The 1,132,656-nt window shown below is 44.8% G+C and overlaps 1 protein-coding gene across 4 annotated transcripts; it reads right to left on the bottom strand.

The window, feature by feature from the left end:
• Positions 1 to 131,047: 131,047 nt before the first annotated feature.
• NR3C2 (nuclear receptor subfamily 3 group C member 2) lies at positions 131,048 to 881,829 on the bottom strand. Of its 4 annotated transcripts, none has more exons than XM_085641641.1 (9): positions 881,346 to 881,829; positions 829,387 to 831,172; positions 422,840 to 422,976; positions 300,216 to 300,332; positions 217,095 to 217,445; positions 208,376 to 208,520; positions 189,430 to 189,560; positions 169,402 to 169,559; positions 131,048 to 131,704 (listed from the first exon to the last, which is right to left on the bottom strand). In XM_085641641.1, the coding sequence occupies exons 2-9, from the start codon at positions 831,168 to 831,170 to the stop codon at positions 131,549 to 131,551; spliced, it is 2,979 nt and encodes a 992-aa protein (XP_085497767.1). In that variant the 5' UTR covers positions 831,171 to 831,172; positions 881,346 to 881,829; the 3' UTR covers positions 131,048 to 131,548. The 4 variants fall into 4 exon arrangements, with proteins under 4 accessions (XP_085497767.1, XP_085497765.1, XP_085497766.1 ...); XM_085641639.1 differs by having other exon boundaries at positions 422,828 to 422,976; XM_085641640.1 differs by lacking the exon at positions 881,346 to 881,829 and adding an exon at positions 878,810 to 878,938.
• Positions 881,830 to 1,132,656: the final 250,827 nt, after the last annotated feature.

Raw genomic sequence — 1,132,656 nt, forward strand, 5'->3', positions numbered from 1 at the left:
TACTGCCTCCATCCAGCCCATGAGGTAAAACAGTGCAAAATCTGTCACACTTTTCCTTCTAAGACCTTAAGAGACCGCGCAGGGAGGTTGCTTCTATGGTTGCAGTTCACTAATCACTGCAAGTCATCGGAAGAGGACAGTGATGGTTCACCTAGACCTCAAAAAAGAGCAAGGTCTGAGGAGAAAGGCTCTGGAGAGGGCATGAAACACCTTAAACCCTCTCCAGAAAAGAAGTGCTCAAGAAAGGAGAAGCATTCTAAAGTCTCCTCTGAGCATTCATCTTCTGTTTCCTCTACCCCTTTGAGTAAAGAAAAGAAGAAACACAGAACCTCTTCATCTGATCCTGGAAAGAGCAGGATTGGAAAAAACCCCATTGACGACACCGTCGACGACAGCCACTGGGTCATCGATGACGGCAAGTTTCACTGTTACGTTGTCGGCCCCGTCGACATCAATTACGACGACGACCATGGCCCTCTTAAGACCCATACCATTGACTAAGATATCTTCGACACAGTCATCATCGACGTCTGCCCCGTCTTTGAAGTCGGTGAGGATTTCAGTGATGATGCGGTCAAAAATACCGTTGACGCCACTTCTGTCACCGTCGACAACGATATCGTTGACGATGATTCCGTCGACAAAGTTTCCGTCGACGACGACCTCGTCGACAACAGGATTTTCAGCGGCTGTAACCAGAAGCCTGTCGACGATGATTAGGGTGACCAAGAAATATTTTCATCCTGAAATGTTGGCTTATAGTAAGATCTCTCCATTACCTCCATCGCACCTTTTAGACCATGAAGAGTCGGATGAGGATGAAGAAGATGGTGATGGTATGTACAGAGCATCACACAGTCCTTCTGAGCTGAACGTGAAATACCAGGATTTTGACAATAACTACGAAGACCAGCAGTACTACCAACCATATCTGGCATCGCCACATCATTATCAACATTACGAATACCAAGAGCATAGCCCTAGAGAGGTGGCTCATCGGCCACCAACCTTAATTCAAGATCTTCAAGCTATACTAGCAGATTACAAGCAAAGATTTCCATCTCAAGACGCTCCCAAGGAACTACCAGCACAAATTCTTGACAAACCCAGTTCACCGGCAATATCTACAGTACTGCGAGAGGTTGATCCGGATCGACCCTTCCTCTTCGGACGAAGAGCGAGAAGAAGGCGAAATACCAGATCCGGCTGCCGATCCCTGGGAAGACTAACTCCCTTACCTCCGTCACACCACCCAGGGGACTATCCGCCAGAAGACATAGGTGGTTTCCACAACCTAATGGAGAGGGCTTCTAATAGATTCCAGCTCCCCATGGAAATTAAACATACAGACTGCGTCCTGTATGACTTTAAAGAGGAAGCCAGAAAGTCAATGCGCACAATCCCAATTATTGACTACATTTGGCAAGAAGGTGTAAAGATTATGATGACCCCGGCAACAATACCACCAGTGCTCTCTCGCATAGAGAAAAAGTACAGAGCCCCAGAAAATTCCCCTTCTTGTCTAACTGGACATCCAAAACCGGATTCTGTTATTTCTCAGGCAGCACAAAGGAGATCTAAAAACCCGGCCACCCCAGTCTCCACTCCTCCGAACAAAGAAGGGTGTAAGCTTGATATTATGGGAAAGCGTTTCTCCACCATGGCTGCGACTACCATTAAGGCAGCCAATGCTTTGGCTATCATCGGACTATATGACAGACAAATGTGGTCCGATATGGCTTCTCTACTAGACCTTCTTTCTGAGGACAGAAAGCAGGAAGCCAGGAAGATCCTCATAGAAGGAGAATGGGCAGCCTCAGAAACAATTGATTGTGCTATGGACATACCCAACACAGGGTTCCGCCAACTGGCAGGAGCGGCTGTATTGAGACGCTAGGTGTGTTAAAGGCAACCACATTTAGACCAGAGGTCCAGTCAAAAGTTCTGGATATGGCATTTGATGGGAACGCCTTATTCGACAAACTTATAGATGAGGTGCTTTTTTCCATCAAAAAAGGACACAGATACTGCTAAAGTATTAGGTTCGCTCCAATACAGAAAGATACAGTTCAGAGGGGAAAAAGGGTTTGGTTTTTCCTCTTACAGAGGAAACTACCAAAGGCCACAACAATATCAGCCCTACCAAACACAATATAGATAATCCTATCAGCCTGCTGCCTATCGTCAACCAGCTACTGCTGGTTTCTCTCACCAAGGGGGCGGAAAGAGAACCACGTCCCAAGGAAGAGACAATGGAAGAAAACCGTGATTTTACCAGGGTACCAGCTTCCTCCTCATCTTCCCCTCTGGTGGGTGCAAGGATATCCAGTTCCCTCCAGAAATGGGAGAGTAGAACATCGGACCGTTGGGTATTGGATTTGATTGCCTTCTGTCACATACTGGAGTATGTACAAAAACCTACAAATATGCCACCCAGGGAACCCCTCCCCTTTGTCTTCACTTATTGCAGAAGAAGATTATGCTCTCAAAAGGAGCCAAAGAGGGCAAGGTTTCTATTCATGTTTCTTTTTGATTATGAAAACGTCAGGGAAATGGAGACCAATTTTGGATCTCAGAAAGTGAAACAAATTCCTAAGGAAACAAACTTTCAGAATGGTAACTTTGACCGCGATCCCATGACGGTTCAGCAAAAGAGATTTCATGACATCCCTCGACTTGGAAGACGCATATTTCCACATCCCCATTCATCGGAAGCATCGTAAATTCCTCAGATTCGCGGTGGCTGGTACCCACTGCCAATTCAAGGTTCTCCCATTTCGGCCTCAAATCGGCACCCAGGATATTTACAAAATGCCTGTCACCTGTGGCAGCAGCTTTACGTTCTCAAGGCCATCAAATATTCCCATACTTGGACGACTGGCTGTTAAAGGTTTCTATGGCAAAACAGGCATCCAGAACCACCAAAGCTTGTTTACAACTGTTCAGCAGACTAGGGTTGACAGTCAACGTTACAAAGTCCTCTTTTATTCTCAGTCAAATAGTACCATTCCTGGGAGCTAGATTGGACACAATCCAATGCAAAGCATTCTTGTTGACAGAACGCCAAACCCGACTACGTCTTTTGGCTACAGCCATATCAAGAAAAAATTCAGTTTCAGTACGGAAATACAAGTCACTCATAGGGATGTGCTCTTCAGTGATTGGCATGGTTCCCTTGGCCAGACTCAAAATGAGACCTCCCAGGGAAGAATTACAAAAACAATGGCTTCAAACATCGGGATCTTTCAAAGACATCATTCACGTTACTCCGGCCATGAAGATAGCAATGAAATGGTGGTACCACATCCCAAACCTTTCAAAAGGATTTACTTTCTTACAGGACATACCAGATTTCATCCTGACATCGGATGCCTCCATGGACGGCTGGGGTGGCCATTTGCAGGACCTTCAAATTCAAGGCAAATGGTCCAATTCTCAAAAACAAAGTCATATCAACAGCCTGGAGCTGAAGGCCATATTCCTCTCCTTACAGGCTTTCCTACCGAGGATAGTAGGCACCTCTGTACTGGTCCGTACAGACAACACAACCAGTATGTTCTACATAAACAAACAGAGGAACAGTATCTCTCACGCTTTCTCTAGAAGAGCAGGAACTGTGGAGCTGGGCAACAGAGCACAGGATCTCTCTCAAAGCTTAGCATGTTCCAGGTCTACATAACACACTGGCCGATGCTCTCACCAGAGCTACAGACAATTGCCATGAATGGGAACTCAATCAATTCCAGTTGGATGGAGTATTTGCTGTATGGGGGAAACCAGCTCTGGACCTGTTTGCCACGAACATCAACACCAAATGCCGGTCCTATGCCAGCAGGTACCCCCTCCTGGGGTCTCATGGCAATGCCCTTTCGATGTGATGGTCAGGGATATATGCCTACGCTTTTACCCCATCCCATAGATTGCCAGAGTACTGACCAAAATGAAGCTAAAAGGATGTCGCCTGATTCTCATCACACCCAGGTGGCCCAGGAAACATCGGTTTCTGGAACATCTTCACCTCTCAGAAACAAGACCTATTCATCTGCAGCTGTTTCCTCCACTTTTGTCCAGGGACAACGGTCAAGTGCACCATCCGAATCCGGAGTCTCTGCATTTACACGCCTGGCTCCTGAATTCTTGAAATTTAAAGACATGAGCGTTTCTCAAGAGTGTAGGTATATTCTCTCAAAATCGAGAGGAGACACCACCAACAAGACGTACAAACTTAAATAGAAGAGATTCTGTGTCTGTTGCCAACGTAATGACATTCCTCCATTTCAAATATCCCCACAACAAATTATACCATATCTTCTTTCTTTGGCAAAATCAGGTTCAACCTTTTCTTCGGTTAAGGTGCATCTGGCTTCCATCTCTCGCTATAGAAGAACTTCCAGTGGCACTTCTCTTTATGCCTCAAGCCTTATCAAACAATTCATGAAGGGGCTGTTCCGTGCTTTCCCTTCAGTGCGAGCACCCCCACCAGAATGGAATTTAAACGTGGTTCTTGCTCAACTCATGAAAAGACCATTTGAGCCCATTCATAAAGCTGAATTGAAATACCTCACATGGAAAGCTGCCCATCTTATGGCCCTCACCTCAGCCAGGCTTTCACGATCAAGAAACCCTTTTTAATATTTGAGAATGCTGTGGTTCTAAGGACTAATCCCACGTTTATCCCCTAAAGTACCTTCTCAGTTCCACCTCAATGAGCCGGTTATACTCTGGTCCTATTTTCCGCAACCATCAACGCCTGCGGAGCAGGCGCTACATACACTTGATGTCAAATGCTGCCTCAAGTTCTATCTTCAGAGAACAAAGTACATTCGAAAAACTGATCAATTACGTGTTGCCTATGGCCAAGGCAGAGAAGGGACTGCAATAACAAAAGTCACTATCGCAAGATGGATATCAGCTGCGATCCAATTCTGTCATAGCCAACAAGCCTTTGAAAAGGATAGCAAAGGCTCACTCTACCAGAGTGGTTGCAACTTCTTCGCAGCGGTAATGTTAGAGAATATCTGTTGTGCTACAACCTAGAGTACCGCTCATACTTTCACGCAGCACTATTGCCTGGAATCCGCACAAGATGCCGATGCGGCGGTGGGCCAAGCAGTACTTAGCCATCTTTTCCATTAAGGTAAGCCTCTTTCTAACCCTTGGAAAGAGTCTTTTGTTTTTTTATGGTGATTGTGAATATTTTATATATAACACAAATTTGAAACAGTTTAAGGATGTGTGTTAATATGCTCAAATTATCATGAGGGGAGTGAAAGATAAACAATGCAGCCACAGTATGCACAAGTCACTTTTAAGAATGAGCGCAAAGTCACTTTAAATGAGTTGATGTTTTCATGCACTGTCACTTTAAGGTTATGTAGAAAACCCTGGTCCATGTATAAAAAAGAACTAAAAAATGGCAACAACAACTGGTTTGAGGAAGGTAGCGGCTGCTACTGAAACGCATCACCGTTGTTTTGTGTGCCAAATAAACCAGTTTTTCACATCGAACCGAGTGTGCTGGAGTCTGTCCAAATTCAGTGGCAGGCATTAGATGTGGATGTTGAATTCGTGCTCGAATTCCAGTGCACCCTCTCGTTCAGGTGCATTGCGAAAATCGAGGAGGAGGAAGGACTGCATGAACTGCACAACACAAAGCCCCCCACTGAGCAACGTGAGGAGTGTGAAGGAGAGTAACGGCGCCGTGGTGATAATCCTGAAAGGAACACGGTAAGCCGATTTTCCTTCATCTTGGTGGTATATAAGAGGAGAGCGGCATTGAGCTGCATAATGGGAGGCAAAGAATAGATGTGTGTTTGGCAACACTGTTGCAAGCAAAGCATGGACTGGATCAGGGAGAGAGAGTTAGACGCTGAAAGGCTTTTCAGCGATGCCGATATTAATGAGGAACCAAGAAGCTCCGGTGCAACGGGAGGTAATACAGCACCGAAAGGATTTAAGGAGATATTTAAAACATTGGAGAAGTTATCAAAATGAGAGACTTCAAAATGGTTGTAAAGTAGATATCTCTCCTGGTACCTGGAAGTGGGGAGGGTGCAGAGGGGGCTATGAATATTAATAGCTCCCACCTACAAGAATCCGCACACAGAAATGTTGAAGGAGTGGGAGGAGAATAATGTTGACTCCTCCAAACAGGTGTTGAACATCCTGGTGAAATATGCGGACATAGACCAGCAGGCTCTCCTGCCTGAAATTGATCTCCTTAACGAGGAACTCAAGAGATTACCGGAACAAGAGGCAATTGAAAAGATGCATGCTGAAATGCGTAAAAGAGTTAAGAAGTCTGAACAGGTCAATAAGGATCGAAAAGCAACTAAATTCAGACGAGATAATCTGGATTACCAGCACGGGCACATTTTCACGTTTTCAAAGAGATTTGATGGGATTAGGTGACAGAAGTTATTTCAAAGCGTGAATAAATTGCCTAACACTGAAGAAACTGGTTCAGAATTAAGTTCTGAAATAGACACAGATAATGAGAAGGGGAGACAACCAACTGACAAAATACCCACTGTGGAGGATGAGCTCCGTTTTTTACGGTGGGACAGAAGCATAAACCTCAGACCATTGGCAAGCCAGGAGAGAGTGTATCGAGGAGGCGGAAGATGCAGAGGAAGAACAGGCAGTCAGGAAGGGCAAGTGTCCAACAAGGGAGCACAGAAGAAGACCAAATGATGTTGGACAGACCTGATTGCAATGTAATAAATCTAACAGATCTGATATTAAATACAGAAGAAAATAATATTCTTTCACGTAGATTATCTTTTTGTGTATCGGACAATATGGACTATGTGCAAACAAGAATTGATAGTTTCAGATTCACACGAAAATTGAGGTTGGCATAATTGTATTCTAACACCAAGAGATCGGGACTGGTGCAGCAGAAAGCATCAACCGGTGGTAATGGTTTGGAAGTTTCTGATTTGGTTTTATTACGTGACCTGGATACCTTATCCAGCGATGAAGTAACTGAAATAACAGATGATGTCTTGGCTAGGCAACAGGATCTATATGTGTATGGTAGACCGGTTACTCCTTTCAAACCTAGGTCAATTTTTCTACCTATGGTACCGAAAGATTATATCAACACATTTACTGATCTGGTAGTGCAAGACCTCAAGAATCTCTATACACACTATGAGGGAGAAGAATAAAAATATGACCAATTCAAAAGGAACTACTTGAGTTTGGTTAAAAAGCTGCAATCCCATCCTGATATAGTGGTAAGACAGGCAGATAAGGGGGGAAACGTGGTCCTCTGGCCGCTTGCCATGTACCAGGAGGAGGCACTACACCAGCTCAATGATCACCAATGTTATAAGGCAATTGATAAGCACACCCTACAATCGGTAACCACCAGTTTTCATTCAGATCTTAATCAATGGAGGGCAGTAGGCCTCATTTCGCAAGCAGAGTTCAAATTCCTTAAAGTAGAGAATCCAATTACACCGGTTCCCTACTTGATACCAAAAGTGCAAAAAAACATTAAGGCACCGCCTGGCCGGTCGATTATATCGTCCATAGGAAGTCTTTTTTGGGATTACTTTCTCCAGGTCCCAGTGAAAAAGTTAAAATCGTACACAAAGGACACTGGAGATATATGATCTAAGATGGCAGGAAGATTACATCATGATCACACTAGATGTGACTTCCTTATATATATATATAAGTATTTCACACCAAGATGGTTTGCAGGCAGTATGGTATTTTTTAAGCTCCCGGCCAATAACACTATAGAAACATACAGAGATGCTATTAAGCATGCTGGAATGGTGCTAGTGTAATAACATCTTTATGTTTGGATGTGAGTTGTACCAACAGATGAGGGGAACAATCATGGGCACCTGCTTTGCCCCCAGCTATGCAAATCTGTTTTTGGGCTGGTGGGAGGAGCAGGTGCTGGCAACAAAATTTGCCACAGAAATGTCTAACAACGTAATCCTCTGGTCACGTTATATAGACAACTTGTTCGTTGTATGGCGTGGTGACAGGACCTCAGCCGCGGATTTTATAGAGAAACTCTGACAATGATCTTAATCTCCATTTTACATCATTCATTGGTGAAAAAGAGGTGGAGTTTCTCGACTTGAGTATCTATGTGGCTTAAGGGACTCTCCAAACCAGAACATTCAGAAAAAGCACAGCTGGAAACACTGTACTCCATGCCAAGAGTTTCCATCCACAAAAATTGAAAAACAGCATGCCCTATGCAGAGAATCTCTGCATGCAGAGAAATTGTAGTGAACCTGACCAGCTTCAAGTGGCACAAAAAGAACTGACAGAAAGGTTCATTAGGAGAGGGTAGAACAAAGCTATGTTGGAATCAGCCAGGATAAGGGCTAACCAAAGCCGTTGTTATAGAGCAAACGAGAAAAGAGACATGTAGATCAGAGGCAACACATAAGATTCATTACAGGTTTCAACAATCAACATCAGAAGATACGAGGTATTTTCCTAAAGCATTGGCACCTTGTGTGTGGTGATCCAATCTTAGGCCTTAACAAAAGACCTTTGCTAATATTCCGTAAAGCCAGGTCAATGAGACAGGATCTAGTTGACACCATGCCTGGTTTGAAAGCACAATCGAGTTGGCTGAGTAGTAGTAAAGGTTTTCGGCGTTTCCATAAATGTAAGGGATGTCGATATGGGGTCAATACTACAGAAATACTGTTGCCATTTTCTGGAAGGCAGTGGCGAATATTGAAACCATTGACTTGTAAAAGCAAGTATGTTGTTTATGTTTTACAATGCAGTTGTCATTAGATATATATAGGACGTACGATTTTAAAAGCGCATCTTACAGCATATTCGGCCCATCAAGCACAAAGATCAATCATACCCTGTTGCCCGACATTTTGAACAAATACACAACAGTGATGTCCGCAATCTAGAGTATTTTATTCTGGATCAAGTACTGATAAGACCTAGGGGCGGGAACAGAGATAGGTATCTAAGACAAATGGATTCCCGTTACATTGTAAGATTCAATACAATGATCCCAATGGGCCTTAATACAGAAGAGGATATGCATGTCCACCTGTAGACAACATAATTAGAAAGTGTAAATAAGGTTTTTACAAGGGCTCTATGTTGTGGGTAATACGAAACTGTATTTATATCACAAGGTTATACATCTATTGAAGTCATGTTATGAACAAATTTGTCGGTATTACCTTGTTTCTCCTCACTCATAAATTGTTCTACTTTCTTTCCCTGTAAGATCCATACCATGCGAAACACAGTATACATAGATGTTTTTCACATGAGGTTTTTAGCATGGGTAAATGTGAGAATTATGTTGATTTTATTAGTGTACTATAGCCGCTGACGCATTTGTTACCCACCATGGATATAATAGTGTTATCTTATGCACATTCTGTTTTAAGATCTTTTAATTGATTAGGGAACTTGCCCATGATTGACAAAAATCTGAAACAGTTTAAGGATGTGTGTTAATATGTTCAAATTATCATGAAGGGAGTGAAAGATTAACAATGCAGCCGCGGTATGCACTAGTCACTTTTAAGAATGAGCACAAAGTCACTTTAAATTGGTTGATGTTTTCATGCACTGTCACTTTAAGGTTGTGTAAAAAAAACCTGGACCATGTATATAAAAGAACTGAAAAATGGCAACCATAACTGGTTTGAGGAAGGTAGCGGCTGCTACTGAAACGCGTCACCGTTGTTTAGTGTGCCAAATAAACCTGTATATGTGTGTTTTAAACATTTTTTTTTAGAACATATCTAAGTACAGTATACTATATGTTACATATGTGATGGTTTACCATGCTTTTAAGAGTATATTCTGTGCATCCATTCACACTCATTTCACACAGTTTTAATCCTCAGGGTTTTGCTCTTGTTACCTAAGATTTTTTGGGTTCAACACGTGTTAATGTCTCCCACCATCCGCTACAGTCAAACTGAAAGATTGGATGTCACTGCTGGCTATTCTGATTCAGGCATGTGAATCTATGAAAGATACCCCAATACTGGATAAGAAAATAAGTTACTAACCTGTAACTATGGTTATCCAGTATTGGTATCTTTCACAGATTCACATGCACCCACTCTCCTCCCCGTAGAGGCTGTTTTCTTATTATATTAAGACACTCACTTCTCACTTGTGCTGGAAAGATCTGAGGGAAACTGCCTCTGCTGGGAAGGTTCTAGAGGGTGCTAGCAGCTGATTTGCTGCATTCAACATTTGGTCCTTTTTTTTTTTTTTAAAAAGGATTTGGATAGGCCATATTAGCATGGCTTAGGGCCATTATAGCCTATGGCATTATTTGGATACTGCTTGATTATTATACTGTGGGACTTCCATCTCGACGACGGGGAACGTTTCAGGCATGTGAATCTATGAAACATACCAATACTGGATAACCGTAGTTACAGGTAAGTAACTTATTTTCTTCTGCCTTACCTTAAACTGTGCCCCTCTGCGGTATATGCCGCTATAAAAATAGCGTGGTAAAACCTCTGTATGGTATATAACACTGTAGCTGCACAGACTTTGTTTCAACAGGTCTGGGCCCTGCAACTAGAGAAACAGTTGGCTAGAGGTAGCTGAGATTGGCTTCCAGCAGGATCTGCCTTCCTTGGACGAATGTGCCATCCCAATCCAACCAGTTAGGAAGTCCAAACCTGTAGCGAGGTCTGGACTTAGGCTGCTAATTTGACTTCAGGGATTCATTTGACAGACTTTGCCAGAGGAACAATTTGATAAAATTGAAATCCATCTGATTTGAGACCAATCTGTAAAGTCTTAAAATCCACTTGCATTTCAAAAGCAGCAGGTGGTCAGTTTTGCCCTATAGGCCTATCTCCCTTCCATCTTGGGAGGCACAGTCCAGATTCTGCCAGACAATTCCACTGCTGCCCCTTATCCCAACAAACAGGGTGATGTGGGATTGAGGCCCTACCTTGCGAAGTAGTGAGAGCAGATGCCTCAAGTCATATCGCACTGGAGGGCCATGAGTGACAGCTAACTCCTAAAGTGATGGAGGCAATTTTCTATAGATTGAGGTTTCCATTCACGGATCTCTTCGTCACAAACTGGAACAAGAAGTTTTCTCAGTTTTTTCCCGTGCACTTCCCTCGGTATGAGTTCCTGGGGGATGCCTTCAGGTTCAGACCTAATGTATTAATTTCTGCCAATCCTGCTTCTATACAAAGTTCAGCAGGCAGTGCTGTGAGGATTGCGTGCAGCTGAATCTAATCACTCCAGACTGGGCAAAGAGGAACTGGTAAACCACTATTTTGGCAGTCAGCATTTGCACTCCTATTTCCCTCCTGCTCAGAGAGGACCTGCTGTTAGTGGTGTCTGCTAGAATCCCTTTGCCCATGGGATGAGGTGGCTGACGTCATCTTAATGGCTGGGAGGCCTGCCACCAAATTCATCTTTATTGGTTTCTAGAGAAGAGTAAGGTGGAAGACGTCCAACCTGTCCGATGTCTTGGGACTTGCATTGTCCCTTGTACATGAGGGTCTAGCATTTACAACAGGTAAAGACTGCCTGACTGCTGTGCTCTGGACAACCCTCTCTGTTTAACTTGGTTTCGAAAAAGGTGTCGTTTATTTGTTCTCTCTCATTCTGCTTATTGTTCCTCGGCAGAATTTTGACCTTAGTTTGACTTTCTTGATGGCAACTCCAGGCCAATCCACTTTTTAAAAGCATTTATTTATTTGATTTTTGTGCAAGCGAGACAAACAAACACTGGATTTTTAACAAAAGATTGCTCTAAAGAATTTGGGGTTACACGTTTTTCACACAGGTGTTCATATTTGAAGTCATCTGCAACAGCCAACTAGATGCTATGTTCACCCCGCCATTCTTATTGTTTTCAACCACTCCTACAGTGCCAACCATGTTTTTGCTCTTGCTGTTTAATTGCACAGGTGTGAATTCATGTTTTTTTATTTTCAGGTTGTTTCCTCTGATGAAGGACCTAATGTTCCCAAAATGCATTGGGTGCTTTCTGTACTAGTATCACCATGAAATAGCATTTAAATGTTTTGAATTGATTATCTGTACATCGAATAAAGGTCTGTATGTTTTTAAATTCCTTATATTCTGAAGAATGTCTGTAAATGTCTTTACAGAATCACAAAGAATACATTAAAAGAAAGTTGTTGTGAAAACATCTTGAATGACATGGTCATTGGACTACAAAAAATACGAGCTGAGGAGGCTGATGCCAGCCGCGGTCGGTAGTAGGAGTAACTGCAGGGCGGTGACGTGGGGAGGGGGAGGGGCAGGGTGGGGGGTAGTAAACTATGGATTACGGAGATTTACAGGTAAATTAACATAAATTAATAAAACGAATTTCGTTGCGTGCACTGCATCCCCAAATGCGATGCAGTGCACGCAACGAAATTCGTTTTATTCATTTATATGTTAACTTACCTGCAAACCTCTGTAATCCATAGTTTACTACCCCCCACCCTGCTCCTCCCCCTCCCCACGTCACCGCTCTGCAGTTACTCCTACTACCGACCGCGACTGGCTGATGCTATAATTTGTGCGCCTTGGGACTGTTCTCACACATGAGAATAGCGATACTCCGATCATATTGCTGTGTTCTAGGACAAACTACACACCAAGGCAGTACGCCTAATTGAGAAGTGTTTGACACATACCGGATTGCAGCATGGAATATTTCATTTTTGTTATTCAAAAGAACCCTGAATTTTGCCATAAGGGGGCTGACAGGTTTAACCATGGTTTCAGTCCTTATGTTTTATGTATTAGTTTCCAAAACTTTCCCACTGCTTTAATTGTGGGTCTGGCTAATTTGGTTAACTTGGATTGTATGTGAAGACTGGCAAGGTTCCCAGTGTGATAGTAAATAAGTGTAGTTCTAAATTCACCCATAGTGATCTGTGTTCTGATTGTCCCAAAAGGTCTGGCAGTTGTGCGCCTGATACTAAGAGGATCTAAGAAATTGAGGTATTAGTTGAGGGGCAGGTACCCACCTTAGGTAATACTACAATCCTTGTCAGGGTGAACCACTAAAGTCACTAAATTAACCTGAGGTCAACCCCCTGGTAGCTATGGCACAGAGAAGACATGCTCACCTTAGAGGCAATATGTAAAGAATTTATGCAATACTAAAACAGTGATAAGTCGAAATGCAAAGTAATAAACATCCTAAAATAAATATATAATAATAGAGTAAAATGTAATAAACAAAATGACACCAAAATGACAAAATTCCAATAAGTGAAACCAGAGCTATGAATTTTTAACGTAAGAAGAGCTCTGAAAATACCAAAGCGCCAATAGTCGCTGTAGAACAGGTCCTAGGCGCAATTTGATGTTGACCGGGAATGGAGTGTGGGTCGGATACACTATCTACGTTTGTCCTAGTCAAAGGTTTTACTTTCGTGTTATACTCCTTTAAGTCCCATTCCATCAGATGAATACACTTCTAAAGCCCAGCAGAACCCCAAGGGAGGTACGTAGAGACTCACAGGGTGGACGGCAGAGGCCCACTGGAGGGTCCAGGCCCAGTTGCCACAGGTCAGCTGGTCAGTAGCAGGACAAGGCCTCTTATAGCTTGTTGTGTTCCTGTGGCTTTAAAAGAAGATCAGCCATATGACCCTTTGAGTCCACTGCTTTGTCCCTGATACAAGAGGGAGAGCAGGTCCAGTCTTCTTGTCTCTTCTCAAGTCTCATACAACAAGTTCAGTTCTCTTCTGATCTTCCACAGGTCCAGGAGTGTTCTGACATGGGTGCCTAGAGATGCCACATTTAAGTCTGGCACAAACTAGGGGGTGGAAATTACCCTTGGGCCCACCATACCCAATGGGGTAAAGAATCCCACTGCTAACCCGACCTGCTTTGTGCCTTTTCAAGATGGTGGCTGTCTATGATCACACTAAACTTGGGCCCTGAGGGCAGGAGGGATATATAAGGATCATGGTCATCGCACATCTAACACCAAAATCCAGTTTAAAATAGTCCCTGTACCTCCAAGAGACTCAGAAATAGAAGTCTGGTAGAACAAACCAGGGTACATCAGCAACCAGTCAGTGGATACACAACAATTATATTGGCTTTCGGCTCTCGCCCTTTGAAGTGCACCTCAAGTGTGATCTGTAAAACACTCCAGCAGTATTTGACACTGTGATGTCAACAAGAGGCCCACTGTGATTGAGCCAGTCTGGCTGGAGGGGCAAACGAAGCGTGTAGGCCTGGGTGCTAGCTAGAGCTGCTTGTGACAGGGTGGGCCTTTTTGAAGTTGATTAGGTTTCTAGGCTGCAGGCCATTTTATGAAGGGTACCCACCTTCTCCCCACACCCAAAGCCTTTTGCCTCTGTCCTGGGAACAAGGCCACACCTATTCAAATGCTAATTACTGGCTGGCAGAAGTGAGTGAAATAATATAAATGGCCCTCCAGAGGTTTTAGGCAGTGAAAATGGAACTTTCTAAACATGCCTCTTCCTTAATAGGTGTTACAAACTCAATTTCACAATTGAATTGGATTTGAAATATCTATGAAAGAGTCATTTAAACTATATTTCTAGCTGCAAACTGAAATTAGCATTATAAATAGTTAATAATGTAACAACCCAGTATTTTCCTATAGAACAGCTATTCCCTGTTTCCCTCAGAGCCCGGGTAAGGTTGCTTATGTAGGACTCTCACTATTATACAACTGGTAGGCAGTAGGGTTATCCGACTGATCCAACGTGGCCTTTGAGTTAATCAGAGTACCCATGTAGCACTTCGACTACAAGGCCGGCACTCATACAAAAAGCCTCCATACTTGGTGCTTGTCAGCCTGGGGCTGCTGCAGATTACATTCGTGAACAAGGGACTCCCTTGTGCCTCTGTGGTCTCCCTGGGAAAGACACCTTGCAAATTGGAGAGGTGTCACAAACTTAAGGACGTGACTTGCTCGACTTTCAGCTATATTTTTGGTGTCACTGACAAGGCCTTATGTCGCTACTGCACCGGAGCAAAGGGAAAAGTGCAGCAGGAAGTGACTGGGCAGAGTGAGATCTGATGGAAAGCCAGAAAAGCAGAGAAATTGATGGCAATCCATGGTGACTCGAAACAAGCTCCAAGCCCAAAGTATGGGAAGAAGGCATGACTGCCTGAAAGCAAAACACAGATACATCAGTTATCAGCCAGTCAGGAAGGAACAGGGCCCAGCTGTAGGGCTTCCGTCAAAGAGAAAGTCAGGTGAACAGAATGCAATGAGATACAGCACCCTCATTTCTTGGGGGAAGTAGAAAGCTCAGATTTAAGACCACGCTGGCAAGCAGACTCCGACACTATGCAAACAAAGACAGTTTAACAGCACACAAGGCGTGGAAACACAGCATGCAGTGAATATAGTTAAGGCATAAGCCTGCTGCCAACACTTTTCGGTGTCACTGGAATGGTTGTGACGTCCGGAAGGAGGAACTGCAAGAGAAGAACATCCCACCTCTCAACATCCAACAAAACAAACTAAATACTAGTTTGTCAGGGGACTAACCTCAGATGCAGGGCTGGCTCTTTACCATGGGCCAGCTGGGCTCGCAGCAGGGCACAGACCTTTAGAGGTTTGCAGGAGCTGCCTGCAGACGTCTTCTTCTGATCTAGTTCCATAGAAAAGTGTATTTTAGCACGGTTTCCGAAGGCTGCTTCTGCCCATTTCTGCATTTTGATTGCTTTTCTTCTCTGACTGTCCTTTCTATTTTGCCCCCTCAACTTCCCCCTATTACTTTCATTTTTTGAACACATAGGCCGCTAAAAAGGACAAAAGAGAGGGACTCAAAATGTGGTTTCACCCAGGACGCACTTTGAGCAGGACCAGCTCTTATCAGGTGGATTGAAGCATGAGCATGTAGGTTAATAACACAACAGCAACAGAAGGGGAAGACGTGCCACCATTTCTTTTTTTGATAATCAAGTTTATTTGCATTTGAAAAACAGACAGACAAAAGGACAGCATACAATTGCATAGTAGATCAGAGACCATCTCTAACAGGCAACAAAAGCCAGTCATGATTGAAGTAATTCAAGCAGACCACCCCAGTTGAAAGGCAATAGAGTGATGTGTGAGAAAAGCAGAGCAAATAATTCAAAACAGTAGGTTCAGCCACTTGCCCCATACCTTGTGGAACATCCCCGGGCCTCAAAGAGAGGCTCCTCCTGGGCCACGCAGCAGTCCACCCCCTGTCGCCACTTTCGGAGGGTAGGGGGTTTGGACTGAGCCCAGGCCGCCGCAATGTCTTGCTCGGCCACCGCCGTGCCCAGAAAATGTTTGTCGGCTCTAGAGCCGTCCATGCCACCATTTTAAGGCTCTTGCCACTTCCGCCACTTGTGTTGAACCATGTATTGGACAGACAAGCATCAAACCCATGACAGTTTCACAGTTGGGTAGGAAGCAGTAGAGGTGAAAATTATCCTCCTCACAGTGCTAGGCAGAGACCTGATATCCGAGATGGTGAAACAGGAAGGGATCTTACAGCTTTGAATAGGAGTGTGGTCACCTGGGAAGGGGACATCTTGGTCCGGCAGCATGCAGGAGACAGAGTGAGGTGCCTACTTCCTTGATAAAGAATCAATCTGAGTTGAAAGGAGAGCAGCAATGGTGCCTTGTTGAAGAAAACAGGCTGGCAATGTGAAAACAAAAGATGAACTCACGTTCTGATAATGGAGATCTACTCCCTGGCAACAATCAAAAGGAAATAATCCCAACTTGGCTTGTGAACTCCTGTGTAAACCTCTAAAAGTGGTGACTGTTGGTGATCTCACCTTACTACACCCTTGTTGGCCTGAAGATGTTCAACCTTGGGGAAGCACCAAGAGTCAAATGTGAGGAACAGAATCATGCTAAGATTCTGGTTGTTGGTAGTAGGCATGAGAAACGCAATATGAATCCCAGGACTGTCCAATATTCCAACTAAGCTAAAGTCATAATCCTGGTTAGAGGGTCACATGGACATTAGACGTAGTGTAAGACCCAGATTTGCCAAGATTTTGCATGTACCCCATTTTGCAACACAAATACAAAGAGGAAATAGTCTCAAAGGATAGTTGTGTGCAGGAAGGTACACCTTTCTGCAAAACAAGGTATCCTGACCACAACAAAGGCACTGTGGCACCTCAATGGGAGTCTATGTTGGTGCTAGGCTGTCCAAAGTGCGCCAGCGCTAGGAGAGAGAAAAATTGCACCATATCTTTGAAAATATAGTGCTGTTCTGCTCTCTGTCTTTCACGCAAAGCACTTCACTTGCTAACTGTCTCTTAGTCGAAACATGAACTTGTGACAGAACCAAGGTACGAACCGGAAAAAGGCATCTTGCGTGAATGGCCATGGTTGTGGGTACGAATAAGCAGGCTTCTGAAAGCTGTTGACCTGCCTCACAAAAGGAGGACACATCCAACCATAAAGGCATAACAATGAACTGCTGAACCCACTGTTGGCTTGCACAGTGCAGAGGGAGATAGAATTATATCTAGGGGGAACACATGACACAAACAAATGACACTATAAATCATATGCCAGATGAGAGTATTTGTATTTATAAAGCACAACATTCATCCTGACAGATATCACGGCACTGTCTAACGGAACATGTAGTAGGTTATGTTGGGGGGCCTTCAGCTGCTCACACTTATGTCATCGGAAAAAGCTGAGTTTTTAGCTTTTTCCTGAACGTTACATAGTTCTCAGTAAGACGCAGGTCCAGAGGTAATTCATTCCAGTGTAGAATTCGATTTTATTCGGAAGAATTCTAGGTCCAACGTTATGCAGTGCTTTGTGCGCATGTCTAAGCAGTTTGAATCTTGCTCTTTGGCGCATAGATAGCCAGTGGAGCTGTCTCATGCACGCAGACGATGAGCTAAATCTGCCTTTATTGCACACAAGCTTAGCAGCCGTATTTTGCAGCACTTTTAAGCATGAGAAAAGGTAGTCTGCCATGCCTACGTACCGATTAACAATATCCTAAGGGATATGATCATAGCGCCTCGGATTGAAAGAGTTACTTTGACCATTAGGAGCTCCTGCTAAAAGTAAACCTTGTAAGTGGCAACTGAATGTTGAGCTTCTGAGAGATGAGCTGGTAGTAGAAGAAATTTGAAGCAGATAAATGCCTATTTAGAGGGTAATAATGTAGAGGAGCCGGACGCCAGCTTCCTTTAGGATGCTCTAATAGTTGAAAGTCGGATCCTAGAACTGTGAGGCCAAATTTACTCCCTGGTTTTTTTTTTAGATAGAATTGAGTTAGCATTGCTCAGGGTGAAGCAGAAATTTATTGAGGGGAGGATTGTGTGCATAAGGTGGTCAGATTTTTAGCAGATATATTTAGAAATAAAATTATACACACTAGAATTAAGATGAATTATTATCACTGGGTGGCACTAAAGTAATTAACTTTGAGGGTAAATTGGCACTGTTTATCAATCTCTGTGCAATGGTTATGTTAGCAATACAGAGGCAAATCCGAATTCTCTAGAAGAGGCGGGAATACCATAGCTCTCAAAGGAGCAAGGTGCTACACTGCATCACCCTATCCAGAAGGAAGGCATTGGCGCAATTAGAAAACTGAATCGATAGGGGATAAGGGCCAAGACTAGGTGTCTTTACTGCAAGCTGCTAAAAAGTGTTTGCAGCACAGCTAACATTGGCCCCATTATTTAATTATTACAAAATCTCAGCAGGGGTTAAGTCAGAAGTGGTGATATAAGTCATACTGAATCCAGGGCAAGACGAAGCACAATGGGTTGACGGCCATCTTAGAACGGTAAATTAAAAGAAACAAAATTGGGGAAAAAGGAAGCAAGTGGCCCATTAACACTTTGTAGCTGGTAGGGCCTTATAAAAATATGTGAGAAAAGTATCTAAACACAGACAGCAGGATGGGGAGCATGGCAGCAGCATCAGGAGTGGGAGACATGAAAAGATAAAAAAACACACATTCTAACAGAGGGAGCAGGGCGGACGGCACTGGGTACCAGGGGAGGGTGGAGATGAAAAGAGAGCGCTAGGAAACACACGCACTCCCTCTAACATAAAAAAGAGCTCCTTTCAGTAAGTAGTAGAAGAATACAAATCATCTAAATCGAACATTGTGACATCAAAATGCTTCTGGGCAAGGCAAGCACAAGAAAGAAGAGGGAGGAACGTCATTGTATTTGGGGCAGCAGCCCCATCCAATCAGGAACAATGGGCTGAGCCAAATGAAACTTTAATTATATGTACCATGATTGTAGCCAAGACCTCAAAACGGTGAATATGTATTCAGTTATGAAGTTGTGCATGATGCTTTTGTGACTCTTTATTGGCGATGATATCCAGTCTATATAGCCTAGGGTGCATAAGGTTAGCCTTATAGACTCAGTGGACACCTGTTATCCGGAATTTTCCGCAGGAGCACAGCAGAAGGCAGATGTTATTGAACAATAAATAGGCAATGTCTTAAATGTTGTAGTCCAATAAGGTACAAAACAAATTAGTTTAATCAAGAGGGTGCAAGGAAATGTCCTTACTGACGAGCTGTGAAAAACGTTGAAAATGAAATAGTAATTCACCCCAAAAACATCCTAACCCTAAATAATATTTGGAATGAAAATTTAAACGTTTTCAATGATCTTAATTTCTTTACGGGCATTTGCACAAACTTTTGTTATAACATACATAATTTTGTGATCTGAGTAAACAAACATAAATTCAACTTTTCCAGTTATTTATTTTCTTTTTTTAAAGATATTCTTTGCACTTTGCTCAAAACATCAATAGACTACACCCTGTGCCCCAACCACCTGCCTCCTGAGCATGTCTTATGTCAATGCCAAACAAGAACAAGCTCTGAACTGAGGCCTTGGTCCTCATATTCGCAGATTTTATAGGACATAACAAGTGCCCGGAGAACTCAGCCAAAAGACTAATGCCCCTTAAGCCACAAACTGTACCCAGTGCTCTCCGGACATGACTTTTGTCAATGCCCAGAGTCTCAGGGCATAGATATTTGCCACAACATGTGCCCCTCTCTGACTCATGAGCCCACAGTGCATGGTCGGAACCCAGCAAATTCTAGGTGCAGTATTTTAGCGACACCTAGTATCTGATCCTTCGACTAATGCCTAGCAAGCTCTGGTTAAAGGGTGTGACCTTTGGCCAAACCCTTTGCCCAGTTCCCATACTCCAAGAGCCCATAGGGCGCAGGCTCTGGTCTTGCCCTGGTAGTTCAGAGCGAAGGACTCTGTGTCTCATCCCATTGCCCTCAGCTGCTGCTAAGCCTGGCCTTCAGGTGTGGGCTGCCATCTCTGCACATAGGGTATGACCTTTTGCAATACCCTGCAAGTCCTTTAGCCATAGTGTGCTTTGAAGCCTATGACCTACTCCAAGATCCACTATTTCTCCTCATTACACCACCCTGGGAAGGTGTACGTTTTTGGCACATTCCCAGGTTTTCAAGTTCTTGTAAATCTGGGGATGCGTCAAAATCCATGGGAGTTGGGTGGGAACACCCACAAAACACTCACGGAACGCATTCCAGGATAGAGTAACGCAACGCATTCTTACTCTGGATTTTTGAAGTCTCTCGGAGCCATGCACAACTTCAAAAATCTGACTTAGAGGTTTGCATCACGCATGTACCATGTTGCGTGGTGCAAACATGATGCAAACCTCTCATAAATTAGGCTCCAGTCTCCAAATCCAGACTTGGTACATGGATAGTAAAATGCATTCAGGTATGTTACGCTAAAGCAAAACAATTTACGCTGTGTCTAGAATACATTCAACTCCTAAGAAAGCAATTATTGTGGTGTTCCTTGAGAACGTATGGCTCTTAACATGTGACCTTTAGTAGCTCTTTATTTTTAAAACAAGTTACTTATCACTGAATCAGACTTTGCAGGCTTTATTTTAATTTATTTCATCCCTTTTTTTTTTTTTATTTTTTATTTATAAGCATTTATTATTTAATGCAAGCAAGGTACAGCAAAGTATAAAGAAAACAGAGAACCAGTAATACAGTCCACAAATACACTTAATGATACAGAAAAAAGAAATAACCAAGTACATTACTTAGGTCAAGGTATCGTTAATCCAATTCTCTAAAGGACTCCAGAGTTCTTCACCCAACCTTCTCTTTTTCCTACTTTTAACACTATATATGGCCTTTTCCAAATTATACTTAGCAAGTAAACATGCTCTCCAGATAGAAAAAGTGGGAGAGTCTGGGCTCAACCAGGCTTGAGTAATGCATGCCCTCCAAGTGGACATACAAATAAAAAGAAAATTTGTCTGTCCCACAGATAACTCAGATGGTGTCAGACCTATTATTATTAATTCTCCTGTCAAAACAATTGTCTGATCCATCAATATTGTTAAAAATGTTTGGATTTCTGACAATACAGGAGACAAACGAGGGCATGCAAAAAACATATGGAGAGCGTCTGCTGCGTAAAGTCCACATCGGCTACACAGTGTACCTACAGTAGTTGACCATTTACTGATTTTGGCTGGTAAATAGTATAGATCGAATAAAGCCATATAGTGCTGTGTACGTGATCTTCCAGTTATTAGTATTGTGTTGGCCAAATCAATTGATTCTTGGATTTTGGTGTTGGTTAACCCCAATTTTTCATTCCATTTTTTTTGACATAGCAAAATATCATCAGGCAATGAGGCCAAAAGTAGATTGTAATATGCGCCGATCTTTTTTTTAGTGTAAAGACTGTCTATAAGAGGGATCCTAGTCAGCCGTATTCGGACTGACGGACAAAGGGTATTAAAGAAACTATGTATCTGCACATATTTAAAATAATCATTACAGGTTAGGTTGTATTTGGTCTCTAACACTGAGAAGGGGGTTAACTGGCCGTCCTCACAAAGATCGCCTATACAATTGATACCTAAGTTACGCCAACGTGTCATAACTGTATCCTGAAAAATTGCAGGAAAGATATTAAATGACTTGAATGGAGTATACACCAAGATTTTGCCGATACCCATTTGCTTTTTAATTAGCCGCCAAGTACCGAAAGCCGCACTCAAAACCTTAAACTTTGTTTTTTTAAAATAACTAGGTTCAACAATTCTCAAAAAACTACCATGACAGTCTGTACCCATTGCAAATTCATAAATAGAAGGTGTGTGGCTAACTGGAATACGTAATCGTGGCCCTATTATCAAAGGTGAAATAAACTGCAGCACTGCAGCAAGGTAATAAAAAAGAAAATGTGGGATTCCCCAACCTCCTCTTGATTTGGGAAGAATCATTTTTTTGTATGACCTACGATGACCTCTATACCCCCAAAGAAATCTTGCCGACATCCTTTCCAGCTGTTGAAAAAAAGTCAAGGGAAACGGTAGTGGGATTGTTCTGAACATATATAAAAATTTGGGTAAAATCAGCATTTTCAGAACGTTACATCTGCCAAATAAAGATAAATGGAAATGATCAATACGTTCTAAAGATGACTGCGCTTTTTTGAGTATGGGCATAAAATTAATTTCAGGAATGGCGCCAACTGGGGATGTAATTTTTATACCCAAATAAGTAGCAGCTGAGACTATATTTAGCTGTTCTGGGGGATTCGGTCCTACAAATAAAATTTGTGTTTTTTGTACGTTTAATCTATAGCCAGAAAAATAACCAAATTGCAATGCAAGGTCTTGTATTATTGGCATTGCCCCCTTAATATCTGTTGTCAATACAACGATGTCATCTGCATATGCGAGGGCTCTATATATTGTGGCAGACACTTGAACTGGTTTTATGTCCTCTGTATTATTAAGTCTATTTAGAAAAATATCAATATATAGGGCAAAGAGAAGAGGTGAAACAGGACACCCCTGCCGAGTCCCACGATTTATACTGAAAGGCAAGGATTTCTTCCCAGCAATACTAATACAAGAAGAAGGGGCAGCATAGAGTGCTTTTAGGGCTGTAATCATTTTAGGGCCGAAGCCTTTTCGGATAAGAAGATCCCAGAGATATGGCCAGGCCACCCTATCGAATGCCTTTTCGGCATCCAACAGGGTGATACCCAAATCTATGCTTGAAGCGTGGGCCCAGTCCATCAAAGCAATCACTCGTCTGACATGATCAGAGGTATCTCTATCAGGAATAAACCCGTGCTGGGAGTGTGAGACTAATGTGGAAATAACCCCCGAAAGGCGTGTTGCTAATAATTTAGAATAAATTTTACTATCGGCATTTAAAAGAGATATAGGTCTATAAGAGGATGGTTGTAAGGGTGGTTTCTCCTTTTTAAGGAAAGCCATAATGATGGATTCACTCCAAGAGGGGGGTGTAACCCCTTTCTGTGCTTCCAAGCATGTTAAGAATAGTGCCTTCTTTAACACATGTCTGAAAAATTTTATAAAATTCAAGAGGAATTCTGTCCGGTCCCATGGCCTTACCTGCAGGTAGAGAGAGAATAGCTGCTTCTATCTCCTCCCAGGTTATATCTTTGTCTAATGAAGCTTTCAACCTAGGCGACAGCCTGGAAAACTCATTATTGACGAGAAAGTTTGAAAGTGATTCCGTTGAATACGTGGTCACCTCCGCCATATACAAATTTTTGTAAAACAAACGAAACACCTCCAATACTTTGTCTGACTGATCATACACCTGACCAGATTCATCCTGTATTTTATTTATAGTGTTTAAGCTGGCTTTTTGCCGAATTTTCTTTGCCAAAAGATGTCCAGACCTCTCGCCCATCTCATAAACCTGTGTTTTGAAAACAGCAAGTTGTTCTGCGAGTTTTGAGGCAAAATTTTCATACAGCCGGGACTTAGATATAGCTAAAGTGGCATTGATTTTCTTGGTATCTAAGGAGTTCTTAATAGCATCCACTAATGCTACCTCACAGTCCTGTATATCATTATAATAAGTTGCTAACTTACGTTGGTATTCCCTTTGCTTATTGATTGAAAAAGATAAAGTTTCTCCTCTCACCCCTGATTTGAAGGCGTCCCATACCATCTGAACAGACGTTGAACCCATATTAATTTCAAAAAAATCCTTGATCCATCTTTCCATGTGTGCAATGTAAGATGGATCTACTAACAACCTCCGTTCAAATGACCATGTTGTTGCTTTGCCAGATAATATAAAATCTGTTTTAAATTCTGTTACTATGGGATTATGGTCCGATATTATTTTTGGAAATATCTCATACTTACAGTTGGATATTAATATAGATGATATGAAAAAATAGTCCAACCGAACAAATTTATTGTGGGGTGCCGAGAAGAAAGTGTATCCCGGAAGAGTACTTCTTTTACTGAAGCCCACATCCTGAAGACTGAATTCGGAGACCAAACCATGTAATGCTTTAAAGGTCTTCCTTTTTGAACCTGTATAGACTACTTCATGAATGATATCATAATCAGGTTCCAAATGAATATTTAGATCTCCGCAGAGAAGAAGAGTAGAAGGCCAGTCAGTAAGCTCTACACTTAGAAAATTCAGCAGATCAGGATCGTCCGTGTTTGGACCGTACATGGAACAAAGAGTCCACGAGGTACACTCTACTACAATTTCGGCTATTACCCAACGACCATATTGGTCGGTCTTGATTCGTTTCAGAACAGCCTGATTTCTTCTACTAAGTATAGCTACCCCTTTGGTAGTAGTGCCTTGATTAGTGCAGCCAAGCACATACATGCCCAAGTCAGCTAACCAAGCTCTATTGTCCCATTTAAGATGAGTTTCCTGTATGCAGAGGAAGTCTAGTCTCATACTCTGGATTATTTGTGCACATATACCACGTTTATTTTTATTATTAAGGCCACAGACGTTCCAAGAACATACTCTGATGCTAGTCATCGCGACAAGTTAGTTTCTAAACAGTAGATTGTCATTTGACATATGGGATAGATTGAATACTGAAAAAAAAATTGAACCATCAAGAAATAGAAATAGGTACAGGCATAGATCAGAAAGTCCTACAAAATCATGCTCACAGTAATTCGCAAAGTAACTAGAGCTGTCCTTGCTTGCCCCCCCACAAAACACCGCAATCACCCACCACCCTTTGAACCCCCACCCCCCACCCTTCCCAGCACCCACCCACACGGGGTATAGGGACTGAGCAGTCCCTAAGATGGTGATGAGAAGAAGAGCTAGATGTAACTCACCGCATGTTTCCAACTGCCTAGGGTATCATAACAAAAAAAAAAAAAAAAAAAAAGGGAGAACAGATGAGGATGGTCAATATATCACCTAAGGTACAATCCTTCAAGAGTAAGGGAGTAAGGGAAAAAAAGGAAGAGCAGACTTGATTCTCTATCCATCTCGTTGCATCGACCACTCTTCTGATTCTACTTAACCCTTGTATGCCTTGCGCATATCTACTCAATTCATCTCTAAACAAAGCATAAAATACATGATACCCATAATAGTCACATGATGCCCCTAATATGCCAGATAATTGACTGTTGTGATGAAGACTTTATAATAACATCAAAGTGAATGTAAACAGTCTTTAGCATTTTTCTCCGTAGTCAAAAAATATATTTTCTCCTTATTAACCACTTTAAGCTTTGAAGGGTTAAGTAAATAGGCCTGGGCGCCTTTGGCTTGGAAGAGGGGAATTAATTGGCGTAGCTGCCAACGTAGTTGAACTGTGGCATGGCAGTAATCTGGTCGAACAAAAAAATCTAAATTTTTCCCCTTGCGTTTTCGATCTGGACGAGCCAGATTATATAGAGCCTCCCGTGCCAAAAATTATTGAGAGTTATTAAAATAGCTCTAGGCATCACTTTTGAGGCATCCCTAGCCTTCCTCTGCGAAAAAGGGAACCTATGTGCTCTTTGTATCTCGACTTCCCACTGCCACTGGGAAAGCTCAGGGAATGCTTCTACAAAAAGCTCGACTACAAACTGCCGCACATTTGTCCCTTCACTGGATTCGGGAATTCCAAGAATTCGCAAATTATTACGCCGAGACCTATTTTCCAAATCGGTCAATTTCCAGTTAATGTCATCCTTTAAAGTGTTGAAAGTGGAAAGTTGAGATTTCTGTTCTACTATGACGTCCTCAATAGCTGAAATTATTCCTTCTGCTTCCAGGACTCTTGCAGATGTCTCATTGCATGTTCTCACCACTCTCCTGAAGTTATTCTGAAGACGTCGGACTGCGCCTTGTATCCGCAGATTCTCGGTTTTTGACTCCTCTCGATGTTGCAGCATAAGCTGGTATAGCATATTAAGTGTAACCTCTGGGTTAGTTTGATCAGCCATGACGCCTGCCGAGGAGACTGCCAGATCTTGAGAAGCTGGAGAGGGTAGCGTTGATGTTGAAGCTACAGGAGCCCTACGTACTGTGTATTCTCCCTCACCCCACTCCCTTCTATCAGACAAGGGGGTTTCGTTGCAGTCCTCCTCTTCCATAGATGACTCCTGATCCTGATCCTGATCCACATCTTGGAGTGAGAGATTCAAGCTGGTATCATCTCCCCAGTCCTGTGCCTCTACATCCATACTCCCGGCCTCTAATGCGTTGGAGAGGTCGGACATTGAGTAAAAATTGCCTGGTGAGTCAACAGATTCAATATCTTGGTTGGATTCTGTATTTGGGAGATCCTCTGAAGCAGTGAGTACGGGGTCCAGCAGCGCATCAGGAGGTGCTAGAGAGGTGTCGGACGGAGCCCCGCCTAGGTCCGGGCGCTCACTCCCCAAACTCCCCAGACTGTCCCCCGACAGAGTCTCCAGTAAAGAAGCGGGTGAAGTCTCCCGTTTTTGGACCGAGGTTTCAATAATAGTAATAGTGTTACTATTATCACATGACTTGACAGGTGGGTCAGATCTGTTAAGTACAGTAGTGAGAGAGGCAGTCTTGACAAGAGAGGAGCGCCGGGACTGCACCAAGGTCACATCTTTAACCTCTCATAAATTAGGCTCCAGTCTCCAAATCCAGACTTGGTACATGGATAGTAAAATGCATTCAGGTATGTTACGCTAAAGCAAAACAATTTACGCTGTGTCTAGAATACATTCAACTCCTAAGAAAGCAATTATTGTGGTGTTCCTTGAGAACGTATGGCTCTTAACATGTGACCTTTAGTAGCTCTTTATTTTTAAAACAAGTTACTTATCACTGAATCAGACTTTGCAGGCTTTATTTTAATTTATTTCATCCCTAGTCTTTAAATGGCGAGGAGGCCCCTACCGATTATTACTGGTATGCAACGCAGGAAACCCAAACAGCTGTCAGATGCCCTATCTGAATCGCATGTGGGCAGGTGGAGGAGGGGGGGTTAGATGGGCAGTTGACAGCTGTCCTGGAATACAGCATGCATGCATGCCAGGCTAGTGAAGCCTTGATGCAGCCTATTGCATTCAAATGGGAGGCAAAACTTTTGGGGCTTGTCCCCCCTCCCCAATGACATTTCATCCCAGTCAACAATCTGCATGGCTGTCACAAGAGTAAGTAAGTCAATGCTCTGTGCCCCCGGCCTTGCACTGTTTCAGGGCCCCACGTTCCTGCAACAACAACTATTTATATATTTTTTTAAATCCAGGCCTGACTTTTCCCTTTGTGTTTTTCATTTTCTCCACGTACATATTTCCTTATTGATGTGCTGCAAATTGAGCATGAAACCAATGCGGACACGGCTTAATTTTTGGCCCCCACTCCAAACACAGCCTGAAATGGCTGACAATATGAACAAAACATAAACAAATAAACTTATGTGCATGAACTCTTATTGGACGAATGCTTTCTGCTGATCTTGGACTTACCTAGAAATGGAGTGTAGGCTTGAGAAGTCAAAATTCATCCTAAAATATTAAGGGGCAGATTTATCAATATTTCACGCAACGCAGCAAGTCACCTTGCTGCGCTGCGTGAAAGGGCCAGAATGCGTCTTTATTTAACCTGATACGACACCTTCCTGTCCTTTCTTAGTGGTGCTGGCGCACAATGTGCTGCCTAGTGCCAACGCAGGCACCCTTGCGCTGTGGTGGAAGGGTGGATGCGTTGCAGACATGATTGGTTTTGTGCAGGAAGGCAAACCTTCCTACCAAAAAAAATCCTCTGAGGCAGTTTCATCTTTCTTTGTGTGCTACAGATTGCAGCACACATAGAAAGAGGGAAACAATGAGTAGAAATAAAGATATGTCTCCTTGTTAAACTTCACCTGGTGAGGCGTAGCATTTTGACGTATTCCCAAGTCTACCAGCAATTGTAAATGTGGAAATACGCCAAAATCCATGGGTGGATGCATGGAAACACCCACGCTCGAACCATGGAATGCCTTTCTGGGGCAGACTAACGCAACACAGCGATCTGCGTTACGTTACTCTAGATTTATCTAGTCACATAAGGTGGCCTTGCATGGCTTGATAAGTCTGACTTAGTGATTGCGTCGCCCTTGCATCCCCGCGGCACAAGAGCGAAGCAACTTATTGATAAATCTGCCCTACAATATCCCAAGGGAGAATCATATGCACAAAAAAAAGTAAAAATGAAGACTCAGCCACAGTGGAGGACCATACATTTTATTGGACTGGGGCTTGGGCTGCTGCAGTGCATCTGGGCCCATATTACAGATAGGGCACAGTGACCTTGTTTGCCCACGACACCTCATTAAACAGGTGTGCTAGGCACCAACAGGGACAGTAAGCTCTACAGAAATTAATGCACTGCCCTCAGAGTAGTTACAACCTCGCACCTGCCCTGGGGGCAGCACATTCAGTGAAATATGGAGCAGCACTTTATAAGCCTCTCTGGGGTATATTTACAAGAATTGCCGCTAGCTAGTGTTTTCGTTAGTTAGGGACAATTTTCTTAACGCTGCCTATCGCTGAAAACTATTGCCCTGTTACTGACGTATGTACAGTACGTTGCTACATGGCGATAGTATCAGCTAGCCGCGGTGAAACCTGCCGCTAACACTAGTGTCAAGGCGATAAAAACGCTACTGTGAGAAATGTGGCGAAAGGCCAATTAGAGGTAAATAAACTCATGTTAGTCAGCCCAATGTCACTTTTCTGCCTCTAGAGTCAAACATACCGTATAAGTCCACCATGAAAGATAAAAATAAAATGGAATGCAGAATGGAGCAGCCCGGGCCAAGTTCAGCACAGGTAAACAACCCCCTAAGCCCTCCAACAGCCAGGATGACCAGGCAGAGTACCAGGGGAGGAGAAAATGCAGATTCAGAGCTTCATTTATGTAAAGAGGCGCATCGCTGGGGAAAACCAGTGCTGCAACACTTTTCATAGAGCTTTCCTTGTGACACCATGGCAGCCAAAGCGTGGACAGTTCCTGGGGCCCAGAGGCGTCGCTGGGCCTGCGTCTGAGACCCGGAATGGGAGGCGGAGTTGCTGCGGCCTGACGGTGGAGGCACCAAGCCTTTGGGCCGTGGCGGTAGACATTGAGGCATCGGTGATCGCCCCTACCTGGTGGTGAAGTCTGGCAGGTCACATGGAGGCATGTTGCTGACCTTTGTGAGAAGACCATCTGGCACCCCTTGGATCTGTGATTGATAGAGGCACTCCTGCGCACGAACATAGGGAGTTCTGCATTGCCTAACACATGCTACCACTACACCGGGGTGCACGGAGGAGATTGCCAATGGTTGGCCGCGCCTTTCTGCACCACAGGCCGTAGGATGTGGTGCTGCCGGGCGCTGTGGAGGGTGAGGCCCCTGAGCTGCGCCGAACTTGTGTTGCAGGAGCGCTGCAACTTTACGCCTAAAGGGGCCCTATTGCATCACCTGCATCGGGAAGTTCCCCAGCAGACTTAGCGGCAACTGCAGTACCCAAGCTTGTGGAATCCCACCTGGCTGAGGCTCCTGCTTGCTGAGTCATAGATTCGGAGAGTGCACGGTGGATTGAGCACCGGTGTCGATGTCTAGGTGAGGAGGACGGGGAGCGGAGGAGGCCTGGGGTTGTGTCCAGGCCTAGCACCTATGGGTGGCGCACACTGTGGCCTGAGCAATCCCTGTGCTGCGGGGGACCCACATTGCTGTGGAACACTGCACAAGATTGCTGGGGGACTCCACTAACTGGCTCAAGTTGTTGAGATCGGCCATTGTTGGCACGGGGGTCGGTTGGGGCCCAGGCCCTTGCATATGCATCTCGATCCACTGTTACTCGCTGGGGAACACGGAATCTGGTCACCACTGTTAGATCGGAAGAGGCAACCGGGTGGTGCTGCCTTTCCTCGCACCCTGTTAGTTTGCTTTTGGGTGTACGGGGTACTATCCCTTAGTGGACTTCCTCCTCCCACAGCACAGCGCCATCTGGTAGCTACTGATGCTGTCCCCATCTGCTGCTGCTGGTTTCTCTGACCCAGAGGTCAGGTGTTTGAGGCCCTCCTCCACCGGTAGGCTCCTGCCTGCGCCTCATCCCTGGTGGTCCAGTGTTAGAGTGTCACTGCTCTGCTGCTTCAATGCCCTCCTGTCCCTCTTTTCTGCTGTTCCTGCCCCTCTTTCTGCTCTTCTCTGTTGTTTTTCTACCTTTGGATTGGTTTTGTTTTATTTGCTTATTTTCAGTTCCTTTTTGCCTGTCCTCTCTCTTGTTGCTGCTGTGATCCCCGTGGCCCACCCCATCCAGTGTCCTTTTCAGTGTTTCCCGCCTCCCAGCTGTCCAGCCCCCCCGCAGCACTACTTAATAGCGGCCGCTGTGTGGCTATGCACAGTGGGAGTGCCAAAGGCAAGCCAGTCTGCATCCATCAGCGCAAGGACCGCGCCCAGTGCCAGGGACCCTGCCTCTCGGACACTCCACCCATCTAGCATCATCGAAGAATACCCTTGCACCCTTCGCCTGCTGAAACAGCTGCCACACCGTCCTCCACATCAACACACCAACGCCTCTCGCTGCCCAGCGTAACAACCACGCACCCGACCGGCTCAACTGCATCCTCCTTAATGTGCGGTCCCTCCACAAACACGCCACAGAAATATGGGACCTCCTCGATGCCACCTCTCCAGACAACGCCTGCGATTGAATACCGACTCGCAAAAATAGCGCACGGTTCTTGTGAGTCTTAAAATAGCAAGTCACAAATTGCGAGTCGCCAATCAGAATGTACAAACTAGTCGTAATTTGGAGCATACACAAATTGGCTCATTTGCACATGGCTGAAGGGGTGTCACAGAGTGCGATTTTGTGTTTCTTTCACAATGTCTTAGATGCCATGCTGCACCACATACACCAACACGTCTACCTACCCAGGGCTGATGTGGAACAAGAAAATACCAAAATGCAATTCTACAGAATAGCAAGGTTTCCACAGGTCATTGGGTGCATAGATGGGACCCATGTACCCATATGTCCCCCATCTTGCATCGAATACATATTCCAGAACCGAAACGGCACACATTCCCTCAAGATTTCTGCAATGCATTCAACATCATCAAGGACATTGTGTCCAAATATACAGGGAGCACCCATGACTCATACATCTTTAGGCACAGTAGCATATAACAGAAATTAGAAAGAGGTGACTTTGATGAAGGATACCTACTAGGTACTGAAATTTCATGTCCACAAAATGTATTGGCACTTTCATTTTGCTCTGCATGTTGTCTCACCATCATATATCCCCAGGTGACAGTGCGTGTGCCCTGCGGCAAGGATACTCGCACTGTACCTGTCTCCCAACAACCCACATGAAAGGCGGTACAATATGGCACATAGGTGCACCAGGTCCGGGATTAACCGCACATTTGGCCTCCTAAAATCTCGCTTCTAGTGCCTTCACAAGAGTGGAGGAGCCTTGCAGTATGCGTCTGAGACTGCCTGCTGAATAGTGGCAACCCGTGACAAACTAACAACGTTGCCTGCAGGGGTGGCTTGCTCATGGAGGTGTCTGAATCTGGCTTGGAGGATGATGACCCTGGCCCACTTGTCCAACAGCCAAGCGAGGGAAGCACAGCAGCCAGGGGTAGAAGGCACAGGGACCACATAGCCAGACATTTTTTGCAAGGTACGTCCTACCATTGACACACTACCCTCTATAAATGACCATACAAAATGTGATTCTCACAATAAAACTTTTCCTTTATTTTTAGGGCATGCTAAAAACTTGTTGGACAACCTGTCCCTCTTCATCCACATAACAAAAAAACTGTAATGTGGTTACTGCACCACCAAAAAAACATTTATTGGGCCCACAGTATGGCACGATTTTGGTAACAGGTAATTTCTTGCCTCTTCCTCCGGCTTGGGGGGATCTGGCAGGTGGAATTACAGGCTGACGGCTGCTGCTTCTATGTTGCACTGGTGTGCCCACAGCAGAGACACTACTGCAGCTGGACACCTCACTGCCTGCTGCCTCTGTTCTCCTCCACTGGTAAACATGTTGGTTTGTATTGCCTCACTGCAGCTGTTATCTGTGGCAGCTCTTGCGCAACATCACCACTGTAGTAGCCCATCTCTATTAGCCGACCCAGGGTGCGCAAGGTGTATTTTGTGGTTGCCTACACCAGGCTTCTGATTGCCCTGGTCATTGGGTCCATCCTGTGTGCCCAGCTATGCTCCATGCGCCTTTGCTGCCCTCTCTCCTCGGACAACTCAGTACACAGCTACCTAAGAGCACCTGTAAGGGCATCGCATTTCCCCTCAATCCGTGCCTGGAACTCGGCCATCTGTTGACTGATATTAACAAAGCCCTGGCTTAGCTGGTGTTAATGACCCTAATCTGTTTTTGCTGCAGGCTCTGAACCTTCAGACCACCAAACAACGCCTGATTGGCTGCTCCTGACTGCTATGTTGGATGCAGCAGCCGGACCCTCGTGACCGGAGTGCATTGGATTGGTGCTGGCTGCTGGGATGCTGGGCATCAATCGCTGGGGCGTGTGGTGACCTAGATGCAGCAGTAGCCTGAACATTTTAACAACTTGGCTGACTTGTTGTTTCCTCATCCTGCTCTTCCTCTATCTGGCCCTGCTCCTGGACTCCGTCTGCATTATCCACCCTTTGTTCTCCTCCCAGAAGTTTATCTATGTGGAAAATAGGAAAATAAATGAAATTAATGTGTGAGACACCATCTCAGTGGTGGTACTATTTTTTCAGCTCATGTCAGACCTTAACTGCACTGTTTGTCACTGACTACATCTCCCATAATGCACCAACTGTGACTTTTGGTTCATGTAGATGGAGCATCTAGATGCTTTTCAGTGTGGGGGTGTGTGGCATGCATGTGGAGAGCAGGTTTTTGGCTGAAATGCTGCTATGGTACACATTTCACACTTACCAGTGAGGAAGAGGTGTGGCGCCGCTGCCAGGGCGACTGACTCCAGAATCTGGGGATCACGGTTCGATCCCCGGCTCCAGTGGCAGATTAGCCCAGCACCATGTGACTCTGGGCAATAGCTTGCTTAATCTTCCCCACGGCCCCCAGCGCTTAGAGACCCTTACGGGTGATTGTTCGCGCTTTACAAATGTGGATTATTATTACCAGTGGGTGGTGGAGGTAGAGATGTTGAGGGTCCCGAATCCAACCACTGCCGCCCTCTCCAGGGTACTCTCCACCATTGCCTCTGCTGTTGATGGTTCAGAGACATTGGATGGACTTCCTCCTGTTTCTTGGACTTCATGCAGCTGTGCTGCCACCCTCTACTTGGCCCTGGAGCGCAGGTTGTACCACCTTTCCTTTAGATCATTCAGGGGCCTGTCTGCCACACCCAGGGCATTTATATGCATCTGCTTCTCCCTCCAGATTTTTCGTTTGTCCAACTCTGGGACAGCGTGAGATGCCCTCCCAAACATAAGCTCGTGGTTGTTGCAGCATTCTTTTATTAGTATGTCCATTTCCGACAATTTAAGTTTGCGCAGACGCTCCCTTCCTGACTTCTCACTCTGCTTGCTGGACATTTTGGGTTTTCTTTTGGAGCTTGCCTGCAGTGTTGGTCTGTTCTGCTGCACCTTACTATGTACTATCAATTCTGATCAGGATCCTCTAGGGACACCACTTCCTGTTTTGCTGTCCCAGGAAGTGTTTATGCATTTTTTAACTGTGGTAGCTATTTGCATGTGCAAAATGGCCTTTTCTGCTCACTATTAGTGAACGCAATACAGGCTTTTCTGCTGTGGAAGGTATTTGCGAGCACTTGCCGACTCGCAATTAGCCTCCTTGCTAAATTGCGATGCGAGTCTTTTGCGACTCACAATTTGGGGCCCAGTTTGCTACGTACATTGAATTTTGCGACTCACCATTTTTTGCAAATAGCGAGTTACAAAAAAAAAGCGTTAGTACATCTGGCCCCAGGTGCCTAGTTTTGTAGCACAGAATGACATAAACAAGTGGTTTGAGGTAGTATAGTGCATGCAGTCCCAAAGAATGATGGGGGAGGGTTGTCTCTGGAAGCATAAGTCAGTCACAGGATGAGGTATGCTCTCAATAAAGAAATCCTCGGTGTCAGGTTTGGTCTTACACCAGAGAAATACTGCTTGGAATGCTCTGATACAGGCAACGCAGTCTTCTTTTGTTTTGGGCCATGCCCAGGCACAGCTGCTGCTTCTCCGCCTTGTTGCTGGATCCTGCCAGTGCCTCAGAGTATTTGTTGTGCTGCCTGAGGACATCTGCAAACACCCTTCTCTGCATCATGGTCAGACCTCAGAGAACTACGGGACTGTCACAACCAAAGAGTAACACCTTATAAGAATAGAGCATACTGGTTGGCCCAGGGAGCTTTATTTCTCTTGAGCCATCTCGCTCCCACGGGAGTCAGATACTTGCCGAAGTGAGTGCTCTGATAGGACATGAGAAACATTTTGCTAGTAGCAGTTACAGGACTTGGGGACTTAGTCCCCTGCCTGAAAAAAATAAATAGTATGGGGGTAGGGTAGGGGTACCCTGACCCCCTACGCCCAATAGCGAGTGGCCCACAGGGACCTCCCCGGGGCCAAAAAATAAATAAAAATGGGTAAAAAAAAGCAGTGATTCCTTGAGACTTGCAGGATCTAAAAATGGCGTAAGGAGCCCACCCTGGGACTGAATTCATAAAGGGGAGGTGGACTGCTTGGCCTCCCTCCCCCAGCTTCCAAAGGCCCCGGGAGCCCACCCCTGGGAAAAACTTTGAAAGGTGGTGGGAGGCCACGCTCCCCCAATCCCTGAGCCATTAGAGCCCACCCTGTGGCTGAAATATATTTATATAGGGAGGGGACCATGCAGCCCGCTTCCTGAGCCTCCAAAAACCCCGGGCAGCCACCTGGGCCCAGGGCAGAAATGTGTTTATATGGAGAGGGGGAGAAGCCCAACCTATATATATATATATATTACCTACTGGCAGTCGCCAGTAGGTAGTTATAGTTAGGACCAAGTTTCCAAAGGAAGTGCATTTTTTGTTTTGCTTATAACTTTGGCGTATTTTGATGAATCTTCATGTAATTTTCCAAACAAATTATTTGTTCACATCAGCTCCTATGTGGGAAGTTTTGGGGTGATTCATCAAGGGGGGGCCGAGTAAAAAGGGGGGTCCCAAAACGTGTTTTCTCCATGCTAATTTCCATAGGAAACTTTAGACAAGGCTACAGGTAGAACGGGTGAACGGAATTGCCCCAAATTTGGTAGGGAGAAGGGTCTTGGTCTAGAAAGCATACTTTTGTTTATTTGGTGTAAATCCGTTCAGTAGTTTTTGAGAAATACCAAAATGTACAGATATCGATATTTGGGAATTCTGCCATCTGATTGGCTGAGGCGTTACGAGCACGAGCTTGCTGCTTATTGGCTGTGAGCGGTGCGAGCGGTTGCAACTAGGAAGTGTTGGCCGCCATTTTGTGATTCCGATGAAACGAGTAAGGGGGAGAAAGGGCGAAAAAAGTTGGAAAGGGGAGGGTAGGAGCACTGTAATGTCTGTGGGGTGGTTAGGGTGTGCTATACAGGGAGTGTGAAGCGAAGTATTTAGTCCTACCGGTGTGAAAGTGGTGTTTTGCCGAGAGTGAGAGGGTGCTGAGGTGAGGTGCCAGTGCACTCAGGGATGAAAGCGTGCTCCTAAACCGTGAGCTGAGTGCTGTAAACTGATGTGGTCTGGGTGCTGCAGCATACTGGCCACCGTAGGATAGCTGTGCCGGTGGTGTTGGTATGCATTTAGAGTATAGCGGGAGTGGGAAGCAAACTACTCGCTGGTACTGGTCTGAAGACTCAGGGATGAAACCGTGAGCGTAAGCCATGAGCTGATTGCTGTAAAGTGATGTGTGTGGGCGTTGTAGGATACTGGCCGCTTTAGCATATCTGTGTAAGTAGTGTTAGTATGCGTTCATACGATACAGGGAGTGGGAAGCAAACTACTCACCTCTTTTCCTTCTGAAGACTCGAATGCAGTGTTTTAGGAAGCAGGAATAAAGAAATAATTGTGAAGAATATAATGCAGAATGTTGCAATGCCACAGAAGAGCAATGGTGAAATCAGGTGTGTCTAAGAAAGTGGCTGTGTGAAATAAAGCGATGGAGTCTGAAAGTTATATAAAGAGTGTCTTTATTTAAGTGCCATAAATGGATCCACTGGTGCAAGAGGTAAGGCATTCAGTTGAGGCAAATTCCAACTGCTTCTGCTGTATTCAAACGTAAGCTCCTGCATCAGTGAATTCCACATTAGATGTTACAGTTCCATGTGACATAAACAATACCTATTACACTTGAACACTTGAATGACTCGAAATTCTATAATGAAAATAAAGGTAGGATACGATTAGCACATGTATCCTTTAAGAAAAGAAACAAAAAAAAATTGCAAAGTGTCATCATCAAACTTCTTCGGTACCCTGGTACTCCTTTGTTATAACCCACAATTCTCAACAGTAGAACAGTCAGCAATCTGGTGCGTGTCAGAATTGGTAATAGTTCTAGTCACATCGGAACTTTGAGGAGGAACACAAAATTGTGCTTCTGAGAAGCACATTAGGTACCCTTCTCTTCAAACCATACATTATTGTCTTCATTTCTTTAAAAAAAAAATCTTGTGCAAAGAGCTAAGGAACCGAGCTGAGGCAAACTCCAACCGATTCTGTTATATTCAAATCTGAAGCTGCTGCATTAGTGAATTCTACATTACATGTAACAGTTCCATGTGACATAAACAATAGCTATTAGACATGAATGACTCAATTGTATAATGAAAATAAAGGTAGGATATGATTAGCACACTGTGCCAACCAGTTCCCAAACAATGTCGTGTTTTTTTATGTTGATCGCCAGCTCGTGAGTAGAGGCTGAGGATGAGTACATTTGTGTGAAAGGGCTTCATGGATAACAGGCAGGCAGAGAGACGTGTGCACAAAGAATAGAGATGGTTTCAAAATGGATGTCGGGTTTAGGCTAATTTAGGAAGTAAATAGCGTATTTAGATAGGCCATACATCACCCATCCCTGGTTAGACTGGAGACGTAAGGGGCAATAATGAAAACAGAGTTCAAATGCCTGAGCATACTTAGAAAGTTGTTATATGAAAATAGTTCAATTGAAGTGTATTAAAAAAATTCAAAGAAAAAACTCAAAAAAGTTGGTAAAAATCAATCCAAGAAGAACGTGAATTTCTTACAAGTCTTGGAGATTGCAGTCCGGAAGTGTTTCAGTGGCTTGAGATGCGTAATGTTCCAAGAGGTCATTATTGCCATCGTGCGAGAAAAGGGAAGCGATCTAATTCATATCTTCGAAGGGACAGTAATGTTCCTCGAATGTTGGAGTGGCAATTTGAATTGGCAGGCAATCTGCGATGTTGTCAAAGGTCGTATGTTGCAGTAGATCTTTCGCGGCTGTGCAGAAATCACATTCCGCCACAATACCTTTTTGCGTTGCATTCGCCATTGCTCTACTGCCTGAACAATCGAGTTCATGGTTTTCAAGATACTCCATTAACCGCTGGATATCGGAAGCGATTGTTGGGATGTTGGCAAGGCATACATCCATTCGCCAGTCGAATGGGCAAGTTTTGCAATAGAATGATGGTTGCACGCAGATTGTATATGTGTAAATAAATGTCATGTTGTAGCTGGCTCCGATAATAGATAGAGGCAGGCAGCCGAAAAGTTGTTCCATTTTTTCACGGTATTGATGTAGCATCGCGTCGAGGCGTATTCTATCGGAGATGCTTGTTACCACAGGGAGCGCAGTCATTTTTTACAAGCAAAAATAGTAGTAGGATGGCCGCAAAGAGAGCGAGAATTTTGGGCACTGTTCCTGTTATTCCAGAGATGATTGAATGAATGAAGTGTGGTATTATACCAAAAACAGTTTGAAAGGCTGTGAGAAGGCCGGAGGAAACCGTATTAAAAAAGTGTGCCAGACCTTGAGTGTGAGATGTGTTGAAAATTGGGTTACAATTCACAAAGTGTAATGGGAGGTTCGAATTTAAAAGGGACTGTATTTTACTGGAAGTTTGTGCTATCTGCAGGCGATAAATGTATTTTGCAGAAGTGAGGAATACTTCTGTTCTGAAGAAAAGCGCTTTAGTTTGGTTAGTTTAATGAAATCTGTTTGCAAAGTAGGGATTCAAGGCCAAGTTGAAGTTTGGGAGTTAGTTTTTGTGGGTGGGAATAGACATTGCTACAGGAAGTTACTCAGTTTGAAACGGTAAGAACATACGGTATGCCACCTCACATTTCGTAGGAGTGCATGTTATTGAGAAGCAGACAACTGCCGTTAGAAAGCTGTGTAAATGTTTGTGTGATTGTGGGAGTTGGCGTGCTTTCAAGAAAGCAGGCAAGATTGGGGCTGTAAGCTTAGAAGTGTTGTGCAGTTGGAAATTCTTGCATAGTAATGAATGACTGCCATTGTGGTCACAGTTTGCACCAGTGAGAAAAACATCTGTATGCTCTTTAAGACAGTGATATGTAAATGGAAGAAACCACTGCTCATGAATACACGTGCTACCTTATATAATCGCATACAACATGACAAACAACATGTACACCTATCAGACACAACGACACTACGTACTGTGGGAACCGTGGCTAGCCATGTACACAAAGCAAACATGGCATAGCACCTCTGTTACACAATGCAGAATGTGGGGAGAGATGGGAGCAAAGTATGTGCAAAGGTGGCAAGTGATTCTTGATAATAAAAGTATACAATGCAAAGTGTTGAGGGGATGTGCCGGACAGACTTGAGTATGCAGAGCACACACATGTACATGTGAACATACACTGATGGTTTATTGAGTGAAGTAGATAGTGGACGGAACCATAATAGTACAGTCAGTAGGGAAGATTTCGAAAACATAGCGCTTACGTGCCCTTCCCCACCCCCCCAAATCTTTAGCGTAGTGGGCTGACTCGGCGTGAGCAAGGCTAGCGTAGGGGTATGAATAAAAGGCACATTTCTCTGGGTGTGGTTCTCTTCCGGAATGGCGAACGTGTCTGCCAGGTCTGCACAGCTTACACCGCCATGAGGTTGACCTCGTGAGTGAAGGTGGCTGCATGAATGATGCTCTCAGCCTGTTGGTACTCAGAAACCGTTGTGGCAGCTGCGACGCACATATGCCCCACAGTTCACCTTTCGCTACCGCATTATGTGAAAGAGGGCCCACCACGTGCCGGCGGAAGCTCCTGGGGCGAGGTCTCCGAGGTCAGAAGGTTCCTCAGATCAACGCTGGCTACCACAACATACGTTACAACAAACAATTGATGGACGGAATGCTGACAATGCAGACATTCTCCCCCAGTCAAGAGATCTGGGTTAAATCCATCGTTCTTTTGCCCACTACACCACCCCAGTTTAGACATGGCCATATGCAAATCAGTCTTGACCCTGTGCCTCATGGGAACAGTCCAGCCCGAACTGCCAAGCCATGTCTTCCCTGGACCGGAATCAAGCATTCTAGGACCGGTTTCTGGCTATCAGCCGTCATCAGCCAGGATAGCTTGACTCCAGTGGCGTAGTGAGCACGGGTCCCACGTCTGGGAATACCCATCCCACTTAGGGCGAAAAGCGTTACAACAAACAATTGATGGACGGAATGCTGACAATGCAGACATTCTCCCCCAGTCAAGAGATCTGGGTTAAATCCATCGTTCTTTTGCCCACTACACCACACCAGTTTAGACATGGCCATATGCAAATCAGTCTTGACCCTGTGCCTCATGGGAACAGTCCAGCCCGAACTGCCAAGCCATGTCTTCCCTGGACCGGAATCAAGCATTCTAGGACCGGTTTCTGGCTATCAGCCGTCATCAGCCAGGATAGCTTGACTCCAGTGGCGTAGTGAGCACGGGTCCCACGTCTGGGAATACCCATCCCACTTAGGGCGAAAAGCGTTACAACAAACAATTGATGGACGGAATGCTGACAATGCAGACATTGTCTGCACAGCTTACACCGCCATGAGGTTGACCTCGTGAGTGAAGGTGGCTGCATGAATGATGCTCTCAGCCTGCTGGTACTCAGAAACCGTTGTGGCAGCTGCGACGCACATATGCCCCACAGTTCACCTTTCGCTACCGCATTATGTGAAAGAGGGCCCACCACGTGCCGGCGGAAGCTCCTGGGGCGAGGTCTCCGAGGTCAGAAGGTTCCTCAGATCAACGCTGGCTACCACAACATAGGCACACAGCGTTCAGTTTGAGGCCCAGCAGCGTGTAGTGCTCTGTATACTACTAACACAGTAGTCAAACAGGTACCAACAGTGGAACGGTGTCTTGATCCCACAATGGACGATGTTAGAACTGCATCTGAGAGTGGAGATGAAGGTACTCTCTTGGAGCAGGTGCAACCAACTCTAGGTCACAATGGTGGAACGGTTCAGACTCTGTGCTTCCGTAGGTAATTGCTGCACATGATTATTGGGCTTGGCTGACTGCAGTGGCTGGAGTACACCGCGCTATAGCAGGTCCGAACAGTGAAACGGTGTCTTGATCCCACAATGGACGATGTTAGAACTGCATCTGAGAGTGGAGATGAAGGTATTATCTTCGAACAGGTGCAATCAACTCTATGTCCTAACAGTCGAACGGTGTCTTGATCCCACAATGGACGGTGTCTGATATTAACTGCTGCTTGCTTTTCACAGAACTGTTTCCGTTGAGGTGCATCAGTGTCTGTGCTTCCATAGTTAACTGCTGCACATGATTATTGGGCTTGGTTGACTGTAGTCAGAGGACTACACCGCGGTACAGAAGGTCCGAACAGCGAAACAAGGTCTTGATTATATGATTGAGGATGTCAGAAGTTAAAGTCTGTGATGATTTCTGTGTACCCCCTCCGACCAGGTGCAACCAACTCCGTGCATCCGAATCCAACAGCACGTGGCTGTGAGGTGTTAATGACTACTGCCTCTGACAATTCAGATCGAGTTGTGATTGTTTAGTTACAGAAATCAGTAGTCAATTAACTACAATGTCTTGAAATATACAGAATATTCTTTTAGTATCTTTGCTTGAAGATTTTTTTTTAGATGAGTTATATGTTTAGTACAATGGTGAAATTCATCTTGCGAGTTCAAAGGAACACTGAATAGTCTACACTGTGGACATTGGTAATCGCAATTCGAATTGTTTTCATTTATTTATTGCAGAGTTTTCTGTAATTTATGTTGTTGTATTTTGGGAAGAGAAGTGAGAAAAAGTATTAATGGATGTCTGTGTGACTAATGCCTTCAATTTACACTGCAGACAGCAATGTTCACAATTCAGATCGAGTCGGTATTGTAGATGACGCAGTCCTGTGGGAAAAGACATTGCTGCAGTGCGCTCTGTCTGCACCATGCATACGCGTCATCGCAGGCTCCGCACACGCTTTTTCTTGCTTCGCGTACGACAAACTGTGTAGCTCAAGTCCACTTTACGTAGCTGTGGGTCTTTGCTGACCGCTCTCTCTGGCCTACACTGCTGACAGCAGTGTTCACAATCGAGATCAAGTCGCTATTGCAGATGATGCAGTGTTGATGGCAACAGACATTGCTGCTAGTACGGCCCACTCGCAGCACGCTTCATCGCTGGCTGTGCACATGCTGAATGCTTTTGATGTGGCTATCTGAGTGCACTAGAACTGCTGGACCCTTTATGATACAATCTTTTTGTATATTATTTCAGATCTATTGCTTGTGTCTGAATATAGCACAAGTTGTGGTTCTTTTACGATAGAATTTTTTTTGTATTATTTTACATCTACTGTCCCTACCTTACTGCAGAACAAACTATTGACCCTTTTGTTATTGAATCTCTGTGTGTGATCCAATGATTACTGTTGTAGTTGATGCTAGCAGCAACCATTCTCTGAGGGCTGGTTTACACTCACTCTGTAGGGTAGGGCATCTTCCTGTCCCAAAGCCAAATGCACAGCTCTATGCCGCAATTCTGACGGGCATGTATACCTTCAATTTAAACCCGGTATTCATAGTACACTGTTCAGTTTTCTACTTTAAACCATCTTTTCTTCATTCTTTTATATGAATCCACATGCGGAGCATATTGCAATTTTTCAAGTTTCTTATATTCCAACTGTGCCCATCCGACCTCTTGTAAGAATACGACTGATGCGGGGTTCATCACAAGCAGTTTTTATTCAGTAAATACCCAATGCATTTCGGGCAATAAAGTACATATTTCACTTAATCATGCAACTCGTATGCTGGTAAAACTTAACATTGTACCACATTAGATAATCAATCCTCATGTAATTCTAAATCAATGGTATACACATTAAAGAAATTCACATATCGCACCAATCCCATCACCCAATCTTCCCTTCCACCCATTTCTTTCTTTCACCCTTCATTCCTCTGACTGTCCCCCCACCTTGTGGATACCCAGATATCCATCCTCATGCTCCCCAATATCTGTAACTCTCTTTCTAAATGTCCCCACCTTCTTTTTTTATATGCGTTTACAACACAACAAAAAATCTTCATGCTTTTACCACACTAAGCACTTCATTATGCTTACATTGCTCGTTTTTTTAAAAATAGACAACGTTAACGCTTACTTCGCCCTCTTTGAAACTTATCATACGCTTCCCTGTACATCTCTTATTACTTGCATACCTGTCATGAAAGTTTAAAATCCTTTCCGTCCTCTCCCATATCCCAAACGATAATGATGGCGTCATTCTCCCTCCGCCTTTTACCTACACTGCCACATTCTGCTGCCTACCGATTGGCTCCAAACTCAAAAAATACCCGCCATCTCTCTTGCATGTTACTTAAAAAACCCTGATTCCCATAATGCATTTCAATGGTATAACGCGCCCTCATTTAGTTGCGATCATACTTGCACGTGCTAATTCTAACTGTTAATCAACATCCAGTGAATCCCTGAGAGTTCCTTATATGCTTGTGATAAACTACGATGTTTCGTCAGCATTGTAGATTCTTAAATCGATCTCAGTAATCATTTTTTAACAAATTTGTTCAAACGACGGGTGCAATCCCTGGGTAGGGCAATTTATAAACATTCACTGTAAAGATGGGATGCACACCCTTTAACCCATATTTAGTTAATTTTATTTGTCCTTTTCATCCACAAATGCGTGCAGTCTGGTTAAATGGCATTCCCAAATGCCATGAGTAGCAACAACAACTCTGTAGGGTAGGACATCTTACTGCCCCAAAGTCAAACGCACAGCTCTATGCCACTAACCCGGTATTCCTAGTACACTGTTCAGTATTCCGGCATAGAGCTGTGCGTTTGGGGCAGGAAGATGCCCTACCCTACAGAGTTGTTGTTGCTACTCATGGCATTTGGGCATGCCATTTAACCAGACTGCACGCATTCGTGGATGATAAGGACAAATACAAGTAACTAAACATGGATTAAAGGGTTCCACTTGCTGGGTTTCGCAACAAACATTCGGTAACTGATAACATTGCGATGTTACAAATAATAATTGATAAATATGTGGTTTCTAAAACACAGGTCGTCTACTCTGTCTTTGTTGATTTTTCAACAGCATTTGACAGAGTGGACAGACCAACACTTTGGTCTAAGTTAAAAAATCTGGGAATCCCGGATAACTTATTATATATCATCGTGTCACTCCATTCCGAAACCTGGTGTCAAGTATTTTTGGGGAAAGAGAAGGGCCTCACATCCCCAATTAAAACATCAAATAGCCTACGACAAGGGTGTCTTCTAGCTCCTCTATTATTTTCCCTTTACCTTAGTGATTTCCCAGATTGTTTTATGCAGATAACTAATTTTCCGCCGAAAATATCACAACACAAAATTCATACTCTGTTGTATGCAGATGACGTGATTATCTTTGATCTTACTCCATTTGGCCTGCAAAGGAACTTACACGCACTTGCAGCATAGGCAGACAAAATGTTTTTGGTTCCTAATATAACAAAGACAAAAATAGTTCCTTTTCGAGGAAGACGAAGATATGTCAAATACAACTGGACCTTAGGAGGGCAGCCGTTAGAAATAGTGAACGAATACTCCTATTTAGGTCGTATTTTTTCTCAAACTTTAAAAAATCACTCTCATCTCCAGCACCTGGCTATCAAAGCTGTTGTTCACGCCGGGGCACTCCAAAGATTATACTCTTCCACTGGGCATAGGCACTTCTCAACCCTTTTACAAGTTTATAGTATCAAGATCCCTCCAGTTCTTTCATACGCCCTTGAGCATATTCCAATAAATCATTGGCATCCAATACAACTCAATGAAAGTAAGATTCTTCGGAAACTAACCAAAATGTCTCAAGCTGTACCTGTGCAGGCCCTGCGCCTTGAGTTTTCTCTAACCAGCACATACGCTACAGGAATCACTAGTATTATTCGATGGGCATATAACATTTTACATGCTGAACAAGATACTTTAAGAGCTTTACTAAAACTGGAAATCTTTGACGAAGGATCTTCAAAATATGTCTTTTATCGAAATGTAATGTTTGTATTGAAGTTGTCCGAATGTACAGTTGATTTGTTGAGAACTTGGACCCCGGCACAATTGAAACTTTTCTTAAAACATGTGACTCCAAGGATATCTTATGATCTCGACTTCCAGCACTGTACAAAATTGCAATGTTACAAGGTTGATGCTGATTCAATTGTATTTAAACAAAGGCAACAATACCTTACTTTTACTTTTAGTCATGGTGCTCGGCGTTGTATGATCTTACTTCGGTTTGGGATTCTCCCTTTTCAATCTTTAATCTGTAAATGGACACATGATGATAATTCTAGTAACTTATGTGACCTTTGCAAAGGAAGAGTTCAAGATTTGATGCACATTTTGTTTGTTTGTCCCAATTCCACAGTAGTCGTCGCCAGAAAGCGATTTTTAAATCCAATTCAAACAAAGTGTAATTCCACGAATGTACAGAGTTTGATTTCCATCCTCAAATCACCCCTAATGAATTTGTATGCTATAACCTGTTTATATTTTTTAAAACTTTTTTTAATTTGTACTAACATCAACGTTTATAAATATTATCAATTTCGAATGTAATTCTAATGTTTTATTGAATTATTTGTTGTTCTCAGAGAACTAAATCAAATAAAATAAATTTGAATTTGATTTGGATTAAAGGGTGTGCATTCCATCTTTACAGTGGATGGTTTACACTCACCCCACACGCTTCCAGCACAGACATCACTGGATATGTGACCCTGGTAATAAAAAGGAGTCGAGCGCACGTGCCCGTACCCAGTTCCACTATCTATCTGTGTCCGTGTGTTCATTATCTATGGATGATAGTGCCCCTGGGCCGTACCACATTACATTGTGCTGTGGATAGCGTATGCAAGCATGTTACCTCTGGCAGTGGGGAAAACTTGGGTTATGTAAGTTTTAGGTGTGTGTGCCTATCACAGGTGGAAGGCTACTTTACAGACCATGAATATTGATGAAGATGATGGTTGCATGTTGTGTGTAGTGTAAGATGTGTGTATATAGCAAAACATTTTCCAAAAAGCTCTCTAAGCAGAAGAGGTGTGTCTCATCAAATGCTGTAGAGAGAATGGCGAAAATGGGTGGCGTTTTCCAACTGGTAGAATAGGAAATGTTATGAACCAATTAAATGCTTTTTTTTAAAGTCACATGGCAATCGCGCACTCAGCGCGCAAGTAGACCGCACCCGACGCGATTTTGAGAAAATATATTTACTATAATATAAGTTTATTACAGTTAGAAATATACAAATGTTTAAAATATTTTAGATTATCGCTTGCTCTCATATACACTTTAAGGTTATGTAGATATAGTTTTGAGACATACAAAAAAAATTAGGGAATGCTGTACCCGGCGCGGCACCATATGTCTATGACGTAACACAGGGCCTGGCAGCGTGCAGTCGTCGCATTCGCAACGCGCAGCGGGCGCGACCCCATACATACATGACGTAACGTGCGGCTTGGTATTGCGTACCTGGCGCATACCAAAGTAGCAGCTGGCACAACCTCATACGTATATGTTCTTACACAGCACGTGGTGCCACAAACTTGTCGGATACGAAATGCGCATCATTTCAATATGGCGGATAGGATTCGCGTGCTGATGGAGCTTGGTAGACTACCAGTACGGGACTCTAGTTTTCTCAGAATTTTTTTTATTTATATAGATTTTTTTTTTGAAGATATAAAACATTACATCATTTTTAAAGTTAAAAAAAGGTTTATAGAGTTCCAAAATATTATAAAACAAATTAGAAAAAATATAGGTTTTATAATTATTAAAATATAAAATTAACATTTAAAAAACCGTCGAAATTCACTGAAAAAAACATAGGTTTTACAGACGTTATAGTTAGGAATTAGCATTTAAAAAACCTTAGAAATTCATTGAAAAAACCATAGGTTTGAGGGACGTTATAGTTAGTTGGACATTTCGCTCATAGAAAACCATAGAAATTCCCCTGCTATAGTTAGTTGAGCTAACTATAACTAGCGCCCCCGCAATGCACTCCACGATGCCGGAATCCAAGAGAAGGCCCTGGACTAGACCATCTCCTTCCTCTCAGGCAGAACACAGAGCGTCCGCCTCCCCCCCCTTCTGCTCCGAAGCCACCAAGATCATCTGCGGCGTACCCCAAGGCTCATCCCTCAGCCCAGCGTTGTTCAACGTCTAAATGGCACCGCTCGCCCATGTCGCACGACGGCACAACCTCAACATCATCTCCTACGCTGACGACACCCATCTGATCCTCTCCCTCACCAAAGACCCCCACACCACCAAAACCAACCTCCACGAAGGAATGAAGGCCGTCGCCGACTGGATGAGAAACAGCCGACTGAAGCTGAACTCAGACAAGACGGAGGTCCTCCTCCTCGGATCCGCCCCCTCGGCCTAGGATGACTCCTGGTGGCCGACTGCACTAGGAGCACCCCCTACACCCACCGACCATGCACGCAACCTAGGGGTCATCCTCTACTCCACCCTCTCCGTGACGAAGCAGGTCAACGCCGTCTCCTCCTCCTGCTTCAACACCCTCTGCATGCTTCGCAGGATCTTCAAGTGGATCCCCACCAAAACTAGAAGGACGGTCACCCAGGCCCTCGTCAGCAGTAGACTGGACTATGGCAACGCACTCTATGCAGGAGCCCCGGCCAAACTCCTGAAACGACTCCAACGCAACCAGAACGCCTCCGCACGCCTGATCCTCGACATCCCTCGCTGCAGCCACATCACACCCCACCTGAGAGACCTGCACTGGCTCCCCATCAACAAGAGGATAACCTTCAAACTCCTCACCCACGCACACAAGGCACTCCACAACACCGGTCCAGCGTACCTCAACAGCCTCTACACCCCCACCGCCAGCTCCGCTCCGCAGACCGCGCCCTCGCCACCGTCCCCCGCATCAAAGAGTGACCTCCGGCAGCAGATCATTCTCCCACCTCGCCGCCAAGACATGGAACACCCTCCCCATCTGCCTGTGGCAGACCGAAGACCTCCTAACCTTCAGGAGACTCCTCAAGACCTGGCTCTTCGAACAGTAGCAGCATCCCCCCCAGCGCCTTGAGACCCTCACGGGTATGTAGTGCGCTTTATAAATGTTATGATTGATTGATTGATTGCACTGCTGATGACGTCACATATTGCATCATTCATGACATGGTCTGTGACATCACTGATGACATCATCCACATGAAAATCTCATGCACCTCATCAGACCCTAATATAATAGTTGATACACCCACTCTAAAATAAAGACTATAATTTTCAAAACCATGAACACACCAATACCAGTTAGTACATATCCACTCACTAATTTCTAGGTCTACACACACATCCATTCATTCACCCATAAAGTCACTCTTACATACAGTCACCCATCAATACAGCATTATCATATCCAGTCACATATCTATACAGACACTCACACACCGCCTCTCAATGATAGAGTTATTCACACATGTAGTCAGTAATGGAAATAATCAATCACAGTTTTATTTGCTCACCTGTACAGTTACGCATATAACCCCTCACTTATTTAAACATATACTAACACATACTTCCACTCTAATACAATAACTAATACAAGCACACACTGATCCATACAGGCACTCTCACAATCACTCAGTCTCACATATAGTCATTTATACACTTCAACACTAATATATACTGCCGTTACTCGCACATGTACCACTGAGGCATCCATTCACTCACCAATACACTCATACACACACTCACTGAGCCATACAGCCCTTCACAGATATAGACTTGAACACATATACCCAATGAATTATCCACTCACACATCTATGCACAGAGTCACACCCCCTACCCATCCACACAGACACTCAGGCACCCATACAGATACACAGACAAACAATCAATACCCATATAGATCCTCATTTAACTGCTAACCAACGCATGCAATCGCTTACACACCAACTGACAACCTAAACTGTGTGAATGTCTGCATCAGTCACTAACACATGCATTAAGTAAGACACAATTAATCACTCACTTATACAGTCAGTTACACACCTACTTAATCATCCATCCTGACTCTTGTACACCCATTCATTCTGCAATACACCTTGGCATAGATATAGAAACACATTTACATTTTATAGAAACACATAGTCACTGGAGGATGTCATCAGTGATGTCATTTGAGATGTCATCAGTGATCTCACTGACCATGTCATGAATAATGTAATATGTGACGTCATCAGCAGTGCATTGCGTGGGCACGAGTTATAGTTAGCTCAACTAACTATAACAGGGGAATTTCTATGACATCATCCAGTGTCTGTGTGTTTCTATAAACTTTAAATATGTTTATTAAATATAGGGAAAGGCATATTGAAGAATGAGTGAGTGTATAAGTGTGTGAATGGATACTTTTGTAGGTGCGTGACTGACTGTATAAGTGAGTCATTAAATGTATCTTACTGAATGCATGAGTTAATGACTAAACTGTGTGAATGACTGTATGTGTCTGTCTGTTGGTGTGTAAGTGGATGCATGGTTTTGTGAATAGGTACATGAATGTCTATGTAAGTTATTGATTGGTTGTCTGAGTGTCTGAGTATCTGTATGGGTACCTGAGTGTTTTTGTGGGTGGGATGTGTTTGACTCTGTGCATAGATGTGTCAGTGGGTGGTTCACTGGGTGCATGGTTTCAACACTAGGTCTGTAATGGACTGTATGGGTGGGTGAATAGCTGTATGGTTGTGTTAGTGTGTGAATATATATTTCATTAGTAATTTACTACATATGTGAACGGCAGTATATATGTATGTTGGAGTACAGAAATAACTATAACTGAGAGTGAGTGATAGAGTGAGTGGCTGTATGTATGAGTGTATGCTTGTATCATTGATTGTATAAGACCATAAGAATGTGCTAGTATTTGTATGACTAATTGAGCTTGTGTATGTATAATTGTATAGGTGAGTAAATGGCAGTGTGATTAATTACTTGCATGACTGAGTATGTGTGTGAGTAACTCTATGGATGAGTAGCGGTGTGGGAGTGTCTATAAAGGTGTATGAGTGCATATGATAGTCCTGTACTGAGTGACCATAAGTATGAGTGACTGTACGGGTGAGTGAGTGGATGGGTGTTTAGACCTAAGACTCTGTGATGGGGTATGTACTTATTGGTGTCGGAGTGTCTATGGTTTTGAGAGTGGCAGTATGTAATTTAGAGTGGGTGTATCAAAGGTTATATTAGGGTGTAACAAGAAGCATCAAATGATCACTTGAATGACATCATCAGTGATGTCATCAGTGATGTCATTTGAGATGTCATCAGTGATGTCACTGACCATGTCATGAGTGATGTAATATGTGACATCATCAGCAGTGCATTGCGGGGGCGCGAGTTATAGTTAGCTGAACTAACTATAACGGGGGAATTTCTAGGGTTTTGTACAAGGGAAATGTCCAGCTAACTATAACGCCCCTGAAACCTATGGTTTTTTCAGTGAATTTCTAAGGTTTTTTAAATGCTAATTCCTAACTATAACGTGCCTGAAACATATGGTTTTTTCAGTGAATTTCAAAGGTATTTTAAATGCTATTTTCTAACTATAACGTCTCTGAAACCTATGGTTTTTTAAGTGAATTTCAAAGGTTTTTTAAATGCTAATTCCTATCTATAACTTTTCTCTAAAGCTATGAAGTTTAATGATTTTCATAGGATTTCTAAATCTTTATATTTCAGTGTGTCAATTCCTTTAATTATGTTTTTCATATTGTTTTTTTCACCATTTTTGTAACTTTTTTTCCAATTAATTCTTTAAAAATTAAAAAATATTTGTTTTTCATGATTTTTTTTTTAATTTGTAAATTTTTTAAAACTATTTTTTATATTTTTTATATTCTTTAAACTATATTTTTAATACTTTATTTTTTTTTAAACTATTTTTTTTGGATTCGCACACCCTATGCGCACCTTTCTGGATCCCTGCGCGGAACAGTCGCCATTTTACGATTGTAGTGTAGGATCCGCGTACGGTATGCGTTGGGTATGTATTTTCATGTGCGATTGCTATGCGACCGGTACGCGACTTCAAGCCCATACGCGACACGTAAGAAGCACGTTACGCAACGCTTGCGCGCTTCCGCGAAACGTCATGTGCGGGTTTGACGCGGTGGGTGCGCGAATCCCGCAAAATATTTGTACATGTTAAAAAACATATACATATATATTTCATGTGAATATTAATTGAAGACATAATCTAAACTACTAATAAAATTAATATATTTTTACTTCTAATCCTATATTCCTTTTAAATGCAATTTCTCGAATTCGCGCTTGGTGCGTGCTGCCTATGCGCATGGTGCGCGGATCCCATGTGACCTGAAAAAAAGAGATTTGATTGGTTCATTACACTTTCTATTCCAACTATTGAAAGACTCCATCCATTTCAATTATTCTTCTTTGACCTTCTTTGGAGGAGCATCTCTCTGCAGAGAAGAACTTTATTTGGCTAAGTTTACACTTAGTTCAAACTTTTTCCCAAAACAATGGCTTCAGGTCAGCAGGCATCACCAGCATCTGCTCATTCATCTGAGGATGAATTTTTGGAAGAACCACCACGCCAACCAAGATATACATCTGTGGTTTGGAAATGTTTTACTTTTCCTGAGGGGCAAACCAAAACCAATGCCACCTTAGTGACATGTAAGATCTGCCAGCGAGTGCTCTCCAGTGGGGATCCCAACAAACAATCTTCCTGCGGTACAGCCAGTATGATGAAGCATCTGAGAACCCTCCATCCGGTGAACCTTGCTCGAGAGGAATGCCGAAGAATGCGATTTCTTCCAGCTCCATCAAATTAATCGCAGCCGAGTACTTCAAGGGTGGATCCATCTGTGCAAAACTTGGACATCCGTCCACAGTTTGCAACCTTAAAAGTGCTCTGCATAAAATGCAACGCTGTACTTTGTTATGGAGAGCAGTTGATTGACCTTATCTGTCGAAAGCAAGAGAACCATCATTGCTAGTTTTTTTTCTTCCCTGAAGTTCATTTAAAAATTGTTCAAAAAACGAAGAAAAAAATATAAAAGAAAAAAGAAGAAAAAAAAAAGTTCTTCTAAGAACTAACTTTCCTGGTTTAAAAAAAGAGCTATATTTGTTTGTTAGTGTGTGCAAGTTTAGATGAATGTATGTGTAGTACATGATTGACTGAACGAATGCATTAGTAGCGTATGGTGAATGTATAAGTGCAGAACTATGGGGAAGTGCTGCAGCATCACACAGTAACCTCTTTAACTGCAGTGTGCTGTAGTACTTCCAAAGCACAGGGATGCAACATATGTCCATAAATATGTTGCAAATCTATGCTTCTCTCTGCACGGCTACTTTAACTGCAGCCATATGGTGACACAGGCACCCTTGCATCATGGTGCAAGGATATCTGTGTCATGTGGTGTTTGTTTTTGTGCAGGAAGACACACCTTCCTGCACAAAAACAATCAGTAAACACATTTTTCTCCTTCAATGTATGCATAACATTTCAGCATGCATTGAAAGTTAAAAAATGAGGAGAAATGAAAACAAATCTCCATGTTGTGCTTTGCTACACCAATTGGAGAATGGTACAGCATTCACACACATGTCGAGATTTATGATTTCTGATAAATCTGGAGATGTGTCTTGTTCTGTGAGTATTAAGTGCAATCACACACAACAACACTTATAGAACACCCTTTCAACGCAAAGTGGTGTGTATGATGAGCTTGTATTTACATGGAGAAGAAAAGGTACACAGAGTGCCTTTTCCTCTCTTTGTAAATATGAAAGAGTGTCTTGCGCTATAACTATGTTACAAAAAGTGACATATTTCTGTTTGGAAAATTGCTTGCGAATGATAGGAGGTAAGCACAGAGTTTTGTCTGCAAAGATGCTCAAAGAAGAATGATTGAAATGATTGCGGTCCTTCAATAGGTACAATTGGAAATATTATGAACCACTCAAATCTGTTTTTTTGCAGGTCACATGATATCCTAGGACAGGGAGATTCCAAAACTACATAGGTATAAACAGGGTGTTTTGAAAAAACGTATTCAAACTTTGTAGCTTCTTGCAGATCTGCCCATTCTGCATAGTAATACTTAGTTAAACTTACCGTCACAGTAATAGAAATAAAAAATGGTATACATTTCTTTCAGATGTTTTTTGTAATGAAAATTGGGGTAAATTGCTTATTTTAGAATTAGGATCTGTGAAAGAAAAGAAAAAATAGTTATAACATGTAATAATAAATTTTTAACAACACAGCATAATTTAAAGAAAGTAATTTGTTTGCCTTTTTTTCAGAATATATTGAATTTCACTAGAAATAGTGATTTCAATCGTGCTCATCACATAACAGCGGGCAAAAAAAAAACAATCAAAAAGATTGTTTAAACAAAACCAACATACTATTCTCAGTAAAATACCACAAAATACAAATCACACATATATGAAATGCTTATGGCTAACAACATTTTTATAACTTTAACTTATAAAAACTGTAAATAATGTCGCTTTAAAATATTCACAGAGTCAATGAGCACGAAAAAGTCCATAATTCAAACATATACCTTTCCTTGAGGCCAAATGGTATTTTTGCACTCCTTTTTATGTAAATTGTCCAATGGTAATCCTATTAAATTATAATAATATATTCCTCAGAGTGAATTATCCTCCTAAAACTTTGGCTTTAAAAATATTAGGTAGGAATTTGGTAATACACTAGGCAAACGTTGTTTGAAAACCAACTGGGCATCATTACAAGGTGTCCAGCCTCTGACACATTTTAGATCAGCAGTGTAATGTCCAGAAGTTGTGGAAGGACCATCATGGAAAATTATTGCAATTGCTACAAAAGTCCTTCCTGATATTGATAGTTGTGTTACTACAAATTGCTTTATTAAAGTATTAAATTTTCTTCCATCAGCTGTACAACGTTGCATCATTAAAATTATATATTATCCATATCTTTTTTAAAATAATGTGGATAACATTTCTGATTTACATTGGCTACACTCCATGTTTTGATTTGCACCTTTAACTAATTTATTGAAAGACACTGATTTACAGTCTGGTAATGTTAAATATAGAAATCTTTCAGTGTCTACATTAGTGCTAGATGTATACATGCAATTTTCACAATGATGTTCTCATTTGTAAGAAAGGCCAAAAATATTTTCTATTTCTACACTTTCATTTTCAAAAATGGTAAGCATATACATTAATAATTCCTGAGCATCTTGTTGGATATTTTGCGTAAATTGTGTAGAACCAGAACACACATCCAAAAGATTACGAACATTTGAAACAGTTTGTATTTTACTTGCATCTGTTGTCAATTTTTCATAAACAGAATGCAACAAAGAACAAAATCTTTTTTCCCAATTCTGCATAATTTGTTCTTGCAAACCTTCAAGATAAAAAACAACATTGACCACTACATTAGCATAGCAAATGACACCTGAACTATTTTCAAACTGATAACCAACAATCTCTTCAATAGTGTCCTTTTTCTTTTTACTTGCAATCACAACATTATCTTGTTCTTTTCCCTTCTCTACACCTTCAGTACAGATATTCTCAAACCTTCTTTTTCGACCAACCACATGCTTTTCAAATACAGGATATTGACCTAAATTGGGAGCATACACCCTTCTTAACCTATTATACTCTTTTACACAGTTTGCATCTGCAGTAACATTTGTCTCATCAAAATCAATCAAAAACAAACCAGATAATGTTCTGACTCGCGACAAAGCAACATATGCCATGCCCTCTTTAAACACGGTAGATCCAATGTTCACCAATGCACTGTGTACACTTAATCCTTGAGATTTATGAATAGTCACTGCATATGTCAGAGAAAATAGAAATTGTTTCCTACGGACATAAAAATCTTTAACAAGCAAAAAACGAACTGTACAACGACCAATTTCTTTAACTTCTTCGATCTGATCAAATTTAATTTTTAAAAATTCAATTCCTTCTTTTTTCTGATAACTAACAAAATCCACCACTTTACCCATTGCTCCATTAACAAAACCTTTTTCTACATCCAAATTACGCCTTAAAATTACCCGACAGTTTGCACACGCATATAGTGTCTTTTCTAAACCAGCCGTTTTAGATATTTTTTTTTCTAAAGAATCCAGTTTTGTTTTCAATTTTCCCGTCAAAATAATAGTGATTCCTTCATGCTCTATTTTATCGATGGCTTCCATTTTTATAATTTCTTCATTTTCCAGTTTCAATAGTTCTTCGTTGAATATAGAACACTCGCGCAGTGTTGGCATTAAGCAGATCACTGATTTATTTTCTGCAATTTTCATGTACACTTTCTCAGGAACTACATTTTCATTTGGAAACAAATTGGAAAGTAATCGACTCTCCAAAGCTTGTTTGCCATGTTCTGTCAGAAGTCCAATTCTTATATCTTGAAGAATACTTCCATATTCAGCATCATTTGCTTGTCGCATATTTGTTGTCAGTTCTTTGTATTCAAAATATGTCCAAATGTTCACGTTACCAACACTACCAAGAGACTTTCTGGTATCTTCATGTGCAAGTGTTTTAAATACCGGTTGTCCTTTTACCGGAGTCAGTTGCAGTAGATCTCCAAAAACTATGACGTGTTTTCCTCCAAATAATTCGTCATACTCTGTTTTAAGAATTTGCTGCATTCTTAAATGCACAAAGGCAACCATCAAGTTTGAGACCATGCTTACCTCATCAATAATGAGAAGTTTCATTTTCTTCAGGACTCTTGAAACTTCACAACAAGCTTCTCCAGATAGTTTGTGGTATTCCAATTTGTTGTCATGCTCTACTGGTAGCATTAGTAAACGATGTAAAGTAATTCCTTTAATATTATGTGTTGCCAACCCAGATAGAGCAGTGACAACACAAGACAAATGCGACCCAGTTGTTGTCTGCAGATAACTTGTAATTACTTTAATTAAGAAACTTTTTCCTGTTCCAGCTTGACCACTCACATACATTCGGATAGGTTGAAATGATGTATATGAGCACCCTTTATTTTCATGAAGTAATTCATGGTCAATCTGCTCTTTCACTTGTTGATATATTTGTTTCTGTTCAACATTTAGTTGTTCTTCCAAGTTTCCTAACTGTATTACATCTTCTTGAGCTTGATACATTGCTGTTTCCACCTCATTCATGGCAATTGCTGCTTCATTTTCAACAATTGGTTGTCCTAGTGGATCTTGACTCAGTGCAGCAGAACTTTGACTGTCTTGAGAACTGTCTCTAGCAATCTTAGCTGCAATTGTAGCTTCTTGATCAATTTCATCACCCAACATTTTCACATAATTTGCAAAAGCACTGCATTGTATGCTATCTTTACAAGCATTAAATGAATCTTCATAGCTCTGAAAATCTCCAAGTAATTCCAGTTCTGAACATCATGGTTTAAACATTTGCAAAAGGGCTAAATAGTAAAATTCCCTTTTATCAGCAGTGTCGCAACTCAGTTTCCTGTGATTAATTAAATTTCCTTTCCTTTGTATCACCAAACATCCTTCGGAACCAATCACTGCATAGTTTCCATCATTGATGTTCTCTGTAGTATTCCATTTAAAAGTGTAGTTTTGCAACACTTCATAGAGACACATGTTCTCAAGATGATGACTTCTGTTTGGGTAATATGTGTCCAACATATTCATTTTCAAAATATCTGTACTTTCTGGTTCTTTTTTTTGCTAAATATTCATTTTCTTGAACAGATTTCAGTACCCGATTTCGCATTGCTGCAAGACCTAGACTCACCCAAATGATTCTTCTACTTTTGGAGTATAGACTTGCAGATGATAACCGATCATATGCTCCAATTTCACGATGCGATAACATCTTCAAACTGAAACTGAATAATTTCTTACTTAGAGACTTCTCGTGAGAAATCTCTTCCCACATTTCTTCCAATTCTGTCTTTTCTGATTTAGTAATGTAGGACGTTACATATCGAGCAACAGCAATGGAATTGTCCGCAACATACTGAATATCCATGTTTGCGTTCCACATGGATAAAATAACTGGATTGTATTCATTTATGTATTTTGAGTCTTTGTTTCATCTTAAGTTGTAGGTATTTTTCGGAGACTTTCTTGTGATGGTATGTCTCATAGCTGACATAAAACTGTTCACTCTTCCTTTGGATAATACAGGACGTGGAAATCCAAAACGACATTTGGTATAGAACTTATCCTTTGACTTGTACTTTCGTCGACAGTATTTTCCACACCTATGGCTTTGGAATCGTAAGACTTGTTGTTTTAAGTTTTTATCTTCTCTGCTATTGGGTACGGCACATGTGGCATAATCTTCAATGAAAGACAAAACAGTATCATCTGAATCTGTTCCAAATTTGGTGGCGTCCTTGATCCATAACAACATATGTATATGAGGAGCACCTCTTGCTTGATACTCCTTTCTCCAAAAGAAATCCACAACTTCTCCAAGAGGAGGATTCTTTTTATTACAGATGAAAGACATCATAGCTTCAAATCTATGATTGAAATATCTGCATACAGTAACAGGATCCAAAGAGCACAATTCTCCAGGTGTCTTGTATTCAATATTTTTTATATTGGAATTTGCCTCTCGAAGAAATTCAAGTAAATCATCCCAAGCATACTCAGCACAGCTTAGTGTAACAAACCATGTAGGAGTTCCCAAGTTCCGTAGCATACATTTCAGTTCTCCATGACGACGGTACCAATATTCATTAGTCCCACGCTGACATGCCATCAGATGAATCAACTGAGATTCTAAATGATCATCTCTCTGATGCACTGTATCCATAAAATCCTTTGCAGTTACATTTTGCAGATGAATTCCAGTTTTTAAAATGTGATTTACTGCATATGAAAGTCCAGACAAGTCACTTTCAAACAGAAGATGAAACATATAAGGGATACATTGTCGAAATCTTGGATCTTCTGCATATAATCTTGTTGTCCGATATTCAGATGCAGGAATCTGCACAGGACGTTCATCATATCGTCCACCTTTTCCTGTTGGAAACAACTGCGGGAAACAACGAGCTTCCAAGCTCTCTTCCCATACACTCATGGGACTTCCTCTTGCTTTTTTCATTTGGAACAACTCAATCGTATTCCCCATCACCTCTTTGGAATGAAGTGGATGTACACTGTAATGTTCATAGATTTATTCACATCTGGAAATGTCCACTTTTTCAATTTGTCCACTTAATGTTTCAGTATCTTCTGCTAAATCTATTTCTTCTTCTCCTACAAACACATTTCTATAGTATTCATTATTTTTTATCAGATACAATGATGCCTTTTGCACTTTTCTAACATCCACTAACTCTTGCCAGATTTTCTAATTCTTAGTAGGAACACCATTAACTAGAATGACTAGTGGTTCATTTTCTGCTTGGTCTACACCAATAGTTTCAATGTTTTCCTTTAAATCTAACGGTAAATACACAACTCTTCCTTTCAATCCTCTTTGTAACTCTGATGGAGGTAATTTACCTGTTTTAGGCTCCATACGAACAATAGCAGGCATTTTATTCTCATCTAATTTGTTATAACAATATTTGCAAATACGCTGCTCAGATCCCAAATCAAAACAATCCTCTACCAACAAATAAGTTGCAAATTCCTTTCACTTATCATTATTTTCTATTTCACTTTTTAAATACAGATTGACACTCCTAGTTTGATTTTTATAGTGACTTCGCCGACAACAAATACAAGAAACATTTGGTCTTTCACCTGAAATTACCTTAAACTTTGTGATTTGATCTTCAAATTTTTTTGTAATCACGGGTTCTACATTGTCTTCAACATTTTGTTCTACTAATGTGTCAGTTTCTGCACTCTCTTGCTGAGGACCAAAGTAACAAAACTCAATATCATCACAAACCTTCTTCACATCTGATACTGACCCACGCAAAAGAGCACTATTCAACTCATTTAACTTTATTGCTGGAATTTTTGCATAATACAATCTTCTCACTAACTTCCGCATTTGAGTATGATGTACTGCCAACATCCTGAAATGGTGAAAAACACTTTGACAAACTTTCCTAGAAAGACAAGCTAGAGAATGACCTTGCAAACCAGTGTTTTTTCTCACTCTGCAAGGGTCTAGTCCTTGCAACACCTTAATCTTTTGTTTAACACTTTTTTACTATATGCTCGTAAAAAACCACATAATTTATCAATAGATTCTTGTCGTACACTACAAATACTACTGCAATCCCAAGTGTACACAGGGTGTTTAGGACGTCTCCCTAGAACTTCATCAGCTATCACTTCTTCTGAATTTCTTTCTACCGTTTTCTCTTAGTCAATTGGACAACCATCTCCAACCTCATAACCTTGACCACTGGTGTCAACTGCATGCAACAAATTATTGCTCTGTAAATAACTCTCTTTATTAAAAAAAAAGGCTCTGAACTGGAACTGTGTTTCCATTCTCCCAAAAAAAATCACAAAAATGTGTTCTATTAATTACTCTTTTCCTCCTACTTTTGGCCTTCATTAAATGGATTGGTTTATCTAGTGATCGAATTCTGTTTAATACTAAAATGAATAGTTTCCTTTTTTCTTCAAAAGCCTTTTCAACAATCGTTTCAATATGCTTCTTCTTTTTATAAAATAGAGCTCTCTTTTTATATTTCTTCACATCTTTCAGCAAATTATGTACTACTCTCTTGTAAAATATTTTTTTGCGTATTTCCTTATACTGATTTTGCCTTCTTTTACCATACTTCGTCTCCTTTGACTGTCCATTTGCTTTTTTGCTTTTCCTATTATATTGAATATTTTGTCTAGTTGAAGCATTCTTAGAGCTTTCAGCATTCTGTACATTCTGTCTGGTCCTACAAATATTTTTAATAAATTGCTTTGTGATCTTACCAGAAGATCTTTTCTTTTTAGCCACATTATGTTGTTAATTCAATACTTGTTGTTGATTTTTCTTCAAATAACTCTCCTTTCTCTGTTCTTTTCTTTTTCTTTTTTTTTCTGGCATGATTTCTCGATTGTAATGGTGAAAAACAGTACCTGTAAAAAATAATCACAAATAAATGTATATTAATAACTTTCAAATGTATACTTTTTTATTACTATACAAACACATTTTATATAAATACTGACTAAGAAATTATAGCCCTGACGATGGTTAAAACACTACATGCATAGTGCATACTACTTTGAAGCAGTTCATGCCCTAAAGCCTGCCTCAATGAAAGACTACATGCTTACTGACTGAATGATTACAGTACTATAAGGAGAGACACTGGGTGAGTGACAGGGTGTTTGCTAGAAGTGTATGGATACTGACTGGGATATTGATGGTGTGAAAGACAAGTGCGTAGGTGATTAGAGACCTACATGCATAGTGGATAGGCGTTTGAATCAATCCATGTCCTAAGGCCTGCCTCACTCCAATAGTACTTGGATACTGACTGAATGTTTTGAGTATTGCAAGGAGAGTGCCTGGATGAATTTATAAGTATTTGTTTTTTGGCGCAGTAAACACATTAGTACATGGTGCTGAATGTGTCACTGGAGAAGTATAAGGGGAGTGACAGGGTGTTTGCGGGAACTGTATGAATACTGACTGGGGTATTGAAGGTGTGAAAGACAAGTGTGTAAGTGGCTAGAGACCTGCATGCATAGTGGATAGACGTTTGAAACATTCCATGGAGTAACACCTGGATCACTGCAAAACTACCTGGGTACTGACTGAATCATTAGAGTTCTGCAAGGAGAGTGCCTGAGTGAATCTTTTTAAGTTTTTGGGTTTTGGCGCAGAGAATAGATTAGTATATAGTGCCAAATGAGTCAGTGGAGGTGTACAATTGAAGTGACAGGGTATTTATTGGAGTTATTGGAGTGACTGGGAAATTGAAGGTCTGAAAGACCATTGTGTTGGTAGTTAGAGGCCTCCATGCATAGTGGAAACATGTTTGAATCAATCCATGTGCTAAGGCCTACCTCACTCCATTAGTACTTGGGTACTGACAGAATGATTAGACTATTACAAGAAGAGTGCCTGGGTGAATTTATAAGTGTTTCAGTTTTGGCGCAGTGAATGCATTACTACATGGTGCTGAATAAGTCACTGGAAGAGTGCAAGGGGAGTGACAGGGTGTTTGCTGGAAGTACATGGATACTGACTGGGGAATTCAAGCTGCTAAAGACAAGTGTATAGTAGGTTAGAAGCCTGCATGCATACTGGATAGACCTTTGAAGCAGTCCATGTGGTAATGCATGGTTCACTGCATGAGTACCTGCGTACTGACTGAATCATTAAACTACTGCTTGGAGACTGCCAGGGTGAAACCTTTAAGTTTTTTCGGTTTTGGCGCAGTGAATAGATTAGTACATGGTACTGGATCAGTCACTGGAGGAGTGCAAGATGAGTGACAGGGTGTTTATTGAAGTATATAGATACTGACTAGTTAAAAGTGAAAGACAATTGTGTAGGTGACTAGAGGCCTGCATACATAGTGCATAGACGTTTAAACAGTCCATGAGCTAAGACCTCAGACACTGCATGATTACCTGGGTACTGACTGAATCATTACACTACTGCAAGGAGAGTGCCTGGGTTAATCTTTTTAAGTTTTTGTGTTTTGGTGCAGTGAATAGATTACTACATAGTGCCAGATGAGTCACTAGTGGTGTGCAAGTGGACTAAAAGAGTGTTTACTGGAGTTTATAGATACTGACTAGTTAATTGAAGAAGTGAAAGACAAGTGTGTAGGTGACTAGAGGCCTGCATGCATACTGGACAGACGTTTGAAGCACTCCATGGGCTAAGGTGTGGGTCACTGCATGAGTACCTGGGTACTGAGAGTACTGCAAGGAGAGTGCCTGGGTGAATCTTAAGTTTTTGGGTTTTGGCACAGTGAATAGATTAGTACATGGTACTGGATGAGTCACTGGAGGTGTGCAAGGGGAGTGACAAAGTGTTTATTGGAGTATATAGATACTGACTGGGCAATTGAAGGTGTGAAAGACAATTGTGTAGGTGGTTAGAGGCCTGCATCCATAGTGGATAGAGGTTTGAAGTAGTCCATGTGCTAAGGCTGGGTTCACTACATAAGTACCTGGGTACTGACTGAATCATTAGAGTACTACAAGAACAGTGCCTCGGTGAATTTATAAGTGGTTGTGTTTTGGTGCATGGTGCTGAATGGGTCACTGGAGAAGTGTAAGGGGAGTGACAGGGTGTTTACGGGAACTGTATGAATACTGACTGGGGTATTGAAGGTGTGAAAGACAAGTGTGTAGGTGGTTAGTGGCCTGCATACATACTGGACAGATGTTTGAAGCAGTCCATGAGCTAAGGCCTGGGTCACTGCATGAGTAACTGGGTACTGACTGAATCATTAGAGTACTGCAAGGAGAGTGCGTGGATGAATCTTTTAAGTTTTTGGGTGTTGGCGCAGTGAATAGATTAGTACATGGTGCTGGATGGATCACTAGAGGAGTGCAAGGGCAGTGATAGGGTGTTTCCTGGAAGTGTAAAGATATTGACTGGGGAATTGAAGGTGTGAAAGACAAGTGTGTAGATGGTTAGAGGACTGCATGCATAGTGGATAGGCGTTTGAATCAATACATGTGCCAAGGCCTGCCTCACTCCATTTCTACTTGGATATTAACTGAATGTTTACAGTATTGCAAGGAGAGTTCCTGGGTGAATAGATAAGCAATGACTGGCTTCTAATTCTAATTACCAAAACTTGAGAACAGGAAAGGTTTTTAAGCAGTTATGTGTATGCAAAGATATGAAGTACCCAAATGCTTCTCTCACAGTGGTTCCCAAATGCACACAGACTCAGTGTGATTCTAGACAAGCAACACTATCCCTTAGACTTTACCAAAACTCATTCACTACTCTGGAAGGGGTAAGGGGACTACACACAATCTACATATTTCAGTACTGCACTTTAGTGTCAAAGCCTGACTCATTTTATGAATGCATAAGCAATAACTGGCTTCTAATACTACTAAAACTTGACAACATGACAGGTTTTCAAACAGTTATCTGTCAGCAAATACACACTATAACCAAATGCTTCTCTCACAATGGTTGGCCAAATGCACACAGACTCACAGTGTGAATCTACACAAGCAACACTATCCCTTGGACTTTACCAAAACACATTCACTACTCTGGAAGGAGTAAGGAGACTGCACACAATCTACATATTTCAGTACTGTACTTTATTGTCAAAGCCTGACTTATTTTATCAACGCATAAGCAAAGACTGGCTTCTAATGCTACTAAAACTTGACAACATGACAGGTTTTAAAACAGTTATTTGTCAGCAAATACACAATGTTACCAAATGCTTCTCTCACAATGCTTACCCAAATGCACACAGACTCACAGTGTGATTCTAGACAAGCAACACTATCCCTAGGAGATTACCAAAACTCATTCACTACACTGGAAGAGGTAAGGGGACTGCACACAATCTACATTTTTCAGTACTGCACTTTAGTGTCAAAGCCTGACTCATTTTATGAATGCATAAGCAATGACTGGCTTTTTTCTTCTTAAAATAAAATTTTTATTAAAATCAAAATCCACAACATTGCAGCAGTCATGACACTCAATTGGCACAGTGTACAGGCGGAGTACATATTTGAGCATTGGAGACGACAAGTAGTACAGCAAGGGCATTAAGCACAGAAATAAAGCAAGATGTGAAACATCATGAAGGTGGTTCCCGGAACATTTTAAGACCTGTGGGCTCCATCACACACAGTCCAAGCTAGGCGCCCCTAAGGATTCAGGCCACCGCCCCTGCTCCCTTTTCATCCAGGATAGCCTGTCTCTCTCGTCGAAGTTCTACTGTAGGAGAAATACAGATGTCCCCCCGATATTTATTCCAGCGTCCCCATTTGAGGTCTCATTTCTTAGGGCAGCCTCGACCCTTATAAACCGTTTTTTCCGCCACCATAGCTAGATCCATATCCTTGGCCCAGGCGCACCGCAACGGCAAGGCGGCCACCCCCCACTTCTGGGCGATATTCCTTTTAGCAATGGCCCAGCCCAACGCCGCCCACTCCTGCTCCGCTTGGGTAAGATCCGTATTATCCCACACATTTAGGAGGCATAGCTGAAGAGAGGGGGCGATTGGCTTACCGATGGACCTCGCCATCTGTCGGGTGACTTCTGTCCAATAGTGCTGTATAGGGGGGCAGGCCCACAGAATATGTGTAAATGTACCGACCTGCTGACAGTTTCGCAGGCAGAGCTCATCGGGACGTTTGCCTAATTTACACAGCAGGATTGCATCAAAATACACACGGTGCAGAACTTTGAGCTGATCTATGCGAAGTCGCATAGGTATCGCCACCTCCCGAGGGGAAGCGAGCGCGTCCCTCCAGTCCTCGTCAGTCATGTCGCCCACATCCGTTTCCCACCTGGCTCGTGTTTTCAGCATTGTGTCGGTGCGATTATTAATACATTTTTTATACGTTAAGGAGATAGCCCTGCGGTCCATCGGATCCAGCAACAGTCTGTCTTCCAAAGGCGAATAGTCTGGAAGGGGAGCCCCCGCGGGCAGGGCGCAGTCGATAGCATGGCTAATTTGTAGATATCGATAATGTTCAGAGGGTGCGAGCTGGTATTTAAGCTGAAGCTCAGTGAAAGACGCCTTTTTGCCATTAACACATACATCCCCCACCGTGGAGATACCAATAAGATCCCATTTATCGAATCCTGCGCAGGTGCTCAGCCTTCCCAGACAATCCAGTTCCCAGAGTGGGGTGGCCTTAGTCAGCCGCCCATACCACTCCATCCGTCGCTGGAGCAGGTGCCAGACTTCTACCGTTCTAGCTGTAGGGCCCGTCAAGCCCAGTTTCTTCGGGTTTGAGTACAACGCCCTGTTATATCCTCCCTTCCCCAAAAGCCAACAGTCCGTTCGGAAACTAGGGTCATCATGAGACCCGAACACCCACTGGTTAACCGCGATCAATTGTGCTGCCTGGTAATAAAGGCGTAAGTCCGGCAGTCCTATCCCCCCGTCGTACCAGCCCATAGTCAGTTTTTGCATTGCAATGCGTGGCGGCCCGGTATCCCACAACAGTACACGCAGTGTTGCATCAATCTTTAAGAAATAGGCTTCTGGAATCGGGATGGGCGTATTCTGAAGGGCATAGAGAAAACGGGGGAGTGCCAACATCTTAAAAGGGCTGCCCGGCCAAGGAGTGTAAGGGGCAATGTCTTCCAATGGATCACGTCGAATTGGAACCGCTGCAGTGGGCCCCCTAGGTTTCGCTCATAGAATAAAGCAGAGTCCAATGTTATGAAAATACCAAGATACTGGAAGCCCTGTAGTGCCACCGGTATGTTATATCCCCTAGGACTATGTGGCGGGTCACCCCAAAGGGAATACATCTGGGACTTGGACCAGTTAATCTGGTACGCAGAGTGGGCCCCAAATATATGAAAGATATGCAGTACCCGACGGAGCGAACGCGCAGTGGAAGCCAGATACAACAAAATATCGTCCGCATATAAAGAGATACGGTCTTCATGATCTGCTGTCCATTTAAGGCCCCTGATTTCCGGGTCATTCCGGATCCAGACCGCAAGTGGCTCAAGCGCCAATGCAAAAAGACAGTGGACAGCCTGTCTCGTGCCAAGGCCGAGGGGGAAGGAGCATGAACGGTGATTGTTGACTGATACATGAGCCGTGGGCAAGGTATACAGCAGTCGAATCCACCCTATCAACCGAGGACCAAACCCCACCCGGGCCAGGACGGCGAAGAGGTACTCCCACGCCACCGTATCGAACGCCATTTTGGCATCGAGCGCGAGCAACAGCGCTTCTTCTTGGAGTGTGGCAACACGGCCCAGTGCCTCGTGGACACGACGTAGATTACGTGCGGTATTACGGCCCGGCATGAAACCCGACTGGTTTCATGCCGGGCCGGTGGATCAAGGCCGTGAGATATGGAAGCAGCCGATTGGCCAGCAGTTTAGCCAAGATTTTGGCCTCTACTGTGATCAGGGAGATGGGCCGGTATGAGGAACACTCATCCGCAGGTTTCCCGGGTTTACGGAGAACCACAATGGAGGCGATACGGATATCGGCCGGGAGGGTGCCAGTCTCATAGCACTCCTTATACACATTTAGCAGGTGGGGTGCCAGTTTCAGAGCCATAGACTTCATGAATTCTATCGGGATTCCGTTGGGGCCCATGGCTTTGCCGGAGCGGACATCTCGGATGGCTTTTTGAATTTCCTCAAGTGAGATATCCCTCTCCAGAGCCTCCCTCTTGTGCTGGGAGATACATTGCATGTCTATAGTGGCCAGGAGGTCTACCGCCCAACGCGCCTGCGAAGTCTGAGGCGGAGTATATATTTGCTCATAATACCGTGCAAACTCTTCGGCAATGTTTTGAGGGTCAGTGATCAACACCCCATCTGGCCCTTTGACCACCCCCACCCATCGCGCCACCAATTCTTTACGCTCAAGCCATGCCAGCAATTTACCGGTGCGCTCCCCCAGTTCATAAATTCGGTGCCGGGTGGCAAGGGTGCGTCGGTTGGCCTCTTCACAGAGCAATTGCCTATAATCCCGTCTTTTAACTTCAAGTAGGTGCTGGGCCTCGTGGGTGGGGGTGTGGGAACTCCCCACCTCGAGATGTAGTATCTCCGTCTCTAATTCGCTAACCCATCGCCTTCGTTCCGTTTTATGTCCCACAATCAGGGACAACGCGCGTCCCTTGATAACTGGTCAGTAAGCGCCCCACAGGGTTATCGCCGACGCTACCGACCCCACGTTTTCATCAAAATAGTAAGCCGTGTCCCGCCGCAAGGAGTCTCTAATATGCGGGATTTTCAGCAACCAGGGCTGAATCAGGATGGGACCAGGTTGCCGTACTATACTGGCTCCAAAAAAAGACCGTACCGGGGAGTGGTCGGAAATCCCCCGCGCTAAGCTCGAGGAATCAGTGAAGTGTTGAATATGTTGCGCCTGTGTGAACAGGTAATCAAGCCGTGAGTGACTGCCGTGCACCACAGATTGAAAAGTGAAGAACGTGTCTCGGGGGTGTGACCATCTCCAGATATCCACCAGGCCGAACGCGTCCGCAAAATTGCTCAGTTGCGAGCCCCGCGGACCGTCCCGTCGGGGTGGAGTGCGGTCCACAAGCCCATCCATCGTCAGGTTAAAGTCACCGCCCAAGACCATAGCTCCCTCCGGCAAGGTCATTAAGAGTGTCCCTACGTCTGCCAGGGTCTGGCTCTGAAGGCCCGGCGGCGCATACACTGAGATCAAGTTGAGGGCCCTCCCCTCCCAGCTACCTGAACAAGCCACGTATCGACCCTGAGGCTCGGCTCGAGTGGTATGAACCACATAGGGGCAGCCCTTCCTTATGAGGATCCCCACCCCCATGGATCCCGAGGTAAAGCCCGAGTGGGCTACCATACGATACCCCTTCCGGTCAAGGGCCTGACAGGAGTTGCCTATGAGATGCGTTTCTTGGAGCAATACCACATGTATGCGGTGCCGGTGGATATATTGCTGCACTATACTCCGTGTAATTTTGTCGCCCAGCCCATTGACGTTCCAGGTCATTAGACTAAGCCTCTGTGCCATTGCCATAAGATCGTAATAGCATCAGATATGAATGGCCGGAGTGACCTTCGTAAAGAGGACCTATAGCCCTCACCCCTAATAACACCCGCCGCCCCCACGCCCCTCATGACGATGAGGGAGAGGAGACCAGGAACCTGTAGGGAAAAACTCCATGTCATGTAGTGATAAAAATTACCGTGTAGAACTGCTGCAGGAAAACAACCAAAAACAACCCCCCCAACAAACCAAATCCAATCATGTAATACATTTGAAAGTACTCCCCCCTCCCTTCCTCCCTGCGAAACGGGACTAAAACCTCCTGCCTCCCCCAACATTCAGAGTGACTGTCGCCCCCCCATGAACACTTCGGGGAAACGTGTGCCGCCCCACTCCCATCATAGCAATTTGCAGCTTATAAGAACCGTCCCCGTCCCCCCCAACCCTATTCCCGACAGGCCCAAAACTTGTGTTTTGGCTCTGCCTGGATCGCCGGAGCCCCACCAAACCCGTCCCCACTTGTTTGAGTTAGGACCCCCACGAATCTCTCTCTACAACAGTTCTACCAATAGGCATACAGTTTCGGGAAGTCCTTCTATTGTTTGTGGAGGCTTGGCACTCTCCCCCCAGACGCCTACACTGGTGGACTCCGGTGATTACATAACAAAGAGTTAACCTCACCCCCCTCCCATGGCGCACCTATACTAGACGTGATGACACCGTGAGGGTAGTAGTCCGCCTCCCGCTCTCTACTGGGGGAATCCGGCGAGGCCATGTTAGATCCTATACCATCTTACCGATGTCTAGAGTTAGTGTTCCCCCGCAGGGCTCAGGGCCCCAGAGTCTGAGCATGAAGGAGAGCACCTCTGCTGGCGCCAGTCATCCGCCGCATCTGACGCCGAGGGTCCCTTTTTCTTCCGTTTGTCGACTGTGCGCCAGCCCTCCAGCCAGTCCCAGGCATCTGCACTCGCAAGGTAAAGTCCGGAAAAAACGTAATAATGCTGTTCTCAACAGTGACGGGTGGAGCCGCCCTCGCCGTTTGAAGAATAGTGTCTCTGTCACGGAAGTTAAACACACGGGCCAGAATCGGTCTAGGAGGGGCCCCCGGCCTGGGGCGACCCCCCGGCACCCGATGGCCTCTTTCAATGGAAAAACACTTGGAGAGGCCCCTAGGTTGCAGGTGAGTGAGGACCAAGTTCTCGACAAAGAGGTCAACTGCCTGCCCTTCCGCCCGTTCCGGGACACCAATAATTTGGACGTTATTCCAGCGCATCCTGCCTTCATAATCGTCCAGCTGCTGGGCAAGGACGTCATGGGAGGCGCGCAGGTCAGCGTTTGAGGAGGCCTGTGTCGTTTGACAGTTCTTTGGTGACACTTTCCACTGCCCCCACCCGGTTGGCAATCTTCCTCGCATCCTCTCAAATCAGAACCACATCAGTGGCCACAGTGTCGATCCGGTTTTCAAGGGACGCCTTGACGGCAGTGATGGCGTCCAGGAGGTCTTTGTTGGTCGGGTCTGCATCACCGTCCGATGCCGGCATCCCACCCCGATCGCCGCCCGGCAGAGGGTGCCATGCGAATTTCTCTAGTTTGGCCTGCGTCGCCGTTTTGCCGTTCCGTCCGGGTGGCATGATCACACTTCAGTGGGCACTCCCAGCTATAAGGCGCAGCCGCTAGTCCCCGCCGCCTGCGGTGGAAACCTCCACCCGGCCTGTTGGCTTTCGCCGGCTGCACCCCAGTCGCCGGGGCACCCCACTCGGTCCTGAGATTGGGCAGTGGAACACGGGTATGGGCAGTCTCCGTCCTCTGTGCTCGTGCTGCGCCTCAGCAGGGCCGTCGCTCTCCAGTCGGGAGCCCCCACCCGCTGGCGGCCGAGGCCCAATTCTCCGCAGAGGCGCCACCCACCAGTAGCACCGTGTAGGCGGCGAGTCTCTCCCAATTGCTCTCACCACCTACGGGCGGTGTCCAACCACCCAGATCAAACTACTGGGGCCGGATCGCCCCCACCACTCGCGGGCAAGCTCACCGGGTGCGCCGACACTGCCGTCGTCAACTCCTTAGTGGGCCAACCGACCTCCCGGGAAAGCCCTCACCACGCCGCGGCCCGGCCACCACCGGATAGCAGTCCGGTCTCGACACTCCCCACTGGGCCCTCGTTGTTGCCGCTACAGGGTTAAGTCCGGGCTGGCGGAGCGCCCGTTCGCAAGCACCAGGCCACACCACGGTAATTCATGGAGGCACCGGGCCACCCGACTCCTCCTCCGATAGCGGCCGATCACCTCCTCCGTCCCTCTCTTTTCACTCCCCCGTCGGGGCGCAACAATTACCGACAGTGCAGCGTCCAGCCCACTCAGTCCGGAGCTCCGTCGCTTCTTCCTCGGAAGTACGCTGTAGATCCCGCCATGTCGCTGTTAAAGGCTCTGAGGGACAGGGGACAGGGGAGGCCACAGGAGCCCGCAGAATCAGCTTCCACACCGGTGGAGGCGCCGCGCCCCAAGTCGCCGCTCCTCGGATGCACTAGGCCACCATCTCGGCCCTGCGTAATCTCGTGCCCGCCCGGGCCGCGCCTCCCTCAGCTCGTCCAGCTCTCGGGGATCGGAGTCACCAAGCCCCCCGCCTCCACCTCGCGGAGCGGGCGATCGATCACCACAGTATCTCTTCCTTCGCCCCCCCGTCGGGGTGCGGCAATCACGGACTATGCACCGGTCACACCACTAGGCCCGGGGTTCCACCACTGCACTCCTCAGTTGTGCCGCACTTCGCCCTCTGCTGCCGCCGGAGTCCCCGAGGAGCCGGGAAGACCAGAGGAACCCGCAGGATCAGCTTCCGCACCGCCAGAGGGGCCGGGTCTCAGCTCGCCTCCCGCCGGAAATCCCAGGCCGCGGCAGCGGTCTCTTGTAGACGTTGTGCCCGGCAGGGCCACACCTCTCCCCGCTCAGTCCCCGGGGAATGGAGCCCAGCCTCGGCCCCACCTCCGATCGGTCTCAAACTTCGCTGGCTGGTCAGCAGGAGCTCCAGAACCATCAGGGGCAGTTCTCAGCACGGGTCGGGGCCTCGGGGCTCGAATAATCAGGATAATTCAGGAGTGGCGCTGCAGAGCTTCGCTACTGAGCGGCCATTCCCGTCGGCAGCAAGCCACGCCCCGAATGACTGGCTTTTAAGGCTACTAAAACTTGACAACATGACAGGTTTTAACCCCTTGAGTGCCCATGACGAGATGGTCTCGTCATGGGCCGCGGTTGCGCTGTGCCCATGACGAGACTATCTCGTCATGAGCCCCGCCCGCTAATGAAACGCCCGGCACAGGGAGTGGAAAGGGCGGGGCACTCAAGGGGTTAAAACAGTTATCTGTCAGCAAATACACGATGTTACCAAATGCTTCTGTCACAATGGTTGGCCCAACGCACACAGACTCACAGTGTGATTGTAGACAAGCAACACTATCCCTTGGACTTTACCAAAAATTAATTCAGTTCTGGAAGGGGTAAGGGGGCTGCACACAATCTACATATTTCAGTACTGCACTTTAGTTTTAAAGCCTGACTCATTTTCTGAATGCATAAGCAATAACTGGCTTCTAATACTACTAAAACTTGACAACATGACAGGTTTTAAAACAGTTATCTGTCAGCAAATACACAATATAACCAAATGCTTCTCTCACAATGGTTGGCCAAATGCACACAGACTCACAGTGTGATTCTAGACAAGCAACACTATCCCTTGGACTTTACCAAAACAGATTCACTACCCTGGAAGTAGTAAGGGGACTACCCACAATCTACATATTTCAGTACTGGACTTTAGTGTCAAAGCCTGACTCATTTTATGAATGCATAAGCAATAACTGGCTTCTAATACTACTAAAACTTGACAACATGACAGGTTTTAAAACAGTTATCTGTCAGCAAATACATGATGTTACCAAATGCTTCTCTCACAATGGTTACCCAGATGCACACAGACTCACAGTGTGATTCTAGACAAGCAACACTATCCCTAGGAGTTTACCAAAACTCATTCACTACTAATGCTACTCAAACTTGACAACAAACCACATTTTATAGCAGTAATCTGCAAGCAAATACATGATGTTACCAAATGCTTTTCTCACAATAATTGCCCAAATGCACACAGGCTCACAGTGTGATTGTAGACAGCCAACTATCCCTCGTACAAAATAAATTCACTAGTCTACAAGATGTAAAGTGACTGCACACATTGCAGAAAATGTTCTACTACACATTAGTACCTAAATATTTCTCTCAAAATGATTCCTAAATGCACACAGACTCACTGTGTGATTCTAGACAAACAACACTATCCCTTGCACTGTACCAAAACACATTTCCTAATCTAGAAGAAGTACTACATTTTAGTGTAGAAACATGACTCATTTTGCAAATACATAAACAATGACTGGTTTATAATTCTACCAAAACATAAAAACAGCACAGTTATCTGTCTGCAAACACATGAAAAACACAAATGCTTATCACAGAATGGTTTCTACATGCACACACACTGTCAATAAGATTGTAGACAAAAAAAGTACTCCCTCTACTTTAGCAGGAGAAATACATTAGTCTGATTAAGATCAAAATAGACCACATACATCCCCTCACAATTAAATAACTCACCTTTCAAGTTGTTTTGTAGATTAAGAAGTATGTCAGTCACACACCAGATTTTCTTATACAGAATCTCTGTACTGTGCACCTGTCAGCAAAACCAAAGAATAGCAAAGTTTCCCTCTCATTTTGCACACATATACATGTAAACATCAAATCACATTCCTTCCCACATTAATTCAAAAGCTAACACACATTTCTATTGGCTAAACATTTCAACCCTTTCCAAATGACATAAATTTGAACCCTACCCCCAATCTGCCTTCTGCCTGTTACCATGGAAACAGGTCATGGAACACTTAACTGAGCACACAGGTCACAAGTTCAGCACACAATGTTGCTAATCAAAACAGCAAGTATGCTTGACTTTTCAACATATCAGCTTATCATATATAATGTTCCTTTCAATAAGTTTTTGTTAACCAATACAAATCATGCGTTTAAAAAACAGAAACATGCACCCTAGTTTTCAGTGTAGAAGGTTGTCAAACAACCAATCATTTCTTTTCCTTTTTCAAAACTGCATCTTAGCCACCATTTTAGAAAAATCTTACTTTTCAAACTGCCATTTCATTTACAGAGACCATCTCAGTGCATCCAGACCTCCCTTCAAGATGCTTAGAGTGTGGATTGTGGGACACAGCTATATTTTCTGGAGCCAAAGGTATGCAGAAAACAAAGGCATTCACAAAGACCAAGGTTTGCCAAATGTAGACATTAAATGGATTGGACAGATTGGGATAAAGTGGCACCAATTGATGCCATTGGTAAAATCCTTTATGCATATCCAACACCCTGACCTCATAATAGTGCACTGTGGTGGCAATGACCTAGGCACTTTGATTGGGGTAGGTCTGGAAATGCTTATGAACGACACCTTTGCAGAATTGATTTCACTTTTTCCCAAAACTGCCTTTGTGTATTCTAACATATGCCAAAGACAGAAATGGAACTGGTCCAATCATTTTTGTCCACAGATTGAGAAAGCTAGGAAACATGTGAATAAATCTGTTTCTGCTTTTCTCCGAGACTATAGAATGGGGTCCATTTACAATAACAATCTGCGCTTTCATATGCAAGAGATGTATAGGAGAGATGGAGTACACTTTACCGATGAAAGAAACAGAGTCTTCCTCAACAACTTTAGACTCTGTATAGGTACTTACTTATAAGTACCAAAAACTCTCAATGAACACAACGGCTCTTTTTAGAGCCACTCAAGAACAAAACACTTAAGCTTGATGTTTATCTCCCAAAAATTTCAGTTTCTTTCCCTTGGAGTCGCGCACCCAATGCGCTAGGAACCGAGCACCCTACGCGAGAGAAATCGTGCACCCAACGCGTTAGGATGCGCGACTCCGAATTTTACCATAAAAAAAAAAAATAGCCCCTATCACTAATTTTTATTATCCCCGGGGACCCCATCCCCCGGGGCTTATTAAAACACGTTGGGGACCGTGAGGGGCGCCCCAACGCCCCCACGGTCCCAGCCGGCTCCCCGCGTCCTTCCGGAGCCGGCATTGCTTTTCCACATGGGGAGCTGCTGACATGCAGCTCCCCGTGTGGAAAAGCAATATCGTTTGGATTTTGAAAGAGAGAGCAGGTTTCCCTGCTCTCTCTTTCAAAATCCAAACAAACTTTGCTATGGGAGGGCGGGAGACTTCCGCCCTCTCATAGCAAACAAAAGTGTCCTGGGGGTGGGCCCCCCAGGACACTGCAGGAGCCGGCCCTGGGGGGTGGTGGTCCCTAAGGCCCTCGAGGGCTCCAGGAGGGGGGCCACACAGCCCCCTTCCCTCGATAAATAAAGCCCCGGGGAAATAGCGGTCCCCGGGGCTGGGGGCCCCTCATTAATTTTTACCGATTTTTACTTACTTATTAAGGAGGCACGGAAGCCCGCACTTGTTTTTTTTTTTTTTTTTACGGCCGGATCCGCGCACCCTGCGCGCATTTTGCCATTTTTTTCTGGGACCCCCTAAGCAACACTAGAGGGTCAGAGTATTTCTACCCTGCCCCCTTTACATCTTTCACACACTTATTTCCCTTGCTTTCTCAGCCTCGCTTCTACTGAGGCACAAAATGGCTTCCAACAGTTCCTGGTTTCGAATGTTGACAAACATTTGACAGCCAATTAGCATTCAGCGCGTGATCGGGAGGGTGCGCGCACAGTTCGCACAGGGTGCACTCAAGGTGCGCATAGGGTGCGCGGATCCTCCAAGGCCATAGATATATATGTACTTTTAACTGTAATTTTCTCAGAAACTACTGAATGGATTTACACCATTTAAGCAAAAGGCACAAGTCTGTACTGAGGACTACCTCTTTGCCAAATTTGGTGTAATTCCGTTCAGCATTTCAGGCTGTAGCTGCGTCAAAAGGTACTATGGAAAATTGCACGGGGAAAACGTGTTTTGGGACCCACCTTTTTTCTCGGCCCCCGCTTGACGAATTACCACAAAACTTTCAGGATAGGAGCGGACCGGAGCTGGCCAAAAGTTTGGAAAATTTCGTGAAGGTTCGTCAACCAGCGCCAGACTTATTGGGAATAGAATGTTGCGGCTTGCCTATGGAAAAATAGGTCCTAACTATAACTACCTACTGCCGACCGCCAGTAGGTAAGATATATATATATATATATATATATATATATATATTCACTGAAAAAACCATGGGTTTCACACACGTTATAGTTAGGAATTAGCATTTTAAAAACCTTGCAAATTCAGTGAAAAAACCATAGGTTTCACACATGTTATAGTTAGCTGTACATTTCACTCGTAGAAAACCAATGAAATTCCACGTTATAGTTAGTGCAGGCAACTATAACTCACGTGACCGCAATCCTCTGCTGATGCTAATACTGTATTTAGTAACTTATTTGCCCATGTCTTCTTCCATTAAATTTTAGCTATACATATATTACAAATATTTTTTTTTCATAAAGACACATATGTCATCAGCAGAGGATTGCGGTCGCGTGAGTTATAGTTGCCTGCACTAACTATAACGTGGAATTTCATTGGTTTTTTACGAGTGAAATGTACAGCTAACTATAACATGTGTGAAACCTATGGTTTTTTCACTGAATTTGCAAGGTTTTTAAAATGCTAATTCCTAACTATAACGTGTGTGAAACCCATGGTTTTTTCAGTGAATTTCTACGGTTTTTTAAATGCAAATTTTTTTTTGAGATTTTTTGTAAACCTATGTATAAAATAATATATGTACTATATCCTGCATTATGGAAAGGTTTTTTTTTTTTATGCATTTTTTTCCGTGCGCGTACGGTAAGCTGACGGTACGCGCTCCGTACGTCATAAGTACGGTGCGCGTACGTAATAGGATACGCGTACGGTAAGCTGACGCTACGCGCTCCGCACGTCATAAGTACAGCGCGCTTACGTGATACGTGCGTGACGTACGCGTACACGCGGAAGCAACGTCGCGGTTACACAGGGGCGTGTAATGCGCATGCGCGAGTGCATCTTACGTACGCGTTCCGTAAGCGTCACGTTTGCGCATGCGTACTTGTTTACGAGCGCGTACCGTAAGCTTACGGAGCGCGCACGGTACGTCATGTGATCCACAAAGAACACTTTTCATTGGTTGAAATTACTTTCAGTTCCAGAAACTTCCCACACCACACCCATTCCCCTCATTACTGCTTGAAAGAACACTTTTCATTGGTTGAAACTACTTTCAGTTCCAGAAACTTCCCCCACCACACCCATTCCCCTCATTACTGCTTGTGATTCTCTAGGAGCAGGAGCTGAATTGTCTTTGGGATACAATGGCAGAACAGCAGACCTCTTCTGAGAGTGAGGCTAGCAGCACCACCATCATCCAGAGAAGGAGGAAACAGAAGAATTATTTTGTATGGGAGTATTTTACTTTTCCAGAGGGGGAGAAAAAGGTCAATGCTGCACTGGTCACTTGCTCACTTTGTGACCGTGTTTTATCAAGAGGAAATCCTAGGAAAAAGTATTCCTTTGGAAATCACTCTATGATGAGACACCTTAGGGATAAACATCCCAGGACCTTTGCTCGACATACTGGAGAAAACTCTTCAGTAAGTCACCAGAGCCCAGCCTCAGAAGCTCAGCCGAGTACATCATCGGCAGCTCAGCTGAGCCCTTCCTCTGAGGTGGGAGCATCACCTTCTTCTGCTCCTCTGGACGTTAACCCTCGATTTGGGAGGGTTGTAATGAGGTGTATAACGTGTTGTGGTCTTATTGTTTTTGGGGAGACCAGTGTTCCCCTTATTAACAATAAGATAGACCAGCACGTTTGTAGACGCTCATAATATTCCCATTCTTTCTTTCCTACATCCCTCTATGAACCCAACGGCTCTTTTAAGAGCCAACCTTACCTCACAATTTTTTTTATTATTTTTTAAGCTTTCCTTTTTGAAATTTTTTTTTTACCGTGCGCGCACGGTACGCGTACGCGTACGCGTAATTACGTAATTACGTAATTACGCAAATTTCGCGGAATTTCTCCGTTTACGCATTTTTTGCCCTTGGGGGTCCTTCTGAGACCCCCTGACAAAGGCCAGGGGGTCAGGAACTGTCCAGCCTGCCCCCTTTTCACGTTATCCACCTTTGTTTTACACCCCCTCAGACTGCGAGAGACAAAATGGCGGCCGACACTTCCTGATTTCGACCGATTCGAATGTTTACTTTGATCTAACAACCAATCAGAATCGCGCTCGCGCACGGCACCGTGCGCGTACGGTAAGCTTACGGAGCGCGCTCACAGATATATATATTGATTTAAATGCTATTTTCTCCGGAAATACTGAACAGATTTACACCAGACCTGCAAAAGGCACTTCCTTGACCTGAGGACTACCTCTCTGCCAAATTTCAAGTAATTCTGTTCAGCCGTTCGGGCTGTAGCTGTGTCTAAAGGTCCTATGGAAAAATGCATGGGGAAAACGCGTTTTGGGACCCCCCTTTTTTCTCAGCCCCCGCTTGACGAATCCCCCCGAGACTTTCAGGGTAGGAGCGGAGCGTAGCGCCCCATTAGTTTTGAAAATTTCGCGAGGATTCGTCGACCGGCGCCAAAGTTATTCCAAATAGAATGTTGCGGATTTCCTATGGAAACAGGGTCCTAACTATAACTATCTACTGGCGACTTGAAAAACTGAAAGTATTTCCTACTGAGGAGACTGCAGTAAATGAGGAAATTAGGAAACTTCATAACAAATAAGTCTCCCAAGATGGCCACCAGACACAAAACAGCCCAAATATAGCCCAAATATCACCCAGATGTAGCCCAAGTATAGCCCAATTACAGAATGTCCCAAAGTGTTCTTAAAAACAACTAAAGCGGGGGAGGAGCCAAGATGGCGACCGGGACGGCAGCGTAGGCTCCCGGCTCCGTGAACCTCCGCATCCCGCACAGATATCCTGCATGAGATCCTTAGCCTGCGCTATATGCCCGTGTTGGTGAATGAGAGCGGCAACCGATCGTGTGACTCCGAAGTTTCTGGCGGCGGTATCGCCGGAGAAATGTCCATTTAAAGTTTGCGGCCTGTGCAACCCTGGAACCGGGACCTCGAGTGGATAACATGGCCGGGCGGCAGTTCAACAACAGCGGCCTTTGGTGACTGGGTGGAGTCGGACTAACCGGAGCGGTGAGAATATCGGCCTACATTTCGCCGTGGTCGTTCCTACCACTAAGCGTAGCGGAACGAGTGCATGCCCGAGGTGGCTAATCCAAGATTCCCCGGTGATTGCCTCAGCCTTCGCCGGTGAGCTGCCCGGCCGCCGCCCGCAACTCGCCCTGATTCTTGCGGACTGCTCCCGGATTTTCGCGGGCGCAGGTCCGTGGTGGGGATGACTGTTGCCCGTGACCACACACCGGGTATATTTTTTGCCTGCCCCCGAAACCCTGATTCCAGTGACATGGAACCTGAGGCGCTTGTCCCTGAGTCCTGGTCCCAATCTGGGTTGGACCTACCCAGCGGCCATCTTGACAGGACGAAGTCTACCATCCTGTACACTGGGTCGCAGCACGATTGGAAGTGTGCGACTATGAGGAGCGTAGCGGAGCGAGCGCCGAGAGCTGTGCTGGGGTATGGTGATCTTCTTGAGGCTCTCGGTGCCCTTCATTCCACCTTGGTTCACGGCGCCTGGGTATTGGGGAGTAAGCTTGATGGGGTGGCATCAGCGTCGGAACAGTTGCTGCCTGCCTGTCCCCAGGTACACGGGGACTTCCTACACCGCACACAGGAGGACAGTGCCGTGGCCGCCCCTGTGGATAGTGACCAGCTGGAAACTCCGGACAGTATCTTAACGTGTGATCGGCTGGCTGTGGGTCTGGTCTGTTCCGGAGGTCTTGGACCTGAGTGGGGGGTGGTGGCCTTGTCCCATGCGCGGCCTCCGGCAACCCAGGCAACATTCCAGCAACGGTCGCCTGCTCTGGCTGATTTCGCCTTCTTGGACCTTGTGTGCAGTGCAGATCCTGGGGCAGCACTGGGAAAGACGACTCTCCATACTGCTGACTGTGTTGGTGATCAGAGACTTCCACCCTACCTGTGTGTGTCGCTTTCTGTTCTTTTTTGGACGCTCCTCTTCTTTGTAGCATTGGACATGGCACTGGGTCGATGGGTATGCATGGGTAGATTCGCAAAGAGTGGCCAAGGATAAGGCTGATCCTTCAGAGGTGGTCATCTAATAGGCGGGCGGGCTCAGGGGTTGCGTGCTCTCACGGCATAACTGTTAGTGTAATAGGCGCATAATGCTCCCCATTCTTCTTTGATTTGGTCGATTCTGTGTTGCTTATTGTTTGCTTTGGGGGAAAACAAATTGTGCGGGAGGGAGAAGCCGGGGGCATGTTTTGAAGGCCCTCCTCCAGTTTATTAATATTCTCTCTACCCCCCCCGTCTGGTGGGGTTTCTTTTCTTACTCCTCTTTCTCTGTTTCTTCTATATTTCGGGTCTGGTTCCGGGGCGACAGGCACGCTGCTGGGGGGGGGGGGCCGTACTCATCTGCAGAGGTGCAGGGTGGGGGGCTGGTGGAGGGGATCCTTTAGTCTTTAACCCTTTTTTTCCATGGCCTCCTTTTTCTTCTCTTATACTTCTTTGTCTTTCTTTTCTGGGATCAGCATGGGAGAACTCCTTCGTCGTTAATCGGTGCGTTTTCATGTGTGCCACAATTTCCGTGGTGTTTTCTGGGTTTTAGGGCAGGGGACTGCAGGCGCAAATGGCCGTGATATTCCTCCACATCCTGAACTTCTTGTTTCAGCGCCATTGACTAGATAAATTGCTGTTTATTGTTGACGTTTATTATTCTGCCTGCCATTTCTTGCTGCCGGGAAACTGTTTGGCACCTGATCCTTCCATCCTCCCTTATTATAAAATGAAAACCTTTTGTATCCTGGTCTCCTACTTGGGCTGTTCAGTGGCCGAGAGTATACCAGCATGGAGATTCTGCTCCCCGAGGTGCTGCCTGTGATAAATATTGACTTCTGTTACTCTGACTGCTTAGCGGCCGGCCCTGGGGGTTGTAGGCCCATACTTGTTATTGGTTGAAATGTCAATAAAGGTTTTTAAAAAAAAAAAAAAAAAAAAAACAACTAAAGCGCTTACTGTCTTCATTATGACAAAAGTATGGCACACCTGAAGCCATCTTGATTGGAATAAACTGGTAACACTTAAAACATTTAATTTAAAAAGGAACACAATGAGGGGGTTCATTTTGCCATAGAAATTATGATTAATGCTGAAGAAAGAAAATGAGGGCACATTTTGACTTCTCAAATCCTCTTCTATTTCAGGCTGAAACATGCACTTTTAATACCAGCAGCAGTTTTCCCTGGTGAGCAGTAGTTTTACTACAGTGATCTAATGAGCAACTAGAGTGCTAACATTCAGAATTTATGGCAAATGTGTGACATATCTGAATACCTTCATGATGGAATCAAAGTAAAAAACTGAAAGCATTTCCTACTGAGGAGACTGCAGTACATGAGGAAATTGGGAAACTTCATAACAAATAAATCTCCCAAGATGGCCACCGGAGACAAAAGAGCCCAAATGTAGCCCAAAATCACCCAGATGTAGCCCAAATATAGCCCAATGACAGAAGTGTGTAAAACACTTATTATTTTGTGTTTTTGCAGTGTTATATAGTGCAGACTTGTCAGGTATTGGAGTGCTTAACATGAGCATTGGTTACATCACACAAGAACAAATTCATTTTGGTTGTAGACATGGGGAGACTAAGTGATTTGACCAGAATCACAGAATGTCAAGCTGAAGCAGAAACTCCAACCTGGTTCCCCAGTTGCAATGTCTGCAGTTCTGGAAGTAACACCACATCCTCTCCCCTAAGTGCAACATTTAATCAAGTGGTCAACTGGATAAAAAACATAAAGATAACAAATAATTTAAAAGTGCTTTGTCGCTATTTGAAAACTCAGAAAATATGTCCTTATTTTAGTCTTTTAGAGCACTAACCATAATTTTGATGCCAATAAGACCCTCTCATATATGTAATTTCTAAAGGAAATGCTCTAGGTATTACAGTTTTGATTACATCAAGATGACTTCAGGCGTTCCACACTTTTGTAATAAATATAGAATGTTAGCAATCTAGTTGTTCATACTGTTGAGAGGCAGAGGCCAGGGGCACGGACTCTGAAAATTGAAGGCAGGTAGGAGTGTGCAAAGGCAACAATTTAACCACACTGAGCAGGCAGGAAGGGCCGTGGCAGCACAACCGACTATGGAGGGCAGTGGAAAGGGGGGCAGGGGCAACAAACCAACAATACAGGACTTGCAAGAGAGGCTGTGGCAATGTAATAGACCATTGTGGGCAGAAGGAAGAGGCAATGGTAGTACAACCATACATGCCAACAGACCCGATTCAGCCAGGAAACGTCCAATGTTTTTAAGCTCAAATGGGCTTTATTTGATCTGTCTCCTGTCTACAATCTCCTCTTTTTCAATGTAACTCAAAGGGGAAAATCAATACCCCAGTTTTTTTTCAAAATCTCCCTCTTACCAAGTTCAAAATGTTCGCAAGTATGGTACATTGGATCATGGAAGGAAATGGGGTAGGGACATGGACTTGGATAACAGAGGACAGGAGGGACATGGAGAGGTGCACCAAACTGACCCTGCAGGGCAGGCATCAGGGTTTGCAGCAGCACAATACACCACACAGGGCATGCGGGACGGGAGTGCAGCACAACAATCCATAGAAAGCAAGAGGGAGGGGACAGGACCATGCACATGGACAAGAGAGAACAGAGGGGCAAGAGGCAATGGTAGCTAGCTGACCATAATGGACAGACAGGAGAGAAAGCTGCAGCATAACAGACCATAAAGGGCAGGAGGGATGGATCAGGGGCATTACAATGGAACAGACAAGCCACGAGGGAGGGAGTAGGGGTCTGCACATGTAAACAGAGGGCTGGGGGCAAGGGGGCAGGGCAGGAGCAGCAAGATAGCCATGGATGTCAGACAGGATGGGCACTAGAAGCAAGACACACCATGAAGAGCAACAGTGAGACTGTGATGGCATACACACAGACCATGGAGGGAAGGTGGGAGGGGGTCAGGGGCAGCTAACTGACCACACAGGGAAGGTGGGAGGGGCCATGGCAGCACAGAAGACCATGCATGGCAAGTGGGAGGGTTAGTGGCAGCACAATGGCTATGATGGGCAAGAAGGAGGGTGCAGGGGCATGCACAAAGGACGATGGAGGATAGAAGGGAGGGTCAGGACCTGTGCACAGACAAGAAAGTTCAGGGAAGGGGCCTCACACAGACCGCACGGGGCAGGCAGGAGGAGCAGTTGCAGCACAACAGACCAGGGAGGGCAGAAGGGTGTGGCAGTACAATGGACCATGTAGGACAGGAGGAAGATGATAGGGGCATGGCATGTGGACAGGCAGGGTGGAGGTGGCAGGGACAGGTTACAGTCATCTGACAATGCTAGGCAGGTGGGAGGGGAGTGGCAGCTCAACAGAACACTCAGAGTAGATAGGAGTGGCAGGTCCATGGAACATGGTGGGCAAAAAGGATGGAGCAGGGGCATGCACAAAGACACCGGAGGGCAGGGGGAAGGAGAATAGGGGCAGCAAGCTAAGCACAGAATTTAAGCAGGAGGTCAATGATGGGGCATAGAATTGGGCAATGGAGGGCAGGAGGAGTGGACTGGTACATCATACTAAATTGAAGGCAGTGGCAGCACATCAGACCATGCATGGCAGGAGGGAGGAGGCTAGTCCATGGATTCAGACAACAGAGGATAGGGAGGAGGTGGATGGGGCAGCAAGCTAACTGTTCAGAGAAGGCGGGTATTAGGAACTTTATTGTTTTTAAAACGTGTCTGTGCAAACTACTTAAAATATGAACAAGTATGCAGCATAATCTCACTTTTATTCAGGAAGAAGAGGACGTTTGTGACTGTGACTCCGGGCTCACTTGGCAGAAACACCCCCTGACCCTCCACCCCCTATCGCAAATTGTAATGCCTGTGAAAAGGGTAGGTGAACACAGTGTTATATAGAACATAGTCCTGAGAGCACGAATGAAAATGAAAACTAGATATAGTGTATGGTATAAACTATGCACCAAAAAGTGTGATATAAGATGAACCGGGCGTGAAATATAATATGCAATACATTGTGCGCAATGACAGATTCATTGGAGAGCGCGAGATAGCACAGGCACTAGCGCGTGCTATGTGATATGCGCCTTGGAGTGTAATATGCACAGGGCAGTGTTGTGTAACCTAACTAGTCTCTAAAATTGTAATTTAAAATATGTGCTGGGGAGTGTAACGTTGCATATGCACTGTGACAAAGATATGGATCCCAGATTGTAATATGTATGGCATAGCACTGTGCGTTATAACATAGGCATCGAGGAAGGCACGTTAGATGGGGCAATATAACCCGTGCGAAGACAAGTGTGGCATGACATATTCACGGAGTGGTGTTACAGTGCACATGGGCTAGAGAGTGTCATAGCATATGCACTAGCTGGTGGAATACAACACAGAGGTGTGAGGCAATCGGCGGGCACTGGTGGGTGTAACACAGCATTGGGCTCTGCCAGGAGCACGCTGTGACTCTCAAGTGATGTTCGTCCCCTTTCCAGAGAGTAAAATAAAAAGTATTACACATCCGGCAGTGGATGTGTGTTTTATTAACCGTGAGGGGGGTTTCTTGCATAGTTTTGGTCGAATTTTTGTCGAATCCCCTTTGAATGGCTTGGTGTGCATGTGTATTAAATGTGCCCGTCAATAGCTACCCATGTTTGTATAAATAAACGACAAGGGTGTCTACCGGGATTAGGCACGGTAGGGCATCAGACATGTCAGAGCTTCACTAGTGGTGTAAATACATTCCACGTGGATTCATTGTATGCATAGTCGCCTTTTAATGAATATCACGCAAATCGTCATGGTGATAGGTACGTACGGTTTGTCCAGCATGTCCTAGGTGTGTCTATAAATATATATTTTTTAAAAATAATAAAAAACAGTGGCCGGCCCTGGGGATTGGGGTCAAAAAAATATAATTAGGAGACAGGTCCTGGGGGATGGGGTCATCAGGGCCAATAAATTAGAATAAGAAGGGGAACCACACAGCCCCCCTTCTTAAAAAATTAAAATAAATAAAAGACTGGCATCGTGCCGGAGGCCACGCCCCCTCCTTGCAGCACTCTGCAAACGCGCCCCCTGGCGAGTTGTAAGTTGGGGAATTAATTCCTCTTCAATACTGAGGGTCCCTGAGGGCCAACTAGCCCAACAGGCATCTCCAGTATGCGCCAGGGAGCTGCACTGCAGACAGGTGTTCTGAGGCCAAGCCCCTTTTTACACCTCTCTGCAACGCAGCTCTGTGGCGCTTACTGGAGGTACCTAGTGGTCTAGTTTTACCCTAGGGACCCTTAGGATTCAAGGGGACTTAATCTCTCAACTTAGAACAGCCACAGGGCGCGTTTACACAGTGGTGAAGGGAGGGGACGGGGCCTGAGGTGACGTGTGCAAACACGCACTATGGCACGTTTTAAATTGGGGATATAATTTCCCTTCAATACTGAGGGCCCCTGGGGGCTAACTAGCCCACCAGGTGCTTTCAGTAAGCGCCACTGAGCTGCGTTGCAGAGAGGTGGTCCAGGCCGCGCCACTTTTTACACCTCTCTGCAACGCAGTTCTGTGGCGCATACTGGAGGTACCTAGTGGGCTAGTTGGACCTTCAGGATTCAAATTAACTTAATCTCCCAACTAAAAACGGCCACAGGGCGTGTTTACACAATGGTGAAGGGAGGGGATGGGGCCTCAGTTAACGTGTGCAAACAAGCCCTGTGGCGCGTTTTAAGTTGGGGAAATAATTCCCCTTCAATCCTGAGGGCCCCTGGGGGCTAACTAGCCCACCAGGTGCTTCCAGTAAGCGCCACTGAGCTGCGTTGCAGAGAGGTGGTCTAGGCCGTGCCACTTTTACACCTCTCTGCAACGCAGCTCTGTGGCGCACACTGGAGGTACCTAGTGGGCTAGTTGGACCCTAGGGACCCTCAGGATTCAAATGAACTTAATCTCCCAACTAAAAACGGACACAGGGCGTCTTTACACAGTGGTGAAGGGAGGGGACGGGGCCTGAGTTAACGTGTGCAAAAACGCCCTGTGGCCTGTTTTAAGAGGTAGTTTTAATCCCCTTGCCCTATTATATACTAGGGGCTTAAAGAGGAGGTCATGCTAATCACAGGGGGACCCCAACGCATAATGTTCCCTAGTGTATGTAGGTGTTTTCACTGTATTCTAAGTGTCTTTTAACATAGCACTGGCTCTAGGACTGGTTAGTCAGACTCAGTTACCACCAGTATCCGTCTGAAAAAGTTGAGGGTACAGGATGATTTTGCAACAAGGCTTCTTTCTGCTCATCTTTTTGTTCTTTCTGCACGTTATCCTTCTTCCTGCACTTTTCTTCGTCTTTGAGGATTTCTGTTGCTTCTTTCTGCACTTCTTTTTTTTCTTTCTGTGCTTTTTTTCTTCTTTCTTCACATGTCCTATCTCTGTAGGCATAGTTAGAAATTAGCATTTAAAAAACCTTTGAAATTCACAGAAAAAACCATAGGTTTCAGGCACGTTATAGTTAGGAATTAGCATTTAAAAAACCTCAGAAATTCACTGAAAAAACCATAGGTTTCAGGGGTGTTCTAGTTAGCTGGACTTTTCACTTGTACAAAACCATTGAAATTCCCCCGTTATAGTTAGTTCAGCTAACTATAACTCGCGCGCCCGCAATGCACTGCTGATGACATCACATATTACATCACTCATGACATGGTCAGTGACATCACTCATGACATCACTGATGACATCTCAAATGACATCACTGATGACATCACTGATGACATCATCCTTGTGATAGAGTGGCAGACCTCCTCTCACCCTAATATAACCTTTGATACACACATTCAAAAATAGAGACTACAATTTTCAAAACAATGGACATACCAATACCAGTTACAACAACCTCTTCAGTAATTCTAAGATCCACATACACATCCACTCATTCACCAACAGTCCTATACAGTCACTCATACATGTACTCACTCATCATATTTACTCATACACCTATACATCCTGTTACACAATGCCACTCATCCATAGAGTTACTCACACACATAGTCACTCATGCTAATAAAGAATCAAACATACATTTACTTGCATATACAGTTATACACACACCACCACACTTACTTCTACGGAAACTTACACATACTTAGTCTTTTAAACAATCACTTATAGAAACACATACTGATTCATACAGGAACTCTTTCAATCTCTCACTCTCACATATACTCACTTATATACACCAATAGTCACATATACTAGTTTAAAACATATGTAGTTACTCATAAAGACTCTATTGAGACAGTCATTTACTCACTAACACACCCATACACACACTCATCCACCCATACAGTCCTGCACACATGCTTTCTTCAACACATACAAACAGTGAGTCACTCATTCATGCACCTATGCACTACGTAATACCCCCCACCGAACCATGCAGACACTCAGACTGATACTCAAAAAACCAACTAATAACCTATATAGACACCCATGTAGCTACTCACCAACCCATGCAGCCACTTATACACAAAGTGAGAGACTGATACAGATATTTACATATTTAAACATTACTCACTAAGCCATGTATTCACTATGATACACTTAGTCAGTTACACAATCAATTTTTCAAAACAAATCATCCATTTAGACACTTATATACCCATTTATTCTTCCATCGACCTTGAGATATACATATATAAAACATATTTAATTTTCAGCAAAACACACATTCACTGGATGATGTCATCAGTGATGTCATTTGAGATGTCATCAGTGATGTCATGAGTGATGTCACTGACCATGTCATGAGTGATGTAATATGTGACGTCATCCGCAGTGCATTGCGGGCGCGCGAGTTATAGTTAGCTGAACTAACTATAACGGGGGAATTTCAATGGTTTTGTACAAGTGAAAAGTCCAGCTAACTATAACACCCCTGAAGCCTATGGTTTTTTCAGTGAATATATATACATATATATATAATCATAATCACGAAATCTAGTTCCGTGGGGGACACACAACAGCTCGCCAGCCCTCCAGCTTCTCTTCCACTCTTATCCCATGTTCCAGATAAATTGACTGCTGACGCGTTTCAAGGAACAATCCTTTTCTTCGGGGCTCGGTAACGTGTTATTTTTTTAAAGGCATTGTGGAACTTGTATTCCAAAGCGAATCACAATCTCCCCTGAGTGTGTGTATTTGCCCATGTTCATGAATACACATATTGTCCTTATAGTTACGTCCAAGAACAAGGGGTAAGGGGTACATATATAACCATGATTTCATACGAAAAGCATTTTTTGACATGTCTATATCTTTGGCGTCATTTGACGAATCTTCACGAAATTGGGGTAGCCCGAACTGCTGGACGGAATTACACTAAATATGACAGAATTTCTCCTGGTCCAGAAAGAACCCTTTTTGTTATTTGGTGTAAATCTGTTGAGTAGTTTGGGAGATATTAAATAAGAAACCATTTTACATATAGGGACGCGACTCCTCTGAGGATCCGAGAGTCGCTGTGCTGAAATCTGATTGGCTGCTAACACTTCAACCACAAAGTGTTGGTAGCCATCTTGGGACTCGGCTTCAGCAGAGTCCCACAAAAAACGTTCAAAAAAAAAAAAAGGGGTTAGGAATACCCTTACCCCCTAACTGTGGTCCTGGTGTCCCCACATGACCCCAACAGCATTTAAAAAAAAACCAAGGGGCATATTGGCAAGAACCGGAGATAATTATCTCTCAGCTCGCTTAGCGCAAGGATAATTATTGCCGGCTAACGCCGATTATTATCGCTGAGATAGCGTGCTATCAACAACGCTCATCTCAACAGCGATAAAAATCAAGGCGCAAACTGCCAAATGTGCGATTATCGCTGGAAATCCAGCGATAATCGCACAACGTATGGCAAATGGTTGCTGATAGGGCAGGGACAGGCGTAGCCATGATATCCAGCTTCCATAGGATATCATGGCTAGGTCAGATGAAATGCAGGCGTAAGGAAAGTAGCGATAACCGAGGTTAGCGCTACTTTTTTTATCACTCTGCAGTTTAGCGTGAGGCTTGATAATAGGAAAAATGTCGCTTAGCGACATTTCTCCCGTTATTCTGGGGAGGAACGCCCACTTTGCATCTCATTAGAGATGCAAAGCTGGGCGTTAAGGGAAAGGACGCTGAGGCAAGGGTTCACGCGATAGCGTGACCTTGCTAATAGGCGATACAATTATCGCCACTTTCCGTCCGAAAGCGGCCGCTAAAGCGGCGATAATTGTCTTGCTGATATGCCCCCAATAGTTGCTGTGGGAATGCAACAGAGCCACGAATCCATGGAAAAATTAAAAGAGAAAACAAGAGTGGGGAGGCCTCCTCTTTGGGCTTATTAAAGCCCTGGGGACCACCACCTCCCCGTTTAATAACACGGGGGTCGCATGGGGTTAAAGAAGATTTCATGAGTGATGTAATATATGGGGTAATTAACAATGCATTGCCTGTGGCTAATTCCTGTGCTGCGCACGGCCATTGGCTGTGAACAGTGGGAAGTTAGCAACAGGACCTGGCCTGTGGCCAGGCCCTGTGGCCAACCTCCCAAAGACAGCAAACTCCACACGGCCTTCAACAGTGTGTGATGGGGCTTGGCAACAAGGCCTGGACCTGGGGATCCCAGGGCCTTTCCTCGTTGCTTCTTTCCCCAAACCTATTAAGGCCTATCCCCCGGGCCCATATATATTTTAAAGGGAGGAGACCACTTGGCGCCCCTCCTGAGCCCCCTCAGGCACTTGTGACGCCATCCCAGGAGACCACTATGAAAGGGGAGGGTAATGCACATCCCAACTTCCTGAGCCTTGATAGGCCCTGGGGACTCCATCCCCAGGGCCACTGATTAAAATTAAGGTGAGGCCCCCTCCCCAGCCAATTGTGGCCCCACAGACCCCCATCTCTGGGGCCCAGAGCATTTTGTTGAGGGAGGGAGGTTCATGGTCCCCTCCCTGGACCCCCCTCTCTAGGCCAATTTTTACCCCCCCCTCCCTCCTCACAGAGGAGGGAGGGACACAAACCCCTCCCCGGGCCATTTCATCCTGGTTACCCCATCCCTCGGCCCCTGCCAACAAAGGGTGGGTACCCACACAGGGGACCCACCACACTATCGTTGGTGGTCACGGGTTGAGCCCCAAGGCCCCAGCTGGCTCCCCGCATCCAGTGGGATCTGGCATTGCTCCCGCTTTCAGCGAGCAGCTAAAAATGTTGTTCCCTCTGGGCAGGAGCAATCTTTTCATCTGTTTCCCTGCCCGCTTCAGTGCGGGCAGGGAAACAGAAAGTTCCAATTGAAAATGAATGCGAAAAACGCGTTTTGGAACCCCCCTTTTTCTCAGCCCCTGTTTGATGAATCATCCTGAAACTTTCCATGCTTAAATCAGGCAGTTTCGTGGAGATTCATCAAACGGTTAGTAGCAACCCAAAAAATACATTTCCTATGGAAACACGATCCTAACTATATATATGCATGTATGTGTATGTATATAAATAATTGTGATATAGAATATTAATGATTAAATATTTAAATTTATTATTCATTAGAAAAATAGTTTCATACCTTTAAACAATAATATACTGCTCCTAGCAGAGGCTGCAGAGGGACGGGGGCTCTGCTAAGGGCCCCCAAAGTGCCTTTCCGACAGCCTTTCAATGGTGGTCAGAACACCATTGAAAGGCTGCTTGAAAGGAAAATTGTCATCCCTATGGAGGTGCATAAGCAGCCATCACCCCATTGTAGGGGATTACTTTCTGAACGATGCCGGACGGGTTCCTTGAGCCCGTCGGAATCGTCGGTCGGTCCCTCCACATGCCGCCTCCAATCGCTGCAAATCTTAATGCGGTGGTTGGACCGCAGCACTAGATGTCAGTCGGACCGCAACCGACAGTTGAGGTCTGACTGACATCATAATGAGTGCCATAGTCTTGAACTAAGGATTTTTTTTAAATTTTAGGCTAATATGGCTGGAAAAAGTGAAAGAAAATCCTTTAATTTGGGCAGTAGGATATAGTTAAATAATAGTGCTAATCATTTGGATTTCAAAGTCGAAAACAATTTTCCTAGGGCTTTTTTTTCTAAAGTTTTAGCTTTTACAACTGACAAAAATGTAGTACATGTAATTTACTGTTTGTCAGGCAGTAACAAATAAATTAGTGGCACAGTTGTATTACTGACAGGTGCATCCACTGTGTATATTTGGGAAAAAATATGTGATATGGACTTAAATGTACCATTCATTGCCCAAATATCAATGTACTCAAGGGAAACAGCGTTTTATGTATTAGATAATATGTGTATGCGTTTATATGGGTTATTGTTAAACATAAGAAATTGTTCATCACTAAAACATTGTGCTAGCTCAGGAGGAAGGTTATCCCCTTCGCTACCAGGCCTTCCCGCCCCACCTTGCGCCATGTCTTTTTTAGCTATTTGGGGTAGTTTGCTCTTAGGCCCCCATAACGTTTGTCCACATAAGTTATCCATGCCAAATTTGTGTCCTTTTTTTCCAACATTCTGAGAATTCTAAGGAACCCAGGGTTTGTGGAGTCCCCTGGAGGGGACTGAGGAATTAGGCAAAATACTGCTAAATGTTGTGTTTTTTGGGAAAAAGTGCAGAAGAAGACAGCGTCTGTTTTTTCCCCTGCTAATAGTATCAATGAAGGGTTTGTTCTGCTAAAATCACCATCTTCTCAGCTTTCAGAAGTTTGTCAGAAAACCAAAATTTTCCTCACAGTTATGGCATTTTACTGGGACAGAGCCTATTATTTCTATTTTTTGTGCTTTCAACCTCCTTCCAGTGGTAGACATGGGTGTGAAACCAATAATGGATGCCAGAAAGCTATACATTTATGAAAAGAAGACACAATTCTGAATGCTACAAGGGGTCATTTGTGTAGATCCTTCAAGGTTTTTCAATAGAAAGTAACAGTTAAAATAAAAGAATATTGAAACTGAATTTAAAAAAACAGCCGTTTGTGCCTACATTTTCACTTGCAACTTCTTCTAACTATGCTAGATTTTTTAAAGCAACATACCGCTACATCTGCGGGACCCTTCTGGTTGCAGGGATATATTGGGCTTGTAGGTTCACAAAGAACCCAAGGTACCCAGAGCCAATAACTGAGATGCACCTTGCAATGGTTTTTCATTGTGTACCGAGTAAACAGCAATTCATTTGGTAAAATATAAAGAGTGAAAAATAGGTATCATGGAAACCTATGTATTTCTGAAATGGGAAGATATTGAGTTTAGAAGCAGTGGTTATTTGCACATCTCTGAATTTGTGGGTAGCCATGCTATCCCCTCAATCTCCACGTTTTTGACCTTTCCCAGTCACAGGTCTTTGGCTCACCCACACAAGTGAGGTATCATTTTACTCGGGAGACCAAAGGCAATGCTGGGTGGTAAGAAATGTATGCCGGCACAGCAATTCCACCACAGAAATGTGATAAAAATTTGATTTAGCAAAATGTGAGATTTACAGGGGATTCTGGGTAAGAAAATGTTGAGGGATCCATTCAAGTCACACATGGTTGGACTTACCCGGGTGTCTAGTTTTCAGAAATGTCTTGGTTTGGTAGGTTTCCCTACATGGCTGCCGAGCCCGGGACTAAAAACACGGGTGACCCCCTTGCAAAACCAGATCGTTTGATGATTGATAATTTTTGATGCCTCCACAATATGTTTTGGGCCCTTCGCTGTGGAGCGCAATTGGCCAACCCTCACAAGTGAGGTAGCATTTTTATTGGGAGACCTGGGGGAGCAATGGGTTGTAAGAAATGTGTGCTTTCTTTCTGATTCTGGAAGAATATGGCACAGTTATGCAATGAAAATGTGTGACTTTTAAGGTTTGCAGGGCATTTTGGGTTAGAAAACTTGTTGGAATCCACGAGAGGGACACCACCCTGTACTCCCATGGGTTTCTAGTTTCACGAAAATATCTGGAATTGGTTGATTTTCCCTAGAGACAATGTACACCTTGGCAGAGAAAGACAGAAAAGACAAATATTACCTCACAGCCAACTATTCCTCAAGTACACACATATATTGGTTGGATTTGGCAAGGGCCAGTGAAGGTTCAGAGCGTAAAATGTTATTAACAAGAGATTTCACTAAAAGTAAATGCACTGTTAATAATTAAAAGGTTAAAAACCTGAATCAATTGCTCACAGCCCGTGAGCTGTAAACCCACGGCAAGGAACCAATCTTTTTATAGGCCATTCACACACCTTTCTTTCATGACACATACAAGCCCATTCACACTGCCAGCCATGGGCCCAGCATATCACAACACTTACATCAACAGGCAGCATCATCAGGGCCCAACACTTTCATACACCCACATGCCTGACACAGCAAGCACACTGGCTGATGAAGCGTGTGGACTGGCGTTTGGCTTGCAGTGTGTGTAGTGACCAGCAGTGAGCCACTACTCACACACTGCCAGCCAAGTGCCAGTCCACCCACACTGCCAGCCAAGCTCCAGTCCATGCACGTCATCAGCCAAGCGCCAGTCCACACACTGCCAGCCAAGCGCCAGTCCACACACTGCCAGCCAAGCGCCAGTCTATACACACCACCAGCCAAGTGCCTGTCCACACACACCGCCAGCCAAGCATCAGTTCACACACCGTCAGCCAAGGGCCAGTCAACACACACCGGCAGCCAAGTGCCAGTCCCACACAGACCGCCAGCCAAGCGCCAGTCCCACACAGACCGCCAGTCAAGCACCAGTCCACACACACCACCAGCCAAGCTCCAGTCCACACACACCACCAGTCAAGCGCCCGTCCACACACACCGCCAGCCAAGCGCCAGTCCACTCACACCACCAGCCAAGCACCAGTCCACACACACCGTCAGCCAAGCACCAGTCCACGTACACTGCCAGCCAAGCACCAGTCCACATGCACTGCCATCTCATTTTGTATGCAAAAAAGAAAACCCAAACCAATTGGCAATAGATACAAAACTATAACTACAAACACAACAGCTCTAACTAAATACATCACACTAATGCCAACCATGAAATCTGAACAAAAATGATAAAATGATAAAGACCAGTCAGTTTACTTTTACGGTCACGGTTTTCAACCAATAACTCTGTTCTGTGTGGTACAATTTAAAACATGTGGGTACACACAGCTCAGGATTATAAGGACAATAGGGGCAGTACATACAACTCTCCTTCCGCATACCTCTTCGGGCACAGACTACATTTCTTAGCGGGAAAGTCTTTTTTGACCAGGGGAAGAAGGTGATCGGGAAAGTGGCGATCTTTTAATCTAGCCACATCCTCCATTATTGCTTCTGTAGGAACTCTTGCCTGTTCCACTAAAACAAGGCTGCCTATCAGAGACTGCTGAAACTGAACAAATGTCATCTTCGACTGTGGAGAACAATCCTTAAATACAACGAAAGGAATTTTAGCTTGCTAAATGGAATAAATGGATAGACAACTTCTTATTCCAAACGTACGCCTTACGAACCGCAGTGTAAGGTTCCAACCTCTGATCTACTCAATCTACACCCCCATTTGCTTATTGTAATCTAAAATGCACACAGGTTTGTGCACTTGCTCAACCTGACACAAAGCAGTCATAGGTGAAGTACTTTCATCATAGATGGTAGGAAGCATATAGACATTTCTCCTGTCAGAAAATTTCAGAGCTAGAGGTTCATCACTATGCAAGGCACTGCACTGTCCCTTCACAAGTTCTTTTTACAAACCAACTCTTTTGGGTAACCTTTATGGTTAGAGGACATTGTGCCACAAACAACAGTGTCCACTTTGAACAATTCCCTAAACAATGGCACACCAGTGTAAAAGTTATCTACATATAAATGGTGACCTTTGTTAAAAAATGTCCTCTACCAAGTTCCCACACAATTTTCTCTGCAACTCCAAAAGTGGATGCACAACTAAGGGATTCAATACTGTAATCCCTACCATTGTAGACACTGAATTGATAGACATATCCAGTACTACTATCAGATAGCATATACATCTTAATTCCATAACGTGTCCTCCTGCTAGAAATGTACTGCCTAAAAACCAATCGGTCCTTGAACAGGACCAAAGACTCATCCAAAGCTATTTCTTTCCCAGGCATATAGATCTCTGAAAATCGATCTACGAAGTGATCAAGGACAGGCCGGACCTTCAAAAGACAGTCACAGTCAGGTTGATCTTGTGGCAATGCTAAGGCATTATCAACAAAATGCAACATTCATAGTAGAAGAAGCAAATACCGATTACGACTCATGGTTGCAGGAAAGATAGCCCTTGCCATCAAAGGATTAATAGACTATAATGAAGACAGTGACTGCTTCCTTATCAGGCCCATCAAAAAAGTTAAACCCAAGAACTTCTTCAGCTCATCCAGATTTGTGGGAGTCCACCGGGTAGCTCAAGAGAGGGCCTTAAGTCTGGCACTGTTGTTCCTCAAATACTCTTCCGCATACAAATTAGTCTGCTTAACAATCTCAACCAAAAATACATCGTCCACAAACAACTGAAAGAAATTCATAGGCAAAAAGAATTCACAATTCACTCTACACCCTGCAACACCACTAAAGACAGGCAACATGGGCTGCACCATATTTGGGTCATTCCATAGTCCAGCACTTCCAATGGGAAGCCTTGAAGACCTGGCCTGCAATCCAGATGCCTCTTGTTGTAACTATAGGCACACCAGTGTCTTCCTCTAAAAGCAGCACTTCATCCACACTGAGAATGGCTTGATCATCAGGTGATTCCTCTCGGACAGAAAATTCACTGCCGTGTCCTTCCTCCTCTGCCTCAGATGCAGAGTCAGTCTTATAATCATAGTCAGAAGAAGTCTCTAAAAGCATACCAACAACCTGCTGAGTGGCCATCCTGTGGCTTGCCATAATCCTTAGTTATACAAGTAACTTGACAAAAGAGTCAACACTACCCAACACTGTGTAAAAAAAGTAATAAACAAAGTGTGGATTTATTAAACAGAAGCTAAATAGGCTGCTATTATTATAATATTTCCCAAAAACACATCCATGGAGGTCATTGATACTCATTTGGAGTAAACAATATAAAAAACCCTGTTCCTTACCAAACATTTGCAACTACACAAACTGCAGCTCTACTAGTGCCGAAACCGCAAGCACAAGTTACCCCAAAGTAAAACATAAGCTTTGCACTAAAATGAAAAGGAGAAAGAAAACGTTATGATCACAAATAATGGCAAAACACTCAGACCATCAGCTGAACTACATTTAACACACAAACATTCTGGTCTAGTGGCTTTCGCCCCACTTAGGGGCACATGGGCCTAAAAATACAAGGCTTATCTGCTCCCAATGGAGGCTCAAACAGCCAAAATATTCACCCCCAAATGCAACCCTTGCCCAAGGGGCCACTCCCCAAAACATTTAGCGCCATAAACAATACAATCCCTGGTGGGCTAGTGGCTTGTGCCCCCCACGGGAGCAGATGAGCCTAAAAATATAAGGCCAATCTGCCCCCAATGGGGCAGAAATGGCCAAAATATTCACCCCAAAAATGGGAGTGACCCTTGCCCAAGGGTCCACTTTCCAAAACACTTTTCACTACATACAAAAAAAATCCCTTGGGGGCAGATGGGCCTAAAAATATAGGGCTGATCTGCCCCAAAGGGGGTTGGGCAGAAATGGGCAAAATATTCATCCCAAAAAGGTGAGCGATCTTTGCCCTAAAGATCGCTTCCAGTAATTAATAACAATAAATCCCTGGCTTCTAGTGGGTTTCGACCCCCTCCCCGAGGGATAGATTGGCCAAAAAAATTGCAAAACTAGCTCCGGGAGGTGGGGATAGAAACATGGTAAAAGCAAATTCCCCCGGGGAACAACTCTTGCCCAAGGGAGGGTCGCTCCCAAAATGCACACCATTTAAATCCCTGGTGCCTAGTGAGTTTTGCACCCCCTGGGCGGCTGATCAGCCTAAAGAACTGCTGAATCCGCCCTTAGGGGGGCCGAAACACAGATACACATGCTCCCCCATCAATGCAGAGAAACATCCCTGGTGGTCCAGTTGATGGATTCCTGCTCCACGATCGTGGGACTCACCCGCAATCGTGGAGCAGGTATTCATTCAAAACAGGCATAGGGGGAAAGAAAAGACTCTTTCCTTTCCCCCTTTGTCTGTGTTCCCCAAAGAACAGCCCCCCCCCTCCCAAGAGAAGGATGTACCTGAACCACGTCCTCTCTAAGAACGCGCTGGAAGCAGATGGCTTCTAGCGCATCCCCGGCAGCCTATGATGAAGTCTGTACGCCGTGAGCGCGCCAACGTCATCAGATTGCTGGGGGGGGCGTTGGGGGTGGCAGCGGAAACGCTTCCACTGCCATCCTCAGTGGGGGTATGTAGATGGGAAGCCCACGAGGGGAGCACCAGCGCTTCCCCGTGGGCCAGTGCCTGGGCATCATGGTTACGTCCTCCGCACAGCTGCACCGCTGCTGAGAACATGACCATTACGTCCTTGGCACTGAAGGGGTTAATGTCTAAAAAAGTGTGTGGGGGTACCAAAGTAAGGATCATTTGCCTGCCTTTGTTTTTGAATAGCAGGCATTCTAATGGCAATATGATATTCTGAGCTAACTCCCTTAGAACTGTGCCACAGGGATCATTGGAGGTGGCACTAAGTGCTTTTATGTGATGAACATTTTCTCTAACCTTCAACACCGTTGCAGGAGTAGAGTGGTTATGCTCTGTGGTTCTCAAAAATCTTTCCCCAAAAGTAACAGATCCACCTTTGCAACGGGTTGAAAAATAATCCACACATCTCCAATGACTGCTGGGTTTAGTTACTCTCTTTCCATTAAGTATACCCACTGTATTTCAACAGTCTACTTCCTCTTTTTGAAAGCACATATTCTGCTTGCCTTCAATTCTGCATTTTATGAAATGCTGCTAAAAAATGTTTAATTTCCATGCCAAGAAAATCTCCTGCCTACATCCCCTGGTGAAAATCTGCCATCCTCCCATTGTCCAGCACCTTCCCTGAGGTAAGCGCTGACTGGAGTTAAAATAGTAAATCTGCCCCGTCCCAGTGTCCAGCACCTTCCCTGAGGTAAGCCTTGACTGGAGATAGAATAGAAAATCTGACCCCCTAACCCCCCCTCCCTAACAAGTGTTCAGCACCTTTACTGAGATTAGCCCTGACTGGAGTTAGGCTAGTGAATCTGCACCCACTCTCAGAAACCAGCAAATTTCCATTTCATTTTTGTAAATAGAAAGTGTTATGATGTGTTTAAGATCATTATATTGTATATTTTGGAAGAAAGGTTTACCTTCTGATTGCTCTGTGTGATGATTTGGAGACATGGTTTTGTGGTTTCTGCTTTTGAACAATTAGAAAACTGTTTAAAGATGAAGAAAATAAGAGAAAAGTTGATATGTTTATTGTTGTTGTCCAATAATTGCCTTGTGTGAGATCCTTCTACAATGCTATTTCTTTTAATGCATTTTTGCTTTAAAAAGTGTTTGGCCATTTACTTGCCAGTGTCCAGCACCTTCTCGGAGGTAAGCCCTGACTGCAGTTAGAATAGTACATCTGCCCCCCACTGTCCAGCACCTTCCCTGAGGTAAAGCCTGAGTGGAGTTAGAAAAGGAAAGCTGCACCCTCCCCGTGTCCAGCACCTTCCCTGAGGAAACCCAACTGGAGTTATAACTGTAAACCTGAACCACTTTCAGCAAGTATTTTAAATGACGTTTGAAAATGCATTTGTAAATAATAAGTAATAACTACGGAGACAGAGTAAGCTCATGACTGGAAATTTCATTTATATTTTCGTAACCAATTTAATTTAATAAATCATTAGATAAATAATACTTACTACTTTTTTACAGGAAAAATCAGTGAATTATTTAGAAAATTTGATTTAAAACATACTTTTTATAACAAAATATGTCTATGTTCCAGTGCTAATTTATCTTGCTTGTTTTAGAAGCACTTACTTAGAAAGGAAAGTGGCAGTATTTCTTAAGTTAACTGTCTAATAAATGACTCCTCCTCTATCAAACACATCTAGTCCCTTTAGATAGCAGTGTACCACTTGACACAAACTGGTGGACAACCAATGTTGCAGTATTTTTGAGTAGCAACTACATATATTTAATAAAATATGCTCCTGATTCCTTTATTTTTTCACTTTCCAAACATGACTGAACCAATACTTTTAGTGCTCTGTTATTTTTGAAGTTTTATTTGTGACCTTCTCTGTATTTGACCTATGACATTTTGGTGGGGGCATTTTTACAATATTCAAAAGAGGCAATAACTTGGCAATAACTTGGGGGTCATCATCACAATATTGCGTGGACCGCCACCGACAAGCCGTCTCTGGCCGTCTGTCTGACATCCTGGGAATCGGAAAAGTTCAGAGGTCAGGGGGTAGGACTGCCGCCTCCGGCAGGATCAAAGATCCCATCGGATGGCGGTCCGATTCCTAACACTACAATGGGAGCAGTGCCTGCGCAGGCACCGCCGTAGGGATTAGAATATCCCTTTCTGACTGCCTTTTCCTGGCAGTTCTACTTTGGGGACCTCAAGCAGGGCACTTGTAGGCCACTGCTAAGTGGCCTGGGGGGCACATGTAGTGCCCCTCACGCATCCATGCACAGTATCCCATGCACCACATGGTGCCTGACACACGGTGCATGGATGAGCACAAACTGCCTTTTTCCACTGTGGCTTGTGCTGCGGTCCCTTTCCTGGGCTGCAGCACAAGTCGCAGTAGAAAAAGGCAGTTTGCTACTGCCTATAAGGCCGTCTAATTGTTATATTGTCCAACATCGTAATTAGGCCCTTAGTAACAATATACAGAAAATGCAAGCCGCTGTTTTCTTTTATGTTGGCAGTATTTTATTTGAACTGTAAAATAAATTCACATTTAATAATAGCCTATGTAATTGTGTGGTAAAGACTGCGTGGAAACAGCATGTGTGGAAATGGTTTAGTAGTAATGTCATTCAAACCACCAAGGGCTATTTGCTGGGCTACTCTCTCATTGCCTGAGGTTTGGGCAACCACATTGTGACTTTTTGTGAATCCTTAGCATCCAACCTCCAACATTCAAGGAGAATGATTTGATTCTGGGCTCTTTCTGGGAGTGCAGGAAGATGGACAAGCTTGTGTTCTGGGTGACCATCACAGGGACAATTTCTTTCCTGCATGCTGACATTAGTGCGCAGCTTGCAGGAGGTTTTACACCGTTACTCAAGTCCAGTTTAGTGGTTTTCATTTCTAGTAGCCTGAAAATGATACTGTTTATTCTGTTTATTAAGTGTTACCACCCTTGTTGTTGTCTAAATCTTATCATGGTTATGCTCAAATATTATAAGGTATTTTTCCAGTCCAAAATGTGCAAACTCTCAAAGATTTCAGTCAATCAATCAGCATTTGTAGGCGCAGCACTGTCACACCTGGAGGTGTCTGGGCGCTGGAGTGCGAGGTCTCTGTCAAAAGATAGGTCTTGAGGAAATGGGGAAGAGGGAAGAAACAAGCAGAAAAAGGCAAAACAGAGGGCAGAAAAATGAGCGAGCAGAAAAGGCAAAACAGAGGGCAGAAAATTAGCAGAAAAGGCAAAACAGAGCAGAAGATGGCAAAAAAGAGGTCAGAAAAATGAGCAGAAACGGCCAAATAGGTCAACCTGCATCTCTCAGGATCTCACTCCCTGGAGATACTAACCCTATATGAATATGCCTCTGGGCTCCGGGTGAACTAAAACTAATCTCTCCTGGTCCCTATCCAGGGTAATAAGAAGACTATAGACTGGGGAACATGTATCCCTATTAGGAAACTGAGCTTTCAATATTTTGGTTTCTATGTTTCCCAAGATCCTGACTTATCCTGGAACCTTAACCTTTCACCTCTGATTACTAAAATGAGATGAAACCTCCAGAAATGGGAACGGCTCCCAATCAATCTGCTTGGGAGAGTGGCGGTATTCAAAATGATGATCCTTTCCAGATTTTTTTACACTTTCCAACACTTTCCATTCGAAACCCCAGCGGGTTTTAAATCCTCAACACGTTGATTTGTGACTCCTACAGGTGGGTCAGGCAAACCACATAGTACTAGACAAATGTCGATAGTCTGTCTACATTAGAGGTCTGGAGATGTCAGAAATCAAACTATACTAAAGGGCATCCCAGTTGCAGGTAAATAATAAGTGGCTGACTGGGGGGTGGGATGATCCAATATACCAACTGAAGCTCTCTCACTTAGGTCTGGACTCCATAATCGAGCTACTTTATGGTAAAACACCAGGATTTGGGGCAAGTAGAGATCAAACTATGGGCTTAAAGGCAATTGATGGCGGTCCCATGGACAAGAGTGAAAAATAATGATATATGGTCATTCATTGTGCAATGAACTTGGAACAGATTGCACTGAGTATTGCACAAAAATATTAAATTTGGTTTATCAACAAACAAATAAATTCTCCTAGCTTGTCTGGAGAGACAATCACTGATCTGCTGGAAAATAATAAGACATTTCAATTAAGTAATAACGCCACCTTAGCCTTCAAAAGGCTTAAGGAAAAGTTAATTTCAGCTCTCATTTTGCAACAATCTGATGGCTTTACAACATTTATTCTTGAGACTGATGCTTCAGATCTGGCTTTGGGAGCAGTCCTATTCCAACTAGGTCAAGATGGAGAGAGGGCACCCCATCACCTTTGTTAGAAATGGGATTTCTGGTTGGCTAGGGCTTGCGCCAAAGCCAGGCAGAAACCACCACTCTAGTCAGGGCTGGGGAGTTACACGCCAAAGATAACCCCTGCTCACCCCCTTGGTAGCTTGGCACGAGCAGTCAGGCTTATCCCGGAGGCAATGTGTAAAGCGTTTGCGCGCGCGCACACAGCAACAACACCCTAGGCCCACCACAAAGGAAACTCCACACAAGGTTATATATAAAAATAGCCTTTGTATTATAATAAACACATTAGATGATAATCACATAATTTACACTGTGCCAACTGGCACTGGGCAGAATTTTACAAGGGACTATTTACACGGGACAGGGCCACATGGACCACTGTCAGAATCAGCACAAATCACCAATTGTACATGTAGAATATATACTAACTGTAACACAAATTATCACTGTAGAGCACAACCAGTAACTACTGGCGCAATAATGACCTCAGTGTCATCACACTAGAATCAGGTATAAAACCTATCCTGCATCCATCACAGGGGCATAAACACATTATGCAATTTCTCATTAGTCTAACGCATTAGACCTACCTCCTAAATATAATTACATTAGGGGCGTACATCACACAGGGAGACATAATCTCACTAGCAAAAACAACCTCATAATCAGAAAAGACCATATTTAGAGGTATAAAACACAGGGTGCGCAAAACATACTACACATAGTACATTTCACCCAACGCATTAGTATATAAATCGCTAAATCACATTAGGGTCCAGGTTGCGCCAGAACCTAAACGTAGCAGCTTCCTACTACTTGCTGGGCAGCTGGGGACAAGAACAGGGCCTAAACACTGCAGCTGGCACTAAGTGCTGCGCAGCTGTGGAAGTCAAATATTAGGAAACCAATGGGCCCCGCGTTGGAGCCATCTGGCTCAGAAAACAAACATGTCCCCAGGGAGCGCGCGGGCTCCTGAAATCCATATGCGCAAGCTATAGAAAGCGCTGGCCCCCCCAAGCACTGGGGAGCGCACTGGCGCTCTTAATGAATGAAATGTGCAGTTGTTGGAGCCACGGAGGGTCTAAAAATAACATGCCCCCAAACGTTGCAGCTGACCCCTGCAAAGTGGGGCAGCTGGAGAACACTGGTCAGTATGGGGCAACGCGGGCCCTCGGGACCCCCCTGGGGCCCTTTAAACCAAGATGGCCCACGTTGGAGCGCAGTAGCGCTCAAAACAAACATGCCCCCATAGCGTTGGAGCCACTTAGGCTCGTAGAATACTGATGCCCAACGTTGGAGCGGCCCGCTGCCAGACAGGGCCGCTCTGACTCTGTACGGCCGTCAGGGTAAGGTACGGGCACCACTGGGGCCCTATAAACAAATATGCTCCCGTTGGAGCGGCCCGCTGTCAGGTGGGGCCGCTCAGAAGATAAGCACCTGCACTGATCTCACCTCCCCTCAGCCATCCCACTCACCGGGCCCTCTCTCGACTGGGGGGGGGGAAATCTCCTCTTCTTCTCGCTCTCTCCTCTTCACCTGGGCCCCTTCCAGAGGACCCGGGACTTCTCTTCCCTTCTGCCGGCAACGCGGGGCTCTCCCTCGCTCTCGGGAGCCCCGCCTCACTCCTGGCGCCGAACTCCGCTCTCGTGGGGCTTCCCTTCCATCCCGGAAGCCCCGCCCACAAAGGCACAGCTTTGCCTGCCTTCCGGGTCGCACTGGTCAGCGGCCCGGAAGGGATTTGAAGTGCGACTCGGGTCGCGGCGGTGATTCCGTTTCTCTCCGCAATACGGGGTAGGCTCCCGTCTTAACTGGAGCCACATGCGGGGTGGGCCCCCACCATGTAGATAAAAGCAGGCATAAGCGGAGTGGCACCCCGAGAGTAAATAATAAAGTGAGGTGGGCTCTCGCTCAACAGCTCATCCTTGCAGGTTGGGCACCCGCTCCAAGAGCAGCACGACGGGGGAATCCCTATACTGTGGATTCCTTCAGGGATCCTGGGCATCTCGGCGCTGCTGAGGTCCAGCACTCCTTTTGCTCGGGGGATAATAAAAATAATAGTGCTCCCAGGTGCTAGAGGCAAGGAAAAGAGATAAAGGGCCCCCCAGGCGCTTGGACAGCAACCAAAAGGTCCTGGAGACCTCAGGGGGGCAATTTAGGGCCCAGGGGCCAGCACACAGGGCCCTCCAGCAAGGAGGCAGCCCCCATGGCGGTCCCTCCTGGGCCCCACCAGCAGCAAGCCCCCTCCTGTTAGGATCCAAAGCAGAACATTTTTCTGGGGTCACAGCCCCTTCTTTTATGCACCATTTCCCTTTGTCTCAAGGTGCAGGGAAGGGGCGAACCAGATCCAACTGGTTCTTGAGCACTTTGTTTTGCTCAGCCCCTCTCCCTATTCACAGGACAGGCCAGGGACATTAGACGCACCACAGGGGGTGGAGCCAGCATTGTGTGGGGAAAGCCCAACCCTATTCAGGTCCCAGGTGTACTCCTCCCTGCCATCAACATGCAGCTCTCTCCACCCACCACCGGGGCAGACCCATCCTGACTCCTGGAGCCAGACACACCAGCCAATCACAAGCCAGACAGTCACTTCACATTTATGCCAGCGTCTAGAAGTGGCACTTCTATACTAGACACAGTAACGCCGCACACATTATCGCGCAGCATTCACTGTCACGAGTTCGCACATACCAAACTCGACCCTGCACTCCTCTCACATCAGGACTTAACACGGTCACTCAGATCCCCCATGCATTCCTATGGGAGGGCTGGTCAGTCTCACTAAAACATACACAAGGCGCACGCACTTACCACTGGGACACAGTGTGAAAGTGCCTAGAGGCCTAAAACCACTAGTACAACACAGGAAAAAGGCTAGGATAATGCAAAAAGTTTTAGGGGTGAACTTGCCAGAAGGGCCAAGTCCAACAACCTTCATCTCCAAAAGAACTGCCCTTACAGAAAGAAAGTATTCCGCAGTCATTTTTAGCGATCAAGGCTGCTTTTATCGAATGGAGACACGTATTACTCAGCTCAGTATCTAAGTAACTGTTGGTACTGATTACAGAAATCTTCAAATACTCAAATAAGCTGAATATAGGAATAATAAGCAAGACACCTGGAAATTACTTTTTCAACTTTAAATTTTTTCTTACCTGCATGCTTGGCTTTGAAAATGTTTTTGCAGACTCCCCAATCCAGAAGATATCCTGAATTTAAATACTCCTGAGCCGTTGAGAAAATGATTCCACATCAGGCCTTTACCTGTGCAGCAACTTCCACATTTCTAAAGTCAATCCGTCAAGAAACCAAACAATTTAGGGGCATATTATCAAGCACGGCGTTAAAATTATCGCCGCTTTAGCGGCAGAAAACTGCAGCTAAAGCGGCGATAATGGGCTTGATAATATGCCGTAGAGAATTCCAATAGAAGCCCATGTTGACACCAGAACATGGGCTTCTATGGGAATTCTCAAGTTACTGTATAGTTATTGTGGATTCACACACTAAAATGAACCATTTTTCATCTCTTCCAAAGTTAGCAATGGCATCAGAAATGGTGGAGTTTTTGACATCTTTCGACTTAGATTACCTCTAAAAATGTAAAATCAGTGTGTCATAAATTGGGCATACATGGGGGCGTGGCTTCGGTGCCAACAGAGATGGCCGCCTGAGCCCTTCTGCCAGACCGCCGTAATTTCCTGGTGTCGGAACATGACGCGCACCCGGTGAGCGTTTTTGTTTCCTGTTACGAGCTCAAATTGGCCTTCTTTTTACCGCAGACATAATCTCTTCAGAGCGCCCGTCATTTTGTGCGCCGCGCTGATGCTCATTAAGGATTCTTCACGCTCCGGCGTTGTTTAATGGGGATTCTTCATACCCCGGGGGCCTCTATCGACAAAACAACAAATACTTGCTTCAGTTGGTGGCATGCGGCTGATTTTTCTGACAGTAAAATACAGTAAGATACTTACTGTTATGGGCACTTATTCAGCCTCAAAGTCCCATTTAACCCAGCTATATTTTTAATATGTAATTTGGGTAAATGTCTCTTCTGAATTGTACAATGCACCATTTTTAAGGAGTTTTTCTTGGATGTTTCTACATTAATGCATGTCAAAATTTGCTTCTTTCCAACATAAGCCTGGCTATGTTAGTCTTGCGACATTCAAACAGCGTCACAGTTGGAGGAGCTTTCTCTATGCCGACAACAGATTTTCCTTTGGAGGAAATACTACCCCAGCTGCGTCACATAGTTGGTCATCATTAATTTTTATACGTAACTCACTTTTATCATCTCCACATTGATGCCTCTCCTGATGAAGTATCTTAGAATCATTTTCATTTGACGTCATTGCTTATAACTGTAATGGAAGCCTTTTTGATATCTCAAGTGCATGTTTTTGTCTGTCTTCTGCGAGGATTACAACTTACAATTACCTATTGAGCTACGCATTACTTTGTACGTGCTACTTACATCAGCTATATATGGGGAAGTTGCGTAAACCACAATTTGTGTTTCTACCTAAATATCATCCTACTTGGTCACCACCACCTTCTTCTTCAGCAAATATTTCACCTCATATCGCAGTAGGGATGGCGGGCGTTTCCTCTAATCGCTCTACTTCATCACAATCGAATGCCACAAAATCCTCACCACCTTTATCATCATCCAAGCGTCTGAAGCAAGACCCTCCATCTCTTGACAAATCGTCGCCTTCTTCTATCTCTTTAGAAATATTATTGGACGAAATTCGAGCTCTCCGTCCTTTTGTAGAGGAAACCAATAGTAAACTCTTGGAGGAGAAGTGGTCTACAATGGAAAACAGAGTATCTTCGGTAGAGCAGCAACTCAACATGATGCATCTCAGAGACTTTCTTCCTTAGAGGTTCGTGACCTCCGGCTTCACACAGAAGATTTGGAAAACAGGAACAGAAGGAACAATCTAGGTATTTACGGCCTTCCTGAAAACCTTGAGGGTGAGGATCCTGTCGCCTTCTTTTCCTCCTTCTTACCGAAGCTCCTGGATATTCCTCCTTCTACATCTCTCAACATTCAGAGAGCTCATAGACTGGGCCCACTTCTCTCCAGCTCTACGTCTCCCGTAAAGCCAAGAGGAAGTCATTATTCTCTTCTTAAAGTTTACTGACTTGCTTTCAGTTCTCTCGGCAGCTAGAGCCAAACGACAACTTTCTTGGCTTGGCCAGAGGGCTTACGTCTCTCAAGACATATCCAATGCCACGGCAACAAGAAGAAAGGAATCCTTAATCTTCAAGCTCTTCTGAGATCTCTTGGTGCTCGTTATGGTCTTTTCCACCCATGCATCTTCAAGGTAACATACCAAAATCAGACTCGGTCTTTCCAAGACCCAGCGGAACTTAAGAAATTCATTCACTCTCATACTGCAACTGTCATGGATACAGCTGGTCCTTCGAATGGTTGACCTTCCGGCATTCTTCTTATTCTAACTCATTAGCCATTCTATAGTCATGGCATAGTTTTGTTTTCAATTTTCCTTATTATTGTTCTTAGAATTGTTTACTATGCGGTTTGTTTCTTCTCTCTGAAAATGTATTTATGCTAAAGGACATTAGGTGTTTGTATTTTTATCACATGCTTATTTCTTCATACCATCTCAATGTTAATTATTTCTTTTTTATTCCATATAGGTTTGTTTGTCTCAGTAACCCGTAAGGCCCTTATCTTTTTCCTCCCCTGTCCTGATGCGGTCCGGATGTCTTTGGTTTAGGTGATCCGTCTTGTCATGTGTCGTCCTTGCCCTGACGTTTCTCCCTTTGATCCCCTTAGGTATGTCTTATCAGTCATCCTTTCTGGATATGTACGGTCTCTCCTTCTTTTTCCTTTGTCTTTCCCTTTCCCTCCTTTTTCCTTTTCCTTCTAAATTTCTTATAATCATACTATTTTCCTATCTGCTGTCGCCTGATTCTTTCTTTTCTTTCTCATATCTTCCCTTTCTTTGCAGTTCCTTCTTCTTTCTTACTTCTCTCTCTAATATTACTGCAGGAATGAACTATTTTCTTAGTTCTTATTTTTCTTATCTATTTCTTATTTTATGCTCATTTGTATTTTTCACTTTATACTGTTTACACTGTTGTTACATAATGTTAATTTTTTCCATTTAGAGTTATCACATGGAATGTAAAATGTTTTAATAATCCTATATAGAGGCAGGAAATTCTTTCACATCTAGCCTCATACAAACCTGATATAGTTTTGCTCCAAGAAACTCATTTTTCTGAGGCTGAAGCTCTCAAACTTAAGCGTAACTGTGTTGGCTCAGTATTGATATCTCCCACTGATACAAAAAAGAATGGGGTTGTTATATTATGTCATAAAAAGTTGAACTGTTCTGTTGTAACACAAGATCTTGATTCTGATGGTAGGTAGATTCTAGTCAAATTACTAATTAATAATGTTCCTCTCACTGTGTTTAATATTTATGGCCCAACTCAACCTGATCTCACTTTTTGGCCGGCCATTACAGATACATTTTTTCAACATAAGGACACATTTTTTATACTAGGAGGTGATTGTAATCAAGTTATGGACCCTTTTATTGATCGCAAATCCCAGGTTAGTTTTATTCCTTATAAAACACATAAACAATTTCTTCATACTATTGCACAGACTCAACTAGTTGATGGCTGGAGGCTATGTAACCCAGATCAATTAGAATTCTCCTTTTTTCCCCCACCTCATGGATCCTTATCTCGGATAGATTACATTTTTCTTTCAAAATCCTTGGCCCAGAATCTTACTTCTTCCTTGATTGAGCCCATCTTGATTTCAGATCATGCTCCAGTAATCACTGACTTCGATTTACTTCCTCCTCACTCTAAAACTTCTAGATGGAGACTTAATAATTACTTATTACAGGATCCAGTTTTAAAGCAACAGCTCACAGGCTTATAATAGACTTTGTTTCTAAGAAAAATAAACAGTCCTCCAATAAACATAAAGCCTTGCTATCTTCCATTAAACATTTGGAACATCAATTCTACACTTCCTCGTCGGACTCTACATTGCAGGATCTCATCCGTGCTAAGATGGAATTTAATAAAATTTCTACTGATAATGCTTCCTTCACTTTGCTTTGCAGCAGTGCTCGTTACTATGGAGGTCATAATAAAGTTGGCTCTCTTCTTGCTAATTATTTAAAATCTAGGAAAGAAAAGACATTAATTGATTCCATTCACTCAACTGATGGTAAACTTCTCCTCAAAGATCAGGACATTTCAGCCAAATTTACTAAATTTTATAGCATTTTATATACTCCTGAGTCACCCCCATCGGATTCACTCATTGAGGACTATCTTCACTCTACTCCCCCTCCCTCCTCCTCTGATCTAGATTTTGCCTCTTTAGACACGGATATCTCAATACAGGAAATCTCCCCCTCTTTGAACTCTTTAAAGAAAAAGAAAACTCCTGGCCCTGATTGTTTCTCTGTAGAATTTTATCTTCATTTTTCTAATTTGTTACTACCAAAACTTCTTAACCTTTTTCAACATTTCTGTTCTACAGAAGCAGCTAATGGTACCTTTCTAGAAGTCTCTATCGTCTTACCCATAAAGATGGCAAAGACCCAAAATTTTGTTGAAATTACCGCCCCATCTCATTAATAAACGTTGATTATAAAATCTATGCTAAACTTTTAGCTCTACGACTTGAATCCTTTCTTCCCCTTTTAATTGGTACCGAGCAATGTGGATTCGTTAAGGGTGGACTAACCTCTGATAATTCTCGTCTATTTTTTTAACGCTCTTAATAAAGTCTCTTTTTTATCTTTTCCCCTTTCAGCAATTTCCATTCATGCGGAAAAAGCATTCGATAGAGTAGATTGGTCCTTTTTAGGTCTCGGCTCGAAGGCTGCGCTTGCGCAGTCTCGCTCCGAGATTTAATGTTAGGAGTGGGGCTTTAACCCGGCCCTTTTTTTTTACCTTTTCTCCATTGGCTGGCCTCTGAAATACTGGTCAGCCATTGGAGAAGAGCATTGTCTCTCCAAACAAGCCCCGTCCTTTTCGGATTCGGGGGCGTGTTTTTTACATTCTTTCTCTCCTCTGGAATCTAAACATTCCAGCCAATGGCAAGAGAGAAAGAAAAACACGCCCCTGATTCCGAAAACGCCGCAGCGTTTCTCCGAGGCATTTCTGCTTGACCTCGGAGAAAGGCGGTGGTGTTAATGGCGTCCTCTCCTCCTGCTCTCGGCTCCCGTGTTCGGCTGCTGCTCTGGTCTCCTCCCCCCTGTCCTCCCAGGCTGGCGCCGAAGTGTTGTGCATGCCCTACCATTCATTTCGTGCCCGTTCAATGTCTGACCTCTCTGCTAACAGAGCTACCAAGGATAGATGCCTGTCATAGTCGTGGCTTCACCATTGAATGCAAGGGAGGGGTCTACTTTGAAACTCAGAAACAAGTCATTCCACAATGGGACCCTTGCAAATTGAGAGCTGTAAATGTACTTTTACCTGCACTCAGTCTGCACTTGGGTGTGATACTTATGTAGGCTTGTTTCATCATTCGTGGGAAAGTATGTGGATTTTGGGGGGAAAGTCTACAATGTCATTGAATCGTGAGAGAGAAGATCAAAGAATTACGGACTGAGATGGCAAAATGTCTATAGTCGTCCCCAGAAATTTGGGCAGTCCCTTGAAAATCATAATAGGTACCAAACCCCTGCTGCTGCGCTGGGCAGGGCCATCCTGTATTAAGCTGATATCAGAAGCTGCAAGCCCTGGGTTGACCAATGAGAATTGTTACAGTGAGGGCACTAATATGCAATAAAAGCCTGCTTTCATGCCTCCGAGGTGTGCGATGTATTAATGCTGCGCCTGTCTCGCGGCTTTTAATGCTGATTGGCTGCTCCCAAGGAGTGCATTATGACGGCACAGGTACAGCATACTTACAACCAGCGGCGTTTACAGGTACATTAGACAAACGCAGGCAGGTCACGTTAGCTTTTAAAAATTAGGCCATCCGAAGGACTTTTCCAAACCACTAATGCTCCGAGAGAGCGTGTTCTTATATAATTGGCCCTTACGTTGTTTACACAGCATCTCCTTCAGATGCATAACTTCAGGAGCGGGCAATTACCTTATCATAATGACCGCTACAACGCACACAAATGCTACATTAATACCTGCCCCCCAATCGGGTCATACCTGTTACAGACTGGAACGGACTTCCTGAGTGAAAAAGGGGGTGTGGGAACCCCAAAACCACCAGCCTGCAGCTCGCGGCTCCCACATCTTCACTTTCCTCTGAAACCTTCTTGGAATGTGGGTTTGGGGTGAAAAGAAGTTGAAAAGGTGCTTCTTTCTTGGCGCGCTTCCAGCGGGCACAGGGTGAGGAGAGGCCAGGCGCTTTGAGGCGATGACCCCGGGCATGCAGCGCGGGGTGACCCACGGCTGGAAGTGACCTCACGCCGGTGCTCTCACCGTGCCTCGAGTGAGCAGGCGATCACGGAGCGCTAATCCTGTTTCCTTTCACGCTGGCCGCTAATCCCGCCTCTCCCACGCGCAGCCGGGCTGGAGGAGGGCTCGGCAAATGGTTGCCGTACTCCGAAGCCAGGAGAAGGGAGGCAGGAGGCTGGTTTATCGCCACACCCCCAGCACAGTCTAACAAACGCAATACAAGCCGCCTCTAATATTAGATTTGGTGAGCTACTGATGCTGGAGCCAGAAGCCTGGCTCTGGCTCGAGGTCGACTTGGAACCTCGAGCCCAAAATGAGCCAAATGTTCATGGGAGGTGATGAGGCCTTGTGGGCACATATACCAACCTTGAAACAAGGTGACTCGCAAATTTCCATATGACAAAAAAAAAAATTGTAGTAGTCTATGTCTGTTCTTGGGCAGGGTTTGCACTAGGTTAAACTGCCAAAAATAAAAGGCGGATTCTGTCTACCACCCAAGCTCAGTAGTAAGCTTCGGTGTTAGACTAGACTGCCGACTTTGGTGCTGGAAACCAGCGTCCACATCCTGGGATTCTGGGCAAATCACTTAATCTCCCCGTGCCCGAATACGTCGTGTAAATAAGGTGCTCGTGTAAAGCGCTCCAATACCTTCGGGTCGAGTTCGCGCTATATAAAAGATGCAAAAATACCTGTCTAGTGGCTGGAAAATCCGGGACCAATCCCAGCTTCCCTGCTCGACCAAGTTGTGTGATCCTGGGCTACTTTTCTTTACTAAGCTTCCTGGTTTTAATTATTATATAAGAGGCCACCTTCAGATATGTGAGTGCTGTGTGTGCTATACTCAGCCTCTTGTGTTAGCCTATCATGTTGCTCCAAGTATAATAAGAAGCTATGCCACGCACAAGGTACACATGACAAGCAGCCTGCCAATGCCGTTTCTTTAAATGTTTTAAAAACATAAACAAAAATAATGTCATGAGCAATGCCAATAGCTCTAACTTTAACAATGCCGAGACCATTGCATTGTAAATGCTTGTTGTTTAAATCCCTTTGATGGCTTGGTTTTGATACTAAATTCATTTCTCTTATCCCTCTCCTATACTCTACCCCCTCTGCTTCTTCTATCGTTAATTGTCAAATTTCACAACGTTTCTCATTTCATCGTGGTGTTAGACAGGGCTGTCCATTATCCCCTCTTTTGTTTGTTCTCTCTCTCGAACCTTTTCTTACACGCATTCGTCAAAACCCTTCTATTTCTGGGTTTCCATATGGAGACAACCATCTAAAATTTTCGGCCTATGCTGATATTTTGCTTTTTATTTCCAATCCAGATTCTTCTGTTCCTTCGTTATTGCAGGAAATATCCGATTTCTCAGCAGTTTCAGGATATAAGATTAATTCTGATAAAACTGAAGTTTTGCCACTAACTAAATTTTGCCTCAAACAGCAGTTTGAGTCCACTGGCTTTCATTGGAATAGTTCCAAAATCAAATATCTTGGCATTTGGTTTTCAAATTCTATTGCCAAATCGGTGAAAATAAACTTAGATGTAGCTTTAAAAAATCGACTCTGTTCTATCTAAATTTATATGGAAGAATAAAAAATCTAGACTCTCTTTAACTCACCTAAGGAAACCAAGACTTGTAGGTGGGGTAAATGTTCCGGATTTCCGATTATATCACAAGGCTTTTAGCTTAAAACAAGCTTCCTATTGGCTTCTTACGGAATCTTCTCCTTTTACTCCTTTATGGGTTAATATTGAGCGTTGTTTGATCACCCCCTTCTCCATCAAGGAAGTTCTTTCCTTTACTGCTAAAAATGCCCTCACATCCCTTCCACTGTTTAAACACACTTGTTCCTTGTTAAAACCTCACTCTCAGCCAAAAATAATATCCAGAAATGATTTTTTGCACTCTTCTCTGTGGCATAATCGTCTTATAACCATTAATAATAGACCCTTATATTGGTCTTCGTGGAGGTCGCAGGGTATTACCTGGGTTAAAGATCTGTTTGATGGTTCTGCTCCTTGTTCTTTCCCTGTTTTTCAAACTACTTTAAAATGCCCTCATTCTTTCTTTTATAAATTTTCCATACTTATGGAATTACTTCTCAATATTTTTTATTCCCTTCCCTCTGATGAACCTTCAATCACTCAAGACTCATTATTAAAAAATATTAACATCAATCCCAAAAGCCTCCTTAATTTATACATTTTTCTTCACCACGAACCCAGAACGTGATAAAACTAAGATTGAGCTTGCTTGGGAATCTGATTTTGACTCTCATTGGAGCGTTGATTTATGGAATAAGATTCTGGCTCGGTCGTTAAAGATTTCAAGATCTGCTTCTACCACTCAATCCATGTTTTATTTATATCACAGATTATATTTCACTCTTACTTCCATAGCTAACTTTACACACATAAATGATAGGAAATACTGGTCCTGTGATTCCCCTTCAGCAGACCTTTCACATCTCCTTTTTTCATGTCCCCCTGTCATTTCTTTTTGGACACAAATCTGGGCTCGTCTATCTACCATTTTTCAGATCCACATTCCCATGTCAAATATCATTATTTTTATGGGTAGCTTGTCAGAATCCATTTCTTTACCATCCTCTGACAAAAGGTTGTTTGATCTTATGTTGGCTTTAGCGTTTCAACAAATTACGACAAATTGGAAATGTTTGACCAAACTCTCACTCATGTCATGGTGGAATACTGTATGCCAATATCATAGATTAGATGTCGCTTATGCATCCCAATGTAATACACATGTGAATAGAGATGTTTTTTGGTTACCATTAACTAATTACTTGAATACAGTTTCTACAAATACAGTCTATTAATAATGTTTCTCATTGTCGCTCTGAAAACTTCCAACCCTCGTGAAATCTCTTCCTCTTTAACCTATCTTTCCTCTTCTTTAAACATTAGATAGAGCTTTTACTCAACAGTTAATTTGTTGTTATATTGCATAATTCTTAGGAGCATAATGTTTTAATAGTTATATAGTATTTACGGAAATATTTAATATTCCTTCCTTCCCCCTTCCCCCCTTTTCTCTCACTCCCCTCTTTCTCCCCTAAAATTGTAAATCGCTTTCTACTGTGATTTTGTTCCCTACTCTGTTATGATTACAAATTATCTTTTATATTCTGATTTTTCTTTTAGGCCTTTAATGTATGTTTATTGATTTTTATGATTCAAAAAAGCATATTAAACTTAAAAAAATAAATTGGGCATACAAAAAGTGTTAACTTCCGGGTTCCACCCTCAAGAAAATGGAAAGGTTAAATAGAACTCTTGAAGAGTTCTTAAGGAGGTATATTTTCATCACCCAAAATAAATGGAAATCTATTTTATAGGCAGCTAGGCTTGTGTACAATAACTCTATCCATACGTCTACTGAATTTTCCCCATTCTTTGCCTTAACTGGATTCCATTCTTAAAACTTTTCCAGACTTCCTGGTACCTGAAAATTGTGTACCTGCATCAAAAATAATTAGAATAATTAAAAAAGGTTTGAGAAAAAAGAGTTCAGAATTTATTAATTGCTATATCTAAAGAAATGCAACAGGTGACTAACATGTACTTATAAAATAGGGGATAGATTTTGGTTGTCCTCTTTCAGTCTACTTCTACTATCTGTAGGTCTTAATTCTCCCCTATATTTTATCGGCTTTTTGAAATTTCTAATATTAATCCTGTCACTGTAAAACTCAAGCTTTCTTTATTTTGGAGGGTTCATCATTTCTTTTACGTTTCCCACTTAAAAACGTATCTCCATCATAGAGATCATTAGGTCAAAAAGAAACCAGCTCCCATACTCATTGATAGAAAACCTGTATACAAAGTCTAGGGCATCTGTGACTTCCAGGACTTTAAAGAAAAAACTTCGATACCTAATTGACTGGAAGGATTATGATCGTTCATGGGAACCAGCAGACTAGGATCCTTTTTTTATCAAAAAATATTTTCTAAATTTCCCTATAAACTTGAAGCTACTAAGAGGTGGCAGAGTGTAGGGATTGAATCCTTACCGCGTGTCATCCTACGAGACAGGTGCCATAGTCTTCTTTTGTTTTGAGTCACACTCAGGCACGGTGGCTGGAACTCCTTGTCTCTGGCTCCTGCCAGTGCCTAGGGGCATTTGTCGCGTGGCACAACGGTGTCCTCTAGAGCTATTCCTCCTCCTCATCTGCAGCCCAGTCAGGCCCTGGGGAATTCTGGGACTGTGACCTTTGTACTTGCTGGCATTATATGCTCTTGTAGGAGGCTATAAACCATTATTCCTTCCAGTTTAGCACCATTTTAATTTCTAGTATTCTGGAAATAATGCTAAGTTTATTTTGTTTATTAAGTTTTACCACCCTAATTGTTGTCTTGAAATTATCATAATTGTGCTCTTATCATGTTGTTTATTTTTCTAATCCAAAATGGCCAAACTCTTTCAGATTTCATTACATCCTGTTTTAACACTATAAAAGAAGAGTCCATCTTGAGTCCAGTTGTGCCCTAAGTGTTTCTGCATCATTGCTCGCTCACTGGACTCGATGGACTCTCTGACTTCTCCAGTTCCTGTTGTTATTCTCCTGCTCGCCGACTGGCTACTTGGCCTGATCAGCTGGAAGGATTTTTTCTAGTCTCCAGGTTTTTCCCTTCCTGCTGAAATTATTTTCTGGAGCATGTTATGACTCTCAGGCCCAGATTTGATATGATTTTGCATCTGAGTTGTGACAATCTTGTGGCTCAGCCCCGTTGCAAAATTCTTTGTGGCATTTACTTAGCCACGCAAAGCCACTGCGCATGGTTTAGCAAATATAAAGTAACGCAAGGCAGCACGATAGTGTAGCCTTGCGTTATTTTGTGTTGTAAAGGCGTTACATGGTTGAAGCATAGGCATTCCCATGCATTCACCCATGTTTTTTTAATGCAAACCCAGATTTACAAATACCCGTAAGCCTGGATTTGCACCAAAATGAAGTGCCTCCCCAACAGAGTAGTAACGAGGAGACCATGATGCCACTGCTCTGAGGTCAGTTACTGCACCTGTGATGGACAGGGCATGAATGGGGGTATTTACACATATGGGGTTCCCCAAGAAGTTAGTGTCTAGCAGGGGAAATAACTTCATGTATGCCCATATGAAGTCCATGTTGGATGAGTGTGGGGTAACATATTCATTCTCCACACCATTGGTGCTTAATTTGTAAAAGCATAAGTGCCAGGGCCCTCATTTGGAGGTCTGCAGCTAGCTCCACCCATTGTCACTGCCAGCAATGTCAGTGACCGTACTCACACAACTACTAACCACCACATTCCTACAGCTGTGATGATTGGAGCAAGATGGGTAAGTGGATGTTGTCCAGCCCCCTACCCTGACCCCAGAGCAACAGAGGCTCCGTCATTACTTGTTGGGGCAATTCCTCTCTTTATTCTCACTTTCCCCAGGTCTTACTGACTGGTGTTCCCATGACATAAACATGGGGAACAGCATGCCTGTCAAAAATAAAATCTAGAGTCCATCTGACAAGGTGAGAACCCGCATCAAGGATAAGGTATCCTAGATTCTGGATTTGTGGATGATTGAGCCCCCATGTGGTCCCTGGTCCAGACCAGTGGTACTGGTACTCGAGGCTGCTCCTTTGGGCACCAACCCAGAACTTAGGTTCGGTGTGAATTGCAGGGATCTCAATTCAGTCACCAATATGGATGCTCACCCTATTCCCAGAGCTCATAAGCTCACTAATCAGTTGGGGGCTGCCACGTTCCTCAGTACCTTTAACTTGATGTCAGTGTATTGACAGATTGCCCTAACTGAGGGGCCAAGGAGAGGTCAGGATTCTCCATCACATGGGGCACAAGGGTTTAGTGTGATGCCCCTCATAGTAAAGAATGCCCCTGTCACCTTCCAGAGGTTGGTCATCTGGGACCTGACTAGGCTAGAAAACGTTAGTGCTGCTTACTTAGATGACATTACTGTTTTCATCTTCAGTCGGTAGTGCTTCAGGCCCTGCAAGAGGCAGTCCTGACTATCAAGGCCAATTAGTGCTAAAAAGGGCAGGGATTTTTAGTATACTTGGGCCACCAAGTCAGCAGAGGCAAGGTTCAGACTCTTCAGCCCAAGATACAGACATCATGGCTTGGGAACCTCCCAACACCCTGACCCAGGTGACAGCTTTTCTGGACCTCACTAAGTTCTACAGGGGATGTGGTAAGGGCTATTGCACTATTGTTGTCCCCTTAACTGAGCTGACTTTCAAAAAGCAGCCCAAAAAGTGATCTTGACAAAGGTGTGCCAGAAGGCTTTTGACACCCTGTAGGAAGCCAGGTGTAAAGCACCCATGCTCAAGTATTCAACTTCTCCATAGAATTCCTAGATCAGACAGATGCTCCAGAACATGGGCAGTCTTGTCACAGCTAACCAATGAGGGCTTGGACCAACCTATAGTGTTCATCAGCAGGAGCCTACTTTCCACAGAGCAGAGGTGGAGCGCAATTGAAAGGAATCATTTGTAGTGATCTGCACACTGAAAATGTTCAGACTATACTTGTTCGGGATTCACTTCTGGGTTCAGACAGTCCACCAACCACTCAGATGAAAATGCGGAGCGAGAATCCAAAACAGTTGAGGTGGTCCATCTCCATACAGGGAATGGACTTTACTGTGGAACATTGCTCTGGGACTGACCACACGAATGCTGGCAGTTTTTCCAGGTTGTTCCCCCTTGATTTTTTTCCAAATACATTTTTATTGGCTTTTGAATAACTGAAAATGTTACAGATTCATTATGACCATTGCTTTTTGGTATATTGCATGAGACCTTTAGCCGCAGGAGTAAATGAGTATTCCATTGTTATCTGGTATCCACACCTCTTTTAGCGATATCTTATGTACAGCATTAACATTTCCCAGTGGTATTGATTCCGGTCTCTATAGATGTGGACATAACCTACAAATGGTGTCTCGTGTGCATTAGCCTTCTCATATTTGCTCAACCCACCTATTGGGAGTATTCGCAGGAGTATTACGTGTTTGCTATTTAATAAAACTACGGTCAGTTCTCCCGGTAGCTCGGGTATTCAATCGGAAGATTTAAGTCACAGGGGGCGAGAGGTCGATGGTCACACTATGGTTCCTTATTAGGTCTATACTTATCCAACCATTTTCTACTTTTTCAATTCAGCATGTGAGTGAGTAAAGTGAGGATGCAGATACAAATGTGTGGTGGTTCTTCTCTTTTAGCCATCACCTCCTCCCCTTCCCACACGTCCAATGTCTATTGTCTACCAGACCTATAGGCCTCTTTGCAGGGGGTCCAGACACATTATGTATTCTTTGTCTCGTCAGTGTCGTTTCTCTGTGGTTCATCCCCGTCCCCATCTTTGTCTTCCTGGGCCTGCATCCAGTGTTCCCAGCTAAACAATACTTCCCTCCATTGCTTAGCCATGGGATGAAGTCTCAGGGCTCGAGACTCCTCCCGGGCTAGGACCATACATAGTTTAAGGAGCAGCTGGTTTAAGATCACTATATAACTGTAAGAAAAGACGTTGTAGCAGTGACCTGCCTATAATGGGATGCAGATGTTAAAAGCCAGGCTAGGTCAACATGCTCATAGTATTTACTGCTGCAGGGTAATTTTGCCACAAAGAGCAGATGGGAGGAGGCATTTTCAACTAATTGCTACAAAAACTTTATTTTTCTCTCTCTCTATATATATATATACATATATATATATGTATATATATATACACATATATATATATATATATATATATATATAGAGTCATATTATGGGACAATCACTTTTTTGAACTACTCTTAGCCATGTTTTTGTTAGTGGAACACCTCATTATGAAAGACCTTTTGATTGCAATGTAGCCAGTAACAGCAGTCACCAGCCACATTTGAGAGCAGCTAAAAGCAGCTGAAATCTTAGTGCGAAAATCTAGGGTAAAATGAGAAACTGCTCGGCTAATCGGACCCCGAATTCACAGAGTCCCCCAGTAACTCCTCAATTCTAAGGGGAGTCTCCGGGTCCCATTTGTAAACCCCCGATAACCCCAGCCCCCTGGAGTTAATGGTACCCCTGGTATCAGTATCTCTGGGGGCTGAAGTTACCAGAATTACTGGGCCACTCAGGACGATGGCTCACAATAAATTTGAAGTGGGTTCGGTGATAGTCCTGCTACCAAGAACAAGCACATACTAGACCACTTTGAGCCAGTAACACCACATATGTTGGAGAATAAACAGATGAATAAGCCTGTTTGGGCTATTTGAAACACAGCCTCCATATATTTTACCAATATTCAGAACAGACACTGTTGGAAATCATTTCAAGAAAACTCTCATGCTTTAACCTTCGCACATACTGCACAATACTGCTTGTAAGTACATTCTTTCTTTCCAGGGTTGCCTTTTCTATGATAATGGCACCCTGAAATGAAGGTACAATAGCTAATGTAATACAAAACATTTTAATGTGTTTAGCTTTGCAGTTTGTACAACAAAAATGCACAAAATCGTTTTTTTAGGTTCTCACACATTGACACGGAGGCCAAACAAAATTTTTATGCATGTAAATAGCTTTCAATAAAGAGGGCACAGTTTTTACAAATTAATTTAATGCATAGCTTTTTTTGAGTTGCACTACTGTATGTGTGTGTATGTATATATATATATATTTTGAAAATATCGCGAGGATTCGTCAACCAGCGCCAAAGTTATTAAAAATAGAATTTTGAGATTTCCTATGGAAACAGGGTCCTAACTATAACTATCTAATATATATATATATATATATATATCGTACGATTCTTAATAAATTGAAAGGAACCTCCTATTCAGTAGTATTCTATGTCCTTGCTGTTGTTATTCCATCTAAAACAGGGCTTCTGCCAGCATTACTGTTTCACTTTTTTTTTTAAATCTTAACCACATATTGTTCACACGTCTGTATAAATTCAATATTGATTTTTAAATAGACTTTTATTTTAAAAGTTGTTCTTTTTCATTCTGTTTACATTGTATGTAACTAGCAAAGTAATTTACACAATACATTCTTTGAAGAACTTTAGTATTTCAAAAACTAGTTTGCATTTTTAAATGGTATAGTATATAGTCTTTCATCCTAATTCATCTCACATACTTTCTTTGGATACTTAGAAATCGATCATCAGTTTGAGAAGCTTACCTAAAAAACAAATATTGAATTTTGTCATCTTTATTAAGTCAGGTGGGAGTCATAAGCATTTTCATTCCTAAATAATGTTTTTCAAATCAATATATGGTATTTTTGCAAGTGGTGTGATACAAATGTCATATGCTACATTTCTAAGGGAACACTGTCATCCCAATTTTGCATAGAATTTGCATGTTGCATATATATTTTTGTTGACAAACATTCCAAAATTCAAATTTGCTGTTGTTAATAATGTTCTAGCTGAGAAATGCATATCACCAGCAAGTGCACGTACCATCTACTCTCCAGACTTTTCCTCCAAACCTACGGGGCAAAGGGTTACAGACCCAGCAAAATCCTCTAAATAATGGTGAATAAAATCTTCCTATAAAATTATCTTTCAGCACGCGGTCATATTTTCCCATCATAGGTTTAAAGGAATACCCACCCTTCTTACGTTTGTCCCCTGACCATTCTGCCCCACACTGGAAAAAAAACATAAAGATTAGTTTCCCAAATGTTGTTGAGATTCTCTCTAACTTTCTCAAACACAGACACAAACTATCTATAATATGAGATCAGATGCTTATGGTCACCACTATAAACACAATGCAGTGTGTAATTTAGATGTTTTATGGTAGTGCCAATGACCATAATCATGAATTGGAACTTTCAGAGGTCTCAATACTTAGATGTAATTTGTATACCTCATATGTTTTGTTTTTGCTATCACACACACATCTCCAATTACAAATATTTTCATTTTATTTTAAAATGTGTCACTTTAGAGGTCCAAGTTTCATGTTTTTACTGATTTCTACACATAAAGATTAAAAACTATCTGTTTCCCTGTCAGTATCATTTATAAACAATGGGAAACAGGTATTCTGATTAACTTCCCAAGATGTTCACTAAGCCAATGACTGTGACTTCTCGATGTGTTTCCAGTATTTATAATCTGGTAACTTGCACACAACCACTGACATGCAGAGTGCTTGGATATATTTGGTCTTAACTGCGACTGGAATTCAGTGTACACTGAAAAGTTTAACAACTGTGTTAATATTGTATATGGCTACTAAATATAGCATGAAAAGCCTATTAGAAGCCAAGAATGAGTGTTCAATGTGGGAAAATACTTTTTGAAGCTTTTTTCACTGAACAAAATACAGATTTGGATAAATAAAAATACAATGACTTACAAATAAATATGGAAAGTTACATATGTAAATGTAAAAAATAAAAAAAATACTGTTAAACAGGTCACCTTATCTATGATTTCCTCAACCTTTTCAATATTAAGGGATTTTGTGAAAGAGTCCTTGAATCACAGATCCAAAGTGAGACACTTTTTCATCACAAAAGAGGGCATGTTTCAACCTCCAGTCTTTTCTGCTATTTGAAAATATATTATGCCTCTATACAGGCTATTGCAGATGTCTTGTAGCACACTGTGCACCCGAATTCCACTATGTCCTTGAAGCTCTTCGGACAATTTTACATTTTTGCACAGATATCTGTAAATTGCATTTTAAAAATGTCAGCACAACTATTGAACACACTTGCACTAAACTTGGTAAAACACACAAAAGACAGTGGGACCCTCTGCAAATAATATTTGGTGCCATTATATCTAGCGAGTTGTTTGGTCTGGTAAGGGGAATTTAGGGAACTAGAGGGATGGGCTTAAGGAGAGACATGTTAATACAAAAAACACAATACAATTGCAATTCTCAAAATAAATTTCTAATGTTACTACAGGCCTAAAGCTTTCAAAGCAAGCTATCATGTACTTTAGCTGTAGCACACACCCTCAAAAAACAAAGGAGGCAGGAAATTAAATTAACATCCTATTTAAACTAATGGTGCATAAATTACATTTCAAATGTTGTATGTATGTTTTTAACCCCTTCGCCGCGGCGGGATTTCCGCCGCGGCGCTGGGGGGGGGGGGTGTTTGGGGGCACTGCGGTGGCGCTGTGCTCATGACGGAACCACTCCGTCATGAGTCACGGTTGAGCTGTGCTCATGACGGAGTGGTTCCATCATGACTCCGCCCAGGGCGCTAATCGCCCGCACAGGCGGGGAATTAGCGCCGCGTGGGCGGAGCGGCCGCCAACGGCCGCAGCATGACGGAACCACTCCGTCATGAGCACACGGCACCCGTGGCTCATGACGGAGTGGTTCCGTCATGAGCAGGGAAGGGGTTAAAGTAGTTAAAAATGTTATATTTTTATAAATTTAATGACAAGTTTAATTAAAATAAATACATGAAACGTTTAAACATTGTTAATTTTTTTTACATTTTAAAATAAAACTTTTAACCAATCTTGCTAAATAGGAAATACAGATAAAAATGAGGTTTTGTTAAAATAAAAAAATTATAAATTAAATTCATATATTTAAATTATGTATTTATGTAATACACATTTAGGGACATATTTGCTAAGACCTCACGCAACACAGCACAGCAATGGAAGTTGCTGTGCTGTGTTGTGTGAAAGGGAGACAGCAGAACTGCACCATATTTACAAAGATAAGGCACAGTTCTGCTCTCTCCTAGTGCTGGCCGACTGGTGGTTGTCGAATGCCAATGCAGAAACCCTTGCATTGTGTTGCACGGGTGCTTGCGTTGTGGTCAGGATAGTTTTTCTGCAATATACCTTTCTGCACAAAAACTATCCTTTGAGGCCTATACCCCTTTGTATTTGGGCTGCAGAATGCAGCCCACATGCAAAGAGAACGTAACAAGGAGAAAAAATTATATGGCTCCTTGTTATGCCAGCCACAGGAAGGTGCACCATATTCGCACAAACCTATGCTTACTAGTCCTCTTAAATGTAGTTTTGCATCAAAATACATGGATGGATGAATGTGAACACCTGTACTTTACCCCTGTAACGCCTACCTGACGCAACGTAACGCAAGGCCGCAATATGCACTGCATTGCGTTACTTTCTTCCCAAAATAGATTTTGCGTCAGGCTGTGCAAAAAAAAGTGACATAACCCAGAGGCAAAACATGTGTAAATCTGGGCCTCAATTTGATAGATTAATGTACTTGATATAGTCCATGGCTGGTTGGAATACATCTGCGCCTGTTTTTACACCTCTAGCAATGTGGTAACTTTGGATGTTTATTTTTTTTTATTTGAAATTGTCTTACTCCTTTGTTGGCGTGTTTTTGTATTAGTATGTTCCTCTCTAACCTTTCTTTTCCTTCCCTGTTGCCATCCCATTCAGTAGCATTTTCTAGCCACACACACCTTATCTGCCCCACATTCACTACAGAAACATATACCTATGTGTATGGACATTGTTGCACACAAAGTGGATGCCTCCATACAAGACCATACAAGATAAACTAGGAGAGGTGAAGGCAAATGTCTCTGGCTAAAGTTTTGTGAGTTTTATAGTATGTAAGTATTTCTACTGTAGTACGTACTATAAAATGCATTTTGCTAATTGTCAGCGTGAAAGCAGAATACAGTGTGCTGTATAAACCATCCATCAATTTGCCCCTTAGTCACAAATTTCACATCAACTTTGGGCAGCCACTCCACGTTATATGTTCTTTACTGCTCAGTACTTTAATGTCAAGTTATAAACAAATTCCATTACTAAACCCGGAGTAACTAGTTTCTCAAAATAAGGTTTGAGGCATTCGGAAATAAAATTTGATGCGCTAGAGACTGCTGTAATTAAGAATCCTAAAGTGTTATTTATCCTCGCCGCTGATGCAATATTAGCCAAAACCTTGGCCGTAAAGTAGGCTTCGGTAAGAAACTCATCCTAACGTAATATGTAGGAGAAAACTGGTTTTCTCAGACGTTGTTCATTATCATTAAGCACAAATAAAGAAACCACATAGGCAACAAAATGTAACAACATAAGCACAGGTGTCTTAAACATGAACGACAAAATATGAGACATGATGAAGCACAAACGTGGTCCTTCATTATCATCTAGTTAACATTCTTCTTCCTTTATACTGTTCTTCTGCATGATAACCTCAATAATGATAGTTTATCTTAAAAGTAGAATCCGCAATTTAAATCCATAGGTTTCAATAGCAGAAGGCTGGCTATTTCCACTGATTACAATGAGACAGGAATCTGAAGGGGCACAGCCTCAATTTCTACCCTTACATGAGGAAGCCAAAATTTCACAGGTGCTGGTCATTGATGCAGGCCCACTGATAGACCCAGGACATCCACTAAGGATATTTGTATAATACTGATTTTGAATTTAGGGCTCATAAAAAGTTCTGGTAATCCATAATAAAACAAACACCGTAACACTGCCCACATGTGTCAGATATGCTCACACTTCAAACTAGGGTGCCAATTTGTGATGGCATGTATTTTGTATGGTGAATACTTGGTGATTGTGAACTGGAACTAAACTAAAACCATCAACTCAGGATTGCAAAAAAATTAAAATGAACAAATATCAGTTAATATTGACATTTAGAGAGATAATATATTGTTTAAACGCTGCTAAGTTGTTTAAACTGTATGCACTTAAAAACAAAACAAATATATATTAAAACAAATATATATATTGACATTTGGCAGCACTGACCTGCAATCTAATTTCAAGGGAGGAATCACTGGACAGCTAGGTCAAGTGCACACTTCTGATGTCAAAGGGTACTGATGGAGAGATCTTCAACTTCTAGGTCTTTTTCACATTCGGAAAAAGCTGTCACTATTAACAACTGACAAGGTATGAAGAATCTCATCTTCTGGAAAAATTGATTTTAAAGACCTAACAGCCAAATAGATGAACTTCCTTCCAAGACTTATTATCAATTAGGAACTACATAAATATCTTTAAAAAGCCATCTTGGAAATATTATAATATTATACAATTGAAGCTGTCTGAGCTCTAAAGAATAGAATACATATCTTTTGCTAAAGTATGTAGCATTCCTCAATAATTTCCTGTCACGTTTGTCTTTGAGCTATTACTCTTCAGAATAAAATGGCTATTTATCTATAAAGATTAACATATCACTAAATGTTTTGACTTTAGTAAGCCCTCAGCTTTTCTTTCAGTAAGACTGACTGGCTCACTGGCCAATCCCTTAAAACGACCCATAGTACTTAGTGGTTGTCACTACCAGCAAATACTGTAGCCACTTTGAGAAACTTAAACCGATTCTTATGAATGGTATTATCTTTGTTTGACTTTTAGTGAACATGCTACAGTGAAACAGGGATCACTCACACTTATCTTTCAGATATGGAAAGACCAGGATGTGCTCTCAGTGTAAAGATCTCAGTTGGGGCTGTGGCTCACTGCAATTAGTATTGTTAATTGTTACCTCTGGCAAAATTATCTTTAACATCCATTAGATATTATCTATCTTGTTTCAAGGCAGATGATGGGAAAAGTGACGTTACTGATCTGCACCCTGCTGCTGTTTTGTTTTTCTGGGTGTATTCTGCTGGGGACAACGGGAAAAGCAGCATGGCGTTTATCAACAGCAGGTCACTGCCAAGGTAAAAGGTGTGGTTCCACTGTATGAACCTAGTACGGAACCATAAAAAAAAACATAAAAGAGGGTCCAAGAATCTCAGGGTGAGGGATTGGAAAATATGTCCAAACAATAACATACCCTGACAGTGCTCCGAATGAAACCTTTTGTATTGTAAAATTTCATTTACAATCTGGAAAAGTCCACTGCAGTAGATCAACTAAAATCTAATCAGCTCTAAGATGTAACAGACAAAAATTTAAATTTTGGAAATATTTCCTACTTATTGAAATTAGGACAAATTATTTCCAAATAAAATAACTTTCTTGCAAAATACACTGTAGTATTTTTCATGAAAAGTAGTTACATATTTATTTTCCATACAGCATATATTTCAATAACAGATTGTGGCATATGGATGAACAAAAAGGTCTTGCAGTGTTTAAATTAATGAAATTCTACCAAACAGGATCAGTATTGCCACAGCACCACTGGCATTTGAGAAGTGTTCATATTTTTAAAGTGACTTGCCTTCGTGCACTAGAATAAAAATCGTCATGGCCCTCCATGTACAATCATTCAATAAATTACTAACACATACAAACTAAGTTACAGTTTTTATAAGATTTGCATTCTTGGAATGCTGCATATTTCTTATTAAGCACTTGGAAAATTGTAGAGTTTACTGTTAATGTCAATAAGCTAAATTGAATGAATTATTATTAGTTAGTGTGTATACCGGTTGTTTAAATAACATCTCACATTGCCTGCGTATGAAAGTTTTTTAATGCTGTAATATGATTACTCATGGTGAAGTGCAGCAAAAATGCTGAATTACCAGGGCAGGAACAGTAATAGATCATTAGATGTCAACCTCCAGCATTACTGTGTACACAAATAAAGAAAACACTGTCAGCAGTGATGAAGGGCTTCAATCGTGTAATGTGCTACAAACAACTAACAAAAACAAATCTATTTACAGGTCAATGCATTGTATTGTCTAAGCCCGAGAAACTAGAATGATGGCTGTGGAGGGGGACTTAGTTGTTAGGATTTCAAATAATATGTAAATATGATGGATGTAAGTGCAATACAAATGATGGAATTCTGAACTTGTGCGAGCAAAATGTACATTATGTTTAGGAATATTGTCACCACAGAATACAGAAAGCTCTTCCAGCCCAAATCTCTCACATGTTGCCCTGGTGGCGGTTCCATATACCTTTCCTATTACAGTACAAGAAATTTAAGCTTGATACATCATCTTTGGAAGGTTTCAGTAATTTTCCTTTGTAAACTCAAAGACTATCTTGTTCAATATTCAGAAGAACAGTGCAATTTAGCTCAGTTTAAATATTTACCTGTATTTGTGCAACTTGTAGATCGCTGTGGACCTGAACATGCCTAGCCACTAGGAGGGGGGTGATCGCAAGTTCATGACTCTACTTGTTGGTCCTTGGCAAGATTAGTGTCTAAAGGCAGACAGTCACTCGATGAATAATGATAATGCAACATGCTAACCCCTAAAAGGTTGACAGTGTTCCCCATTTAAAGTAATCCTTTAGCTATGATTTACTGAGCAAAACAGGTGGTGTAAAGCAGAAGTAGCTACAACAATGTACATTAGGCAGTGAAAAAGTAATCACTACTGTTAGGCACCACTGACACTTTAAATTATAAAGCGGAGTGAACAAAAACAGTCATGTCTGTGTTTAATTTCAGGCATGTACTCTATCACAGATAAGTTTTAATTGACATTATACCAAATGTTCAACACTGCTATTTATAATTACAAGTATCTGTTACCATTGTTTTTGAATGTAGCTACTTTTCATCCAACGTACATATCTGTAGACAAAATGTAATTTACCGTTATTAGCTTCTCTTACTTTTCATCATATGCTTTGGTCACTGAATCACAGCGAAGCATCGCTACATCCTGGAAAGCTTACACCAGCCAACAACCAAGTTGTATTACACCACTATTATAAATTCAATGACACAACAAATGGTGTCGGCACAATGGGTGATTACATGAAAAGATATTTATAATCTTCGTAATTTTTATTTACAAAGACAGACATATATTTTTAAGTAAAAATATGAACTGTATTTCTCATTAACATCAATATTGACTCATTTTCTGTGGATTGTACAAGCAAAGATCTTTAGAGCAATAATCTATACAAATGGACTCAAAGGAACAACATTTCAGAGTTATTCAGGTATTTGAAAGGGAAGTTGAAAATATGGCTTAGTGGTCTGAGACAGAATCGTAGGCACTAGCTCTGTTCAGATGAAAAGTTAGCTTGACCTGTCAGAGATGATCACTCTTTTTTTCAATATCATCTACAAAAAATGCTTACATTTACCTGTATCCCAGGCACTTTTAGGGGCATATGTACAATGCCAGTTACAGGAGAAAGAAGCCCTAAAGCAAAGGGGGTGGAGTGATCTATCATTTTGTTTTTCACTCTCACTATGGAGCTACTTGTACCATCTCTCATGTATGATTTCCCCCATGGTTAACCCTACATATCTACTTGATACCACTTCATCATCTCCATGAATCTAATTCGCCCCCTTTGGCCATCCCTATGTTTCGGTGTACTACAGTTTATTGGAGCTGAATCTGCCAGGATGCTGAATTTTCTATCTTTTATAATAAAAGAGGTATCTAAATAAAATACCCACTCCTCTGTTTTGTTGCTCCTTCCATCAAGTCAAAAAATCAGGGCTACTGGACACAGAAGACTGATCTCCTGTTTCTATAATGGAAGCAACAAGATGGATGCATGTTAAAGTGGGCCAGTCTTCTCATAAGAATAATGTCTCTCACTCACTTTTTGTGAGAAAGTCCCTCTTCAGAAAAACAGCCTCAAACAACCATGAACTGCCTGGATTGTAGAAATTTAGAGTGCAACAGCCACTTGCAGTGATTACCTTACAAGCAAATGTAAAATATAAAACAATGACCATGCTGCTTACAATACTCTTAAGCACCAGGTAAATTAAATGGGCATTAGCAGCAAGTTGGGCTTCTTTGTGCATTAAAAAGAAGGGCATGGTGCTGAAATGTACATAATATTAATTATTTTCACTTTTTACCAAGCTTCACCATACAGTGAGAAGTGCCAGTCATCAATGTCGTAGAAATACAGTAAAGGAAATTACTTGGAATGCTGTTTTCAATTTAAGGAAAACATAAGTGCAAATATAAGGATGGATCTGTGATATTTTAGTCCTTGTACAAGCCACCAGTCTGCATGCTCTGCTTTCATGTGGAAGTCTGTCTTTCTTGATTTCTGTGCAAGTTAGCTGACTGAATTTAAAATACATTTTCTCAACTAGACCAACAACCTTGAAAATGTATACAAACAAAAGAAAAGAAAACATTAAAAATCTGGTCTGATCTTGTCATTACATAATCCATCATAACATGATGCAGGTGTCATTTAAAAAGGCATTTAATATTCTTCATCTTGTGCATTTTTTAAGAAACCCATGGGATTTACTTTTGAAATGTAGAATATGGTGTCACACAATGTCCGAACTAACCGGAACATTGAATTGCTGTGGACAAGCTGAAAAGATACTACACCTTCACACTTTATGTGAATTATATAATATTTAAGCTACAGTTTTACATCTGCTATTCGTTAATAGCATTAATTCTGAAGATTCAATTACACTTATAAAATGCAATGTAATTATGAAGCAATATTTATCACTAAATGATTTCTACTCATTCAAGATCGTATTAATTTCATCTTCTTTTAACAGACGCAATCTTGCTGAAAGAAATTTACAGGATGAAAATCAAGGAAGACAAACAAAAAAGGAAATGGGTCCTTTTGTGGGAATTCCTATTTCACCTACATTTTTGCATGCCAAATCTGAAAAAGTTCCCAAATTGTCAAATGTCTGTGAATTTCAATGGAAGATCTCGAGATCAATTAATAGGAAAAAACTCAAATGTTAAAGAAAAGTGCAAAACTCAACAGTAAGTGCAAAATCAGTTTAGTTTTTTTCCATAGATTACTGTTGTCCTGAGATAACTTTAATATCAGGTTTTTAAATTACAACATTACTAACTGCCACTCAGTCTTCTTGGTGAAGCTTAACACATGTAAGCGGTTCCTACACCTGCGAATATGCTTGGATTCTATATAGCAAAAAACTAAATTAACGTCTTCTATACTGTTTTGGGAAAAAATAGATATATCAAGGTGTTCAAATTAAACTATTCGGTTGTATTTAGGTGGTCAAACTAAACTAATGGGTTTGGAATAAGAAAGTGTAAAGAAATCAGATACTTTATTATTGTTCTGCACTGAAATATGTAGGTGAATATATTTCTATCCTAAACAACTGGTAACATATTTTCCATTTTGATAGGTATCTCAGTGCAAGATGGCAAAGTTAGGAAAAAAGCCCTTCTATTTCCAGTGTACGAATCTGTGGTCCTTATGACTTGCACAGGTTTCTTAAACAGAACCATCTAACTGGCTTTGAAACTTATTTACAAGGTAGTTACCAAGTCATTACATATTAGAGCACACATTAACATGCATTATTGTGTACTTACTGTATGATTAGTAGCATGGCACATATATATCGCTACACAATTGTATCAGGAATCGTGCAATCAATAGTACTTGCAAATGTAATTCTACACTAGTTTATGTGGCAAAACTTTTTTTAGTGTAGGAGTTCTTGGTTCAATTGTATATCTTAAATTATACCATGTGACTAATGATATATCAATACTCTGATTTTTACAAGTAAAAGTTTTTATCTTCATACTTTTGACCACACAGCACTTACACCGCAGTTAGTGTTTTTCGGTTTCCTATGACTTCAGTCACTTTAAAATCCATTGGACAATGGGAATAAAGTGCTGTACAAGAGATTTTAGGAATATTTTAAATAAATAAAAGTATCTTTAAGACAAACTGTATCAACTAAAAGCAAACATTTTTGGGCAGGCCTCTTTGCCATGAGATGCAGTTTAAAAAACCAACAACAAAAAACAAATGATCAACCAAAATTAAGCTTTCAAACAACCTGTTGGGCCAGATGTGCTAAGAACTTTCACTGACACTTTGCATCACTATGCATTGAAAAGCATTACAAAGCTGTAAACAGCTGAGTTGGATTATCTTTCACACACAAAACCTATTGTGTTCTGAAAGTTGATTTCGAGCTCTGCCCAAATCACTTTGCCATAACTTGTTAATCTATGCAAGGTGGGACATATCTGGGGCAAGCCAGCAGAAAAACCTTAGGTTTTGGTAGAAAGTCAGATTTACTAAAATCGCATGAGCTGCCTTTTTCGCAAATCTGAAGCAAAAGAAAAGCAGCTGCAAGCAGGGAGTCAAGTGATGTATCTACTGCTAAACCTACCTACACGTAGTGTGTTTTACCCTGATCTGACACCTGTCTTGGAGTCTACATTTAGGAATATGTACTGGAGGCTATAGCTCCAGTACATATCCCAGGCTAGACAGTGCAGTCTCCTTGTGCCACAGCATGGTGCTCTGCATTATGCAGAACAGCTAGATTTAAAGAGTGTCGCTGATGAAATAATCAACAAGTGACTCTTACTAAATCTGGTGCTTTGCTATTTTCTACCCTTCACCCAATGCAGCACTGCAATTTTCCATGTGCTTCCTTGAGTAAAGGACAGCCGATCAAGGCATCACCAGATAGGTCAGAACCTGTGAAATCCTAAGACTAGATTCAGGATGGTAAATATGCTAAATAAAACATCAACATATTCACTATAAAAGCAGAGAAGTTCTTAAATCATCCCTCAACCAAGGAACTAAGGAAAATATATGGCATTGGACTAGAACTCACGTAGGGGTATCCTCCATTCCTTCATATTTTTGATACTTTCAGTTATTTGGCTCTACTAGTTAACTGAGTTATTGTGAAGATATTCAGTGTGTCTTGAGGGTGGCAAGCTATGCGGTGCATCAGAGTTCCTTTTTAAATGATACCTCCATAAAGTTTTAAACATAACTTTGTTTCCTCACTGAGGGCAATAGGAAAAGAAAATCCTAAAATTGTTCAGACGACAAAAACGTGCAACCAGAAAACATAAAGGTGAGTTTCACGAAAAGGTAAAAAGGCATAAATACAACACAAATAGACAAAGAGAGGCTATTTACAATAGAAACTTTAAAATGGCAAACTAAAAATAATGCTAAAAAAGGCACAGCTTTCCCTTTCTTAAATACACTGTAAACAGTTCGTTGTGCATGCAGAACATTTCACTTTGAAAAAAAAATACCTTGTATTAGACAAAGATAGTACTTAAATAGTCTCCAGCAAAATAGAATTCTTCCAAAAATACTTTCCCATTCGTCCTAACCATTAAAGATATCATTTACAAAAGCTCCATACAGCTTGAATCGGGTCCTTCACAATTTATACATACAGCAATATACAGTAAAGCAAAGACCGCAACATAAGGTGCCCAAAGCCAGCACAATAGATACGAAGAACTGAAGCTGGGGCATCCGTTTTAACATTTTATCCTTTTCCTTAAATAATTGATGAATGTTTAACACAGTGTATGTCAACTATGGTGGATAATATGGGATAACAAATGCCACAAGTGTCATAATGCAATTATTCTACACCATGTTGCTTTATTACTGTACACAATAGTTTTTATTTTCTTAACAAGAAAAGAAAGTTAATGCCCCATACTGACTGTACAATTTGTGTGCAAACCAAGGGCACACTTTTAGAAAGTTCGGTTTTCTCAAACCTTTCTGAAACGAGCAAAACAACACCAGAAATTCCATGGCATATTTAAAACGTCAACATGTTATAATATCAAAATCAAAGAGTTATTGACTAGTTATGGCTTTTCATCCATAGGAACAGGGGCTTTTTCCAAAATGTTGGGGCTTGTTTGCCAAAAAAATCCAAGTTTTTCCAGGTCCGGAAGAACCCCACTTCTTTCTTTAGCCAAAGCCCATTCACATGATTTGTAACTATTTAAAAACTGCAGAACAACTGCACATTGTTAAAAATGTGGTTTCTTAGGTCCTTCTTAGGCGTGGAATAATATTGGGAAACTTAAGGCAAAGTTCTTCTGTTAAGACAATCTCCATCACTTCCTGTTAAAGTACAGGGGCTTTGCATTCCCAGCTTCCACCTTTGGTAACTGATCACTGATTATTTCGACCAACATGGCTGGAAACTCCACTTTCAGTGCCTGAGACTCCCGGAAGGTATAGAAGCAGAACTCCAATAAATCTCCAACAAGCTGAAAAACAAAAACAAATGGCGAACATTTTAGTAATAAGAAAAAAAAGCTGCTTAATAAATTTGCTCCAACTTAAGTGTAGTCTTCAATGCACTGCTAAGTATATTTTTTAAGTTTCAAAATAGTCCATGGCTGTTTTTTTTTTAAATAAAAGGTTCACTAAACAAAGAACCCAGTGTACTGCTCGTTTTGTGAGAGGTTCCTGTACCTTCCAGTATTACAAAAATCATTGTCAATTGTCAATATTGACAGTATTACAGTCAAACAAAAAAATCAATTACTCTTTACCCAACCTTGCATCATTATGATACAACCACTGATAAGACATTTAGAATATCCCTTTGTTCAATGATTATGACCCGTTGGGTGTTATTATTTTTGGGAAGAATAAAATCCACAGTTTTAGTCACATTATATACTTAGACAAGAATGCCAAAGATACATTAAGTATCATGCAAAACTTCAATGTTAAATTATTATGATGACCTGAGACCCTCGGACGTCCACTGCATGAGACAAACTGTATTTCCAGCAATTCTTTTCCGCTCTAAGTAAGAATTGGAAGTCTTGCTATGTCTCTACAGGTTATTTCCGCCTGGAATAAATCAAACTGATGAGGGATATGAGGGAGGCACACTTCCTATACATCGAAGGTTGAGGTCCTACCGGGAGTTTTAATATATTTAATACCTTCACCTAAAAGATAGTTCAAGGAATCTTTCTGGTATACATGCTGACTGGAATAAAGAAAAGGAACCCAAGTGATCTTTTCTTGGAGGGAGATTTTAATATTGCCCCAGAAGTACACATAGACAGGCACCCTCAGGCCATGGTGCCATTACTACTGGGAGAACTCAAAGATATAGGTGATATAGATCTCCTGAGGGTTAAAAGTCCTATGGGCAATACATGTACTTCTCCCATGTACACAGATCATATTTGCTGGGGTGGCGCCCCTACAGCTCAAAATTGATACCCAAGACCCAGACAGAGGTGAGAGCCTTCTTAGGACTCACTGGGTATTACCGGAGATTTGTTAAGGGGTATGCCACCATTGTTGCCCCCTTGACAGAGCTGACTTCCAGGAAGCAGCCCAGGAAGGTGAACTGGACTGATGCCTGCCAGAAAGCTTTTGATGCCCTGAAATCTGCCATGTGCACGGAGGCCCGTGCTTAAGGCGCCCAACTTCTCAAGGGAATTCATTGTGCAGACAGATGCTTCCGAGCACGGTGTGGAGGTTGTGCTCTCGCAGCTAAATGAGGAGAGCCTAGACTGACCTGTATCCTTCATTAGCAGGAGGTTACTTCACTAGATATTGGGTGTTCCCTCTACAAAAAGGTTTTGTACATGTTTGGTAGTTTCCGAGCAGTGAAACTGCAAGAGGTGGTGCACTATTGCTTGACATTATTTGAATTAGCACCAGTGTGGTTGTCCAAGATCTTTTCATTTGTGTTGACATCACCTAGAGGGCATATATGTAACATCTTTTCAACACTAAGGCAACAGGTCCCGAGGTACAATGGCCTTATATGAGCCGGTGGAAAACTATCCTGTATGATATTCCACTAAAACAATGGCAGAAACTCTGGTCAGACATACCTTCAATGTTCAGAGGTCTCGAAAATAGAGAATCTCCTCTTTATAAATATGTGCCCCTGTGGCACATCAAGCCTATGAAACTGAAAGGGATGTATCCACATGCATCTGGGTTGTGTTGGAGGGAGTGTGACCAAGAGGGAGATGAAACATATCTAGTGGTCATGTTTCCCCCTTGCAAAAGTTCTGGAAGAAAATTCTCAGTCACTTAAGCTGAGTACTGGGCTATCCAATATGGCCGGACCCTGCCACCATCCTGCTATGACTTTGACCCCAGTATTACAAACACCTTTGCAAAACTGACTAGAGGATAGTAACCAACATGATTTTAGCAGTTAAACAATTGATAGCACAAAGATGAAAGTTAGCGATGTTGCCAATAATTCGTGAATGGGCATGTCATTTATGGACTTTATTGGGGATGGAAAAACTAACATGGGACATTCATAATATGGGCCACAAATACAACCAAACATAGTGTCCTCTAGTTGAGTTATCTGTCAACGAAAACAATAACTCTGTGATGCCTGTAATACTTGAGATCATTGACACAGTTAGGACACTTCAACTCTAATGAGATAGAGGCATTGAGTGTATAAGCTTAGAATAAACAACCTGTATATTAGCATGGAGACTGCCTTGATGTGTGTTCCTGCTACCCACTGGAGAGTTATGAGGTGAGGGAGTATTCTGGATGTTCTTTTTTCTGTTTTGTCATTCATATGGGACTGTTTCAGGCCCAGTGTTTTTATTTGCACGATGCATAAAACTAATATAATGCCTTTGAAAAAAATGTTAGGCTGGTGTATAATAAATATTATATAATATCTTATAGTATCGTATTTTCAGTTTAGCAGAAAGCAGTTGTACATTTCCCATCTTTCTAGCCTCACAGAATTGTTACAGCTACATTAGTCCCTACCTACTATGTTGCTCCAATTTGCTGCTTGGGTGTCTAAATCATCTATATTACATTCAGAAACTATTTTATAATAATTCCTAATCTTTGAATTCTAAAAGTGTGATGTTTGAAAGAAGAGATCATTATGACATACTAAATTTATTTCTATCATTTTTTTGTATAAAATTTCGAAATTGAAGGTATTTCAAATATGATTGTTTTGGTAATCCGTATTGTTCCTGTAGTTGAGAAAATACATGTATTGAGGTTTCATCACTGCTTTCACCAAAACATTTGATCCCAGTGGTTTGCCAGGTTCTGGAATGCCCATCTTGAAAAACTGGGGTTAAAGCCAGAGAACATCACAATGGGGAATAGTAATTATATAAGGTGATACTGATTATCTCACTCCAGATCTTTCATAGCTTGATAGCGTTTTGACTACATTAACCCAAACTTTCTTGGCGTAACGTGGTTCTGTGAAATTAATTAAATAAGTCTTAGCAATATTGCCCAAACTCAAATAATGAATTGACGGCAGATTACTCACCCTATGCTTAGCTGAGCTGTGACCCATAACTAAGAACTTTACATGATATATCATAGCTGAAAAGAAGTAATAGCTACAGTTAGGGAGTGCCAAACCACCTCTTGCAAATGGGAATCTAAGGTACTTTACAGCTTTATGGTGTGGTCCATATTCGAATGTGCGATGTTACATCGCATGGCATTAAAACGCGGTCGTTACAACGACCGCATGTTACATCACATAGCTTTACAATGCAAGTCGTTACAACGACTTGCTGTAGAGGGCGCTGGATGTTGGAATAGTGTAATTTACTATACCAACTCCAGTGTGTGCAACAGTAGGGAAGGTGTTGGATTTGAAATCCAACACCTTGTGCCCCCTACAGCAAGTCATTGTAACGACTTGCATTGTAAAGGTATGTGATGTAACAACGCGGTCGTTGTAACGACTGCGTTGTAATAGCATGTGATGTTTCACATGCTTTGTAAAGGATGTCTCCCCCATATTCCCATGTAAAGCTACTCATATCGAATCACGTTTTTTAAACCATGTGGTGCGTAGATGAAGTGGTAATGCACGAAAAAGATACAGTCCTTTATGTAAAATTGCCACCTTAATGATTTTATAAGGGCTAATTAGCGCGAGATGCAAATTATTTCATCTTTTCAAATCATTTATTACCTTATGCAGCATTGAGTCATATTTCACAGAAATAATCTTGCCAACATCCATTGTCCTGTTAACCCCACCATAAACAGCATTGGGGGCGTGGCCAACAGCCGAGGGAAATGGCTGCACGGTAGCCTAGCTCTGTTGCGCCACTCCCGATAAATCCGGATTAAATATTTTGCCCCGGCCAAAATCGCTTATGGTGGAGCCCACCTGGCCCTGGTATAGTGCCTATCGGCTGAGCTGAAGACTGCCTCGATCGGAGGTGTTTGTGAGGCCGAAAGCGACCAAAGCAGTGCGGCTGCGTCGGAGGACCTGGGTGTGCCCCGTCGCTCCCTGGCTGCGCACGCTAGTCTATACCACAGTCGCGGCGTGGTGTCCAGGTCAGTGCCTGGGCTGAAGAGGCCATGTTGAGATCCTCACAGCAACGGTATCGCCGGTGAGTGCGCCGCCCCCGCCGCTGGCCCTATACCACATGGAATGACTGCCTGTGTGCCCTGCGTGCCGGTGTGTCCTGCGGGACATCAGCGGCCCGCACGTTTCACTACCGCAAGACACGGGCTTGATCGGGGCCGGATGCGAAGACCTGCTGTGCAGCGTCCCGCCCTGCGTGCTCCTGGGTGTAACTGGAGGACTATTCGCCCTACACTAGAGCCTCGCGCACTGCCCATCATCCACCCTGGGCCTCAATAACGTGGCACTGTGCACCGCAGCTGCGGTGCACTCGGCGGCGCCTCCGCGTATCAATCAAGCACCACTGCGGTGAATCGGGTCCAGAGTGTGGGCCTTGAGGCCTCTTTTGGACGGCTAGGGCACCTGGGGGACGCGCTAGAACAGCGTAGTGTAGACTGGAGTCTGCGCTCATTCGACGGCCCCGGTGTGGGGGTGCAGCCCAGGGAGTCCTGGTCTTTAAATATTTAATGCGGTGGGAGCGACAGCTTTGCCCGAACTCAGCCGGTCACCAGTGCATTTGCCAAGTGAGCAGCGGCCGTAGTGACTCTCTGCAATCCAGCACTCACTTCACCCAAGGTCGTCTGGTCTTTCACAACTGAGGCTCTCCGCAGTGCTGCACGTTGAAAAGCTGCTGTTGCTCCCTTCAAGTTCCCTTTTCTCTCTCCCCCCCCCCTCCACCACCTGTATGCGACTCCTCCGACATAGTGGTACTTCCAGGTCTAGGCCCTGCTGGCGGAAACCAACAGGCCGGTGTGGACTCGAGCTCATGGCAGGCGGCGGTGAGTAGATGGTACGGCCCGGCCCCTTCTCTGAAATACCGCACCCACTGGTTACATCATGTTATGTTATGTTATGTTATGTTATTTTTATTTATAGAGCGCACAGATGCCACAGCCAAGCGGCGTCCCGGCGCTACAAAGGACGAGCAACATAACAGCCAATGTATCAGACCAGCCGAACCCCTAGACCAGAGGAAACAGGAATGTTTTTACAGCTTTCCTGAAAAGAAACAAGTCAGAGATAGATCGGATACTAACCGGCAATGTATTCCAAAGGCTAGCCGCCAAAACACTGAATGAGCGACCGCCCATTCTAGCTTTTTTAAAACGGGGGACTTTAGCTAGAAATTGTCCCGTTGAACGTAATGTTCTGGCAGGAGTATAGTATGATATGGCCTGAGCTAGGATAGGAGGGGAGGACAACTTCAGAATTTTAAAAGCCAGACACAGTACTTTAAATTGTATCCTCTGCCTGACGGGCAACCAATGAAGATCGGAGATAGAACGCCTAACTGAGCAGAACTTTGGCAGCCCGATCAGCATTCGAGCAGCTGCATTTTGCACACGCTGAAGGCGTGTGAGCTCTGCTTGATTGGTGCCCAATAAAAGTGCACTGGCATAATCCAACCTAGAAAGGATCATGGCCTGCACTATGAGTTGCCTGGTGGCAGCGTCAAAGAATTTAAAAATAGGCCTGAGACTCTGAAGAACGCCAAAACAGGTACCCGCCACTTTCTTTGTGTGGGGGATGAATGAAAGATTAGTGTCGAGCAGGATCCCCAGATTCTTCACCTGGGATACTGGCATAGGAGTTTGGCCAAGCTCTGACGGCCACCAGTTATCTCCCCAGAGATGGATTTATTTGCCCAGCACCAGCACTTCGGTTTTAGCTGCATTGAGTTGGAGACGATTATCGGTCATCCAACTTGCCACCTCTCTAAGAGCACTTTGAAAACTAGAGGCATTCAACGCAGTGTTCCCATTCAGTGCGACCGCTAACTGAGTGTCGTCGGAGTATGACACCATGGTTAGACCCCATTTGTTGGCAACCTCCGTCAGCGGTCTCACATACAGGTTAAACAGAGTCGGACTAAGCGCCGAACCCTGCGGAACTCCTTGGGAAATAGGGCGGGGAGAAGACTCAAAGGGGGGAGTGCACACTTTAAAAGTACGCTCGGCCAAAAATGAGCGGAACCAGTCCAAGGCAGTGCCATCGACTCCGGCTTCCCTCAATCTCTGGAGCAAAATCGAGTGGGAAACAGTATCGAAAGCGGCACTGAGATCCAAGAGGATCAGTGCCGCCGTCTGTCCAGAGTCTAACAATCCTCGAAGATGCTCAACCATAGCCACCAAGGCTGTCTCAGTACTATGGCCTGCTCTGAAGCCATTCTGGGAGGGATGGAGGATACCTATATTTAAGAGATGATCAGAAAGAATATTATTGACATGAGCCTCAGCGATCTTGGAGACCCAGGGAAGCAAAGAAATGGGCCGATAGTGTTCTGGTTTTACTGGATCTAATGTAGCCTTTTTCAGTATCGGCATCACCATAGCTTGCTTCCATTTTATAGGTACCGTCCCAGTATTAAGAGACAGCTTAATGAGATCGAGGAGAAACGGGAGGCAGAACTCCGCGGATTCCCTAAATTGTGCAGGTCTGAGAGGGTCCATCGGAGAGCCCGATTTGACCTTCACCACCAGGGAATCAAATTCTTCCTGAGATGGTACAGGAAGCACTACTAATGAACTGGCGATGTCATACATAGATTCTCCAGTGTTGATGGGAGTGGTAAGAGGGGGAAAGGATCTATAAATCGAGTCCACTTTTTCCACAAAGAAAGAGGCTAGTTCTTCGCAGTGAGCCTGAGAGCCATTCCCTTTTGCATCAGTTTTCCTGTTAGTTAGATCTTTAATAACCTTAAAGATTAGTTTGGTTGGATTTTCACAGTTCTTAAACTCTAAAGAGTAAAAAGAGGCGCGTGCTTTGCAGATAGCTCGATGGTATAGCTTAATGCTGGCTTGATAGGCCTGTTTAAGAGTAGGGTCATATGTCCTGCGCCAGGCTCTTTCTGCCCTTTTACAGGCGACCTTAAGGAGTCTGAGAGATTCATTGTACCATGGGCTAGAATGGCCAGGCCTGGTCTTACTCCAGCCTGCCGGTATTAAAGTATCTAAGGCCTGAGTCACCCAATTACAAAAATAATCATACCCAGAGGTAACATCAGTGGGAGGTTCTAATAGATGTTGTGATAAGAGCTGATGAAAATTCTCCAGGTTCAAGTTTCTCCAAGGTCGTTTAAAAACGACAGGTGTAGTGTTTCTGAAAGGAGGGACAGTAGAAGTGATCCGAATATCAATCAGATAGTGATCTGTCCAGATTATCGGTTTGGGAGGCAGTGTTTTCGCGTTATCTATATTCGTCAGGAAGGGGTCCAAAGTATGACCCCCTATATGAGTAGGACCGCGAATTAGCTGATGTAGCCTTAGTGCCTCAAGGTCTGTAAGAAAACTGCACACCGCAGAGGATTGAGGATCATCCATATGAAGATTAAGATCACCTATTATGTTAAAGTTAGCTGATCTAAGGGCTACGGAGGAGACCACCTCAGGGAGAGCTGAACGAAAAGCATCATCAGGACCAGGAGGCCTATAAATAACCAAACCAGAGAAAGTGAACTGGGAGGTCAATGAAATAGCAAAGTGCGCACTTTCACAGCCCACTATACTAACAGCGTTCCATAAAGAAGGATAACATGTCCTGACCACAGCCGCAATCCCCCCCCCTCTAGAATTACGGTCTAGAGTGTACATAGTGTAATCTATAGGCAAGGCAAGGTTTATCGCCGCCGTAGCATTGTCGTGTAACCAAGTTTCAGTTAGAAACAATATGTCTGGTTTTTCATCCGTAAGCAAAGTAAAAACATCTAAATAGTGACATACTAGGGACCTTACGTTCAAGTGGAATATTTTAAAAGTAGTTGGTCGATGAGAGACCGGAGGACCAGTTGCAGTGTGAATGGTATTGGCGCTAGATGGGGGCTGTAAGGCCCTGATACGCGTGGGCGTTGGAAGCTCAAACCTACACCCAGCGCATTGTACAGGTCCGGAAAGAGGGTCGAGAGCCTGATGCACGCACCCACTCACCCTGTTTCTGTAGCTACGTAAGCTATTAGCCGACAGCATGCTCCGCCTCCTGCGGGGCCTGCCCTAGCCCTGCCGAGGCGCGGACGAGCGCAGACGGGCAGGACTCTGGCGCGACTCCGGCGCCGGGAAGGCGCCCACCACTGCGCGTCACCGCTGCGCGTGCAGATGGCTGGGTTAAATGCACCGTCGACGCCTAAACTGCCCGCCTACTCCCCCAATATGGCGGCCAAAAATGACCCGGCAATTTCCCAAGCCAAGATGGCGCCCGCAATCCACCCACACTTCCCCCAGTGACTGGACCCGCAAAACAGCGGTGCTGATTCAAATTTTAAAGTGCAGGTAAGCGGATTAAGAGGATCTAAATACACATAAAAACAGGGTAAAGAAACAATACACAAAGCAAATATAAAAACGGGAGTCTCCTGAGGCGGAAGCCGGGAGTGAATCTTGCATTTTAAAATCTTTGTTGTGTGATACTTTGCCTTAACTTCACTCACCTGTGCACTTTAAACAGCGCTCCTAGCGCTGCAACGAACGCCATCTATCGCCATCACTGAGGGCGAGGCGCCACGGCGGACACGCCCACCTCAGCTGGCCACGCCCCCTCCCCTGACTCACTATAAAGTGCGCGCGGCTGGAAAGCGCGTCACTTTAATTCGGGAGTCTCCTGAGGCGGAAGCCGGGAGTGAATCTTAGCATTTTAAAATCTTTGTTGTGTGATACTTTGCCTTAACTTCACTCACCTGTGCACTTTAAACAGCGCTCCTAGCGCTGCAACGAACGCCATCTATCGCCATCACTGAGGGCGAGGCGCCACGGCGGACACGCCCACCTCAGCTGGCCACGCCCCCTCCCCTGACTCACTATAAAGTGCGCGCGGCTGGAAAGCGCGTCACTTTAATTCGGGAGTCTCCTGAGGCGGAAGCCGGGAGTGAATCTTAGCATTTTAAAATCTTTGTTGTGTGATACTTTGCCTTAACTTCACTCACCTGTGCACTTTAAACAGCGCTCCTAGCGCTGCAACGAACGCCATCTATCGCCATCACTGAGGGCGAGGCGCCACGGCGGACACGCCCACCTCAGCTGGCCACGCCCCCTCCCCTGACTCACTATAAAGTGCGCGCGGCTGGAAAGCGCGTCACTTTAATTCGGGAGTCTCCTGAGGCGGAAGCCGGGAGTGAATCTTAGCATTTTAAAATCTTTGTTGTGTGATACTTTGCCTTAACTTCACTCACCTGTGCACTTTAAACAGCGCTCCTAGCGCTGCAACGAACGCCATCTATCGCCATCACTGAGGGCGAGGCGCCACGGCGGACACGCCCACCTCAGCTGGCCACGCCCCCTCCCCTGACTCACTATAAAGTGCGCGCGGCTGGAAAGCGCGTCACTTTAATTCGGGAGTCTCCTGAGGCGGAAGCCGGGAGTGAATCTTAGCATTTTAAAATCTTTGTTGTGTGATACTTTGCCTTAACTTCACTCACCTGTGCACTTTAAACAGCGCTCCTAGCGCTGCAACGAACGCCATCTATCGCCATCACTGAGGGCGAGGCGCCACGGCGGACACGCCCACCTCAGCTGGCCACGCCCCCTCCCCTGACTCACTATAAAGTGCGCGCGGCTGGAAAGCGCGTCACTTTAATTCGGGAGTCTCCTGAGGCGGAAGCCGGGAGTGAATCTTAGCATTTTAAAATCTTTGTTGTGTGATACTTTGCCTTAACTTCACTCACCTGTGCACTTTAAACAGCGCTCCTAGCGCTGCAACGAACGCCATCTATCGCCATCACTGAGGGCGAGGCGCCACGGCGGACACGCCCACCTCAGCTGGCCACGCCCCCTCCCCTGACTCACTATAAAGTGCGCGCGGCTGGAAAGCGCGTCACTTTAATTCGGGAGTCTCCTGAGGCGGAAGCCGGGAGTGAATCTTAGCATTTTAAAATCTTTGTTGTGTGATACTTTGCCTTAACTTCACTCACCTGTGCACTTTAAACAGCGCTCCTAGCGCTGCAACGAACGCCATCTATCGCCATCACTGAGGGCGAGGCGCCACGGCGGACACGCCCACCTCAGCTGGCCACACCCCCATGTTCCTTCTCACACGGACATAAAGGATGTGCCTCGCCAGGAAGCGCAGCGGACGGGCGCAGCGGGCGCGCCGTCAGCGCGCCGAAGGCGCGCCAAAGGCAAGCCCGTCTGGGCCCGTCCGGGCCTGGATCGGGCCTAGGGCCAGTCCCCCTGCCTCTTCAACCAGCCCCACCCGCATCTGCTGGACTTCTGCCCAACTACACCTACTTAATTCACATCTATGCCCGACCGGCCCCCGCTGCATCCCGAGTCATCTGGAAGCCGCTCATTATCTCTGCCCACAATGCAGCTTTACACTCCCGCCTTGTCAACCCCGTCTCTCCCCTTGCTCACCACCGCATCCCTCTTCCCCTAATCAGTACACCTTACGTGCAGGTCTGATTAATTGCCGATCTTTACCCCGTCACGCCAACGACATCTGGATGTCCATTTCGTCTGAGGAATGGGATATTCTTTTCCTAACCGAGTCCTGGATCACTGACTCTTCCTCACCTGATATCTATCTGGCCATCCCCCCAGGTTATGACATCAAATGCCTGAATCGGACCGGAGGTAAGTCTGGTGGTGGTCTTGCCGTCATACTTAAATCCTCTTTCCAGTTGACTTTCACTAGACTCAGTGCAATAGGCACAATCGAAGCTATGTACTTCTCCATCTCCGACAATGCATCAGCAATCCTAGCTGGCACACTAGTCTACTGTCCCCCTCCTGTCTCCACGCCCTCCCTCAAGGCCCTTGTCCACTTATTGGCTGATCTTTCTATTAAACATCAAAATTTCATTGTCCTGGGCGATTTTAACCTCCACATCGACAACCCGCTATGCGCTAAGGCTACTAACCTGGTCGACACCATGGAAAGCCTCAATCTTAAACAATTGGTTGCAGGTCCCACCCATGTGGCAGGCCACACCCTGGACCTTATCTTTGCAAATTCCTCGCTCATCACTGCCCTTCAGCCTCTCCCTCTAACCTGGACCGATCACTTCCTCGTCCCTTTTCTTCTTACTTTAGGACGCAAACCTGCCCAACTGGCCCATAGAAAGGAATTGGGAAGAAAGTGGCATAAGGTCACCTGCGCTACCCTGGATCCCATATTCCACTACCATTCGGAGTACCTCTCCCCGGACATTGATGAAAATGTCTCCAGGTTAAATTCTACTCTCCTTAAGGCTATTGATTCTATTTCCCCCCAGATAACCATCTCCTCCACCAGGTCGCGGCCCTCTGCTCCCTGGTTCTCCACCTCCCTTCGGGAGGAGAAAAGCAAATGTAAGGCCCTTGAGCGCAAGTGGAGGCTCAACTACGACTCTGAAGCCAAACATCTTTACAGAACGGCACTTAAACAATTTCTCAAACTTAAAAAAGGCGCGATGAAAGACCACTTTGCCGCTCAAATTAATAAAGCCAAAAACTCTTCAAAAACGCTCTTTAGCGTCGTCAAAGACTTTATTAACCCTCCGGCTAGAGCCCCCCAGAACACCGCCAGTCAGGCCCTTTGTGAGGGACTCTCAGATTTTTTTCTAGAAAAAATAAACAAACTGTGTGTCTCCTTCCCCACTGAGTCAGTCACTCCATCTCCTACTTCTAGCCCCCCTGAGTCTCCATCTTTCCTTGCATTCAACAAACTAAACATGGACGAGGCTATTAGACTGCTCATCGCCTGCAAATCTGGCGCCCCCTCTGATCCTGTTCCCGCCAAAATCATGGGAGAACTGGCACCCTCACTGGCCTGCCCTTTCCTTACCGTCTGGAATGCCTCCCTTCACCATGGCTTCTTCCCCTCCACCTGGAAGGAGGCACTGGTGATCCCTATTTTGAAAAAGGCAGACGCAGACCCCACTGTCTTCTCTAACTACCGTCCCATCTCCCTCCTTCCCAAACCTGCCAAAGTCCTGGAAAAAGCAGTACAGCTCCAACTTACGGACTATCTGGAAAACCACTCTCTGCTTCATGGATCCCAATCCGGTTTCAGAGCAGGATTCAGTACCGAAACGGCCCTGCTGGAGGTATCTGAGACCATTCGGGAGTGTGTGGACAGGGGCGAGGAGGCCATGCTGGTTCTCCTCGACCTGTCCGCAGCTTCCGATACGGTCTCTCACCCCATCCTCCTGGACCGCCTCGGGCAGATAGGCATCGGTGGCTCTGCCCTCGGATGGATCAAGTCCTTTCTCTCATCCAGAAGCCAAAGAGTACTACTACGCCCCTTCAAGTCAGAGGAAAAACCTCTGTCATGTGGGGTGCCACAGGGCTCTGCCCTTAGCCCCCTATTCTTCAACGTCTATCTGGCCCCCCTGGCTGACGTCGTTGAGTCCTACGGAGTCAGGGTGGTATCCTACGCCGACGACACACAGTTGGTGTTTTCTTTCCGGGACCACTCGGACTCCGCATTCCTCAACTTTCGCCAATGCCTGAATAACATCAGCGGCTGGATGACTACGAACCACTTGAGATTAAATGCAGATAAAACGGAGGTCCTGTTTTTCAATCAGAACACCTCTATTCCCTCTTCTTGGTGGTGGCCGACAGCTCTCGATCCTGCCCCTACCCCGGTTCGCTCGGCGCGGAATCTGGGCTTCCAATTCGATGACTCCTTGTCATGTAAAACCCAGATCAATAAGGTCACCTCCGCCTGCTTCATGAAACTACGGATGATAAAAAAGATCCTCCCGTACCTTCCCACGGATTCCCGCCGCACAGTCACCCAGGCCCTCATTACGTCCCACCTGGACTATGCTAATAGCCTCTATGCAGGGGCTCCGCAGTACCTAATTGGTCGACTGCAGATTGTCCAGAATGCTGCGGCCAGACTGATCGGTAACATCCCTTACCGTCAATCTGTCTCTGCATATCGAAGGCAACTCCACTGGCTCCCTGTGGCTAGCCGCATCCAGTTTAAGGTTCTCACCCTTACATATCGAGCCGTCAACAACTTCGGCCCTACTTACCTGAAAAATCGGGCTTCGATATCCTGCTCCACCAGATCCTTGAGGTCCAATGACCTCCGCCTCCTGATCTCGCCCCGTTTTAGACTGTCCAGAACCGGAGGCAGAGGTTTCGGTGTCATTGCTGCCAGACTTTGGAACTCCCTTCCACTTGAGCTGAGGTTCTGCCCCTCTGAAACCATCTTCCGAGCCAAACTCAAAACCTGGCTCTTCTCCGGACTTTAGATTCCCTTGCATCACATTTTCTTCTCTCCCCTTTTCCACTCAGTAACCCCTGGATTTTAGCGCCGGGACACCCCTTCGGGGGTAGCTGCGCGCTCTACAAATTCCATAAAATAAATAAATAAATAAACGGGAGTTTTTTTTAAAATTATCGAAATAGCGCTGGAGTCAGAGGCAGGTAGTAGCTCTGTCACCTTGTCCAGCTGACGCGTGCATCTGACCGGCTTAAATGCACCGTCGACGCCTAAACTGCCCGCCTACTCCCCCAATATGGCGGCCAAAAATGACCCGGCAATTTCCCAAGCCAAGATGGCGAGCAGCCGCAGTGGTCTAGGCATGTTGCAAGCAAAATTGGACAAATTCGCTTGGCTGAAGGGCCAGGATGAGACGCAGTCTAACCCCAAACCCAGAGGGGATCAGCCGGACCCCACATTGCATGGCATCTTAATGGCTATAACAACAGTGTGTACCTCACTGGAAGCCCGCATTGATACCGTTGCCACGGAGGTTTCTTTGATTAGAGCAGAGATGAGGAAAATGTCTGACCGCATCAGTGCTGTTGAAAGCACTACCAAGGAGCTGTCGAACGATACGGACCTTCTCAAGAGACATGTGACTGAACTTCAAACCACTCAGGAAGCAATGGCACTACAGCTCGACGATTACAAAGGCCGCATGAGGCGTAACAACATTCGCATTTTAGGGGTGCCGGAACGGGCCAAAGGGCAGGCGGCTGACCTCTTTGTCAAGGAATTAATACTCCAACACCTCCAACAAAGGGGTCCCTCCAAATGTTTTTCTATTTAACGGGCACACCGAGTGCCCGGGGTAGGCCCAAACCTGGTGCGCCCCACCGCTGGCAATAGACAACAGAAAAGTCACCTTCTTTCCAGACTTCACTTTGCGGGTTCAGAAACAGCGTTGTAGCTTCGTGAATCGTGCGATTCGGGACCAAGAAATTAAATACGCCATGCTGTTCCCTGCTAAGCTATGGGCTGAATCTGAAGGGAAAAAATGGTTCTTCACTAGACCTGAGGATGCATGTGAATGGCTCGACGGCTGGCAAACTGTTGGCAGGCATCCCCATAAACTCGTGGGTAACAATGGTAACACCAACAGGCCAAACCAGCGGCAGGGGTCCCTGCCAGGTGGTGAATCAGCGACGCAAGGTCCGACTGGATAGAGGTCAGTGGTCTGAAAGTGCGAGAGATTGCTCTTTGGTTCAAATTACTTCTTGGGGAAAAAACCTGATACACGCCGGCTGTTCTGGTGTTAACCGCCTTCCGCACGACCTCTAGCATACTATGGATCATACAAGTCCAGCTCTATGCTGTTATTTGTCTCCTGTGGCCATGGCACCATTAGCTTTTGATTCTTGATTAATATCACTTAATATGTCTGATTCGTACATTATGGGGTTGAATGCCGGGAATGCAAATGCTCTTACGAATTGATGCCCCAGGGAGTTGGGTTGGATCACGTTCCCGATACTGTTGAGGGTGGGGGACAGGCACTCTGCAAGTTGGGTGTGGCAGGTGGTTTTGTGCCCGTTATGCAGGGAGGCAGGGTGGGTGATGGGGGTGGTTCATTTCAATTGTTTTGTTTTCTGTTTTTGTGCGATGATGATGTTTGTTTTCTTTTTCATTGATGGGTCGAGTCGTTTTGTGCAGCAATTCTCCTTCTCTATTGCACTGTATGTCCACATTCAAGTTCCTATCGCATCATCCTGGGGAGCACAGAAAGTAAGTAGGGGTGTGTCCATTAGTCCACTTGCAAATTCTATGAGTGCATGGTTTGATCTACTGACACACTGCATGCCCGCCAACATCCACTACCCTCACTATTCAGCCATAAGCATGTCCTATATTTCACGGCTCTACATTGTTCACCTACCTGTACACACATGGGACCTCATTTAGCTCTTAAGCTCCTCACAAGGAACGTTAATGGCTTGGGAGATAAAATCAAGTGGGCATAGTTCTCCAGTACCTGAAGCAGCAGGCGCCAGACATTGTCCTTCTCCAAGAGACACATTTAATCTGCAACTCATGCGGTGCATTGAATAGATGGGGATATTGGTTGGTCACTCACTCAGGGTTTACCTTGGGTTCTCGTGGGGCCGGCGTGCTCCTACGCAGAGGATGTACGTATATGATACGCAGGGCTTGGTCGGATGAACAGGGTAGATATGTAGTGCTCTCCTGCACCTGGGAGGGACAGACTCTCAATGTCGTATCCACGTATAGCCACCTGGGCTGCAGCATCCCACAATGCGAGACCTCGGAGCGTTCCTGCTTGACTTACCCATGGGGCTATTGGTGCTGGGGGGAGACTTTAATCTGGAGGTAGATGACGCCAAGGATCGCATCCCACCTCGTAGGGACCCCCGGGGGGATCTCATCCGCTATGGGCCCGGTTGATATCTGGAGATGGCTTAACCCTACCGCCGTGCAATTTACATTTCCCTGTGGAGCTCACAACAGTCAATCGCGCTTTGACCACGTGTTCACTCACGCTCAAGATATACATGTTTTCACTGAATCCAGGTGCGTCGCGCGCGGAGTCTCATTCCCGCGTCCTCACGACACTCACACTCGGATTACCCAAGCGCCACACTACCCTCACTATAAATCCCTGGGTGCTCAAGGTACCCCACATTAAGGAAACACTACTCAAAGAAGCTGACTGCTATTTTAAGGAAAATGTGGGGTCGGTCACTTCAGCCCATGTGTTGTGGGGAGCGTTCGGTGCTGTTATGAAAGGAAGAGCTTAATGCTGATGGTTGCACATAAAATGGAACTCACCAAACGCATAACGGAACTTGAGGAGGATATCCTGACCAGGGAAAAAGCCCTGGCACGTACCCCTGATCCAGAAGCGCAGCACTCGCTAGCGATGGTGCGCCTTGACTACCAAGAGCTTTTGACGGAAGCGGCCAAAGCAAGGTATAACACCACACGCCATAAGATAAATGAACATGGTGAACAGACGGGTAAACTTCTGGCCTGGTTGGAGAAAAAAGAACAATTGTCAAGGTGGGTTCACTCAGTGCGTGGGGCCGATGGAGACACAATCACTGATCCCCAGCAGATCGCCGACACGTTTACCTCCTATTTCTCCTTGGTATATACGTCCTCCGAGACGTCCCAGTCATCCATGGCTGTGGACCTCCTTTCGACTATTTAAGTTGTCTGTCTGTCCACACAAGACAGAGACTCCCTAGAGGGCGAAATTACTGAGACCGAAATTCAGAAAGCAATTCAAGATGTCCGCTTGGGTAAAGCCATAGGACCCAATGGGCTCCCAATTGAATTCTGCAAGCCGATGGCTTCCAAACTCTCTCCCCACTTGCTGCAAATGTATACCGAAAGCTTTGATATAGGGACAGTACCAGCTGATGTTAGGATGGCCTCCATTGTGGCATCCACAAACAGGGCAAACCACCAGATGATTGTAGGGCCTATCGTCCCATATCACTCCTTACAGTTAAGGCAAAAATATTAGCAATACTGTTGGCCAACAGGCTCATCCCCTGTATTACCGAGCTAGTGACCCGGATCAATCCGGGTTTATGCCAGGGAGGAACACAGCCTTGGACTTAAGGCAATTGCATGGGGTCCTGGGCAGACGTGACACGATCAGAGAGGACGCAGCTCTGCTATCGTTGGACGCATCTATGGCGTTCGATACCATCGAGTGGGACTTTCTTTTCGCAGTGCTGACAAGCATGGGATTTGGGGGGGCGGGGGGCATGGATAGCAGCCATACATAATGGCTGCTGCCTAGAGAGGCTCCGGAATCGGAGAGACATCCCCGGAGATCCGTGACATAATCCGTCTTTGTATTGACTCGAGCTGGAGTGAATTAGGCGTTGGAAATGGTGAAGCGCCTTTTGATCCCTCTACAAGATCCGAGCAGCGGAGTAAGCAGATCCTGCGTCGTGTACTCGAGACCCAGCCTGAAGACGCTGAAGCCGGGAACTCGAGTAACACCTAGGCCGGGAAGGGAAGGCAGTGCCCCACTGGCGCCCGAGGAAAGGTGGCAGGACTTTAGCACGCCGATTACATCTGAAGAGTTGGATTTCTGAGCAGTGTGCATGTTCGTGGAGCGCTGAGCACCATCAAACTGCGGAGATCTGTAGCCGCTGGGGGGGCCTGCCGCGAGGCACGGCACGGTGCTCGCGCTGCGTCAGGTCTCGCCCTGGTACCTCTTACAGCGGCAGCACAGTGCGATCTGCCATGAGGAAAAAAATAATAATAATAATAATAAAGCGTTTTATAAAGCGCATGGCTGCACAACTGTGTATCCCCGCGCTGATTGCTGACAAAAACTCCTTACAGCTCACCGAGACAGAGAGACAGGGAAATGTTAATAAGGGAAGAGATGAGTTTTTAGTTTAGCTCTAAAGAGGATTTCTGATGGTTCCATTCTCAGATGAACTGGCAGGGCATTCCAATGCTTTGCTCCAAGAAAACTAAAGGAGCGACCGCCTAGTCTTGCTCTATTGATCCGGGGAAGTTTGAATTGTGACATACCCGAGGATCTGAGGTTTCTGGTAGGGCGGTGGATAGTAAGAAGATTTCTCAAATAAGTGGGTCCTTTATTGTGTGCAATTCTGTGGGCATAGCAGAGAGCCTTAAATCTGATTCTTTCTCTAACTGGAAGCCAGTGAAGCTTGGATAAGGTTGCTGTAGCGGATGTTCTTTTTGGTAAACCTAGTACCATGCGGGCGGCCGCATTTTGAATGCATTGAAGCTGGTGCAGTTGTTTTTGGTTCGCACCTAAAAGGAGAACGTTTCCATAATCCAGGTGGGGCGTTATCAATGCATGCACTAACGTTTTCCTTGCTTCCATGGGAACAAGATCAATAGTCTTACGCAGGATTTTTAACGTACCCATACATTTGCCAATTGTTTTATTGACTTGTGTTCTTCCCGACAAATCCGAGTCAATCATTATTCCTAGGTTTTTGACCATTTCGACTGGGTGAGGACAATCGCCCAGTGTAGTAGGCCACCAAGCCTGGGACCATATGGAGGTTTTTTTCCCTACCACTAGCACCTCCGTTTTGTCGCCATTCAAACGGAGGCAGTTATTATCCATCCAGGAGGCGACCGCTGCCATACAGCTAGAAAAATTGGTGGCAAATTTTTCGCTGTCTGGGGTGAGTTTGAACATGAGCTGGGTGTCGTCAGCATAACTGACAATGCCCACCCCAAAATTCTCTACGACTCGAGCTAGGGGTTCCATATAGATGTTGAACAGGGTAGGGCTCAAACTAGAGCCCTGTGGGACCCCATAGCTGATGTCGCGAGAAGATGACTTGAAGGGTGGGCAGTGTATTTGGAAAGATCTTTTGGAGAGAAAAGATTTAAACCAGGCAAGGGCATGATCCCTTACTCCAATGTCTAGACAAGGGCGTGTGCGGTAATGTCGGAACGGCAAATGCGGGACTGACTTTGCTGCTGCCGGCCGCGCAGTGCCTCCACCTCCAGCGACTCACTGAAGATTGTGCGCCTGAATGTGTAGTCTGGGACGGCACGTGAGGCTCGACAATATTCATTAAGAGACCTTTGAGCAACGTGGCCGGTGTGCCTATCTAACAAACGGCCAGCCGCACTGGAGGTGAGCCCACGAGAATAATATACACTGCCGGTGTGGGAGAAGGGAATCCGGTGCAGTTAATCTCAGGAGGCCACGGAGGGTATAGCTGGCCTAGTGAACTTGCTTGGGACCCGCCATATGGCCTAACACAACAACGCACCACTTGGGTTCGGACTCTACGGGGGGGGCCCCCTCTTTAATGCATCTATACATCCGCGGCAGGAAACACGAAAGGCCGCGCGTGGCTCATTGCCACAAGGCAGGCAGCGGCGACTACTGCCACGCACTTGACCCCCCCCACTTGGGACTCCCCACCGGACTGACCATAATGGGGGGCCGGGGCCAATGCACTGCTCAGGAACTCAAATTAGATAAATATGCCTACGCCAAGGACCATCCAGACCTGGTGGAACGGACAGCCACACAAGAAAAGAACCCAGCGCCTGAGGGCCAGGCAGAGGTCACGCTCCAGGATATCATGTCTGCCCTTAATAAAGTGCAAGCTACAGTGGGGACAATTTCCACAGACGTCTCGCTCCTGCGGGCCGACTTCCAGAAAATGGCCGCAAGGGTGACAGAAGTCGAAACTGTTACAGCGGCTCTTTCCACCGACACTGCGGCCCTGCAAAGGCAAGTGTGCCACCTCGTAGCGTAACATAGGTTAATGGCGGCTAATCCGGACGATCAGGAGGGTCGCTCTAGACGCAACAACGTTCAAATTATTGGCGTACCGGAAGGTAAAGGGGGCCCAGCAATGGATTTATTTGTCGAGGATCTCATTAAGACCCAGCTCCAGCCTCGAGGACTGTCCAGTTTTTTCTCGGTGGAAAGGGCCCATCGCGTACTGGGCGGCAAACCACGACCAGGGGCCCCACCCTGACCAATCTTGGCCCACATCTTCAACTTTCAAGACCGCGATGCTATACTACAAACAGCATGAGTGGCTCCTCCTCTGTGGCTGGAGAACTCGGTAATCTCACTTTATCCTGACTACACGGCAGCCGTTACTAAACTAAGATGGAGCTTTCTGGAGGTTAAAAAAGAACTCAGACGCTGAGAAATCAACTACTCCATGCTCTTCCCGGCAAAGCTGCGGAATGTAGCGGATGGTAAAACGTGGTTCTTTGAGAGGCCTGAGGAGGCCCACGACTGGCTGGAGAGATGACGAACTGCGAAGCAAACAAGACACAACAACAACGACGGCTGAACACGGCATCGCAGGGCTCGAGAGACACAGGCTCCACGGAGAACTTAACGCAGGCGTTAGATACAAATGATGTTTGCAATATATGCACCAATACCAAATGTTCCTAAAATATAAGAAAGGAAGATAAAAAATGGAAAGGAGTGAGAAAATAAGCCATAGATGGACAGAAGAAAAGAAAGAGGACAGGAGGAAAAAGAAGGGCGGGAAGATTAAACTAAACTACATAGCAAGGTAAAGAGGGCAGGGAAATAGAACATTCAGATGAAGTTCAAGTATAGTAATGCTGGAGGGGTCTGGTACATTTTCGTGATCCATTCCTCATGCGACGGCAGTTGTAGAGAATGCCAATGTTGCAGAATACGGATCTTGGCAGATGCAAGGGCTGTTACGAGCAGATGACGGGCATGGCGGGTCAGCTTGGAAAGGTCCGCTAAGTCATGGAGGAGAATTAGGGGGTCTGGAAGTGGCGAGGGCAAATCCAGGGACTCCTGGAGCGTAGATCCTTCTGCTGTCCAGAATGGATGAATGACAGGACAATCCAGTAATATATGAACTATATCACAGGGTGCATGATTGCTTCACCAGCAGGCAGACTAGGAGAGAAACCCTGCAACTTGAAGCTGTGCCGGGGCCCAGCGCAAGCCCTGAAGAATCTTAAATAGACTGAACTTCATCCGTGCTTCCCAGACTCCCCATTCCAGGGCTTCCAAGAGTTCTACTCAGTCCGTCTCATCATATTCTACCTGCATGCAAGCCTGTCCTGAGGCTAGCCAATTGTGAAGTAGAAGTGGCAAATCAGAAGATTGTAGAACCTTGACATCACACCTTTAAACTGACCCCAAGTGTTAAGGTAAAATAGCAATGGGGAAAGGGTGATGGTCCAGGGTTAAGGACCCAGCTTGCACAGCAGACAATGAAGTAATTGTGTATAGCACCATTGTTGAGTATGCAGCAGGCCAAATGTGTCCTCTAGCATCTCAAAGGACTCGAGTTTGCTGCCAGAAATCAGGTGTATGAGGGTTAGAATCCCAGCTTTACACCAGGGGCTCCAGTCAAGCTTGGCCCCTACAATGCGAATACCAGAATTGTTCCAGAGGGAGCCTTGTCATGTAGATGAGCATCAACAGAAAAGAGCTTGTGAGCCCGTATCCAGGTGGTGTACGAGGCATTTAGCATAGGGTAGGGGGATCGGGCGATTGGGCCAGGATGATAGAGGACCTGTAGTCCCAACGAGGCCTCTTGGAGTCTGCTTTCGATTGCAACTCATAACGGGGGGTCTTGGACCCGAGGGTGCATGTATGCCAGTTGTGCCAAGTGTAAGGCTAGACAATAATTGCTCCACAGAGGGAAGGCCCAGTCCTCCTGCTGATCTATAGGCGATACGCTTCCGGATTGCCAGGTGAGGTCCTGCTGAACCCCAGATGTAGGCCTTAATGGTCTTGCCTATCTGACGGGGGGTCGAGAGGGGTATTAGTTGAGGAAGCATACCCAACACATACGTGATTCCATGGAGGGTAACCATTTTCCCTGCTTGAGTCCATACCCAGATCAAGAGAGATTCAGGTAAGACCACGTCACGAAGCCCAATCACATTCGCTCCTTAACTGGGTCCAGGTTATCCGCTACTATGCGCTCCAGGCCTCTGTTAACTAGGATGCCAAAGTACCTAAGGCTGGAATTCTTCCACTGGAATGGATAACTAGTGATGGGGGCACATGTGGTGATTTGTGACAGCGGCAAGGCCTCGCTCTCTTCCCAGTTCACCTTGTAGCCAGATATTGCTGCAAAAGCATCAACGATCTCTCGTGCCACTGGAATGGCGGAAGGTAAGTCTGATAGGGTGAGCAGCATGTCATCTGCATATAAATACAGTGTTGATGGACCTCCGTGCGTGGGGATACCTATGATCTGGTCTGATTGGCATAGGGACGCTGCTAAAGGCTCCATCGCAAGGAGAAATAGCGGGGAGGAAGGACGGGCAATTCTGACTGGTACCCCTGTGGACTGGGAAGGGACTAGAAAGAAATCCCCCACAACTGACCTGTGCTGAGGGGGAATGTTAGAAATGGGGGTATCCAGTAGGCAATGGTTTGCACCTTTGTCCAAGTAGGGACCCTTCTTCCTAGTCAGGGTAAGGGGGATGCACTTCTAAAATAACCCCTGCTCACCCCCTTGGTAGCTTGACACGAGCAGACAGGCGTATCTCAGAGGCAGTGTGTAAAGCATTTGTGCACACATACAGTAATACAGTGAAAACACTACAAATGGACACCACACCAGTTTAGAAAAATACGTAATCTTTATCTAAAACGACAAAAATCTACAATACAGTAATCAAAAATGTAATCCTTAGAAGGTAAAAACAGTCTGTCCTTGGTTATTTTGATCTCCTTTCCTACGGATGTTCGGCAGGACAGCTGCTGTGTATGTACTGATATGTTACAATTGTAAAATTGCAGTCAGCGATATGATGTGTTGCTCTGGAATGGTCGACAGTGTGCTGGGGGGTGGGTTAGGGGTGTTACAGTTTTAGGGTTCAGATTTTATTTGTATTGCTCTTCCTTTTCTCCTGAAAATATATGAAAATGGTCAAATTAAATTGATCTATACTGATGCGGCAGAAGCTTCTGGGTCACAGAGCTATGCGTCATATGTGACTTTTGACAAATAAAATTTGTTTAAAAAAAAAAACTGTTTTGTCCATAGCAAACTATAGATGCAACACTTTCAACACAAAGTACCTTGCTTTTGTCAAAATCATAAACAAAAACAGCCCCAGGGAAGGTGATGCATCAGTTCCTTATGCCCAGGGAAGGGGATGCGCCAGTTCCTTACTCCAGGGGAGGTGATGCATCGGTTCCTTACTGTCATGCAGGGGAGGTGATGCGTCAGTTTCTTACTGAAGGGGAGGTGATGTGTTGGTTTCTTACTGTGCAGGGAGGTGATGCGTCAGTTTCTTACTGCGGCCCTGGCGTTGATGTGGACTTGGTGCCCAGGTGCGATGCGTTCGGATCGGGGATGTCTGTTCTCGGTGTGGCAGCGGTGGCAATGGCACTGCATTGATCCCTCCAGCCGCGGTCCCACGATGCGTTGGTTTTGCAGCCGCACAGCAGGGCCTGCGTCGGAATGGGTGTAGTGATCTCTGACTTCGGAGATCAGTGCACAGGATTCGGCGTGCGGTGATTTCTCCAGCCGCGGGCAGGCGCTTCATCGGTTTCTTCAGCGACACAATGCGTGGAAATTCTTCCCGCACGGCAGCGATGCATTGGAAATGGGTGCGGAAGCAATTGCGCTTCTCGAAGTTGAGTCTCTCTTCCAGCTTCCAACAGCAGGAACAACCTCTAGAGGCCAAACTCAGCAAAAGGCACCTCTTGGCAGGTCAGAACTCCCAGCAAGGAATTACAGGGGAGCTGGTGGTGACGTCTTTGTGGCCCTGAGACTTCAGAACAGGAGGCAAGCTCTTGCAGATCTTCTTCAAGCAGGATACACATCACACAGCAAAGTCTTTGTCCTCTCCTAGGCAGAAACAGCCACTGCAGGCCAACCCCAGACAGCACACAGCAAAGGGGCAGTCGATTCTGCTCCAGTTTTTCCAGCTTTTCTCCTTGGTAAAGGTTCCTCTTGAGTCCAGAAGTGATCTAAAGTTCTGGGTCTGGGTCTCAATATGTATACAGCATGTTCCTTTGTTCTCTTGTGGTAGAGAGGCTCTGTGCTCAGTCACAACCAGTTCTGTTCTCTCTGGTCCAGCTTCCCGGCAGGAGGTGGAGACAGCATTATGTAAGGCAAACCAGGCCCATATAGGTGAAAGGAAATCTCCTCCTCTACTCACTCCAAAGCCAGACAGTCAATCCAAAAACCAGCAGAGGCAAACAGGATGGCTGAGCAAAAAAACATACCTACTTTATAAAAGTGGTATTTTCAAACACATAATGTAAAAATCATCCTTACTAAAAGATGCATCTTTAGAGTTCAGGCATACTAAACTTCACCTTCCTATCTTGTCCCATTGGGAAGTTATATTTATAAGATTTTATAAATAAACTCCCATTCTATCCTATGTGACAGATAGCCTTTCAATAGTGAAATACGAAATTCACTGTAGTTCACTATCAGGACATGTTCCACACATCAGGACATGTCCTACCTTCCACATACACTGCACCCTGCCCACATGGGTACCTTGGGCCTACATTAGGGGTGACTCACATGAAAGAAAAGGGAGAGTTAGGACCTGGCATGTGGGTGCACTTGCCAGGTCAACATGGCAGTACCAAACTGCACACAGACACTGCAGTGGCATTTGACTTACAGGCCCTTGGAACACACAGTGCACTGTACTAGGGACCCAGTCAAGAAAGCCAATCATGGAAACACCAATCCATATTGACAATTTACAGAGGGAGCACTTGCACTTTGGCACTGATCAGCAGTGGCACGAAAAACGAAGTCCAGCACACAGCAAAAACACAGGTGGCAGAGGCAAAAATACAGAGGAAAACCACGCCAAGCATGCCAGGCCTAACAGGGAATCATAGAGCCACCTCACTATGGAGATGAAGTCGTCACCAAGACCAAATTTCTGGAGTGCTGCAAGCAGGTAGTCCCACTCTATCCTATTAAAGGCCTTCGCAGCATCCAACGACAGTGCCAAGGCCTCACAAGGAAGATCCGTTGCTAGCCAGACCACATGAGCTAATGTGCGAAGATTATTATGGAATGAGCTGCCTGGGACAAAGCCTACTTGTGAATGGTAAACAAGAGAGGGGAGGACCCTCTTGAGGCGGGTGACTAGAATATTGGGCAATATCTTGACATCTCCATTGAGCAGGGATATGGGGCGATAACTGTCATGAAGAAGAGGGTCTTTTCATGGTATGGGAAGGACCGAAATCTGTGTCCTGTTGGAAACTAAACCCAAGCAGTCTGTGCAATAAGCCTCAGCGAAGGCCTCATGGAAAAGATCCACCACCTCGGATTTATTCCATTTGTAAAACTCTGCCGAAAAATTGTATTCGCCCGGGGCTTTATGATAGGGTAGATCAGAGATGTCCTGCTCCACTTCCTCTTTAGTGTCTGTGCCATGAAGTAGTTGACTGCCTTTCTCTGAGAGGCACGGTAAGTGAATACCATCCACAAAAAAAGGCATTCAGCTACACTTATCCCTGGATAATTTCCGGGGAGTAGAAGGCCATATAGTAGGATGCAAACGTATCTACAATTTCCTGTGGCTTGGTAACTAACACCCCTGAGTCAGTGATGATAGCAAGAATGGTCATGCCTGCCTCCCTCTGCCTGAGGCACGCTGTCAGTAGCTGCCCCACCTTCTCTCCCTGTTTGTAGTGCCATTATTTCAACCTCTGTAGCGCAGACTCTGCTTTGGAGTTAAAAAGAGTTGGAATATGAATTAATAAACTTACTGCTAAGATTGATTTGCACTTACCTAGCTCCAATTCTAATTTAGAGATGTCTATATATTCAAATACAGTATCAGAGTGTTAGTAATGGAATTTCTGGTTGGCCAGGCCATGCGCCTAAGCCAGGCAGAAACCACGACTCTAGTCAGGGCAAGGGAGTTACACGCTGAAGATAACCCCTGCTCACCCCCTTGGTAGCTTGACATGAGCAGTCAGGCTTATCCCAGAGACAATGTGTAAAGCGTTTGTGCAACACACACACAACGACGACACACTAGGCACACTACAAAAGAAACTCCACACAAGGTTATATAAAAATAGCCTTTGTATTAAATACATTAGAATCATAATCACAAATGTTCACTGTGCAACCTGGCACTAGGCAATATTTCACAGGGGATTATATACATGACAGGGCCAATCGGACCACTGTCAGAACCATAAGAAAGGTAATAACACAACCAGTAACTACTGGCAAAAATACTGTACTTAGTGAAAACCCATTATGCATAAACATCATAGCATGACATTAGGCATCATCATAAGCATAAACACATTATGCATCATATTAGAACCACAAAAAATTATCCCTGGCCAACTGCCCTCCCTTGGGGGCCCGTCTTCGCTGTCCCAAATGCCCTCTGTCCCAAAAGTCAGGGCGCTAAATCATAGGATTTTCCAACTGGCCCTCTGGCTGCCAATGCAAACACCACAAACGTGCGCAATGCACTGGGGGCGAGGGTGCGTCTCACCCCTTCCTCATTCTGAGGAGAAATGCCCCCGTCGTTGCAGCTACCGGCGCTCTCGCGGTGCAGCTGGGGAAAATGAGCCTTGGCACTACAGTGCCTTGACAGCCCCACTCCGGGACTCTTACAACCAAATTGCCCCCATGTTGCAGCTGTCCTCCAACAGGCGGTACAGCTGTACAGATCAGCACCGATGCCCACAATGTTTCGAGAGACCCCTTCACTGGGGCTCTCCTGGCACCACCACTGCTCTGTTTTCAGCCCCACTCACCGGGCTCTTTGTAGAATAATCTGGTCTCTTTGGGCAGGGGAAGGCACCGACAATATGTCTAGGCAGGCCCCTGCTCCCAGGGCCTCTCCTCACTTTGCCTGGCGACGTGGGACTTCGACAGGGAGCCCGCGAGGCTCTGATCCTTCTCCCTGCGAGGCTCCGATCTTCAGGCAATCCGCATGGCTCCCACCGGCACACAGTGGCCTCGCCTTCTTCCAGACATGGGCTGCCTGTTTACCGCGTCGGGCTGCCTCGCCGTCAGCCAGCCGTCAGCCTCCTGGTACTGGCCCTGCCTACAGTCAGGCAATGGGCGCCTGGCTTCCGGGCCGCTTGCGGCAGCATCTCTCAGCACAAAGAAAAATGCGGGGTAGGCTGCCGCTTTAACGTGCATACATGCGGGATGGGCTCCCGCCCAAAGTGGTACCGAAATGCGGGGTAGGCTCCTGCTTGACTTCCCAGCAGCACGGGGGAGTCCCCACGCCGGGATTCCCCCTGAAGACTTCACAACCCAGTGCTGCAGGGCTCAAACGCCCCTCTCATCTTGGCACGGTTGGAGTCCCTCTCTCTCGGGCTCCAGCAATAACGATGTAGCGCTCACGAGGCGCAAGGACCAGAACCCAAAAAGGCAAAGCTGGGCCCAGCAGGCCAGCTCACAGGAACCCCCAGCAGAGGGGCGGTTCCTCCTGGGGCCCAGCAAGTACAGCAGCACCCTAGAACAGCACACCATACATAGGGTCACAGCCCCAATATTTATTCAGGGTTTCTCTTTGTTCTGCCCTGGCACAGGGCTTGGGGAACCAGTCTCAACTGGTTCTGGGGGGTACTGGCACACTTTGTGTACAGTGCTCACACCCTCCTTTGTCAGGTGGGGGCTCGGTCCTCAGACACACCACAGGGGGGCGGACCCAGCATTCACCGAGGCAGGCACAGACCTATTCGGGGTCAGGGACTTCTCCTCCCACTACTCCAAATGCAGATCTGCTCATTCAGCCTAGCGCTGACTCATTCTGCCCTCCCTGGAGCCACACACCTCACCAGTCCCTGTCACTCCAAACCCAGACATGAAATACACATCAGGCAGGCAGACACATAGCACATAGAAATGCTAACTTCTAAAAGTGGCATTTCTAAAATAGTGATCATAAATCTGCGCATACCATTACGCAGCATTTATTATCACTATTCCAAACATACCAAACTGGACCACGCTGCTCGTCTCATATCAGGAATTACCACTGAAAACACATATCAAGGAATCCCCAATGCATTCCTATGAGAGGGCAGCCTCACAGCAGTGAGAAACCAAAATGGCTGTTTGTCACTACCAAGGCATGTTCCACACTTAAGGTACATGTCCTACCTTTGAACTACAATGCACCCTGCCCATAGGGCTAGCTAGGGCCTACCTTGGGGGTGAAGGATATTCAGTAAAAAGGGGGGTTACTGACGTGGCACACACTTTGAGTGCCACATCACAGCGGCAGTAACACTGAGCGCACAGGTCCTGCAATGGCAGAGGCCTGAGACAGGTTTGAAAGGCTACTTTGGTGAGTGGCACAATCAGCGCTGCAAGCCCACCAGTAGCATTTAATTTACTGACCCTGGGTATCTGAGATACCACTTTACAAGGGACTGACAGGTAAATAAAATCCGCCAAACAGGTGTAGATCAATCTTACCATGTTTACCATCAAGAGCACCCACACTTTACACTGGACAGCGGTGCTAAGTGCCCAGAGTCCTAAAAGCACCAACACAATGTCAGAAAAAAGGCTAGGAGGAAGACAAAAAGGATGACCCCTGCAAAAAGGGTAAAGTCCAACACAGAGCAAAGACATAGACAGATTTAGCAACAATTTGTGCTGGTGCAAAGTCACCAAAGTAATGCAAACCGGTACAAATATTATGATTTGTTATAAAGTGATGCAAACAGATGCAAAGTGTTAATTTGTTATAAACATTTTTGTGCTGAATGTTCCCCAAAAATAATGCTAGTAGCTTGTGCTGCTTTGCGTAACTTTGCATCAAGGTAGGATCCCATGGGTCGTACATGGATTTCAAATGCTATGACCCATGTTTTTTTGACACAAAGCCCCATCTACTAACATTGGTAGACAGTGCTTTGTGCCAAGAAATAACATCTCCCTGAGGCAGGCATGAACTGGGAGAAATGTTTTATTTTCACCAAACCGTTGAAACGATGCATGTGTGCTCCATTGTACTGTTCAATATTGGAAAAGTTTTAAAGTATGCTTTAGCATAGTATTTTGTACTGGAACGGTATACCATTCCAGTATAAAGCCAATGCTAGACATCACACACACACCATACATCGCAACCCTCCGGATTCAGACGGAAGACTACCGATTTCAAGGCTAGTCTCCTACTCACGATTCCTGCATGCAGAAACCCAATTCCAAGTTTTGTAACACTGGCAAAAATAAAATGTTGATGCCTGTCACACACGCTCCAGTCTCCCCTCCAAGAATTAACTCTGACATCAAAGGTTAACGCGTTGTCCTTAATTCTTGGAGGGGGAGCTAAGAGCATGTGACAGGCCTCGAGATTTTATTTTTGGGCAGTTTTTACATAGCGCAAACAAAAACAGAGTTAAGAACTCTGTTTTTGTTTGCACTATATTATTAAACTGCCAAAAATTAAACGCTGATTTTCTCTCACCATACATACCAATAGACCCGATTCAGGCAGGTTTGCCTCTGCTTCTACACGTCAGTGGGGAAAATACCTTCTCCCGACCATTTTCTTTAAATCTCCCACTTGCCTGCTCTAAAATGTTGGCATGTGTGCACACACACACATTTGCACTATCATGCAAAGGTGTTGGGTGGCGCTAGGCAGCTTGTTTGAATGCCTGGGATTACAGCACCAACGTCATATCTTTGCAGATATGGCTCTATGATGTGTTTTCCCCTTTGTGCAACACAACTTTGGTTACTGCGTTGAAGAACCTTTTTAATAAATCTGCCCCTAAGTATAACTATCATGTTTCAGCTGCCAGACATATGGTAAACGAAGTCGGAATGGAACTTCTTATTTGCTTTCAATTCCTACATCCTTATAGTGGTGTAGAAGCAAAGAGAGACTAAGTAGACCGTTGCATCATGAATGGCAATTGGTATATTTAATGAGCGCAGAAGTCTATATCTGCTTTCACAGTCAAGTGTCTATGTCTAATTATATATAAAGTAGCCACAGTGTGGAAGCAAAATCAAACCTGTTATAGAAAATTCCATATATATTTTACTCTGGACTGAGGCCTGTTAAACAGGCCAAGCCACATGCGCTTTGCTGAAATAATGGGACTTTGTTCTCTCGGGTAGCCCCAGTAAAATGTGACTGGGGCAGTCAATGCGTTAAACTGACACTGGAAAATAATGTGATATAAATAATTAGCCAATTTTAAGGCAATTATCAAATTTCAGGCATCTGGGTTAGTCACGAATCCGGATAATCATGCTCACAATTTAAAATACCCGGAATGAAGCTTAGCGCCTCTCCGGCAGCTGACAACCTTGCTGCAGGTCCTGTGTTAAAGAACATTTCAGAAGGCTTTGGAAGATGTTGGCATGCATTAATGCTGAGACTAAATCCTAAAAATTATTTGGCCTGAAAATTTCAAAAATCCATCAGATTTGAGTTACCTAGTTTAGTTTTGGTACTTTTAGGACATTAAATGCTGGGCACCCAAGACAGATTAATTTCATCCTTATAGCTGGAGTGCATCACACCACTCACACCTTTTACCAACTCTTGTTCGGCCCCTGTTTATCCACAAACATATGGAAGGGACTGAACAGCAGTCATTTTCTACACATTTGTCTATTAATAGTCCTGCCATCGCTAGGCTGTAGTAGACTTTTCGACTCCGCAGGGCATGATGGATAATGCTAACTGAAAGTGCCAACAGAAAGTGCTAGAAAGACTTTGAATTGTGCTGGGCTGAAGTGGTTGGAGAAAGAAAGGTGGAACTGGGATGAAAGGAAGAGTTCATCTGAATGTTGCTTGACAAATAGTTCTGGTTAATATTGCTATAGACTGGTACAGGAACTACATCATTGTAAAGTGAATGTGAATGGGGACCTTTTAGGAATTGGGCTCTCTGCCTTTTTCTACTATTAGCATTCTAATTGCCCTTTTTAGGTCTCGCCAGGCGAACGCAGCGCGAAGCGCTGTCGCCAGCGAGATCTATTGTTGCTGACTTGCCTCGGAAGTGGGACAGGAGATGGGCACGCGCAGGCTTTTGGCGGATTGGAGCGTGTGTACGCGCTTGTGAAGACGCGCTTGCAATGATGTGTACAGCCACGCGGTGTGCACATCTCCTGTCCCCCTTCCGTCCTCAGCAGCCTCATGCACTTTCACTTTCCATTCCCCCCGTCGGCTCCACGGAGACAGCTTGTTTTATCATGTCTACCTTCATTTCAGTCTATCCTCTCATCGTCGGAGCTCTAGATTACCCTCAACAATCATCTCATCCACAGCGCTCTTAATTATACATATTCACACACCACCCCAACACATTCTGCCAAAACACATGACCAACAAACCTTTTACTCCTCTTTCACTCGCACTCCGCCACTAAGCTACTTAAAACACCTGCTGCTCCAAAGTGCCTGTCCTCTCATCCACAAACACCTCTGATTCTCCCACAAGGCCATCGTAGATTCAAACTGCCCGACAACCCATGACTTCCGTCCCCCTTCACTTACCCACCATATAGTGCTTCCCTGTGCTGCTGCAATCACAGAGCAGTGTATCTTGGCCTTTACCTTTGGAACAGAAGCTAGTGTCTTCGCCCTTCGGTGCCGTTACCTCTTTGCATCTCACCCCGGCTTGGAACAGAAACCAGACCACGCCTACGCCGGTCAGTGTCAGGCACTGATCCTGGGTGTAGAGGACGCTATTTAATTGGCAGAGAAAGGAGCCTCGTATCAGCAGCCAACAGGAGTGTACGTCACCTAAGAGTTGCGTGCCCGACTGCTTCCACAGCTGTGCAGTGTAAGACGCGCTGTGAACTTCTCGTGCCGCGATTAGTTGAGAACTTGTCCGTACGCCACCAGCTGTCACTTTTGCGATTAGTGGCCACAGAGTAAACAAACAGTGCGAGGCCGAAAATAGAGCAAAGATGTAGGCTACCAAATAGGCGTTCATTCGTTGACGACAAATTCCGAGTGCTTATGGCAGTCCCGAACATGCTCAAATTCAAATTAAAAAGATGCCTCTTTATGTGTTTTTTTAAGGCAAGCGGTCACGTAAACCCCCTTTCAAAGTGAACAAGCATTAAAAATGCAATAGGTCTCGCCTTTCATTAAGTTAAAGCCATTTGCTTTGCTATACAATACCATTAGCAAAGCAAATGGCTTTAACTTAATGAAAGGCAAGACCTATTGCATTTTCAATGCTTGTTAAAGTGTGCATTCGTGACCCACTAGGGCGTCAGTACTAGCCAGGAAGAAGGTAGAGAGAGACTTTCCTGGCTGTCAAATGACAGAGTTGTCCTTCCTCTACCTGAACCTGTCCCAAAGAACATATTCCAAGAACTATGAATCAGTCCCAAAGGACTGATTCCAAGAACTAGGTAATCCAGTTTCCTAACTTTGTAAAGAAGAATATTTGGGCTACCGGTTCTTTCACAGAGAAGATGCGGAATGCCAGAGGTGTAGGGGCGAACTATATACATATGGTATGGAGCTGCCAGTCCCTGACACAATATTGTCAGGAAGTAACAAGAGAGACGGCTAGGATGACAGAACGTATAGTCCTGTGCACACCAGAACATGTCCTACTTAACCTGTTTCCCCATACAGCTAAGACTAAGCTCACCGATAAGTTCCAGGACCTCGCCTTTATAGTGGGAAAACAGGAGATTACTAGTAGATGGAATGCCCCGGATGACCCCAGCAAACATAGATGGAAGAGAGAATTTAAAGAAGTGGGCATGATGTGAGGGCAGAATCTTGCTTAGAATTGCGAGAAGGGGCTTGGGAAAGCTGGAAAGGGCACAGGTATGGGAGGTACTGATGGAGGAGCTGAGGGACAAGGACTCTGGGTCTGAAGTCACCACCCCTGAAAGACCATCAAGACAGGGAAGTCCCCAGAGACAGAATCAGGGGGGAGAGGGGAGCAAGCACCAGGAGATGAGGACCCATAGAAGCCCATGAACCGATGGGGTTTAGAGCTGAAATAGTGTCCGAATGATAGAGCTGCACACAATGAGAAATAATAAATGTGATCACAAGGAGACATCCTGTAGCTATAGGAGACAGCAGTGCCGGAGGAGGGGGGGTGGAGTTTAATTTTAGGTTTTAGGGCGGGAGGGGGACTGTAGGCATGCCAGGCCTGGGAATGCATTAAATCACCAGTGACAATAATAATGCAAGAACAATTTGCATGTGCAAGAGCTGAAGGACGTGAGATAAGCTGAATTTGCAAAATTTTAACATGCAATATTGATAATGTGCTGCGAGAGATATATGTAAAAGGCAACAAAGTTTCTTTAAAAAAAAAAAACAAGAATAGTTGGGCTACTATGACAGGAAAATCCAGCTGCCTGTGGGAATATATGTCTCTGGAGAGCGTCAAACCAAGAAGGCTGGTCAATGACCAGGGTCAGTTAACTGGACACTAGTTAACTGATGTGCTAAAGGGGGACTATGAAAGGCCTGCACCAGATACAAGAAGATCCCTTGATCTGATTTTACGAATACTACAACCCTTGTGGAAAATCCATAAAACAACAGCTTGAAAAACCCTTTAATATATTAGTTTTGCCTAAAAAATGTTGGTTTTGTTTTAGAGGACATTAACCAGATCTATGGTGCAAAAGCTCCTTTCTTCAGTTGGTCCTCTTCGGGCTCCAAAAACCTAGAGAGTATAAACATGGAAATCATGAGGGGTTCAACCTCTAGTTGGGATTGAGCCATGAGTGTTTACCTGTCACCCTCACTTGACCACTTGTCATAATCTGAGCTTTTTTCAGTCAATAACCATGATCTACAAAGGATTCCCATGATGTGCCTTCATATCCTTGCCTTGATTCTGTCTCTACATTGGTCTCACTTGACTTTTTCTTGCCTCCAGAGGCATTTCTATTTCCAAAGGTAGGAGGTTTTACCAGACACTGCCAATATCTACAATCTTACTGCATTCACATAGTACCTCAGTTGTGTGCCACAATACTGTATGCACAAATATCATCTGAAAGAAATATAGCATCCTAAATAACATTTACAAAAATATAATTCCATTTGGTGTACATTTTGTGTTATTGACTTCAATGGGGTGATATTGTTGTAAACAATATTCTCTTGAATTGCTCTTGCAGTATCAAAAGCATCAGAGATGTAAGAACTGCTTTCACCCGAAACTTAGCTTGAATATTCTTGACCTACGATAGGGGCAGAAAGGCCCTCAGAGTGACCAGATTGAAAATGGTGCCATAGTTCGTAACCTCTGCTTGGGTGGTATGTTGGATTTGGACTCGTTTATGTAGACTCTAAGGCTGAACAGTGGTTGCATGGTACAGGAGGTCTGAGACTAACTGAGGCAAGCCCACCTTCAACATCAAGCCAACAAGGAACAAGAACACGTACACTTTTGACTTGCACTTCTGTAAAAACCAGAGGTGCTGATGTAAGGCCAAAGGGGAGGACCAAAAATTGGTAGTTAGTGGAATCTGCCACAACATACAGATATTTCTGTGGGACTGCATTATCCGCACATAAAAGTACATGTCCTACAGGTCCAGGGATACCATCCAGTCGACGTGGTGCAAGGTCAGCAGAACTTGCACAAGGCTTATGATGTAGAATTTCTCCTTCCAGCGAAACAAATATAATACTATGCGGTCCAGAATCGGCTGCAGAGCTCCACTATTCTTAGTGATTAGGAAATAACAGGAATAACATCAGAGCCTCTGTTCTGCTTCAGGTACTTTCTTGAATTCACACTTTGCAAGCCACACAAGCACCTCCATAAAGAGGAGTTGGGCATGAGCCATCACAATGGTGTGGCAACTAGAGGAATATGAGGAGGAGGAGGTTTATATTTTGATGTGGATGCTCGTATTCACCAAATGATAAACAAAAGTGGTTGTGTTATCATGGCAAGTGAGGAGGAAGAGTGCTATTGCTGATGGACTTCTCTGTCGCATGACCTCTGCCCCTAAATGTGACGTTGATGGACACGGAGGCCCCTGGGGTAATCCCAAACGTCTGATACAGCTGGCTGAATAGGTGCACTTGGGAGACTAAACTCAGAGAACGTTCCATTACACTGCTGTTCTTAAATCTCTCCAGTTTAGAGTCAGCTTTCACCCCAGTAGCAAGGGGTATATCTATCAAGGAAATCAGAACGTCTCATGAAATTTCCATAAAACACATACAGGCATGTCTGTGTATGATGAAGGTGGTTCAAATGGCACAGAGAACCAAGTCTATGGATTCCAGGCTAGAATGCAAGATTTGCTTGGCTGTGTCCTATCCATTCTGACATGTTTGCACAAGGGATACTTGTGCTGGCAGAAACCCCCATGCCATCTCCCAATGGATGTGGCAACAGCCTACCTGAGGTAAAAAAACATTCAAGTAACACCACCGAAGCGGCTGGAATAGAAGACTTCCTTGCTCACTACATCAATTTGTTTTGACTCCATGACCCAGGGAGTGGAAAGCAAGGAAGGCTTATATCTTACAAGTGGAGAATTGCACCACAAGGCTCTTAGTTATATGTGGTGTGTCCATAACTTCGGGTGTTCAAATACCCGTTTGTGCCATCTGGCAATGGGTCAGCTAAAAGTGCTTACCCCAAAGTGCCAAGATAGGATCAACTACAGCTTCAAGCCGTAAGACAATTAGCTTTTGTCTCCTCTAACAGAGATGGAGTATTAACAATTCCATAGTTCTCCTAATGAGTACTGCAATGAAAGTACTCTCCTCAGTAGGAAGAATGTGTGGCAAATCAAGTTCTGAAAGAGGTGTTGTGTCAAGGCCACCTGCATTTCATAAATTCAGGTAAAGGACAGTTATTAGTATAATGCGGAGGGAGCAAGTTGCCTGCCTCCTCCTCCTCATCCACGTCAACTGGTATCTGAATGGTATTGGAATCAGGGCTGAAATGCTGGAATTAAGAAAAGTTTAGCTGCAGCATAGGGTTGCACGTTTTTATGGTGACATAGGGTGAATTCCTCTTGCTCTTCAGCTACAGAGCAGCGCAGTTGGGTTGCGTCAGGTGGCAGACCTACTACTCTACCCAAAGACAGGAGCGTTGTTTTTTCTTCAGCATTTCTAGGCAGTTTTGTAAGACAAATGGATTGTTTTCCAAAGAGAGAGCTCTTTATACCAATTTCATAAATACGAAGGCCCAGCTTTACTAACCGTTTGTGGTGCGTTTGCATCATAAAAGTGGCGCAAACCTGCACCAAGTGTAGTATTGAGATTTACTTTCCAGCGCAAAACTTGTTTTGTCCTGGAACATAGCCCTAAAGTCATGCAAAGCAGCACTATGTACTACTTTCTGTCACGGAGTGTACAAATTGTGGTACATGGGTATTTCGATACAATCACTCATGGATGTTGACGCAATACCCTATCTACTAACACTGTTAGAGATCTGCGGCAAAAAAATTGACCCCGCCCCCTAGGTGCAGGCCTTACATTGTAGAAAAGTTTTATTTTCTGTATGCTGAACCTACAGCACATATACAAACTTGGAAAAATATAAAACTACTTCTAGAAATTGTATTTTGTACTGGAAGGGTATCCTTTCAGTGCAAAACCTATGCTAGGCATCATGCAGAAACCCCTGCACTATGGTTCCAGAGTGTATGCGTGGAGCAAGGCGGGCAAAAGTGTGCCTGCACAGGCTGAGAAACAATGCCATAACTTGGATGATATGCCGCTGCTCAGCTTTTTCCGTTTGACGCAATGCAGCACAGCAACTTTGTCTGCTGTGCTGAATCTCTGTGTATATGTTAAGCTGTTAATGGGAGAGGATGTGGCTTAATGGCCAGAGCTGTCAACCTTGAAAACTGGGGAACCAGGTTCTAATCTTGGTGTCGGGTCCATATCCTATGATTTTGGGAAAATCACTTTATCTCCCTGTGCCTTCAAAAAATGTATGTGTCCTTGCGCAATGTAACTGGTGCTCATGTAAAGTGCTTCAATACCTTCGGGTCGAGTTTGCGCTATATAAAAACTCTAAATAAAAAAATAAAAACGTAACATCATAAATACTTTCTGTACATCCTTGACATTTACATGTAATAAATATGAACCAAAAGCTTTACAACAAAAATTATAGTAGTCTGAACATTTTTAGCGATGATAGGGTTTCGCACCCTCCCCCCTCCCCCCGTACACTGCCTGGAAAAAAAATCACCACATGAAATCACTTCTTACTCGTGGAAAATGCGGTCAGATTAACTACCTCTGCACACAGTAAAGTACTGACGCTTCTTCACGAGTATAATTTCACCTCAGTGCAAGAGAGAACTGACGCCAGCACTGGGAGGTCCGCGCTAAGTGCTTCCGGGTTGCACGTGTGCCAGTCCTCACAGCCTTCTTTCTGCACCCCACTGTGCAATGCTATAACCTCTCTGGCACAGGCGAATGACTGGCTCAGGAACGCGTCACTCATATATTCTGCCTCTCGCTGAGCGTGTTTGTTATTTTCTTTAAAGGGTGGTATAACATTGCAGAAAAGTTCGAAACATGGTGGGGTGAAAACATGTATGCACCAACTTTAGACAGCCGATACGACAAATAAACTGCCTTTTACGTATATGTACAGAGTGTTGTATTCTATGCATAAATGAAAATCCTTATTCCCAACATCTTTTGAATGCCACAAATATCTGTGGAAGACAGCACAGTTTGCTCCTGTAGTCGTGTGAAACTCATTATGCTGAACACAATATGGACGGCTTTAGCTTGGTTGTTAAACAGGTGATGTCTGCTGCGTATTTACTAAACAATTTCGAGTCCCCTTCCGTGTAGTCCCAAAATGTAGTTATCAAAAAACACAAGCAACGACCTTTCGGCCCATATTACGCCACAATTTTGTACTTATTTGAGTAACTTAAGAAAAAATACTCCATGGCGTTCCTTTTTGAACGATACCTACATTGTGCATGGAATCCAAAAGCTTCGTTAGTTGGTAAAACCGCTGCCAGCTCTGCCCGGAGGTGTTCGGACTTTTTGTTACCAGCTTCCTCAGCTCCTTAATGTAGTTTGACCTCATTTCATCAAATGCCGCTTGGCATCTTAAGCCGTCTTTGGGAACTGTTGAATGAGGAAGCAAAAACAGCAGTCGCTACATTTTCTCGCATGATATATGAAATATTTAAACATGTTCCTACTGAAGTCAATAACTATAACATACAGAAGATGATGGCCACCAATCTCAACAGTGGAACCTGCCAATGTATATACAAATATGTAAAGGAATACACACACATCTAAAAGTAGATTTCTTTGCTTGTGGAGGCTCTTCTGTTTATCATGGCATTGTTGCTGAAAATGAAACGCAGTCAACAAAACCGAACAAACACTCCTCTGACCTTTTTGCAAGCCTTCATTGCATTTTGACATTTTATTTTACTGCAAACATTTGTAATAGCCATAAAAATATAAAAGGAATGATAAATACAAATCGTACCATTTAAAGACTGTGAGCATATATCTGCAAAAATAAAAGTAAAAATATGATCCATCGCAAAAATAAATGAATGAAAGCACAAATTAGCTCATCCAGTCAAGTGATTACTTTTTAGGTGGCTATGGAAATTGTCGTCACACACAGCGAAGAGAGACAATGGCTGAGTGGGTGCACTTACTGCTCCGTGCTGTATGCTGTGGTGGGTGGAAGCAAAATGTGAAGGACACATCAGTAGACCAATGGATAAAGAGGCTTGACAGAAAATCCCTATATGTAAACATTATGTAAATTTGACTCAACCAACAAACACAAGTAAAACGGAATGCTTATTGCTTGTGCAGTCCTACGAGCATGGACTTCCAGAAGAGACCTAAAAACAACCTTGGGATTTCGCTGCTGTCTTCATGGGTAAACTCTGCTTGAAAATAATGCCACTGCATCTAAAAGTAAAGTGAATGGCGGCAAAAGAGCGTCAACAAGATGTGACTCTAGAAATTTTGCTACCAGAAAGGATAACAAATTTTATAGTTAAATTCAGACAATGCTAGTCAAGTGCCTGATTAAAGACAAGGAGGCATAACTAAAGCAAAGTACCCCAATCTTTATGATTCTAGATTCAGCTCTAGAGTTTGATGTCAACAGGAGCTCCTGCCTTTGGTTTGAGATCCAAAATTGACATCCTGATGGGAACATCAGAGAGCTTCCGCTCCTTTGGCCGCAATATCAACACTTCGCCTCAGTCAGTCACCAAATATGACACAAACCCACACAAAGTGTTGATTTGGGATTTACTTTCCAGCACAAAACATGTTTTCAAGTTGGAGATCCATAGTACTCCCATGTGATGGAGACACTTTCAGAACTTCTGAAGAGGATAACACAGTCACAGAAAGACGCAAAAAGCCCTTATTGCAGGCAATGAACAGGATAAGGACAAAACCTCAGATGGAAAGTGGATATGACAAAGAGGCCCATATTTACTAACGCTTTGATCTGCATTGGTGTCACAAAAGGGACACAAACCCAGCACAAAATGTGTAATTGGGATGTACTTACTAGCTTGTTAAACTATTTTGTGTGAAAAGCAGCTCTAAAGCACTAAAGTAACGCAAAGGAGTGCTATGCGCTCCCTTGCATCAAGAGGTTACCATGGGTGTTTATGGTTGTTCCCATGCAACCCTTCATGATTTTTGATTTTTGTCCCAAAACCCTATCAACTAGAAATAGTAGACAAGGTTTTGTGCTAAAAATGTATGCCTCCTAGGTTTAGCGTTTGAGTAAGTTTTTATTTTCTCCAAACATTTCCAAATTTACATGCGCATCGCACTGTACAGCACACATACAAATTTGGAAAAAAATGAAACTATAGCTAAGCAAATTATCTTCCCTACCTATGCTAAACTATGCACTATGGTGCAAGGTCTGCGTGGCACAAGGTAGCCAAAAGTGCACCAGCGCGGAAATAGAGAGATATAGTGCTATATCTTAAATAATATATATCACAGTTCTGCTCTCTCCTTTCACTGCATCAACTTTAAATTAGTAAATGTGTGGCAGAGTTCCAGCTTCACTCTCAATCAACCAAAAACCTGTATAGAAAAAAGACCAGCATTCCGAACATGAACCCAAACAAGGCCTCGAGGGTCAGAAAACAAGGAGAGTAGCTTAACTTCAATTGATTTCACAGCTCCCAGATCCGAAAAGAGATTGAATAAAAAAAAGAAATAATTAAGCCACAGAGGTGGAGTCAGATTGTAAAAACGACACCACAGTCTAAAGGGCTAGAGCTAGCAGTAAACAGTAATCTCCTTAGGAAGTACATCAATATTGGAAATACATCACTCGAAACAACAGTAGTAAAAGGTATACCTGAATTACGGTGCTAAAAGATCATCAGGCCTTACATCCAGCAGTCTGCCGGTCAAGGCAGATCCCGTGTGCCTGCACCAACCAACAATGCCAAGAGCAAAAAGAACATAGCAGAATCAATAGTGATTTCATTAAAAAATGCTCACTTTCATGCCCTTCGGATGTCAGCACCTGCATCTTTTTTCTCCGATCGTTGACGGCCATTTGCTTGGCAGGATCAGTAAACTCAAATAACCCATAACATTTTGCGGAACCCTGCGCCGGAGGGGGTTTAGATCTTCCAGACTTGTACTATGTCACATGGCGGCTAAGCTGCGGATCATTGCAGGCTGGTCCCTTAGAGCCTCCGAGAAGCATCGTCTGCCTTTGGATTATGCGGTGGTTGATAGATCCACCTGGGACTTAGGGGCATATTATCAAGGGCGGCGTTAAAAAATTTCGCCGCTTTAGCGGCAGAAAACTGCAGCTAAAACGGCGATAATGGGCTTGATAATATGCTCTATGGAATTCCAATTGAAGTTCAGGTTAGATGTCCTTCACATCTAACATGGGCTTCAATTGGAATTCCATAGAGCATATTATCAAGCCCATTATCGCCGTTTTAGCGGCAGTTTTCTGCCGCTAAAGCGGCGATAATTTTATCGCCTGGCTTGATAATATGCCCCCAAGTTTGGAAGTCCAGAGGTGATGGGTCAGTAAACGCTTACCTCAGCATTCTGACTAAACCAACCCATACTGCGATAGTCAGCTCAATATCTGGGCTCTTTCGAACAGTGGGAGGCATGTTCACCAACCAAAAGATGCTCACGTTTCAGGAGTTCACGCAGACATTTCACTTACTAGAATAATGACTGTTTCCATTACACACAGTTAAGGCACTGGGTTCGCCATCCACTTACTGCACAGCAGACACAAGAGGGCTGTTCCCTTAGAGAAGATTGTGAAAACAGCAGAAGAATCCAGAGACAGCATCTCTTCCCTATAAGGAATCCTCCTGGCTAGCTCAAACACCCCAACGCGCACACCCTAATAGAACGCTGGACGAGAGTCCCAGAGACATGTGACATCATTCACTAGATGGCGCCTGTAATTGCTAGAGTATGTCCACTTTCAGACGAAACAGAAGGATGTCATAAACTGGTTATACTACAAAGGAGGTGGAATGCTACAAACCTTAAACTGTGCCAATGGAGAGGAGGAAAAACAATAAATAGGATAAACGATGCGCCAGTTGCAGTAAACTGGCGTTCCACAGTAGTATCGAGAAGCTTCAAAAGTCTGGTAATGAGGCCTGAGCATGCGCGCAGACATTCAAAGGTTTGTGGTCGCAGTTACAACATGTCGGGGCTCCTGCATTACCGCTTCTTCTGCTATCAAGCGCCGTTGCTTTCGTTTTAAAGCAGCAGGAGGCACTTATAGCTTACCATCCCAGTTCGACAAAAAGGAGAGGGGGCAGGAACTAAACCTGCACCGAGCAGTGTCCGGTGCGATGCTTCATTCCGGGGTCTGACCTCTCAGTAGCCTCGGGGCCGGCTGGACGTGCATCACCGTTTGAGGTCCAGCTCAGAAAGCACCCTGGGGGAGCGAGACCGAAACAGAGAATGGGCGGAAACCGCAGCAATTGAGATGAATCATGCGGCTTCCTCCACATGTGAGCGATGTTGAAACTGCATTGATGCGGTCATCATGAGAGTTTCATAATAAACCGTTGCTTGTTATTCGATTTAATACAAGGCCCCAAAAAGGGAAGCCTTGAAAAATTGACATAAAGCAAATGGTGGTCATCAAAATTGATACCTCTATACTATCATCTTTCAGAGAGTATTTGAGAAATATTTCTAGAAAATAATGGATTAAAATACTTGAAAAGCTGCAGCATCGATATTTTGCCGCCTTAGACAGTGGTAATTTGTTGACTGTCACATGAACGTTAAAGTAATGTGAAGCGTTGACATTTTTGTTGAAATTTCTAAATTAAAAAACAGAGGAAGACATAATATCATAATACAAAGCAAAATAACAGGACAGCCAAACCATAAACGGGCACAACACACGGTCCGTCGGCTTAAACTGCCGACTTTGGTGCAGGAAACCAGGGTTCGAGCCCCGAGGTCGCGTCCACATCCTGTGATTCTGGGCAAATCACTTAATCTCCCCTGCCTTAATGTGTAATGTAAATACGGTGCTCATGTATAGTGCCAATATCGGCAACTGTTGTCACATAACACATAATAAATACATAAATAAACCACACAACACTTTTTTGTAAGTGGAGAAATATTGCTGCAGGTTTATTAGCATAACCAATATGCAAACATGGTGGGTTATCCGATCCCAGGGCAGGCCAACCCCTAGCAGCCTGCCCGTCTGATAAGCCTAAATTACACCATGGCAGTGCATACCAAAACTTGGGAGGGGCCACCCCTCCCATCTGTGGACCACCAGTCCACGTGGTTACTCACGCCCCCCCCCCCCCCGAAAGAGGTGGGCGGAGCGTATGCTGGCAGCCCCCGTTGCTCAGACCCACAACCAAGCAGCAGCTAGGCCCTTGCACACTCGGCCGTGAGCACAGCCACCGAGACACCTCCAGCAGCGTCCGTGAAAACATGCTGCCCGCGAGCCAGCGTCAGAGCCCTGCTGCAGCCCCACTGAGGGACAGCGCCTGCGCCGCTCGCCCGGGCCCAGCCCCTCGCCGCACAATAGAGGGCATGGCTGAGTTTGCCATTGCCTCGAAAATTAAACACATAACAATACACTTACATCAAGTCAGGACCATTGGCTTTATCAATGGTTCTAAGTTGCCTACGGTAAATCTATTCCGGTTAGGACTGGTGGGGCACAGAAGGTCACGATCGGGCTTTTAGGACATAAAACAACCTCCTTTTTGTCTGCGCTCGACCCCATTAGCCGTGTTGTAAGGATTTCAAACATATACATACAACTCTACTACCGGTGAGAGACAGAAAAGTTTCCATTTGAGAACAACGCTTTGACACGGTACAAGGGTGCTCTAATATTTTGCAAACATATTAAATATTGCAAATACCGGCTCCATCGTCGCTACTCATAAGGACCCCAGCCAGATGCAGGGAAGCCAGCTACCACGAGAATTTACCGGGTGACAGAGGACGGCACGGCCCCCGCAGGGGCCTATGGGTCGGGACTGAATGGGCCGAGGGGAGAGAAGCAGGCACAACCCCGCCAATGTCCTGCCTGGCCTCCTAAACACCCTAAGGGCTTAGGAAAATAACCGAAGTGTATGAGCGGGCTGAACTGAAAGCAACGAGACCGCACCGTAGGAGCAGCATGGCATTGTTGATAATAGGAGGGCGAGGAGCTGTAACGGGCTCGCTTACTGTCATACCCGTTCCCTATGGAAGGATACAACTAAAGGGGGGGGGAGGGGGGTTGGCCTAACGGCAGTACCGGGGGAACTCGAAGTGGGAGGATGGGAGATCGAGTCTCGGCAGCGACAATGCCATACTGCGATCCTGGGCATATCCCTATTCGTACATACCAGCATGTGAGGCAACTGGTGCTAAGAAAGCGCTAAGATCCCCGATTGGGGTCAAACGCGCGCTATGCAAACTCCCGCCTCCAAAAATAACCCTTTTTGCAACATTAATCAACGTTCTATTAATGTATGCTTAGCGGTGTGTATGCAGTTCTAGGATGAGCGTTTATAGCCCACGGTCGAATATACGGACTTTAAGTTATAACTTGCAAGTAACAAGGGGTGCCTCCTTTGAAAACAGTAACCTGCTGACCTATTTACATCATACGCACTCTGTAATCTACTTGGCACACGTTCTTAGCAGCAGGGACATCGACCCTCGCTCCTCATATCGCTGTCTTTCCACTATCATAAGCCCTAATTGTTTGTTATTGCCAGTTACTGCCTGAAAGTGTATTAATTTGTTTCCCATTGTCGTGCATATCCCCATTACTCGTTTGTGCTCATTGAAATTGAGTTGTACTGTTAGAACTGTAAATCCTATCGTCCTCACTGCTGTATTGTTTTATTTCTTTTTTTCGCTTGCCGGCTTGGTAAATCCCCAGCCTATTCTCACCGGCCCCACCTGTGCTGTGTTTTTGCCCTCCCACTGCCCGACAGCCCCTCCCACCTCTACAGGTCCACAGCTACCCAATGGAGGCCTCAGTGCGGCTGCGCGCAGCAGGCATGCCAAAGGCAAGCCCGTCTGCGCCTGGACTATGCCCAGCACCAGGAACCCTGGCCCCCAGCAATCCCACAGGTACTCCGCAGCAGAGCTCCGTGCCCTGGACCCGGCACACAACAGCTGCTGCCTTGCTTCACCACACACCACAGCGGCACCAATCACCTGCATCCATTGCCGCTACAACACAATCACCACCTTGATGAACAGCACCACGCCAACCACAAACGCCGACACCCCCCGGTTCAACTCAACTGCCTCCTGGTCAATGCCAGATAACTCTGCAAACATTCTACCAGGATCTGGGACACCATCTTCACACTCGCCCCTGAAGTAACCTTCATCACAAGAATTGGCTCACCCCCCACATCGGCCCCCGACATCGCCACTGCAACCTCCACTGAGTACAAGATGAAACATATAGACCGCGCCAACAGACACAGAGGAGGCATCACCATCGTACACAAGGAATATATCACCTGCACCATCACCAACGACGACACCACGCCCTCATGAAACACATGAACTTCCAGCTCCACACAGACGCCAAACCACCATCAGAGGCACCCTCGCATACAGACCACGAGCCGGCCTCTGCGATGCCATAGCTGGATTCATCTCCCCTCTTGCTGTCAAATACGAACACTACATCTTCCAGGGCGACCTGAATTTCCACCTGAATGACCTAATTGACACCAACACCATCGACCTCCTGGAAAGATTTGACAATATAGGCTTCAAGCAGTTCATCACCGACACCACACACAGTGCAGGACACACACTAGACCCAGTCTTCACATTCAGCAACATAATCAGATACAGCCACACAACAGAACTCACCTGGATGGACCACGTCATTGTACACTTCACCCTCACCAGCCCTCCACACACTACCCTCATCCGAGGCAACCTACTGCTGCTGGACCAGAGTAACTCAGCAGCTAAGAACACAAACCCTCAGCACCTCTCAGTCAAACATCACAACCAACCTAGACCAAACTAGATTACTTGAACGCCTGGAACACCAATGCCGCGACCCAAGTCGCCCCCACCAAATCACCCAAGAAGAACAGACCCACCAAAAGTGCCAGCGGGTACACACCAGACCTCTGCATATCGAAACATGAATGTAAACAAGTTGAAAGTGTGGACGAACCAGTAAGAATGACATATACAGAATCACTTACAAAGCAACCCCCCAAAAATTACCACAGCCAGCTCAAAGCCACAAAAAAGGAGTCCCTCAGATGCCACATCGAAACCAGTGCCAACCAAACCAAGGAACTCATCACCATTGTCAGAGAGTTCTCCTGCACCATACCTACAGAAAACACAATCCCTCACTCACAGGAACTCTGCGACTCCCTCGCCGACCACTTTTATAACAAGATAGCAACCATCGATACAAACCTCGAACCCCAACTCTCAGACATCATCAGCAACACATTGAACCAAACCAGCAACCCCTTGCTCACCGCATGGGAATTCAGCACACAAACTTTTACCACCCTGATGAAATCCATCCACTCTGGAGCACCCACCGGCCCTGGCCCACATCGGATCTTCAACCTTGGAAGCAACGAGATCAGCCACCAGCTCATCCCCCTCCTCAATGCTTACATCATTATAGCCATCTTCCCTGAATTATGGAAGCACACGGAGGTCAGGCCCCTCCTCAAGGAACCGTCAGCAGACCCCAGAGATCTCCAGAACTATCATCCCATCTACCTCTTACCGTTCCCACCAAAGTCCTGGAAATAGCCATCAACTTCAAAGTCAATGATCATCTGGAAAGAAACAAGCGACTAGATCCATCCCAGTCGGGCTTTAGAGTCAACCCCAGCACCGAGACAGCCTAGATTGCAGCAGCAAATGAAACCGAGCCCTACTTGACAGAGGAGAAACGGCTGTCCTCATCCTCCTGGACCTCTCCGCAGCCCTTGACAATGTCTTCCGCCACACACTCATCCAGCAACTTTGCCAGATCAAAATCACAGACAATGTACTCAGATGGATGGCGCCCTATCCTCACAGGTCCCACCCAGAGGGTCCGCTGTCCCCCTTCATCTTGCACCCCAAGCGCACCATCTGCGGAGTATCCCAGGACTCGTCCCTCAGCCCCACTCTCTTCAACATCTACATGACACCATCGCAGACATTGTCAGAGCACACATCAACATCATCTCCCATGCGACGACACCCAACTCGCCCTCTCACTCTTAGTGAACTCCACCCAGACAAAGACTAACTTCCACAACTGCATGATGAATGTTGAGACATGGATGAGAGACAACTGCCTCAAACTAAACACAGACAAGACGGAAGTCCTCATCTTCAGCAAACACACCGCTTTCTTGGACGACTTCTGGTGGCCCACGGAACTTGGTCCCATCCTCACACCAAAAGACCACACCTGCAACCTCGGCATCATGCTAGACAGCGAACTCTCCATGAAACGTCAGGTAAAAACCATCGCCTCAGCCAGCTTCCACATGATTTGCATGCTCCGAAAGATCTGCAGATGGCTCCCCAACAGCACCAGGAAAACTGTGATGCAGGTGCTCATCAGCCGACTCACCTACAACAACCACCTCTAAACTCATGCAAAGACATCAGGCAATCCAGAACGCAGGAGCTAGGCTGATCCTCAACCTGCCCTAGAGGACACACATCACCAAACACCTTTGCTGGCTCCCCATCCAGAACAGACGTCAGTTCAAGCTCTTGACCCACACCTACAAAGCCCTTCACAACTTAGGATGACACTACATGAACCATCGCCTGACCTTTCATCAAAAATCTAGAAGCCTTTGCTCCATGCACCTCGCCCTCGCACAGACTCCATGCATCCAACGCAGCCGCACCAGAGGATGATCCTTCTCTCACCTCGCCTGGAACACCCTCCCTCTCCATCTCTGCACCTCTCACTCCCTGAACCACTTCCGGAGGAAACTCAAGACCTGGCTCTTCGACTGAAACCTGCAGGACAGTGCCTAGAGCCCCCCCCCCCCCCACCCCGATCTACAAATACCTTTTGATTGATAGATAAAACACCACCACAATGCAAAAAGCAGCATGACAACACACCACCACTAAGAAAGACACAACACATCACCTACTTAGGAAAATGCAACACAAGTCTGCATAAATATTCTTGTCACACATTACCTACCACCTCAGCAAATCTGCTTTCATAATACAGCAGTGAAAGGTGTTTGCATCAATCACTTCCAGTGCCATCAAGAGCATGTAACAACACCAGTCAAAAAAGTCAAAAATGTTTTGTGATCAAGCCCTAAGAGTTTAAAACAGCCCCAAGACTCATCGCCTGGTACTAAAAAACAAAGAGTGAAGACCATTACAAAACCTTAACTACAATGCAGAGGAGGCAATACTGCCTCTGTGGTTATGGTTAGGTCTGACTTTCCAATGAAAAGCCGATCTTAGCTTTCTTAATGACTGACCTTTTTCGACGAATCTACACAATAGTTGTTCCAATTGTATGCAGATCAAACAAGTGAGGGGCAAAAAGGAGGTGGGGGTCAAAATAGTAATATTTCCCATTAGAATTGCATTGGGGCTGTTTGCTTTTGGATACAGGTTTAGGTTTGGTTCAGTTCGATTCAGTAGTTTTCAAGAAACTAGCATTCACAAATGAGCCAGTAAGTAAAAACTCAGCAAATCCAGGTTTGCGGACCATCCGCGAACCCATTTTTTAAAGAATGCTTAAATCCAGCTGGACGAGGGGGCTTTTTGTCACGAAGTCAGGAGGTATGACTTTCCACTTAAGACTCAGCAGGCATTGAGGAAAGACATTCTGAATCAGTTTGTACTGGAATTTCATGGAAGGAAAGGCTTGTGGCCCCTGCATAGCATTAGTGTTGTCTGAAATCAAGCTTTACATGTGTAGAGAACACAGTCTGCAATGGCATACTGATGACAAACTAAATTTCCCAGGAGGCTATGAACTCTTATGTCATTTGTAAACGCACCAGCCACCTGGGATATCTGGGTATTAACTCTCTTTGTGGTCTACGGTAACTTTGCTAGGTAATCGTGATCCAATGTTGCTGCAGCCAGTACTCTGCTATGAGGATCTAGGATTTTCTTTGGGGAGAGCGGTTACTTCCTTTGGAGTTGTTTAAAGGACAACGATAATGCAAATGAGTATTCTGAAAATCAAGCTGTATTGCGATACCAAACTTTGAACTATTTTGAACATATAACTTGATTTTTTTTCTAAAGACTGAAGGATTATTGCATTACATCTGAGGTCATCCTGTGATAAAACAGATAGAATTCCTAAGTCTGAACTATATTGCACATTCTAAGTATATATGATTACACATAGGGTTTTAGAGTTCCAATAATGTTTATAAGAGTTACTAAGCTAGGAATCACAGAATATACGTGCTTGCTAATCCTCTTGCAGAGACACATAAGTCAAGTAGAACTATAAGTCAGCTTCCACAGAGAGTGCAAAATGACAAAGCTTGAGAGAAGTGTTGAGGAACATATATTAAAGCCACTTATATTTTATTTAGTTTCTGGAAGTAAGTTCCACATCAAAGTACACACAGTTGGATACTGCTAAAGTATATGCATTCCCTTTTACAGTTAAACACAGACTGTCATGGTAAATTACTAATGGTATATCTTATTTACCTTTTGATACCCACTATACTTTGCAAATGTTAATGTCCAACAAAACAAGTCAGAGTGGTGGTGTCTAGTGCTTTCATACCCAATTCCCTTTACACTGCTTCTATTTCTGGCCTTCACATTGTTGTGTATGTGGTCATAGGCAGATGTGATAGGAAGAGAAAGAGTGCATTGCTCTTGATAAATCATGCATGCAAGGGTAGTGCTCTCTGACACGTTTTCTTCAATCGACCATTTCATGTCTACAAACCCAAGGTCGGGTCCATGGACGTAAAGCTCTCTCGATTTAATGGCCAACGCTAGAATAATGTTGCGGCTGCCATTACAAGACGCAAGAACTCTGTTCCTGTAGTCTGAATAAAAAAAAAAAGAGAGGTATAAGGCAAGCTGAGCATCCCCTGAAACTTGGCACAGGTGGAGTGCCCCAAAGGGAAACACCCCATGTAAAATAAAATGCTGATGTTGCCACAGGGCTTGTGGCCAGCAGGAATGCATTTGCACAGAGCTGAAGGCTGCCCCCAATGGAGGTTGGGGTCTCATGGAGGGTTGGGCACAGAGCATAGCTAAAGGCCAGGTTTTGCAGTCAACCGCTGTTATTCATGGTAGAAAGCTGTGCGCAGCAGGTTGTGTGCCGCTCGTAGGGGGTTGAGCACATTGACCACACCTTGTGGCCTTCCCCTGCAGCACACTACTGAAGGCTCTGTGCAACAGGGGTTGGCTTCCTGAAGGGAGGAGAGGGATTGGGCCAAAACCTACTTTACATAGCTGAAGGCCTTGCGAAGCGGAGGTTGACTGTCCATGACCAGTTGGGTATCGGGAAATCCTTCACGTGGCACACGATAAAACATTTTATTTTTTAAAACACAAAGATTAAAGGGAAGATACGGTTAGCTAGCTTTTTAATAACATCTTCAAGTATGTTTATAACCGCCTCATAAATTCCCTCACAGACTCAGTTAAAGAGCAGTTATAGTTATGAATTAACACTGAAAAACCACTGAAATTTGCAAATTATGGTTAAGACGGCAATCATCACACTTACAATAGCCATGCAAAATTGAGAAAACACATTTACAGCAACTGTGTAAAATAAACTAAAGGGCAGATTTTCTCATTTTTAATGCAATGAAGTGCAGCAGCCAAATGAGCTGCGCTGTGAGATGTCAGAGGGGGAAGAACAGCACAGAACCATATCTAATACAACTGGCCTGCTGCTGCTATCTTCCCCTATTCTGGCACTCTTAATGGCTCCCTTGCACAACACACTGACCCGCAGTAGTGTGTTTGCGCTGTTCCTTCCACCTTTCTAGTACAAATTCCTATGTCTAGACAAGCACTGCAGGGTCCCATGCACTAGATGTATGCTGTGCTTTTCAGCACACATGCAATGCATGGGTTTTTTGGCAAAATTAAAATATTTCTCAAAATACCTTTTGCACTGAAAAAGAAATAACATTTTGTTGCTTTGCGCTGCTTTGCATCGCTTTGCGCAAAGTGTTAATAAATCTGGGCCCAAGTCTGTAAGCTAAATGCAAAGAAAAATGCTGTTATCAGCAATGTACGGAAAAAAAGCTGCAACATTCTTTCTTCGTATTAGAGAATTAGTTGTGTGACATCGTGAAATGAAATAGGCAGAAATTATAGCACCTCTTGCAGAAAATCTTTCTTTATTATTAGATTTTAATTTGATCATATCAACATGAGAGCAACAATGAGCCATCATGGGCATCCAAGTCCATCACTGCACCCACTTCTTACTGCTTCATATTATGCTTTTTATTTGGTTGTTTCACTTCCGTTACCTAACATGAAAGCTGCCATGAAGGTATACAGGTAAAGAATACTGTCTGAATGCTGTTGATGCTGCTTTGGCGCCAAGTGCCCTAAATTCTACGGCAAGCTCTTTGGCCTCACTACTTTTTACCACAAATGCTCCAATGGTGGTCTGTGTAGGGCATGACAAAAGGTATAAATGCCATAACTCACTTTGCCTGAAATCTCAAATAACAAAAGTATGTCCTGTAGACTAATCCAAATGTGTATGAGGTACACAACGTTTAAGGAGCAGGCAGTGCATCAGGAGTCATTATAGAGCAAACAGTACATCATGAGTCATTATATCGGAAGGTACATTTTGGTACAGTTACATCGGGACATGTATATATATATCACACTATGCATATTTAAAATATAGACTATAATTAAAATAATTTCCATATTTTTTTTTCATAATAAAACAAACATATAAATATAATGCTTGTAAATGTTAGTGCACATTAATAATATTAATGATAATCTAATATTGGAGGAATAAATTAAGTAACAATGTAAAATGGGAATAAAGTTGAGAATAATAGGGATTTAGGAGAAGTTTAGAGGCAGATTCAGGACACAGTGCCAAACTTATTAGCAAATGAACATATTTTTGACTCTCCTTTTGAACTGCGCTTCCCCGATGGATTTACGCAAATTAAAAAATACCATTACTAAAACATGTGCGTGTCTGCTAAATTTTATTAATTGCAACTACACCGTGGAAGTTATATATTTGTGTGGAATGTGCATTTGACTTAATTTTCCTAACGAATCATACCCATGAGCAGAACTTGTTCTGAGGGAAGTAAGATTGTACTTCTGCATATGTACAACTGGCCAGAATCTGGAAAGCTTCCACTTCTGAATACGTTAGACTTGCAGGAAATGTTCGTTCTGAGCTTGCTTTATCTATCTATCTATCTATCTATCTATCTATCTATCTATCTATCTATCTATCTATCTATCTATCTATCTATCTATCTATCTATCTATCTATCTATCTATCTATCTATCTATCTATCCATCCATCTATCTATATATGTATATTCAATGAAAGAACCAAAGGTTAAAGCTTAGTTATAGTTAGGAAAACTTTTTTTCCATATACAAACCAAGTTTAAACTACACAAACATAAAAAATTCTAAACTATAACTTTAATTTACAATTTATCCACCATCTTCAAATTATTATATATACTATAACTCGCCACTCTACCATGCACTCAGGGGCAGCTCCTCCGCTAAGGTGGAGGAGCGTTGCGCCACTGCCCTGTGAGCAGTTGAAAATCACAACACTGCTGTAAGACAGCGTTGTGATTGGTCAGGGGAGTCTGGGAGCCAGGGTGGTTCCTGTTTCCTTCCTGCTCCTGGAGTGATGAGGAGAGGACAGAGAGGCGCCGGCCGGTGTGCAGTTAAGTGGTATTTATTTTCCTTTATTTATTTACCACCTCCCCCCCTTCACTTCTCCACCCCTCTACCCCGTTAGGTAGCGGCAGCCACTGCATGCACTGTGTTCAGAGGTGCATGACTTATAGTAATTTGAAGGTGGTGCATAAATTATAAATTGAAGTTATAACTATAACTTTACAAATCTTAATGTTTGTGTATTTTAGGTCGGGTTTGTATAGAAATAATTAATTCCTAAGATATTTCTAACTATAAATTATCCTTAACCTTTATTTTTTTCATTGTATGTTAAATGTTTTTTTTTTTTTTTTTTTACAAAAAATGTGTTTCAAATCGCAGTGTGGAATATCATTTATAGGAGTGTCGTAAAGTGGAGTGCAGTACATGAAGGACAATATCGCAGAGTCTACTGTTGTACATTGGATTACTGTAGAGTGGAGTAGAGTAAAATGGAGTGAAGTAGCATACAGTTGAGTAAATTGTTATACAGTGGAGTGGCGTGGTGTGTCATATCGTGGAGTGGAGTATCGTAGAGTGTAGGGGCGTGATATACTGTGTAGTGGCTTGTCGAACAGTAGAGCTAAGTGTTTTACAGTGGAGTGCCGTTGACAGGAGTGCAATGAAATGGAGTCTGGTGGAGTGGATTGTCATCGAGTAGAGTGTCGTAGAGTGGCATAGAGTGTAGCAGAATCTTGCAGTGTGTAGTGGCATAGAGTGGCAAAGAGTCTCGTACAGTGTAGTGCTGTACAGTGGAGTATCATTATTTGTGAGAACACAGTGCTTGGTAGAGTGGCGAGTAATAGTTAGTGTTGTCTGGTTAGCGAGCTGAAAAGAATGTGCAACAAGGTCCGCTAATCACAATAATTTGAAGGTGGTGGATAAATTGTAAATGAAAGTTATAACTATAACTTTAAAGGTTTTTAAGTTTGTGTAGTTTACACTTGGTATGTATAGGCATACAGTATACAGTAAACATATAGTACAGTGATGTGGAGTGAAGGGGTATAGGCAGGAGTAAAGTGTTGGAGAGTGGAATACAGTGTAGAAGTGTTGTAGAGGGGAGTTGCAGAGAGTACAGAAGTGTTGGAAACAGTGGAGCTGTGCAGAGTGGATTGCTCTTATAGTAGTGTGGGGTGAGAGAAGTCTCGTACAGTGGAGTAGAGTCAAGTGGAGTGGTGTAACGTACTGTGGTGTAAAGTACAATAGAGAGTATTGGCCTGTTGTAGAGTAGAGTGGCATGGAGTGAACTGTACTGGCGTAGCATAGGTAGTAAACACTTATAAATTGAAGTGGGGTCTCATACAGCAGTGCTATGTCATATAGAAAAGTTTCTTGTAGTGGAATAGAGTGTTGTACATTAGAGTGTATGAGCAAAGAGTGGAGAATAGAGTTGGACCGTGGAGTGCTTGGGGATAGAGTCGCGTAGAATGCCGCAGAGTGCCATGAAGTGTGGTAGACTTTTATAGAATAGAGTTATATGGAGTGGAGGAGAGTGTCAGACAATGGAGCAGCGTAGAGTGGAGTGGCGTACAATGCCACTCAGAGTGCATTACCGCAAAGTGGAGTAGCATACAGTGGAATACTGTACAGTGGAGTAGAGTACAAGTGTAGAGTGGAATAGCGTAGAGTGGAGTTGAGTACAGTGAGGTGGTGAAGAGTGGAGTAGGGTACAGTGGATTAGTGTAGAGTGGGGTGGCATACATTGAAGTGGCGTAGCGTAGAGTCCATGAAGCTGTTATAAATTGGAGAGGTGTCTAAGTGGAGTTCTGTGTCGTACTGTATTGGAAACTGTTGTAGAGTGGAGTAGAGTGTTGTACAATAGAGTATACGGGTATACAGTTGAGTGAAAATTTGGACAGTGAGTGGACCAGAGTGTATTAGAGTGGCATAGACTGTAGTAGAGTTTTGTAGAATGGAGTTATATAGAGTGGAGGAAAGTATACTGGAATGGCAGAGAGTGGAGAGGTGTGGAGTGGGATAATGTGGAATAGCGTAGACTGGAGCAGCGTAGAGTGGAATGGCTTTTAGTGCAGTGGCGTATAGTGCAGTGGCATATAGTGGAGTGGCATATAGTGGAGTGGCATATAGTGGAGTGGCATATAGTGGAGTGGCATATAGTGGAGTGGCATATAGTGGAGTGTGGTAAAGTGTAGTAGCGTACAGTGGAGTGGCGTACAGTGAAGTGGTTTGGACAGGAGTGGTGCATTGTGGGCTGGGGTAGGGTGTAACAGCATACAGTGGAGTAGTGTACAGTAGAGTGGGGTAGAGTGAAATAACATACAGTAGAGGGTCAAAGATTGAATTTGCATACAATGTAATTACGAAGAATGGAGTGGCGTATAGTGGAATAGCGCAGAGTAGAGTACAGCGGAGTGGTGTAGAGCAGAATAGTGCAGAGTGGAGTGGCATAGAGTGGAGTGGTGTAAACTGGAGAAGTGTACAGTGGAGAGGGGTAGAGTGGAACAGTAAACAGTGGAGCAGCGTAGGTGGAATGGCGTCCAATGGACTAGCGTAGAAAGGAGTGGCGTAGAGTGGAGTAGTATACACTAGAGTGGAGTAGCGTATAGTGGAGTGGTGTAAACTGGAGTAGTGTAGAGTGGAGTGGCGTACAGCAGAGTGGCGTAGATTGGAATAGCATATAGTGGAGTAGCGTACAGTAAAGTGGTGTAGACTGGAGTGGTATATACTCGAATGTGGTAGAGTGTAATAGCATACAATAAAGTAGCGTCCAATGGAATAGCGTAGAATGGAGTGGGATAGGGTGGAGTGACACACACTGGAGTGACGTAGAGTTAAGTAGCATACAATGGAACAGCAAAGAGTGTAGTGGCATACAGTGGAATGGCGTAGAGCGGAATAGCATGTAGTGGAGTGGCATAAAGCGGAGTGGGGCACACTGAAGAGGCGTAGATATACATTTTAATAGCGTAAAGTGAGTCTGGCGGCGTCACTACCTAGACTCAGATAAAGCCCACTATAAAAATGGTCCTGAAAGACTACCATAAAAATCTTAAGAGGTTCCCAAGCACCTTTTATATGCAATGTATTAGGGAGGCTGATAATGACAGGAAGGACATTAAAAAAATTACTGCCAATTTTACAGACTCTAAATTTACATCTCCCCCGTTGGAACCTAGTCAGTCCTTATGCAACCGTCTCAATGACTTTTTTTTAGGATAAAACCCTCAAAATTCAGTCTAAATTAGGGGTGGTGAATAATGCTCCAGGTGACCTGAAATAAGAGATGTAGCTGGTCCCATTCCACAAATTAAATTGGCATCCTTCTAGGCCCAGTCCCTGGAGGAGGTGACAGCTTCCTTTAGGAACTGTAAGTCCAGGTAGTCAATGGGTCCAATACCCCTTCATATTTTGAGGTCCAACTCTGATATTATCGCCCCGAAATATCAGGCTGTATTTGCAATTTCACTCCATTCAGGGGTACTTCCATAGAATTGGAAAAGAGCAAATGTAATTCTTCTGCTTAAAAAGGCCACGCCAACCCTGAATACCTGACTAATTTTAGACCAGTCTCTCTGCTGCCAGTAGCCTTCCTCCTTACTTGAGCGACGTGAGCAAGTTGTTTGGAAGAAGCCGTATGCATCAGGAGCAAATGTGGGGAGCACTGCAAGGCTCCTTCCTAAGCCCCACACTCTTCAATATTTATATGGCTCCTCTGGTATATTTGATTGAATCATTTAACATCAAGACCATCTCATATGCGGATGATACCAAACTCCTGCTGAGGATTTCATAAATGCGAAGTATGCATTTTTCGCTGTATGGTAGCCCTGCTCAATTAGCTGAAGGCCAATAAATTGCAGTGCAACCCAGTTAAAACAGAAATCTTGTTGTTCGGGCGGAATTCCCTTCCAGGATGGGTAGAAGCTTGGCCCAACACGTGCCCCCTCCACCCCTTGGTGGCTAGGAATGTGGGTGTCATGTTTGAAGCACAGGTATCAGCAGTAGTGAAAACATGCTTTTGGGTTTTTTGCATGTTGAAGAAGTTTTTCACTTGCTTCTGCATGACCCCAAGTCACAGTGGTCAGGGCACTGAATCCTTCAAGACTGAACTATGTCAATGCATTATATAAAGGCATCCTTGAATATTCGATCCAGCGGTTACAAGTTATGCAGCATATGGCAGTCCGCTTTCTGTATAAAATACCGAAATACACATCAGTATCATTATTTCAGAAGAGACTTCATTGACTGCCTGTTCAAAACACATAATGTATAAAGCACTGACCTTGACGCACCAAGCCCATCACAAGGCCTGCGTTCCTTAATGAAATAATTAAGGAATACAGTCCTGGAAGACCTGCGTTCCAACAATGGTGGACCAATCCCTGTTTTAAAAGGATACCAAGGGGAGGTTCTTTCTTCACTGTTAGAGTGGCGGGTGTCTGGAATCAGCTACCGGAGTATGAGGTCCATTGCGGAAGAAGCCTACTTTTAAAAAGAGCTGAAATTCCTCTCATTCAGATTGCAATGATGGTAGGCGATCAGTGGTCTATGCCTCCATTCCGCTCTGAACTGCCTATATAGCACTGGCATACTCTGTTTGGGTAGCTGTTTGCTACAGAAGAATTTATCATTCATTATTCCACCTCTAATTTCCACTGGCCTTGAGGTCTTTTTTTCGTTCTATGAAACTGCTGATGTAACCTTGCAGACAAAGGTCTCCTTCACTAAATAAAAAGGTGAACATTCTATTGAATGTTCGATTCGTAATAGCAAAATCAAGCCAGAAAAATAATTACATGGAGTACAAAGAGTAACAATGTTTTACAAACTGGAACAGCTAAGCAGAAAATCATAAAAAATTAAAAGATATTATTTTGGGAAAATACAACCCTCCCCCTCCCTGCTTCCAGCTTCCCGCTTATAAAACTGACACAAGACAAACAAGCACTGCCAAAGTCAACAGATAAGGCTTTAATGTCACAATGCACGCAGACACAGGAATGCAGACATGTATTGCAATGCGATAGCATTTTAAAGTCCGAGAAATTAGTTCCACCAATCATTGGTGGTGATGTCTGAATTGGCGGTGATATTACTGGTGGTATTGGTTATGATACTGATGGTTTTATTGATGGTTGAGGTATTAATGGTGGTATCTGTATTGGTGGCATTTGTGTTTTGGAAATTAATGTTGTGTCATGGTATTGGTGGTGGTATCAGTGCCAGTAGTATTGGCGGTGTGTGAAATTGGTGGTGGTGTGCTACTGGTGTTGATATTGGTGGTGATTGATGGTGATATGCAAGATAATGAACTACATTTGACAAAAAGTGTGATGGTGGAGTGCACTTTTAAATGTAAAGTAGTCCCTAAGGCACTGCAATGCAAGCAGTCCTCAAGAGGTGGAATGATACACCAAACAGCCAATAGCATGAGGTGAGATACACTCTTTTGAGCAGAGCCAAAGGCCGCTTTGAATCTTTTACAGACATAGTAACAACAATTCAGGCGTGGATCTAAAGTTGTCTGTAGCCAGATCTTAAAATCAAGGCAACTGTAACAAAATTAGGCAGAAAGTAAGGTTAATAGTCACAATTAACGTACCTGTACTTAATAGAAGCAGCACCTTCATTACCGTATACTCTTCAAAAGTGAGCTGCAAACGCCCAAACTCCACGCTGACCTGCTGCATACCCTGGCAGAGATCATACATAGCAGACTGGCGCATCCTCTCCCTGGAAGTAAAAAGGTGACCTCAATTTCGATGCATATGAGCAATAGAACAATAAGTCCCTGTGGCTTTTAGAAAACAGTAATTGTACATGATTCAATTTTTGTTAAAATATAATATTAAGACAACCTACTTTGTTACTGTTTCAAATACATTCACATCGCTCTCTTGTCTGGGAGCATCGGTTATGTTTTATAGCTGATGTAAAAAAACACAGGAGAACCTTTGCATAAACTCTTTTTGGTGTACTAGTTGAAAAAACAGCACAATATGATGTCTGAAGGGACATCAAAATAGATTTGGTGTGAAAAGGAGGAATTAGGTTCCAGTCACCAGAGAGTGCAGAGCAGGAGGTCGGTAACAGAAGAGGATGGCCCTTGTGCCTATGGGTCGTTGAATTAACCATCATTACTCTTTTTTTTATCAATCATATGTCACGTTTGACATGGGTACTAAGCAAAGATTTATCAATATCATAAAATAACATGCAATGGAGCGTTTGCACAAAAACAACCAAAGGTCGAGTGAAACTGTTAGCATACTTATAGAACGTTTTGTTTAGCTCTATTGTATTATTGTAAAAACTCCTCTGGTTTAAGGTGCAGCCATTTTAATTTTTAGTGTTTACATATGCATACCAAGTTTACCTTCGTTTTCTTCGTCTCCATTTACGAGTGGCGTACTAGAGTTGTTCCCCTGGCAGTGTGCCACTGCCACCTTGTCTCTAAGCAGCTGGTGGAGCACTCGTACATAAACAAGCATTGGCAAAGTGAATATGTTTCAGCAATGCCCAAGCTATTGTCCTTGTCAATGTGAATGTCTTTTAGCCATGTTGTCTATCAGCACAGGGAAAGGCTTGCTGCATGCCCTATTTGGAGAAATTGTAATAGATTTTCAATGTTGCAATAGCTCCTGCACATGCCAAAAGTGAACAAGTCCCAGTGCGGCAAATCAAAGTCAACTTCTAGGATAGTCTGGTCCTGTGCTCCACCAAGTTATGGATGCGGCACTCACCTCTACCAGATGTGTTGTTTGTTTCTATAGCAACCGACTGTCCTGATGACAGAAAAGGTCATGCGATCTTTAGTTTTGCCTACCTTCCGGGAAACGATGCACACATACTCACAGGGTCTAAAGATGTCAACGAAATGAGCTGCCCTGCGTTTAAAGTCAGGTGGCCTTCCTAATCACCATGTGGTTTCCTAAAGTGATGCTCATCCTGATCGTAAAACGGCAACAGTGCAGGGTCTGTCTCACAGATGCCAATGATACATGTACTTGTTATTAGCTGTTGTAAGCGTACGTATAGAAATCATTGCATGCAACCTGCTTTTGGCTAAAAAGTTTGAACTGGCTGAAAGAGTTGCACGTGTCACGAGGGGGCACTATCAGTTGTTTACTTATGCCGCTCTGTATTTTGTTTGTCTTTCATGCCCCTCGCATGCGTCCAGTGACGACACCACACCGGCCCTTTGTTGATTACTGCTACTGCGTTGTTGCCTGGGCTCCTGGGTGATGTATTTTTTTTAAGTTACTGGGCGGCCAATCGGCTTGCCGGATTGACTAGCCCTCCGATGCTGCACTGTGCATGTCCCAGCCCTACGTGCTTAATGTTGTCTTCTGAAGGTGGTATTGCACAAATGGAACTGTGAGGCTGACAAATAAATAAACACAGATGGCTGGAAAGGGAGGCAAGCTAACGTGAGAGCTACCGAAGTGAAAACACGAGCGCACGGAATTGTGAGGCTGATGAAAAAATAAACACAGACCTGGCTGGAAAGGGAGGGGCAAGCAGGAAGGGGTGTGGGGCACAGAACAGGGGCCCTCTGAAAACATGATTTACAGCCCTGTTTACAGAAATGGTGCTCAGAGCGATTTAAAACACAAGCACTCGTAAGGAGGGCTCTTTAACAAAGACAAATGGAGTTCCTAAAATGGTCATTAAATGGGAGCACAGGATGAATAGTAGTAAGTGGTCCCTGCTCTTGAGGAGGGCTAAATACAGGAAGAAGCATGACGCATGCATGCCATAGACAAACAGGAAGAAAGAATAGAAGAGCGACGATGGTGCCCGCAAATGGGAAGCCTATGAGCGGTCTGAAGCCCACAAAGTATAAACAACATGTCTCTTTCGAGACAGCATATATGCTGTCTAAAGCTGAGACCTAAAAAAGCAGAAATCGAGGGCTCACTGACAGCTCTTAACACATGTAAAAAGCGCCAGTGGGCCACAAAACTCAATTTTCGCAAATATTTAATTGTAACTGGACTCAGACGTTGTGACTTTGTGGTCTTGAAATTTCTCCCTGTGTTTAAGTATGTGTCACAGTTGTTCCTCAAAATGCGTTAATATTTGCATTTTTGTTCTTTAATGAACAGGTTTCATGCTCATTATGCTCCACTGGGAAAACAGGTTAACAAGGAATCTATTGGTTGTGAATTGCGACACACATTACATTTGGGTAGGCATTTTACAGCTCTAAGTTTGCCCATTAAACATACGTATTTGGTTTTATAGTCCTCATTCGCACAGAAGACAAAATTGCCCACTACATTGTCCTTTCACCCTATAGCAATCAAATGTCCTGATGTCACACAGTGTGACATCACTCACCCCAGAAATTATGAAGGGCTGGCAAAGCAAGGAACTATAATTTTACCCTGAAATGAGACTGATTTTGAAGTCTATCTTTACCTTTAGTCGTTCAAGGGACCAGCTATGAAGCAGACTTACATTATTAATACCATACAAAAGAAAATCTTTATAGCATGTAATCCATACTGAAACTTAAGGCTAAAATTGGCTTAGCACAGTAATATTCCAAGGAAGCTGTTATTACTTAGAGTGTCCTTTCTTTGTCCAGAGCAAAGGTTGTAATCAATCTCTGTTTTTCTTTCTACAATCTGTTATGCAGCCCATTTAATCTGATTTCTCATTGTGCAAGTTTATTACTGTTTCTGTAAGTCATAACCGCTCAACAGGGGGCAGGGGAGAGGGGTGGAGGACATGGGCACAAGTCAGCGAGTGGGTGCCACAGTCTGATCAAAACTGCTCTGATTCCTAAACACCAGTGGAAACAGCTGTGGAAACTTGAAGATTCAAACAACCTCTAATTGAGGTGCTTGCCCTCTCTCTCATGAACATCAGTTTGGGGAATCCAAAGTTTAGAGCTGTGCCCCATGACACTGGCCTTGCTCCCCATGGTCTCAAGAGATCATAAATGCAGCAGCAAAACCATTACCGATAAAGGGCTCTCAAGTCTTGCTAACTTAATACAATTGTACTCCATGCCAAAGCCTGGCCCCTCATTAGAGGCTGCTGACGGCTAATGGCACGTGATGTCATCAATAGTCAAAGGGAGTGTGACGCCTGTTGCACTATACCAGTGAGGAGAAATCCGAATAACTACAATCAGCATATAAGATAAAACAGTTTCCTCTTATGCCCCTCTTACAGAACACAATTAATTATTTTGGGGTAAACATTTAGTATCTAGAGGACTCTGGAATGTAATTAGGTCAGGTTCTATTCAGGCCCATTAAAGGCTGTATGTATGTTAGTGGAGTGCTATCAGTTCCAAAAAATAGCTTTAAAATGATTATAGTTGTTTAGCTTCCATACTCTACAGCATCTAGAAGATCTTCTGAACAACAACAGAGTGAAATTGTCGCACCAGTTTGCCAAAACCAAACACTCCTGTAAACTGCGATGCCTAGCGTTTGATTTGTGTTTACTCAATAAATACGCTTTGATTTGGCTTGGGGGTGGAGAACAGCCTATGTAAATGAAAGATCTGCTCACCCACTTCATAATTAATGCACCTCTGTGAGTTAAATCCTAGTTGCTGTGTGCAGAATTCAAATCATTAGCAAATATCGACCTGAAGACATAGCAAAGAGCAGGGGTAAATCGGATTCTCTAAATTAATCTCCGGGAGAAACACACATTTAAGAGATTAAGAAGATAAGAGGCTATTCATTTACTCTGTGTGAATTAGGGACAAATGTTGCCGGCTACCCTACGTGAGTACTTTAATGAATCATCATTGGAGGACACAGGTGTCTTGTAGCTGCTCCCAGGCCGGGTCCAGCAGCAGCCATCACACTTGCTCTCACACAACATTTCCTATTTTCGCTATTCATAAAGTCTGGAAAGTTAAGTTCATCTACGGACCTACATGTTCTTCTCGCATTTCTAGGTCATTTTAACTACATTAAGAGACGATTTTCACATTAACCCACGCGGCGAAGATGGAAACCGCGTGAAGACGATTTCTCTGCAGGCTTTCGTGTTGGGATGGTTTTTCTAAGGACAGTGGAAAATGTATGCGTACAATGGGAAATGTTTGCAGAATTGTTCTAAATGTAATGGTCGTTTGCGACACAAACTGTCGAAAAAAATCACAAAGTTCACGCACAACTGGAGAAGCCTAAAACTTTGCAACTTTCTGAAGTTGTGAGCATTCCACAGAACTTAGCAAAAGTCTGAAACATTCTAATTTATTTTCTGACACAATCTGCCAGGGGAACAACGCCTACATTTGACAATAATTAAGATGCCACAAAAGACCCAAGCATATTATAAAAAGCCCCGAATCAATGTAAAAACAGAAAAGAAATACGCACAGTGTAAGGTGCACAAGTGTTCTTCTACATTGAGTGAAACAGAGAACACAGTAGGCCCACACAAAAGTACTAGCTAATTTGCCTCACGATCTATCCAACAGCTTCTAACAATCTGAGTATTTTTGTCAACAGAAACTTCCATACTGTGACTCACAATGGCCACGCATTACAAATAGAGTAACTGAGGAATGCGCTTTCAAACTGCATCCAGGTAGGGGGGCTATCTTCGAAGGGGTGCCCCTGGAACAGCACTGAACAGCGGCATTCATTTCTATAGTGAGGAAGAATAAATTACCTTGTGTCTCCATTGATATTGTTGCCTAGTCAGTACATGATGGCGAGTTGGGAATGGCCAATGCACTGTTGGATTACTGGTAAGGCATCTGATACTGCTGAATGAGTAGCTATTTCTTAAATGAGATGACCCACTCATTCAAGTGGAAGAATGGGCATTCAGTGGCACACACCCTACATGTTATGTAAGGGAATTTTTAAAGCGCGCGTATACCCAAGGGTGTCTTGGGGCTCTCTGAGAAAGAGCAGGCTAGAATAAAGTGTCTTAAATATTAAAAAGCCAAGTTTTGATCTCCTTCCTAAATGCTAGCAAAGAAGGGATGGCTCTAATGTGTGACAGCGGGCTATTCCACAGCTTGGCTGTACCATGGATGATGCTTCTGCTACCACAGTGTGCTTTTTTGATATTTGGGACAGCTAAGTTAGTGGAGCGAAGATCTCTTGTTGGGGATCTACCGTTCAAATGCCTACTTGAGAAATTCAGGCCCAGTGTTATGTAGACCTTTATGCGCAAGGCACAAGGCTTTCAGTTTTGCACGGCTGCGATTAGGAAGTCAGTGTAAATTACGAAGTCCCTGGGAAATAGAATGATATTTAGGAAGCTTAAGGATCGTTCTAGCCACAGCATTTTGAACCAGCTGCAGCCGCCTCATATGCTTTTCATGTATGTTTAGATAGAGACTATTGCAATAGTCCAATTTTGATAGGACTAGTGCAGTGATCAGGTTTTTCCCACAGTTGTCAGGAATAAAGGGCAGAATTTTCCTGATCGCTTTTAAGATGTAGTAAGCTGAGGAGGTCACCGCCGATACTTGGGCATCCATGTTAAGGTTGTCATCAATGATGACTCCCAGATTCTTGGCTTTGGTGACAGGAGGGGGGTGATGAGGAGATGCTCAGGCCACCAGTTAAGGGACCAAGCTGGAGAAGGCTTCCCGAATACAATAATCTCAGTTTTACCTGAGTTGAGTTTCAGATAGTGTTTGTTCATCCAACTGCTGACAGCCTCGATACAGTTCCAACATCTTTGAGGGCCAGAAGTATCATTATTAACCACCAAGAATACCAATTAAGTATCATCAGCATATGACGATACCTCCATTCCAAAACGTTTAATAAGCGGAACCAGCATAGCCACATATACATTAAAAAGCATGGGGCTCAATGATGATCCCTGGGGGACTCCGCAAGGTAAGGAGTAAGGGGTAGATTTGTATTTCCCTAAGGATACCGTTTGTATTCTGTCTTTAAGAAAGGAGGTGAGAAGATCCAAAGCTTTACCCTTCACCCCAATTTCCGCTAGGCAATGGATAAGGGTTTTGTGGTCCACCGTATTGAACGCAGCCGATAAGTCCTATAGGACCATGACTGCGGACCCCCCCTGTCCACTGTCACCCTCACTTCTTCCGTTGCTTTGACCAGGGTAGTTTCCGCACTGTGACCTGGTCTAAAGCCAAATCGGGTAGACTCTAACAGCCGGTTGTTCTGAATATATTTATATAGTTCTATATTCAATACTTTTTTCAGATTTTGGCAGGAAGATGCAGGAGTGAGATCGGGTGATAGTTGGAAGTATCAGTATAGCTCAGATAAGATTTTTTTAATAGTGGGAGGATGGAATACTGTTTCCAAATTTGCGGAAATATGCCTGTGGAAAACATGTTGTTGAAGGTGTTCGACAGGTTCCAGGCATTTATATCTGGGGCCAGTCTCAATATCTTTACTGGACAGGGGTAATAGGGGGATCCAGATTTACTGTTTAAAAGCAAGGAGATCACTTGTTCTGGTGTGGTGGCGGTAAAATCATGAAAGGAAGAGTCAACCTGTCCATTCTGATTGGATTGCTCTAGAGATGGTGAGCTGTGGTTATCAAAGTTTATAAAGATTCCATTAACTTTTTCTTTAAAGGAATTTGCCAGAGCATTACAAAACATCTGACTATGAAAGGAGTTATTACTGTTAGAGGTTGTCGTAAGTTTCTTGACAACCTGAAATAATTCCTTGGAAGAATTAGAGGCATTGTCTATCAAGGAAGTGTAATATTTACTTTTTTCCTTAATAGTAAGGTATTTATATTTAGCCAGCGCGATCTTATGAGCCTGTCTTTCTTTCCCTTCATACTTTCCCCTGCAGCTCCTTTCTATCTTGCTACAGGCTTGTTTTTCAATCCTCAGGGCTTCAGTGAACCAAGGAGCTGAGGGCTCTAATCTGTGAAAGCACTGATTTTTTTAGTGGGGACCAGATCATGGAAGGCATTTTTTAAAATGTATTTTACAGAGTTTTATATAGCGCAAACTTGACACGAATCGGGTATCAGAGCGCTTTACATAGCACCAGTTGCATTACATGAGGACAATGGTTTTTTTTTGGTAAGGCATGGCCTATGACCTATGCAGAGGCCAACCTCCCATCAGGCTACCTGTAGTTCAGTTATACTTATGGTACAGTGTCCACTGGCTACTGGGAGCAAGAGGCCTGCTGTTTGTAAATGCAACACTTTGAAATGGGAGAAAATTCAAATAAAGAGTTAAGTTAATCATCAAGATGACTTTTCATTTTAATTTTCTCCTATTTAAAAGCATTAAGAAACATCATTTTGTTCACTGCTCCAATATTAAGTTGACAAGGACTTTTATTAAAAAGTCAAATACCTCACGGTTTACGTTCTTAACCTCTGTGCCCTAGCCTGAGTCATACATATGACTGAGCACTGCTCATTATCAGACCCTGCTATCTGCAGCCTGATGGTAATGTAAAATAAACACAGTCTTTCCTTAACTTTAAAAGGAAAATGTGACTTGTGCTTATTTAAAGATAAACTCAAGGCTGTGAGCTACTCTGAAGGTGTCTAGGAGCTACTGGTAGCTCTTGATCTACTGGTTGGAGACAACTGGTCTAATTAGTCTTCTATAGGTCTCATTTTCAGATATACAAGAATACTAGGGATATATGAAGACATACTTCCGAGGAGAGACTTGTAAAGTCTGTTAGAACAAATCTTTTTTTGTGTTGCAAAGCTGCAGGCAAAGATGTTAGCCCTGATATTAGTTCAGATGAGGGGGTGCACTTTTCCTTCCTCTGTCCTCATAAGTCTTAGATTGTGCATTGGTGGTAGAACAGATTTTTGCAGATTCACTCATAGTACAAGTTTTCTGCATCAAGTATAGATTTGTCCCTGTTGCTTTCAAAGTGAGTTAAGCTGCTGCTGCTTTTATCACCCAGATTATAGGGCAAGATAAAACCTGGTGACCTTCTTGTTGTAGATGACTTGCAACTGGAGCCATGCATTTGATAAATATACTTGAACCGACTCTTTTGAATGGATTGTGCTATGGAATTATGCACCTTTAGGGTCTAGAGAAGCTAGCAATCCTTTTTTGTCATGAAGATCATATTGGGAAATGTAACCATGTGAATACATTTTTGCTAAGATACTTGGAAAATTCTTAAAGGTCTCAGTTTGCCTTACAATTGTTTTCTATAGGGTTAAATATTGAGAATAAAAATCATGTTCCTACTTGGGACATGGATATGTTATTCGCTGCTACTTTTAGTAACAGTGGTATCTTCTTCGATGCTGTGTCAATGATGATGTTTCCTGTAGCTGATCATTTCAGTAGCGTGTTTGTATGCCAATACAGTCATCTTTCACAATCATTAAAAGTTTCTGATGAAAACATTTGACAAATCTCACATGTATGTGAGACAAAGGTAGGCAATATATAACAATGCGTACAACATAAACACACAATTGTGAAGTGCAACTTCTTTAGGCTGCATTAACTTATTCCTTATTAGTTTCTACCACAATGAACATAAAATGTTATTGTTTTATACTATACTCTACTGGGCATGAAATGATTCTGTAGCAATTTGAAGAGTTTGTGTAGTCAAAATAAAGCTGCACCCAGAGGAAAATATTTCAAATTATCACCAAAAAGCTAAACAATGCTTATCTGGGTAGTTATATTGTCTTTTATCAGCAAAAGCACTCACGTAAATTCCGATCAACGACACAGCTGAAACCTACAATGCGAGTTCAGATCACATCCAAGATATGGGATGGAGTCTGGGTCAACATAATGAGGTAGATGGACCATATTTTTAACGTGAAGTGGATTGCTCTGTATGAAAGCATTTATTATTTTGTAAGTTCTCACCCCGGGAGACTATCCATAGTGCTAGCAGGACTGTGGGTTTAACTTCAGTCTCAATCACCATGAGGACTTTTTTTCATGGCATCCGCCAATCTGAAGTGAAGGGTGACTCTATGTTATGTTATGTTAACTAGTCTTCTAACGCGCACAGCTACTCCGAGGAGTGTCCCGGCGCGAGCATAGGGAAACTGAAAGCATAGCCAAGAAACTCCATACTGCGAAGCGCCAGTGGTAGAGCATTCCAAGCCCGGGCCGCAAGAACGGCAAGGGAGGCACCACCTAGTCGTGCCGGTGGAAACAAGGAGCCTTTGCCAACCTGAGTGCAGAGGAGCGCAGTGGCCTCCCCGGAACGTAAAAGGAGAACCGTTTCTGCAAATAAAGAGGCCCCAGGCCGTGAAGGGCACGGTGGGTAATAGTGAGAGATTTAAACATCACCCGCGCCTTCATAGGAAGCCAGTGGAGAGAGCAAAGATAACCTTGCACGCTATTCCTTAAGGGAATCTCTCCCAGAAGGCGAGCCGCCGCATTCTGCACCACTTGTAGTTTATTAAGGGAATGGGCCGGGATCCCCACATACAGCGCAGTGGCATAATCCAAGTGGGAGAGAATGAGCGCACGTTCCACTGATTCTTTCGACACCTGAGGAAGGAGTGGAAGGAAACTTCCCAGGACTCTAAGGAGGCCAAAACAGCATCCCGTGAGTCTCTTAACTTGAATTGTAAAAGAGAGATTATCTTCAAACCACACTCCAAAATTCTTTGCCACACAGCTGTTAGACGATGGGGGCGGGAACTCCGCTGGCCAGATCATATCTCTGAACCCAAGGGAGAAATTACCAAACAAAAGTACCTCAGACTTATCTTCATTACATTTTAATTGGGTCTTTGCAAGCCACTTGAAAACCGAAGATAGGCAGAGCTGAACAGAGGCCACGGCTTCCTCATTTTTATTCCAAGTAAAAAGTAACTGGGTGTCATCCCTAGTAGTAACTCTAGTGACAGTTCCAACGTTTGGTCCTGTTCGAGCCAGAAAGGTCTTTATCCAGGAACCCTGTCCTTCAGCATGCCAACAAATCCTTAGAATACTACAACGACAACTACTACCAGGTAAAGTGACCTACGACCAGACCATGCCATAAAACGGTGGTAACTGAAGAAGCTTCTGCTAGTGTCCCTTTCAGCAGTCAGCATCTAACAAACAAGGGAGTCATTTAGGGATGGGCAGTAATCGTAAATAGCTGGATGCCCACTTGAGGAATTGCTTCCTTATTAACAGCGCAGTTACACCTCTTTGCAACAGGCCATCTGGCGCTGGCTTTCCTGTTCACAGCTGACACGAAAAGCAAGGAGGTTGTGAACAGGAACAAAACAACATGCACACTATGTGCAGGCAGAAAAATCACAGCGTGGCAGGGAAACTGGTATTTTGTTTCTGTAAAAACAGAAAAATGATGACTGTGCCATGATGACACAGTGGCCTGGCCGACACTACACTTTCACAGAAAGTGTAGGTGGGAGCTGACACAGTGGAGGATCTATTGTATTGCATAAAGGCTATCTGATTAGTATCGCCCTATTGCTTTCACTGTAAATAGTACACTTTTTGCTAAGAGGAAATAGTCCTAATTTACTAAGGTCCCGGTATTCCTGGGGATCTGCTTCTTTCCCAGAAGCATGGATCCGGCCCTCCAGGACCGACTTTGGAGAGCCCTGGTCTATAGAATGAGACAAAAAAATGCAAGTCTGACACCTATATCAGGAGGGTGAATCAAGTTTAGCAGCAGTTTGATCTATTATATCAATGACAAAAGAAGCCCCGAGAATAAACAGGTAGGAAACAAACATCATTATGATATATGCATTTTGGCTCAGGAACGTCTACCAAGAAAGAAATTCCTGCTCTGTAAAGAAACCTTTAAAAAAAAAAAGCCTGAATAAGAAACTGAGACGACTCACCACAGCCTTAAATCATGAATAAACATTTCTCAATACTCGTGTCCAGAGATATGAAAGATTCTGGCAACCGAGATGTCTGAGAGCTTCATCACAACCATCAACTCCACTAGGCAAATCTATACATTTCTCAACCAATACAGCCCTGCAGAATCAGCAGTTACACAAAACAAATGTGCCACGTCAAGAGTCCATAAACTTACCTGACAAAAGATCTAATCGGAAAAAGATTTTTGAATCACTCTGTACAATCAGAGGGCTCTTGTGGCTCAGGACACACCTCATATGCCAGAGGTTACCTCCAAAATTGTGGTTTCATGCCAGCCACTTTACAACAGTAATAACATGGCATCAGGACTCCAGTAATGGCTAGTGTTCTACGGCCTAGAGATGGCTTTGGTTCCTGTTCCCATTTAAGAATTCGTAGGTAAATTACCATCACACAACACACCTGAACACCTTCTGCAAGTGTAGTGAGCACAAACTATGACTTTCACTGCCACTGTAATAGTGGTGCTGTAATTACGTAATGTAATGATGGAGTTACTTTACCTACAATCAGTCTATTTGAGAGACACACCACTTACTTACAAGCGACTACCACACATGAACTGAGCAATCTGCCACATTGTTGAAATACATAAGGGTCTAATACAATGTAAACTTTGCTGCTTGGAAAATTAGGTCTTGATTTGGGAAGTTAATAATAAAGCCCAATTACTTACTGAATTACCTCAGCAGCATTATCCCAGGATACAAAAGCAGGTTTAGATTCTGACAAAAATTACCATAATACTTGGCAAGAATACAAGCCAGTGGCGAATTTGTATTTCAGAACCTCTAAACTTTACGTCACCGCTGGGATGAAAGCTGACCGCAGACAGGGACTTCCAAATTTAAAACGGGACATAACGGAAGGGTCTTAAGTGCCTTGCTTTTGCTATAGTAATATTAGTAGTTTAGGAATGGCATATTGTCCTGGGAAATAGAGAAGTCTATACCACTGGTCATTACATCTACAAACCGATTGTACGATAGAATATTGGGACATAACTCAGATCTGGTAAAAGAGTACCTGGAAGCTGTCAATCAGTGGGATCCCTGCTACCACAAAGACAATTCTGGACATTTTAAGTGGTCTGTATCTACTTGCAGGAATAGTGAAGGGCATTACAGTTTAGTTTCTCTAATAACAGAGAGATTGGTGTTTGTTGTTTGCTGGTATTTTACATTAATTCTTGGACTGTGAACTATTCAGTAATGGCACATTTAGTCTACAACTGTCTGCCACTCTACCTCAACATGGAACCCAAGTTTGTGAACTACGCACAAGGTCTGATTAGCCCCCTGTTTCAATCCACCAAGATTGCAGTCACTGGGACTGCCTCCAATCCACTGTACATACGCTTCCCTCTCTGCCTTTCTTCCCATCATTGTCATCACTTTGTAAAGTACCTGGAATTGAGGCATCAACTATTAGACTGCTCTAAAGTACACTAAAATAAATAAATTACAAATACTGTGAAGTTCTCCGGTGCACCGCATTTCACACAAGAAAAGTAGAATCTGAAGCACATGGCAGACTTAGACCTCGTAAGGCGCTGTGCAGCGTACATCAAATGTTAAGGGAGCACACAAGTGGTCAGGACCCCTCCATAGTGGATGCAGGCACTACAAATAGGACCTGTTTGGAGCACTGCAAGCTACGATCTGGCAAGTGTTTCTGTCAGAATCCCTATTGCTGTTTCTCAGACCTCGCTAGAGGTCGGCACAAGAGGGGGTACTCTACTGCACTGGGTCTGAGAGGCTTCTGCCCATGCGGATTTAGAATCCCTGGCTGAAACGATTTTATTGGCATGAAAAGGCGTCTAATACAGGTCATGCCATTGGTTGTTTTTTAGGGGGGTCCGTGCTTTGGCTATCCATGCTCAAAACACACAACCATGATTTTCATACTCACTGGCATTGTTTGGGAAACGATTCAATTGTGGGAATGCGCTGGAAGACAAGCTATTCCAGAGAACGTGTATGGAAAATAACTTTTCTAGAGCATTATTGATAGCTAGGGCAAAGTCATACAGCCTGGTAGCCTACTTATCATTTTATGGAGTGCAGACGAGCAATCAAGCGCGGGTGTGCTGTAGTACAGAAATGATAAACACCAGCATGACCTTATCTGTACCACACAGCATGGCGGGAATAAACCCCTTGCGCACCAAAACGCGTAGCTTATTAGGCTGCCTTTATCCGTCTTACCGTTACTATAGAAATCAGAATACCAAGAAGAATTACAGCTTTTATTGCCTAAAGGTCACGCAGAGGTAGCTGTATTACAGTGCATTATGTAACACTAATCCTCAAAGCATGTGTTTCAAAGCGGTTTTTCCCACTGCACCTGAACCCTTTGATATGTATGCCTGTCTTTAAAGAAAAAACACAGCCAACCAAAAAAATAATAATTCTGCAAGCCAGTTAGAGCTATGCACTACTATTAACCCGTACTCAAAGGGAAAGGGAAAGCCGTGGCAAAACGATTTCCCAAATATATATTTGTTTACTAGAAAGGTCATGTTGCATAAAGTATCACTTATTAACTAAATGCCCAATTAAAATGCCATGAAATCTACGATTTGAAAAAATAGTCCAAAGATATACAGTACATGAAATCAATTGTGCATAATAACAAGTCCAAAGTAAACTCAATATAAATAACGTCATTCAACTAAACATGTAATTAGAATAATGTTGGATTCTCTTTAAAAATTGTTTTTTTCTATATTGATCATCCAAAGCATTCACCAAATACACACATAACGCAAAGACAGAACTCAAGCTAGTAGCACGTGGTTTTGAAAGCCTGGTGATTGAGATACCCCCTTCAGAGGCCAACATGCATTTAATCTGGTTTCAAATGTAAATGTAAATGTAGTGCATTTATATAGCGCTCCGCACACCCCGAAAGGGTCTCTCAGGCGCTGTGCAACCCTTCCTGGCCTTTCCCTGTGAAGTGCCCACTCCTGGGCACCCCCAAGGTGAAGCCTGGCATCCTAGCGCTTTTGGGGCCGTTGTGGATATTAAGCAAGCTATTGCCCAGAGTTGCAGAGTGGGACCCATGATTAGAATAGGCACCGAGGCGAGAATTATCGGGTCCGGGGAAATTGAGCCCAAGACCCGCCGAGGCGGGAATTGAACCCTGGTCCAGGCCAGACCTCTGCATCAGGGTCTGCCGCTCTAACCATTGAGCTGCACTTCTCCACAAATAAGGTCGAAAACAAAGAAGCTAAAGACAAAGAGTGCTTAGTTATAGCCAGAAACCAGGATGGTGTCTTCATCTCAAGGGAATAACACAAATCCAAAGATAAGATAGGATCAGGGAATACTGTTTATAAAGGATGGTAATTCAAAAACAACTCACTGGCAAAATCCAAGAACACAATAAAATAAAAACAAAAAAATTATGTCTATCCCTACTGAATCTCAAAAGAGAGAAAATCTATCTGTGAAACACATGTGAGACAACCTGCTTTCATACATTAATAGTCTCTTTCCGTTATCAGGATCCATCATCACAACAACCAAATCTTCAAAATCTAAGCAAACCACCGTAAAGAAACACAACCCCAAAAATGTCACTATTCTGGATAAAAAGGAAGAACCCTGTCCTAAATTTTAGAAGATTAACCACCAGTAGCCAGGCCACAAGTGACGCCATTTCCAGACAGTAAACCACCAACAGTTAATGAATTAATGAATCTAGAAAATAATGGACTGAAAGAATCTGTTCTGAAGTACTAGCGGATTCTCGCTCTAAGAACGTTACATTCCTGCCACTCCCAATAAGGCTTTAAGTACAATGCAAATGGCCTACCAGCACAAGGAGGAGATATTACAAGCCAACGTTTTAAAATGCATTTTCATCCCACCATTGAGTGACTGCACTGGGCAGCAAAGAACAGATGGTCCTACCTGGTCTAAGACATCAGGACTTTTGAGGTAGACATTAGGGAAAATAGAAGATTGGACTGTTGGGAGCTCCATCGAAAACAATGGAGTGCTCTGGGCTTCTAATGGCCGGTAGAAGCCTGGAGCTCCAACATTCCAATGTTTGTTCACAGCTGTTTCAATGAACAAAAGGCAGCACGGAGCCTGAGTCGATTTCAACCCCCTTGGCCTCCGCAAGGGCTTTTCTTTACAAATTAGAACATTCTACCCTCTAGAGACGAAATGTTCTAATAGCCTTAGAGCCCTCCGTAGCGGGCTCTATCGGCCATTAAAGGTCCGCTCTCTTGTTAAAGGTCCGAGCCGAAGGCTCGGGCCTGTAACCCTGGAGGGCGCCTTTAATGGCCGGTAGAGCCCGCTATAGCAGGCTCTGAGGCTATATTATATTACCTGAGCTAAGCTTTGGCAACTAATTGGCGACTAATAGAGCTCCCCATCCCTCAAGCATGATAGTTCAGGTTTCTTCTCTATAGCATTGTGCTATGGTATCTTGGAACTTTTTGGCTGACTGTCATTAGAAAAGCTTCTCTGAGAGCTAAATAATAGATAAAACACCTTCAAAAAGAGAGTATATGGTGGGATTATGATTTAGGCAATGCCTTTTAATTTGTGCACTAATGCTCAAAGAAATAAACTGCACAGCACAGTAGGAAGAAATGCCTGCCGAAGCTTGCACATAATGAATATTTACTATAAAGTCAAATGGAAATTAGTGGGTGAAGTAACATTCAGCTGTTGTCCCACTGTTGTGTGAGTTCAAACCCTCAGTCTACAGCAAGACAGTGAGGGCTGTACTCTCCAAGTAATAGAGTGTGTACATGTCATCAATCGTATAAGCATAACGGGTTGCTGCAAGACAATTTCTGAAGGTAAAGTCACAGCTGAAAGTTCTTTTCACATACTTTCAGTGAAATCCCTTGCAGAAAAGTATGTACGCTGCCACTGATATTTTAAGAAAGTGTCATTAGTAACGAAAAATATGTTGAACTGCCTTATCAATTTAACATTGATATTCACCACTTTTGAAACTTGAAGACTAACATAAACGTATACTTCCTTTAACAGTTATGAAAAGATACTTACCAGAAATCATCAATTTCCAAGTGGAAGCCTTCACTACAATCACGTTTGAACTCTCCTATCAGTGAGAGGGTCTCAGTTGATCTCATATTTTTCATTAAAATTCAACAAATGTACAAGACACCTTGATGCCATATAGTTTATCAAAGCACAATTATCTTAGACCACTCTATGTTTTATCTCATCATTGTGAATAACAGGGTTGAGAGAATCACAAATGGGTGTGCTCAGGATAAATACATTGAAGGCAGGAGAGTATCCTATATTTAGCTGCAGCTCTTCCACATGGATATCTGTTTTGAGCTCGTAAATACAGACTAGTCTACATCGAGGACCTGAGAACACAGTTTTTGAAGAAAAGTTTCTCTTTGAAAAGTTAGATTATAGTTAAAGCAAATATGGGTATGGTGAAATAAAGGGATAAAAACGCTTTTTGGACTCTTTCCAAAACTCTAAACATAAAGGAAAAAGTAGGAACAGATAGGTATAATCTTCATCAGTGAGGAATTATGGCACGCTCATATTAAGTAAGCCAAGTGCCTCGATGTCCTAGAGTCAGTGCTATTAGGGTAATTCACTCTGCGGAGAGCATTCAAAAACGATTTTAGTAATGTCACAACCATTATCCTGATTTTTTATGGAGGATGGAGAGGAATCTCTTAATTCTATGACACCCATAATGGTGTGGTACACAAATCTTTTAGCCTAAATATCGTTTAACAAAACTATTCTGTCCAAAGATCATTTACAAAATGATCTCACCACCGCAGTCAATAAATGAAAATCTACATTGAATGGAGTAATACTTTTGTAAATGATATTAAGGTTTTGATATTTATCTCAGACAATAGTTTTGCTATTGTCAGGAGACAAGTAGTCAGGGTGCTTGAGATTAGCGAAAAAGAAGGAAATACTTGCTCATAAAAGGACATTAACATAAGGGCAATACAAAATGGGGTGAGAATGGGAAGAGATTCCCGATACAAAAACTCTTCCATTTGAAGTTGCAGGAAGAACTTGTCGCTGTTTGTCTGGCTCCTTTCATAATTGCCATACAGGCTAGAGAAACAGTCAAAAAGCTTATTTCAAGCACAGGCAGTCTGTTTTAGAAATGTCAAGCTTGTTATCCTGCCTGGAACTATGGCTTGAACTGCGATTTCCTGGCTGGACTCTCTGATAGGAGAGACAGATTTGGATACCACAGGTGATATCACTCTATGTATCATGCTTGACTGTTTCAGCCTGGAATGAAAGGCATGGAGAGAAACGTTACGGATTCAAAAGACATTCTACAGGTGTGGTTCTGGAAGCATAATTATGAAGACTCTGTAATTGACATTTTCTCCTGTGTTGACCAGTCCCAGTTAAGACTTTCCTCGTGGTTTGATTATTGCCGAGATGGTCTTTAAGTTCTACTTGAGCTTTTTCAACTGAGTTCTGCTTCACCTGTCTGCCTCGGAATTACTGGCACCTGAAGGATGGGCTGCTTTTTTCATAATATAGCATATGATCTGCAAGGGTCAATTTCACTAAGCTTCGAGAAAGAGCTGGGAACCCTAGTCTTCCAGGTTTGTACAGTGTTGTCTACTTGAATTCAAACAGAGTGTGGTTATGTGTTGAAATGAGGGTACACAGTCAGCGGTCTGTGCAAACATGATGTTATAGCACGATTTTTCTTTTGTCGACCACTTTCCTCCAATGCTGAATGATTCATACTCAGCGGCAGCTCCTCCTCGAGAGGGGAGGAGCATCACCCCGCTTGCCGCGAGTGCAGCAGGCAAACATAAATAAATAAAATGGCATGTCAATGCCATATTGTTTGCCACCACATCGGCTTACACAAGCAGGAAGGAAGTCCAGCCCCATCCATCTCCCAGTGCTCTACACTAGGGCCAGACTGGAAATCCCCATATTGTGGCCTCCTATTTTGTAGGCATTTACCCCAACATGTGCCTATATATGTAGATTGTTGACTGAGGAAAAGAGACCACGTGCCAAATGCAAGAAAAAATCTCCATTGTCTTTCACTGAAGAACAAGATTCTTTTCAAGGTTGCTTAACATTCGCATTCCTTCTTGCCACTGCTATATCCCTGCATGTACACCGTGATGGATTCCATCTAGTAGTTACTCATTTTAAATTGTCATCTACAGTGAAACAACAGCATTCAGTGCATGCTGCTCCTTTCTGGAAAATTCTGCTCTTTAACATCAAGATTTCCACAGATACTGTAGCCATATTAGATGAATCTTCAAGGAACCTTTAGGTCACCATCACCAAAAGACTTGTATGTCGTAGAGAGTGTTATACAGATTCAAATCAGTCAGTCATCTTATGCACTTCCAAAACGTGGGAACATACAAAAATTAAAAGACAATGGGCCTCACTCAGTGTCGGTGGACAGGGTACTCTGCTGCAAACGTGGGGGAGTACGTGGTCCGCCAAAATGACCATTTGTTCACTCTATTTAGAGTCTAGCAGACTGTCATATTTTCAGCGGTAGTGCCCTCATTGGCTCTGCCAATGGAAACCCTACACAACTGCCCGATGCGGCCCACAGATTTTATCTGCATAAATATTTCTAGATATGAAACCAAAACTGAGATGTCTACTGCGATTTTCATACCCACTTAGCCACTAAACACCTCCAAATGCCTCACTTTGAGTGTTACACTGAATCCCCTCTGCGAGGTCAATTACTAGATACTTACTCATTGAAAACCAAATCTGGAGCAAAGTAGAGGAACTGGCTGTTCGTCTGCTTGTACGACCTCCAGCTCAGAGAAAATGATGACAGACACATCCAGGAGTACTGTATTAGAGTGATTTGGTCCTCAAGTGGCAGATTTCGAAATCCTGGAGAATAAAATTATCATTATCAATCACACTGAGTTTCATGTTTACAAGAATCTATCTAAATAATGATCAAAGTTATTAACTGTGCATATTCTCCCAACACTTCCTAAAACAATGCCTTTTATCGTGAATACAGAAATACAGCTCCCAATTCTAAGTCAGGTATAACCTTTGCAACCAAATATTTGAAATTTAAAAATTTCTGATGACAATGAATCTCATCATTAGAATGGCACACTTGGACTTTGTTGTTGTCCTCGTCAGTGCTAGCAGACTCCAAATACAAACATTTCTGAATTTATATTAAAAAATACGCACGATCTAGCACCTTCCACCTTGACAGAACTAGACCTTTTTGGGTGCCTCATTCCACTAACCGTTCAGCTGACAAGATTGCTAGGATATCCTTGAGGAGAGGAAATCAAAAGATTACGTTAAAGCAAAATGGGGCTGAATACCTCTTTTTATCTTGTCTTGGCAGGTACAACGCCTATGTAACTCTGGTTTCATTTTCCTTCTAAGCTCCAACTAGAAGTAGCTGACTTCACAAATGCCAGTAATGAAGAACGCCTGATTCGTTCGAGGGCACTAGAAATATGAAGGAGTGTTCCTGTTAAGGCTACGTGACCGGCCTTCCCTCAGTCACTGAATAATTAGCAAGCTGGTTACTTTCTTATGCTCTAATTCATCCAATTTTCCAATTAACTGGTATGCGATTACAAGGGAGAAAGCTGGAAAATAGGAGTACTGTAGTGAATGACTTAGAAATGTTTCATTCAAGGGTGTAGAAGACAGCTACTACAGATGTAGTTGATACTTTCCTTGCATTGATATCCCCTTCGGTATGGATGTCACAATAAAAGCACAACAAACAGAATGAGAATTAGTATCAGTAGTGAGTATTAGTAGTTTCCAACATTGTGGTACACATTTCCTTGACGTGTGAATGCATTAAAATACATTACTATTGGTTCTAAATGATAGGGTAAGCTCTAAAGAGAATTCTTCATTTTTATATACTCATTAAATTAATGTGGAGACCGTCTACCATCGAGGAATGAAACAAGCTTCATTGAGCAGTCATCTCTGTATGATTAAAGAAACTCTACAAATAACCCAACAAAATTAGTTATGCTTCTCTGAAAATGGCAGTTGTGGAAACTCTAGGTGGCTAGATAATAATATGGTATTTTTTTTATCAACCCCTCTGTTTACATCAGGCTGAATACTAATGCTGTGGAGTCAAATTAGTTAACTTGACTAGCATTATGAAGATACTTGAACACAAAAATAATGGGCAATGTGGTAGCTGAATAGAACAAAAAACCACTGTCCTTCTTATATTGCGTCGTGCTCATTGGACTCAGTGCAACAGAACAACCTATTTCCTAGGGTTTTAAACTAGATGTTTTTGATATAATACCAAGAGAGTGGGAGACGGCATGGCTGACACTGCAACAGACTCTGCTGCCACATCGGACCGGGATGTTCCCCAGCCTTATATCCTCTGAGGGCGGACCTTTGGCGCGCTTGATAAGTCTTGATAAGCGCGGTCATTTCCCTGCAGCGTGAGACGAGCCTGGAGAAAGACGGGCCCGTCTTAGCCCATCATGGCCCGACAGGCTGGGCCAGGCCTACCCTCTTGGTTTCTGGTGTATCGCTCTTCATTGACTGACTGCGGTTCTACTGGTCAACTGTTACCTCCGGAAGATACCTGTGAGTCAAAATTTTCCTTTTATCATCTAATTTAACCTATACATTTGTGACGATATGGGAAATAGAAAGTTAAATCCGGCGAGCAGTACAGACACAGAACAAAAATACCCACGCACAACCATTGATAGCTTCCTGGTGAGGGCTGTGGATCTTGTGACAAATAAAATCAAACTTGCAGAGTGGCGTCTCTCACTCACAACAGAAGATCTTCCAATAATCCAACTGTCTCCAACCGCCCGCTTGTGACAGATGTAACAACAAGTGTTGAAGCTACCATTGTCCCAATCCATATTATTAACTCACCAAATGGACTTGTGGGGACCAGTATTGGGGGCCTGGGTCTGTCTGCCCTAGATTAGCCAAAGGGACATAATTTATCCAATGGCTCTGTTATTGCTCCGAGTCCCTTGAATACGGGCCACAATCTAACCAAAGGAAAAGAGTGCTCAAACAACAGCCAAACAAATCTTAACAGGCGCCAGAATTTCGTAGGCACTCTGACCTAGTACTACCTCACCACTGACTGGGTGATTCTTGGGAGTCTTTAAGGAATTTTGTTAGAGATCTCCTTGATGTTAAATTGGGCCCAGTTTATGATTGTCTTGTCACTATTGTGGCCAATTTAAGCCAATTGAATAAATCTGTGGATGGACACTCTAGTTATTCAGGGAAGGTTCAACAACACAAATCGACTTGCCCTGCTCACAGGTTTCTACAACCTTGGCCCCACAACCATCAAAATCTGCTACACAGCTTTCCACTGATATCAAGGAAACGAGTGATCATGGTGGGACTGGCATTTCAATGCGGCCATTGCTTCAGCCGAAATCACACAGCCCCATCCCAAGAAAATAAATAGCCCTCCAGCTACTGTATTGCACCTATGAAAACGGAGCGAAAGTAATGTTACAAACTCGGCCCGTACCTGTGATCAATCTCCCCTCCTGCCCCAATGTTATTATCTTGGCAAATGTAACTTGGTTGCCCGTGGGCTCCTCGGAATCGACATGGTCACTTAGGAACAAGGTTTTGTTTTTGGTTAAATCGTTCAGTAAACTGCCATTGGGTTCTAAATAATTAGGTTCTATTTATATGGCGTGTTGATGGTACTGAACCTTTAGAAAGGAATTATACAAGTGACACTGTTATTATAAATGTTCGCAGACCTAGGGTTGCGGGGAACATTTTGACCCAAGCAAGAGATGGCATGGTGAAATCTAGCCCTATGAAGATATTGTCACTTGTTTTTTTTTTAATAAAGTGAAAATGAACGTGGCAAGGCTTATTGCGCAAATTTATCAATATTCCCCACAGTCAAATGCAAAAAGTCTCAAGTTGGGTGCTCCAAGGAAGAGGGCAGCCACTAGTGCCCACACATACGGACTAGATACATCCAGTCCTTAAACAGAAAAATACTTTTGTGTGTTGAAGAAATTTCATCCAATTCATGTTCACCATCAGTTTGACTTTATTTCCAGGATAGTTTCTTCAGAAAACATATTCACTCCTCTTCTGGCATGTTACAGCATTCTTCATATAGCCAACACATGTTTTGTCAGACTCGATGCGTGTGCATCTCTGACTTCCTCAGGGCTTTCTCAATCTCACTAGATCCAGACGTCAAAATATTGATTTCCTCATTCCTCTGTCTTCAATCCAAAACAATAGGAATCCCAGATAAAATAATCAAGCCTGAATGTCGGAGAGTACTCTACATTCGCTTCCTGACGGCGTTGTAGTCGGGTGACATCTTGGTAATCCCGTATATATAACCCATTATAGGAGTGAATATGTTTTCGGAAGAAACTATCTTGGAAATAAAATCAAACTGATGGTGAACACGAATTGGATGAAATTTTTTCAACACACAAAAGTGGTGCTCAGGATTATCTATTTTTTTGTTTTTTTTATAGGCCTTTAAAACAAGACACTACGAGGGAAAAGTTTTATGCTCCTGGTATGGAGGACAACGATTGGCTTTTTAAAGGGGAGAACTACAGGGCATTCATTTCACCGGACCCGGGAGGCAAATACCCATGATCAAAATACTTGTCCACCAAAATGGCCTGGCACAAATACCCATTTGCAGAGAATCGAGGGGGGGATCGTCAAGGAATGAAACGTTTATCTTGGAACATTGCGGGGATTCGCCACAAAATCCAAAATGAGGATTGGTTGACTTTTGTTGGTAAATTTGATTTTATTTACAGCCAAGAGACTTGAGCCTTTGATACTATAGCCATCAATGGGTTCAAATCTTACTATACTGATGCAACTCCATCTGGTGATGGAAGAGGAAAGGAGGGCCTAGCCATTTTTGTGGCATGTACCATCGGAAACGTGGCAGTCTAAATGTTAGCATCAAGGCCATGCTATCTAATTTTAAATCTTTATGGGCCAAAACTTTTATTTACATTTTTTCACAACACACCCAATAGGCAACAATGATGAGTTGGGGAACCTAGTCTCAGAGTACTTAGACAGGATACAAACGTACATGTCAACATATGGGCGGGTGATTTCAACATTTCCAAATGTTTGTATGATGGGGACTGCACATGTGGATTCACTAATGCCACCAATGCGACGATATTGGTCACGTTGTACACTTGAACTATAGTGAGGCCCTAAATCAGCTGGTCTTATCGCACAATGTAGTCTTTTTGTCTGATGTCCAGGGAAAAGGCAAAGTAAATTTACCCACACTTACAGGAAGGGCTCAGGGTTGTGTGATAGATTTTGTCCTGTTATCGAGGCGCCTAGTACAGTAACTTGTGGGCTACGAGGTGTTCTCACTTCCACAGTGACAATAACCCTGTCTTTTTAAAATGTCAATTTATTTTCAGCAAATTACACTTGCCAAGACAATACCCTCCGTTAGCTATTCTATTGATCCAAAAATGTCTTCTAATGATCATTGCGAACCCTAATGAGATCTTGGCCTGCCTCTCTAAGGCGCACAGCAGCATTTTCAAAGCCAAATCCAGTGGACTTGTTTCAAATAAACCACCAAAGAGAGAAATCTTCACTCATGGTTTAGCCCTGAGTGTACCGCAGCACTTAAAGAATGCATGGGGGGGTTGAAATGTACTTGTTTGTTTTCAAAACGAAAAATAAAGTTTAAAAAAAAAAAAAGAATGCATGGGGGGACACAAATAAACTGGCACAGCTGAAAGACAACTGACTTTTTTGAGATATAGTCAACCTACCCCTTTTTTGGACATCTATAGAGATTGACTGTCACATTCCTGAACAAAACTGGGTTGGCCATTATTCTCTTGTTTTCAATCCAGATAAAGGGGGGGACTTGATGCTAAGGAAAATGAGTTTGATTTCAACTCTATAAGTGAAAACTGGATAGCTGACCTTGTAGATTTAGTTTCTGTAACTAAAGTCATTATGAGTGCCACAAATGGGAAAGCTCTCTGCCCTGATGTGGGACCAGTGGACTTGTTTAAACTAAATGTAGAGCTTTGGACCCCGTTGGTTACAGATCTGTTGAGGGCTGCAGTAAAGGGCGGCCCGATTGACTTGTGGAGAGAATCTATAATAGTACCCATCTAAAAAAAAAAAAGTGATCGCAATTCACCTACATGTTACCACCCAATCTTGCTGATAGACTCGACAGTGAAGATTTTAGGGAGTGTTATTCTGGGAAAACTAGAGACCTGGGCAGATGCTAATTCTTTCTTTTGTCCAGCCCTATTTTTTTGTAACATAATTTTATTGATTTTACAAATAGTACAACACACAAATTTCGACTGTCAATATCAGTAGTGACTGTGCATAACAAATGGCAGTGGCAAATATCACAACATCAGTGTCCATATTGAATGTATCCACACATTTCCGAAGGAAATATTAAGAGATAGGCCTTCGATCAGTACATAATGTCAGCAAAGTAGGGTAAACACAAATTACATATCATGAACATGTGAGAAATGAAACAGTCTGAGCATAGACAAGTGAGCATTGTATATTGTTGCATCAGTCCTAATACTAACAAAATAATAAGTAAGAAGATAACCAACTCCGCCCTTCCCCCCCCCGGTTCACTGGTTTGTAAATACCGAGAAATAACCCAATCTCCAGTGGGACCACCTCTTGTGTGTTTAAAGACTGTGTTACATAAAGACATATAATGACAACCTTAGTGGGCAAAACGGTCTACATACATGTTTACAAGGAGTAAATAGCTGACATTTGTCAAACAGATATAGTCACATCATTCAGGGGAATACAGTAGTAGCGGGGTGAGTTTGAGCTATTGGTGACACTGAGGGTGTAAAGGAATCCATAGCATTGAAAATTTCCAACATTTTATCCCATTCCAAAGAGATGGGAGTCTTAATCAGGCCTTTTGTCCAGCCCTATATAGTTTCCGACCATGCTTAGAGACTGTAGAGCAGGCCCTTAATCTCACACTTACCCTGGGTAATAATGCAAGGCCAGGAGAGGGGCCTTGCACCTGGCCTTTATGGACCTGTCCTGTGCCTTCGACCTTGTAGGCGGGGATTTGTTGTGGGTTTTGATGGAATGGGCAGGAATTGATCTCCTCCTATTAGACGTCATAAGGAATTCTACTCTTCAAGAATTCTACTCGCGTTCACCTGAGCTGAGATCCCGTAATCTTGCATTAGCGAAAATTGGGTGAATAAAGAAAGTCAGCTCATTTTCATATCAGGCAGCTCTACAGTGGAAGAAACTACCTTTAGACCTATGTCTCATCAAAGATCATCTGGGATTCAGGAAAAGATAAAAACATGGCTGTTTAGGGCAAAATGATGCTAGTGCCAGCACTACTGTATGCCTCAACAAATGCTAGGGAATGATGCTAGCACCGTGATATCCCGTTGGGATGAGTGATGCACTTTATAAAAACTGTAAATTTAAAATGTTTACACTGGGACTCCACAACTAGAATGCGTTATTCACGGACTCAGGATTGTACAGCCCAATAAAGGTTGTTGGAGGAGTTAGGCAGGGTTGCATATTAGCTTCCTTCCTTTTCCTATTTTATATAAATTCTTTAAATACAGCATTAAGATCATGTAGCAAAGACGTCTCAAGAATTGGCACCCAGGCAGTCCCGGTATTGCTTTTAGCTCGGACAGCTAATGGCCTTCAAAAGCTTTGAAATGGTTTTAATGATTTTATGCTTAGACTTAAACTTAATGTGAACCATCAAAAGTCCATCATTATGTCATACGGTCCCAAAAACACCAAATCAACATCGCTTTTATAGGGGGTAGACCTATTGATAAAGTATCTACTTTTAATTATTTAGGTATTTTACTGAATGCAAATGGGCGGTGGGATAGCCTAATGACTCAGAGTGCAAACAATGGGGGCAGCCGGCGATGCTATATTCAGATTTGCCAAATGGCTATGCCAAAAGCTGGTTTGAGAGATGGTCCAGCTCTATAAAAGTAAATGCCTATCAGTGAGCACTTATGGAGCTGGAGTTTGGAGCTATGCAGCCACAGGGAAACTTCAGGTAGCCGAAAACAGTTTTCTGTGCAAAGTTTTGGCTATCCCTAAAACCACTGTGAGTCTCATTGCACACATGGAACTGGGATTAGGATTCATGGATGAACAAGAAAGTATGGCTCCACTTATTTTATGGTTAAAGATATGGTGTACACCTAAGGCACACTTTTCAAGACAGATGTTAGCAGATTGCTTAAGCCTAGACAACATGACAGCTATCCCATGGCTGACTTGTATTAAAAAATACTGTCTACAGCCTGGGTCACAGTCACCTTTTTGATGGACCTGAAAGTATTGCTCCTAAATCTAAAGAGATTGGGGTTTATGAATCCTACAGAGAGGAAACCAGACTTGAGAGATCTCTGGATATGTCCTCTGTTATCAGCTACATGCAAATGTTTACATCTACAGGCATGGAACCCTATTTAAACTGGATAACTAATCCAGAGTATTGATTCTATCTCACTAGGTTGAGGCTGGATACAGTTCATTTCCTTGTGGCCTTGCCCATAGGAGGTACTTGGCATACATCTCTCTCATGTTGTCCTTGTGACACTGTTACTGCCCAATCTGCGCTGCACTTTATGCTCTTTTGAACACTGTATGATTCACTCAGATTGCGCTTCCTGTGCCCAAATAAGTACTTGACATCATATAAAGAGGAGTTAACCTACCTGCAAAGTCTATCTTCTGCTGAAATTTGCAATGCTGTCCTTAGCTTCACTGTTGCTGCTATTACATTAAGAAGAACCTACACACTTTAATAGTTCATTGGATGATGGTTGCTGAAATTTGTAATGTTGTTCTTAGCTTCGATGTTGCTGCTATTTATTAAATTAAGAAGAACATATGAACTTTAATTATTGATTGGATGAGTTTTGCTATGATGTCTTCTCTTTCTAAGAAACTCCTGAAATGATCTATTTATTTTAAATGTTTTTATTTTTAGATTTGTATAATGTTAAATGGATTTTACTCAGTGTTTTATGGTCATACATATTAGTGGCAGAATAAAGATACATTTGACTTTGTTGTATCTCAAAAAATATTGATTGGAAAAACGAAGTTAAAACTGGGAAAGCATAACCAGACATAATATTAGTGGGTTGTATTTGATTAATGGGATGAGAGCACAGAGGAAAGGGATAGCAGAGATCTTCAATATAACTGTATATGCATGATCAAAAACACCAGGGCGCTGCAGGAATGTGGGAATTTTTAAAGCCCTAAAGACTTCTGTCAATGTTAGTCTTTAGTTTGAAATGATGTACCCATCTCCTATACCTTGGTGACATTTCTAACATGTTTTTAATCTTTAAGCAAGTAACACTGTTTGAAGATACAAACACCCTTAAAATGCGCTCCTACCTGGAAGTAATTTTGCCCATTTAACAACTTGAATCATCTGCTTGCCAGCAAGCCGGTTCAAACTGGAAAGCAGGTGCTCTGCCGTGTCTGGCTTTGAATTGTCATACCCTGCATACACAATATCTGGCTCAATGCTTCCAAGAATAAGTGAGGGAGCCGGATTAAGCCCTGGTGGAACACCAGGTAGAAGAGGAACAAGAGTTGTGTTCATAGGTACAGAGGGCTCTTTTGGAGAAGAAATGCATACTGTTCCTTCTTCAGGGCTCTGAGGAGGTGCCTGATGCTGTGGATGATGCTGCTGCTGTTCTTCATGTACACCTTTTAACTTCCCCAGCTTCTTGGACTTTCGAGCTGCGAGAAAGAGGAACAAGCAGTGAGTAGTTCAGCTGAAAAGTTTAAGAGAGAATTTCAGGTCACAGTAAAAGCAGAATACCCTTAAAAATTGAGCAACAATACAAGACCAAAACTAGCCCTGGTTGGGCTTATCTAGAGTGGCGGCCAGCATGACTCGCAGGTGGGGAGCTAGGGGGTCACACGGGAAGGGGGGGTTCATGTAAAAAAAAAAAAATTAACACTTACCTTCGCCTCCGGTCCCTCGTCGCATCTCCTTCTCTCACTGCTTCAAGTCCCAGGAAGCAGGCAGCCTCCCTCTCCTCCCCATAGCCAATCTCAATGCTGCAATGGCAGCATTGTTATTGGCTGGGACGCTGACCGCACAGGCGTCTATGGGGAGGCCGTGTTCTCCATGCAGGCTGCGTGCAGCCTATATGGAGAAAACGGGAGAGGGCATATGACTGGTTTGGTCAGCCCTGGGGCCGACCAGTCAGTGCCCACAACAGTGGGCAAGGCACTGCTCCCCTGCAGCAGGACCACCCCTCACCCACCCCAACCAAACCCTTCTTTCCGCTTTTTCGCAGTGCGAGAAGCAGAAACATAAAACTGGTATTCATAATACCATTTTATGTTTCTGCTTCTCGCACTGCGAGAAAGCAGTGGGGCGACGCTCCTCCGCCCACATGGAGGAGCCGCCCCTGCTTATTTCCAGTTACTATGTAAGTGCAGGAGTTAAAAGTGAACGCAAGTGAACCACAAATAAAGACAAAATAATGCAGGATAAAATCGAACAAGGTTCAAGGACGAGAATTGGCTACGAAGAACAGAATCTAGGAGGGGGGGATAACTGCAGCTCGCATTTCTGGAAATTGTATTATTATGCTCTGAAATACAGGCATTCAATAATAAAGTGAGTCCTTAAAGAAAAGTGGCTGCGTATGAAAAAAATAAATATTAATCCCATCAACTCTCCTTTCTCTGTGACTTGTTTTTCCAAGTAGTTATTTATTACTTGTTTTTATCTGATTCTCACATCACATTCCTGGTCTCCCTATCTGGCCTCTTAAATGTTCACTATTGCATGGTACATATAGCATTAAATAAGTACCTAACACAAGTTTCGCCTGACATTATTTTACTTGCATACATCTTGCATAGTACTTAAATGTGCTGTTTTTAAGAATTTATGTTTTCTTTTTTTCTCATTTAACCTAGAGCAATATAATTTGTCAGCATTTCAACACTTGGCTGACTATTTCAATCCATAAAACAACTGAGCAGAACTTTAACTAACCTAAACCAGTTGCGAGCAGGCATACCTTTTCCTTCATATCACCTTATTAACTGGCTATGGGTTGACAATATGACATCAGCGGTTTCATGCGCAGTATCACCTTGTCCTAATTATTGCGTAAAGGCCATTAGTCAGGGTGAGATTTCTACTTTGCGTAATCCAGCATCCTAAATGCTGGGTCTGGTCCTCCCCCATTATTACTTGAATGTCGAGGTTCAACACTTCAGTACTGCAACCCTTGAGTACTTTTTTAGACAGCCCAAAGCACTGTCACGATGATTCCAGCTTTTATTCTATGCACACATCCCTCATTTGTTCATGGAAGGGGGAGATCTTCAAATGGATAATAGAAGAAACAACCACTCACTTCACATTTATACTGGGCAGACCTTGGAGTTGCCACTATACGCATTTGGTAGCAGCTTTAACTAGTTGAGGACTGTGCTGCACTTTTGAGACTGAGGACAAATCTATGCAGATTGCAGTTTCATCTGAGTATTGCAATGGCATCTGCTATTAAAAAAAATACATTTCAAATAGAGGAGAAACCAATGACTCTGTCAGTCATTCAAATGCAGTTATAGGAAATTTGAAACAAGCAATGGCAGAATCAGTAAGCTTAGCTTGCATTTTGAGCCCTCATAAAAAGCATTTAAAAAAAGCTTGCTACAATAAAAAAAAAGAAAAAAAAATGTATTGTGCATACAATGCTTCTACAAGAGAAAGAATATATGGCGTGATATATCAGGATGCAATAACAGACACACAAAGACTGGGCATGTGGCAAGAATTGTGGATCACAGGATTATATAATAAAGTTCCATAAACTACGCTCTTAATTATACATTCCTGGTTGCGCTTCTTAAGCCACGTCCCTTTTTAGAGACGACCGCCCCTCTCTCACCTATCTTAAAGCACTGCATCCAGGAGAACACATAGCGTTTGAAATATTTTTAGGTCTCGCCTGACCCAGCACATGCGTTGGTCTGGCGAGACTTATTAGGTCTCACCTGACCCAGCACATGCGCTGGTCTGGCGAGACTTATTGAGAGGGCTCCAAAAAGTGCTACCAAGGCAGCCTAGAGCTACAGTGCATGTGTGCGGGCGCGCACGCTTTACCGCGATTACTTTCACTTTCGCGGCCACACGGCCGCTTTGATGTTTGAAGGCGATCACTTTCACTTTTGCGGCCGCACAGCCGCTTGGCATAACCAATAGGTCTTGCTTTTGGGACCTTATAAGTATTTAGTTATGCAACTGTTGCATGGCTAAACACTTATAAGGTCCCAAAGGCGAGATCTATTGGCTATGCCAATGCTTGTTATATTTGTAGCATCCGTCTAATGAACATACATTTTTGCAACATCGTTTCTGTAGATTTCACATCCCTTTGTAGCAAATATTTCAGAAAATGTTCACAATTTTCTAAGATACAGTCAGCTTCTACCCAGTGGTCTTCAAACTTTATAATGCCGTGACCCTCTCCCCCCTCCCCGCAGAGAGTTACCACAGTTACAGCACCTTCCGAGCATAGAAAATACAGGCATGGATGCAACTTGTAAAGAAGGCCGATGTGGTTTTTGCTTAGGATATCTCATGATGCACAGCCACTTTTTTATCTAATAAAGATATATAAAACATATATTTTCGCAAATGTCATGAATCTCATACAAGTAAAACATACTGGTCCAGATGTATCAAGCAACATTGCGATCGCAAACGGTGAATTTCACCGTTTACGATCGCAAAATCATAGTGTGCAATGTAGGGAAGAAAAAACCCACATGCTAAATAAGGATTCGCAAAAATTGCAATCCCCTATTTTGCGCATGCATTTGGAGAATCGCAATTTGCGATTCCCTAAATGCTATTCTAGTAGCCATCGCAAATTGCGATATTGCTTTAAGGAATCGCAAATTACCACCAACTTCAAGTTGGTGGTAATTTGCGATTTCCTAGAAAAATTCACTTTTTTGCATTTTTCAAAGTGCCATATGGCTCACAGGGCATGTATGTGCACCACATGTGCACACAGGCACATTTCAGGGGTGCAACAGGGTGTCCTTTTGGAACCCTTGTATCCTTGAAATTGCGTGCGCAATTTGCGAGTACCTATTGGTAAAATTCGCTATTATAGACTCGCAAAATGTAAAGTTGATACATCTGGCCCACTATTTTGAGAACGCCTTGGAGTTATGAAGTTTACCCTAGAACTTTGCACACCGCTCCCTGAGAGCTGCAGGATAGAAATGGACCTCTAGAACTAATGCATTAGTCCATTAAGCCACGTCTCTGTCATTACCTTCAATTCTACAGAATGATGAAGACACATGTGCATGGTCACTCTTTGAATTCACTCTACATATACTGCAATCTAACTCCACTTGTTTTTCCACCCCTCTGCTCGCTCACAGTGCAATGCTTTGAGGCAGCCATCCATTGGCATGCAGTATTTTATGTATCACGCACAATTAGCGTGTCTGTCAAGTGGTTACTGCTTGGAATGTTGTAGGTTTTATGTGCATCAAAACCTCTGTTGCTTAAACCCTCCTGGGAAAAACCGCTGCTGAGTGTGCAAGGGGGTGTGTGTGTGGTAAGTTAGAAAGGGGAGAAAGAGAGACCAAGAGAGATGGAGATAGAGATACAGGGACACAGAGGGAGCACGATAGAGATACAGAACGGGAGGAAGATGGCTGCAGAGAGAAAGAATAATTGTCAGGATGGACTATTTTAACTCCTGCCTTCCATTCTTATCACATGCAAAGGGAGGTATGACAGAGGCACACATGGCTAAACCATGCGTGCCTCTACTAAGCTGCCTGAACAACGCATCCCTTTACCTTGCATGCCTTTAAATAGCATGCCTTTACCATGCAATCTTGTGGTAAACGCATGACTGCTAAAGGGATGTGTAGTAAAGATCACATCCGAGGCCACACTCCCTGAGCCCTAAAAACTCCCCAACCCCCCCAATCCATAACAAGCATTTGCAATGCAATAGGTCTCGTATTATTAAAGTTTGAGCTATTGGCATTGCTAAATAATGCAACACCAATAGCTCAAACGTTAATAGGCTCTTAACACCAACAGGCTCTGTACCAACCAAGGCACTACATGTCTCTAGTTTCACAGCACCAACCACTTGTTTATAGCATGATGGCGATCCCAAAAGTACTGCTACATTAAAAAATTTACCTATCTGATTGCATAGCAAGTGTTATTATTCCCCAACCCAGTTGTACTCCTTGTATAGACCCATGTAGGATTACGGTACAAGTCATCCAGTCCAGTGTGAAACCGGTTAATGCAAGTATATCCCAGTAGCGATAGCCTACCTCACTGTCCTATGTTATAAGCTAAAGAGAGGTGTGTGGGGTTGGTGGGTAATATTCCTATGTGATGAGTGAATAATCACAGCCTTAACATGACATTTTTACTGTTGCCTGGAAATCGCTGGCGGCAAAGAATCTGCAGCAGGTGCTTTTACATCCACAATATATTGTGGAGACACGGCGCCGCCCCGAAGTCAGCACCCAGTGCCATGGCACCATTCGCACTGCCCTAGTGTCGGCCCTTGATTCAGAGGTCTATGTGGATACACACAGCTTAAGTGAAGCACACAATCTGTGGCCGATTTGGGGGAGGGGCACGACAGAAGCAGTTAACCGCGTACACACAGGCATGCACCCCCCTCCCCCCAACACACACACAGGCCCTGTGGGAGGGCAAGCACTGCTGGCTTCACCAGACACCCTCTCCAGGCGCTAGCTCATTCCCAGGGGACCTATGGAGCAGCCCTCACCTCACTCGGGTCCTTGACCCCCCACCCGACCCTGGTCGCCTCTCCAAACAAACTGGGGATCTGCATGGCAGGCACCCGACTTCTAGTGGCCCCTCTAACACCCTAAAAACATTCTTTAACATACACGGTCTGTGGTTGGTCTGTAGAAAGACCAGACCGCCGTAGGCTCTCAGCTTAACCAGCCAGCGCCCCCCTGAGTCGATGAGAGCCCCGCTTGTGCCAGTGACGGCAAGCGGCACCACCGCCCCACTGCACAACACAGTGCCCAGCACTGGTGTCACCCGGGCACCCAGACTGCCATTAGTCCGAGTCCACCAGCGCCATCCTCTGCCAGGAACCGGAGGCCACTTGCACAGTGCGAGAGGAACCAGCTAGCGCTGCCGGTGCTATTAACCAGCTAACTGGTACTTTTGTTACCGACCGACCTTGGAAGTATAAAAGCTGAACTGGCCCTGCCGAGATCCTCCCTTCTAAATCAGTAAGAGACACCACCATATTAGTACACAAAATACACTTCACTAGAATGAACAGAATACATAGAGATGCCCACAGATGATGCCACAACGAAAACAGCAGCGCATGCGCACGGCCATAGGCATCTTTAGGACTGTGCCCAATAAGTAACTAAGAAACGCGTGTCAGAGAACACCACTTCACTGAAAATCTCCTGCTAGCACCTTACTGCAGGGACTGCAAGCTCCAGGCACTGGATGTGGCTGCTATAGATACATTCAGAGCTACTCAGGGTTGGACTCGATAGAAGAAAAACAGACTCCGAGAAACAGAGTGCTGTAGGAGGTCTAACAATCCCGGAATGGATAACCTGTTCCTGCCACTAGGGGCCACGAATAACCCTAATCCTACAGAGGTCGGTCGGAAGCACCGGTGTATGAGTTGTCCGTACCAGGATATGGTTCTGTGACACGCAGAACACACAGAGCTCGGCAGCAGGTTCCTTAACGTGGATAGTTGGACCGGAACCCGTGGAAACCAGTCAGCCCTGCAGGTTCAGGGCCGCGGATCCATCGGACAAGCACTGCAGCTGGGAATCTGCGCGCCGTTGGAGCAGGCACTGGAGCCCCTGGGATAGCTCAGTGAGCTGGAAGCAGGCAGGTTACACACAGCTCTCCGAGGACGGCGCATGGATTCGTTAAATGAGCTCAGAGAGTGGCGCCTTGAAGGTGTACACAGCGCTCTACAGTAAGCACACAGACCCGCAGAGCTATCTTTCTAAGACTAAAAGCCATAGCGAGCAGGGCACACGCATTTCTGCAGCAGGTGCCTGGACCCAGTCATCCGCCTAGGGACCAGAGGCCGCCCGTTGCACACAGACATCTCTCTAGGGAAATATGAAACAGCAGATTCAACCATGGATAAAGAGCGAACAGCAGAAACATATATAACGGATGACAATGAACCAGACGTACCTGGGCCTGTCTATGCAGGTGCCGCGGGCATCCTCTGGGGTCACTATGGGAACATGTATAGAACTCGAAGTATAGCATATATTTACTCCAAAGTCTCGTCACTACATTTCATTGAATGTTGTGATAGTTTGATGCATTTTACTTTCATGTTGGAAAAAGAAACCAGCAATACACACAGCTTTTAAAAAAAATATTTTCAAAACTTTAATCAGAATGTAAAACCGCATGTGGACATCTCAACTTAAGGGCGGCACACGAGTCCTGACCACATTAAAAACAGGAAGACCCAGCAATACCCAACAAGACGTCAGCGGTTCTTTCATTTTGTTGCTTCCCTGAGAAATGGATCCTAAAATGAACAATCCCGCGAGTGGTGCGTGCGCGCCACCGCCGGCCATGTGGGTTCAATTTTCGCGCCCGTGTCTGGGCACGATAATTGAAACCACATGACCGCCGATGCGCATTATAGACACCAATAGGCCATGGGCGGAGCAATCCGCCCGCCTTTGGCCAATTGCGTGCAGTCTTTCATCAAAAGACTCACGCAAAGGCCAATAGCGTGGCCCAAAAGGAATCGCACATGCACGAGAGTGTGCGATTCCTAGTGCGATTTTAAAACCCCCTACAAGAGGTGTCTGGCTGCGCGAGCAGTGCTGCGCACTGCACCACTAGGCGCGAGACCTAAAAACGACCCCAACCCCAAAACTAAAACTACCCGACCCCCTCTGAGCTCTAAAAACATCCCAAACCCTATTTGAACCATAAAAACGACCCCGACCCCCCTCCGAGACCAAAAAACTACCCAAACCCTCAGCCCTAAAAACTACCCCGACCCCCCCTGAGCACTAAAAACTACCCTGACCCCCCAACCCTGAGCCCTAACAACTACCCAACCCTTAAAAACTACCCCCACCCCTACAAAACTCAGCCCCACTTACCAATCTACATCTTCTCCCGATCCTTCCTCTTCCTGTGCCCACCCATCTCAAAATTTAGACCGCACAATGCCTTAACCATGCATATGCATGGTTAAGGCAAACATAGTTCCGCTTTCAGGGAAACAGCATGCATGGCTCTGCTCGCATTGTAAAGGCCGTTTCCCCATGCAAAGGATTTGATGCACACTCAAAACCACATACTATAACTGCGAGCGTGCGCACACACACGCAAACATGCAGGCATGCACTCCATGTATGCAGATGTGCAGAACCATTACCCCCTCGTCTGCCTTTCTCATTCCAGTCCTTACTAATAAGGCTTCTGCTTCTAACATAGATCAAATAAAAGAAGAACTAAACTGTCCTCACATTGTTGTATCTAACCCTCCAAGTATTATTACTGTGTTAGGAGCGTCTACACTGTGGTAAGCAACTCAGCACTCTATGCTTGCTGTAAAATATTACTCACATCAGGTTCTATAATGTATTGTTGGTATTTGAAACAGGTGACAGTTGGCTTTAAGACTGGGGGAAAGCCAAATTACAATATTTGATGATAGAAAAAGAATTGCTCGCATGTTGGTGGGCAATTGAGAAGTTTGGCTGTTATGTTTGGGGTAAGCAATTTTGTCTTCAAACTGATCATAAACATTCAGTGCCTATCCTGAGTGGAGGTGGTGGTAAATGTTGTACGCCAAGGATTTTGAGGTTATTTAGCAAACGCTTACAATTCCAGTTTCATGTAGTTCACACATTGCTGACTTTCTGTCCTGGTTCCCATGTAAAGCAAAGGATGAGGAAGAAGTTATGTTGGTAGAACTTATGGATGAAGATTTTGAAGACTGTTTGGTGTCATCCATTGAAGTACCTAAATTAGGTCTGTGATCTGAGGAAGCATGGAGAGTCTCTCAAATGGAGGATCAGGTTTCACAACAAGTATTGGAGTTTGTCAAAAATGGGTAGCCAAGGGAGCAAATGTTTTCTCTCATGTTTCAGCTATTTTTCAAAGTTTGTGAGGAACTTTCTATGGCATGCTACTTAGATCATATAAACAGGTTCCACTGCTTAAGTTGAGAAGCAGCATCATTGATTATGCCCATGAGGGACACCTTGGTTATACTCTCACTAAAAGGCACATTTGTGATTCTTTCTGGTGGCCTAGGATGGATGCTGACATTGAAGACGTGGTAGAAGGATGTTGTGTGTGTGCTTCAGCTGACAAACGTTTGAAAGTAGCAACTTCTCCTTTGATGTCTATTAAAGTTCTGTTGAAACCGGAAATAGCCTTACCCTGCAGTTGCGATCATTTCTCACCCCAAGACACCATGCATTTTGTTATGTTTTGTGGGTTTTATTTAGAGCCAAGGAAAAAATATCTGGTATCAGCTTTGAAGGAGGCGGGCTTCACACAAGTGAGACCGGCTCTGCTCTTCTTGCAATCATTGCCCAACATACATATTACCTTTTGTATAGCCAATTTTTTGGTAGCTGCAGTTAGGATGAAAAAACATACCCATTAGATCCATCGTTATTCCTTTTTAACTTTTGTATGCCTAGATTTGTTTTAATGTAAATTATTTTATTGTCATATTTTAACACGCATGAAATGTTCCTAACTCTTTGTATGAAATGTTTTTAATCTCTTTGTATGACTTTAATTGAGTCGAATAAAGATATTTTGACTGACTGACTGTCGAGACTTAGAGTAAAATTAATGATTGATGATAGAGTCCCTATGGTTCATTATCTGAAAGTACCAGATTTATTTTTAGTACTGATGGATTACTGTTCAAAGTGGACGGTACTTAAATTCTTAAGAGGCCCTAGTGCAAGCTCTGTCAAGGAGTTTCCCAGGGAAGGGTTTCCAGAAATTCTCATTTCTGACAATGGCAAACATTTTAGTACTAAGGAATTTCAGAATTTTCTTGAATCATGTGGCATTAAACCTCACAAGAGTTCCCTATATCTCGCCCAAACCAACGGCCTTGCTGAAAGGATGAACCGAGCTGTGGGACAGTGTGTGAAGTGGGCAAAAGATGGGAACCATGAAATTGTGATATCTGTGAGGAGTATCCTGTGGTTTTATAGGACCATGCCTCATTTGTCAACCAAGTTCGCTCCTTTTGAGTTGTTAGGGGGTAGAAAAGCCAATACCACTTCTGGTGTCTGTCAAGCTCAAAATAAGCAGAAATGCTGGTAAGATCAAAAGACAAATGTTAGGAAATGTGATGGTGCAGGTTGGAGAAGTAGAGCAAATTAAATCAGCTATTCATGTAGAAAAAGGGAAAGGCAAGTTTGGTGATCTTGTCAAACCTGAAAACATTTGTGATAATGAAGTCAGAGTTGATGGTGGCCATTGGTGTAATGTGTCAAAGGTTGTGAAAGTAAGAGATAAGGAGTCAAAATCCACTACCAGCAAGATGGAGTCTGAGTCTAATTTCTCTACCAGTAATCAAAATGTTCAATCTCTGCATAGGGGTTCTTGTATAATCAATAAACGATTTAGGTTTAGAACATAAGATTTTGTTTAGACTATGTATGTTTAATAGATTGAGGAGGTAGTATGTTTTTTTAATTTCTTAAGTGCAAAGGGAGGGGGAGGTATATGCTTAGTGGGTGGAGGTAAGTTTTTAGTTTTCTACTTTTTAGTTTTATTTATAATTAGTTATTTATTCAAGAAGGGAAGATACGGTGTATCTAACGATACAGTATAACTGTGTTAGGAGCGTTAAAAGACTACACTGTGGTAAGAGACCCAGCGCTCTATACTTGAAGTAGAATGTTCCTCACATCAGGTTCTATGTTGTGTTGTTGGTATTTGAAGATGGTGACAGCTGGCTCTGAGACTGGGGGCAAGCCAAGAGTACTTGCATGTACTCCCATAGCACCTCTTTACTTGGTGTTGAATAAACCGCATTATGTTTCAATTCTACACCTTGTCTGTAATCAATCACTACACACATTCCGTTTCTTTATGCCTCTATAGGAACAACCATATGGTTAGTGTTCAATTTGTAGGAAAAGCGCATGCATTTTTAACCATTTAGAACACATCTTTCATTTTTCTGATAACGTTCACCTATATGTTTGTGTGCCGATCAGTCTGCCCTTTGAGTTGCTTCTCTAGTAGACAGGAGGACGTGGCTTGCGCATCTTTTCATATTTCAGAGAGGTTTTCTCTGTTGGGCGGAAAGATGCAGCTGTAGCCAGTACATCCTTCGATATCTATTTAGGTAGTGCCCGGCTGTGCTAGAGCCAGAAAGTCCCCATCTGTTCTTAATTATTTATCGCTGATGAATTGGCTGTTCTATGGCCACCAGAGATGTTTTAAATATAAAAATATATAGATAGTAATTAATGCAGCTGTGTTGTAGCGCATTCGTCTTATACTTAATTTACTGCTGTCTGATATGATAAAGACACATTCAAGCACAATAGGGCGGTTGAGCAATAGCTACCATATTCTCCTATGTTTGTTACTAATTTAAATAAAACTGTGCTTCAGGCAGTTTTCTTCTAAACATTGCTATTTTAATCTTTCCGCTCAGCTGGCAATATCTTACCTGTGGTAGACTGGATAGGGGCGTAGCTTGGTCAGTAACAGTGGGGGGAGTGAGCTTCAGTTTTTCCAACAATCAGGCTGGCACATAATGTTAAAAATAGTTTATACAAATAGCAGGGTGCATGAGAGGAGACTAAGGGACTGTGGTAAGGGAGAGGAATGCGGATTGGTAGGAGCAATAAGAGTGAAAATAGAGTTTTTTGTGTATTAATCAAAACTTTTGAGGACTTTCAAAACAGAGAGGGAAGAGAGTGTGTTTAGGTCTTTGTTTTTGTGTATGTAAAAATTCCAGGTGACATCCGACAGATATCTCATCATACCCGACTGAAAGCACCTATACCCAAATATTTATCAGAAAATAAGAACTTTTAGGGGGATGAAAGACCCCAAACACCGCCCCACAAGCTACGCCCCAGAGTCTGGAGGCCAGAGAAGTGGCAGGGATCTGCTGGAAAGAGAGGAATGACTTTTTATAGAATGTAGATCTCATGAGATTTGATAAACAGGATTTGGGCATGGTTAAATTCAGGTGTTCTGCTAACTCCTTTATTACGCCTCGAGTCATGGAGGGGGAAGGACAAAAGTCAGTCTCTAAAAAGAGAGTTGGAGGAGGTGGACCTGGAAGATATGGGTGACAGATATTTACTTCCCCTCCTCAGGATCTGCAAGACATGATTAATAAGGTGGTGGCAGCAGCATTAAGGGCACCAGAGCCCCCAGCCAAGCAGGTCAAGTTGTCTGATCCAGAGGAAGATAATTCTGAGCTGAAAGGCCGCAACATTAAGTTCCAGAATTTTTGGATACATTTGAGACAGAAAGACGCAGCCCTTTCAGAAGTTGTGGATAAGAAGGTAGATTCAGCAGTTAAGAGTGTATACTGCCTCTAACTTTGCTATTCAAGCTTCTGTATGCTTCATATAAGGTTCAGTCGCTGTTAAAGGACTTTCAGTCTCTGGGAGATGAGATCCAGGAGGGTTCTGACTGTATGGAGAAATTGTTCAAGATGGAACAGCAGGTTAGATATATGGATGTGATCAAGGAGGGTGGATGCATCAATCAGTCTATGCTGAACCACCTTCCCTTTATAGTATCGGACCTATTTAGTACACATTTGGAGAACTTAATAAAGAAGTCAGCAGAGGACAGGAACCTAATGGCTCCTCCCCATATTTCCCCCAGAGGTCGTGGTTTTTCTGGAAGAATGGGTTCTTCTTCCCAGAGAATAATGAGAGGTTCTTTCAACCCTTTTGAGAAAGGGGACGTGGCCAGGGGTGTCCCTCTCTCAGAAAAATCCCAGCTTCAATCGGCAGGCTCAATTCCATTCAACCACTCTGAAATCCTGACTACACTTGACCACTGGGAAGACAGATTCTTCAGTTTTTTAACGTTTGGGAAAAGTTGATATCAAATGCCTGGGTGTTCGTCAAGACTACGAGAGAGTTTCAGGAAACACCAGGAGAATTTTTCAGAAGTACTCCTGTTCCTCTAAATCCTGATAAGAAATGGACAATTCTTCAGGGTATTAAGGATTTACTAGCTAAGAGGGTCATAATCCCAGTTCCCAGGGAGGAGTGGTTATTTTTGTTGTTAAGGCTTCAGGAGAATTCAGACCTATTCTGGATCTCAAGTGCCTTAATAGTTATCTTCAGTTCATGCCCTTCAAGATGGATAACCTGCAGGTGATTTTTCCTTTAATTTCTCAACAGGATTTGTTTTAGCATCTCTGGATTTACTGGATGCTTAATTACAAATCCAAATTCATGAGCAGTATCAGATATTTCTGCGTATTTGTGTGGATGGAAAGCCTTACCAGTTTAGGGTAATGCTTTTAGGGCTGTCCCTAACTCCTCAAGTCTTTACTAAATTATCAGCCCCTTTAGTGTGGTTGTTGCATGAACAGGACATTAGTCTTTTTCACTATCTTGATGACCTACTAATATCAGCATCTTCTTTTTCCAAGGCTCTCCTTCATGTTCAGATGATTTGCAGAGTTCTCCAGGAGCATGGGTTTCTGTTAAATGAAATAAATCCCAGCTGAACCCCTCTCTGGAACTTCAGTATATAGCACAGTTTTTCAAACACAGGAAGCAAGCATGTTTTCCCAGATCACATGAAGTTTAAACTGACTCAGAGACTGAACAATCTTTTGATAAAGGACTCAGCAACAGTAGGAGAATGGCTAGGAGTGCAAGGATACATGCCATCCTCCCTGACAATTGTCCCTTGGACCAGGCTTCATTTGTTTCCCCTGGTTCAGCACCTTTTGAGACATTGGATAGCCTTGGTCCCAGGAGTTCGAGAGACTCATTCTAGTGTCAGAGCAGATGAGACAGGAATTAAGCTGGTGGCTGATTCCAGAGAATCAGAACAAGGATTTTTCATTGGTGATTCCAGATCCCAGAGAATCTGGACAAGAATTTTTCATTGGTGGTTCCAGATCCCAGGCTCCAATCCACTCTCTCTGGAAGAGATTCATGTTTCGCGGAGGGAAAATGGGCTTGTGGATCAATTGAGCAGTGTTCCCGTCCTTACTAGTGATTGACATGTTTGCCACAGAACTGAATTCTCAGCTTCTCAGATTCTGCACCTTGAGCCCTTCACAGAAACCTTGGGAACAAGATGCTCTCTCAGTCCAGTGACCAAATGCCCTGATGTATGCCTTCCCTCCTGTCCCCTTAATTCCAGGGTTCTCAGGAAGATCATTCAAGAGAAGGCTCATGTTGTATTTGAGGCCCCTCAGTGGCCTCGTAGGCCATGGTTTCCCATTTTCCTCAAACTGGATGTTTGGTATTTCCAACCTCTCCTTCACTTTTACAGGTTCCCCTCTTTCCAGAAGCCTCACTGATAAAACTCAGACTAGCGGCCTGGAGGTTGAAAGGTCACAACTGACAAGTTTGGGTTTTTGGGTGGAAGTGGCTTCTACAATTCAGCCGTTCAGGAGACCTTCTGTGCTCAAAGGTTATTTCAGGAGTTGGAAGGATTTTGATGTATGGTGTAATTCGAGGTTATTGTCTTCGGTGTCCTGTCCTCCTCCCCTTATTTTAGAATTCTTGAGGGCAGAATTTTTATGTGGACTTGCTACTTTCACGTTGCGTAGTCAGTGGGCTGCTATTAGAGCTTTCAGAGGTCTGGAGATTCTGGAGATTGAAAGTCTGGTTGTTAGATTGCCAAAGAGTTTTGCAAATAAAAGGCCTGTAATTCACTCCCCCATTCCAAGCTGGAATCTCCTGTTAGTCCTTAGATTTCTTAAGGCACTGGACTCGGTTTCTTTAAAATGTTTGTTAATTAAGGTATTTTTTCTAGTTGCTATCATGTCTGGCATACAACTAGAAGTATGGGCTTTTTTGATAGATGAACCATACTTAGTTTGTTCCCCACACAGTGGTGCTCAGGACTGACCCAGCTTTTCTTTCAGAAGTGGTGTCATCTTTTTATTTAAATAAAGATAAAATTTTGTCAGTTATTTTTTCCTAACCCTTCTTCACATGAGACGTTTCATCTACATCTATTAGATGTTCATAAAGCTTTATCTAGCTACAAAGTTTGTTCAGCTAAAAATAGAACATTTGGAACAGGTAATGGGGGGCTTCGCCCAACTTCTTCCACTTTAAGCAGGTGGGTGAAGCAAATGGTGTTGTTGGCTTATCATTCCTCTTATACCTCCTGTTTAGGCCTCATTAAAAGAAAATCTACTAGGGCCATGTCAACTTCATGAGCAGCATACAAGAGTGTGTCACTCAAATACATTTGTAATGCGGCATTATAAACCTCTCCACATACCTTTATATCACACTATAGACTCCAGTTGGGGGGTTCTAGTTCCACTGCTTTTAGGTCAGGGGTTCTTTCAGCTGTATTGGAGCAAATTGTGGCACTTATGTGGCATATGACATGTCTCTAGTATCTCTTTTTTTCTCTCTACATATGACAGCATAAGGAAGGATGGCTTGGGTATTTCCTCACTAGTAGGGACTGGTACGAGGAAGACATATGAGGAGTTAATGCTCAGATTACTTAACGGTAATCTTCATTATACCGAGTTGTAGTCTTCCTCGTCACAGTCCTACATTCCCTTCCTCCCTCCCATATGCTTATACGTCCTCCTTGAATTCGGCTTGGGCTACAGGATGTGAGGAAAGTTTAGTCCTTCTTTTATTGAACTTCCATTAAAGGGGAATGTCTAATCCTGTAGGGGGTAAATTTGTTTTAGTTTGTTTTAATATCTGGATGGTCTACGTTGGAGGCAGAGGCCTCATTAGTAAGGGATGTGACAAATCAGACTACAACTCAGAGTAATGAAGAATACCAGTAAGTAATCTGAGAATTCCTCACGGTCGCTGTTGCGCTTTACTGAGATATTTTCATTTACTAATTCCACATATAGACCGTACCAGTTCCCACTGCACGCTTGCAACACACAAACAAGCCTGGTAAAGACACGCTCTTCTTAACAACACGCACACACACACACGCACACACTTCAAATACAGGCCTCACTGCTGAAAGGCTGCCTTACTTTTCATAAAGTTCCATTGTTGTTTCTACCGAGAGGCAGTGTGATGTGAATGGTTCTAGTGCACTCTTTCGGTGGTCAGAGAAAATATGATCTTAGGTAACGTTTAAATAGCTTATTGAAAACACAACACATTATTTCTTGCATGAACGAGGGCTTCTCTTGCATGCCACTACATCATCAAGTTTTAAGGCGGCGGCAGAGAGGGCCTCGGATACGAACATGTTGTGGGGGTCTCTTCTTCATACATTTGCTGATAGGAATACGACTGTCTTGATGGAGGGTTTTGACGAGGAGGGGTGAGGTTCGTGCCCTTTGTACCACGGTAATGTGACTATGGCATGTGTAATGTTCAATGTATATTTAGTTTGATGACTTGGCCCCAATGTGCTCATGTCCCCTAGTCGTTCTGTGTGTCTAGTATTTAATTTCAGCTGTGTATATTGCCACCTCTAAATGTATTATCATGACATATGACTGGAGTCTCTCCCCCTCTCAGAATGAAGCCACGCAATACTGGCCTGTTTACTATTTTTACTGTATAATGCAATACAAGCACACTTTCCGATGAAGCAGACAACGTCTGCCCAATCAAATTGTGCAAACATCACTCCCAACATGTGGAAGGAGCTCAAGCTCCTCTTGGTGATTCTCATATAACTGGGGACAGCTGTGCAGTGAAGCGTGACCATATTGATCTGCTTTAGCACCTCTTTCCAGCACAGATAGACCAACTCCTACCTTGCAGCTAGACTCCTTACTTCTGCTATGCATTTCTGCAAAGCATCACCCAAACTGAGGCATATTCATTGAATTTCCATGTATGCTAGAGTCCCGTTTAAGATTATATATGCAGTTCACCATACTATTGGGATCCTATTTACATCTTTGCACATAAGACTGGTTGGGTTTGTCTCCTGTGTGTTCTTTCAATCAATCCCTACTGCAAAGTACCCATTTGTGTAAGGCCTGAACTGATAGCTGTACTTTTTCCATTCTAGCTCCCTCCTTGTGTAAATCTCTGGCAGCTGAAATTTTGAAAATTCCGTCGAATTTACAGTTCAGGAAAAAAACATACAACATATCTTCTTAATCAATTGTTTTAATCGTTCATCTTCTGCTGAGGCCTGGTAGATGCAATTACAGCTAAGAGACCATCTGTGAAGCAGGTTTCTTTTTTTAGTAAATTCTTTTAACATAACATATTCCTCCATTCGTGCTTTGGTGCAAAACTATCTATACAATATCAACTGAAACGGTCCCACTTCCCAAGCAGCAAAAACCTTGCAAAAAGTCCTTCAACCTTGTTTTCCATCAGTACAAACTTGAACTAATCTTGGGCATAGGTTATGCTGTGACATGTGGTACAGTTCAAAGGCCATAAATATAATAGTGATCAGCACCTCTGAGGATTTTACCCTAGAGTGTGTATCCTACCATACCAGTCACAGCTCCCAAAGCCCCAAAACGCCTGATAATCACTCACAGTACTTATGCACAGCAGAGGCACTCTGTAGTCTGGAGTAATTGTGTACAATGTGACTTGCAAGGAGTACTTGCTTCAATCCTCACCGCTTAGCACACAAAGCAAATACTGAACTCTTGCATGATTACACCTTGGCAACTGGGCCACTCCAAAGGCATCACCAATGCCTGGTGGACTATTCAACTACAGACATTCGGCATCGTAGGTAGAGAGGCACTGAGGAGGAAGATGGTCTGTAATTACATTAAAAAGTGTTAATAAAGTGGAAAGTAAAACGTTAAAAAAGTACAACAGTGTATGGAAATAAATTATAACTACTGCATGACTTTACAACTTGTATGATGTAGCTATTCTATTGGATAGTCTGCAGACAGTGCAAAGCTGATGAACGGAAACATTTGAATCAATATCAGCCACAGGTAATTACACTGGGAAAATGCCATTTCACAGCTATTAGCTCATCTGTGCTCTTACAGTTAGGGACTAGCCTTCTTCAAACTATCTTTGACTCTGCCTATACATGGAAAATTGAGTTCAAATGGCTTGACTACACCCTTTATAAACTGAGACACAAACAATTCCAGATATATTTCAGCCTTGTTGAGTCTCACTGGTGAGGTGAAGCTAGAGTGTGTAGAGCACAGTCAAAAGAGACCCACAACCGAGCATACCTATGCCACTAAGGGTGACTCACTTAACAAGAATGTTAGTGAAGGCAGGGACAAAAGCTCATATGCAATGGCAGTGAGCAAAATATAACATTTTGGTGTCTCTCTTGGAGTTGGACTCCAATGAGTGACCAACAGTGACCGAGGTACGGCCGGGTATGTAACCTCTGCACCTCTCTAATTACATAGGGTCTGCGTGTTTTCCCCTTATATGATACGCTAAACGATCGACTAAAAAGCAATTTTCCAAAGATTGAATAGGTGCGTGTTTCAGTACATTGTAATCAGGGAAATTCCAGCTTTAATTTCCTAAATTTGAAGAGCCATTTCACTTTTGAAGCTTTCTGGGCCTCAAAACAAATGCAATGCAATGGATATGAAAAAGTACACTCGCACCATTGTTTGATGCACACAATAGAACGTACAGATGCATTATTCACGCAATGCTTTTTTCCTAACCAAGAATGAATGTTGGCGATAGCATGTTGCGGCAGCCTTTTATATTTTTCCAAAACCGAAGAGAGCAACTTTTAAACGCTATGCTAATTTTTAAAGATCAGTCTGGAGACAACAACTAAGTGAGGTGGAAAGCCTCAGGGTAAAGTGTGTTTTAAACTTGGTTTAAAAGTCTGCTTGTTAGCGCCAATGCGAGGCATTGTGGCTCACTGTTGGTTGAAATTTTCCAGCAGGTTGGCAGTTCTGTAAACTGTACTAAGTGCCCCCAAATCTGGTTAATGAAGATCTTGCAAACTACTAAATAGTTCTATGCTCAGGTGGATGGACGAGGCCCCTGGTCAACTGACTTTATATAGGGCCATTATTTAGAGAGGTTTTCCATTGTTCATATAGCATGTGTTTGGGCTAAGTTATTTATCATAATACTATATTTTGGGGGGGGGGAGTTTTATATAGAGCAAACTAGACCCAAAGTTATCAGAGAGCTTTACACAAGCACCAGTTGCATTACAGACACATACATTTTTGACTTTTCGTTAGCCACATCCTCAGCTGCCGCGCGGCAAACACATGCTGCTAATCAGAGCCGGCCTTTGCTAAGATAGTGCCCTGGGTGGTGAGAAATTTTGCTGGTGCTATTAAATTAAATGAGGCAGCCGGGGCCCCTTTTGTGTTCACTGGTCAGTCCCTGGCTGAGCAGTGAATGGCCCCAGAACACACTAATGCTGAATGATTTCCACTGGCTCGGTACTTGTGTATTTCTATCTGCCCTATGGGTCCATAACACACCTTTGAGCCTGCACACTAATTGTTTTGAGAATGCTTGTTACTACTAAATCACCCGTACCCCTTTATGCTACTTCCTCTTCTTCAAGCCTGTGTGCTACTTTTCTTTCTCAAACCTGTGTGCTGGTTGCCTCAAGCCTATGTGCTACTTGCCCCTTGGAATCAGTTTGCTGCTTGCCCCCCTTAATTTGTAAACCATCAAACCTCCCTTAAACCTGTGTGCTCCTTGCACACATTTGAGTCTGTTGCCTATTTACCTGGAGCCTGTGTACTACTTGCTTCCCCTCCAAGCCGGAGGACTACTTGCCCACTCTTAAGCCTGCAAACCTGCCCATCCCTAAGCCCATGAACTATCCACCCATCCCTTAGTGTGCATGTTTATTGCTCACTAACAGACTCCTGTGAATCCATTCCCAGTGTTGAAAAAAATCAGCAATAATCAGGGTTCAGTTGGCCCCTAAGGCATCTTGGTGCTGGTGCCACTGCACCTGTTGCAGCAGTGAAAACTAAGCCCTCTGAACCCTGATTATTGCTGTATTTTATAATTCAAACAGAAGTCGGGGTTGTTTCCTGCCTTGCACTTTGGAGCATGACTGGAGCTTTATATGGGCCGGTGCTGTCAGGTTATTTTGAGAGGGAGAGTACCTGCACTTTTTATCAGAAGTGCCAATTAGAGAGTAATGGCATTTCTGAGAAACAAGCAGGCACTCTGGCATAGGGTACCTACGACTGCCAGTGCTTAAATTGGGTCAGTGGTTGCAGGTTGGGCCCATCGACACTCATTTTTGGAGACCAGCACTTATTTTTCTTCATCAGACTTTGACCCAGAACAAGAGAGAAAACTTCACACAAGGGGGGAAGAAGCAGGAGGAGAAAGATAGAAAGAAATGTGACAGTGAGAGAAAGCAGGGGTGAAAAAGAGCATGCTAGACTGAGATAAAGGTGCAGAGAGTGTCTGGTGGTGAATTAATGAGGCCTGAGAGGTGGAATCAAGATTAGGGAGAATTGGTATTCAGTACACCGACATACAATAGCACTGGCTGCGGGCTTCTCAGCGAAATTTTGGGCCCGCCACTTATTCTTTTACAAATTAAGCACCGGTACCTGCATTCTATTGTTTTATGTCAAGCACTGCCAATGACACAATGGCTAAGCTAATAATTGATTGGGCGCCCATGAATAGGATTTGAAGTATTTCTGTTTATAGAGTACTTCTTTTGTATCTGTAGAGATTTTCCAGCCTGTGTGAGAAATGTAAATAACCAAAAGTTAGATGCATCACTTCCTGTGATAGCACCAAGTCAAAGGTCATGAAATGTTGCATCCTTCGATTTAATGGGGGGGGGGGGTCCAAAGGGCAGGTGATGTCACTTCCTGTGATGTCACCAGGTCAAAGTGTATGTGATGGCACTTCCTGTGACATAATCGGGGAGGGTCACAGGGCAGTCACTTACTGTGATGTCACTAGGCCAAAGCTTGTGTGATGTCACTTCCTGTGACGTCATCGGAGTGGGTCGAATGGGAAGTGATCTCACTTCAGCTACCTCTGGCATTTTGATGAATCGAGGTCCATGTGTTTAGCTCTGCCAAATAGCAGGAATAAAATGCACAATGTCCATGAAAAAGATCAAATTGTTACACTGTATCACCAATCAAGACCCATAATATAGGCATAATTTGTGGAGTAGCTACAGTACCGTCTTTTGCCTTTCAGCAGTGGATTTGTCATCCTTGTGCTAAAAGGAAATTGGTGTGTGCAAAATATTCAGTACTAAATTATAGGGTGCACTGTTGGATGTATTGGGAGCAATCATTGTGTAATGTGTCCTATGAAGCCACAATGCAAACATGTGCGGCCCCTTGAAACTTCCTCCAGCAGTACTTCATTTCAACAGCCACTTGTTTCTTCGGTGGCCGGAGCGCCGTCCCTCTGAAAGTGCAGACATGTTTTTTAGGTCTCGCCTGAGCTAGCGCATGAGCTGCACTGGCGAGACTTTTAGTTTGTGGGCTTCAAAAATCCGACCACACGCTTTTTGTGTGGCCTAAAGCGTGCGGTTACGCGCACGGTTACGCGCACTGGCGCCATCTGGCTGTCTTCTCTCGTCATGGCTAATTAAGCGCATCGCTCGCGGGCACCCTTACACTAGCGGGACGCTGCAGCTGTTTTCACTTTTGACGCCGCCCATGCGCGCACACAATTCCCGAGCTTTTTTTTTTAATGTCCCACTTGCCAACCGCTCATTCCTCCCCAAGTAGTCACTCGTCCGCTTTTCATCCCTCAATTCGTGTACTCACCCATCGGCCCTCCGCTCCCTCTCGCGGTCCCCCATCCACCTGTCACTCTTACCTCTTCACCCGCCTCTCACTATTCTTAACTGCTTCTCCCAATCCGCTCGCCTCCTCTCTCTCCATTCTACCCGTCAGTCACCCCGACCGGGACTCTCGTCGGTTTATCCGTCAGTCCCTCACCTATCCACTGATCCCTCACCCATCTACCCTTATGCTGCCTATTACTACCCCAACCATCTCTTCTCCACCCGCTCGTTTCTTTGTCACCCCATCCACCTATACCTCCGCACTGTCCCAATCTGCACTCCTCGCTCACCCCATCCACCTATACCTCCGCACTGTCCCAATCTGCACTCCTCGCCCACTGCTCTTTATTTCTCTCACTTCTCCAGACAGTTCCCATCTCTCACTCATCCGTCCGGTTCCTTTCCCTCTCCCGGCACCTCACACTATTGTTACTTTCTTACCTCTGCGCCCTGTACCCCATCCCCAGCCTCTGCACCCTGCTCCTGTATGTCACATTCACCTCACTATTGTCTTCCTCTTATCTTTCCACTCTCTTACCATCTCTCAATCCCTCCAGCCTCTTCCCACCACTCCACCCTGGTCCCACTTCACCCCCCCACTTTGTTCCCATTCCTCTCCTCTCCACCATGTTGCTACCATATCTCACATCCACCTCACTATTGTCTTTCTCTCATCTTTCCACCCTCTTCTCATCTCTCACCCTCCACCCATCTCTCACTATCACCCTCTCCTGTTTCTCATCACCGCCAACCTCATCTTACCCCTCCGCCCTGTTCCCACCTCACACCCTCCACTTTGTTTCCATCACTCACCCCTGCCCCCCTCCCCCTGTTCCTATCTCTCACCCACCATGATTATGCTCGTCTCTTACTCCTGCTCCACTGTTTTTTCTTCACCTACTGTTCGAGTTCCCGTCTCACACCTCCCCACCTATTGTTTTCTCTTTTCTCGCCCCCCCCTCCCATCTCTCACCCTCCCTAGTTCACTTAGCCCCGAATAGATGTTATCTCAGTATGCTGACTGGCTCAGCAGATCAGTTCTCCCTGCTAGGCCCGACCCCCGGGCACATTCAGCTCGGGTGTGCCCACTCGGGTCATTTTGTCTTTCAGGTGCTCCCTCAGAACCACCACACACCTCTTCCTGGGTTTCAACCCTCAGATCTGACAGCCATCCCTCCACCCCAGGAGGGGACCCTCCCTGCCTCTCAGACAGGGCTGTGACAGGCCTGTAGTACACAGGCCCGCCTCACGCTTCAAATCGAGTTTATACAGCGGTACGATATGCAAACAGTCAAGACCTGACTTGTAAAGGACATGTGCGTGCCTGAACTCACTAAGTTTTTTTCAATTCTGCATACCTGGATAAAGAAGAACTCATTATTCACACAGCATATATATGTAAAAACAGCTTGTGTACTTTTACACAATGTCGCACAGATTTCCTTTGCGGAAATGTGCCCTGACTTGTGGTACTACCAGCAGAGGAGTAACCAGGGTGCCAGGGGCCCGAATGCAAGAAAGGAGAATGCACCCCCCCATCCCTCCATGGCCTGGTTTGGTAACAAAAATCAGCAATAAGTAGGGGGCAACGGGCCCTTTATACTTCTGATAGCTATGCCTCTGGGTAATGCGCACAGTGCATATTGCGATCCCACGTGAAATAGATTGGGAAACAAATTGCTAATTCCGTAAACCTATACAGTGAAAGGGAATTATTTACAAAAGGTTTGCGCAGGGGCTCAGCCTCGTCATTGGCTGTCTTCTGCTGCCAACCGTGGGCAGTGCCCCTTTTCCTTGTTGGCATTGGGCGCAGTGGCAACCTTGCTACAACATTGCTAACAAGCATTTGCAATGCAATAGGTCTCGCATTTACGCGAGTTTAAGCTATTGCCATTGTAAATGACAATATATTTTATTTATGTTTTAAAAACCAATACCAAAATAAAAGGTATAGCCATTTACAATGCCAATAGCTCAAACTTGCGTAACTGCGAGACCTATTGCATTGCAAATGCTTGTTAACATTTGTGGTTTATCTTTATTAAACCGCAACATATTATTTGGAAATACATCTGGCTGCCTGGCCCGAGGTTTATGGTGAGTAATGTGTACTTGCTGACGCATCAAATCTCGGTAGCCAGGTGATGTCATGATGCAGGGCTTACCTCTTTACAGCCCGTGTTTCCCATGAGGAGAACTTGATCCCTTGTGTTGCTCAGCACCGATGAAACTTCAACCTGGCCGGGCGCTGCAATCTGATGCCGTGCATGCTATAAAGCATGTCACGCATGGGCGGCCACTCCACGCCCCTTAAACTAGAGCAACACGTTAAACTCCACCTCCCACCCAACTCTACCCCAGTCTGTCTACACTTTCTTCTGCAACTGCGATTGTCTTTGCGGTGCTACACCCGATCGGTAATGATAAGTGATTTTTATAAAAAAGGAAGGTTTAAATCAGAGGCCCAGGGCGCCTGATGGTGCGAGTGTGTACTTATGTTTTCGCCTCTTGAGAAAAAGCTACTTTGATGACTGGGTATACCAACAGAGCTGTCCCAGGGAAGCCTTTCTGCAGCAGTAATGTATTGCAAAAGACATTCCCTGAGTGAAGTTCATCTGCTTCCCAAAGAATCAATGACACTGTAGTTAGAAAGTGCTTTTGGGCTCTTGGCGCTTGCTGCTATGTTGCTATTTAGTCCCCAAATTGCATGCCGTTAAATAATAACAGTAAAGCCAGATTTCGAATTCATTACAAAATTCAAGGCTCAAAAGCCCAGCTCACTCGCACGCATGTTTTATTTCTTTCATAACCGTCTCTTCTGTTCTCTGAAAGCATTCTGGGAGAATATTCTTTAAGGGACTTTCTGTGGCCTGCAGGGCCACTCGTGCTCCCTCTCTTCAAACAATAAACCTAAAGGCCTTTGTGACTTGGGGTACAGTTGAAATATTCCACTTGCTGCCAGTGGCCTTGTACAGTGTTGTTGAGCTAACGGTATTTTAGTCCGCGTCAAACAGCCCATTTTTTTTGTTGCCCTGCAGCGTCTGCACATTGGTTGAAAGGATTATGCGCAATGTGTTGTGAAAAGACGACCTTAGAACTTTAACAACCATGCCATCCTTCCAATATATACATTATTCACAACTCGGTTGTGGTGTTACGGCCAGAGGCGCCGTTTTTGGAACTGGGGAGTTTGAGTTCTTGTGAATCTGGGCAAATTTCCTAATCTCTGTGCCTAAAAAAGTAATCAGGGCCTTACTTTATGGGATTGTTACTGGTGTAAAGCACCCTAGTGCTTTTTGAGTTTGCGCTATACGAAACTACAGGGAAAAAAAAGGTTTTCATAACGCGCTTTGTGGGAAAAAAGTTGAAGTGTGGAAACACATAGCTCTTGGTACTATATCTTCTTCTGACGTTGCAATTACATTTCTTAACAGACACGTTCCAGACCCCAGATATTGTGCATCTCTGCATGAAAGAGGTTCTGCTGAATGCAAGTTCTTCATGGATATCTGTCGGATAAACAATTTTATTCAGCTTTGAATGGAAACTACATTACACAGTCCACAGTTTTCCCTCCATTTTGAAATGAATTTTTGAGGGAGTTTCAGGACACATTGTGGACATAAAGCTTGCTAGGCACAACACAAAGGTACCCCTTAAGAATCTTTGGATTTTGTAGCAAATGTATGTGTAAATTGTGTTGTAAATATCCCATTTCACCACGTTTGTATCAGGACAGAACTATACCCATCACCGAATATTCTACACAGATTTCAGGTTTGCTCTTTTCACTAGCGTACATTTTCCAGTTTGAGGAAGGAATTTATGCCGCACCACTTTGAAAATGTCAGCAGCCGCCACTGCTTAATTTGTAAATGAACGAATGCCGGTGCTCAAAGCTCCGCTAATAAGCCAGCGGCTGGTGTAATGAAATGTCTGCGCAGTCTTCAATCCGCCTCATGCCTCTTTACTTCAGTTCTAGACACTTTCTTCCTTTTTATCTCACTCTTGTAGGTTCCTGTATTTTTTCTTTGTTACGGTTTCCGGTCTTTAAGCTTTGTATGCTTTTCTCTCTCGTGCGCTTGGGAAACATCTGATGAGAAAAAATAAGTGCTGATCCCTAAAAATAAGGGCCTGTGGCCCCTACTGGTCCAAATTAAGCACCGCCCTCCAGATTTCAGAAAAATATATTTGTCTATAAAATATAAAAGTGGCATAATATTACCAAAAATAAAAATGGTAATTTAGTTTAAACAGAATATATGACAAAACAAACTTTTTAAAATTTTAAATATAATGCACAATACGAATGGTATCTTTGGTGAGCAAAAAATCTTAGACAATATAAACAGTTCTGCTTGTATAACATCTCTACTGAATATGACTGGAGGACGATTGAAAAAAGGAAGTAACGATGACATGGACTAACAATTCCTGCACATACTGGACTATAAGCAGAGGGCAGGAATTTTCTGGTCCTGGGTGAATCTGCATAATGAGGATGTTGCTACCTATTTCACATAATCCATATCTTACTGTATTTTCTCCTGATTTCAGCAAACAAAATATATAAAGTGTCTGGAGGTCACTAGGTGGCACTGGCAAGATGAATTCCCTCTAAGAGAATGTCTGAGGGACACAGGGTTACCCCATTTCTTTAAATGGGTAGAATAGAAGGCATGTGAGCACAGGACGTAATGGCACGTTAGTTTGAGCCACAGTGATCAAGACTGTAAATGTTGAAACACGTAAGTAGTATGCTGGAGAAGCTGGTTGAAGACAAATAAAATCTGTGATTTTGAAGCCCCCTGGTAGTGAAGCATAGTACTTTGTTGCTCACAGATAATATATTTATATACACACACACACGCTCAATTATGTTACGTTATGTTATGTTACTTTTATTTTATATAGCGCACATCACCACTGGTCTCTAAGCGCTTTAAAAGAAAAGAACAGATTGCCCGCATGGGAAAGTCCACAAGCAGCGAAGCTGACAATTAAACTAAAGGCAATGTCTTTTTGAACAGGTGAGTCTTCAGAAGCAATTACATATATATATATTATTAAATCTTGTCTCCGTAATACAAAAAAGAGAGCACCGCTCCTGATTCAAGGGTCCAAAGATGATTTATTCAAAAACACAAGCAGCAGTAAATGTGTTTCGGTTCTTGACTCACAATCTTGCTCAGGACATTGGGTGCCATTTTTTCCACATCTTATATAGTATCACATGTTATAGGGTCATCCAAACAAACAAATGAATGGCGAGATCGGCACAGCACATATGGAGCGGCATTTTTTAACATGTTCACTCATAGCAAATCATGATTATAAGATACAAAACTTATCATATCAGGTATATAATTAATTTTATACAATTCATATGAACTTAAATTCAATCCTAATAGTGTATGATTCTGAAGTAATAAACTAAATGTAGGAAGGTGAATATCTGACTATGGTTACCCCCAACTTTTTGCCTAATGTCTAGCTGGTTTTTCGACTTAGTTGACCTGAGATCCTGCCATTCAGGGTCTCAGGCTGTCTGCTCTCTCTTTAAAATGGACTCTATGTACCCTAGGTACATACCCAATTGGTAAGGATCACCTTATTGGACCCTGTACAGTGTACCCTAGGTACCCAGGGCATAGGTGTACCCTAGGCCTACCAGGGGCTGCAGCATGTATTATGCCACCCCTGGCCTGGCCTTACAATCAGACACAACTGGCTGATCACTCAGCTGGGGCAAGGTCGTGTAATCACCCCTTGCTTAGATATAGTATACCTATATCTACACTCACAATAGACACATGTGTACCTATCAGCCACTCCTATGGCAGGCCTTAACAATCCTGGAGGCAGAGTGCTTGGTAACATGTGAGATGGTGCTCTAGCATGAGCTGAACCTGTCTGCAGCTTTCGGGACCATGTCCTTATAGCTGTTCTATGATATCGCCTACCATATACTCTTAAGTACCTTATAATCTTACACGGTTATGGTAACTATGGTTTAGCTTTATCGAAACATGTCGTGTAAGGTGTCTAACACTTTGGAATACTACCCCCACACCATTTCTGGTGATGAGGATATTATTCCTCCCTTCTAGAGGGAGAGACATGTTAAAATCCTACTTTGCTGTTTAACTCTGACCAAAGCCTCAGCATCACAAAATGGATGCTGCTGCCACAGACACGAGTCTGACCTCCTGCAGCTGGGAGCCCTCCCAGCCAAGAAGGCCTGGACAATAGGTTTCCTGCTTGGGGAGGTGCTAGCACCTCCCCAGACAGACTTTAGTGTATTGGGGCAGGGAGGGATGAATGAAACGAGACACTGCCTGGGGCACACAAGGTGTCCCATGCATAGTCCAGTTCAAACCGGTGCTGGGGCACTCCAGCCCCAGTCCTGGCGCGAAACTGGACAAAGGGAAGGGGGTGTAACCACCCCCCTCCCTGGTCCCACCCATAGGAGGGACCTAGCAGGTAACCCAGCCCCCAGATTAGTATAAGTGTGGGAGCTGAGTCCCTAGGACTTTGGATTATCCTGATAAACTGAACTTGAACAGAAACTCTGGACCTTCGACATTCGACTACGGAAGAAGACTGAAGAATCTCCCTTGTGGCCAAGGAGTGACCACCCTGTGCAAACAGGCACCATCAAGCGACCTGCCGTTTACTTTGCTCAACGTTCTACGAGGAACCGACTGCAGAGCCCGACCAGCGCCGTGACTTCCAGACTTCTCCGACCCTGAGCCACATCCACAGCAAAGCGGAGATCCGTGGAGGCGACGAGAGACGTGGGACCGGCTACCTGGGAAAATTGGCGACTTGCTTCCAGCGCAGCTTCTGAGGCATCCTCGAAGTTGTGCTCTGGGGATTGAGAAGCCCCAACCCCGAGCACCATCTGCACCGAAGATCAGCCCTCCACACTCCACGAGTTCTGCGTGGGGCCCTTCTGCATTTTCCTGCTCGACGCGTCTGTCCGGTTGCTTGCCCGTTGGCTAGTAGCCTTTGTGACGACGAACCTTGAACTTTCCACCGCTGGTTTGGCTCCTCCAGACCGGCCCTTGCTTCCCTGCAAAAGAGAAGCACCTCAGACCTTCCTGTTCTGCAACAGAAGCGAATCCTTCATTCTGCGTGGGTTGCGCTTGCCAAGGCTTGTTGTGTCCCAGCCCGACATCGACGCCGCCGACAGCAAGAGCCCTCATGGGACAGCTCGACTCCTGGTTCTGGTCGTCCTCGACGCCTCCGGGTACCCGTGGCCGCTGCGACAAGCTTCACCTCTTCACCTGCATCTTCACGACATCGCCTGGTTCCTTCCTGGCTCCTGGCTGGTGACCGTCACCTAGACTCTGTCCCCTCTGCTTGCAGGTATCCTCCTTCCTGATTCCATCCTAGGAATCCACCGGACACTCTTCACTGACTGCCTGTCAGCAACTTTCTTCAGGCATCCATAGGAGTCGACGACGAAACCCGACGCAAGTTCACACCTATGCACCCGCAGCCCGTGGGCTAGGTAACTTGAGTACTCCGGTGCTCACAAGGGTATTGACTATCCAAGTGTCTAGTTTCCAAGTCTCTAACTCCTAGTTCCTTCCGAAGTGTCCTAAAACTCTTAATTTCTAAATACTAATATTTCTATCGACTTTAATGCATTACGCGTGAGTGTTTCCACTCTGCACCTGAATCCCATGGGCCTCCCACTGCCTAGCAATTGATAGGATAGTGTAGCCCCAGCAATTCCCTAGGCCTAGGCCTAACCTGTGTTCGTGACAGTGGTTCTTATACCACTTACTTAGTATATGGTTTGCGTGGCCCCTAGGGCCTAACTGTATTACTTACCTGTGTGACTTATGTATGCTTAAATAAGACTGTGTTGTACTTACCTCGAATCTCATAAAGAGTGCTGAGGGTATTTTGACTAGAATAAATACATTCTATTTTTATAATATATCTGTTGTGGTGTCCTTTCATTTGGTATTCAAGGGATTGCAAATGGTATAACAGCTGGCTTCACATGCCATACAGAGTTTAGCCTAAGACTGCTCTTGTCCATGCTACCACTAGGATAGCTGGTCTATAAGGTTGACTTTACAACCAATCACCATAAGGGTTGTTTGGACTGATACAAGGTGTACACTATAACTAGTGACATCATATATCAGGCCAACTTCTCACACTAAACATCTCCTGGCGAATAAATGGCCGAATTCATAACAAATGCTATCATACAACAGTGTGCGATTTTGAGCCAAATTGCTGTTGTGTAGAATACAATAGTGTAAAATACAAAGGTGCTTGCAACAGGCTGCATATAGTATGGGAAAGATATTCATATGGAGTAAGAATGTGTGTGTCTTATTATAGATTACCAAGTGCATTTGGGGTATGGATGAGTCCTGGTTAATCTAGGCAGCAGCCAAATGAGCAAATACGTCCCAAAATGGCACTCTTGAACCTTATATCCCAATATTGTTAATGTCAGACCTGGGCACAAGTATGCTGTGATTTTCCATCCACTTGGGATTGTACAACCTCTGTTCTCCCTGACTGCATACTTATACGATTCATTCATATGTACAGTTTTTCGAGAGCATACTTGTGCCTGGTTCTCCCACACCACACCCTACTATGGACACCCATCATCTGAGATCTGAAAGGAAAGGAGAGCCCACTCCCTCCCCACACCCTACTACACACACCTATCATTACAGAGAGAGGTCTCAGCAGAGAAGCCAGTCCCTTTACACACCCTACAACACACACCGGTCATCTGAGCGAGAGGTCTGAAAGGAGAGGTCAGTCCCTTCCCACACCCTACTATGCACACTGATCATCTGAGAGGCCTGAAGGGAGATGGCAGTCCCTCCCCACATCCTACTATGCCAGGTTTGTGGATCTTTTTTAATCATTTACTTGTCTAAGGGACAAAATGTTTCCAAGATCTACTTGCCCAGTAAAATTCACTTGTCCTACCTATTCTCCATCAGTTATAAGGGCTGACAGAGAAACATTTAATATATTTTATTTAATTAAAAATGATAAACACAATCAATTCTTTGTAATAATGCTAAAGAAACATGTGGAAACTGATATTATTAATAATATCTAAAAGTATAGAAATGCAACAGTAAATGACCTTGCATGGCAGGCTGCTTTAAGACTCATTAAACTGATAATAACTCAATAGTTATGATAGATGTGGCCTTGAATGTCTGCACACGCTTTATGCCTCCTGTTTGAAGTCAGAGATCAACAGCTCTGCCACAGCTCGTACATTATTTACTGTGAGTTAATGTCGAGTTGTCCATCGGACAAAATAGGTATTACATCTTCTTGCCCACCACTAAAATCAGCATGTCTCGGGCATCTGGCGATATGAATCATCCAACCCTGTATGCACACCTGTCATCTGAGAGAGAGGTCTGAAAGGAAAGGTCAGTGCCTCCCCACACCCCACTATGCTCATTATTACAGAGAGAGGTCTCAGCAAAAAGGCCAGTCCCTCTACAGATCCTACTACGCACATCCATAATCTGAGAGAGGTCTGAAATGAGAGGCTAGTCCCTCTCCACTCCCTACTACACACACCTGTCATCTGAGAGAGGGGTCTGAAAGGAGAGCCCTGTCCCTCCCCAGAACCTACTACACACATATATCATTATCGAAAGAGGTCTCAGCAGAGAGGCCGGTCCCTCCACACACCCTACTACGCACACCAGTCATCTGAGAGAGATGTCTGAAAGGAGAGGGCAGTCCCTACCCACTCCCTACCACGCACACCAACAATCTATTCGTGGTCTGAAGGAGAGGCCAGTACCTCCTCACACCCTACTACACAGACCGATCATCCAAGAAAAGGGTCTCAGCCAAGAGGCCAGTCCTTTTACACACCCAACTATGGTCACCCACATCTGAGAGAGAAGTGTCAGGAAACATGCCAGTTCTTCCTACGCACTATGTATACAGGTCACCCTGAGGAGAGTTGTCAGCAGAGAGGCTAGTCTCTTCCTACATCCTACTATACACTCTTGTTACAGTCTGAAAACCTCTGTGCGGAGAGGCCTCTTTCTCCCCATACGCCAGTAGTGGGAGCTATAAAGTTGTATTACTGTTATGAAAGAAAGTGTGAAAACTATTCTCCCCCCAAAAGAATTGTGATCTTGTGAGACTTTAGCAGTATTGTAAAAAAGTAGAGAGGGGTTGAGAAAATCTGTCTGAAGACAGAGGTCTCAGCAGAGGCTCAAATGTTTGCGCACACTACTATCCACACCTAAGAATACAGGGCTGTTATCCATGAGACATATGATAAGTGTTTGAGCTTGTGATACTCTCACGAGACTTGGAAAAATGTACAGGCAGAGTTCACCGTTTGTGTACTCCTCTCCATGTGAGAGTCTCATAAGCCTTTTTTACAAGCTCATGCATGTGAAGCTTGCTGTGGGGGCCTAGTATGATCCCACGATCCACTTGCGAGAGTAAGGACACCTCAAAAAAGATTGCTGGTGACATGTTTCGATATCAGAGTTACAATAACTGAGCAAATAAACAATTTCTATTGAATATTTATCCGTTTAATACTCAAACACATTTTACAAAGATTTTGTAAATTGTAAACCATATCCTGTTTTGTTACAATAAAAAAGAAACATTCTTTGACTAAACAAATTTCAGAACACACCCTATATAATATAAATTCATTCTACCACACATACACTCACAACAATATTTAATTTACATTAAAAAAACAAAAATCTAGAAATTCACTGAAAAAAACAAAGGTTAAAGTAACATTATAGTTAGGTGAATTTCTCAGTGACAATGTTAACGTTTTAAATTAAACAAAACACAGAAATTCAGCAGTTGTAGCTCACAGCACAAACAATAACTTTTGCCCCGCCATGCTCTGCTCATGACCTCACATATGGCATCACTCATGACATGTTTTATAACATCATTATGACATCACTAGTGACATCTCAAATGACATTCTTGATGACATCACTTATGACATCATCCAAGCTTCTTTTGTACACATCTATAAACGGGTATAGCTTGGAGCTCTAAATGGAAGTACAAAATACCTCAGAAGAATATGAGCCATTATAAATGCCATCAAAGAAACAACTCAATTAGTTGTACAAAGTATGGGCTGTGTGTCGCATTTACCCTATACCATACACTTCACAACTAGCTTAGTTCACATTAACAATCAACCACAGATCTACAAGAAACCCTCATTGGATACAGTTTTCAATCTGTAAACACTTGTTCAGACCAAGACAAGTTCCTAAAAATACTGAAAATCTCTTCCAAAAACAATCCCCTAGTACAGCCAGCTTATATATGTATCTAACCCTTGACAGTTACCAAACCTACATTGAGAAATTAAGCTGATATAAGTAGAGAAGTGAATACTGTAAACAGTATTCACTCGATGGAGAAAAGAAGGTTTATTCTGTACCAGACTGTTTGCGTACAGTGAACCTGTCATGAGAAATACACTCTAGAGTAGTAAAAAGTCTCTAATAAGCACAATGTACATTCTATGCAAAACTCGTCCAAAGAACCACTATTCACTTAAGCCAATAGGACAGTGCTGATAGAGGTCGCCATGAACCTGACAATCTGTGACAAAAAGCAATGAGGAAAATTCCACCTGAAAAAAAAGTATTCATTTAGTACCATTCAGCTTCAGACGCTTTGAGCAGATGAGTAGTGCTAAGGCTGGTGCATCTGTGGAGTGACACAAGCCTGGGGAAGGAGTCTTCTGGAGCACTTAAAAGAGCTTCTGCAGGACAACAGGGACAGGTAAAGCAGATTGAAGCCCAATCATGAAATGTGATGGCCATATTAGGGGTATGAAGCTCTTAGGGGACACAGGGAAGAACGTCCAGAGAGAGGCTGGTGGTACTGGAAGAAGTGGCCTAGCCTTCTGGTGTTTATACATATTCTGAAAATGTAAAGCAACAGGGCATAAAAACAAATAGGAAAATGCAAAAAAAAAATCTAAATATAAGTTTGCATAGAGGACAAAATTAAAAGTGACATTTTGAATTCTGGCATTCCGAAAAGAGCAAGGCATCGTAGACAATAAGAGTATAAAGAATTACACCTATTTAAAGTCATCCCTGGAGGACACACCAAAGGTATAAACAAAGTGGTCAGTAGTCAGCATTCACAAACCTAGTGGTAAATGTGGATAGTGTGGATGATGCAGCGGATAGACTGTATGAAAGTGGATGTGGCAACCAATCATGGAACCACAACAGAAGAGCGAGTCAATGCTTTGCTATAAATCAACCAGATCGCATGTGACACGGGGAATAGTCGAACAAACAAAAAGCTTGCAGGGGTAAAAAACGTAGGAATAAGTAAAACTCAGACAATCGGATGATGACATCGATAATAGAGAGAGAGGTGTGCAGTGATGTCTGTATTTGGGCGTTTGAGAGAGAAGGGGAATCAGAAAAGGAGGTTGAAAGGTTGTCCAAAGATGTAGTCACACGGTATTTGAAAAACAAGGAGTAATGGACGCGGGCGTGGTAATACACAGAGTACCTCTGGCAGCAGGAATGAATAGGTGCCTCAGAGCAATAGTCATCTGCTTTCACTACTGTACAGACAATCCTCGAGTCCCAGAGAAAGCAGGGCCACGAACAAATCATGTTCCAAGGAGTGTACATAAAGATGCAACAGGGTCTGTACAGTTACACATTAGCTAAAAGATGAAAACCCAGAGGCTGATACCTGAGGCTCCCAAAAAACATGGGCTGTCACTAGAGAAAAGTATCACGTGATAGCTTTAAAATAAATCACGAAAAACACGACGGAATTGGCATACAGTGCAACTGAAAGAAGGATCCAGAGTGGAATAAAGGGAGGAACATGTACAGAAGAGCTGAAAAACTAAAGAAAGTAGCAGGACTAGAAAACATTTCACACCAAATACTCCATGAGGGAATTAGCAAGATGACATCTAAAAATGAAGGCATCACTAAACTAAATAAAATACTTCTGAGACTTAGTCATAACATGGCATTGCCGTTTTCCTTCTGCCCGTGCATGGTGCCCATAGTACATGACTTTTTGTTCACTTCAATCCCGGGATCTTTGCCTGTTCCTTTAAAGAAACCAACGTGGCTCACACACGGCCTGGTCCGCCTTCGGGACCTCCTGGGCGCCAGGAGCATTGTCAGGCAGACTGAAGCATCCGAGCTCGTGGAGGAATGGAAGGCATTAAACACAGACAGAAGGGAGCGCGCTTGCCACGTTCTGGTACAAGACTCTCCTCTGCACCTGGTCTTGCTCAAGATGCAGGTTGGGGTGGCTCCATGAAAGGCTACCAAAGGTCTTCATATCACCAAGTACACAATGTTCATACCCTCCTCTTCTTTTTAGAAATCATTGCGATCTGAGGACGTATCATAGCCCCGTTTTCTGGCTGCATGTGCGCAGATGTGGTCTGTGAATTCGTTTTCTGTGTCTTTAGCCCATACATTAACTTGATAACTCTCTGGATTGGTGCATGGGTTACAGAAAGTAGAGCTCAGAAACATAGGGCAGTAATTGCCTATTTGTGTTTCTGAGCTTTGCTGTCAGTACTGACTCAGAAATGTTTTGAGTTAATATATGAGCTGAAGATGCTAAATAGAAACACACAGACTCCTGCACTGGTGCAGCGCAGCACAGAGGACGGCACCAGGATGCGGTCCCGGGGATGCCATGCCGGTTTGATCAACAAAAGTGAACACAGACTACAAGTTCCAGAATTCTTCAAGTTGTTAAACGAACCCCCAGGATTGGAGCACCGCGTCATTGTTTACATCCAGTAACCTCAGCTGAATGTCCCTATCACAAGTTTCTGTTGGTAATCGTGATAGGCTGATTGCTCGATTTAAAGTGAGGTAACCCTATAGCTATCCGAAGGAACTGATTTGTGTGACATCAAGCCAGGTGCTCACTCAAAAAGAACATCAAAACAGAATAGCCAGCAGAAATTGCGCGCATTGGCTAACAAGCATTGAAAATGCAATAGGCCTCGCCTTTTATTAAGTTAAAGCCATTTGCTTTGCTAATGGTATTATATAGCAGAGCAAATGGCTTTAACTTAATAAAAGGCGAGGCCTATTGCATTTTCAATGGCAAGTCCAGATAGAAAGAAGCCTTACTTTTACTTATAACTGCAGCTTATGTGGCCGGGGGCTGGACTCAACGTCCCTTTCAGTGGCCACGAATCGTTACTCCTTCCAACTATTGAATCCTCTGACGATTATCAAGACATACTTAATTTTTTCAGAGCACGACCTTTCAATATAGACCAGTGAATCAATATTAAAAAAAAAGATCACACAGTGGACTTATTTCAAAAGTAAAGTTCAGCAAGTTTCATGAGGCTCCTTACGGTGACACCAGCAATACCCTAATAGATGCTGAGACATGTCTCACGTCAAACATTTGAGGAAAGTTTCAGTTCCTTTTCTTTTAAATGTTATCTGGCTGATCTTTGACCACAGGGTTCGAAATCAAAGGTGTTTCCGTTATGGCTCCACCCAAAATACGATGAAACAGAAACAATATACGCTTACAACAGAAGCCCACGGGTCACTGTCTCGACCCTCAGTGGAAATATGATCGTCCATCCTGTTATCCTTTCATAAAATACAACTTTACTCTCCAGCTGTTCTAACAGATTCCAATGCTATCCCTTAATTGCCACCACCAACAAGCTTTTAATGAACGTTCAAATAAATCCCAGCAGATTCGAAGGAACGCACAATGAATCATACACCCTAAGCACCTGTTGAGTCTGGTACCCTACTGCGAGGGGTAAAAGCCCTCTCCTTAGCGGCTTCTTCAGCTACACACCGGAACTCTATCCAAGTCTGCTGTATGTCAGTATCGTTTGGCTGGCTGACGTACAAGGAAACAGTCACTTCACACGAAGTACCAGCAATTACACCCAATGCACCACAGTCTTCAGACCACCCCACGCTTTGTGCAGCCTTCTTCCACTGCCTTACACCAGTATAATACACATCAGCTGCTTACTGTTGTACTAGACTGCAACAACCCATACATACATCCAACACAGACAGACATGCCACTCTGCTGCGCAGTGGTTATTAACATCGTCTGCTCGTGACTTCCTCCATTAGGGAGGCTGCTTCGCCGGTTACCCAGCATAGATTTCCGCAAGACAAACGCCTGTGGCACGTAATCCCAATAATGCTGCTGAAGCCTGGAGTGCGGCAAAGGCCATTTACTTGGTGCTTGCAGCAATGAATGGTAACCGTAAAACCCACCCTAATGTACTGGGCACTGGACACCATCTCCCACGAATCCGGCTGGTATGCTGCAACCCATCGCCACCCTTAACGTGGCTCCATGTGCAGTTATGATGCCACCCACGGAGGTTACGAGGTATAACCATGCTCCTTCCTCCCTTTACGCTCTGGTCGAGCTCAGCAGTAACGCGGGAGGTAGCGGAAGCTTAGACAGGAAGGGCCCGCCAGCTTGGCCGCGCCCTAGCACTGCCGGGTCTTAACATATCTACTCGGCTTCCCCACCTAGATGCCAGATCCTCACATGTCACCCCCTTTCCAAAGCCCCTGTGAGGGCATGACCCCTCCCTCTCTTTAACCATGACAAATGAATAATGCACAGATAAAATCAAAATCGCATCTCTTCCTGGTTGCATCTATCATCATATGCAGTTCTTCAGGATTTTAAAATCTCTTTTCCCACGGTCCGGTTTGGTCCGCTGGGTTCAACTAATTTCCGGTTAGTCGGGCACACCCCACCTAATGCCTGCGTTCCCTCTCGAGTGACACCGGCACTCCGCATCTGTCGCCTGCCTGTACCGTGACAGCCCGCCTTCGATCTTTTCGATTCCCGTTATTCACTCAGTTAAATGAATCCACTGACTCTCGCATGCAATCCTGGCCCCCAAGATTTGTAAATCTCGTCACCATTCCCCAGTTCCATCTGCATGCAGCCACACCCCAGACTCTCTTGCCCTGTACCCGCAGCTCCAACCTCCATCAGCCCCCAAATCAGTTCAAATAGTGTTCCCTCTCGGGTCGCCCTACTCATTCCCACCGACTTTTACCTGGCAGCGATTTGACAACTCCTCCTCGACTTCCCCGCTTCCCCTGCAGTACCATGTTCAATCCCCCGGTTCTCACCTGTTCGCGGGCCCGTCGCTCCTCCTCAGGCTCCCGCTGCAGTCGTTCGGCCCGCTCCTCTGCCTCTTCGGCTTGCTGCTGCAGCACTTGGATTTTGCGCTTTACCGCCTCGATACTGGTTACTCCCGCCATGGCCAAGTCCTCGAGCTCTGTCCCGCTTTTTCTCCGCCCGGCCTCACCCTCTCTCTCTAGAGCACCTCTTCCCTCTCGCTCTCCCGCTCCCTGCTTCCGGCCTGCACTGCCCTGTTACGACTGGAAGTGAGGTCAGACCCAACAACGCCCCAACACGCCAGAAGGAAAGACTACAACGTCCTCCATTGTGAACCAGACTCACTTTAGTCGTTATGTCTATTGAGCTGGGCAAACCTAGGCTAAGAAGTCTTTCTTCTGCGAGTATGTACCTTCCAGTATGCGTTTCAAGCCTCTTGTTGAATACGGCCCACGCGTTCTACCAATCAATAGTCTCAAGATGGTGTCTCCTTGTCAGACGTCGCCTTTGAAAATGGACCGAAAAGGAGGACTACAAAAGCACGCGCCCTCTACTGGACAAATACCTTGTGCAGTTTGCTTTGAGGTTCGCAGCTCTCAGGGCACTTTGTGAACAAGCCAGCGGAGCAGTCGCCGGACCGGGAGGAGTGAGCCCGGGTCCCCGACACTGCAGGCGCGCACTGCAACGCCAACAACAACTCTCTTTTAGAGCGTCTCAGTTGGACTGTCTCGCATGACTGGTTTCTTATCTTTATGGGGCCATGTGTTTGGCCCCATAAAGATTAAAAAACCTTTTACGCCAGCAGTAAGTCGGGGCAGCCAGTCCAACTGGGACGGCTCTAATAGAGAAAAGTGTACGTCACTAGACGCTCTTTTCCAATGGCTGGCCACCGTTTAGCATAAACGGTGATGCCAGCCAATGGAAAAGAGGGGCGGGGCTTAAAGCCCACTAGAGAAATCTCCTAAAGTCAGTAAATCTCGCCAGCGAGACTGCGCATATCTGCGCAGTCTTACGCCAGGCGAGACCTAAAAATGACCATCGCCCTAACACAAATGTATTACCCATCCCAGAAAAGGCATCCTAAAGCACAAGTAGTCTCACATTCAGCGCACACAGGATTTGTAATTAGAAAGGAAATCTCGCAACAAGCATTGATATGCAGATTGTGCCCTCAAATAATCACTCAAATGTAACTCTGGGTTTGGGAGGTGCAGTTTGTTAAAAACGTGAAAAGTTTTCAGTGTCTTCGATTGTATGTTTCTATTCATCATGGTTACCATAGGACACATAGTTGAATTTGTTTTGAAAAGGAAGAGTTCCGCAATTAAAATAGATTAATTTCTTAATTAGCGTGACTCGTGAAAAGGACAGACTAAAACTAAACACTAAAAAAACATAGCATTTTGAAGGCAAGCTTTATATAGTATATATAGCAAATCAACTAAAAATATATATGAGCGATCAACATTAACGACTGTTAATTCGGTTGTGCCCTTTCTCACACAAATTGTTTTTTTTCCAGTTCCATGCAATTAAGATGTGTACGTTTTAGCAACTGCAAAAACAACAATTGATGGACAGAATGCAGAACAATGTCATACATTCACCCCAGTACAGAGATCTGGACCTAAATCCATCGTTTTTTTGCTAACCATGCCATTCCAGTTTGGACCCAACCATATGCAAATCAGTCTTGACCATGTGCCTCATGGGAACAGTCCAGCCCGAACTGCCAAGCCAGGTCCTCCCTGGACTGGAAACAAGCATCCTAGGACCGGTTTCGGTGTTTCACCCCTCTTCAGCCAGGATAGCTTGATTCCAGTGGCATGGAGAGCACGGGACTCACGTCTCACTCACAACTATTGGTGCAGCGGGGCTCTAATTTAAACTTCTGAGAAACAGGTGTTCTGCTTTAATATAAGCAGGTGCAATTGCACCAGGGCTTCTGTGCCCTGGTGCAACTGCACCTATTGCACCATTGCTAGAGGCAACCCAAGACCGTTGTGTCCTGGTGCAACTTCACCTGGTGCACCATTGATTGATAAACCCCTTAATCCCACTCCTTCACTCAATCTCCACTCACTCACTCATTTTAACTCACTCACACTGCTTTATTCACTCCCTCGCTTTCCCTTATTCATACCCATTCTCACTTACTCATTGATTCTCGCTCTTTCATTCTTATTGACACTCTCAGCACATTATACGAACACACTCGCCCACTCAATCTCACTCTCTCTCAATTACTCATAAAATGGATGTCGGCATATTAGAAGGATCTCTGCTTGTGCTTTTCAGCACTAGTATACATCGTTGAACGTAACTATATTGAAATTGAAGGATTGCCTATATTTTCTCAGGTCTGCTGTGGTGCACACATACAACACCACAGGCCTCTTCTCTTGAGCACGTCTTTCCTCATTTCGTGAACGAGAGATTCTCCATGTTGTTCTCAACACTGTCTTTAAAGCTTGGTGTTTGCCATTTAAGCATAAACTGCTATAGGTTTCATTCTTGGGTTTGAAGGAAGCCTTATTCCATTTGGCACAGTCTGATAATGGCCATAAATGTGCATTTCTTTATGCTTTTACTCTGAAACCCTGTGATGTAGCCTTACGGCTAGAGCGATTGACCTCAGAGCTGGGGAACCGGGTTCGAGTCTCCGCAATGACGCTCAACATCCTGTGATTCTAGGCAAATCACTTAATCTCCTTGTGCCTAACAAAAATCAATGTGTCCTTCTGTAACGAAGCTGGTGCTCATGTAAAGAGCTCTGATACCCGATGTCTCTGGTCTAGTTCGCGCTATATAAAACTCTAAAAAATAAAATAAACACAATTTCACTCACACATACACAAAGAAACAACACAGACCTTTTTACTTACCTTTTTTCCTTAGCCGGCTACTCAGAGACTCCATGGCAGCACCAGAGCAGAAATCTGGCGCTGAACACAATCCTGCAAGCCATGATTGCCGGCAAGGATCCAGGCAGAGCAGCAGAGCCAGGTTTCAGAGGACGACCCACATCATTCCCTCTCCCAGCTACGTGAGAGGATTTTGAGCACAGTCCTATAAGAAGCTGGGACCGTGCTGGGATCCCGCCTCTGCTGCTCTGTGTGGCTTTTCATTGGCTTCAGGGATGCACTGATGGGCGCCCAGGCCACCCCACTTTAGCAGATATACTGTGCTGCCTGAGGCATTTGCAGTATGTCTACTGAACGAAAAGGATTGTGCCTGTGTTAGAAAATCGTAGCTGAACTTTCTTCCTTTAGCCATGCTCAATGCAGACATTCATGTACAGAGCACTGTGTTTTAAATCCACTAGAGATTGCAGAGTTCATGTAGAAAACAAAAGTGGTGTTTGCATGAACAGTTCTAAATTAAAATATTACATGCGTAATAATTTAATTTAACAGTGCCTCCTTTGGCACACAGGTAGCAGGGCTATGCCCTGGACCCCATGAAAAAGAGCCACCCCTGCAAAATTGGCTGTAGAAGTCTGAGCATTCTGCTGAGGAGAAATATTAATACTGAAAGGGAGGACTATTCGGTTCAGCTGGTGATTGTCAGAGCTCTTGGACATTGTAGGCCTGTGGTGCAGGTAATCACCTAGGTGTGAGATTGAACGACACTCATCAATAGTTTGAGTGACTCGCTACAAGCTGTTTGGGTTAGTAGCACTTTGGTAGCAGCTTAAAGCTTGGCAAGACCATCGGTTTTTGTCTTCCACCCACCTCACAGGCCTGGACAATATCTTGGCAGACCGAACAAGCAGTATCAGTATTTTCTCCACCACTGATGAAAAGAAGCAGCAGAGAGCAAAGATGGCAGTGCATGAGGGACAATGTGTGGGCAAAAAGGGCAGCAGAGGAGATTGGTCATTAAAATGAACAGCATTGTCCAATCTTAAAATTGATAGAATTCCTAACACTTAACAAGTCTGTTAGCCTGTAACTGCAATTCTATCCACTTTATAGTCAGATTTGAATCATGTGGCCCAGGCTCCACCAATAGGTTTGGGAACCTGACTCCCATGTTCCATCGCTGGCCTCTCAAGAGCTTCTCCCTACCCTTTCCCGTCGTTCTACCTTAAGGCAGGTCGGGTCTTTCACTCAACAGCACTTTACATATTCATATTTTTGAGCCCCTACTTTCAGAAGTAGAAGAAAAACTCCAAGTCCCAAAATGTAAGCCTAGGTGTTAAACTTATCATGACAGCTCTCAGCAGCTGAGCTTCACCCCAGAATCAAGGCACCTACAATGTGCTTCACTGTATTACATGAGCAGCACACCAGCACGTTATTTTACTTGCTTGCTCTAAACCAGCGATTAGTGTCATCAAAAGACACCTACAAACACAATCTCAGTGTTGGACCCGGCCCTTCTGGCAGGTTCACCCCGAAACTTTTTGCTTTTCATTGATGACTTGGTTTAGGGATTTTTGGGTTTCTGCGCACTTTACAGCTGTGTCCCAGGGTAAAGTGCGTGCGTGTTGTGAGGTTGGCCTGCCCTCCCATAGGAATGCATGGGGGAATGTATGTGTCCTGGTAGTTCCTGATGCGTGGGGTGTGCAGGCCCGTGTTTGGTATGTGCGGACTCGTGTGAGTGAATGCTGCGCGTTGATGTGTGCGGCGTGCATGTACCTAGTGTGGAAGTGCCACTTCTAGAAGTGGGCACTTCAGTGTGCAGTATGAAATGTGTGGCCTGTCTGGTGATTGGCTGGTGAGGTCAGGTGACGGACTAGGGAATTCCCCAGAGTCAGGAGGAGTCACCCAGTGGTGAATGGGGAGTTAGCATGTAGATGGCTGGGGAGGAGTGTACCTGGGTCCTGAATAGGACAGGGCTCCCCCACACAATGCTGGCGCCGGCCCCTGTGGTGCGTCTAATGACCCTAGCCCTGCCAGTGAATAGGGAGAGGGGCTGAGCAAAACAAAGTGCTCAGGAACCTGCTGGAACTGGTTCGCCCCTTCCCTGCACCTTAGACAAAGCCTTGTAATGTATAAAAAGGGGCTGTGTCCCCTTACATTGGTGTGCTCTCTTGCAGGATCATCGGGAGGGGGCCTGATGCTGCTGGGCGCCAGGAGAGACCGCCACTGGGGACTGCCTCCCTGCTGGAGGACCCTGTGTGCTGGCTCTGGGCCCAGCCTTTGCCCCCTGTTCTTTAAAAGACTCTTTACTGGACCTTTTTGGTTGATCTGCAGCGCCTGGGAGCGTTCCTGGAACTTTGTAGCGCTGTGCGCGCTGTTTCCTGGACTTGCTCTCTTTGTAGCACCTGGGAGCGCTTGTGGGGCTTTCCAGCGCTAGGAGCGCTGTGCGTGACTTTATAGCGCTGTGAGCGCTTTGTTTCGGCTTACGGGTGCCCACCCCGCTTATTGGCTTATTGTTGCGGCGGGTGCCTACCCCGCCGAGGATTGCATGTACGAGGGAGCCTACCCCTCTTATTGCGGAGGGTTCCGATCACCGCTGCAGCCCGGGCCGAGGAAACCCGGAAGTCAGGCAGCCTTCGTGGAGACGGGGGCGGGACTTTGAAACAGGAAGCGGACGGGAGCCTACCCCGCGCTCCTGTGCAGCGAGGAGAAGTGCCCGGGAAGAGTGAAGGTCCAGGCGGGAGCCCACCCTGCGCTGGACTGAGAGAGGAGAAGTGCGGCCGGAGCTGGTGCGGAGGGGGCGCGAGGCACATTGTCGGTGCCTGCCCCTCCGCGTTGCAAAGAAGCCTCGGCGTCCATCGTCCGCCGAGAGAGGAGACGACGCGGGAGTCCCCGGAGAGCAGCCCGGTGAGTACAAAGGGCTGGGGGACTCCGCGCATGTGCTGGGGGGTACGGGGGCAGTGTCAGAGCCCCGTGAAGGCTCCAACGTTGTCTGGCATAGTGGCTGCATACTAGGGCGGCCCCAGAAGGCAGTGGGTCGCCCCCACGTGTTCCCGAGCCCCGAGAGGCTCCAACGACGGGGCATTGTGATTCAGAGTCCAGTGTGACTCCATTCATACGGGGGCATTTCTTGTTTAGAGCCTGCGAGGCTCGAGGGGGCATTTTGTCTGAACAGAGCCCAGAGAGGCTCCAGAGGCACGCCGAGTGCCTGAGTTTCATTCTACAGCTGCCCAGCACTTAGTGGGCAGCTGCAACGTTTAGGTTGGGAAGAATTACTCTTTAGCTTGCGCAGCTGGCGCAGCTTGCCTTAGACAGCGTCCTAAGCTTGGACAAAGGCCAGTTGGCCTAGGGACTGCCACAGGTGGTGGCTCATGTGAGTTTTCTCGCTAATGTTCCTACCTGCACCTCTGAATGTAGTTTCTGCATCATGTGTTTTCTTTCAGAGCACCGCTGAATGTTTCATGCATCATGTGTTCACCCTGTTCGGCACCTCTGAATGTATTTCTGATGCATCATGTGTTTTTTCTTTTATGACACCGCTGAATGTAGTTTCTGCATCATGTGTTTTCTTTCAGAGCACCGCTGAATGTTTTATGCATCATGTGTTCACCATGTTCTGCACCTCTGAATGTTTTATGCATCATGTGTAATATGTGTTTTCCCATACAGGTATTGTGATACCTAGGTGGTAGTGTTCCCCTGGTACCGGTGGTACTAGGGAGGTTCTGAGCCCCTGCGTGATAGTCTCCTAAAGTGGTTAGGGTTGCGTAGGTGGTACTGTCTTGTTGCCAGTAAGTACTGGTTGTGTGCTATATGAATATTATTTTCTGTGCTACAGTAATTTTATATTTGGTGCTAAGTGCTGAATATCTAAAAGTGCTAATTCTGGACAGTGGTACACGTGGCCCTGTCCCCTGTATATATATAATCCCTTGTAAATTCTGCCCGTGCCTGTTGGCACATTGTAAAGTGTGTGTTCTTATCTAATGTGTTGTGTATAATACAAAGGTTATTTTTATAGAATACCTTGTGTGGAGTTTCCTTTGTGGTGGGCCTTGGGTGTTGTTGCTGGGTGCGCGCGCAAACGCTTTACACATTGCCTCAGAGATAAGCCTGACTGCTCGTGCCAAGCTACCAAGGGGGTGAGCAGGGGTTATCTTTGGCGTGTAACTTCCTTGCCCTGACTAGAGTGGTGGTTTCTGCCTGACTTTGGCGCACGCCTTAGCCAACCAGAAATCCCAGTTCTAACATTGGTGATCAGCGGTGGGATTTGGACTTGCGTTTGCGCTGTACCGCAGCAGCGACTGGCTACACCACAAAACTCTGCATTAGATAAACCACATTTTAGGGATTATTGTTTTTGAGTTCCATTATTTCCTCTCCTAAAGGTGTCCTTTTTGAATCATGTACTCCTGTGTTAGCTCAGACACTCAGGTTCCTTGTGTTAAACTCTTCTCAGGAACGTCCGCCAAAATGGAGCCAGCTTTTAATTTCTGTAGTCTGTTTAGGTACAGTAGGTTGGAGCTGGTAAGGTTCTGTGAGGAGAGGGGCATAGAGGTGGGTGAGTTGGATACCCAGTCCAAACTGAGGGACAACCTGATCACTTGGCAAAAGGTTGAGTGGGAGCGAGAGCGCAGCGAGGAAGATAGGGCCCGGGCCGCACGCCGAGAGGGTGGTGGGTCTGTGGGGAGCCCTGAAGATTCAGAAGAGGAGGAAGGTTACCTGACAGGGACGCCAGTAGAAAGTGAAGACCCCATAGATAGGGAGTCCCTTGCTGGGTCCAGTGTCAGGAGCAGCACCCCATCCCTTTACCTGTCCCCAGAGGAGTGGATAGATAGGAGGGAAGAGAGGGAGCATCAGCTGGCCATGGAGAAGCTCAGGTTAGAGCATGCCAAGGAGATGGCGCAGCTGGGTGTGGAGGAGAGGATGGCGGAGGCTGAGAGGGCCTTCGCCAGGGAGAGATTAGCTCTGGAGGGTAAGTTGTCCCCAGAGCGCAGTGGTAGTTTTCTGGATTCACCAGGGAGGGTAGAGTCCAGTGGTGGCAGCGATAGAGAGCCCAGTGCAGAGAGTCCCAGTTCACCCAGTCTGGTACCTGTTTCCCAAGAGGAGGAGTATAGGTTGAAGTTCAGGGGCAGTAAGAAGCTGTCTCACCAGGATTGGGGGAATTTTGTGGATGACTGTTATGATGCACTGTGCGATTGGGTGACGGTTAACGCGGTAGAAGATTTGGATGAAATGTTCAATCTGATTATCAAAGAGCAAGTGCTCAGTGGTTGTTGTCCCGAGTTGCGCCAACACCTGTTGGGGTGTGGGTTTGCTAGTCCATGGGACCTGGCCAAGGAAGCAGAGCGCTGGGAAAGTGCCCCAGGTTCTGAGGAGGTATGGGAGAGTACTTCCAACAGTAGTGGCTCAGGTATCTTCCCATCCTGGATGGGGGTAGAGGTTCAGAGTAGCCCAGCTAGGTCCCAGAGTAGTGAGAGGGGTGTAGGGGCTCACGGCCTATCTCAGTGGAGTAGGAGTGAGCGGGTGACTTTGAGTCCCCAGAGGCCCGAAACCCAGTCTCAGAACCTGGATGGTTTCTTCAGGGAACACCAGGTAGGGGGCCTAGGCTGTCCTGTTAGGCCACTTGAGGAGGATCGCCCAGAGTATGGAGAACCTGGAGTCTCTGTAAATAGAGCTCCAGTGGTTCTGGTGTCAGGCAGTACCGCTCCAGTAGGGAGGGTGCGGAAGTCCAGCGAGAGGAGTGGCATGGGGCTGTGTTCCCCGGTGGAGGAGCCAGTGGGTCAGGGACCAGCCGGTAGGGCTGAGTCTCCTAGAAGTGACCATGGCGACTACACGTCTGTCCTGGGGGATCTTCGCGCACTGTCAGGTGGACAGGGGGCGGGAGATCTGCGCCAGGCAGACTGTCATGCAACATATGAGGCATATGTTACTCTTGGGGGGATACTGTGTGAGTCCCCAGAAGTCCTGGAGTGCCAGGCAAGTATGCAACCGAAGGTTTTAGACCAGAGGTTGGGAGGCCAGGTTCAGGATCAGCCTGACCTGAAGGGTAGGACTACTGTAACCAGTGTCCTGACCGGTTCTTCTTCCGGATGTACCGCCCCAGTTGGTAGGGAGCAGGACTCTGGAAGGGGGTGCAGAGAGTGGGAGAGCCCATCTCTGACCCCGGTGCAACCTGAGGGGTTAAACCCTAGGTTGGGAGACCAGTTCTCAGGGAGGTGTCCTGAGCTGGTGGGAAAGTTGATTTCTGAGGGTGCCTCTCAGAGGAGGAGAGGACGGAACCCTAGAAGGAGAGGTAGGGGGAGGAGAGCCTCGCCCGTGACTTGTGGTCAGCTTGAGGGTACGGACCCTGGGCTGGAAGATCGGTGGATGTTTAGAACAGCCCTGATGAGGGGAAGAGTGGAAAATGGTCACTACGTGCCAGGGGTTACTACCCCCCACTCTGTGATTAGGCAAGGACCAGTGGCGCCTAGATGGCCTAGGGCCTGGTCCTGGCCGCGGACAGCTGAGGAGTGCCAGTGGGGTAGCCCAGTTGGTCCGCCGAGTTCTTTTAGAAGGAACTCCAGGGGTTTGGAGTGGCGTAAAACCGGAGAGTGTCCCTGCCGTTGCGGGCCTGTGTCCGTGTTTTGTCGCCCAAAGCAGGGAAGACCTTCACGGTGGTGATTGGTCTACCCTGCGTTTTGGCTGGAAGGGGGTTGTGTTGGACCCGGCCCTTCTGGCAGGTTCACCCCGAAACTTTTTGCTTTTCATTGATGACTTGGTTTAGGGATTTTTGGGTTTCTGCGCACTTTACCGCTGTGTCCCAGGGTAAAGTGCGTGCGTGTTGTGAGGTTGGCCTGCCCTCCCATAGGAATGCATGGGGGAATGTATGTGCCCTGGTAGTTCCTGATGCGTGGGGTGTGCAGGCCCGTGTTTGGTATGTGCGGACTCGTGTGAGTGAATGCTGCGCGTTGATGTGTGCGGCGTGCATGTACCTAGTGTGGAAGTGCCACTTCTAGAAGTGGGCACTTCAGTGTGCAGTATGAAATGTGTGGCCTGTCTGGTGATTGGCTGGTGAGGTCAGGTGACGGACTAGGGAATTCCCCAGAGTCAGGAGGAGTCACCCAGTGGTGAATGGGGAGTTAGCATGTAGATGGCTGGGGAGGAGTGTACCTGGGTCCTGAATAGGACAGGGCTCCCCCACACAATGCTGGCGCCGGCCCCTGTGGTGCGTCTAATGACCCTAGCCCTGCCAGTGAATAGGGAGAGGGGCTGAGCAAAACAAAGTGCTCAGGAACCTGCTGGAACTGGTTCGCCCCTTCCCTGCACCTTAGACAAAGCCTTGTAATGTATAAAAAGGGGCTGTGTCCCCTTACATTGGTGTGCTCTCTTGCAGGATCATCGGGAGGGGGCCTGATGCTGCTGGGCGCCAGGAGAGACCGCCACTGGGGACTGCCTCCCTGCTGGAGGACCCTGTGTGCTGGCTCTGGGCCCAGCCTTTGCCCCCTGTTCTTTAAAAGACTCTTTACTGGACCTTTTTGGTTGATCTGCAGCGCCTGGGAGCGTTCCTGGAACTTTGTAGCGCTGTGCGCGCTGTTTCCTGGACTTGCTCTCTTTGTAGCACCTGGGAGCGCTTGTGGGGCTTTCCAGCGCTAGGAGCGCTGTGCGTGACTTTATAGCGCTGTGAGCGCTTTGTTTCGGCTTACGGGTGCCCACCCCGCTTATTGGCTTATTGTTGCGGCGGGTGCCTACCCCGCCGAGGATTGCATGTACGAGGGAGCCTACCCCTCTTATTGCGGAGGGTTCCGATCACCGCTGCAGCCCGGGCCGAGGAAACCCGGAAGTCAGGCAGCCTTCGTGGAGACGGGGGCGGGACTTTGAAACAGGAAGCGGACGGGAGCCTACCCCGCGCTCCTGTGCAGCGAGGAGAAGTGCCCGGGAAGAGTGAAGGTCCAGGCGGGAGCCCACCCTGCGCTGGACTGAGAGAGGAGAAGTGCGGCCGGAGCTGGTGCGGAGGGGGCGCGAGGCACATTGTCGGTGCCTGCCCCTCCGCGTTGCAAAGAAGCCTCGGCGTCCATCGTCCGCCGAGAGAGGAGACGACGCGGGAGTCCCCGGAGAGCAGCCCGGTGAGTACAAAGGGCTGGGGGACTCCGCGCATGTGCTGGGGGGTACGGGGGCAGTGTCAGAGCCCCGTGAAGGCTCCAACGTTGTCTGGCATAGTGGCTGCATACTAGGGCGGCCCCGGAAGGCAGTGGGTCGCCCCCACGTGTTCCCGAGCCCCGAGAGGCTCCAACGACGGGGCATTGTGATTCAGAGTCCAGTGTGACTCCATTCATACGGGGGCATTTCTTGTTTAGAGCCTGCGAGGCTCGAGGGGGCATTTTGTCTGAACAGAGCCCAGAGAGGCTCCAGAGGCACGCCGAGTGCCTGAGTTTCATTCTACAGCTGCCCAGCACTTAGTGGGCAGCTGCAACGTTTAGGTTGGGAAGAATTACTCTTTAGCTTGCGCAGCTGGCGCAGCTTGCCTGAGACAGCGTCCTAAGCTTGGACAAAGGCCAGTTGGCCTAGGGACTGCCACAGGTGGTGGCTCATGTGAGTTTTCTCGCTAATGTTCCTACCTGCACCTCTGAATGTAGTTTCTGCATCATGTGTTTTCTTTCAGAGCACCGCTGAATGTTTCATGCATCATGTGTTCACCCTGTTCGGCACCTCTGAATGTATTTCTGATGCATCATGTGTTTTTTCTTTTATGACACCGCTGAATGTAGTTTCTGCATCATGTGTTTTCTTTCAGAGCACCGCTGAATGTTTTATGCATCATGTGTTCACCATGTTCTGCACCTCTGAATGTTTTATGCATCATGTGTAATATGTGTTTTCCCATACAGGTATTGTGATACCTAGGTGGTAGTGTTCCCCTGGTACCGGTGGTACTAGGGAGGTTCTGAGCCCCTGCGTGATAGTCTCCTAAAGTGGTTAGGGTTGCGTAGGTGGTACTGTCTTGTTGCCAGTAAGTACTGGTTGTGTGCTATATGAATATTATTTTCTGTGCTACAGTAATTTTATATTTGGTGCTAAGTGCTGAATATCTAAAAGTGCTAATTCTGGACAGTGGTCCACGTGGCCCTGTCCCCTGTATATATATAATCCCTTGTAAATTCTGCCCGTGCCTGTTGGCACATTGTAAAGTGTGTGTTCTTATCTAATGTGTTGTGTATAATACAAAGGTTATTTTTATAGAATACCTTGTGTGGAGTTTCCTTTGTGGTGGGCCTTGGGTGTTGTTGCTGGGTGCGCGCGCAAACGCTTTACACATTGCCTCAGAGATAAGCCTGACTGCTCGTGCCAAGCTACCAAGGGGGTGAGCAGGGGTTATCTTTGGCGTGTAACTTCCTTGCCCTGACTAGAGTGGTGGTTTCTGCCTGACTTTGGCGCACGCCTTAGCCAACCAGAAATCCCAGTTCTAACACTCAGCTTTTTAGCAGCATCATATGGCGCGCTGGTACTTACAGGCAGGCCTGTTGACACAATGGAAAAACTGAAACTATACATAACAATGGAAAGTGCTGAGTCACCCGCGGCTTATGGTAAAATGCTTACGACTTTCTCTCCAGCATTGTTTAAACATAGCCCGACCTGAACACAATCTACTTTGGGGTCGTGTCAAGTCAAAACTTGTACAATAACTCGTCGACATTCAGATAGATCGTGTAAGTTTAGTTGCTAAACTTCTAAAAGGTGTGGACGGTTCCCATTTCGAAGAGGAGCATCGAACGGTTTCGTCACCTTCCTATTGCTGCTAATAATCGAAAATGACTGAAATATGCTCTTTGGCGCCTTTTCACTATTAGCCCTCACAGCGCTGGTCCAGTTCAGTGCCGCTAAAAGGGCCCAGTCCTCTCACCGTGGGTTATATAAACCGGCCCCTAGCACGCTGTGCAGGCCCACGTAGGCCAAGGGTGCATTCGGGTGGGCCACTGCGGGCCCGATTTGTCACTTATATGTCTATCAAGGCCAGCTTCAGGGCCCTCCTCCATCTCTCCTTAGTTTTACAAGGGCCAGTAAAACACATTCTTTTCTTTCCAAATCTCCTTCGAAATAATTCCTTTCTCAAAAAGTGTTTTTTCCATGTAATGTCGCTTGGGAAGGGGAGGTTTCTGAGATGGGAGTATCAGGCAAGTGACACTCTTCGGGCTCACCCTACTGACCTCCTCCTCGTATTGCCTCACTACCACCCTCCACCAGTGACCCTCATCTCTCCGTAGCCCTTCCCCCAATGACCTCCTTCTCGGACTCCCTCACTGCTACCCACCGTCAGTACCCCTCATCTTTCCATAGCCCCTCCCCCTCATGACCACCTCCTCGGACTCCCTCACTGCCACCCTCCACCAGTACCCCTCATCTCTCTGTAGCCCCTCCCCCAATAACCTCCTTCTCGAATTCTCTCACCGCTACCCTCCACCGGTGACCCTCATCTCTCCGTAGCCCCTCCCCCTCATGGCCTCCTCCTTAGACTCCCACCCTCCACCAGTGACCCTCATCTCTCCGTAGCCCTTCACCCAATGACCTCCTTCGCGGACTCCCTCACTGCTACCCACCGTCAGTACCCTTCATCTCTCTGTAGCCACTCCCCCAATGACCTCCTTCTCGAATTCCCTCACTGCTACCCTCCGCCAGTGCCCCTCATCTCTCCTTAGCCCCTCCCCCTCATGACCTCCTCCTTGGACTCCCTCACTGCCACCATCCTCCAGTGCCCCTCATCTCTCCGTAGCCCCTCCTCCTCATTACCTCCTCCTCGGATTCCCTCACTGCCACCCTCAGCCAGTACCCCTCATCTCTCCGTAGCCCCTCCCCAATGACCTCCTTCTCAGATTCTCTCACTGCCACCCTCCACAAGTGCCCCTCATCACTCCAAAACCCCTCAACGATGGCCTCCTCCTCGGATTCCCTCATTGCCACCCTCCAACAGTGCCCTTCATCTCTCCTTAGCCCCTGTCTCATATGTATTTCATTTGTTGTATAGCATTACTACTAGTGTAGGGTGTCACAGTAAACATCACACACACATTATACAGAGACAATGAATCATACAAGTACATAAATCAGTCTACAGGGAATGTCACTTAAACCAATAAAGATTACAAGGTGTAGGAATCACATGTCATCCATACTGGTGGGCAGTATATTTTAAGAGGGTTTGGTCTGGAGAAACACAAACTCAGGATTTGAAGAGTACTCCAGTGCTTGGGGGTTGGCTTTACTAATAAAAATGTATATCTGGCCAAACGAACTCTTTTTAGCAATATTAGAATAATAAAAGACTTGGGAAGTTCTACCTATATCACACAATTAAAAAAAGCTAAGTTCTAACTATACCAACCAGATTTGCAAGCAGCTCTTTGATGACAGTTCATAGGTCACGGTCCTGTGATAGGACTGTAACTTCTGAACTGCAAGTAACACAAGAATCTCTGTGACAAAGGCAGTAACCAAATGAGCTATCTACATAAAATGCAGTTTATCTGCATTTCAAAACTACCAACAGACAAAGGATTGCTCGCCATCAGGATCATTAATCACCAGAGTTATCTGGACATTTTTTCTATTGTAAATGAAGCATACATGAAGTATGTGTGTTGCTGGGCCTTCTCTGTTTTAAAAAGAAGAACAAATAGGCACACATTCTGTTACCTGCTGATTCCTTGTCACAGTCAGCTGCGGGCCGGGAAAGGCGAATCAGGACAAACTTACTTTTTTCCTCTAGTGTGGAATAGAAAAGGAAATATCCACGCAGCAGAACGGTTATGGTTACAGTTAAAGTTGCCATGTGCGACAGAAAGGATTTGTCCCCTTTCTGTGACCCAATTGTACCTGCACGAGTGGGCGGGGACACAGCCCACCTTTCTAAAAGGCGATGCGTGGGGTGCCTGTGAAAGAGCCCTGGCCCAATCACGCAACTCCTAGGAAGAAAAACAACCTTCGGAAGAAGGTTTTAAATGAAAGTGGCCATTTACTACTGGCCTTCGAGACGTTACTGTCAGGCTCGTGTGTGGGTGGACCTAGCCCACCTGCTAGTACCGGACCTGACTCTGTGGCGACAGAGGCAACACAGAAATTGTAGGCCCCCGTGTTACAGGCATAACGCTGTCTGCCTTCTCACGTACCTTCTCCCGTTGGAAGGATCTTTATTCAGCTAAAAAGATTGTTACTATCCCTGGAGCTTTTTATGCCTGAATAATTGCCGTGGAAATAGTTTAAAATGTCTCAGCATCTTATAAGAGGCCAGTGGCAGTTTTGTATTGACCAACAACATGATGTTTGCTCATGCCTGCAAGGTTCATGATTGCAATTTTAACAAGCTGACATGCACCATGTTCTATTTTAGATGGGGCTGTAGACCGAAGCTTTCACCGCCGTGGTCCGCCTGTAAGATCCGTTAAGTGATAGGGTAGGCATCAGATAAATATTTTCACCCTTCTGAGGTCCAGATAAGTATTGCTGATTTAGGGAGAAATCAACAGCCGAGGGGAGTACTGTCCCACTACTTTTTATAACGTTTTTGCAGATTGAGCTTTAAGAATTCACACAAGTGCGAGTTCTTCACCCCGTCAAGACTTTTGCTTTGCATTCTGTGCTAGAACACAAGCTACTGCTCCATCAGATGCCAGGTTAGGGCTGGAGGTGGCCCCATCCTTTATTTGAAGCTTAATAGACATGCTGCACTGCCCCATGCAAGTGCTTCATGTCTGCTATCTACTGTGAATGTGTGAGGTGGTGTGAAGAAGCCACCACCTGATACGTGCACAGTTCCAAAGGGACAGTGCAGTTACCTTTGTTAGTGGATTGATATTGCACTTAAATTTGGAAACAAAACATTGTTTTCCTGTGAAAGTGTAACATCATGTCAGCAGCTAGTTGGAGACCAGGCAGTCCTAGGCCATTTGGTGATGGGTCGATGCCCTTGCACCCCCTATGGACGAGCCGCCACTGGGAGAGGACATATGATGATATAGGAAAGGAGACACAACACAATGGGGTGCGGTTGGAAAGAGCAAGTGAGATGTAAGCAGTTCTGTAGAGCAGGAGATAAGGGAATTTGTAGTTAAGTCCAGGAGAGCAGGAATGTATGCCTGTTTCTCACAAAAAGGAAAAGTTGTAAAAAATAGAAACCTGAGGAGAGAAGATAATAAAGTGGGGTTATAGGGAATTAGAGATGCTGGCCTGGAAGAGATTCACCCTAAACTCCTACATTTCAGCTCCAGCTTGTCAAAGTATGAGGAGTGTTCTCTTCAGCAGCATTCTATACTGGCCAACATTTTTGGAGAAACGTCACTGATAACTTACTTTCTCTACCAGAAAGTACAGGTAATTTATTTTAACATCTAAGAAAAAAAAGCACAACCAAACACTTTTCTTTGCCTCATTTTACACCTCGCTGAAAATACTATATTATGTGTTTATTTATCTGTTTAGGAGTTGCATAATACACCTTACATCAGCGAGACCACTCTAGAGTAGCAGTTCTTAACCTTTTGACTTGTGTGGAACCTTACTCAATCATTACTGGAATCCGGAGAACGCCACTGAGACTATTCAAAGCTGGAGACCCCCAATCTAAGCAATTTCTTAGATTGAACTTCAACACAAAACACAAAAACAAGTTTACACCAAAACAAATGCTCAAATATTGATATATTTGGCCTAATTTACAATCAAATATATCAAAAGTTCTTATATTTTCAATTTTGCTTCTCTATTTCTATTTACTTTATTAAAGTACATTAATTAATTTTATTATTATTATTATTATTCTTTTAATAGTTATGAACCCCTGAGTAAGCCTCGCAGAACCCCAGGAATTCTCAGACCACAGTTTAAGAATATGTTCCACACAACACCAAAAACAGAGTAGAACCAAAAAAGCACACACTGATTACAAAACAGCAGGGCCTATTCACAAAAGTAAGTTTACACATGGGAAATCTACATGTGTAAATTTACTCTTACACGTTGTATTAATTGTATTACTTTTGTCTATTCAGCATTTTTGACTGTAAATATGTTGCAGAGTTACAAGCCTACAGAGCTAAAGTTACCAATATGTGGAGATTCCCACCATGTAGTAGAGATCTCCCTATAGGAAAGTATTAGAAGCATTTTAAGGGTTTTATATTCTTTAAAAAATACATTAAAAATAATTTAACAAATGTGTATATAAATGTAAATAAACTAAAATAGTATTAACAGACAACTAATAAAATATTACAGAACATTAGCCTATTAAATTAAATGTGTAATAATTAATTTATAAAAATATGTTTATTTAATTTATAAATAATATTTTGTAAAGAATAATTTAACAAAATCTTACCCAGAGGAACATCTTTATCTTTATTTACTATGTATTTGCCTCCACCCACCACAGCATACAGCACAGGGCAACAAATTAACCCAATTTACCATTGGCTCCCCTCACTTTGCGTGACTGCACAAACCTTGTGTACATTGTTCACATCTGTTTTAAAATAGCTACTTCCTCTTCAGAGACAAAGGACTTTCAAAGTGTGCTTTTTAAATATTATTTTTGCATCTAATCTAAAAACAAAACCGACTATTTATCTTATTTTCATTTTAGGTGTCCAGTTTGCTTATGATTTACTTCTTGTCTCCTTTTCTAAAAGTTGCTGATAAGAAGTGCTTAAGTAACATTATGACATTGTAGCTGCCTCCAATTTTGTGGTTCGGTGATGACTTTTTCTTGTTGCCTTCACAAAATATAATAGTAAAATTCATGGCACAACTGAAAGGCTTCCTTTTTAAAAACACAAAAACACTAGAAAGACACCAACCTTCATGATGGGTTTTTTAATGTAACATTTTTATTGCAAGCATTTATTTTGTGTCATATGCTTGCACTACAAAAATGTAAAACAAAAAAAAAGGTAACCACTGCAGCAGCATGCCATGTCCAGGCCTATTAGCTCAGTCAATGCTTAATTTGAATTAACGTGATACAGTCTTGTTCATCTGTAGACCTTTAGACTGAGATCATGTTTTGTAAATACCTAAAAAAAAACTACACTCTTTTCAATGAATTTGTAAACGACCTATTGGAGTAACTAAGGTTCAGAAAACTCATATTTCCACAAGTTGGGAGTGAACAAATACCTGTATGGAAGTATGCAAATAATTGTGTCATTTTAGATAAAAAATTATCTTAAAACATATAATACAATACATTAAAGACAATAAATAAAAATAAATGAAGGCAAACGTTATATCCTCTGAAAGGAAGAAGTCCGAATGTACGTTGGTTATAATCATTTGGCTGAAAGAGGTCAAACTATAAGTAAGCGTGAAAATACACATTCCTACCTTTTTTGGTTTGTGAAAATATCTTGAGGCTGTTTTACAAAAGAATTTATAAGTACAGGAAGTAGTACTATAGGAGTAGACTTTAACATACTTTTACATGCCTTTGTAAATTGGCCCCAAAATAAATCTCAACTCTCCATTAGTAAAAGTGCAAAAAGAAGGCAATCCTTTCCACTATTTTAACTAACTGTATATGCATATGACCCAAATATTTCCATTTTATTTCAATTTTAGATGTTTTGGGGCTGATTCACAAGGCATATAAGAGTGCATAAAAGTACTACACGTGTAGCACTCTTTTACGGGCAGGAGTATTCTTTTATGTACTCGTACATGCCTGCGAGACTGGGGCCCCTTGAGTGTAGCTTCAAAAGAATGAAATACTTCAGGAGCCTAGTGCAATTTAAAAGATTATTTGGTTAGACCTCACTCATTTATCTGAGATAAAAATGGGGTCTCCCAACCATTGTATAAGTCTAGGCATCCAGTTAAATCTTCTTCCAATACTCAAAAAAGCATAGGGGAAAAAGTAGAAAATGCTCAGGGTCAGGGTCTCCTGTCTCAAATATCACATTCAAGTGACGGATAACAGCCAAGAAATGCAAATGAGAATATTTATATCAGGCTTGACTGCTTAAGAGAAGTGTGAAAAATTTCAATGGAAGAGGTGGACATTTTATCTCATTATTAGACGTCTTACTCTAGACTTCAGAATCCTGTCAAAACTTACACTTACAGAATACCTGCATTCTCCTTTTCCTCTGAATTTGAAAGAGAGTTGAAGACAAAGCTTTATGGAATTGGCTAATTCAGGCAGTCTGTCTAACATCACATTAAAACCGAGACTGTTTTTACATTACGGAGAGAAAAGTAATGTTTCAATAGAAAGGTATATGATGGACTTTAAATACCTTGAGCTAAAGTGGAATTTTTTATGTTAAATTCTGAGATAACAGATTTTTATTTTTCAAAATAAATGACTTTTACAATTAAATCACTGCCAGAATATGAGCTGTTTAACAGAGGAGCACGTTTTGAGCGGTTAAAGACCTGTCGAAAGTATTTTGCTTTAAAATACAAATAACAAAATCATATTCTTAAAAAATATGAAATTGTAAAAATTGAAAATGCAATGCTATTTCTATTGAAGTTGAAATTTCATAATGAATGTAAAGAACTGATCAAACATTTAGAGACATGAATAGATAACTTCTAGTTGTCCAACTTGGCAAAACATCTTGTGACTAATACAAATATATTTATACAAAAAGATGGTTGTATATTATGATACTGAATAAAGTATTATTTAAATGGATTTTTTTCTTAAATACAGCAATACATTTGTTCAATTGGCACCCTGCTGGACACAACATGTCTGCTGATACTGCTGCACGAAGTGCTAGCTTTTACAAATAGGTGGCAGAAGAGACAGAAAGCCTCTCAATTTCTCTGCAGTAGGATAATGGGGCCTTTGAGCCAGGACAAGGGGGAAGCGACTGTTAGTGAAAGAGCAAAGTGACAAAACCACCGGTAGACACCAGAGGCACCAAAAAGAAAGAGAAAAACATCAGCCTGTATCATAAACAAAAAACTGTCTGCCGACTCAGAGCACTACAACAAATTTAAAATTAGTCTCATTTAGGAGCGAAAGACCTAGAGTGGACTGCACGGCTGCACAACGATAACAAATGATACTCTCTAAGATGACATGCAACCTAGTTGAAGACCTGGCTTCTGCACTGAGACAGCTATGCTCCATGGAATAGATGTCCAAGTCAATGATGATGGCAGCTCCTACCCGCTGTTCCTTTTGTACCTGATAAAGGCTTATTTAATTGGTTTGATCTTACCCACGAAATCGAGACCAGGGAATAAAACCCAAGATCTCTTTCTGTACGTTAGTACCCTTATGCCAAGGAGTGCCACAGGGTTCTATACTGGCACTGAATTCTGTAAATCAGCATCCTTATGCCAAGGAGTGCCACAAGGTTCTACACTTGCACTGACGCTTCATTATTTACATTAAACCAGTTGATGTGCTGCACTGACATCTCACTAGAACATACCAACCACATGCCACAGCTATGTTTGAAACTCATGTCATCAAATGACATAAAAAAACCTTGCTTCCTCACTTGAGGCTATCTGAGCCCGGTTCACAGTTCATGATTTGAAACTGAATCCACAGATGAGTTTCTGGTTACCGTACTTCTACATTTTAATCTGCACTGTGCAATCCTGGCATGACTCCCCCAGCCTTATGGACAGTAAACCTGATATCACTGACTGCAAAAAAAAAAACAATAGCTATAAACATGAAAGACAGACCCCACAGGCCTGTTTCAGCAATATGGCCAAAATGCTCAAACCATGCACACCGGTCGAAGATCTCTAAGTGTCGTCTAAATCGTTGATTCATTAAACAATATATATATATAATTGCAGATGCCACAAATGTTTGTTCCACCATTGTTACCAGCTCTTCCATCACTGGCGCCACCCAGTTCCACCGCTGGTGCGGCTGCTACGTGCATGTACACTGCCCAAAGCTGTTAGTAAGCAAGTAAGACAAGCGAGCCTGCCTCCTTTAATGGGTATTCGGGGTTCATCTTTAGAGTTGCTAAAAATGAGGTCAAATTGGGCAGTTTACAGCAAAACTTTAACTTAAATTGGCTAAAACTGAAAAGGCACCAATAAGCTAGTACAGCACTTACATGGTCCAGTTTGCAAAAGAGGCAAGCCACAACACACCACACTACTTACTAAACTAGGCCACATGGCACTAACCCACTACAGCTTCAGGCCATGTCTTTCCTTGCTTTTTCATTGTAACAACCAGCTTTTATTGGAATCTGGCGTCTGCACCAGGTGACAATCTGGGCACTTCTCTAAAACCAATCTAAAGCCAGTCTAATGTAGTGGGTAACCTTGGATTGCAGCTTTGCAACCCCTTCTGAAGCCATGACCTTTGTGTAGAGCCTGCAGCCTTGCTGCACAGAGAGTCAAAGCCCTACTGACACAGTCTGCTGTGAAACTCATCCAGATGAGCAAATATTGATGTGTCAGCCTAAGGATGTGGGACACTTTGCAAATAATGGTGCAACACTTCTAAAATGGCCCTTGTGTTGATGGCAAGTATAAAGTCTGCCCTTCAGTCACTGTCACTTGACTAGAACCATTTAACTGAGTAATACTTTTCCCAGAGGTAAGGAGAAGTACAAATGGACGTGTGAAGTACATTGTGGTATTCCAGGAGAGTAAACCTTGTGCATTGTCTTGTATACGTTGTGGTATTCCAGGAGAGTAAACCTTGTGCATAGTCTTGTTTGAGAGGAGGCGGCACTGCAGCATGCCCACGGTGGGTAGTTTCTTGATGTCAGAGATTAATCGAAGATATAACTTTGGTCAAATTAACAATGCTGATTTGTAATAGTCTCCAGCATCAACAATGGTTTTTTGATGAAAAGCACTGTGGACTTATGGCTCAAAAGGGTCACCAAAATAGAGTCAGACTTCCTTTCTCACAGCATGTCTACTAACTGCCACTGCTGTCCAAGACTTCAAACATACATTTGCAATGCAATCGGTCTCGCCTTTGGGACCTTATGTATTTAGCTATGCAGCACATAAGCCTGGGCGCTGAAACATCTACTGTTCTTTAACATGGAGGAAAAGTAAGCAACACTCTATGTGACACTCCAGGTATGGGAACACATGGACAGAAATATTGCCTTTCAGCTGGAAATGGTATAGTCCAAAGCTCTGTTTTTAATTTAAAATCAGGGCCTTCGGTGGTCATATCACTGAAAATATAAGATTTGAAAAAAATATTATTGTCTACGGGTGCTTGTAGAAGACAATTTCTATGGACCGGAATCTAGAGAATACTAAAGTGATTCTGGTATTTTACTGACCTCTGCTGGTCGTGTTCTATCAAGACAGTTAAATAGAGGCAGTTGAACAGAAGAAAAAGTCCCTAAGCGGAAGCAGACAAGTCCTAGGGCTGATCTCCAGAGCCCACAAAGTACATACACATATAAGTATATACTAAAGTATATAAGTATATACTAAATTATATACAAGAGGTCTCGAATGCGCGACCTAAAAATGGCTCTCCTTTCACTTTCCAAATGAATACAAATGCAATCCTTTAACCAAGTGCCGGAAGATACAGCTTTTAATGTATACAATATAGGAAAACGCATGCGCTAGTAAAAAAACGTGAGTTTTGCCTCTCCCTATAATAATGCAATAAATACAGTAAGCTACTGCTATGTATTCAGGGCAGACAACTGGCAAAAACAGTAGTACTCAGGCCTATTTAAATGCAGGTTTTCTTTATTACTCCTGCCAAACACCCACCCACAAATTAGAAGCAAAAATGTGTTACAATGCTTGCCTAAACATCAGGGTAACAAGCTAACTGGGACCAAGAGGGTCAATGCAAAGGAGATGCTGTGTAGCTGTGCTATTCACACAAGTGCAGCATGTGATCCGATTGTGTCATTTCAACACTTCCAAGATGAAAAGGAAGTTGTGGTATCTCTGGCCCCACAATACCAAGTGTCAAAAGAATTCATCTGAAGAGAAAACAACTGATATAGCTGAGCACAGTCTGCAGACATCTGCATCTAATTTGCAATCCGAGCTGACTATTTTTAATACTTTACAATCCTTTAGCCATTTGCATTAGTAATAATGGAAGAGAGCTATTTTCAGATTCTTCCACCTTTAGCCACGCGTGCCTTCAATTTGTTACTATTCCTGCATCAGATGCCACCCTGAGCCCAGCAGCATCACAATGCACCAAATGGCACTGTAAGTAAGCAATAATCGGTGACACTTAAGGTGCGGATAAATGTAATTTCAGAGTAGACACCAAAGGGAGAAGTGACCTGAAGCTTCTGTGCAATCTTTTAGATATAGTACATCTAGCACCAGAAATTGTATTAGCAGCCTGTTAGCCGATTACATATGTCTTGATTAATTACATAGCAAACACAAGGAGATGATGGACGGAGTGATGAAACTTTTCAGACACTCCCCCCCCACCCCGCCCCCCCCCCGTCATAGATCTGGGTTGAATCCATCATCATTCTTTTTCTCAATTCACCACCCCAGTTCAGATGCACGTCTGGGCATATCCTGCCAACTTAGGTCCAACAAAGCAAACACAAGGAGATGATGGACGGAGCGCTGAAGCTTTTCAGAGACTCACCCCTAGTCACAGATCTGGGTTGAATCCATCATCATTCTTTAGCTCACTTCGCCGCCCCAGTTCAGACACAGCTATATGCAAATCAGTCTTGACCCTGTTCCTCATGGGAACAGTCCAGCCCGAACTGCCAAGCAATGTCTTCCCTGGACCGGAAACAAGCATCCTGGGACCGGTTTCAGGGTAACATCCCTCTTTAGCCAGAATGATGAAGGATTCAACCCAGATCTGAGATTGGGGGTGAGTGTCTGACCGTCCATCATCGCCTTAATAGAATTAAAGGGACGACATCCTCCTAAAATCGGGTATTATACCTGAAGACCGATTGTCGTCCCCACTTCTCCGTTAAGGCCCACTTACAGCTCAGACTTTTTGACTGCCAATTCCACAAGGGAAAACTACCTTGGACACAGATTGTCGTCCTTTAATTCTATTAAGGCCACCATACTGATGAGCCTTCTTGACTACCAGTACCCTTCCCCGCTATAAGTGCCCGGCTGGGCCCTATGTGAGTACCCTTCCTTCCTTTTCACTCCTACATGGTGCACACCACTCGATCTGACAGTCATTTCCAGGTGCCCCTTCATTGCTAGGTCCTGATGAGACCCCATATTGATAGTTGGGTCGAAACCTTGTCGACAACTTGAAGTGAACCATTTTCCAGCCCCTATTATTGTATTAGGAGGATGCGAGTGCCTATTATGTATTGGATTGATGGTCATCTTTGTACAATTTGCTGAAACCTTGAGTTCCTATTATGTATTAGATTGATGGTCGTCTTTGTACAATTTGCTGAAACCTCGCTTTTATGTCACAAACAGTCACAACCTTGAAATATAGGCTTCACCTTCACTTGAGACACCTTGCACTGGATTTAAAATAATGTGATTACATTATATAAGCAATCTGTTTTCATACAAATTCGTGTTATATACCTTTTCTCTTTCAGACTTCTCCTTGCCTTTGACTAGGACCGCTATTTGTTGTAAAACTGTAAAGTACCCTGGTTCCGTGTGAGTAGGGTGTCCCTTGTGTCTCCATACACGGGTTGTTAATCATAGGGCTTTCCTTTGTTACAATTGAGATTTTTTTTTTTCAATTTACAAATGGAAATGCTACCATTTCTTTTTAGGAAACTAAGACTGAAGCCTCTCTTTTCTGCAAACCCATGATATGAGACTTTTTATGTCTGTTCTATGATCACACTCGACCTTCAACCCCTCAAACTCTAAAATGCTTCCAAAACTCTCCGCTTTTGAAAGTCTTACACAAACTGATCTCAGACACACAAGAGCATATAATATAACTAAGGAAGAAATACAGTCATTAATCGTCCTATGTAATAATGACTCTATTATTATTAAACCTGCAGAAAAAGGTGGGGAAATTGTCATGCAAAATATACAGGGATACAAGACAAATTTTATAGACAGCTCAATAATGCTTAAACCTACTAACTACTGAAATCCAAGCACTCTGCAGAAACTCTAGATATATAGGACTCACTTTCACTGAGATTCCGAAAATTCGCCTAGCAGACCTGAAAGTGGTCTTCACGCAGCTGTGTGCTTTATTGGAGTATGCATAATTATGACCACATCAAACATGTGAATTCTATGGTAAGGCTACCCTGGATTAGATGCTTCTACAAAACTGCTACTTTAAGAAATACCAAGCTTTAAGGTACCTTCGGGCTCCCCCCGATTAGCGCGTTGACATGCCTCGGAGTAGCCGTGCGCTGTATAAATCCCTCGTTCATACATATATTAAGGAAAAACACATCTTACAGAATTCTTCTTAGGCTGTTGCATAGAAAATCTGATAGTCATTCCCCTCATTCTGAGGAAAAACCGCTCCCAGTCAGTATGAAAAAAGAATACTCCATCTCTATAAGCTTAATTTCTACTCTAGAAAGCTCTAATCCCCACTTTATTAATCACCGTCACCCTCCTGATACTTTCATTAAGTTATACGCCAAGCCTTCGCCTTATGTGTGGCTCCTCGCTACTCTTTCTCACTGTGCATGGCCACGTTGTGTCCTTCTCACTGCTTCTCTTTATATTTGCATTTGGACCTCCATGCCCTGTTCTATAGACCTTTAACATCCACCCTCAAATTGGTGCTACTATTACTCTTTCCCTCTAAACACTCAACTGCACTTCATCTATTGCCCTGCTTGTGTTTAGGAGATATACTCACCTGAGTGTATGACATATCACCTCACATGTCTTTCAACTTATTTTCTTTCCCTTGATCTATACTCATCCTATATTACTATGTCCATCCTCCTCATTCTCCCTTCTTTTCTACAGATGTCACCATTGCATGTTTTTCATAAGCTTTTCCCTACTTCCTCGATAAGTATCACTAGCCCCCTCTTTTTTTGTTCCTTTCCTCACCTCAAACTGAACTGGACGTTTGGCATATACTTAACTCTACAAATAACTCTCCAGCTTGCTCCTTTGTAGCGGACATTACTGTATTATCCGTTGTACATTTTGTAATTTTTTTTACCTTGAATGGCAACTCTAAATATTCTGCCCTCCTTGCACATAATGTATTCCTAACACCTGAAAGTGCATCCCTATACACGCTGTACTTCTTGTGTGTAAAGTGCTGACACCATCCTTGCCTGGTTTGCGCTCGTAAAAAATATAAATAAACAGCCCTTCGTTATAAATGTACCAACAGGCATGATGACAGGGCCGGCACATGCTGGAAGCTGCAGCCAGTCTGTGGCATGGCCTGTGTGTGCACAGTACGTGATATTCACCATTTGCATAGTGAAGAAATAACGAACACGGATAGTTAAATAAACCCGCGATTGGGGGCTAGGATTAAGAGGCACTATGGCAGAGTACCACGGATGACGGCCCCTAGCCCGCCGCTTAACGACTGACTAATTTCTCACTCAGTAAGATCTGTACACGTGCAGGAAGCCAAACAAACTATGGTGAAATGTCACTCACAGAAACACGTCCCTCCTCTCCTCGCTTGATACTCCGCTGATAACATATGGAGGACTACGTAAGTTACGTAACAATGTGCGCTGTAGTGGCTGCATGTCGAGACGTGAGCTATAGAAACGCCTCTCAAATAAACAGAGAAATGAAATGGCCCTGGAGACGTGTGGTAAATGAACTTGAAAAGAGCACAGACCCTGTCCTCGGCGACCCCTCGCCCAGGCGAGGATAACAGGTAAAAGGTGTGGAAACTAATTGTGTTACGTGTCTTTCAAGAATCCATATGTTGATAAGCACAATAACGCAGCAGAGGCAGCATTGAGGACACAACGGACGTGAACTGACAAAATATATAATTTTTCAAAGATTACAGCTATCTGTGTAAGCAATCTGTGGAAATTGCAGACCGTTAAAATAAAAGCATTGCTTCAACGCATCCTGGATGAAACACTCCCATCAATATATACCGTGGCTTACTGTGTAATTTAGATGCGATGCCTGACGGGATTCTTTTTCTGCTGTCACTCAAAGAAAAACTGAGCCTTGTCACTGTGTTTATCCACTGAGCTGCTCTTGCTAAAAGCCAAACGGAAAGTGCCAGCATGTCAGATACTCCATGGCATGGACGCGGGTCGGTCCGAATGCAGCTGCCTCCTTTTTGTACTTTGATTAAAACAACAAAATGGAAACCTGCAATTAGCAATTGAAGAACAATTGAGCAAATCTAACTTTTAGGAATGAGAAGGAGGACACGGATCAAGTGGCATACCTTAGTTGTGTTCAGTGTGCGCGTTTATATTTTAGATCTGAAACCCAGTGCTTTAAATGGGCCGCTACTGCCCGGTACGGAGTACCGGCACTGTTTTTTTGTTTTGAGAGGGAGAGTACCGGCCCTTCTCAAGAGACGCAATACTTGTATTTGGAGAGGACCGGCACATCTCAGAAACAAGCAGGTACTCTGCTACAGAGTACCTGCACTTCCATTTTTAGGTCTCGCGAGCCAAAGGCTCGAAGAGACATTTTATATGTGGGCTTCTCAAAGTGCTGCCGTGGCCTAAAGCTACAGTGCACGTGAACGTGCACGCGCGCAGCGCCATGTGTCTTTCCTCCGTAGCGATCGTAATCACGATCACTTTCGCGGGCTCCTCTGTTCCCCTTCCCGTCAGCTGCGGCCGCACCACTGTGCCCGCCCCCACTCCCCCTCCCTCCTCGTCAACTTCAGTGCGCGCTTGTTTTTTCTTCATTTCAGGTCAATCTAGAGCAGGCGCGCAACGCCAATTGGGCTTAAAAGGCTTCAGTCCCCCTCACCCCCTCTGTCGTGTGTGTCAGCCCGGCTGAGACAGCTTCCCGGCATACACACACACACCGTTTTTGCGCTGTTGTGGGCTGGCGTCTGTCTTCTTGCAGCCGCACCCGAGCACTTCACAGGTCTTTAAAAGACCCTTTACTTGTTAACAAGACTTTGCTGTTTTTCACCCCTCCTTAAAGCCCCTGCATCTCCACTCAGCATATTGCTGAAGGAGTCACCCAGCCCCCCTCCTGACATTTTTAGTAGTCCATACACCCCCCCCCCCTCGAAATGTGTCTCTACTTGCGCCTCTGTTCTAGAGAGACTTTGTGGTTCTTATACCCATCTCCTACGCGAGCCGGCCCCTTATTTTTGAATTGGGCTTAAAAGGCTTCAGTCCCCCTCACCCCCCCTGTCGTGTGTGTCAGCCCGGCTGAGACAGCTTCCCGGCATACACACACACACCGTTTTTGCGCTGTTGTGGGCTGGCGTCCGTCTTCTTGCAGCCGCACCCGAGCACTTCACAGGTCTTTAAAACACCCCCCCCCCTGACATTTTTAGTAGCCCATACACCCCCCCCCCCTCGAAATGTGTCTCTACTTGCGCCTCTGTTCTAGAGAGACTTTGTGGTTCTTATACCCATCTCCTACGCGAGCCGGCCCCTTATTTTTGCTTATATTACGGTTCCTAATAGTTTTCCCCAAGTTTAATTCTGTTAGACATCTACAGGATCACAAATAGGACACATTAGGACCTTGGGATACTGGGAGATGCATTCAATTGCTGAGAATCACAGAAATGTGTGATTTTAAACGTTAACCTGGGTCCTCGGCCAGCATAATAATTAGTTTTTCGCTCCCAGTGTGGCACGAAAAAGTCTACCAGAAATAAAGTTTTATTCATGCAATGCGGATGGCGGAAGGAAAAGTTGCAATATTCTTTAAGTTTTTGTTTTAATTTTTTATTTATTTTTGACAACATTGCTTGTATTATTTAATGTCAAATTAGTATTACTCGTTTATTTGGTGCTGACTGCAAAATACATTATTATTAAACAAAACAAAAAAAACAGTTTGCATGTTTAATACACGTATATACGTGCACACTCTGCCCTGCTATTGGCATCGTTGTGGCAATATCAGCCACAGTTACTAATAACGTTTTTTTGGCGTCTGGGAGAGGGTGGGGTGAATTTAACGTGAGAAAATTGGTAAGAAGGATACATAAAAAATAGTTAACACTATTTGTTGCTTCGCTTTGTGTGCTGTCCCCAGATCAACGGCCACAGAAAGCAAAACTGCCTCCGTATTTAACAACAAACTCAATAAAGGTCCGTAAATTGAGTTGAGGTATCGATTATTTAATTTTTATTTTGTATCGTTGAGATTTGAAAATATTTTTTTAATAACAACATTAGTCAGCTGGCTCTAAGTCTGGTTATTAATAGAATAGATCACTTCCGCAAACAGACGTAGCCTTCTGCCCTCCTCTTCCCCCAGGGTTCATTGCGCACTTCTGCGGCACACTTCCGGCCATTTGTCAGCGCAGGTGGTCTTACGAATCGCCTGCAGTCTTCATTCCCCTTCTTCAAGCTGTCAGTCATTCACAAGGGCATCACTTCTTGAGGGGAGGCTTCCAAGGCTCTGTGTCAAAGGAGGTGGCGTCTTGAAAAGCTCTAGCCCAATATCCTTTCAATGCCACAGCGGACGCGGGGACTTCCAACTCTCTGCGCCAACGTCCTGCCAACTCCAGGGAGAACTAGGGGGCTTTCAGGATGCTGTGCCAATGTCCTTCTAACCCACCGAGGACGAGGGGGCATGCAAAGCTCTGTGTCAATGTCCTTCCAATGCCACGCGCTAATATTCTTCCAAAGCCACCGAGGACGAGGGGGCATGCAAAACTCTGCGCCACTGACCTGCCAATGCCATGTTGGATGAGGGGATTTGCAAAGGCCTGCACTAATGTCCTGTCAAAGCCATGGGTAACGAGGGTGCGTGCAAAGCTCTGTGCCAATGTTCTTCCAATACCACAGAGGACGAGGTGGTATGCAAAGCTCTGCGCCAATGTCCTTCCAATGCCACAGAGGACGAGGTGGCATGCAAAGCTCTGCGCCTATGTCCTTCCAATGCCATTGAGGACAAGGGGGCTTGCAAGGATCTGTGCCAATGTCCTTCCATTACCCCACACTAATATTATTCCAAAGCCATGAAGGACTAGGGGGCATGCAACTCTGTGCCAATGTCTTTCCAAGGCCACGGAGGACTAGGGCGCTTGCAAAACTCTGCGCCAATGACCTGCCAATGCCATGGAGGGAGGGGACTTGCAAAGTCCTGCACTAATGTCCTATCAATGCCATGTATGACAAGGGTGTTTGCAAAGCCCTGCGCCAAAGTCCTTCCAATGCCATGGAGGGAGGGGACTTGCAAAGTCCTGCACTAATGTCCTATCAATGCCATGTATGACGAGGGTGTGTGCAAAACTCTGCGCCAATGACCTGCCAACGCCATGGAGGGAGGGGACTTGCAAAGTCCTGCACTAATGTCCTATCAATGCCATGTATGACGATGGTGTGAGCAAAACTCTGCGCCAATGTCCTTCCAATGCTACCAATGCTGTGGAGGACCCAGGGGCTTGCAAAGCTCTGTGCCAGTATTCTTCCAATGCCACTCAGAACAAGCACTGGCATCGCAAATAAGTCTCGCTTTTGGGACCTTATAAGTATTTAGTTATGCAGCACAATATCCTTGGTGCAACAACATCATGGCTAAACACTTATGAGGTCCCAAAGGCGAGACCTATTGGCTATGCCAATGCTTGTTCTATTTCAAGCACTGTCTCAAACGGAAGTGAACATTTCATATTTCAAAATGTAGATTTTACTTGAGAGCGCTTGCCAGCACGGCTGCTATGGTTAGTTAATATTTATCTGTTGGAAATAACGCGTGCCTTAAAGTTAATCACACATTACAGGGCAGCAGGCTATAGCTTCGAATTTTCCTAGGAATTTGTTCGATAAATGGCCTACCATTGTGTCCGGTATGACGTGACCTGGGAACCTCACAGTCAGCTACCTGCCGCATGGCAGTTCCAGTACACGAGTGAATACTGAGCGTCTTTTCTTACCTGTAGCTTATCTGGCTTGATTTTGGCCCAACTCTGTACAGAAGATGAAGAGCCAGGTCGAACTCCAGTCTCCCCAAGGTCCAAAGCAAACAATATCATTGCAAAGAACAGCTTGTGGCGTTAAGTGTGGTTTTTAGTGCCGGCTTGTCTCCCATATATTTAGTGTTTGCTTCTGCTGCACGTGAAGCTGTTGTTGGCAGGGCTGCGCGTGCTTTGACTTTTGGAGCCAAGAGAAACACTTGGCATGGCCCTGCCTACAAATTCTCTGGCTAGTCCACCTCTACGTGCGATAACCCAGCAACATTCCGCGTCCACTTCAGAACACTACTTCTGAGCACAGGAGACTAGCAAAGGCAGGCAGAAGTGCGAAAGAACAGCCTATTCTTGAACCTCTAGAGACGTGCAGGCACAACGCAGGCCATGAAAGTGCCAGTTTCTCACTTTCAAACACCGAGCGTTTAGAGTAGTATGAGCTGCGTCAGGAGATGCTTGCTTAAAGAAATGAAACCGCTGCAGCATGAGGGAACAAGACCACACACATGTAAACCGACAATACGGAACACGCCACAGATCAACTTCATAGTCCTTATGACGAAGCCGGTAATCTAGCCATCATAGATTTATACCTATGGTTTGCGCCTTACTTTTTGGAGATTCACAAAACACCCCAGTCGTGTGTCTGCAGCCTTGTTTATTTGTAAGTGGACTCACACTCAACTGACCTGCGGACAATGAGTAAGTGTGACAGATATATTTAGCTACATAAACACCTGATTTCTCACAAGAAAAAAGCACCACGAGGACAAAACCTTTTCATACACCCCAATGGGATATGAGGGTGCCCCTTCCTTTTCCGACCACGGAAATATACTTTTGTAGAGTACTTTTGTGTGCATTTGCAGGGTAAGAAACAACGTGAACAATGTTTCCGGATACCCTCATATTTAAAACCTTGCGAGTATCATTGCATTTTGCAAAGCCACCTCTTTAGACCCCCCTTTTCACCCAGTAAAACTTGGTAATAGGAACAATCCACCATACTAGCAGATTGTTTGCAGTACTAAGTTCCATTTGCATCAATTCTGCAAATCAAGTTCTCAACACGACATGACTGCAGACGGCTTTTCTAATTGCCATCTTAGTGCAAGGATGCTAATCATACAAAATGACTTTGAAAAACTTCCCTTCTATAAACTGAAGGCTTGTGCTGACGTTTTAAAGACCACCACTCAAATACCATTGTCCTAAGAGCGACATGTGGCTGAGGTTCTCACTTGACTTACTACCTCTTGCTGTGCTTTTTCAGTTTATAGTCAAATTAGGCTGGAGTAATTTCTAATCCAAAAAGGTTTAATGTTTCTTTTTTATAATTCATATTACAATCTCATTTGCTCACAGGCTGGAGTTAAGTCTAATGTATATTACTTTCTGCAAAAACTGCTGATTCCCTTCTGATCTTCTCAATTATTCAATAAAAATTATTTATTTATACACCGCAGTTGATCAGTACATTCACAAATTCCACCTGCCGCATTTTAGACCTGTAATCCTTAGGGTGGTCTTTCACCAAATTCTTTGCCTTTTGCAGATTCTTTTTGTTGGCCTTAGGACTTTGAGCAGTTTATCACTGCTGACCAGTGCTAAAGTGCATGTGTTTCTCACCTAATCATGATGGCATTTGAGTATACCTGATTGGCATATTTGTTGTACTGGTAAGTCCCTTGTAAAGTGGTATACCATATACCCAGGGCCTGTACTTCAAATGCTACTAATGGGCTGCAGGACGGATTGTGCCACCCACAGAAGTAGCCTTTCAAACCTGTCTAAGGCCTGCCACTGCAGTGGCTGTGTGTGCAGTTTACTGCCACTTCGACTTGGCATTTAAAACTACTTGCCAGGCCTTAAACTCCCCTTTCGTTATATAAAAGCCACTCCTAACGTGAGCCCCATGTAACCCTAAGGGCAGGGTGCCATGCAAATAAAAGGTAGGACATTTACTTTTATGTTTGGCATGTCCTGGTAGTGACAAACAGCCTATTTCGTTTATCACTACTGTTAGGCCTACCCCTCTCATTGGCAAGCATTGGGAATTCCTTAAAACATTTTTAAGCTGTAATTCCTGATCAGAAAGGAGTAGCTTTTTCATGTTTCATATTTTTGGAATGGTAACAATAAATCCTCTTTACTGGTGAAGCTGAAATTAACATTACTGTTATAAAAATGCTACTTTTAGAAAGTGGACATTTTCCTGCACTTACTGCTGTATGAGCCTGACACCTTGCCTCCAATACACGTCTGGGTTGGGTGACAGTTACACTTTGTGCATTCCATCTAGACAGCCACAAACACAGGAAGGTGAGGATTATCTGCATTCTGAGCACTCATCTGCATTATGATGGGACTTCTTGGGCAGTGTGGAATGGGAGGGGGTAACACATACACTTCAATAGGTAGAGTCCTGCCCACACACAAAACACTGATTTATCTCCCACAGATAGCCTGGCAGACAGGACAGGGTTGAAAGAGATCCTTGTGCACTTCAGAAAGCTGTTTTGAAGCCCCTCTACATCCAAGGCAGTTTTGGGTATAAGTACTGGGTCTCCGACCCCTAAAATCAGACACTTCTGTATCTTGAACTGAACTATGTCAGAAGGTCTGCTGTGCTGTGTATAGGACTCAACTGTACTGCTTTTCTGGAAGGATGGCTTTTCAGCTCGTTGCCCTGCTGCCTGCTGCTCCCGGACTCTGCTGAAGGAGAGCTGGACTCTGCATTCCCTCCAAGTGATCTCCAAGGGTTTGCTTCCTTGCCTCCTGTTTTCTGAAGTCTCAGGGACACAAAAGACTTCGTGCAATTCTGCTGGTGCTGCTGGACTCTGCCTTCTGTGAGTCCTAAGCAAGCACAAGGAGATGATGGACGGAGCGCTGAAACGTTTCAGACACTCACCGCCAGTCACAGATCTGGGTTGAATCCATCATCGTTCTTAAGCTCACTTCGCCACCTCAGTTCAGACCCAGCTATATGCACATCAGTCTTGACCCTGTGTCTCATGGGAACAGTACAGCCCGAACTGCCAAGCCAGGTCTTCCCTGAACCAGACAAAAGCATCCTGGGACCGGTTTCTGGGTAACACCCTTCATCAGCCAGGCTAGCTTGAATCCAGTGGTGAAGTGAGCAAGGGACCCACGTCTGAGCACAGTCTGCCAACTTAGGGCGAGCAAAGCAAACACAAGGAGATGATGGTCGGAGTGCTGAAACTTTTCAGACACTCCCCCCCCCCAGTCACAGATCTGGGTTGAATCCATCATCGTTCTTTTACTCACTTAGCCACCTCAGTTCAGACCCAGCTGTATGCAAATCAGTCTTGACCCTGTGCCTCATGGGAACAGTCCAGCCCAAACTGCCAAGTTCTACCCTTGCCTGAGGTGCCCTCTCTAAGCTCTGGGCCTCAGAAGAGGGTTCTGCGGCTGTTTTGCTACAAAATCGAAGAATTAGCACCTTTGCGCCGATTAAGACTGTCGCATCCCCTTTGACACCGACGCAGAGGCTGTTCAACGACAGCAGTTCTACAGCCTGCGTGCCCCAACGATGATACTTTGCGAGGCTTGATGACGCATTGTCTTCCCCTTAGCAAAGCTCGACAATGACACACAGACCCGAGTGTGTCAGTGTAAAAGATCTATTATCGTGACCTCAGTGTCGACGCTTTGCTCCATCCTTAAGTACTTTCTCAGCGGGCCCTGTAGCCGGCCTGCCCTCCATCCCGGTCAGCCTGAACCTTCGATTTGCACCGCTCCCGCACGACCTCAAGTAACCTTTTGACCACTAGTGACTTCTAAGCAATGATTTTGCATTTAATCTTTAAAAATTCATATCTCGACTTCTACCGATTGTAATTGTCATTTTGGTCTTGCTTTACTCAGATAAATATTCTCTATTTGTCTAAACCTGTGTGGAGTCTTTTTGTGGTGTATTTATTGTGTTACTGTGTGTCTGTGTTGCACAAATACTTTATTTAAACAACAAGGAGAGAGAGAAGGATAAAGAGAAGTTGTTCAACTTCCCAAGCAATAACTATTATAACGAAAAAGTACGAGTTCGCTACCAACTCAACTTCAGTTAGAAGGATGGATTTCTCGTAATCCTTAAGACTAAGATGCCTTGGAACACGCAGGGTGTTTTTAAAGAGCCCTCACTCACCAACCTGGTTGGTGACATGCTTCATTATTGGGTTCCCATCTAGGTCGCCGAATGCTTCCAGGGTGTGCTACGACACCTGATTTGTTGTGATTGTGACAGTGTGTGTGATGGTGAATAGTGATTTTTAAATTGTCTGAGGTACTCCTACCACAATTAGTGATTTTAATACTGGAGGTCCAGGTCAACTTTTAAAAACAGTGGTGAATACTTGTGGTACTTAAGATGATCCCAGTTATCCTCAATGTGGCCAACATGTTTCAGTGTCCGTCTAAGTGCATTTAAGGGTCAATGTTGCTTTCGTCAGGACCAAAGATCATACATACGTGCACGCTGCGGCATGATACTGTCTCCCCCATTATACTGGAGTTGATCAACGCCCTCGCTTTCCACCGGAGTCGTTACTCCTCCATGGAAAAAAGCGATGGTGAAACTATCGTCCCATCTCACTTCTCCCAGGGATCAGAAAAATAGCAGAAAAACATGTCAACTCAGTGCTGTCTGCATTTCTAGAGACTCATAATCGCCTAAGGAATAGAAACTGCCCTGTTATCAGTAGTCGAAGAGTCTAAAAAAATCCTGGATGCCGGAGGTACCACTGTGGCCATCCTTTTGGACCTCGTGCAGCCTTTTGACACAGTGAACCACCAAATTTCGGTCCATAGACTTATAAGACTGGGGGTGACCGGGGTTGCTTTGGCATGGCTGCAATCCTTTTTGGATGATGGATCCTTCCTGGTCTTTGACGCCGATATGGCCTCAAAACAGGTGCCCCTCTGCTGCGGAGTTCCCCAGGGATCTTCCTTGAGTCCGACCCTATTTAACATTTATATGAGTCCATTAACAGAGATTGGGCTGCCTTTTGGGGTACATATAGTGACCTATGCAGACGACATGCAACTCGTAGTGGGACTCCTTTCCCGGCCTCCGTCATTGCTTGGAAGAGGTAGCCAAAAGGATGAATAATTCCTTTCTGAAATTAAATGGAGAAAAAACCGAGATGATGATTTTGGGGAACTTGGCCCTCTTTGATCCTAATATAATGTGGCTGGCCGACCTGGGCCCTGTTTCGGCTCCCAAGACCCAGATGAAAAGCCTGGGTATTTGGTTGGACCAAGACCTGAGTTTCAAGGTTCAGGCGCATAATGTGGCTGCCTCCTGCTATGGCATCCTAAAGATCCTTCGCAAAGTCCTTCCACTCCTCCCCTTCCAGGCAAGGAAGCTCATGGTCAAGGCACTCATTCTATCGCGTCTGAACTATGGGAATGCCCTTTATTAAGGGGCCCCGGGTGCGACCTTCTCAAAACTCCAGACGGTGCAAAACCGCGCAGCCAGAATACTCCCGGAAATCCTGAAATGCCAATCTGCAAAACCAGCCATGAAATCTCTCCACTGGCTCCCTATCAAGGAAAGAGTTAATTTCAAGGCTATATGTATTGTTCATAAGACGCCAGCCGGAAAGGGTCCTTCCATCAATCGCTCTATTGTTCGGCCCTACCGTGCTAACAGACGCCTCCGCTCGGACGACCTGCGTCTTGCGGCAGTTCCCAGGATTAAGAAAGCTAGAAGTGGGGGTCGTCTATTCTCCTACAATGCCGCTAAGCTCTGGAATACTCTCCCACCTCATTTGCGTAAGGAACCCAACTTTCTGGCCTTTCGTAAACTGTTAAAAACCTGGCTCTTCCCCTAGTTTGGTTGGTCTCCGCTACTTGCCGCTGTCAGCAGTAGGATGCCCCCGGGTAGCTCAGCGCTTAATAAATGTCTCTTTCATTTAATTTAATTAGGAATGGAGGTTTGTACTTACAAACCCATTTACTTATGGAGAGAGTCACTTCTTGCAAGTTGCAAATTGCGAGTCACAAAACAATGCAATTTGCGACTTGCAAATTGGAAGGGTAGTAAATCTGGCCCCTCACCTCCTGCAGGAAGAACCGCATGACGAGCAAACGTAAGGGCAGACCTAGCACCAGGCAGGCTATGGTGCACAAAATCCTTCCCTCACACTCCAAGAGTTCGTTAGTGTACATGGGCCATTCATAACTGATCTTCGTGTCTTCGATGCATCCACTGTCCTTTTAGTCCATTGGGTGCTCTTTTTTTGCCCCTGAAGTCCCTGCAATGGCCCCTCTGGACAGAAAGTGCTGTCAGGGCTCGTCAGTGTAACAGTATTCTGGATTCCATTGTTGCGAGGATACAGTCATACTACGCAATAAATAATACGGGGGATACTTTTAATACAGTGAAGTTGATATTAACGCTGTGCCACTATAGCCACTGCAGGAGACCTTTCAGCAGTGACTTAGCTACAGACATGAATTTCCCGAATTTTACCCGGATCTACCGGGGTCTCAAAGTGGTAGAGCAGCTCTTTAGCTGCAATACATGTGCGCGCTTCACGTGTTAAAAAAAAACATGTCTTAGTAAAGTGCGGCATGCATTCAAAAGAGCTGGGCAGATGCATGCAAGATGTTCCAGGGTTTCTTCTCTTAGTTGGAAAAGTCTGCACGGCCCTGACTCCGTGCATAGTTTCCAACATGCATGGAGCTCTTAAATAGTTAGGGCCATTAGTCTTGCATAGAGAATGTGCTTTAGAGTTGCCTTCCTCAGTGCACTGTTCAGATAGGGATGGATTAGGCACTCTCTGTATGAACTTATGATCATCTTAATATTGGATTCTGACTCTTGAATATTATTGATGTCTTCCTGCCTAGAGAGGAGCATCACTTGTTTTTTAAAAACAGTTTTTTAATAGTGTTGGTGAGATTGGGCATTCGTCTCAGCTTTCCTCGGCCAGATTCAGTTTGTCGCATGAGGCTATCAGAAACTTTGTCTATGGAGTCCTCTCGGAACTAGATATTTCTTTCAGGATCTCTTTCATTGTAGGTGCAAATGAGATAGGGACTTGAGGGATTGTTTGCAGGGGCCAAACTCTAGGTGTATTAAAAAGGTTCGAACATGAGTTGGAAAGCCAAAAATGCGCTTATGGGTTATGCACTTCCTACTTTTGCTTGTCAATGTTAAGGCCCGGGAAGGCAAAATGGCCATAGCTAATGGTTGGGTGAAGTTTAGTTCCGATTACCCTCCGGATGGCTTCTGTGGTTGGACTGTGTAGATTTGAAGTGAGCTTACATAGAGAGTAGGTCAATGCCTTTCCTTTCTCTCCCATTCGAGTGGCATGCAGCTTTGACCCTCACATAGCGCTGAAGCAGATGCCTAAATAGTTGTGTTTTGTATTACTTGTTATTTTTAAATTGCCTAGAGCCCGTTGTAATTTGTTCTTGTTTGGCTATCTGGCAAAAGGGACAACCTTTGTTTTAGTGTAGTTTGCAACCTATTTATTTTTAATGAAGTAGGGCGTACAGTGCTTTTTGCATCCTCCTCTTGGCGTCCCCCACATGATGACCATGTCATCTGCAGACTGCATGAGGAATAGACGCTTCTCGACGATTTCCGATATGGGCAGGTTTGCAGCTTTTAATGATTGCCCAAGGTGTGCGATGTACAAATTGAGGAGCATAGGGACCAGGACGCAGCCTTGCTTTAGGCCTTTATCGGTGTGAACTTCAGGTGTTACTGTATTGTATGTCAGCTTGACTCGCATTCATGTTTGTGAATAAAGGGAGATTATTGCCTGCAGCAATTTATTCCGGATTCCCCAGTTGGTTAGTTTGTTCCAGCGTATTTGCCTGTTCCGTCAAATGCTGTAGTGTAGTCGACAAAGCAAGCAAAAAGTGAAGAGTTGCTGGGTTGAAAGGCCTGATCCACCAAATAAATCAGTGCTGGAATATTGTTGATGGCTGATGCTCCTTCCCTGAAACCTGAATGGAAAAATAGCAAAATGTACTCGTCCTTGACACAGCTTTCCAGATCCTGTAGATCGCCAGGTCTACATGGAAGGGCACAGACAAAGAGGAAATGACATCAGCATGGAAGAGTGATAACTACATGCAGCTCAAGAGGTGAGACAGAACCGCTGTGGAGTCTAATGGTGCCACCTATAGCTGTGCAAGAGCTGCTGCATGCGAAATGTCTGGATCCAGTTGGGCGTCTGGGGATTCAAAAGATGAGGATCAGAAGTAAAGTAGTACAGCATATTGCTAGTTTATGCTATATATTGGTTAGCATGTACTAAAGTGATGGTTTTACAATTGTAGTAGTTCATTGTGACTAGAGGACTTTATATATGCAAACTAATATGTATATATCATTACAGCAACAATATTTAGTCGTACCCATGAGCAGGTCCGTATCTGTCCCTTCCCACCTAGAATTAACCGAAGAGAAGAGACCAACCATATATACGTTCCGTTTTTTGCCTAGCAATAGGGATGCTCTATATGGCCCTACATTCAAATGACAGTGTGGGACTATAAAGCACTTGAAAGGTGAAATATTGGGCCCATGCAAAACAAATAAATACATCAGCTCTCTCACTTTTTTGAATTAAGACTGCTATTTTAAATCTTGCATCTTTCCATCAACCTCAAGTGAACTTTTGTGATGAAGGCACAGCCTCAACTTTGTCGTCCGGGCAAGGAGGCCTTCGTAAACAGTTATTTGCCAATTTCATACCAAAGATGGGTGCAGCATAGAATTCAACGTAGATGGATTTTCTGTTTACTCTTTCCCTTGGTTTTCTCCTGAAATGCGCCAAAAAACTCTTGTTGTCCTAAAAACTCGCCCTTCACGCCACATTACTATCAATAAATAAGGAGTACTCTAGAAACTCCTCACTCAATAATGAATGCAGTCCATGGCATACCACCATAGAGATCTCTCCCCTGATCTGCCAAAACATCCCTACTAGGACACTGCTCTATAAATGTAACCTCTCTGTACTATATCCCTGCTTCGAAGCCTTATACTTGATAGGCCAATACATTGTAATTCCTCTCAAGCCCCAAGTCGTGTGCCACTCACACAGTCCCTACTATCGAATGTACCAACTAACTCCATCCCACTCACACTATCCCTTGCTCCAACACGATTGTTTCCAACTTTCCAGTCAGAAAGAATATTTTCAACTGGAAAACCACTGTAGTGAAAGATTTACAAGAATATTTACATGTGCACCTGGAAATCTGCTGAAGATGTGCATGTGCACTCTAACCTTTTTGTTTCTCCATGGAGAAAATGTGTTACATATGGAGAAATCCCTTCACCCTACACACCCTTTAGTTATGAGAGTGTTCTGTTGCCATTCCTACCCTTGAAAAGCACTGCATATTCCAGGGGAAAATATGAAAGTATTTTTAGAATGGGAAACTGTCAGCACGGGGTATTTCGGTACCCACAAACTTACAAGATTGCTGGTGTTCGCCTAATTTTGCAGAGGGATGCTCCAAGAACCTCCAGAAACACCGCATTTGTACTTGTGCAAATTTCCCCATAGTGGCAACATATCTGTATTTACAAATCCCATTTAAGTGTGTACATTTTCCCATTCATTAGTCTTGATGAAAAGGAAAAATTAAAACCATCATAGGCAAAAAGTATAGGTTAATCTTGAACACCACCTTGTTGTTGTGGAAAACTGTATGGAACACGGAACAGAATGCTTGTAATTCACACTGGTGAATAAACATTCAGGATACTCCTATTCCAATTCTTCTTAATGTAAAATGTAGCCTCACATTATATAACTACCCCATATGCCTGAAAAATTGGTACGTTTAACCCACATGCTATAATGTTCATTCAAAGTGGGATTACAGAAAGTAAATGTGGGCAAGAAAGAATGGCAAACAGTGCCTCTTTAGCGGTTTCTTTCATGTACTCCAATGATCCATTGAGTGAGGTGCAATACCAGGGGGGGCGGGGGGCGGGGGGGAAGGGGCTTCAAGGGACTAGTTGCAACGTGCCAGAAGAGCCAGCACCATTGGACTGTGCCTTGAAGAGGACACCTTTCATGAAGCCATTGCTTTATGGGGACACAGACTTATTCACATTCGCCCAAACTATTACATCGCTTGAAGCAAATCGGACAAATACTAAACTTTACGGCTCAATACTGAGAGAGGGTGGCCATTCTTATTCTGTTTCTGTGAATCCTTCTTAAATACCAAGACTATTCTGGTGTCTCTCCAGTTATTCAGTATTATATTATCCATAAGCACCACTACCAGCAGGATTTGAGGGATTCAATGCATTGATCATATTAATGAATCTTACAATTACAGCCAACTGATCAGGGAACATAACTTTTCACAAGGGTAAAGGGTGTTTATCATTTATAAAACCGTTATTTACACAAAGCTGTTGGCATTACTTTCTTGATCTCTCTCTTTGATCTATCTCCGCTTTGAAATGAAAGAGTTCTTAGCTACCTAGTTAGTCATTCTTACATTTTCTGTAAACTACAGGTTAATCTTGAGGCTGTATTTCTTGCATTTCATATTATAGCCCAAATAATTTTTTGTCGCTCTTTTTAGTTCAGTTAAACATACGTTTTTCAAAGTTATATTTTTACCGTGCATCCTGCCAGCAACATCACCCCTTTAGAAGACTTTTTCAACAAGCGCTCAGAATTATTGAGTAACAAAATTACCTCCATATACAGTAAACCTCGACCCTCAATGGACCCCATCTTCATCGCAAGTCAACTTCCCATCACGGCCGATGAATGAACCTTGATCTTGTGGCCCGCTGTTAACACCGTAGAAAACGCTGCTAGCATGAAGACCATCCACTCGGGGCCTCATCTGACCCTTGCCCCCACCACCCACATCAAAGGACTCCTACCAATCAACAGACCACTAAAATCCACCCTCAACACTTCCATCAACTCAGACTCATTCCTGAATACCTGGAAATATGGTACCGTCATGCTCCTACTCAAGAAACCAGCCACGTTTTACAGCTACAGACCTATATCCCTCCTACCGTATTCAGCTAAGGTCTTTGAGATCTTAATCAACTGATGCCTCTCCAAACCATATGAGCAACCACCAGCTTTACAACACCACACAGTCCGAATTCATGGCCAACCACAGAATAGAAACAGCACTCATCACCACCACAGATGACATCCACATGATCCTTAACAGAGAAGACACGGCAGCCTTCATTAGTCTGCACCGCTCTGCAGCATTTGAGAGGGTCTCACACCCCACCCTAATCAGGCATCTGCACAAAATTGGTATCCAAGGACTCACTCTCCTTGGTATCTACACCTTAATGGATAGAACACAAGCTGTTGGCCTGACACCTTAATCCTCGGAAGCCTGCAAACTGATCTGCAGAGTGTCTCAAGGTTCATCTATCAGCCACACCCTCTTCAACACATACACCATCTCCTTGGCCAACGTCATCCGCGCACACATCAACATCCTTTGTTATGCCAATGTCGTACAACTCATACCCTCCCTCTCGGACACGACCCCGACAACAAGAAACAAGTGTGCAGTCTGCATGACTGAAGTCTCTAACTGGATGAAAGTCAACTTTCTCAAGCTCATCACCAGCAGAAGTAGTCATCTTCGGCACAAACACCTCACAATGGGACTCCAACTGGTGGCCGGCCGAACATGGACCAGCATCCAGCACCTATGCCAGGAACCTTAGAATAATCATTGATAACAAACTGAAGAGGACACTCAAGTCAAAGCTGTCACTGCATCCTGCTTCCACACCCTGAAGAAAGATGCTGAGCAAGCTATTCAAATGGCTCCCAAGCAATGCTAGAAAAACTGTCATTCACGCACTTGTCATCAGCAAGTTGGACTACGGAAACACCCTCCCCACCGGGATCACCAAGCAACTCACTAGAAGACTCAAAAACATCCAGAACTCTGCAGCCAGACTCACCCTCCTCTCCTCTTGAATTACGCAAGAAGTGGAAGACCTTGCTTTTCAATTAACCAAACCTACCATAGACCGGGCTCGGCACACACATCTGCTGAGCACCAGGATACCCTTTTGGATGATAATGCGCTTTACAAATACACATAACACCAAATAAACTGCCCTGCATTCGGAGTTAAAGAGTTTACCAACAGCTGTAACAGGGTGCATTATTTTCCTTCGAAAATAATGCATGTACCTATAATCTGTGTGTAAATTTTGGTGCCCTGAAACCCATGGTTCATCTCCCTGCCCCATTAGGAAAGGATAATAATGAAGAAGCATTGCAGTTTAACGACTGGCTACTGGCAGCAGCCGAGCGTGTTGCACGTAAAAAGCTGGCGACGGTAAAGAGAGCTAAGATATCATCACCTTGGTACACCCCAGAGCTTAAGTGCCTAAAAGTTAATTGCAGGAGAGCTGAGCGTCTCTGGAGACAAAATTATAGTGATCAAATGAAATCAATGTATAACCTAGCTATTCAACAATATAAGGAGGCAATTATTGCCGCAAAAAAGTCTTTTTTCACAACGAAAATAAAGGAGGCAGGAAACTCCAGCAAGGAACTATTCAAATCCGTTAATTTGTTGGCTAAACCGCAACAGGACAACGCTTTGAGCCTGATCAAGTTATGTGTAATAAACTCGCCTTATTCTTCCAAGATAAGGTGCAAGGAATCTATAACAGCCTCCTGAGCTCGCCGGGGTTTCAGGATAAAGAAGAACAACCGATATGTCCAACTCATTGTAGACTATCCTGTTTCCAGACAGTTACAAACGACTAAGTACAAAAACTTCTTCTTTCCATAAAATCTGGCTCATCCACAGATCCCTGCCCCCCTACCATTACGCATCTGGCCGCCCAGAAGATCTGTAATAATCTCACACCTCTTATCAACCAAGTTCTGGAATCAGGCTACTATCCAGAAACCTGGAAAAAAGTATCTATTAGACCTCTTCTAAAAAAAAACAAATCTGGATCCAACCGAACCCAAAAAATTATCGTCCCATTGCCAGTCTACCAATAGTGGCAAAGATTTTGGAAAAATCACTAAACACAGCGCTGATTGACTATTTAGACGCAAACAACCTACTGGATACTACACAGCATGGCTTCCGGTCATGCCATTCCACTGAATCAGCCCTGATCATCGCAAGCGAAGAGATCCGCAGGGTGGTGGATGAGGGGGGGGAGGGCGGTCCTCGTGCTCCTGGATCTATCGGCCACTTTTGACACTGTGAACCACACGGTGTTAGTGCAGCGGCTGAGGGATGTGGGAGTGGAGGCTTCTGCCCTGGCCCTCCTATCCTCCTTTTTGGAGGCAAGAGAGCAGAGGCTGTTCTGGGATAGACTGCAATCGGATAGTTTCCAACTTCCATGCGGGGTCCCGCAGGGATCCGCCCTATCCCCGACTATGTTTAACATCTACGTCACCCTGTTGGCTAGACTTATCAGGAGGCATGATTTTGCCCTGGTCTCTTATGCTGATGATTCTCAACGTGTCATCTCTATTACTAATCAGCCTGAGAACACAGCTGCCAGGTTCCATGTCTGTCTCACTGAGATCATGACCTGGATGAACCATAGCTTCCTGAAAATTAACACCGACAAAACGGAGGTGATGGAGTTTGGTCCAGGCCGGCCCCTATGGAATAAGTCCTGATGGCCAACCGAGCCTGGAGAATGCCCACACCCTGTCCCCATGTTTAAAAACTTGGGGTCATTTTCGACGACCAATTGAATTTCTCTGAGCAGGTAAATAGTCTCACCTCCTCCTGCTTTTTTCTATTAAAAACTTTGAAAAAAATCTTTCCAGTCATCTCACAAGAGTTGCAAAAGACGGTGATGGTAGCACTTTTCTTGTCCTAGCTATACCATTGCAGTGCCCTATTCTTGGGCATTGACAAGTCCCAAATGAGAAAATTGCAATCTTTACAGAACGCTGCAGCAAGACTACTTCTGAGCATACCCAGAGGACAGTCAACTTCAGCAGGAATTAAATCGCTACACTGGCTCCCTGTCTTACAATGGGTGGAATTTAAGTCTTTATGCCTTGTGCATAAGGCACTGTACGGTGGCGGTGCTGAGGACATTCAAAGACTATTTCCACGTTATATTCCGACCACCACTCTCAGATCTGCTAGTCTAGGTCTTATTAGGACTACAAAGACCAGACGGGCACGATGGAGAGGCATGGCGATATCACAATGTGCTGCAAAGCTATGGAATAAAATGCCTATGGTCATGAAACTTCAACCCAATTTGCAGCTTTTCAGGAAGGGTCTGAAAACATGGTTGTTCACTTCCACATAGGTCCCCGGTTAACACAGTGTGTTGATCCTGTTCACACACCCCAGCGCCAAGACGCCACGGCAATCGAGCGCTATATAAACATAGAGGTTACATTAAACATAACATCCATCACACATATTTTTTTGTGCGAGTCAAACATCAGCAGCACAGAACACCATTTGAGATTTTGACTGCCAAAAAGTCAATGACTTCAGAATACTCTTACCTCCTAAATTCATTCCAGCTTGTAGACATTTCTGCAATCGGCATGCTGGGCAGTTCTTTCTTCGAATCTTGTCAATAATACAGTCATTCCTTCCTGCGCACAGGTAGTTGTGCTGCCCTAAATTAGTCAAAGAGACATTTTATCATTGGTTACAAATACATTGCTTACTAAGCCAACACCCAGGTTACTTTAAATGCTTTTTTAAAATATAAAAACAACGGCATAGTAGTTTGATTTACAACAAATAATGGAATGGAGTAAATGAAAAGAATATAAATCCCTATTAGAAATAAATATATAAAGTATTAATTTCTGTTGAAACACACTTTACTGGCTCCTACAGGGTCTTTAATAGTAGAAACGTTAACCATAGAAACTGCTGGCAGTCCCTATTACCCTATCCATGCATGCTTCAATCCAATTCAACTGCACATTGCTGAATTAAATGCCTAAAGCTTATAAAATGTAGGGGTGGGCGGAATTTGCGTAGTCGCGCTACGCAAAGCTCTGCGAAACGGTAAAAAATCTCCGCGAGCACGTAGAAGTTCCGTGAACACGCGGAATTGCTTGTTCCGCCCGTTCGGGATGCTTTTGTCCTGCTCGGAGGGAAATATCTCGGGAACATGGATTTTGAGAGCGCGAACAAGCAAAAAATTCCGCGAAGATGCGGATCACAGAACTTTTGGCAACTCCGCGTTCTCCGTGGAACGCGAAATTACCCAAATTCTGCGAGCGGAACGGAATTTACCGCCCAGGCCTAATAATATGGTATTATCAGAAAGTAGATTTACATAACAATAATTCAACAAGTAAGTCACAATTTTCTCAACTTATGTGCATACCAGTAAATGCAGGTGTTCGAGTACTGTTTCCCATAAGAGAGTTCAATTTATGTAACTCGTCTCGGAAGCTCATGTTATAGACAATACACCGCGGGTGAAACTATTCCATTCCGATTGACGGATGGGGTGAACATGTTTGCTCTAAGGATTAGTTTCATATTTCTACTTGCACCAAATTCCTAAATGTTTTAACTGCAAGAATACCCTTGGACACATCCCATATGGGCTCTCATTCTTGGTGTCTCAGTGGTCAGTGTGGCATTCAGCATGCCTGATGAAACTGACTCTGTAGGTGGTGAAACTTATCAGGTACTATATCTAGAACCAGGTACAATTTTTCTTTTAGGAATAACATGAGGATTTTGGTGATTAATGCACTAAAACCCACATGTTACAGTAATTAATAAGCATTTTACCTCTGTAAATTTCATACGGTTTGCCCTGTCGAAATTTACCTGGAGAAAATTGCCGGAGTAACAGAAGTTACAACACATACCGGCATTTAACGAGCTACTCGTAATGCATACATCCATACAAATCAAATGTGCAATTCAACAGGATGTACATGAATGCAATCGTTTGTCAGTCGGGCCCTTAAAAGTGCAGTAGTATTTCTGCAATTTCACACTCCACTTTTTGTTTTAATTCAAGTTTTCTTTTCTCATTGTCACATACTTCTAAAATTCCCAAAGGAATTATTTTCTAAGAGTGGCATGTCATTTAAATAATAATTTTTTAAGCACATGCTTTCCCGCTTTGGATGCGTCACCGTGTGCAGTGGACAACATGGCCAAATATTCGACTGCTAGATAAAGCTTTGCAAACATTTCTGAAATTGGTTTATTCGACATAATTGTGAGACCTCGCTCTATGCAGGACATATTTGTTGGATAAAACAATGCTCAAAGACAAACGAATTCTATTACAAGAAATAGGACTGCTTCTACCTGAAATAAGATAGAAAATATATTTTTCGAACAAAAAAAAAGAATAAATAGCAGGTTCAATATCAGCTTTTCTCTGCAAACATAATGAACAGCACAGTTGTACATTTGTATCCACGTGGGACACATGCCAGTTGAGGTGGTGTCATTACCTTTCTTTAGTATGTCGTTCAAAAACACATTTGTATCATATTTATTAACAACATTTCGTGTACGTTTCGATAAATTACGTAAAAATGATCATAGCCAGGACTGGTTCAAGCGTTTGGGTAGGAATGTGAACGGACTAAGCAATTGTCGACATATCAACGCAGGTAGGTAGACCTTTGCCCATGCGCCAAATCACCTTTTTCAAGCTTCATATGTTCCTTGAACTGGGTTAAAATGGGTAAATGGAGTAGTTTAGATTTTAGCTGTAATGTGGTAAATGAAATAGTTACGGAACTCCCCCTTCCATATTTCTTTGAGAATGAAGGAGGCATTTTGATCATGAGGACTTCAGGGTCAAACTGGGACAGACAATAGGCACGAGCAGCAAAATAAAAATGTCCCCCATTAGTGAATCCGATAGCTAAAAAGTGACCCAGATTCTGTGAATCGAGGCAGATTGTGAAGACACACTATGTATGTGTTTTGCAAGGTATGGGAAACTGTATTCATTAGTGCTTGCTGCAGGCAATGTTTGTGGTCCTATCAGAGATATCGGCAGTAATAGTCGGCCCATCAGATCATTAAACAGGCCCATACACAGTCAAAACATAGTTCCACACACTGACCTGCAAGGCCACTCTTTCGGGCACGGACCGGTTATGCCAGACCGATTATGGATGATTATTTGCCCTACCCTTATAGTCTACCTAAATAAATCGGTTACTGTAAGTTTAATAGTATTTGTTAGAAATGGGCTCTCTAGTTGGCAATGGATTGCACCTTGTCCAAGTAGGGAACCTCACTCTAGTCAGGGTACATATGCTACACACCTAAGATAACCCCTGCTGTCCCCCTTGGTAGTTTGACACAGAGCAGTCAGGCTTATCCCAGAGGCAATGTGTAAAGTGTGTGGCCGCAGCCACCACTTTAGTAGAAACATAACCAATATTTATCTGAATCAAATAAGACCAAAATCAAACATATACAAGTCAAGATATGATAAAATCAATGTATGCGCTTGATCAAGACAAAATAGATTAGATGCGTGAAAAATCAAAGACGATGTGAAGCGCAGGGGAGGTGAGGCGCCGAAAAAGCAGACGATGTGTGGGTTCCTTACTGCTACAGGGGAGGTGATGCGTCAGTTCCTTACTGCTAGGCAGAGGTTGTGAGACATCAGCTCCTTACTGTTGCAGGGGAGGTGATGCATAATTTTCGGGCATGCGGCCTTGGTTCCTTACTGCGGTGTAGTGTCGATGAAGAAATCGGAAACCAAGGACAATGCGTTGAAAGTCAAGTTGCGCAGCGTTGATTCCACAGGTTTGAAGCAGATGCTGCATCAGAGTCGAGATGCTGAATCACGAACTTTGGTTAATGTGGTGCCCGAGACTCACGCAGCGGCCGTTTTTCAGATGCGCTGCAATGAAAAGCTGGGGACTGCGTTGTAAGCTGCGGTCACTGCGTCAAGTAGGAGTCATGCTCCGGTGCAGGCAGCGGCGATGATTTGGCAGTGCTGCGCGGATTCCGAACTACGCTTTGGGTCAATGCATGGATTTTCTTCTTGGTATCGCCAGAACTCACTAACCAAGGGCTCAGGTACTGAATTTGGCACCACTTGGCAAGACAGGACTCCCAGCAGAAGAGCCCAGGTACTGGCAGGGGAAGTCTTTGATGGCACTGAGACTTCTTAACAGGAGGCAAGCACACTCAAGCCCTTGGAAAACCTTGGAAGCAGGATGAGGAAAGCAAAGTCCAGTCCTTTCACTCCCAAGACAGAAGCAGCAGCAGCAGGCCAGCACAGCAAAGCAAACAGCAAAGTGGATAAAACAATGCTTGGAGACAAACTAATTCTATTGCAAGAAATAGGAATGCTTCTTCCTGAAATAAGTTAGAAAATATCTTCTGACACCAATACAGCTCTCCTTCCTGGCGGAATGTCCTCAACCCAGAAGTGTTCCGAGTATATGGTGGCAGAGGTCCAGTACTTATTCACATTTCAGCCTTTGAAGTAGGCAAACTTCAAAGTGACTCCAGACACACTACAGGGCGGTAGAGACGACTTTGTGTGAGGACAGACATAGCCCTATTCAGGTGTCAGTGTCAACTCCTCCCACCACTCTTGCTCAGTAAGGCCTATCAGTCTTGTGATGGGCCATCGGGATATGCAGCTCCCTTTGTGCGACTGTCTAGAGTAAATGCACAAACAGCCCAACTGTCATTCTGCCCCAGACATGTATTCCGCAGACAGGCAGAGGCACAGAATGTTTGAAGTAAGAAAACACCAATCTTCTAAAACTGATATTTCCAGACTTGCAATTCAAAAACCAACTTCACTAAAAGATGTATTTTTTAAATTGTGAGTCCAGAGACCTCAAACTCCAATTTTCTATCAGCTCCCATTTGGAAGATAGACTTGTAAGATATTACAAGGCTGCTTCAATGCTAACCTAAGTCAAAGGAACTTTTTAAGCGCACAAATCACCTGAAAGGTCTCATGGCGCTTGCGAAGTCTCCATATAGGCTAGAGAGCAGATCTGAGCCAGAGATCAGACCTATGAGAGGGATAGGCCTTTCTGTAGTGAAAAACGAAATTAGCAGTAATTCACTACCAGTACATGCCCTACCTTTTAAATACACTGCACCCTGCCCACAGTGTTAATCTGGGCATACCTTAGGAGTGCCTTACATGTAATAAAAGGGAAGGTTGAGGCCTGGCAAGTTGGAGCACTTGCCAGGTCGAAATGGCTGTTTATAACTACGCATACAGACACTGCAGTGGCAGGTCAGAGACATGTTTGCAGGGCTACTCATTTGGGTGGCACAATCAGTGCTGTAGGCCCACCAGTAGCATTTGATTTACAGGCCCAGGGTACACAGGGTGCAATGTACTATGAACTTACTAGTAAATCAAATATACAAATCATGGAGAAACCATGTACCATTACATTTTAGACATGGATCACTTGCATTTTGGCACTGGCCAGCAGTGGTAAAGTGCCCAGAGTACTAAAACTAGCAAAAATAAAATGCAGCATACAGTCAAAAATAGGAGGTCAGAGGCATAAAGACAGGGGAAATCATGCCAGGTCGAACCGTATTCTAACCGCCCATCTGAAGAGCCTTATTGATCAGCGCTAAAGAAACGTATTTCAAATGGATAAAACATTTGGATTCCTCAATTACCATATTCCTTGATGTCTTTTCAAGGGTTGCATAGCAAGTTTGAGCAGGACAGCACCAAGGAGGACTGTCCTAAAGAGCTGTACCCTCAATTTTTTATGACGCAGCACTGGCCTCAAGGAAAATGTGATTTTTAATTGGAATATATAGAAACTTGGGAATTACACCCGCCCCATCAACTTTTTAGGTGTGACTAAAAGGTGAAGCTGTTTGCAAGGCATATTGTGACCAATTGTTTAGAATATACATAGAATTAACTTTAACTCTACTGAAAAGAATATTATCACCTAATTTATTTGGCTGTTTGGTGTATTATTTCTCATTCTGCTAAAAAGTGCTTGTACTGCAATGAACGAGGGGCTATTTTACAACTGAAAAGTATACTACATCATCCCACCTTCAATGTACGCAGAAAGAAAAAAATTCTGAATTTCTTTAATGCTGAAGGCTTTTTAAGCAGGTGCTATTACCAGCACAACCTTTATTACCACCATTATCACTGTTAACTACCTTTACCATCACCAAAATAAATACCATCATCATTACCACCACCAACACTACCACCACCACCTGCATTACCATCCCAACGATAGCAACTATCACTACCACCATTGCCATAAACACCACAACTAAAATCCCCAGAACCATTAACAGCACCACATCATTTGTACATGCCTGCATTGGCATGTTTTACTATTTTACACAAAATATGTACCTTTTGTAGCATTAAAGAAAGGGAATATAGCTGTTAAGGACGAGAACCCACTTACCTGAAGGGTACATGCGTCATCATAGGGCTCCCTCCTCACATAAGGAACGCAAGGAACCTTGTGTGGACTACAACTCCCATATATGTTGGAAGGAGCTGAGGTGTTTTAGATGAGCAAGATGGTAGCATTGGTGGGTGAGGGGCAGAGTGCAAAAAGGGAGAAGTAGCAGTAATTAAAACTGTCTCCCAGAGGGCAAAACTATTTTATTCTCTTGACCCCTTCGGATAGGGCTAAAACGGTGAAGACAACTACCCTATCTCAATGGGTCAACATGTTTCTGCCCCTTAGTGACTGTATAAGTTCATGGGCATTCGTCAGGACCAGAGATAGACTGGCACTCTACTTCAACAATAAAGAAAAGATTAAAGTTGGCCATACATTCAACCTGGTGAATTCCTGGGTGTATTAATCTAATCCTCAGGTTTTAAACATGGTACCAAATGTATTGCATCCTAATCCACGATTTATTTGATTTATTTGTCTGATCCCATCAGTATATTCAGAGGTGCTGAGTGCTGCAGTCCTTCTCCGTATACTGTTTTTTTTTTTTTTACATGTTTTACAACATGACTTACCGGTTTTGTCAATGCCTGTTCCTATAAAGATGCAGGTCTAAGGAGAAGAAAAACTGAGTATTTCCAGAAGGAGCACAACTCTGCATAGAAGATGACAATGGCGTAAAACAGAAACTGGACTGAGTACCTATAGGGCAAACAGCAAAATGGTCTTTTCTTTTAACATTTGTTAATTTGTTTGCAGTTTTATATAGCTCAAACCTGGCCTAAGGGCACCAGAGAACTTTACATAAGGACAAGGCATTACACATCTTTCAGGCATGGGAAGATTAAGTGATTTGCTGAGAATCAGAGGATACCGAGGCAAAGCCAGGATTAGAAACCTGATCCTTCAGTTCTAAAGTTGGCATCTCTGGCCATCAGGCCATACACCCCCTTTTTGCTGGAGGAGAAGCAAGGGATGCCACAGGCAAAAACCGCATGTTTGTCTGTTGTGCCAATTAACAAGTTACTAGCTTTTGGTAATGCTCTTTCAGCATTCTTTATCTAACCTCAGATTTCTCACCTTGTGATTACTCACACCTGCCAGACTGGATCCCAATATTTTTCTCAGCAATTCCCTGGTGCACCTGTTGGTAGTATCATGTGACTCCATGTCAGGTGCATCCCATCCCGAAGTGATGTCTAGTCCATACATAACCGCCACCTCTATCTACGTCAGTTTCTTTCTGGTATCTGTCCACACTGTGGGATGTGGCGCCCTCAGTACTCAGATTTGACTGTGTGCAGATCTCTTATTGAAACCTTTTAGAAATACAGCACAAAGGAGTTCATTCCACAGGATAGGGAGGAGGAAGGGCTGAAAAGGAATCTGAGTTTAGACCGAGTATCCACCAGAAAGAGCGCTACCAAAGGTAAGTAGCTGGAACTTCTGATGGATACTTCTAACCGCATATTCCTCACCTTGCGCACAGATACACCAGGCAGTGATAACCACAATTGTCCCTCCCGGTTACCTGGATTAGATATGAAGCGCGGATCGGGGTTTCAATGGGGGGATGTGATGGAAGACCGCATTAACTTGTATGCAGACGATGTGTTGTTCCTCGTGCCTCCAGACGTCACCGGCTGCAACTCTTACAAATGCTAGACCTATATGGGCGGGGGTCCCGTTTAGAAGTAAACTGGTCCAAATCTCTCTTTGTCTCCCTCACAGGGGTCAGTGATGCAGTAGATCGGCAAGCCTAGATACCTATCCACAGACTCATTTTCCAATACATGGGCATTCATATATCCTCGCTCCCAGCTACTGCGGCCATAGTATCCAAAGTGTGTGAGAACCTAACCAAATGGGTCAAGTTACCACTCAATATACTGGGCCGGATGGCACTCCTCAAGATGAAGGTACTGCTGAGTTACTTATAGGTTAACGAGAATTTCCCGTTTGTGATTCCACACAGTGGTTCGCTGAGTTAGGGGTCAGAATATAGTCATTTATCTTAGCAGGTCAGTCACCACGCTTTGCTTTTGGTAAATGTGTGCAGTCCACTTTTGACAAGGGGATGGCTGTTGCGGGTGTGCAAATGTATTATTGGGCCGCCCAAATGGTGGTCCTGAATGAAAGGTTTCCTTCATGGGATATGATGCAGTGATGGACAAGCTGTACGGGTGCCAATTCCTCGCTCTCTCCCAGAGCTCTCCAGGGTGGGTTTGCTGACATGGAGATTGTCCCATCGTTGGATGCAATGGAACCGTATATTTACCCTTGAGAGTCCCCTCTGGAGAGGACGCTGAATGGAAGGGGTAGTGCAACTGGAGGGCTTCGGTAAATGAGAACTCATTGGCATCTAAAGGTTGAGGGATGTGTGGTTGGGTTCAGATTTGAGGTAGTTCGAAGAACTCCAGACAGACTTCAAGCTTCACCACTCCCAGTTCTATAGGCTCCTAAAGCGCCAAATGCCCTGATGTCCCAAAGAGATGCCCTTGACAATGTTACTGAGTATAACCCTTTAGAAGCCAAAATCCTTATGGGACCTATCAGGAAATGGGGTATATCCTGTATTTATAAATCCCTAGTCATTAACTATCCAGATCTTTTCGTTCCACTTAAAGTCAGATGGGAGGCGTGCGTGGGCCCCCTGGACAGCAGTGATTAGAGAGCGGCCAAGATGGCACAACAAGTGCTGCCAATCTCTTCAAGGCTTTGAATCATCCAAATAAAGTACCTGCGTATCACATACTTGACGCCCATATGGCTGTAGCAGGAGCAGAAGCGGGACTCGCCAGCATGCTTCAGATGCTCCAAGGGAAGTGATGATTTTGTCCAAGTGCATCTTTGCTACCATATCGCAGGGTTTGAGGGACCCATTGACCCCTCACCTCGTATCACACTATTCAGTTTCTTGGAGGACATGAGAGGGTATAGGGGGGGGGGGGCAGTCCCTGATTGAGCTGGGCACCTTAATAGCAAAACAAAATATTGCCCTTGTATGGAATCCCACTGAACCTCACCCTCTGGCTCCAGGCAGGCTGCCATTGACTGGCGCGTAAAGCTGGGGGAGCCTATGACACAGCTGTCCCCAAAAGCACAAGAAAATCTGGAGAAAATGGCAGGAATGCTATGAACTGGAGTAATTGTTATGATGCTCTCTGCTGTATTCCTCTCCTTTAAAACAGTTCTTATTGCTTGAACTATACTGTTTCTCTTGGTACAGGACAAAATAAAAATAAAATGGTTTATAAAAATAAAGAAACTGATTCAGCCAGGGAACAGTAAATGGGGAAGGAAGTGCACAAAGATCATGGATAACATGGCCAATGCATGAAGACAATCTTCCACTTTTCTTCTTTTTGCTGGGCAAAGAAACCGTTCGGGAAATGGGCAAGGTGTGGAATGGGCTGAGGAGCACCTCTGGTCTGGGTATCTAGGGAGTGGCGCAGTGTCTCTCTAGTCTTATGATTAAGGCATTCTGTACCTCATATGAACATATTGCAACTCAACTTTTGACATTCCTGTCTTGCTTCCAAAAATAGAAGGGGCAAAAAATCACATGTGTTGCCACGGCACTGTTAATTCATCAGGACAACATACTGTCTTTAATGGTTTAAATCTTTTATTGGCATTTCAAAAGTATACAACAAGGCTCCACCCCAAGTAAATAACAACCCCTTGCTCAGTCTCTGAATGGTGGACAGGTCCCACACTTCTCTGCCGTAGTCTAAAGCAAACGTGGACCAATCTGGAGACTCCATTGTAATCCCCCATTAGATGCTGTGGAGCAAACTATATATCGAAAATAAAACACCCCTCCTGTACCCCAACCCGCCCCCTCCCCCCGTTCCACGTCCATCTGTCCCCCTTCCCCCACTGTCTCAGCCGCTCCCAAGCCCTACCCCTCCGTCCGCTCCGCGGTCAGCCTCATCAGGCGCAAATAGCGAGGACAAGTAACCTCCCTGAACTCGGAGGACAACAATGCCAGAAAGGGCCTCCACAACTCCCCATATTTGGAGCCCTCCCCGGTCAGTGTTAGTGTGAGTTTTTCCATACCTAGGACATGCCACAATCGGTATAGCCAGCCCGTAAACGTTGGTGTGTTGGGAGTGCGCCAATGAGCAAGTATATTCTGTGTCGCTGAACCCAACGCTATGGCAATCTGTCGGCCCCTACGCGATTTGAGCGGGTATGTCAAAGGGTTTGGGAGGCCCAGCAATGTGTACACCGGGAAGCTTGGTATCGTAGTGTCAAAATGCTTGTCCACCTCGTCGAGCACCTGAGTCCAGTATGGCTGAACACACGCACAATCCCAAAGCAGATGGGTCAAGGTGCCCATCTGCCCACATCCCCTCCAACAGTGTGCATCTCTCTGCCCATCTATCACATTTAAGCGCTCCGGAGTGTAATACCAGTAGGTCGCAATCTTTGTGAGGGTGTCCGTGAGTCCCATGTGGTACGCTGAGTGTCTGGCCCTGTAGTATATCCCCCCCACTCCTCGTGAGACAAATTCCTACCGAGCTCCCTTTCCCAACGTGTCCGTCCTGCATTGTAAGTGTGCGCGAATCGCAGTTGGAGCATTCTGCACAGATCAGAGATTAGCTGCTTATCAGATGATCATGTTATTGACCATCGCTCATACTGGGAGAGCCGCTGGTCCGCAAATGGGCGGACCCGCCCATCGAGCACCCAATAACGGACCTGGAGTTATCGGATCCGTTCCTCCTCCGGTAACCCGTAGTCCTGCCTGAATTGTTGGAACGGGTGCACCCCCTCCGCATCATACATATGATAGAGGAAACGGCAGCCCGCCGGTTTCCACCGGCTGAAGGCCGCCGAGTCCATTCCAGGAGTGAATTACGGATTGTCGAACAGGGGTGTAAGTGGGGAGGGAAAGGTGGTGAGATCATGAGGGGCGTTAGTTCGATCCCAGATTTCTAAGGGAACGCGAGTGATGTGGGCGGCGTAGAGATTGGGGGGCCTGTGTTGCTTCCGCAGGAAGGGGATTTCTTGTAGAGGCCGGGCTGCTACGGCTTGGTCTGGAAACAGCCAATGTTTCTCCGACTCCCAGCGGCTCCACTCCACCAGATAGCGTAACTGTGCGGCCCGGAAATAAAGCTGAAGATCAGGGATCCCGAGTCCACCGGCTTCAGGTGCGAGTGTGGACAATGACCTCTTCAGGTGCGGCTTCTGCCCGTTCCAAATGAAGTGGGCCAACTCTGATTGAGTCTGCTGGAGCCACCCCACCGGTGGATACAGAGGAACGGTGCAGAAGAGGTAGAGGATCTGTGGTAATATGGTCATCTTGACTGCCGCGACCTTGCCCAACCACGAGAGGGGATAGTGCTTCCACTGCCCTAACTCCCTACGGATCCTCCGGCGCAAAGCGGCATAGTTAAGGGCCACCACTCGCGAAAGCGTAGGAGCCAACTGAATCCCCAAATAGGGGACCGAATCCTCCGCCCATTGGAACGGGAGGGAGCTCTGCAAATGTTCCCGGGTGGACGGAGTCAGGGAGAGGCCAAGAGCCACCGACTTGTCTGCGTTCACCTTGAACCCCGCCACTCGTGCAAAGGCGTCCAATTCCGCCATGCACGCCGGCAGTGCCTCCCGCGGGTTTGATAGAGACAATAGCACATCGTCCGCGTAAAGGCTGATGGTGTGAATATACCCCCCGAACTTAATTCCGGAAATTCACGGATTGTGTCTGATCTTCTGGGCAAGGGGTTCCATATTTGCAGCAAAAAGCAGTGGCGACAACGGGCACCCCTGCCTCGTGCCCCTCGCTATAGGGAAGCTAGTGGACGTGTGGCCATTCACCCGAACCATCGCCGACGGAAATTTGTAGCAGTTAAAAATATGGGTGCGGAATTTCTCCCCCAGCCCCATCCGCAGCAATACCTCCTCCAAATAGGGCCAGTAAACACGGTCAACGGCCTTTTCAGCGTCGATCGTGAGCAACATGTATTCTCCCGCCGTACGAGAGGCTTTCTCAATCAAATGCAGGACACGTTTCGTATTGTCGGGGGCCTGACGTTCTGGGATGAACCCCGCCTGATCCGGGTCAATTAGGAGTGGCATATACGATGCCAATCGGCCGGCCAGGATTCCAGAGTAAAGCTTAAGATCGACGTTCAACAGCGAGATGGGGCGGTAGGCCCCACAGCGAGTCCAATCTTTCCCTGGCTTGGGGATGACCACTATGTGGGCCCCCAAAAGGTCCGGGGGGATCGCCCCCGCGATCGAAAAGGAATTGAAGAGCCTAGTGAGAAGGGGTGCCAGCAAGGTGCAAAACTTCTTATAGAAGATGGCGGTGAAGCCATCCGGCCCAGGGGCCTTCGCCGGTTTCAACCGGGAGATAGCAGCTATCACCTCCTCAGGACGGATGTCTCTAGCCAGCTGCTGTCGAGTGGCTCTCAGCTGCCGCCACACCCTGGGGGCCCCCGTCCTCTGATGCATCCGCTCCAACTCCTTAGTTTTTTGTGTAAGCTCCTCCCGCTTGCGTCAGCGCTCTAGATTGTCAGCAGCCGAGATAGCAATGAACTCTCCCCGTAGGACCGCCTTCATCGCCGCCCACTGTGTCGCTAAGGTTGTGTCGGAATTGGCGTTGTGTGCAAGAAAATCCGTGATCGACCCACAAATCTGCCCCATCACCTCCTCCCGGTGTAGCAGGGTGTCTCTAAGTCGCCATATCCTATCCGGTCGCACCACCGGCGGCAGAGTCAAACTAGTAAACACCGGAGCGTGATCCGAAAGCGAAGCCACCCCTATCGTTACCGTCGTAGCCATCTCTCTGACCGCGAAGGAAACCAGAAGGTAATCCAGCCGCGCATATGTTTTATGTGCATGAGAGTAATATGAAAATTCCCTACTCTGCGGGTGGAAACTACGCCACAAATCCTCAAGCCCTAAGTCTCGTAGAAGGTCAAGGCCCGCCGCTGAAAGTGCACCTGCCTGATGTGTGCGCTGACCAGATCTATCCTGTATGTTATCAAAAACGAGATTCAAATCTCCCCCCAAGAGGATATGGCGGTCGCTCGTTGCCGTGACTTCCGTGAGGGCGGACTGCAAAAAGCGCTCTTGTCCCTCATTGGGAGCGTAGAGAGAGCCGATAGTAAAGGTTAGGGCTCCCAAGGCAAACCTGTAGATCAACAGCCGTCCTCTAATTTCCGCCTCCTTCTGCAAAACCTCCCCCCTAAACCGCTGGGCCACCAGTATCGCTACCCCTGCCGTCTTGGTGGGGCTAGAAGAGAAGAGTTGTACCGGGAACTTACGGGACCTGAGCCGCTGACAGTCTTGCGCAAGTAAGTGGGTTTCCCGGAGGAGACAAATATCAGCCTGGGAATTCTCCAAACAGGACAACATGGCTCTGCGCTTTACCGGGTTGTTAAGACCCCTAACATTAAGGGTTAATATTTCAAGCGTGTGCGGCGCCATTCGCTCCATCCAGCCATCTCAGGAAATGCAATGTGTACTGCGCAGCCCGTGCAGGAGGAATGTACCATGGGCAAGAGGTGCGTGTTCCCTGTGTGCCTGCAACTGTCACAACCCCACCCCATGATGGACGTGGAACCCCAGTCCCTCCCTCAACCCGTTCCCCCCAACCCCAACCCGAACCTCCCAACAATTGAACAGCAACAGTCCATAACCAGTGTCCTCCACCTTCCGGTGGATGGTAATGTAGCAACGTAGAGTGAGGTAGCACGATGAGAAGCCCCCCCCCGCCCCCACAGGCGACCCGTTCAGAAATCCAGTGGTGATGCCGGCTTCAACTGTCACACAACTCCGCTGGGCGAAGGACTACGCAGACCCGTGGAGACTGACTAGTGCTGCTTGCTGTCCTCTGAGGATCTCCGCTACTGAGGGTTTCTTAGTGCGCTTACGTCGGCCCTGTTGGCGCCAGCCCGGTCCGACCGTCTTTACCTCTGTTGGGCCCCCCTCGGCACCGCTGTCTTCCGCCGGTAACTCCACCCCCAATAGCTTGGCCGCCTCTGACAGGGACCGCAATTGGTAGAGTGTGCTGTCAATGCGGAACACCAAGCGGAAGGGATGTCCCCAACTATACCGAATGTTGCACTGCTGAAGGTGCGCCGTGATCGGCTTAAAAAGTCTTCGTTTATGGAGCGTGAGGGCCGATAGGTCCTGGTATAGCACCGGCGCATGGTCTCGGAACTTCACTGGGTGTTGTTGACGGGCTATACGCAGTATGTCCTCTTTGGTGCGGTAGTCTTGCACACACACTAATATGTCGGGCGGAGTGGCAGATGAGGGCCTCGGGGGACCCACCCTGTGTGCTCGGTCTATCCGCAACTCCGACTCCAGTGGGCGTTCTAGGATATGATTAAAGAGCTCTTTCGTGAATTCAAATAGATCTTTTGAGTCCTCGGTTGCTCGCAGTCCCCGGATGCGTATGTTGTGGCGTCGAGACCGGTTTTCCAGGTCTTCCACGTGCGACTGAAGGTCGACCTGTTGATCATGGATCCGAATGATTTCCTGCTGCAGCGCCGCCAGCTCCGTATCGCGACCATCACTTTTGTCCTCCAGCGCGGCGACCCTTTCCCCGATGCCGTCCACATCTCTGCGAACTTCCTTAAGTTCCGCCGCAAATTCCTTTTGGAGATTTTGGATATCAGCTCTCAGGCCAGTGAACATGGATTCTAGAAATGACTTAGTGATCGGTTCAGCTTCCTCTGGCTGCGCGGACGGGGGACCAGACGCAACCGCCGCCATGCCCCTGTCAAGGGCCCCACTTTTGGCGTCGCGAACAGTTCTTTCAGTGTCTTGTCTCTGCCGCCCTTCGGGGGGACCATAACGTGCCCCCGTCTCCTCCACCTGCTCGCCCGGGGGAAGTCACGACCTCGCCCGACAGTTATCCAGTGCCGGCCGCCCGTCTGCCTTGATCGACTCTGCCGCCGCTACCATCCAGTCAACCCCCGCGGGTCTCACACTTGATGTAGAACCCCAACAGTCCGCTGTAGTGCCCCCGATGAAACCCCGAGGCCGTGCTCCCGGTGACTCTCCGCCCGTTCACTCCGGGCGCCAAGCGCTGACTAGCCGCGCCGCGGTCTCAAACCCACCGCAGAGGACTGGACGCCACTGGTCCACCGAGGGAGCAGGGATCCGGAACGCTTCACCCTCCCCCGGCGGGGCCCCCACCTCGAGTCTCCTCACCGCTGCTCGGGTGTCCCCCACGTCTGTCCGTGCTATCCCTCGTCGGTAGGTCTCGCCACCAGATAACGGGCCTCAGCCTCGATGCTATGCTTCCCGCTTCGTGGAGTCGGTAAGTCCCTTCCGGCGTGGGGCTCGAAGGTCTCTGCGTGCTTCACAGGGCCCCACTCCCCCTTCCAGTGCACGCGTGCCTCAGATCCAGGCCTAGTCAGATTCGCTTCGGGCCCGCCCTCAGAGATGCCCGGCCGCACACCGCTGGGTCCCCCACTGGCGGCGGCCGCCGCAACTCCCACCGTCTGCACGAACGTTTGCTTGACCGCTGTAGAGGCCGGAGGGCCCCGCCAGGGCAGCGGGCCCCTCCACTTGCTCCGGGTCGTCCAGTCGCTGTGTAACCGCCTCATGGCTGCGGGCGCAGTCTCTCCGAGGCTCCAGCCCCCCTCTCTGCGCCAATCGCCAGGCCCTCTCAGGACCCCATGCGCACTCAGGGCCCACCGGCCCCCAGCTCGGTCCTCTGTGTCTGTGGGTGTGCACTCGGGCCCTCGTCCCAGGGAATGGCGTCGCAAATCCCCCGCCGCTGGCTCCTGCCTTCCACCCCCGGGACCCCCACCGTTGGTGCCGACAGCGCGATCACTTGCCTGTCCGGCGGTGGGGTGGCGGGGTCCTGTCCGGGCCTCGTGGCTCCCAATCTCCTCCGGGGTCCCAGAGTTGCTGCAGCTACCCCGAGGCGGCCGATCCGTATCCCACCACTCAGGGTCCGCCGCGCCTGCACTGCCTTCGCTGATTCTGTCGCTCAAGGGAGGGAGGAGTCCACCTCTGCACCGTCCGCCGCCGATCTTCCCGCAGGGCCCACGTTGCCGCCGACTGTCTCTTACTGCCCCCGCCTGGCCGCCACCGCCGCGGGGTCACGTTGACTCCCCACCAGACCTCGGCCTCCGAGTCCCCTCCTCGCTCTGCTTAGCCCGGCTAAGGATGCTGGTGCGCTTCTGCGCGGGGTTGGCAGGGGTCGTCCCGCGGCTCGGCTCCTCTTCTCAGTCCTCCTACCGGGCTCAGCGTCGTAGCAGGCCGACCCTGGATGTGCCTGCCCGGCCTCAGTTGCGGCGAGGCCGCGCCCCCCTCTCCAACAGGCCTCTCCCTCGTGGGTCTGCTCTCCGTCGCCTACTTTCGGACCCTGGGGGTCGTGTCCGCACCCGCTGGGCTAATGTCGTCGGTGTCGGCCAGGTGGAAGCGGCTGATCACCGGCGCTGAGCTAGGCCGCCTGCGGGAGAGGCAGAACAACACGTCCGCCTAAGCCGCCATCTTAACCACGCCCCCCAACATACTGTCTTTTAAAGCGGAATAGATATATTTCGGAAAACGAATAATGAAATAAAATGTTCTTGTACATTCTGTGTTGTCGACCACGTACAGGATGTACGCATTGTCGACTGATTATTTAAGCTTCCTACATGTATCCTTATGGCAGAATCCAACATTTGGTCGGGGCACGGCTGAATTTACTTAAACATAACCTTCTACAGACTGCGTAACATTTAGAAAAATTATAAAAAGTCAATTGTACAAGTAAGAATCATATATTACAGCAGCACCCTAAATAATAAACTCAATAACAGAGTTTCTGATTAGCAGCAGGTGTTTCAGAACCTGGGAACAATGGCAGTTAAATATGGTTGCCCACCTTAATGATTACACCTGTATTAAGGGGACTACACACATCTCATACAACTACACATTTCTAAGTATCTAGTTTTACAAGCACAATTTAAAAATAGGTAGAAGCTTAAGTATAAATCTTCTTTCAGAACAGCCTTAAAGTTAACTTCCTCATAAGGAAAGATTTCTTCTGTGTGTATACAAAATACAGACTGGAAGTAGGTCAAGAGAAAAGCTGCAATATAAATTGCACTGAAAGTAAAGGAAAAACAATTTACTTTATACAAGGATTTTTTTTAAAGTTAAATATCTTCTCTGATGAATGCTCTGTAGCGCAGGAGTCTCCAACCTTTCCAAATTGTGCCTGCCTCATTAATGAGGCATGCAATTTGCGACCCCATTAGGAATCACAAACAGGGTCTGAGACACTGTTGTACATTCCAATTTGAGAGACGCAAATTGCGAGTTGCAAATGCGACACAATTTGCAACTCCCAAATTGGTGTGTCGTACTTCTGGCCCTCAGTGTTTGCAATCCTATCTGCATAAATTCAAAAATTAAATAGAGGAACGTTCCAGAAAAAAAGATGATTATAAGCCCTTCCCATTCTACTCTGCTTGACTCCTTTAGCTTTAATTAAAGTCAAACAATTTAGTGTAATTTAGTAAGTAATAAATTCTTTATTGCAGATGAATAAAAATCATCGCAATGTACACAAGAATTAAAATGTACATTTAACGTGATTATAACAACAGCAATCTATTCCTTAAAATGCGCAGGTCGACTGTAACTTGTTTAATTAAAACATTCGGTGCTAAGATCGGCAACTTTTGAGACAGTAACAGCGAGGGCCGGTCACTCAAGTGTGATGTAGTGCATAGAGTTATATTTTCTTAAAGGTTCGCAGTTTGCTGTAGAAGCCCCCTTCTCACTTGCAGCAGAAACTTTGTGGCCCTGCGAGAAAGCTGGATCTCGTGCCGATTTAGGCACGCCGTCAGCATTTAATTAAGAGTCGGTTGCTAGGATTAGCTGCTTTGAAACAGTAACAACATGAGGCAGTCACTAATGTGCGATGTAGAGCAAAGAAGTATGTTGCTCAAGTGTTTGTGGTTTGCAGTAGAGGCAACCTTTTTATGTGCAGCAGAAACTTTGTGGCCCTGCAGGAAAGCTGAATATTGTGCCCATTTAGGAACGCCATCATTGCGGGCGACAGGATCTAATCTGAAGAGCCCTCAGAGCGGGACATAACAATTTCTCTCTAAGGTGAACAACATCTGGATATATGGCCAAAAAGTGGCCGCATTAGCGTTATTGGGAGTCCAGCCAGGATTGATTCCACAAAGGGACCTGATCTTTTGATGGAAAGGCACCCATGTGGAATAAAAGGAGTGAGTGTTGAATGGACGCTGCAATGTGGTTTGTGAGATAGGGTTGTGGGCTCAAGGTGGTGTAGTAATCCAGAACTGTTCATCCATGCCTTTTTTGGGCTATCTCTGCTTTGTTAAGGGTCTTTTTGAAAGTGGTAGAATCAATATTCAAGTTCAAGGTTCTGGCAAATTTAGATTGTTTAGTGCTTGCTGGAAGGCTGTTGGCCAGGAGTTTTTATGGTTGGGCAGATCTGAGCTTCCAGCATAATTCTGATAATTGCACCCATCCTGACAGATACTTGATGGAACAGACCAAACTCCAGTCTCACCTGTGATTGTGAGGTATGTTGCTGGAGCCGAAAAATGTGTTTGAACAAGGCAGAATGAAGTTGGTTTAGAGTAGTTGCATCACACCCCTTTAATTGTTCAGAGCTGCAGGTAACTGGGGGGAGAAACTCTGCCCCGATAACCTGAAGTAAGTAGTTCTGTGATGTATTTCTTATCTTTTTTTGCGGCATGTTAAAAGCAATTTGAGTTGGTTGGCCAGGGCTCTCCTTTAAAATATGTGCTCCTTAAATGATAGTAAGGCATTACCACTCCCAGGTATTTGGAAGATCTAGCTACTTCTAGTTTTTTTCCGGCTGCTTTCCACTTAAACTTGGCACTGGGGGTCACTGAGAAGCAGATTACTTTTTTTTTTTTTGTATAGATGAGTTCCAGCCCCAGCGTATTTGACCAAGCTGGTGATTAGGCATTGGAGGCCAATCGGGGTCTGACTGAGTAAAACAATGTAATCCGCGTATTGGAGACATTACAGTGGTTCGTTCGCTAGCTTGGTTGTCTACTGCTTCCATTAGTTGTGTGTCTAGGTATGCCATATAGATGTTCAGTAAGCAGGGGGCAAGGACGCACGCCTGCTTAAGGCTGGTATGTGTGGCGATCTTGCTTGTGGTTCTGTTGCCATTGCCTATTTTAACTTGTACCCAGGTGTCTTAATGCAGATTGATCACGGTCTCCAGTAGTTTAAAAATTGCATCTCTAGCTGGCCATTTTTACCCAGAGATGGTCTCGCGGTACCCTGCTGAATGCTGCTTTCAGGTCAACGGAGCAAGCATAGAGTTTTGAGCATTTGTTTTAGGCTTTTATCGACAAGGAGGCTGACCGCAAGATGGTTGGTCAGTGTGCCCATGCCAGCCCTGAAACCTGTCAGCATTTTAGTGATGAAGTTTGCTAATCAGGCCCAGCTTCCAGGCCTGATACAAGGTTGGAGGCGAAGAGCTTGGCTTCAACATCAATGATAACGATCAGTCTGTGGTTCGCTGGGTCGGTCTGTGAACCCGATTCGAAGGTGGATCCCTCTTGTGGTGATATCAAGGAAACAGAGGAACATGCCCTGTTCTTCTGCCCTGCCTGCACAAAAGTGAGAAGGTGGTTGGTTCCGCTGTGCTAGAATTTGGAAGTCAGGCAATATATGGAGGCACTCAGACTACTAAAATGCGACATGAGGCAAAATATTGTATTTTCCGTCTCATATTTGCAATCAATGATAAGGATCAGGCAAAAGATGTGCCAGTTAAATACTGCCTGTGTTTGTCAAGAGGCTGGTTCCCTCAATTAATTCTGCTTTATGGTAGCATCTGCTCTTTACTGCCTTGGGCTAGATAGCTAATATATGTATATATTCTGACGCATGAAAGTTTTGGTCATATTGATTTTTATCTAAACTTTTATTTATGGTAAGTAATTGTTCTATGTTTTTATTCCTCGCTTGAATCTCATACTAGCACCTGCACTTTACTGCCCTGGGCAAGAAAGACAATATATGTATATTCTTTGTTGATTCAAAGTGCCTTAAGAAAGCACTAGCTGCGCTGATTTTAATCAAAACCTTTATTGGTGGTAATTTATTGTTTGTATTGAACTATATCTCAACTTGCACTGTTGGCAATTGACTCCTTCAATGCCACTTGCCCAATTTAAATGCTATGTGTTTTAATTGTGTATGTTTATTTGTTTTTTGATGGCTTCTAGCTGAAATAAAGATTATGATGATGATGCTGACGATGATTTGTAGATGCGATTCAAAATACTTCCTCTCCATGAAGCCGGGATAGAGTTGGTGATAAAGGCTTGGTTGAACAGCGGGTTGAGGTACGAGGCCCAAAAATGTTAATCATACTTAAACAATGTGCTTAGAAGGCCAATTGGTTCAGGAGCCTCGTCTGATGATCTCAGTCTCTTAAAGGTGCTCCGGACTTGCGAATCGTTCAACCGTGGGATTTCTGGTGATGAAGCTTCTAAGAGAGAGCTTTTCGCATTTAGTGTGGCAATCTGCATCACGCTGTCTAAATGATGCCTTGGGTGTGGGGCTGTATTGTAAGCTGTCCAGTCAGCTTCAGAGATGCTGGCGTTATAATGGCAGACTCGGACGTTTGTGAGTGTGTTAATTTGGGCCTAGAATAGCTTGCTGCTTTTCAAATTACTTGTATGAAGGAACTTTAGTCATACGTTCGTCTGGTATGATTTTTTAGCTGTCCAGATGGCCTTTTTATAGGTGACCCTCAGAGTTGCCACTAGCTTCTTCGGAGTTTTTAGGTCTAGTTTTTAGAGTTTTCTGTTAGTGTTCGCAACGTGGATATAAAGTCCATGACTGGCTCCGCCACAGTTCCATTCCAAATTAGCAGTTTCAAATTATAGGTGATGGGTGTCATAAACAGGTCTTGTGTGCGAGGGACTCTGGATGGGCATGGCAGTAACTCCAAGTAACTCCAAGTGCTGGGGGAGATGATCGCTCTCCACTCTTGCTTTTATGCTAAAATGAGTGATTGCAGAAAACAGCTCTATGTCTACAAAAATGTAATCCAGTATTGTGTTGGTTTTGTTTCCTGGTGAAAGCTGCTGGTTGGTCCTGGGGAAGGCGACGTTGAGTGTAGAGAGGCTGATGTTCTCTAGGGCCGTGAAACACGCTTTTCCTTGTTGATCGGCTCTGGAGTAGGTTGATATTGCTGGTGGTAGTATTTTGGGTGGCACTAGTTAGACGCTATTGGCGTGGTTGTGTGCTAGTTTGCAAAAAAACTATGTTAAAACCCCCTGACAAGACCAATCGAGCTTGAGGAAAAGTACATTGTAAAGATTTGAGTAGTGCAGTTAATGATTCTGCCTTTCCGGTTTTACTCTTCTGTCTGGGGTGAATGTATACATAACAAATTAAAAGGCTGAAGCTGTTGTGTGATGTTGAAGGGTCTGAAAGTTTGACACATTGTGCCCATGCTAATCCCCGGTCGATGTGTTCTTGAGACCACTGAAGATGAATTCCTATGAATATGGAAAGGCCGCAGATGGCTCTACCTGCCTTAGATGATTATAACTCTTCTAAATAGAATTCTTTGAAGCTGGTGATTGGGGTCGGTTTTTGCGCCCAAGTTTCCTGTAATAGAAGGATATTGAAATTTTGGAGGTAAGTGGTGAAATAACTCTCGCCTACCTTATGCTGAGTTCACATTCCAGGAGCTCAATGTTAGTGGGTGGTGACCATTGCTGATTTCCCTATGTTTTTGGGATCACACTGCCCTCTTGCCTCCTGGGATGGTACCTTGCAGTACTGGGACTCCTTGTCATGGGGAAAGTGGGGGTGATGAAGCAGTGGTCCTTGAAAAGGGTGGATGATTGGGTTGAGACAGAATTGTGTGGCTGTGAGTCAGTGACCTGAACGGGCACGATTGCTTAATCTCTGAGGGTCCTGTTATGAGGGCATTATAAGGGGGATCTTGTGGACCTGCAAGGAAAGAGGATACTTGACTTGACCAATCCTGAGTAGTAACTGCCGGGTTTATTGTGACATGTTGTTATCTAATTGCAGTTGGGAGGAGAGATTCCAGAGAATGCAGTATTTCAGAGCCATTAGAAGTAGTGAGTGCCTTGTCTGGCATCGTAAGGGAGAAGCTTATGTACTTTTCTTGATCATGAAATATAGGCCCCATCGTTTCATGATTAGAATGGTTGGGCCCTATCGGCCTGTTATGTTTGTGGACCCCTTCTTTTTGTTGAAATAGTGGGAAGTGGGGAACACTCCCCTGTTGGGACTTGCTTTCCTTTGGGGTGTGTTGGTTGCTGGATCCCATATTAATATGGCTGTGCTGAGGTGAGCTTTGTGCCACTAGTCTTTTCTGCTTGTTAGTCCTGGCTTTCTTGAGGCATTCACGCTCTCTTTTGGTCAACGAAGGTCTAGGATTATGAGGCGATCAACACCACGGCAAGTTAGGATGGTAAAGCAGTGAGGAGTGCCCCATGGGTGAATGTTTGTTTGATGTTTCTACAAGTTGTAGTTTGTTGGTGGGCGTGGGACTTTATATCCTCTGTGGAGTCCTGGGGGTCCCTAAGGCCATATTTGGTTTAGGATGCCTGCTCGGGTTCATCCTGCGGGCTTGAAGGCAATTGGTCTTCCCAGACCCGCTTTGCCCAACGGTGAAGGAGGTCTGTCGCAGGGAGACTTACTGTTTGAGCTGGTTTTGTCGTTGTCGGGGGTTAGTTGTTTTGACTCCCGCTAAGATATCAGAAAGAATGATATAAGTGTTCCAAAGTTGTGGAGCATTGGCACGAATGGTAAACAGTATTGGGGTCTTTTTGCACTCGCCTGATCAAACTGTTTAGTCCCTGGAGTTTTTGATCGATGCCAAAGACAAGCGCGACTAATTCAATGAATCAGCTTAGATTTCAAGTTTTTCCCAAGTGAAATGATAAGGCTGAGGACATCACCTGGAATGAATATGTTGTTTTCTAAGTGGGGTTGGGGTCTAGTGTAGGCACCTCTGTGTTGCTGGATTTGTTGTAGAAGAAGGAGAACATGTTAAGCTCTATTCGCCCATCGATGCTGGACTTTCCCAGTGGGCTGTTTTTAGATTGGATAGAGGGATTGCTCTGCTGAAGGTTAATCGGCAAGAGCAGGACACTGTAATCATGTTTAGGAGCAGAGTTAGATGTGATTTTGTGCTGATCTGTGGCACCATTGTAGGTCTTGGCTAAATGGCTCAATAGGAGAACTTGCTATGCTATTGAGATCTCTGGTGACCCTTCGAAAAAGATGTTGTCTCGGCGGAGGTCAGTGGAATGGAGAGGCGTTTCCCGGGGACTGAACAATTTTTCCCAACCTTTGCTGAGGGGAGGTATGTTTGCAAATCTTGTGGTAATTGCTCATATTCAGTCGCATTCAGTTCAGCTTTGGTGAGAAATAGGATGAGGTTGGCTGGGTTGTTAGACGCTTTCTCAATCAGAAGCAGGGGTGAGTGAAGTCTAGTGGGTGCACTGCCGCGAGTCAATGAAGTTGGGTTTATTGGGGGTGTTAAAAAGTCTGTAATTTTTGCTGTCCCGTATGACTAGATGAATTGTGTGGGGTTGGCTGATGAGACCTCGCTGTTGCAGGAAGATTTCAATATTACTATTAGCGTTGTTAGTTCGAGGTCTAACGGTTTAGCTTTGTCTTTAACCCCACTTTTTTTGCATGTTTAGCTGTACCACAGACCTTACCAGATTTCATGATGGCGGGGGTGTAGGCAGATGGTAGCTGATGAGTAACAGTCATTGTTTCAACAATCAACAACACAGTTGAGGCCTCACCCTGAGCGGCTGGGCCCAATGAGCATTACACCCGTGTGGCTGTGTTCTGTCGCCATTTCGCCTCCTGGTCCCGCTACACCATCAGGATCCCACGTGGAGTATCTTCTAGCAGGAAGATGAACTCTAACAGAGGCAAATGATTTCTGTGCTGGGGCGATAAGTCAGGCTGGGTGGCTGGATGGCAGTGGTGGTGCCTTGCGTTGCTTAGACAGCTGTGTGGGACTTGGGAGGAGCGCTGAACGGCGTGAGCTCCACTTGTATTATACTCACAGAGCAGGGCTGGTACATGGCCTAGTGGCGGAGGGGCACAAGCCGCACCTGCCTAACACTGGACACCTCAGTGCCTACCGACTATAGGCTGCAGGTCTTGAAGCTTACCGCCACTTGCTTCCTTGAAGTCTTTGCGTTGGATGTGTAAATGGCTGCAGGTTGTCAGGCACTAGGCTGCGCGCTAACACTTAATCAACTGAGACAGAGCTCAGGCTAGGCGTCGGGCAGTATCAGGCTGTGTAGTGTAGGAGGGCCGCTGGGACAGAAGCCAGTGGGTAAAGTCAAAAATATTTTGCAGGCTGCACCTGGATCCGATGCACCCCTAGATAAGGTTATGCCGCTGGAACAGTTTAGAGTTAACCTTGAACTAGCTGAGGCTGGGGGGCTGTTACAGAGAGCAGCGGGGACTCACCCTTGTCGGCCCTGAGGCCCCGGAGCTGCTGAAGCTGATGCTGTTAGTGGGCCCACGAGCGCAGCCGGCGAGAAGGTATCTGACCGGACCAGTATGGCCCTAGCACGGACCAGAGTAGTTACAGCACACCCCCAGAAATCCCCCTCAGTTTAGCTCTGCCCATGGCATCAGCAGCCTCTGCGGTCTCCTCCCAGCTGGCTGCCTGCATCTGCTCTCCGTGTTGGTCCGGAAGTGATTGCTCCGCCTTTCAGTGTATTTTACTGTAATGTTCTCACTGCTTGGCAATGGGTGAGACAGTTACAAAGGTGCTCTCCCCCAAAGCTGCAGTATCTTTTTTGATAGGCATAATGGGCTTTAAATTGGGTGCTGTGTTTATCTGATGACCTTGCTTGACTTCGGAGCCTGCTCGCAAGGCACTAATACATTTTCAATGTACATCCACAGTTTATGGAAACGCATTCCAAACAATGATTTTTCCACACGATTCTGGAATAGTGGACATTCCTAGCTAGGGTACAGATGTCTAAACAGACACTGATAAATCTATATTTGTGAATTTGAAAAAAAAAATACGATTTGCAAATACCCAGGTATGTGCCACTGTGTGCTGTACACAGTGATTTCCTGAATATCGAAATTTGAGAATTTTCCATTCATTGAATTTCGCTGTTTTGTGATGCACACTTGCAAAATAGAGAATGTTGCACTTGCACCTCCTAGTGACAACACAACCACGAAGTGAGCCACCCCTTCCACAGTGGAAATTCAAAAACAGGTTAAGAGAGAAATTGAGGCACATATAAGTTCAGAGAAGAAAAAAGATATGGCCACTGAAGATTCTGTAAGTAAGAGTACAGGGTGCCGCAGCACATGTTTGCCTATATGAAGGGATATGAGACATCAGTGAAGAGATTGACCGAAGCCCCCAATGCCCTCTCACACTGTCCAATTAACATCAAAGGTGAGATGGCAAATTGCAGTCACGATTTTAGGAATGGCCTGTGGTAACTGCCCTGAAATTACGGCAGACCCAACAAATGCCCTCTTTGGAAATAGGCACCCATGCATAAGATCGTGAGGAGGCGCCTACTATAAGCAGCATATCAGTGCCTGATGTCCATAGTGGGTGGGGCACTAAAGGACACAGAGAGGAGCCAGCTGGGCCTAGTCAGAGTCTAGGACACAAAAATAGGTGAGTAAATAACTAGTCATAACATACAAGTTTCTTTAGTGTTTGGCAGATAGGAATTTATTCCTCCAGGGCAATGGAGTAGATTAGTCCATCACCCTGAGGAAGTACCTGCCCTCAAAATTTGGGATGTCCGCCAGCCCAGCCTACATATCTTGCATTTACAGGAACCACCATCTCGGTGGTTCCTGTAAATGCTTTGAAAGTATGACGGCCAGCTCTGCCAACATGACGGAGCAGTCCTTCAAATTTTCAACTTTTTTTTTTCCAAAAAGAAAATCCCAAAGCGGAACTTTCTTTTTGAAACAAAACAAAAAACAACCTCATGGAATTGGGGTCATTTTGCAGTTTTCACTACCCTTTACCGCCAGATTTTACCTGGCGGTCATGGACAGTGTATACTGGCTATGTATTTTGCCCACTCTAAATAGGGTGGACGAACATAAGGCCAAACATCCTGACAGCCCTTACTCCATCAGAGATGTATATTGGCGTTGGAGTCGGAATAGTTTCTGCCATTTACATTCTCAAGTTCCACCTGACTCTCAATGAGGCGGTCAGAAATTTGTTTTGGTGGAGAGGGTACTCTGTTGCCGTTGCGACTCAGTACTTTTTCTGACAAAGTCTAAATTGGGCCCTCAGTACCCTGACAGTAGAACCTGTTTGTATACATGCCAAATAAGGACAACAGTAAGTTATTGGTATTCATGTGATGTGTTTAGGTCTTACCTTAAAAATGTTTGTGTGATTTCTGCCCTGTGTACCCTTTCCTCTGTAGTTCTAGCTGCATCCATGTGAGTTGAGAGTCACATAGTCAGAGCTTTCATTATCTTATCTGGTACAAAAGGAAGGCCTTTTCTGGCAACAATCTTGCAAAGCTGTGGGACTACTGCAGTGCAACTCCACTTTTGTGCAGACACTGGCCCCTGCTCTTTAGGAGAGTAAGTGTATTCTCAACTACAGAGCGTGTGCTCCTGTAGGCTATATTGTAACACCTTTCACTGGGTTTAGCTGCATCCAGTAGTGGGATGAGAATCCGGGTGGAGTGGGGGTGGAGGCATATGCACAGTCACATGACATAGCCATAGAAAACTGTCAGTGTAATTCTTGAGTGATGGGATGGTGTAGATCTATGTCAGTTTATCAGTGACTTGTCTAATAACTGATACAATTGACTGCTTTCTATGGCCAGACAGTTGTAGAGCCCATAGTGAGGAACATATAGGAACCGTGGGTGATTCAACTGTCTCTTGTCACAAGCTCATTTATCAGGTTAAATGCACTGCACAAAATCTGCAATTTCGAGGAGTGCTGATTCTTGCAATTCAGAGGCAGCAGGACGGCAAATCAAGACGTGTCTCTTCCACAAATTCTATCACCTTGGGGAAAATGTGCAATTCTGCAAAATTGCAGCTTGGTTCCCTGCATTTCCTGTAGGGCATTTGAAAAGCAAATATGTGTGTCAATTCTGGCCAACAATGCATCCAGGACATTATGAAAAATCCTTGAGAGGGCGCTGTGTGACATAACTCCTGCTGTTGCTACAATGCCCAAATAGCTGCCTGAGGCAATAAAAGTAATGTGAACATAGCATCTCCACACATGTGGGTATTGCCTTACTTCTTTGGATGTTCCTACCAATCAAAGGATCAGCTCATCAATGAGGGCATGTATCACCTGACTCTTTAGTATGTACTTGGCATGTGTGTTATCCTCTTTTTAGCAAAGTATTGTTATTCAGACCCAACGTATCCCCTCATGCCTCCTCTTCTCCTCTGTTGCATTGTCAACAGCCTCATTCTCCTTGCCATCACATATAGCACAGCCATTTAGGATTGAAAAACACATCTGGGGCATTCTTTTATATTTTGCACCTAGTTACCATCTGCTCCACTTTCATTCGATTTGTACATGGCATCCTAAATTTTTTGTGGTCGCACAGGAGGCTTGTATTAGATTTGCGACTTGCAGAACTTTAGGACATAGAGCTCTTGGTTTTTTACACCACTGGGCACACTTTACCAGCTAGGTATAGTAGAGAAGAGAGGAAATCACATCTGAAAAACAACACTGCGCCACAAAAGAATTTGCAATTAAATCTAGAGCAGTGGTCTAACTTACCTTTTTTTACTGGCTTTATTAAGGGTGCCGCTCGCAGCTGCTGACCTGACCTGAGGTGTGCTTACTTTCTGCGGACTCTGCCGGGTGTGGGACTGCGAGGACCAGCAGTCCACACCAACTCCAGCTGGTTCCTCCTCCCGCCCCGCCTTCCTGTTGCTTCATAGCGGCTCGCGGCCCCCGCTTCGTGGGTGCCGCTCGCAGCTGCTGACCTGACCTGAGGTGTGCTTACTTTCTGTGGACTCTGCCGGGTGTGGGACTGCGAGGACCAGCAGTCCACACCAACTCCAGCTGGTTCCTCTTCCCGCCCCGCCTCCAACGTCTCTATAAGTTGCAGACATAAGCCGCTGTGCGGGACGCACGCCGGACGTGCCGGGCGATGCCCGGGCCAAGGGCGGGCCCGTTTGAGCCCGTTCGAGACTGAAGAGACTGGGCTGGGCTACTCTCTGTGCATTCCCGCACTGAAATTTGCTATAAGTAAGTAGCCTGACAATGGTGGGTGGAATGACTAGGGGTAAAAGTGTCGTAGCTGGTACTACCATGGCAGGTACATTGGACAATTTTATTGTAAGAGCTGCTAATCTTCTCGAACGAGAAATTGACCTTACAGAGCGTAGTCTTTCTTTGGACCCTCTTTCCAACAAACGTTCATCTTTAGGCAAAATTGCTCTGTCTGTTACACCTAAGGTAAATACTATAAATCCTACCTTAATTGATTCCATGACTAGTGAGGATGAAAGTAACGATGTCTGTACGGATTTAATTTTGGAAAGAAAGGGCGGTAAAGAAGGTAGAAGTACAGCTAGGCCTGTAACCACTACGGCAGACGCCACAACTGACCAACTAGAAGGTGTATCCACCCGAGCTCAAATACATGCTGTTACTGAAGCTATTCTCCCTTCCTCTGATCTAAATTTAGGAGCTAAATCAAAACAAAAGCCTGCTCAGCGAGGAAAAAAGAGCAGTCAATTGAGATCGACGAAATCTAAAAATACAAAACTGGCATCCAATTATTTATTGGGTGCTGTCGAACAATCCTCGACTGAAGCAACTGTAGATCCAACCAGGCAATTAGACGATGGTTTTTATTCAAAAATAGGGGAAGTTTTTGCTCTTACAACTCGCCCTATCTTGGATAGACTCAACTTGATAGAAGAGCGTCTTAAGAAACTTGAACAGATTGCTCTATCCAACCTTGAACTTAATCAATTGTTGAAGACAGGCTTATCAAGAGAGCCCTTCGAACAGCTTCCCCTTGGCAACCAAGCAATTAATCCTATGGAGAAAACTTTTGTGCCCCTGGTCACGTCTTCTTCAGACCCGCAGAAGGGAACATCTCGGGATAAAGGAGAGAATATTGCTTGTACCAAAAACTCCACAAATGTCAGCGGACTTAAAGATTTACCTATAAGAGAAATGTCCTTGCAGAAATCTTCTGATGTTAATGCTAAAGTTAAAAGTGGTATGGTACAGAATATTAACGAGATGGAAAATAGATCTACTTGTAACAATGGTGGAGTTTTCCCGCTACCCAGTTTAGATTTGCCGCCAGAATCCTCGCCGTATGTTATCGTATTGACAGGGGTTCCTGGTTTGGAAGAAAACACCATCGAAACATATCACGAGCTGAAGAATAAAACAATGCACTGGCTCAACACAAATCGACCACTCCCTCCTTATATACATACTAAAATCTTGTTTGCTCGGAGAGTCAGTTGGGTGGGTAGGAGGAACAAAGACATATCTGGGGACTGTATTGTTGTTAATTTTAAGGATACACAGGCTGTAAAATACATCCAGCAGGCACGACCATTTTTGCCCAACACAAGAATCAGGCCACTTCCCCTTGGCTATTTCTATCCTTACCAAGCAAATAATAGCATGTGGGAACAGGTAGGGAGGGGCAAAACAAACATTGATTTTCAAAGAGGTAGGCCGGCCCCAGCTGATCAGGGTTGGCTCGAGGCCTTCCCAAGAACAAACAGATATAGTTGCCTAGATATGGTTGACTGACTACCCCTAAAATCTACTGCATCTGAATCCACATGGGAGGTGGCAGTTGATTATGTGTTCATTTTACCCTCTGGTTCTTGGCCTGCCCAACTGTCAACTTCTCTACAGGATAAGCCTGAAAACATCCCTATTAATATTGAGGGTGGAGAGGAAATTAATTACTTCCCACTGTCCGAAAGAGGTATTTCTGAATGTGGGGCCTCTCGTGAAATTCTCAATGTAAGACCATCTAAAGATGCTGTCAGAGACTCTGACTTTACACTTTTGTCTTGGAATGTTGCAGGGCTGTCTGCCAGGCTAGGGGATACAAGTTGTATTTCTTTTTTACATCAGTTCTCGATTATCTGTCTACAGGAATGCTGGACGGTTGACCCCATTCATATGAACGGTTACCGTACTTTTCACACGCCGGCAATTTATACGATAAGAGGGAGAAACAAAGGGGGCCTATGTACTTACGTATCAAATTGTTTAAAAGAAACTAAAATTTCTTTTCTCCCCGTTTCTGTTTTTTATCACATACTGTCTATAACATTTGGGGGTAAACAAAACATAAATTTGATAAATTTCTATAATAATATCCCGAAAGATGTATGGGCCTCGACTTTTAAAGAATTACACGAGACCCTTAAAAACATGGATGAAAAACAAGCCCCTGATCCTTGTGTGATCTGGACGGGTGATTTTAATCACTTCCTATGTCCATTTAGTAATCGAAATATCTGTGGACTGGGGGAGGTTGTTGATGTCTCCTCGGCACACTTCTCCCATATGTCCTTGGGAAATTACTTAAATGAAATACTTTTCTCTCTGGATTTGGGTTTTGTAAATGAACTCTGTTCTCCTCCAGTCCCCTTCAATCCTACATTTATAGGAAGGGGTTGTAAATCAGTCATCGACTTCATGTTAATCTCCAAACGATATTTCTGTTATATTTGTTCGTTTGAAATATGCGAGATAGCAATGAGCGATCATTTGCCACTCAGTATGTCTTTTACCATCGCGGGGGGAAAAAGCAAGTCAGATACAACGGTCCAGAATCTATGTAATTACAGACTGGAACTTGCCAGGAAGAACGGTTACACCCTAAAATGGGACAAAGTGGAACCAGTGGCTTTCTTTAGAAAACTAATTTGTTCTAAAGAATTGGAATTTAATACTTGCCTCTCTGAGAACGAGGATCCCTCCAAAGTCCATCACGCATTTCTTAGTATCACTGAAGAAATAAGAAAGTTACTCTCAAAACCCCTGAAACCTGGGGCGAGTAGGACGAGGAGATGGTTTGATAGAGAGTGCAGTAAGACTCATGCTCATTTAAGGACTCAGCTAAAACGAGATCCTAGGGTCATGGCTGAAGTTAGATCTGCTAGATCTGCTTATCAACAGGCAGTAAAAAATAGGAAAAAACAGAACAAACAGGAAGCTTGGCAGACCCTACAGGAAGCCTGCCACTCAAAAGATAGTACTGCTTTCTGGAGAGCGGTGAATGCTCCATTTTTTAATGACAACGTAACAGATTCTATTGAGGTAGCCATTACTGAAGAGTCCTGGGTGACTTACTTTCGGGAGCTTTATCAAGTAGATACTGTGGTAGCAGCAGACAGGGGGCTAAATTCAAGAACTCAGGATTCAGTACCTTACCCAATAAATGTTGAATTTTCATTGGAGGAAGTCCTGATAGCTATTGATAAGAGTGTCGCGGGGAAGGCACCGGGCCCAGGTGGAATTCCCGTGGATACCTTTAAGGCTAATACTAAGTTATGGGCCGCGCTTTTAACTAATGTCTTAAACAGCTTTACCAAAGTTGGCTTTCCACTGACTTGGCAGGAAGCCATTGTGGTGCCTATTTTCAAGAAAGGTGATCGTAATGTACCGAAATGTTATAGACCGATCTCCTTACTTGATTCGCTTATGAAGATCGCTGGGAGAGTTATACTCAACAAATTGCAAATATGGGTTGATGATAGAGGTATTCTTTCTCAGTTTCAATATGGTTTTAGGGAAGGCATGGGAACAATTGAGCAAGGACTGAACTTAGCACTCCTAGTAGCCAAGTACGTCGATGCCAAAAATGAAAACTTATTTCTTACCTTTGTGGATCTAAGCTCGGCCTTTGACTGTCTTAACCATAATAAACTTTGGCTAACAATGCAGGAAATGGGAGTGGACCCAAACCTTCTAATATTTATTAGAGAACTATACCGAGAGGCAGGTGCCAGGGTACGTTATGGGGATAAGGGGGATTGTACTTCTAAATTCCCAATAGGAAAGGGTGTGAGACAAGGCTGCATTTTATCCCCATTTCTGTTTAATTTATATATTAACTCGGTAGCATCTCATCTCCTGGAAGATATGCAAGACTATCCCAAAATTGGCAACTCCTATATCCCCATTCTTTTATATGCAGATGATGCTGTAATCATGGCCCGGACCCAAATTGGTCTCCAGAGATCGATTAACAATTTTTCAGAATACATGGGTAATAGGGGTCTAAAGATTAATATAAGTAAAACTTTTAATATGTGCTGCACTAAAAAGAAGAATCTTAACTGTAATTCCTTTCTATCTAACACAAAAATTGCGACCGTGAACACTTTTTCTTATCTAGGTATTAACTTTGACAAAAAGGGCACTTGGACAGCAGCAGGTGAAACACGAAAACTAGCATTTTTACGAGCCAAAGGATCCGTCAAACATTTTTCTAATAAGGTGGGAGGCCGCCCAGTACCAGTCTTAATAGACATTTACAAATCTAAGTGTGTATCCATAGCGCTATACGGTGCAGGAATTTGGGGGATAGCAAATATTTCTAGTATTCAGTCCTGCCAGAATGCTTTCCTTCGTTACCTACTGGCAGTGCCTGGGTCCACTTCCTCTTATGTATGCCACCAAGAGCTGGGCGTATTATATATTTCGGATCTTATTAAATTGGAGCCTATCTTATTGTGGCATAAAGCTTGGTCCTGTAATGAGACAGGTCTGAATAGGGACATAATAAGGGACTGCTTAGGTCTTGATGGGGCAACAAAAATTTCCTGGCTCAAATATATAAAAAATTTCCTTGTGGATATGGGCCATCAAGAATTCTTCGATACACCGAATAGTATGGCTGGGTTGTCAAGAAAGAAGCTCAAGGAAACCTGCCTGCATTTATTAACAGCAGAAAAACGCTGGCAGACAGAGAAATGTAAGAGTTCTGTTATGGCTAACCACCTACTTATTCAAAATCAAGGTATTCAGCCATACTTGAAGTTAGTGCCTAGCTGTTACTCTCGAATGTTATTGTCTCGCTTTAGGGCAGATATCTTTTTTAGATTAGTTATCTTCCCTGAGATGAATTGCTGGTTAAAGGAACTAATTCCCTGTCCTTGTGATTTGGTTTCCGTTCAATCTTCCCTTCACTGTATTCTTTTTTGCAAATTCTACTCAGAACCTAGGAAAAGTATTCTTCGACCTGTTTCAAAAAAACTAGGCCTGAGACAATGCAGAGTGGCATTGGTCAGACTACAAATGTTAGATGATGAATTTCTTATGTTCTCGGTGTCAATGTTTCTTAAAACTATTATTAGATTCAGGATTTCTATGAATTAGGTCTTTTTTAATGGAAAAAGCTTGTTTTTTAAAGTCAAATTGTTTTATTTATTATGAATGAAATGTTATATATGTGTGCTTTTATGGTTTTGCTTTTAAAATCGAATAAAGCTGTTTCTGACTCTGAAGGAGACCACGACAGACAGCATCCTTTTGGACTGGCAATGAAGTCATTTGAGACATTTTGCTTGTAATACGGAAGCCAGTTTATTTATTCTGGTTGTACCAATACCCCCACCTATTTGAGGATTATAAATGCCACCCATCTGAACGTAGTCAGAGCTGCACGGTGGGGCTCTTCAGTCACCATCAGTATGAAAGACCTCACTGCCCCCTAACTCAACTATGAAAATTGTGAATCCGGGCTGTATATAGTCTTGGCATAGCCCCAAAATTCCTTATGGCAACTTGTGGTTGTTACATCATGAGTCTGTTTGATTTTCACAGTGGCTAGCCCGCATAATGCAAGCAGCCGCTGTCTGTAGAGAAAATGCACCCGTGCTCACAGTTTCAAAGAATATTACAACTACCTCCCTCAAACTATTGGAGACACACTTTTGTTTTGCTGACTACAAGGAATGTTACCTAGATCAGTACAAAGAATATCAACGTTTCCTTGACCCGAAAAATACACTTACTTAGCTAAAAGGTAGATAGGGATGCGACGGCCTGTAATGTCAGTGCACAACAGGCCCGGTTCCAGCAGGGGGGCCAGGCGCTCCCAAGGTAGCCCTGTGACCCTCCCAAGGTCCATATAAAAGTAGAAAAAAATATATATATTTTTTCTTAATGTTTCACATGAGTATGCAAGCTTGCTTTCTGAGCTTAATTGGCAAACTTCCTGACAAACACCAATGCGGTGGGCTACTTGAAGTGCCGGGATAGGGATACACAGTACTTAAGAGATGACATATGGTCAGAGCCTCTGTGATTGAGATTCTGCGGATGAGGCGATTTGCGAATAATTATGGGTTGGCTGCATATGTCACATAGTGGCAATAATTTGCTGATTTGAACATTTGAACAAAAAAAGTGTTTCTAGTTCAAACAGATCAAAAGTTACTAAAAACAATGCATGTGTGTTGCAACAAAGTGGCAGGTCTTTTCTCAAGAACAAGCAGGTCACTTCTATTCCTTTATTTAGGTGTTAAACTGATATTAATGAGGTGAAATCTTTGCTCACGCAGTTAACTGGTAAAACTGATAAACTGGTGATTATTGATTCAAAATATGCCACATTAGACTGCATAAGATGACTTTTCTTGTCACATCATTTAGTACACCTTGCCACATTTTTCATGCATACATTTATATCTTAGTAAAGAGTGGTTTTAGTTTCTTCCTGCTCTGACCCTATTCTTAACGGTTAAACCTGGCTTTTCCAGCGGGTTTATCCCCAGACTTTTTGCTTTTGAGCCTCCTGTTTTTGACCCGTTTTTTGTTGGTTTTAGGACTCTAGGCACTTTACCGCTGCTGATCAGTGCTAAAGTGCATATGCTCTCTGTGTACATTGTTATTATGGATTGGTGTTTCCAGAAATGGCTTATTTGATTTACTACTAAGCCCCTCGTACAGTGCACTGTGTGGGCCCAGGGCCTGTAAATCAAATGCTGCTAGTGGACCTGCAGCAATGATTGGGCCACCCACACAAGCAGCCTTGCAAAAGGTTCTCGGACCTGCAACTGCAGTGTCTGCACGCAGCTTTTACTGCCATGTCGACCTGGCAAGTGCACCCACTTGCCAGGCCCTATCCTTCGCTTTTATTACATGTGAATCATCCCTAATAGGCTCAAGGTATAGGCTCAAGGTACCCCTGTGGGCAGGATTCAGTGTAGGTGAAAGGCAGGACATGTCCTGGTGTGTGTGTGGCATGCCCTGATAGTGAAATACAGTGTATTTCATTTTTCACAATGGAAAGGCTATCTGTCCCATAGGATAGAATGCGAGTTTATTAATAGCATCTTATAAGTATAACTTCCCATTGGTACGAGATGGAGAAGGTGAGTTTAGTATGCCTGTACTCAAGAAAATAAAAATGCATCTTTTAGTTAAGATGATTTTTATGTTGTGTGTTAGAAAATACCACTTTTAGAAAGTGGGTATTTTCTTGCTTAGCCATCCTGTGTACCTCTGGTGGTTTGTGGATTGGCTGTCTGGCTTTGGAGTAACAGGGGCTGGGTATGTGCATTCTCTTCAGACAGCCACGGGGGGGGGGTTGAGGGTAGTCCTGCCTTTCCTGGATGGGTTAGGGCTGGGCTGAATAGACCTGGGCTGCATTTAGAGTAGGCTGAGATTTCCTTGCACCTCAATAGGCCTAGCCTTACATAATGCTGTCTCCACCTCCTGCCAGGAAGCTGGACCAGAGAGGACAGAACTGGTATTGACTGAGCACAGAGCCTTTCTGCCACAAGAAAACAATGAAAAATGCTGTATAAATATTGGGTCCCAGAACTTTAGAATATTTCTGGACTCAAGAGGAACCTCTGCCAAGGAGAAGAGTTGAGAAAGCTGAAGGGGATGGACTGCCCCTTTGCAGTGTCCTGTCTGGGGTTGGCCAACAGTGGCTGTTTCTGCCAAGGAGAGGACAAAGACTTTGCTGTGTGCTGTGTATCCTGCTTGAAGAAGATCCTTGGGATTGAAGTAGAGATTGCCTCCTGTTCTGAAGTCTCAAGGACACAAAGACATCACCACCAGCTCCCTTGAATTTCCTTGCTGGGAGTTCTGACCTGCCAAGAGGTGCATGTTCCTGTGTTGGGCCTCTGGAAGTTGTTCCTGCTGCTGGGAGCTGGGAAAAGAGAAGCCGCTAAAGAAGCGTGTTGCATCCGCACCCATTTCCAATGCAACACCGCCGTGCGGGAGGAATTCCCACGCAACGCCATCGTGCCGGTGTAGAAATCTACACAACGCCCTTCTGGAGAAATCGCTGCACACCGAGTCTTGTGCACCGATCTCCAAAAGCCCGAGATCACCGCACCGATTACAATGCATGCCCTGCTGTGCAACTGTAAGAACATGACGCATCGTGGGATTGCAGTTAAAAAGATCAACACAGTGCCGTTGCCGCTGCCGCATCATTGTGTTGGGCAGAGAAGGAGTGTTAAGAAGAGAGTGGTAGAACACACGGGAGAAGAGAGTGATGGGTGGTGAGAGTGATGGAGACAGAGAGGGTGATGGAATAGAAGAGAACAGAGGGAGAAAAGAAAAGGAGGGAACATGGCAGTCACAATTTTGAAATGACTGTTCAGTCTGGAGGCACTCACATGAGCTATATATTTCCTCATTGTTCCTCGTAATCCACATAATCAGTCACATTGGCACAGTGAGCAGCTATGAGAAGAAACGCTTACATTTGAAGTTTGGCCAGTTACCAACTTTGATAACTCTTTCAATTGTTATTACTTGTATTTGAAGTAAAAGGACAACAGTAGGATCTTCAAAAAGTCTTAGTCTTTTTATAATCTCTTTAAAATATGCAGGTCCCTAAGTCTTCGTAGATCTTCTGCATACACACACTGTATAAAGAAGGCATTGGAGAATAGGTACTGGACAGCAGGATTACAAAATCCATTTACGCACACCCACACAAGCACAACTGCTTGAGCAGAAACAGTTCAAGCTTCCTTACATATAAAACATATTACCCCAAAGGCAGCAGCCATAAAGGAAAGGCTGACAAAAGTGGGTGAGGAGGAGAGAGTCACAATTGAGATGGAGAGAGGAGGTTGTGTTTCAAAGAGGGGTTGTTGAAGCAGAGAGAGGGAGGGAGATAATTAGAAGTGTGCGAGAGAAAGAGGGCGAGTCAAAGAGAGGAAGGATACTGAGGAAGAGAGGGTGAGGCTGGTGAGGTGTAGAGAAGAAGCAGGTGGGAGAGAATGAGAGAGACATGCCAGAAGAAGAAAGTTGAAGTGGAGCCAGAAGAAGAAGGTGGATGCACAGTGAGAGTATACTGAGGCAAAAAAAGAGGAGGGTAATTTGAGAAAGAGATTAGGGTGATGTGGATAGAGAGAAAGAGGAGGCCACTGCAGAAAGAGAGGGCGATGAGATGGGTGAGATGGAGAAAGAGGAGGGTGAGATGAAGAGAGATGACAGTGAAGGAGGATGTAGAGGGTGAGGAGAGCAAGGTGAAGTGGCGACCGGGGAAGGTGAGTTAGAGAGAAAGGAGTGTGAGGTGTAGAGAAAGGATGGTGCAGAGGAGAGAAGGGAGTGTGAGACCGAGAGAAAAGAGAGGGACACTGTGAGAGGAAAGGAGATAAAGAACTTAGGTACAAATTAAACACTTAGAAATCGAGGTAGTAAGCAAGATCCCCAAAGTAGCAGAGTATGAAACTCATCCCCCCACAAGACTAGCTAGCCGCATTGCCCAGACCCAGGTCTCAGACACCTGGAAGATGCTACACAAATCCATTCATCATCATGGCCCACCAAAGCTTCTTCATGGCCTGGTGCAAAATGTGCATATAACGGGTCCCTAGCTACTTTTTTCAAGATTTGTGCCCTGGGAGCAAATTTAGATGCTGGGTACAATGGGCTGTGGGGCAATGTGGAAATGGATATATCAATATGTGCTGCAGACATAGAGTAAGTGGAAACTGGCCACACTTGCATTGATAGCATGCACCACGACTTGTGCCCCTCTAGCAGGCCACCAAGTTAAGCCCTATTGAGCTGGGAGGTGGATTACCTAATGGATTATAAGAAGATGCCCATGAATGTGAAGGGATGGTGTCAACAAAAAACAAGAGCAGCTTTGAAATGAGCACATGCGACACTGTGAAAAAAAGCCTCCCCTCAGCTATGACCAGGACCTCTGTCGTGTTCCAGATACAGTGCAAGGAACAAGCTGACCTTTCCAAGTCCTAATTCCATTTTTTCCCAAGAACTATGAAAATGTGCGATTTTAGTGCGACAGGCATATTGGAATAATCTCCAGTAAAGTAAAGTTACTAATGTGGCAAACCATATGCGGGATATACCAGCCACTTTTGTATAAGCGCCCCATGAAATCATTTTTCACATGTATGCATCCTGCTTATCTGAGCAGCAGGTCTGCGATATATATACATACGCAATTCACTGCAACTTACATTTACACCACATTAAACATGAGGAAGTGAAGTGCCACTTCTGTCTTCAACACTCTGGACCTCATTATCACCCTCCGCATGAGTCTTTGCTTTCACTTCAGACATCTTCACACTCAGGAGCTGCACATCACTGTAGGTCCCTAACGAGCACCGTGGTGGGCGACGAAGCAAACGGGCATTGTCAGGGATCCTTGGTATGGAAAACCTGCTGTTTGGGGCAGCAACAACCTCAGTAAACAAGAGGGTAAAAACATAAACTGAGAGATGGGAGGACATCTTTTTAGAGATTGCGCTTCTTTTTTTTTTTTTTACAATGAGCCCGAAACATTACACTATTTTGCTACTTGCTACATGTTTGGGGGATTTTGTGTATTGGAAGTCCGCTTTCTGTCCTCTACAGACGGGGTATTATTTTCAGCGTGACATTTTATCCCATAAATATTCTGGCTACATGAGTGGAGTACGCGGTGGAAGGAGAGAGGAATAAGAGCTCTACACTTCGAGATAAAAGTGATGTTGCCAGAAAGAATTCGTCAGTTTCATGAAAAGAAAATACTGCTTTGAGATCGTTTAAAAAGGTGCAAGGTGGATAAAAGGAAAAAAGATCGAGGAGAAACCCCTTAGAAATTGGGTTTAAAAGTGAATAAACCGCTCTTCATTTAGTTGAATTACGAAGTCGCACATTCAACTGCCCTAGTCCTGAAGAGGCCTGAAATAATTAAGGCTAAAACGCGTCGACAGATAATTTGAAGACACCCATATGAATTTAAATATGATTAAATAGATATAAAGAATACTCAATAAGTGTATGGTGGAATAGATAGACCTTTGAGTTTCTTTAGAAGAGTGATCTTCATTTCCAAGGAATGCTGGTGTGAAAAAGTGTTTAAAGCATCCTCATTGATTAGTAGGGCAAGGAGAAAAAGTGTAAAATGTAAATTTGAAATATAAATATGTATATATATGTAAAATTTGTTTCTATATATAACGAAAAGAAGAAATACATGTTATGTAAAAAGGTACAATAAATAGTGGTGATTTTTTTTGACACATATTAGTCAGTGTATATATTATTGTGCTGTATTTCCTTTGACTTTGGATTTGAAAACTTAGATTTTTCTACAAAAATAATACGTTTAGGAAGAGATAACTAAACTACCTCTTCATTTAATAGCATTTTGTATCGATCCCTAGGCATTACTTTACTTTATGACTAATTTTTTCCCATAAAGGCACCGCTTCTCCTGGTCTGCTTGGTCTGCGCGTGCATTCAGATGCACAAGTTAATCATGGGATCTTGCATGATTCATTATTGAGGTGAAGTATTGAGGTAGATTGTAACCTATTTGAATGTGAAATTTGTTCCCCTTTAGATTTGTCTATAAAACCTTTGTGCACCTACATTTGAAAACATGCGGAAGCACAATGTACCTTGTAGCCCGAATTAAAAAACACAATTGTAGGGACTTTAGGGGATAGGGGCACAGTGAGTGAAACCCTCATGGGAAGTGAAGGGATTGCTCTCTGCTCTCATTCGTGCACTGCAGGGTTAGTATACCCAGTTTCACAGGGCATTTTGTAGGGATTGCTCTCTGCTCTCATTCGTGCACTGCAAGGTTAGTATACCCAGTTTCACAGGGAATTTTGTAGGGATTGCTCTCTGCTCTCATTCGTGCACTGCAAGGTTAGTATACCCAGTTTCACAGGGCATTTTGTAGGGACTGCTCTCTGCTCTCATTCGTGCACTGCAAGGTTAGTATACCCTGTTTCACAGGGCATTTTGTAGGGATTGCTCTCTGCTCTCATTCGTGCACTTCAAGGTTAGTATACCCCGTTTCACAGGGCATTTTGTGGCTCTGAGTTCGACCCTAGCTTCCTCCACCTACTTTAACTAACACTCAATTTACACACAGCAGTCAGAACAAGCGGTTTAACGTCACATTTTCAAATCTATTTAAATTTTAAAGAGCTATGATCATACTGAAATACGTTTCAAGTGTTTGATTACACAGCAACTGTAATCTATATTTGGCCACACTGTGTATGTTACATAACTTTGTTTCACTGTTCTAGAATTCGTTTTAGAAGAAGCTAAAAAACAGGTTAGAGCAGTTCCTTCAAATATTGTGACATAGCTGTAAGGCACCACCCAGTGCATAATACGAACACAGTACATTTGTGATTTATAGATTTGATAGGTAACTTATTTAGTCTATTTTAAGCTCATCTGCCCAACTTGCTATTTGTTAAACTTCGAAAATTGCTAAATTAAACAGAAATAATTTCTATTTCGCAAGGAAAATTAGAGACTCATAGATCAATAACATCTCAAGGATTTGTGGAGCCTTGGGCAATTATATTTTGGGGCCGCCTGTGTGGAAGAAATTTACACTTGTCTCTTTTTGGATCATTCACTCTCTCATGATGCCAAACTTAATGAAATTTAAACCTTAAGAGTTAAATCTTCAAAAACTGGGACATGCAAAAAAAAGTGGAACGCTCAAGTTGCCTCGAGTTTGCCAACCAAACAGTACAATAAGAAAACTTGAAAAAGCCTTTGAATCTAGATTTTTTTTACTTGCAACAATATTTTATATGGATTTCAGTGTATAACCAGCTAGTTACTCCCATTCAACATTCTCCAAATTTCCCTTCCCTGCTTGTCCGTCTTCTCTTTATATGTTTGCACTTCTCTGGCTAGGCAAGTACCTGTGACCCTGCTGTGTAAGAGAAATAGGATAGGGCAGGATACAGGAGATGGACAGAAAGATAAAGAGAACAGTATAGCAACGTGAAGTAGGGGGAAAAGGGGTAGAGACAGAGATGATATAAAAAAGATATGTTGGGGAGGAAGAGAAGTAAACGGGGAAAGGCGAGGTAGCCAGAAGGAAAGAAAATCTTGGTACAAAGAGGAAGGTATTAGCGTGAGAGTTAAACCTGTTACCCTTAGGATGGTTTTTGCCCAAACATTTAGTCCTACTCCTCCATTTTTTATAAATCTTGTTTTTGTTGGCCTTTGGACTCTGGGCACTTTACATCTGCTAACCAGTGCTAAAGTGCAAGTGCTCTCTCCTTCAAACATGTTGAAATTGGCTTACACCCAAGTAAACATTTTGCTAGGTCCAAACCATCTTTCTTTAATGCACATAAGTCACCCCTAGGGTAGACCCTAAACAGCCCAGAGGGTAGGGTGCAGCGCATTTCAAAAGTTGAATGTGCAGTTTTAGGTTTTACAGGTACTGGTAGTAAAAAACTTCTGAATTCATTTATAACTACTGCAAGGCCTACGTCTCCCACAGGATAACATTGGGTTCCCTTACTACATTTAATAGTTTGTAACTTTCAATTGGGAGCAGATGGGAATGGCAAGTTTGGTGTCTGAAGAATGGTAATGTAAAGCCCTATTTAAAGGTAAAGTCAGATTTTAAGTGACAATTATGAAAATGCCACTTTTAGGAAGTTGGTATTTTTTTGTTTTGTTCCAACCATTTGGTGCCTGAAACCTAAATCATGGAGCACATGACTAGGTGTAGCAGGCAGTTAGCCTTTGTGTATTACTCCTCGACAGTGAGACAAAGGGAAATAGGCTTTGGCAGAATGGGCCATCTCTGACTGCATAGGAGGGAGGAGCTGTCATCTACCATACTTGCTCAACACAAAGCCAACACAAAGCATCTGCCTGAGCACACTCACAAAGGGTTTGACACTTGCCTATTGCGACCCCAGGCAAGCTGGACCATTGCAGGAAGGCAGGAAATTCCAAACACCCCTGGAGGTGGAAGCCTTCTGAACCTTCTCCTACTTCAAAGTGGGCACCAAGTATAAATATTGGACACTCAGACCCAACTATTCAGTAGAGTTTTGGACCTGTGGAAGACTCAGAAGGACTCCTGTGTTGCTCTGCAAGAAGAACTGCTACTCGGCTACCCTGCTGCTTGAGTGAAAGGACTGGACATACATTTTGAACCCAGGACCACCATAATGACTCCAGGGGCTAGTTGGCTGGCTTCCTGATCAGAGCCCCAGGGACAGAAAAGTCCCTGCACCTTGAACCCTGCACCTGGACTTTGTCTGCTGTGAATCTTACTGCTCAAATGGGGCCACCTCAGTCCTAAATCCTTTGAAGTGGTCATGAAGGTGCTCTGCCAGCCCAGCTGCGGTCAGAACTGCCACTGCGTGATGCATCCCCAAAGGAGGACCCCACATCGCTGCCTGCAGTCTTCTTGTAACAGCCTCTGCACGTTGCTTCCTCAATGCAGGCCTTCACATCGCAAGCCCCTCGGCGATGGCCTCCTCGACGATGACGTAGGACTCCACATCACAGATCCGCAGCTTCTTCATTACCGCTGGTGCATGATGCATCTTCAGCGCAGGACTCTGCATCCCAAGCCCCACACCAACAACATCCTTGCCAACTAAGCAAGATGTTGCATCGCAGCTTCACAGCTCCTCAGAACTGCCACTGCGCGACGCAGGATCTCACAATGCCCTGCAAGGAAGGATTTAGGTACTCTTGTTCAGTGGGCCTAGCTTGTTCTCTGTATCTGGCCTGAGCTCCACCGCGCTCGGCCTGAACTTGTGATTTTGTCCTGGTCCGGCGCGACCACTTACCCACAGTTGGCAATTAGTGCTTTTAGGAACTATTTTTAAATAAAACTATTAAATTACATTTCTCTGGTTCTACTGATTGGATTTTTGTCATTTTGGTATATTTTTAATTGTACTCCATATTTCTATATCGGTTTGGGATTTTTCTTGTGCTGTATTTTCACTTTATCACTCTTTGAAGTGCTGCATAAATACTCTACACACTGCCTCTAAGTTATGCTTGACTGCTTTGTGCCAAGCAACCAGAGGGTTAAGCACAGGTTAATTTGGGGTTTGCTTGTGAATTCACCATGACAGAAATTGTGGCTGCTGCTTGAGTAGGGTTTCACCTCCCCCCTCACCCAGTAAAAAACAAGTTACTTACCTGTACACTGTGGTTCTCCAGTATTGATAATATTTATAAATTCACATGCTTGAATCTGCCCTGTCGTCATAGTGGGAGTCCCATGGCAATAGTAAAATAGTAGTACTAAAGCTTTACATTTAATTCCTATTGAAAACTAATAGCATTTAGTAACCTATTACCATTGTTTTAAAACATCCAAACTTCAGCCAATCACAGCATAGACCATAGAGTATCCATCCCCTGCAGGGCCACCATACCTCAGATTTCGACCAGAAGTGTAAACAGAAGAACAATAGAGGTATGGAATGGTGAACCTGAAAGGGGAGGAGGGTGGGTTGTATGTGAATCTATAAAATATATCCATACTGAAGAACCACAGTGTACAGGTAAGTAACTTGTTTTTTCTCCAGTATTGAATCTTTTATAGATTCACATGCTTGAATCAGAATAGTAAGCAGTTTCCAAAAGGCAATGGCGGCGGGTAAAGTGAACCATCCCACCATGCAACACAAAACTGAAAATAATAAACAAAAGCAAATACTGGAAGTATAGGAAATCTAACAGGTATATTGCATAGCACTGACTCATTAAAATGAAGGTACCCAAAATGCAACAACTGCACAATGGAAAGAAGAAAAAAGAAAGAAAAGACATAAGTAAGTGCATCCCTTATGGAAACAGATGTCGAAGGGCAGCTTGTCCAACTGCTACATCTGCCTTCTGCAATGCCTCCAGGCTGTAATGATTTGCGAAGGTATGGACGTTCGTCCATGTCACCTCCCTGCAGATGTCGGGTAGAGACACCCCAGCAAACAGGGCCAAGGATGCTGCCATGTTACGAGTGGAACGAGCTGTGATCTTGTCAGCAAGTGGACGTCCAGACTTCTCATTGCAGAATATTATAGTCGAGGAGACCCAATGAGCAAGATGCTCGTGTCTAGGCTTGTACCTTCCTAGGGGCAGTAAAGGAGATGAGCAACTGAGTGGATTTATGGAAAGACTCTGTTCTTTGCAAGTAGAATTTCAAGCACCGGTTAATGTCCAGCGAGTGCAGGCAAAGATGGAGCGGGTAAAAAAGGAAGGCAGAACTAGTTGTTCATTAAGATGAATAGTCGAAGGCACTTTAGGAATAAAAGAAGGATTGGTAGCTAGGACCACTCTCTCTCGATGAAACTGCAGGTAAGGTTCTGTTGTGGTAAAATCTTGGATCGCAATAATGGGTCTAGCAGACGTAATGGCCAATAGAAAAGCTACCTTCTATGAAAAGTATTTTAAGTCACACCTATGTTTTGGCTCTAAAGAGGACTTCATAAGCTGCGCTGAGATAAGGTTTAGCTGCCAAAGTATTAGAGGAGGCTTTACTGGCAGATAAGCCCTGAATAGACCTTTCATAAACTCCTTCACCAGTCTGTTGGACTACAAGGAGAATTGACCAGAACGTTGTCTGTATCTTGATATTGCTGCCAGGTGTGCTCTAATGGACGAATGGGTAAGGCCAGACTTGGTGAGATGTAACAGATAGGGTAGAATGTCTTCAGGAACTGAGGAGAGAGGATGAAAAGATCGCTTGACACACCTTATACAGAACCTCTTCCTTTTAGCCGAGTGGCACTCGAGCATTGAAGGAGCTCAGGCTTTTTGAAGTATCGATTTACATTCGTTGGAGATTGTTAACGCTCCAAACTTAGTGTGGCGAGGAGCCAAGCTGACAAATTGAGTGTGTGAATTTGCAGATGAACCAGTTAACCCTGGATCATGGAAAGGAGATCCTCCGTTTGCCGGAAAAGTATTGGAGAAGACTGCTAGACGATACAGCTCGGTATACCAGTATTGCCTTGCCAATGCCGGGGCAATAAGGATGATGCAGCACAGCTCCTGTTTGAGTTTCTGCAGAACTCTTGGAATGAAAGGAAATGGAGGGAATGCGTAAGCAAATGTTTCTTCCGAGGAAAAGTGGAAGGCGTTCCACAGAGAGCCTGTCTGAGGAAATCTACTGGCGCAGAATCAGATTTTTTGTTGTTGAGGGATATAGCAAATAGCTCTAGGGTTGGAAAACCCCAACACTGAAAAACCATTCATAGCGGTTTCTCTTTTAGCTCCCACTCATGATATTGCCAGATCTATTGCGCTACGACCTGCGAGGGCATGAGACCTCGTCCCACCTTGTCTTGCAGGTAAAACATGGTGTTCAACGGGACCCTTTAGTCTGTGGATTTCGGTGGTCCGAATAGGTATCAGATAGGATTGCACTATATGCAGACTGTGTCCTTTTCTTCCTTACCGAACCGGGATATACGGCCCCTCGGATACTGCAGATCCTGAGGGTGTTTGGGGAAACTTCGGGTCATTGCACAAATCCGTCCAAGTCCATTCTATATCCGATTTGAGGAGACCAGGGGCGGGGTACGTGGGCCATGCAACTGACACAGGCACCGACTGCTTTATATATCTCGGAGTGTTCTTATCAACAGATCCGGCGAAGTCCTCGGCCCACAATATACAGCCCCTCATACCTAAGGTCAGAAATTAGGTGCAGGTTTGGTCCCCTCTCTCCTTGTCCCTCTACGGCAGGTCAGCGATCTTCAGGATGGTCTTGTTACTGCTTATTTTGTATCGGCTCTAAAATTACCCATACGACATTCCCCAATCGTGGTTTACACAAATTAACTCACTACTCAATATGTTCTTATGGGAGGGGGGCTGTACGTGTCGCACTACGGACGTGTGCTCAATCCACCGACTGCAGCAGGGTTGCAGCATCCAACATCTTCGCTTATTATGCCGCCTCCCATCTACTCAACATAAACGTTTGGTGGTATTGTCCCCAAACAGACCCGGTCTATGCCGTAGAAAGAATAATGTTAGGGGGCAACGCGTTGCTCGACATGCTGTACAGTCGTTGCCAATTAGACCACCTGCCTACAGCCCCTAGAGTCGCTAACCAGCTATGGAGACGTGTGGTCAGTCAGATGGGATGAGGAGGGCGATTAAGGCAGACAACTCTGTTGTGGCTGGGAGCCAATTTTCACCATGTGGCGTCGCTGCCAGTTTTCCGTACATGGGACCTCATAGGCATATCCATACTTGGGGACATCGTGGACGGGGTTTCTAAAATCCTTTCAACAACTGCAGGAAGACTTTCATCTTCATCATAACCAATTATATAAATACCTTCAATTACAACATGCCCTATGCCCGTACATCGTAACATTGACAGAGCTCCCGGAATTCCACCCGCTATAAGGGCGACTATTAATGGGGGATATTGGAGCCCATAAGATTAGACAGGTACACCAAACTATAGTTACTCACAACAGTACAACATCAGATGCACTCCGACAGAGTTGGGTCAGTGACATACCTGACCTATCGGATGATGATTGGACGGAGGCACTGGCGAGCCCCCGAGGTGCGGCCGTAGCGTTCCATTATCGCCTGATACAATTTACATTTTTTACACAGAGCCTTCTACACTTGGCATCGCCTTTGGCACATAGGAGTAATACAGTCGCTGGGGTGCCTGAGGTATGCACGGGAGGCTGGTACCTTCCTGCACACAGTATGGTTCTGCTCTACTCTCCAGCCCTACTGTGATAAAATACTGGCCTGCTTGAGTAAAGTGCTCTCATGGAGTATTCCATCTGATCCCCAAATCATTTTACTAGATAGCACGGATAGCATTGGGGACAACACTTGCTTTTCACTGAACTTACATTAGCCAAAAGGGATATCGCCCAGTACTAGAAGAGTAGCTCCCCGCCGCCAATTGGGAAGTGGAAAAAAGCTCTAAATTGGTGCATCAGTATGGAGTTAGCTGTGTTTCAGGCTCGGGGTTGCCCAAAGAAACACCGAAAGATATGGCAGCAATGGGCAGAGTACAGGGGTATTGAATTACCGGAGGTGGAATCCCTAGACACTATCTTACTATGAGAGTAGTTATGTAATGGTGTTGCCCTCAGACATTGGATAAAGTCATCCAGAGGATACCTAACATCAATGATCAAGTGGTGTGGCGTGGGAGGAGGGGCAGTCCGGGTGCCTAGGTCAGCCATGGTTATTATAGGTTTGTCCTTTTTATTTCCCTTGTATTATCACTTTAGGACACTATGTCAAACAGTAATGTTTTCATTGATGTGTCGTCCGTCGGCCTATGTTGTACCGCTACAAAACTGAATAAAATTTGTTATTAAAAGAAAAAACATGGTGTTGCCGGTGTTGTTGTCCGTCTGGATGTGAATTGACGATCCCCTGATCCTTGGCAGGAAAGCCTGTAGACCCAGAAAAACCGCCTTTAATTCCAGTAGATTTATGTGACACAATGCTTTTTGAGCGGACCACTTTCCGCAGATATGCAAATCCAGTAGGTGTGTGCCCAACCCCTCCATGGAAGCGTCTGACGTCATCACCATCTTTGGTTTTGTCAAGAAGAAAGATAGACCTTGAGACAGGTTGTCTTTGACCGTCCACGAGGACATTGCTGAGCTAATTTCTGAGGTGTATGAAATGATGTCGTCGAAGGAGCCTTGAGATTGAGTCCACTGTGCATCGAGCTGCTCCTCGAGAGGTCTCATTTGTAAGCGGCAGTGTGGAATCAACGGGATGCAGGATGACATCATCCCTAGCATTGATTTGTATGTACATACTGAAATGCACTTTCGGGAAAATAGGGACAGCGCTATCCTCTGCAGGCGTAAAATTCTCTCTTCTGTGAGAAAGACCTTTGAAAGCGAGGCATCCAGGGTTGCTCCTAGAAACAACAGCGACCTGGAAGAGAGGAGAGAGAGCTTCTCCCTATTGAGTTTGAGACCTAAGGAGCAAAAAAGCTGAAGAGAGGATTCTGTAGATCTTTTGGCGGTTTGGAAGGATGGGGCCTTGACCAACCAGTTGTCCAGGTAGAGGAATACCTGGTGACCGAATCGTCAGAGAAAGGCTGCCTCTGGCTCCAAACACTTGGTGAAAACTCAGGGCGCTGATTTTAGCACCCTGCCACCACGAACCTGAGAAAACGTTGGTGCTTCAGATGTATGGGGATGTGAAAGTATGCATCCAGAAGATCATAGGAGGACATATAATCCCCTGCATCCATGAGAAGCAAAATCTCCTGGAGCGACAACATCCTGAAGGGTTAGTTTTTAATGAACTTGTTGAGCAACCTGAGGACCATTATATGCCTCCATTTCCCTTTCTTTTTCTTGATTAAAAAGAAAAAAAGAGTAGAAACCCAGATTGTGCTGATTGCGCGGCACCTCCTCGATTTCTTGTTTAGAGAGGAGTAATCCGATTCAGTGGCAGGTGGTGACATTTGAAAGTGGTGAGGCGTGAAACAATTATCGTACTGCACTGCAGCGAGGGATTCCAACCACCTACAGGGGAGTTCCTCCCCCAGAGAAAATTTTGAAAAAAGATTGGGCAAATGGTGCAGAGGAGCAGAAAAAGAGAGAGGGGCCGCAGGAGAAAGGGAGGTTAAGAAAGACATGAACGATTGGGGAGAGAATTGGGAATAGAGGGGCAAGCAGAGAGAGAGAGAGAGAAAGACAGAGAAAGGACAGGGCAAGGAGATAGACAGGGTGAGATGCATAGTTACGGCCCAGCACCGATAAAGAGATAGAAGGGCAGAAAATGAAGGAGAGAGACAGCAGAAAAAAAGAGGGAAGCAGAGAGAGGAAGAGAAAGGACGGGGGAGACACAGTCAGGTTGACACATCTAGTTAGAGACTGGCAGCGAGAAAGAAAGAGATAGAAAGGGAGGGGGAGTAACAGAAGGAGTGAGACAAGAAATACAGAAAGGAAGAGGGAAGCAGGGAGACGGCGTGAGAAGAAACATACAGCCAGACTTGCCTGAGAGCACACCCCACACCCAACTTGACTGCCGACTGGGAGATCTCAAGACTCATCTGTACCCCCAAATAACCGGAAACAACTCACAGACTTTTGGTTACACAGCAGGGCCTTAACCAATCAGAGCACATAACACTGGCAGCGAGTCACAGCCCCACTGTCATTACAAAATGCGGACCCTGTGGAACTGGAAGTGGGGACGCTCTAGGCCGGATTTAAACTCCGGACTTTTTGGGAAGTTACACGTTTATGAGTTTGCATTTTTGTTTATGAGGTGAGTGGCAATAATCTCATTGGCTCTTTTACATTTTATGCTGTTCGGTCCTTGTCACGTTTGTGACGTCACTATCTAATCTCCACATCACTTGAACTTCTCACTGACCGGTTCACACTCTGACGAGGACATTTAAATTATGTATACCTAAAACGCGCACTACATGTCCAATTCCCTTTAAGAGGTCTACAGTTCCCTACACATCACCGCAAGCTGCCTCACCTGACCACAAAAGTCTCCGGTAGATGGACAGAAACGATACAACACAGCAAGCGAGAGTGATTAGTGCTTCACCAAACAAGAGCATCATTTTAGAGTTTATCAAAAGTGGCCTGTGATATTTTCGCGCTGTGCCATCAACCAGAAAACCATTTTACAATCACAACAAGCAAGTTTGCCGAGGCCTGGAAACCTACTGTAGCCGCAAATCAATTCGGAAACTAAGACCAGACATCCATATTCACGACGCTTGTATTCATGTAAATGCTAAGCTATCAATAAGGCAAGGTGATCTAATCACTTGTTGCAGAATATCTACTTTACAGCATACCTACGGATCTGAATAATTACTCTGTATTGTATTTTCAACAAATATGGATAACTACTTGGCAGTAAACCTACATACCTACAAGTTAAAAACATTATGGGGAACATATTTAGCAAAGGTTACAAAGACTACATTGCCAGTAAACCAAAAGAACTTCAATGCGGTGAAACACTCACACATCTCTCAGACTCTCCGGAAGGTTGATGCGCTTTTCTGCCATCCCTTTAATCACTCATTTCACAAATTAAGACCGTATTGTTGAATATAAGCGGTACGGTAACTCGACTTAGTGTTAGGACACACAAGTTTAACTAACACAGGCGGCCCAAAACACCAACAACCACTTCACATCACAACATGGGAAGACATCCGCACATCCCACAGTGTTAGAGCACGCGTGTTTAAACAACACACAGGCAGCAAAAAAATGCCAATAACCACTTCACATCACGACACGGAAAGGCATCGAATGCAGTATTTGTATGTTGAGCATCGCAAAAAATATTTAACTATTCCTTTCCGGTCCGCGCCGCCTCTGCACGACTGTTGAAGAGCGTGGGACCCCGGACCAGGAGCAACAGGAACAGCCGCGACGTCACTGCAGATACTCCCTGCCCATTAGGAGACCGGGGGCAGCGGCATCAAACCCTCGGCCTCCTAATGTGCAGCCAGAGTGTGCATGTAGGGGCTGATCGTAAAAATGATCAACCCAAAAACGAACATGTGCACTATTGCTGGGACTGCAACTGTGTGACTGTCTCTAGTGCGCTGCTGGCCTGTCACTCAACTCCCTGAGCGCTGCCGCAGCCCCGCCCACACCCCAGCGTCCCTCGTTCTACTTCTCCGACGCAGGGACGCTAATTCCAATCAGGAGTCCTGATTGGAATTAGCATCGGAGAAGTAGAACGAAGAATTTTGGGCCGTGGCATTAGTGGGGCAACGCCCCCAATGGACGCCACTGATCTGATTTCTTTTTTGAGAACAGAAAGATTTTGATGTGAAGTCTTCCGTGGAGGGAAATTCGGAGACCCATTTGTCAGAAGATATGAGCTTCCATTGATGGAAGAATTTGAAGCAACTAGGGCCGAATTGAAGTGGGACTGCAGTGACAGGGCACTGAGAATTCTCATTGTCTCTTGTTGGTGTCTTGAGATCTTCCTCCTGATGCTAGACGTCAACGTGCTGATGCTCTAGAATAAGCGGGCGTCGAGGTTTGTCAGAAGGGTTGAGCGGAATACTGCGATCGAAACCCCTGTTGGTATTAGGGTTGAAAATGCTGCTGGACTTGAGGACACGAGAGATTCTGATCTCCAAAGGAAGAAAACTTATTCTGCTGTAAAGTAGCAAGCGATTTGACCATGTCAGCGTCTAACTATCTATTGTAGCATGTCACCCAAATAGCAATTCGCTGTCGAACGACATTTCCAGCACCTTGGCCTGAACTTCTGGGTGGAATGCTGTAGCCCTGAGCCAACCTAGCCATCTTAACTCCACCGCTCCCGCCATCTGCCTGAAGGCGTTAGATGAAATTGTCCATTACCTCATCAATAATTTCAGAAGAAACTCTCTCACCTTCCGATAAAACATCCTTTACCTCCTTATTCTTGGCCATGGGAAGGTATTCCAACAAAGAAGAGATGTTGGACCACATTTGTCAGCCATATCTCCCGAGGATAGCCATGGCGTTGGAGGCTTTGATGGTGGTGGCTAGCAAGGAAAAACCTCTTGCCGATGTTGTTTATCCAGTGCCCCTCCTTCTCCGGTGGGCTGAACATGGCGAGGAAGGATTTTTTTCTTTGAGCGGCCTGCATGATAACGGAACCAAGTCGAGAATGACCAGTAAGGCACACAGGAGTCTTCAGGCGCATGTATTTTTTGTCCAGTTTCGGGACAACAGCAGGAATGGAGGCTGGCGTCTTCATCAATTTTAGGCCCTCTTGCCATAAGTATTGCACAATGGGAATGGCTCAAGTGGTGCACTGGGTACTTGCCTTATAGAAAACACTCTGTCTGCTTGGCGGGCATATGTAAGTCGAATCGCTTTGACGCTCACTCTAGGAGCTTGTGAAAACCGCCAATATCTTCAAGTGGAGAATCGGCCAAATGCGGAGTTGGCGAGGGCGGCATGGGTGTCACATAATCATCCCATTCATCGTGGACATCTGAGTCCAAATGCAGCTACCATTCTTCTAATTGCTGGTCATCACTGTTCTGCACATTAACAGGGATTGCCAATTGAGGAGGTAAATTTCAGTTCTTTGGCAGTGTAGGCGTGGTCTGCAGCGAAGAAATGACAGCAGATACACCCTGTGTAGGTGGTGGCTGTTGAGCGAAGTTAGCCTCAGGGAAGCGTTTATAATAATCACTGAGCATCAGACGTAAGTATGTAACCAGAGAAATAGGTATTTTGATGGAAGGCTCCTGAGTATGGTGCTGCTCATCTTCCTGCTCTTGATAGGGATAATGTTCCTGAAATGCGTCCAAGCATTAATCGCAGGGACGCCCTGTATCAGAGAAGGAGTATTCACCCTCTAGATAGGTTGATGGGTCATCTAGTGCCTCATCCTCCTCTGAATCCTGTAACTTGATTCTGACCTGTGCGGGGCTGTATATAGGGCCATATGTACCATCATCCTCTGATTCTTGGAAATCCAAGAGACAATGACTTTTTCTCCCGTCGAAGGAGCCGTTGATGGGCAAGTTGAAGTCACCGACAATATTATCAACGACGGTAACACCGACTGTGCAGCCTGAAGAGAAATGTTCGCCAATGGTGTAGTGGCAAGCTGACCCAGACGGAGACAGTCTTAATGCTGTCCACGACAGTGACATCACCACTTCCAACATGGTGGAACTCGCTGATGAGACCGACGACGGTGTGCCTGATCTTGTGGAAATGAAGGTGAGTGCTTCATCAACAGAGTCGTCGACGGGCGGTTTTTCTTAGATGAGGAATCTCGGAAGGGAGTGTGAGGCGCAGATGGTGGTTCAGAGCCAGCTCTTTGCTGTGAGGTAGAGGGACCAGGTAGGTCTTTTTTAGCCCTTCTTTCCCCAGGCAATTCTCTACTCTGAGACCTAGATTTCTTAGAATGTCTATGGGAAAAAGAAGGCTCTCTTTACTTTCTTTTCTTAGAGGAGGTATGAGGCTTCTCCTCACCTTCAGAGTCTGAGTATTTAGCAACATTTTTCCTCTGTAGCAGCCTACCCTCATGGTTTTAAGGGGTTTTGTAGAAAAAGTATGGCAGTACTTGCATTCTCTGGGCTTATAGTCTGGATACAGGCAATAAATACACTCTTTGTGTGGGTCCTCAGAATCAAGTCTGGACTTTCCACAAGTCTTGCAGGGCCTAAACAACCCTTTTTTAGACTCGGACATTTTGTAGAAAAAACAGGCACACACACATCCAAACTGTACCTCAGATGAAGAGATGAGGTGAAGAGATGGACAGCAAGTTTGACTGAAACACTGACAGAGAGCTCAGACAGACTCCCTAACACACGATGTGCGGTAAAAAAATCTGAGGTATGGTGGTCCTGCTGGGTACGGATATTCTATGCTCTGATTGGCTGACGTTTGGATGCTTTAAAACAATGTTATCAGGTTACTAAATGCTACTGGTTTTCAATAGGAATTCAATTTAAATTTTTAGCACTACTATTTTACTGTTACCGTGGGACTCCCACCATGACGACGGGTCAAATACAAGCATGTGAATCTAAAAAGGATACAATAATGGAGAACCCAGTTTACAACAGTAAAGTAGAGGAAGAAAGAGAAAGGGAGAAGGAAGAGTAGAGAGAGGCAGAAGAGAACAGTACTCTAACGAGTGAGGTACCAAAAAAGTGAGAGAGTTAATGTAGAAAAAGAGGTGGACGAGAGAGAGGTAAAGCCAGCAAGAGGTGGAGGTAGACAGATTAGAGAATAAAGAGAGATGAGAGAAGGCAAAATGAAAAAAGGTATAGAAAAATGGGTCAGGTATAGAGAGTAGTGGAGAAGAGAGAAAGGTATTGAGAGAGGTGAAGGTAGAAAGAGGAATATGTTGTAGAACAAAAAGAGGAAGTTGAGAGACATTCATGAAATAGCGAAAACGAGGGGAGTTATACAGAGGTAGAGAGTTGTAAAATTAAGAGATTGTGAGGTAGAGATATCTTTAATGATAGACGTTGAGAGATGTAGTTGAAGTCAGTGTGAGTGGAAATAGAGTAGGATGTCAAGAGAGAATTATGTGTTAGAGAGCGAGAGAGAGTGGAGTTGATGAGGGTAAAAGAAGTAGAGAGATAGTGGTAGCCAGAAAGGAATAAGATATTAGGGAGGTGTAGGAAAGCGAACAGAGATAAGACGAAAGAAAGGTGAGTAGGGAAGGTGGCTAGGTAAGGTAGTGAACTAATCGTGAGGTAAATTGAGTGGTTGGGTAGTGAGAGAGAAAGAGAGAGGGTGGGGTAGAAAGAGGTGGGGTAGTGATGTACATTAGATTAGAGAGAGAGAGGCTAAGGGGAGTTGTGAGATAGAGTAAGGGCAAATAGAGAAATTGAGAGAGAAAGGGTAGAGACATGGAGCAAGTGATGGTCTAAAGATAGAGATTAGGTTGTGTGAAAAGTGAAGAAGGAGGAGAGATAAAAGTAGATCAGATGGAAAAAGAGGTATAGAGAGGAGAGGGAGGAGGTACAGAAAATTACGGTAGAGAGAGAGGATTGAGAATTATTAGACTGCATATTTTGGTGTGATCTCCCCAGTCTTTTTGCTTTTGACCTCCTGTTTTTGACTGTGTGTTGCCTTTCTTTTTTGTTGGTTTTATGACTCTGAGCACTTTACCACTGCAGCCCAGTGCTAAAGGTCAAGTGCTCCCAGTTTAAAATATACTGGCAATTGTTTTCTCCATGATTGACATATTTGATTTACTAGTAAGTCTCTAGTACAGTTCAATGTGAGTGCCCAGGGCCTGTTAATCAAATGCTCCTATTGGGCCGGCAGCACTGATTGTACCACCCACATGAGTAGCCCTGCAAACCTGTCTTAGGCCTGCCACTGCACTATTTGTGTGTGTGACATTTCGACCTGGCAAGTGCTCCAACTTGCCAGGCCCAAACCTTCCATTCTGGTACATGTAAGGCACCCCTAAGGTAGGCCCAAAGTAGCCCCATTGGCAGGGTGAAGTGTTTTTAAATGGTAGGACATGTACTGCTGTGTTTTACACGTCCTGGTAGTGAAATCCTTCAAATTACATTTTTCACTACAGCTAAGCTTATCTCTCTGATAGGTTAGCATTGGAGCTGCCTGGTAACATCTTACTAATGTAACTTCCAATTGGGAGCTGATAGAAAATTGGAGTTTGGGGTCTCTGGACTCACAAATTAAAAATACATCTTTCAGTAAAGTTCATTTTTAAACCGCAGGTCTGAAAATGCCACTTTTAGAAAGTTGCCATTTTCTTATTTCAACCATTCTGTGCCTTTGCCTGCATCTGAATAAAACATCTGGGTCAGGATGAGAGTTGGGCTGTTTGTGCATTCACTCTAGACAGTCACACAAAGGAAGCTGAGGTGTCTCCTGCATATCCTGATGGCCCATCCTGATGGGCCTTCCTAAGCTAGAGTGCTGGAAGGAGTTGACACTGACACCTGAATAGAGCTGTGCCTGTCCTCGCACAAACCGACTTCACCCCCTGTAGTGTGTCTGGAGCCAGGGCAGGGTCTTGTGCACTATGAAGACTCCTTTGAAGTTTGCCTCCTTCAAAGGCTGAAATGGGTATAAGTACTGGACCTCTGATAGCATATACTCCGAATTCTTCTGGGGTTGAGGACATTCTGCCATGAAGAAGAGCTGGACTGCTGTCAGGAGATTCTGCCACTTTGCTGAGTGCTTTGCTGTGCTGGCCTACTGCAGCTGCTTCTGTCCTGGGAGTGAAAGGACTTTTACATCCTGCTTACAAGGTTCTCCAAGGGCCTGTGTGTGCGTGCCTCCTGTTAAGAAGTCTCTGTACCATCAAAGACTTCCTCTGCCTCTTGCTAACAGCACGTGGACTTTTCTGTTGGGATTACTGATTCTCCAAGTGGGCCAAAACAAGTTTCTGGGCCCTTGAAGCCGTGTGGTTGGTCCTGTAACTCAAGAAAAGCAACCCTGATGCCATCAACGACGCCGCTGCCTGCACCAGAGCCAAGGGCACCGCTCCTGTCCTGACTTACACCGCAGCCCTGGTGTTGTCTATGACTACTTCTCGACTCCGATGCCGCACCGCTGCCTGCACCGCTCATGAAGAGCACAACGCACCACCCCAACTTGCCCCAAACCCTGACCCAGCCAACGCAAGCGTTTCAACCGCGACACCGCAGAGTCGATAACCAACGCATGTGAACTCCCGACCTCATCAATCCCGCACAACCACCAGAAGGAACCGACGTATCGCCACCAACGCCGCATCACCTCCCCTGCAACAGTGAGGAACCAACGCATCACCTCCCTTCCCTTGCGGCAAGGAACCAACGCCTCATCTCCCCTGTGGCAGTAGCAACCGACGCCACACCGGCCTAAAACCGGGTTGGTATGTTAGTCCTCTCTTGCCTCTGGAAAAATAATTTCCAAATGTTTAGGGGCCGAGAACTCAAAAATTCCTATCATATTTGCTCTCCTGCCATAGTGTCCAAAGGGTTTAGGTACTCCGAAAGCTCCTTGCTACTACCATGTTTGCTGGTAGCTATGCTAACTGTGCCAGGTCATCATTCGTTAGTGTCTTTTCTTTTTTTAATTTAATCCACTTATGTTAAGGAGAGCCCTATATTTCGTTCATGGAGGCTAGAATTTCTTTTCAGTATGCCTGAATTGTGGACATTCCATTTCCAAGTGAAGAGCATCATAGGCCTCTATAATGAGTGTGCAGGAAAAGAGTGTGGCATGTCCCACAAACCATGAAGTTCGAATACTTGCACAAATTCCAGCTTGCTCAGGGTTTTGAATTTTCTTGAATCTACCTCAACACTTCTAATTGGGGACCTCAGTTTTCAACAAGCATGTTACCAACTTCTATATCATGTATAATTTATCCAGAAGCATAAACAGTTATACAGTATTTTATCAATGTAGCAGGGTTCCATCAAGCACATTATTGTCACCCCTCCATTCAAAGTCTATATGCACTCTCTTGCTGTGATTATCAACTCATATCACTTCTATTGCCAGTTTTATGCTGAGAACTAATATTTCTCAGATTTGAGATACGATAATGATCACAGTCAGTTAACAAATAGTTTAAGGTCGAATTAGTTAAAATGAAAGAATGGAAGGCAACCTTAAACAAGCATGGAGAACATCCAATTCAAGGACGGACAAAATAAAATGGAAAGTCCATCTGAGAGATTACCATGAAGCTGTAAAGGGGGCCAACAAACATTTTTTATGTTCACTGCATACATTACTCCTCAAACCTGACAAGCGAACTCTTCAAGATTTTCACAGAAATTTCTAGTCTGAACAACCCAACAACAAACCACACCATCATCTCAGGTCTGCAACATCCTCACATTCTTCGGGGAAAATTGGCAAAAAATTAGGAAAACATATAGATGAACCAAAAACCACTGATCTTCCTTACTCCTTTTCCCAACAGGATTATCACCAAACTTCAACATTACTTCGCCATACACATAATCAAGAAGTAGAGGCAGCAGCAAAGATAAAAGCCTCACATATTCCAACTTAGTGTTCTCAGGACAATAGATCATGGAATTTTTCCATTCTCTGGCACTATATATTGTTGATGTGATCAGTGCTTCCCTCCAACAAATTACAGTAACAATTCAACAATAGTGACACGTCATGTAAAAATAATCAGCAGCTAACCCCTCCACTTAACAAGCGTTAGGCCAATTTTGAAAACTTTTGTTCACTTGACGGAAAACAAAATGCTTAACAACTTCAAGAATATCTGGGATCTTGTTACAACCTGTACGATTTTCAGGCCAGGAAGAGGTGATGAATTAGCTCTAATGCATTGTGTGAAAATAACCTTTCAGCTTTAGCCTCAAACCAACTAATTGTGCTGACCCTCCTTGATATTTCAGTTGCATACATCCCCACCAGAGCACATCAAGACAGGATATAGACCTCTGAATGCTTATGGGAAACTATCCGTTGTGGGGGTCCTAAAGAGTCTTTGGAGTCACCCATTCTATTTAAAAGCTGTAAGCGCCCGCTCAGATCTGCTCAGATTATTGACTCATACCATTTCCATTTCCAGTTAGAAGCCAATGAATCCCAAATAATTCGCAGACGTGTAGGAAATTTGCAACCTCTTACCAACATCCCCATCTTTTTAGAACAGATTTTCTCCTCCTTGAGGGAAAGAAGAAAGAGGTCCTTATCTTTAGCAATGGGCCCAATGCAAACACCAGTCTATCCTTCACCTGCCTGTGATCCTTGGTTAATCTGCATATCTGACAACTAAGTCAAAAAAACAAAATGTCTGGGACGCGGCTAAGACGGCGGAGGAGCAGGATGTGTAATTCCTGAGCTCTGTACCTGCCCACACAAATCCGGCTCATATCCTGTTCATCGTGCCTGCCATTTAAACCTATGGACATCCTGACATTGCGGATTGCCGTGCGACGCCCTGGTTGACTTTGCGGCCCCACTGGAGAGATCCAGGCCACTTCAGGTCTGGCCCAAGACCAACGAGGCCACGAGGGAGGCCCGGACCCCAGACGCGGAGATGTTAGGGCCATGTCTACAAGTTGCTGAGGCCTTTCTCCCTGACCGAGGCAGAGGTGGCCCTGAGCGGAGGAGGACTGCCCCCCCCACCTAGGCCAGAGAACAGCCCTGCCACCGGTCTGTTCCGCAGCTGGGCAGCGGTCCTGAGCTATGGCGGTGATCTGGGTCGGGGAGCCCGAGCCATTGCCTCAGGAGATTTCATATCACACGTGGTCACTGAAGGTGAGGAGGGGTGACCGCAGGGAATAGAGACACTGCAAGTGACTGGAGGAACACTCAGCGGGCGAAAGTGGGGCCTGATCGCCCTTTGGATCCGGCACTGCACGAGGAACCTGTGGAGAGAGAGGCCTGGTGCTGCTGGACAGGCCAGGGGAAGTGAGTGCTAGCAAACTGGAGGCGGCTGGAGCCTGCGACGTCCAGCGGTGAGTGGGACCGTAGACGTAAGACAGAGAGGCCTACAGTGGGGGAGTGACACCGACGGGGCCGGCTGAGAGGCCTGTGTCAGGGAGGCGAAGGGGAGTCAGAGTGAGCTCTAGGAGCTGGAATTCCCCTGGGGACTGGGCTGATACGGCTGGTGTTAGGCCCGTGCAGTTTACTCGGGAAAAACCCCTGGACTTGCAGACCTGCTAAGGGAGCCCTCGCTACACTCCCTCCTACTTCATCTAATTGACTCATTTGGCTACCCAGCGGTTGCTTGAAAGAAGCCCCCCGCTGATGTGCTCATGACTCCACCCAGGGAAAGGCTGCGTAAGGGAGCAACTCCAGCAAACTCTGAGAACATGCAGTGAGTGTTGTCCTGTGTCCCGCTGGGCCCCACCGAAGAGAGACATCCTGCCAGACGCCCATACCCAGCAGGCAGTTGTGACTTCAGGCCCCCAGACGATCCAGGTCTTCGTTGTTGGCTGGTGGTGACCCCACCTAAGTGGAAGAAAGTATTCACCGCTGTGCATTGGCCTTTCCTTGAACACACAATGATAAAGTTTGGCTTTGGTCCTGGTTTCCAGAAGTGGGTTCAACTGCTATACCAAAAACCTATTGCGTCAGTGAAAGTTAATGGGGTAGTGTCGGCTGAAACCCAGATTGGCCATGAACTAGACAGGGCTGCCTCCTCTCCTCCATCCTGCTCACATTTACAATAGAGTCTCTGGCCTGTAAGATTTGTGACTCCCCGGAGATCAGTGGGTTTAGAGTCCACGATGAGGAGGCCGCAGGGGGGGACGGGATATTTCCCTGTACACAGGCGAGGATCTCCTTTATGTCACCAATCCCTTCCGCTACTCTTTCAGTTGTTGGATAAATGCGGCAGCTATTCCGGATATTGCGTGAACTAGAACAAATTACTTCTTTATCTCCCACATGAGAATGATGCGTTTCCCCCATTTCCCCATAGCTTGACACACACCACTCTGGGTTTCAAATATCTAGGTATATTTCTGACCTCCCACCAGAAGATAAGTCATGAGCATAATTTGGGGAGGATTATGCGTACTTGCATAGACGACATGATTAGATCCGCAAAATGCCCCTTACGCTGTTGGGAAGGGCGGCAATCTTTAAAATGATTGCATTCCTCGAGTTACTATACATTCTCCAACACACATATTATTCCATCTCCTCTGAGATATTTGCGGCACTGGAAGTGGAACTATGCACTTTTTGGTGGGACGGTAAACACCCTCAATTAGCTCTAGCCATGCCTCAGCATACCCAATATGACGGTGGAAGTGCCCTACCCTAACTCCGTGCATACTACTTGTCTACCCATCTTATTAACATCAATGATTGGCTTTTCTCCCCCTTGGACGACTCCATGTTTAAGCTGAAACGATGCCAATGACTATCGAAACCATGCTTCCATTATCTGTACGGTGGTCAAGGACTGCATGATCTGCTAGCTACCACTTTGGCGATCAAAGCCTGGGCTGACGCCATGAAATCCATGGGATGGAGGGGCAAACCCAAGTGGCTTCCTGAACTCAGTAAATTGAAGGGCTTCAAAGCCTAGGAGCCTAATTGGAATTTCGAAGTTAGGAGATCTCCTATGTTGACATTATGTCTGTCTCCTCGCTTCATTTGGAATTTAACACGCACAACACCCAATTCCTTAAATACACACAACTATGACACTTAGCGGAGAGGCTCCCAGGGGAGGGAATCCCAGAATATGCACCTCTTGAAGGGAGACTTTTGATGGAGGAACTAGGGAGAGGCGGGATATCCGCTAGGTAAAAAACCCTCTTTAATAACAAACCCGGCACCTTTAAGGGCCTGCGAGGGAGTTGGTTGACTGACTTGGGAGAAATTGATGATATTGTTTGGGAGATGGCCTTGATGCACACCCAGGAATTAGCAATAAAGGCAAGACATGGATTAATCCAGTTTAAAATTTTACACCACGTCTGCTATGATAGGCGACGGCTCCATGCCATGGGGAGAGCCCCGTACCCGTATTGCCTGAGAAGCCAAGACACACTAGGCTACTTGTTGCATACGATGTGGACCTGCCCCAGAATTCAGGTCTATTGGAAAGCCATTTATAGGGGAACATAAGATGTGTTTTCATTAACTCTCCCAATGGATCCCAAATGTATTCTATTGGGTATCCCCTATGAGGTCGACCTTCTATAAGTCCAACTAATATTCTGCACTTTAGCCCTGATAGTGGCAACATGAGACGTGGCCTGTTATTGGGGCTCTGAGGACAGTACCACGGTGACAGAGTGGAGAAATGCCATTGACATGTACATGGTACCTGAGAACACTACCTATCCTAGCAGGGGCTGCCCCAAGAAATGCCATAAAATTTGGGGTAGTTGGATATCATATTGCACCCTGGAAGACTTGGTGGATGATGGGGAGAGGGAGCGAGAGGGCATTGGGTGAAAGGCTTTGTGTATCTTGTTAAATCTGTGAAAGCCAATTAGGTGATGCATCTCTATTGCTATGTGAGTCTGGCGGCTGAGATTGGTTTTGGGGAGGGAGGAAGGGATACTGAATGGGGTTAGACAGGGTGTTGCATTCATACTTTATACATTTCTATGCAATATCCTGTATGATTGAACATGCATACTGATGAATGTTGTGCCATGTTTCTATTCTTTACAATAAAATAAAAATGTATTAAAAAAAATCTAAATGTCCTTTCACTGACCAAAATGTCCAACTTCCAGCTATCTCTGCTAAGTAAATGCCACCTCCCTCCTCCCTTTTCATTTCATTGAATTATCAAGATCACTAATAATTTCAAAGTTAGAATATTGTAATAGTGTCTATGCAGACCTGCAAAAATCACAAATCCAGAAACTGTAGAGGATACAAAACCAAAGAGGAAGAATATGTCTTAGTCTCAGGAATTCTAACCAACCTTACCTGTCTTAAAGTACCTATAAGGCAGCCCTGAACAACATTCAATCCAAGAGGATATGTATTATGAACAAAGCATTACACCAAAAAAGATCCAGCTAAAACTGGCAAAACATTTATGCCTTAAGAACCTTTACAGCAGCCAGTGTACCAGAGCATCACAAGCCCGGTAGACTGAAAGGCTAAGGATGATCTGTGTTGGGTTCTTGGATTCTCGCTTCTTGAACAACCTTGGCTCTGTGTTAAGAAACCAAGTAATCTACCTCCAGTTCAGAAAAGACAATAAAAACTTCCACTTCACAGATGCATTCAACATTCCTCTTTCTAAGGCATGGCCAATATAAAGTCTGAATAACAGTTCCTCCAAGGTTCCTTCATATAGGCCCCAACACCTCATCTCCAAATGTGCTCCAGAGGAGTAATGGGACATAATGACAGGACAATGGAAGAGAGTGCTTTGTTGAAGAGTTGTACAATCCATCTGCTAGTGTTTTTCACTGCCCAGCAACTGGTGAACAAAATCAGCCCCCACCAAGCTAGGAGTTGTTTTCAAGTATTGCAGGCCTTAATGTTTTTTTGGCCCTCAAGTAAAATAAACATAATGTTTAGCACAAGGTAAGCTCTGAATATGACCCAGCACATTAGTATTTTTTGCCACTGTAATCAAGTAATGCTTTATCTGATAGGCTCCGAAAGTACACTGGAGGAGTGAACGCCAGCCAAGGGTTTCAGTACATCAGAAACAGCACTTAAGAGTCAGGACTCACTCCAAAAAAAGTTATCTAATGGTTAAGAAAGTACACTGATGCCAAAATACTGAAACATGGATCACAAGGAACTCTTATCTGTAAGAATGGTACCTCTCTCTTTGATAATGACTTTCAGTTGGGGTGATAAACGAGTGCTTTGAAAGTTAATTCACCTTCAAAGAATGTATGTCTTTTTATTACCTACTCCATTATATTGTACATCAGTAATGTGCATCATTAGCTATAAAAAAAAAAAAATAAGAAAACAAGGGTCAGTTTTACAGTATGGATTGGGGGTGGGGGGTGAGTTCTGTCCGCTGCTGCAGCAGATCTTTCGCCTTGCCCTAGGAAGTGGAGGAAAATCCACCAAATGTAGAGTTTTCTGCATGGTGTTTTCACTAAAGGCATTGCGCCGACCATAGGAATTTGTAATTAATATTTTACAAAGGGTACTTTTTAAAAGTCCCCTTTTATCAATCTAGAGCCTCTAGAAGCCCATTTGCATAAGCTTCCAACTGTCACCCAAGAGCTGAATAGAACCTCATGTGCTGAGGCAACGGCCTTAGGCATCGGGAGGTGTTCTGTTCCTTTGAAAGGATGACCATCTGGACAGTGCCCTGGAACCTAATTACCTTCAGAGAGGCCTACTCTGTCACAGGCAGATATATCTAACACCTGGGCCTGTCCCTCCTTTGTCCTTTTAGTCAGCCAGGCACCAAACCCAGTGGGGGAGGAGCTGCCACCAGAACCAGTTTTGAATGACCACAGAGGAGGGGTTGCTCATTAACCGGGCTACAACTTCTAGGGTGGGTGCAGAAGCTCTACACAGGGGAGGAACGGTTCTGCCATGTTGGATTTAGGTAGAGAGTGGCACTGGGGATTGCCTGCAGTAGGGCACATAGGAACTGCTGCAAACATGGTTAGGGTTACCCCTGGTAACTTTTTCCTTATTGATTAGGGAGGGCCCAGGAGTCAACCCCACTCACGGTTTTCTGTTTCTGTTGGAACGGGGCGCTTCTATACTGCCCACCAGGGGCAAAAAAAGATTTCTGCCATGCTCTTATGGATTACATCGCACCTCAGGTCCTATCGTCAAATAATTTTCTGCTCCTGGGTGTTTTAACTTAATAGGGAAAACTTGGAGAACTCCAGTGTAACCCAACTCCTAACAGATATGGAACTGACAGGACTTTTTCAGAATGTGACAGGACCCACACACCAGGCGGGTCACACATTTATTTCTTCAAACTCACCTGAAGTTAGATGTGAACCTCCACTACCTCTAACATGGACAGACCATTACTTAATCAAGCTACAAATTCCTTGTGACCAAGAGATTAAGATACCTAACCCAGGGAGTAGCAGAATGAAAAGGACTTGGAAAAGAATCTCTCTTGGCTCTATTACGGACATCTTTGTGTACTCTGCCCCCCCCCCCCCCCCCCCCCAGCCACACTGACATCAATAAAGCCTTAATGGTATATAATGACTCGCTGACTCAGGTCTTTAAAAAAAATCGCCCCACTTAGACAGGCAGCTCTGCCCTCATCGAGAAGCCACGCCCCTTCGTTCTCTGAGTGCAAACATCTAGAACGCATATGGCGCAGGACTGAATGTCCCTCAAGCAAAGAATTTTACAAGAGGTCACTCAAAATCTACCATAGGAATATTAAAACTACCCGAAAAACACTATATCATAGGAAAAATCGACATAGCAGGGAACTCTTCTAAAGTACTTTTTAAAAACATTGAATGAATTTGTGAAGCAGCGTGCTTATAATCCCATTATCGCAGCCTCCCAAACTCTGTGCAACTTTCTGGCAAACTTCTTTGAAGATAAAACTATGGCCATCCATGCCACCCTTCCCACTGATCATAGCCAACCAGATACGGCCATAGACTTCAATGTGCATTACTTTAACAGCACCACCACATTAGAAAGAGTTGAGCGTAGCTCATTGGATAAGGTTCAATCGATGCTGGATGGTGCTAAATCTGGCTCCCCATGAAATGTATGCCCCCCTAAAGTTACTTTGCCCTTAACCTCCTGTATTGCGCCTGCCGTCACTGATCTTTTTAATCTTCCTGTAGATTTGGCTCTCTTCCCGATAAGTGGAAGTCAGCTTAGCTGACTCCTACTCTAAAAAAAAAACTAATGCCGCTCTGGATATTCTCTCTAACTATAGCCCCATTTCTCTACTTCTTCTGCTAGGAAAATGCCTCGAATCCCACATAAATAAATAACTGGCTGCATATCTGAAAGAGCACAAAATCCTAGACCACTCACAATCAAGCTTCAGAGCAATGTGCAGTACAGGCACTGCTCTAGTGGCAGTCACAGATACCATTAAACTTTCATTGGATGCAGGTTTTCCAGCAATGCTGGTTCTGCTGGACCTGTCGGCAGCGTTTGACCCTGTCTCACATTCCATTTTAATCTGCACGAAATTGTTATACATGGCAGAGCTCTACTCTGGCTCAGGGACTTTCTTAGCAACCGTACTGAAACCATCATGTTAGATTCCTTCAGTTCCAGCGACATGCGCGTTAACAGAGGAATCTCGCAGGGTTTCTCTCTGAGTCCAATACTATTTAATGTTTACATGGCCTGGCTCGTAAAGATTTTTGTTTTTCAGGATGCCCACCCCCCGTGAGCCTGACGTGAACCCCGAGTGGGCAACTAATTTATACCCAAAACTATCTAGGGCCTTGTATCTATTTCCACACAGGTGCGTCTCCTGAATGAAGACCACATCAGGGGAGTGTCGTTTAAGGTACTGTAGTATTAGGGTCCTCTTGATTTTGCTACCCAGCCCGTTCACGTTCCACGTCCATATTGTACACTTAGCTTGGGCACTCATTACAGTCAGAGAGGGTTGACAATATCGGATAGGTGATTGGACCCACTGTATCATCAGGCAGAATACCACAAGCTATAGGACTGTATTGGACTAGAGCAAAACTTACAAAACCCCTGAAACAACCCCCCCCCCCCAACCAACACCCCCCACCCTGCCTCCCTGCTAGATGGGTTCCCAACCTCCCACCATGTAAACATGCAGAGTGCCTGTCGCCCCACTGCGTCCCCATGTACGAGGAAACATGAACTTGCAGTCAGCTAGAATAATAATACAAAACTAGCGAATATCCCACCCCCATTGAAACTGTATTAGGGCAATCCGATGTACTGTTTCAAGGGCTAGCCCCCATCCAAGTCTGCCCTCGGCAAAAGTAGTGCACCTCTAGTGGCCCCTAGCGCCCCGAGCATTAACAGGAGTCCAAAAGTCCTTGCTGTGGGAAGCTCTGCATATTAAAACAACCGCCCTCATAACTAAACATCGATGGTCTCCAAAATACCAGGACAGGTGGAAAAAGGGGAAGGAAAGTAAATACCGTTCAGTCCTAATGGCTCCACAGAGATAGATCACTTTAGTACACTCCTTTCGTGGCCCTGACTGCCAGGTAGGGGTCTCTCTGCATTGTCAGTGTCCTGCCCGTTGGGTCGCTGGTCCGGTCTCTTATGGTTAACCTTCCTGCCCACTGTCCGCCAACCCTCCAACCAGTCGCTGGCCTCCTCAGGTGATTCAAAGAAATAGGCCTTGGGTCTATCCATGATCTTAAGGCGAGCAGGGAAGAGCATCATGTATTTCACCCCTTGTTCCCTGAGGGCTCTCTTCACCCCCTCAAAGGATCGACGTTGGCGCTGGACATGTAGGGTGAAGTCCGGGAAGAACCGGATCGTGGTGTTCTCGAGACGAAGGTCTCCTGTCGACCGTGCTGCCTGCAGGATGGCATCCCGGTCCCGAAAATTTTGAATGCGGGCAATGATGGAGCGCGGGGGGGGGGCCCCGGGCCTAGGTCTACCTCCAAGCGCACGGTGGGCGCGCTCAACTGAGAAGAAGTTGGACAGGCGTTTGGGTTTCAGGTGGTTCAGTACCAGGTCTTCTATGAACCAGTCCACGGCGGGCCCTTCCAGAACCCCCACCACGCGAATGTTGTTACGCCTAGCCCGCCCTTCCTGATCCTCGAGCCTGCCGTAGATATCGGCTTGATTTCTGGTGAGGGCAGCAACTTGTTCTTCAAGTTTTTTGGTTTTCGATTGTGAGCCCCCAATGCCCGATTCCGCCGCTGCTACTTTTTTGGACATTTTTCTGAAATCCGCCCTTAGGACATTGACCTCTTCCGTCACTGAGTCTAGTTTGGGCTCCAGAGTTCCCCTGAGTTCCCGAATTGAACCATTATGTCCCTCAGGGATAGGTTAGGGCCAGTGGCTTCAGAATCTTCCTGTTGACTCCCGCCCGGAGCCCCGTCGTCCTTTCCCATGGCCACCATGTACCTGTCGATCTGGTTAGTCTGGCCCTGGCCCTTGGGTCTATTGCAGCCCATGTCCCGGGGTGAGCACCCCCCTGTCGAGATCCAGACAAGATGTGAGGGGGGGAATGACCCTCTTGACGAGCAGATTTAACTTAGTGATGAGGGGAAAAACCGGGTCTCCCACCACTACTTCAGGCCCAGTTGCAGCACCAAAACGGCATACGTATGGCAATCAGGCAGAGATAGTCCCCCTAGGGCTCGCCCTCGCCCCTCCACAGGCCCCTTCCAGCGGCATTCCGCGCTGCCTGCTGCCTACAGCACTAAGGGCACCGGGCCCTTGCTCATCAGTTCTCAGCCCGCTCCCTCGTTGAGTTTCAGGCCTCCTCAATTACCCAGGCCAGGTCAGGATTATCAGCCCGGCGGACGCCTCCTCTATGACAGGCCTCGCTAACCCACACCGCCGGCAGTTGTCTGTTCCCACTCGCGGCCTCGCCGCGTCCAGCCCGCTCTCACCGGCTGTGCGACAGAGGACGCCTCTCACGGAGCGTGGCTCAGTCCCACTGCCTCAACCTGTTGATCCGGGCACACCGGCACTCACCGCGGGCCGCACCGCTTGTGTAGGATCCGCGATGCGGTTTCAGGTGCGCTTCTAAGCCAGTGTCCACGACCTCCGATTCAGGCTGCACCCGCCACAGTGTCAGGGCGCCATTTTAGCCGTCGCGGGGAAAGTTGCACCACTCACGATTTACAGGCGCAGTTGCTCGATGGCGGCCGCCTCAAACGTCCTCAGCCTGCCACCGTACTCCAGTGTGGCAGACCTTCGTAATCCGCCCCGGACTGCCCTCGGATGATGGTGGATGTCGGGTTTTGTGTATTCCTTCCAGGCATGGGGACATACGGGGCTTGGGTGTGGGGCAGGGTGTTGCTCTCATGAGCGCACGTCCTGAGGGGTTGTACTGAGCCCTTCCTGAGCTTCAAAGGGTTTGCCCACCCACTTCCTAACTTCTAAGGGCTGACTGTCCTGCCACTGACAAATGCAGCTTACACCTAGGCCTGCCCTTTGTTGCCCTAGACAGTTTTGAACCAAACTAAGGAAAGGAGAAAGGGTGCACAAAGGTGGCATTCCCCACCAACAGGCTGGCACTGGGAATAAAAGTGGCACTTTCACAACCTCCTGGGTCTGTGGAAGATTCAGAAGGACAGCCCTGCTGTCTGAAGAATGAAAACCGAATCTACTTGCCTCGAACCAAAGCTCCCCAGAATTGACTCCAAAGATCAATTGGGTGATCTCCTGCTGCATCAACACAACAAGCTTCCAGAGGCCTACCTGCATCTGCCCATATGAATATTATCAAATGGATCTGCTGTTTGCCTCTTCTGGAGTGAGTTCTGATCCCTAAGAGGTGTCCTTTAGGTCCTAGAACTGTGGCTAACATAACAGTGCCACCCTGTTGCCTCATACCACAAACCATGAGCTCCAGGTGAAGATCTAGAAGTTTTTGAGCTCTTCACGGCTGCAAACGGACTCCTCGCATTGCCTGACAACCATTTGCGACATCTGCTGATGCGAATTTCCAGCAACAACCTTCTCTTTGCGTCCGCTCTGCGAACCAGCATTAACTCCAATGTTTCACGTCAACTGCCAACGCGAAGCTTCAAGCGACCAAATGTTCGCACTGAACAGGGACCGTCCACGACACCCGTCCTGCTCCTTGTGCTGACAACTGTCATCCACAGGGAATGGGAAGCTTCGCTGCAGCTCCCCGTGTGAACATGGACTCAGAGAAGGTAAAGCTCTTACTGGGTGAACCTGGTCCCAGTATCCAACCCGCACTGCATCGCAGTCAGCCTGAACTTGTGACTTTGACCCGGTCCAACCTGACCAGATAATCGCAAATTGCACTTTGTGGTTTTTAGCAATATTTTCACTAGAGACTTTAAAAATTCATATCTGTGGTTTTAATGATTGGACATTTTTATATTGGTGTAAATTTATTTATTTAAAGAAAAATAACTGTATATTTCTAAATTGGATTGGGGTTATTCTTTTGTTGTGTTGTCACTTTATTTCTGTTTTAGTGCTGCATAAATACTTCCCATCCTGCCTCTAAGTTAAGTATATCTACTTTTGGGGCAAGCTACCAGAGAGTTAAGCACAGGATTATTTAATGACTTTTGTAGTTCACCCTGGTAAGGATTGTGTCTATTATTTGAATAGGGCTTCCACACCTCTCAACTAATAACCCAATTTCCTACACTATGTATAAAGATGTGATGGAGAGCTAATTAAAAAGAATGCTATTCAGCCAATCTGTGAACTGTGCTTTGATGTTTAACTAATATTTAAGTGGCGATTATGACTTTGCCCTTCATTATTATCTTTGCCTTTTACACATAACTCAAAGTGAAGACACTATGTTGATGAGGACTATATCTGGATATTAAGGTTCCAAATAGATTTTACGAAGGCTCACACTGTTTTAGCCTCAGATAAACTGAAGGAGTGAGACTCCCTTATCCTGTTTTTTACCGACAACTCCATATAAAATAAAACGATGAATCCAGGGATGCTTAATCACATTCAGTAGACAGGTGACAAAATGCTGTATAAATGTAAGTGAGACCATTCAGGTGGCACATCTAACACCTTCTTTCATTTTATTAGTAGTTTATACAATACAAAATAGGCCTCAAGGGTGCTGGAGAGGTTTACATAAGTAAAATGAAATGCAGATTTAGGCTGTGTGTGGATAGCAAACTAATTCACAGTAATCGCAAATGGTAATAATTTATATGAGACGCCAAAATTGGAGAAATTACAAAAAACTAAAACATTAAAATCAAGGGGAAAAACATGGAAAAGCACTGTCCAAAATGTACACTAATAATCAGAGGTCCCCCCAAGTCTAGACCTGAGGTTAGCTGAAAGCCTAGCACAGTACAGTAGGAACCTGATATTCACAACCAAATGTCAATCGTATCTATACAGAAGAATGAAAAGGGAGCATAATGCTAAGAGGCCAGACGCTTTAGTGAGATGGAACCTGAGAATCTAGCAGAAAGGAAATCAAAGCTGGAAGCAGTGTCGGAATGGAGGAGTTTTGAGTCTCTGCTTGATTTTCCTACAGGAAAGAGACAAAGATTTGGCATTTTGGGCTACCTGAAAAAGTCTGACTTAAGACGTGCTATTTTTAAAGCAGGAGTTTATAAATGAAAAGTTTCAAAACTATGAGTGAAGGAAGAACACCATAAATTATTTGTTTCTGGGCAAAATAACTGGAAGATTCGGAGTGTAGAGTCTTGTGTACATGAAGATCAGTTTACAAAGTCCTCTGGCTTAAATTGGAAACCACAGTATGGTGAGACGAGCAGGGGGATTGTGACCAAATTGACAGCTCCTTCTCATCAGTTTCGGCTTAGCAAGTAGGTCTGCATTTGAGGAGCAAGGAGAACTTTAGAGATACATACGAGTAGAAAGTTACTATATCCAGTCTAGATAATGAGCAACTGGGTTCCATACTTAAAGTCAGTTTCAGGAATGAGAGGGTTTATGCCACAAGATAGTCTCAAGTGAAGGGGAGCATTTCAACATAAATTGGTGATTTGGGTTTCTAAACTTAGGGCCAGATGTACGACCATTTTTTGCTGTCACAAACGGGAGATCGGCCCGTGTGCGACTGCAAAAACGTGTCCTGGCATGTAAAAATGCTATTTTGCGAATCACTGACTCGCAAAAGAGGGTTTGCGACTCTTGCTATTAGGAAGGGGCATCCCTTTCTAATAGCAAGTGTCAATGCAATGTACTATTGTTTTGCGACCGCAATGGGGGCCGCAAAACACTCGCAGTTTACCACCTACTTCAAGTAGGTGGTAAACCACTAGCAAACAGGAAGAGGACCCCTTCCCCTTTGTGACTGTCTGCAAAAATATTTTTTAAGAGCAGGCAGTGGTCACAGGGACCACTGCCTGCTCATAAAAAATGAAACTGAAAGTTTTTTTTTCTTTAAATGCATCCAGTTTTCCTTCATGGAAAACGGGCTGCATTTTTAAAAAAACTGCTTTATTTATAAAGCAGTCACAGACATTGTGGTCTGCTGACCCCAGCAGGCCACCAATCCCGGGAATGCAGGCCATTCCCAAAGGGGTCGCAAATTGCGACTGCCTCATGAATATTAATGAGGCATGCAATTTGCGACCCCATTAGTAATCGCAAACAGTGTCTAAGAGACTGCTGTACATTCAATTTTGTCAGTTGTAAATTGTGAGTTGCAATTCGGCGCAATTTGTGACTTGCAAAATTGAATGGTTGTACATCTGGCCCTTAGTCTCTTATCCATAATACCGACAATTGATGATGCAAGGCTTGCAAATAAGAATATTGATCACGTTGCGCATCAAGGACTGCACAGGAATATTAATCAAGGGAGAAAAGATAAGGAAAAACTCTTCATTAATAGTGTTAGATTTAAGATAAGAAAGGGACAGATCCTTGTGAGTCCTGACAATGGGTAAGTTGTTAGGTAAAGCTGTGTAAAGCAGTGTATCTGTAAAGCGGTGCATCTTCAGCATAGCTATATCCAGAGATACAGGAGCATTTAGGTAGCGGGATTAGATGCCCACTTTATAGGTTGAAAAGAGACAGTAACAAATTGTAACTTGGAAAAATCTCTTGTTGTAATAGAAAATGGGTCTGACTAACTTGTATTCCCAACTTGTATTTGTTGAAAAAGGTTTTCTAAATAACATAGAAACCATCCAAATACAGTCCCATCAATGCTGATTTGCGAGATGGTTTCCAATAATGTAAAATTGTTAACCATGTCAGATTCCACTGAAGGGGCTATAGGAATCAGCTAGCATGAGTCACCATTCCTTTTCTCCAATTTGTGTTATCCGGAATTCAAAAAACAGAAGTCCCAGTAATGATACCTGTTCTAAAACATGATTTGTAGCTATCATAAAAGTCAAATTCATCAACAAATGAGATTCAGTTGTAGAGTCACACAGTTTTCTGGACCTAATAAAATAGTGACATCATAGCTAGAGGTGGATTACCACCCACCTTAACAAATAATCAACTTTCTCACAGTGCCACAGAGCACATTGCAAACTTTTCTATGTAACTGTCAGCAATGTTTGCAATCTAGAACTTATATTGTTTCTAGCACAGTCCTTTCTTCTATCGCACCACAAACACCTCTATTCTGAACAATTTCAACATTTAAATGCTGCCTCTTTTAAATCTTCCTACCCGAAAGAAAATTCACAGAGGCACACACAGGTGTTGGGAGCCTTTTTATTACTGTAAGAAATTAGAGTATTAGTTGAAGGGGGCAAGAGCTCACTTCAAATCATAATCACAATCCTTGTCAGGGTGAATTACTAACGTCACTAAATAAACCTGTGTTTAATCCTCTGGCAGCTTTGCACAAAGCAGTCAGGCTTAACTTAGAGGCAATTTGTAATGTATTTATGCAGTACTCAAACAGCAATAAAGTGAAAACACAACATAAGAGAAATCCCAAACCAATTAGCAAAAGTAGAGAATATTTTAATTAATAAAATTACTCTAAAAAGACAAAAATCCAATAAGAAGACCAAGAGATATGACATTTTATTAAAAATAGCACCAAAAAGCACAAAGAGCCAACTGCGATTATCTGGTTACGCTACACCAGGTCAAAGTCAAAAGTTACAGCTGAGCGTGATGGAGAACAGATCAGATACAGGAACCAGATTCGTCTGAGTGGAAAGTTTTAAGGAAGAAAAAGTGGTCAACCTCAAATCATTAGCGGGGCAAGCTGCAAACTGGATCTGAAGTGGAGCTCGACAATGGCGGGATGCTTAAGAGTGGGGTCCCGGTGCAGTCGTCAATAAAGGTGGGAAGCAACAGAAGGAGCAAGGTCCTAAAACCCTACTCAGGAAGGCCTTGATGATAATCGGATGTTTCATGGCACCAGCCCTGATGAAGCGCTCCATGTTTGAATTTAGAAACTTTACTGGAAGTCAAATCTCCTTCAGCAGGATAAACCAGCAAGATGACGCCAACTAGTAATTCGACGGCGATTGCAGAGTCAATGTTGATCTCGGTCTCCGACAGTTCTCCAGGACCACTTCTTGCAGTTTGGAACAGGAGGAGTATACTCTAACACCAGCCAAGGGTACAGATTCTGGGGGATCACTTGTGGGTTAGGATTCACTCCAACAGAGGCCAGCAACAGGGTCCAGGGCAAGACCAGCTGGAACTGGTCAGCTGGACAGTTGTAGGGAGAGAGGCTTCTGGAAGTTTGTTGTGTCCCTGTAGCTCAAACAGGAGGACAGCCAACTGACCCTTGGAGTCACTTCTGAGGTCCTCGGTTCAAGGCAAGCAGGTCCAGTCTTCTTCAGTTTCACATCGCAACGCAATCCTTGTTCTGCTCTTCACAGGCCCTGGAGTGTTCTGAGGAGAGGTCTGTGAGATCCCCTTTTATGTCAAAGGCCAGCCTGTGGGTGGAAGGCAAGCATTTGCCTACCACCTAAACCTACTGTGGTCAGTTTCGCTACTACCACTGGGTTTGATGCCAGCCTGCCTAGAGAGACAAAGGAGAAGCAGGCCTAGGTGTGAGCTTTATCTGTCAGTGACAAGATATTCATCCTTCGAAGATCAGAAAGGGGCTGGGCACAGCCCCTAAGCCATCCTGTCAAGAGAGGACCATCCACACCCAGAGTCCTTTGTCCACTGTCTGAGAGCAAACCACATCTCACCCCAGGGAAGCCACCAGGGCACAGGTGGCAGTTGAACACTGGCAGTTGTGCTTTTTGGTTTTAAGCTGGAAAATGACAACTTTCTAAAAGTGTCATTTACAAAATAGTAATATAAAATCCAACTTGACCACGAACTTAGGTTTTAAATTAATATTAAAATGAGTCATTGAACCATTTATCTAGCTGTTCCTAAACTGAATCTAGCACTTAATATAGGCAATAGTGCAAACCGGTGTAAACCTATGGGAGAGCCAGTTTTGCCACACTGAAAACTACTTTGGAGGTTTTTCAGTTAGGACATGTAAAATACTAAATGTATATGTACTACTTTGTAAATACCACGCCACTTGGGCTTTTAATGCCTACCTCAGAGATGACTTATTCGTATTAAAAAGGAAGGTTTAGGCCTGCAAAAGGTTTATTTTGCCAGGTTGAAACACCAGTTTAAAACTGCACATGCAGGCTGCAGTAGTGAGTAGCACAATGAGTGCTACAGCCCACTAGTAGCATTTAAATTACAGGCCTGGGTACACGTGCTTCCATATACTATGGATTCACAATTACATTCAATGTGCCAATAAGGAGTAGGCCAATTTTAACACGTTTAGAAAGGAAAACACAACCTCTTTACCACTGTTTAACAGCAGTAATACTTTCCCGCCTGCAACTGAGCTAGTGTCAATCATAAAATTGACATGCAATAACAGCTTGCGGAAATAGCACATGGTGCACAAGATTATGAGTTTTAATTTCCTAGTAAAACTCTAATGGTTGATCTTAAGATGAGGTAGGTGTTTTTCAGTTTATTGTGTCCCTTATCCAAGAAAATACAGAGTAGTGAAAAGAGAAAAGAGAGAACATCATCTTACAGCAACTTTGGGCAGTAGCAAGTGGGGTGTCAATAACATGAGCATTAGATCCAAGAGGTACAAAAAACACAGAACTGCTACTAAATAGACTATCTGAACATAATCCTTAACTCACACATTCTTTGAGATGGGGATACCAAAATGACAGAACTAAACCTTGCCACTGTGTACAAGCAGTGCACACCTTTCAACAAAGATGTCTGAGTGAGAAAAAGCGTTAAGATAGATAACACAGTTGAGATCCCAGAGACGTCTGAACTCTGTTAAGCGTTTGCCCCTCACCTATGCTTTGACAGAGGGCGGCGTTCTCAGAGTGCTGGAGACTGGGGATCAATCACTGCCTTCACTTACTTGGGCCGGCAATGCGGGGGTCTCCTCTTCTCTCCTGAGGTGAGCTGACTTCGCCGCAGCCAGCTGGATGTGTGACGGTATTGGATCTCAGATGGTGGCGGTCTACGCAGATCACCGATTTCCCCACTGATGTTTCCTCAGAGCTGTGCTGAGGGGGCGGAGCTGTATTCGTGGCATGTGGACGCTGGAGGTCTACAGAAGCTGCGGGCAAGAGAGAGAGCGGACAGTGGCTCTCTTCCCCATTGAGAGAGGGTACTGCCTGGAACCTTAGACACTCTGCTCATTGTCTGAACTACAGATCAGCACAATTACTCTTTCACCTAGAGCAAACTGCTCTGTCTACCAATGGGTGGTCTAGATTTCCCTTCAGCCTACGCTGTGGCCCAAACATGAAGCTGTTATTAAGTTGTGTTAGTTGTAGTTTCCCTGCCCGCAGTGACTTACGTGGCACCATTCTGGGGTGGGACGTCATCCCCCAGACTCCTCTGTGCACAGGTTCAAGAATGATTTGCATATGGCCAGCTCTAAACTGGGGTGGCATGGTGAGCAAAAGAATGATGGATTTAACCAAGATCTCTTGACTAGGGGTGAATGTTTTGATTTGTTCTGCATTCCGTCCATCAATTGTGTGTCTTTTGCTTTCTCGCCCTAAGTGCGCCAGGTATGCCCAGACGTGGGTCCTGGGCTCACTGTGCCACTGGAATCAAGCTATCCTGGCTGAAGAAGGGTTAAACCCCAAACCCGGTCCTAGGATGTTTGTTTCCGGTCCAGGGAGGACCTGGCTTGGCAGTTCGGGCTGGACTGTTCCCATGAGGCACAGGTTCAAGACTGATTTGCATATGGCCAGGTCTAAACTGGGGTGGCATGGGGAGCAAAAGAATGATGGATTTAACCCAGATCTCTTGACTGGGGGTGAATGTTTTGATTTGTTCTGCAATCCGTCCATCAATTGTGTGTCATATAGTGTTGAGGCAATGTGTCAGTAGGGGAAGACCCTCTGGGGGATTGATGACATGGATCGGAACACGTGGGATGTGTAGTGATAGGGTCAGAATCAATAACTGATGACATCTTATATGTAACAATCAGACTCCCCAAAGGATGTACTGCCAGTACATATAAGATTTATTTAAGACCATCTACAAATCATTATGAATCCACAACCATTGATTGGTTAGCCTCACATATGGCGGAGCTTCCTCCGGATATTTTGAAAATAGTGGGAGGTGACTTTAATAGTTAGTTTGAACCTCTTGATCTAGTTGGTCATACCCCTTTTTGGAAGAGTACAGGATTTGGCAAATTCCTGACATCAATATTCCTCCAATTAAAAAATGGTCCCCACTTGCGTTACAACTAAATGCTTCATCAATGAATCACAGTATCCGCAAGTGTAAGGGGAGGACAAAAGCGGCCAGAGATGGAAAGCACACTTTTAGCAGAATATGTAGTACTAATTTAATTGACTATATTTCAGTGGATGTTAAACTATGGCCATTTTTACTGGATATGGTTGTGGTGTTTAGGCATGACAGAGATCATTACGCGCTCAAGATGATTTTGGAGTTTTCTATGGCTTCCACACAGATAGCACTCCCCCAATCATTGGATGGCAGGTGCCAGCTAACCCATAATAAGTAGAATTCACTGGCGTGTAGTGGCTCAATCAGAAAAGGCACTGTGATCTATATATACTAAGGTGGAACACTCTTTGGGGAGCTTTGCCATTCTAAACTGATGTCTAACCAGGAGACTGTTTTTTTTAAAGGTTGGAGAAGTACATAACTCCTTTTTGATAGCTTAAAAAAGGTATTTCTTAGAGAAGCGAGCAGCCAAGGACCAAGGAGTAGTGTACCATCCTGGTTTAATCAACACTAGTATGGCCAAACGCGCTTTGATTAATTCCATTAAGTGCAATAGGAGGGGTGAGATCAAAGCCAAAAGAACCGCATACAAAACTGCACTCTCTAACGCAAAAAGGAACTGGGATAACCATAATTGGGGGCTCCTAGTAGAAGCCGCGAGGGAAAATAACCAAACCCTCTTCTGGAATTTAATTTCAAGACAGATAATAATGTTGTCACTGAAGCCTGGATAGCACACTTTTCTAATTTATATCAAATAATACCTGGTGAGGGAATACCACCTGAATTACCAGTGATCCCATCTCACCCTGAAGTGGAGGAGAATTTAGGGGGGTTCCCCTCGATAACCTGTGTGGAAGTGGAAGAGGTCATTAGGAAGATTGTACCATTTAAAGCCCCTGGTATCGATAAGACCCCGTACTTCACAGCAGTGTCTAATGCAATCTTAATCGGGCTAAGTATTTCTAAATCATGGGCTGGGGCTGAGATTTTTTTTCAATATATAAGAAGGGCTGTCCCAATTATAGGCCCATCAGCTTGATAGACACCACACAAAAAACATTTCAGTAGGATCATATTTACCTCTACTGTAGTCCAGGTATACAGGTTGCAGATGATTTACTGAAAGACCATCAGTATTGAGAAGGGGAGGCTATACGCTGTCTTTGTAGACCTCAGAGCAGCGTTTGACCTCATCCCAAGAACCCTACTGTGGAAAATTCTCCCAGCTTATCTGTGTGGTATTATTGGGAGATTACACCAAAATAATGACACACATGTTCGGTGCGGAAAGTTGGCTGAAGTAACAGAACCATTTCCTGTAAAGCATGGTGTAAGACAGGGCTGTGTGCTGGCCCCCACCCTATTTAACTTATTTTTAAATGATTTAGTTACCTTCCTTATTAGCTGAGACAATGATGCCCCTAGATTAGCAGGCATGAGGGTTCCGGCACTCATGTTTGCAGATGATACTCTTCTTCTAGAAAAATATCTGATGGGATTACAGAAAACACTTGACCATTTTAGCAGGTTTTGCGTGTTGAGGGGCCTGGAAATAAATATGCACAAAACAAAACACATGGTTTTAAATCCATGCCATACCACTCGCTCAAATCCCACCCTAGAGGGCATTCCCCCTGAACAGGTCCACCTATTTGGGCATTACTTTAGACGAAAAGATGGATTGGGCCAATCATACAGCTAAGAGGAGACTTAAATTGGAGCAGCATATTGGGGGTCTGCAGAAGTTGCATGAGGGGTCCCACTGTAGATTTGTTTCTTCAGTCCTTCAGTTGTATACTTGCCATGCATTGGCAGTTGCCCTTTGTGGTGTGGAGATCTCGGGCCATAAGAATCTAAAATCACTGGTAATGACAGACAACAGGTTTTTATTAGGCAGCTTTTGTATTTGCTGGTTAGCACTCTCTGATACCGTTGAAACCAGACCTAGGGCTCAGGCCGATATCTGAAAAGATTGAACTTTGCCTTGATTTTCTGTAGACGTCTGTGGACTACTGAATAATCGCTCTATCGTAGCGGGCTGGAGGATATCTAAGACATCCCCTGGCTGTCAAATTCCCTTGGATTAAATTTGTCAAAGACTACTTCTTGGGGATGGGTTTGGCTAATCTTTGACTTGATCCTGTGGGTTACTACCCAACTATTAATGCGAAGGAACTAAAAAAACAATTTAAGTTAAATAAATTTAGCAAACTTTTAATGCATGCACAAGGCACTTTATCAACTTCTTTTATAGCGCTTAAGGATATTTTTTAGAAACTTTTTGTGACGAAATTTAACCCAACCTGGCAAGAAAATGCACGTCCAGTTTAGATACGGAACTTTACTATGTCATGCATTTATGTCGAAATGGTCAGGACCATCAAGCACTAATGACCAGGAGTGCCCCATGTGTGGACATAAGAAAGAAAATGTACCCCCTTGTTATTTTTTGGTCCAGCTTACAGCAGGGCAAGATCAAAATGGTTGATCATCTGCAGAAACCTGGGCACCACTAGAAAAGAGGTAGCCTATAGGATGTTTCAAACTGATCCAGCCCCCCATACAGTCTTTGCTGTCTCCAGATTTTTATTGCATGCTTGCCTGATAAGGAAAAGACATGTTGATGTAACTTGCCCTAATGGACTTAGATAGCCGAGTTTTTATTCAATACAGGATTACTTTTCAAATGTATTAATCGGTAGTATAACATACTTATGGATTAAGAAGGGGCAAGTCCTAGCTTGTTGATTATGTACTCTTCTTTTATAAATAATCTATATGTAGGTTTTAGTTCTTTTAACATATTACACATTTTTTGATAATTATTGTATATTGTATTATGTACCTCTTTTATGGTATGTTACAGAAAGATTATGATGAGTAAAACGTTTCATAAAATCAAGATAGGGCTAGATAATATTGCTGGACAAGCATATTTTGTCTCTGCGGTGGCCATGATTTGAATAGAGAGGCAACCTTTTCTGTTTTGAAAGCTTATCATTTCATACAATTCTTGCACAAATAAGTTTTAGGAAAGGAGTCAAAGGCAGCAATTAACTGTTTATTGGACATTAATCCAACTTGCTGAAGAGGATTGTTTTTGACTAAAGGCAATTGAGGTAAACCAAGAAGTACACAACAATTTTTAAGAAATGTAGATGCTGTGTGCTACCCATCATCATAATAGCCTACTGTATTTCATGTAGACTCCACTCTGAATGCTTTCTTCTTGGTGCAATTAAGAGTTTTCAAAGTCAATTAAATAAAAAGCTGACTGAGCCCTGAAAAGGTTAATTGCCTACCCATGGCTCCCCAGATGCATAATAATAGGTGCGGTGTGGATAAATGAGAGGGAGGAGTGAACTTTGTTCAAGTAATATTAGGTGTACCTTTAAATCCCGCTATTAGATTGAAATGTTGATAGAGTTCTGTTGATTTTACTTTCATTTCACATAATGGTTAATCTCAATTCGTATGCTGAAAGTGAAATGAACTGAGTGGACTACTTACGGTAAAATTTTGATTTTCTTTGTGGTTGTGGAAAATATGCCAAACCTATAAATAACTGTAGAGCAGGTCGGCCAGCTCAATGATAAAATGCGGAAGTGTACTGTTTAGGCAACCGTGAATTTGTTACAGCATGCCAGTGAGTGAAACTATGCACAATGCTTGCTGAAGGTCACTGCTATGGCACTTGTAGTTAGAAAACAGAAGTTACCTGAGTTTGAGCAATGAAGCTGTGGCACCGTTTACTGCCTCATACTTGGGAAATAAGTTTTCATATTGTCTGGATGAGCATTCATCAAAACAAAATAAATCGCACATCATTCACGAGCAACCCATGATAGGGTAGCCACTTTTCCCAGAAACAAATACTGTCCATATCTTCGTGTTTTGAGATTATGGATTTCCAGGAGCCCATACTTTAATAAAAATGTATGTGAAATCCTCTATATTCTTTTCTACCATGGCAACTTTACCTCTGATTGATTTAACAATTGTTTAGCTGATGTTTAGAGAGCTCTAAAGTAATGCTGAAGTGATTCCATTGATTTGCGGACATTTCACTGCTGGGACAAGCACTGACAAACTTCGGACTCTGGTGATTGCTGTTTCTTTCTATTTATATAGATTTTTTTTTTAACAGAGGGTAGAACCCTTCTCACCAATGACCCCCCGCCCCTTGCGCTCCCGCTCTACTCACCACCCGGCCCATGGGCATTTCACCACATCCAAATGCAGCACTGTTGAATGCGGCACTGCAGTGCAGGCGGCGCAGTGGCGGAACGAAACCTGAGGGAGTCCCACCCTGCACGGTACATTGAGGGCCCCCCATCCGAACTCAATCAGGAGCTCTGAGGTCAGGGTACTGTGCTGAGGGGGCGCTTGGGGGCCCATGTTACACCACTGAGGCGGCAGAATGTTAGATGGCAAAATTAACGTGATACAAAGTCTGCATACCGATTTCTTCTTGTACTTGATGCCTTAATTTTACATCTCAAAGAAAACACTAGTTACTTTTGCAGATTCTCCACAACCCCCCCCCCCCCCCAACCCCCGCATTTACATGAAAATATAGACCATGGAAGAGAAATACTGGCACGGTGGCAACCCTAGCCCGTGAGGCCATTATAGGAGTACGAAAAATGGATCAAATCACGGCCAACAAGGAACTGAAGACCCACCCGAGTATGATATCAGAGATTTCACAAAGCACTGACCACACATAGGGCTGTTTACAACAGTTTAGGGGGATGAGGCAGGGTCTGTGTTTTGTAGTGAGGTGAACACTAACAAGGAGTGACTGGTTTAGGACACAGAAGATTCACTATGACGCACACATTAGGCTACTTTGTAAAAAGGCGATATAAGTGGAGGCAGCGGTTTAATACTTAACCATGACTTAATGAACTGTATAAAGGGTAGTTTTGTTTTCTTTCAGTTTATTAATGTAAGTGTACTCATGAATGATCATATCATACGTTAAAACCTCTTGGCTCAGGTACTGTAGGAAATTGCAATCAAACACTGTGCTTCAACTTTCCTGTTATTTACTGGGAAGGCAAGCATTTGTTGGGCAGCACCACGATTTTTGTCACCTGAACTTGTAAAGAATTTGCAAGAAAAGATTTTTCCTGCGTCAAGAAGAATGGCAGTGGGTGTGACAGTCCAGCCGGAGAACAAATTCCCTGACTCTAGAAGTAGATATATGAGATACGGTCTAGCTTTGGATCTCTAGTGAGGGCCTGGGTCCCCTGAACTATCAAGCAAGTTTGAACGGAGAGGCAGGAGGGAGATAAAGGATATGGCATGCATTCTGCCACTAAAATCACCTTGTAGTGCCTAAATATAGCATATTTGTCTAGCGGTGTGACAGGCATAATTCATCCATTGTAGAAAGTCCTACAATTGCCAAATTTATACAGTCAACCACTTTCCTGGTGCATTTTTCACACGGTGCACCCAACACACCTTTCTCTGTCAACTCTTAATTCCTCAAAACGGTGGTGCAGATACGTTTAACCTTGATCCCTTTCTCATATTACAATGAACTGCTTATAAAGGAACTCAATCGCAATTTATTTTTTGCACCAAACGAACGCGCAATAACTTGTGAAGACTTTTTTCTACAAGAAATCACCTGTCTATACCCCACCAAATGTTCCACTTTTTTCATCACAAATATATATTGTGTGTATTTGATAGCTAGATACTGGTATACTGATATAACATGTCGCTAATATAAGGAAATTCGATCTCTTAAGAACAAATGGCCCAATGTACAGATTAGTCGCAAACAGTGGTGCAAATTGCATACTACGTTTTTGCAACCTGTCTGTTATTTTGCAATGCAACTGATGTACTAATAGGTCGCGTCATAAAATCTCCAGTTACCTGGTGCTCACAGAATGAAGTATCAGTAAATATTAATTAGTCAGGTCGAGATTTGCGCCCCGCCAAGACTGGCTACAACCACTGGGATGGTGACCTGTAAGGAGTAGCAGACCACTATACCTGCATTTCCATTCCCAAAAGGGAGGATATATTTTAGATATATCGTGACACACTAGGATCTTCACCGAAGGAAATCACTACTTAAGAGTCAGTACTCTTGAAGCTCAGACAATACTACAACTTCTGCTGTCAAGACTATTGACTGAATTTACAGACATCTGTGAATAATATACCAATATCGAATATACCATTCTGTCTATTTCAGCATTTAGGAATACTGATTACACAGTGGCATGGTACACAGTCTGTGTGCATTTGTACATGCCTTTGTTAGTACATTTAGATAAGAACTAGAAAATTTGCCAGTGCTAGTTCAAATTGGAGAGCAGGGCTCTGATACCCACACAAAAAATAACAGCAAACTACACAAAGTTTTTTCGAGTCAACATATATGAAGTGTGCCTCAGAACCAGTAGTGGATGGTGTGCGGGCGGAGTTGCGAAACAACGGATGATGAAGAAAACACGAAAAAAAAGGGGAAAAACGAACTTACTCACTTCTCTTCTGCTCCGAGTCCTCGCTGCAGCACAGGCTCCCAGACTCCCCAGTGGCCAATTTTTACGCTTGCCATCATGCATGTAAGTAGATTCAGGATTGGCCTGAGCGCCCTGAATTTGTGCTCCCTGAGAGTCTGGGAGCCTATGCTTGCAGTCTCCAACCCGGCAACGCAGCTAGGGTTGGAGACAGCTCAGTGTGCATGTCGGTTTGGCCATTCTGAGACGTTCGGCCAAACCAACATGCGTACTGATAGCAGTGCCCACCACTCCCCTCGTGACTGCCCTCGCGATGGCCCCACCCCCAAGACTCGGCCTGGCCCTTAGAACTTGAAAAATAAAGCGATAATAATACTGTTTTATTATCATTTTCTTTTTCAGGTTTTGAGGCTGGCAGAGGGGGCGACGCTCCTCTGCCATAGCGGAGGAGCCGCTGCTGCTCACAACTAAAACATTTTCAAGGACAAACTAAAGTGCAAAATACTTTATGGAACTATGTGGAAATTCCTAATACATAGTTTGAGTGCGGACTTACTAAATTCTCAGGAACAATAGTTAAGATAATTGTTCTGGAAAGTGAGATGTAAATCATGAAATAGACCTATGCTGCCAAATGCAGTGAAAAGACATGTTAACTAGTGGTATATGAGGTGTCTATGGCCTACTTCTGGGAAGCCTAAGACAAAAACAGGGGTTCAAAAACAGAATATTGCCTAAATAATGCTGTTGAACTGTATATGCTTAAATATGAGCAATATGACACCCGCTCCTTTTCGCAACACTAGCTAGATCCTTGAAATGCTGATTTAACAATGCTTCTGCAAGTCTGCAATCAAAAAGATCATAGCATCTTTTAAAATCATCACTTATACATCTGTACCACAAAGATCAACATGAATGGCCACACAATACTAACCAATATTATTACTAAACTAATCAATGTATAGCTAACCATGGTTGAAGTTACCTGAAACTAAAGCATGCCATCATCTTCCAACTGCTAAGAAACAGAGGCTGATCCAAATATCTGGTCTAATGGTCCCTGCATTGTTTTTAAATCACCAGATCCCAAAACACAAACAAGACATTCTCTGTTGTTGCCTAACTACTATAGAAATGTTTCAGATGAATGTTTTTAACAAGCACATGGAGCATCGGTCTTTGCTGCCACCTGTCTACTTCAATGTATTGCAAAAACTGGGGCGATAAATCCTTAGATTGTATATTCCACAAGTAAATGTTTTTTCTAGTGGCAGCCCTGAGCCTGGAGCCCCCAAGAAACTCCAGGCATGTTCTGCATTTAGAGGGTCATGGCAAGGAGCAGTTATTATATTACTTTTATACTGTATATATTATATATATTGTTAAGTTTTTAAATAGTATAGGCTGATGTTGTGAGCGTGAATAAATTAGATGGCTGCCCTTGGAATACAGGGATGAAGATTTCAAAACCGAGCATGGAAGGTCATAGGAATTGGGGAATGGAGATGAAGCGAGAAAGGTGAGATAGGTGACCAGGCAAGCAGTAACTTTGGAAGGTCATTATTAGTTTTTGGAAAGGCAGGAGTCTGATCTGAGCTGTCTGAAGAATATTACTTTCAACAGAAGGGGTAGTAAATTTAGCCATTGAGAAGAACACCAAATGGTCTGTTATGACATATTACCAATCTGATGTAATATCAATACTGGGCATGAAACAGCTCAATTGGAATGCAGGTTTTAAGTGCTTCAAAAAGTAAATATGGTTTATTAACGTTACCAGAGGAATTTAGGTGAATGGCGACACCGTGTTCCAATTCTGTACTTTTAAACAAAAATTTGCAGAGTTTTATATAGTGCGAACTTGACCCAAAGGTATTGCGTATCAACAAGCGAGTGCATCCTCAGAGTTGCAGTTCTGGCAGACTTAATCAAACCAGTTTTACTTAAGTTGTAGCTCCCAGAGGTAACCCCCTCTTGAATCGTGTCCTGTTCGACTCTAACCATACCACAGGCCCACATCTCTAAAATCTGTTCATATCAACTTTTTGTGCTTCTCAATCCCCAGCTCTGCTGGACCATCACAGTTATAATCACCTCGCTGAAGACAGAAATGAAGAACTCACGGACATTTGGGGTCCAGTGCAATTCTGTCATGCAGGTTTATCTTGCATTTTGGGTGTTCCCAGCCTCAGCCAAAAGGATCACAATCAATTACCAAGATCTTTACATACTCAAGAATTATGAATGCCTTCCATTGATCTGTTGAGACTAACAAACTGACTGCTTCGTGGTCTGTAAGGTTGAGACATCCTCATTGCCTCTCATCTAAACTCTACATGGAGACTCTCCATTCAATAGGTCATAGTTAAGTAAAAGATCTGTGTCATAACAACAGCACTCACTATACAGAACTACTTACAGAAACATGCACTTGGTTAAAATTGTGTATTGATCAGCTGGAATTCTTTATTATGGACTTCCAAGCACAAGGCTATAAAGATATAAGGGATGTGTTAAGACCCTATATGTTTAGTATTCATAGTCCCACTATGATAAGTAGGCAGAGCAGAAATACAGTTAAAACACTAATAAGTATCAAGACAAGCTATCTAAGTCTACAGGACGTGAGCGTTGTATTAGGTTGTGTTTTATCTGTCTTAAGGAACCAAGAAAAGGTTTAGGTTAATAAGTCTGAAGACTAACTAGCAAAAAGATCTACATTAAGTGGACCTTTCAGAGAGGGTGAAACAGAAGGTTAAGTGAACAACATCAAAACACCCTTGCGCTTTACATCGCATTCTTATATGTCTAGAACAACCATGTTACCACGCTCCTCTGCTCCTCAAATTACCATCTGAAGCTGTTAAGAGGTTCTCACCATTTGCTGGAGGAGAATGATAGAGCCCAGATGAAGACAGCCATCATTGGAGCCAAGTTACACTGCTGGAATGCACTAAGCTTCAAAACTCTGCAGCTTGTCCAAGAGAGGCCATATGTCTCCCACTCTTTGTAACATGAACTGGATTCTACTTGCAGTCAGGGTGAAATTTAAGACCTTCACGCGAGTCCGTAGATTGTTTTTTGGAAAAGCCAGTTACGATCATCAAAAAATAAACTGTTGGTTCCTCCTAGGACTATCAGGAAAAAGGCTGTTTAGTATGGTGAGTTACTTATAGAATGCTGTATCTGATTAACCGAGGAATATTGATAAACAACTTTCCTTCAGAAAAGCGTTGAAGAGATATGTATATATATATATATATTTTTTTTTTTTAGGAACTCTGCTGTATACTTACAGTAGCACTTATTTGACTACTGAAGTCGAAAGGGCTATAAAATACATTAATGCTTTACGATTTTTGTATCACCATGTAATGGAACATTAATTTGCATTTTTCCAATACAAAAGAGCCGTTAACACTAATATCCTAAACTAATCCCCAAAACTCACAATCAGTGGTGAATAGCTACTCTTACCTTAGCAAAACGAACATCACCACTTCAAGTAAAACAAACATATTAGGTCACTTACTGTTTATACGCAGGAGAGCAGAAAAAGAGTGCATCACATTATTCGTTCCAATTTAATTGTGTTTTAATTGATAACATGTTAAATCCCAGACAATCCAAGGATTCTCCTATCTTTGTCGTTTCTTTTCGGCTCCCTTGTGTGCATGTAGTCCAGGTGGACTTTGTTCTATAAGAAAACTATATCGGGTTGTAAGATACAAAACTTCTCAAATTCTTGCTGTGGAAAGGAATTTCCTTTCAACCTTCCCAAGGAGTAAGTAAAACTGGCGTATTTCCCTGTTTTTTTGGGGGGGGATAATGCTCTTAAATGGACTTTGAAATGTTTTGTAGTGTGTCAATGCCCCTAACTTAAATGTGTATGTTTTCTCCACACACTACTCTTTGCAGGGCGTGGACCTGAAGCATTATTTTGTTTTCTGTACTATGTGGGAGGAACATCTGCAAACTGAAGGGGTCAGTCACTGCCGGCAATGTCTTAGTGCGACAGTGGGAGGATAAAAGCTATTCCATTGTTCCTCTGATGCCATCAGTACGCTAGCCTAACATGTGACTGACCCTGCCCTATCGCTACTGGCCTTCTACGCGCACCAGCCTATCCGGAATTCTCCCTTTCACAGCAGGCTCAATAATTTTCAGCCCCCCTGCTCAAAGATCTTTATGGAAAGGCAGGGCCATCTGTCAGGAGTCTCCAGTGAAGGCCAGACACATATGGCTGAGCAAGAAGTTCAATTAAGCTGCTATTACCTCAGAGAAAGCTCTTCCAAACTTCAGCGTTTCAAGAGGATGCTTCTCTCACATTGATAGGATAGTCATCTTAGGTACTGGTAATGTTCTTTACTCCAGTTCTCCCTTCCTCGACCCAGTTATTCTTCCTCGATATGACTACTCCACTGACAGCCAATATGCACCCAGGACAAACACTTTATTCACTGAAAAAAAACAGCACATCCTTTCGTGGCTCAACTCAACAGCTTCTCACTCTTATTAGAGGGCTATATAAAGGGAAACGTCAGCCTGCAAACATCTTGTTTTTGCTGCATATTTGGTTGGGCATTCTCTACCACAGGACCATTGTGTGGCAGAGGAGGGCTGGGCCTGATGCTAGAGCATCCTAGATGCTTTCTTGTGTATGGACCACGTCAAAGAATGGCCAGCAACCGTTCTCAAGTGTGCTTAGTCTGTCTGTGTGATGCAAAGCCACAGTTACCATGGAAGAGCAGGGGATCAGAGTGGATGAGGCATGGGCGTACAGCAAGCAGAGGCCAATGTTTGGGGACAGCACATACACGCTCTTGATCCCCCCCACACCAGGAGATGATAGACGATGGGCAAGGACAAGCCTACTCGACCTCTGGGTATTGTTACAGTTAATTAGTATTTCAATAGCACATAATCTGCAATAAGCATGGCATGGTTTTAGCACTCAGACCAGAGGCGGAAGGACCTTAGCTAACACTGTAAGCTGCAGTGTAGGTATGCAGCACAAATGCTGTCAATGGAGGAAGTGGACAGTGGAAGTGGGCCAATCTAACAAAAACATACATACTTGAACAGAGACGAGGGATGAGGAGATCGTGCGCAAAAGCTCTGGACAACACTTTATTTGCTCAAATTAGGCAAGCATTGAGTCAGCGCCTCTATTAAACTGTTCCATGTTCAGCAAATAGCCTCCAATCAGACTTGGTATATGACTAAAAGAATGTGGGCTGCTGCTTTCAACATCAAACTAGAGCTAGTACTGCTTCAATATATAAACAGCTGCAGTTCTTCCATAGGATCGCGGAGGCGATTCGCTCCCCCATACTGCTGCAGAAAAAGCGAAAAATAAAATGATAATAAAATGATTTTATTACCATTTTACCTTTTACTCTCTGGCGAACAGAGTGTGAGGGCGGGCTGGGCCATTGCATCATTGCTGCTGATTGGCTGGACTGGGCCAGTGCATCATTGCTGCTGAAGTGTGCATGTCGTTTGGCTATCTTGCTATGGCCAGCCCGTCATGCGCAATTCAAACCTCTCCAACCCAGCTGTCTATAGAGGCTGGGTTGGAGAGCAGGCACCGAGCCAGCCTGCTCCAGCCAATCCAGATGCTTCACTCATGCTGTTTAACATTGTTACCAGCATAAGAGCAGCTGGCTGTGGGACCTCGTGCTCGGAGGAGTCTGGATCCAGGGACTGGAGAACATTGAGGACGTGCTGCAGGTTTAAGGTAAGTGATACTTTTATTTTTTATTTATTAAATGTTTATTTTTATGTATGTTCGTATAGCTCGCCATTATTTTTGTATGTCATCAACTGCCACTGTATATAAACATCCGCCCATATGAGAAGGATTTGGAGGAAATACCATCCTGCACAACAAACAAGCAGTGCTAGAAGACCCCAACGTGAGGTCACTCGCCCTATTACGAGGTAACTTCCAATGATTATCAAAGCTGAAATGCCCCGACCTGGCTAGTTAAACACGTACGATGCCAGGAACGGAGCCGTTTTTGAAACAGGAAGTCTGCAGAACGCATGTCAGCAGCAAGATGCACTGCTCCGAATATGTGGATTCACGGCCCAGCCCGGCCGGCCTGAGGAGTCTGCGGGTGATTTGTGCTGGCTCTTCCCCCACACGCCGCTGACTTTCAGCTGTGCACCCTCACCATCTTTCATCCCTTGCGCTGCCAGTCAAATGAGGTCACGAGCAGGTATTCCAGATGGCAGGATATAGTTCCCTGCTGGTTTCCAAATCAAATTTGACACATATGCTAAAGGCGGATGATTAACGACTAGATTTCATTTGCATGCTACGAAGTTTCTGGCTTCAGGGGAAAAGATTTTGACATCCAGGAAGAAAACACCAGTGTCATGTTAAAGGCATTGTAGAACTTCAACAAAAACAAGCATTGGCAAAGCCAATAGGTCTCGCTTTTGGGACCTTATAAGTATTTAGTTATGCAGCACAATATCTTTGGTGCAACAATATCAACTGTTGCATGGCTAAACACTTGTAAGATCCCAAATGCGAGACCTATTGGCTATGCCAATGCTTGGATGCAAGGCGGAGGGGAGAAGGGTGCAAGGCAGAGGGGAGAAGGGTGCAAGGCAGAGGGGAGAAGGGTGCAAGGCAGTGGGGAGCATGGTGCAAGGTAGAAAAGGGTGCAAGGCGGAGGGGGAGAAGGATGCAAGGCGGAGGGGAAGAAGGGTGCAAGGGGGAGGGCGAGAAGGGTGCAAGGTGGAGGGCGAGAAGGGTGCAAGGCATAGAGCGAGAAGGGTGCAAGGCAGAGGGGAGAAGGGTGCAAGGTAGAGAAGGGTGCAAGTCGGAAGGGGAGAAGGGTGTAAGGGGGAGAAGGGTGCAAGGCAGAGAGGAGAAGGGTGCAAGGCAGAGGGGAGAAGGGTGCAAGGCAGAGGGGAGAAGGGTGCAAGGCAGAGGGGAGAAGGGTGCAAGGTAGAAAAGGGTGCAAGGCGGAGAAGGGTACAAGGCAGAGAAAAATAAGGGTGCAAGGGGGAGGGGAGAAGGGTGCAAGGGGGAGGGGGAGAAGGGTGCAAAGTAGAGGGGAGAATGGTGCAAGGGGGAGGGGAGAAGGGTGCAAGGGGGAGGGGAGAAGGGTGCAAGGCAAAGGGGGATATGAGTTGAAGGTGGAGAAGGGTGCAAAGCAGAGGGGGAGAAGGGTGCAGGGCGGAGGGGGAGAAGGGTGCAAGGCGGAGAAGGATGCAAGGTGGAAGGGGAGAAGGGTGCAAGGTGGAGGGGAGAAGGGTGCAGGGTGGAAGGGGAGAAGGGTGCAAGGCAGAGCACGAGGATCGTCTAGCAGCACCAGGCCTCTCATCAGTTTTTATGGACCCCTATACAAACAACTACTGCTTAGGCCTGATGTGTATTAAAAGAAAATCACTTTTTAACAAATAAGTATGGCGCATTCCTACCGAGCGGAATCTGTCCATGTTGCCTGGTCACCTTGCCAAGACCAGCATGAAGAAACTTCAGGAAGCACCGGCTGCTTAGGAGAAGGAGAAATCATTGGGCGTCCGCGCTCCTTCTCAGTCTGACAATACAAATCGCGAACGACTCCTGTGTGTGGCATACGTCATCTTTTCACCTTCAGGTCGAACCGTTGCCTCCGATTAATTCTTTGAGAGGCGGACAGTTTGAGGTGACAGGATTCCTACGGCTCCCACCTGTTTTGTTCAACAATCAAGGCGCTGTTAGTGACACACAGCAAGTCGCCCATAACCGACCTCGGTTTCACGTCAGCTCACTAAATAAACCCACTCCCCCACCCCCCCAATCTCCGTTCAGTTTTTAAATTAATCTCCACCAAAGTTTCACACTCGCTTGTCATCACAGACTTGTGCACGCCTTGAATTTCCCTTCATTCAGAAAAGGGGGGGAAAAAAGCACGGCGAGACGAAGGGGGAGGAGGCTGGAGGGAGGGAGCGGCCCAGGCTGACACAGAGAGAAAGCGAGCCCAGGGAGGACATGAACCACTGGCTGGAGGTGGAGTGAGTGACCCCCGGCAGGCTCCTCAGTTGCTAGAGCATTCTCTACTGGAAATTAAAGCTAGGCAGGCCGGCGAAAGGGGTGTAATGAAAGGTATGTGGGAGCTTTGGAAGTAAAGGTGAGCTTGCGAGGCCAATGGGGAGGAAGAGGAGAAAACAAAAAATAGGAAGTGGAGAAGGGAAGGGCAGGTATGGAAGAAAAATGACAAGAGGGAATCCGAGACAGAGTCCCAGCTCCAGAAATTTAAATGGAGTTAACTTTTGGGCAAGGAACGATCGTTGTTCCACTGTACGTCTGAGATTATTCAGACAAGCGGCTTGATAGAGGGACAACGGGGGAAGTACATCAGTGCTGTAAAGAGCTATAAGCGAGGAACACTTCCTTCCATATAGCTGGGAAGTTTTGAGCACAAAAAGTCAGCAGTTCCATGGGGACCGAGTATGAGAGAACAGTAGGCGAGACCTAAAAAGCTGACGAGAAGGGCAGGGGGAGAAGGGAGTGCAAGCAGAGGAGTCCGAATAAAGCCGACAAGGAGGGAGGGGGAGAAGGGAGTGCGAGCAATGAGATAAGAAAAGCAGATGGCGGCTGCGCACATTCAGGCCAGGAATAAAGCTGAGGGTAGCACTTTTGAAAAGCCCTTTACTAAAGTCGAGCTAGCAGCGCATGCGGTGCTCTAGGGTCGACCTAAAAATCTGTTTGTGAGAAGAAACTCTTTGCGTTTCACACTGAAATTTATTCATATGCTTCGCACACTTTTCTTTTAGCTGGTGAAGCCAAGTGATATATATTCTTCCCCTAAACATTCATTCCATGTACCTCAAATGAAAAAATCAAATTGTGAAAGTCTCTTTCAGTTTTTTATGTTAACCCCATACGAGGGCTTGGAGGTGTAATTAGCCTAGTTCAAACCTACTGAGACTATCCAGATCGCACACATATAGAATATCCTGCTTTTTACATTTAGATCTGTATTCCAAAATTCATCCTCAATGACCTTTACATACCATATTCACACAATCAATGTTAAAATGAATTCAGGAAAGTGGGGACAGATGTGGAGGAACACATAGAAAGGAGGTAAACGTGCTCAATGTGCTACACACCCTGTTAACAATGGATAATACGTGGCGGCGTGGCTAGGGGGCCAAAGATGGCAGGGCAGGCTGTCTGTCTGTCACTGGGTGCCCAGCTTGACTAGGGTGTGTTGGCAGATGTTCTGAGTGGATAGGGCGGCGGCTAGCTGGGCTGGACTCCTATAATGTTCAAAGCCATAAGAAACAGGCATAGAGCAGGGCCTAGGAAGTAGACACTTTTATACTAGCGTGGTTGCAAAGGGAGGCCAGCAGTGACATTTTAAATTGCCATACACTAACTACAGCATGATGGGAAGGCTGAAAACACCTAAATTGCTAGACAAACACAAAGATGGTAAATGCACTAGGGAGACACTGGAGCAAAAAATCAATACAGTGGTAATGAATATATATCTCCTATGGGAAGGCCAAAAGAATCTGGTAGACAAAATCCAGAAGAACAATGGTAAAACTGAAGGCCTGTCTCCAGAAACCACCTAGCTATGGGCTGTGGTACGGGAACTTACTGATAGGGTTAGATTCCTAGAAGGGAGATCACAATGTAACAATGTGAGAGTGACTGGACTTCCGTAGCAAACAGAGGGCTTGGACACAGTAGCCAATATTGCCGACTTCATTCAGCAAGAGGTGGTAATCCAGGGTGTCAAAATGCTTTGTAGCAGAATGAGGGTACACAGTGCCTGCTAGGACGCCCTGCCCCTTGGAGCACTCTCGAGACATATGGTGATGTGAAGTTTGAAGTACAGAGACAGGAATATGATTATACAGAGTGCAAGGTAACTTGGGCAATGCATGACACAGGGCGCACAGTGTATGCTCTTCCCGGATTACACCTTGTGATGCAGCACCAGGGATCCACTTTTATGGGGGTTAAAAAACAGCTCGGGTAGGGTGGACTTAAATACGCACTCCTTTTCAAAGTCAGACTCAAAATCATCTCTGACAGTGACACTGTACTTTCTGAGGGCCCAAAAGAGGAGGGTGATTGGCTGGAGAGGTGGAACTGTAAACCACCATGAGCGCAGCCATTTCTTGAACAGAGGCAATGGAAAGTTCCCAAAAATAGAAGAAAGCAAGCATGAAAAGTGGGACAGCACTCAACTTCTTAGGCTGAGCATGAAAGAGAAGTGTATGCTGTTAAAGCAGCAGAGAGACAATCAGCACAGTGGCAACATTCACAAGAAACTACTGACGGAAGAAGAACCGGAGGAACGTCACTCCCAACAGTTAGAAAAATAGGTACAGTGAATGCAAGGCACATCCCACTATCTCATGGATAAATACATTTTAAATCCTAACTTGGATTGCTAGAGGTCTAAATAATGTCCCAAAATAATATAATGTATCTCTGTACCTGAGGAGAAGGGGGATAGACATTGTACTACTGCAGAAAACTCATCTGAATACTGAAGAGGGTGGTTGGTTTAGGAGATGATGGCGGGACCAATTTTGTTGGTACCACATATTCAACATTTGCTAGAGGTGTATCGGTATAGATCCGACCAGGGCTGAAGCTGAAGTGGTAAGATGCATAAAAAACTCACTCAGTCACTATGTATTACTGCTCGGAAGACTTGATGTTTCGAAATCCTGTTGGTTAGTATTTACAGCTCTAGCAGAGAACAAAGTGCAGATCACGAAAACAGAACAAGTGAACTTGCTGACTTTGTGGGTGTCTTAATGCTCCTAAGAGGGAAATATATTAGGTTTGAAGATGCTGTGAAAGAAAGTTAACACCCCCACTTCCTAGCTATGCTACAGTGAAAGTAGCTAAAGCGCTATCAACCTTGCAATCTCATTAGAAGTTAGAACATGTATGGCAGATAGGTATTCATGAGGGCAGAGAATTTCCATGTTATTCCTGCATGCATGATCTCCACCTCTGACTTGATAAGATATACTGTACCAGGGATGTCCTTCAGTTAGTATCGCAGAGCGAATACCTTTGTAGGGCCTACTCAGATCATAGAACATTACTGTTACATTTGGCATGGGTACGTAGTAAGCCGGCAATTTCTGCCTAGAAACCAGCATTCAGGGAGGTGATCAAGGAGATGATAGACCAATATTTCTTCAAAAATGCGGGAACAACATCTAACGCAGTTCTTGAATTGAAGGTCTTTAAGGCGGACAAGGGACTGTTGCATTGAAACCACATATGGAGTATGGAAGTTACTAAACAGGAATTACAGACCACAAACAAAATAATTCAGACTCTTAAACGACAGTGTCAAACATGCCTGTTGTGACTGAAAACCTCAAGCTTGAATATTATACCACCTTGTACATGAATGGTGATGGATTGATGATGGGGTGATCATGGAGTATTTAGCAAACACACAGCTACATCGATTAATAAGAACAGAGTGAAGGTATTAATACTTCTCTAAGTGAGCAGGAAATTCAGGAAGCTATTGCCAGCGTGGCATCACGTGCCACCAGCTTCAAACGGACTACCAACAAAAATGTTTAAGGTTTACACTTACAGCTAGCCCTTAGATTGTAGCGAGTATACAATATGGTATGCCAGACACGACTAGAGAGGTCCTGATCATAACCTCCGAGAACAGCTAGCCCTTAGATTGTGGCACGTATACAAGATGGTATACCAGACACGACTAGAGGTTCTAGTCATAACCTCCGAGAAATAGGGCCATACTCGTGATCAGAAAGGACATAGACCATGGGCTATGTTGAATGTTGATTAAAAATTATGAGTAAAATCATCACCAACCATATTCTTGGGGTGCTGCTTGACATGGTGCATCCAGAACAGAGTGGCTTCATCCTAGGGTGTAGCACATTACTGAATTTCAGGCACTTGCTGCAAATTATGGAATTGACATCAAATAATGATCATCAGTTTCATTTTGAAATTCTTTACTTTATGCTGTAGGGCAAAGTTCCTCTTTGTTGCCCTTTATATTTTTAGCAGCATTTCGAAACTTGTCATTTTAAGAGCTAGATTTTGGTGTTGGTGAATGTTAGACCTGTCAGCCTTAGGGTGATCTTCCCCCAATCGTTTTGCTTTTTGTCTCCACGTTTAGCTGAATCTTTTTGTTGGCTTTGGGCTCTGAGCCTTTACCACTGCTAATCAGTGCTAAAGTGCTTGTGCTTCTTCGCTTAACATGTGTGTAATTGGTGTATACCTGATTGGCATATTTGTTGTACTGATAAGTCCCTTGTAAAGTGGTATTCCATATACCCAGGGCCTGTACTTCAAATGCTACTAATGGGCTGCAGCACTGATTGTGCCATCTACAGAAGTAGCCGTTCAAACCCATCTCAGGACTGCCACTGCAGTGCCTGTGTGTGTGGTTTACTGCCACTTGGACTTGGCATTTAAAACTACTTGCCAAGCTTTAAAGTCCAGTTTTATTACATACAATTCACCACTAAGGTAGGCCCTAGGTAGTCCTAAGGGCAGGGCGCTATGTAAGTAATAGGTAGGATATGTACCTTTATGTTTTACATGTCCTGGCAGTGATAAACAGCCTAATTCATTTTTCACTACTGTGATGCCTACTCCTCTAATAGGTTAGCATTGGAAATTCCTTAACACCTTTAAGCTGTAATTCCTGATCAGAGAGGAGTGACTTTTTCATATTTCATATGGTTGGAATGGTATTGATAAATCCTACTAACTGGTGAAGTTGAATTTAATATTACTATTTTACAAATGCCACTTTTAGAAAGTGGACGTTTCTCTGCACTTACTGCTCTGTGTGCCTGTCAACAGTTTCCAATACAGGGGGAAAGGATTACTCCCTCCACAAAACCATTTTTGTCCTTGTAGACTAGGAGGTCAGGGAGAGGTTCACTCCCCTCTTCCTCCTCGCCATCTATCACCATCAACACAGTTGCAGGAGTAAAATCAACACATTGTATCGGAACCATGACTTTGCCTTCAGAGATCGACGCATCGGACAGCGTATGAAATGTTGAAAATCAATGCATCCCCCACTGCGGGGCTGAATCTGGTGCATTGCACAATGCCTCTGGACTCTGGCACCCATCTTCGGCACTAACGCATCGCCTTCACTGCGTGGAGAAGATGGACGCATCTCGTTGTTTGCGACCAGGAAAGTTACTTTGTTCACCAGGGCCTGCGTGGGTCCTGTAGCTGGCCTGGGCTTCCATGAGGTCACCTGAATTTGACTCTGCCTCGTGCCAGCGCCACCTAAAGTAACCTTTTATCGCTACTTGCTTCTAAGAGCTTTAATGCATTTATTCTTTTAAAATTCAATATCTCAACTTCTATACATTGTATTTTTGTCGTTTTTGTCTTGTTTTGGTTATAATATAATAATCTATTTTGCTAAACCTGTGTGGAGTCTTTTTGTGGTGTGTTCATTGTATTACTATGTGAGTGCGTTGCATAAATACTTTACACATTGCGTCTGTAGATAAACCTGACTGCTCTGTGCTAAGCTACCAGACGGTGAGAGAGGTTATCTTTTAGTGTGTATCTAGCTTACCCTGACTAGGACTGTGGTTTCTGCTTGGACAGGGTGCACATCTTTGCAAAACAGAAGTCCAATTTCTAACAGCGAACTATCACATAGCCTACTTGATTTTGGTTACTTAAACGATCAATTCTGACTAGGTATCGCCTCTTAGAAAATTGTATTTTAAATCACCTAATTCCAGGAACAGGTTGTGAACATGCATGCTGTTGATGGATTATCACTGCAAGCATGTGACACTTGTTGGGCAAATTTTATATTACCTTCATTGTTTTTAATGAGATTTGTTTTTGCCTTTTCTACTCCAGATTGACCAGGTGCAGGGAAGTAGCCTTCTATGGAATACTGCATAACATTTCCATGTTATTCTCACTCATTAGATTGGTATTGAGCATAAGCTTTCTTCAACAAATCTGTTGTTCCAATTGGTGAAAAGGCCACTTCACACCACCCTTCATAACCTTGCATCCCATAATCTACCACACAATAATGAAATATTCAAAAACAACTCCACAGCCCATCTCATCAATTTCAACCACTCTCCCCACTACCCACACACACAGACCCTACAAAATTGCTTCTAAGACTTTTGGACGAGGATAATGGTAGTCAAAAAGAACCGGTTATAATGAATGCAATCACAAATAGCACAGCACCTACAACCTCCAAGGGCAATACATAATCTCCCACCGCACAAAATCAACCACTTCCAAGACAGATGACAAGATTACACAATCCCCAAAACAGCTCTTTTAAGCTGCTTACTAATAAATGCTTGCTCTATGTCCAAAAACAAATACCAAATTTTCAATTTATTTGACAGACACAGAACCTGCCTGTGAGATTTTGGGGAGCAGGTTGAGGGGAGTGTGAGCCCTTCTCAAGAAGCAGCCACAATCTTCTTTCAGGGTGTCACTAAATTAACATGTGCTTAACCCTCTGGTTGCTTGGCACAAAAGCAGTCAGGCTTAACTTAGAGGTAATTTGTAAAGCATTTAAGCTGCACTTAGACAATAATAAAGTGAAAACACAACCCTAGAAACATTCCACACTTATTCAGAAAAATAGTGAAATTTAATACATTATTTGACATCAAAACAGCAACAATTCAAGCAGTAGAACTGGAGATATGCAATTTCAAAGATTTAAGGAAATATAGTGTCTAAAATCACAAAGCGGCACTCGCATTTATCTGGTAGTGCGAAGCCGAGTAAAAGTCACAAGTCGAGGCTAACGGTGATAGAGAGAGGGTCGGATGCAGGGGCCTGGTTAGTCCCATAGAAAAAGTTACTTTCTTCAGTCTCGTGTGAAGAGCTCCATTCGCGGTGGAGGAGGCCGCGAGGAGCAGGGAGAACATCATGGATATTTGGTGCTGTAGCACAAATAGTAGGCCGGCGTTGCAGAAGGTCATTGCGATAGTGAGGAGATCCTGTCAGGCACCATGGACGGTTGTTGCTGGTGATTCGCATTGGCAGTCATCAAGGGCTGTCGATGTTGTAGCGTGAAGTGAAGATCTTGCGTTGGTGGTCGTCGCTGTAGGGGGAAAAGTCAGGTTCACTAGAGCTTCGAGTTGCCAGGCGGCAAGATCTTGGTGTGTACGGGTCAGTTCACTGTTGCGAAGAGCCCAAAACTTCAGCCTTTCTCCTTTTTTCAAGTATGAGCTCAACAGTGTCGCATCATGCACTGTACGCATCCGAATTTCATTTGTGGGATGCTTCCTATAACTAAGAGAGCACAGTGGAGAACTGAGACCTCAGACTCAGGTACGTCCCCACTCTTGTTGTGAAGACATGTAGTTTGTCAGACAACTGGTAGTCTCAGCATAACTACTCTAGTCTGAACATGGAAACCACTTTGTGTGTGACAGTTTAGCTGATCATTAACAAGTGAGGATTGGTGGGATCTTTGAAACCTGGTCTATTTTGCTCACGCGTATATATGCTCCGGCCCGATCTACACACGGGGAGAGCCGTCCATATTATTTCTTGTGTTCATGCTTATAAGGGGCCAAGGAGCATTGTCTGCCTTAAATCATTGTTCAAAATGGCAGCAGTTTGCATAACTAGGGAGAAAGGACTAAGACCAGTCTGTCTTAGTCCTTTCTCCCTAGTTATGCAAACTTTAGATAGAAAGAGACAGAGGAATCCCCCACAATAGCAGGTCATAGAAAATAAAGAAAGGACCAAGCAGTACAGGGCATGTAGAAACAGATATAGGACCACACACCAAGACGACTAAACAATGGCAAGTGAAAAAGGACCTCCTCACAGGATCAGAAGTAGATAGTAAACACGGCGGCCATCTTAGACTGACTCATTCGGAACCGGAGGGTTCCACAACATATTCTGCAACATCCTCAAGTCCCCATCCAATATCATAAGCAGAGCGTGGAAAGAGTGAAAGGACTTCTCCCCTCAAGAATCGACAAGGAAAGAGAAAAAGGACCAACCCAATTCAGAGTACATAGAGAGAGACATAGGACTGCACCCTCAAGTAAGAGTTATAGGACCACAAATACAGCGGCCATCTTGTACTGGCTTTAATGTCCATAGGATTGGGCTATTTACGAGCAGACTCTAGATCAATCTCTGGAAAATTAATAAAATTCACTACAGCACCCTATCCAATAACATCCAGTTCAACTAATAGGCACGTCCGCTCACCTCACGCTTCCCCCCGTTCCCACTTCCTCTCACTCTTCTCCCTTTCCTATCTCCTCTCTCCCGAACAGGTTACTTTTCCTCTCGCAACCCTAACCGCACAGGACCGGCTCCATCACTAGACTCCTCATACGCCCCCTCATCATCCCCATCTCACTCTGCACATCACCCCCCCAATATTAGTGCACCCCCCCTTCCTGTCTACCCTCCTTTAAGCGCCAATAGCACGATGGAGCGCGCAGGTCAACATACATATAATATCAAATACCCCCCCAACCTCTCGAAAAAAGCAGCCAAACGTTTCAAACACTCGCTGCTAAAACTTACCCCGAAATCCCAATATCAGACCCCTACTACTCTACAAATAAAGGCACTTTATCCAACGACATTATTTTTTACACAAAGAGGAGAGCCCAATGGAGGAAAGCCTTTTACACCCTGCTCTCTGTTTCCTCATCCAGGAAACCAGCACACGGTCTCAAGATCGATATCAGCCCCTCCCCACTTTACAATGCATCAGCCACAATCACCATTTATCATAATGGACCATCCTTATGCAATCATCCGACCGAAACCTATCCCTACTCGACAACATCGTTCCTCTCATCAAAGATAAAGTACTCAATCCCTCTCCCCCCACCAAAGACACCCCTATTTCCTTAACTCCCCCATGCCCATGCCGAACACGTCCCCCATGGCCACGCCGATAACACCCCCAGGGCATTTTCCTACGAACCTATCCTTCCATACCCCCACCTCAATGCCAGTAGACAGCCCTCTGACACACACCTCTCCCCCTTTGGCTATGGCCATCTCCTCCTCCCCGGACAGCCTTATAGCTAGATCACACTATGAAGATTCAGATCAATGCAACCCTCCCATCTACAACCCTATCCCATCCACAACGCTATTCTCGACGCACAACCCTCCGACACATACCTCCCCCCCTCCCAATTTGGCTACTCCTCCCTCCCCTTCCCCGGACAGCCCTACCTGTAGACCCCGCCACGCAGCCTCAGATCTCTGCCACCCTCCAATCTACACCACAAACCCATCCACCCCTACCCTCCCCCTAGACCAAACAAGTAACACGCCTCCTACACCAGACCCTAGAATTGATGTACTCCTTCTCTCACTACAAATCATCAAGGATGACCTCCAAAAGCTACGGAACTTGATTGGGCAACAACACATGATTAGACAATATGCCGAAGATAAGACCTGGAACCATCACAGCAACAGCCCCACTCTCCAACACCAGAGGCATCCACGATCCCCTAAGTATCCACCCCTAAGACGGAGAACAGTACCTAACCCCAATTCCAATACCCGACCGTGCCGCATGATAAATACTCTAACTGCTAAGGACATACACTCCCTACTTCTTTCTTACGATCCCTCCAAACCCTGCCAATCCACTGCTGACCCGTTCAATCTGACTAAACCGTTCAATATGATTAAACCCTCCCAAATTGAAACCATACATCATACGACACATAGAGGCCCTACCCACAACAACAGAGGGATAACCCTGGAGAATCTGCTGCTAGTTCCAGTAACACTGGATCCTCCTTCCACCACAAAGCCGCTTCTCAAATGCATTCTACTAAACTGCAGATCAGCCTCAAAACACGCAGCTGACATAGCGGACCTAATACTCACTCATGAGTCATGACCCCGACCTCCTACTCCTAACTGAAACATGGCTAAATGAGTCTTCCACGCCGATCCTAGACATTCTGGTTCCCCCTGATCATGACATCACCAGACTAGATAGACCCGATAGACCAGGAGGCGGCATCGCCTGCATTCACCGGACCACTCTTTCAGTGAACAGCTCACCCTCACCGGTTCTATCCTCCTGTGAATACCTCCGCTTAGAGGTCACAAGTAATAACAAACCAATCTGTTCATTGCACATATTCTACCACCCGCCATCACCTTCATCGAGCAATTTACGGATATTGTTACCACTCACACTGGTCAACACAACACCCAAATATACCTGGGCGATTTCAATCTGCATTGGAACGACCCTAACGACCCAGCAGTAAATAGCCTCAAAACATTCCTCTGCGACCTTGACCTCACCCAAATCTGCAACAGCCCCACTTATGTCAAGGGTTCAACCCTTGACCTGGTTATGGCCAAACCAGAAGCTAGACAGCTTAGCACAATCCTCCCATGTGATTGGTCCGATCACCATGCCATCACCTTCTTCATCAATGAATCAGTCAAATTACGCTCAGTACAACCTACAAGACCTAAAATATGGAAGAGGATTCTGAAAAGGCCCCATACAGACCTTTCCACATCCGCCAGCGTCAACATCCTGCTCCCCCCGGAAGGCCTAACAGATGTTCAAGCTTTGACACAACACTACCTTAACTCCATGTCCTCGATCTTAGATACAACCGCACCTCTACAACTGAAAAGGATGTCCACAAAAGACTCGAAACCCTGGTATGACGGCAGACCCAATGAGGACAGACGAACCCTGAGATTAGCCGAAAGGCGCTAGAGTTCTTCGCCCTCCACGGCTCATCTCAATCTGCTCCGCTCCACCAGAAACTCGTACTATAGAAAGATCAGACACTCAAAAGCAAACTTTTTTAAAAATCAGCTAGATCTAGCCAAGAACCGACCCAAAAGACTATTTGAACTAGTCAAATCTCAATCCAGCAGCTTAGCTCGCCCTCATCAAGTTGGTCAAGGCTCGCCACCCAGCTCTGAAGAATTTTCCTCATTCTTCACGAAAAAAAGCAAACTCCTGAAAACGGATCTCCTTAAGGCCTCCTTGGCCCAATCTTCCACTCCGAAGGATTTGTCATCCCATACTCCAGCAACCCCACTCATTGGCTTATCTAAACTCGCCCTCAAAAATAACGCATCCTGGGCCACCTTCACAACCTATAGCGAAGAAGCTATTCTAAATATACTCACGTCCTTGAACCCCTCCAACCACTTCACAAACCCTCTTCCTGCAAACTACCTCAAAGATCTCATACCGGCGCTACTGCCACTCTGGACAAAGATTATCAATGCCTCCTTAGTACAATGAACCATTCCTGAAATTCTCAAAGCGGGACAAGTCTCCCCCATCCTAAAAAAACGACAGCTGACCCCACAGACCTAAATAACTACCGACCAATTTCCAACATCCCAACTATGGCTAAACTCCTAGAAAAATGTATTCTCAGCCAGTTAGATAACCACATCTCTCACTTCCACCTGCTCAACATATTCCAATCTGGCTTCCGGGCAGGTCATAGTACTGAGTTGGCTATGACCCACATAGTAGATGACACACTAAGGATCCTAGACCAGAATGAAACCTGCCTACTTATCCTGCTCGACTTATCCTCGGCCTTCGACACCGTCAAACATGAAAATGTTCTAGCTCTCCAGCAATACAGAATGGGCTTATCGGGGTCAGTACTAAATTGGTTTACCCCTTTCCTCCTGAATAGATCCCAAAGGTTCAAGGTCAACCAATCTCTGTCCACGACCGTCCCAGTCACATTAGGAGTTCCGCAGGGATGCTCCCTCTCACCTACACTGTTTAATCTATTCATGTAGCCACTCACGGAGATTCTCGGCTCTTCAAATATCCACTTTCACATGTACGCAGACGACACGCAACTATACTTAAAGATAAATTCTCCAGATGACATCAAATCTCTCAATCTAACTTTACAAAATACTCCATCATGGTTGACTGAAAACCACCTCAAACTAAATGCCCTGAAAACTGAATTCTTACTAATCAGCCCACCTAATCAACCATCCAACAAACACGAATGGCTTAAACAACTTACAGCATTCAACTGCCAACCTCTTATAATTGACTCAGCAAAGTCTCTGGGAGTAACTCTGGACAGTAATTTAAACATGCAAAAACACATCAATGCCGCAGCAAAAGGAGCAAACTTTCAGATGAGCACTCTGAGAAAATTAAAACCCTTCCTCCCAGTAAACGACTTCAAGATGGCAGTCCAAGCACTAGTAATTCCCAGACTAGAATATGGTAGTGCAACTCTCTGTGGACTACCTAGATCTACAACTGCCCCCCTAAGAGCATCTCTCAACTCAGCGGCCAGGCTCATCACAGGCTCTAAAAGAAATAGTCACATCTCCCCTGACTTCAAAGCGCTAAATTGGCTACCCTTCGAAGCAAAAATTCAACTAAACAACTAAAAATCGCCTGCATGACACATAAGGCCATCCATCACAACACACAGAGTTATCTAGCCCAGAAACTGTAGCTTTCATGTGGAAACAGATCAGCCAGGAGCGCCAGTAACCTTCTTCTGAAGCCTCAAAGGTTTGCCAAGAAGAAAACATATAACCGCGCCTTCTCTGGTATTGCTCCAAGGATCTGGAATGCACTACCACCAGAAATCAGACTCAACCCCTCAACTGTCTATTAAAAAAAAGAAGTCAAATCTCTTCTCATGTCGAAATTTACTTACAATTGTTGCGGACTCTTAGAATAACCAGCTGGAACATAAGACTTTATTCCGAAACACTATGTTACCCTTGTATATTGTCTCCTTTGTTAACTATTTCTCTTGTAAAGCGCTCTGATACCCACAAGGTATATAAAACCTTCAAATAAATAAATAAACTGCACCCACCCCATGGGTCAAGGACCTGGGAGGCACCTCTTGGGGATCAGGAACTCACTCCAGCAGAGGCCAGCGGGGCTCAGGCAGATCCAGTTGTAGGCCCAGTTGCAGCGATCAGCTGGGCAGTTGCAGAGGGGACTCTGGAGCATGTTGTGTCCCTGGAGCTCAGAACAGGAGGTCAGTCAACTGACCTTTGGAGTCAATTCAGCGTGAGATAAGGGTGTACGTCCAGTCTTCCTCCTCAGGCAGCAGGGCAGGTCTCAATCAGCAGCATAGTCCCTCTTCTGTAGTAACCACAGGTCCATGAGTGTAGTAAAGAGTGGGTCAGATAGTCCACTTTCTATACCTGGTACCCACTTTGAAGTGGGAAAAGCATCTGGAGTTTCCCCCCTACAGAGGTGTCTGGAATTCCCTGCCTCCCTGCCCTGTTCCCAGTCTGTCTGGGGTCACAATAAGCTAGTGCCAAGTCCTTCATGTGTGAGCTGGGCCAGTGCCTTTGAGGTGCAAGTGTGGTAGGTGGCAGCTCCACCCCCATCAAGCCAGGATGGCCCTGCGTGCCAACACCCAGAACTTCTACAGTGATGCTGTCTGGGAGGACTACACAAAGGCCAACTGCCAAATACACCTAGTCATGTGACTCAGGAAACAGGCTGCAGGCTTCAAATGGTTAGAACAACAAAATGCCAATTTTCTAAAAGGAGCGTTTTCAGAACTGTGAGATAAAATCTGACTTTACCATTAAAGAGGGTTTTAAATTACAATTCCTCAGATACCAAACATGACAGTCCTACCTTCTCCAAAACAAAAGTTATCACTTATTAAATGTAATAAGGTAAATGTTATCCTATGAGAGAGGTAGGCCCATAGTAGTACGAAATTAATTTAGGAGTTTTTTAACTACCAGAAGATTTAAAACTTAAAAGTACATGTCCAGCATTGCCCTATGGGCTATTTAGGGCCTACCGTAAGGGTTACTATATATGTATTAAAAGGGAAGGTTTAAACCTTTTGCCAGGTTGAAATGGCAGTTTGAAACTGTACACACAGGCAGCAATGGCAGGCCTAAGACATGTTTAAAAAGGCTACTTAAGTGGGTGGCACAATAAGTGCTGCAGGCCCAATAGTAGCATTCAAATTCCGGGCCCTGGGTACATATAGTATCACTTTACTAGGGACTTACAAGTAAATTAAATGTGTCAAATGGGTGTAAGATAATTTCACTATGTTTAAAGGAGAGAGGACAAGCCTTTAGCACTAGTTAGCAGTGGTAAAGTGCACAGAGTCCCAATAGTCAGTAAAAACAGGTTCAGAAAACAGGAGGGGTGATGGCAAACAGTTTGGGGAAGACCTTGCAGAGACTTACTCTTCATAACTCAATCATGACTGGTGGGGAGAAATGGTTCTAGCTCATATCCAAAGCCAATACAGGATACACCTTAGATTACTTTTTGTCAACCCCCACCTAGTTGTTTTACAAAGAGTCACTCTGGTCATGTGGTCAGACCACCAACAAGTTGCCTTCCAAAACAAGACAGCACAAATCACCCCAACTAAACTCAGCTTACTGGCAACTACATATCAACCTTGCAATAAACTGAAATTGCAGGATCTACAAACCCAGCGTACCTTCAACTCAGATCTGAACACAATAAATGTATTTAAAAAACTCTATGGAAGGCCCCATGAAGCTTTTGCTATATTAATCCCTCAAAAATACTCAAAACATAACAAAAGAAAAATGCCTTTTGGATGAATGCAGATTAAAAAAAACCTAGAAATGTCAATGCACCTGGCTCAACAGAAACAACCCTCAGGACAAAACGTGTCTACATAAACATAACAGAATGAAAAAGTCACCGATCAAAAAAGCTAAAAAAATAACATTAAAAAGGCACTACTCAAGCAGAATTCACAGTGCAAAATGCCACAATAAACATTTTTTTAAAATACTATTAGAAGTTTGCTATCCAAAATGCACCGTAGGAACCCATCCCATTTCTCAGGAATTTTGCCACAAACTGGCAAGTCATTAGACAGCCAAAGCAGACATGTTGAATTCATACTTAACACACAAAAAACAAACAGCCCTTATCCATTCTCAACTAACTCTTCCAGGGGAAAACTAACCCAGACCCTGCACTCCTTCACAGAACTATCACCAACGGAATTTGAGGATCTTATCAAAGCTAGCAGGCCAGCTGTTGCTCTCTGAACCTACATACACTGATAATTAAAGCAAACAAAACCTGGACCCTCAAAGAACCCAACAATTACATACCGAAAACAATAGCACATGGACCGTTCCTACATAGACACATAGAAAGAGCAATCTCCCCCCATATGTCACAATTAATTGAAGAAAATGTCTACGTTCCGGCTTCCAAACAGGACTTCATCGAGGAAGAGGCACAGACTAAGCCCTAATCTCAATCTGGGACAACCTTAAAAACAGTGGACCAGAATGGAGATGCTGTACATCTTCTTTTGGATCTTTCAGCTGCCTTCGACAAAGTTGATCATGAAACACTAATCCTACGATTCAAGGATGCAGGCATTGAGGGTTCCATTCTTGTTTGGATCTCATCTGACCTACACAATAACATTAATACGATCCATACTCCTTTCTTATCGAAACACTACAGCATAAAGGCATGTGTCCCTCATGGTTCTATCATCTCACCCCTCCTTTTGAACATATGCATGAAATTCTTTTCAGAAATGATCAATCAACTGTTTTGCGGTCAACTGCCGTTACTACGCAGGCGACACACTGACATTTCTTAAACTCGAATGCCTCAAGGATATTCAAAATTAAAAAATCTTCTGTTGCCTCTGGGACGTTGGACAGTGGACATTGAGCCACCTCAAACTGAACGCCCCCCAAACTGAAATACTCCCCTGTGAAGAATGGAAAACCTATGATCCACTCTGCACCTGGCCTGATGATCTAGGACCACCACCTAAAATATCCTTGAGGTAAGTACCTTGGAATTACCATTGACTCCAAGCTACCCATGAATGCCCAAGTGGATAGGCGATCCACACCAAGCTTTCTTATCATAAAAATGCTGCAATGCATTTTCCCACACCTCGGATTCCCCACACAAGGTCCAAGCACCAATCTCTCTAGCCCTATCAAAACTAGGTTACACTAATAGTCTATATCATGGCTCCTCTTTATCAACTATGAAAAGATTACAGAGAATTCAGAGCTCTGCTACCAGACAACTACTACATGTAAAGCCAGAGGCCCATATTTCCCTTCCTTGAGGGCCCTCCACTGGTTACCTACCAGTTGCCAGAACATCATCCTTCGGGTTGCTTTGTATCACCCACAAGGCAATAAATGACAATGGGCCATGTTTCCTCAGGAAGAAATTAACAAAATAACGCACACACTAGACTGGGGCCAGTCTCAAAATCCCAGCATATAAGAAAAAATATTGTTGAAAAGTCTTTCTCTGTGCCAGCAGTTAAACTATGAACTTCGTTGCCCCTCAAAAATAAGATCCACTTAAAATCATCTCAGCTTCAGAAGACTAGTTGAGAGCATACTCTTCCCTACATGATCACAATGCTCACAGCACAACAATGTGCAGCATTAGTATGGAACAAGACATTCAAACAATAAATAATGCATATGCATATTATGTCTGTATGTATCCTTACCTATCCTAGTCATCTAATTTTATGGATTCAGTAGCATGCCACTATAGGAGCTACCTCACCATGTCAGTCACTGTACTCCTAAGAAACTGCTGTGTGCAAGAGTCTATTTCTATGAACAGCAAGAGTCTGTGTGGGTCAGCTAAATGCATCTAGCCAGCCAGCATTATGAATAAGAACCCTATTTTAATGTGGCAGCCAAGAAGCATATGTCTTCCTGTAGGCAACTCTGGTTCGGGTACAGCTTTCATTTTGTTCGCTTCTCTGAAACTTACCCTTTGCTCCCATTAGTCTCTCCACAGTCAGATAGCCAGCTCTTAGGGAGCAGAGCTGACATTTGCAGACATAGCAAACCTGGCAGTATCTATTCAATGGCTTTTCCTTTGTCTAACATGATAGTTGATATCTTCAGTTGAACAATGTCCCAACTCACACTGCCATCAAACAATGGAAGTGGAGAATGTGTTCGAGCTAGCTCCACATTCAACAACCGCTGTTTTCCTTTTTAAAATTTGCATTGTCATTGTTGTACATTAATAGCCTAGCAGTGACATACATCCATAATATGCCCCAGCCTTTCTTCAAATGTACATCTCCAAATAAAGGGAGGCATCTTATCCTGACCAAACTAAATATAACCAGATGCAAAAGGTGAATGGTGGAGTGCAGCAATCTGGAATGATCAACACTACATATCTGGTTTTTGTGCATTAAATGGAGGCACTTTTGAAAGGAGGTTCTCAGTAAGATTAAACAGACAATTGGATTTCCAATTCAATACTCTCCGGATGTAGTTCTACTGGGCCTACCAATCAATCAATCAATCAATCATTGCATTTGTAAAGCGCACTACTCACCCGTGAGGGTCTCAGGCGCTGGGGGGAGGGGAATGCTGCTACTGCTCGAAAAGCCAGGTCTTGAGGAGTCTTCTGAAGGTCAGCAGGTCTTGGGTCTACCGTAGGTGGATGGGGAGGGTGTTCCAGATTCTTGCAGCAAGGTGGAAGAACGATCTGCCACCGAAGGTTGCTCTTCGGATGCGGGAGAAAGTGGCGAGAGCGGCGGAGAGCAGCTGGCGGGTGGGGGTGTAGAAGCTGAGTCGTCCGTTGAGGTACGCTGGTCCGGTGTTGTGGAGTGCCTTGTGTGCGTGGGTGAGGAGCTTGAAGGTTATCCTCTTGTTGACGGGGAGCCAGTGCAAGTCTCTCAGGTGGGGTGTGATGTGGCTGCGGCGAGGGATGTCGAGGATGAGGTGTGCAGAGGCATTCTGGATTCATTGAAGCCTTTTCAGGAGTTTGGCCGAGGGTCCTGCGTAGAAGGTGTTTCTGTAGTCCAACCTGCTGCTGACGAGGGCCTGAGTGACCGTTCTTCTCGTTTCGGTGGAGATCCACTTGTAGATCTTGCGGAGCATGCAGAGGGTGTTGAAGCAGGAGGAAGAGACCGCATTGACCTGCTTGGTCATGGAGAGGGTGGAGTCGAGGATGATCCCTAGGTTGCGTGCATGGTCGGTGGGTGTTGGAGCTGTTCCCAGTGCGGTCGGCCACCAGGAGTCGTCCCAAGCTGAAGGGGTGGATCCGAGGATGAGGACCTCCGTCTTGTCCGAGTTCAGCTTCAGTCGGCTGTTCCTCATCCATTCGGCGATGGCCTTCATTCCTTCGTGGAGGTTGGTTTTGGCGGTGTGGAGGTCCTTGGTGAGCGAGGGGATCAGTTGGGTGTCATCGGTGTAGGAGATGATGTTGAGGTCGTGCGGACTGGCGACCTGGACGAGCGGTGCCATGTAGATGTTGAACAGCGTTGGACTGAGGGATGAGTCCTGGGGTACACCGCAGATGATCTCGGTGGCTTCGGAGCAGAAGGGGGGGGAGGCAGACGATCGGTGTTCTGCCAGAGAGGAAGGATGTGATCCAGTCCAGGGCCTTCTCTTGGATCCCGGCATTGTGGAGAGAGAAAGGTGATCTACGTGGCCAAAGCACAGAGGTTTTTATAAGCTACCCAATGGCAGCTGCTAAACAATTGATAGTCTTTGGCTGCAAAAAAAAGTAGAGCCCCATACAAAACTCAGATGTTATGCTAAATTGTGGATGGTGCTTGTAATGGAATAGATAATGTAGGACCTAGAGATTTAACACATAAAGTTTAAACAAGTTTGACAGCATCTGCATGACCATTTTACAAGGGTTTCAGGGATTAAAAACTTTGGACTTATATCGCTGTTAAGGAACAATAGCAACATGAAGTTAAAAAAGAAAAAAAAGAAAAAGGAATGAACAGCTCTCACGGACACTGCTGTAACCAGCCAGGGTGTGTGAAAAGGACAGGGGCGGCTCCTCCACTAGGGCGGAAGAGTGTCGCTCCACTGCTTTCTCGCAGTGCGAGAAAGCCAAAACATAGAATGGTAATAACTTTTAGTTATTACCATTTTATGTTTGCTTTGTGCATTGCGGGTGGGCGGCCGGGCGGGGCTGCTCTGGTCTTTCAGCAGGGCAGGGGAGGAGTGGTTTGCCCACTACTGAGTGCACGAAGACTGTTTGGTCTGCCTTCTCGGGCCGCTCAAACCAGTCCTGCACACTCTACCCTTCTTCATGCAGGCTGCATTGCAGCCTGCACGGAGAACATGGCCACCCCATTAGCATGTGGCTGGGAACTATCCCGACCAATCTCAACACTGCTTGAAGTGTCGTGATTGGCTTAGGGGAGGGAGCCTGGCTGTCTGCTTCCTGTTGGAAGCAGGAGAGCAGAAGCACTGAAGACGCGGAACCCGGCGGAAAGGTAGTTTTTTTCTTTTTCAATTATGATCTCCCCCCTCCATGCGTGACCCCCCCTCCACTCGAGCGCCCCCCCCCCCCCGTGAGCCGCTACTGGAAAAGGAGACATGGTTGGAGAAGGAATGATGGTGTAAGTGAGCTGAGATTCGATTTAACTTTATGACCGGTTATGTTTTTTAAGCCACTGCTTATAAAAACGTCCGCTGACCCAAAAATTCCAGAAAGTTACAGCCCTATCTACCTTCTCCCTGCCTTCTCTAAGGTGTTAGAGAAATATGTAAACTCAGTGGTTACTGACTATGTGGAAACCAACAGCCTTCTCCACAGTAGTCAGTCCGAATACATTAAGGAGAGCCTGGATGGGGGAGGGAAAGCCATTTTGATCCTGTTAGACCCATCAGCGGCCTTCGATACCGTGCCTCATGATAAACTCTTGGACAGGATCCAGGTTCTCGGTATAGGAGGCTCCGTTTTAAAATGGCTTGCCTCCTATTTGGAAGACAGGAATCCTGGATACCTCCTTTTGCAGCTGAAATCCCGGGAATGGATGTGGGAGTCCCTCAGGGCTCCATTCTGAGCCCCACATTATTCAATCTTTATATGTCCCCTTTAGCTGTCCTGGCGGGGAGACATACGGAGCTAAAATTACTTCATACACTGACGACACACAGCTCCTTTTCTCCTGTGACAAAGGGAGGAGTTTCGAGGGAACCAAGTTCAAAATCTGCCTCCAAAGTGTTTGCATGGCTAAGATTGAACCAGCTTAAATGCAATCCGGAAAAGTCGGAAATCATCTTTTCCGGCACTCAACCGCCAGACGACTGGAGACTCTGGAGGCCAGAAGATATGCCGCCACCTCTTGCTGCACAACAAAAGGTAAAGAATCTTGGCGTCTTGATAGATGATCGCTTATCTATGAAGGCCCAAGTCCAATCTGTGGTGGGAACGTGCTTTGGTCTCCTCAGGATGCTGAGGAAGTTCCTTCCACTCCTGACTTCAGACTGCAGGAGATCTGTGGTCCAAGCACTGATTACTTCAAGATTGGACTATGTGAATATACTCTCCTCGGCCTTCCAGAATATCTACTCAAACGTCTGCAGGTGGCATAAAATGCCGCAGCGAGAGCCGTCCTAGGCTTAAAGCTAGGACTCGTATGTCCCCCCACCTCAGAGCGCTCCATTGGCTCCCGGTAAAGAATGGAATCAGATTTAAAGTAATGGTGCTTTTCTTTAAAGCCTTGCATGGAAAGGGGGTTAGGTACCTTTGCAGAACGATTGCCCACTATGTTCCTTCCAGAACTCTGAGATCCTCCTCGATGAATCTGGCTATGGTCCCTAGAATTTCTTGCGTCCAGGCTGGGGGATCCTCGTTTGCGTTCCTAGGTGCTCAGACCTGAAATGCGCTTCCCACTTCATTGAGAGCCGCAACAGATGTATCTACTTTCAGGAAGCTTCTCAAAACTCAGCTTTTTAATCAATAATGTGAGTAATGTGCCCTTAGCTCTCTGTTCGCCCCTTTTCCCTTTTCTTTTCTGCAATTGTAGTTGGTGTGGGAGGTTTATTGCTTGGTCACTCTTTTGAGTAGTGGTGCACTATATAAATGCCTTTATTCACTCATTCATGGGAAATGTCAAATATACGGTGATATTGCCTTGACTCAATACAATTTGATTTCAAGTAAAAAAACAGAGATTCGAGATATATAAACAATTGCCCAAAAGCACTGCAAGCAAACAATTTACAGTCCAAAATTGCTCAGAATTACTGCAAGGAAAGTCTACTGTCTATTATGGAAAGATTAACAATTAATATTTTAATCAATGCACAGGTCAGTGTTATCATTTATGTTGCAAGAAACTTATCTGCCTACTCAGGAGGTCTCCAACTACTAAGAAAATTAAATAATATTAAGAGATTAATAAAGTGGATATAAATGAAGCAAAATATTAAGTTGAACATTTTAAAATGTTCTGTCAATGTGAAGGAATTTGAAATTGTGGGCTAAATTGGTTCACTGGATCACTGCAAGTGCATCAAACAGAATATAGTATGGAGACGAGTGGCTTAAATTGAATTTAGATAAGCTCCAACCTTCACATTAAAATGAAGCATCTCATTTTAAAATATTTGTGAATTAAATAAAATATTTCATCATTTATGTGTTTGTTTGATGAATGCCTGTTTCTGTATTTTTACTGCATTGTCTTGCGGTTCAATTATTCGAAAATGCTTATGCTGCTGTCTCCAGAGTCCAGTAATGACTTAGTGGGGCTCCTCAGATTAAAAGAATGATTCAGTGGTCCACAGAAATCAAAATTTGAATGACCACAGTGATAGGGTATCCTTTTAAGCCGTTGATGGTAGGTTATTATTCTTTACTCTTTCACACATAGTACATATTAAAACAGAGCTTACATATAAAGTTTATTTCTTTCTATCACAGGGGCTTCTCTTACATTCTTTGCAAAGGCGGGCCTCTTTTTTCAATGTTTTAACATTATCTCCAATATACAAAGTATCCCCCTTGCATTCCTCTTTACATCGTGGTCAAAAGGTGTCTCCGCTCATTTCTTTCAAATACGAAATAAAGCCCATGTGTGCATGAAACTATAGACTATCATTAAAGTATTTATTTCTGAACTCTCTTGGGAGCAGTGGCCACCCTACACTTCTTGAAGTACTGGTAGAAGTTACACTTGGACACATGGAATCAACGCAATGCTTGTACCCCTCTATGATGAAATCAGCAACTATCTCATGCTCCTCCTTCCAGCACTAAACATCAGAATTAGGGAGCTATGCCTTTCACAGTCTGTACACAGTTCAGAACTTCACAGCTCTAAAATACACGAGATATCCTGCCTATGCTCAATGCATAAAGAAACAAGTACCACGGTCATTCACTGTAGTTACACTTGTTGACTTTGTTCCCAAACCAAACCGCTAATATGTCAGTAACTCCCATATTACATCTACTATCCTAATGTTACAGTTTGTCAAATTGTAAAGTTTTCTTTACTTTCAGTTTTACATATAATAATAAACAAACATAGGTTTAAATCATAGCGTTACATCAGTATCAGATACACAAGCCCAATTTTCACAATTAATTCGACTTATAGGCGTGTACATATTATTCAGAGTTCAGGGAGATACAATCTAAAAGACATGGTTGTACCATTCACTTTGTTGTAAAATACATACTCATCAAGTCGACTCTTTGTGCTATTGTCAAATTATATGCTTAACTTGAATCTGAAATTATGTTTTGTCATGGAGTGTAACTCCTCCTAGTCTAGAGATTTATTATCCCTGCTATTGTTAGTTAGCTACTGAAGAGAAAAACTCTCAACCAGGTTCCAATAATCAAAAGCACAAATGTGCAGCTATCCATGTTGAGGAAACTATTCCTGTTCCTCCGTATGGCCTCTTGATAGCACACCCTGATTCTTGTAGTAACTGTTATATCGTTTTCTAAAAAACACGTGATCAATAGGCTGCAAAAGTTCCAGCGCGAAGTTGTCAAAATGTGCCTACGTATACAGAGGAGATTGGCTCCCAATGGAGGTAAGGCTTAAATTCAAGATCCACAGCACAGCTAATGGTGTACAGACGCAGCTTACCTACAGATACGGGCTAGCCACTATGACCCACAGAGGTGCCTACCAGAGTCAACTGTACAACTGAATGCACAAAGAACATCCAAATGGCTACAACACAGAGGGATAGTCCTCCGAGTGCTGTGCAATGCCCGAGCCCAAACATGAGAACGGAACCAAACTACATGTGCTTCAATATGACCCTGGAATCGGAGCCTTTCTGCATTATCTGTAAAGGAACCAGTCGATCAATATGAAGAATGACAGTCCAAGGACTGCTCACACTAACATACCTGAGTTATTAGACTTTTTTTAAATTATTTAATAAACAACTTTTTTGAGGTTTTCCAAATACAAAAAACACATCTCATCAAGAGGCCCGAGTGCATCAACCCTTGTCCAATAGAGGCTCATATAATCAAATGCCAAGTAACGGAGACCCAGTCCACATTAGTCAAACATTTTTTCTCAAATCTGTTTGTGTTTATGCGGGCATCCTCTCACTTTGTAAATGGCTTCTTCAAGATGCGCACACCAGTCCATACCTGATTGCCATTCAGACAACATGGGTGGGCTAATTATTTTCCATTTCCGAGCTATGTCTCTTTTGGCTATCATTAAGGCCATGTCAATGAAGTACCTCTCTACCCTGGTGTTTCCCAGGTCGTCCAGTACTACTAGGAGAGTATGTTTAGGCATCAACTAGAGAGGGTAGCTCAGGACCGGAGGGAGGGAGTTAGTTATCCGTCTCCAATAAATCATTATCAAGGAGCATTGCCACGTCATGTGGGAAAAGTCCGCATTTGTGGTAGGACAGAGGAAGCGGGTTGGGCTGGGTAATTTCCCCCCGTGCCATAGTTTCAAGGTAGTGAGATGGGTGCTATGTAAGTAATTCATCTGGATTAGTCTAAGTCGGGAGGATATGGCAATTTCACGAGGGGCCATTCGAGTAAGTCGCCAGTCAAGGTCATCCAGGGGGCCAACCCAGCCATCCCACCAGGAGCAATGTCAATCAGGGTATGGTATATGCATGAGATGCCACCCCAGCCCAATTTACCCATTAGCAGCTTAGCTTCCAGAGGGTTGTATTCGGGAAGCTCTTCAAGACTATCTTTATACATGGCGAGGTCATGTCTGAGTTGCAAACCTTTATAGAACTGGGTGTTAAAGAAGGCATATTGGACCTAAAGGTCTTGGAATGATCCTGTCCAATGTCTCCCAATGTTGTGATGCCTATTTCTTCCCATAACTAGGAGCCTTGAAGGCCGGAAGTATGATGGAGTAGATGTCCTCTCCATAATGGGGCCTGCTGAGTGAGTTTGTTGTGCCAACCCATGGAGCGCAGTGCAGTCATCCAGGTCAGAAAGACTACTGGGGTGACTTCAGGCAGTCGCCGTGGGAGAGAGTATACATACAACAGCACACTCACCATGTGAGTCCAAGAAGGGAAAGTCCCGCAAGGTATGCTGAGACATTCCACCCCCTGTCAGCCAGTCGTTCAACCTCAGTAGTTGAGTAGCTTTATAATACAACTGAAGGTACCGCCAATCCCATATCCTCATCATATGCCGACAGTCGTCATTTAGACCAGTATCTGCGAGGCGGGTGGTTCACCCATAAGAAAGCCCTTATCATGGCCGTGAGGTTGCTGAACCATTTGTCTGGGATTACCATTGGGATATTCTGGAAGACATAGAAATACTGTGGTAGAATCTTGAATAGGGACACATGGCCCAATAAGGTGAGAGGTAAGGTCACCCTGCACAACACATCTGCTTTCATCACTGAGACAATGGGTGTCATATTCAAAGTTAATTCGGGAAGGCGAGAAATAGGAATTCCTAGGTATTTAAAGCTTAATCATTTAAAAGGTATGGATGATTGTCATTGCATAATCCCTGAATGGGGAGCAACAAGGATTTGCTCTTGTTTACTAGGAGTCCTGAGGCTCCTTCAAAGAGTTTGAGGAATTGGAAGCATTGTAGCTCTGTACTGATCGGGTTTGCTACATCAGGCGCATAAAGCGCTAATCTTTGTTACGTAGTGCTCTCCCATTTCCACCCTTGCAACTGGCCATCATAGCTCACCAGCGGGTGAGGGGTTCTATGGCAAGAGCTAATCGGAGTAAGGGGGCAGCCGCCCTGTCTGGGGGACAACAGGTCGATGCACCCTCATATGCAAGGGCCCAGACACATCTGCGTCAGAACCACTCTAAGAAAGTTCCAGTCCACTTAATCAAAGACCTTCCTGAAAAAGAGGAGGAGAAGCACACACAGGTCGGACAATTTTATGGGCTCGGGACAGTGTACTCTGTAGCCGGCATATACAGTGCTGTGTGCTCCATGCAGGTATAAACCCACATTGGTCTGGGCTAGACCATTTTCTTATAGTATCTCGCACTCTGATGTAAACGCAGAGGTACATGCAGAGCTCAATAAAGGTCCTCCATAGATTAATAAACAATATCACCCACAAAATGTGCCATTTTTCTAGTGGGGTAATCTATTCTTGTCAAATATCATAGTGTTCAACAGCTCTCTTTACCTGTGTAACAAGTTCGGGAGGGACTATTGTACAAGACTCTGAAGCATAGTATTCTTTTTCAAAATGTTTGCAAAACCCATCAGTAAGAAATCATCTGACTGTTTCACCATGTGCATCATGAATAATCTGAAAAGGGACCTAGAATGTTTTTCCTGTCTTTGGAGTTCTGTTTCACAGGTCCTGTCACTGAGTCATTCGTATTGCAAAGGGGTTTCTGTATTAGCAATAATGCAGCACCATGTGTCAGCATTAATATGAAAAAAACAAATCGTGATAGCTGGAAATCCTTGAATGAACCTTAAACACAAGCAATTGCCTCACACTCCAGAGGTGTGGGGGTATGTGGAGCACTGAATGTACCCCCTGTATATGATTACAAGAAGAATATGAAAGGGAATCTTAGATGAGTAATGCATAACCTTGGCAAGGTTGATTTATGGAGCTAGCATAATCCAGAAATAATAGAGTTATCCAGTTATTCAAATGTGCATGGCACATATTCAAGATTAGATTATGCATTCATATCTAAAGCACACTCAGCATTAACACAGTATTACGTATGTGGTAGGATCAGCTCAAACGTACCAAATTGGAAATTATACCCCACTGTATTACAGGAACCAGAATTACACAGAGGTCTGAGAGAAGAGAATAAGCAGTACTTCACACACCAATCTGACACAGCAACATCCAAAAGAAGAAAATGGGATGCAATGAATGTAGCCACATGGGGATAAGCTGTACCCTCAACTGAATTCACAATTAATAAAATGAAAAGTCAGATGCTTGAATACAATAAAGATCTGGAAAAGTTAGCAAGAATACACAGATCTGGTTTGCCCTCAAAACAGTGAATACTGTATTTGCAAAGGACGGTCTCCAAAGAACTGTATGAACTAGACAGTGGCTGCTCCTCCGCTATGGAACTATGCTTTTAAGCAGTGCGAAGAAGAAGCATAAAATGATAAAAACCCTAAGTTATAATGTTATGCTTCTTGATGCTTTGCGGGCGGGCGGCTGACCAGGGCTACTCTGCTCTCGGTGCAGGGCAGAGAAGGAGTGGTTTGCCTACTCTTAAGTGCGCAATGACTGTTTGGTCGGCCCTCGTGATCCGCCCAAACCAATCATGCACACTTTCCCCATTCTCCATGCAGGCTGCATTACAGCCTGTGTGGAGAGCAAGCCCAGGCCCCCATTCTCTGGTTGAGCGTCGAACCAGGATGCTCAAAACCAAATCACAACACTGCTTTGCAGCGTTGTGATTGGTCAGTGGGGCCTGGCTGTGCTTCCGTCTGAGACAGAGAGGAGCAGGAGCGGAGACGCGAGACCCAGCGCAGAGGTAAGTTTAAATAAAAAAATGTTTTAATATGCGCCATCCACCTGCGCGCGGGTCCTCCCCACGGACCCCTCCCCAGCCACCTGCCTGCCCCACCACTCACGAGCCATGCTGGCCGCCCTTGGCACTAGAATTATTCAGAACAAGACATTAATATGCAAGTAAAACGCTCTTGATAACGATTTGAAACCAAACAAATACCTACAAGACTATAAGGCCAATAGGCGATTGTCAAAGGCTAATACCGACTTACTAAGTAAGACACTTGCAGGAAGGTAGGGTACAGTGACAGCACAATTATTACATATAGGTTTCCTGCGAATAAAAGAACGATTTTAAACAATAAAAGGTTGGCACAAGTTATTGGTGGAAGACAGTGACATGGGATGAGAAACTGGCTTTGCCTCGCTGAACATGGAGAAAGCAATTTACACCATACTGGAGAGCTGTCTATTTGAGGTCTTAAAATACATTACCTTTAGTCCGAAACATAGGTCTATGGTGTTATTGTTATACACAAGACCTCAAGCAAAAGTCAAAACAAACACCATAATATCAGAGGATTGGAATCTGGAATTGTCAACAGGCATAAGACAGGATGGCCCCTTATCTCACTTATTGCTTGTGCTAGCAATAAAACCTTAGTCATGTGGCCCGAGCTGAAGCCTAATATTAGGGGCATATATACATACACATATATTGTCACGAACATTTGGTGTCACTATACACAGAATACATGTTTGCATATGTAAGCGACTCAGTGGATACAGTAGCCATATTGATAAAATATCCATGAACAATTTGGTGAACAATCAGGTTTAAAAATCAATAGGGGGAAGTCGCTGGAGTTTCCAGTGGTGTCCTTGAGGCCGACACTGAGCGTGAAACGGTTCCTACCATGGAATGGGTCACGTGACTAGGTTGCCTCTAGACTCCCTTATTGTTTGTGTTAACAATAGAATGTTTGGTTTTTGAACTGAAATGAAAGCTTGATGACAGGGAGATAGACGCATAAGCTCCCAATCATGTGCTGTTTATAATAATAATAGAGAAGTTACTGGAGTTTCCAATGGGGACCTCAAGACCATCAGTGAGCTCGACCCTGCTGGAATTGTCCTTAACATGGAACACAGACTTTATTCGATATCTGGGCATCAATGCCATACAAACTGCACAGAAGTGGCATTAACTAAATATGGAGTAGTGTGCTGCTCTCCCAAAAGCACTTCCATGCCTCGCCAGGGGTAAGCACTATATAAATACAATTACATTGACTAATGACAAAAACGCATAGATGCTTAGAATTTTGGGTGACCCTACTGCTATTTCTGTTGGGTAGGGTAGCTATAGTTAAAATGATTGTACTGCCACGATCCTTATACTTATTCCAATGTTTTATACACTCCCTACTGCAAAAAACATTTCAGGTTATGCACAGTATATTGATAAAACTAGCAAGGGATGGCAAAAGATGCAGAAACAAGATGGATACCTTACACCTTAAATAGAACCAAGAAAGACTGCAAGTCCCCGACTTGGAAAGTTACTTCTTAGGGGCATTACAGTATGTGGCTGCTTGGATAAATCAGGTCACAAGCAGGGATTTGTTAGTGGAGTTGGAGGGGGAGAGGGAGGGTAGGGGGTGTTTTGTTAACCCATTGACTGTTGGGATAGATAAGAGTAAGGCCTAGCAGGGATGCTTATGGAATTGATTCTCCAGGTAGAGATATAGATCACAACTATCCTAGAACTGTTGTTCAGGTGGATGGACGCAGGAACGCTGTGGGAGGCAGAGACATCAAAAGAGAAATTGCTCCTAAGAATGTATAATCGTACATGTAAATGATGCTAAGTAATTCATCAATGTATGATCACTGATTCCTCCTAAAGATGATACTGGTGAATGAGATGTAATGAATAAAGTTTGTTTATAAAAAAAACAAAAAAAGAAGGGATTTGTTAGTTGGACATTTTGTATCAATGGAATTAATACAAGTACGGTTTTGTAAAAGCGCACTCACCAAGAGATGCCCACACTAAATAAAACAGTAATTTAACATCTGAAAACAATACTTGAGGAAATGTAAGAATAACAAACTGCATGCCTCGCAATTGCAAATCTAGCCATTCCCTGAGTTTAGACAGACCAAACTAGATATCGATATGAATAATTTGAAGGACAGAAATTATTAATTTTCGTAGCAATTGTATGGGGGGGATGCATTTACTAACTTGGAAAAGGCTTAGTGTGACTATTATCTTGGAATGGGTCAATTCATACACATAACCATAGAATCTGAAGAGCTGCACAGAAAACTTGAGGCACCATTACAGAAGTTCTACTGTCGTCACAGACAGTATCACTATTGGCAATAGCGAATCAAGGGAGGGCTGTGGTCAGACTGTAGCAAGTTATCAGAGGAGATATGCCAAAGACAGAACTAACAGTCAGACAAACATGGGGTAAGTACTGTGTGAAAAGATTGAAGGATCAACACTGAAAGAGCATTTTAGAACTGATACAGTCGGTAACCAGTAATGCAAGATTCATCTAATTCATTTTACATATTGCTTTGAGAATACAGCACCCTGTGGGTGCTACATAAGCTAGACCCGATCATAGACATTAGGTGCCCCAAGTGTAAAAAGGAGGAGGCAAATCTCCGGCATTTGATATGGTTCCTGCATGATAGGTGTGAGTTGTGCCTTTCCTTACTAAATCAATGTTAATAGATAGTTTAGACATCTGCCATTATTATAGGTGAACTGCCGAATAGCAATACATTGGTTGTCGTAGAGGTCAGCAATGCAGAATGGAGTGTAGCCATAGAAATACAAATCACTGTGTACAAGAAAATAACATTATTAAAGTATTTGTCAGGCTGGAACAATAAACTAGAGGATTCATCTATCCTCCTGACTCTTGTGTTCCGTGAAACGTGGATATGTAAACTATAGAACAGGCTGAAATATGACAATAACCGGTGTACGATTCTACCAGCATGGGGGATTACTAAAACATTACCACATAACACAGCTCTGCAGACATTCTAGGAATGTCTATGAACAAGAATGACTTGTGATAGAGCAGAGGTGTTATCTATTTATGACAATTTTATACAGAAATAGTTTGTGACAATTTTATATGAAAACGACAAACTGTGCATTAGGCTTCTCGTTTCAAAACTACACGCAATGAAGTTCTGATTTAGATACTGCATCGTAAAAGCACGCAGAATGTTAGAAGTGGTTTTCGAATAACACATAATAGTCAATAAGTAGATGAGTCCTTATGCTTAGATAAACGTGATAAATAAACGATAACACAGAAAACTTCTATGTGTGAATAAAATGCTGCATGTGCTAGAAAATGGATAGCAATATTAGACTGTATAAACGCGAGCACTGACATTGACAAGAAAGTTAGGTGCTACATGAGGTTAAGTTATGATTCCATTTCGTAAAGTTTATCATTGATGTGCCTTTAAATCCTGTATGCTGCAATAACAAATAATATGCAAAAGAGATTTACAAAATCATATGTGAAGTGATAGAGCATATTAAAGGTTTTTATTGGTACCCTATACTTACATGAACTAATTGCATTTCATAATGAAGTGATATTAATATGCTTAGTTGAGGAAATGAGTGCACTATTCTATGTAATGTGAGATTCATATTTTAGCACAATATCATCGTGGATGAGCTGTATTTCATGAAGGCCTTAAAACTTTGCTTCCTGCTAGTATGAACTTATGAACTAAACAGTCTGAAGCCTATGGGAACCTTTCGTAAAGTTACCACTCGTGTTCTAACACTCAATTGTCTTCTTTGACGTTTGTTGCTAGCTTGACTAGACTTGCAACAAAAGTGTTACTTCCTAAAGCAAATTCTTGAGAATGAACTGATAAAGGATGAGAGCATGAAGTTGCCTACTTTCTAAATACAACAAATAATCTAATAACTAAACTACAGTGGCATTAAGGAAATGGCGAGTAATGGATTACTAAATTCTTGAGGATCTATATACTTTAACTTACTACATCATCTCATCTTATCATGAGCAAACAATGGGACGGATTGGTCTGACAAATTTGGTGATGTCAAGGGGTGTAAACCTGGAATCAAAGGAGTATAACTGCATAAATTTTAAACTATGTAGCGCCACCCTTTTACCCATGTTGCGGTATAGAGACTGATTATTGGGACTTCCAGAAACAATGCGAACTGTGACAAAATACTGCGATTTGCTGCCGCCTGGTATGCTAGTGTAGCGGATCTTTTTCAGCTGAAAGGGTTCACGTCAGAGCAGCTGTGGTATTGATGCTGCAGTGGGGGCAGAGACAGACAATTCTGTCCATGAACTGGAACTGGTCATTTGGAATTTATTGAAGTTCCTATATAGGGTTGGTATAAGACATAACTGATTTCCCTACTAATTCACTTTCCTTGGTATAAAATATCTCTCGGCTGAGGAAGATAGTTCCTTCATATCTGGATTCCTCAGAGCTTGCAAATGATTATTAAACTTGATGTAATTTAAATTTAGGAGTATGTTAATTATTTGAATCTAACATGAAATACAAATTAAGAAAAACTATTCTGCTGATTGATATTCTTCGTGCATCTCTACTTTTGTTTTAAAAAAACAATAAAAACATACCTCAAATAAAAAAACACATCATGTATTTAAAACGACAGCGAAGCTCCTACTATGAAAGCGAATAGCATATAGTAGCATTTGATTAACAGGTAAAAATCACAAGTTGTTCAATGTAATGGGATGGAACAACGACTCACGAGGACACTGTTGACATGTTAAGGATTGGATTAGTGAATATGACAAATTGCCTTTTATCTTACATACTAAGGCACATGACAACGAGTAGAAGAAAGATAATACAAACGGTATCACGCACTTGAACATTTACCTTCCACTGCTCGCTTGAAAAAGACTTTGCAGCTGCCGCAGGTCACCACGCCATAGTGGCAGCCAGACGCCTCGTCACCACACACTAGGCACACTTTGGAAGGCCTTGACCCCGTTGATACACTCCGCAACGACGAACTAACCAAAATAAAACAAATAAGTATTTAGTAACATTTAGTTGGGAATAAAATATGTTCACTGCATTAGTGACCAGAAGAGGCACAGAAGTACTATTGTATATCAAGCTTTATGCAAAGAATGTGCTACGCTTAACAAAAACAGAAACAGTAAAGCAAACATCAGTACCACTAATGGGTACAATTACAACAACAAAGCTCAAGAAGAAGAATAAAACACAGGACAATCATTGGAATGCTAAATTAACTGATTAATGTGTGAAATAGGCCACACAAACGTAGGCGCATAAAGTACAATTTACTAAATAAAGTAAACATTACCCATAAATGCTGAAGATGAAATATGTCAATAAAAACATGAGAATTTTTTAAGAAATGCAGATAATGGTGAAAGGCAGTGACCGGTCATGAATTTAGGTATTCCTGGGCAGGCAGATGTACTTAAAGTCTAACCTTTTAAGTTTGTTGCATTTATGAACAGTGTAGATTTAATAGAACATAGTACAATTTTTGTTTCTCTCCTTGCTTACCATATCATTATGCATAATTCACAATGCTATTACCATACAGTTATATGAAAATATCTCTGAACTGTGTTATCGCATGAAGTAAACGTTGTAAATTACACCATGGCAGTTTAAATAACACACAGTTGTTTCATCACTGAGATCAGCCAAAACCCACAAAGGCTTAGTTTGCCACTTCAACGAGTTCACACAACAAACGTAGAGCATTTCTTTTATCACCCATGAGTTGTATTATGCCTACATACAAGGCGCTGGTGAGGCAGCACACATCGGATCTGTGCGCACACTCCTGGATCTGTGTTAATGCACACTGCCTAAGACAAAGACTCCTTCCGAGCATTCGTGGAGGGGTGGTGAGTGGTGCTGGTGGGGCAGGGGATAGTGGGAGTCAGAGGTCCTTCGTAAGACTGTCTACCGCTGGAGTCAGCACCCCTTCAAAAGGATGATCAGACACCCGCAAATCCCAGGAGCACACACTTACAGCAGCAACAGCGAGGCCACCTGAAACAGCACCCCTGTGTGTCTGGGCAAAAAAACAATGACCTCAAGTGGTCAGAGGTACACCAGGAGCCAGGATATTGGTAGACTGGAAATGAAGAAATGCAAGAAAGACAAAAATCTGAAAAATCTACCTAGGACCTGGAAAAACATCCATAGGAATACCAGGACCGACCCTAACCTGAAATCCAGAAAGAAACAAAAGGTATTCTACCTCTCTCCACGATCTGAACTAACTACCCCGAAAATACCACCAAGAATAGCATGTCAGGGGCAGCGTGGCTAGCCAGCCAAAATGGTGGATGCAAATCTTTAATGCTCCGTTCACCATCCCCCTAAAAATCCGATAAATGTATCCTGCACGAGCGCCATCCCAATAAATGCTGATTGGGACCGGATGCCTGAAGCTCTGCGGCACCTGACAAGCCTAATGCTGGGCTAATTGGCACATTGAGACGGCTACTCCGTAAACGATGAACGCGCGGCCCTGTCCGCTGTGACTCCGTGCGCGGACGTCCGGTGCTGGAAGATGGTCGCCCGCGTCTGAGTGCCTGTGTCTTTAAGCCGCACCACCCACCGGAGCTGTACGGCCCTGTACGCTGTGAGGCCGCGCAGGGGTGCCCGGAGCTAGAAGATGGCCGCCTGCGCCCGGAGCTGTGGGGGGCCTTCGCCAGGACCTGGCGCCGCGCGGCGGGAACACCGCTACAAGTGGGTGGGCCGGAATTGAGCCGCACCATCCCCCCGGAACCACAGCTGCTGCGTTAGAGGGGGTGACAACCCACCCCCCACGAGGTATGTTTGCCCATGCAGGGCAGCGACAGTGGTAGCAGAGGAGAGGGGTAAACCACAGCACCGACGCTGAATGAAGACTGATACCGGGGACATTGTGGTGCTCAATTAACTCCCCTGACTGCAGCCCCTGTCTCCCGGGACACTGATAATAACGGTGATGCTCTCTGGTGGCCCGCCGGCTGGGGCCACGTAGAGATGACAGTCGGTTGGTGGGGGGCTGCCCGTGCCAGAGAGAGCGGCAGGCACGAGACCGGAAACCTTGCAAGACACTTATAACACAACAGACACAGTACACGCGCTGGACACCCCACTGAACTTGGGTGATAAAGGCCCTGGTGAATCATGGCTCTTGGAGGGGTCCTGCTGTGGCGAAAGGTGTGTGGCTGCAGGGCGACGGACCTGCAGGGTGGAGCTGGGTCTGGGCCACTGTGAAGGCAGTGGCGATCCGTGGGGGTGGCTGGAGTAGTCCCATGTTGGAGCGACCCACCGTGCATCAACAATACAGCCTAACAGCACTGCAGGAGACGCCATATTGTGTACTAATGAGAAGGCTGCGGTCAACACACTAGCAGCGCCTGTGGAGGGATAACTGAACAGACCTAAGCAGACGTGAGCGGACAGCTGAGATAACTACAAGGATCCTCACATCCCCCTCAGCCGGACTCTAAGAGTCAATCCAACGTTACACAGCCGAACAGGCACAGGGTGGAAACACCGAAGGTGCGCGAGCGCTGCAGTTTCCCACTCCCGCACGCGTAGATCGCGGTTGCCTGTAGAGACGGTATCCACATGGACAACCGCCACCGGAGAGTGTAGCCTCGACCGCGTTGCCGTACAGCTGTGACGACCGACAGCGTGTTAACTCTCCTGACAGCTAACCACAAATGCCCCCGGCGCAGCAGCTTGTAATGGGCCGGATGAGAACCAAACTACAACAAGGGCCTCTGCGTGCGGGCTGCTTGGACCCCGCCAACATGAGCGCTGGAGAAGGGATAGAGCCAACGACCACAACCCTGGAGGCCAAAATGGACTCAGTACTCGCAGCAGTGGAAAGGATCGGGACTGCGTTGGACCACACAAGGACATCCCTGGAGACTTGGATAAAGTCACCTCGGACTTCACCTTACTCCACGCAGACCACCGCAAGTTGGCTGAAAAAGTCACTACACAAGACCAAACACTGAAGGAACTCCAACCTATAACGCAAAACCATGCAGCTGTATTGCAAGATTTGATAAACCATGTTCACGACCTGGAAGACAGAGCAGAAGATGCGGAGGGATGCTCCCGCCGCAACAATATCCGCGTAGTGGGCCTGCCGGAAGGCAAAGAGGGGAGAAACCCGGAACAATTCACGGAGCGGTGGCTGCGCGATCTCTTACCCCAAGGAACATTGTCAATACAATTTGCGGTCCAGAGAACCCACCGCATGCCGGCACAGAGACTTCAGCCAGGAGCCAGACCTCGCCCATTCATTTTCAACCTGCTAAACTACAGGGACAGAGATGCGGTACTCCGTGAAATGCGCAAGATGGATAGTCTCATGGTGAGCGGCAGTCAGGTTATGCTCTTCCTAGACTACACCGCTTTAGTGCAGAGACGCAGGAGTAACTATACGGCGGTGAAACGACAACTCAGAACTCTAGAACTACCAAATACGTTGCTGTTCCCAGCCCGACTGTGAGTAGTCACGAACGAAGGGACTCGCTTCTTTGACTCTCCCGAAGAAGCATGGGACTGGCTGGACGAGTCGGGGTTGTGGACAGGCGTGAGACCCGGGCTCAGAAGGAGACAACTCTGCAGGCAGAAGAACCAGGAGACGACGAAGGCGAGGACCCTTAAGGAACGCAAAGTGGAGGGGTGGTGAGTGGTGCTGGTGGGGCAGGGGATAGTGGGAGTCAGAGGTCCTTCGTAAGACTGTCTACCGCTGGAGTCAGCACCCCTTCAAAAGGATGATCAGACACCCGCAAATCCCAGGAGCACACACTTACAGCAGCAACAGCGAGGCCACCTGAAACAGCACCCCTGTGTGTCTGGGCAAAAAAACAATGACCTCAAGTGGTCAGAGGTACACCAGGAGCCAGGATATTGGTAGACTGGAAATGAAGAAATGCAAGAAAGACAAAAATCTGAAAAATCTACCTAGGACCTGGAAAAACATCCATAGGAATACCAGGACCAACCCTAACCTGAAATCCAGAAAGAAACAAAAGGTATTCTACCTCTCTCCACGATCTGAACTAACTACCCCGAAAATACCACCAACTGCAGCACTGAGTCTGGAGAAAATAAGGAAGGAAAGGCAGGGCGCCCTGGCAGCGGTCACAACTCTCGATCCCCACATCCTAAAGAAAGTCCGGACTTCTACACACGGGAAACGTCAGTGGCCAGTGGCTCCTCGTCGCCGTCAACAGAGATATCCGAAGAGCTCAGCTTACCATCGATTACACCACAAACTGCTGATGGCATCATATGAAGCGGGACTGACGAGATAGACTCTGGCATCAGCAGCTCATGCAAGTAGAACTCTGTTTGTTGACATCTAAGATATTGCTAGCTGAAATGTTTGGAGTTGGGCCCACTGGGTTAGATACTGCACACACTCCACACTGAGCTGATGTGACAACATTGTGTCCGCCGTTAGCCGCAACACACACAGTTTTGGAGGGCGAGCTCACACTCGACCCAAACAACTGGGCCAACACCCTACCGGTCCTATAAGATGACTCAAATCACTAGATAGATGGCGCTCGGCGCATACTGGAACTAAGGGGGTGGCCATAACACAACACCACTAGTACACGCACCCCAACAGGCAGCACACTGACCTAGTTTGAACTACTCAATTGTTGCAGAGGTTTGGACAAACATTGCACAATGTCTGCCCCAGATGTTATGTTGTTTTTAGTTCACTTATTGTAGTTGATTTTGTTGCAGCATGCCAACACGCTCACACATGCCCCTGACCTCCATACCCTGTGGTGCACCCCGCCCTTGGCGTCCCTGTTACTTAACTCTATCAGAAATGACACGAGTTGTCATAATCACATGGAACATACGTGGCATGTATTTGGGTACCTCCAGAGACACTTGTCCGCAATCGCCCTACTGCAGGAAACACACGTGACCCAGCCGGAACTGGACAGACTGCGCATGCATTGGAGGGGACAAATATATGGCACGACATACTCCGCGCACGCGAGGGGCACATTCATTTGGGTGAGAGCGGGCACCCCGTTCAATTGCACAGAGAAGGTGACAGATCCCGCAGGCAGGTACACCTTAGTGAAGGGGACACTCAATGGCCAGCAGATACTACTAGGCTCCATATATGCCCCAAACACAGACCAACCCTCGTTCCTGGCACAACTGTCCGCAATACTGACCCCCTACTTTGGACTCCCCTGGCTGCTGGGCGGGGACTTCAACTCGGTACTTGATGTGCACACGGATAGATGTTTCCCACCCCTCTGGACGACGGCAGCTGTGTCGAATGCGCGGGCGCTTTCAGACTGGCTATCACAATGGGCATTACTGGACCTGTGGAGGGTCCTCCATCCCACTGTCCGTATCTACTCCTATTACTCGGCAGTACATGACTTGCACGTGCGGCTGGATAGAGTGGTGGGCTCCCAGTCACTAATTCCCCTAGTTGAGGCAGCGGAATATCTGGGGCGGACACATTCTGTCCATGACACTCCGGTTGAACTGGAAACCTGACCGCCCTCCCATACCCACTTGGCGTCTCCAGCCATCTGCAACGGAAGACCCAGAGTTCCGTGCATCCCTGGAGATGACGGTTCTCGAGTATTTTGAACTCAATGAGGGGTCAGCGAGTTCCAAACTGGTGGAATGGGATGCCCACAAAATTGCTGTCAGAGGTCAGTCTCGGTGCCAAATGGAACATACGCAAACAGCTGTCTTTGTCGCTCACTCGCCTAGAATCACAACTACTCCAGTATGAGAGGGGGAGGGCGGAGGTGGACAATCCGGCCTGCTTGAAAGCCTTAGGACGCAGCATGTGGAACTCATAGAAAAGCTAAGATGTCACAACTATACTGCCCACACCGCTCGCACCCATGCCAAAGCGGATAGAGCAGGTCGCCTGCTAGCCTGGCTACTGAAGCAAGATCGAGCCCATACGCACACCAGAGGGGGCCCTAGTATACACACAGCGGGAGATACACAAAGTAATGTCAGACCATTACTCACTGTTGTACCAATCCAAAGGACGCTGCTCAAGCCCCGACCTAGAGAGGTTCCTGGAACCTGTTCAACTGCCAACAGTCTCAGGAGCACAACAAGAGGCACTTAATGGTCCCCTCACTCTAGAGGAAATAGGAGAGGCGATGGGGTCAATGGCGTCCGGGAAAACGCCGGGGCCGGATGGCCTGCTGGCTGAATACTACAAAGCCTACTGGGAACCTCTGGCGCAGCGACTGCATGCCCTATACTCTACAGCCCTAGAGGAACACGCATTGCCCCCGACGATGCGAGAGGCCTACCTGGTGTCTCAGCTAAAACCGGACAGAGACCCTGAAAACTTAGGATCGTACAGACCACTGGCACTCCTAAATGTGGATTATAAAATACTAGCTAAATTGCTGGCCGAGCGGTTGGCGCCGGGGGTTCCCGAGCTGGTCCACAATGACCAGAATGGGTTCGTGCCCAAGCGTAACACATCGTTGAACTTACAGAGGTTCTTCAGGGTGGCTTCGGACAGTGTGAGGGAGCGGCCCAGGGCGGGATGCCTGGCGCTGGACCTTGAGAAGGCTTTTGACTGCTTGGAGTGGAGCTACCTAGCAGCAGTGCTGTTACGGTATGACCTAGGTTCGGGATTCCTCCAGATGATTGACCTATTATATAAAAACCCCACAGTTAGAGTACGGTTGGGGCCATACATCTCCGACGCCATACCAATACGCAGAGGCACTAGGCAGGGGTGCCCGCTGTCACCTCTCCTGTTCGCACTCGCAATCGAACCCCTGGTAGCGGCCCTGCGAGCGACGCTGGGTGATGGAATACCTCTAGGGGATGCGACACACCTGGTGTCGCTGTATGCGGGCGACCTCCTAGTATTCGTGAGAGATGTGGGTAACATACCGGCCCAATTGGAGTACACACTGCGCGACTTCGCCGCCCTCTCAGACCTTCAAGTGAATGCCAACAAGTTCTGCCTTTACGCATTTGGGGGATACACACAGGATCAAGGCTAAATTTTAGAGGGCACGGATGTGCAGTGGAAAGCGGATACTTTCCGCTATCTCGGTATTCAGATATATCGTCAACCAACAGACCTCTTTGACGGTAATCTGGGACGAGCAGCGACAGCCATCAAATCACAAGTGAACTTTTGGAAAACGCTCCCGCTGACAGTCACTGGCAGGGTGGCGCTATCCAAGATGGTGATCCTTCCTCGACTCCTGTACTACTTTGCTAATCTGCCTATTTATGTCCCGGCTGCCTTCTTCGCCACACTCACTAAACTGCTCAGGGACTTCCTCTGGGGCAATGCACGTCACAGGATAGCGCTAGCAAAGTTATACTTGCCCACCAATCAAGGGGGCCTAGCCGCGCCTTGTTTCGAACACTATTATTTGGCTGCACAATTGCAGTGGATAGCCCGCTGCTTGCCGATAGGGGTCGTGAAGACACTGCAACCTTAGCCCCTCCTCTCTCTCTGGATTATATCACCAAACTTTTCCACCCAGCCTCCTAAAGCCCCAATGCCTACCCCTCTCCTCCTGGCGTGGCTTATAGGTGCTATCGTCGCTGCCTGTACCTCACTAAAACACTAGTCCCCTACTCACCGGCCATACCACTAGAAGGCTCTCCCAGCGGGTCTGGGGTGCTTACATCTCTTGAACTCACAGACTGGCACGAAGCTGACATACAGACACTGGGAGACTTGTACCGAGATGGCACGCTCATACCATACGAGTCCCTGGTCGACGAAGTGGGGCTGCCGCCGGGACAATTTCTAAGACACCGCTCGCTGATTGCGACACTAACTTCTAGATGGGGAGACATGCAAGAGAAACAGAGTCATCACCTTACCATACAGTACCTCCATGTTATGGGACGTGGTAGACACTTGATCCGATGGTTTACAGCATCCCTTCGTACACACGCAGCGATAACACTAGACTCACTGTGCCGCAAGTGGGAAGCAGATCTGGAACGGCAGTTAGAGGACAGGGAATGGGAAAGATACTAAAGAGTCCAACACGAATTCCCAGGAACATGAGGTTCCGACAGATACAACTGTTTATAGTCCACAGAGCATACCTTACACCCGATAAGATAAACAGTTATTTTCATTGCACAGATGCGATGTGCCCTCGATGCGCAGAGGTGAGGGTTGGACTAGTACACATGCTATGGGGCTGTCACAAGCTACACCTCCATTGGCAAGCTGTCGGCGAAGCGCTACACACCTGCACGGGCCGCGACATACCCTTTGAATGGCCTGTTTACTTATTGCACCACTTCCGCAGGTCTCCGACCACGAAAGTCTCCTCTCGCTTCCTAGACCTAGGTTTGGTGGTAGCTAAGCGGCTCCTAACCAGGAAATGGAAGGCGAGAGACCCACCACACATATGATCGTGGAGGTACTCGCTCCAAGCATGGGCCAAAGCAGAAAGAATCGCCATCCTGCGGGAGGCAACGTTGGGGCTACGGAAGACACCTATAGCAGCCCAATGGGAGGGATTACTTCAGGCCCTGACGCGCATTGAGGGAGACGACCCTGAGGGGCGAAAAGGGAGTGGGGGAGGCGCCCTGATAGGGGGGGGATAGGTAGCCAGACAGCAAACATCTGCAATGCCATGTAAGTGCACGCACACCAAACGACACCTAAGGTGCGCTACGACATGGGCGGTGGGTGGGGACGATGATCTGTGAGGATGGGGAGGGGGATGAGGCCGCTGAAGAGGAGGGGGGAGGCAGGGTGAATAACACACATCTGGAAGTCGGTATATGCTGCTGTTGCCAGTTTTGAGCTTTTGTTGTTTGTTTTTACTTATAACGTCTGTGCATTTGCCCGAACTGTATAATCCGCAAAGACTCTGCACAAACCGCAAATGGAACCACATTAATAATGTATGATGGCTGTTATCCTGGTTGAACATGCACTGTCTGTCGAGATTCAGCTTGTAGCTGAGCCTGCAACAACATCAAAACATATATCTGCTATATATCGCTATTCAACCGTAATATCTCTTTGATGTGGACGGATGGTTCGCTATATGGTCAACTTTATATGACACATGTTATCTTTCATGATGTTGTAATCTTTAAAAATTAATAAAAACAGATTTAAACAAAAAGAATAGCATGTCAGGGTTTGTGCTATTCCAATAACATTACATACAAACATACACACAGTCTTCACTCCCTATGAAAGCTGGGAGTGACTCCTGTGACTCCATTTAGAGCTTTGTCCTGTTCTATCTGCGTGCCTTCGACAGGGAACCAGAAACTCAAGAGCCCAAGGAAGCACCCACACTCTACAGTGAAACCTTCTGATCTCGTAATAAACAAGCATTTGCAATGCAATAGGTCTCGCATTTATAAGAGTTTGATAGCTATTGGCAATGCAATAGTTTAAACTCTCATGCATGTGATCTATTGCATTGCAAACTACTAGCGCAGATGCGCCACTTTCACATTCATTTAGGCCGCACCCCTTTCTTTAGACAAGCTGTGTCTAAAGAAAGGGCCGTGGCCGACATTAAAGTGAAACCGCGGCATGTCAAGTTGACAAACCTATGGGTTTTGAGAAATTTGCTACAATGGCATGAAGACCATCTGTGATACAAGCATTTGGGTGGCCCCTGGCTGATGGCACCCACAGTGGCTTCCTCGTACAGGTCACCTACGATTTCAGTAGATGGTCTGCAAATGTGGAACGACCTTTCACTGCTTTGGAACCCCAAGTGTGGCCTCCACATACCTACTCCCCTCTCATTTAGTTACAATCGGACTGCTAAGGTTGGGTGATTAGCTGAGTAACCAAACGAAGATGTAATAGTGAGGTTAGACTTCTGAATGCATCAAGCAGGAAACGTGGGGTGAGTGCAAACCAAACTACATCTTTATGAAGTCCTTGTGTGCAAGTTAAATATTAACCACCTTCAAATAATTCAGCAGATAAGCAAGATCTCTGCTTCACACCAATTTCATCCAAGAAAAGCCATCTCGAGATCCTTAAGAACCCTCTAGAGCCCAATTAATACATTCGTCAGTATCCCTTTTACATTTGAACATTAAAATTAACCAAAGAGCCCAGTGCTTTTGCCAAACTTATCAGAGGACTGCAGGGTACATGTACTTTACACAGGGTGCGCACAGCAGAGTACGGACCGGGACTACTAGCCGCTGTCCGGCAGGTGAAGGGCATGGGTGCAAGCATTGGGGCAACGGACCGCCGAGTGCTATGCATCAGGGGAGGCCTTGGCAAAAAGGGAGGGCAGCCTGCCAGGGATAAGAGAAGTGGGCAGGTCTATGTTCTCAGAGCCCAGAAGGTGAAAGGGAGGGAGCAAACAGGCCCCATACACCTTAGTTCACTAAATGAGTCCAATCCCTGAACAAACTGCAGGTACAACAGCTAATATACCCAGGTATCAACCATAGAGATTCAAGGCGCCACACCCTCTCTTTTCATGTGACCCTTGAGAAGTCACTCAACACCACACCCTGCTCTGGGTGAATGGGCAAGTCCCAATAGGTGAGATGTTTATACATTTCGAAAAGCGTGACACTTAAAAATCTGAATGGCATGTTACCTTAATGCAAGCTTCATCCATTGGAGCCACATCTCGCGCACAGTAAAGGAGCGCGCTGCATTCTTGATCCTGGTGAGTATTAAAGAAACAAAGCGGCAGCGCCACACCGTGCACCTCGGAGGCTGCAAAGCACTCTCTCCGTGTCTGGATGAGAACATCCTCAGTACAGCACTGCACCCTCTGCACGGCGGTGGCAGAAATCTACACCATCGGAAACGCAGACATCCACAACCCAGAAAAGGCGTGCAGGCGAACAATTTACAGAGCAACAGGCATACTGAAAAATACAAACAAATAATACGTCTAAAAATAGATCACCTGTACGATAATCACTTGCTTTTTATGTAGCGCAAAATATAATACGTCTAAAAGCAGGTCGCCTGCATGCTATAACTTGATTTTTACATAGCGCCTCACACCATACTACTGCGGTTTCTGAGCACTGTAAATAACAAATAACGCATACTACTAATTGAGAGTAATGAAGCTCCGTGTGAAAATAGCACCGTGAAAATATGAAAGCATTGTCAAATGCTGGTCCACAAGTGCGCCATGCTGCGCTTTCATGTTAATAGAGGCCACGCGCATTTCTTTAGGCCAGCCATGTCTAAAGAAAGGTCGCGGCTGCTATTAAATGATAGCACAATATTTGGCGCTTTTACCCAAATAAGCATTTGTTTATCAAGTTGACAAACAAATGCTTTTTTGGGTCAAAACGCCCAGTGAAAGCCCACGTGGCGCGCAGAATGTTGCAGGAAAGCATGTCGGGCCAGCAGTAGGAGAAACCATTAACGAAAATAGTGCTTACAAAGTAAATAAGACGCACCTTCTAACACCTAAAGTAAAAGGGCCAGTCCTCATGGGAGGTTACACACAAAGACAAGGCGGTACTAACGAGGGACTAACAAGCCTATTAAGGGATCAGAAAGAAGCCAACGTTTACGAAGGACAATGACACAAGCTAATGACAAATGTGGGCGAAGAGTAGGCGGGACTCCAATTACATACTCCAATACAGCATGGCTCGCAGCTCATGCGCTGCCCAGGCTCGACCTAAAAATGTGTCCGTTTTTGTATCATCTGATTAATATTTTCAAAATGTCCGTACCTGAGAGTGGTGCAGTCGAAGGAGTAAGGTAATTTCATCACCCCCCCCCCCTCCCCCAAGCGGTCTCCACCCGCACAGATGTGGACAAGGCATGCAGTACCAACAGCCCCAAACAAAGCCAAGCTGCAGATGAGCAGTTTTGGTATAGTTACTTTTTAATACCGAAAAATGCCATAAACGCAGAAATTTCTGTCACGGGGCCCTAGTCTGTATAAATTCTCCAGGTGAAATTACAATAGCTGACAGGTACTCCACGATCACAGTGTAAGCAGCAGTGCAATTATTTTACTCAACATACACAGTAGCGTACTTTAAAACAAGTATATGGCATCACGTAGTGCTTATAACCAACAAACTGTTCTCATCTTTCTATGACACTTTGTGGCGTAACCTTTCGCTTAATATCTTGTGTTACATGGCCTATGTTCCATAGGGAAAATAAATCTTGCAGCAGGCTTTAGCAGCTGTGCTGTGGTGAGTGAGGCTCAAGAAGCTTATGAGGCAGTGAGGCAGCCCTAAACAAGGCTGCAGGGAGTCCCCGAGACTCATTTAAAAATACTCCAAGCCAGCGTGCAGCGCAATATGCCTAAAACTGGAAGGAATGTCCCTGCTCTTGACTCGCCTCATAATCTGTAAAATTTGCATGCCCTGCTCACGGTGCTATTTATAGGCTCCTTACATAACCCCGCAACACTGACTCCTGGGCAACGACAGAAAAATAACACACCCAAGCATGTTCAGAGGCGTCCCTACGCTGAGGGCTCTTCTCCGGGGCGCAGCGTATGACCAGGCGTTCTGCACGCGCCGCCACTGCGCATGTGAACTGGTTCTCACCTCCCCCCCTCCCCAATGCAATACAGTGCAACTGCTGGAGCTGGAAATAATGGCGCTCACCCCACCTCATTTGTTGCAACCGAATGCGAGGGGCGTTTTACTTGGAATGAGCATCATCTGCAACGTTAACGTCATATCCTATCTTGGGAAGTACTTGTATTAAAAGAAGATGCCGCCCTACAATGTTTCCTAGAGCAGACAAAATAGAACAAACCACTTCACAATTATTCATATTTTTTATATTGCAGAGTACCAACCAACCATAGGAATCACTAGGTAACAGACCAGTCATTCCTAATGCTTAAAATAGAATATAAACTCTGTTATCACTATAAAAGTATTCAGAGGATAAAAAAGTTTAAAGGCATTCATTAGGAAAAGTTGTGTGCAATTCTCTTCGTAAATAAAAGTTTGATTTCGGGAACCTTTGCTTTTTTTTCGTTGGTTCTTTCTTTACAAGAAGACACATAATTAAAATAAATAAATAACCAGGTAAACGGACCACCTACTATTTAAATGACTGCAACCTGTAAACAACGTGTTATGCAGGGAAGAGGGGGTTGAGTGTTATCTGGAGATTGACAGGGTTATTCAGACCCTGGGTCAGCAGAGTCCATGACTAAGGTGAGGGTCTCCGACAGGCAGGCAGAGACCTCTGTCCCATCAACGTTGGTGTGGAGGCTCCACTGAACTTTGTGAGTTGGGCACTGTAGTGTCGGCGGAGGTACCACGCAGACACGTGTGAGGGTCAACACTTCTCTTTATTACATGCGACCTACTTCGTCGCTAGCCTGCCTCTGTCCTTCTTTCCCGGGCATTTCCTTGCCCCGCCTTGGTCCCGCCCCTCCATGCCTCCTAGTCCGAGGCGGTCCTAGCACCCTTCTAATTCAGCACCACATTACATCTCCCCCTTTCTTAACAAAATCCAAAACGCTCATCCTAATACTTTATGTGTATACTCAAATAACATGAACATAGTTACAGTTCCTCGATCAGCCGACTCGGCCTCTTGATGTGTCGGCGAGGGCGACTGTCGACTTCAGGACGATCACTGTTTCCTTCATTAGAGTCCGCTCTTGGTGTCAGAGTACTAGTCTCAGTTTCACGTGGACTGGTTTCCCTTTGGATGGAGCTACCAAGAGACTCTCGCACCTTGGGGCTACATTTCTGGAAGTGAGTCACGTTCCTGGTTATTCTCTTGTCATCCGACTCAGCAGTGATCATAGTTCCCTTTTGTTTAACAACCACCAGAGGAGTCTCATTAAAACGACAGTCAGTTTTTCTTTGCTGTTCCTGTTTCACCAGGACCCAGTCACCTTCCTGAATCCCAGATGGAGCAGCTCTCCTGCGATGGTCCGCATACGTTTTCATTTTCTCCTTTTTGAGTTGGTCTGTTCGAGCAACGTCATCAGTGTCCGATTCTGGCCACACGGCCTTGTCAGACCACTCCACCATCGGTATCCGGGTGCGCACGGGCCGGCCCAGCATTAGCATGGCGGGACATTTTCCCGTCGTGGAATGAGGTGTGTTCCGGTACGCCCGTAGGACTTCATTGAGCACTGTCTGGATGTCTTGCCGTGCCACCTCTGCTTGCTGAATGGCTTTCTTTAGCGTGGACATGAATCTCTCGATCATCCTGATGGCTTGCGGCCACAGAGGCGTGATTTTGCGATGTCTGAAATTTAGATGCTTGGCAAAGTCCGCAAAGTCCTGACTATTGAACGGGGGCCCATTGTCTGTTTTCACTGTTATAGGGATACCCCAGGCAGCAAATACTTCATCCAGCACAGGTATCGTACTTGAAGCTCTGGTGGATGAGATGATGTGAGCAATGGGGAAGCGAGAGTATTCATCCATTATGGCTAAGATATATTGTCTCGACTTAAATGGACCAAAAAAGTCTAATGCCACTTTCTGCCACACACCCTCCGGTAGTTTGGACATTTGCAGGGGTGCGGGAGGATCAGGCCTGCTGACTAGTTGGCATTGAGGACAGTCTCTCAACGTGTTTTCTACCATCTCATCAAGACCTGGGAACCACACTCGTTCCCTCAGAGCCCTCTTGGTAGCCACGATTCCGCGATGGCCTTCATGGGCTAAATTGACTACCCCCTGACATAGACTTCTGGGGATGACGAGTCTAGTGTCCCTTAACACTAGGCCATTGGGGCCCACTGACAGTTCCTCTCTCACGTGCCTGAAGGCAGCCAGATCATTTTTGTCAGCCTCTCTGTTTTGATCGTCACCGTCCAGATGTCTCCATTCATTGTGCAGCAGTCGCCTCTTCACGTCTATCAGCGTGGCATCCTCCAGAGTAGCATCGATGATGGCGTCAACCGGGACAGCTGGTGGCCGGGCTTGGTCTGCCACAAAGCATATGTATTCCTCTGCCACCGAAGGTTTGCACCGTGTTGTTACCTTGGGGTGCCGTGACATGTAGTCAGCGGGATTCTCTGCTTTGCCTGGCTTGTGCACGATTGTATATGTGTACTCTTGAAGGCGAAGACCCTATCGTTCTATTCTGGGGGGCATTTTTGCCCGTGGATTGCCAAATATGGTGATAAGAGCTTGATGATCCGTGATTAGCGTAAAGTGTTTGCCGTACACAAAAATGTGAAAGTATTCGCAGGCCCAGACAACGGCTAAGCTCTCTTTCTCTGGTTGTGAGTACGCTTTCTCTGCCTCCGTCAGACTCCTGCTCGCGTACGCGATTATATGCCGTTGGTCACCCTCTGATTCATATTGAGCCAGTATGGCTCCCAACCCGACTGGACTGGCATCCACCGTAATTTCTGTTTTTTTCTTTTGATCAAAATATGCCATGTTGTCGGCAGACTCCACAGCCGCTTTGATGTCCTTGAAGGCTCGTTCACACTCTGCTGACCACTGAAAGGAGTGTCCTTGTTTAGTGAGCTGTCTCAGAGGGTAGCTGATTGTCGCGTAGTTTTGGATGTATCGCGAACAGTAACTGGCCATTCCTAGAAAGGATCGAACGTCCCCTACATCTCGGGGGCTGGGGGTGTCATTCAGCGCCGCCACTTTCTCCGGGTCCGGTCTCATTCCTGTTTGCGAGAAGATGTGGCCAAAGAACTTTAATGTGGATTTATGGAACTCACACTTAGCTTTGTTTAGAGTGAGATTGGCTTCCAGCAAGGCGTGGCAAACTCGCTCCAACGCAGTGTCATGATCCTGTGTGGTGGACCCATATACGATGATGTCGTCACTGTAGTTAAGAGTGTTAGGAATGTGGTGAATGACCTTCCTGATGGCTTCCTGAAATATTTCAGCCGCGGATGACACGCCAAAGCTGAGCCGCTTATACCGGAAAAGGCCGACGTGAGTGGAAAACGTCGTTATGTATCTTGATTTTTCATGTAACTCGAGTTGATGATACCCTTTGTTTAGATCTAATTTGGAGAATATCGTGGCTCCATTAAGTGACGCAATCATATCACTGATATGCGGCCCTGGGTGTCTCTCTCGCTCAATGGCAGTGTTGGGCGCCCTCATGTCCACACACAACCTAACCTTGTCAAGTTCGCCCTTCTTTGGTACGACAACCACCGGAGAGACCCATGGTGTAGGTCCCTCTGTCCGTTCGATGATGTCCGCATCAAGCAAATCTTGGAGCTCTCGCTCAACGGCCTGTTGCAGGTAGAAAGGAATCCGCCGGTGGTGTTGTGCTATGGGCGCTACCTGTTCATTGATATGCAAACAAATCTGACAGCGAGTCATCTTCCCCAGTTCAGTGAACAGCTTTGGAAATTTTAGTGTCACATCAAGCTCATCATCCACGCGGTACAGGATGTCCACCAGGCGTAGTCGTTCCGCAGTTGGAAGGCTTAGGAGGCAGTCAGCTTCCGGCCCTTCGATGACGTGGATGTGTGCGGGGATGGTCCGATCTCTGTACGTTAGTTGCGTTGAAAATTTCCCCAAGCATGGGAGTGGCTTTCTCGACATCCATGTATATACTTTTACATGGGCAGGCCGCAGTGATGGACGTGGCTTGATTCGCTGGTGTTCACCTACTGGCATGTAGTTCAAGGAAGCTCCACTGTCCATGACAAACTTCGTATGGTGTTTTCCTACTTGTATGCCGAGTCGGGGATACTTTCTGAGTCGGTCAGGATCCGCAACCATGCATACATACTCGTCACTGTCTTGCGAGATGGGCGATAGTGACCTGGAGTCTTTGGCCGGGTCAATACTACATTTCCCAAGATGCTTGACATGGTGACACGAAAGATTGTGCAATATGCACGTTACGCCTTGTGATGTGACGTCACTTCACGCAGACGCTCACATTCTTCCAATCAGAATGGTCTTTATTACCACGCGTCTACTACCGTCCCGTTACCGTCCGGAGCACTCAGGAAGACAGCCCGGGGTAACGACGGACAGGTAAGGCAGTGAGCGCTTATTCTCTTGCCTAGAATGTATGTTTTTTGTCGAGCCTTTCCTTGTTGAGCTCTCTGTAGATAGTAGGGTCCGGTTGGCAATTGATGACTTTTACGTGTGTAATCTTGCCGAGGAAGCCTGTTACAGTTTACTGACAGCGTTGGACTCTGTATCTGCGAGTTGAGTCTTATACTACGCATGCTCATACAGGCTTATTACCTCCATTTCTACCTTTAGAGCTTTTGAGTCTTCATTATACATTTGAACTTCCAGGCTTGCTCTAGGCATATGAGCAGCATAGAATTGACATTGCCTTTTTGAACTATATTTGATAGCTGTACACTGCCCGGTTGAGTCTTGTGTTGTGACTGGTTGTGTACACGAAGTCATAAGTTGACTGAGTTAGAAGGTTTTTAGAGACTTTGACCTTACAATTTTTAGCTTTTATTATTATGATTTTCTTTTTCATAGAGCGTTGCCTCACGCCCTGAATGTTTTCCAGGAGCGGAGGATGGTATCCCTGACTTGGTGCGGGTAAGAGTGTCCATCTATTGGACTCAATGCATGTCAATTTGTTTTGATCATAGCTGCATTAGTCTGTTATGGCTGAGATACTGTCCAGTGTTCGTGATATGTTCTTTATTCTTGTTTGTTTTTCCTGCTAGGTGATGACTGATCCTCCCTGCAGGTTCGCAAACTTTCACACACAGGTACATGAGTTGGTTGTATCGTTCCTGTGATTTATTCACATCATTCTTACTTTTTCACTTTATTTGCAGTAGTGTTGTATATTGGTCCTGAAGAAAGCCACGATTATACTTTGATTCTAGTTGGCTGAAACATGTTGACCGTTTCATGATATTAACGCATTCTCAAACTTATCGGGTGTATGCTATCATGTTTTTATGTTAACACTCAGAGATACTGAATAAAATTATTATTCTTTGGGTAGTTAATTTTACTGGTTCTCCACACTGCACACTTCTTCGTTACTATACACGCCACCACACGTAAGGTAGCTTCCTTATCTTCTTGGAGATTTAGTCCTCCTGATACATATTAAAACATCCGTGAGCTCCTCCTGTTGACATCTGCTAGGAGTAGTAGCTCTGGCACTAGGTGCGGTTAAGAGGAGGCCCCAGATGATGAAGCATGCCACTTCGGTGGGTGATGGGACTCCGTCCTCTTTGTTAGGACTTCTTCTTTGAACATTTCTTACGAATATTTGGTTGGTCGACCAGAGTTTTGGTCTTTTTTCTTTTTCTTTGATTTGTTGAGCCCATGGTTCTGTATTGATATATATTGAGTAAATAGGGGATGTGTCCGTTCTGGTCTTTAAATTTCCCTGTGACCCCATTGATACTTGCTGGTGTTTAGTTCTAGTATCACTTTCAGGATGGGTAAGAGTTGACACAGAATTGCACAATGCCACCTACAGGTGCAAGAGGGAATTGCTGGGAAAAATTCTACAAATTCAGCCAGGGGGTATTCACCCGGTGAGGAATCTAGGGTTAGAAGCATCCACTCGAAAGCCTTTTTTTGCCAAGAGCTAAATAATATTGAAAATATATAACTTATTTGTACAACTTAAAATCAATCCTGTCGTGTCACTTATGAGGATTACTTTACAAAAATATTTTAATTTGAACAATGTTATAATAGATATAATAATTATATAATCACTTACTGATCAGAAAAAAGCTCTTCAATCGAAGATAATGTTTTTATCAAAACCTAAAACGATAAATCAAAGAAGCTTTGTATGGAAAACATTGACTGCCCTTTTAGAAAAAATGTAATGAGTAAGTGTGAATAATTAAGTATTAGTTTATCCTGAAAGGCTGACGAAGAGTTTCGCCCCTCAGGTTACTTGGAGTTCTATCTAGGTCAAGAACATGGTGGTTCCTGCATATGAAACATATGTGACCTGATGGAGCAGGTAAATCAAAATTTTGTATACCTCCTCTAATTTGCAAGTAACTAATTACGGAATCATTCTAAAATTAATTTAGGTAACATATTTGCAGTGAAAATGTATTAATCAACTTTTGCACCTTGATAAACACGAGATACATGTGGGACTAAATTGCTAATTGCATGGCAGAATAATTAATTAACTATGGCACACAAACTAATCTTAGATTGTGGTGAAATAGTAGAATTGCATAATTTATGTTGCTTTGTGATTGTCTGTGCTTTAAATTCATCAAATGGTAAGTATTATTGCTTTAAATGTTGCCACAGCTAGGAAAATACTAATATATAATGGGATTAGTGTGGGTTTAAACATTAGCATCTTCATTTCTATATTTTAATTATTGTTATGTCTATTTTTACTTAAGTTGTCATTCAGGCCTACTAGGCCGCAGTACCCAAGATGGCGTTCTCAGAAGCAGATGCCACCATGTGAGCGTGATGATTTCTGCGCATGCCCAAGGCTCTGGAGATCATCAAGTAACCTGAACTTCTGACACCGTGTTCCCTACCAAGGACAGGAATTGGAATTGACTGCCAGCCAAATACATGACTATGTGGGAACAGCGGAAAGGACAATACAGAACCTGTGAAATTATGACTTCTTTTCCTTGAAGTGCTACATTCGCTGCTCTCGCCTGGCAGCCCGAACGAAACTTAACAATTTGCGCCTTCCCATGCCAATTCATCATGAAGAACCGGTTTTGCGCTGAGAAACTTTCAATAACCTACAGATAACCCCAAACTGTCCAATCAGAACATTTTCTCTGCCCCTAAATGTTGCCGTGTTAGTATGAAGTAAGAGGGGAAAAAGAGTATAAGAAGCCATCATCCGCCATTGGGTGTCGTCTATTGGGTTGATCATTCGTGGCGCTGGGTTGCATTGAGCTGGTATTGATCCATTGGTTTGCCTTCGGTTTATTTGGCGTTTGGGAGAAGAGTTTGCTATGCATCCTATATTTCTTGATCCTTCGCTGTGGGTCAGACAGCCTGTCCAGGGAGTTTTGCCTGAGAATGCGGGGAACTCTCTATTTGATCTGAGACCATCATTGCTTACTAATTGGTAACTTATTAACTGCATTTTTATTAATTAATGATTATTTCTAAATGTTTGATTTCTCTTTAATAAAACGAAACATTTATATTATGAGCTGTAGTTAATGAATGCAAACGTAAGAAGTTTTATTGATTAGATAAATAACAATTGAAATAATAAGAAATGAGTTTGTGGTTCTTTAATTAATTACAGAAAATACCAAATGTTTCCTAGGCCTTAATTGTGATTTAGCGGGTTCTAATTCACCATCAACCAGTCCAACTAATTGGTCCATCGACCAAGTGGTGGAGTGCCTTGATGTTAAGGTCAGGATTCTGAAGATGTATATGTAGAAGGTGTATATAATGTAAATACAATTTGATCCTGATAGGTAATAAGGTACCCACATGTCCAGCGCCTTATTCTCCTGAGTACAGATTTGAGTGAATTTGGTTGAATGACGAGTGTGTTGGTGTTATGGGCCCCACCAATGAATGAGTGTATGAATGAGCTGTTGTGAATAAGAATCTGTGACATAAGGAGAATATGCAAATCTTGTCCACGGCGCTGTATCAGACCCCATATGATTAAAAAAAGAACACTGAGTGAACCAGGGATACAGAAAGCTTCCATGAGATCATTCTTAGAATTCTGACATCAAGACCTCAGTACAATTGTTAAGCCCCCCAAAGGTTTCACATATGTGTCTTAAAGAAGAAAATAATCAAAGGACCGGTGTAAGATTTCCCTTCATCAGTGTCAGCCTTATTTTACTACTCACACATAATTTATTTTATGTAGTACAAGTAAGTTTGACGTTTGTACTACTATTTAGTTCTTGTTGATGTGCAGCTTTCAGGCCTGAAAAAATACACTTTCCCATTTTCAAGATATTTTAATTCCCCATACCACACACAATCCGTATGTTTATACATAAAATATAATTATTAAGGCATGTTTTATGAGAAATGCTCATTCCTGCCAAATGTCTTAACAAGCATTTACAATGCAATGGTCTCGGCATTGGTAAAGTTAGAGCTATTGGCATTGCTCATGACATTATTTTTGTTTATGTTTTTGTTTTTTAAAAACATTTAAAGAAACGGCATTGTTATTTACAATGTCAATAGCTTAATCACTCCCAAATGCGAGACCTATTGCATTTGCACCCACACACAGAGCCACCTACACACACACTGATTAAGCTATTGACATTGTAAATAACAATGCCGTTTCTTTACATGTTTTAAAAACAAAAACATAAACAAAAATAATGTCATGAGCAATGCCAATAGCTCTAACTTAAACAATGCAGAGACCGTTGCATTGTAAATGCTTGTTTTAAGGGGGCCTCGAACGGGTCTCTATAGGGCTCTGTTTTGTGCCCTGGCATAGGCGGTCCTTTTTTTTTTCCGGACTGCAGTGACAGCAGGCACATTGATGTGCACGTGGTGAGGGTTGTAGGGGAAGGGAAATCATTTCAAGAGAGTCCTTTTCTCTCTGGATTTCCCTTCTGTTTTTGAATCTCAGGAGCAGCAACATTTTCGTGGTGTCACCTGGGCTGTAAGTGGAAGCGTTTTCAAAATTATACACAAGCCATAGTTGCTGCTTATTTATCTTATGCAACTATCAACCATTGACAAAGCCAATAGTCCTGACTTGTTGTAGGTATGATGTGGCTTGTATCATATATCTGGACGCAATGAGAGGAACAGCAAAATAAAAGTCGGGCGGTACACTGTGCTACACAGATTTTTAGCTTACGTATTTTTAAGCCAACCCCTTAATTACACTGACCACGCCCCCTTGAGAGGCCCCCCCCGTTTTTTCATCCCACTTAAAGCCCTGCCAACGAGTATGTGATGGTACCTCGAGAGATCATAGGAATGGCAAAACAGTGCTATACACATCTCCCTCAGTATCACATACCCCAGCATAATATAAAAATACGACCACTCGCCGGAATTTGAAAATGTCACCGCGAACAGCCCTAAAAGAAGCAGAGGTGTCGCCAGTGAGGTAGTGAAAGAGTGAGGTAGTGAAAGAGTGAGGTAGGGAGGGAGAGGGATGTTGTGAGGTAGTGATATATAAGCATAGAGTGATGTTGTGATGTAGTGAGATAGAGAGAGAGAGAGGTAGTGAAAGAGAGAGTGAAAGTGAGTTAGTGAGATAGAAAGAGTGAGGTAGTGAGATAGAGAGTGATTGAGGTAGTGAGTGAGAGAGAGTGAAGTTGTGAGGTTGTGAGCTAGAGAGTGAGGTAGTGATGTTTTGAGAGAGAAGTTGTGAGATAGTGAGATAGAGTGGAGTAGTGAGGTAGAGAGAGTTATGTAGTGAGAAAGAGCGAGGTAGTGAAACAGTGATGTAGTGAGGGAGAGGGATGTTGTGAGGTAGTGAGATGTAAGCAGAGTGGTGTTGTGATGTAGTGAGATAGAGAGAGGTAGTGAAAGTGAGTTAGTGAGATGTTGCATAGTTCTGATCCCGTGATGAGGAGCACACACGCTGCTGAACTTGGCTCCTGACTGTCAGCGGTCAGGTAAGGCAGGCGCCTTTTATCTGACCCCTCGGTTAAAGTTCTTATTAAAAAACACACAGCGGCCAGTGCGGGCCAAACGCAAAATAGGGTTAAAAAAAACAAGATTTTCATGTTCAATCTGACACTACTGCAGTCCAAAGAAAAACTGGGATAAAATAATTTTTTTTCGAGTACAATCCAAATACAAGGTGCCTTATTTCAAAATAGACACTGTGGTCAGTGGTGCAAGCTGGGCGACAGCTAAGGTTAGTGGCAAAGACTGAGTATGAATGAGCGCTGGTTCGCAGTCACGGCAGGCAGACTGACCTGCAGACGGGTAATAGCAGGGAAACAGGCGGAAGTCAGTGGCGTTAGCGAAAGTAATTAGGTAAGGTTTAGTGGTGAAAGCAGGAGAGCTATATGCAGTCAGTGGTCAAAAGAAATGTGGCCCATCTTTTGTGAATGAGAAAAGGAGGAAACGGAGCTGCTGTCAGTTTTGATGTAAATTCTATAACCAGTGTCTCGGACAATCCAGACGTGCTACCTTAGCAATAAGCACATCCATCTGAGTAGCGATCTGAGGCACCGGCTTAACCTGACAATGCCTGCTGTTAGCTCTTGTGTTAGTTCCTAACTTACCCTTTGTGGGTTAAAGATGGGGGTATCGTATGTCTACCTCGTAATACGGTTGAGGCAAATACAGTGGAAAGTGGTTATTTAAGCCACTTCTTTATTCTGGAATGTTAGGTATGATGTAAATTGTGGTAATAACGATGAGGCTGTAATCTACCTCGTCGGGTAATAAATATGCTCCCAGTTTTAACAGCATCAGAGCATTTACAACACCCTAATCCAAAAGGTAGCAGAAAGCTGGACATTCAAGTGCTGATAACATGTTCGAAGGAAAATAGACACACTGACACTAAAGTAAAGGGAATGATAAGGATGACATCTCTTTCTATGAGGAAGTGATATCGTTGCACATTGTGTATGTTATTTAGTCCTTCGAATAATGGGAGTGTTCCGTGCTTTTTAAGTTTAAAATATTGAAATTTGAGTGTTCGAGGTTGGTCAGTTCTATACAAAACTGCGTGCCGAGCTCTAACGTCCCTCCAATAATGTACATCTCATGCGCCCCATTCGCATTTACACAGTGCATTATGCACTCATGTTTCCTCGAGAGTGTCGGGGGGTCCGACGACGTTCAGGTTTACGAGTGCTGTGCCCACGAGTGCTTACCCGACGTCTCTCTCGAACTCTGCTGGTGAATCGACCGTCCTTCTCCAGTGCCCTATGCCTCTGCTAGTCCGAGACTGCCTGCCATGCACTGCCTGCTGCGTGTGTGGAGCGTCCAGTTGTCATGGTAACGCACCACCTCTCCCGGAATCCGCACTCGCATTCCCGCCTAAAGATCAGTGAAAAATGTCCTGGTTTCGTTTTGCCTCCACCCCCTCCCGAGGATCCACACTCACTTCTTACCTGGGTCACCAAAACCAGAATAAAGCGAATATGCACCGAAAAAGACAGCTATCCTAGGGCGCAGGGAACAACGTCAAAGATAGTGCTGCCAGGTTCCGTGCGAGGCACTTCCGGCGATAGGGCAGGGGTTTGTTGCGGCTCGTGTCGCGTAGGACGTGACGCTGCCCCTGAAAATGTAGTTTATTCTTTCGCGCTCCGGAATAACGTCACTGTGGATATCAGAAACACTAGACTGCTGCGTTTTGTTTTTTGGAAGGCCGTGTTGGCCACTCAGAAAACTCGATAATATCAATAAGGTGTAAGAAAGTAAAACCCTGCTGCTCTTTCATAATCCTGTCCATTGCTTGCACCTTCGCCGCGAGCCGCTTTCTGGACGAACGAATTTGGCCACCAAATAGTACAAGCCTGTCTGCCGATAGGCATCAATTATGTAACTGTAGTAATTCTAATTAGAGGTGCTCTAACTGAAAGGAAGGATCGAGCCAGGGGTCCGGCTTGGCTGTGAGACCGTATACGAGCCGAACATTAAAACAAGCACACCTCTGCCTTTCTCCGAGGCAGAGCAGAAATGCCTCGGAGAAACGCAGCGTCCTTTTCGGATTCGGGGGCGTGTTTTGCTGTTATCTCCTCCAGCCATTGGCTTGAGGAGATAATTAGACTTTCTGCAAAAAACACGCCCCCCGATCCGAAAAGGACGGGGCCTGATCGGAGAGACAAACCTCTTCTCCAATGGCTGGCCAGCATTCAAGAGGCCAGCCAATGGAGAAGAGGCGAGAAGAGGGGCGGGTTCAAGCCCCTCTTCTCCAAAACATTAAATCTCTCGACTTCCGGTTCTGCCTTCGGCAGACCGGATGGTCCCGAGACCTAAAAAAGAAATGATACACTAGCTATTTCAAACAGCATTGCACAAAAGGAAAGCAATTTTCGTTAAAATCCTATACCTTCCCCTATAACTCAAAAACATAACAGGATCAGGTACAATGCAGAAATGGAGGATCAATAATTCTGGTTATAGTGACCAGGTAGAAGGTCAGTGGTTTCAAAAAGCTAGCAGACTTTTTGATATATGATAAATGGAAGACCTGGACCAACATTGACCCACTGATTAAGGTCGACAATCTGTATTGACTGAGTAAGAGTCATGCAGCTTTTTGTATGCAGTCTTTTGGCAGCTCGGCGGTGATACCAACATAGTGTGCGTTGCCGTAGTCTAGCTTGGTGTTAATGAGGGCTTGGGTGACAGTCCTGCGAGTGTTAAGCAGGAATCATTTGAAGATTTGGCGAAAAGTTAACAAGTTCAATTTTCCGACTTGAAGGGGTGCAGATTTTCATAAAATGCAGTTTTACTCCAAATGGTTGATATATACGACTCCACAGCTTTTGAATTTGATAAACCTGAGGTTTTTGGTGTGAGGCCATAGATAGGGAAGACTGGTCATATAATTTGGAAGTGTGGTAAACTCGATAGGTTGTGAAAACCTATATGTAACTATTTTGAACATAAACTGCAGATATGAATCCCCCTAAGTCCTAATCTCCCTCTGCAAGGCTACTGTCCTATGAAGGGAATTCAACTGAGATGTCACAAACTGATTTTCATTTCAATGTTGGTGGCACAATCACTTAAATTGCAGAGATGGAGGTCAAAGCTCATTCCGTGCTTCATGGAATGGCTTAAGAAAATGAAGAGGGTTAAAGGGAGGGAGAATCTATTTGCTGTACGCGCTAGCAATATGAAAAACAAATGTAAAATGTGAGTTCCCTTGTTGGTTGACTTCATTTAAAAGAGCACCCATAAAGGTGACATGGGGACATTTTGGATATTATATTGTCGAAGGATTGATGTGGGTTGGTGTCTGACTTTAGTGATGTATTTAAGTATCTCTAAAGTCCATTTGCTCAAGGGAATTAAAAAAAATCTGTGGAATAAGCATCTTGTATAGATTGTGTATTTATAACAAGAAGCATGTATTAGGTCTTTTTGATAGTCATGAATTTGTAATGATGGTAATTGCTTGGATCAGAAGTATACAACCATATCGGTTTTTATTTTTTAAAACAGCATAAGAACAACATAAGAACATTCAGGTTAAAAGTCAACTGTCAATATCACGGCCAGGTGAATAACAGTGCTTGGTCCAGATCACAAAACATTTTTCAATGGGGCTGATACATGTCCTTGGTGGTAAGTAAGACAGTGCTTGGTGCAAACACCTTTTACAGCAGAACTATGAAAGCAGATTTATGGTGGTGGTATTGTGCAACAAAAAGGTTTGGACATATTTGCTATATTGCACTTTGTTGGGGTGGTAAAGTTTTAAGGTGTTTGTGCTGTTGTGATTTTGTGCTTTATTACTGCATTGTGTTGTAATGTGGTAATTGTGCTGCATTCTGTTTTGACTGTTTTGTTGTATTGTGTTGTGCCCTGTTATTTTGCTGTTTGTTTTATATCACTTTGTTTTATTTCATTGTGCTGTCTTCTGTGGTTTACTTTGGATATGTCAACAAATTCTGCTACATTTCCCTTAAAATGTTTTCTATTTAACATGAATTGAATATTTTAGACATGCGCAAAGTATTCCTCTTAAACCCAAAGAATAAAATCTATATTCTTTAACAATGCCCCGCTGTTGTTGACTTTTCCTATGCGGAAGCCCAATAGCAGCCCACAGTCCAGACACGTCGACATAGTGCTTTGAAGCCCTATGTTTCACCAGTGACCAAAGGAGAGCTGCCCCAAGAAAGTACTACTTCAAGTGGTGAGTCTGTCTTACAACTACACTCCATCTCTGGACCACTTTTTTCCATTTTCTTCCTCACTGCCTTGCGAACTAGCTTGATTCAGAAAAGGCTATTTGTGGTCTAGTTCAACACCTGTCCGTGCGGGATTTCACCTGCTGCTGCTGAGGTTTGCTCCCACTTTATTACTGAGGCTGAGTGAGATGCCACTGACCAGGTGGCCCTCAGATACCAAGGGCATGAAATATGCTGACTTTAGGGAACCAACACTAAATAACCCTAAATCAGGAGACTGTGGTATCTTTAGGACCACAATAACTCACTTTCCCAAACCCCAGGACTCTGTGCCTTTGCCTTGCAGGTCACAAGATACACTGCATCACGTGTGCCATTTGTGTTTGATTTGTTTTCAAACTATTTTCAGCATTTGTAACATTAAGGTCCCGAACAGTAAAGGATTACTACATTGTTTAAAACGTATCTCAGGTTTGCAGGAGGATTGCAAATCTCCATTTTACAGTGTTGGAATCATGATCAGTTAGCAAACGTGATCAGTAAATCTTTGAAAGCAGCAACATTGAACTATTTTATCAATTAAGTAACTGCATTTCTATTATTTTGTGTTTTATGCGTTCGCTTTCAGGCTTGGACCTATGTTCGAGATAATATACTGATTTCAAACAGTACACAGTGGGCATAGCCGGAGGCTTGCTTTTACCATTATCTTTTCCATTGCACATTGTGTTTAATCTACTTTCTATTATTTGATTCATATGTGATACTGTCAATATATTTGTATATTTGCATTATTATTAACGTGTTTGTACTCACAAATCTGGCTAGACTTATTTCAGCCTAATAATTGCGGTATTTGTGTTGTACCATATTTTTCATCACTTTACACCACTCTACTTGAGCTAGCCTTAAATGCTACCCTGAGTTTCAAGGAGCATTAGGGCCGGACTACGAGTTTGGCGGTCCATCGGACCACCAAACCCGTGGTGGAGGTGCAGTGGTGGTCGCATTACAAATACGGCGGTCGGATCGTTTTGGGAACGCCGCAACCACCAGGGAACCGTGTTCCCTGGCGGTGGTCTGGGGGCAGCAATAAACTTGGCTGTGCCGCTGCCGCACAGCCAAGCATATTTTGAGTTTCCCCAACGCCAACCCTTTCATGGTGGTGAGTCCACCATGAAATGGCTGGCGGTGGGGAAACAAAGGGGCTCTAAAGGTCCCCCTATTGCTTCTGTACACTGGGATGCATGCAGGGGGCACATGGTATGCCCCCCCTGTGTGCATGCATGCCCAGTTCCCGCACAGTATGAACTAAACAGTCCTTGCCTGCAGGCACATGCTTTGGCGTTCCCATTGCAGTGCCTTTTTCAAAGGCATAGCCGTGGGAATGCCAAAGGTTCACCTGCCAGACCAGGAGAAAACTCCTAATCTGGCACCCCGCTCCCACACCACCAAAGTCGTAATCAGTCCTGTAGTAGCCAATGATCAGCCACAGACCAAGCAACAAGAGTCCACACTAGTGGGGAACACCAGTGCTCTCACCTATGACAATGTTTAGTTGGCCCTAAGATTTGATGCTGGGGCGGCTAGCAACTTTATAAACCAGTGGGGTGCGGCGCGCCATTAAACTCACCAATATTTTGTATTTTTCCTCCCCCGACGAGCAGGAAAGGAAGATAGTTTACTTCCTTCATGCGAATCCAACCAATCCTGGAGCTGCTCTTGTGCTGTTTTCAGCATGACAGCAGCTACAGGATTGGTTGGAACAGGCTAACCTAGCGCTCATTTTGAGTTAACAAAGAAAGAGCAAACAGCTGACCAGGGTCAAGCACATCACATTCCAGTGTAAAGTGAATAAGTCAGTGGTGCAAACACTTCCTGCACCCGCCGTCCAAAGATGCAAATACTGACAAAATGTTACAGAAGAAGAGGGAAGGTGCACTCGATGTGAAGTAAATCAATCCAACCAGATCTATTCCAAGACTGCTTCTTTATTGGATTCAAGCTTAAAACTGGCAAACAGCCAACACGTTTAGTCCCCTAGGGGACTTCGTCAGGGCTCCAAAAAATCCAACAGAGTCGTTAAATTTGATGCAATTGTAAAGAAGAAGGTATATATATATTGAACATCTAAAAGGCAAAATAGGCCTTAAATGGATAAATTGAAATTGCAACAGTATTAGAATCCTATAAATATCCAAAATCAGAAAAACGAATGAATGAGAACTTGTGGTAACTTGTATTCGAAGGAGCATCCAGATGGGGAGGTCCAGGTGTAAATCTATGTAAAGCGGTTCATGGTCCTGCGTAGCGGCATGATAACCTGCAAGTCGCTCTTTTAGAGGTTCTATATATATATATATATACCTTCTTCTTTACAATTGCATCAAATTTAACTACTCTGTTGGATTTTCTAGCGCTAACCCCTTGACTGTTTTACAGCAGTGGGATTGCTGGCTCTGAAGTGCGCATTACAGATTTGCTAGCTGTAGACAGCCGGACAATCTGTCATGTGCACTGAGCACTTGAAGCAATCATCCTGCAATATGCAGGAATCTATCTGCCCCGCCCCACCCCACCATCACGCCTGTGCTAGCACAGCCAGCGGAATACAGAATAATAAAATGGTAATGACCATTTAAACATTTTGTGTGTACCTGTTGCGCTCGCAGCAGGCGGGGGGGCACTCTTTCCGCCTTAACGGAGGAGTCGCCGCTCATTTGATGGGTAGAAGTAAAAGCCTGACACCAACTATATGACAAAGGAGAGGTTTTAAAACTGAAGCTATAAGTGACCCAATTGCTAGAAAAATTAAAAGAGCATAATTCGTCCAGAGCAGAACAAGTGGCAGAATGCAACTAAGGTACCACAAATATCATGCTGGAGGAGTTTACATATGTATGGTTAAGAGGAGAGAAACAAGGCAACAGCATACCAAGATTTAAATATGTCACTGATATCAACAGAGTAGAGGACATGAGAACATACCAGAGGAGGTGCAATTTGCGAATAAGGTATCCGAAGCAGCAGCGGCTCCATATCAGGGACTTCATGGCACCGCCCCCTGCCTTCTGTAACGTACATGCGCATTTTTCAATTTGGCATTGTTAATGAAAACAGGAGTTTCGTGTTTTCATGAAGACTGCCAATGCACAGGTCAGCTCTCTCACCCTCTTCACCAGGCTCCTGATGATAGGAGGAGGAGTGGGGGTAGGGGTATTGAGTGGCATTTCAAAAGACAACACTGTATTTGGATGTCTATATTGCGCATGTGAGGGGTGTAGTACAGCCACCATCCCCTAACACAGGCACAATCCTTTTTATTTGGCAGAATACTGCGCATGCCTTAATATATCTACTAAAATGTGGATGTCAGGGCGCACATCAGTGCTGCACTGAAGTCAATAAAAAGCCACCCAGAGCAGCAGGAGCAGGATCCCCAGCGCTGTACCAACTTCTTATAGGGCTGTGCTTCCAGTCCTATCAACAAGCTGGGAAAGGGACTGAGGTGGATTCTGCCCTTTTCAAACCTGCCCTTACTGCTCCGTTTGGCTCCTTGTTGAGAATCATGTCTTTGTGGTTCCAATGCCCAACACCAGGTACCTGCTCTGCTGCTGCCTTGAAGCCTCAGGGTTGCCAGCTAAGTTAGTGTGTGTTCTCAAGAGTATCAATGAAAGAGAAAGAGAGCGAGAATCTGAGTTTGAGAGTGTGTATGAATAAGTGAAAGTGAATGCGAGTGAAATAATGTGATTGTGTTAGAATTAGTGTTTGAATGAAGTATGTGGAAGGGAGTGAAGTGAGTTAGGGGTGTAGCTATCAGTGGTGTAGCCGGTGCAGTTGCACCAGGGCCCAGAGTCTGTGAGTGTGTTTTATTAATATAAAATGAGTATAAGTATGTTTGAGTGTGAGTGACAGTGACAGTGTGTGGGAGTGAGTATGAGTAAGAATGAGTAAGAGGGAGAATGTGAGTTACAGTGCGTGAGGGGGAAGAAAGTAAATGTGAGAGGGAGAGAGTGTGAGTGAGGCAAATTTTGGGCGAGCTTCTGGCCGGTATTACACCCCATTATTTTCAAATATCACCAGTGGCTACTGGTCAGAAGGTGAGATTTGTTGAGGGAGTCATCGAAGTGTTACAGTAATGAACATCTTCGCAAAACGGGTGGTGACAGACAGAGAATTGCCATACAGAAAAACAGAAACAGACTGAATGAGCTGTTTAGCTCAAAAGGCCTGGAACAGACATAGGAGATTAAAAGAAGCCTGAGAGCAAATACAGAGCTCACCACCACCCCATCTCACAAGTTTGCACTTGGAGTACATATACAGATATTTTGAAACAAAGTTTTTTCTCTTACACATTTCAGGCACCCCCCACTCTACAACCTTTCCTTACGGAGCTACCTTGCAGCACTGATCCTCAGGCTTTAGAGTAGTTGATATGGTGTGAGGCAGAATTATCCCCTTAGTTTGCAACATCCTTTGGGATTATCTCTTCCGTGTGTCGACCGAGTTAATTCTGCAGGTATCCGAAGTAACAAGCATCACCCAGGTAAGCGGGTAGCACTCATGGAGAAACGGACTTAATCCCTCATCTGGCAAGGGACGCTGATGCTCTGTAAAGACCTTGGGTCATCAGTCAAATTAAAAATTCAAATTTCAAATCTTTATTCGGTCTAATGAAGGCCATAAAAGTACATAAGGATAAAATACAAATTCATCATAGCACGTGAAAGTTTAAAACTGTTTAACAATTATTTAAAAGGTTTAAAAGAAGAATACACTTTTGCATGATTTTAAAACTCCATATTTTGACAAATAACAGATTCAAGAGATGATTGACAATGCAGTTCATTTTCGAAGGTTAGAGGTCCCAATAACAGTCATATGTTCAATCAGAGCTAGAGAAAAAGGGAAGCCAAAAACCTCAAAAAAGGGTCCGCATTGTACTCCTTTTGACGCGATAGTTGAATGGGGCACCTCTACTTTACGTCATCGATTCAGAATGAGTGCGGCACATATATCACCCTGAGAGTAAACTAGAACTAACAGCTAATCTCCTCTGGTGAAATACCAGCTTGTATTCAGTCATTTTAAAGGCCTACCGTGGCATCTATAAAATAGGTGCATTCAGAGAGTATAAAACAGTTCAGTGATCACAAAACAATTATTCTATAATAGTTTTTATAGCTCGGATAGATGCTTTCAGAAAACTGCACACATGATAACACGTTTCGTGCGGACCTCCGAGTTGTAAGTAACGCAGGGCCACTATACACTGCTGGAGCCCTAGTGTGCGGAACAGGGGCTTCAAGAAGTGCTTACGTGATAGACTGTACAAATTGCAAAAAAACACAAAGTAGAGAAGTTATTGTGCAGATTGATTGTCACAGGGGCACAAGAATACTATGGCCCTAACTCGAAGGAGGAGTGTGCGCTCCCATTGTGTAAGATCTAGGGATACGTGCATAGGCAATTCACCTGTGACTAGAAATCTTTAGTAATTCAAAACTGAGGGTTTTTCTAGCTCATGTTTTTAGTCTTAGGTCTTCACAATGCACAATGAATACTGCTTTCACCTCTGTTTTATCAGCTGTAGATATCCTGCTGGGTTCAGTCAAGAGGGAAGAAAGATTTGGGATGCAAAAGAATCCCGGATATATCTCAGCCATGGGATGGAAAAAGCCTTGTCGAGGCAGAGACAATCGAAGATGATGTCCCTGCATAACGTTGCAGCAGGGTTCATCCAAACGCTAAACCATAACAAGAGGGGTGCCAAAAGGACCTTATTCAAAATAAAACCCTGGTTCAGTTCCGAAAGTATGATGAAACTAGAGGTAGTGAGAGGGAATTTTAACATCCGATGGAGAAATCGATTTTCCTCGGATTGCAAGGAGCTACATTTATTATGACCCCACACGCCAGCATCGTAGGTGGCTGCACTGATGCACTGAGAGTTATACACCTTCAGTGCTGGCATGACAGTCCCTATAAGGCCTGGTCTAATGAGACTACAAACTACCCCAGCAGATCTGCTGAGTTTAAGGCTAGAGTTGGTAAGCTGGGAAGTCCAGGATCCTGAGGAGCTAAAGGTCAAACCTAATTAGGAAACGTTTTCAATGCTCCTTAGTGCTTGTCCCCTGCAAGTGATTTTATTTAACCTAGATTTGCCGGGTCCGCAAGACATAATATGCAACTTGGTTTAATTGGTGTTTAAGTCAAGATCTTGCATAAAATTCACAAAACGCTCGACGCGTTGTCTCAAGGCATTGGGATTGCGCACTAGAAGCACTGCATCATCTGCATACAATAAAGTTGACACCGGAGTGCTAGGTATGTATATTTTAGCTGAAGTTAGGTGAACTGCTAAACCATTTAAATAAAAAATAAAAAGCAAAGGTGCCAATATGCACCCTTGCCGAACTCCGCTCTGCAACGAGAATTCCGCAAAGCTCACCACAAGCATTTAGGTGAACTCTCGCTGAAAGATCGGTATGAAGAGAGTACAGAAAGTTTACCAAAGGAAGTTCCACTCCTTGATCCAGCAATATTGCCCCCAACTTAACTCTGTTTACTGAGTCAAAGGCAGTGGACAGATCCATAAAAGCAAGGTCAATAGGGGAGCGCCTCGAATGTGTGTACTTAGAGATTAACAGAGCCAAGTTAAAATATTGCTCATTTAGTGCCTGGGTTCGGTTGGAAATTATATTGAAATGGCGACAAAGTTCCCTTTTCGGTCGCCCAATGAAGTAATTGATCATATAAGACTCTGCCAATGACGTTAATAGTACTGCCAATAAGTGAAATCGGGCCGAAGCACTTAGGGCACATGCAATCGCCCTTTTTTTAATACTGGGACGGTTGTGGTAGGGGACCAAGAATGTGGAATATTGACTGTTAAGCAGGAATTGAATGTGCTGGTAAAGAGAGAGCCCCATATCTCGGGCACAAATTTCACCAGATCCATTGGCACCCCATGTGGACCTGGAGCTTTTCCGCCCGAGTTACGTTGGAAGGCCAGTTCCACTTCCTGCAAAGATATCAAGAGGGGCGGTAGGTTTTGAAATCTATTCCATAAGGATGCTAGCATGGTCGGGTCATCCTTAATAAATAGAGGTAAAGTGTGTGACCCAATCTGAACTAGAAATATTGTTTTGCAGGTGGGTATTGGGAGGGGTGGATTTCTTGGTCTAATTTGTTTTATTAGAGCCCAAAAGGACTTACTATCTGTCTCCCGGGCTGTGCGTTCCTGCGACTTCCAGTCCCGTTTGTATAATTCCATCTTTCTATGTGAAATGGCAGTTTTATATTTGCAGCGTGCATGAAGAATCTCAGATCTTACCCTCGGCTGAGCGTTTAGGGCTATTCTCAGATTACGATTGACCTTGGAGCAAGCCCAATCAAACCACCTACGATCTATGTTAAGTGAGTGCAGTGGTTTTAGCATAGACTCCCTGATAGTAAGCCTATTGTGGTGCCAGGCCATCAACACATGTGTGCTGTCTGCTAGGCAGTTAAGCAACAGGTCTAAGTGCGAGTGAAGCAAGATAGACAATGATTCTTGGGATTTGTTCAAACGCCATACAAATCTTAGGCCGCCCGTTGAGTGTAGAGTAATAGAGACTAAATTACTGTTACGACGGTGTCTCTTGATTAGTAATACCATGTCGGCACCAAGGACATTATGATCTCGCCAGTCTGTGGGTAAAATCTCCCCTTTGGAAAACCATGGGGAAAAATTGGAGCTAAAAAATCTGTAATCTATTATTGAGGCCTTGCCCGCCCCTCTGAATGTTGGGCCCGTGCAATTGTTGCCCCATAGAACCTCGAGCAAGTCAATCAAGTCGAGGGCTACTAGATAATTCTGAAGCTCAACCCCCCCCCCCCCGTGCATCCTGGGCAACGTCATGGCCATCTGCAGTCGTTATGGCTCAGGAAGGCCTTATTTAATTTTGCGTTAAAATCACCACAGCAAAACAAATGAATGCGGGCAACAATGTACAGCTTTGGCTTGTAGCTCAGATAAAAAATTAAACAGATCAATATAATGTGAGCAATTGGGATTAGTAGAATCACTGTTCTAAAAATGTATCAAATAAAAACATTATTTGTTGGATTTTTATCGCTATGAGTGATGATGATTCAAATTTAACTTGTGAGACCTCTACCTCAAGACTAAGGCTAACCCATATGGGTAGCCCGCCCATAGCCCATCCCCGAGTTGATGGAATAGCAGGGTAGGAATAACAGGCACAGCCTTCAAAGTGTTTGCAGCTGTGAGCCAGGTTTCCTGCAAGGCAAATATATTGTGCTATAAGGCAAATATCTGCCAATCCAAATTATCAATCTTCCCCTTTAGACCTGCTACGTTCCAGCTCAGTGTAGAAATAGAACTATACTGTAGAGTTATAGTGTGAGGCGTATTAACCGGGCATTGCGTTGCAGTAGGTGCAGTAGATATTACAGGATCCTTTCCACCCAATTGTCAATCTAAATCAGAGAGTACTTCGTACCTATTAGCTGTAGACATGCTGCATAGATTACTAGAAGTAGGCGGCAAGGGCAAAGTGTTGACTGTTGCAGCACTGGTAGGAATACTAACTCTACCTAGCGTGTTGGGAATGCCCAAGAATGATGCGTCGTGCTTAATGTGCATAGATGGAAGACTATCCAGCAATCCTGCCGCTGGTCTAAGGGGAGATTCTTTGTTCGTTGCCGCTGGGTAAAAGGGGGGCCAAAAAACAAGCCAAGCGGAACCAGAGTGATAGAACTACTTGCCATGATACTGCTCCTGGGGTTGAATAGCAAATGATAGACCAGCCGTGGGGATCTAAAATTAAGCACAATACATTCTCTTGAGAAGTCTGGTTCATGAGACCCTATCCAGGCGCATCTCCTCACATGCAAAATATCTCTTGTGTTGAACAGGGGCATCCCTCTGTGGTGCGCCAGCCAGTCTAAGGTTGTATTGAACAATTCCTCATATGTCTCTTACTGATCGTTTTTTTAAAAGAGAGAACATTCAGCAGTACGGCCACATAGGGGTAGGCAGCCGGAGGGAGATTGATAAACGGTAGTTTGATGGTTGGTCGTGACGTTAGTACTTTGCCCCCAGCCCCTTAGGGGGATGTGTAACTTTGGAAGTTGATGTATATGTAGAATCAGCATCTGGCCTAAACGCTGTGGGTTTATTACGAAACTGGTCTAGGTGGCCTGAAGCATCATAAGGAGCGGGTGGTGGATATAATGACCGACTGCCAACCAGCAAAGGCACATCGTTTCCTTTGGCAATACCTCGAGATCTAATAGGGTCATTATTGTTAATGCCTGTTCGAGTGAGTGACCATTAATATAAATGGGGTGACCCAGAAAGTGTCAAAGGACCTGGGTATCAATTGGTACAGAAAACAATAGGTCCTAGACAATGTTATAAAATGTTTGAAACAATTTTGATACATTTTTCTTCAATAAACGATTGAATCCTGCAATTAAGAGAAGAAAGCATAGCCAAAATACATTCCATATTGATGAAACAGTACCCAATGTTGCAATTATGCCAAAAATGCATTGATTTATTATAGTCAATCATTGGTAATTCAATTAGAAATTGTCATATCTTCAAAAAAGGGGGTTACTACCAAGGGGTGAAGGAGAAAGTGAAAAGATTGGTGCTCATGTGAAGGAAGAGAATCAGGAAAAAACTGAAAAGATATTTAAACAAAGTATAGGATCATATCCTTATGTTAAACAGGCCTGCCCCTAGTATTATTAAAGTCTTAATATTGTGTTTTCAGATTCAGGATACAGTGGAACTTCATCTGTGACTGGGGTGGGTGAAGGGGGTACAGAGAGTACAGGTCCAATGGGGGGTGTTGTCGACGTTTCGACCCAGACGCTCAAGGGTAAATAGTCTACTCAGCTATGCGTCTTCCTCAGGACAGGAATAAGGGGACCTAAGTCCAAAAGCAGAACCCCCAGCAGAGGGGTGGGCAATCGGTGTGCCCCCACAGGAGATCCGTCAATAGTGTGCCGTGAACACAAATGTCTATTTGCAATTCAAGACTGGTCGTAATGAAAATGTTCCAGTGAGGTAATGAATCCCTTAGCGCCGCTATGAAAAAGCAGCGAGCGACTTCCTTAGTGAGGTTAGGTTGAAATCCCTCGGAGTAATGCAGCCTTGTATAGAACGGAGCTTATCCGCATCAATCAATGTCATTCAATGTCTGTCTGTAAAAAGGATATGTACATTTCTAATTGAATTACAGATGATTGACTACTAATAAATCAATGCGTTTTTTGGCATAATTGCAACATTGGGTACTGTTTCATCAATATGGAATGTATTTTGGCTATGCTTACTTCTCTCTTTTATTAATTGCAGGATTCAATCGTTTATTGAAGAAAAATTTGTCAAAATTGCTTCAAAAATTTAATAACATTGTCTAGGACCTATTGTTTTCTGTTCGAGTGAGTGGCCACCACCTGATGGGAGAGAGACTAATTTAGCTTCAATGGAGTCCAGACGAGAAAGTAAAGGGGAGAGAGCAGCTCTAAATGTTACGTATAGTTTCTCTGAAAATGTCTCTATGTGACTTTCTAAGATTTCAATAAAAGCGGTAATAGACCAGCTCTTATCTTGGTGTGGTGAGGTAGAAATCCTTGGACTGTGTTCTTGCACGTTTTCCGTTTCTTGTGTGGTGGCAGTAGAAGATAGGGCAGAGTTACCCACCTGCCCACAGCCTTTGCCATGCTTAGATTTCCTTATTGGCTTAGACTGAACAACCTTATTGTTCAGAACAGAAGTGTTATTGGAATTGCCGGCGGGAAGGATGTCCTCACAATTAGTACTAGGTCCCTGGGTCGTGATAGAAACAATCTAATTAATAAATGGGACTGAAGATGCAGTCTGGGGTGAACAGGATAGGAGATTAACTAACCCCCCATTCTCACTCCGCTCAGTCAGGGTTATTTCGTTGCTGATAACACTTACTGCCCATTCCAGCATCTGGTCTAATTATGTTGGTTTTACTGAGAGGGTAGAGAGAGGACCTTCACCCCCCACTTTCTTCATGCCCATGATGCAAACCGGACGCTGATATCAAAGTCGAGCCCCTTGTCAAAGCTTATACAAACAGGATCAAAGTGCGAAGAGAAAAAAAAAGTGCCTCTATCTTGACTGTCCGTCGCCACAGTCAGATGGTCAGGCTTTGGTGTCTGAAGAGTCCACTGAACAATGCAAGAATACAATGTCTACGGGCTCAGAGAGTGGCCCCAGCCCAGCCTTGGACAGCCACAGACAGATGCAAAGGGGCTCGGTCTTGGCCCGGGCGCTACCCGCACGCGTACCATGCTGTGGGACGCCTCACATTGTTTTAAATCGTTCCGGCAAGACGTTGCGGCCCCTCCTTGTTCGGGCTGAGAAGACGAGAGATGTAGACTCCTTCGTGGTAAATGCCTCCGGCAAGAGGCGCAAGTCCCGAAAGTCAGATACAAGGGACCCCAGTCATCTCAGGGATTTTAACCACATATTTCTCATATTACTTACCTTGAGCACATATACACACAACCACTGCATTTCTGTGTTGCCTATCAGTCAAGCATAAGAGTAGTGTCTGTGCAAACCTAAGAGCGCTGTCCACCATATGCCTGAGTACTTGCCCTATGAAAATACTGGAATTGTCTCGGCCCTTGCACAAAATCCGTTGCGGATTCAAGAGCAATGGCAAAGAGTTCTTTGGGAGACCTGGATTACAGCCAATAGTCCATGTTTTTCAAACTACAAAAGGGATGCCATCCTAATCTTAAAACTGTAAATTTACTTGCACTGCTAAGGCAGGAGGGTGATCGATCTCCCAAAATTATCATGAAGGAAAGCAAAGTAGACGTTTCCAGTAGAAGGGATCAAGAAGCGTTTTTGGCAGAAAAACACCACAATGATCATGTTGGGATGTTTTTAATGAACAGTCCGATCCAGAGCATCTTCACCCTTAATTGCCCGAAAAGGTTTCAGGCAGTTTCCTGATAGCAAATGTATACCGCAGCAGGAAATCACAGAGGGAAAGAATACATGTAATGCGTCTTTTCCTGCAACTATATTTGGCATGCAGGACTGGCTTCGAATTATAGCTCTACTGTGGGACACTGTACGGTTTTATAAACTTGCAATTTTGGCATAACTTTCTGAATTTCGCCTTCTTCTTTAGTTGTCACCTGAGTGGCAGTCCGCAACACATAACACCACGAACATGTGAACTAACCCCAGGTGTTCCCGTTTGGGTCAATTAAAGATGGCTGTGCAGCAAGTCACTGAATGGGAAATAATAGACTGCCACATATCGCATGCCATTCTGGGCAGGCAGCAGCACAGAGCTGAAATCATTCTGTCATCAGTGATCGATACCCGTAGTGACGTCCCCTGTCAGCGAGTCTGTAGTAATCACCAGTACTGACAAAATGCACATTTGTCTGGACAGGTGTGTCAAGGCCAACTAGACATACCCACAACCGCAAGACCTTAAAAACCGAAACCATTTCTTCAACACTGTTTATGTTCTTTTAGTTTTACATTTGGTAGCACGTGTTCACATATTTAAATAGGTGATATTCTCTCAGTCTTCCTCGGCACAGTAAGAGGGGGAAAAAATTAACAAATAATCAACCCCCTGCCGATAGAGGAAAGTAATATTTCTTGATTCCATTTAAGCTCTTCTACAAACGGTGCACATCGTACAACTCTGGGACCCCAGACCATGCACATCCACCAATGAAGGAGAAGGAACACTATTCTAAAGTGGCACCCTCTTCCGGTGTCACCATGGGAACCACAAAGTACAATGAAATTATTATCCAGATGTGCTAACGCTCATGGGTGATTTAGAGGGAGGTCCTTCACTTAAATCGCTGCCAGGGATGTAGTCATGGTTAGTTGGGGACTGTCCTCTCTGCTTCTTGACTGCTATGTTTATGATGATCTGGAGTCAGTGCTAGAATACACCAGACGTGCTCGGCAACCCTTGGTCTTAAAGACATTGTCATTGCTAAGAGCAGAAATAAGGGACCTACTTTAGGTATCCGCTTTGCTAAGGTTTTTTGAAATGCAACCAAAGGTGTGTTTATTTTTTTCAGCAAAATGTACAAAACAACTGTACCCAGCGCATGCGCTCTGGTGTGCACAGCAACAATACATGGCTTCACAAATGAAAAAGTCTGCATAGCACTGGCATGAACTTAAGGATTTCATCTGATCAAAGAAAGCATACTTTCTTGCATTCCAGGATAACAAGTTCCATTAATAATTAATATGGTAAGTCTTGTCATAACAGTTCAACTTACACCGCTCTAAAAATTAAATGAATCTTTTATGGCTGGGGAGTAGTGCAGAGGCCAATGACCATCCCTGCGTGATACCGTTCTTGCAGATGTCACCGCCAGGGTACTCTATTCCACTGGGTAAAACTATGCACTTTTCCTACCTTTTGAAACGTAATCCAATTAAGTTTTGGCATTCGCAACATTCAACTCAAAATACTTTTGTGCTCTAGAATGGTACTCGCAAAGTCGAAAATATATTAAAGATCGCCCAGCACACCACAGAGCTGATGAAAGCCACACCCTACAGTCCTTGATCTCCACCTGACAATTATGGTGCATCTGCCACTTTGGAGTAAGAGATTTAACGTGGGCTTCCTCATTCTTAAATTCGTAATTGAGGGACTGTTGGGAGAGGGCATCTGTATTATTTATTAAGGTTTTTCAGCTTTAGTTATTTGCAAATCATGTATAGAGCCCTTGCTGCTATTGCCACAAGAAGCCCAGTCCATGACAGCTGCTTTCGGGTGTACGATCAGCATATGCTTCACTGAGTAAGGAATATCTGGTGTCCCACCACAACGACTCCAAAGCAACGATGCAGCATCAACCTTAGTGAAAAGCCATCTAACTCCTCATCACTTTTGGTTAGAAGTGAAACCGTGCAAGCTCCACCTTCCACTTTAGAATTTTCATGGAAGGGGAAGTTTGAGAGCGGAATGGTGTAGGAAAGTAGGATCTGCTTCTTCAGGTTACCCCCACTTTTTGCTTGATGTAATGCTGTTTTTGATTAGTCTGACTGGGATCCTGCTAATCAGGACCCCAGGCTATCTGCTTTTCCCCCTAAACTGCATGTACTTAGGTACACCTCATATTGAATACTGGGGTACCCTTGTCAGTTCCTAGTATATGGTACACATGTACCCAGGGCATAGGTACCCCAGAGGTCTCCCATGGGCTGCAGCATGTATTATGCAACTCATGAGAGACCATTCAAAATGGAACTACAGGCCTCCCATTGCAGCCTGTGTGAGTCGGTGCATGCACCACTAACTTAAGATATAGGGTTACTATATCTAAAGGTCACTGCACTTTAAATCTATATGTCACCCCTATAGCAGGCCTTTACAATCCTGAGGGCAGGGTGCTTGGTTCTAAGTTTACAACACCATTTCACCCCTATGCACCCGGCTTCCCTCAGATAGGCAACGTGGGTACTTCAGTATCCAAGGGTAGGGTGGCTCTCAAACCTTCTGTCTTCCACTGGGTTTCTTCGAAGTCGACGGGGAAGGGTCCTTAAACTTTAAAATTCCAACCCCGACTTACACATGGACTTGTACGGAGCATGCAGTCATGTTCTCCCACTGCACACGCACTCCGTGGGGTCCCTATCTACTCACCTTGGGTGGTTCCTTGGGGTCCTGGCAATTCTACGTCCTCTCGACATTGTCCTGAGTCAAGTCGTGGTTCTTATAACACTTTCTTAGTTTATGGATTGCCCCCCCCCCCCCGGGCCCACTGTGTATTAGTTTTATTTACTGTCATTTCTTTGCTTAAGTATTGGGTGCTTTGTGTCTATCTCTGTGTAGGAGACACAGTAACCCACTAGATAGTGTAGTATGATAAATACATATTTTTTTATAACTACTGTGTGGTTCTCTTTTCATTTAATCTATACTATAAGAAAGCAGTTAGCTTTGATTCTCACAGAACGTTTCTTACATGAATGTTTGTATTTTGGCAGTATTCAGTCTCAGAATATTATTTAAAAAATATTGTGAGACACAAATAACGAGTCAAAAATATTGTGATGTCAAAATAATTGTGGGACGGAATACATAAGTTAAAAATATATCTTCAACATAATTTGCCAAAACATAGTTGAGAAAAAATATTTTTTCAATTATTTAGGTGCTTTATTGACTTTTGTGTTACATGTTATAATTATATTACTGTTAAGTATGTGTAAATATTTTTAGCATGGTTTATGTTCGTACTTAGTAATATAGTTCAAGGTTTTTATTATTTAATGTATTTCTTCTTTTTTAGCAGGTTGTTGGGTTTGCAGGGGGAAGAAGGAGGAATGTTTTTCAATATTTATTTTCTATTTGGATAAACCATTTTTTGTAAGTTTTAATTTGTTAATTAGATAATTATGTAAATACTTTTTTAGTTGTTTTTATGGATCATTTTACCAATACTGTAAAGTTTTATTAAACTGGTTAATGAGATAATTGATTGTGTTACTTATTTGTTATTAATCATTTGTATAATAATCAATTTTATAATCCTATTATATGTTTAAATAATGTGTATTTTTTCTGCTATGAATTTGATTTTGTGGCTTTAATTGGGTAGAAAGAGGAAGCATTTAAAATAAAAATGTTAATATAGTTTTTCAATATAATTTATCTGCAATTTTAGATGTTAATTTTGTCATCTATTTTAAATAGTTAATAAATTATATGATGTTTATTTATTTTATATGTATGTCATTTACTTTGTATTAATTTTGGATAGGGAAATGTAAATCTGAGCTTTCTAAAGTCTAATATTTTCTCTACTGTTGCATATGGTGCAGTGGGTATAGTAGTTCTGACCCCTCAAAAATCCAACACTTTGCCTACTGTTCCGTAAGTCAGAAGGGGAAGAGTAAATCTGACCCCTCTAAAGTCCAACACTTTCCTTACTGTTGTTCAAGTTTGAATGGGAAGAGTGAATCTAGGCCCTCCAATGCCAACACTTTCCCTGCAGGTCACCCAGGTTGGATTGGGACGAGTAAGTCTAACCGTAAGAGAGTCCAATTTTTTCCTTACTATTGATTACGTCTGAAATAGTAAATCTAACCTCTCTAAAATGCAATACTTTCCTTACTATTTATTGTCAGACTGTAGTTGGAGTCGTGGATTTGACCCCTCAAGGTCTCATTGCTTTAATCTGCTTCTTAAAAAAATTATATAAAGTTATTGTTATAATTCCAAAAGTTAGTTTACTGCTAATTATTTATTACATTTTTATCATAATTTTTTTTTTCTTTTATTGTGATCATTGTTTAATCTCTACATCTTTTAATATTAAGTATTGACATTATAATTATTTTGTGTAATATTTATTATTTATGTTTAAACAATAATGTTAGTTTCTAAAATACATGAATTATTTTTGGGAATTATTTTAAAGCATATATTTTATGTTTGTAAGTTATATTTTTGAAGCATTGTTTTAAAATGTAATGTTTTCAAAGTTAATATACGTTTTACATTTAATATACTGTTTAACAGTTACATTTGATATACTTCGCTATTATTTTACAATATTACAATATTGTGGTCTTCTATATGTTTGTTGTCAATATTCTTGACTTAAAATACAAAGTATGAAAAGTGAATATTTGTGTCTGATATTTTTGTGTGATATTGTTATCACCAATATTTTTGCTTGCAATATTTTGACATACAACCGTTTTGGCAGATGCAGAATCTTTCTCTCATGTGTTGTTGACATTTTATTGTATGTGAAAGAGCAAAATCTATAGAAGATCCATACCCAGATATCACATTCACGACACTCTCACAATTTAAAACATTGGGCATCTTTTTTTAAATAAGATTTCAGAGGGTGCACTGAAACTGAAGTTTTACACACACCCAAGATAGCCAACAGATGTGAAAGTGCTCACACAGCAAATCAAAAATATTAGGTCTTGTCAGCTAATTTCATGAATATAGGAGGGACATTTAAAGAAGAGGAGATTCTTGACCCGGACAGGCAGGCACAACTGTGATATGAAATGAAATGAAATAGGGGTTTTATAAAGCGCGTGTATGCCAAGGCGTCTTAGCGCTGGAGCCGTCATATCCTGAACAGAGGGGATAAATTGAAATTAGGAGTTGGGCGCGAACAACCAAGTTTTCAGTGCCTTTCTCTACAGTTTTCTGTTTGTTTGGCATCTTAGGTTGAAAGGCAGAGTATTCCAGAGTTTATGGCCAGGTGGAAGAAACTTCTTCCACCACATTTTACGGTCTTCACCCTGGGGATGACCAACAACAAGGCAGTCGATGATCTGAGACTGCGTTGAGGAATATGCCATCTAATTCGATTGTTGAAATACACAGGTCCTATCCCGTAGAGGGTCTTGTGGACGATGCAAAAGGACTTAAACTGTATCCTTGCCTGGATGGGCAGCCAGTGCAGCTCTCGGATCCCTTTGGACACTGAGCTAAATTTGGGTAGTTTAGGTAACAGTAGTGTTGCCGCATTTTGAACTGATTGAAGTTTACGTATGGTTCCTTTATTTGCACCTAAGTAAAGGGCATTACAGTAATCAATCGTTGATAGCACTAGAGTCACGATCACCGTTTTCCTTAGATCGATCGGGATAACCGGAAGGATTTTTCTTATAATCTTCAGGGTATGATAACAGGAAGATGTAATAGAATTGACCTTATTTGACGAGGATAATTGATCGTCAAGAAGGACACCTAGACTTTTTATTTTACTTATGGGTAATGGGCAGGATCCTGCCTCTTCAGGCCACCAGGCTGTATTCCAGAGGGCGGTGTTTTTCCAAACAGTAACACCTCAGTTTTATCGGTGTTCAATTTCAAACAGTTATCATGCATCCAACCTATTATATGGACCATACAGTTGTTAAAAATGTTTGCCACGTCACCAGGGTTTGATAATAGAGACACCACTATTTGCGTGTCGTCCGCATAACAAATAGCGGTGAAACCGTGGGAGCTGATAAGTTTAGTGAGAGTGGTTACATAGGCATTGAACAGAGTTGGGGACAGTGAAGATCCCTGGGGCATTCCACATGGCAGGGCGTACAGATGTGATTTGTGCCCACCCTTCGTGACAGTTTGTTCTCTGTTTGTTAAGAAGGATTTTAGTATCTTGGAGGTTGCACCTGTGATCCCTATTTTGGCTAGGCGCTGAATGAGAACTTGATGGTTTACCGTGTCAAATGCCGCTGAGAGGTCTAACAAGATAAGTATTGCCTTCCCTCCTCCATCTAACTTGAAGCAGATCTCCTAGGTGGCTACAACGAGGGCTGACTCTGTACTGTGTAGAGGTCGAAATCCATGTTGTTCTGGGTCCATTTTGTCATTTGCCTCTAGGAAATCCAGCAGATCTTCATTAAGGCAAGAAATTGGCTGTTAATTTTTTAACTTGGTGGGGTTTTGAGAAGGTTTTTTTAAGATGGGCCGTACTAGGGCATTTTTCCAAATTTGTGGGAAAGATCCAGGTTTAAAATGTTATTTAAAAGAGGTGCTAAGTGGCCCGCCATGGTGTTTGGTGCTAAATGGAGAACCATAGCCGGACAGGAGTCCAATGGGGAGCCTGATTTGGTAGACAGGATAAGTTTCTCCACTCGCTCGGGCGTTAGGCGGCTGGAAAAGCGAATCTGAGCCTCTGTAGTCACTTCCCCATTTTCTAGACCATCTGTTATGTCTAGGCTATCTACAGTTTGATGGCTAGAAAATTTGTCAAAAACACTTTTTACTTTGCTGAGAAAAAAGTCAACTAATTTATCGCAGAAGTCAGCGTTGGAGTGGTGCTGTTTGTTCTCGTCTAATTTGGATAGGGTCGTGACTGTTTTAAAAAGTTCTCTGGCTGAGTTCTTTGCCGAGTTAATTGTCTCAGTGAAAAAGCATGATTTGGCTGCAATAACAGCTTTTTTAAAATGTTCAATAGCTTTTCTGTAATGATCTTTTTTCTCTAGCGAGTAATCTTTCTTCCAAATTCGTTCTTCGGCCCTACACTTTCCTTTTAATACCTTCAGTTGCGACGTATACCACGGTGCTGACGGTTTCTTTCTATGTTTACATTTCTGTTTTTCTGGCACAAGCTTGTTAACCGCTTACTCGATCCACTATCAAAGTTGCGAGCTGCAGAGTTCGGGTCAGTGCTTAGACAGGGTGTGGTTAGAGATAGGGCCTGGTCTAACTCTAGAGTGTTTATCTTATGCCAAGGGCGACTTGTATTTGAGTTGTTATTGTGTATTTTAGAAACCTCTCCTGGAATAGTTAACTCAAAAGATAGAGCAATGTGGTCTGTCCAGGCCACAGGCAAAGCTTTACGAAAGGAGATCAATGCATGTTAGTGAAGACACCATCAAGAGTATGGTTGCCAATGTGTGTTGGCTCAGTAACGATTTGGTTGAAGTCAAAACTCTTGAAACAGTCAATTAGGTTAATTGTGTCTCTGCATACCATAGATTCCAAATGGAAGTTAAAACCCCCCACTAATGTGAAATTGGAGCATTCCACGCAGAATTCCAGAAAACTCTGCATGGAAGAGACAAATCTATTCCTAGGGCCAGGTGGCAGATATATGAGAGTTCCGTTGAACTCTGTCTTATTATTGATTTTGAAGGAGAACATGATGGCGTCCTCCACCAATTGGGGGATGCTTGTCAATGATGCCTTCATATTGATGCGGTGCGCAATAGCAACTCCCCCTCGCCGTTGCACTTTTCTATCTATTCTAAAAAGCTCATACCCTTTGGGTATTGCCACCTTGAGGTCTGGATCGTAAGAGCTGTTTGTACAGATCTCTGTTAGAAAAAGTATGTCAGGATTGTGCTGGTCTATGAAGTCTGCTAGTTCATACTTGTGTTTGGACAGAGACCTGACATTTAGTAGTCTACATGTAAGAATAGAATCCCGTTGTTCATGATTAGGAGTAGGTGAATTAATATTAAACGTGACATGATTTGTGAGGACATAATCGTCACTGGTACAAGTTGCAAAGCTACAAGTGGGACAGGGTCAAAGCTCCTCCGGACATTCATCAGTATACATTTGGTTTGCTTACTGCCAGTTCCTATGTCCAATAGGGTTCCCTTGAGTAAAATCTATTAAAATTTTGGGCAGGCGTTCTGGCGCATGGCGCATTCCGGCCATGGATGGGATAGCCTTCAACGCATCTTTGGCGTGCTGGCGACATGCCCACTGCGCGGTTGCATCAGTGCGCCCATTTTATGCGCCTGGGGCAGCAACAACTATCCTGCTTACAAAGATGGCTGCCCCGCTCTAGCTTGCGGGGACCGTCCGTTGTGCAGACGCTATGCGTGGACTATTGCAGACAATAGGATAAGCAATTAAAAGTAAGAACATTCAGTAAAAGCATTCAGTGTGACCACATTCAGTGACAAGATTTAAAAATAAACGTTTCCCCCGAGAGTCATAACCCAGCTCAGATTAGAAAATGTCAGCGCTCTGGGCCTAAGAATCCTGATATCTGATGAAAAACGCCTATTCTGTCATATGTAAACTAAGGAGCTGTTCATCAATGCTAAACAGCGACTCCTCCTTTATAAATTTACACACGACTTGTATTATACACCAGTTAAACTCAAGTCATTCTTGGTTTCTATGTAAATAAGAAATGAATTCAATGCTATCTTGAAGCAGATTTGATGCATTTTGCATGCTATATGTTATTTTCATATGGCTAGAGGATTAAAATGATATCTGAAATGCTGAACCAGATTGTGTCCGCTTCCCCTTTACTAGATCTCAGACGTTATGTTTAAGACTTGCCAAATTCAGTCCACAAATATGCAGCAATATCATTATTGTAAACAAAAACAGAGAGTGGTACGAGGTTAGGCCAGGCACCAGCACCTACAACGAAAGAACGGCTCCATAACTTGATATAGCCCAATTATCCTACCAAACCACATGCTATGCTATAACCCAAACTTGATAGCTAATTAACATCTGGGCCCTTTTGCATAACTGTCCAGCAGAACAAAAGGGGTGGGGCTATGGAAGTAAGAAATCCTGTGTAAAGTGAATATATATTAATCCAGTCACTCACAATCAAGAGTCTATTGTGTAGGTGATGTATGTGTGTGTGCATTTTAATAGGTGTTATAATTGTAAGAGGGATTGCCGTACCTTACTGACATTATCAATGTGTAGCTGAATTCAGATATGATACTCCTCCAGATGTTTCTAGTAGTAATCTAAGATACGTTGCAGTTTCAGAAGTCATAAGTAGTGCAGTGCTACAACAATGCTGGTTATGGAAAATAAAATAGGATTTTTTAGGCATTCTATGTATGCAGAGCAGTCTGAAGTGACACGTGTGCTATACAAAGCCAGCATAGGCACCATAAAACAATGGAGTCTGCCTGTGCGACTGGCAATGTGCAAATGCAAAACGAATTTGAGTCTGCTGCACATGTTGGTTTCTGTGTGTACATTCAAGGTTTTCGAACCACCAGTAAGAATTCCTAAGTGCCTGAAAACTCTAAGGAGCACCACTGCTTTTAAAAAAAGGGAGCTTCATTAACCTGTCACATTAACAGACCACCCCACAGTGGAAACGTGCACCACACAGTGCAGTTCAAGAAGACACCCTAGTGCATCAGATTCAGTCTGGTGGACCTGGGGAAGCTGTTTGGCCACCCTAGCTGTATGGCTGAATCTCTAATTACCTATTCAGATACTGGACCACTGGGCCGGATACTGTCTGGTGTACATGCCCAAACCACACTCCACCCTCCTGCCAATGACCTCTGCCTATTACTAGCGGAACTGTTGACTGGTGTCCGGACACATTCAAAACAAGTAACTCCTGGATTTTCTTTTGAGTAGGCTTGGGCGCTAAAAAGGTAAAAGGTGTTCGAAGAGGGCAGGGAGGGAGTCATTGTGAGAAATGCGGTGTTGGAAGAAAGACATGGATAAAACCACACCAGTTTAAGTTACCAATAGAATTTCCACATGTGCATGGGTTCCATTTGAATTGCGTACAGCGTAGCTATTATAACTAAGAGCTGTGTAAATGAATGAACACACTTTCATCTTCCTGCCAGACAGCAGTCTTTGAGAAAGAACTAAAACAGCATACTTCGCCTGAAAAGCTGATTGCAGCCATCTTGCTTTTGTTTGTGAATATCATACAGCGCTTCCGAACTGCGTCTTGTCCTTGTCTCGTGGAAAGACACAGAAGTCACACATTTAGAGTACTTACCCCAACCTATCAAATTACAATGAAACCAAAGCGATGTTGGCCTTACAACGCACAAAAATGTTGCTGTCACGTTAAGCAACATTTAATAAAATATTCATCGTATTTACCTAAGTATTTACATTTTTGCTGTACAGCAAAGGGAAATGCACAGTTAAAGCAAGTCATCTCATCCCATCTGCTGGGTTCCCCGGGCTTGGGCGAAATGAACATTAACTCACTGGGCAGTATTAAAGGAATAGGGGCTGGTACTATGCTTGTTCATGACCATTCCTCCAGGGGCGTAGTTTAGTCAGTGAGATTCGGAGGGCAGAGGAGGGTGTGATTCTCAAATTGACCAACTAAAAAAGCAGTGGGATGCAAGGTACAGGGGTGAGATGACCAGGGATTATGGTGCGATGTTTAATGAGGAGCAGGGTTAGTACTGATTTGCAATAGGAGAGCCTCTGTCCAGAGTGGCACTGAGGGCGAAAAATGATTAGTTGGAATGCAACCCTGAGCAATTGCCACTGGTTACTCTACCTGCAAGCTTGTCATCCCATCAACTTTTAAGGATTAGATTGCCCGTAGTAAGCCTGGAAACCTGAGACTGGTGCAACTTTGTAAGCCCACTACTGCCGATGTTTGTGAATTTGCAAAAAGTAGCGAATTTGCACCCATTCAAGTAGTACTTGATTGAGTGCAGATTTACTGTTTTTTTGTAAATCAGTCACTATGTATATTTGTTTCCACTCCAAAAAATGAACAAGTTAAAAGCTCTTATTGAAATAAGAATGATGAGAAAAACCGACAAACGTAGGAGACCTGCACGAGGGCCCTCAGACCCAACTACCAAGCCAAGAATGCATTTTGCCTCTGCCTGTCTCACCTAGACCTGGTAGTTCTCCCTAGGAACTCATGACTACAGTCAAGTACAACACAACAGCTTGGAGTCCATTCCCTGGGATCACTTAATTGAGCCTTCGTCCTTATATAGGGATGACTATGGGTGGAATAGAGTGTTAGTGTAATGTGAACACACTATACCTTCAGTACATTGATTTTATGTATACTGTTTATTATACTTGGAATGCAAATCAAAACAATTATAAACAGAATATTTTGTACAAGTTGCAGTCTTGAGGAATTGTTATTTTCAAACAACACTCAACTGTTTGGACAATCCTTTGCTTTCATTCACAAGCCTGAAAGGGTTATAACTCATGCAAACCAGGTTTCAAATATATGCAACAGTTGTGAGCATTACAACCACTATGATCTGCATTCCTAAGGTGGCAAGTGTTGAACTGCTGGTGCAAAGTAGGGATGAAAGGGAGACGGATAGTTAGATAATAATTGCCTTATTGGTCATATCCATTCTGATACATTTGTTCAGTACTTCCAGGGGGACCTGTCTCTCACCGGGCTGTACTGGCTTACCTGGAAACCTGCATACTTTTCTCTGCATTGAGTTCCCTCTATTCTGGTCTGTTTTTAAAGGAAATTCACCTTCTGGTACAAAGTGCTCTGTGTCAGGTTTTTATTGCTTATAAAAAAAATGTAATCTGTCTGTCTACTACACAGCGATATTGTTTAAGTTGAATAACCGTTACTGCAACAAGCACGGCATATTCTACCCATTAAGAGCACTGCTGTAGTCTTACAGCATAATTTGGTCAATGTTTAAGCAACCAAACAGAATAACATGACCAATAACAATGGTTTCCATAGAGCGGAGTCTTCCCTATTAAATACAATAAGGGTATACTGTGAGGACTGCAACATGTTATATGATTATGAAGAGCAAATATCTGCACAATTAACACATTTGTTAAACAGGTACACGTGTTATCAAAACAAACAGGAACCGGATATGTTATTTATAGTAACAAATTAAGAGAACTATTTACACTTACAACAATAACACTCAAGAAAGTTGCACTTACTTCTTTAAATATAAATGACGGTTCACAGAACAGCAACCAATGTAACTGATTGTGTGACAAAATGGATGTTGTAACAGGAATGAGGTGAAAGGCTGCATTCCTTTTTGTAACTGCGATTCAAGGATTTAGCAGGTTAAATGCTGGGACTATGGGAAACTAGGCAATTTAAAATGACCAAAATCCTCCAGTAATTACGAGAATAAACCTTATATACGTTGGATAGATATTACAAAACATGCCAATTTAATGCTTTTTTCCCCAACAGAACCACACAGGCAAGTGGGCATAACGCATATGCAGGCCTAAGGAATCAGTAAAAATACCTAGGTATTATAAAATTCACAAGATTTTCAGTCAAAAGCTATCATCAATTTTAATGAGATTTTGTCTAACATCAAAGATGATTGAGAAAGATGGGGGAAGCTGAATCTTGGCACCTAGGGTGCAACAATGTCTTTGAGGTGTGTGCTTTAGCACGGTTCTGGTATACCACCCTAACATTCTGTATCACCTTAAGGAAAATATGAAATATCAAAATATTAGAAGAACATGTTGGTGATAAGGTGAATGTTGTGCAAGAAAAATAGAAATTGTGAGCCTGGGTACAAAGAAAACAAGCACTGGCAAAGCCAATTGGTCCTGGCAATCTGAGAGCTATAGGCGTTGTCAATGTTAATGTCTATAGGTGTTGTCAATGCTAATGGCACCTCAGGGCAGCCATGTGCACTCAGTGCCAGGTGAGAGCTGCCCTCCTCGCAGCATCACCAGCGGAGCGTGTAATGTGCTCTCGCCCCTCTGGGGGCCAGAGCACTGAAAGCAGTGCAACAGCTATGTATCCACATAGAGAGGCAACAACTCCACAGCAGTTCTCCGCTAACAAATGGCATTATGTAATAACAACATAATAACAATGTTATTTACACTAGTTGGCATAATGTAAGCAATTGTTATTATGGTCTCGCTGTATGCATAGAACAATGTATGTGTTCCTACTGAGTAAGTTTATTTCAAATATATATTTCTTGTTTCACCACGTGAAAGAGATTAATAAAAGGAATTTATAGGAAATGTATGTTGGTAAGTATTTACAAAGAACATCATGCGATTAAAAGCCTTCGTTTAAGTGAACGTTTTGCACTTAAATCAGATGCACTGAATATTAAAAGCAATGTTGCAACGGCAAACCAAAATAAAAAATAAACGCAGTATGTTGAAAGTATTTAACTTTGATTTGCTGGTGCAACATTACATTTAATTATTAATGCGTGTGAATTACTTTTACAACATTCTCTTAAAAAAGGCTTTGCATCGCGTGATTTTGTTTGTAAACACACATCGAAATAAAGTCTTTAAAATGAAGAGATAGAAGTGTAATTTAGCCACATGTTTTGAAGGTCAATCATGGGCACTCAGAATTTCAAGTATATTATACTGATGCCGGACCTGAGTGTTGACATACACCAATCCCTTGGAAAACAGCATCTGGCATTTGACCTTGTTCTTTGAATGGGCAGCAAATGTGACAAGATAAAAACAAGATTTACAGGCCTGTTTACAGAAATGATTAAAAGCCTTTGTTTAGCAAATGTTTTGTAATTAAATCATATGCACTCAGAATTAAAAGTAATGTTGCGTCGGCAAATCAAAATAACATATAAACGCAGTATGTTGAAAGTATTTAACTTTGATTTGCCGGTGCAACATTACATTTAATTATAAATGCGTGTGAATTATTTTAATAACATGCGCTTACACAAAGGTTTTGCATTGTTTGCTTTTGTTAGTAAGCACGCACCGAAATTAAGTCTTTAAATTGGAGTGATGGAAGTGTGATTTAGCCAAGTGTTGTGAAAGTCATCACGGGCACGCAGAAATACTAGTATATAATACTGATGTCGGGCCTGAGTGTTGATGTACATCAATCGTGTAAAATAGCTAAACAGGCGCCCTAGGACAACAGCGTCTGGAATTTGACCTCGGTCTTTGAATGCACAGCAAATGCAACGAGATGAGAAAAAGATTTACAAGCCTGTTCACAGAGGAGCTTGGAGCAGTGAGTGAAATGACGAGCTCTCGTGTTAGGTGCTCTTTAACAAAGAAAAAAGTAGTTCCTGCAACAGATCCTAAAATGGAAACAGTGGAGGATAGTGTAACTGGTCCATGCTCCCAGGGAGGGTAAAATACAGGAAGAGGCATTACAAATGCATGCCATGGACAAATGGGGAGAAAGAATATGAGAGCGACGATGGAGTCAACAAATGGGAAGCCTATGGATGGACTGTAGCCCACAAAGTATATACAACATGCCCCTTCAAGACAGCACGTGTCTGACTGAGACCTAAAATTGGAAAAGTTACACCATATATTGCAGTGTTGATAAATTATCAAACACGTACGGGTTTGCAGACTTAAGTGATTCACTGATGCAAGAAGAACTGGTAATATGAAGGAACATACCTAGAGTTCAAGAAAAACGATTAGCTGATAACTCTAACCTAAACGAGGAAATTGAAATATCTTAAAGTATCAAGCACACGGTTGTGTGCGTAAGAGCAATAAGACCAGCAATACAGTATAATGTTTGTGAAGTACAGGACAGGGACATTTCCAAAGAATCTTTCAAATCCAAAGGGACACTGGTACCTAAGAACAAAGTAATTAATGAAAGCAATATACTGAAATGTTATAGTTCTTGTAGTAATGGACAATTGCCAAAAGTGATGTTTGCTTTGCAAGAAATTCTGATTGAAAAAAGTGAGAAGAATAGCCCAATAAACATGTGTATGTAGAGATAATATGAATAACAATCAAGTTAATGTAGTTGAAGACGGAGATCCTCATCCTCGGGTCCAACCCCTCAGCATGGGACGACTCCTGGTGGCCCGCATCACTGGGGACCCCCCCGGTCCCTACCGACCACGCACGCAACCTAGGAGTCATCCTCGACTCGAAACTCACCATGACCAAACAAGTCAACGCAGTCTCCTCCACCTGCTTCAACACCCTCCGCATGCTCTGCAAGATCTATAGATGGATCTCGACAAACACAAGGAAAACAGTCACCCAGGCCCTAGTCAACAGCAGACTCGACTACGGAAACGCCCTCTACGCCGGAGCCTCGTCCAAGCTCATCAACAGACTACAAAGAATCCAAAACGCCTCTGCACGCCTGATCCTCGAAGTCCCGCGCCGCGACCACATCACCCCCCACCTGAGGAACCTGCACTGGCTCCCCGTCGACAGAAGGATCTCCTTCAAGCTCCTGATCCACGCACACAAGGCACTCCACAAAACCGGCCCAGCCTACCTCAACAGTCGACTCTCCTTCTACGTACCCAACAGGATACTCCGCTCCACTGACCACGCCCTGGCCACAGTCCCGCTCATCCGCAGAACCACCTCCGGAGGCAGGTCCTTCTCCCACCGCGCCGCCAAGACCTGGAACACGCTCCCCCTCTACCTACGACAAACCGAAGACCTGCTGACCTTCAGGAGACAACTCAAGACCTGGCTTTTCGACCAGTAGCAGCAGCCCCCCCAGCGCCTTGAAACCCTTACGGGTAAGTAGCGCGCTTTACAAATTAACTGATTGATTGATTGATTGATTGATTGAACTTAGAGGATATCAATAACCTAGTATTTCATATACATGATAATGATGATAAAATCCATCCTCTCAGCTGTGAAGTTGCTTTACACAACCTTGTAATCAAAGTCCATGCATATTCATGGTTCCCACTTACCCTTATTGACAAAAATGATTCAGACAGTTTTCCCAATCAGGGTTAGGTACATTATGGAGGCACTTAGGAGGCACTTAAAGCAAGCCTGGGGGCTACAATAGAGATCCCATTCCATTGTTTGGATTGTCTGAGTATGCACATAATTTCAAAGACCCTTCCGCGCTTGGCAAATTATAAACAAGGGTCAAGTTTGCTGGCATTGAAGCATGAAAATAATTTAGGGATTAATGTTTACCTGTAAAGCATTGTTATTTAAAAGTAAAAGCAAAATACTTTTAGAAATACTGTATGAGAAGGAAGCACAAATCTTATGGTATCTCAAAACTGCACAATTAATTAACTATTTTAATATTTTTTAAAAGGTGTGGTTTATTTTTCAAATAGTTTTTACTCAGAAAGCTCTAAGCAGAATTTAAAAAAGTCTAAGAAAGTTCCACAATGTAAAGGAAAAACACTTAAATAGGCCTATTTTTTTCCCCACAGGATGGCAACATTTGCTCCTCTTCACTAGCCCAGGTGGTACATGAATAGGCCTCCAAGAGAAGTGTCACGCTAAATACAGCCTCTGCCTCAGACGCCACATGAGTGAGTGCAGCAAATGTCCCGTCCCCATCATCATGACAGCCTTTGTGTGCCAAAGCTTGCGCTTTAACGCAATATATGGAATGCAGGAGCTAAAACAAAAACAAGCCCAAAAAGTCTGCTTTTCTGCCATACCAGGGCAAAAATATCCATGCAGCAGTGCTTTGGCCGACAAGCTGGCAGATTTGGGGTGCAACACTGCCCAGGGAGATATTTGAGAGGTAAAGCAGCACAAGAGGGAGACAGCATTCTCATAAAAAGCAGCATGAAAAAGAAAAAATGTGTACCTTAAACGTGAGCGGTGGGAGGACAGGAGTCATCCAATCGGAAGGATCATAAAGAGACTATGATCCAAGGGGGGGAAAACACAAGAAGACAAGCCATGGAATAAGAAGAAAGCAAATGAGAGTGACAGTAAAGCCAACTAATGGTAATTAATGGGTGGGCTGTAAGCCCACCGTAAGCTCACTATAGATCTCTCGCAACCAGACAGTCTTCTTTCTCCCTGCTGCAAATGCACAGCAGTTGATAACAACGATTTTAATCCGTTATTGCATCGCCTTCCAACTGAAGCCATATACAACCTACAACTATTGAGGTTTTCTGGTAGTAAATATTACTACCATCATAATTACGAGGCCACATATTCTTGTCTTGCACTGCTTCTTGCTTACCACACACTTCCTAGCAAAAGAATCCCAACAAATATTTTTTCCACATTATAGACAAAAAAAACATTAACTGAAACGAATGAGCGGAAAAAATATATCAGTGCGTTCTAAATTTTTTATAGAATTGCCACTTAAGAATTCAAACTCCGCTGCACTACGGCTGCAAAACTATCTACATGAGAAACAGTTTCTCATTTTTGCAACTCCAGCGCCTTTGAACAAACAGAGTCGCATCTTACACAGTTCCACATTAGTATGCCGTTTCCATCGAACATTTAGAAAAGTAAAATTACACATAATTACAGCATCCAAAGCCTACAAACCGGCAGGCAAAGACAAAAGTGGCATTATTAGATTATTCTGCCTCACTGAATGAATTCCCGGTTATCGTTAACTGTTGTTTAGGGGCTTCACCATCGGTCATATTTAGAGCCTAATAGAAGCATCTCTTGGAAAGACTTGTACAATTAGTCACAGATGAACAGAAATTGAATCCATGCAAAGACATCCTCGCTCTCCAATCAATAAAAATAACTTCTGATCTTCTTCTAAGCAGCACAAACAGATGGGAGCAGTCAAGCTCTCCAACCACTACAGAGTTGAATTCTTAGTAAAGGGGAACTTCAGCCAATTATCCTTAGACTGCAGTGCCCCTGCCCAGCACGGCCTGCGAACGGTAGGAAGGGCAGAGGTACCATTTTCACCACTGGGTGCCAATACCTAAATACTAAAAAGAAATATTACAATTACGCTTCTTGCTGCCATGCCTGTCCATGCCAAGGCTGCCCTCCTGGAGCAAAACAGAATTTCATAATGTGTTAGTGCATTTCTGTGCTGAATAGAATCTGCTCTAGTTCTTCACAAATATCAGGCTTAATGTTCAGGACAGTATAAAGGGTTTCTTGGGCATGCTGACTGGAAGTCAACTAACTTATGCCACGCCTGCTCTAATGCAAGTTGGGCTCATATGTTTGCATGCTTCGGCTGAGTCCCACAATCTTGCATGCTTTAAGCAACCTGCTAACAATTAATACTATGTCTCCCAAGTCCCCATCCTCTAAACAACTTCCCACTTTATCATTTCCCACCCCCTTTATCAACAATCAACATATAACCAACATTATGTTCCGTAGCCTTCTAGGACTCTCACTTATACCCCCTGCCAATTCACTTCGCTTGACTGGCCTGCCCACCCCAGTACCAGGCCTACTTCTTGGTTCTCCTTCCAACTCTTCCCCTACTTCATTAATTCTTCCTTTTACTGCTAACCGAATCACTATTCTTTGAGATCTCAGGCCACCTGCTCCCAGCGACAATGACACAAAATGGTGCCCCTTCACCAAACCTTCCCACAAAAGCTCTCTGCCAGGAATAAAGATGGGAGGTAAGCTCTGGTGCACAATGGGAAAATTATCCCGCTGCACACATAAAGCACAATGACACATTACAGCAGCCAAGCAGCTGCCGCATCATCACTCCATGCAGCCTAGTCATCACTCCTATCCTCTTCAGACGGAGAGAGCACGGTTTTCTTCCCTAAGCCCAGTGGCCTCCTTGAGTGCATTCTTCAACTAGTGGCGTAACGAAAGTAGAGGGGCTCCCCTGCAAAGTACACGGGGCCTCTTACAGACCTACTCAGGATCGCTCCACACGGATACTGTGCAGAGGGGGCCCCGCGGAGCTCGGGCCCCCCAGCACTGCATTTTCCTGAAATAATCACTCTGAGCAATTTAGGAAGGGGTCACTGTATGAAGTTAAAAAAAAATGGACAAATAAATATGAGAATCAAGGTTTCCTAAAGCCGGGTCGGCAGCATAACTCCTCTTTGGTACAAGACATCCAAATCGAAAATGAAGGTTTCATATTTGAATTGGCAGAGAAGTGGCCACAGTTAAAGTGAGTTATGACAGTCAAAAACTTCCTACATGAAATATGGTTACTTCACAGCAAAATACAAGCGCATATGCTTCATATCCTTCCAGAAAAAAAGATGTTGAAGACTGAATTTATAAAAAACTGAAGCTACCATAGCTGTAATATTTTACCAATGTCAACTACCTAAGGTCAAAGTGTAAACCACATGATGTTCTGGGCCAGTACTAGGCTCCCAAAGACACGGAGGCATACATAACCTCAGTGGATGGGCATCTCCCAGCATTGATAATTTGGGCATTCGGTTTTATCAAGCTTATCCATCACCATTAGCCCTTTCTCTATGCACAGTCTGCTTAGAAGCGTTTGCGTGAAGCAATATTATTAGATATGTTAGTTTTAGTCTGTTTTAAACTCAATTCTAAAGTCAAACACAGATCCTTACTATGCTAGTCTCTCTGGTACAATACACTCATTAGCACAGACGTCCAAATATTGACAGAAAAGCTCAAGCACAGATTATACCAATTATTTCGGAGGACTCATACCAAGGCAATGACCTATACAAGATCGAGATTCAAAATCGAACAATCACCAGGTGACAACTTTTATTTCCTTAGATTTAAGGACTGTTCATAAGTTCGGCTTCAATCCTTTCTGTGCTATAATCACAGAATCACCTTCCACGATAATATTCACCTAGTAAAGTGGTAGGATACCTGACCATTCGCACTGAACAATAAAATTTCATTGCTAAAACAAATATGTACAATAAAAATCTGTGGCAGACAGCTGGCACAAGAAATCTACTTAGAGTAGACACCTAAACAATCAGTGACACATCTAACATTCATTGAAACATCTCAAGACTTTGGTTGCCTGTGTATAAAAGTAAGGATAAATTCAAGAATGCTACCTGATAGGGTGGTGTTGAAAGGCAAAGGAAAAAAGTACAATTCTAGAACAAGTCTATCTTAAAAGGATGCATAGGGCTATACAAAATAAAAGAATTGTCAACATGTGTTTATTTCATAATGCTACCTTTGTATAGGAAGGAAACATGTACAAGTCATTGGGCAGAACTGAACTATGCTGAGATGTTTCGCCAAAAGACGTTCTAAGGCATTGATGCTACGGGTCCCAGAGAGGAAATTTGCCATATCCATTTTAAAATATGTTGATAGACGTCCCCTTTACAAGTCCTGGCTCCCTAGTTTAAAAAGGAGAATGTACTTGTCCATGTTTGCATAGCTTAAGAAATGTATGGGTCTCTGTCAATTAAGCTGCAGATTTATTCTGCAAATCAGCAAGTTAATAACATATCAGGTGCATCCATATCTGAAATGATGGCTTTTAAATTTGGTTTTACTCCAATTTTCTATTTATAGGCAGCTAGTAAAGTTGCGACAGACACCTCTACCTTCCATACAAACTAATTTACTTGAGCAGCTGATACTGAATCTTGACACTGGGTCAAACTAGGTAGATGAGCGGCTCTAATGCTAGCAGCAGAAATCTGTATATAAACCTTCAAGTTACAGTTTGGATCTAGCACTACTGTAGATGTGTACGGAAGTACAAATAAAACAGCTATGAATGCAATGACAATGACCAACCTCTCACTAAGGAGAAATAGTAGCCTGTATTTAAGTGAAACTAGTAGTTGGATATGCCATCATGTATTGATTCTGAATAAATTTCTACATTATAAAAATATGACAAATGCCGGTTGTTACCAGTGCTTAATTTGAGCCAACAGTTACTTTTCAACACCGGCACTTATGACAGTCTGTCACATGGTGGCGCTGTCTGTTTAATTTAGAGATGAGCACAAAAACAGTTTTTTTTACAAAAATCAATACCTGCCACCCAAGCCATTCTTTTAGTATGTTCAATAGAATTCTTAGGAATTCATGGTTAATGCACAACTCTACATTTAATTGATTGAGGAAATAGTAATATGAATAAGAGAAAGTAATTTATGAGCAACGTGCAATACACACCTCACATGTAAGTGAAACAATTACTTCATATGAATGAGATGCATAATATAGGTTAAGCAAATACAGGGTATTGTGCAACATCTATAAATATTTACTGAAAAAAACAGGTTTCAGGGACGTTATAGTTAGTAATTAGCATTTAAAAAACCTTAGAAATTCACCGAAAAAAACACAGGTTTCAGGGACGATATAGTTAGTCTGACATTTCACTCATACAAAACCAGAGAAATTCGGCCGTTATTATTAGCTGAGCAAACTATAACTCGCGCCCCCGCAATGCACTGCTGATGACGTAACATATTACATCATTGATGACATGGTCAGTGACATCACTGATAACATCTCAAATGACATCACAATTAGCCGGATTTGCGGACCCTACGTGATTTCCGCCAACAATAAAAAAAAAACAAAAAAAAACGCTTTTTGGGGCCTTCGGTGTCCCTGTGGGACCCCCTGAGCAGCCCTAGAGGATCTGGGTGTACCTAGCCTGCCCCCTTTTCTTGTTTTTAATGTTTTTTTCCCCTTTTTCTTGTGACTCGGATGAACCTAGTCACAAGATGACTGCCAACCCTTCCTGGTTTGGAGTGTTGACAGCCAATCAGAATCAAGCTCATGCTCGGGAGGGTTCAACGGATCCACCGCGGTCACCAGACATCGATATATATTTATTTTGGAATTTCTCCAGAACTACTGAACGGATTTACAACATTTAAAGCAAAGAGTGCACTCTGGACAAAGAACTACCTCTCTGCCAAAATTGGTGTAATTCCGTTCAGCAGTTCGGGCTGTGGCAGCGACAAAAGTTTTCTATGGAAATGAACATGGAGAAAACACGTTTTGTGACCCCCTTTTTTCTCAGCCCCCGCTTGACGAATCACACCGAAACATTCAAGACAGAAGCTGACCGGAGCGCCCAATTAGTTTTGAAAATTTCGCGAATATTCGTCAACCGGTGCCAAAGATATTGGCAAAAGAAAAAACCCATTTTGAATAGAAACAAGGTCCTAACTATAACTACCTACTGGCGACTGTATGTATGGTAATGTATATACATACATATATATAAATATATATATATACACACACACATACATACATATATTATTAATTTTGAGAATTGGTTAGTTGCAATAGAGATGTCAGTAAACTTAACAATATAAAATATGTGCAACCACCGTTGTTCAAACATGGATAAAGTGTAATATATGATTTTATTATTAAAAGGATTGTCAGAATAAATTTTTAAAAAACACTTTCTCATTATGGGCCATGTGCAAAAATAAGTGATAAATGTCGGACAATATGCAACTCTTGTGTTGTTTTTTTTAAGACAACAGTCCATGTATTACATTCCCAACTCCCCGTCATTTTCATTGTCAGATTCCCCCTCCGCCCTTATTTCTGGTGGTTCACAGATGTATCCCCTGTACTTATTCCAAGCCCCCCAAACCCTGCTCCATTTCTTAGGGCAGCCTCGATTGATAAATACTGCTTTTCGGCCACCATGGTAGTATCAAGATCCCCACACTAGGCGGTGAGTGATGGCGACTCTCTTACACCCCACCTTTGTGTGAGGTTGCACTTCGCCATCATTATCCCCAGCGTGGCCCATTCCTGTGCTGGGTGTGAAAGATTGTTCGGCTCCCATACATTTAGTATACATCTCCTGGGTTCGGGAGCTAATGACACCTCTGATGAATACAAGCCCCAGCTAGGCCCGCAAGAGACAAGGGTTCGCTCTCCTGTAACGAAATCTATAAGGAAGTTGGCACGGAAACTGCAAAGTACAAAAACAACGTTTATTAACCCTTAAGGGTGGTCCTACAATCCACACAACACTCTTCAGTATTGCAAGGAGTAGCACACAGAACTTGCGTACATTGTCCCCTTTTATACACAACAGAGGGGCTCATGAGTGGGTGGATACCACATGAAGTCGAAGAACATTACCATTTAGGGTCATTCTCGATACCAAATCAATACATGGGCGGAGCTAACACACTCCTTGAGCCCGCGAAAACACATGGTCAAGCAAAGCTAATTATAACAGATGTGGTCAAGTCTGGGCATGCGCCAGATGGACAAGAGAGCTATTTATAACTGTTGCTAGGCAGATTACAAGAGCAACTAACACAGAGGTCGGACTCTCCTCGTGGTGAGCACATGGCAGCATGTCAATACAAAATGGAGTCCGGACTTCGGCCAACATAATGAGGAAAACACGATAAAAGGGAAACACTAATGTTTTCAGTGAATGCTTAATCACATTCTGCCTTAATTTACAACAGACGACCCTTTCAGCATTTACTGAAGACATCCGGTTTCCAAGAATAATCATCGTATATGTCAATTATCATCATTCCTTTAACCTCTTTAGCTAGACCCTTCTGGCGTGCAACATCGGCAATAGCTTTCTTATCTGGAATGCAAAATGAAATGCATACGGAACAGCACAATGGTCCACATTGAATACACATACAGAGAAGGAACAGAATTGCTACAATAATGCAGAGACCAGTTAAGACCTTCCATCCCCAGGCAGTAACCAACGCCCAAAACCATCCAGAAAAGGACCAAGTGCCGTTTTCTGTGTGGATTTCAGCTGCTATTTTATGCAGCTTATTAATGGCGTTATAAACGGATGGCGTATGATCAGGAATGAACACACAGCAGCTACTTCCAATAATTTTACAGGCTCCTCCTCGATCTGCTAGCATTACATCCAATACCATACGGTTCTGCAATGCAACAATTCTGGTAATCTGTAATTCTTCCGTAAGGTTCCCAAGAGCAGCAGCAGTCTGATTAGTCACAGCTTCTACCACTCTTGTTAATCTTCGGATCTTCCTACTATTCAGAGCGGCTCCAACAAAGAAAAACAGTCCTAAATTGAAATCAATATACTGTTGCAAGCTGGTATCAGTTTGATCCACCTCATTAATAGATAGAGTACGTTTATATCTATTTACAGTCACATTATTCAGCAATTTCAAATCCTTATGATATGACGCGGGTGCTAGAAATACAGGAGGTAATAGGAATGATACATAGCATACCCCAGACCACCCAGCCGGCAAACGGTAATAACCTTTATTTCCACATACAAAATAGGTATTATGGGATGCTAGGAAGGTGCTGTTGTTCAGCCCATCGATGTTTAATACGGTTATACAATCACTGACACCAACAGGGATAAAACCCACACTCTGGACGCACAGGTCCGCTTGGGCTTGTGCCACTTGGATTACAAATTTTTCCTTCCCCACAGTGTCTCTGGTATTCGTGAAGATATAGGGAATGGATTCATTGTCCGGTCGGTACTCTTCCCATTCCCAAATTGTCCCATTCGCTTGTGGATACCCATTCTTGTCCTGATGGCATTCTTTATTAAGTCTGAAAAGCAATCGTCCCACTGTCGGTTTTCGAGTGGCAAACAACAGAGTGTACCATGCTCTACAAGAGCCATTGTGAGAGAAAGGAAGGGGTATGAATGGCGTACCTCCTTTCTTCTGATGGGCTGGCATCATCCCACATATCCAACAGTTCGTAGCATTTGTAGCAACGTGGGTGTGATGCAGCATCTGAATGAAAGTGTTATTCAAATAGGATTGTCGATGCTTCAACTCTTGGTATGGCAATGTGTAAAAGTAGTGCTCCGCAGGCACTGGAGTCGTCAACACAAGTGTCTCTCGGGCAGGAGTTGCCTCCTCCACAAACCATGTGGTTATACCAATGATAGCTACTGTTAGCATGAACCCCAGTGCACAAAGAATTTTCTTCTTCTCCATGTCAAAGGAAACAATACCCTGGTATCTTCCTGAAACTAAAAAGGTCTGTCAGAACTCTTCCCCTTGGGCAGCGGCTGATTTCTTCACCAGCGGGCCAAGACGGGTGTCACTACACTAATGCAGGGCTGATCCCCCCCCCTTGCCTCATCGGCTCTCCGTTTCACTAACCCAAGGGCCGTTCTGACAGTATGTCCCGGTACTGGAAACCTCACTTCCTTGGTCGCAGATGATATCGCCTTCCTCCAGAAGTCGTGTGGTCCGAAAAGAGCTCCTCAGTGTCGTTTGGCTCTGCAGCACGGCCTGTCTCTGCTGCTAGGATGTCTCGTTGATCGGTCAGCACGGCAGATTCCACCAATCCGGGCGGTACCTTTCGACAGTGCAAGGAATGGATCCAATTCTTCCTGTTCGAGACTCGCACAGCCGTCCTCGTTGCAAGAAGAACTTGCTCAGGTCCGACCCATCTCGGCTCCAAACTGTTCGTTCTGTCGAAAACCTTCAGCATGACATGATCCCCAGGCCGGAGACCATGTCCTTCACCGGTAGACCGATCAGGGAGCGCCTCTCGGACCTGTTGATGAATAGAAACCAAGTTATCCGTTAACTGTGCCAGATAATCACTCATCATCACACAAGGTACATCATACACAGCCTTAGGTCTTGGTGGACCCCAAATATTCATTGGGCGTCCAAATACAATCTCATAGGGTGTAAGGCCGGTTCGAGAGTGTGGCACCGACCTAATTGACAATAACGCCAGTGGCAAAGCGTCTGGCCAAGTCAAAGACGTGGAAGCTTGAATTTTGGCGATCTTAAGCTTCAGTGTACCATTATATTTCTCGACTAGTCCTGCAGACTGAGGGTGGAACACGGCGTGGAACTTCTGGGTGATGCCTAGGCCCTTCAAGACATACTTTATAACATCTGCTACAAAGTGAGGGCCATTATCACTCCACAGAAGTCTACAGACGCCGTATCGGGGGAAAAACTCTTTCAGCAATAGCTTCGCTGTAGTCATTGCAGTATTGTCTTTCGCAGGGTACGCCTCGACCCATTTACTAAAGGCGCAAACCACTACTAGAACATACTTCAAATTGTTACAGCGCTCAAGCTGGATGTAATCCATCTGCAGAACCTCAAAGGGTGCAGTGGGTGTCGCAAATCCTCCTGCTGGAGTTCGCGTGCCTTTCCCTGGGTTATACTTCAGACAGATCATACAGGTCTGCACCACCCTCTTTGCCGTGCTAGCAATCTCTGGATGCTCCCAGACTTGGGTAAGCAATTTCACAATTGCGGAAGCTCCAACATGTGCTAGCCCATGTGCCATCTGGACCATAGGTTGTACAAAAGCCGTGGGTAATTTCCATCTATCCATCTGCTTATTTCTCCAGCAACCCTCGTCATCCAGTTCTCCTTCGCTAGCCCATTGTTCCCGCTCTTTGTCAGAAGCGGTCTTTTGTATTTCTCGCACTTCCTCCTTCGCATCATGCCATCTCTCCACCTGTGACTTCACTACATACATGGCAGTAGTACCGGGCTGCATCGCAGTCTCCCGTGCTACTCGATCCGCTAACGCATTCCCTTCTCCAACCTTATCAACTACTTTCCTATGGGCACTACACTTAACAATGGCAATTTTCTTTGGGTATGTCAATGCAGTTAAAAGATTGTGGACTAACTCCCCATGCATTATCTGCACCCCATGTGACGTTAGAAACCCTCTCTCCTTCCAGAGTAGGCCGAAATCATGCGCTACTCCGAAGGCATAGCGGCTGTCTGTGTAAACATTCACACACAATCCTGTACTAAGCTCACACGCTCGTGTTAACGCTATCAGTTCCGCTGCTTGGGCTGATTTCTGTGGTATGCGTGCTGTCTCCACTATCGTCTGTAACGTGGTAATTGCATATGCTGCTGAAGTCGTACCATCTGGTAGCTTCAGGCATGATCCATCTACCCACAACTCTCCATCTACCTCTGAAAAGGGCGTATCCTGGAGATCAATACGACCCTTTGTTTGTTCCTCAGTCACAAGAATACAATCATGCGCTTTCTGTGCCTCAGGCTGTGTCTCGGGGTATGGCAACAATGTGGCCGGATTTAATGTCACGCACCTTTTTAACGTAATGTGAGGAACTAAAAGCGTCAACTCATATCCCGTTAAACGGGCACTGGTCAAATGCTGCGTCTTTGTTTGATTAAGCAGGGCATCAACAGCGTGGGGAACTAACACCAACAGTTTATGGGACAATACAATTCCTTCACTCTGCCGTATTGACACAGCTGTCGCCGCAACCGAGCGAAAACACCCCGGCAATGCTCGGGCGACAGGATCAAGTACAGCCGAAAAGTATGCACAAGGGCGCTGCTTATCACCATGCATCTGTACTAAAACTGATAATGCACATCCATCTTTCTCATGCACATACAACGAAAAGGGTTTTGCATAATCAGGGGTCCCTAACACTGGTGCTGAACAAAGGGCCTGTCTCAATTGCTGAAAAGCAGCGTCACACTCATCTGACCAGGGGATCGGGATGGGCGTATCTTTTGTCAAGAGGGCTAGTAATGGCTTAGCCGTGTGTGAAAACCCCAATATCCACTGTCTACAAAAAGAAACAAGACCCAAAAATGCACGCACATCCTTCTGCGTGGATGGCCTCGGTGTGTCCAAAATTACTTGGATACGATCTGGTGTGAGTGCACGCCCCTCCTTAGACAAAAGGTGACCCAAATAAGTCACCTTTGGTCTACAGAATTGCAATTTCTTCCTAGAGACCTTGTGATTGTGGGAGGCTAAAAAGGAAAGTAGGGATAGCGTGCTTTTCTCGCACAACTCCAGGGTGTCAGCCGCCAACAAGATGTCATCGACATATTGAATGAGGGCGACCCCCTCGAGTAAAACAAAGGAATCCAACTGTCGCTTCAAAGCCTGACTATAGATACTAGGGCTTTCTGTGTAGCCCTGGGGAATTCTACAAAAACGATAAGATCTATTGTTTAGTGTGAACCCAAAAAGAAATCGGCTATCAGGGTGAATGGGAATAGAAAAGAAGGCATTTTCCAAATCAATCACTGAGAACACGGTCGCCGTAGGCGGGACCAAGGTAAGCAACGTCGTGATATCGGAAACCACCGGGTACTGAGGTATCACGATCTTGTTTACCTCCCTCAAATCAATTATGAACCGATAGACCTTTGCATCCGTGTCCTTTTTCAGAATAGGGAGAATCGGACTGTTACAGATATTATAGGGAACTTCTTCCACTACTCCTACTGCGATCAAATCCTGCACAATCTGTATGAGAGCTTCCTCGCCCTCCTGGGAAATACGATACTGTGGGAGGCGTGGTAGCACCGCCCCCTCCTGGACACTAATGTGGACCGGAGGAATCACCATTTGTCCGACATCTGTGTCTGAAGTCGCCCATAAAGCTTGGGGGAGGGTAGCCAACAACGCATCCTCTGAGATCGTACACATCCGCCCAGATCGGGGGTAGTTGTCATTTAGAATCACCCTCACACCCTCAGGGGAACAACGAATTGTAGCCCTAAAGTACTTTAACATATCAAGGCCCATAATGTTATCCGGTGTGTACGGAGCAAGCAGAAACGGACAAGGCGCAGAAAAACAATCAACTTTAAACGCAAGGGGCTGTGAAAGAGGGCTTCGGGAGAGTGTACCGTCAAACCCTACCGATGTAACTATTGAGCCGGATGGGGGAGCCCCCGGAACCAAGTACCTAGACAATGCACTACGTGTCGCTCCTGTATCCACTAGGAACTGATCAGTAGAACCTAAAACCTCAGCCGATACATAAGGACCCGTCTGATCGACCGGCACCTCAACTGATTCGGACCCCCATCCTACGCATTCCTATGCATGCTGAGAATCATGATATCCCGAGTGATCGATGTCCGATACATGATACTGATGCTGGCGATCGAAAACGTTTGAGCTATCTCGGTGCTGGCCAGCAGTGTCGAAACGGACATTATCGTTAGAATTCCCTCTAAAGTTCGAGAAGCCCCCTCTACCTCTCTGGCCACCCGCAGTGTGCCCCTGCCGCGAAGCACGCAATGCTGGGCACTCCCTGGCCCAATGGCCCAACTGCTTACAGTACGCACATTGGTTCCTATTCAAATCCGATCGGCCCGAAGGGGGACCATAAGATCCACCCCTTCCCCTACTATTATTACCCCGGCGGGGCGGGCCATATACTTGTGCTAACATCACTTTGGTTTTAAGATCTTTCGATTTCTTCTCCTCCTGGCCCTTCGCCTCGTGCTCCTGACGCTCATAATACTGGGCGATGGTCAGAAGGGCCGTCGGTGTCGCGGAGGACCAAGAACTCTCACTCGCTTTTAACCGGGCCGCAACTGCCGGCAGCAGATTGGCCACATATTTGTCCGCGAAAAGGTGGCGGCCTGTGTCGTCGGTAAGCGACTGGCCACTAAAGTCATGGAACGTTTCTTCGAAGCGCGTGAAGAAATCTGCAACTGACTCATCAACTTTCTGCTTACATGCCGCTAACATATTCCAGTCAATCTTTTTGGGGGGGATTATTGTTTTCAATTTAGCCACAATAGCAGCAGGGAGATCTAGAATATTCTGGGGTGGTTTCTGTGCGGGCTTCCGTTCCCTATCCTCATCCTCAAGCTCAGACCACCGGGCCTTAAAAGCAACTGCATCATCCACCTTTCGGACAGACCGCCACGTGTCCGGTGGTAGAATAAGGCCAAAGAACAGATCTATATCCGCTAAGGTCATAATGCAAGAATTCAAGGCCCCCTCGACTTCTTCATAGAAGACCGCTGGATTCTTGCGGGGGTCAGGCAATGCATTCTTTAACGCCATAACATCGGCCCTATGCCAAGGAGTATAAACCCAATTATACACAAAATATCCCCTAGCATCGGCGGAGTTAATGTCCGAGCTAGTCCCTGCTCCTTTCGGAGGGACATACAAAGGTGCCGCCTCTCGCATCGGTTTAGCATGCACTACATTATCCTTATCTGACTGGGAGGTGGATGGGTGGCCCCCTGCCGCAACTGAATCCGACCGCTTCTCCTCCTCCGCTCGTTGGCGTGCTTTCTCTCGAAGGGCCAGCACCTCGTCCCGCAAGGCGAACAGCCGCCGAGCCGCCTCAGGAGCCTTAGAGGGAGAAAAAGCACCGTTACGTATTGCTCTGGCATCCGAAGACACTTCGTCAGGCTCAAAAACATGAGAATATTTTCGGAAAGCATTAATCACTTCATCCGCGAAATGACCCAGAAAATACACTTTATCTCTCTCCTGCCATGGCCCCCAAATTTGAAATAATTCCTCCATGGATACCTTGCCTTTAAGCGCACGGAAGGAAATTTGCCGAAGCTCAGCCATTTGCTCGGCCGGCAGCATGGACCGTGTGTCTACCTTACCCGAAGCCGGGTCAGAATCTTGCGGCCGCGGAGCGGATGCGCCAACATAAGGGGGCGGAGAGCAATCTAGCAAATAAAAATCATCATCAGGATTATTAAGGACAGGATAAAGCGGCTGGCGAACAACATATTGACCCGAAACTTGCAGCCTACGCTCTTTCTCTTGTCTGTCCGTTTGCTCTTTGTCCTCCCGATGCTTCGCTTCCTGTGCTCGCATATGATCATTCTTTCGTTGCTCCTTATCAAACAGCGCTTTCTCACGTTTCTCTCGCTCACGCACTTCCTTCACCCATAATCGCACACACTCAAACATATCCTGACGAGCACGTCGCTTACACATACACTGTTCCACATACTCAATCTTACGTATATCAAACGATCCATACAAAGGCCATCGCAACTCAGGATCCTTCCTAGTATATTTCCTCCATAACGTGCTGTACATTATGGAAGAAAGACCATGCTTCACGTACATATCCCTATTAGGAGTCCCCTCTGGGGGAGCTGGAGCAGATTCCTCGAGGTTCAACCGGTTATCCAAACAGCAGCACCACTTACGGAGTGCGCTAAAAGCAGGCATGCTAGAAATAATGCAAAATATGCAGTATTATCAAGAAAAATGGCACTTAATCGTTGCGCCGTTCCAAGTTTACACAGCTCCGGAGAAATTTCTCCACATTACCTGCCTATATGTGTTGCAACGCATATATTTTCACAAAGACAAATTCAAAATATGACTAGTCACCATCAATCAAACTCAAATAGCCAGACCAGGCTTCAAAACTCGGAGCAAGTACCGTACAACGGTTCTTACCAATCAAGAGTCCAGGTTCCAACTGCCAAGCTCCACAATCGCCCAAACGGCTCTCACGGCAGGACCGACAGAAGAGGTCTCAGTCGATGACCGGCGCCACCCAGATGGTCAGCTCGGAAGGGAAGGAAGAAAAACCTCGGGATGCCAGGGCTAAGACGCCGCTGGCAGTGATCACGTCCCCGGCCAAACTCCTCACCTTCGTCGCGACCAGTCCTTCGAGCATCCGAGTCGCCGATGAGCCCCACGTGACGGGCGCCAATTGATGAATACAAGCCCCAGCTAGGCCCGCAAGAGACAAGGGTTCGCTCTCCTGTAACGAAATCTATAAGGAAGTTGGCACGGAAACTGCAAAGTACAAAAACAACGTTTATTAACCCTTAAGGGTGGTCCTACAATCCACACAACACTCTTCAGTATTGCAAGGAGTAGCACACAGAACTTGCGTACATTGTCCCCTTTTATACACAACAGAGGGGCTCATGAGTGGGTGGATACCACATGAAGTCGAAGAACATTACCATTTAGGGTCATTCTCGATACCAAATCAATACATGGGCGGAGCTAACACACTCCTTGAGCCCGCGAAAACACATGGTCAAGCAAAGCTAATTATAACAGATGTGGTCAAGTCTGGGCATGCGCCAGATGGACAAGAGAGCTATTTATAACTGTTGCTAGGCAGATTACAAGAGCAACTAACACAGAGGTCGGACTCTCCTCGTGGTGAGCACATGGCAGCATGTCAATACAAAATGGAGTCCGGACTTCGGCCAACATAATGAGGAAAACACGATAAAAGGGAAACACTAATGTTTTCAGTGAATGCTTAATCACATTCTGCCTTAATTTACAACACCTCCACCGTCTGTGATATGGTCCTCATCACTTTTACCCAGTACTCCATTATCCTGGGGCACTCCTATACAGTATGAAAGAAAGTACCCTCCTCCCCACATCGCCTCAAGCAGTACGGGTGGGGTGCTGACCCTATTTTGTGGAGAGTGAATCTTGTGTAATAGGTTCTATGTAAAATTTTGAGCTGCACTAGTTTAAGTCTCGAGGGTATCCCCACCTCCCGAAGGGAGGCCAACACCTCCCACCATTCGGAGTCTTCAAAATCACCCACATCCCAGGACCATTTTTCCCTGAGGGCCACGTGGGGGTCCGGTAAATTGATCACTAATTTTCGGTATGTAAGGGAAGTAGCCCGCTTATACATACAGTCTGTTAATAACCTATCCTCCAGAGGGGTAGCCTCAGGAACCTCGGTGCCAGGTGGCAGGGCCGCCTGCAGAGCATGCCTTATCTACAGGTATCTAAAGCTCTCAGAGAGCGCCAGTTCATATTGCGCTTGAAGGTGTTCAAATGTAGCAACTCCCCCCTTATGCCACATCTCGCCCACCGTTGATATTCCAATTGGTCCCACTTGTCAAAGCCCTTGCAATGCCGCAATCCACCGAGCCGCTGCGTAACCCACAAAGGGGTGAGTTGGGTTATCGTTACCTTCCATCTTAATTTAGCATGTGCTTCACGCCATAGGTTGACGGTCTGCCTTGTGGGTCCGAGTAGCACTGGTGTACGCTACTTGTTATAAAGTGCAGACTTTATGCCATCAACCCCAAGTCTATCTGCCTTGAAAGCGGGATCAGCCTGTGGAGCGTGGATCCACTGATTGATTACTTTCAATTGGGCCGCCCAGTAATTCAGCTGTATGTCGGGCAGTGCGATGCCGCCGTCGTACCACCCTTTAGTTAGTTTGCGCTGTGCTATGCGTGCAGGTTTGTTCCCCCACAGCAGCCCGGAAACCTGAGCCGCAATTTTTTTAAAGTAAGTAGGTGGCACTGAGTACGGCGTATTTTCGAGTGCATACAAGTATCGAGGCAGCGCCATCATTTTAAAAAGCGCTGCTTTCCTCAACAGTGTCAGGGGCAGCGCCCCCCAATGAGTAGCATCTCTTTTTAAACGTTCCAGGGGAGGCATGAGATTTTTTTTAACAAATTCGTCAGGGTCCGCCGTGATGTAAATACCTAGATACTTGAATGCGTCCACCGAGATCTGCAGAGGGCAGTCCTCTGGAAGTTGCGGCGGCGGGCCGTGGAGCACAAAAAGTATTGACTTGGACCAATTTATAGTGCAGTCTGATGCCCGACCAAACAATTAATACATTCTTGAATAAAATGGAAACCTAAACAGTTGATTTGTGCCTATGTAAGTACTCCTCTTACGCTGCTTTGAACTATAGAATATAATTGGACACTGATTAGGCAATGATCAGTATACAGTCAAGGTCCAGCCCTGTGCATACAGTTTAGTAATCAATAAAAATAAACTACTTTAAAACAGAACACTTGGGGTGTAAGACTGTATAATGTTTCAAAGCTCTCTACTACTTTACTTTTACCATTATGATTCAAACAAGCATGTATCGCCTACAACAATGTAGTCACCTTATCTGCGTACAAATTACATGGAATCAGGACTGATATATGCCTATTCGGCACACACCACGCTACAGCCATGTTCCCTACAGATATCATACATAAGCATGTCACAGCATATATCACTACGTACAGCAGAGTTTCCAACAGCCTTGAATAGCTCTCCTACAGCTACCTCCCAAAAAGAGGTCCCTTGACTCAAATGAAGTCAACAACTACCATGCTATCTAGAGCTTGCAATGTAAATCTTGTACCATCAAAAAAGTGGTCACAGATCAACTCCAGACTCGCATATATTGTCACGTCATCCTTCACAGATACCAATCCAGTTTAACCCTACAACATAGTAGTAAAGCTGTACTCTAATCCACAGCTTTTGACACAGTGAACCACAATACCCTCCCATAGTGCCTGAAGACAGCAGCCATGGTCTCAAACATCCCTGCTAAGTCCCACAGGTCTCACACTAGCGTCACCCATATTTAGGTGTGATTAAAATCCCTTATGGGCATATTCTGATTCTACAACCTATGATTCCACTTCTACACCTATGACAAATTAATCTACTTTCCTGTAGCAGGCCAGCAGGACCAGGTCTCAAGCATCTTCAAGGGTGTCTAGGCAACAGAAAGCTGGATCAGGTGAAAGTGCATAAAATGAAATAGAATAAAATTGAAATCCTAATGAAATGCTAGTTGTTGGCTTTTCCAACCACTCGTTGTCCAGTTCCTTTATCCTTTAGAGGTCATACTCATCAAAACAAAGTTATAGACCGTAGAACTTAGCCTGACTGAATGAAATGAATGAATTACATTTTTATAAAGCGCGCCAATGCCCATAGGGGTCTTGGGGCTAGAGATGCCTTAGATGAACTATAACCCCTACCAAAAATATTAATTTGAAAATAACCAGGGTTTTAGAACCCTCCTGAAATGCATATGATTAGTTTGACATTTAATATGCAAAGAAAGACTATTCCACGATTTTCCAAGTTTTCTTTCAGAAAGCTGCTATAGTCACGTTTTGTTGACTAACTGGAACTTCTCAAGAGAACCTGGCCTTTCATTCAAGTAGAAAATGAGCTCATGATTGTTGGTATCTGAGTGAACTCTTGACTATCTATTCCTTCTAGGTTGATAATCCTCTGTACAACCTGAAGAGGTTTAGATACGGTGCTGGCTTATCTAAATACTTAAGAAATACCAACCAGTCGCTTCTCAGCAAAGAAGGAATTGTTTGCTGCCTATGCAAGCCGGGCACTTGTTAAAATGAGGGTGCTCACCCTAGCTTTTGATGGCAATAAGCACTTGTGTAAAAAAAAACAACAAGATTAGCAAAGCCAATAAGTCCAGATTTAATGTGCCAACATATGTAAACACAGGCATACAGAAATGCTGTTTACATGTGTTGTATACACAAATGCTGTTTACACAATAAAGCTTACCTTATTGGCTTTGCCAATGTTGAGAAATAAAGAATTGATATCTGCACAGAATGCCTAAAGTAGGTAAGGAATTGAATAATACAAAAAGTGTGATGATTTAATATGCTTTTCAAATGTAAAATAGTCCATCATACATTCCAATGGGAGGGCTTCCTGGAAAGCGGAATAATAGACTAATTTATGACAGATAGAACTTTCAAGGTCCAACTGGATTCTTTCAGAATTCAAAGCCTATTATCTGCGGTGTACCCCAGGGTGCAGTCCTGTCTCCACTTCTTTCAACCTCTACATGATGCCATTGGTGTATATAATTCAATCGTTCAAATTCTGTGTGTTCGCTGATGATATGCACATTATTTTGAAAATCAATGGGGACAAACGCCCTGGTCCAAGAAATCTGTTATGCTGCTTTCAACAGATTGAATTATGGATCAAATGCAATCAGCTGAAATAGAATGGAGACATGACGGAAATGTTAGCCCATCGTCATCTATGGCTGTGGACAAACATCCATTCTGTTCCTTTAGCCTTGATGATAAACCAGCAGCAATGCAGTCCGTTAAAAGTTTGGTCATAATATTTGATGCACAGCTAAATATGAGGGAGCATAATAAAGCTGTAGTGAAAGCCTGCTTTGTCCAATTGAGTATGTTAAGAAAAATTATATATCTGTTTTCGAAGCGTCAAAATATGCAGATTGACAATGCATTTATTGCCTTCAGTCTGTACTACTGTAACTAGGTTTCATTTAGTTCTTCCAGGCAAGGACATCAGAAAACTCCAGTTGATCCAAAATGCCGCAGTCAGACCAATCTGTAGCCTTCACAGCCTCAGCTCTTCCATTAGGGCAGAGGAGTGTCGCCCCACTTAATAATATGTTGCAGAAACAAAAAGTAAAATGGTAATAAAGTCAATTCATTACCATTTTAATTCTCACTACTCTATCCCGAGCAAAGTGCCAGGGCGGGTCGGGCCATTCCTTCGAGTGGATAAGGTGAAAGTGCACGTCACTTTGGCCGGCTGTCTTGCAACACTTTAAACCTCTCCAACCCAAGCTATCTTCGACAGTTGGGCGGAGAGCAAGCACAGGCATCCAGTGCCTTCGGGAGCACTGAGACAGCCCGCTCTAACCAATCTCGCCACTTATCTCATACTGGTACACAGCATGGGAGCAGCGTCTGAACTGGATAGGGGAGTTAGTTGGGGCCCACACTGGACGACTGGAGGAGATCACCAGGACTGAAGGACGTGCAGCAATGGTAAGTGCATATTTTTCATGATACTTTTTTTTCTATGTAACTAAATTGCTGATATGCATTAACATTAACATTTTAAAGTTAACATTTTAACTTTAAAACAATAATGTTAAGCATGTTGGCAATTTACTGTTTATTGCATACATGCCAACTTTTATTCAGCCCAGCACCTTTTTCACCCATTTGCTGTCGCATCACTTTCAGTTGTTGACAGTTGCCACTGAGCCTTCAGCATTTTTATCCTGTTACTCCTTCTCTCCAAGATCTCCACTGGCTGCCTATGAAGCAAAGAGTCACCTTTAAATCACTGTGTCTGGTGTTAAAAGCAGTACACTGAAAACAGAATAATCCCTTAGTTAGGAAATACACTCTGTATATCCCCACATGAAACTTAATCCAAAGCTGTCCTTTTGCTGATTGTGCCAAGGTACCACTGCAGCACTATTGGTGCCTACACCTTTTCTGTGGCGGCTGCTCCGGAATCCTTTTCCTTTCGAGCATTGCTTGAAGTCTCCTCTAATACAGAAAATCACGGAAAACCTACTTATTTTCTCAAATCTAATAAGTAGTTTTCAGCTAGCCCAATCGACCTACGCGTATACTTTCTAAAGTACATAAAGGTGGCTGATGCACTTTAAAAATGCTATAAAATGAATAAGATAAACAATTAGACATTATCATGAAGTGAGAGAATTATACTGTTCGGGCGGGAACAATGTCCAGTCTATGTATGTTTTAAAGAATTGGTAACAGTAGATCATGGGGCAGCTGTGCAGTCAACCCAGAACTAAAGCTAGGGTAGTAACATGAGTCAAAACATTAGGGTACATTATTAATCAATTATTTTACCACTCGGATGCAAAAGACAAGTCCCTCGTAGTATTCTAGAATCTTTCTGCAGATGGTCAACATCATAAAAATATGGATACAGGAAGCATGTTTAAAATGTAAGAGTTTTAGTGGATGATCTAAATTTAGAGGATACTATAGATACGTAATTTCCAATAGATGTATGGCATAACTACTGAAAAAGTCTGATTTGTAAAAACGAGTGCATAGGCAGTAAACAGAGTGTGTAAAATACAAGCATGTATTTCCAATGATTGTGCTTGTACTCCTGTTCAGAAAGTGGCAGCAAATCGAAATCAAAAAGGAGAAAAATATGAAAAATATAATTAACTACCATCATATGTTTTCTTTGAATTATTAAAGCATATGAGTAAACATTAAAATCTATCACACTAAAAATAATTTAGAAGTCATACCCCCATCCGGCCGGCCTCTTTGTTATTCCGTCATCTAGATCTATGTGAACAGCTTCTTATACTGTAACAGCAAATGCTGAACAATCCTCTCCGTAAAACCAGAGCCCACCTTCCAAGTGGCTACCTGGGAAAGTGAACCTTCTTCCATTAGACAATTCTGTCTATTCTGTTTCTCCCTCTAAACATCTCTCCCTCTCTGTGTACATCTACATCAGCTTTTCTATGCCAAATGTTCTTCGGTATAGGAGGACCAGACCAAATTTTACTGTGAGGAAATTTGACACAATTAAATCACTAGAGGCTTTGGCTGCAGCAGAAGGTAAGCCTTTTTTTTCTTCTGAGGGCGATGCATACAAAGCTCTCTTCTACCAGAAAACACCTTTCCCTTCCCTTTCCTTACCTAGTCCCACAACCCCCACCTACACCCTCCACCCAACTCGGCGGTCTCTGCATGAGTTTACCATCTGCTTAAAGCAGGTGGTAAGTGAATGCGTTAAACCCCCACAGAATTGGGATGGAATTCCGTGTGGTATGATCAAATGGAAAAATTGATCCCACATTTTCCCATTCAGTGCGGATTAACTAGTAATTGCACAGTACTGGGGTATTTACCTCATGGTAATGAAAAACTTGAATGCAAATTAACTGAGTGGTAAATCTGTATTAGTACATATGGAACTCATAATAAGAGTAATAGGAGGGTAAGCATCTCAGCGGGAAAGAGAATTTTATGACTTGTAAACAAACATATCAGTACTGTTTTTATCCATCTCCAACAATTGTTTTCGCATTGAACAGGTAACATGGATGAATAAAAATCCAACTGGCTCAGGATATATATTGTTGACCAGTTAGAAGGCCTATCTACCATCCATTTTAAATTCTTAGAGCCCCAAACAATGGCATGTTTATTTTCACTTTAGGAATCCTAGAAGCTAATTCATTTTTAGATGCAGCATCTGTCGGATATCTAAAAAAAAATGAGGCTGTAAACCCATTCCAAGATTCCAATTAGCAATGAATTTGAGCAGTGGTCACTGGGCAGTCAAATAAGTCAATTCTTAAATCCTGATAAAAGATAAAATGGTCTCTGATCCCGCTGAGGGACTACAGAAAAATATTTTGAGTACCTCCTGAAGAACTTTCACAGGCTAGGCTGGTTGAGATGTAGGAGGCCGAGCAGTTGACGAGTGTGGCACCTCATGCTGAGGCTTTATAGGAGACTGCAATGCAAACAAATCATGGTATCATAAAAAAAGAATCTTTGTAAATTACAGCTGTCTGCTGCTGCGCCTTAGACTTATGCCTGTGTTATATCAAATTCCCCCCAAAAAATAAACAAATCTTTAGGACAGCTGACTAGAAAAGGCTATTGTCTGCCAAATGTACATAGGAGTGAATCCCAAGAGCTCAATTGTTTAGCAAACCAAAGGAGAGACTATCAAGGCTATGTTTACAGCTGAAAATGTGCCCTTTTCACTCATGAACGTAAATCATTACTTTGCCTTAATAGTGCTGCCAAATATTGAGGCCAGATATTAGACAAAGAACCAGCCACCTATATTTACAGGGAAAGTATAATTGTATTTTTTGAGAAAACATGAGACTGTGTCACCTAATCCAACCACTCTGGAACCTCTAAAAAACAAAATGGGGCACAAGGAAGAGAATTTCAGCATTCTGTTGGTGGAGCTATGCTTCAGATGGCTGCCATTTAGACCTCACAAAGAATCTCTCCACCAGCTCTAATCAGCCGCCTAACTTTAAAAATATGTGATAGGAGCGGGGACAGTGACATTTCAATGATGTATTGCTGACCCAGCCCTAACACTGAAATGGTGCCACTGGCTCTGGGAGCGTTCACTGTCAAGCTTTGAATGCAGATTTAACTGCCAGGGTCCAACAAAAAAGTGTCCTTGGATAATCTTTCTCAAAAGTGTCTGCACTGAAAACTTGCAGGACACGTAGTTCAGGACCACCTTATTCAATATCAAATCAAGTTTTATTTATTTGCTTTTATTTATTTGCAAAGTTTTATATAGCGCTGGCTAGACCTGGAGGTATCAGAGCGCTTTACACGAGGATCAGCGGTTTACAAGTTACATAATTACGTCAGTAACAGGAGCCAAGTATAGACATAGGAAAAACACATGAGATTACACAATGATATGAGTAATTAGCGCGTAGTATAGCCAAGACACTGGGAAAGAGGAGGGGGAGGAAAGGAAAACAAAGCGAGGAGACGAGGAAAACAGTGGCAGATGTCCGGCTGGGTAGGTGTCGGCCAAGGGGGTGAACCCGAGGCAAACTCCTCTATAGCTGCATAGGACAGCTCCACCGGGCATCAGCCAAGGCAGCTCGGGTACCGTTGTAAGTACGAACAGTTTAGGTATCCGCCCAGGGAGCATTGTCATAGATCCATCAACCCAACGTTCCCGGTGTTACAGGGATGCGCCTACCGCCTCGTCCTCCAACTCACCCCCAGGTCAAGAGAGGGGAGAGCAGAGATGCAAGGGACAGTTCCAAACTCTGTAGAATTGAGGGACAACCCATCGTTCTTGTCTACAGTCCTCTTGGCGAGAGTGAAACTGAAGAGGGTTTGTGAATAGAAACCTGAACTTCATCAGAAATTAGTCCTCAATAGGCCCCCATAGACACATTGCAGATATTGATTCTGGGTGCCATTTTAGAGTCAGGCAAGCCTGGGTATGACATTTCCTTGCATTAGCAGGTTTGCTATGCCCCAAGTAAGGAGCGATGATTATGGGGATCTGTTTAACCCGTGACTCTGCATTTTGTCTTGCCTATTGTTCTGTGATTCTTTTACTCAGTGATGCCTTTGCTCCAGTTTATACATTGGGATCCTCCCTCACCGGTGGTATTTCTCTGGTGGGAGCCATTTTGGGTTCAGGCGTGGCATTTCCCGCTTAGAAATATTAGCAACGTTTTTCTGGGGGGACAGATTCAGGCACCCTCCGTCACCAAATTTCCCAATTGGATCCCCTGAGGCTTTCTCCGCTCTCCCACTCACCGCCTCTCAGCCCCTGCAGCGCTTCCGCTAAGGCGTGCTGGACTCTCGCAAGACCGGAGCCGACTCCAGTGGGCTCCCGGTTTGCTCACCGGATGTTGCTGTGACTCGCGTTGTCAAGGAGTTTCACAGATACCAGGGGATCGTTGGGTGGTTCTCGGGCTTAGTGGTTGCTGCCTTGCGTGCTGAGCGTCTGCATCGCTCCATGTGATTCAGGGCTGCACCATTGGTAATAGCTGCTCCACTTCTGCTGCAGGCGCCCATCAGAGATGCAGAGGGGGCAGCTCCGGGTATCGCCGTTCCTCTGATGCAATCTCCCAGGGGCCTGCTTCTGATTTCATGGCCCCCGCTCTGTTACAGAATAAAGCGAGTCTGCTCCGCCCCATGCACCATTTTGAGGCGCGATCCCCTGGTGAGTTTTAGCCGATTATACGGCAACAAAGCAGTTTGGGGGAACGGCGCTCACAGCGGCAGACGCTCTCAAGAGCGTGAGTTTTTCGTGCTGCTTTTGGTGTGATGAAGCACTGTTCTTGGTTGCTGTGCGTGGGGCTTCCACTGAGCTTTAGCTCAGAGCAGCCATGGTGGAACCAGCTTATCCTCTGCTAGGTAGATGGTGATGTTGTCTCTTTAAACAAAGTAGTACATGCAGGGGAAGTCTGGTTCTGCACAGTGCTGCTGCGATTACAAGGGCTTGTTCAGATGGCTGCAAGGAAATTTCGTAAAGGGGCCAGACTAGGCTACAGTCATGTGGCAGTCTGCTCGGTCATATGTCCCACACAATCTAAAGTGGACCTCGGAGCGCAAGTAGCACAGTGTCAAAAACAATGTTTACTTAACATGGAAATACATGTATGTGGAGCGTGCAAAGCATATGTATAGGGGATCTTTGTTAACAAGAGATGTCTGTGTGCATATGAAAACTTTATAAAATAGGGATTTTGAGGGTTCACAAGGATCTTTGATGCCTGTTTGTGGTCTGTATGACAGCCAAAAGGACCGAAATAAACGCATGCTTGCATGAATTTACTTCACACTGTCTGATTATTATTGTTTAGGTTTTTTCTGCAGCCACATTTACCGTGTATGGAAGAACCTAACATGATTTTTCTGGATGAAAAATTCACATGAGATTCCGACTGTAGTAGCTGCCAAGTCTCATGCCACTTTTATTCCTGACAGGGAAAGCAGAGAATGCTTTTCCTTTCTAAAACAAAAAATAACTTTCCCATCCCCGCTCCGTGTACGGGCCCTTACATACATTTACCACCTGCTCTCAGCAGATGGTAAATGAATGCTGAAAGACCGCATGGAATAGGGAATTACCTACAGTTTTATGGTCTCGAAAATCTGCCCAACATGGAAATTCTTGTAATTGTACAGTGCTAGGACGATTTTACTGCAATAAAACTCGCCGTAAAATGGCCGCAGTACCATGCAACTCGTAATTAAGGCTGTGTTATGTGCATGCATGTAGTCACTATGCATGGGATGCCCCTGTAAGAAAGTGTTGATGTTTATATGCAAGAGAGGGGTCGCTGTGTGCATGGACAGCTAACTAAATGTATGTGATTTCTGTGTGTATATGGTGGTTCCACTCTACCTGGAGTTTTCTGTGAATCCTGGGTTCTGCATGTATATAAAGGTAGATTTTATGTGGGTACAGGGTAGATCACATTGGAAATGATAGTAAATGTTTATCATTTGTGTTGGCCTTGGACATTTTTGCAGGGTCATCCCAGATCTTTTTGCCTTCCTCCTGTATTTTATTCTGGCCTGTTTTTGTTGGTTTTATAACTCTGGGCACTTTACCATTGCTGATCAGTGCTAAAGTGCATATGCTCTCTCTTGTAAGCTTGGTAAGATTGGTCTACACCTGTTTGGTATATTTAATTTTCTTGTATATCCCTTGTACAGTGGTATCCCATACATACAGGGCCTGTAAATTCAATTCTACTAGTGGGCTTCAAGTGCTGCTTGAGTCACCCACCGAAGTAGCCTTTCAAACCTATCTCAGTCCTCTGCCACCACATGGCTTGTGTGCACAGTTGACTGTCGTAGTGACGTGACATGTAAAGTGGTTGCCACGTCTGAAACTCCCCTTTTACTACATATAAGTCGCCCCTAAGGTACGCCCTAGCTAGCCCTATGGGCAGGGTCCTGTGTACGTAAAAGGAAGGACATATGCCTTAACTGTGTGGCCTGTCCTGGTAGTGACAAACAGCCTATTTGGTTCCTCACTGCTGTGAGGCTGCCCTCTCACAGGGTTGCATTGGGCATTCCCTGATATGTGCTTCAATGGTAATTTCTGATATGAGAGGGGTAGCGTGCCCATATTTTGGTATGTTTGGAATAGTAGTGATAAATCCTGCTTATTGGTGAAAGCAGATTTGTCATTACTCTTTTAGAAATACCACTGTTAAAGGTGGGCATTTCTGTGTGTTTATGAGTCTTTGTGCCCTGCCTGGATGTGTATTCACTGTCTGGTTTAGACTGACAGGAGAGAGGAGATGTGCATTCACTCTAGACAGTCACAAAGGGGGTTGCGGTGTGTCCTGCCTTTCCTGGGTGACTCAGAACTACACTGAATAGACCTGGGCTGCATTTAGAGTGGCGGGAGGAGTTTCCCTTGCATCTGAATAGGCCTGGTCTGCATGTAGAGTGGTGAGAGGAGTTGCACCTGCACCTGAATAGGGCTGTGCCTGACTTTCACAATGCCGTCTCTGCCCCCTGTTGGGTGTCTGGGGCCAGGGCTTGGGATGTGAATAGGGGATGTTGTGCACTTCTGGAAAATATGTGAAGTGCCCCCAGAATAAAATCTTTGGAACTATAAGTACAGGGGCTGTGACCCTATGAAATGCAACACTACGTGGACTTGGAACCAGAAGCGGCTGGTTCTGTATGCTACCCCAGAGGATTGCTGTGCTACCAGGGAACCGCCTTCCGGACTTCGCCCTTGCGTGCTGGCCTGAGCCTGCTTCCTGCTTGGGGTACCCCAGTGCTCTCTAAACTCTAGCGCCTGATGAGCGCTTTATTCCTTTTGCAAACAGCGCGAGGTGAGTGCTGTGGACTGCTCCTAGCTGTGTTTTCCCCCTTGAAAAGGAAATCGCATAAGAAGTGCTATTTGCTGTAGGTGGCGCATGGTGAGCGCTCCTATTCCTTTTTGTACAACAGGGTCTCTGCCTGAATTGCCCCACACTGTTGAGGATCGCTGGAGAGTTGGTGCTTTATTTTACGTTGGCAAGCCCCCTTCTGCCCCCCAGAGTTTCACCACCAGGCAGCTCCCTTGCACTGCCTTGCTTCTTAAAGCATGGTGCTCCTCCAGCTATGACGTGCAGCCACCGAGACGCTGCTCGCCGGGCTGTGCCCTGAGGTCCCAGAGAAAGTCTGAAACCAGAAGGGGCGCGGCCGCCCATCCGGGACCACCACAAAGAGGCTGCACTGTTGCTTGTCAACCAGCGCAGCAGCCACTGCGGTTCCAGTCAGAAGGAGACGCAGCATTGAGTGCCACCGCAGGAGGAGCCTGGGTGCGGAGTAGGGCGAGGTCACTTCCCGGGTGAAAGCGAGATCCGCGCAGCCCCCCCGGCCAACGTCCAGCAGAAGGAAAAGATCCTTGCGCCTCCCACTTGCTGCATCAGAGAAGCCACGCCATAAGGTGTCAGTAAGTCCCGACCGGGAAAGAAGGGAGACCGTGTGAGGTCTTTGTGGTTCCCGATCCCAGGGGGAAGTATTGGGTTCTTCTTCCGCGGTCAGCTGAGTGGGCAGGAATCCTCCACAGAGGTCCCACTCGGCCCTCTCTTTGTTTCAATCCCCTCTCCGTGCTCACTACCCAGGTGGACAGGTCTTGTTGGGGGTCGGACGCACGAGACCCGGGGAGGTCTCCGACGTGTTCCGTTTCCCAGCAGTGCACCGTGCAATTGCGGGCAGCTGCCACTTTCTTTACACCTCTGTGTACTTTGGTTGGCTCTCCTGTGGACACTGCTGGGCGAGCCCAGGAGGGGCCCCCGCCGACTTTGTCCTTGCCGTTGCGCCACATGTCTGGGGGCAGCTGCCTCTCACTGTTGGGGGCATTTTTGGTCAGGATTTATGTCATGGCCTAATATTATTAGGTGATTACCCACTGGGGGTATTATCCAGCTGCCTCATAGTTTGGGAGCCTGATGTAATAATATATGAGGGTGCATGAATGAGGGTGTTGTGATGGTGTTTCTGCATAATGTTTTAATGCTGATTTATGATGTGTGCACTCTACAAATATTTACTTTAGTGGACCACTGATGTTATGATAATTGCCCGATTGGCAAAGTGAGTGTGTAATCTATGTGACGTAATGACAAGTGCCTAGTGGCACAGTGATTTATGTGATTATGGTCTAAAGTGAATTATGTACCTTACAAAGGATATTTTTATATAACCTTGTGTGAAGTCTCTTTTTGGGGTGTATCTAGTGTGTAACTAGTGTGTGTGTGTGTGTGTGTTGCACAAACACTTTACACATTGCCTCTGGGATAAGCATGAATGCTCTGCCAAGCTACCAAGGGGGTGAGCCAGGGTTATCTTAGGTGTGTAACTCTCTTTCCCTGACTAGAGTGGTGGGTTCTGCCTGGCTTAGGTGTATACCATAGCCAACCAGAAACCCCAGTTCTAACATTTAATCACTTACTCAAAATTACTACACGATTTACCAGAGCATACCAAGGTTTCTTAGAATTTTATGTCATCATACAGCTTCCTGAGCATGGAATCATTGAAGATATACAATAGACAAACAGCCTTGGAGTCATGTCATCTACAGAACAACATAGTAAGGGTTCTTTCTGTATGAATGGTGCAAGTGCATAGTTAATGTTTAAATAGTTAGTCCATTGTAGAGAAGACAGTACTGATCGCACAACCTCCAATTCGCACATCGAACAATTCTGCACACTCCGAAGACACATTTGCACACATATTGTCCATAGTCTCAAAATTTCAGTAACTACAGAATGACAGTTTCTACTATGTTTGTTAAATGTACACAGTGCTTTTTCGTGCATACAGCCACACCTATTTGGAGAGATACACGCACACATGCCCCCCACACAATGTCTTTCTCGCTTTCATACACTGAGAGGAATGAATACACAAGCACAAAGACATGTTTAGACACACACAGATGCACCCTGCCCTATTGGCAATAAAGTCCTACCTTAAGGGTGACTTATAGTTATTAAAAAGGAAGGTTTAGACCTGGCAAAAGGTTTATTTTACCAGGTCGAAATGGCAGTTTAAAACTGCATACCCAGGCAGCAGGAACAGGGCTGGAGACATGTCTTTTAGAGCTACTTTAGTGCGTGGCAGAATGAGTGCTGCAGCCCACTATTATAGGGTGACCAGACGTCCCGGATTTCCCCAGACAGCCATAGTTTTCAGAAGACTGTCCCGGTGTCCCAACACTTTTGTTAATTTTAAATAGAAAAATTTTAAATAGACAAATTTTTTGAGACAAAGGTCAGGTTATCCTGTGAAGCAGAATTGAAAGGTATGTCCCCCTTTCAGGGGATGCCTCTGAAGTCTAAAATATTATATTGGTTTCTGCCAAGTAGCACAGGAGGAGGTTGCTGTCTGGTTCCAGCAGAGAGTTAGAGTGGGGAGAAGGAGGCAGGTTGCGCAGGGTGGAGGTCCTTCCATTGCTAAGGGTATGTGAATGCAGCCATGTAAGCGTGCGTGTGTGTTTGTATGTGTGTGTGTGTTTGTATATAAGTATATACACACACACAAATTTACAAGGCTACACAAAGAATGGGCCGGGCCAGATACAGAAGTAAGATTAAATGCTTTAGTCCTACTCTTATATCTGACCTGACCGGTTTTTGCTTCTCAAAGTCTAGTCACCCTACACTAGTAGCATTACATTTAGACCCTAGGTGCATGTAGTATCATATACTAGGGAATTATAGGTAAAATAAATGTACAATATTGGAATATGCCAATTTTGCCACGACTAGAGGGAGTGCACAAACACTTCACCACTGGCTAGCAGGAGTTAAGTGTGCAAGGTCCTATGGCCAACAAAATCGAGTTCAGCATCAAAAATCAGAAATCTGTGGGAACACCACGCAAAACACGGTCCTTTTCAACACCTCTGTTTATACTTTTTTTTTGCATGGATGACAGTGTCCTTAGTCAACACAAACTAGCAATGGACTACCATTCTATTTGACCGCACTACAAGCATTTCACCATATCTGCCCAAGCAGTTCCATCCAGGCATTTCATTAGACTAGTACATCATCCAAAACAATGATTTAAAAACCACAGAAGGCATGCGGAATGGCAAAATAACTTCCCTGTTGTTCAACCGTAAAATAGCCCTAAAGACGATTTACAATAGATGTAACAGTCTTTTACATGAATTAGGACATATAGGTTACAAATGGCAAAGGCATTCCTCTCCCTCCCCCTCCAGAGTAGAGCATCATGCACAGTCTGAAGCCCTTCCAATTTTTCTGCCAAACCCCAGATTTGAGGATTGTGAAGGATGCTTCTGGTCTAAAGAGTGACGGCTTGAACAAGAATCCAGCCACCATCTTCCACTTAGCGGTACTGTGCTGACCACTTCTCTGCCTTGCCAAATCCCCAAAGCAGTTTTCTTTACCACCAGGAAGTGTGTGGATATTGTGGGAAAACATTGCTCAGATTCTTTTATCCACAGAAAGAAAACAACGTTTTATAAGCGTTCTAGCACACAAGAAGGCCAGGGTTAAGAGGCTTTATAATCACTTTTCTAAACGATCGTACATTATGTTTTTTAATGTCTGTCTGCAGGGGGTAAACTACACCAATATTCAGAAAAAGACAAGGATAATTTACCACCGATTACCAGGTCTGCAGTATTTGAAAAAGCCTTTGGCTAGCGGCCCTTGAAGCATGGTTTCTAGTTAGATTTGTGAATAATTTACTGAGCGATGGAGCAGAAATATTGTGAAGTTAAATTCTTCTCTCTCTAGTCCCCCTACCACAATCAACACAATCCTCACAGTAAAGCTCGTTCTCCATGGGAGAGATATTTTCTATTAGCCCATGCTCCTTTATGTGGATTGTTTTGGCAGGTCCGTGGTGGCCCTTAAAATAGCAGAACAGATTAAATGCTGTATCAACTATGTCCACGTCCTCCCAACAGGACTCACTCTACTATTCAGTCCATGCCCACTGTAACTTTTATGGTCAGAAGTATTTAAACGGAAGGGAAATAAAGTTCAAGCACAGAGCTGTGGATTGTGCACCTTTTTAGGGATGATCTGTGGTAGTTCAGTACGGGAGAGAAGCCCCGCCCACTTCCCGCCCATAATTTTCATTGGCTTGTGTCTTTGTCCTTCGTAAATGCTGGCTTCAGATTTTGTAATTAACTTGTTAGTCCCTCCTTAGTACCGTTGCGTTGTCATTTGTAACTTCCCATGCCTACTGGTCCCTTTACTTGGTTGTTACACGGTACGTGTACTCTTTACTTTAAAGAGCTTCTCTTACTGCAGGCACGACGAAGTGCTTTGCTTACATTTATCGCGCCGTAGGCACTTTCAATTTTAAAGCAGCCGGGACAATGGCGGCCACTTCGAATCGAATGCCATAAGTCTCGCATTTAAATGCGTGACCTATTGCATTCCAAATATTTTTCAATAACTGCTCAAACAAAATCTGTCTACGTGCCTAGTGGTCCTCCTACAAGAGAGACTGGATTGTAGTGGCCCTGCCAAAGGTTGTGGCTGCAGTGGGACAAAGCAAAATGTGCATTTAGATGGGAACTCTAAATTTGCGGATAATGGGGAAATAAACAAAATTAAGTTATAATTAAATGCACATTTGGGTGAACAGGTGGCGTAAAGAACATGAAGGAATGAAATTTGCTTAGAATTAAAAGGTAAATAAACTTTCCTACTTGGAGACTACAGACGTAGAGGTACTGAGGAGGTGACGCGCACAGGACAGCCAAGATTCAACCCCTAGCCTCTGAGGTGCAACTGCCTCCTCCAAGCTTAAAGCCTTCAGTTAATGTGTGTCTCAACTCTTCCGGGTCACGGTGCTGTTTCAGGGTTGCTGTAGGAGGTGCAGAACGGACAGAATGGGAGAGGTCACCTCTGCTGCATGCCTGGGGCTGCTACTGGGACATGGCCTCGCCTGAAGGCACTCAGCAGGGATGATAAAGGAGGAAGAAATGCCGGAGCTTGCAATAGTCACAGGCAGGAGCGTCTCTCCTAATTATGGAATGAGAGAGTATGGTTGTGACCACAAACAGCAGCATAATGCTCAGTGCGCACTTGCTATATAGCTGCCTTTCCCAGGCCTTCATGTGTGACACCTTTTAACATTCCTAGCGTTTTAGACATCCACACAATGCGATCCGGGACTTGTAGTTTCTTTGTAAAGACAGTGGGCATGTACTTAGAAAGTAAAGCATGAAAAGTGTTAGCTCAAAAACGAACCCTGACTGAAGGCAACATACTTAACAGTTGGTCATATGGTCTCAGAATCTAATTTTTCCATTAGAGTTTGTATATATTTTAGAGATTTGCAGGTACTCCAGGAATACATTATTTTTTGATCAGATTCTTTATTTTGTTTACTTCAATATAATCAGTGTACAACATTTCATTGGCGCGTTGGCATGCCTTGCTGGCAAGATAGTTTAGTGGCTCCATATGATCATATCTTCTGAGTATTTTTAAATCAATGATTCTCGCTCCTGATAGCTCGGCTAATTAGAAAGTACAATGTGCTAGTTTAACCATAATGGACATTTGTACACTCAACTATAATGTGTATGCTTTAGGTTATCCTAAAGGCGTACATGAGTCCAACCATATTTTTTAAAGCGCTTAATCTGATTGAAACACAGGTCAATATATGGAAACACAAAGCAAGATGATTCAAATGACATACAAAAACCCTAAATATGATTATGTACAAATTGTGGATAAGGACAAGTATGAAATACACAGATTAGTGAGCCATTATATGCAGATATTCTGTTTTATGAATGCAATTGCACATGGTTACAAATGTAAGCATTACATAGTTGTGAAAACAACCAAGAGAGAATAATGAAGTTGAAGAGTAAGTGAATAAAATTTAGAATGTGATCACACAACTAATAAGGAAAGAGTGCTCTAGCAACAATTGAAAGCTTAATAGATAACCAGGTTTCCTAATGGAACTGCCTCACATGTTAGAACTTTAATCAGTCTTCGCGATTATGCAAAGAAGACTCTCACTAGCTGTCCCCATTGTCAGGTACATGGTCATGAGTGGACCAGCGATACATCATCGCTTGCAATATGTAAGAATATACTCCCTAAACCCCATCCATTCTTTGTGCATGTGTCCAGATACATGCCTTCCCTTCCTGGATCTGGACTACCCCACTTTACCCCTACTGTGGTGCTTAATCACTCTCACCTACTTGCACTTCTGCTTTCCCCATCCCTAACATTTTCCTGATCCAGCCATTACCTGTCTAATAAATCTACATACGTTTAGTCACTATGACCGTCTTGTTCTCCGAATGGTGGCAACATTGTCATCCTCTGAATCTTCTTCTTGTGGTTTACAATCCCAATAGCTCAAACTCTTGTAAATGCTAGACCTACTGCATTGCAAATGCTTAATTGAGTAACTGTCATGTGCAAAGTTCATCTTAAGTCCTCAGTTCCTCTAGCCTGGAGGCATTTTTATGGAGCCACACTACGGAAACAAATGGCAAAAGCCACTTATTGGGGGTATGGAATATAGGTGTCTGAGTCAATAGGCCAGTACATTCTCCAAGGACTCTTGATTAAACGAGTAAACAGACCTTTAATATGTGCAAACCAGCAATAAGATAACAGTCAAAAATACACCTGACCAGTCTCAGTCATTGAAGCAATGCATGTATATAAGAATACCTTTTTTGGGCATACATTACATATTATACTTTGGCCTGCGTGTACAAAGGTGGACATTTCAGTAGTGTTGAAGAAGTAGTCAAGGACATGCATTTCAAAAGTGTAAGATTTTGCAATCACAAAACCATGGACATACTCTTGCTGCACTCCTCTGAGCACTCAACTCAAACCTAAACCAACCGGGCAGTTTTAATTGATGAGTGCAAGAAGTAGTGGTACACGTAAAATAATAAATGATGTTAAATGAAAGGTGTATTGAAAATATTCTGCATGTTTTCATTACATTTTATTACCAACAGAGCAGGTAGGAAAAGAGGCATAGTAACCAATGTTTGTATATAACGTAATACATATTTGCACACACACATCAGGGAATGCATTACACAACAATGAGTTGTAAGGCAATATGGAGAAATAACCGAAGAGTCTCAAACGTTGCCTCGTTTAAGGTTATAGTTCTAAATCCCAACCTCTGTGTATGTATCTGATTGGTAAGGTTTTTGGCAGATGTGTCAGACCACAACTTTCCAGCCTGCAAGTATGACGGACATGATCGCCATGCTTAACAGTGCATTCTCACTAGAACTGCTTCACTGTGTATGTTCAAGACCTGTTACTCATTTAGAAATTGTATCACCACAGTTGCTGTTAGTAGGTTTGCCTCGTCATTACCCTTCAAAGTAAAGCAGTATTGTGTTTATTCAATACTAAATATCTTACAAGTCTGATCACATAGAGGATTGCAGGACTGTTCATACAGATCTCTTCCCTCCTCTCTTTTGTCTCCCTCTCACTTCTCTGCCTGCCCCTTACACAATCACAAAACTCACTTGAAGCTTAATGAAAATCTTAGACCTGGAGAAAAAACTATTATTGCCGCAAATTACAACTATCATTTCTGTGTCTCTCGCTCAAATCTCCATCACAACTCTAGGCGCTGTACCCTAAGACAAGATAAGAGCACCTCTCTAGTCCCCCACGAACATCAACAAAAGACTTCCTACACAGGGACACTACAAATACAACACTCTTCCAACCAAGCTTGCTCCACTAGTGGACCGTTCTACCCGTTTCAGAATATGCTGCAGTGTCCCACCAGGGGGTTTGAAGCACCATTTAAATGAATCAATATATGTTCTAATGGCCTCATTGAACCTACATACCACTATTGTGTCATAACCTGTGTTTATGGATACTCTTTTACTTATCGAATTCTGTAACTGCATATTATTAATTCCATTTACTAATCTGACAACTATCTTGATGTACTTTGATAGCTTTATTTCGGTCACTGACCATAAAAGCACAGATAAAATATTTACATAAGCATAAAATACATAAATAATCATCATTAGGATAAAAAGTTATTAAACAACAGTTATCAAAGTAGCAACAATAAACAGTAATCATATCAGTCACTAAGAGGGACCCAACGCCTTTAGGATACGGTTGCGTGTATGCCAGACATTAGTAAGAAATTTTGTTAGCGCGTAGACAGTTGGACCAGAGACATCACATTTCAAAATCCTATACATTGGTGCGTATTCCCTGCAGCCCATATTCCTTATCAGCGGAAGAAGCCAGTATTTTCGTGCTGCCTTGTAGGCTGGGCAGAAGAAAGCCACATGCAAATCAGTTTCCTCCTTAGCATCGCAAGCCGGGCACTGCTTTGTAGTAGGAGCCTTTGACCATGTGCATGTGAAGGACCGAAAAGGCAATGTGCTGTATCTCCATTGGAGAAACAGCTTCCGCGCCAGTACAGGGGAAATGGGATCTAATACTTTCTCGAACCTGTAGGAATCCTTGCTTTGTAAAAACACGAAGGATAGGGACCCGTGTGCCTGAGTGGCTTGGGTCCTGGCTATTTTGTGTTCATGATATGCATTAGCCAGGGACTTTTTGGAAATTTTTAATGCGGCTTTCGCTGGATCAAACCATAAATCAGGGAGCCCTATTTCCATACAAGTGGCTTGAATGTTTTTGACCCAAGGGATATTGAGCACTTTTGGGTGGTTCAAGAGTTCGACCAATTCCGCCCGATATTCTGCAAGATCATTGCTGCTCCACAGCCTACGCCAGAATGCTATGGGTCTCAGACTTATTTCATCTGCTAACGGTCGTAGGCCCAAATCAAGCCTCAGGGGGAGGAGCGGGGTGCTGGGGGGGAGGGCGGTTATCTGTCTTATGAACTTATTTTCCGTTATTGAGAGACTCCCGCAAGGCGTATTGCCCCATATTTCCGCCCCATACATTATCGCTCCCCTAGCCTGGGCCTTGTATATCTGGATTAGTGCCCCCAATGGACGGTAAGACGAACCAGTCATCATCCGGGTGATACCCCCAGTAGATTGCGTGAGTTTAAGGTTAGCCCTACTCTGGTGGGATCCCCAAGTCATCGTTTCGTTGAGGGTCACACCAAGATATTCAAAGGTGGCCACTCTCTCGAGCCGTACAGCTCCCAATTGTGGATTTGGTCGCAATTTTTGTCTCGGGTTCAAAACCATGAATTTGGTTTTTGCCGCATTAATTTCCAGCCCCCTGTCAGTGCAGAAGGCCACAAAGGAGTCGAGAACCCTCTGTATACCCATTGGGGTTTTAGATAGCAGCAGGGTGTCATCCGCAAACATAATTGCAGGCACCCTGCTGCCATTCAATTTCGGGGCGTCAGTATATTTAGTGGCATTCAGATGGGCGATTACCCCGTTGACGAAGAGGCAAAACAGGGTCGGTGCTAACACACAACCCTGTCTTACCCCCCGGCCAACGGGGAATCTATCGGTCAATTCCCCCGAGCGCCCGCACCTCACTCGGGCATAATTATTGTGATGCAGCCTCTGTAAGATCAATAGAATGTCCGGGGGAAGACCCATCCCCGCCAGGACGCTCCAAAGTTTCCCCCTGGGCACCAAATCGAAGGCGGCCCGTAGGTCCACAAAAATTGTGTATAGACTACCGCCCTCGAATTTTGCTGCCCTCCAATAGATCAAGTTCAATCTAAAAACCTGGTCCACTGTGGATACTCCCCTCCTGAATCCCGCCTGGTAGGGACTAAGGGCACCCACCTCCTCCATCCAATCCTGGAGCCTGTTCAGCAACACCCTACCAAACAGCTTCTGTGCCACGTCTATCAGGCTGATTGGTCTGTAGTTGGCTGGGAGGAGAGGCGAGCCCTTTTTAAAGATGGGGACCACCTCTGCGCCCAGCCAAGTACTAGGGATTTCCATGCCTCCAAGAACTCCATTAAAAAGGGCGGTAAGGTAAGGTGCCCAAACTCTGGGCTCCTGTTTAAACATATCGCCTGGCAATCCATCCAGTCCTGGTGCCTTTCCAGGAGCCAGTCCTGAGATGGCAGCAGTAACCTCTCCCAACGTTATTGGGTCCCCTGCATAGTCCGGCCAGCCCACCTCAACAGGAGGTAAAGATTCTCCCGGCTCAGAGCTGTATAGGGTCTGGAAGTGAGCCTGCCACACCCCTGGGGCGATATTGGGCTCTAGTGCCGATTTTAAATTCCCCGACCCCCCGTTCACAATCCTCCAGAACAAACGAGAGTTTTGGGTCGCTAGGGCCTTGGTGAGTTTTTCCCACTGGTTTTCCTCCCATTCTACCTTAGCGTGGGCAATAAGTTTCTTGTAAGCTTGCCTACTTTTTTTAATGCTGTCCCCCCCCTATACCCTCCTTAATTGTTCTAAGGAGTTCTGTTTTTGCCCTTCTGCAAGCTAGGTTATACCATTGTGTTTTGCCTTGACGTCTCCCTTTTATTGTTTGTGGGCTACAAGTAAAATGAGGTACCGCAGCTTTTATCAGGTCCTCATGGGCCTTAAACAATTTGCCCTGGGAATCTTTATTGTTAGCCTCAGTGTGCATACAACCCACAGTTTCTAAGATTGGAATTAACCCATCGTAAAGCGTGGGGAGTTTATTCTTGCTTGTGGCCAAGTGCTCCCACCTAATCCTTCTCCTATTATTATCAAGGAGAAGCACAGGGTTATTCCCTTGCTCGTTATTCGCGGGAGATTGGGGGCCAGGATGATCAAGGTCAAGCTCAAGCGCGTTATGATCGCTATCGGTCCTTTCCGTTACCCTGAAATCCTGGATTTTCGGCCACTTCACTATTTGGACCAAGACATAATCTAGACGGGACTCTCTTCCCGGTCTGTTATAGGTGGTTTTGCTTGGTATATCAGATTTCATTCGGCCATTGCAAGCTCTGATTCCGAATTTTAGGGTAAGGGATGTGATTTGTAGTGCTAGTGGGGTCCAAGCCTTCGGAGGCGGAGCTTCCACTAAAGGCACTGCCCATCTGGCCTCTTCGTCCGAAGATAACCCGTCCAGAAGGCCAGAGAGTGGCTCAAAATGAGAGTTAAAGTCCCCTCCCACTACATAGAATGAATCACTCGGTAAATCAGATATAAAGTTAGAGAGTTCATCTATGGTCGGTGATTCCTTAGCAATCCCCATTGGCCTAGAGTAAATGTTAATAAACACAAGTTTAACTTGGTTGGGCCATAAAAGGGAAATCGCAAGGATATCTTCAGAGTTAACCGGTAAGCGCATGGCCACACAGCCCAGATGAGATGCGACCCAAGTCGTAAGCCCTCCTGACGGACGGCCTTTGCCTTCCCACCTTGCTGGAATGAAGAATGACATGTAGCCTTGGTGACCATAATCCTTTCTGGCCCAAGTTTCCTGGAACATACATATGTCTCCCGACTCAATATAATTTGCCCAGTCCGGGTCAGCCAGTTTATTAGCCAACCCGGCAACGTTCCAGCAAATCAGCCTCAGATGATTAGAAGTTTTAGATGCCGTACCTGGCGGGTTAGAGGAGATGGTTCCAGACTCGCATGCAATCGGGAATTCTAGCGCATTACCAACACTAGGGAACGAAGATTCGGAGAGTCCACTAGGGCCGTTCTCCACAAGTGTTGGCTCATTCAAAATTCCAAGGGCATTAACAACATTGCGGGCAGATAAATCATCCATGAGCACTGAGTTGTTTGGTGACTCATGCATTTTGCCAATAGTCGGGGCAGGTGGCTTGGAGAGACTACAGAAGCCACAATCTTGGGTCATTGGCGCATAAGCTGAAAGTCAATCAACCCCATCCAGGTCAGTCAAACAATTAAAGCGGTTGAAATAAAAATAGGGTGCGTCCTGCGTTTGGGTATTTGGGCGTTGTACATAATCCTTGTGTCTACGTCTGTGCACCACCCTTATCCACTCATCCTGTAATGGAACGTGGTGCATGCGATTGGGTGGGAAAAAGAAGGATACTGGAAGGGTCTGGATAGTAGAATCCAGTGATCTATTTATTCCCTCACAGATGTGCAAGACAGTGCCCGGATCCTTAAAGCTTACCAAAATGCAGTCCCCTATTATTGTTTTTCTGGTCTTCCCTAGCCAAGGGACCCTTCTAACCATGATGATCTCATTGTTAAAACGGGGTGGTAGGGGTCGGTTCAGATTTAGCCATTTAATGACCTTTTTCTTTAGGGATTGGTAGTCCTCATTTTCCCCTGATCTTAGCTGGGGGGCACCTGCTAGGACCACCGTTAGACTATTAGCCTCTGGCGGCAGATCTGGTCTCCGTGGTCTTGGAGTTTGCCGGCTCGGGGAATTTAAAGGGGCGCTACCGGATTCTTGTTGGCCTCCGTTGGTCCCTACCTGAAAACTTTGAGGAGCGTAGTCTATTGGTTGAGGAGGCCTATGGTTTAAGTTACTAAGCGGTGCCTGGACTGGAATAGCCATTAGTGGCTGCAAGGGGGGGACAGTGGAGACGCTCTGAAAGGGAACCTTATTAGCACCCTGTGGGATTCCTGTTTTTGGAGTATCACCCACAGGGAGATGAGGTCCCATGTTTTTGGATTGCTTACTAACTAGGGTGTTCAAGGTAGTAAGAGATGTCTCTAATAGAGTGAGCCTAATCTCCACTTTTTTCAGGCTATCGCTAATAGACTGCAAGAGGGAACAAAGTAGAGATTTTATACTCCCTATGGATAAGATGGGGGGATTTATGCTAGGTGTGATGTCCACGGGCCGTTATTAACAACAGCTATATTGCAATCGGGGGACTTGGAGGGAGAAGCAGTAGGCACAGTCTCAGTGATCCTCCCAGATTGAAATAAGTTTGTATTGTTTTTGCCAAAGTCTAGATGCAATTGTTTAGCTTTTCCCCTCCCCCCCATTGACTTCCTACTACGTTTACTTGGTGGGGGCCTATGTAGTTCCCGCACAACACTTTGTTTTTGCTTGCTTTTCTTCTTTGCATTCCCAGGGGGCGTTTGAGTAACCAAGTTGACGGGGGTGATACATATCTTGGGAGGAGTTGTGGTTGTGATCTTACCAGGGAACATCCCGGGGGAACTTGGAATTTCCCAAAGTAGAAGGGGGAAGTCCTCGAAGGTCGGAGGATTTAAACTGTTGGGGGGCGTACCTTCCTCCTGAGACAGAGGATGCGGGATAATCTCCGTCAAGGGTCTGCTCCTCATAGATTCAATGGAGCGTCGCCGCACCGCCCTTCGTCTCTCCAGGGAATTTTCTTTGTCTGCGTCCCATTTAGCAGATTTAAAATAGTTATCCAGTGGCCCTGTATTGCTACACCCCTCCCTTGATGGAGTTTCAAGCGGACCTGGTGAGGACATCACCTTGGTCAAATTGAAAAGTTAAAAGTAAGGGATATGGCCCAGCCCGGCCTCCTTTGGCCCCTGACGGCCACAGACGGCCCGCCCTTTGCCCGGGCTTAGCCCGCGCGCGGTCCCGCGACGCGGGGGAAGTGCGGAGTTTAAATGCGCCTCAGTGCGCGCAGACGTCGTTGGCGGCTTTCCGGCCGCAAGGGAGCCTGGGGGTTGTGGTCCCTATCCTCCTCACTGCGGCCGCGATGAAAGAAGCTGCGGCGGCGGAAGGGAGGGAGCAGCCCGGTGACCAACGCAGGAACCAGCAGCCTGCACTGCGCCAAGTTCTGCCCCTTCAGTGAGTTCCAAAGAGCACCAACTATCACATATACACACTCCTAGATTCTCAAATGTTGCATCAATGCGCCGCTGGATTAATCAATTCACCAAGTTCTGGGCCTATCTCAGATTCAGCTCTTATTCTATTAAACTGGACAAAACGAGTATTTTACAGTCGCTCTAACTTTTCTATTGAATCTCGAATATATTAGAATCCTGGCTTGTGTACATCTCTGACATTTCCACTTTTGGTTTTGATCTCATATTCATGCTGATGATTCACAAATCTTCTTGTTTCTCCCTGCCTTACATCTTCTCTACATTTACGGGTTTCTACTTGTCTCTTGAAGCCGTGATGACATTTAATTTTCTTAGGATTAATACTAAAAATAAAATCTTCTTTTTCTTCTCCACTACTTAGCTGCTCCTGTTATTTCAACTGTTCTGTCCCATCCTTCACAGATTGTTTCTCTCTCTCATTGGAATCTTGGCTTTCAGTCTCCTCAGTCACAAAGTCAAGTAATTGTAAACTTTTCTAAACCCATAATATCAAACTATCGGTTTTCTTATCCACTTCAAAATTTATTTTGTTCTGTCATGTTTTAACTACTGTTCATGTTTCTCTCCTCCTCATAATCCAATCTCTTTATTGTACTAAAATTGTCTGATTACATTTGATCTGCAATGCAAATTCCACTTTTTGTGTATTGTCTTTAAATGACGCCACTCTCTATCTCTTCCTTACCTTTGTTCAGTTATTTCGTTACATACTTTTGTGTTCTGCTTCACAGTGTCTTCTCACTGTTCGTCCGCTACCCAATTTGTGTCTCATCCTATTTTAACAGTTTTGTTGGCTCCAAAATTCAGACTGAATATCCACTTTCTGTATGTCCAGCTCCATCTGTGATTATTCTTTCCATATGCAACCAGCAATAACTACTGTAACTGGTGCTCATGTAAAGCATTCCAATGCCTTTAGGTCGCATTTGCGCTTAAGAACACTTTAAAAATAAATAACACAACTCGGGAATAATAATTTTTGAATATATACTTTAGGCCTTTCTTGTGTTATTCTTGTAATTATTGGTAAACATTTTGATTAAACACACTATAATAACTTAGATTAATGAATACAACAGTGTACACTCTTCATCTGCCATGCAGTGCAATAGTGACTGTCACTGTGCTGCTTCTGGGCTGTTTGGTACGGAGGCCTATTCCAGTGATTGTGGAGAACCAGGAGATGGTGCACTTTATTAACTGTATTGTGCCACTCCTTATTCTTTTTAAAACGTGATTCACTATACACCCCAAGGTGAAGAGAGTGACTCTTAAAGACGAAACCCACACAGTGTCTTAGTTGTTTGAGGAGAAGAGGTACAGGGAAGGATAGACACAGAAAGTCTACAAGATGTCAGAGTTCAGACAATAAGAATTGTCTAATTTGGCCTAAGAGGTATTACGTATAAAGTGTGGTAATTACCAGATATGCAACTTATCACCAAACCTAGCGTTATCTGACATGAGTGAACCTATTAAGTATATGTTAAGCATGAAAATGTGAAGCGTGGCGCCTGTTTTTATTGCAGTGGCTTGCCAACCATTGGTATAGGTTGTTGCTTCACTGCAATTGAAGCTCTCTGAAACACTGCGATGGGTGGCCATTGGCAGTGCCTTCAGTAACAAGAACATTTTAGGCAAATCTTCTTCTACCCCCTTGCAGAGAAAAGATGTACTATATTCCACAATATGTTTGGAGTCTTACCTAGTGCCCAGGCCTCAAATATACATATATCAAAAAGACATAAAGAAGCAATATCTGTAAGGGGCATGTATGTATTGAATAGGCGAACGGAATCAGGGTCAACAAATATTTGTATATACTTAGCATCAAGCACAATGCAATCAACCACTTTTCTTTCCTTGGGACTAGATCACTCTACATTAAATGACACACGCAAAGTGAGACTCATAAGGTGTTGTATTTGTTAGGACTAGCTAACAATCTCCTTGGAAAAAAACAGGTTTTTATCGGTACCAATCCTAAATGTCCAGCATAAGAGAAGACATTAAGCAATGCAGGCATTGGTCTAACCCCTACGGCACTCCAAAGATACGTTAAACATTAGCGTTGGTGTACCATGGCAAATGCATGTATTCCTGATACATTAAAGAAAGCGCACCATGAAGTATGAGCGCATTGGTTGGTACAGGGATGTCAGACTTTCATGTTCCGGTTTGTTTTTAAAGCGGCCTCCAGACGGTGAGATAGTTCTAGAAGTAAACAACAAATCAACTAGACTGTTCCATGTTTAAGGAACTTTTAAAAGTAAATTGTCTATTTGTAAATCTACGTTTATCTTTCGCACATATTTAGGCATATTTGAGCTTTACGTGACAAGAGTTTTAAAAAAAGGGAAGGTGGGCTTGGTCGCGGCATTTAAAATGGGCAGTTTTCAAAGAGTAAAACAAATGTTTATAGCGTATTTGTTCAAAACGGTGATGCTAATGCTCTGGTAAGTGTAGAGGATATTTTTTTTATAGCAGCCATATGCCTCTCCCTTGAATCTTATAGACATGCCACTTCATTTAATACCTATTCTTTCTTCCTCTGCTGCTCACAATACCATACAGCGGTCGCATTGATTACTTTCTGGTGGGATCTTGGCCTAAAAGAGGGAAAAAGATGGCAACAGCCTTGATATCAGAAGGATTACTCCTAATTGTTGATAAAAGTTGATAAAGCTGCACTTGTCCTCCTACACATGTCCGCAGCATCTGATAGAGCTGATCACCATATTCTGAACAGACGTCTAACCTGGTAGCAGGGGCAGATGTAGTGCTGGCATGGTTCACCTCTGTTTTTTAACAAACCAAATACAATCAGTGATGCTTCGACCTTTTTGTTCGGCATTACAGGAAATTCACTGTGGAGTCCCTCGGGGCTCTTTTTTGCTGCCACCTATGCTGTTTTAACATTTAAATGCACCCCCTGATAGCTCCAATCAAATCGTTTGGATACACTGTTGTCTCATATGCTGATGGACCAGTTGGTCATAAAACAAATCAATGTGTTTCAGGACCAGTATGAAACGTTACATTGTGTCTAACATTAGCACAATCTTGCATGTCTGTTGATTTTCTCCAGGTTGATGTTGACAAGACATTGCTACTGCTGGTGGATAACAATGCCGCTAGCTGGCACAACTCCGTTTCACCCCTCTCTTTTGTTCCTGCTACCTCATTTTCCTTAAAAGTCAAGTCACTAGGGTTCGACATAGAGGAACATCTTTCTATGAAACAGCAGATCAAAGCAGTTTTCTCAGCTTGTTTCCTTCACCTAGAGACTATTCGGGAAATCATGCAGTTTTTTCTAAACATCTGCATGCTCTCATCAATTCTTATGTCTAGATTGGACTATTGAACCCAACTTTTTCTAGCTCTAACACAATCCTTGGTAATATCTTTAGAGGATTCAAAATTGGTAGTCACAGTAGTATGTGGACTGAGAACAAATATGTTTCACATGCCAGAATCAATCTACATTGGTTTCTGGTCAAGCAAAGGGTGGTTATTATAGCCATGTGCATAATGTACAAGTTTTATAGCAAGGAACATCTCCATCAGCAGTCCGATTTCAGCACTATAAATAGTCTAGACATCTTTGCTTAAATTCTCAGCTTCTGCACGCAGTATCATGCATAAAGAAGGATATGGCTGGAGACAAGGCTCTGTCAGATCTTGAACCTCTACTGTGGAATAGATTACTCATTGAGAGCAAATGTAATAGTTCTTATAGGTTTTGCATGAAGTTATTAAAAACACATTGTAGTAACTGGTCAATATTATCTTTAGCTTCTTCTTGTGGAATTCTAGAATCTGTTTTTGTCCTTTACCGCTAAGATTCTTGAACGTGCGCTATATACGTTTCATCTCATCCTATTGCTTGCTCTCTCCGCCTCCAGCCCATGGAGCCAGATTTAGCAAGTCCGAGCACGGCACATGAATACTTGCTGAGGCCAAGCTACATGTTGGCACCTATAGCCTCCAGTCTTTGTATACTTTTTGTAAGCAAGTTAAATAAAGGGTGCCAGGATGGGACGTCAACACAAGCCATTACCTAAGACGATAACTGATCAAACATTTCAAAGCCTGCTCAGGTACATATCCAACCTCAAGAGTGAGGCATTTACAACTAAAATGTATAAAAGTTAAATATCAGCGATGGTGTATCACGGCAAAAGCATGTTTTATGATACATTAAAGAAAGTACATGAGAGCACTGGGAGAGCATCAATGTGGGACTCCACCTGCTGTTCAACATAGCTAGGCCCGGCACCCACCCCTCCCACCCAAGCCTAAAACCTTAGGATCATCATTGACAGTAAACTCAACATGACCGCCCAAGTCCATGACATCACCACTTATGCTTCCATACCCTGTAGAAGCTGAGGAAGATTTTCAAATAGCTCCCAATCAGCACCTGGGAAACCGTCACACACACGTTGGACAACGGGAACACCCTCTATGTCGGGATCAACAAAAAACTCACAAGAAGGCTGCAGACCATTTAGAACTCGGCGGCCAGAGTCACTCCAATCTCACACACCGCACTTGCATCACACCACACCTGAATGCGCTCCACTGGCTCCCCATTCACAAACAAGCACAATTAAAACTACTCATCCACACTTCAAAGCACTACATAACACTGGCTCAGCATATCTCAGCAATTGCATCTGCTTTCACAGACCTTCTAGACACCGTCGCTTGTCATGACTCAAACTTGCACAAATCCCACACATACAGAAAATCAGATCTGGCAGTCAAGCCTTCTCCTACATCACTCATAAAGCTTGGAGCGACCTGCTGCTACACACAGGAGCCTTCTCCTCTCTTCTTAAAGTCCGCAAGAACATAAAGATCTGGCTTTTCAAGTAGTCCCACTAGGTCTTGGGTATGCCTAGAGTCACACATGTTCAGTACCAGGATACCCTCCCGGGTGATAGTGTTCCCTACAAATATTCACAACATAACATAAATCAATAAACATAAAACCCTTCTGAAAAATAAATAATTAATATATAAAATAAATAATTTATGGACTTGCTGGAGAAGCGGCAAGTAAGAAAAGTTGCACTGGAAACATACTTCAAATGGTTATGCACATGCATGTTTCTTGGGGGGGGAGGGGGGGCAAATCAAAGTTGAATATCCGCAATGCACTGCAATAACTTAAAACTTCCCTGCTGTTACTCAATTATGTACCGGCTAAACAACCACACAGGAAAGGCAACAGTTTTCAAAATTAATCATTAAAAATAGCACGTGGTAACCAAAACATTATTGTCTCAGTAGAACTAGTCGACATTAATTGTTATTCTTTGGGTCTTACAAGTCAAGAATACAATTTGTGATTCATATTAAACGTTTTGAACATATCAAATCTTTACAGATAGCTTTTGTATGCATTCATCACAACTTGCTTCTGCGTGTATCTTAAACACTAAACAGTCCCTGCCGTGCGAAATTAGACTTTGTTCAATATTCCTAACAAATGTTTAGGTATAATGTTGCTCGTCGCTCTCCTCAAATGACACGGTATAAAGAAAAAAAATATGTTTAGCCTCACTTCTCGAGTTTCTGTAAATTCGTAGGTGTTTTTATGATAAAAAGTTATTTTGTATTTTTCGAAGATTTACATGGGGAAATATATTACCTTTTCCAGTGATACTTAGAAACCCTAGGAGATCACTCTGGACAGCTCGACTATTCCCCCAAGAAATTATATCACTCGATTTAAGTCTGTTAGGAGGATGACACTTCAATAGAGTCACTCCAATCGAATTTCCCAGTTTAGAAAATATCACCTCCTGTGACCCACATGACCTCCCAACGTGGTTACATTTCAAGTCTCAAGAGGGTTTCAAAAGCATCGAGAGAAACTTTTTGTGATCATGGATTGTTCACAAACCAGTTTGGGTTGCTGGCACTTTCCATATAGGTGTCACCCTGCTGTGATCCAGCACTGATGTGAGGGACAGGGTGCTTTTGAACACTCAATATACAGGATGTTCCAGGCAATTTACATGGAGCCCTCGATTCACAGCATGAAAGGTATCTGAAGGAACCCGGGGGGAAAAATTAGACACAACAGGAAGAGTCTCGCAGGAAAGTATTTTCGACCTCTAAGGAGACTATAGCACGATGTAACAATGAAACAAGGTAGATATCTTGCAATCGACTGTCTTATGTGTTTCTATCCTCTAACGGGTTTTCATTAAACACAATAAAATGTATTACAAGATGCCTGCTGTGCAAGCATGTGCATGGTCAGGGGCCATGAAGGAGGGTAGCTGGGGGAATCATTGGCAAAGCTGATAGTTCAGCATCAAAGGCAAAACCTGTTGGCTTTGTCGATAATGGTTTATTCACCTATGTTCACCCCAAGTACATCAGTTTCTAAAAGTATTATAAAATCCGTGACAGATGTACACTATCTGCTTTATTTACTAGCACCTTGCACCACAAACCAGCTCATGAGATCTTTGGGTGTTTGAAATGTCCAAGAAATATTTACATTTCAGCATCTTTACTATAGTGAATCTTCCATAAATGTGAAACAAATAAAGAACCTTATTCTGCGTTTAATATAAGAAAGGCAAAGGAACACATCTCGTATCAGCAACGGGTGCCTTGTGCCATAAGAGTGCTGATACCTAATTATTAACATAACAAACCAACACAACATATATCAGGTGAGACGCAGCCAAAAAATCTCCAAAACGCTTTGCCAAAAGAAACAATATCCTTGACCAGGAGGAAAGAAGCACAGGGATGCAACCTGCATACACCACAAGGCGTTGGCATCCATAATTATAGTTTTGTAAAGTTTTCATTTGCCTGCCTATAAGTCATGTTTAGGTTTCTCTTATTTGAAACCCCTCCCAAAGCAGGGCAGGGACTCAGAAGAACAAACTGACAAAGATGTTTAGAAGAACAGGACTGTTTTAATGTGAGTGCAGGATTCGCAATTCTGTTTAGGGTTGAAATAATGTTCTGGAAAGCAGGACTTTACACATGTTCATTAAGATACTCAATCACCTGACCAGTTTTGTAGATCTCAAGCATAGGAAAGTCCCTGATAAAGGCAGTGACAGGTGACTTCAGGGCTGGGGTGGGTGAGTTATTTTTTTTTTTACAAGCAAAGTTGTTCAAAGTTTCCTTTGGCCATCTTTTGCTCAGGATGTAAAGTTAGAGAACACGACTGGCAACAGTGGCAATAATAACCGCATCCCCAGTGTGTTTATTAACAGTAGAATTTCAGCAGGTTAATTCCAGGGTGCAAACTAAATAAAGACAACTGGGGTCAACACTTTAACAACTCAAAAGGATCCTAACAACTGTTCACCGCTGCTAAATGCACAACAGTCAAATCCATCAAGTGTAGCCTCTTGCTGTAACTTTCATCCCTTGTAAGTGAGCTCTTTTATTCATTTTCCTTCTTATAGAAATCAACTTCATCAACACAGTGCAAAAACACACGTGTCTGCCAAATGCAGAAAGGAGGTGAAGGAAAAGAAAGAATTGGGCAATAGGGAAACACTATTGTGTTAATTCAGAGGAAACACTATTGCAACTGTTCTTTGATACAACTGTCTTATAAACCCACATAACAAACCCCACTAAGCCTTCACAGCACAGCGCTCTCAGTGCTCCACCATGGGGTGGCCTACAACAATAGAAGCAAAGCTTGAACAATTCAAATGATAGCTCTAGCTTGTGGTTTTCTCAATATTCGATCTCCTGGATCTCCCTGTCCAAGAATTATCTTTTTTATCAGTCATCCTGCTCTTTCGCTCTCATCTGAATAAAGTAGCTTGCATATTCTGTCAGTGTTTTTTTCTAGATAATGTTTGGGCTTCATCTGCTTCCCTTACACATTTTAACTCTTTGAACACATTTGTTGTGCTGCCTCTCTCTGGCACGAAACTCATCACATCCAATATCAACAGAGACCATTTAAAAGTTCTCTGGGTGTTTGGACCAGGAACACTAACATTTTTCCGATGGTGTCCACCTCATCTATCAGAGGAACCATAGAGACCATCTTCATTTTGCAATAACATCTTAAGTTTTGAAAGTGTCAAAAGAGCCCAAATGTTATATTAGTCTGGCTTGTACTCAAAGCCTGAGTTTGCTCACTTCATCTCTTCATCAGGGAATCCTCCTTGTCAGGAGTTTTTATTTCATGGAAATCCACTGCTGTAAGTGCAGCTGCCACATGATTTGCATATGACCAGGTCTTAACTGGGTTGGCATGGTGAGCAAAAGAATGATGGATTTAACCCAGATCTCTTGACTGGGGATGAATGTTTGATGTGTTTTGCATTCCGTCCAACATCTGTGTGTCTTTTGCTTCCTCGCCCTAAGTGCGCTGGGTATGCCCAGACGTGGGTCCCTGGCTCACTGTGCCACTGGATTCAAGCTATCCTGGTTGATGAGGGGTGAAACCCCAAACCTGGTCCTAGGATGCTTGTTTCAGGTCCAGGGAGGACCTGGCTTTGCATTTCGGGCTGGACTGTTCCCATGATGCACAGGGTCAAGACTGATTTGCATACGGCCAGGTCTTACCTGGGGTGGTATGGTGAGCAAAAGAATGATGGATTTAACTCAGATTTCTTGACTGGGGGTGAAGGTTTTGATGTGTTGTACATTCCGTCCATCATCTGTGTGTCTTTTGCTTCCTCGCCCTAAGTGCGCCGGGTATGCCCAGACGCTGGTCCCGGGCTCACAGTGCCAGTGGATTCAAGCTATTCTGGCTGATGAGGGTTGAAACCCCGGAACCGGTCCTAGGGTGCTTGTTACCGGCCCAGGGATGGCCTGGCTTGGCAGTTTGGGCTAGACTGTTCCCATGAGGCACAGGGTCAAAACTGATTTGCATATGGCCAGGTCTTAAGTGGGGTGGCATGGTGAGCAAAATAATGATGGATTTAACCCAGATCTCTTGACTGGGGGTGAGTGTTTTGATGCGTTCTGCATTCTGTCCATCATCTGTGTGTCTTTTGCTTCCTCGCCCTAAGTGCGCCGGGTATGCCCAGACGTGGGTCCTGGGCTCACTGTGCCACTGGATTCAAGCTATCCTGGCAGAAGAGGGGTGGAACCCCGAAACCGGTCCTAGGATGCTTGTTTCTGGTCCCTGGAGTACCTGGCTTGGCAGTTCGGGCTGGACTGTTCCCATGAGGCACAGGGTCAAGACTGATTTGCATATGGCCAGGTCTTAACTGGGATGGCATGGTGAGCAAAAGAATGATGGATTTAACCCAGATCTCTAGACTGGGGGTGAATGTTTTGATGTGTTCTGCATTCAGTCCATCATCTGTGTGTTTTTTAACACCTCCTTGGCCAAGCTACGCTACGCCGAGGCAGTGGACATAGGGCATCAACTATCCAGTAGTCCACTAATCTCATGATGGAACACTCACTTCCTCATGGACTCTTACTTTATTCAGCCAGACTAGTGGCAGCTACAGATGGCCAACATCTATGGGGTTGAGTCACTTCCGGGGTCCGCTCTTTGGTTTCATGTTGACATCTCTACATTTTGTGCCCAGGAGGATTTCTCTGAATCTGGCTACTTTATTATCACTGGGATTTGGAAGGGGCTGCGAAGAGTAACTCCCGACTTGAAGCTGCAATCGCACTCTGGCAGTGCAGTCAATGTGAGAGGTGATAAGAGGAGTGCCTTCCAATGATCTGGATGGCTATATACTTAGTTTGTTTTACTTTTTAAATGTGTGAATGAAGTCTACTAAACCAGACTGAAGTAAATTAGAAAATAACTTTGTTAATACATTCAGGTTTACAACAATTTAGTCTCAAGGAAAAGCTGAGGCAAAAAGCTTAGCTATCATCTGTCACTAAGATAGAAGAAATAACTTCAATTAAAAAGCTGAGACATATTTTTTGTATAAATGCAAAGAGGAATGTCACATTATCCTCTAAGGTCAAATTTAAATTCCAGAGAAGAGTATGAGCTAAAATGAGAGACATTTCATAAGCCGAAAACACTCACATTCTCCTTCTCTAAGCAGAAATCCTTCACAGATGTATGTCGTTTGCAGTGTGTGCTAAACTAGATTTAGGAGAGAATAGTCTTCATTCAGGAGCAAAAATAATCCACATCTTTGCAGTAATTCTAAAATGAAACGCCCTTCTATAAGACAGATAGGCTTGTAATGTCCTGTTTTCAGGTTTTCTTTAATCTTTAGCCCTCATCCCTAGGCAATCATCTGAAGAGTCAAAGTCTTCACATTCTAGGAATTCATGTTGATGCAATATGCTCAGGAAACCTGGCTGTAAGGCGACAGGGTTTTGAGTAAGGATTCAGAGACAAATTCTAGAGGTCATGCAACTAAATCTACTGGGCCATAAAAGAGATACCACTGTGAATGTAGCTCTAACGTTTCTGATTTCACTTACCATTCTCATCAGGAAAGGACAACTAGGGAAATCATAGGGGTATAATCTGCTTGACAGCGAGGGATACGTCTTCACCCTAAGACTCCTAAATAACTTGGAATCTTTGACCAGTACAATGTACTTCACATATCTGCAGGAAACCCCTTGGTAACCCAAGAGCTGGAAGATCTGCAAGACATTCTGGTTGATCTCTCAGGCAAGCACCTCATGACTTGTGCTACTCTGAGCATCTGTCTACCTCACTACAACAGGGCAAACGTCCTTTTGACTAATACCCAGAATGACAGTATCCCCACTTTTTGAGACAGCACTGTGCGTCAAAAACAACATAAATCAGTCATAAACAATTGGCTTTTTGGTAATCGAACTGGCCCGTCTGTCTGGAAAGTGCTGCAGCTCTTTAGAAGGAACCTAAGCAGATGCACCTCTATGTTACTTAAATCCCCAGGCTAACTTGCACTGTTGGCACAGGGCATAAAGAAGAATTGGCGAGCTGAATCAAATAACACAGGAGGCCCCTCTATGGCACCTTAATATGATGGGACAGGTATCAGAGTTGAAGGGATTAGGTAGTGGGACCTTACTGGCATTTTGACAGTCAGTAATGTCAGGGATACGGACCACCTTAAACCATTTGTATTGCTAGTAGAAGAAAATTCACAACTCTACAACTACCAAATTGGCTAGGTGTGTCCCCAATTGCAAGGGACAGATATACAACTGAGCAAAACAGGAACTGATCCTCCAGGGGCCACACTAGTTGGGGGCCACAAACCCAGACATCTTATGCTGCTCAAGATGTTCCAACCACATTAAAGATGGCTTCCAACCTGACGAAGTGGATCAGTAACTGCGCGGACAAACTCGCCCCGCTGAGGACCCCGCCCAGCAGACCCGGCAGCAAGAAAGCCCCATGGTTCACCGACGAACTCAAGAGCTCCAAGAAGAACTGCCGAGCCCTCGAGAAAGTCTGGAGAAAGGAACCTACACCGGACAACAAGACCACCCTCAAACTCGCCACCCGGAAGCACCACCAACTGATCCGCGCCGCCAAGAAAACTGCATTCAAGGACCGGCTGGACAACAACGCACACAACTGCAAGGAACTCTTCAACATCGTGAAAGAGCTCTCCAACCCCAACGCCGGAAACAACGACATCACCCCTTCGCAAGACCTCTGCAACTCCCTCGCCTCCTACTTCCACAACAAGATCGCGGACATACACAACAGCTTCAGCACCCAACCGACGCACGCCACGACCACAGCCAAGTCGCCCACCGCCGCCCTCCGAGCCTGGACTCCCATCAGCACCGAAGACACCGTCCGCATGATGAACTCCGTCCACTCCGGATCTCCGACCGACCCCTGCCCTCACCACGTCTTCAACAAGGCCGACGCTGTCATCGCACCCCACCTGCTGGACATCATCAACACCTCCTTCGACACCGCCACCTTCCCCGAGAGCTGGAAGCACGCCGAACTCAGCGCTCTTCTCAAGAAACCTACAGCAGACCCCACCGAACTCAAGAATTACCGCCCAATCTCGCTCCTCCCGTTCCCTGCCAAAGTCATCGAGAAGACCGTCAACAAACAGCTGGCCGCCTTCCTCGAGACGAACGGATCCCTCGACCCCTCGCAGTCCGGCTTCCGAGCCAACCACAGCACCGAGACCGCCCTCATCGCCGCCACCGACGACATCCGAGCCCTGATGGACAACGGAGAAACAGCGGCCCTCATCCTCCTAGACCTCTCCGTGGCCTTCGACACTGTCTGCCACCACACCCTAGTGCAACGCCTCAGCAACGTCGGAATCCAGGAGAAGGCACTGGAATGGATCGTCTCCTTCATCGACGGAAGAACACAGAGAGTCCGCCTACCACCGTACAAGTCAGAAGCCACCGAAGTCATCTGCGGCGTCCCTCAAGGATCCTCGCTGAGCCCTACCCTCTTCAACGTCTACATGAGCCCCCTCGCGGCCATCGCACGCCAACACAACCTCAACATAATCTCCTACGCCGACGACACCCAGCTGATCCTCTCCCTGACCAACGACCCCACCGCCGCCAGAGCCAACCTGCACGAAGGGATGAAGGAGGTAGCCGAGTGGATGACGACCAGCCGCCTGAAACTGAACTCAGACAAGACGGAGGTCCTCATCCTGGGCTCCACGCCCACCGCCTGGGACGACTCCTGGTGGCCCCCCGCCCTGGGCACCGCACCCAAACCGACTAACCACGCACGCGACCTGGGCTTCATCCTGGACTCCTCCCTCTCCATGACCAAGCAAGTCAAAGCCGTCTCCTCGGCGTGCTTCAACATCCTGCGCATGCTACGGAAGATCTTCTGGTGGATCCCCACGGAGACCAGGAAGACCGTCACCCAGGCCCTCGTCACCAGCCGACTGGACTACGGCAACGCCCTCTACGCCGGAACCACCGCCAAGCTCCAGAAGAGACTTCAGCGGATCCAGAACGCCTCAGCCAGACTCATCCTCGACATCCCACGTAACTGCCACATCTCCGGACACCTGAGAGACCTGCATTGGCTCCCCGTCAACAAAAGAATCACCTTCTGTCTCCTCACCCACGCACATAAAGCCCTACATGATCAAGGCCCGAGCTACCTCAACAACCGAATCAACTTCTACGCTCCCAAACCCCACCTCCGATCAACCAGCCACGCCCTCGCCGCCGTCCCACGCATCCGTAGAGCGACAACAGGAGGAAGGTCCTTCTCCTACCTGGCCGCCAAGACCTGGACTCCCTCCCGACCGACCTGCGCCTGACCCAAGACCACCTCTCCTTCAGGAAGAAGCTCAAGACCTGGCTGTTCGAGCAGTAACGGCACCCCCCCCCCCCCTAAGCGCCTTGAGACCCTACGGGTATGTAGTGCGCTCTATAAATGTCTTTGATTGATTGATTGATTGATAAGTGATTCGTGCAGCTCAGCAGAACATGTGTAAAGCGTAAACTAGTTTGCAGACATCAGCTAACAACTATGCTCTGAAGCAGCTACGATAACCTGATCTGTGCTCCATGAAGATAACTTGTTGCACACATAATAAAAGAAACAAAATTCAGTTTGAGCTCCACCAGGAGTGTACTCACAGTTTTGAAAATTACCAGCCTCTGATAATGCAGAACCTCTGGGAGCTGCATAAAGTCCCTATTGAAAAACGCAGCCTTTTTAAGACTTTATGCTTTTGCACAAAGCTCATTATGACACTGGAACAAAATATATCTAAACTATATGAATTCAAAACCAACTTTCACTCCTTCTGTGGTCCTCTGGCAATATGCCTTTCTTTCTTTCTTTAGTTATGTATTTATTTATTTATAAATAGCGCAAACTTGACCCTAGAGGGTATCAGAGCGCTTTACAGATTAGTTAAATAAGTAGAAAATAGATGACCAAGAAACATAAACAATGACTATGTCCGTTGCAATCAGGAGTGGGACAGTGAGTTATAAACCAGTACTTAGACGGCGTGCAAGCCCTGGTTGGAGAACAGCTGGTCAGATTAGTATCCAGAGAATGAGTTTGTGGGTTCAGGGTAGAGATTTGCTCATTAAAAGCAGTTTGATTTATTTTTGAATAAAGTGATTGAAGGGATCAGTCTGATTTCAGGGGGCAGGAAGTTCCAGATTCTAGGGGCCAATCCGGAGAAGGCTCGGTTGTAGGTTTTCTCTTTTTTTGAATTGTTTGAGGTTTCAACAGTAAAGTGCTGGTGCTTCTAGATGATTTGCCACCGCTGGACAGTTCCAGTTTGTCAGCTAGGTACTTCGGTGTATTGAAGTGTAGGGCTTTGTGGGTCATGCAAGCAATTTTCATCTGAATCCTTGCCTCATAAGGGAGCCAGTTTAGTGCCTTCGGATCTGGAGTGATGTGGCTGTACCTTTTCGATCCAATGATAAACTTTGCAGCAGAGTTAAGGGATGGCCTTAGTGGAGCCAACCTGGATCTTGGCAGACCACATAGGGTAGCACTCCCATATTCTAATCTGGGGATAACTAGTGCTTGCACCGCTGATTTAAGGTCGTCGCAGGGGGAGGAAGGGTTTTATTTTTCTTAAAATACTCATTTGAGAGTTTGCTCCTCCGGTGGCTGAGCTGATGTGCTCTTGCATGTTGAGATTCATGTCAAGTGTAATTGCTAGTGATCTTGTGGAATCTATAATGTGTGGAATGCAGTTGAAAACTGTTAGGTGTTTCATCCAATCTTCGATGTCGAGGGATCTTTTTGGTGGGGCAATTAAGAGGAATTCGGTTTTGAGCGAGTTGAGTTTAAGGTGGTTTCTGGTTAGCCCAGTTTCAGGCTTTTTGGAGAGTTCTGTTGAGTAGGTGTATTTCATCAGTTGTTGTCTGCAAACATGTGGTATTGTACATTGGAAAATTTCAGAATTTCAGTTAGAGATTCCATGAACAGGTTTAAAGAGAGTAGGTGATAAGGTGGACCCCTGGGGTACCCCTAAAGTGACAGGAGTGGTAGTGGACAAGGATTGGTTAACCTTAATTATTTGAGTTCTGTTGTGTAGAAATGAGGCAAACCAATTTAGGACAACACCTGATAATCCCATGCTGTGTTCAAGTAATTCAAGGAGGCTGTCATGTTTAACCTTCCTATACTCAGACGTTTCGCAGGACTTACAGTGATGCTGAGTCTTTTCTTACTTAGGCCCCTCAAACTAGAATCTACTACCTCACACCTTATGAGGATTTGTGGTCTTTTGTTTGTTTTTTGCGGTTATTCATTTGATGTTTGAAAATTCTTTGTCATAACCACTCGTTCTACTTTGCCTTCTGGGCACTTTCAGTTACATTTTCTCTAGCACCAGGACAGACAATTTTGTAACATCATCATCAGATACTGTCAAGCGGAGTGCTGACTGTCACAATTCTGCATCAGAAGGCTAAAGCATTATTGTCAGACTGGCCTCATTGACATGGTTTACAGCCAATGTTTTGCCTTCTGTCCTCCTGTTTTTGCTGGCTTTGTTTTTGTAGGCCTTAGGCCTCTGTGCACTTTACCACTGCTCAACAGTGCTAAAGCACTTGTGTTCCGTCCTTAAAACGTGGTAGAATTGGCTTATACCCAATTGGCATATTCAATTTACTGGTAGTCCCTAGAAATGTGGCACTACCTGTGCCCAGAGTCTGTAAATGAAATGCTACTAGTGGGCCTGCAGCACTGACTACACCACCCACTTAAGTAGCACTTGAAACATATCTAAGGCTTGCCTTTGCAGCCTCTGTGGGTGAAGTTTTAAACTGCCATTTAGCCATAAGTGTGATTTCCAAATGGGAACAGGTAACCAGTTCATGTTTGGTATCTCTGTAATTGCAATTTAAAGTCCTAACTTATGGTGAAGTTGGGTGTTAAATAACAATTCAGAAAATCCCACATTTAGAACGTTTGCATTTTCTTGGCTTAGCCATTTGGTACCTGCAGGTTGTCTCTGGGTTACATGATTGTGTGTGGGTGACAGCTGGACTCTCTGTATTCATCCTATACAGTCACACACTATGTAGAGCTTAGGTGTGACTGGATGGGGCCTCACTGGCAGGATGAGAGGGAGGAGCTGGACCCAGCGCCACTTACACTTAAATAGACTGTGTCTGGTCTCCACACAAGGTGCTGCCTAACCCCTGTAGTTAGTCATGAGCCAGGGCCAGGAATGCAGGGCAGGGCATTTGTGTACTTCAAAGGCATGCCTCTAGAAACTTCTCCCCACTTCAAAGGCACAAGTGGGTATAAATACTGGACCTCAGACCACCACTTAGGTACACATCTGGACCTGTGGTTTCTCTGCCAGGAAGAAAAACGTGTGTGCTGCTACAAGGAATGCCCCTCTCCTAGACTGCTGTTCTGAAGGCACTGCTGCCTTGCTGTGCCTACCTGCTGCCAGCTGCCCTCTTCCCTGGGTGAGAAAGACTGCACCTGCATCTCTATCACTCAGAACGCAGAGTGACTTCAAGGGCTAGTTGGCTGACCTCCTGATTTAAAGCCTCAGGGACACCACAGGCTTCCAATAACCTTGCACCTGCACCCACCTGGACTCTGCCATCTGTGAGTCTACCCTGCTAAGTGTTGCCACTATAGTGCTGGACCCTTGTAATTAGACTTAAGGTGCTCTGCCAGCCTCAGTGGACTCAGTGGAATTGACACATCTCCTCTGCTGTGCAGCGCAGCTCAGAGCAGGACCAACGCATTTCTCACTGCCACAGCCCATTGGAATCGCCACTGTGCAAAGCATCCCTCGTTGGCGGCAGCCTCGATCATGACACCACATTCTGCATCATAGACTTGCAGGTCTTCGGAACCGACACATCGCCCCGACTGCATGCCGCACTTTGCAAGCCCCATCGCTGGGATACTTGACAACGACGCAGGCCCTTGCATTGCAGCTTCACCGCATCTTGCAACCCATTACTCTCCTCCCCAACCCATCTTTGATGCGGATTCTCGCAATGCTCTGCAAATCAGGATTTAAGGTACTCTGTGCAGCCAGCCGAACTGGGTCTCTGTAGCTGGCCTGTGCTTTATCACAGTTGGCCTGAACTTGTGACTTTGTCTTGGTCCGGCGTGGCCAGATAGCCACAGCTGATGCTTTTTGGCGCTAAATTCACTCAAATCTTTAAGATTGCATATCTCAGGTTCAAGTGATTGTATTTTTGTTGTCTTGGTCTTGTTTCATTTATTAAAGAAAATTCTATTTGTCTACCTTGGTGGCATTTTGTGTGGTGTTTTCACTGTATTACTGTTTGAAGAATTGCACAAATACTTTACATGTTGCCTCTAAGTTAAGCCTGAGGGCTCCGTGCCAAGCTACCGGATGGATGAGCACAGGTTAATTTAGAGTTGATTTGTGCCTTACATTGACAAGGATTGTACTTGCTGCTTCACCAGGGCTCACACCCCAGTCAAAAAAACAAACTAATATCTTACAATTATATTCCAAGCTGAGGGCCAAATGGGAGGGATGGAAAAAAAATCTCAGACATCAAAAACACTCAATGGCAAATGAAGTCCAGCTCACAGGGTTGATTGTTACATTAAAATAAGAGGATTTGGAGAATCGTTCCACATGCTGCAATCTCTGCTTTGTAGTGCCCCCCTGAACAAAGAAAGATTGGAACCTCCTAGGACGCAGTGAAGAGTATTATTAGGAAATGTAATCCCATTGGCCAACAAGGCAACCTAAAGACTTCACGGGCACTAAAAGTTCATTTTGACCCCCAAAATAAATTGCTTGTCCGTGTACCTTATTGGTAAATTTTTCATCAAAAAGTGAAAATTATAGAAGATTTGGCAGAGGTGGGCCAATTATAGGGGCTTGTTCTTCAAGCCAGTATGCACAGCTGACTTACACCCAGACACTATGGCCAGGATGTGCTGGGTAACGCGACGAGAGCTGGAAGCACAATTATGTAAGATATTAGATACTGTGTGTGGGGTGGGGTGGAGGGGTAAACATGGGATTTTGTGCATAAATTTGTGTTTTGCATAATTTAGGGATTTCATCCTGCAGAGTCCTATTTATGTATATGGCCCGCAAGGGTCCTTATCTTGCTGGCAAAAACCCAATAATTTTTTTTTTGTTTTTTTTGGTAAATCTCTTTTTTATTTTACCGTTTTGCACATATAATAAATCTTCTCACCATACATTTCATCAAATTCAATGGGTTCCTTAGCAGCATCTATACAATACATATTCATTGCAATTACAACTCAAAACATTGCCTTAATACTTCCAAATCGTCAATTAATCAAATACCCACAGTAATATTTTTAGGCATATACTATGATCAACTTTACTAGACTGCCTAGGATTGAGTGAAGCCTGCCTTCCACCTGGTGACAGGTTCCCATATTTTTAACCCGAGCTGTCTTTTTCTCTTTCCCTTCCTTTCATATATAGACTTTTCTAAATTGTATGCTGCCAAGAGATTAGCCAGCCATGTTTGCCAACCTGGGGGGTTCTTATCCAGCCATGATCTAGCTATCATTAGTCTATAGACTGCCATGGCTATAAACATAAATACCCTCTGCGGTGTCTCAGAGTCTGGGCTAATCCCCAGTAAAATCCACAATGGCGTAAGTGTAAGTTGTATCCCTAAAGATCTATTTATAAATGCCTCTATATCTCGTATTAAGGTATACAGTTGGGGACAGGATGCGAAAACATGTACAATATCTGCTCCCACCAAATTACAGCGAGAACAAGAAGTTCCTGTAGTACCCCCCATTTGGAAATTCTGGCAGGAGTAAAGTATAATGAATATAGGGTCTTGTAATGTTGTGATTGCAGGGGAGCCGAACACAGAGTTGTGTAGCCCAGGTCCAGTGATTCCAAAAACCACTGTTCTTTCCCGCTGAGAGCCACAGCCTACTTCTTACTATATTTCTCAATATCATCTGGTTTCCCCTTTATCAGGCTTGCATAGAAACTTCTGATTGTGCAGTCCCCCAGCATCTTGATCTTCTCTAAAATTTCATTCACTGCAAACCCTGCTGGTCCCCCCTTTTTATTGTTCAAAAAACTTCTTACTTGAAGATATTTGAAGAACCCTTGTCTATCAATACCAAATGTGTTTGTTAAATCGGGGAACTGCAGCACTCCCTCAGAATCCATAATATCCCCTATCTGAGCTATTCCCTTGTCCGCCCAACCCGCCATTGTCCTGTCAGCAAAGACTGCAGCCGGAAAAGACCTATTCCTATATAGTTTGGTATATCTGTTGAGTCTTCCCAAGCCAGCATTCTTGAGGAAGGCTTTCCATACTTTAATAGCCGCGCTAACGGTCTTGAACCGCGTTCTTTTATAGTACCCAAACTCAATGCAATTCAAGAAACAGTTTTCCGACTCATCCCCTCGGACAGTGGCATAAATATTGGTAGAATTTGAGGTGATTCTTACATCAATTCCACCCCCTCCTATCAGCCCCTGGATGTATTGCAATGTTGCAGCCCAATAATATAATCTAAAATCCGGTGCGCCCCATCCGCCCCTCTCTCTAGGGAGAGAAATAAACCTATAAGCCCTTCGTGTCTTCCCTTGGGCCCAAATGAATCTATTTAATATTACCTCCAGCGTGTTAAACCACATGGCCTCAAAAGACAAGGGGATAGTCCTAAAGTAGTAAAGGAATCTAGGTAAAATTAACATTTTAATGACATTGGTACAACCAACCAGGGATAAATGTAAATTGTTCAACCTCTCCAGGTCTATTTTTACCTTGCGAAGAAGTGGGATCATGTTTCCCTCTACCAACTTCTCTAAGTCAGCTGTAATTGTTACCCCTAGATATACTGCTGATCTAACCACCCTTGTGTAATTACAATTAGAGTATCTATTCTCCACTATTTGAGTCTTCGGCCTATTCAGTCTATAGCCTGATATTTGTCCGAACGTTTGTGCCACAGCTTCCACCTCCGTAATAGCCAATGCGGGATTAGGTGTCAAAATGGCCACGTCATCAGCGTATGCCAACGTTTTAACCTCAATAGTGTTACAGTTCATAGGAGGAATGTTATGATTGTCTTCTAACCTTCTTAATAGAGGGTCTAAGTATAAAGCAAAAAGAAGGGGGGACAAAGGGCACCCCTGCCTAGTCCCCCTGGTAATCTTAACTGGGAGTGAGCATCCCCTGTTAACTCTTATTTTAGCTATTGGTTCTTTATATAGTGTTTGGATGGCTACTATATATCCCGCTACTTTGCCGCACCACTTCAAGACCAACCACAAGTAATCCCAGGAGACCCGGTCGAACGCCTTCTCTGCGTCTAAAAAGAGGGCTGCCATTGGGTCTCCTAGGGTGCCTGCTGCGTCAAACGCTGTGATTACCTGTCTAACGTGTTGCGTAGTTCCCTTCCCTGGGATAAAGCCATGCTGTGCGGGGCTTACCAGAGTTTCAATAATGCCGGCCAATCTACTTGCCAACATTTTTGAGTACACTTTGACATCTGAATTCATTAACGTAATTGGCCTATATGAACCTGGTGCTGACGAGGGCTTCCCTTTTTTTAAGATCACTATAATGTCCGCCCCTCCCCATGACTCGGGGATAGCTTCCCCTTTCTGCGCCTGCACCATAATACCAAACATGTCCCTTTCCAATACCCTTTGAAAGACTTTATAAAATTCCACCGGGATCTGGTCCGGTCCGGCTGCCTTACCCAAAGGTAATTTAGACAGAGCTGCGGTGAGTTCTTCCCTTTGGAATGGGACATCTAACATATCTTTGGCTTCCTTTAGTAATGAAGGGGAAGGAGTACCCTCAAGATAGCTCTCTATCTCTTTTTTCCAATCTCCAGGGTCAGAGGTGTAATGTTCCACATAGAATTGCCTGAAAACATCCCTCACTTTGTCGGGTTCCGTGACAGTGATACCTTGACTATTAGTAATCTCCTTTACATCTGTAATAGCTAGCTTCTGCCTAGTCCGAACAGCTAAAATATGGCCCACCCTTTTACTTAATTCATATGCATTTTCTTTCCTAGTAAGGAAGTTCTCGGCAGCCTTCCTGGAGATGGATTCTGTGATTTCAGCTCGGAGTACTGCAATTTTAAGCAGGTGCTGTATATCGAGGGCCAGCATTTCTTCCTCCTTAAGTAAGCTATTTAGAACTTTTTCGGCCCTAAGTCTCTCCTTTTTATTCCTTGCTAAGACAAAGCTCAGAGTCTCACCCCATAACCCCAGCCTTAAACGCATCCCATACCACCCCTGGACGTGCTGTTCCCCTATTTATATCCCAGTAATTCCTGATCCAAGATTCCATAAACTCCCGATATACCTCGTCTTTTAATAATTTTCTTTCAAAAGTCCATTGAATGACCCTGTTTTGCTGCTTCCCTATTGTGACTGTTAGAACCAGTGGATTATGATCGGAAACTGCGCGGGGGTATCTATCAATCTGCGAACCCTGCATCAAGGACCTGCAAATTAAAAAATAATCCAGCCTAACCAAGACCTTGTGGGGGGCAGAATAGAATGTGCTGCCGTCTATATATGGGTGTAGTTCAATCCATGGGTCAACCAAGGAGTTATGCTGAACCATATCTGAAAGAGCCCTATATGTCTTCTTCTTCCTCCCGTTATATTGCCCACCTGGCTTTAAAAATGAACTAATATGATCATGAATATTAAGGTCGCCGCAGCAAACAATTGGCTCTATGTCTAAATATTGGAAAACATCAGGGTCGTCCTCTGTTGAGCCGTAAATACTAACTAGCGTAAACCGTGCTCCCTTGAAAATTATCTCCATTATGACCCAACGACCCCACTGGTCTTCCTGTTTCCTTCCCACCGTCCCATCTCCACTTCTCCCCAGTATTGCCACCCCTCTCGTTCTTGTCCCTTGTTTGGAATGAGCCAATAACGAAAAACCGAGCTGCTCCAGTAGGTATCCCCTTGAGCCTTCTATGTGTGTCTCCTGGAGGCAAACCAAATCTAATCGGAGAGTCTTTAATAGGGCAGCAACTCTAACTCTTTTATTGGGATCGTTGAGTCCACAAACATTCATTGTAGCAATTCTACAAGCCATAGCTTAAAGCAGGTGGCCTCACTATAAATACATCCAATATTTTAAGTATGTAAGTAACCGCCATAAGGGCATAAGCATGTTGCCAATAGAACAATGAATTTGCTTTGCTATACATTATACTGTGCTGAACTAAACTGTATATACCAGGTGATTGACCGTTTCCCCCCCCCCCGCCCCCCCCTAACCCACCCCAAACTCCCCAGCCCCCCCAACCTCCCCACCCTACCCCCCCCCTTGTACAGGCAAATAGGTCAGCCATGACCTATGTGTGACTGCTTGCAAGCTGTAGTTGTCGCCTCCCTCACCACTTAGAACCCAATTGTCTACCTCTGATAATACTCCTCAGTTGCCCCCCCCCCTCCCAGTGTTACATCTCGGCACTTATTCCTTCCGCTCAGCTACCCCCCTTTCTGGCCTTTTAGTTCTTCTAGAAATTGATTTGCTTTAATTTCTGAAAAGAACATTCTTGCGTGACCCCTTGTAATTACTTTCAATCTGGCAGGGAAGAGTAGGTATGCTTCTGAACCTAGATTTTGAAATGAAGAGATTAATTGTCTTAATTTCCATCTCCTCTCCACCGTCACATGGCAAAAATCGGGTCTTGCAAAGAATGTAGAGCCATTAAAAGATTTCTTTGAGTCTGGTCTGGCCTTGTCAATTATCTCCTGTCTCAGTAGGTAATTCCCTATGTACACTAGCATAGCCCTGGGCAAGGTCCCTTGACCAGTAGGCCCTTTCTTCCTTTGTATGAGAGGGAATCTGTGAGCCCGCTGGACTTCCAGCTCCCACTGCCAGTGAGCCTCAGGAAAAGCCCCTTTAAGCAGGTTGATTACGAACCCTCTCGGATCCTGCCCTTCCAACCCTTCCGCCAGACCCAAAAGTCTAACATTATTCCTTCGTTGGCGGTTCTCAAAGTCTTCCAGCTTCCACTGCATATCTTCTACAACTTTCTCTTGAGTAGATTTGGAGGACCGCCAATCAGCCATATCGTCTTCTAACTTCCCAGTCCTTTCTTCCACCTGTGCTACTCTGTCCGCTACCTCTTCGTAGAGTTTGTTCATTTTTTTGAGGGAGAACTGTATCTTTTTATTGTCTTGTCTAGCCCTCCGGCTCACCGCCCTTGCCTCCCCTTGCATCTGTTTCAGGGTACTGAATATCAGATCTAATGGTGTCTGCTGTGTTACTTCTCCAACTGTACCCTGAGTATCTTCCTGGTACATACTTGAGGTGGCCGAATAATCCCATACTAGTTTTTTACTCGTACTCGTCGGGGAGTTCTGTCGTCCTAGCTTAATCAGCTTTTTCTGAGTGCTTTTCTCATCTGACGTGGAGGATTCGGTGTCAGAACCCCCACATAAGCTAGCTTCGCTGGACCCGGTTGACTCGGAATCTTCATTCAACGAGAAGAAACGATCCCCCTCTGGGGAGCCTGCCCCCCTATTGTCTGAGTTTTTAGGGCGGGCATCTATAAATTGATGATTTTGAAGGGTTCTCTCACCCCCCCCCCCCTCATGAGGCGTTGTCAAATAGGAAACAGCCATCCCTGCTTCCACCTGCAGCAGAGAGTCCATCATATCCATGTTTCCACTGTTTCCAATGTTCTCAATAGACTCCTCCATCTCTGCTCCCCCCTCGCATTGTTTTATTGCAGCCCTGGGCCTCACCTGCCTCGTTTGGTCACTTTCTCCGCACTGCTCTGCTTCCTCCACACTTGGCTGAGCGGGCGCCTTCTCCGTCTGGCTCACCAGCGGGGCTGTATGTTGCTTGGCAACCATGTTGTCAGCGTTGTTGGCGTCCTCGTGGGGCTGGGAAGCGTCCGCTTCCCAGTTTTGCTCCGGCCTTTCCGAAAATGTATTCGCTGCAGAGCCGCTGGAGAACAACTCAGCCAAGGTGGATTGACGAAGGACTGCATCTTTTGAGGTAAGAGCTCTTGTCCCGGCACCTTTTGTCCCGCTTGAGGTCCGTAGTTCGTTCTGGCGAGGCGTTCCATCTTCTGCGGTAGCGGAGGTCGAGTTGCTTTGCGCTTCGATTCTCCTCTCTGTTGTCTTTTTTCCTCGGGTTGATGGAGGGATCAGCTTCTTGTTGAGAGGGGGGGTTTTAGAGTGCCTCCCGTGGGCGCAGCCTTGTTGCTCCCTTTTACCCCACGATTGGAGTCTTTTGAAATACTACCAGTTTCCTCCTGCCGCTGCGGGCGTACAGGCATCTTGTGCGATAGCGGTAGCGATAATCCGGTGATAAAATAGTAGAGGGGTCTCAAGTTAAGACTTAATGAGCGTTCGAGGCTAAACCAGTATTCAGGCAATGTATAAAACCACCTTTGAGCCTCCTTGCCGTAAGCGGCCCAACTTTCCAGTTTCACGGGGGGCCACTTCATCCCAATTTAGAGCATCGTTCAGAATCCGTTCAGGAGAGGGATTAGTGGCGACTACTCTCTACAGCCCGTCCGCGGCCATCTTGCCCCCTTGAAATCGGAACCCAATAAAATTTGTAATGAAGAAAAATTGATTCAAAGTTAAAAACAAATTTGGCATTAAGGCCTTTTCTGACGTCAGTAGACACTTCAAAGGGCTAAAGAGAGTTCAAACATCTGATCCCATATTTCACAATTTTCCTTAACAGGAATGCAGGAAATAATAGTATAGAAGAATTGTCTTCATTGAAATGTCTTTCTTCAGCATTTCCTGAACAGTAGAGATACTTAGAAAGAAACAAAAAAAATCCTTTAAAGGTGTCCCTGCTGCTCAAGAAATGCTTAATCAACTTCAGGCAAAGAATAGATTCGCTCAGAGGGCTGGTGCCGGTTATGAAAGGTGTCTCGTTTTAAAAAGCTTCTCCATCTGCCAGGACTCATATGATGCTGTGATAATAAATGTTGTAATGATATTTTCAGATATAACCTTTGCAAGCAAGAGCGTATTGTCTTGTATTGCAATGGATGGTTGGGTTTTTGTTGGTTTGCGGGAACCAGATGGCATAAAGGATGTGGTAGAGGTTGGGTGCAACACTAAAACACAATAGGAGAGGTGGGAGACTTTGGAACCATGGTAGGCGGGGCTCTGAGGTGAGGATGGTAAGAGTAAGACCAGAAGTTGTTGTGAGAGTAGGGGGGCTCGAGGCCAGACAGGCAGAAGGTTTAGGGATGGTAAAAGTTGAGAAAAGGATTCCATTGAATCAAATAAAATTGGAAAGGGGGAAAAATATTTTGTATGAATCAGCATTGCATTTTCAGAGCTTCAAGACAGGTTCCAATTGAAACCATCACATTAAGGTTAATATGCAGCAATTAAGCTCCATTCCGCACAATCTTAATGGCCAGAATTATAGACGGAAGAGAATGCTTTATTTTCTAGGTTTTTTGGATACGACCCCTCGATAATCCTTATCCAAAAAACATACTTTCAAGAGCAGAAGACGACCAGAATACTAACCCATAGAATGCAACATTCTTCTTTTTTACTATTAGCCAAATTCACCCATACATGAGTTGCAAATTTCTACAGTAAAAACCTCAAGCTGACAAATATATACTCTGCCAAGAGTAAGCAGTCTGCCTCAAGCTAATGCTCCGCCTGAACAGGCACAAGCATGCCCTTCACCCCTGCCCCCATATTCAACACCGCCACTCACCACCAGCTGCCAGCTGGCATTTTACATCTGTTGAGAGAAGATGGAAAACGTCTGCAGTTTTTTCACCAAAATGGGGAAAATTGCTCAGAAACTCATCCGGGTGTGAGAAGATATTCCCCATTTTGGGAGAAAAACTAGTAACAGCCGAACTTGACTGCAGAGACACTGACTAGTACACTTAATTCCGGCATTGCTAAATCTCCACAACAAAGTCCTCCCAACTCGGAATCACATTTCAAATCATAACAGTTTTCTGTGTGAATGCACACTGAGAATAACTTAAAAAATGTCTGCCAGCATAATCAGGTGTGGCATACAGAAGGAATTATGGAGAGAAAATGTGCACATTTGCATTTTTGAAGACATGAAATATACACACAAGCATGCACATTTCACAGCATATAGAGAGAATTGGTTTCAGGGACAGTTAAAGAAAAAGCCTAGAACAGGCACTGTAATTAAAAAGGACATTTTCAGGAGAGAATATGAATGAGAAGTCAAAGGCAATCAAGACTGAAAAATATACACTGCAAAATGAGAGTAAAAAATAAACACTGCACATGCCAAGAAGTCTAAAGATTAACTTTCTATCTAAAGAAAGTATGCTGATGTGGTCATCAAGTTATGCTCAAAGAGGGATCCAACAATACATCATTGAACCATTCTCGGAGAACTACAAAATTAAGTTTTGTTAGCTACGAGCGGCTGATGCTTCTCATCATTGGACCTATTGCCGCCCTGGGTGCCTCAACCAGCCACCAACAAGTGTTGTTTATATGGCTTGATTCAGGAGAAGTTGTCACATCTTCTCTGCATCTGTCCCTTTAATCGATGAACGCAGAAGGTTTCTTTGCCACTTTCTGACTAACCAAGGGACACAGTCGATTCAGGCGGCTGTCAAATTCCTATTGAATGAAGCCCATCCAAAAGCAATGGCCAGTCTTATAAAACACTTGAATATAGTGGATAAAGCATTAAGGAACTCAGCCACATCCTCTACTCCCTCAGAGTTCTTGACTTTTTTCGCATGGACATTATTTGAAGAATAAAAGTTCATGTATGAATAAAACATTTAGGTTGCTAGGAGAAGATTATGGTTCTCACCCTAACTTAACTTGAGATCATCCATTATAAAGTTACTATATTCACTGTGACAACTTCTCCTATCCTTCTGCCACCAGGAATATAAGATTCAGAAATCATTATTTACATGATCCTTAGCCTAATGTCCCATGAGAAATACAGAACTAAAGTGACGGAGTCTTGAGGTCCTGTGCCTGTCTCTTATCATCAGGAGTGTAAACATCTTGTTGTTTTTTGTGTAAATATGACCTGCAGAACAATGGGACATGCACTAACAATGTGGGCAGACTGCTAGATGCAGGTTGTCACTTTTATTCGGATTTTAATTAACACTAACTTGGTCATTCACTAGTCTTGATAAACCTCATCCATCCTGCCGCTTCAGGAATAAAATGATTAAAGTCTGTTCATGGTACAACCTTTATCATATTTCCATCTGAATTCACCAGAGAAACGCACAATTTTACTATCAGGAAATGTGGCTAGATGTATTCAAATGTGTGTTTTAACTTCAGAAACTTTGGCTGAATTGTTGTATTATATACAAATCTTAGATTATCGTAGATTAGGCCATGATAGTCATGTCCAAGATCAAAGTTAACTGCATCCTACATGTATACACACAGTGAAGCTTGACCTGTTTTTAGCACCATGGCAAACAAACATCACTTACCAGTAAACTTGTACCAGAATTAATGTTCTATTTTATTAGGGAACAGTACCCGGTATACAATGGCATATACTCAAAATCACTATCCTATCCGCATTGTTTTATATCCTTTACTAGTTTGGATATGGTGAAAATCTAATCAAATGTACCCCGCTACTTTTAGTAATCTGGGCCCAAAAGGCTCTTTGGATAAATAATGTTACGCTAATCATTGTTTCACTCCAAGCTAACAGTCACTTGCACTTTAAAATAGTACGTTATGAGCCTTATTTGCTGTTTTTAGCCTTCTTTACAAAATGCCAGGAATCTATAAGGAGTCACTGCTTACCTATTTACCATATAATATTGTTTTTATCTGTACACTTTTGGTATATATTGTGTTGATACCACTTTAACGGATTTGTATGCCTAAATAAAGTATTTTCAAATTCCAAAAATTCTATCTAAACAAGTACAGAGTAAACTTACTTTTTAGTACTTCGTAAGACTTCTACATGGAGGCCAGTTCCTTCAAAAAATATATTTTTCTGATCAGGACACAGAATGGTGCGCCATTGAGAAAAATATGCTGTCATCTGAGAGGAGATTGATTATGTGGTACAAAACTAAGATCCTCATAAACAAGTGCTCAAGGGTTTGTAAAATTTCATTTTAAGACTTTATAACCATTGCTTTACAACACTTCGAAAAAATTACAGAAGCGATCATCTACTGCACATAGCTGAAAGATATTTACTGTAAATCTAAGCATAATGAAAAAGAACCTTTAAATGACTATTTAATGCATGTCATGTATCGCCAGGGGTGGCATTCCTCCATATGGCCATTCTGTACAAGGCAGGAGAGGAAAATAACTTAAAAAAGCATGACATTGAGAGTAGAGGAAATCTCCAAAAAAGGCAATAAAAACAAGTCCACATTTCGTTATTTTGGCTGGTCATCTGTAACACTGCCATTCTACAAGCAAAACCCTTCACATGGTGTGTGAATATGTAGGGCAGGTTTCAAGCAAACCATAATTGCCACTGTCTTGGATATGTTACAATCAGGTTTCTAACTCTGTGGCAGTACTGACTGCCATGGATTGCATCTCAGGTAGCATGCCTGCTAAACGACTGTCCTGGGGGAGCTGAAGAAGGTTAGACAACTATGTGCATTTGGTATTGTAGACTAGCAGTTCTTAATCTTCTGTGGACCCCCATTTAATCATTACAGGAATACGGAGACCCCCACTGAATTATTATTGGAATCCAGGTACTCTGCAACTGAGACATACCAAGACTCTGGCCTAAGCAATTTTGATGATTTGAACATCAAAACAATACACATAAATGCAGAAACAAGCATTCTTCAAACGCATACATAAATGATGAAATATTTTATTTAATTCACAAATAAATGTAAAAACACATTTTTTTTTTCTTTCATATTTGGTTGGAATACATTTATTTCATCTGTCTGTAAACAAGGTGTTTTAATAGTTTATGGCATTTTTTTAAAATGCTTATTATATCCGATGAGTCAGACTGTATCCCAGATGTAACAAAAAGTGCGGGGAAAGAGGCAAATTAACAACAAGAATTTGCTTAAATTTGTACATAATCCACAAGGCCCAAACAATAAAGCAAATGTCCCTAAAGAAATAACAATGGAAAAAAGACAATCCTTACCGATCAGTTAAAATCCATCCCAGAACAGTAATGTAACATTTCAAGTGCATTTTTATTACTATGGCAAAGAATACATTTGAATTATCACAAGACAGCCAAGTCAATCTCCCGTTTGTTCTTTTGTATAGAATTCTTTAATTTTTAAATGGGCAAAGTTAGTACCGCGATTTAACTGATAGTCTGGATACACGTTTCAGATGGCTAGAAGACAGCTTGCTCAAGTTTCTGCAGCACGGGTCTATCTTGTAGACCAAATGCAATATTGTATTTTGAAATAGACTGTATTTCAACAATTCTGAAAAACTACCAGCCTTCATCCAAACTTTGGTATTAAAGCAGCATTTTTGTACATTACCTACAAATAAGCATTTTAACAGTTTAGTGTCTCAACTACCAGTATACAGCTGAAGGTGGTAGTTACCCTTCTTAAAAGACACCAGTGTCGTATAAAATATGAAGCTACATATAAAATTGATCCTATGAAAAACTATAATTGGACACACTCCAGATGGTTCTATTGGGATAAGGAATTCCAGAATGGCAGCATTCAACAATTTATTGATGCAACAGGAGCTCACAAAATGCTAAATTTTAATGGGAAGGGGATAGCTTTTCTAAGTTCAATTGAGTCTGCCCCTAATCCTACTATATTTTGTCTGATGTACTTGCACTGTTCCCACAAATCAATTTGAGGGTTGAAACTTAATTTTTAGTCTACAATTTAAAATTCCTTCACACTTACACAATATTTTAAAATTTTCAATTCTGTTTCTTTATTTCTATATTCTTTGTTAAGCTGTTAATATTATCTAACTTACTAAGATACCGGGGACCCCCTGAGAATGCCTTGCAGGCTCCCAGGTATCACGGACCACAGGTTAAGAACCACTGCTGTAGACTACCGGAAAATTATTGGAGCATGCTCCTACTGCAGAAGAAAGCACTGATGTGGGCACCATTTATTCTGTTTGCCCATGGGTAAATGCTCCAACTAATTATGGAGAGGTAAGCTCTCATCTGAAGAACCTTAATACTACATTTACTCACCAACGAATAATTTGCAATATGTTAAGCTCCATGCTACAGTGAGATGTCTATAATATCACTGCATCCACAGGCACATTTTCTTGCAGATGATGACAGATATATAGCAGCCATTTTTAAATGATCCTCAGGCAATAAAATTTAGTATAATCAAGGGATTTATATAAAAAAACAAGTCTTAAGACCGACATGAACTTTGATAAAGAGGGGTCAAGCCTAATGTTCTCAATTTTATAGAGCCCATGCTGGCTAATAAATAGGGGGTGCGATCAAGCAGGTCCATACCAGGATCAATTATCTTTCCCTTTGTGGAAGCACATTTTTCAATGGCTATTATAGTGTAAACTTTAGATATATAACACGAAGGGTTAGGCTCTAATCAGTAAGGCTGAGCCGATCAACAAAGTAAACAAAAAAGTTGCCAGTACTGATTGTTCTTTAGTGATTAATTACCTAGAGGTGCATTGATGTGAATCAAAAAGGCACCTAGATTCATTTTTATCAAAAATGATTTTATTTAATCTTTCATCAGAGCAATCACATATTTTTAAAATTTGAATGTGCGTCTCGCGTTCAAAAAAGCACACACGAAAAAAGCTTTAAATTAGCATTAGAAACAACCATTGGGGAAAATCTGTACATTGACAGTACATTACAAGAAATTAATATCTTAAGACAACATTTAGGCTCAATTTAGACAAAGACCAAGACAACATGTAACAAATAGCATAAAACACATATGCATCCGTAGGACGAACATTGATTTAACAGAAAGTCTATATTAATAAACAATTGTCAAACAGTGTAAATGTTCAATAGTAATATACTTCTCTGTAGTCTGTAGTGTGGGAGTGTTGGGTTGCTTTGCGATAGAAAGGAGGATGGTGTGCATGAGTCATTGCACTTGTGTTATGTTTCTCCCTCCTTATTTTCTTTTCTTTGTATGAATGTTCCATCTTTAATTTTTCATGCTATGCTTTAGTAAGTTGTCTTCTCATGTATTCTTGCAATGTTTCTTATACCTTTTGATCCCCTTCTTTTCCTTTACAAAGAAGGGAGATGTGTTATACTGCTGCTACTTAGCCTGAGTGTCTGTGTGAGAGAATGTTGGTGAATGGAATGTTCGTGTGTGTGTGAGTGTCAGTTGGAGATGGGCTGAGCAGCAGTGAGGCTGCTCCTGGTGGGGTTCTCTGTGTAACATCTTGCCTGAATAAAGAAACACGAAGATACCACCTGGAATGGACATTACTTTTAATTACAACAGTTATGTACAATGATGTAACAAAGTAGTTGTGATTTAGATGAAATCTTCACCAAAAATTTGTTTAGGCACACCTGATATGCGTTGTAGATAATGTGGTGAAGAAATAATAATCAGTTTGATACATTTTGAGTCAAGTCAAAAAACAGCAGGCCAATTGGCTGTATATGTAACTATTACACATCTATTTTTAGCAATATGAGTACGGTGTTTTGTTAAGCTGGATTACCACAGACATCCCAACCACTGTTCATGCTGTCTGAAGGGCTTTTGAGAAACTATTGAATTCCTTCTAAAATGAGCTTCCAGGTTCTCTCTGCATGGGCAATTTTCTAAAGAACAAGCCTCTCTTCCCTTTCTATCATTTGGTGCTCAAGGCCTCAGTTGGCATGGTGGTAAGTATGCCTTTTCCCACCAACAAATCACATGACCTTCTCCGCTTGCAGTTTCTTCTTCTTCATGTTTTCAAGGACTTGACTCTTGTAAGATGCCACACTATTTGCCATAAATTGTGCTTTTGAATTAAAAAAAACATATTAGCCTAGTCAAAGATATTTAGGATCTCCTACATGCCATTCTCATTTTGCAGTAGTTAACAAAATCACCCTCTCTATCTTCTTGAGCATGTGTAAGGAAGGCAAGCTGGCCTGGTAATTCTCAGATACATACAGAACTCAAGTGATGGTGGGGATTCCCAAACAGTGTTGGAACAAGGACTACAAAAATGGATGTAGGGAAAGGTCAAGCCAGGGCCACAATGGTCATTCTGCTAGTCTGGCATTGCCCTGTTGGGGTGCAGGGTAGAGAGTTGATTTCAGGATAGAATGGGCTGCTATGACCCAACCATGCACTCATTACACTATTCTAGTGTGGTTTAAACATTTTTGTCAGGACTGAATTTGGTTTGAAGTCGGGCCGTGAGCTTCGAAAAAATAGATTGAACCCCTTAGGTATTTATTTTAATACCTGAGGCCCTCCTGATACAGAAAGATTAAGGTGCAAAACAGGAATTACATAGTGAAGGGCCAAAGAAAGAGTACAAACATCTAAGAATAAAGCCAAGGTGTTATGCACGGACACAAGGGTATGCTGGAAGATCAACATACATTGAGACTTCAGGAAAAAAGAGATAAGAGAAACAACAAAAACAGAAAGAAAGAAAATAAAAAGTCAAGAGACACTGAGGAAACAAAAGACAAAGTAAGATAAGTGGAAAGTAGATCGGGTACCAGAGTGCTGTGAGACTGGGGGCTTCTTGATGTCTGGGTCACTGTGAAACATTAGAATGGAAAAATGGGATTAAAGATAGTATGGTTACCTAAAATGACCTGCCTACTGAAGAGATGAAAGATGATGAACTGAACAGACAGGAGCTGATTAAACCACTCAGACACCAAAGCATGCCTTAGAAGCTCCCTATTAGCATATTTAATAGAACACTGGCAGCAGGCGAAATTGAACTCAGTTTAGCAGGAACTAAGAGTTTGGTCACCTGCAATGTGAATCTATTTGAAACTTAGACTAGTTGAGATGAAGCAAGATCCTTCATCCACCTGAAAGACACAGGAAAACCATTTACATACTAGAGAGAAACGATGAAACAGAACCAAACACCAAAACTATACATGTAATTGCTTTGTAATAAACATTCTACAAAGCATGAGGAAGAATACAAAAGTTTTCTATAGGTTTGAGAAGGGAATTCAAGGAACTAACATGGTCCCAAGGGTTTCATGTGTTGGAAGATGGCAAAATCATAAAAGGCTGCTAGTCTCTTATACAGTCTCAGGGCTTCATTCCAGCTCTGATCTAGTAAGTTTAGAAGCATTAGGGAGAAATGTCCTTTTGCATAGCTCTCCAGAGAAGTAGAACCATTAGTCCTAGCGATGAGGCCAATTCCAAATGCTGAACACTAAAGAAAACAAATAATGGTACTAGTGCCCTGAATAGAACACATTTAATTCCAAGGCTTATTGTGTGTGTAACTATTACACAAATCACATCGCTTCTGTCAATGCAAGAAAGCTACTGAGCAGGGTAGGGTGGGAGAATGTCTTCAGTCTTTGATACATGCTTCAGCTGAGTTCCCACAAAACTCTTGCAAGAAAGGTTCAAAAGAAATGAGGAAAACCTAAACTTGTGACCACATATCCTTATTTCACCATTTAGTACGTGTCTCATTCTTCTTTTGAGCTACAAATACTAGGGCTCACAATAGCAAAAACAATTGGGTATTCACAGTATGATGATAGATATATAGCAGCAGTTGCCACAACTTTTATTGGTTTTGATCACAGTCTGCATTCTAGTAAAAATTCATATAAAACCGCTTACGGGGAGACATTAGTTCAAAATGTGCCAGACTGACATTTAAAAGTGTGGTTGGAAGATTGTACCGCTAACATTCTGAAATCACTCATGTGATAGTGTTCATAAGAGAGGATCCCAAGCTATGTATCCAAGCTAAACTTATCGATCTTAATAATAATAATTTCATTTCTAAAGCGAATGGTTACTTCACCTGAAGTGTCCCAGCGCTAAGAAGCTAAGCATAGAAAATTAAGCACACCAGAGGAGCCTAACACAAGCCAAACAGCCAAGTTTTCACTTTTTTTCAAAAAATCGATTCAGATGAAGCCAAACGAAGTTCACAGGTAGAGAATTCCAAATCTTGGAAGCCAAGTGCCTGAACGCGCAACCACCAACTCTAGTTTTCCAAACTCTGGGAACGGAAGTCAGTTTAGCCACAGTCGATCTCAGAGTTCTATTTGGCACATAAGGAAACAAAAAACACCCCATGAGATATCAGTTGAAGAAGACAACAAACTTTATCATATGGGAAATGCACACAAAATTTGAAAATAAGGGCCTGATTAAGAGTCTCGCTGTCCTGGGACTGCTGCACCCCCTTGGGGTCCAACCGCTCTCGTACAACTTGGGCGGTCGGACCGCCATTGCACTATCGCAACTGCCAGAGATCAGAGATCCCAGACTGTGGCGCGGCAGTCTTATCACCGCAATATGCCAAGCATAATATGAGTTTTGTCTCAACCAAAGTTATCATGGTGGTTCCTACTCCATGAAAACTGGCAGAGAATTAAAAAAGGGGTCCAAAGAGAGCGCCCCTGTGCCTCAGGGCCATGGGATGCATGCAGGGGGGCACACGCTGTGCCCCCTGTGTGCATCCATCCCAGTACCTGCACAGCATGGATTGTACCAGTCCATGCTGTCCCAGTAATGTCTTTGACATTCTCATTCAAGTGCCTATTTCATAGGCACCGGCGTGGGACCACAAAAGAACCGCTCACCAGTGACAAAAAAAGTCATAATTTGGCAGGCGTTGCGCACACAGTTTTGGCTGTGTGGGGGCGGCGGCATGGTGGTCCCGCTCCTGCATCGCAAAACTCATGATCAGGCCATAAGTGTCCTCCTGTAGTTGACTAGAATCAAGTCACTCACTACTGCTGTTCCACGAGTGAACAAGACTGGACAGAAATTGCTGATCTTTTAAATTTCAAACTAAAGAAATATTCTGGAGGAAGGTAATTCTGAGTGGGTAACTCGAACAACTGTAGCCAGCTAGAGCTTAAATACATCGAATAACTGATAGACTCAAAGTTCTGACCACAAATTTCGGGGAGAATAACAGCAAAGGCGTATCTTCTAGAGGATATTTACAGTTTTCCCTAACCCTCCTGTGGAATTTATTTTATCGATTTTCTAGCATGTTTTGAATGTAGGTTTACCATAAAAAAAGACCTCAAAATATTTAGGACTGACTCCTGAGACTCTTATCCACTGCTCTCAGAGGCAGGTGTCTTACAACTCAGCATCAAGGTCAAACGAAATGTGCATATTCCATTTATCAACTGCCATTTCTTATAGGAAGCGATACCAAAGGGGATGATGGACGAAGCGTTTGAGCAAATCAAACACTCACCCCCAGTCAACTGATCTGGGTTTAATCCATCATCATTCTTTAGGTCACTCCACCACCCCAGTTCAGACATGGCCATAATTTCTAATTTCTAATTTAAAACATTTATAGAGCGCAGCGTGCACCGAACGGTTTCTTGGCGCTGATAAAGGGTAATGGCTACAGAGACAAAGCGAGAACCGATGGTAGACCCGGGAAGGGAAGATTACGCATGGAAAGCCTGTTTAAAAAGAAACGTTTTTAGATCCTTACGGAAGGATACATAATGGGTAGCCGCACGGAGGTGGTCTGGGAGGGAGTTCCAAAGAGTGGGGGCCAGGGTGGAGAAGTTGGACCCACCCCACTTTTTGCATCTGAAGCGTGGGATTTGAAGGAGGGACTTGGTGGAGGAACGAAGTTCTCTGGGGGGAACATATTCTTTTAATAATGAGGAAATGAAGGCGGGGGCGGTGCCTTGACGGGCCTGGAATACCATGCAGGCGGTTTTAAACAGAGAACGTTCCTTAACAGGGAGCCAGTGGAGCTCCCTGAGGAGGGGTGTGGAGTGATGATAGCAAGGGAGACCAAAGACCAGCCGGGCGGCTTGGTTTTGAACCAACTGTAGCCTCCTAAGATTGTATGCTGGTATGCCGTTGTAAAGAGCGTTGGCATAATCCAGCCGTGATATCACTAAAGCGGCCATGATCATTTTGAGTGCCTGAGGGGAAAAGAAACGGGCGACAGTGCGAATAGTACGGAGGGTGAGGAAGCAGGAAGAAACTACAGAACTAATTTGAGAGTGAAGGGTGAGCTGATTATTCATTTTGACCCCTAGTATTTTGACCGTGGTAGAAGGGGTGGGGGCGGGACCAAGGGTTGAGGGCCAGAAGAGAGAGTTCCAGGGACTGGAAGAGCCTCCGGTAAGAACCAACTCGGTTTTATCCGGGTTCAATTTGAGATGGTTGTGGTTCATCCAGTCCCTGATAAATGACATAGTGTGCTGGAAGCTGGAGACAGAGAGGGGAGAAGAGGATAGGTCAAAGATGAGCTGGAGGTCATCCGCGTAATTATACACGGTGACCTCCAGCTGCTGAAGAGCAAAGATGAGGGGGAAGATGTAAAGATTAAATAGTAGGGGAGACAGAGAAGAACCCTGGGGGACACCACACGTGACGGGGAGTGGGGTGGTTGTGAAGTCTCCTAGTCGGACCGCCTGGGTGCGGTCCCTCAGGAAGGAGGAAAGCCACACCAGGGCTGATCCCTCAATTCCAGCCGCCTTGACACGGGACAATAAGATGGTATGGTCTACCGTGTCAAATGCGGCGGAGAGATCGAGGAGTACCAGCACCTGGTGTTTGTTGTTATCCATACCCTTCCTGAGGTTGTCTAGGACTGATACCACGACTGATTCAGTCGAGTGCCTAGGTCGAAAGCCAGCCTGGCGGGAAGCCAGTCCCCCATTGGCCTCTACGTGGGTGCTGAATACCGCGGTGACATAGCGCTCCAGCACCTTGCCCAGATAGGGCAGCAGGGAAATGGGGCGGTAATTTGCTGAGATGGATGGGTCAGCGCCAGGCTTCTTTAGAATGGGCACTATGGTGGCTGATTTGAGCATAGGGGTCACTACTCCCTGCGCTAAGGAGCTGTTAAGGAAAGTGATGGGAGGTTCAGGACAAGAGGAATAGATTTGTTGGAGGACTCGCGCCGGACAGATGTCAGCCGGAGAGCCTGATTTTACTTTGGGAAGTATCTCCAGGAATACCTCTTCAGTGAGGGGAGGGATGGAAGTAAGACGGTTTTGAATAGTGGGAGGAGAAGGGTCAACAAAAGCAGGGGAGGGAGGGGGGATGTTGGCCTTAATGGTAGCAATCTTATCAAGAAAGTAGGTGTTTAGTTTGTTACATAGAGGCTGGGATGGGGGGATTTGAGGTGAAGCCCTGTCGGAGTAGGCTAGGTCCTGCACTATGCCGAAGATCTCCCTAGATTTATTTTCAGCAGACAAAATTCTTGTAGAAAAATAAGAAGTTTTGGCAGCAAGGATTGCGGTCTTGTAGTGGGCGAGTGATGTCAGATAAAGGGTTTTAAGTGAGGGACAGTAATTTTTCCTCCAGTGCCTTTCTGCCTGACGAGCGGACAGTTTTAATTCTTTTAGGTGGTCATTGAACCACCTGTTAGACTCCTTGGGTCGCCGGGCGGAGATGCGACGCAGGGGAGCCACTGAGTCACAACCCATAGTCATCCAGGTGTTGATGATGTTGGCTTGAGAGTCGGACGGAAGACCAGAGAGGGATGGGATAGTATTCCGAAGGTGGGACGTCAGGGTAGGAAAGTCAACTCTGTTCCAATTTCGCGCCCAGGTATTTTTGGCGTGGGGAACTTTGGGCACCGAGTTGGGAGAGATAGAGAAGGAGATAAGGGCATGATCGGACCAAGGACAGGGGGAAACCGTCACCGGGGAGACTGGAAGGTTAAGGGACCAGACCTGGTCAAGTATGTGACCGTGAGAGTGAGTGGAGACAGAGACGTGCGACATAAAATTTAGAGATGTGAGGGACTCAGTAAATTCTTTCGAGGCTGTGCACTCAGAAGGGTCCGAGGGCCAGTAATTGAAATCCCCTAGTACCAAGACCGATGCATAGTTGACCACCATGTTGGCTAGTAGGTCTTGAAAAGCCGGCAAAAATAGGGGCGAAGGCTTGGGAGGACGGTACATTAGGAGACAGGTGATGGGGGGGGAAAAGGCGAGGGAGCGAGCTGTAAGGAATTCAGTGGAAGGAATGGGGGGAGAGGGAATGGTTTGAAACTTTAGTTCCGATCGAGCGATTATCGCCACTCCACCACCAGCCCTGCCTGCCGAACGGTCAGCCCGTAAGGCCACATAGGAGGGGGGGAGGGTAGCCAAGAGAACGGGGAGGGAGGAGTCGCAAAACCAGGTTTCGGTCAAGAGCAATAAGTCAGGCTTCTCAGAGTCGAGCAAGACAAAGAGCTCATGATGGTGCTTGACCGCTGACCTGGTGTTAAGTAAAAGAATGGATAGTGACGGAGTCGGAGGGAGAGGGTCAGGTGGGCGAGGGCATTGTGGGGGAGAGGCGGGCAAAGAAAACGGTGGAGTAGGAGTGGAAGAAGGTACAAGACCTAATGAGGTAATGTGCCTACAGACACAATCCGAGAGTGGCCAATGGCCTTGGAGGGTGGTAAGCTCCTCAGAGGAGTAAGAGATGAATTTGGCATGGAGTCGTGCCCCTAGCCCCGTCCGGCCGCGGACGGGCGCAGACGGGCTTGCCTTAGGCGCGCCTTCGGCGCGCAAACGGCGCGCCCGCTGCGCACGTCCGCTGCGCGTTCTGTAGTTGCACATTTAATATAGGAGGTCTCAAGGGCGGGAAGGGGGCGTGGCCTAGCGGTGGGCGTGGCCAGCGGCGAAGGAGGCCGGTGTAAGGGGTCACGTGAGCGCTAGATCAGCTCCGTGATACCCTAAAGTGCCAGAGTGCTGTACAGAGTTAAAAAGCAGTTTTAAAAGGTGAGCAGGTCTAATTATAGCAGCAACAGCGTCTACTCCCGGCTTTTCGCCTCAGGAGTCAACCCAACCGAGCGCTCGTCAATCAGCGCTTAAGAAGGGCGGGAAGGGGGCGTGGCCTAGCGGTGGGCGTGGCCAGCGGCGAAGGAGGCCGGTGTAAGGGGTCACGTGAGCGCTAGATCAGCTCCGTGATACCCTAAAGTGCCAGAGTGCTGTACAGAGTTAAAAAGCAGTTTTAAAAGGTGAGCAGGTCTAATTATAGCAGCAACAGCGTCTACTCCCGGCTTTTCGCCTCAGGAGCCAACCCAACCGAGCGCTCGTCAATCAGCGCTTAAGAAGGGCGGGAAGGGGGCGTGGCCTAGCGGTGGGCGTGGCCAGCGGCGAAGGAGGCCGGTGTAAGGGGTCACGTGAGCGCTAGATCAGCTCCGTGATACCCTAAAGTGCCAGAGTGCTGTACAGAGTTAAAAAGCAGTTTTAAAAGGTGAGCAGGTCTAATTATAGCAGCAACAGCGTCTACTCCCGGCTTTTCGCCTCAGGAGTCAACCCAACCGAGCGCTCGTCAATCAGCGCTTAAGAAGGGCGGGAAGGGGGCGTGGCCTAGCGGTGGGCGTGGCCAGCGGCGAAGGAGGCCGGTGTAAGGGGTCACGTGAGCGCTAGATCAGCTCCGTGATACCCTAAAGTGCCAGAGTGCTGTACAGAGTTAAAAAGCAGTTTTAAAAGGTGAGCAGGTCTAATTATAGCAGCAACAGCGTCTACTCCCGGCTTTTCGCCTCAGGAGCCAACCCAACCGAGCGCTCGTCAATCAGCGCTTAAGAAGGGCGGGAAGGGGGCGTGGCCTAGCGGTGGGCGTGGCCAGCGGCGAAGGAGGCCGGTGTAAGGGGTCACGTGAGCGCTAGATCAGCTCCGTGATACCCTAAAGTGCCAGAGTGCTGTACAGAGTTAAAAAGCAGTTTTAAAAGGTGAGCAGGTCTAATTATAGCAGCAACAGCGTCTACTCCCGGCTTTTCGCCTCAGGAGCCAACCCATATACAAATCAGTCTGACCCTGTGCCTCATGGGAACAGTCCACCCCGAACTGCCAAGCCAGGTCTTCCCTGGACCGGAAACAAGCATCCTGGGACCGGTTTCGGGTTCATAACCCTCATCAGCCAGGTTATCTTCAATCCAGTGGCAAGGTGAGCAAGGGACCCACGTCTGGGCATACCCTGTCAACTTAGGGCGAACAAAGCGATACCAAAGGGGATGATGGACGAAGCGTTTGAGCAAATCAAACACTCACCCCCAGTCAACTGATCTGTGTTTAAGGCAGCAGCTTCCTCAGTGTGAGCTACAAGAGCACTCCCACTCAACCTGCATCTGATTCAACAATGGCTAGAAAAGCTCACTGGGCTGCCCTTTGCTGTGTTAACACAGTGAATGCAACAATATTTTATACATACTTATTTATTAAGTTCATTTTTTCAAAAGTTAAAAAGGATTTATTTATTTCTAAATACAAAAAGCATTTTTTTTTGTCTTTTATATACTGTGTTATTATATGAAATTCATCATTTCAAATTGATGTACATTATATACATAGTTAGCACAGGAAACCCCGCACTGTGAACACCCTCGCACTACAACTACCTCACATCACATCACAGCCTTACATGCCATACTTATACATACACACCTCAAACACTTCCCACACCCCGCTTTGTAGGCATACACATTTCTGATCATGGAGAGAGCCCTTCATTTATTGTCCATGGTTAGTGACTTTGGTGCTGCAACATGTTCCATGTTGAGGAGCAATTCAGGAAATGTTATTTTACATTGCATGAGAATCGGCTTGCAATGACGCATAGAAATGTCCCTTCACCAACCATGACATTTGAAGTCAATGAAGCCTCACTTGGGTACTCTGCACAAGTTCTAGATCACTTCGGTAAAGGAAAATGTTCCCCAGACTTTGAAAAGTACTGCTTTATTTTTGACTGCTTCAATAACTCTGACGCATATACGCCCAGTTCAAAGCATATGGTGTAGAACCTGTCCCAGAGAATCACAATCTTGAGTTTCATCAGTATTGGCATGGAAAGCTATATCAGTGGCCAGAATTAGCAAATTGTGTATTGGCTGTTTTGGCGTCAGTCGTCTCAAGTGCCAATGTTGACAGGGCCTTTTCACAGATAAAAGTTTACATGGTAAAGAAAGAGCGAGCGTGCATGGCTAAAAACTCACTGAAGAAATATTGTATGATGTACTACATTAAGTTTGATTTGTAAAAATGTATTTAGACCTCATATACACTTAATGTACACTGTCTATATACCATACACTATCAGTGAAAAAAGCAAGCAATACTAAAAGAAAAACGGTCCATAAACACTGGATAGACATGGTTTCTGTTGTTTTTAAGGGCATGAAAATGTGTAACTACTGTTAACCCCTGTTTGTTTTAAAGATATTGAAATCATTGGAAAAACACAACAACAAAAAAACAGAATTTACCAAAAATAGAAACTATAAACAGGAAAGCCTATTTATGATGGTTGAGGGGGTGGGGATAGGTTTATATTGCGCTGGTGCACAACAGAACTCACAAGCACTTCATGTTCAGAGACAGATGAACAGAAGTAGCTTGAACAGCCTCCAAAAACCCAGAGGTGCGCAACTAGGCATGCCAATGTAGTGCCACTGAAGAGGCCATAGCCCGACCTACAGAATCAGTGGTATCCATACCACAGCAAATGATTAGTTGTTGCCCATCCTGTACTGATGGATCAAGATCGTTCCGGAGCTCTTCCAGAAGGGAGGGCAGCTGGTGCTCCAATGAGTCTCACGATGTATGGGATGAGCGTACAGGGACACAAGAAGTATTCAGGGATAGCAGTGCAGAACTGGTGGAGGAGAACATATGCCTGCCACAAGTGTCTTCTCACCTCTCTTTCTGAAGGGATAAGAGGGGAAAAAATAAACATTTTGGGCGGCCAATGCCGCCTGTACCACAAAACTATGATGATTTGGATGTCTGCTGAGACATGTCGGATCTCCAGGGCCGGAAGGTGTCTGTGAGAAATAGAGCAATCCACAGGGGTCCCTGTTTAGGGCTTAGTCCAAGCCCCCAACAGAATATCAGAAAGAACGTCACTATAAGGAAGCACTAGCTCTACCCCTGATTGGCCATGATGCAGGATGCCAAGTAAGGATCTGTCGTCATTTTCACATAAGGAAGTGCCACATCCAAAATGACAGAAACTTGTCTCAGCATATCCGCCAGAGAGGAGCTCGGCTCCGTAGTCAAACCAGGAGGTGACAGAAGGTCCAAGGCTTGGGAAGACTCCACGTCACTAGCTTCACTCAACTCAAATCACTCAGATAGACTCCATAGGAGGTTAAGATGTGTCAAAGATGGGATGGTGAAACTCTAAACCCTCTCCACCACCTCCATAATCCTGTTCCTCAAAAATAAAAACAGGAGGGAGGGCTATAGAGAGCAGAGAAAAAGAGTCTAAAACGGGTGCTGCCACCGGCGCCGCATCCGATGCAGTCCAGCACCGAACAGGTGGTGTCTCAGCATCTGAGACGGGAAGTCGTGGAACGTCAAGTCATTCCGACAGCGCTGTCATCGTAGTCAGTAGACCAGACCCTGTCGCAGTCAATGGAGTCAGTTGACCAGACCCAGGCACCAAAGGTGATACCCCAAAGCCGAGGGCGAACCAAAAGATGTGCATCTCCTTGGGGCCAGAGGACGCTCCAGGGTAAGGTGAAGACTCAAAGATAGTATGAAAAGAATTGTAATATTCTATCATCTGGGTCGGAGTCGCCTGGGCTCCAGGGTAGGCTGGAAGGCATGGAGTAGACTCATGCACCAACTCTTCAACCGAAGATCGAGAACAGGATTTATGTGGCAAAGTCGGGGGTGAAGCAACTACGACTGCCTGCATCATGACTTACCTTGAGACGTCGATGGAGAGTGACGTCTACAGGAACAGCTCCTGGATCGGACCTATGGCCAGTCCGTGAAGCTCAAAGGGGACCAAAGTCGATGGACAGTCCTGGAAGACTGCGACATCGGTGCTGCTAGGAGCTTCATTCGATGTTCCCTTAGCACCTTCGGTTGAAGTTTCACTCTCAGAGGCATGGTGCTCCCACTGGCACCACATACAAACAGAGTGAGAGTCTGTGGCAGATATTTGTCATCCACTAGACCCACAAGGCTTGAACCCCAAGGACCTGAGAAGTTGTTTAAAGGCACACTGTTCTGTTCGACAAAACTGTCGAGGTAGGCCAGAAAATTGCCTGAGGGTCCACTTATCGAATTCTCGTTTTAAGCACGGAAAAGGAGAAACTGACATCAGAGCGGAGGGCTTATATTGACCCCGTCAATGCTACATCCGGAAGATTATAATGAACAACAGGAGCAAAACCCATAAACCTTGTTGAGACTAGGGTAAATATGCAAGAGACAACAAAAAATCTCAACTGGTGTCATTTAGAAAAGACAATTGAAGATGCATGTACGAGACATTAAAATTAAGAAAAAGGAAAACTCTCAAACAATAAGTTTAGAAAAAATTATTCAAAAAGCATCTTGTATTAGATACAATTAATACAAAAGGGCATACAACAACATAAATGAGCAGGATAATGTTACAGTTGTAGCAGCACTGCAAGCAAAATCAATTAGCATAAGAACAACCCGAAATTGTACTTGGTGCTTAGAAGTGTACGTGACACGACGAATAGCGATGCAAGTGACAAAGTGAGATCAGCAAGGGACGGCGCAAAGTGAAGTGAAGGTGAGTAATTAAACAATGAAAACAAAGGTTCTGGACTTAATTTAAGCAATAAAAATGATTTTACAGTTATTCAAAGAACCATAGGACAAAGCTATGCCATCAATTGAGCTGACAGGTCGACGGCGTTTCGATCCGGTTTAATTAGGATCATCATCAGGACCGGGTTGCAATATTCAAGCGGTGCTTTATTGTATTGTCGACAAAAATGAAGAATCAAGACATCAGTTGTTCGAATTGCACGGTCAATTTCTGGAGGTGAAAGAAATTAAATCTCATAGTCCAAGAAGCGGGCAAAGCGCGATGATTCAGGGAATCTTATGGCAATAATTTTAAGCTCATATTCCAGGATGCGGGCAATGCGCGATGGATCGGACAATCTAATGAATAGAGAGTCAGCGAAAGGCGTCTCAGTCAGTCGGAGTATGGTGTATTGGGTAATGCTTTTTGAATAATTTTTTCTAAACTTATTGTTTGAGAGTTTTCCTTTTTCTTAATTGTAATGTCTCGTACATGCATCTTTAATTGTCTTTTCTAAATGACACCAGTTGAGATTTTTTGTTGTCTCTTGCACATCCGAAAGATGACATCGCTGGACGCCCTTTACAAACGCACAAAGGTACTACTGTAAACAAATTCTGGATCCTGGGGAGAATTCTGAGATAAGAAATCTGCAGCTAGATGTCTCTATCAGATACAGCCTGCCTTACCCAGCACATTAATGCCTACTTGCCTGCTTAATCGATACCTGGCAAGCTCAGACAAAAAATCTCTCACTATTCCCCATTTTGATGCCTGAAAGAGGCACAGCCTCCTCTATACAGGCTACATTCTTCTAGTACTGCCTTCCAAGCTTTGTCTTCTGCAAACTCTGACAGTCTTTCAAAAAACTCCAAAGTCAGGCCTGTTTCATAGACACAGGAGTATGATCTATGGGTTGCACTAAGAGACCTCTTGACAGTGTTTATGTAAGAAATGTCTTCAAGCAGTCAGTTAGTAATAAAATAAATGCAGTGCATAAACCCTGCAATGTAGAGCACTGAAAAGCTGGTTGGTGTCAGAAGGGAGCATTTCACTGCCCCCAGTGCCTAATTCCTAAAAGAATAAGTGCTGGGGTCCAGAGTTTTGAACAGAAGCCCATGGACAGTGCCCATGGACAGTGTCCATATCAAGTCGTCATAGTCTTCATTTCAGCCCATGTCTCTTTAATCCACCACCAGACTATCCCCGTCTCTTTATCTCACTCGTGCAGGTTCTGTTTCATCCCTGCTTTCTCCCTTTGTCCTTCTATTGTTGCCTCCTTCTTTCCTCCTTTTATGTTTCTCTCTCTCTTGCTCTGTGCCAAAGTCTATTAAGCTACACCAAAACAGGGTTTGGGCTTAGATCAGTAAGGACAAGCCACCAATCAGATAAGAAACAACAGAAATGCCAATACTGATATTTATCTTTATATGCGCTACTAATTGCGAGGTAGCATATTGAATGAAAACAACATGAACCTGTTGACCACTTTTTCCGTCAATTTAATCAGTCAATTGATTTTGAAATAGAAAATAATAATTGAAGAAACTTACATGTAGCCGGCTGTGTGGCGCATCACGCTCCTCTGATCCTCTTCTTCAGACATAGGCCCCCAAATAACCTACGACCAATCCTGAAGCAGCTCTCCAGGACAGACTGGGAGTCTGTGCCTGCTCTATCCAGCCCCAACAATGTAGCTGGGGTTGGAGAGAGCTTCACTGCCCATTACGGTTTGGCCGGTCTGAGATGGCCGCCAAGCATTCAAGCACAGTGAAGGCAGTGCACTACCACTCCACTTGTTGCTGTCACCTCCCAGGCCACACCCCCAAGACTCGGTAGGAAAGGAGAAATAAAACAAGTGTTGTTCTATTTTCCTTTCCTGCCGTTTGGGGGGGGGGGGGCGACCCTCCTATGTCATAGCAGAGGAGCCGCCGCTGCTAGTAGCCATGGTAGAATATTACAAGAAATACATTGCAAAGAGATGAAGTGTGAAATATAAAACTATAAGGTCCAGATGCAATTGGAGATTAGAAAGAGAGGAAAGACTATAAAAGCAATGGTGTAAACCTGATGAATACTGACACTGGTTTGCTGGAGTGTGCCTAGAAAATATGAATTTGAATTCTCAGGCTAGTAGCTACAAACGTGGTTAGATTTTCACTTGCAGTACGAACTATTATGCTATAACAGCTACTGAAGCATCATTCTGAATAAAGGTATACTGGCTTAGAAATCAGCACAACTATTTGTAGGTGTTAATAGAGTAAACATCAGAATTGAGAAAATAGAGTGACTCGACTGATCTTCTGTCTCAAATCCATACACTACACCCAGCCTACCCTACATGCTCTGGACAGATGCCCCATAAAAGCATGACCAACGGCAAACAATCCACTCTGTTCCATTGTACTATCCATAAAGTTGCCCTTTTCATCAAAAATTGCTCTTCTTCAGGCATATGCCCATAAGAAACCTGTAACTGCCCTACATCATCACTCAAAAGATTAAAAATACCTGGAAAGTAGAGAAAATTATATATTCTTACTTCTATAAATCATTTTCCCTACTTAGTAAGGTATTTGAATCTTTTTTTCTCACTAGATAAGACCCTCCCACTCTTATACAGCCCCATACTTCATAGTATATGATCAAAGTGCTCCCATGTACTCGTTGGTTGCAGCACGCCCCGTTACACAGCGGGACGGAAAGAACCCTATGATGAAACATGCCACCAAGGGGAAACCCTAGTGGGTGAGGGTTATTTTAAGAAAACGTTCTGTTTTCTACCTAATATAACGAGTGGAAAGATAGTCCAATCAAACGGACGGACTCTCTTTGGTTACTACAATACGCATAGGAGGCTGAGTCCTATGTTTTTGTCTGACCTTTACCTCACCCTTCTTTTGACGAATAATATTGAATACCAACACGTTGTCAAGGTCATTAGGTGTGGAGTTAAGAATAGTTATTCTGTACTTCCCTGTTTATGCTTACGTTCAAGAAATGTTAGTAGTCAATATTGTGGTGTCAATATTCATGCAGGTGGACATTCTTGATCTACATATTGTGACAAATACCCAACATTTGCAATTGCCAGGCTTTCAGAGAAGCCTGAGGACACAACAGAACATTTCTATTAGGTCTTCTGTTGAACCTCAGTTTCCATCCTCTACATCCCAGTGCTGCATTTTCTCTATACAAGCAATAATGAAACTACTACTACTACTACTACTACTACTACTACTACTACTACTACTAATAATAATAATACAAAAAACAATGCACTTTTCGTAATTACATGACGTTTGAGAGGAGTCCTTGTGATGGTGTGTGCAGAGGAATGCAGAATTCGGCAGTTGGTATTTGCTATTATTTGCATTTACTGTGAGAAAGTGGGCTCATTCATGTGTGTTGTGGTATTCTTATTCCTTCATGAAAAATAAATCAATTTTAAGCGTTGTGCACATACTACAAACCTTAGCAGAAAGATACATTTCTACCCAATAATGTTCTTGTTAAGCCTTTGGCTAAACAGCCTTTATGAACAAACACATATTTTTTGTCATCACATAAGCTGAATGAGGGAAGAAAGTCTAGAAAGGTTAGATTACAAGAGGCCACCAGCCACCCATAACAAAGTAACATGAAGTTTAGAAACTGATTCCTACAGATTAAACCCCTCATGAAAGAACATCATCTGAGTCCATCGGAGCACTTACAGTCCTTTTGTCTTTTAGGATATTCACACGCACCTTAAAAGAAAACAGTGGGAGACCAATCACCAAAATAAGTCACAACAAGTAACTAGAAGAGCTCTTTAAGATCAATGATATGGTCGTTGCAGTTTAGACGACCAAAATGCAAGACCTAGGTCTAAATCTGTCTCAATAGCCAAAGTCTGGAAGGTTCCTGAAGACATATCTGAAATTTGATATTGTTATAAACGGTTAATTTTAACAGAGGGTTCCAGATGGAGCAGTCTTACAAAATCCCCTTCGAAAATGTCCACACTATGATGTACACTATGGGCTAACCAAGGCTTACAAATATTGTACTGCATTTTCTATTTTGCGTTTTTTACTGTTCTGAAAATCAGAGATCTATTCTAAAACTTGGAACAATCGGGTGGATAAAGGAGTGAACTAACTTATATTATTAAAACAAACATAACTGCTCATTACGCCAGTTGACTAGTGTGGCTCACTTTATGACCACTGGGAAATACGCTCAGGGACCAGGACCACACATGCGCCTTTAAGAGGGGGATTGAGAATAGATAAGTCATACATTTCTAATTCCTATTATCTTTATGTTCAGTTATAGACCACACATGGGAGAGAACTCAAAATCACATTTGTGAATGTCAGTGTGTGCTTGGTATATTACAGTCCTGTGGGCAAGGGCACTAACAAAAAATGGAAAATGTCATGAATGAGGAAAAGCATTGGCAATTAAAGCAGCAGAAACATGTACAGGAGGTGGACTGCCAAAGATGGACGACACTTAGGAAAAGTGACTGTCGTCATGAAAGCAACTGCTATACCGGCCCACGCCAGAACTCAGGTGCAGCAAGAACCACATACAAGTAGAGGCAGCCCCAATGGAAAGCACTTGAAGAGCAAACCCCATTTCCATTCATCATGCGTTTATGTGAATGAAAAATAGCGGTCATGAGTGTGACATTCATTCTAATGTAGCGGTGGTTCAAGACTTCACGCTAGATACCAATGGCATTTACTCCTGGCTCTTCACTTAACCCTCCCATTTCCGTCCTCTTACTATTTTCTTCCTAAATACTATTTCTGTTCCTTTGAAGGTCTTTCGAAAATATGTTAATATTAAACAATATCAATTCTGTGGAGAGTAAAAGAGAAAGGTGAAGGTAAAAGACCTGCAGTAATATGTAGTGTAGAAACACATTTCACAGGCTACTTTGCACACCACAAAACACCACTGTAACTCTCAGCTACCAAACCCAAACAGAAGCTGTGGCTGCACAGACAGACCAAAGAACTCCTACTTGGAACCTACAATGACACTGAACGTCAGCGTGGAATGATGTAGTCCCAAGGAAGCGTTACTTCAAACACATGCATAAGTGCGGCTATAAATTGCTCCATTACTCGGACTCGGAAAGTGGGTTATCCAAACACGTTTTAAAAGGAAGTGACAAAAAGTAAATTTGAACTAATCTATTTGTCTTGTGCTGCCTCCATTAGGTTGGCTCACCCACCTTTCCTCCTGCCATAAATAGGTCACGCATTGTTGCGCATCGCACAAATTACGCCACAATAAGCAGCTTGCCAAAATGTGCTCTTCATAAATGTGTAATCTGCCAAGCAGAGAAACAGCAACGTGACACCCGCCTGGCACACCACCACCTGAAGCCTATTACACTTTTAAAACAAGGTCATTTGGCACACGTGCCTTGCTACACTGTTTCACTGCATCATTCTTAATCGTGTTTTCTGTATGAGGGTGCCCCATTTCGTCACAAACAAATCTGTATATTTACACTGTCGAATTAATAAAGGTTACTTCTAACAACAAGATATCATATTAGACATTTACAGCTTATAACGTCTACAAAAAAACCCCCCCAAAAATCTACACAAACTCAGGGGCTAAACAGGTTTGCTGCACAATACTTCTCACAATCAACAAGCTGGTGATGCACATGCTAAGGAACGAAGGCCTTACAGGGCATCTTTCTAAAAACATTTTTTTTTATTTAAATTGTGTTTATGCATAATACTGTCGGCCTTCCACTCTGACATCAACGAAGTACAATATTTATAACTAAGCGAACAACGAAATGTTTTAAATAACAACGCCGGGCTGGATGAGATAAATAATCTATGTAGGTATACATGTGTAAATAGCGGCACATTAGTAGACAGCGGTCGCACATCTATCCATTCAGATGACTTCAAATTACGAAGTAGCAAAGGTTATATATAACATGGTTTTCGACCCAATCTCCTTACAGAAGTGCCATTAGTTATGGCCACGGAAGAAATTCGCATGCAGGTTGATAGGGGAGGGAGAGCTGCCCTTATCCTACTTAATCTCTCGGCTGCATTTGACACTGTCCACCATCAGGTGCTAGTCAGGTGACTAGAGACAGTAGGAATAAAAAGTGCTGTCCTAACCCTGCTCACCTCTTTTCTCTCTCATAGAGAACAGAAGGTGACCTGGGAAGGGTTCACCTCTGACTCGTTTTCCCTTCCCTGTGGGGTTCCTCAAGGAACGTTGCTGTCCCCTACATTATTCAACATTTATGTCACCCCTCCAGCCAGACTCATTCGAGCCTATAGTGTTTCTGTCATATGCTACGCGGACGACACACTGAGAGTTATATCTATTACATCGGACGTAAACTTTGTGGCAAGTAAGTTTAACTGTCTGGCGCGTATCACCAGTTGGATGCATGAAAATTACCTAAAGCTAAACACAGATAAAACGGAGAAGATACCGTTTAGAAACAGTCCCTCTTTCTGGAATGATTCCTGGTGGTCAGCTGACGCAGGACCCCATCCTGACCCTGTAAATAAAGGGATAAATCTTGGTGTTCTGTTTCTCAGAACAGATCAATCAAATCACATCCTCGTGCTTTTTCCTTTTAAAAATCATACGAAAGAGTTTCCTTTTTATTCCACTGGAAATGCAAAAAACTGTAATAGTCGGCTTGATTTTGTCCAGGATAGATTATTGTAATGCTGTCTATCTAGGAATAAACAAACGTTTGCAGTCAAAACTCCAGTCGTTGCAGAACGCTGCAGCCCCATTGCTGCTGAAAATTCCCAAACTCAGCTCCATATCCATCAATATCAAGGACCTCCATTGACTGCCAGTCCAAGAGAGGATTAAATTCAAAGACCTGCGTATGGTCCACAAGGCATTGCATGGATTTTGGCCGTGCGGCCTCCAGAAACATTTTGTCTGGTATGTCCCACAACGCGACTTGAGGTCCGACAATGCTCATCTAATCGCCATCCATAGGAATAGAAAGGCCAAGTGGGGAGGCAGGAGCCTCGCCCACCTGGCGGGAAAACTTTGGAATGCCTGGCCTTCCTCTCTCAGATTTCAACCTAACATATGATCTTTTAGGGAGTTGCTTAAAACTTGTTTTTTTTCCCCTTATTCTATGTCATTCTTCTCCCAACCTAGCTGAAGCATTGCTCTTAGCACCAAGACCCCTCGGCATATGTTGCGCTTTAAAAATATTTTACTTACTTACTATGTTGCTGGGTGGCTGGGGCTGAGGCGGAGTCTAGATGAATATACTGTGGGGTATCACACCAAACAAGTGAAGGCTAGCATATTTTAGTAGTTTTCTTTGTCAGATTTTGAGCGGAGTGCTCAAAATAGGATGTCCCTTTGTCCACTCGTTGAATTCGGACCTCCATGCTGCTAAATTGGAGTGTAGAAGATTGCCTGGTCACTGCTGTAGGGAGCTTGACCAGAAATAAAGTTAAATCCATACACTTAGATATAATTTTCTTGGTTCCAGGTCAAGGCATCTGACCGAAAAGACAAACATATGCATTACAAGAGGTGCATCTATTTATGAGGGCCATAACCCTATCCAGAACTATGACCCAAAATTTTTTAATTACAGGGCAAGCACACACCATATAGAAGACAAGCATTTGGAACGGCGCATCACCTTCCCTGCGACCCTTTTTGTTTGCTTTGAGTAGCGCATCTAAGCGGTACTTTGAGAGTAAAGTGTCACATTTACCATCTACATTGAACTAAGCTATTTCTACCATTTTAAAATCATATTCTTGATATTGTAATGTGGATTTTTGTCGTTTGGTCTTGTGTTGAGGCTAGATAAAGATTACTTATTTTTCTAAACTGGTGTGGGGTCCATTTGTAGTGTTTTCACTGTATTACTGTATGTGTTCACAAATCCTTTACACACTGCCTCTGAGATAAGCCTGTCTGCTTGTGCGAAGCTACCAAGGGGGTGAGCAGGGGCTATTTTAGGAGTGTAGCCCCCTTACCCTGACTAGAAGCAAGGGCCCCTACTTGGTCAAAGATACCTACCTCTGCCAACTAGAGACCCCCATCTCTAACAAGCCCCAGACAAGTTTTTTATGCCAGTTTTGATAGTGCTTCCCAGAGAGGTTTGTTGAATAGTTGAAATGCATGACTGGAGTAAACAATCACTGAAAATGGCAATAAGATTGGGGTGGTTCTATGGTAGAAACTGCTAACACACAGAGTACATACGTACACAGGTACACATGCTAACTTTGCAGTCACAGAAGCAAAACATAATCTCCTAAGAGCTAAAAACTTCATACTGGAACTGTACAGTAAAACCAAAACTTAAGTCCAATTTGGTCACAAGCATCAGAAAAATCTACAACCTAGATTTCGCTTTCGGTCCTCTGCTTTTCAACATCTAAAACATTACTTCTAGACTCTTCTAACACCAGTCACCATGTCATATCAAGAAATAAGAAAGTGAAAATATCCCTTCTGTATGTAAATTACATAATGCAGATAGATAATACCCCTAAAGACATTCAGGTCTTGCAAAATAAAATTGCCAGTTTCTTTAAACAAAACCTGCAGAGACTTATCAAAGACAAATATAAAGGACCAGATGCCAAAACAATGATGTATATGCTCTTCTATAAGGTTACTACAATTGGAGGAAATTTCCAGCTTCTTGCAATTCTCAAATAATTCCTGGAGTACTCCTGGAAAGTTGCAACTGTCGCAATTACCCAGTGGCTCATTGTAAGAGTATATGTTTACATATCATAGTTGGAAATGCAGAAAGTATACATTTCCGATTGTTTAAATATATAACATTAGTACGGATAACTTTTTTTGTCTTTGCATGACGAATTTATTCTTTACCATGACGCATCCCCTCCCACTGCATTTACCCTACATTTATGGGGCGTTCCTCACTCTTTTTCTAGCTTGAAAAATCTCCCGCGATTTTCTGAATGGTTAGGCTACCAGCAAAAGGTTTGTGAATATCAGGAAACGTGTGAGTTTATAGGCATTTTCCGTCTTTTGCAGATATTCCCTCCCTCAATACCTTGAGATTTACTTTCACTTAACATTTTTACTATGAGAAAATGCTATTATGAGTGCCAATTCACGTTTTGTGAACTACGAACATGAATCCGCGCTCTTAAGTGAAATTATCTGAGATGCGCTGTTACCTTTATGATTCAGCCCCAAGCTCATGAACTGGGGCCAAAATAAGCATAGCAAAATGAACACTTAAACTGAGCACTGAAAACGACAGAATGGAACAGGGAATTAATTCTTCTCTATTGGCCTGAATGTGAAGGGTAACACCAGCTGAGCAGATCACTGAACACTGCAAGAGGTATTCAGAAACATTCCATCATTTTGGCACTAATAACGCCTTTTACTTGGCTAAAGCTTTTATTGCAAAAATGGATGTTATCTGCTATGGTTCAAAACAGTGTAAAAGAAGCTTAGCAAAGTCTCCTACGTATCAACATATTCCCATAAAGACACAGAGTAAAGCACTTTGATTTCACTGGTCCAACATTACTTAATGTAAGTTCCTAGATTCCATACGGGGACTTAACAAAGAGCAATAAAAGACTGCTATATAAAGACAAATATGGCGAAATGTGACAAGACCCCCAATTGAATTTAATTTAATTGACAAGACCCCAAAGTCAAGAAAAACACAACAACACTGGTACTTACTAGAAATTATTAGGTTTGAGTATAGGAGTGTAAGTGGAGAGGTTAACATCTGTTTTGCCAGATTATTATGGAACCTAAAGTGTCCAAACCATTTAAGCACCCTCTTCAAACCCTCTGTCAAGTCATGACTTCGAATTGTATTTTAATCTTTTTTCCTCCGTGAAAGTATTTACTCATTGCATGAAAGACCAGGAGTGGATGTGCATAATATAAAACTGGACTTTATATTCAGAGCAGAAGTAGGGGAATTTGTTGATTATGGACATCAGCATGACCCTTCTGATCAATGCTAACTCACAAACCACCACTCAAAGCCTTTCCTTGCATGCAACAACTTTTACACTGATTCCCCATTGTGACTTTAGTCATGATCTTCTCTGGTGTGGATATTTGTATCACTCATAAGTATGTCAATGACAGCTCCAATTAAGGAACTACTTTACAGTGGAACCGGTTTTGGACATTTCCTGCCACTTGCTCCAACCTGAGTGAAGTGAGCGCCAGAACCTGTTGAGATCCCTAATGCAACTTTTCCACCACACCAAAACTGACCAATATGACCAAAACGTTATATTCATTCTGCTAGAGAGATCAATAAGGACACTTAGAATCATGTATTTAGGGGAGGGCTGGTGTTTACTACCAATATACAGGAGTGTAGTATGTTCTGGGTGCAGTAAATATGATCTCCCAATAAACACTTTCTAGACCCTTCCCTCTTCTATCCCCCCATTATCATTTTCAATTCAACTAACAGCCTAACATGTCCAGCTCTCAAATTTACTCAACTTTCACTATATTAATCCACCACGAATCCTTTTTGGGTTCCGGAGTAGCGTGCTACTCGCCCCAAAAGCTTTTGAAAAATAGGAATTACATTCAGATCAGTGTTTCCCACAACAAATTTCACATTTCAGAATTTACCACATATTTTCCCCTCAGTAAATTTCAGAAAATTTTAACTCCCAAAAATGTCCAGGGTAAAATTCTGGTAGTATGGTAACTATGACATTAATAGAAATTCCGATCCCATTTGCGCTGGGATCAGAATGTACTCTTCACCTTGTAATGAGGGTATTAACGTTATATCCTCTCACAGAATTCAGTACAACCCAATAAAGTGGCTCAATAGTCTTTTTAGGTCCTTTATTAATTGAGATGTTGTCTTCTCCCAACATTTTAGCAACAGTTTTTAATCCTTGTTCACTATATTAAAATGAACTTTTGTCCTGACCATATATTTCTTATCTCGATCCTATTTTGGTATTACCCAACGATCCTGGTAATTTAAAACTCAGAATTTTAGGAAACTACCCAAAATGAGAGAAAAGTGTACATCAAGCAGTCCTGATTCCGCTTTGTAGAGACAGTCACTAGATTTAGCAAACTGTGGAAGGTCAAGTTGGGTTTTAAGCCCACACTTCGTTTATTACATTGCTATTGCAGAATAAATGTAAACAGCACATAAAGGGGTGCCATAACCCTAGTTGATCTTCTAGAACTGGAACTTCATTTTGCTTATTATTGGGATCATAGAGTCCCATCTGTTATAGGCAGAGATAAATGAAAAGAAAAAAAAAGTGAATATGTAAAAAATTCTCACAGCTTGTAAAAAGGGTCAGGGAGACAAAAACACCTACAACCATTCATGAAAGAGTTCTGAACAGGCAGAAAGAGCCCAATGCTAATCTTAGAGATAGGCCCTTTTGCCTCTAAACTACTTCAAAGGGCAGCAGTGCCGCTTTCTCCAAATCATGCAAAAAACTCCATCAAGAGGAAATGACTCTTGAGTATCTAAAAATGAAAAAAAAAGGTTAGCACTTCAAGAGTAGAATCATGATGACCTCTACATGAAAGGAGTAATTGTAGAATGGTTGAGGAGGAAAAGTACCATAAAAGAGAGAAGGATAGAGAAACTTCAACTTAAGGCCACGAGAATATGGCTTGTACGGATGGTAACAACCATTAGGTGAAGCAAATTATGCCAACAGTTTATCACTTCATAGCCTCAGGACCAGAGTTATGTAGAATAGAATGACATACTTGACATGTTTTAAATTGTTTTATACAGCTGTGTGAGGAATACTTCAGATAAACAATTCTGGGGAGAAACATGTATGGGAACAGATTTTTTAGGGACTTAGAGAAAACAAGTATGTAGTCGAACACAAATCAGATGGTGCCAGGATAATATAGCAAGACTCCTGAACAGTATTTGGGGACCTTCAGGGTCAGCGCTTAATTTACTAAGGGCGAAGCCCAATCAACCACAGAAAGGTAGGAAGAAGGAAACAGATTGCAAAGTCTTATTTTTGAGAATTCAGTGACAATAAGGCTTACAGTTTGTGTCTACATTGAAAATAACTTGTGAGGAAATGAAGCAGAAGCTTTGCCGGTGGGCAGTGGAGCCATGTTTCTCAACACCCATCCATATACTGTGGCATAGCTGAGGGTGGAAAAAAATGTGGCGCAACAGGACAGGGCATACTGAAGAGATGGGCAGCTGTTAACCACAGAATGCTCACTGAGTGGGCCTATAACAATATTCACAGCCAGCAAAGGAAAGAATATCACTGGCTGCCTAGCTCCCAACGTTTTACTCCAGGTGCTAATTATTTTAAGTATTTTCTGGGTGTACACCTGCACAAGGAAAACACAAAGTAATGGATTACTTAATTCTATGTCAGGACCAGAGGCTCAGATTATGCTTTACTTTCTCATATTTACTGCTCAGTAGCCTTAACAGCAAACAACAGCCAAAGACTACAAATCCCATGAGTCTTTGTGATGGACACAAGCAACCATAGTCCCATATAAGCAATATCCAAGCACTACCTCTTTCTTCGTTTCTCAAAAGCCAGATAGTACTTTGATGTTGCTTATTTCTGTCATAATTAGTGCAGTAATCGATATTTTATAGTGACGTTTTAATTGTGGTATTGGTTTTACTTACATTGTTTCTACTGCCTGGCGGGTTACTGCCCAGTCCGCTGTGCAATTTCGTTACGCGACCGCATTGTGGACCGCAGGCTGCTTGCGGCATTTTCTTTGAACTTTTCCCCGATCTACTGCCCTCGAGCGGGGGAGCAGTGTTGGTCTGAAGATGTGGTGCGGCTACGATCACTTCGCTCTTCTTTGCCAAGTTCACCGGCTCCCTCCGTCTTTACCATGGTGCGGTGCAGTCACAACCTTGCTAGGGGGCATGGCGCACACACACACACACACACCTTAGGCGGAGGGTGGGAGAGGGGAATTCCTGTCATTTCTGGTGTGCCTCGGCTCCCGTCTAAGGGCGAGTCTGACAGTTTCCGGCTGAAGCGAACTGTCAATTGCTTGCGCCCTTGGCGGGAGACGGAGGCTTTGCTTTCCATGAATTAATTTGTTCTCTTCTGGCTCCAGTGTTGCTGTTCATTCGTGGAGCTTTTTCCTAGCATTTCATAGCAGTTCTGAGAATTCCTCCTTTGAGGTGGTGATTTCTAGCTCTGACCCAGAAGTCGTGGTTGGTTTATATTGAGGCCACATTTTGTATTTGAATACTTACCTGTTGTAGCCTTGGGGGCACAGCACATTGCTTTTTTTGCGGACCAACGTTGTTTTTTTCTCAACCCTGACTGCTAATGGTGGGTGAAATGGACCCCTGGGAACCTGTTGAAGAATAACACCCCCTTCTCCCTATCTACATGAGCTTGGTGGATGCCATTGACACATCCCTGGAAAGGACAGTGTCCTCCGCCCATGAACCCCTGAGCCACAGTATCATTGAATTTACTGTTCGGCACAGGGGGATAACCACCACTGAGGGAGAATGGGAGGAACCCAGGGTGCCTCTGAAGGACCCCTCCAAGGGAAAAGCTAAAGCCAAGACCCCGACTACCACTGGGGGGGCGCTACTGCCCAAGATGCCTTTGATAGGCTTCGCCAGGCATTCCTTAAGAGATGCCTTGAATATAGCAATGTGCTCGGGGATTCCCAACCGGTCGGTACCCCCAATGACTATTCATGTCCTCCAGATGGGGAAGATCTGACCAGAAACAAGTCTATTAATTGAAATGCGGGATCTGTTGTTTCGCCCGAAGAAAGATGAAGTGCTGTGCTTGGAAATTGCTTATATGGGACTATCGCTATGACTGCTGATGCCCATCACAAAGACTCATGAGATTTGTAGTCTTTGGCTGTTGTTTGTTGTTAAGGCTGCTGAGCAATAAATATGAGAGAGTAAAGCATAATCCTCGCCTCCGCGTACTTAATAGAATTGAAACTTTCCTTCACGATAGCTAGGACATTTTATATTCTTCTGGATTCGTATATTTTTACCTACTACATCATCTCAACCTACTGAAAATGACCAATGGGAAAGAGTGGTGCGAAAAATTTCGTAATGTCAAGGAGTGTAAACCAGAAATTGATGAAGTATAATTGCTCAAACTCTGGGACAGGAGTGGTTCCTATTCTTATCCATCTCTCCTCTGCCCATCTTGCGGTACAGAAACGGACGATTTGGATTTTCACAAACAACATGAATCGTGACGAAATACTGTGTTTGCTGCCGGCGTTGTGGAATGTTTCCGTCTGGAAAGTTTTCAACAACAGCGGTGGCATTGACGCTGCAATATGGGCAGGGGCAGACAATCCTGTCCATGAACTGGCCATTTGGTGATTTACTGACCTTTGATCCATAGGGCTTGTATGAGAGATAATTGCTTTCTATAGACTCATTTCCTTAGGGTATAATCTCCCTTGGCTGAGGAAGATAACTCCCTTCAGATTGAATTTCACAGTTTGTTAAAGCTTATTAAATCTTTCAATTCTTAAAATTAGATTGGATGCTAATCATTTGAAATTTTATAAAGATACAATTTGAGATAAATTACTCTGCTGATTCTGTTACATTATTTGTTGTGGCCAATTTATCTGCTTCAAAAATGTACTGACCTAATGGTAGATTAAATCTGAGAAATTACATCAGTAATGAATGAAAGTTAACAATTATCTTATTCCAGGTCTTCATATGATAATTGTTAATCCTCTAAGTATGCAGGTCACTTTCAGCACAGAACAAGATCTATTGGAGGAACTAACAGGATTAGTGTGATAGCTAAGGTTATTCTAAGATAAATATTTAACCAATTCAAATAATTTATGAGGCCCACGATGTTTACACTACAACATTATCTACCGCAATATATCCGCACGAGTTGATTTAAAACACTATTGGTAAATGTGTCCTCTCTAGTTCAGATTTTGTAACCATCAAGTAAACACAAAGATGCTGGATGGAAATGCACAATCCGTCTTCATTATGTAATGTATACATCTGTACATTGTTAAAAGGAATATGGCTTGCGTCAAACATCTTACATATGTTGCATAAAGCAGCACAGATTCTACTGAACTCCAAAACATCAAGACACTTACTATACAGAACCTTTTTGCTGGCTTGTATCTCACTCAGATTAAATTGTCCTACAATCATTTCTGGAATATCCTCTCTGTGGTATTATCTTAATTTCTTTATTGGATTGTAGTGGGAGTGCTGACATTTAAGTTTGCATGGACTTGGACATTTCTTTTTGTTTCATGCCTGATTCTATTGTACCAAAGTTATGGTTTTGTGTACGAAGTGATAATCTCCCATTTCTTCTAGAAACTTTGAATCAGGTACCTGGTCGGGTTTTATGAACGTATTATAAACTGAATTTGATATTGTTCAAATTAAGGGATTAGGTTCTGCATGCAGAAAACACACCACAGATGAGTTATACTTTAGACTAACATTAAACTATATGTTGCAAGCAGACCATTAATATTTACGAGCGCACAAAGCTGCAGAAAGATACCAACTCTAAAAGACAAATCATACTAAGTATTATAGATAGTATGAGGCAGTTCAGTTAAAAAAACTATTTAGTATATGTTGTTTATTTTGTTTCAGGACTGAAATGGACAAAACAAATCCATACCAGGTCCATGGGAGGGGGCTACGCAGTGATGTGGGTCTCTCGCAATTCACTTTCCCTTTGTGTTTTTGGGAGGGGCTTCTTAGCCTCCTCAGAGTTCAAGATGGGTGAAATGGAGCACAACGAAGTCCAAATATCCCTGTAAAGAAACTGTGAGTCTGAGATGTAGAGAGCACTATCAATGTATATTAGCTATTCCAGGAAACAATCATGCCTGTTTTATTGTAGTGTTGCTAAGGAAGATGCAAGCGTCATTGGGGCCTAGACTTTACTCTGCTTCTGCGATGCAACACCGATATTTGCAGGGTATAATGTGTTTCAGACTATTCGAGCTAACATGACAAAGGATATTGTGTTTATCTGGCTATCATGTGCTTCTATCCATAGTTCGAATGAGGGTAATCAGTAATGTCAGCTGAGTATAAAATGGGAGGATAAGGCATGTGAAAGAAAGTCTCAGAAACAGGAAAAAAGCTCTCACGTTGCAAATGTATAGTACATGGGGATCACTTTGAACAGTGCATGTATTCAATGATGAAGGCTTTTTTAGAACTCTATTCAATTAACGAGGTATGGTGAACATAAAAAGCGAGAAAGCAGACCTATTCATCCATCTGTTACACGGCTCTTGGTAACAAAATTTCAAGTATACTCTAAGCACCAGGAACAGCAATGCTTCCAGTGTTGTGCTCTCCCTAAGCCAACTAGTACATTTTGGCCCTGACACAGTTGGGTCGCTTCAAATAAATCAAGTGATTATATAATATTCTGGTGTGAGAGGAGCGTGGGCACCATATCTATTCTTAGGGCTGCCCATCCCTCACTAATGTCATACAAGTCAGACCCATCTTTCAGGTTACATTGCTTTGGGTAGAAGAGAAACCGGCAGAGCTATTTGCCTGGTTACAAAGCTGCTAGGAATACCCCAGATTCCACAACTACCAATCTGGTTACCAAACTCTCAGTACAATCTAAGATGGTAGCGCTATCCCTTAAGATTACACAGCACTCTGTAAGGACTGCTAAAGCAGGTTTAACTCTCTGGTTACATACTTCTTAGTTAAGCCATACAGAGCAAAGTAAATATTCATTCTAGACAGTTCCCAGATAATCCTTAGACATTCAAGCTATCATCAAGTAACTAATGAGGTATCCTTTAGTCATATAGCTCTCAGTAACGTTTTACGACCACCTGAAGAGTGCTATGGTAACCCCGTTTCAGGAGTAAAGAGTAGTTCACAAGCAGGAGTTTGAGTTTAAAAAATGTGCAAAAGTACCATACAGACCCAACAGTTTACCCCCCCCCCCCACACACACACAAATATTAGCAAGTAAACCTGAAAAAATGTGGGCATGAACAACTACAAAATTCCAGGATTGCCAGTCAGGTCAGAAGTGGGAAAATAAACATGCCTTTTCCCATGTGATAAAACTACATCTACATTTAATATTACTCATTCCGAGGTGCAAACCCAAAAATGGAATGGTACGTCTCACCTAGGGAAATACCAAATCTTGAAATATTGGTAATTCACTTAGGCAAAATGCTGTGATTCTTTGAATGACCCCCTTAAACAGCATTGCCTCTCAACTCGAGTTACACATCACTCATTAATACATTAGCCAGCAGACCTATCTCTTAGGTTATACAGATTTGTAGAACGACCGAGACAGGAATATTCGTCAGTTTACACAGTTCTCATACATGCCTTACTCAAAAGATGTGGTATCTATGAGGGTACATACTCTCCAATAAGGGAGATTTGGGGGGCAGCCGAACGTAGTGAGGTCTGCCCCACCGGGTACTTTGGGAGGGGTCTGGGGCTGGCCGGATCGGCCATTTTGTGGTTGTGGGCTTTTTCAGGGTGTAGCCCAATTATAGCCCAATTGTAGCCCAAGCAGCCCTGTGCTTATATAATCCTAGGAGGGCATTTGCCAGCCACCATTTTAGGTTTTGGTGACCTGGTGGCTGGTAGCATGGTAGCTAGTAGAGCTTTCACACAGTTTCACAGTGTAAAGTGTAACCTTAGACCACAAGGTAATGGTGGTTTCCTAGGCTGTTTTCCCTCTGTGAGCGACATCTCATGATAGGCACAATAGTCAGACAGAAAGAAGGGCTTTTACACACAAAGAGTCGGACGATTTTACATCCGAGTGTGCGTCTAATATTCAACATTCATTTTATATCTGGTATTTCCTTTTCGGATAATTTTTCTTACAAGTGGATATGAAAAATTGTAGGGCCCGAGTTTGTTTTGCCTGCATGGCATATGATTTTTCTCTATTTCCCCGAAGTTGCTAAGCAACCAAATTCTCAACTGAACCCTCACCATTTCAGCAAAGCGAAGGGCTCTTCTATTCTGCATTTCAAGGACTCGATAACATACATTATATAGATACAAATGGGCACGAAACTAATGCTACTCCTCTAAACAGAAGCAGACTAATGGGCGAGCTTAGCGGGTTCGTGTGAGGCTGCAGCATCCCTTCACAAAAACAAATAAAACACCCTCGTTTAACAAAAAAGCTTCTTACTCGAAAACACAACTTTCAGCCTTTTAACACATTTCCAAATTAAACACGTTTTCTGCTCAGATGCCAGGGATGCAAAATGTTTCAGATTAACCTGAGAGCGGCACACGTGGTTGGTAAATATTCCGGATTGCTGGTGCTTTGTTCTGTATCTGAGAGTTTACTGTACATGGCTCCACTCCAGAAGCAGCGCTTGTCCTCAGATGCCTTCCACTGAGCCCTGCCAGACGCCGTGGTTCAGAAGCAATTCCAAAGCCGAATGCTGCAGCAAATAAGAACTAATGTAAAACAGAAAGTGCGCTCTCGCAGCTCTGGTTTGTTTAAAAAGGAGAACAGAAATAAACACACACCACCAGTGGTGCTAGGACACTTTTCAGGGTAGTGCTGCTGCCATTAATGTTATATCATTGAAATCCTAGCCACTCTGAACAAACCAAGTATCACGCAAAAAACAAGAGTAAAAAATATGCCTCGCCCATTCAGCAGGAGAGTAGAAAGATGTGATTATGTAGCTTCTGGTGGATTTTGAAGTACTAGGGTGGCAGCACCCTGTCATTTACATGCAGCACATTTTCCATTTAAATGCCCACTGAATTTGCATTGATATGCAGTTTTACAGGTAAGACTATATGGCGCAAAGAAAAAGATAATGTGTGAAAATCGAGTTTCAGTGAAAATGTATCATTGGCGCATCATCAAGTGTCTAGATTTGCTATGATCCTAAAAAAACTCTTTGTTTCCATCACACTTCAGAATTACAAAAATGTGCTTCATTAGTGCTTTCCTAATTGATGACATTCTTAGAAACATGAGTATAGTTCATTTACAGGTATTTAAATGGTGTTGTATTTTAGAACAAAAATGACACCCTACAGTATTTCCTTTCACTCCCTGTACCCCAGCAACATTGATACCTAGGTCACTTTCACAAAATCTCTCATTTCGCAGTCAGAGAAATAAAAGTAAACACCAGTTTGTGAATAGGCAGCAATTTGTCAGAAGGCATAACCTGACATTGGACCGTTGAAAGAGCAGCAAATGTGACCAGATAAGCACACAATTTAAAGGCACCTTCATTGCTTATTCACCTTCTCGCTCTAGCATGATTATTTTCGGGGGTGTTACAGCACCCTCCCCCCCATACTACCAGAGCCTATGCACATCACGTGACATGCACAGGCAAACATCCACACAACACGCACAAACGTACACCCAGACTCTTCCTATACATATGTAAACACACATATATTGTACACACACCACGTACATAAACATGCACACACTCATGGACACACACAATACATACACAGAAATGTGCGCATACCCTACACGCTCTCTCTCTCTCTCTCTCTCTCTCTCTCTCTCTCTCTCTCTCTCACGCTCTCGCTCTCGCTCTCTCTCTCTATATATATATATATATATATTCACTGAAAAAACCATAGGTTTCACACACGTTATAGTTACGAATTAGCAAATTCACTTAAAAAACCATAGGTTTCACACATGTTATAGTTAGCTGGGCATTTCACTCGTAAAAAACCAATGAAATTCCCCCGTTATAGTTACTGCAGGCAACTATAACTCACGCGACCGCAATCCTCTGCTGATGACATCAGATATTACATCACTGTATTTAGACACTTATTTACCCATGTCTTCTTCCATTAATCTTTAGCTATACATATATTACAAATATTTATTTTTCATAAAGACACATATGTCATCAGTGATGTAATATCTGACGTCATCAGCAGAGGATTGCGGTCGCGTGAGTTATAGTTGCCTGCAGTAACTATAACGGGGGAATTTCATTGGTTTTTTTACGAGTGAAATGTCCAGCTAACTATAACATGTGTGAAACCTATGGTTTTTTAAGTGAATTTGCAAGGTTTTTTAAATGCTAATTCGTAACTATAACGTGTGTGAAACCTATGGTTTTTTCAGTGAATTTGTACGTTTTTTAAATGCTAAGTTATGTATTTATTAATTATTTTTTTTCAAGGTTTTTCACCGTGCGCGCACCGTGAAATGTTTTTTTTTTTTTAAATCGCGAGGTGCGCGCACCCTGCGCGCACGGTGCGCTTCGCACACCATGCGCGGGCTGTGGACGCACGGTGCACTTCGCGCACCGAGCACCCACGGTTCGCAGTTCCTGCCGTGCGCGCAGGGTGCGCGCACCTCGCGATTTTTAAAAAATAAAAAGATTGTTTTTTCCTCCCTTGGGGGTCCTTCTGTGACCCCCTGACCAAGGCTAGGGGGTCAGGAACTGTCCACTCTACCCCCTTTTCACGTTCTCCACCTTTTTTTTTCACCCCCTCAGACTGCGAGAGAAAAAATGGTGGCCGACATTTCCTGGTTTCGACCGATTCGAATGTTTACCGACATCTAACAACCAATCAGAATTGCGCACGGCAGGGTGCGCGCACAGTAGATATTGATATGCTTTTAAATGCTATTTTCTCAGGAAATACTGAACAGATTTACACAAGACCTGCAAAAGGCACTTCCTTGACCTTATGGCTACCTCTCTGCCAAATTTCACGTAATTCTGTTCAGCCGTTCGGGCTGTAGCTGTGTCTAAAGGTCCTATGGAAAATAACATGGGGAAAACGCGTTTTGGGACCCCCCTTTTTTCTCGGCCCCCGCTTGACGAATCACCCCGAGACTTTCAGGGTAGGAGCTGAGCGGAGCGCCCCATTAGTTTTGAAAATTGCGCGAGGATTCATCAACCGGGGCCAAAGTTATTCAAAATAGAATTTTGAGATTTCCTATGGAAACTAGGTTGTAACTATAACTATCTACTGGCGACCGCCAGTAGATAATATATATATATATTTATATATGCACTTACGAATACTGCACACAGAAGGAATAGTGATGGGACATTTTCTTAATACAGATCTATAAACACACACCACACACATAATTACACATACCCATGTACACCAGACCTTCTGTATCCCTCTCTATATATATCTGTATATATATTTACATATGCACACACAACCACTGCAGTAAAATGCCCTGTATTTATATATAAGTACATATATGTATGTATGCACAAATACTGCACATACAGACAGACGCACAAGCACACATTTTCTAAATATAGATGTGCACAGAGAATCATGCATCCAAACATGATACACACAGACAGTCACTTTCTCTCGCTTTTTGTTAGCATAGACGCACACAGAACTTTCCATCAAATACAGACAATGGTGCATATATATGAATTATTCAAAATGTTGATTTGCGTACGTATATAGAAATCCATTTAAACACACAGTCAGGCGCTCTGTGACGGTTATCACAGATGTATGCACAATATATTTTAAATATATACTTGCTTACACACATGAGGCCTGATTCACAAAAGTCAACTTGCACCTTTGTGTAATTTGTTGTTGGTATTTACAAACTACAAATGAATAGTATGTTTACGACTTCAGAACAGGTCTATATTTTTATGTGCGGGGTTCTCTGCTCCATTGCAGAGTCTCTGCAGCTGTAAACTTACTATTAACTAGTAGTTTGTGAACATCAAAAAAACGTAAACTTACACAAATGTGTAAGTTTACCTTTTTGAATCAGGCCCATGGATTTTACAGAATCTTCTACGTAATAGGTTAGATTGCAAAGTGGTATGAAGAAAATTACAAGACTAAAATAAAACTCAACAAATAAAGCAGAGAAATGCATTTCAGGATCAAGCCTATTTCACAAAACAACTTCTAATGAACAAAGACCTGCATAATGCAGAGCGTAGGATTAAAAGAGGACCTTAAAAACTCCCTTTTTATTTCTAATAAATTATTTTACACTTGAAACCACCCTACCATTACTATCCTTATTGCTAACATAATGAACGTACGCAGGGCTTTAAGTGGTCGGGTCTGAGCACCGGCAGTTATTTTCAGGGGGCCTCGAAACGGGCCTCTATCGGGCTCTATTTTCGGGCCTCGCAAAGGTAGTCCGTTTTCTTTTTTGTAATAGGACTGCAGTGAGAGCATGCACATCACTCACTACTGAGAAGTGAAGACGTCATGCCAGGTGAGCCGCGTTGTAGGAAAAGGGAAATCCTTTAAAGAGTCATTTTCTCTCAGGATTTCCCTTCTCTTTTTTCAGCGCAGGAGCAACATCATCGTGGATGATTAGGAGAGAGACGACCAGGCGCGCAACGCCCATTGCCCCGGGATGAGACAGCTTCCCGGGCGCGCACACACAGCCACACCCGAGTACTTCACAGGTCTTTAAAAGACCATTTGCTTGTAAATGAGGCTCTGTTGTTTTTCAGCCCTTTTTTTAGAGCCCCTGCATCCCCACTCTGACTATTGCTGGAAGAATTAGACCCCCCGAAATTTGGCTCTAGTTGCGCCTCTGGAGACGACCACAGGCAGTCAACTCCAGCACGACCCTGCTCTGACCTTTCACAGTGTCTAGTTTTAGTGCTACAAAAACATACGCTTTGCCTGGCTCACTTAGTTCTCACACCCCCTCTTTAATATGAAGATAGTAGCGTTGGAATTACCTTTATATTCCTATACTGTGCTTCACATGGAAATATAGAAGGGCAGGTTCTCACCACCCCATATTAGCTGTTTGGTATACTCTCTCAAATGTAAGAACTACAGGTATTCAGTATCTGTCAGGCACGGCCAATTTAAAGCTGTGCTCCTATATAGAAATGGACAAAAGGTTATGTTTCTGAATTAGCGTCTTACACTGAAAAGCTGGTTTACATTTCTTTCGCAGGATCAACCTTTGTTTAAAACACCACCAGAGAATGGTGGTGAACAATGGTCCACAAAGAGCAACTGAAAGCTTTCTTGTTCTTTATCAGAAACATCTGCCTGTCAATGGTTATCACCAGCCTTTTCGGCCCATTAAAAGGCTGTGTGGATGAGTATAATACGGGGTGTTTAGGATCGGGGGCGGAGGGTGCACGGAAAGAAGGACGGATAGGTGAATAAAGGGCGAGTGGATGGATGGCCAGATGGATGAATGGACAGCTAGATGGATGGATGGATGAATGTATGGATGTATGGAAGGATGAATGGATGGATGCATGGACCAGTACTTAGGAAAGGCGGGTGGGCTGATAGATGCTTAGGATAGGTTCTGGGACAGATGTATGTAGGGATGTGTGGGCATACACAACTTGGTATGGACAGCTTGCAGGCCGTAGGATCTTTGGTCAGGTTTCCCGCCATCAATGGAGAGCACCTGATAGAACTGGTTAGCCGTATAAAATCAGGATCTTCCAGTGATCCCTGCCCTCCGAAAATTTTCAAACTAGCCTTGCCAGGTATCCAATCTCAGCTTTTGCAGCTAATCAATGCCTCATTGGATGCGGGCTACCTCCCAGCATCCCTGAAGGAGGCTAGGGTTTCCCCACATCTGAAGAAAACTGGTACTGACCCTTTAGTACTAAAAAACTACAGGCCTATTTCTCAGCTGCCGTTTCTAAGCAAGATCTTGGAAAAACATGTCTTGAATGTAGTCACCCACTACCTAGAGGAACACCATCTCCTACATGTCAGGCAGGCGGGATTCCGACCACAACACAGTACGGAACTGGTGATGGCCACGGTCACCGACGAGCTAAGAGTAAGAGCCGACAATAAACAACCTTGCGCTCTGATTCTGTTAGATCTCTCGGCAGCTTTCGATACGGTCAGCCATTCCATCTTGCTGAGCCGTATCGCGAAGTTGGGGATTGCCGGCCAGGCATACAAGTGGCTGGAGTCCTTCCTGTCGGGTCGTACTCAGAGGGTTCAGACGGGGGACCAGCTATCAGGGAGTAGTGATGTGACCTGGGGGGTCCCTCAAGGATCCGCACTCTCCCCCCTACTGTTTAATATCTATCTGCAGCCCCTGATTGAGCAACTCACGTGTAAGAACTGTGAGGTCTTTAACTACGCAGACGACACACAGTTACTGGTCCAGCTGGGTGACACATCAGAGGCCCAGGAAGCAGTCAGAGATCTTCTGAGATTCACGGTCAACTGGATGACTAACAACTTCCTTAAAGTCAATGCAGACAAAACGGAGGTTCTGGTGGTGACCAACATGGCCAATCCCTGGGATGATCTGTATTGGCCCCCAGAACTCGGCAAAACTCCAAGCCCGGGGACGGTAGTGAAGAGTCTTGGCCTAAAGATCGATGCGGCTCTCTCTATGGCCCCCCAGGTGTCGGCAGTGGTAGGCTCCTGCACGGCCGTGATGCGGCAGCTGCGTAAACTTACTGCCATTCTCTCGGCCTCCACGCTACAGACTGTTGTCTCCGCTACCGTCATCTCGAGGCTAGATTACGGCAACATTCTGTATCTGGGCCTGTCACAGAAGCTGATGAGGAAGTTGCAAGTCGTGCAAAACGACGCTGCCAGACTGGTCTTTTCTCTCCCTAGAAGTGCACATGCATCCACTCTCCTTCGCAAACTGCATTGGCTTCCTGTGAAGCTTAGGGTCCATTTCAAAGGCCTCTGTATGGCTCATAAAGCACTATTTGGTAATGCCCCGGAATATATTAAACAGCGATTAAGGAAGTATGTTCCCGGTAGGTCACTGCGTTCTGGCTCTGTCCCAAATCTGGCTCAACCTAGATTCAATTTAAAAACCAAAGGAGGTAGGGCTTTCTCAGTGCTCATTCCTCAACTCTGGAATGACCTTCCGCCGAGCCTGAAGGAAGAATTCAACCTTCTTTCCTTCAGAAAAAAATTGAAGACATTTTTGTTTGGCACGGTAACATCTTCGGCCTAATTGGGTATTGGCGGATGGTTGGGAGGGGCATGATGTTTGTGGGGCGCCTGTTTAGCGCTTAGAGACCAGTGGTGATAAGCGCTCTATAAGAGCCATATAACATAACATAACATATGAATGGATGGATGGCACAGTGCTTAGGATAGGCGGGTGGGTTGATAGATGCATAGGATAGGTCCAGTGTCACATGTTTGTATAAATGTATGGATGGATGTATGGATGGATGAATGAATGGATTGCTGGCTGGATGAATGGATGAATGGACCAGTACTTAGGATAGGCGGGTGGGCTGATAGATGCTTAGGATAGGTGCAGGGACAGATGTATGTATGTATGTATGTAGGTAGGAATGTATGGATGGATTGAAAGATGGTTGGATGGCGCAGTGCTTAGGATGGATGGATGCAGGGCTTTAACAGGGTCTGAGCACCGGCAGCTATTTTCAGGGGGCCTCGACACGGGTCTATTTTCGGGCCTCACAAAGGTAGTCCGTTTTCTTTTTTTTTTGGACTGCAGTGAGAGCATGCACATCGATGTGCGCATGCTCATTTTGCTCACTACTGAGAAGTGGAGACGTCACGCTAGCTGCGTTGTAGGAGGAAGGGAAATCCTTTAAACAGATTGTTTTCCAAAGGTAGGATACTTGGAGGGGATTTTCTTAAGCACACAATGCTAGTTATCTTGATTTAGACCACGCCCCTACTTGGACAGGCCACACCCATTTAAGAGGTTTACCCCGCCCCTTTTAGAGCACCCCCTGTTTTTTTCCCACTTAAAGCCCTGAACATACGACACATTCTTGTCGCCCATCACAGTAACTTATTGTCTGCAGATTTTTTTTAGAGCATCCATTGTGTTACTGATTTCTTGCAGTCTCCTTCTCAGGAGCTATCCACTATCTGTACTCAAAAACTGATCATTATTTACATATTTTACATTCTCGCACCCGCATTTTTCTTTCAACTTACACATTTCCAAATAATTTCAGTGTGAAATATCAAATAAGTATTGAATTCTGTTCATAGCGAACCCTTATTAGGATAGCACTCAATGTTAGCATGTAATTGTACCCAAGGTCTTTCAGGCCTTACAGGTAAGATTTTATCCAACGCAGAGGCACAGCCCCAACTTGTAAATGGCACAGAAGCTACAAGAAAAGTTAAACAGCGCACAAACAGCACTTCCAAGCCCCCTCCACCCCGGGTATGCGCACCTCATCTATTAGTAACATTTTTCTATCAACTAGGAGGATTAGAATTTATACCATATGCCTATTTTTTATGGAACCATTGTAAATGACAATTTTTTATTACCTGTTTTAGAATGCTTTTTTGGAAAATATTTTCTGCAAGACTTTACCTTTGGAGGTGACTCATGAGTATTCAATGGTTCACATAGCGAGCGCCCTCCAAGATGCAGATCTCAGTGGATTCCCCTTCATGAGAGTCATTTAATTGCTTTCAGTGCCTGAAATTCCTTTTCAAATTCCAAGCTTCCTCTTTAGAAATGCATCCCATGAAAGGGAAAACTCTTCAATGGCCAATCCAGCGAGAATATAATGAAACTGCCTATCAATGAGCATGCAAGTAATCATGGCAAATAATATGGCAGCAGGAGGGGGCCAAGTGAGCAATGTGAATTGCAGGGCTTCTTCAAAGCATTTTCAAGCTCCTTCATAATGGACCAGACACTAGGGCATTGGTGATTGGAGGCAGAGGCTCCGTTTATAGCGTTGGGAAAACCCGTGTCCACTTCTTGGTACATTTTTACCCAGATATGTTAACCATATGTTGAGGGAATTAGGCTGGAAAGCCTTTGACAAGTTTATGCACTTGTTTTGGGCCTTTCCTGTCAAACAGTTTCCATCTCCATCCAAGTTCCTGCTGACACTAGTGGTCAAAGGTGGCCACTTGACAACTCTGGGAAGAACTACCTGAACCTGGTCTTAGAGCTGGACTTGTGGAATACACAACATTTCTCTGCAAACATAGCGAGCATGGGGCAGTAACCCAAATTCAAGTGGCAAGATCTTTCATCAACCAGAATACAGGGTCCCATAGAGGAGACAGAAAAACGTGCACCAGGATTCAGTTCACCAACTATCAATTCCCCTTGACAGCTTAGGAGCTAGAATCTGGAAACTCTGCAACTTGCCAGGAAGAGCTGCCCCATAACCACAGTCATGGAGGAGCAGAAAGGCCAGAGAAGGATCTGCACTGAAAGGTCGTTATTAACACCTAGCTTCTCAAATGTGTACCTACAGGTGGGACACTGTGACTTTCTCCCCCTGACTGAAATGCAGAGACCAAACACACACTCTAACCAATGGGGGATGAGAGAAGGGATAATGGTCTGTGGGAACAGCCTCCTGACTCGATCATATAAGACTGAGGTATCCCAAAAGTATGCTCTATAGGAATGGTGTGAGATGTGCAAGACTACAACTGTCTGGTGCCCATCTATTGTGAAAAAGGATCCTTACCTGCTCTATTTGTGGCATGCTTCATCACTGTGCCTCATCCTGGTATACTAAATGCTTAATTGTAATTGTCCTAATGACTGTGGTGACCATCACTGGAAGTTCTCTATTCACGTGCCATTCCACTAATGTATGTGATTGCCCATAGTTCCAGGAAGGTGTGCTGACTGTACTCGTGTCCTTCTGACACAAGCATTTGTCTAAATTATCATTCAGACATGCACCAGTAGACCTGATGAAGAGGGAAGTACAGACTCAGGTCAGTGGAGAGTTTGCTGATCAGGGATAAGGAGAGTCCTTATCTTCCTTGAGTCCAAAATCAAACCTGTCAAACACATGAAGAAACCACCTAGGCTTGGAGTGGTGATTTCTACAGTGCTTAACCATCACTGGTGCTGTTGCTTTGGTCGGTGGCACCACACACAGTGGCAATTCTTGTATAGTACACAAAGGTATTCCAAACCTATGCACTAAGGGAATGGTGCGAGATGTTCAAGACTACAACTATAATGTCCCCACATTTTATGTAAAAGGTCCCTCACATACTGTATTAGTGGCATGATTCATTATCTGGTCTCATCCTGCTATACTAAATATTTATTGACCTCAGTGGAGGTGGCACTTTGCTAATCTTTGGTTGTAGGATGATCTAAAGAGGCTTAAAAATACATTGAGGCTACCTAGGTACCCCTCAAAAACAGATAGGCAACAGAAACCTTTTTGAAGCAACTGTTGAAAAAAGGAGATTGGTGAATTTGCTGTCAGCAGAAAAACACTTTGATCAACTTGGCTCCACAACTGGTGGTGCTATCTGCAGAATAGGAATCTTCAGAAGCTCTTCCTCAATTCTCTAGGAGCCTAATTCCACAAAGGAAGGACTTTATCCTCTCAAATTCCTATGGGAGACATAGACCTGGATCTAAAAAGTCATTACAGAACAGGTAGAAAATTAGGATTTCAGCTGCCATTTTGGCAAAAGACACCAAAAGTCACATACTAAGGAAGTGGACATTATGGGACTTACCAAAAGGAAAACCAGCATTTCCAAATGGTTGCTAGAGGTGCAACAGGTCCGAGGCTCTTAAAAAGAGAATAGTAGGCTTATCCTTCAACTCAGCAGCCAATTCTGCATAATGCTAGCTGACATAGGAATGTGAAACAGTTCAGCAGCATTAATCATGTCCCCCCACGAAAGTGCAGAGCAAGTACTAGGACGAACTGAGTGTTCTTAAATGTAGCAACAACTGAAATAATTATGCTGGAATAGCTCAAAAAATGTACCGAGCTACTTCAAAGAAGAAGGGCGACTGGCAGCTTGCCTACTAGTTCTTGAAAGTTGCCTACAAATATTTAAGTCAAAGCATCAAATGAAATGGCAGCCAAAAAAAACACTAGGTACACGGTGTGGCTGAAAATCTCTAGGTTTAAAATAATCATGTGCCATATAATGTATAATAACACATTGTCTCTATCTATGGTAGATGCACCCTCATTTGCGTGCACCTAGCTTTGACAGGGACAGTGCACCATATCACATATGAATCAGGCTGTTCACTGTGCACAAGCAAACATCAGCTTACACTAAGACATCACAGCCCTGAAACGCAGACAAGCAGTTTGAAATTACAAGCCCATCTTTCAAAGCAGAGGGACCAGACTGATATGAAAGAAAGGACAGGGATTCTCCCGCAAGCAGGTACTATATGACTACACCAGTAGCGGTTCGTGGAGGGAGTTCAGTGAGGCTGGGCAGGGTGGGGAAATTTAAACACCGGAATATGGCTGAACGGAGGCAAGTACACATTTAAATAAATAAAACGAATTTCGTTGCGCGCGCTGCATCGCATTTTGCGATACTGGCCCTAGAGAGGGCTTGTCTTTTCTGGGTGAGGCATAGGAGACTAAAGGCCTAATTGCAAGTATGGCGATCCTATAACTGCCAGACTCGTGATGGCGTGGCGGTGCCGGTTCAGTCACTGAAGCACCAGCGGTCCGACTCCCCTATTACAAGTTGGGTAGTCGGACCATAATTGGACTGCTTGCTCCCGTTCCCTGGCGGTGGCACGGCGGTCAGGGCCATTGTAAGATGCAGGTGGTGCTGCTGCAGCGCCGCCACACACATTACAGGTTTCAGGACTGCCAGTGTCTTCATGGAGGGCTTTCCTCCATGAAACGGCTGGCTGAGCAGAAACAGCCTAGAGATGCATGCAGTTTCCTTGAGATCCTGGTTGAGGAGATCTGCTGGCAAACAGATTGCATTTTTTTCTTTAACAGGGTAGCAAAAAGATCTAAGTGGGGTGTTCCCCATCACCAGAAGACTTTGGTCAGGTGATATTGATTCAGCTCCCACTAGTGGCATTGTTTGTCCGTCTGGCTTAAGGCATCTGCCCATTCGTTTAGTTTTCCTGGAACATGCTCCACCTTTAAGATGATGTTGTTGTTGAGCACCCACTTCCAGTTATGTTAAGCTTTTGCTGAGAAAACACTGGATCTTGTGCCCTCTGGCTTGGACAGGTAGAACATGGTGGTGGTGTGGTCCATCTGAACTAAAACCGGGGAATTGTGTAGCCTGGGTATGAAAGCCTGGAGACCCAGAAAGACTGCTTTCAGCTCCAAGAGATTGATGTGGGAGGCAGCTTCCTGCATGGTCCATTTGTACTGAATCTAAATGTCTTGCAGATTAGCTCCCCATCCCTCAAGAGAAGCATCTGTCATCATCACTATGTGAGGCCTGACCGGTATAAATGAAAGGACCTGGGAAATATGTTGTATGTCCACACACTAGGACGCTGCCGACTTCATCTGATGAGATACTGAGATGCAATCCTCGAAAGACCCTTGACTTTGCACCCACTGCTTGTCCAGCTCTACCTGGAGCGGGCGCATTTGTAAATGGCAGTTTGGTATTAACGGGATGCCGGATGACATAAGCCCCAACATTAACTTGTACTGAAGTGTACTTTCTTGTTGACAGTGTGTTTGTTTTTGTCTTGGGCTGTTGTATTCTCTTTGAAGTCAGACAAACCTTTGCAGTCCTCTTGTCTATGACCGTTCCTAAAAACACTGCTATCACTGAAGTAGTAAGCAAGGACTGCTCTTTGTTCAATAGTAGGCCCAGAGACTGGGACAGTTTTAGGGATGCACAAGTTGGGTTTGTGGCTGAGAGAAAGGCGGGTCCTTTTATAAGACAATCGTCCAAGTAGGGGAATACTTGGTAGCCTGATCTTCTCAGAAAAGCTGCCACCAGAGCCATGCATTTCAGGAAGACTCTTGGGGCGGAGAAAAGACCAAAAGGGAGTACCACAAATTGATAGTGGAGCCCTGCCACCTAGAAGCAAAGGACTTTTTGATGTTTCGAGTGTATGGGAATGTGGAAATACGCATCCAGCAGATCTAGGGATATTATGAAATCTCCTGTATCCATTAGTTGGAGATTTTCCTGCAAATAAATAATTCAATAGGATTGCTTCTTGATGAACTTGTTCAGAAGCCTTAAATCCATCACCTGTCTCCATTGGCCTGCTTTCTTCCTGAGAAGAAAAACAACTGGAATAGAAGCCTTTGTTGCACGGATCGGTGGGACTTTTTCAATTTCACCCTTGGAGAGAAGGAAACTGATCTCCTGCTTCAACGAAACTAGGTGCCGGTGAGATTTTGCCTGGTGGATAATTTGGAGGCTTTGAACAAATTCCAGGGTGTGACCGTGCTGCATTACGTCTAACACCCATTTATCAGAAGAAATGTTTTTCCAACGACTTAAGAATTTGTAATGAAAATCGTCGAATTTGTGAGGTGGTACAGAGATGGGCGGTGCCAGGTACACATCATTGTCTCCAAGAGGAATCTTGAGATTTCCCTCCAGTCGGAGGGCGGCTTCGAGCTCGCTGTCGAGGATAGTTGGAACCTGCAGCAGCCCTGTAGGTTGTCCGTGACTGATAGGTGGAACGAAATCCCTGTTGATTATAAGGATGATATCTGCCTGTTGGTATAATGGTTGTGGCGTGAACTGACACCGGCTTCATCCTCCTCGAAAGGAAAAAAAAAATTCTATTTTGGAGTGAACCCAGAGAGTGGGAGATCTCAATATCTGAATTAATAGACTGGAGGGCCTTGTCCACATGCTGGACGAACAGGTTTTAGCCATCAAATGGCAACTCCAGGATCTTCGACTGCAACTCAGGAGGAAAGATGTAGCCTTGAGCAAGCCCGTGTACCTCAACACTGCTTCTCCCACCATCTGACAGATACAGTGGAGGAGATATCCATTGCTGCGTCGATAATCTCGGCAGAGGCTTTCTCACCTTCCGCAAGTATTGCTCTTGCCTCTTTCTGTTTGTCGTCAGGGAGATGCACGATAAATGCTGACAGATCGGATCACACTTGGCGGTCATATCTTCCTACAATCACTCGGGCATTAGAGGCTCTGATCGCAGTCGCCGCCATGGCCACAAACCTTTTCCCGATGTTATCAAGCCTACGGCCTTCTTTATCAAGTGGAGAACAGCATGGAGAAGATGGATTCTTAGCTCTTCTCTGTGCTGCCTGCATTATAACAGATTCAGGCCTGGGATGACCAATAAGACATGTTGGTGCATTCTCTAGTGCCCTAAATTTTCTTATCATGTTTTGTCACCACTGCTCTTACAGATGCTGGAGTCTTCATTAACTCAAGTCCCTCCAGCCAAATGTAATCCATGATTGGTAAGGACTTCACTGAGAATTGAGCTGCATCTTTGAAGTCATACAAGAAACATTCTGTATGCTTAGTTTGAAGCGGTAGGTCGAAAGGCTTCAATATGTGCTCTAGCAGGTCGCGGGTGGCGAGTTGGCTGGAGGCGGAGTCAGTGAAGAAGGTGGAGGGGTGATGTACTCATCCCATTCAGGATCTTCAGCCGCTGCACCAAACAGAATTTCACCCTCTTCTGGTTGATGCTCATTGTCACTCTCAGCTAGACTATTCCTTACTGTGATAGGTGAGGAATAGGTCTGTCATTATGAAGTGATACTGCAGCACTTATCTGAAGAGGTGCAGAGTCAGTAGCATCCTTACGTCTCGGAATTTGCAAAGCTGATGTATTAACGTATGGAAATCTTTTGTAATAATCATTGATCATTAACCGTTGATATGTAACCAGAGACACAGGAACTGTAATCGAGGATTCTTGTAGATGGTGTTCTTCCTCTTGCTCTTCATAGGGATAGTGATCCTCAAAAGTATCATACTTGGGAGCAACCTCTCTTATTCTATCCGGGAAAGTGGTCTGACTCAGATCAACCTCTTCATCTTTTGTTTCGTGGCACTTCACATTCAATTATGAAGGACTATACGCAGGGCCAAATATACCTTCATCTCCAGAGTCCTGAAACTCTAAGAGCTTTACAGGAGGTAATGGCGAAAGTTTTGATATATCCACCTGAAGAGAAACTGGAATCCCTTGTGTGGAAATAAAGACAGTCTCTTTGATGTTGACGAGGTCAATGTCAATGCAGTCTTCATCGATGTTGGGTGGTGACGATGAAGATGTGAAATGGCGTTATGCGGGCTGCGTTCTACGGTCTTGTCTACGATGCCGTCATCATCAGAGCCTTCAACGAGGAGGAGGAGGTTGTCGTCGACGTTCTTGTCATTGCCACAGTGCTAATTAGCATCGGGTATGACTGTATCATCAGTGCTCTCAACGAAGAAGCCACAGTTAACGGTGTCGTCGTCAATGGATTTGTACACAGACTCATTGAGTCACTGGCTCCTTGAAGGGTATCACAGGAACTGAAGAAGATGGAGATCTTTTGAAGGAGATAGATGCTCTAGGATGATCTTTGTCACTCGACCATCCAGAACTTGGTTCCCTAGAATGGGATTTAACCTTCTTTGTATCTTTAGCAGATTAGGCAGAGTCCTCATTTTTACGGCTTTTAGAAGATGTATGTCCTTTTTCATTGCTGTCAGAATCAGAGTCTGACTGAGCCTTATTCTTTCTCTGGACCAAGAGTAATAGTCTGGCCTCCCTGTCTTTAAGAGTTTTTGCAGAAAAAGTTTGGCAGTACTTACATTCTTTTATCTTGTGTTGGGGTACAAACAGTATAAGAACTCTTTGCGGGCATCTCTGAAAAGAGAATCGATTTGCCACAAGATTTGCAAGGCCTAAAAAGCCTTTATCTGGACTCAGACATGTCCCAAAATTTAAGATGTAATCTCTCACACTGTACCTCAGAAGTAGCTGGAGGTTCAAAACTCACTACAGAGCTGACAGGTCAAAAGGTCAAAGCTGACTGAAGAGAGCTCAGGAAGACTCCCTATCACACAACCTGTGGTAAGAAATCAGTGGTATGGTGGCTCTACAGGGAAAGAGTGCTTCTGGGTCTCTACTCTCATTGGCTGAAGATTGGATGCTTTAAAACAATTTCAATAGGTTCACGATTTCCATTGTTTTCAATGGGTTTTCCAAGGACTATCTGCTAGCATTGCTTTTCTATTGCTGTTACCGTGAGACTACCACCATGGCGACGGGGAAGATTCATGCTACTACTGGAGAACATTTGGTACCTTCACAGTTTGGTTGGATGAACTTAGACATGGCAAAGGCAGGACAGTATGTTGCACAATATAAAAATAATGGGCACAGAGATTGAGATCAGTATGATCTAGGATAGCAAATTTGCAAAGAACCTCAAAGATTTCAGTGCCAGTTGTCTGCCTATCAGTTAAATCAGGTGTGCTTTGAGCACAACCACTTATTTGGGAAAGGACAGATTTTCATGCTGTTCAGAATGGAGTATTTCTCAGTAGATGGGGGTATTCTAACTGGATGATGAAATGCAGGCAACTTTGGAGCAAAGAATGTATTTTTTTTAATAAACTTTATTTACCAGTTTAAAAAATATAACATCTTCAAACGTTGGTAGATATTTATGGATGGCAGTGGCAATACATCAGCAATTAGATAACTCGCTAGTTCCACACAAAAGTTAGCTACAACAATATTCTGTTCATAATGAACATGTAAATCAGCAATTATATAAGCGACACTCCAGCCTGTCAACGTTTCGTACCCCCGTGTGAGTTGTTTAAAAAAATAAACACATTTAAAGCATGATAAAAAATTACAATTCTATTTCCTATGGTCAATGTGGTATCCTCTCAGCCTACTCCAGTTGATACAAGTCCGTGTTTAAGTTGTGTGGCGGATTGTGACTGTGCTGATGACTTGTAGCGTTTAAACAGGCCCCAAATGTTCCTAGGACGGGACGCTCTGGGGAGAGTAGTGGAGTATAAATCATAGTTGGTGCTGCAATACGCAAGACTGTTTAGCCAGTCCTTATGTGTCGGGCCGTTTTTGCGACCCCATTTAATTGCAATTTCTCTCTTGGCCAGAAGTAACCCTATAGCGGTAAATTTCCTAACAACTTTTGTAATATTTGTCACATAGCCCAGCAGTGCGACCTCAGGAGTAGGAATGATGTCTAAATCTATCATTTCCCCTAGTATTTTGAAAATTGCGGCCCAGTAGGTTTTGATTTTGCCACAGTTACAGGCGATATGTGCAAAGTCGGCGTGCTGGGATTTGCACTTTAAACAAAAATGAGATTTGTTTGGGTTTAATCTATGTGACATCTTGGGGGTAATATACGTTATCCGTAGAAATTTAAAGTGCATCAGCTTGTGACGGCTGTTCAGGGATACCTCCTTGGTTTGACTGCAGCATACTGCCCACTGATCGTCACAAATGGATGCCTCAGATCTGCCTCCCAGGAAGCCCTTAATTTGGAGTCATTTATAGGGATTATATCTGCGCATTTTCTCTACATCTTGGAGATTAAGTGTTCCCCTCCAGTACTATCTAAAACAGCGGCTAGGGGGGCAAACGATTCAGGCTTCAACGGGAATCCAGGGACCGATGCCCTCAATGCTGATTGTATGCGACTAAGTAAGAATTTGTCCATAAAGGAGGAGTCACTAAACTTAACCCCTTCCGAAACAGAGAATGTTTGCCCAGCAACGGATAAGTCCCCAACTGTGTGTAGATTGTATTTGGAAAGTGTGCGTTGCACAATCTTTTCCCCTGTGATGGATATCCAACGGTTGTTGGGAATCGGTAGTCCAGGAGAGTATAGCACCGGGGAGCCCACAACTCTTGTTAGCTTCTGCCAGGCCCAACTAGTGGTAGAGACGGTTTGGATGTCATTCCGGTCCCGTGGGAAACCCAGAGGTAGTACTGTGTTAAGTGTGTTGGGTAAGACTAGGCAAGCCTCTGGGCGCAGATATGGGATCCTAGCATCTGGGTGAAACCAGGAGTGTGCATAACTGCTCTGTGCTACTAAGTAGTATAGCTGAAGATTAGGAACACCAAATCCTCCTCTAGTGTAAGGTAATGTCATCACCTCCCAGCGGACCCTAGCCCTTCTGCCCCCCAAGTCAGTCGGATGAGGTGGGTACGTAGAGACATGAAAAACTGATTTGTTAGTGAAATCGGAATATTATTAAAGAGATATAGGAATTTGGGAAGGACAATCATTTTGATCAAAGCAACACGTCCTGCAATTGAAAGAGGAAGTCGCAGCCACCTGTCCACCTGCATTTCGAGTGTGTGTACAGCCTTACCATAATTTAGTTTAATAATTTCGGCGGCATCCAAGTGAATGTGAATCCCTAGGTATTTAATCGAGTCAGAACCCCAAGCAAGAGGGGATTCACAATCCCATTTCACTGTACCAGCAGTAAAGGGGAATATCACCGACTTGTGCCAGTTTATTCCGAGGCAGGTAGATGTTTTGCCATCCTGAAGTCTCTAAAGAACATCATCAATCTGCTTCCTGCATCTGCCCAGAAGACAGTGATCCAAGCAGCAGTGATTTCACTGCTGAATTACTGCAGCAGTCTTTATTTTGAGGCTGTGACTGATTTTGAGCTCTATTACTTGGCGGCCCAGCTGCAGTGGCTTACTCAGGCGGTGGCACTGGAGTTTAGGGGTCCAGACGGCCCTGACGGACGCGGGATCCCACGACATGTATTGTCCTCTATTATTCTTCAACAACAGCTACGCCTTGGGATGCTCCCTGGCGAGGTGCGGACGATGAGGCTGTGTTGGAACCAGAGCCAGCGCAGAGCTGGGTTTACCCGTCCATACGCCCCAGAGATACCTTTGGGTATGTTTGCCGCCTTCCCACATGGGGGGGATTGGATCGCGTTGTCAGAGTGGGAGACACTGGGGATACAAGTACTGGGAGACTTGTATGAAGATGGCACCCTATTACCCTATCAGGCTTTGCAGGACAGATATGGCCTCCCTCGTGGGGATTTCTTGCTTCATTCGGCCCTGGTGTTGGCAATACAGCGTCCTTGGAGGGAGGGATTATCGGAACTGAAGACCGGTATGGCGTGTCAATACGTAGTGATGGCAGCGGGGACCTTCAAAGCAATAACATGATTATACAGGCGCATGATGGGTGAGGGGACGGAACCGCTGAGAGACCTGCAACGGAAGTGGGAGGTGGACCTGGGCAAGGAGATTCCAGAGACAACATGGGCTCAACTAGTTAGAAGAGCGTGGAAAAGTACTAGGAATGACAGATTCCAACTGGTTCACTTCTTTATATTACACAGGGCATACCTCACTCCTGCCAGGATTAATAAGTATTTTAATATAGGCACCGCAAAATGCCCACGCTATAATTTAGAGGGGCGGAGTTTCACCACATGATGTGGGATTGCCCACAACTAGGAACATACTGGGAGGAAGTGTTCAACCTGCTTTGCGAGGTCACGGAAGGACGAGTAGATCCTGACATGGGTACCAGTTTACTTCATTGGTTTCCCCATACGACCAAAACGAAGGTAACAAGCAGGTTTTTAGATCTGGGATTGTTGTTGGCCAAAAGAGATATCACAGCGCACTGGAAGGCCGAGCGAGGGCCCAACATCAAGAGGTGGAAAGTGCCATTAATTAAATGGGCAACGAGCGAAAGTACAGTCCGGCTTCAGCTAGCCAAGCGGACTAATAGTGATAAGGCATTATAGACCGCAAGGGAATGGGAGGCTCTAGTTGTATTGCTGCAAGCGCCAGTGGTGGGTTCAGATTTAAGCTCGATGTTGAACGAGCAAGCAGGGTCGCCCTGAACCACATAGGCAGTAAGGAATCCGCTGTAATAATACTAAATGACTACCGGAGCGATTAGGGACTAGCATGTACTGTATTAGCATCTTCAGGTTGAGTGATGCTGAGTAAAACTGTTGCTCTGTATTTCATAAGAACACTATTAGTTAGACACACCGGGGGAAGCGGTGGGCTAGGAGGGAGGCGGTGAATGGGTTGGCTTATTTTTTGTTATATTACTTGGTCTAAATGTCACAGTCACACCTTGGGTATTAGCCAATGATGAACCTTTATTCGATTCTAAGTCACTATAATTGTACATGGCTAGAGGGAGCTAACCTGACGAATGTATACGCAAGCTTTACTTGAATAAGATGACAATGTACAGTGGGACCACTGGTTAACGAGGGTTGTTGATCTGTGGACTACTGAGTACCTTTAATATTGTATTAACTGCCTGATGTTGCGGTGGAAAATCAATTAAAACAAGTTTTTTTAAAAAAAGTCTTTATTTTGAGGCCTCTCAGACTTGGGAAGCTTCAACAGGTCCAGAATTCTGCAGCCCAGTTCTTGCTAAAACTTCCTAAACGGGCGTCAATGAGCTCCACACTTTTTAAACTTCACCGACTTCCGGTGAAGAAATGGCTTGTTTTTAAAGCCATAGTCTTTTGTTACAGGATTTTTAGGAAGGCAGGTGCAGCTTACTTGCATTTTCTTATTTCTCCCTATTCTCCTTCTATATGACTTAGGTCCTCTGATGCTTTATTAGCGCAGGTTCCCAAAGTGACTAGAGTTTGGATCGGGGGTAGCTCTTTTGACTTCCTCGCAGAGACGTTGTGGAACTTTCTTCCGCGTCAGTTGAAACTAGCCGATTCAGGACTTGCCATTTTAGATTGGTTGGCCTAGCTTTTGAACTGCTGCGTTTTTTGGGGAGTTTTGTGAACTGATTAGCGCTGTGACACTCCTCTTGGAGTAGCCATGTGCTTAATAAATGCCTTTCATTCATTCATTTATCAGTACATTCACTCTTACACTTTGTAGTAACTTTAATACTTTTAGCTGTCAACCATTTCTGAGTGTAAAGTTACTCAAAAGTGTCAGACATCTCCATGTGTTAAAGTACAGGGAAAATGTAAAAAGTTTATTAAACGAACAAAAAAAGCAAAAATATTTCAAATTAAATATTAATGTAAATTGTTTATTTAAAATATAGAACAAAACAAAATGTTACAGACCTATGTATTACCTTAATTCTTAATTATTTATAAAAATTAATCTAAATATATTAGAACATTTTTTAAAACGTGCCCCCTAAAGTGTTTATATTTATTAATTATGTATTAAAAATGCACGAAACTAATAGGACAGATAGTCGTGTTTCTACAGACTGCACTTCCTTTATAATGTGCCACCATTGTGAAGAGGTGTATATCATATCGTCTGGGTGCTTTTTTTTGGTATATATGCACCCTACTACCATGGATGCATAAAGAACAGTAGGACAGAATACATCTGTGTACACATGAGATAAAAAAAAGATACCAAAGCACTCCCCAATCACTATTAAAAAGAACACTTTTCAATCTTCGTATTATTTTAGCATCGTTTGGTATAGTCACTCTACAATTGAAGACAAGAGCCAAAGGGTTTGTTGAGCGTAGCTTGCATTGGAATCAGGAAAAGACAGCCAACACATGTTTTGTCACGCTGTGACTTCTTCATGGCTAGATCAGCAACCAAGTAATCTCAGGAAGTGCAGTACTCAACGAAGGTCAAGCTATTTCTTTGGACCTATGTAGTAAAATTAGAGATGTGAGAATCGAATCGTCATTTTCTAGTGTTAACTGCGGCAAGTATTCCAAATATTCTTCTTAAATTAAAAAGTAGGCATCCTTAAAAGCAGATATTATCCACAGAGGAATATCCTGTGGCGTGAACCTTGGTTGTGTACGATGTCGATAGTGTCCGACTAGTTCAGGCAGAGGGAGCCATAGTAAGTCCCCTGCATCGGTTCGGCATGTGGCCGCGTAGGAAGTTTCTTTAGCGTCCCGGAAATAGTAGAAGACGAAGATTGAAAAGAGTTCTTTTATATAGTGATTGGGGAATGCTGTGGTATCTTGTTTATCTCATGTATTAAAAAAATTATAAGTTATGTATAGGATTGATATAAATTAATATAAAAAATTGAAATCAAATTTGTTTTAAAACTAATGTTTATTAGTTTTACACTTGTAAGCACACAATCAATTTATTTTTAGATTAAAAAAGGTATTCAATTATTTTACAGAAAAATATGTATTTTTTATTGTTATATAATTTTATCCACATTAAATTAAAGTATTATTTTTTTTTCCAAAAGTCTAAATATTTTACATTACTTTAATATTATTTCCTCTGAGGTGTTATTTTTAAGTCTCTGACTTCATCACTCTCTATGGGAGGTTGCTTCAGTACAGGGGGTTGCCCATGTTTGGTGCTTATTCAAGGTCTATTCCGGTGCACATTTACTACTTTTGTGGGACATCTTTTGCTGTAGTAGCTTCAGAAGTTCTGTTTGTGAATAGGAATGGGCTTACGTTTTTTGGGTGGTCATGTGTCCCTCCTTAAACACTTCTGCAGCTCTTCCTAAACCCCTCCTTACTAAACTCCTCCCATTGAGTAGTAAGTATTCCCCAGGGGGATGGCTGCATTGAAGAAAAGAAAAAAAATAACACTTACTTTTCCGCTGCCCTGCAGGTCCAGTGTCTTCTCTCCTGCTCGCCTGTGTCCGACTCCAGGTCAGAACAGGAAGCAGGCAGCCAGGCTCCCACCCCTAAGCCAATCGCAACGCTTTAATGCAGCGTTATGATCGGTCTGAGCGCCATGACACGGCGTTCAGCCAGGTGCTGTTTTGGTGGGCATGTTCTTCATGCAGACTGTAATGCAGCCTGCATGGGGAAGGGGGGTAGTGTGCATGACTGTTTTTGGCGGCCCGAGAAGGCCGACCAAACAATCATTGTGCACAGGAGTGTTCTAACATTCCATTATTATCATTTTATTTTTTCCTTTCTTTTGATGCTTTCTAGCAGCGGGGCGATGTTCCTCCGCCTTGGCGGAGGAGCCGCAACTGTGTACAGGCCTATTCACATAATATGAGAATAAAAACCCCAGTGTCAAGAGAACATTAGGAAACAGACTGTGCTGATGGGGTTACATATAAGGCAATGGGCAAGACAGGCACATACATAAGAAAAGGTGTCTTACAACATTAGGTTCAAACTAGTCTACATCAACATAAATAACCTGACATGTTCAATAATATTACTCTGACTAGGAACTGTGACTACCCTAAAACTCAGTGCCTAAATGAGATAGCATCTTAGACATGATTTGGGACTGATTACATAGTTGTGATTACTGGAAGGTTGTTCCTAGCAGACTGGGAAGTGTGATTAGGGGATACCCTTTAGTCCAAACTCAAGTCATTTAGTTTTGTAGGAAGATATTGAAAAACATGGCATTTGTTCTAGATAACAGACTTAAATCCACATAAGGAGATTACAAAGATAAGATAATAGGTCAATGATGTATCACAGTAGTCACAAACTAAGGCTAAGACAAGATGACAAACTGAAGGGCAAAGCGTCTGATTAAAAAATGAATGTAAATGAAATGCTCTATCCATCTGAGAATTTCGGCCATTAAAATATTACTGAACAGTGGTTATACCATTTGTTGCCGTACTGGAAAAGCTATAAAATGAGGCACCATGGACTCACTGCATAGAGCATTATATCTAATGTGCGAATGACTGCTTTGAACAAGTGTTGGGTTTATGTTTCTTGCACCTTTATGACACTGACGTTGCTGCCTGTTAAGTGCAGTTAACATTGTTTCATACTCTTCTTTTTAGGTGCCGTCTGCTGATGAAATTCCAGCTTTGCCTTCTTGTAGGGTTTTAAATAACCAAAACAGAGCAACACCAAAAACCAAGGGGACAGGATTTATAAACCAGAAACTACAACAAATCTCCCCTAGGTTTTGCTGAAATACCAAAATATAATCAACTGATTTCTGGAACTGCAATTGTTAAATAAATTGACAACCAGAGCTTCCCTAATGAAAAGGTAAGGAGCTGAACATTATCAAATTGAAATTCACTCAAAACAGATGGTTTAAAAAAAGAAAAGCTGGGACATAAACAATGTTCTGACAAAGCAAACAGAGGGAATAAACAAGCATTTGCAATGCAATCGGTCTCGCCTTTGGGACCTTATATGTATTTAGCTATGCAGCACATTAGCCTGGGTGCTGAAACAGCTACTGTTCTTTAACATGGAGGGAAAGTAAGCACCAAACTGCATGACACGCCAGGTATGGGAACACATGAAGAGAAATATTGCCTTTCAGCTGGAAATGGTATAGTCCAAAGCTTGGTTTTTAATATAAAATCAGGGCCTTCGGTGGTCATATCACTGAAAACACAAGATTTAAAAAAAATATTACAGTCTATGGGTGCTCGTGGAAGGCAATTTCTATGGACTGGAATCTAGAGAATGCTAAAGTGTTTCTGGTATTTTACTGAACTCTGCTGGTCGTTTTCTATCAAAATAGAGGCAGTTGCCAGAAAAAAATTTAAAAAAAGAAAGTCCCTCAGCTGAAAGCAATTCTGGTATTTTACTGACCTCAACTGGTTGTTTTCTATCAAGACAGTTAAATAGAAAAAAAAGTCCCTAAGCGGAAGCAGACAAGTCCTAGGGCTGATCTCCAGAACCCGCAAAGTACATGCGCATATAAGTATATACTAAAGTATATAAGTATATACTAAAGTATATACAAGAGGTCTCAAATGCTCGACCTAAAAAAAACCTGTGTAGAGGACACTTGACAGTTATGTAGCAAGTATTACCACCACCACTAAGGATATACAAATGTGGGTGATCAAGAAGTACTAACAGGGGACACATCCCGATTACAGGGTTAATATAGCACTTTGAGATTACCATTTTTCATCAAATGACTAAGATTGTCTCTGTATACATTGTGTTAATATAACTAATGGAAGATCAAAATAATGTAATGTCCTGAAGAAGGTATATGAAGTAAGAATTTCACCAAAATGTGTTTACGATCTAGGTTTCACAATCTACCTGCATTAAACAATTTTACATAGTGGTTCATAAATGTACAGTGATCTATTATGCGAGATGTGATTATTTTTGGAGACTAAGGAATTTGCCAATTTTTTATTTTTCTGTTATGTTTTACTGTGTTTAGCATATAAAGGTTTTTTTTAATTAATGAAGTACGTATAAAAAGGAAATAAATATACATTTAATAAAAGATAATTTCTAAACATGTGGTATACAGTTAGTTATTTTTACATTGGGATCAAGTTGATATTTTTTAGTTATTGAGGACTGAATAATATATTTCTATTCCAGCAATACCCAGGGGAGTTTTGTTGTGGTTTTTTGTTATATTTCTGCATCAAGTTGTCAGTTGTATCCTAGATTTCAAATGTCATACCATGATAGGCCAACAAAGAAGCATAGGGATGCTTGTTACATGTCTTGGGATAAATTTGCCACTACTCCTCTCCTCTACCTCCAAAGTCAGTCAGGCCTTTAGATCATGTGTAACGAGTAGGAGGGTTTGAGGATCTACTATCTGTGGGGAAGGGATCTGTAACACCCATCCCTTTCTTGCTGAGTGGCAGACATTTTTAAATAGCACTCTGATCTTTGGGTTGGTGCACACAAATGTTTTGGCAGTGGCTTCTTGAGAACACATTTGAGCCTTGACACTTACTCTGTAGTTTGTCATGATTTCATCCTCCCTACGCAGTCATTTGCAGGTTTGGGGATTTATTGGGTGTCAGGAGAACTTCCAAGACACCCATCCCTAGCTGGACAAGTGCCAGAAATGTTTACATAGTACTTTAGTCGCCAGGGTTGTACATGCCATTGTGTTGGGTGGTATGAGCAATGGATTCTTAAACATTTAGGCCTTAGCACGAATTTCTCTACAAATTAAGCACTATATATCAGGAAACAGTAAAAAACGTTAACAGCTGTACAAACATGGTGGTAGTCAGTTTCTTCTTGTTATACCATAGGTACACTCTGTTTAATTAGCTTTCTGACAGTAGTTTGTGAAGATTTAATTATCATTATTTGAAAGTCATGTGCGGTCCCTAAACCTGCATGGCATCTAGCTGGACCTGGTGTAACTAAACCGCTAGGGCTTCTGGTCTAGAGACACTGTTTGAGGACACAACAGATACATCAGTCTGCCAGAGGTGAAACATTTTCAAGTCTTTCAAAGAAATCCAAACCAAATCCCAGTCTCCAACGAGGAAGGAGTTTGCTGTGCACAGGAGCATGCAGAATGCACACTTCCACAACATCCTGCTAGTAAAGGCAGCATATCTAAGTCACCTGGAGGTCCTTATGTAGATTTATGTATTCACTAGATGAGCATTGTGACACTTCTAGTGGGGTTCCTGGTGTTTATATCCTTGCTAAAATGCCACTGCTTGAAGCTCTTCATCACTGCCATGAAGGTCCTCTCCAGACCACAAGATTACCTTCACCTAGCGGTTTCAGACATGTATCTGTGTGATGGCCTCCTGTATAACAGTAGTTCATCTAAAAAGGCTCCAGGAAATTACAGTTTCAGCTGTTTTCAAAATGGAATCAGGATTCCACAGCACTAGATAAACATTCTTCCAACCTTCTTTAAGGATTCAAAACAATCCCAAGAGTACTTTATGATATCCTCAACTATCATAGATTTTGCATTAGTGTTCCAATTTGTAACTTTTGCATACAGAGATTCCGACCTACGAGACAAATTCCTCACTATGTGGAAAATTCCTCATGCATATGATGTATCCAGGAAAAATCTCCATAGCATGACCTACTCAAGTCTTTAGATCCTCAAGTATTGATAACCACTAAATTATACAAAAAGGATTAACAAGTTCCTTAAAATACACAGCCAAAGGGTCACAGGAAGAAAATGTGCTCAACATAAAGCTAGTGGAGCTTAAGTAATCTCTTTTGTCCTAACATCATTATTATTGCTCATCTTTTTGAGGATGTCTATTTTATTCACTTACAAAACCTGTAATGTTCTACATGAATAATCACAGATGGACTCATTCCGTCCATCCCTGTCTGCTAGCCTAGGATCCATGCCATTGTCTGTCTGGCAGAGGTCAAGCCAATAAGCGCAGCAGACTTAATTATGCACCATACAAGAGGGAAAATAATGAAGGATGTTAGTTATTTTTCTTTACGGGGAAATAGTTTCCCCTTGAAAGAAGATAAAGCTACATGGGCAAATGTGAGTCATATTTACGCATGAGGAATTTTCCACATAGTGAGAAATTTGTCACTTAGGTAGGAATCTCTGTAAAGTTACAAATTAGAATACTAAAGCAAAATCTATGATTGTTGAGGATATTCTAGAGTACTCATGGGATTATTTTAAATCCTTAAAAAAGTGCAAGTTCATTCACACCACATGGATGAGTATTCCTACGGGATCAGGAGCCCAACTTTTTACCTTTTGGCTTTGTGACTCAAGTTCTATATGTTCTAGCAACCTCCAAAAGCAACTCATTGCCAACGGGAATGGGCGCCATCTTACACCTTCACCAATTCAGGAAACACTGAAGACAATTCAACTGAATGTCCTCATCACCAAGATACAACAAATGTTGGGAAATTGTGTGCTGTAGGTGAATGTAAACGTAGCAAAACTATAGGCAAGAAATGGAAAAGAACCACCCCCCCAATGAAATGTCAGACAGACAGTATATTGTATGGACCCACATAATAATGATAAAAATGAAAACAATAACAAAATGGGAGATTAATGTGCTGTAAACAAATCTCTAGTTTAAAAAAAAAATCTCTCGTCTCTATGGGAGTCATCTATCTAATCGGGGCTTAAATCTGATTTCTCTGATTAAACATCTTGTCTTTGCTTTTGTATATTCTACTCTCTGAATCTCCGAGATCCCCACTGACATCTATAGAGCATGAGCCAGGTTTGCTGCTGAGAGACGTTAGCACATTAGGAAGTTCATTGCTGTTCAATAAATGCTGGAGTTTGAACAGAAAATGTGACTGGATTTGTTGATTTCTGGTTTGGCACCTTTTATTTAAATAAAAGTGCTCCCTTTGTTATCTAAATATTGTATAATTGCTGGATAAACAGTGACATGTAAAGCTGTTAGTTAAGTAAAAACGAATTAATAAGCCTTGTCAATGTTCTTTTTACTTGGAAATAAATGATTGAATTGTGGAAAAACCTATAGGTAAAAGCTGTTTTAGTGCCGTATTTCTGCTTGTCTGCACAACTTTCTCGCACGGTTTAAGACATTTTACCAGACGTTTATTTCATTTAAGTTTGGTTTAACACACACACATCCACGCAGGCACGGAGGTGCAGCTTGAGGCCCAATGGACAGATGGTGTAATACTAAGATTATAGAGTAATCAGCTACAATGAGTGGCTTACAAATCTTTCCATTCTAAGTCAATTACCTTCTGAAAAAGCAACTCATAGGATACCAGCACTATATACATCAAATAAGCATTCTCAGACAGTACACACATGTAGACACGTTGTTGTTTGTGTCCGTGTGTGCTTATTGCAACATACAGCACCCACCTTCCAGGTGATTTACAGCAAGGTGATGAGCTACCATTGCAAATCACAGCTTGGACTTTACCTGTTGGACCCACGTGTTTGAGACAATGTGTCCATGTCGAGCATTGGTTGATATCTATGACAATCATGCGGGTATACAGTGTTAAACACGTTTCACGCTGAGGGTGAAGGTGTCATGGGAGAACGGATGCAGAAGTGCTTCTGTAGCACTTTACCTCGGTGTCTAGAGCCACGAACCAGAAGTTGTAGATGATGAAAGAATGGCCTCAACGCTCGAATTTCCATATTCTTACTGCGCAGTACACGTTGCATCGTGAATAGCAGAAGACCAAAAACGTTTTATGTTTTCATTAGGAACGTGCATAATTATAATTCCACTGGGTAAGATGTCAGAAGATGATACACTTCGCAGGTTTATCACTGATTCAAAACTTTCTCCACAACTAAAATTTCAGTTTTTAAAGCAACATTTTATATGAAAAAAAAATTCTCATAAAGAGTTGGGATTTAAAGTGCTTTTTGCACCATAAAACATACATTTTGTGACATTTTTCACCCACTATTTTCGGGGGCAGCTCCTCCATTGGAGCGAAGGAGCGTTGCCCCGCTCACGTGCCCCCAAAGCCCCAGAGATACAAAATAAAATGGTAATCAATTACCATTTTATTTTTTTATCGTCCCGTCCTGAATGGAGTGTCAGGACGGGGCGGGGCCTGCTGAGTGCGGAAGGAGCAGTGGTGGGCAGAAGTCTGCCTTTGCCCTTGTTTAAAGTGTGCATGTGTCTTTGGCTGGCCATCTTGAGACGGGAGCCACACATACGCCCTTTAAAACTCTTTAACCCAGCTGTCTTAAGACAGCAAGGTTGAGAGTAAGTGCAGGCATCCACTGCCCTCGGGAGCGCTGAGAGAGGCTGCTCCCACCAATCAGGGCACTGGACACATGCTGGTTAACAGCACGTGAACAGGCCTGGATTGGTTGAGAGAGTTTGCTGGGGCCTGTACTGCAGTCGCAGCAGACCAAGTCGGAGTGAGGAGGACGTCGTAAGGAACCGGTAAGTACTTTTCTTTTATGTTTTATTTTGTTTACCCGCCCTCAGTAGATGCCAGCCGCCACTGACTTTTACGTTGAAACTTTATCAGTTTCATCAAGGAGGTGAAGTTTTAAAATCACAAAGTTGGAGGAGTTCAACTTTGCCAGCTTGGCACACCCCTATTTTTTGTAGCGCAACCACCAATCTGTGTGCAGGGGCGCAACTAAAGCCAAATTTCGGGAGGGGGGGGGGGGGGGTAATAAAAATTTCGGGGAGTGGGGGGCTAATTCTTCCAGCAATGTGTCCTTGTATAATGTAACTGGTGCTCACGTAGAGCGCCTCAGTACCTTCAGGTGGAGTTCAAGCTGTATTCAAATGGAAAAAGAACAAAGCCTAAGGTTACTTTTGAGGAAATGCCCTCTCACACTGTGGCAGCAAAAGTAATTTGCAACTTTAAGGAACAGGCAGTGTTGAGATGAAGGGGCTCTAGGAAGGAGTGAAGAAACAACAAAGGCTCGTTATCAAGCAAATGGTCTTTTAAAGACCTGTGAAGTACTCGGGTGCGGCTGCCTTAAGACAGACGCCAGACCAGCCAGCCTACAGCAGCTCAAGACCTGTCTGTGTGTGTGTCTGGGAAGCGGTCTCAGCCCGGCAGGGGCTGGGAGGGCTGAAGCCTGTTGAGACCTATGGGCGTTGTGGGCCTGCCTGTGTGTATCATCAAACTGCAATAAAGTTTAGACTGCAGTCGTTGACAGAACAAAACGTCAAATCGCAGTCAGAATTCTTATAACAAAAATCTTCCCATTAAAAAAAATATTTGCGATCCTACCTTACTTGCTCAGCCAAGACATTCATTTTGCTTTCTGAACTGGATAGCTGCAAGTTGGAGGGTGAACGGCAGCCTCCAGGTGGCCATGCCCAAGGCACCCTCTTCGTTTGAATGACAACATTAATGGCCCCTAAATTCCTCAATGATAAAGCCAGGTGGTGGGGCAGAGGAGCGGGTACTCCAGCTGCATTCCTCCTGCTCCCTGAATTATCACCACACTCTTAGTAAATCAAGTTTTTGTCTATTACTATATAAGCTTTCAATGTTGCTTCATGTGGTGCCCTGTAACACCTGGTTGGTTTCAAGTTATTTATTATTTGGCTATTTGCTATCTCTGAAAAAGCAGAAAGGGGAGACTTTTGGAGCTTAGAACAATTAGTAGAGACACCATCTCACCGTTAGACTTTTGACTAATTTCTCAAACCTACCCACCTAGGCACATCAGTGGCTCACTGATTGTATGTGTTTATGAAACTATGTAGCGTAATCCTCACTACCACAGCGCTGAATAAAAGGGAAGAGTACAATACAGACAGGCAGCAAGCATGAAATGAGTCGGGGAGAGGTGGAATGATTGGTGGGAGCCCAGAAGCTCCAGGAGATGGGATGGGGAGCAGGGAAGGGTAGACAGGGAGTGGCGTGAAGGGAGGATGGGGGCGAGCCAAGAGATGGAACATGAGGTGCTTGTCAGTGAGTACAGCAGGTGTTTTATTCAATGTGATAGGAAAGTATTTTAGCTCTGGCTCGAGAAATAAACAGTAGAAGTAAATGATAAATGACACACAGGCTACCCATAACGCTCATCCAACACAGTTTAGATTGACTAATAGTGCACAATATTTTTGATGCACGTAATGCATGCCACCCAACAGATATGTCAAAAAACAAGAAATGACACCCAATGGATTTGCTGGAACCTTCAGCACGCCCATGAAAGACTATGACTCACAGACATGTCAATGATTACGATGCGCTTCAGTTTCACAGGTCAAATCAGACTGCAGTCTGAAAGGGAATCCTCACAACTACAAGTAGAAGGTACCCAGAATCAATTAGCACTGCGGTGGCACCTTATACGCAAAATGCACTCTATACAATTGATTCTAACATAATACAAAAAAGGGCTACAAAATAAATTTAAAGAAAGCATGAAGATCCGTGTTGGGCATTTTGTATAGGTTTTCACTTACTCCCTGTCATGTGGCGTTAAAAGAACACAATCATTACTTTCATAATGCTATAATCTCTGCACTTTATAATTTAGGATGACTGTCCAAGGTTGTGCCCCGCTCGATGCACTGCACAGCTAGCAATAGGTTCGCTTTTCCCGCTCTGGTTAAATACAAATAACTGCTGTAAAGGGATTTTGCTGACCAAACACGTTACAGGTAATAAATCGGTCTCAATAAAAGTATTTTTAGATATCCTTTGTTATGTATGTGATAAGACCATTCATGAGAATATATTTGGTCTTTCTTTCTACAAATATAAGACGACTACTACATATACTCAGCCTTGAAAAAGTCAATCGGGGGAAACGTGTTTCAGCTGCCTCTTCCTCCCTTGTCATACTTGACTGAACTAGAAACTGTGAGAACTGAAGAAAAGAATAAATAATGCACAGCAAATAAATCTATGGACTTTGGACTACTTTACGATCCACTGATGCACTACATTTAATTGACTGCTTGTGTGTGCTTCGATACATTTTATTGATTACATTTCCGATGTGGTCCTAGGCTGGCTTAGACACTCAAGGGCATGAAAGCACCTTCTTTTTACTGAATAACATTGTATACAAAAACTGCATTCCGGACTGTTTAAAATTAAAGGTGTGCAGCAATTAAGGTAAAGCCAACACTTCTGTTGTTTGTTCATATATTTTCTTTGTTAGTTCCAAACACTGCAGCCTCCGCTTTTTTTCCTACAAGATAAACTCTACACCCATTTGCATCATTTCTCTAATCTTCCTTCAATGACTTTCTAATAAACTGAAGGTACCTTTGAATACTGGCTGCTTAGAAAGACTTTAGGGGAATATAAATCCCTAATTGAATTACGATTTCTATGTCTGTTGGGGACTTAGTCACCTAACTATAAGCTGATCTCACCTATTTCTCAAGTTACAAAATAATTGTTAGCAATATTTCCGAAATGTGTGCTTCCTTGTAGTCCTTCAGTCTATTAACAACTTGCCATGCTTCCTTTCCTATTCTAGATTTCTGGTACCCAACCACACGCAGAGCCAGACTGGGAACCAAAAGCAGCTTCACTAAAAATGTTCAAACCAGCCCCTCTCCCTACCCTCTCTCTCGTTCTTTCTATTCGTCCATTCTGTTTCTCATCTTGTTACGTCTCTCTTGATTCTCCCTCTTGCTCTGCTCTCATTGCATCTTGTTTCCTTCTACTCTATTCCCCAAACATCTATCTTTCATTGACCCCTCTCTCTCCACATCCCACTCTCTCTCTCTTCCTCTCTGCTTACTGCGATTTCGTTTGCAGTGCTGTAGAGAGCGACAGAGGTACAAGGGTGTCCAGCGGCCCTCAAAAATGAGCCTCCAGTGGCTCCAGCCCTCAGCCAAAAATGTGTGATTTGATGAATGGCCAGGCCAGACCGGACTACACTAGTAACATGTGTTGCTTTTCTCACCTGTTTCAGTTTTCTATCTACTGACCTCTGATCTGTCCCTTGCCTACTTTTTCAATAAAAACACTTGCTAATGTTGCATGACTTATTGTTTTAGCTCATAATATCATGATACTGCTACACATTTTCCTTTCTGCAACTCTTCCAGTTCTAAGTCTGTCACTCCTTACCCTTCTGACCCAGGCACTATAACTTCTTCCCAGGTCCTTTATACAAAAGGATTTCAGTGGTCTCATGTCTGAAAAAAATACATTTCTAACTTCAAACCAACTTTCTACTATAGCCCCCATTACGAGTGGCTCGGTTAATTGCGATGTGTGTTGTACTGGTAACTTCTATTATAGCACATATGCAACTAGGAGTTTGGTGGATTACACTGCATTCCTGCCAGGTCAAATCTGCAGCAATTGTATCAAAGGAAAAATGCCTCTTAACAGAAAGTGCAGATTTTGGTGTGTTAAGCACCAATATCTGCATGTTAGTCACCATAACTAAGGGACAAACTCGTAATTGAAAGTTATTTATTTAACCCAATAAATTACAACCCAGTGGGGTCGAACTTTATCTAGTCTGATAAAAATCGGGGGCCAAACACTGGGCCACTTGTTATGAGGGACTTGATACAAATAATAACTGCTAAATGGAAATTTCTCTTATCATTCTAACAGTTGATAGTTTTGCCCAGAAATTGTACTGTGAATGTTCTCTTTGGCCAAGTCCAAATTATGACAAAGTCAACCATCTGCTTCTTTTCAGTAGCCTGTATTCTTTGGATCATTATGATTATGATTTAGACATAGGATGGAACGTCTCAAACAATATCTAAGTATCTGGGCATGGATCCTGCTACTATGTACTTTCCTTTGCATCACTGGTAAAAGGAGCATGTTCTTGCCAACATTAAATTTTCACTTTACTAACCTCTAGCTTAACTTCTTAAAACAACTCAAAGATCAACATATTTTATTTTGTCCACTGAACAACTTAATTGTAATCATCATTTTTCTCACAGGTTCATTCAGCTGTTCTAACAGTAAAATCAAGTTACTCAAATCCTATTCTCTTCTTTACTTCTGCTATCCCACGCCTCCTACTATCATCTTCAATGTGACGATAGAGCTCCTTTTTCCACTTCCAACTAATTACACAACCAAAAATCTGCATTTTATTCAATGGCCTCTGATGTCACTTTCTTTGCTTGTCACCTACTCACCCTTACTCAGTAGATTCAATTACTACAATATATTTCCTGTCTCAGTAGTTACTCTATCCTACCTTTGCAAATGTTATGATAAAGGTATTATGGCAGCAAGAATCAATTTAACTGCATCATTTATCTCTTCCTTCTTCCATCACTCCTGTCTAAAATGTCTTCCCCACCAACCTCTGCACCCGACTCAAATGGCAAGCGCTTGATTTAATCTGGAACACTTCTAAATTAATCCTTTATCTCTCTTTTCCTTTCGGTTGAACTAACAGCGTTAAACAGAACATTAACTTACTCAAACTCACTTTGGATTGTCACTTCTGCGCCGTTCTTCTACACCTCCAGAGCTTCTGTTTTTGTTCCATCTTCCAATAATGCGGTTAAATCACCTTTCACTTGATATGAAACCCACCTGTCTGTCTTTTCATTTCGGTCATCATCTACATCATATCCATGGGCTGTCTCATAGCTAGGATCTTCTGTGTTTGCTACAATAATATTTAAAGAATTTACTATCTTAGTAAGAAACTATGACATAACTTTTCGGGTAAGATTACCAAGTAATATCCGTCCCGGTTCTAGATTTTGTCCCTGTTGGCTAGTCTTGTCTAATATGGTCAGTAAGATCCATAAATAAGTAAAATTAAGATGGTACAGAATCAAAGGACGAACAATGCAAAAATGATCTTTTGGTTAGATGAATGGTGCAGAAGACATGATTAAAAACAAATAAATGTTTCAACTTCCGTACCCAAGCCTCACTTTTGGTGTCAATGTAAAATGTGCAGTTAAAATAGGAGCAAGTCACACAATAACTCATCTACACATTAGTGCATACCATTTAAGACAGGTAAAATAATGATTAGAATAAAAGTAAAGCGGGGAAGCAGGGTAAAATATTAGATGGATGCAGTCATTACTACAAACCATTAGAAACTTAGGTAAAGGGTAAAATGTATTCAAGTGTTAAACCCTTATGGCGAATGTGATAGTCCATAGTAAATTCAAAAGATGAGCATACTCATGATCTACTTTCTACTATAAGTAGTTCACTATATTTCACACAGAAATGGCTTTACAAATACGTCAATTTAAATGTTGGGAGGGCAAAGTTAGAAGGAATATTGGCTTGTGGAAGGAAAATATGGTTACCTTATTAATAACCAAAACAATGTTTTGTACATGTATGGAATGCATTTTTTTTTTTAGAATTAGTAACAATTTTCAGAGATGCCCTTCATAGGAGCAACTATTTCAGTCAAGTTAGGATCCAGAAGAAACACGTGTACCAATAGAGGGTGGCAAATACTGGTAAATCATTGCCTATGCTCAAGGCCATCTCTTCAAGATGGCCGACGGATAAGGAGCTCCGGCCGGGAGCTCCCCGGTAAGGGATTGCCTTTTGCCATTTTTCCCTGAGAAAACCCCCCGTTCGGACCACCTCCACCCCCTAAGGTCCGTTGAATACTTTCCCACCATTGCCAGGGCCGACCCGCGGCTTTCGCTGATTGAGATTATGCTTGGCTACAGCAGCTAGCAAGAAGCCTGGAAGGACTGCCGCCAGTGAAGTCCAAGCATCATGGCCGAAGCTCGGTTGAGCTGCTCAGGCAGCTGAGAGGAGATGGGCTGGGATCACCCCTCTGGCGCTGTTCACAGCCATCACCTACCTTCCGACCAGGGCCGCTCAGTTTACCGCTACAACTTCTTCTTTTCCACGCCTCCCGTCCCTGCTGCTTTTTCACCCGAGTCGCTTGCCTCAATTAAAGCAGTGAGTGCTCGATGCAAAGCTGCTGCCTTTGTGTTCCCCGAGTGATTCCTGACGACCCGGGAGAGAGCGGTGAGTTCCTTGTCTTTCGCCCTCTCGCTTCCTGTGACTGAGATTGACTTCCTCTCCGATTGGTGTTTGGGATTTGATGGATCGGAATTTCCTCCATTTTGTGCTGGAGGTTGATGTGCTTGCAGCCTGAGCCCTCCATCTTGGTGGCGTGGATCGGATTCTTAGCTCTCCGCTTGAGGCCAGTCTTTGTCATTGTTTTGCCGGCCTGACTCCCCCCTATTGACGATCCCCCCTCAAAGAGACAATTACTCCCTATCAACGACGATCATCCGTCTGAGTCGGTCACTTCGCCCCCCTCCTCTGGCCCTCTCCACAGCCAGGGTGCTCCAGCGCGGTGAGCAGGGCTGGCCCCGGATGCCGTGGATTCCATGTCCCTGGCCGGTCTAATGGGTTTACTGATTTTGCTTTTGGTAGAACTCCTGATGTTTAACTGTCTTCATTGCCAGTATGCCTGACTTATCCATTGTCCAGCTACGGGCTCAATTCCCCTCCCCCACCTCCTTTATGTTCTTCTCTGACTTCCTCTTGTGTTTTTCTTTGTTGCCTGGTAACCAGTGCAACTTGTGACATTGGATTTTCTTTTCAGCTTCTATGTAAAGCGCTCTGATACCTCCGGGTCTAACTGGCGCTATATAAAACTCTGCAAATAAAAAGGGCCAGACAGGAAATCAAAAGCAGCCCTGGTAAAAATGTTCAAACGAACCTCGATTCATTCCTCCTTGCAGATATTTCTCTCCCCTTTTCTCTCACTCTTGGCGAATACTGTAACAGTCTCAACAGGTTGCTGCACCAGAAATGGCACTGCCACACTGGGACAATCAGTATTACTGAGCAGTGATGCATTTTGGCTCTCCTCTGCAATCTGGGAATGAGAGGAAATGGCAGACAAGAATAGGCAAAGACAGACTATCCCATTTTTTTAGACACTTGCACTAGCCAATAGTATACCTAATAGGAGAAGCCCTGATTCACAAGGCCACTTTCGCTTGACAGCTATCCACAAAAGGCTCTACCTCTATTTAATTCTTTACCAAAAGTGCAAGAATCACTAAGTAGTAAATGCCACACATGAGGTGGCTAGTATGGTTTGCTTTGTAAATTTGTGAACGCCTATATCATTTACAGTTTGTGGTCATTCACAAACTCCTCTCTGACCCTTTCCCACCCTGAAAAGCCTTTGCAGATTTACCTCATCAAAGGGTTGGAGTAACTTCCCTCCCAGCGGGAAGAGAAAGGGATCATTCACAAACTTGTTGTCCATGGAGGAAATGTTTTCAACATGGAGGAAAAAATGCATTGAGGAAATAGCAGCCTATAAAAAGAAAAAAGGGGGAGAAATCACTTAGCAGCATGTCTGGAAAGCAGAAAACGATGGAGTTTTCTGTCATAGTGCTGCACAGCTTTGTGAATAGGGGAACATTGTGAATCTTCACTGGTGAGGAATAGTACTTGTACTAGTAGATATTTTCACTTCCCTTTGTGAACCGGCACAGAAAACACTTGATGCTAACAAAGTCCTTCTCCCACTTGCTTGCTAATCTGATGCATACTTTGTTAAAAGAGAGTGCATATACAATTTATGGTTATACACCTTTTGATTGGCACATCTTCAGCACTGAATTTCTCATAGCTTCACATGCTTGAATCATTTGGTATTCTCGGGCTATGAATACCCTGCAACTGTGAACAGCAGTAAATAGTGTTGGATTGGCTAAAGGGCAGACAATAGTGTTTATTTAGCAGCACATCCACCTCATTTGAATCAAGCCAAACTTCAGACAATGAAGTGGTAGTGTTAAGTTCCCTACTCTGCCTAGAATCCACAGTAGCTCAGAGTTTTACCACAATGTGTGTGAAGGTGTTCCTTAAAGCTCAGGGATGGGTAAGAGTGCAGGGACATAAGAATTTTTAGAGTTGAAGATTGGCAAGGGTAGGGGTAAGTAAGGAGTTATAAGGGTTTTTTAAGGTTCAGGAATGGGTATGGGGAGGTGGTATTAAAGGATAGTAACCGTTAAGTAAGAGGTAGTGATGGGGTTTTAGGATTCAGGGACGGCTAAGGATGCAGGCATGTAAGGGTTTTTATGATTAGATGCTTGCTCTGCAGATCTTGAGATTTAATGTTCACATTGCATTAAATGGAACTGAAAAAGAAAATGTTCTAAACTAACTGTTGATATTATGTTGGTGTTAAAAACATTCCCATAATCGTCTTTCCTTTTACGTTACTGCCATTGTCAATGGTAACAGTCAGACACATGATTTGTTATGTAACAGTCGAATTCTCAAGCAAAACATTCAGCATGTAACATGATCTGCACCAAAAACCTTTTATGGCATACCCAAACTATCTCACATGACCCCTTTAGTATCATCGCCCATTAACCACCCAAAGTAGAGCGTTCAAGACATTATTGAACATTGCATATAAGCCATAAAGCTCAGGGACCCTTACACATTTGGAATCGTTCTGCATGATTCTAATAAGGCAGACAGGATATCCGTCCATGTGTGATGGAGTACCCGTCTGACAAACCCTAAGTCATGCTCTAAGTCAGAAAATTAGTCCAGTGTGGCCCATGATACGGCAGCCTCCCCAGTGGAAACAGTGTATGTTACAAGAACGGCTGTATAATTGCTACCCAAGAAAATCCACCAACACTTCATAAACAAAGTAGTTATTGGTTAGGGCAACCTATAAATGATCGCTGAAAGGTGCAAATTATAAGATATGTTTGTGCTCTACATTCTGGTGTACTTCATAAGCAAAACGTGGGTCAACACCCACAACTCACATGTGGATATTATTTCCCACCCTAAAAAGTTATGTGTGAGAAGAGCAAGGGTATATCAACTGCAAGGGCGAAAAAGGAATTGTCACACCCTACACCCAATATTTCATGTGGTAGGGCACAGGGTTTCTCCAGGAGAAAAACGTTAGAACAATGGAGCAAAACATGTTTTTAAATGTGCTTAGTCACATTGCCACAGTTTGTACTCCAGCATGTTGTCTGGCATGCAGACAAACTATTGGAATACGAAAAATACTAATTTGCAGCCACTCGCATTTTAGTTCCATTAAGAATGAAAAACAAGTGTGGGTAATTTCTCACACCAAGCACATCAAAATAAACATGTTTTGTGTCATATTACCCTAGATGTATGCCTTCTGTTGCTGAACTCGTTTTTACTGGCCACAGAACTCTGCGCAACCATGGGTAAAGTGCTTGTGCCCTCTCTTTTCAACCTGTTAAAATGAGATACACCGGATTGACACATTTAATTTGCTTATAAGCCCCTTGTGTATGGTACCACCTGCATCCAGGGTATGCATATAAAGGCCACTAGCAGCACACAATGTGCCACTCACTGAAGGAGCACTGACAAACATGTCTCCAGGCCTGCCACTGCAGCCTGGCTTTGGAGTTTTAAAATGCCATTTTGAACTGGAAAATAAACCAGGCCTAAAAATATCCTTGTTATACCCTTAACAGCCATATCCAGGGTGCATGGTATTTAAAAGTAGGACATGTATAGTTAATATCTTACATGTCCTGCCAATGAAAAACAGGCGCTCCGATAGGTTAGCACTGTTTTACATTATTACATTTAATAAATGCTAAATTAATTTTGGGAATAGCTAGAAAACTGGACCAAGGACACATTTTATGTTTAAATTTCTTTATTGAAGTTTTCAACATATACCACCATAATGAAAAAAGGGGAAAAAAGGAATCTTATAGGCTTAGACACTATGCCATTGACATCGCTAAATACATGCCCTGAAAGTGTCAGGCGAGATCCACCGGTACAGCTGCGGGTGCCTTGTAGCATAGGGAAACCTACCTAAATTAAAATAAAATGACAACAATACGTAACCATTACAAACCCCCCTCAATCCCGTCCACCACCCCCACCCTTGTTCCTTGTCCACCACAAAAGCTATTTAAACTAAACTAGTCTCGATCAACACTACTCCATTTGTGTGTCAGAAAGGCGTAATAAACGGAGGTATCGGGGACAGGTAATTTCCCGAAATTCAGAGGCTAGTAGGGACAGAAAAGGTTGCCACAACTCAATATATTTGGATCCCTCCCCTGCAATCGTTAATGTCAGTTTCTCCATGCCCAGTACATACCAAAGGCGGTATAACCACCCCGTGAATGTCGGAATGTGCGGAGTACGCCAGTGAGCGAGCAGGTTTTGTATCGCTGAGCCCAGCGCAATAGCTATTAAGCGGCCCCTACGGGAGCGTAGTGGATAAGTCAGGGGGTTCGGGAGGCCCAAGAGAACATAGGCTCTCGTAAGGAAGGAGATGTCTGTCAGCCATGAAGCGGACTTGGTCATGGACTGCCCAGTGTCGGACCTGCAAATACCGAAGTCTCTCCACCTCAGGCAGCCCATATTCCTGTTTGAATTGATGAAACGGAATGACTCCCTCCTCGGCATACATTTGGTGGAGGACTCGGCACCCAGAGGGTCCCCACCCAGCAACGGCTACCCCATCCATACCCGGGGTAGAGTCGGGGTTATCTATCAACGGGGTGATCGGTGACGGGAAAGTAGTGAATTCGTGTTTGATATTGGTTTGATCCCATATCTCCAGGGGAACCCGCGTTATGTAGGAAGCGTATAAATTAGGGGGCCTGTGGCATTTGCAGAGGAAAGGGATTTCCTGCAAGGGCCTGGCAGCTACCACCTGGTCCTGGAATAACCAGTGTTTCTCGGACTCCCAGCGGTTCCACTCGACCAGATGGCGCAGCTGGGCCGCCTGGAAGTAGAGTTGTAAATCGGGGAGCCCGAGTCCGCCGCTCTCCGGAGGGAGTGTCGCCAACCTATGCTTCATTTGCGGCTTCCGACAGTTAGAGATTAATTGAGCAAGATCTGATTGCATCTGTCGTATCCAACCTGGAAGCGGTCGAAGTGGGATGGTGCGAAATAAATAGAGAATCTGAGGGAGAATAGTCATCTTGACCGCCGCTACTTTACCTATCCACGATAGGGTGTAGTGCTTCCACCGTCCCAACTCTCGCCGGATTTTCTGTCACAGGTGCGAATAATTAATGGCAACTGTTCTCGAGAGGGAGGGGGCCAATTAAATTACCAGATACGGGACCAAGTCTGTCGCCCACTGAAGTGGACGTAGCCCTTGTAGATAGTCACGAGTGGATCGGGACAGGGAGAGGTCCAGAGCGATCGATTTCTCCATATTCTCTTTATGTTATGTTATCCGGATTTGTAGAGCGCACAGCTGCTCCAGCAAAGGGGCGTCCCGGCGCTATAAAGAACAGAAAGCCGGACACAAGTAATACCACAAACAGGAACACAACAGTACTAAGATTCCAGAGGAAAGAGGAAGGTTTTAACAGCCTTCCTAAAGACAAAAAGTTTGTTGATTGCACGGATATGAACAGGTAGAGAATTCCAGAGCCTGGCAGCAAGAACTCTGAAAGAGCGACCTCCGGCCCTAGCTCTCTTAAAGCGCGGGACTGTGACCAAATAGTCACCTGAGGATCTGAGAAGGCGCGAGGGAACATAAGGCAGAATGAGATGCTCCAAAATCTGAGGAGAAGAGTGCTTCAGAATTTTAAACACAAGGCACAAAGATTTAAACTTAATCCTCTGAACGACAGGGAGCCAATGCAGTTTAACAATGGTATTTTTGGCCGAGCAAAATCTCGGTAAGCCAACCAGAGCCCTGGCGGCAGCATTTTGAACGCATTGAAGTCTGGAGAGTTCAGCCAGATTAGCTCCCAACAAGAGAGAGCTCGCATAGTCCAACCTAGACAAAATCGTAGCTTGAACAATAAGCTGTCTGATTGGAGCGTCAAAGAATTTAAAAATAGGTCTAAGCCCCCGTAAGATCCCAAAACACGTAGCAGCAATTTTCTTGGTGTGACAGGCAAAGCTAAGTTTGGATTCCAGCCAAGTCCCAAGGTTCTTAACCTCAGTAACAGGAAGGGGAGTTGGACCAAGCTCAGATGGCCACCAATGATCACCCCATAGATGACTCTGCTTGCCTACAATGAGCACTTCGTTTTTTTTAGCGTTCAGTTGCAGGCAGTTATCTGTCATCCAGCGGGCCACTGAGCTCAGTCCTTCGCGGAACTTGGCAGCCTCAAGGTCGGAGGCCCCACTTAATGCAACCGCCAGCTGCGTGTCATCAGCGTAGGATACCATAGTCAGGTTCCAACGCTTGGCGACAGCAGCCAGCGGCTGCACATAAAGGTTGAAAAGTGTGGGGCTCAATGCTGACCCCTGCGGCACACCCTGAGCGATAGGATAGGGTTTGGATTGAAAAGGAGGAGTAACAACCCTAAACGTACGACCGGATAAAAACGATCGAAACCACTCAAGTGCCACGTTATCGACACCAGCCTCACCCAAACGCTGTAATAAGATAGAGTGGGAGACGGTGTCAAAGGTGGCACTGAGATCGAGAAGCACCAGTGCCGCCGTTTGACCCGAGTCAACCACGGTACGCAGGTGCTCAACCATGAATAACAACGCAGTCTCAATGCTATGGCCGGGTCGAAAGCCATTCTGCGAGGGATCCAGAATGTTAGCACGATGAAGATGGTTAGATAAGATGGCGTTAACATGAACCTCAGTAAGTTTTGCAGCCCACGGAAGAAGAGATATTGGGCGATAGTTCTCCAGCTTTAGTGGATCCAAGGCAGGTTTTTTTGAGATCAGCATCACCTGAGCTTGTTTCCAGCTAGCAGGGACACAACCAGACGTCAGCGATAGATTGACAAGATCACGCAGGGGAGGGAAACAAAGTGACGCTGATTCTCTAAATTGTGCAGGTCGTAGAGGATCCCTGGGGGAGCCAGATTTAACTTTCGCCACAATTTTATTAAACTCTTCCATCGAAAGCTCTGGAAGAGAGGACAAAGACAAAATAGTCATAGAGCAGGGTTCCGGCTTCTCCACAGGAACAGATGGAACAGAGAAGGAGCGATAGATGACCTCCACCTTTTCCACAAAAAAGGCGGCCAGGTCCTCACAGTGCGAGGCAGAGCAGATCTCAGCGACTAGGGCTCTACTGGCAGTAAGATCGTTAAGCACCTTAAATACTAGTTTAGTAGGATTGGTGCTGATGTTAAATTCACGAGAGTAATAGGCCGCTCGGGCTTTATTAACCGCTCTATGATATATCCCAGTCCTAGCACGATAGATCGCTTTCCTATCTGGCGAGTAGGACTTGCGCCAGGCTCTTTCAGCTTGTTTGCATGATTTCCTTAAGAGCCGGAGCGAATCATCGTACCATGGACTGGGTTCAACCCGACGGCGTTTACTCTCAGCGATAGGGATCAGACAATCCAGGGCTCCAGTCAGCCAATTACAAAAGAGATTATATCCCGACTCAACATCCAAAAAAGGGCCCAGAGGATATTGATCAAGAAGCCGATGAAAATCAGCTAATTGCAGCTTTCTCCATGGACGCCTAAGAGGCACGGACGAAGTTGCTTTTTGAGAAAGATCTTTAATCACAAGGTGAAGCTCTATAAGATGGTGATCAGTCCAGGCCATAGGCCTGGGAGGCAGCACTTTAGCCGCAGATATATTGGTGAAAATCGGATCCAAAATATGTCCACCAACATGAGTACAATGATTAACCAGCTGAACTAGCTGGAAAGCTTCCAAATCGGCAAGGGTACTACTAACAGCAGGAGAAAGAGGCGTATCAAAATGAAGACTTAAATCGCCGATGATGCTAAAGTTAGCAGCCCTTAAGGCTAGTGTGCTGACAGCTTCAGGGAGAGCTAACCTAAAAGCGGCGTCCCGGCCCGGAGGCCGGTAAATAAGTAGCCCAGAGAAAGTAAATTGTGGATTGACCAAGATGCGAAAGAAAGCACTTTCGCATCCAGCTATATCCATAACTTTCCATACGCATGTATAGCAGGATTTAATAGCGGCCGCAATGCCACCTCCTCTCGAGTTGCGGTTGTGAGTAAAAAATCACATACTCAGGGGGAAGAGCCAAGTTCACTGCAGCCGAAGCATCAGCATGCAACCAAGTCTCTGACATAAACAGAACGTCAGGGGCTGCGTCCATAAGTAAGCTATACACATCCTGATGATGTTTGACCAAAGACCGCACATTAAGATGACAGACCTTAAAATTATGCGAGTCCTGAGAATTTACCAGTGGAGGCGTGATAGCAACAGGGCAGCCTAGGAGGACTTTCCCATATGCAGAGATGGGAACAGGAGATGGAAGTCTGAACACGCACTTTGGGCAAATAGTAGGGCCAGAAAGAGGATGAAGCAGAATATGCGTACAGGGCAATGGGTCACGAAGACTAAGCAGCACATCTCTGGTATACATGATACAGAAATATGCAGAGATACAACAGCCAAAAGAAAAGAACAACAGTGCCCTGTCTTAGCCCTGACTCGGCGCGGACGAGCGCAGACGGGCAGGACTCCGGCACGACTCAGGCGCAGGGAAGGCGCCCCCACTGCGCGTCACCGCTGCGCGCTTGATGGACTGACTTAAGTAGGGTGTCCACAAGTGCTCAGCACCACTGGGACACTCAAGATGGCGCCCAAGCAGTGTCACCCAGTCCCACTCGCAAGATGGCGACCAGAATCCCTCCCAGCTTCCTGAAACCCCGGAACCGGACCCGCTAAGCAGCGGTGTTACTACTATTACAGTGCAGGTAAGGGGGCATTCCCCAGACTAAAAACAGGGAGAAGATAAATTAAAAACAACACAGATAGAAAAACGGGAGCGTTTAAAATTATGTAGGACAATGCACAGCGCGTCTGCCCCACTGCACTAAGTACAATGGCGCCTACACTGCAGCGCGAGTGCGAGTCAATGGCACACAAGGAATCACAGCTACCTGTCCAGCTGACCCCCTTGATGCACCGACTTAAGTAGGGTGTCCACGAGTGCTAAGCACCACTGGGACACTCAAGATGGCGCCCAAGCAGTGTCACCCAGTCCCACTCGCAAGATGGCGACCAGAATCCCTCCCCGCTTCCTGAAACCCCGGAACCAGACCCGCTAAGCAGCGGTGTTACTACTATTACAGTGCAGGTAAGGGGGCATTCCCCAGACTAAAAACAGGGAGAAGATAAATTAAAAACAACACAGATAGAAAAACGGGAGCGTTTAAAATTATGTAGGACAATGCACAGCGCGTCTGCCCCACTGCACTAAGTACAATGGCGCCTACACTGCAGCGCGAGTGCGAGTCAATGGCACACAAGGAATCACAGCTACCTGTCCAGCTGACCCCCTTGATGCACCGACTTAAGTAGGGTGTCCACGAGTGCTAAGCACCACTGGGACACTCAAGATGGCGCCCAAGCAGTGTCACCCAGTCCCACTCGCAAGATGGCGACCAGAATCCCTCCCCGCTTCCTGAAACCCCGGAACCAGACCCGCTAAGCAGCGGTGTTACTACTATTACAGTGCAGGTAAGGGGGCATTCCCCAGACTAAAAACAGGGAGAAGATAAATTCAAAACAACACAGATAGAAAAACGGGAGCGTTTAAAATTATGTAGGACACAGGAGAATGTGGCGATCCACCCTGCAACCCGTGCGAAAATGTCCAGGTCTTTTAGGCATGCTGGTAGCACGTCTCGCGGGTGAGATAAGGAAATCAACACATCATCGGCGTATAAGCTGATCGTGTGAGTGTAACCGCCGAATTTGATCCCGGTGATCATGGGATTGTGCTGCATCTTTTGGGCCAACGATTCCATATAAAGGGCGAAGAGAAGGGGTGACAAAGGGGACCCCTGTCTCGTACCTCTCTCGATGGTAAATCGGGAGGACGTGTGTCCATTCACGCGGACTGCGGCCGTCGGAAATCTATAGTAGTTAAAGATGTATGTGCGGAACTTCTCGCCTATTCCTACTCGCTCAAGAACTTGCTCTAAATAGGGCCAACGGACCCTATCGAACGTTTTTTCAGCATCAATAGCGAGCATCATATATACCCCCTGTGTACGCGTGGCTTTCTCGATGAGGTGTAGGGCTTGTTTTGTATTATCCGAGGTTTGGCGTTCCGGGATAAAACCGGCCTGATCCGGATCTATAAGACCAGGCATATAGGGTGCAAGGCGGGCAGCTAGAATCTCCGTGTACAACTTAAGATCCACATTCAGCTGGGAAATAGGATGGTATGCACCACACCGTGTCTTGTCTTTCCCTGGTTTGGGGATCACCGCAATGGAGGCCTCCAGGAGATCCCACGGGATCGCACCGGGCTCGACGAAAGAATCAAAAAGGTGGGTGAGGAGAGGAGCAGTTTGGGCACAAAACGTTTTATAAAAAGCGGCAGAGAAGCCATCCGGCCCGGGGTCTTTTGCCAGTTTGAGGCAGGCAATGGCAGCAATAACTTCTTCTGGACGAATATCCCTGTCTAAATGGTCAGCTTGAGCTTTGGTCAGAGCTGGCAGAAAAGGCAGCCCCGTCCGAGCTCCCCAAGGGAAAGCTGGCATAGAGATCGCATAGAATTCGTGCCTCCGCAATGTCTCCATCCTCTGTGGCTCGTCCACCATCCCCTCGTTGAATTTCCTGCACCCTCTGTTTTTGCCTGGTCTCACGTAGTTTATGTGCGAGAAGGCGCCCGCATCTATCTCTCCCTGTGTAATAGGCATGACGTAATCGTAGTGCTGCATATTCCGCCCTGTCCACATCGAGCGCTGCAAGTTGTTGGCGCACCGCCTTAAGTTGTCCCCACACCCGTGGCGCTCCCATTCTCTGGTGCATCCGTTCCAACTCTCTAGTTTGTTGGGTGAGTTCTTCTCGCTTGCGTCTACGTTCTACATTATCCGCAGCGGAGATGGCTATTAACTCCCCCCGAATGACTGCCTTTAGTGCTGCCCATTGTAGGGTAGTGTCGGTATTGGCGTTGTGTGAGAGATAGTCAGTAATGGATTGCCGTATCCGCCTAACCACTTCTTCGCGATGCAAAAGAGTATCCCAAAGGCGCCAGGTCCTGGGTGGCTGATGCATGGGTGGAAGAGTGAGAACAGCCGTTAGTGGTACGTGATCTGAAAGGGAAGCAACTCCTATTTCTACCTCTGTTGTTAACGCATGTAGGGTGTGGATGCCAAAAGGTAATCTAACCTGGCATACGTCTTGTGCGCACTAGAGTCGTATGAATATTCGTGATTATGGGGATGGAAGCTACGCCATAAGTCAGTGAGGCCTAAGTCGCGCAGACGGGTCAGCCCCTCCATGGAAAGGACACCAGCTTGGTGTGTGCATTGACGAGATCTGTCTAGTGTATTATCAAGTACAAGGTTCAGGTCTCCTCCCAGGAGAATGTGGCGATCCACCGTGGCTGTTATGTCAGTAAGGACAGAGTGCAAGATCCGTTCTTGGCCCTCATTCGGGGCGTACAAGGAACCGATGGTGAATGTGAAATGACCTAAGGCAAATCTATAAGCCAACAGCCTACCCCGTATTTCGGCTTCCTTGTGAAGGACCACCCCCCGAAACTGCTGGGCTAAGGACACATTTTAAAAGTAATTTAAAATCCAAATTAATGGTCAAGTCAGAATTTATATTACTATTTTGGAAATGACACTTTTAAAAAAGTTTTATTTTCCTGTCTAAAACTTATAGGCTTTCCTGCCATTGTCCAGCTGTCACCTGACCCCCGATGGCCCCTCTGCGGTGAGATTTGTATTCCTCACAGACAGTGGACAACGTGCCCTGGGATTGGGTAGGATGTGTCCTCCCTTTGCAGGCTGGTCTTGAAATTGTGCTCAGCCTGTTCCTAAGCTTCAACGGATTCATACCATGTCACTGGCAGATGAAGCCATCCCTGTCTCTCTAGTCAGGCTTGCCTTAGGGGAGGAACTGACCAGAACTTGTTTGGGGGTGGACAAAGGCTTGCCCTCCACCCACAAGCTAGCAATGACCATAAAAGTGCTTTCCACAGACCACTTCTCTGAACACTCTAGGGCCTGTGAAGAATCAGACGATTGAATGCCCTGTTGTTTGAAGAAACTGAAGGAAGACTGAACCTGCTTGCAATGAACCCAGGAGTGACTCCAACAGTCAGTTGGCTGACCTGTCCTGGAACCTGCTGCTGGCCTCTGTTGGAAAGAGCCCTCACCCCCAATTGACGCCACCCAGATCCTGGATCTTTGGATGGTGTTAAAGTGTACTCCTCCTGTCCCCAAACTGCAAGAAGTGTGACTTAAAAACTTTTTTGCAATTTTCTGCTTGCAGAACCGACGAAGATTGTGGTAGCCGTCAAGGCTGCAGTCGTCAATGTTGCATCATCGGTCAGCTTCAACTTGCTGGTTTGACCCGCTGAATGAGATCTGACTTTTAGAAAAGTCTCTAAGTCCGAATGCAGAGGGCTTCACCGGGACCGACGTGCAGCAGCGTTTGATCGACGTCCAGGCGTTCCTGGGCATGGAATTCAGATTTCTCCTGCTTACAGTTTTCCCACCTTCGTCAACAAACGCACGGGCACCCCACTCTTCAGCAGCCCTCTGTTGTTGAGCCCTGCTTCAGATTCAGCTTGCCCGACCCCCGACCGATGACTCATTGACACTTTTTCTCCATAAACCTTTCTAAGTCAGAAGGTAAACTTTCCATTAGGATAAACCTGGTGTCTGTATGCGACCACCACTCCATCACGGTTGGCCCTATATTTTGACTTTGACCTGGCCTAGCACAAGCAGACATCCAGGTTTGGCACTTTGAGCATTAGGCACTATTTTTCATTCAAACTAAAAAAACTCATATCTCTGGTTATACTTATTGGAGTTTTGCTGTTTTTATGTCATTTTATTTATTCAAATATTTTCTTTTGTTGTTGTTTTGGATTGGGATTTTTCTAGTGTTGTGTATTCATGTTATTACTGTTTGAGTGCTCTCTAAGGTACGAATGACTGATGTGTACCAAGCTGTCAGAGGGTTGAGTACAGGTTTATTTTGTGACTTTAGTGATTCACCCTGCCAAGGACTGTGATTATTATTTGAGATTAAGCCTCACCCAGTGCTTAATTTGTAAAATATGAAGTCCAGGTGCTCAAGTGTTTGTCAGAGGACACACCTACTTTCCCCCGGCTCCACCCACTTCCTCCACTGGCCCCACCCTCTTACTCTATTGGCTCCACCCACATCCTCAACTGGCACTGCTAAAAGTCAGATGTACTTTACACAGAAAGAAACATGCATAAAAAACATTCTTACTGACAGTCCAGTGCAAAAACAACTTGTGTCTGACAGTCGGGTACTAAAACAACGTTTACACAGGAAGGCCAGTGTAAAAACAAAATTTGCACGGACAGCCCCGTACAAAAACAACTTGTATATGATAGTCCAGTGCTAAAACAACATTTGCACTGACTGTCCAGTGCAAAATCAACTTGTGCACTGACAGCCCAATACAAAAACGTTCAAACATGAAGACCAGAGTAAAAACATCTGCACTTGCAGTCCATTGCAAAAACAACTTTAGTACTGACAGCCCAGTGTTAAAGCAACATTTTCACTTGCAGTTCAGTACTAAAACAACATTTATACAGAAACACCAGGGTAAAAACATTTATTTTCACTGCTGATCCAGTCCAAAAACAAAAGTTTTCACAGAAAGAGCAGTGTAAAAACAACATTGTCACTGATAGTCCAGTGCAAAAGCAACATGTGCATCGACTGTACATTGCGTAAACAAACACCTGCAGTAGTCTAAGCGTGGACACTCCTCTAACCAACTTCTATAAAAACAACATTGAGCCAGCATTTTTTTTTACGTTTTAGCAGCAGTTGGCTTGTGCAAAAGTGCCATGAATCAGTGAAAATGGTGTTTTATCTGACCCCAGTGTTCAGTCTTTTCAGGAACAGCCTCAGTAACTACATTTTAAAGATACATACACATCGATGCCAACCTTCTCTCGAAACAGAATGTGAAAAATGTGCCTTAAATTACCTCACGGTATCTGGGACCAATTACCGTTTTGAATATTAAAACCGATGTAGTAATAAAATGTCAGTTCGGCAAGTTAAATGAGAACCAGGAGGTTCTCTTCTACACCCACGCGAGTTCATCAAATTAAAAGGCCTCCCCGTATTTTGTGAATTGTTTCCTACTTGAAAATAATGGCAGCTTTGCCTATACGGTAACGTTTCTGGTAGAAATGCTGTTGTTACTGTATCTAAATATAATAGGAGCTTTCGTATTTCTTTTAGGTTTGTTTTACCTTTTCGCAAATGAAGACCCCGTCAACTGTATTCTCTTTTAAACAGCTGGTTGGACCCAGCTCTCCATTGCTCATTTTTATCGAATTGGTTGAAGATTGTTTTCTGGTTCTTAAATGAATGTGTGCAACCGTGAGTTTTAAAACTGTAGGTACTCAGGGCCTTCCAGGCTAAAGCACAATAAAAATATGTGCCCAAGATCACATACTCACAGGTTTTTCCTGCAGAGGAATGGGGAGCTGCTCGGGGTATCTCGAGGTTACACCACAAGTGTGGCCTTTAACTCATCTAGCGCCGCTAGCTTTAATCTCACAATGTCTGGACCCCCAAGCTGCGCGCACCTCAATGGGCACACATTTTATATAAATGTCTGAAAGACGGACCCATGACATGGGACAGATTGACTGATGTGAAAACTTCTAGAACTGTCCTGTATTATAAAAAGTATGTAAAAAATGAAGCTCTATATATTTTGCGCAATTTTTGCTGCCACAGAATACATACATTCTTTGGTGGTCACGTTGCACAAACATTTTAAACGCAGAGAAAAATGGGACGCCGTGCAATTTCTTTTTTCAGTAACGTAGTGCAGAAAAAGATCAGAATAAAATCTGTATGCATGATGAGTGAGGTGTGATGCCGTCAACATAAATCGTGCACTTGCTGGTGCTTCTAAAAATACTACAAGTATTGTGCGTATGAGGCAGCCCCCAATTTGTTTGAGACTAGGCCACGCAGCCGCGCTGCTAAAGTCTGGGGTTAAGTAAAGTTAAAGGCCCTGCATGGCCCCTGCCCTTCTTCCAGCCTTCTCCTCCTGGCCTGGCCCGGACCTGGCAGAGGCATTATACTTGCACAAGCACACGGTGCCCGGCACCGCAGGCAGGATTGCTCAGGCCAGGTCTGGGAATCGTCACTCGGTATTTCACTCACTTCGGAGTTCATGCATATTAAGTGAACTGTTAAGTGAACAACCGAGTGACGAGTCCAAGGCCTGCCCTCAGTAGGGTGACCAACTGGCATTGGTGCAAATTCAGGACAGTGAGTGTAAAAATTCAGGACACAGGGTCAAAATTCAGGACACAAATTCAGGACAGGAGGTCAAAATTCAGGACAAAACTTCAGGACAATAGGTAAGTTTTACAGACACATCGGAGGAGGTCGTGCAATAGTATAGAAGTAAGCCCAGCCATATCCAAACATATTCAACCATTTACAAACCTATCCATCATGTATCCTTCCATCTATCATTTCACTCATCCATCCCTTCATCCATCCTTTCACTCATCCATCCATTATCCATCCATCCATCCACCCTTTCACCCTATCCATCTGTACACTCATCCATCCACTCTTCTACCCATCCATCCATTTACCCTTTCACCCATCCAGCCATCCTTTCACTTACTCATCCATCCACCCAGTCACTCATCCTTCCACCCATCCACCCTTTCAGTCATCCATCCATCCATCCTCCCTTTCTCTCTCCATCGACCCTTTAACTTAGCCTTCCTTCCTTCCTTCCATCCATCCGCCCACCCATCTACTCATCCACTCATGAATCCATCCATTGACCCTATCACTCATCCATCCTTTCTCTCATCCATTTATCCTTTCACTCCTTCACTCATCTATTCATCCTTTTGTCCACCAACCCTCCCTTTCACTCACTCATCCATCCTTACATCCACCCTTTCACTCATCCGTCCATTCATTCACCCTTGCACTTATCAATTCATCAATCCATCCATCATTTCACTCATCCATCCACCCACTCTAATCATCCACCTTTTCACTCATCCATCCACTCACTCATCAATCCATCCTTACTCTCTCATTATCCATCTATTCAATCTTTCATTCATCCATTCACCCTTTCACTAATTCATCCAACCATCCACCCATCCCTTCACTTACCCACTCGCTCACCTTTTCTTATTAATTTTGAGCTGAGCCTTTTTGAGAAGAGGCCCATCAAGAACTTCATTCTCGCTGCAGGAGCCATTCCAGGACTGGGACAGAAACCACCCAGGGCGGATACAGGATCCACCACAGGGGGGGGACAGGAGCCATCACAGGGAGGGGGGGGGGCAGGAGCCACCACATGGGGGGGACAGGAGTCATCACTGGGGGGGGAGGCAGGAGCCATCACAGGAGGGGCGAACAGGCTCCACCAGGGTGGGCACAGGGGTGGGCATGCAGTATTCTAGTATCATCTTGGTCTATTCCAGGGTGGGGTAGGGCTCCTCACCCCCTCCTGGATAAGGCAACGAGAGACAGGCTCTCTTTCTAAAATGTTAGTTTTGCCATCCCCCACTGTGATGTACGGTACTTAAAGGAGATTCTCTAAGAGAACTGATTTAACTGATTGTCCTCCATACTTTGTTAATCAGCGTGGGTGCGATTGTGCCATTTCTTTATTTTATTACATTATAGACTGCATGTTTGAGGAACCGAGGTTTGCTTACAATTTAGTAACAGTAATTAAGCTCTGTGAAGAGAACCAGTGCTGCCTCGGTGTACTCAGGTCGGTTCTACGATTTTTGGGGCCCTGGGCAGAAAGGGACTGTGTGCCCCTGTAAATTGCAGAGACATGAGGCATTCAGGGCTGTTTGCATCTGAATAGATGACACTGAAGCTGCAGCCCCTCCCTCTCAGTCCCCTTCAAGCATCTCTTAACAGCTAATCAAGGGCTGAAGGTGTGAGGGTTGCCATCCCGCTGTGCCTCCAATGCTGCTGGGGATCTGAGCTTTGGTACTGCATCGGAATTTGTTACACCCGACCACAGCAACATCGGAGTCAAGCAGGGAGGTGGGTGGAAGCTGTGCCGGCTTTAGGGTGGTGCGATCGGTGTCCGGTTAAAATTACGGACAAATGGCGTCCGTTAAAGAATCCTTCACGGACAACGGACAGACGGCCGAAATTACGGACTGTCCGTGAAATTTACGGACGGTTGGTCACCCTAGCCCTCAGCAATCATGCCTACGGCATCAGGCACGGGGCACCTGACCACTACAATGCCACTGCCTGGCCCGGAGCAGGACAGATGGGAGAAGGCTGGAAGGAGGAGGAGGACAGAGGCCGGTGCCCTGCAGGGCTGCGCGGCCCGCTTTAACTTACTGAACCACGGACTTCATGTGAAACCGAAGCTACTGCCACCCGATGATGGTGACCGTCATGTCACGCCACCCACAAGGTCATGACGCCCCCAAAAAAACAGCTTCGTTAATGTCATTTCTTATTATATTATTTAAGGCTGTTACTTACGGTTACTGCCCTGGTGGTGGGCGGCCGAGCATTGGCCTGCCTGCCTGCCTTTATATTCGATAGGCGGCCTAGGCCAGGCTGCAGCTGCTGCCTGCACTACGACGACGCCGGGCGGGCTAACCACCTCAACCCAGAACTGCCTCAACCACTGATGACTCGTAGCAGGGACCAGTGCGTGCGTGCGTGCGAGGCATTTTGAAAAAAATCTAGCACGCTGCCTGCCACACAGCCTTACCTCCGCAGAACCGAAACCAGTCCCCTGTCTGCCCAATCAGTGTCCCGCCCACCGGAAAGGGCTGCCGCCTAACTAAAGAAAGCAATTTTAAAATATGGATTGTGATTATCACGTCTCTCACAATCTGATCTGCATATTGGATTAATTCATGCAGTAAGTAAGTGGACCAGTATGTGAGTCATTGAGGTAATTTAATTTTATATACTGTCATACACATTGCGATATGACGTGCAGAGTTGCAGACGCGTAGTGTTATGTAGACCCGGCCCTGATAAATAAATGCCGGTGCTAAGCACCGGAAAGCACCGGCACAAATTAAGCCCTGGCCTCACCCCCCCCCCCCCCCCCCAACTCATACTCCAATTTTTGTACACATAGTAATGCTTATCCTGGATTTAATCGGTTTGAGACCTCATTGGTATAGGGCAATCAGACAAAATTTCAGCAAATAAAACATGCAAATCTTCTTGTACTAAAATGGAAACAAAAATTCAGATATTCAGTGGTATCTATCAACACAGCAGTACCACTATCACTGGCCTCTCACTTTTACATGCTCTTGTCCACCTTATCTAAAATTCCCATAGCTGCCAAGGTTTCAGGTTGGTGTGTACGACGTTTTCATAATTTCAGTGTAATTATGGGTGACATTTCAACTGCTATGAGTGTCACTTTCTCACAAGCAAAATTAACCAATGAAGACAAAGGAAACGTATAAATATAATAAATTACACCTGTTTTTGGACCCCGAATGTGTAACAGGACATGAGAGGCCCCAACACAGATTTTAGCAGTTAGTTGACTCTCGGATTCCGGCTGCCGCAGACAGTCACAGCACAGCATGATTGCGCAGCCCCTCCTAATGCACTACAAGGTTTCACCAGGGTGAGGTAGCAGCAGTCTCCCCAGGGAAGGATTTTGTTTTTATTGATTTTAGGATGTTTATAAAGACTGAACAAGGCCTGAGGGAGTGGGGGTGCCTTGTATTAAACATTTAATATCACAAGAGATATACAGGAAGACATACACACACTATAATACCCCCTAGAGGTACACACAGTAGTAGTGGGGTACAGAGGGGTAAAATGCCAGCTGCACAACACACGAGCATCACCGCAGAAGCCAGAAATAACTCCAGTGAGATCTGCAACCTCCAAGACAGGACATTTCCTGGGTCAAAGGTCACTTTTTTGGAGACCGATAATGAAGGGGGCAGCAGCATCAACAGAACCAGGTACCGGGGATGAAAGATGCAAAATGGATCAGGACATTTCTGTCATTTCCCTTATTCTGAGTTAACAATACTTGTCTTGTGTGTAGCGCCTAGAATCTGGTGTGCCACGTGGTATTAAAGCGCCTCCGGTCAAGCCAAAGGCCTGCATCAAGTGGTTCTATGCAGGTCAGAAGTCACGCTCTCTCACGCCCACAGGGCTTAAATAGAGCTCCAACATGCGGGTGTGCCATGCACGGCACTGACACACCACAAGCACAGACACCAGGGAAGGGGATGTGCTCTCTTATGTCGTGCATGGAGCACAGCATGGGGGTGTGCAGTGCACAACACTCAAGCACCATGATGAGCACAAACATGAGAACAGTGGAAGTGCTATCTCAGGTCCTGAATGGTTGTACAACACCCCCACACCACGAGCACTTGACAAGACATGATGGCAGACTGTACAAGGAACACCATATTGGGGAGTTATGGGTGATGTCAATATTTATTTAGACACACACTAACATCAGTGGCCAGTACGAGTCTGCACCTGAGACTGAGAGAGTGACTGAAACCCACAGCTGCGACGAGGAGTCTCCAGCAGTATGGTCCGGCATCATGGTGAGAGGCACAGGCGGGGGTGTGAGCAGCGGCAGACTGCAACTAAACTTACAAACTTCCGCCCGGTAGTGTTGCCCACTTAGTTGACTCAGGCAGCAAATGGACAATGTTGTGAATGACGGCGTGGTGCTGGAGCCATTTAGAGCACAGCTGAGCCCAGCCTGGTCGGCGTGACCGCAACCACCTCCTGGCTTGCTGATATGAGAGATTGTAGTAAACACATAATAATCCAACACACTAACAGAGCAGTGTAGTTGCACTGTACAGTGTAGTGCAGTCTGTCACACACTGTGGGGTCAGGCTGCCAGAGCAGCGTGCTGTCCGTACAGCTTTGCTGCATGAGGGCTAATAGCAGCGCTCCATCTCCGTTTGCCAGCCAACATCAGAAGGCCCTGTAAATGCGTGACTTCGCATTTTGGTGCAGTGATGCGGACCACCAAAATAAAATGCGTTAGTCTAACGCTGGATGTGTAGCACCTGGCAGGGCAGCATTCCTATATGTTGTGGTACAAATAAGTGTACCATGCATGTCATGGGCTGTGACCACTTCACAGAAAGCCTCTTGTTCCTTCCACATACTTTGGCTTATGACGGGTGGCTTCTTTTCAGGACTCCGTAAGTGCCAAACTAATAACTTCGATGTGCCTGAACAATGACCTGAATGCGCTCTGAACTGACCCTCATTGTAAATTTAGCAAGGCCTCGACAGATATTAGAGAGATGAGGAACCTTTCCACCCCTGAAGAAATTACAAGGAAGGGAGGGGCAACAGTATTTCTGAAGGGATCTAAGATATGTCCTTTCTGTCTCGAGGTCACATCAGAATAATGATCGCGGCAGTGCTATTTGAACAAAGGGGATGACAAATATGCAAAGACCGCATAGACTATCCTTCACTCTCAGCACAGACGCATGGGTGAAATGCAAACTCAAAATAGTGATATGTATGCTATCAGAATTCTCCTCTAGCTACCCGTCCTTTTTTTTCTCAATAGGAATATGAAATGAGAGCAGAACAGCCCGGGCTGCCACGGTCTAGACAGGCTGGTGCGCTCTGCTCAGCTTCCCACACAGAAATGCTGCGTCACTGCCAGCTACTGTACAGTACAGAGTACGAGCACAGAGGCAGCTAATGAGACTGCGGCCTCCGCGGTGCACTTCCTTCCCGCTCACCTATCAGAGGTCTGAGGCGAGTCAAAACCATTCCCTCCCCTATGCCGAGGCAAAGAGAAGCTGCCCATGCGGACGCCTATAAAACAGTTTCGGCTGAGCTATTTAATATCAAAAGGTGAAGAGAAGAATCATAAAAAATCCCCCACCCTTCATCTTTTGTGTGCCCCGGCTGCTTTCCAAGGTGCTTCCTTGTCTGATTAATGCGCCAAGTAGTACCATTTACAGACAGACCTTCTCACAAAATACAGACATATGTAAGGAAAAGTGTTCTGCATTTGAACAGCATGATCTTTAACATCGACAATTCGATTGGGGGTTCTTGTCTATGTAATTAAAACTCGAAAAAGACAGCACCACAGCATTTGAGCATTTAACCTACACAAAAGTCTTTTTGCATGCAGCGCACTTAAAAACGCTTTATTCTGCATGAGCGTAGCTTGATCAGTAAGAGGGGGGAGGCGAATTTACGATTTACAAACAATTAGACTAGTGTATCTTGTGAAAATACATTATATGAGAAGCAGTGCATGAGGGGGGCTAAAGGGGCAGGGAATTAGGAGTACTCAAAACACAATATTATTCAAACTAACCAACATTTTGTAAGAACCTCAAAACAGAGACAAGAGAGCGAATGTGTGTGTGTGTTTTTGCAGCGGCTACCCCGCAAATGAGAGCAGAGGAGCGTCGCCCCACTGCTGCCAGTGCAGCAAAAGTGAAAAATAAAATGGCAATAAAATGACTTACAGTTTTATTTTTCACTGCTCCCAGACTGAGCAGTGTTTGGGGGCGGGGCTCCTGCTGACTTGCAGCAGGGGAGTGGTGCTCACTCCACCAGTTTACACTGTGCATGTCCCTTAGGCCGGCTGTCTTGCGACAGCCAGCCTGACATGCGTAGTGTAAACCTCTCCACCTAGCTGTCTTAAGACAGCTGGGTGGAGAGCAGGCACAGGCCCCCTGTGCCTGCTGGAGGTCAATGCAGTCCACTCCAGCCAATCCTGACCCTGCTCTCATGCTGCTTATCTGCAGCATGAAAGAAGCGTCAGGATTTGGAGAGGGGAGCTGGCTGAGACTCGAGGAGTAGTAGCACTGACTGCAATCAAGACGAAAAAGGTACTTTAATTTTTCATCTTATTTATACCTTTTTCGCCCACTGACAGGCACTGTGAGAAACTCACGTTGCCTTCAGCCTTAATTCCAGAGCTCTCAGTCACTCTCAGTCACGGCCCGGTATAAATTCTGTTAACGAGCCATGATTGAGAGCTTTGGAATGTGAGCCTAAAGGCATTGTGATTTATCACAGAGCCTGCCACTGAGTTTGGCACTGGCTCAAAAACTCTCCACTTTTGAGGGTCACCAACCGCCACTGTGTTTTTGTCTGTGTGTATGTGAAAATCCCAGCTGAAATCCGAATTCTTCTTGTAAAATATTGGGTTATTGGTCAAGGAGCGTGCAAGCCCCACTCAAGCAGCAACCTCAAAACTTGTCAGGGTGAACCACAACAGTCAAAAAATCACCCTGTGCTTAAACCACTTTTAGCTTGGCACAAAAGCAGTCAGTCTTAACTTAGAGGTATTGTATAAAGTATTTATTCAGCACACAAACAGTAATAAAGTGAAAACATAACACAAATAAAACTGCAAACCTATTTAGAAAAATAGAGCAGTGTTTAATTAATAAAATGATACCAGAATGACATAAACCCAATCAGTAAAGCTACTGAATTTCGAAATAATAAGTGAAAATAGCACCTAAAACACAAAGCTTCACTTATGGTTTATCTGATTGCGCTAGCCCCGGGGAAAAGCCACAAGTTCAGGCTGAGTGAGATGGAGTGCAGATAGGATAAAGGGACCAGGTGACCCAGCTGAAGAGGTACCTTCTCAAGCCCAGCACGAAGAGTTACATTTGTGTTCGAGGCGGTCACGAGGACGAGGCTTTCGGAATGAAAAGCAGGTCAAGAAAGGCCGATAGTCATTGCTATTGCGTGAAGATCCAGTCCTTGCTGGAGCTATGCGTTGGTGGTCATTGTGAGGTATCGTTCCTGTAGCGGCAGGAGCAAGTCTTGCTTTGCGGACAGTCATTGTCGCAGCGAAGAGCTGGTCCTGAGTTTCACGCTGGCGGTGGTCGCGGGCGGCAGAGTTTCGGTGCCTGTTCATGGTTGTGAGGAGCCCAAACCTCAGGATTTTCACAGTTTCTTCAGGAGGAGTACACTCTGATGCCAACCAAGGGTCCAGGACCTAGGGAGGGCACCTCTTTGGGATCCAAACTCACTCCAGCAGAGACCAGCAGTAGTGCTCTGGAAGGTCCAGGCAGATCCAGTTGCAGTTGGTCAGCTGAGTAGTTGCAGGGATGTCTCTGTAGCTCGTTGTATCCCTGTAGCTCACACAGGAGGTCAGCCACCTGACCCATGGAGTCACTTTGTGTAACCTGGGAGCAAGGCAAACAGATCCAGTCTTCATTCTTCAGACAGAAAGGCAGCCACTTCAAGCAGCAGGCCAGACCTCTGGCAACAGGGTTGTCTGTCTTCTGACTCCTCCACAGATCCAAGAGTGTTCCGATGAGTGGCTCTGGAGATCCAATATTTATATCTTGTGCCAGCCTTTGTGTGGGGCAATTCCCTCATATACTCCCCAAACTAGTTTTGGAAAGTTCCTCCTCTTTCCCTGGTCAAGGCTCCAAACTGTCTAGGATTGGTTCTTTATGTGTGTTGTTGTAAGCAAAGCCATTTGAAGTGTAAGTGAGGAATGGGCACAGCTCCTCCCTAGCCATCATGCCATCATAGTCATGTGACCCAGAACACTGGCAGAAAGGTACAGATGGATGGGACAAGAAACTGGCAACTTCCTAAAAGTGGCATTTTTCGTATTTAACTTAAAATCAGACGTAACCATTAAAGAAGATTTTAAATTACAATTTGTTTGAGTCTAAACAGCATTATCTCCATCTGCTTCAAATCTGGAGTTAGCACATATTAAATGTAATAAAGTAACCCAGTGTTAGTCAATGAGAGAGATAGGCCTTAGAACAGTGAAAAACAACTATAGGAGTGTTTCACTGTCAGGACATGTAAAACTTAAACACACATGTCCTAATTTTAAAATACAGTGCCACCTGCGCTATGATCCTTTAGAACCTACCTTAAGGGTGACTTATAAGAACAAAAAAGAAAGTTAAGGCTTGGCACAGGTTTATTTTGTCAGGTTGAAACGGCACTTTAAAATTGCACTAGAGGTTGTAGTGGCAGGCCTGCGATATCTTTTAAAAAGTTACTTTGGTGTGTGGCACCAGTGCAGCAGCCCACTAAAAGCATTTAATTCACAGGATTTGGGTACTTGGGGTACCATATATTAGCAGTTTACAAGTAAATTAAATGTGCCCATTACGTCCCATTTTACCATGCATGAAAGTACACAGAGTCCTAAAAGCAAAAACGGGTTCAGCAACGGAAGGAAGTGTAAGCCAAAACTCCAGGTAACCCTGCAGAATGGGTCAGGTCTAACAATTAGCCTGATAACGATTCATATCTTCTAGTCTTCCATTTCCACTAGCCAAATTTGTATGTGTTTTTTGCACAGTACTGCATATCTGTAACCCAGAAAAATGTGAGACACTTTTTGAATTTATTCCTAGAATCTAAACATTGTCTGACTCCGTGTTGGAGCATACATTTGTGTGTCTGTGCCCCAGTGAGGAGTCCGGCGGTATATGGATTTTTTATAGGACTAAGAAAAAAAAGGAAAGAAATCAGGCTCCTGTCTGTGGCGCACACACAGGAAAAATCAAAACAGAGTCTGGCTCCTTTCTAGGGCACAAACACAGAAGCTTGTGCCCTGGAAAAGAGCCAGATGCTGATTCAATTATTTCTTGAGGCAGGATAAAATTCAAAAAGCATCGGGCTCCATGCTGGGGCACACATACAGATGTGTATGCCCAGCAAGGCTAGATGCTAATTTAATTTTTTCTTGGGCCAGCAATACAGTCAGATGTGTTTCTGGGCAACAGAAAAGAGCCAGAGGCTGCTTGGATTTTTCTTTGCTAAGGGAAAATCCAAACAACATCTAACTCACTACAGGGGCACAGACACACACCTCCTTCCCCGTACAATGCTTCTCACAGAGAGAGACTCATTGTTAGAGGAAGGGTGTTATGGTTGCGTTTTAGCAAGGAGCCAGGTTAAGTTACGATTTTTTGCTATGGTCAGAGAAATCTAAACAGCATCTTGCTCCAGTTGGGTCTTCTCCTTTCATCCTATCTTTCACCTCCCCACCAACAGAAAAAAATTAATTGATCTGGCAGGCATGGTTAGGGAGAAGCTGGGGACAGTAATAGCTGTCCTTAACACCTCCCATATCCCTGCCCACTAAACCAACACGTGGTTGGATATGGGAGGGGCTAAAGAATCCTTCCCAGGTCCATCTGATATGGGTGGGATTTCACTACGTATGCCACATGCATACTTATGGAGTGTCCTGGAAGTGAGCCCCCATTCAGGAGTTTGTAGGTGCCCAGAAGGGAACATGCACCAGCAAACTCCATAAAAGTACTCCCAGCACAAAGCGAAGTTTGCCCCCAATGTAGAGCCAAATTAACACCTGTTGTCGGCGACATTTACATACATTAACAAGTCAGGAAAGGGGTTAAACACACAAGGATGACTAAAAGCAATATAAGAGATAAATAATGAAAACAAAAGAGAGATACCGTATTTCTGAGGTTCAAATGGTGAGAGATGGCTCTCAGATCTGCATCCAGATGATATTTGGAAGAAGCGAGGATGCTTTCTGCTCTGATCTCTGTTCAAATAGCACTGGGAGTAAAGTTAAATTTGGAGGTCTCCCATCCTCAGTGTGGCATGAGTAACTATGTGAACACACAAAGATACAACAACAAGAATATCAGAACTCACCAAGAAGTCCCAATTATTACAGAAAGGTAAGCAATTGTATTTCCTTCATTTTGCATTGCAGGCCTTTGGACACCTATAAATGAGGTTAGAAGATATGACAGCAGGGCCTGTCGCATTAAATCAGGAAATACAATTTTTTTTATTTTTTTTTATTGAAACCTTTATTGGACTTCAAGGAGTTACAAACATGGGCCTACAACCCTTTGGGCCGGCCGCTAAGTAGCATGAGACGTAGCATTCACCGTTATACAGATTGGTCAATCCGGGGAGCCCGTCAGTCCATCATCGCACCCAATGAAGGCAGAAGCAACAGTTGAATGACAATATTAGATAAGGTTTCAGTTTTCAATTTAAAATTAAGAAACATTACACACAAACAAGGCAATAGACACTGTAAATAGCAGGACGCGCTCCCCGGGGCGGGGAACCAATGATCAGCGGCAGGGAAGGGAGGGGGGCACGGGAGCAGAGGAAAGAGCAAACTGTAACACACTCGTAACTTAACAGACGAGGAATGCTCGGCTAGGGGGACGGAGAGGCATCCAGCACCACAGCCAGTGGAGGGGCACAGATGTCTCCGCGATAAGCGTTCCACGGGCCCCACACCCCAGTCCATTTCCGCGGCTTGCCTCTCGCTACATACACCGTCTTTTCTCTAAACATGCACCAATCCATATTCTCCTTCCACACCGAGACCGTGGACGGCCTCTGGGAACCCCATAACTGGGCAATGTTACGTTTGGCCACCATATTTCCCAAAGTCGCCCACCGCGTCTGTGCCACATTATAATCGTTCGGCTCCCACACGTTCAGCAGGCATCTCCTAGCCTCTGGAAGCAGCGCAACGTGAGTGACTTCCTCCATTACCGCATGCACCCGACGCCAAAAGAGCGCCACCTCAGGGCATTCCCATATAACGTGAAGGAAAGTACCCAGCGAACCACAGCCACGCTTACACATCCCATCCACGGAGAGACCCATGCGCATCAGGCGGGGACCAGTGACGTACACTCTATGGAGTATCTTTAGTTGTACGAACCGAAGGCGGGCCGGAATTGCCACCTCCCGCGGGGAGGCTATTGCCGAGACCCAGTCCTCATCATCTAATTCCAAACCGTCAGCCACCCAGATCTCCCTCAAGCGGGTCAACAGATCCGCCCGATCGTTGATAAGCTTTTTATAGATCAAGGAGATTGTGCTGTCAGGCACGTAGCCATCGAGCACCCTATCCTCCAGCAGGGAATTTTCTGGGATAGCGGTGGCATCAGGGAAAACCGAGCACAACGCATGACGGACCTGGGCATATCGGAAATACTCCCTATCGTTTAGCTTATATTCCGCTTTCAGCATTTCAAACGTTTTAAACTCCCCTTTCACCCAGAGGTCACTCACCTTACATATGCCAATCATATCCCATTTCTCAAACCCTTTGGTTTTCCACAAACAGCCCAGCCTTTCCGAAGCATACAGTGGAGTCGCTCGAGTCAGGCGGTCCTTCCAACCCATCGCAGCATTAGCAGCATGCCACACCCGTACCGCTATCTTTGTTGGGCCTGTCAACTGCACACCAGGAGACTTCGAATAGAGTGCTCTATTATAGTCCCCCCCAGGCAATAGCATTTTATCCATCTCAAACGCCGGGTTCAGGGCCGGCCCGTACATCCCGTGGTTCACCGCCGCCAATTGGGACGCCCAATAATAACGCTTGATATCGGGGAGTGCGATACCTCCATCATACCAAGGGAGTGTCAATTTTGTGAGAGCGATTCGGGGTCGCCCGTCCCAGAACAACCGCCTCTGCAGGCTCTCCACCTCACGGAAATAGCGGGCCGGTATGACGTTGAGTGTATTTTGCAGTGCATACAGGAATCGTGGCAGTGACATCATTTTAAACAACGCTGCGCGCCCGAGCGGCGAAAGCGGAAGCCGTTGCCACCTCGAGACGTCGGCCCTCAGTCGTTGGAGTGGGGGGAGTAAGTTCCGCTCATAACGGGCCACAGGGTCCAGAGTTATGAACACTCCCAGGTATTTAAACCCTGACAGCGCAATCTGGATAGGGCAGCCACGCGGAAGGAGAGGAGCGTCCCCAGAGAGAACATAGACGCATGACTTGGCCCAGTTAATGACCAAGCCGGAGTTGCGACCAAATGAGTTCAGAACATCGACCAGTACTATCAAAGACTGCCGGGGAGATGTGAGGTACAGGAGTATGTCGTCCGCATAAAGAGAAATGCGGTCTTCAAATTCAGGCGTCCACCTAATGCCGCGCAATGAGGGCTCCCATCGTAACCAGGCAGCCAGAGGTTCCAAGGCAAGCGCAAAAAGGAGGCGTGACAGCGGGCAACCCTGCCGCGTGCCTCTTCCCAACCCGAAGGGCGCCGACACTCTACCATTCACAACTACCTGAGCCAACGGTTCCTCATACAGCAACCTCACCCAACCGATAAACCCGGGGCCAAAACCAAATTTCGCAAGCGCCGCCCAAAGGTATGGCCATTCTAGGGTATCGAACGCCATAGTGGCATCCAAGGACGCCAAAACGGCCGGTTCACGTATGTACTCTGCTCTGGCGAGTACTCCATGAAGACGCCTCAGGTTCAGGGCCGTATTACGGTGAGGTATGAAACCGGACTGGTCCGGATGGATCAAGTCGCCGACGACCCCGACCAGACGGTTAGCTAAAACCTTAGCAAGAATTTTAGGCTCAGCATTTAATAAGGAGATGGGCCTGTAAGAAATACACCGATCCCGCGGCTTCCCCTCCTTGTGAATCACGACTGTGGTAGCGAGACGCTGATCACAGGGGAGGGAGCCCACGTCACGGGCCTCAAGAAACATGTCGCGGAGATGAGGCGCCATCTTGTCCGGGCGCAGTTTATAGAGTTCAATGGGAAGGCCATTGGGACCCATGGCCTTGCCAGAAGCGATCGAGCGAATGGCCAAAGCAATCTCGTCAGGCGACAACGTCGCATCCATCAGTGCCCTATCCGCCTCTGACAAAGACGGCAACACTATATCTCTCAGCAACAGATGAGAGTCATCCTCAAGAGCATTCGAGACTGGAGAATATATGTCACGAAAATAAGTCGCGAAACATTCAACAATTTCCACAGGGTCAGTCACACGCACGCCATCCGCTCTCTCAATAACCGGCACCACTCGACTCGCTCTCTCCTTCTTGTCCAACCATGCAATCAATTTACCAGCCTTGTCCCCCACATCGTATAAGCGCCCCTGTTGCTCTCTACTCATCACTTTGGCTGCGTCAGTAACCAACGCTCTATAGTCAAGCTGCTTAAGACTGAGAACATGCAACTTATCTTTCGTAACACCAAATTCCAGGTCCCCCTCCAACTTGGCTATGTCGTTTTCAAGGCGGACCACCTCTTCAGTCTTGCTTTTCTTGGAGTGGGAAATGAGAGAAAGAGCCTGCCCACGGAGCACTGTTTTCAAGGCTTCCCATAACGAGACAGCAGAGGACACTGACCCCACGTTTTCAGTGAAATAGCGGTCAATAGACTTGACCAGGTCCACCCGGATTTTAGGATCACGCAGGTACCAGGGGTTTATCGGTGCCACCCTCCCCTCAGCCCCGTGGGTGACCTCAATGCTCAACAGTAGTGGGGAGTGATCGGAAATACCCCGGGCCAGATGTCTTACTTCTCTAATCATCACAGCTTGGGCCGCCGGCATAAGGACATAATCAAGTCTCGACAAACTCCCATGGGCTCCTGAGTGAAAAGTGTATTGCGCCTGCCCCGGGTGCATTAGCCTCCAGCAGTCTATCAGTCCGAGGGTATCTAGAAACTCACTCAGCCAGGCCTGTGCCCCCGGGAGATCCCTGGGAGGGTGACGATCCGCCCCGCCAGAGACGACAGAGTTAAAATCGCCCCCCACCACCAGAACCCCCCCCGGGAGTCCCAGGACCATTCGCCCCAAATCAGCGAAAGTTACGGTCTGTAGTCCTGGTGGGACATAAACAGAAACGAGCGAGATGGTTCTGCCCTCCCATCGGCCTACAAGTGCCGCATACCGCCCTCTATCATCATGGATCACATCGTCCACCTCCAACGGGAGAGAGGCTCTAATCAGGATGCCCACCCCGCGTGAGCCAGAAGTGAAACCAGAGTGCGCAACGAGACGATATCCCCTCCTATTCATAGCATGGCAAGAATTCCCAATTAGATGCGTTTCCTGCAGAAAGACAATATCTGGCGACAGCCGTTTCAGAAACTGCAGCACTACTCCGCGTTTAATCCTATCCCCCAAGCCATTCATATTCCACGAGAGTACTCTCAATCCCCTACCCCCATCCCATCCCAGCGCACAACCCCCCCCGCAGAGAACACGATCCCGACCACCAATTGTATGGCGTGACGTTGCCTTGTAGAACATTCAAACATTCCCCAACTCCCCCCCTCCCCCCGACCTTCCCGTTACAACTCCCCCCACCCTGCACCCCTGCGTGAGCCCATGTAGCCCCCCCAACTTGCAGTGTGCCTGTCGCCCTAACATTAACTACGCTACAAAAAGAAACCCCAGAGGAGGAAAGAGCCTCACTGAGCACCCCACAACCCCCGGGCATTGAATAAAAACACCAAACCAAAATATGGAAGTGTCATCACAGTAGTCAGTCACCGGGAACCGAAAGTCTATTCCTGTCCATCCAAGCCCACTCCGTTCCCTTCGGTCTGTCCCTCTCGACGTCGTTGCTGAGGCAGGGTATCAAGCCAATCTCCAACCTCCTCCGGCCGATCAAAGAAGTGCGTCCGATCCTCAAACTCAACACGCAACCTGGCCGGAAAGAGCATCGCATATTTCAGGTCCATGTCTCTCAGCCGCCGTTTGACACCCATGAACTCCTGTCGCTGCTTTCGGACCAATTGTGTGAAGTCCGGGTAGAAACTGATATGAGTGTTCTCGAACTTCGTCGGCCCACTCACCCTCGAGGCCTGCAGTATGGCGTCCCTGTCCCTGAAATGAAAAATTCTGGCGATGATGGGCTGTGGGGGAGCGCCCGGTTTGGGCTTACCACCCGGAACTCTATGGGCCCGCTCAACCGCAAAGAATTTACTCAAGCCTTTGGGTGCGAGATGGTTGATCACAAGGTCTTCCACAAAGAGGTCAGCCGCAGGGACCTCCGATTGCTCCGGCACCCCGATTATGCGCACATTATTCCGCCGAGCTCTACTTTCAAAATCCTCCAGTCGATGGACAGACAAAGCAGTGGACGTCCGCAGATTACGGACCTCGGCTTGCAGGTCAGACACGTCCGTTACCAGACTCGACGGCGTCAGACCCAAGGATTTGACCTTTTCATTTGTTTGTGAAAGGTCCGCTCTGACTAGTTTAACGTCGATCAAAACCGCGTCCAATTTATGGGCTAATGTATCGAATTGCTGGCCGACCGCCACTTTCATCTCATCGATGGCACCCATGACGTCCTGCAATGTTAACTCCGTTGACGATCCCGGGCCATCCTTGAGTCTCTCTGGTGACTTATGTGGGCCACCAGGGGAACCTCTCGGCTGGGTATAGCGATCCATGTTGTTAGCTTGAGTATGAGCTCCCCGCCTAGTCGTCTTGGATTTTTGCTTATCTCCGTCCAATCTAGCCGCCATTGTCTGATGTTCGCCAAGGGTGTCGGCCACCAACACGATGAGCAATCCCCGGATAGCCAATCCAGGGAGCCTCGGTGATCCCGAAAGGTAGTCCAGGCTAGTGTCCAAGAGCAGGCAGGATACCCAGTCGTCCCACTGTAAATCTGTGCTGACAATCCAAGGCCCCTCAGATTCAGCGAGGATACCCGAAAGTGAAAGTAGGGGGTGCGCACCGGTCCAAGTCCCGCATGCCGTTGTTGTTCACTTTCTGCCCGGGCACCATGCCAACTCGAGTCCGGGGCAAGGTCCGGAGTAGGCCGCCAACTTGGAATCGATGCTATTCCGGTTCCCGATGTCCGATTCGTATTTGGACAACAGGTATCACCTCCACGTAGGTTCACCCGTAGAAGCCCGTCGATAGAATCAGGATAAATTCAGGATAGACGTGGGAAGTTGTGGAGGCCCTCGGGAGCCCTGTGCCTACGCGGCCATCTTGGTTGCGCGCTAGGCTCCTCCAGGAAATACAATTATTAACCTTAAAAACTATTAACTGGTCGACAGTTTACTTAGAATATAAGAGGCTTATTTTAATAGCAAGTTATAAGGACGTCTCAAGTTGGCAACTTGCTTTTTCCACACTGAAATAGCATAGTATGAGGAGGAGGACTTGTGGTGCTTGCTACTATGACATAAATACATAACTCTTGAGCAGGCGGTTTTGGGATAAGCAGGATTTCTGCAGTCATGGTCTTAGTGAGGACTAAAGGCATACTTTTATGGAATGAATCATTTCAGTCTCAATCTCTGAATCAGTCTAAAACCACCCATCATATTTGTATGCTGGGGCTCTGTATCATTAGTCTGTGGCACAGTCTCAAGAGAATGCTATGCACTGTCGCCGAGAGTAGCAGAAAGTTGGTTAATCAGTCTCAGCTTTTCACTAAAGAATTCTTTAAATTGACTAAAAATTATTTTTCAGCATGTTCTCTCATATGTGGCAGGGCAGCGTGTTGAAATACAATGCATCTACTAAAATGTTTGAGGTTTCTGTTAAAGAACTTCTCAATCCCTTACTTTTTCAGCACCTTTCCTGTGTGGCTAACTGAGAAGTCAAGTACATTGCTAAGTTTATATACTTGAATTGGCAGCGTTTGCAGAAGAAGGAAGAGAAGCAAGCTTGTAGAGGTGTTTTAAAGTGCCTTGCAAGAGAAGGGCTGGCTCTGTAAATTTTTTACTGGGTTTCCCTCTGGGTTACCATCATTCGACAGAGTATAGTCTTTGCCCGTGCGACGGTATTAGCACACAGAATGAGTTGCATTTCCTATTCTTCTGTAAATTTTATCTAAAATATATAAATTGGTTTTTAACACCATATTTTAGAAAGCAGAGACCACTCTCTCTGGAGGAGTCCCGTTCAATGTTACTTTCTCTGGAGACAGATGAATTCATTTTCCGCACCAGCACTTTCTTAAGACTTATCACACGTTTACGTAAAATGATGGAAAATCCCTGATTCGTTGCTGTATCGTTTTTTTTTGGTTTTTTTTTTTTAATTTTATGAAACTGTATTGAAAGATTGTAATAATGAACTATTTTTATATGTACTTTTATGAATTTTATGAAATTCGAATAAAGGTCTTTTGATTGATTGATTGATTGATTGACTAAAAATTATTTTTCAGCATGTTCTCTCATATGTGGCAGGGCAGCGTGTTGAAATACAATGCATCTACTAAAATGTTTGAGGTTTCTGTTAAAGAACTTCTCAATCCCTTACTTTTTCAGCACCTTTCCTGTGTGGCTAACTGAGAAGTCAAGTACATTGCTAAGTTATATACTTGAATTGGCAGCGTTTGCAGAAGAGGGAAGAGAAGCAAGCTTGTAGAGGTGTTTTAAAGTGCCTTGCAAGAGAACAAGGAAAGAGAGAGTGTCTATGTTGGAAACTGATACGATGGTGTGTAGTAGATGTTAAACACAAAGAGCCCCGGTGCGTTCACCTGAATTTGAAAAGCTTGCCCTTTTAGAGTGGCTGTGCTTATGTAAGTGTTCAGAATCAGACTCGAATTCAGACTCGACTTCAGGGTATGTTTAAGGTGTATTAAGATTATATTTTGGAGTTTGACCAATAAATTCACATAGAAAAGCCAACAATGACGAACTACCTACTTCTTCTAATTGGGTTATTGGGATCACTGGCAACTGTCAGTGAGACCTCTGAAGAAGAGAAGCTATCCTCTACTTGCTTACATATGTGGTTAGTATTTGTCTACAAATGACTTGAAAGCATTATTCCAACAATAACAATTTAGCTGTTTCTAATTGAATTGTGATGATTGCAATAATTTTATCTGACCTATATACTAAAGTCAAAAAAACATTATCAAGAACACATCCAGAGGATTATTTGGGTGAAGTTTCATATCCCTATAGAGATTGTGTTTCATGGAAAAATAATGACCTATCCAGATTTTAATTAATTTTCTGCGACTTGACTATGGTGGTAGCCAGAAGAGACACTACAAACAATGGGATAGGAAAGCTCCCAACCACCAAAGAGGCATGTGCCTAGAATATGGAATAGTGCATGATGGCAGAAAACATGATATACTTGTGCCGGGGATCACAGAAAAAAAATGAGAAGATATGAGGGCTGTGGAAAGAAAGTAGGGTGTAATTATAGGAGTACATGCCACCAAAGTAAAACGAAGGGGGTCGACAGATGCAAATATAATCCACACGGTATAGGGGAAGGCCACATGATGGCACTTACAGCTGGACTTTGGAATTTCCAGGCATGTTCTGGAAGGGGGATGTGTGAAATTATATAAATTTTACATATTAAAATCAATATAATGTGATTAAGAAATGACATTATCGGGCAAGGAGTGTGGCGATACTCATCAGAAAAAACCCGCCCTTTAGAATAGAACGCACCTGGACAGACCCAAACGGTACATATGTAGCGATCAAAGGAGTATGGAATAGGAGACACATCACTTTTGTTAGTGTGTACGCACCACCCAAGCTCCAACGGCACACGATGGATAAGCTTGCAGCAATTTTATTGGAGGCGGGATCAGATACACACATTAGTGGGGGTGACTTTAACGACGTAATGGACCCCACGAATGATCGTACGACTGTCCCAATGGGGAAACCCAAAGCAACGCTGCTTAAACGGTTCACAGATATACTAACTCTCACAGACATATGGCGCAAGCAGCATCCTCAGGCCAGAGCCTATTCCTTCTACTCAGGGGCACACAAAGCCTTTTCAAGGATAAACTACATATTTGCACCAATGGGGGAACTCGGGGAGGTGCACAAGATAGACTATTTGGCTAGGGACCTCTCGGATCACTCACCCTTGTGGCTCACACTGGGTACACGAATACAACGACAGAACGGGGAATGGAAATTGAACCCATGGGCACTTCAAGACCCACAGGTTGCTCAAGAGCTCAGGGTAGACACGCAGTTGTATTTTAACGAGAATGTGGGGTCGGTAGATTCTGCCACTACATTATGGGAGGCATACAAGCCAGTGTTGAGGGATAGGGCACACAACATTATAGCTCACAAATAATGGAAAGAGGAAGAGGCGATCACAGGACTGGAATCTCAGTTACTGCTGCTCTAATCACAGGCGAGCAAGGGCAGTGATCCCTCCATGCTACGTAGTCTGCAACTCCTACGGCAAGAATATTTTTCACTGGCCAAGAAAGACGCGCAACACGCAATACAAGCTATGCACCGACGTCTGTATGACGTAGGTGACAAGACTGGTAGATTATTGGCATGGCTTAGCAAGAAGGAGCTTGACAGTAGATGGGTTTCATCGATACAGACGGAGGATGGTCAAATTCATTTGACCCCGGTTGAGATAGCCAACGCCTTCGCAGAATATTACGGAGCCTTTTACATGCAACGTGACCTAGCTCAGGTGTCACAAATACATGCATATCTTCGGGAGATACAACTCTCTAAATTGGAAGACGGTGAATCCGAGAAACTAGACGATAAGATTACACAAGAAGAAATTATGACAGCTATCGGCCAACTGAAAACGGGGAAGGCGCCGGGACCTAATGGGCTGCCTTCTGAATTTCTTAAGCAACAAGCGATGCTGTTCGGCCCACACCTTCTCCAACTATATCTGGAGGCGCATGAGACGGGAAGCCTCCCCAGAGACTTGCGGACTGCCACGATCGCAGTCCTCCTGAAAAAGGACAGACCACCACAGGCATGTAGCTCGCATCGCCCTATTTCCCTCATTAACGTAGAGACCAAGATACTAGCCAGAATATTAGCAAACAGGCTCTCCGTAGTAATTACTGCCCTCATTCATAGAGACCAGTCCGGGTTTATGCCCAAAAGGTCGACAAGGCTCAACCTGAGGAGACTACATAACTGGCTGGAAGTGGTTAACAAAAGAGAAGATCCACACCTAGTCCTCTCCCTTGATGCCGAAAAGGCATTTGACACTGTCCACTGGCCTCTTCTTATGTCGGTTCTGGAAGAGTTTGGGTTTGGTCCGGTATTCCGACGTTGGATCACTGTACTTTATGAGAGACTCGTGGCCAGGGTTCGAGTCAAAGGGGTAGTGTCGCGGGAATTCCCAATAGGTAGAGGTACTCGACAAGGCTGCCCGCTATTTCCTTTGCTTTTTGCCCTGGCGTTAGAACTACTTGCCTGTGTGATCCGATCTCACCCGGACATCACGGGATTCAGGAATGAAGAGAATGATGAGACTGACGAACGTATATCCCTATATGCAGACGATATATTGATGTACATTACAAACCCGGAAACTACACTCCCTACAATCATGGACAGCTGTGAGACATATGGTGCACATGCGGGGTACAGGATTAATTGGGGGAAATCATACCTATATCCAGTAGACAAGAGTGGCAGTTACACTATAGGCCCGATTCAACTCCAGCTAGCGTGGGAGGGCATAAAATATCTAGGGATTTACGTTACAACGAATGTACCTATGGTGCTGGATCACAATTTATACAGGGTATACAGGGATTTTCGAGCGGACGTGGAGAGGTGGAAGACTTTGCCACTGATGTTGCTAGGTAGGGCAGCACTATATAAAAGGATAGTCCTCCCAAAATTTCTCTATGTGTTGCAAACCACCTATCAGTGCATTCCGGTGGAGGTCTTCAACAAAATCGATGATCTCTTACGGACGTTTCTCTGGGATGGGAGACCACCGAGAATAGCACTGGCGACGCTACAACGTAATCAATCCAACGGTGGTATCTCCTTGCCCTATGTTCGGGCATATTACAGGGCAGCACACCTGGTTGTCGAGAACGAATGGCAATACTCAGAAAGAGATCACCCCACCGTTCCACTTGAACGCACACAGTTCACCAAGCGCCCATATACACATTACTTATACGGGGGTAAAGGAGCAGCGCAGCTCCTGACAGCAACGCAGATAGTGGTGACAGCATGGAAACAGACGGAGCGACAAATGAAATGGGATGGCCATGTCACAAGGGAAACCCCACTCTGGGTGGGAACCCGGCTTCAGGAAATCACAAAACTGTGTGGTTTCCGGCAGTGGGATTTACTAGGCATCTCACAACTTAAGGACATACTGCACCGTAAAGAGTTGGTTACTTTCCCACACCTTCAGACTACATACGATATGAACATGACTCAACACTACAAATACCTGCAACTGGCCCATGCATGGAGAGCGCAACACATAGACACTACTACCATCCCCGAATATGCACCTTTGGAGGCGCGACTCCTGATGGGGAAACTTGTAGAGAAGGCGGTTTCCTGGACCTATAGAACGATAATAAATAACAAACCAGACACGTTGCAGAAACTACGGGCGAAGTGGGAATCAGAGTTGGAGGTGTTGGAGGATTTAGATTGGGAAATGGCATTGATGCACCCCCGGGAGGTAGCCATTAAATCCAGGCTTCGACTGATCCAATTTTAAGTATCTACACAGAGCATATTACGACAGGGCGCGATTGCACCATATAGGGAGGGCGGAAACACCTGACTGTTTGTGCTGTGGGGTGTCTGTAGGTACATTTTTTCACACAGTCTGGGATTATCCGAAGATTCAATTGTATTGGGCTACCTTGCTGGAAGAGCTGGGAAATGTCCTAGGAGAGGTGATTCCGCTTAATCCCCAGTCTGTTTTGTTGGGAATCTCCACTGAAATCGACCTCCCCAAACCTAAGTTAACCCTACTGCAATTGGGGTTAGTGGTAGCAAAACGCGACTTGGCTAAGGCATGGGGAGCAGTGGCGAACCCATCTCTGATTGAATGGAAGAAAAGCATGGATATGTACATGTTGGGGGAAAAGACGACTTATAAAGCAAGGGGTTGCCCCAAAACGTTTTGGAAAATATGGAAACCATGGCTCACATACTATGGACTCTCGCTCACTGATTCACATTGATCTCTCATGGCGCGGGTGGGGGTGGCGAAATCGGGAGGGTCTCAAAATGATGTCCAAAGATGTGTTGCAGTTGTTTGCTTGTCCACTGCTGTCATTCATGTATAACACTGACGTTGCACTGAATATGCCGCTACGTTTTGCTGCCAAATAGTTTATCTGTACTGTATTTGAGAAAATGCCAATGAACATATTTAAAAAAAAGAAATTACATTATCGCTCTGTTTTCTTCTTTCTTGTGAATATTTTAAATATAAAGGGTATATCCTAGCTATTTACTCCGCGTAGTAATTATGCACACACCAAAGATGGCCACCTATGTTGTTTCCTTTCACATTGAAAAACTAACCGAAAACTTTAAAAAATGGCATTATCACCAGTCTTAACATAAGCCACATGAACTAACAGCACTCGGCTTCATTACTCTCCAAGTAAATTTAATCACTGCATATAAGAATGGGAAGCAACTCCACAATAACGTTATGAGAGACACCATCTTCATGAGGAAAAGTGCACAACATTAATTATGTAAAATGTGATTGATTCTTTTCTTGAACCAATCATTAACAAAAAGAAGTCCCAAGACAATTAGGGCAACCTCTATTAATTCCCTTTCTAAAGAAATTAAACCCAGACCTTAACTTGACAGTTAACATGTGACTAACACCCAATCTAACATCACTTGCAAAGATGAAAGCTCAGCACAACAAACCTATCTTCTCAGATCCATTCATTGTTTAGCAGATCTCTAGTAGACTTTAGAAAGGCACACATACTCTCCCTCGACAATGGAAAACCATCAACCCAGAGACCTCTAAGCTTCATTTGATTCAGCCAATCATGCCTTCGGCTTTAGTCACCTATAGAAACAAAACCAGCCTCTACATATGACTTCTCAGATGAATTAAGAATGACTTCTAAAATACCAATAATTAAGTACTTTCAAATTAGCTGCCCCAACTGATGGGTGACCACCAGGTTAAAAGTTCAATCATGGTACAGCTGACTCAAACTTTTGTCTTCCTGTCTGAGATAAATTGTGTACACATAAGTTGGTAATAATTCCTATAAAATACAGTCCTGCGAAATGTTAAAAAAACAGAGGTACCAAGTGCTAAAAACTCAACACAAATTACGTTTTCAAAGACAGGACTAGCCATTATTCGTTGAGAGGAGCTCAGAGGCCTACGCAAAATCCCAATAGCACTAGAATGGGATGTTATGTTGGAGTTACTTAAAGCAGTGGACATAGACCAGTACAGTACCCTTAGCTACACACAATAGAACATGCAATAAGGGGATCATGTCCTGAGCGCCACGAAACAAGATGAATGATTATTGTAAGTGGTTTCATCAAGAGCCTCAAAAATGTCAGCACGGACTATATATTGGTTGTACGAGCGTGCATAGGACTGGAGGGAGGGGGGAGGGGGGTATTTATGAGTAGATGTTGTTTATTGTTTGTTCTAGATATGTCAGACAAGTAGTAAGTACACAGGCTAGGATATGGCACATAGTACAGTTACTGTATGCTACAGCACCTAAATTACTACTCTGGCAGGCATGAGACTGCATAGATATCTAACTCCTTAAGTCATTATATACTTGATATATATATTGGTTCTTAAAGCCCGTTGTGCAATATCTCACAGCGCATGTAACCTGCATAACGACGATGTAAATGTACTGTACCAATGTTATAATGTAATATCGAAAAGTTAAAAAAATTTTTTTCAAAAAAAGAAAGGACTAGCCATTATTTTAGTAAAGTATTTCATTTCTAAAAAATAAGGACAGCTCTAAAGCATTCACCAGATCCATGCATACAACATGATTCCCACAAAAGAGCACCATGATTCCTTTCAATCATGTTGTTCTATTAAGGTACCACAATGATATATGCTGCACATTCATCAAGTAACTTTCTACCCAGCACTACACAACGACTGAGGCTCATCAGACCTGTGATCTATGAGAGAGATGTTTGACAGCCAAAGAGGGGGATGTGTTGGCAACCAGGCATTGAAGGGTGATGTGGCAACGTTGCCCATTTATTTTTATGATCAGAAACAACATCAACTTTGTTATATTCCTTGTAATGTAGGTCCCTAGATGAGGCAACATATTTTCTCATTTTAACAAGTAAGTAATTTTAACAAGCTCTGAATTTTATTTCCTAGAACTGCTGACATCTGGTTGTCCTGGATCACCAGGCAAGTACAATGGTTCATATTTTGCAAGTAAACTTTAGGAATTTTCCACCCTTGTCATATATATGGACACTTTCACACATGGAGACCACCTGGCATACCTTACTCATGCTCGCAAGCATGTAATCTGTGCAATGTTAACCATAAGATAATGACCACACTTAAACCACTCTGTCCCGCTGCCAGATAATAATCGTAAGGCTCCCCAGTGCAGGAATCAGTCTTTCCAATTTTAAGATTTCCTTGAAATCACACCTTCCAATGGTGAAATCCAGCAGACGACCCTCTCTCTTGAACTGAACCTCCTCTTCCGTCCAATGAATACAAGTATCATCTTTTGAATAACATTATGACAAGTTTATGAATGTATATATTTCACTTCTGAGCACAACCTTTAAATGTGTACACCCAACTGGAGAAGTCTCATGCCTGAAGTCCAAGGAAGGAAACAGACTTCTCATGGAAACTGTAGTATTCACTTTTGTACAAAGATATCAGGGTGGGGGAATGGACCACTTGTCCTGTGTACCAGGGTCTTTCAATTTACGCGGTTGGGCATCCTTAAAAAACCCTCATATACGTACACTGGCGTTGGGCGGTATATCTTGATTCTCCGCCGTAGTGTATCGTGATAGCATGATCATTGGGCTTTTTATTGTCCAAATGCTAACCTCCCCATGGAGGAAGACCAACTGGTTATACAGTAGTGGTCAGGAATAATGGAACGAGGGCGTGCTCGTGCTCTGTGAACTGTGATGTTAAAATTCCTAAAGCCAAGTCCCGTGTCCTTTATTCTTGGGGTTCTTGACAAAGGGAAATTAAAAATGGTGTTCGTGCATATGAATAAACTTGATTATTAGTTTGATGCACTGGTATGTATCTAGTGTTATATGGTCAACATGTTTCAGCCCCATGCAAGGTCTAGAGGCTTTCGTCAGGACCGGAAGGTGAAATGGAGGGCTTAATTGGGCTCTCCACTCTTTTCTGTGGGTGGAGAGTAGTACTCACCACCATCGATTTAAGGAAATCAGACCGTTTGTATCCGTTCCTGTAAAGACAATCAAGGATTAAATGACAGCCTAGCGTGATATTCTACAATGCTAAAACGATATTCTCGTGCTTTATGCCCTGTTAACATCAATATTTCTAATTAATGGACTGCGTTGCTGTCGCGCCTTCTTTCATTACAGGGTGCATGCTTTATTAAAAGGGACTAACTACAAAAAGGTTTTAGTGAATGCTATCTCGGTTCTCTTACTGGTGTGATTCTTAATTAGATTAGAAAAAGGGTCGCTTAGGTGATGCGATTATTCTATCCTTGTTGTTCTCATAGCTACTCGTTTCCCTATGAGGGAGCGAGCCGTCGTTGTGAATTAATAAGTTTAGTGTATAGAGTCTCAAAATGCGATTGTATGTATGGTTATGGTAACACACAGGAGGTTCATTGCATGGTGAGCGTAAAGTTATGTGAACTGACGGCGTTGCCGTCTGTTGATTCAGCGTTACGGAGCCAAAGGCCAGAAGCAAACTTTCTGAGTCAAATACCTTTCAAAGCAAGTTGGACATCTTCATTCAGGGTGTCAGTCAGTTTGGTGAGCGCCAATTGCTGCATGAAATGGGAAAATATAAGGTTACTTATCTCACAGGTTGACGCGGTGTAGAGAGCTCGCCTCGCCGTCGCTTACCGGCTACTCAGGCAGAATAGCTTGTTCTGACTCTGACGTTCCCCTGGATTAACGTGCTCCCGGTTGGGCTCGTTTTTCAAAGACCGGTTCCATTGAAATTAAAGTAGGACTAGTCGGTCTTGGTTGGCCTCGGGAGGGCACTGATGGTTGGCATAACGGTCTTTGCCGTATTAGTGTGATATGGTGTGTGAAGAAGAAAATCTCAGTCGTATTCTCGCATCTTGAATTGCGCCCAAAAGGACAGAGATATTGGTGGCAGATGGTTTCGTTTGTTGAGGCTTCCCTTTCACGGGATGTATTCAGCGGTGTGCACAGTTATCATAATGAGCATTTTTTAGTCTCTTGTATACCGTGGTTGCTCAGCGTGCGCAGTTATCATAATGAGCATTTTTTAGTCTCTTGTATACCGTGGGTACTCAGGTTAGTGTTTGGGGGTTGCCGAGAGACTTATTCGTATAGAGATCATAACAGAGTATACTCAATCAAATAGGCATTTCTGCAGTTAGGTTCTCTTCCTTACTCTGGGTGATGGTAATGTCTGTGATTCATGATGAGTCTATACTTGGAATCTCCAGGATATGGGGATCACATTACAGTATTTCATCTTTTTAGGGCGTGCCATGGTATGGTATCGTTCAGGCCCTCTTTATCTGTCTTAAGGCGGTGCACCCAGCGTTGTTCTTTTTCAAAGAGGGTGCGTTCCACATTATGGCCTTTGAAGAGTTGGGTTTCCAAAACAACCCATTGTAGATCTTCTGCAGTGTGTTTGGCTTCAATATAGTGTTTGCTCATTTGTGTTGTTGCTCTCTTACATGTGATGTTACTTCGATGTTCTATGATCCTTTGTTTGATTTTTCTGCAAGTCATTCCAATGTATTTCAATCCACACGGGCAAACAATCATGTACACCACATGGGTGGTGTTACAGTTTGTGTGGTGACGTAGTTCCCATTTTAGGTTTGGCAGTAGTTGTAGGGTCTTGGTCACTTTCGTGAGTTTGCAGACCGAGCAGGTTCCACAAGGGTAGTGTCCCACTATAGGATTCAGATTCCAAACTGTAGTCTGAGTTTCTCTTGGAATAATATCTCTTGGTCTGGTGTGGACCAGAATGTCTTTGATGTTTTTGGTTCTCCTATGGGCAAATCTCGGTTTGGGCCATTTCAATGTGCTTGAGGTCAAGATTCCCCAGTTTTTATTGAGGCGAGCTCTCTACACCGCGTCAACCTGTGAGATAAGTAACCTTATATTTTCCCATTTCATGCAGCAATTGGCGCTCACCAAACTGACTGACACCCTGAATGAAGATGTCCAACTTGCTTTGAAAGGTATTTGACTCAGAAAGTTTGCTTCTGGCCTTTGGCTCCGTAACGCTGAATCAACAGACGGCAACGCCGTCAGTTCACATAACTTTACGCTCACCATGCAATGAACCTCCTGTGTGTTACCATAACCATACATACAATCGCATTTTGAGACTCTATACACTAAACTTATTAATTCACAACGACGGCTCGCTCCCTCATAGGGAAACGAGTAGCTATGAGAACAACAAGGATAGAATAATCGCATCACCTAAGCGACCCTTTTTCTAATCTAATTAAGAATCACACCAGTAAGAGAACCGAGATAGCATCCACTAAAACCTTTTTGTAGTTAGTCCCTTTTAATAAAGCATGCACCCTGTAATGAAAGAAGGCGCGACAGCAACGCAGTCCATTAATTAGAAATATTGATGTTAACAGGGCATAAAGCACGAGAATATCGTTTTAGCATTGTAGAATATCACGCTAGGCTGTCATTTAATCCTTGATTGTCTTTACAGGAACGGATACAAACGGTCTGATTTCCTTAAATCGATGGTGGTGAGTACTACTCTCCACCCACAGAAAAGAGTGGAGAGCCCAATTAAGCCCTCCATTTCACCTTCCGGTCCTGACGAAAGCCTCTAGACCTTGCATGGGGCTGAAACATGTTGACCATATAACACTAGATACATACCAGTGCATCAAACTAATAATCAAGTTTATTCATATGCACGAACACCATTTTTAATTTCCCTTTGTCAAGAACCCCAAGAATAAAGGACACGGGACTTGGCTTTAGGAATTTTAACATCACAGTTCACAGAGCACGAGCACGCCCTCGTTCCATTATTCCTGACCACTACTGTATAACCAGTTGGTCTTCCTCCATGGGGAGGTTAGCATTTGGACAATAAAAAGCCCAATGATCATGCTATCACGATACACTACGGCGGAGAATCAAGATATACCGCCCAACGCCAGTGTACGTATATGAGGGTTTTTTAAGGATGCCCAACCGCGTAAATTGAAAGACCCTGGTACACAGGACAAGTGGTCCATTCCCCCACCCTGATATCTTTGTACTAACCTCTGGAAGCCGAATGGACCTCTGCTTCTTTTTCCCTCCCCCCATTGATATATTACAGTATTCACTTTTGTTTCATCAGGCAGACGTCACTGAATGGCCAGGTCTCAGACCTCAGTCTGTCACTTACTAGGAAATGTTAATCGCACGGCCTGAACCAGTCGCTTAAAATCCACCCCATTAAGAGCTGTGTACTCCCTTCTCCAGGAATGTCTACAGTGATATCATGCTCCTGTCAAAGTAATTTGTGATTCCAAGGTTTTCCCAAACTTGATCTCTTTCATACCATGGATTTCCCCATATTAGGGTATAAGTGTGGTCTATGGTACTGTAAATTCAGATTGGACTAGAGCAGGAAAGGTTCTGGTATCCAACCGGTGTCCAATTCCTTTTCACTCTCTCCTTCTACTCTTAATCTCTTTCCATTCCATTTAATTTGCCTGTAAAAAGAGAATGGACAAGGTCAGGAGTGGTACTATTATCCAACTCTGTGTTGGCTCTGACTGGAGAAACACCTGATTATATAGGGACATGCTCCTCCCCCTTCTCTCTCACCCGCTGTCTCCTGAATGCAGATTATTTGGGATGTTATTTGAAACAACTCCTGTCCCTCAGGGATTATCTCTGCTCTCTCACAGCTAGATCCCCTATAAAAACCGGCATTAAACCTGAATTCTGCCCTTCCTTCTAAGAGTCAAAACCATGGAATCTCTTTGGATTTTCTACTTATGAGCATCCCCCAATGCTCTCTTCATGACTTCCGACTACAAGATCCCAGTGAACTTCATGTTTGCTCTCCCAGCAAGGTAACTCAAGGATGATATATCAAAATAAGGGCATTCTGAGGTGAGAGGATATTGTCTCCCCATTGATTTAGTAATGGAACCAGGTACAGATGGGTTGTCATGTGGACCTTAATCTGCCATCTACCCAACCACGAAGGTCACTGGTACCCATAAACCTTTAACGGGTGTAAATATTCTGGGTGGCGTCAACAGATTTTGTAAAGCTGAACCCCAGGAATGAGGCTCTTTATCCAGGACTCAATATAACGCTTAGAAAATCAGAAAAAGTAAGCCATGCGGCCCCCCTCCCCGGGTCAATTTTGGCTTTAGGGACCTCATTCCTGGGGCCTCGGCCACGTGTCCCTGGGTGCCTTGGTCCCAGCCAGGGCACCCAGTGTGCAGGATGGGGACCATGGGGTGAGCCTCAAGGCCCCTGCTGTCCCAGCAGGGCCCCATCCTCCTGCGGAAGCAGCATTGCCCTTGCAAGCAGGTAGCTGCTGAAAAAGAAGCTCCCTGTATGCAAGAGCAATAGTTTCATCCCTTTCCCTGCCCAAATGACAGCAGACAGGGAAAGAGATGAAACCTCTGCTTTCAGCACCCCGGGGTGGTGGTAGTCCCAGGAGCTGTATATGACTCGGAAGAGGGTCCGCGCAGCTCCCAGTCCTTCATTTTTAATAACTATTTGGCCCCGGGGAGGTGGTGGTTCCCGGGGCTTAGAGGGACCGGGGGTAGGTCTACGCGGCCCCCCTATGAATTTCTTTATTTAATCCAGTAACAGAGAGCGGGTCAGAGCCAAGAGAGAGAAAAGGCCAGAGGCAGGTATAAAAGGCAGTGGGATCCTGGAATCAAGAGAGAGAATAGAGTACTGCCACCAGGACGTGATTGGGACAGGGTTTGGAGACAGAAAGGACTAAAGGGAGCACAATGCATAAGGAAAGTAGTGTGGAAGGTTGGACTGGAAAATGACGAGAATCTGGGAATGTAAGGTATAGAAGTGTATACAATCTTATTCAGAGATAAAGGCAGAACCGCGGAGGGCCTTCGTGAGTGCCACCTAGTGGACAGATTGTAACATTCTAATACTGAGGTTTCTTACATTCCTCTCTAAAGGTGACCTGACCTGGCTCCCTCTAAAGGATCAGTACCAAAGAGTATTTGCATATGGATTATCTCTGTTTAGAGAGGCAGGGCTAGCAAAAATATGATGGACTAGAATGCCCTATTGAGTAATTATCAGTGGTTGAAATCATTCAAGCATTCCACCAACCACATTTTTGTTTTTCTCACTGTATTCTGCACAGCATTTCTGATAGTCTCCCAATTTGTTTGCACTAAACAATATCAATAAGCAAGATTAGACAATGATAAAGTGAAAGTCCACACACTCCAGGCATCTCAGCCTTTCCTGCCTTAAAAAGATCATGCTGTGGAGGATCTACCCTTTAAGAGTTTAAAATTAGATCACGCCGTTATATAGCATTAGTGAACAGCATCTCCAATAGAAAAGTGAAGATTTTTAGACAAAACATAATGTAGAGAAGGTATCACCTAGGAGACAATACACACAATTTCAAACCGTGAATACCTGGAACCTTAATTAATGGCGAAGGAGATTCCTGCTCTGACTACAAAAAGTAGGGCAACTGGACAGAGCACGTGCACAGCATTACATTTCGATAACAGTGTCCCGGCCTCCCCAAAAATCAATCTACACCAACCAGCAAGTACACTAACAGAAGGCTGTAATTTAGGAATGGTGGCTAAAATCAGAATCCATAAAAGGAGTGTTTTATGGGGATACACTAGGCGCAGGAGAAATGCAGGTTAAGTATAAAAGTGAGTAGAAAAATAAAATGTCATACAACATTTTATTTGAACAACTCAGTTTGCAGAAAATTATGTTTGAGTTTCCACTCAATAAATATGTTTTACCTGCAAGAAAGAAAGATTTCTTCTCCTTTTCGAACACAGCAGAGACAACCTGTTTAATTCTAAGTACTGGTGACATTTCTTTGACCTTGTCACAAGTGCATAATCATGTGATCACATTTTGTAAGTCACCTTACAAAATGCCATTAGATGAAACTGATATCGCTATATTTCAGAACACAAAGCTAGTTGCCAACAACAGCTCTTAAGCACCAACGGCATGTTTACTCTAAAATACGGCCAGGTTGTAGGGGTTTAATATGCCAGGTGAAAAGTGCCAAGGCACAATCTTTGGAATTGCACCAGGGGTTAGAGGCCCTCCTCTCCCTTTCACAGAGCGCCACACATTAGGCTGTCCTGTATACGCAAAGAGGCAAGACGCCAACATTTTCTAGTGACTGAAATGAGAGCGTAATATCCCAAAGGGGTACCTCAAATTATTTGAGATGTACTCAATGCACAAACCTTTAACTTCGTTTTCCTCATATCATACGTACGATAGGGCCTAGGGGGCTGACTGGGAGAAGATGAACAGGGACCTATCGTGACAAATGTTCATGACCTGCTACAAACTCAGTAAGAAAATGGAGAAATATGTTGATGGCAAAGAAGGGGATCAGAACACAGTCCCTTAGGTTATTTTTAATCATGTGAAATGGATGTACCAAAAACATTATCATGAACCGTTCGCCATCCCCATTTTTATTAATTAATGGCATCAGTTTAGAGGCATGTGTAAGATGTTCTTACACTTTCTGGGGAATAACAGTATTCCTCAGCAAAAAGTTAGCCTAAAACCATCAAGGACAAAGAAAATAACCTCTCCCTAAAAGCCAACCGCTAAAAAAAAAACCTGTCTGTCATGCTGAGGAGGATCCTCAAGATAAAGCATTCTATTTGAAGTGGGCTACGCGTTACCGTCCTTCTTTACATCATTACTAATCGAGATCAGTAAAGACAACAATACAGGTTTTTATCTCAACTTAAAGAAGGCTCGGCCCATGTGGTAGCGCATGTATACCTTTTGCAGTCTACACTTGTAGTGCAAATGAGCTAAAGCTAAAATAAAACAGATCCTTCCTCTCATCCACTTAGTAACAGGGAGTAAATAAGAAATTTGTTATAGATCCTGTTCAATGCATATCCTATGCAAATATATATGCTATAGGAGGATAAACATGGCAGTTGTGCAGGCATCCACCTGCAAACTGCACAACAGATACTTGAATGGCACCAGCGGTCTTTCAGCTTTGAAAGTTGCTAAAATGAGTAACACTTATATGATAAAAGACGCACATGTAATTGAATGGGCTACAAATCATAAAAACGTTTCTAGTAAACGCTACATAAAATATAAGTTACACAGGTTTATTAAATGAAATAAAACAGGTTTCAAATGAAATACGTTTACAATAAGTTCAGACTACAACACACAAAGGAAGAAAACAATCTAAAAAAGCAAGCAAACACACAAGTTAAGGTCACGGTGTTTTGTATAAAGGAAAGTGCATCACAGTGCTACACAAATACCTTAAATCTTCATGAACAGTACACGGTGTAATACATACTGTGTGTTGTGTCGTACTGGTGATAGTGCATGCGCATGCAATACTGTACTTCTCAGAATAAGGCTTCTTTCATCCTCAGTTAACTTTAGATGTTTAGTTGTCTCTTGTACATGTGATCGTTGATACAACTGTACATTTGTACGTTCAAATGTACTTTGTTAGTGCAGAAGTAAATCGGGACGAATGTATCTACAATTTTTGTACGAATGTGTATTAATTAAAGGGAGAGTAGTTGAATAGACCAGGGGTCGCCGGCCTTTTCTCTAATAAGTGTTCAGTGAAAATCATTTAGAGCTACTAATATTACTAGGTTTGGAATAGTTACCACATCAAATAAGATTACATCAGTGACCACCATATTCAAGACTAACAGCAGTGATCACCTTAGTTCTTCAGGCACAGTTGCTACCAGTAATGTGAAAAAGGCTTTGCCAATGTGGAATGCCTCTACATGGAGCATACATAACAGCAATAACTGCAATTGCTCTGGCATCATGGTAAATAAATAATAGTAATAATAAGTCTTCCCAATACTGCATGATTTATCACACAAATATCAGCTTTAAGTATATTTTGGAAATTCAACCATTTTTCTCGAAACATCACCTTATGAAATTTTTTTAAATGTATTTCCTCAAATGTACGTTCTCTATTTTGGTGTACTTATAATAATTGAAGCAAGCAAAAGTATATCACTTAGTAGGCTGAGGTATATATAGGAGAGCTACTTATAGGTAGCTGGAGAGTCACCAATATGGAACTAAGTTCCATTTGCAGATGGTAAATGAAGTGGACTTTGTAATGCCATGCCCAATTCATATTGGCCATGTGGTAAAAGCAGTTGGCATACGCTTTGAGGGCTGCTGTCATATCTTTTTTGGCTGAGTGTGAGTTCGTCTTTTCTGTACAGATCTAAACTATAGATGTATCCTAAACATGTTCAAAGTGCTGTCATTTAAATGGCTGGGACAATTTTCAACATTTAAACACATGGTCTAAGCAGATAATCTTTGTATGTCATGTTGACTTTTGATGCAAACAGTTTTGAGAGATTTGTGCTCTGAGGAGCTCCATGACTAAGGACATATTTGGGGTTCAAAAACTGACTTTAAAACAATCATCCTTTATACTATGTATTCCTTGATCAATGTTCACCAAGCAAATCTGAACGTTACTCACAGGTAATGGTGTTTCCTTGTAAGAAGGAAAAAGGTATACAATTATTAGGGTTGGTCATGTGTATTCTTTTTTTTCTTTTACAAGCCAATGTGCATCGTGCTGAACAAAAAAGATATAGCCTACCTATATATAACCTACTGCAGGTTGACAGTAGGTATAGTTAGGACCTAGTTTACATTGACAGAGTGTATTTTGTATTGCTACTACTTTGGCACCGTTTGATGAATCTTCACAAACGTTTACAAAAATGGTTTGCCACTCACTTCAGCTGCTGTCTGGAAATGATCGGAGTGATCCGTCAAGCACAGGCAGAGAAAAGTGTGTGGGGGGAGGGGGTGTCCAAAAATGCTTTTTCCTCATGCAATTTCCAATAGAGATTTTAGACACGACTACAGCCTGAACCGATGAATGGAATTAGGCAGAAAGCTGGATCTTGGCCCAGAAAGGGTGCTTTTGGAAATCTGGAGTAAATCTGTTCAGTAGTTTTGAAGTTATTAAACAAAAATAATTTATGTATATCTAGAGACACAGTGGATCCATGTACCCACTCGCCACCAGCAATGCCATGATTGGCTGGCCGCAACCTGAAAAGAAAGTTGCGTCGGCCATTTTGTGTATCGGGACTTGGGGAAAAATAAAAGATAAAATTGATAGAAGGGGTCAGGGTAGAGGTATCATGACCCCATGGGACTGATAAAGGGGTCTAAGAGGGACCCCTCATGGGTAAGAAATTGCCCAAAAAGTGGATTCTTTCGGTGTAGAGGATCCACAGATCCACTGTGCTACTCAGTGCAGCCCCGTATGAATTTACGATGGATTTAAGATCTTTTTAATTGCTTTAAGAGAGTGTAGGAAATTAAAGCACATTTCTTTATTATCCCTCCTAAACAAATCTATTAAAACAACAAACAAAAAATGAATCTAGGAAACTTATCAAAATGCTTGTATAGACTAGAGTGCAACTTCCAATGTAATTTCGTCAGCCAAAGAGATACATCTCTCACAGACCTTAAACAAGTCCTGACGAGGGCTTGTCAGCGTGATCGAGTTAGCGCTAGAAGCGACTAGTAGCCTCATTCCAACAGATTGTGGTATTGGTTGCACAAGGGAACAGACATATGTCTTGTCATGGTTGGAGATGCACACATTGTTGAGTCTATTCATGGAGGTGCATACATTGTGAAAAAAACAAGAAATGATCTGAGAGGATAGACAGTCCAGGTTGCAACCCTGGGGCAGTGCACACTATGTGTAATTGTCTTGAGGTAGTGTACACAGGGGATGAACAGAGAGTTAAGACATTGTGAGCCTTTGTTATGAAGGTTCCCACACTTTTCTCAAAAAAGAGGGAGAGAAGGAAATAAGACATTGAGCCACATTATTAGGCCACCTCTCCTCAACCATTAAGCAGGAAAGGAAGAATGTGCTTTTCAGTGTTATCACCTCAGTGGTGTAGCGTCAGAAAATCGTCTGACATATAGTCTCCTAAATATTGTCAACTCCCATACTACCGCAACTGGAGTTAAAAAAACAATTTGCACCACCGGGTATGCTATTTATGTAAATAATATGAAAGAAGAGAGAGGGGAGGAGGGCAAAAGAAGAAGAGGGAAGTGATGCAGATTAATGATAAAAGAAAGGTAAGTGGGTAGTGAAACAGAAAAGAGAAAGGGAGGACCTAGAGAAAGAAGGTGATAACTAACTAAAACATTTCCAGGCAATGGGTTTTCTTGCAGGAGGGAGCAAGGAGGAACTTTGCAGTCTGGCTTGCTTAGTAAACAATGAATTCTCAAAATATTTTATGAGGTTTCCCTTAAAAATGCCTCTAAAAGCTATTGGCTTTTGGCCAAGTTTTTTTTTCTTCCAGAAATTGCACTCGGATTTTTTTTTTTAAGTGGGAGGACCCCTTTATACCTCATTTCCCTTGAACTGCACAGGCAAACAAACTCATTGTTTGTTTTTGCGCCCAACCACTTTCTAAGTTCACTAACTGCCACTGCTCCGCAGATCCAGCACTCAATTAAAAAATATATCCTCTCACTGACCCACTCACAGGCGCTCTCACACCCCCACACAACCACTCACACACCTATTCACACCTCCATACACCCACTCACACATCCACTAACAGACCCAATGAACCAATCACACACCCACTCAGAAATCCACAGACACACCCTTACAGCTAGTCACACTCCCACTCACAGGCCCACAGTCACTTATACACCCACTTACACACCCATACAACCACTCACACACCCATGCAACCACTTACATACCCACTCAAAGACCCACACACCCACTTACACAACCGCTCACACACCCATACAGCCACACACCCATACAGCTACACCCCCCGCTCACAGACCCACTGAAGCACTCACACACCCTTTCACAGACCCACACAGCCAGTCACACACCAATTTACACAACCACACACACCCACTTACGGATGTATGTCGTTACAACGCACACTTTTACAACGCATGCACTTACAACGCATTTTTTACAACGCACAATCCATTACAACGCATGACATTACAACGCAGGACACTACAACGCATTTTTAAAAACTACCTTTACAACGCATTTCCATTACAACGCATACTACCTTTACAACGCATACCATTACAATGCATAATATTAAATTGCATTTAAGGTAAGTATTAGATAGTATAGGGGTAAAAATTACTATTCTAACTCCAGGGGGTGCAACAGTAGGGTAAGTGTTGGATAGTATAGGGGTAAAAATTACTATTCTAACTCCAGGGGGTGCAACAGTAGGGTAAGTGTTGGATAGTATAGGGGTAAAAATTACTATTCTAACTCCAGGGGGTGCAACAGTAGGGTAAGTGTTGGATAGTATAGGGGTAAAAATTACTATTCTAACTCCAGGGGGTGCAACAGTAGGGTAAGTGTTGGATAGTATAGGGGTAAAAATTACTATTCTAACTCCAGGGGGTGCAACAGTAGGGTAAGTGTTGGATAGTATAGGGGTAAAAATTACTATTCTAACTCCAGGGGGTGCAACAGTAGGGAAAGTGTTGGATAGTATAGGGGTAAAAATTACTATTCTAACTCCAGGGGGTGCAACAGTAGGGTAAGTGTTGGATAGTATAGGGGTAAAAATTACTATTCTAACTCCAGGGGGTGCAACAGTAGGGTAAGTGTTGGATAGTATAGGGGTAAAAATTACTATTCTAACTCCAGGGGGTGCAATAGTAGGGTAAGTGTTGGATAGTATAGGGGTAAAAATTACTATATTATGCGTTGTAATGGTATGCGTTGTAATGGTAGTATGCGTTGTAATGGAATGCGTTGTAAAGGTAGTTTTTAAAAATGCGTTGTAGTGTCATGCGTTGTAATGTCATGCGTTGTAATGGATTGTGCGTTGTAAAAAATGCGTTGTAAGTGTAGTGTGTTGTAAAAGTTGCGTTGTAAAGGTTGTTCCCCCCCACTTACACACCCACAACCACTCACAGACCCACTCACACACACAGTCACTCACACCCTCTAACAGACCCACTAAACCACTTACACAAACACACACACACAGCCATTCACACACCCATAGAGCCACTCACTTACCCATATAGCCACTCACTCTACCACACAGCCATTCACACATTTATAGAAACTGGAGTAGTATATTTTTGTATTAAATGTGTTGTTGTTTTAATATTAAATGTGTGCTTTTGGTTTGGAACAGACCCATATTTCCATAAAATGAATTAAAAAATAAAAATAAATACTTACTGCTTTTCATTTATAGAAAGGTTACATAAGTTACCTTACCTCAATTTTTTTACTTTTAGTTTTAGAAAGTATAAGAATAAATGTGTGAATAAAATGCATTTATAAACTTGTAAACATGTATATTAGTAAATTGAACGTATAGGCCAGACTGTACTAAAAGTTTCATTTAACAAAACTGTGAAATTCACTAAAAAACCAACTAACATTATAGTTAGGAAAATTCACTAAAAAAACAACTAATATTATAGTTAGGAAATAGCATTAACAAACCATTGAAATTCACTCAAAATATTTAAAAAACGGACTGTTTAGACAAGCCTATGGTTAACTTCAGTATGCAGCTGCCGCTACCTACTTCAATGACAAGAGACTTTTTTGGTGTACATGCGCTCAATAAATACCCATGACAAAACATTAAAAAAAAAAGGTTACAGGGAAATAATAGTTAGGAAATAGAATTTGATAAACCTTATTAATTCACTGAAAAAAAGCAAAGTGTAAGTTACAGGGACATTATTGTTAGGCTCAGATTTTACAAACACAAAGCCACATAAATTCAACAATTATAGTTAAATGAGCTAATTATAACTAACGCCCCTGCAATACACTGCTTATGACCTCTTATATTACATCAGTCATGACATGGTCAGTGACATCACTGATGACATCTCAAATGACATCAGTGGCGACATCATCCAGCAAACTAAACTTCAATATATTTAATAAAACCCCATTTACAATTTTTAAAAATAAGATGAAACTGGTGCGAGACCTACAGCACAGACCTCACTATAACCTCATCAACTACTACACTCACTTATCACACAAGATTCAGTTCTCAGCAGATAGTCCTGTGTCTTCTGAACAACTACTGTAAACCCTAATGACCAAAGGGAAACATCTAACCGTATAGGCTATAGGGCTTGAAAAATCTGAAAAATGGTACAAGTCCTGCAGGTCTAATACCTTGAAAAATCTCCTCGACCTAACAGTAACATCCTTGACCTCCATCTCTGAAAGCGGAGCAAATGTGACAAGATAACAAGATTTAAAGGCATCTTTATTGCTCATTTGCTTTGTGAGCAATAAAAATGCCTTTAAATCTTATCTTGTCACATTTGCTCCGTTTTCAAAGACAGAGGACAAAAGTTAGTATGTTTTCCTACTCGCCAGAAAGGGCGAGTAGGACATAAAAATAGCTCGACCTCATTAAATTTACCTCGCAAATGCGAGCGGTCGAGTGGATTTGTCGAGCCCTGGGCTAGTTTATTGCAAAGGACAACAACACCATTCAAGAACCAGGAAAGAAGTTTTAGTGCAAATGTCAGATTTACACAAACCATTACAACACACAAGCAGACAAGCCACTGTGTCATAAACTACTAGTAAAATGATTCTTCATCCTAGCGAAAGGTGTTAGCAGCGAGGTGAATCTATTGTCAACGTCTACTACACTGAGCCATCACCCTAGAGAAAGGTCTTAGTGAGCAGATGAATTTAATACAATCTACTACTATTGTCATTATCACAAAGGAGAGAGGTCTAAGGAACTGGTCAGTATGTCACAAAACCACTCTATACTCAGCCATCATTGTGGAGTTAAGTCTTATTAAAAGCTTAGATTGTTGCAAAGCAATACCATCACATACATCAGCGGGGACATGTGTCAGTGTAGATATTAGTTCATTGATAAATAGTACACCCACTTTAAAACAGGATTATAGATTAAATGACATATGTTACAAATAGTATCACTCACTAGAAGTACAGAAAGAATAGCAATTTAACATATGCAGTAGTTCTATCTTTAAGTCTCAGAAACGTTTAAGAAATACTTACACTCAGTGGATGTCATGAGTGATGTCACTGACCATGTCATGAGTGTTCTAATATGTGAGGTCATAAGCAGTGCATTGCAGGGCCATAAGTTATAGTTAGTTGAGGTAACTATAACTGCTGAAGTTCTATGGCTTTCTGTGTGTAAAATCTGAGTCCAATTATAATGTCCCTGTCACCTTTGAAATATATATATATATATATACATTTATTTATTTCTCCAGATTGCAGCCCTCAGTGTAGATGCCGGCGCTCCTTTCGGTGGCGGTGCGCTATCCTCCGGCAGGTAATTGTGAGCCAATTTTCACCTTTCGGTAATAAAGTTCGCACACGCTCGGATTTTCAGGTTCAGGTTCTATGGCAATTTATTCATGCAAATAAAAAATCTCTGCCATGTCCAACGCGTTTCGGTCCTCCCACTCGGACCTTGATCACAGGATGGTGTAGCAATCATATGGGGCATTATTTATTTCCATGAACCACAGTTACTTCCTGTCATTTTTGCAATGCATTGTGGAATGTGTAGTTTGTATTTTTAAAAAGTGCTCAGTGCTTTATAAAAAGAAAGTGAATGGATTAAAAGTGTCCTTGTGTTATTGTTTCAAATCAATTGCTTACAATTTACAATTTTTATAGAGAGGCAATGATGTTTTACAAACATACATTAATTATACAAATTAAATGTCTTCTTGGTTCTTTTCCGTGAATTAATAATTCTCTGGTGGATTATTTATATAGATTAATATCCAATTATTACTATTCACTCGATTGACCATTTATCTTCTAACTTCTTTTATGATTACAACAGAGTTTCTTTTGGGACTTTTGCAATCATTTTGAGTGATCTTTCTGTTTCATGTAGAGAGTTTCTTCTCTTTATATCATTTAGTTGATTCTGTTTCACTTTTGCATAAGAACATTTTCCATGTTTCGTGAGATAAGTCTCCCGCTTGATTTGCTAGCTTTGTTTTGCTCTCTGGTGAGCATTTTTGATGTTTCAGCATACTGGGGATGGAGTATGACATGATTTTCGACGGTATTGAAGGCTTCTTGTTGATGATTTTTTTGGTTTTTGTCACAAGTGTACATAAAGTTTTTCGTCCTGGTTGAGACCTCTCGGGTTCAAGGTCCTAAAGGTTACTATATGCTTTGATTCTTTTTGTCGTAGGATCATCTCCCGGTTTCCACCTCTTTCTGATTGTGGGACTTGTTCAATGGCGTAGTATTTTAGATCCTCCCATTTGCTGTTATGGGATCTTTCCATGTGCTTGGCTATAGCATTCGAGCGGTCATTTTTTGTTGCTCGAACATGTTTCAGAATTCTTTTACGGACTTCACATGTGGTGCTGCCAATTTATTTTAATTTACAGTGAAATTCTACAATGTAAACAACATATTTGCTCTTACATGTGATGTGTTGCTGGATCTTCCACTTTTTTCCTTTTTTGATGTCAATTTCTTTGTGTTGCAATGCAATGTTGCATGCCTTACACTATTTGCATGGCCAGAATCCTTCCCTTTTCATCCATGGCGTCCCTTGTGATTCCTTGAAGTGGCTGTGTGTTAATTTGTCCCCTATATTAGTGGCTCATTTGTAAGTAATATTGGGATGGTTACCTATTATTTCAGACAACACAGGATCCGATTGCAAGATTCCCCAGTGTTTCTTGATTATTTTCGTAAGGCTCTTTGTTTCCACACTGTACGTTGTTACTAGCCTTATTTTTGGGGGTCCTTTTATAGACTTATTTCTGATTTCCTCTGATTGTTCAATATTTCATTACATTTCTGTTTTGCCACTCTCTGCAGACTTTTCTCAATTACCTTTTTTGGATATTGTCTTCTTTGAAATCTCAATTGTGCGGCTTCACTGTGTTTGGTGAATTCAGCGTCTACGGAACAATTTCTCCTCAGTCTTAAAAATTCTCCATATGGGATGCTCCACTTTAGGGTTTCTTTATGAAAGTTCTCACCATAAAGAATGGCATTTGTCGCCGTTTTCTTTCTGTGTAGTGTTGTTTGTAACAAAGTGTTTTCTACATATATGTCAGTATCCAAGAATGCCACTAATCTCATAGGTGAAGTTTAATCTTGCTTCGGTGTTGTTAAGCTTTTCAAAGTATGTTGCAAATACTTTTTCAGTAATATCCCATATGATTAGGAGATAGTCTATGAAATGGAGCCATAAGATTGCCTTTTCCATACAACGATCATGCTCAGGTGTCCAGGCTATTTTCTGTTAAACCATCCCATTACTAGGTTGGCATAATTGGGGGAGAAGGAAAAACCCATGGTTCAGCCTTTTGTTTGTTTGAAAATGTGTTTATTAAACAGGAAGATGTTATTGTGCAAGCAAAGTGTAATCATCTCAATTAGCACGTCATTGTGGTGTTGGTATTGGATGTTCCTTTTTCCTAAAAAATATTTACATGCTTGAATTCTTATTGCATGTTCAATATTGGTGTATAAGGAAATCACATCCATGGTGACTAATTTGAAGTTTGGTTGCCAAGAAATTCCTTCTAGTTTTTGAAGAAGGTCTGTGGTGTCCCGCAAATATGAACTTAGGTATTGAACCAGGGGGGCAAGGAAATAATCAATTTAATTAGAGATTGGTTCTAGAAGAGAACCATTTGCAGAGACAATTGGCCTCCTAGGAGGATTTACTGTCATGTGTATTTTTGGTAAAAAGTAAATTGTGGCCAATGTCGGATGGAATGTTGTCAAGTATTTTTGTTCATCTGTATCAATGAGATCTCTTTCATGCCAGGTTGTTAGAAGGTCTTTCAGTTGAGCCTCTATTTCCTTAGTGAGATCTTGTTTCAGGCAATTATAAAATTCTGTGTCCAACAATTACCTGTTGGCTTCTTGAATGTAATCGCTCTTGTTTAGAACTATAATGTTTCCGCCCATATCAGCCGGTTTGATTTCTATATCACCATCTTGACGAAGTTGATTTAATGCTTGTCTCTCTTCTCGGTTCAGATTATCTTTGGGTTTAGCTTGAACAATTTTGTAAAGATCTTCAATTACTGCCTGATGGAAGAGATCCACTTTATTTCCCGGTGGTAACGTTGGGTAATAATAGGATTTGAGTTTCAAACCACTTTCTCCTGCTCCTAAAGATGGTAGGAGTTCTTCCAGATTTTGCAAGTTTTCTCTTTTGGATATTTCTGTTTCTTCTCCCACCGTTAGGAGGGTTTCTAAGGCAAGCTTGTCTTCCGCTAATAAGGTGCTGGTTAGTTCTGTCCCCACATTTTGTTTCTCTATGCTTGTTTTATCAGCATATATTTTTGCCAATTTGATTTTTCTGGTATATTTATAGAGATCTATTCGGGTTTCTGCTATGTTAAGATGAGATGTTGGGCAGAAGTTCAGGCCTTTCTTTAACAGATTGATTTCCGTGTCAGTTAATATTTTATCAGAAAGGTTGATTACATTTAGTTCTTGTGTTGTTTCCTCCATTACTTCCTGGATTGCCTCAGGCGACCCCTGGTTAGCATGTTTGGTTCTGGATCTTCCTCTCCTGCCTCGTCTTGTCTTGATCTTGTACCTCTTCCCGGTCCTCTGCCTCTGCCTCGTCCTGAGTGTTTGTCTCTGTTTTGTTGCTGCAGAGCCATCCTCATTTCTGTTAAAAAAGGTACCTTTTTGTTACTAGATTGAGTGGGTTGGTTGGGGCCTTCGTTTTCACTCGCATCTGTACTTGTTAGGGAATCATAGCTGGAGAAATCCCTGTTTGAGGCTTCAAGTTGTTCCTGATTTCATTGTATTTCATATTTGCTTCAACAGGTGAAGATTCTCCCTTCTTCAAAATCTATCTTCTCCCTATGGAATTTGATTTGTTTCCTCTGTTTAACTCTATCTTAATGTTTTTCAAAATTGGACAAAATGTCATTTTTCAGTTTTTTTAGGTCCTCAGAAAGATCAATTTTTATCGATTTTCTCCTCCAGTTCCTTCAATTCTTTTTGAATATCCTTCAAAGCCTTTTCAATATATTTGATTAAAATCAGAATTAGTCCTGTTGATGATTCTAAAAGATGCTTGCCCCATTCCTGTAATAAGTCTCCACTGGTATCTTGATGACTTGGCATGAGTGTTAGCCGGAGACCTCTTGGTACCTTTTTTCCTTAATGTGATTAGCTCACACCACTTGTTTATTTCTTTTTTGGAAAGCCTTTCCCAGTGTCTCAAAACTTCCTTGTTGTTACTCAGTGTTATTATTTGTCCCCTTTCACTTCTGTTAAAACTGTTTGGATTAGTTTCAAAGAACTGCGATATTTCCGCATTCCATTTTGCCTCTCTTCTTTCCATGACAGATGATGTTATTATTTCTTTTGCTTGACTTAATCTATTTTTCTATCTGCCAAAATCCGATCCCCAAAATAACCGGTTATTTTCAGATGTTAGTTTCGTCAGGGGTATATGTTTGGTAGCCTCCCTGTGTCAAAGTTTTTTTATGTCTTTCTTTGAACCGGTTTGATTAGCAACCTTGAGCCTGCAGTATAATCTGAGGATTAGTTTGGTGCTGGGACCACACATGCCGCTTTAACACACTACCCTTGCGCACTCTGTAAATTTCAAATTTGCAACCACACAGGCTATATTAGGCCTGGCTCACCGGTTCATCGGACAGCAGTTATAGTTAGCTCAGGTAACTATAACTGCTGAAGTTCTATGGCTTTCTGTGTGTAAACTCTGAGCCCAATTATAACGTCCCTGTAACCTTTGTTTTTTTCAATATATATATATATGTGTGTATATATATATATATATATATATATATTATCTACTGGCGGTCGCCAGTAGATAGTTATAGTTAGGACCCTGTTTCCATAGGAAATCCGCAACATTCTATTTGGAATAACTTTGGCGCCGGTCGATGAATCCTCGCGAAATTTTCAAAATAGGTGGGGCGCTACGCTCCGCTCCTACCCTGAAAGTCTCGGGGGGATTCGTCAAGCGGGGGCTGAGAAAAAAGGGGGGTCCCAAAACGCGTTTTTCCCATGCATTTTTCCATAGGACCTTTAGACACAGCTACAGCCCGAACGGCTGAACAGAGTTACTTGAAATTTGGCAGAGAGGTAGTCCTCAGGTCAAGGAAGTGCCTTTTGTAGGTCTGGTGTAAATCTGTTCAGTAGTTCCTGAGAAAATAGCATTTAAATCAATATATATATGTGGGCGGAGCCTAACCACACATCTCATCCTGCGATCTGATTGGCTGTCAGCACTTCATCCAAGAAGTGTTGGCAGCCATCTTGGGACCAATATACATGATAGCACCTCATTAAAAAGCATTGCAGTTAATAGAAGATTTTAAGACTTTAGTTACATTATAAATCATTTGTTGATGGTACCATACTCATTTTAGGAATTGTGGTATGTTCTAAGGTGATTTCACCATGTGAAAAAGCCTTCTGCTGGGATATCATGATTGAGAGAAAAATATTTTCTCATGCTTTTACCACAGAGGTTTGGAAGGTGATCTATAAGCTAAACTGAGAGCTTATTTTCTGTAAATTCACATTATCTTTCTCAGTCATGTGAGAATGAAGTCTGACATTCTCAGTAAAACATGTACATCCAACAAGGGCAGAGACTGTCAGTTGATTCCTTTGTGTTCTACTGCAGCTTTCCAGAGTGTTCCAAAGAACTACTAGAGCGCTAACCGTCCTACTTATGATAAATGTATGGCACACCTGAAGCCATCTTGCTTGGATTAAAGTGGTAACTCTTAAAAGATTTAATTTAAAAAGGAACAAAATGAGGGGGTTCATTTTTCCATAAAAAGTATGATTAGTGCTGCAGAAAGAAAAATTAGGGCACATTTTGAGTGACTTCTCAAATCCTGACATGCAGACTGAAACATGCACTTTCAATACCAGCAGCAGTTTTCCCTGGTGAGCAGTAGCTTTACTACAGTGATCTAATGAGCAAAAAGAGTGCTAACATTCTGATTTTATGGCAAATGTGTGACACATTTGAATGCCTTCTTGATGGAATCAAAGTAAAAAACTGAAAGTATTTCCTACTGAGGAGACTGCAGTAAATGAGGAAATTAGGAAACTTCATAACAAATAAGTCTCCCAAGATGGCCACCAGAGACAAAAGAGCCCAAATGTAGCCCAAATATCACCCAGATGTAGCCCAAGTATAGCCCAATGACAGAATGTCCAAGAATGTTCTTAAAAACAACTAGAGCACTTACTGTCTTCATTATGACAAAAGTATGGCACACCTGAAGCCATCTTGATTGGAATAAACTGGTAACACTTAAAACATTTAATTTAAAAAGGAACACAATGAGGGGGTTCATTATGCCATAGAAATTATGATTAATGCTGAAGAAAGAAAATGAAGGCACATTTGAGTGACTTCTCAAATCCTCTTCTATTTCATTAAAAAATTCTGACATGCAGACTGAAACATGCACTTTTAATACCAGGAGCAGACTTCCATGGTGAACAGTAGTTTTACTACAGTGATCTAATGAGCAACTAGAGTGCTAACATTCAGAATTCATGGCAAATGTGTGACATATCTGAATACCTTCATGATGGAATCAAAGTAAAAAACTGAAAGCATTTCCGACTGAGGAGGCTGCAGTACATGAGGAAATTAGGAAACTTCATAACAAATAAATCTCCCAAGATGGCCACCGGAGACAAAAGAGCCCAAATGTAGCCCAAAATCACCCAGATATAGCCCAAATATAGCCCAATGACAGAAGTGTGCAAAACACTTATTATTTTGTGTTTTTGCAGTGTTATATAGTGCAGACTTGTCAGGTATTGGAGTGCTTTACATGAGCATTGGTTACATCACACAAGAACAAATTCATTTTGGTTGTAGACATGGGGAGACTAAGTGATTTGACCAGAATCACAGAATGTCGAGCTGAAGCAGAAACTTCAACCTGGTTCCCCAGTTGCAAAGTCTGCAGTTCTGGAAGTAACACCACATCCTCTCCCCTAAGTGCAACATTTAATCAAGTTGTCAACTAGATAAAAAAACATAAAGATAACAAATAATTTAAAAGTGCTTTGTCGCTATTTGAAAACTCAGAAAATATGTCCTTATTTTAGTCTTTTAGAGCACTAACCATAATTTTGATGCCAATAAGACCCTCTCATATATGTAATTTCTAAAGGAATGCTCTAGGTATTACAGTTTTGATTACATCAAGATGATGTCAGGCGTTCCACACTTTTGTAATAAATATAGAATGTTAGCAATCTAGTTGTTCATTAGGATACTGTTGAGAGGCAGAGGCCAGGGGCACGGACTCTGAAAATTGAAGGCAGGTAGGAGGGTGCAAAGGCAACAATTTAACCACACTGAGCAGGCAGGAAGGGCCGTGGAAGCACAACAGACTATGGAGGGCAGTGGAAAGGGGGGCAGGGGCAACAAACCAACAATACAGGACTTGCAAGAGAGGCTGTTGGAGGGAAGATCTATTACGGGTCAAGGAAGCTAGGGGCGGTCCCCAGAGCCCCGGGAGCCACCACAGAACTGAGCAGGAGAGTGAGTCAGGGACAAAAAGGGCACCTTAATTTGAGCCGGGGTGCCTAGGAACGCTTGCTCCAAAAATGAAGAAAACAGACATATGAGACATGGAATTGGAGGCAGAATACGATGGCAGTTTATTGAGAAGATGCAACTTCAAAGAAACCGCAGAATAGAGACATAAAGTACAAAATACAGAATCCAGATAATCATACAGCTGTCATGATATTCTCTGTATCTCAATTAATGGACTGACAGAGAGAGAGAGAAAACACATCTATAAATGCATCATGAGAAACAAGTTACACCAAGGAAAATGTTACCTAGGGACACTCACATTTACTCTTAGAGCAAGCATTCCTGCAATTACAATACAACATCTTTTAAATGCAAAAGTAAAGAGAACAATGGTTAAACATAACATGACATTTCATATAGGTAAAATAGAATAAGATACTTCAAGCAAAGCAGAGCAAGACATTTTAAGCAAAGGAAGACAAGAGCTCCCAGTTCTTGGGGAAAACCTGCACAGCCTGTTAACCTACATACAGACGGCGAGGTTGTCCGTCGATATCTGTGGGTGCTCCCTTTTTATATCATTTTGTGGGCTCCTTTGCACGCTACATCTACCTACGTATGCTACCCAAAAGCTTCGTCTGCAGATTTTACCAGACATTTCGTCATTTACCCACTTAATGCTGACAATGGACTGGGTGAAAAGGTCAGTCTCTCAGGCCAATCGCTTATCGTAAGTTCCATAGAGCAAGCAGAAAATAATGGGTATTGTACAGGAATTCAAAATATTCATGTATAAAATCTCCTCAGTTCTCCTAACTTGACGCTCTGCGGTTGCCACTTCCTTAAAAGCGGGAAACCTGCCCAGGAAGCAAGTACCAGTCCAGGATGCAGCCTACTGTATGTCGACAGCTTCAGGGGGATGTTGAACTTTGATACCGAGCACGGAGCACTCGGGTAGGGTGGGGGCTACTAGTTTGGAGCAGAAGGCCTCGCAGACCTGCCTTCAGACTGCTATACACTAAAATTGCAGAGCTATGGTCAATTTAACAAAGAGGCCTACATATTGAACAGAAGGGCCTACACAGGGGTTTTATGCTGGCTGAGTGGTAAGGATGTCTCAGGATAATTATATAGCAACACAGGACCCGCTGGTCAATTTAATACGGCCTACAAATGCGGCTGGCAAGGCAAGGACAAGGGTCTCATACTTCAGGTGTGGACAGAACGGGCCAGGGGCCCCCTGTGATACAAAATCTACCCTCCTTCAAGGCTGTGGCAATGTAATAGACCATTGTGGGCAGAAGGAAGAGGCAATGGTAGTACAACCATACATGCCAACAGACCCGATTCAGCCAGGAAACGTCCAATGTTTTTAAGCTCAAATGGGCTTTATTTGATCTGTCTCCTGTCTACAATATCCTCTTTTTCAATGTAACTCAAAGGGGAAAATCAATACCCCAGTTTTTTTTCAAAATCTCCCTCTTACCAAGTTCAAAATGTTCGCAAGTATGGTACATTGGATCATGGAAGGAAATGGGATAGGGACATGGACTTGGATAACAGAGGACAGGAGAGACATGGAGAGGTGCACCAAACTGACCCTGCAGGGCAGGCATCAGGGTTTGCAGCAGCACAATACACCACACAGGGCATGCAGGACGGGAGTGCAGCACAACAATCCATAGAAAGCAAGAGGGAGGGGACAGGACCATGCACATGGACAACAGAGAACAGAGGGGCAAGAGGCAATGGTAGCTAGCTGACCATAATGGACAGACAGGAGAGAAGGCTGCAGCATAACAGACCATAAAGGGCAGGAGGGACGGATCAGGGGCATTACAATGGAACAGACAAGCCAGGAGGGAGGGAGTAGGGGTCTGCACATGTAAACAGAGGGCTGGGGGAAAGGGGGCAGGGCAGGAGCAGCAAGATAGCCATGGAGGTCAGGCAGGATGGGCACTAGAAGCAAGACACAACATGAAGAGCAACAGTGAGACTGTGATGGCATACACACAGACCATGGAGGGAAGGTGGGAGGGGGTCAGGGGCAGCTAACTGACCACACAGGGAAGGTGGGAGGGGCCATGGCAGCACAGAAGACCATGCATGGCAAGTGGGAGGGTTCAGTGGCAGCACAATGGCTATGATGGGCAAGAAGGAGGGTGCAGGGGCATGCACAAAGGACGATGGAGGATAGAAGGGAGGGTCAGGACCTGTGCACAGACAAGAAAGTTCAGGGGAAGGGGCCTCACAACAGACCACACGGGGCAGGCAGGAGGAGCAGTTGCAGCACAACAGACCAGGGAGGGCAGAAGGGTGTGGCAGTACAATGGACCATGTAGGACAGGAGGAAGAGGATAGAGGCATGGCATGTGGACAGGCAGGGTGGAGGTGGCAGGGACAGGTTACAGTCATCTGACAATGCTAGGCAGGTGGAAGGGGAGTGGCAGCTCAACAGAACACTCAGAGTAGATAGGAGTGGCAGGTCCATGGGACATGGTGGGCAAAAAGGATGGAGCAGGGGCATGCACAAAGACATCGGAGGGCAGGGGGAAGGAGAATAGGGGCAGCAAGCTAAGCACAGAGTTTAAGCAGGAGGTCAATGATGGGGCATAGAATTGGGCAATGGAGGGCAGGAGGAGTGGACTGGTACATCATACTAAATTGAGGGCAGTGGCAGCACATCAGACCATGCATGGCAGGAGGGAGGAGGCTAGTCCATGGATTCACACAACAGAGGATAGGGAGGAGGGGGATGGGGCAGCAAGCTAACTGTTCAGAGAAGGCGGGTATTAGAAACTTTATTGTTTTTAAAACATTTTGTCTGTGCAAACTACTTAAAATATGAACAAGTATGCAGCATAATCTCACTTTTATTCAGGAAGAAGAAGACGTTAGTGACTGTGACTCCGGGCTCACTTGGCAAAAACACCCCCTGACCCTCCACCCCCTATCGCAAAATGTAATGCCCGTGAAAAGGGTAGGTGAACACAGTGTTATATAGAACATAGTCCTGAGAGCACGATTGAAAATGAAAACTAGATATAGTGTATGGTATAAACTATGCACCAAAAAGTGTGATATAAGATGAACCAGGCGTGAAATATAATATGCAATACATTGTGCGCAATGACAGATTCATTGGAGAGCGCGAGATAGCACAGGCACTAGCGCGTGCTATGCGATATGCGCCTTGGAGTGTAATATGCACAGGGCAGTGTTGTGTAACCTAACTAGTCTCTAAAGTTGTAATATAAAATATGTGCTGGGGAGTGTAACGTTGCATATGCACTGTGACAAAGATATGGATCCCAAATTGTAATATGTATGGCATAGTACTGTGCGTTATAACATAGGCATCGAGGAAGGCACGTTAGATGGGGCAATATAACCCGTGCGAAGACAAGTGTGGCATGACATTTTCACGGGGTGGTGTTACAGTGCACATGGGCTAGAGAGTGTCATAGCATATGCACTAGCTAGTGGAATACAATACAGAGGTGTGTGGCACTCGGCAGGCAATGGTGGGTGTAACACAGCATTGGGCTCTGTCAGGAGCGCGCTGTGACTCGCAAGTGATGTTCGTCCCCTTTCCAGAGAGTAAAATAAAAAGTATTACACATCCGGCAGTGGATGTGTGTTTTATTAACTGTGAGGGGGGTTTCTTGCATAGTTTTGGTCGAATTTTTGTCGAATCCCCTTTGAATGGCTTGGTGTGCATGTGTATTAAATGTGCCCGTCAATAGCTACCCATGTTTGTATAAATAAACGACAAGGGTGTCTACCGGCATTAGGCACGGTAGAGCATCAGACATGTCAGAGCTTCACTAGTGGTGTAAATACATTCCACGTGGATTAATTGCATGCATAGTCGCCTTTTAATGAATATCACGCAAATCGTCATGGTGATAGGTACGTACGGTTTGTCCAGCATGTCCTAATGTGTGTCTATAAATATATATTTTTTAAAAATAATAAAAAACAGTGGCCGGCCCTGGGGATTGGGGTCAAAAAAATATAATTAGGAGAGAGGCCCTGGGGGATGGGGTCATCAGGGCCAATAAATTAGAATAAGAAGGGGAACCACACAGCCCCCCTTCTTAAAAAAATAAAATAAATAAAAGACTGGCATCGTGCCGGAGGCCATGCCCCCTCCATGCAGCACTCTGCAAACGCGCCCCCAACAGGCATCTCCAGTATGCGCCAGGGAGCTGCGCTGCAGACAGGTGTTCTGAGGCCAAGCCCCTTTTTACACCTCTCTGCAACGCAGCTCTGTGGCGCTTACTGGAGGTACCTAGTGGTCTAGTGTGACCCTAGGGACCCTTAGGATTCAAGGGGACTTAATCTCTCAACTTAGAACAGCCACAGGGCGCGTTTACACAGTGGTGAAGGGAGGGGACGGGGCCTGAGGTGACGTGTGCAAACACGCACCATGGCACGTTTTAAATTGGGGATATAATTTCCCTTCAATACTGAGGGCCCCTGGGGGCTAACTAGCCCACCAAGTGCTTCCAGTAAGCGCTACTGAGCTGCATTGCAGAGAGGTGGTCCAGGCCGTGCCACTTTTTACACCTCTCTGCAACGCAGCTCTGTGGCACTTACTGGAGGTACCTAGTGGGCTAGTTGGACCCTAGGGACCCTCAGGACTCAAATGAACTTAATCTCCCAACTAAAAACGGACACAGGGTGTGTTTACACAATGGTGAAAGGAGGGGACGGGGCCTGAGTTAACGTGTGCAAAAACGCCCTGTGGCCGGTTTTAAGAGGTAGTTTTAATCCCCATGCCCTATTATATACTAGGGGCTTATAGAGGAGGTAAGGCTAATCACAGGGGGACCCCAACGCATAATGTTCCCTAGTGTATGTAGGTGTTTTCACTGTATTCTAAGTGTCTTTTAACATAGCACTGGCTCTAGGACTGGTTAGTCAGACTCAGTTACCACCAGTATCCGTCTGAAAAAGTTGAGGGTACAGGATGATTTTGCAACAAGGCTTCTTTCTGCTCTTCTTTTTGTTCTTTCTGCACGTTATCCTTCTTCCTGCACTTATCTTCGTATTTGAGGACTTCTGTTGCTTCTTTCTGCACTTCTTTTGTTTCCTTCTGTGCATTTTTTCTTCTTTCTTCACATGTCCTATCTCTGTAGGCATAGTTAGAAATTAGCATTTAAAAAACCTTTGAAATTAACAGAAAAAAACATAGGTTTCAGGCACGTTATAGTTAGGAATTAGCATTTAAAAAACCTCAGAAATTCACTGAAAAAACCATAGGTTTCAGGGGTGTTATAGTTAGCTGGACTTTTCACTTGTACAAAACCATTGAAATTCCCCCGTTATAGTTAGTTCAGCTAACTATAACTCGCGCGCCCGCAATGCACTGCTGATGACGTCACATATTACATCACTCATGACATGGTCAGTGACATCACTCATGACATCACTGATGACATCTTAAATGACATCACTGATGACATCACTGATGACATCATCCTTGTGATAGAGTGGCAGACCTCCTCTCACCCTAATATAACCTTTGATACACACATTCAAAAATAGAGACTAAAATTTTCAAAACAATGGACATACCAATACCAGTTACAACAACCTCTTCAGTAATTCTAAGATCCACATACACATCCACTCATTCACCAACAGTCCAATACAGTCACTCATACATGTACTCACTCATCATATGTACTCATACACCTATACATCCTGTTACACAATGCCACTCATCCATAGAGTTACTCACACACATAGTCACTCATGCTAATAAAGAATCAAACATACATTTACTTGCATATACAGTTATACACACACCACCACACTTACTTCTACGGAAACTTACACATACTTAGTCTTTTAAACAATCACTTATAGAAACACATACTTATTCATACAGGAACTCTTTCAATCTCTCACTCTCACATATACTCACATATATACACCAATAGTCTTATATACTAGTTTAAAACATATGTAGTTACTCATAAAGACACTATTGAGACAGTCATTCACTCACTAACACACCCATACACACACTCATCCACCCATACAGTCCTGCACACATACTGTGTTCAACACATACAAACAGTGAGTCACTCATTCATGCACCTATGCACTACGTAATACCCCCTCCGAACCATGCAGACACTCAGACTGATACTCAAAAAACCAACTAATAACCTATATAGACACCCATGTAGCTACTCACCAACCCATGCAGCCACTTATACACAAAATGAGAGACTGATACAGATATTTACATATTTAAACATTACTCACTAAGCCATGTATTCACTATGATACACTTAATCAGTCAGTTACACAATCAATTTTTCAAAAACAAATCATCCATTTAGACACTTATATACCCATTTATTCTTCCATCGACCTTGAGATATACATATATAAAACATATTTAATTTTCAGAATAACACACATTCACTGGATGATGTCATCAGTGATGTCATCAGTGATGTCATGAGTGATGTCACTGACCATGTCATGAGTGATGTAATATGTGACGTCATCAGCAGTGCATTGCGGGCGCGCGAGTTATAGTTAGCTGAACTAACTATAACGGGGGAATTTCAATGGTTTTGTACAAGTGAAAAGTCCAGCTAACTATAACACCCCTGAAACCTATGGTTTTTTCAGTGAATATATATATATATATATATATATATTCAAGAAATCACCAAACTTCCCATCCGGCAGCAACAGGTATCCACAGCACCCCAATCAGGACTCGAGGCAAGAATTTGAATCGTTTTTAAGTTTATTTCATCAACAAAGTAGGGGATACATGCCAATTCCACTCCTCTGCAACAAAGGATTGACGACGCTGTGTTTTGACAAATATTGAGTTTTATTTGTCGGCTGATTGGACGCGTTTCGCCTGTACCAGCAGGCTTGTTCACCAACAAAGTTTATGCCAGTATCAACCATTTTTAAATGCCGTGCATGTGACGTATCACGTGTTGTACTACAAACACAATGCCATGGAAAACAGACTCGTAGTGTTACAGCAAGGATTGTCAGGGCATATGCTAAATTTCATTTTTAGTTACAAACAATTAGAATTTCATTATTTGAATCATCTAAAAGATAAGATTTACCGCATTTTAAACGTTTTTAACATTATGTAAGTCATGGTCATAAAAACGATTTTCCATACTGCATTACGCTCCATATAGCAAACCTCTGCGCACTCCTTCACCCAAATATTGTAGGGCATGCGTGCGCCCATTCAACTAATGCGCTTATCTGCAAAAATTAATCTGCAAAAATTGTTTAACACAGATGCATTTTGCACAATAAGGAACACAAATATGTAGTATACACACACACACGCCTTACTGCTAAATCAAAAATCAGTGAATGTATTTGCGTCAAACTTGGCATGAATGTAGAAATTCATTCATAAAGTGTGTTTTTTAAGTCCAGTCAATATATTTTGAGATATTACAGTTCCAAAAAGGTGCTGTGTGTGCTTAATTAAAAGGGTTAACACTTATGTAAGTATTTTCCCACCAAAAACTGCAAATTTGTCCAGATTTGCACATTTTGTCAATCACACCTGAATTTTTCAAGACATGTGAATAAGATGGGCATCAACATTTTCACTTCCCTATCTTGAATACCGAAAATTGTTAATTTTGCTCTGTGAAGAAAAAAAAATACACAGCAAAGAAGAGACACTATCAGAAGAATCACTTGACCCCAGGGTTGTGGTAGGGGCAGTAAAGGTGTGGAAAATTGAAGTATACAATAAAATAAAATAAACTAATTTGCCACAGACAAATCAAAAATTGTCTGTGACAGTACTTGCCATGTTTTTCCAAATTGGCAACTTTCAGAAAATTTGTGAATTTCAGAAATCACGATTTTCATTAAATTCCCGAATTTTAATTAATAATCGAGGCTATGGTGGGGTGAAGGCCTTAGCATAGTGCACATGTGAGTGGCTGCAGGGCCTGGCTGTAAGCTCTGGTGCAAACCCCTGTTATGGCACTGCTATATTTCTCTATATGAATGTATAGATAAAACAGGATGTGCAATTGTCCCACAAAGGCATTGAGTGGTTCTGTGACCTGAAATCATGAGGCCAGCTGTTAGAACTGTCACCGCAACTCCATATTACGTTCCCTGTAGTGTATCATTCTACTGTGAACTTTTTATGAAACAGGAACAATGAAATCAGCACTTCATAATGGTCTTGTAGGTCACAGTACACAACTCTCATAAACCTTTAGTAAAGCTTGGAAGCAGAAGGATTATCTAATGTAATCCCTTTCAGCTCAGTCATCAAGGAAAATAAAAAATATTCTCATCAAACAGAAATTAATAACTGCTTTGAGCTAATTGTCCGCATTCACATTACACTTTGAATTCTTATGTCTCTGGACAGTTAATTTACGAAGTACGTAGTTTTGAAGGAATTGTTAAATATTCGAGCGATGCTTGCAATGGCTGCAGCCATGTCCGAAACACTGTTTTGTGCTAAATTCGCTTATGTTTACATTTTGGTCTGTATACATTTTTCTTTGTTTGATTGTTGTCTAGTGGATTTTCAAGATCCAAATAGTCCTTTGAAATACAAATGGTGTCCAGGTTTATGTGAGCAAAATTCTGGTGCAATTGTGATAGTGGTTTTCTTCACAGCATTGGGACTCTAATATCAAACAAATTGGCATCGGGTACTGCTTGTGAGTGTGGTGGTTGCTTATTCACATGGAGGTGTCCACAGGCAAATAAAGCTCTGCCAGAACGTCTGCTACTAATGAAAGCTGGGGAATCCTGCCAGTAGGACACTTCCTATGGTCAGAAACCATAACTCCTGCACTTTATGTACTGGGTCATAACTACCATCAGACAGAAGATACAACACTTGTTATGCAGAAAATATCGCAATCTTTTGCAAGTAACTCAAACCCTTGGTTGTATAAAATATCCTTTGACTTGATGAGCTGCAACATGCTTTCTTTCAATTAGTTCTCTTAAGTTACTTCTTCTTAAAAGGAAGCGTGCAAGAAAAAGTATTACAATGTCACCCACTGTCAGGAGCTTTTGTTTAAATTTTCATGGCCACAGGAAAAAAAGAGTCCGATACCTATAGTCAGAGGCAAATGACAATGCCCAAGGCAGACGAGGTCAGAGAGAGCATATTCTCTCCTCTACCTTGACCAGCAGATCTCAGGTAAGTATCTTCAACACTTCTAAAACTATTAACACCTTCTTACATCTAGGGGACAGGTCTTGTATTTGGTACAACCAGTGGCGGCTGGCTTGTGCCGAGGGTTGTGGGGCACAAAAAAAATAAATACATTCACTTACCTTTGCAGCGCGACGTGCTGCTCCCTCGGATATCTTCCAGAAAGCTCCCAATGCAGGAAACTGCACTACCCAATCCTGGTGCTGCTCCCACAGCATGAAAGCAGCACCAGAATCAGATAAAGCAAGCTCTCCTGGCGCTCCTAAGAGCATTGGAGGCCTATGCTTTCTCTAATCCAGTTGTCTAAGATAGCTAGGTTACAGAACTTTAAAATGCTCATGTCTGGCTGACCAGCCCAAGACAGCCAGTCAGAGAGACATGCACATTTTAAAGCGTACAGCTCCCTGCTGCTGCAATTCGGTAGCACTGGGCCCGCCCCATCCTGACACTTAGTTCAGGATGGGTTGTTGAAAAATAAAATGGTAATAAAATGTTATTACCATTTTATATTTTAGCTCTGTGGCTTGTGGGGCGACGCTCCACCACTCAAACTGAGGAGCCGCCCCTGGGTACAACTATTTCAGCTCTGCTCGATGTAAAAAGGGACACTGACTATTATTATTCACCTCGTACTCTCATGTTCATGCAAAAAAGCAATGCACCTACATTCAGCATGCAAATAAATGTTTAGTTAATAAGCTACTGTTCCAAAAAAGATCATTAATCTGATCCAGGAAAAGATCACCCTGGATGTTCACTTCTTTATGTAAGATGTATGGACAACAGAGAGAACTACTACTGAGTAAAACTTAATCCTGAATTCATATGGTAGGAGAAGAAACTCTATGACAGATGCTCAGCTGACACTCGCACTCTTTGTTGAGATGTGATCTGTCCACTCCAGTGAAGGAAACTCTTATCATTGCTAGGTGTTCCATGCCTGGTTCTGTGGGTGTGCGCTTCTAGTGCATTTGTTTGTTCAGCTGTCGTCTTTAAAGGGCCCTTTCTCTGAATCATATACAACACTATATACCTCCCCAATAAAAACATACTAAACCAGGAGGAAAGCTACTGGACTGTAAGTTACTCAACATTATAAAACCTCTTGTCTTGCTGTTTCGACTGCCACTAGCCTGTCTCTCCTCATTGAATTATTCCACAGTACAATACCTATAGTATGACTCATGATTGGTTTATTCATCTTCTGGCTCTATGCTGTGTAGGCTGTCACCTTGGAGTGGCAGATATGAGCCCTGGTTTCAAATGTCACTTGGAATTTAACATCAAGGTGACAGTGTCCCACAAGCACTAGATCCACCTTCAAAATGATAGATGTCCAGGCACTCCACCGGTAGCTCAACGTCTCATGGCATCATTTACGTTTGATATTGATGTTCCCAGTTTGGCAATTGTGAGGCTCCTCAGTGAGTGACTGGGGATAATCGAAGCAATGGGGTGAAGCATGATGTCAATATGGAATAAAAAGTTTATGGTTTCAATCTGGACATAAAGATTTAAATGGAATAAATTAATACACTCGCTCAATATGAAGCTTTTCTAAATTGGTGAACCAAAAAGTACAATTTGCTCACTAAAACGAGGTCTAACAAATTGATTACTTGGTTTTCTAAAGTTAAATGTGTTGACACTAATAGTCCAGAGGAGACATTAATGGATGTGCTTGGAGACACTTTGTAGGTGTAAAGAACGTATTCTCATGCTGAATATTTGTTATCCCAATTTGGTGGTCACCCAAGCTACACACAATAAAGTGAATAAATGTTGATTCTTGTGGTCATAGGACAGTGAGCAAATACATCCCACCCTAAGAGTAATCAACAGCAAGGTTTCTTACAATAAAGCAAATATAGTGCGCTCCAGATTGCTCTGCAACCCACATTACGTTTTTCAGTGGCCACTTACGCTAACTGATTTCCCTGTTGGTTTGGACCACCAAGAGAAAATGTAGACCCAATAATTCAATCTAATTTTGTAACGCTTGCCCTTGAAAAGAGGGGGAAGTTGTCTCTCTTCCTATCATTAGCTATACTTTAATATGACAAGATCTTTTAAAACTGTGGTTATGCTGTGTCTTCTGACAAGGTATGGTTTTGTTCCTTGAACAAGTGTTCATCGACAATGACAAGCAGTTTACTAAGATCATGCACAGTGGAAAAATATTTTCTCTTAGTGTGTTCTGCTGAGTCTTTAAGATAAAGTATTAGTGGAAGTTTCCCTGCCAGCAACACATTTTGACACAAGGCAACAAGAGATTTCGCTAGGGAATCCACTCCTCGTCACAAATTTATGGCTTTACGGGTGACTTGGAGAATAGGTGCTATTTACTGCACATTTTAAATGCAGATATCATAAATTTTGAAATTTTACAGGTGTGATAAATAGCACTTATACAAGTTTTCAGCATTGGAATGGAGAATAACAAATAGATTGTGGTGCTTTCTGCACCAAAATCCACGTATCCTAGTGTTTCACCCAGTAAATATCAACAGGCGTGACCTGCCAATATTTACCAGGGAAAAACTCTGAGGAGTAGGAAAACTCCGACCTACTTATAAATGGGACACCTGAGCATACATGAATTTGCAAAGGCATCTCAATTTAATCAAGCACTGATAATCGAGGCCTTAATCTATTACGCTCTGGTGAGCCTACAGGCTCATTCTGCACAGTGTGCAGGGCAGTAGCTTTGCCATCACTCTCCGTGATCCTTCAGCATGACAAGACCTTATTCTGAAGTTTTTGCTTTGGGGGTTTCAATATTAGTGTCCATCCAGGAAGTTTGTCAACATATACATCCGGAAAGGATTGAGCTATAAATTGCAGATACTTAATTTTCAAGGTCGCCGGAGTAATTTCTTCAGTGTTTTGGTCTTTAAAACAGACATGCTCTGCGTATGTAGTTTGCTTCTTCATTTTCTGGTAAAGGGGTAGCACAATAGTACCTCCTAGAGAACGTCTCTTGGGTTGTCAGCTTCTGTGGATTACTCAGTCATGAATGTTGACTTCTCTACCTCCAGGGTCTATTTTTCTATTCGCGAACAGTAGAGTGATGATAACTGAAACAAAGAGTTTAGTTGCCACCCTGAAAGGATGTTCGTAAATAAAGATATGGAAATGCCTAAGAGGAGGAAAACCCAACTGGTGGATGCTAATGGTGGAAACAGCAGTGAAAGCTACAGGTGAAAAGGCAAATCCAAAACTTTTGAGCTAAGGTTTCCTGAACTCACACTTTTCTTAATGCAGCATGGGCTGTATTTTCAAGGTGTTCAAAGAATGCCTTGTATTTATTGTGTTTTTCTTCTCAAAGTAAGCATAGTCGACAGTGTCACCATTGACACCAGGTGCTCCTTAGGATTCAGCCGATTACTCAAGAGCACCTGCTCAATCTCTGCCAGGAACCTTTCCATGGCACATGTGCTATCGCTGTAGAGGGAAGTGCATGAGCTGTGATTCTTTGCCAGTGCTGCAGATGAGGAGCATGCCAGTTCTTACACCTGTGACAAACCCCTAAGCCAAAACTTCTACCTCGTTGCGGCATATATATTGCATTGAAATGTCCCCTTCAGCAGAATTGACCTCAAGCATCCATATGTAAAAATCTCCCTTCTGGTTTAAAAGTGAGGAAGCGGTCTTTAGTCTATACAATTGCTCTGGCGCCATGCCATTTATTCTACCTGTTGGCACCTCGAGGCCTTGTGCTGTGATCTTTCTCGTTAGTACCTCTTTTGTTTTCTATGAAATAGGTTATCAACAGCCACTTCTTTATCATCTGACATCACTGATACTGGGAATTCGTCCTCACCTACCTTCACTTTTCAGACAGGCTTTAATTTCTTTTGCTCATTCCTCGCACATTGAAAGCGCCATATGATTGACATACCTTTGCAAAGAGGCTGAAGTTACCACATGCGGAGAATTTCCATCATTTGGCAGTGCAGCTCAGGATCTCACCATAGTATATACACAAGCACGGCTCCATCGGAATTTCTGCCCTGAAAACTGTTTTGCTTCTTACAAATGGGTCCGATAACTTTCCCACCTTTTTTACAAGATCCGTTTTAATTGTGGTGCCCCTAATATTGAGACAGCTCTAGCAAGCACGCTTGCTCCACAGAGTTCTTGTGGCCCATGCCCACTTCATGCATGTGTGATTTTTCACGGATGATTTTAGGTATTCCTGGTGGAGTGTAAACCACAGTTCGCAACATAGCACGCTGGTTGAGGCAAGGATGGTGGGACTCCATGTGAGGACAGCAGACTGATACCGCACCGCCATCATCAGCAATCTCCTGAATTATCGGTAGGGCTCCCGGTTTTATGGTATTTTTTTTTTTTTTTACATTTTCATCTGTATTTATCCATATTTATTTTTGGGCCATTTTGTCTGTATTTTATCCATATTTATTTTGTGTTTTGCGTATAAATGAAGTTGAAAAACCATACATTTCCATATTTGATTAACTGATAGACGCGTACTCATACTTTGATGTCTGTTGTGTTTTAGCTATTTAAGCTGTCAAATATTACATAACAATACTTCCACTGGTAAATACTAGCATTATACCATAAATGTATGTTGACATATGCCGTTATTTCAATACATTAAATCCAGTGTTTTTAATTTCCCATGCGGTCCATATGCTCAGCTGCTGGCCTATAATTCATCAAAGACAGCATGGAGAGTCACTTAAAAGGAGCAACATTTCTGTACTTATTCACTTTAAAAAATAAATGCAGACAGAAAACACATTGTTTTCTGTCTGTATTTATCTGTAAAAATCTGTAAAAAGGGAAAACAGGGAGTCTTAATTATCAGCAATGGTGAGCACTGATTAGCTACACTTGATAAGGTTTCCACTTCACTGCCAGCTTATATATGAGGACAACACACGGGGATATGTAACTTGCTGGCCACTTGGTCCCTGATGGGCTAAAATCTGGGAATGAAGCACTCTGGGTGGGCCTACTCAGGGCCGGACTGGGGAACCGAAAGCAGCCCTGACTAAAATGTTCATACCAGCCCCTCTCCCTTCATCTTCTTGAGCTATTGCTCTTTTTCCTTCCTCCCATTCTCTCTCTCTCTCCTTTTTTTCTCTTTCTGTTTTCCATCTCCGATCGCTTTCTTTCTACATTCCCCTTCCCTACCGCTCTTTCTGTCGCTCTCGAAACCTCCTCGTGCCTGCCGCAGTAAACCTCGGGGTGCTGCCGGGGAAAGTTGTGGAGGCACAAGCAGCAGCCCTGAGCTTTCAACCCCGCTCTTCAAGGGCTCCTGCTCAGCAGTGAAATTCCTGGAAGCGATGAAAGGCCTTCCCAGCCCTGAGACCACTGGTCAGATGACAAACCCACTCAAGTGCTCTGTCCACGCAAGCGCACGCAGCTCCCTTTTATCTAGCCTGCTACGCTGTAAGGGGGACACTGGGAGAAGCACTACCAGGCCACAACAAATCCCTTCTGTGCTTTTGTGGGCGAGGAAAATGCTATGGATGCGACTGCTGTGGAGAAGACAGGTGTTCGATGTTCTGATGCGTTGTACCTGCGTGAGCGAAGTCCTCATTCATTCAGCCTATTGTCCTATGCCTTGTACTGCGTGTGTGGGTTTCTGTTGTGCACCCTTTGGTGCCACAATCGTCTCTGCAGCCACCTGTTGAACTTAATGCTCGGTGACAGAAAAAAGTAGGTTTGCAGTACAGTGCTTCTACGACGTCTACAAAAAAAATGTCTTCACAGTACTGTAGGGCCTTTCTTTCAGAAGAAATTGCTCATAAAATAATATGTGGAATGCTCAACCAATTGAGTCATCCAATTAAGTAAATGATTAACAGGCATTGTCGAAATCTCCCCACAGAACCGGTCTGGCTGAAACCACTTTGGAGTAAATATAGCGTGAGACAACTCAGTATGGCAAAGGTTTAACATGTATAAACCAAAACTAAAACAAAGCCGAAAACATACTTTTTATTTAAGAATGTGTGAATTATTACATATATTTGTATACAGTGTTACACTCTACTAAAATTAAATAGGTTATAGCTCAAATGGAACTAGGATTGACCATGCAATCTTAATTAGCCCTTAATATATTAGAAATACGTATGTGTCTTTCCCTGTAATCCAGCAGAAAAACTCTGATGCAATAATAATGATACCACACGGTATTAGTCATTGAGTTAGAAGTACAGTGCAAAAAGAGACGGATAATTCGCAGTAATATCACAGAAATAAGTATATGAGGTGTGCGGAATTGTAACCATTAGTTTACAATTCTAACACCACATCCTGATCTTAGAGAATTACTTCAGAGAATGCGGTTTCCCAAAGGACACAATAAATAAAGCATAACATACACAAACGATTATTACTTCAGAGAATGCGGTTTCCCAAAGGACACAATAAATAAAGCATAACATGCACAAACGATTATCCTTCTTCTTCTACTCGGAGACTACCAACATAGTGTATGTCACTTTGTTTCTTGGGTTCGTTTTTTAAAACTTTTTGGTATTTCATTTTCATTAAGATTGCATAATCTTGCACAGATAAATTGACAACATAAAGTCCAACAAATATAAAACACACTAGTCCAGTATCTGATTACAGTATAGATAATTATGGGTGGTTTAAGAACTATTCCCGGGAATTTAAGCACATAAGCTGTAACACGTCTCCTCCTCCCTCCCTCTTAACAGCAAATGCCCTCAGTGACCTCCAGTTCTCAACACCATTGAGGAGTACCTCTCCCTGAATATCCAGACACCTCAACCCAATTCTCAATACTTACTCCATTGTCCCAGTGTTTCCTCCCCTTTCTTGGACAACTGCGGGCATCCATAGTTGTAGCCCAGTTCTCCCATCTCTGTAATATTGTTCTAATGGGAGAACCAATCCCACTAGAACCCAGGTTTATCCTTCTAGGAATCCCCAATGATGTTGACCTACCACGGGCTAAGTTTTTGTTTTGTGGTTTGGGTCTAGTAGTGGCGAAAAGGGACATGGCTAGGCCTGGGCGGTAAATTCTGTTCCGTTCGCGGAATTTGGGTAATTTCGCGTTCCGCGGAGAATGCGAAATTGCCCAAAATTCTGCTTTCCGCTGCTTCGCAGAATTTATTGCTTGTTCGCCTTCTCAAAATGCATGTTTGCGAGATATTTCCCCCCGAGCACGCAAACAGGAAAAAAGCATCGCGAACAAGCAATTCCACGTGTTTGCGGAATTTCTGCGTGTTCGCAGAGATTTTTTACAGTTTCGCGGAGCTTTGCGTAGCACAACTATGCAAATTCTGCCCACCCCTAGACATGGCTCGATACTGGGGATCCAGTAAAAGTCTGGCACTACAGGAGTGGAGATGGGGCATGGATAGGCACATGATGGCAAAAAAAGTTAGGAATGCCAGTAGGGGCCACCCCGTATGTCTCTTAAGGTGTGAGGTTGTTGGATATCCTACTACTCCCTGGACCTGCGGGAAGATTAGGGGGAACAGCACTGAGAAATGCCATAATGGGTGGGTGTGTTAAATGGTCTACAGAAATGCTAAGATGAACTTTGCGTTTCTTCATACCATGAAACTGTACCGACTGACGGATATCTGGGTTCACGGTGATGAGAGGTAGGTGGGGTTTGTTGCTCAATGTTGTCACTGTTAATAACCTTTTTGTGCTGGCAATGTTTCCTCAATATGCAACATGGTGCTTTCATGTGATATTGCTGCACCCTTTACGATATAAAAATAAAATAAAAATATTTAAAAAATAAAACCTGAATTCTTCAGTGGTAAACTACCTCCGGGGTAAGGTATTATTTGCACGGAACACAAAAGGATCTTCAAACTCTAAACTAAGAGTATTGTGATCACTGGGCCCTAAATCCAGAACTCTAAAATGTTTTGCACAATGAAACTGGTAAATTGGGACAAATACATAGTCAATGGGCATACAGCTGTTACCATATTAAAGGTTCTGGTGGCAGGTATGTCACCATTTCACCGACCATTAACATTAATCAAATTCTGCTGAACTAAACAAGGCAGAACCTTCACATCACCTTTATTGGTACTTGCCCGAAAAATTTAACCGGAATTATTTAACACCAATAACAGCTCCATCAAGGAATTATCAAACTCTTTAAATGCTAATTTCTCCTTAAAGACCCTCTCTACAACAAAAAGAGCATCAGGATACTCCAGTGACTATTTTTGCACATAATTACAAAATTCAACAGTTCACACTCAGGTACGGGGTGGGCTGCAGAAACATATATGTTTAAACAGATCATTTAAATGAACTCCGCATCATGAGCAATTTGAGTAAGTAGGCAAGAACCCATACACAAGCCGTTTGCAACTTCCTTACTTTCCTCTCACAATGGACAGATATCAGTATTAGTAATCCACCCATTGCTCTTCCCCTAATCAAAGCCTTGGTATTTTGTGCTATAGCGACATACCCCTCAACGACCGGGCAACCTAACAGTCCGGTTCCCCGGAGGAACCGTACACAGTAATTAGTCAGGGCCTCTCGATAAATTTCCCATTTTCATGAAAGATTTAAACCCATGAATGTTTCATACCAAGACACGCCCTGGCAGTGGATGCCCTAACTCCTACCAGTCAATCTCCTCAACTCCTATGTCACTCCATGCTGAAGTATGACGACCCTGCATGCCTTTGGAGAGGGGACTCTCTGCGTGCCTTAAAGAAGGGGGCTCTCTGCATGCCTTTAAGGGGGGGGGAATCTCTGCCTTTAGGAGAGTTCTTTCCCCCCTTTTGGGACAGGGCCCTCTATCTATTAAACCCTATCTGATAGAGACATCTAGCCGTAGATTCCTTAACTTTGAATCCCCCCCAGGTGCCAGACTGGATCTGGAAATTTTTCTTCAGCAGTACCTCCGCGCGCTGGCGTTATATGGCTCAGTGCTGACATTGACTCTGGATGTGATGTCAGCGCAGTCCTATAAATCCCCTTCGGCGTGAGTGATGTCAGTTCCTTCTTTTCCACGCTGCAATGCATATTTGGAACAGCGGTTTGTCAGGCCGTTTTTAGGCCTAGTTTGACACCCTTTTTGCATGTGCCTTTGCCTTCAGGTTTTAAAATGGGCAAGTCCTGTTCTCGACAGATGTCGGCTACGGACCCTCATTCCATCTGCATGTGGTGCCTGGGGGAGCACCACGACTCCGAGGAGTGCGACTCCTGTAAGTTCCTTACCTTGCGGGAGAAGGATGAAGCTTCTGATAGTCTTCTGAGTCCAAGTGACGTCAGTCTCCTTCCCGCTCTGAGCTTCCTGGCCGGGATCAGTCGCAGAGCCGTTCCCGCGGGCGTCGCTCACCTATGTCGGAAAAATCCTGTAGAAAGGGTTCACAGTCGCGGCGGCCTTCAGACTCTCTGCCGGCTCCTCCTGTTCTTTAGCGGAGGATGTCACACAAGATTCAACATTGTTCCTCCCTCCTTTTCCTGGAGTAGGGGCGACTATGATCCAGATGGCAGCAAAATACCATGGGCCCCAAGGAGATAGAGGGCACTCTGATTAGGTCCACGCCGGCAGGTTCGCCCTTGGCACCAGTCAAGATCCCTGACTCCTTTCCTGGAGTCCTCACTGCATCACTGCACAGCCCGGTACGACTTCCTGATGTGACGCCGGGGGCATTGGACGAGGTAGTAGAGGTTGAAGTAGATACAACGCCGCCTGATGTCGGTTGTCGCCGGAGGTGCTGCTTTTAGACAGTGAGGTTCCAGCATCTTCTCCCTTGCATTCTGGAGTCTGTGCCGTCTCTGTTGCTGTTTCTCCTTTGTTGCAAGATTGTTCTGTAGTCAGTGATGGTGGGGGCGTCATCCGCTTAGTTGGTCATGTTCAGCCTCTTATGGAGGTTCCTTGGGCTGCATTAGGTGAGGACAGTGGTCTGCAACCCTCCCCTGTGTCTGACCTGCTCTCTCCGCCATGAATGGCAACTGAGGCTAGTGCAGCTTATACAAAGGTTGTGAAGAAGGCTGCTGGTATCTCGCAATTACGACTCCCTTCAGCAACTTTGTCATCTGATCCCTTAGTGGATCGACTTAATCAGGGTGCGACAGGTGTTGCACCCATACTGCCCTATGGGGAGTCTCTGTATGATATTTTGCTTGGAACTTGAACGAGGCCAGTCACCGGGGTCTCTGTTAACCATGCCATTTCCCATCGCCATCGTCCTGCTCCGGACGACCCTGTTTGTCTTTGACAACATCCTACCACTAAGGGGCTCATGGTGTAAGTTGCTTCGGCTTAGCCAGATCCAGATTTTCCCAGGTAGAGAATCCAGGTGGTTGGATTTGTGTGGCCGAAATATCTTTTCTTCAGCTAGTTCGGCATTGAGGTCGTTAAACACGTCTTGTGTCTTGGGCAGAGCTTCTTATGCTTTATGGGACTCTGTTGCCCATCTGCTTCCCTACCTTCCTGAAGGGATCCTTCAGTTTGTGCAAGATGGCCATGATATGGTGAAGTTTACCATTAAGACAGCTGTGGACACCATCGATTCTATTGGTAGAAGCATGGCTAGGTCTGTTGCTCTTAGCAAACATGCTTGGTTGTGGGAGTCGAATTTCCCTGACACTGTTTTAGAGAATTTAACAGATATGACTTTTGATGGTGTTATTTGACAGCCATGCAGATTCTGTGCTACAACACCTCATGGTTGATCGCTTATAAGGTGGCGTAAGCCTCCCTTTTGGAAAGATCTTTCATGTTAATATCTATTCATGTATCAGCGTTGTTGGTCTCTCTATTTATAGATTTATTTTGAAGTGTCTTGGTTTTTCCTTTGTATAGCTAGGGTTGTGGATCTATAGGTTAGGTTCAGGACTTAATTCCTGCCTCTACTATTGTTGCACTTTGTGGTGTTGACGTATTAAGCACTACTTCTCCCTTATTGCGGAATGTTTGCCTCTGGATTTACCTATTTTGCACTCCAGATTGTTTTCCGGCGGCATAGCAATTTTTGTTTCTCCTTGACCTCTATGAATACGTTCATGTATCCTTTTATTTTACTCTAATGAGGAGTTTAGTCTCAAGAGTTTATACCCTTTTGGTATGCGTCTCACACTATGTGGAGTATTTGTTTGCTATTGTATAGCTTTTTTCTACGTTCCACTTTCATGGGCTGTTTTGTTGATATTATATAGCTCCCTTACTACCCTGCTTGTGCGGGCATCACTGAGCTGTACAGCCTAGTCCTTCTTCGATCTTGTTGTATGCTCTTTAAGGGCTATTGTTGTGGGCTCATGGCGTTCTTTTTTCCTTTGTGGTACCCCTTTTGGGGGTCTTGTTGCCTTTCATCCCCCTTATGGGTATTATGTTATTGTAATTACACGCTGTGCGTTCTTGCCTCTCTATGGAGCTGCCTTCCTTGAGTTGTCTGTCTCTTCTGAGGGACCCTACATGTGGCAGGTTCAAGATATATTGTCCTCTCTGGATGTTTGTTTACTAACGTTTCCTCCATTCCGGAGGTTCTGTGGTCTGCTGTCAGTAGAATATGGCTGTGCTATGTGCGCTGCTTGTGATGTGGTCTGGAGAGCAGTGTCACAATATTGACCACAAGGGGTTGGGTTGACTATAGTTGAATTACCCTCCTTGTATGTGTAGCCAGGAGTTGCATACACCCAAAGGAGGGTAACATCGGTTCAACCCCAGAACCCTCTTACTCCCACGTAACTTCCGAACAGATCTGACCATTGTTTCACCACCTGAAAGGGAGGGTTCTTTCACACCAGTATAACCACCCCTCTGGATCCCGATGTATATCCTGCATGCGCCAGTGTGATGTAGGCCCCTCCCTAAAAATCTACATTGTGTCCCTCGGAGATGGGTTTCTTGTAGGAGAACAACATCAGGCTGTAGCCTTTTGATGTATTGGGCCACTATGCCTCTTTGGCTTTGTCTCCAAGACTATTTACGTTTCCAGGTTAGGATCGATATGGGTCTGATATTTAAGAGCTGATTACATGCCATGTCTCTACCAATGGATATGACGTTCGTGTGTGGCTTATACTAGTCCATACCATGGCTGAAGTGTCTGTGTCTTCCCCTCTTAAACCAATGAACTCCCCTCTGAACCTCAAACTCAGCATCCACCCCACCTCACATGAACCCTCATGAGTAAATGCCCCCATAGTTGAACTAGAACTACGCGGAGAAACAGAGAGGTCTTTAGCCCAACCGAAATAACTTAGTCTCTTGAACTTAGGTAAGCCAAACCCCAGGATCAACCCTAGATGTACTGTCTCCGGGTACACTGCAAAAACAATAGAAGAAGAATGTTCCGCTCAGGAGACCTGAGGCATTCGCATAAGAATGGGGGCTATTGGGAGGCGTGGGCCCCTGGGCAGTTCATGCCACCGCTCCCCGGATCCCATGTAAATTTGCCAATTCCGCCATCATTCAGCCCTGTCACAATGGTAGATGAAGTGTCTGTCCTCTGGAGGATGTTCAAGGTTGTCGATCGCCACTGCAAGGCAATATGGGGAATTTGACCCGGACCCCGGCCTCTCCTCGGTGTCGCCTATGTTAGTACCTCCACCCAGGCCTCCTTACCTGGACCATTTGGATGCCGCTGTGCTGTTCCCACTTGACTCAGAGTTCTCTGATCGGCTACTCATTTGTGCACCATGGAATTTCGGTCCCCCTTTTTAGGGCCCTCCTGCCTTTACTCCATGGTCTCTGCTTGTCTTCCGGTCTCCACTGTGGGAGAAGCGATTTGTTTCTTGATCCCCCCTGTTTATCGTCGATCCATTCCCAGGCCTCCTCCCTGATATATCACTTTGAGCTTGGCTGGGAACATTTATTGCAGGTGGAGGTTTTGCAATTTAGCTTTTACCTAGTCAAAGGTGCACCTTTAGTGCTAAACTTCGTGAGATGGACTTCCCTCAGCCGACGCACTTCAGTAAGGAACATGTCACTGTCCTGATAGTTCAGGAATCGTGCTATTACCGGTCGTGCGGGAGTACCAGTAGGTGGTCTACTCCCTAAGGTACTGTGTGCCCATTCAATGATGAAGCAGGAGGGGATTTGTCCTGTGGGTTTATTTGTCACAGCCAGGTATCAAGGAACCACGCTATGTTGGGACCTTTAAACTGACAAATCTCAAATTATTTATTCGAGCGCGGATTTCTGCATCTTTTAGCCACCATAGCATATCCTTGGGAGTTGTTCGAGCCTCCACCGATACCTTGCGAAGCCAAGAATTCAGGTTTTGATCACAGAAGGACTCACATCAGGCCCTATATTCAATTGAATTTAATCATCTAGATTTGAAAGAAGGAGATAATGGGATAGGCTGGTACAGCAGATTGATAAAGCAATTATTAGCCAATTTAACGCTGGCAAAGGGTGTGCCTAACCCAGTTTTTAGTAGTAGAGAAAAGGGGAATGGCTGGTATGATGCTGACTGTCAGGAGGGAAGAAGAACTATGAACAACTGTTGAGAACATTTTAACACAAATCCAAATAATGCAAGTATAAGGGAAGCTATGGAGGCATCAAGCATTTCATATTGTAAATTATGTACCCATAAAAAAGGGAATGTTACCTATTAAATAGGGAGCTAATGCTATCAACTATTGTAGAGAAGAATAGTAAGCATTTGTGGTGGCTGGGGAAGTTTGTTACCCTTACTTCGACATTTTCCCTTGAGGCACAGATAAAAGAGGATGATTGGTACACTTCTACTTATTCCTTCTACAGGAGTGGAAACTCTGAAAATCTGTTGATGACCCCGGCTACCTCCAAAGCTTATAGAGAGGCTATCAAAAACTCCCAGACAGCAGTTGTACTGTCCAAAGTCTTCTGTAATATGAAAGCCTCAAGAGCCGGTGGGCCTGATGGTCTCCCATCTGTTATTTTTAAGGAACCTAATAAGTGGGGCCTAGTTTTGATTGGGTTTTTTAAGTGGGCAACATCTACAGGTGTCAATGCAGATTCAAGGAAGGAAGATACAGTGAAGCCGTTTCATAAAACATTTTTTTCCATTTGAATATCTTAGTATGCCTGTGAAAGTGTTTTGTTGTAGACGTACTTATGATGTCCTTTCAAAAGGTATTTTAAATATGGACTGTTCCTCAACCAGTTTGCACTATGTTGGCCTGGTACATTGCACTTTTACTGCCTAACTATATGAAATGACTATTGTATTGTATGTTAAATCGATGCACTTCTAAAGAATTTGATATGTATAGAACATATGGGTTGCAGACCCCCTAAGATGTACTTTAGTTGAAATGATATGATTAAGTTCTATTTTTGGGCGATTTTGTGCTATTTTTAATTGTATCATATTAGTGAATTGGGTAATGTGTTAAATTTCTGCAAGAATTTATTTCTTGGAAATAAAAATAATCTGATCTGATCTGATAGGGTTTAATAGCTGGATGGGTAGACAGGTAGATAGATAGGGCAAGAAACTGGTATAAATAGAAGAGCTTCAATTAGCAGTATAATAGTTAAATGTCTATAAAAGCACAACATACAAGGACACTGAAAGCAGATGAGAAAGCCATACCAGCAGGCTATACAGGCTGTTTGTATACACATAAAACAACATAGAAGAGAACTAAAAGCAAACTAGAAATCCATACAAGCAGGATATACAGATTGGTTTACAAATCTAACTGTACTCCTCAATTAAAATACATATCACATGTGATATAAAGAAGGGCAGTTGTAAAGGCACTTCTTTGTGTGCATACTAAAAGAAAATGACAACTTTATGAAGAACAGTTTTAAATGGACACAATCTGGCATGCTGTGAAATATCACCAGTCAGATTAACAAATTACACTATAAAAGGAATTTACAACACCATTAGCAGGAGACACGAGCTGAGAAATCTGAAATGTGCTTTGTGCTCACCATGGAAGAGCTGGTGGAAAGCAGCTTGTTTTCACATCAGACTCTAAACACAAAGGAAACACCAAAGTAATAAAGTAAAAACAAAAGCACTGGCACTGAAGGGAACTACCTTGTGTGTGGATCTGCTCCTAGTGAAACAGCTAATTCAGTCACATACAGTGAAGTTAGCCAGAGGCTGAAGTAGGTTGACCCACTGCCGCATGCTACAGGCTGTAGTGTGCAGGAGAAAAATGTGTGAATGACACAATAACAGACCAGTGGCTTAAGACAGCTGGCTGAAAGCCCCTTTACGCAAGTATACTGTATGCATCATTGTTTTGTTTTTTAAATCAAAAGGTTTTGGCTGACGCCAGACTTAAAGATATCCCCTAATGTAAATTTACAGTAAATGCACTAGCATTCCTTTCAAGAGAAACTATCTTTAAGCAATGCTTTTAAAACAACAGGGATTTAGTAATTTCCAACTAAAACAATTTTTTTAACTGAACTCGCAGTTTAGGAGTTTAAAAATGAATTAATACTCAAAGTGTGCCTTTGCCAAGAAAAGCAAAACACAAGAGAAAGGTTGGCAGTGTTTATTATCAAATATCTTCCGTGTATCAAACCAAAATATGTAAATAGAAAAGAAACGCCCTTATAGCTAGAATGTACAATGAACCCAATCACCTCAACTGAATTCCACATCCACTCCTACTGTACAATTGTATAATATCAGAAATGCATCTCTCTTCTACTATGAAAGCAAAATGTCACCCTACATAGTCCTAATGTTGCTACACAGTCAATTCATTCCACATAGCCTAAGCATGCTACAAGCATAGAAAGCTAATGTGGTCTCACAAAAAATAGTGAAACTCAGCGGGTTCATGAAGTAGCTACTTGGAAAGGAGTTCAATCGGCTTCACATTTGCACAATACATCCTCTTGTAACTTCCTGACTTAATCTAGACCAACAGGAAAGCTCACTTAAGAGACCATTCACACATGCACATATATATGCAGTACAATAAATGGACATTAACTGCCAGGTGCAGATTACCTGAATTTTTTTTATTTGAGAGGGAGAGTACCACCACTGCTTAGAAATGGTGCAATACAGTTAATGGGAGAATACTGGCACTTGTGCATTTTCATTTAAAAAGTTCGAAATCTACTCGTCGCAGGTTCAGTCCTACCATTTGTGTGCATTTCTGACTTTTTGCGGAATCACTAAAATCTTAGTTTGTGCATATTTTCAACTTCTTGGGAAACCACAAAAATCTGGAGGCGTACTCATAAATATTAATGTCAAGGATTTCCATTTGCGATCCTTTGTCCTGCTCCTATTCCTAATGATTGTCCAGAAGGCATACAATATACAGGAGTAAAAGTAGCAAAATGTGTATTAGCACATCAACATTTTCACTTTAGTTTTGTTCTCAAACAGAGACTTGTATTCCTGTTGCAGAAACTCCTTTTGCTCCGTCCCAAGTAATACAGGAAGGTTTAGTACATTGCATATGCAACTTAACACGTCAGTCTTTTTGCATTAAGTGCAAATAAGTAGAGGCAGTGTGAAAAACTAAGAGGAATGCTTACCTACAAAGTTAAAGCTTTCTGTGAGGGTTTTTGCATATTACGTAAGTATATCTTAGGATGCCAACATTTACTATGCCCTGCATTCAGAGAAAGCTATGTCTCATACTGACCTCTTTAACGCTAAAATCACACACAGGCAGCTACTTTAACATGGTACTACCATCCAACCAGTAGGAGACACAACACAATACGCAAATTACATTATCACAGGAAAAATTCATAATTTGAAAGTATTACTTTGTGCTACCAACCCACAAAGAATGTGTGGTGTTCTTGCTTAAAGAGTGGAACTGCATCCCTTACTTGAAATTAAATGAGCCTGTGTATTAAAGCCACACAACAGATTAGTCACCCCAGACCCTGGGAGAAAGGGTGCTCCCCCAACTAGACTAACATACTGAGATGAGTTGAAAAACAATGAGGAAATGCTGTAACATAGCTATAATCATTAGTAGAGTTGTACATATCAAGCGCAACCATAAACCAAGAACCAATAGACTGCTGACTAAGGCGTACACCATAGGCCCATGCACATTAGAATGTAAATGCAGGTACAGTAAAAGTTCACATGCAACGGAGGTTTAGAATCAGTGTAAACAAAAAAATAAAATAAGTCTACGGTTATTTATTTTTCTTTTCATTGAAACATGCAAATTTGTCTGGTTTTGATTAGGTGAATTAAAATGGCTAAAATAATGTATCCGCTGGATATTTAAACTGTTAAAATCAATAAACACGTAACAAATAGCAGAACTGGAATCCCCTACAATATAGCAATTGAAATATTTTGATGTAAATATTGAAGCAAAAGTACTGAACGACTAAAAGTTGCCTATCTTGACGCACTGGTCCTCACCATATGGAGGGAAAGGACACACTTCTGTCCTGTTTTAGGGACAAACACTGCTGATTTGAGGATGAGTAAGCAACAGATCAAACCAAGGGCGTTTGAAAGTGACTTTTGAGTCTGATAGTGTGAGTAGAGGAAATGGAAATCTAAAAGGGACCCTTTATTAAATACTTTGGACCCGATTTAAACCTCGGCAGACGGGTTATACTCCGTCACAAACGGTATGCCCGCCGAAATATAAATCCCATAGGATCCCATAGGATAATGGGATTTATATTTTTGACGGGATATCTGTAACAGTTATGGTGGAGTAACCTGTCCGCCGAGATCTACATCAGGTCCTTACCCTATTCTATAAGATGATCGTAGATAAGTTTAGCTGAGGATACAATTGTGACAGGATACAATTGTGACAGCCCGGGATGAGACAGCTTCCCGTGCACACACAGCCACACCCGAGCACTTCACAGGTCTTTAAAAGACCATTTGCATGATAATGAGGCCTCGCTGTTGTTTCACCCCTTCTAAGAGCCCCTGCAGCTCCACTCTACCTATATTGCTTAAAGGTTCAGCCCCCCCCGACATTTTTTCGTAGCCCCCCCCCAAAATTTGGCTCTAGTTGCGCCTCTGAATTGTGACCCTTAATGACATTCAATAGAGGACAATCCCAGCAGCAAAACTGTCTTAGAACAAAATTGGCTGTACAGCAATATTAATAGGTCTTATTAAAAAAACGTTCAGGGCTACAATAGAAACTGACAAAATACTGTTGCTCAAAAGCAAAGCACAAATAGTACATTTAATTCTCCAAAGTAAAATACAAACTAAATATGTTTAAAAAAATGGTATGAGGACATGCTGTTATAATCAGTGCACATTTTTCCTTCCCCAATTTTCATCGACGTAAGTAGCAATAATATTACTGGTCTTTCAGAGTTCAGCACTCATCATTTTACCAGTGTTTTATTTTTGCCAAAATGTTCTAACCCAGAAATCGACTAAACGCTCAACCTTCTACTGTTTAAAGTGCCCATACTTCGGGGGTTTAGGAATCTAAAACACAAACTCTTAAATCTCACATTGCTTATGCGCGCCTTTCCTTATTCACTGAATCAGTCAAACACAGTGAGAAAGTAAATAAAGTGACGAACTGTAGCTCCTGAACTTATGCCAATTTACAGTAGGAAAAGGAAGAAAATAGAATGTGCGGCAGAGATTGGCAGCAGGCCATTTTTCCAGTAAGCTATCTTGAGCTCTTTCAGTAGAAAGACAAAGGATTCACAGTACTGTGGATGATTTTCTGCACTGCAAATACTTGAGTCCAAATGTGGAATGCCACACTTCATGTAATCAATTGAATACATATTTGTTCAGCTTTTAAGCTTACAATGCACATGCAAATCAATTCTCAGAGTTTAGTTTACAACAAAATTAAGTATCAAAGAGGCAGAAGCCCTGGTGAATAAGCAAGGTCGAATTAGTAGTGCAGATGGTTCTGAAAAGTCTTACATTTGGATAATACCGCACAATGAGTTGATTATATGAAGGATAATACTGCAACTGAAGTTGGCTATATGAAGGACTAACAAACACTAACATGTTTTCTTGACAAACAAGAGGTAAGTAGCATATAATATCACATCTAAACGAATTAAGTTCACTACTAGGTAGCGACAGCAGCCTATTACAGAAACCCCCACCCTTTCGATTGGAAGTAATTATTCTTCAATGGTCTGGATGTTGCTGAAGTGAGATTACATACAGGAAGACCACTTCGCTGTCAGTGCGCTGTTTTAAAATTGCTGGGGCAGTTACTTTCCCACCTTAGAAATGTATATAAATATACTCCTTTTGAAGACTAAGGTAAGTGTCTTGAACAAGAGAGAAATGGAGGGGGTCCCCCCCCCCTCTTTTTACAGGGGGAGGATATTTTTCACATGCACATCTCGGGCCGTATTAGACAGTGACTAAGTGCAATGACACCTTCACGGCTGAGTCGCCGCCACTGAAAAAACAGAGAGAATTACTCATTGATTTATTCGTAGGTATCTGATCGTTGGTATCAAAGTTATTGTTAATCCTAACAAGTATGACCAGTAAGGTATTTCAGGGAGCCTACACTGCTTGACAAGAAACCGGTAACTAAGTGTTGATCAATGAATTGGATGAATTTCATATTTTAGGCACGTCACAAAGACAAGGAACGAACATAATGTTTAAGACATAATTTTTAGGACAAAATGCTTAGTACAGTTCTATTGACTACCAAAATTAAAACAAGCTTAGTTAACACCCCTAACATGGTAAAAACCCCGCTCAGCAGCAGTGGGGTAGCACCAAACAAGAGATAGTGATAAACCTACCACTGTCTTAGGTGAGGTAGCAGTTTAAATCGAGAGTAAAGTGAAGCACAGCTAAACACCTACCTACACACAACCAAGGACAAACAGAGACTTATACCTGTCCCATGAATCAGAACAAGCAGCCCATAACCCAATGAAAAGCAATTAAAAGACCACCCCTTTGTCATGCATCATACTGCCCATCAATATGAGCTTGCATTGGAGCAATATTCTGCACTACACCCTGGAGGTGAACTGACACACCTACGAATCAACTAAAGGCTCACACACTTATATGGTATTGCATAAGCAATGGCAAACATACTTGCCCACAAATTTACTACCACTCTCGGAGTAAGCTGCAACTCCCCTAATCGCCATGTTCTACAATGACAAATAAGGAAAGTCAACAAGATTGACTTTATGTTTTGTTAGCATTTGCATTTGTTTGTTTTCAATTCTAGTTAGCAAAATCCAATTGTTTGACGATATCGTGACTGCTAGCACACCAATCATAAGATTACAGGAAGGATCTAACATTAGCATGAAGCTTAGTACCCCTGAGACAGGAAAGAAAATATGATTATAACAGAGAATGGTACAACAGGTACGCCACTAGCGCCTTGGTGAACAAATGCCCAAATAAGAGGCTTCTCCAACTATACGGTCACATCAGGACAAAATATGGTAAGTAACGCTTATCCTCCGCACACGCATATATCAAAACCATAATGTAACAAGTAATCAAATATAATCAAAGAAAGAGAGTAGGTCGTTTCTGTTTTTTCTTTGGTCTTTAATCCAAATAGCCCAGCCAACATGTGTTTCCTCGATAGGGGAAGACCCCACGACATCTTCAGGGCTGTCAGGCTCTCTTGTTACAGATCAATGCCCTCTCCGCCGGTTGTAATTCCATCCCGGCTGATCTGGTGTGCTTATCTAAAACTTCTGTAAGTTCAACACAATCCGTATAGTGACCCTGTAATGTAGACTGGCATTTCTCCAGGACGGAATTACAACCGGCGGAGAGGGCATTGATCTATAACAAGAGAGCCACTCTACATGCCACAGCCTGGGTCCGCCTTACAGAGGTGGTACTTGGGGGCCCCTACACAGAACTTAACCCTACGACACCAAAGCATATTCCTACGCTCTCGCCCACCCACATGCCCCTGAAACAAACATCCTTGATGTCACATGGCATGGGCAGACTTTAGGCGGCCATGTCAACCGGACCCATTATTGGTACCTCCATGTAGTGCCATCCCAGACACCTTCCAGTGAGGCCCCCTAAGCCAGCACCCACAACAGAGAAATTGGACCTGGTGCTGGCTGCTGTAGAGAACTCGTGTGTTACAATGGAGATGCGGTTCTATGCACTTGCTACTGACCTTAGCTTCATTTGCGATGATCATCGCAAGATCACCGAGAAGATGTTCGACGGGGAAAACATCTAGCCACCCTGCACTAGATTGTGATAGACACCAAAAGGACCGTCCAAGAACTGCAGGACCGGGTCCACCAACTAGAAGACAGAGCTGCTGATCTTGAGGACAGATCCCATAGGAGCAATGTGCATGTGTTGGGCCTGCCAGAGGGGATTGAAGGCCATGACCCCATCCAGTACCTATTCGGATACTCCCAGATCTCATTCATATAGAGCAAAATGGGTTTAATCCAGGGTGCAGAACCTCTCAGAATATTCGTCGGATGTTTCGCACACAAGACCGTGTTTGAGGATATTAACTGTGAGTAGCCTGTCTAATATTTGACTTGGAGAAGGCGTTTGATTTCCTAACGTGGAGCTACCTTCTTCCAGGTCTTAACCCAATTTGGCATCGGTCCCCGGCTTCTTGCATAAACTCGACTTCTTTTCACCAAACCGACTTCCCGAGTCCAGTTGGGACACCTTCTCTCTGCCTCGTTCCCAGTGATTAGGGAACCAGACAGGGTTGTCCCCTTTCCCCATTGCTCTTCACTCTTGCGATAGAGCCCCTAGCCATCCACTTATGACTGGGGATACTTCTGGAGAACAGGACGAAAGCGGTGTTCTTGTACACCGATGATCTCCTCATCCATTTAAAATACATCACTTCAGACCTTAACCCTCTCCGCGCTCCACTTGAGGAGTTTGCAATGACCGCCGGACTCTGGGTCAATTGGGATAAATAAGCGAAACATCCCCTCCACCCTAAACAGCCAACTCGGTCCATACACTTGGGCGCTACCTCTCTACGCTGGCATGGAACATCTACTCGCTACTTAGGGGTCTGTCTTTACAACACTGCTTTGGATATATTTTATGGGAGCCTCCGGGTAGCACTGCAGGGCATCGAGACACAGATGCATTTCTGGTGCACGTTACCTCTCGCCCCAATAGGAAAAACTGCCCTGGGGAATATTATCATATTGCCTAGCCTAGTCGAATTGCAGTTTTTACACTGTTACAGTCACGCTACACTGCAAGGTCTAAAGTCATGTTTGCATTGCCTCTATGGTGGATGGCACAATAGGTGCTACAGTTCATTAGTGACATTTATTTGACATGCCCTTAGTGCTTTTTGTACCATATACAACGGACTTATAAGTAAGCTGAATGTACCAACTACGGATTTGCCAAATGACCATGTTTAAAGGAACAGCACATGAACTTTATCAATGATGATCAGGTTTAAAGTGCAGGGTTCTAAATTAAGCAAAAATATAGGGTCCAGCAAAAGGTGAAAAATATGGGGTGACAACACAGAAAAGGCAGAATTACAAATTACTCATTTCGGTTAATTAAACTTGAATGACAAAACATTAATGGCTGTAATATGTTGATGCAGCATGCAGTTGTGTATGGGTTAGAGGATATGTGCTTGCATTTTTGTATACAATTATATTTCCTAAGTACTGTAAGTGCTAGCTTTGGTGTGGGTTAGGTTACAACTTATGTCTGTATTATAGAGGTCAGTCAGAGCTGGGCTTCTGGGCAGCATAGGTGTCATCCACTCCGATTGCCTAGTCAGTTTCAGATTATTAAAGCAGTCCTGGGGAGGAACCCAACCTACATCCCAGTACCTTGTCAGAGAGAGGGGGGCTGGCTCAGTAGGATCCTCAATTATATTGCATAGTCTTCTCTGTCATATAGGAGGACTGACGAATGGGAAGTGAGGGCTCACGCTGATCACCGTATGGAATGCTCTTATAAGAGGCCTGCATCTAGTAGGCCTATCCGCTGGCTGTCACGTAATCTCTCAGCTCATCTAGAGGCCATATCAGTGCGGGGAGCCCATTCAGGCTAGTTGATCAATATTTTCAGTACCCAAGGAGGTTTGAGGCTTCGGAAGGTTTCCCAGGGGGGTCATGTAGGTTTTTATCTCAGGATAGCACCTCATGTCACTGCCTGTATGTGGTAGACAGAGGCAACTCGATCCTGATCTGGTAGCCCTAAAATCACCATGAGTTCATCTTCCAGCCTCCTCAAGGGAACGTGCCACACCGGGTCTGATCAGGTGCCCCGCTCCCCAACGCCAGCAGCAGTAATCAAACAGATTGGGCACTAGAGCTCTACAGAAGCAAGCCCGCAATGTTGGGCGGCTAGCTCTGCCCCTCCTGAGCATCTAATGAAGAGACTTCAGAAGAGGTGGATATAAATGAGTGCAAAAGAGCATCCTAGAAAAATTAAATAAATGGGCCTATGGCTGGGATAAAAAAGTGTGGAGCAAATTTCAACAAACAGGAGGCCACATACATGGTTTAGGAGTTCCACAAGATAGCCCACAAACAGACTTAGCAAGGTTTAGGGAATATGTTGTCGCCACAATATACCTGCTATAAACAAAGGTATTACATATGGAGAAAAGAGTGAAAGCTGTTCAAATATATGCTTTTCTCTTTATTAAGGGGTTATGGGCTAATGATCCAGTTAACCTGCTGGAAAGAATCTTCAACATGAACTCACATACTATAGATTGTCTGGTACCACTGAAATAAGAAAGGCCTTTAAGGTATCTAATAGATGATCTGATCAGAGGAACAAGCATGGAGCACAGTAATAGTGACCCTTAACCACTGGGGAACATGAGGCAGTGTGATGAAAGCTAGGAAACTAAGACCCATGTATTCTTTTCGCTGGACTGGTGCTTTGAAACTTTGCAGAAGAGAAAAGGTCTATTCATTGATAAGGGCATACAGGCCTTTCTCCAATACCTAAGGAATTTAGCTTTCACAGGATGAGCGTATGCACTCTCTTCTTTAGGAGGGCTGACAAGAAAGAAGCTGTTGGCCCAACTGCTGTATGATTTGACATAATTGGCCGAGGTTCCTTCAATGTTAATGCATGGAATACGAGCTCAGATGATGATCTTAATAAGAATCATTTACAGGGCTGACTGGAAATTATATTGCAATCTCATCTCCACATCTTCCTGCAATCTTATGCTTGTCTGGAATTTTGAGTGCGACCTGGGGCTCTGAATGTAGAAATAAAAAAGGGTAGTTTTACCTGAAGACTAATGTGGGAGGGTATAAAAGCGAAGAAAATATGCATGTGTGCTCTTCTCGTTTAAAACAGATGTTTTCTTGCTATGTCATATTTTCGAGAATTTGACTACTTATATTAATTGCATCTATCATAGGGCCACGCCCCTGTACAGCACTCCCTTGCTCGAGCTAAGTTCAACACCAAGACACACACACTATAAACAGATTGTAAAATACAGAGTAGTTTCACTGTTGCTGCTTCGAGAAAACAACAATCTTCGTAAAAGCAACTCCCACTGAGTAACAAATGATTTTAAATGTAAATGACCTGCCTGTGCTTTGTGTTGTTAAATAAAGTGGCCTCGCTTCTTAATATGTGCCTGTGAATACAGGTGGTGGGCACCAGCACTTATTTTTAGGGACCGAGCTTATTTTTCATCATCACACTTTGACCCAGATAGAGAGAAAACAGGGATAACGAAGAAGGGAGACAAAGATAAGAAAAGAGTGACAAAGATACAAAAGTGTAGAAAGGCGGAAGAAAGATTCATGAGGTGAATTAGAGTCTGGGCGGCTTTTGTATTAGGTAACCCTGGCATGTTGCAGCTCTCGCTGCAAAGAACTTTGGGCACCTGCGTATTTTTAATACATTACTGAGTGACAAGCATTTGGAAAACACAAGTTATTTAACAGGAAATACTAGATGGTAAGATTCTTTTATTTGGCCATTGACACAAAATTGGGAAACCTTCATTAAAATTTGGAGTGACCTCTCAGACTTTGAAAAATGTGGATGTGGTGAGAATAAGAGGCAGGCCCAGTTAAGTAGAGAAAACAGGACTGATGAACAATGCCATTGCCAGATAGCTGAAAAGAAACACTACCTTTCTCAGGATGCCTAACTCAAATCACAACACATTCCAGTGTCCAGCGATGTAGGAAACGCCGGTCTCGAGACGGTATAAAATAGATGTAATGAGTAAACAAAGCAACTGTTGTGAAGCTTGGCTGTATAGTTTCAAGAACGCAATTTGTATTGCTCTTACTAAACAGGCATACTCAAAAACACGATTTAATCAGAATTATTCATCAGTGAACGATAGGCTATCGCAGTTAGTACGTTAAACATTAACTGCTGTGCAAATCGTTCGGCAGCAGCAACAAAATGTTACCAAAGGAGTCTGAGGGGAGCGTGGCCCACAATCTGGACTTTATGCGTAGCTGCGACTTGTGCATTTATGCGTACACGTTATTACAGCTAAGAATTCAATATTTTGGCGTTTTCCTTAAAAAAAGGTATCAAATGTTGTGAGGAATATTACATCCTTCCTCTTCGTCGTTCTTTCCCACTTAAGTGATAACTTGCATGCCCCCACGCCACCCCGCTTGTCGAAAAGCGAATCTTTTCTTGAAAAGGTTCAGAAATAGGCGAATTACTGACTATTCCCAAGATCACTGCAGCCTATATAAGTCTGGCCGCACAAAAGGCTCTGTGCTACAACAAACGTTAATGGCAAGTAAGGACAGGCAACGAGAGCGAAGTTCTTTTCAAATCAACAGCAATTGTGTTTATCAGAAGAACAATAGACTCAATTAATTGAATCGTCTTTGAAGCTTTCCAATCAATAGTCGCACTACTCTAACTGATAGAAAAGTAAATATTTGGTTTAAGGTGCTAAGAACAAAGTCATAGGATGCTTGATTTATTTGAGTGCAAAATCCTCATTTACAAGAACTTTGTAAGAATGTTTTTTTCACAGTGAAACAAACCTTTGAAACAGAAAGTATACACATGAGAGTTCTGTGAATCTGTTCAATATGGGATAACAGACCGCAGAAAATGTCTTTAGCGTGCAATTTCCAATCGATCTGCTCTTGTCTCTCCTCCAGAGACACATGGCCTCCACAAACGACCAGCAAAGATCTAAAACTGGAACCTAATAAAATGCGACTAGAGCATTAGCATCACGGTGCACGTGAGATTTCGGAAAACAAGGTTGCAAAGCGTTGATAAAAATTTTAAGATTGAAATCAGAGAGATCACGTGCTTGTTATTGTCTAATATCAAGCAATATATGCAAGGCCAGTTTCCTGGCTTTGATGCTGTGACCTGAAAAATAAGCTGCATCAGGATACATTATTTTTGCATGGCTATTCATTACTGCGGAAGCACCATGCACAGGTTCCGCAGTACAAAAGGCAAAGCAAGCCCATATTTGCTCTGTCATGCAAAGCTATAAACAATATTGCAAGCAATGTTTCCGCTCTTCCTTGGTATAAATGTATAATGGCAAAGTGTAGTAGAGCTCACCAATAAGGCAAGGGGGTGTATGTATTTACGTTTCAACCAGCCCCACTGTCATGGATCCAATTTGACAAAATAACTTGATTGCAATATAATTATATGCCAATATTTTGAGCCACGGACCGATGTCAGAAAATACGTCTTTCAATGGATTGGATATGTCAGTTTATTTCCCTCTAGTTTTTGAACGCATTATATCTTTAAGATGAGTGCAAATATTTTCTATTAAGCAAGAATTATCTAGGCAAGACAGCATAGGTGTCTGCCAGAGCTTTCATTATTACTCGTCTAACAAATTATACAAACAGTGACCTTTATGCTTTTTGCTGTTTAGCCTATCACTCCACTTCCTGAAAAGCTCTCTCATTAAAATGTATGGGGTGCATTGTTTTCAGATTGTCACGGGACTATTTGGTGAATACAGAATCCATTTTTAATAGAAGGCTTCCCTGTCTAAAAGCAACACGTTCAGCATTATAAGCGAATATGTACTCAAAATATGATCTGAAAACTAAGTATGGAAATGCTCTATATTATGTCTCATGTTATTTTTAAAGAAAATCGGCCTTTAGTCTGGGGAAAACCCTGCATAGATAACAAGCATTGGCATAGCCAATAGGTCTCGCCTTTGGGACCTTATAAGTGTTTAGCCATGCAACAGTTGCATAACTAAATACTTATAAGGTCCCAAAAGCGAGACCTATTGGCTATGCAAAGCGGCCCTGCTGCCGCGAAAGTGAAAGTGATCGCGATCACGATCAAACATCAAAGCGGCCGCGAAAGTGAAAGTAATCGCGGTAAAGCGCGGCGCGCGCGCCCACGCACATGCACTGTAGCTCTAGGCTGGCCTGGTAGCACTTTTTGGAGCCCTCTCAATAAGTCTCGCCAGACCACCGCATGCGCTGGGTCAGGCGAGACCTATAAATGAAATTCCAGCTGTTAGGTTTAACTGACACCAATGGCGTGCTGCTTCACCAACTGAAACACTAACCCTTCTGGCTTACATGTAAAATTAATAATTTTGTTTTTTCGTGCGGATCTCAATTATTTCTAAAACAAAATTCATATGAGATGATCGTTTAATAATTGTTCATTTAGGTATCCATTATGAATAACAAAAATCGTTATTCATCATAATTAACTCTATACAATTATAAGTCACTTCTTAACTCAACTTGAAGTATTACAATCTAAAAGAAGAAGATGAATGTATAGCCCTTATTTTGTTCATATACATTTACCTATAAACAGTTCTAATAGTAATCCAAAAAAAAGAAAACGTTCACTAATTGAAGTCTCTATTGCTCGCAGGATACAGCCAACACGTTTCACAGTAGAAAACAGCGACTTCAGGGCTGTAAGGATCTCAACCAAACCTAAAATACAAAAATATTACCACAATTCCATAACATACATTTTCTTCCTGTCATATGATCATTAACAATTTACAGAAAATAAAGTTTTTTTTTCTTTTTAATAAAATCTACATCTATTTGAGGGCGGAACAGCAGACATTCTTTTTTAAAGAACACTTATTTCATCTTCTCACATGATGTACATCTTTTTCATGATTCCTCAAGCATCAAATTGGAATCAGCACCCCAATGACCTCTTAAATGTTCCCTAAAAATAGTGACCTTTTCCTTTTTTGGATCACTATTAGAACTTATTTTTATGAAAATGTATATGTACAAGACATGAGCGATACATTCTCAATCTTGTCAATAAGGATGTTTTAGATTGTGACACCAAGTTGAATCACAATGTGACTTTAATATTTGTATAGAGTCATGTATGATGAAGACATTTGTTTGAGTAATAATGAAAGACTAAATGAGAATTTAGCAAGCATGATCATGAACATTAGAATAAATAGAGCTCCCATGAAAAACAAAATGTTTACTTTAGAAATATCACCAGGAACTGAGTCAGCATTTGCATACTTTTCTTGCTGAGATGTGGCATTACTTTACTGAGATTACCCCTTATATCCCAAGGATGCATATGCTGGTTCCTTCTCACTGTGATTGGTCTCCTCACAAAGATCGTAGGTGCCACTGTGAGCCTTTTTCCATGTGTCAGAATGTATCTGCCACTGTTGTCCCTCCACAATATTGTTAGCTGTGTCACTTCAATCCTCATTCTATGTCACTGATTGTGGCTGCTATTGTATATTTCCATCATTGTTGTCACTCGCTGTATTGTGCTACGGTTTACATCTATGTTACATGCTCTATGTGCAAAAGTGGTCCTTTCATGTTGTTGGATTTAGGTGCTATTGTGTAGCTTCTACAATGTTTCTGTTTGAATGTGCACTTTATTCCTTCTAATATGTTGCTGGACGTATCTGCTTTTGTAGTTCTTCATAAATAAAGTAATTTTGGAGAGAAATAATGAATCCAGACTTACTAGTATGTCTTTCCTTATTTAATATATATTTTTTAAATTCCTCTTATTACCTTTGTAGTTCCTCTGTAATAAAATACAGCTGGACATTTTCAATTCAGAACTCATAATACAAGTCTTTGCTAAAACAGGCTTTTGCAGACTTGCACGGCACACACTTGGAATTCCTAGTAACAACATGTGCAAGCTTGTGCTGCTCACTGATGGGACACCTGGTAACAGCCTGTCATACTGTGGGCTCGTACTATTCATTCACAAAATACCTTGCATTATCAAAGCCAAAAGGTCTCGCTGTGAAGTGCTACTACTGTTACATACACTATGACTTTGGCACAGTTCTGCTAGGTGTGCTTTTCCACCCATGGGTGACACAGGTAAACTTAGTTCAATGCACCAGCGCTGAATGCAAAAGACAGGTTATTGTAGCCCCGCAGAACCCCTCCCAAAACATTGTTGAAGTGGAATAATTGCTTTTGGATTACTACCAATCTTTAAAACCAGGATCTAAGACACCATGGTACCAGAAACAAACCTATATTGCTCTTTACAACATCACACACACAAATCGTACTAAGAATATACACTTTTTACTAAAATTATTTTAACAGGTCGAACCTGTTTCACAACACATCTAAAACAACCACACAGACTCTCATAAAAACAGAAAATAGGCACAGTGTGAATAACGAAAATGAAATGAACATTTCTAACATAGTTGAAACATAATTTAAAACAATAAACCCTAAAACCTATGCATTATACTTGGAGAGCATGGAAAGTACAACTTGCAACCTAGACTTTCTTAGGGAGAAGCAACACACTGCATACCTTGTTGACATCAAAACCTGTGGATATCAGGGAGAAATGAAGACAGGGTCCCCAGCAAAAGGAAAACGCATGCCGTGGCAGCGTTCTTCTCCTGGACTTAGCTCGCTATCTGTATCAAGTGTGCTGTAGCATCTCCTTAGTTCACTGGCAGCAGGGCCGGACTGGCTGTAGCGGGCACCGGGCAATCCCCTGGTCGGACGCACAGGTGGGGGCCGGTTTTGGGCTCCTGGGGGCCGTTTTTGTTACAGGGCTGATTTTGCAGCATAGCTGCAAAATCGGCCCTGTAACAAAATCGGCCAAAAACCGTTCAGAAAAGCCCGAAAAAACCCCACCCCCTACCCCCAGGGGTGGGGGCCGAGCACTGTGCCAGGGCTAGTTTTGGTTCCCAGTCCGGCCCTGACTGGCAGCAGTCAAGACCGTCTCCGACAGTATTTTGTGTGATAATCTGGGCAAAGGACCTCTCATGACCAGTGGTCAAGTGGCAGTCCTACTATACTAAATCTTATCGGTGATTGGAATTCTAACGTAAGTTCAGAAAAAATTATATGATAAAACTTTTGGGTTAAGTTGTTTCCCTGGTGCAGTATTACCTCTCCATTGTGAGTTCAGAATGGGGGTAACAAGATCTTCCATGAACAAATTTCATCAAGAATTTTCTGGTTAAATTTGTGGGAGAACAACCTCCAGATCAGCGCAAAAACTTGCAAACGTCCTCACTTTAGAGCAAAACCCAGTCAAAATCACCGTGCTACTCATAGCAAGCAGATAATTGACTTAATTTCGAGGAAGCCTTTCCTGATGCTTATGTCGTGGAATGCTAGCATACAGGAGAAACTAATGGCATATTTTTCTTTCAAGTAGAAGCTTTATGGACGGAAGAAGCTAGATCATCACATAAGATTTGTTGCCCAAAGAGTGCACCACGTTGCTCACTGCTGTATGTAGGGAGGATATGTCTTTATGTAGGCAAATTTACTGTCCACCAGAAGAAATTTAAAAGTCAGCTTGGTAAAGCTGCAGAATCCATAATTCTCTAACAGATAACAATTTGAATCTGCTGTTCTGTGGATAATGTCAGCTTCTTGGATTTACCCACCTTATTCAAATGTAGATGTAATTCCAGATGGACGCTGCATCGGCTCCTTAGCACTATATACAGCTGCATCTTGATGGTTATGAGGACTCTTGGGAAAGCTAGTGAGTGATTTCCTTTCTGTGATGCTTTAATCACTGAGTGAGCCAAACCAAACCCCAGCTCTCACAATGGGAATCTCTCTGCTAGTCTTTCTCGAGTGAACCACTTGTCAGGCAAACACACACAGCTCACCCGAAGGCCCCAGGACCATTCACTGTGGGATTGTACCACTAACCTCTAGCGAATGTGCCACAACCAACGATGTTAGTGTTAATTATAAGGCACCTTGCAAACGTTGGTGAGTGACCTGATCTGTGTTAATACTCTAGGTAGGGTTTAGGTTTCTTATAGTGCTGACAAAGTCTCCCAAGGATTTAACTGATGTATATTTGTATAATTTATGCAGTGTCACCTTCTCATGGTCATATTCCTCTGATGACATGCTGCACTGGAGAACTGCATAAAAGCACAGTGCAAACACCTGTGCAGAGGGAAGTCAGTTCCCTCGCATTCCTAGAGAGGCAAAAGAGCAGGCAGAGACAAGTACCCTTGAGAAACAAAAAAATGTAAAGCACTTCATATAAGGAAAAAGATTGTTAGAGAGGGCTTGTGATCCCAGTTAGGTATGCACAGAGTCTGTGTTGCGTTTAAATAGAGTCTCTCCTTTACCGCATTCTGCATGCCAAAAAAGTGCTACGCATTTCCGCTGCTGGCTCCAATCACACTGCAAGCTTCCCTGCTTGCACCTGGTAACCTGACAGCATGAGTAACCCTAAACAAAATGTGAATCTTTCGACCCCGGCACAAACTGTCTGTGTTGCTTTTAAACCGAGTGACTCCTTTACCGCATTCTGCCTGCCCAAAAAGTGCTATGCATTTCCGCTGCTGGCTCCAATCACACTGCAAGCTTCCCTGCTTGCACCTGGTAACCTGACAGCATGAGTAACCCTAAACAAAATGTGAATCTTTCGACCCCGGCACAAACTGTCTGTGTTGCTTTTAAACCGAGTGACTCCTTTACCGCATTCTGCCTGCCCAAAAAGTGCTATGCATTTCCGCCGCTGGCTCCAATCACAGTACAAGCTTCCCTGCTTGCACTTGCTAACCTGACAACATGAGTGACCCTCAACAAAATGTGAATCTTCCGACCCCGGCACGAACAGACCTGGCCCCATATGCTCACGCCTCCCACCATTGCCTCCTTTTAGTGAACTGTCTGATCCTGCGACAGCGGCGCCAAGATGGCATTCCTGGATTGAGCACCTGCAGAACTACTTCCGTGCGAGGTGGGAAAAAGATGTGGCCGTGAAACAATCCCTGCTTCTACACCTTGGCGGTGCGGAGACATTACCAAATACAGGGGGTGACACCGATTTCAACCTGATTGACAAATTTCTTATATACTCAGAGAGCTTGGAGGAACACCAAGTTCATTTGAGGGCCGCATTTCAACATTTTACTGACTAAGTTCTGACACTGCATAAAAGAAAATGTTCCTTCTACCAAAACTCTATGGATTTCTTTGGATAAAGTTTCTCCCGAGAAAGGCTCCAGGTTGAACCACGAAAAGCAGCTGCGATCTGGGCAGCAACAGTGCCACAAAACCCCACAAAAGTCTGCATTTTCCTGGGAATGGCGACATGCTGAGGGAGATTTATCCCAAATATTGCGACATTGTCAGAGCCGTTACGGACCTGCTGTTTCGGAGGCTGACAAGGGACAGCATCCTGGCTGATTCTACGTGGCGTTCCGCTGACATAGATATAGGAGCCACGCAGCTGCGTAGAATGACCACTAATGATAAAGCCAGCCATCGCAGTCGAGCACAAACCCAAATCTGCACATTGGCGCTTCTATCATCATGGAGGACAGACATCCTGGATGGAAGTTTCGAACACCGCACGAAGTGGAAGTATGGGAAGACTGATGGAAGTATGGGAAGATTGATGGAACGATGGTCACTGTGCATTGAGGACAATGAAAGGTGACTATAAACATTCCTGATTCAAAGAGGTGGCGGCTGCTATGCGTCATTCTTAGAGAACGACAGATGAAAATAGCAGAAATTAAAAAAATCATTTCATGATTCCCCCTTCCTCGCCAGGAGGCGCAGCTCCACGATTATCTGAAAGAGCCCATATCAGCAACACCCCTGCGGTCCCTTTAGCGGACAACGGCAAACACAACAGGCCCCGGCTGGGGATTCAAGTGATGAAAATTCAAGTGATGACACGTGTGAGGGGCAAGGCACTGGTAACATCTCCCAGAGGCAAAAGTATGGTCTTTTGCCGAACCTGGCCCCCAGCCAAGGACTGAGAGACTTTCTGTGTTTGGCCGAGTATCCTGATTTCCATTTGTTGCAAACACATTAAAAAATAAGGGGAAAATGTTGAGTGCCACCCAGCCTCTTCAATACAAAGTATCCACTATTACATGCTGAGGTCCACGATCGGCCTGAGCAAATAAATAAATGGCCAAACGGTCGCTTGGGGCCTTTGCAGAGACCTACACCAGAGTGTGCATGTGTGTCTTTTGGGTGCTCTGGGGAGTGAGGCCTAACCACACGGCCTGGGGCCTACCAGCCTCTTACAACACCGATAAGTTACACAGAGCTCATCACATTCGGTACACTAACAATGAAATATACTATTGCATAGTCGAATATGTTGTAATTTCTGCATTTTCCTGCTGATCCCGACTGACTCCTCTGTTCAAATACATCCCATTCAATTCCTGTGACATCTACTCTCTTTGAAATTATTTTATTTGCGTTTTTTACAAACATTTCTGCTCTGAAATCCAAGTCTGCACTTATCTTTCTAATACTCTGCTATTGTGTTGACAGTCCTTTATGGTGTTGTGAATAGTGCCATCCAGCCCCAATGTCCGTATTCTGTCTGATCATGAACTCCTCCTAGCAAGTGAACACGAATATCTAATCCAATGGGAGGTGGACCACATTTTTTTGTGATTGCTCTTGCTAAAAGAATTATAGACTATGACAGACTGGGGTTTAGCCCAACGCATGCCCTTTCATAGTTGAGGGTAACCACTGCCCCATCCCCAGGACACTTGAAGACTGCTGGATGGTGGCACCTGGAAATCAACTGCAGGGACACCGTCCTTTGCCTTTGCACCTTTTGTGGAGGAGTATATTAGCCTTTATTGTAAAACCAAATATGGTATGGCAGGATCTTTATATTTACTGAGTGTCATGTGGTCTTTTTCTAAGTGAAAGCCATTCTTTTTCCCTCCTCTTAAAAAAGCTCAATGGCCTGGTGCAGTGTCCTAATGCACACTCAGTGGCCTGATTTATTCTCTTGGGTTATTTTTCTCTGTCTGGGTTTGGGCATCAAATGCATATGACCCAAAGCCTGATCAGCAATAGGACACCTTGAGTCGTAAGCTCGCCACATGCCCTTTCACATCTTGTGCTTATGAGCAGAGCCATGAAGATCTCCTTGCAACAGAAGCCTTGGCCAAACTATATGGTAGTCCATACCCAGCCAGACATCCCAACCATTTGGTACTCTTCCTTTTTCTGATCCCAGTTTTGTTTTGGGGAAATAGGGAAGATGTCCTTTGATTCAATTGGACATCTACATTTCAATTGCTTTGCATTGGTTTTCAGTTCAGTACACCCAACTTTGGATGTGCAGTGGCAACCCTGAACGGGTACTTTACTAGCATATTCATCTATGCAGAACCTCACAACTAGATGGCGTGAACCAGCTGCAGACCTTGAATAGCTGTAACCCTGACTGGCAGGAGTAAATCAACTGTTGGGCCATGCAAGGAAAAAGAGGTGGAGGTCTGCCCTGAGAGGAGATCTACCCCTCACTTTGTGGATCAGATCTAATGCCAGGCTGAGAGGAATCTTATCTGAGGATACAGGAGCTCATCTGCTTAGCCCAAGACAGAAGAACATAAACAATAATTAAACAACTCTGCGGAGGAAAATACAGCTCCTTCCCTCAATCCTCTTTTACTTTTTAAACCAATTATTACCTGATTTACAAATCTGACAATACGAATATCGGACAAAACATACATAGAGAGAGAAAATGTGGAACAAAAATTAGGTGCATTACAAAAAAGTGTTATATACTTGGTAAAATACCTTCTGTAAATATGAACGTCCTCCACAGGTAGGTTTAGTTGTAACAATGAACACTTAGAACCAGAAAATCCTTCCTCTGTAGATGTATTCAAAGAATATTCTAAGCAAAGTTACAAATACCTATGTTTTTAAGTCCAAGAGTTCTAGAAATTTACTTCCATAAATGTGATATCTAGGCTGCTTCAGGGTCTGTTACGGGGAATGTGCCATACAATACAGTAATAGTTTTTTCATATATCAGCAACCTGCACACTAATTTGTTCCTAGAGCTGATGACTTATTTAAGTAGATCGAAATAGGGCTCAGCTATTCTATTCATTCGAAATAGGCCATTTCCTAAATCTTTTAATTCAAGAGACAGCATTCCTCTAATAAGGGTTAAGTTACTGGTACACAATGCAATTGTTAATTTGATACTGTGTAATCTTGGTTTATTCAATGAAAAGGACATTGATGTAATTTATTCTCATAATTTCCCATTAGATCCAGGCTGGGAGCAGTGTGATTTCAAGAAACAGTACCTCAATTCGTCCCAAGGGTAATGAAACGCCCCTTAATCTTACAATTTAGTCCCAAAGTTGATGGTGTAGCTCTCAGGGAGTCAGAGAATTCAGCTTTGACTTATGGTTCTAGTTCTGAAATAGCTCCAGATTGAAAAATGTAAATGAAAAAGCATCTTTGGAATGACTCATATTTGTCTTTAATTTGTTTTAAATAAAACTGTAAGTATCCACTTGTATTAAAAACAAAATAAAATGTGGGGGCGTGGCAAACGCACGAGCAAGATAGTTGCGTGAGCCGACAGCTAAGTAACACCACAGTAACGATCATGCCTCAACCTGATGGCCAAGATAACTTTGCCGCGAAACCAACAAGAACCACTGTCTTGACATACGCAAGACGTTTGACATGATCAGCTGAACCTACCTGGCTGCCTTAATGTCTAAAATGGGATTGGGACAGACACTGATTACATGGGTTAAATTATTGTATATAGAACCAGTGGAGCGAGTTAGGACAAATAGGATACCCTCTGTGCCATTGCAGATCTTGATTGGTACATAACAGGGCTGTCCTCTATCCCCATTGCTATTTGCACTAAGGATGGAACCCCTAGCAGAGAAATGTAGGGCTAAGGGTAACGTGCTTGGAATAGAATATGTGGGCGCATTGCACATAATTTTTTTATATGCGGATGATATCCTGGTGTATTTGGGGGACACGGATAGGGGCCTGAAATGAGAGGTGGCGCTCACGGTAGAGTTTGGGCGAATTACAGGTTTGGTACTGAACAAGATTAAAATGTGTGTTCCACATCAAGCTTAACACATTGGCCTTTACAGCAGGACAACCGGGAGAAAACATACGATGGGAGCCTCACACATTCAAGTATTTAGGCATGAGATTATTCCATAAAGCAAAGATTATTATCAAAGCCTATATAGAAAGATCACTAAGGTCCCTGTGCTCTACTGTTGCCATTGATAAATGTAACAGGACTGGTTGTGCTAATAAAACCGGTGATGTTGCCCAAGATGCTTTACTACTAGGCCAACCTACCATTTAGGGTACTCTTGAGCCATCACAGAGAGACTGACTCCCTGTACTGTCACTGGTGTGAGAGAAGGGCAGGCGCAGATTCCCTAAAGACTATGAAGGTGCCAGTTGAGAATAGTGGAGTGGGAGTACCGAGCTTTGAGCATCATCATATAGCTGGCCATCTCCAATGGGTAACACGATGAGGAGTGAATACCCTAGGCAGAAGTGTCATTGGTTTGGTCAAGACTGGGAATCAATGACATTTTGAGCACGTATTGATCCAGACGTGTAGACTTTTCACTTTTGATGGCAGTCTCAATCCAGTAGATGAGATTACAGAAATTACATAGGCCACATCTGTTTGGTTTAAGCAGCCAGTATGCCCCTTAAAACAACACTGACTAAACCCTGTAGCAGAGCATCAGAGTGGTCCAGAATGGGCCTGGCCACAGTTGGAGACTTGTATAAATCAGGTAAACCGCTCACACTTGCTTTAGTAACGGAAGCTTCTAATGATCTGTGGGTCTCTACCTGGCGTAAGAGAATGTTGTAGATGAGCTACATCAGCTGTGGGTCCCAACAGAGGATGTGGCCAAACGGCTAGAGCGGTCGACCTCGAAGCTGGGGAACCGGGTTCAAGTCTCGGCAGGTATGCTCAATATCGTGTGATTCTGGGCAAATCACTTATTCTCCCCATGCCTAGCAAAATGAATGTGCCCATCTGTAACGGAACTAGTACTCATGTAAAGGCTTCGTTACCTTTGGGTCGAGTTTGCGCTATATAAAACTAAAAAACAAACAGCTATGGAGTAGCCAGTGCAGAGCCTAACATTACACACAGTGCTGACATGAAGAGGAGAACAGAAAGATGCAACACTACTTTAAATGGCGACTCATACAGACTTAGACATAGACATCACTAAATTGGAATCAAAACGTTCACACGCCTTAGGTACAGAACTCACTGATAAGGAGTGGGAAGGTGCGCGGGGTTATCTGATGTATTTTCCAGAGGCGTTAGATACGAGCTACAGTCTTTTTACATTTGCATAGGGCGTACCCCACTCACAAAAGAATAAAATTGATGTCACAGACAGCCAGTGATGAATATCGAGGGTGTCGGAATGGGTGGTGCTATCTTTTACCACATGGTGTGGACATGCCACTGGGTACTTGACTACTGGGAAGAGGTGATGGGAAAATTAGAGCGGGTTCCTAATAGAATTGAATTACTTGAACCAAGCTGCTGCCTCTTGGGATTGTACAAATGCCCCAAAAATGGGAAAATTATTAAAAAACAATAAATAGACCTAACTCTAACCTTCCCTAAAAGGGGATTTTGCCCCTGCTTGGAAATCCTGGTCACAATCGAGTAAAGAACTAGATGGTGCTGATAATTTGTTTGGTATGGACTGAATTAGGCGACCTCTGAGCAGGCAATCACAAGGGGATGGGCAAGTGAGAGCATACCCAAAAATAAGTGGACCTCCTGACTTCCTATTCGTGAACTACTGCCACCAAGCAATAACGACCCCTGCACTGAACGTGTCGCCCTCCAGCTACTACTGGTGATGCGGTAGAGCTTCATTCATGTACATAAGGGGTGTGGTCGGTAAATAATGAGCCCTGGGTCCACCTTTGTGGCATCCTAAGATAATAACTAAAGAACTAGACAGTAGGGACTTTGTAATAGGTTCCTTAGCCATTCCTTCTGTCCATCCATACTTTCCCACACACTACCATCTCCCACCTGATGCACCTACCACTTCATTAATTGGTAAGTGAACTGCACGACAAATTGATGCTATGCAGTGCTACGGTTTCTTTTTTTCTGGCAAACCCCAATGTCATATGCAGCTCTTCAATATGTAACCTTGTTTGTGGTGACAAATCACATAGAACTAACAACATAAAAAAGTACCATGCAGTACTGATACAGTGTCTAGAAGTGAAACCATTGCTTATTATCATTCAAAACATCCTAGTATGAACCATGATGGAAATCAAAGAACATTGTCCAAAAACACAAGACATCAGAAAGTGGGCCAGAAAAGAACAACATCAGAAATTCCAATCCCTGAATCTTCAAATGAAAATCAGCCTTGAATGCTAACATGGGTCACATTCTGCAACACCTCTCCTACCTATATGAAATTACAAAAAGCACCAACCCAGACATGTTAAAATCAAAGATGCAAGTTCTTAGCAAGGACTTTAGAGATCTCTCTAACAGGCTAATCGAAGAAAAATCAAGAATCAAGAAGGCTGAAGATGAGAATAACCCACCAGAACGGAACCAAGCTGACCTGAAAGAAATAGTATTCCGTAGAAAGAGGTATCATAAACTTGGAAGACAAAAAGAGATGAGGCAACCTATGGATTTCCGGCCTTCCTGAGAATTCTGAGAACATGCCACTTCCTGCACTGCCTTCCTCGAAGTATGGATACCAAAGGTGTTGGACTTATCATGCCTGCAGGATTTTAAAATTAGGAAAGTCCACATAATTACAACCAGAATCACCAACAATACACACCATCCAGGGTTAATGATCTTCAAATCTCCCACTATCCACACACAGAACACATTCTGAACCAAATGCAAAAACTTAAAACAATCGCATGCAATGACACCAGAATAGAAATATCTAAGGAGTATGTCAGAGACGCTGTATGCTGAAGGAAAGGCTTCCTTGCTATAATGGTCCCTTCAAGAATCAAAATTACCTAAAATGCCTATGTTCTTCGATGTACCCTCCGAACTAATAACTTTCCTTGAAAATATATCACAATCGGATATTAATCATTGACCTGTTGAGACACATAATGACACAGATAACAATAAAATTACCTATACCACTTTGATGTCCCCTGCATTAAAACACAAAACAGTTGCTTATGAAAGTAATGAGAGATAACCAGTGGCACTATGCTGTATTACAATCTGATGCCTCAATACTACAAGACAATACGGAATACACAAGATATATCTGCTAGCTTAGTCAATTTCATGACAAGCTGTAGATAAATTCTCTAAATTAATGAATCATTAATTCCCTAGGGCTCTAGATACTTTGACTGAATGATATGGTTATAATTGTAACTGACATCAACATAAGATAGACCTAGGAAAACCTCAGATCAATATATGAACAAAGTTTTACGCTATTTATTGTTTAATGTTGGTAAGTTCAATAACTTTGGATAGTTAGAATTGAATTGGTTGGACTTCTTCACGCTGGCACTCTTGCCACGCCTGCATGCTTAAGCATCGAAAAACTGACAAATGAGTATGATATTTTGCCTTGGATACCTAAGGACTGTGGTTGCCTGAGGGTTTGCAGCTGCTTTAAAAGGTGACTCCGCAGTTAGTTCACTTCAGGTTTAATTCTCTCTTCTTTTCTTTTCCCTTTCCATCATGGCTGTTTCTCTCTTGGTTTCTTGCTGCCCTTCCCAATGTTTTCTGTCATGAAGTGTTCTGATTGTTATTTTCTTTTCCTAATCTTTTACTATTTAAAACTTTCAGTCTGGCTGCAGGCTTGAATCACAATGAAGCTGTGTTTCTTCACTCTGCATCGATTCAAGACAACTGTTTTTCACCTATCCTGAGAAGGCTTTCACAGGAAGGAGGGGTTATTTTTACGCTGTTGGCTTTTTCCTCCTGAAAACATGGCAGCTTCTTGAGGGCACTTGCCTTCCACATATTCTAGTGTGTGGCGACATTGTAACTTCTGGAAATAGTTGCCCTTATCACAGACAGTGTAAGATCCGGATGCTAGCATTAATGGGTAGGAAGTTCCTGACTGATATATTTCCCTTGCATAGGCTCCCTGACACAACAGTCTCTAATAGGGGCTCTTAATATATTTCTAGAATTTGCTCTTTCCTGGGTATGGATCAAGCTTGGTCCTCAGGTTACCATACAGAATTAAATTGTCAGACAGAAAGGGTCAATCAGAGTCTAGAGTAATATCTGAGGTGTTTCTGTAATGCCTTTTAAAACAACTTTGTAAAAACATCTACCCTTAGCAGAGATCTCGTATATCTGTTCACTCTGCTACCTAAGTCTACTCATACCATTGCATCCTTGTTCCTTTTCCTCTTCTACACTGTTATTCCTCTTGTGCCTGCTGCTGTGGAGTTTCTAGAGAAACTTGACTCTGAAAGGACAGTAACTGCTCGGAACAGTGAGAGTTTCTTATCTCAGGGCGCTAGACAGGCTGCCAACTATCCCCGCTCTGATTCTTGGTAGCAATAGAACCATTACCCGTTGACATCTGCGCGAACCCCAAGATCCAAAGAATTCCATTTCCTTCTGGTATCCAGAAATTTGCTGCATATGCAGATGATGTGTTCTTTTCATAGGAAGCTGCATTGGCATACCAGAAATACACAATACAATTATTAGATATGGTAGTATCTCATATTATACCCTAAACCACAACAAAACAGTGGTCTTCCCCCACAACAATGGAATTCTGCTATCCTAACACTAATGTAAAAAGGCAAACCACACATATCAAATATCTTGGCATCTGGTTTTGCAGCAATTTAGAAGACACTTAGGGACAGATGTACGAACATTCTAAATTGCAACTCGCAATTTGCGCTCGATTGCGAGTCGCAAATTGTGAGTGGCAATTTAGAATGTACAACAGTGTCAGAGACACTGATTGGGATTCCCAATGGGGTCGCAAAATGTGAGGCTCATGAATATTAATGAGCCACTCGCAATGTGCGGCCCCATTGGGAATGGCTGGCCCTCCCAGGGATGATGGCCTCCTGGGCTCAGCAGACCTCCATGTCTGGGACTGCTTTTCGATAAAGCAGGTTTTTTTTTTACGTGCAGCCCGGTTTCCTTGAAGGAAAATGGGATGCATTTAAAAAAGAAAAATTAAACGTTTTAGTTTCATTTTTTAAGGACAGGCAGTGGTCCCTGGGACCACTGCCTGCCCTTAAAAAATATTTTCCCGTGTATTTGCAAAGGGGGAGGGGTCCCCTGGGGACCCCTTCCCTTTTGCGAGTGCATTACCACCCTCTTGAAGAGGGTGGTAATTTGCGAGTGTTTTGCGACTGCAATTGCGGACACAAAACATTCATACATGGCTTTGGGGTCGCTATAAGAAGGGAACACCCCTTCCTAATAGCGAGTCACAAAACACTATTTTGTGAGTCGAAATATATTTGCGACTCGCCCATATAGTGTTTGGACATGGCCCACAAGGATTTAGCATGCACAACGGATCGCAAACCCGAGACATAAGGTCTGACTACTGGCACAGTAAAATCCCTACACTTCTACAACCTGCTGTTAGCTGAGCATTTTCCCCTTTCAATGAAAGACAGGTGGATCATTTGCTAAATTATAAGGGGTCTAACCATTGAAGTCAAAGTCCTTGTGCGAGTAATGTGGGTTGGTGATTTGCGGTGGGTAATAAACAGCTGCAGAAATGAGCTGGTTAACTGTCATTAGACTATCAGCATTCTTCATTTATGGATCTTCTCTAGATGAACACATCAGATTCCTGAATCAGATACGTAATAAGAATTGTTTTCCTTTTTGCAAACAATGATGAAGCTGTGCGTCTGCACACCATAAACACAAATGCGCAACATAAAACTCTTTTTTTTCTCCAATTTAACTAGTAAGGATAAACGCCCGAGTAAGAAAACAAACCTGTGATTTGTAAATACCCCTTACATGCGGCAGGTACAGTGATTCATTAAGTTATGTAACAGAATTGCTTTTTGAAAGGTCGACAACATAACTTAGAATGGGGTTTGTGCACTTCTTGTTACATCTTGACTGAATGCAACACAGTACAACACCCAACACTGAGTTCCCATATCTGTGGTCAGTATCAGGCATTTAATAAATATTCCACAATTGCTGGAGGAAATACATGCTGACCTTTTTGCTAATATCAGCAAGCAACGGAAGGAATGCCCAGAAAGCATTTTGCAAAGGAAACAGGTGCTGAGTAGTTGCCAGTTAGATGAACGATAGTAATAAGTAACCACCTCTCAAAAATCACACACATCTAAAACCAAGGCATATGTATTGCATGGTTAACTACAAAGGAATTGAAAAAATAATGTTTGCTCTCTGCCAAAACAAAATCAAAATTACACAGTGTTTGCATCAAAATAGAAAAGGCAACAGTCATGTGGAGTGGCCTGGGACAGTTTCTGGTCCTTACCAGTCAAAAGAAAAATCAAATCAGAGGAATAAGCTACTTACCTTTGGTAACATCTTATGTGGTAGAGACAGGTTCTAACCACAGAGTCCTTATCTTAGAATTATCTGTGGGCATCAGACTGGATCTTGAAATGTTTGTACAGCAGTACCTCTGCGTGTTGGTAGAGGGCGTCAAGCGACTCCGCAGCGACGTCGTCCTCCGGATGTGATGTCGACGGAGTCCATATAAGCCCTCCCCATATGCACTGGCGTCGGTTTCTTCTGTGACTATTTTTCGTGCCAACAACGCGGAGCCGCTATAGAAATGGCCCATGGGCACAGTGTGCCAAAAAAGAGACATGCTTGTGCCAACAATTAAAAGTACGAAAAGAAGGGCATCAGAATGCCATGACAGGAATCTTGTAGATAACAGTTTGAGGACCTCGGAGGATGGGTGGGTCGCTAAGGAATCTGGAGCTAGATCCTGTCTCTACCAGATAAGGCATTAACGAAGGTAAGTAACTTATTCATTTGATAGAGACATCTAGCCACAGATTCCTTATCTTAGAATTCGATACCCAAGCAACACCATCCTTGGAGGCGGGTCTGTGAACTGAACTGAGAAAAAGATCCCTGAAAGGACTAGCCGGTCCACAATGACATAAAGCAACCAGGCTGTCTAAAGCCCTATGGTTGAAGCCAAGACACTTCACTAGAACAACTGTGGGAAGCCTGCATGAGAAACAAGTGGACAACATACCCACAGCAGAGGGATAAGGAAGTGTTGGATTAAAATACATCATAGAAACAATAATACTATGTTGCCCTGCCAAAGATAATCAACCCACGTTTGAACAAGACTAACGGACCATGGACATCAGTCCATATCACTGAATTTTAGTTCCATCTCTTTGACTCAGATGAAAGGGAATCTTAGAGCACATCCATGATAGAGAGAACGAGAAACATCCCTGCACTGATGAACAATAGTATTGCAAGAATAAGAACAACAACGTTTGGTAGAGACCCCTCTCAAAAGGAGAAAACCCTCCTAGAGAGAAGACAACCCACCAGAGACATGAATCAACGAAGCCCAGATGAGAAAGGTAAAAATTAAACGCATAAGCAACGATCATTTCGAGATCGAACTAGAATCTCAAGAGAAGCCCAGTGACAAAAGCAGATATGTAAGCCCAATAGAAGTAGTTCAGGCTAACCATATTTGCAGTATATTCCTACATACACACACACACACCTACTCACATGTCTGGCAGAATACCCAAAAAGTAAAAAGTATTATCATCCCCATTCGGGAGGCAAACCCCTGGCCTCCCTCGGCAAGCAGGGAGACTGACCAGTGTAGGAACAAGGAACTACCATAGAACAGAGGCATACATTGAAAGATAGATATAAATACAAACAAACATTGATAATAGACCAAAGATGCAACAGCAACAGAGTGAAAATTATAGATATACAGATATTATCACCAAGCTGGAAAATCAGCAACATAATACCATATAGAAGGAGAGAGGGAGTGGAGGAGCACTACCCACCCAAGAAAAATAGTGGCAACCACCCATGAACCAACTACTGCCTGATGAGGCTACCATGAGGACAGGTAACAAGAGGTCAAGAGAAAACAGCAGGAAAAAACTTCTGCTATGAAAGGAATAAAGACTATACCCAGAGTCCATCCCAAGATATGGTCGTATTAAAGACCAACACACATAAGGCCCTGACAGATAACTATTTCCATCCAACAGACAGAGATTCTGCTAAAATATGGACATCACAGCTGTGAAGGGATCAAACCCCACAAAATGAAAAAGCCAAAAACAATGGATGGCAGTGCATACAAGTACAAAAAGAATTGTATTCAGTATGAAATGTATCACCTCCAAGCAGACGGAATTCACAAGTAAATTGGAAACGGAACTTTGAGAGAATCCTCATCATATCCTATGTGGAGGGAAAAACCTTCAGAAAAGGGATAGTAAGGGAGACCACCAGTCATCTCAGAAACCAATTCGCTAACAGATAGAACTATGCCATCCACTGGATACACGTTTTAGAAGGCATCCCTCAGATGAAAATTTTGGCCACAACACCAACAAAAATGTGGAGTGAGATGGTGACTCTTGAAGATCAACCAACTGGTAAGAAAATGCAGTGGCTGTAATCAGAATTGATAAATAAACAATGCCTATAGGAAGAAAGGGAAATAAAGTATTCCAGATAGGACAAGAAATAACATCCTGTCAACGATGAAACGGAGACAAAATAGCACGGATAGTGTCGCCTTGGGGTAGTGGTGGGATCTGAACATTGTATTAGGTGGGCCCGGATACCCAATGCCCACCGATACATAGCTTAAGAAAGAACTCAAGGTAGCAGTGGCAGGAAACCTTCCTGTCAATGCATAGTAAAGATGAACAGAAAGAAGTGTCAATGCACTAGAAAAGGTCTTAGGCCCAGTTACAATTCTCATCTGGTCAAAGATCCTGCCCCCTTTCCTGTACTACCTAAATGGAAAGAAAGATAGCAATAAGGGGAAAATGCCCATAGCTATACAATATAGCAAGGGAGAAGGGGATAATATCGTACTGGTGTGCTGCGGTAGTAACAAACACTTTGTGATTAACACATGTAAACTGAAGTCCCTATAACAGATAATAAACAACAGAAGTAGATCTTAAAATGACCAAAAGGCATACTGAGGATGGTCCCCGCAGAACAGGGAACAAGGCAACAAGTGCATCCATACAACGCAAACAAAGTACCCACAATAGAATAAGTACTCTGGTAGAAACACTGGCAAGAAACCCGTAAGAACAGGTGTACATCATGATACAAAACAACATACAGATAACTGGAAACGTAACCTGTCACTGACAGAATAAAAGATTAAAAGTACCTGCAGCAAGCAGAAATCTCTCACCGGTAAAACCCTGAAAGGGGAAGTTTGAAAACAAAAAGCCAAAGGGCACCAGCCTGTGAATGGCTGACATTTAAATAAAAAAGGGAACTTTCCCCGAACAAACCTACCACAAGAGTACTATAGAATCAGACAGAGTTAAGAATCTGCTCCAGCCCGACTAGCTCTGAACCTTCGCAGAGCATAGTCAGCATGCGCGTCGAATAGACAAGCACCATCGAAAGGCAAGGTGGCCTGAACAGTGTTCAAAAACACTGGGGTGCGCAACCAGGCACACTGACCTAGTGCTACTAAAGAGGCCATAGCCCGACATAAAGAATCAGTAGTGTCCATACCACAGCAAATAATCAGCTTAGCCGCTTGCTGCCCATCCTGTACCAGCAAGACAAGAGTTTTCCAGGTCTCTTCCAGAAGAGAGGGCCACAGGGGCTCCAACGAGTCCCTTAATGCATCAGAGAAGCGTACAAGGACTCAAGAAGTATTGAGAGATCATAGTGCCGAACTGGTGGAGGTGAAAATATGCCTGCCACAAGTATCTAATTTCCTGGCCTCTCTGCCTGGGAGTTAGCAGGGAACGTCTCAATATTTTGGGCTGCCAAGGCAGCCTGAACCACATCAATTCTGCTAAGTTTTTTTTGTGGAATATGTTTATTGGCATTTTCTTAATTGCAGCACAAAAACAGTATTTATCAATAAGACATATAAACACGTTCAATTTGACATCAGCATCCTATCCAAACAGCAGCAACGGAGAGTCAGATAGCATTATTATGTACAAAAACATTATTGTGGGCCCCATCCTTCCCTTCCAACCATGTACCCGACCGTAGGAAATCATTGTGAATCAGAGAGCGAGAGTCCATAGTGTATGAGCCAAGGCTTCCATATTTTCCAAAACCTTTTAGGGCAGCCCGTGCATTGTAGGTCGTCTTCTCCCCTAGCATATACATATCCATACTCTTACTCCACTCAACAAGAGATGGCTTGCCACAGCCCCCCATGCCTTAGCTATGTCGCGTGTCGCAACCACTAAACCTAGCTGCAGCAGGGTCAACTTAGGTTTGGGGAGGTCAATGTCCGTAGATATTCCTAATAAAACAAATGAGGGACTAAGTGGAATTATCCCTCCCAGGATACTTCCCAGCTCCTCCATTAAAGTTGTCCAGTACCATTCAATCTTAGAACATTCCCACACCGTGTGAAAGAATGTACCCTCTGACCCATTACAGCGCAAACAGTTAGGCGTTTCCGCCCTCCCTATGCGGTGTAGTTGCGCTCTGTCATAATATGATCTATGCAAATATTTATATTGAATCAGCCTGAGACGCAATCGGATGGCCGCCTCCCGAGGATGCATCAATGCCAATCTAAATCATCCATCTCTCCCAACTCTGATTCCCATTTTGTCCGCAGTTGCTGCAATGTGTCTGGCTTGTTGTTGATTATTGTTCTATACGTCCAAGAGACCGCCTTTTCCGCTATTTTCCCCATCAAGAGTCGTCCCTCTAAAGGTGCGTATTTCGGGATGGCATCAGTGTCTAAGCCTTGCGCCCGCCAAGCGTGGGCCAGCTGTAGGTACTTGTAGTGTTGGGTCATGTTCATGTCATATTCCGTCTGGAGATATGTGAAGGTGACTAACTCTTTACGGTATAGTATGTCCTTAAGTTGTGAAATGCCCAACAAGTCCCACTTCCTAAAACCTTATAGTTTCGTAATTTCCTGTAGTCGGTTCCCTACCCACAGCGGGGTTTCTCTAGTGATCCGTCTGCCCCTTTCTTTTCATCTGTCTTTCAGCTTGTGTTCATGCTGCCAGAACGATTTGTGTCGTATAAGGAGTCGTGCAACACCTCTCCCCCCATATATATATAGTGTGTGTACGGGTGTTTGGTGAACTGTGTGCGTTCTAGAGCATATGTGGGGTGATCTCTCTCTATATGTTCCCATTCATTGACAACTATTAGATGGGCTGCCCAGTAATATGCCCAAAGATCCGGCAAGGAGATACCGCCATTATATTGATCATGCAATGTCGCCAGTGCTACCCTCGGCGATCCGCCAGTTCCAAACAAATGTCCTCAGTGTGTCGTCGATTTTTTTTTAACACCTCAACTGATATTAACTGATAGGTATTTTGTAGCACGTAAAGGAACTTGGGGAGCATTATCATTTTGTACAGGGCTGCCCTGCCTAGTAGGGTCAGTGGCAGGGTCCTCCATCTCTCCACGTCTGTGCGAAAGTCCCTGAGCACCCTGTAAAGATTGTGATCCAGCGCTATTTTCGCATTTGTCGAGACGTAAATTCCTAGGTATTTTGTGCCCTCTAGAGCCAACTGAAGCTGGCTTGGGCCTATGGTATAGCCACAGTTCTTATCTACAGGATATATAAATATGATTTCCCCCAATTAATCTTATATCCCGCATGTGCGCCGTACGTTTCACAACTTTCCATAATACTAGGGAGTGTTCTGTCCGGGTTTGTTACATACATTAATATATCGTGAGCGTATAAGGATATGCGCTCGTCAGGCCCTGCCATCTCTCCTGTCCGGAATCCTGTTATGTCTGGGTGCGTTCGGATCACACATGTCAGTGGTTCCAACACCAAAACAAAGAGCAGAGGGGATAGTGGACATCCCTGGCGTGTGCCCCTGCCTATGGGGAATTCCCGTGATATCACCCCATTGTCTCTAACCCTTGCCATGGGTCTGTCATAGAGTACGGCGATCCATTACCGGAACACCGGTCCAAAGCTGAATTCCTCCAACGCGGACATAAGAAAGGGCCAATGAACAGTGTCAAATGCCTTTTTGGCATCAAGGGACAGGATGAGGTGTGGATCGTCTCTTTTGTTCACCACCTCCAACCAATTGTGCAGTTGCCTCAGGTTGAGCCTCGTCGACCTTTTGGGCATAAATCCTAACTGGTCCCTGTGGATGAGACCAGAGATTACCGCTGTGAGCCTATTTGCTAATATTCTAGCTAGTATTTTGGTCTCTAAATTAATTAATTATAAAGTGAGATAGGACGAAACGAGCTACACATCTGTGGAGGTCGGTCTTTCTTAAGGATTACCGCAATTGTGGCAGTCCGTAGGGTTCTAGGGAGACTCCCTATCTCGTGCGCCTCCAGGTAGAGTTGGAGGAGGTGCGGGCTAAAGTGCGTTGCATGTTGCTTAAAGAATTTCGGGGGAGTCTGTTCGGCCCGGGAACCTTCCCAGTTTTCAACTGGCCAATGGCTGTCATGAGTTCTTCTTTTGTAATCTTACTGTCTAAGGACATTGACTCACTGTCCGCTAATTTGGGGAGCTGTTCGGCCCGTAGATACTCTTGTACTTGTGCTGTCTTGGCCAAGGCCCGTGGTGTATAAAAGGCCTCGTAATAGTCTGCAAAGGCATTAGCTATTGCGACTGGGGTCACATGAGTCCGTCCGTCCTCTTCCTGTATCTGGGTCACACATCTGATGTCAAGCTCTTTTTTGCTAAGCCATGCAAGCACCCTGCCTGTCTTATCACCTGTGTTGTACAGTCGCCAGTGCTAGATTTGTATCGTGTATTGTGCATCTTTTCTAGCCAGCGTGAAATATTCCTGTCTAAGAAGTTGTAAACTGCGTAGCAGGGAGGGATCATTGCCCTTACTTGCCTGCGTTTCGAGCTGCATTAAGCGGGACTCAATCCCGGTGATCTCTCCTTCTTCTAAGTCCCTCACTGGGGCGAATATGTAATCTATTCTTGAAAATGCTTTGTGGGCCCCTGAGTAAAAGGAATAAGCATTGGTCTGGGAATGCTGTCTGAGCCATAAGTCTATAAGTGTTAATGTGTCTGCAAACCGTTTTAGCGGCATCTCTTTGGGATCTCTCATCATGACAGTCGTGCGGTCAATCGTGGGGTCCATCACGTCATTAAAGTCACCCCTGATAATGTGTGTGTCAGAATCCGCCTCCAACAGAATTGCTGCGAGCTTATCTAGTGTTTGACGTTGGAGCCTAGGTGGCGCGTATACACTAATAAAGGTGATGTTTCGTCTGTTCCACACTCACTTAACCGCAACATATGTACCATAGGGATCTGTCCAAGTGAGTTCTAGTCTGAAGGGTGGGCTTTTCTTAAGTAATATTGCTACACCCCGTGCTCCGGTGGAGAATCCGGCGTGTGCTAATGTTTTATATGCGCCTCGGCCTAGGAAACCACATTGGGTGCCTTTTAAGTGAGTCTCCTGTAGGAGAATGACATCAGGTTTCAGTCTCTTAAAATATGCGGCCACTAGTTATCTCTAAATCTTATTCCCCATCCCATTCATATTCCATGAAAGGATAAGAGTATTTTCCTTGATCAGGCGTAGCCATCCCAATGGTGCGTAATGTCCTGCCTGGCATCTGGTCCACCTCCCCCTCTCCACTGCTGTAATCTCTGCAATCTGAGAATGTCCGTTGTCCCACTGTATTGCCATTTTACTGTAACGAAGCCCCAACCCCCATCCCCCCCACCCCTACACTCCCCCAGCATCCAACCGACTACCCCTTGGGTCAACAGGACCAACTGTGTCGTGATTAGATTAGCGAGGTCTATCGCCCCCCCCCCCCAAACCCCAAACCCACTGTCTCAAACTTTTCTCAGTCCCTCCGGTCTCCCCCTCGTGAATTCACAAGCCCCAACTAAGCAAACTGGGGGTAAGGCTCTCCAACTGGTAAACTCAGAGCCTGGCTGGCAGGTTGGAAGTGTTCAATGAGAACCACGATAGTTCAAACAGACCGGACCTAAGAGAAGTAGGAGTAGTAACTGAAAATACCAAAATAGGGAAGGAAAGGAAAGGAAAGGAAAAACGGGGGGGGGGACAAAGAAAAAGGGGGGAGGACAGGAAAGGGAGCAGGGGGAATGGAGGGAAATGCCAAGAGGAAGAGGGAGGAGAGAGACAAATACAAAAAAATCAGGACAGGACACGCGGGGTGGCTTGTGATGTTTTTTCCTAGTCCGCTATTCCTGTCTCTCTCCAGGGCCATCTACTACTCATCAGCTTCGTTGTCCCCGGGTATTGTCCGAGTGTCTCTTTCAGTGTCTATGTTGTTCCCGCCTGTACACTCCAGGAGGTTGATATTGTGCATCAAGGGGTGTTCTTCTTCTGAGTCCGTGGTAATGCTCTGGTCGGTGCAATCCACCGAGTGGCGCATGACAGGTTCCTTAGACTTCTCTAGCTCTCTGGAGCTACCCAAGCGGGGGACGCCTTCCGAATCCGATGCTCGTGGTGCAGTCCCTGCCACTCTCCTGCTCCGGTAGGGTGTCGGTCTAAGTGCCATGTTTGGTGCAGTTTCTTTATTTCTCATTGTATGATGTTGTGATCTGAATGCAGTGCTGCGCAGTGAAAGGGCTTTCCCAGAGCGCAGTGGCATGTCAGTGGGTGATCTCGGCAAGGGGTGCCCCTCCAGCCAGTGTCATGCCTCCTCTGGAGTGTTGAAAAACAAAGTCTTATCTTGATAAATCACCTTAAGTTTAGCAGGAAAGAGGAGCATGTATGCAATTTGCAGCTGCTGCAGTTTGTCCTTCACAGAATCAAATGTCTTGCGTTGTTTCTGAACCTCTCGGGAGTAGTCCGGGAATACCATGATTCTCACGTTATCCATTCGGATTTCCCCCTTTTGTCGGAATGTCCTGAGGATGAGGTCTCTGTCTTGATAATTAAGGAACCTTGCGATCAGCGGCTGCGGGGGTGCTCCCGTCGGCAGTCTGACCCCCGGTATTCTGTGCACTCTCTCAATGATAAAGCATGGTGAAAAGTGGGTATCAGGGAATGTGTCCAACAACCATTTACGCAGGTAAGCACCAGCATCTGCCCCTTCAATGGCCTCCGGCAAGCCAAGAAAGCGAAGATTGTTTCGTCGGGCTCGATTTTCCGCATCATCAACTCTCCAAAGGACCTCTTTCATGGCCGTCGTCAGGGCCGTGACCTCGCCCGCAGCGTGTGAGCGACGTCCGAGATACGATGCTCCGCTTGTGTGACTTTTTCAGAAACATTTCGCAAGTCTTGGCGGAGCAAGTTAACATCAATTTTTATCTCGACGATTTTGCCTTCGAGCACTTCCTTGGAGGACTGAATGGCTTGAAGGATGACATTGTTGTTGGGGGGGTCTGCCAGGCCTGCCGCGGAGGGGTCCGGTGCATGTATGAGATTAGCATATTTGTCCATTTTCCCCTGCTTTTGTGGTTTGGGGTCTCTGTCTTGCGCCATCTACAGCCAGCACTCGGTTGGGGCAGCTGATGACAACCACAGAAAATCGCAAGGGCCCCGATCATTACAGTCTGCCCACTTCTCACACCTCCTCCTCCGAGGGGCAAGCTGGGCGCGGACGTACTCTATGAGCTGTTCTCTAGTCCCTTTCGTAAACTAAATGGTGGGGAGAGTTACACTCCAGGCGCTGCGTGATTCACACTGTATCGTTGCCCACACCCTGAACCACACCTTGCAATACTTGTCCGTACTAGAGTTGTGGCTCCTTGGCCAGCTCTGGGTAGGCAGACAACACTTTTCCTGCTTCGCGGGGTGCCACTCACTTTCCTCAGGCCAGGTGCCCTCCACTCACACCCGTGTGCTACTCACCGCAACGGCGCTGTAACAGTCTGCACTGCCGTGATCTCTCCATGCTCATTTGCCCTGTGTGAACCCTTCAGGTACTGCCATGCACCGTGTCAGTCACGTTCTCTGATGTGAGTGCTCCGACAAAGCTGCGGTTACCTCCTTTTCGCCTCACCCAGGCGCCGCACTTTAGTCCTTGAGTGCGCACCTTCAAGCGACTCAGTGGGTCAGTCAGGTAAACAGAGGTCCCTCGGGGTTCACAATTCTGATAAGTTAGATGACTAAGGAGACATGTTGGATCGCCAGGGGCCTGCCGTTGTCTGTGAGAAACAGAACAATCCAGAGGGGTCCCTGCTTCAAGCTTAGCTCAGGACCGAGAGGCCTCTTGCCAAAAATTCCACTTCATGCACCTCACCTAAGTCCCTCGCCGGGGCGAATATGTAATCTATTCTTGAAAATGCTTTGTGGGCCCCTGAGTAAAAGGAATAAGCCCTGGTCTGGGAATGCTGTCTGAGCCATAAGTCTGTAAGTGTTAATGTGTCTGCAAACCGTTTTAGCGGCATCTCTTTGGGATCTCTCATCATGACAGTGGTGCGGTCAATCGTGGGGTCCATCACGTCATTAAAGTCACCCCTGATAATGTGTGTGTCAGAACCCGCCTCCGACAGAATTGCTGCGAGCTTATCTAGTGTATGACGTTGGAGCCAAGGTGGTGCGTATACACTAATAAAGGTGATGTTTCGTCTGTTCCACACTCACTTAACCGCAACATATGTACAATAAGTGAGTTCTAGTCTGAAGGGTGGGCTTTTCTTAATTAATATTGCTACACCCCGTGCTCCGGAGGAGAATCCGGCGTGTGCTAATGTTTTATATGCGCCTCGGCCTAGGAAACCACATTGGGTGCCTTTTAAGTGAGTCTCCTGTAGGAGAATGACATCAGGTTTCAGTCTCTTAAAATATGCGGCCACTAGTTATCTCTAAATCTTATTCCCCATCCCATTCATATTCCATGAAAGGATAGAGTATTTTCCTTGATCAGGCGTAGCCATCCCAATGGTGCGTAATGTCCAGCCTGGCATCTGGTCCACCTCCCCCTCTCCACTGCTGTAATCTCTGCAATCTGAGAATGTCCGTTGTCCCACTGTATTGCCATTTTACTGTAACGAAGCCCCAACCCCCATCCCCCCTCCCCCTACACTCCCCCAGCATCCAACCGACTACCCCTTGGGTCAACAGGACCAACTGTGTCGTGATTAGATTGGCGAGGTCTATCGCCCCCCCCCCCCCCAAACCCATTGTCTCAAACTTTTCTCAGTCCCTCCAGTCTCCCCCTCATGAATTCACAAGCCCCAACTAAGCAAACTGGGGGTAAGGCTCTCAAACTGGTAAACTCAGAGCCTGGCTGGCAGGTTGGAAGTGTTCAATGAGAACCACGATAGTTCAAACAGACCGGACCTAAGAGAAGAAGGAGTAGTACCTGAAAATACCAAAATAGGGAAGGAAAGGAAAGGAAAGGAAAAAAGGGGGGGGGGACAAAGAAAAAGAGGGGAGCACAGGAAAGGGAGCAGGGGGTAAGGGAGGGAAATGCCAAGAGGGAGAAGAGAGAGACAAATAACAAAAATCAGGACAGGACACGCGGGGTGGCTTGTGATGTTTTTTCCTAGTCCGCTATTCCTGTCTCTCTCCAGGGCCATCTACTACTCATCAGCTTCGTTGTCCACGGGTATTGTCCGAGCGTCTCTTTCAGTGTCCATGTTGTTCCCGCCTGTACACTCCAGGAGGTTGAAATTGTGCATCAAGGGGTGTTCTTCTTCTGAGTCCGTGGTAATGCTCTGGTCGGTGCACTCCGCCGAGTGGCGCATGACAGGTTCCTTAGACTTCTCTAGCTCTCTGGAGCTACGCAAGCGGGGGACGCCTTCCGAATACGATGCTCGTGGTGCGGTCCCTGCCACTCTCCTGCTCTGGTAGGGCGTTGGTCTAAGTGCCATGTTTGGTGCAGTTTCTTTATTTCTCATTGTACGATGTTGTGATCTGAATGCAGTGCTGCTCAGTGAAAGGGCTTTCCCAGAGCGCGGTGGCATGTCAGTGGGTGATCTCGGCAAGGGGTGCCCCTCCAGCCAGTGTCATGCCTCCTCTGGAGTGTTGAAAAACAAAGTCTTATCTTGATAAATCACCTTAAGTTTAGCAGGAAAGAGGAGCATGTATGTAATTTGCAGCTGCTGCAGTTTGTCCTTCACAGAATCAAATGTCTTGCGTTGTTTCTGAACCTCTCGGGAGTAGTCCGGGAATACCATGATTCTCGCGTTATCCATTCGGATTTCCCCCTTTTGTCGGAATGTCCTGAGGATGACGTCTTTGTCTTGATAATTAAGGAACCTTGCGATCAGCGGCTGCGGGGGTGCTCCCGTCGGCAGTCTGACCCCCGGTATTCTGTGCACTCTCTCAATGATAAAGCATAGTGAAAAGTTGGTATCAGGGAATGTGTCCAACAACCATTTACGCAGGTAAGCACCAGCATCTGCCCCTTCAATGGCCTCCGGCAAGCCAAGAAAGCGAAGATTGTTTCGTCGGGTTCGATTTTCCGCATCATCAACTCTCCAAAGGACCTCTTTCATGGTCGTCGTCAGGGCCGTGACCTCACCCCGCAGCGTGTGAGCGACGTCCGAGATACGATGCTCCGCTTGTGTGACTTTTTCGGAAACATTTCGCAAGTCTTGGTGGAGCAAGTTAACATCAATTTTTATCTCGCCGATTTTGCCTTCGAGCACTTCCTTGGAGGACTGAATGGCTTGAAGGATGACATTGTTGTTGGGGGGTCTGCCAGGCCTGCCGCGGAGGGGTCCGGTGCATGTATGGGTTTAGAATATTTGTCCATTTTCCCCAGCTTTTGTGGTTTGGGGTCTCTGTCTCGCGCCATCTACAGCCAGCACTCGGTTGGGGCAGCCGATGACAACCACAGAAAATCACAAGGGCCCCGATCATTAGTCTGTCCACTTCTCACACCTCCTCCTCTGAGGGGCCAGCTGGGCGCGGACGTACTCTATGAGCTGTTCTCTAGTCCCTTTCGTAAACTAAATGGTGGGGAGAGTTACACTCCAGCCGCTGCGTGATTCACACTGTATCGTTGCCCACACCCTGCACCACACCTTGCAATACTTGTCCGTACTAGGGTTGTGGCTCCTTGGCCCGCTCTGGGTAGGCAGACAGCACTTTTCCTGCTTTGCGGGGTGCCACTCACTTTCCTCAGGCCAGGTGCCCTCCACTCACACTCGTGTGCTACTCACCGCACCGGCGCTGTAACAGTCTGCACTGCTGTGATCTCTCCATGCTCATTTGCCCTGTGTGAACCCTTCAGGTACTGCCATGCACCATGTCAGTCACGTTCTCTGATGTGAGTGCTCCGACAAAGCTGCGGTTACCTCCTTTTCGCCTCACCCAGGCGCCGCACTTTAGTCCTTGAGTGCGCACCTTCAAGCGACTCAGTGGGTCAGTCAGTTCAACAGAGGTCCCTCGGGGTTCACAATTCTGATAAGTTAGATGACTAAGGAGACATGTTGGATCGCCAGGGGCCTGCCGTTGTCTGTGAGAAACAGAACAATCCAGAGGGGTTCCTGCTTCAAGCTTAGCTCAGGACCCCAACAGAACATCAAAAAGAGCCTCACTATTAGGAAGCACTGGCTCTATCCCCGATTGGCCTTGATACTGAATGCCAATTAACGGATCTGTTATCATTTCCACGGATGGAAACATAACTTCCAAAACGACTGAAACTCACCTGATCATATCTGCTAGAGAGGAGATCGCCTTAGTAGCCAAACCAGGAGGTGATAGGAGTCCCGAGGCTCCTTAGTCAAACAACCAGCTAGACTCTATAGGAGGTTGAGAAATGGGATGTAAAAACTTCAAAACCTCCTCATTACCTTCCTCCTCATGACCCTCAACATGTAAGCAAGGAGGGAGGACTTCAGAAATGGATAGCTCCATCGACGTTGTATCTGGAGCCGCATTCGACCGGCGCCAAGGAGGCGACATCTCGGTGTCAGAGTGGAAAAGAGGTGGAGCATTGGCCGTATGTGGTGAAGTCGGTTGACTCCGTGATTTTGACTGCCTGCATAAAGACTTACTTTCATACATAGGAGACTGACGCCCAAGGGAACAGCTCTTGGATCGGACCTGCAGTCGGTCCCTGGAGTGCAAAGGGGACCGAAGCTGATGGGACGTCTTGGAAGACTGTGACAACTGCGCCACCAGAAGCTTCATCTGATGTTCCTTCAACACCTTCGCTCGAAGTCGTTTACATAAGTCACACTCCTCGTTGTCATGGTGTTCACCTAGGCACCACATGCAAATACAGTGAGGGTCCGTGGCCGACATTTGTCGACCACAGGACCCACAAGGTTTGAACCCCATGGACATATGAAAGCACACTGCTCCGTTCACTGAAATTGTCGAGGTAGGCCAAAAACAGCCTGAGGAACCGCTAATCAGATCTACGTTGTAAGTGCGTAAAATAAGAAAACAACATCAGCGCATCAGGGGACGGCTTATATGGACTTCATGGACGTCACATCCAGAGGACGATGATGCTAAGGAGTCGCTTAATGCCCTCTACTGACGCGGAGGAGAACTGCTGTACAAAAAGGTCCAGATCCACTCCGGTGCCTGGGGATAATTCTAAGATAAGGATTCTGCAGCTAGATGTCTCCATCAGATTGTAAGTTGTTGCAAATGACATAAGCGATGTGTTCATGACCAAGGTTGTAATAGGGGTGGAACGGGACTACGCACTGTAGCACACCCTGCAGACTGCAGTAACTGCATCAAAATCTGCTGGAAGGCAGATCTATGTGTGTGGAGACACCTGGCTTGCAACCCTGTATCATCCATTGCCTGTGACTTCCAGTGCTATGGCTTATAGTTCTACTGATGTTCTGGACAGTGTTTCCAAACACCATGAATGTGACCGAACAGAATAAGGCAGAGCTTAGGGTTTTAAAAAGGAAACCTACTTTAAAAGGCTGCATCTACAAATAAAATGTGTTACAACCAGAGACTTGGGGCCCGATTCACAGAACAAACTTAAGACAAAATCCTAAACTTAGTACCATTTTGGTATTCACAGAATGCACTTACTACTTCTGGTATTCACAGAATGAACTTACTACTTTTGCGATTCACAGAATAAACTTACTACTTTTGCTATTCACAGAATGGATTTAAGACTACTAACTTTACGTCCGCACTCGGGCCGGAAATTCCGGCCCGGAGGCGGAGCTTCCGGCCCGGAGGCGGGGCTTCCGGGCCGGAGGTGAGGATTCCGGCCAGTGGCGGAGATTTAAACTCTCCACCTGTGGGCCGGAAGCTCCGCCTCCGGGCCGGAAGCTCCGCCTCCGGGCCGGAAGCTCCGCCTCCGGGCCGGAAGCTCCGCCTCCGGGCCGGAATTTCCGGCCCGAGTGCGGACGTAAAGTTAGTAGTCTTAAATCCATTCTGTGAATAGCAAAAGTAGTAAGTTTATTCTGTGAATCGCAAAAGTAGTAAGTTCATTCTGTGAATACCAGAAGTAGTAAGTGCATTCTGTGAATACTAAAATGGTACTAAGTTTAGGATTTTGTCTTAAGTTTGTTCTGTGAATCGGGCCCCACACCAGTAAAATGACTATTAAGAGGTAACGTCATAAATGAGCCATGACCCCTAGATATTTGTTCTCATTTGTCTATCCCCTATCACTTCATCTCATAGGTAACCACGTAAGGACCCTGTTTATTTCACCACGCTTGGCAGTCGCGGCACACTCTTAACTTGTACACACACAGTGTAGATGTAGTAAAATGGCAGCCCCTCCGGCGGCACAGGCCAGCACTGACAGGCCCCTTCCTTGAAAATAGAATTAACGTATATATTTAGCTGATTGTCATGTGTAAAATATTTATAACTGTACTGGCTGCCTATTTCTTATGTGTGCATTTGTTCAATCCTTCAAACACTCGCAAGTAATTGGGTGAGAATATATAATGTAGTCCCCAAAAAATGTAGCCATGCAGAGATGAAGAGGGGTGGGTCAATGTCCAGAAGGAGACTATCGCTCTATTGCATAGTTTTCCTTATGCTGTTTCCTTTGCTGAGTTTTGCTATTTATTGAATCATATATACATGCCTCATCAGTTGAAATTTAATGTATGTAATGCACATTCTTCCGGTAAAAACAATATGTAATTGGTGACATGGACAGATGCCTTCGCCTATGTAACCTCCAGATGTAACTGACTACACGCTCCCAGATATGTTCTAGAAGTGCAGTTCATATAGCACAGAAGCAATACATGTTATGCATTACTATGTAGGCAACAATGTAATATGTGTATCAAAAATGTAATTAAAAGTTCAATAAACAGATGTTTAAAAAAAAGAGATAATGTCATGTGAGTAAACAGGCAGAGATGACTAAACCTCTTGCCAACAAGCAAGATTAGGCAGAATTAAAGAAATATGGATAGGACAGTTTTTCACAACACTTTATTTAAGTTGTATAACAATGCAAAAACCAACGGCAACCACGTACAGCAGATGAAGCAAATGAAATTGGCACAAAGAATTTGTGTGGGCATCCCCATGACTTAAAATCTGGATATATCCTTAATATCTTGAACCCCAAAAGGACGCCAATAACATCAACTTCTTTAGGCTTGGAAATACTGCAGAACTGAACAGACGCACATCTCTTTAGAAAAAAAAGTGAACAGAATGTTACATACAAACCACAATGGAACCATTTCCCTGGCTCCACAAGGGACCCATCTCCATTGTCCCTTGCCCATGTGGGTACATCTTTTTCAAATTTCTCTTATAAGGCAAAAGTATAGATACATCATCTGGAATTAGAGGATTGTCAAAAATCTCACTGCATGTATCCACTCTAGATGCAGAAAGCAAATTCCTTAAATACCTTAAAGCCATTATATATGGATGGATACGAACGACAGTCACCAGTTCTGCTCCTCCGTATCGTCCGACTCCCATCATCCAAGACACAGCAGCTCTTATGTTCTTTAAATTACCATGCCCAGCCAATTTCTTATCGCTTGTTAAGTCTTAATCAACTCTTATGTTTGTTGAATGTTCACTCACATTTTTCAACTCTTTTGATAAAAGTCCTCATATTTAAAGGTTAACAAAAGTTTTATATGACTTTTGGCCTTGATATCTCTCAGCTGCAGCTTTTACAATTTCTTAGACAATAGACACCTCTCTTCCCTTAGGGTTGCTGTTATTTTACCATGAGCCAAGAGTGATGTGTAAAATGCTTAGAGTCTTCCATGTACAAAGCAAAATGAAGTCTCCATGGCTAAAACGCAACTTTTCGGCTTTTTGAAACTTCCTAATCTTCAGGCTAAACGTCAACACTCGCTTTTAAAAGACACGAAAATGAAAGCCATTAGTAATGGGGTATGCTGCTAAACTAGGCATACAGTTAAACGCCGAACGCTCTCTACCCATTACTTCAGTGTACAAAATGTATTTTGTTTGGTTCCAACATGTCTGTGCATACACGCTGTCATCAGGTTTTCCACCAACATTCTGGATGACCTTGGAGCTAAACCCAACGTGCCAAATTATAACGTGTGTAATGAAAACAGATTGGCACATTAGGGTAGCAACACGTTGCATAATGTCATGCGTATAATGTACATAGTAGTTACTCTCAAGCAGACATTGGTATCACAGGTAAAATGTGAGTTAGTATATAGGGAGATGAAGGTATTGGTAATTTACATTTGGATAATGGCATTCGATGATTAGGTATACTATTGTTCTGCAAAAAAAGTAGTTTTAATGTGTAACCAAATAAAGAGACAGAATCTATTGACTGTTTTGGAGAAACAACATATTGGTGAATTCCTAACAGGTAAAACCAAGAGCATAGAATGGAATGTTTGTCTGCAAGACATCTAGGCAAATGTAAAAAAAAAACTGGAAAAAGGAAATAAGCATCACACACTTTGTATCAAATCACGAGTGTGGACAATTTAAAAAAACAGAATGTAATAATCAAAATTTAAACCTGCACAAAAAGAACGTGTTTCAATTACTAAAAGGAGTTAGAAAAGTCAGCTACCATAATAGAAAATGAAAGCTAAGCAAAAAAGGTTAGGGTAGTCTTTTCCATTTCTACGCAAGGATGTGGAAGAAGGGCAAAAGCAAACAGGAAGATTTGAATTTGATGGGGAGCAATGAGAAGCAAAGGGGCTGGGGTTTAGTAATCTATAAAAATATGGGGAGGAGATGCCACACCCAATGATTTAGAAGAACACAGAAGAACACCACAAAGAAAGAGAATAATCGGGGGAGGAGTGAAAGGATAAGGATGCTGAGCAAGGGAAACAAGTAGGAAGATTGGGTGGACTGGATGGTCTCTGTCTGATAAGCAAGATAACAGTGGAAAGACTGAGATGTTGGAGAGGATGAAGGCAGAGTTAAAGGGACTGGAGGAGGGGTCAAGCTGTTGAAAAACTAGAATGAATATGAGCAAGAGGAGGGTGGATCAATGTTATGCTACTGCGATGGAGAACCTGCATAAGAAAATTAAATAAAAGATTTTCACCAAGTTGGATATGACAAATTAATGAATGTCTTTTAGCTTGAATATTTGGAGGAAACAGTTTAAGATTTAAACTGCTTCAGTTTTATTTCATACACTACTCTTAGCTAACCATGACATGGTTCAATAACACATTCCCCCAAATTCTGTGTGCATCTCTCAGATGTGACTTGAACAAATCTTTCTACCACATGACATGGCTTTGTCCAGTGGCACACACATACTGGACGCTGATCACTGACCAGGTCAGCAAATGGACCCAGAAAGAAAATCTGCAAAACCTACTTTTTGGGGTTGATGACCAGACCCAAAATTGACAAACTAAATTATAAATTTGTTGACTTGCCCTACAGATAGCTACAAGAGCAATATCGCTCAACTGTAAATCTATGCAATTTCCAGCCATAGAAGCATAGAAATGAGCACAATTAGAGGATGTAATGGGAAGGTGCCTGAGATATAGAGCAGGGAGAGAGAAGGGTGTGGTTAAATGGGACATCATACTATTGGAACTGGGCCCCAAGTTGTACAACAAAACGCTATTGATTGCCCGTACATGCAATTCTGCACTAAAAAGCATGACACAAAAGCTTTTAATCATTTGAACTGTTTAACATGTGCAGTGAATTATGTCAAATTGTCGTGCATCTTGACCCATCTTCAAGAATAGCCGAGACTGAATAGGCCTCTAATGTACCGCTATGTCTCCTTCCTCTAGTTTGATTGCTCATCTTCAGTAGTCGACTACATTTTGGGGCATCTAGCAAGTTGCTCATATATACATGTAACCAAAGTAAGGATGAAGCTTGTTGATTTTCTTCAAATGTCAACCCAATAAAGATATTAAAAAAGAACAAGCCAGAAACCAATCATTCAAAGAGGGCCATTTGAAAACGTGGGTACAACAACATTTAATAAAATTAAAATTGGCCATGTAGGAGTATTGCAATTACTACTTTGCTTACTGAGGCATTAAAAAAAAATCAGATCTGTGGGTCTAATATATTTATGTTCCATAATAATATGTTGGAAAGATATTTTCTCCTCATAGTGTTTTCCAGATGACTGACTACTACATCAGTCGGATTCAAGGTGTATCAAAATATCTCATGCATATAGCAAAGGCTATAACGCTGGTGTTAGGCTGTGATAGGATTAGGATGACAAGACCATGTTGTCCAATCCTTTTGCTCTTTGAATTAGCTACCAGTGACTGAAATGGTAAAATGTAAATCGCAATGCATACTGCAAAGAAAACCAGCAAGCTTTAGTGAGAAAGAAATTACATTGTATCAGCCAGACAGATCACTCTCTGCTTAGGTGATAGTCCTAATCTGATTTATTCCATATTCACATGTTGATGAGGAGGTGGCTGCCACAACCGGCCCTGGCAAAGTACTCGCTCCTGTAACAAAAACGGCCCCCAGGGGTCCAAAACCGGCCCCCACCCGTGCGGCGCACCGGGGGATTGCCCGGTGCCCGCTACGGCCAGTCCGGCCCTGGTGGCTGCACATTCTCGATTGTGGCAAGTGAACTTTGGAGCTCTTGTCCAATCCATCTCAACTGAATAGGTTGCCATCTTAAACTAATGATTTCTGACACACTTGCCAGTATTTGCAAACTTTAAAATATAGTAAATAAAATATAAACAAAACTAAACTCAAATAAACCATGAAATTCCGAATAGGACAGCACAACACGTTTATTGGGTGGGTCCTGTGGTGGTACTGTCTCTATCCCCAACAGGCCAAGTTGGTAGAGTGTATTGTACTCTGTAAATGCCCACTGCATAATATTACTCCATCAGATCCCAGAGAGTTCATGTTCAGAAACACTAACAGTACAACTCACTGTCATGATGTTCAGAGAAAAGTGAACCATTAGTAGACAGCATTTATTCTCTCTTACAAAAGAATGCGATGAAGAAAGCACCACCTGCTTTCTGATTCGCAAGCCCAGAGGGGATTTCAGACTGATAAACTCAAGGGAGAAAACAGGTTGAGCCTTCATCACCCATTCAAAATGACAATCATTAACTGTCATTAAACCATCCACTGGATTTTCTAGAGCCTCTGGATCTCAGGGACACCTATCTGTATATCCTCACCATTTAACAGTAGGACACGACTTCTCCCATCCAAGATATTATTATCCCACTTGCATGCTGCTCTGCATTTCAAAATAATGGGACCACAGATTAAACCAAATTAAACTATAACAAGCATTAAACAAAGTAAAAACAGACCAGCCAAAAAGACTACCCGACTACCCTTATTTCATTCAATGTGGAAGATCAAACCATATGGAAAGGCACAATCTAGATTACCAGTATGAATGCTAGTGCCTACGCACATGTTCTGTTAGTTTGTGCTCTTGACAACATGCTATCTCCTCCCCACCATCATCTTCTGAACATGTGCACTGTCACAATAGTAGGCAATATCACTTGCCATGTGATGCTAGAGCAGGTTTTCTGTCACTTGCTAATGAACCATCTATGCGACTGAAATGAGCAATCAAAGCTGTATATGTCCTCACCGACCTAAAGATTAGAGCTTGGCTCTCTGGATCTGAATAGTTTGCACAGCATGGACAATACGACCACTGGTATTTATGCAGAGTAATGCAGGAAGGGTGAGCCTATTAGATATGGTGAGACAGAGGAAGAGTGCAGTCAATGACCGGGCTTAATGTGATAGGGCTCTCCTCCGCACCACCCAGTCAGTCTATGATACCCCCAGGAGCAACAATCAATCCAAGGCTAGATATCATTCCAGATGTAGAAGAGCTCTCTGCAGAACAAGAGTCAAAGTTATATATCCCCTCATTAGAATACCAGAATAATGATCTATAGATTTACGGTCGCCATGACTTATTGATCCATGGACAAGCATTTTAATCTTCCTGTTAGCTTTAGTCAACTTTAGAGAAATCATGGTTTGATATTCCTCTTAAGAGATTGTTACATCAGGGTACACCAGCTATGCAGTGAAACTGTTGAAGTATACAGCCAAAGCACCACTTTGTTTTAGGCATCTGCCAATCAGTGTTGAAAATAAAGAAACCTACAGTGCTCTGAACAGACGTGTTAGCAGGACGGTTGGATGAGCCCCGATATTACAGTGACACTTTTGCTGAACCGAATAGGTGTTGCATCAGATCCTTGCACACTGTTGGGTCTTGCAATTCAGAAGCATTTAGTCAAGACGTCTAAATGTTGGAGATATGTTAAGGTATTTTATGCAATAGGCATTCCCACCTCACACATCAGCATTTCAATCATGTTTCTACCACATTGTATACAATCTCAAATGGTGCTTCTGCGCTCTTGCCCACTACTGAGTGCGCTGCTGCTTCGCAAAACGGTTTGCACCAAAGAAGTACCATTATGTGTCTACATCCGTTACGCATCCATGTTTTCGTATGTGTTACAACAGACCCACTTAAACTTTAGAATACATTCCGTTTAAAAGGTAAACAAATCAACAACGTGAAAAACCTAAAAGACTCATGGTTCTGGGCGTTTCCACTGTAAACAGTTAAAATACCAACATGTTTCCTAGAATATGCGTTTAACATCAATCGGTTACATAAAAGCAAACAGTTAAGAAATAGAGACTTCTCTTATTTCCTGCAAACTTGTGTGCTGTGTGATAAGAAAATACACTTTACTGACAGTAGCAGGCGCCATCAGACTTTACCAAAACTGTTAGTCCTTGCATGTCATCTTTGTTCCCATAGATGTTATGGCAAAACAGGATTTTTACAATTGAGGTAATTTAACACCGGAGATAGAATACAAAAAAAGTTCTATTATTATTATTACAAAACTTGCTGGTATATATAAGGCACTTATGAAAGCGGAGACATTTATTATTATTAAGACACAGTCCTATGAATAGGCTGGGAACATGGTTCTTTTTTCCTACAGTATACTTTTGAGTCAATTCTAATACCACTGGAATATATCAGCAAGACTGACATTCATACATATATACTTCCAAATCAATGTTTCTCTGAAAACACACTATAAGGAGAGAGGTGCAGTCGTATTATTATTTCTTTACTTAGATTGTTCTCAATTATATATGCAGGGTCTTTTTGAAAGCCACAGTGAGTGAATTTTACTATCAGAAAAATCTGTGGCCGAATTCACAGAGCTATTTCTGAAAGCAAACTTACCTTACAAGGGCAAACAGAGCCTTTAGGAGTGTAAAATCACTGCTGTAGTTCACAAAAGATGGTCCTACGCCCATAAAAGTGAGCGTTATGTGTAAATATGCCCTGAAACTTTGTGCAGAACCAAAGACTTGATCTTGGTAAGTATTCACAAACTTCAATCTGATCCATTTTTACCCTGGAAGAGGTCAGAGAATGAGTTCTTCCAATAGCATAGTAATCCCTTTCCAAGGCAGGAAGGTGGGGGGACACCCTTAAAGCTTGTGAGTGCATTGAAGAGCTCTCAATTGTGAATAATATTTTCCCATTAATGAAAAAAAGGCACAAACATAATGAAATTATCACATGTGTAATTAATTGTGTTCTATGTATGACTGCACATGCAGCAATCTCTCTACTCAGCTGAAACTGCAATTGCAAATTTCATAGGTTTTTCCATGAATACACCCGTAACCCTGTGAGTATTGCAAGCTTTCATGTTTAATGCCGTGTAGCAAGATGTCAGCAATGTGGGTGTACATTTGCGTGCATGTGTGTTTGAATTGTAGCAATAGAGAGGACACTCAGGATTTGTTTTAGACCAGATGGAGAGCTAACTGATGTGCTAGAGATGAGCGAAGCTAGTCAAGGAGCAGCACAATTTACACAAGATGGAAATAAAGGATCAAACATAGAAGCAGGAAGATCTTGAGGATCATGAAGAAGACCTGGATAGATGAAGGAGGACCTGCATCCTGATTGTTATTAAGTCTAGCATAGGAACATGATGACACAGATATGAATGAGAATAACAGAGGAGTAATAAGGTGGAGTGGCAAGGAAATTAACATGAATTAACATGAAGGCAGGAAGACCAGCTTGCACTGAAGACTTACTGGCTGAAAATGTCATTAATGTTTTAGCAAATTGGATACAAAAGATTTTTAAGACCTTGAGATAAAATGTGGGAAAAGAAAATTACACATGCCACAGAACATAAAATCTCAAGAGAGCAAAACTCTTGGCAATCTCAGTTCTAGCAGGCAAGTCTCGGATAATCAAAGAGGCTGATAAAGGAGGTAATATCGTTCTAATGAACAGGGAGGGCCATGTGGGAGAAACTGACAGACAACTGGCCATCACTGCGGTATATGTAAACCCAACAGCAATCCCATGAATTCTATCACAACATGCTTGAGGGATCTGCTACGTAAGAGGTGGGACACATGTCTAAATATGGATTTAGAGTATAGATATATGTTCAACCCCAATCCCACAACACTATGTCTATAAACCTTACTAAAAATCCACAAAAATAAGGCGTTCCCACCAGGAAGACCTACTATCTAGGGAATTGAGTCACCGACTGAAAAAAAGTCTGAATACACATATGGATACCTACAGCCCTTTGAGAAAAATCTTCAATCTTTCCTACAAGACATCAAAGATGTGCTGAATAAACTTGATATCCAAAGGACACCAAAAATGATATGGGTTACACTAGATATAATCTCACTATATACATGCAGAACCAAAACCAGGAGATTGGAGGCTGTGTGCAATTTTCAGATCTACTTCCAATTTTGAACACACTGGTATGATCCTTGATATGATAACATTTGTACTAGATAACCACGTTTTTACCCATGAGGGACAATGCTTTAGACAGGTCCAAGGAGTTGCTATGGGCTCACATTTTTCACCTTCCAATGCAGACCTGTAAATGTTTTTTTTAATTGAGATATCTATGGCTTGATGGTCCCCAACATTTGACTTTTTTTAGGGAAGGTATATAGACGATGGCCTTTTAATTTGGACAAGGTCTGAATCACTGTTATTGGATTTTTTTTACTTACGTTAATCCCAATAATTACAATATACAGATGACACATGAGTTTAACAAGCGATCTGTTTTTTAGTTATTGAGATTTATACAAATGCAAATAGGGTCCAAACAAAATATATCGTAAAACCCACAGCATGCAACCCATTGTTGCATGCCAACAGTGCTCACCCCACAGCACCGGTGCCAGCCATACCTTACGGTGCAATGTCAAGAATCAAAAGGAGCCAGATGTCTGTCGAATTAAACTTGATGGTTAGACCAATAGATCTATACAAAATAGAAAGGTCATAGCAGGGGCCCGGGATAAGATCTCAAAGAAATCTAGGGACACCTTGTTGAAAATAAGAAACAAGTGACTAACACTACATGCACAATGATTCTATGTTGCACTCCATATAGTTGTGATCGTAACATCACATACATGATCCTATTTAAAACATTGGCACATTGTATGCAGGGACAAAACTTTGACACGTATCATACCATCTATACCAAGTAAGGTGAATAAGAGGGTCAAAAACATTAGGGACAGAGCATTCAACAGCCACTTGCCACCACGAACTGTGGAAAACGACACATGGCTATCTAACAAACCTAAAGGTTTTTATAAGTGTAGTTCAAGTAATATTTGCAATCTTACCATGCACTGCACACACAGCTTCAGCTTTAATGAAAGCAGGGAATACACAATTGAAGCATTCATAAATGACAACACTAAATATGTTGTCTATGTATTGATTTACATGTGCCCTGCCATATATGTCGGGAGCACTGTCCGTCCCCTGAAATAATGCATACAAGAGCACACGAGGCCAGTGAGAAACAATGACATGACATATCCTCTAGTGAGACACATCCAAGAGGCACATGCTACTTCAGAAGTCCCAGTTATAAGATCTTTAGTGATAAGTCTGACAAAAGCTAACCCAAGGAGCGGAAATCGCATGGCTGAAGTGAGAAAAAATAGGCACAGTGAAATATAAGGTTAAGCGTGATGGAACTTGGAATGATTCAAGATAATGAAATGTATGAGTTCCTATATTAATCTGACCTGTTTAACACACCAGCCCTATATGGATGTTCAACAGATTGACAATATCTTGTCATCACTAAAATCCATTGATAATCCAACAATTGATGTTCATTGTATTCTCTATTTCAAAGTCACTGAACTGTAACAATATTAAGCTATATCATATACTATACATTTGCTTGTATAGTTTGCTATAAATGTAGCAAATACAATTAAGAATACAATTGATAATTCATATTTTGGTCTGCTGAAAACCTTGTGGTCAGTGAACTTTGCCTTTGTTATAAGGTTCATTTCTTCAACCACGTCTAGCAACTGGGGTCACATTACTCCTCCACTCACATCATGGCAACAAGCATCAGCTTTTTCAAAACCAGGAAGAGGTATTTTAGTTATTTAGAAATAGGAACTATAAAACTACTGAAGAAGAATTACAGCTTTATAAAAAGTAATGTTTTCCAGCAAACTCTAGAAATCAACAGAGGATCAGTAAAAGTCTTTGACCTCAACTAATTTGAAAAATATTCACTCTGGGGAATCAAACGATTGCAATTTTGTAATGGCAAGCACATTCACAAAAACGATAAATATAACATCTGCTTTTAATATATTTTATAGAACTAAATCAAAAATTATTTATCTTGGGATATAGCCTTTAGTATTCAGCTGCACAAAAGTATTTTAAAGTGAATGCAGTATGAAAACTGATTTTGAGTAGTCTGCTTTAATGGAACTGCATATATCATCACATATTCAATTCATCAGTTAGATTCCTATATACCTGTTGGAACAAAATTATATTAGTGTCATATTTCAAAGGATTGTTTTCTAAATATTGGTAACACAAATATTTTCAACAGAACTGTGCTGATCACTGCACTGCTACAGGTATATCATTCAAAAATTCATCTGTGCTTTGCAGTTTTATAGTATGTCACAGAGGATGAATAGCATCTTATGAAATCATCATGCACATAAAGCATGCCTTACAAATACAAACTGTTTTCATGTTTTACAGATGGGTTTGTTATGACAGTGGTGGCTGGCATCTATGGGGAGGGGGGTGCAAATAAAATTAAAAAATATATCAACACTTTCCTAACACGTCCTCCTCACTCCAAACCACGGACCTTTTCTTTTGTCAACTGAGCAAACTCCCTTCACCAATCCTGGCGCCGCTCACATGCTGTTAACCAGCTGATTGGTTGGAGCAGTCTCTCTTGGCGCTCCCCAGTACACTGGAGGCCCGCAAATGCTCTCAATCCAGCTGTTTTAGGACAGCTGGCTTGAGAGGTTTAATGTGCACATGTCTAGCTGGCCGTCACAAGACAGACAGCCAAAGAAACAAGCACACTTTAAACAGTGCACAGGCAGCCCTCTGCCCACCGCTTCTCCCAGCTGCCGCTCACCAGACCCCGCCCGACACTTGGTTCAGGACGGGATGATTACCATTTTATTTTTCATCTCTGGGGCTTTGGGGGGCATTTAAGTGGGGTGCTGCTCTTCAGCTCTAACGGAGGAGCTGCTCCTGTGTTAAGACCTGTCCTTGCCATGTTGGAATTTGGCACAGATCCTGCATGACCGTTGAATGCCAGTCAGTGACTGGAAATATACTTCTCAATGCTGCATTAAGCTTGAAGGTCTACTGGGATTATGAGGTGGACCAGTTTATGTGGCAGGTTTAGTAAATTATGGGGAGAAATGCAGCCCAATCGATGGTAGTAGTATTAGTTATTTTTTCACGTTAACGCATTTCATCACTTTAAATGTTTTCCCTCAAAAGTAACAGCTAAACACCTGAAATAAGGAATTATCAACTATTATTAATTTATTATTAATTTTTTCATCCGACTCAGGTAGAAACATTTCTTTTGTTGAAATTTGAAAATTATACAGAAATGGATGAATTACGAGTCTGCTGTAGTAAATCTAGAACTATGCAGAAAATGGCAGACAGAGGACTCTGTTAGCAATATTGCATTAACCACGTTTTTTTTGCACAATCTTGGCCTCATCCACAAAACAAAATTACCATTATGTGCTACTTTTGTACACAAATTTTAGTTTATGATTGTAAATTGTTGACACACATGTTCAGGATTTATAGATATTAATAAACAGAAATCACGTGTACTCATGCAAATAGTGCAACTACGGGATGGAAGTGTGGCTGTGTTAGGGAAAAACAAAAGGAAAGAAAGGAACGTGTGGCGATACAAACTCGAGGGAAAACACAAAGTAATATAATCCTGTGGTTATTCACACACATATTTTAGGTGTTTCCCATCCTGGAATCACACAGAAAACTACTATACAGTGTGTGCTTACAGAAATGGTAAGAGCGGTAACCAACATATATTTAGGACAAGTACTAGAGAATGAGCTTATCCATCACAGAGAAAAATAGTTTGCCAAGGGAGAAAAGCAGGTTTAACAGAAAAGACTGTGGATTAGCCTTCCCAAATTAAGCACATTTGTAGCATCATATCTGTCTAAGGAGCTTCCTGATGGTGAAATTGACAGAGGCTCCGCCATCAGTTAGTCAGTCATTTCTCGCTCTCTATATGCTGTAATGAACTAAGTAGTTTGGATGGCATTTCACTGTGTTTTTCCAGCTGTTGCTTTTCCTTGCTCATCTAAATGAGACCCCCAACTGTTTCTACACTTTTTTCACCCAAGTTCCCTTTTACAATTATGTGCGCCCCTTGCTTGTGCTAACAAGATTTTATGATGTTTAACATGTGATACTGTTTTTAACTTTTGAGAAAGTACCAGGGGATTTGTCAAATGCATTATTAAATAAAATGAACTGAATACATTGAAGCCAATTAAGTTCTTAAACACACACATGACACACCTGACACACAAAATCTTTGAAAAAGAACATTAGAGAACGGAGCGGGCATCATGAATAAACATTTAGAGTACAGCCATTAAATATGTTGTTTAGACCATTCAAGTGAAAGAGATTTTAAAAGTTTTATGTACAGTATGCATAGCAATAATGTTTTGGTTCTGCTTTTAGTTATCCTGTAAAACATCCAGTTTCTCCTGGTATTCTTATACTTTAGCTGATAATGCCAGGGAGGAAGCAACTTGATTAGATTTGTGCTCCCAAAATATCAAAGTAATTGTTTAATGGACGTCATCCAAAGTCAACAGGAAGATATGAAACAGCATACATACAAGATAAGTAGCCTGCTGGGTAGTTGAAACCAACATCAAAAGAGTTGCTTCATGAAACAGCACATAACCTATAATATTACAAATGTGCATTTGCATATTTGTGACTTAACACAAAATATTTCTACAAAGGCTCAACACAAATTGCTGCAAGTTAAGGGCCCAATGCACAAAGGATCAAGAAAAATAGTAAGTCTACAGCGATGAAGGGTAAATTTACAGTTGTAGTAAATCTCTGACTTTCTAGTCATTCTCAAAGGACTCTTGAAAAGATTCCTATGACTTCTCACAATAGTGATAATTTCATATTCAGTGGAAATCCATTAGCTAGCTTACTATTACACTCTTGTGTTAAGTGCATTCTCCCTCATTTCCTTCCTTTGCTCTCTCTTTTCCCCATGTTTCCCTGCTTGTCTTCTCCCTTTGTCTTACCTTCAGGCAGTCTCTGATGGAACTCCTTATGGTACCTGAACATTCTAATTGTCACTTGTATGCAGGAAGCCTGTTCTAAATACAACAGCAGCTGTGTTACTTCCTAATACATCTAATAAATTATTCTTTGGTGTTCTAGATTCTATTTCAGTACCAGAGGCAAGGATTATGCCTCCAGTCTTTACTTTATTCTCCAACAGCAGGCACACGAATTCACGAACCAACAACAGCATACTACATTTTCCTGAATATCCATGGAGAACATGTAGTTACAAAAAACAATCAGAGTTCTGAACGGGTGCTGTAACATCCAAATGGCTACCTTTCTCCCTGTTTCTTTGCTGCACCATCTTCAGATAAGCATTCTTTCCCTCTTCCATTTTATCTTGTCACTATATTGAGTTGTTCCACATTTTGACTGTTAAAATTGCCTGATGTGCTCTAACATTTGTCTAAAGGTCCTTGCACGAGCAGGGTGATAATGGATTTTTTCCTGCACATGTTTTGTTTTGGTAAGAGGCCGTCTTTGACAGCACACTGTAGACCGATACTCCAACCAATAAGGGGAACACATGCAGTCCCGGCTGCAACTCCAAACTCCGACAATGCAAGTCCTTAGAAAGTGGTGACGTGTGGAGCTGGGAGAGATGCAGAAGAAGTGCTGTCTCCTAAACTGTAGAGTTTCTTTCTATTAGGAAAAATGTATCTAGCGATATAGGCACTGCTTAACAGGGTTGGTAACACTTTTTCACTAACGCTTGAGTTGAGACACAGCCTGGGCTAGAAAAGAACCATAATTACTTAATGGTGTTGTGTCTTACGCCTCAGTGAGGCTGCCCCTCCTCCTACACACACTGCTGGATGTTTTATGATTGTGGTAAAAAAGGTATTGTTTTTCACATATCAGGGCAATTAATGGTTGCACAGTTCATCCCAGTTTCTTACATATTTTCCATCAGACCTACCTGAGAAATGCAAAGGGACTGTCATGAGTTCGTCAAGAAGAAGGAGGAGTTCATCCTGTTTTCTGAGACAAAAGGCAGTCACAAGTGCCTTTGAACCCATTGCGAAGAAATTACTTATGTCAGTGGCTTGGCACTGTGAACCCCTTCCCTAGACGGAGGATCTTTGCTCCCAAGAAGGGAAGTTGGACTTCAGGGACAAGAGGGCCAAAGACCCACCAAGGCTCCAGGCTCTAGGACAAAACAAAAGGGAAGCGGCCCTGTGGAAGCGATGCTTTTGATGGGCTTAAAGACGCATTCTTGGCCGGATCTAAGTCCACATAATAAGTAAATAATGGTCAGCGAGACCATTCTCCAAGGTGTCCCAGCGGTAATACCACTCTGAATGAGAGGCCTATTATGGCACCTATCACCACCATCATCAGACTAAGACTCAAGGTCAGCAAACCAGCATTTTTCCTGAAATATGCTAAATCCAGAGGACATTTTTCTTTCATGCTAAATTGAGTGGTCACAAGTAGAAAACGTTGTACAGTATGTGGCTGGTTGACTACGCAAACCTCTCAATAAGGAAGTCAGGAACCCCCTATATGCGGAATGTAAGCATCTAACCCTGGAAATCAAGGTGGCTGCAACCACTGTGGGAGACAGACACATCTCATTTTATTCTGCAAGTTTCTTAAAGACCCAAAGAAAGGGATCAACAGGTACTAGGAAGCCTTTCAGGGCAAGTTGTTGGATACTGATCATGGACATGGCAGAGGAGACCAAGGTGTCAGGGTTTCCTAATTTCTCCAGAGATTCTGTCTGATTGGGCACAGAGGGCGATTATCTTTTTGGGTAACGCCAACTGTACAAAACTGGCAGAAGTGCGCAGGTCAATGTTGATTGAGGGCAATCCTAAGGTGGGTGATATGGCATTTTCAGAGGTAGGTCATGTAGACCAGGGGATGTCTTGAGGGAGGCTTTTCTCTAGGAATTGGGTAAATATTTGTCAACATTTGCCTCCCCTGACACAACCTAGGCAGCAATTAAAAAGATCTTCAGTCAATAGGCAGAAATTAAAAAGATCTTCAGTCAAAACATTTTTGGAGGGATCAGGAGAGGATAAGGATACTACGCCGGATAATTCACCTATAAATGTCCTAAGCGGGAACAACACAAAAAGAGAGGGGTCTGGCAGGATCAAAACTGTTTTGGTGGTTTCTTTCCCTCTTGAGGTGCCAACAGGGGACATGAATCCAGGGGATCCTGCGAAGGCAACTCAAATGCCGCAGGAGGATATACTGGTAAGTCTTATCCCTTCTTCCCATGTAAGGGTGGGAGGGAGACTGGTGCTGTTCTAGAACAATTCACAGGGACTGACCAAGAATGCTTGGGCCCTCCAAACATTCAAGGGGGTTTGGACAGAGTTTTAGGGATTGCCAAAGCAAGGATAGAAACCAAAAAAGATCAGATTCTCAGAAGGCTACCAGTTGGTAGACCAGGGATTTATCAGCAATGTATTTGTTGTGGAGATGAAAGACAAGGGCCATTTACCCATCATAAATCTCTTGGAGCTGAACGAGTGGTGGTCTTCCAACAATTCAAAATGGAGGGAATACACCTCCTCAGGGATGTCTTTCAGTCAGGGGATTGGGTGGTGCGTCTACATTTGAAGGACGCTTATCTCACAATTCCTATGTTTCCCTCACATCGCAGGTTTCTAAAGGTTCGATGGAGACAACAAGTCTTCGAATCCATGGCCCCTCTTTAGTCTATCTTCAGCACCTTTGTGCCTCACAAAGTTGTTGAGGCCAGTGGCAGTGTTTCTCCCGGCGAGGGGGAGTGAGACTGATCGTCTACCTTGATGATATTCTAATTATGGACAAATTTCCTCAATCCTCACACAATTGGAGATGGCTGTTTTCCTTCTCTTGCATTAAATCGATTTTTATTAGCAGAACGCTCAATGCAAAAATACATTACAGTAACGCCTACAACCCAGCGGGCCAGCAGAGTCATATTCAATCCAGGGAGGCAGGCAGGGAGATCAAGACTCACCCAATCAGTTAAATACACAGCATGTCGCCTACAACCCATACAGGGCCGGCTTCGTAGGTAAAAGGGATAAGTGCTAGGTCTAGCGTCCACAAGTTGCGGATAACAGTTAAAGTCCAGCGCCTACCGAAGCCTGAAACAAACTGTTAAGTGCTGGTGAGTCTGCTTTTAATGGGAAGAACAAAAGAACATCAGGAAAAAAAAAAACAACGTCTTAACCCAACCACCCCCACCCCCACCCGTCTCTCTCCAGTGATCAAATATCATAGAGAAAGCAAACTCGTCTGTAGCTAATGAGTGTGGCATCCCACATTGTTAGAGAGGGCCATAGGGCCCTTCAAAGGTAGCCGTACTATGCTTCCACACAATCCTCGGGAATCAATTTCAAAATCCGGAGATAGTTAGGACAGGACAGTTCACGGAATTCAGTGGATAGAATTGAAATAAAGGGGGCCCAGATCTTAGCATATTCCGATTTATGCCCAAGGGTAGCCATTGACAGCCTCTCCATGCCTAAAAGGTACAATAATTGATGCAACCATTGCATATGCTCCGGGATCCTGTCTGTTTTACACCCGTCTAACAGTACCCGGTGTGCGGTATTCAGTGCTAGCGTCATCTGCTTACCCCTGAGAGAGGGCATGGGGAAGTTCAGGGCGTTGGGCAGTTCTAGGAGTGTATAAGCGGGAAGCCTAGGAATGGTGGTGTCGAAGGCCCTATCTATATCATCAAGTATACTCTCCCAGTATCTCGTGAGCTTCGGACAGTTCCACAACAGGTGAAGGAGGGTACCAGGGCTACCGCAGCCACGCCAGCAGAGTCCATCACATTGAGGGTTCCATTTGGCTAGGCGGTCCGGGGTGAGATACCAGTAGGACACAATTTTAAATGCAGTTTCAGCGTGTCCCATGGAGTGTGCAGTATGGTGGGCTCTATAGAAGACATCCTCCCACTCCTTGTCAGATAATGTGTGCCCCAACTCAGCCTCCCATCGCCTCTGACCTGCCGAGCGAGTCTTCTCAGCTCTCTGGAAGAGGAACGCGTATATTTCAGAGATACGTTTGGGATCATCTTTTTTGTAAAGGAGCCACCTCTCAAACATCGCATCAGCCTAATGGCCAAGGGTCGCGTTGTGGTGCTAGATACCCAGTGCATCATTTGTGTATGTAAGAAAAGATCCGCGTCAGCAAGGCTATAGTCCCCTTGGAGCTGTTTAAAAGGGATGAGGCCCTGTATGTCAAACAGATGTCCCAGGCGCTTACACCCACCCTCCAGCCAGCGCTGACCAACACCCCTATCCATCCCAGGTGGGAAATCAGGGTTTAAAAGAGATCAGGGTCATCGGAGAAGGGAAGGTGGTAAGATTAGCCCTCGTCGAAACCCTATCCCAAGTAAGCAAAGTGGGACGGGTAACCGGTGAGGAGTATAATCCCCAAGCACGGGCGGGCCGCGACAGCCAAGTCTTCCTCCAGATATGGTGGCCTGCTACCGTCTGGTCCATGAAGACCCAATACTTCTCTGTCATTGGACGATTCCACTCTACGAGGTATCGCAACAATGAGGCCTGAAAATAGCGGGCGATGTTGGGCAATGCGAGGCGGCACTCCTTGTTAGGGCGCTGTAACAGGGACTTCTGTATGCGGGAAGGAATCGGGCCCCGGACAAAGGGTTCGATCTCGGCTTGTATGTGTTGGGGTGTGTACTTCGGGGGCTGCAAGGGAAGCGTTTGAAAAAGATATAGGGCCAGAGGAAGTACGTTAATGTTAACGGCAGCCAGCCTCCCAAACCACGTCAAAGGTAAGCGCTGCCAGCGGTTCAAGTCTTTGCGGATGCGTGAGAGGAGGGTCGCGTAGTTCACCTCTGTAGTTTTAGCCAGGCTTTTGTATAGAACCAGCCTATACCAGAGACAACCACTTGAACCCTGGTGCCAGTAACTAGTGATCCCTCCCCCTTTGATTATTTATATTTAGAACCAGCCTGAGACACATAATACCCTCTGTCACCCATTCAAAAGCAAAGCGGGCCTGCAAGGTGTCGACTGTAGCCGGGGCGGCAGTAAGATTGAGCACCTGAGACTTCTGCATTTTTATTTTGAAGCCTGAGACCTGGCTAAAGGCACGCAGATTGTTCACTATTGCCAGCAATAAAGCAAGGGGGTGGGCCACCGAGAAAATTACGTCGTCAGCATAAATTCAATTCAATTCAAATAGACTTTATTCGGATTTCAAAAACCATCCATAAAAGCACAAAATAAATTGTTAAAATACACATATAATACTACAGTTTTGGGCCACAATTCATCATTTTCAAATATAATTTATAAAAACAACAATGAAAACTCAAATGACCGTTTTTGCTGTGCAATGCACAAAACCACCTTAAATACGATATATGGCGGTACACAGAGAAAGGATAACTTTCAATATTATGAAAACAAGACAAATACATTACATTGCATTGGGTTAGTGCAAGTCGTGTATTAAAATGTAAGAAAATGCATATCTCAGTATAAAATTAATCAATTCCCAAAGACCTGCGTGAACGTACAATAGCATTAAGAAAATTACTGACTCTAAAAATCAATTCATCTGATCCCAGCATTAAAAAGTGTCTATAAGCATAATTGTGATCGGTCATGTCGTATTTTCTACAGTAGGGGATTAAATAATGCCTTGTAAATTTCTTGTAGAAACCACAGCCAAAAATAAAATGTAACATACTCTGGGTTCCACCATGGTCACAAGGGCAATTTAATTTTTCCAGATTTTTAACGTAACCCAGTGGAAAGCAGATGAGATTTACAATACTCCGGTCCCTAAATCTGAATAGTAAGGTCCTATTCCACCTGCCCAGTTTTTTACGTAAATAGGGCTGTGGTAGCATCGGGAATTCGGGGGATGATTCCTGAATTTGTAAGTAATTAATTGTAGAATATTTCGCGGAATCTACTCTTTCCCTCTCTTTGTGGAAATGCTGATAGAGTGCCCTTCTCACCAGATTTTTGTGGGAGCCATCGATCTGATCGGGGTGTGTGAAAAAGTGACCATAATTGACACTCACAAGGCTCTTTTCTACCGCATTAATCCATGGAATTAAACCGACATTCTCGCTATTCAGGCAATCCATGATGATCTCACGGGACAGGGAGGCTGCCGGGTTTTTCCAGACCCTTAGCCAAAACAATGCGGGTCTGGCTCTTATAAAATCCTCAACATAGTGTAGTTTTAATTCGTTATGGCATACAGTGGTTGGTGCACTAATGACTCCCCCCAAAATTTTCCGGCAAAATCTGTTCTCTTCTCTCTGTAATTCGGAACAGTTCGTGAACCCCCAGACTTCACCACCGTATGTGCCAGTTGGGAGGCATTGGGTCCGGTAGATTTGTAGTAAACTGGAAACCACGTCCGCCTGGCGCGGTTGACGGAGAGAGGTAACAGAATTAATCGATTTGGAGAGTTTATTTCTCCCCATTGCAACGTGGGGTTGCCACGAGCCGCTATTAGAAAATAGCAGGCCCAAATATGGGAAAGTGCAAGTGCTTTTTAAGGAGTTTTGACCTATCACAATCTTTGGGATTTTATAATTTTTAGGGCCGCAGGTCATTATAAAGGATTTACTAAAATTAGTGCACAGACCTAAATCAGACATGTAATCAACGAATCCCGATATTAAAGTACGCAGGGCATTCGGAGTGCGGCCCATGAGTACAGCATCATCCGCGTAGAGTAACGCCGGGATTGGTTTCTTATTAATGATGGGGACGTCTTTTGTCAAGTTACATAAAGAATGGGTTAATTCATTGATGTATAGTATAAAAAGCAAGGGGGCCAGAACGCAGCCCTGTCTCACCCCCTTGCCTATTAAAATTTCATTTGAGACCTCGCCTTCATTATTTATTCGGACGCGGGCCTTCAAGTTGCAATGGAGATTGGCCAAAAAGTGGACTAGTGGTTCATCTAAACCGTAATTTAAAAGAATGGACCATAAGCGAGAGCGGTTTACAAAATCAAATGCTGAGCTTAGGTCCATAAACCCAAGGTACAGAGGGGATTGTTTGGCTCTTGTGTATTTAGCCATTATAAGGTTGAGGTTCAGACATTGTTCCACCGTGCCAAGTTTGCTCCTAAAGCCTAGCTGGCAACGGTGGATAATAGAATTTTCATCTGCCCATGTGCTAATTTTATTAAATAGGACCCTACCAAGGACCTTCAGGGTATTATCGATCAATGATATTGGTCGATAGCACCCCGGGTCCAACCTATTTCCCTTTTTAAAAATAGGTACGATGGTACTGCTGGACCATGTCGGGGGGATGGATTTCTTACTCAGATTGTTAAAAAGGTTACAGAGTAAGGGGGCCCAGAAGCTTGTATTGGATTTTATCTGGTCAATAGACAAGCCATCCGGGCCTGGTGCCTTATTACCAGCACTATTTGCAATGGCTTCCTCCACCTCCTCTAATGTTATGACTATGGTACTGTCAGGGAAATTATCCTCAGTGGGATCTCCGACTTCCGCATAAAGTTTTGAGAAGTGGGTGACCCATGAGTCTCCTGTGATATTGCAATTGATCGGGGTGATGTTACTTCCCAGGGCTCTCAAGTTCTTTACATCTCTCCAAAACCCAGTTGAATCTTTTAAGGCAGCAGATTTCGTGAGATTATCCCAGTGACTTATTAAAAGCTCCTCAGTTCTAACTTTTGTTGCTTGTTTGTATTTAGAGCGTAGTGAACTGACAAGGGACACATCTCGGGGTTTAGCTGCCAAGGCCTTTCTAAGTTCTCTATTGGCCCTTGAACAGTTAGTATCGAACCATCTCTGGTTAGTTACATTATGTTCTTTTGACGGTCTGGATATTGCCCTTTTTATAGCTATGCATAAATCACAGAAAGACTTAATTATATCAGGGCCACCAAATGCTAAACAGTTAGAGATCAACAGAGGATTATTCCTAATCACAGTAGATAGGATCTCTTGGTTATCGATCCCTCTCCAGACAATCCTGAGCCCGTCTGTGGAGACGGTTATATTTCGGGCTCCTGTCTCATGTGGGCCTATAGGTTTTTTAATAGATTTAAGTTGAATTACTATGGGCAGATGATCACTATATGAACTACTGACAACCTCGGATCTGAGTAACACCTCACTAAGGAGGGAAGAGATAAACATATAATCAATTGTAGTTGAACTACCACGGCCAATATAAGTAGGCGCCGGCTCAATTCCCTCAGGGGTTCCACTATGGCTCATTACATCGTCTAAATCCCTACTATGCAATAAATCCAATAATTCAGCACCACGTCTACACGGCGGGGATGTATAATGAATATGAGCATTAAAATCTCCGCCGACACAGATACCATCAAATTGGCCAAACTTTTCTCCATTTGCAACTTCATCAATAAAATTGAACAATTCTAAAAGGGTAGGATTTGGATGGTTAATAAAATCATTATTATAAAAGTTTATGAGACAAATTTTTAACCTTGCAACATATTTCACGGCTATCATATATTTGCTGACCACATGTAAAGGTTCAATTTTCATATCCTTGGAGATTTTTGCCCAGATGGATAAACCACCACTTGGACGCCCCGAAACAGAGGGCAAAGCAGCAAGATTGTGGCAAAAAAAACCCTCAAGTAATTGGGCGCATGTGCACCACGTTTCCTGCAACATTACCACATCAAAGTTACTTATCCAGGTAACCCATTCTTTAATTTTCATCTTACTTGAAAGCCCAGCAATATTCCAACTAATGACACTAAAAGTATCAGTTAGTGGAATAGTGGTGGGAGAAAGAAGGGCAATGGGAGAATCGGGGCGTGCTACATGGGGTGGAATTAATCCATCTGGGCAGGGCTTATAAGTATTTATGGCTTTTGCCATTTCCAAAGGCATTGTGCTGATAACCTTATCAAGTTTTATAGGGGATGTTAGTAGTGGTCAATCTAGGCTTCCTAATTCAGATAGAACAGAAAATCTATTGGATAAAGGAATGGTATTGGAGGCCGTTTGAAATATTCTGTGTGGGGGCCTATAAAAGTGGCCCAGTGGGTGAAGAGTTATGGCAGTAGATGTGCTGGCATAGCTGTTATGTGTGTCTATAAAGAATCTTACAGAGCTCGGGTGTCGGAAGTTGATCACTATACAGTCCCCACTAATATTTTTATGATGTGGGCCCACCCAACTTACCCGGCGGGTTGATATAATCTCATTTGATATGTTCCATCTTGCCCCTTTATGTTTAGTCAGCCAATCAATGCATTTGTTATGCAGTTGTGGCCATGACTCACTTTGGTTTTCTTTAAGGGCTGGTACGCCTGCTAACACTAGAACATATGGGCAGGCTTCTGGGGGTAAGTGAAGTGGTGGCCCTAAATTGTTAGTGGTACTATTTCTTGCTAACGCACCTCTGCTTATGCTTACACTATCTGAAGTGTTACCTGTCCTATCTTTTAGGGTTACTGATGGAGTGATAGTGAGGTTAGCATCCGGGCTCACAATATTAGTTGAAGCTCTTCCTGCTAATCCAAAAGAGTCATGGTTAGGGCCCATGGTCAGTGCGGGTGGGGTATTAGCTAAAATGCTGCTAGATGAGACGGCTTTGACAGCTGTTGAGCTTTTGGTGTTCTATGGCCGGGATCATCAGCAGCGGCCAAACCCCCCTCCCTCAGACCATTACATAGTGATTCTAACTTGCTCATAATTTTTTCACCCCGGGCTGCATCCACACTAATGATGCCTTTCCTTTTAATTTCCTCTTTTTTGACAAGGTTTTCAATTTTGTCCAGTCTCTTAAAAACAGCATTAAATTGTTTAGCTATTTGAATTTCGACTTGCTTAAAAATGGTATCGACAATGGTTTCTATCAAATTGCCATTGACTTTGGGTTGGATATTTCCGTCGATGGACTCAGTCTGGGTACTGACCGAATTGTCAGTACTCTCATCACATGATATAGGGACCCCACAAGTACCTTTATCCAGGGCTGAGGACTCTGGTCTACAAATAGAGACAGTGAGTCTTCCCGTTCCTTCATCCAATGGTGGGAGTTGCGATGATAAGTCCTCAGTGGTACCTGATATCACTATTTCACAGTCATTTCCTTTGTTTTTGTTCCATAGGCTTTGTGGGGTCGGTTGAGTTCTACAGTGTCTTGGTTGTTTCCTTTTGTTTATAGTACATTTCACTGGTCCTCTCTTACGTTTCTCCCTTGTTGTTGTGTTGGAACATGGTGTTTTATCTAGTGCGGGTTCCACTAATCGGTCAGTTACAGGTACAGTCACCAAACTGGTTATGTCAATAATGGGAGTTACAGTATCAGCTTGAGCTGAGGGTTTGATGATCGTTACTGTAGGGGAGAGAGGGAGGCCCGAGGTAGGTAAAACGTTAGGAGACTGAGAACATGGCAGGATAGTAGTAGGGAATCCAAATGACATCCTGCGTTCGGTATCAGCAATCTCGTTAGTAACCATAGTAAGGGCGTTAGCCAATAATGTATCAATTGATGTGGACTGTTCGGTGGGGGTAACAGTAGTGGCAGATGTGGGCTTCATCGTGCGTTTCCCCATGTTTTATATAAATACCTGTACAACCTGACGATGCAAGGGGGGTGGCCCAGCCCGGCCTCTTCTGGCCACAGACGGCCCGCCCTTTGCCCGGGCTTAGCCCGGCGCCGCCCGCGCGCGGTCCCGCGACGCGGAGGATGTCACCGCTTTTATGCGTCTCCGGGCGCGTGATTGTAATCAGCCGGTGCAGAGGCTGACGGTAGGTGTAGTCTCCCCCTCCTCACGGCGGCCGCAGGGTGTTCTACTGCAGCGGCGGGAGGGAGAGCAGGACGACCGTGGAGGGTCGAGAAAAGACAGAAGGGCAGGTGAGGTTCCTTCAATGCCCCCAACAGCAGCAAGCGTCAGAAAAGCCCCCGCTCCGCCGAGGATGTCAACGCTTTTATGCGCCTCCGGGCGCGTGATTGTAATCAGCTGGTGCAGAGGCTGACGGTAGGTGTAGTCTCCCCCTCCTCACGGCGGCTGCAGGGTGTTCTACTGCAGCGGCGGGAGGGAGAGCAGGACGACCGTGGAGGGTCGAGAAAAGACAGAAGGGCAGGTGAGGTTCCTTCAATGCCCCCAACAGCAGCAAGCGTCAGAAAAGCATAAAGGCTGATGAGATGCCAGTCTGACCCAAAAGGGACAATGGATTGTCTTGGAGTCGCTGAGCAAAAGGCTCCATATATAAGGCAAAAAGTAAAGGGGAGAGAAGGCAGCCCTGCCTGGTCCCTCTCCCCACCGGAAAAGCGCTCGAAAGTAGGCCATTCGCCCGGACAGCTGCCGAAGGGGCGCTATATATACTCGCCACCCATCCACGGAACCAGACCCCCAGTCCAAAGCGCTCAAGAGTGGCGAAGAGGTAAGGCCAATGCACGTGGTCGAAGGCCTTCTCCGCGTCGACTGTCAGGAGTAGGGCCTCTTCCTCCAAGCGTTGCACCTTGTCAATCAAGTGACATATCCGTTTAGTAATGTCCCAGCATTGCCGACCTGGGATGAAGCCGGACTGGTCCGGGTCTATCAAACTGGGCATGAGAGGGTTCAGCCGACGGGCCAGGATGCTGGTGAATAGCTTTGCATCAATATTCAGCAGAGAAAACGGCCGGTAGGAGCTGCAAAGCTCCGGATCTTTCCCTGGTTTTGGGATGACCAATATAGTCGCCTGTAGCACAGAGGCCGTAAGGGATCCCGTTTCCGTGAAGGAGTTGAATAAGAGGGTGAGCAGCGGGGCCAGTTTGGCACAGAAGGTCTTGTAAAAAAGGGCACTAAAGCCATCGGGACCCGGCGCCTTCAGAGGCTTCAGTCGGGCGATAGCAGAGAACACCTCTTCAATGCGTATGGCAGCTTCCAGTCCCTCGCCTTACCGGGCGGAAGAGGGGTGATCGCCGCCTCCCGGAGGTACTCACCGGGGTCATCCAAATTAGGGGAAGCAGCAGAATATAGGGACTCATAGAACGATCGGAATGCCGCCACGATCCCCGCGTCCTCTGTAACCGAGGACCCGTTTTCACCTCGGATCGCTTTGATAGCTTACGTGGCCCGTTGACCGCGGAGACAGTGGGCCAACATACGACCACCTTTATTAGAGCCCACGTAATATTTGTGCTCTAACTGGACCAAGGCATGTTCAGCTCTATCAAGATCTAAACGCTTCAATTGGAGGCGCTCCCTCTCTGATTGGCGCCAGATTCTGGGGGCCCCAGTGCATTTATGAATGGTTTCCAGTTCCCGCACTCTAGCCTCTATTTCCGCATGCTTGGCCAGCTGAGTCTTGTTTTCGTAAGCCGTTTTAGTGATGAAGACCCCCCTCACGACCAGTTTAAGCGCCTCCCAGACCGAGGACAGTGGTGTAGTGCCAACATCGTTAAGCGTCAGGTAGTCAGTCAGGCAACGCCGGATCTCGTCCACCACCGCCAGTGACTGAAGCAGCGAGTCCCTCAAGCACCACTGCGAGGTGGGTGTCTGCGTGAGTGGGAGGCGTAAAGTCAAGGTGATGTATGCATGGTCTGAGAGGGAGCGCACCTCAATGGTAGAGTCAATAGTGCAGGCCCAGGCGGCTTGATAAAAGAGGAAATGATCCAGTCGGGCATAGGTATTGTGTGCCACAGAATAGTTGGAAAGATCTCGTGTGTCTGGGTGTAATCTCTGCCAGGCATCCGTGATCCCCCCATCGCTCAGCCAATTGCACCCTTTTACCGACAAGGCTACCGCATCTCTAGACCTCAAGCCAGAACGGTCCCGCCCAGCGTCCATAACTAGATTAAGATCACCGCCCACCAACACCATGGAGTGGGGAGTGTGAAGGACTTCGGCAAGCGCTTCTAGCAGGAATTTCTCTTGGTGCTCATTTGGGGAGTAGATGGAGGCAATAGTTATGTGAGTGGACCCAATACAAAACAGTAGCACGAGAAGGCGACCCCTGATCCCTGCAACAGGACCCACCATCGACCCCCTAAAGCGCTTTGAGAGTAGGATAGCCACCCCGCCCACTTACTTCTCCCGGAGGACTAAAACTGCAGGGGGAACTCCCTATGTTGCATACGGTGAGTGTCGCTATGGAGGAGGTGGGTTTCCTGAAGAAGGCACACATCACCCCCGAGTGTTTGAGCAGCGATAGGACTGCCCTCCGCTTAGTAGGGTTATTAAGACCCCGGGCATTGAAGCGAACTACCTTGACCTCCATCTGTGAAAGACGGCCCAACTAAAGCAAAAGCTAAGGCTGCTGGGGGCGCGCTGAGAAGCGAAGTACGTGAAAAGTCCCAGGGACGAGAGCACCAGAACATAGCCTGACAAAAAAGTAGTAAAGAAAAAGCTCACCGGAGAGAGGACCCCTCCCATCCGAGAAAAGGAAGAGCAAACCATGAAACCACAAAACAATAACCTGAACAAGGTCGTGAAGTCCATCCGAAGATCGGCCAATAAGTGTTGGAAACAACCAAGGGAGCGAGCACGCTCCTATCAGAGGAAGAGAAGAGAGGGTTCCCCCGCTCCCACCGGGCCAAAGATGAGTAACAGTATCCCTCAAACTTCAACTATCAATCATTAGAGTCCAGGCTGTCCCCTGCTGTATCGGCCAGGGTCTGCAGAACGGCAGACCGCTCCTTGTTAATTGTGGCAGGGTCGGGGCCAAGGCGGTCTACACCCTGGTCCCTCCGGGGCCCGCGCCCCAGAGATCTCTTTGAGCCCGACTCCTGGGCCTCCGGCTGGGAGGGTAGGTTATCGATGCTGAGGTTCAATATTTTGCAAGCGTCGGCCAGGGAGGAGACCTGGTGCAGGCTCCCGTCAGTGCGGAAAATGAGACGGAAAGGGTGGCCCTACGCATAAGAAATGTTCTGAGAGCACAAATGGTTGGTGATGGGGCGAAACTCCCTTCTCTTTTGCTCCGGTGGGGACGGCGCGGATGCGGACATTATTCCTTCTTGACCTGTTCTCCACATCTTCGGCATGCGCCTGGAGGTCCAATTGTTGGTCGCGGTGCCGTAGTACATCTTGTTGGAGGGCCGCCACCTCCTCGTCCCTGGCAGTGGCGGAGTCTTCCAGGGAGGTCACCCGTTCACCCTCAGCGTCAACATCACGCCGCAACTCTCGCAGTCGGCCTGCAGATCTGTCTTGATGGCCAGGATATCCTCCCTCTGAGAGGCAAACAACTCCTCCAGAAACTCCCTGGTGACCGCAGAGTCTGGGACGTCGCCATCTGCCGTCGATGTAGGTCCTGAGGCATCTCCGGCTGATTTGAGGAGAAGGTCCCGGACGAACCGCTCCTTCTTGGCTTTGGCGGCGGCCATGTTGGAAGTCCAAGATGCGAACCAGCCAAGGGGGGAGGGAGGGGAGGCTGCGGGCACCAGGGGGGGGGCCTGAACAATGATGGAGGCCGCAGGCTGCCAGTATGTGCCTAGCCCTGGAAGTTCCGCCTGGAGCCACTGGACCCGGTAAAGGATCGAGGCAGGCACTGCATCAGAAACGGGCCTGGGTGCCGGCCATGCAGCGGATTGCAGGGGACCAATACCCTGCCGAATTCAGTGTCAGGAAGACCCATAGCAAGGACCCGCTGTACGTGTAGTATGGATTATCCAGGGAGCAAGAGTTCCAGATGTGCCCCAGAGTCCCCAAAGGCCCCACAACATGACACCAAGCAGAAGGCAGGCAAGTCCCCGAGACTCCACGCAGAGACCACCGCAAGTAGGCCCCCAAAGGGTCTGCCGCCGTACCTGCACACTACGTCATCCGTCGTCTGCGCACCACCAGGCGGGGAGGGGGGCCGCATCAGGCCACGCCGGGTGTCGTCTGCCGGGTCAGGACCTCAGGCAAATGGCATGGGCAAACCAAGGGGTGCTGCAGGGGGGGGTGGTTCCTGCACGCCCCCAACACGAGGGTCCAACAGAGTCTCCCGATCACAGGCAGCGCACAACACCTTCTTCTCCGCAGCTCAAGATCCACTGCTTCGCCGATGGGAACGGCTCTACAGGCCTCAGGTAGGCCCATCTAGACGGCTGGCAATTCAGGTGCTTCAGCAGGGCCGAGGGCAAGCTCAGGGGTCGTCGGCACTCCACAAGGCACTGGCTTTGATCTGCAGTGGCCCGGATGGGCCCCCTTCATCGTTGCAGGCCACATTTCACGGGCCCACGGGCTCACGCACGCTGCCAGACCTCGCAGCCGTGCCTCTGGTCCGGGGCTGAGTCCCAGCGCCGCCTCCCGAGTGGCGCCGGAGGCAGGATGCGATTGCGGGAGCTGCCCCGGGACACGATGACGGGTGATGCTAGCGGCGAGATGTCTTCCGTGGGCCCGGCAGCCAGAGCGATGTAGACGCGCCGCTGCTCGGATGCGCTGCGACAGGCTGCGCAACTGTTCTGGCCTTTCCTTCTCCCGGCACCGGAGCTGCGAGTCGGCCGGGGGAAGTGCAGTAGGGCCGCCGTGGGCGAGTAAGGTAGCCCGCTGCCCTCCGGTTCGTGTATCCCGCAGGAACAACACCTCCGGCGGGGGGCCTGGGAGCTAGGTGTGGCAATGTAAATGCTGTAGGCCCGGCGGGAGCGGAGCACAGGGAAAGCATGTCCGCTCACTCCGCCATCTTGGTCCCGCCCCCTGTTTTCCTTCTTTAGAACCTGGGGTTTATCATCAACGCGGACAAGCACAAACTGGTGCCTGTGCAAAAGATAACCATTCTTGGATTCGAAATAGATTCTGTGAAGGCCACATTAAAACTCTCCAAAAAGAAAGTGATCAGTAGCCTCAAGGAACTCAAGAAAGCTTTAGCATGGCTGACCAGCTCTCAACATCAGTTAGCTTGGTTGTTGGGCCTCCTGTCTTCAACGATCTAGGTAGTCTTCCAGGGCTCACTTTTTTATTGGGCTTTAAAATGACTCAAAGTATCTCCTTTGAGGAGAGGCCTGACATATTCAGAAAAAGTAAGTAGAACTTTTGAAGGGAGCCAGAAGAGAAATCCACAATTTTCTTCAACACATGTAAGTTTGAAATGGGAGGGCAATCTTCATAACAATCCCGGTTCTGGACATAGAATCAGATGCCAGCAGACTCGGCTGGAGAGACAAGATGCAGGGCTTTATCCACTGGAGAAAAGTGGCCAACAGACGAATTGGCTTTACACATCAACTTTCAGGAATTCTTGCAGAATCCTCTGTGGTCAGGTGATGGATGAAGAACAGAGAGAAGTGGTGTGTCCTACCGAAGTTGGACAATTTCTTGGCAGTAAATCAACTAGAATGTATCAAGATCAAGGCCACTCAAAAAGCAAAGATTTCTGGCATTGCTGCCTGGAGAGCCAAGAGATTTTTCTTCAAGAATGGGGCATGGAGGGCAATTATGCATTGTCATCATTTGCATGATAGCAAGAGTGGCAGCCCAGATCAGAAAGCAGTTGGCATATCTGATTCTCAGCGCTCCTATCTTTAGAACTTAAGTAGGGTTTTCAATTATGATGGAACTTTCTTGGGATTAACTGATCCGATTCCCCCACTTTTGGATCATGCTAATGGATTCTCAAAGTCAGCATCATAGACTAGTGGAAGACACAGCGCATAGCCTTGAAGATTGCAGGCAATGATGGTCAAACACAGGCCTTTCACATGCTGAGGAACTCATCAAAAAGGCTTGGCCAGACAGCATGGTCAACCGTTACAGGTCCATTTAGAGAAGATGGTCATATTGGTGTCTGGAACAGAGTTTGGATCACAGTCTTTATCCTGAATTTTCTTTCAGAGCTGGTTATGGAAGGCAGAGACTAAACGTCAGTAATCACATGCAGATATGCTATTTCAGCAGGCCAAACCCTTACAGATGGGGTTATGATGGGGCCCATCCTTTGGTATATATTCTGTTGAGAGGGATCAGACTCTCAGTTCCCCCACAGCCTAAATACTCCACCCTATGGTATATCAATAACGTTCTGAACATTTTTTCACCTAGGATAATGATTACCTAATGAAAAGGATTTCAGATGTTAGGGCCCTAGACTTATCAGGTAGAGTGTTTACTCCACATGCTTTCACATTTATGATATCAAGTAGTTTGATGGGTAATACAAAGATGATCTCTTACCCAGATATTAAAGATTCACCAAAAACTATGCATAGTAAGATGTATTAAGGCTTACGAAGCCATGACCAATGGCATTAGACCTGTAGGTGTTCAGTGTTCAACAACTGCTTATTGCTTTGAAAAAAACCGGTCTACCCTTTCCCTCACCCACGATCACTAGATGAGTAAAGTGGGCAATGCAGGAGGCAGGTAATGATGTGTTCAGGTTTGGAGCACACTCAGCTAGAGGGGTTAATCCCTCTAAGGCTTTTCTCTGGGTGCTTGGTTACAGCCCAGTCATCTGATTCTACCTTCAAACACTTCTACTTTAAGCCAGTGGGGACGGGCTTCCCTGGTGATGAGTAAGCTTTGAACTAGTTATTCCTCACCTCTGGTCTTGACATAGAGTTTAAATAATTCCTGGCTACAGTGAAGGAAAGTATCATTGGTATTAGGTGCACAGAGGCGAGGATTTTCCTCCAAAAATATATTAGAGCCAACAAGAAGACCCTCTCAAAATAATTTTCAAAGTGAAGATGTTATAATGATTCATGCAATGTAATGCTTGTTAAAATGATTTCTTGCTTTCGAAATATCAATGTGTTGAGGTATGTGATGCATTCTCGGGTATTGTAGTAAAGATGATTTTTACAGGAATATAGTCTCCATTGTTGTTCAAGGAACTGAACAAGAACGACGACTGGCAGTGCAGTATGAAGAGATATGGTCGCAAAAAGAAACAAGCATTTGCAATGCAATAGGTCTCGCATTTACGCGAGTTTGAGCTATTGCATTGCAAATAATAATGCCTTTTATTTTTGTTTTTGTTTTAAAAACATAAATAAAAAGCATTGTTAATTACAATGAAAATAGCTGAAACTCTCGTAACTGCGAGACCCATTGCATTGCAAATGCTTGTTTCAAATTGCACATGGTTACCATCGACTTGGAGTCGATGGTAATAGCATTTCCTAAATGACCATTTCGCACTTAGGAAATGCTTGCTACACGTGCTTAGGAAATCGCAAATAGTGAAAACCCCATTTGCGATTTCCTATTTAGGGAATCGCAAGATGCGATTTCTACTGAGTAGAAATCGCATTTTGCTATTCCCTAACTGCCTTTGTACATATGGAAAGGCAATTTAGCATTTCTTAACGGTCCGAAATTGCGATTCCGTCCGTTAAGAAATGCTAAATCGTTTGGTACATCTGGCCCTAAATCACAACTATGAGTTCAGAAGAACAATCTGTACGTGATTTTTGCTCGCTTGACATTTTGCGTAGAAACTCCTGGCGAAATGTTGAGGGGGGAAACGCCCAGAATGGATGAACAACTGCAGAGTTCCAGAGTGCAAAAGAACGATTTCCGGAGGTACTCCCCTTTTCCAGGAATGAAACACCAAATGAAAGGAAATTGAATATAGAGAACGAAAGGAAAGCAAATAAAAGTAATAAAATAGCACAGGAATAACCATGAGGGAATACCTCACATCATAATTACCGTGTGTGGTATTTCAGACCCGATTACCAACAATAAGGAGCAAAATTTTTTCCAAACGACATGAGAGAGAGAACTCATTCCATGCATTCACGCGTTTCATTGGTTTGCCTGCTGTAAATTTTGAACACGGCTTTACTATGGCCCTTAACATCTCCTATGTGTGGAGACAGCCTCCCGGAATAAGGTGGAGCAAAGTAATACAATCGTCATAGTGTGCAATGATGAACAATGCTGACCCTTTCCTTGACCTTCAGCGTGTGTGAACTCAGCTGCAAAAGTAACGCATACATTAATTACCCTCATTAAAGATTCACTAACAGCGGCACATGCTTGAAATACCGAACAGCCACAATAGCAATAACACCAATTAAGCATTGCTTCGGAGGCGAATGTGGCCAGTGCCCACTTATCTGAGAAGCACACTGTGGCTATTAAGGATCTTTTACGAGATACATGTAACCAGGAAAACAAGGAAAGCGATCGCTTTCACTTTCGCGAAATAGATAAAGCTGCGAGTGGTGTGCGCGCGCCACAGCGAACCATATGGTTTCAATTATCACGCCCGTGTCTGGGCACGATCGTTGAAACCATATGGCAGAAATGCGCGTGATAGACACCAATAGGCCATGGGCGGAACTATGCACCCGCCTCTGGCCTATTGTGTGCTATATTTAAAACACACACGCAGGCAAAGGCCAATAGCATGCCGCAAAAGTAAAAACACACGCACAAGCGTGTTCATTTCCAGGGTCCATTTCTGAACCCCGGACAATAGGACTCTCGCCTGCGCGAGCACTGCTGCGCAGTGCAACGCAGGTTGCGAGACCTAAAAAGGAGAAAGATAGTTGTTTGGATGCTGAATAGCCCATTCTGAAATGTGATTGGTTGTTTTAGGACCACATTTTCTCCATGGAAGTTCTGAAAAATGCATTATGTTGGTATTGCTTCATGAAATATTATGGCTTCTGATGGAATATAAAGTGAAGATTGAAGGTTTGGGTACATTGAAATTTAAATACACTGGTGGATTTTCTGCTACAGCTATTCTCATTTACAAGGACAAACTCCCACCATAATCTGGTACAATCTGGATTAAATGCAATTATCTGTGAACCTATGTTTTACTTAGGTGCACACATAGCGTTGACGATTGAGTCCCAGAATGTATTGCATTCAAATTAGATTCCAAATTCTTTAACCTCACAAAATAGGTTAAAATGCCCCACAATGTGTGAGACATTTGAACACAGTGTTTGAAAATGTATGGGAATTAAGAAGTTTTGGGACTGAGTGCAGCTTTTCTGAACTACTACACATAGCGGAATACACAAAAACGTATTGAAATATGTCTGCTGTATATGCCTCAGTGTAAAAAAGAAGTAGACTAAGGGGCTGATTTAAGTATTCTGATATAAATTGAAATCCTCCAATTCCTCGACAGAAATTGTAAATACTGAGTGGAAACTGTTGACTGAACTTGCCTTATCATAGGGATAATACTGTGGAGGAAATTCAACCTGTGGATTATACTGTTATTTAGGGTTTTTTTTTCCAGAAATTGAAGGTTTTTCAGTTACCACTGAACTCTAATTAGGCAACATGCATTGAGATATTGAGATTTGTTCAAATTAAGCCATTTTCTTAGCAAACTATCAAACATCATTATTGTGGATACAAAGAGAATCCAAAACATGGCCCGGTGGATCCAGCTTCCAGGGAATAATAAAAAAAAAAATATAGTAGAAACATTCAATGCCAAAATATCAACACCCAGATATAAGTAAGCATATTAAACAAAACATTAAAGGCAGTTACAGTGGTGAGGAATACTACACATTGGTAGCCAAAATAGGCAAATCTGGATTTAAGACCCAGATTTACAAAGGATATAGTAACTCTGACCTACACCTAAAAAAACTTTAAACTTACAGCTGAGATACACACACACCAAGGAATGCATTTTTTTGCATTTAGCTTAGTGGACATATCCAGGGCTGTAAAAGAGGAATAACTAGGGAAATGTATGCAAGCCTGACATGAAGAACACCTAGACAACCGTAACTTAGAGGGTAGTCACAAACATTTTGCTATGCGTTTTCCAAGAGTCAAGCTTATACCTGAATAGATTAGATAGTACATTTGTGAATCAGCAGAAACACATTTCAGAAACACAAATTTTTCATGCAGAATTTTAAGAATTGAAAAAGGTGAAATTCTACGAATTTCCTAAAGTATATTGTGCGCAATGTAAAAGCATAAACAGGAAACATTAAACAGAACATACTGCGCACATACAACACATGCTATACCTTGGCTTTTTTGGGGCTCTCAGCCATAGTCATGATGACACATCATACAAACTCATCCAAAACAACAAATAAGCAGCTCATGTAGATCCAACAAAGCCCAGATATGGCATATTTTTGTATATCAAGGGTGATAGTCAGGTCCCGAAGAAATCAATACCAAACTCAGACTATATCTAATCTCAAAGCAACAAGCAAATTTCTGACCTAAGATTCAAGCAGTCAATTAATAAAGACTCCCAGCCGTACTCTCTCCAACAGCAATAAATATGACATATCTGTAGCGCAATGATTTCAAGCTGGCTCCAGGCGATCAAAAAGCAGAATACCTACAAAGTATCACCAGAGGAATTCTCAGACTCCAGAATGCACTAGAAACGTTTAGACAGCATAGATGGTACCTCCGATGGATCAGTGGGCTACGAGGTTTACTAACACCAGACTGTGTGCTATGCGATAATATGTGTATGAGAGGGAAAGAGGGTGCCATGGTTTCATAAGACGTTTATTTGGCAGTATATCGAAAAAGTGAAACCTCCTGAATAAAAAAAGGTTCTGTAAGGGTTGTTTCCAGCATTTGTGAAGTATATTTCATAAAACTGCAAGCTTACATATTTCAACATGTAATTTGTTTTGTCTTAATTATACGAACTTCATTTAAGTGAAGAAGACTGTGATCCATTAAGGTACGTATCATCAGCCGTTTACACACTAATTCCCTGCCACACTGCTGCAATTCTTCTACAATTGTCAAGTATTCTTAAGTAACAAAAGAAAACGTGTAGCACTTAATAACGCTACTTTTAAAGTAATAAACATCTTATTAACCCCTTCGCTGCTAGGCCTCTATACATTTCTGAAAACTAGACACCCGGGGGATGCTAGCGAGGTATGGATTGCATTAGTTCCCCAATGTTTTCTTACACAGAATCCCCTGCAAACCTCAAATTTAGCTGGAAAAAACACTTTTTGCACACATTTTTGAGTGGGAAAGTTGTGGCATCTACGGGCTGACACAAATATCCTACCACCCAGCGTCCCCCCAGGTCTCCCGATAAAAATGGTGCCTCACTCATGTGGGAGGCCCAAGTACCCGTGACAGGTAAGGGCCCAAAACATATTGAGGCGATGTCAAAAACAAAATGACCTGGTTTTGCAAGGGGGATCACCTGGGTTTTTGGCCCCGTGCTCGGCGGCCACCTAGGGAAACCTACCAAACCCACACATTTCTGTATACTAGACATCCGGGGGATTCCAGGGAGGTACGGCTTGCGTGGATCCCCCAGTGTTTTCTTACCCAGAATCCGCTGCAAACCTCAAATTTAGCTGAAAAAAATCACTTTTCCACACATTTTTGTGTGGGAAAGTTGTGGCATCACCGGGCTGAAACAAATGTCCTACCACCCAGCATTCCCCAGGGTCTCCCAATAAAAATGGTGCATCACTCATGTGGGAGGCCAAAGTACCCTCGACAGGCAAGGGCCCAAAATGTATTGAGGCAACATGTAAATTGCTTATCACAAAACGACCTGGGTTTGCAAGGAGGGTCACCTGGGTTTTTGGCCCCGTGCTCGGAGTGGGACATACCCAGTGTTTGAAGTGGAAAAACAGAAGTGCAGGCACTCTGCAACAGAGTACCTGCTTGTTTCTGAGAAGACAGAGTACCTGCTTGTTTCTGGGAAGACAGAGTACCTGCTTGTTTCTGAGAAGTGCTGGTACTCTCCAATTATAATCATTACCTTTTTTTTTTGAAGTGCAGGTACTCACTCTCAAAATAAAAAAAGTTCTGGTATTAAAGCACCGAGCATACACCTGTAAATAACACATTGGGCTGCCTTTGGTGACCGCTCAGCGAATACTGTTTTACAGTAGTGCATCAAAAGTGGAGGTGTCTTTACCTCCACTGTGAATGCTCCCTTGTGTCCGTCTATTAGCCACAGTGGGGCAGTCTAGTGTGATGTATGGGGGTGTTGGTTATGTAAAAAACATTAATAAAATACAGTACCATTTACAATACAAAACTCACACTAGTACAAATGCAATAGATTTTCTCAATTACAACAAAGTGAGCTATTGCCATTTTGCATTACACCATTTGATTAATGCTTCACGAAGGGAAAAAAAAACAATGACATTTACAATGCCAATAGCTCAAAATAATGTAATTGCGAGACCTATTGCATTGTAAATGCTTGTTGTTGTATGGGAGGGTGAAGGAGGTTGATGCGGCAGGGCACGGGGGCAGAAATGCCTCCAACAACTATTAGCTGCATCTCTCAGTGACTATGCACGCTGTTGGGCAGTGAGGCTGAGTGAGAGGTGAAACAGTCAGTTAGCATGACTCCATTTTTCCATTTAATGATTATTTAAGTGCTACTTAAATAAAAATAAAAAGAACAGAAATGACTGTTGCACCACCTATGCTCTACATTTTCTCCACAGTTTCCATATCAAAGCACTATTCTGTACAGATGAAGATGCAGGATTCTTTAGATATTTTGGCGATTTACAATGCCTTGTGGGGTAGGTCGTCTTCTAATGCACACGAAGAATGATCTGATATTCCTCGAGCAGACACTGTCTGTGATGGCTGATTAAATGTGAGTAAAAGAGGTAGTAATGCGTTGACATTTTGCAAGACAGCTGCGCAAATGAGACCTACTCAAAATCACTAATTAACGCAGCTTTTCTTAGAGGACAGGGAAGAAATTTGCTCCCAATATGTAAAGTGCACTTACCATAGGCTCCAATTTAAAAAAAACAGCTATAACAACCTAGTGCAAGTGTGCACGCCAACTTAAATAAATGTGGAAAAATACTAGCTTTAGCGTTTCTTTTCTTGCGTCAAAAATAAATGTGGATAAATATAGATAAAATGACCAAAAACTAAATATGGATAATTACAGACGGAAATGTGAAAAAAATAAACTCCATAAAACCGGGAGCCCTAATTATAATGTTCTGTTCCCAGGAAAGCCTGAATCCAGGATAGCCAGCGCAACACTTCTTGCCCATAGTTTGGTTTTCATGCCATCTAAGAATGGATTTCCACCTGAAAGGAATACAAGGAGGCATGGCAACTGCCTTTTCAGTTGGATAGTGCATCTCTGGATCAGTCTTGTACCCTAGGTGGTTATAAGAATGTTTGGAGTATTCCAAACTGTCTCTCATGGAATCAATGCAATCATGGCATCCAGTGGAGGTGGACCACAAGTAGTGAAGAGTGCTCGGTGAGGACTTCAAATTTAACTTCACCTGCAAGGCTTGAATGAGGGAGAAAGGATAGAGGGGGTAAGGTTATGATCTTGAGGCCAAAACATAGGTCAGAGGCCAGACATATAACATACTTGATGCAGTGAAGGTGGCTGCATGAAGAAGCTTGTTCAAGAGGCTTCTTTCCTCCTAGTTAATATTATTTTTTGTATGCGTACTGGGCACTGCAGAACTGTGGGTTAAAGCAGAAGGCCCAGAAGACCTTGGTTTCTTCAGTCAGTAAGGTTTCCACTAGTGTGGGTAATTTAGGAGCCATGGAGCTCTCTAAATGAGAGAAAGCTTACTGTGCCTAACAATCAACACTTTCCCAATCCGCAGATTCCTAGGCAGAGGGTGTGCGGGGTTAGTATAGCACAGCAATAGTAACACAGTAATCTAAGCTACTAAGGTACCAATTCAATATATCTATGCCTAGGTCTGACTTTCTGTCCAACAGAACTTTTCAATTACTCAGACACACGTGTTGATTTGTACAAGTTCATTAGAAAGTTGAAGCTTACCAAATGGCACATTTTAAAACAATCCAACACTAGTATGGCATACACTACCTCCATGGATGAGAATACTACATCTACTTTAACTGTAGGGGATGTAGATACTCTTATAGCGATGCACAATTTACACCAATTCGCTGATACACCTACACTTTCACCTATGGAAGCTATCAACATCGATTTCCCTACTGATTTGGCAGCTTCCACAAACTTCAAACCCCGCTCTGTTTTCTTTCCTATGTTGCCCCATGACAATATCGATACCTTCAATGACATGGTTATCCAAGATCTTTTAAAATTGAAACATCAGGGCCCAAGAAAGGTATCTTCAAACCAAAATCTGACTTCGAAGGAGAAGGAAATTATAAAATCATTAGCGGAAGATAAGAGCATTGTTATACGCCCTGCAGATAAGGGTGGTAATGTCATACCCTTAATCAGGAAATGTACATCAAAGAGGCTCTTCATCAACTTGATGATACTATGTTTTATGAAAAAATCAACAGTACCATCTATAATGATAGTATCCTAGAGATTTGGACGAAACTTAAGAAATGGCAGGAGGAAGGCATTATTTCTTGGGAGGAATATTGTTTTTTGAAAAGAGAATTTCCGAAATTGCCTATCCTATATCTCTTACCCAAAGATCACAAAGATCCCGTCAGACCCCTGGCCGTCCCATTGTCTCCTCCATCAGTAGTGCCTTGGAGAATGTGTCAAAATACGTCAACCACTTTTTAAGAGATTATGTCACCTCTCTACCCTCCCACATACGTGACACAAAATACTTTCTAACTAAATTGGAAGGTGTCAGGTGGAAGGAAGATTATCTCCTTGTAACCCTAGACGTAAATTCCCTTTATACCATAATTGAACACACACAAGGTATTAAGGCTTGTTCTCACTACCTTAAAAATAGACCTATAGGGTATTTGGAACATACTCACATGTTGATCGAAATGATGGGGCAGTGCTTGACTAACAACATCTTCATGTTCAACGGGAACATCTAGAAGCAGATCCTTGGCACTGCCATGGCTACTTGTTTTGCACCAAGTTTCGCCAACCTGTTTCTGGGGTTGTGGGAAGAGGAGATTCGGAAAGACAACATTTTTACAGCTGATTTTGCCAAAGTCAAACTTTGGCTCCGTTATATTGACGATCTATTTTTCATCTGCCAAGGCACTAGGGATGAAGCTATGATCTTTATTGACAAATTGAATATTAATTCTTACAATATCAAGCTTACATCCAACATGAGTAAACATCAAATTGAATTTTTGGATGTTCTTGTCAAAGTAAGTAATGACAGCCTAGAGACTAGTCTCTTCAGAAAATCAAAGCTGGGAACACCATTCTTCATGCCCCCAGCAGTCACCCGAACAACCTAAAATGGAGTTTTCCTTATGGTGAACCGCTGAGGGCAAGAAGAAATTGCAGCAGTGAGGAGGCATTTGACATTGAAAAAGAAACCATGACTACTAGATTCATAAATAGGGGTTATCCTTTATGGGTAATAAAACGTGCTCTTAACAGAGTTGAGAAGGTCAATAGAACTGATATGTTCAATGATCAATTCGATGACAATAGTATCAACAGAGTAGCCATACCTGAGACACGGCTCATTACAACGTTCAATCAGAATTCACAGCAAATACACAAGGTCTTTGCTGAACACTGGCCCATCCTTACCAGTGATTCTATCGCAGGCAAAAAGATACACACTTGCCCTAGAATAACATACAAAAAGGGCCGTAGTCTCAAAAATATCCTGGTACGGAATGACATCATCCAGCAACAACATCTAGGTGATCACAATCTCAAAGGCTTTTTTCCTTGCGGACATTGTAAAGCCAGTCCCAATAGTCACTTCGTGAAGGAATTCTGTATTCCAGGTAGAACTAACAATAAACCCATCACACAGTTCTTAACCTGCAGTGCAACGTTCGTTGTGTACGCTCTAGATTGTCCGTGTGGCCTGCGCTACATTGGTACCACAAAACAGATGGCTAAAAAAAGAGTGCTAGAGCACATGCGTGCAATAAACAACAGAGACCCCCCATTGTCCTATTGCACGTCATTTTCAAGAATACCATCTTTCCAATAGTGCTCTATTGAGTTACTTTATTATCGAATAGGTACATGTGGGATCTAGAGGTGGGAATCGAATAAACATGCTACGCAAACGTGAATCTAAATGGATAATGGAACTCGAGATCAAACAACCAGGGGGGCACAACTTGGACGAGGAATTGAATGTACACTTGTATGAGTGCTAATGGCCTACCTTTTCCAGAGTATCAGTTTTAAACTTTGCCTGTGTAGATATAGAGTATATATATATCTTTTTCTACTTGGATTATATGTTTTTCTTCCTCTTTTGTATGTATGTAGATAATATGGATTTTTGTAAGTGGTGTATGTACACAGAATCTGTACAAAAATTTTTAATTCTATTTTCTCTTTGTATATTTTTACAGGAGGAAAGGAAGGGACCCTCGGCGAATGTATGGACTATTCATATATGGGTTCCCTACCCTTTTCTTCTCACTATAATTGGACACTAAGATAAGACTTTTTTCACTTATTTTTCACTTTATGTTTCTTCTTGAGTAATTCCCTCCTCTTGTTATACAATCTACATAGTTTCTTACATGTCAAAAATGATAATGGCGAGATATATTTCAGAGTTTTACCTTTTTGATTTTGTGCTGGAATGAGTATATTTTCTGTTTTACATGCTTAGGCCACTGGGCGAACACAATAGTATCTTAAGATGTATTTACACCCATTGATTCCAGATGATTATATCAATTGTGGAATTACATGCAGATTATATTTAATTATCTGCATTTTCCGAATTTTAGAGTTTGTTGTACTTAAGCCACTTGGCGCATGTAAGACATATTCTCTAATTGGACATATTATTTCCAGCATCATGTTTAATTTTGTATGTATATAGATACATTTGATTCATCATGAATGAATATATGTTATTACAATATGGTAAACGACATGCATTGAATTGTGTATAGAAACGTAAAAAGTATTTTGCTCTGACAATATGGCCGCCACGGTGCATTCAGTACTAACATAGATATGTTAGAACTAAGTCCTTCTTCATTGTTTATGACATGACTATGAAATACGAGAGTTTTGGGTTTACTCTTTGTGCGAACAAGACAGCCTCGGCTGTTAAAACGCGTCACGTGTGTGGAATAAATCACAAACTGGGACCTTTCTGAGCGCACGGACAATTTTATTTTTTGTGCGTAATTGAACCCGTCAGCTTGCTCCTCCGACACACCGCGCCAACTGCCTCGGGCCACGCTTTCTGTAAAGGAGCGTTTTCGTGTGGATATATATATATATATTGCTGCATTGGGGAGAGAGGAGGCATTACCAAATGCCTGAGTAAGGGGATGGCAGAAGGCTTTGCTTCGTCCAACTGGGCACTCAAGCTGGACTGTGGCACATGTACAACGAGTTTGTTGCATCACAAGGTGTTTGAAGTGATTCTGCCACTGCGCAGACCTTCACTTGGACTGCATTATCCAGCATGCACCTGCCTGGGAGGACGTCCGCGTTACACTGCTGCACCTTTAATTGAAGGAGGAGTCGAGCGTCACCTGACTGGGAGCGGTCACCTTATCAGCTGTATCATTTCAGACCCCCAGAGATACCATGAAGTCCGTGAAACAGGCACTGAGGAAAGCTAACCATGGCTGAAACGCGTCTGCCTAGCGTTTCAGGGACTGTCAGCAGCACGCATTGAATTTTAAATTAAAGCCTTTGAAAGTCCCCGGAGTGTGTCGAGCCCTTTTCTTACCTGGAAGAAGGCAGTGGTCGTAGTGTTTGGTCAGCAAGCAGGTCGCTGACATACGGCACACCCTCTCGGTCAGGAGCACCGCGGAAGACCAGCAACTCTGGACATTTGCATTGGAATGCAATTACGCGGAGCCCCCCCGGCAGCTGGTATTACCATTTGGGCGTGTTTGCTGCATTGGGGAGAGAGGAGGCATTACCAAATGCCTGAGTAAGGGGATGGCAGAAGGCTTTGCTTCGTCCAACTGGGCACTCAAGCTGGACTGTGGCACATGTACAACGAGTTTGTTGCATCACAAGGTGTTTGAAGTGATTCTGCCACTGCGCAGACCTTCACTTGGACTGCATTATCCAGCATGCACCTGCCTGGGAGGACGTCCGCGTTACACTGCTGCACCTTTAATTGAAGGAGGAGTCGAGCGTCACCTGACTGGGAGCGGTCACCTTATCAGCTGTATCATTTCAGACCCCCAGAGATACCATGAAGTCCGTGAAACAGGCACTGAGGAAAGCTAACCATGGCTGAAACGCGTCTGCCTAGCGTTTCAGGGACTGTCAGCAGCACGCATTGAATTTTAAATTAAAGCCTTTGAAAGTCCCCGGAGTGTGTCGAGCCCTTTTCTTACCTGGAAGAAGGCAGTGGTCGTAGTGTTTGGTCAGCAAGCAGGTCGCTGACATACGGCACACCCTCTCGGTCAGGAGCACCGCGGAAGACCAGCAACCCTGGACATTTGCATTGGAATGCAATTACGCGGAGCCCCTCCGGCAGCTGGTATTACCATTTGGGCGTGTTTGCTGCATTGGGGAGAGAGGAGGCATTACCAAATGCCTGAGTAAGGGGATGGCAGAAGGCTTTGCTTCGTCCAACTGGGCACTCAAGCTGGACTGTGGCACATGTACAACGAGTTTGTTGCATCACAAGGTGTTTGAAGTGATTCTGCCACTGCGCAGACCTTCACTTGGACTGCATTATCCAGCATGCACCTGCCTGGGAGGACGTCCGCGTTACACTGCTGCACCTTTAATTGAAGGAGGAGTCGAGCGTCACCTGACTGGGAGCGGTCACCTTATCAGCTGTATCATTTCAGACCCCCAGAGATACCATGAAGTCCGTGAAACAGGCACTGAGGAAAGCTAACCATGGCTGAAACGCGTCTGCCTAGCGTTTCAGGGACTGTCAGCAGCACGCATTGAATTTTAAATTAAAGCCTTTGAAAGTCCCCGGAGTGTGTCGAGCCCTTTTCTTACCTGGAAGAAGGCAGTGGTCGTAGTGTTTGGTCAGCAAGCAGGTCGCTGACATACGGCACACCCTCTCGGTCAGGAGCACCGCGGAAGACCAGCAACCCTGGACATTTGCATTGGAATGAAATTACGCGGAGCCCCCCCGGCAGCTGGTATTACCATTTGGGCGTGTTTGCTGCATTGGGGAGAGAGGAGGCATTACCAAATGCCTGAGTAAGGGGATGGCAGAAGGCTTTGCTTCGTCCAACTGGGCACTCAAGCTGGACTGTGGCACATGTACAACGAGTTTGTTGCATCACAAGGTGTTTGAAGTGATTCTGCCACTGCGCAGACCTTCACTTGGACTGCATTATCCAGCATGCACCTGCCTGGGAGGACGTCCGCGTTACACTGCTGCACCTTTAATTGAAGGAGGAGTCGAGCGTCACCTGACTGGGAGCGGTCACCTTATCAGCTGTATCATTTCAGACCCCCAGAGATACCATGAAGTCCGTGAAACAGGCACTGAGGAAAGCTAACCATGGCTGAAACGCGTCTGCCTAGCGTTTCAGGGACTGTCAGCAGCACGCATTGAATTTTAAATTAAAGCCTTTGAAAGTCCCCGGAGTGTGTCGAGCCCTTTTCTTACCTGGAAGAAGGCAGTGGTCGTAGTGTTTGGTCAGCAAGCAGGTCGCTGACATACGGCACACCCTCTCGGTCAGGAGCACCGCGGAAGACCAGCAACCCTGGACATTTGCATTGGAATGCAATTACGCGGAGCCCCCCCGGCAGCTGGTATTACCATTTGGGCGTGTTTGCTGCATTGGGGAGAGAGGAGGCATTACCAAATGCCTGAGTAAGGGGATGGCAGAAGGCTTTGCTTCGTCCAACTGGGCACTCAAGCTGGACTGTGGCACATGTACAACGAGTTTGTTGCATCACAAGGTGTTTGAAGTGATTCTGCCACTGCGCAGACCTTCACTTGGACTGCATTATCCAGCATGCACCTGCCTGGGAGGACGTCCGCGTTACACTGCTGCACCTTTAATTGAAGGAGGAGTCGAGCGTCACCTGACTGGGAGCGGTCACCTTATCAGCTGTATCATTTCAGACCCCCAGAGATACCATGAAGTCCGTGAAACAGGCACTGAGGAAAGCTAACCATGGCTGAAACGCGTCTGCCTAGCGTTTCAGGGACTGTCAGCAGCACGCATTGAATTTTAAATTAAAGCCTTTGAAAGTCCCCGGAGTGTGTCGAGCCCTTTTCTTACCTGGAAGAAGGCAGTGGTCGTAATATATATATATATATATATATATATATATATATATATATATATCGTCAAGCACTCTTCCACTCCGCGATTTTTCCACCAGCCACGGCAAAAAGAGCACGGACCACAATCCTTCAAATACCGATAGGTTTTATTGTCCTGTAGGTTACATCAACAACACAGCAGCCATTACGCGTTTCATCCCTGCATGGGGACTTGATCACATGACGCTGAACCACCAGTAGTGTTGCACTTTTAAAGGGGTTGGTCACTGTTTGCTCAACAGCTTTTTCTTATAAAATAAAACTTTAATTTCACCATGTTTTTTCCTTCTTTACAGATTGTCCTTTCACTGTCTGATTTATCCTAACAATTTAGACATCCTTATGCCTCGTTTAGACAGATATAAATATCTATATAGAACCTCAAACTAAGGCAATACAATCTTTCAGATATAATGTCTCATAAATGATTGTAATTATGCATATTGAGCCACGTTCAAATGAGCAGATTGTATTTCACCAATCAGAGACAAATATATAAATAAATAGATGAATCCATAAATTTATAAAAACATTTCTGGCATCAAAATACCCAAGATAAAATCATGTATAAATATATAAATACATAAAAAAACCACATATGTATAAAATTCTATATCAAAGTTTAGTAATAATACACAATTTCCATAAATATAACCATAAAAACAGTCCTCAATATCAGAATGTAATAAAATCATCGTTTAGTATGTAATGGTAAAATCACAAGACGCCCACCCAACTGCTCCCTAAGGGAATAATAGGAAAATCCTTATATATATATATATATATATATATATATATATATATATATATATATATATATATATATATATATATATATATATATATATATATATATTTCCATCCTACTGGCGGTAGCCGTGTAGGTAGTTATATTTAGGACCTTGTTTCTATTCAAAAAGCATTTTTTCTTTTGCCAATATCTTTGGCACCGTTTGACGAATCCTCGCGAAATCTTCAATACTAATGGCTCACTCACTTCACCTGCTGTGTTGAAATTTTCGGGGTGATTCGTCAAGCGGGAACAGAGAAAAAGGGGGGGGGTCCCAAAACGCGTTTTCTCCATGCTAATTTCGACACGGCTATAGCCCGAACTGCTGAACGGAATGACACCAAATTTGGCAAAAAGGTAGCTTTTGGTTCAGAAAGCACTCTTTTTGTTAAATGGTGTGAATCTGTTCAGTAGTTCCTGAGAGTTTTAAACATTCCTCAGATATACAACTGGAGACACTGAGGATCCGCGAACCCTCCCGATCTCAAGCGTGCAATCTGATTGGCTGCCAACACTTCAAACCAGGAAGCGATGCCAGCCATATTGTGACTCGGTTGAAAAAAGTCACAAGAAAAAAGGTGAAAAAACAAGAAAAGCAGGCAGGGTAGAAACACCCTGACCCCCCTAGGTCTGCTCAGGGGCTCCCACAGGGACCCCCAGGGCCAAACAAACGGGGATAGTGGTGGATCCGCGAATCCGGCCGAAAATGTAAAAAACAAACAAAGCGCGGGCTGCCACCCTTCGTTTTCCTTAAGCCCCTGTGTGGGCTTCGAACAGCCGCCACGGAGGAACAACGGTAGTCCTGCCAAGATCTAAATCCCACAGTCCTGTAATGGCTGTCTACAACATTTTTCTCATGTTGGTGGCAGCCAGAGTGCTCGCTCTGGTGGAGTCTGACTTCTGTGGGGGTGAGATGACCCAAGGGAAATAAAGCGCCCTGTGCCAATCAAAACGCTCTTTTTTTAAATGAACGCTCCCGCTAGAGTCTCTCGAGACTGTTGCGGACCCAACCGTCCAGATATACAATTATTTGTGTCCCTGTAGTTTCTCAAAAACTCCTGAACTGATTACAATAAATCACAAAAGCACAACCTGCAGACCAAGATCTACCTTCCTCTCAAATTTGGTGTAAATAAGTTCAGCAGTTTTTGCTGAAGCCTATTCTTAGAAGTCTAATGGAAAATGTATAGGGATTTTGGGTTTTGGAACCCCTTTTTTTCCTCACCTCCCTGCTTAACAGATCACCCCGAAACATTTCAAGAAGGAGCTGAGGTGGAATCACTTTTTTGGGGGAAAGTTTTGTGAATCTTCATCAGAAGGGGACAATGTTTTAGCAAACCAAAAAACGCTCTTTCTATGGAAAAGAAAAGCAGACCTAAGTATAACTTCCTAGTGGTGGCTGCCACTTGATAATATAATAACACTACATAAAATACACAGTACGGATAAAACTGAAATTAAAACAATGCTACACCATACCAAATACAATACTCACTGTGTAGTAATAGCAAAAAGAGCAAGAAATCCTGTGATGAGAAGGGCTAATCTTTAGTGAGGTCAATGGTTGTAGTCAAATCAGTGGTAAAACATGATATTGTTTATAACATTACAAAGTTATTAGCTTTGAACACATGCTATAACTTGTTCATTTCGAACATTATACGTAGAATAAAATCAATAAAGTTTGGTTACAATAATTAATACGCCGCAAAAAATAATTAAAATATCTGAAAATTAGATAACAATCATTGTTAGTGTTAAGCAACAAGACAAACTGTAGAGCTAGTTCATTGTTAGAAACCATCTTCCTTCAAAACATGTCTCTTAGGTAGCACAGTGAATTTGATCCGAGTGTATGGCAAACAAACAGTACATGTTGCAAATTTTGAACACCTCTATAACATAAAGCGCAAGTGGGTTAATGATAATGTAAACCTTCCCATCTACCTGTGCAATATTGTAGAGGTAATCCATCTGATCTCACATTTAGGCAGAATGTCTATGGTGTGTAAATAGTGGTTAATAAGCATCCTCTGGTACGACTGTGATTGATTACATAGCACTATGGCATTTATTTGATGGACAGAGATTTCAATCAGCAGTATAGCTGCATTATTGACAGCTCTCCTGATAATTGATTTTACTCGAGTTATGGTTTGACAGGAAACGTCTTCAAGTTTCATATTTTAGTTGGGCAGGTGCAAGATCAATATATTTTATAAATACAAACATTTGGGGGGAAGGATAAGCAGCTACTTTTTGCCAGTTCTCATACTGGATTTCTAGAGTTTTGAAGTATCAATACATCCATCTAATGTTGGTAGCAACAGCCTCTACAAGAGCTTGCATCGCCAAGGATTTGCGCAAAATAATTAGTGATTTTAAAAACTTCACCTTCTGCGGCGGTAGAAAGATTATGAGTACATATCATTCCCGGGTAGGATTATCCTTTTACTCTTGCCAATAATGACTCCCTCAGCTGCTATACCTTTAGTCTTGCATAAGTCTACCTTAAGATGGTTAAGTGAACACTCAAATAGCTTTCCTAAACTGCACTGTAGTCCCACAGGTGTCTTGCCTAGAATGATCAAATGGTCAGCTTATAATAAGGGACAACAAAGGAACATTATCCAATTTAGGAGGAAACATGCTGACCTGCTCAAACATCAATGGAAAATCATGAACGTACAATGAGAATCAGACTGGCATAAAAATTCACCACTGATGAAGCCATTGGGAAGTTTTACTCTTTTGCTTAGATCTTCATTAGCGCCATTGAGCTTTGGCACCAGCTCTCACTGTGCAGGGCTATTAACTGAGTGCATGGTATCCCCAGTGCAATCAATTTCTGCCACAGCAAGTCACTTCACTCTTATCAAAGGCCGTGGGGTAGTCAATGAATAAGACATATATAGACTACCCTCGGAAGAGTATACATGCATAAAAAATTAGATTTGCTAATGTAATGTTGTGAAGGCGTTATGAGTTTTTGAGGAAATGTAGCTGCTCCTTTGGGAGCATGCTGAATTAATTTTCTCAGTTTTGGGAGTATGCTGTATTTATTTTCTCAGCTTTTGTGTTCTAGCACACATTTGCAAAGACAATTTACCCACGGCATCTATTAGTTTTGAAGAAATATCTTTAGGTCTCTTTTGTTGGATGTGTACTAAGATGGAATCATTACAAGTGTTTGTGTTAATAGCTGTTCGGATAAAGTATGTAAATAAAGTAAGAAGAGATTTTTCCCCAGGATGTTATGTTTCACCTAAAAGTGTAGCAGGAATTTTGACTGGACCTTGTGCTTTGAATTATTTATATTTGTGATGTGAGACTTAAATGAGACAGTTGTCATTGCATTCTGAAGAGGTAAGTGAAACCAGATCAAATCTAGGTGAAGAAGCATTCATATCAGAACATTTTAGTGATATACTCAGCCTATACATGTTCGGGTAAGGGAATAGGTATTCTGGCTATAATGGAGCCTGGTGGTTTTACCGATGTGAAATTTAAAATATTGCCTTAGCCTAATTATAATAGCAGCAGCCATCTTTCTGCTCAAATCCAGTTTGATGTCTGTCTCCAACGTCTAATGCCTTGCTCTCTTGCCTAGCATTATAGGAGAGATTTTTTTTAATAGCCTGCAAAGCGGTGAAAGGGTACATTTCTGCATCACTCTGAAGAGCAGCTTGTACAGTCTCCCGTGACTTCAGTTCACATTTCTGTATCAGTCTGAAGGTCATTTTTACACTCTCATTCAACTTCAAATGCTGTATTTGTGTAAAGTGTAAATTGTGGTCTTATCACAGGAACTCTCCATCAGATCCATATGAATAAAAAACATTTATGAGTCCTGTCTCAGCTTGGATAGCTTTTATGCTCATCAGGTTCTAGAGGATTTCCTTATTGCCAGACTGTGAGGTTCACAGGCTATTTTTCTTTTGTTCATAAACACAAATTTCAGATTTGACCAGCACACAGATTTACTTTAACACCTATTTGAAACCAGAATTTACTAGTGTTCTGGTTTTTTGAAGAGTTAATTAAGGAACACCACCACTTATTTTTTATGAGTTCTTCTTTGATCTTGATGACGTTTTGCCAGGCGTTTTCTAAGTAGCATTATATCCTGCTTATGTATCAGTTTACTAGTGCAGTGAAGTTTAGTTTATATATTAATTTAACATTTAGATTTTTTCCTTACTCTGGGGATGAATTATAATAGTTTTTGTGTAGGGTTTGAAGGACCTAAAATAATCTTGTCTTGTATCAGCTAGTTTTTGCATTATTGGCTCAAACCATTTAATTGTGTGGCTACCTGAGATCTTAGGAATAGAGGCTATCAAGTTTATAAAGGAATCAGTGGCTACTATCAGTTGAGAGCGCCAATGTCTTAAACGCATAGTTGGAGACATTTTCTATGTTGCAGCATGATATTGGTTGTATTTTACTTAGTATGTCGGATTCTAACATGTGATGCTCACTATTGTTGCTTGGGATAAAAGACGGCAATTTAATTAAACTAAACAGCACATCTGATATGATGAATCAAGGGTAGACCCTTTTCTCTGGGCAAATCGAGTGAACTTTCCTAGGATATACCTGTTTACCCACCCATTTACACATGTTAGTTCCATTAATAGCTACAGAAGAAATCTTCCTTAGAAAACAACCCTCCAAATGGAAAAATAAATTTCTAAAATACGCATGTTTATTCCTGTTCCTCCTCAGACACGAGTGTCACAATTTTGGTTGATACTTTTGTGTTACGGTCCACAGCGATCATTGTACTGATTATGTAAAGTTTTATGGAGATCTCGGCAATTTACCTCATTGACTCATTTAGAAGATTCTCACCTATAGACTAGAAAGGGATACACACATAGCATATAAATATACATGCACTGCCTAAGACTCCTTTTATGTTTACCTTCAAAATCATTGCCTGGACATGAGTGGATCAATTGACAGAATTTCATACTGCTAGTGACAGTCCCTTCTCAGCATCATTACAAGGTTACCTCTAGCATGTCCATTAGTAAATGTTTGCACTCCCTTAAAGAATACATAATATTACTAAATGAGAAATCTTCTACAAGCTAGGTTTCTTCTATGCAGACTAATAGTAGTTTACGGGAACTGGTGGCATTTAACTTCACCGGATAACCAACTAGACCAGTGATATTTCAGCTTTTAAATTTAAATTTGCTGTTAAAAAGAATGATCACTCACATTTCTTGAATCCTTGCTTTTTAGAGTAGCTGGGACCAACCCCAAGGTCGGGAGCAGTTATCATGGCATTTTTTGGTTAATCTAATAACTGCATTGCAGTTATGATTTTACTGTGTTCTGTTGTTTTTAGATTTCGAATTTTCTAATACTGAACTTAATAATGGTTGTCCAAATATAGGTAAAACAAATCAGGGATTGTTACATTTCTTCTGAGAGAGTTTTTTTCTAATATGTGGCAGTAAGATGTAGCATCACCTCAATTTCTTTTGCTCTTACAAGATCTGCATTTGCTCTAACCATGTTGGAGAACTGATGCAAGGTCAACACGTATAATTAATTAACAATTTATTATCCAGAGATGATCAGTATGAGGATTAATATAGAGTGAAATACATCGAACAGAAATTAAACAATGTGAAGGATCATAAAACCTTCCCACTAAAACAGAATACTTAAATTACTTAAGAGTGTTCACAAACTTACTGTTTGTGAATATTGCCTTAGGTAAACAATCAAACACAGCAGTAAAATCAATTTTAAGGACACCTACAAGGCAAGGTGACAGTTTCTAAAGTTCATACACATAAGATGGTGGCAAGCCAAACTCGGGGGTGCAAACGGGCACAAAAGACCAACTGCTCAAAAGCACATGGGGTTCAGAGTAGTCCACAAAAACCTTGATTCTAGCTAGCTAACCGGCTGCTGGATCAATGTGAACAAGGTCTATTGATATCTGGATAAAAATAAATATGTTGGCACAAATAAAGTGTGCTTGTCAGACGAAGTCACAACTATCTCACGTACAGAGGCATGGTTGAACTTTCGGACAGCCTGTCACTAGTGCAGGGGTCAGAGGACTCAGCTGAGATTTTGCAAAGATAACTGCACAATTAGGTGCATTCAAGGCAGCCCATTTCCATCGCATGATGAGGAGCACAGCAGCTCAAACTATGGATTCTCTGTGGGTGAAAGTCTCCATGGGATAGCTGAGGACTCCTGGGCTGGGCAAAGGCAAAGGCCGCTACACGACAGGCAAGCAGAGCTTCAGCACAGCCTCTGCCCAAGGAGCCATAGCTCAATCAATGTCAAGTGGACCTCACAATTCACATATGCCAGCCAATCAAGATGAGATCAGAGTGCTTTATCGAAGAGATGTTTGAGGTAACTGGAGGCTCTGTCTTTGTGTAGGAGTCAAGTTAAACACTCCTGGGCACCTTTGTATCCTCCAGAGTAGTTTTGGTGGCAAGATATGTCAATTTCCTTAGGAGTACCTGAAACAAAAGAAGGGCGAGGGAATGGCAGGTGGGGCTGTCAAATGTGAGCAGCATTCATCCTCCATCGTTCAAATTCTATTGTTACATTATGCGTAACTGTAACAAAGTGCATGGTTTACAGCAGATTCTAGAATAGCATGGTTGAGACACTGGGACGGGTGACCATCTAAAGCTGTAACACATAGTAAAACACTGACTCCTCAGTTTTATACCCACCCATAAGGGAAAAATGAAACGCAAATTTGACACTGCAGGTTCATTATTAGGAAAGCGACAAATTGCCATGTATTGGCTCCCATGCAGGCCCCCACTGGCACCCATCTGCGAACGGGATCTGATCAAATGCGCCTATGTCAGGGAACGGAGCATGAGGGACATGACACTGATGGAAAGGCATTATAGGAAATAGAGATCTGGTTGGAACTGATAAATAAACTGACTCATTCCATAACACAATGAATAACTAAGTCCAATTCTGGTCATGTGGATTATGTACAGTACATATAACTTTAAAAAAGTTTATTACCAATAACCCTAGTTACAAGGTAGCAGCCATGACTGGTAGCCCACACTGAGAGGAAGATGGACTTGAGGTTTAGGGGGGGGGGGTATGTTCTCCATTAACCCTGTTGATTTGAAAGAAAAGAGTCTACATGTGTGCCATTTAATAAAAGAAATGCAATGTAATTTACCTTTTTGGATGAAATGTGGTTTTTGGGAAGATGGGGGGAGTTCTTGGATTTATTTTCCAGTTTCAGATTGTTCTTCATGACATGGTGAGGCACAAGAAGAATATTGCTATTATTATTGTATTGGTATAAAATCAAAACTACTATATCAAAACTGTGACTTAGTGTCTGGTTCTTGCACTGTAGACAGATATATCCTCTGTAATGGATACAAAAGGGTGCCCCTAACTTTTTAAAGGGCCACTACTCGCCAGTATATCAGGTAAGACTGCAAGGACTCACCCTCGGGAGTAGTAAAACAGACTGAAGTGATACCAAGGAAGCTGAAAAGAGACATGGGAGCAATGAGTAACATATCTTCATTGTTCACTGTGAGTCTATGTTCTTGAAAATAAAACCCTACCTTACTGCTAGACTTCCCAAGTGAACTATCACATCTAGAATGCACTACAGCTGATAATCTGAATCCCCATTGGAAACTTCAAAGAAATGGTGCTCAACCCCTGTGGAGAATCTTAGAAAGCTTGAGTCAAAATAGGAGGGGCAGAAGAGGAGTACAAAGCAGGGAGAAACAAGATAACTCTACCTATGGAGAAAGGAGAGAAATACAGAAATTGGAATGACTAAATATATAAATAGTTAACCCAAGAAATTAGGAGCAGGTTAGGTTTCACACCAGGTCCTATCGATTAACTAAGTGCTTGGTGTTAGCTTATATCAAAATGGCCACCACTGTATCCATCGTGAAAGTATTTTAGAAGCTGTTGTTACGTTGCCTGGTGTTCTAAAAATAGATCCTGACTCACCCTTGGAGAACTGAGTACTACAGGGTGAAATATCCCAGCAGGAAGTATCTCAGCTTTATTGTACCCTGATTAATCATGCCCCAGACAACTTACAACACAGACGTGCTGGATGGGAGGTAGATATTGGAGAAATGGAAGTCATAGGGGGCAATCATGTACCCAAGAGAGGTAGCTATTAAGTCCCGATTACAGTTAATACAGCTGAAAATATTGCACCGAAACTATTAAAACCAGAGTAAACTATTCAGAATGGCTAGTGCTGTTAGCTATTTTTGTTTGAGAGGCACATTACAAGAGGGAACATTTCTACATACCGAATGGGAATGCTCCAAAATAAAGGGGCTCTGAGGGACGTCAAACAGTAGCTTGATGAAGAAATGGGCCTGGAGATACCGGGAACATCCCAATTACTAATCTTGGGAATCCCAAACAACATCCTTATCCTACACCGCCCATTGGGATCTGCAAGTTGGGGTTCCAAGTGGCCAAACATGAAATGGGTAGGTTGTGGGGGCAGTCACAAGAACCAACTGTAGTACAATGGAGGTAGAGTATGAATAGGTACATGGCAGCAGAAAGGAAAGATTTTGAGAGCAGGGGGGTGTCCCAGGAAATTCGAAAAGGTGTGGAGGGAAGTAGAGAGCTACCATGGGCTGGAGATACTAAAAGGAGATACAGGTAATGAAGATACCCTGGACTGAGACAGCATTCCGGTCTACAGGGGTAGGTAGATATGGAAGAATGAACAAATTCTACATCAGTCGTGTAACCTAAACATTGGGGTAGAGAGAGAGGGGAGGGAGGAAGGTGGAACTCTCTCTTGTACAATCTCATCAGCTTGATATCCATCTGTACCATATGCTCGGGTTTTGTGCCTTTAAAATCAATAAAAAAGAAAGTAGATTCCATCATATACGGTATGGGAGGCATCTCTTATCAGAAATGTTGTTCCACCCATATTCTAATAGTTTTGCCTAAGTATGTTTTTGAAGTTGTGAACTGTGTTCTGTATAACTGCCAAGACCACATGAGGTCAAATACATGAAATTCTTTCTATTTCATAAGCACTGACCATGACAAGGCAACAACTTTGGTGTAAGTTCATTGACCAGGAAAAGGCAACAACTTTTGTGTTTTGTGCATCTGGTTTGAAGGGTTTCATGAAGTCAAAGCAAGAAAAGAAGTGGATCTAATGGGTATGTCTGTAATCGAAAGCTTTGGACTGTTTTCATGAATCCAAGGTTCTTATGTACCATAGTAACAGTGACAGCATTTTAGGTGCTCTTCATATACTCTATCTATCCAGGGCTTTAGAAATCTACTCAACCACTCCCAATAGTGAGTCAGGTTTTATCAGGGCGAGCTATTTTTAGTGTCTACTGGCCTGGTCCGGTGAGAGAGCTCGAACTGGCAAACAAACGGTGTTTTGTTCCCTCAGAAAGTGAATGAGCAGTAAAGATGCCATTAAATCTTGTTTTAGCTTGTCACATTTGACAGAGATCAAATGGCAGCTTATGTCTAGTTACAAATCGCTGCTTATTTTATCATGTAGATCGGTGATTACTTTTCTTTCTCTGACTCCAATGTTAGAAGATTTTGTAAAGTGAACTGTCTGACAATAGGGCTAGGCACACATTTAAATAGCATGTACATGAAGTGTACAAATATTTAAAAATATTGTCCAGGTGTTAGGAAAGAACTTTTTTGTATTTCTCAAGTAAGATGGAAAAATGTAAATAGGATCGAAACAAATCAGAATACTTTACTTGGTGATGTGCAAATGATAAATATTTGCTGAAACCCGATTTCCACTCATTATCGTTTGTACACTATAGTTTTGTCTGTAAAAGGTCCTGTCAATGGAAAGGTTTGTGGCCATGTCAATGAAAAATGTTGGTCTGTAAATGACAGTGCACGACCACAACATGCTCAAGTCATATATTTATTAAAAGTGAGATTTTTTAAGTATGAACTGAGAAACATTCTTGCGCCTGCCCTGATGACAATGCTATTAGTGAACTAAGAGGCATGTCAGAGATCATGTGTACCTTATATGTGGGCTAGATGTTTGATTGATAGAGCAACAGTTTAGACGATTAAATCAAACAACAGAGTTTTCTGTACACCAGACATGCTGAGCTCTCTAATTTGAAGGTGCTCTCTTATGTGATAATGAAGAAAAAGAAGATTCTATGAACTGAAATGTTTGGCTAGGATCACAAAATTTCAGATGAGTTAAGGGTCAAGCGCATTACAGTTACATCCAGTAGATTATTCTAGTCACTATATCTGCAGGTCTGGTAAAACCTTTCTGATTTTTCAAGGGCTGCCGTTCTATAAGTGCCTCTTGTATCGCAAGGAGCTCTTTATCAAGGATTGTGCAGTTCTGCTCGGATGTGTTAATCTTTCTTCACAGAAAAGCTATGGAATGTATAAGGTGTGTAGCCACATCCCTTTGTAAAAAGAACTGTTTTAACTTTCTTATTAGAGGCATCCACTTTCACCGTATAGGCTTCTTCAAGATCCAGATGCTTTAGGAAGACCTCTGTAGTAAAGGATTCTTTCAGAGTTTTAAGAGGCAGATTGGCAAGAACTCAATAGATACTGTGATTCTTTTGAAGGAGTTGAGTCAATGAAAGGCTCAAACGTGAATAATTAACTATGACTCACCCATAACAGTTGGTGAACTCGAAAAAGATCTGTAAAGTGTTTAGGTTTATAGCGAGGGACCACTCTCGAACTGCTTATTGTTTTGCATTCCATTGGCATCACCACAGACAAAACAGAAATTCACTTTTGCCCCAGCGGGTCCCTCAAGGATCCTCTCGCCCCCACAAGGGCCAGGGGGTCAGAGTACCCCTACCCCCTTATATGTTGTTTTGTTTTTATATTCAGGACATGGGGACAAGTCCCAGAGTCCTAAAATGGTGGCCACAACATTTTTCTTCATTTTGTGGTTAGCCAATCACAGCACTCTGCCCTATGGTACAGGTACAGGTCCCACGGCTGAGGTCAATCAGTATGCTTCATTTGCTGTTTAGTACCCTAATACTTCCTCTTTAGTTCATCAGAAGTACCACATAGCTAGATATCATACATGTTAAGCCTGATTTCTCTTCATCGACTGCCCCTTTTTCTCGGCCCCTGCTTGACGGATCACCCCAAACCTTTCCAGGAACATTTTCCAGGAAGGAGCTGAGGTGGTGGATGAATTGTTATTGTGGAAATGTTTGTGAAGATTCATTAAACAGTGCCACAGGAATTAGTACACCAAAACATCAATATTCTATGTAAACATAGTCCTGACTATAACTTCACAGTGGCAATTGCCACTGTGTAAAAGTAAACATATATATATTTAAATGTAGATATAAATATATATATATATATATATATATATATAGAGAGAGAGAGAGAGAGAGAGAAAGCGATGGATAGATAGATAGATAGATAGATAGATAGATAGATAGATAGATAGATAGATAGATAGATAGATAGATAGATAGATAGATAGATAGATAGATAGATAGATAGATAGATAGATAGATAGATAGATAGATAGACAGACACATACCGCTCAACTCATTACCTCCTACTTACATCTGTTCATTGTGGTCTGGTGACAGCAGAGCATTCTCAAACACAACTGCCACATTATTATTACATTTTGGAACAAGCTTCCTATAGAACTGAGATTGAGAGATACCTCAGCTTCAGGAAGCAAATAAAACACTTTTTGTTTCATAAACTTGTTAGGACATTTTGCTTGCTATCACCTTTCCTTTTAGCACCAACAGACCAACTGTGGTGAGCATCTTCTTTAAAAGACAATCAAGATTAACATAAGGTCCTATTTTTGAGGTAGGCCAAGTGTTAAATTACTGGTCGAGCATTAATACAAGTGATGCTGAGATGCAATGAGTTAGCAGTTTAAGAGACCTGGAGTCCACAGTTTTTATTTTCACAATGTAACCCCAAAGAAGGAATTAACTTTATTATTGATAAGGATCAGTGTTTATTTGCAATTATTGCAAAAAGGTTAGGAGTTATCTAGTAGTTTTGGCTCAATGGTGGTACCCAGAATAGAAATCGGGGTGAAAGGATGGATGAATAATAATTGTAGAAATTAAGCTTGAGTGCCTCAGCCAATCGAAATGTAATGTGCTTGCTGATGGAAGAATGACCCTGCAGTGGAGAGTGGCCGATGTGCTAGGAATACAGCATATTGGTCTGCAGGTTTATTAATTGGAGACTCAAACTAAACCTGAGCAGAAAACTTGGATTTGATAATTTACAAATAATATATTGTCAGGAACTAATTCTGTTAGTTGTATCAATATTTTGCAAGAATGCATCTGAAAGGCGCCACTGCCCCGATTAAGATTTACACTATTAATAAAGCCAGTTTCCCTGCTGGGTAACAAAATCATTTGATGTTATTTCCTCTGGATTTTAACCATTATTACAAGGTATAATGGAAATGACTAAGTACCAGTGGGAATTCAGCAGCATGATAAAATAAGATCTGCAGTGTGAAAAATAAGCGGTATTATTATACAAAGATCCTGTTTTATTATAATTAGAGAAACATCTAATTATCTTTGATTTAAATAGTCTAATAGCTTTACAATTAGCCTCTTGGCTGTAAATTGTTTCCAAGGTCGTTAAGCTAGATTCCTCTTTCGATTCATTTGAACAATGAAATTTGTACTTTAGGACTTGCATCCTTTGCCATACAAGAGTCAGTTGCATTTTTTGACTTCTCACTGAAACATTCTTGCTATATTTTAGCCATCTATATTTCCATTGTGGACACAGGGAACCCCAAAACTTTTACACCCAAAAATATTACCTCAACAGTCAGCCCACAAGTTGATGAATTATAGACAGTTGTAGACCTCAATTTCATGACGCAATGTGTCCCTGAAAAAAGGCACCTCTCAGCATGTCAAAATACAGTCAATTAAGTAGGTACAGGCGGCTCAACAGGCGAGCTCTAGCTAGAGCAGCAGAATTAATGTAAAAAATTACAAAAATCTAAAAGGTGTGCTACAGAGTTGGCAAATACAAATGCATAAAGTTATTGCCCTATTCGCTCTCGGTGAACTGGGCATTACAGAATAATGTGCAGAATCAAAATCATTTTAAGTCCCAAGCGAGTCGCACAATCAATAGAGAAATGGACAGTATCCCTAGTAGTATCAGAAAGTCATCTGGCTCACTGCCAAAATCGAGAATTTTTAAAAAGCTATTCTTGCATATTAAATCATTAAAACTGAAAATTCATCATGGTGGGAGCAAAAGTATTACATTCTCAAAAAATCAGAGCACAGTTTTATTAAACTTCATATTCCCTTAGCACTTAAACTTTATCCCACTACATGAATATTGCTTCTGCCCACTCTATGCTAATAATAACAAAAACACCCTGGTCTCTAGTAAGAATACTTTAGATGCAAAGAACCAAATGGTGAATAAACTTTATTCAACTGAGGTCATGAAAAACTGTTTCAAGACACAGAGCAGCGCAGTGAATATTGGTACAAAATAAACATGCTCCGTGCTCTTTTTGAAGGTGATCCACTCCGGTGATAATTCGGGATCAAAAATCAACAAGTGTGTCAATCAACACAAGAACAGCACAGTCCTTTACAGCAAATTCTCAGCAATCATATAGGGTCCATTTTTTTAAAGTCCACGGCATTTCGATCCCAATAATAATGGCAGGATCATGCTCAGGACTCAGGGGGATGCAACGAGCACAAGAGAAAGACTATGAAAGATAATGCAGTTGCTAAAGCTGGGGTCCCTGGAGACAAGTCCCAGGAACAGGGTGGCCGGAAATGGCTTGAGCTAGAAACATCCTGACTACCCATTCGGGGCTCCAAGCAGCACGCATTGGGAGGCATGTGTGTGGCGTGGGTCTCAAGATTGAATGCCAGATTCCTTTACTGGGCTCGAATCAGCCCAGAAATGGAGATTCAATAGTAGTGCTATCTGGCAGCATAGTTGTTTCGGGACACTTAGCTCTCAAAGGGAACTCGCTATTTTTATTGAAATTAAAATGCCCTAAAAACACGGACCCTATATGATTGCTGAGAATTTGCTGTAAAGGGCCCAGCTGTTCTTGTGTTGATTGATGCTCTTGTTGATTTTTTATCACTTGAGTGTATTACTGCTAAGAGAGCATTGAGCACGTTTATTTTGCACCAATATTCACTGCACCGCAGTGTCTTGAAGTTGTTTTTCATAAATTCCTTTGAATAAATGTTATTTGTCATTAGGTTATTTGCATCTAAAGTATTGTTACTAGGGAACAGTGTGCTTCTTTTATAGTTATTACCCCAAGTCCTCAGTGATCCTTGGGGCTCCCTTGTTGAAATATTATCAGGCTATGTTAATGTTATACAGAGACGGCAGAACCAACTAGACGGCAGAACCAACTACTACATGAACAACAGTAAGCCAGAATAAAGACCTTGAAACGTTACATTTTTAAGTCTGTGTTGAGGTTTTCTTTGAGAACTGCATTAATAACGTCAACAGGAATAAACAAACCTGACTCTGCTTGACTGCATACTGCAGAAATAATGAACAGTGAAATGTGCAGATGGGGGAACATCCATTTTGAATACGACTGCGTTTAAGCCAATTTTGAGGCCCAGTTAGCATGAGCCAGGAAACACACATCTACAAGTCGTAGGAAATTTGCTTTTAATGAATCGACACTTTATCAGTGTGTACATGTAAAATTAAGACTAATTCCACATTCTGCATGTTGATAATGATGAACACAATTATAAAATGCACAAAAAACATAGACACTATGAGTTGCTGAAGTCCGGGCACTGTGATTCAGGGTCAGAATTACCATTAACCCAATGTGGATACTTCCAGATTGGCTAATCAAAAATAAATGCTCATCGTGATAGAAATATGGTTTCACAATATAGCCAAACTATTAAGCGCTATGACTACACAAAAAAGTCTCTCACTTTGGGATAACGGTCAATAAATATTTTATTGCACTTCATCAACCATAAAAATCTTTTTTAAACCTTTTTTTTACAAAAAGACGTTCTTTGTTACAAAAGGCATTCTACTATAAAACCAGTTTCAACTAGACCTTCGCCACAAACATGCAACCTACAGAAACATAATTCATAAAATAGGACTCTGTTAAATAACCATCAATGCTTAACAGGAAATTCTTCTTTGCTCCAAACTGTATAGATTATGTTAATAATCGTTTCTTTTATAAAGTTCACTTGGTTGTAAGATAGTACATATGGAAGTATGTTAAAGGCTTTAAAGCTTCTCTGTTGAAGCTTTCAGGCACTTCACTGTACGGGCCCGATTCACAAAATTAACTTAAGACAAAATCCTAAACTTACTACTTTTGGTATTCACAGAATGCACTTACTACTTTTGGTATTCACAGAATGCACTTACTACTTTTGGTATTCACAGAATGGATTTACGACTACTAACTTTACGTCCACACTCGGGCCGGAAATTCCGGCCCGGAGGCGGAGCTTCCGGCCCGGAGGTGGAGATTTTGGCCATGGCTAAATCTCCGCCACTGGCCGGAATCCCCACTTTCGGGCCAGAAGCTCCGCCTCTGGGCCGGAATGTCCGGCCCGAGTGCGGACGTAAAGTTAGTAGTCGTAAATCCATTCTGTGAATACCAAAAGTAGTAAGTGCATTCTGTGAATACCAAAAGTAGTAAGTTTAGGATTTTGTCTTAAGTTAATTCTGTGAATCGGGCCCTACGTGTTGTCAATCCTTCATAGTGGAACCTCTGCATGTAAATGCATTTCTAGAGCTGTGTTGTGTAGCCATTGCAGCCTCTCGAGTCTCCCAGTCTAGCATGCTATGGTTGGAGGACACAGTCATTCATACTGTGTCGTTTCTACGCAAGTAAACAAGGATCTCGTGTAAAGTTTTCCATTCACGCCTGTACTTCTCTAATTCGGAGGGATGTATTTCCAACGAACAGGGCAATTTATTTGATCGTTTCTCAAGGGTAATTTCTGACTTTAAAAGGAACATAAAATACAATGTCATTAAATGAAAAAGATTAGCCACAAAATGCTCAACCTCATACTATAAATCCCTGATACGTTCAGCAAAATAAACAGAAACAAGCCATGTGTGAGAACAGGCATGAATTAAAAGCCTTCTTAGTAGAAAATACAGCTATCTGGCAGTCGTTGTAATGCTCTGAGTATTATCCAATATTTATTTTAATATACTAAATATAAAGTGACAGAAATCTGACCTTTACTTTGTTCATCTTTCAACTGCTTTACACACAGTAAGGCTGGAATAATACATTTCAGAATTCGAATTCACTTTATTTGCATAACTCAATTAATCCACAGAGAAATATTTCATATAATGTGACGGTAATGTGCTCAAATGGCTAAATATGTTACAACAAAAACGTACTTAATGTGTTTGCTACAGGATAGCCTACTCCCTGTGAGATTAAAAAATAGGACCAGGAAATGTTGTATTTTGACCTGCATGCTATTTTGCTGGATCCCCAGATAAATGAAGAATATCTAACAACAAATACTTAAGCAATACTGAGTGACAATGTTATAATTTCCAGGCAGTTTTATGTCCTGACAAAATAATTGATGTTACAGTGCGTAGCCAAGGCAATAAACAAAAAGAATGCCTGGACAGAAGGTCCTCAATCTTATTTTCTACTGCTAAGGAGTAAAAGGATGTGTTTACATTTCTTTTTACTTGCAAAACATAATTCTGGCACCTCCAGAATGTTGTTCCAACAATCCATGAACGTTCCAGTCAATCAAAATCCAACTACACAAACCCAAATTCTTCAGGATGATAGATTCAAATGTCCATGCCAATAAAATCTACCAAACTGTCACATATTTAAAGTTTTGCAGACAAGATAAAACACCTTATTACAAGTGCCACAAGCTGTAATGCACTTGTAATATACAGCCCTGCCAAGTGCCACGCTTCTAGGGTCAAACTACCACATTAGATCATTTGGTGAGCACTACTGCAATGCCCCAAATTTGTCACACAAACATAGAACCTACTTGTTAGCCTTGTAAGCCTCATGTGCAGGGGCGGCTCCTCCGCTAAGGTGGAGGAGCGTCACCCCACTGCTCTGCAAGCAGTGTAAAAAGGAAAACTAACACGATAATAACTCACGGTATTATCATTTTAGTGTTCCTACCTGCTTGAGTACGAGGCGGGCAGGTGGGCCGGGCTGGCCAGAGCAAGGGGTAGGGGAGGAGTGTAAAGGGCACTCTAAAGAGAGCATGGCTGTTTGACCAGCCGAAGAGGGCCGGTCAAACAATAATGCGCACTTTGCATCTTCCCCACCAGGCTGAAAGCCTCTAAGTCCCTGTCTGAGCGTCGATCCACGGTGCTCAAACCAATAACAACGCTGCTGGACAGGGGATCCTGTGAGGCTGGGAGCTTCCTGTTGTGGTGCAGAGGAGACGGAGCAGAGGCGGCAGGATCCAGCGGCACCCAGGTAAGTCCCTTTATTTTTACTTGCTTTATTCCCCCCTCCGCTCCCTCCTGCAGCACCCGCTCCATCAACCACACTTAGTAGCGACCGCTACTGCGCGAGGGGACACTCAGTGCTTTTTCGTGGTGTCAGCCTGGCTCCAGCTAGGACAAGGCATCCACAACTGGAACCAAAGATGAAAGGTGCTGTCATGGTTATATGTGAATTTACTGCTACTGACTTGAACAGTGCCCTGACCATTCTCGGATGCAGCCGCTCACCTCTGCCACACACATTGCTCCCTGCAGTGCCCCACAAGCTGCCTACAAATCAGGACAAGCAGTCTCATCAAGTAAAAATACTATCTACTCAGAAAGCCAGCAGTGAGGCTGCGATAGAGGAGAGAGCACTCATGTCATACACGCATCCAGGCACATCCGACACCAGGCGTGAGGTCTGGGGTTAATAAAAGATACGGAGGGCTGCATGCACGTACGCAGTCCCAGAGACCCACTACCATAGTGTCTGCGTGGTTCTTCCCTGCACTTAGGTCAGCCCTGAGGCTTGCACATGCGGCCCTTTCACTGCGCACTACACTATCTCTCTTTTCCACAGTGAATAGAGACTATGACTGTTTCTTGTGCAGTCACTTACATTTAAATAAAAGAATTACATAAAGACACACAGGTTATGTCATGTGCATAGTGAATAAATCACGCATCCTGCTGATGCGGCCAAGTGTTTAAATGGGAGCTGCAAAGGATGTGAGGCATGCTCCAACCAGACTGACACCAGAAAAGACTTTCATTTTTCCAAGTCAGTTTTCTACCAGGTTAATTATGCAAGATAGCATAGGGGCACCGGCACACCATGTTTCCTGGAATCCCAAATAACAAACGATTGTGTTGTGCAAAATGTAGTGTTGAATCACTGCAGTCGTGTCAATTGACCAAATTAACTGATGACAATGGCAAATGTTCACATGACGGTTTAGTGAGCTGAAAGCTCCATGATAACAAATGCGGTATTGCTGATGATATGACTTTGTATTCTAGCAAGGCAGACTTAGCCTTCCATCCTTCCAGAGTTGGCAAATATAGTATGTGCTATTTTCAGCGCTTTCAAATTGCATATGTGTGCTTCATAGTTATTACTGTTTGGAAAACAGTTTGAGACATCCCATTTTCTTTAAGCTGTGCGGATATATTCAGTTTTAATAACAGCGACACCATATGCTTCTGCTGAGAGTTTAATACCACCTTCTGGCTCAGGAGGACAGGTAGTGATCCAAGAATTGACCTGCTGTGTTTCTTCCCCCACCCCTCGGCAAGCCCTAATATAAAGCAACATACTATTTTCTTAAGGTGTTTGCCAATTGAGGTTGTGAGGTTGTTGATGCACACCTTCAGCTCCAGTGCTAAAGTTGACGAAAGTATTCTCTCTCTCTCTCTCCCTCCCCGCAACCCCCTCCCCCCACCTGCCCATCCTCACCCCATTCCCAGGATGCCTCTGGGCAGGTGTGCAACGCCCATTGGGCTCAAAGGGCTTCAGCCCCCCGCCCCCCCGCCCCCCCGCCCCCCTCCCCGTTGTGTGTGTCAGCCCGGCAGAGACAGATTCCTGGGCACACCCACAGCCACACCAGAGTACTTCACAGGTCTTTAAAAGACCATTTACTTGCTAACAAGGCTTTGTTGTGTTTTCACCCCTTCTTAGAGCCCCTGCATCTCCATCCAATCTGCACATTGCTGGAAGAATCAGCCCCCCCCCCCGAAATGTTTTGTAGCACAACCGAAATTTGGCTCCAGTTGCGCCTCTGCCTCTGGGGAATGGTTCACGGCAGCAGGCAGTCGCTGGTGGCTGCTGGTCTTGATGGTCACCTATCATCCACCAAGTTCTGAAATGATTTAATATCATGGGGTCCAGAAGTACACAGTGGGAAGAAATAGCAAAGGACATGAGTTGTATTTGAAAAGGGATCGATCACTAAGTTTGCTGTTAATGCATGTTGCAGCTGTTTCAAAGAAGTTTATAAACTACTGCATGCCAAAAAAGAGGCATTTGTGATATTTATCCCACTATATGAATGGAACTTGTCGTTTTTCACTGTAGAATGTTACTCAAAGTATCACACATAAGGCATTGAAATGTCACATAAATGTACTGAAAAGATGGAAGTGTAACACATAAGCAAACTGAAACCTTGGCAGCTATGATTATGGTGTACTGGTCATCTGCTACGTCTGTGATGGAGTATCCCGTCTGACAAACTCTAAATAAGGTCTAAACTTTATGAATTGCACAACAAGCCTGCGAGTGGAATATCTTTGTCTTCAAGACAATATATGTCTGATCATATATCTCAAACATGTTCCTATATGCAGCACACAAGAGAATGAGGTTTGAAAAACAGGTTTTGCTTCAAAAACGTTTTGGGTTTCAAAATGTTTGTTTTGTTCAGTCAGGAGATAGTATACTTGTTGGAGCTTCACAATCTATGCAATTCGAGGCAATACTCCAATCATATAGTATTTTCTGGACTTGTTTTACCTCCCTAACTGCTAATCCTTGACCAAAAGCAATTTTCCTGAACATGAAAAATAAGCAGTGTAGACTTGAGTAGCAATGGGAGCAGAGTACATACTCCAAGGTAAGGTTCAGAGGCCCTGTTTGTGCTACAGGACCTGGAATCGTGCAGAGACCAATAGGCTGTTAGGTCACACAATTCCACCTTGACCTCTGGAAGCTGTGATATCATTTATCTGAATTAAAAGGAACATTGTGCCCTATTTATTTACGTGTCTTAATATAGAGCCAGAATACTTGGTGTCCATTGTGTTTCATGTAATGTGTTTCATTAAAACATTAATTCACAAAGAGGACCAGGAAAGAGGGAAAGAGGAGGTAGGTGAACCCTTGAACGAGTCCGTAGAAACCACGAAAGAAAAATGGAAGAAAAACTTGTTAAGGACTCCCTAATAGCTGCCTGGAACAATGTTCAGTAATACAATACAAGGAACTATTGATACCATGTGGTGCTGATTACCGGGTGCAGCTTCTCTGCAATATTATGAGTATTCAGTCCAGAAGAACAAGTTACTAACCTTCGGTAACGCTTTTTCTGGTGGATACAGTATCTGCCTGTGGATTCCTCACCTTTTCAATTACCCCTTGCGCCAACATTCCACAGAAACCTTTCTCTTAGCTCTTCCACATTGACGAGGACGTCACAATGACAAGGCTCCGCTCGCGACTTCGTATGACGTCATCGGAGCCATAGGAAGACCTCGTCGGTGTGCTGACGTCAGTTCCACTCATTTTTTCTGTGCCTTCAAGGCGGACCGACAACATAATTGGAGTATACACAGTATACAATATATACACAAATACACACAGTATATAGATAAAGAGGAAAAGCTAAAGCAATAAAGCATTTCCTAACAACCAACAGTATGGCAAGCAGAAGACCCGGAAAACAATCATGTCTAACAATGACCACTTTTTCGGGATACGAAGGTGGACAATGGGGTGGAGGGTGGGTCAGTGAGGAATCCACAGGTAGATACTGTATCCAGTAGAAAAAGTGTTACCAAAGTTAAGTAACTTGTTCTTCTGATGTACATCTGCCTGTGGATTGCTCACCTTTTGAATTGAATCCCACAGCAGTCCTGCTCCCGGAGGAGGGTGTCTACCTACTCATACCAAAAAGTCCTGAAGCACAGAATGAGCAAAATGGCCATCCCTCCTCACCTCAGAATCCGAGCAATAATGCTTCGAGAAAGTGTGGATGGAGGCCCATGTTGTAGCCTTACAAATGTCAACTACAGGAACACCTATAGCCAAAGCAGATGTGGAAGACTTAGCTCTAATAGAATGAACTTTGATACCTTCAGGAGGCTCCTTTTTGGCCAGGGTGAAGCCTATCTTGATACACAAGATGATCCACCTGGAAACCGTTCTTTTGTGGATGGCTTTGCCCTTCATCTTCCCCACAAAGCCAACAAAGAGCTGGTCATCCAAGCTTGAGTCTTTGGTTCTGCCCAGATAGAATCTGACCACCCTTCGAGGGTCCAGGCAGTGAAGTCTCTCTTCCTCCTTGGAAGGGTGAGGGAGAGGATAGAAGGTAGGCAATGTAACAGACTGCCCCAGGTGGAAAGGTGAAACCACCTTAGGCAGAAAAGCAGCCCTGGTCCTAAGAACCATCTTGTCTACCTGGATAGTAGTGAAAGGAGGCTTAGAATTAAGAGCCTGCAGCTCACTTACCCTCCTGGCCCAGGAAATACCCACCAGAAAAATAGTCTTGAAAGAAAGCAGCCTCAAAGGGAAACTATGAAGAGGCTCAAAAGGAGAACCCATCAGAAATGTAAGAACTAAATTCAAATCCCACTGAGGCATTATGAAGGGAGTGGGAGGAAACCTATTGGTGAGGCCTTTAATTAACCTCATAACAATGGGGGACTTAAACAAAGACGGCTGGTCCGGCAAACAAAGTGAAGCCGACAAGTAGCTGTAGATGGAGTTAATGTCAACAAAGTTGTAATATCTGAGACAACAGGATATTGAGGGATAACTATTTTATTGACTTCTCTCAAGTCAATCACAAATCTGTAAATCTTATCCCCTGTTCCATCGCCCCGTTTTAGAATGGGGAGAATGGGGCTATTGCATACATTAGAGGAAACTTCCTCAACAACTCCTGTACGTATCATATCATCAATGATCATTTGTGAATGAATAGCGTTAGTCATACTTTTATGTGAGTGTGTCTTTGCATTAGCCTATGCCTCCCTAAACCACTCCTTACAATTCCCTAAAGCTCTCCAATTCTTAAATAATTAATCCTCATTTTCCTACCACTCCCATTGTCCCTCTTACATTTAAATCTAAAGTGTGTATTTAAATATACAGTGATCATAGCTACATTGGAGGAGACCTCCACGCAGAGAAGATAGGAAAGGCGGAAGTCTCTGCATATAAGTTGTGTGAATACCGTTTTGTAGTATGTGAAAAGTACTATTAGTATTAGTTTATGTACTAGAAAATTTAGTTTGGGACTAGGCCTCTACGCATACACAGAAAGTACATATAGCAATACACACATTTTCACATAAAATTAACCCAAAGGTATACATCGACGAAGAACAATTGTGCAGGATAGTGATTCAAAGGATCCGTAAAAGAATGTATGTACTACATAATGTATTTATTTATTTAATTTGGAAAATTATAACATACAAAGCTCAATATCAGATTTCTCCTGGCACTAAGGAAGGAAGAATAGGAGATATCAGTCATATGGTGGGTGTGGGTGCCCCAAAAAGTAGACAGGGAAGAACTGTCAAAAGTTTAAGAATGACTTTTGAGACACCACTTTTTAATTGTAACGAGGAAGATGTAAAAGGAAAGCATCCCGTTCCAGTGGACCCTGGGTACGAAAAACCTCTACCGCTCAATTTCTTGAACCTCATTTTAGGGACTACAAATTGTAATGAAGAACTGTATCTCATTGGGGAAATGGGACATAATTACATTTGTCCATGAACAATTAGTGGCACTCGTAGAACACATTTATGATTTAAAGAAATCCTTTTCTCTACGGCAAACAAAAGAGTTGACATAAATACTCTGACCCCGGCCCACTCTCTGAAGCAAGACATGGTGGTTTATGGTGTTAAATGCGTTAGAGCGGTCTAAGGATATGAATAGAAAGGTGAAAAATGCTATGCTACCAACCCTTTAGAGACTGGCCCCCTTCAATATAAAGACAGTCTTCATCATCGGAAACCGCCCTGACTCATTATGAGAACCGAAATGGTAATCTGATGCTTACTAGGATGAGAAACACACTTTGAAGTTTATGACCCCCTTCGCAGCAACAAGATGGCGATCATCGCACCAAGAGCAACTCAGAAATCCTGGCATTAGATAATCGAGTGAGCCAAGTTCACAGAGTACACCGCTGCTCAGGGGTCTTAACACTGCCCCTCCTGAACTGAATTCAAGGTACTGTTCATCTTTTTTCAATCCTTTAAGAAATAAATAGAGCGTTCCACCATCCCAGCCTGTCAATGCCTGACCTCAAGATTGCGGCTGAATTCAGTGAGGGCCATCTTACTATATCATAATTCGCATTATAGCAACTTGAGAATTGACCACCTAAAGGTACTGTAAGGGTAATAATCCTAAAATCAGGCAACTGCCCTGCCCATCTGGGTCCTTGAGAATTGGCTTCCACTAGTCACCGGCCTGAAATTCTGCAAAGAATTTGAACTGGGGAGAGCTCATAGAGTACAAACCTTCAAACTCTCATTTAGGAATACAATGAGTCCGATAATTTGCAAACCACGCTGAAGCAATCCTGGCCTATGTACGTAAAAATCATCATTTTATCTGGAATGGAAATAAAATACATATTTTGCAAGACTAATCGAAATCAACTGTTGAAATCAGAAGAGACTTCTTAGCTCTACGTGACAGGCTAAGAGAAATGAAACTTTAGTTCTCCTTTGCAGGTCCAGCGAGATACAAAATAATGGCAAAAGGCAAATACCACATCTGTGACGATCAAACTTTCTGGACGAAGTGTCTGAACAAGAAATTGAACTTTCGAGTTCTTCCTCCAATAAAAGGTAATCATGAAGTACTCCTTCTTAGGAAACCTTGATATAAAACAAACATTACGAAATATGAAAATTATTTGTGTCCCTAGCGGCTCCACCGCAACTACCTTAGCTACAGAGTCTGTTCACAAAGTTAACAACACAGATAACTATACCTTGCATTAGATGTTTCAAGCTATACAGGTATTTCGACTCCCTGGTGAAGCAAATTAAGAGTATTTCCATAAAGATGTGATGCCGAATATTTCGCCCTGTAGGATCCTCTTCCCTGCCACCCAGTAGGAGGAGCCCAAACATCATCTCATGGGCGCGTGTTACCAAACCCCACAAACTTTATCTAAACAATAACTTTATCTAAACGATTCATCGGAAAGGCTCCACCTAGATGCGGTTACCCCTACACACCATGTTGACACATATGACAAAATGCTCATAGAAAGGCCCTAAGATCTTACCTCTGATGTATGTAGGATTACAGGTATCCTGAGTAAGCAGACAAAAATTTCTGATAGAGCATAATACCATCTGTACACCTACCACTTCTTGTAAATAAGCCCCTCAATCCCTTATCTAACCAATTTAACTAAAAGGTTACTGTAGGAAGCTGGCTCTGTATATACTATACCAAAATGAGGTATAGTGTGCACAGAGTCCAGTGGAACCTCAATGGTAGGCAGAGGTAAAAGTAGATGGCAAGCTACTCTCTATTTGTGGTAGTGTGGGCGAGCAGTAAGGCTTTATCAGAGGGTAGTGTTAAGCATTTGTTGTACATACAGCAAATTATGTCACATACTCAAAGACTGAAATCAGAACAATTTGTTTCTATAAAAATATTATTTAGTTATATTTATTTTCTAGAACCAAGCAAGCCTGGTACAGGTAAGTGTAAATGGTACTTTTCAAGGCAGGTTGAACAATACAAGCAAGCTGAACGAAAATGACTTTGTTTCAGGTTTGTAGATCTTTTCAGTAGATTGGAAATTATTGTTAGATTACTTTTCAGATTATTTTATGGATGACTTTTTCTACTCAGTGTGATATTCCTAGATATCACACTGGGACATTTCCGAGAAAAAATGTAAGTAAAACAGTTTTTGCAAGTTCTCATACAAAGCCAACGCCACACAACAATTTTCACAAGATAGCAGTCAATGCAGTCCTATGGAAAGAAATGTGGTTATCAGTTTCAAGGTAAGTACCTGGATTTGATAGTTGGTTTTCTGAGTTTAGAACCAGGGTTCCCCCAGGGTCAAGAATGCACTCTCAAAGCACTGTCAGTGGCACCAGTGTGGCCGGGTGCTGAGGCCTAATGTTATCCAATGGGGGATAGGGGACCTCTAGTTGGTGGCTGCTCACGAGCAGGCCACAAGGTTGTGGGAGCAAAGCACCTGGTGTTAGGCTCAGGGCAAAGGGGGATCCAAGTTAGCACCCAAAGTACATTCGCAGTGGCGCAGGGGCGGCTGGGTGCAGGGTGCTGTTTTGGCATTGGGGATTCTTCGGTTGCAACAAAGACTGCAGGCTCGGGGAAGAAGATCTTCTGGAGGTGACCACCGGTTGGAGAGGTAAGTTAGGATGCTTAGGGATGCCATTGGTTGGGCCACCCAAGGCCATGAGATGTCGGGTGCAGGGGTGTCTTTAGATGTCAGGGTTTTTCTTACCAGCTCCGGTTACGGTTGGGGGGATCCTCCAGAAAGGAGCTGCAAGCTTCGCTTGGAGATTCGAGGCAGGTCAGAGATCACCAGATCTCAGGTCAGGATCCCCAGGGAGACCTCCTTGTGGTGTTGGGCCACTCGGGCCATAGGCTTCGGGTGCAGACTCATGGTTTTGGCTGGAGCCGGAGTCTGTTGGTGAGCAAATCCGGTGCTCACGGGAGAAAATGTATTTGGTCTGGAAGGCAGGGCGGGTCCTTTGGGTTCTTGAGGCTGCTGGCTGCAGGACTCACCGGGATTTCGCTGGAGCAGGTTCGAGGTGGGGACAGCCCGGTAGGGCTAGGACTAAGTCAGTGAGCGTATTCCTCTTCTTAGTTTCAGCACTGCTTCTTTGGTCCTTCTTGTTCTCTTCTTCTTGTCGATTCTTGTCTGAGGAGGCAAGGTTCAGGGTTGGCCCTAAATACTACATTTAGGGGCGCTACAGGTAGGTAAAGGTTAGGGTCAATGGGTTCCTTCCTTGGAGTGGGTACACTCCCTATTATACCACCCTCCAGTGGGAGGGGGGCATATGCCTCACTCTGGTTGGCTGGGAACCCCCATCTACAAGATGGCGGGGACTGAGTTGTGCTTTACCTCGCCTCCCCCACCTGAGAGGTGGGTTTGGCAAAGGTGGGCACACCTCCCTTCCTCACTTGGTTTTCCCACTGATTCTCCCGCCCAAAGTGGGGTCAGAACCGGTGGGGGCCAGTTGCTGGAAGCAGCAAAGGCCTGGAGTAGCCCACAAAGGCGACAAGCTTTGAAGCTTCCCCTCCGTGGACCCTGCCCATCCTGGGGGAGGAGGCTTGGCACCTCGTCCCAAGATGTGCATTGTTTCAGACTCCCGAGAGCAGCAGGCTCTCGACTCAGGGACCAGAAACATGTCTGGTAGTGGCAGCTGGCGAGCAGCCACTCAGCCTGGACACTAGTGTTAGGTCGTTTTTCAGGGGCATCTCTAAGAGGTCCTCTGAGTGCATTTGTCATTAAATCCCACTCTGGAATCAGTGTGGGTTTAATGAGCTGAGAAGTTTGATATCAAACTTCCCAGTTTTCAGTAAAGCCATTATGGGGCTGTGGTGCTCGTAATGACAAACTCCCAGCACCATATACTCTTAATGGCATTACTGCTCTTACAATGTCTAAGAATTGGCTTAGACACTGTAGGGGTACAGGGTTCATGCACCTGTACCCTCACCACTGGTATAGTGCACCCAGCTAGAGAGGTGGCTGACCCATGCCAGGGCAGTGGGTTGTAGGCATGGCATACATACAGGGATGGGTGCCATGTCGACTCTTCACTTTGTTCTGCACCAAAACACGCAGCCTGCAAAGCAAGTGTGTGAGTGTCTAAAGGTACAGGGCCTCTAAGAGTGGCACAATAAGTGCGGCAGCCCTTAAAGGCCTTCCCTGGCCACAGTGCCCTTGATACCTGTGGTACCATTTACAAGGGACTGACATATGGCCAAAGAGAGCCAATTGGGTTTTGTCTCAATGCAGTTTTAGGGAAAGAACATAGGCCCTGGGTACCTGTTTGGCAGGAACACAGGGCACACTCAGTCTAAGTACATCAGCAGTTTGGCAAAAAGTGGGGGTGACCATGTAAAAAAAGGGAACTTTATTACAGTTACATATAGAAGGGGTTATTCCTACATACCACGTTGAAACAGATAACACATTGCTTATCGTAAAGATCTATCAACTGAACTCTGATGTAGGTAGGGTTTTATATATGCTGAGTAAGCAAAGCAAAATTTTTTGAATTAACACAATACTGCCTGTAATGTTACTTATTGTTGAAAAGGTTAATTCTGACGTTTTTCTACATAATGTTTCGTGCTGGAGGATGGATGTTTTTTGTTGTCACTCCTCCTGTGTTTGATGGTTGGGGGGAGAGGGTAGAGGGGGAGAGACAGGTGGGTAGTGTTGCAGGTTTTGTTATTACATACTTTTTACATCGCTTTTTCACCTGTGTTTCCCCCTCTTCATTTCTTTTTAACTTTTAAAGACCAACACGTCACACAAGCAACAATAGATACCGTTCACACAATCATCTTTGATCCAAATCCATGATCCACAAATGGGGAACGTCTGTACCATCAACTACAGAATACCCTGGGGAGGCGCTGTTACTGGTAATACACATCAGGGCCAAACACCCATCACTGTTAGAATGTTTATATATCATTCTTTTTAGCACCATGACTGCACAAACTATTACAGGTCACGTCAACAGTGTTTCCAAAAATAAGAAGGGCTTAAATCACCTGGTAAAACACTGCAAAATAATGTATTATCTATATAAATCAAAAGGAGACATTATTCTTCTCCAGGAGACAGAAATTACTAAAAAAGAAGCTGCCTATCTCGAAAACAAACGGAAGTTCTCTGCTCTCCAGCATTACACAACAAAAGTGGAGTAATCACCTTAATCTCTTAGCGCTCAATTATCTCACTTGAATCATTCACTACGGACGAAGAAGGTAGGCTGTTAGTCTCTACCTTACGTAGAGGGGAAAGCCTATTTATTCCATGTACTCAATGTATACGGCCCTTATAATGACAATACTACTTTATGGAATGACGTAAATAACAAGATTGGCCACTTACCCCAAAACGATCTTCTTATAATAGGAGGAGATTTTACCCTGCCACTAGGTACAACTTTAGACCGCCAATCCACCTGTAATTATCGACCACCAAATCTCAGAAAGTACTCCAAAAAATATGTTCTAAATATAATCTAAAAGATACCTAGCGCTTACAACACCCTAACTTTAGAGAGTGCACCTTTTACTCTGCACCACATAACTCTTACACAATAATGAATGATATCCTTATTTCTTGCTCCTATACACATCTGATTGATCAAACAAACATGTCTCTTAGTTACTCTCGGATCATTCCTGCATTAACATACTCCCAGCTGGTACCAACACAAAATCCCCTGCTAAAATATACCGTTTTAAGTAACAATGTTGTATTATCCAACCTAGACGACAAGAAAAGATTTGAAGAGGCTATATTGAACTACCTTATTGACACTGACCTACCTAACACAAATATACAAACACTTTGGGACGCTCTTAAAGCATCACTGAGAGGAACTTTCACAGATATCAAAACAAAAATCAATAAAACAAGCAATGCCAAACTAGCGAAATTGAAAGAAGAAATAAGACAACTTGAACTGACTCATACAAGAAACCTAGATAAAGATATCCTAAGACTAGAACAAGATTTTAAGCGAAAGAGCCTGTGTATGGCTAAACAAATGTAAAGGTCTCAAGTTATGCGAAGCCAACAGAACAAGCAAAATGCTGGCCTTCTACCTTGAACAAAATACAGATTCCTTGCTTGTCAGAAGACTATGCGTCTCTATGTAAACCTATCACCCTGACAAACTTCAGGCACACTGAAAGAGAATAAAGCACCCGGGACGGATGGCTTCACAGCCAAATTTGATAAAATTTCCACCCAAACTATCCAACCGATCATGTTATCACTGTTCAACTGCTTTGCAAATCCAGGAGCTATCTCAGGTACAATGGCAGAAGCCATCATTGTAGTAATTCCAAAAGAAGGGGTATACCTGACACTCCCCAACAACTACAGATCCATCTCCTTGATAAACCTAGACTGCAACATTTACTCAAAGATATTAGCCAAGCACCTTAACGCATTCCTACCTCAACTAGTAAGTAACACCCAAGTGGGCTTCCTAAAAAAAGTATGTCAAATGACAATAACCGTATATTGTGCCACGTCCTCTACAAAGCAAAAACATCTACCCCGGCCTCTGTCGCTATTACACTAGACGCTGAGAAAGCGTTTGACATAGTATAATAGACATTTCTCAAACAAGCCCTAGACTCCTTCAGCCTAGGTGAACCCTCTATTGGGTATCCTGGATTAACAAAGGTATCTGCTTCCCTCAACAATTAGGATCCAAAACCTCTCCTTTAACCTTTTTGAGCTTACAAACACAATACCATCTGGAGAGCTCTGAGTTTTAGAATTTCCTCAAATTTAAAGCAGCCATATCCAGATCTAAACATCACTACAGAGACCCCATCCCTTCCAACACCTGTGTCTAATCACCATGTATACAAAATGTACCACCTATTACCTCCAAGGCAACGAAAATAAATAGTAACATAATGACTCCTCCAATCCCATATCAGAGTCTGATTGGAACGCCATATGGAAATCTGTCACTCCTCACAAAATCTCCCTGGTACTCTCCCAAACCAAATGTTGGCTAATGCAAAAAGCTTACTGGACCCCATCTTGTCTCCACACCCTGAAAAGTCTGGAGAGCCCCATTTGTTGGAACTGTAAAGAGGAAAAAGGCAATCTTACCCACTTAATGTTGCACTGCAAATCACTGACCCCTTTCTGGGGCAGAGCTTTCTCTTTTTTCTCAACTCTGTTTAACATCCACCCTAAGAAAGAATTCTAATTTCTCACCAAAGGATTTCTTCACCCATTACCTCTAACTGGAGGAACACATATAAAGCTTCCTTTCAAGCCTGGATTAATTGGATGTAATATATCAGAGGTGCTGACAACACTGCATTACAACACTCCCCCTTGAAAACGCAATACAGACCCATATGGGAACCCTTGGATAACTACTTTGCTATCAATAAACCATTGCAAATTGTGTACAAGTTGTCCTAACCTGGTAGGGATACCTCTCTATATTTTCTCCCTAAGAGGGAGAAAGTAACCCAGAATGTCTCAACTGTCCTTCTCAACCTACCCTCCACCCGTGTTCTTAATATTGTATCCTAACTCAGTCATGTGCCCAAAATATTTACTCATAAGTTTGTATACTGCAGTGTATGTATGACAGAAGAAATTATTGTATCAAGATATCCTAACTCATGTGATGTTCTGATTCATCAATGATTTTGTATTCATTTGTCCCCTTCTATGACAATGAAACTAAAGAACCACAAGTTATCTTTCACGCCAGTTAGGCAGTGCAGGTTATTCCAGTGGCCTAAATTGTTGCCCATATGCTCCGCTCACAAGCGTCATTGCTGGGCATACATCGTCATGTGTGACATACAGGATAACTCCTGGAGAAAGAAATTGTGCGCAAAAGAAAAACCAGCGTAACAATCAAAAACCATGATAAACAGTTATTTATGGCTCCAGAGTTTGAGATCATTTTTGTCTTCCGTGACATCCCACGATAGCCAAACTTTATTACATACGTTTCAGTAGAAACTCAAAACAATTCAAAACGCTTACATTTCTCGTTATGAACATCTTTGAGCTTGTAGTCCAGAAGTCAATAATACTAGTGATCTAGACAGAATGCATGATCCATGCCTCTACACACATGAACCAAACAATAACCAAAACGTGATTTTTTTCCACCTTTTAGGGTGAGCTACAGTGCAGTCTAACTTGTACTTTTGAGAAATATTTGCAACTGTATGTGTTATTTTACTGAATAAAAGTTGTTCAAAATATAAGCATGTTATATTATCTGTTCAGACACATTCAACAAGCTGATGAGAACAAAAAGCCACAAAGTATAAGTTATACCCGTATCTCTCAGTTTTTAAGAACCTCTTGTCTGCAGTAATACTCCTTTCTTGGAAATTAAATGATGTGCATTTGTGTGACGGACAGAAATGTTCTGAAAGAGTAGAAACGAAACGAGAAAAGGCGAGAAAGACTGATGCAAATCTCAGTTTCATTGAAACAGACATGAGCCATATACAAAAGAAGCAAAAAGGGTCTTACTGAGTCACTTGCCTGAATTTTGCATTAAGGGCGTGTGCTCTGACGAAATTTTTATGTTGAGAGTTGTGCTTTCACTGCAAACAATTATACAGCATTACTTTCGTTAAGGGTTAGGAACCATGCAACAGTGTTTGAATTTGTATTTGATAATGAACTAATATACTTTGGGTAAACTGTGTCCATTGCATCTTGCGTATATGAACTTCAGCAGCGCTTCTGACTGAGCAAATCTGTCTAATCTCTGGTCTGTTTTGTTCTCAATCTAGGAGGATTGATAAATCGATTTCAAAATTCCTTTGTCAACTGAATCAAAGCTGCCAAGGTTTCAGATTGCTATGTGTGACATTTTCATAATTTCAGTGTAATTATGAGTGACATCTCAATGACTATGAGTGACACTTTCTCACAAGCAAAATTAAGCAATGAAGACGAGGGAAACACACAAATATCAGACATTATACCAATTTGAGCAACAACAAACTCTAAGAAGATCTTAAAACTGCTGCAAAGCAATCACCAGAAATGAAAGGGCACTAACCTAGTGCACTTGTAACGTGAGTGTACTGTTAAACAAATGTGCAACCAATACACCCACACAGCCAGTGGCAACTACACAACACAGGCACTGACCAGGCGGCACTGCTGACTTACTGCTGGTTCTGAAAGTAACTGGACCGGCACCAGGGTGGCGGCGCACTAGTGCTATTAATAGCCAAAGTCATCGAGAAAACCGTCAACAAACAGCTGGCCGCCTTCCTCGAGACGAATGGATCCCTCGACCCATCACAGTCTGGATTCCGGGCCAACCACAGCACCGAGACCGCCCTCATCGCCGCCACTGACGACATCCGAGCCCTGATGGACAACGGGGAAACAGCGGCCCTCATCCTCCTAGACCTCTCCACGGCTTTCGACACGGTCTGCCACCGCACCCTAGTACAGCGCCTCAGCAACGTCGGAATCCAGGAGAAGGCGCTGGAATGGATCGTCTCCTTTCTCAACGGAAGAACACAAAGAGTCCGCCTACCACCGTACAAGTCAGAGGCCACCGAAGTCATCTGCGGCGTCCCTCAGGGATCCTCACTGAGCCCGACTCTCTTCAACGTCTACATGAGCCCTCTCGCGGCCATCGCACGCCAACACAACCTCAACATAATCTCCTACGCCGACGACACCCAGCTGATCCTCTCCCTGACCAACGACGACCCCGCCGCCGCCAGAGCCAACCTGCACAAAGGGATGAGAGAGGTAGCCGAGTGGATGACGACGAGCCGCCTGAAGCTGAACTCAGATAAGACGGAGGTCCTCATCCTGGGCTCCACGCCCTCCGCCTGGGACGACTCCTGGTGGCCCCCCGCCCTGGGCACCGCACCCAAACCGACAGACCACGCACGCAACCTGGGTTTCATCCTGGACTCCTCCCTCTCCATGACCAGGCAAGTCAACGCCGTCTCCTCATCGTGCTTCAACATCCTGCGCATGCTTCGGAAGATCTTCTGGTGGATCCCCACGGAGACCAGGAAGACCGTCACCCAGGCCCTCGTCACCAGCCGACTGGACTACGGCAACGCACTCTACGCCGGAACCACCGCCAAGATCCAGAAGAGACTCCAGCGCATCCAGAACGCCTCAGCCAGACTCATCCTCGACATCCCACATCACAGCCACATCTCCGGACACCTAAGAGACCTGCACTGGCTCCCGATCAACAAGAGAATCACCTTCTGCCTCCTTACCCACGCACACAAAGCTCTCCACGACCAAGGCCCGAGCTACCTCAACAACCGAATCAACTTCTACGCTCCCAGACGCCACCTCCGATCCGCCAGCCACGCCCTCGCCACCGTCCCACGCATCCGCAGAACCACTGCTGGAGGAAGGTCCTTCTCCTACCTGGCCGCCAAGACCTGGAACTCCCTCCCGGCCGACCTGCGCCTGACCCAAGACCACCTCTCCTTCAGGAAGAAGCTCAAGACCTGGCTGTTCGAGCAGTAGCGGCACCCCCCCCCCCCCCAAGCGCCTCGAGACCCTACGGGTAGGTAGTGCGCTCTATAAATTTCCTTGATTGATTGATTGATTGATAATTTAAAGCACCTTTTGAAGCAGTGAGAGAGAGATACCTTACTGAGTCACTACTTAGCTTGCGAGGCGACTTTCGATTAGTGGCAATTCGTAGGGGCTGTCTCGCCGCAACGACTTCAGCTGTAAACGTCAGCCTGGACATGAATCTGTGGCTCACCAGCAGCTGCACAGAGAGGGGCTGGTGTGCTGGGCTGCTGAGGAACCACTCCAACAGCCGACGCGGTCAGTGGGGGGGTTCAGCTGAGCAGCTGGTTGGGTCCCGACACGTGATCATAATTTTTTAGATAAAATAACCATAGCACAACGCTGTCACAGTGTGAGCTGTGCTGCCATTGCCACTGCCCGCAGCCTGCCATAACTTTAGTCGAACTGCAGCCGCAGTCCCCACTCCTCACTCACACTTTGCGGGTGACCCCAGGATGTCCACGACCGCCTATTAAAGAGTGTGCGTTATAAAACTCCATCCTGACCTCACCCAGGCTGATGTCTCGGTAGCAGCCATTGGTCAGTCATGAATGTATAATCCTTAATAATGCTGCAGGGCGATGTCGGGTGAGTGATCCTGTTACATTGAGCAGCTTGGAGCTGCGGACTCTCTGAGCCATCCCCTAAGCCTGCTGGGAGCAGCATGCCTGCCACTCCAGACCAGCTTTAGTTCCAATTAGTCAGTAATAGTGCATGCTTACTAGCGCTCCGCATGACAGCTGAGAAGGCGCTATTATCCGTTACTTTGTATTTCAGTGCAGGGATGCAGACTACCACACTGAAATGTGTTAGTTTAACGCCTGATGCGTGGTACTTGGCAGGGCTGCTGCATAGGGATACCTCTGCCTGCAGTGTTTTGGTCCCAGAGGGAAATGCAAATAGTCATTCAAAATAGGGAGGGAGATACCAATTGGGTGTCTATTGGCCCCTTTCTTATTTACCCTTCATGAAATTATATGGAAAGGTATTTGATAAATTTTGCCCAGGACAATGCCTCAAGTGGGTAAGAGCCCAATCCCTGTGCTCTTATATGCAGACAACAGCTTACTGGCTAGAACACCAAATGCATTGCAAAAAACGTTTAGACTCGTTTTTAGGTCGCGACTAGCGTCGCAGTGCATGCGCTGCTCGCTCTGCGAGATCTATTGTCGTCGGGTTGCTTTTGGAAGTGGGGTCGAAGCTCCGCCTATGCTTTTCATTGGCACGTTGTGTCACACTTTATGTTAAACGCTCGCTTTTGATTTGGAGTGAGGCTTATTTGTTCCCGCCCTGTCTCCTTTTGCCCCCTCTCCCCCCACCCGGACTGGATATTTTGCTCGCGCATGGCGTTTCCTCCGCCTTGCTGCACGTTCGCCCGGACTGGATATTTTGCTCGCGCACGGCGTCTCTTTTGCTTGCGCATGGCGTCTCTTCCGCCTTGCTGCACGTTCACAGACAGTAGACCCTGGCGAGCTCAGCTGCTGCTTGTTATTTGTTATAGAAGGGCTGGATCCATGTACAAACCTAACAGAATCCTATGCTAAGACTAGATCTCATTTTATTAGCGGTACCCATATGCAGAATGTACCTACGTGTCAGCAGGTCAGTGCCATTAGGCAACTTCACTTTGAAAAAACCATGAAAGCAGTCTTTAGGTCTGCCTCTACATTGGGTGTAAAGTCGCATAAGGAAATGAATGCAGGCTATAATAGTAAATTCTTGCCTGCTGTGACGTATGGTACGGTTCTAAGGAGCTATGTGGACCTGACAGCTCTGAAAAGCATCAAGAATGCTTTTCTAAGAAGGCTTTTGGCGGTACCACAAAATACCTCTACTTATATTTGCCATTCGGAATTAGGAGTTAATTATTTGGAGGATATGATAAGAATTTGCACTCTAGCGTTTTGTTTTTCTGTATGGTCGAAGCCTGAGATAAGTTTCAAATGCTTGGTGATCCAAGACTGCTTGGCTCTAGAGCATGTCCACCGGATTCAAGGTTACAATTTGTTAACTGTTGTTGCAGGAAGCTTCGGGAAAATAGAGATATTCTCGAATCCTGAAGTGATTAATGTCATGACAAAAAAATATTAATAAATCTTTATTTTTCAACTGGTAATGAAGACAGGGTGGCTAAGGAATACTGCAAAACAATTGGGTGAGCTCATTCTGTGCTCTCTAACAATTTCAGTATTCAAGCATACCTCCCACATCTATTGAATTCTCAGGATAGTTTTTGTTTTCTCGATTTAGACTGAATATTGCCCTCTTTTTACTAGCCTTTCGAAACAGTGGCAGGTTGGGGGAGGTTCCTCCGCATGCTGGGCCCCTGGGATAGTTTTTCAGCGCAGTAACACGTTTCACTTAACGTATTTGTTCTTTTTATATAATTCCTAGGTCAATGTTCTTAGTTCCTTTCCTATATCGTTTTAAATTCAATCAATATAGACTTGCACTGTTCTTTTCACAGATGTTGTCTACAAACCATATTTTTCTCTGTAATTAGCACAACACAGCACACATCAAAACAGCAAAAACGAGAAGAAATGAAACATTTCTCCCCGTTGCGCCAAGGTAAGACCAGGTTTTCCCTGGTCTTACTTCTGGCGCTGCCTCCTATTTACGCCTCCCTTGTAAATAGGGGGCAGCGGCAGAATCAATGGGTGTAACATCCACTTCCCTTCCCTTTCACGCTAAGCATAGCATGAAAGGGGGCCTTATTTACAAGGCAGCGTTAAGCCACGTTAAGTGACTTAATGCTGCCTTGTAAATAAGGCGAAGCCCCTATCGCCACAGGATCGTCGTAAAAAGTGACCTTCCCGTGGCGATCGGGTCTTGTAAATATGCCCCTATGTTTGCACATTGCGCTTTATCACTGTTTATCGCTATTTAAAACATTGATTTTATAACATTTTACATAAATGTTCTTTCGAAAGTGTCATAATCACTTGTATTTTATATTTCTTTTATGGTTGCTATTAATCGAATAATGATAGATTGAGTGACTGACTGTATAAAATATGTTGGAAACAGAAATGCAAAAAAAAAATATCACAAAACAAAAACATCATTTTTTTCACAAGTACATGCAAAGACCAAATGACTAACATGCATTTTTCAACTGTGTCACATTTCTCTCCCTCTCTCTTTCTAATAGACCAGACATGAATACAGTGAACTGCTAATATTTCAGAAAATGCATTTTGGTATGAAACAAAAAGATCACCATGGTGCATTTCGCCACTTCCCTGAATTGTAAATATACTTTTCATAGCAGCAGGAGAAGGTTCAACTTGCAGAGAAAGCTTTATCATGACCAATCTTATCATAAATAAGGGTTTAGAGTTAAAATGTTTGTTCTGCCGCACTGATGGCTACGTGATCAAGAATCACTTAATTCGAAGTTCTTAAATATCACCTTTCTGCAGATAATCTCTGGTGTCTAGTGGGAGCATGTCCATGAGAAGACTACTCAGCTTCTCAGCTGCATTGTTTTACTAGAAGCAACTGAGTAAACAATGTCTGAAGCCTCAATATTGAGTCTGCGGCAAACCAACTATCATCATAATGACCCTTTAGCACCAAAATTCTCCTTTAGCATCTCATGGCCTAAAGCGAACTTTTGCTTTGTCATGACAAATGACAACTTCATTGCCTTTTCTAAAACTCTTGTGGTAGTTTCATTAACTAACATTCCATTTGTTCTGTGGGGTCTTTCAATGTTTCAATGGCAATTTTTTGTAAGAGGACATCAACCATAAGACTGATCGTGCAGAGCCAGAGAGTGGCAGAAATACCGAATTGTTCCAATTATATGTAATGCGAGATGGTTTTGTGGGCATTCTATTGGAAGCTGACTCTGTTTCCAATGGCAGCTCCTCTTTTATCGTGGACACACTCAGCACCTCTTTCACATTAACAGAGCTGAAAACTTTAACAAAATTGGGGGCATATGCACAATCACAGTTTTCGTCTCAAAGGAGTAACATGAGGAAACTAACCTTCCAACTCACTTTTTATGTCTTGGCCAACACAAAAGAGAAAGAGATTCTCATTAAAGCAGCTTCGTTAATATTTCTCAAACTACATTTTTCAGTCATTTGGTGTATAAACATTAACTATCAAGCAATAACCACCAATACCCGAAATTCAAATGAGACAACACTTGATAACAAATTCCTACTGAACACAATAAAAACAAATATTTAAGACTAATCCCATTCATATGTCCTTAAAATCATACAGGGATATTTAAAGACACAGATTTACAGATAGATTTTAGGTAACTAAAGACACTGCAGGTTCAAACGGTGACAAAATATCAACACCTAATCAACAAACAAAGAGATCTGCCGACTGCAAAAGAAAAAGATTAGATAACCAATCCTATCTAGATCACCATCAGTTTCACAAACAGTGTAATATAAACAATGAACACTCACCTCGACATATTTTCAGGAATGTAGCCAGAACCTGGAAATCCATCACTCCTCCTTGATGTCAAAGAGTTTTGAGATATGTCAGAGTGTGATTTCCACGTTTCAACAAGTGTACTGACTGGAGGAAAATGCTGAAAAGACTGGTCTCTGCTCGCAACAGTCCGTGGTAAGGATATTGTACCTTGGGCTCCAATCCTGTAGTGAAATGACTGCCCTCCTGAGTTCACACCAACAATGGCCGATGAAGGCATGCTGTTTTGTTCATAGTAGCTGCCATTGTCAAACTCCTGTTTAATCCCCATGGAGAGGTCTAGATTTGGGAACCCACTGCCTTCACAGTTACCAGTAAATGAAGAAATTGGTGGTCCTAAAATCCCAGAAAGAGAGTAATAATCTTTATCATCCATGAAAGAAAAATAGGATCCCTCCATAAACGGAAAAGGGTTTATTGTTTGACTGCCTTTGAAGGAGGAATTAGAACAAGACATTTTTGCTGATTCATGCTTCACAGATGCAGAGAAAGCTGAATTAGGAGTGACTGTATTACTGTCTCCAAGACAAGCGCTACTGAAAGCTCCATCTGGGTCAGGTTTAATAAACTTAACAAGGCGGGAATGATCAGCGTCACTGTTATTTAAGATTGAATTTTCCAGTACTTCCATTCTAGGGAAATTGATTTCATGAGAGTTCTTTGTTTCTGCATCAGGAACTATATCTGTAGGTGTCCCGCATGCAGCAGGTGTGCCTGAGGTTGGGAAGTTTGGGGCACTGTGTCCTGGACTAGATATTGAGGATCCTTTCAAACTTGCAGCAGGGCTGGAAAGAGTAGATCGGTTTAAGATTGAAGGACTAGAGATTGAGCCTCTAGAACTCTGAACATTTCCAGGACTGCATATTGACGATTTCATAGCAATATTATTTGGACTAGAGACTGGAGATTTTACACTGCAATGACTAGGTGGGCTTGAAATGGGTGATCTCATGTTACTAAGTGGACTAGAAAGAGGAGAGCCCATGTTACTGGCATGAGCAGGGCTATGGGACACGGAGCTCCTGTTTTCAATGTTTGGTGAACATTCTATGGGTGTTCCCCTGTTCACTGGACTGTGCATTGTTAAATTACCAAAGCTAGCAGAACAAGCAGTTGATGAAATAGAGTTATTTACAGCAGGGCTGCAAAGCGAAGATGCCATATTAGGACTACAACCTGAACAACTCCTTTCGTTGCAAATGATAGGGCTTTTGACATTGCTCCTCAATGCCCCACCATTCAAAGGACTTTCAGAGGATGGTATTACAGATCTTGAGGGTCTATTTGTATTGTTTAAAATGAATCCACAATGATTGTTTTCCTTGTAAAACCTGGCCATCAGTTCCACAGTTTGATTATTTTTAGAAGGGCTTCCGGTTCGCTGCTCATGGTGTGGATCGTAGCTGAAATCTGCATCCCGTATCGAGTCCATATATAAACCCATTGATTCAGCAACTGTTGCAGATAATTCTTTTGATTCAAGATCAGGTTTTGCATGTTGTGTTAAAATGCCGGACTGATCATTGTCTTGCTGGAGGTAAGGGAGTAGGTCTGGCTTTTCCTTATTGATTCCTTGATCACTGTTTTGGGGAAAAGAGCAGGAACCACGGCTAATGTTTAGAATTTCCATTGAGGAGCTGCTGTGTGCTTGCGGTCCAGCACCTGCAGCTGAACACCCTGCTGAAGGAGGAGCTTGGCTCCATCTTCTCTCCATTTTGGCTCCTTTTGGACAATCTGCGTATTCTTTGGTCTCCATACCTAGCACAAATAGATTAATAAAATAAGTTTAGACATGGTGCCTTCACTTATGTGATAAAACTGATGAAACAGATGGCAAATAAACATGTCAGTGGCAAAATATAATTGTACTTCTCAAGGTAAAGCAACTGTAGACAAGAAGAAAAGCAATTTACGAAATGCTTTATCCTTCGAGGACTTTTCTAGAGAGAAATGATAAATAAATACATCTGGAACATAAAATGTGGCTTAAGAGGAGTAGATGACCTTGAAGGAATGGGAGGTCTTGAAAACTGAGCAAACGTTTAAGTCACATACCACTTACTTCCAGTTGACACATTTTAGAACAGTAATTGAAAATTGCACAAAGAACTGCAGAGCGCATCATGCTAGGTTTTTTATATGTCACAACAACTATAACATACACACACAGTCACGCAAACAGCTGTTCTCAAATTTAAACTACTTTTCATGTGCATTTGCTATTAGTTATGTTATGTTAACAGGAATTTATAGAGCACAACTATCACTCCAAGGAGCATCATGGCGCTAAAGCAGATCACTTGACAGACAGGGTCGCTGAGGCTAGAGGAATAGATGAGTGCTCTGCAAAGAGCATCCGGGGCAGTAAGAAACCAGGTTTTCAGGACCTTCCTGAAGACAGTTTCTGAGTGGATGAAATAAAGGTGGTTGGGGAGTTGGTTCCAGGCTTTGGAGCCAATCACTGCAATTGATTTTTCCCCCTTTGAGACACATCTGAAGGCTGGGGGTTTTAGCAAATTTGCGTTAGATGATCTGAGAGTGCGGTATGGGACATTGCGTGCAAACCTAGGCCGAAGGTAGTCGGGCCTGAGGAATGGAAGATTCTAAAGGTGTTTAGCAGAATTTGGAACAGGATTCTTTTGTGGATTGGTAACCAATGTATTGCTTCCAGTGCAGCCGATGCTGATGACCTCCTGGGCCATTTTAATACTAGGCGGGCTGCTGCGTGTTGTACCATCTGTAGTTTGTGTAAGACCGACTTGTTAGCTCCTGCTTAGAGGCTGTTGCAGTAGTCCAGTCTACATGTGATTAAGGCCACTGCAACTGCTTGTCTCGCCATACTAGGGAGTAAGTCAAATAACTTTTAAAGTGATTTTATCAGGTGGAAACAGGTACCCACCACTGCTAATGATTGCTGGTGGAAGGATAGTATTGAGTCAAATTTGACCCCCAGATTTCTGGCTACCGTTTCTATGTTTGGGGGAGTGGGGATGTCAGAGGGCCACCATAGACTAGGGGAAAGGGTGTTTCCTTTCCCCAATGCCATGATTTCTGTTTATCTGAATTACATTTTAGGTGATTGGCTTTCATCCAGTGAAAAACCGCTGTGAGCCATTGACAGAGATTTTCCTCAGCTAGTGTGGTGTATTTATCTAAGACCAGGATTAGCTGTGTGTCATCAGCATATAAGATGGTCTTGATGTTAAAGGACGATATCCGAATAATCAGTGGGGCCATATAGACATTAAAGAGCACTGTGCTGATGATGGACCCTTGAGGATCCCTGGACAGCAGAGGTTTTTCTGCTGACTGGTATTGCCCAAGGGTAATGACTTGTCTATGGTTTTGTAGAAACGATTTTAGTCAGCCCAGGGCGAGATGAGAAATGCCGTAGGATTCGAGACGGTCCAAGAGGATGACATGTAAGACCCTATCGTAAGCAGCTGATAGGTCTAATGGGACCAATACAGCATTCTTTCCATGATCAAGGGCGGCTTTAAGGGATTCACCAGTGTACCCGAGGGCTGATTCTGTAGAGTACTGAGGCTTGAAAGCGGATTGATTGCGGTGTAAGATATGTGCTATTTCCAGTTACGTCATAAATTGAGAGGTAATTAGTTTTTAAGTAATCTTGCTTAGACATGGAAGTAGGGAGATGGGTCGAAGATTAGTAAGGGTGGTGGAATCGGCAAGTTGTTTCATTTGGAGAGGTTTGACTGCTGCAAGTTTCCATTCATTGGGAACTTCATTTAGTGACAGGGAGTGATTTATTATATTGTTGATGACTGGGTTAACAGTATGTATCATAGCATGTATTATTAAGGGGGGGTTAATTATCAAGAGCGGCTTGGCGAGTTTGGTCTAGGCTGATAGCCTGAGAAACTCGGATGGATGGTCTCTAGTTTCCTAAATCGACATTAGTATTGAAGAGAGGGACGGGGGTGCTGGGAAATCCTGTTGTATTGATTGGACCTTCTGTTCGAAATAATCTGCTATGCGGTCACAGAGTGACTGTGATGGGGGGATCTCTGGATTTAAAGGATATGGGGTTGGTGAAGGAGTTGACTATCTTAAAGATAGTTTTTTTGGTTTGAGTTAGCTAGTTTGAGCATTTCGGTAAAGTAGGATTTCTTGGCCGCTTTGATTTGTTGATGGTAGTTTTTAAAAGCTGCTTTGCACTTGGTTAGTTTAGCCTATTCATATTTTTGTCTCCATCTACGCTCCAGGTACTTGCAGTAGCTATGTTTTTCTTTTAGGTGTTGGGTGTCCCATGGAGCAGAGGGTTTCTTGCGCGGTTGGTTGTTTTGTGGGCCAGGGGTTGGAAACGAGCCCTCAAGGTGGACATCCAATGCGTGAAGCGTTGCTTGTCTACTACTGGATCCCTAACAGCCTAGGCCTACAGACTGAGGCTTCTCGATTGAGATCTGAAAGGGCTGCCATATCCTACCACCTGTGCTTGATTATTTAAGGGGTGGGGATGTGTCCCTTGAAGTTTTTTGTGTGCTAATTTCTAGAGGTATAAGCTTGTGGTCGGATCAAGTTAGGCTAACTGGGGCCTTGACTGTAAGGGTCGTGAGATTAGAGGAGATACCATCAAGAGTGTGGCCTGCGTTATATGTGGGAGTGAGTATCCGCTGCTCCAAGCCGAGTGTATCCATGATTTCTCGTAAGTTTATTGCACCTGGGTCGTTTTGAACGTCTAGGTGGATGTTGAGATCTCCTAATAGGGAGAAATTGGAGAATCTGAGAGTACGTGAGCTCACGATATCCCCAATACTATCCAGGAAGGTTTTATTAGGGCCTGGTGGGCGGTAGAGCAAGGCTCCTGCGAAAGCGAATGAGTCCTCTAGTTGGAAGCAGAAACCAATTCCTTCTGAACCTTTGAGGTCTGATATTTCAAATACTGAACATTTGTTCAGTAAGTCAAACGCTTATTCACTATTTGTGGGGCTCGACTATGTGAAACCCTGTGCAACCCTTTATGGTACCATGTAGATCGATGTTTTAACTTGTTCTATATCACAACTGACTAGCACGTGTTGGTGGAGCTCAACACAACACATTCTGTCACCATGAAAGTGATTTCATGAGTACATCAATACTTGCTTTTTAAATATGCTCTATAATTTCCTATAAATTAAGTACTGTGATCCTCCTCCTTAACTATACATTTTGAAATGATTTGTTTATACTTACAGATAGCTGTGCATTTGGTGCAATGTTTTATTACAGAATACAAACCTCACCCCACTGAGGTTGAAAACACTTTTGGGAATTGACTGTCTTTGGCGGGCAAAGTGATGTTTCCTACAGATTATAGCATCATTTGAGAATGTGTTTGAAATCACAGGGGCTCAAACAAAAGCAATCCTGAGTGAAAAGGTGCATAATCACAGCTTCTTCTTTTAGTATGTCTCGAATGTTATTGTCATATGTCTAACCGTGAGTCTGGGTGGTGTGCTGGTGATGCTGTTGAATTTTTCTTTATTACTTCTAAATACAATCATAGATCATTTGAGACATTTCTATAGCTGTTTAAATTTCCACCACTGTTCATACCAGATGTAAATTGCTAGCATGTTTTAAAGGAGTTTAGGGCTTAGTTATTTAAAGTTGGATGCTATGGTTTGAACCTCACTTGATTGTCAAGTTCAAACAGAAGGAATAGTCTCATTGTTTGCCTTTAACAAAACATACTCACCTTTCACTCTAACATGTCCCAAAAAAAAAGTTGCCCTCAATGACTGACAACTAGTATTTATGTAAGACTCACTAGAGTTGTTGTCCTATTTGTATTGGTTTTCAACAAATTCAAAGATACAAACAAATATTTGATCTACGTTTGGATATACATATACCTTTCATTATTTTAATAATCTATATTTCAAATACTGGATCAAAGAATATAAACTGTTCCCAGATTGTATCATATTTATGCAGCAAATTCACTCTTTTGAAGTGCATTCTTTCTTTCACAAATATTTTTTTCATTCTATAAATGCTCATGGTGAACTGAGCAGGATCTTTAGCTTCCCAAATTTCAGCAACGATACAGAGAGCTATCAATATAGAAATAAAAAAGCCATCTACTCTGGTTCTACGATGTAACAACTAAGTATCTGGAACATCCCAATAGTGCTATCATTTTTTAATACGTTATTGACAGTTCAAGCATGTTGTTGATGTAAATAAATACTGAATACCCACATTTTTGTAAATATGGACAAGTCAAAATCATATGTTTCCGTGTACCAATACTCAAATATCTAAGAGACTACCGCTTCCGGACAAGAACTGCTTTGGACACTGTATGTTATTCCCCGTCCTGGGAAGAGCACGCTGCTATTTCGGACTCTCATTGCCTTGAGTGTGTTTTATATTTAATAAAAAATGAAACTCTTGTTTTCAATTGCTCCTGGCCTATGGCCACGGCCTGTTATATGTGCTTACGAACTGCCGGGCGCTTTGCCTCTGGTTCATTTGAATGTGTGGCGTTACACTGCGGGCCCTCGGGCTCTATAGCGGCCGGCCCTGGTGGTTGTAGGCCCTTGTCTGTATTTTATTGTGTGCTAACGGTTTCTAATAAAAAAAAGTTTAAAAAAAAACAAATATCTAAGAGACTGGAGATATTAGCATTCTGTTTGTGTAGCAACTTCCAGAGCGTAATAAAAAAAGCGTGAAATAAAAAAAGCCATTGAGCAAATACTTGCATTATTTTTAATTTGCCCCTTACTTCTTTATAGTTATGCTGTGATACCTCATTCCAAATCTTAAGATTTATGCCAAAACCAATCCTTCTTTTCCGTTTATTTATTAGATTATCATTTAATCTTCATATGATTGATATTGTCACATATCTAGCTCCTTGCCCAATAGCTTCATATTTCATTTTCTTCAAAAATACAGTTTCTACAATGCTACGAGATTTTTCAAATTCTTTATTTGGAAAATGGTTTAACACTTACGGTCTGCATGTACCACCCATCTGGGTTTCATTTTTTATTAGCTGTTTGATCCCATTAGACCAGGGACCCATTCAAAAAGCATTTACCAATTTTATCAATGTCATATCAGCTACAGCATTTTCTTTTCAAGTTGCTTCATACATTATATGTAGTTTTCTGCATGTAAATGCAGATTTTATACATTTCTACTTATCTTCATATATCGTATGTTCAAATATTTCAGGCTCTGTTAGAACACCAGTTTGAATTATGGGCTTCCTTTTTAAAAAAATATCAAATGGAAACTTTTTACCAATGATTAGGTTAAAAAATAATTCTCATAATAGCTTGTTTCTGAGGATCTAGTCAGATTTAAAATATTAATGGCCATAAAGTAGTTCTGGAAACCTGGAACTGCTACTCCACCCTTATCAATAGGCAAAAATAATTTCTTAATACTTATTCTCAGTTGTTTTTGCACCATTAAAAGAGTTATTTAGACTCTCTAATAGTGTGAAAAAATTCAATAAAGAATACATGGCAAATCAGAAAGAAATAGATACTGAAGTTATATATTCGACTTGATCAATCATCCTCTTCCTATGAGTGTAATTGGAAGTGGATCCCATCTTTCTTGTAAACTTCCAATTTTTATTAAAGGTGCATAGTTTAGCTCGTAAAGATCTTGCCAATTTTCAAAGATCCATACACCCAAATATCTGGTTTTTTTTTTTACTATACTTACTTGCAAGGGATGTGCAATACTTCCTTCATGGACTGAAATAATAATACTTCCATTTCAGTTGGATTTATTTTATAGCTCCAAGCCCAGTAAATGTTGCTATTATATCTCATGCTACTGGTGTATTACCACTTTGAGCGTGTAGCATCAGCAACATAATGTGGTTCTAGGTGCAGAAGGATGCCTTTGATTCTAGATGCAGAAGGATAAGTTGGTGCTACGTTAGGAATTTTTCTAAGTATAAAAGTCATAGGTTCAATATAAAAAGCAAACACACTGGAGACAATGGACAGCCCTTTTGTGTCCCATGAGTAATAGTTATATATTTCATTAATTTGATATTAATTATCAAACCTGCCAAAGAGTCTTTATATAATGATGCTATCAACTTCGTCATCTAGGAGGGAAACTCCATACTTGCTAACACCTCAGGGAGGTAGAGGTTTGTTGAAACCATTAGGAACCCTACCACCAGCCAAAATATAATTAACCAGATTGGTAAATGGCTTTTGAGTTCACTGTTAAAGATTTTATACCTCGTTAATATTCGAAAATCCTTCCTTTTTCCACCTTGGAGCCTGACTGGTATGCCAACTGTCCGGCTGCATGATTTGGGCTGTCTATGGGAGACGTGGGGATTCAGATACTTAGGTATCCAGATTGCACAAACTGATGCAGCGTATAAACACTTGAATGTGCATAGAGTTGTGGCGGGAATGGCAGTGTCTATTGCCTCCTGGAAGACTCCCTTTGTCAGTGAAGGGTCAGGTCGCAGTAGCCAAGATGGTTTTTCTCCCTCACTGCCTCTATCTTGTTCAAAATGCGATATGTCTGCTCTGAGCGTACTTTTCTTGCAAACTGGATAGCTTCCTCACCTCCTTGGTCAGTGCGACATAGCAGGGTGGCACCGTTGGTCCTTACGTGCGACTTGGAGGACGGAGACCATGCTCTCCTGGACATACAACACTACTATTATGCGGCAAATTTACAACATGCCCGAGGTGGTTGGCCGAATCCGACAATCTGGAAAAGAGGTTATTAGTTGACATGCTGGGAGAGAATACCTAGGCGTGCCTGTTGATGCGTGGTGTGGAGGGAGTACAGTCAAATGCCGGGAAACATACTTGGTGGAGCAGACAGCGGCAATCTGGGAGGCAGTGGAGGGGCAGGTCCTGCACAGTGCCCCCTTTGACAGGGAGCTTTGTCTCAGGGATCTGGTGCTGTTTCCAGTGATTGATATGTCCATGGAACAATAGAGGGCGAGGGGTTGCCAGGTGGCAGGGTGAGGTCTTTATTACCTTCCAGGAGACCTTTGTGGTGGGGCCACACCAGTTCCTCCATTATGCTAAGCTGTAAAGCACTGCCCTGGAGGTGTGGGCTGGGTTCCTGGTGGTTCCACACCCCTCTCAAATGCTTGGTGGTCTCCTCCAATAGGGGAGGGGAGGCACCTGATTTTGTTTTTCTATACAGCAATACAGGAGGACATGGTCAGTGCCCCTGTGCTGCGCAAGGGGCCTGGGAGAAAGATATTGAGGACCACATTGCAGATGTGGATTGGATGTGTGCATGTGAGTTGGTGCGAAGGGTGTCCTGTAATCATAGATTTAGGGTACTACATTTCAACTTTCTGCAATGCACCTATGTCACCCATAGACAGCTGAATAGGATGGATCCTTCCAAAGAGGCACGCTGTGCATGGTGCAGGAGTTGGAGTAACTTTTTTGCACCTGTCCTGGGCCTGTGTTGTAATTCTGGATTCTGGAGAGAAGTAGTGCCTACGATTGCTAGGACAACGGACCTAGTGATCCCATGGACTCCACTGGCATGCAGTTTGGGGGTGGTGGCAAGATCCAAGGGGTACAAGATTCCCTACAGCTTACATTGTTATAGGCCAAAAGGAGAATCCATTGGTTGGTTGGGCACAAGGGCGCTGCTGAAGTCTTTATGGTTGCAAGAGTTGCTGGAGTGGGGTATTGAGAAGGAGACGCAGCTGCGCCTTGCCTGTACAGACGAAGGTGCCATGGACGCGATTATGATGAGGGAGCTCCTCCTCAATAACTTCATTAAAGAAGGTAACTCTAGCTTAGAGGATGGCTCGGATGATGAGGTGTGAAGTATTGACACGCTAGGCCTATATATAACCAATGTAAAGTGAAACATTGATGAAATATTCACTGTATACCTGGCTTGATGACTTGGCACTGTTGTGCTATTGTCCCCTTCCTGGGACATTTCTCTGCCACTTTTGTATGTATGTATGTATGTATGCAGCTATGTCTTCCTGAACTGCCATAATATATGACGGTAATGTTCATGCACTCACTGAAGGACAACTATCATCACCTGGATGTTTATGATTTTGTAGGCTGCTCGCTGCTATTTCTACTTATTCCCGTGTAGAGGTGCCATTAATATTTGCGTATCATCCCTAGGGCAGGAATTTTCAATTTCTCTTAATATGCTTGAATGTTTGCAGAGGGGGCAATGTCTGAAATGTGATATATGTTTCTTAAATGAACTTGTAAAGTCTGGCCAATATTAAATATATTATTCTTAGGCTCTTGCATTGATAGAACTATTTCTGATAAAAGCCACTTTTGTAGGCCAAACCAATATTTTGACCGCTATTTCTCCTCCTTCGCCCAGTTTAAGAATTATCTCTCTCATTTACTAATATATGGAGGACGTCAGATGAGCAAAAAATGTGTTTCTCCTAAACCGGATAGATGAGGCGGCGAAGTCCAGTAAGGAGCTCTACCAAATTCTAAAAGAATTTACAACACCTCCCACCCAGTCATTAATCCCCCACTCTCAGGACTGAACTGACTCTGTTTCTACATTTTTTGAAGAAAAAATAATCGCAATCCATAACTCTTTTCCACCTCAAGCATATAACAACCTCTCAGAAAATGCGTCCAGTGTGTCTTTGGACCCCCCCTTATATCTTGGACAAATGTTCTAAATGCAATTCTGAGGTAGTGGCAAAAGTTATGCAGAAAATAAAATCAGGCTCGCCTACCGACCCTGTGACACCAAACTTTCTTCTACCATTGCACCGGTACTGTTGGATAGTCTAACTTACCTATTTAACAAGTCACTATTGCAGGCTGAGGTCCCGAAACTATGGAAAGACGCCAGAGTTAGGCCTATCTTAAAGAAACCCACTGCTGACCCAAAACTCCATTTGAACTATCGTCCCATCTCGCTGCTTCCCTATTTTGGGAAGATGCTTGAATCTTTAGTAAATAAACAGCTTGTTATCCACCTTGAGAGCCATGGACTACTGGACCCCTCTCAGTCGGGTTTTAGGGCCGCCCACAGTACTGAGACAGCACTGGTAGAGGTAACAGACAACATCAGGCTAGCTTTGGACAGAAGTCTGTCATCAATTCTTGTCCTGCTAGACCTATCCGCCGCCTTTGACACCATCTCCCACAGCATTCTGGAACATCGGCTCTGGGAGATTGGTGTCAAGAGGTATGCCTTAAAATGGCTTAAGAATTATCTAACAGACCGAGTTACAACGGTACAGGTGGGCAACACCATTTCATGTAATAGACCAGTTAAGATGGGAGTGCCACAGGGTTCCATTCTAAGCCCGACACTTTTCAATCTTTGCATGACACTGTTGGCCAAGGTGATCAGATCTTACAGTTTTGATGTCGTATCCTATGCTGATGATATGCAGATCTTGATCACCATGTGACCAGATCCAGGTAGAAACAAAGTTGCGATTCAAAGAATGCATGTCCCAAGTTGATAGGTGGATGAGCACAAATCACCTTCAATTAAACTGAGGCAAGTCCGAGATTGTGCTTTTTGGCAAGGCTCAAGAACATTGGTCACAGGATTGGTGGCCCCCGAACCTTGGCCCCTGTCCAATCCCAAAACAGACGGTACGGAATCTAGGATTCCATATGGACAAGCAATTATCAATGAAAAGTCAGATTAACCACATAATTGGCTCCTGTTTTGGTGTGATGCGGAGTTTACGCAAGGTTTTTAAGTGGATCCCGATTGAGGCCAGAAAACCACTAGTTGAGGAACTGATAATAAACCACATGGACTATGACAATGCCCTGTTGTCCTCAATCAACGAAGGCCTTCTTACAAGGCTTCAGATTTTGCAGAACACCGCAGGCAGGCTGGTTCTTAACCTCCCGCCCAGATCACTTTCAGACCCTAGTTTGAGATCTCTACACTGGCTTCCAGTCACAAAGCGAATCCACTTCAACATTCTTTGTCGAACACACAAAAATATGCATGGAATAGGCCCGGGGTACTGGACCAAAAAACTAAGTTGATACCAACCGTGCAGGACTCTGAGATCCAGTAAGGAACTACTCCTCACACTCCTCAGAATTCGTACCACTAGAAATGGGGGAAGGTCTTTTTCTTTTCTTGCTCCAGCTTTCTGGAATAAACTTCCCTCAAACTTAAGCACGATCACAGATCACAACTGCTTTCGCAGGAAGTCATGGCTGTTCGACAACTAAACAAGCAATCTTTCAGAGCTGACTGCTAGCGCCATGAGACTTTTGAGTGATTTGTGCGCTGAATAAATGTCCCTGATTTGATTTGATTTGATAATAGGTAAGCACGCCGATCTCTTTTTGCCTTTTCCCACTGGAGACACTGAGCTATAGTATTTTGTACATGTAAGGAGTTCTCTGCTTCTTTTAATTTTAATTTTTAATTTGGTATATTAAGCCCGATATTTTAAGTTATTCACTTTCCATTTCTGACTTTGCTATGTGATAAATTTGCCTCTTACAGTTGCTTAAGCTTCTTGAATAACTTCAAGTGCGGCTGTGCCTCACTTTGTTATACAAAAAAATGGATAATTCTATTTTTTTTTAATTATGGATTAAATTATCTGTCTATGCTCCATCTGTTCGGATTGCCTGCTTCTCGCATGATCTCTGGTCTGAAAAACTATTGGGTGTATTACATACTTTTGATTGTTTTCAGAGAGCCAGAAAGTCAATAAATGATCTATCCAAGGTGCTGAATGGTATTGCTAACAAAAAATATGAGCACTGGTTAATATTACTGCTTCCTGATCAACAATAGATCAAGCAGTCCTAGTTTTTTTTCATAGCATTCATTGTTTTGGGGATATTGGGTTTTCTGAGGGCTGCACTATACTATCGAATCCAAACTGAGTGACTGTGGATAGTTAAAGTCCCCCCCACTCCCCAATATTAAATGTTGAGGAAATCAAACCAAAGTGTTCAATAATCCATTCAGAAAGGTAATACAGGTCTTGTGGGAAAGTTTGACCACTAAAACTATGTATTACCTATGTTTTAAGACCTCATGTGCGGTATTAAAACTTTTATCCAAAACACTTTTCAGCTACTAGAGAATTAACATTTCTATGAGCTGCTGAGGAAAAATATGCCTCCTTCTAGCCTTGCCATTTACACTTAGATTCGGATTGTTTCTTAATAGGTGTCTCTCGTAAAAGGATTAAAAAAAGATATAAATCTGTGGAGTCGTGTTAATATTGCCCTCTTCCTATTAAGAATATTAAGTCCATTCACATTCAAATGCTGAAAGTAATCGCCTGTCATCTTTTTAATCCGATTCATGAAAGCCACATTATCTCCCCTCCCCTCGAGTACATCTTCCCCCTTATCATCTTCTTTTCTACCCTACCTATCTTGCCTTCCCTTTTCCCTATCTTACACCTTCCCTATCCTGTAAGTTTGAGTAGCTGTGCCTAAATGTAGGGTGATCCCGCCCCCTGATACTGCATCTTGTACAAGCCCCACCGGGCCTTGCCACATTCATACATTTCTATTCCTTTACGTATGTGAATACACATATCCAAATATACATTATTTTTTTTAGATATTTAACTATACTTCCCCCTTCAGTTTCCCATGCATCCTTTTCTCTTCTGTATTTGATGCAGTAGTGAAGGTTTTAAACGGGGACAAAAACATCTTGACCTACTTTAAAAAATATAAAGAAACCACACACTATGGTTGTTTGCAACTGCATTAAGTACAGAATGTTTCTACTACATAAACAAATACTAAAAACTCTTTGGGTAAGAGGACTTTTAGATGTTTGTAATTGGTTATCTCAAGGAAGCTGAAGGTAATACAGAATGATCCAGGATATATTTATTTGTTCAGGTGTTCATGATTTTTTGTCTATGGGTAGTGCGGATTGATTTTGGTATCTTATGGTGAGAAATATGCATGCCTGAAACTTACTTTCTGAATAACACAGTAAACTGTCTCACTCATCTGTGACTACACACATACATTAAGCTAGAGAAAATGTTACCCTCCCCTTTATCACCCTATTTACACTAACCAGCAGCTCTTAGTTGATGAGTGAGTAACCAGAAAAGAAGAGCAGAGACAGTACCAAGTTGCACTGTCTAGCGTGGCATAGTGGGCTAAAAAACAACGGGCTGAAATACGGCTTTGAGCGAACACCAGTGGCTGAGCTTATATTAACTATTCTATACATCACCTTGTTTTCAATTGTAGTTGACGCTCAAAGTGCCCAGATGTGGGTCCAATGCTCACTGTGGCACAAGACTCAAGTTACACCTGACTGAAGAGTCCTAAACAGGCCAAAACTGGTCAGGCTTTGGTTGTGGGCCCTTCTGAAGGGGCCCTAGCCTGGCAATTTGAGATGGACTGTTCCCATGCGGAGCAGGGTTAGTACTGATTTGCAAAAGGAAGGTCTTTGTCTATAGCGGTATGGTGGGCGAAAAACTATGGACTGAAATGGGGCCCCAAATGTTCGCCAGTGGCCGAGATTCATTTAAGCATCACCTTGCTTTTTACAGCAGTACATAACCAGAAAAGTTGTTTATATTATGTAAAGTTAAATCATCAGCTATAACCAGGGTCTTCTTCTGAGATAAATACAGGTCAAACCATGACGTTTCTAATACTACGAATGAATCTCATTATTAACAGATGAAGGAAGGAAACTAAGTACCTGATTCATAAAGGTAAATTTACATGTGTAGATTTACTTGCATGTAAATCTAGTGTTCCACCAAGGTGTAATTCTACCCTTTCTGCAATTCACCCTTTAAGAGTATAGCTTTGCACCTACGTGCAGACCTACAGGTTGCCAACCCCTGGTGAAGCCACCTAAATCAGGATTCACAAGGATAAAGTTACTAGTAGTAACTTTTCACATGTAGGTGGAGATCTCCGCCATCACGATAGAATCATCCTATGATAATGTTTATACATATATAAATATATTCATATTTTTTTTTAAGTCGAAATAATTGTATTTATATGACATTATTTCCTAAAAGAGTGTTATTTGGAGGGCATGGCCAAGATGGCGGCCGGGTGTGATGTCTTCTCTTGTCTCTCTGGGCCTGCCACCGGCCTACCACACTACTGCTGGCCTGCCATCCATATGGGAGCGTCCGCCAATTGCTGGCAACTATCTGGGCCCTGGATCGGAGCTGGGAGCGGCATGGGAGCGGAGAAATAACTCACAGAGAGACTGGGAGGCTAGTGAAAGATTGGGGGAAGTAAGTGCTGGACCAGAGGCCTACAACACTGAGCCCATTTGTGCACCTGCTGGTTCGGGAGGATGGGGCTTGGACAGACACCCTCCCCCCAATAGGAAGAGAGCCTACATCTGTCAGCCGCTGCCTGCCTGGGACATACGTGACCAGACCCAGTCTCTGAACTGTACACGATTCTGAACCAACGTAATAGACATTCAGCCAAAATCGGTGGGGAAGGGACCTAGGGAGGCAGTTCAATGAAAAAGAATAGGAAGAGATATGTTACAGGGCCAAACATACAGCCTGCAATGCAGCACTTACTGAAACAATCACCAAAGTGGTTAGATACTGGTACTACACCCCTGTCTGTCTACATAAGGCAAACCCAACTCGGGTGTGGAATGCTGGAGAGGCTGTGGGGCTCAGAGGACACTGGTACACCTACTCTGGGATTGCCCATGACTACATCCATATTGGACACAGGTGCTTGACGACGTCGATTTACATCTCAGTACACAGTTACCTAGGTTCCCCTCTTATGTCATACTTGCCTTACCCAATCCTCATACATAGCCACCTGAATCCAGGCAGGAGAAACAGACAGGTACAGCACTAGGGGCAGCTATGCAGAATATCCTCTCACACTGGGGAACACGAGGGTACACACTCACCTGGGATGGCTGTACCGGCTATGGCACATTCTAGGCGTGGAAAAAGATCTCGTTAACACTTGCCAACCATGGTATCTCTTTTGGGGAACTATGGCACCCTTATTTGTCTTTGCTTTCACAGGACTTCTGGGAATTAACTAGCCCCAATATCTGTGCCTCCTGTATTTGCTGGAGATCAACCTGAAGGCTTGACTAGGTCAAATGTCGACTGTGTATTTTTGTCACAACCCTACGTTTCACACAAGATATGGAGTGAGTGGGATTGGTTGGGGGGAGGGTTGGAGTTGGGACTTGTTTGTGTAGACACCTGAGTGCCTAGAACTGCAAGATGCTATGAGTGGCTACAAGATGTATTGAAGTCTGTACTATTGTTTTGGGCACTTTCTGAATCATTAATAATAATAAAAAGATCTAAACCATAAAAAAGAGCGTTATTTTAAGTCCCTGTCGCCATTATTTTCTATGGTACTTTGTTGCAGTATCAGTGAGTGGCTAAGTGTGGTGCTAGATTTACTCGAAGGCTGAGCTTAAGTACATTTATTACTGTTTTGCGACCTTTCTGGCTGTAATAACTTTAGAAGTGTGGTTTTACTCTTGTTCAGGTGAGTTTTCTCATTTCATTTCCCACTTAGGAGTACGTTTTCGGTATTTTCCAGCCAACCCCTTGTCCCTGCCACATTTTCCACAAAAACGAATATGTATGTATTTGGTATGTCTAAACCAAATATAAAAGGAAGATGAGACAGAGGTCTCTACCGAGAGGTTTGTTTATAGCATTTTGCAGTATGTGAGTAGTACTACTCTAGTAATACTAAACATGCTACAAAATACAGTTTCTGAATAGGCTCTTGTGAGTGTGCAAGAGTTTCCTAATATTTCTAGGAATAAGAGAACATTTTAAAATTGGTTAATATTTTAAAAGTTCATCAACAAATCCTCCAGCCAAAATAGTCATACATAAGTACCCAAGTGAGCATGGCATATGTTATATTTGATTATTAAATAGGTTTCCACAGACCAATCAGGTAAAAGCATTTGGAGCTACCTACTTCTTTCTTAGAACTGTTAGTTATACCTTCAACATATTTTGAGACTTTTGAACTACTCTAATTTTCACCCATAACCTTCGGATTTCTTCCATTTCATCTGCGTCACATTCTGAGAAGGGACGAAAACAGAAAATGTTTATACGAGAAGGTTCTTCATACATCACACTTAAAATACGAGTGATTATGAATGCTCTTTGAATATACCACATCAATCAAGAAGTAAAGTCACTGTTTGTAAACAAATTCTCCAAAAGACACGTTCCAAAAAGAGCTTGACACAACGAACAACAAATTCCCAGGGAGGTATCCATAAAGTGCCTTAGACCACTAGGGACAGTACTGAAGATTAAAAATCTTCACTCATAGCATCAAAATAGTTAATGACATTAAAGCTATCTTAGATTAACGCCTTCTCAGAGTACAACAGGATGTGCAAAAACATAAAAGGGAAAAAGAGTCGTTGTATCTCTTTAAAGTATTCAATCTTGAAAATGTGCACAAAAGCTGGGAAACGATTTTTCAGCTCTTTGCCAGAAGTATTCTACTAAAGCAAAGAACCACTTCTCAATGTGGTGACAATGTATCTCCTTCTCCCATCCCACGACACATTTGGCAACTTCATACACGCTCAACCAATTATCATTGCTAGCAGAACACTGGTTCGACTCATTTTTGCCATTACGTGACAACAGTAATAACATAAAACATATTGTAGTACTGCACTGAGGAAGTGATGTGACAGAGCAGTGCTTGTGAGATTTTGAAACACATGAAGGATAGTGATAGCAGGTGATCAACACCCGAAGGATAACAGGATCTCACCATAGGCAAAGTCAGAGATAAATGGTCTAATCATTTACTTGATTAAACTACGGAATTTCGAGCCTAGGAATATTACGATCCACACACTATCGATGGACAAAATATGGAAAGTATAGATTTACTATTCCTAACTTCACATCAATGCACCTTGAAGATATGTAATTCTTCAAGATACACATATGCAGAGTTCGGTATAGAAAATCTATATTTACTTACCTTTCGATATTTTGTCCTTCAATATTGTTTCCACGATATTTGGTGCCATTAAGATACCTATCTCCATATTTCAGGGGGACGCTATTGTTTTAGTTCTGTACATGTTTCAAAAGCAGTGGGAAAACTGTAGCCTATACTATGAAGCAGAAAAGAAGATTTATTACCCGATTGGTCAGCGGAAACATACTTGAAAATCAAATTTGACAAAAACCTTGCTTATTTGCATACCCATGTTGGACTTTTTGGCTGGAGCATTTTTCTCCTTGAATTTGTAAAACCATTTTTTCTTATTCCGACTTAAAAACGGACCCTCCGTAGGTGTATGTAGGTCAAACTTATCTCTTAGATTTTGAGTTGCAGAGAGTGACACGGCCTACAGATAATTATACTATTCAGAGGTTGTGCTTGAAAACATTAAAGCCACTGTAAATGTGTTCTTCAGTGAAAACGAGTAGATCCACAATGTGAAAATGTAAGTGTATCAATGGTGTGGCAGAGACTTTGAACAATATGAACGTTTCTAATCAACAGCACAGATCAGCTGTACAAATTCTTCAGTTTCTAATTATCCACATTTGACCCAAATGGCCATCTATACATTTTCGAAGCCATCTGTCCAAATTCCAGCTCCTTTGTCCAGGATTTAGTTTCTTCAGACATCTTTTTGTTGCAAGACCCGTGGAAATAATGAAAGATGGGAACAAAATAACTAGCAGCAACCTCCGCAATTGTATCTCTTGGTGGGTAATCAGCAACACCTTTGATTTTTTACAAGAGTTGTATCCTTGAATAGGTGACACAAATCAGTTGCCACAGATTGCCTCCGGACTCATCAGGTCATTGAGGAATGGGGAAGGAAATTCGCATGCATATTCAACACTACAACATGCCAACTTCATTTAAAAGAATGTACCAAATGTGTGTAAGATTCTTCTTTGATTATGCAAATACTGTCCATTTATAAAGCACAAAAGGAAATTAGGCTGGTGTGGAACTTAATAAGTATAAATTAATACCATATACAATCTCAGAGAGAAGATTGAATGTTTGGGTTACACTTGCAAGGATTCGTACTAATGTCCTACTGGTTAAAAGATATCTGAGCCAAATGTATAAACCTAGTAACTGTGTGCCACAATTGAAACTTTTGACCTGCCGGCTATACAATGAGCTCTGCAAAAAAATGGAAAAGACTGCACCGCTTTATTAGGATTAGAACATATGTCCTGCTGGTTCCAAGAAGGCAGCCCAACTAACTAGCTTGAGGGACAAACCACTATATCTCTGTGCTGTGGCCTTCACAGAAGCCTGCCTTAAAGGAGTCAAGAAGGTAACTGTTTTCTGCAGTTTCTAATAACTGGCTAAAAGCTAGCTTTTTCACAACTTCCACTACTAAAGCTATAAGTAATAGGCAGTAGGCATTTTACAACTGCAGACGTTTGGGTTCCCAGAAAAATACCTTGGCTCTGGAATCTATTAAATGGCATAAGAAGCTGGTTTATAACTAGGGCCACTGGAAGTAAGGGAGGACCAAATTATGCAGAAAGAAAAGCCAAATTATGCTGCATTATGCAGCTCATTTTGTGATAGTATCACCTCGTCATTTTGTCATTTTTACTCATGGTAATACTGCCTGCCAAATTGTTCATCTCATTAGTACTTGTTTAACAACTAAATACAGCAATGGGCAACTTAAAGATGACTAATTCACTTTTTAGAAGGGCCTTCCGCTGCGTGGGAAAACTTGTTGCTACATCTTTTGCAACTTTTCATCCGAATAAGCTCGAACCAAACGTTTTTGGCTAAAATCTGCAGATTACACAGAAAATGATCGATTATGTGGCAAATCCATAATTATGTGAAAAATGCAACGTCTGCAGTATTGTATAATTCCAGTGGCCCTGTTTATAAGAACAGTACAGAACTAGACAAGAGTCACTGCTCGAACCAAATGGAGAACTTCCTGTAATAATGGAATAATTTCAGATTTGGTGGGTAACTTGCATGTGTCCCGAGCGTGTTGGTATCTGCATTACAATTACAAGGTATTGGGACAATTTCAAAGGCGATATTAGCTCCCTACAAAGAAAAGTGAAAGATCTTCACAAAGTTGAAGGGAGGGCAAGAAAGCGAATAAACTAGCTCTAGGAGAAAGCAGCTCATCAATGATATTAAACAGTTCTTTTGACAAATCAGAAGCTTGGGCGGTGGCTCCAATAAACAAAACATTCTTTGCCTCCGTAATTGCATTATTATATGCGGTTGCTAGGGGGGCAATGATTTTGCTTACCTCAGTAGAAGAACAGTGCATCCACTGTCTTTCTGCTCGGCAAGCTTCGTTTTAAAGCTTCGTTTTAAACTAGTAAGCTTGCAGGCGTAACGTGTTTCCTCTGGCTTGATTCAAGAAATATGTTTTTCCTTCTGAGTCAATGGATCTCAATCAGAGAGAAGAGCAGATTAAGAAGAGTGGCGGATTGGGGAAAGCGAAAACCTGAATTCAGACAGAGCATTGATCATAAGCAGTGTGGTCCAATAGCTTCCAGGTTAATGTTCTTTCAAAAAGGATCAGATAGGGTTAACAGAAACCTTTGGTTTTTCATGAGCCGGAATAGTAATGAAAAAAGTGGACCCCGAAAAGGTACGCAAAGGCAAATGGAAATGGCTCCCTTGTTGTGATGGCTTCAATCATCGTCCACATGGGATACAGGAGTTGTACAGCCACATATATAGGCTTTGTGCTGGGCAGCATGATATTAGAAACAACATGGACAGTTATGAAATTACAGACAGCACCTGTACTGGCCTCCAGCAAAATATGCAAACACCCAAAAGATCTACATTTGTTCCTGCCTAAAGCATAGAGATCAATTGCTCAGTCAAATATGGACAATTTAAACACTGCTACATTTAGAGAGCATTAATTAACAAAAATGTGTGGGTCAGATTAAAAGCAGTGAATGAGAACATCAGTATTTCGTTTTCGACGTTAGCCTTGATATCTACTTCAATAGTGAAGGAGTTATGGGCTATCACAAAGACCTCTTCCTCATGGATTATTGTAGATGCTGCTGTAAATTATGAAATTGGGCGGCGCAAGTTCATCTAGAAAAGGAGCGCTGTACCGTTAGCCAGGTTTGAAATTAACAGATCACTGAGAATGGATGGCAAATAAATCGTCAATTTGATAAGTGTGCTGCACCACTGATCTAGCATTACAACCATTGCATATAACTAAAATCTGCACCCATGTCTCATGAAAGTCTGAGCAGAAACTTTTACAAGGGGAATGGGTTGTTTTCCAGTTTCAATAGCCAGAAGTCATTAGATTGCAACTGTTGCTGAGATTAAAAAAGAGAGATGCAAGACCCACGGAGAGTCAGTTGTTTTGAGCCTGATACCTTGTTTAGAATCGGAAAGCTCTACAATGTTCGGGATAGCATGACTGATGGGTCCAGGCCTAGAGAGCTGCATATGGGCTTGCTTTATATAAGACTACGGGATACCCACTTCGTAGCTATTGTACACCTGAACATAAACCGTGATCTGCTTCCCAGTGCATGGCTCTAGAATGTGAGTCGAGACTGCTAACCAGTCAAAAGGGCAGCTGTAAATTGCAAAGTGAGGCCTACATCCAAGATGACGGTAAAGACTGGTGTTAGACATGTCATCCTTAGGGTGGTCTTCCCCCAAACCAAACTTTTTGCCTGCTTACTTCCACGTATTGTTGATTCTTTTTGTTGGTTTTAGGACTCTGAGCACTTTACCACTGCTGACCAGTGCTAAAGTGCATGTGCTTATCCCCTTAACAAGGTAACATTGGTGTATACACAAGTGGCATATTTAGTTTACTGGTAATTCCCTTGTAAAGTAATATACCATATACCCAAGGCCTGTAACCTAAATGCTACTAGTGGGCCTGCAGCACTGATTGTGCCACCCACACAAGTAGCCTTTCAAACATGTTTCAGGCCTGCTGTTGAAGGGCCTGTGTGTGCAGCTAACTGCCACCTCGACTTGGCATTTAGAACTACATGCCAAGCCTTAAACTCCCCTTTTATTACACATAAGTCACCCCTAGGGTAGGCACTAGGTAGCCCGAAGAGCAGGGTGCTGTGTAAGTTAAAGTTAGGACATGTACTTTTACGTCTTGCATGTCCGTGGTAGTGACAAACACCCGCATTCGTTTTTCACTACTGTGAGACCTACTCCTCTAATACGTTAACATTCATAATTCCTTAATCCACTTTTAAACTGTAATTCCTGATTAGAAAGGAGTCGGTGCATCATGTTTTATATCTTGGGAATGGTAATAATAAATCCTTGTTACTGGTGAAGTTGAATTTAACATTAATGTTTTCGAAATACCACTATTAGAAAGTGGACAAATTTCTCTGCTCTTACTGCTCTGTGTGCCTTCCGCCTGTCTCCAATACACTTCTGGGGTGAATGACAGCTACACTTTGTGCATTCCCTTTAGACAGCCACAAACACAGGAAGGGTAGGTGTGTCTCAGAACTCATCTGCATTCTGATGGGTCTTCCTGAACAGGAAGGGAGGGGTAGCTGACACACACACTTGAATAGCAGTGTCCTTTTCCCACACAAAGTGCTGATTGCCCCCTACTGATAGGCTGGAGCCAGGGCTGGGAAAAAAGGAACTGTGTGCACTTCAAAGACCCTTCTTTGAAGTCACCCTCACCCCAAAGGCACAACTTGGTATAAAGGCTAGGTTTCTGACCCTACCAAGATCAACCACTAATGGACCTGTGATAAACTCTGCCAGGAGTAAAGACTGCTGTGATACAAGGATTGCCACGCTGCTTGACTGCTGCTCTAGAAGAACAGATTTTCTGCTTTGCTATGCTGCCCTGGGATCTGCAGATCACTGCCCTGCTGAGGGCAAGGACTGGACCCAATTCACTTGAACCCAGAGTGACTCCAAGGGTATGCTGGCTTGCCACCGTTCTGAAGAATCAGGACCATTGAAGACTTCCTTCAACCCTGCAACAGCACCTAGACTCTGCCATCTGTGAGTCCTGCCCTGCTATGTGGTCCCAATCCAGTCCTGGGCCCTCGAAAGGCGACTTCTGTTGTACAGCACCATCAAAATTGATGCAGTGATGATTTTGCGCCGGTCAGAACTGATGCATTGCTCACGACGCCCACGCAGGAGCTGATCGACGAAAGAACTTCGACGACTGCGCGACTCGACGACGGACAGCGCGGCTCAGCGACGATGCAGCACCTGCATCGTAAATAGGTTTTGGCGACGAAGCCTTTATCGCCTGCGTGGATCAATAGCCATGCATTTTATCTTTGACGTCGAATCTTGCTCCATCAAGCTACTTTTTCAGCGGGACCTGCAAGAGTCCTGTAGCCGGCCTGCCCTCCATCGAGGTTGGCCTGAACTTTGGATTTACCCAGGTCCAGTGTGACCTCAAGTTATCCTATAGCGCCATTTGCCTCTAAGCACTACATTTTGATCTAATCTTTAAAAATTAATTACTCAGGTTGGATTTTTGTTGTTTTCGTCTTGTTTTACTCATAAACATATTAACTTTTTTTCTAACCCTGTGTGGAGAATTTCTGTGGTGTTTTCATTGTGCTATTGTCTGTGTGTACTTTACACATTGCCTCTTTAGATAAACCCGACTACTCTGTGCCAAGCTACCAGAGGGTGAGCACAGGCTATCTTTAAGTGCATATCTAGCTTACTCTGACTAGAGTGGTGGTTTCTGCTTGGACAGTGTGCATACCTCTACCAACCAGAATCCTCATTTCAAAAAAGTGGCTACACAGTGAACAATGAACAAGATAAACATGTAATGGGACAATCAAGGTGAAGGGAAATACAAAGAAGCAAATTAAATATTAACCAAAGAAAATGAATGAATGTAAAAAAAAACACGCCATACCACCTCTATCAAACAGATTACCCAGCAGGCCTTAAAACAGAGAAACTGAAAGCCCTACTACAAAAATTTACTTTGAGCAGCATCACAGAGCAGCATAAAAAAATATCTGTTTTTGGGATTAGTGATGGTTCCATGTGTGAAGTGCAGCTGATCTTAAAGAGCGATCCGCTGCCCAGCACAGCACTCTAGGGCAGAGGTCTTCAAACGTTTTGATGCCGAGACCCCCTTGTCAAAATCCTTTTGTTGTAAGGATCCCCTCCTGACAAAAAATTCTAGAACTTGGTACTCCTCATCATTGACAACTATCGACAACCATAAACGCCCCCAATTCCCACAACAAATCATTTTTACAGTGGGGAAATAATATTAAACAGTGTTTAGCAAAGCAAAGGTCAATGATCGTGGGGGCGTGGTTAAAGGTCTGTCTAAAAACAAAGGGTCTCATTTATGAGGAATTGGCGTAGGGCAGCTCCGCAAGTCTTCTTGCTGCGCTGCCCTACGCCAATGTGAAAGGCAGGAATGCACCTTATTTATGAAAAGTGGTACATTCTTGTCCTTTCCCCCTGTGTTGCTGCCTACCGCCAACATAGGCAGAGTTGTTTTTGTGCAGGAAGGGGCACCTTCCTGCACAAAAACAATCCAGAGATGGGATTTCCTCTTTCTATGTGTGCTGCAGAATACAGCACACATGGAAAGTGGAAATAATGAAGAGAAATGAAAACATTTCTCCCCGTTATGCCTGCTGTGTTGAGGCATACGGTTTTGGCGCTGCCCCAGGTTTACATGGTTTTGTAAATCTGGGTCAGGTCAAAATCCGCAGGCGTTGCGTGGGAACACCCACTGCAATGCCCATGGAACGCATACTTGAGACAGAGTAAGGCAACGCAACAACTTGCACTGCTTGGTCTTACTCCATATCTATGAGGCCATGCAAAGCCATGCTGGGTGACTTTGCGTCGCCACATAGATATAATCGAGATGCTTGCGCTACCAGAGCTTCTGAAAAAGTGACACTCCAGCGGCACAAGCATCTCATAAATGAGCCCCAAAATATTTTGTTCGTTTTTTAGAACTTTCACAATTAGGTAGCTACATATAAAATAATGGATAGCTTAAATGAAAAATACATTTTAAAAAGATGTAACTCAGTGGGAAAAGCACTGTAGTACATTATGAAACCTCTATTAGTTAATGCACTGCAGAGGTCTATGTCTTGGAACCAGAGAGCCACAGATTTACATTAGGTTGGTGCAGTGGAGAATAGGGACATGTAATTTGTTGTGGTACGAGGTCACAGCATGTGACAGAAAGCACTGTGAATGCGTAAGTCAGAATTTTATAATATTGTAGGATAAAATGGAGCTTTCAAAACGTAGATTTTAGTAATACCAGTACATAAGTAATGCAATGGTTTTTTTTGCACAACTGTCCCTTCAACCCTCCTCAGGGGTACTGAAGCACTGTGTAAATACAGGTACAATTAAAAGCATGCACTTTACAGCCCAGATATTAACTCTTCCTACTACCACTGGAAAAAACCCAAATCTTTTCAATCACAATGCGTGGAGTGATTACCACTCCCAAGTACCCTTTACATTTGCAGTTTAACTCATAGCTGTATTTGCATTTCATTCAGCCAAGCAGGCACCCTGGTGTGAAGTATTGTTTTACCTGCCTGCTCTGTCTCTCTTTTTCACAGCACAGGAGACTCAATTAACATCAGCAGAAGCATTTTACCTATCATAATAAAGCGCCCGGAATGGTGTCTTTTTACAAAAGGAAAAGCACATTTTGGATTCCAGGCAGAAGTGAGGACTGGAAATGTGCGACCCTCTTTTTCCAGGACTCCAGGGCCCCCCTGAGGGTCGCGCCCCACAGATTGAAGACCTCTGCTCTAGGGTGTGAGGGTAGATCGCCAAATAGTCAAATTGGCAGCAGTAATTGGCCCGCACAGGTGTACACTCAAAATGGCAGACTAGATCCTCTACACAGCGAACAAAAAAATCACAGCATGGCAAACTCAATGTGAAAGACAATCAAGCAAATTAACTGGTAAGAAAAAAAAAGTAAAAAAAAAAAAAATACAAACCACTTCCATCTTACCAAACATCTTGAGCAGAATTTAAAAAACAAAACGTCAAAGCACTACTACAGCAATAAACGTTAAGCAGCACCAAAGAGCAACCAAACAAATAACTTGTGTTTAGATTTGTGTTGGCAGAGGAAGCTTGATCATTGTCTCTTCCAAATACTTTATTACCCCCCAACGTGTGACCAGATGAAGCAGCAGGAGCAGGTAGACTTAGATGACAAGAAAGATGGCTACAAGCGGGAGTGGTTAGGAGAACTGGGAATACTAACACAACAAGTGCGGATAGTGGCAGGAAAGTAGCCAGGAGTAGGAAATGCTGCAAAGAGAGTAGTGGAACATGATAAACACGAGTCATGAAATACAAAGGTGTGCATTTGAATTTCTGTGTCCATATGGTCCATGTTGTATCAGAGGCACGGAAGCGAACCAGAGCCATTCATGCAATACTGAATATGAATGAAGCAAGTGGGCCAAATGCTGTGCAGCATGACTAAAAATAATAAAAAGACTATGATGCGCATAGTGCTAATGCACTTTTTTAAAAAGGTGCGTTCGTCCTGGCTGTATCATAGCATTTTTTAATTAGTTTTTAGCCCAACTGCAAGTATCTGCGCTACTGTACAGCAAGGCTACAAAACATTGCCAAAGCCAATAGCTCTCATAAGCAAGACCTATTGGCTTAGCCAATGGTTGTTTTTAGAAGTATATTTTAGTAACACCCAGGGCAGGGTGAGATATGTAGTATTATATTAACTGCGCATAAAGTTCTAATGGACTCTTACCTGGCACAGCAACACTGAGGGTTTTGTAAACTGATACAAAATTTAAACAAGTGTACCTACTCTCAGCATAGGATTTTTTGTTGCCATTTATTTAGTGACACACTTTACATTAGATTACACCAGCATCTCCTGTGGTACCAATATGTGCCTGGTGTGCATCATTGTTTTGAATCCAATATATAACTTGTTTATGTAGGTGTTTTTTTTTTCTTTTGGATTTAACATGTTTTAAAAAGTATGCACTAAAATGCATCATTTAGGTCCATGTTTTCAATTTAAATTTTCTATGGGAGGGTGAGCCCGTACCCCACTCCTCTGGTGAGGAATGAGTTGACTCATCACGCATGCCTGCAAGATGCAATGTGGGACTGATTTGAAAACGTATGCAGGGGCTGATTTAGGTTACCTGTCTAGGCTGAATTGCTTCCCTGATGTAGCATTGCACCACAAGGCACACATTGAGCAGGGCCATCTCGCTGTGTGGTTTCAAAGTCCAAAACTCCGAAAAATATTTTTTTCATTTTTCACCTTAGTTTGATTTCTGATATATCGCCCACTGGGCTTGGCTTCTAGTTTCATGGCATCCCTAGCGGATACACTGTCGCCATTTGTTTTATGCTATTCCAACTTTACTGTCATTGGAGACCCTAATGTCCATTTTGAAGATGTTGCGTGTCTGGCTGCAGCCATGCTGGTTATGGACCTAGAAGCTCTTGAGCCAGCTCAACTGGTTCTTTCCCCCATACATAGGCTGGGACACATGCTGGACCCTATTTTTTCGAATCTGACTAGCTTAGTGGTGGATTCTCCTCTTCAACTTTTGTGGTCTGACTATCTGCTCATACCCTTTTAGGTTTCTATGGCCAAACCGCTGCCTATATCTGCTCCTGGTTAGCCGGTCCGACACGGAAATGGGCAAAGGTGACCTCTGTCGATTTTACTCATGCTTTAGACGGGAGAACTCCTACTCTAGGTGACTGTGTAGATACAGCCAATTTCAAATTGGAAGGCTGGATACTGGGTGCGCGTGACCAAGGTGCACCTTTGGCAGATCATATCATCAGAAGATACAAACCCTTGGCGGAATTAGTTCATCGTCAAACAACGTGTTCTGAAAATAAAAATGCAATCGCTTAGAACAAGTTTGGCCAGAAACTTTAAGTCTACTAATAAGGCCAACTATCGGTTGGCCTTGAAGGAATATCATAGGCATATCAGGGTTACCAGCCACATTTTTTATACTAGGAAAATCGTGGCGGCCTAGAACTCCCTTTGAGACCTCTTCTCAATTGTGAAGTCACTATCTTCCCTGGACTGTGTTTCAGTGTCTACTCAGCCTTTCGGAGGAACGCTATAACGTCATTGCCCATATTATTTCTTCCATCTACTCCACTTTTCCTGAGGCAGCTAGAGACGCTCACTGTCTTAATGTGTGGTTTAAACCCCCCGATGATAGCTCGGGATGTGTACTTTTAAACCTATCACATCTGAGGAATTTTCTTATTTTTGATAGCAGTTAAGTGTAGTTCCGCTGTCGATCCTGCATCTCCAGCTGTCCTGGGGTGAGGAATAGCTGCTAGATTACCCGTGTTGTGGGACCTAATTAACAGCTCTTTAACAGGCAGGCTGGGTTCTCCAGTGCTGGAAACAATAGTCTCACTTCTAAAATAAATGCTTTTAGACCCTACTAGGCCTGAAAACGTTAGGCCCATTTCTCCGCTTCCTTTTTTCAAAAGGTGGCAAAAAAATATGTAAATCAGCAGCTCTCGACCATTATTGAGACAGGACACAGTCGGGCATTCGTCCCCTTCACAGCACAGACGCTGCACTACCGTTTGCCTCCGAGTCTATCTGCCAAACTATTGACAGGGTGGACACTGCAGCACTGCTGATGCTGGACCTCAGCGCGGCCTTTGATCCCGTATCCCACAACCTTTTACTTGAGCAGCTGTGGGGCTGCGGCATCAATTACAAGGACTTGTAGTGGTTTGCTTCTTTTTTGCAGAACCACACCTTTCAGGAGGGACAAAACCCTTTCCAATCTCAGGTTTTTCAGCTGCAGCAGGGGGTGCCTCAGGGCTCCTCCTTGAGTCCTACCTTTTTCAGTCATTACATGCGCCTCCTGGCTGATATCATCAACTCTTATGGCTTTAATATTGTATCATAAACGATTATACACAGCTGATTATCAGCCTGTCACAGGATGAAGCTAACACAGCGGTTCTGTTAAGGACCTGTCTTTCGGAGGTGGCTGAGTGGATGGACCGCAGTTGTCTTAAGCTTAATGCCGGGAAGACAGAGGTCATTTCCCAAGGTAAGCAGCCTTTGATTTGGTCCTCTGCTTGGTGGCCAGACTCGCTTCAACCCTCACCTGCCCCAAAACCTAAAGTCATGAACCTTGGCATCTGTTTTGATGCTAGGCTCTCTTTTGATAGCCAGATTATGGCCTTAAAAGCCAAGTGTTTCGGGATCCTAAAAATACTCAAAAAGATCCTTGGACTTCTCCAGGAAGCTGCCAGAAAGACAGTAGTCCAGGCCCTGGCCATGCATAAGGCTGGACTACTGTAATGTCCTGTACATGGAAGTCTCACAGTCTCATCTGATGAGACTTAATCATGTACAGCACACAGCAGCCTGTTTGCTACTAAATCTCCCCAGGCGGTCTTCCATTGGCCCTGTACTCTCAAAACGTCACTCGCTACCCGTGAAGAAAAGGCTCTTCTTTAAAGCAATGTGCTGTTACTATAGGGCCAAAACACACGAAGTACAGAGGGGTGAGAGGATAAACCTCTTCGACCTCCCACTCAATGGTTAAATATCACAAAAAGAAGAGGGATTGAAAAACTATGTAGAGATGGATAAGTGTGTGGAAATACACCAATTTCGTAAAACTGCCCACACACACAGCAAGCTGTGCCATGCTTCATCATAGGGCTGCTAACACACCTACGCGCCAGCCAAACGCTAGAGGTGGAGTAATAGGGAGGGGAAGACGAAACAACAAACAATGTGAAAGTGGAATCACAGGTGAGATAACAGTGCAGAACAAGTGATGACAAGTGATATAAAACTGGTACCAGGGAATTCTTATTACAATTTTAATGTTAGGTACCCCGTCCAGAATTTAAAACAAGAAACGTGGGTGGTTGGTTGGAGAGCTTATAATGAGATTCCAACCCTCCCACGCTGCATAAATGTCAACATGTTTCAGCCAGCACAAAATAATACCCCAGCTTTCCTCAGGACTTCTCACCACTGTAATCCCTAGGTGCAGACCCTTCCTCCTCCCAACTGTTACTATAGGGCCCTTAACAATAAGGGCCCTCAATATTTGCATACTTTTGTTATGCTCTACTCCCCTAGAAGGAAAAGATCAGCAGGAGCCTTACTGGCATGCATCCCATTGTAAAAATAGTTTGCTTTGGAGGATTCTCCTTTAGTTTTCTAGTAGTCAAGATGTGGAACTCCCTTCCCCTTTCACTCAAACAGGGGAAAAGAATTGAACTATCATTTGGCAAAAAAAGACCTGGTTGTTTAGGTCGGTCTGATTAGAGCTGCCCTCTTAGCATACTGTTTGGTTCTGACTTTCGGGAGCAAGACCTTAGCACTGGGACACTTCGGTAGAAGTAACTAAGAACTCTATAAATCATTTTATTTATTATTATTACTAAGCTACTTATGCAATGCTTACTCTCCCAACTACATTATTTGCATACTCTAGGAACTGAATCAACCACAACTCTAACTATATTTCCAAAGGAAGCTTCAAATCAGGCTATGGCCCTGTAAAAAAGGCCCTCTCTGAAGGGTCATGCCAAACTTTTTGCCTTCCTCCTCCTCTTCTTTTTCTGACCTTCTTTTTGTTGGCTTTAGGACTCTGAGCACATTACAACTGTTAACCTGTGCTAACGTGCATGTGCTACTAGTGCGCCTGCAGCACTGATTATGCCACCCACAGAAGTAGCCTTTCAAACCAGTCTCAGGCCTGCCACTGCAGGGCCCGTGTGTGCAGTTTACTGTCACTACGCTTTGGCATTTAAAACTACTTGCCAAGCCTTAAACTCCCCTTTTATTACAAATAAGTCAGGACATGTACTTTTATGTTTTGCATGTCCTGGTAGTGACAAACAGCCTATTTCGTTTTTCACTACTGTGAGACTTACTCTTCCCATAGGTTAGCATTGGAAATTTCACTTTTAAGCTGGAATTCCTGATCAGAGAAGAGTAGCTTTTTCATGTTTCATATGTTCGGAATGGTAATGACCAATCCTCCTTACTGGTGAAGTTTGATTTAACATTACTGTTATAGAAATGCCACTTTTAGAAAGTGTGCATTTTTCTGCTTTTAGCTCTTTGTGTGCCTTCCAGCCTGTCTCCAATACATGTCTGGGTTTGGGTGACAGCTACACTTTAAGAATTCCCTCTACACATCCACAAACAAAGGACACTCAGCTTCATCTGCATTCAGGTGAATCTTCTTTGGCAGAGGGAAGGGACTGATACTTAAACTTCAATAGGTGGTGTCCTGCCCTCACACAAAGCACTGATCAACTCCCCGGGGTTAGCCTGGAAGACAGGACTGAGCTGAAATCGGACCTGCATATTTCAAAGGCAAACCTTTAATGCCCCCCCCCCCCACTTCAAAGGCACTTTAAGATATAAGTACTGGGTCTCTGACCCCATCAGGCAGACACTTTTGAACCTGTAATCAGCTATCGCTGGCTCTACATCTGTACATTGCCAGACAAACTGCTGTGTTGCCAGGAGGGACTGCCACTCTAACTGCTCTGCTGTGTTGGCCTGATGCTCGATAAGCTGCAGGAGGAACTCCCACTTTGCTACCTGCCTTGATGTGCTGGCCTGCTGCCTGCTACTTTTAGCTGTGTCCTGACTACTAGTGTTCTCCAAGGGCTTGTTGGCTTGCACCCTGTTCCCTGAAGTCTCAGGGTCATCAAAGACTTCACCCCTGCCGTGGGACTTTGCCAATCGTGAGTCCGGCAGCTGCACTTGGACTACAGTGAACAAACATTTCTTGCTTGTTTGAGGATCAGCTCATGCTCAAGCCTTAGCAAGTCGGGTGAAATCCTGAGAACTTCTTGTTTCCCAAAGGTCACACTCTCTGAGGGTGGAGAGGCGCTGTTGCGCCAAGGGAACACCCTTTCAGTGTGATCTTGCCAGGTTGCTTCAGCAACATGGAATCCTTGGACGTCGGGCGTGCACCATACCTGCGCTTCACTGCGTTATTTCATCGGGCTGCCTAGTCTGCCTCGATGGACCGAAGACAGTTCAGCGCGACCCCGTGAAACACCCTCTTCAAGTCCCAAGTCACTGGGCTAATTCCTCCACTATGCCAGCCAGGGCAAAGGTACTGTGTCTTTGAAATGGGACCTGCAAGGCCCTGTATTATGACTGGTGCGCATGTGGTGGCCAGGATCCTTTACCTGCACCGGTCCCAAGGGAAACATGGGGCACTTTTCGTTGTGAACCCCCACTTACCTAGTTGATTGGGAGAGTGACTATAGCACTGTAATTTGGGGAGTATTCCGTTGGTACTCCCGTGTTGAGAAAGCACACTTGACTTTCACAAACCTTACCATAAAGAGTCTAAGGGAAGTGAATGCATTTCTAAAAACTGTGTTTCCCTTATGCATTCAATGTGATAACTTATAAAGTAATAATCAGATTTTTATTGTTTTGGCCTTGTTTTGTTCAGAATATGATAAGCTGTATTTTTAAACCTGCGTGGAGTCTTTTTGTGGTGTATTCATTGTGTTACTGTTTGTGTGTGATGCACAAATCAGATCAGTCTGCCTGCGCCAAGTTACCAGAGGGTTAACACAGGTTATCTCAGTTGTGTATCTAGCTTACCCTGACTAGAGTGGTGCGTTCTGCCTGGCTTGATTATACACCTTAGCCAACCAGAAACCCCATTTCTAACAGGCCAGCAATATAAAAAGCCAGTAATTCCTTTTGCTGTCAGCAACCCTGTTCCTGGCCTCATGTGTAATTAATATGTCTGTAAAGTTAGGACAAAGCTGTCAAGTTTCCGCAGGAGCTTTCCACTGCTGAAAACAGAAAACTGCAGGTAAAAGATAAAAACTGCAGGACAAAGGGAATACAGAAGAATTACTGAGGGAACTGGACTCAGAATTGTGATTCCAATAGTAATTTCTCATTATAAGGACACCTAATATTGCTAACTTCAGGGGTATGAATTTGACACCCCAATAACAGGGGCACTCATAATAAAGCCCAACATTTATTCTTCAATGTAAAAAAATTATATTTGTTAGATGAATTGCTACAATCTAATCCTCTGTACATTTTTATGTCTGTCTTCTAAGCTTTGATGTCATATGTGAGCCACTGTAAATGGTAATTATAGTATGCGGCTACTACAGCTGTTGATTCTTTGTCAGCTTGTTTCTACCTTAGCATGATGCTCTCTCTGTCCAAAAGAAGAATTTGCCAATGTAACATTGCTTCTCCTTTCATAAGGAAAGCTCTGGTATCCACTACAGAAAACTTCAAATAAGGAAATGGGCTGTGTTTAATTTTTAAAAAATGCAAAGATTCACAAACCTTTTTTAGGAGTAGGCAGTGGTCCCACTGACCATCTTCTACCCCTAAAAATGTTTTAGTCAACATTCACAAAGGGAAAGGGGTCCCTTGGGTTTCCATTTGCGAATGTGTTACTATCTCTTTTGAGTTGGTAGTAAAGTATTAATGTTTTACATCCAGAGTTTGATCAGAAAACATCAATACATACCATAAGGAATACACATTTGAAAGGGAAACCCTAAACACGCCCCTCACAAATATGGATTTCTTATTGCTTACTAAACCCATTTATTGATTAGGATGACCTTTTCAAAAATGTTAATTGGGCTTAGCACATTTCAAAAAGTGTTTTAGTGGGCGCAAACCATCAGATTTACTGCATTTGAGGTTTGCACTTTGTACATGAGGCCCAGAGTGCTTTACAAATGTACTAGTTGCATAGTTACATACACTCTATTGCATTACATAAGGTACATGCTTGCACTGATTAACACTGTGAAAGGAGGCGGTATGTGTTTGAGAACAATCGTCGGCTTTAATTCTACTCTAATGCTCTGGTTATAGGTTGTGTGGAGGGATTCATTATATTGTTTTCAGTAGTAATACAACTTTGCATGATTACAAGTAATACCAGATGTGGTATTACTAGGCAGTACACCTTGCTTTTCTGCTCTCAAATTCCCCCTCCTTACAACAGATGGATTTTGTCAGCAGATACGTTTTCCCTCATATTATTCCACATTCCAGGTCTCAATATTTGTAATGGCTCATAAATCGGGTAATACCACCCAACAACAACAGCAACTTGGGGGAGGTACTTTTCTGACAACGCCATGTGATGTATGACACTTTCTGCTAGGTATTTGTGTTTTGCATTCTGGGGGCACTGTTTTGCTCTTCGCATAATAACTATAGGCTTGTAAATCTCAGCAGGCAAAATGTTTTAGACTAAAAATTCAAGACTGGCTAAAGGCCTCCCTCATGAAGAGGCCACTTGGTAAAGTAGACAGTCAGATCAAACAGTCAATGTTCCTTTGACATCTGCAGGAGAGAAAGAAGAAGCACTGGACACTCTGCTCTGAAAGACCATGAATCCAACAGAACAAAACTAATCTCAGCCCATCATCATGGTTTTTTTTTTTAAAACAATGTGCTGCTACTTTTAATAAAAGCTGTTCAGGGAGTCTAACATGCCACCTACACAGAACTCTCAGGTTTCCCAGGTCCGTGAGTAGCTCACTGTAAAGTCGAGCAGGACACGGGTAAAGTAAACAATTTCTTTTATTCAGGAAAAGAAACACTGATGCGCCAAGAAGGGGGAACCCTTTATCCTTCGTCCAGCTCCTAACATCCACGCCACGGATCTAAAATTGAATCACTCACGTGAGCAATGAGCTGAGCGCGGAGCATATAACACACGTATGCAAAAATGGAACACATAAGCAAATGTAAACACCGAAAGTTCAAGTCGAATTTCCCAAAAGGATCTCAAAACATCGGGACACCTGATTTCTTTGGCCAACCACATTCAACAAACTTAAAAAAAAAATGTTTTATCTTTATTCGAGATGTAAAGACTTTCCCATACTTTTTCATTCATATTATGCAACCTTTGATAATGAATTAATGCGATCTGCTCGTCATTCCAGTCATGACCATCACATTCTTGCAGATCAACTGGCAACCTTGACAAAAAGTCAGCGACAACATTTTTCTTCCCAGGAACATATGCAACCTTATAAATAAAAGTCTTGCAACCGCATCGACATTCTCGCAAACCTGGCAGAAGCATTAAAAAGTCCTTCCGTGGTCAGCAGTTTGACCAAAAGTTTGTGGTCGCAACGTACTTCACAGGGTTTACCCCCACACAAATGAGCAGAAATGCTCTAAAGCCCAGACACATGCAAGGGTTTCTTTCTCAATAACGGAGAATTTCTCCTCAGTGGGAGATAGGGCACGGGAAGCGTATGCTAATATGTTCTCCTTACCGTCAACACCTATCTGAGACAAAATGCCACCAAGCCCCCTATTACTGGCGTCAACGGTTACAACGATTTCCAACTCAGGATCAAATCCTTTAAGAGCAAGAGCCTGGACAATTGTATTCTTAATATCCTCCAACTCTCGTTGACACTCCTCACCCCATAAGAACTTCACTCTGCTCTTGAGTAATTGCCTAATGCAAAAAACTTTGCTAGAGAAATCCCTTACTAATTTTGAATAAAACTCCACAAGTCCAAGGAACTATCTGACCTCCTCTCTATTCTTTGGACTGGGTGCATAACGAATAGTGTCTATTAATGAAGGCTTGGGGGAAACACCTACAACACTAAGTACATGGCCTAAATATGTGATGGACTTCACAGCAAACTTGCACTTCAAATGTTCTATAGTCAACCCCTTTGCTTCCAAAATTCCCAGAAACTCCTCCAAAATGTTATTGTATTCCAGCCTGTCATCACCAAATACAAGGATATCATCCTGGAAACACCTGACGTTCTTACACTTACAAAAAAGTTGGTACATAAGCCTTTGAAAGATAGCAGCAGTAGAGGCTAAACCGAAAGGAATCCTCTTGTACTGGAAACATCCGAAGGGATTAATGAACGCTGTAAACTGTTTACTCTCCTTAGCCAGGGAAATCTGGTGATTAGCTGCAGATAAGTCAATGGACGAAAACAATTTAGCATTTTTGACAAAGGACAACATCTCAGAGATCTTGGGGAAGTGGAAACTTGTCTGCCACAATATTATTATTGAGATGCCGTACGTCAATGCACAATCTCAGTTTGCCATTACTACGTCTGGCTACAACAATCGGAGAATTCCATTCAGCAGATTGGATAGGTTCAATAATATCAGCTTTGACTAGCCTCTCTAACTCCTTCTCCACATCCGCCCTGAGTAGAACGGGAATGTGTCTCACTTTATGCACTTTAGGGCATGCATCAGGTTTTAAAACAATGCAGTGCTCAAAATCGTTAAGATTCCCAATGCCTCCACTAAAAACTTTGGGAAACTTTCTCAAAATCTCGTCGCAAGGCAACTCACTGTCATTTAAGACCATTACAGGATCAGGGCTATTAGGATTTAAAATTATGTCTAAATTCCCTTGATCTTTCCAGCCCAAAACAGCAAGCCCTTTTTAAGCGACATACAACTTGCCAATCGACTCGACCTATGCTGATGACACACTATTGTATGTACGCAACCCCGAAAATAATCTTTCCTCTGTTTTACGTGAGGTAGTTCGCTTTGGTGCCTTATCTGGGTTACGAGTCAACTTGCCAAAGTCGGTTATAGTCCCACTCACGCCTGCTACTAAACTACATGAGCCGGAGTACCACTTGCAGTGGTCCACAGATTCTATCCGGTACTTGGGAATGCAGGTACACCCTGATTCAGAAGTTGGCTTTCGAGACAACTATGGTGTTGCTGTTAGCAGGGTGGAGGATGACGTGGAGACCTGGATCAAGCTGCCACTGTCCCTGCTGGGCAGAGTGTCCATAATGAAGATGGTGGTACTGCCACGGTTTCTGTTCTTATTTATAAATATACCTATGGTATTGCCTGCATCCTTTTTCAATCGGGTCACAACGCTATTGATAAAGTTAGCGTGGGCGGGCAAGCACGCTAGGATAAGTTGGCAGACACTGACCCTGCCATACCACATGGGGGGCCTGGGAGCCCCGGACTTACATTTATATCATAGAGCCGCGCAGTGCGCGCACGCATATTATTGGATACACGGCCCGTCGGAAGCTCCCCATCTCCGTCTTGAGGCAATAGTGGCAGAACCGTTACCACTCCCAGCCTTACTAACGGAAGAGCCAGACCGCAGGACAGGGATACTCGACTCGATCAATGCTACGCGGCATGCCTGGCACTTTCTGCTGCAGTTACAGGCGGGAGCCCTGTTATATTCTCCAGATATGCCACTAGAAAGGGCTCGCTGGTTGCCCCCCTGCAGAGATCAAGGGGTGATATGCGCCTTAAACTCTTTGCAGTTGCAGACGGTTGGAGACTTTTTTCAAAACGATACGGCTAAATTATGGGAAGAGTTGGGGCAGCGGGAACCCCCCCCATACCCTGCTACAGTGTTTCCAGTTCCACAGGACTAGACATGCTTTGCGAGGTATACTGGGTGACGACCTCTCAGAGCCACCTGAGGTCGCAGAACTCACGTATGTCATTAAGGCAACATCGCTGCGTAAGATGGTCTCCAATGTGTATAAGATGGCCATGTCACATAGGGCAAATCAATACTCTAAAGCCCGGCTGGATTGGCAGCGAGATTTACAGCAGCCGATAGATGATGCCATGTGGGCATATTGTTGCACTAGTACACGCCGTATTTCACTAAATGGTAGGCACAGACTTATTCACTTCAAGTACCTCAATAGGTCGTATTACACCACGGAGAGGTTAACCAGATATGGATTACGGGATACGTTGGCCTGCGATAGATGTGCGGAACCCGTGGCAGATTTTCTGCATCTGGCCTGGTCTTGCCCAAGAATATACAAATTTTGGGATTTGATTTTTAAGGAACTAGCGAAAATATTAGAAATATACCTCGCTCTGGATCCGGCCCTGGCTCTGCTGGGTTATTCTGAAAAAGTCGCACGAGGGAAGCGCAGACTGGTAGACATGGGTCTACTGTTGGCAAAACGGAATGTGGCCATGCATTGGCTGCGTGGCCCTACCCCCACTATGACACAGTGGTCCCGAGATATGCTTTATTGCAGCACAAAGATGGAGACTTTTAGTGAACCACTACCTCCCAGGAGCCGCCCTAAAAACTTCTAGGGATTATACATGACATACATAACGACCAGGGGTCAGGACCAGACTGAGACCGATGGCGCCACGCTGCCGTAGGACCACACACCACATGCGATCAGATCCCTCTAGTGACTCTGACTGACGGGCACAACGATGGTAGAACAGGGGCTATACCTACTAGGGGACTCAACATATCCCGCTCTGGAGTGGTTGACAACAGCTGTATCATGTGCAGCTGTGTGTTCAATGGTACTTACTCATGATGTTGTGCCGCAATATGATCGATCTGTATGTATCACATTGGATTATACTACATTGAATCTTGTGTGTGCGCCTTACTATGGAAAGGGAATCGCAATTTGCTTCTTGTTTGAGTTGTAAACATTTGAAAAATAAAGGAATAAAAAAAAAAACTTGCCAATCGACTCCCTGTTTTTAAACCTAAAGACTATTGTTATGTAACCTACCATGATAATCTTTTCTTCGGAAAACCCTTCCGGGTGAATATCTGGTTCCGGCAGTCTGTCACCTAAACGCTTGACAAATAAACACTTCCAAGTTTCCTCATCCACAATAGCATATGGGGAACCAGAGTCTGCATACATTTGCACAATAACCCCACCAATGGACATTGAACACAGGGGCTGATTCCTGTTCATATTACTATTGTCATTAATGTTTAAAATAAACAATGCTTTGGAATCAAGGTCCTGCCTCTTACTACTGCGATGACTAATACTACATTTTTTGATTATGGACTATTCATCACTTGAACTACTTTCTGCATCATCCACACACTTCACACTCATGCCCCCTTTCCTCCTGCAAACTTTGACAAAAGGACCAATCACGCCGCAACTAGAACATTTCTGCTTGATAGCAGGACAGGATTTACTAGAAGTGTGTCGCACTATCGCAGTGGAAACACCTCAAATTCCCCCTTCTGATGAAGTCTTGGTTCTTAACTATCTCTTTCTTGGGCTTGATTGTACCTTTAGTTTTAATTTTACCAACACCTTCATCAGAGATTTCTTTAGCCTCTTGCTTGAGTATCTTAGCACTGCGGCTGGACATTTCAGCCTTCCTAACAATGTTTAGAATAGCTTTTAAATCTGTGTCCCCATTTATCCATAATCTCTGCTGGATAGCACGATCTTTTGCATGCATCACTACTTGATCTCTGATAAATTGATCCAGTAAATGATCAAATTTGCAATCCGCAGCTAACTTCCTCAAGGCTGAGACATACTCATCCACAGTTTTGTTCACCTCTAGTTTTCTATGAAAAATGTATACCTGACAATACCAATGCACACTTTAGGTGCAAAATAATTGTAGAAATCATTCATAACGGCATCAAAAACGTTAACATCACCACCCCCTAAGGCTTTAGTCATTTCTTCATATGCTTTTAATCCACCTGGACCGACAGAATGTAATAAAATCTTTTTTTTCCTTTCAGGTGTCATCTTCCCATCTTCATCAATGGTGTAAATGAAATTCAAAAAATAAGCTTTCCACTCGGTCCATTTCATGCAGGGATTCCCTCCAGCTGGTCAGAATGTTTGGGGTGGTTGTAGTGGGAAATTTTGACTAGCCATGTCAAACAATGGTAAAAGAACAAGGAATAACCAAAACAGAATCCCTTCTTCACCTAAAGAAGGACTAGTTTGCTGTGTAAATCACAAGGTAGCGTCCTTTTTTCACCTAGGAAGGACTTGTTTTTTATAAATTGTACCACGAATCAAAATGAGAGCGACATAATGCTGAAATTTGAATTAAAACATACTTGAAATGAACGGCCGATAAAGCACCTTGAATGACGTCTTTGCTGGGGTGTTCGCATCACTGTGAGTCGTTATGGGAGCACACACAAATCGATGACCATCACGAGGTGTGTGCATCCCCGTGTGTAGGCACGGAAACACACTAAACCGCAAGGAGGTGTGCGCGTCACCACGTGTAGCTGTCGGGTCTCGTACTGACGAAAGAACAGCTGTAGACTGCGTGAAAGGATCTTCCCAAGATGGCAGCACGTAAGGTCATGCAGTGTGACCTCGATCGGGAAAAATGTGCCCCAAAATACACCGCAGAGAAGAACAGCCGGGAAGAAGACACCAACGTTCTGCAACTGCGAGTTCCAGAGATCGCAGTAGAACGGTGTCAGCGTGCAAGGAACCTTAAGGTAAGTATGAGCACCCGTGACTCTTAAACTTCAACGGCTGCATGCGCAACGGTGTTAAATACAAGGCAAAGTAGTAACACAACTAGGGGTGGGCGGAATTTGCGTAATCGCGTTACGCAAATCTCCGCGAAACGGTAAAAAATCTCCGCGAACACGCAGAAATTCCGCGAACACGTGGAATTGCTTGTTCGCGATGCTTTTTTCCTGTTCGCAATTGCTGTTTGCGTGCTTGAGGAGAAATATCTCGCGAACATGCATTTTGAGAACGCGAACAAGCAAAAATTTCGCGAAATCGCGGAAAGCAGACTTTTGAGCAATTTCGCGTTCTCCGCGGAACGCGAAATTACGCAAATTCCGCAAATTCCGCGAGCGGAACGGAATTTGCCGCCCAGGCCTAAACACAACCTGCCACAGCAATCTTGGAGTATCGGGCAGCACGGACAAAAGTATGAGTTGTTTCCTTCCAGCCTGAAACCTTTTCTTTTTTTTTTTACATATTTGTATTATATTTCCAATAAAACGAATATATGTAGCATCTCCAGCCCAGCAGCTTATTTAACAGATTAGAGTGCACACTGCTCATTCCCAAACTCGCCTCCCTCCCCCCACCCTCCCCTCCCACCGGTAAGCCTTAAAGGGTATACAGTATAATCAATTACAGAGTTCCCAGGGTAGTTTAACAACATTGTTTAGTAGGGGCAATGCTGTACTAGATGTTGCGATATCTCCCACAAGAACGGTCGCAATTAGACCACAGCAATTTGATCAATCTATGCAATCATTTGGTCTGGGGTTCCCCTCCCCTCTTCAAGCAAGCCTCCCTCCGAATCTGTGTCCGGTGTCTGAAGTGTTGACACCAAACCCTCCCATGCCCTTGCTGTCTCATATGCTTTGTCGTTATTCATACGGGAGGCTTGTTGCAATCTAAGTATGCCCTCGCTCCGCGCCCATTTGAGCAATTCTGCCCTCCATCTCCCCACCTTGGGACCCTGGCGTGACTTCCAATGCATAGTAAGCTCCCGTTTAGCCAATACCAGCCCCATGTCTAAGAATTTGCTAGTTACTTTTATTCTGGCAGTGTGCGGAAACCAATGGAGTAGGCAAGCACCTGGCTCAAGTTCTACCGTCCTGTCAGTAACAGTGTTCATGATGTCCAACACCTCCTCCCAAAAGGTTCCCAACTTCGTACAATCCCACATCATATGCAGGAAGTCCGCTCCCTCTAGAGCACAACTCGGGCACTGAGCCGCCGCCACCTCGAAATACTGATTAAGATTCGCGGGTGCTAAATACGGTCTATGCAGGACATAAAACTGTATCAATTGAAACCGGGCGTTTCTTGTGCATTTCCATTCTCTCTTAACCAGATGAGCCCATGTCTTCTCTGGGATTTCCCTGCCGATATCTGCTTCCCATTTCCCCTGCAGTGCCCGCAATGGTTCTAAATTTTCCGTTAGCATTCAACGGTATAAACACGTTATAGCCTTAAATGTCCCCGCGGCCATTACTACATATTGGCACGCCATTGAGGTTCGCGGTTCAGACAAACCCTCCCTCCAATGACGTTGGATTGCGGCAATAAGCACCGAATGCAACAAGTAGTCTCCTCGTGGAAGGTCATACCTATGCTGTAAGTCTTGAAAGGACAACAAGGCCTCATTCTCATATAAATCCCCTAATACCTGTATCCCCAGGACCTCCCAGTTTGCCAGCGCTGCCCAGTCCCCACCATGAGGGAGTGCAGTACACATCCCCAGCGGTATCTCCGGGGCATATGGGCGAGCGAACCCGGCCCTACGCTGACTCCGGTTCCAGCACAACCTCATCGTCCGTTCCTCAGTCATTAGCAGCTCAAGACGCACCTTCTGCTGCAATACTATAAAGGATAAGATATACCGCGGAACCCAACGACCGTCAGGGCCCTCCGGGCCCCGGAACTCCCTTGCCACCGCCTGTGTGAGCCACTGCAGCTGCGCCGCTAAATAATACCCCTCAAAGTTTGGGACTGCCATGCCCCCGTCTGCTCCCGGCCTTATCATTGTAGCCATTGCTACTCGTCTCCTGCCTGCCCCCCAAAAAAACCCGCAAGTCATGGAACGGAGTTGTCGGAACACAGTGCCCGGGACCCAGATCGGCAAAGACCGAAAGTAGTATAGTAAACGTGGTAACGCTACCATCTTCAGGAGCGCCACTCGCCCCGCTACTGATATTGGCAGTGCACTCCAGAATGCCATACTGCTCCTAAGGCCGCATATGGCCCGATCTAGGTTGCCCTCCAGCAAATCATCAGAGGCGTGATAAATATTGGTGCTGAGATTGGGCAGACATCTAGGCTTCCAACGAACCCCCAACAGCTGGGGAGGATCCTTCGTTGTCGGGGCCACTGGAAATAAGCAAGTCTTTGCCCAATTCACCTTCAATCCCGAATACCTTCCAAATACACCAAGCAAGTATCTCGCGCCATCTAAGTCCGCCGTCATGTTCCTCAGGAACATCAATAAATCATCTGCGTACAATGAGAAAAATTGTACATCTCCCCGCAAATGCAACCCTGCATAATAGTTCCCCAAACGGGCATGGGATGCCAGAGGTTCAATGGCCAGGGCAAACAACAATGGGGAGAGCGGGCATCCCTGTCGCGTGCCCTGCCCAATCGGACAAGCCGAGCAGATCGTCGCACCTGTACGCACGCGCCATTCTACAAAGGATTTCCCGAGACCAAACGCATGGTGGACTTGGGACAAATACGGCCATTCTAAACTGTCAAACGCCTTTTCAATATCTACCGAAAGAATCGCCGCGTCCGGTGTTTCATCATGACGTTCTCCCAGGATTCGCAACAGTCGCCGCACGTTGGTCGCAGTGGTTCTCTTCGGTATAAAGTCCGCCTGGTCGCCATGAACCAAGTATGTCATATGGGGAAGCAACCGGGTCGCCAGAATCCTACTTAACATCTTATAGTCCGTTGTCAACAAAATTCAATTGGCAGCCCGTCTAACCCTGGATTTTTTTTGCGGGCCATATGCTTTATTGCACTGCGTATTTCTCCCTCCGTAATTTCCTGTCCCAACAGCTCCCCCTGGTCCTCCTCGAGCCATGGCAGCCGTATCTCAGCTAAAAACTCAGTTACCCCCTCAGTCACGCCCTGCAGCTTACTCTCATAGATTGTCGTGTAATATGCTAGGAACATTTCATTAATCCCTCGATGGGTGTACTCTGGCTTCCCTGACGGGGTAGTTAAAGCTAATATAGGTGTACCCCGCGGAGCGGGATTCGCTAACCATGCCAGGAGGGAGCCCATCTTATCTCTCTCCGCATGCGCACGGACTAAGTATTCCTTATGGTCAAAGCATCGTAATCGCTCTACTTGCGCTGCTACCTCCTCCCTTGCTGCCAAAACCTCATCTCGCAATCCAGGATTCTCCGGGCAAGCTATCTCTGCCCGTCGCAGCCGCTGTTCCCCCTTTTCTATATCTTGCATCAGCGTTTTCCGCATACCTGTCCTTTTAGCGATGCACAAGCCCCGTAGCACTACATTAAATGCGTCCCATTCCAGACCTAGGGTCGAAGCTGTCCCCCCCCATTCTCACGAAAGTAACTCTCTATCCCTTCGCCTATTTCGACTCGGAACACCGGGTCCTCCAAGGTTTCTGGGCGCAACCGCCAGGTGGGGATAAGAGGCCGCTCACGGGACCATCGTACCGTCAGCAGCAGCGGGTTGTGGTCTGATATCGTCTTCCCCAGATATTCACTACATCGCACCAATGCATGCACATCCGGGGAGCACAACACTGCATCCAGCCGCACATATAAGTCGTGTAAGAGGGAATAATAGGAGTAATCACGCTCTACTAAATGTTGGGTTCGCCATGTATCTATTAATCCCCACTCACCCTCCAAATCTCTCCTAATTTTCGAAAGCTGGTGGGCAGGCGCCTGAGGCAATGGCGGTTAAGACCTGTCCAGCTCAGCATCCAAAACGGTGTTAAAATCACCCCCTAATAACACTGATCCTGTCAAAAAGGTGCCAGTTTCCCTGTTAACGTAGCGAAAAAGGACTTCTGTTCCACATTAGGGGCATACACACTGCACAGGGTCACATCCCTCCCATCCAGTCTACCCATGACAGCCACATATCTGCCGTTTGGGTCCACTAAATGCTGGGTCGGTTGAAAAGGAACCCCCGCCCGCAACCAGATCAGGGTTCCTCTGGCATAATCAGAGTACGTTGTGCAGAAAAGCTGCCCTCTCCAACGGCGCTGTAACGCCCGGCTTTCACCTTTGTCTATATGGGTTTCCTGGAGAAAAGCTATCTGCACCCCTCTACGTACCAGGTAAGCATGAATCTTGTGGCGCCTCACCATCGTATGCATCCCCCGCACATTCCAAGTTATACATTTCAGTTCAGGTATAGACCCCATTATACATTTTGCTCTCATATCGTAACTGCCTTCCCCATATCGGTGCACCGGTTGTACGAACTTCCCCCAACAATCCCCCAAGCAACCCCCCAACCCCTCTCCCCAGAACAGGCTCCAAACATCTAGTACCCATCCAAACAATCCACTAGACATCCCACTGGTAACTACCAGACGTTCGCTCTAGTAGCAAAACAAGGACGTGGAAGTCCAGCACCAGGAGAACCTGGCCCGCTACTTCATCATACCCCTTCGCCAGCCCCCAATATAAGATAGAGAAAAAAGAAAAAAACTCCACCCCCCAGAACGGGCCCCCCCCCCGACAATTGGGGACCCACGTGTCTTGAGCAAACCGTCAGGCCCCTCAACCCAGTTAGCGCCCTACCCATGGCACCCCCTCAACAGCCACCCGCCGAGCCACCCGGCCCCTCTTACTATTGATAACCTCAGTTCAAACGTCCACAATCTCGTCCGCCGTTCCCGGAGTAATGTGTGGTAAAGTGACACTCCCCATATCAGTACCATCTGAGTCGGATCCCTCCGAGCCCTTTTCCGAGTCTGTCAGTCTCAGCATCGCCGTGCCGCTCGCCTGAGATACCTCTGATACTGCCTGCAGCACCGCCAGTCTCTCTTGCTCTGTTTGAGTAGTGGTAGGCCTCTGTGCTTCGGTGCGTCGTATCCTGGAGCGCCGCTCGCGGCGTGGTCGAGGAGCATCCGCCCTCTGTCCGCCAGTGCGTCCTGCTGCACCCCATCACACCCGGTAAGATTCCAGCCAACTCCATGCTTCGTCGGGGTCATTATGAAATATTGTGGTGCCATCCACCGATATTCGTAGCCTTGCCGGGAACATCAGAGAGTATTGGATGCCTTCGTCCCAGAGAGCCTTCTTGACCGCCAGGAACGAAGCTCGATGGCGCTGCACCTCAAGAGTGTAATCCGGAAATAGTGACACCTTGCTATTATCCACCGTATATGGGCCAGATATACGTGCCTTGTTCGGGAAGAGGTCTCTATCCTTTTAATGGAGCAATCGGGCCACCACCAGCCTGGGTGGCCTCCCAGGCGCCAGCAGGCGGGCAGGAACCCTGTGTGCGTGCTCCAAGGTGTAGAACGGAGTCAGACCCTCCGAGGCAACCTCAGTAAGCAACCACTGCTCCAGGCAGTCAATCAGACTATCCCCTTCAATCCTCTCAGGCAGACCCACCACTCGTACGTTATTCCGTCTATTGCGTCCTTCGGCATCCTCGGCTCTCTTCTCCAGCACTTGGACCCGACGCAGCACATCACTCATTTGAACATCTAGCACTTTCTGTGACTGTTCCAGGACCTCCAATGTCGTCTCCGCTTGTTTCACCCGGTCTACCAGCTTTGCATGGTCAGCTCGCAGGAGATCCAACCCCAATGACACCTGAGCAATGTCCTGCTGAAGTGCTTCCTTCGTGTCAGTTATCGCTCGGAGAATCTGATCCACCTGGTGCTGCATCATTCCCTCAGGAGGCGAATCGGTTGGCCCCCGTATTCTCTGCTCCGCCAGGTCGCGTCCGGCTCCGGGTGCGCCCCTCCCTGTCTGCCTCGCGGCTTTCCCATGGCAGTATAACCGACAAGTCCTGCGGCCCCCCAGTCCGCTCCACTGACGATGCCGAGATATTGTTCCCCTCTGATGGTCAGGCCGTGGGTCCAGCGGCGTGGCAGTCCCTTCCACTCACCGCACTCCCGCAGAGGGCACGCACATTAACAGTGGTCTTGTGCGCTGTGCCAGATTAGAGCTTGTCCCAAGCAGCTCGCCAAGCTCGGTTCACCCAACAAACAGCTTGGCCCTGGAACGTGGCATCATCGCAGCTGGTTATTGTAAAATGTCCCAGTTGTGCCGACTGCCAACCAACAGTGTCCAATCTCCCCCTTTTGCCAATATCGTAGGTAGGGCAATCGCTGTGCGTGAACTATTGTGGGAGCAGCAATGGAGGAACCCCCAAGACCTATCAGCAGGACATGCAGAGGGAAGGCCCCGCTAGGCCTTCCCGAACGCTGGGGTTATCACAGCAAACCTTCAGGTCGCCGCCACAGTGAGTCCATTCCGTTGCACAACTTCACTGATAGCCAGGCAGCGTCGGCGACACAGATCTAACCCCTGCCACGCAACCAGTAACAGGCCCAACCAGGCCCCAACACAGCCGGCGCGGCCGAATTCAGAGTTATTGTCGTGGCAATCAAAATGAGCAGCAATACCGCGCGGTCATCCGTGGCACTTTACGCCCCCCGAAACTCTCACTTGGTGCTTTAGAAAGTATTTGGTCTAGCCATGAGCATCCGCAGCAGCATTAAGGGCGGATGGGCGCAGCGCAAGGCGCCGTCGTCCCAGTCAAGTCCAACACCCGTGCTGGGACACACCATGGAAATAGCACCTCCTCCAGCAGAACGGCGACCCCCCTGCCGTTATCGGAATCCTCTCAAGGCGCCGCCAAACATTCAGTGCCAGTATGAGGTCAGAAGTGCGCCCTGTGCAGATTACCGCATCCGTCCCCAGTTCTTAGCTGCATATAGTCCTCGCCGCTCCCGCTGTGAAGTCCGCTGGTCAAGGAAGCTGCTCCATCCGAGTCCGCACCAGGGACGGACGGTTCCGGGCTCCGATCTCTACGGCCCTTCGCGCCACCACCACGTACTGTAAAAAAGCGGCGATGGGGCGCTTTCGGAGTTTCCGCTGTAGGGGCTCAGCTCAGTTAAGGGCAGACACCAAGCCGCCTCGCATCAACCAGGGCCGCGGCTGATCACCTCCGTCTGCGCTGCCCAGCAGGTTGGCCGCCATCTTGCCCACATGTAGTTCCAGCTTCCGTCTCTCCGGCATACGCCAGCTTCAGTAGGGGGCAACAGGATACTTGTTTACACCACCACTGGCCCCCAACGTCAGGGGGGCCACCCCTCCAGGGTCGCCGGTATCCCGATCGGTGCAGGAGCAGGATAATTAGCAGGGGTGGGGCGGCGCAGAGCTCTCAGCTCACGCGACCGTTCTCATCGGCGTCCAAGCCACGCCCCCTTCCAGCCTGAAACCTTCTAGACCAAACTTGGCTCCAATCACTATCCTCCTCATGATCACATAGAAAAGGCTGCAATTTGTTCGCAATCACCCGTAGATTCACCAGTGTTTCGCTCGTCGCAACTTGTAAAGTCGAGCCGGACATGGGGGAACCCTTCGTCCAGCTCCTAACGTCCACTCCAGGAAGCTAGAATCGAATCATTCACATGGGCAAGGAGCTGGGTTCGGAGCATAGAACACACATATGCAAAAACAGAACACATAAGCAAAAGTAAACACAACACTCACCCAGTCCTGATTTTTGCTTTACATTCTGGGACTTGTAGTTAGAGTGCCCCTTTCTCAGAAAAAATATACCAGCTGTTTTGTTTCGATATTCTAGAATGGCCAAGCGCTGGTAATTGAAAAATCATGTGTATAAAATTACAATATTCTTTCATACCATGGCCATTAACCCTCAGGGGAGTTAATAATCATGTATAGAGTATTTAGACAGCTCTCAACCACTTCTGACTTCTACATATGCTTGATGTTTTGGATTTTCTTTTTTTTTTTGCAGTTTTACGAAGGTATTGGAGTACTTCATATGAGCACCAGTTAGATTAAGTGATTTGCACGCAGGATGTTGAGCTGACGCCGAGACTAGAACCTGGTTTCCCAATTCCAAATTTTGCGGTTCTTCTACAACCTCACTCCCCTCTAAACACATACAATTATATTTAAAAACAAAAATAATACCGACTTTCACTGCTTTTTCCAACATGTGTACTGGTATGTGTATATAAATACAGACAGGTTAAAAACAGACCAGTTAGAAAGCTTAGTTGTAAACCTAGTTGTATATTTTACACAGGAATACAAATCCCTGGGCAGAAAGCAAAAGCGTGGATGGAGGAGCGGAGCACACGTTTTAGACCTGGGAAATCTGAGCGCGCGACCTCTCGAATACTAGTTTCAGGCTGTATATGACACCTTAGAACGATTAAGCCCTGTACCCTGTTTTATACTATCTTGGGAAACTGGGATACGACTCTCCATGCGGTACTAAAAAAGCATGCGCGCTGGTAAGAGCGATTCAACATGATTTTATCAGTATAAAGGAGGATTCCGCAGGACGGGTGTGGGCCTCGTAACCAGTCTCAAGCACCTGCTCTGGGATGCTGCCTGCCTTCCGTGTGTGGCGGACACGGGGCGTTATCCTAGCGAAGCAGCGTGATTCTGCCTTTGACAGTTGCTCTCAAGCCGGCGAGATAACGCCCGAGGAGCAGCACGTGACTGGGCAAGCCTAAAACTTCTCCAGGCTTCTAGCCCTGCCCCTCCCTCCTCCGTTCTGCTCAGCGGGATACGGCTCTATCTTCTGATTGGACAAACATCCTGCCAGTCACCCATAGACAAAGTTTGCTGCGCCACACAGCTAGGGAAGCGGAATCCCTCCTCTTTTCCCACGCGCCCCCTCCTCTTTGACTAAACAGCGACTGCGGGGGTGTCTACGGGGGATGACTCTTGTGGAATGGGGAAGCTCGCATCACGTAACAAATACAGTAAATGCTGTGACACCAAGGGTGGGATGCTCTCCAAGGAGACCGGGATTAGCTGAGGGGCGTGGGGAAGACGACATAAACATATGGGAGGAGAATGCAGGAACTCCGGCTTATTAGGTAGACCTCTCACATACCCACCCATGGGACACTTAAACCACTATGCTCCTCGCATGCACCGGAGGTTCAGCAATGGGCTCAGGAGACTGGCACTGCCACCACTGATGACGCCTTTGCTGCTGTCCTCTGCGATATGTCCTGTGTGCCCCCGCTGGAGGCAGACCAAGGAGGACTTGTTCGTCAGCGCAAAGGGCCGGCCTCTCTCGTTCAACCTGCCGCGAGTCCAGGGGGCGGGGCCCGCTTCCCACGCACAGGTGACAGCCCAAGCCTGGCTGCTGCTGCTCCTCGTCGGCTCCCCGTTTCTCATTTCCGCGTTCAGATCACAAAAAGGGTAGTCTGGAGGTTGTGGAAATGCACGTACCACCGAAGCGCGCAGGTGTCGTGGTCAAGAGAAAAGCAATGCATTGATCTCGCAGTGCCACTACGCTGAGCGGCTACGAGCCACCAGGTCACCCGTCCCACGTAGCACCAAAATCCTTATCTAGTTCATACCCATCCGCTTCCCGTTGCACAAGACTCCCCCTTACAACAGACAGCCTCCACCCACTTATCATCACTGTGAGCAGCAGATGCCCACTGCACAATATATCACGCCCCCCCCCCCCCCAAAAAAAAAGCCAATAAGACGCTTAGAAGCATTAGTCATCATATGCACATCAGGTCAAATCGCCTCCCAGAAATATGTAGCTCCTACCTAAAATAACCAACTAGTAAGGGCAACACCTACCCACTACACAAATATTAACCACTAAGCAAAATTACTCTCAAGCCTTCTCCCTCCTCCATGTGCACAGTGAGGACCACCAGAGCAACAGGTGTGTTCATACACATGCATATGACAACTCCCCACCCTGGACAGCGGCGGTAGCAGTCCCTCACCTCCTCCACGGCAGCAGGTGTGGGCGCGATAACGTTTCAGTGAGCCTCACTACCTACTCACCATGTCCATCCCACACCCAGCTACCTGCGTCCATTGGGTCTGTTCACTTCCGAGACACACTTTAAGGGCCATGCCCTTGTTTTTAATTGGAAATTCATTTATTACGCAAATAGAACCTTAATCAAGTATGATGCGCACACGATATGCATTCTGTGCTGGAGCTCCGTATTTAAGGTGTGGGGAACCTCATAACTTCGACAAGTGGGAGCAGTTTTAGATTGTGTTTGTAATGTAACTGTGAATGTCTGGAGTCCCAGACTCTTCGCTCTCCCCACCTCCTACCGTAAGTCTGCTACAAACGTCATCAGGTAACCAGCAATGGCTCCGCTTTCACTGTTTTTAGCCCTCCATGTACACACACCCTGGGCATTTCATGTTTTGGAGACTAATATTATTTATTATATACTAATAAGATAAATTGAAATCTGAAACATGAAATTTAGGGTGGCGCCCATCGTTCAGGAGGAGTTGTGTACCCACCTGTCCCACGCAGAGTTCTTTCTTCTAAAGACCATTATTATTTTATATATTTTTACGATTGTTGTTTTACATTTTTTGCAAGCAATTTAAGAAACTACCGAAGGTCTTAATCCGATGTTTCTTGGGGCTGTCCAAACTAAAGTTAGTGTGGGCACGTCTTACTGGAAAAAAGAAAGCATTGGTGGTCGACCAATCTTTTAAAGCTGTGACCAGAACCCCCACAACATTCGTGTTTAGATGGGTTTCCATTCCGATACCTGCGGTGCACAGATCTAGTTTTATTGGCACCTATAAGCAGGCAACCGACGACCCTCTCTATGCAGTAGCTTTAAATACAATGATTATTTTACCACTGTAGCAGTCCAGGCAAAAGTCTTAACAGTGTAGTATATCTGTCAGGTAAACCTTTGTATGTCCCTCTGTAGGCTGGGGCATTTTTAAGGCTTCAGATAATATATGCACCTCTGAAGAACATCAACAAAATAGTCGGTTCTCATTTGTAGTAATATATTGTGAGATACTTGATAAAGACGACAAAAGCATGAAATAACCATACACAGGTATGAGCAAGGTAACTAGAAGAGATGGGGACGTTGTTGGAAATCGGGATTCAATTCAGTGATGCCTCATAGCAGTTTAGGCACACTGGACTGTTTCTTTTTATTTAAATAAAAAAAACTACGTTCGCAAAAGGACCCCGGGCGCAAAATAGTAAAGGCGCAATTAAGTGCCACCGCGGGAACCTAGATCAAATGGTGGAAAAAAGGCAAGAAAGTCGCGCAGTGCCGCGATTGCACTAGAGGGGCGCGATCCACATAGGGGCAGACGGTAGCAGGAAATAAGCGGACGAGGGAGGCGCAGACAGCCCCTCCTACTCAGGTGAGGGAGGGTAGTCTGGCTGCGCACTGGCCCAGACAGGAGTGTTCACTGTCAGAGTGCCAAGTTTTCTGTTGACATCTGTGACCTTTTCATGTATACGTACCTTTTCTTTATTTATACCATGCCCATACCATTATCGCAAGCCCCGCTGAATTTGATGTCAATGCAGACTACTGTCTAGAATGCAAAGTCCTAGTGACCTGTAACTCTCAACAGACACACGCCCTGATTAAAAACAGGAGATGCCCTTTCACTCACCTGGCAGCTGCAATCTATGCCATGTCTGCGGGAGGGCTTAGGGTGACTTCCCTCCCCAGCACAGAGTAATCCGAGAGAGGTTGGAAAATTCAAAGTATATCAGGAGCAAATCCCAAAGACACCAGAAAGGAAACAGCAGCTGATCATAATAAGTGTATGCAGGCTGACGGGTGGTTGTCCAGGTTTCCGTGGCGCCCCCGCCACCTCTTGACGCAGATCTCAGCAGCAGGTGAGGCACTTCTGCCAGGACAGGGTGCAAACTTTCCAAGCGCCCCCTGTCCGACGTGGGTGTGTCTGATATGCCACCTCCTGTGGCCCACGGGCTGCTCTGGCGCTGCCAGGTGCCCGCTCAGCAGGGTGACAGGGGGAGGGGCGCTGACAGCCAGAGGGGGTGAGTGGAAGGAGGCGGGGGCGATGGTGCTGCGCGAGGTGCTTCTGTTGCTGAACTGTCTGCGCGGCTGTCACAGACTCTGGCGCTGTCTGTGCGGGAGGAGGAGAAGGCGTGGCTGATACCGCTCTGAGTGACGGGCGGCTGGGTAAGCGGGAGCGCGACCGATCGGGGCTGGCTTTCCTGGGCACGCGCTTCTACCTATGTCCTTGCTTAGTCTGCCAGTTTCGCTGGTGCGCGCTCGCGCTGTTCCCAGGCGCGCGCCCGCTCGTCAGCCCGACCTCTTTTTCTGGCTCCCCTCCTCCTCACGCGCCAATGTCGGAAGCTCGCGCACAGACGAGCCGCACAGCAGGCACGTACTGTGGGAAGTGAAGGGGGCGGATAAGGACACGGCGTGACGTCACCCGCGGCTGGCTGCTGCTGCTGGTTTTTTTCTGGGTTTTTTTCTGCCCCTTTTCCCCGACGAGCCTGTCTGGAGGAGGAGGGGAGTGTTACCTGGCGTGCCCCGGTGAGGAAAGGACACGTGCTGTGCAACAGCCGTCCCAGGGCAGGGCGACGATGCAGCAGTTTCTGAAGGGGACCTCTAGACCTCACTGCTTGGCTGGCATTTTGTGGTGTGACAGGGGGAGGATGCCATGCTGATCACCTCTAGACTTCGTGTGCCCTGCGCATACTGTTGGGAATGGGTGACCACTTGACCAGCGCACATTTGTTACCTCCCGCCGCTTATTCTCAAGTCTGTTTCGTTTCGCCCGTCCGTCTATACCGTATACATTTGAAATGCTTTGCAAATACATCTGACTTTATGGTAAATGGAGATGGGACGGCGCTTCCCACTGCTCCTGCAAATTGAAACACTGTATTTAATTGGGTCCTCACCAAATATTCATGCGGTGAAGTGTGTTTCATTCTGACTACGCCTCTGCCAGCAGGAGCTTGTTTATTTATAAGTACAGTGTCCCTACTGTACACAGGCACACGCCTTCTATATTGGGTGCAGCTTGCAGATGTATTCTCGGCCTCTCGGAAGCTGCAGGAAAATGCTCTGCACAACGGCACCGTGCCATTGTCGAACACAATTCATGTTTGTACTGCGTGGGAGGATTGTAGATATGTTTGTCGATTAAGCACGTGGGTCTAACGATATCACAGCACACATTTTGTAACGACAACGATTTACGTAGAAGTTCAACCGAATGAAAGGCTTTAGGATTGCCCGTATCGTGGAATAATTTGATTTGCTTGGTAGATATGGTCCTATGACTTTTGCTGCGTTTACAGCTTACTGTTTGAATTCCAAGCCAGTTACGCCGATCCTGCCTTTCTTCATTCTTGAATAATCTGATGGGATGCTGTCTTTCAGACAATTAATGAGTAGAAGTTTACATTGCACAATAAGTGCAAGATAGATGTGATACCAAATAAAAATACTCTGACTTTGTTGCAGTGTCTGTTTTTCCTTGAGGCCCTAATAACAAGTGGCTTTCTGTGGTTGTGCGCCAATAAAGTTAAGCAGTGTTATGAAGTAGATGTACAAATATTTGTAAATACAGTTTCCCCCAGTTCTGACTTCAGATAAAAAAACTTGTGAGCCAATAAATGTTAAAAATGAGTTTATTTACAAGCACGTCAATCTGGCACACATATTGATTCAAGCAGCATGGTGGACTAACTGATAATTGAACTCCCCCCAACTTTGTTAAAGAGAAAATATTCTAAAGTGAATTGAGAAGCTGTGACGTGCTTGTCAAATATTACATCTTCATCACCATTTCTTGTTTTGCACTCCCTACACAAGCATATTTTTCTCTTTTCTTCTTTCTTGTAAGGCTACCCCTTTCCACACATGTAAAGAAAGTGTGAGGACGTGGTTTATTACTTATGAATGGAAGTCCAGCAAAAGTAATATTTTCAACTGTTCTTGTTAGGTCCATTAAAGGACTACGTTAAACCTGAGCTCAGTCCTTGGTAGCTACGGCACAGAGCAGACAGGCTTACTACCTTAAGAAAACATATAAAGCATTTAAAGTACCAAACCAGTTAAAAGGTCAAAAACACAACACAATAAAAATCCCTGTTCAATTTATAAAGATAAGAGAATAATTTAATTAATAAAATTACGCCAAAGTGCTGAAATCAAATAAGGGGAACTACAATGTGAATTTCTAAACTTTTAAATGAAAATAGCGCCAAAAAGTGTTAGGCGCCAACCGCAGTCATCTTGTTCTGCTTTACGGGGACCTAGGTGGAATTTAAGGCCAACTACGATGAGTCAGCTATTGAAACCAGGTTCAATGCAGTCAAAAGTTTTATCTGTTGACTTAGTCTCTGAAATGTAAGTCATAATCCTCAGCGGGGCAAGGCAGTAGGCTGTGGCCAAGAAAGGCACCATGAAGCCAGATGGTCATCGGACGAGATCCGAATGAAGCCAAGGCGATTTGGTGGGAAAGCTCTGAGCATGAGAAATTTTAAATTCACTCCTAAGGAAGATATTGGAACTCCTTTCAGAGGGCCAGGAGCAAGTAGGACCTACTGGGCCCAACCATGGGGGTTGAGACCTTATGCTACCAATGTCCCGGGGCCCAACCTTCTATGGTTCCTGATCAATTGGGCCAAATATCCCTTCAGCACCTGGCTCCTAGTATTAGCATGGGTCAAGCAGTCAAAAGCATCTCAGGGGGAGGCAATGCAGGGGTCGAGCACAGTATCACAACTCAAAATGCATTTAGTAGCAGCAATAAATTATTCACCAGTCAAATACCTGCTTTTATGAAAAAGGACTATTTATATATGGACACAAAGTAAAATACGGCATAGACAAATAACACACAGTCCTCCCGAGGTCAGTACTCTGGGGTCATATACACTGGTCGCCAAGTCTCACTTCACCCTCTCTATATGTAGTGGTTATTCCCCATTCTTGACAGGCGACATTCAGTTTAGGCCCCACTTGAAATTCGAGTCTTAGTGATCACAATCCATCGCCATTGGTCATATCATCCTGCGATACGAGGCATATCATGTTCCCCTGGGCCCTCTGTCTTACCCGCTTTTGCTGGGATCGCTCTATTGGAGTGCCCGGGAGAATTCCATGCTCGGATGTCTCTGGTGGCTGCAGGCAGTAAGTGACTCTCTTGGCATTGCAGGGGGAGCAGCAAGGCCATCCTCGGTGCTCCCTCCAATGACGCTGAAAGTTCCTGTGATCCCTGTCATGGGGATGGAGACAATTGTTTGGGGTTCCGATGCTTCAGTCGGGGTTTGGGCATTTGCAGGTCACCACAGCAGCCTTCCCCCTCTGCATCAGCAAAACCAGGTGATGTCCCTGCTCTTCACAGCTGCCCCCCTCTGGCATACGGGGCCGCCAACCTACTTCACGTAAGGGCTATAGCCCAATCGGCATGACATCAATGCACTCTTCACTAAGGCCCCCTCTGGTATACGAGGTCACTGAATTTTCTCAGCACACCGGCTGAGGCGCAATCAGCACACCAGAAAATGCACTCTTTGCGGAAGCCCTCTCTGGCATACAGGGTTGTTTACTTTAACCTGCACTCAAGGGACAGCCCTATTGGTGCGGCAACAGCTTACTTCACGGTGGCCTCTGGCATCCGGGGTCGATGACTCTAGTTTGCATATAGGAGATGGGCTGATCAGTGGAGCAGCCATTACTCACACTTAGCTATGGGAATCCACTCCCCAGGATCCCCCCCGGTCTCTCTCCCTCCAAGTGCTCTCCTCTTCCTCACAGGGAACACCAGTCTTGGCAAGCAGGCAGGTACTGATGCTCCAGGGCAGGTGGTCTCGGTTTACCAGTGTGCCGTCCCCTCACCCAGCTGGGAAACTGGCAGACCTTAGCTGCCAGTCCTGGTCACAAGTAAAAGTCATGCAGAGCTTCTCCAATAGTCTGAATATTTGAACTTTGTGTTGGGTGTCTGATTCCTTCTGAACTGCCCACTCCTCTATTCTGCCCCTTCCTTCAGAAAGCCGTCTTTTAGAACATGAGTAATTCCAAATCTGATAACCCCACCACACAGGCCATGGGAGAGACTAGAGGTTCACACCTGGATGTCGGCCTCAGTGATATGTGCATCAAAAAGTTATCAAAGGTGCACCCTTCCTACTTGTAATGTTTCTTTTATTAGCCCCATCTTCTTCCTAAGATGTGCCCGTCCCCTTTCCAATGACCTCTCTCAGAATCAAACAGCACCCTTTGAAGTGTACTGAAATGCGTGGCTCTTCCTTCCCTCAGTTTGTCCCCAGGTCCCAGGAATGCAGCAGTCCACAAATCTGCCTGGGGGAAATTCCCTACCACCTCATGTTCCTCCAGTCAGCCTTTGGTATTCCAAAATGGAACCCAGAGTCTTCAATGTATTGTACCGATCACAGGCACACATACACCCAGTACACACATTAAACCACACTTATGCTGCACAGCGGTACATATTAGCTTGATGTAGGCCAAGGGTGAGTTAGGAACACCGCAGTGGAACTTTACACGAGTGAACCTGTAGGTTTCACTCCTGTGACACAGGTAAAAAGGGCTATTGACTCCTACTAAGCACTACACAGTATGCTACCACCACTGCACTTGTGCTGCTTAACTTCTGGTAAAGGCAGTAGACTTTCACCACCATGATCGTAGTGCATTGGGCACCACTTCTGTTCTAACAAGACAGCAGTCTATGAAACAGGCACATTTTGGGACACAACCATGATCTGTGTTCACCCATTACTAAAAAAAAAATCAACACCAGGGATCCAGATATCATTGCATTTGGGCCACTCAGGGCAGGGGTGCGCAACCGTCACCATGCAAGGGATGATTCTGTCCCAACTGATTCTCCTTCCAGATCAGATTTCCTTGAACCATCACCTAACTTGGAGAGGTTGGGTGGTCAGATCAATAAAACTGGTAGAAAAATCAATCAGTATTCCTGTGTATCAATCAGGCTCTGTGCTCCACTACAAAATCTAACCCTTGCAGAGATATAGACCATCTCAATAACTTTGGATTCTTTCCTTTATAGCCACCAACTACTTTAATGGCTTATGACCCGTTTGCACCACATACTTAGTGCCAAATAAATAAGAGTTAGACTTACGCAAGGTCCACACTATGGCAAAGCACTCTTTCTCAGTAGCTGCCCTCTTCTGTTCTATGGGTAATAACCTCCTACTGGTACAGGGGACAAGACTCTCTCTTCTCTTGTCTACTAGTTGAGCTAACAGCTTCAGTTCCTTTGTCAGAGGAATTCGTCTGTACGTTAAAAGGCTGACTGTAGTCAGGTGTTTTCAATACTGGTGCATTGCATAGTGCAATCTGTTCCTCAACTGCTTTTTGATACTCCTGATCTAGACCACTTTCCTTGGCTGCCTTTTGGATGTCAACCAACTCGATGGGGTATCTGTAGCTTCATAGCTTGCCACAAAGTTCCAGTAATATCCGGTGAGTCCTAAAAAAGTTCCTCACTTCAGTCTCAACCTCATGCCCAAAGTAGACTACAAAGGACTGCCCTACCTGACAAGTGGTTGCCTCGATGGTCAGTTTATAGTCCTGTATCCTAGCTAACACCTGTGTAATGTGTCCCAGGATGCTTGTTTCCGGTTCAGGGAAGACCTGGCTTGGCAGTTCGGGCTGGACTGTTTCCATGAGGCAGAGGGTCAAGGCTGATTTGCATATAGCTGGTTCTGAACTGAGGTGGCGAAGTGAGCTAAAGAATGATGATGAAGGGATGGAACGACAGAAGGTTACGGGTCCACTGCATGGGGTCCCAAACATTTTATGTATTGTTTTGAAATGTTGGGAGGGAAGGTGGGAGGGGGGGGGGGAGTTGGAAGGTTTTTATGGTCACACATTGCTACTATGAACAGAGTTAAAGAATACACCGGTGCGCAGGGACAGGCCAGCTCATACAGTAACGGATATGGCTAGTAGATGGGAGAGGAGTCTTGGGGTCCTTAGCTGGAATGTGAACGGGCTGGGTGACGGGCTCAAACGTACCATTGTCTTGCAATTTGTTAAACGACACCTCCCTGATGTAGTATTCCTGCAGGAAACACACCTGATGGGTAATACATGCCAGGCCCTCAACAGATGGGGATATACTTTGGCAGTTCACTCCGGCTTCACCTCTGGCTCCAGAGGAGTGGGGATCCTGCTGCGCCGCTCCCTGCCCCTCCACATTGACCACTCGGAAACAGACCCGCTGGGCTGCTTTGCAGCACTGTCGGGGAGGTGGGAGGGTCGCAGGTTAAATCTCCTTTCCGCTTATATCCCCCCTGGCCTTCGAACCCAATCCTATACAGACCTGGGCAAACTCCTACTCTCCCTCCCTGACGGTCAGCTGATCATCGGGGGAGACTTCAACGCAGTGGTCTCAGGAACCCAGGACAGACATCCTCCCAGAGACACACCCCAAGGGCAGAAATGGCTGGCTGACTTCCTAGATGCCTTCGGGCTCACAGACGTGTGGCGACTGATGCACCCCACGGACAGGCACTTCACCTTCTACTCCAGCCCACATCATTCATTCTCCCGCCTAGATTATATATTGACTCCATTACAGCAGGACATGATCATACGGGAGGCCTCCCACCTAGCACGTGGTATCTCCGACCACTCACCAGTCTGGACACGCATCATGATGGGGAATAGCCGGGAGGGCTCTGTGCTGCCAATAAACGCCTGGTATCTAAAAAATGAGGATCTTAGGAAAAAGCTGTCCCGCTCCATAATTCAATATTTCGAACAAAATATCGGATCGGTGAGCTCCTCTGTAACTCTGTGGGAAGCTTTTAAAACAGTGCTCAGGGGAGAGGCCCTGTCGGCCATTTCAGGCCGCCGTAAGGAAAGGGAGGCACAGATTAACTCCGTTGAATCGGACCTAAGGGCGCTGGAGGAGGCTGCATGCGCTGATCGGGAGCCAGAGGTGCAACATCGGTTGCGACTAAAAACTGCGGAGTATAGGGAGCTGGTTACGCAGACTGCCCAAACTGTGGCTCGACACAAGGCGGGCAGGATCTGCGATCAAGGCGACAAAGCAGGCAAACTTATAGCCTGGCTCGATAAAAAACAGCGGACCAATAAAGTGGTACCAGAAATACAAACAGCTTCAGGGGCCGTGGTTACGGAGCCCCGGGAGATCACCGCGGAAGGTATATAGTAGGGGGTCGGACCGTCCGGAGGAGGACTCTGTTGCCCTGCTGACAGATATTCGTATGCCATGCCTGTCGGATGTCGACCGGGATGCCCTGGAGGCTCCACTTGCCACAGCCGAACTGTAGCGTGCGATAATAAACCTTCGCCCGGGCAAAGCTCTTGGACCGAACGGTCTCCCAATTGAGCTTTACAAGCTAAAACCGGACGCCCTTAGTTTACACCTTAAACAAATGTTTGAAGAGAGCAAAGTGGCATCGCCCGGACATGCCGGCTCCTGCTGGGGGCCCGTCCTCTGACCCGGCGGCCGGTGCTCCATGCCCGGTCTGGCTTCAAGAGATGCGTGCTGGATTTAGGGCCCTCGATGGACGCTTTGATGCCCTGAATAAAACGCTAGAAACGATGGGGGCCAAGATCCAGGCCCATGATCAGCGCTTGGTGGAGGCTGAGGCTCGAATATCGGCGGTGGAAGATGGCGCAGTGCAGGATACCAAGCGCTTAGATCGGCTGGAGCGCATACTAAAGGACGTGGCCATCAAGAACGAGGACTTGGAATCGCGCAGTCGGCGCAATAACGTCCGAATCACTGGGGTTCCGGAATCTACGGCTACCGGCAGGCTGGATGTTTTTGTGGAGCAATTGTTATCGGACATTTTTGGGAGAGACTCCTTTACACCAGGCTTTGTGGTCGAGAGGGCGCACCGCTCCCTGGGGCCGCGACCTAATCCGGGGCTCCCGCCTCGCCCACTGATTGCCCGGATTATGAACTTCCGAGACCGTGACACAGTCCTGCGGCTGGCCAGAGAGAAGGGCGAGATCACCTGGCAGGGCTGGAGACTCTCGTTCTACCCAGATTTTACCGCCATGGTCCAGGAGGCCAGGCGTAAATATGTTGGGGCGAAAGCGGCGCTCCGCAACCTGGGCCTCAAGTATGGTATGCTATATCCTGCCCGGTTGTGGGTTGAGATCGATGGCCGAGCGCGGATCTTTGACAATCCTACTGCGGTACAGGAGTTCTGCCGAACATATAAGCCACGCAGGGGCCCTTCGGGGGGTGATGAAGATGGACGCTCTCCTCCGCGCAGCGGATCTGCGATTAGCCAGGACCTGTTTTCCGGCTCTGGGCCTGGCTGAGTCGGTGCCCGCATCCCAGCTTTAGACTTCTTTTTCTGACTGTTTGCAATGGGGAAGTTTGGGACACTTTTTTATGTCATTGCTTTTTCTGTGGCGCTGGGTCGGCGGCGGGTCGTTGCCATTCCCCTTTGGTTGACACCGCCGGGAACACTTTTGGTTTACAATGCTTATTTTTTGTCTATTTGTACACCATTGGTATTGCTATTTGGAGCTTCGTTTTTTTTCCACAGGTTGGGGTTTGCCTCACGTTTGCGTGATGTGGCTGGGTGGGGGGAGGGGGGATGGGATGGGGTGTTTTGATATTCTTGACATGGCTGGTCAGATTGTAACTTTGCGGATACACGGGAACGCTTCTGATTTCCTGCTCCCGTTGCTAATGGTATGGCAGCGTCGGTACACATAGGCTTACATGAAGCCCCCCGTGGCCTTTCACTCATGTCTTGGAACGTCAGAGGCCTGAACAACCAACGGAAATGCAAGCAGATACTACACTATCTGAATCGGCACAAGGTTGACATTGCCTTTCTTCAAGAAACGCACTTACACTCCTCTGTTCCCGCGCGCTTTGCAGCTTCCTGGGGCACCCATAGATACTTCTCCAATTTCAGCAATTACGCCAGAGGCACCGCGGTGCTGGTTCACAAGAGAGTCCCGTTTCACTGCCAGCTGTTCAGGGGGGATTCAGAGGGACGCTACTGCATAGTACGAGGGGTGTTAATGGGTCATGCGATCATCCTGGTATGTGTGTACGCTCCTAACACTGATTCCCCGGAATTTTTTCATGCGCTGGCTGCCCAGCTTGCAACTCTTGAGCCGGCGGGCCTCATTCTTGGCGGCGATTTTAACTTATTGCTGGATGCTAGTTTGGACAGCACGTCGGGGGCTGCTCCGTCCAAGCCCAGGGCGCGGCGCGCACTTCTGGACCTCTGTCACCAGTTCTCTCTAGTTGATATTTGGCGCAGGCGCAACCCGAACACCACTGCCTACACGCATTTCTCGGGACAGCACAACACTTGGACCGGAATTGACTACTGGCTGCTGTCCCCGGGCCTGTCCCCCTGGTTTCGTGGGCTACTTACTTTCCCTAGAACGTACTCAGACCACTCCCCTGTGTCGCTCTGCTTGGATGTTCCGCGCCCCGAGGGTTTTGAGCGACAATGGCGATTCCCTGGGAGAGCGCTGCTGGACGACTTATTTGTCCACGAGATTTCCGAGATGATAGAGGACTATTTCACGATTAATACAGGGTCTGTAGACTCTCGGGCCATGCTTTGGGAGGGGTTTAAGGCCTATATCAGGGGGGTTTGCATAGCTAAACACGCTGGGGTCCTAAAGGCACTGCGCGCGACCATTAAGCAACTGGAGACACAGCTAGAGTCGATTGATGCTGAAGCACAGCGTGAGCCTGCTGGTGACGTGTCCGGTAGACGGCTCTGCCTCCTGACTGACTTCCGGGAGGCAGCGGACAGAGAGATTCTGTATCTGGGGAAGTACCAGACGGCGCGGAGATATGGGGAGGGGGACAGGCCGGGACGCACGCTGGCTCAAGCTTTGAGGCCTCCGTATGGTAAGTCCTTTATAGTTGAGGTGCGGGGCGTAGATGGTTCGCTCCGCACAACACCCGCCGAGATCAGAGACGAATTCCTGACCTACTTCTCCGAATTATACACGACCAAGCTGGGGGAATCCCCAGCCTCTCGTGCGGCCTACTTGTCGGAGATCGCGCTTGTGTTCCTGGATAAGGGCATGCAGGAGTTCATGGCGGAGCCTATAACTGGCGGAGGTGCGCGGGGCGATTAAGGTGCTTCGTGGGACCTCAGCCCCCGGCCTCGATGGCTTCTCCGGGGATTTTTATAAGGCCTTTTCTGATCTGCTGGCTCCACAGCTGATAGAGGTGTATGCGGAGGCGCTGGAGCGCGGATCCCTTCCGGCGACCCTTAGCGAAGCGGTAATAGTTCTGCTCCCAAAACCAAACAAGGACCCGACGTTGTGTGGCTCGTATAGGCCCCTCTCCCTTTTAAACTTTGATTACAAGATCCTGGCCAAGATAGTGGCCAACAGGCTCTCCCAATTGATGGAATTCATCATTTCGCCCGTCCAATCGGGCTTCGTCCCGCGCCGCTCTACGTCTTTGAATCTGCGGACGCTTTTCACGGTCCTGCATAGAATTAATCCGGCCACGCCTGCTGCGGCGGTCCTCCTGGATACCGAGAAGGCCTTCGACTCCCTAGAATGGCCTTTCTTCCTTTCCGTCATGCAACGTATGGGCATGCCGGAGAACTTCCTTGCTACCACGCGGCTTTTGTATAGCCGCCCCACGGCCCGTTTACGTATCAATGGCACGCTGTCTTGTCCCTTCTCTCTAACGCGTGGTACGCGGCAGGGCTGTCCACTTTCACCGCTACTGTTCATTTTGGCCATGGACCCCTTGATCCGGCATTTCCAAGAGCGCCATCTCCACAGGGGTCTCCAGTTCCGGACGGGTCCCTTGCTTGCTTCCCTCTACGCAGATGACACTATACTGTATGTAAGAGAACCGCAGGTCAACCTAACTCCCCTGATACGGGAGATTCTTCGCTTCGGCGCCCACTCCGGACTGGGCATCAACTGGCACAAGTCCGTAATTTTCCCATTGACCAGCAGCACCTCCCCATGGCAGTGCGAGTTCCCGTTGGAGTGGTGCTCTGACTCGGTTCGGTACCTGGGCATACAGATCCATCTGAACACTGACGAACTCATCCGCCTCAACTATGGCCGCGCTTTGGACAGGCTGGAGGCACAGGTGGAGGGATGGTTGAGGCTCCCGCTATCCATGTCGGCCAGAATTGCAATCATAAAAATGATAGTTCTCCCTAGGTTTTTATATCTCTTCAATAATATCCCTGTTCCTCTCACCCGGGCCTTTTTCTCCACACTGCGGTCCCAGCTGATCAGGCTGGTATGGGGCAGGAAGCACCCCCGGATCGGTTGGAGGACTCTTACGCTCCCCCATGATAGGGGCGGCTTCGGAGTACCTGATCTATATTTATACTATCTGGTTGCTCAGTGTGCGCACGCCTATGCTTGGTACCACCCTGACGCGCGTATTCCGTTCCTTCGTCCCGAGGTGGATTTCGTTCTCCCGGGCCGTTTGGCGGCTGTGTTGCCCAAGGGGGTTGCCCGGGACCCAGTAGATATTCAAACGGTGTCCACCACCAGCTGGGCGTGGCATCGCCTTGCTCGCTATCTAGCCCAGCCTCTCCTCTACTCCTCTTCTCTTCCACTCCCCAACCCCGGGTTGCTGTCTGGCACGGGGGAGACACTGGTGCAGCGTACTTTAACTAAGTTTCATCTCACTAGGATCGGGGACCTATACCCTGGGGGCCACATATTTTCTGTCTCGGAGGAGGCACGCTTCAGTGAGGCCACGTTCATGGACAAATTTGTCCTACGCCGGCTTTATTGTGCGGCTCGTTCGGACATTGCGGGATTCCCTCTCGAGCCTGCATCCTTCGAGCCCCTAACTCTCCTCATTGACAAAGACACAGGTGCCCATATGGTTTCTAAGCTTTATAAGGCATGTGCAGCTCTGGTTCCATGTGTGGATGGCCGAGTGCGCGCGGCCTGGGAGACAGACTTGGGTAGGCCGATTACGGATGAACAATGGACAGCTTGTTGCAAAGTCACTAACGCGATATAACTCAATAGTCGACACAAGCTCCTCCATTATAAATTTCTTCACCGCTGCTACCTGACCCCTGATAGGCTCCACACCATTGATCCCGCGCGCCCACACACATGCTGGAAATGCTCTGCACCACACGCTGACTTTGCGCACCTGTCCTGGACATGCCCCAAACTGCAATCATATTGGACGCAGATACATGAGATCCTTGGCGTTATGTTGGGGCTCACACTGGTTCCCACTCCTGAGGTTGCTTTATTGGGCTACACAGTAAATTTCCCTAAGAATGTTCGCAGGCTTGCCTCCCTGGGCCTGCTACTCGCCAAGCGGGAGGTGGCAAAGCATTGGGGCGGTAGAACGGTCCCCACGGCCGGGGCATGGCTCACCTCTATGGCTTATTGCAGCACAAATAGCGAGATCTACGCCAGTCTCCTCCCTGCAGTGGCGCGTCCCAAAGATATCTGGGGCCCCTACAAGACCTATATCGCTAACCTTCCGAGCTCTTCCCCACTGCGATCCAATTCCGGAATAGTGCCTACGGGAGTAGGGTAGTCTGTTCGGCGCTGGCGCTGCACCTCTGGGGTGGGCATAAGGGGGCCGTGAGGTTCTGGTCTCCCTCCCTATTGGGCGTTAGGGGGCTGTATTCTATGGGTGTGGGCTGGAGTGGGGGATATGGGCCGAAGATAGGGGTGGCCACTGAGCTTGCATGGTGGGTCCTAAATGCGTCCTTTTCATTTACGGGTTCAGGCGGATGGGGGTGGAGGGCTCTTGGTTGGGGTCTTTCTATGGTCCGATGCCTTGATAATGTGCTGTTTTTTTTGTAAGCGGGAGGAGAGGGTCATGTTGTATCTCCGTACTGGCTATTAACTGACTACACAGCCGATATTTTTATATTGTTATGCTTTTCAAAACTAAATAAAGCTTTAAAAAAAAAAAAGAGAGCAAAGCGGCAGGAATACTGCTGCGATATCAACGCCTAGCCACTATCCTGGCTATACCAAAAGAAGGGAAACCGAGGGAGTCATGTTCCTCATACAGACGTATTTCCCTGCTTAATGCAGAACCGAAAATATTGGCAAAAACTCTCGCCAATAGGCTTCAATCCGTCCTACCCACTTTGGTCCACCCGGACCAGTCCGGCTTCATGCCCCATCGCAACACGGGGCTCAACATTCGCCGCCTGAATGGTGTACTGGGGAGGTGCCACACAATGCAAGAAGATGTGGTGGTGGTTTCGCTTGACGCCACCATGGCATTTGACACCCTAGAATGGCCCTACATGATAGCGGTGCTCCGTAAACTGGGCTTCGGCCCACACTTTACAGCATGGGTTCGTCTTCTCTACTCGGAGCCCCTGGCCCAGGTGGTAGTTAACAACAAGGTCTCCGAGGTTTTCGCCCTGGAGAGGGGAACCAGACAGGGCTGCCCGCTCTCACCCCTCTTATTTGCACTCTCCCTTGAGCCACTTGCGGCGTGGATCAGGCAAGACGTCTACATCACAGGGAAAAATGGGCGGATGGATGGGAGGACAAAATCTCCCTATACGCTGATGATATCCTCCTTTAATTATCCAAACCACGGAGGTCTATTGTGGCAGCAATGGATATATTCACTAGTTTCGGGAAGAATTTGGGGTTCCGCATCAATTGGAGCAAGTCTCTCCTCTATGTCCTCCATGGCAGCCCCCCCAGGCTTCCCAGCGACTGCCCACTCACCGTTGCGGAGGCAGGATTCAAATACCTCGGAGTTTTTGTCTCCATAGACAAGACTATTCTGTACGAAAAGAATCTACTACCACCCCTGCGACGGCTCCAACGTGACTCTAATACTTGGCAGAGACTTCCACTATCCCTGCTGGGCCGTGCGGCCCTCTTCAAAATGATGGCACTTCCTAGGTTTCTCTACGCCCTCCAAAACTATCCGGACCTGGTACCGAATTCCTATTTTGTGGCACTAGAAGCGGCGCAGCGGGTTCTCCTCTGGTCAGGTACACCTAGAATAGCGCTGCACAAACTCACACTGGGATGGTACGAAGGAGGGATAGCCCTCCCGGATATCCGCAAGTACTAATGGGCCGCTCACCTGTCTGCGATCAACCAAGGGACGTATAGTGATGGTAACGACCCAGGTTACGGGATGGACAGATGGTTACTCCCAGGTGGGAATTATGAAGCCGCGCTCTATTCTAAACCTGGTAAACATCAGCTCACAGGACCGACGAAACACTCGGTACAAATATGGCATGCGGCGCATCGTAAGCTGGGTTGGTCCAAAACTCTGACCATGGCCACTCCACTGTGGGCGTCGGAGAGGCTGGGCAACTTGGGTCACACTAAGGGGTTCCATAGCTGGGACCTTATTGGTATCTCACAGGTCAAAGACCTGTGGGGCCCCAAGGGGGTCAGATCCTTTACTTACTTACAGGACACATACGACTTAGCACACACTGAATATTTCAGATATATGCAGATTAGACACTCCCTCCAATCAACCATACCACCGGGGACCACGCCCCCACAGGCCTCCCCACTTGAGGACAGGTTGCTCGACGGACATATGCCAGAACATGCCATCTCCCTCACATATAAAAAACTGATAAATAATCCTCCTGATCCACTCAGGTGCCTTAAAGAGAAGTGGGTGGCCGATGGACTTGAGATCGATGATGAGGAATGGGTGAGTGCGCTGGCATCTCCTAGGGAGGTGGCGATTTCGGCTAGACTTAGGCTCATACAACTTAAAATACTGCATAGAGTGTACATCTCCTGCACTAGACTACAGGTGATGGGAAGAGGGGGGGAGGGGCTCTTCAGGCGGGACTGCGGTGAGATGGGCTCTTTCTTCCATATACTGTGGGACTGCCCGAGTGTGCGGAGATACTGGAGGCGTGTGGTGTATTGCATGCAGGAAGTATGGGGGGTAGACATACGCCAAGAGGCTAAGAGATGCCTCTTGAACATCTGGGAACCCACAGACTTTCCTACGAAAGGGAAAATCTGGGTCACACTTAGGCAAATGGTGGCAAAAAGAAACATCGCCCGCCTTTGGGGTGCATCCGCTCCGCCGAAATTAGCCGAATGGCAAAAAGACATGGATTGGTGTATGCTGCAGGAGAAGACTGTGTATACGGCGCGACGGTGCCCTCGGAAGTGGGGGGAGGTATGGTCAAATTGGAACGAATATAGAGGTGACATCTGTGAGCCTCCACAGGCCCACCGGTCCAGCTTGGAGACTATAGACTGAACATATTATACTTCGATAGCTAATTCAAATGACACTATGTCCCACACTGTCAATGTATGTTACTTGTGTTATAATGACTCTAATGTGAAAATTTACCGACCATCTTTGTTCCTTGTTTTTTGCAAATAAAAAGAATAAAAAAAAAAAAAAGAATGATGATGGATTCAACCCAGATCTGTGCCTGGGGGTGAGTGTCTGAAAAGTTTCAGCGCTCCGTCCATCATCTCCTTGTGTTTGACTTGTTCACCCTAACTTGGCAGGGTATGCCCAGACGTGGGTCCCTTGCTCACTTTAGCCAATAAAATGAGCGAGTTACCCTGGTAGGAGCAAAAGGGACCAGGTAGTTTTTTACTTTTCAAAAAGGAAATTCCCTTCTGTGTCAATATGCATTCAAAGTACCACTTTAAGTTACCACTGAACCAAAAGGATATCCCTAGTATTAAGTATCATAACACGTTTTTACTATAATAGAAATATCTTTATTCCACACTTTGTTATTTCTGATTGTATTGAATTAAAAAATAGATTGTAAATTTTTTTTTACATCAATTCCGTACACAATATCGAAAAATCACAATATCTCATAAACGTTTTACTTTACATTAATAAATATGTCATCAGCAAGTCAAACAAGAAAAACTTTTGACCACATGTTATGTGAGTAGTGTAACAATTCAGAACTTTGTAAACAGTTTACTACAATTTATGTATACATTTCACAGTGTGTATTTTCCTTTTTCACATGATGCATATAAAAATCGTTAAAAGCAATACAGTCTTTGTCTGTCCAAATATCAACTCTATAAAAACAATGTTTATCTGTCCAAGTGTCGACGCGTTTCGGTGTCTTTTATTGTTCTTCTACGCCTTCATCAGGACTCAATTAAAAATCTTAATCCATAATAACAGACCAAAGATCAAATATTTGGCTTTGCAGGGTAATCACAATAATATATATGGTTTTATCAGCTTTGTCAAATGTACGAGGTACCTCTCCTTTAAATGTGAGGGTTCGCCTTTGGGATCAGGATGAGGCGCTTTCATCACAGTAATTCAGTTATTCTTGTCTTTTGTCATATAACCAAGAGATAATCAGTTCTTCCAGCGAGCAGAATCTTTGTTTAAGGACTGGATTTATTCACAGTGTTAAGAGGTTTCTTATTTCTTGTTTATTATGACAGTTTTTTTCAATTGGTTCTGGTCGAGACTCCTTTTGAATTGGAGCAGTGTTTCCACCGACGGGGGTTCTGGTGTATGTTCGAGGAGTTTGCTCACTTTGCCACTGGATTCAAGCTAGCCTGGTTGATGAAGGGCGTTACCCAGAAACGGGTCCCAGGATGCTTTTTTCCGGTTCAGGGAAGACCTGGCTTGGCAGTTCGGGCTGGACGGTTCCCATGAGGCACAGGGTCAAGACTGAGTTGCATATAGCTGGGTCTAAACTGAGGTGGCGAATTGAGCTAAAGAATGATGATGGATTTAACCCAGATCTGTGACTGGGGGTGAGTGTCTGAAAAGTTTCATCACTCCGTCCATCATCTCCTTGTGTTGTCTCAGGTGATCTTACCATGAATTGCAATGAACATCGCAAAGTCATCTACACAGAATGCCTCCAGTCCTGCGAGAACATGATTCACCAGGTGCAGAAACCTAGAAGGAGCATTCTTCAACCCAAAGGGTATTGCAATAAACTGATATAGACCCTCTGCTGTGAACAATGCTGTCTTCTCCATGGCATTTGGTGCCAAGTCAATCTGGTAGTACCTACTGGTCAGATCCACGGAGCTCAAATACTTTGCAGCACCTAACCGATCCACAAGCTAACTTTTTCTCTTGGGTTTTGATGTGCATCGGTTTTGGTTACCTCATTGAAGGCTCAGCAGTCCACACAGAACTGCAAGTCAGTAGACCTTTGCTTTGGTACAAGCACCACAGGACTAGACTACGGACTACGAGATCTCTCACTGACCACAGGTCCAACATTTTGGCAACTTCCACCTTAATGCATTCCTGAAACCGGTCAGACATTCTGTACATCCTGCCCTTCACTGATGGACTCTCCTGTGTCTATATCATGCACACAGACTGGTGTCAACCCTGGAGCCAGTGAGAAGAGGTTGGAAAAGCATCCAATACCTATCTGCACTCTTTCTGCTGGTCAGGCGTTAACTCAGGAGATAACTGAACCCCTTCCACAGTGCCATCCCTCATGTCATTATATAAGAGGCCAGGAAAAAACTTGCTATCTTCTACAAATTCCTTTGCCATATCCATGATGTTCACTGTGTAATCTCTCTGGAGGTAAAGCTTCTTTCTGTTCACATGGACCACCCTCTTGAGTTTCCTCGTGGCACCTGTGTCCACCAAGTAGTTAACATCAGTTAGTGTCTCTACCAGTTGTAGGAGCTCCATGAAGGTGGGAATCAACATAGTTGGTTCATTTGAGGCCTTTCTCTCTCATAGGTTAGCATTGGAGCTGCCTTGTAATACTTTACAAGCATAACTTCCAGTTGGGAAAATATGGGAAAAGTACATTTGGTGTTTCTAGACTCACAATTTAAAAACACATCTTTTACTGAATTTGTTTTTTAAGTTACAGGTCTGACTATGCCACTTTAAAAAAGTTATATATTTTTTTCTTTAACCATTTTGTTCCTCTGCCTGTATCTGGAATACATGTCTGGGTTGGATGTCAGCTGGGCTTTGTGCATTCCCTTTAGGCAGTGACACCCAAAGGGAGCTTCAGTGTGTCCTGCATATCCTGATGGCCTATTATCAGGCAGATGGGTATTCCTGAGCTAGAGTGAGATGGAGGAGCTGGCACTTGCACCTGAATGGGCTGTGCCTGTCCCCACACAAAGAGTTGCATACCCCCCTTTAGTGTGTCTGGAGCCAGGGCAGGATAGGGCAGGGTCTTGTGCACTACAAAGATCTTTATTTGAAGTCTCCTTACCTCAAAGTCTAAAATGGGTATACGTACTGGACCTCTGACACCATATACTCAGAACACTTCTGAAACTGAGGACATTCTACCTGGAAGAAGAGCTGTTGTGCTGTCACAAGGGACTGACACTTTGTTGGTTGCTTTGCTGTGTTAGCCTGCTGCTTCTTGCCTGTGAGTGTGAGTACTGGACTTGACTCTACATCCTGCATCTCTAAACGTTCTCCATGGGCTTGTTGGGCTTGCCTGCTGTATCTGAAGTCTTCGGGATATCACCCTGGCATCTTGCTACCAGCACCTGGGCTCCCCTGCAGTGTCGAATCCAGCCCTGGCCCCTGGAAGTGAGTGTTTGGTGCTGCAACCCTAAAAAACCAATGCATCGACACCGAAGCGTCAATCGGAACCGGCGCATTTCTCTGTGATATTAACGCATCGCGACTGCCTGCACCGAAGCAATGGACACCACTCGCCAACTGTGTGACTCAACGACCTTGACTTACAATGCAACCCCAAATTTGCTGACGACTTCTAAACACTGCATTTTGGTTAAATCTTGCAAAATTTGTATCTTGACTTGTGTATGTTGTATTCTTATCGTTTTGGTCTTGTTTTACTCAGATAAATATTGGCTATGTTTCTAAACTGGTGTGGAGTACCTTTGTGGTGGTGCTACTGTGTGTGTGTGCACACATACTTTACACATTTTCTCTTTAGTTTTGCCTGATTGCTCTGTGCCATGCTATGAGAGGGTGAGCACAGGTAAACCTTTAGTGTGTACTGCACTTACCCTGACTAGAATTGTAGTTCTTGCTTGGACAGGGTGCATACCTCTGCCAATCAGAAACTCAATTTCTAACACCTGCCAAGGGCACTTTGTGGGACAGTGGCAACAGGAAATTTGTGTGCACTAATAGGGCCACTAGCCTCCTGCTAGTTCCTGGCTCTGGATCAGCAGTCTCACTATAAAGTAGGTCAGCCTCCCAGCAAACATAGTGTTTCCCCACCACTCCTTTGCAGACCTGTTCCTGGGCTCCCTTCCGAAATTTCACAAGCCTAGGGCACTCTTCCTGTGCCTTGCAGAAATCATCTTTGGTAGGCCATCCAGCAGCTGACATGCCCTGCAGCTCTTGGAGGAACCCTGACTCCTGGACCTGGTCCACTTCAGGAGCCTTATACTCTTCTCCCTCTGGAGCAGAAGCAATGACTCCGTGGCCACTGCCTTCCCAGAGTCTGACCTTCTCAGCAAACTACCTTGTCCTGGTCCCTGCAAATCAGGAGTGATCCTAGTATCATCCTGAGACTGATGTGCAGCCTTTGCAGCTGGTCTAGTCCAATCCAGAAAGACTTCAGGTCCTGACACCAAGCCAGAGTCAATCAAATCCTTGCCCAAGAAACATCTACCACCTTGCTATTCACCTACCCAACATTAACCACAATTGACTTGCTGTTGAGCTCCATCTCTAACCTGGTAAGCAGGTACTCCATGCCCTCTCCATTGGCTACCAAACATGTATACTTGCTACCAGGGAGCATCTCTTCAGGCATAAGGTTATTCCTCAACAATAGTGCTGAAAGCTCCAGTATATCTCAAAATAGGCACTCTCCGCCATTTCCTGCACAAACCCCATTGTGTTAGGATGAATGTGATCGGAGCAGTTGGGTCCCTCTCCCAGATCTCCATAGCTACTAGATTGTGCTTAAACAGGCCCCTTCTAGGGTTCAGGATCTTTCACCTGACAATTCATCTTGAAGTGTCCCACCTGTTGGCACTAACAGCAAGTCACTACTCTGGACATGGGTGAACTTTCCTGTTTTCCCTTCACAAGATGCTCCTATCTGGACACACCATTATCATTCTCATTTTGCTTGGGCGCTCCTCGGGTCCCATGGGTATTACCCTGGCCCTCACCTTCCGGTTTGGCACCAGTCTGTGGAGAGTTCATCTCACCTTTGGCTTAGAACTTTGCTGATTTAGCCCCTTGTGAACCCTGTTAGCTAACCACTTGACAGCCAAAACTACAAGGTTCTGTCAGACAGATTTCTCTTTATGACAGATTTCTCTCGACATGACAGACTTTTCTTTTTACATTCTCAATGTACAATGTGTGGTGATGAATTGTGACAGACCTTTATATTGCAATTTTTTATCTTTTATGTATTATTGTGAAATGTAAATAATTGTTGGTATGTGCATTAGCTTTTTAGGTAGGGTCTGGGCAGCGCAAAGCATACTGTAGGTATGGACATGAAGCTCCGCCGATATTTTTGATTGGCTTGTTTCATTGTCCTTTGGAACCTGTGGCTTTTCATTGGTCAATAGGCTTATACGTCTCTCCTTGGTACCAACTTGTCTCATTTTGTAACCTCCCATGAGGACACCCACTTTTACATGTGTTGTTGCTTGATAGGCTTTAATTATAGCCGCCGAGCACTATTTTGTTCAATGGTTTTCACAAGCCTGCTGTTGCAGGCAGGACACACTGTCTCGCAACGCTTTATTATAATTTTTTTTACATAGCACGCCACAGTGATAGTGGCGGCCGTGCCTTTGCTTTATTTGCTGCGCCAAACGCCGCCACATATTTATTTTTTTAATATTTATTAAATTCCTTTTTTTTTAAATTTCCCCATGCCTCACTTACACTTTAGTGGCGGCCGCGCCCCTTTCCTTAAATGAGCCGAGTCTAAGGAAAGGGGCTTAGCCACCATTAAAGTGAAAGCACAGCATGGGGCACTTTTACAAAAAAAATGCATTTTTTGGTCAACTTGACAAACAAATGTTATTTTTAAAAGTGCCCCATACCGCACTTTCACTTTATTGGCGGCCACACCCCTTTCTTTAGAAACGGCTCGTCAAAAGAAAGGGACGTGGCGGATGGTAAAGTTAAAGCGCTGCATGGGCGTATTTACAAATAAGCATTGGCAAAGCAATAGGTGTCGCATTTACGAAACTCGTAAATGCGAGACATTTTGCATTGCAAATACTTGTTAATATTTGAAAGGATTGTCTGTATGTATATAATATATATGAATGCTTTGGTAAATATTAAATGAGACAAAGAAAACTTTTAAATAACTTTGGAGTGTGACAAAGATTACTTATACACATTGTGAAATAACCCTTAGTGCATTTCCATTTCTGTTGCGGAAGAGCTAAGAGTTTTATTTGATTTGGGTGCACAAAAGGGAGCTGCGATTGTTTATGTTTACCCACCCTGTCCCTTTTGGCATTAGAGTGTGACTCTCCTTTTCTAGGGGGCAAAAGATATATAGAGCCATATACAGGTTGAAGTAGTATAGATGTCTGTGCCAAGAGTAGGTTACAGTGTCTTAGTTAAAATATCGTTGGAAGAAAAAGGGTTTTCAGGTCCATTTTGAAGGTCAACAACGAGGCCGTTGTGCGCAGATTTGGCCCCTTAGATGAACTGTGCTGCCGAGTGTATAATTGAGGGGGAGGGGCGACTAGTCAAGCGAGAGTTTCAATAGTTTTTTTCTGGAGAGCACCAGTGTATGAGCAAGAGATTTTAGATCTTGTTCTGGGAATTAACAGTAGTTTCCCCACAGAAGACGTAGTTGATGGCATGCTTCTTTGGCCATAGTGCTGGTCTGAAAGTGCAGGTTGAGTCTTTTGTCTAAGATGACCCCCAGAGACTTGTCACTGTCAGCAATGGTGAGTTTACTGTTAAGGCTGTTGTATCTGCCCATCCAGGATTGCAACGGAAGAGCTGATTTTGAAGAGAAGATGCAGAGAAATTCAGTTTTAGAAGGGTTTAGTTGTAGGTGATGTGAGGTCATTCAGTCGTGAACAGAGTTTAGGGTGCTAACGAGATGTGAGATATCTTTTTGAGAGGAGACCTTTAGATAAAGCTGTGTCATCTGCGTATTGGTGATAAAAGATCCTTGACTTCTTAAGAAGGACTCTAAGTGGCTCAATGTTAAGAGACTGTTGCAAAATAAGATTTTTCAAACATGTGGTGAGTTAGTTTCTGTTTTTTATTGAAAAATGCGAAGGAACACCAGAGGAGCCCACATACACCCAGCCCTCCAGCATCAACCGGCCAGGTAGGTGAGCAACCAACCCACCGGAGTCAGCATGGACCTAGAACACTAGTTAAACCATAACACGCCAATAAAAAATGCAACCTGCAGCAAAGTGTGAGCCACTAGTTCTTTAAGCAGGACCTCGCACCACACAAACGAAACACCTCCAATGAGCAGCACAACATGTACAATGAAACATCATAAAATACATAAATGGTATGGTACAACACCGTCCCCATTTTAGAAAAAATTAAGTTGAAAAGTAAAGGTGAAACAAGAACCTAAAATATAAAAATACAAGCATTATAAACATTGTAAGCCATATAATAATAATACTTACACCTTGAAGGCATGGCAGCATTGCATGTAACTCTGTGATTATTAGAATTAATTCAAACATTATTTTGATCCGAGAGAGTGTCTGCATCATGCCCAATATTGAACTGCCTTTCTGCATCTCACAGTCCATCAGCCATGCCAGTGTTATACTGACATGAAACCTTGGACCCAACATTATCCTCCCCTTGTCTGTCAAGTGCATGTGCTTTAGTTTTCTCCAACCAAGAGCTGTCAATTGAGGAGCTGTGTTCACCATAACTCTAACTGCTTGAATTTTTCACGCTTGTTCAGGTGTAATCTTAACCACAACTCTTCTACTCCACCACCCTCTGACAGTTATAAGTACAGAGCTCTTTGACACCTTCTCAATACATACTGATTTGGAAAGTTTAACTTTGAATCACCTTTTCTGACTCTAGTGGTATTCTTGATTAAAGCCCAATATCCCACTTTTAATGTCATTTCCTTAACATGGTGTTTTATGTCAAAGTTTTCTCTAACTTGACTGTGCATAGCTTCAACTCTGGCGGCTACAATCAGAAAGCTTTTATTGACAGGTGCTTTCCTTTTGCTTACCTCTCTCACTCAGTCAGGACAAAATAAAGACATTGGAAGCTTTTACATAACATCACAAATGGATACATGGTTGTAGTACTGCGCGGGGTTAACAGGTATGACCATGATCTGAGAAACTTTTCGACTTCAACACCCATGGTCAAAGCTGTTTGCACTCCTTCCTTTAAAACATATTCATGCCCTCTACCTGACCATTAGCAAAAGTGAGTAGAGAGCAAACTTGAGATGTGTAATCTGAAAGTCATTAATAAAATCTTTCATGCGTGCAGATATAAAATGAGTGTCGTTGTCAGGTACAATTTCTTTAGGTGTATCCTTAATGGAAACTTTTTCTTTAAGAATTTGATTATAGAATCAGTGTTAGGGACTGAAGTAAAATCGAAGTACACCTGTTTAGAAAAGTAATCAATCAATAATATCATGTATTTCTTGTTAAAAGGCATCAGATCAAACGGGCCAGCAAAATCAAGTGCTACTCTCTGCCAAGCTTCTTCTGCCAATGGGGCAATGCGAATTGGTGATTCATGTAATTTCCAATGCTTACCAGATTCTTAGCAGGTGGTACAAATTATCTATAAACTTAGAAACTTGAGCTTCCATAGCAGGCCACCAGTAAAATTGGTAAAAAGAGTTTTGCGGGTGCTACTGAACTCTAAAGGACCGTTATGTGCTTCTTTAATAGGAGCATTTCTGACAGATACTGGAGGCACACAAACATAATTCCGCATAACACCCCTTCAACAACAGATAGGTCCTCTGAAACCTGAACAAAAGGTCTCAATGGAAGCTCATCATTTCTTTCTGTGGGCCAACCTTCAACCTTCTTTCAGGAACTTGAAAATAGACTGTAAAGTGGAATCTTGTTTAGAAGACTCCAACCATTGTATATGAGTGAGCGTACCTTTGTCCCCAAGTATGTCTTCCACAAGAGCAATTACACAATCATTCTCTTAAACATTGTTCGTACCCTCACCCTAAATAAGTAACCTGTATAGACAGTTCGCCTTTACGTTTTTTTCCTCAGGTATGTATTTCACAGTGAAATTATACTCTTGTAGTTCGGACAACAATCTGTCCAACTCTGATTATGCTTTACCTGAATCATTGCAATTTAGTAGATGTAGCAATGGTTTGTGATCAGTGAAAAGATCAAATTGAAAGCCCCAAATAAATGTCTTAAATCTTTCCACAGCCCAATAGCCGGCAAATGCCTCCCACTCAAATGATATTGTAATGCGATTCAGCATCACCGAGGGAACAAGAAGAAAAAGCAATTGTGTATTCTTTATATTGAGACAATTGTGTAAACACCGCCCAAGCCTAGCATCAACTGTGATGACACACCTCCTGCCAACAACAATTGGAGATAATACTGAGGCCGAAATAATAAGATTCTTCGCCTTCTGAAAAGCATCTTGCAGTGCGTGAGACCAGATATACTTCACTCCTTTCTTGAGCAGGTTCCTCAAAGGTTGCACAATGAATGCATAACCCTGCACAAACCTTGAATAGTATTCACTAAGCCCAAGAAATTAGCGAAGCGTATCTTTTTCTCTTGTATCTTTTTCTCTTGGTGGTTGTGTGTCCTCACTGCTTTAATTATAGAGAATTTCAGAGAACTCCCGCTGGGACTAATGGAATAACCTAAGCAGCCAATATTCTATGCCAAAAATTAGCATTTTTCAGTCCAGAGAGTGATGCCATTCTCCTTAAATTTGTTAAAAACTGTTTCAAGAATATGATTATGTTCCGTCAATGACTTGGCAAAAATAAGCACATCATCTTAAAAAACCTGCCACCTGTCACACCCTCCAAGTTGGTGTCCATAAGACGCAGAAAAATGTTAGCGAATGATTCTAGGACAAATGAAAACCTGCAAAACCTATACGGTCCAAACTGGGTCACAAATGTGTTAAACTCTTGGGAGTTCTCATTTAACAGAATCTGGGGTACGCTGACTTTAGATCCAATAATGTAAAACATTTAAAGTCACCAATACTAGCTAATATGTCCTGAACTATAGGAAGGGGGTGACAATCAATCACAATATTCTTATTAAGAATCTGCCTTCGTTTCGTCCAGCTCAAAATACTCTACAGGGTTTACGTTACGGGACCGGGCCTGATGCGCATGGGATACGCGGTGGATGGGACGTGTAAGCGTGGATGTGGCATGTTAGGGACCTTCCTCCACATTTTGTGGGAATGTCCGGAGGTGTCTCGATTCTGGCGTGGTGTGCATGAGGTGTTCCAAGCGGTCACGCATGTTGCGCTGCTCCCCGAGGCTAGGAGGTGTCTGCTGAATGTGTGGGAGCCGACTGATTATACGGTGACGCAAACGTGGTGGGTGACATTGGGATATATGGTGGCCAAGCGTGACATAGCACAATTGTGGGGCTCCCAGAGGTCACCCACGATTTCGGTATGGAAGGAAAATATGGATTGGTGTATGTTCCGAGAAAAGGTTGTGTATGTGGCGAGAGGTAAGCCTGGGAAATGGGTAAAGGTGTGGGGCCCCTGGAACTCCTACCGCAGCGAGATCTGTACCCCGCCACTGACGCCCGACCTGGCGGCGGCCCTGTCTCCCTAGTCTGCACATTCTCTTGATTCTGTGTCACCGTAACCACTTTGTTTCTGCCCCTGCCCTCCCCCCCCTCTTATTCTTGTAGGTTGGTAGAGTCCTCCCGAGGGGAGCACATACTGTTGCCTAGATTTTTGCCGCCTTGTGGGTTTGTTTCTCGTTTTTTCATTTAAAATGAAACCGCCATTTGGGATGGTTGGGCAATGTGGCCGCAAATGATTTTTGATCTGTGGGACTTCTTACTGCTTGCTGCTTGTGTTTATGAATATGTTTCATGGTCTCACTGTCTACTAGCGGCCGGCCTGAAGGTTGTAGGCCCATACTTGTATATCTCTTGAAATCTGTAATAAAGGTTTCCAAAAAAAAAAAAAAAAGAATCTGAAGGTCAGCACAGAAGCGAATCTCCCCATCTTTCTTGCGTACAATTACAATGAGACTTACCCATTCGGAGGAGGCAGTGGTTTTGATAATGCCATCCTTAACTAACTTCTCCAAAAGATTCTTTAGCCCAGCTCTAACACTCAATGGAATGGGTCTAGCTTTGTGTGTGACAGGTATGGCATTCTTCTTCAATTTAATTGTGTGAACATATTTTGTAATTAGACCAATCTTGCCATTAAAAATGGCTGGAAATTTCTTTTCAATGTCATCAGCAGGGTTTAGGTCATCTACATTAACCAAAGAAATGGGTACAATGGTTATTCTGTCTGGTAGGTCAGCACCCAGAACTAACATAGGCCCTAGTCAAGCAAGATCCTGCCAGGCTACGATGCTCCTACCCTTAACTGACACGTACATTTTTGTTTATGTTAATATACCAAGGCAAGCTACTGTGTCTATGAAGAACATAACCATATTGATGTATTGATCACTGTATGCCTTAAGATGTATGTCAGATGTTTTTTAAAATAACATCAGAGCCCCCGTGTAGACTGAACAATGTATCAGATATAATAGTAATAGGTGGGCGAATTGATGCAAGTTTCTGCCTAATGGCTGCATTGGACAACAAAACACGGCAGAATGAGATGGCACTGTGTGACTCACCACCCTGCTCCTTCAGTAGCGAAGCAGGGGTAATCCTCTACAGAGATGCAAAATAAAATTGAGGCTGATGAAGGCTGCAGGGTCTAAATTCTTCAAACATGTGGTAAGTAAGGTTCCAGCATTTATTGAAAAATGTGAAGTAACAAAAGAGGAGCCCACATACACCCAACCCTACAGCATCAGCTGCCCAGAGAGGTCTGAGCAACCGACCCACCGGAGGCAGCATGGACCTTGAACACTAGTTAAACCATAGCACACCAATAAAGAATGCAACCCGCGGCAAAGGAGGATCCACGAGTTTTTTAAGCAAGACCTTGCTCCACACAAACCAAACAACTTCAACAAGCAGCACAACATGTACAATAAAACAACATAAAATACATAAATGTTATGATACCAATCCTTGGCCTCCATGCCTCTCACTCACTCATTACAATCACATGATACTCTGTGAATCCAAGTCTCAATCTCAACACCATCTGCTGTCTTGCTGTCCTAGACCTTTGAAGGTACTGAGCTGGCTTCGTCCAAAACTGTCTAACCTGAGCCTCCTTTATTCGCTCATAGATCATCTGGTCTGCCACAAGCATCCATCTAATGATGGCTGTCCCTTCTAATGGCATGCACCCCATTTAGGCAGCTGCCTTAGACCCCTCATTCAAGACCTGTGCCATACAAGCAACCTACAAAGTTCACAAACCATTCCAAGATATCCTGACTTTCTATAAACTCATGCACAAGTTCTCTTAGAATTTTGGCCTCGACCTTTCCTGAAATGGATGTGGAGTCACTTCACCAAATGGAATTGTCTTAGCTGTCATCCTATGTTTCTCCCTTTCAAGGACTATCTCTTCTCTTTCAATTCCTCTTTCCTTTTCCTTTTCTCTCTCCTTCTGTTCTTTTAACTTCTCCTCCCTTTCTCTCAATGTCTCTTCTGGGCCCATTCCTCCTGTCTCTCCATTCTTCTTGCCTCTTGTCCCTGGTGTGCTAGACCAAGCTTCTCCCTCTCAAACTTGCTGGCCTTTTCCTCTTGCTCACCTTTTGCTTTCTGGAGAGTCAACTGTAAGTTCAGGGTCTCTGCTAGACTCACCCTACCAAAGAGATTTATTACTGGATTCGGTGACAGTGGTACCTTAGAAATTAATGGTGGTGGGTTGTGCGAAGGAAATTCTGGAAAGTGCATTAGGAGACACATTCAGGGTGTGTCTGGAATAGTTCTGTGTTAAGAGGACACAAGAGCCTGTCACTACAGCGCTCTCCTCCTGGGTTCCTACCATGGTTCCCTCCCCAGAGTCAACTACAGCCGCCTCACTTTCACCCAGTGTCAACAAACATTGGTCCCTATTGAAATCAGCAAGGACCTCTCCATCCCTACTTCTGGTAATCCTCCACCCTTTGAATCTATATAAATCTTTCATCTGATTCTGTGGACATGTTGCTGAGATCTATTCACAACCTTAATTTCTTCAGTATCCTTGTGTGCAGACTTTGTGAGTAAATAGTGGAATTATCGTACTACTGGCATAAATTAGAAATGGTCACTGCTAACCTCAGGCCACCTTTACAGAGGTTCCAGAGAGACGCGGCAACCTGGAAGAGGCTCCCGCTTTCGCTGCTGGGTCGTGCGGCCCTCTTCAAAATGATGGCGCTGCCGAGGTTCTTATACGCGCTCCAAAACTACCCTGATCTTGTACCACACAAATACTTTGCAGCTATTGATACCACTCAGCGGGACCCGCTGTGGAGTGGCACGCCGCGCATGGCGCTCCCGAAACTTACCTTGGGGTGGTACGATGGGGGCATAGCTCTGCCGGACATCCGTAAATACTACTGGGCAGCACATCTCGCAGCCATCAATCAGGCCACGTATGGTAGTGGGGATGACCCCGGGTATGGGATGGATAGGTGGCTCCTCCCCGGAGGGAATGTTGAGGCTGCACTCTATGCACGACCTAATAAGTTTTGCCTCACGGGGCCTACAAAACACTCGGTCCAACTGTGGCATATTGTGAACCGGAAGTTGGGGTGGGCTGACAAGCTTACGAATGCAACCCCGCTCTGGGTGTCAGAAAGGCTCGGGTCGTTGGGACGCTCTAAGAGATTCCGCAACTGGGATCTGATCGGTATATCTCGTATAGGGGACCTCTGGGGGGCGGGGGGAGTGGTGCCCATTGCCTCCCTACAGCGATCACACAAGTTGGCACACATGGAATTCTTCCGTTATATGCAGGTTCGGCACTCTCTTCAATCGAACATTTCGCCGGGGACGACGCTCCCGGAATACTCCCCCCTAGAGGATAGATTACTAGAAGGTTACTTACCGGAAAGGGCGATATCCCTCACATACAAGAAACTCATACATCACTCCCCGGATCCACTGGGCTCCCTTAAGGGGAAGTGGGAGTCGGATGGCCTGGAAATTGATGAGGAGGAATGGAGAGAGGCGCTCTCTGTCAGGATGGGGCTGAATGCTACAATCACGCCGCGCAGTTCGTTAGGACTGCATCGAGTTTGGGTTAAGCCCTCCCTCTGCAATTTATGGACAAGTATTTAGAGCTTTGGACCTCGTTCAAAGATGGCCGCCGAGTTTACCTGACTAGCCCATCACGTTTGAAGTCTCGCGGGATCGCGAGATTTCGTCTCCTCACGAAGCGCGTCTTGCTGCGCACTTCAATTTGACCATAGTCGTGTGAGGGAGCTTTAGCTCACGCTCCTCACAAAGAACTTTGATATTTGGAAGAAACAGTTTGTCTCCACAGAACATTAGTCTGTGGTTGGAGACACATCTCTGAGAAGATTGTAGACTCAAAGTCTGAGTGAGAGAAATAATCTTAGTCAGTTGGAGAACTGAACCAGAGTCGCGGAAGAAAGAAGAAGAGATACCAGAGTTCCAGAGTAACTTCCGTATTTCCAGGGTACTTCGTCCTCCGGTAGGCTTACCGTTGAGCAGGGGGTCCGCCTGGAGACCAGCAGCAGTCACGGTGAGAGTGTTCATTCAGTATCTCAAGTAGCAGAATCGGAGAGACAGTTGTCCAGATCATTTGCCACTCTGCAGAACCTTGCTTCACCTCAAGCTCTGACTCCCCTTCCCGCCCTCAGCGCTTTTCCTTGAACTTTCCCTTCCTCTGTCTATCCTTCCCTGTCCCTTTTTGCGCGTTTACTAAGAGCAAGGGAGCCTCGAGACTTCACTGCAACTATCCTTCCAAGCAGTTAAGACTTGTAGCGGAAGAAAGAACTACAGGTTCTCAAAACAGCAGTTACAAACTGTCAAATCTGTTAAGACCATAGTCAGGTAAGAAAGAGAAGCAGAGTAATGAAATGGTGGAATTCTGAAGGAAGTAAGTGAAGAGTAACCTAGTGTATTTCTGTGCTTATACAGGTTAATAGAAAGCCGTGAACCTGAACAACATCGAACAATATAAAGAGAGGCAATACTCAAGCAAAAGATCTGGTAGGAGAAAGGCTCAGATAGTGAGAGAGCGAGGAGCTAGAAATGTTAAGTAGGTAGAGAAGGTATTGAAAGGTATTTTGTCTCCTTCTGTGCATTAGGTCTCCCTGAAATCCCACTGAAGATTGAGGAGGGAGCCAGGCCAGCTCGAGTGTCTCTTTCTCTGTCCAATTCCCCTTTCCCCCTGCCTGGAGCAGCTGAATTAACGCAGTGAGCTCTGGGAGGAGGGCATTGGGAACTTATCTTCATTCTGCCTCCGTGGAGAGTTTCCGTTTGGCCTTCCTGACAGATTGAAGTGCCCACGAGTTTCCTTCACCTGGGCAGAATGGCGGAAGGATTCAGTTTAAAGGCCTTAGGGGATATGTTGGAGGGGATTCAGAGGGAATTAGGCACCCTAAGTGATGAAAATAAGAGTTTAAGGCAGGAGGTTATGGCTTCTAGACAGGAGACACTGTTATTGTCCCAGAGAGTTAGTGAAATATCCTCAGGGGGAACCTCCGCTCAAACCTTTCCTAGTGATGCACAAACAAAACAAGATCCACGCACTGTAGCTCAGGTTGTACACTCCGTGTCCCCCATCATTCCTTTGGCCCCCCCCGAAAGATATTGTGGAGACCCTCAGAAAGCGCAGCTCTTTCTCACCCAATGTTCCTTACATTTTATGTGTCGTGCCAATTTATTCCCAGATGCTCAATCACGAGTGGCTTTTATTTTGTCCTATTTGGGAGGGGATGCTGCAAATTGGGCCATGCCATTAGTATCTCGGGACGATCCTTTTTTATATAATTTAGAACAATTCAAGACAGAATTCCTCAGAATCTTTGACAGACGTCGAGTCTCCCAGGCTACAGATAATGAACTTTTAGAACTGCGTCAAGGTAATAAGGATCTTATCTCTTACTTAACTCAGTTCAATAAACTATTGGTGGAGACCAATTGGCCAGAGGAGAAGAGATCAGCTTTGTTTTATCGAGGCCTACGTGATGATATCAAAGATACCTTAGCACAGATTCCAAAGCGACCTATCGAATTTTCGGAGCTGGTGGATTTAGTTCTTGAAATCGATTTTCGCAGCGCAGAGAGAAGGGGCGAAAGGAAGACGAAGGACTTTCGCTGGAATTATCCCCGCTTTGACCGAATGAAGACAGAACCCAGTAAGTCAACTGGTGGAACGGCAGAAAGTGAACCAATGCAGATTGGGTCTGTTCGTGGCCCTTTGAGTAAGGAAGAGAAGGATCAAAGAAGACTGAAGAAACTATGCATGTATTGTGGAGGATCTGGGCATTTTGTGAGAGAGTGTCCGAAGAGGCCGAAGACCCCAAATCCGGGAAACTCCCAAAACCATCTGTAGGCGGAGTCGCTCAGATGGCGAAGGAGAAAAATCAGACTCCAAGTGATCACCAGATTTCGAACACTCTTCAGACTCGGGCGCCACATTTAACCTTACAGATGAAATTAAGATTTAGGAGGCAAGAGCGGCAAGGAGTGACAATAATGATCGATTCAGGTGCCACTGGCAATTTTTGCGATATAAAATTTGCCAAGAAGATGGGAATCCAGGCTATGCGTAAGGAGCGGAAGGAATCAGTCCGGGCTGTAGACGGTACTAACCTCTCATCAGGTCCGATCACCCATCACACCGAAATGGTGGAATTAATTCAGTCCAATGGTCATAGTGAGGCCTTACAGTTCAACCTGATTGATGCCCCGCAATTTCAGATAATTTTGGGACTTCCTTGGCTGACCCTGCATAATCCTACCATTGATTGGGAAGATCGAACCATCGAGATGGATTCCGTCTATTGTGCTGACCATTGTTTTTCCTCTGAGAGCGAGCCTCCCGAACCCTCTTTGGCCACCTTGCTGTCTTTTAGTGGAGAGTCTATTGGAGTAATAAACACCATGAAAATTCCAGCGGAGTATCTAGAATTCCAAGAAGTCTTCAGTGAACAGGAGGCCGAGAAACTCCCTCCACATCGTTCCTACGACTGCACCATCGACCTGGAACCTGGGGCAGCATTACCTTGCAGTAGGGTTTATGCGTTAACTGAAGCGGAGAACTGCTATCTGAAAGAATACCTAGATCGTTACTTGGCTAACGGATTCATTCGACCATCACAGTCCCCAGTGTCTTCGCCACTATTTTTCATTCCGAAGAAGGAGGGGTCTCTGAGAACCTGCATTGATTATCGAGCAATCAATCGGGTAACGGTCAAGAACCGCTACCCTTTGCCTCTAATTTCAGTCCTCCTAGATCAGATAAAGGACGCTAAGATATTCACGAAATTGGATCTTCGAGGGGCCTATCATCTCATCCGAATGAAAGAAGGCCATGAATGGAAGACTGCTTTTAGGACGAAGTACGGACTATTTGAGTATCAAGTCATGCCTTTTGGCTTGTGTAACGCTCCCGCAGCCTTCCAGCATTTCATCAACGATATTATGGGAGATTTGGTGGATCGGATCGCAGTGATCTATTTGGATGACATCTTGATATACTCCACTGATCCAAGAGAACATTCAAATCATGTAAAGGCAGTCCTGGAGAGATTGCGCAAGCATCAACTCTTTGTAAAACTGGAGAAATGCGCCTTCAATGTGCAAACTGTGGAATTCCTAGGTTTCGTGTTATCTCCAGGAGGAATCACCATGGAAGCAAAGAAGGTGCAAGCGGTGGTCGACTGGCCGTCACCAAAGGATGTGAAAGAGATTCAGAGATTCTTAGGATTCGCTAATTTCTATCGGCGATTCATCCAGGGATTCTCGCAGAAGATCATTCCAATTACCAGATTGCTGAAGAAAGGGGTGAAGTTCCACTGGACTGTGGAGGCTGAACAAGCTTTCGAGTTTCTCAAGACGAGTTTCACCACTGCTCCCATCCTGCTTCATGCGGACCCTACAGAACCTTTCTTTGTGGAAGCTGATGCTTCTGATCAAGCAATTGGTGGAATTTTGTCTCAACGACACAAGTCAACTGGGCAACTACATCCAGTGGCCTATCATTCTCGGAAACTGAATTCAGCTGAAGTAAACTACACCATCGCGGAAAAAGAGCTGCTGGCTGTGAAAGACGCCTTTGTCGAATGGAGACATCATTTGTTAGGGGCCAGACACACCGTTACCGTGTTTACAGACCACAAAAATCTTCAATTTCTAAGATCTGCAAGAACGTTGACTCCCCGTCAACTACGATGGTCTCTATACTTTGCAGATTTTGACTTTGTGATAACTTATCGACCAGGAAACAAGAATGGGAAGGCGGATGCCTTGTCCCGGATTCAAACCGAAGACACCGAACATTCTGTGACTCCACAACCCATAATTCCTGAATCCAAGATTGTGTGTTCCATTTCTGAAGCCCATTATCAAGAAGCAATCCGGGAGCTAATGTCTGAAGCTGAGATGGCTGAGTGGGCCAGTCAAGAAGAGGGTCGGCAAGTAATTAATTCCTTGCCTTATCAAGACGGGGCTTTATACCTTCCTACTAAGGAGATCCAAGAACAAGTTTTAAAAGACTGCCATGATCGGCCGTTGGCTGGCCACAAGGGAGCTATGAAGACCATTGATCTGGTCCAGAGATACTTTTGGTGGCCAAATATGAATTCTCAAATTAAAAAATATGTAGAGTCTTGTGAGATCTGTGCCCGGGGAAAAGCTAGTAGGCAGGCACCACAGGGGTTGTTACAGCCTTTGCCCACACCACCGCATCCGTGGCACACCATCACCTTAGACTTAATAGTAGACCTCCCACTGAGTAAGGGTTACAACACCATCTTAGTAATTGTAGACACCTTTACCAAGATGAGTCACTTCATTCCAGTCAAAGGGATCCCTTCAGCTTCTGAATTAGCTCGCCTTTTCAGGGAAAACATCGTAAGGGTCCATGGAGTTCCCAAGATAGTGATTTCAGATCGGGGACCCCAATTTGTGTCACACTTTTGGAAGGCATTCATGAAGGGAATGGGAGTGGAGGTCAGACTATCTACTAGCTATCACCCTGAGACCGATGGTCAGACCGAGCGAGTGAACCAAGAGCTTGAACAGTATTTGCGCTTGTTTCTCTTAGATCAGGGAGGTGACTGGCCAGATTTACTATGGATGGCTGAGTTTGCGCATAACAATGCCAAGCATGCTTCCACAGGGTATTCTCCCTTCTATCTAAACTCTGGGTTACATCCTAATCCCTTTAGTAATCAGGGAGATTTTGGAGTTCCAGCAGTCAGTGATTTATTCACAGATCTGAGTAGGGCTCGTAAATCTGCAGAATCCAACTTACACCAGGCTAAGGCAGGCTACAAAAAACAGGCAGACAAACATAGAAGGAAGACACCACAGTATCAAGTTGGAGAGTCAGTATGGTTGTCTTCAAGGCATCTTAGGTTAAAGGGAAATAGGAAGTTCCAACCTCGCTTCATAGGTCCCTTTGTCATCGAACAAATTCAGGGTCCGGTCACTGTCAAATTGAAATTACCTGCTCAGTTAGGAATTCATCCAGTGTTTCACGTATCCCTTCTAAAGAAGACAGCTCCTAACCTCAGACTAAACAGGCCTCCCCCCCCAGTGAGGGTTGACAAACATTTAGAATATGAGGTAAAGGGAGTGCTAGATTCCAAGAGGAGCAAAGGAACCCTACATTATTTAGTGGATTGGAAGGGGTTTGGTCCTGAGGAAAGGTCATGGGAACCCGCAAAGAATGTACATGCTCCTAAGCTAATTAGACGATTTCATGCACAACATCCCCTGAAACCAAGACCGATGGATCGGTCTTTGAGAGGGGGTACTGTCAGGATGGGGCTGAATGCTACAATCACGCCGCGCAGTTCGTTAGGACTGCATCGAGTTTGGGTTAAGCCCTCCCTCTGCAATTTATGGACAAGTATTTAGAGCTTTGGACCTCGTTCAAAGATGGCCGCCGAGTTTACCTGACTAGCCCATCACGTTTGAAGTCTCGCGGGATCGCGAGATTTCGTCTCCTCACGAAGCGCGTCTTGCTGCGCACTTCAATTTGACCATAGTCGTGTGAGGGAGCTTTAGCTCACGCTCCTCACAAAGAACTTTGATATTTGGAAGAAACAGTTTGTCTCCACAGAACATTAGTCTGTGGTTGGAGACACATCTCTGAGAAGATTGTAGACTCAAAGTCTGAGTGAGAGAAATAATCTTAGTCAGTTGGAGAACTGAACCAGAGTCGCGGAAGAAAGAAGAAGAGATACCAGAGTTCCAGAGTAACTTCCGTATTTCCAGGGTACTTCGTCCTCCGGTAGGCTTACCGTTGAGCAGGGGGTCCGCCTGGAGACCAGCAGCAGTCACGGTGAGAGTGTTCATTCAGTATCTCAAGTAGCAGAATCGGAGAGACAGTTGTCCAGATCATTTGCCACTCTGCAGAACCTTGCTTCACCTCAAGCTCTGACTCCCCTTCCCGCCCTCAGCGCTTTTCCTTGAACTTTCCCTTCCTCTGTCTATCCTTCCCTGTCCCTTTTTGCGCGTTTACTAAGAGCAAGGGAGCCTCGAGACTTCACTGCAACTATCCTTCCAAGCAGTTAAGACTTGTAGCGGAAGAAAGAACTACAGGTTCTCAAAACAGCAGTTACAAACTGTCAAATCTGTTAAGACCATAGTCAGGTAAGAAAGAGAAGCAGAGTAATGAAATGGTGGAATTCTGAAGGAAGTAAGTGAAGAGTAACCTAGTGTATTTCTGTGCTTATACAGGTTAATAGAAAGCCGTGAACCTGAACAACATCGAACAATATAAAGAGAGGCAATACTCAAGCAAAAGATCTGGTAGGAGAAAGGCTCAGATAGTGAGAGAGCGAGGAGCTAGAAATGTTAAGTAGGTAGAGAAGGTATTGAAAGGTATTTTGTCTCCTTCTGTGCATTAGGTCTCCCTGAAATCCCACTGAAGATTGAGGAGGGAGCCAGGCCAGCTCGAGTGTCTCTTTCTCTGTCCAATTCCCCTTTCCCCCTGCCTGGAGCAGCTGAATTAACGCAGTGAGCTCTGGGAGGAGGGCATTGGGAACTTATCTTCATTCTGCCTCCGTGGAGAGTTTCCGTTTGGCCTTCCTGACACTCTCCTCCCCCAGAGAAGTGGCGATATCTGCAAAGTTGCGGCTGATACAACTCAAAATACTACATCGGGTATATATCTCGGTCACCAGATTAGTGTTGATAGGGAGGAGTACAGATGGTCTCTGTCGGAGGCGTTGTGGGGAACTGGGGACGTTTCTTCACATAATATGGGAATGCCCGCAAGTCCGAACATACTGGGCAAAGATACATGACTGTATGAGCAAGGTTTGGGGGGGTAGGGTTGCGGCCTGAGGCTAAACTATGCCTCCTAAACATTTGGGAGCCCACGGACCTGCCGATAAAAGGCAAATTGTGGGCAACACTGGGGTTGGTTATTGCTAAGCGTAACATAGCGCGTCTGTGGGGGGCGGAAGCTCCCCCATTGCTTGGTGCATGGAAGAAAGATATGGACTGGTGCATGCTGCAGGAAAAGATAGTGTATGTTTCAAGAGGGTGCCCCGGGAAGTGGATAGCGGTCTCTTCCATCCCTGAGGAAATGTTAACCCAATAAAATGACGAGATTTTCTGATACTACTCTGCGGTACCATATTGAGTTGACGGACTGTCTAAGGGTCCAAGGCTGAACCACTGTAACTCCAAGGGCCTAAAACTGTGAAGTGACCAATATGTTTATGTTTGTTAATAAAAAGAATTTAAAAAAAAATGGTCAATGCTGCACCTGCACACAAGGCTCCTAAACGTGAATCAACCCACCTCTTGCCACCATTTGTCATCAATTGTCAGAACCCCTTTCAGAGGGCCACGGGCCACGTAGGAGCTACTGGGCTCAACTGTGGGGGTTGAAGCCTTTTACTCCTGATGTCCTGGGGCTGACCTACAATGGGTCCTAAGCAACTGGGCCAAGTACACCTTCAACACTTGACTCTCAGTAGTAGCATGGGTGGAGCAGTCCAAGGCTTCTCATGGGCAAGGTAGATTCAGGGGGTAAACACGTGCCCACAACTCAAAATGGGTCCAATAGCAAAAGAATAAATGAGTGTCCAGTCAAAAACATGCTTTTATGTAAAAAGGAGTATTTAAATACAAACACAAAGTAAAATATGGCACAAACAAATAATACATAAGTCCTCCTGAGGTCAGTACCCTAGTGTTAAATAGGAAGCTTCTTAAGTCCCAGTTCCCTCTCTCTATTGGTAGTGTTTATTCCCCATTCACAGTAGGTGACATTCAGGTTAGCTCCAGTAGATGTTCGAGTCTTAGGAGTCCTACTCTGACCATTTCAAAGTCAAAAGTGTTCCCCCAACCACAGCACTACAAGGCATATCAAGTTTTCCTGGACCCTTTGGCCCTGTGATCAGTTTTACCAACTCCCACCGGGGTTGCTGTACTAGCATTCAAAGCTCGGACTTCACAAAGGTCTACAGCAGATGACAGAGGTGAGTATCACTCTTGGCTTTGTAGGGTCAGCAGCTGGCCATCCACGGTACTCCCTCCTATGACACAGTAAGTTCCTCTCACGTATAGGGAAACAATTGTTTGGGTTCCAATGCTTCAGTCAGAACTGGGACATTTGCAGATCACCAGAGCAGGTTTCCCTCTCGGCATCAGCAAAACCAGGTAAAGACAATTGCTTTTAATTGAAGCCGCCCTCTGGAATACGGGGTCACTGACTTACTCCACACATGGGCTAAGGCCTGATTGGAATGATAGTAATACATTGCTCATGGTGGCTCCCTCTAGCATATGGGGCTGCTGACTTTGACCTGCACACGGTTGATGGCCTGATCTGTGCAGCAACAGCTAACTTAACAGCGGCCCCTCTGGCATCCAGGGTTGCGGACTCGAGTATGCATACAGGCAACAGCCGAATCAGTGCAGCAGCTGCGTCAGCACACCTTGCTATGGGGATCCACTGGTCAGGATCCCCCACTGGACCTTGCTCCATCCAAATGCCCTTCTCTTCCTCACAGGGTACACTGGTCTTGGCAAGCAGATAGGCACTGGTGCTCCAGGGCAGGTGGTTTTAGATTTCCCTTGGTGATGTCTCTTTACCCAGCTATGAGTCTGGCAGGCCTTAGCTTCCAACCCTGGTCACAAGTAGAAGTCTTGCAGAGCTTCTCCGGCAGCCCAACTGACTGCTTATCAATTGGCATTTTGGGGGCCTTAAGCTCCCCTTCTTATAGAGTTCTTTCCAGACACAAAAAGTGCTTTAGTGTTTGAATCTTTGAAATTTGTATGAAGGGGTCTGCTTCCTTTTGAAGTGCCCTCCCAACGGTTATGCCCTTCCTCCAGAAAACAGTCTGTCAAGGCAGAAGCGACTCCAGGTCTGATAGTGGCACAACACAGGCCGTTGGGAGTGACTAGAGGCTCACACCCAGATGTCAGTCTCAGTGATATATGCCTCAAAGAGTTGTCAAAGGACCCCAGCCTTACTTGTTATGATTCTCTTATCAGCCCCTTCTTCTTCCTAAGATGTACTCAGGCCCCTTTCCAGTGACCTCTCCGAGAAAAAATGAGCACACTTTGAAGTGTACTGAAGAGTATGGCTTTTCCTTCTTCCAGTGTGTGCCCGACCCAGTTCTCAGAAATAAAGCAGTCCACACATATACCTAGGGGTGGGGGGAGTGTCCTCCTCTCCATGTTCCTCCAATCAGCCTTGGGTTTCTCAGAATGGAACCTAGAGTTTTCCATGTATTCACTCTCAGGCACACATACACCTAGCAAACACATGCACCCACGCAAGTGCTACACAGTACTACATACTAACTTGATGTTGGCTAAGGATGAGTTAAGCACACAGCAGCAGAACTTTACATGAGAGGGCCTGTAGGCCGCACGCTAGTGACACATGTAAAAAGGCCTGTTCACTCCTACTGATCACTACTCAGTATGCTGCCACCACTGCGCTCATGCTACTTATCTTCTGGTAAAGGCAGTAGTCTTTCACCACCATGAGGGTAGCGCTTTGGGATCCCCTCCCAGTCCAACAAGAATGCAATTCGAGTGATAGGCCTATGTCATGGCTCACACATACAATCTGTGTTTACCCATGATTAAACAAAATCAGCATCAGGGATCCAGATATTTTTACAGCTGCGGCTTTTCCGTCCCCTCGCAGGGGGATACTTTTCGCGCCTTTGCCCAGTGACGATTTCTACGTTTGAAAGTAGTCACTTTTTTGGAGCTCAGATGCCTCCAGCAGGGCAAGGCTGCAAGGTGTAGCTGAACAGGGCTGTGCGAGCCCAAATACTTTCTCCATGACATCCCGCTGAACCAACTTGCTGTTGCGGAAAAACTTCAAGAAGGAACAACCTAAATCTTTGGCCTATGGACTTGCAGGTAATTTCCAGTCCTCCAGATGTCCTTGGAGGCAAAAAGTGTCTACATCTCAGAATTCTCTAGATATTGGGGGCAGTACACTTTAACAACGCCAAGGGTCCCATAGACGTCAAGAATAGCACTTTGGAGTCAAGACTCACTGCAGCAGAAGCCACCAGCTGGGTTCAGGGCAGGCCCAGTTGGAAATGATCAGCTGGACTCTTCAGGAAACAGCGGTGTGTCCCTATAGTTTAACAGGAGATCACCAAACTGACTCTTGGAGTCCCCTTCTTTGTTCTGCGTACAAGTGGGAGCAGGTCCAGCCTTTCAGTTCTCTTCACAGATCTCAACAGCAGGTGAAGTCCTTCTTCTGTCTTTCAAAGGTCTGGTGGTATTTTGAAGAGGATACCTAGGGTGCCACATTTATGTCTGGCACTAGCCTGTGGGTGTGGCCCCTTTCTAACTAATATGGAAAAACATCCAAGGGGTTACCCTACCCATGCTTGCAGCAGTTCCTGTGTGCCCTACTGCAGCCAATCCCACGGTGCCCCTCTCTGCCTAAATCTTAGATAGTGTAACCCTTCTCTCTTTGTGCGGAGCCTGTGATCCTACCTCAGAGACATGGGCAGGGAAATGAACAATCCATCCTCTGTGGTTACTTCAACCCAGTTCTAGGGGCAACTCCTCTCCACTGGGATTGGTGGCTGCCTGATGGGGGAATAAAGAAGGACTCTGCCCATGTGTCAGCTAACATTTGTCTGTGACAGGGTAGGGTGCTTTGAAGTTAATCAAGGTCCTGGGCACAGCCAAGATGGTCATCCTGACAGAGGAACAGAACATGTCCCTGCACCCAAGGCCTTTGTTTCAGCTCTGGAAGAATGTTCTCACTTATCTCAGCTCCTGGGTCGCAAATTGTCTGCCAGTGTCTATAGGCATGGAAAATGTAACTTTCTAAAAGTGTGTTTTCTGAAATATTTATTACAAATCTGATTTTACTAGTCAAGTGTAACTTAAAAAGTCCAAGAATTAAATTTGTAGGTGTTTCATATCCAGATATGACATTATTGCGTTTAATATTTTAACCCAATACTTTCCTACGGCACAGCAAACCCTGCTACAGTCAAAATAACTTTTGGGGCCTTTTTGCTGTAAGGACATGTTTAACACTTTATGTTTACATGCCCTACTTTTGAATATCGTGCACCCTGACCCATGGGCAGTAAAACCTACTTAGGGATGGCTTATTAATATTTAAAAGGCAGGTTTAAGCCTGTCAAAAGGGGTTATCTTGACTGGTTAAATCACACTTTTAAAACGGCACACAGTCTACAGTGTTAGGGCTGCAGTCATATTTGCATTGTCACTGTGGGGGTGGCACAATGGGTGCTGCAGTCCACTAGTGACATCTAACTTACAGGCCCTGAGTACATTTTGTATCATTTATAGGGACGTATAGGTAAGTTAAATATGCCAATTAGGCGTATAGCAAATTTCAATATGTTTTAGGGGTTAGAGCCCATGCTGTAGGGCCTGGTTAGCAGAGTTCCGGTGCACAGTCCAAAAAAAGCAGGATCTGCCCAAAAAAAGGGTGATCACGCAAAAGAGGCATTGTCCTACAGGAAGTCAACTTCTAAGCCTATTTTTGCCCAAAGGCACTTTTGATCTCAATTCTTGGATGTAGTGTCTATTTGCCTTTTTCTTTGGGGGTGCAGAGACACACAGTTTGTATGTCTGAGAGGCAGTTGTGTATGTTGGAGAGATCTAAACCGAAATCATTTAATAAGCAACATGAAGATCAAAGTGTACTGCCTACTTAACTAAAATATATAATTCTTCTCAGCAGTTATTTTCTTCTCCTTCTTCTTCTTTTGTTCCATTATAATAGTCTACCCCATATTATAATTAAGAGAAAAAAGGTGGGGAAGCTTTTGTGCCCATGGGGAAGTACATTTAAAATGAGTTGTCTCTTATCTGTCTTCAAATCTTCATCTTCCTCATAATTAAAAATAGCTAGTACCAGTGAGGAATGGTTTAGACAGTTTCATAGACCATTAGACCCTAAACATCCAATTAATGCTGCTGTTCAGAGTCTCTAGGAAAGGGAATGGAGAGACAATGAGAGAGCTTCAGTTCAAAGGGTTCATGGGTAGTCTGTGTTGCAAAAGGAGGCATGAAGTTAGCTCAGTCAGTAGTTTTAAATCCTTTTATTAGCAAATTTCACAGGTCAAACAGCAAACATCTTGAAGACATCTGTATTAAGGGGATGGAAAGCAGGTGCAACACAAACATCTTGCTTATTAAGAATTCCTGTGTAAGCAAATAGACTTTTTGCTGAATACCTGGAATCAGTAATTCATAAATCATTTAAAAATCAAAAATATATCTGTTACTCCTGACACCCTTGGGTAGTTGTCCCCAAACCTTTTGCCTTCACCCCTCCGGTTTTGCTGAATTCATATTTGTTGGCATTAGGAATCTGTGTCCTTTACCACTGCTAGCTAGTGCTAAAGGGATTGTGCACTCTCTTTTAAACATGGTGAAATTGACTTACAATCAATTGGCACATTTAATTGACTTATACGTCCCTAGTACAGTGGTATCACATGTACCCAGTGCCCGTAAATTAAATGCTATGAATGGGCCTGTAGCACTCATTGCGCCACCCACTAAAGTAGCCTTTTAAAACATGTCTCCGGCTTGCCACTGCAGTCTACAATGCAGTTATAAACAGCCATTTGGACCTGGCAAAAATAAACCTTTTGCCAGTCCTAAACCTTCCTTTTAAATACATGTAAGTCACCCCTAAGGTAGGCCACAAAGGTTCAGGATGAAGGTTTCACTGTATTTAAAAAGTAGGACATGTTGATTTAGGTCTTACATGTCCTGGTAGTAAAAAACTCCTCAAGTCGTTTTTCACTATTGCAAGGCCTATCCACCCACAAGAATCACAATGGATTACCTTATTATACTTAATAAGTGATAACTTAAGATTGGGAGCAGAAAGGAAAATCATGTTTGTACTCAAATGAATGTAAAACCCTCTTTAATGGTGAAGTCAGATTTTAAGTTGCAACTCTGAAATGTCCCTTTTAGAAAGTTACTACAACAAGATGATGGACAGAGTGCAGCAACTTTTCAACCACTCACCCCCAGTCAAGAGATCTGGGTTTAATCCATTGTTCTTTTGATCACTATGCCACCCCAGTTTGGACCTAGCCATATGAAAATCAGTCTTGACCCCAGTCTCAGGATACTTGTTTCCAGTCCAGGGAGAACCTGACCTGGCAGTTCGGGTTGGACTGTTCCCATCGAGAACAGGGTCAAGACTGATCTGCACATGGCTGGGATTAAACGGGAATGGCACGGGGAGCAAAAAAGCATTTGGTGCCTGTATCCTGGGAATATGACTGAATACTTTGGTACTTGGCCTTTGTGTATTCCTCCCAGATAGTGAGAGAAAGTGGGACTAGATGTTGCCAGGATGGGCCATCCTGCTCGGTGCTTGGGGCGAAGCTGTTCCCTTCCCCACTTACATTTCAAAGAGTTGTCTCAGTGCACTCATAAAGAAGCTTGACCCCAGCCTTTTGTTCACCTAGACCACGTAGATACTGGGTAGGGGAAGGAAGGAACTTTCCAGAACCAGATGTAAGGGTGACAAAGGGAATTCCCCCACTTTAAAGGCTGGCACCAGGTATTAATATTGGACCTGTTGTGGGGGCTGGGACGGGGTACCCGCCAAGGGTGCCTGCCCTCACTCCTACTGTTTGCCTTGGCCATCGAGCCACTGGCGGTGCAGGTGAGAGTAGACTTAGGCCGGTGAGGAATCCGGGAGGGAGACACAAGCCTTATCATCTCCTTATACACGGATGATGCACTTTTTTATTTAGCTTGCCCCTGGGTTGCCGTCCCCGAGCTGCTGCGCCAACTGGATAGGTTTAGGGAGGTCTCGGGCCTGAGAATCAACCGTAACAAATTAATGCTCTTCCCATTGGCTGGCGTGACTGCAGTGCCCATGGGGAACCATCCAGACTTAGAGCTTCAATGGGAACAGGCAAGTTTTAGCTATCTGGGGTTCCAGATCGCGTTAACCAATGCCCAGGCAATAGCCTTGAACTTGGACATGAACCTCTTGGCCCTGCAGCGCTCGGTGAATTTCTGGAACACCTTCCCGCTCTCCCTAATGGGCTGGCTCACTATTTCAAAGATGGTAATGCTCCCTAGGTGCCTTTATGCGCTCCAGAACTTGCTCTACCCGATCTCGACACGACTATTCAAGCAACTGAATACGATCCAGACCTCCTACTCTGGGCAAGGAAGAGAAGTAGAGTAGCCCTTAACACCATGACACATAGTTATGAGGAGGGGAAAGTGGAAGCCCCACACTTTTATTTATACTACTATGCCGCCCAGCTACAGCCAGCGGCTCGTTGTATGACAACTGAGAAAAACAACTGTTGGCTGGTAGGGCAGACCCAAGGGCCCTCCATGTAGCGCTGATGAAGGGTGGGTGGCGTAGGGGGACCTCCCATATATAGTGCCACAAACGGCGAGCATTTAGCAGTGTTTTGTAGAAAAAGTGCTACGTCGGGTGCCATTCCATAGAGAACCGCCCTTTTGGATCCTGGCCCCCATCAGAGAGTTGGGAAAACTCATGTCTTTTCAGGCCTGAGGGACGGAGGGTATGAAATCCTTGCAGACCTTTTCCCGAATTAGACTTTCATACCATATGAACAGACTAGCAAGAGTTTTGCACTTAGGCAGGGTCATTATCTGCAATACAGGGAAATTCATGGAATAGTTAGGGTCACCTGGCCGCAATATCCGGACATTCCCCAACCGACGCATACATTAGATATTCTGCTTACATGCAGGTCTGGCCGCAGGATGATATCTCTCCTATACAAAGCCATGAAGCGGGACGCCACTGCCCCGTCACCATCATCAAGGGCTGCTTGGGAGAGGGATCTCGGTACACAATTGGGCGAGAGGGCCTCGGTGACTATCAGTGATCTTACACATACAGTCTCCTGTAATGCCAGGTTTAAACTGATCCAGTACAATTTCTCACATCGCACTTACCTCATACTAGTGAAGGTGAGATGCATCTTCCCCAACAGGATGGTAAATGTCCCAGGTGTGGTGCTGCAAACGTGGACTTTGTCCACCTCGCCTGGGAGTGTCCCGTGGTGAGGCAGTTCTGGACGTGGGTAGTGGAAAAGATACGCATGGTCACAGGTCTCCCGCTAAGGGAAGACAGTTGCATGTGCCTACTGGCCCATATAGGTAGACCCAAAAAACGGAAACAGCCCTACAAATTATTTCAGCTGATGCTTGTCTTGGCTAGACGAAGGGTAGCCATAACGTGGATGGGGCAGCGAGGACCAGACATGGCAATGTGGCTCAGAGATACCAGGTAGTGGACTTTAGACGAGGAAACGCACATGAAACTAACACGCAAGGATGAGGGGCTACAGGCAGACCTCATGGAATGGAGGGTTCTGTGCAGTACAGGGCTATCAGCAGTGGAGGGGGGATGGAACAAAGTGTATCTGAGAGCCTCGGAAGTGTCACAAGCGGAGAGGAAAGCCAGGGAGAGTGGGTGAGGGAGAATAGGTTTAATAAGTTCTTGTCCTATGGCAGAATGTCCTAACCTGATGTGCCGCATGTTATTGTAATGTAAGCCAGCAATTCTGTGGAAACCAAATGACTTCATGTTGATATCAGCTCTGGAACTCCGTGAGCGAGGGCCCTACATGACACTGTAGGCTGTAATGTTGGTGTTTTAATGTCATGAAAAAATGAAAAAATAAAGTTATTAAAAATATATATATATTGGACCTCTTGAACCTCCAATCAGATAATTTCCTGACCTATGGAAGACTCAGAAGAAGGATTGCCTTGCTCCCCTGCTGCTAGAAGGATTTCCATGCTGCTCGAGCAAAGAAGCCTGGGCCTGCTCCTTGGACCTTGGACACCAGAGGACTCCAAGGGGTAGATGATTGGCCTCCTGTTCTGAGCTGCAGGGATACAACAAGCTCCAGAGGCCTCCCTGCAAATGGCCATCCCAGCTGACTGGCTGCAACTGAACCTGCTGGGACCCGCAACAGGGCCTGTTTGAGCCCTGCTGACCTCTGCTAGAGTGATTCCCTGATCCCCAATAGGTGCCTTTGTAGGTCCTGGACCCTTGACTGGCATCAGAGTACACTCCTCTGCCAAGAAAGATGAAATCCTGAAGTTTTAAGTTCTTCGCGAACGGGTTAGTTGGCGTTGAAACTTTGTTGCCCATGATGACTGCCAGCATGAAGCTCAGGTGAATCCAACGCTTCACGCTACAGCGACTGCCAGCAACAGCATTTCTAACAACTCCAGAAGAAGCTTGGCCTTGGCTCGCCTTGACTGGCTGCACTGGCTTCCGGTAAGTAAGAAAGACAAGTTTAAGTTACTTTGTTATGTTTACAAGGTACTCTGTGACCTAGGGCCAGAAATTTAGCGTGACCAAATGGCTTTTTATATCACAAGCACTTTGATCTTCGAATCAAGCTCTGGTATGTAGTAGATGAATCAAGAAAGCCAAAATGAGTGATCGTGCTTTTAATTATTTATTGGTACTCCATTTAAATTCTCTACCTCTGGAAATTCATCTCACAGAGGATCTCCTCACATTTCGGAAGCAGTTGAAGACCCAGTTATTCCCTCTAGTGTAGATGAGTATATGGAGCTCGGTATCTTTGTTTCAGTGCCGGGATAGCCCTTGGGGGATGATGGAGCACTTTATAAAAACTTGAAATAAAAATACAGCACAAATCATCTGCGATGGTCTCCTGGTGGCCCTCTCAACCATGACCTGGACTCTTCTCAATCTGGTACTTGTATCTGGCCTGCCCTCCATCGCAGTTGGCTTGAACTTGTGACTTTTACCTTGTCTAGCACAGCCAGATGACCGTGAGTGGCAATTTGTGTTTGTGAGCGCTATACTCACCTAAAATTGTACAATCGCATATCTCTGGTTCTACTGATTGGATTTTTGCCATTCTGGTATCCCTTTATTTATTAACATTTACTCTATTTGTTAAAACTGGTGTGGGGTGTTCCTTATGTATTGTTTTCACTTTATTGCTATTTGTGTGCTGTATAACTACTTTACAATTTGCCTCTAAGTTACGTCTAACTGCTTTTGTGCCAAGCTACCAGATGACTAAATTCAGATTAATCTATTCTAGTGGCTTTTGTAGTTAACCCTGACAGGGACTGTTGTTGTTGAATGAGAAGGGTCTTCACTCCCCTCAATCAAATCCCAATTTCCAACAATATCCAAGTGTTTTGTCGTAGATCACAGTATTTTGAGAGAAATACAAAGTTCTATATTTACTTCAGACAAAAGAAACGTGTGATATATTCAAATAAATCATGCTTCTAGCCTAGAGGTCATCAAGGCAGCTCAACTACAATACATCCTCAGGAACCAAGGGTAAATTGATGCTAGTGTTCCTGACTATGTTGGAAAGCAGGACCTTCAGATTCTTGTTGGAGGTCATTTGACTCTGTTTCTGGAGCTATGGAGGCATTTTGTCAAAGACAATTGTGCTCTATTGATAGTTTCTCAGAGGTACTTCATACATTTTAATTGATTCCTACAGATTTAAGTTTTCTTCCATTTCCTTGCCATTGCAACAGCAAAAAGAACAGGCTATTACAAGAGAACAATACGCCTAGTTAAGGAAAGGGCATTAGTTCTAGTACTCCATTAAGAGAGGGGATGGTTCTCAATGTGTTTTTCTTTTAAAGAAGTTACCAGGTAATTTCCAATGAGCGATAGACCTGAAAGACCATCTTTGCTTCCTGGCAAGTAATTTCACAATTAACACTTTCCAACAGGTTATTCTCCAGCATTGAATGCTTTTTTCTTTTACCTCAATAGACTTGCCTGATGCCTATCTTCATATCCCCATCAGAAGTTTCTCTGTTTCACTGTATGAAGAATGCATTGACAATTTCATGTTCTCCTTATTTTGTCCAAAAGCGTCTCCAAGGGGCCTTTATCAAGATTCTACCTCATTTGATGGCAACTTTGCATGAACAAAGAATAGTTCATCTTCTACCTAGGTGACCTCTTGGTGGTATCTCACCCTCAGGAAGAGACATCGGAGTACTGTTCAGATATTAGAGAGATTTGCATTTCTAGTAAACAATCTAGAGTCTTATTTCTAGCTGTCACAGGGCTTGGAATTTGTCAGAGCAATGGTTCCAAACTGACAAAGGGTTTTATCTTGTCTCCCAAGCAGATGGATGAAGCTATGTCAGAGGTTACATCAATTACTACAGACCAATCATGGTCCAGCCAGGGAGTGGCGTTGAGTTTAAGAGGATATGGCATGTATTCTTCTGATTAGTTTAATAGTTAAGGTTCTTTTTTTTTTGTAACAAATTTTTATTGGCTTTTGAAAGAAGCCATATGGACAGCCCCATGGGCAGTACAGATAAGCAGTTGGGAAGGTAATATGCATTACAATTACAGACATTAGCATTCCTGAGGTCCTCCCAGAACTGGCTGCAATCAAAGAGTCCCATCAAGGAGCCCCCAGGAGCATTCTACTGGCCCCCTTCCCCCCTTTAGTCAATTCAGCATACAGCCCGGCTCTCCTCCACACATGTTACAGTCCAATAGACAGATTCAATTAATAGTTAAGGTTCCTAATTGATATATTGATTACAACCCCAGCTCCTTTCTTTATAAGTGTTTACATTTATGCTTAGTGCCTCTTTGTGGTACCTTGGTCTTGTCTACATATGGGACCTGTTGTTTTACACATTCTCCAGCAATGGACTCCAGTATCCCAGAACTTCAAAGCTCTCATTACTGCAACATTGGCTGTAAAGAGACAGGTAAAATGTTTGTTTTTTGTCATCCATCTGCAGTGAAGTGTATCTCTTCTTCACCAAATCCAAATATTTTAACAGCAGATGCAAGCAAAATGATTTGGGGAGGTGAAAATGGGCTTGAGTTCAGCGCAGAGTTGGTGATCAATTCAAGAGAGAACTGACTCTTGAAAGAAAATGGCGGCTATCTTACATAACATCAAACAAGAAGTACAGGGGTCACCGCTAATGATAACTGACAATACATTGACAATGATATACCAGGATCATCCATTCAAGACACGATCTCACAGTCTCGACAGGGTGGAATGGTAGACTGTATCCTAGGCAGAGAAACATTTTTCACCTCAATCTCTCAACGCATTTCATTTCAAGGGAAGGAAACTATATTAGCAGTGACTCTAAGCAGGATATTTTCTTCTTCATAGGTGTTCATGTTACCAATTTCAGGGTTTCAGATGATTTGCAACAGATTCGTCTGCCAATAGCAGATCTGTTTGCCAGTCAACACAATGAAGTACTCTCTCAATTCTTTTCTTAACCCATTAGCTCTTGGGACAAGTGCATTGTTGATTCAGTAGCCCAAGGATCTTTTGTTTGCATTTATGTGATTCATTTAATCCCTCATTACAGTGCAGAAATCCAGAGAGACAAGGTGTTAAACCTTGCATCCTTCGTGTGGCTTTTCCCCTAACTTTTTGGCCCCAAGCCACCTGTCTACTGACTTTTGTTTTCTGGTTTTAGGACTCTGACCTGGTAGATTACATATTTTGCCAGGCCCAAACCATCCTTTTTAATATATATAAGTCAGACCCTAGAGTGGACCCTGGAAAACCCAGAAGGCAGGGTGCAGTGTATTTAATAGGTTGAACATGTACTTCTATGTTTTACATGCCCTGATAGTGAAAATACCATAAAGTAGTTTTTCACCATTGCAAGGCCTACCTCTCCCATAGGATAACATTGGAGTTACCTTATTACATCTTATAAACATAATTTCCAAATTGGAAAAGGTAACCAGTTCATGTTTGTTGCCATTGGAATTGTAATGACAAATCCTAACTTATGTTGAAGTCCAATTTTAAATTGCATTTTTGAAAATGCCACTTTTAGAGAGTTGCCATTTCCCTACCTTAGCCATTTGGTGCCTGCAGCCTGTCTCTGGGTCACATGACTGGTTGTGGGTGAAAGTTAGGCTTTGTGTATTCCTCCTACACAGCCACACATAATGTGGAGCTTAGGTGTGCCTAGATCGGCCATCACTGGCAGGATGAAAGGGAAGAGCTATACCCAGCCCTACTTACACTTGAATAGGCTGTGTCCTGTCCCTACACAAAAAGCTGCATGCATCCCGTAGTTAGACTGGAGCCAGGGCCAGGAAGGCAGGTCATCTGTGAACTTCAAAGGCCTACCTCTAGAAGATTCTACCCACTTCAAAAGCACAACTGGGTATATTTACTGGACTTCAGACACCCCCACTTTAGTGCACATCTGGACCTGTGGATACTCTGCCAGGAAGGACTGCTTTGTTGCTGAAAAGACTTCCACTCTGCTGGACTGCTGCTCTGAAGGACTACTGTCCTGCTGTACTGACCAACTGCCCTCTTGCCTGGGTAAGAAGGACCTGCATCTCTTGAACCTAGAACCCAGAGTAACTTTAAGGGCTAAATGGCTGGCCTCCTGATCTGAGGCTGCTGGGACACGACAGGCTTCCAACAACTTTACACCTGCACCTAGACTATGCCATTCTTGAGTCCACCCTACCAAGTGGTGCCACACCAGTCCTGGACCATTGGAAGTGGGCTTGCTGTACTCTACCACTTTCTTTATATCCAGTGGAACCGATGCATCTCCTCAGATGCATTACGCAACCCTGTGCTGAAGCAATGCATCTTTGCTACTGTGTGAATTAGACCTGTTGCAAAGACCTGCATCACCTCCACAGCCCGAAATGCCTTAAAAACTGCTACTGTGTGATGCATCCTTGACACAGTACCTCGTCCACGGCAGCCTCAACAATGACAACGAACTGCACACCACAGCCACACAGCTCCTTGCAACTGATGCATCGCCCCAGCTGTGCGCTGTGTCCACGACACCAAACTTTGCATCACAAGCCTGCCGATGAGCTACTCGACAACGATGCAGACCTTCACATCTCAGCCTCTCTGCATCTCAGAGCCGACATCGCTTCGGCTGCACGATGCATCTTCAATGCAGATTGTCGCAATACTCCGCCAACCAGGATTTAAGGTACTGTGTACAGCAGACCTAACTTGGTCCCCATAGCCGGCCCGCAGTCCATTATGGTTGGCCCTGAACTTATGACTTTATCAAGGTATGGCACTTCCAGATAACTCCAGTTGACGCTTTGTGCTTTTTGGCCCTATTCTCACTAAAATCTTTAAGATTGCATATCTCCGCTTCTATTAATGAGATTTTTTTCATTTTGATCTTGTTTTATTTATTAAAGAATTTTTTATATTTGTAACCCGGTGTGGGATCCTTTTTGTGAGGTGTTTTCCCTTTATTACTGTTTGAAGTGTTGCACAAATACTTTACACATTGCCTTTAAGTTAAGCCTGACTGCTCTGTGCCAAGCTACCAGAGGGTTGAGCATAGGTTAATTTAGGATGATTTTGTGCCTCACCCTGACAAGGATTGTGCTTGCTGCTTGAGCAGGGATTACTCCCCAGTCGACCAAAGAGCCAATTTCTTAAATTGATGATCAGCAATGAGAATCAAGACTTGTGTTTGTACAGTGATTTTGTGTATACTACCATCCCATGTATAAGACAAGAGTTTGAGTGGGCAAACATGGATGTATACACGATAGCTCAGCTCAAGGAGTTCTGCAAGGAGAGGGGACTTCCGGGCTAAAAGCACCACCAGAAAGGGGAAGCTCCAAAAGGTGCTGAGGGCCTGGGCAGAAGTTCACCAGTCAGTGGTTGAAGCCACCGAAGGGAATGATAAAGTAGAAGGACACAGAGAGGACCTCCTTGAGATGCAGCATTCAGCTGAGGGGATTAACTTGACCTCCAAGTTGAAACTCCCGGTCTGAGCAGGAACCAGTTTGTCCTCTCACAACCTGTCCTCAGAGGAGCTGGCGGAAAGGAAGGCAGAGAGAGAGTTCAAGCTGCAGATGGCCCAGTTGAGAATGGAAGAGAAGAAACTGACCATGGAGGGCAGGAAACTGGCCATGGAGGAGAGAATTACTTTGGAGTATTTGGCTCATGAGAGAAGCCTTAAAGAGCTAGTCATCAAAGCCAGACAGGTGGAGTTCAGCAGTGAAGGTGGCAGCACATCTAAAGTGGCATCTGTAGACAGGAGGGTCCACATTCCCAAGGATCTGGTGCCTGACTTTGTTGTGGGGGACAACATTTACAAATGGTTTAAAGCTTATGAGGTAGCTTTGAAAATGCATAGGCTCCTTGGGGAAGATTTGGGTGCCAGCCTTTGGCAACCTATCCTTAATGAGGGCAGGGACATCCTACTGGCCCTAGAGAAGGGAGACAGATGAGGTATCCCCCCATGAAGGAATTTCTTATCAAAACATTTGCCTCAACCCAGAGAAGTACAGGCAGAAGTTTAGGGACAGTCAGAGACTGCCCCAACAGTCCTCTGAGGATAGTGTGGGCTCTTTTTGCAAGGCACTAGATGGTTGGGTGAAGGGCAGTGAAGTAAAGGATTATTAGGGGCTGTACAATTTTATTGCAAGAGAGCATATGGTCAGTCTTTGTTGTTTTGCACATCTGTACCAGCACCTTATTGACATGAAGCTCACTGATCCCAGGAAGCTTGCCATGGAGGTGGACCACCGGACCAGAACCAGCATCCACAAGAAGGTATCTGGAGGGAATCCCCTCAAAAGTGGGCAGGGTCCGCACCAAAGGAAGGAAGAGGAGGCAAACATAAAAATAGGGAGTTCTCTAAAGGTCCCCAAACTAGCTCTAAGGGTCAGGAACCCCCACTCCCCACCGGAACAGCAGATGACAAAATGGTTCCCTTACAGTAATTCATCAGAGATGATACTCCGTAAGTGATATGATTGTCAATAGTTGGGGCACAACAAGGGGGATGCCAAGTGTCCCAAGCAGGCACAGCCACCCAGGAGAGGTCAATCACTGGGCTGATCAGTGCAGTGTTTGGGAAGGAGACTGCCGGAGGAGATTGGTGTAGATAGTGTGGGGGATGGCGTAGAGATTATCCTAGTGTCTGTGGGTGACAGAGAGATGGTGCAGAGAACTCACATGTTTAGTAACAATAGGAAATACAAGAATGGGTCACCATCAATGGACAGAGGGTGGAGGCTATGTAGGACACTGGAGCCAGCATGACAATTGTCAGATGTTAATCTGGTGACCTCAAAGCAGGTAGTCCTAATACATTTCACTAAGTTGTTGCAGCCGACAACCATGAGAGTCCCCACCCAGTGGCCCTGGTTTCCTTTGAGCAGGGGCGTCTTCTGGTTTGCTGTAAGTCCATCCATGCCATTGGATTGTCTGCTTGGCAATGATCGGGAGCACACCATCTGGAAGGAGGTTGAGCTCAGGTCATACTTGAAGATGTAAGGATTGCCTGAGTGGGTGCCTCTGACCACAAGGTCCATGGTCGCCAGGTAGTTAGGGGGACCTGGAGCCTGGAAGAAGTGTCCAGGTGCCTGCTAAAAAGAGGAAGGGCAAGGGCATGGGAAACCCTCTCCTGAAACGCCTATGGTCTGGTAGGAGGCTGAACCTGAGGGTGATATCCCAGAGCCTACAGGGGAGGACATTGCTGCCCTGGTTAACCTACCCAAGCTGGCAGCAGGAAAGGGGCCCCACCAGGGAGGAGTTCTGCAAGGCACAGATGGAGTGCCCTACTCTTGAGGGCAGAGGCCCAGGCAGCTGGCGACAATGCTGGTGATCACCTGATTTAATGGGAGAATGGCCTCCTGCAGCGAGCCTAATGTTCCTGATGGTGGTCCCCCAGTGCTACAGGGCCTTCCTACTGGAGCTGGCTCTTGAAGTACCCCAGGCCAATCATCTAAGGTGGGTAAGACCTTTGAAAGGCGTGTCACCCACTTTTACTGGCCTAGGATGTAGATGGCCTCAGAAGGGTTTTGCAGGTCATGCCGTACCTGCCAGGCCAGCGGTAAGTCAGGGAGAAGGGCAAGGCTCCCATGCAGCCATTCGCTGTCTTTGGCCATCCCTTTGAACAGGTGGGCATTGCGATTGTTCGGCCTCTGGACACCAAGACAACACTTGGCAGCAGGTTCAGCTTGGTCTTGGTGGACGAGGCCACTTGGTATACGGAGGCTGTACCTCTGAGATCGGTGACTGCACCTGCGGTGGCCAGGGCACTGATGGAGATTTTTACCCGTTTGGGGTTTCCCAAGGAAGTGGTATCTCACTGTGGTATCAACTTCATGTCGGCGTACATGAAGTCCCTGTGCAACGCATGTGGGGTAACCCACAAGTTCTCCACTCCTTACCACCCCCAAACTAATGGTCTTGTTGAGAGGTTCAAGTCCCTGAAGGCCATGATCATGGGCCATTCCAAGCCATTGAGGCAGAAATATGATGTCCTCCTGCCATACCTTTTATTTGCTTATGGGGAGGTATCACAGAAAGGAGTTGGCTTCAGCCCCTTTGAACTTCTTTACGAACACCCAATCAGAGGTCCTCTCAGTCTAGTGAAGGAGGGCTGGAAGCAAGCTCCTGGGAAGGCTCCCCAGGATGTAGTCAGCTTCATACTGGCACTCCGGACCCAGATGTAGCTCTCCTGGAAGAAAGCCAATGAGAATCTAGAATCCAGCCAGGAGGTCAAAAAACCTTAGTATGACCACAGGGCCACTCTTGTTCATCCTGGCCAAAAAGTGTGGGTGATGGGGCCTTGAAGCCCAGGGCCCTGCAAGTCCATTGGTCTGGACACTATGAGGTGAAAGAGTGGAAGAGTGAGGTTCTGATGGATCTGAAGTATCCAGGAACCCTTTAAGGGTTTTGCGCATCAATCGCCTCAAACCCCGCTAAAAGAGGTGCGAATGCACCATCCTCCTGGCCATGGATGATGGAGTGAAGGAGGAGAGTGAACCTCTCCCCGACCTCCTTTCTTTCAAAGAACAGGCTGGGTCATTAGAGGGTGTCAGCCTCTTCCCTACACTGACCCTAGAACAACAGAGAGACTGCAGCCAGTTATTGGGGCAGTTTGCCTCTATCTTCCCCCTTACCCTAGGACTCACTACATGGTGCACTCATGACATTGATACTGGGGAAATCCCACCTGTGAACAGTAAAATCTACAGGCTGTCTGATAAACTGAAAGGCAGCATTAAGTCTCCAAGATGCTGGAGTTAAGGGTACTGAGCCCTCAAACAGCCCTTAGTCCAGCCCAGTGCTCCACCAGGTGTTATTTATGTTATGTTAAAAGATCTTATATAGGACATAGCTGCCCCTGCAACAGGGCTTCTCAGCGCTGAACCAGTAACAGAGATACATCAACTACATACACATAAAGACTTAGGGTACGGGGAGAGCTAGTTGAAAAAGTGCCAGGTCTTGAGCAGTTTCCTAAAGTGTAGATGGTTCCGGGATTTCCTGAGTATGAAGTGGTAGTTTATGCTGCAAAATAGGGGCATTCACTCCTAGGTATATGACATTGCAGTAGTCGAGGTAGGACAGAATTAGAGCTTGGATGATGGTCTGGCTGATGTGAAGGTCAAAAAAGCCAGTGATGGGTTTGCGGCTTCTCGGAAGACCAAAACAGGTGCCAGTCAGTGATGTGGCTTGGGCCTCGAAGGCAAGAGAGTCCATCCAAGCTCCAAGGTTTTTAATAAGTGGTTTGAGCTTGGGCGTGGGCCGAGTGTAGTTGGTCTGTCCAGGGGTGAGAGTGTTTACCTAACAAAAGAATTTCACTTTTGTTGGGATTTAGTCTCAAACAGTTGCTATTTATCTACTTAGCAAAGCATTCCTTTCTGAAAATTGGCAATTTCTTGAATTTCATATTCAGTGCTTTTGTTGGTTTCGATGGGGCGACTCTGTTGGTGAACTTGGTGACCGAGTCATAGAAGTTCTGGACGGCCTGGTCGAGATCTACTACTGTTTTAAGATTTGTGGTGCTGAGGGCCTGTGGCCACTAAGCCTCAGCTACCTTGCTCAAGCTTCGGTGGGAGGGGCAGTGGTGTTTGGCAGTGGTGTGTTGGGGTTGGGAGATGATGAGATGGATGATGGCGTGGTTGGTCCAGCCAGGTGAGATCGGTGACGTGGTTGAATTTGGAACAGTCACTAGAGGTAAAGATGGAGTAGAGTGTGTGTCTGGCTTCGTGCGTGGGTTCAGTGACCAGTTAGATGAGGACGATGCTGCATAGGTTCTCATGGAGGATGATGGAATTGGCATTGTTGGGGTTGTCAATGTGGAAATCGAGGTCTCGGAGTAGGATGTAGTGGTGGGAGTCGATGGCTAGCTGGGCGATAGATTTGAGATGGTGTTGCAAAAAGCTAGAGGGGGGTCCCAGGGGTCTGCAGAGGAGAGTGTCTCTTAGCCTGGTCTTAGTGTTGGTCTGTAGCTGGAAGTTGAGGTGCTCCATGAGAGGATTCAGGTCATCATTGGTGACTGTGTATTGGATGGTTTCCCTAAAGATGATGGCAATACCCCCGCCCTTTTTGTTGGAGCGGTCTTGGTGGATCATCTTATAACAGCTGTTGGGAGTGGCAGTGGCGATGTCAGCGTTCGAGGAGGGATTGATCCATGTTTCAGTGATGAAGGCAATGTCCGGGAGAGATTGGTGATGGTGTCCATGTTTAAAGAGGGAACGGGTGTTGAGCAGGATGCATTAGAGCTGTCTTCTGATTGAGAGTGGTGGGGGGTTCTGTTTGGGTACAAGGTCCTGTGTGGCAGGCAAATCTAGAGTGTCGGCAGGTGAAGGGTCCTTTGGTTTATCGCAGGGAGGCTGTGAAGCAGTAGCTGTTCCGGTGTCCAGAGTCCTGGGCAAGGAGCTCCTCAGTGTTGTAGTGGTGGGTGTGGGGAAGGCCAGGAGTTCTGGTGCTGGGCATGGTCCAGGTGCAGACAGGCGCAGACGGGCTTGCCTTTGGCATGCAGCGGCCTTCATTAGTAGTCCTGAGAGGTGGCAGGGGCTGTCAGGAGGGGGTGAGGTAACCAACAGAGGAGATGCACCCAAGCCAAATATGAGGGGATGAACCCAAGCCAAATAACCATGAAGTAAAAGTAAAATAAATTAAAGTAACAGTAATCATTTTATCCAAACCAAACCAAAGGCAATGCCACCAAAACTGAGCGGTGGTATAGACTTGTGAAGAGCAGGATCAATCTGATTTGTAGCAGTGACTGGGAGAACAGTCCCAGACTTGTGGTGATGCCAGCGACAACGGGGAGCAGCGCCACGACCAAGGTTCAGGGGCTATTCACTGGAGCCACGTAGTGGCCTCCATATATAGTCCTGGGAGGTGGGAGGGGCTGTCAGGGAGGCAGGATGGCGAGAAGCAGGGAGTGGAAAGAAAACGACGGGAGGGGCAGGGCAAACAACAGAGGGGAAGAACCCAAGCCAAATATGAGAGGATGAGCCCAAGCCAAATACCTACGAAGGTAAAGTAGAATAAATTCAATAAATGTGCCCAAACCAAACTAAAGGAAATTACACCAAATTGGGCAGCGGTGTTAGACCTGTGGACAGCGGGATCGATCTGGAAGGCAGCGGTGACTGGGAGCGCAGACCCAGACTTCTGGAAGGCTGCGGCAACGGGGGAGCAGCACTACGACCAAGGGTCAAGGGCTACTCACTGGAGTTGCATAGTGGCCTCCATAAGGAGTCCTGGGAGGAGAAAGGGGCTGTCAGGGAGGCAGAAGGCGGAAGGGCAGGGAGCATGAACAGCAAAGGAGCAGGAATGAAACAACAAGGTGGGGAAAACAACGGAAAGGATGAACCCAAGCCAAATACAAATGGATGAACCCAAGCCAAAGACCCATGAAGTTAAAGTAAAATGAATTAAAGTAACTGAAATAAATTTACCTAAATCAAAGGAAATAACACCACAATGGGGCACTGGTGTTAGACCTGTGGACAGCAGGATCGATCTGCAAGGAAGAACTGACTGGGAGCGCAGTCTGAAAACTCGTGGAGCTGTCAGCGGCAATGGGGCATTGTCACCACGACCAAGGGTCAAGGACTACTCACTGGAGCTGCGTAGTAGTCCTGGGAGGTGAGACAGGCTGTCAGGGAGATGGGAGGGCAGGGAGAGTGAACAGCAAGGGAGCAGGAAGAAACCGGCTTGAGGGGACGGGGTAACCAATTGAGGGATGAGCCTAAGCCAAATACGAGGGAATGAACCCAAGCCAAATAACCGCAAAGTTAAAGTTAAAAAAAGTAAGTAACTGCAGTAAATTTACTCAAACCAATCTAAAGGAAATTACACAAAAATTGGGCAGTGGTGTTAGACCTGTGGACAGCGGGTTCGACCTGGAAGGCAGCAGTGACTGGGAGCTTAGTCCCAGACTCGTGGAGCTGTCATTGGCAACGGGGGAGTGTCGCCACGACCAAGGGTCAAGGGCTACTCACTAGAGCTGTGTAGTGGCTCTATAAGTAGTGCTGGGAGGTGGTAGAGGCTGTCAGGGAGGCGGGAGGTTGGAGAGTGGGAACAGTGAGGGAGTGGGAAGAAAATGACAGGAGGGATGGGGAAACCAACAGAGGGGTTGAACCAAAGCCTAATACGAGGGACTGAACCTAAGCCAAATAACCATGAAGTTAAAGTAAAGTAAATAAAAGTAGCTGAAATAAATTTACCCAAACCAAAGGAAATGTAACCACTATTGAGTAGTGGTGCTAGACCTGTTGACAGCGGTACAACAGGTTCGATATGGAAGGCAGCGGTGACAGGGAGTGCAGTCCCAGACTCGTGGAGCTGTCAGCGTCAACGGGGGAGTGGTGCCACGACCAAGGGTCAAGAGCTACTCACTTGAGCTGTGTAGCGGCCTTCATAAGTAGTCCTGGCAGGTGAGAGGGGCTGTCAGGGAGGTGGGAGGGCAGGAAGAGTGAACAGCAAGGGAGCAGGAAGAAACCGGTGAGAGGGGGCGGGGTAACCAATTGGGGGATGAACCGAAGCCAAAAATGAGGGGATGAACCTAAGCCAAATAACCGCAAAGTTAAAGTAAAATAAATGAAAGTAACTGAAGTAAATTTACTCAAACCAACCCAAAGGAAATGACACCAAAATTGGGCAGTGGTGTTAGACCTTTGGACAGTGGGATCGATCTGGAAGGCAGCAGTGACTGAGAGTGCAGTCTGGAAACTCGTTGAGCTGTCAGCGGCAATGGGGAGTGTCACCACGAGCAAGGGTCAAGGGGTACTCACTGGAGCTGCGTAGTAGTCCTGGGAGGTGAGACGGGCTGTCAGGGAGGTGGGAGGGCTGGGAGAGTGAACAGCAAGGGAGCAGGAAGAAACCGGCTTGAGGGGACGGGGTAACCAATTGAGGGATGAGCCTAAGCCAAATACGAGGGAATGAACCCAAGCCAAATAACCGCAGAGTTAAAGTTAAAAAAAGTAAGTAACTGCAGTAAATTTACTCAAACCAATCTAAAGGAAATTACACCAAAATTGGGCAGTGGTGTTAGACCTGTGGACAGCGGGTTCGACCTGGAAGGCAGCAGTGACTGGGAGCTTAGTCCCAGACTCATGGAGCTGTCATTGGCAACGGGGGAGTGTCGCCATGACCAAGGGTCAAGGGCTACTCACTAGAGCTGTGTAGTGGCTCTATAAGTAGTGCTGGGAGGTGGTAGAGGCTGTCAGGGAAGCGGGAGGTTGGAGAGTGGGAACAGTGAGGGAGTGGGAAGAAAATGACAGGAGGGATGGGGAAACCAACAGAGGGGTTGAACCGAAGCCTAATACGAGGGGCTGAACCTAAGCCAAATAACCATGAAGTTAAAGTAAAGTAAATAAAAGTAGCTGAAATAAATTTACCCAAACCAAAGGAAATGTAATCACTATTGAGTAGTGGTGCTAGACCTGTTGACAGCGGTACAACAGGTTCGATATGGAAGGCAGCGGTGACAGGGAGTGCAGTCCCAGACTCGTGGAGCTGTCAGCGTCAATGTGGGAGTGGTGCCACGACCAAGGGTCAAGAGCTACTCACTGGAGCTGTGTAGCGGCCTTCATAAGTAGTCCTGGCAGGTGAGAGGGGCTGTCAGGGAGGTGGGAGGGCAGGAAGAGTGAACAGCAAGGGAGCAGGAAGAAACCGGCGAGAGGGGGCGGGGTAACCAATTGGGGGATGAACCGAAGCCAAAAATGAGGGGATGAACCCAAGCCAAATAACCGCAAAGTTAAAGTAAAATAAATGAAAGTAACTGAAGTAAATTTACTCAAACCAACCCAAAGGAAATGACACCAAAATTGGGCAGTGGTGTTAGACCTTTGGACAGTGGGATCGATCTGGAAGGCAGCAGTGACTGAGAGCGCAGTCTGGAAACTCGTTGAGCTGTCAGCGGCAATGGGGAGTGTCACCACGAACAAGGGTCAAGGGGTACTCACTAGAGCTGCGTAGTGGCCTCCATAAGTAGTGCTGGGGGTGGTAGAGACTGTCAGGGAGGCGGGAGGTTGGAGAGTGGGAACAGTGAGGGAGTGCGAAGAAAATGACAGGAGGGATGGGGAAACCAACAGAGGGGTTGAACCGAAGCCTAATACGAGGGGATGAACCTAAGCCAAATAACCATGAAGTTAAAGTAAAGTAAATAAAAGTAGCTGAAATAAATTTACCCAAACCAAAGGAAATGTAACCACTATTGAGTAGTGGTGCTAGACCTGTTGACAGCGGTACAACAGGTTCGATATGGAAGGCAGCGTTGACAGGGAGTGCAGTCCCAGACTCGTGGAGCTGTCAGCGTCAACGGGGGAGTGGTGCCACGACCAAGGGTCAAGAGCTACTCACTGGAGCTGTGTAGCGGCCTTCATAAGTAGTCCTGGCAGGTGAGAGGGGCTGTCAGGGAGGTGGGAGGGCAGGAAGAGTGAACAGCAAGGGAGCAGGAAGAAACCGGCGAGAGGGGGCGGGGTAACCAATTGGGGGATGAACCGAAGCCAAAAATGAGGGGATGAACCCAAGCCAAATCACCGCAAAGTTAAAGTAAAATAAATGAAAGTAACTGAAGTAAATTTACTCAAACCATCCCAATGCAAATGACACCAAAATTGGGCAGTGGTGTTAGACCTTTGGACAGTGGGATCGATCTGGAAGGCAGCAGTGACTGAGAGCGCAGTCTGGAAACTCGTTGAGCTGTCAGCGGCAATGGGGAGTGTCACCACGAGCAAGGGTCAAGGGGTACTCACTAGAGCTGCGTAGTGGCCTCCATAAGTAGTGCTGGGAGGTGGTAGAGGCTGTCAGGGAGGCGGGAGGTTGGAGAGTGGAAACAGTGAGGGAGTGGGAAGAAAATGACAGGAGGGATGGGGAAACAAACAGAGGGGTTGAACCGAAGCCTAATACGAGGGGATGAACCTAAGCCAACTAACCATGAAGTTAAAGTAAAGTAAATAAAAGTAGCTGAAATAAATTTACCCAAACCAAAGGAAATGTAACCACTATTGAGTAGTGGTGCTAGACCTGTTGACAGCGGTACAACAGGTTCGATATGGAAGGCAGCGGTGACAGGGAGTGCAGTCCGAGACTCGTGGAGCTGTCAGCGTCTACGGGGGAGTGGTGCCACGACCAAGGGTCAAGAGCTACTCACTGGAGCTGTGTAGCGGCCTTCATAAGTAGTCCTGGCATGTGAGAGGGGCTGTCAGGGAGGTGGGAGGGCAGGAAGAGTGAACAGCAAGGGAGCAGGAAGAAACCGGCGAGAGGGGGCCTCGGTAACCAATTGGGGGATGAACCGAAGCCAAAAATGAGGGGATGAACCCAAGCCAAATAACCGCAAAGTTAAAGTAAAATAAATGAAAGTAACTGAAGTAAATTTACTCAAACCAACCCAAAGGAAATGACACCAAAATTGGGCAGTGGTGTTAGACCTTTGGACAGTGGGATCGATCTGGAAGGCAGCAGTGACTGAGAGCGTAGTCTGGAAACTCGTTGAGCTGTCAGCGGCAATGGGGAGTGTCACCACGAGCAAGGGTCAAGGGGTACTCACTAGAGCTGCGTAGTGGCCTCCATAAGTAGTCCTGGGAGGTGGGAGAGGCTGTCAGGGAGGCAGGAGGTTGGGGAGTGGGAACAGTGAGGAAGTGGGAAGAAAATGGCGGGAGGGATGGGGAACCAACAGAGTGGTTGAACCCAAGCCTAATACAAGGGGATGAACCTATGCCAAATGACCATGAAGGTAAAGTAAAGTAAATCAAATTAACTGAAATAAATTTACCCAAGCCAAAGGAAATGTAACCACAATTGAGTAGTGGTGTTAGACCTGTTGACAGCGGTACAACAGGTTCGTTATAGAAGGCAGCGGCGACTGGGAGTGCAGTCCCAGACTCATGGAGCTGTCAGCGGCAACGGGGGAGCTGCACCATGACCAAGGGTCAAGGGCTACTCACTGGAGCCATGCAGCGGTCTCCATATGTAGTCCTGGGAGGTGCTGACAGGGAGGCGGGAGGGCGAGAAGCAGGGAGTGGGAACAGCAAGGGAATGGGAAGAAAACGGCGGGAGGGGCGGTGTAACCAACAGAGGGGATGAACCCAAGCCAAATACCCAAGAAGGCAAAGTAAAATAAATGTAAGTAACTTAAATAAATTTGCCCAAACCAAACGAAATGACTTCAAAATTGGGCCGTGTTGTTAGACCTGTGGACAATGGGATCGATCTGGAAGGCAGTGGTGACTGGGAGCACAGTCCTATTCTCGTGGAGCTGTCAGCAGCGATTGGAGAGTAGCACCAGGACCAAGGGTCAAGGGCTACTCACTGGAGTTGCATAGCAGCCTCAATAAGTAGTCCTGGGAGGTGAGAGGAGATGTCAGGGAGGTGGGAGGGCAGGGAGAGTGATTAGCAAGGGAGCAGGAAAGAAACCGGCAAGACGGGGCAGGGTAACCAATTGGGGATTGAACCCAAGCCAAATAACCGCAAAGTTAAAGTAAAATAAATGAAAGTAAGTGAAGTAAATTTACTCAAACCATCCCAAAGCAAATGACACCAAAATTGGGCAGTGGTGTTAAACCTTTGGACAGTGGGATCAATCTGGAAGGCAGCAGTGACTGAGAGGGCAGTCTGGAAACTCGTTGAGCTGTCAGCGGCAATGGGGAGTGTCACCACGAGCAAGGGTCAAGGGGTATTCACTAGAGCTGCGTAGTGGCCTCCATAAGTAGTGCTGGGAGGTGGTAGAGGCTGTCAGGGAGGCGGGAGGTTAGAGAGTGGGAACAGTGAGGGAGTGGGAAGAAAATGACAGGAGGGATGGGGAAACCAACAGAGGGGTTGAACCGAAGCCTAATACGAGGGGATAAACCTAAGCCAAATAACCATGAAGTTAAAGTAAAGTAAATAAAAGTAGCTGAAATAAATTTACCCAAACCAAAGAAATGTAACCACTATTGAGTAGTGGTGCTAGACCTGTTGACAGCGGTACAACAGGTTCGATATGGAAGGCAGCGGTGACAGGGAGTGCAGTCCCAGACTCGTGGAGCTGTCAGCGTCAACGGGGGAGTGGTGCCACGACCAAGGGTCAAGAGCTACTCACTGGAGCTGTGTAGCGGCCTTCATAAGTAGTCCTGGCAGGTGAGAGGGGCTGTCAGGGAGGTGGGAGAGCAGGAAGAGTGAACAGCAAGGGAGCAGGAAGAAACCGGCGAGAGGGGGCGGGGTAACCAATTGGGGGATGAACCGAAGCCAAAAATGAGGGGATGAACCCAAGCCAAATAACCGCAAAGTTAAAGTAAAATAAATGAAAGTAACTGAAGTAAATTTACTCAAACCAACCCAAAGGAAATGACACCAAAATTTGGCAGTGGTGTTAGACCTTTGGACAGTGGGATAGATCTGGAAGGCAGCAGTGACTGAGAGCGCAGTCTGGAAACTCGTTGAGCTGTCAGCGGCAATGGAGAGTGTCACCACGAGCAAGGGTCAAGGGGTACTCACTAGAGCTGCGTAGTGGCCTCCATAAGTAGTGCTGGGAGGTGGGAGAGGCTGTCAGGGAGGCGGGAGGTTGGAGAGTGGGAACAGTGAGGGAGTGGGAAGAAAATGACAGGAGGGATGGGGAAACCAACAGAGGGGTTGAACCGAAGCCTAATACGAGGGGATGAACCTAAGCCAAATAACCATGAAGTTAAAGTAAAGTAAATAAAAGTAGCTGAAATAAATTTACCCAAACCAAAGGAAATGTAACCACTATTGAGTAGTGGTGCTAGACCTGTTGACAGCGGTACAACAGGTTCGATATGGAAGGCAGCGGTGACAGGGAGTGCAGTCCCAGACTCGTGGAGCTGTCAGCGTCAACGGGGGAATGGTGCCACGACCAAGGGTCAAGAGCTACTCACTGGAGCTGTGTAGCGGCCTTCATAAGTAGTCCTGGCAGGTGAGAGGGGCTGTCAGGGAGGTGGGAGAGCAGAAAGAGTGAACAGCAAGGGAGCAGGAAGAAACCGGCGAGAGGGGGCGGGGTAACCAATTGGGGGATGAACCGAAGCCAAAAATGAGGGGATGAACCCAAGCCAAATAACCGCAAAGTTAAAGTAAAATAAATGAAAGTAACTGAAGTAAATTTACTCAAACCAACCCAAAGGAAATGACACCAAAATTGGGCAGTGGTGTCAGACCTTTGGACAGTGGGATAGATCTGGAAGGCAGCAGTGACTGAGAGCGCAGTCTGGAAACTCGTTGAGCTGTCAGCGGCAATGGGGAGTGTCACCACGAGCAAGGGTCAAGGGGTACTCACTAGAGCTGCGTAGTGGCCTCCATAAGTAGTGCTGGGAGGTGGGAGAGGCTGTCAGGGAGGCGGGAGGTTGGAGAGTGGGAACAGTGAGGGAGTGGGAAGAAAATGACAGGAGGGATGGGGAAACCAACAGAGGGGTTGAACCGAAGCCTAATACGAGGGGATGAACCTAAGCCAAATAACCATGAAGTTAAAGTAAAGTAAATAAAAGTAGCTGAAATAAATTTACCCAAACCAAAGGAAATGTAACCACTATTGAGTAGTGGTGCTAGACCTGTTGACAGCGGTACAACAGGTTCGATATGGAAGGCAGCGGTGACAGGGAGTGCAGTCCCAGACTCGTGGAGCTGTCAGCGTCAACGGGGGAGTGGTGCCACGACCAAGGGTCAAGAGCTACTCACTGGAGCTGTGTAGCGGCCTTCATAAGTAGTCCTGGCAGGTGAGAGGGGCTGTCAGGGAGGTGGGAGGGCAGGAAGAGTGAACCGCAAGGGAGCAGGAAGAAACCGGCGAGAGGGGGCGGGGTAACCAATTAGGGGATGAACCGAAGCCAAAAATGAGGGGATGAACCCAAGCCAAATAACCGCAAAGTTAAAGTAAAATAAATGAAAGTAACTGAAGTAAATTTACTCAAACCAACCCAAAGGAAATGACACCAAAATTGGGCAGTGGTGTTAGACCTTTGGACAGTGGGATCGATCTGGAAGGCAGCAGTGACTGAGAGCGCAGTCTGGAAACTCGTTGAGCTGTCAGCGGCAATGGGGAGTGTCACCATGAGCAAGGGTCAAGGGGTACTCACTAGAGCTGCGTAGTGGCCTCCATAAGTAGTCCTGGGAGGTGGGAGAGGCTGTCAGGGAGGCAGGAGGTTGGGGAGTGGGAACAGTGAGGAAGTGGGAAGAAAATGGCGGGAGGGATGGGGAACCAACAGAGTGGTTGAACCCAAGCCTAATACAAGGGGATGAACCTATGCCAAATGACCATGAAGGTAAAGTAAAGTAAATCAAATTAACTGAAATAAATTTACCCAAGCCAAAGGAAATGTAACCACAATTGAGTAGTGGTGCTAGACCTGTTGACAGCGGTACAACAGGTTCGTTATAGAAGGCAGCGGCGACTGGGAGTGCAGTCCCAGACTCATGGAGCTGTCAGCGGCAACGGGGGAGCTGCACCATGACCAAGGGTCAAGGGCTACTCACTGGAGCCATGCAGCGGTCTCCATATGTAGTCCTGGGAGGCGCTGTCAGGGAGGTGGGAGGGCGAGAAGCAGGGAGTGGGAACAGCAAGGGAGTGGGAAGAAAACGGCGGGAGGGGCGGTGCAACCAACAGAGGGGATGAACCCAAGCCAAATACCCAAGCAGGCAAAGTAAAATAAATGTAAGTAACTTAAATAAATTTGCCCAAACCAAACGAAATGACTTCAAAATTGGGCTGTGTTGTTAGACCTGTGGACAATGAGATCGATCTGGAAGGCAGTGGTGACTGGGAGCACAGTCCTATTCTCGTGGAGCTGTCAGCAGCGATTGGAGAGTAGCACCAAGACCAAGGGTCAAGGGCTACTCACTGGAGTTGCATAGCAGCCTCAATAAGTAGTCCTGGGAGGTGAGAGGAGATGTCAGGGAGGTGGGAGGGCAGGGAGAGTGATTAGCAAGGGAGCAGGAAAGAAACCGGCAAGACGGGGCGGGGTAACCAATTGGGGATTGAACCCAAGCCAAATAACCGCTTATTTAAAGTAAAATAATGAAAGAAACTGAAGTAAATTTACTCAAACCAACCCAAAGGAAATTACACCAAAATTGGGCAGTAGTTTTAGACCTGTGGACACCTGGATTGATCCTGAAGGCAGCAGTGACTGACAGTGCAGTCCCAGACTCGTGGGGGCCGATTCACAGAACTAACTTAAGACAAAATCCTAAACTTACTACTTTTGGTATTCACAGAAGTTAGGATTTTGTCTTAAGTTTGTCTTAAGACAAACTTAAGACAGACTTAAGACAGATTTAAGACAGACTTAAGACCAACTTAAGACAAACTTAAGACAGACTTAAGACAGACTTAAGACAGACTTAAAACAAACTTAAGACAAAATTAAGACAAAATCCTAACTTAAGTCTGTCTTAAGTCTGTCTTAAGTTTGTCTTAAGTCCTTCTTAAGTCTGTCTTAAGTTTGTCTTAAGTCTGTCTTAAGTTTGTCTTAAGACAAACTTAAGACAAAATCCTAACTTCTGTGAATACCAAAAGTAGTAAGTTTAGGATTTTGTCTTAAGTTAGTTCTGTGAATCGGGCCCGTGGTGCTGTCGGCGGCAACGGGGGAGTGTCGCCACGACCAAGGGTCAAGGGCTACTCACTAGAGCTGCGTAGTGGCCTTCGTAAGTAGTGCTGGGAGGTGGTAGAGGCTGTCAGGGAGGCGGGAGGTTGGAAAGTGGGAACAGTGAGGGAGTGGGAAGAAAATGGCGGGAGGGATGGGGAACCAACAGAGTGGTTGAACCCAAGCCTAATACAAGGGGATGAACCTATGCCAAATGACCATGAAGGTAAAGTAAAGTAAATAAAAGTAACTGAAATAAATGTACCCAAACCAAAGGAAATGTAACCACAATTGAGTAGTGGTGCTAGACCTGTTGACAGTGGTACAACAGGTTCGATATGGAAGGCAGCGGTGACTGGGAGTGCAGTCCCAGACTCGTGGAGCTGTCAGCATCAACGGGGGATGGCGCAACGACCAAGGGTCAAGGGCTACTCACTGGAGCCATGCAGCGGTCTCCATATGTAGTCCTGGGACATGGGAGGGGCAGTCAGGGAGGCAGGAGGGTGAGAAGCAGGGAGTGGGAACAGCAAGGGAGTGGGAAGAAAACGACAGGAGGGGTGGTGCCACTTACAGAGCAGATAAACCCAAGCCAACTACCCACGAATGCAAAGTAAAATAAATGAAAGTAACTTAAATAAATTTGCCCAAACCAAACCAAAGGAAATGACATAAAAATTGGGCAGTGGTGCTAGACCTGTGGACAGTTGGATCGATTTGGAAGGCACCAGTGACTGGGAGCGCAGTGACATATTAACCTGTAAGACTGAGATATCTTTGCGTAATTCAACGTTTTCTGCTTTAATATCTGCCAGCAGATCAGCAATTTGCTGTAGCGAGATCTGTGGTGATTGGTCCATAGCGTCCGGGCAAAACGTTTACGTGGGCTTAGCCTTCTGTCAGGTTACCAATCACTCTTACCTGCAAGATGTCTGTTCTTACCTGTAAGGTGCTTGGTGAGGTTTCGCAGAGACGCTATGAGCCAACCTCCCAAGAGCCCTAGAGTATAACCAGAGATTTGTTCAAACACTATGGCTGCAAAATAGAAACTAGGGAGGAGTTCCGGATTCGGACGCTGTTGGATTCCTGTTGTCGACCTGCGAGGAAACAAGACATTCTGTAAGGAATTCGTCCTACGAGATGTTTATTTACTCTACACTCTCTAGGGTAACATTCAGATGAATTAGAAAACGTAACTGCCCTACCTGCGATTCTACAGGGATGTTCCTAGCGTCCTGGATGGTGTTGGGAGATGGAGGAAGTCGTCGTGAATGTTGTTACCAAGGTTGTTGTCCTATCAATGGAGTCACTTGGGATGTGTTCGTCAAATGTTGTTGATGACTTCTTCTTCAGAACAGAAAAAGATTTATATATTAATCTTCAATTCATATATTCATAAGATGCCAATTCTATTATTATTTTCATTACACACCCTAACTTTGTTTTACACACTTAGGTGCCGATACCGATCGGGTAAAAGAATTTCCCGTACGACTCGTATCCGTATATTTTTACGTACGAATCGTACAAGTCCCGTCCCACCGGTGAAGTACGATTCGTACATGAAAAATACATACGTATTGTATCGGGAAAAGGTCTACGAGACGTACCCAGACAGGTTTACCTACAAATCGTAAAACTGAAGTCCGAGCGCACAAGTATGATCCGTACCGCCCATCCGAATACACAAGCGTATGTAAAACGTCCCGTACGTAGCGAACTCTGTACCACTCGTATCCCGGGTAAACTTGTGCCCGGGATATGAGTCGTACAGCCCCCCCCTCCCCTGCGTATGTCCGCACGTACCCCCGTATATCAGCACCGTACCCCCGTATGTCAGCACCGTACCCCCCTCCATGTCCGCACCGTACCCCAGCCCCATACTTGGACGCACCGTACCCCAGCCCCGTACTTGTACGCACCGTACCCCAGCCCCGTACTTGGACGCACCGTACCCCAGCAGCGTACCCCAGCCCTGTACTTGTATGCACCGTACCCCAGCACCGTACCCCAGACCCGTACTTGGACGCACCGTACCCCAGCCCCGTACTCGTGCACACCGTACCCCAGCCCCGTACTCGTACGCACCGTACCCCAGCCCCGTACTTGGACGCACCGTACCCCAGCCCCGTACTGGTACGCACCGTACCCCAGCCCCGTACTTGTACGCACCGTACCCCAGCACAGTACCCCAGCCCCGTAATTGTACGCACCGTACCCCAGCCCCGTACTTGGACGCACCATACCCCAGCCCCGTACTCGTACGCTTCGTACCCCAGCACCATACCCCAGCCCCGTACTTGGACGCACCGTACCCCAGCCCCGTACTTGGACGCACCGTACCCCAGCCCCGTACTCCTACGCACCGCACCCCAGCACCATACCCCAGCCCCGTACTTGGACGCACCGTACCCCAGCCCCATACTTGGACGCACCGTACCCCAGCCCCATACTTGGTCGCACCATACCCCAGCCCTGTCCCCCAGCATCGCGTATGTACGGACCTTACAACAACATTGCGTATGCGAGCACGGTACAACAACATCACGTATGTACGCACCTTACACACGCGAAAACGACTCGTACTGAACCAGGACACTGTAAAACAGCACAAGGAGGGTCAATTCGACTCGCACAACACCACAAAACACGTCTACAGTAGAAAAAACATCAAAATGACTGACCTGGCACATCCAAACAGTCAAACAGAGGCCCAAACTCACAACCACCTCTTATAACACACCCACCAAAATTTCAAACTCAGGCACACCCACAAATGGACCAATAAAAAGGGCCCACACACACAAACCATGAGCCTTTGCAACAGACTCACTGCAGCTACAGAGCACACCCCAACAACTGCACCCATACACCTTAACATATACACCTTCACACAAACTCCTTCACACATACCCCCTCTTCACATTCCCACACACACCTTCACATTCACACCCACAAACCCACAACCATCCACACCCTCACCCCACACCATGCCCACAGACAAGAATCCAAAGTTCACAAGGGAGGAGCTGGACATCCTTGTCAACGAAGTCATCAGAGTCAAGCCACAGCTCTTTGGAACATTGGTCAGACAGACCAGCATAGCCGAAAAATCACGCCTGTGGCAGAGGATCGTCGATAGGGTGAATGCTGTTGCACCCATCAGAACGACCAGGAATGAATGCCAAGCCAGGTGGTACGATATGCGGAGGGCAGTCAAGCGGAAAATGAACGAGGAATACACCCAGAGCAACATCACTGGAGGTGGGCTGCCCCGCAGACCGGTACATTACCATCCCTGGGAGGAGAAGGTGATGGCCCTGCTTCCGCCGGTGAGAGTACACGGACTTCAAGGACTTCCAGAACCTGGTGAGTACACAAACAACTCATGGAACATGGGGGGAAGGGCATCCACACCCCAACTACACAAAATGCACGCAACTACCCCCAAGCCCTCACCGGACACAACCACACTCAAAAACAACGCTCATGCCACTAACATGTGTATGCCCCATTCACAAAGCAAGGCCATGCCATGCCCCAGGCTACACGAAGCACTAACCCAAGACTGGATGTCCGGGATGCTGGGAGGGTGGGGATCACAAAACACATTGTTCAACTCTGAATCAGACACCATTGCCCTCAGCCCATATGGCCCAGGTACATACCCATGCACCATGCTCAATGCACAGGGACTGGCAAAGTACTGACAAGGTAGCTGACACTTGGCCCTGCTGTAGGCAGCACAAGGCCCTCCTGTGACCACTGCAAACTCAAACACCAACACAACAAGCTCAGATATCTAGGACAGGAACTCACACTCACTGTCATGGCAGCATGCTCCATGGGGGGACAGATACATCACCTAGGAGACCCACTGCCAAATCACACTACACCCACCAGCAGGCCCTGTCACACACACCCCTTACACAAGCACACACCCCCGGGGCAGGCAATGGATTTACCCACTCTCACAATGGACATGTGACACAACAAGATCAATCCAAGCCAAAAATCTACATGTCAAACACTCAGGAGAACATATCAATATGTCCCCCGCAACATACCCATGCACAAGTGAACATTGAGGAGAATGCTAGGCACATACAACTACCTGGAGGAACTGTGCCAACTTGAATATGTATGAAACATGGATGTCGCATGAAACAGCATTAACATTGTCTCTCTCTCACACACAGGGCAACCTGATGGATCTCCCCCCAACAATGGGGGTGAAGAATCACAGTCCCAGGCTCGGGAGGAACCTGAGCCCACCGGCAGCGATGCCTCTCAACACTTCGCGGATGACCCCAACCCACCTGGACTCTCTGGTGTCCAAGCCCCTGCAGCACCTGCTTCAGGAACATCTGTGCCAACCACCACCCCCATTCCTGCCACATCCCAGGAGACACCCAGGAGCCCTGCCCGCACTAAACAACTAAGCCAGTCTGACCTGGAGGGACAAGGTTCGCCGGGCACCCAGGAGGAGGCATACAACCCCGCAACTGCCATCCCTCAGGGGTCCCGTAGACCCGATGTGCCCACAATGGCAGGCCAGGCTCGTGTGGGCAGGGGTGGTGGGAGTGGAGGCAGGCGGAGGCGAGAACCTGACCAGCCAGCTGAAGGGACCTGTATGGCACACATACGCAACATCATGGACGCATACCGGCGTGACACCAGGGCCATCAGCCAGGTAGTGGAGACCCTCACAGAGATTAAGAACCAGCAGGCCGAGCAACACGCCAGTCAACAAGAACACCAAGGACGGATGGAGGCAAGACTGGCTGAGCTCCTGGCGGTGCAAACTGACATAAGCCGTTCACTCCGTCGGATCACCGACAACATGGGCAACCCTCCCTGTGCCACCAGGTGAAGACCACCACCAGCCACAGGGAGGGAGGAGGAGGAGGATTCGTCCGACGGAGCGTCCCAAACATCGTCAAGGCCTGCATCTGAGGGTCCCGCGAGGAAGGTGGGTCGTCCACGGAAAAGACCGTGAGAGGCAGCGGACCATCCACATCTCCCAGGTCACCTGGCCTGGCACCTGGCCTTCATGCGCAACAGCATCACCTCATTCACTGACATTCTCTGCCACATGGACTTGCTGGTCACAGTCTGACCAATGATGACAAACACTGTGTTCTGGACTCTGATGACTTCAAATGCCAAGGATCCCATCTCCCCCTGTGAACTTTGGATTCTAGGCACACTGTATAGCACCTATTTTTTCCCACAAAACACGCCCCCCACCGAGAATAAAACTACATTTCTTTAATTAGATGTTGCAGTAATTTTGCATGAGTACACAACATACGTGTGGGGAAATGTCAAACTATGCCTGAGTGTTGAACTAACTCCAGCCATCCATACCCTGGGATCTGAGTCCGGTACAGGACACACATGGGTCACAATGTATCATCCAATACAGACATGGAGCACAATACTCACCCGTGATGGCCTCAAGCTGCTGAGGGGGGGCTTGCAATACTGTGACCAATTTGGAAGAGTATCATTAAGGCGTAGAGGTCATGGCTCATGTGGATGTTCCCGGGGAGGGAGTCCCAGGTATGTTTGGCCAGGTGGGAGAACTATCTCCTGCATACTGGCGTTCGGTGGATGTTAAGAATGGTGGCCAGGGCAAGGTTGGATGCACAGAGTTGGCCCAACGGGGTCTTGGATGACAGACGTCCAAGGTTGGTTTGGGGTCTGGGGTTGTGGACTGCCTCCTGAGTGTGGGTGAGGAGTGTGAAGGTCATCCTGCAGCAGACAGTGATCCATTGCAGCTATCTCAGGTGGACGGTGATGTGGCTGGGGCGCGGGATGTTGAAGCTGAGGTGTGCAGATGCACCCTGGATGTGGACAAGTTTTCCGGGAGTTTGGCTGTTCTTGCTCCATAGAGGGCGGGGCTATAGTTGACACGGCTGGTGTCTTGGACCTGGGAGACGGTCTGTCTTGCCTTGGAGTGGATCTATCTGTGGATTATGTGCATCATGCGGAGGGTGTTGCAGCATGAGGTACAGATGCTGGTGAGTTGCATGGCAATTGTGAGCGACGAGTCCATGATGCACACCATCTTGCGTGCGTGGCCCCTGGGTGCTGGTGCAGTGCCCTGGCGGGTGGGACACAAGGAGTTGACCCAGCTGTAAGGGGACAATCCTCAGATGATTACCTCAGTCCTGGCCAAGTCCAGCCTCAGGTGGCTGATGTTCAGCCATTCATCAACGGACCTCATGCCTTCTTGAAGGTTGGAACTGGCAATGGCTGTGTCTTTGGTGAGGGTGAGGAGCAGCTGGCTGTCAATGGCATACGAGATGATGATGAGGTTGTGTGCGCATGTGATGGAGGAGAGGGGGGTCATCGACACATTGAAGATTGACACGCTGAGAGATGAGCCCTGGGCCATGTGCCAGATGACGCCACTGTACTACATGCTTAAGGCTTGAGTCCCACTCCCATGGCCTTGCTGGTGAGCTACTTGGTGATTTCATCCTGGTCCATCCCCTGGAAACCAGTGTTGGAGATGTGTGAGCTAACAGTGTGTGAGCACATCGTGTATAATGCTGTGGAGAGGTCAAGGGGGGTGGACTCACCATTGTTGAGCAGGGCAAAGTTGTCGGTGTTGGTGACAATGATGACGGTTGCAGTGGGGTGATTACTGTGGAAGATGGTCTTGTGCAGGTTGCCTGGAGCTCTTTGCATGGAGGAAGTTTGTCAGTTGCTCGTTGACTGTCTTCCTGATGACATTTGCTGGCTAGGGAACGTCCGTTGTCTAAGAAGGGCCTGGGTCACTGCATGCCTCTATCTACCATGGAATGTGGCTAACTCCAATGATACATACATGACGTGCTGGACGGGGGCTACAAGGATGGGGAATGATGTGGTTGAGATGTTGTGTGGGAAGGGGCCTGATGGAGATCCCCAGGGGATGTTGCACATGAGCCGGGTGTTGCATCTCCTGATGATGGAAGTCCAAAACCTGAGGGGGGTTGGTCCCGCGTATAATAGTGCGTTCTGCCTCTGTGTGCCAAGGCTTGCATGTATGTTCATGAGCTTGCAGTGGTAGAAAGTTGCAAGGGATTGGCTCAGCCTTGCAAGGGTGGGGTGTCTTTTGGATGGAGAGCTGATGTCAGTGCACTCACAAGGCTGATGAGCTCCTTGATGTAGTGCATTTCTTTGCCTCGGCCCCATCTGAAGGATCTCCAATTGTCCTTGCTGATGATATGGTGATGGCTGTGTGTGCCGTTTTCTAGGGTTGTAAGGCCACTGATGGTTATTTGTGTTGCAAGCTGTGCACAAGAGTCCTGCTAGACGTGTATGAGTCCAGTAGGTCTGCCTTGTCCCAGGTGTCTTAATTGTTGTTGTGCGTCACAGGAAAGTCCGTCAATGTGGCTAGATTGTTGGATCAGTTGCTGATCCAGTGTGTGAGGTTGCAGGGTGTGGCGGTGGTGTTGGTTCCAGTGTCCCACACAGCATGTCTGTGTTGACTTACATCAAGCATCTTTGGGGGATTGGTAGCGGGGTGTGTGGCAGTGTGATGCTTGTCGGAGACGTGGATGCTAATGTGGATGGACCAATGATGGATGCTGGTGTGGTTCTCATCCAGCCAGAAGTTCCTGGCCCACAGCCACATGTATCCTGTGGATGTGAGGGCGTGCGTGAAGATGGACGTGTTGATGGCTTTGCAGAATTGTGGATGTAGGCCTGGAGATCTGTAGATGAGTGTTACTCTGAGGGTTTGCAGGGGGTTTGTGCCAAACCGGATTTGTGACCCTGAGTGCGTACTTGGCAATAGATATCAATTCATCCTCCGGGATTGTTAGTGCCGTCCCTGCGGGTGCTCTTCTATCTGTCTGAGATGGCAATGAAGAAGTTGTGTGCTGAGGATGCTTTTATCCAGGTCACTGTCATGAAGGTGATGTGTGGGCCTGTTGTGTTGAGGAGGTAACAGAGTCCAATGGCGTGCTGTTGGACGGAGTGTCAGGTTACTCATGGCTCACCAAGAGAAAATGGATGAACAATCACAAAAGATGACTGACACAGGATCAGGAAACAGAAGGCCAAGCTGCGCACAGGAGACACACCCTCAGCATGCGTTGACGGCCCGTTGGGGGGAGCAACCTGCCCAAATACATACACAACCATGGACTTCATGCACAATAGAGATTATTAGCCATGCATGCATGTTGCCAAACTACACATACACTCATATGCACAATCTTTGACAACTATGCCAGAGATGACACATGCAAAGTGGCAAGAGACCTGCATTGACAGAGATGAGGCACTTTGGAGGGTGAGGAACACATTTATTACTCAAACTCACACTAAGGGAAATGCATCAATATGAACAGACTCACAGGTCATTTGACTGAACATGTGGGACCTACGCTGGACACCCCCTTCACAACACGGATGTTGTAAATCCAAATGAACTGGCACACAAGTTAAGGGGATGAGCCAAACACCTCCTGCTGCACACGGAGAGGCTGCAATTCCCCATTGAGCCTGTTATGGGGATATCCCACACTATGTCCACCCGTAGCATCCCGTATGTTTCAGAGGGAAGTTTTACACACATTGATGCCTTCATCAGAATCCAAAATCCATTACAGATGACTGTCACGAAGGGTGACTATCCATTCATGGGAGTCATGCTACATGTTATGTGCCCCATGGTGAATAGACATGTATGCATGGTAACACAACATGCACAGAAGCAGTCCCCACACATTCCAAACACGTACCACCCCCAAAATGCCTTGCTGCAATCCTTACCCAAAATGACATTTCCCAATGTCCGTGCATGGAACGCTGATTCAGCACACGTTGCAATACTCATGAGGAATAGCAGGAGGATAACGATGACACGAGCAGACAACATGCGCAAGAACCTGGGAATGACAGACACACAAGAAGTCAGCTAAAAGAATTTTCTCCGCATACATGGTCATTTACTAAACATGAACAATGTTGTCCCCATGCTAATTTAAAAGAAAGTGTCTCTGCTAAAATGTGTGGAATGACATCATCACTCGAGTGACACATCAGAACACACATCTAAGTCACTTAGCATACAGTCAGCTGGACACACACATTGCAACACATGCCACCCAAGGCTACAAGCGTGCACACTCAGACCCAGTGACTCACCATTATGAGAAGAAGTTGCGTATGAGCTGACTCCGGATATCCTCCTCCTCCTCCTCCTCCTCACTTGCCTCGTGACCAAGCCCTTCATCCTCCACGGGTGGATGTTCCTGCTCATCCTGCTCCAGGATGAGTGGCACAGCCTTCTCCACTGCCATGTTGTGCAGCATGCAGCACACGAGAAACATTTTGCAGACCTTCGCCGGTGCATATGGGAGGAATCCGCCTGTCTTGTGAAGGCACCGCAATCGGCTCTTCAGGAGGCCAAACGTCCTCTCAATCACTCGCCTGGTCTGCCCGTGTGCATTGTTGTACCGGTGATCTGCAGCTGATCTTGGGTTGCGGAGAGGTGTCATCAGCCATGGCATGTTGGGATAGCCAGAGTCCCCTACATGGAAACATCATGTAAATAAGTGGGTCAGGAGATGCTGTAAGAGCCAAAGATACCGCAACACACAGGACAAACAGAGTATACCCACCAACAAGACATGCTCATTCGTTGTGCAGCCGCAGCATCATTTGTGCCACCCTGCTACGCCTCATGATGTAGGCATTGTGTGCTGACCCTGGAAAACGTGCACAGACATGGGAAATCAGCATGTTAGCAAGACACACCACAAGGGCACTTATAGAGTGGTAATGTTTACGGTTGCGATAGGCTACCTCCTGTGCCTGTGGTGGTACCAAAGCCACATGTGTCCCATCAATGGACCCAATGACATGGGGCATTCCTCCCAGGGCATAGAAATCACCCTTGACACATGTCAACTCCTCAGGAGTCAGAAAATGGATGAATTCATCAAGGTGCTCCAACATGACTGCCAAAACATCACGCAGGACACGGCTGAACAATGTCTGTGACATGCCACCAACATCAGCTATGGTGAATTGAAACGTACCTGTGGCAAAAAAATGTAGGGCTGCCATCACCTTCATCTTGGGGGTCAGTGCAGTAGGATACCTGTGTCGCCTTTGGAGGTGTGGTGCCAGCTTGTCGGTCAAGTCCTCAATCAACTTTGAGTGAATCTGTAACGTCGGATGCAGGCACGTTCCCTCATGGCACCCAAGTCTGGCATTGGTCGGGGGACAGGCGGTGCCCTGCAGAAAATTGTATTGAATAACAAAGATTGAGAGCATAACAACATCAATGTCAATGAACAGAGCACATGCTAAACTGCTACTACACATCAGCTAAATACAGAGTCTGGTCTGTGCAATACATCCAGGACACGTATGCCAGCTTGGTGATACTCCTACGAAAAGCCAAATACACCCGTTGATTGGCAAGTCTACATGACATGCCCTGAAACGAGCTGGGGGCCAGTCTGAGTGAACAGCCAGAGACATCACAGGAGTGACATACATCCACATAGCTGCATTTAAAGGATGTCATCTCATACAGACAGCTGACGGCAAGCTAGACGCACTAGTCACATGGAATGTCAAATGTACAGATCAAACACATTGCGATGAAGGGGTACACGTGAAAACAGAAAACACAGACATTGAGACGACGCAGATATGTCCTCATGTGAAAATATCATGTCCGATGCATACAGACCCTGCTTACGTGGGAATCCACATGTGGCATGGTGTGCGTAGATGTGTGCCATGCCCATCTCCACACAGACACATGTTGGATGCAGCAACATCAGATGTAGTTGACGGAACACTAACAGCAAGCTCATAGGAACACATGACACACACATGACATAGTCACATCGGGGTACGCTGATCGTGAAATGTCAGTTGTTAGTGTCCCTGTCCCTGGCATCAGGGGACAGTTGCGGGTGGTGGTGACTGTGCCATACCAGTGATGCTGTGCTTGACACGTTTGTACTACAGGCACACATGTGCAAAGTGTGAAGGGGAAGTGTGCCACATAGTGCCCCATCACACATGACATGTGTACACAGGTCATCACACATCAATTGTGCAACTACATGATAAGACATGTGCAATATCACTGCCTGACACACCTAGGCCCTGCACATGAAAGTCTGCAATGACAATGACTTGATGTACAGCCTTGTGCGAGTTGGAGACCTCCATTCCTTTCGTGTGCGCCTCCTATCACCAGTGTAAGCGTGTGAAATGCCCCGTACACACGCTCTCAGAGCGTGTGTACGGCCCGTATCACTATAGTAGTGGTGCCATAGGAGTGCGCGTGGTACGGACCGTACACACGCTCTCAGAGCGTGTGTACGGCCCGTATCACTATAGTAGTGGTGCCGTAGGAGTGCGCGTGGTACAGACCGTACACACGCTCTGAGAGCGTGTGTACGGCCCGTATCACTATAGTAGTGGTGCCGTAGGAGTACGCATGGTACGGACCGTACACACGCTCTGAGAGCGTGTGTATGGTCCGTACCATGCGTACTCCTACGGCACCACTACAATAGTGATACGCACCGTACCCACGCTATGGATGTGTGAGTACGGTGTGTATTACTATTGTAGTGGTGCCGTACGTGTACGGGTACGTGTGAAACGCACCGTACATGTTTTTGGAATAAAAAATTACATAGAGGACAAGTATTAGGCCCAAAATGCATGCTGGTTGTCATGGATACAGAGATTTCAGTTGCAATGTGGCCATCATGTGGTCTTGAAAAGTCAGTTGGCCTAAAAATTACAATGTTGCAAAGTGGTGTTTGCCTTGGTAGGATGCTCAAAATTTGAACCATGCTAATTCATGTCATTGGTGTATGTTTAAAGGGATTGGAGGAAACGTAGGATGCAAATGAGTCTGACCAATCACTCCTGTAAATGAAAGCCCCCAGCAAGACAGACATAAGTCAGCCAGAACCCATGAGAGGGCACTTGCCTGCACAACTTTCCTGTTGACCACACTGCTGCTGTCTGTGCTTCCTCTGGCACCATGTCGCGTACTGTGGAGAGGGCCCAGCCATTCACATTTGAGGAGAATGAGGCATTGCTGGATGTCCTCCTCCCACAGTACCCCAAGCTGTATGGGAGACCAGGGGTGCAGGTGAGTGCTGACTCCACTACCTTTGACTTTGCACCTTTTTTGTGACTGTCACTTCTGACATTGTGTCCAGGTGTGACAGACATGCAATGTTGTTTAGAGTGGGTCCCGGGGGGGAAAGGCTTATGTCTCTCATGCAGAGCATGATGTAGTTCCTGTGTGCACCCCTCACTTGCATTGTGCTTACTGTGACATTCACTGCATAGTGCATGACACATTCAGCCTGGCACATCGCAAAATTAAATCAATGGCCGTAACGGTGGCAGTTGATCTTCGCCTGCACTGACCCCGGAGGAATAGAAACTGAGACGCTCTGCGCTCCCCCCGCGCGTTACTAATACGCCGTACCAACCAACTTGGAGCTCCGGCCAGGACAACATGCGAATTCCCGCTATGTGAATGAGAGCCTAAAAAGACTCAGCATTGACTCTAGAAGCCTCGGATTCTGTTACTCATTTACCGCCGTGATGATATCACGAGTCCTTCGTAGAAAAACGAATGCACCCTGATGAAGACCTCCTATAGAAGAAGCGCCACGCAGAAGGTCGAAACGCGTTGGTAATCTTGCGGTGGAGGCGAGCCTTAAAGAACCCAGACAGAATTATTGTCAAATCATTTTTGACTACTTTCCACAGAAAATAATCCCTCTTAAACTATAGGGCTGCGGATCTGGTGTCCATATTATCAGGCTACCTCCTCGTCTCTTTGGCACTAAATAAAAGACACTCGTACTGTGAGGACTCTATGACAAAGAGTTCCCGTACCCTTATTCAAAGAAATACGTAGGACTGTCTCCATGTATTCTCATTCATCGATCTTTATGAGTATAAATGTATAAGTACTGTCCAATTGTTCTTTCATTTTGTGTCTAATTGTAAGTTTGTACAGATGTAAATATTGTATATTTGTCCTTGTATTGTACCGATTGTTACCGATGTATGCCAATTTTTTTTAAACATTTATTCTAAAGTCCAAGCTGGTGCTGCACAGGAACCAAAAGTCTTGATGAAAGATTTTAAATAGTCTTGTTTTGTATTTAATTACTGTCCAGGGATAAATAAAAAATCCATCTGGCTAACATAAATATGTCATATCGATGGTGTCAGAGGTATTCATATTTTTCACTTTGGCAAATCCTTGGTGGCATTTTTTGGCTATTGTCCTGAGGTGATTCAGTGATCCCCCCGGTGTGACAGGTGACTGTACCCACAGATGTGTATGAGTTGAGTGGAACTGTGGTGAGAGTGTCCAAGTGATGTGTACGCCCTCCTGGACATTGATGTGTGTGAATGTTCCTTGTCATGCGGGTGAGTGTCTATGTGAAGTGTTGCACCACAGCTGCCTGGAGGAGGCAACAGCTCTACCCATCTGATGTGACAAGTAAGCTGTGCTGTGTGTCTGACTTGCTGAGCTAGCCCGACACCTGTGACACCCCACAGGCAAGTGGCACATGTGCAGAGTGAGGTTTGTATCCGCTGTTGCCAATGGCAGGTGATTGATCTGTGCCTGTGTGTGTCTGTGTACTCTGCTGAGGTTGCGTCAGTGGCCTGGGGCATGTAACTGCTTTGAGGTGCTGTCCATCAGCCTGGTGTTGCATGTGATGCAGTGTGTGCCATGATCAGGGAGTGTGTCGCACCCCTCCTGCCACCTATGTACTTTCAATGCCATGTAGTGCATTGGGGCTTTCACAGAGGCCAATGTCTATCTGAGAAAGATGCAATTCCTTGGCAGCATCCTATGCCCTGTTCAACATATCAAAGATGTTCAAATGTGTGTCTCTGTGACATGGAGCAGGTGTAGTGATGTTGTCTCACTTTGTCATCCTCACAGGTAACTGCCTACGAGAAGGGGGGGATCTGGAAGGAGATCGTCAGGGCCGTGAGATCAGCCGGGGGTCGCAGTCGGCGACTAGCCCAAGTCCGAAAGTCCGAAAACGGTGGCAGGACATCCGGTGCTGGACCCGGCGGATCGCCCGGGTCCAGCTGGGGCTCTCACCTCCACACCCCCACGGCGGACGCCGACGCCTGACCACCCACATGACGGGTGTCCTGGCGGTGGTCTTCCCTGACCTGGATAGGCAGTTACAGGAGAGACAGCAGCAAGGAGGGGGTAGGTACATGTCTGTTTGTTGTATTGTGTGTCACCAGCTTTTGGAAGTGCTCTGTAGCCTGGATACACTGCCAGGGTTTATATGTGCAGTGCATATTCTGTTCCCCAAAGTCAACCGGTGCTCTTATTCATCCCTTGCCCTCCTTGACATGTGTCCCCTGGTCTGTGTGTAATCACAACTGCACATGGTCATCTAGGCTGCCAGTTAATCCAAGTGCACATTGCTTTCTGCATCATGTGGAGGGTGGTCAGTGACATGTGTTGGCACCTTGCTTGTGCCCTGTCCTGTTCACTCTGTTGGGGGTCCATATTTGTTGACACTGATGATGAGTCTCAACATAGGAGTGTGAGGTTTCAAATGAACACACTTGCAGCATGCATGACCAATGTTGTGGCCTCAGACATGATGTGCATGAGTGGGAGAGATGCATTGTGCCAGGACGGTTGCTCATGTTACAGTCAGATCATTCCAGGAACAAGGAGCAGTGTGCCCACTACAGTCCCCTGAGACACCCTGGCCTCGTAATCATGTGTGTCATCCAACACTGTGCCCATTCTCAGTGTGTTCAGCATATGTTTGCCTCTGTGGCATTGTTCCCTGGCCTCATTTGTATTTATCCAAAGTGTGCTACATGTGTCCACTGGACAGGGAGACCCCATTTGGCTTGTGCATACTCACACTGGGCAGTGCCTGTGTGTCTATTCACAACTATCTGTTGATGGTTGTTTGTCACAAATATGTGTTGCCAGCCTCACGAGGTGATGTAGAGTACATTTGGGAATTCTTGCAGCAAATTTTTGTAAACCCTGATTAAGAGGTGTCACTTCTTGATCTGTCTCAATCACATTGTCTCAGGTATGTGGGATTTGTGCTGGCGAGGCCTACATGGCCAAACCTTATGTCTCCTTGCCAGGTCTGACCTGTGTGTGATAATTGTCTGGACAGAGACTCAACGTGCAGTGACCCAGTGATGTTGTGCAGGGTTTAATGTTTGTGCTTTGCAGCATGTGTCAATTGTTTAAATACATGATTCCTGCTCATACATTTTTGGCACCAGTGTGTGGTCCAGATGCTTCGTAGTTTGGTCTTTGTGTGCTGACATCTGCGTGGACATTCTGGCTTGCCATGAGGGTGTCTCCTCAGTGCAGGTATGCCTTTTTACAACACAATTGCAGGTCCATTAGTTTATGCATTGTCCTGGGTTTGGACATGTGTGCCACTCCACATGACAGGCAGTGGGTCAGATGTGTTGCCAACTGTGTCATCAGGGATGGCCATGTGACAACTGACATAATTCAAGTTGTTAGTAAAAAAGTATTGTACCTTGGCACTCACAACACTTGTCAACAGGTATTCATGTTTTAAATGCTTTAATTCGATGTTTTGTTGTTAAGAACAATAATGTGCCTGCATGACAGATGTCTCCCAAGGAAGTGCACAACAAACCACCTTCACACTTTCAGGGAACACGCTGGCACATTTTAAAAGAAGGCACTGTTCTAATGAGACTGTTTTTCAGATTATACATATGCATGTTGCCACAGTGTTGTGGAATTTGGGTAAGTCCTTGGTTGTTGGTGATACCAACTTACGAGTGTCAAGTCATCAAGACCTCAGTGGGCCCATGTATATGTACTTTCTGCAACACCATTTCTTTCTGACAGTGGCTGCTTTAAATAAGGCTGCCAGCTTCTTCAATGACTGGGTAAATGTAGTTTTGTGTGTACTTCCTTGGGAGCCATCTTTTATGAAGGCACATGTGTGTTCTGTTCACAAAATGGCACATTCCCACATTCTGAACATGTCGATTGTGTAAAGTATTGTGATTCCCAAGGGACCAAAAGTTTTTTCGTTTTGTGTTCCAAAGTACTTACAGGTCTCTGAGTGTGGGGACACCTTTAGTATTGAGGTGTGTTAGTTTGCCTTGGGTGCACCACTACTGTTTCTTTCAGGGTAAACAAGAGGTGGCATGACTTCATTGTATTGCTGTGCTCACCTGTTCCCAGACACTAGCTTCTCAGTGTATTTCTCATTCAAGTTTTGGGCTGGTGTGTCCTATTTTTCCTTGTGTCCAAGTGGCATGGTGGGTCTACCAACTGGGGAGTACAGGGCTTACATATGTGCGGAGTAATCTAGCTGTTACTCATGATGCATTGCCTGATATGCACTGTCACCTATTGGTTTTGTACTCATGTGTCAGATGTATACAGGTGACTGTTTTTCTGTATCTTCACCTTGCCCACAGCATCATCATTGGAAACCGAGGGAGACACCTGCACGGACCTGGAGGAGGGACCCAGCACCAGTGCCACCAGTGCTGGCGAGTCTGCGGGAGCCAGTGGCACGGAGGGCGAGGGGAGTCAGTCGGAGCTGGTGGCGAGCCCAACTACGACGCAGACGGGTCCGAGGCTGACCTCATCGAGGGGGCGGAGCCTGCTACAACACCTGGCAGCAGCCCAACATCTGTCCCCGCCTCCTCCATTCCCATCACCGCCCTCCCAGTTGCTCCGGTCCCTTCTGTCCGTGCAGAGCCCCACCATGTCTCCTTCGGGACAGGCCCGCACCCCCTGCCCCTGTCACCCCTGCTGCCCTCAGTGCAGAGTCTGTGGACATACTGCGGCAGTTGCAGGTTGGGCAGGCATCGGTGCTGACTGTCCTCCATGGCCACACCACACTGCTGACACAGATGGTGTCGTTCATGGAGGGCATGTCAGCAACGATGTTTGAACAACGCAGGTTTCTGCGGTCCATGGACTCTTCCCTGACGGCAGCAGTAACTCTCCTGCAGCGCTTTGTCGCCCCCTACCCCAGCCCCATCCACACTTCCCTCTCCCATACATGTCCCATGCACACCCAGACATTCCCAAGCACGCACCCCACCAGACACAGGCAGCACACCACCAAGTAAGGGCAAGCGCACACCTCCTGGCACGCACACTCAGGGGGATGTAGGCACACCCACTGGGTCTGAGGCAAAAAGACATACACGCAGCCACAGTCTCACGCAGGCCTCACAACCCAGTCCCTCCAAAAGCACTCCCCTTGCCTCCCCTGCCAAACTGTCACCCAAAGAGGTCGACATGGGTGAGCTGGCCCTCACCTCCACTGTGACACCACCCCGCAAGCGGGCGAGGAAGTCCCCGGGCAGGGTAGTTGAATCCCCCCCCATGTCTACCCCCTCCCTCAAGAGCGCTGCACCCCATCCCTCGGCCACCCCCCCCTCCGTTGGCCCTGGGGTTTCTTCCGGTGCAGGGGTTACTCTGGACGCCCTGGCAGCAGTGTGCAGCGCCGAGCTCACCTCCACCTGTACTTGTGTATTGAGTATGTTGAAATGCCTTCATGTAGAAATTCTCCCTTTTCAGCGCTATGCATGTATGTACTCCCGGCCTAGCACACATATGGTACTTGTTCTACAGGGTATTTGGGTACCTGACTCACAATTGTGGGCATTGTATCTGTGGGAACTCCACCCTATTCCCTCCATGAGAGACAACATCTTGGTGGCTTGCCCAGCACCTGTACATTCCTATCAGTCCTGGGATGTGCGTGACAGTGTGTGTTCCCTTTGGCTCTCTTAGTTTAGTAGGCAGTGACATGACTATACAGTCTTGTGGCATGATCTCAGTGTGTGTATTGTGCTGCATCCGCCAGGGGTGGGTATGCATGTGTTATTTGTCCTCACACCCACATGTGGTGTGTCATGCAGTGGGGGAAAGACATCCATCCTCCTGGGAGTGGGACACTGCTGTCAGTGATGTGTTGTTATGGCACTATCATCATTGTCCAAAGTTAGGGATGCATACATACACCCATGGAGTTGTGGTCATCTGATAATGATGTACACCCCCCATGTCTCTGTCCACTGCTGGGAGTCCTCTGCACCCACCCATATATGTCTGTCCACTGCTGGGTGTCCTCTGCACCCACCCCTCACATGTCTGTCCACTGCTGGGAGTGATATGCACCCACCCCATGTCTCTGTCCACTGCTGGTAGTGATATGCACCCACCCCCATGTCTCTGTCCACTGCTGGGAGTCCTCTGCACCCACACACATATGTCTGTCCACTGCTGGGAGTCATATACACCCACCCCTCACATGTCTGTCCACTGCTGGGAGTGATATGCACCCACCCCTCATATTGCAGCCACTGCTGGTAGTCATTTACACCCACCCCTCACATGTCTGTCCACTGCTGGGAGTGATATGCACCCACCCCCATGCCTCTGTCCACTGCTGTAGTGATATGCACCCACCCCCATGTATCTGTCCACTGCTGGGAGTCCTCTACACCCACACACATATGTCTGTCCACTGCTGGGAGTCCTCTGCAGCCACCCCTCACATGTCTGTCCACTGCTGGTGTTGATATGCACCCAACCCCAAGTCTCTGTCCACTGCTGGGAGTCCTCTGCACCCACCCCTCATATTGCAGGCCACTGCTGGGAGTCATATATACCCACCCCTCACATGTCTGTCCACTGCTGGGAGTGATATGCACCCACCCCCATGTCTCTGTCCACTGCTGGTAGTGATTTGCACCCACCCCCATGTCTCTGTCCACTGCTGGGAGTCCTCTGCACCCACACACATATGTCTGTCCACTGCTGGGAGTCATATACACCCACCCCTCACATGTCTGTCCACTGCTGGGAGTGATATGCACCCACCCCCATGTCTCTGTCCACTGCTGGTGGTGATATGCACCCACCCCCATGTCTCTGTCCACTGCTGGTGGTGATATGCACCCACCCCCATGTCTCTGACCACTGCTGGGAGTCCTCTGCACCCACACACATATGTCTGTCCACTGCTGGGAGTCCTCTGCAGCCACCCCTCACATGTCTGTCCACTGCTGGTGTTGATATGCACCCACCCCCATGTCTCTGTCCACTGCTGGGAGTCCTCTGCACCCACCCCCATGTCTGTCCACTGCTGGGAGTGATATGCACCCACCACCATGTCTCTGTCCACTGCTGGTAGTGATATGCACCCACCACCATGTCTCTGTCCACTGCTGGGAGTCCTCTGCACCCACCCCTCACATGTCTGTCCACTGCTGGGAGTGATATACACCCACCCCTCATATTGCAGGCCACTGCTGGTAGTCATTTACACCCACCCCTCACATGTCTGTCCACTGCTGCGAGTGATATACACCCACCCCCATGTCTCTGTCCACCAGTGGTAGTGATATGCACCCACCCCCATGTCGCTGTCCACTGCTGGTAGTGATATGCACCCACCCCATGTCTCTGTCCACTGCTGGGAGTCCTCTGCACCCACACACATATGTCTGTCCACTGCTGGGAGTCCTCTGCACCCACCCCTCACATGTCTATCCACTGCTGGGAGTGATATGCACCCACCCCTCATACTGCAGGCCACTGCTGGTAGTCATTTACACCCACCCCTCACATGTCTGTCCACTGCTGGTAGTGATATGCACCCACCCCCATGTCTCTGTCCACTGCTGGGAGTCCTCTGCACCCACCCACATATGTCTGTCCACTGCTGGGAGTCCTCTGCACCCACCCCTCACATGTCTGTCCACTGCTGGGAATCCTATGCAGCCACACACACACCCACCCACCCCCTTGGTGCAGCACACTGCTGTCCTGGGCCTACACACACACCAATATCAAGGTAATATGCTGCACCAGGCCGTAAGCCAACATTTGTGGCGAGTGTACGCCTTGTATCCCAAATGTACTGGTGCCGTAGGGGTACGTGTGATATGGACCGTACCCCCGCATTCATAGGGTGTGTACGGTCCGTACCACGCGTACCCCTATGGCCCCAATCCAATAGTGATACGGCCCGTACCCACGCTATGTATGTGTGGGTGCGGTCCGTATCACTATAGTAGTGGTGCCGCACCACATGTACACCTACGGCACCACTACAATAGTGATACGGACCGTACACACGCTCTGAGAGCGTGTGTACTGTCCGTACCACGCGTACCCCTACGGCACCACTACTATAGTGATACGGGCCGTACACACGCTCTGAGAGCGTGTGTACGGTCCGTAGCACGCGTACGCCTACGGCACCACTACAATAGTGATACGGACGTACACATGCTCTGAGAGCATGTGTACGGTCCGTACCACGTGTACCCCTACGGCACCACTACTATAGTGATACGGGCCATACACACACTCTGAGAGCGTGTGTACGGTCTGTACCACGCGTACTCCTACGGCCCCAGTACAATAGTGATACGGACCGTACCCACGCTATGGATGTGTGAGTACGGTGCGTATCACTATTGTAGTGTTGCCGTAGGGGTACACGTACACGTCCACTTCCATTGTTGCGGGACGCAGGGATTGGTGGACACGCCCCCCGGAGTGACCAGACCCTGGAGGTAATGTATGTCCTCAATATTGTAGGTTTTAATTTGGGTAGGGGGTATGTTTCCTGCCCCTCACCCCCCCCTTGGCCCCTGGGTGTTGTTGTCACCTTCTGCGGCGTGTGCGTCAGGTTCGGTGCACCAGGTCGTAGGCTAAGAGGGCCGGGATGACACGTAGGATGGGGTCCATGGCTCTCCGTCGCGTACCGGGGCTCCGTTTTCGCGTCGGACTAAGTTTTCCGGCATTTTTTGGCTGCCGTAAAAAAATTGCTGTGCGGAGTGACGTAGGGACGAATCGTACTTGCTGGTCTGTAAAACGCTGCCTGACTCCATACGGACGTCGCGTACGCGCTGTCCAGGATCAGACTCGTAGGTATTTTTTAGCCGTACGGTGTTTTGTACGATTCATACGGAAATGGTATTTCTGTACGAATCGTACTTGCTGGATTGTACGGTGGATTTCCCGGGTACGAGTCGTACGGAGAATACGCTCCGAACGACGAATCGTACCCGGGTTTTACAGGATTGGAATCGGCACCTAACTGTCATACTTCTTTGTTCTTCTACTCCATCACTCTAGTGTTCTGTTCTTTTTAACATATAAGAAAATATACCAACACACAAACACTTTCGTTTTTTCAAATTACATAAAAACCTAGCAATGCTTGTTTTCTTCTAATTATCACAACTTTGCTTAAATTGTCTTTTTGTATCACAAAAAGAGTGTCCAAAAATTAGTCCTTCTTGTGCACGCCTTTACTGTTGCTGTCTTGCGGTGGGCGCCTTATGCATAGAAGAATTGAAAAGTCACTTAGCTTTCTCTTTCCTTTTCAGGTATCCGTGAAGATGCCTGAAGACGAATGCTGTAGTCGGAAATCAGGAATCCGGAACTCGGGTAATTAGAGTTGCTGTTGACGCGACTGCAGACGGAAGGCTAAGCGCCTTCTCGAAGCTCGGGTGTGGCTTTTATAGTCTGCCACACCCGAACCGCGCCCTAATGACTGCCACGTTGTACGCGTTCAAGCGCAAGGCAACGTGTAGTCAGAACGGTTGTTGTTCCTTCATGCGCTTTTCAGCGTGCGAGCCCATTACACCGCTTGAGAGCATTTCAGTGTGCAAGTCTGAAACACAAAGCATCCATTTATTGTTGACAGGAATAACACGGAGCGAAAAGCATAACAAGGATTGTACAGCGTTTCAGTAATAATACATGCAATGTTAAATCCTGTGATACATTGAATGCGACAATGAATTCAAATGATACATACAATAGCCACCATATATGTACTAAGACACTGTTAAACACTACACTAGGCAGTGCTGGATGCACGGGACCGGGGTGGGGTTTTCATGGGTATAGAGTAGTTTGTACCTGCGCAGACATACGTCTGCGCAGGGACAAACTTTGCCTAAGGGCTTTATTACAGGTCGGGCAGAGGCGTTTGACAGTACACCCCTCGCAAAATCCCCCCTAAGACCTTTGGTATGGGTTTTGGTTTGTCAGGGCATCGTAAATGGAAAGCCTTAACCATTCGCGGAGCTTTCTGTAAATTGGCAAGGGGTTCCCATGATCTCTCTTCTGGACCATAACCTTTCCAGTCAACCAGATAGTATAATTTACCCCTAACTCTCTTGGAATCCAATATTGTTTTTATTTCAAATTCTGGACTTCCATCAACATAAATGGCAGGGGGAAGTTTATGAAGTTGTGTTTGTGAATTATATGGTTTTACTAGAGAGACATGAAATACTGGATGGAATCGATACCTGGATGGGAGTGTTAAACGTACACAAACAGGATTGATGACCTTTTCCACAACAAAGGGTCCAATGAAACGTGGATTAAACTTCTTATAACCTTTAATGTGTAGATTTTTGGCAGATAACCATACCTTATCTCCAGCCGTATAAGTTGGCTGTGTGGTTCGATGTTTATCTGTCGTTTGTTTTTGCATTTCTTTTGCTTGTGCCAAATGGTATTGTGCCTGTTGTTGGATGGACACTAGTTCTTTTACGTAATTCTGTACTGATGGAATTGTTAAAGGAGTAGTTTCTTGTTCAAAAAATGCTTTAGGGTGAAACCCGTAAGCACAAAAAAAGGAGACATACTCAAAGAAGAATGATCCATGTTATTATACGTAAATTCCATAGCCCATAATATGTCCGACCATTCTTGGTCACTATTAGCCAACATACAACGAATATACTGTTGTATAGTTTGATTTGTTCGTTCAGTCAAACCATCTGTTTGTGGATGATAGCTAGACGAAGTGCGTACTTCCATGTTTAATGATTCCCCTAAGTGTTGCCAAAACTGAGAATGAATTGGGCATCTCTATCGGAAAGTACAACAGAGGGAATTCCATGTAGTCTAATTATTTCTTTAGTAAAAAGTTGAGTCATTTCAAAAGCTGTGGGTAATTCTTTTTAACAGGATGAAATGAGCCATCCTTGTGAAATGGTCTACAACAGTCAATATGGTGTTGAATCCATTTTTAGTACGAGGTAATTCAACAATAAAGTCAAGGGTTGTGGGGGTAAGAGTAAAGGTTGTTATAAACCGCTAGGGGCATGATGACTGTTTTTATTCTGTATACAAGTAGCACAGGTATCTACATAGTGTTGAATATCATTAAACATGGAGGGCCACCAAAACTTTCTCTTAATTAAGGAATACATTTTAGTAACTCCCGGATGTACAGACAGGAGTATATCATGATGAGCTTGCATTATTTGAAGTTGTAATTGAGAGGTTGGTACAAAGATTTGTTCGTTCATATACAAAAGACTGTCTCTCCATTGTAATAAAGGGTGTAGCTTTTTCCATTCTTGTCTCTGTTTTGTCTTAATTTCTTTTTGAATATCCATGATTACATCAGAATCAACAACCCCCACCTGGAAACATTGTGGTGATAAAATTGGCTGAGAGGGTTCTGGTGTCATACTGAAATCATCAGTTAGTCCGATACGAGAGAGAGCATCTGCTTTATTGTTTTCTTTCCCTGGTCTGTAAGTGATCACAAAGTTGTAATCATTGAAAAACAGTGTCCATCTCAAATGACGAGCTGAAAGAGTTTTTGCTGATCGTAAAGTTTGTAAATTTCGATGATCAGTATAAATAGTTATAGGGTGACGAGCACCTAACAAGTAATGTCACCATTCTTCAAAAACAGCTTTTATAGCTAACAGTTCTCTATCAGAGATTGCATAATTTTGTTCTGCAGGGGACAATTTTCTCGAATAGTAAGCAATGGGATGCATTTGACCAGTGTTCTTATTTTTGTGAGACAAAATGCCTCCAATGGCAAATTGTGAGGCATCTGCCTCAACAATGAATGGCTGAGAAGGATCTGGATGCATCAAATGGGGGAAGAAGTGAATTTTGTTTTCAAAGCCTGAAAAGCTTGTTCGGCTTCTTTGTTCCAATCAAATTTTACAGTTTTCTTTAACAATCATGTAATGGGAGTGATTAATTGAGAAAAATTAGGAATAAATCGTCCATAAAAATTAGCAAATCCCCAAAAACTTTGGATTTGCTTAACAGACGAAGGACTAGACCAAGTCCAAATAGCTTGAATTTTCTTGGGGTCCATTTCAAGTCCAGATGGGCTAATAATATAGCCCAAAAAGTCAACTTTGGTAACATGAAACATGCTTTTCTCTAGTTTGACATATAATGATTTTCGTAAAAGCTGTTGGAGAATGGCTCTTACTTGTTTTACATGTTCTTCTGTGGTTTTTGAATATATCAATATATCATCAATATATACCACACAACAAATATCCAGAAAATCCCGTAAGACTTCATTTATAAAAAACTGGAACGCCACTGGAGCGTTTCAGAGTCCGAAGGGCATTACTTGATATTCATAGAGGCCAAACTTGGTGCGGAAGGCCATTTTCCATTCGTCGCCCTCTCGTACTCGCACTAGGTGGTAAGCTCCACGTAAATCCAGTTTTGTATAAATTGTAGCGTCTTTGATTTGGTCCAAAAATGTGGGAATTAATGGTAAGACATACCGGTTCTTAACAGTCACATTGTTGATTGCGCGGTAGTCAATGCACATACGCAATTCTCCACCTTTTTTTGGAATAAAAAAAAGAGGTGAAGAGACTGGTGATTTAGAGTGTCTAATAAAACCATTGGCAAGATATTCATCTAAGTATTTACGCAAATGCTCATGCTCAGACTCAGTTAGGGCGTAAATACGACTACATGGTAATGTGGCACCGGGAGTCAAGTCAATGCGACAGTCGTAGTCCCTATGTGGTGGTAGAGTGTTTGCCTTTTTCTTGTCAAAAACGTCTATGAGATCTTCATATTCTTGAGGAACTCCTTCCAATAGTAATACATTCTTTGATTCCATAGAAAAGTCATAACCCTGGACTAAATGCTCAAGTACTTGGTGTTGTAGACAATTGGAAATACAGTGTTCTGATTTGAATAGGACAGTCTTGTGGGACCAGTCAATATGAGGGTTGTGCAACACCAACCAATGGATTCGTAGTATCAAGCGAAACTGAGGGGCGTCAATTATGTCAAACACGATACTTTCACTATGTTTCGTGGGACATGTCATAGTAAGATTTTCAGTGTGGTATTTAATAGGTCCGGAGGTTAACTCTATTCCATCTACTGCTCTCACTATTTCTGGATGTTTTTTAAGTACTCTACTCAAGCCTAATTCAAGCATTAATTGTACGTCAATAAAATTACCAGTGGCTCCAGAATCTATTAAGGCATCCACTGACCATGCTCTAGTTTTATCGTTTTGTGATTGTATCAAAACTCGAATGCTCATATGACACTGTGGTGTAGGTGGGGTAGTGGAGGCCAAGCTAGATTGTTTATTCGAAAAACCGACCTCATCGTTTGTCGAGCACGTTAGTTTTCCGACGGTTGAGAAACAGCCACATCGTTAACCTTAACTCTGGGTTTTGTAGGCTTGGTAGGACTTTCCTTTACGAAATGTCCAGCCTTTCCGCAATATAAACATTGATTTAACGTTCTGCGTTTCTCTCTCTCTTCTTTGGTAAGGGGACCCCTCAGGGTTCCAATTTGCATGGGTTCCCCTAAATCCATTTTGTGAATTGACTCAGGCTTATTAGTAATTTTTTCTTTAAATTGAAATATCTTATGATCTGTTTGCCCTCTCTGACCCCTTCGTTCTGACAAACGATGATTGAGTTTCACTACTAGGTCTATGAACTCTCCACAATCAGTTGCAGGGTCCAAAATTTGAGTGACCATGTCTTTTAAGTCATCCTTAAGTCCTCTGTAAAATAAGGATAATCGATTTTCCTCTGGCCATGCAGCCTCAATCCCTAATCTGTTAAATACTGAAATATAATGCAAAAGGTCAGAAGATCCCTGCTTCAGATTTAATAACTCGTGATCCGCTGATTGCACGAATACCTGCTTAGCAAATCGTTTTTTTCATTGCGTCTTTAAATCGTCTAAGGTCCTAAAGAATTGGGTCGTTCTGTTCAACAATAGGCACAGACCATAGAGCTGCATCACCACCTAAATAATGAAAGCTACTTTGGCGGAATCATCCGGAAAAGCGGTAGGTTTTGCTACAAAATAAAGATGGCATGGGTTTAAAAATATTGTAAACTTACTGCTATCCCCATAAAATCTCTCCGGGGCGCTAAAGGAACAGAAACCGGCGTTATGACTTGAATCTGTGTGGGTAGAGCTTCAGTGCCAGTGCTCTGCAATTTTTACATGTGAGGTTGAAAAATCGGTGGTTTTAAAATAGGTTTGTTTGCAGAAGGGAAGCTCCAGGGCTGTGCCCTAGCTGCATCCGAAGAGGACATATTGGCCTGTAAGACTGAGATATCTTTGCGTAATTCAACATTTTCTGCTTTAATATCCGCTAGCAGATCAGCAATTTGCTGTAGCAATATCTGTGGTGATTGGTCCATAGCTTCCGGGCAAAACGTTTACGTGGGCTTAGCCTTCTGTCAGGTTACCAATCAGTCTTACCTGCAAGATGTCTCTTCTTACCTGTAAGGTGCTTGGTGAGGTTTCGCAGAGACGCTATGAGCCAACCTCCAAAGACCCCTAGAGTATAACCAGAGATTTGTTCAAACACTATGGCTACAAAATAGAAACTAGGAAGGAGGGTCGGGTTCGGACGCTGTTGGATTCCTGTTGTCGACCTGCGAGGAAAGAAATTCTGTAAGGAATTCGTTCTACGAGATGTTTATTTACTCTACACTCTCTAGGGTAACATTCAGATGAATTAGAAAACGTAACTGCCCTACCTGCGATTCTACAGGGATGTTCCTAGCGTTCTGGATGGTATAGGGAGATGGAGGAAGTTGTCGTGAATGTTGTCACCAAGGTTGTTGTCCTGTCAATGGAGTCTCTTGGGATGTGTTCGTCAAATGTTGTTGATGACTTCTTCTTCAGAACAGAAAAAGGTAGTTATCCAGTAGGACTGTTGCTGGGTCAGTGTGGATCTGTATACCCTAGTATTTTACGGTTTTTGTCATCTAACGCAAACGGTATTCCAACACTATCATTGTCATTACGGGAGTGAGCCGAAAGATCATGGATTTTTTCCAATTGACTTTGAGGCCTGAAAGCCCCCCAAATCGCACCACTTCTCTATGGGCGAGAGGTTTCTCTCTGGATCACAGCCTAATAACAATGCATCATCGACATATGCTGAAATTACTAAATTGTAACTGGGAAAACGCAATCCTCTATGCCTGTGATACTCCCGGAGAGCACAAACCAGCGGCTCGAACACCAGTGCATGCAATAAAGGCAACAATGGGCAGCTCAGCCGGGTGCCTCCAGTAATCATAATGGCTGACATGACCACATTGCCTACTCGAACCCTGGCTGTTGGAGCAGTGTACAATACCTCAATGAACCTCAAGAACACCTCGCCTACCCCAATCCGGCAGAGAACAGCATGCATGAATTCCCACTCAACAGAGTAGAATGCCTTTTAGGCATCTAAAAAAACAGCTGCCGCCACTACCTCTGGGTCTACATGCTGTATGGTACCGAACAGTGTTCTGAGATTATATGCTAAGCTATGACCTGGCACAAATCAAGCCCGCCCTGTGAGGCCCACTTCCGGCAGCACTAGGGCCAATCTGTTTGCCAATACCTTGGCGTACAGTTTGGTATCAACATTTAATAATGATAAGAGCCTGTACGGTGAACAACTATTGGGATGTCTACCAGGCTGTAAAAGGGCAACTATCTGGGTTTCCCGCATCATGGGGGGCATCGTTCCGGTAGTCATCATTTCCTCATACTGTGTAACCAAGTGTGGTATGAGTAGATCCTGGTAAGCCTTATATAAGGTCACTTTGAGGTCGTCCGTGCCCGGCGCCTTCCCTGCCTGCATACTTGCGATTGCAATACGTATCTGTGCAGGGCGTAGGAGCTTCATCATTTTCTCTGTGTTTCATAGGGAGCTATGTCATCGGTATGTGCTCTAAATAATCTGTGATAGTGGCTTCGTCTGGCAAAATACGCGAGCGATACAACTCAGCATAATATCTGCAGACGCTGTCCCCGACACGATCTGTATCATGTAATAGATGCCTGTTCTCATCCTGAAGTTCCATGATCACATCGGCCTCCCTCTTTGGCCGCATCTGGGCTGCCATATGTTCTCGCAACAGCATATTTACCCATGTGTGTGACTTCTATTTTAACCGTTATATCCCCCAAAATACTGGAGTCCTCTGTTCACATTTTCTGGGTGTATCACTTATTTTCGTAATGTCTTTAGTTGACAAATACAATTTCTTGTGATTATACCTTTTCACTGAAGGGTCCTTTTTCAACATAAGAAATCCTTTTGTCCTGAAGATGGTCTTGTAGATGGATAACATAATAAGATCAAAACGTCGACCAACATACCCAGTTTCATAATTGAAATAATATCATTGTACAAGAAATGTTTGCCTGATTAATAGGAAAATGTCTGTGTAAATAGGTACTAGAAATGGGTTATTGACACGAGTGACTAGTAGACATTTTGTTGAAGAAGTGTTAGTCTCTGTCACTCTTGTTTATGTGAATATTGTTTTGTACCCTTAAAATGAATTTATTTGAGTATAAACCTTAAGCAAAGAATGAATACCCAAAAGATGAGGGTAGAGGCTATTGGAGACCGCACCTAACAAATGAACAGTGTCTCAGGGTATCTTCCGCTCTCCAGGGTTAGCGCTCTAGTTGCCGGGCGAGACCTGCTACAAAGGTCGTGTGGTTTAGTGGCTGCGCTGCGGTGAAGGCGGACAGTGGCAGAGTCCCCCGACCCGTTTGTGGTACGGCTGATAAGGTGTCCTTTTTTCTTTCTGCCCTGATTACTTTAAAAAAAGTGTTTTTTAACTTGAGCTTATTTTGGGGAGCGCAAGGGGGGCATTTTGTATCTTACCTGCTAGCGGAGGCCTGGGCTCAATTGCTGGTCCTTCCCGCCTCGGTCCGACATGGTAGTTAGTACCGTTGCGTGGAGGGTGTGGAAGGGAGAGACAGGCACTTCCGCTCTGCAGGGTTAGCGCTCTAGTTGCCGGGCGAGATCTGCTACAAAGGTCGCATGCCTCAGCGGCCACACAGCGGATGCACGCAGCGGGCGCGCCGCCGGCGTGCCCAAGGCACGCCAAAAGCAAGCCCGTCTGTGCCCGTCTGCAGCCGTCCGGTGCCCGGGGACAGAAGTCCTGCTGGTTTTAGACAAAGACTGCATTATAGCTCTCAAAAGCTACATGCACTTTGCCCTATTCTTGGTGACCCATTTAGGCACAGTATAATGGCAGGGAGTGAAAGCTGGGAGTGCTGCCACTGCCCTTTTACGATGAACTCCCAGGTGAAGGACAAGGAGGCAGGTCAGCTACATAGCCTTTCCTTAAAAAATTGGAGGTCCCTGAGGAAACACAGAGTGAATATCTGCGACTACCTGCTAGATGGTCAGGCAGATGTGCTATTCCTCACAGAGACATGGTTAGATGAGGATTCAGCTCCTGAAATTCTCGAGGCCCTCCCTAGTGGCTATGGGATTACCAGAGTGGATAGACCCTCCGGTAGGGGAGGGGGGATAGCGATTATCCATAAACACGCTATCCAGTGTTCCCTTGAGCCGGCAGACATCGTAGATAGCGAGGCAGGTCTTTTCTCTATTACGACAGCTACCAACTACATCATTAAGGGCTTCTGGTCTATGGACCTCCTGGACCCTTTACACGGTTCGCACCTAGTTTGATTGAGCGCCTAATACAACCAGCACTACGGTATGAGAAATTACTAGTGTTGAGTGACATGAATCTTCATTTTGATGACGCATTCAACTCCGGAGCTAAAGAGATTCGCCAGGAATTGGCAGCCTTACAGCTGATACTAAAATCAGAACTCCCTACTTATCAGTTGGGCCACTTACTTGACCCTATTTTTGCTAATTGGGAGCTTTAGAAGTGGAGCTCCCGCTCCCTGTTTTATGGGCGGATCATTTTTTGATCTCTTTTAAGGCAAGGATGCCCTTACCGAATATACAGGAGAAACTCGAGATTAAGATAAAACACAGGAAGTGGGCTGGATTCTCACAAGGGAAATTTAACAGGGCCCTTTTACAGGGAGGGCTACCGGGCGGCTTAGTTGTTGATTCTGCCTGTAAAGCCTTGGATAGGCGCATCACGGAGGCATTAGATAGTAATGCACCCTGGTCGTCCAAAGCGTCAGGGAGAAGACAAAAATCGGCTTCCTGGTTTAGGGACGAACTAAGAACGGCTAAATCAGCATGTAAACGCCTGGAAAGGTGGTGGAGAAGAGACTTTTCAGCCCAGTTGAAGAGCGAATATAAAGTCAGTCTTAAGAGCTATCATGCGCTTATTAGAAAGGCTTGGGCTGCCCACTACAAGGAAAAGATTGAGACAACGGAGAACTCGGCTAAATAGCTGTTCATGGTTTATAATGAGATATCCTCCCTGGCAAAAATTGCAGCGCACAATATAGGCTCAGTGGAGTCATGCAATCGGGTGGCTGATTTTTTGGCGGCGAAGGTGGAGAAGATTTACTCCGCCTTCCCGGTCTCTGCACGAGTTGGGTGCCGGGTTGTTGATGAACCTGTCAACATTATGGAGACAGAACGCCTTGCTAAATTTAACGTTCCCCTACCCGATACCCTTAACAAGATAGCTATCAGCATTAAGTCAGGCTCACCCAGAGATCCTGCTTCCCCAAAGGTGCTTAGAGGGAGTATTGAGATTCTCGAGCCCTGCATAAGACACCTTTTGGAGCTCTCTTTCATCTCAGGAATAGTTCCAAAAAAATGGAAAGAGGCGGTTGTTCTCCCATTAAAAAAGAAGCCCCATGTTAGTATGGACCAATTAGATAATCTGCGCCCTATCTCACTGGTACCATACTTTGCTAAAGTTGCTGAGAAGGTAGTAAATATCCAACTGACAGCCCACATCAGCAAACACAACTTACTTCATCCTACCCAGTCTGGGTTTTGGGCTCTTTACTCGATCGAATCGGCTCTGCTTCTTTCTATGGAGACCATTCGAAATATGTAGATGAGGGACAGACAGCGGCCTTAATCGTATTAGATCTAAGTGTCGCTTTTGACACTGTTGCTCATCATACTTTGCTATAGTGTCTTAGAAAGGCAGGGTGGCAGGTAGCGCCTTGAAATAGATGGAATCTTTTTTGTATGAGCGCAGTTTTCAGGTGGCGCAGGGATCCCACTATTCTAAAAACATCAAGTTGAAACAGGGGGTGCCACAGGGTCCACCCTTAGTCCGACCCTGTTTAATCTACGTCACTCCTTTGGCGGAGATTACTGAAAAATTCGGGGTCAATGTTGTTTCTTATTCAGACGATACTCAACTGGTGGTGTCCCTTACACAGGCACAAGAGAAGACAGCATTCAATTTTGTGATCTGCCTTCAAGAACTGGCGTCTTGGATGGCGAAGAATGCCTTAAATTGAATGACAACAAGACCTAGGTGCTTGTGATAGGGAAAGCACCATCAGTATGGTCGTTGGCATGGTGGCCACAGACACTGGGACCCACCCCTACGCCTTGTGAACAGGTTAAGAACTTAGGGGTATGGCTGGACACCAAGCTCTCATTTGATCATCATACCAGGCGAGTGGCAGGCACATGTTTTGGAGTATTGCGAGGTTTCTGGAAAACACTAGATGTGCTGCCTACTGCAGCCAGGAAAACCTTGGTTCATGCCCTGGTGACATCGCGTCTGGATTATGGGAACGTACTGTACTTGGGAGCGAATGTTAAATGCATACAGAGACTCCAACATATCCAGAATACAGCACCACGCCTAGTCTTGATGCTACCAAAGAGAGCCTCTTCTAAGAGGGCCTTAGCCTCCCTTCATTGGCTTCCAATCAGGGAGAGAGTTCTGTTCAAGGCTTTATGTGTTAGCCATCGGATCATACATAGGAAGGGCCCCACCTACCTGCATGACTTATTAACTGCCTATTCCCCGACCCATCAATTAAGATCTAGTGGGACTGGGAAGGTGAGTATCCCTACCATCAGAAGAGCAAGGATGGGTGGTCGCTCCTTTCACTATCTGGCAGCTCAGCAGTGGAACAAACTCCCTCAAGGCCTCCGGTTGGAGGGCTCGGAGACTACTTTCCGTAAAGAGCTGAAAACTCACCTTTTTCCCTATGTTTAGATTCTCCCTGCTACTGTCCAGCTTTGAGGGTCCCCTTTGAGATGTGCATTTCAGAATGTACAGCAGCGCGGGGACACACTAGCCTAGTGTAACCATGCGCTTTATAAATGTGACTATTATTATTATTATTATCAAGTAGAGCAAGGAACCAAGGAACACTCCCCTCTATACTCCTTAACTAGGAACAAATCCCACAACAACATTAAATGCAAAAAGGTTCAGCACTATACAGCATATTTTAAAGATTCCACATCCAATTTCAAGACAGTTAGCACACGAAAAGACAAGTCCAAGATGTGTGTTTCTTGAAAGGGTTTCTCTTTATTTTACTTAAAAGGATTTCTCTTATTTTCTCAAAGGCAGAGAATCATAGCCAACGTGTTTCGTCTCCCAAAAAGACTTCTTCAGGGCTTCAGAGTGTGACACAAAGTAAATTCATATAGATGTTTGTGCACTTCAAGTGTTTGAAAATCCAATATTCCGAAAACTTCTGTTTAGTATAAAATGTAGTCCTATACTCTTTCAGTGCTACTCGTCGAAGCTGCTCGACTCCCCGCAAAACGCGCACAGTGACTCCATGCATAAACCTTAAGCAAAGAATACACCTGTTCCTAGTTTTTTGTTATTGATCTATTTTGTGTGTAATTAAGTAATTTGATTCACAGTATTCATGTCTTTCAGGCCACTATTTGGGCACTCACAATTGATACTAGAAAGTATTAATTTGTTTTTGCATATCTACATCAAATCCCTTGTAGGCACCTTTACTAGATAATATATTTTGTTACACAAGCATCCAAGAGTTTATCGGGTTGCCAAATCTAGATAAATACTTTTAGAAAGTTGGCATTTTCCTGCCTTAGCCATTTGGTGCCTGCTGCCTGTCTATTTGCTTGTGTATTCCTCCAAGGCAGCCCCACAGAATGGGGAGCTTAGGTGTGCCTGGACGGGCCATCACTGGCGGAATGGGAGGGAGGAGCTAGTCCCAGCCCTACTTGCATATTCCCTGTAGTTAGTCTGGAGCCAGGGCCAGGAAGACGGGTCATCTGTGCACTACAAATGCCTACTTCTAGAAGCTTCTCCCGACTTCAAAGGTACAACTGCCTCACAATACATCTGGACCTGGTGATACTCTGCCAGGAAGAAGGACTGCTGTGCTGCTGAAAAAACTGCCACACCGCTGGACAACTGCTCTGAAAGACTGCTACCCTGCTGTGCTGACCTGTTGCTGCTGCCCTCTTGCCTGGGTGAGGACTGGACCTGCATCTCTTAAACCCAGAACACAGAATGACTCCAATGGCTAAATGGCTGGCCTCCTGATCTGAATCCTGTGGGAGAGAACAGGCTTTCAACAATCTTGCACTTGGACTCTGCCATCTGTGAATCTCCCCTGCCAAATGGTGCCACCCCAGTCCTAGACCTTTTGGAGGCGGGCTTAATGTGCTCTACCAGCCTCTGTGGAGACAGCAGATCTGATGCATCTCCTCTGCTGCGCGGCACAACATCTAGTAGAACCAGCGCGTCTCTACTGCTGTGTGGGTTGTACCTGTCGGAAAGACCTGCATCACCTACACAGCCTGCAACGCCTTTGGAACCGCCATTTCATGACGCATCCTCGTCACAGGCCCTCACATCCCTCATCATAGACAGCCTCGATGACCGCATCAGACTCTGCCTCACATCTGCTTGGAACCGACGCATCACCCAACTGTGAGCCGCGTCCTCGGAGTCGGATTCTGCATCACAAGCCTCGCCGACAAGATACTCGTTGATGATTCAGGCCCTACCATGACAGCCATGTCACATCTCAGAAATGATGCATTGCTTCGGTTCCGCGACGCATCCTCGATGCAGATCCTCGCAACGCTCTGCAAACCAGGATTTAAGGCACTTTTTTCAGAGGGTATTACTGGGCCCCTGTAACTAGCCCATGCTCCATCACTGTCGGCCTGAACTTGTGGTTTTGTCCTGGTCTGCCGTGACCAGCTATCCACACTTTGCATCTGTGCTTTTTGGCTCTATTTTCACTAAAATCATTACAATAGCATATCTCCGGTTCTGCAAATTGGATTTTTGTTGTGTTGGTCTTGTTTTATTTTTTAAAGAACTGTCTATTTTTCTAACTTGGTGTGGGATCCTTTTTGTGCGATGTTTTCTCTTTATTACTGTTTGAAGTGTTCCACAAATATTACACAATGCCTCTACGTTAAGCCTGACTGCTCTGCTCTGTGCCTAGCTACCAGAGGGTTGAGCACAGGTTAATTTAGGGTTGGCTTGTGCCTCACCTTGACACGTATTGTGGTTGCTGCTTGACCAGGGCTCACACCCCAGTCAACCAACAACCCAATTTCTTAAACATGGCTGGAGTTTTATAGTTGTGATTTGATGAGCCTAAACGACATCAATTGATTAGTCTCTTCTTGGAACTCTTCTTTTCATGTCATGAGCCCTTTAAAATCGACCCAGTGAGCCTTTGGAGTTGGATGCAGAGAGGTTTTTGTCATCAGATTTTATTTTGGGTAACAGTTACAACAGTGAGATGTCAGCAGGAATTTGAATACATTAATGTATACTCCTCCATATGTGAAATTCGTTGAAGATTGAACTGTTCTTCCGTAAGTCCCTCGTTTATTTCTGAAGGGAATTTAGTCATTCATAAAAATCAGCAATGATTTTTTTCCTATTTTATGACCCGATCCAGCATCAGAACAAGAAGCTCAGTTAAAAATGTTGAATGTTGTTAGAGCTGTGAAAGTTTATCTACATACATCAGCTGGATTTAGGATTTGTGATTCCTTTGTTTGTTAATTTTAGTGCAGCAATATGTGATTCCAAATAATCAATGTCACTTTGAGCCATTGGATAATGGAAGTCATTTCCATATCCTATTTCATTTTCCTATTCTCAAGCTGGGAGAGATCTTCCAAGTTCCATACAATTCTGATCCACTTGTGGAATGCCTGCTTCAGTGGCGGAGTGGGGTGGAGCCTCTATTATTGATATTTCTGCTACATCCTCCTTGGCTAATACACCCATGTTTGTTAATCATTACAGATTTCATTTATCTTAAACTTCGAGTTGAGGTCTTGAACAAAGGTTTCGTTGAAAATATTCTGTGTATAACCGGTATTTCGAAAGCGTTGTTAGAATAACAAGTTTGATTTGTGTGCTGCATGACTCCTGTATCTAATTGTTTCTTCTTTCATCCGGATTTCCGAAGAAGGCATTTTGCTTGGGCATTCTTGTAATAAGCTCAGAAAGTGATGAGAAGGTAATGAGAAAGATTATGCTTCAGTAGAGAGTGCCGGTTTGGGGAGGCAGAGTGTTTGTTCTCTCCCATTTCATTATTGGCTGCGTAAAAAAGAAATTAAACAATGTTGGGTACAGCAATGTGATAGAATCCAGCATAGCTTCCCCTTCTGGGGTCTGAGGGGTTAGTAAAAGGGAAACGGAGTGTTGATGCATTGACTAAATGCTGAGGTGAGAAACGGAGAATAGTAGTAGCAAATATTACCAGTGAGTAATCTAGGCATGACACTGTTCCCCTGCATACCAACATTCCAGACCAAATAAAGTACAAAATAAACACCAAAGAAGATAACTTGAAAACATTTTTGAGTTTCAACAAAAGATGCAACCGTTCCAAATGTTTGTCAATGCCTATCTGTAGCCTCTGGTCGTCTATGGGCCCTCCTTGGAAGGATCTCCTCTCTGTGAATCTTATTTTTGCTGACATACTGGAGTGGGCCTAGATGTTTGGCTACATACCGAGTACGCTATAGGTACACATTATGTTTCATACAGATGACCAGGTGTCTTCATTGTTGTGGTCCTGAAACCCCTTTAGGTGCTTAACCCCCTCCCCCCCGAACCCCCACGAAAACAAACTTACACTCATAAGCTGTTTTGGTTCCATGCCCCTGATGCCAGAGGGTAAACATAAATAAACACGACCATGGGAAAGACAGGTACGACTGTAAGCGTAGTTTAAACATACACACACTGTCCCTCGCTCCCAAGACCCTCACACTAGCGAAGTAACATTTCCTTCTACTCTGCCCTGAGCAGGGACGCCTTAACCCTATGGGAATTGTGGGACATCTCCCAGAGGGGTCCTAAATCTTGTCTGCTGTGGTAGCTTAATAAGGGTGTAAATCTCGGGAGCCGCTGTGGGCATGTTCCCTGGCTGTAAGTCCCTTTCGGGTCCAACTAAGTATCATGCCCTGCTATAATCCCACCTGGGGAAATGCGAAGTGTGTGACGACGATGGTCTCAGGAATCTGAGCTCCCCCTGTGCTCAGTAACTCACCCTTGGGTAGCCCTTAGTGGTGAATTGTTGCTCATCGCCCGTTTATTGATTACTAACACTCCAGGAACTCTTCTCTGTCCTTGGAACTTCTTGCACCTTGTCAAAAACATTCTCTTGGAGATGATCAGCCTAGGGAAACCTGCCTGCCAGTGGCTCTACAAGACCCAGTGGCTGACCTTCCAGCCATCACCTCACCTCGAATCCATTGGTTCCTGTCAGACTGGATAACCCTGGACTAGCCAGGGCTCTCCCTTCAGAGATATGTCAGTTCCTAGTCACCCACACAATGCTTAACTTAGCAGGGAAGTATACACTTCATCTTCTTGACACTGTCCTGCAAAGAGCAGGTCTGATCTCTTGGCAAAGGTATATTTGTTGCACCAATGTCGCAAACATGATTTCTAGAATTGATGTTCATTTCGTATGTGTGAATTACGAGTAGGCCTGGGCAAAAAATCTGTTCCGCTCGCGGAAATTGCGATAATTTGACATTTTCGCGTTCCGCGGAGAGCACGACAATGTAAAAATTTCCACAATCCGCATTTTACCGGAAATTTTTTGCTTGCTCGCGCTGTAAAATAATACATTCTCGCTTGCGCGCGATCGCCTTACCTGAATCCCCGCGTTCGCCGACAAGGTTTCCCGATCCGGTCGCGTTCTCCACGAGATGTTGGATTGTTGGTAACCATTTGCGCTGTCTCGCGACAGTTCGTGCCCGCAGTAACGTCATTCGTCGCGCGATCACGTCTTTCTTCTCGCGATCATGCACCGCGAGACAAGTGAAAACAAGATGACCGCGCCCGCGAGCAACCGCATGGGTAAGTTGGTGAGCCGCGACCACACAGAAAATACCGCGAACGGCGGGAAAAAAACTTCCGCATCTTCGCGATATTTCCGCGTGTTTGCGGAGATTTTTAACATTTTCGCGATAATTTGCAAAAGTGAATTTCGCAAATTCCGCCCACCCCTAATTACGAGTAATCAGTTCAAGCATTACATGCTCCCGTCAATAGCTGCTGTTAGCCATCCGTCCCCTGAACCTAGAGTCATATGAAGAACGCTCTGCTGACAGCATAAAGATCTTGATGGGAGAGAAAGGGGAGGAGGGCACAATGAGCAGCAGTTACACAAAGACAAGCAGGATGCTAACGCTGAGTTCAGTTATTCATTAAAATAAAGGGGCTGTGGGTGGGCCCTTGAAGCTCCCTCTCGTTCAATCTTCTCACATCCCCTCCTAATGAGTAAATTACACAATATTTGTGAACATTATGCACCGGATGTTTTGGTTATACTTGTGCATAATTTCGGTGTTTGTAGATTTGTTGATTGTCAGTTACGGGTGTATAAGATATGAACCTGTACAGGAGTAAACCATGCTCCCTGAAAACACTTTGCAAATCGAGCCCATTGTGTTGTCAAATAAAAATGGGCCGCAGTTGACCTTTCATGTTCTTTTGCTTTCCTTGCTAAACTATTCTTTAAATTGAATCTGTTAGTTTCAGTAATATTAAATCCTTGATATGTTAGTTGCCCCTTACAACATGTGTCAGGTCTGCTATTTTGACCTCTGTGCAGTTTTATAGTGCTAATTTGACTTGGCAAAATAAACCTTTTGCCAAGCGCAAAACTCCCTTTTTAATACATATCAGTCACCCCTAGTGTAGGCCCTAAGCAACCCACAGGGCAGGGTGCATTGTATTTAAAAGGCTAGACGTACTTTTAGGGTTTACATGCTCTGGTAGTGAAACCTCAGGCCTACCTCTCCCTTAGGATGATACTGGGTTACCTTATTACATTTAATAAGTGATAGGGTTTGTTTATGAGAAGGTAGAAATATCATGTTTGGTGCCTAAAGAACTGTAATTTAAAATCCTCTTTCAGGATAAAGTTGGATTTTACTTTACAGTTCTGAAAATTACACTTTTAGAAAATTGGCATTTTCTTGCCTGCAGCCTGTTTCCCTGTTGAAATGACTAGTTGTAGTTGGCAGATGGCCCTGTGTATTCCTCCCAGACAGTCACACAAAAGGAGAACTGGATTTTGGAATAATGGGCCATCCTGACAGGATGGGAGGCACAGGTCTGTGTATATCCCCACTTACACTTCAATATACCAAATAAACAACAATGGTTCAGTGGGTCTCTTTTCATCACTGTATAATCAACACCAAAATCCAGTCTCTACATCATCCATCAGTGATTCTTTTTTTTATTCCTAAACAACCATATGAACAATATCACAATCAAATGGAGTGCAGATGGCGCAGTGCTCAAAAAGTGCAGTGAGGTGCATTATTTACAGTGATACTTATAAAACAAAGGGATGTCCAAGGATTCTCAGGAAGTGAAGCAGTACACAATACAGTCATTGTTTACTGTGCACAATTTGAGCAATCGGACAATCCCAATAGTACAGTCGACGTTTCGACCCACGTAATAATTCAAAAGGGTCTCATCAGGACAAACATGCCATCTGACATTTCGTATACCAAGGGACAGAATATATGTAGATAGAGGTTGATATGTATTCTTTACTATTAGGCTATAGAGTATTAATAGAACACGCTTAATGATTTGCAACATACCTTCAAACAGTCTGAATCTGAATATGTTCTCTGCTGACGTACAGCTTAGGTCAATATCTACATCACTGCTGTGAAAAATACAACAGGAAGTGTCACTATTAAATGTGACCCATCTTGCTACAGATCCGCCATCACATTAACAGTGATACTAACTGACACATGCTTAACAAGGGTCCTCCTCACCCCTCCTATGCCTCACACCATCCTGTGGTGTAATGCTTGTAGTGAACAAAACATGAAAATAACTAGTTCCAGAGTACTTGCCTAAGGAACTGGTGCCTGTCACAAACCGTCTCATAGGCACCAGGGCACCACTGTACCCAAAACTGCAAGGTTACCTCATTCAACCCCATCCCCAGGTTGCATTGGGCCTCCAAATACTTAATAATCACGTATTGAGAAGTACACCTTAGACGCCTGCTGGGTTGTCTTGCACTCAATCCAGCTCAACCACTGTAGCACCTGATAGCCTAACTGGAACACAAAGGAGAAGGACACATATTTGACTCCTACTGTCTCATCAAATACCAAAACCTCCATCTGATGATTAACCAATACTCTAAAAAAGTTTTCGAACCCCTTGGTATACTCATTGAGGCCTGAAACTGTCAGTGAATCATACATGGTGAACATGCACCCCGCTTGCCTGTTGCTTTGTCTGCTCGTTGTGGTGAAAGTACCAAAAACAAAGAGGAACTGGGTCATGTCTCCTGCGGTCCCTGTTAAATCAAGCAGTGGCAGACATATCAGGCCCATATGAAATGTGAAACACGCCATGGCAACATACCTGGTGAGTGAGCACTAATTGCACTCAATCGCAATCCACAGGTCGCCTTCTCTCTAAAGGAGCTGCGTCCACTCACAACAGCTTCTGCAGTCAAGACAAGGATGAGCAAGGAACACAATGCTCATCTCCTGTGGTCCTGGCCAAACAAGTAGACCACACATTGTGGCCACCATCTTGGATGTGTATGAACTGCACATCCCAGTATTCTACACCGCTTTTAGCGGGTGTTAAAATGTTTATCAGATAAACTAGTAAATAGACATAGAGCGGAACATGACAAATTAAAAATCCTCTACTGAGTGCGTCCATATGTGTGTCCAAACCGAGTAACTAGGCGTAAAGTGAGAACAATAAACCAATAAAAATGTCACAAGTCTGTTGTTGTGTGAGTACAATGTATGTCACATCAGTGCAATACCATTACTCTTTTGCTAGACCCATAGGACACCTTGCACAAACCTCATATTCATGCCAAATAAAGTGACCATGATACATAGCACTGCACATACCCTCTTATTCATGTCGTAGGTACTCTGTGGATAATGTGAACAAAATCTAATCAGCCACAAACCTCATGGGGGAAGAGTCCATAGTTACACCTCTTACCCTCATGGGTATCGATTCATCTAAATCCCAGGGTTAGCGGAAGTGACATTACATGCCATGTGACCCCTGCCTGATGTCACAGGATATTACATCATATTACCTTTGGCCTGATGACATCACGGGAAGTGACATCACCTGCCCTTTGACCCACCCGATGATGTCACAGGAAGTGACATCACACAAATGTTGACCTAGTGACATCACAGGAAGTGACATCACCTGCCATTTGGACCCACATGAAATCGAAGGAAACAACATTGCATGACCTTTGACTTGGTGCTATCACAGGAAGTGAAGCATATAACTTTTGGTTACTAACATCACACATAGAGCCTGGAAAATCTCTACAGATTCAAAAGAAGTACCCTATAGGCAAAAATACTTCAAACCCTATTGAAAATGCAGCTGCATACACTATTTCAGGTAGAATCTTCAGATATACAATTAAGATAATGTGGCATTGATTATGAACCTATCAACTAGTGTACAGCAAAGGAGAATAAACTAGCTAAGTTGAAACCAGCCATTATCAATATCAAATAACTTATACATTTGGAAGGTTGAGGGGCCTATAATGTTCGAAACAAGTTCGCTTTTGTTTTAGAAACTAAGGGCCTGATTCACAGAACTAACTTAAGACAAAATCCTAAACTTACTACCATTTTCGTATTCACAGAAGGCACTTACTCATTTTGGTATTCACAGAAGACATTTACTCACTTCGGTATTCACAGAAGTTAGGAGTCCTAACTTTAGGACTCCTAAATGCCTTCTGTGAATACCGAAAGTCTTAAAATTAGGATTTTTCTCAGTTTAGGAGTCCTAAAGTTAGGACTCCTAACTTTACTACTACTAAACTGAGAAAAATCCTAATTTTAAGGCTTTCGGGAGTCACAGAAGGCATTTAGGAGTCCTAAAGTTAGGAGTCCTAACTTTAGGACTACTAAATTGAGAAAAATCCTTATTTTAAGACTTTCGGTATTCACAGAAGGCATTTAGGAGTCCTAAAGTTAGGAGTCCTAACTATACTACTACTACTAAACTGAGAAAAATCTTAATTTTAAGGCTTTCCGGAGTCACAGAAGGCATTTAGGAGTCCTAAAGTTCGGAGTCCTAACTTTAGGACTACTAAATTGAGAAAATCCTTATTTTAAGACTTTCGGTATTCACAGAAGGCATTTAGGAGTCCTAAAGTTAGGAGTCCTAACTATACTACTACTAAACTGAGAAAAATCCTAATTTTAAGGCTTTCCGGAGTCACAGAAGGCATTTAGGAGTCCTAAAGTTAGGAGTCCTAACTATACTACTACTAAACTGAGAAAAATCCTAATTTTAAGGCTTTCGGTATTCACAGAAGGCATTTAGGAGTCCTAAAGTTAGGACTCCTAACTTCTGTGAATACCGAAATGAGTAAGTGCCTTCTGTGAATACCAAAATAAGTAAGTGCCTTCTGTGAATACCAAAATGGTAGTAAGTTTAGGATTTTGTCTTAAGTTAGTTCTGTGAATCGGGCCCCAAGAGTACCATGTAATTAAACCTAAGTCTTGGAATTTAGATAACAGTGATATTTAAAGCAGGTCATGTTCTCCGAGCAACCTTTCTTTCCATGACATGGTCCACACTTCTAAACCTGTGGAGTCATCGAACCTTTCCAGGTTTACTATCATTCATTTCTTCTACAGAAAACATGCACATCACTGGTACAGTGGACTTGTGGTGATCATTATAGCTGCATTAGCAATTTAAACAGTGTCACGAAAATTTGGGCAGATTTTACTCACATGGACAAAGATACTGGCTGTCATGTTGATGTTGATACTGCATTACTGATAAGAAGAGATGTTGCTGCTCATCTTCCTTGGAAGGAGGGCGGCGCTGACTGGGCGGATAGAAAGAGGCCAACAGTTCACAGGTCCCCATCTAGAATTGCACCTGCTGGTATGAGCAGTAGTTGGTTCTAGTGATGATTGGGGCATCCTCCTATGTAATGAATGACTTGAAAGTAAGTGGATGCGCAGCTAATATGAAATCCAGAATGGGCTGACAGTGCCACAGATACGGTATACAGATCTCTGAATAGGATACTGGCTGCTATAAAGAATAGTTGCTGTACTGATAATTGCCAGTCTCGATTAGAGAACAAATAGGTCGATAGCCAGTGCTTTGCTACAGGAAACAAAGTGGCTAACAGCGCTTTGCCATGTTGGTTTCATATTTTTACACATGACAAGCTAATGCCATTAAATCACTGAGTCTCTTGTCTCCACATTTATTGTGCAAATAATGTTTTACCCTTTTTATACCGGAGTAGAATCTCTCATTTGTAGCAGTAGTAATAGGTGATGTAAGAACTAGATGTAAAAAATCCAAAACGTGAGGAAAGGCTCCTAGTAGATACATGAGATACTGCCTGACCGAGTTAATACCTGGTACATTATTGTTTGAAAGATACAATATTGCAGTTTCCAGTTCAGATTGTAGAAGACTTCGGTCTACTGTAGCCTCTGGATATTTGTCAATAATAACTAGTGCAGAGGAAAATTCTAAAACATTTCCAGCTTTTAGAATAAACATTCCTTCCGTAGACATGAGGCCCATGTTGTCTGTAAATCGAGCATGAAACTCATTAACAAACCTATCCCAAGTAGAGAAAAAAACGTCCTGCTTTAAGCCATCAGACAGTGGAGTTTGACTTTCTGAGACATCAAAATGGCTGGATCTTTTCCTTACAGAGGTACTGAGAAAATAATCTGTCAGTATGTTACTCAATTTACGGTGTCTCAAAGATGGAGCCCTTGGATTGGATTTTTTTAAATCTCTATTCCACACTGCTCTGCTAAGTCCTTCGCCTGACTTAACAATTCACTCCACTGACTGCCTTGACGGAGCGTCACTGAATTATTTCTTGTTGACTTAATTAGATCACATGCTCTTTGCAAGTCAAGGTCTTTGCTCTGTAGTGCTTCGCATAGACTGGAATCTTTCGGAGAATGAGTTCCATACACTTTAATGTGAGCAAGAAATCTAAGTTTTCACTGTTCTTAAGAAGTTCTGTGGCTTCTGAATTAGCCTCCTTGTCATGTTGTTGTGATTCTATTACACAGAGAACAAGGATAATAGACTCAAATCGCATCTGTACTTTTCAAATACAGGAGTACCAGTAAAACCACTTCATACCTGAGAGTCTTTCTAGCTCCATCGCATACAGATTACTCTCTTTCTGAGCTTTCACAAAGAGCTCATGCCTTGGTGTACTTTGTGAAAGAAAAACATAAACTGCTTGCAATGTTGAAAATAAATGTTTTACTAGTTGTATGTTAGTCACTGTTTGCACTAACACAAGGTTTAGGCAATGGGCATGGCAGTGTATTTAAATTGCTTGTGATGCGCTGTCTCTTATTTTTGCTTGGACACCATCAAAATTGGCACTCATAATGGATGCTCTTTCATAGCACTGTGCAACACATTTCTTCCAGTCAAGTCCAGCTTTCTGTACTGCTTCATAATGGCTGCAGGAAGGCTGGAGGCATCTAACTTCTCCATATGGCAACACCCCAGTGCATTCTCCTGAACCATTAAAAAATGCGTATAATAAAACTCAGCTGCTCTTTATGTGAGACAAATTTGCTTTTATCAACTAGCACCGTAAAATATATATATTTGTTTTGGCAACACGCTAATGGACAAGCGCTGCCGCCATGGATATCATGTCATTTTGGTAATCTGGAGAGGTATAGTACCCTTACCTCTAGGACATTTTTTCTTTTAACCTCTCATCTTTATCAGAAACCATCTCTAACAATTCAATGAAATGTCCCCTATTGGGAGAATGCTCAGTTTCATTTGAGGCATGGACTGCAAGCCCTTGACGACCCAAGAAACATACTACCTTAAGCAATTGATCCACATGTTGTCTATCCTCCTCAATTGTTTTGCTCCGCACCTCTTACTATCATGGAAGAAACTGACTGCTGACGGTTTGTAGGCGGCAGTAATCTTTTGAAGTTGGTACAAACAATAACTAAAGATTTATGCTTCTCTGGCTGTAAATGTTTGGACAAAGAAGGAGTAAGCATTTCCCACTTACTGAAGCCAATATCAGCGAATGCAACATTTCCAGATTCATGTCCTCCTCCTCCCACAGAATCAGCACTAAAATGCCTGCATGCAAAACAATAAACAGCATCTTTAAGGACTGAATACTCTATCCAAGTGTGGGTTTTATAATCTCCATTAAACCTACGGCATACAATTAAGGGAAATGTTTGAAGTTTTGGTTGCACTGGATCGCTATAATGAGTCAGTGACAAGTCGTCTGCCAAGAATTCCATTGCCGGTGGAATTTTGTGTTAGTGTCTGACTAGTTTCTTTGATTCAAGGTGCCTCCATTCTGTCACTCCTCAAAAAAGAGCTGGCTGTATTGTCATCACAGGATGATGAACAGTCAGCAAAGCCAGTCAGGGAAGTACTGTTGTTAAAGCTGTCAACATAAGAAGATGAGTCTTCAACCTCAGTGTGGAATGAACACTCAGCAATGTCAGCATGTGAAGAAATATCAGTAATGTCAACAATGGCAAAACTATCATCAGCACAGGGAGAAGCAGCTGCAATGGCAGTAGATGATGTTTCAGGTATGTTATAAGAATGTGAGCATATGCCTTCACTGCTAGACAGAGCGGCATCAGACAAGTTTTTTGTTCTCTTGCCTTTATTAGACCCTTGAGGAGGGACGTTAGTACTCCTTTTTTTAGTGAACAAATTCAATATTGATCCTTGTTTTTCATCTTTGGGTTTTGTAGTAGGAAAAGACATTTTTATGGGTTCCTTTGTTTGCAGCTGAACTCAGTAATTCCACTGCTAAAATGTCAAGCATACAGAAAAAAGGTTAAGGGCATGGCATGCTACACTGCACATAACAGTGAGGAAACATCTGACACTGGACAGTGATGACACATCGGACCATGCAGGGCAGGAGGGAGGGGGCAGGTGCGTAGACTCAGACAACAGATAGCAGGGAGGCAGTGAGTAGGGGCAGCAAGCTAACTGTGCAGAGCAGTCGGAAAGGCAGAACAACGGCCACACAGGACTGGATGTGGTGGAAGGGGTATGGACTTGGGCAAGGGAGGGCAAGAAGGGGAGGGTAAGGGGCAACCAGTTTGGACGGGGGCAACACAATCGACAATGCCAGTCCCCCTTGCCATGCATTACGATGAACATCTTACTTTACGCTACTAAAACCCTAGAAATTCACTGAAAAAAACAACGAGTAAAGTGACATTATAGTTAGTAATTGTAAGAATATCTAACTTTACATAATCAAAACCTTTGAAATTCACTGGAAAAAACAAAGGTTAAATGTATGTTATAGTTAGGTGACAATATCACATAAAACATACCATTTGAAACTAACAAAACCACTTAAATTCACCCTAAAGTAACTATTACTTGCGACCTCACCATGCACTGCTTTTTCCCTTAAGAGAGAGAAAGACAGAGACACAGTCAGAGATAGCCAGAGAGAGGGAGAGAGATACCTTTTAAAGAGTCAGAGGTGAGAAAAAATCAGAGTAAGAGCTAATTCTATTAGAAGGGATCTTGGAAGGTATGGGCTTTGCAATTGTCCACATAGCTCATTCCTTAAAACATCTCTAGCTGTTTTCTTGCTCTGGTAGGCTGGAGAGTGAGGAAGGTGGCCCAGCCATAGTGAGGTGAGACAAGAAGCTTGAATGTCCCTTCCTGGTGGGGATATCACCTCAGCCCCAAAATACAAATACCTGGGGATCTGTTTTACAGAAACTGCTCAACTCTCTGTGCTCAAAAAAGACCTGAACAAGAAAGGGTCGGCAATTACCTATGGACTAATCAGATTAAACACTAAGCTAAAAAGTCAGTCTGCAGAGGGTATAAGAAAAGTCACGCAAGCGTCCCTCCTACCAGCACTATCATACGGACATCATGCGTTTCCAGGGGGCTGCTCGGAAATCGTGGAACTAGCACACTGTCTGTGCTACAAAAAGATCTTCCAACTCCCAAAATATCTCCTTGGGGCGAGACTGAGACTGGAGCTCGGATTAATCAAGCAATCTTTAGCTGTTGATGCGGATCTTTTAAAATATTACATTCGAATCTTGAAAGCTCCAGAGAAATCTAAAAAAAACTGCCTCATAGACATCTTCGCGAAAGCCAGATCTCCGAGGCACACTCAGCTTGAGAAAGCCCTAGCCACCACAGAAATAAACAAAACAGCACTTGACTTGCCTCATATCACATATGCCACCTGGAAATAAATGCATAAACAAGCAAGTTCAAATAATTTCATTTCGGCAAGACCAAGAATCAATTAAACCATCTTCTTTCCTGGCCTCGCTCAATGCATCATACCTGGTATCTAAACCACAGCCTTACCTCTCAGAGGCGCTAAATCCCAAAACTTGAAGAGAGATTATATATATGTGACTGCTGGTCCTGCCGACAGCGGAATTTAGCCTGGCCTGGGCGCACCAAAAAACTTGGGGGGCATGCCGTCTATGTGCTTATAAACGTGAATCATGGCTGCATCTTCTGTGCTGTTGCCCAACCTTAGCCAACGAGAGAAGAATCCTTCTTAGGGAATTATGCCTGAGCGAAAAAGCAAGTACCTGCCTGGAGGCTTCGGCCATTTGTTTTAATCAAAAGAACCCCACAATCTGGCTTACTGCGGGCATTTCATACAAATCATTAGGGATGCTCTCCAGCCCCGCCATGGGCCCTGAGTTGGCCTTCGGATAGTCCAAAAGGTGATACTGGATTATTTTAAAGGGAAGCCAGAATGATCCTCAGTTAAGACCAGACCAAAGGAACACTCTTGGCAACCCTTTCAAGTCAGAGTACCCGGTATAACGACAGGCTGCTGTTCCTGCTTTGTAGGAATGATCAGAGACTGGAACCCCCAATAAATATTAATCATCAACTGACCCCTTCAAAGTGAACTAAGTCGCATTGCACACACACTTTACCTGGGTCATCATTTTACGGATGGAGCACCAAGGAAACAGAGGAGATTGGGAGGACAGCAATATAAGTTCCTTTGAGGGGCATGGGGGCAATTTGGCCCGGTCGCAGAGCGCAAGTCTAAATTAAACATGAAAATAAGCTCCAAGCGAAAGGAATGAACTTAGTAACTTGCACTCTACTAAAGCTTTTGACCATTTCGCCTGGGCTGATTCTGCACTATGGCCATTGTATTTTATGATGTACTAACGTTTTTATTTGTTTTAACTTTATTACTGTATTGCAATGGTTTTAATTAACATATGCAAGAAATAAAGAAACTGGTGGGGATGAGATGAGAACCACAAGCATCACCCAACATTATTAAGAGCCTTATTAGAAATTCAGACATTGCCCCATTAAAGTATTACTAATGTGTTTAGAAGTGCCCCTGCAGTTCTATTAAAAGTCCCTTTAAAGTGGCAGCCTGTGCTGCCTTCTTAGAAGTGACTGTACTTACTGAATGTATTATATGTTTCATAAACAACCTAGTGTGCTCCAAAGATTGGGGAAGGGCATGCTTCGCTTGGTTCACTGCTGAACTCTAGAACATAAGTATCAGTGCTTGTAGAGGCCATGCCAACAGCCCCACGAAAGCTCTAAGGATATGTTGGCTCTCTTACTAGTGATGTGCTCCTGCAAGAGTACTCCTGGAGTTGCGACTGCTGATGACATCTGCCGTGACCTGGTGGTGAAGTGTTCTATTACAGGCAAAATTATAGCATCCTTCTGAGGTTCAAATATTGAGTACTTTTCAATTGGGTGAAAGTGACACTTCTACAGAAAATGCTTACAAAAATGCAGAGTGAAGTGCTATATGAAAGCACTTGACCGTCCTCTGCAATTACACACTACAGATAAACAGGTGAGAGTATCAAGTCTAGTCCCAGCAGCAGAGTTTGCATCACCACCAATTGAAGCAGACCGGTTGCATACCTCCAGGAAGCACAGGTAGTGAGGCACATGGCCTTGCAGCTCTTTCTCTTATTTCCCCCTCTCCCTCTTTTATACACGTGCATAACAAATAATTCTGTACTTCTCACCTTTTCACCATCCTTGATCTCACTACTTCTCATTCTTTTTGTTCACCTTTTCACTGTCACTATTTTCTTGATCTCTCTTCCACTCACTTAGGGTACTCTTTCCAACAATTGTACTCTTTCCATCCAGAACTTTCTTTCTGTGCTTCTCACTGTTATCATAGCCCTTTCTCTATCTTTTCCTTCTCCTATCTCACATCTTACCTGCTCTATCCCTCCTTCTCTGGGATCTACTCTACCTTTTCTCCGCCCCCTCAATCATTACGTTTTCTCTTAGTTCTCCCTCTTTGCCTCCTTCTCCGGTACTCCCGAGGGCCATGGGCTTGCAGGGACAGCTCTGCTGCAGGACATGCGCAGAGAGCCTGACAGGGCAGGGACATGGGCAACATTAAGCCAGATCCGGCAAGGGGGTGAAATTGGAAATGGCCCACCACACCTGGACGCCAGCGAGGCTGCTCTGGATCCCAACCCACTCCTATCATGTGCTGCAGGCCATGGGAGGGGTCAGATGAACAACTCTGCCAGCCTCATACACTAGGGAATGGGTTAAAAATGGCTCTTCACATGCTCTTTTGAAACTTGGTGGAAGGGCAAAGGTTTCTCCTCAAACACGCCAATGGGAGGCGTATCTTGCACGGACTTTAAAATGCAGAATGTTTGGGTGTTTTTAATATTAAATATTTTGAACATAAAAAATCTATATGTTTTAGCTAAACCAATTCTAATTAAATTATATGGGCTGCAGATGGGTGCAGTGAGAGTTTTAAGCCAAAAGAGATGTGGATGTATGTCAAAAGTGTTTTTGTGTCTTCTCGCTACCGCATCTATCGCCGGCACGCCTCTAAAAGGATGCGTGCATTCAAGGGAAGCACAGCAAGTTAACATACGTTTAAGAATAAATATTCAGAAGAGGTGTTATTTTCTTTGGTCTCCTGAATAGTATATGCATGATCGACTTGTAAATGTACGTGTAACATGGGTGGTGTTTGAGGCTTGGCCAGCTTTAGCACTGGTGGTGCCCAGTGCGACAATCTTTGTTGGCCCCTCTCTCGCATGCATTTTATTGTTTTACAGCGCAACTCATATCAGTAGTGTAGGGTGTCAGAGCAGTTTACATCACATGCGAAACAAAGCCAATGAATCATATGTGAGCAAATGAGTCCATAGAGTCTTCACAGCTGGGCTTCAGTGATCCAGGTCCTACTTATTCCCCTGCATTTGCTGGCCTCAATCTGCACACATTATTGTGTCCATGGGTGGGCCATGCCAGTCTCATAAGTGAATGGGCTGAGCCAGCAGGGTACACATAAGGACGCTGCCTGCCCTACCAAACTGGTGGTGAGATGAAAAGATTTAGTCTGTTCTTGCTGCAAGCTTCGAGAGAGCGTGCTTATGCGATACATAGCCACTGGCGATGCCAGACAATACAGGTCAGCTCACCACGAAGCCTTTTAAAATGAGCACACCACTGCATAAAAAAAAACCAGTCCAACAACTATGTCTCAGGCACTGGCCCTTCGCCCGCTGCCCGAATGCCCGTTTTACCAATCCGACCATGGGTGTCAGGGACAACTGTTAACGGGGTAATGTTCCTTACCTTCACTCAAGACTGTTCATCCGACATGTGATGTTGTCCAAAGTGAGAGAAACTGCAGGAGGAGGAGAGGGATGAAAGTGAGGGGCCGGGCAGAACAAATAATTATGCCAGGCAGCGACGGCCATCATTTACTACCACTGGCTGTTGGTTGCTTTCAGATTCTACCTGGGCCCAGGCTTGGCTTGGCTGCTGGGCTGGGCGGGGGCCGTCTGCACAATGCACATGCATTACACATCCTCCGAGAGAGAGCACTACCACAAGGTCTTCTGATGTCACGGAAGGAGGAGAGGCTGTGGTGTGTGATGAGGTGAGGGAGGGTAGGTAGAGAGCACGGGGCAGGACGAAGTGATATGATTGGTATGATATTATACAAAGGCCGTCATTGGTACATTGGTAGCGCTTTCATGCACTCCTACAGATTAAGGGCTCTGTGAGCAAACGCACCACTAGGGTGGTCACGTGGTGCGCAAACACACAACTAGGGGGTGGTCACATTGTGTTATTCTTTTTATTTGTTTTTAAAAAATAACTGTTGAGTCCATGTAAGCAGTGGCTGGTTGGCCCCGGGACGTAGGAAACAAGAGTGAGAAGTGAGTGATGATTATGCTAGCCAAGGGATCACAAGCAAGGTGGCAGGGGTTGCATCAGGTGGCCTAGGAGTCGCAGTTGCGACCCCTGGCCATCTCTAATTGACGTCCATGCGTACCCTGGTTATGATCGGCTGGCTGCGATCCCTCTCAATCCACACATATCTTTTAGTCCTTTTTCTTTTTCTGTACTCCATAGACTGTCTATCCAGCAACATTCATGGGTGGCCGGATCTCCCAGGTTTCCACCTCTTGTGTCCAACCTCACTGTTTCTAGGACAGACCAGCGCAGCATCTCCTCTTTGTGATTTGTGTCCATGTAGAGTTTGACTAGGGGTGCTCTTTCCACTCTGCATCTGAAGTGGCTGCAAAGCTAGCAGAGCCTTTGTTTCACCATTTGAGTTGTCTGGCCAACATGCACTAGTTCACAAGGACATATAATCAGGAAAGTCACATTCTTGCTATTATAGTTAGAGTGACCCTTCAGTTGTATATGATTCCCTGCCACCTCTATCGTTTTGGTGTCATTTGTGAATTTACATACTATACAGCTGCCACATTGAAAATGTCCTGTGATGGATGGAAGACCCCACGGCTGGAATATAGTCTCATTTCTAGTCTGTTCTCTGTAAGCCCTCACCTCATGGTCCCTAATGCTCCTATTCCTTCTTAAAACAAACAGAGGAAATCCTCCTTCTCCAATCAGATGCCGATGCTCATTGATGATCTTGCTTATGGAGTTGCTCAAGGGACTGAATGTGGAAACCATAATAATGTGTTTCCTACTAGTTTCAGACTTCGGCTGTCTTTGTGCGAGCAGAGTTTCACATGGACAGTAGCACACACTGTTTCATGGCTTTACGGACTAGAGTTTTGGGGTATTCTTTGTTCATCAAATTTAGTAGTGAGCAATTCAGCTTCCTTGAAATAATCTTCTCTATGTGTACAACTGCATCTAATCCTCAGAAACTAGCCGTATGGGAAATTGTCAAGCAGTGCCCAAGTGTGTTCTATTTGTACTCTATTGTCTAATAGTAAAGAATGGGTACCAACCTCTCTCTACATATATTCTTTGTCTTGTTAGGTGAAATGTCAGATGGCATGTTTGTCCTGATGAGACCCCTTTGAATTATTACGAGGGCCGAAACGTCGACTGATCTATTGGGATTGTCAAATTGCTCATATTGTGCACAGTAACCAATGATTCTATTGTATATTGTTTGACTTACTAAGAATTCGTGGACATCCCTTTGTTTTATATGGATCACTGTAAATAATGCATCTCACTGTACTTTCATATGGTTGTATATGAACAATAAGGAGCCTTACTGACGGATGATATAGCGATTGGATTTTAGTTTAGATGAAACATAGATGAAAAGAGACCCACAAAACCATTGTTGTTTCTTTGGTATATTGTACCCCAGTTCTGGGTGGGCTTAAGGGGTTGGTCCTGTATGCTTTTACCAGTTACACTTCAAAGCAGCTGCTTCAGCCCACACACAAAGATATTTACACTGCTTCTTATGCCCCATACATCTTAGGACCAGGGCAGGGTGGGAGGAGATTCCAACACTATCTGTGGATGGAAAACTTTAGAAGCTTCTTCCACTTCAAAGCTGGCACCAGGTATAAAATTAGGACCCTCAGGTCCACTTTTCAGTTCATTCTGGACCTGCGGAGGGCTCTAAGAGAACAGCCCTGCTGCCTGAAGCCTTCCCTCAGAGCGGTACAAAAGGGGGTGGTGATGGACGGAGCATAAGAACCAATCAAACACTCACACCCAGTCAACAGATCTGGGTTTGATCCATCACCGTTCTTGAGCCCACTCTGCCACCCCAGTTCAGACATGGCCATATGCAAATCAGTCTGACCCTGTGCCTCATGGGAACAGTCCAGCCCGAACTGCCAAGCCATGCCTTCCCTGGACCAGAAACAAGCTTCCTAGGACCGGTTTCTGGCATTTCAGCCGTCTTCAGCCAGGCTTGCTTGAATCCAGTGGCAAAGTGAGCAAGGGACTCACGTCTGAGCATACCCTGCCAACTTATGGCAAACAAAGCGGTACAAAAGGGGGTGGTGATGGACGGAGCATAAGAACCAATCAAACACTCACACCCAGTCAACAGATCTGGGTTTGATCCATCACCGTTCTTGAGCCCACTCTGCCACCCCAGTTCAGACATGGCCATATGCAAATCAGTCTGACCCTGTGCCTCATGGGAACAGTCCAGCCCGAACTGCCAAGCCATGCCTTCCCTGGACCAGAAACAAGCTTCCTAGGACCGGTTTCTGGCATTTCAGCCGTCTTCAGCCAGGCTTGCTTGAATCCAGTGGCAAAGTGAGCAAGGGACTCACGTCTGAGCATACCCTGCCAACTTATGGCAAACAAAGCGGTACAAAAGGGGGTGGTGATGGACGGAGCATAAGAACCAATCAAACACTCACACCCAGTCAACAGATCTGGGTTTGATCCATCACCGTTCTTGAGCCCACTCTGCCACCCCAGTTCAGACATGGCCATATGCAAATCAGTCTGACCCTGTGCCTCATGGGAACAGTCCAGCCCGAACTGCCAAGCCATGCCTTCCCTGGACCAGAAACAAGCTTCCTAGGACCGGTTTCTGGCATTTCAGCCGTCTTCAGCCAGGCTTGCTTGAATCCAGTGGCAAAGTGAGCAAGGGACTCACGTCTGAGCATACCCTGCCAACTTATGGCAAACAAAGCGGTACAAAAGGGGGTGGTGATGGACGGAGCATAAGGACCAATCAAACACTCACACCCAGTCAACAGATCTGGGTTTGATCCATCACCGTTCTTGAGCCCACTCTGCCACCCCAGTTCAGACATGGCCATATGCAAATCAGTCTGACCCTGTGCCTCATGGGAACAGTCCAGCCCGAACTGCCAAGCCATGCCTTCCCTGGACCAGAAACAAGCTTCCTAGGACCGGTTTCTGGCATTTCAGCCGTCTTCAGCCAGGCTTGCTTGAATCCAGTGGCAAAGTGAGCAAGGGACTCACGTCTGAGCATACCCTGCCAACTTATGGCAAACAAAGCGGTACAAAAGGGGGTGGTGATGGACGGAGCATAAGAACCAATCAAACACTCACACCCAGTCAACAGATCTGGGTTTGATCCATCACCGTTCTTGAGCCCACTCTGCCACCCCAGTTCAGACATGGCCATATGCAGATCAGTCTGACCCTGTGCCTCATGGGAACAGTCCAGCCCGAACTGCCAAGCCATGCCTTCCCTGGACCAGAAACAAGCTTCCTAGGACCGGTTTCTGGCATTGCAGCCGTCTGCACAGCTGCTTGAGACCTACTTTTCTGCTCGAATCCAGGACCTCCAATGTGTCTCCTATAGCTGATTGGCTGGCCTCCTAGTCAGAGCCTCAGGGACAGAAAAAGCTTCAATCATCTTGAACCTACACCTGGACCCAGCTTGAGTGAGTCCTGATCCTCCAAGTGTTGCCTTTCCAGTAGAAGTGGTTCTAAAGGTGCCCAGATATCTCAGATCCAAAACTTGGGCCAAAACATTTTTTTGCCCTGAGAACCAAGAGGAAACAGGGACCTACCTGCTCACCGGACCGCCTAAGGAGTATTGACGGTCAGCCTGAATTTACAGTACTTTCTGCTACGCTTTTCTGTGCAGCAGAAAATCCTGTACTTCAGCTCCTTGCATAAGCGGATTCCGGCCTTGTGACGCCCTTGCAGCTGCAGCTTCATCTAGATTTTCAACTTCCAAAATAGAGACTTCGGGGTCTATTAGGATGGCAGGCGGAAAAGCACCCTGACCGCCATGGAAGCGGAAAACAACTGCCCGCCAGCACTGTGGGAAAACCGGAGGCCAAATTAGGATCAACCGCCAAAAAACACCGACCGTGGTGTATCGAGGCGATGAGAAACCGCCCCTAGCGGGCAGAGATAGCCAAAATCCATACGCGGCGGTCGGATTAGCGGCGGAAAAACACCAACCCGCCGCAAGTATAGCGGAGACACCGCACCGGAAATTAGGATATCCCTGACGGTCCCATTGGGATGAATGGGAGAGCCAGCGGAAGAGCTGCAGCATAGCCACCGCTGAGGACGGACCGCGAAAAATATGGCGGACGAATAAAAAAAACCCACAATAGGCCAAAAAGTGCACACAGAAAACTAGTCATGGCCCCAAAATACACAACACACACCCCAATGACACAACCACATGGCAAAAAGAAAAATACAAATCCCAGGACAACACACCTGACAGCAACACCCCCAATTGGACACACCCACATAGCTGAGTATAAAACCAGCCTCTTCCCTGACCACAATTGTGAGAAGTTGGCCTGGTATATGATGTTCACTAGTTAAAGTGACCACCTTGTACCATGCCAAGCAACCCTTATGGTGTGGTTGTAAGTCAACCTTTTCGGACTAGCTGCCCTAGTGGTAGCGTAGGCTAAGCAGTCTTTGAGGCTAAACTCGTGAAACGTGTTAAGCAGGCTGTTTTACCAAATGTAACCCCCTTTTATACCAATGAAAGGACACCACACAGATATATATTGAAAATATATATGGATTTATTTCTCAAAGTAACCCCTAGACTCTTTATGAGCACAGGAGCACAAATCGTTAAACAAGAATACGTTAGAATACACAGAAGTTGCACTTTATATGGATAGGCCCTTGTGGCCGCTCAAACCATATACTAAAATAGTGGTATAAGTACCACGAACAGAAAAGGGAAAAGGCCTAGGGCCTCTAGAATCGCTGGGCCTACAAGGAGCTAACTTCAGTTAGTGACCAGGAGGTCCACGGGTTGCGTGTGCAGAGCAAATAGTCACACGCGAGCTCCCATAGGTTTTCAATGGGTGCGTAAAAGTTACAAAGTTACTGCAAAAAGGATCTTCCGGATGGACTATGAACTCAAGATTGGAAACACAGACACTAGAGATGATACTCTACACTCGGGCACCGGAGTGCCAGCTTTACCTCACCCACAGGAAGCGGGTGCATAGGTCTCGAAGTGCGTCGGGTTTCTTCTATCTGTTCAATGGAGCCTGGAGACAAAGATGCTGCAGGCGATCGGTCCGGAAGGGATGCGGTGGATCCAAGAGTGGATCGGAGTTGTAGAAGACCTGTAAGCAGAGGGGACAGTGTTCACAGTCACTAGCCAGTGACCAGCGTGGCACCAGGTGGGTACCAGGCGATGTCGGGTGCAAACAGGAAGAAAGGTGCAGCTTGTCTCTGCAGCAACGTGGTCCCTGAAGATCGACGACGTCCAGGAGTCGGTTCACGAGCTGTCCCACGCAGACTCTCGCTGCCGGCGGTGTCGGCGACTTGATTGAAGCAAACAAGCCTTGGCAAAAGCAATTGTTGTGGAAAACGAAATAAGCCGATGGTTCTGACCAGCAAGGTCAGAGGGACTACTCCTTTGGAGGGGAGCAAGGGCCAGTCTGGAGCAACCAGACCAGCGGTGTGTTTCTTGAAGTTCGTCGCCAAGATGGCCACTAGCCAGCGGGCCAGCAACCGGTTAGGCGCGTCGAGTGGCAAAATGCAGAAGGGCCCCACGCAGATCGTGGAGATGCTGGAGGGCTCACCTTTGGTGCAGGTGCTGCTCGAGGGTTGGGCTTCTCAGATCCCAAAGCACAACTTGGAGGGAGCCTCGGTTGTTGCGCTTGCAGCTTGTCGTGGTCTTTTCAAGATGGCTGGCTCCACGTGTCTCGGTGCCTCCACGGGTTCCTTCTTTTCAGGGACTGTGGATCGGGCGGTGAGAGGTCTGGAGGTCCAGGTCTTGTCAGTCTCTGGGCTCGGGCTCCGGCGGGAGGCGGCGGCAAAGCAGACGTTGATTCGCTGGATGGTGCTTGCGTTAGCAAGGTGGTCACTCCCTGACCACAGGGGAGATTGGCTTCAGTCCTCTGTGCGGCAGAGCGTCGAAGTTCCCGTCTTCTTCTTGTAGTTAAGTTGATTCCAGGATGTCTGAAGTCTTAGGACACAGCTCCTACCTTTAAGCGGATTCTAGGGGCCGGACTACCTGCTAGGTCCCTCCCTAAGGGTGGGACCAGGAAGGGGGGTGGTTACACCCCCAATCCTTTGTCCAGCTCACCCCAGGCCCGGGACTGGTGTGCCCCAGGACCGGATTGAACTGGCATATGCACTGAGGCTCCTTGTGAGCCTCAGGCATGTCTGGTTTCTTTCAAGCCCTACCTGACCAATACACAAAATCCTGTCTGGGGTGGTGCACGCACCTCCCCTGGCAGGAAACCCTTTGTCCACACCTCCCAAGCTGGAAGGACTCCCAGCAGCAGGAGGGCAGACTTGTGTCTGTGGTGGCAGCATCCATTTTGTGGAGCGGAGGCTATGTCTGATTTTACCCGGGTTTCAGGTACTGTACATGTCGTGTCCCTCTAGAAGGGTGGAATGCTAACCCCGTCGCCAGAATTGGCGAGGGGTTAGCATTCCAATTCGTATGACACCTTACTCGACATGTTTTGATAAAGCCAAACCAAAGATAGCATTTAACCGCGAGGTTCATAATGCACTTAAGAGTATATGGTATGACGATATCTGGAAACAGTAGAAGGAAGTTGTTCCGACCACTGCAGACAGGCTCAGCTCATGCCAGAGCACCATCTCACATGGAACCAAGCACTCTGCCTTCAGGATTGTGAAGGCCTGCCATAGGAGTGACTTATAGGTTAACATGTGTCCCATTTAAGGTTAGGTATAGGTATAGTACACCTAAGTAAGAGGTGGTTACACCAACTTACCCCAGCTGAGTGATCAGCCAGTTGTGTCAACTTTGTTAGGCCAAGCCTGGGGTGGCATAATACATGCTTCAGCCCCTGGCAGGCCTTAGATACACCAATGCCCTGGGTACCTAGTGTACACTGGTACAGGGGCTCACAGGGTGATCCACTTCCAATTGGTTATGCGCCTAGGGTGCATAGTGTAAATTTAGTAGAGAGAACAGCAGGCTGGGGGTCTGATTAGCAGGCCCACAGCCTCAATATGTCAAAAACCAGTGAAGCAAAAAGCAAAAATTTGGGGTGACCATAGGATAGCAGACCCTACTCTCCTACACAACCCCCCCCCCCCAAACGCGGGGACATTAAACTAGCCTTGACCAGTCTCGTCTTCATGTCCTAAGTGGAAGTACCTGGAGAGACCATCTGCATTCCCATGGTCAGTACCTGGCCGGTGCTCCACTGTAAAGTCCATACCCTGTAGGGAAATGGACCACCTAAGCAGTTTGGGGTTTTCACCCTTCATCTGATTTAGCCACAAGAGGGGCTTATGGTCGGTCTGAATCTTGAAGTGAGTGCCAAACAAGTATGGCCTCAGCTTCTTCAGGGCCCACACCACAGCAAAGGCCTCCCTCTCAATAGCTGACCAATTCTTCTCTCTGGGGGTCAACCTTCTGCTAATAAAAGCAATGGGTTGGTCTTGACCATCTACATTAAGTTGTGACAGCACAGCTCCCACACCCAACTCAGAAGCATCTGTTTGGACAATAAACTCTTTGGAGTAGTCAGGACTTTTCAGGATAGGTGCAGAGCACATGGCCTCCTTCAGGTCATCAAATGCCTTTTGACAGCTTACTGTCCACTGAACCTTTTTGGGCATCTTTTTGGATGTCAGATCATTAAGAGGAGTCACAATGGACCCATAGTTCTTAACAAATTTCCTGTAATACCCAGTCAAGCCCAAGAAAGCTCGAACTTGAGTCTGGGTGGTTGGAGGGGACCAGTCCTTGATGGATTGTATCTTACTCTCCAGTGGTTGAACTTGGCCTCCACCTACAAGGTGGCCCAAATACACAACCTTACTCTGCCCTATCTGGCACTTAGTAGCCTTGATAGTGAGGCCTGCCCTTTGCAGAGCCTCAAGAGCCTTCTTCAGGTGGATCAGGTGATCCTCCCAGGTGGAGCTAAAGACAGCAATGTCATCAAGATATGCTGCACAAAAGTCATCCAACCCAGTAAGGACTTGGTTCACCAGCCTTTGGAAGGTGGCAGGTGCATTCTTCAGACCAAAGGGCATCACCACAAATTGGTAGTGCCCACCTGGGGTTGAGAATGCTGTTTTGGCCTTAGACTCCTCAGCTAATCTGATTTGCCAATAGCCAGCTGTCAATTCAAATGTGCTCAAAAACTTAGCAGAAGCTAGTTTGTCTATGAGCTTATCTGCCCTTGGAATAGGGTGTGCATCTGTCCTGGTGACAGCATTGAGACCCCTGTAGTCCACACAGAACCTCATCTCTCTCTTGCCATCTTTGGTGTGAGGTTTGGGGACCAGAACCACTGGGCTAGCCCAGGGGCTCTCTGAGGGTTCAATGACACCTAATTCCAGCATTTTGTGTACCTCAGCCTTTATACAGTCCCTGACGTGGTCAGGTTGTCTGTAAAGCTTGTTCTTTACAGGCAGACTGTCACCAGTGTCCACCACATGGGTACACCAGTCAGTTTGGCTAGGTATTAGGGAAAACATGTGTTGAAATGATTGTAGAACTTGTCTACATTCAGTCTGCTGATGGGCAGTGAGGTTGCCTCCAAGGGTCACTCCTTCAACTGAGCCATCTTCAGGGTTCTGAGACAACAGGTCTGGGAGAGGGTCACTCTCTTCCTCCTGTCCCTCATCTGTAGCCATGAGCAAGCCCATGTCTGCCCTGTCAACATATGCTTTTAACCTGTTAACATGGAGTACCCTGTGGGGACTCCTGGGAGTTCCTAGGTCCACCAAGTAGGTGACCTCTCCCTTCTTTTCCAGGATTGAATGGGGTCCAGACCATTTGTCTTGGAGTGCTGCTGGGGCCACTGGCTCCAACACCCATACCTTCTGTCCTGGCTGAAACTCAACCAAGACAGCCTTTTGGTCATGCCAAGCTTTCTGTAAGGCCTGGCTTGCCTCAAGGTTTTTGGATGACTTCTCCATATACTCAGCCATCCTGGAGCGGAGACCAAGTACATAGTCCACTATGTCTTGTTTAGGCTTTTTGAGAGGTAACTCCCATCCTTCCTTCACTAAACACAGTGGGCCTCTTACAGGGTGCCCAAACAACAATTCAAAGGGGCTGTAGCCAACCCCCTTTTGTGGGACCTCTCTGTAAGCAAACAGAAGGCAGGGTAGAAGGATGTCCCATCTTCGCCTGAGCTTTTCAGGTAATCCTTTGATCATACCCTTTAGGGTCTTGTTGAATCTCTCAACAAGCCCATTGCATTGTGGGTGATAAGGGGTGGTGAACTTGTAGTTGACACAACACTCCTTCCACATAGCTGTCAAGTATCCTGACATGAAGTTGGTACCTCTGTCAGAAACCACCTCCTTAGGAAACCCCACTCTGGAGAATACTCCCAGCAGGGCCCTGGCCACAACAGGTGCTGTAGTGGTCCTAAGGGGAATTGCCTCTGGATACCTGGTGGCATGATCCACTACCACCAGTATAAATCTGTGCCCAGATGCAGTGGGAGGATCCATGGGACCCACTATATCTATTCCCACTCTCTCAAAGGGGACCCCCACCACAGGTAGTGGTATTAGGGGGGCCTTTGTTGTGCCACCTGATTTGCCACTGGCTTGGCAGGTCACACAGGAGCGACAAAACTCCTTTGTATCTTCATTCATGTGAGGCCAGTGAAAGTGAGGGACAAGCCTGTCCCAAGTCTTGTTCTGGCCTAAGTGTCCTGCTAAAGGAATATCATGGGCCAAGGTAAGAAGGAAGCCCCTAAATTGCAGAGGTATAACCAACCTCCTGGTTGCACCAGGCTTGGGGTCTCTAGCCTTTGAATAAAGGAGCCCATCATCCCAATACACTTTATGGGTACCTTGAGCATTCCCAGCAGCCTCAGCAGCAGCCAGCTGTCTGAGGGGTTCAAGAGAGGGACAGGATAACTGAGCCTGCCTCAAGTCAGCCCTTGAAGGTCCCCCTGTCCCCAGAAACTCAACCTGATCAGGTTCAAGCTCTTCAGGGACAGTTCCTTCAGGGTTCTCTAGATCAGCTTCCTGGGAAGGTTGATCATCACTCTGAGGCAGGGGGGAAGGCACAGCCTTGACCCTCCTGTTCTTCTTCTTGGTAGGTGCTTGTCCATTGTTCCAGGATCCAAGACCTGTGGTTCAGTAAGGCACTTTTTGGCCTGTGACCTGGTCACAGCAAGGACATGTGGTGATATACCTAACATCTCTGCATGTGTCCTGTACTCCACTTCAGACCATAGAGAACTCTCTAGGTCATTGCCCAACAAACATTCTACTGGGAGGTCTGCACTAACCACAACCCTTTTGAGGCCAGTTACCCCTCCCCATGAGAAGTTAACAACTGCCACACTATGTGAAGTAGTGGCATTGCTGGCATTGGTCACCAGGTAATTCTCACCTGGTATGTACTGTCCAGGATCCACAAAGCCTGGTGTCACCATAGTAACACTGGCACATGTGTCCCTGTAGGCTTGAGCCACTTTTTCATTAATTAAAGGAGTCTGTCTGTACTTGCCCAGGTTACTGGGGCTCACAGTCAGGGACAAATCTATGTCCCCATCACAGATCAGGACTGCCTGTGTCAGGGTTCTGTCTAAGTCAGAATCTCCTTCAGTTCCCATAGTGATTCCCACTACACCCTTTGTCTGGGGACCAACACTGCTAACAGTAGTACTGGGAGCAGGTGCCTTAGGGGCAACAGTGTTGGGGGCTCCACCCTTTTTACAATCACTAGTCCAGTGAGTTGTATTTTTGCAAGAGTTGCACCAGGGTTTCTTCTGACCTTCTTTCTTCTTCCCTTGAGGCTGGGACCCACCCTCTTTAGTATTAGTTTGGGGCCCTGTTGAAGACTTCTGGTCTTTAGATTTCTGATCTCCACCCTTTTGGTATGTTTTCTTCTGATCACCCCCTTGGCCCTGGTTCTGGTTCTTTTGCTTAACCCTGGTTCTGACCCATTTGTCTGCCTTCTTTCCCAATTCTTGGGGAGAGGTCAGATCAGAGTCAACCAAGTGTTGATGCAGTTGCTGGTTTTGACAGTTATTTAAAATCTGTTCTCTCATCATCAAATTGTACAATCCTGTATAATCAGATACCTTACTTCCCAGCAACCAACCCTCCAAAGCCTTAGTGGCACATTCAATGTATTCAGACCAGTCCTGAGTCTGTGTCTTCTGGGTGTCTCTGAACATTAACCTGTACTGTTCAGTGGTTAAGCCTAACCCATCAACTAGGACACTCTTCAAGACTCTGTAATTTCTGACATTCTCTTCCCTAACAGTGAGGAGTCTATCTCTGCCTCTCCCCTCAAAGGAGAGCCATAAGATTGCTGCCCACTGGTCTTCAGGAACCTGCTGCACTTTGCAGGTTCTCTCAAGAGCAGTCATCCATTTGTGGATGTCATCCCCACTTTTGTAGGGGGGCACAACCTTGGACAGGTTCCTATTATCAAAGACCCTATCTCTGTCCTTAGGGACAGTGCTGCCACCAGTGGGTATAGACCCACTCTCTTTATGCTGCCTAGCCTTGCTCAGTTTCTCTTCCATCAGAGCTACTTCTAGCTCCTACTTCCTGATCCTCAGCTGGGCTTCTTGCATTCTGGCCTCATGCTCCCTCCTCTGAGGGGTGGTCATCCTTCTCCTGGAGTGACCTTGAGAGCCTCTAGAGGTATGAGAAGCATTAGATTCACCTGAGTGATTCCTTTGCCTCCCAAGCCCCTGGTTAAGTCCACTGGGGAGATCCAATGGGGTGATCCCATTGTCAGTCCCGAATAGCCTTAAGTTAGCTGGGCCACGTAGAACACTTGGCACTGGGCTAGTTCTCCCTTCATCCTCACTACCTTCTGTATCCCCACCACTTTCTTCCTCTGTAGTATGATTCTCCTCTAAGGGATGACCATTGGAAAGGGGTACTTCAGTAGCATCTTCAGAAGGGGGGCCTCCTGTTCCTGTCCCTAAGGGGCCTAACTGGGAGGCTTTCCTGAGAGCTTTCTGATCTTCATCAGCCTGTAAAAGCTCTCTGAGTTCAGCAGAAGTAGGATTCTTGGGCTGTTTAAGGCCCCTGATATTTGCCAACTGCCTGAGCTCATTTTGGTTTAGGGTAGCAAAGAGAGTTGGTGCCCTCTGGGGGTCACTCTCGACAGAGATGGGTATCTTGGACCCCTCTGCCCCCTCCATTGCTCTTAAGTGTGGGTGGATGTGTTGCAATCTACCTACACTTGGGTTTACCTACTAAACCTATCTAGTAGTTGTAGTCAGGGTGTGCTACTCCCTTTGCTCTACAACAACTAAGTTCAGTAGAACTTAAGTATATCTATCTTGTTTTATATGTACCTACAGGTACCTATGTGATCTTTCAATTGGTAACCAAGAGATTACAATGGTAAAACACAGCAAGCTCAAATCCAACTGCTGCTCACCAATGTGAGAAGTTGGCCTGGTATATGATGTTCACTAGTTAAAGTGACCACCTTGTACCATGCCAAGCAACCCTTATGGTGTGGTTGTAAGTCAACCTTTTCGGACTAGCTGCCCTAGTGGTAGCGTAGGCTAAGCAGTCTTTGAGGCTAAACTCGTGAAACGTGTTAAGCAGGCTGTTTTACCAAATGTAACCCCCTTTTATACCAATGAAAGGACACCACACAGATATATATTGAAAATATATATGGATTTATTTCTCAAAGTAACCCCTAGACTCTTTATGAGCACAGGAGCACAAATCGTTAAACAAGAATACGTTAGAATAAACAGAAGTTGCACTTTATATGGATAGGCCCTGGTGGCCGCTCAAACCATATACTAAAATAGTGGTATAAGTACCACGAACAGAAAAGGGAAAAGGCCTAGGGCCTCTAGAATCGCTGGGCCTACAAGGAGCTAACTTCAGTTAGTGACCAGGAGGTCCACGGGTTGCGTGTGCAGAGCAAATAGTCACACGCGAGCTCCCATAGGTTTTCAATGGGTGCGTAAAAGTTACAAAGTTACTGCAAAAAGGATCTTCCGGATGGACTATGAACTCAAGATTGGAAACACAGACACTAGAGATGATACTCTACACTCGGGCACCGGAGTGCCAGCTTTACCTCACCCACAGGAAGCGGGTGCATAGGTCTCGAAGTGCGTCGGGTTTCTTCTATCTGTTCAATGGAGCCTGGAGACAAAGATGCTGCAGGCGATCGGTCCGGAAGGGATGCGGTGGATCCAAGAGTGGATCGGAGTTGTAGAAGACCTGTAAGCAGAGGGGACAGTGTTCACAGTCACTAGCCAGTGACCAGCGTGGCACCAGGTGGGTACCAGGCGATGTCGGGTGCAAACAGGAAGAAAGGTGCAGCTTGTCTCTGCAGCCACGTGGTCCCTGAAGGTCGACGACGTCCAGGAGTCGGTTCACGAGCTGTCCCACGCAGGCTCTTGCTGTCGGCGGTGTTGGCGACTTGATCGAAGCAAACAAGCCTTGGCAAAAGCAATTGTTGTGGAAAACAAAATAAGCTGATGGTTCTGACCAGCAAGGTCAGAGGGACTGCTCCTTTGGAGGGGAGCAAGGGCCAGTCTGGAGCAACCAGACCAGCGGTATGTTTCTTGAAGTTCGTCGCCAAGATGGCCACTAGCCAGCGGGCCAGCAACCGGTTAGGCGCGTCGAGTGGCAAAATGCAGAAGGGCCCCACGCAGATCGTGGAGATGCTGGAGGGCTCACCTTTGGTGCAGGTGCTGCTCGAGGGTTGGGCTTCTCAGATCCCAAAGCACAACTTGGAGGGAGCCTCGGTTGTTGCGCTTGCAGCTTGTCGTGGTTTTTTCAAGATGGCTGGCTCCACGTGTCTCGGTGCCTCCACGGGTTCCTTCTTTTCAGGGACTGTGGATCGGGCGGTGAGAGGTCTGGAGGTCCAGGTCTTGTCAGTCTCTGGACTCGGGCTCCGGCGGGAGGCGGCGGCAAAGCAGATGTTGATTCGCTGGATGGTGCTTGCGTTAGCAAGGTGGTCACTCCCTGACCACAGGGGAGATTGGCTTCAGTCCTCTGTGCGGCAGAGCGTCGAAGTTCCCGTCTTCTTCTTGTAGTTAAGTTGATTCCAGGATGTCTGAAGTCTTAGGACACAGCTCCTACCTTTAAGCGGATTCTAGGGGCCGGACTACCTGCTAGGTCCCTCCCTAAGGGTGGGACCAGGAAGGGGGGTGGTTACACCCCCAATCCTTTGTACAGCTCGCCCCAGGCCCGGGACTGGTGTGCCCCAGGACCGGATTGAACTGGCATATGCACCGAGGCTCCTTGTGAGCCTCAGGCATGTCTGGTTTCTTTCAAGCCCTACCTGACCAATACACAAAATCCTGTCTGGGGTGGTGCACGCACCTCCCCTGGCAGGAAACCCTTTGTCCACACCTCCCAAGCTGGAAGGACTCCCAGCAGCAGGAGGGCAGACTTGTGTCTGTGGTGGCAGCATCCATTTTGTGGAGCTGAGGCTATGTCTGATTTTACCCGGGTTTCAGGTACTGTACATGTCGTGTCCCTCTAGAAGGGTGGAATGCTAACCCCGTCGCCAGAATGGGCAAGGGGTTAGTATTCCAATTCGTATGACACCTTACTCGACATGTTTTGATAAAGCCAAACCAAAGATAGCATTTAACCGCGAGGTTCATAATGCACTTAAGAGTATATGGTATGACGATATCTGTAAACAGTAGAAGGAAGTTGTTCCGACCACTGCAGACAGGCTCAGCTCATGCCAGAGCACCATCTCACATGGAACCAAGCACTCTGCCTTCAGGATTGTTAAGGCCTGCCATAGGAGTGACTTATAGGTTAACATGTGTCCCATTTAAGGTTAGGTATAGGTATACTACACCTAAGTAAGAGGTGGTTACACCAACTTACCCCAGCTGAGTGATCAGCCAGTTGTGTCAACTTTGTTAGGCCAAGCCTGGGGTGGCATAATACATGCTTCAGCCCCTGGCAGGCCTTAGATACACCAATGCCCTGGGTACCTAGTGTACACTGGTACAGGGGCTCACAGGGTGATCCACTTCCAATTGGTTATGCACCTAGGGTGCATAGTGTAAATTTAGTAGAGAGAACAGCAGGCTGGGGGTCTGATTAGCAGGCCCACAGCCTCAATATGTCAAAAACCAGTGAAGCAAAAAGCAAAAATTTGGGGTGACCATAGGATAGCAGACCCTACTCTCCTACAACAATCCTTTGCAATACTCCATGAGAGAAGGGACACATACCCCAGCTGACAGGCGAGGCAAAGGACACAACACCACTAGCCACACCACACACCGCACCACCACCACTCCACACCTGCACAACTAACCCCCTGCACAACACACACCATACACATCACAACCACAACCACCACTCACATTCCTGCACCCACAACCACTTTGCACACCACACACCATGGCCACACAGAAAATGCCCAAATTCACAGAGAGTGAGTTGACAGTCATTGTAGATGAGATAGTCAGATTGGAACCACAGCTTTTTGGTACCTTGGTCCAACAGCACCATTAACCACAAGGTCACAAATGTGGGCAAGGATAGTTCAAAGGGTCAATGCAGTAGGGACCACCCCAAGATCAAAAAAGGAGATCATGAAGCGGTGGCATGATCTGAAGAGGGTGGTCAAGGAGAGGAGGAGCAAGAACCGTGAGCTGGCTCAGAAAACTGGTGGTGGCCCTCCCATGCCACAAAAGCCATTTACACCATGGGAGGAGAAGGTGCTTGCCATACTGCATCCAGAGAGTCTCACAGGAGTAGCCGGGGGAGTGGAGGCTGGTAAGTGCAAACAAATGACTACCGCCACTCTGCTATGTACTGTCTTGCAACTACAAAGCTACACCACCTAGGACAAATTCCATCCATCTGCACCACACACCACAAAAACATGTCTCACAGATCCAACATTCACCCACTCCCATTCACCCCAAACGTACCTACCAACAATATCATGGGGACATGTGTACAGGCAGACAGCACTACAACTCCCAACAGTCCCCCTGTCCCACAGCATCAGCAAGATGGATCCCTCCCCCACCCCACCCAAAAGCATGTGTCAGCAATTACACAACCCACATCAAACTTACAGTTAGGTAGCCATCTTTCCTGGGAGGGTGTCTGGGGGTGGGAGGCCTGCACTACTACTCCCAACATTCCCTCTGTCCCACACCTGAGCAGGATGGAGCACTCCCCCACCCAGAAGCAGTTGGAAGCCAGCACAGTACACCAAACAAACTTATAGGTAGGTATCCATCTTCCCTGGGAGGGTATCTGGGGGTGAGAGGCCTGCACTACTACTCCCACCATGCCCCCTGTCCCACACCTGAGCAGGATGGACCCCTTCCTCATCCCACCCAGAAGCATGTGTCAGCCATTACACAACCCTTATCAAACTTACAGGTAGGTAGCCATCTTCACATGGTGTATGTGGGTGGGAGGCCTGCACTACTACTGCCACCATGCCCCCTGTCCCACAGCGTAGTAAGATGGGTCCCTCCTCCTACCCACCCAGAAGCATGTGTCAGCCATTACACAACCCTCATCAAACTTACAGGTAGGTAGCCATCTTCCCTGAGAGGGTATCTGGGGGTGGGAGGCCTGCACTACTACTTCCACCATGCCCCCTGTGCCACACCTGAGCAGGATGGAGCACCCCCCCCACCCAGAAGCAGTTGGAAGCCAGCACAGTACACCAAGCAAACTTACAGGTAGGTAGCCATCTTACCTGGGAGGGTGCCTGGGGTGGGAGGCCTGCACTACTACTCCCACCATGTCCCCTGTCCCACACCTGAGCAGGATGGAGCACTCCCCCACCCAGAAGCAGTTGGAAGCCAGCACAGTGCACCAAACAAACTTACAGGTAGGTAGCCATCATCCCTGGGAGGGTGTCTGGGGGTGGGAGGCCAGCACCACTACTCCCACCATGCCCCCTGTCCCACAGCCTAGCAAGATGGATCCCTCCCCCACCCCACCCAGAAGCATGTGTCAGCCATTACACAACCCTCATCAAACTTACAGGTAGGTAGCCCCCTGTCCCACACCTGAGCAGGATGGAGCACTCCCCCACCCAGAAGCAGTTGGAAGCGATTGCAGTACACCAAACAAACTTACTGGTAGGTAGACATATGAGTCTGGACCGTGACCCCACTGAGCAGGAGGTAAGCCGCCACCACGCACACACACATATGTGACATAACAAACCCAAATGTGGGCACATTACAGGTAAGTAGCCAGGACGTGCACCCATCCATTCGTCACAAATTAAATGGTGCCATATGACAACACCAGCCCTCTCATTGCACAAAGAGGCACACCTACCCCATTGCCAAGCACAGTGTGCACACAGGTAAGCTAAGGAAACTGTCCCAGCTACCAAAGTGTGACACACCAATGCACAAGTAGAAGAAAGTCAGGGTACAATCATGCACAGCACCTATTTACATGTGCATCGCCATGGGGCAAGTGCAACAAGGACCATTCGAAAAATATGAAAGCATGTGTGGTAGTACAAATCAAGATATGCACATGACAGGACAAAGGTATGCAGGAGATGACAATGGCCAGTCCATGGCCAGATGTGACGTCTGCCAGGTCAGACAAATAAGCAATGACTTCTCAATTAAACACATGTTGTGCCAGGCCCTAGATGGCAACAAGTTCCTGTAATCCTCAATTGTGCACGAGTCGCATGGTATGCCTTGACACCTCACACCATGGACAAGTAATGCCTGTACCACTGCATCATGTCAGGAAGCACAGTAGTGCACATAGTAAACAATGTGATGATCTGTCAATTGTGCAGTGTACAAAAAGTGAATGACACACAGCTAACACAAAGCTTGCCGGGTGCACTACAATGACCATTACCCATCTGACCCACAGGTGACCAAGACCTCACTGCAGAGGACAACACCAGTAACCTGCAGAGCCAGTCTCCTCCCCCGGTACATGGACTCTCGGATGTTGACTCCCAGGATTCCATGGACGATGAGCTTGAAACCGGCCCATCTGGTGTGCCAGGAAGCAACAGGTCCCAGGACCCCATCGTCCCCCCACCACATCTGTGCCAACAACAACTGCACAGCAGACCCGTGCTGTCACGGCCTGTGCGGCCACCGCCACCCCCACCACCACCACCACCACCACCAGTGCTGCCTGCAACACCCTCCCTGTCCCAGAGGATGACCAGCACACACAACCGACGGAGGAGGGTAGGGAGAGGATGCGGGTGCCCACAGTGGTGAGGCAACAGGGTAGCAGGGTAGGTGGGAGGGGCAGGGTCACCCACGGACACCAGGAGGCTGGGACCCAATCCCTGAAACACATCACCAGAGTCCTGGGCACATACGAACAGTCCCAGGGACGAATGGGCCGGTCGGACGAACTGTTGCACGAGCTCATCCTGCTGATGAATTCCATCGACACCCGCATGGGACAAATCATGGACCTCTTGGGCCAGCAAGTGGCGGTACTGAGGGACAGGCATGCGCCACAGACAACACATCCACCTCCCTCTGGTGGGCCGCACAATGACAGTTCACCATCCTCCCCTGCGTCCACAGAGAGGGGTGAGACCTCAGACCCCACTGACCCTGCAGCAGGGACCCCCCTGCCAAGCGAAAAAGGGGCCATCCCAAGAAGACCCTGGGAGTATTTGGAGGCAAAGCACCTGCCACACACCAGTCACGGAGCCAGCCATGATGGCAACCCTCTCCACCACTGCATTGACTTTTTGGATTGTCCTTCCCCACACTGCCTTGTGAATGGCATCTGTATGTTTGACTGGGTCACCACATCAATGTGGTGACTACACGATTATCTCATCTACCACAACTGTCAACTCACTGCTCCCCCCACCCCCAATGAAAATGTACACCCCCCTCGCATCTCACCATTGCAAATAAAATATCCTTACACACATGTTGCCGTGTCTGCTCTGACTTTATTGCAGGATGTACAGTCTTCAACATATTCACAATGTACCAGGAGCGTGGGCTGTATGTAGGCAAGGAGAAGTCGAAGGCACCTAGGGAAACACAACAGAACTACTTTCACTGGTCTGGGTGTGGCATCACAGAATTCACACAACCTCTACCACGAGGATAACCCAACATGCACATCCCACAATGGCCAACAAGTGTCAACATACACGTCCTGTAGATTTTCCCAAATGACCTGTCCCAGAAACATTGCCAAACACTGCTGAGTCTACAACTGGCTGCTGCTACAATTCTCTCATGCCCCTTCACGACAACAGCAATATCAGCAGACAATGGGTATGTTGCACATTGACAACCACCTTCAAGTAAAGTAGTGGGTGATGAGCTGTTCACGCAGTACAACACCTTCCTCCTCTCCACTGTCCTCATCACTGGACAAGGCTTGGTTCGCAGGCTGGGGCCTTGGGTCCTCACCATCATCCAGGAGCAGGGGAATCTCCTTGCAAATGGCTAGGTTGTGGAGCATGCAGCATGCTACTACAATCTGACACACCTTCCTGGGCGAGTATGCCAGTGCACCTCCGGTCTTGTCTAGGCAGCAGAAACGTGACTTGAGCAGACCAAATGTACGCTCCACCACACAACGTGTTCTCCCATGGGCCTCATTGTAGCGGACTTCAGCCGGGGTCCTGGGATTCCGCAGTGGGCTCAGCAACCAGGGACGGTTGGGATATGCAGAGTCACCTAGGTATGAGAAACACAAATAGACATTGCAATGTCGCAGAGGCTGAGGGCAGCAGGTCACTCACCCAGCACGCCACACGACTAGGCATACTCACCCACAATCCATGCACGCTCGGGAAGCAGATTAGCCATCAGCTGGGGCACAATGCTGTTCCGCAGGATGTAGGAGTCATGGGCCGCGTGTGGGAATTTGGCACACACGTGGGAGATGGTCATATCTGCCAGGCACACCACCTTCACATTGATGGAGTGGTAATGCTTGCGATTGCGGTAAATGTGCTCACTTGCCTGTGGTGGCACAACCCCGACATGGGTGCAATCAATGGCACCAACAACATTGGGGATGTGTCCAAGGGGATAGAAGTTTCCCTTCACAACTGGCAATTCAGCACCCCTGGGGAAATGGATGTATCTGTCCTATTATAGCATCATGGCGGACAGTACATCACGCAGCACCATGCTGAACATCGGTTGTGACATCCCACCAGCGCTGGCCACTGTCTCTTGGAACGATGCAGTGGCAAAAAAATGCAGGGCCGCCATCACCTTATAAGTAGGGGTGAAAGCTGTTGGATATGTCCCGCGAGGCTGCAGGTGGGGCTCCAACAGATCACAAAGGGTTTTCAGGGTGGCTCTGTCCAGGTGGCATTTCCATATGATCGCAACATCCTCCATGTCCTCCAGCACCGTCATGTGACGAATCAAATTTGGCGTCCTCCTATTGGAGATGATAGTGAACACATGTCAATGCAACACATCATGAGATGTGCACAGCACATCACGTTCTGGATGACACAACGACAACAATCTTGACTAACAGACCAGCTTACATGTAGGGACACCTTCATGTACACAAAGGCCACACCTGTCAACTTACACAAGACAAGTACCTCAAACACCACCTTGGTCAATGTGAATGCACATTGGGATACAACCACATTTAAAATGGGCACGCCTGGGAGTATAGCATCCAGCATATGTGTAACTAATCAAACCCACTATCTCATACCTAGCTGCTGTACCTGTCACACCTCAATGCGTCATTACAACCTGGCACACATCCACCACACAATGACCACAGTCGGCGCTGGAATGACGAATGTGTGCATGAGCAGACATGAGAGGTAATGCAACATAGTTCATCATTCATTGAGACGACCATCGCTGTGATTGTCACTGCACCTCAACACATTGACATGTGTACACATTATAGAGTCCAGAACAACACTACCCTGCCTACACCAACATTAAATCCATAAGTGACATGTGAGTGGGTACAGGCCAATCTACGAAACACACACACAAACATGACATGTGTAGCCATCAGTGGAGTAAATGTAACATTGGCATTGTGTGCACAATGATGTTCCATTGACCACGTTGGCACTGGGCCCTGTTGATGTTTGACTCATGGCCATTGCGATTGTATGGCACCCAAATCATGGTAGCTACCGCCTGGCCTCGGCGGTGTGTCACCAACACCCCCATTCACACAAGTGCGGTAGTCATAGGCATGGAGACATGGGGAGATGGCGGTTGGCATGCTCTGCCACATGAATGGCGGAGCCCCGTGTCAATGCATGGCACCCATATCGCGGTAGCTTCCGCCTGGCCCCAGCGGTGTTTCACCAGCACCCCCATTCACACAAGTGCGGTAAACATAGGCATGGAGACATGGGGAGATGGCGGTTGGCATGCTCCGCCACCCATATCGCGGTAGCTACCGTCTGGCCCCAGCGTTGTGTCACCAGCACCCTCATTGAAACAAGTGCAGTTGTTATAGGCATGGAGACATGTGGAAATGGCGGTGGGCATGCTCCGCAGCTAAAATCGCTGTAGCGCACACCGGGCCCCTGCGGTGTGTCACTGCCATGGAGCTTGCCCTACAGTCAATGCGAAGCTCGATAGCGGTGACATGATGCAATTTTGAAGATCGCGGTAGGCGTGCTCCGCCACCGCGGAGGCGGACATTGACTGCATTTGAATGATGCACCATCGCGGTAGCGCACCCTGGGCCCCAGCGTTGTGTCACCGCCATGGAGCATGCCCTTACAGCCAATGAGAGCCATGATTGGGGTGACAGGATGCAATTTTGAAGATCGCGGTAGGTGTGCTCCGCCACCTCGGAGGCGGTCATTGGATGCATTTGAAAGAGGCAGACCTGGCCCACCAATTGCTGCAGCTTGGCACCTTTGAAACGACCCCAGGGGGCTATATATGTGAGGGAGTGAGCCTCACATTTCCACTGCTCCCAGAGCCTGCTGCCAGAGACCCCTCACCTGCTGCTGCCTCCAGGGACTGCTGCCAGAGACCCCTCACCTGCTGCTGCCTCCAGGGACTGCTCCAGAGACCCCTCACCTGCTGCTGCCTCCAGGGACTGCTGCCAGAGACCCCTCAGCTGCTGCTGCCTCCAGGGACTGCTGCCAGAGACCCCTCACCTGCTGCTGCCGCCAGGGACTGCTGCCTGAGACCCCTCACCACCCAATTCTGCTTCTGTTGTCTCATGTCCACAGTGATGGCAAGGACAGAGAAGATCCGTGCCAGTCCCTTCACGAGCGAGGAGCTGGAGGTCCTGGTGGACGACGTGCTCACACAGTACCCAAGACTATATGGTGCCCCAAATGTTGTGGTAATCATTAACCACCACAAGGGCAGCCCAAACCACCTGAACCAGGGGCATTCAGTAGTTATTCCAAACAAAAGGTTCAGAGTGTACAATTCACAATAAATATAAAAAACAATTAATGAGACATGAATAATATGTATAACAACGCACTCATTGAAATACAAAAAAACGAAAAAGAAGAAAAGAAAAGAAAAAAGGAAAAAGAGGCCCTAATAGAAAAACCATACAAAATGTATTCAGTGAGACATATCAACAGGGCTCAGTGTTGTAAGCTGGTACACATAACATATAAAAACATATACATAACCAGACAAGTGGCAGACAAGGAGATGATTACATAAAAAGCGGAGTTTCAAAACTTTGCATAAAACTCCAACAAACAAAAAATGTGTCCTCCAATAGTTGCGGCCACAATAGCGTTGACGGCGTTTCGACCTTTGGCATTAATCCACGGTCATCTTCAGGACATAAAATTTACTGAGCATCCCAAATGAACAATTAATATCTCAAACAGACTCAAAAGTCTTTGACAGTGGTGGGGTAGGACAGGGGGGCCACACATGTAGTTGGACAGATGCAGTATGTGCCTGGGAGCGTGGAGTAGTGTCATGCACTGCCTGACATGCTGTCTCCAGTGGGAAGGTGTGTGTACCCAATGCCACAGCTTTCCCTCCCTGCACATGTATGTATGAGTGACCTGTGTTGTGTTGTCAGCCATACAGTGACACAGAAGGTTGTTCATGCTGTAGTCAGGACAGTGTTTGCTTGGCTGGATGGCTGTGTGTGCCCCTGTAGTCCATCTCAGTGTGAGCCCAGCTGGCCTGCACAGTCCCCTCCTACAAAGACAAGGACACCTCACTTAACTTACAGAGTATGACATCAGTCTTTTCACATTGCACTTCAGCTATGGGCCATCTCAGCACTGTATTTTGCACACAACTGCCCTTGTGAATGGCATTTTGTATTTGGGAGATCATTTCCCTCAATGTGACCACCATGACACATTCATCTATTCACAGGACAGGGACATTGATGGCTGAGCAGTCTTGGACATAGTGAGTCCACCCCCAAACACAGGTTGACGTGTGATGTATGTGTTGCTCGGGGGGGTGCCAAGCAGGCTGTGATGGTGGATGTGCCTTGCTGAGACTCCACGGCAGGGGGACAATTGATCCGCTTTACAGCGTCAATTCCGGCAAAGAAATGGACATTCAGCGACGATGAGCCCCTGCTGAAACAGAGCGGGACTGCGAGACACACAGAGCCGTTGAGAGACCCAGCGCTTGGCGGCAAGATGGCGGCCGCCCGCTCCTTCGCCCGACATCCGTGGGTCTGGGTCTACTGAGAGGGATACGGCCCGAGGCGCCGATCACGAGACCGGGGAGACCGGGCTATAAAGGACTGGGGCGGCCAGTGTACCTGGCAGCAGCACTTGGCGGATAAGACGCCACTGATAAAATCCCCGGACACCGAGCGGGTACCCGAAGCCCCCGCCATCTGAGCCGCAGCGGACTGTAGCTGACAGGCGCATCGGACAGACCACAACCGATCGCGGCCGAGAAGAGAAAACGTGCTGGGCAGCAGAAAACAGGTGGCACCGAGTCGACTCCCTCTCACAGGCCGTCGAAAACCGGAGCATTAGCTAGACCGAGGCTGCCTGACTCCAACATGGCGCCCGGCGAACGTGATTGCTGAGCCTCCCTGGTGAGGGGGCAGAGAGCCCAACCGCTTGGGGATGAACAATGCAGGCTTAAAGACAGTGAGTGGTGAGAACTCCCCCCGGGGCTGCCTGAGACCGGGGAGTGTGCGTGGTACCCCCCCACCGCCGAGGCCCAGCTCGACAAGTGCCTGGCCCTAAGATGGCGGATTAACAAACCGCTTGGCACCCAGAACGGTGCTTGGCCATCACCAACCTGACGGCTGCAGGGAGTGTGGCACAACACGTTCCTCCTCGGCCCCACAAGACACTGGCGTCATGCCGATATGGGCAGCCCTGGCTTCACAAGTCGCCTAACAGCAAGAACAGCGGGCGGGGAAGGAGGGAGGGACCAGCGCCCACGATGGCTGTACCCCGCAGAGTGACCCATATGGTGCCCACCACAGAGTGCGGTCAGGGAGAAGCATCCACAGATCGGACAGCCGAGGCACTCGCCTCGCCCGGCGTAGTAGGCGAGGAACAGAACATACCCAGAACCCACATCAGAGGAGAAAAGGCCCTGCACAGGGTCTGCCAGGCCCCAACACCACAACACACAGATCCGAGAGGGACAAGGCACCCCAGGAGGCATGATGGGGAAACCTAGGGCCACGAAAACCACCACGGTGCCAGAGACAGCGCCGGAAAATATGCCACATCCCAAGACGGGGACCAAGTTGACAGCGACCCCACCCGACCTATCCATATCGGACAAACTGGGCCGAGTATTGGCAGCCATCAAACGCTCCGGGGTGTGTATGGAGGCACCCTGACGACCGACATCAGCCTTATCAGGGACGACCACCGAAAGTTAGCTGACAGGGTTAACGAAGGGGAAAAGATCATGGCGGACTTGCAACCTGCAGTAAAAGACCAACAAAAGACAATCCGCGATGTCCTGACCCGCCTATCCACAATGGAGGAACGAATGGTCGACCTGGAAGGGTGCTCAAGGCGCTGTAATATACGGGTGCTTGGGCTGCTGGAAGGAATTGAGGGGCAAGACCCGGTGGGGCACATGGAGGCATGGGTGAAGTCCTTTACCCGAGCTGCAGACTGGTCGGCCTTCTTCTCCAATGAGCAGGCCCACATAGTCCCAGCACGCAGACCTCAGCCTTGAGCACCCCCCCCGACTGATGCTAGCGAAATTCCTCCACTTTAGAGACCGGGATGCAGTGCTTAGAGCCGCTAGATGATCAGGCCCCCTCCGGGTCGAGGACAAACAGGTGATGATCTTTCCAGATTATGCATGGGTGGTGCAGCAGCAGAGATTGCTCTTTCTGGAGGTGAAACGGCGGCTAAGGGCGAATAACATTCAATATTCCCTGTTCTTCCCCGCCAGACTCAAAATTATCTTCAACGACTGCTTTATTTTTTACCTGTGCGGAGGAGGCGAGGGACTGGGCGGACCTGCACTGCCCGCAGCTATCTAGGTCAGGAACCGAGCGTGGGCAGAGAAACAGGGCGCCACGACCCAGGAAACGCAACCCAAACAGGGGGCGCAATGGTGAGAACACTATAACATGGAGCCCTGCACTAGACTCCCCAGATCTGGAGCAAATTATGCAGTAACGCCGAGACGCTTTACGGGCTGTGGCAGCATTACAGGCCTCACCGCCCTCAGACAACATGGACAGAGCCCCGCGCCTGTTCTCCTCGGTGGGGGAAGTGGATAACAATGAAACCTCATCTAAGGGAGACTCAATTGCCCTACCCCAAGTCACTCCCCAGACAGCAGATCTCATACGTTAGGGAGCACGCAGGGTAACACAAAGGAGACTACCACAGAGACACAGTCTCTCGCAGCACATAGACGCAGGGTAACCCTATTAACAGTTGATCGGGCCCCCTACACAACTGCAGCTCTCCCATGATACACACGCAACACTGTTCCGACACTGCCAGGGACCAGATGACGCATAGTGATCCTTCATAGGCCCGGCCAAGGACCACCCTCGCACGCACGCACCACCACCCCATGGTTGTTAATTTTATGTTGACGCTCTCCTTCTTCAGGAGGGCCAGTTTGGACGTATCGCTTCCAGCGATAGGTCCCCAGTATTGGGACTGTTCCCTGACCCCAGTTCTCAGTTCACCCACCCCATATAACATGATCTCTTGTTACCTCCCATATACAGGGCAGGGGCGCACACCTACAACCCCACACAGCTTTGCAAGTGACACCCATCGGCTAGAGATAGGAGACTCCACTCCCCCAGAGGCCCAGCGCTGTCACGGTACAACCTCTTATCCAACATGGCACACGCAGACTTCCAGTTTTTAACCCTAAATGTACGGGGGATGCACACAGTCAGGAAACTCTATGCGATATATGCGTATGTTAAGCAGCAGCAGGCGCAGATCATATCCCTCCAAGAGACCCACCTCACTCAGGAAGAATTGCACAAACTCCAGAAGAAGTGGCGTGGCACATTCTGCGCCACAACCTACTCTGCCTTCGCGAGAGGAGCGCTGATCTGGATTCTGCCCGGAGTGCCCTTTCGTGAAACCAGTAGAAAGGTGGACCCCGAGGGCTGCTATGCGCTACTAGAAGGGTTATTGGATGGACAGCCCATCCTCGTAGGCAGCATCTACGCCTCCAATATATAGCAGGCACCATTTTGGGAAACCCTGACGAGCACATTGGCGGGATTCACATCTTCCCCGAGGATACTAGGAGGGGATTACAACTGCTCCCTAGATCTTGCACTAGATAGATCTTACCCCCCCACCAAACACTCCCCAGCCCACGCGCACACAACCGCATTCCGCGCCTGGGCTGCCCACTGGTCCCTAGTGGACGCATGGAGACATACACACCCGACTACCAAAATATATTCATTTTATTCTATACCTCACAACTTACGAGTCCGCCTGGACCGCTTCATGTGCACACAATCTATCCTTCCACACATCAGACAATCGGACTACTTCTGCAGGATCATTTTGGATCACGACACGCATGTGGTATCACTCGCATGGCGCCCACCCGTACCACCGATCCCTATGTGGCACCTCCCCAAGGACTGCCTTACAGACCCAGTGTTCCAACGCGAGCAGTCAGAAACCATTCAACACTACTTTGCTGAAAATACAGGCACTACACCAGCTAGGTCACTAGATTGGGACACTTTTAAAGTAGTCTTACGGGAGCATGCATCAGGCAAATTACAGGAATGAAACAAACACTAGAGAGGGCGGTACAAGCCACAGAACAACAAGTAGCGCAGTTATCTAAAGCAGCAGATCAGCGGGAGCTCCCCCCGCGCAACTAGCGGAGGCCAAAACCAAATACGAGGAGGCATGTGCCGACCTACGGCGCTACAATTTTCGCACATACACCACTAGAATCCACAATGAAGGGAACCACACCAGCACCCTTCTAGCTTGGCTCATGCGTCAGGACACGCAAACACAACCGATCACCGGCATTCGCAGTGCCGTAGCGGAGGTGGTCTACACGCAGGCTGACATTTTATCAGCCTTCCACGACTACTACACCATGCTTTACAGGGAGCCGACCCAGGACATGAGGGAACACATTCGGAATATACTAACCACAGATACCATAGTCCAAAACAATGACGAGGAGCGCACGACATTAGATGCTCCACTCACAACGGTGGGGATCAAATCCGCCATTCGTCGCTTGGCCAAAAACAAGGCTCCGGGACATGACGGTTTCCCGATAGAATTGTACTCCACATTCTCCCAGCAGCTGGTCTCGCAGCTCGACTGAGGCATTAGAGGTGGGGCTACTTCCTCAATCTATGTGGGAATCCGTGCTGGTAACGTTCCCCAAACCCGATCGGGATCCTCTGCTCCGAGCTTCCTATCGCCCTATCACCCTTCTGACCACGGATTGCAAAATTCTGGGGAGAGTCCTGGCAGATAGACTCACAGAGATACTCCCCGGGCTGGTACACACGGACCAGAGTGGATTTGTCCCTGGGAGAAACACCTCCCAGAATATACATCGACTGTTTCAGGTCCAGGACGGGGTGCGGGGCAGGTTCCCACGTGCGGCGTGCCTTTTACTGGATCTCGAGAAGGCGTTCGACACGCTGGCGTGGCAATACCTTTTTGAGGTGCTCCGGAGGGTGGGCACAGGGCCCCAATTTATAGCGTACACCCGGCTATTATACACTGACCTCACCACAAGGGTTAGAATAGGCCGCTACATCTCCGCTCCCATCCTGATCATGCGCGGCACACACCAGGGTTGCCCCCTGTCCCCTGTCATATTTGCCATCGCCATGGAGCCGCTGGCAACACGGCTACGGGAGGTGGGCGAGCACTGGGGCATCCCACTGGGAGGCCGCACACATTGTGTCTCCCTCTATGCGGATGATCTCCTCATTTATGTTAGGGACATCACAGCAGACCTCACCACCCTCTGGACCACACTCACAGATTTTGAGAGGGCTGCAGGGTTATGGGTGAGTTGGGAGAAAGCCTCTATCTAGCCCCTACACCCGAATACCCCACACAGGAAAATTCGACTGGGTGATGCCTCACTGGCATGGACAGGCGACGCCCTACGCTACTTGGGTGTCAGACTCCACCATGAGCCCCGAGACCTCCTGGAAGGCAACCACTACCGGGCCCTCCGAGGACTTAAAAGTCAAATTAATTTGTGGCAGACCCTACCCTTGGCTCCCATTGGGAGGGTAGCCTTATCCAAAATAATCATGGTGCCCCGACTTCTTTACTACTTTGCTAATGTCCCGGTCATCCCGCCGCAGACCTTCTTCCGAGAACTAAACTCATTACTAATCTCCCTGATATTGAGGAGGTCCCACTGCAGAGTGGCCTTATCGACCCTGCAGCTGCCTGGCGATAAGGGAGGGATGGGCGCCCCATCATTTGAAGCCTATTTTTTAGCGGCGCAGCTGCAGTGGCTATCACACTGGACAGCGCACCGCAACCTAGGGGAAACAGAAGCCCAAGACGGACAGATAACAGTCCCGGAGGTGACCCGAATACTCCTTCCAGGGACCAAACCCGACCGGCTCATCCATTATTGGTCAAAGTGGCCAGATCCTGTACCATGTGAGTTCACCATATGTCCAACGGGACACCGATATATTACCCATTACTGCCACTGGCAGGACTCCCTAAGGGGCACGAGTTCTACACCGCGGGAGAGCTTAGGATTTGGACCGAACACCAGCTCACCGAAACTGAAGCCCTGTTCTCTGACAGCCGACTGCTCTCGTTCGCAGGTTTGGCCGAAGAGAGCGGGCTTCCAGCCGGCCAATTCCTGCTGCACCGGCAGCTAGTGGCGGACTGCAGACGGACCTGGGACCATGGGGACGAAGAACCCGAGACTCACCCGGTGTTGCACACACTACTACATGTGGGGGCTGGCAGACACCATATCACATGGATCTATAAATCCATTATGGAACTCACACACCTACCGTTGACACGATTACGGCTCCGCTGGGAGGAGGACTTCGGCCGCAACCTCCATGATAGAGAGTGGCTGATGGCCCTAGAACATCACAAAGAAGTGTCCTGCAACCAAAGATTTAAAAATATCCAGTTTAACGTGCTGCACTGCGCTTATCTCATGCCGGTGCGACTTAAACGCGACATCCCACTTTGAATGCCCCTGCTGTCACACTCCGGACGCCTCATTTATCCACATGTTTTGGACATGCCCCATGATACAAACCCTCTGGACGACGGTACACACCACACTACAAACAATCACAGGCCTAACAGATTTCCACACATGGGAGGCATGCGCCCTGGGCATCTTTAAGCGTAATAAACGGAAGAAGGTAGAGACAAAATTTGCTTTGCTGGCCAAACTACTAGCAAAACATAGTGTGGCGATGCACTGACGCGCAGCAGAGGGTCCCCCAATAGCAGAATGGTGGGGGGCGGTAAAGAAATGGGCAGCGGCCGAAGAAGATCTCATCCGTCAGGAGGAAGCTCGTGGCATACGACGGCGTCCTATATCGTTAGAGTGGGCGATGCTCCTACATGACTTTAAGTAAACGCACACTGCTGGCGCAGAAACCCCGCAAGGCACCCAGGTGGAACCAGGACCAAGCGGATCCTAATCCGCCCACACTCCTCCCCCCATTACGCTGGCTCACCCCCGGACCACCCTCTGGGAGTCACGCCATCGGTCAGGATAGGGAAAAGTGCCGACAGTTAATGGAACAACACAGAGCTCCGCTACACTTACCCCAGCCTCACGCGACCCCAAGCCCCTCCCCTCCGCCCCGACCCCTCACTTCCCGAGTTACGAATCCCCAAGTTCAGTTTAGAACCTGGATTATAATTTGATGACACCCTTCACAGGGGACTATGGACTAGAGAGTGTCATACGGGTCGGAGAATTGCAGTACACTTACCAACGGCCGCTTCCTCGATGCCTCCTGGCATCTCCGGCGGAGATGATAAGGAGGCTACCCTCCATTAGTTAACTAATTACTTACTTGACTAATTGCCATGCTTCTCTTTGACACGAAAATGTTACCATCAATTGTAATACTGCAGCAGACAAGCATGATTATTGTATGACATGTAGAATTATGAAATCCAATAAAAAGGTTTTAAAAAAACAAAAAAAAGTGATGTATGTGTTGCTCAAGCCAACAATGGACTGGAGATGTGGGCAGGCTACATGTGTGTTTCAGTACTGGCATCCTGCATGTGCGTGAGATGTGCAGGGACTGTGTTACCCCTCACACATGCATGCTTTAACATCAACTTTTCCCATGCAGGTGTCCCATGTGAGATGTAATATAGTCTCTGATTGACATATCGTTGGATATGTGATGATTTTGTATCTTGCTGCTATACTGATAGGTGTCGGTACATGACACTGTGTCACTGATCATTTCCCTCTCTTGTCTCCCATGCCTGCAGCTCAAGGTACACCAGCGTAAGGCCATGTGGAGGGCCATTGCAGCGAAGGTGCGAGCTCTGGTGGTCTCAAACCGACAGCGCACCCACTGCCACAAGAGATGGGACGACATCAGCCGGCTGGCAAAGAATGTGGCGGAGATGACCTTGGGGCTGCTTCGTCCCACTGGGCGTTTGGCACGGCGCAGCATGACACCACTAATGGGGCACATGTTGGTGGTGACACAGCCTGAGCTAGATGCACGTTTGAAGGAGCATCAGCAGCAAGCCAGGGGTGAGCATTTGGGGATTCTGACTTTGGCTGGGAGTGGGTGCATGTGTACAGAGCCTGTGTCAGCGCTGGCCTATGTGATGTTGGTAGTGTGATGCTGTGGCATGTAAGTGGCTGCTGGCCTGGGTGCCGGTGGCATGCATTTGCCCTACCTGTACTTACAAAGGTGATTTGGATGCTGTGCCTTCACATTACATTCTGAGTTGTGCTCTTCAGGTTACTTCTGCATTGGGGTAGTCTTGGGAATCCCATGGGAGGGAACGGCAGTGCGCCCGATCTGACTGTGCATACATCAATGTAACCATTGCATGCACCCAGATTGGGTAGGCCTACACATCTGACAGCAATGTGCACCATTCTATTGTCCCCAAGGTACGACATGGTGGGTGGCATGGGCTAATGTCCATTGTGGACTGTCATGTTGTAGTCTGGGTCTGTATTGTCCCCTCCCGTTCCATCCAGATCTGTCATTGGCAACAAGTACTGTGCCCTTATCATGTCCCTAGGTGTGCTCAGAGCTAGTTGTGCATCTGTTTGAACAGAGCCACAAGCAGGGTGTTGTGCTGTGTGGTCATCACATGACTCACTCACGCCTAAATTTCCAGTTTCCACGCACTTCTTGAGTCAATATAGTGAGTTGGCACAATGTGATTGCACAGGGTGGTGTGCAACATGTAGATTTGGTGTTCTTTTGTGATGCATTGCTTGCATATATTTGTTCTGTTGCTGTCACTGACCTGACCCTACATCTCTCTCTCTCATGCAGCATCACCTGTGGTCACGGAGGGACAGGAGACGGACACCAGTGGGGGTGAAGCTAGCACAACAGCTGCCCAGGAGCCCAGTGACACTGATGTCACCAGGGCCTCAGAGGGGGACAGGAGTCTGCTGGAGGAATCCCAGCCTGAGACGCAAAGCACCACATCATCCAATGCCAGTGGGGATGCATCCATGTTGGAGGGCACAGAGAACGGGGACTCTGCATCGACTTGCACCACACAGCGGCGAGTGCCGACCCTCCCAGCCACTTCCTCTGGTGCTGCCCGTGTCTGCCTCAGTAAGAGGGGAAGAGTGTCCTTCACCCCTGGCACCGCTGCCCCTATCCCCTCTGCTGCCATCAGTGCTGAGTCTGTGGACCTTTTGTGCCAGCTGGGTGTAGGCCAGACAGCTCTGCTCAATGCCTTCTTAGACCACGACAAGAAATTGGCCCAGGTGGTTTCTTTCATGGAGGGCATACATTCAGACGTGGGTGGACTGCACCGGACAGTCCAGGCTTTGTCATCAACAGTGACATCTGCCCTGCAACAGGCACATACTCACAGTCCAGCTCCTGTCCCTTTGTCCACCCCCCTGGCAGTGGCCATGTCTGACGATAGTGACCACGGTCCACATACGTCAAAGTCACGATACAGCAAACGAACCACACAGAAGCAGCAACCCAAGCGGTCTCGGGCGCAGACACCATCCCCACAGAAGACCAAAGCCACCCCAGAGCACAGGGAGAAAAGCCCGTCAGGCGACACCAGTGGACAAAAAGCAAAGCAGCAGACCTCAGGCACACATGCCTCAGTGTCATCCCCATCCAAGGACTCTCCTGCCCCTAAAGCATCGCGCAAAGAGAAGCATACAGTGTCTGTGCCCACCAAGGAGGTGGTGTATGCCAAGGATACACCTAGGAAGGGCTCCAAGGCAGAATCACCAACCACCTCGACTCCCATTCCAAGCCCAGTGAAGCAGGGGCCGGAGGGCACTGTAGGGGTAACACCTAGTAAACAGGGGAAGGGGGGCAGAGGCGAAGCCAGGTAAAGCGTTTGGCTGGGTCCAGCACATCACCAGAGGGGCTGGCAGCGCCTGCCCCTGCAGCAGCTATGGTGGTGAGTGTGCCTGTTGTGCCCACACCAATTCCCATTGATCCATAGTCAGACAAGCCATTTAGGATCCACAAGAAGTGGAAGGGCACCCCTCCACAATCTCCCAGCCACACCGTGTCTCCCGTCTGCATGACTCCACCTCCACGTGCCACTACACCACTTGGTCCAAGCAGCCCTCCGGCTTGCCAAGCCACTGATAGCTCTACCTCAGCTATTCCGCTCTCTCCCCGGTCAAGTGCCCCGACAGTCCCTGAGACACAGCCAGTTCCCAGTCTGCTTGGCAGCCAAGTCTGAGTTGTAGTCACCCTCACACACCTGTCTCTCACACAGGTGGGCCTGTACTGCACATTGTTGCCCCCTGACTGTGTTGCTGATCATGGAAAGGTAGAGTCGCACACATTCCCTGTGCAGCTTCTCATGGACATACTCTGCACTTTGTTTTGGCCACTGGCCTTGTTGCTCTTTGCTGTGTTGAACTATTCCCTGTGCAGCTTCTCATTGACATACTGTGCACCCTGAACTGACCACTGGCCTTGTTACTCTTTGCTGTGTTGAACTATTCCCTGTGTAGCTTCTCATGAACATACTCTGCACCTTGAGCTGGCCACTGGCCATGTTGCTCTTTGCTGTGTTGAACTATTCACTGTGCAGCTTCTCATGGACATACTCTGCACCCTGTACTGGCCACTGGCCTTGCTGTTTTGCTATTGCCTGTGCAGCTTCTCATGGACTCACTCTGCATTTTGTCCTGCCCACTGGCCTTGTCGTTCATTGCTGTGGCCCCCTGCCTGTGCAGCTTCTCATGGACTCACTCTGCACTTTGTCCTGCCCACTGGCCTTGTCGTTCACTGCTGTGTGCCCCCTGCCTGTGCAGCTTCTCATGGACTCAGTCTGCACTTTGTCCTGCCCACTGGCCTTGTCGTTCACTGCTGTGTGCCTCCTGCCTGTGCAGCTTCTCATGAACTCAGTCTGCACTTTGTCCTGCCCACTGGCCTTGCCTTGTCGTTCACTGCTGCTGTGTGCCCCCTGCCTGTGCAGCTTCTCATGGACTCACTCTGCACTTTGTCCTGCCCACTGGCCTTGTCGTTCACTGCTGTGTGTCCCCTGCCTGTGCAGCTTCTCATGGACTCACTCTGCACTTTGTCCTGGCCACTGGCCTTGTTGTTCACTGCTGTGTGCCCCCTACCGGTGCAGCTTCTCATGGACATGCTCTGCATCTTGTGCCTTGCTCTTCTCTTCTCATGGTACCTATCTGTGCAATATGTGAATAAAGACAGTTGCTCCTGTTGTCTATTTTGTCAGTGTCCCTACTCAATAAAGTTATTTTGCTGTGTATAAATGGTGTACTGTGCCACATGGACTTTGTGCCACTTCAACATAGTCAATTATTGGGCTCACTTACTTCCTTTTTTTCAGGGGTGACAGGGTCTTCAGTTCTTCTTGACCCAGATACTTGTGTGGGCAATGGTGTCAATTTACAATGGATAGCAGTAGTCATTTACTTAATTAGTTGGCTATATTGTACACATGTCAGGTTGGGGGGCGCTGACAACACAGAGTGGGTTTCTGCACACAGTATTGCAGACAGGCTGACCAGGGTCATCATGTATGAGTGCTATTCCTTTATGTGTGCCCAGTGGTGCATGTGGCCATCTTGTGATGGCCAGTCATCCTAGTCCCATGGCTTACTTTCCATTTGTGCTCTTGGATGGCCAGGTAGTGTGCAGTATGAAGTGGGTGAGTTTGTGGGGAGTGTTGATGTGTACATGCCTCTGCACTGTCAAATACACACATGTGTCACCCAGGAGTTGTGTGCCTGTTGTTTTGATTGTTCATCCCTGTGGATGTGGTTGTATGCCCATGTGTGAGTTGTATGTTGTGCACTGTGCAGTGAGTTGGTGTGTCCTTGCAGTTCTGTCTGACTCCTACTTGTTGTTTTTGTCACTTGTGAGTATGCAGAGAATGTTACTGACAAGTCAGTGTTGTGTTTTGTTGCACATCCATGTGTCTTGTTGCTGTTTGTGGAGACTGTGTAGACCTGCTGCTCCACACTGCCATTGTGGTTGTGTTTTCTCATGCATTGCTGTCACATGGTGCCTTCTTGCCTCTAGTGTGGCATGTTGTGGGTGTTGTCATTCCATACCCTATCTGTGCTTCAGCTGCCTACCTATTGTGGGTCTGCACTCTCTCTCTTTGTGTATGGTACACTCCTGCCATGTCCCCTACTAACATGCAGTACACTTCACTTTGGTGTCAGCTGTCCCCTTGGTTTATATGTGTGTGTGCCTCCCCATGACTTCATTTGTGACACTGTGCTTTGTGGGGCAGTTCTTTGGCCAGGGTCAATGTGTCACTCAGGGCATTTCCCCAATGGGTCATGTGTGATGTTCTGGTGCTGTTTGTCAGTCATGGTTGCTCCTATGCAGTTCAACTGTGTGTGCTGCCCAGTCCTCTGGTCAAGTTGTTTCCACCTTTGTGTCTCGGCTTGTGCATCTGTTGGGTGCTGTGTTGGATGTTTGTGTGTTGGCTGTGTTCTTGCTTCACTTCCTGGGTATGCTATTGTCTTTGTGCTGTGCTCTATGGTGTTGTGTGGGTTGCTGTTCTGTCACGGATGTCTGTGTGTGGCTGGTATGCTTGGTGTGCACACACAGCTTGTTGTGCATGCAGTGCTGTGTGTGTATGTTGCCTTGTGATTGCCTGGTGTGCATCCCCTGATGTCCTGCTGTGTTTGCTAAGTGATTGTTCTGTCTGGGCATCTGTTGTTTGTTTGATGTGGCTGTGTTGTTCTGTAAGGGTGCACTTCTTATGTGTGTTGTGGTATGTTGTCTGTGCATTGTTCCTGAGTGATGAGGTTGTGCACTCCTGTTGTGTCTGTGCTCCCATTGCCTTTCCCCAGTTTAGCTGCACAGGGCATGTCTGTTGTTTTTGTGGCTCTGTGTGTGTTTCTGTTGGGTTATGTGTTTGTCTGTTGTATTTGTTTCGACATTTGTGGTGGCATCCCTGTGTGTGTGTGATGTTTGTGGGTGACCCCAGGGTTTGTGTTTGTTTGTGTGTGCATTGACTGACAAGTATTGCCAGCCTTCAGTGTGTTTGGCACTGGTGTTGTGTGTTGCTAGTGTGAGGGGGGTATGTGTGTAGATTCCTACTCGTGTTTGTCAGTCCTGAGGTGTGTAGATGGGCCCTGTGTGTAGTGCTGCTGGTGTACTCCTGTGAAGTAGTTGTATGGATGTGTGGCTGTTCACAGTTTGACTTCAGGGCCTTCCTTTCATCCTTGTGCCTATACGTGGTTTGCCTTGCTGTCTCCCTGTGTTGTTGCACTGAGCTGTCTGTGGTTTGAGTTCACTCACTGTGCCAGCCATGTGTGCTTTGATGGTGTGAGGGTGTTGTTCTCTGTTCCTTGTGTTGATGTGATGTACACATGCTTGTTGTGTGTCTCCATGGCCTTCTATTTGTGTGCAGCCCACTTTGGTTTCCCTATTTGTTGTGCTCCATTACTGTTGGCATGTGGGGTGTGTATGTGTGTGTGTGTCAGTCTATGGTATGTATGTGTGACTGTGCAGGCTGTGTGTCCATTTGAATGTTAATTCCTTGTATGTGTTCATTTGTTGCTTGTCCTCATTTTTATTTCCCTGAGTGTGGTATTGTGATGCTGTGTGTGTTTCACTGGCCCTGTGCTACTGTGCTGTGTGTTGTGTGTTCCTGTGCAGCTACTCCTGCAGTGTCTGTCTCCATGATTGTTTGTGGTGTGATGCAGGGTGTGTATTGACCTGGCTTGTTGTTGTGCATGGGGTGCACAGGAGGGGCACATGGCATGTGTGTTCATGGGGTGTGCTAGTGTGTGGTGGGAGGGGGTGTGGCCCTGTGGTCTTTGTGCCCTGCCCATTCCTGGCACTGGCCCTGCCTTCTCCATTATGGGCATGTTTTTCCTTGTGTTCGCCGCTCCGGTGACGTGACCGGGACATTGCTGCATGGTGGCGGTAGCTGTGTGTTCAGGATGCAGAGGGGTGACTTTGTGGCAGGTGGGTGATGTGTGGGTGCCCTTGTGGATGTGTTCCTGTCCCCCCTAGGGTGTCTGATGTGGATTTAAACCCTGTGTCTGCACGTGTGTTGTGTGTTGTGTTTTTGCGTACCTGCTGCAGCGTCCGCAGCGATCCATGAGTTCATGGTGATGAGGCAGGTACAGCACCGGAAAGACGTGTTGAGCTGGGTCCATGGCAGTCGTGACCGGGACTCTGGTTTTGCGCTTCGCTGTTGAGCTTCCGCCGTCTCTGGTTGGGCGGTGTCTTCGCTGCGGTGCGTTTGCTTGTTTGAGTCATCCTAATTTGTGGAGCGGGGCAGATGTCTCCATTGGCTCCCACTGCCGCGGTGGCAGGCACACTTTGATGGAGCGTCGCACCGGGGCAGTCGGGAAATGGCCTATGTTTGGTTATGCTAATATGGCGGACGTGAAGGCCGCTGCTCGCAGGCGGAAAATAGCTTTTTTCCGCACCGCCGGCACAGCGGTGCTGCCACCGCCCGACATCCTGATGGCCCCCTAATTCAGAACATAGAAATCTTCACTGTGACTTCGTCCAGCGGCTAACAACAATTACACCTCCTCATCGGACACCGCCGGCTGCCTTGCCTTGCTGAACTTTACTTTTTCAGACATTTTTTCTCAAAAGTAAGTAGATGCCTTGCCCAATCCACTTTTTTGCATCAGAACCACGCTCTATTGCTATCGACCATTACTTTAGTCTTTGCCCCGTTCTCCAGCAGCTAGATGTTCGCGGTTGGTGTCTTGAGCTTTTAGGTGCTATTTTGCACTTTAAACTTGAAAAATGTAGAACTCTGGATCTATTGATTGGAGTTTTGCCATTTTGGTATCAAATAATTTATTAAATGTTTCTAAATTAGTGCGGGTTTATTCTAGGGTTGCGTTTTCACATTATTACTGTTTAAGTGCTGCATAAATACTTTACGCATTGCCTTAAAGTTAAGCCTGACTGCTTTTGTTCCAAGCGATCAGAAGGTTAAGCACAGGTTAATTTAGGGATTTTTTGTTCACCCTGATAAGGATTGCGGCTGTTGGTTGAGAAGGGCTCGCCACCCCCCCAACCAACAACCCAATTTCTCACACTGACCTTATGTATTGCAATCCGGTGCTCATCAGTGCCCTTGGGCTGAGTTTAGTCACTATGGGGCATATGTATGAAAGCAAAAATTAGTCGCAAACGCTGCGAATCGCAAAAAACAGCGTTTGCGACGTATTTTTTGTAATTTCAGATGTATGACACACATCCACACTGAAAACTAAGAAATCGCTAAATTAGCGATTTCTTAGGCTGCGAAACATGAAAACTGCGATTTTCCTTGCGAATACTAAATTTGCGATTTTTTAACTCAGCGAAAATCGCTAAAAAGAAATCGCAAAATAAGAATTCGCTAACACATGTATGAAAAAGTCGCAAATTGCGATTTCACGAAATTCGCAAATTAAGAAATCGCTATTAACACCAATTGCATGCAGGTGGTAAACTGGTGCAAGGTACTTCAACCACCCCACAATGCAACAGACCCACCCACAATGGCAGCAATGTTCATGATAGCCAGGAGGCTGCACAGAGGAGAATGAGACAGGAACGTATATTCAGGCTGCGCATCACTCTGTTCCAGCACACTGAAGAGGACATCCATGACAAGTACAGACTGCACCCACAGACCATAATGGACCTGATTGAGGAGCTGAAACCCTACTTGGAGCACCCTACACGCAGGACACAAACAATTCCCACACATGTGCAGGTCCTGTGCTCCCTGCACCTCCTGGCGTCAGGGAGTTTTCAACGGGTAATAGTGGAGGTTGGTGGGGTGTCACAGAGTGCACTTTAGCGCTTCTTACATGCCTTTCTAGATGCAATGCTACAGAGGCTATCACATTTACTTCCCCACCACCCAACAGGCATTACAGCAAACAAAACTGGACTTCTACCAGATTGCACATTTCCCCCACGTCATTGGCTGCATCGATGGGACCCATGTGGCCATCACACCCCCATCAGCAACTGAATATGTCTACAGAAATCGGAAATGCTACCATTCCCTCAATATACAGATTGTGTGCAACGCAAAGTATATCATCACTGACATCGTACCAAAATACCCCAGCAGTACACATGACTCTTTCATGTTCAGACACAGTGGAATACACAGACGTCTGAGTGCTGGAGAGTTTGGGGAGGGATACCTGCTAGGTAAATACATGGCACACATCAATACATCCACTACATCACTTGAGGGGGGACATTGACTTACCTATTGTGTCTGTCCCTGTAGGTGACAGTGCCTATGCAGTGCGGGACTTCATCCTGACCCCATATCTGGATCCTGCAAATGCAAGTGAGAGGAGCTACAACAGGGCACACAGATCTACACGCTGCGTCATTGAGCGTACCTTTGGAATCCTGAAGAGCCGCTTCAAGTGCCTGCATAAAAGTGGATGCGCACTGCAATACAGCCCTGAGACCTGCTGTAAAATCGTGGCAAGCTGTGCAATGCTACATAACATGGCAATGAGGAAAGGCACCACAATTGATGTCAGCGATACAGACACATCGGATGACGAGCACCCTGCTCCCCCTGCTAGACCTGCAGCAGGAGTTGGGGCAGCTGCTGGACGCCAGAGACGGACTGAGATCACTCAAAACTACTTCTAGGTGAGTAATGATGAAATGAGACAAAAAAGCTTGATAATGTGTGCAGTGTTTAATCACACTTCACAATAAAGACAATTGTAGCTGTCCCCAGCACATGTTATGCACACAGTGCAGGTAAGGCACAAGTAACTGTGCAAACAGCATTGTAGGGTTCAGTCACCCGTGTTGCAGTAAGTGTCACCGCACATGTTCACCTCCTTCGGTGACGTCCAGGCTGAGTGCCCCCCACGGTGTTCCCTTGTCCTGCACCCTGTCTGGCACTGCGCCGTCTGTCCCCTGGCAATGTAGGAGTGATGCTGCTCCTACTGGAGGTGTCTTCACTCTCGGCAGAGGCCATAAGTGCGTTGCCACCTGCTTTGGCTGTCTGCAGCTGCTCCACAGCAGTGGTTACCTGTGCAAGTCCTCAGGCTATATCCTGGCAGCAGTGCGCCATTTCGACCTGCATGGTGACGCTTCTGCGTGTGAGGGTGCTGGTGGTGGTGCAGAGGCGGTTCACGGCCTTTGTATAGTTGTTGAGGCGTGCATTGGCACGTCGGCCAGCCCTATCACTGGCGGCTTGGTTGTGCCGCAAAGTGTCACATAGCTCACGGATCACCCCTGCCATGGCCATGAAGCCCTCCCCCATGTTATTGTGGTCCTTGTGTATGCGGCATAGCTGCCTGTTGATTGACCTCAGTGCTTTGCTTTGCAGGCGCTGTTCCTGCAGCATGCTATGTTCCAGCCCTGAGAAGACGGATCCTTCGGCTTCAGTCGCAGTGCTGCTCCTGGGCCTTGACCTGCGTGTGTCCTGTGGTCTACTCCTTGGCCTTTCTATGTCCTGAATGGGCATGTGTGACACACCCTGACTCCCCTCTCTCCTGTCACTGTCATCCCCTGAGGCAGGTAATTTGTCCTCAAATGGAGGCAGTGGGGGCACATGTGCGCGCATCCTGCGCTGGATTGGATTCTGCTCAGTGTCGTCACTGGTGTCCTCAGGCTGTGCAGGCTCCTCTCCCTCTGCGCTGTCTTCCCGTGCCCTGGATTGTGCTGTGGATGTAAAGGGGACTAAATGAGTTTGTGTCTTTGTCTGCATTTGGCAATCAATAAAGTTCCTACAGTTTGTTTTGGCTAACCTCTGACACTGTATCATTCACTTATCCCCAACCCACATGTTGCATTAAATTTCCTTTGTCTCATGGACACACTGTCAGACATAGTACTACGAGTCCCATGATGCATTGCTGGGTGTGCTGTAAGACTTGGACTGGAATGACATTTTGGGAGGTTACTATGTGCATTTGGGGAAGTGTGCATGGGATGGGGATGAGTGCAGATTGATTTTGCATGCATCTTACCTTGGCTGCTGGATGCAGGGTCAGAGCTGTCTATGTCAGCCACACCACCAACGCTCTCAGGCAGGAGAGTTGACTCCACAAGTTCCTCGTGGGGTGTTGGCTGTTCTGCTGTGGATGGTCCTCCTCCAGTCTGATTTGCGTCCTTCAGTCTGGCTGCCACCCTCTCCTTCGACCTCTGGCGCATGTCGTACCACCGCTTGCGCAGTTCTTCAATGGTACGATTGGTCACCCCCACTGCATTCACCTTATTTTGGATGTCCAGCCAAGTTTTCCTTTTCCTCGCCTCTGGGACACGCAGTGCCTTCTTGCCAAAAAGGAGCTCATGGCTGCACACCATCTCCTCAATGAGGACCTCCTGCTCCTTTTCTGAGAACTTATGCTTTCTCTTCCTCTTCTCTGCATCCTTGCCCTCCTGTTGTTTGTGGGAAGCCATTGCTGGTTGCTCTCTCCTGGGATGCCTCCTCTCACTCTCCAAGCAGCCTCTGGGTGTGGCTCAGGTGAGCAGGTGCAGGAAATCACTCCAGTTTCCTGTTTGTGATGTCATCAGGCTGCACCTGGATTGCAGATTCCCGTTTTTGCGATTTCTTAATTTGCGAATTTCGCTATTAAGAAATCGCAAATGGGGTTTCTGAGAATATTTTGCGATATTTAAGAAATCACAAAATATTTGCGATTTATTTTTTACCTCCCGTTTAGTGAATCTCAATTTGCTAATCACAAAATATCGCAAATTGGGATTCGCTAAACGGGAGTATGATACATATGCCCCTTGGTCACAGCACCCTTTTACAATCAAGAGAAGGGTAATACACAATACATGATGAGCTGCTACGTCTCACTAAAAACCTTTTAGAGAATATTAATGATCTGCCAATGGTATTGCAGAGGAGGCGTTAGTTTATACTTGCACACTGCAAATGTCACTTTTTGCTCTTTGGGTATAGTATTTGGTATAAGAGGCTTGTGAAGTGCCCATACTGATGTGGCCATTTATATTCTTAATTATTGCTTTGAGTGTGTTTATGTGTCTACTGTGCCACATGTAATACTGTAACGTGTCATGGCCTTTGAATTATATTTAAATACATGAAGAGGCTACAGAGAATGGCAAAAGGAAGAGGGTGAATAGGAAAAGGGAGGGGAGCAGTTGGTGGAAGAGAGGCGGAGGGGGAGGGGGAAAGTAAAGTGAAAGTGGGGTGGGCTGTTAAATGTGAGGGGAAGATCAAGAAAAGGGTACTGGTGGAGAGAGATGGACAGGCCCAGATAAGGGAAAAACTGATGTACACTGAAAAAGGGAGGTTGACTGGAAAGGAACAAGACCAGTTGAAGGGAACATACGTGAACTAGTTAGAAAACAGATAAACAGTAATATGCTGACAGAGAGAAAAGGCACAACAGAGAAAGGGTGAGTGCTCTGATTAGTACAGAGTTGAGGGCTAGGGAAAGAGAAGGAAAGATATGGGGGAAGTTTATGTGATCAAGTAAGAAGACAGTCTGAAAAAAACAATGAATACCTCCTCTCAATCTTACCACACACAATTAACGCTATCTTTCTTTTGCCACTACCCCCCTTCCTCTCCTGCGTACTTTCTTCTAGTTTTTGCATGGCTTTCCTTTTCTTTTCTTCCCTTTTGTACTATTACCTTTCTCCCTTAATCCTTAATTCTTCCTTCCTCATTTCCCTGTTACTTCTCATTTTGTCTTACCTATTCCTCTTCGCTCTCTCTTTTCCAAAATCACCTATTTTTCATCCTGTGTGCTACCTTCTGTCTTCATTTCTCCTGCTTTCACTTCTCTATACCCTATTTTCTCATGCATCTTTCCTCCCCATCTCATCTCATCTCTTCACCTTCATCTTTCTTCACCCAGTATCCCCATATTAGCATTTTGTCTCATCATTTTGGTGTAGCCTCTGACATCTGAAAAGTTATATCATGGTCTAAGAAAATTGAGGACAAAATATCAAAACCAAAATATCAAAATGTAAGTAAGTATAGATATTCTATACCTAACGCCACATATTTGTACCTTGACATTATATATATGTTCATAGCACGTAGATGTGGAGTTAAGATTCAATTCTTCCTCTATATGCAATAATCTTGTGCTATTTTGGTCTTCGATATTTTGTACACGATATTCTTTTATTACGGTATTCATATCCGCAATATTCAGTAGTACAATCCACTATTACTTCTTTTCCCACACCTTCAATGCTCTTTAATTCTCTGAATTTCTTGTTCCCTTCCTCTGTTTCCTCTTTTGACTTTCTTTTTATTAGGGCACCCTAATCCTCCCCTTTTAATAATTCCTTTCACTGTTCTCCATCAAGTCTGTGCTCTCTCTTTCTCTTTCTATCACACACTCCCTAATCCATTCCCTCTCTTCTAGCACTCTGTCCTTCATTTCTTCTTTCCTTACTCCATATTCCCCACACGTTTATCTCACTTTACTCCTCATTTTGATCTTGTTTCTTGCTTTTTGTGCACACTGTTTGCTCCTTCTTTTCTACACCCCTTTCTCTTTTTGTTCTTTCTACTTCCCCTCTTCCTAATCCTCTTTCTAACAACATTATCATGCTCCACTTTTCATATTTCTCCCTTTTGCCGTCTCTGCTCCCCTCCTCCTTTTTCTTCTCTTCAATTTTTCTTCTCTCTCTACTACATCCATTCCCCCCACACATCCCTATGTTATTCCTTATTAATACGCAGTGACAACAAGCCATTAGTCTCCATATTCTTACCAGTTAAATGGTTCATGGTTTAGGTACAGAAAAAGAGTGAATGGCATTTTTAATGGGGTATGGCAATCTAATCTGGGGCGAATCACCGACAGAATATCGAAGGTCAGAATATCAACCTACAGAAATATCAACGCAAGAATATCGAAGTCAAGAAAATCGACATCCTATCTGCATTATGGTAAGTACAAAAATATCGGGAAAAGGATAACGATGTCAAATATATCGTTGTTAAAAATATCGTTTTTATTTAAGTTAAAAAAATAAGGTAAAATAAAGTAAATAATACATATTATTAAAATAAACAGAGTTAAACGTATTGTAAAATGGTTACAAATTATAAGTAATATATATATAATGTAAAAATAAATTAAACATATACATATTATATATAATATATATACTTACTAATAATATTTAATAATAATTTTAATAACGAATAATTTAAAAAATATATCATATACATCTATACACATAAAACAATAATATAAATAAAAATTAAATAAATATATAACAAATTAAAAAATAAATTATTTGTAATCTTTTTAATATTAATTATATACTACATTAACTAAAATAATACAAAAAATATTAGATTGCAGAGGTAGTAAAATTACTATTCCAACTCCAAACAGTGCAACAGTAGGGAAAGTGTTGGATAGCGTGGGGGTTAAAATTACTATTCCCACTCTAGAGAGTTCAAAAGTAGGGAAAGTGTTGGATAGCATAGGGGTAAAAACTACTATTCCCACTCCAGGGAGTGCAACAGTAGGGAAAGTGTTGGATAGCGTAGGGGTAAAAATTACTATTCCCACTCCAGTGAGTGCAACAGTAGGGAAAGTGTTGGATAGCGTAGGGGTTAAAATTACTATTCCCACTCCAAGAGTGCAACAGTAGGGAAAGTGTTGGATAGCGTAGGGGTAAAAATTACTATTCCCACTCCAGTGAGTACAACAGTAGGGAACGTGTTGGATAGCGTAGGGGTTAAAATTACTATTCCAACTCTAGTGAATGTAACTGTGTTGAAAATGTAGGATAGCGTAGGGTTTAAATTAAAATACTTATTAATTAAATCATTTTTGTAAAATAAATAACATAATAAAAATTAATTAACAAAAAAATTAATAATAAATACCAATAACATTAAATCAATATTTACTTAAATAACATTAAGGTGCCGATTCCGATCCGGTAAAAATAATGCGTACGACCCGTATCCGTATTTGTTTACGTACGAGTCGGAGAAGCACCGTACAAACGGCCAAGTACGATTCGTCCGTGAAAAATATCTACGAATAGCGTCGGGAAAAGTCTACGAGAGTGCGTCGGAAAGTGTTCACGTCCGAATATCGTCGGGAAAAGTGTACGAGAGTGATCCGGACATTGTTACGTGCAAATCGTAAAACACAAGTCCGAGCGCGCAAGTACGATCCCGACCGTCCGTCCGAATACACAATCGCACGTAAAAAGTCCCGTATGGAGCCAACGCAGTAGCTCACATGTACACGGGTAAATTCATGCCCGTGTACGAGGCGTACAGCCCCCCCACCCCCAAATATGTCAGCACCGTACACCACCCTGTCCGCACTGTACCCCAGCCCCGCAACTGTACGCGCCGTACCCCCCATGTACACGCCGTACCCCCCATGTATGCGCCTTACCCCCTGTCCGCACTGTACCCCAGCCCCGCACCTGTACGCGCCGTACCCCCCCTCCATGTACGCGCCGTACCCCCCCTGTAGGCGCATCACCCCCGCATGTACGTGCCATACCGCCGCATGTACGCGCCGCACCCCAGGGCCGCACGTGTACGCACCGTACCCCCACCGCATGTACGCGCCTTACCCCCCCATGTACACGCCGTACCTCCGCATGTATGCGCCGTACCCCAGGGCCGCACGTGTACGCACCGTACCCCCACCGCATGTACGCGCTTTACCCCCCCATGTACGCGCCGTAACTCCGCATGTACGCGCCGTAACCCAGGGCCGCACGTGTACGCACCGTACCCCCACCTCATGTACGCGCCTTACCCCCCATGTACGTGCCGTACCTCCGCATGTATGCGCCGTACCCCAGGGCCGCACCTGTACGCACCGTACCCCAACCGCATGTACGCGCCCTCCCCCCATGTACGCGCCCCCCTCCCCCCATGTACGCGTTGTCCCCCCATGTACGTGCTGTACCTCCGCATGTATGCGCCGTACCCTAGGGCCGCACGTGTATGCACCGAACCCCCACCGCATGTACGCGCTGCACTCCAACACCGTACCCCAGCACCTTCACCCAGCATCGCATATGTACGGATCGTACCTACGCGAAAATGACTATTACAGAACCAGGACACTGTAAAACAGCACGAGGAGGGTCAATTTGACTCGCACAACACCACAGAACACGTCTACATGACAAAATACATCTCAATGACTGACCTGGCACATCCAAACAGGCAAACAGTGGCCCCAAATCACAACCACCACTTATAACACACCCACCAAAATTCAAACACAGCCACACCCAAAAATGGACCAATAAAAAGGACCCACACACACAACCCATGAGCCTTTGCAACAGACCCACTGCTGCCAGACCCCACTGACAAACAACTCCACATAGAAACTACTCCATATCACTCATACCTCCACTTCACCTTCACTCACACACCTTCACACAACCTCCTCCACAAACATCCCCCTCTTCACATTCACACACACACCGTCACATTCACACCCACACACCCACAACCATCCACACCCACACCCACACCCCACACCATGCCCACAGACAAGAATCCAAAGTTCACAACGGCGGAGCTGGACCTCCTTGTCAACGAAGTTATCAGAGTCGAGCCACAGCTGTTTGGAACATTGGTCAGACAGACCAGCATAGCTGAAAAATCTGCCATATGGCAGAGGATTGTCGACAAGGTGAATGCTGTTGCGCCCATCCGAAGGACCAGACATGAATGCCAAGCCAGGTGGTACGATCTGCGCAGGGCAGTCAAGAGGAAAATGACTGAAGAATATGCCCAGACTAACATCACTGGAGGTGGGCCGCCCCGCAGACCCGTACACTACCATCCCCGGGAGGAGAAGGTGATGGCCCTGCTACCGCCGGTGGGAGTACACGGAGTCAAAGGAGTCGCAGAGCCTGGTGAGTACACAAACAACTTATGTAACATGGGGGCAATGGGGTCCACACCACATATACACCAAATGCACCCAACTTCCCCCAAGCACACACCGCAAACAACCACACTCAAAAACCACGCTCATGCCACTAACGTCACCATGCACCCTTCACAAATCAAGGCAAGGCCATGTCCAAGCCTACAACAACCACAAACACAAGACTGGATGTCCGGGAGGCTGGGAGGGTGGGCCCCACACAACACATTGTGAAAATGAGACGCAGACACCAATGCCCTCAGCCCATATGGCATAGGTACATAACCATGCACAATGCACAGGGATTGGCAAAGTACTGACAAGGTAGATGACACTTGGCCCTGCTGTATGCAGCACAAGGCCCTCCTGGGACCACTGTACACACAAACACTAACTCCACAAGCACAGGTATCTAGCACAGGAACTCACACTCACTGTCATGCCAGCATGCACCATGAGGGGACACACACATCACCTGGGAGACCCAATGACAACTCACACTACACACAACAGCAGGCCCGGTCACAACCCCCCCCCCCCCTAACGCAAGCACACACACCCGGGGCATGCAACGGATTTACACACTCCCACAATGGACATGTGACACAACAAGACCGATCCAGAGCAAAATAAGCATCAGAGCAAACCATCTACAGGTCAAACACTCAGGAGAACATCCCAATCAGTCCCCCGCAACATGCCCATCCCCAAGTGGACATTGAGAGGAATGCTAGGCACATCCAACTACCTGGAGGAAATGTGTCAACTTGAATATGTATGAAACATAGATGTCGCATGAAACACCATTAACATTGTCTCTCTCTCACACACAGGGCAACGTCGTCGATCTCCCCCCAACACTGGGGGGGAAGAATCTCAGTCCCAGGCACCGTGTGAAGACGATCCCACCGGCAGCGACGACTCTCACCACTCCGTGGATGACCCGACCAACCTGGACCCTCTGGTGCCCAAGCCCCTGCAGCACCTGTGTCAGGTACATCTGTGCCAACCACCACCCCCATTCCTGCCACATCCCAGGACACACCCAGGAGCACTGCTCACACTGAACAACAGAGCCAGTCTGACCAGGAGGGACAAGGTTCTCCGGGCACCCAGGAGGAGGCAGGCAACCCTGCAAATGCCATCCCTCAGGGGTCGCGTAGACCCGATGTGCCCACAAGGGCAGGCCAGGCTCAAGTGGGCAGGGGTGGTGGGAGTGGAGGCAGGCGGAGGCGCGAACCTGACCAGCCAGCTCAGGACTCCGGTATGTCACACATACGCAACATCCTGGACTCATACCGGCGTGACACCAGAGGCATCAACCAGGTCGTGTCAAGACTCTCCGAGATGCAGGGGACCCTCGATGACATTAAGAACCTGCAGGTCGAGCATCATGCCAGTCATCAACAACACCAAGGACGAATGGAGGCAAGACTGGTTGAGCTCCTGGCGGTGCACAGGGACGTGAGCCAATCACTCCGTCAGATCGCCCAAAGCCTGGCAAACCCTCCCTGTGCCACCAGGCGTAGACCAGCACCAGACACAGGGAGGGAGGAGGAGGAGGATTCATCTGACGGAGCATCCCCAGCATCGTCAAGGCCTGCATCTGAGGGTCCCCGGAGGAAGGTGGGTCGTCCACGGAAAAGACCGTGAGAGTCAGCGGACCATCCCCATCTCCCAGGTCACCTGGCCTGGCACCTGGCCCTCTGGCGCAACAGCAGCACCTCATCCAATAACATTCTCTGCCACATGGACTTGCTGGTCACAGTCTGACCAATGATGACCAACACTGTGGTCTGGACTCTGATGACTTCCAATGCCAAGGATACCATCTCCCCCTGTGAACTTTGGATTCTATTCCCCCGGTACAGCACCCAATTGCATCTACCAAACCACTTACCCCACCGTAAATAAATATTTCACTTTGGACATGAGACGTTCTTGTCATTTTGCATCATTCAACGACATATGTGTGTGGAAATGTCAAACTATGGCTGAGTGTTGAACCAACTCCAGCCATCCATACCCTTGGATCAGAGTCTGGTACAGGACACACATGGGTCACAAGGTATCATTGAATGTAGGCATGGAGCACAACGCTTACCTGTGATGGCCTCTGGCTGCTGAGGGGGGGGCTTGCTAAACTGTGCGGAGAGACCTATTTGGGAGATCATCATCAAGGCGTAGAGGTCATGGCTCATGTGGAGGTTCCCGGGGAGGGAGGCCCAGGTATGTTTGGCCAGGTGGGAGAACAATGTCCTGTATGCTGGAGTACGGTGGATGTGAAGAACGGTTGCCAGGGCAAGGTTGGATGCACGGAGATGGCCCAACGGGATCTAGGATGAAAGACGTACAAGGTTGGTTGGGGTCGGGGTTGTGGACTGCCTCCTGAGTGTGGGTGGGGAGTGTGGAGGTCACCCTGCAGCAGACAGTGATCCATTGCAGCTATCCATGGTGGACGGTGAGGTGGCTGGGGCGCAGGGTGTTGAATCTGAGGTGTGCAGATGCTCCCTGGATGTGGACAAGTTTCCTGGGAGTGTGGATGTACTTGCTCCGTAAAGGGCAGGGCAGTATTTGACACGGATGTTGTCATGGACCTGGGGGATGGTCTGTCTTTTCTTGGATTGGATCTATCTGTGGATCATGTGCATTTTGCAGAGGGCGTTGCAGCATGAGGTACAGATGCTGTGGACTAGCATGGCAAATGTGAGTGAGCCAAACATGATGCACACCATCTTGTGTGTGTGGCCACTGGGTGCTTGTGCAGGGCTCTTGCGGGTGGGACACAGGCACTTGACCCAGCTGGAAGGGGACAATCCGATGTTCACCTCAGTCCTGTACAAGTCCAGCCTCAGGTGGCTCGTGTGCAGCCATTCATCGATAGATCTCATGCATACTTGAATGATGGAACTGCCAATGTCTGTGTCTTTGTTGAGGGTGAGGAGCACCTGGCTGTGAATGGCATACGAGCTGATGATGAGGTGCTGTGCACATGTGATGGTGGAGAGGGGGGTCCTGGACACTCTGTAGATTGACATGCTGAGAGATGATACCTGTGCCATGTCCCAGACGATGACACCATACTACATGCTGAAGCCTTGAGTCCCACTCCCATGCCCTTGCTGGGCTACAGAGCCGGTGGGGAGTATTAGGGACATGACCTGGTTGGTGTGACAGGGCCTGGAAGGCGGGGCAGCGCAGTGTAGGCCGTTGGAGTTGCACACTCAGCATGCAAAGGTGTCGTGTGTGTGCCCAGGGTATGTCTGACATCAGGCGTTAGATGTGCGGATGGACATAGCTCGGAGTGTGGCTGATACATCAGACTGTAGTGTGATGTGGGTAATGCAAGGACAGGATGGTGGTGCAATGTGCACCTTGCATGTGCTGATGGTCCAGCCTTTGGCACCGCGTGGCGGCAACAGTGGCATAGACAAGCTGAGGACAGCAAAATGAATGGGTGGAGGGAGGAAGTGAGGAGCATCCTGGAGGCGTGTGTGTTGCCAAATCTGGATACTCTGTTGGCCCTTGCTGCAGGGGCCGCAGCAGCAGGTGGCATCTCCTTGCAAAATGACAGAATTTGCACACATAGACTAGGATGTCAGAAGGACAACTGCAACAGGCGCGTGTGTAAAGTAAGGAGTGTCCAGTGTCACATGGTACACCCAGACACAATGCATGCACAATCACCAAAGAAGCATGACACCGGATCAGGAAACTGAAGGCCGACCTGCGCACAGGAGACACACCCTCAGCAGCTGTTGGTGGCCCACTGTGCGGACCAACATGCCAAAAAACATACACGACCATGTACTTCATGCCCAATAGGGAGCCTAACCCATGAGCAACTGCATGCATGTTGCTAAACTACATATGGACTCCTATGCATAATCTTCCACAACTATGCCAGATATGCCGCATGCAAAGTGGCAAGAGACCTGCATTTACAGAGATGAGGCACCTTGGAGTGTGACAAACACCTTTATTACTCAGCCTCACACTAAGGGAAATCCATCAATTGGAACAGACTCACAGGTCATTTGGCTGACCATGTGTGACCTACACTGAACACCCCCTTCAACACACAGATGTGTAAATCCTACTGAGCTGGCACACAAGTGAAGGGGTTGAGCCTAACACCCCTTGCTGCACACGGAGAGTCTCCAATTCCCCATTGAGCCTCATATGGGGATGTCCCACACTATGTCCACCATTAGCATCCCGTATGTTCCTTGGAGACGTTATACACACATTGATGCCTTCATCAGAATCCACACACCATTACAGATGACTGTCAGGAAGGGTGACCATCAATTCATGGGAGCCATGCAACACGTCATGTGGCCCATGGTGAGTTGACATGTATGCATGGTAACACAACATGCACAGGAGCAGTCCCCACATATCACAAACACGTACCACCCACAAAATGCCTTGCTGCACTCCTTACCCCAAATGACTTTTCACCATGTCTGTGCATGTAACTCTGATCCAGCACACGTTGCAATACTCATGAGGAATAGCAGGAGGCCAATGATGACATGAGCAGACGACAGCCGCAAGAACCTGGGGAGGACAGACACACAACAATTCAGCGAAGAGGTAGTAATCCGCAGACATGTACATGTACTCTACAGGAATGATGTTGTCACCATGCCCTTAACAAATTTAGTGTCCCAGCTAATATGTGTGGAATGACATCATCACTTGAATGACACATCAGAACACACCTCCAAGTCACTTAGCACACAATCAGCTCGACACACACATTGCAACACATGCCACACAAGGCTCAAAGCGTACACACTCAGACACAGGGACTCACCATCATGAGAAGAAGTTGCGGATAAGCTGACTCCGGATGTCCTCATCCTCATCCTCATCCTCACTTGCCCCGTGCCCGAGCCCTTCATCCTCCACGGGTGGATTATCCTGTTCATCCGGCTCAAGGATGAGTGGCACGGCCTTCTCCACTGCCATGTTGTGCAGCATGCAGCACACAATGAGGATTTTGCAGACCTTCACCGGGGCATATGGGAGGGCGCAGCCGGTCTTGTTGAGGCACCGGAATCTGCTCTTCAGGAGTCCAAACGTCCTCTCAATCACACGCCTCGTCTGCCCATGGGTGTCGTTGTACCGGTGTTCTGCAGCTGTTCTGGGGTTGCGGAGAGGCGTCATCAGCCATGGCATGTTGGGATAGCCAGAGTCCCCTACATGGAAACATCATGTGAAGAAGTGGGTCAGGAGATGCCGTAAGATACAAAGATAGCGCTGAACACAGGACTAACAGAGTATACCCACCAACAAGACATGCTCGTTCCGCGTGCAGCTGCAGCATCATTTCTGGCACCCTGCTACGCCTCATGATGTATGCATCGTGTGCGGACCCTGGAAAACGTGCACAGACATGGGAAATCAGCATGTTAGCAAGACACACCACAAGGGCATTAATGTAGTGGTAATGTTTTCGGTTTCTATAGGCTACCTCCTGTGCCTGTGGTGGTACCAAAGCCACATGTGTCCCATCAATGGCCCCAATTACATGAGGGATCCCTCCCAGGGCATAGAACTCACCCTTGACACCTGTCAACTGCTCACGAGTGGGAAAATGGATGAATTCATCCAGGTGCAACAACATGACTTCTATAACATCATGCAGGACACGCCTGAACATAGTCTGGGACATGCCACCGACATCAGCTATGGTCAATTGAAACGTGCCGGTGGCAAAAAAATGTAGGGCTGCCATCACCTTCACCTTGGGGGTCAGAGCTGTAGGATACCTGTGTTGTGGTTGGAGGTGTGGTGCAAGCCGGCGGGTCAAGTCCTCTGTCAACTCTTGCGAGAATCGGTATCTGCGTATGCAGTCATGTTCACGCATGGCATCCAGGTCTGGCATTCGTCTGGGGAGAGGCGGTGCCCTGCAGAGATTTGGAAGGAATAACGAAGAGTGAGTACATTACCACACCAATGTCACTGAGGTGAGCACATGTTCAACAGCTAATACACATCTGCTTAATACAGAGTCTGTGCTGTGCAATACATCCAGGACACGTGGGCCAGCCAGGTGATACTCGTACGAAGAGACAGCCACAATAGTTGCATGGCAATGTTGACGTGATATGCCATGAAATAGCTGTTGGCCAGTGTAAGTGACAAGCCAGACACATTACATGAGTGACAGACATCCACATATCAGCATTAGAAGGATGTCATCTCATACAGACAGCTGGCGGTAGTCTAGACGCACAGGTCACATGTTATCTGGAAATGGACAGATGACACACATTTCCATTAAGGGGTCCATGTCAAAAACTGATGTCACAGACATTGATACAACTCCGATATTTCCTCATGTCAGGAAGTCATCTTCGAACCATCATGACACATGTAACATGTGAGTCCACATGTGGCATGGTGTGCGTATATGTGTGTCATGCACAAATTCACACATACACATGTTGGAAGCTGCAACAGCAGATGGAGTTGACGGAACACCAACGGAAAGCTCATGGGAACACATGACACACACATGACATAGTCACATCGTGGCACACTGGGAGTCACATGTGAGGTGTAATTATCAATGTACCTGCCATCAGGGGACAGTTGCAGGTGTTGCTGACTGTGCCATACCAGTGATGCAGTGCTTGACACATGTGTCGCACATGCACACATGTGCAAAGTGTGAAGGGGAAGTGTGCCACGTAGTGCCCTATCACACATGACATGTGTAAACAGCTCATCACACATCTATTGTGCCACAACATGAGGAGACATGTGCTACATCACTGCCTGACACACCTAGGCCCTGCACATGAAGGACTGCACTGACGATGACTTGATGTTCAGCCTTGTGCGAGTCTGACAGCTCCATTCCTTTCGTGTGCGCCTCCTATCACCAGTGTAAGCTGTGAAACGCAGTACACACGCTCTGAGGGCATGTGTAGGGCCCGCACTCACGCGTGTACGGCCCGTACACGCGTGAGTACGTGCCTATTACTAGGCCCTATGGTACCCCCAACGATAGTGATAGGCACGTACTCACGCGTGTACGGGCCGTACACGCGTAAGTACGTGCCTATCACTATCGCTGGGGGTACCGTAGGGCCTAGTGATAGGCACGTACTCACGCGTGTACGGCCCGTACACACTTGAGTACGGCCCGTATCACTAGGCCCTACGGTACCCCCAACGATAGTGATAGGCACGTACTCACGCGTGTACGGGCCGTACACGCGTGAGTACGTGCCTATCACTAGGCCCTACGGTACCCCCAACGATAGTGATAGGCACGTACTCACGCGTGTACGGGCCGTACACGCGTGAGTACGTGCCTATCACTATCGTTTTGGGTACCGTAGGGCCTAGTGATACGGGCCGTACACGCGTGAGTATGGCCCGTATCACTGTAGTGATAGTGCCCTAGGGGTACGTGTGAAAAGCACCGTACCTGTGTGGGTATTTAAGAATTGCAATGGAGACAAATGAGGGACAAGTATTATGACCTAAATGCATGCTGGTTGTCATGGATACCGAGTTTCAAGTTCAAAATTTCACATCATATGAACTGGAAAAATCAGTTGACCACATTTAACATTGTTGCAAAGTGGTTGTTGACTTGACATGATGCAGCAAAATCGAAAGATGCAAAGGCTGTCACTGGTGTATGTTTAAAGGGATTGGAGGAAACGTAGGATGCAAATGAGTCTGACCAATCACTCTGTACTCCTGTATATGAAATAGGCCAGCAAGGAAGATATAAGGCAGGCAGAACCCATGAGAGGGCACTTGCCTGCACAACATATCAGTCGATACCACTGCTGCTGTATTGTCTCCCTCTGGCACCATGTCAAGGACTGTGGAGAGGGCCCAGCCTTTCACCCAGGAGGAGAACGAGGCCCTGCTGGATGTGATCCTCCCACAGTACCCCATGCTGTATGGTCGACCAGGGGAGCAGGTGAGTGCTGACTCCAGTACCTTTGCCTGTGCACCTTTATTGTGTCTGTCACTTCTGGCATTGTGGCCAGGTATGACAGACATGCAATTTTGGGTGGAGTGGGTCCCAGGGGGGGGGATGGCTTATGTCTCTCATGCAGGGCTTGATGTAGTTCATGTGTGCACTCCTCACTTGCATTGTGCTTACTGTGACATTCACTGCATAGTGCATGGCACATTCCGCCAGTCAAATCCTCTTGGGCATTCTTGTTCTATTGTCCTGCGGTGATTCAGTGGTCACCCCGGTGTGACAGGTGACTGCACCCACAGATGTGTGTGAGAGTTGAGTGGAGCTGTGGTGAGAGTGGTGAGAGTGTCCAAATGATATGTATGCCCCCTGGACATTGATGTGTGTGAATGTTTATTGTCATGTGGATGAGTGTCTATGTGGAGTGTTGCACCACAGCTGCATGGAGGAGGCAACTGCTCAATCCATCTGATTTTTGAAGTAAGCCGTGCTGTGTGTCTGACTTGCTGAGCTAGCCCCACACCTGTGACCCCCCCCTGGCAAGTGGCACATGTGCAGAGTGAGGTTTGCATCCACTGTTGCCAATGGCAGGTGATTGATGTGTGCCTGTGTGTGTCTGTGTACTCTGCTGAGGTTTCGTCAGTGGCCTGGCGCATGTGACTGCTTTGCGTTGCTGTCCATCAGCCCTGTGTTGCTTGGGATGCTCAGTGTGTGCCATGATCAGGGATTGGTTCGCACCCCTCATGCCACCTGTGTACTTACTAGGCCATGTAGTGCATTGCTGCGTTTCCAGTGGAAAAAGTCCCTATGACTAAGGTGCTATTACTTGCCAGCATACTATGCCCTGTTCTACAAATCTAAGATGTTCAACTGTGTGTCTCTGTGACATGGTGCAGGTGTAGTGATTTTGTCCCACTTTGTCATCCACACAGGTATCCCCCTTCCACAACGGGAAGATCTGGAAGGACGCCGTCAAGGCCGTGCAATCGGCGGAGGGTCGCAGTCGGCGCCTGCCACAAGTGAGGAAGAGATGGCAGGACATCCGGTGCTGGACCCGAAGGATCGCCCGGGTCATGCTGAAGGAGGAGGCTCCTCGCAAGCATGGCGGGCGCCGGCGCCTGACCCACCAGATGCGGCGTGTCCTGGCGGTGGTCTTCCCTGACCTGGATAGGCGGATACAGGAGTTACAGCAGCAGGAAGGGGGTAGGTACATGTGTGTTTGTTGTGTGTCGCCAGCTTTTGTTGCTGCTCAGTCGCCTGGAGACACTGCCAGGGTATATATGTGCAGTGCATATCCTGTTCCCCCAAGTCAACCTGTGCTGTTCTTCCTCCCTTCCCCTCCTTGACATGTGTTACCTGGTCTGTGTGTGATCACTATTGCACATGGTCATCTAGGCTGCCAGTTTATCAAGGTGCACACTGCTTTCAGCATCATGTGTGGGGGAGGTCTGCCTGTGCCCTGTCCTGTACAGTGATTAGGGGTGCATATTTGTTGCCACTGATGCTGAGTCCCAACATAGGAGTGTGATGTTTCAAATGTACAGACTTGCTGCATGCATTACCAATGTTGTGGCCTCAGACATGATGTGCATGAGTGGGATATATGCATAGTGCCGGGACGGTTGCTCCTGTAACAGTCAGCTCATTCCAGGACCATGGAGCAGTGTGCACACTACAGTCTCCCCCCCTACCCCTGGCCCATCCACAAGTCCAACACCCATGCCTGTCCCAAGCACACCAAGACATCCACACACACACACCCCACCAGACACAAGCAGCACACCACCACGTAAGGGCAAGCGCACACCTCTTGACACGCACACTCAGGGGGTAGCAGGCACACCCACTCGGTCTGGGGCACACAGGCAGGCACGCAGCCACAGTCCTCATCCACATGACTCACTCCCCAGTCCCTCCGATGTCACTCCCCTTGGCTCCCCTGCCCCAGATTCGGAGAAGGAGGCCTACTTTGCCGGGCTGGGCCTCAGCCCCACTAGTTCACCTGGACGCAAACGGTCACGGCACTCCACGGGTAGGGGAGTTAAGTCCCCCAGCCTGTCCACCACCTCCCCCAGTGGCGCTGCAACCCCCCCTCCGACCCCCCCCTCCGACCCACCTCCTCCTTGGGGCCTGTTGTTTCTCCGGGTGCAGGGGAGACACTTGAAGAACTGGCAGAAGTGTGCAGCGCTGAGCTCGCCTCCACCTTTGGCGCTGCCCCACCCCCTGTGGTGGAGTCGTCCGTCCCTGCACCCACAACACCTACCCTTCCCCCTCCTGTCCCTGCGGTGCCTGGTCCTTCCCCACAGGATGCCCCCCCCAGTCGACGAACCACTCTTGTGATGTGCAGGCAAGCTAGGGGAGACGGATGGCCATGTGTCCCCCCCCCAAGGACTGCTGATATGGACTGGCCATTGGCCTTTGTGAATAGTCTTGTTTACACATTATTATTTTCATGCTGAATAAAGCATTTTCTTTTTCTTTGGAAAGTCTTGCATTTCAGGTATTGATGTTGATGCTGATGCTACAGGAGTTGGGGCTGTGGGCATGTGTTATGTTTCAGGGAAATGTTGTGGTCTGCTGCTCATGGGGTGGAACATGGTATCTGCGTGCCATCATGCGATCTCTGCAAAGATTCTTTGTCGTGTATGCTCTTTGTGTTTGGAGACATTTTCCCAAGGGGTGTTCCTTCCTCTGTGGCACCTGACATCTCCCCTGCAGAGAGTTGCACAATTGTTGTGTTGCCCTGTGTCTACATGTCCTTTGTTGGTCATGGATCCCTTCAACTCTGGACATGCCTGCTCAGCAATGTGTCCGGCTGCATCATCTGTGCCATCCTTGGTACTCACTGTACTTGTGTATAGAGTATTTTGCCATGCCTTCATGGATAAATGGTCCCTTTTCCGCACAATGCATGTGTGTAATCCCAGCCTAGTACACATATGGTACTTGTTCTGCTGGGTATTTGAACACCTGACTCTCAATTGTGGACATTGTATCTGTGGGAACTCCACCCTATTCCTTCCATGACAGACAACATCTTGGTGGCTAGCCCAGCACCTGAACATTCCTATCAGTCCTGGGATGTGCGTGACAGTGTGTGTTCTCTTTGGCTCTCTTAGTTTGTTAGGCAGTGACATGACTATACAGTCTTGTGGCATGATCTCAGTGTGTGTATTGTGCTGCATCTGCCAGGGGTGGGTATGCATGTGTTATTTGTCCTCACACCCACAAGTGGTGTGTCATGCAGTGGGGGTAAGACCTCCTTCCTCCTGGGAGTGGGACACTGCTGTCAGTGATGTGTTGTTATGGCACTATCATCATTGTCCTAAGTTAGGGATACCATGGAGCTGTGGTCATCTGATAATGATGTACACCCCCCATGTCTCTGTCCACTGCTGGGAGTCCTCTGCACCCACCCCTCATATGTCTGGGCACTGCTGGGAGTGTTAGGCACCCACCCCTCATATGTCTGGGCACTGCTGGGAGTGATAGGCACCCACCCCTCATGTGTCTGGGCACTGCTGGGAGTGTTAGGCACCCACCCCTCATATGTCTGGGCACTGCTGGGACTGTTAGGCACCCACCCATCATATGTCTGGGCACTGCTGGGAGTCCTCTGCACCCACCCCTCATATGTCTGGCACTGCTGGGAGTGTTAGGCACCCACCCCTCATATGTCTGGGCACTGCTGGGAGTGATAGGCACCCACCCCTCATGTGTCTGGGCACTGCTGGGAGTGTTAGGCACCCACCCCTCATATGTCTGGGCACTGCTGGGAGTGTTAGGCATCCACCCCTCATATGTCTGGGCACTGCTGGGAGTCCTCTGCACCCACCCCTCATATGTCTGGGTACTGCTGGGAGTGTTAGGCACCCACCCCTCATATGTCTGGGCACTGCTGGGAGTGTTAGGCACCCACCCCTCATATGTCTGGGCACTGCTGGGAGTGTTAGGCACCCACCCCTCATGTGTCTGGGCACTGCTGGGAGTGTTAGGCACCCACCCCTCATGTGTCTGGGCACTGCTGGGAGTGTTAGGCACCCACCCCTCATATGTCTGGGCACTGCTGGGAGTGTTAGGCACCCACCCATCATATGTCTGGGCACTGCTGGGAGTCCTCTGCACCCACCCCTCATATGTCTGGGCACTGCTGGGAGTGTTAGGCACCCACCCCTCATATGTCTGGGCACTGCTGGGAGTGATAGGCACCCACCCCTCATATGTCTGGGCACTGCTGGGAGTCCTCTGCAATGCTCTGGGGGCGTGGGTACGCTCTGTACACGCATATCCCTACATCACCACTGCAATGGTGGTACGGCCCGTACCCACGCTCTGGAGAGCGTGGGTACGGCCGTACCACCATTGTGGCGGTGACGTAGGGGTACGCGTGGTACGGCCCGTACCCACGCTCTGGGGAGCGCGGGTACGGGCCGTACCACCATTGTAGTGGTGACGTAGGGGTACGCGTGTACGGACCGTACCCACGCTCTGGGGGCGTGGGTACGCTCCGTACACGCGTACTCCTACATCACCACTGCAATGGTGCTACGGCCCGTACCCACGCTCTGGAGAGCATGCGTACGGGCCGTACCACCATTGTGGCGGTGACGTAGGGGAACACGTGGTACGGCCCGTACCCATGCTCGGGGGGCGTGTGTATGGCCCGTACCACCATTGTGGCGGTGACATAGGGGTACGCGTGGTACGGCCCGTACCCACGCTCTGGGGGCGTGGGTACGGGCCGTACCACCATAGTGGCGGTGACGTAGGGGTACACGTGGTACAGCCCGTACACGCGTACCTCTACATCACCACTACAATGGTGGGTGTGGGTACGTCCCGTACCACCATTGTGGTGGTGACGGGTATGCGTCCACGTCCACTTCCATTGTGGCGGGACGTGGGATTGGTGGACACGCCCCCCGAAGTGACCAGACCATGGAGGTAATTAATGTGCAGGATGTATTAGTATTTTGTGGGGTGTGGGTTATGTTTCCTGCCCCTTGCACACACCCCCCCCTTTGCCCCTGGGGGTTGTTCTGACCTTCTGCGGCGTCTGTGTCGGTTTCTGTACACGAGGTGGTAGGCTATGAGGGCTGGGATGACGCGTAGGTTGGGGTCCATCGCTGTCCGTCGCGTACCAGTGCTCCTTGTTCGCGTCGTCCTCAATTTCCCGGCAGTTTTTGGCTCCCGTAAAAAAAAGCTGCGTGCGGAGTGACGTCGGCACGAATCGTACTTGCTGGTCCGTAGAACGCTGCCTGACTTCGTCCGGACGTCGCGTATGCGCTGTAAAGAATCAGATTTGTATGTCTTTTTTTGCCGGTCGGTGTTTTTTACGACTCGTACGGAAATGGTATTTCTGTGCGAATCGTACTTGCGAGTTTGTAAGGTGTTTTTCCCGGGTACGAGTCGGATGGAAAAAATGCTCCGTACGACCATTCGTACCCGGGTTTTACAGGATCGGAATCGGCACCTAAATTACTTCCTACCCTATTACCCCATAAACACACAACCCGCTACACATAAAAAAGAACACAATTAATTTAATTGTCAATTAATAAAAAGTAATTACCAACTAAAAATAAATTAACAATAAATTAATTAACAATAAAAACAAATAAAAAATAATAATACAATAAATTATAATTAATATAATTATAAATTATCCAATGAATAAAAATAATTACCAATTAATTATTAATTAACAATACATTAATTATCAATAACAATAAATAAAAAAATATTAATTAATTAATAATAATTAAATTACTTCCCACCCTATTCTTCTATAAACTTACAACCCGCTACACATAAAAATTTGCATAAATAATGTATTTATCAATTAATAAATTAATAACAAATATTACCAATTAATAATTAATTAACAATAAATAATTAAAAATAACAATAAATAAATAAAAATCATTATAATTAATATAAAGATACATTAATCAATTAATAAAAAATAATTACCAATTAATAATTAACAATAACTCAATAATCAATAACAATTCATTAAAACATAATAATTAATTAATTATAATTAAATTACTTCCCACCCTATTCCCCTATAAACCCACAACCCGCTCTGATACTAAAACGCAAAAGTTACTTTAAAAAAAAAAAATACTAATTTCTAAACATTTAATACATATATTTAAAAATAATGAAAATACATTACAAAAAATGTAAAACATACATATAAAATACATAATAAAATACATAACACTAATATAAATATCGATATTATGGACAACGATATTTTTGCTAACGATATTACTTACTTCGATATTACTAACTTCGATATTACTTCGATATAAAAAAAAACGATATTACTTACATTAAGGTCGATACTCTGGTCACCAATATTCTTGACATCGATATTCTGTCCCTACGATATTAAAAACTCGATATTACTGTAGGTCGATATAAAAAATTCGATACCTTGACTGCTCACCATCTGGGGCAACATTATATGAAGGGTACACTGTCCCTGTTTGCGCCAGGTTACACCTTTAACTAGGTGTACTGGATGCTAAAGGGGATAATGCTCCTTGTTATAGATAATTTTCTGCCTTCCAGGACAGCTGCAAACTTAAACTTGTGGCTGCCCTGGGAGCAGTGCCTTTGTGTAGGTGGAGCCGCTCTTTAAAGTTTCCTCTCCGTTTTTCACAGTGCAGACAGCATGCAGCATGCTTTAGGGAGAGCAGATATTTCCCTGCAGGTGGGTGCAATACATGACCATGGGAAGCCCTTCACACCTTTCAGAAGGCCTCTGAGAGTGGTGTGCACTGACAGTGTGCCTCATAATAAAACATGGGTACAGACACAAAGGGGCCGATTCTGATCTCGTTGGGAAAGCCCTCCGTCCGAGTCGGATCCGGAGAGTTTTCCGACCGAGCCATGCCCCTGGAGTCTGACCGAGCGAGTACGATGCAGCCGTATGCTGACGGACTCGGGTCGCTCGGACTCCCATAGAATTCAATGGGAGCCGGTTTTACGACGTGTACAGGGACTGCCATTGACTGAATGGGTACGTTGCGAAGAAGGGCGCCCCCTGTAGTGTGTACACGTTGGTACCATCCACACCGTACATGCATGCGTGGGGGGACCCTTGGGTCTCCTCCTGTGATGGATTCGTAAGGCCACGGGTGAAGGGGGGTCCGGCACGGACCACCGAAGTCCGCTTCCCGGTGCGTTTACGTGTCGGAGGCTCCGACTCGATCCAGCTGTCCGAATCCTGCATTGTACTGACTCGGTCACAAATCGCCACGGCACGGTTTACTTACGGACGAGACATACTGAGCGGTTCGGACCCGGAAACGAGTCGGTCGGCAATTTCGCGTTCCTCGCCTCGTACTTGCTCGCTCATATAGCTGTACGAGTCGGTCGGTAAACACGCGTACGGCTCATACTTTTTACGGCCGGATCGCGTTCGGAGCCCTTCGGAGCGAGATCGGAATCGGCCCCAAAATGTTTCCCTCATTAGCATGCGGCCATGCCCTCATGCAACTGATGAAATGTCCCCTCAGAATCACACCAGCATTATATGTGTTCCAGTGCGATGTGTATCACAGAAGGGGCAGTGCAAATGTCTGTAATACCAAAGTACCCTTGGGCGCAAAAAGCTTGCACATACAATGTTGCACCCCCAGGCACTTTTAGGTAAAATGGCATCTAGTCTTTTTTGCTGCGTTTTTATGCTATTATTTGCTTCATTTTGTTTTGGCTGTTTTTTTCTTTTTGAGAGGTTTTATCTTTGTTTTCCCCCCTCTATTTTAGGTGGTGTTTGTTTTCTTCACTTATTCGGTTGAAATTCGGAATCTTTTATCATATTCTTTTTGGCACCCTTTTCATGCTTCAATTAGCAAGCATCCTTTTCTAGGAGGTTGGCATTGTGGTTCCAGAAAAGGTCACCTTCATTATTCCTCCAGTGTCTAGTAAAGTAAGGATTGGTTTGAGTCTGCCACTGGTCCCAAGGCCCTTCTTGTAATCCTTGGTAACTCTGGTCCCTCAAAGGGCGGAGTTACAAGGGATTCACTGATACAATATCGATGTAACAAACATCGATGTTCTAAATATAGAAAAAAAATATCGTCTGCAAAAATATCGACTCCAGTACCTTAACAGGTAAGTACAAAAATATTGAATAAAAAATATTGAGGTAAAAAATATAAATGTAAAATATATTGATTTGAAAATATATATACAAAAAAATATATATAGTAAATATATTAAAAATTAATATTATTTTTACCAAAATAAATTAAATTTAATATACATTTTAACTAAATATAACAAATAAGCTTAATTTGCAAAAATATAAACACACAAACATAAAAATGTATACATATACATATATTTACCCAAAAATAATGTATTAACTATTATCGTTATTTAATTTTTAAACTTTAAAATTATATACAATAAAATATATAAATATATCAATATTTTAAAATTAAAACAAATTCTATAATAAACTAAAACATTAAACTATTTAAAAAAAGTTAAACTCACAAGTCCCAATACAATATGTGCAATAGTAGGGAAAGAGTTGGATAGTGGAATAATTAAATTTACTATTCCAACTCCAGTGAGTGCAACAGTAGGGAAAGTGTTGGATAGCGGAGGGGTAAAAATGACTATTCCCACTCCAGTGATAGCAACAGTTGGGAAAGTGTTGAATAGTGGAGGGAAAAAAATTACTATTCCCACTCCTTAGAGTGAAACAGTAGGGAAAGTGTTGGATAGCGGAGGGGTATTAATTACTATTCCCACTGCAGTGAGTGCAAAAGTAGGGTAAGTGTTGGATAGCTGAGTAATTAAATTTACTATTTCAGTTCCAGTGAGTGCAACAGTAGGGAAAATGTTGAATAGAGGAAGGGTAAAAATTACTATTCCCACTTCAGTGAGTGCAACATTAGGGAAAGGGTTGGATAGCGGAGGGCCAAAAACTACTATTCCCACTCCAGTAATTGCAACAGTAGGAAAAGTGTTGGATAGCAAATGGGTAAAAATTACTATTCCCACTCCAGTGAGTGCAACAGTAGGGCAAGTGCTGGATAGCGGAGGGGTAAAAATTACTATTTCCACTCCAGTTAATGCAACAGTAGGGAGAATGCTAGATAGCGGAGAGGTAAAAACTTACTATTCCTACTCCAGTGATTGCAAGTAAGAGGGTCTGTACTTCTCCTAATGATCGATTAGCATCTACTGCCAATTAGGGCTAGACTATGAAGTAAACATATGTGCAGAGTAACACAATGCTCACTTTGTCATCCTATACTCCTAATGAATGCTACTGCCAATATAATCATAATTGTTCTATCTATGTTATTGGACAAGGTGTGCATATAAGAAAAACCTTTAGTAAACCAATCCATAAGTTTCTGTCTGCAATCCGGGAGGGTAGGCTGAGGGGAACTCATCAACAACCTGTCCAGCCTCGGGGAGTACTAGGAGCCTGATTATGATGACGGTGAGAGCACCACTGGCAGCCTGTCGGTCTCATTGCCATCGTACACATGTTTTCCGCTCGCCATATTAGGATGGCGGACGGAGGCATGGCGGTCGGAGAGACCGACCGCCACACATCTGTCGGAGGGCACGCTGATCCCTACAATGGTAGTGGTGCCTGTCAGGCACTGCCATAGGGATTATGATGTCCCTCGCCGCCAGCCGTTTCATGGTGGGTTACCTGCCATGGAAAGGCTGGCGGAAAGGGACAATGGGGGACTGTAGCCGGACTCCCTTTTTCCACCTAGCCCTCAGTGCTGGGTATTGGGGGGCACCTATGGAGTTCCCCTACATATCCCTGCACAATGTGGCAGGCACAGCATGGTGACTGCGACATAGTACAGTGTGCTGCAGCCAGCAGCAAATGCCGCAGTACAAAAAACTACACTTTGCGACCGCCTTGAAGGCGGTCACATTGTAATTTGGGGGTCCAGGACCACCGACAGCTTGTCAGGCAGCCCCATCCCTGATATGATGGCGGTCGGACGTAAGTCTGGCCGCCATCGTAATCAGCCCCTAAATATCCATCTCAAAATGAGCTCTTCAGCAAGAAAAAAGGTACGGTAGGTGGACACCTGACTGTTTTCTTTCCTCAGCCCTGACTCCATATAGGTATACCTTCGATGCCTGCGGACTACGAGAACTCTACCAAGTGTGGCCGAAACCCTTGGCATGCAGCACGAGTGCTAAAAGGTCGTTTGGGAAAATCAATTGTGCAAGTGTACAGTGGTCACAGCTGACCCTTTGGACATGTACAGCGTCCTCACATTGCTTCAGAATTAAAAGAAAAGTTAGAATCGTACATAGCATAAATGTGACAACATAATTTGGATGGTGAATGACAACCACACTTCCTTTCTGTGGTTACAGAGGGAAAATAATTATGTAGAAGCAGTACTCTAGCCCTGATTTCGAATATTCATTACAAGTGTAATTCTAGAACCTTGAGCAACAGGATCAGCATTCCTAAAATGAGCAAGTCCTGTTTCAGAATTAGGGGAAATGTTTTTCATTTTGACAGAATTACAGGAGATAAGATTGCGCTTGCACGTTTTTATGCGTATGTTTTAGTAAATCGAACCACTGCATTTATTAAGGTGTGAGGCAGAAATGATCTGCAAAAGATTAGGATAGCAATTATGTCATTTTCATAGGGAGCAGATTTTTATAGTTAGAAATAAAAATATATGGAAAAAAAACAGAGAATTTAATGTATATGGTTAAAATCAGCAATTGAATTCTTCACATTTCTCCTGTGTGGAAGCTCTCACGCACTATTTTTGCAGTTCTGCTTCTTGGTCTTCAGGCGTGGGTGGGTACAATCCCAACAACCGGTTGTGCTTAGTAAACTTGCAACTGCTTTCTTTTGTTAATGTTCATCATTGGTTTTGTCCTGTGTTTAACTAGAGCCGTGGTTTAAAAGAAGATAAGAGCTTCAGCATAATGTGGCAATTATAGATGACTTAATTCATGCTCACGGTAGTGGAATGTTGCAAAGGTTAAATGGGCTTTTGATATTTGTGAACCCGTTGGATACTGCTGTCTCCATCTCATAAATATGCATTCATCCGTGCAGAATGACGCGGCCACTCATGCACACGAGACTGTGGCTGGCCATCAACTACACAAGAGAATGTATGGCATGCGGACGCCATTACATTTCACTCCCTTAGTTTCAAGAAATTACTGCCGGATGTGACGCAAGCTACATCCGCTGTCACGATATACAGGAGATCCGGGAGTGCACAGCAATCTCTACATCACTCCGTGAGATGAGTCAGTGCACGTGCTTAAATTTGACACCTGTTTCTGTGGTTTCAGGAATTTGAACTCACCTGGCAACTGGGCACGAACATAAGGCAAACATTTTTTCATCATTACACACCACAACAAGCAGTGGCAGGCTAATAGATTTGGCTTATAAATTAAACTGCCTCTTCAGACATTGATGATTGTAAGCACTAAATAAGTGAACGGACAATGCCTCTGCCACTCATCCTAGGACTGATGCCTCCATTCATCCACCCACTCATGCACTGTGGCATTTTCCTACTTACACAACCAGAATAAAAGACACACAATAAACTCAACAGCCTATGTAAGATAAATTAGAGGAATAACAGTGCAAAAAAGAAAATATACAGCCACCTAAACATGGCAGGCATATGCCTGCAGCAAATAAAATTAAACATAACAGTGGGTGGCCACTTTGTAATGGTATTGCACTTAGTGTATCACTGTTTTAAAGTTCCAGCATGTCTAGTGGAGCTGAAACAATATTTGGAGTGGGGGTGTCACAATAAATTCTACATCATTGAAGTCATTGGGACTGTGAAGAATGCACGTGTCGCACAAAGAACAGATGTAGTAAATAGGCCAGACCCATTCAACAGAAGACTGCTAAGGGTGTGGTATGGTGCCAGTGGTGCATTTTCGAGCACCCTGCTAAAAATATATTACCAAAACATGATGTGGCAGCACACTGACATTTACAGGGAGCATACTTCCCATTGAAATGGGCACTAAGGGGCCGATTCCGATTCCGTCCGCAAAACGAACCAACCGACACGGACCCGGACCAGCGCCGTACGACCTGTGCAGTACGATGCAACGCAAGTGAATTACAACCGACACGTACGGAACACAAGCCGTACGACTGAGCCGTAGGGAAAATAGTGATCCGGCCGGAAAACCGACGCGATTTTCACCGACCGACACAAACCCGGAATGAACCCGACCGACCCGTACCCGCGATGTACGATTAGCGCAGTACAATGCAATGCATGTAAAACCAGACCGACTCGCACGGAGACCAAGCGGCACGACCGACACGCACAGATAACCCGGCACACAAGCAATAGAGACCGCCGCGAACGACGCGTACCAAACACAGAAGACAGGCAGCGTGAACGAGGCGGAGAAGCCCACACGAGACAACAGCAGCGTCCGTTTCCATCACATGAACGTCTCCTTCATGCCTACAAAACACAAAGGAAAAAACACAAAAAAAGGACCAAACAAGCAATGACTAAGCCAATAAATACCAAAAAAAAAAAAAAAATGGGACAAAGACACACCCACAACTCTAACTATATAAAGGACTACAATCACTACCATCATCCCTTGCAAACAGGAGACACAGCCAGCAGAAAACACCAGTACACAGCAACCACAGACACACTCACAACTCACCCATCACACAACTCAGACACAATCAGCACCTCATACAAAAGCACACACACATACACACAGCAAAACCAACACCAAACCAACATCACTTGCACCCTCACACACACATCCCCCACCACCACCACCCATCACCATGCCTCCAAAGAAGAATCCAAAGTTCACAGATAGTGAGTTAGAAGTGCTGGTAGACGAGATCATCAGAGTAGAGCCACATTTGTTGGGTACATTGCTTCAAAGGACCCCCATCTCACAGAAAACCAAGATGTGGGCGAGGATTGTGGACAAGGTGAACGCACAAGCACCAACGTTGCGCACAAAGGACGATATCCAGAACCGGTGGTATGACGTGCGCAGGAGGGTCAAGAAACTCATCGAGAAAGATCACGCCCTGAGTCAGCGCACCGGCGGTGGCAATCCTGCCAAACCAGTCTACTTCAGGACCTGGGAGGAGAAGGTGCGGGACATCCTACCACCAGAGAGCGACCATGGCCTAACAGACATCCCAGAGCCTGGTGAGTACACAAACAACATAACCAAGATTGTGTGGCAAGGGGACAGTGAAACCATGCACCGCAAGCAAAGCCACACTAACCAATAGAAAATCAACCCAAGATGTGTATGCCAGTCACACAAACACAATACCTGCCATCTCATAGTGACTGGGGACTGTGTCATGACATGCACCAACCTACAAACAAATAGAGCAAGCCAGTGGCACTAAGCCAAATACACAAAGCCAGACAGTTTGCCACCACAAACACACAACCTCACAGTGCAGATGACTGTCAGGAAGGAATAGTGGGGATGCAGGTGAAGTGAGTGTAGACAAAAGCATGATGGGGCCTGTAGTCACAGATAATGCCCCCCCTCCTGATTGGCCCATCAAGACCCCTCTGAAACATGCCCAGATCACAAGGAGTAGAAAATGACTGACAAGATGGCTGACACTGGCTCCTGCTGTGGGGAGCACAAGCCCCTGGTGCAAATCAGAAGCAGGACACCACTGACTGACATCCTGAAAGACAACTTGCACGCCCTACAATGGAAGTACGTTTCATGATGGGAAGGAGGACTGACAGCCCTGACCATACTACTCAGCATGGGGAGACACCCCCCCAACACAAACTCCACACAACTCACCGGGTACAATGCATTGACACACACCTCATTGAAATATCAGCAAAAGATACTCCGTACTGGGTGCTGCTGTGCGAAGCACAGGGTCTCACTTGGGACTTGTAGCCAAACAAACACCAGGATTTCACAGTCAGCCATCTTGCCATTGGTGTCACACCCCCTCACAGGGAAGCAGAGTCAAGAGGGAGGAAGCATGGGCATGCTGGGAAGAGGGGTGTAGCCAAGAGTATGATGGGACTCGCAGTCACAGACAACCTACACCCACCCACATGGCCCAGCAAGATCAACCTGAACCATACTCGCCCCACAGGGAGTGGGAAGGGACTGACAAGATGTCTGACACTGGGCTCTGTTGTGGGGAGTACAAGGCCATGCTGGGACTGGTAGCCAAACAAACACCAGGATTTCACAGTCAGCCATCTTGCCATTGCTGTCACACCCCCCCACAGGGAAGCAGAGTCAAGAGGGAGGAAGCATGGGCATGCTGGGAAGGGGGGTGTAGCCATGAGTATGATGGGACTCGCAGTCACAGACAACCTACACCCACCCACATGGCCCAGCAAGATCAACCTGAACCATACTCGCCCCACAGGGAGTGAGAAGGGACTGACAAGATGTCTGAAACTGGGCTCTGTTGTGGGGAGCACAAGGCCATGCTGGCAAATGGCCAACAACAAGATCAAACTCTGTTTGTGGCAAGCTGGGAAAAAGCAGTGAACAGGCAGGCATCTATTTGAAAAGTAGAAAATGTCATGTTTGTGAACCAACGATGCATGTAGAAACATGAATCACATTGTGTGTCTCTTCCAAACACAGGTCGTGCTGGGCACCCAGCGCCAAATGACGAGGATACCCAGTCCCAGACTCTGGTGAACACTGAGCTCTCTGGTCTGACTCTCTCACTGTCCTCTTCGGATGACGACGACCAACCTGGCCCCTCCGGTGTGAGCCATCATGCAGCACCAGCAGCAGCAACATCTGCCCCCCCTGTACCCACGCCTCCAGCATCTGGACACCGACAGGGCACCCCCGCCAACACGGACTGACCAAGGACAATCAACACCCACAGCACAGGGACACAGGACACCCGGAAGCTACAGCCAACACCACCAGCAACACCACCCAAGGGGTCCCAGTGTCACCTGTGCGTACCGCCGCTGGTCCTGCCCGTGTGGAGAGGGGTGCTGGGAGGGGTGGGAGGCACAGGGCACGCCTTGCAGAGGGGTCTGGACTGCATGATGACCCCCAACTGGCACGCATCTTAGATGCGTACCAGGATAGCATCGGAGGATTTGGCCAGGTAGTGGGGATCCTCAAGGATATGCAGCAGGAGCAGGTTGCCCACCATGCCCGCATGGAGGCAAAGTGGGATGCCCTTACTGCGGTGCATCGGGACATACTACAATGCCTCCGCCAGATCAACACCAACCTGTCCACACCCCCCTGTGTGCCCACAACATCTGTCGCAACACCATCTGCCAGCGCCACAGGGAGGGTGGAGGACTCTGGCAGAGAGTCCCCTGCACCGCAGAGGCCTGCACATGAGGATCCCCCCCACCGGAAGAAGAGGGGTCGTCCGAAGAAGGACATGTGAGAGGCAGATGTCCCAGCACATCCCCCAGGGCCTCCAAACCTGTTCTGGACAATGTTCTTTGTGCGCAACTCGTTCACCTTGTCCAATCGCACACAACTCGCCCACATTACATGGAGGGTTCATGTTGGGCCAATGTAGCAGACGACTGTGGACTTTACTCTGGACATTTCATCTACCAGCACTTCCAACTCTAATGTAACTTTGGATTCCCAAACCACTGTACAGCACACACCATCCTGTGCACTTCACTCACACATGTTTGTAAATAAACTCACCAGTACACCATACTTGCCTCTGTTGTGATTCCAACTTGTCATGTTCAGGGCGAAGTCGATCTGCTACACAACACTGTGCATGCCAAATACTGCAACAATGTGACCAACGTAAGGTGAGTCATGGGGATGTGACACATGTGAGGGAAACACACCACTATGGCAACACAAAACATACTCACCATGGCCATGTTACTCATCCCACACAATGATGTTGACCTTAGACACATTGGCATGCACAGACACAACACCAAGCACAGTCAGTGGCAACAAGTCCACAGGTGAGGTAAGCAGATGTCAGTCAGATGTGGGAAGACAGACAACGCACATAACAAAGCGTAGCACAGGTTCATTACACATCAGCAACACGTTTATTCCACACTAGTTGCACGGTAATTCTATGTAACAGTGGACACACGCTCACAATGTGTTGGAGAATGGAAGTCCAGGGATGTGTGGTACATCAGTTGATGAGAATTGTGAACTTCCACACTGGTGTTGGCTACTGGGTGTTGGGGGTCAGTGTTGACCACACAACAGGCAAAGGACCCTGGGAAGGACAGACAAGATACAGTCAAAAGCACAGACGAACAGGAGAGAAATGCAATACACATGCACAAAACATGTTGCAAAAACAGCACGCATCCAGTCAAGTGGCACACAGACACACTCAGACAGCAACAGAGCTGGCTCAACACATTCCTGGCTACCTCCATACATTGACATAACAAACCTGGAAACTCACATTCAGGTGAAGAAGTTGTTGATGAGCTGAGAGCGGACGTCACCATCATCTTCATCATCACTGGCATCTTGGCCCAGGCCGGGATCCTCCAAAGGTTTCGGACGTTGGTCGTCGTCATCGTCATCCTGGATGAGAGGCACCTCCTTCCGCGCCGCCAGATTGTGTAGCATGCAGCAGACCAGTATTATTTTGCACACCTTTGCAGGCTCATATGGAAGGGCCCCTCCGGTCTTGTCCAGGCAGCGAAAGCGGCTTTTCAGGAGGCCGAATGTCCGCTCAATCACCATCCTGCTCCGACCATGTGTCCCCACTCACCGATATTTACAACTTGATGTTCTCTTCTGGTGTTTTCCCGACTAGCTGGAAGCAGACGTCCGTTTTACCTTTACTAAAAAAAACGACTCTTGATGCAACTAACCCTACCAACTATCGGCCCATTGCCAGACTGCCGTTGCCAGCTAAGATAGTGGACAAAATAATGAATAACCAATTGTCCCTATTTATTAATGCCAACGGCCTTTTGGACCACACCCAATTTGGCTTCCGTAAGGACCACAGCACAGAGTTGGCATTGATCAAAGCCTCCGAGGAGATTAGAGCAGTTATGGATGGTGGAGGCGCAGCAGCTTTGGTGCTCCTCGACCTCTCTGCGGCTTTTGATACGGTGGATCATGGCCTTCTGCAGAGACGCTTGGAGAAGCTAGGACTAGGAGACTTAGCACGCGCACTTATAGCCTCCTTTCTTGCCGATCGAACATCCACCGTATCCATGGATGGTTTTAATTCAGACTCTTACACACTTCCCTGCGGTGTCCCACAAGGGAGCCCTCTAAGCCCCACACTATTTAACATATATGTCTCCGAATTAGCACCCCTTATCCGGAATTTTGGTTTCAGTCTGACCACCTATGCTGATGATACTCAGATTGTGGTGGCGGCCTCCAAATCCCAACATTCTCCGGCTCCGCAGTTCAGGAACTGCATGAGTGCCATCAATAAGTGGATGACAGCACACTGCCTGAGGCTCAACTCTAGTAAGACAGAAGTCTTAATTTTCGGGAGCATTCAGCCCCCGTGGAATGACCTGTGGTGGCCCGTTGAGCTGGGTTCCCCTCCCACTCCGGTGATTAAGGCAAAGAACCTGGGCGTGCTTATGGATGCCAAGCTCACTTTCCATCATCACACAAACGCGGTAATGTCGGCATCGCATTTTCTCATCAAGAAAATCAGGAAAATCTTTCCTTATATCCCTAACCACACTAGGAGAACAGTAGTCTCTTGCCTTATTTCATCTAAGCTCGACTACTGTAATGGCCTTTTTTTGAATGCACAGAAGCAACTTTTGCACAAATTACAGATGATCCAGAATGCAGCAGCTCGCCTCATACTGGATATTCCCAAATATCACTCCGTCTCCAACGGAATCCGCCATCTCCACTGGCTTCCCATACCCCAGCGTGTTGATTTCAAAGCCCTGTGCATCGTCTTTAAGGCCTTGCATGGTATTGGTCCGAGTTTCTTGCAGGATCATCTTTCTTGGTACTGTCCCACCAGACAGCTGCGGTCCACTGGAGCTCGATTACTCGCTGTACCAAGAATTTTTAAAACTCACTGGGGTGGACGCAGTTTTTTTTACGGAGCATCTAAACTGTGGAACACCCTTCCGTTCTCCCTCAGGAATGCTAGCTCCCTGACGATTTTCAGGAAGCAACTGAAAACTTGGCTCTTCCAGCACTAGGGCCAAAGTATTCTTGTATCACTGTTATGTCCAGCGCCAAGACACCCCCGGGTATACGTGCGCTCTATAAATTACTGTAACATAACATAACATAACATAACATGTGCCTCATTGTAGTGCAGCTCGGCTGGTGTCACAGGGTTCCTGAGGGGTGTCAGCAACCACGGCATGTTGGGGTATCCAGAGTCACCTACACACACAAAAATGAACAAGTAGCTGAGTTTTGTAGGAGTGCGGAATACAACACTGACAAACACACACAATGAGAAACAGTCAGTACACACCGACAAGCCAGGCACGCTGATCTGGCATCTGTGACATCAGCGTTGCAATGTGACTACTCCTCATAATGTAGGCATCGTGCGCCGAACCAGGGAACCATGCACACACATGTGTGATCAACATGTCAGCAAGACAGACCACCAGAGAATTGATCGAATGGTAGTCCTTCCTGTTCCGGTATGCCTGCTCATGTGCCTGTGGTGGTATCAGGGCAACATGTGTCCCGTCAATGGATCCAATGATGTTTGGCATCCTCCCCAGTGTATAAAAGGCATCCTTAATTTCAGGGAGTTCATCTTGGCTCGGGAACTTGATATACAGGTCGAGGAATTGCAACATTCCCTCCAAGACATAGCGTAGCACCCGACTAAACATCGTTTGCGACATACCACCAGCAGTAGCCACAGTGTACTGGAAGGTACCGGTAGCAAAGAAGTGCAGGGCTGCCATCACCTTCACCTCTGGGGTCAGTGCTGTAGGGTATGTCCGGCCAGGTAGCAGATGTGGTGCCAACTGCTCCGCCAACTCCTCAATCAGTGGCCTGGTGAAGCGGTACCGTCTGATGCTGTCGCGTTCCTGCATGGTTGCAAGGTCTGGGAACGGCCGATGGACAGCTGGTGCCCTGCAGTACAGAGATGCACAAAGGAAGATTGTCAGTACATCCACCCATGTGGCCATGACCACGATCACTATCACATGCTAGTTCATGACATTACACAATATACTGAGGTGTGTGCTGTTGGTCATGGACACATATGTCACCTACAAGACTACCACCTCACATCTCAATTCCACATGTCCACATGAGTGCCATGTAGTGCAATGGGCTAATCATCTGGCTGTGTCACCCAACCTATGTGCTGCTGCAACGTTCAAAACCCCCACCCCAGTGACAAATGAGGACTCATGTCTCCCAAGCATCACAGATCTTTGCCATGTAGAAACCCAGGCTCACTGTATTGCCACATCAACACAGCAATGGGCGTGGCGTAGCACATACACACCACAAGGCAAGCGTAAGTCCCACAGGTAGTGGCCACTGTTGTTCCTGCCGGCCCTACATGTACGTCTCTTAGACACACACCCCATCAAAGTTGATGCATATACCACATGGATGTGGAGACTGTCACCCATTGGTAACATGTGATCAGACACATCTGAGACACAACATGCACACAGACTGTGGGTGCACAACAGTATTGGGGCTACAGGTCTCACTGTGACGTACATGCCATCACCCCCAGGACTCAGGGTGTATGTGACATGTCTTTAACATATCCAACCTGACACTGTGGCCTTCACTCATGCCCATTACTGTCCAATTGCACATCACAGTGCTAATGTGCACAACACACAAAGGACTCTGCGCCCATGTACATGTGCACAGCCTGGGAGTGGCTGCACAAAGTGCCAGACAAAAAAACAGCTGTGGCCCCCTCAAACACCCAGGGAATGCAGCCTCACATGCCATGGGACACTGTGTGGCCAATGCTATAGTGTGGCAGGTGTGTGCAGGTGCCCATGGCCAGTATATGTGTGTTGTATCCGTCTAATAGTCACACTAATGAGGTCCGACGCGGGTGACAATGCGTACGCATTGCACAGGTCATGACCGAGCCGTGCGTATGCCTTGTCATTGCATACAATGAGGTCCGACGCGGGTGACCATGCGTACGCATTGCACGGGTCATGACCGAGCCGTGTGTACGCCTTGTCATTGCATACAATGAGGTCCGACGCGGGTGACAATGCATACACATTGCACGGGTCATGACCGAGCCGTGCGTACGCCTTGTTATTGAATCCAATGAAGTCCGACGCGGGTGACTATCATGCATACGCGTCGGACAGGCATGGTCCGTGACAGGCGTACGCCTTGGCCATTGAATCGTATGGAGACGGGTGCATGTATATATTCAAAATACGCTTTGTACAGTCAGCTGAACGAGCCGGGCGCACCCATTGGCTCAGGACTGTCATGGAGACGGATGCGGATTCAAAACTTGTACAAGTTGTGCACTGGAAATTCAGTTGGATGCCTACAACAATGTTGCAATTTCAAGTGTTCCATGAAGGAGAAGATTTGAACGATGCAGAAGGTGTGTATGAGTCGTACTTTTGAATGGATTGGCCAGATTCATAGGATGCAACCGTGTTGGACCTATCACTTGGGACACATAGCACAGAGTCTGCCTCTGCAGCACAGATATAAGGCTGGTTGGCCCCCAGGGAGCTCACTTGCCTGCACTACATGCTACTGGACCACATCCCTGCTACCACTGCTGCTGTCTCTGCATCCTCTGGCTCCTGCTATGGCACGTACACTGGAGAGGGCCCCAGCCTTCACTCAGGAGGAGAACCAGGTCCTGCTGGACGGCCTCCTTCCAGAGTACAGAAAGCTCTATGGGACACCAGGGGAGCAGGTGAGTGTGCTGTCCACTGCCTTCCTAATTATGCATGTTGTCTGACTAGCAGTACTAGCAGTGTGTACACCAGTGGCAAGCATTCTCACTGACTACTTTCATCCACCAAAGTGTGTAGGTACATGTAATGAATAGTTTTCCTGCTGCTAAAGTGCATTATTGCAAGCTTAAACTATCCAGGCAGTGTTAACATGTCAGACATGCATGTGAGTTTTCATTCCCCATGGTTGCACTACCTGTGTAATTTATTTCCCTTTGTGATGATGACATGTATATCCAATTGTGTGCTGCACAAATCTGGGGCATGTGTGTTAATGTACTTTTCACTTTGTCATCCTCACAAGTTGATGCCCACCAGAAGCAGGAGATCTGGCTGACCATCGCCCGGGCTGTTCGTTCTGTGGGAGTCTACAAGCGCCGCATCCGCAACTGCCAGAAGAGGTGGCAGGACCTTCGGGGCTGGACCCAGAGGATAGCTAGAGTCCAGTTGAAGCTGTCACCTCCACGCAGGAGGGGCGGACACCGGACCCTGACTGCCCACATGCTCCGGATACTGGCGGTGGTCTTCCCGGACCTGGATAGGCAGCTGAAGGCCAGACAGCAGCAGGAAGGGGGTAAGTCCATGCCTGATCTGTGTACCATGTCTGACATGCAAATAGCAGTCTTTTGTCCTGGTCACAGTTCCACATTACGTAGGTCTTGTAGTCCCAAAATCAGGTCCCTCATTTGTGTGATGCACCCTCCTCATCTGTTCCACAGGTGTGGCCCCTACAGTCTGTTGCTTGTGTCACTAGGGCACTGTGTCCCTGCAGTCAGCTATGTATCAGGTACCAGTCAGCATCAGTTCCCGTGACTCTGTTGTGTGTTTCATGGGTGGTTCAATTGTTTACACAATGTCTGAGATCTGACATTTGAACTGCGTGTGCCCTTGAGATGTGTACCAATTGCTGGTCTGACTCGCAACAGGTTTCTGGGGTATTCAAAACAAAACCATGCAGCAGGGGACTCCAATTTTTGGGCATCAGGAGTATGTATATCAAGTATGTCACACTTGCTTAGCCACCTGACTACTGTCCGGGCAAAACACTATTTCACTTAGTCCTGCCTAGTCATGCCCCCTCAAGGGCATTCAGAAACACTCTGTTATCCCACTCCTGTGTATGAAATTGCAGGTTGTGCTTAGTGACATGTGCCCTTAGGTGTGTGCCTATGTGTCATTAGGGTGTGGCTTGTTGCTACGTACAACTGGGGTGTCCATGATTCAGAGGGTCAGCATCACATCTGCAATGTGACTGTGGGAGACAAGACCTGTGTGACATATAGGAGTGTGATCATCTGACAGCGCACAATGGTGTATGCAACTGTGTCCCTCATGCAGCTGGGTTATATGCATGGCAGACTGTGATGTGTTAATGTACATGGATTTGTGTTTGCTGAGACTCATATGAATGATTTGCATGATGTGGGGTCTTCTGGGTCCTGGATATGTTGTTTGCATGGGATGGGCAAGTGCGCCGGTCATCTGCAGAGCCAGCTTTACCCCTGAGCTAGGATTGTGAGTCAGTGCATATTGTTGTTGTCTGGATGCCCTGCCCCTGTGACAGGAGACAGTTTTGACTGACTTTCAGGGCAGCCCAGTGCCATGGCATTGAACTTGCTATGAGTGAGCATGCGTTGTGTTCAAGTATGCACCATGCACCCCATTGTGGCCTTGCCCATCAGGACATGAGTACATCATAGTGTGTGTTTCTGGCATGCATTCCAAGCATGTGAAATGAGTCTCTGCCCATCCCTTCATCCGGACACCTGTACTGAGTCAGTCGCAAGAGATGTGCTGTGTGTCAAGTGACATACTCCTACATGTTCACTTGCATGTACAACTAATGTGTGAAAGTTAAGGAGGGATATGTCTGCCATGGTTGATGTTGAGAATGACATTTGTCTCATCCTAAACCGTGTTGGCACTTTGAGATGTGTTCAGCTGATGATGCCAGGGCTTTCCCTGTGATGTGATGTACTCACTGTGGTGTGTGCAGTCGGTGCAGGTGACTGATGTAGTTCTGTTACTTCCTATTCCTATCCAGATACATCCACGGCCACAGCAGGGGACAGCTCCACGGACCAGAAGGAGCCACAGAGCCTTACAGGGACAGAAGGAGAGGAGTCAGGTGGACCCAGTGGCACGGAGGGCGAGTTGAGCCACACAGCGGAGTCGTCAGCACCATCCCCCCCAGCCGAAGGCCACAGCAGCTCTGAGGATGACTCCCCTGTGGAGGCGGGTGTCAGCAGCCACCAAACACCAGCTAGTGAGGCTGTCTCCGCCTCCACCACCACCACCACCACCACCACCCCCCTCCCATCGGCTCCCATCCCAGAGGTCCCTGTGGGCTCCCGTGTTTGTGAGCATGTCTCCTTTGTGCCAGGCACCGCACCCCCTGCCCCTGTGTCCCCTGCTGCCCTGAGTGAGGAGTCTGTGAACTTACTTAGACAGATCCATGTAGGGAAGACGTCGATGCTGAAGGTCCTCCATGCACACACAGGTCTGTTGACACAACCGGTGTCATTCATGGAGGACATTTCCTCTGGCATGTCTGCCCTACAGAGGACCAACCAGTCCGTGGCCTCCTCCCTGATGGCAGCAGTGTCCCTCCTCCAACAGTCCCACACCCCTCCTACCCCTGCACCACCCATGATTCCTAGCACCCTACCTGTCCCAATCACAGACACCCCCAAACAAAGGGCGAGATGTGCACACAAGCAAGCGCAGGGGACAGATTCCACACTCACAGGGGCTGGTTTGCTGACACACACACAGTCATCCACAACCACTCCACAGTCCTCCGAGACCTCTCCCTCCCAGCCCCCTTCCTGTGCCTCACCTGCAACCCCATCCCCCCAGAAGCTCTTCCTCTGTGACCTTGGCCTCTTCCCCACCGACCCAGCAGATCCTGATTACAAGGGGAAGAAGAAGTCCCCACACACAGAAGGGAGTGCCCCTCACACCCGGACACCCTCCCCCAGGCGCAGTCAGACCGAGACACCCACCCGCATGTCCCCCGGCGCAAGAAGAGCAAGACCCCCCGCCACCACACAGCTCCAAGGCAAAGTCTCCGTCGTCCATCCCCCAGGCCACGAGTCTAGAGGTTCCCCCGCCACTCCCTGCCCAGGGTTCCCCCACACACAGATACACCATCCCCAAAATGCTAAGGCCATCCCCCCTGGCACTTGCTCCTCCACACCTGGTCAGACAGTTGGTGCCACTGATGTGGGGACCGTGTCCCTCCCCTGCCCTGCCGACCTCACCTGTCCCCCATGGATGTAGGCACTGCTTTAGAGTCCACGACCACCCCATCTGACTTAGGCACTGCAGTGGTGAGCCAATCCACACCATCTGACCTGCCCACTGGAGTTGTGCCAGCACCCACCTCATCTGACTTGTGCCCCCAGTTGTGACAGCACCCACCACTTTAGTCAGCTCCTCTGCAGTTGCAAGTGTCTCGCCTGTATCCCCCACCTCTTCACTGCCTCCTTCTGCTGCGCCATGATCCTGTCCCTGCGGTGCCTGGCCTGCCCCCATGTATGCCCCTCCGAGGGGATGACCCCGGTCCTTAGCAGTGCAGGCAAGCAAGGTGTGACAGTTGTCACTCTAGATCACTCCTCGGCATTTTGACATGGACTGGCCATTGGCCTTTTGGTTGCACAGGCGTTTAGCATTTCATATACTGAATATGTCACTCTAGTTCACTCCTTGCCATTTGGACATGGACTGGCGATTGGCCTTTTGTTGGAACTAATGTTTCACTTTTCATATGCTGAATAAAGCTTTTTTCTTTGTCCCTGTGAACTTGATTTAGCTGTACATCATGTTGATGTTGTTTTGCATGCCCTTGCACCTGTAATGCTTGGTTTACAATGTTGCATACTGATGTGTTGATGTGAGGTACTCCCTGTGGTCCGTGAGATATATATCCTATTCTGGTGGGTATCCATGTCATCCTTTGCAGCTACCTGGGTGTGTCTGGATCAACTATTTGTGTACATCTCTCTGTGAGCATTTCATTGGCATGGTCACATCTGTGGCTTGCACCCCTGCACATATGATGTGCTTCCCATTGTCCAAATTGTCACTTCCACATACTTCATGCTCATCACTACTGGCCCTACAGGTGTGGGCATCATTGTAATAGGAGCAACTGGGGCCTCTGTGCAACTTGCTAGACATATGTTTTGGGTATGTGCAGCTGAGTTAGGGGAGTCTCCCGTACCCAGGCTGTTGTGACCAGAGCCTTCATTGTGTGGTAACTGATGGCTGACTGACCAAGTGTCCTGCAGACATGAGTGGGACTTGCGGTTAATATGTTTGGCACAGCTGGGCTCCCACTGGAGTTGTGTCCTCTCAAGTTGGTGTGTTGTCCAGTGACATGGCCTGGGCCCATGGTGTGTGTTGTATGTGCATGTGTGTGTGTCCACATCCCTGTTCATACACAGACAGTGTTCCCTTGATATGTTCCTGTTGTTGATGCTTGCTGAGTGGTACTGTGTTCATCCCACTACTTTTCCAATGGGCTACCAGATGTGTGGGTGCATGACACACTACTGTTAATTGGTGTATCATCATTGGTATTTGTCAGTTCTGAGTGGTGATGATGTTCTCAGACACTATGGGACACAGTCAGGGTTCCTCAAGGCACTTGTTTGTTTGCAATATCATGTAGTTTTCCCTAGGTGGTATTTTTTAGTGATTGAGACATTTGTATGTGTGTGTGACTGCTCCGGGTTCATGGCTGCGATGCTGGCAGGTGTCAGCATGGGTGCCTTGTGTTTCTCCTTGGCATCTGCATAGTCCTGGGACTGTGGCAGGGATTCTGAAGGTTACATGACCTTTGAGGTCATGGCCATGTACCGCATACTGTGCATTGTGTCTGTCATTCCCCAGGGTTGTAAACAGTCCTTGTGTGATGTGTGTGTGCACCTTAGTTCCTGCCATCATTCCTGTGTTTGGCATGGGTGCATGTGCAATGTCACCTGTCCATGTGTACTTCACAGATACACATTGTTGCAGTTCAGGTGTGTGGTGTTGATGGTGGACTGATTTGAATGTTTGTATGGATGGTCCCCTAGCTTCTGTTTGTCCATGGATGAGGGGCCATGCTGAGTGATTTGTGTTTGTGTATGTGTGATATACGTTTGAGGCACAGGACACATGTCTGAGTTTCCCAGTTTGTACGACATCTGCCTTTGTCATCACAGTGGAGGTGTCATGCATGCTTGTGTCACCCCACTGTCTGGTCCCTGGGGGTAGTGGTGTTGTGTGTCAGTCTCTTGCTGTGTTAGTTGGTGTTCATTCCAGCTTGTGTCACATGTGTCTTTTGTGCTTCCTCTCATGTCCCAACGCCTGATTGCCCACTGAGGGTGTCCCAATGATGGTTTACTTTTGTATGGCACTGTGTCCACATCTGTGTCACTGTAGTTCAGCCCCCCTCATGTGTTGTGTAGTTGCCTGGGGATACTGTGACACACACACACACATGTTGTGTCTGATGTGCAGTGTGAGTTTGCCTGTTTGTGCATCTGCACCAGTGCATTGGTATTGCTGTTGTGGGCCTTGGTCTGGATGCTGTTTCTGTGATTTTGCATGCTGTCCCTGTGAGTCATTTTACATCATTGTGCACATTCATCCTGGTTGTTGGGTGCCATTGCTGGCATGGAATGTGAGTTTGTGAGCTGACACCTACAGTCTACACATGTTGTTTTGATTGGTGTGTCTATTTTCGAGATGTGTGCATGCTTGGTGATGCTCACTTCTGCTGTTGTGTCATTGTACGCTGTGTGCATTGTCAGCCCACATTTGTGGTGCTTGTCTGCACATGGCCGAGAGTGTTATGTTTTCACAGCACTGTTAGCCTCACCATATCTCGGTGTGTATGGGACACAACCACTTGTTTGCCCCAGAAGTGTTTGATGTGTTGGGAGCAGGGATCATACATGCTGTTTGTTATTTGCAGCTTTGACCATGATGACACTTACCTTTTGGTCGCTGTGATGAGGGGGGGTTTAGTCTCCATCACCACAATGCTCCACATCGGCTGCATTTTGGAAGCCCCCACTTAACTTCTGTTCTACACAGTGAGGGGGTGTTCTTTTTACATTGCCACAGTGCTATGGTGATGCTTGCCTTGTGTATGTCACACTGATGTGTTGGTCACACATGTGCTGTCACTCACATTGTAGGCTCGTAGCCATAATCACTGTTGTGGGCATTTGTCACAGACTACACTCTGTTGTCATGATGTCATGGGGGATGTATTTGGTGGACATACCTGATGTTTGCGTATGCTGGATGTGTTGCGCATCACCCATCCTATGGCTGGGGGTGGCAGGGGTGATGGGCAACATAAGCACTATGGGTGTGGGTGGCAGTAGTGCTGGACAACATAAGCCCTATGGCTGGGGGTGGCAGGGGTGATGGGCAACAGGTCCCCTGTGAGTGGGGGTGGCAGGGGTGATGGGCAACTAAGTCCCTATGGCTGGGGGTTGCAGGGGTGATGGGCAACATAAGCCCTATGGCTGGGGGTGGCAGGGGTGATGGGCAACAGAAGCCCTATGGCTGGGGGTGGCAGGGGTGATGGGCAATAGGTACCCTATGGGTGGGGGTGGCTGTAGTGATGGGCAACATAAGCCCTATGGCTGGGCGTGGCAGGGGTGATGGGCAATAGGTCCCCTGTGAGTGGGGATGGCAGGGGTGATGGGCAACAGGTCCCCTCTGAGTGGAGGTGGCAGGGGTGATGTGCAACAAAGTCCCTACGGCTGGGGGTGGCAGGGGTGATGGGCAACATAAACCCTATGGCTGGGGGTGGCAGGGGTAATGGGCAACATAAGCCCTATGGCTGGGGGTGATAGGGGTGATAGGCAACAGGTCCACTATGGGTGGGGGTGGCTGTAGTGATGGGCAACAGGTCCCCTATGGCTGGGGGTGGCAGGGGTGATGGGCAACAGGTCCCCTGTGAGTGGGGGTGGCAGGGGTGATGGGCAACAGGTCCCCTGTGAGTGGGGGTGGCAGGGGTGATGGGCAACAAAATCCCTATGGCTGGGGGTGGCAGGGGTGATGGGCAACATACGCCCTATGTCTGGGGGTGGCAGGGGTGATGGGCAACATAAGCCCTATGGCTGGGGGTGGCAGAGGTGATGGGCAACAGGTCCCCTATGGGTGGGGGTGGCTGTAGTGATGGGCAACATAAGCCTTATGGCTGGGGGTGGCAGGGGCGATGGGCAACAGGTCCCCTGTGAGTGGGGGTGGCAGGGGTGATGGGCAACAGGTCCCCTGTGAGTGGGGGTGGCAGGGGTGATGGGCAACAAAGTCCCTATGGCTGGAGGTGGCAGGGGTGATGGGCAACATAAGCCCTATGGCTGGGGGTGGCAGGGGTGATGGGCAATATAAGCCCTATGGCTGGGGTTGGCAGGGGTGATGGGGAACAGGTCCCCTGTGAGTGGGGGTGGCAGTGGTGCTGGGCAACATATTCCCTATGAGTGGGGGTGGCAGGGGGGATGGGCAACATAAGCCCTGTGAGTGGGGGTGGCAGGGGTGATGGGCAACATAAGCCCTATGGCTGGGGGTGGCAGGGGTGATAGGCAACAGATCCCCTGTGAGTGGGGGTGGCAGTGGTGCTGGGCAACATATTCCCTGTGAGTGGGGGTGGCAGGGGTGATGGGCAACTAAGTCCCTATGGCTGGGGGTTGCAGGGGTGATGGGCAACATAAGCCCTATGGCTGGGGGTGGCAGGGGTGATGGGCAACAGAAGCCCTATGGCTGGGGGTGGCAGGGGTGATGGGCAATAGGTACCCTATGGGTGGGGGTGGCTGTAGTGATGGGCAACATAAGCCCTATGGCTGGGCGTGGCAGGGGTGATGGGCAACAGGTCCCCTGTGAGTGGGGATGGCAGGGGTGATGGGCAACAGGTCCCCTCTGAGTGGAGGTGGCAGGGGTGATGTGCAACAAAGTCCCTACGGCTGGGCGTGGCAGGGGTGATGGGCAACATAAACCCTATGGCTGGGGGTGGCAGGGGTAATGGGCAACATAAGCCCTATGGCTGGGGGTGATAGGGGTGATAGGCAACAGGTCCACTATGGGTGGGGGTGGCTGTAGTGATGGGCAACAGGTCCCCTATGGCTGGGGGTGGCAGGGGTGATGGGCAACAGGTCCCCTGTGAGTGGGGGTGGCAGGGGTGATGGGCAACAGGTCCCCTGTGAGTGGGGGTGGCAGGGGTGATGGGCAACAAAGTCTCTATGGCTGGGGGTGGCAGGGGTGATGGGCAACATACGCCCTATGTCTGGGGGTGGCAGGGGTGATGGGCAACATAAGCCCTATGGCTGGGGGTGGCAGAGGTGATGGGCAACAGGTCCCCTATGGGTGGGGGTGGCTGTAGTGATGGGCAACATAAGCCTTATGGCTGGGGGTGGCAGGGGCGATGGGCAACAGGTCCCCTGTGAGTGGGGGTGGCAGGGGTGATGGGCAACAGGTCCCCTGTGAGTGGGGGTGGCAGGGGTGATGGGCAACAAAGTCCCTATGGCTGGAGGTGGCAGGGGTGATGGGCAACATAAGCCCTATGGCTGGGGGTGGCAGGGGTGATGGGCAACATAAGCCCTATGGCTGGGGTTGGCAGGGGTGATGGGGAACAGGTCCCCTGTGAGTGGGGGTGGCAGTGGTGCTGGGCAACATATTCCCTATGAGTGTGGGTGGCAGGGGGGATGGGCAACATAAGCCCTGTGAGTGGGGGTGGCAGGGGTGATGGGCAACATAAGCCCTATGGCTGGGGGTGGCAGGGGTGATAGGCAACAGATCCCCTGTGAGTGGGGGTGGCAGTGGTGCTGGGCAACATATTCCCTATGAGTGGGGTGGCAGGGGTGATGGGCAACATACGCCCTGTGAGTGGGGGTAGCAGGGGTGATGGGCAACATAAGCCCTATGGCTGGGGGTGGCAGGCGTGATGGGCAACAGGTCCCCTCTGAGTGGGGGTGGCAGGGGTGATGGACAACAGGTCCCCTGTGAGTGGGGGTGGCAGGGGTGATGGGCAACATAAGTCCTATGGCTGGGGGTGGCAGGGGTGATGGGCAACAGGTCCCCTGTGAGTGGGGGTAGCAGGGGTGATGGGCAACAGGTCCCCTATGAGTGGGGGTGGCAGGGATGATGGGCAATATGAGCCCTGTGAGTGGGGGTGGCAGGGGTGATGGGCAACAGGCCCCCTATGTGGTGCTGGCCATGTAACCCCTATGGTGGGCTGTTGTTAGTGGCCAGGATGCGGATCCCCTGTGTGTGTGTGCCATTGTGCGTGTCATTTGTTTGTGTTGTAGGTGTCTGACTTACCGTCTGCGCCAGCGGTCCCTGATCCAGTCATAGATGTAGAGTACTGACCTGCGCGATGGGATTCATGATGTGTTCGTGTCGTACACGCTGCTTGTTGCTCCATCTCGTACCCGCTGCAAACTGGTCCATCTAGTAGCCGTGTATTGAGTTGTGGCGCGATTCGTAGCTGATATGCTTGTTTTCCGGATGTTGTGACGTGACGACCCGTCCGGCGCGTAGGAAGTACGCATCGTACTTGTAATGCCGGAAACTGCTATGGATACTGCTTCCGGGCGACTCGGTTCCTCTTTAGGAGTTACGGCTCGGACGCAGAATGGGGCTTGATTCACAGCCTACGTGTCGGTCGTGTTTTTGGCAGTTATGCGCATCGTACTTACTCTACAGGACGGACCGGCTCCGGGTACGTGTCGGTCACAGGGTAAGGCTACGAACAGCTGTCCGACCGGCCATCGGAATCGGCCCCTAAATGTGTACACAAACAATAATGGGTGGAAATTGGGTTGCAGCAAATATTCATCATTTGCCCATCACCAAATAGTGCTTTGATCCTATTAAAATCGGTTTCCATCACATTTTAGTATACAAACATGTGTGCTTCATTTGTTCTTCTGTAAATGCGGATATGTTTTGAAATATTTGTACAGTAAATTTACAGGTGTTTCAGTTTAGTTGTTTGTTAAAAATGAATTACAACCTACAGCCTTTCCTTTCACACTACCGTACCCAAGTAAGATTGTCACATAGTTACCTTTACAAAATCATCTCAATTTGCAGTCAGAGAAAGAGAACACCACTCTCCATGTTAAAAGAATAAACAACAACTTGAAGAACACATGGCCTTATAATTGAGCTCTGTATTACAATGCACACAAATGAGAAAACATAACACCTAAATTTAAAAGTATCATCACTGCACATTCACCTTCTAAACTCCACGTGGTTATTTGAGAGTTTTGCAGCATCCCTTGCACCCATACTCCTGGTGCCTATGAGCAAACTTCTGTTCAACAGTATTTGTATGTGTATGCATGACTGCACACTACAGTCAACCGTTTTTGCCCCCCTCCTAACACAGGGTTTTGAAGCCACCTCGAGTGCGTGCACCGTGGATGAGGCGCCATTAGCTCCCCCGACAAAACGGGTAGGCACTCTAAAATAACTATCTGTAATCATTGCGTAGCCACATTTATGTTGAGAATGTATATATGTGGCACGTCACTCAAGGAGTGCTTGGGTAATATGTTAAACTTTATGTTTTTAAACACTTGTCTCTTTACAGGGACGACACTGACCATCTGACCATTGGTTCAATAATCTACTAGCTTGCCGTATCCTTTTGAGCCTCCCACTAGATCTGGCATTGTGGTTAAATTCACTTTATTTTCACACTTTACCTGGTCCTGAAGAAAGCCACGTCACCTCTACTGAGGGTTTCAAGGCTGAAACATGTCGACCATCTAGAGACCATGACAGGTTGAATCTTCCTGCCATAGCCCACACTCTTTTTAATCCTGACCCCTGGATGCCCTATTAAAGTTTGTTCCTAACATACCAGGTAGTTAGTTATAACCTTACTTTCACTTTTTCACACACTCCCACCACGTCCGGCTCATCTGAAGGTTTTAGAATACCTCTTAACTACAGTGATTAAACATCCCTGAGCTCCTCCCTCTCAGTGCGAGGAGGTTCCCGATGATGAAGCATGCTACCTACGGGTGGGTGAGTTAACTCCCCTTCTTCTTTCTAGACCCAGGGGTGCTTATTTTGTGTTGCCATATTTGATATGAGGGGAGTTGCCCCCTGACGGTCTTTAAACCTCCCCAGGCCTCCTTTGTGTGTATTGATGGACAGTACCATCCCATGATGGGCACCTGGTTTAGAGGCAAAGCCATGCGGGATTCTGAGCTCTGCAGATGAAATGAGTGAAAACAAGTGGCTTGTTAGTACTATCTAGGGAGCTGTAGTATGCTCTAGAAATGAAATTAAAAAGAGGAGAAGGAAATAAATTAAAGGGATCTCTTTAAGGAGAAAATGGAAAACTAAAGGACGGGTGCACTGGCCTTGGGCCAGAAGTGTCCTCACTTTCTAAAAGGTTGGCAAGCCAGTGGCTGAAGTGGGTTGGCTCACAGCCCCATTCAGTATGCTGTCAGGGATTGAAGGATAGTTTAGATGACACACAAACAGAGCAACAGCAGAAGGTGCTGAACTGGAGATCCTCTGTGTGTGTGTTAGTGAATATGTGTGTGTCTATATAACCTGAGAGTGAGTAGCCTAACAGGGTTCTTTCCCTGCTCAAAATGCAAAGCTTGTAGGAACAGCCCTGAAACACTCACATATGAGATCCCTGGAAAATTACAGCATAGAACCATCAATACATTTTTAACCTGCACCACACCTTTCTGCATTTACTGTTTAGTCTGTCCATGTAAAAAGTGTTACGTGGGCAGTACTATACATCCAGCGAAACGTAGAATTCTCGAACACGCCAGGGCTATTGAGAAGAAAGATTTCTCGTATCCCGTGGCAAGACACTTTGCCAGATTCCACCAAAGTGATAGAAATCTTTTGAGATTCTACTGCTTGGATCATGTTCCCTTTCACGAACGGGGAGGAAATAGAGAATTGAAGTTACGCAGGCTTGAATCTAGATTCATAGTTGATTTGCAGACCAAATCTCCATTAGGATTAAATACGGAGGAGGAACTACCAATTAATTTGGGATAGATGGACGCAGCACTGTATTTCCAAATATGGTTCTTACTGTGTTTCTCTTTGCTCTGAATAACTCGAAAAAGATAGCAGTGTCCATGGAGATGCTCTTTCATGTATTATGAACTGTTATACACACTGTTTACATATTATGAAATGAAGTACATTGTGTAACATGTGCACTAGGAGATTATTTTACCCCTTTTGAATGCCCATCCAGGGCTCAATTCTGTTTGAATGCTTGTACCGGAAATGCCATTTATCCGTGCATTAGAACAATCAAAGCGCCATTCATATCGGCTGACCTCTGCATAGGTGTGGCGAAATCAATTTTTGACTGTGATGAGCTAAAACAGTTTGGGTTATTTTACCCTTTAATTATGGTGCCTGTATGTATTGTAAAGCGTTGTTCCAAATGTCCATAATCATGCTCTAGAACAACGTTATCTCTCAGCCGCATGAATGTCTAATCAATTGCTCATACAGAGCTCTATTAATGTAGCAATAAATCATTGTTATGCACGTCCATGAAGAATTATTGTTTTATTTTTGAAAGTTTATTCCATTATAAGATGGCGCCCGCGGGCTACATAAATGTTAGTCCATCAATTATGTTTATGTTTCTGTGAAGCGTGCACCGGAAATGATTGTTTATTGGTCGATTTAAATATGGTATCACCCTGTCTCCACTTACAGTGGAAAAAGGCACAAAGCCGAAACGTGTTCTGTCCTGTTTTGTTTCTCGGTGAAATAAACTAACCGATTTCACCCCCGACTGAGTGCGGTCTCATCGCTTATGTGTTGTGAGATTCTGAGCTCATATATATCTATATATTCACTGAAAAAACCATAGGTTTCAGGGGTGTTATAGTTAGCTGGACTTTTCACTTGTACAAAACCATTGAAATTCCCCCGTTATAGTTTGTTCAGCTAACTATAACTCGCGCGCCCGCAATGCACTGCTGATGACGTCACATATTACATCACTCATGACATGGTCAGTGACATCACTCATGACATCACTGATGACATCACTGATGACATCATCCAGTGAATGTGTGTTATTCTGAAAATTAAATATGTTTTATATATGTATATCTCAAGGTCGATGGAAGAATAAATGGGTATATAAGTGTCTAAATGGATGATTTGTTTTTGAAAAATTGATTGTGTAACTGACTGATTAAGTGTATCATAGTGAATACATGGCTTAGTGAGTAATGTTTAAATATGTAAATATCTGTATCAGTCTCTCACTTTGTGTATAAGTGGCTGCATGGGTTGGTGAGTAGCTACATGGGTGTCTATATAGGTTATTAGTTGGTTTTTTGAGTATCAGTCTGAGTGTCTGCATGGTTCGGTGGGGGTATTACGTAGTGCATAGGTGCATGAATGAGTGACTCACTGTTTGTATGTGTTGAACACAGTATGTGTGCAGGACTGTATGGGTGGATGAGTGTGTGTATGGGTGTGTTAGTGAGTGAATGACTGTCTCAATAGTGTCTTTATGAGTAACTACATATGTTTTAAACTAGTATATGTGACTATTGGTGTATATATGTGAGTATATGTGAGAGTGAGAGATTGAAAGAGTTCCTGTATGAATAAGTATGTGTTTCTATAAGTGATTGTTTAAAAGACTAAGTATGTGTAAGTTTCCGTAGAAGTAAGTGTGGTGGTGTGTGTATAACTGTATATGCAAGTAAATGTATGTTTGATTCTTTATTAGCATGAGTGACTATGTGTGTGAGTAACTCTATGGATGAGTGGCATTGTGTAACAGGATGTATAGGTGTATGAGTACATATGATGAGTGAGTACATGTATGAGTGACTGTATTGGACTGTTGGTGAATGAGTGGATGTGTATGTGGATCTTAGAATTACTGAAGAGGTTGTTGTAACTGGTATTGGTATGTCCATTGTTTTTTAAAATTTTAGTCTCTATTTTTGAATGTGTGTATCAAAGGTTATATTAGGGTGAGAGGAGGTCTGCCACTCTATCACAAGGATGATGTCATCAGTGATGTCATTTGAGATGTCATCAGTGATGTCATGAGTGATGTCACTGACCATGTCATGAGTGATGTAATATGTGACGTCATCAGCAGTGCATTGCGGGCGCGCGAGTTATAGTTAGCTGAACAAACTATAACGGGGGAATTTCAATGGTTTTGTACAAGTGAAAAGTCCAGCTAACTATAACACCCCTGAAACCTATGGTTTTTTCAGTGAATTTCTGAGGTTTTTTAAATGCTAATTCCTAACTATAACGTGCCTGAAACCTATGTTTTTTTCTGTTAATTTCAAAGGTTTTTTAAATGCTAATTTCTAACTATGCCTACAGAGATAGGACATGTGAAGAAAGAAGAAAAAATGCACAGAAAGAAACAAAAGAAGTGCAGAAAGAAGCAACAGAAGTCCTCAAATACGAAGATAAGTGCAGGAAGAAGGATAACGTGCAGAAAGAACAAAAAGAAGAGCAGAAAGAAGCCTTGTTGCAAAATCATCCTGTACCCTCAACTTTTTCAGACGGATACTGGTGGTAACTGAGTCTGACTAACCAGTCCTAGAGCCAGTGCTATGTTAAAAGACACTTAGAATACAGTGAAAACACCTACATACACTAGGGAACATTATGCGTTGGGGTCCCCCTGTGATTAGCCTTACCTCCTCTATAAGCCCCTAGTATATAATAGGGCATGGGGATTAAAACTACCTCTTAAAACAGGCCACAGGGCGTTTTTGCACACGTTAACTCAGGCCCCGTCCCCTCCTTTCACCATTGTGTAAACACGCCCTGTGTCCGTTTTTAGTTGGGAGATTAAGTTCATTTGAGTCCTGAGGGTCCCTAGGGTCCAACTAGCCCACTAGGTACCTCCAGTAAGTGCCACAGAGCTGCGTTGCAGAGAGGTGTAAAAAGTGGCACGGCCTGGACCACCTCTCTGCAATGCAGCTCAGTGGCGCTTACTGGAAGCACTTGGTGGGCTAGTTAGCCCCCAGGGGCCCTCAGTATTGAAGGGAAATTATATCCCCAATTTAAAACGTGCCATGGTGCGTGTTTGCACACGTCACCTCAGGCCCCGTCCCCTCCCTTCACCACTGTGTAAACGCGCCCTGTGGCTGTTCTAAGTTGAGAGATTAAGTCCCCTTGAATCCTAAGGGTCCCTAGGGTCACACTAGACCACTAGGTACCTCCAGTAAGCGCCACAGAGCTGCGTTGCAGAGAGGTGTAAAAAGGGGCTTGGCCTCAGAACACCTGTCTGCAGCGCAGCTCCCTGGCGCATACTGGAGATGCCTGTTGGGGGCGCGTTTGCAGAGTGCTGCATGGAGAGGGCATGGCCTCCGGCACGATGCCAGTCTTTTATTTATTTTATTTTTTTAAGAAGGGGGGCTGTGTGGTTCCCCTTCTTATTCTAATTTATTGCCCCTGATGACCCCATCCCCCAGGGCCTGTCTCCTAATTATATTTTTTTGACCCCAATCCCCAGGGCCGGCCACTGTTTTTTATTATTTTTAAAAAATATATATTTATAGACACACCTAGGACATGCTGGACAAACCGTACGTACCTATCACCATGACGATTTGCGTGATATTCATTAAAAGGCGACTATGCATGCAATTAATCCACGTGGAATGTATTTACACCACTAGTGAAGCTCTGACATGTCTGATGCTCTACCGTGCCTAATCCCGGTAGACACCCTTGTCGTTTATTTATACAAACATGGGTAGCTATTGACGGGCACATTTAATACACATGCACACCAAGCCATTCAAAGGGGATTCGACAAAAATTCGACCAAAACTATGCAAGAAACCCCCCTCACAGTTAATAAAACACACATCCACTGCCGGATGTGTAATACTTTTTATTTTACTCTCTGGAAAGGGGACGAACATCACTTGCGAGTCACAGCGCGCTCCTGACAGAGCCCAATGCTGTGTTACACCCACCATTGCCTGCCGAGTGCCACACACCTCTGTATTGTATTCCACTAGCTAGTGCATATGCTATGACACTCTCTAGCCCATGTGCACTGTAACACCACCCCGTGAAAATGTCATGCCACACTTGTCTTCGCACGGGTTATATTGCCCCATCTAACGTGCCTTCCTCGATGCCTATGTTATAACGCACAGTGCTATGCCATACATATTACAATTTGGGATCCATATCTTTGTCACAGTGCATATGCAACGTTACACTCCCCAGCACATATTTTATATTACAACTTTAGAGACTAGTTAGGTTACACAACACTGCCCTGTGCATATTACACTCCAAGGCGCATATCGCATAGCACGCGCTAGTGCCTGTGCTATCTCGCGCTCTCCAATGAATCTGTCATTGCGCACAATGTATTGCATATTATATTTCACGCCTGGTTCATCTTATATCACACTTTTTGGTGCATAGTTTATACCATACACTATATCTAGTTTTCATTTTCAATCGTGCTCTCAGGACTATGTTCTATATAACACTGTGTTCACCTACCCTTTTCACGGGCATTACATTTTGCGATAGGGGGTGGAGGGTCAGGGGGTGTTTTTGCCAAGTGAGCCCGGAGTCACAGTCACTAACGTCTTCTTCTTCCTGAATAAAAGTGAGATTATGCTGCATACTTGTTCATATTTTAAGTAGTTTGCACAGACAAAATGTTTTAAAAACAATAAAGTTTCTAATACCCGCCTTCTCTGAACAGTTAGCTTGCTGCCCCATCCCCCTCCTCCCTATCCTCTGTTGTGTGAATCCATGGACTAGCCTCCTCCCTCCTGCCATGCATGGTCTGATGTGCTGCCACTGCCCTCAATTTAGTATGATGTACTAGTCCACTCCTCCTGCCCTCCATTGCCCAATTCTATGCCCCATCATTGACCTCCTGCTTAAACTCTGTGCTTAGCTTGCTGCCCCTATTCTCCTTCCCCCTGCCCTCCGATGTCTTTGTGCATGCCCCTGCTCCATCCTTTTTGCCCACCATGTCCCATGGACCTGCCACTCCTATCTACTCTGAGTGTTCTGTTGAGCTGCCACTCCCCTCCCACCTGCCTAGCATTGTCAGATGACTGTAACCTGTCCCTGCCACCTCCACCCTGCCTGTCCACATGCCATGCCTCTATCCTCTTCCTCCTGTCCTACATGGTCCATTGTACTGCCACACCCTTCTGCCCTCCCTGGTCTGTTGTGCTGCAACTGCTCCTCCTGCCTGCCCCGTGTGGTCTGTTGTGAGGCCCCTTCCCCTGAACTTTCTTGTCTGTGCACAGGTCCTGACCCTCCCTTCTATCCTCCATCGTCCTTTGTGCATGCCCCTGCACCCTCCTTCTTGCCCATCATAGCCATTGTGCTGCCACTAACCCTCCCACTTGCCATGCATGGTCTTCTGTGCTGCCATGGCCCCTCCCACCTTCCCTGTGTGGTCAGTTAGCTGCCCCTGACCCCCTCCCACCTTCCCTCCATGGTCTGTGTGTATGCCATCACAGTCTCACTGTTGCTCTTCATGTTGTGTCTTGCTTCTAGTGCCCATCCTGCCTGACCTCCATGGCTATCTTGCTGCTCCTGCCCTGCCCCCTTGCCCCCAGCCCTCTGTTTACATGTGCAGACCCCTACTCCCTCCCTCCTGGCTTGTCTGTTCCATTGTAATGCCCCTGATCCGTCCCTCCTGCCCTTTATGGTCTGTTATGCTGCAGCCTTCTCTCCTGTCTGTCCATTATGGTCAGCTAGCTACCATTGCCTCTTGCCCCTCTGTTCTCTGTTGTCCATGTGCATGGTCCTGTCCCCTCCCTCTTGCTTTCTATGGATTGTTGTGCTGCACTCCCGTCCTGCATGCCCTGTGTGGTGTATTGTGCTGCTGCAAACCCTGATGCCTGCCCTGCAGGGTCAGTTTGGTGCACCTCTCCATGTCTCTCCTGTCCTCTGTTATCCAAGTCCATGTCCCTATCCCATTTCCTTCCATGATCCAATGTACCATACTTGCGAACATTTTGAACTTGGTAAGAGGGAGATTTTGAAAAAAAACTGGTGTATTGATTTTCCCCTTTGAGTTACATTGAAAAAGAGGATATTGTAGACAGGAGACAGATCAAATAAAGCCCATTTGAGCTTAAAAACATTGGACGTTTCCTGGCTGAATCGGGTCTGTTGGCATGTATGGTTGTACTACCATTGCCTCTTCCTTCTGCCCACAATGGTCTATTACATTGCCACAGCCTTGAAGGAGGGTAGATTTTGTATCACAGGGGGCCCCTGGCCCGTTCTGTCCACACCTGAAGTATGAGACCCTTGTCCTTGCCCTGCCAGCCGCATTTGTAGGCCGTATTAAATTGACCAGCGGGTCCTGTGTTGCTATATAATTATCCTGAGACATCCTTACCACTCAGCCAGCATAAAACCCCTGTGTAGGCCCTTCTGTTCAATATGTAGGCCTCTTTGTTAAATTGACCATAGCTCTGCAATTTTAGTGTATAGCAGTCTGAAGGCAGGTCTGCGAGGCCTTCTGCTCCAAACTAGTAGCCCCCACCCTACCCGAGTGCTCCGTGCTCGGTATCAAAGTTCAACATCCCCCTGAAGCTGTCGACATACAGTAGGCTGCATCCTGGACTGGTACTTGCTTCCTGGGCAGGTTTCCCGCTTTTAAGGAAGTGGCAACCGCAGAGCGTCAAGTTAGGAGAACTGAGGAGATTTTATACATGAATATATTGAATTCCTGTACAATACCCATTATTTTCTGCTTGCTCTATGGAACTTACGATAAGCGATTGGCCTGAGAGACTGACCTTTTCACCCAGTCCATTGTCAGCATTAAGTGGGTAAATGACGAAATGTCTGGTAAAATCTGCAGACGAAGCTTTTGGGTAGCATACGTAGGTAGATGTAGCGTGCAAAGGAGCCCACAAAATGATATAAAAAGGGAGCACCCACAGATATCGACGGACAACCTCGCCGTCTGTATGTAGGTTAACAGGCTGTGCAGGTTTTCCCCAAGAACTGGGAGCTCTTGTCTTCCTTTGCTTAAAATGTCTTGCTCTGCTTTGCTTGAAGTATCTTATTCTATTTTACCTATATGAAATGTCATGTTATGTTTAACCATTGTTCTCTTTACTTTTGCATTTAAAAGATGTTGTATTGTAATTGCAGGAATGCTTGCTCTAAGAGTAAATGTGAGTGTCCCTAGGTAACATTTTCCTTGGTGTAACTTGTTTCTCATGATGCATTTATAGATGTGTTTTCTCTCTCTCTCTGTCAGTCCATTAATTGAGATACAGAGAATATCATGACAGCTGTATGATTATCTGGATTCTGTATTTTGTACTTTATGTCTCTATTCTGCGGTTTCTTTGAAGTTGCATCTTCTCATTAAACTGCCATTGTATTCTGCCTCCAATTCCATGTCTCATATGTCTGTTTTCTTCATTTTTGGAGCAAGCGTTCCTAGGCACCCCGGCTCAAATTAAGGTGCCCCTTTTGTCCCTGACTCACTCTCCTGCTCAGTTCTGTGGTGGCTCCCGGGGCTCTGGGGACCGCCCCTAGCTTCCTTGACCCGTAATAGATCTTCCCTCCAACAGCCTCTCTTGCAAGTCCTGTATTGTTGGTTTGTTGCCCCTGCCCCCCTTTCCACTGCCCTCCATAGTCTGTTGTGCTTCCACGGCCCTTCCTGCCTGCTCAGTGTGGTTAAATTGTTGCCTTTGCACCCTCCTACCTGCCTTCAATTTTCAGAGTCCGTGCCCCTGGCCTCTGCCTCTCAACAGTATCCTAATGAACAACTAGATTGCTAACATTCTATATTTATTACAAAAGTGTGGAACGCCTGACATCATCTTGATGTAATCAAAACTGTAATACCTAGAGCATTCCTTTAGAAATTGCATATATGAGAGGGTCTTATTGGCATCAAAATTATGGTTAGTGCTCTAAAACACTAAAATAAGGACATATTTTCTGAGTTTTCAAATAGCGACAAAGCACTTTTAAATTATTTGTTATCTTTATGTTTTTTTATCTAGTTGACAACTTGATTAAATGTTGCACTTAGGGGAGAGGATGTGGTGTTACTTCCAGAACTGCAGACTTTGCAACTGGGGAACCAGGTTGAAGTTTCTGCTTCAGCTCGACATTCTGTGATTCTGGTCAAATAACTTAGTCTCCCCATGTCTACAACCAAAATGAATTTGTTCTTGTGTGATGTAACCAATGCTCATGTAAAGCACTCCAATACCTGACAAGTCTGCACTATATAACACTGCAAAAACACAAAATAATAAGTGTTTTGCACACTTCTGTCATTGGGCTATATTTGGGCTATATCTGGGTGATTTTGGGCTACATTTGGGCTCTTTTGTCTCCGGTGGCCATCTTGGGAGATTTATTTGTTATGAAGTTTCCTAATTTCCTCATGTACTGCAGTCTCCTCAGTCGGAAATGCTTTCAGTTTTTTACTTTGATTCAATCATGAAGGTATTCAGATATGTCACACATTTGCCATGAATTCTGAATGTTAGCACTCTAGTTGCTCATTAGATCACTGTAGTAAAACTACTGTTCACCATGGAAGTCTGCTCCTGGTATTAAAAGTGCATGTTTCAGTCTGCATGTCAGAATTTTTTAATGAAATAGAAGAGGATTTGAGAAGTCACTCAAAATGTGCCCTCATTTTCTTTCTTCAGCATTAATCATAATTTCTATGGCAAAATGAACCCCCTCATTGTGTTCCTTTTTAAATTAAATGTTTTAAGTGTTACCAGTTTATTCCAATCAAGATGGCTTCAGGTGTGCCATACTTTTGTCATAATGAAGACAGTAAGTGCTCTAGTTGTTTTTAAGAACATTCTTGGACATTCTGTCATTGGGCTATACTTGGGCTACATCTGGGTGATATTTGGGCTACATTTGGGCTCTTTTGTCTCTGGTGGCCATCTTGGGAGACTTATTTGTTATGAAGTTTCCTAATTTCCTCATTTACTGCAGTCTCCTCAGTAGGAAATACTTTCAGTTTTTTACTTTGATTCCATCAAGAAGGCATTCAAATGTGTCACACATTTGCCATAAAATCAGAATGTTAGCACTCTTTTTGCTCATTAGATCACTGTAGTAAAGCTACTGCTCACCAGGGAAAACTGCTGCTGGTATTGAAAGTGCATGTTTCAGTCTGCATGTCAGGATTTGAGAAGTCACTCAAAATGTGCCCTAATTTTTCTTTCTGCAGCACTAATCATACTTTTTATGGAAAAATGAACCCCCCCATTTTGTTCCTTTTTAAATTAAATGTTTTAAGAGTTACCACTTTAATCCAAGCAAGATGGCTTCAGGTGTGCCATACATTTATCATAAGTAGGACGGTTAGCGCTCTAGTAGTTCTTTGGAACACTCTGGAAAGCTGCAGTAGAACACAAAGGAATCAACTGACAGTCTCTGCCCTTGTTGGATGTACATGTTTTACTGAGAATGTCAGACTTCATTCTCACATGACTGAGAAAGATAATGTGAATTTACAGAAAATAAGCTCTCAGTTTAGCTTATAGATCACCTTCCAAACCTCTGTGGTAAAAGCATGAGAAAATATTTTTCTCTCAATCATGATATCCCAGCAGAAGGCTTTTTCACATGGTGAAATCACCTTAGAACATACCACAATTCCTAAAATGAGTATGGTACCATCAACAAATGATTTATAATGTAACTAAAGTCTTAAAATCTTCTATTAACTGCAATGCTTTTTAATGAGGTGCTATCATGTATATTGGTCCCAAGATGGCTGCCAACACTTCTTGGATGAAGTGCTGACAGCCAATCAGATCTCAGGATGAGATGTGTGGTTAGGCTCCGCCCACATATATATATTGATTTAAATGCTATTTTCTCAGGAACTACTGAACAGATTTACACCAGACCTACAAAAGGCACTTCCTTGACCTGAGGACTACCTCTCTGCCAAATTTCAAGTAACTCTGTTCAGCCGTTCGGGCTGTAGCTGTGTCTAAAGGTCCTATGGAAAAATGCATGGGAAAAACGCGTTTTGGGACCCCCCTTTTTTCTCAGCCCCCGCTTGACGAATCCCCCCGAGACTTTCAGGGTAGGAGCGGAGCGTAGCGCCCCACCTATTTTGAAAATTTCGCGAGGATTCATCGACCGGCGCCAAAGTTATTCCAAATAGAATGTTGCGGATTTCCTATGGAAACAGGGTCCTAACTATAACTATCTACTGGCGACCGCCAGTAGATAATATATATATATATATATATTCACTGAAAATACCAATCGGTTTCAGGCACGTTATAGTTAGGAATTAGCATTTAAAAAACCTTAGAACTTCACTGAAAAAAACATAGGTTTCAGGGGCGTTATAGTTAGCTGGACTTTTCACTTGTACAAAACCATTGAAATTCCCCTGTTATAGTTAGTTCAGCTAACTATAACTCGCGCGCCCGCAATGCACTTCTGATGACGTCACATATTACATCACTCATGACATGGTCAGTGACATCTCAAATTACATCACTAATGACATCACTGACGACATCCAGTGAATGTGTGTTTTTCTGAAAATTATATATGTTTTATATATGTATATCTCAAGGTCGATGGAAGAATAAATGGGTATATAAGTGTCTAAATGGATGGTTTGTTTTTGAAAAATTGATTGTATAACTGACTGATTAAGTGTATCTTAGTGAATACATGGCTTAGTGAGTAATGTTTAAATATGTAAATATCTGTATCAGTCTCTCACTTTGTGTATAAGTGGCTGCATGGGTTGGTGAGTAGCTACATGAGTGTCTATATAGGTTATTAGTTGGTTTTTTGAGTATCAGTATGAGTGTCTGAGTGTCTGTATGGTTCGGTGGGGGGTATTACGTAGTGCATAGGTGCATGAATGAGTGACTCACTGTTTGTATGTGTTGAAGACAGCATGTGTGCAGGACTGTTTGGGTGGATGAGTGTGTGCATGGGTGTGCTAGTGAGTGAATGACTGTCTCAATAGTGTCTTTATGAGTAACTACATATGTTTTAAACTAGTATATGTGACTATTGGTATATATAAGTGAGTATATGTGAGAGTGAGAGATTGGAAGAGTTCCTGTATGAATAAGTATGTGTTTCTATAAGTGATTGTTTAAAAGACTAAGTATGTGTAAGTTTCTGTAGAAGTAAGTGTGGTGGTGTGTGTATAACTGTATATGCAAGTAAATGGATGTTTGATTCTTTATTAGCATGAGTGACTATGTGTGTGAGTAACTCTATGGATGAGTGGCGTTGTGTAACAGGATGTGTAGGTGTATGAGTACATATGATGAGTGAGTACATGTATGAGTGACTGTATAGGACTGTTGGTGAATGAGTGGATGTGTATGTGGATCTTAGAATTACTGAATAGGTTGTTGTAACTGGTATTGGTATGTCCATTGTTTTGAAAATGTTAGTTTCGATTTTTGAATGTGTGTATCAAAGGTTACATTAGGGTGAGAGGAGGTCTGCCACTCTATCACAAGGATGATGTCATCAGTGATGTCGTTTGAGATGTCATGAGTGATGTCATGAGTGATGTCACTGACCATGTCATGAGTGATGTAATATGTGACGTCATCAGCAGTGCATTGCGGGTGCGCGAGTTATAGTTAGCTGAACTACCTATAACAGGGGAATTTCAATGGTTTTGTACGAGTGAAAAGTCCAACTAACTATAACGCCCCTGAAACCTATGGTTTTTTCAGTGAATTTCTAAGGTTTTTTAAATGCTAATTCCTAACTATAACGTGCCTGAAACCTATGGTTTTTTCAGTGAGTTTCAAAGGTTTTTTAAATGCTAATTTCTAACTATGCCTACAGCGATAGGACATGTGAAGAAAGAAGAAAAACTGCACAGAAAGAAAAAAAAGAAATGCAGAAAGAAGCAACAGAAGTCCTCAAAGACGAAGAAAAGTGCATGAAGAAGGATAACGTGCAGAAAGAACAATCAGAAGAGCAGAAAGAAGCCTTGTTGCAAAATCATCCTGTACCCTCAACCTTTTCAGACGGATACTGGTGGTAACTGAGTCTGACTAACCAGTCCTAGAGTCAGTGCTATGTTAAAAGACACTCAGAATACAGTGAAAACACCTACATACACTAGGGAACACTATGCGTTGGGGTCCCCCTGTGATTAGCATGACCTCCTCTGTAAGCCCCTGGTATATAATAGGGCAGGGGGATTAAAACTACCTCTTAAAATGTGCCACAGGGCGTGTTTGCACACGTCACCTCAGGCTCGTCCCCTCTCTTCCCCACTGTGTAAACACGCCCTATGACCATTTTAAGTTGGGAGATTAAGTCCCCTTGAAACCTGAGGGTCCCTAGGGTCCAACTAGACCACTAGGTACCTCCAGTAAGCGCCACAGAGCTGCGTTGCAGAGAGATGTAAAAAGGGGCACGGCCTAGACCACCTCTCTGCAACGCAGCGCAGTGGCGCTTACTGGAAGCACCTGGTGGGCTAGTTGGCCCCCAGGGTCCCTCAGGATTGAAGGTGAATTATTTCCCCAACTTAAAACTCGCCACAGGGCGTGTTTGCACACGTTAACTCAGGCCCCGTCTCCTCCCTTCACCACTGTGTAAACATGCCCGGTGGCCGTTTTTAGTTGGGAGATTAAGTTCATTTGAATCCTGAGGGTCCCTAGGGTCCAACTAGCCCACTAGGTACCTCCAGTAAGCGCCACAGAGCTGCGTTGCAGAGAGGTGTAAAAAGTGGCACGGCCTGGACCACCTCTCTGCAACACAGCTCAGTGGCGCTTACTGGAAGCACCTGGTGGGCTAGTTGGCTCCCAGGGGCCCTCTGGATTGAAGGGGAATTATTTCCCCAACTTAAAACGCGCCATAGGGCGTGTTTGCACACGTCACCTCAGGCCCCGTCCCCTCCCTTCCCCACTGTGTAAACACACCCTGTGGCCGTTTTAAGTTGGGAGATTCAGTCCCCTTGAATCCTGAGAGTCCCTAGGGGCAAAATAGCCCACTAGGTACGTCCAGTAAGCACCATTGCAGAGAGGTGTAAAAAAGGACACGGCCTGCACCACCTCTCTGCAACGCAGAGCAGTGGCGCTTACTGGAAGCACCTGGTGGGCTAGTTGGCTCCCAGGGGCCCTCTGGATTGAAGGGGAATTATTTCCCCAACTTAAAATGCGCCACAGGGCGTGTTTGCACACGTCACCTAAGGCCCCATCCCCTCCCTTCACCACTGTGTAAACGTGCCCTGTGGCTGTTCTAAGTTGAGAGATTAAGTCCCCTTGAATCCTAAAGGGTCCCTAGGGTCAAACTAGCCCACTAGGAACCTCCAGTAAGCGCCACAGAGCTGCGTTGCAGAGAGGTGTAAAAAGGGGCGTGGCCTCAGAACACCTGTCTGCCACGCAGCTCCCTGGCGCATACTGGAGTTACCTGTTGGGCTAGTTGGCCCTCAGGGACCCTCAGCATTGAAGGGGAATTAATTCCCCAACTTACAACTGGCCATGGGGTGCGTTGGCAGAGTGCTGCAAGGAGGGGGCATGGCCTCCGGCACGATGCCGGTCTTTTATTTATTTATTTTTTTTAAGAAGGAGGGCTGTGTGGCCCTCCTTCTTTTTCTACTTTATTGGCCCTGGGGACCCCATCCCCCAGGACCTGCCCCCTAATTTTTTTTTTCTAAAAAAAAAAATTTGGAACGGGGCCGCGTGGCCCCCCTCCCAAGGCCTTAATCTGCCCCGGGGACCCCAAACCCCGGGGCATGGTCTTTTTAAAAAACAAAATCTGTAGGATGGGGGATGCGTTGCCCCCTCCTCAAGCCACGTATGGCCCCGGGGACCCCATCCCTTGGGGCCGGCCTTTGTTTTTTTTATTATTTTTAAAAAATATATATTTATAGAAACACCTAGGACATGCTGGACAAACCGTATGTACCTATCACCATGACGATTTGCGTGATATTCATTCAAAGGCGACTATGCATACAATGAATCCACGTGGAATGTATTTACACCACTAGTGAAGCTCTGACGTGTCTGACGCCCTACCGTGCCTAATCCCGGCGCCCCCGCCGGTGGGTACTCTCCAAGTAGACACCCTTGTCGTTTATTTATACAAATATGGGTCGCTATTGACGGGCACAATTAATACACACGCACACCAAGCCATTCAAAGGGGATTCAACAAAAATTCGACCAAAACTATGCAAGAAACCCCCCACACGGTTAATAAAACATACATCCACCGCCGGATGTGTGATACTTTTTATTTTACTCTCTGGAAAGGAGACGAACCTCACTTGAGAGTCACAGCATGCTCCTGGCTGAGCCCAATGCTGTGTTACACCCACCAGTGCCCGCCGAGTGCCACACACTGTGTTGTAATCCACCAGCTAGTGCATATGCTATGACACTCTCTAGCCCATGTGCACTGTAACACCACCCCGTGAATATGTCATGCCACACTTGCCTTCGTACAGGTTATATTGTCCCATCTAACGTGCCTTCCTCGATGCCTATGTTATAACGCCCAGCGCTATGCCATACATATTACAATCTGGGATCCATATCTTTGTCACAGTGCATATGCAACGTTACACTCCCCAGCACATATTTTATATTACAACTTTAGAGACTAGTTAGGTTACACAACACTGCCCTGTGCATATTACACTCCAAGGCGCATATCGCATAGCACGCGCTAGTGCCTGTGCTATCTCGCGCTCTCCAATGAATCTGTCATTGTGCACAATGTATTGCATATTGTATTTCATGCCCCGGTTCATCTTATATCACACTTTTTGGTGCATAGTTTATACCATACACTATATCTATTTTCATTTTCAATCGTGCTCTCAGGACTATGTTCTGTATAACACTGCGTTCACCTACCCTTTTCACGGGTATTACATTTTGCGATGAGGGGTGGGGGGTCAGGGGGTGTTTCTACCAAATGAGCCCGGAGTCACAGTCACAAACGTCCTCTTCTTCCTGAATAAAAGTGAGATTATGCTGCATACTTGTTCATATTTTAAGTAGTTCGCACAGACACACTCTTTAAAAACAATAAAGTTCCTAATACCCACCTTCTCTGAACAGTTAGCTTGCTGCCCCATCCACCTCCTCTCTATTCTCTGTTGTCTGAATCCATGGACTAGCCTCCTCCCTCCTGCCATGCATGGTCTGATGTGCTGCCACTGCCTAAGGCCCCGTCCCCTCCCTTCACCACTGTGTAAACGTGCCCTGTGGCTGTTCTAAGTTGAGAGATTAAGTCCCCTTGAATCCTAAAGGGTCCCTAGGGTCAAACTAGCCCACTAGGAACCTCCAGTAAGCGCCACAGAGCTGCGTTGCAGAGAGGTGTAAAAAGGGGCGTGGCCTCAGAACACCTGTCTGCCACGCAGCTCCCTGGCGCATACTGGAGTTACCTGTTGGGCTAGTTGGCCCTCAGGGACCCTCAGCATTGAAGGGGAATTAATTCCCCAACTTACAACTGGCCATGGGGTGCGTTGGCAGAGTGCTGCAAGGAGGGGGCATGGCCTCCGGCACGATGCCGGTCTTTTATTTATTTATTTTTTTTAAGAAGGAGGGCTGTGTGGCCCCCCTTCTTTTTCTACTTTATTGGCCCTGGGGACCCCATCCCCCAGGACCTGCCCCCTAATTTTTTTTTTCGGAAAAAAAAAATTTGGAAGGGGGCCGCGTGGCCCCCCTCCCAAGGCCTTAATCTGCCCCGGGGACCCCAAACCCCGGGGCATGGTCTTTTTAAAAAACAAAATCTGTAGGATGGGGGATGCGTTGCCCCCTCCTCAAGCCACGTATGGCCCCGGGGACCCCATCCCTTGGGGCCGGCCTTTGTTTTTTTTATTATTTTTAAAAAGATATATTTATAGAAACACCTAGGACATGCTGGACAAACCGTATGTACCTATCACCATGACGATTTGCGTGATATTCATTCAAAGGCGACTATGCATACAATGAATCCACGTGGAATGTATTTACACCACTAGTGAAGCTCTGACGTGTCTGACGCCCTACCGTGCCTAATCCCGGCGCCCCCGCCGGTGGGTACTCTCCAAGTAGACACCCTTGTCGTTTATTTATACAAATATGGGTCGCTATTGACGGGCACAATTAATACACACGCACACAAGCCATTCAAAGGGGATTCAACAAAAATTCGACCAAAACTATGCAAGAAACCCCCCACACGGTTAATAAAACATACATCCACCGCCGGATGTGTGATACTTTTTATTTTACTCTCTGGAAAGGAGACGAACCTCACTTGAGAGTCACAGCATGCTCCTGGCTGAGCCCAATGCTGTGTTACACCCACCAGTGCCCGCCGAGTGCCACACACTGTGTTGTAATCCACCAGCTAGTGCATATGCTATGACACTCTCTAGCCCATGTGCACTGTAACACCACCCCGTGAATATGTCATGCCACACTTGCCTTCGTACAGGTTATATTGTCCCATCTAACGTGCCTTCCTCGATGCCTATGTTATAACGCACAGCGCTATGCCATACATATTACAATCTGGGATCCATATCTTTGTCACAGTGCATATGCAACGTTACACTCCCCAGCACATATTTTATATTACAACTTTAGAGACTAGTTAGGTTACACAACACTGCCCTGTGCATATTACACACCAAGGCGCATATCGCATAGCACGCGCTAGTGCCTGTGCTATCTCGCGCTCTCCAATGAATCTGTCATTGTGCACAATGTATTGCATATTGTATTTCATGCCCCGGTTCATCTTATATCACACTTTTTGGTGCATAGTTTATACCATACACTATATCTATTTTCATTTTCAATCGTGCTCTCAGGACTATGTTCTGTATAACACTGCGTTCACCTACCCTTTTCACGGGTATTACATTTTGCGATGAGGGGTGGGGGGTCAGGGGGTGTTTCTACCAAATGAGCCCGGAGTCACAGTCACAAACGTCCTCTTCTTCCTGAATAAAAGTGAGATTATGCTGCATACTTGTTCATATTTTAAGTAGTTCGCACAGACACACTCTTTAAAAACAATAAAGTTCCTAATACCCACCTTCTCTGAACAGTTAGCTTGCTGCCCCATCCACCTCCTCTCTATTCTCTGTTGTCTGAATCCATGGACTAGCCTCCTCCCTCCTGCCATGCATGGTCTGATGTGCTGCCACTGCCCTCCATTTAGCATGATGTACCAGTCCACTCCTCCTGCCCTCCATTGCCCAATTCTATGCCCCATCATTGACCTCCTGCGCAGCCTCTGTGCTTAGCTTGCTGCCCCTATTCTCCTTCCCCCTGCCCTCCGATGCCTTTGTGCATGCCCCTGCTTCATCCTTTTTGCCCACCATGTTCCATGGACCTGCCACTCCTATCTACTCTGAGTGTTCTGTTGAGCTGCCACTCCCCTCCCGCCTGCCTAGCATTGTCAGATGACTGTAACCTGTCCCTGCCACCTCCACCCTGCCTGTCCACATGCCATGCCCCTATCCCCTTCCTCCTGTCCTCCATGGTCCATTTTACTGCCACACCCTTCTGCCCTCCCTGATCTGTTGTGCTGCAACTGCTCCTCCTGCCTGCCCCGCGCTGTCTGTTGTGAGGCCGCTTCCCCTGAACTCTCTTGTCTGTGCCCAGGTCCTGACCCTCCCTTCTATCCTCCATGGTCCTTTGTGCATGCCCCTGCACCCTCCTTCTTGCCCATCATAGCCATTGTGCTACCACTAACCCTCCCGCTTGCCATGCATGGTCTTCTGTGCTGCCACGGCCCCTCCCACCTTCCCTGTGTGGTCAGCTAGCTGCCCCTGACCCCCTCCCACCTTCCCTCCATGGTCTGTGTGTATGCCATCATAGTCTCACTGTTGCTCTCCATGGTGTGTCTTGTTTCTAGTGCCCATCCTGCCTGACCTCCATGGTCATCTTGCTGCTCCTGCCCTGCCCCCTTGCCCCCAGCCCTCTGTTTCCATGTGCAGACCCCTATTCCCTCCCTCCTGGCTTGTCTGTTCCATTGTAATGCCCCTGATCCGTCCCTTCTGCCCTTTATGGTCTGTTATGTTGCAGCTTTCTCTCCTGTCTATCCATTATGGTCAGCTAGCTACCATTGCCTCTTCCCCTCTGTTCTCTGTTGTCCATGTGCATGGTGCTATCCCCTCCCTATTGCTTTCTATGGATTGTTGTGCTGCACTCCCGTCCCACATGCCCTGTGTGGTGTATTGTGCTGCTGCAAACCCTGATGCTTGCCCTTTAGGGTCAGTTTGGTGCACCTCTCTATGTCCCTCCTATCCTCTGTTATCCGAGTCCATGTCCCTACCCCAATTCCTCCTGCCTTCCATGATCCAATGTACGAACATTTTGAACTTGGTAAGAGGGAGATTTTGAAAAAAAACTGGGGTATTGATTTTCCCGTTTGAGTTACATTGAAAAAGAGGAGATTGTAGACAGGAGACAGATCAAATAAAGCCCATTTGAGCTTAAAAACATTGGGCATTTCCTGGCTGAATCGGGTCTGTTGGCATGTATGGTTGTACTACCACTGCCTCTTCCTTCTGCCCACAATGGTCTATTATATTGCCACAGCCTCTCTTGCCAGTCCTGTATTGTTGGTTTGTTGCCCCTGCCCCCCTTTCCACTGCCCTCCATAGTCTGTTGTGCTGCCACTGCCCTTCCTGCCTGCCCAGTGTGGTCAAATTGTTGCCTCTGCACCCTCCTACCTGCCTTCAATTTTCAGAGTCCGTGCCCCTGGCTTCTGCCTCTCAACAGTATCCTAATGAACAACTAGATTGCTAACATTCTATATTTATTACAAAAGTGCGGAACGCCTGACGTCATCTTGATGTAATCAAAACTGTAATACCTAGAGCATTTCCTTTAGAAATTACATATGAGAGGGTCTTATTTGCATCAAAATTATGGTTAGTGCTCTAAAAAACTAAAATGAGGACATATATTCTGAGTTTTCAAATAGCGACAAAGTAGGAAATGCTTTCAGCTTTTTACTTTGATTCCATCAAGAAGGTATTCAGATATGTCACACATTTGCCATAAATTCTGAATGTTAGCACTCTAGTTGTTCATAAGATCACTGTAGTAAAGCTACTCCTCACCACGGAAGTCTGCTGCTGGTATTGAATGTGCATGTTTCAGTCTGCATGTCAGAATTTTTTAATGAAATAGAAGAGGATTTGAGAAGTCACTCAAATTGTGCCCTAATTTTCTTTCTTCAGCACTAATCATACTTTCTATGGCAAAATGAACCCCCTCATTTTGTTCCTTTTTAAATTAAATGTTTTAAGAGTTACCACTTTATTCCAATCAAGATGGCTTCAGGTGTGCAATACGTTTGTCATAAGTAGGACTGTTAGCACTCTAGTTGTTCTTTAGAACACTGTGGGAAGCTGCAATAGAACACAAAGGAATAAACTGACAGTCTCTGCCCTTGTTGGATGTACATGTTTTACTGAGAATCTCAGACTTCATTCTCACATGACTGAGAAAGATAATGTGAATTTACAGAAAATATGCTCTCAGTTTAGCTTATAGATCACCTTCCAAACCTCTGTGGGAAAAACATGAGAAAATAGTTTTCTCTCAAACATAATTCATGATATCACAGCAGAAGGCTTTTTCACATGGTAAAATCACCTTAGAACACACCACAATTCCTAAAATGAGTATGCTACCATCAACAAATGATTTATAATGTAACTAAAGTCTTAAAACCTTCTATTAACTGCAATGCTTTTTAATGAGGTGCTATCATGTATATTTGACCCAAGATGGCTGCCAGCTCTTCTTGGATGAAGTACTGACAGCCAATCAGATCTTACGATGAGATGTGTGGTTAGGCTCCGCCCAGATATATATGTGATTTTGATTTTCTCAGGAACTACTGAACGGATTTACACCATTTAAGCAAAAGGCACGACTCTGGACCAAGGTCTACCTTTCTGCCAAATTTGGTGTAATTCCGTTCAGTAGTTCGGGCTGTAGCTGCGGCTAAAGGTCCTATGGGAAATTTCAGGGGGAAAACATGTTTTGGGACCCCCCTTTCTTCTCAGCCCCCGCTACAGGAATCATCCAGAGACTTTCAGGATAGGAGCGGACCGGAGCTGGCCAAAAGTTTAGAAAATTTCGCGAAGATTCGTCAATGGGCACCAAAGTTATTTGAAATAGAATGTTGCGGCTTTCCTATGGAAAATAGGTCCTAACTATAACTACCTACTGGGGACCGCCAGTAGGTAATATATATATATATATATATATATATATATATGTTGCTCCAATACACCGAAATACGAGTCACTCTTCGGGGCGGGTGCCAGAATGCGGCGGTGCACCGCACACTATGCTAGCTCCACAATTCCCTCGTTTCACGGAAGGAAAGACGGCACTCACGGGACTTAGTTTCAGCAAAGGTTTAATCGTTAAACCGAATACAAAACAGACGCGTTTCAGAATAGATCCTTCTTCAGTGTTTGCATTCCGCGCTGTGAGGCGCCATTGAAAAGAAACACACTGGTTAGCATGAACACAAACAAGGGACTATGACGCGCTGTGTTTTCAAGCGCCATTTTGGAGTGATTATTAATCCATTGTTCGCTATGTCACTAATAATAAATAAAGCATTACATACAATGAAAATTCATCACCAATTCTTTAGATTGTATAATCATACTGTTACAGTGATCAAGCGTGTTAGTTAAAGTCTGGCCGTGTATCGGCTATTCGCAACCAGTGAAAACGGGTTGCTCATGTCCCTAGTCAGTCATTATGGAGCCGTGTATCAGGTAATGCTTCCCAATATCTCAGGTACCCAAGAAATCAACCACCGGGTAGACCGAAAAAATGTCAATCCATTTCGTAGGATTTAAGCACAAAAACACACATTACTGTGATTGTTGTTAATCCCAACACAATAATGAACAGGTTTGTAAGCACCTATAACTCTAACATATAGGACACAACTGTGTCAATATCTAAAGTCCCAGTGGGCATTTTCATTGTGGTATAACAGATGGCAACAAAATGTATTAAATGGCAACAACAAAATACTCTTTTTCTAACCATTAGTATGGATATTAGTGACTCAATTGCACCCCAGTGGGCAAAAAATAGGCAGCATCTTATAACTACCGATGCATGCCTACTTGTAATATACGACTCACTGTCACAATTTACATGACTAAGCACAAAGATTTGAACTGTTAAGTAACATTATATTCATACATGTGTACTCTTTATACCCTCTTATTATAGAAAAACTTGCATATCATTGCCACAGTGAAGTAACGGAAGCAAACATGTTCAAATTCGTAGGAATCCTTTATTTTTCTGAGGAGCGCAGGTGGACACATCCATCTTCCAGTCCACCCAGTAACGTCTGCCACTACAACATTCAGTGGAACAGAACATACACTTAAATGGAAACATTCCATCAATGTCACGAGAGTGTAAAGAAGCAACTTAGTTGCCAAGCAACACAACAAACAGGTTAAATATAGTCACCAGAGGTAATGTCCATATATAGAACAATTCATTATACTTTGAACTTCACAATCAATATCTCGTGTAGATGTGCTTCAGTCATACATTATCTGATCGCATGTCCACTCTTTTACACATTCTCTGTCTATAATGAAAAAGAACAAAGTATACTCATTAAAACCGATTTAACAAAGCACCAATTAAAAAGGCACTAGCCTATGCAGAAGAAAAAATATGTCATGGACAAAAAGGAACATGATTAGCCTAAGTGTACTGCCATTTCCTCATTGAGATTCAAACCATTAGGAGACTCAGTGTCATATTTTATTATCATTTTGGATTCGAGTCTCCTTAACTAAGTGCTATGATCTCCGCCTCTTTCTTTGATCGGTATGGTGTCAAGAACTACAAATTTCATACGATTACAGTTTTGGGAATGATAGATTTTAAAGTGACGAGCCACCGAGTAATGTTGGTCGTTATGTCGGATGGCTCTTATGCTCCAAAACCCGCTGCCTGGCCCTGTGAATTGTACTGCCTATATAGACTAGTTTACAGGGACAGATAAGGACATATACCACATACTCTGAATCACATGTGAGATATTTATTGATAATGAATGGTTTCTGGTTCAAAGACAATACAACCTTTTTGCAGCTGTTGCTGAATTTACAGGCCTTACACCGATTACATGTGTAAAAGCCCTTAATGGTACTCCTGATTCTTTCACGTTTAACTAGGGATTGGCACAGCGAGTCCTGCAAAGATTTGGCCTTCCTAAATGTAATTTGTGGGTGTTCCCCAACAACCAGTGCCAAATCTGGATCTGTGTGTAACACATTCCAGTATTTCTTTAGATTTTTCTTGAGATTCCAGAATTGGTTATGGTATGTACTTATAAATCTGATTGTTTCATCAGGTTTATCTTTGGTCTTGGGGCAGAATAAACTGTTCCTGTCCACTTTCCTTACTTTTGTCTATAGTTTTGTGGCTGTATCCTCTTTCATTAAATCTTTGTTCCATGGTGGCTACCTCACTGACAAATCCCTCCTCGCTGCTGCAATTACGCCTGGCTCTCATCAATTCACTGTATGGAATACTTTCAATAAGAGCCCCTGGGTGACAGCTGTTGGCTCTTAATAAGCTGTTCCCTGATGTGGATTTTCTATATAACCTACTCAGATGGTTATTTTGTGCAGTGAGTTGGATATCAAGAAACTCAATAGTCATTTCTTCAATATGACTGGTGAACGAGAGATTCAAGGTGTTGTTATTTAAGATATTGACAAACTCAAGAGCTTTCTCTCGTGTGCCATCCCAAATACAGAAAATGTCATCAATATAGCGCACCGACAGGACAGCGTGCGATTGGAATAGGTCGATGTTATTGACCACTTGCTCCTTCCACCAGCCGAGGTACAGACCCGCGAAACTGGGGGCGAAGCAAGAACCCATCGCTGTTCCCTGGGTTTGTCTATAAATGACGCCATTGAAGATGAAAAAATTATTATTTAGACACTCGGTGATCATCTCAATATTCATCCGGGTGTGCATCATAGATGTGATTGATCTAGATTTAAGAAAATGTTGACATGCCTTGATACCTGATGCATAAGGAATCCATGTGTATAAGCTATTGACATCCAAACTCAATAGCAGATACTCTTTCTTCCATTCTATGTCTTTGATGCACTTTAAAAAATCCCCCGTGTCCCGCACATGGACGGCAAGGTCTGTACCAACGGTTGGAGAAAATGATCCACGTACTTAGACGTGTTCTCCATCCTGCTCCCCCTCGAGGAGACAATAGGTCTTCCTGGAGGGGTAACAGTATTCTTGTGCAGTTTGGGTAGTAAGTACAAAGCAGGTATTTTCTGGAATTTGCACATTAGAAATCTAAATTCTTCAATTTCTAATGTCTCATTATCTTTCCAATCTACCAGTTTGTCTATGTAGGCTTTATTACTTGTTTCATGACTTTCTTGTGAAGATTTCGCGTATCGATCGAGATCATTAAGTTGTTTTAAGCCCTCACTCAGGTACATAGTCCTCAGCCATACCACAATATTCCCTCCTTTATCGGATGTTTTTATAATAATACTGGTGTTGTTTGTCAGTTCATTAATAGCTTCAAAGTAGGCTTTTTTCAAGTTTTTAGGCACACAATATTTTATCTTTCCAATCTACCAGTTTGTCTATGTAGGCTTTATTACTTGTGGCATGACTTTCTTGTGAAGATTTCGCGTATCGATCGGGATCATTAAGTTGTTTTAAGCCCTCACTCAGGTACATAGTCCTCGGCCATACCACAATATTCCCTCCTTTATCGGATGTTTTTATTATAATACTGGTGTTGTTTGTCAGTTCATTAATAGCTTCAAAGTAGGCTTTTTTCAAGTTTTTAGGCACACAATATTTTTTGAAATTCATGTTTTTCATTTCTTTGATCATCCCTTGTTCAAAAACATTAATTGCATCATTTGTTATTTGAGGCAAAAAAATGGATTTGGGTCTGAAACCACTGGGGTCACTCATACCAATATTAATGTCTTCACCAATTATGTCAGAAATGGTATTGTCAGTATTTTCATCGAGTTCACCTCCCATTTCGTGCATCATACATAATAATAAATAAAAATCATCAACATCCAAAACATTATCAGGTTCATTGCGTGATTCATTCTTTTTCTTAGGCATAGTTGCACACAATTTTGTTATCTTCAATTTTCGTACGAACTGAAATAGGTCAATACGAGAATCTGTATAATTAAAACTGGCTGTAGGGCAGAAGGAAAGTCCCAGGGATAAAACATGCAATTGGTTTTTTGTTAAAATTAAATTGTCAGTCAGTCAGTCAAAGTACTTTTATTTCGATAAATAAATATCATAAAAAGACATAGGAACAATACAATGCAAATTCATAAAGAGACATTATTTCATTAAACAACTCAATCATTTAAAATATTAAAAAAGAGGTCAGTCAAATAAAACCATCTATTTACATCCATCTAAAAATTACATTTACATGCATGAATCCCCCAAGAAACAAGATCCAGCTGACAGTGTTAGTAAAACCATTATAGGTTGATATTTATCTAATTATTGGGTGACTTGCTTTTCTTAATCCTAATAGCCCCCACCAGGAAACTAGCTACATGATACATAATCCTGGGGGTTTGTAAAAGCTGTAAAAAAAGGATAGCAGGCTTGACTTGAATAAACCCAGTCTCCCTTAAAATAGGAAGCAAATATTTCTTTCTTGGGGCAGTGTAAAAGTCACAGAACATCAAGAAATGTGTGGTATCCTGAATCGAAAAATTATCACATTTACACGGACTGGCGTTTTCTGGGATACACCAGGTTGGGAAGTGTCCAAGTATTAGGTGAATCATGTTAAACCTGAAACGAGTTAAAAGGAACCGGTGAAAAGGAAGATTTACTATAGTTAAATAAGGTTTGGTACCTATGTGGGTACTCAAAATGATGCTACCCCGAACCAAAGGTTTCTCCAGTTCAACTCTTTCTCTTTCTGAGCTTAATAACTCGCCCATCATCCTCTTAATAAGACCAATGTCTTTCGCAGTGATCATTTCCGGGGCGGAAAAAAGTTCCACTCTCCCCAATTTAACAAAACAATTTTTAATGTAAACTAGCCACGGTATTTTTATGGCTCTATCCAACTGCAAACAGTCTTTTAAAATGATGTGGTTGAGGGGAATTTCTTGATTCAGCCATATCTTTAACCAGGCCACGACCGGAGCTACTCTAATCAGGTCTGAAATGTAACCCATTCCCAGTTCTGTATGGACAATATATGTGGGAGAAGACTGCGGTACAGAGAGTATCGATCTCAAAAATTTATTTTCAGTAATCTGTATACTGTCAGAATTGCAATTGCCCCATATAGCACTTCCATATGTGGCAACAGCAAGACATTTTGCCTTATAGATTTTGAGTAGCGACGCTATTGGCCTAGCACCTAGTTTTTTACCAAATCCCTGTGGGGCTGAAGATGATCTAGCTAGGGCAATATTTCTAGTTTTTATCTGGGGGCCCCAAGTGCCTCTTTCATCAAATGTAATCCCCAGGTAAGGAAAAGTAGCTACCTTACACAGCTCTTGCTTCCCACAAACAAATGTCTTTGAGATCTTACTCTTTTTATTCTTGCCCATTATCATGATTTGGGACTTTTTAGCATTAATCTTTAAGTCCAATGATCCCATAAAATTCTCAAATGCATCCAATAATCTTTGTAGACCCACCCCAGTGCGTGAGAGCAGGACAGCGTCATCGGCATATAAGAGAACTGGAATACCAAGATCTCCTACGCGTGGGATGTCTAGGGTTGCATCTTTGAGAATAGGGTCCAGGGCGTTTATGTAAATGGTAAATAATAGCGGCGCCAGAATGCACCCCTGCCGCACGCCCCTGTCCGACTTAAAGTGACTTGTACAGCGCCCTTCTGAGGTTACTCTGATCGAGGTTGTTAAGTCAGTATGTAGGTCTGCTAATAGATTAACAAGGGCCCTATCTAGACCAATATCTAGCAAAATTTCCCATAGTTTAGAGCGATTTACCAGGTCAAACACTGACGAGAGATCCATGAACGCCAGGTACATAGAACCCTCTTTAGCCCTTGTATATTTTTCAACTAGTAAATACAAATTAAGCCCTTGGTCTATTGTGCTTCTTTTTGGTCTAAAACCATACTGGGCATTTGACAGTACCCCTTTCTCTGTAAGCCACTCATTCAATTTTGTTAGGATAACCCGTCCCAATATTTTCACTGAGGTATCAATCAGGGAAATAGGTCTGTAACAGGAAGGATCTTGTCTATTACCCTTTTTAAAAACAGGAATAATGATGGATTTTTTCCAGGAATCTGGGATTCTTGCATTAGAGAGAGCATTAAAAACATTACATAAAATTTTTGCCCAAAATTTCGGCTCACTTTTATAGACATCCCCAGGCACCCCGTCAGGTCCTGGAGCTTTATTTTTTTGAGTTAGGTCTATCGCCCTTTCAACGTCTACTATATCAAAGGTGACAGCAGTGTCACCAGTAGAGGATGCCCCTACGTCAATTTCCTGGATCCCATCATTTGCAGCCACACTCATTGTTGCTGAATATATCTGGCTAAAATATTTGATCCAGTCTTCATCTGGGATATTTGCCTCCAAGGGGCTATTGGAATCATCACAGAGAAATGGCTGATTTATTATTTTCCAGAATAAGCTGCTATTTTTTAAAGTTTCTGGTTCGAGGAGTTCAATCAGCGCATTTTCTTTCAAGACCCTCTTTCTTTCTAAGATGGTTTTTTTATACACAGACCTTGCACTGATTATATCAGCACGAATCGTAGGGGTCGCTTTAAGAGCCTTTAATAAGACTCCATGTGCTTTCGTGCATTCCTTGTCAAACCATCTTTTTCCCATCACGGGCTTCTGACTCGATTTATTCTGAAGACCCTGGTTCAATTCCTTACAGATGTTTTCAAAAGCCATTAGAATATCTGTAGGTTGTGTACTACTCTCTAAACATATTTTGACTTCTTCTTCTACTTTGGACAACACATCTCGTAAGAAAATGTCCGGCACAATTTTAGTCCATTTCAGCCGTCGATTCTGGTCTTTTGCCTTCAGATTTACACCCCCTCTATTTTTTGCTCTATTAAGTGAGATTAAATCTGTTTGCATTACTGCAAGTACAACGGGATTGTGATCACTAAAAACTGAAACCTCTGTATAATAATTTAACACATTATGCAACAAAAAAGAAGAAACAAAAATATAATCAATTATAGTAGCTGTATCCTTTGCCTTAAAAGTAGGGGCTCTATATATTCCCTTCCCACACCCGGATTCATATAGGTTCCATCTAGCCAAAAAGATTTCCAAAAGCTCCCCAGACCTGGTATGTTCTAGATGAACCGGTGAGGAAAGAGGGGGGCCTTCATCCTCTTGACTAATACAGGGGAGGGTACACGGATGTATATTAAAGTCCCCTAATAGTATTAATTCGAAAGAATTTACATTAGCACTATAGACCGACAAGAAGTTGTCCAAAACTTCCAGGTTTTGGCTAGTACACTCCTTGGCGTGTGTATTATAAAAATTTACAAATAAAATCCTGACCTTATCAAGGGTTAATAATTCAACAACCAAGCAATTTTCAGAGCCCGACATACACTGTGATAGGGTCCCTTTCAAATCCAGTTTGAATAGACTCAGCAGACCCCCCTTAGCCCTCCCTGCCACACTGCACGTTGCTGGAACAAAAAAATGGGAATAGCCATCCAAGGCAAAACTGTTCGAATTGTCCCAAGTTTCTTGGAGGGCAATGATGTCAAAAGATTTTAATGATGTTAGCCATTCATCAATCCCACTTTTGTTTTTTATGCCGGCGATATTCCATGTGGCAATTTTAAGGGATGAAACTGTTGGCTGTGCCGGCTTCACTGGTGTTTTAGACAGTCAGTCGTTTTCCTCCAAGGAAGATAAAACAGAAAAACGATTATGGAGGGATAAAGTATTACCCAGCTGACTGTTTGGAAACTGCTGAACCTGCATGTCCCCACTGTTTTGATAGGAAGATCTATTCACATTTGCAACAGAACCAACTGGCCCCCTCCCAAGACCAGGATACCTATGCTGTACAGGCAAATAGTGTTGAGAATTGTCCAAATGATTATAAAAGAAACCCAGAGGTCTAACACGTACCGAGTTTTCCACGGTTGGCAGAACGGCAGCCCTGAGGAGGACTGTTGCCACGTGTTGGGGATATTTGAAGTTTATGATAATGCAGTCCCCCCTTATGTTCTTCCTACCGTTGCCAATCCAGCTAACTCGACCGGTGAATAATATGTCTTCTGCAAGGGCACACGGAAAACCACAATTCCTGTTCAACCAGGCCAGCGTTTTGTTTTTTAGGGCAACATATGTTTCTTGCCTTGAGTCAGACAGACAACTATCAATCTCCGGAACATTAGTTAAAACAAGCGTATATGGCACGCAATCCGGAGGGAGGTTTACACATTCACTCCACCTCGGTCTATTTCTCCTACCTAATTCGGTCCCACCTGCAATATTCTGCTTATTGTTATTTTGGGCATATTGTGTTTGTACTGATGCCTGTGCATTCGCAATACCCATTGATGGCATAAACGTTGGTTGGGTAGTCAGTGAGTTAGTGACTAAAGGCGCCTTTGCATTCGCCCCGATGTCATTACCATATACCATTAGCCCCTCCAAGTGATGTGCCTCTGGACCCCCTGTGCCCCCTATACTAGATCCCATCACCCCCATTAGACGAGGTTGTGGTATTGACCCATTTTGAGACTGGGTAATATAGGAATTTAAAGCACCTTCCAAACTAGTGACTTTTTGGGCCACACTATCTAACTTTTCTACCAGTGGAGAAATCAATGCCTGTAGTTTAGACTCAAATAAGTTTGTCAAGAGAATAATCTGGGAAGGGAGCAGAATATTTCCCTCGACATTATTTATTGGCTCAGGGGCATCTTCTCCACTAGTAGGGGATGTGCCTGCCTTTTTAGGCTTCCGGGTCACTACTCTTCTAGCGGGTGCCTTCCTACATGCACGTACCCTTCTCCGTAATGGAGACTGAGGTGGTGTAGGCCTTAGAGGGGATGCCACACCTGGACTTAATATAAGGTCATGGACAATCTCCTGTTCGGCCTCTAATATCTTATTATTTGTTTCTGTATCAGTATCCATTATCGAACAACGATTAGGCAATGAGGTAGACTGAGTACATGCCCTTGTAGGTGAAGATTCTGGGCTAATCCTTGTTAGTGATAGTCTCCTATCTTTGTTAATCTTACTTCAGTATGTGAGACTTGTTTACCGGGCCTCACTTTAGACATTGGCAAAAAGTACAATATAAATCAGGTTAAGGTCACACTGACGGTCACAATATGAATTACAGCCTTAGCCAGGACATAAACAACTGGGGAAACAAAGTCTTACTGTGTGTCCTGGATGTAGAGTACACGGAGCAAATAACAGGGCCCGGCCCGGCCTCACTCGGTCCTCTGAGGGCCACAGAGGGCCCGCCCTTTGCCCGGGCTTAGCCCGGCGTCCGCCCGCGCGCGTCCCGCGACGCGGAGGGAGGACCAGAGTTTTAAGCGCCTCCGGGCGCGTTCTTCGGCGTCACACGCCGCTGGGGCACCTGGGAGCGGTAGTTCCCCGCTCTGTGGCCGCGCGATGATGTGGCGGCGAAAGGAGCCCAGGCAGACAATAGTGGGGCTTCAGGTACGTTGGAGGGGACACCAGCAGCACCTCGCGGTTCCCTCGTTTGGTTTTCCTGCTTCCCCCTGGTGTTGTTTGTCAGTTCATTAATAGCTTCAAAGTAGGCTTTTTTCAAGTTTTTAGGCACACAATATTTTTTGAAATTCATGTTTTTCATTTCTTTGATCATCCCTTGTTCAAAAACATTAATTGCATCATTTGTTATTTGAGGCAAAAAAATGGATTTGGGTCTGAAACCACTGGGGTCACTCATACCAATATTAATGTCTTCACCAATTATGTCAGAAATGGTATTGTCAGTATTTTCATCGAGTTCACCTCCCATTTCGTGCATCATACATAATAATAAATAAAAATCATCAACATCCAAAACATTATCAGGTTCATTGCGTGATTCATTCTTTTTCTTAGGCATAGTTGCACACAATTTTGTTATCTTCAATTTTCGTACGAACTGAAATAGGTCAATACGAGAATCTGTATAATTAAAACTGGCTGTAGGGCAGAAGGAAAGTCCCAGGGATAAAACATGCAATTGGTTTTTTGTTAAAATTAAATTGGATAAATTTACCACAGTCTTGGTATCCATTATGTGGCTGATTTCTTGCCACTTGTTAACATTACCACTGGGCTTTCGTCTTGATCCCTTGGCTGCTGCTTGCCTCCTCTGCTTCCGCGTCCTCAACCTCTTTTGGCTGGTGTGCCTTTGATGCCCGGGTTGTTTGCTCTTCCACTGGCAATGAGGTTGAATGCCTTCAAAAATTGGTTTTTACTCCCACTATTTCTTTGTGGATGGGTGCAACTTTCTCAATCAAATTAATAGAGCTTGTGTCAACGCTGGAGCCAGCTGTGGTGCCTAATGCTGGTGACTCTACTCTAGGTACCTCTCCTAAGGTGGATGGTTGGTCATCCCCTTGTGATTCAATCGTCGTAGACGTTAGATAATCAAACCTTTTGCCAAAGGTCAATATTTGGCCCTTTTGATAGTCAATCTTGTCACGACGAAATTTTCGTTGTTCTTTTATTTTAATTTCATCCTCAACTTTTGAAAGTCTCGTTTCAATTTTAGCCATTTCAGTATTGAACTCTTCAGGTTCATATATTTCTTGTAATTTGTCCGTTAATTCTTCAATTTCTTGTTTCAGTTTGTCGCCATCCTTTTTAGCATACTTCACTAGTATGCGTAGCATAATCATGGAGCATTTATGATTGTTTTGCATCCATTCATCGAGCATTTCCGGGTCGGGATTTTCGAAGGTAGATGTTATGAAAATTCTAAGTCCTCTAGGGACTCGATTGCAATCAATATATTTTTGGAGCGCTACTGCTTCCCACCACTTCGATTGCTCCTTCATGAGCGCTTTCCACAAACTGTCCCAAAGCTGTTCCTTATTTTTGGACGGGCTTGGTTCATTCCTCTCAGCAACATTGTCAATTTCTTGTAAAGCGGCTGCTGTGAAAAGTTTTCCAGCCACTTCCTTTCTCCTGCTATCTCTATTTACTGCCATAATTCAGTGTGGCTCAATTAAATCCCCCACGTGCACTTTGTTACACAGTCTTAGAGGTATTTACTTTTCCACGTGGCTCGCATCAGTTTCATCCGAAATCAGTGCGCACATTTACTTACAGCCTCGTAGATTTACAATGACTTGCTACACACAATTTCAAAATGCAACAGGTTTACCTTCCGGTGCCGGTTCTCAGCGTAGGTGTCCTCCGACTTATATTTCACTCTGTAACGCTCTATTAGCAATGTAAATAGCAAACAAAAGTATCTCTTCGCTGTTGTTTGTATAATGCACTCACTGTCTCTTTAAAGGAGGCAGTTTGCACGTTCAAGGTTGACCCGTGATCAAGGAGTCTTTGTGGCTCCGAAACGCGTTGGGACATTGTTACTGCCGTGTGTGAATAAACATACGTCTTTCAGCATTCTGAGTGTTGGCGCTGTGATTTCTGACCCGGAATTGTGGTTCCTTAGTCTATTTGCGGATAATTTGTGGATATTTGGGGTTCGCTACCCCGCTGGACACTCCTCACATAAAGAGGCTGCTGCAGAAGCGACTGTGGTTGTTGGATATATATATATATATATATATATATGTAGGCACTAAAGTCACCGCCGCCGTACCGCTCGCCCTGGGTGCTGTCGTCATGGTGGTGAGCCGCGATGCATTTCTCCACAACTGCACAATGGGACCACAAACGGACGAACTCACGGGTTGATTCTTGATAGTTTCTTTATTGTGCGGACCCCCCTGCACCGACAGACTCGTCCTCAAACCATTTTCTGGCTTAAGTACAAACCCATTGGTGCATGTGATAAAAATGGAAATAAATAAAAAAAAATTCTGGCCTTAGTTCATAGTGGCCATCTTATAACGTGTAAAAAACAAATAAGTGAATACTCCATAGTGATAAACAATAATGAAACCAAATGAGGTATTTACAAACATGTTTGTAAATACTTCATTTGGTTTAATTATTGTTTATCACTATTGAGTATTCACATATTAATTTTTTGCACGTTACAAGATGGCCGCTATGAACTAAGGCCAGAAAAAACGTCTTTTATTTCCATTTTTATCACATGCACCAATGGGTTTGTACTTAAGCCAGAAAATGGTTTGAGGACACCGACATTGAAAAAGGCTTTAACACCGAAACACGTCTGTCGGTGAGGGGGGGTCCGCACAATAAAGAAACTATCAAGAACTACCCTGTTAGTGCGTCCGTTTGTGGCCCCATTGTGCAGTTGTGGAGAGATATATATACCTGGCATAAATGTGCAATCATATGTTAAATGCAATTGAACAAAAATTAAGATTTTGAAACAGTATGCAAAGAAAAATGCGATATGGTCTAAATCTTGAAACGGACAACTTTGTAAATAGTGTGAATATTCATATTCATGTATTAATAGATGTAAGCACTACGTTTCCCACAATGCCTCATAATGGGCAATATGTGAATGGTATAAAGAGTGAAAAAAATGAGGGACTCACTAACCGTGACAAAGGCCTTGCTGGGCTGAAACGCGTTGGTTGTCGCCAGAGAAATGAATGCTGAATAAATAAGCTTAAAAACGAACTGGAAATGGTGTGCTTCGCAATTTTATGAAATAATTAAACTTGGGCTTGAGTTCAGCCCCATCGTGGATGCACCCGTCGCAGAGCACGCTGCTGAAGGAATCCGATTGTGTAACTATATATATTATCTACTGGTGGTCGCCAGTAGATAGTTATAGTTAGGACCTATTTTCCATAGGAAATCTGCAACATTCTATTCCCAATAAGTCTGGCGCCGATTGACGAATCTTCGCAAAATTTTCCAAACTTTGGGCCAGCTCCGCTCCTACCCTGAAAGTTTTGCGGTGATTCGTCAAGCGGGGGCCGAGAAAAAAGGGTCCCATAGGACCTGTTGTCGCAGCTACAGCCCGAACTGCTGAACGGAATTACACCAAATTTGGCAAAGAGGTAGTCCTCAGTTCAGACTCGAGCCTTTTGCTTAAATGGTGTAAATCCATTCAGTAGTTCCTGAGAAAATTAGGGTCAAAAAGTTAGTGATATCTATGGCCGAGGAGGATCCGCGCACCCTCCAGCACCCAGCGCGCACCCTGCCGTGCATGAGCTGAATGCTAATTGGCTGTCAACACTCCAGATCAGGAAGTGTTGGCAGCCATCTTGTGCCTCGGTAGAACCGAGGCACAAGAAGCCCCCAAAAAAACATCGCAAAACGCGAAAAGGGGGCAGGGTAGAACCACCCTGACCCCCTAGGCCTGCTCAGGAGGTCCCACAAGGACCCCCAAGGCCCCAAAAAAGTATTTATTTTGTTTACATCGCGGGATGCGCGTAGGGTCCGCGCATCTCGCTGAGGAAAAAAAAACGAAGCGCCGGCTCCCGCGCTTCGTTTACAATTAGCGCATGGGGGGCCAAATCCCGGGGGCAATTTTTCATAGTCATGGGGGGCCCAGAGGGGCCCCCCAGCCCCGGGGACTGCCACCCCCGGGGCTTAAAGTTAATGTATGCAGGGGGGCTCATGGCCCCCCCGCAGCCCCAGGGACCGCCACCCCCCTGGGCTTGTTTTAAAAATATTATAATGGGGGCCCAGAGGGGCCCCCCAGCCCCGGGGACCACTACCCCCGGGGCTTATCTTAATGTATGCGGGGGCGGCTCATGGCCCCCCCGCAGCCCCGCGGACTGCCACCCCCCGGGGCTTGCTTTTTTTTTTTTTAACCCTGTGTGGGGGGGCTCAAGCCCCCCCACATGCCCCGGGGACAGCCACCTCCCCAGGGCACTACATATTTAAAGTAGGGGGTCCGTTACAGACCCCCAAGCCCCGGGGACCACCACCCCCCGGGGCTTTAACTTAAGTGGGAGGGGGGCTGCGTGGCCCCCCTCCTGGAGCCTTGTCGTGGCCCTGGGGACCGCCTCTCCCCAGGGCCGGCTCCTGCAGTGGCCCGGGGTGCCCACCCCCGGGACACTGTTGTTTGCAATGGCAGGGCGGGAGCCTCGCAGCTCCCACCCTGCCATTGCAAACTGCTTTGCTATTTGGAAGAGAGAGCAGGGAAACCTGCTCTCTCGTCCAAATAGCAAAGCAGATTGCTTTTCCACATGGGGAGCAGCATGTTAGCTGCTCCCCATGTGGAAAAGCAATGCCGGCTCCCGCAGGAGGCAGGGAGCCGGCGGGGCCGTGGGGGGATTGAGGACCCCCCCACGGTCCCCAACGGAAGCCAGGCCCCGGGGGATGGGGTCCCCGGGGCCAGTAGTGGCCCGGGAGGGGGGCCACGTGGCCCCCCTCCCCACAATAAAAAAATTAAAATTGAAAAAAACGGCCCGGGGGATGGGGTACCCAGGGCCAAAAGAGGCCACAGGAGGGGGGAAAGGTAGCCCCCCTCCAAAAAAAAAATAAAAAAAAAGGGCCATGCCCCGGGGGATGGGGTCCCCAGGGCAAATTAAGGCCTCGGGAGGGGGGTCATGCGGCCCCCCTCCACAGTTTAAAATAAATAAATAAATAAATAGGGGGCAGGCCCTGGGGGATGGGGTCCCCAGGGCCAAAAAATAAGAAAGCCCCCCTTCTTAAAAAGAAAAAAAAAAAACGGGATCGAGAGGAGGCCACGCCCCCTCCTTTCATCACTCTGCAAACGCGCCCCCTGGCACTTTTGCAGAGGGGGAACGAATTCCCCTTCAATACTGGGGGTCCCTGGGGGCCAACTAGCCCACCAGGAACCTCCAGTATGCGCCAGGGGGCTGTGTTGCAGAGAGGTGTAATGAGGCCATGCCCCTTTTTACACCTCTCTGCAACGCAGCTCTGTGGCACTTACTGGAGGTACCTGGTGGGCTAGTTGGCCCCCAGGGGACCTCAGGATTCAAGGTGACTTAATCTCCCAACTTAAAACGTGCCACGGGGCGCGTTTGCACAGTGGTGAAGGTAGGGGGCGGGGCCTGAGGTGATACTGTGCAAACACGTCCTATGGCGCGTTTTAAGTTGGGGAATTCATTCCTCTTCAATCCTGAGGGTCCCTGGGGACCAACTAGCCCACCAGATACCTCCAGTAAGCGCCACGGAGCTGCGTTGCAGTGTGTTGTAAAAAGGGGCGTGGCCTCTGAACACCTCTCTGCAATGCAGCCCCCTGGCGCATACTGGAGGTACCTGGTGGGCTAGCTGGCCCCCAGGGGACCTCAGTATTGAAGAGGAATTAATTCCCCAACTTAAAACGCGCCACAGGGCGTGTTTGCACACGTCACCTCAGGCCCCGCCCCCTTCCTTCACCATTGTACAGATATTCCTCTAAAATCAGCCGAACTACGAATTCTGATTTACTCACCTGTAATCAGGAGAGAACCCAGTGCTGCATCTTTTAGCCCAGCACTGACCCTGAAAAGTAATTTTAAGTGTACTTACCAGTAACTTGTATTTCCTTCCATAGGAATCCATTGTGTGGTTTTCAGCAGAAAATGTTCTAAGTGTCCATTTATGAAACGTACAAATATTCGTCTAAAATCAGCCGAACTACGAATTCCGATTTACTCACCTGTAATCAGGAGAGAACTTAGTGCTGCATCTTTTAGCCCAGCATTAACCCTGAAAAGTAATTTTAAGCGTACTTACCAGTAACTTGTATTTCCTTCCATAGGAATCAATTGTGTGGTTTTCACCAGAAAATTTTCGAAGTGTCCATTTTTGAAACGTACAAATATTCGTCTAAAATCAGCCGAACTACGAATTCCGATTTACTCACCTGTAATCAGGAGAGAACCCAGTGCTGCATCTTTTTGCCCAGCACTGACCCTGAAAGGTAATTCTAAGCGTATTTACCAGTAACTTGTATTTCCTTCCATAGGAATCCATTGTGTGGTTTTCAGCAGAAAAGATTCTAAGTGTCTATTTTCACAAACTAAAAATATTCCTCTAAAATCAGCCGAACTCCGAATTCCGATTTACTCACCTGTTATCAGGAGAGATCCCTGGGCTGCATCTTTTAGCCCAGCACTGACTCTGAAAAGTAATTCTAAGCGTACTTACCAGTAACTTGTATTTCCTTCCATAGGAATCCATTGTGTGGTTTTCAGCAGAAAATTTTCGAAGTGTCCATTTATGAAACGTACAAATATTCGTCTAAAATCAGCCGAACTACGAATTCCGATTTACTCACCTGTAATCAGGAGAGAACCCAGTACTGCACCTTTTAGCCCAGCACTGACCCTGAAAAGTAATTCTAAGCGTATTTACCAGTAACTTGCATTTCCTTCCATAGGAATCCATTGTGTGGTTTTCAGCAGAAAAGTTTCAAAGTGTCTATTTTGACAAACTAAAAATATTCCTAAAAAATCGTCTGTATGACTTAAACACATTCTTTCAACTGTTTACAGGAGGTTGGCCAGTGCTGGATCCAGGATCCACCACTGAGTAAGAAAAAGTAACGATAACACTACTTGGTTAAAAAAGTAATCCATAAAGTAACTAATTGCATTTAACTAGAAATTCACATTGAGCTCAATGTTGCTTTGTGTTTGAAATTGTGTTGGCCATTGCAACAACTGTAACTACTGTACTTAAAAGTCTGTTGCCTATTTTCCAAGTATTTAAACTAAAGTAATTCATTCTGAGAAACTATATTTTGTATTGTAATGTATAATGTAATTAAAAAAAAATATCTAAAAATAAATAGTTTAAAAAAGTGTAGTAAATCAGTATCAAAAAAATCATTATAACAATTAATACATTAAAAATTGTCATTTACAAAACCTTTGAAATTCACTGAAAAAAACATAGGTTTCAGGCCTGATATAGTTAGGAATTAGCATTTAAAAAACCTTTGAAATTCACTGAAAAAACCATAGGTTTCAGGGGCGTTATAGTTAGCTGGACATTTCCCTCGTACAAAATCCTAGAAATTCCCCTGTTATAGTTAGTTCAGCTAACTATAACTCGCGCGCCCGCAATGCACTGCTGATGAAGTCACATATTACATCACTCATGACATGGTCAGTGACATCACTCATGACATCACTGATGACATCTCAAATGACATCACTGATGACATCATCCTTGTGATAGAGTGGCAGACCTCCTCTCACCCTAATGTAACCTTTGATACACACATTCAAAAATCGAAACTAACATTTTCAAAACAATGGACATACCAATACCAGTTACAACAACCTATTCAGTAATTCTAAGATCCACATACACATCCACTCATTCACCAACAGTCCTATACAGTCACTCATTCATGTACTCACTCATCATATGTACTCATACACCTACACATCCTGTTACACAACGCCACTCATCCATAGAGTTACTCACACACATAGTCACTCATGCTAATAAAGAATCAAACATCCATTTACTTGCATATACAGTTATACACACACCACCACACTTACTTCTACAGAAACTTACACATACTTCTCTCTTCTCTCTTTCTTTCTCTTTTTTTTTTTTTACCAAACAGGTAAGATATATTAGTATAACATACAAATTCTTTTTTTCCTTTTTTTTTGTTTTTTTTACTTTATATTCTCTTAAAACACTATGCTTAATTTTTGTAAATTTTGCAATATATTAATTTTTCTTTTTTTTTTTTTACCAAACAGGTAAGATATATTAGTATAACATACAAATTCTTTTTTTCCTTTTTTTTTTTTTTTTTTTACTTTATATTCTCTTAAAACACTATGCTTAATTTTTTTAAATTCTGCAATTTATTATTTTTTCTCATTTTTTTTTACTAAACAGGTAAGATATAGTAGTATAACATAGAAATTCTTTTTTTCCTTTTTTTTTTTTTTTAAGTGCGCGTACGGTAAGCTTACGGTAAGCGTACGGTTTGCGTAATGTTCGTAATATTTCTACTCTTTTTGAGTATGGTTACGCAATTTACGTAGCCGTGCGTACTGCGTATGGGGCGCGTAAGCGTGTACGCTACACGCGTACGTTACGCGGAAGTGTTGGGGAGTGACTGTTATGCGCATGCGCGCGAGCGCGTGTCTTTTTTACGCGCATGCGTACTTTTACCGTAAGCGCTCCGTAAGCGCTCCGTAAGCGTAACGTAAGCGTAACGTACGCGCACGGTGGGTCATGTGATCATGAAACAAAACTTTTGATTGGTTTAAAGTTGTTTCAGTTCTAGAACTCTCCTACACCACACCCATTCCCCTCATTTCTGCTTGTGATCCCTTAGGAGAAGGAGCTGACTTGTCTTTGGGATACGATGGCAGACCAGCACTCTTCTACTGAGAGTGAGGCTAGCAGCACCACCATCAGGCAGAGAAGGAGGAAACAGAAGAGCTCTTTTATATGGGAGTATTTTAGTTTTCCTGAGGGTGAGAAAAAAGTCAATGCTGCTTTGGTGACTTGCAAGCTGTGCCAGCGTGTACTTTCGAGAGGTAATCCCAACAAGAAGTATTCCTTCGGGAATCACACTATGTTGAGACACCTTAAGGATGTACATCCTAGGACACATGCACGACATACTAGAGGCAACCCTTCAGTAAGTCGAGCAAGCACATCCACAGCAGCTCAGCCGAGTCCTTCTTCGGAAGCTCAGCAGAGCCCTTCATCTGTGGGGGCAGATTCACCTTTTTCTGATCCTGTGGAAACGAACCATCGGTTTGCGAGGGTTACTATGCGGTGTTCATTTTGCCATGGTCTAATTGTTCATAGGGAGACCAGTCTTCCCCTCATTAACAACAAAATAGACCAGCACATTTGTCCTACCAGCTAATGTTCCCATTCTTCCTTTCCTCTGTCCCTGCATGAACACAACGGCTCTTTTAAGAGCCAACCTTACCTCTCAACTTTTTTTTATTTAGTTTTTAAAACTTTTTTTTTTTTTTTACGGTACGCGTACGGTAAGCGTAATTTTTTTTTAAATTTTTTTTAAAAACACTAAAAATCAATTACCACATTTCAAGATCCTTGAGGGATTAATAACTAAATACTGAAAATCTGTTTGAGGAGAAGTGGAAGAAAGGGACCATCTAATTTCTGACTTACCTGACCCACCCAAAAATGTAATTATAATTTTAAATTTAATTGAAATTGCTTATAAAAATGGTTTTATTTTTCGAAAATTTTCTTTCTCAATCTGAAAAAAAAGAAAAAAGTATTAATATTTAATAAATACAGTACACGTATTTACATATTTTCCCCAAAACAATTTTTTGCCTTTTTTTTGCTGTTTTCAGAATATATTGCATTTCACTATAAATCGTGAAAGCAATTGCATTCATCACTTAACAGCGGGCAAAAAAAAATTAACAATCTCAAAGATTGTTTTAAAAAAGCCCAGAATCTCTTCTCACTAAAACATAACATTATAGAAATGCAAAATATTCAAAAAAAATTTCATCTAATTACAATAACTATTTCTTTAAAATACCGTCTGACAATTTTGTTACAGAAGCATAATCACAAAAATAATATATCTCAAATAACTCCACAATACATCTGGTTACCTTTCCTTTAGGCCAAATGGTAATTTTAAAATTCTTTTTTGATTAAATTTCCAATGGTAATCCAAAAAAATTCCACAATTTAAATAGGACAGATGTTACCAATTCTCTCTAAAATTTTGGTTTCCGAAATATTAATTAGGAATTAAATAAGTCCACAATATAATTGATTACCTTTCCTTTAGGCCAAATGGTATTTAAAAAAATCTTTTTTGATGAAATTTCCAATGGTAATCCAATAAAATTCCAAAATTTAATTTGTACAGATGTTACCGATTCTCTCTAAAATTTTTGGTTTCCGAAAGAATAATTAGGAATTAAATAAGTCCACAATACAATTGGTTACCTTTCCTTTAGGCCAAATGGTAATTTGAAAAATCTTTTTCTTTGAAAATTCCAATGCTAATCCAATAAAATGGTAAAATTGTTTTGTACAGATCTTGCCAAGTCTCTCTAAAATTTAGGTTTCAGGAAGATTAGATAGGAATTTGCTAAATCAAAAGGCAAATGTTGCTTGAAAATCAATTGGGAATCATTACACAGTGTCCAGCCTTTTTCACATTTAAGATAAACTGTGTAATGTCCAGAAGTTACAGTAGGTCCTTCATGGAAAATTATTGCAACTGTTACAAAAGTTTTTCCTGAAATTGATAATTGCTGTCCTATAAACTTCTTTATTAAAGTATCCAATTTTGAACCATCAGCTTTACATCGTTGCATCATTAAAATTACATACTGTCCGTATTCCTTTAAAATTAACGTTGAAAACATGTCAGATTTACACTCACCGCATTCCATGCTATGATTAGCATCTTTAACTAATTTAGCAAAAGTGACTGTTTCACTGTCTGACAATGTTAAATAAATAAACCTTTCAGAATCAACATTAGAGCCACATGTATTGAAACAGTTTTCACAACTATGTTCCCATTTATAAGAGACACCAAACATATTTTCAATTGGCACCCCTTCTTCTTCCAGTACCTGAAGAAAATACATCAAGAATTCATGTGCGTCTTGCTGTACATTTTGAGAAAACTGTGTTCGTCCTGAACATACATCTAAAAGTTTTCTAATTTCAGTAGCACTTTCTATTTGAGTTTTATCATTACTCAGCTTTTGAAAAAGGAGACTCAACTCAGAACAGAATCTTTTTCTCTGATTTACTATTATCTGCTCTTGCAAACTTTCCAGATAAAATGCAACATTCAGCACTACATTAGCGTAGCAGTTGACACCAGAGCTATTTTCAAAATGACATCCTACAACCTCTTCAACATTTTCCTTTTTCTTTTTACTTGCAATTACATCACTCCTCTTTTTTTTCCTCCTCTCTACATCCTCATTACAGATATTCTCAATTCTCCTTTTACGAGAAACTACACGTTTCTCTAACACAGGATACTGACCTAAATGAGGAGCATAGGTTCTTCTTAATCTATTATACTCCTTTACACAGTTTGTATCAGCACTAACTTTTGAATCATCAAAGTCTATCATGAATAAACCAGATAATGTTTTCACTCGTGACAAAGCTACATAAGCCATACCTTCTTTGAACACAGTTGAACCAATGTTTACAAATGCACAATCTACAGTCAATCCTTGAGACTTGTGAATAGTTACAGCATATGCTAGAGAAAACGGAAACTGTTTCCTTTGTACATATAAGTCTTTCACAAGCATGAAACGAACTGTACAACGACAAATGTCTATAACTTCTTCTATCTGATCAAATTTTATTTTTAAACATTCAATTCCATCTTTTTTCTGATAATTAATAAAACCCACAACTCTTCCCATAGCTCCATTAACTAAACCTTTTTCAACATCCAAATTTCTCCTTAAAAATACTCTACAGTTCATGCAAACATATACATTTTTTTCTAATCCAGCAGTTTTGGAAATGTTCTTCTCTAGTGAATCCAATTTATTTTTCAGTTTGCCTGTTAATGTGATAGTAATTCTTCCATCCTGAATTTTGTCCACTGCTTCCAATTTCCTGATATCTTCCTTTTCCAATTTCAAAAGCTCCTCATTGAATATTGAGCAGTCACGTAGAGTTGGCATTAAGCAGATGACACTTTTCTTTTCTGCAATGTTCTTGTATATCTTCTCTGCGACTATTTCTTCCTTTGGAAATAAATTATGTAGCAACCGACTCTGTAATGCTTTTGTGCCAGCTTCAGTGAGTAGTCCAATTCTGATATCTTTCAGAATACTTCCATATTCTTCATCGTTTGCTTGCCTCATATTAGTAGTAAGTTCCTTGTACTCAAAGAAGGACCAAATATTTGCATTACCAATGCTTCCCAATGACTTCTTTGTGTCTTCATGTGTCACAGTATTAAACACTGGTTGTCCTTTAACTGGAGTAAGCTGTAGAAGATCCCCAAAAACTATGACATGTTTTCCACCAAATAACACGTCATAGTCTGTCCTTAGAATTTGCTGCATTCTTAAATGCACAAAGGCAAGCATTAAGTTTGATACCATGCTCACCTCATCAATAATGAGAACTTGCATCTTCTTCAATACTCTTGAAACTTCCAAGCATGCTTCTCCAGTTAGCTTGTGGTATTGTATTTTGTTCTCATGCTCCACTGGTAACATTAGCAAACGATGTAAGGTGATTCCTTTTATGTTATATGCTGCTAACCCAGTTGGAGCAGTAACCACACAAGACAAAGTTGAATCCGTTTTTTGCTGTAGGTAGCTTCTGATTACTTTTATTAAGAAACTTTTTCCAGTTCCAGCTTGTCCGCTTACATACATCCTGATTGGATGAAATGATGTGCATGAGCACTCTTTTTTTTCATGTAGTAATCCGTGATCAATTTTGTTTCTGATCTCTTCATAAATTTGTTGCTGCTCTTCATTCAGTTGTCTTTCCAAATTTGGTAAGTCTATAAATTCTTCTTGAGCTTGATTCATAGCCGTTTCCACTTCATTCATGGCTATTGCAGCTTCATTTTCAACGATTGGTTGTCCTGGGGGATCTTGACTGAGTGTTCCTGAACTTTGGCTGTCTTGAGAACTGTCTCTAGCTACTTCAGCTGCAATTGTAGTTTCCTGTTCAATTTCTTCATTTAACATTTGCACATAATTTGTGAATGTACTGCATTCTATGCTGTCTTTGTAAGCATTAAATGAATCTTCATAGCTTTGAAATTCTCCCAGTAGTTCATCTTCTGTACGCCATGGTTTAAACAGCTGTGAAAGAGCCAAGTAGTAAAATTCCTTTTTGTCAGTAGTGTCGCAACTCAGCTTCCTGTGATTTATCAAACTTCCTTTTGTTTGCTTCACCAAACATCCTTCCTCACCAATGACTTTATATTTTCCATTGTTGATGTCTTCTGTGGCTTTCCGTGAATAAATGTAGTTCTGCAGCACTTCATAGAGACACATGTTCTCTAGATGAAGACTTCTCTTGGGATAATATGTGTCCACCATGTTTGATTTCAAAATATCTGTACTTTCTGGGTCATTCTCGGCCAAATATTCAATTTCTCCAACAGATTTCAGTACCCGATTTCTCATTGCTGCAAGGCCTAAACTTGCCCAAATTATTCTTCTTGATTTCGAGTAGAGACTTGCAGAAGATAACCTATCTGAACATTCGTAGGATCCAATTTCTCGATGCGATAACATCTTTAAACTGAAACTGTACAGCTTCTTACTGACAGTCTTCTCGTGAGAAATCTCTTCCCACATTTCTTTCAATTCAGTTTTTTCTGATTTAGTAATGTAAGACGTTACATATTGAGCAACAGCAATGGAATTGTCAGCTACATACTGTATATCCATGTTAGCATTCCACATGGATAAAATGACTGGGTTGTAGTCATTTATATTTTTTGATTCTTCTTTTCTTTTAAGGTTGTAGGTATTCTTAGGTGATTTTCTTGTAATAGTATGTCTCACAGATGACATAAAACTGTTTACTCTTCCATTTGAAAGAACAGGTCTAGGAAATCCAAATCGACATTTAGTGTAGTATTTATCTTTGCTCTTGTATTTCCGTTGACAGTATTTTCCACACCGATGACTTTGGAAACGTAAAACTTGCTCCTTTAACTTTTTCTCTTCTGTGCTTTTTGGTATAGCACATGTTGCATATTCTTCAATGAAAGATAACACTGCTTCATCAGTATCTGTTCCAAACTTTGGGGCATCCTTGATCCACAACAGCATATGAATATGAGGAGCACCTCTTGCCTGGTACTCTTTTCTCCAAAAGAAATCCACTACTTCTCCAAGAGGTGGATTTTTTTTATTGCAGATGAAGGACATCATAGCCTCAAATCTATGATTGAAATATCTGCAAACATTAACCGGATCCAATGAGCACAGTTCTCCTGCTGTCTTGTATTCGATGTTTTTAATGTTTGAATTTGCTTCTCGTAGAAAATCCAGTAAATCATCCCAAGGGTACTCAGCACAGCTTAGGGTAAGGAACCATGTTGGTGTTCCTAAATTCCGTAACATGCATTTTAATTCACCATGGCGTCGGTACCAATATTCATTTGTCCCACGCTGACAAGCCATCAGATTGATCAGTTGTGTTTCCAAATGATCATCTCGGTGCTGCACTTTCTCCATAAAATCCTTAGCAGACACATTTTGTAAATGTACTCCACTTTTTAAAATGTGATTTACTGCATATGATAATGCAGACAAGTCGCTTTCAAATAAAAGATGGAACAAATAAGGAATACTTTGTCGAAATCTGGGATCTTCTGCATATAGTCTTGTTGTTCGATACTCAGAAGCTGGAATCTGTTCTGGACGTTCATCGTATCGTCCTCCTTTTCCTGTAGGAAACAGCTAGGGAAAACATCGAGCTTCCAAGCTCTCCTCCCATACACTCACGGGAGATCCTTTTGCTTTCTTCATCTGAAACAGATCAATATTGTCTCCCATAACTTCTTTTGAATGAAGAGGATGTATGCTAAAATGTTCATAAATTTCTTCTTCCTTTGACTTGTCCACTTTTTCAATTTGTCCAGTTGGTGTTTCTGTGTCTTCTTGTAAATCTTCTTCTTCTTCTTCTATATAAATTGATTCATACCATTTGTTATTCCTTTTCAAATACAAATTTGCTCTTTGTACTTTCCGTACATCTACCAGCTCCTGCCAAATCTTCTTATTCTTTGTAGGTACACCATTAACCAGAATAACTAATGGTTCAGTTTCCAAAGTATCTGCATCAATAGTTTCCATATTTTTTTTCAAATCCAAGGGCAAATACACCACTCTACCTTTTAAACCTCTCAGTAAATCTGAAGGAGGTAATTTACCAGTTTTGGGCTCCATACGTACTATGGTCTGGAACGGATGAACACATTGAATAAGTATAGACTCATATGTATTTAATTCAGAAAGTTCGGCAGGAATAGCATCCAATTCTAAATTATTATGTACAGCTCTGGTCGGCATTCTATTTTCCTCTAACTTGTTGTAACAGTATTTACAAATACGCTGATCTTCACCCAATTCAAAACAATTTTCAAGAAATATATATGTGGCAAAATCCTTCCACTTATAATTATCTTCATTTTCACTTTTTCTGTAGAGATCAACATTCCTGGTTTGTTTTCTGTAATGAGTTCTGCGGCAACAAATACAAGTAATATTTGGTCTTTCATTAGAGATTATTGCAAATTTTGTTATGTGATCATTAAATGTCTTACTTACAGAGGGTTCTACATTCTCTTCCACTTCTTCCTCATTTACTGTGTCCTTTTCTGCACTGTCTTGTTCAGGACCAAAGTAACAAAACTGAATTTCATCAGTAACCTTCTCTACATCTGATACCGATCCATGGAACAGAGCCCTATTCAATTCATCTAACTTTATTGCTGGACTTTTAGCAAAATACAACCGTCTCACAAACTTTCTCATTTCAGTATGATGAACAGCCAGCATCCTAAAATGATGAAAAACACTTTTACACACTTTTCTAGATAGACAAGCCAGAGAATGACCCTGCAAACCAGTATTCTCTCTCACTCTGCATGGATCTAGACTTTGAAGCACCTTAATCTTCTGTTTAACACTTTTTTTTACTATATTCTCTTAGAAACTCACGAAATTTA

The sequence above is a fragment of the Triturus cristatus genome, chromosome 2_2 (genome assembly GCF_964204655.1).
Source record: "Triturus cristatus chromosome 2_2, aTriCri1.1, whole genome shotgun sequence".
Lineage (NCBI taxonomy): Eukaryota > Metazoa > Chordata > Amphibia > Caudata > Salamandridae > Triturus > Triturus cristatus.

Bases quoted from the DNA above. Each gene is read 5' to 3' on its own strand.
- NR3C2 (XM_085641638.1), bottom strand. The intron at 300,333-422,827 runs GTGCGTGATACC...TGACTAATTTAG, and splicing joins AGTGGAAGGTAAATGTTCAA to GGCAGCACAACTACCTGTGC. The intron at 217,446-300,215 runs GTAAGAGTATTC...TCTTTCTCGCAG, and splicing joins AGCTGGAATGAATTTAGGAG to CTCGAAAGTCCAAGAAGCTG.